The sequence below is a fragment of the Manis pentadactyla genome, chromosome 16, assembly GCF_030020395.1.
Source record: "Manis pentadactyla isolate mManPen7 chromosome 16, mManPen7.hap1, whole genome shotgun sequence".
In the NCBI taxonomy this organism is placed as follows: Eukaryota; Metazoa; Chordata; class Mammalia; order Pholidota; family Manidae; genus Manis; species Manis pentadactyla.
In genome coordinates, this window is record NC_080034.1 from 55,400,571 (window position 1) to 56,554,003 (window position 1,153,433).

The window sequence follows — 1,153,433 nt, forward strand, 5'->3', positions numbered from 1 at the left end:
GGTGTAGTTTACAGCCATCTATTGTTAAGTAAAGCCAAGGTTGAGATGTGGTTGTGCTGTTTCTCTCTGTGATATTTTGAAACTTACTTTTTATAAATACGACTGGGAAATCTCTCAGAAGTGAACACGTGTTACTCTGAGAAAAGAGAAGTGAGTATCTGAACTGTGGTCGAGAGATATCAGAGTGGAAAATACCGGGAGGTTTAAATAAACGTTTTCAAGTATGAAAAAAGTAGTCAAATGTTAAAGGGAAATAGCAACTTGAGGACGATATTGAGATTATGACCAATGACAGAATAGTTGCCACCTAATTATTCATTGAAATTAGATGAAATTGGTTAGAAAAACATTAAAGCCTCAATAGATAATTGGATTTTTAAAAATTCATTAAACAGGATTTATATCTGGCCAAAAGATGAATGAAAAAAATTTGACCCAATTGCTTAACAAAGCAAAATTAAATTCAACCCACTTACTACAAATTCCTTTCTTAAAAAAATCAATTAAAAAATAATAATTTCCATGGCTGAAGATACAGATATGTTTACTGCATTATCCTTAATCATAACTAAAAGAAGTTCAACATTATCCACAACTACAAGAACTGTTAAGTAACCAAAATGTCTAATGATAGGTGAATTTTTTATAAATCATGGTATAACAACTCAGAATATTGGACAGTAATTATGTTTAGAGTTATAACGTGGAAAAGGTACTGTCGATATTAACTGAAGAAAATAGGATATGCCTACTTCTGCCGCTTACTAACTCTGGCTACTGAGAGACTCAGTTTCTCATCTGTAAAATGGGTGGTAATAACAGTATCTTCTCCATAAGATTGTTTTGATCATTAAGTGGAATTATGTACATGAAGTGCTTAGCAATGTGTCCGGCAAGTAGCAATTGCTCATTTTAATTTTTCTAAAGCTGAGACAGGGACCATGGATGTAGTCAGAATAGAGTGAGGGCCTCCGGAGGGGGCAGGACGGAATATTTGCAGTCAGAGCAATGTAACTACATGCAAGGAAACCCCCCTGCTAAAACTCTGTGCTAAACATTGAGCTCTAGAATCATTCTTCAGTGAAATCAGTTAATGTTCCCCAGATAAAGAAGAGTAGCACATGTTTTATTATGCTAACCATTTATAATCATGTGTAAGGTTCTCTTTAGCATACTAAAAGGCCCAGGCCTCTGTGCTGTCTTTCCTCCTTCAGATCTGATGAAGTGATTTTTGCAAACTGGGCAACTAATTTAGCAAGTAAACCCAGGCATAAAGAACACAGTAAAAGGCAGGAAGGATTCCACCTTAAAGATAAGACTGCATTTTAATATCCAAGAAGTTAAGATGTTAGAAATTCTTAACTTACTCTTTAGCAAACAATACCTCGGCCCACCTTGGGGGCTGAGCAGGTGGCCTTGTTTCATATGCTCCCAGACCAAGATGCTGGTATCTCAGAAGTTGCTTGTGTTAAGTTAATTCTAAATATTCAGGGACCACTTAACAAGTCCACACCCCCAAGTTTTTTTCATGTTCTCGAAAAATCCTCAGCTGCCTATAAAACCCCCTAGACAACGCACCACTTGTCCCCTCCTGGCATGAACCAGGAGCTCTATTCTCTCACTTTATTTCTAAATAAAAGCCTGTACTTTGCTCTCCTACCTTCAGTGTTTGTGAAGCTCATTCTTCGGCTCCGCAAACAAGAACCCTGGCATCAAAGCCAGATATAACCTTGCGTTTAAAGAGTCATCACAAGATTTCAATCCAAAAACTAAGCTTAATTAGAGAAAACTCTGGAAAGAAGTAGATCAAAAGCTGTGGTTATCTCTCTGAGTGTTCAGTTATGGGTTCAAATATGGTTGAAATACTATTGTCTCTATATTTTACTTTTTAAAATATATTTTCTGAGGTTTTTCCCTTAGGTATCTCTACCACCTTTATAATGCATGGTAAGGTCAGGTTCATTTTTTAAATATATATGATTTAGTTTGCAGTACTTTCCAAAGATGAGAGAAATAGATTGTCAGTAAAGTTCCAGTAGAAATTACAAACATTATCTGGCAGTAAATGCTGTGACTTTACTGTACTGACATGCAGTGGACAGTCTTGTGGGGAGAGGAAAGGATTGCAGTCACCCCCATTCCCAGCTCCCCACCCCACACTCACCTCATTTTGTTATCTAGGTCACACAAGACCACAGCTGAGCTGAAAATGGGCTTTTCTGTGTTTGTAAAGCTGTCTGCACTGCCCCTCTTTGGCTTCTTGCATTCTTTTCTCCAGCAAGCAGAGACCAGCAGACAGGTTTTCCAGAAGAAGCCAAGCTTTTATATAACCAAAAGCCTGATTCATCTTGCTTGACTTAATGCTTGAATGGATTTTTCTTTTTAAATTCTCAAAAAACCCTGGTCTCTATCCTTGAGAAAGCAGTTAGTAATTAAAAAAATAGTTTTTATATTCCTTATTTAAAAAATGAATAAAGTAAAGGGGAAGAAAAAACCAACCAGTATTTTTTTCTTCCCTTGGGACACCAAGGTCTATGAATCGGGTGGGTGACGTCCATGCTCATTGTCTTTGCACGTGTGTGTGCGCGACACAGGGTCTGCTGGGAGGGAAGGAAATGGGTCAGTTGTTGCAGAAAAGAAGCAATTGCCCCTGAATTCGAATGTTCTGATATTCATTTCAAGGACAACTGTGAATAGGGCTTGAGATAAATATCCTCCAGGAACCTCCCATGAGTTTATACACATCTCACAACCAGAAAACATTCAGAGCCTTCCCCACCCCTTTGCTTCCTTCCTCTCCTGGTCTTTCAAAAGTTGTTTGATTAACAGCCATGTCATACCATCCCCACCTTCTGCGGCCTGCTGCCCTCCCACCCCTGGGCCAGAAAGAAAGCATCCCTTCATGAGAAGAGCAGCTGTGTGCGGCCCACAGCCCTCTCCTCCTGGTCAGGAAGGTGGAACTCCCCGCTTGAATGACACTGAAGGTTCCCTCCACCCTCCGCCCCCAAGTCTGCCCTGTGAAGCTGCCTCTGAATTAGGGCTCTACCAAGATCAGGCCCGGGGGCATATGCAGGCTGGCCCTCCCGCACCTGAGCTTATCTTGGCCAGCACTTCCTGGGTCTGCTTACTACATACAGAGCAAAACTGAGAAGGAAGGTGGGAGCCTTTGCTGCGACCATGGAAAATATATCATGCTAAGATTTAAGAATAAATAAATGTGCCCCACCCCGGGCGCAAAATGTCAGGCAGGAGTCTGGAGCATTATTCTCCAGAGAAGCTGAAAGGGAAAGACTTTGCCTCAGAGCAGGGTGTCTCAGCTTGGGCACTGTCGACATTCGGACCAGGTAGTTCCTCCTGGTGGCAAGGCTGTCGGGGCGCCACAGGATGTTGGAGAGCACCGCTGGCCTCTTGCCACCCCTGGAGTGTGACAACCAGAACTGTTTCCAGACATTGCCGAATACCCCCTGGCTACCCCGGGTTGCCAGATAAAATGTAGGATGCCTAATTACATGTGCATTTCAGATCAATAATGCAATATTTGGAACACACTTGTACTAACACGTTATTTGTTGTTTATCTGAAATTCACATTGAAGTGGGCACACTTTTTTTATTTGCTAAATTTGACAACCCTACCTGGGAAACAAAATGCTCCCAGTTGAAAACCACTGCCTTCCTGTTCTCAGCAAGTGGGGTCATCTTGATGCGTGTGGTTGTTGCCAGGCAGGTTGATTACCTGATCCATCTGAAGGCCTGGGAATGGCATAGTCGGAGCCCTGACTCCCTCCCCTTTGGCAGCCACTGCCGCCTACTCCAGCTCCAAGGACTCTTTCTGGGAGCAACTGACGGGGCCACAGATACCACTTCCTCATACTGATATTTGGGTTTCTGCCAAAGAAGGGCCAATTCCTCCTAGCATAAGGCATGCCCCACAGTAAGCCTTGCCCAATGTATGCCAACTGCTTGCCAGCTTTTCTTGACACCTCACTCTTAGATAAGCATGGACAACCAGTGATAGAGGAAAACTCCCAGTATGTCAGGGAGAAACTACAGCCTACCCTGCCATTCCCCAGTTCTTCCTTTTAATAGAATGCCAAATTTATGCAATGTGGTAATGTGCCCAGTTGTAGATAATGAGTTACCATTGGTCCAAGCCACCAATGAATCCTGTTCTCTTTGGGGAGCCAAATGACCCAGATTAGAGAAATCTGTTAGGGGGTTTCTGGAAAAGCTTTTTTTGCCTTGCTGATAGAGCATCAGAAATGGCCAGTGCTATCTATTCTATCCTTTTCTCATTCTGTAAAATACAGGTGTGATACTTGGAGTTCATGAGGAAAAGGGCAAAAGGCTATCTGTAGAGATACCAGCCCCAACCAATGCCCAGTATCTACATATCACCATATTTTTGTTATATGAGAAAAATAAACTGCTCTTTTTGTTGTTGTTGTTGTTTGTAGCTGAAATATTTCCAGATACACAGACCAAAGTAATTAATTTAGGAAACAGAAAAACAAAAAACCCACAACACACTCGAATCTATTTAATATCCTCAGAGAAACTGAGTATTAATTGATTATTCCTCCAAAAGAGAATATTTTCATTTCTTATTTATCTTTCCAGTGTTTTTTTATACAAATGAAGATGAATAGATATTCTTATTCCACTGAAGGTAGCATACAATATACGTTCAATCAAGTAATATATTCTATACAGTTCTGAACCTTTCCTTTATCACTTAATGATATAGTCTGTAGATAGATCTCTTCACATCAGTAGAGATCTCTCCATTCCTTTTTACAGCTGCATAGTAGTCCATCAAATAGGTATACCTGTGTTTATTTAACACAGTTGTTTACTTAACTAGTACTTACTGCTAAATACATGGGTTGTTTATAATCTCTAGTTTTCACAAAATTATACCACAATCAATAAACTTGTATATACGTTCTTCCATACTGTAGAAGATTGTATACAATATACTCCCAGAAGAGGGATTTCTGGGTCAAAGGGAAAATATGTCTGTACTTTTGATAGATATTTTCAGATTCCTCTCCATAAGGGGTTGTATGGTTTTTGCACCAATAAAACATAGGTGTGCCTCTGATGGACAGTGACTGCATTGGGGTATGGGTGGGGACTTGATAATATGGGTAAATGTAGTAACCAAATTGTTTTTTCATGTGAAACCTTCATAAGAGTGTATATCAATAATACCTTAATAAAAATTTTTTTTAAATAAAATAAAATAAAACATAGGTGTGCCTGTGTCTTCTCAGCCTGCCCAACAAAGTCTGGTACCAAATTTTTAGATTTTTTATTTTTGATGAGGAGTAATCTGATAGGTGAAAAATGGCATCCTGGCACAGTTTACATTTATATTTTTCTTATAAGTGAAGTTAATATTTTCATACATTTAAGGGTTATTTGTAGTTCATTCTATAAATTCCCCATCTCCTTTGCTCTTTGTTTTTGTTTTTGTCTTGATTTCTAGGATAGAAGGATAGAGAGAGATAGATGATAGATAGACAAATGATGACATATAGCTATTGATATATATATCTATCTACATATATTGGGGAGTTAGTTCCTTAGGATCTAATTTACAAATATTTTCCCACTGTCTTTCAATTTCTGCTTTTGATGTTTTTGCCATATAAAAGTTTTTGTTATTTATGTTGTTAAATTTACCAGTCTTCTCTGATGACTTGTGAATTTTTAATCATAATTAGAAAGGCCTTGTCTATTTCTTAGTGAAAAATGGATTTATGTGTTTTCTTCTCAGGTGATTCTGTCGTGCAACAGAGGTGAGAAACACCAAATAATGAAGAAAATAACTTTTTTTTGAAATATAGTTGATACACAATCTTATATTGGTTTCAAGTATACAACACAGTGGTTCAACAGTTACCCATATTCTTAAATCCTCACTGCCATGTGCAGTTACTATCTGTCAACATAGGGAGATTACAGAATCATTGGCTATATTCCCCATGTTGTACTACCATCCCTGTGACCAACTTATATTATGATTGAGAATTTTTGTGCCCTTTTATCCCCCTCACCTTCCCCACCCACCCACCCCTACTCCTCCCCCATAATAACCACGAGTCACTTCTCAGTGTCTATAAGTCTACTGCTATTTTGTTCATTTTGTTTTGTTTTGTTTTTATGTTCCACAAATAAGTGAAATTACATGGTATTTGTCTTTCTCTGCCTAGCTTACTTCACTGAGCATAATACCCTCTAGCTCCATCCATGTTGTTGCAAATGGCAGGATTTCTTTCTTTTTTATGGCTGAATAATATTCCATGTGTATATGTACCTCATCTTCTCTATCCATTCATCTATTGATGGAACACTTTGGTTGCTTCCATATCTTCACTGTTGTAAATAATGCAGCAATAAATATAGGGATGCATATATCTTTGAATCAGAGATTTTAGTTTCTTCTGGTAAATTCTGAGAAGTGGTATTACTGGGTTGGGTGGTATTTCTATTTTTAGCTTTTTGAGGAACCTCCATACTGCTTTCCACAGTGGCTACACCAATTTACATTCCCACCAACAGTGTAGGAAGGTTCCCAAGAGAAGAACTTTTAATCATTATGATCGAAACAATCATTTGCTGCTTTTTGTGTGTGTTTTTCAACTAGATCTGCAGATCAGAACTTTAAAGTACAGGTGACTTCCATGTGTGGTACAGAGCATTTATATTTTGGCTTCTAGCTTTAAATGATTAAGATTCAAAGGGGAAGTCCATTTTTTAGAGTTTTTCAATATGCCAGGTGGGAAACAAAAGGGTAAGAATAAGATGCAAAGATTAGGCTATTGCATATTTCTAAGAAATTGCAAGAAAGTAGGGATGTCTGCTCTTTGAAAGGGAATAGTGGACCTGCAGCAGAACCCCCTTGGCCCTGTGATGGTGAGCCGAGTGCTATGACTAATTTCTCAGAGGGAATCATCTCCAAAAGAAACTAAGGGCACAACTCATGGATTCTAGATAACGGGGATTGATTTGTTTTTCCCTGGTGAGACTAACACCAAGACTTTCCCTGTTCTCTTCCTCCTATTGATGTATTTGGCAACACCAAAGTATTGGTTTCCAGAACATAATTTTTTGCCTAGTAACTGCTCTAAAGGTTTTTTTGTTTGTTTTTGTTTACCAAGTAGGTGTGGGGCCAGGACCACCCACAGGCTTGCCTCTTGTGAACACTTGGGACTTTCTGAAAAGTTTGTGGATGACATTTTAGATATCCTGAGGGATCACAGTCATTCCAGGCTGGAACTCCTAGAGGAGTCCCTCCATCTACCCAGGCACCAAGAACCCCTCCAGCTGGAACTGAGTAGAAGTTGGGGAAGACTTAAGTTATCCTAAGGATTTTGGACCTTAGCAAAATATTTTATTATAATTATGATGTTTAAGCTCATGGCAGAACCTCTGGTGGGTGGTACTGGACAATATGACTGGCTTAATCTGGGATGGGAAATGGTATAGGGAGTGGATTTTTAGTCTTCCAGTACTTTGGCATGAATGGGAGAGGTGGGGTGTGGATCTATGTTTTGGGAGGCCTGATGCTTATGCAACATGGGGGACTCTTTTAAGAAAAAGAACAAAACTACAAATACAAAATTAGATATGAAAGTAAATATTTAGAATTAAAAAAGAAATCACAAGTCACAATTTTATAAAGATGACAGACACCACAAATATCACAAATCCAGAAATTAACATTAATATTAAGGTTAATAAGTTGCTTGAAAATCCAGTCTTCTGCCATGTTAACTGGAATTTTCCTTAATTGCACATATTTCCTTAGCAATGAAACTTCACTTGAAGATGTAGAGCTTGATCTTAAGTGGAACATTAAAAGGACAGTGCTTTCTGCATAACTCTGTCCCAAAGAGAAAGGCACAAAGGGCTTACTTGTCCCAAGTCACCAATCTGATGAGGAAGTGCTCCTTCCCTGAGGAAGAATGATGGGGAAGACTGTTTAGGGAAAATCCCTCCCCTAGAACAGCGAAGTGGGGGATGAGCAGTCTCTCCTACTTTCTCTAGCTTTTGTTCCCTAACCTATTAGGCTTAGCCATTAAATTCATGGTCCAAAAGAATAGGGTTGGCACCACTGGGGGAGCCACAGTTGATCAGGGGACTCCTGCTTCCACCTGCCTTCAGAACTAGGCCCTGCTCCTGGGCCCCTCTTGGCAATGCCAGCCTGCAGCATTGACTTTGTTCTCCGAAAGTTTCCCCAGCGGCTCAGAAGCCCAAAGGTGGATTGACTTTGAAGCTAATGAAACTGAAGGTCCAGGGCCGTCAGTTGTGCGAGGCTCTCTGAGGCTGGCTGTTCTGTGTTCTGTGGAGAAAGCCCCTGGGTCTTTATTTGACTTTGCAAAAACCAATGAAGATAGGGGCCTTCATTTACTCAAGGCATCTTTCTTCCTGGGGGAAAGTGAAATTTGTTACAGAACTCATGCAAAGAGAAAGATAATACTCTGCTTCTGACATGCAAAATAGGATTATGCCACAATATTTCAGTCTTGGGAGGTGCGCTAGGGTATTAGGAGGGGATTTTCTAAATTCCTTTATCTACCACCTTCTCCTTCACCCTGAGACCAAGCATGTTTTTTTCCTGATAAAATCCTACTGCCTCTATAACTTAACTCCTGAGGCACCGTTGGCACTCAATCAAAGCCCCATTGTGCATCAAAGGATACTATCAAGAGAGGGAAAGACAACTTGGACATTGGGAGAAAATGTCTGCAAATCATATATTGATAAGGGATTAATACCCAGAATATATTAAGAACTAGCACTGAATAGCAAAATCCCCCACAAACATCCCAACTCAACTAAAAAATGGACAAAGGACTTGAATAGATATTTCTCCAAAGAAGATATACAAATGGGCAATAAGTACGTGGAAGGATGCTTAACATCACTAGGGAAACACAAATAAAAACTACAGTGAGACATTACTTTCCACCGAGTAGGATGACTAATATGGAAAAACAAAACAATAAATCTTGGCATGGATGTGGAGAAATTGCAACCTTCACACAGTACAAGTAGGAATATAAGCTGCAGAATGCAATTTAGCAGATCCTCAAGAATCAAAGCACAGAATTACCAGATCCAACAACTCCTCTGCTGGGTATATACCCAAAGGAATTCAAAGCAGGGACTCAAATAGACATTTATACACCAGTGTTCATGGCAGCATTATTTCCAATAACCAAAAGGTGGGAGCAACCCAGGTGTCCATTGGCAGAGGAGTGACTAAATCATACAATGGGATAGTATGCAGTCATAAAAGGGAAATTCTGACACATGCTGTAACACTGATGAACCTTGAAGACATTATGCTAAATGAAAGGAGCCAGCCCAAAGGACAGATACTGTATGAACACACTAGGAGGTACCTCAGGCACACTCATAGAACCAGCAGATGGAGATTGTCAGGGGCTGGGGCAGGGAGAATGGGGAGGTCGTGTTTAGAGTTTCTGTTTGGGAAGATGAAGAATTTCTGTAGATGCAGAGGGGTGATGGTTTCACAACATAAAGTACTTAATGGCACAAAACTAAACAGTTAAAAATGGCTAAAATGGTAAATTTTATGTGTGTTTTACCACAATAAAAGAAATGAAAAAGAAAAGAGTCAGCAGATCACTTTGGAAAAAAAAAAGAATTCAGTCCTATTGATTCTGCTGTGTAAAAATCTCTCAAACAGACCTGCTCTTTCCCTTCCTTGCTGGTCCTGGGCTGACCCAGCTCCCTGTCGGGTCTACCTAGGTTATTGCTATGGCCTCTTCATCTGTCTCTGGGGGTTCAGTCTTACTCTTGTCCCTTCAGTTCTCTGCGGAGCAGCCAGAGACTCTCAGAAGTGTAAATCCAGTCGAGTCAGCCCTCTGCCCACTGTACTACACTGAGGAAGGTTAGACGATTTCAAGCAAAGGAGGGCTGTGATTAGATTTATATTATTAAACAAACACTGGTTTCTGTAAGGAAGTCAGATCTGAAAAAAGACAAAAGTGTTTCTCAAACTTCAGTGTCATCAGCACTATTTCATACCTTCTTTCACTTCACATGTTTCTAAGGTTAATCCTTGTAGCTTGTAGCATGTATCAGTACTTCGTTCCCTTTTATGGCCAAATAATTTTCCATTTGTGGGTAAAATTGTAGCATTTCCAGAGTATCTCGCCTGGCTTTAGTGCATTTGCATATCCTCAGGGGTGGAGAGAAGTTCATCTCCATGTCAATGGGTAACTACCTGGGCAACCGAGGGTGTGTCTGAACCCGAGAGGTTAAGGGGAGGGGCTTGCTTGCTTGCTTCTTCAGGAGCAGAGGAGAGAGGCGTCCCTGGTCTGCAGTTTGTAAGCAATAAACAGGTTTTAAACTTTATTCTCCCTTTGACTGATTTTGGTTTTTAGAGGTATTTTGCCCCTGGATTTTCTCTCCCCGGACTTACACCATTATGTGGATATACTGTCTTTTACCAGTTTGTCTCCTGATGGACTCTTGCATTGTTTCCACCTTTCCAGTTTTGCAAATAATGCTGCTATAAACATTCATGTACAAGTTTCTGTGTAGACATATTGATGCTGGGGTTCTTGTTCATGGAGCTGAAGAATGAACTTCGCAAACACTCAAGGTAGGAGAGCAAGGTAGAGGCTTTTATTTAGAGAGAAAATGAGAGGACAGAACTCCTGGCTCATGCCAGGAGGGGACAAGAGAGTCCAGGGTGGTGCCTTGTCTAGGGGATTTATAGGCTGTTGAGGATTTTTGGGAACTGATAAAGGACTTAGGATGTGGACTTGTACCACCTGCCCTGCCCCTAAGGTGGGCCGGGTTGTTGTCTGTTTGCTAGAGCTGTTTACAGTGAAGTCACGGGTTATGCTGTGATGCCCTTCTTTATTTGCGGAACACTCAAACATTCCAGGCCAAGTTGCTCCTGGCCTTTTGAGCTTGAACTGATCTCACTGAAGATGTCTATATTCCTAGGTATCTTTACCCTAGAGAATTAGTGTGACCTTGACTTTGCATAATGCTTAAAACAGTTTCGATAGGGACTTCTTTGCACATTGTTACATTGCTCTGACTGTAAATAACCTGCCTTGCTTTTTTTTTTTGGAGGCCCTCACCCTACTCTGCCTAAACCCAATATGTTTTGTCTCTCTTGGATATACACTACCTAAAAATGGAATTGTTGAGTCATATGGTAACTCTGTGTTTAATCATTTGAGGAACTGCCAGAATGTTTTTCAGAGCAACTGCACCATTCTGCATTCCCACCAGTAGTGTAGGAAGGTTTCTACTTCTCTATATTCTGGTTAACACTTGTTATCATCTGTCTTTTTTATTATAATCATCCCAGTGGGTGCAAAGTAGTATCTCCTTGTGGTTTTGAGTTTCATTCCCTGGTGTCTGATGGGAGTGAGCAACTTTTTATGTGCTTATCAGCCATTTGTATATCTTCTTCAGAGAAATGTCTGTTCAGATCCTTAGCCCATTTTTAAATTAGGCTGTCTTTTAATTTTTGAGTTGTAAGAATTCTTTATATATTCTAGATTCAGTTCCCTTACCATAGATATATGATTTTCAAATATTTTCTCCCATTCTGTGGGTTATCTGTTCACTTTTCTGATGATGTCCTTTGAAGCACAAAGCTTTTAATTTTAATGAAATCTAGTTTTTTTCTTTTGTTGCTTGTGTTTTGATGTTATATAAGAATCCTTTGCCAAACCCAAGATCATGAAGACTTACCATGTATTTTCTTCTAAGTATGTCATAGTTTTTGCTTATACATTTAAGTTTTTGATCCGTTTGAGTTAATTTTTTAGATGGTATGAGGTGGGGCCCAACTTCATTCTTTGCCATGTTTTATCTCAGCACCATTTGTTGAAAAGACTATTCCTTCCCTCCTGAATGGTTTTGATACTCTGGTTGAGGCCAAGTTAACCATTGCTGTGTGGGTTTATCTGTGGACTGTCAACTCTATTCCATTGATCTATATGTCTACCTTTTTGCTACTCCCACACTGGCTTATCATTTCTTCTTAAATGTTGTTACAGTATTTCATCAAATGAATGTTGATGTTGGAGATATTAAAATGTGACGAAGAATAGTGTTTATTTTATCTCAATTTCAGAGATGTTAAGGTCTTAAAACTGACTAAATATACTGCCTGGGGAAACTTTCTCTGTCCCCACCAACTGCTCATCATAGCATTTATACTGTTGTGACTATATTCCTCTAAGAGCCTTGGTTCTCAAATTAGGGCCCGCAGGCTAACAGCATCGCCATTACCTGGAACTTATTAGAAATGCAAATTATGAGACCTCACTTTAGCTCTACTGAATGAGAAATCCAGAGTTGGGGCCCAGCAACCTTTTTAAACAAGTCCTCAGGGGGATTCTGATGCATACCACACTTGAGAAACTCTAGTACATAAGGTCCATGAAGGCAGGAGCCATACCTGTCTTCCTACTATCGTGTCCCTAGTAAAGGGTGGGGGTGGAGTGCTGGGGAGGGCAAGTGGTGCTTGGCATGGATTGACAGCCAATGAATGTTTGGTGAATAAACAAATAAATGAAGTGGTGTGACTTGCCCAAGGTCATGCAGGCAGTAAATGAATGTTTAGAACTAAGTTACATTTTGTCTTGCCAGTGGGTTTCAGCCCTGAGCAAGTTCACTCTTGATTCAATGAGATAAAAAAATGATGATGGAACGTTCTTGGGGTGAAAGGGTTTATACCCAGCTTTATTCTCCTTGCTGTAGGTCGAGCTCGGGAATCCTCTCCACCTCAGAGCAAGTCTGAATGCAGCAAGCCAACCTCTGCCTCCAGGCCTGACCTCTCCACTCCTGCAGCTGTCTCAGTCTCTGTCCTCAAGGTTGCTACCACTCCAGTTTCTGCTCTTGTGCAGCCATGCAGCTCAGAGCACTGGGCAGAGCTCTTTGTATAGAGTCGGTAATAACATATTGCCCACATGTGTGCAGTGGGCAAGCTGACCAGGGCAGTGAGAATCCTAGCCATAGGATCTTTCATTTTATCTACACCTCTTTACACCTTGGTTCCCTGGTTTATGGTGTGAGGTTGGTAGGAATAACCTAACTCATTCAACAAACATGTTGAGAAATTCTGTGTATTAAGTATTTTTCAAAATTGGCAAAATATTCTAGCTTTGGTAATGATTTGAGAGGCATCAATGGATAACTTTTTAGAATAATTGAAAGAACTTAGTAAAAAAGAACGGGGGAATGTTGGACTTCATTAAATACCAGGGGGAGCCTTGTGAAGAAGAAAATAGCAGACCATGTAGGGCAAGTCAACCCAGCATAAGGATAGTTATTATTATTTAGAATGAATTTGTTCATAGTTGCCCATAGTGTGAATTCCTATAGATAAACCATTCATCCCCTTGGATTTTGTTATCTGGATATTTTCATTACCTAAGCATAATACAATCAGTCTTAAGATAGCAACAGATCTTTAAAGAATACACTTATTGGAAAAAGCAATTTTCTAGTTTTCTGAAATAATAAAATTCAGTTAATCACAAAATAAATGCATGACAGCTAGGGCTCTTCATATGTTTTGCACAATAGTTTTAAGTTCTAAACGGGAAATGGAATGAGAGATTAACTCAACAAAGCACATTGTTCTTCCAGAGCTTTGAATGGTTGTATGTAGTTCATGATTTTATTTTCATAACTATTAGAATAGCGATGTTTTTCCTATCAATCTTTGAGAGTATTTAAAGTATATTCTAAGAAATATTAGGTACAGTAGTAGAAAACTGCTCCTGTGAGTTTTATTAGATTATTTTAGGAAGGCAAAGGTTATCATTCCAGAGGAAACTGAGTGACTGGAAGGCAGAACACACTGGTCTTGATCAAGTTCTCATCTACACGTGGTCTCATTACTGAGGAAAAGCCTTCTGTATCCAACTTTAATCTTATAATACTGCTTTAGTAGAAGCTCATACACTGTTCTGCTATATCCAAAATAGATCCAGTTCTGGAATAAAGTGCCAGCACGTTGTGGGTGTCCAACAAGCAGCATATGAATTGAGTCAACCTTGAGTTCTCCCTGGAACCTCCCAACACTTCTAACGGGGCTTAGAGGGCAGAACTTACAGCTGTTTTGTGTGGACTGGTTGCTGTAAAGCAAGGCAGATACTACAAAGAGAAGACAAATTTAAAGCTACAAAGCAAAGACTTTCAGATCCAAGTCCAATGCCCAGCCAGTTATTCTAGAAATAGCCTACCATTCAATAAGAAACAAAAATTATTCTCTAAAAATTTTCAATGATAAGATTTTAATTGAAACTAAGATTTAGCAAATTATTGGATTTAGATAATTTGAGGCAAATTGTTTAGCCCATCTTTGGGTAAAATTGAAGTATTTCTGGAATCTCTTGCCTGGCCTTAATGCACCTCTGTATCAATAGGTATTTCCAAGGGGAGCAGAGAAGCAGTCCATCTCCATATCAGTAGGTGATTACAAGGGTTGGGGGAGCGAGGGTATATCTGGACCGGAGAGGTTTGTTGGGGTTCCTTTTTTGCAGCCAGGTTACAAGAGACACGGGTGAGCAAAGGTGGATAACTGCTTGTAAGCAATAAACAGGTTTCTCCCACTGTATTTCTCCCTTTGACTGATTTTTCTCTTCAAAGGTAATTTGCCCTGGGTTGGGAACATAATTTCTCCCCAGAGTTATGCCATCCATGCCTCAGATTCCTGATTTTGAGAGTAGGGATAATACTACTTATCTTACCAAGTTCTTGTGAGGGTTATGTGCATCCAGAGCTTTGCAGAATGTCTGGCAAATATTCACTGTCCAACAAATGTTCGTAATTACATACATATATTTCTTTGCTTTGATGCTCATCTCCACAATCCCTTATCTGCAACTCCCAAATCTCCAAAAGCTTTGAGAACCCCAAATTTGATGATATGACCTGGCCTGAATTAATAAGAGGCTGATCTGGGGCTTCATGACCTGCTCAGTGAAAATAGTAATTTGTTGCTGTAGACCTAGTAATGTATTACCTCGCCTGAGGGGGCTTGCCCCAGGGCAAGTTCACTCGGGATTCTGTGAGACTGAGTAACAATGGGAATGTTGATGGTGAAAAGGTTTATACCAAGCATATTCTCACAGTGGCAGGTCAAGTGCTAGAATCACATCTGTCTCTGGCAAGTTCACAATCTGTCTCCATTTCTGCCTCCAGGGCCAAGCATTGGGTGGAGCTCTTTATATAGTAACACTGACAATACTGACTCATTGCCAACAGGTCTGTAATTATGAATCTATACAGTAGGCCAATTATATCATCAATTAGATTAAGGTCAGGTAAGGATCCTGGCTATCGGAACTTGCATTTTTCCTAGATGTATATACTTTTCTAAAATCCCCAAATTTTAAGTTCCAAGTTACTCTTGGCCCCAGAGGTTTCAAATAAGCAATTGTGGGCCTATTTCAACATGATGCCAACACAACTCAGAGAAAAATAACCAACTCTGGATTCAGACACCTGGCTTTGTAGCCAGGCCTAGTCATCTACTCTGTGGCCTGGGGAAAGCTACTTACCTTCTTTGAAGGCTCAGGTAGTTGATAGATAAAACCTTCTACTGCATCAGGTATGATCTTCCTCAAATACTTGTGTTCCTCTCACTAACAGGAATACATCTTTCTCTTCATTCATCCTCACCAGCAACCTCTCATTTTTAGAGACTGCCACATGCCTGAATTGCTCAAGGCAACCCTCTGTGGATAAAATGAAGGTTCCTGTGGCCAGGATTCTTACCTGGCCCTGGTCAGCTAGCTCACTACACAGGTGTGGACAATAGGTTGTTATTGACTCTATATAAAGAGCTCCGCCCAGTGCTCTGAGTGATATGGTGGCACAGCTGCAAGGCTGCAGGAGAGCAGAGCAGAGGCTGGAGTGGTCACAGCACTAAAGGCAGAGATTGAGATGGCTGCAGGGATAGAGAGGCCCAGAGGCAGAGACCAGCTTGCTGCATGCAGACTCATTCTGAGTGGACGGGATTCTAGTAATTGACCTGCCACCATGGAAATAAAATTGGGTATAACCCTTTCACCCTCAAGAACCTTCTGCTGTCATTTCTTTGGTCACATTGAGTCCATAGTGAACTTGTCCAGGGCTGAAACCCATTGGCAAGACACCCTCCCACTTCACTGCATGCTTAAGTAACTCCACCACAGGTGGGTAGTGAGTGAGGCAAATGAGAAAGTTCTGTGGAATTCTGAGAACTGAGTGAATGGTTCAGTTAAAGGAATCAGGTTGTTTTGTTGGTATTTCCTGTTTGCCTTCCTCTGCATGTCTTGAGAGCCTCTAGCAGTCTGATGAGTTAGCTTCCCAAAGACCTACTGCCCCACTGCAAAAACAGTATAAATGCACAAAGGTGTGAATGGCTGATGGCTTAAGGTGTTGTTGGTTTTAATTCACTGCCTTGCTGTCTTGCCAATGGGTTTCAGCCATCATGTTGTAAATCTTGGTAATGCCTTCTTTTCCATTGACATTGAGCAGGAAAATCAGGAAGAGTTTGCCTTCACATGGGAAGGATAGCAATAGACTTTGACTGTCCTCCCACAGGGATAACTCCACAGCCCCACCATCTGTCATGGACTTGCAGCCCAGGACTTGACTACATGGGAGAAATGCCAACAGTGTGGCTGTACCATTATATTGATGATGTCATGCTCACGTCTTATTCTCTTTCAGATCTAGAAGGTGCAACACCTCGACTGGTGCAACATCTACAGGAGAAAGGATGCACTGTGAACAGTACCAAGGTTCAGGGACCTGGTTTGTCTGTCAAATTCTTGGGGGGTCATCTGGTTGGATAAGACTAAAGTTATCCCAGAAGCAGTCGTAGATAAAGTCCAGGCCTTCCCTATCCCTACAATGGTGGCATTGTTACAGGAGTTTTTGGGTCTTCTGGGCTACTGGAGAGTGTTTATCCCACACTTGGCACAAATTCTGAAGCCCTTACACTGTTTGGTACAAAAGGGCATCAGGGGGGACTGGGATGAGATGTGTGCATCTGCCTTTACTACAGCAAAATGGGCAGTCAAGGCTGTGCAAGCCTTGAGTGTGATAGACCCATCAAGGCCCTTTGAGCTGGATGTTCATGTAATTGAAGATGGTTATAGCTGGGGTCTCTGTCAGTGGCTTGAATGAACTCACCAACCTATTAGATTCTGGCTGAAACTCTGGAAAGGAGCAGAGGTATGATACACCTTGATAGAAAAACAACTGGCTGCCGTGTATCATGCCTTGCTGGCTGCAGAACCCATCACTGGAACAGCCCCAATAAAGGTAATAATCACCTATCCCATTAGAGGGTGAGTATGAAACTGGACCCCAAAACCACAGAGTGGTGTGGCACAGACACGTACACTGGCCAAGTGGAATACATACCTAAAGTATTGTAGTGCTCTCTCTAGCAGCCCCTTGAGTGAAGAACTCCAATGCTTATTGGAGCCATTGACATATACTAGTGAAAAGCAGGAAGAATTTACTTTAGAACTATTAGTAGTAGAGAGTCCTTATCAGGAAGGAAGAGCTCATGTACCTGAAGATACTTGGTACACAGATGGCTCCAGTCGTGGGCAGTCCCCAAAGTGGAGGGCTATGGCTTTCCATCCTAAGACTAAGATAATATGGATGGAGGAAGGAGAGGGGAAGAGCAGTCAATGGGCTGAGCTACAGGCAGTATGGCTTGTGATCACCCAGGAGCCTTCCCCCATAGTTGTCTGCACTGACAGCTGGGCTGTCTATCAGGGCTTGACCCTGTGGCTACTGACATGGTATCATGCCAACTGGATGGTTGGTCACTGGCCCCTTTGGGAGCAAGAATTGTGGCAAGACTTGCGGGCTTGTGGTCAGACTAAAACAGTTACAGTATACCATGTGACAGGTCATATGTCACTGACATCCTCAGGAAATGATGAAGCAGATGTAGCCTGGTGGTTACATCAGTGTTTCTTGCACATGGCGCAAAAGACAAATGCAGGCTGTAGCCCGTTGGTGGGGCTTGCCTTTGACCTTTGTAGAAGTCAGCAGAGTCTGGCAGAAGTGCATCATATGCTATGAAAGGGACTTACACTGAATTCCGCAGCATCATGGGACAATAGCTAAGGGGCTGATACCCCTTGTCAGGTGGCAAATAGACTGTATTGGGCCTCTGCCCATGTTAGAAGGGTACCAGTATGCCACGACTTGTGTGGACACAGTTACTGGACTTCTGGTTGCTTTTCCTACATGTTGTACAGACCAGCAGATGACCAAAGGGGCCTGGAGTGTCTGTTTGCAGCCTATAGTTGACCACAGACCCAGGTGAGTAATTGAGAGTGATCAAGGCACACACTTTATTGGACACGCACTACAAGAATGGGTACAATAGTTAGGAATCAAATGGAAGTTCCATGTGCCGTACAATCCTACTGTGGCAGGCATGATAGGTACAATAGTTTGTTAAAATCTGGACTGAAGTCAGACACCAGTAGTCTGTGGGGATGGTCACTTTGCTTATGGGCAGTGCTATAGCTTTTGAAGCAGAAACCCCAAAAGGGAGCATTGAGCCCCATAGACATGCTAATGTATATTGCTATTTCCCCTATACAACTGCAAGTTCAAACCAAGGAGGAATCATTGAAGCCGAGGTTTGGTCACCAGAATAATATCTTGCTGCCAGCACCAACTGCACTAAACCCTGGAAACTCCATGGAGTGAACATGGCCTTGGACATTTTGACACATGGACCAATGATGGCTGGCCTTTCTGGAACCTTGGGGACAAGGCCTGGGAGCTGTTGTCTTACCAGTGGGTTTCAGCCCCAGACAATTTCACTGTTGATTCAATGTGACCAAAGAAATGACAGTAGAACGTTCTTGGGTGAAAAGGTTATACCCAACTTTATTCCCACAGTGGCAGGTCAATCACTAGAATCCTGTCAACTAAGAATCCTGTCCACTCAGAGTGAGTCCGCATGCAGCAAGCCGGTCTCTGTCTCTAGGCCTTTCTACCCCTTAGCCATCTCAGTCTCTGTCCTCAGCACTGCCACCACTTCAGTCTCATCTCTGCTCTCCTGCAGCCTTGCAGCTGTGCCACCATGTCTCCCAGAGCACTGGGTGGAGCTCTTCATATAGAGTTAATAAGAACGTATTGTCCACACATGTGTAGTGAGCTAGCCAACCAGGGCCAGATAAGAATCCTGGTCACAGGAACCTTCACTTTATCCATAGCTGGCCTCCTGTATATTCCTGGAATAACAGCATAGTAGCCCGCAAAGATCACAGTAGTATATCCTAAATGGCCAGAAGGTAGAAGCATCTTGCCAGGGAATTTTGTTTTATCATTATGACCAGTAGCACTATATATAGAACCCTGAGTAACTCCCATGGGGAGAGGAGTAAAGGTACGGTATACTAGCCCTGGACGGGACCTCCTTCCTGCTATAGTCCTATTACAGGACCACTCTCTTGCATGCATCCTCCCTGATGGACAAGATTTGCCTATGTTGGTGCCATTAAAACATGTGTCTTATTTCCCTTAATGTCTTTGTGGATTGAGCACACACCCTAGCAAAAAAATTGTTAACTCGCTGGGGTGCATGGAACTCACTATCAGTACCACTACAAAGTGTGAGTCATGAACTCATCTGAGCAGAACTGGTTTTGAATATAGCTGGAATAACCTCTGTAGGCTTAAGGATTATTATAATTTTTGTTACCTGCATCAAAATTTGTATTATAATTTTCATTATTATCTCTTATGTTGTTGTTATTCTCTGTTGCTGTTGAGGAATCTGGTTACAGTGTTCCAGCTTTCTCACACAGGGACCACTGTGGAAGATTGAGAGCATGTAGATTGTGAGGCGAGAATCCTGGAGGGGTGGACTGTGGGGAAAATTGAAGTTCCTCACCTGAACCTAAGCTCCTTGATGATGTCACTGGCCTGCTGCTAGGCTACTGCTCCCACACCCATAGGCAATGAGCTATTATTGACTGAGTCACTATAAAAAGAGCTCTGCCCAGTGCTCTGGGTGGAGACAGAATTGGGGGTGGATTATGGATCTGCAGACTGCTGGGTGCAGATATGTTTCTAGTGCTCAACCTACTGTCTGTGAGAATAAAGCCAGGTATAACACCTTTCACACTAAGAACATTCCGTTGTCATTTCTCGGTCTCCCTGAATCAATAGTGAACTTGCCTGGGGCTGAAACCCTCAGGCAAAACACATGCTCTCCAGTAATCTAGCTTCTAAGTCCTGACCAGCTATGTCATCAGTGAAAGAGAATGTTTCTGGGACATAGGACAGGCAAGCAGCCCAAACAGAGGAGGATCACCATTTTATATATCTCATCCAAACTTCTATTTAGCAAATATGTAACTAGTGTCTATGATCTATATGATACTAACTTAAGTGTGGGAAATAACAACAGACCTCTGTTTTCATTTTGGGATTGAGGGACATGAATGTAGTCATGCCTACCCTCTCCTGGCCAAATTCCTGAGTACACAGCTGAAGGGAGCTCTAGGCTGAGAGACACTCCACAGCATAACAGCCCTGCTCAGGAGCCTGCCGGCTGGGCCAGCCACAGTTACTCCTCTCCAGGTGAGGTGAGGAAAGGAGGTGTGTGCTAACTGAGAGAGCAACAAGACTATCCCTTCATTCAAAAACCTTCCTGGGGACCCTGATGGGGGCAGCACACTGGTCAGTAGCCTGGAAACACCCACCTCCCCAGGACCCCTGACCATCCCAGGATGTACAAGCGGCACTCAGTGTAGGCATGCAGAGACCAGGAGTGAGGTGGAGCTCTTCCTCTTCTAAGTGTTCACAGCACTTTTAGTCATGATCTCACTGATTGTGCAGAATGAACACCTGGAGCAGACTTGTTTCCACCCCATCGTGTAGAGGCCGTGGAGTAGTTAAGCATAGAAACTTCAAGTCAGGTCTAGCTCATTGTCTTGGTTCTGGAATTCACCACTATGTGACTGGATAAATTCCTTCATCACTTTGAACATTGGTTTCCTTGTCAGTTAAATAGACACATCCATCTCACAGGTTGTGGAGAAGAAGAAATGTGTAAACTGTCCCAGAAACTGACACATAGTGTCTGATGACTGTATTTACTGCCATTAGATAGGGAATCTCAGTCACTCAACGTCCAGTCACTGACTACAGCCAGTGTGTACCTGTGTGGGCCAGGCTATACCTCAGATCTCGCTCTCTGACTTCTGGGAAGATAAACACTATGCACATTCATTCAGCACCCCCGACCTCCCCAAAATGCACAGGATTTTATTCCGTTCTGGACCAATGAAGAACACTCGGTTATTGTAGTTTTTGGGTAACAGGCAAGGTCTGTTAACCATCCTTCTCTAAAACAATCACAGCAATCACTGAAAAATGGTTTTCAATGTTCACAGCCAGTTTCTAGAGAAAATAAATTGTCCTCCAAATAAATTAGTGGTTGTGTCAAATTGCCAAATTAAGAACCATTAGGACTCTGCTGTGGCTGTTGGTTAAGATCAGAAAGTACTCTTTATGGTAGACTTGGCTTAGAAAAAAATGCCCTTCATACTTACAGTGCTTGCGGGCCACAGGAAAAGGAAAATTGCTGGCACTGGGCCCTGGACAGGCCTCCATAGAATGCTTCAGAGCACAGACTGAGGGGGTCCCAAACTACTTCTAAGTCAGTCTTTCTAAGCATTTTAGTTAACCAAGATTTTGGTGAATTCTGATGGCATGGGAAGTAGGATGTTTCTCACCAGGTTCCCCGGCCTGTTGTGCCCCAGGCTGGTTTCAAACAAGGATGAAACTCTCCCTGTCTGCTCCCTGGGAGGCCTCTGGAGCGTAGTGCATCACTTCTGCCCCTGTCCTCTTGAGGGCCCTTGTCCACAGGTCAGGAGCATGAACACATGTCTCCACCCTGAGACCCCTCCAGCCAGAGCACTCTCTCTCTTATTTTCTTCCAGACTTCTCAGAAGCCCCGATTTGTGGCTCCACTCACGTCCCCCCTGCTCATCTAGCCCTTAAGATCTGATGCCACAGCCACAAGTCAGCAGAAGGAGCTTTGCCAAACATCACCGATGTCCTCCTGGTTACCACATCCGAGGGGAGTTTCTCAGCCCTCCTCTGTCTGGCCCCCCATGTGACATCTGACTGCATTCACCGCTGTTCTGAGTATCTTCTTTCCTTGTTGCCAAGCCCCTGGACCCTTGCAGTTTTCCTTCCACCTCTGAGAGTGCTCCTGGGGCAGCTTTGCTCTTTTCTCCACTGCTTACCCTTAAATGTTGCCTTGCTGGTTGGCTTCTTACTCCAATATCTTAAAGCCTGCCAAACCTGTACCTCCAGCCTCGGTCTCTGCTGGTATCCCAGGGCCTTGAGTAAGGCATGCCTCCCCCTCACCCTAACTTGCTCATCTGCAAATGGTGGGCTGGATGATGTTTTAAGTCTTTAAGGTGTAATTGTGTTTACGCAAACCATGGCACAAACGTTATGGTCACAGAGCTTCACCTTGGCTTGCTAGAAGAGGTCTAACCTTGGAAAACTGCCAATGCTCTGCCATGCCAGGGTTTTAGCTTTTCCTAGAGGTGTGCCTGTGGCTGGGTCGCAGGGTTGAAGTGCATGCACATGTGTGACACATTCACACATGACTGTCTATACCTATTAATATCCCTTTTGGGGAAGTAAGAATTAAAGCCATAGTCCCTCTATTATCCAATAAAAGTGTACACAGGTTTGCTTAGAGGAGCCCTGCTTTATATTGACTTAGGTTGGCAAAAGCAAAGTCTTTAGCTTTCCTAGCACAGGAGAGTTTTATTTTTATTTTATTTGATAAAAATGAAATTCAGAATATTAGGTGGGGCCTCTTAGGAACCTCTGACTGATTCAGCTCATTGGTAAATCACATGGTTGAAATAAAGATGCTTTTGGGGTGAGAAATCATTCTGCCTCTTTTTTTACAGGGCCAACTAGCTAGAATTATAGCAAACAACTCCTTTGACATCTAAGATTCTGTCTGGTAAAAATGATAATGCTCAATGAGTGACCAGCACAGATTTTGTGAAGGAAAGTCATTCAGCAAACAAAGACTTGGCCTGACAGTGAGGCGTGGGCAAGGTGCTGTGCTCACCTTCAGAGATCTAGTTTTGAAATTAGTCCTCACCCCCTCTTCCTCCCACTTTCTCCCAGACTTTACTTTCATCTGTGACCTGTGTGCCCACTACAGGCTCTAAAGTGTCCAGATACTGCTTTCTTTTAAACATAGAATACAACTGGTGTTTGAGAAGCAGTGTGGTGCAGTGGTGGTCACACAGAGTTGAACCCAGTTTGGGCTCAAAACCTGGTTCTAGTACATACAAGTTCTGTGACTGTGGCTACGCATTTAATTTCTTTTTGCCCCAATTTTGTGTGTAACATAGGCTTCAAAGTCTAGGCTTCGAAGTCAAGGCTCTAGAGACTTGGACATTTACAACTTAGGGAGTGGTTAACGGTTGGCCATTCTGGGTTCCCAAACCTTCTTTTCTGTGCCTTATCTATCACACCTTGGCCTAAGCACACCACAACCATGTGCATGCTCACTCTTTATCCTGGAACCCAGCTTCTGCCCTGCAACTCACTTCCTTTTCCACCCTGAGATTGAGCTGGAGCCCTAGAGCATCACTTACCTGCCGCTTTCTCTGAGCCCAACAGTGATCTCTTGGTTCTTGAAAGCGTAAGATGTACCAAACCCCAAAATGTACTCCCACTCCAAAACATATTTCAAAAGCCTATTATCAAAAGCCCCCTTCCCTTGTACTTTTAGCCTTTTTTGTGTGTGCATTTTCTTTAATTTATTTTTATTTTTTTATTTTGCTATCATTAATGTACAATTACATGAACAACATTATGGTTACGAGACTCCTCCTATTATCAACTCCCCACCAAATACCGCCATTACAGTCACTGTCCATCAGCGTAGTAAGATGCTATAGAATCACTTCTTGTCTTCTCTGTGTTGTACAGTGTTCCCCGTGCCCCCACACACATTATGTATGCTAATCATAATGCCCCCTTTTCCCCCTTATCTCTCCCTTCCTACCCACCCTCCCCAGTCCCTTTCTCTTTGGTAACTGTTAGTCCATTCTTGGGTTCTGTGAGTCTGCTGCTGTTTTGTTCCTTCAGTTTTCTCTTTGTTTTTATACTCCACAGATGAGTGAAATCATTTGATACTTGTCTTTCTCCACCTGGCTTATTTCACTGAGCATAATACCCTCCAGCTCCATCCATGTTGCTGCAAATGGTAGGATTTGTTTTCTTCTTATGGCTGTATAATATTCCAATGTGTATATGTACCACCTCTTCTTTATCCATTCATCTACTGATGGACACTTAGGTTGCTTCCATTTCTTGGCTCTTGTAAATAGTGCTGTGATAAACATAGGGGTGCATATGTCTTTTTCAAACTGGGCTCCTGCATTCCTATGATAAATTCCTAGGAGTGGAATTCGTGGGTCAAATGGTATTTCTATTTTTAGTTTTTTGAGGAACCTCCATACTGCTTTCCACAATGGTTGAACTAATTTACATTCCCACCAGCAGTGTAGGAGGGTTCCCCTTTCTCCACATCCTCACCAACATTTGTTGTTTGTCTTTTGGATGGTGGCCATCCTAACTGGTGTGAGGTGGTATCTCACTGTGGTTTTAATTTGCATTCCTCTGATGATTAGTGATGTGGAGCATCTTTTCATGTATCTGTTGGCCATCTGAATTTCTTCTTTGGAGAAGTGTCTGTTCAGCTCCTCTGCCCATTTTTTAATTGGCTTATTTGCTTTTTGTTTGTTGAAGTACATGAGCTCGCTCTTTATATAATTTGAATGTCAACCCCTTATAGGATATGTCATTTATGAATATATTCTCCCATACTGTAGGATGTATTTTGTTCTACTGATGGTGTCCTTTGCTGTACAGAAGCTTTTCAGCTTGACATAGTCCCACTTGTTCATTTTTGCTTTTTATTCCCTTGTCCAGAGTGATATGTTCATGAAGAAGTTGCTCATGTTTATGTCCAAGAGATTTTTGCCTATGTTTTTTTCTAAGAGTTTTATGGTTTCATGACTTATATTCAGGTCTTTGATCTATTTTGAATTTACTTTTGTGTATGTGGTTAGAAAATAATCCTGTTTCATTCTATATGTAGCTGTTCAGTTTTGCCAACACCAGCTATTGAAGACACTGTCATTTCCCCATTGTATGTCCATGGCTCCTTTATCATATATTAATTGACCATATATGCTTGGGTTTATATCTGGGCTCTTAAGAACAGGTCTATGGTTCTTTTCTTCTGCCAGTACCAAATTATCTTTATTACTGTGGCTTTGTAGTAGAGCTTGAAGTTGGGGAGTGAGATCCCCCCACTTTATTCTTCCTTCTCAGGATTGCTTTGGCTATTTGTGGTCTTTTGTGGTTCCATATGAATTTTATAATTATTTGCTCTAGTTCATTGAAGAATGCTGTTGGTATTTTGAACTAGGGATTGCACTGAATCTGTAGATTGCTTTAGGGAGGATGGCCATTTTGACAATATTAATTCTTCCTATCCATGAGCATGGGACGTGTTTCCATTTATTGGTATTTTCTTTAATTTCTCTCATGAGTGTTTTGTAGTTTTCAGGGTATAGGTCTTTCACTTCCTTGGTTAGGTTTATTCCTAAGTATTTTATTCTTTTTGATGCAATTGTGAATAGAATTGTTTTCCTGATTTCTCTCTCTGCTAGTTCATCATTAGTATATAGAAATGCAACATATTTCTGTGTATTAATTTTGTATTCTGCAATTTTGCTTAAGTCAGATATTAGATCTAGTAGTTTTGGAGTGGATTCTTTACAGTTATTTATATACAATACCATGTCATCTGCAAATAGGGACAGTTTGACTTCTTTCTTACCAATCTGGACACCTTTTATTTCTTTGTGTACTCTGATTGCTGTGGCTAGGACCTCCAGAACTATGTTGAATAAAAGTGGGGAGAGTGGGCATCCTCGTCTTGTTCCCAATCTTAAAGGAAAAGCTTTCAGCTTCTTGCTGTTAAGTATAATGTTGGCTGTGGGTTTGTCATATATGGCCTTTATTATGTTGAGGTACTTGCCCTCTATACCCGTTTTGTTGACAGTTTTTATCATGAATGGATGTTGAATTTTGTCGAATGCTTTTTCAGCATCTATGAAGATGATCATGTGATTTTTGTCCTTCTTTTTGTTGATGTGGTGGATGATGTTGATGGATTTTCGAATGTTGTACCATCCTTGCATCCCTGGGACGAATCCCACTTTGATCATGATGGATGATCTTTTTGATGTATTTTTGAATTCGGTTTGCTAATATTTTGTTGAGTATTTTTGCATGTATGTTCATCAGGGATATTGGTCTGTAATTTTCTTTTTTTGTGGTGTCTTTCCCTGGTTTTGGTATTAGAGTGATGTTGGCTTCATAGAATGAGTTTGGGAGTATTCCCTCATCTTCTACTTTTTGGAAAACTTTAAGGAGGATGGATATTAGGTCTTCACTAAATGTTTGATTAAATTCAGCAGTGAAACAATCTGGTCAGGGGTTTATTCTTAGGCAGTTTTTTGATTACCAATTCAATTTCATTGTGGGTAATTGGTCTATTTAGATTTTCTGTTTCTTCCTGGGTCAGCCGTGGAAGGTTGTATTTTTCTAGACGTTTGTCCATTTCTTCTAGGTTATCCAGTTTGTTACCATGTAATTTTTCATAGTATCCTCTAATAATTCTTTGTATTTCTGTGGTGTCTGTAGTAATTTTTCCTTTCTCATTTCTGTTTCTGTTTATGTGTGTAGACTCTCTTTTTTTCTTGATAAGTCTGGCTAGGGGTTTATCTATTTTGTTTATTTTCTCAAAGAACCAATTCCTGCTTTCATTTATTCTTTCTATTGTTTTATTCTTCTCAATTTTATTTATGTCTGCTCTAATCTTTATTATGCCCCTCCTTCTACTGACTTTGGGCCTCATTTGTTCTTCCTTTTCTAGTTTCGTTAATTGTGAATTTGGACTGTTCATTTGGGATAGTTCTTCTTTCCTGAATTAGGCCTGTATTGCAGTATACTTTCTTCTCAGCATGGCCTTCTCTGCATCCCACAGATTTTGCGGTATTGAATGATTGTTGTCATTTGTCTCCATATATTGCTTGATCTCTGTTTTTATTTGGTCATTGATCCATTGGTTATTTAAGAGCATGTTATTAAGCCTCCATGTGTTTGTGGGCTTTTTCATTTTGTTTGTGTAATTTATCTCTAGTTTCATACCTTTTGTGATCTGAGAAGCTGGTTGGTACAATTTCAATCTTTTTGAATTTACTAAGGTTCTTTTTGTGGCCTAGTATATGATCTATTCTGGAGAATGTTCCATGTGCACTTGAGAAGAATGTGTATCCTGTTGCTTTTAGGTGTAGAGTTCTATACTTGTCTATTAGGTCCATCTGTTCTAGTGTGTTGTTCAGTGCTTCTGTCTTTTTACTTATTTTCTGTCTGGTTGATCTGTCCTTTGGAGTGAGTGGTGTGTTGAAGTCGCCTAAAATGAATGCATTGAATTCTATTTCTCCTTTTAATTCTGTTAGTATTTGTTTCACATATGTAGCTGATCCTTTGTTGGGTGCATAGATATTTATAATAGTTATATCCTCTTGTTGGACTGACCCCTTTATCATTATGTAGTGTCCTTCTTTGTCTCTTGTTACTTTCTTTGTTTTGAAGTCTAATTTGTCTGATACAAGTTCTGCAACTCCTGTTTTTTTTCTCCCTATTAGTTGCATGAAATATCTTTTTCCATCCCTTTACTTTCAGTCTGTGTATGTCTTTGGGTTTGAAGTGAGCCTCTTGTAGGCAGCATATACATGGGTCTTGTTTTTTTATCCATTCAGTGACTCTATGTCTTTTGATTGGTGCATTCAGTCCATTTACATTTAGGGTGATTATCAATAGATATGTACTTATTGCCATTGCAGGCTTTAGATTCGTAGTTACCAAAGGTTCAAGGGTAATTCCCTTACTATCCAACAGTCTAATTTAACTCACTTCATATGCTTATTACAGACATAACGTAAAAGTTCTTTTTTTCCCTCCTTTTTCTTCCTCCTCCATTCTTTATATGTTAGATATCATATTCTGTACTCTTTGTCTATCCCTTGATTGACTATGGGGGTAGTTAGTTTTATTTTGCCTCTGCTTAGTAATTTATTGTTCCACTTTGCTGTGGTTTTATTTCCCCTGGTGACAGCTATTTAGCCTTAGGAATACTTCCATCTATAGCAGTCCCTCCAAAATGCACTGTAGAGGTGGTTTGTGGGAGGTAAATTCTCTCAGCTTTTGCTCATCTGAAAATTGTTTAATCCCTCATTCAAATTTAAATGATACTCTTTCCAGGTAGAGTATTCTTGGTTCAAGGCCCTTCTGCTTCATTGCATTAAATATATCATGCCACTCCCTTCTGGCCTGCAAGGTTTCTGTTGGGAAATCTGATGACAGACTGATGGGTTTTCCTTTGTATGTGATCTTTTCTCTCTCTCTAGCTGCTTTTAAAAGTCTGTCTTTGCCATTTTAATTATTATATGTCTTGATGTTGTCTTCTTTGTGTCCCTTGGGTTGGGAGATCTGTGCATCTGCATGGCTTGAGAGACTATCTCCTTCCCCAGATTGGGGAAGTTTTCAGCAATTACCTCCTCAATAACACTTTCTATCCCTTTTTCTCTCTCTTCTTCTTCTGGTACCCCTATAATGCAGATATTGTTCCATTTGGATTGGTCACACAATTCTCTCTATATTCTTTCATTCTTAGAGATCCTTTTTTCTCTCTGTGCCTCAGCTTCTTTGTATTCCTCTTCTCTAATTTCTATCCCATTTACCATCTCTTCTACTACGTCTAATCTGCTTTTAAATCCCTCCATTCTATGTTTCACTTCAGATATGGAATTTCTTAATGATTGAATCTCTGTCTTATATTCATCCCTGAGTTCTTGAATATTTTTCTGTATCTCCGTGAGCATATTTATGATGTTTATTTTAAACTCTCTTTCAGCTTTCAGGAAGATTGGTGAGTTCAGTTTCATTTGGCCCTTTTTCTCGGGTTTGTGGGATTTTGGTTTGAACCAGGTTCCTTTGATGTTTCATGATTCTATGTGGTGTCCACTAGTGCCCAGAAGCTCTAGTCTCTGGAGCTCCTCAGCCCCTAGAGTGAGGTTGGGGGTCACAGGGGAGCAGTGCTGGTGCCCTGTTTCATGAGGTCTGCTCTGTTTGTGAGGTCTGTATGCAGTCTGGTGCAGTCTTCTTTCCTGTTGCTGTTTTAGGGCTAGTTGTATTAACTATATTTTTGCACTATATGTGGTTTTGGGAGGAATTCTCTGTCTCACCTCTCATGCCACCATCTTGAATCCTCCTATTAGCTTTTGTAGTTATTTTTCTCCTTGCAAATGTCTTACCCCCAGCTGATTCATTTATTCAAACAATCAACCCATCAACCAGTTTTCCTGAACTCCACAACCCCCCACATCCACTATGGGAATTCTGCTCCTATTTAGAGTTAAAAATGATGTTTTGGCAGTGGGCTTAGGGACGTGGGAGCACAGAGGAGGAGGGACCTCCAGTCTAGCTGAGGGGTACAGGGATGAAGTAGTAGGGGAAGAATGCTATCATGGAAGGCTTTTCAGATGAGGCCACTGTGCGGTGAGTCCTAAGGTTAAGTGGCAGCTGGGCCTGGGAGGAGCTGGGGATGCAAGAAAGGTCTTCCAGGTGGAAAACAAGCAACTGGATTGGAGGGAAGGCATGGCTCCTTCTTGGAGTTGCAGGGCCTGACTGCAAACCTTGGTTCCACTACTTCCTTGTCGCATGATTATGGGAGAGGTAGACAGAATAATGGCTCCTCAAAGCAACAAATAATGGCTCCTCTAATATCTGTTCCTGTCTAATGTTCCTGTCCTGATATCTGTAAGATAAATTCCAGCCAAAACAAGCAGGCAAAGAGAGGCAACAAAGGGCCAGGCAGTTTATTTGAATGCGATCCCGGGCGAAGTTCACCAGCCTGTACAGACACAGGCAAGGGAAGTCGCACTCAGCAGGGCAGGCAGTGAGTTTTTAAAGAAGGTAGGGGGAGGCAGAGCTTAGATTTACAGCAGTGTGAGGATTGGCTAGCCTAAGGCACATTTTTCAGGTTGGGAGGGGGCAGCAGCTGGGGACTTCGACACGTCATCAGTGTGATGTGCTCACCTCTCCCCCTAGTGCCTTCAACCTTACATTTCAGCCTTTTGGTCATAATGGGTAACGATTTGATCTGGCTACTTCTGGCTGACAAGTGGCGTCGTGTGGGGGGGGTTCGTAGCATGTAGTTATATTGCTCTGACTGCAAATATTTTTCCTTGCCTTCTCGAGAGGCCCTTACTCTACTCTGTCTAAGCTCATGGTCTTTGTCTCATTTTTTCTTTTATAGATAGAGACTTCAGCTGCTGCCAGGGAAAAGGGGCGATGACCGCTCTGGGTGCTTCATGCTGAGAAGGGGCGCAGTAAAGGGTGCAGCTAGGTCTCTATCACTGGTCAGTTGAGAGGGCCTCAGAAAGTTGGTGCTTTTATTCTGACATGCTCACCCCTTCCCCTAGTGCCTTCAACTTTACAATATCTTTATCCTGTGACTGTATTATCTGACACGGCAAAAGCGACTTTGTAGATCTGATTCAGTTAAAGATCTCAAGGTGAGGAGATTATTCTAGATTATCTGAGTGAGCCCAGTGTGAACTCAATGGTCCTCACAAGAGGCAGGAAATTGTTGGGCAATCCAATCTGCGGAGATCTCCCTGGACACTAGGTGGGAGGGTTGTGAGCTCTGATCAAGAAAGAATCAACAAACAGAATAGTTTAATAAAGCAAACCACACAGTCAAGGAGGGAGTGTGGGCATGCTCCAGAGGTGAGCAGCACAGTGGGGTTCAGGTTGGGTGGTCTTATAACTGGAGTTGAAGTAGGGGTGGAATATTCAGCAGGTTAGGTAGGGTTTTCTCAGAATAAGGAGGAGACTCCTAGGAAATGGGGTTACACACTCTTTTTGTCCCTAGATGGTCTTCCTTGGAACTTGTCATGGTGCCAAGGGATGTGATGTTTAGTGTCTAATGAGCATATAATGGACTTTGAGGTGAAGTCAGGGTCAAGTTCTCCTTCATGTTGGAACCAGCCAGTTTTGGCAGGTCTGGTATCTATACCCTCCCTCCCCACATCCTGTGAAAACATTTTGCATGGAGTGTTTAGAATATGAACAAGCCTCTAACTGAATATAAACACCAGCCAAAGTCCCCACCCCTCTCCCTGCTCCTGTCTACCTACTGTAACAAAATCAGAAAGGAGAGAAGGAAATATGTTAATGGAAACATAGGGTGAATGGTATGACCACATGGCAAGGAATATGGGCAGCCAGTAGAAGGTAGAAGAGATAAGAAAATGGATTTGCCCCTAGCGCTCCAGAAGGAACCACCATTGTGCAGACACCTTGATTTTGGAACTGGTTTTGGTCTTCTGATCTCCCGAACTGTGAGGTAACTAATTTGTATTGTTTTAAAGCACTCTGTTTGCCGTGGTCTGAGAGCTGTGTGTCTATGGATGGCTTCGCCAGGCCCTTGGCCCGCTGGCTTCCTGGAGTTTTCTGCTATCAGGGGCACCTGCAGGGGTGGAAGGGTGAAGGGCAGCCCAGTCGGTGGCTGAGGCCCTGGCTCCTGGCAAGCAGTCCCTGTGCCCTGGTCACCATGTTCTGGTGACACCTTCCCTCTCCTTACCCTGGTAGGCTTGGTGGCAGTAACAGCTTCCGGTGTTTGTTTTCTCTTGGTGCCATCTCACCTTTGCTGCTTCCTTTAATCCTGCCTTCAGCTGAACACTTGGGAGTGTGCCCTCTGTCTCCTGCGTGCCCCAGCCAACACTGTCACTAAACCTCAAATAGGTTGGTGTTGCTGGTCTACCCAGATCTAGTAGCCAACACCTGCTGCCGCTTGTGGGCTGAGGTGAGCACCCCTTGTCAGGGTCCTAGCCATTGGCTCTGTTTCTCCTGTATTGTCTATTTGGGTCCTTATCTATTTATTACTTCATTTCTAGCCTGAGTTTATGATTTGTAGTGGAGTAGGAAGAGCAAAAGTTTAGGCCGCTATAGGATAGCATGGGATAGATGTGTGATCTCGGGCAGTTACATAACCTCCTTGTGCCTCGGTTTCTCATCCCTAAAATGGGTATAATAACATTACCTTATCCAATAGGATTTTCCTAAGGCTTGACTACATTTATGTGTCTAAGGCATATAGATGGGGGCATGGCACATAGTCAGTCTCAATAAATGGTAGCTATTATTATTATCTCACTGGAGAAATGATTTTACTTGGAATTAAATGACAAGATTTGAATTCAAGTTCTGCCATTGAGTAACTGGGTGACCTTAGAACTATCACGTGTAAACTTCACATCTAAGGGTCTCCATTCTTTGCATGGGATTAATAATGCTTGCTTTACTCAGTGGTGGCCAGACCAAAATGTGAAGATTGTGAGAAAGGTCTCCGTAAACTCTAAAGCTTCACAAACAGGAGGGTGGAACCCGCACAGTGGAGAGGGCTCCTTCCTGTCGTCTGTAGGCCTTGACTCTGGTTCCAGAGTTATCATCCCCCTGGGAAGGCTTCCCAAAGAGAATGGGTGTTTGGTGTCCCCATCTGATACTTGTGGGAATATAGTTTTACCCAAGGAAGAGAAGAGAAAGGCAGGATGGTGGTTGCAGAGGCCATCTGTGGAGGGTCTGTGGGGTGGGGTGCAATGTTTTCAGCCCTCTGGAGGTGGGATGCCTGTCGAAGCCCAAGGCAGCACTCCTTGGCTGAGACTGAGGGTGTGTCTGATACCCGAGGGACAAGGAACTACAGGGCCCAGAGCAGGCCTGGAATATTCATACGGCCATCAGTGGAGGGAGAGCGCAGCCTGGCTGGAATGGACAGAGCTGACAGGAGCTGCAGAGACCCCTGCTGGTGGCCTGAAGGGCCCAGCCCACGTGGGACTCAGACCCTGAGGAAGCCTTTGGCTGTCCAATGGGATCTGTGAGTGCATGTCCTGGTAGGTGGCCCTCTCTAAGCCAATATTTGGAATGCTGCCTAGTGAGTGGAGCCTCCTCCCTGCTTCCCAAAGTGGCCCTGTTCTGTGGGCATTTCTGGTAAAAAGCTGCAGCATGATGAATACTACCTGGTTCCCTATCCCTGGGGCTCTTGACTCTGGCCCTCCTTATGTAATATACCCGGTTCTCCTTGCTCTAGTTGATTGCAGGAAAATCCTGCCAGCTCAGCATCCACAGAGCCACGTGGCTTCCCTGTGAACTTGCTGGCTTCCTGTAGAATGGCCCAAGGCCCGCAGGACAGCTGTGCTGGCTTGACACAAATGCCACCCTGTCATTGAACCAAAGACTGTTTATGAAACTCTCCCAGCATCTCTGCCCGGGGCATTCATGCCAGCCTTTGAGTGACCTGAATACGATTTTTCCCGTCTCCAGGCTCTCCTCCCTTCTCCTCTAACCCTTTTATTTTTCTAGCAAACACACTCTTCAGAGCGATGGGGTGCTGAGATGATTCCATGCTCTTCCTTGGGTATTTATAGGCACTGATGGAATGACCCGCTCCCCTTTCCCTGCATATTTTGTTTTGTTTTTGAGTTGACAGAGGCACCTGCAGGTACTGTGTGACCTTTCTGTCTCACCTGTCATGTGACCTTAGTCCGTCAGCCCCATTTTGGACGTGCTGCTGTCAGCCTGGGAGACCTAGAGCGGCAGCCCCTCCTGCAGCCCAGGCAGGTTGGCATGGGCCCTGGGCTGTGGGCCCCAGGGGAGCTTGGCTCTGGCCGTGCCCAGCCCACATCTCTCAGAACAGGAAAGGACAGCCGGAGTTCTGGAACTGTAGACTGAAATACCAAATCAGGGCACCTGAAAGGTAAGGCTCTTACTATACCAGTTGGGATTTCCCACCAAACAACTCGCCTGAAAACCCAGTTTCCACTTAGAAACAATTATGCTGAGGCCTATTTTTCAAGCCTACTAGGGCCCCACTGATGAATTATTTGGGGGACAGAGCAGAAGGGACACTTCCGATGTGTGCACTCGAGCAGGTTCTCTGACCCTATTCTGCTTGGCTGGAAAAATTTTTAATATTTCTCTGTGGAAATTTTGTTTGTAGAGTATGAGATTTCTAAAAATACCTATTTCTAAAATAGTAAAAATGCTTTTAACCTTCAAGAGTTCATTTATTATTAGGTGAAAAGTCTCCTGGTATTCTTAAGGAAAAAAATTCAAAGACCCTAAATAACAACTGTGGTTCTGATTACATCATTTAGCATTCAGTCAGCTAAAACAGAAATGTGGTGATAGGAAGTAGCATATAAATGTTTGCATTTATGTACAACTTCAGAAGACAATATTCTAAGCTTTTGCTAGCCAAAGGATGAGATCAGTATAACAATACTATGTAATGTACTTTGAACCTTGTTACAGGGATGTATGATAATATGGTACATTGTCTATGTCTTTGGGAGGCAAATCTCAAACACCCTTATCAACTATTGTGGTTGCAGTTGCAAAAAACCCTGAATGGCATGTACTGCTGGAGACAGATAATTTTTTTTTTGACAATATGTTCCCGTTGCGTGATATGATGATCACTTTAATGATCTCCATGTCCTCAAGTCATATCTTAATGAGAATGTGTTGGCTGAATAGGAAAAAGGAAGCTACATATCAGAGCTTGTGAGAAACACACTCACTGGTCCAAATTCAATAAGTGGACACGGAGACAAAGAGAACAGCGGAGCGAGGCTTTAATGACGGTCTTGCAAGATCGGGTGTCTGGTGGGCAGGCACACCTGGGGAGTTTGGCGCCAATAATTTATCTCCTAGTACGCGAGTCCCCCCCTGGTTCCTCATTGGCTGAGTACTACAGGGTTCACAGTCTCCCCCGGAGGTCACCTAAGTCCGTTATATCTTTCCTTTACATTTGTCTTAATTTTATTGGTAGGTTTAAAAAAACTCAAACAGGTATCGCCAGGCCCTTATCAATTCCCCCACCCCCACCCTCAGCCCGAGCAGCTTCCACCACGTGGCCCTTTGTTAATACCTTACTGTTAAAATGTTGAAACATCCTAGTGGGAATAAATCACATTTAGGTTTTATACTCTTTCCTAACAAGCTGGACAAAAGTTCTTAAAGAATTTCATTATTAAAACATTCATCTGGCAAGTGTAAAGAGGATGTGTAAATTATTCTGTCATTATTGGATTGGAATATTTCCTTCAAATGGTTTATGAGACAAATTCAGATAATGCAATAATGAAACTTTTATATCACCCAGTTTTAAGTTATCAGTATTTTGCCAATCATGTTTATCTGCCTTCCTGTTTAAAAATACATATTTTTTCATTATTTTAAAGTATATTTCAGATAAAATAAATGCTTATGTGATGGTTAATTTTGTGTTAATTAGGTTTGGCCACTGTATTAGTCTGCTTGGGCTGCCATAACAAATACCATAGACTGGCTTAAACAATAGCAATTTATTTCTCGCAGTTCTGGAGGCTGCAAAGTCCAAGATCAAAGTGCCAGCAAGGTGTATGAGCTATAGGATTTTTGCGTATTGGATATGTTTCAATCTGTTATGATTATTAGTTTTTTTGGTGTTCAGATTGACCCAACCGTGGCCAGGAAGAGCCCCTTCAAATTAGTTTCTGTATCATTTTGCCATGACCCCGGAGTCTTTGATAGTGGCTTTGATCTCAGGTATAACAACATGTTCTAGACTTATCTTGAATAATTCCTGCCCTAGATCTTGATCAGTTGTTTGTCCGAGGAACCCTGGAAATGGTATTGAGAAACTACATCTAGTGCTAGGGTTAATTACTGCTACTGAATTGTTACTGCTTCTCTGTCTAATGAATAATATTAAATAATTGAAAATATCTTCAGTAATGAATGAAACTAAATATATCTTAAATTGCTCAAAGGCTTTTTAAGAGGTACTTTTTTTTAACTAAGTAAAAAGACAATAGTTGAGAAAACAGTATTAGCAGAAAATAAGGGTTAGTAGAAATCAAACTATCAAGTTGGATAGATGAATGTTTTATAAAAATGGCACAAATACTGAATTACATTTATATATCTTGCTAAGTGTCATATTTCTTCTCATGTTATTTTATTCTTTCTAATTATAGTGGTTTATTCAATTTATAATATTATTAATTATATTATTACATAATGATATAAATAACATTGGTTATATAATTATGTAATTATATTAATGATTATTTAATAGTATTATTTATTAGTAAAGGCCCAATATAGGCAGCTAAAAATGAATGGCACTCATAAATCAGGTTAGAGTTCTTTGTTAGGATTTGGGGCTCAGAAAATATCCTCTCTCTGGTGACAGCTGGATTATTTGACCAGTAAGTTTTGTTGAATTCCTGTTCATTCATTTGCCTTCTGATTGGCATTTGCCCTTCCTTTTGAACTGCTTTGCAGGTAAAGAAGTTCATTGGCCCACAGACATGAATATTTCAATTGGCTAGGTAGTTGAATTTCTTATGGCAAAATTATACATAGGCATTTTGATTTATACATCTGTTTTCCATGACTTTGGTCTATGTGAATCAATCCCCTGAATCTGATTACTAGATGAACTGGAGAAACTGAATTGCTGGACATTCTCAGACCAAACTCTGGACTGACAACCCCACCAAGAATCCACCATCAGGAGGGAGGCCCTGCCTGTAAAGCAGACTACCTCTCTTTTTGAGGTAATACATTATTTTTCTCCTCTTGGGAGGAGAACCTTACCATCTAGAACATTGAATGGAAGAATGGAATTAACTTTATTTTCTTTGTTTCTAGTCAGTTTACCCTTTTTTTTTGAAAGTATAGGCTTGATTTTGTGTTCTATGGCCCTGCATTTTTCAACCTCATTCCTCCATGGTTCTGCCTCAGAGTCTTTTGGTGCCACTGTTTCTGCAGCCTGGAGCATGTACCTCCCACCTGAGCATAATTACTCCCATTCACCCTTGCCCTCAGCTCCATTATCACCTCCACAGGGAAGCCTCCCCAGCCCTCAGATGAGGAGATATCCTTCTGCTACACTTTCCCAAGGCACACTGCGCCTCTCCTTCCCAGGCTCTGTCACAGTCTGTAATCAAACTAGGTCAGGGTTGAGAGAAAGGGACCACCTCTGTCATGTCACCTTTGCATCTTCTGTGCCCAGCACAGGACCCCGTACAGCAGTGTCGGTTACCAACATCAGTCACTGAGCCGATGACTGACATCTCCTAGGAGAGGACGGGAGTGCAGCACACTGGGAGGCCAGTTCACTCAGGCCCCCACGGTGGATACACTGCCTCATCTAGACTCTTCCTTTCTCCACCTGCTGCTCAGCACCCCTCAAACCTGGCATTTAGTGGCATCCTCAGCCTCACCAGCTGGTTTATCCATTGGGGTGTCACCTGTCATCCTGGGTCAGTCATGTGTTGTAGGGTGGTATCATGTGTTCCAGGGGTCCCCATCCATGTGGTCTACTCTTACCATACTGGCCTCTGGTTTCTGACCAGCTTTCCTCCTAGAACTCCAGTTTTCTTCTGGGACTGGTACTCTAACCAAGATTCTCTGCTCAGCCTCTATCTTCTGTCCCTCTAGGGATGTGACCATTGTGTGACTGGGGGTTTAGTCAACCACTCCTTTGCTGTGTGATCTTGAACATGCCATGTCCATTCTCTGAGCCTTAGTTTTCCTTAAAATATAGGGCTTGTAACTCTGGGGGGAAAATCCCAGGCAAATACCTTTGAAACCAAAATCAGTCAAAGGGAGAAATAAAGTTTATTTCTTACAAGCAGTCGTCCACTTCTGCTTCCACATGCCTCTTGTGACCAGGCTGCAGAAGAAGAGCCCCCCACCCAACCTCTCCAGTCCAGATAAGTTCTTGCTGGCCTATGTAATGACCTACTCATATGGAGATGGCTACTCCTCTCCATCCCCTGGAAATGCCTATTCTATTGAGATGCACTGAAACCAGGTAAGAGTCTGGAAATACTGCAATTTTACCCACAGGCTTATAGCATGCTCTTCTACTGCCATGCCAGGGTGCTTGAGGAAATAAGTAGAGAACACAGGAAGTAGAAAAAGAGAATCTGACACGTCTAGATTTGTGGAAAGAATCCCTAGGGAGGTGATATTTGAGGTGAGAGCTAAAGGACAAATGGAAGTTACTTAAAAGGTACTTAAAAAGGCATAAGGTGATGGACAGGGACTGTTATGGGGTATGTGGTGGGGACTTGATGATGGGGGGAGTCTAGTAACCATAATGTCGCTCATGTAATTGTAGATTAATGATAGACAGATAGATAGATAGATAGATAGATAGATAGATAGATAGATAGATAGATAGATAGACAGATAGATAGACAAATGAATGAATGAATAATATTTTTAAAAAGGCATAAGGTGACTCTGCTGGCAACTAAGTTCACCCCGACAGGCAGTTTATGGAGCAATTGCTATGTTTCTAGAACTGGGTTGTTAGTTTGGCATGTGAAAAGGAAACTTATGTTCCCAGCTTCATGCTGACACCTGAGTTAGAGACCACTTACATACGTAGATAAGGGCTTCTCTGCCCCAAGTGATTTTCCCACAATGGGGAAATGTGGAGACATTTTTGGTTGTCCTACCTTGGAAAGAGGGGTGTGCTATTGATGCTGGGGTTCTTGTTTGCGGAGTTGAAGAATGAACTTAGCAAGCAGTCAAGGTAGGAGAGGCAGGGAGAGGCTTTTATTTAGAGATACAGTGAGAGGGCAGAGCTCCCGGCTCATGCCAGGAGGGGACAAGAGAGCCCGTAGTGGTGCGTTGTCTAGGGGATTTATAGGCAGTTGAGGATTTTGGGGAACCAGATAAAGGCTTAGGGGTGTGGACTTGTTAAGGGGTCCCTGAATATTTAGAATTAACTTAACACAAGCAACTTCCTGCTCTGATGATTTCTTCCTGAGATACCAGCATCTTGGTCTGGGAGAGTATCAAACAAGGCCTCTTGCCCAGCCCCTAAGGTGGGCTGAGGTATTGTTTGCTAAAGAGTAAGTTAAGAATCTTCTTAAACTTCCTAGGTGTTAAAATGGGCTGAACTCATTGCACAGCCATCCATTCTTGAAACAAACACATAGGTATATGTTTAAAGACTTTTCATTCTGGTGTTGGTGTAGGCAAAAACTTTATGTTATTGATCAAAGATTTGGGGATTTTATTAAGAATTTCAGGAGACTAAAGTCTTCTTTGAGGTAGTAAGCAAAGCACAGAGATGTTGGTCAAGGCTTAGAGGTTCCAGCTTTCAGCATTAGCAAGGACTTAGGGAAGTATAAATTGGTACAACCTTTCCAGAGGGAAGGTAGTTTGGATGTAAGTTTCAAAAATTATTAAAATATAGCCATCCTTTGAGTAAGCAACTTCAGTTCCAGGAGTTTATGCTTAAGGGAATAGAAAGACAAGTATATGTATAAACAAGGCTTTTCATTGCAACAATATTTGTTTAAAGGAAACCTGGAAATAACTTAAATATCTATGAATAAGGGCTTGGTTAAGTCAATTAGACTTCAACCATTCTCTGAAACATTATTGTCTTTAAAAGTATTGATGTAGAAAAATGTCCGTTAAAAATATTGAGTGAGAAAAGCAGGCAATAAAACAGGTTGGTTTTTAAATTTTGTTTTTGTTTTTCTTTTGTGGAGTCAGGGGAATGAATATGTATATATGCAAGTGTGCTGCTATGTATATGTAAAGAAAAGTCTAGAAATACATATGCCAAAATGCCAACAGTTATGGAATAATGAGTAATTTTTTACTTTTTCTTTATGTTTTACTTTCTTTTTTGTATAAAGGGCAGTTTTTTGGGGGAAGGGATTTCAAAAAATAGAGAAAAGTATAAATACAACAACCACCATATATCCACAGCCCAGTAGTGACAACTATTAAAATTGTATTACATTTGTTTCAAGTCTTCTTTAACAAAATAATTAAAACACTGAAGTCAAAGTTGCTATGGCAATTCCTTCTCCCTGTCTGAAGAACCAACCACTATCAGTTATTTAGTGTGTATCTTCTGTATGCATCAGGGTTCTCCAGAGAAACAGAACCAGTAGGATGTGTGTTTGTGTGTGTGTAGGCACATATATGAGGGTGTGCGTAGGATGTGTGTGTGTGTGTGTGTGTGTGCCTATAATGAGATTTATCATAAGGAAATAGCTTAACTGAGAAGTCTCAGGTATGCACAGGGTGAACTGGCAGGCTGGAAGCTGAGAAAGAGCTGATATCTCAAGTCCTAGGACAGGAAAAAAGCCAAAGTCCCAGTGTGAAGGCAGTCGGCAAGAAAGAATTCTCTCTTATTTGAGGGACAGTCAGCCTTTTTGTTCTATTCAGCCCTTCAACTGCTTGGATGAAGCCCACCTGCATTAGGAGGGACAATCTGCTGTACTCAGTTTATCTCAAAAGTTAATCTCAACCACCCCTCACAGAAACACCCAGAATAATGTTTGATCAAATATCTGGGCACCCTGTGGCCCAGTCTAGTCAACACATGAATTAACTATCACAGTCTTCCCAAATGATTGTTTACAGTCTTGTATTGAGGTTTAATTTGCATGCAATGTTAATGTATGGTCCTATGAGTTCTTTCAATCTCTTATAAACACACACAAACCACATACATAGCCATAAAAATAAAGAATTATAATTTAAAAATCAATATAAACATAATTATATGTTTATTTTAATCAATATGATATTTGGGGGCCAGTCCATATTGGTATGTATAATTCAGTTATAAATAGATTTCAGAATAAAAATGCAGTTTATTCCTTTACTATGGTATAGCATTTAGTTTAAATATACCATTCTATTTATGGACGTTTAAGTTTTTTGAATATTTCTCTACCACAATCAATTCAGCACCTTTATCCTTGCATGGCTCTTCTTGTGCAATGGTGACAGAGATTTTCCCAGGAAACTGGATCACATGTTCAATTTTCCTCCATACTGCCAAATTGCTTCCACAATATATGAGAAGCCCCATTTGCCCACATCCTGTCCAACACTTGATATTTTCAGATTTATTAATTTTTGTCAGTCTGAAGGATGAGAAATAGAATCTCATCTTGGTTATTTTGCATTGTCCTGTTTACTACTGAGATGGTTTAATGGCCATTTAGGTTGCCTCTTCCATTAATTATCTATTTATTATTTTTACCTACCTTTCTAATGGGCTGTTTGTCTTTTACCTAATTATTTGATGGGATGACTTATGTGTTCTGCATACTATATATTGCAAATGTCTTCTCCCCATTTGCATTTATCTTTTAACCTTGGCTGTAGTGTCTTTTCCTTTATGGCATGTGTCTGATTTAAGAATCTTTTCTATAATCACAGATACTGTCCCAATATTATCCTCTAAAAAGTTATTTGCATGAGGTATGAGCAGGGATACAATTTTATTTCTTTTTGGACGTGAGATATTGTGTCAGTTACTTATTGCTACATCACTAATTACTCTAAAACTTAACAGCTTAGAACCACAAACACTTATTATCTTACAATTTCTGAAGGTTGGGAGCAACTTAATGCAGTGGTTCTGGTCAGGGTTTCCCAAGAGGTTGCAGTCAGATTTTAGCTGGCATGCAGTCATTTGAAGGCCATGCTTTCGAGGTGGCTAACTCTCACGGCTGTTGGCAGGGGGCCTCAGTTCCTCCCCCTTAAGGCCTCTCCACAAGGCCTGCCTGAGAGAGAGTCTTGATGTGGTAGCTAGTTTTCCCAAGAGCAAGTGATCCATTTAAGAAAGAGAAAGTGTGAGTAAGCAGGAAGGTGCAATGCTTTTTATGACACAGTTTCTAAAGTCACACATTGCCATTGCCATTTATTCTCTCATTAGAAGCAAACCCACTTCTATTCACCATCTAGTCCACACTCAGTGAGAGGGAATTACACTCCACATCTTAAAGGGAGAGTATCAAAGAACTTGCTGAAATCCACCGTAGTGTAAAAAGTCATTTGTCCCATCCCTACTTCTAAAACCTTCCCTTCCTTACTGATCTATAATGACACTTCTATCATGTTTCAGGTTTATCAGGTTTCCATGCAAGCACTTCTCTGTTTCTGGACTCTGTTCTAATCTATTGATCTGGTCCTGCACCCACATTACACTTTAACTTTACAAATCTTGATGTGTGATCTCTCATGATAGCTAGCCAATAAACCACACCTCCTGTATACAGAGCCATGGCGTCCCCAACTCTTAAATCTAGGTTGGCTTGGTGACTTGGGAGGAGGTAAAAGTAGTACTATGCCAGTTCCTGGCCTAAGCCTTGGACATGTCAGCTCTGGGTTAGTACTGATGGGAGCTCTGAGCCACCATGTGAGTAGTCTGGCTACTCTGCTGGAGAGACCCACAGGGAAAGACTGTGTAAAGGGGGAGAGGCCCCAGACTCCCTAGAAAGGAGAAACTGGGCCATCTCAGTAAGGCAGCTGACTCCAACCCTGAGCTCATTGCAAATAATGAGCATTTAATCTCTTTTTCCTTGATGTTTTGCCTTTCTTTTCTTGTCTCTTTTCATGCACCGGGACTTCCAGGAGAGTGTGAATGTAACTACCTGGGTAACCACCTGCAAGGACAGAAGAACCAGCCAGCTGAGCCCATCCCAGATGCAGAGTCACAGTGGTTGTTTTAGGGAGGTTTGTTATACCCCAATAAATAACTAAAACAGCTCTCCATTCTGGCTTTTCTTTTTCAAAATTATTTTATATTGAACTAATAAATGCATTAGGGGAAAGAATATTGAGTCTTTTTGCTTGTGTATTCTGCTTTTCTTTTTCAATGAGTATTATTTGGAAAATGAAGTCCTGAATGTCATTTGCTTAATTTATTCTTAGATTCAGTATAATTACTATTGCTATTTTGAATGAAAAATTTTTCTACTATATTTTCTAATTGGTTATTGATGGTATAAAGGAATGGTAATTTTTAATGCTGATCTCGTATGTAGCAACCTTGCTTAAAACCCGTTTATTCTTTCTGCAGTTTGAAGATTCTCCTGGATTTTCAATGAAGACAATTTGCAAATAATGAGCATTTAATCTCTTTTTCCTTGATGTTTTGCCTTTCTTTTCTTGTCTCTTTTCATGCACCGGGACTTCCAGGAGAGATAATAGGCCCCCTGTATTATACCAGAACTTAATAGGAATGTGTTCAAAAGTTTCATCCCCAAGTATGATATTATCATAGGTTTTTTGGGGGGAAAATGTTTTATTACGTTAAAGGAGTTCCTTTCTATTCTTTGTTAAAAGTTCTATTATTTTTTAAATGAATGAGTGTTGAATCTTATTGCCTACATTTTTCTATATTTGTTGAGATAATCATATGGTTTTCTTCCTTTTAATATCTTAATCATTTATAGTAATTTGATACATTTTTCTAATGTGTGTCATACATATTTTTACAGGATAAAACCAGTTATGCTTTTTTTAATATACTATACTGCTAAATAGATATGCTAGGCTTTCATTTAGAATTCTTGTATTCATATGTTTTATATTAATAAATGATATTGGCCTATACTTTTCATTTGTTGCTTTTTAAAAAAAATATTGTTCTTTTCTAGTCACATGATCTTATAAAATGAATTAGATAACTTTTCTTTTTTCTACTACCTGGAACTGTTTGGCTGACATAGAAATAATCTGTTCCTAGAAGGTTTGGTTAAACTTGCCTATTAAATAGTCTGAACATGTTGCCTTTCTTTACAAAGGAGAGATATTTGACCAGACATTCAATTATTTTATTTTAGTACTCACTGGTATATTTAGATTTTCTATTTCATCTTGGGTCACTTTATAATTTATATTTTTCTGTAAAGTCCATTTCTTGAAAGTTTTCAAAATTATAGACAAAAATATGCTTATAGTACTTTTTGTCCCTAATTTGCTTTTTTTCTAGTCAGTCTTTCTAGAGATTTGTCTATTTTATTTTTATTAACAATCTTTTGGTTTTATTGGTAATTTTAATATTCTTGGTTTAGATTCTATTATCTGTGTTTTATATTATTTCTCCCTCTAAATTCTTTTCTTTCTAGATTATTATTTTCTCTTTCTAGATCATTCAGTTGAATTGTTAACTCATTCATTTTCAAATCTCTTTTAATTTCATCATGATTTCTTTTTCAATCCAGAGATTTTTTAGAATGATATTTTTTATTGTCAAATTTATGCCATGGGAAATACATATCTACTGTTGGTTTCTATTTTTAGTGTATTGTGGTGAAAGAACATGACCTGCATGACATCATTCCTCTGGAATTTGTTGTGATTTCCTGTGTGGCCTAACAAATGGTCAAGTGTCTAAACGTTCTGGGTGGGCTTTTAAGAGATATACATTCTTTATTTGCTGGGTGAAGCTTCTTTCTAAATACCTATTATTGTTTCTAAAATAATATATTGCTTTCAGAATAAATACAAACTTTGATTGTTTGGAAAATATCTATCTTTCAGGAACCTCATCTTATCAAAAAGGGAAGAAGAGTTCCAGAAGGAGAAGCTGAGTAACATCCGGGGAAATAAGGGTGCAGCCTTGACCCAGTCCTGGAAAAACCAAGCCCTGTCTGCAGGCGGATGGATGTTAACACTCTCACCCTTGGAAATTCCAGAACAACAGCTTAGGGCGGAGTCAGTTGCGCAGGTGACACAGAAGTGGTCCCTGCCCAGACAGCATAGTTAAGGCTGATGGTTAATTGGGCCCTTCCTGTTTTGGATATGTCCCCTTTGCCTGTACGCAATAGGGGTTTTTAACTTCAGATATTATCTGCTTAGATTGGATTGGATTGAAGTGAATTTAGGTGAACTGAATATTCATTTAGCTTGGCCTGGGGTTGGCGTTCTACCTAAGGGTGGCTAGGGAAGGTCTCTGCCCTATACCCAGACCTTCTTTCATTCCATGTGAGTCCTTGAGGGTTTATTTCTCTCTTTTAGCCAGGAGAATTGTCACTAGAAATTCACTGAGGGCAACTTTCTTTCCACTTCTTTCTCATTTTTGTAGTTTGGACCCTCAGAAACAGGCTTTCCTCCTCAGGCACTGTTGCGATGCTCTTCAGCAGCAGGGGCTCCTTTGCTCTATCTTCCTTCATCTCCCTGCCCGTGATTACGCACACTCATGAGTGCCCCTCGGCTGCCAGATGGCCTTCCTTTAGTTGGGGCATAAGCAAGCTTCCCGGCTGGAGGCCAGAGAACCCAGCCAGTGTCAGCAAGTGAGAGACCTGCTTGAGAGATGGTCCCCAGTCCCTCAAGGGCCCGAGGGCCCACAGGCCAGCCATCCCCGGCTGCATGAGGGCCTCCCGTCCTCCCTGGCTCACCCTGATGTGCTGTCAAATGCAGGTCTGCCTTGTTTGATGGCCCTTCATATTACTGCACTTAGCAGGTCCTTCATATTTTACAGAGTGAAGGTGTGCAACCCTGCATCGAGCAAGTCTGTGGGTGCATTTTTCCAACAGTGTCATTCACTTTGTGTCTCTGTGTCACATTTTGGTCGTTCTCACAATATTTCAAACGTTTTCGTTATATTTATGTTGGTGATCTGTGATCAGGAATTCAGATTTGCTGCAGGCTGAAAAGATGGGAAGCATTTTTAGCAATAAATATTTTTAAATTAAGGAATGTACATTGTTTTTTTAGACATGATGCTATTGCACACTTTAATAGACTACAGGGTAGCATACACAGAACTTTTATAGGCACTGAGAAATCCAAAAGTTCACCTGTCTCACCTTATTGTGACATTTGCCTTACTGTGGTGGTCTGGAACCAAACGCACATCTCCAAGGTATTTCTGTACTATTTTTCTGAGTACCACAATCAGAGGGAGTGGAATAATGCTCCTAATTTGAGTTGCAAATTCTTTCTCTCTCCAATAGTATTTACTTTCTGCCAGACTGAGGGATATTCTTCTGGTGTGCCAATCTGTGTATGCAAGCATCGTGTTAGTGATTTGGTATGCTAACTAGTTTTCCTATGTGCTTACTGATCTGCCTGGAAAAAGCTCCATGTTTACTTTCTATTTATTTAGAGCAATTCTATCATTTGTCTCTATGCCTTAACCCTCTGACTGAGGCAGCAGAAAGTTACACAGAACAACATTATTCTAGAGAAATTGTGGGCATGAAGAGGCCAAGTGCTCTACGTTTTTTCACATATCCAGAAGCAAAGTTTCTCATTTTTTGCATAAGTTTGGATGCCCAAGTCCCTGTGTATTTACTTTAAACCCATGCCCAAATCCAGGAGCCACAGTTTGGTGGTGGTACTTAAAACAGTGTGTGTTTCTTTTGGCTTGGTGAGTGACACAGGTAAGACCTGCTGCTGTACAACCTAGTTGAGTCAACTAAGGATTCTAGAGGACTAGTAACTAGAGGACTGGTAACTAGCTAGACACATTTAGACTCTGTCCCTCAATAGTTCATTTACTCAGAGTTGGAACTGAAGTCAAAAGACATTTCCCAGCATGTGACTAGAATTGCTAGCTTGTTTAAACATTTCAATGTTTTTTCTTTATTTTAAATGTAAGAAAAAAAGGAAAATACAGGAATGTATTAAGAAGTGGTTTTCATATAAGCCAGGTGGAGAAAGACAAGTACCAAATAATTTCACTCATCTGTGGAGCATAAGAACAAAGCAAAAACTGAAGGAACAAAACAGCAGCAGACTCACAGAACCCAAGAATGGACTAACAGTTGCCAAAGGCAAAGGGACTGCGGGGTGGGGGTGGGGGTGGGTGGGAAGGGAGGGAGAAGGGGAATAAGAGGCATTACGTACGATTAGCACACATAATGTAGGGGGTGCACGGGGAAGGCAGTATAGCACAGAGAAGACAAGTAGTGACTCTATAGCGTCTTATGCTGATGGACAGTGACTGCAATGGGGTATGTGGTGGGGACTTGATTATTGGGGAAATCTAGTAACCACAATGTTGCTCATGTAATTGTATATTAATGATACCAAAAGAAAAAGAAAAAAAAGTGGTTTTCATTTCACTTAAAATTATTTCTTCTTAAAAATACAGTTGTAAGCACAACAGTATTTTAATGTCATTGAATTGTACCCTTCAAAATGGGTACATGCTATGAATATGTTACCTCAATAAAAAAGACAAAAAGTAGATATGCAATGTATTTTTGGCTTTTTAAACAAAATATTATGCTATAAGCTTTTGTCCGTGCTATTACAGGATGTTAGAAGATGTTTTACTCCCCATGTGATCATTCATTCAACAAGGATTTATAATGTTAGGAGTGAAGTACCAAGTACTATTTTAGGCTGCTGGAGATACAGCAATACATGTGACCAACGAGACCCCTGGACCCAGGGGGCTTCTGTTCCAGCCAGAGGGGCAGGCAAGGGTCAAGGACACAAACTCGGGACTATGGAAGTGCTGTGAATGGAGTTGACAGGGTGGTGCGACAGAGCTACTGGGGCGTTAGAAAGAATAGCTACCACCATCGGGTGGGGAGGATAACTGCATGAGCTGAGCCCTAAAGGCTGAGAACAAGCCAGCAGGTGAATGAAGGGCCGAGGAACAGCATTCCTGGCAGTGAGAAGAGAAAGTGCGAATGTCCCAAGGAAAGAGAGAACCAGGCAAGGCTGCAAGATCAAGAGGAGGTGAGTGGGATGGACACAGGACTGGCGCTCAGTTCAGGAGTGAGGGGTAGCAAACAGACGAAGGACGGGGACAGGAGAGAGAGCCTCCTTGGCTGTGGTGACGGGCTCCGTCCGTATGCAAACACAGGAAGAAAGCAAGGCAGGGTTTTAAACAAGTCAGTGACATGGCCAGTGCTTTTCAAAGCTTTCTTTGATTACTTATGGATCAGAGGTGGAGAGAGTTGTGAGGCTCAGTCCTGGAGGCTACTGTAGGAGTCCAGGGGCCAGAGGACAGTGGGCAGTGCTGTCTCATGCCCCTTGCCCATTCCCAGGGGTGACAGCATAGGCACAGCACTGCTTTTCCTGGCCAGCAGCTGGATGAGCCCCTCCTCGGTGTCATTGACCTTTGTCAGCAGAAGGGAATAAAGACATACAGGAGAGAGGCAAGTGTGCTCCTCTTTGCTAGATGGCCAAGGGCCCTGTTGTCAGGAGGAAATAGGAGCTGTGGTATCTCACTTAAGTTCAAAGGCAGCCGGCTTAGTGGTTTGCCTACTGTGATTTTGGAGTCAGATAATTTCAGTCAAATGCTTCCCTTTATGACCAACCTCAGTTACTTAACTTTTTATGTAGCAGTTTATTTTTAATGGGAATAATTGTACTCACCTGAAAGAGTTATGAGGCATAAATGCATACAAAGTGCTCAGCTTTGTGCCTCACATATAACAAGCACGCAGTAAATGGTAGCTATGATTAACCACAACAAAAAGAATCCCCAAAAATTGAAAGTGTAATGATTTACGGGTACTTTGAGAATTCTCTACTAACGGAAGTTTAGGAGTGCATTCAGCACTATGCATATTAGAATTATTTAGCAGAATTGTTCTAGGATCTTTAGTAGTCTACTCAATGTTTTCAACTTAGCAAAGCTCTATTTCTACAATGAGCAAAAGTATTTTATTCCAAATATTAAAACTTATAAGGATATTGGGTATTTATGGATACTCAGCTAAAAATAACCAAAGCCCATTTTTACTTTGTATCAAAAAGAACAATAAACAAAGCTAACCAAGACTTTCTTCTAATTTTCATTAAAATATTAAAATATTTCCAAAATAGTGGAAGCAAATCAGCCAAATTACTTACAGTGGCTATGTAGAACAGAGAAATTAAGGTAGAATCCATCTGATTTTTTGAAATTTCTGTAATACATGTAAATGACTTTTATAATGAAAAGTATTTTAAATTATCTTTAAACCAACTTACTATGAGAAGAAAGTACATTTTGTCATCATCTTAGGACTGTGAATGAAAAATCAATCCTTTCCACTTTTATTTCGAAAAGAAGGTTTATGTAGCACAGAGAAGACAAGTATTGACTCTATAGCATCTTACTACGCTGATGGACAATGACTGTAGTGGGGTATGTGGTAGGGACTTGATAATGGGAGAATCTAATAACCACCATGTTGCTCATGTAAGTGTATATTAATGATAGCAAAATAAGAAAAAAGAAGGTTTAGAAGGTTCTTTTTTGAGTCACATGACAGTTATCTAAAATGACATTAAAATGGGCCTAAAATCTTCACCCACATGCAAATAGTAGTGGTTGGCAGCTAAATCATGGATTGAGGGGGAAGAAAAATTTTGGTTTATTTTCAGAACTGCTTTAAAATGTCAAAATTGTCAGTTGTGTTGGGATTCAGGACCCAGGCTTAAGGTCCCACATGAAGAACATGAAGAATGACTACAGGATGTTCCTGAGGGCGTCACAGAGGGTCAAGGTTTGTGTTATCAGCTCAGAACAGATGGGTGCTGAGAGGAATCCTCCCGTGCCCATTACTGATGAAGCAAGACCTGCTGAACTAGTGGGACATAAGGATTCACCCAGCTTCTCTGCTAGCCCTACCTGGGAAGTCTCCCCAGTCCTTCCCACTCACCATCCATGTCCAGTTAGCTCCCAGGCCCCCGAAATATTGTCTCCTTGCTTTACAGCATAAAATGCCCGGTGTTGCCTCCGGTACCTGCACCCGCATCTCAGGTCACCACGGTTATCTACAGGGCTGGTGGGCGCACTCCTTGCACCCGACCCTCCGTAATGGGTCCTGCATGATGGTTCTAAAATGCCAACCTGATTATTCACTCTCTGCTTTGTCTTTTTTTTTTTTCCTCCAGCTTCCTTCTCTCTCGGATATTCTCCTTTCTTTCTTCCTGCTAACTCCAGCGAGATTTTCAAAACCTGGGGTCCCTCATCCCTCTCTCTGCAGGTTTCAAAGCCTTCCCATTCTGATTTCAAAGCCTTCCTTCTCCAGGGCCTTAACCTTTTTTACACATAGCACTTGGCACATTCTAAGAAGTTTGTAAATATTAATTCATACAATCCTCACAATAAGACACGGTTATTAGAATAACATAGAAGCATTTGTCCAACATGTATATTGAGTGTCTAGTGGATGCAGATACAATTTTAGGCACTGGGGATTCAGAAGTGAACAAGACACACAGACTTCTGATCTCAGTGAGTTTATAATCTGTTGAGGATTATAGTGGATGATTAAACAGATAACCAGGTATATAATATGATGTGAGGCAGTGAGAGGAGCTGTGAGGAAAAATAAAGAGAAAGGGATGACATATGACGGAGAAGTCATTTTAGACTCACTAGTCAGGAAAGGCAATCTGAGGAGGGGACATCTGAGCACAGACCTGAATACAGAGTGGCATGTGACTGGTTACAGGGTGGAGGGGAAGGGGTTCAGGCAGAGGAAAGAGCAAGTGAAGAGATCCTGAGATGAGAGCAGGCTCAGCAGGCAGTCAGGAGGCCAGTGTGCTGAAGGCAGCGTGTGGGTGGAAAGTGGTCGGCAATGAAATATGGGAGGAGGGAATTAGGTCCGGTAAAGGTTTTCAGTCCATCCTGAGGACTCGGGGCGTTATTCACTGATAGGTGTCAAGCCTGGGGACATGCTCTGACATCTTTTAAAGGTGCACTTTGGCTGTTGAGTGGAGAGCAGGTTTACCAGTGAGGAGGCAGGTGCTCTGGTCCTGGTAGTGGGGATGGTGACTTGCATGTCCCCACCAAGGCAGAGAATCTGTCAGACTCTGGCCGCATTTGGAAGCAGAGCAGACAGGATTTCCTGACGCTTGGCTATGAGCGTAGGACAGTCCTGGGTGGCTCCACGGCTTCTGGCCAACTGGTGGGCTGGTGGTACCATTTGTTGACATTTGGGAGAGAAATCATTTGGGGGGAGGGTTGGAAATGAAGTGTTCCATTTTACACCCCTTAATTTGAGTTGCTGCCAGGATTCAATTTTGTCTCTAATGAAATGGGGATAATGTTTACACATTTCTAATGAGGATTAAATATGATCATTTTCTTTTGATATTATGTAGATGGAAGGTTTGTGTTTATTCACACTAAAGCAAAGGGTAGAGTTTCCTTTCAAAGACTCTCTCTGATGGGCCAGATTGTGCTGTCTTGTGCAAACCCTCGTATCAAGAAATGATGTTGGTAACAGACTCACTCTCCATATTTTATTTAACATTTATGTAGAGCTTATTATGTACCGGACACTATTCAAAGGACCTTATGAAATCCAGCCCCTCCTTTGTGGTGTATACCATTATTACCCCCATTTTACAGAGGAAACTGGCACAGGAAGGTGAAGTCATTTGCTTAAGATCCCAAACCAGTAAATGGCAGAGCTGGAAGTTAACCCCAGTGCCAAGCTGCACGTGCCCTTCTCCACGTGAGTGGTGCCATCTCTGACATGTGACCCGGTCCCCTGACAGCACTGCCTTACTCTGGGCCCTGTAGTTGTTCTGTCTGGGTTCTTACAAAACTTCTGCTGAAAAGAAGCCTGTCAGTATTGATGGCAACACCCCTTTTGTCTCGGATCTTCCCAGGCCACTGGCAGTCACCCCAAGCACTCATCTCCTCTGTGTCTTTCTTCTAAAGCCCTTAGGTCAGTCTCCTCCCCGCATTGTCACACACAAGCGTTTTTGGGATCCTGTCCTCCCCACGCGCCCCGCCTCCTGGCCAGTTGTTACAAGTTGTTCCAAATCCTTGCAAGCATCACGTTTTCCACTCATGCGTTGAAGCACACCACGTGCCACATTGCACTGAATGCCGACGACAGCAGATGAACATGACAGGAACCCTGACCTCTCCAGAGACTGAGCTAGAGGCCGGATTCTAAGCCCATCCGCCTTGGGTCCCTCCTCCTAGCACCAAGTGAGTGCAAAGCGGACATTCAAGGAACATTCATTCATTTATTTAGCAAATGTTTACCGAACGCATACTACATGCCAGCAGGCAATGTGGTAGATGCCCAGCATATGGCAGAAAACCAGACGTGCGCAGGGTTCCCACTGCTCCAGGGGTGCAGAGAGAGCCTCGGCCTGCAGCTGCTCCTCCGCGACCGCTCAGGAGGCGGGCAGAGGCTGGAGGTGGGAGACAAGGGGCGGAGGCCGCAGGAAGAGGCGGCGAAAGGGTCCAAAGCGAGAGGTAGAAAGGCTGGTGTGGCTTCTGGCGACCTCTCGGTCTGGAAAGCCAGACGCGAACCCACACACACACCCCAGCCGCTTCGGGGCCCCCTCCCCGGCTGCGGGGGCGGAGCACAATAGCGTCTAACTCCGGCGCCCGTCTCGCCCGGAAAGCAGAGCTTGTCAAGACAAGATTGTCGGGGAGCGAGGCGGCTGGACGCTGCATGCGCGGCCAGAGGGCTGGCGCAGACAGCAGCGGACTCTCTCGGGAGAGAGGACGGCACGGCTCACCGCCCAAACTCCGGCTGGAGCCTGGATTCCAGTCCCAGGCCTGTGGCTTACCTGTTGTGTGACCTTGCGCAAGTCACTTAACCTTCCTTAGTTACATCATCGGTTAAGTGGGTCTCCTATAATCTTAGGGTGGGTGCGAGATGAAAAGATAAAGCCTGGGAAGCTTCCCCAGCATGGTTTCCAGCACGTAGGAAACGCTCCCGGAGCGGAGGTTGTAATTACGCGTACCGACACCTCCCTGGGTCCCCAGCCTCCCCCGCGCCGGGGCACCCGCTGCAATCTTCCAAGGGAACGCGACTCGCTTATTGGGGCGCGCCCTGCCTTGACAGATTTATTCGTTTGCTTGGGGCGGGATTTGGAAAGAGGCGAGGAAAGGAAGGAGGCGGTGGAGGGCAAAGAAAGGGAAGAAGTGGAGGGGCAGGAGGCGAGCGAGGCGGGGCCGGGGAGGAGCCGGGCCGGGTTCCCGGGCCCGAGCGCGGCGCGCACCCGGGGGCGCGGCGGCGGGGCGGGAGCGGGCGCTGCGGCTGGGCGGGGGCGGGGGCGGGCGCGGCGGCCAATGGCGCGCGGCGCTAGGGCGGGGGCGGTGCAGGAACCCGGCGCTGACAGCCCAGCTCCCCAACTCCGCCCTCGGCCCCGCGGGATCCCGGAGCCCGAGCCGGCCTGGGGCCGAGGCCGCCCGCGCCGCGCCGCGAGCGAACATGGCAGCAGAATGAGGAGGCTGGGGCCGGGTCCTGGCTACCGCCTTCGCCTCTGCGCTGCCGCTCGAGTTCCGCGCCCGGCGACCTACGACCCGCAGGCTTAGCCGCCCTCCTGGCGGCCGCCGGCTTATTTCACTCGGAGCGCGGGGCGCGGAGGAAGGGGACCCCGCAGCCGAGCCTGCCGGTGCTCGGGCAGGGTGGAGAGGCTTGTGCGTGCGACTCGCCGGCTGCGGACACCACGCGGGAGAGAGAGGGTCCCTGGCTGCCGCGGCGCGGGCGCGGGCATGAGCGCGCCATGGGGCGGCTTCGGCGGGGCGCACGGAGCGGGCCGCCGCTGCGGCGAGGGTGCCGCCTGAGCCGGGGCTCAGCGGGGTTTGGGGGCCTCGGGCGCCCTGGGGAGGTTCCTGCCGCCGCCTCAGGGGAGGACAGGAGCCCCGTGTGGCGGGCACTGCAGCAGCTACAGTACTGAGGCGCCCCGAGCAGGCGCCGCCTGCAGCTCGGTGCGCCCGCGGCACCCGGGCGCCTTGCCCGGTGCACCCCCGCTGGCGCACCGCGGCGAGCCTAGGGCAGGACTGGCTAGAGGGGTGTGCGTGCGCTTGTCGGACGGGAGAGCCGAGCTCGAGCAGAACCAGGCGGACCTGAGCAGCCATGCTTCCCGGGGTGGGCGTGTTCGGCACGAGCCTCACGGCCCGTGTCATCATCCCGCTGCTGAAGGACGAGGGCTTCGCGGTGAAGGCACTGTGGGGCCGCACGCAGGAAGAAGCGGAGGAGCTGGCCAAGGAGATGAGCGTCCCCTTCTACACCAGCCGCATCGATGAGGTGCTGCTGCATCAGGACGTGGACTTGGTGTGCATCAACCTGCCGCCGCCGCTCACCAGGCAGATCGCGGTCAAAACCCTGGGTGAGCTACCCCCTCCCCCGCTCCCCGCCCGCCGGCTCTCCTTTCCTTCCCTGCTGCGTTTCTCCTCCTCATCCCAGAAGCTTACACGGCATCTACGCTGACGCGGGTACCTGAGAACCCACGTCGCACTCGGAGCACCCTTCTTCCTCACCCCCCGCCTTCCCCTCCTCCGAGCCTCCCTCCTCCCTTCTGGCACCACCTGGCCGCGCTTCCCCACGTGTGTGGCGCGGAGGCTGGAGAAGGCGTGTGTTCCGGGGATGCGAACGAAGCAGATCAGCTGCTGACAACTGGGGATGGGCTGCTCTGAGGGAGAGAAAACTAAGTCCCCAGCTGTGTGTGTTGGGCCCGAGAATGTGCGTGCTCTCTCGCCTGTGAGAGGCGAGGGCGCGCCTAAAACGCCAGAATAAAGCGCCCCATACGTGACTCCGGTTTTCCTGGGGGCTGTAGACTGACTACCTGACGTTCAGCAGCTGTGGCGCCCAGCTGGGATAGTTTGTTTCTTCCTGCTGTGAGTTAGTGTGAGATCTGAGATGTGACAATCAGCTGAAATTATTTCCTCTTGACTGAAAGCAAGGAGGGCAGGGGTGGTTGGACGGGGCTGGGGATCTATTGGGACGTCTCCAGGGGTTCATAGGTTACATAAAACCAGAGGGATTTGACTTCTGCGTGCAACAGGCCAGGAATTGTTTTCTTTGAGCATTTGGAGTAAAAGTTATAAAATTTTGGAGCGATGGGCTCAGTAGTTGCAGAGGCACAGACGCTTTGCGTAGGAAAGGCTCAGTGGTGGCCAGTTCCACGTGGAAGCCTTCAGTGGTTCCTCTTTACATCCTGGAAGGAATAGTTGCTAGGCCTGGTGTTGACAAGTAAACTGGGGATGAGCTCACTTCTGCTCACCCTCCAGTCCCCCCACCTAATCTGGGCAGCCTAAACAATCTCAGAGCACCTAGGATCAGCGTTGCTGCCATGCCCAGAGGAAAAAGTACGTATTTTGTCCACATATAGTTAAGTCAGCCCCAGGAAGATGGCTCGCTCCCTACTCGCCAGAGAAAATGTATTGGCCACCCTTGAAAGTTGGAATTGTTAAGGAGTGAGGAAAGAGACAGAGCTTATGGTACAGGCTGCTATGTGGGAGAAGAGTTAGAGGGAAGGGACAGGGCCCAGAAACCAGTGGCAATTTAAGTAATCTTGGGAAGAATGTTTTATTTAAAAATGTTTAAATCCAGGTATGGATCTAGGGTAGGTGAAATGTACATGTATTTTAATTCTGTCTTCAGAGACCTATGACCAGAATGTAGAACTCTTTCTCCCTAGAAAACCATTTTCCTCAGGCCAGCCTGCTATTGACTCAGATGGGACATCTTACAGAATTCCTAGGAGGCTGCTCCAGTTTGTCAGCTTTCACATGTATTTTATTGAATTTCTGACCTTTATTGCATGTTTTTTTGGCCTTGAATTGAACATCATTGGTTCTAGCCAGTGTTTCTCTTTTTCTGTTTGATCTAATATATATGTTGGGTAGCTAACTGCTGTGCTTACAATGGCTCTGTGCATATCAGATAGATTATAACCATCCTGTAGCATAAATCTACTAGGACAATGGACATAAAACAGGTCCATCTTGAGCTCCATCTCTACGAGAGAGCTTATGACTGGTCATATGGGGAAGATCTTGTAACCTTGACCTTGTGTCTCTCTAGGGCAGGCAGCACAACAGCCCTAGAGCTTGTCTCCAGGAGAAGCAATTGGGGGAACAAGGATTTGCCTGTTTTTCTGATCATCTCTGGTACTTTAACCATGAATGTATTTGGGGGTTCTGGCTTTGAGAATATTGGCATGAATTACACACTTCCTGATGCTTCTGTTCTTATTTTCAAAAATTCTTATGATTTTTTTCCCTTGATGACAACATGAATTTCCTCTTCAAAACCAAGCCTAAGAGGCATAAGAAATTGATGTAACTTAATAATCAGGGCTCAGGAATAAGGTTTCATTCATGTTTTCATGGTAGGTCTGGGGCTTCTTTCTTCATTTTCTTCTTAAACTCCTGGTTTTGCAGGTCATTTGTAGCAGTTGGTGATTACAGAAAACGTTGGGGCCTTGGAGTTTGATGTGGCTGGGCTTTAGTCTTGTTCCAGACTTCATCTTCAACTAGGAAATACCCAGAGGTCACTTTCTTTTACATTGCTCTTTTGAGTACATAACGGGGGTCTTGTTGGTTTGCTCTGCTGTCATGGTTAAAGGTTCAAAACACAACACAGAAGGTGAAAATCCCAAACAGCTCTTGGGCTGCACTGGCCGGTGGGGGCGTAGAGATGTTAGTGTTTGCTGGAATTGAAACAAGTCCATCTTGACCAGTCCTGGTGAATTGTCCTTCTTTTAACAGAGGCCTGGGCTTTAAGGGGCTCATCCAGCAATGGCAAGAGATCTGTGGCCCTTGACCCATTCTTGTAACTGGTCACAGGCCTGTCAAGGTGAGGGGCTGGTCCAGGGACCATTGAAGAGGAATGAAACTTGGAATCAGTTGAATCACACACAGCCTCCTTTAATTTCTAAAAAATTTCCTTGAAATCCCTACCTTGGTGAACCGGGCATTTCTCTGTTGTAGAGACTTCCCTGCAATGTGCAAATTCTACAGTGTCCAGGGCTGCCTCTTGTTAAGTACCTACTGTGTGCCGAGCAGTGTGGTAGGTGCTGCATATAAAATAGTTCATTTCACAATGAAAACAATCTTCTAAGATGGATATTAGCCCCATTTTACAAATGAGGCAACAAAAATTCAGAGACCTGAGTCAAATGCTTAAGGACATACAACCAGAGATTTGAACCCCCTGTTCTGCCTCCCCCAGAGTCTTTCCTTCCTCTTCCATCTGCTAAGCCTGCTCTTTTGCCTTATAGTTCTTTCTCCCAGATAGTGGCAGTCTGGGTGAGATGGTTGCAGTTATCCTTTACTCCTGTTTACCCTGTCCATAGAATTAGTTTCCAAATCTGGTTGATGCCAACTCCTCAGTCCCTCTTGTATCCATTCGTTCTTCTGCACCTTGGCTTCCTCCACAGAAGGAATGAGGCCCTTCCTAGTTTCTGAATTCGGTTCCATCCTGCCACTCCTCATCCCGCTTCTGTCCACCATCCACTCTGCTGGCGGCCTTAACCTTGAAGAACTGCAGTCCTGATCCTGTCACTGCTCCCCTTTTCATTACTTCTAGGAAAAGCCCCAACTTCTTGGCATGACAGGGGAGAGCTGCTGGTGGTCCTGGAACCCCAGGGGCTTCAGCTAAACTGCTGTGTTTCGATGAACAGACCCTGTTCGATGGTATGTCCATGCCTCTACGAGGAGCACCCTCTGCCTTGTGTTTGTGATGGATGCCTGTTCATGTTTCCACACTCAGGCCCTGGGTCTCCCCCTCCCGGAAATCTTTCTGTTCCTCAGTCCCAGCCCTGTGCACCTTTCTGTGCTCTCTGTGGCATGTGCCCCCATCTTTTCTTGCACCTGTTAGAATGCACTTGTTTAAAACTTAAATTTTGTTTAGTTATTGTGAACAGATTATATATTCACATGGTATAAATTTCAAATGCTATAAAAGTGCAGAGTGAAGAATAAGTGTCCTCTAGTTCCCTGTCCTTCAACTGGTGGCGATCACTGACCATTTTTTTTGTGTCTCCTTTTGAAGATTTTCCTAGGTGTGTGCTGGCAAATATGTATGTGAGAACTTTTGAAATCTTTTTTACACAATTGTTAATATCCCATATGTATTATATGCTATATATACCTTTTGTCTTGCAACAATATTATCTTGAAATTTTATGTATACACACACATACTCCTATACATCTATATGCTAAAAACTTAGAATATGAAAGTATCCTTGTTCCTATTTTTGGCTGCATAGTATATTATTGTATGGATAAATCAAAATTTATTTAACCAGTTCCTTACTACTCAACATTTAGGTTGTTTGCAGTTGTTTGCTTATACACACATGAAAGGAATAGTCTAGAGCACGTGTCATTTTGCACACATGCCGGTCAGCTTTTTGGGTAAATATGTGAACTACTGGTCAAAAAGTATGTGTTCATTTCCTTTAACAAAGACATTGCCAAATAAATGGTTATCTGAAATGACACTGCTATTTGTTGATTTCCTTGGGTGCCTCTCTCCAAAGGCCCCTTGACTGCCAGGTTCCTGAAGGCAGGCAGCCAAAGATGGTCTTGCTCACCTTTGTTTCCAGAGCAGCACAGCGTGCAGGACACAGCACAGCTCCCCAGCCAGACATTGGGGTCAGTCAAAACATGTCTCCAGTTTGCCCTCCTGTGGTGGGCCACACTCCCTACACTGCAGGCAGCCATCCAACTGCCACTCTTGTTTCTTACCCAGTCTCTTCTCCATACAACAGCTAAGGGACATACGTATGTGGCGCTGTCTCATTGTCTGGCCAGAAGCTTTCAGTGGCTCCCATGGCCCTTGAAATGACATGCAAGCTCCTCTCCATGACTCACTGGGCCTGCAGTGGCCCTCCTCTTCGGTGACTGTGCACTCTCTTGGGCTCACTACCCTCCAGCAACTTGCGCCTCTTTCTGTTCTTCCAACACTCTAACCCCTTTCCTAACTCTGGGCCTTTACAAACTGGTTCTTCCCTCTGCCTGGAAGGGGTTCTCCCTCATTTTGTTGAATGGCTAGCTTGTCCTCGCTTTCAAGTTTCAGCTGTAATGTTAAATTGGGAGAGAGGCCTTTCCCATCCTCTCCTCCAAATTAAAAGTCCCCCCCCCATCATCCCTCTGCATCCTCTTTATCTTCTTGGTAGCACTCTACAGTTTGGGATGCTCACTTTTATTTGCTTGCTATTTAGTCTCCCCAAAGAGAACGGAAGTTCTCTGTGCTGGGACCTGTGTCTGCTTTGCTCTTCAGAGTGGCCTTATCTCCCCTAGACAGTGCCAGGCACTGAGTCACCTAGTAGGCACACTATAAATCTTAGTTGAATGACAAATGGAAGGAAGCCTTTTCATTGAATGAATGAATGAATGCTTGGGGAAGGCAGAAGGTTATAAACAGGATGTGTCCTGCATGCAATAGCCTGGTACCTCTCAAACTTAAATGTGCTTCGCATCATCTAAGGATCCTTCAAACTGCAGATTTCAGAGTGGGACCCAAGATTCAGGATTTCTACCCAGCTCCCAGGTAATATGGATGCTGTGGTAGCCAGACATGGAGTTATGATGGCTCTCTGCCTTCGGGAAGAGAAGGCGTCCCCTGCCGTGAATAATTAACCCAGCAGGGCAACTGTGTTCAATTACCTGTTGCTTGTGTATGTAATGTGACATCTGTGTTCATGGTCTTGCCCTGGTTTTGGAGAGGGAAGTGTAGACTTTCTTGGGGAAGCCCCTTTGGGGGATGGAAGGCTCCTTTGGGTTGGTGAAAAAGACTGTTAGGCTGTTGAGCTTTGATCCTGCTGCACATTTACTTGCCCCGACTTGTTTGGCATAATTAGCCGAGGACCTGGAGCGGTAAGCCCTTTCCTTCCCACCTCACAGGGTCAGCAGTTGCTCAGGGGTGAGGAGAGCTGCTGGGACGGGCTGGAGAACAGGAGGAAACTGGGTGGAGACACGGCCCTCCAGGTCGTGATTGCCACACCAGCAGAGATACAGTGGCAGATAATCAAATGTGTACTTGGACTTGATAGGAACCCTTCTGAAATTCCAGCAAGCCTTGGTTTTCCGGTTCATTTCTGAAGTCTCTTCTGGATCTGTTTCTATCTGAAGACTGCATTGAAAAGGTGACTGTGTTTTTCTCTGAGTTTCTGCCCCCAAGCACTGGGTGACAGGATTTCAGTCAATCAGTTTGGTGGAGGGGTGAGCAAGCCCTGGGGTGTTGTGTAAATGAAAGAAATGGCTTTCTTTTTTTGTGAGGAAAAGTCAAGCATCACCAATCTTATTTCATCTGACTGAGTTAAGGCACCATTGAGTGGTTATTTTGTTGATGATATCTGGCTTTGAAAATGTACAGTTCTGCAGAAATTAAATTGGAGTAAGAAGGGGCCAAATAAAGAAGTTGGACATTCTGATACCTGACTGGGGAAGAACCAAAAAGAAAACAGAACAAAAGTGAAAATAAATAGCATAAATTTAGGGTTTCACTGAAAAAGAAATACATAGGCAATTAGTTATATATTTTGTTTCAGGGCAATCACAGCCAGCAAAGCATACCATTTATAAGGTGTTGCAACTCACAAAAACTAACCAACAATAAGAAAGGGTGGCAGGGTACAGCTGCATAAACCATCCTTCCTGCCCCTCAGTTTTCTCATCAAGAAAATGGGGTTAAAGATACCATCAGGGGGGCACTGGTGTGACAATTACCAGGAGAGGGAGTGTGCAGAGACCTAGCGGGTGGCCCCCCAAGTGTCTGCATGAGTTCAATAAGTGTTAAATTACCTCTCCTCAATGTGATCAATTCTCTAGCCTATTCGAAATAGTGCTTTTAAAGATTTTTTTCATACTTTTTGAAGAGATGATTTGCTTCAGTTCAATTAAAAACTACAGCAAACTTTTCTTCTTTTTGAAAGGAGTGTGTGTAAGCCTTGCATTTTCTAAGTGACTAATGACGTCAAGCACCTTTGCATAAACCTGTTAGCCAGTCGTGTATCTTCTTTGGTGAAATGTCATTCAGATCTCTTGAGTGTTTTTAAATTGAGTTGTTTGTCTTCTTATTATTGAGTTGTAAGCATTGCTTTTGTGATTTGGTTACGTTGTTAAGTTAGGGTAGAATTTTTTGGCTTTCAAATGCTTCCCTTAATTTTTTCATTTTGGAACTAGACACAGCGGAACTAATTCTCCAACCCAAGTAAAATTAGCTTTGCCAAATATTCATTGAAGTGATTCAACATTTAGAAGAGCGAGACAGCCATGTGAGCAGATGCTGATTACTGGGCTCCAGCATTGTTACCCTGTCCCAGTAACGCACTGAACCTTCCTAGAGGGGCATTTCCAATCTGAAGATTCTCTGAAGTGCTCCAGGGTCTTTCAAGCACTTATTTTGCCTAGTGTTTAGAGAATGTTGCTCTTTTCTTCATTTATTTTTATTTAATCAGTGCCTTCGAATGCCTGGCACTGTGTTAGCTGTGGTGAGAAATGCCCCAGATAGTATGATGTGATGTTTATTCTGGAGAGAAGGTAAGCATGGGCAAGCAGCCAGCAATGCAGTGAAATATGTGATTAAGTACAGCATGAACTCTTAACACAGTAATGCCAGGAAATGTTCGCTGAAGGCAGTCGAGTAACCCCAACGTATCAATATTGGATTAAGGGTTGGCCACCCGGGCAGCTGCCCAGTGCCACTCTATAAAGGGTACTAAGACAAAGGGGAAAAAGAGAGAAAATGTTTGAATGGGATTCTCCTTAGAAAAAGTGCTCTGTGTGTGACTGGGAGATTCACTGCAAAGTGAGACCTGGAAGGGGCTTCCTCGCATAGGTGGCAGATGGTTGCTCCACTGTCTTCTAGAAGGGCTGCCTCCACTGCACTGCGGAGCTGTTGTTTGGCTGAGTGGGGAACTTGAGTTTGAGGTTAGAGATAAAATGTGTGGGGCCTGTGAGGAAAGGCCACACTGGTCCCTGGTGTCCTTACCCTCAGGTAGCAAGGGCCCCTGAGGAGGGGGCTCTACAGTTAATGGATGCTGCCTGAGAGCTGAAGGAAGAATTCCTGAGGGCTGGAATGGTCTGGCAAAACCTTTGGTAACGATGGGGCTTATACTGGACCAAGAAGAGGAGGTAAGCATGAAATAACTAAAAAGGAAGATGGAGAGGGCTCTATGATGTAAAATCCTCTTCAAGGAACCACTTGGTTTGTAGCAACACTCTGAGGAAGATTGTGTTTCCTACGATCAGTGGCTGAGGACAGCTAGAGTGGTTGAAGCATGTCCAAAATTAAAAAAAAAATTTTTTTTCTTGTCTAAAATTAAAAAACATTACTTTTTAGCTAGCAAATCCTACCCTCCCCTTTCATCAGCAGTAGGTCCCACTTGTATCTTTCTCTCCCCTCGGATCCCAAATGGTGACAGTCAAAGATGACACAGCTCTGGGGCAGGCAAAGGAAAGAGCTTGCAGGATGTCTGTAAAGAGCCCTGTTGAGAGAAGCACAAATGGCCACCTTACCAGGTGTGAAAGGAGCTGCAAAAATTGGTTCAGCAAGAAACATTGTAAAGAGAAGCTCCAGTGTGATGAAATTGGGGCGTGCACTGGGGGAGAGGAGGGTCAGCTGAGGAGAGGGGAGCTGGCCGAGCTCAGCTCCTGGTTTTGTGCTGTGTCAGAAAGTGGCGAATTTTTGTTGTACAGTTGAGCCCCTACATGGTCCAAGGGTCAGTGCTGGGCTGGGGCTCTGGTCTACTGGAGAGGATGATGGATGTCCCTGGAGAAGGACACTCAGTGCCTGATGTGTGGATGTGCTTGTCAACACCGGAAGGCAAGGGTTCAAGGGGATTATGGTTGTAAGGCTGCTGCAGAGTAGCCTGCGGTCATTGGAGGTGGTTTCAGACAAAGGCCACTGTGGAGGAACAAAGAGTTAGTTCCTGACTTGGGACCCAGAAGTCAGTCAACAGTCACCTTGAGTGGTGAGAGCACAGGCTAGCCAAACGTGACCCGTCGCGTATCTCCATCGCTCTGTTTCAAAAGGAAAAGTGCCTGTTGAACTTGGTGTCATCCTGTAGAAAGCAAAGTGAGGCACCCAAATGCTTTATCAGTGGAGACATTGACCAGTTTTAAGAAGCTGCCCCATCATGCTGTCTGGGGTTGGGCCCTGGCCTTGCCACATTCTGCATGGCTATGGGGCCCCCACATAACTCTTCTGAACCTCAGTTTCTTCATCTGTGAAACATAGATAAGAAAAGTACCCAACTCAGGAGGTGGTTGACTTACACAAGGATTTGTTGAAAGTGAGTGCTCAATAAACACGAGAACCTTGCTTAATCAGAACTTACAGTGGGTTACTGTCCACTCATTCTTCCCTTGTACAAACATTCATTGAGCATCAGCTGTATACCAGGCACGCTCCCAGTCTGACTTTGCAATACAGTAGCCATGGGCCACAAGTGACTCTTTAAATTTACATCAAGTAAAACTAGATCAAAGAATTCAGTTCCTCAGTCTCCCTACCCACATTTCAAGCATTCAGAGGCCATGTGTGGCTGGCTGGTGGCCACCATATATATAGGCAGTGCAACATAAAATGTTACCATCATTTCAGAAAGTTCTGGGAGACGCTACTAATCTTGATGTTGGAGGTTCAGCCGTGAACATGGCTTGATTTAAACATGGGTTTTTGAGAATCCAAACTCTTGGGTGTGTATCATTTTCTCCCAGAGATGGGATGATGGGGAGCAACACTGTGGGTTGAATGTTGCATAATTTAATGAGGTATAGGCATGACCTTCACTATTAGTAAACCCTATTATTAATAAGGGAGAGACGTGCCATGCAGAGTTTCTCAAAATCCCCATCAGATGTTGGGAATGAGCAACCAGGTAAATGACCCCCTCCCCATGGCGGGGGGGTATCTCAGATTCCTTAGGGGGCAGATGGCACAGATGGCACAGGAGAGGCTGAGGGAGAGCAGGGCAGGAGTGCAGCCCTGGCTCACAGGAGACATTTCCTTAGCCCTCTCAGAAACCCTGCAAGGTTTCCCTCCTTTTGGCCAATGTAGGGCCCAAAGCTCAGAGAAGCAAGGGAGGGCAGATGGGGTGCGGTGGGGGGGGACTAGGTGCAGGCCTCTCAGGCCTTTGAGAAGCCAGGAGAAAGCTCCCAGCCAGTTCCTGAAGCCTGGGCAAGGGAAGACATCGGCCTTCCCAGGAAAGTGCTCTCTGCTCTTCTGCCAGCACACGGTGACCCTGGGGAAAGGAGCTTCTTCTGGGTGCCTCCTCTCTCCATCCTCCAGCCTTCCCTTCCTCTGAGGGGAAAGGCTAAAGAGGTCCTAAAGCATGAAGCCTCCAGGGATAGGTAATTCCGATTTTGCTCATTGTTACAGCTTTTCATTTTTTTCCTTCAAGTCCCCTTAAGTTTGTGAAAGCAATCTCCACATTGTGTGCGCTCCTTGGGGAATGGGGACTGTGAAATTCCAGCTAGTGAGCCTGGAGGGAGAGGTGAACCTGCATTGTGTGTGTGTGTGTGTGTGTGTTGGGGGTGAGCCCACATGTGCCGAGAGTGCCTCCCACAGAATGTCTCTTGACCGAAGTCAAGGTCAAAGTAAGGATTTTAGATCCCCTCTTATTTAAACTTGTCTTTAGCAGCTCCTGTCATTTTCTCCATGAATATGAATGATCCAAAGTGGGTGGTGGAAAATGAGATTCTTTCCCCTGCTCTGTCTCGTCCCCCTTTTTTCCAAGAGAGCTGGGGCACCAGACGACATAAAAGTGGGTACAAGCATTTAGGGGGAAGAATAATGCCACATGTCTGTGTTCGTCTGAATTTTTTCCACACCACCTGTGTGGGACCTTTGTCTACACGGCACAGTGCCGCTCTCAGAGAACCCGGGGGACATAGCCTGTGTGACTCAGTGTGCAGCCATTCACATGGAGGGCACAGAGGCACCCCAGGGCACCAAGGGGTGCTTGTCGAGCTGAGGCCGACCTACTGGTGCCTACTCAAATGCAGTGGGCCGCTGCACATGGCTGCCTGCATGGCGGGTTCCGTATCCAGATATGTACCTGGCAGCTGACATTGGCTTTTCTCCTTTCCAGCCCACAAACCCAGTCAGGACCAGACTGATAGATGTGTTCGTCACTTCCAGGTGCTGGGAAGCCAGTGAGATCGCACTGACCACATCCGCCAACAGGGATTCCCTACTTGGTTATTTATTAGTTTTAGGCTAGTTCTACATTTATATTCACTACCCACTTATTGAGTGCCTACGATGTGTGGTGACCTAGCAATATTCCAGGTCATGGGCAGGGTGAGCAGTCATAGATGTGTAAGACCTGGTGTCTGCTCTGAAAGAGGTTATAATCTACCCAGAACCTGCCCATCACTTTCGAATGAGAAGAGGAGCTAACGTTTATTGTGAAGCTACTGTGTTCCAGGTCCGGAGTCAGGCATGGTATGTGTCATCTCATTGCCATCTCGCAACTAACCTGCAAGGTGGACATTTAACATATCCATCTTATAAGTGAGAAATTCAACTGTGCAGAGGTTAAAAGTCACATGTCATTGATTCTAAGACACATTTGTTTTCATGCTTTTAACATCTGGAACAGGAACATGTCTTACAGTTGAGGTCATGTCATAGTTTAATTGGCAGTGGCTTTTCTTTCTTGGTAGTAAGTGAAATAATCCTGTTTGCAGTGGTGTCTTAGCTCCTGTGAAATGGGGCGTTTTGTCATGTTCTTCCAGCTAAGAAGCAGCAGAATCAGGATACCACACAGGCTTGCCTGACTCTTAGCTTGTGTGTTTGCCGGCACAACGTGCTGCAAAGTCTCTTGTGCACACGCTTAAAGGCTGTGTGATTTCCACAGATGCAGCAGGAGGGGGAGTGATGACTGAATTGGGGCTCATGTCATTAATTCCACACCTGAGGGGACAACAGCGAGAGGAACTGCATGTGTCAAAGAGGGTGTTGGAAATTGGAGAAAGTGTTGTTTGTCTTCCCTCTGCTGTTGCTTATAACTCAGGTTTCAAAGAGGCCAAGAATAAATGGCAGATGGCTATATGGATAAGACAGACACAAGAGTGATATAGTCCTCTGTGCCGGTGTGTTCTGGGCTGCATGTGGCGCTTTTAGCTGCAGGAATCCATCAGGGATGTGAGCGGTGGTGGCAGGTGTGGTGGCCTCTTTACTGTCCTGGAGAATCACCATGGCAGATGCAGGCTGACTCCCTCTCCCGCATGACTGGTTTCTGGGAAGGCCCCAAGTGCAGGCCTGTGTGTGTTTATCGCTGTCACTGTGCCCTGTGGTCACCCAGGTCTCTTGCTACCACAGCTGACCTGGATTCTGAAAGCGGTGCTAGGACTGCAGGAGGAAGAAACCGACCCACCCCCGCCGCATTTTGCACACATGCTGCGCACGTTTTGACTTGATCTGCATGGCCCCTATATGCTGAAAGAAATTTGGTCCCACAGTGGGCTCTGACCAAGTCATTTTCCTGAGCAGCTGCTGTGGAAAGGGGAGATGTGGAAGGGGGCCTGGCTGGGTGATTCAGCATCTCATGGAAGGCTGTGTGGAACAGCAGAAGGAGAACATACCTGGTGGTCAGGACATCATGACACACCTTGGAGGGTCCCATCCCCTAACGCCCAAGGGAAACTGCGTCTCAGAGGCGTTGAGTGATTGTCAGTGTTCCCACAGCTAATTGTTGACAGGCGAGTCAGGACCAAACCTGGGTCTTTAGAGTGTTCCTTTGACCTTATCAGATCTTTAATCACTTGGGGCCTGTATTTCTCCAACAATGAGGAAAATGGGGAAGTTGACTTCTGGCGAGCTCTCCTAAGGAAATAACCTCAGATAATAACTGTGCAGAAACATGCACACACAAGTGTTCAGTGAAGCTTTATTTATGTTACTGCAACACTAGAAACAAACATAAAAGCTCCACACTAGAGCAGTTAGGGAAATATGGTAAACACAGTTGATTAAATAATGAATAACCATTGGAATTATGTATAGGAAGCCAGTAGCAATATGGGAAATTTTTTAATGTTATAATTATAGTTAAAGAAAAAGGATATACAGGTATTTCGATGTTATTAAAACACACATGTCCACACTCCCCCCCCACCCACAAAATTAAAGTCCAGTAGGTCATAAACCAAAATCCTAATGATGGTTAGTATGGGCTTGTGGAAGTATGGGTTTTCCTTCCCTCTAAATTTTCCATTCTTAAAAACATGGTTTAATGGACAAACATGAATTTACTTTTCAAAAGAGAAAGACAGTTAACATGAGAATAAAGTGTTTGGTGGGGGTGATTGTCCAGTTCTTCTGTGACGCTTTGGTTTGGGACAGATGTGCCTAGGTGCTGGCAAATGTCTGTGGTGTGCAGAGAAGTCCAGCCTTGGCCCAAAGGGAAAGTCAGTCTTCTAGGAAGTGGAAGTGTGTGTCTAAAGGTCTAGGAGCCCTGCCGAAGCCAAGGGCTCTTGGCTGCAGGGTAATTTGTTGGAAATTCTTACCTTGCGTGGCCCAAACCCAGACACTGCTGGAAAGGGCTGGTGCTGCCCTGTCGTTTTCCTCTGCCTCCTGCCTGTGCCCCAGGGTAGGGGTGAAGCTCCTTTGGGCTTCAGCCTTGCAAAGAAAGGAAGGAATGGTGCACCTGCACCACTCCCAGTTTCCACCTCTCCATTACTTTGCAGAGAGCTGTCTGTCAGCCACGCCGGAGCTGGTGTGGGTGCTGAGCAGCTTCAGAACCCATACTGCAAAATTCATCACCACCTGCTGGGATTTCTTTCTGGGCTGTGGGGACGGTGATGTGGCACTGCCAAAGGGGTGTTGGCTGGGAGCTGGGACAGGTGTTTCGTGTCTGAGCACCACAACTAATTAGCTGTTGTGACCTTCAGCAGGTGACCTCACCTCTCTAGACTTTCATTTCCATAACCATAAAATGCTGGCGCCAGAGACAGTTTAGGAGTCCCTGCCAGTTCCCACCCCATATATCTCTTCCAATAACTCATTTTGAAAGCTTGGCACTGACTGGGCAAAATTATTTGGTTTGGTAAATATGTTTAAGTGCTGTTTTATTGCTGTTGCTGTCATCCTGTTGATGAGCTTGACTTTACATTTTTTTAAAAAATCTCATGTGCAAACATGCACAGCTTTCCTTTACACCATAAAGCTTTCTTCTCTTCATCTGCAAGGGATGAGATGGCTTCAGGGCCAAAGTGGCATGACTGGCGTGGCTTAGTGGGAAGGCTGTTTGCCAGCAGTGCATGTGTGTGTGTGTGTTTACATATGCACACATGTATGTACAGGTGTATGTATGTGTGTATGTGAACGCACGTGCCTGCCCATGTGCATGGTGCCCTAGATGGTGTGGGTTTTTTGTTTTAGTGTGAGTGCTGAGATTGCATCTGTATGGGTAGTTCCTGTTGCCAGCTGTCAAGCTAGTAATTCAGTGGGTTCTTTGTCATTTCTGGGCCTGAATTTATGTGCACTGTGGGTGTTTGGGGTTAGCTTTTTCTGTAGGTGCCTTACTAAGTGGACTGTACTCCCCTGCACTACAGGAAGATGCAGATTTGCCTAAGAAGAACCACTGCATTGTCAGCAGAAGATCAAAGGGGTATCATTCTAAGCAAGTCCTGGCCAGAAATTGTGCTGGGGACAGTTTATAGGAGGCCAAAGGGAGGGAGATGATAACATCACCCCGTCATTCTTGAGCAAGTGTCTGGGTGCAGCCACTTTCCACGCCCATGTCCACCCAAGACGGGCTCCTCTGCATGTAGTCACCCTTGCTAAAAGGTGGAGCATGCACCATCAATAAACTCTGGGTGGGAAGCCTGTTGTTACTGATCATAACCCTGGCAGAGGAGTTCGTAGACCTCACCAGGTTTGTGTAAAGATAAAATCCAGGGAAGATCTTGGAAGAAAAATAACTCTGTTTACTTCTTCCATCTTTTCTTCATTACCTCTTAACTCAGACTAGACCCATGCCATATGGCAACACTAAGGAGACGCAGTAACAGCATCATCTTAGACTCCCACAGCAGTTACATGAAAATGCCCTGCACCGTGTGGGGGTTGGATGACCCAGATTTCACTTTAAATTTGCTGATAGTGCCTATGGCTTTTTTTTTCCTCATTCCTGAACATTTTGCGGAAGACAGGAAACCTTGATGGGGTCCTGTTCCTGATACTCACTCACTCTGTGGTCTGACACAGTCTCTTAACTTCACTGGTCTCAGGTCCTCATAGAGCGAAGAGTTTGTTTCCAGTGGTTCACAAGCCTGGCTACAGACCCTGGGAAGAGTTTGAACGTCCTGATGCCTGGGCTGTGTCCCAGTCAATGGCATCAGAGGCTCCAAGGGCAGGAACTAGTCACTGGTATTTTTAAAAGCCTCTCAAAGTTAAGGAGCTTTATTTAGAACAGTGCTTCTCAAACTTTAATGTGTTGTGGATCACCTGAGCGCCTTGTTAAAAATTGGATTCCCTAGGTCTGGGGTGGGGCCTGAGAGCCTGCACTTCTAACAGGTGTCCAGGGGGTGCTGATGTCACTGGTTCATGGACCAAGCTTTGGGTAACAGGTTTAGAATCTACATCTTAACCATAGTACAAGGCACAATAAATACGTTCACAAAAATGTGACATGAGCAATATACTATAGAAATGGACACAGGAAATCAGGGATTGCTACACAGAGGTGGTTGCATTTGAGAGACCCTTGAACAATAGGAAGGCTTTTTTGGGGGGATATAATGAGTGTGAAGTGGGGAAACTTCTGTTTCTCCAGAGAAGCAGAATAGGATATGTGTGTATTTATGCATATATACATATACACAATATGTATATAAACACACACACACATATATATATAGAGAGAGATTTAAGATACTGATTTATGCAATTGTAGACACTGGCAAGTTAAAATCTGTAGGATGGAATAGCAGGCTGGAGACCCAGGGAAGAGTTGATGCTGTAGTTCAAGGCTGAAGGCAGTCTACTGGCAGGATTCCCTCTTTACCGGAAATCAGTCTGTTTCCATTAAGGCTTTCAACTGATTAGATGAGGCCCACTCACAGGCTCATCTGCTTTACTCAGTCTGCTCATTTAAATGTTAATCTCATCTAAAAATACTTTCACAGAAACATCTAGAATAACATTTGACCAAACATCTGGGTATCATAGCCTAGCCAAGTTGAGACATAAAGTTAACCATCACAATGAGGGGAAGGATAGTCCAGTTTCTTTTGGCTTCTGTGAACTTTAGAACTGCAGCTGGAGAGGGAGGAGCTTGTGACCCAATGGTGCAAGAATGATTTCTGGGCACTTCTTATTCTTTGCTGTTGATGTTCCCACAAGTCCTTGTTCTGCTGTAAGTGTACAAGAGCCAGACTCAACAGGCCACAGAACCAGTGTTGGCTCAGCTACGGGTCTCTCTGCCCACCTGCGCCCCTGTTCCTGCTCATGTGTGGATACTGGAACCCAGACAAATGTCTGGATGCTTCCAGTTGCTGGCCCCATACTCAGGCGAAATGAATTAACAGGGAAGAGCGCACAGGGAAAACCAGGTCTGGAGGAAAACCTGTGTGTAGTGCCTTGGAGCCGACACTGTGTCTTACTCTTTCCTGATTTGAGTCATCTGGAAAAAGGGAAGATGAGTGGGCACAAAAGCAACCAAATATCTATAAACAAGAAGCGTGCTGTAGTGCCAGAGGGTCTAACATTTTCTGACCCTGATCCACAGGAAGAAATACATTTTACATCATGGCCCATGGATGTGTAACTACACGTACATAGATATAGGCGACGTGTGTGTGTAAGTTCTGTGGTATGGCACACTTACTTCATTGGCACATGATTCACAATGATACTTTCTATTCTGTTTCATTAAGAAGAAAAAAGCTGGTCCTGTCCTATTGAAATGACTTCACGATGCTTAACAGATGGATGTCTGTTGTAAAAATGAGCCCCAAACCCTGGCGGAGCGGAAAGAACTTGGGGAGCCTTTGATCCAAAGCAGTGCCAATCCAGGAGAACTTAGCTGATGGAGATGTGCTGTGCTGTCCAACACGGAAGCTGCTGGCCTTAGGTGGCTATTGAGCATGTGAGATGTGGCTAGTGCAGAATGAGGAACTGAGTTGTACATTTTATTCCATTTTAATTAATTTAATTGTAAGTAGCTGCATGTGGTTAGTGGCCTCCGTGGTGGACAGCACGGGTCCGGAGTACTGTCCTACCTCTAACTAGCAGTGTGGGGGTGAGTCTGCACCCTCACCACCCACAAGGCCTCTGTAAACTGGGAAGCTGAACTCAGTGATCTCTGCCGTGCCAGCCAGCTGCACCCTTATGGATTCTGGTGGTCAGGAAAGCTAGGCTTAGAGTTTACATGGGGCATATAGCTAATTATGTGGCCTGGGTGGTGGTACAGAGAATGTGCTTTGCATTTTAAAATGCTCCTTAAGAAACCTTTCCCTTCTTCCCTTTCAGTTGCTTAATTGCTCACCTGTGTGACTTGACAGTTTGAAAGGAGAGATGCTTTCTGCTTAATGAAATCTTAGCAGCCCATCTTCAAAGACTTGCTGAGCTCTGTGGGTGGCATCTGCAACCTGAATATGAGGTGCTTGGCATCAGCAGTGGCTTTCTTCTTGAGTAGAGGAACCCTCTCTCCAGACAGGTGTAAAGGTCCAGAGGAAGAGAGCAGTGGGAATTTGGGCCCATAGGTTTACTGTCAGGATTGGTTTATTTTGTTTTTGTTGTATGTGGTTTACAAAGCTAGTTGATTACATTTGAGTCCTGTGGGCAGAATTTATTTAAATTCTAACAATTGGAATTGGAAAAGCCTCATGATTTCACTGACCTCAGGGCCCTGCTGGGAAAACTAAGAGACCCAGGTAAGGATGGGGAGATGTGATTTCTTCCTCACTCTCTGAAAAGTTCAGGTAATAAGAGTCAACCTTGACTGAGGCGGGGTTTGGCAGGGCACATACTTGCCCTTTGGAAAGCAATTTCTTCTTCCAGGCCCCCATGGTAGATGGACCGAAGGTGAGTGGGGGAAATGCTCAAGCCTGTTGATTTGTGCTGAGCCCAGAAGTGATCTGAGATGTTCTGCCAGTCCACTTGGGCTCTGACGAGAGAGGTAAGAGGGACAGAAATTCTTGGAAGGGCCCTAATTCATGACATTTAGAAACTGGAACAAAATAACCCACTCTGATTGCAATTAAATGGTCCCAGGCTACTAGGAGCATTTATCTTGTTTACTTCTCATTTTCTCTGTGCATAGATAATGAGAGGAGTTTAAAAAGTGGGGCAATGATAGCATTGCAGATGAGCTAAGTCAGATCCCTTCATACATACATGCAACCCCTTTCGTCAAAAGTATTTTTGTCATATGCCAGGCCAATCCTTACCACCTCACTCTGAGGAAGTGGTGATTTTTATTTATAGATGGAGAAACAGAGAGGTTAGGTAACTTGCCCAATGTTACACAGCCAGAAACTGGCAAGGTCAGAACTCAAACCTGCCGTTTGGCCTATTCAACTGCTCTGCTGCTTCTCTGCTTCAGGCCTGACAAGCTGAAGGTGGCCTGCTGTGCCCAGGGTGGGGGTGACTCATGGCACCATCCTTGGTACACACAGAGGGCACTTGAGGCCCATGTGGGCGTCCTCAGTGTGTCGCTTGGAGGGTGGGAGTGCTGGTCCCTGCTTGCTGGCTTTCTTGGTGGAGGCTGAGCCTGGCTCATGTGTTTTCTGGAAGCGCTGTGTCTGGGGCGAGGTGGAACAGTGGAGTAGGGGCCTGCTTGCTCTCCGAAGTGGGAGCGAGGAAATTCAGGGTGAGGGAGAGAGTGTCCCCCACGCATACCAGACGAAGGAAAGAAACAACAGCTCACCACTCATGGATGCAGCTGACAGGAAACAGCTGCTGAAGGGGCAACGGGCAATGTGGGGGCAGAGTGGTACCTCCCTGCTCTGGGGGTGGGAGGTGTGAGCTGGCAGAGTGTGGGCAAACCAGTGGGGGAAGGCTGGCCTGCCTCCTTAGACTGCTGGGCTGCACAGGAGGGGTCACAGCTGCAGTGGCTGACTCAGGAGACCCAGGACCGTGCAGTTGGCATTGTGGCACGGGTCTGCTCAGGGCTGGGCCTGGGTGGGCAGGCGCCCCGTCTCCTGTGCGCTGGGGCACCCTCCCTCATCCCCGGCTGCTCAGCTCGGTGGCACAGCAAAGCGTAGGCCTGGGGGGCTGAGGACTGCCTCTGATCGTCAGCAGAGCAGCGCTGAGGGAGGATCCGCCGTGCACAAGGTGTTCCACAGGGGCTGTAAAGGAGATTCAGAACTCTGTGAGGTGGATCCTGGCTTCCAAGGCATCAGGCTGGGAAATCGAAGCCAGATATTATGCAAAAGGAGAGCGGAACGCAAACTGTCCGAGCTAGCTTGAACCTGCCTATGGCCCCTTGACACTGCCCCACTGCGGTGCTTCTCAACTTCAAGCATGAGGAGCTCAGGGTGACCTGCTGTGGCCCAGGCCATTTGTGACTCATTGTGTGCCACTGATGCCCTTGGTCCCCACAGACAGGGGCGCTGTTGGTGTGCACCACCCCGAGAGGTGGGAAATGAAATCTGAGGAAGCTTCTGGCACCCCAGAGGAGTGATCCAGTTTCCTTTATCTCTCCTTTGACAGCTCTGTCCAACACTAGTCATTTGGGGCCTCAGGAGAGGGCTGCTGGAATTACTAAGATGGGCTCAGCAATGATCCAGCCAATGTGTAGTCTAAGTCTTTTAGAAGCAGAGAGAGTTGGGGTCCCTGTCAAGGTGTTTACAGTCCCTCAGGGAGTTGCTGTGATCTAGAGGGGGTGGGCAGGGCCAGCCTGGTCCGATGGCCACAGGAGGTGGCCAGGGTTTGGGGCACAAGGGATCCCAGAAGCGGCAATGTTTGAGCAGAACTTCAGTGGGGAGAGTGTTCCTGGTAAGGAAGCAGCGTGTGCAGATAGGCAGCTGCAGAACAGGGCATGGTGGGTTCCGGGGTCCGGGCGGGCTTGAATTCAGGCCAATGGGTGCAGTGATGGGCAGGGCATGAAGCTGGAGATGCAGAACAGCACCGACTGCACGGCTTCACACCAACCCAAGGAGTGGAATGTTCTCCAGGCAGTGACGAGTGGCAGGGTGAGCCCCATGTTTAGAAGACCCCTCAGGTGGCAGCGCAGGAGGCCTAGAAGTGGTGGGCAGCTGAAGTACTGGGACTCGTTGTGGCTACTGAGAACATAAACAGAATAAATGTGGGCATTGGAAAAGTTGACATGCCGAGGGCAGGGCTGAGGACAGAGGAGGCGGGGGTAGGAGGCTGAAGGAAGGGTGAGCTTCCTTTCAGTGGGCTGTGGGATGGCTGTGTGTGTCACTGACACGAGAAATAAACGTAAATGTTGCTCTGATGCCCTGGAGCTGTGACGCATGCTCCAAAACAGTGGCTTAAAACAACAGTGAAAACAATGACAATCCTTTATTTCGCTCAGTGACCTGAAGGTGGATAGTTCTGGCGCAGGGTCCTCCATGCTGCTGCAGGCAGGTGGCGGGTGGGCCTGGGGTCTTTCACACACCTGGCTGGAACCCGGCTGGAAAGACAACCTCAGCTGGGGCTCCTTGACTTCCCCACTACCTTCGGCCTCATTTTCGCACACAGCATTTTTGGGACAGCTGGACTTTTTACGTAGTGGCTGGAGACTCCCAGGGCGAGTGTCCCGAAAGAAGCCAGCGGATGCTGCTGCGTGACTTGCTCACCGAGGCTCGGAAGGCGTGCGGTTGCTCCTGCCGCATTCTGTTCACTGAGGCTGTTATAGAAGCCCTGGGCTCAGGGTGAGGGGACAGAGCTGCCCTCTTGGTGGGAGAAACATCAAGGAATCTGTGTATTTTCAAACTTCCCCCACAAATGTAGAATTAAATTCACCAAGGCCTGTTTTTCGAGGGGACCGAAGAGTGGTATGACTGTCGGGAGCACTGAGTGTGTGGGCAGACTGAGTTCTCGTCTCTCACGAAGGACGTGGAGACGGACCTCGGAGTTAGAGATGTAGGCATGTTCTTTAGGGATGTGAGGGTCTTTGCTAGAATCAGCTGTTATCTTAACTTGATATTTTGTTTCTTTAAGGAGCATATTTGGATCCCACGTCTGAGCTCTGAGGTAACGGACTTTGGTGGGACCATTGCTGATGAAGGTCGCCCCAGTGGGGGCTTGTGCTGGGGCCCTGAGGGAGGGAGACTGGGCTTCAGAGAGTTGGGTCAGCATGGAGGGGAGGTGCATTTCAGAACTGATTCTGTGAGTGGTAAGGATGTGCTTGGATCCGTAAGCCCAGCCCCAAGGTGAGCTTTGGTGTGGGGAGAGGGCACCGAGTTACGGGAGCTGTAGTGTAGGTGGCAGTGGCCAGGGCGACGGTGATAAAGGAGGGTGTGAAGGGCAGCCCTTCTCAGTGTTGCTCTAGTGCCCAGACATGTTAAAATATAGTAATGGTAGTAGTAAAGATAATAACGATGGCAGGGTCTTCTGGTTGATTGGTGTGTTCATTTCCTGGAGCTGCTGTAACAAAGTACCACACACCAGGGGGTCTTGAACAACAGAAATGTATTGTCTTCCAGCCCTGGAGGCTGACGCCCAAGATCCAGGCGTCAGCAGCATAGGTTCCTTCTGAGGCTGTGAGGGAGAATCAGTTCCATGGTTCTCTCCTACCTTCTGCTGGTTTGCTGGCAATCTTGGTGTTCTTTGGCTTGTAGATGCATCATCCTGATCTCTGCCTTCATATCCACCTTACGTTCTCCCTGTGCATATGTCTGTGTCCGAATTCCCCCAGGGACACTAGTTATCTTGGATTAGAGCTCACCCAGATAACCCAGATCATTGGCAAAGACCTTACTTTCAAATAAGGTTACATTCTGAGGCACTAGCCATTAGGACTTCAGCATCTTTTGGGGAGACACAGTTCAACCCATTACAGCTGGTAAAGATGGGACAAACCTCTGGGTCCTTCCTGCACGTCCCTTTCTTCCTCTTGTGTGTCTTTGGTGAATAAACACTGGTCTAATCAATTGGCTACCGCCATGGCTGCCCCCTGGGCTCTTCTTCTCACCACTTCATGTCACTACTTTGAAGAAATCACATAAAAAAATGCTCCCTCTCATCCATTTTCACTTCTCTTCTTTTGTCCAAGGGGTGATAGGATCTTTTGCTGGCAGCCTGAGTGGTGACAGCTAGGACAGTACAACCCTCACAAAAGAGTTCTGCAGCACCTTATTTGTATCCTCACAACAACCCTATGACGTGGGCATCAGCACCATTTATAAAGGAGGAAGGTGGGGCCCAGAGAGCCTACATCTCTGTTGAAGGTCACACAGCTAACCAGGAGGGCCTGGGACTGAGGTCATGCTCAGTCTGTCTTCTCTACCATCCCAGATTGCCTTATGAGTTCAGCGGGGAGTATTATTGATTCCGTCTCCATTTCAAAGGAGTTTAGAAGTGGTTTGTAAGATGATATATAATAGAAAGAAGGCTTAAAAAATATGGATGAGGAAAACAGAGCCGAGGGACTAGGAAGCAATCGATTTGGTTTGGATTTTAATTGTCCTGAGTTCAAACATCCTTTTGGATGAGCCAGAATCGCTAGGCTTGTAGGATGGGATAGGCTGATGGAAAAGATGAAACATCCCTTTGAACCACTGACCCCAGTCCAAGCTCCAGAAATCGTATCTGGACCTTTGCAGTTGCCTGGACAGAAAATGCTTCTTGGTTTCAACTGAAGACTGTTGGTGAAGTAGCCCAAGCTGATGATTTAAGAGCACTGAGAACAGAGCTGGTGAAAGCCCTGTTCATTTTTCTTTCAAGAACCAGTCAGCAGCCATTTCCAAAGAACATAGTTACAGAGTCCAGTTTGGAACCCCATTGATGATGTCTTGTTTACTCTGAATCATGTCCAGCTGCAGGAATTAATACAGATGATTGCTAACACTTGGTGGGAGATACCTGCTCTCCATCAATAACCAATGCTTCTAGCATAGAAGGAGTATCAAGTGTGGCATTATTCAGACCCAGGCTCCAACCCAGCTCTCATTCCCTGGGCATGTAACTTCTTCTCTGCATCAGTTTCTCAATGTGTTTCTGAGGATCCTGCATTGTGAGTGGACAAGGGACTTGTTAAAAATGGAGACTCTTGGGCCCCATCCCACAATATCAGGAACTACTGGAAAAGCCAGGTTCCTTGGTTGGCTGTCTGCTGGTGGCAGGCTTATTAAACATCCCCAAACATTTTCTGTGCACCTGCTCTCTGAAGGACAGGTTTACATGCTGTCAAACTTCCTAGAGACCGTGCCTCCATTTCAGGCTCTGGAAAATTACAGCCAGTCCAGGTCACCCCTCAAATCCCTGGCAGGTCCCAATTTGCTCCTGGCACCTTTACTGAGGATCCGCAGGAGGGAGCCCATCGGAAGGTTAAGCACGCCTCCAGGCTTTCCCACTCTCCATGTCGGCAGATGTGTCCTTGGTCTGCACAGCTGTGCGCTGTAGGCGATGTTGTCCCTCTGCCTCATGTTTATGAGAGAGAGCCCCATGCTCGATCTTCCCATGTGGGCCATTAAAGTCACCTGTTAGTCACGGGAACTGGGAGTAGTGGGAATATCCCGCGTGTGTGAGCAGAATGAGTTCCCCTGCACAGTGCTCCCCAAACTCCTCAAGCACCCCAGAGTGGGGGAGCAGCACAGTTCAACACCTCCTGCAGGGACAATAAAGCCTCCTCGAGGTCTCCTCTTCTTGTTTGAAAACTCTGTGTGAACTTTTCATTCTATTTGGTGTTCCTGTGATTGTCTGAACATGAACCTTTATTCCCAGGAGACTGCTATGTGTCTGGTGTGGTTGGGGAGCAGAGCAGGGGCCCCACTCGAGGAGGCTGTCCATCAGGATCTAACCTGTTCAGGACTGGTCATCTGCAGTAGGAGAGCCATCCAGATCTGTCTATATATTATTGAGATTCTTGCTTTTTTTTCTAGAAAGGATTGGAGATGGCTGCCATGGGTAGTTTAAAAATTAACCTGTATTCAGTGGGCAAAAGGTAGTGGAATAAACCTGATCTGTCATGACAGTCTCATTACTTTTTAAAAAGCTGAAACAATCTCTAAGAAGCCTTGCTTCCCCTTGACCCTTCAGATCTTGCTGTGAGATGGGGCAGCTGTGCTTTGAGCCACCTCTGAGACCCATGTTCATCTGGGGACGAAGTAGTTCCCGGGCTGAGCTGGGCTGAACATAGTCCCCAGCCTGTCAGGCCTGCTTTACCAAAATCACACCCAGCTGTATTTAAAGAATGAATGGCAGTCAAGCAAGGAATCATTCCACTGAGCTCCTGTACCATCTATTTGAAAATGCTGCCCACAGAGGGCTGACCAGGCAGATGTTCACCTATGATCATTGGGACTTTGAGGGGAGGGTGATGAGTGTCCTCTCCCTTTTAGCAGGGCTCAAGCCCGTGGGTGTATAAACACAAAAGTGCCTGCAGGATACCAGGCATTTGCCTTCTGTGCTCCTCCTGATCTGCGGTGTTTCTTCGTGTGGGTGTCTGTGCCAGGTCTGGCTGAGACATTTCTTTCTGTTCTGCATGGGCTTCCCTGGTGCAAACAGAGCGGCAGGCAGCCTGTGCAGGGTGCTGTTGATGGGCAGTAGCAGGGCTTTGAGTTTGCTACTGTTTGGGCTTAATGATGCCCTTTGCCTGTGGTTTCAGGCATTTCCTTGTCAATCTGTCAGCCTTTGGTGGGACCTAATGAGGATTTTCTTGTTACATAACGTGTTTGTATCTTGGGTATTTCTACAACCAAATTCAGGCAGGAGATGAGGGCTTTTCCACTCACGGTAGCCTCCTGCGTAGAACAGTTCTCCACTGCTTCTGTGAGCCTGGGCTTGGCTTCCCTCTCAGGAAACAAAAGCCTCAATGGGCGTCTGGAATTACCCAGGTGATTCCGTGATAGGGACTTCTGAGAGAGCTAACCCTGAGTGTAAAACTCAGTCCAGATCGGGTCAGAAACGTGACCCACTGCTCACCTCTCGGGGTGTCCCTGCTCACTGCCAAGCTTCTGGAGTCCTTAAGGAGCTGTTTAGGTGCCTGCCTGGACAGGAGTGGGGCGGGGGGCACACGTGTGTGGGAAGAGCCCCAGTATGACAGAAACACGTGCAGAGAGATTTAGATCGGAGGGCCTCAGATGACAAACCCTAAAATCTAGTGGGAGCTATAATATCAGATGGTATAAAATCTCATTCAAATGCATTTATGATCTAGTTGAGGTTTTTCATGTGGAGCCAGCCAGAGGTTCACTGTGAGTGACAGTCAGAGGGTGAAGCCAAGGTCCTGGGGTCTGAAGGACCCCCTCCCAGACTCCTTCTGTGATATCCCACATGGGCCACCTCTCACTCCCTCCTGCAGCTTACCGAAGAACTGCAAGTATTGGCCTCAGTCCCTGGCTGTCAGCTGTCATCTCTGAATCACACTCCTGGGCCTCTCCTCTCCCCTGGGAGGTAGAGAGCACCAGCGGCTGGAGCAGTGGAGAGGGTTGAATGTGAGCGGGCATGCGCTCCTGGGCAGGGGTTGTGCTAATTCCCTAGTGGAGCTAGTGGGTAGCATGACTGGTTCTGAAAGAAATAGTCATTGAAACACCAGGAAGCAGGATTTGGTGACGTGGTGGTGAGCAGGAAGCCCTAGTGTCCTGTAACTCGTGCTCTTCGGTCCAGCAAGGGCACATGTTGCATGTGTGCCTCCGCAGGAATATCTGTGCGAAGCAGACATTGGCCTTGCTGGTTCCCGTCAGCTTCTTTTATCAGCTTGATGGGCTTGTATGCATCCCCTGGGCCTGCCGTACAGGGCACCACACACTGCAGGGCTTAAACAGTAGCGATTCTTTTTCTTGCGGTTTGGAGGCTAGAAGGCTGAGATTAGGGTGTTAGCAAGGCTGATTCCTCAGGCCTGGGAGGAAGCATCCATTCCAGGACCTGTCCCTCGCTGTGTGGTTTGCAGTCCATCTGTGTCATTCCTCAGCTTGTGGAAGCATCAGTCCATCTCTGCTTTTGTGTTCAGTCATGTTCTTCCTGTATGCGTGTTTCTGTGTCTAAATGTCCCTTTTTATAAGGACATCACTCATATTGGATTAGGGTCCATCTAAGTACCTCATTTTACTTGATCATCTGCAAAGACCTCATTTCCAAATTAAGTCACCTTCACAGGTGCTGGGGGTTAAGGACTTCAACATTGTTTTTAGGGGGCAAGGAGGACCCAATTCAACCCCTAAGAGGGGTCAAGGGTTTTTATGCCAACTTTGTGTGAAAGACCTTGAGAGCAGAGGTTTTGGGGTCTGAAAGCTACCACTTAACTAGCTGGGTGTCTGGGTGAGTTGCCTACCTTGCTTCCGTGTCAGTAAAAAGGGGCAAATTTTTAAGAAGTGGTTGACAGGATTCAATTAAGTCCATACATATTAAGTTCTTTAAAAAACACTGGGCACACTGTAGCTCTCACTAAATGTAAGTTGCTACTCTTACTGCCTCTACTGCTGTTTGTTTAAAGTTGTGAGAGCATTGTAGTAACCAAAGATGCTGCGAAAAGGGGTAAATTGAAAGGAGGAAGGATGTTATCATCTGAATTGCTAGATGTATACATCTTCAAATGACTAAATAAGTGTCCCTTTCAGGTAATCTGCAAGGATTTTGTTTTGAATACTGAAAAAGTTGTACCTTTGAAACTAGATTTATTCGTTTAGCAGACATTTCTTCAAGCCCTGTTGTGCACAAAACACTTTAGTAGGTGCTCAGGTGGATTAAAAAAACGACTAAGATTGTATCTCTGGGTTTTCAGGGGCTTGCAGCCTAGTGAGAGATACAGACACAAAGTGATGTAATCACAGGCAGTAGCAGTCATTGTGCGAAGTGCTGAACCTGGATTAACCTGTGTAATCCGCTGATGAGATAAATATAGAGCCACCGTCCCTAATCCTCAGTTCTGAGTCCAAAAAACCCAAAATGACAAAAAAAACCAACTGAAAATTGAACTTCCTCTTTGGTTTGGTGCAAACTTCTTTGATTACAGACCCTGAGCTGAACCGATGTGAGGCAGTGTATTGTGTTTTGTTTTATTTTTTACCCACACATCATGTGATTGTTCACACATTGCTCTGCAGAAAATTGCTGGGGATGATATGTAATATCCAGTACATGCACCATGTTAACCTTTCTAACATCTGGGACATTCTAACCCACATCTGGCCCCATCTTGGAAAACGGATGGTGGCCTGTACGATGAGGTATTTTACAGACCAGAAACACTGAGGTCCAGAGGAGTTAAACCAGATGCTCAGGTCTCAAAGCACTGAAGGGCTGGAGGCAGCCGTCAGAGCTGGCAGCCGGGCTCCAGGGCCCCACGTTGTCACTGTGGGATTCTGAGCCAGAGGATCAGGATGGGGAAGCACTGAGGGCAGACATCTCACCTACTGGGCCTTCCCACCCCTTCCCTGTCTTTTTAGACTCCTTTAATCTGGGACATACCTACAGAGTGAGAAAGCTAACTCTGCAAGCCTCGAACTGGTCAGCCAATCAAATTGATATTCATTAATCCTGTTTTGCTTACAAGTCACAGACACGAGCCCCAGGAGTAGGCACAAAGGGGCAGGGGGGGCAGGAGAGGTGCGATGAGGTACAGGGACCTCACACTGAGGGGCTGTAGGGAACCAGGGCATTTTCTCCATCTCCCTTCTGGGCTTCCCTTTTCAACCACTGACTCTGTTTCCCAGTCCACATGTTAGAAAGCCTGGCTTTGTATCTCCTCAAATTGAGATGATAGCCAGACTGAGCTAGAGTCTCTTCAATCCAGTACACGTTCCCATATGTCTACTTCCCTTCCGTGTGGGAGAATGAAGAATTGGGGTGGGGTTGGGGGTCTGTTTGGAGAACACACGGCATGTAGGCACCCTTCCTCCAGTGGTGCGTTCGATCCAGTCTTTCCAGTCTTATCCTAGTGTCCGGTGTGTCTTTGGGGTGAACGCTCCCCCACCCTTGATCCTTTACTGTATGTGTCTGTTGCCTCCTGTTTCCTTTGCTGATCGGCATTCCCGCTGCCCTGGGATGGTATTACAGCCTGTTTGCCTGGGGCCATGGCCAGCTGGCTGCTTGGCCGTGGGCCGCCACAGCTTCCAAGCGGCTGGCTTCAAACTGATGGGTGGCTGCTTGACTGCTTCTTGGAGGGCTTTGCTGATCAAGGCTCAAGATGCCTGTGGGGTGACCCCGTGTTTATCAAGATGCTCTGGACTTGACCTGGCATGCTCCACGACTTCTTGTTTATTGATCCAGAACTGCTGGCCACTCCTCCCTGACTTCATCAGGCCCTGCCACACAGGCCACTCCTTGGGCTCAGGCCTCCACACTGCTGGCCTGTTCCCCTTTCCGCAGGCCTGTGGGTCATGCCCGAAGGCCATGGATGGCCTGGTCAGTGGCAGGGCCAGAAGAATCTGGCAGAAGAAAAAAGGGAGCTTTCAAATCCAGACTTACCCAGGACAAGTCACTTCTCCTGCCTGTGGACCTCTTTCCACATCTGTATCCTGAGGGAATGAACCAGATGGTCTTTCAGGACCCTGCTGGTCCTGAGAAATTTTCTGATGTCCCGTAATAACTCTGGCAGGAGTTGCCAAGCATGTACAAAGAATGAGCATCACAGCTTATAAAGAAGATGGTGTACGTGTCCAATTGGGCCAGCTACAAACGAGAGCTTCTCTGACATCAAGGCCTCGCGGCTAAGATCAACAAGGATGATACTAAGGCAGCCATGGTCTGGGATCCACATACGTTGGCCTGAATCTTGGTTTACTTGTGCAGGCCCAAGACTGTCAGCCTTAGAAAGGGCTATTTGAAAGGTTGACCCTTGGCCCGCATGTGCGAGCTGGACTGTAAACAGTTCCGTACGTCAACATCAAACTTTCCCTAAGCGCTGAACGTGGCTCCGCGTGCCTAATCCGCCTGCAAACAGGATGGTTTATATTGAACACTTGCTTTCCTTCCGGGAGCCTGGAAATTTGCTACATTCCAGGCAGAGAGTGCCTGCATGACCGGCCTCCAGGAAGAAATCCTGATACCAGGTCTCTAATGGGCTTCCCTGATAGACACGCCTCACAGCTGTGGGCATGGCTGGCCGCTGGAGGAGTGGAGCGGGCCCTGTGGGACTCTGCTGGGCAAGGAGGCTTGTGCCTGGTGCCCTGGACTTTGCCCCACCAGCCCTTTCCCTTCTCTGCTTTCATAATCAGTTGTAACCTTGGGTGTGACTCTATGCTGAGTCCTGTGAATGCGCCTTCCAGTTCACTTCCTACCAAGCTTGGGGGTGTCCTGGGGACTCCTGACACTCAGGGACTTTAAATTGACTGAGAGCAAGTAGGGATAAGCCCCACCCCCTGGATGCTCCCCCAGGGCTAATGCACAGCAGAGTTCTTCTGTTTGTAGAGGAGACTCAGCGTGGTTCAAACTTGTGAACGTTGTGCCCCGAGCACTAATGTCCCCACCAGCCCCACATGGAATCCAGCTGTTGGACTGTCCATGGCAAAGCCAGACTGTGGTCCACATGTAAAAAAAATAAGTGAGGAATTCAGGGCTCAGCTTGGCGTTTCAGAGCATGGGGGGAGTTCTCTGAAGCAGTTTGGCTGGCATGTTCCCCAGCAGGGCAACTCTGACAGTAAGCTTCAGGATTCCTCATCAAATGAGGATGTAGATTCTCTAGAGCCAAGTCAGGAAAATTAGTTTTATATAAGTTGGGAAAAAATTGCTGATGGAGGAAAGATCATCTGAGAGAAAATGCAAGGTCTTAACCTTCTCATATTTAGACTGTTTGGTGAACTTGGACTAGAACCCACATACATTCTTCTGAGTGCTTTACGTAAGGAGTCTGTTTGGAATCAAGTTCTCTTCTGGGATATAGAGTCTTACACCCTTTGCAGCAAGAACTGGGAATCTGTAAGCAAGTGAACTACTGTGTTTGGCTGTCAAATCTCTTATGGGCTATGAAAACCCAAATCATGGTATTTGATTCTCTAAGCAGCTCTCTTTTCTGTTTGCACCAGCCCTGTCAGTATCTTGGTCTCTGCCTTCTGGAACTGTGAGACAACACACTTCTGTTGTTGGAATCACCCAGCCTGACACTTCGTTACGGCAGCCCTAGTGAGCCAATAACCCTTCCACCTTGAATCTTTGACCCTTTGTAATGATGGTAAAATAGTGATTTGCTTAGCATCTAGGAGGGCCCATAGGTTCTAAGAATAACCCTGAAACATTCCCTTTCAGATTAGTAAATTCTTGCCAATAAACTTTGATACCTGGCACAGGTGGGCCTAGAATTTGGGACGCCCTGCTGCTTTGGGCCCCTAGAAGGAGGGCAGAGAAGAGCTGGTGTGCATAAGGGACGTGCTGCTGCCAGCTGGTAAAAATACATGCTTCCAGCCTCTAAAGGCCCTTTTCAGTGTCAGCAGGATGGATTAGTGGGAGTGTGCCAGCCCTCACCCTCTTTCTTAGGACCCCATTTCCTTGGGAGACTTCCCTGGCTGTAAGGAGTTGGCCATCTGCATACATGGGTTTGGGGAGTAGATGGAGCCTGCACATGTGATTCACCACCAGTCTCGGGGGTGGGGGTCTCTGCTGACACTGCCTGAGAATGTCACTCTGGGATCAGCAGGTGGCCACAGCAGCCTGGGTTGACCCTTGGCTGTCACCCAGTCTTTACTGGCTTCACCCTCCTGTCTTGGGACTGCAGCCCTGGCTCTTCCTGGGCTGAATGGCTTTTCTAGCAGGGTGGCCCTCCCGACACTGTAGCCTCCAGCTTAGAGGTCAAGCCACCAGATGCTATGATTACCCACCCTACAGCGGTCCCCATGGTTCTGAAAACAGGACTCTCTAGTTTGACATTTTTGCTTTATTCTCTTGGGGTGGACTTGGGCTGCTCCTTCTTAAGATTTGATTTTGAAGTCACAGGGGAATAGACCTGTATTCTGGGGTTTTAAAGGTGAAGTAAATTCTGTTGAATGACATGGGCATTTCAAAGGCTGTCCCCTGTCCTTTTCCATCCCCACAGCTGTGGCTTTGTTATCTTTCGGTTCTTGGCTTCGCTAGGATGCTAGCAGTGTGCTTGCTCGCGAGGTGGGTAAACTGGTAGGTCCCAACTCCAGCACGGTGGCCTCTCCCTCTGCTTGTCATATTTAGTCCCTGCCACCTTTGCTGTCCCCCTTTTGCAGCTGAACATTCTCTACCCTTCACTCTGCTACCTGGAGTGATTATTCCTTTAATCAAGGCTGTTCACTTGGCTGGCTTCTGGGCGTGATGCTCTGTCAAGACCAGCACTGTGGTGTCTGGCCCAAGAGGCCTAGGATTGCCAAGGGTTGGATGTATGGCCTGTGCAACCCAGCAGGATAGGTGATGTCACATGTGGCCTGAGGCTACTGGGCTCTTAAAGATTAGACCCACATTTTCTATGTTCCTGTTTGCATCTTCCTATAGAGTACATCTCTGAATTCTGCAGGAATATGGGAGAAATGTTACTTTTCTTTTGAAAGAAAGCTTGTTAGAAAGAATCGTGATGTTAAAACTAGTGGTCACTCCCTCTGGTATTTTGGCGGTAGAAATCCTCTCTGCATTTCAGAACCAAGCCAGAAGGAAGCCAGGCATTGCTTAGGGACAAGATCTGTTTGCCTTTGCTCTGGAAGATGTAAAACAAGCCTGTTTTTCTAAATCATGGCCACACAGTCTCTAGATCTCGTTGAGATGCACGTTAGTTCCTGAATATTCACATATGAATATGAAGTGGTGCTCAGCAAACATCAGGAAACCTGGCCCTTTAAGGAGGCAGGAGTTGTGAGCACCAGCAGGCACGGAGGCTGCCAGCCTTCACCTTCCCCGGAATGCTGATGTCTTCCCTCCTCACTCTTCTTCCGCCTTGCCTTCCATGGGGGCTATACTCTATTTCTTTGCCTCTACTGTGTCCATAAACTGGTACCATACTACATTTCAGCAAATAATTGTGCTGTTATAGGATTGGTATATGTGTTATTAATCAAGTTACCTTTGCAGTGTTCACTTGGTAATTATAGGGGAGGTTGATTGTTATAGTGGAGCTGAAAAGATCAAAAAATAAATTTTTTGCACAAGTGTGAAATTGAAAAGAACTATAAATTCAGGTATTTCCTCCTTTCCTTTTGGATTAAGTGTGTATCTGTGGTTTGTGTCCGCTGTGTGTGTTGCATTTCATTTTAAAGAGATCGGTCTATCTTAGGTTTGCTGTTTTCCAAGAGGTTTTTCACTAAAAGGCCCACCAGTTTGGAAACAATGGCAGCCAAAGCCTGCGTGTCTGTGAGGGCAGCATGAGTATGAGGGTCTGGGAGGAGGGTGGGTGTCCTTGCTGGCCACCATGACCCCGGGGAGCAAGCAGTGTCTCAGGATCTAGGAAAAAAGCTTGAGCCCTGAGTGGTTTTAAGTTGCTTGCCTAAGGTCACAGCTGGTTGGAACCAGAAATGGTTGGTGAGAGAAGCCTCCTAGCGGTTCCCGTGACATGGTGGCCACGGCCACTTCACTGTGAACAAAGGCAAACCACTAGAACCTGGGGGGGGCAGTATGGGCTCTGGGCTACAGATGTGCCCCTTTCCACCGCCCTGCCCTGCAGGCTCACAGTGAACATGTTTGGTACCCATTTTGTTCTTCATTGTTGAGGGAGTCCCTGTGGGCACAGCACTTTCCTGGCCTTTAGGGAGGGCTGGGAAAGGGAATTCATGTTACATGCCGAGAAGAGGGTGAAATTATATCAACCTAGGGAGATGTGGGTCGTGGAATGATTTCCTCCCAGTGGTCTGATTACTTTGAGATCAACAGATGAAGTAATCAGTGCACAGGCCAGACCCTATTCATTTTATTCCTGTCCAGCTGAGTACCCAGATAATTGCAGCGGTTCTCTGCTGTCACATGGGGAGGAACAGCAGGGAAGAGAAGGGAGTGGAGAATGGATAGAGACTCAGGGGCAGGACACACAGTTGTGGTACAGCTGAAGCCTTAAACGATAACAACGCAAGCACTTACTTTCAAGTTGAGTATTGAAAGGGTTTTTCTGCATGTCTCAACATGGACTAGGGCTGCTTGGGTAACCCACGTGCTGTTTACATTGAAAGCTGTTCTTTGGCTTAATTGGAAACATACCTGGTTTTGATTTCTGAAAACATCTGTTAGCATAATTGCTGCAAGGAAACTTAGTTTTCTGGAAATGAGGAGTGTGGCCCATGCTAGGGCTTGGAGGGTAGTCATATGAAGCTCCATTACAGTCCTGGAGGTGAGTGTGGTTCACGAAGAACTCACGTTAACCATTAAGTTGAAACACCCTGGCACTGCCTGGAAGACCTGGGCAGCCTGGAATGCAAGAATGGGTCTAGGTTGAACTTCCTATGGTGATTATTACTGATGGCCAGCACCTGATTTCACATGGAAGGCAGCATAGATAAGCAGTTAAGATCACAGGTTCTGGAATTAGAGAGACCTGGGTTCAAATGCGACCTCCTCCACTTACTTGCCTCAGTGCTGTGGTTTGTGATGTTAACTGCACGTTAGAACTTCCAGGGAGCTCTTAAAACTCTGGATGCCCAGGCTGCATCCCAGAGCAAGTATGTAAGAATCTCTGGGAGTGGAACACAGCATAACTATTTTCTAAAGTATACCCCCTCTCTCTCCATAATGGGTAACCACATAGAGAACCACTATTCAAGTAAGACCATGGAGAAGTTTATTAGTTTAGTAGCTGTTTCCTCATCTGTAAGGCAGGGATACTATTATCTAACATATATGGTTCCTGTGAACATAAAAATAGATAATACATGTCAGGAGCACATAGTAAGTGCTCAATAATGACCTGCTACATCACTCACCCAGCTTCTCTCCATGCCAAGAAAATTCCTAAAAGGCAAATGTGATATTTCTCACATTCACAAAAGAAAACTCTGGACGATGGTTCTTGCATTTATTTCAGACAGACAGGCAGAGGGGCAGCCTTTAAGCCTAAGATAACTTTGCACAGCGAGGCCAAGCTGCTGTGCTCTGATTTTCTCAGACCTGCAGGCATGCCCAAATCCATTTGAAATCATGGAAACAGGTCATCTTCTTTTATTTTCAATTGCTTATTCTCTGCTCCCTCTCCTCTGCCTAAGTGTTGGAATGCCTGCTTAAAATTGACCCAAGTATAGTGTTTGTCAGGGGGCAGTCCCCAGAAAATCAAATATGAGTCAAGTGTGGGTAATATATTTCTTATCTGCTACCTAGCACATTGGGAACAGTTCATTTTCACATACTGTTTGCAGGAATGATGTCTCCAGAAGTGAATGACACTGGTGACCATTTTTGCAGGATGGTGGGTGATAAAGATTAGAAATAATATAAATAACATCGATCAGGTCCACAGTAAGTGCTCAGTAATGTAGATTATTAATAATATAGATAATTACATGCATAATGTATTTCATATAAAACATTATTATTAGTTGAGAGACAGGTCATTCATGTTGTAAAATTAAAATGGATTTTTTCTACTCTTTTTTCAGAAGGTATAACTTTATATTCATACTTGGCACTGCATTTTCTCTGAGTCTTGGAAACTGGTTTTGGGTTGGTTACAAAGTAGTGTAAAGGTCTAGGTGTGACTGCAAGTGGTTTTCTTTGAAAGGAAGGTAATTGCATCCTCAGTTCCTCAGCATTTTATTGCCCTTGCCTCCCATGTTGAAATTACTTTTCTTTCCTGCTCCTTCTTGCACAAACACTGCGTACCCAGTGTCCTTTATTCTAGGTTTTAGCAGAACGGGCACAGCTGGGGGTGGCGATGGGGGAAGGGGACATCCAGGGCTGGGATTATTGGTATAAAACCTACAATCACACTTTGGGGTAGAGGTAGAGGCTCAGCTGTTGGATGCCCTTTAGGTGCCCTGAGTTCTTCTACATTGACTGCCAACCCCTGTGTCATGTCACATTGTCGTTTGGCATCTGTCTCCTCCACTAAGCTAAAGAAATGCAACGGCCTGTGGAAAGCCCCCAGTGAGGCTCTGCCTGTTTTTGCCTTCTCTCCCTTCTCTCTCCCCTGTTGCACTCCCTCAGCATCTCATGCCTCTGTAACTCCAGTGCCCAGCCCAGAGCAGATGCAATAGAGGTTTGCTGAGTGAAGGAAGAATTAAAGTGTCTTTTCTTCCCCAGGCTCAAGTGCACAGTAATGTGCCCCTGCATACTGCCAGACATGAGCAGTGATGTCAAGGGTTGTGGTCAACATTTTGGCCCATGGTATTCGTTGCTGTACATCTACATATTATATGATAGCTGGAGAGTTTGTCTTTTTAAATGGGCTGATTGAGAGATGTGGATTAAAGTGGCATCTATAGTTTAAGAAGCCAATACAGTTGCCTTGCCCAGTACAATAGCCACCAGCCACATGTAACTATTTACATTTTATTAATTACAATAAAATGAGAAATTCAGCTCAGTGGTCACCTGCAGCTCGTGGCTCCCATGTTGGACAATGCAGACTGAGAGCAATGTCATCACTGTGGAAAGTTCTGTTGGACAAGGCTGCATGAGAGGCTGGGTAGGAAAAGATTTAAAAGTGACTTTTAGAGGTAAGAGGGTCCCCGTCAAGCATCTCTCCTGCATTCTCCCTGGTTAGAGGAAGAAAAATCTCAAAGATAAAACTGCAGTGAAGCTTGGCATGTCCTCTGGGGTCCTCGAGGACCTAGCAGGGTAAAGGGAAAAGCAGTGGAAATCCAAGCTTTCTTGGATTGTCTTGGATTTTTCCAAAGCTCTAGGCTTCGCAGCTGAAACTCCTTTCACTTCTCATCACTGCCGTCACCAAAGCCCACTGCCTTTGCCTTGGCCTTCCCCCTGTTCTCGTACCCTCCTCACGGCAACACCCTTTTCTGTCTGAAAGTGATCTTAGGCGGAAACCAAAAGGCCCCCCTGGATATTGGCAAACCTGTTACTTGGCCGTAGGACGTCCAGGGCCCCTGAGGCCGAGGCTGTGGACCAGCAGCCTAGCCGGGTGTCTGGCCCCAGCCACAATTCTGTTGGAACTGAATGTTTCTTTGACTGAATGTTTCTTATAATGATCCTGCTTTGTATTTCTCAGGCTAGCCAAGCCTTTTACGGGGGTAACCTGATAGCCCATCAATATTTTCCAGATTTACAAATGGAGAAAATAAAGCCACAGAACGATTGAGTATATACCCAGCAATTCAGCAATGGCAATCAAATTTAAAATCACACCTACCCTTCACCCCTGAATTCCACCTCTGGGGATTGATCTAGCTACATTAGCATTACTGTTTATTGCAGCATTAGTTTTAATATTGAATAACTAAGAGAGACTGTGTGTAGGGGTGGGCTGTGTGATTGTGCCATATTAATACGATATCCTATGCAGCCTATAAAACCATAATTTATATTTACGTATGCTGATATGGAAAGATCTCCAAGATATAATGTGAAGTGACAAATTAAGATGGTAAATAGAATGTATACCATTTGGGTTGATTAATTTTAAAAGATAGATATTCTGAGAGGGTCTACAAGAAAGTGTTCACAATCATTTTATTTGGGGAATGGACAGGCTTGGGGATGAAAACCTATTTTCATTTTATACCCTACTGTAGTGCAACAAATTTTTAAGAAAGAACATGTCCATATTTTGCTTTCATTGTAAAAATAAATTTTATTTACATTTCCAAAATTTAATTTTAAAAACTTGATTCGTCTGTAATTTTTTTTGCACAGGGCAGGTGTATGCATGTGATTCAAAACTCAAAGAGTACAAAAGAATAAACTATGAAATGCTTGTTTCCCTCTTTCTCCATCCCCTGGTCATCCAGCTCCCCAACTGTTACCTGTATTGTGTAAATGCTTCCAGACCTATCCCATGCATATACAAAAAGAAGTTCCTTAAAGTAACTTTCCAATTACACATGTAAACATGAATGCACAGAAAATCCACTCTCTCACACCTCTGCTCTCCCCTCATTCCTGTATTTATAATATTTGCTTTTAAAAAGAAAGCTAGTTGGGAAGAAACCCAACATTTCCAAGTCTGTTTGCCATGGATAAAAGCCAAGAAGAGTTGAGAGTCCTGAGTTAGCCTATTACTTAGGGCTTGCACTTTTTCTATAGGAAATACAGTGAAACCCTATTATGAAAAGTCATTGCATGGTTTGAACTGAGTCTAGGTCCTGGGGAAGGCATACAATGGATTTGGCACAGTAGCTGTTTACCAACCAGTGTGGAACAACTGCTTGGTTATACTGGGGGGGCACACCTGGGCAGCCCACCTGGAGATGTGGTGCCTAAGACTGCCATAGCTTTGTTTGGAGATTACAGTTTAGTGGGAAAACACACAATTGATTATTTAATTACAATTGTAGTAAGAGAGGTAAAGGGAAAACAAGTGCCTATACCAAGAGTCTGAATTAGGTCATCAGTAAAGGAATAGATGAATAGGAAGGAAATTAGCTCTGAGAAACAGCAAGGGTCGGGGAGGCGTAGCAAACAGCATTCCAGGCAGAGGGAAGCCGTGAACGAAGGCTTCACACAGTACATTTCCCATGATGCAAACAGGATTTAGAGCATCTCTACCACAGCCATCTTTTTGTAAATCCAAAATACATTCTTCAAGGGCTCTCTTCCTCCATGAGCCTAGTTGCTTGGTTTTTCTTTACTAACACCTCCTTCCCAGGTAGGCGAACAGAGCTTGCAGTTGTAGCCTGAGGCCACAGGCCCCTGCCTTGCTTGCCTGGGATGGGGGCAGAGTGGGCCATCGCAAGGGCCACACAGCTTGCACTCTAGGAGGGTGACTGAAGTTTCCACTGGGATGTTTGCTTGGCTACATGTGCCCCTTGGGTTGTGTGAGTCTGTGCAGTGCCCTTCTGCTCTGGACAAGTGGCCTGGTCAAGTGAACCAGATGCTGGCTGAGCATGTGGTGAATTCTCCAGGCCTCTGACTTCCCAACCACATTGTATTTGCCTTGCTGTTTGCTTCTGGTGCCTCTGCTGTGCACTGGCCTGCAGCCCATTCTTCTGGGCAGCCACTGTGATTGCCTCCACCCTGTCTTGGAGGAATGCCCTCCCTGCTCCATCTGCCTAGCTGACTCCTACTGGTCTTTCAAGATGTGGCTTGAACATTAATGCTCTGGGGGGATGTCAACTCCTTCCTCGTCTCCTCTGAGCCCAGAGCTGGGCCCTTGGCTCCTATGCTTCCACAGTGCTCTGCACTGCCCCAGGTTATGCTGTGAAGCCATCTGTCTGTGACTTCATGTTCCCCCAGGACGTAAGCTTCTCAGGGCTGTGCTTGCTTCCTCTTGGTGTTCAAGGCCTGAAAAGGGCTCTGAAAAGGCTTGTTAAATGAATGGTCCACAGACAAGCACCTTGAGGACCAGAGCAGGCGATGTGTGGACTGCAGGGACCCACAAGGCTTTAATGAAGGGGCCTGTTCTCTGCTGACCCTCCTGGGAGAGTGAGGAGGAAGCCGTAGGTGAAGGAGGCAGAAACACAGAGGGGAGAGGGAATGTGCTGTGGGCTGGGGGTGGTGGAGAGAAAGGGCGGGCACCCTGGAGAAACCACTGCAGGCTTTGCTCCATGGAAGCCCTCTTGCAGGTCAACCCAGCAGTCTTCAACGGGGTGGGGGAGATTTTGCTCCCCAGGGCACATTTGGCAATGTCTGCAGCTACTTTGGGTTTCCTACCTGGAGAGGTACTACCCGCGTCTAGTAGATAGAGGCCAGGGGTAAGGCTGAGCATCCCACAGGGCACAGGGCAGGCAGTCCCCACAACGAAGAATGATCCCACACGCAGCGTCAGTTGTGCTGTTGAGAAACCCTGAGTTAGCAGACCACGGCTTAGCCACCTGTTGATGACGTAGACTATGTCTGGGTAAGTAAAAGATAAATGTTTCTAATTAACTTGTATATATGCCCAGTGATGTTCTACAGTGTGTTTTGATCAGAGATCCTGAGAGAAAGTGCACTTGGGGGCAGATAATAGTCTTCTTCATTGACACCTTCTCCCACCATGTGGACCCAGGTTTGATGGGATACATGGTCAAGGTGTGGGACGGGGAGGCATGCAGGAGGCAGAGGCTGCGGAACCCTCTGTGCTGCCCATCCCCAGGACAGCTACGTGGCTTGGCATGATCGTGCACAGGCCTCTGACAGGCATGGAACCATAAGGGAAATGGGTAGGAGGGTGTCCTGATAAGAAGAAGGTGGTGTAGACTGAATGTGGTGTCCCGCGCACATCCTATGTTGAACCCTACCCTCCACTGTGATGGTATTTGGAAGTGGGGCCCTTGGGAGGTAATGACGTTTAGATGAGGTCATGAGGGTGGAGCCCCAGGATGGGATTAGTGTCCTTCTAAGAAGAGACACCAGAGAGATGATCTCTCTGCCCCACGTGAGGGTACAAGGAGAGGCAGCTGCCTGTAAACTAGAAAGAGGGTCCTCACCAAGGATGTGACCACACTGATAGCCTTATAGCCTTCTAGTTTCCATAACTGTGGGAGATAAATGTTTGTTACTTAAGTCACCCAGCCTGTGGTGTCCTGTTACAGCAGCCTGAGCTGACCCAGACAGGGTCAAGGGACTGGATGGGGACACTTTGTTTTTGACCCTGCCCTCCTTCATGTTTCACTTCAGACATGGAGATAGGAGTTCCACCTTGTCTCCTCTTCTGTTTTCCTCCTAAGATTCTTATGTCTTTAGAAGTCATTTAGCCAGGATGAAATCCAGTTACTGGTCATGTGGGATGGGTGTCTTCTGTTTCTTGACTGATGCGTGTGGTTGCACCTGTAGCTTGTTATTTTGACCTTTGGCTGCTCAGGGTGGGTTCTGAAGCCATCTGGTATGCAGGGGGGATGGGGCTGGGGGCAGAGTCACTGATACGTGAGGAACCCCTCCTCTGTGAGCCACATTAAGAGAGTAGAAGAAGGCTGCGACTGGGGGGAAATGGCCCTTGTTCCAGTGGTTCTGAATATTGGGGGTGGAGAGAGTTGCTTTTTCCATGAAATATGCAGTCGGAAGCTCAGGCTCTGAACAATCGGTTGTTTTTGACCAGCTTTGGGCTTTGAAGGCTGGCATGAGGGAGGTGTGACCTCGGGGGAAGGAGTTTTGTGACAGGTTCCCAGCTGGTGAGGTTTCATACATTTGTGCTGGCAACCTGGGAAAAAAATGCAAATGTTCATTCCGGTTTGTATTGAGGTGTATTTTTTTTTTCTCATTCAACTTTTGTTTTCATGGACTCAAAATCCTGTGACAAATTTTGGTGAAGTTGTTTCCATTAAAAAGCATTGATTTTAAAAACTAGTCACACACACACACACTCACTCACTCACTCACTCACTCACTCACTCACTCACTCCACAAAACATTCTCTTTCCTCCTGGAGGTTTTGCACTGCCTTGTTATCATTAACCAGTCTCTTACTATTAAACGTAAGGGGCCAGTTGAGACACACAGTTCTGAGACTGCCCTTCCACCACAGATTAAGGTAGAGGTTGTTGCTTTAGGATTTCTCTCATCACTAATGAAAAGCTTTATTTTAAGAGGCAGTTTGCACAATTCTACCTAGAGTTGGGTCACATGGAGAAAAGAAGGGGTGCGGGGTCTTCTAGTTAGAAAAGTGTAACTAAACTCTGTGGCTAAAAGGCTATCTGGCTCTCTTGGTGAGGGTGGGAGTCGCCTGGAGGGAGAGTTCTTTCAACGTAGAGTTGGGATTCAGGAAGTCCGGGGTTGGTGCTGAGTGGTCTGTCCCTGTGTGAAGTGGACGTATGACAGCCGAATGAAAGCCGGAGAGGGGGTTGGGGCCTGGAGCTTTAAAGAAAGAAAATGAAAATCTGAACAAGTCCTGTGGAAGTACCTAGTCGAGGTGGGGCAGGACCGTGCTCTTTCCATGGTAGCATGTGAGAGATAGAGTTCAAGGGACAGGAGGTCTGGGGATGAATCCAGACTCTGGCTCAGTGACTTTGGAACCATTGTTTAATGTTTCTGAGCCTCAGTTTCCTCTTCTGAAAGTGAGCAACGATAGTAATCCCTACTTGGCTAGGCTGGAGAAGAGGGGAGTCCATGACCAGGCGCACAGCACAGACCAGGTCCATCCCCCGCACCACCGCCGCCACCACTCTCGGTGCCACAGGTCACAGTTTCCCTTTTTTTCCACAGAATATAGCTGGTGTTTCAGAATGAGCAAGCAAAACCCAACCTGCCCTGTTCAGTCCCCGTCTCATCCCTAATTAACTGTTTGGCCCTAGGCACATGTCTGGACCTCTTTGTGCTTCTGTTTCCTTCTGTGTGAACCAGGCTGTGAGAATCAAGCAAGGTGAAGCCCATAGAAGGTTTCAGCACTATGGCTGGATTGTAGAAAGGGCAGAGTAAGGGTTCTTGGGAAGTCTGAAGTGGAGAACCCTCATGCTGGTGGCCTGATGGGAGGGAGGAGTCCTGTTTGGAGAGGCAGGGGAAGGTGGAGGTGCTGGAGTTTGGTAGCCAGGCTGCAAGGAGGAGGTGGAGGCAGGGTCAGTACTCTGGACACTCATTAAGTGCCCCCTGGTTTTCATTGTCTGCAGGTCCTGCTGGGGGTTGCAAGACCCATGGGCACAAGGAACACGCCGTCCTGCCTACTGCCCTGCTAATCTTGCAGTAGCTGAGTCCCAAAGCTTCTTTCATTTCCTTTCTTTAGTAGTGCCCTCGCCATGGTACACAAGTCACTGGTGTCTGCGGGAGGCCGTAAGAGGGGCATTGGGAGTATGGATAGTAACCTGCAAACTCCTGTCCTTGAGTTTATTCTTGAGGGTCGTCTTCCCTTACTGTTGTTGCCATTCCTTTTAGATGAAGATTATTTACAACTGTAACTATGTCAGAGACAGGGCTGGGGAAGTGCGGGGTGGTAGAAAGGACTAGACTACTAACCGGGCTATTGGCATTTTGGTTCCAGCTCTGTGAACTTGGGCAGGCACGTCTCTTGTATTTTCTGGCATCAGATTTTTCATCTGTAGAAGGAGGGCTTGTGTTAGATGATTTTTAAGGCCATTCTGGATTTAAGTTATATGAGTAGCTTTTATGAAAACTACATATAAAGGCTCTTCTCCCTCCCAAAGGGAACGCCTTGAGCTCACGGAGGCTGCGGGATGGAGTGTGAGGGAGGCAGCAAGGAGGTGAGCTGCAGGGGGCCCGCAGTAGTGTGCCCCCCCCCGGAAGGGCCTGGGGGGCCCTCAGGGAAGGCTCTCTCTGCCTTCCTGGGGGACCTAGGAGGAACTGTTTTCTAGTTTCTCAGCGTCATAATTTAAAAGCTGAAGCCTTTACTTCTTCTTGAGGCGGCTTTAATGTGCTGGGTGTACAAGGTGGTGGAAATGGAAAGCCAGCCATCACCCCTGGTGCCTGAGATGAGAAGGTGGCAGGAAAATGAAAGCGTCAAATTGTCCTTTCCACTGCCGGCCACAGGGCTCCTCCTTCACTTCCACGCCCTCCCCACTTCCTCCCCAGCCCCCAGTTTTCACACCGCTCAGTGACTAGTGTCACCTGGGCTGAGTAAGGCCCGCATTTTGTCAAAAGAGGTGCTAGGACAGAGCAAAGGCAGCTTGGCTTGAGGTTGCCCATTGTGGAAGGTCCCAGCCGACCTCAGACACCGGAAGTGGCTGATTTTCCTCTTCTAATGAAGAAGAAAAGTGGTTGAAAGAATTAAAACATGGCTGATAGAAAAGGCTGCTTGTTTCCAGCTGGACTTTTCTGTCTGTACTGTGCCCAGGGCAGACCTGTGTGTCTTTGAACGTTGTCAGACTCCTGTGCTCTGCTGAGTAGCAGCCATTTGAAGAGGGAGCAGTCCACAGCCCCCTATCAGCTACTGGTCATTTTTCTTTTTGGCAGAGTTGACCTCAAAGTGCAGTAGTCCCTTCCCAAGCTTGGGGGCCCCACATCAGGAGGCTCAATCTAGTGTCCTGGGGGCCTGCTGATGATGGAGAGATGCCCTTCAGGGGCCCCTGGTGTCCCAGATGGGCAAGGGAGCCCCAGGCATGGTAGATGGTGGCATAAACCTTCCTTTACTACCAAATGTGACGGTGAGATCTGTGAAACGTAGGTATCTCAGACATATGTAAATTGAATGTCCCAGAGACATCAGAGGAATTTGCTACAAATGGTACATTTTAAAAATTGTATTTTTAACTCTTCACAGTTTGCTCATATCTACTGTCTCCCTTGAGCCTCCCATTCTGTCAGTTCATATTTTTTGCACAGTTACTGGACTTCCTGAAAGGCAAGCCCTCCCTCATACACATTTTCTCTCTCTTAAAGGCTCGAGGTGTACAGAAGACGCATGGCCCATGGTTCTGGGCAAACCTTGTGGGACCTTGAAAACGTAATTTCAAGATGATTAAGTCAAACTGGAAAAACTCAATGTGCTGAGAGCCCCCGTTACCTCATGTGTGTCTGTGGGTTCCCACAACACACCACGTGGAGGCCATGTCCAGCTTCCTTGTGTCTTCTAAAAATACTTTCTCATAGTCTTGCTCATCACAGCAAACACATAAAAAATAAATCATTATATTCCTTCTTTGCAGAGGAGAAAACAGGCCAAGATGTTAAATAACCTGCCCCAAAGCAACAGGTAATGAGAGAAAGAGCTGAGCCTGAGCCCCAGCCTTCTGGTGCCAGGGCATGCTCTCACCCCAGCGGCCACTGCCAGCCACTGCCAGAGCAGCAGGAAGGTGCGGAGGACAGGCAGCATGTGGCAGAGGGCGCTCTGGCCTGTGGTCAGCGTGGTTCCCAGGCTCATCCTGCTTGTGGGGGATCAAGTCATCCCTTGCTCGGGTTTGTCTTATCAGTCCACCCAAACTTCTGCTTCTGGGTCTGTGAGGGAGAGTTCTTCTGCCTGCCCCAGGCCCTTGTTTTGACTGTACACTCTTAGGGTGCCTACAAAATACCAGCAGCATATTTATTCAGCGTCCTGGGGAGCAGAAGGTAACTTCCTAGGCTTTAAAGGGCAGGCCACGGACCTCGGCAGGCTTCAGGAGGCTGGAGGAGAGGTCATAGTTCTGGCCACCAGGCAGGTTTGTGTCTCAGCTCCTATTAGAACTTCCACCTCACCTTGTGACCCAGGTTGGGGTCAGAAGTAGGATAAACTGGGGTGTCCCGTGGATGACCGTTTCTGAGGCTTCCTACTCATGTCTTCTGTACTGTTGGCCAGGCAGGCTGGGTGTGAGGCTTGCCTTGCTGGGTGTGGCCTCCTCGGCCCAGAACTTTCACAAGGGGGCACAGCAGAGCCAGGAGGCAGGCAAGAGAGCTGCAGACCCGGCTCAGCCAGACTCACCTGCTTCCTGCATCCCCTGGCTTCCAGCCTGAGTGAGACATGTGCCTGTGCCTACAGCCGTGGGAGCAGGGCGGCCCGGACCTTCCCCTCTCTCTGCAAGGAAATGGTGAACATGCCTGTCATTGTAATTTTAATTTCTAGAAGAGCCACATGGAGACAATTCCTCGTTGGCTCTCTGGTGCGATTTGCCAGGAGCCAGGGAGGAAGAGCTCGTGGAGTGGAGGCCTTGAAGCTTTCAGACCCGAGTGGGGCCTGTGACTCTCCGTGATCTCCGAGCAACCCACAAAGGGCCCTAACAAAGTCACAATCTTCAGGTGGTTTTTCTCCTTTTAAAATTGTTTTCCAACTTGTTCTTATTGTGGTATAATACATGTAACAGTTACTATCTTGTTAGCCATTTTAAGTACATAATTCACTGATATTAAATACATTCATAATGTTACCCAGGCATCACCACCATCCACCTCCAGAACTCTTCTCATGTTCCAAGACTGAATCTCTGTACCCATTAAACAGTAGCTCCTCATTTCCCTCTCCAGCCCTGGCAACCACCAGTCTAGTTTCTCTATGAATTTGGCCACTTTAAGTACCTCATATAAGTGGAATTGTGTAATATTTGTCCATTTGTGAGTGGTTTATTGCTTAGTATAACATCCTCAAAGTTCATCCATGGTGGCAACTCAGTTGAAGCATGTGTCAGAATTCCATTCCTTTTTGAGGCTGAATAACTTTCTTTATCCCTTCATCTGTTGATGGGTATTTATGTTGCCTCGACTTCTTGGCTATTGTGAAGAATGCTGCAGTGAACATGGGTGAGCAAACACCTCACCCAAAACACCTTGAGATCCTGTTTTCACTCCTTTGGATATATACCTTGGAGTCAGTCAGATGGGTTTTGAGCCATTTTCTGCTCTTCCGAATCCTGTTGATCTTAGTTCAGGTCTGGTGAAACACAGACCCTAAGGCAGTGGCCAAGAGCATGGCTCCCTGGAGTCAAGACTGCCTGGATTTGAAACCTGGCTTTTCCTCTTCCTCGTTCTGGAGCCTTAGACAAGTGACTTCATCTTTCTGACCTCAGTTTTCTCATCTGTAAAATGGCAACAATGACAGTACCTAACTCAAAGGGTTGTGGTGAGGATTAAATGTGTTAATATGTTTTATAAAGCGCTAAGAACACTGCTTGGCAGATGGTAAGCTGAAATGTAGGTGTTAGAGCAGGTACAGTCATTATTGTCATTACTCTTACAGTCTTTAGATGAGATGTGCTCAAAGGTAGCTCTCTAGATTGGGTGGATAAGTCCAGAATAATTTTTTTTTAAAAGAAACTTAGTAAAATTTCAAAATGATGCAGAAATGTAAAAGGAAGAAGTTTTTTAAAAACCTTCTGCATCGACCAAGGGTAACCATCAATTTCATTTCCTTCTATACATTTTTATATGTATACAGATTTTTTTTTTCCTAATAGTGATGATACTGCTTTTACAACACTCTCATTGCTCATTAACAGCATGTGGTGGACATTTTCTTATGGTGTGAACTATCCTCTGAAAACTGATTTTAATGGTTTCATGATAGTCCATCATTTGGATGACTTTATGTATCAAGTATTCTTTTGTTCATGTCTAAATTTATCCAATATGTACTTGGTGGGTGTTGGGTTTGAAAAGGAACCCCTTGACATCTGGCTTCTCTGTGTAAAGGGGATTTAAAATGAACAATGATGTTATCATTGTCATCATCGCCTTCCTTGAGTTTGGCAAATGTGTTACAGAACTGAACGCACCGCAGACCAGTGGATCAAAGTCATGCAAGGGCAGCCTTCACTGCCTGAAGAGACAGGACTTTTGGCCACTGGATCACAGCTCAACCAGAGTTGCAACTCTTCTGCCCAGTGTCACTGTAATTATTTAAACAGGGTCAATAACCATCTGCTGGGGATATTCCTGCTTTGGGTGAGAGGTAGGTCAGAAAAGGACCTCTGAGGAAGGATACTTTATCCATGAGTTACTTTAAAAAGCCCCTTCATGTGAGGCAGCATAATGTAGTGGGAAGAGCATGCATTCTGGATCAAAGTGGGTCCGGTTCTGGCTTTGCCTGCTATTTCCTGAATGACCGTGGCTCAGTAACCTGGGCATCCTTTGTATAATACTGTGGGTCTGACTGTATTCTCAGGGCAACATATAATGCTTATGGAAAGCAGCTAGCTTAGTGCTTTGCACATAGTAGGTGCTCAGTAAACGGACCTATCCCATTTTTCAGGAGTGTCCGTGCCAGTGTATCTGTTTATAAATTGCAGCTGGCATGGGAGCTGGTCTTAATTGAATGCTGGAGTGAGGGGGCCTTCTATTTATGTTGCTTTCTGCCTGCCAGGTACTATGCTGGACATTTTTGACTTTTAAATGTAATGCTGTTTGGGGGTTCATTCCATTATTTTAATTTTTTTATTCTTGGGGGAAGTGAAGCTGACTTTGAAAGGCATTTACTTGGTTGGTTTTCCAAAAAGTTTTCAATAAGCCATCTGCTGGGAGCATTGGGGCACACTCAGGCAGCACGTTATGGATGCCAAGTTCACTCCTCCACATGCTCTTCATCTTGAGGGATGTGAACTTAAAACAGCATTCAATGGAGAAAAAAATAGCCAATCAAAGCCAAGTGGATATAAAAGGGTTCCTTGGGTGAAACCACTAGCACACGCATTCAGTCCTCCCTGATAGCTGCGTTTCCAGAATTGTCAAACCAGGGGACCACATTCCCAGCAGAGTACCTCCTGCTTTCACTAAGAGAAAACATTTGTTGAGAATTCTTGCCCTCTGGTTCCCCGCCGCTTTCAGGAAAACCTTTTGTTTGAACAAAGGAACCAGCCCATTGGTATCTGGGTGAACAGCTGCTTCCTACTGAGATGGGAAATAACCTCCATCCAAAGGAACGTGGGTTTCTTTTTTCTTTCTTTCTTTTCCTTCTTCAATCCACCTGGAACAGGTAGTGACTTGCTTGGAAAGGGTGGAAGTGTAAACACACATCTCTGCTTTTGGAGACTGCGTCTGTCCTGTGGAGGCAGTATTTACATGACAAGTGCAGAAGTGGAAGGATGAAGGTGCGGATTTATTGAGTAGTGACTGGAGTTGGAACTGGGGACTGTCCCTCTGTGTGGCATCTTGGGCCCAGAAGGCATCAGCTGATAAACCTCTGTGTCCTCCTCTGCAGTGGCTGGTCTCTCCAGCCTCTTCCAGCCGCACCATTATTGGCACCTGCAGAGCGTTTTCCTCTTCTGAGAATCAAGCTGGGCAGCATGTGTTTCTTGGGCCTCTAGTTCCACTTGGAGTTTTTGCAGCATCACAAACCATAGAAGTGAACTTCTTGTTTGTTTTGTTGTCACCAGAAGCTCAGGACTGAACTGCAGCCTTAACTAGAGAAGGGCACGATTAGAGGAAAGGGAGATCATGGGGTGTGTGTGTGTGTTTGTACACTCTGTATTTCCATGTGTGTGTGTGTATGTTGGGCATGTATGTGAGTAGGTCTATGTGTGTGAGCATGTATGTACCCGTAGAGTATACACAGAGGTGAAAATGGAGAGGGGCCTCACCCGATCCCTAGTATTCTGAGTATCGATAAAATTTCCTCCTTCCTTGGATGTATTTCTCCTCAAAGGAATTGTAGCTCTGCTTCCAGATTTTTGCCCCTGAGTGCTTCCCAGAGGAAGAAGCCAGCCATTGATCTGTCCATCATAAGTTGCTGTTCCTGTTTGATTGACAGCCCTCGAGAAAGGCCGCACTTGCCCAGTGGCCCTGAGCTCTCCCAGAGACCCTCCTTAGACAGAAGGGGCTTGCAGCCCAGTAGTCTGAGTGGCCTCCCCACAAAGTTCATCCTGGCCAATCCTCCAAATGTGATAGATGTTAAAAATGCTGATGCAATTACAGAATGACTTTTTTTTCATCTGCCTCTCAGAGGGAAAGCTAATAAAGACTAATAAAGCAGTAGTTCAGGCAGAGAGAAGAGATCCTGTGGGTGGCATGAGCCTTTTGTGCAGCTGTCAAGTATGGGGGTTGGGGTGGTAGAAAAAGATTGATGGGGCTTTGCTGCCCACACAGGTGGAAACAGTCTCTTGCTGAAAGGTAATTATTTAAGTATTTCTTTTACTCAGATTTTTATATGTCTGTGACAATACCAATAGGGGTGGGAACTTAAGAGAAAAAGCACAAAAGCTTTAAAAATTATCTATCATGCAGTGTTCCACATTTTTTTAAATTATCACAATAAAAATCTTGTATCTACCCCTTATTGAACACTCACTATGTGCCAGGCACTGGGCTAAGAATTTTATGTGCCTTGTCATTCTTATTTTTAGAGATCTAGCTTTTTTTCTGTTATAAATACTGCTTTGATGAATATCTTTGCATAGAACTTTTTGCCTGATTTATGATATCCTGTTTAGAGTGCATTCCTCTGAGCACAACTGCCGGGCGTGGAATTTAAAAAAACACCCTTGAACCACGTTGCAGCATTCCTTAGTGCCACAGGAGGAGCACGCCCATGCCCTCTTCCAATACAGACTCGTAAAGTCAGCCCTTTGGTAAAGTAGAGGCATGGGCTTCTATAGAAGTCCAGAGAGTTTAGATAAATACCTAACAAGGTTTATTCTAGAAACTCGGGAAAAAAGACAGCAGCTCTTTCACTGGGCATCCGTACCATGCAGATTGGAGGTATTGGAAAGGGTTTGTTCATGCCTTCTTTCTCGTGGAGTTGGGATGTGTTGAGGGCGCTGGGTCCCTCGTGGTTTATGACAGATTTATCTTTTCTCCACTCCACTCTTCCATTCTAACTTCCTCAGCATTCCACTCTTAAGTCCACTGTATCTTGGAAGGTGATGGGATGGGATCTACCCCTGAGACATGCCTGAGAGTCAGGGCCCTGCTTGGGTCTGAGCAGTAGAAGGCCTGAGCTGAGGGCGGCTCTGGAGGTCAATTGCTGATCCTGCTCCCTTGGTCCCCCTACCAGGCCTCTGTGTAGCAGGCCCCGAGGTTGGCTGTCACCCTTTCAAAACAGAACTAGGTGGACTAATGGGAGAATATCTGTTCCCCCTAAATCCTGTGCATATAAAGAAGTCAGACAGCCCCACTGGCCTTGGCTTTTCCAGTGGAAATTGTGTTTTCTCCACCCAGACCTAGTGCAAAGGCATGGGTTCTTTTCATGCCAGCCACCATGTATGTATTGAATTCTCTGTGCCAGCCATTGTGTCCACCACTAGAGACGGAGCACAGACAGACCAGGTCCTGCCTGCACAGAGCTTACCACCTTCCTCTGGGGGGAAAGAGGAACTCTAAGGGAATGATTGCAGCCCCTCAGCTGGCCATAAATGCACTGACCCAGCAGGGGAGTGGGGAGGGGTTAGGGGTGGGTGGAGTGAGGGAGGTGCAGGCTTCTCTGAGGTGCAGAGAAGAGCTCTCTGGAGATGTGACATTTGAGGAGAGAATTGAAGGAAGCAAGGGAGCAGGTATGTGAGAGTGTGGGGACACTCCCAGGTAGATGGACCAGGTGTTAGCGGCAGCAAGCACCAGAGGGGCAGCAGCGCACTTGGCACGTTCCACAGCAGAAAGGGGGCCAGTGGGCTGGAAGGGAATGAGCAACAGGAGAAGTTGCAGGAATGGTGGCCTGGGGCTGCAGAGGAGGGAGGTGGAGAGGAAGACGCAGTGAGGATGGGAGTTCTGTGTTAAATGCACTGCAGAGTCATCACAGGGTTGATAGCAGGAGAGCGTTGCTACTTGACGTCCTGTTTTAAGCGGCTGGCTCTGGGTTAGCATTTGGCAGGGGTGGAAGCAAGGAGGCCAGCAGCTCCTGCCAGAGACCAGGGGGAAGGGGACAGTGGCAGCAGTGGAAGGGGAGGAGTGGCCGCTGGGGAGCACACGCTGTAGGAGCTCAGGTGTCCTTCACCTTCACTGAGTCCCTTGGGACTGGTCGGGCTTGTGGAGACCTGGGCAGTTCTCTGGCCTCCTTCCCCAGGAAAGGGCAGAACTTTTAAAATAGTCTGTTTCCTTTTTGGAATCTTGATCTCCAAATCTCAGTCCTATCCATCTCCTTTTGGAAAGATGCTTACCTCTCGAATTGGCTCCAAGCTTTCCAAGTTCTCCCATCAACAGGAAATGTGATAAAAGTCCAACTGGCAACCTGCACTTGCGCAAGAACCATCTGTTTCTTTTCCTCCATGCCAAGCCTTCTTCTGGGTGGGAACTTAAGAGAAAAAGCACAAAAGCAGGAACCACCTGCTGGAGCTCCCCAGCTACATGGCCTGATGCAGACAATCACCAGGATGCATTTGGAACATCTGTCAGCTTCAGCACCTGTTTGCCTCTAAGGCTTTGTATTATCGATAACATTAGAACAAAAGACTGAGACACATTTCCCAGTGTGACAGGAAGCCCCTTGCTAGACCCATGCTCAGGAGACCTGTGTGCACGCAGGCACACGCTCTGCCAAATGTGTACCAGCGAGCATTCGTTCTCCCTGGGGCTACTTTGAAAACTTGAACGTGAATCCTAGACAGCTTGATTCCAAGATGCCTTTCAGCTTTAACATCTTACAAGTCTGAGTAAGAGTATGAATAAGATATAAGGAGCAGAGGTGACTGATGACACCAATACTCTGGGCTTCAGGAGAGAGATTCCTTGAAGTGTAACCCAGGTCTGAATTTAGGGCAAACTTATCTGTGCCACCATGTAGGGCTGCCACATTCATTATTTTCAAGACATCAGAGGCTTCATGACTTGACTCGTTCTGCTAAAGGAAAGATGAGCAAACTAAAGGCTGGGATAAGAAAATAAAACAATTTCTGTGCAGGGAGGCTTGTCCCCGATGGCTTCATATTCTTTAAATGGACCTGTTCAGCCTTGTGTCAACCATAATGTGTGTCTGGGGTGAACTGTTGCATCTCAGGAAAGTCATTGATAAGAGTGTGACAATTACCCAACCAAGAGATGCCTGTTTCTTCCAGTTCCATACATCATTTTTGGGATCCATTCTCTGCTTTGTTATGACTTACAGTCTGTCTGGCCAGTGCCTGCAGTGGCTTTGATGTAGTTTTACTGAGTAAGTGAAAGGCTGGTTTCCAAAAACGACAGCCTTAATTTAGGTCTGGGGCTGAAGCCAGGTCAGCTGAGCCTGATCCCATTCTCTCTTCTTACCCACAAGTTAACACGTCCTCCCAGGCGTGGGAGGATGGGAGACCCAAGGCACTAAGCTTTAGAAAGTCCCCTTCTTCTCTTACCTCTTGCTTTCTCAGTATGCCTGCATACTGTTGTGAAATCTATGTGTGCATTGGTGAAGGTGGTCCAGGACGCTTTCTCACTAAAACAAGCATGTGCTCTGCAGTGAGTGGTAGATTAGACTCTTTGAGCTTAATCATTGCCTAGCCGGTTCTCAAGCTAGACGGGCATTGTTTCAATGATGACGTGGCAACTGGTAGTGTTATTCATGCTGTGGTTCAAAGAACCCGTGTTCCAGCAGTTCTTTTCCAGCGATTCACTTACGCAGTGCTGTCTCCAGGCTCAGGGCTTTGTTGCTGTTTTGAGCCTGACATTGTTCTGGGTCTTTGTCTGACAGGCTACGTGACGCAGTAGGAACCCTTCCATGCGAGGTGACACCGTCTGAACCAGCAGCCCCGCTGCAGTGGTCAGTGGTACTTTGCGTTTCTAGGTTAGTTCTCTGCTTTGCTGTCGGAGCTGGCTTACAGCCATTGGACCATTCAGCAATTGTCAGGCTATCTGGGGAACAGTTGCAAGACTCAGCCATTGGAAGTAGGTAAAGACAGAGAACCCGAGCGTGGAGTGCTAGAGTACTCTTGGGTATAGATTTACTGAGCACACTGTCTTCCCAAGGGCAGTGGCTACAGTCGGTGCCATAGAAGTTGACTAGTAGATTTAGTCTTGTTCTTTGGTTAAATGATACTTGTGACTTGCAGATGATGACAGGAGTTGGAGAAGCAGGGGCCAGTGTCTGAGCTGGTTTCTTCCCTGGGTCTCCTTCACTCTATCAGCAAAGCCTGATCACCCTCTCCTCTTAGATTCTTCTCAAATCTGGCCACTTCTTTGTCGCCATTGCCATCCTCCTAGGGCCACTGCTGCCATGTCACACTTGGAGGGTGCAGTAAACTACTTAGCACAGAGCTCTCAGTATGGGGTAAGTATGCAATGTTTATTATGGAATGATTGGAGAAAGGATGGTATATCTACATGAGGTATCATTTCCTGACCAAAACCTTTCTGAGACTCTCTATCATTGTTAGGATAAAAATCAAAACTTCCCTCCCAGGACTACAGGTCTAGCCGTTGCCCTGCTCTCCCTGTCTCCCAGTGACGCGGTCCCTTTTGGGATGGAGCACCAGCCATACTGCCTCTGTTCCATTTCTTGGACCTGTCAAGCTCCTTCCTGCCCCAGGGCCTTCATGCATGTGGTTTCTCCTGCTCGGAGAGCCCTGCCCTTCCTCTCCACGTGGTTAGCTTACTCTGATCCTTCAGGTTTTGGCTTCAGCGTCCCTTCAGAGAGGCCTTCCCTGATCACTCTATCTAAAGTTAGTTCCCTGTTGTTATCCTCCATCCCAAATTCCCTTTGATCCCTTCCTTGCACATCCATGACCTGAAATAATGTTTCGCTCTTTGCTGACTCCTTTGTTGGCTCTCACTAGACCCAAAGTTCCATGAGGGCCTGGGTACATCTGTCGTTCACCACTGCGTGCACGGCATGTGGTCAATGCTAGAAAAAACATGGTCGACGTTGGTTGAATGAATGAATAGAAAACTGGACACTGATCATAATAACCGTAGATAATAATGTTAATGATTGTTTAGGCAAATGGCCGTCATGTGTCAAACTCTAAACTCTGTGCTTTGTGTTCCTTATCTGATTTAGCCACTTCCACAGTCCTAAACAGATAATTCATCTGATGAGGAAGTGAACCATAAACAGGTCGGTTTACTCAACTGTTGAATCCAGAGCCACAGAGGGCCTGGTCTGCTACTTGATGCCCTCAGAGGTTAAGCTGGAACCCCCTTGGATTCAGGATATGGACAGGTACCTCACCTGGAGGAAAGATGAGGGGCAGGAAGGCATCAGAGCTCTGCAGCTGCCCTTGGGGCTGGGCCGTGCTCGATAGGAACCGTGCTCTGAGAACGCTGTTTGGTGCTCTGAGCATGAGTGGCTAAGGCAAAGTGGGTGGAGGAGGTGGGGTGACTCGGTGATGCTGCGTTCATTTCAGTCAAGACAATGGCCCCCCTAGAGGGGATGTCAGTGTGGAGAGGGGCTCAGTGGGTGGAAGGGCAGGGCAAGTGGGCAGAAAAAGGCCATGTTTGCCGTAGTCAAGCCTATTCTAGACTCTCTTGTGAGGAGACCTATAATTTCAGGTTCTGGAAAGGGTGGAAGAGGGGAGGAGATAGACTTTAAAAGGACATGAGAAATGTTGGGTGTTTGGGTCTAGCTCCTGGGGAATATTTTCAGTGTTCTCACCAAAAAGGAAACTGTGCTGGGGGGTGATCTGAATCTGGTCAGCAGAGAGTGAGGAATGAATGATTTGAGCAGAGAGCTGGGCTCATTGTTGATGCTGGGTTTTCTGGGGCATCGTCACTGACACTTCCTCTTCAGCATGGACTTCGGTTCCAGCAGGACCAACAGGCCACATTTTGGTTCCAGCCTGTGCATTAGCTGGGCTCACAATGCCCTTTGCTTTGAGTTACATCCTCTTTTGACTAATACCATGTTCAAGGGACCCCAAGGCCTCTCCCTCCCTTGTCTTGTTTAAAATTAAAATTACTTCCTGTAGTCTAATCTGTCTTTTGACTTAAACTGAATATCTAGTTTCTAGCGATTAACTGAGGGAGTTCCTTTAGGAGTTCAGGCCCATGGTACTAACAGCTACGTTCATCAGCCACGTACTGTGTGCCAGCTGAAGTTCTTTCCATGACAATCTGATGATGTACCTACCATTGATTGGTCTCCATTTCACAGATGGAGCTGTGGAGGCACAGAGAGATCTTGTGAGGGCCTCAAGGTTGTACCCCTAGCAGGCGGTGGTGCCAGGAATGAAGCCAAGCAGAATGACATGCTCTCTTCAAGTCTGTGCCAGGCAGCGTGCCCCACCAGAGAGGACCGTGTAACCCTGAGTTACCAGATGCATCACCCTCAGCTCAAGCAGACAAGCAGCTCAGCTCTTGGCCTCGGAAGTGTTTGCGGGCTAGTTTTCTTCGGGTGGTTGGAGGTGCAGTGAGGCCCGCTGCCTCTGATGCTCTCTGACTTGTAGCAGCCACAGATCTGCGCCATACCACCTGGCACTCCGTCCCATGTGACCATGCTGCCATTCCGAGTCATTTCCAAATATGCACATCTTTCCCCCGATCTGGAGTGTAAGATGCTAATAAAACTGGGCCATGCTTTGTTTTTTTTTTCCAGTTTCCCCAGAGCACTAGTCATGTTAGTGTAGTGGGTGTTTAGAAGTGGTTTAATGCCTCTCAGCCTGACTGAGGGACAGAGTAGCCTCCTCTTAAGTGGATAAAACTGCTATAGGAGGATAAAACTTGCATTCTACCAGTATTAACAAGCCCTTCTGTCTTTGTAGAACAAATGTGGTTTGCTTTGGCAACTGTGAGCCCAGGGAAATGTCATCCGTAGACTCCAGAACCTGGTTTCTGGGACAGTTGCAGCCACGTGGCATCTTGTGCATTTTATATTGGCCTCTTTGTCATGAACATCTTTGTGCTGTATAATTCCTGAAGGGGCTACTGCTCTCAGGAATCTCTACAAAACACACCACCAAACTGAGCTCTGAGATTGAACCTGGCTTGTTCAGCCAAGCCAGGATGAGGCAGGGAGGTGGTGTGGTGTGGTGTGTGGTGTGTGGGGGAACCTGCCTTTCTCTCTCTGGGTGGTTTTGCTGTCCGTTGCTTTGTACATAGGCTTGTTTGAGAAGGAGCCCAGACTGCCTGAAGGGCCGGGGGGGAGCTGGTGCAGGCTTGGAGGGACAGGGAAGGCGTGCTGCAGAGTGGTGCTGCACCCCGGCTCCCCACCCCCTTTTGGCTAGAGAACGTAGACATTCTTCACAGCTTGCCTCGGCCTTGGCTCGCCTTGGATGAGGAGAGTAAAGAGCTAAGTTGCAGCTGTCCGGGAGGTCACTGCTCTTCGGGAGCGGAAAGCCACTGTGGGTGCCTTCCATTAGAAGGATTTTACTGGCTTTCTTGGACCAGACCTCTCCTTTGGATTATCCTTGGGCAAGGAGTGCGTGTTTATTCCTTGTCATCATGCATGCCAGCTGGCTGCGCTCATGCACCTAGTGGCAGAAGAGAGAAGGGAGGCCAGGGGCAGGCTAAATAACCCCAGCAAGGGTGACCCAATCCCTATGGTACCTGTCCCCAGGCAGATTTTTAAGACTGACAAGTCACTTCTGCTTCTTCCTCCTGCTACCCAAGAGAGTGTGAAAGGGTCAGGGTACCGTGGGCAAATGTTCCACCAAATTGTGTGGCCAGCAGCCTTACAGAGGAGAGAGGATGCCAGGCACCAATGGCACATAGTCACAGGTACAGGCATTCCAGGGGAACATGTGGGCAAAGCTAACCAGTGGCACAGACATTGGCCATTGGGGGTGGGCCAGCAGCCCAGGTCTACCTGATGCTCCCATACAGCTGCTTTCCCAGTTCAGATTTCTCTGGGTTCCTTGGGTGCCACTGAGACCCATGGAAGACTGAACAGTGCTGAGCAAACAGCAGGCATGCTTGTCGTCATAGCAACCCAGTCCTATTCCTCAGATATGTGCACCCCGGGAAGCAGGCAGGATCCTGGAGGGCTTCTTGGGTGAGGATGTGGAGATGGCTCTGCTCCCCCTCCTCCCTTCACTGTACTGGGTTGTAGCAACTCTGGAACTTCCATGTTTCCATGGAAGGACTGGGAGGTGAGCCCAGAAGGGAGACGAGACGAGGTGGGCAGAGCAGACAGGCACACATACATGTCGGTGGTCCTTCGTGGGGAGAGCTTGAGGCTTTCCCATACATTTATGTGGCACATCCTGGTTACTTTGTATAACTCCAAGGAGAGGAAATCCTGGGGCAAAATACCTCTAAAACCAAAATCCGTCGAAGGGAGAAATAAAGTTTAAAACCCGATTATTGCTTACAAACTGCAGTTCACAGCCATTTCTCTCTCCTGCTCTGACAGAAGCAAGCAAGACCTCCCCCTAACCTCTCAGGTTCAGATAAGCCTTTGGTTGCCCAGGTAATTACCCATTGATATGGAGATGAACCACTCTCCACCCCTGAGGAATGCCTGTTGATATGCAGATGCACTAAAGCCAGGCAAGATATTCTGGAAATATTACAATTTTACCCACACTCTGAAAGCATTTCCCACTGTAACCTTGGAGTTTGACTGCTTTGCTGTGTGAAGAATTATGTGGCCTTAGTTGTCCAAGGCCGTAACTCTGGGGCAGGGGGAATATTTTCCCAGCCTAGGCAAAATACTTTTGAAACTGAAATCAGTCAAAGGGAGAAATAAAATGGGAGAAACCCATTGATTGCCTACAAGCAGTCATCCTGTCTCTCGCGACCCAGCTGCAGAAGAAGTGACCCCAACCAATCTCTCCAGTCCAGATAAGCCCTTGCTCCCAGTTTTAATTACCTATTGCTATGGAGGTGGACTACTCTCTGCCCCTTGGAAACACCTATTGGTATGGAGATGCACTAAGGCCAGGTGAGTGATTCTGGGAATATTGCAGTTTTACCCACAGAGGCACAGGGTTTAGGGGTAGGTAAGGTTTTGTCTCAAAGTCGTGAGACGTGTCTCCCAGCTTTGCCCCCCCACCCTCCTCCTTTCTCTTCTCTTTCTCTTTTTGATCCAGACTGGTCAGAACTCCATTGGTCTCTCCTGGGAGTTCCCTGACACTAATTCTGAGCTTTCAAATTGTTCCCCGCTTTCTTCCTGCCAGCATATTAGGTGATTGACACTCTTCTTTCACCTTCATTGCTGTGTTCAGGGTTTACTGAGGCCTAGGTGGGTGTACCCTTCCTCAGAGGTCAGGTAGTGTTAGAGCCAGGGCACTGTGCTCCCAGAACACTGAGTCCAGAATAGCTTGCTACCCTCTCAACTGAAGGCATCTCTCCAGAGTGCCAAGGGAAACACTCTCAAATCACTTAGGACTTAGAACTTCATTTCCCCGTGTTATCTGCCTTTCTGAGGTCATTTACCTCAGTCGGCCTGGGCCGCTCACCCTGCCCTCAGCATCCTGCCAGGCTACGATTCCGTACCATTTCAGAATTCAGATAACATTTCATTTCAGTCTCTTTCCTATCTGTTCTGTTCAAATAATGGAATCCTCTTTATTGAAAACAATGTGTGGTATCCTTCCTTTAATATTATCTCTACTGATAAATCTCTCCATCTTCCCAGCTGTACCTGTCCAGAAAGAGATGACGGGACTATAGTCACCTGACTTAACGGTGGAGCCTTCATGGGGGTGGCAGAGTCCTTTCCTCTCCAGATTTGCCTGAGCTGCTTAATTAAAAAGAAAAAGGAATATGCGTCATTCCTCCAAAAAATAATAAAGCCGTTCCAAAATCAGTGAATGTTTGAGTAAACACATCTATCAGGCCAGCTGTTCCCTTTACGGAGCTGGGTCAACCATTTAGCACCAAGGGCCAAGAACGTGCAGAGAGTGGAGAGCCCGGGGACTGTGCCAGAATCAGGTCATCTTCTGTTTATTAGGTCTTTTGTTTGCTTGTGGCTGGATTTTATTTCGACCCACTGGCCTACTTTCCGTCAGGGCCTCAATCGCTCACCTGAGCTCCTCCTGTGGCCACTTTACCTTTTTCTCCCCACCAGGTCACATGGGAGGTCCTCACAGTGAAGGAATGTTCATTTTTACAGCTGACAGTAGGAAAAGCACTTTCTCTTCACAATTAATGCTGTTTTTTGTTTTTTTTAAAGCAAATGTGCCCTTTGTTAAACTTCCACTTCAAACCACAGGGAGGAACTTGCATTGGTGCCCAAGATAAGGTGTTAATACATCGTGCAGAAAATTTAATTAGGCCAAGACAGACAACTGGAACTGGGTCCTGCCCTAAGGAGGAAAGGAAATTAACCTCTGCCTGCCACAGCTGGGCCCCAGGTCATGCTCAGTTGTGTTCTGATCAGGCAGCTACTTCCTGAGCTAGAGAGAGAATGTGTCAGTCCAGACACTCCACACGGAGGGCAAATGCTCCTTTGAAGGGCTCTGGGCTCTTCTCTTCTGCAGTGTTCGGTAGGGAAGGGCACATTTCTCGCATACCTTTGCCAGACCGTAGTTTTTCTGGGAGCAAAGCCAAGTGCTCCCATTCTTTGGAAGCTGATGCAAGAGATAGTGTATGAACTTAGGCTCTTAGGTTGGGCAATTTCAGAGAGTCGGTTGGGTAAGTATAAGGAAGGGGTGGTTGAGTTGGAGTCACCCCATTTATTTCATCATCGTCTACATTAACCAAAGGGTTTGTGTTTGCAATTCTTTCCTGATGAAATCGAGTGACAGGAAAAACCATCTGGTTGAATCCTGTTGTAATAACTGATCCTCTGAGCCCCATTTGACCTGAATTTTCCCTAGTCTGCTACATAGAACCTTCAAGCTATGCAGAAGGTGTTTATACAAAATCCTAATCTCTGCTTTGAAGGAGGTTTTGATTCTGAGATAAGCCCTCTGAACTTGGCCATCTTGGACACTTTTCTCAGCCATTGTAATAGTGTCTCAAAGGCACTCCAGAGACAGGATACAGAGTTTTGTTTCTAATATGATCCTTTATTCCAAGTGTCTAAGTTGATCTGGTCCAGGAGCGTTGCTCTGTGTCCAGCCCTGGAGTAGGCAGCATATAGAGGGAGGTGCAAACAAAAGAAGGCAATGAGGAAAATGAATCTCTGCAGCCCAGAATCCTAGGGATGTAAGATCCTTCGATTGGTAACAGAGGCAGGAAGAGCCAGGGGCTGCCTCTCCTGAGTGAAAGGGTTCTCCAGAGAAACAGCCAGTAGGGTGTATGTATACACATATCACAGTATGGTGTAACTGACTTGTCTGTCTCCCCACTGACTGTTGTCAGGACTGTGTCTTACATACCATTCTATCTCCAGTGCCTAGGGCAGGTGTCAGCAACGTAGAGGTGTAGCACACACCCCTGGCTATCCCTCCCCTCCCCCTAATCAGTTCTCCCCTTCTCTAGAAACAAAACCATTAACTTTCACCTGCACTCATAGTTGCCAAGAATAGAAGAAGAGATTTATTAAAAGGAATTGGGGCCGTACAGTTGTAGAAACTGAGAAGTCCCAAGATCTGCAGTCAGCGGGTTGGAAAGCCAGGAGAGCCAGTGGTGTAAGTTCTGGTCCAAAAGCCAGCAGGCTTGAGCCCCAAGAAGAGCTGATATATATTTCAGTTCAAGTCCAAAGGCAGGGAAAGAGGACTTCCCTCTTACTAAGACTTTTTGTTGTATTTGGGTCTTCAACAGATTGTATAAGGCCCCCCATTTTGGGAAGGGCAAACTGCTTTATTTAGTCTACCAATTTAAATGTTAATCTCATCCAGGGACAGCCTCCCAGATACTTCCTCATACTTAGCCAACCGACTCTCTGAAATTGCCCAACCTAAGAGCCTAAGTTCATACACAATGTCTGACCAAAGTGTGGGTACCCTGTGGCCCAGTCAAGCTGGCATGTCAAATAACCATCACAGTGGGTTGTCTATTTTAAAGGTGTCCTCCTTTCTTCTCAACAAATAAATCCTAAGCATGCAATTTCAGCTACTATAACCCAGATCCAATATAATGATTTGTTTCTTGCATAAGTCCCTCTAAAAACAGTCTGTCAGCTCCAAAGTGTCTAGGATCCAGGATCTTCTGTCTTATTGCTCCACCATCCCTAGGGCGTTGTCCTTGCCTACATGGCCCCATAGGGCCCCACTCCATCAGTATGCATAGAGTAAGGGGGAAAATGGGGACTTTACCATGGCAAGTGTACACAGCCCTCCCATTCATACCCTTTTGGCTACAATTTGGTCAAATGACCATACTTAACTGTACAGGAGACTGGGAAATGTAGTTTTTATTCTTGCCAACCATGAGCCTAGCTAAAAATTAATAGTTTTGTTACTAGACTCTTTGGAGGGGGAGGAGGGACAGCCAGGGGTCTCTGCCTTACCTGTGATTTTCAGGACCTGTGCTGGGCTCTGGAAATAGGGCAGTATGTCAGTGCGGTCCTGATGGTGGTCAGTGGGGAGGTAGGTAAGGCGCTTATTACCCCGTTGTGTAATAATCCTAACACGGGGTTGAACATAGGCAGCCAGCCTAGAACTGGCCTGTCAGAGAAGGCTTCCTAGAGATTTGCAGCAGTAAGTCACTTTAAAAGATACTTGTGTTAGGTCCAGTGGGTTGTGAGCCATTTTCTTAAACCCCAGTTTCAGCTAGACCTGTATTTTCCCTTCTTTGGCAGTCAAACAGAATTCGGAAGTTGAGGTTCAGATCTTTGTATTTAATATAAAGTAAAGAGATGCAAAATAGTCTTAAAGCATGAATTAAAAACAAGTAAGTTTCTTTCCTTTCTCTGTCTCTTCTTGCCTGCCTTTCCCAACCATTTAGTCTAGGATTAAGGAGTTCCGCAGCCCTAGCAGGAACACAGGCAACCTTTCTGAGCCTTGTTACCCTGTAAGTGTGGGGCCCTTGCAGGCTTCGTGGAAAAGGTCCTTTGGAGGGTTTTAGGGTGGGGGTTGTAGGGAGGAGGACTGGTGGTACAGAGAACACTTGTGTAATGTGGTAAACAAACAGCAAACACGTGTTTCATTTTCCATTAGCCAGAGAGGCATTTTATTTCCACTAGAAATGGGAGCAGACGTGAAAGCAATTAGTGTTAGTGGGTTTATAGTGACGTCCCTGGAGCCAGCAATATCCTGGGGCCAGATGTCTGTACTTTACTGCTTCCTTGTTCAGAGAACATTCAAGAGTTATTTCCACCCCTGCCCATCCCACCTCCTGCCAAAAAGACCCAAAATATCACAGTTGGGAGAACATAATATTCCTTGAATAGCAGAAGCAGAAGGCCTTTTCTTTGGAGATAGAATAGGCTGCCTGAGAAGTGAGGGAAGGGTGGTCAGGAATGGCAAGAAAAACCCTTGCCAGCCTTGTCCCTGGCCCTGGGACCCTTCAGCTCGGTGATGAGCTGGGAACAGGGCTTGAAGCAGAGATTAATATTAGGAATGGTGATCTCTCAACCCTCTTCTACTCTTCTTTGTTTGCTGTGGCTTCAACCCTGCCCTATCCAACCCCCAATACACATGGGGTAGAAAGGATAGAAGTACAAACAACAGCTGAAACAGAAGCCCTGAAGATCCTCTCCTCCTGTCTACACTGGAATAATGTGATCTCAATTTCTCTTCATTTCCAGCTTCTACATGACCTTGTCAGCATCCTGACCACCAAAGCCCCAGAATCTGCCACTTAAATACTTCCCAATATAAATGTTCTTTTTCTGTATAACCTCATTCTTCCCTTAAGGTCTTACATTACATGGTTGTCTATAACTCACTGTCAGGTTTGGGAGCTGCTCCTCAGTGCCAGAGCTGTTGAGTGCTTAAAATGTTGCCATCCCAGATTGAAATGTACTGCTAAGTGTACAGTACACATCAGATTTCAAAAGCTTCGTTTGATAGAAGGATGTAAAATAGCTCAAATTTTTATACTGATTATATGTTGATAGTATTTTAGATATGTTGGTAAAATGTGTCATTAAAATTTGCTGGTTTCTTTTTACTCTTTTCATTTAGATAGAAGAAAATTTGAAAGTACACGTGTGCCTTGCTTTTGTAGCTTGTATGATACTCCTATTGGTCTATTGGTCTCGGTTATCTTTGAAAATATTTTCAGCTTTGTATTTTAAGTTGTTGAAAATATTAGAAGGAACTTTGAAAGCTTCCAAAACTTGAAAAGTCTTTAAAAGAAAGGAGTTCTTCAAGCCTTTTTTAAAAAGAAAGTTGGATAGCCCAACAAAGAGATTTCCTAACATTGATATAGAATCTAGAAACATAGACACTTTTAGGAACCAAGGTAATGATGTAAATAAGTGAGATGGGCATGAGGTTATACAATAGGGCATGGTGAGACTTGTGGTTCACTGGGGTGAAGTGACCTATAAAAAGGCATCCAAATTCAAAATCTCAAAACACTGGGTGCTCCATAGCTATGTTCTCAGGTGGGATTTGCCCCAGAAGACTCCAGCATGCTACTCTTGGGGCCTTTAAAACTTTTAAACAAACTGTTATATTCTATAGATCCCAAGAACATCACCCATTGTAGGCAATCCAAACCAAGCTTTGTAAATTGGAATTTCTTTTTTAAATCTGGAAGTGACATTATTTTTTATTTTTTACCCAAGTCCACACATAGGCTCCTTTTACTAAGAACATACCTAACAATTAACTGACATTGACTGAGTTCACATTCTGGGAGATGCCAAGATAGTATTGTCTCCTGCAGTTCTTCTGACAACCCTAAGAGACTGGTCATATCTTCACTTTCATTGAAACTCAGGCCGTGGCAGCAAAGCGGCAGAACTGAGAGGTTCAAGCCCATGTATTCCAGATGCCACTGTCATAATCTACTAAGACAAGGTCTCAAAGTTTTGCCCCAGTGTTTTCTTCTTAAATCATTTTAGCTCTTACATTTAGGTCTTTGAAGGTGTGAGATAAAGTTCCAACTTCATCCTTTTGCATGTGGATATCCAGTTGTCCCAGTATCTCTTGTTGAAAAGAACTATTCTTTCCCCATTGAATGGGTCCCCATTGGCACCCTTATTGAAATCAGTTTACATTGGTGTGAGGCTTTTTTTCTGAATTTTCAATCCTTTACCATTGATCTATTTGTCTGTCCTTATGCCAGTAACACAACATCTTAATTACTGTAGCTTTGTAGTAAGTTCAAAATGAGAAGTGTTAGTTTTCCAACTTTGTTCTCTTTCAAGATTGTCTGTTTCTGGGCACCTTGCATTTCCATATGAATTTTAGGATCAGCTTGTCAATTTCTACAAAAAGAGGCAGCTGGAATTTTGATAGGAATTATGTTGGGTCTGTAGATCAGTTTGGGTAGTATCACATCTTAACAATACTAACTTTTCTAATCCATGGGCACAGGGCATCTTTCTAAGTTACTCTTCTCTAATTCTTTTTAACAGTGGCTTTAGTTTTCAGAGTACAAGTTTTGCATCCCTTAAATTTATCCAAGTATTTTATCCTTTTTGCTGCTGTTATAAATGGACTTTGTTTCTATTTTCAGATTGTTCATTTTTCTGCAAAATTTTAAATAGCATCATACCATCCAAAATACTTAACGTGACATTTCACCTGCAAATACCTAAGCTAGCATTCCTGCCTTCCTCCTTCCCTTTTTCCCTCGTTCCTTCCTTCTTTCCTCTTCTCTCTCTCCCACGGTGTTGCTTCCTTCCTCCCTCCCTCTCTCCTTCCTTTTATCTTTATTCTCTTCTTTTCTTTCTAAATAGCCACTATGGCACTATTGGACCTATAGCAGTTAACAAGATTTCCCTGCTCTCGTCCACTACACACTCCAGATTCAGATTTATTTGATTGTCTCTAAAATGTGTTCTTGTTGGCCTTCCAACCAAGCCTTCCCCTTGTACCTGGGCGTTATATCTTTGAAGTCACCTTCATTGGCTAACAGCTCTCTTTTCCCTTTTTTGTGCTTTGAGGATTTAAATGTATGTGATGCAGGAGCAGTGAGTCTCTAACCTCATACAAGGCTAACATCTACAGTCAGGCAATCCTCATTAAATGGACCTCAGATCCATCCTGTTTCATTTCATAGAAAGAAATTTGAAATATAAAATTACTTTCCCCGGCAGTAGGGCCCCTGGTCTGCACATGCTGTTTAGGGCTCTGTGTAAGCACCTGCTGGGGAGGAGCCACCCTTGCTGAAGATGCTGGACAGAACACCATTGTTTCCTACCCCTGCCCCCAGTACTTGAGAGTCAATGACTAATTGTTATGAGGAGTGACAAAGAGGGCCCTCACTCTCTCACTTAATTTAAGAGGGGGGATAGCTGGGTGTCCCCCACTCCACGGAAGCTTCTCATTCGGGCCTCTCCTGCCCTCAGTTTTCACCCCTGGCCGCTTGTCTTTCTCACTGCTGCTTTTTTTTTCTTTACTTCCATGATCCTTCCCTTTTTGCTTCATTTAAAAAATAAATGTTGATCTGGAAGGAAGACACAATTAGGGTCAAAGCAGGGCTTACAAATGGAAAAACCTCTTAGAATTTGTACATGGCATATGCCTAAAAACACAGTTTTGTGTTTTTCCCCCTGGCAGCACTCCGTTCCGACAAAGGGTGCGCTCTTTCAGTCACAATATGATTGTGGATTATGCCTGACTTGCAGCGCTCTAGGGGATGAGGGCGTTAACAATATTCCCCCATCCACCATCACCAGATGCCAGCCCTTGGCACAGAAGCCACCATGGAGCGGGAGCAGGGTCTTGTGCGGCTGCCAACCCTTCAAGCTGCTGGCCCATAGGGAGGTGGGGAGGTTTTCTGGGTGATGGGGAGACACTCTAGAATCTCAGGGCAGTGGCCCTTTACCACTTGATAAATATATGTTCAGTTTTTTTCCCCCCTCCAATGTGACTGCTGTTGTGTGCTGGCTGAATGTCAGCCCAGGCGTGGTGCGTGCGTCAGTATAATAGCTTGTACTGTGTCCATTCTAGGGCTTCCATCTTCCATAAAGTCTTTACTCTCATTCTTGAATTTCAGAAAGCTGGAGGTCTCTCCCTTAAAAACAGAAATCAGTATTCCCATGGTTTCATAGATCATAATCCCTGCAGGATGAAACTCAGCTTTATAGTGAGTGTGAATAACTGTGTGGAGGATTTCGGGAGGAGGATAAATGACCCCAAAGGGAAACATGCCATCAAAGACATCAGCTTACTTTATTGTGGTACAATTTACATGCAATAAAATGTACTCATTTTGAGTGTATAATTGGATGGAGTTTAATAAATGTATACCCCTATGTAACCCAACCTCAATCTCAAGATCGAGAATATTTCCATCATTCCAGAAAGTCTCCTGTGTGTCCTGTGGTCCACGTTCCACCTCCCAGCCCAGTACCCATTGATGTGCTTTCTGTCAGGATAGCTTACTTTTGTCTGTTTTACAACTTCATATAACTAGAGTCCTATAGTATGTATCCCTTTGTACCTGGTACCTTTCGCTCCACATAATGGTTTTTATATTTCTCCATATTGCTGCATGTCTGATTGGCTTGTTTATTGTTAACTGCTGAGTGGTATTCTGTGTTATGGATATACTGTAATTTATCCATTCAGCTGCTCATGGACATTGGGTTTCCAGTTTTGAGCTATTGTGAACAAAACTGATATGAACAGTCATATTCAGGTCTTTTGTGAGGACATACATTTTCTCTTCAGTACGTTTCTAGGAGTGGAATTGGTGGGCTTTAGCATAGATGTGTGTTTTACGTTATTAAAAACCCGCCTGTTTTCCAGAGTGCTCGTCCAGCCCTCTCTTGTAAACTCCCAGCATTGCTATCAACTAGCTCTTGCTTTGTGCCAGGGGTAATCAAGAGAGTGAGAAGTCATCTGGTGCCTGGGGCACCGTTGTCACCATCGAGGTTTTCAAAAACACCCGAGCCCCCAAATGCCCCTCTCTGGTTCCTGTGCTGCTCTTGGTGGCAGCCAGTGGCTGGCACAAAAGGGAAGGTGCAATTCATTGAGGAACCCAGCAGGCTGAGCAGGCGGCTGCAGGGGCTCACTGCTCCTGGGCCTGGCATCATGCATTACTTCCTTTCTGAGGGCAGGGAAGCCCATTAATCAAAACTAGTACGGGTTCTCATTTCCACTGTACAGATGAGGAATCTGAGGCCCAGGGGCATGACTAACAATATACATGTAATAAAACATAACATATATGGTATGTATATTCTGTAATATATATGAGATATATAATATATAATATATATTAATTATAAATATTTAAATAAAATACCTAAATACTATATGTGTGTAGTATTTTAAGATATATAGTATATAAGTAATATTTAAATATTTACTTAAATTTAAAATATGGCATATATAATATTTAAATACGACATAAATTTTAAATACTTTGAATATATGTATTTTAAATATACTATATATGTTATGTATGTAACATATACACATGTGTATATAATATATAACATATAATATGTCATGTAATACAGTCACACCACACAGCCAGTCGCCGGCTGCACCAGGAGTTGAACAGCTGTGAAGGCTCCAGTGTTGGCACTGTCCCCTAAACCTAAAGGCTTCTGACTTTCTTCTGAGATGTTTGCTAAGGACAGAGAAAAGGGAGTGCATACTTTGGGAGACAGCCAGAGTATGTAGGGACATGGCCTGTGGTCAGAAATGTCTTCTAAAAATTAATGTAAATTTGTATTCTGTTCCAAATGTGCCTGTGTTTATTCTAATGTGAGATGTATTTAATATAGAAATGCCTGCCCCTCTCCCCTCATGGTCAAGTCAAAGGACGCTCCAGGGAGGGGCGTGTCATTCCTGATACACCCACTGCAGGACACCACCGTCTTCCCATGATCACCAGGACTGAATGGGGGTGTCCGGCCAAATAGATTTCTATTCCCCTCTGCTCACCTGTTTTGCTTAGGCTTCTAATGTGAAAACAGATGGAGGCAAATGTTTGCCCCACCAGGTGGTGACAGGGTCCTCAGGTCCCCGCCCCCCACCCCCCACCCCCCACCCCCGTTTCCCCGCTCTGGGTTTGCTGAGACAGTGCAGGCCCCTGCCTTTTCAGGATGTGGAGATGCTGCCCCAGAAATGATGCAGGGCCTGGGGGCAGGAGAGGAAACGAAAGCCGGGCAGTGAAAGTGCAGGAAATCTCTCACCGAGGGCCCCAAGCAAGGCGCCTGGAGCCTCCTTTCCATTTCCCAGCAAGGGCTGTACTGGGATGCGGGGGGGAGAGGCCGGGGCCGGTGTCTCCAGTAGCCACTGTGAGCTCACTGAATGACAGTCACGGATGGGCCCTCGTTCTTCCTGGAGCCCTTGGCTGCAGCCAGCCTCTGTGGGTTCTCCAGCAAATCGCCCCCGCCTGAGATTGCCACCCTCCCTCTGCCAGGATGCAGCCCCAGGTGTGTGACCTCCCTGTTGCTTCTGTAGCCGATCATCACAGGCTTAGTGGCTTTCAACAATGCATATTTACTCCCCTAACAGTTCTGGAGGTGACAGGTCTGGGGTCAAGGTGCTGGCAGGGCTGTGCTCCTTGGTGGCTGGTTCCTCACCTCATTCCAACCTCTTGCTTCCACAGCACAGCTCCTACTGCCCATTCTGATCTCCTGCCTCTTCTTACAAAGACCTCGTGATTCCGTCGGTCCACCTGGATACTCCAGGGTAGTCCCCCCATTTCAAGATCCTTAACTTAATCACATCTGCAAAGTCCCTTTTGTTATCTTATAAGGGAGCATGCTCAGATTCTGGGGATGAGTATGTTGACATTCAGCCTTCCATGCCAGGGACACAGTCTTTGGCACCACCTTCTGGGAAAGGCCACCTGTCCTGTAGGGGACAGTTCTGCTGGTACATAGACAGCGTGGCACTCACTTTCACGGGTGCATTTGGGAGTATGTGGGTGCTCAGACATGAGTTCAGATTTGGACCCAGTCTTGGGCTGTTTCCTCTCATGGATTAAATATACTATCCCTGAGCCTCAGTTTCCTCATCTGTAAAATGGAGGCAGTAATTAACTCTGCAGGGAAAATGGAAATGAAGCATCTAGCACTGTGGCCAGCAAAGAATAGGTGCTCAATAAATGATGCCTGTAATTACTGGGAAACTTGCTGGTGAGCTGTAGAGTAGAACTGATTCTATTCCTCAGCTTAGCAGGCTTGTTGGGTGGCTTCATGAGTACTTACACGGTTACATGCAAAACAGACTAACTGAGCATGGAAATGCTGTTCCCCAGGCTCCCAAATTCTTAAACTCACAGCTCTAAGTTTGGAAAGGGTGTTGATAGTGACATATTAGGATTACATTCCTGCATTCCCTTTTGCCTGCCCCTTACTGACCCGGCCCCAGTGGCTGGCATGTTTAGTTCCAAGGTCAGGTCTTCTGGGTATGAACGAACTCCAGGCTGGACCTGGAATTGCCCTGGACCCCTGGACAAGAGATAATACAACCTGAGTGTGACACCCTCCCACCTCCACCCGTCATGGCTCCCCTGGGGAAGTTCCCCAATTTTCCTTACTCATGACTGTGAACAAATTCAGGATGAGGGTGGTAGGGGTGGTATTTATGCCAAGGACATTTCTTTGTGGGGAGCAGTGACCTCTGCCTGTGGTGGCCTCTGGGCTCTTCATCTCTCTTGGGTGTATGGGCAGCTGGCCACTTTACGTAAGTTACCTTTATTTGCCCCTTAGGATATTACTGTTCACATTTTACTGATGAGGAAGCGAAAGCCCTGAGAGGTTAACCCTCTTATCTGAGTTTGTACAGCTACCAAGGGGCAGGTCTGGCATCTATCCAACACCTGAGCCGACACTGCAGTATCTGAATATCTGGGTAACTCATGAATCTTATTGAATTACAAGAAAGGAAAAACAAGATTCCCCTATCAGAGGCAAGGCCATGATATATGAGTTTTATCAGGTGATTTATAGGCTCGTTATCACGTATCCAGGGCCTCTTGGCAGAGGGCCATGCCGGGGGCCATGGCTGTCACCTGCTGGATATGCCCTTTCCTCCTCTAATCAGCCCTGACCCTCCCTCCCTCCCTCCCTCCTGAGCCCCAGGCCCCACCTCCATCCAAAGGACATTGTAAGGGTTCTTTTTTCCTTTTTGAGTAAAAACTAATTTTACCCTTTCATTTTTGAATTAGGAACGAACTCACCTGGTTCAAAATTCAGAGCCCAAGAGCAGATATGCTGAATTAGTCCTCTTCCTTCCTTTTCTCTGAGACACCCACTCTCCTGCCCAGAGGAAACCAACTTTGCTGCTTCTCAGTGTTCCTTTCCAGATATACTTTGTATAAATATAAGCAAATGCACATTTATCCTCCTCTTCCTGTATAAATAGTAGTGTATCATGTACTTTGTTGTACATCTTGCCTCTCTTTTATGTATGAAGAGCTTTCTCATTGTCTTATGTGAAATACAAAAATTTATATAAGATTGTGGAAGGGCTAACATTTAATGACAAAGTAAATCTTTTAAAAACAGGCTACCTATTTATCAGTTTGCTAGCTATTTCTTTAAGAAATTGGCCAAGTAAAAAAGAAATTGGCCAAGGAAAATAATATACCAATATGTAGAGTCCAAATTAATTAAATAAGTAATGACTCCCTACCAAACACAAGTTGTTTTGAATCAATTTTGTTTAAATTTTGAAACTCAAGCATGGGTTGGCATTATTAAGAAAGGATAGCAGTATGTTTTGGTCTCACTGGATTCTGGATAAATGAGAGAAGGAGGGGACTGTATGTTTATGGGACCCCCATTGCTGCACCTCGGATAGGGAGGCCTCCAGGGGCCATGCTGCCATGGGGTTCCGCTGGATTGGCCCTTGGGTGCCTTTCCAAGATGGTGAGCCAGGGAGTGTGACCACAGAGAGCCTATGTCATGTCTCACTTCTTGGAAAAGTCCCTGGCTTTTTTGCTCCAATCCACCACCTCATTTGCTCACCCTTTCTCCCCAATAAGAAATGACAAGAGTCAATTATGTAAGAGGACCCAGAGGCAATTGATGAGAAAAAGGAATTCTTAATGATGTAAGACGTGGGCTGCATACATGGTCAGCAGAGTTGTGCTCCAACACAGCGGCCTGCGGTCTAACAAGTGTCAGGACCTCAAGTAGTCCCCCATGAGCCATGCACAGTCCTGGTCACCAACTACCTACTAAAAGGAACTGTCTTTCAACCATTTTAAAGAAACAAACTCCACAGCACCCAATAACATCATGACCGTCATTAGTATTTATTGAACACTTACTGTGTTCTAGACCCTGTGCTAAGCTCTTAGGATGGTTCTCACAGCTCTCCCAGGAAGTTGACACTCTTATCCCCATTTTCTGGATGCAGACCCAGGCTTAGCAAGGTACAGTTACTTATCCAGGTGAGTGCTAGAGCTCTGAGGTTAGACTCAGTCCTGGGCCTGGCTCTTCTCCAGTGCCCCTTGTCAACACTGTATTCTCTACTGTGGCTTCTCTGGTACCATCAGAAGTTCCATCCAAGATTACTGAAACTTAAGCTCATTTCTCATTTCCTGCCTTCCAGGAAACAAACAATCTAATGTCCACCACCCTTTGTAAAATGACCCTAAAGATCTTTGAAAAACAAAATTCAGTGTCCTTTCAACATCCCCTCCTCCGGATTTCTTTCCTCTTTCCCTGGTTGGGTTAATTTCAAGCAATGATCTACTGAAGATAGTCATTGTGCCAGGCCATTGGAGGACACCAAGAAATTGATACGGTTCCTGATTTTTCTAAAGGGTTTCACTGTCTGGTTAATAATGGCTACCACTTATTATGCACAACTGTGCTTGGCACTGTGCTAAGGAACTTAGATGCATTATTTCATTTACCATTCATACCAACTTTTTTGAGGCAGATACTGCTCTTATCTCAATTTGATATAAACTAAAAGTAAATGGAAGCCCAGAAGGTTTGGGGGAACTTGCTCACAGTTACAGAGTTTACTGTGTAACTCTGTTGTGGTGTGGAGATTCAATAGTATACATGAAAATATGACTAAGAATTCCAGATGATACATAATAAAGGCTCAAAAAGTTGTAACTGATCAGGCAGCAAGTATTAGGCTTGGGGACCTCAGGGAAGATATCCCAGAGGAAATGGGACCTACGTTGGACCTTGGAGGGGGGTTGAGCAGTAGGGACTGCAGAGGATGGAGCAGAGGTACGATGTGGGAAACTGCATGGTGACGCTGAACCTGTTTGGACCTGAGGACTTAGCATTAGGAATCTAGAGAACCCCTTTGGAGAAGTAAATCACAGCCAAGGCATGGAACATCTCAAATGCTGGGCAAGGGTGAATATTAGGGTTCTGAACAGGAGTGTGTATGTGTGTATGTGGTGATTAATGTTTGGAAAAGCTTAAGAGATGTAAAGGGGTGTTAAGACATTTTTTAAAGACACAGTATGGTCTTTTAGAAAATTGATTGCATATCAAAGGCACCTCTATTTGAATTTTGCAAAGAGTTGTTTACATGTCCAGTTGCTGAGGTTTTTTTTCTGAGCAGTTTCCCATACAGATGCCTTTTTTTCCCTACTCATTCAACCTGAAGGTGTGCATGTAAAGAAGGGTGGTTGCATGTGTTCCCAACACGTTCTTAAATGATCTCATGCCCCCTAACTTTCCCTGACTTGTAGCTTCTAAAACCGCTAAAGTGCTCTCCTCTCTGGAGGCTGTGCGGAGAGCAGGCTGGTGGGACCATAAATAGCCTTGACTTAACATGAAAGTCCTCTGCCCCGCCCCTCATCTCCTCTCCACTCCTGTGCCCCCAAGTAAAAGCATATTGACTGTTTAATTAGCAAGGCACTATATGGAGAGTATAAATCACGGGTGGCTATACTTGGAAGGACCCTCTAGAACATGTAGTCCAAACACTAGCCATCTTCGTTCCCTCCAACATGAGTGTCAGAGGATTCGGGGATTGGTCTGTGTTGGTGATTTTTAGAGATTCATGTAAATGTTAATGGCTCAAAGAAGCACTATATTAGGGAAACGTTTTCCTTATGGAGAGGCTGCTTGTACCATCATTTTATTGTGTGTGTGCCTAGGTAACTGGGTGCTTAAAATTGCTTTAAAAAAAAACATCAAAACAGAAACACCCAGAAGCATATGAGGCGAGGGTGGTCATTGGCAGGTCTAATCTCTGGGGACTGTGAGGAATGAAATCTAGGTTGGGAGGGTGGCTAGAACATAGAATTGAGATCTTTTAATGTTTTTTACACACAGTTTCCAAACTTGTTGACCCTGGAATCCCTTTCTCATGTAGGGCCCAGCAAAGAACACCCTTTAGGACTGGTGTTCCTTAGGAGCACTTTGGGAAATGTTGCTTGAGCCTACTCCCCTCACTCTGAGTGGTGGAAATGGACAGTGACAGACCTGAGACTGGGGCATGGGAACAGGTGTCCACATAAAGTCTCCACCTCATGTCACCTGCCTCATGCCCATATATACCGATTTCTGAGCCTCTGATCACAGACCTGTGTGTAGAGGTGTGCCTGCTGAAAACCACCAGGGAGAGCAGAACAAGAGGTGTTTGGGAGAAGAGCTTTGTTGGGGGCTGATGCTCACAGGTGGGGGAGCAATGATGGCTGCTGAGAGTGGGTTCTGCCGGGTGAATAACACTTCTGCTGACTCTGGCTGGTGGGGCACAGCTTTAAGCTCTGTTCTGTGAGCTCTTTCACAATTTCTAGTGGCTGGTATCACCTTGTAGGTTGCTGAAATGAGCAGTAGTTTATTAGGACCAGAGCCCTGTGAGGACAGGTGCTTGGATGGAGCCTCTCCTGTCTGCCCTGAGATACCAACACAGAAGACCGGCACATGCCTTGCGCTGGACACATACCTGCTCTGCTCTGGCGTCAGGGTGCAGCTGTTGCTAAGCAACCAGTTTGTCTCCTGGTCAGGTGACACAGAAGCCGGCGGGCCCCTCCTGCTGGAGAGTTCTAGCTGTGAGAAATCTGGGGTCTGGCACTGGAGCTCTGCTGCCCACCAGCTCTGATCCTCCCCTGCGTGCTGAGGGTCGCTTCTTACTGGACGTGTGGGTCTGCCTTTTGAGACTAGAAGGAGTGACCTTGATCAATGACATGAAATAGCTTCAGCACAGATAAAACAGAATGCTGCCCTCATGGACAAGGAAGTCTTCTTTTTCCAGAGGAGTTTTAAATGGTTTACCCCCCAAATTCTATACCTTCGTTTGCATTCAGAACCCTTGAAGAGGCTGCAGGAAACTTGAAAACCTAATATGCCAGAGGAGCATTTTAATTGCCAGTAACAAACTACCTGGCTGATGTTAGCAGAATGGAATTTTTTGAAAGGACACTGGTTCATCACAGACATGTTAGGTAGGCTGGAGAACTAGGCTTGGAAATCATGAGGAACAAAGAAGCCTTGGCAGCCGGACTCAGTCCAAACTGAGCAAAGCAGGCCCCTGGCTTGGCTTCCACAGGGGGAAGGAGGCCTACTCCACACCGAGGCTCACCCGTGGGGCGTTTCCCAGGCAAAATAAGGAGAGTCAGGAGCTGGGCAGCCCCTGAAAATGACAGATCTCCCCTAACTCTCCCCCCACCAAAAAAACACACAGGCACCTAATTTCTGGTTACTTGTTTCCAGCCGTCACCACCTCCCTGCCACCGCCCACTCCTCGTCACAGACTTGGTCTAAGGTGCAGGGACAATGAGGGTGCAAGTGCCTTGGGAAGGGTTTGTTAATGATCATCCCCGCCTGATAACCCAGGAGCCCTGGAGCCTCTCTGCCTCCTGGCTGTGCGGGGGGCTCGTTGCTGTAGTCTGCCACCTCATTGGGAACCTGTGCACATGGGCTGGGGACGGTCTCGTGGCCAGTTGCGTCCCGCTGCCTGTGGCTGTGGGGCGAGAGCCGCTGTGTCTGTGAGGAAGCAGAGAGCGCTGGGCCGCTCTCGTTTCCTGGCCACACCGAGGAGATCATTCCCTGGAGGATCTGTGTCACTGGGCCTGGCGGCATGGTGCTGGTGTGGCCCCACCGTGGCGGTGCTGCCGGCCCACTGTTGCTGAGGTGTGCGGTACGCGGCAAGCACAGGGCTACCTGGCCCCCTTTTGCCAAGAGGGTGGTGCCCCCACCGCACCCATGCAGAGGCCAGAGCCCGTGCAGGGTTTCCTTTGTTCGGCTGTGGGAACCTAGTCCCCACAGCGACCTGGTGCCCCGGCCCCTTTCCTTCCTGATTCTGTCAGTTGCTCTGACCAGTTCATTGCCACAGATGTGGGGCAGCTGGACAACACCTTTCAGAGGCAGCAGCTGCCACGTCCTCCCCTGCTCCAGCTCTTCCCCTCGAAGCTCTAAGGACCCTGGCCCTCCCTCCACTGTCTTCCCAATCATGTCTCAGCTCAGTGCTGGGCTCAGGGGGGCCCTAAGGGCTTGGGACTTCTTTTCTGAATCCAGCTGGTAGCTCTGAGGTTCAGCTATTTAGTCCTGCTCCCCCTCTTCCACTTGTAGCAATTCCCTAGGTGGGAAACAGAAGCGAAGGACTTTGGGATCATGAAACTGAATTCGCGGTTGGGCCCTGCCGCGGAGCTGCGATCTTGGGCAGTCGTAGTCTCTCTGAGCCCCAGTTCTGCATTCTGGGCAAATGGGGATTCTGGAGCCAGTGTGACCCATAACTGAGCTGATGAGAAGCCCAGACTCCTTGTAACAGTTTCAGCCCTTCTTCCCGTCCTTGTGCTTATTTCAGGCCCTAGAGACTGAGGCTGCCACCGAACCCAGCACTGTTCCCATTCCCACTGCCTACAGGGAGCCCTGAATTGGGGACACAAGCTCCGTGCTAACAAGGAGACTAATAATAGCCTTTTAAAAGCCTGCAGTACCACACCGAGTCTATCTGATGGAGTAAAAACTACTGAAAGGACAGCAAGAAAGGAACGTGAACACGTGTCTGAGGTGCCTTACGCTGGGAGAATACTCGACAGTCTTCCTGTCAATGAGGGCACTGGGCTGGGGTGATTTTAAGATGACTTTGACCCCTGATATCTCTCCTGTGATTAGTTATATGACCAAAGGTAGATGAGCTGGGTGTGCCTAATCTAATCTCAGGAACCCTTTCAGGACAGAGAGCTGGTGCCCCAAAAGGAAGTCAGACAGATCCCCAGCCTGAGGATTGAATTCCACATGCAGTTACTGGCCTGGAGACGGCGTAGCATGCAAGAAATGCACTTCAGAAGCTGGACAGCCAGCGAGGAAACCAGCAGGTGACCTCAGGCTGAGTTCAGCCAACAGCCTTATCACCTTGGAAGCACATCTTTTTTTCCGAGTGGTTTAGAAAAATCCTAAGCAGAAACCCAGCTGAGCTGCCTTGACTTCTGATCGGGAGAACTGAAAGATAATAAATGGGTGCAAGCTGCTGCAATTGTGGTAGTTTGTTAAGATGAGAGAAAACTAATGCAGCCACAGGGACTGGTGGGGACTGTGGTGTGCCGGAGGCGCATGTACCACCTGATTGTGGAAGCCACTATTCAGCTCCAAATGATTGTTGACACACCGGAAGCTCTGGGGGGAGAAACCGAATGTTTCTGGATCTTTCCATTATTTTAAGACCATCCCAAACTTAGACTGTGTGAAATATCCTGATTTTAAAAAGTTTTTAAAAAGTTGCTGGGTACCTGAGATACCTTCACTAAAGCATAACCCCTCTTGAATGGAGGGTTTCCTACTTTGCTGGTTTCCTACTTTTTGCTTTGTTTTGAGATGTTGCCTAAAGTCTGTTGTCTTTCAAACTATCTGCACAGTGAGGGTAGTGTTTCTCTGAAAACAATTGACTTGCAATGGACAATTAGGTACTGAGGTTCTGACAGGGACAGTGTGGAGGTTTAGGGAGATAACATGAGGTTCCCACCTGTTTGGATGTGTGATGAGAATTCACTCTATATTTCTATACCCTTCTAGGCCCCTATCCTGCTAGAAGGGTGGGTAAGGAATGGAATTATAGTTCAATCCAATAAGCTTACCTGACCTAATCATTTACATTTTAAGTAGCTCAGTCTCTTTTAGACGATTTAGGTGGCCTAATTCAGCATTAGGTGCTCGGCTCCCTCCACTGCAGAAGAGGACTGCTTCCATAGGGGAGGTGTGGCCATGACTGGCTGTGTTCCCCGGATCTGGCCAGTCTCCTCTGATTCCTGGCTTGTCTGGCCCCTTCTTGGAATAATGTTCCAGGTCCCTCCCCAGAGTAATGACCCCTAAGGTACAGTGGGTGTCACTGGGCTATTTCGGACCAGCATAGCAGGACTCAGTTGTTTTCCTGTTTTCCTCTGTCCCCAAGTCCCTGAGCACTGCAGCCTCTGAGTTCCGCCTCAGGCCTCTATTCTCCCCAGCCTCTCAGCACCTCCCTGCTCCCCACATCCGGTGTATATGTATCCTCTCCCAGCAGGGAAGGGTCGCCTCAGGCCTGGCAGGTCTCTGGCTCCCAAAGGCCTCCCTGCTGTTTCTAAACCTTGAGCCTTGGTCTCTCCGGGGCTAGAAGGGCAGGCTTTTCTTTTCTCTCCTGGGAAATGCCCAGGCTGGCTAGTGACTTCCCACCTTCATATCCACATTCTCAACGTGTCTAAGCCACAAAGATGGGAATGTGTGGGGTTCACCAATAAGGAAATTGCTTCCCTGATGCTTACCCTGTCAGTTATGACTCAGGTTTCTCCTCTGAGCCTCCTGTGGTGCATGTGCTGCAGGCATTGCACATGTGTGCACAGGCACACATAGCTGGCAACAAGGGGAGCATGTTATCAGGGAGGTGGAGGTCGTCTCTGGGTGTTGTACACAGTTTCGATACAGGTGCGAAGAATAACCTAGCCAGCTTTAACACAAGGGTGGCCAGAAGGAGTAGCCATGCAGAGGTTAAGTCTGGGCCTGCCCGGGAGCCAGGCAGTCTGGGTCCAAGCCCCAGCTGGACTACTCGCTGAGCTGTGGAGCTGTGGCTCAGCTTCCACACTGTGCAGTGCAGACGGTATCAGTACCTGCCTTAGGGGTTGTGTACACTAAAACACGGAAATGTGTGGGAAATGCTCAGCGCTGGCCAGCACAAGGGAAGTGCTCCATGAATGGTGGCTGCTGCTCTTTTAAGTTAGGTCATTATTACTGTGAGGACTTCAGATGGGTGGCTGGAGTTGATCGGGGGCTCTCATGGGGCAGAAAGGTGAGGAACTTCTCCAGAGCTGCTGTCCTCCCAGTTTATATGGAAGAAGGGCGAGAGGACACCACACAGGGTCTGGACAAGTTACCTGATAATGCTGCCACTTCTCGTGTGTGTGTGTGTGTGTGTGTCGGGGGGGCTGTGAGGAGATATGGGTCTGGACAAGTTACCTGATAATGCTGCCACTTCTCGTGTGTGTGTGTGTGTGTGTGTGTGTGTGTGTGTGTGTTGGGGGGGCTGCGAGGAGATATGGAGCCAGGGGGAAATAAAGGCAGAAAGAGACAGAGCTGTTCTCAGTGGAGTGTTGCAGTGAGTGAATGAAGCTGACCAAACGCCCGCATCCCGCATCTCAGGCTGTAGGGAAGGAGCAGTTATGAGAAGCCCAATCTGTTCAGACACTTCTGTTAAAACCAGAGATTTGCTTTCGACCTGCTTTCTTTTCCCCTTCACTCTAAACTCCAGTTCTGCTTGATGGCCTTTGAATCATAGACCCTTTGAAGACTGGTGAATCTCTGCTTCAGAAAATTGAATGTCATGATATGTCCATGCAATTTTTAACAGCCCAATTTCTGCAGTTTCTCAGATCCTGGTTAAACCCTTGTTTTAGACCATTTTCTAAGTGGGACCTGAGGTTCCTGACTGAATAGGTAAACTCCTACACATGCTTCAGAACCCTGCCCAAATACCACCTGTCTAGCAGAGCTTTCTACCATGCCCAGATCAGCCCTTCCTTCCTGCTGTCTTTGTTCATCCCACTATTAGATTCCCTAATCTACAAGATCCTGTAATTACTCATTACCTGGTTGGTCTCTACTAGACCATGAGGTTCTATTCATCTCTCTTAGCACAGAAATGTTGAAGGAATGGAGTATAAATGAAGATAATAAGTTCCCAGCTTGAACTGAAGAAAAGCCCTCTTCTGCCTATTATGAATGGGAGAAAAAAATAGGAAGCTGTACTTGATGGGACTTGCAGAGGCTCTGCCAGACTGCTGGACCAGCATCCACTTTGGCCTTCAGAAGATAAAGGACTGTTAACACCAGTGGAATAATCAGGAAGAACTGGGGGGAAAGTGGCACTGGCCTCATGATTTTCCCCCATTGATTAGATAAGGGAGTGTGTAATTGGGAATGTGCTGGCAGGGAGGGATGCTTTGAAGTTCCAGGCCGATTGCTGTATGGGATGGCTCTGGTCTCCGGTGGCCAGGTGGCAGCCATACTCCAGGCGCCCAGGGATAACCTGCCTGCCTAAGGAAAGCACAGCTGCTCTGTGCAACAGCAGAGAATGTGCCTTTCCCTGGAGATAATCGGTGGGAAGCCCATCTGGATGGAGAACCAGCCCCCACAAAAGCCTGGGTGTCTGGAAGTAAAAAGGGCAGGTACTCAGCCGTAGCTTGGAGTGGGAGCTGCCTGAAGGTGGCTTGGGGTCTGTTGGTTAGAAGCTCTTTCCCGGTAACACTAACTCCTCACGAGGGCCATGGATATTTTGGCTCTGGTACAGAGAACAAGGCTGGCTTTGGAGGGAGCCAATTTTCCATTTCCCCATGAGGGATCTCAGGAGGCCAGTAAAGCTCCTTCTGAAATTATTTAATTTAAAAGCTTCTGACAAAGAGCAGGACTCTGCCTTGCACATTGCCCTTTCACCCTCCAGAAGTTTCCACCGACCTTCTTTGCTCCCTAACCTCAGCTCCGTGACCTAGGGGAGAAGGTGTCAGTCCCACTGTTTCATGGCCAGGAGCTGTCACTTTTTTTTGGCAGAAGAGGGCTTCTTGTTTAAGAAGTTAAGTTGGTTCTAGCCCCAGGGTCTTGTAGGAGTGGAAAAATTTTTCCCTTCTTCCCTTCTAGGTTCTTTGGCCTCATAATTAAATTGGCATAAGACAGATTAACAGGAGAAAAACAAATTTACTCACATGTGGGTGCCCCATAAAAATAGGAGACTCCCCAGCAGTTGGGTAATTAAAGCGTATAAGCCGTCCAGAGCTAAGCAGAAGGTGTAGGGATCTGCACCGTCAGGGGAGGGTGGCTCAGACGCTGGGCAAAGCAAATGTTTGGTAAGTGAATATGTGCACACCACGCAGATAAGTCTCTCTGATATAAAAAGTTATGTCTGGTAACAGCTCCTTCCCTGGTACATTTAAATTCCTTCAGGCAGTCACAGGGGGAAGTAAAATGCTCTTCCTGAGTCTGCTGCGCCCCGGTTGTCTTCAACCTCCAAAAATCCACATACCAAAGTGGCCTATTCGGGGTGTGTGTGCTGTGCGCCCCTGCTGCCTCCCAAACGCCCAGCTTAAGCTCTCTGTCCTCACGCAAACGGCCTCCGTGGAGGCAGTTATGACGACTCTCCCAGAATGCCCAGGCCACTCCCCACGTGTTCCCTGCTGCCCACCCGAAGTTGCACTGGAGTGCATGGACAAATGTGGCAAGATTCCAAGACGTCCAGTTCTGGGAGCAGGCTGAGCGTGGGGCAGCGGTGTGACAGCTCACAGGGCCCGACTGGGGGAGGCGGCAGGGCGGCCCCCTCCACCACAGCCCCCCAATGCCCAGCAAGCTCCTGCTCTTCGTCTACAGCGCTGGGAGCACCACAGGCTTCACTGCCACTCTCAGCTGCTCGGGAGGTGTTTCAGGCTTGACAAAACACAAAGTACTTTTCCTAGGCAGTGTTTTGTCCTCTTTGCATCTCACACTGCATGTTTTTGTGGTGTGACATGTGGCCCAGGTGTTTCAGGTCCCAGTGCTTGATTCTCTGCAGCATAATTTCCTCTAAGACTGTTCGAGGTCCCCAAGTTTTGGATCTTTTCCCTTAGAAGGAGGACACCACGTCCTGCCCCAAGAGAATATGAACATAACCCAAAGGGAGTGTGTTTTGTGTGGCGCTTGGCAAGATGCCTGCCTGCAGGGAGGGGGAGCTGGCCTGCCTGTCCTTGGGTAAGGTGAGGAAGCGCAGATGAGCCTCTCAGGGTCTGTGGAGTGGAGACCAGAGCTGTGTTTTCTCCCTAGGGTTCCACATTCCCGCAACGTCTGCCAGAAACTGAGCCCTTCAGTTTCTGGTGTCTCTCTGTTGGGATCCATTTACCTTCATGTCAGAGGAAGCCCAGAGGCATGGGAAGAGTGCAGGGTTTTGCCCGTCCTTATTATTTCCTTTCCAGCACAAAATGGAAAGAGAGGGCTTTCCTCTACAGAGCCCTTCCAGCACTTTCTCTGGGGTGGCAACAAAGGCATTTGCCAACACACATGGAAATCATGAAGTTACCAAAGACCTGTGGTATTTTTCTGGGGAGCCAGATCCAAAGCCTAGGCTGACAGAAGCACTTTGGAAGGCAGGTGTCAACGTGCTTTCTATCGGAGAAATCCTAACATATGTTCAGGCCTCTGACACACTCAGAATTGCGGGGTACGTCAGCCCTATGCCCAAACAATGCAACTTCGCTCAACATTGCATGTGACTTTAGGGGTGAGGGGAATGCTCTGTGACACCGTAGCATACCTATTCACATTTTACACATGCACGTGCACACACACACACACACACACATGCACACACACAGTGTCTGATGACTGGCAGTCTACAGTTAGAAGTGTAGTCCTTTAAATATGAACTTTCAGCTGTAAGATGAGTAAGGTCTGAGGAGCTGACATAAAGCATGGTGATTATAGTGGATAACATCATATTGTATAATTGAAACTTGCTAAGAGTGTAGAACTTAAATGTCCTCTCACACACAAAAATAAATATGAGAGGTGACGAGTGTGTTAATTAAGTAGATGGGGAAATACTTACATCAAATCACCATGAGGTATACTTTAAACATCTTACAATTTGATGTGTCAATTGTACTTCAATAAAGCTGAAGTAAAACAAAAAGCAGAGAAACCTGAACAAACCAATAACAAGTAGAATTGTATTTATTTGGCCTAAGCCCTTGGTTCTCTTAAACTGCTAAGAACCTTAGAACATCAGGTTCTGGGCGTGCTGGTAGTGTGGATTTTGATGGGGAAAAGCTGGGGAAACTAAGCATCCTGGGAGTTCCAGAATGGGTTTTGCAGAAGCTCCCACCCACCCCTGGAAGCAGCCTTGCGGTGAGACTGTCCAGAACAGAGAAAACAAACATTGCTTTGCAAATCTGGGAAGGGCCGCTAGCTCTGCATTTGGGGTTCCTTTTAAAATTAGAGGCTTGATCTTCTTTTTCTTTTTTACTATTATTTATTTTTTTATTTTGGTATCATTAATATACAATCACATGAGCAACATTGTGGTTACTAGACTCCCCCCATTATCGAGTCCCCACCACATATCCCATTACAGTCACTGTCCATCAGCATAGTAAGATGCTGTAGAGTCACTACTTGTCTTCTCTGTGCTATACTGCCTTCCCTGTGCACTCCCTCTACATGATGTGTGCTAATCGTAATGCCCCTTATCCCTCCCTTCCCACCCACCCTCCCCAGTCCCTTTCCCTTTGGTAACTGTTAGTCCATTCTTGGGTTCTGTGAGTCTGCTGCTGTTTTGTTCCTTCATTTTTTGCTTTGTTCTCATACTCCACAGATGAGTGAAATCATTTGATACTTGTCTTTCTCCACCTGGCTTATTTCACTGAGCATAATACCCTCTAGCTCCATCCATGTTGTTGCAAATGGTAGGATTTGTTTTCTTCTTATGGCTGAATAATATTCCATTGTGTATATGTACCACCTCTTCTTTATCCATTCATCTACTGATGGACATTTAGGTTGCTTCCACTTCTTGGCTCTTATAAATAGTGCTGTGATAAACATAGGGGTGCATATGTCTTTTCAAACTGGGCTGCTGCATTCTTAGGGTAAATTCCTAGGAGTGGAATTCCTGGGTCAAATGGTATTTCTATTTTTAGTTTTTTGAGGAACCTCCATACTGCTTTCCGCAAAGGTTGAACTACTTTACATTCCCACCAGCAGTGTAGGAGGGTTCCCTTTTCTCCACATCCTCGCCAACATTTGTTGTTGTTTGTCCTTTGGATGGTGGCCATCCTAACTGGAGTGAGGTGATATCTCATTGTGGTTTTAATTTACACTTCTCTAATGATTAGCGATGTGGAGCATCCTTTCATGTGCCTGTTGGCTATCTGAATTTCTTCTTTGGAGAAGTGTCTGTTCAGATCCTCTGCCCATTTTTAAATTGGATTATTTGCATTTTGTTTGTTGAGGTGCGTGAGCTCTTTATATATTTTGCATGTCAACCCCTTATCGGATATGTCATTTATGAATATATTCTTCCATACCATAGGATGCCTTTTTGTTCTATTGATGGTGTCCTTTGCTGTACAGAAGCTTTTCAGCTTGATATAGTCCCACTTGTTCATTTTTGCTTTTCTTTCCCTTGCCTAGGGAGATATGTTCATGAAGAAGTTGCTCTTCTAAGAGTTTTATGGTTTCATGACTTACATTCAGGTCTTTGATCCATTTTGAGTTTACTTTTGTGTATGGAGTTAGTAATCCAGTTTCATTCTTTTACATGTAGCTGTCCAGTTTTGCCAACACCAGCTGTTGAAGAGGCTGTCATTTCCCCATTGTATATCCATGGCTCCTTTATCATATATTAATTGATCGTATATGCTCGAGTTAATATCTGGGCTCTCTATTCTGTTCTACTGGTCTATAGTTCTGTTCTTGTGCCAGTACCAAATTGTCTTGATTACTGTGGCTTTGTAGTAGAGCTTTAAGTTGGGGAGTGTAATTCCCCCTGCTTCATTCTTTCTCCTCAGAGTTGCTTTGGGTATTCTGGGTCTTTTGTGGTTCCACATGAATTTTAGAACTATTTGTTCCAGTTCGTTGAAGAATGCTGTCAGTATTTTGACAGGGATTGCATTGAATCTGTAGATTGCTTTAGGCAGGATGCCCATTTTGAGAATATTAATCCTTCCTACCCAAGAACATGGGATGAATTCCCATTTATTAGTGTCCTCTTTAATTTCTCTCAAGAGTGTCTTGTAGTTTTCAGGGTATAGGTCTTTCACTTCCTTAGTTAGGTTTGTTCCTAGATATTTTATTATTTTTGATGCAATTGTGAATAGAATTGTTTTCCTGATTTCTTTTTCTGCTAGGTCATTGTTAGTGTATAGGAATGCAAAAGATTTCTGTGTATTAATTTTGTATCCTGCAACTTTGCTGAATTCAGATATTAGTTCTAGTAGTTTTGGAGTAGTTTCTTTAGGGTTTTTTATGTACAATATCATGTCATCTGCAAACAGTGACGGTTCGACTTCTTCCTTCCCAATATGGATGCCTTTTATTTCTTTGTGTTGTCTGATTGCCGTGGCTAGAACTTCTAGTACTATGTTGCATAAAAGTGGGGAGAGTGGGCATTGTTGTCTTGTTCCTGATCTTAGAGGAAAAGCTTTTAGCTTTTCACTGTTAAGTATGATGTTGGCTGTGGGTTTGTCATATATGGCCTTTATTATGTTGAATAATATCTATATTATTTTATTTCATATCCATTTTATTGAGGGCTTTTATCATGAGTGGGTGTTGAATTTTGTCAAATGCTTTTTCAGCATCTATGGAGATGATTGTGTGATTTTTGTCCTCCTTTTTATTAATACAGTGGATGATGCTGATGGATTTTCAAATGTTGTACCATCCTTGCATCCCTGGGATGAATCCCACTTGATCATGATGTATGATCCTGCAAACAGTGACAGTTTGACTTCTTCCTTACCAATCTGGATGCCTTTTATTTCTTTGTTTTGTCTGATTGCCATGGCTAGGACCTCCAGTACTATGTTGCATAAAAGCAGGAAGAGTGGGCATCCTTGTCTTGTTCCCAATCTTAGAGGAAAAGCTTGGTGTATGATCCTCTTGATGTATTTTTGAATTCGGTTTGCTAGTATTTTGTTGAGTGTTTTTGCATCTGTGTTTATCAGGGATATTGGTCTGTAATTTTCTTTTTTTTGTGGTGTCTTTGCCTGGTTTTGGTATTAGAGTGATGTTGGCTTCATAGAATGAGTTTGGAAGTATTCTCTCCTCTTCTATTTTTTAGAAAACTTTAAGGAGAAGGTATTATGTCTTCTGTAAATGTCTGATAAAATTCAGCAGTGAAGCCATCTGGTCCAGGCATTTTGTTCTTGGGTAGTTTTTTGATTACTGATTTGGCATGATCTTATTTTTAACAGTATGTCATAAAGGCTTCAAGAAGTTAGCATACAATTTATGATGGAGATTCCTGTTACCCAGGATGTGAGAGGACTGAGCGTAAGCTTGGGATATGGGTAAGGTTCCGTGTGTGCATTTGAATCGCATCATCTGGAGACAGTCACTAGCTTCTTCCAGAACTGCAAGGAGGTCCGAGAAGACCTGGCAGTGTAGCGTGAGCCTCTGAAGCATTCAAAGTTCAGGGTCAGCGAAACTTTCCCCACCTCTCCAGGGCATAGGTACTGGGGCAGATCCCTTAGCTCTGGGACGCGCCTGCCCATCCTGGGCTTTGAAGGGCCCTTCTGCCATCATCTGAGCACTGTTCTTCAGAGGTAGTCAGGGCTCATTTGGGATTAGAAAACAAAAACTAACATTTTTTTCTGACCATAAAAGTAGAAACTTAGAAAATATGGGAAAATGTAGTGAAGAAAATAAAAGTCTATCATAACCCACCTAATCAACCAACTACTGTAAGCATTTTGAGGTATTTCCTTCCAGGTCTTTCCTTTTTCCTTTTGTCTTTTTAAGAAATAGTTGAGATCATAGTATATCTAACAATAGAGCTCTTTTCATTTGACATTACATTATACTTATCTCACTTGCCATTAAAAAGTCTTTATAAGCATCATTTTCAATGGCTGCACAATATTCTGTTATATGGTTATACTACAGCTTACTTATCCATTTTTCTCTTGTTGAGCATTTGCATTGTTCCCAGCTTTTTGCTTTAATAATGTGGTGAGAAACATCATGGGCATGAAGCTGTGCTTTCATTTTAGATGATTTCTTTATGATAGATTCCTAGAAGTCTCTTGACTTGAAGATACCATGAGTTAAGATGTTGCTGGAGACCCATCTGTCAAGTGTGGATGTCACCAAGGACTTCAGGCCAAGAGGTGGGGCAGGCAACAGCCTTCACTGGGTACATGTCTGTAGGCTCTGTGGGCATAGTGGAAACTTAGGAAATTAGAATACTCAGCCTTTATCCTTGCAGAACTTACAGTATAGTATAGAACCATAACATATATAAAGAGTCTAAAGGAAGAGATGTCTGTATCTCAGAACCTTTGGGGAGCTATGCATGAGTTTCAGAATGGGGTAAAGTTGTGTGTGTATGTTCACACTAAATTTTCTGGAGAGGGAGTCTATTCTTATCAGAATCTTTTTATCTATAGAGCTGCAAAGAATTACCCATTCAGTGATTGTTTTGGTTGTGTGGAAGATTGAATTAATTTTCTCTATTTTTTTCTTTTGACTCTTTTATTTTGCAGTTTTTATAATAGAAAAAACAAGATACACTTTTTTTCATGTGCCATTAATATGACCAGTACAGTGTGTACCAAGATGGCAGTCAGTGATCTTGGGTTTGGGGACCTCAAGTTAGGGTATAGGAGAGGCCACAGCCTGTACCCAAAAGGTACAAGGCAGACTGTGGCAGCATTTGTCACCTGTCCCTTCAGTGACCTACCAGTTCATTTACATATAAATCTCCTGCCAGTAAGAGCTGGTGTTACATGAGCCTGATGCGTACAGGATCATATTATCAGAGCATTGTGTTACCCGGGTACATGGCGCTTTTGGTAATGTAAACCAGTGGTGCCTCAGCCCTCTGCCGGAGCCTCAGTCCTCACCTGATTTCTAAGAGTTAAAGGAGCTCCTTGTTGCTCATTCATGGTCAGCAGGAAAGCCAGCCAGCACTGCCAGTATGGAAAAGGCAAGGAGCTGTGGCCATGTGCAGCCTCCAGGCCTTCCACTCGGCAGAATTCAGTGTGCACATGGAAAGTGACAGCCATCGATTGTATTTATTTTCTACAGTATTTTCTATTGTTTGCATAGGTCCTCCAACAGGCAAATGAGAGAGCCCTGTGCTAGGCTATCTATAGCCTTGTTCAGGCATCTCCCCTGGACAGACACCTGCAGTTGCAGGACCTCCACACAACCCCATCTTAGCTCAGAGGGTTGTGAGATGTCACGGATTTTTGTCAAGCTGAGTACGCACAGTCAGGACAGCTGCGATAGGTGTGTGTGTCTCATCACCCGGTCCCCCTTGTGGTGTCTCCCTCCCTTGTGGCTGTAGTGTCCAGGTCCCATTTGAGGATCTATGTGTAGAGCATGATTGACAACAGAGGCCTGCCACAGGCAGGCATGTGCCTTCCCTCAGAAGTTCCCCAGTCTTTCCACCAGCATCTTTTAATCTAGCTTGCTAACGAAATCCATCTAATTCTTTTTTTTGAATTCCAGTTGACTGTTTCTGCAGGTTTGGCTGAGTAGTTTTTCTTCCCTGACTCTAGGCCTCTGTGAATTAAATCCCTTTCTCATTCCCTGTCACTCACCTTTCCTTTGCTCCTTCGCTTTCTCCAGACCCAGAATCACTTAGTCTCCTAAAGGGCTTGAATCTACCTGTAATTCATGCACCCGTTATGGTCATTACCTAAGCCTAATTCTTACTTGGCTTCAGTTCCATTGGCCAAAAGCAGTGAGCCCCCCCATAAGACAGATGGGAGTGGAGGAGGAACTGGCCACTGCCCATCCCTCAGATACACACACAATATCTGCTCTTCCCAGAAACAGTGGGAAAACATTAAACACACCTGTGACCGCTGCCAGCCCTCATTCATAATGCAGAATAAACAAGCAAGATAACACTCAAAATATGAGCCCGTGGTGGTGGGGGGGGGGGATGGCTAAAAGCTTAGACCTTCAAAGGATATCATTAAGAAATTCTTCCTCATACTTAATCAGATTTGCCTGGCAATGATTTTTAAGCTTATGTATTTTGGTTCTGATCAGATAGAGGTACTATTTTCTTCTTTACAGATAATATTTTTAATAATATTTTTTAATACAAAATTATTTTCATTAGAGAACTAAACATTTCATATATAATTCTAATAAAAATGGTGAAAGGATTATATTGTATAATTTAATAAACTTATATTTAAATATTTTAAATATATTTCGTAAGTAAAATATATTAGTATATAAAATGTTATAGACTTATAGACATAAAATATTAAATGAATCATTTTATATTATAGTGGGAAATATTTTAAGGTTTCCAAAATATAGGCTATTTAAATAATGACAAAGGTTCAATACTAAATCAAGTAATTTGACTTAAGTATTTAATCTTAAAATATACAGAACATATTATATTTGCATAAGTAAGAGCTGTTATAAGGTATTTCAAATTGTAGTAAGGGTATCTGATGGGGTCTGGTTCCTGGGCCAAGAGTTACTGTCTGGGGGCCCCAGCCACCCTGCTGCTCCCCACGCCTGCGCGCTGACCTGCCATTTGTCCTCCCGCCCGCAGGCATCGGCAAGAACGTCATCTGCGACCGCACCGCCACGCCGCTGGACGCCTTCCGCATGATGTCGGCTGCCCACTACTACCCCAAGCTCATGAGCATCATGGGTAACGTGCTGCGCTTCCTGCCGGCCTTCGTGCGCATGAAACAGCTCATCGAGGAGGGCTACGTGGGCGACCTGCTGGTGTGCGAGGTGCAGGTGCACAGCGGCAGCCTGCTGGGCAAGAAGTACAACTGGAGCTGCGACGACCTGATGGGCGGCGGCGGCCTGCACTCGGTGGGCACCTACATCATCGACCTGCTCACCTTCCTCACCGGCCAGAAGGCCGTCAAGGTCCATGGGCTGCTCAAGACCTTCGTGAAGCAGACCGACCACATCAAGGGCATCCGCCAGATCACCAGTGATGACTTCTGCACCTTCCAGATGGTGCTGGAGGGCGGGGTGTGCTGCGCCGTCACGCTCAACTTCAACGTGCCGGGTGAGTTCAAGCAGGACGTGACGGTGGTGGGCTCAGCTGGGCGCCTGCTGGCAGTGGGCACCGACCTGTACGGGCAGCGCAACAGTGCCCCGGAGCAGGAGCTGCTGCTGCAGGATGCCACGCCCATTAGCAACTCGCTGCTGCCCGAGAAGGCCTTCAGCGACATCCCCTCGCCCTACCTGCGTGGCACCATCAAGATGATGCAGGCCGTGCGCCAGGCCTTCCAGGACCAGGACGACCGGCGCACGTGGGACGGGCGGCCACTCACCATGGCCGCCACCTTTGATGACTGCCTGTACGCCCTGTGCGTGGTGGACACCATCAAGAGGTCCAGCCAGACGGGCGAGTGGCAGAGCATTGCCATTATGACAGAGGAGCCTGAGCTGAGCCCTGCCTACCTGATCAGTGAGGCCATGCGCCGGAGCCGGATGTCCCTGTACTGTTAGTGGGGACCAGGGACCCAGGGGCACTGGGGTCTTCTGCTTGGGGCCCAGGGCTGGGGAAAGGCATGGGGCAGAGTTGGTCTCTGGGAGTGTGGGGGCAGGGAGGCGGAAGGGCAGTGAGTCAATGGCATGTGGAAGGTGAACCTCAGCTCAAAGGAGGGGCCCCAAGTGAGAGCATTGGCAGGCTGAGCTAGTAGCCTGGGAATGTTCAGACGGCCTGCCATTCCTGAATCATCCGGGCTGGGCATCTGCGTGACAGGGAGAAGGTCCAGCTGCCTTTCCTGCCCTTCACTATGAGAAGCAAGGAGAGCTTGGTTGCTTTCCTTCCCTCCTCCCCTCTTCTCCCTCCCCACCATGGCCTCCTCTGCAAGCCAGATGCTCCTGCCAGGCCAAGGCGCTGCATCTGATGGCAAGCCCGGTTGGTGCCGGCTTCCCACCAGGCAGAAGGCAGACCTTCACGTGTCCACAAGAGCCTGTTGTCTCGGCAGAGGGGCGGGTGCAGCAGGCTAACGAGTAGGTTCAAATTCCAGGAAGTCACTGGAAGAAGTCCTTGGTAGCAAAGCCTACAGCTTTCTTGGTTGATTGGTCTTCCTAATTGGTTATTGCCCATCTCCTGGGCTGCAGTAGGGTAAGAGGGTGCCAGGAATAGCAAGCTGAGAGAAGCCTTCTGCAGCCACAGTGAGAGCGCACGAGCCCACACTGCACTGAAACAGTGGGGGGGGCTAAGAATAAAATATCCCTGAATTAATCAACAGTTACAAAACCGCAAGGAGCCCCCATATAACACAGTTTCCGGTGGACTGTGGAATTGAGTGCAAAAGGGACTTGCTACAGGAGTGTGAGTTTGTCCTTTCGTGTGACGCCCTGGGCAGGGCCCAGGGGACAGGAGAGGGGTGGGCTTGCTGCCTGCCGTGCTGCAGAGGGAATTCCCAGTGGAAAGGAAGGTGAGCCAGCCCTGCACCTGCTTTGGACTCCCAACACCCATTCCTCCTACCCAGCTGGGGAAGGGCTTTTAGGAGATTCACTGAGTTTTGCAAATTTAAAAGGGAAGCCTTCATTTCCACTCACATATTATCCTTTTCCTTTAAAAAAAAAAAGTCAAGGCTCTTTTCCTCAGCTTTGACCTTTGCTTTCACAATTTTGACACCTGAAGATTTTTGGATAGGTTTTAAACAAAAGGGCAACAAGGAACATAATTCGCAGCGTTTCTAAAATGGGGTTTTAGAGCCCTCTGAGGTGTATCTTTATGTAGGGCCGAGAAGGCTAACATCGGAAAAAGCATCATCTCCCTCTGCCAGGCCGTCTCCGTGCCCCTCGCCTCGCTGCCCTCTGCTTGCAGACACTCACTGCGGATGGAGGCCTGCCGGCTGGCAGCAAACAACACCAGGAGGGGAAATCAGAGGCGCACAAAACACACAGAGGGTCTGCAGAGGACACCTGCCTGCCTCCAAGTGCCCCTGGACCACTCGTAAAAGTTGAGACCTGGTCTTGAAAGAGCAAGTCAAGTACATTCTGAAATTGGGGGATTTTAAATACATCCTGAAAATGGGGAATTATTTTGTTACCTTTTTTTAATCCTTCATGCCCCAGAAGACCTTTGTCAAGGTTGATTGTGGAGACAATATTCCTTGTAAATCTACGTAGCTTTTGTTCACAGGTCATAGAAATCCAGCAGTTGTCTTTGGCACCCTACTGAGGGTTTGGACTTCCCTTCAAATAACCGGCAGGTGAATGAGAAGGGAATGGAAGGGGCGGAGAGTCCACCCCAGGCTCCGGGTGGGCAGCGTCGGAAGGCGCAGAGCGCGCCGCCGGCACCCTCCCCTCCCTTCCCAAGGCCAGTGTTCAGTGACGGTGTGGGTGTGGCCCGACACCGCCAGGCCGGCCGGCCTCCTGGAAAGAATGCCGCCCTTGGCCCTGACCGCAACCCCGGAAGGCCGGGCAGCCGAAACTCCCCGAGGTACGTTTCCGCCCTGATCTGTCGACAGACTTCACGATGGGCGCGCCACCTGTTGTAGCTACCAGTTCAAACCTAGAGATCTGATAGCAGGGGAGCCCTCCAGGAAGAGCGGGAGCAGCGGCCCTGCCTGCCGTGGATTGTTTTGGTTCAGGTTCTCCTAAACCGCCCTTGAGATAAATAGCTTTTGTGGAAATCGAGAGGAAAGAATTTTTTTTTTTCTAGCTGGCCTGAAAGGCTGTGTTGAAGGATAAGGGAAAGGAAACTAGATGACTCTATGGGTCTCATTTTTCTAAGTTGTTTATAGTATTCCTGGGGTTTCCGTTTTATGTTTTGGTGCTCAACTCAAGTACTTGGGAGGTTTTGTCCCCCAGAGGCCTCTGAGCTTTGTGACAAATATTCAGTGTCTAAAACAGAAATTCTCCTTTGAGGCTGTGGTATAGCGGAAGAATATACATTCTTTTAAAGAAGCATGAAAAATATTTTAATGACTGTACTCAAATGTTATCTGTTGAGATGCATGTAGTAGGTAGATGCAGGAACACGAGGAAGAAAAGACCTAAGAGTTCATTTTTAAAATATAGAAATGGCAGTAAAGGGGTTTAAGATACTTCTTCAGTTCTCTTTTTGCCTCCGTCCTACCACTTGCAAGGACTTGACTGGGAGTGCAGTGGGGAGCTGAGATCTCAAGCTTTCAACAAATATTGCCGAAGCCAAGTCCATCACCTAACAGTGCCCCAGGGGTCCAGGCACGCTCAGCTGACTGCCCTAGGATGCAGTCCCAGCAGGGAGCCAGCCCCTTCGGCTTTGTTGAATGGGTCTCAAGTACCCAGTGAAATGGCAGTGCCACTTTAGAATGGTTGCATTCAATCCCCCTTGACTTGTTCCCGTTATTGGGTGGATTTTCCCATTGCAACAATGCCTCTGGCACTGGAAGTTTTGGCCCGTGGTGCTGGTTGCCTCTATTGATGTCCCAAATTCCGAATTTTGAGAGACAGTGTAGGTCAGGGGTTTGTACCTGATACCCACAAGTGTTTAGGAATGCTCTGGGTTTATGTGAAAAGTCTGGATTCTGAGTTTTCTTCTGGAGAGAGAGTCCGTGACCACTGTCAGCTTCTCTGTGACTTCTCCCCATAACGGAGAGGAGTTGCAGGGCACCAGACACTCCTCAGCCTGCCTGGCAGCAAATGCCTGTGCGCCAGGTGTATCTGGACCCCTCGAGGAGCAGTCTTGGCCCACTCTCCCAGACTCTTTCTCCGTCTGCAGAGAGCCATGCAGGTACACCGTGTACTCCAACATTTTTGATTAGCCACTCTGTACAGGGTATTTTAAATGCATTATTTCATGTAATCCACAGAACCACTCTGGGATATTGGGCATTGTTATGCCCATTATATACCTGCAAAAATCGAGGCTCTGGGAGGAATAGTAACTTGCCCAACATTGCACAGCTCTTAAGCAGAAGTGGAGTCACCTAAATTCAGAACCAGTCTTCTCCTCCAAACCATGCTGTCTCCCAAGATTTGTGCCTCCACAGGTCCCTTCAGGAAGGAAATCACTGCTTGTTGAGCGCTGCTGGGGGCTGGTGTCACCCCCTGTGGAGCAGCTGGGACTAGAGCTGGATGTGACCTGCCCAGGGCTCCGCCACACTGCTGCTGTCTTCACCCTCCTGTTGAACAGGAGCCACATTTGATGTTCTGCCAAAAGGTTCATTTCAGAGCTGCAAAATAGAAGTAGTCGATTTTTCTTCTCCTTCTAGAATGGAAAGATCACTCAGCTTCTTTTAAAATCGACTTCCTAAGTTGATTTTGATTGGAGGTGATGCAGCAAACCGCAGAGAGGGGGATTTTCAAAACGTCCTTAGCCGGCTCTTAGAGGTGGGCTTGGATTATGAGGGCAGCAGTCTGAGTATAAAGGGAAAATGGCTTTTTCTCAGGGAGTGGGGTTGTACAGTTTATTGGTGACTCAGGTTGTAGCTGTGCTTTGCATTCACACTCTGCACTCTCTTAACTCTCGTCTTGTTTTACAGCTACAGCTGTTGAATTTGACCTGCAGTCATAAATTAGGTTCCCAATGGGATCGCTTTTTTTCTGGTGGGTATGGGGGGGAAATTGAGCATGGTAATGATTTCATCGGGAGAAAGTAAATCCAGCAGCATCTGAAGGGATTTCAGAACCCGGGATACTTGCTTCCTCTCTTTTACATCCCAGAGGGTGAAGTGGCGACCAAGATCACACTGCTTCTACTGGTAGGTCGGGACTAGAAGCCCACGGTTCTGACTCTGAGGCCCTGGCTGCATCACCCAGCACCTCACACCCTCAGATGCAGACACGGGGGCTCAAGAGGTGAAAGGCCTTGTCTGAGGTCCCATGGCTGATAGGTAGGGGCGTTGTAATTAGAACGCAGACCTGCAACAGCCTGCAGACTGTATTCCACTGAATCCATTTTTTTAGAAATTCAACTATGTCCTGAATGTACACAGAAAACTAGCTGTTTAAAAAGTCCTGTTGTGAATATAATGTGAAGTTATCTCTAATACAGTGTTTGGCAAAGATGGGGGCTATAAATCCAGATGTCCCCCTTTGGGACTCCTTGAGGCCAGCTCCACTTACAATGCCCCCAGCCCTCCCCCACGTACAGGTCTCGGCCTTGACTAGCTTGGATCCTGCTCCACCCGTTGCCTCCCTTTCTGGCCACCAAAGCCCTGAAGGGCAGAGGCTGTGATATTGGGGAGCTCATTAAAAAGAAGTTACTATCATAGCCCCACATTTGGGTTCCCTTTGGGGGACAGGGATAAAGGCAATGGAAGAAAAGCTGTGTGCGTGTGACTGGAGTGCCCCCAGCGGCCTGCGTGCCCCACTCAGCTGGCCCCGCCCCAGGTGGAGAAGCGGGCGGATGGGGCGCTCTCCAGGTTTCAGGGTGCAGCCCTGAGTTGGGCTCCCAGGCCGCCTCACCACAGGGAAGCCCTCCTGAGCTGTGTCAGGAGATAATGCGCTCAGTGGTCTTGTTGGAGTGGGGTGGAGGGGGTGAAGCCACAGCTGTATCTGGGTCACCACTGTAGTCAGCAAGGGAAGACAGTGGCCTACTGACCTCTTTCTGCCCCTTGTCACCGTCCCTATTTGCTGGGGCCCTTGAGAGGGCCACCAAGGTGACCGGCATTCAGGCTGCTAAAGTGTTGCACTACTGAATAGTCTTGAATCTGTTGCACCCATGTCTGTTTACACCAGCAGTGAGTACAGTGACAGCAAGACCATGTCCTATGCAATGGCTCTGTGCTTTATGTTGCATCAAAGCTTGCCTGGGTGGGTGTGGGCGGCCTACAGCATAACCGTGGTGTCATCTGTCTGTCTCTCTCCTTCCCTGCCCAGGTCTCTGCCATCCCATGTCGCCATCACAAGGGCTAAGTTGTTGAAAGAGCCCCTTGGTTTCTTTTAAATGTGATGACTTACCTGTGATTCTAGTCTAATCCAAGGTTAAGAAACAAAACAAAAGCAAGTGACCTGACCTGCTCCTTCGCTTCCCTCCTCCTCTTTCAGGCATCCAAACATGTATAGTATTTTGCTCTGTGCCTTGCCCAGGGGAGGGAAAAGTTTCTAGCAATTACAGCTTTCTGTTTGCTGCCTGGTGCTTTGTGTACTACTTTTTTTTTTTAACCAAAATTACATTTGATTGGTTGTCACTGTTGAGTATATATTTATTGTTTTACAAACATGAGTATATATATGTATGTGTATGTATAAAACCAAACTTATATACAAAAAGTCAAGGCATGTATCCTAGGTATTTTAAAGAGTTATTTATCAAGGGAAAAAGATGTGTGTTATAAAGTAAACAGAGTCTATATTTTATATATAATGTAGATAGCAAAAAAATAGCTTATAAATTATAGAAGGTTATGGTTTTCTTTTTTTATTATTAAAGCAAAAAAAAAAAAAAAGGACAATGAATGCAACTGTTTTTAGTATTTTAAAGGCCAAACTACTGTGGGAGGTGGTCTTCGCTACCAGGCCCTCAGCCATGCGGTGTGAGGCCCGCTGTTGCCTCTGCAGGCTCGGGGGGCATGGCCAGCATCACTCAGCCAGCTGGCACGTGCCGCCTCGGAGGTGGTTCCCTGCTGTCCCGCCCAGTTTGCAGGGGTGGGACAAAGGAATGAAAGTAGCAAATAAAGATTGAAGATATACAACGTCAGCTGTTTTCCTGTTTATTCGGCTCAGGTATTGTAGCTCATGAATTAGGTGCCTGGCCAGTTTGGATCTGGGAATGATGGTGGTGCATCTGGTGATCTGGTGTGTGTGTGTGTGAGAGAGAGAGAGAGAGAGAGAGGGAGAGAGAAGGAGAGGGGGAGAGGGGGAGACGGAGAGTCTCTGAACCGTTGCTGAGAAAGAACAGATGCAGTTACAGAACAGGTCATTGAGGTGCTCACTTACTGGTTAAACAAAGAGAAATCTCTGTCTTTCTGTGCCCATCTACACCCACCCCCTACACCCACACCCACGTACAGAACCATTTTTCATTTATCTTCTGCTTCTATCTTGTGCATTTTTGGCACCTGTTGTGACAAGCCTGGGTGGTTCAATCTGAAAAATAAAATGACTGCAACAAATTATTGTAGGAATGAATTGCACATATGCAAAGTATGCAAAATCTTGAATAGAAGTGAAAAAAATCACTAAATAGCAGGCTCCCTTTTTGTTAACCTACACTTACCTTAATCTTATAAGCAAAAAAGCTCCCTTTGCCTAGGTATTCCCAAGCAACCCCCAACATGCACTTGGTGGCAGCAGCGCCCCCTGCTGGAAGGCTTTCCAAGAACTTCAGACAACAGAGACGAAAAAGATGAGTTTGGGCCAAGTCATGACCAGATAGACAGGGTTACAACTTCCTTGAGCCAAAACCTCTATAAAGAAGCTTATGCAAAACATTCAGGATCCTTTGCCTTGTTCATTCAAGTTCAGGCTTCCTCTAGATTCCTATCTCTGAGTCTACATCTGCTGGGTAAATTCCTGAGAGAATACTTGAGTTATGATAGCTTTTGTAGCACGGCTGTGGTCCAACCACAGCTCTGCAGGATGAGCCCACCATGTCTAAATTGGTTGTTGAACTTTCTCTAAAATGTCATCCTAATTATGGGAACACATTTCTCTCCTAATTTTACACAGATTCCAATTACCTTGTACCAAACCAAGCTCTCTCCCTTTAGCCATGAGTGAAAATGAAAGACAGTAACTTTTAGGATCCCTTCTTGGGCAATTGCAGATTAATTCATTTCTTGGTCTATCACTTGTACGTTGATGGGGCTCAATCCCAGGATTGCGATCTGAAACATATATGCACGTAGGTCCCATTATCTCTGACTCATTCATCATTGGTCATCAGAGCCTTGGAAGAAGGATGCTCTGTTGAGGAGGAACCCTAAGAAGACCTTGAGGGCAGCTGATGTGGAGACCATGTCCACAAAGCCCACAGTGCTTTAGGCAGACCTTGGTTTTGAACCCTGTACCCCCACCCCCTGCCAAATCACTAATCCCCTCTTGGAGAGCGCTGAGGGGTCTAAATCAAAGGTTAGACAAGAACTATTTAAGGCTGCCTTGGGAATGATAATCACTCCACACTCCTCAAAATCCAAGCCAAGAAGTTGTAATAGCTAGTCAGCCTTCAGGGCGAGGAGCAAGCCCAGAGCCCCACTGTCTTTCTGGGCCTTCTGAGGCTGCTTGTCTGGAATGTGATAGCTAACAGGTAAGCCTGGAGAAGTACTCTTCAGTGTACTAGGCTAAGGGCTCTGGTCTTGACATTTAGGTTTCTGCCATGGAGCAGAAGAGAGAGCTAGCCTGGGGAGAATGGCTGTGTTTCAATCTGGCTGTGAAGGGCTGAGACTATATATGTATCACTGAGGAAGCAAGTAGGAGGGAAGGGATGGGCAGGAAAAAGAGAAGGAGCTGGTGGTAATGGGGGCAGCAGGGAGGAGAGAAGACAGGAGCAAAAGTGGTAGTTATGCCAAGGGTATGATGGGCCGGAACTGTACACTGAAGATATGGAAGGTTCTGAAGATGAGTAAATATTACATGAGGTATCTGAAAAATGGTTTCTCTGTAGCTGACAGACCTATCTGTGCTCTGAGGTCAGCTTGTATGAGGAGTTGGATAGCAGCTGAGAAGGAATGAGGGAGGAAAAGTCTGGCTGATTCACTCCTAGAGCTGTTCAAAGCTATCAAACTTGGCATTTCCTGGAAATTTTTCAATACCAACCACTGTGTTACATGAGCCCCAGACCCCAAGCACATCTCGGATCCTACCCCCCTTTCTTGTTGCCTTTCCTATCTGCAATTCACCCAAATCTGAAGTCTGCCAGGATTCAGCATCTGCCATTTCACCCCACCAGTTCCTCCTGGGCCCCGCGGACACACTCTCCACTCAGGAACCTGCACTGAGCCTTTCTTTCCCTCACACAGGCTCTCACGCCTCCTTAGCTTTCGGAGACCCTGCCCACCAGGCCGTCCCTGCTGCGATCTGCTTTCTCCCCTTGCACGGGTACATTTCCAAATAAAAGGCCCAGATGGAGCAGGCCTGGCCCAGCAGGAGGGGATGCTCAGAGCTGCGCCTAGCCTGGCCTCTGCTGCCTTGGAGCCCCTGGCTCAGTTCTCAGGTCTGCCCTGGGCCCTCTCTCCCACCAGGTTGCCTTGACATCCAGGCTTCTCCCTTACTTGTTTACAATGACCTCTTGCTTTCACTCATCCAAACTGAGGCCATCTGACGAGGGTGCCCTACCTGCTTTCCTGATCACCTGATATGTTGGTTGCATCTGACTTGCTTCTTCCTTGCATGGGGAAACAAAGGCAGGCACTTTCCCTTCTGATGCTGGAGCTCATTCCTTCTTGCATCTCTCCCTGCCACTGACCTCTTGCCTCATCCTTTAGTTAGGCCAGAGTATGGACTCAGGGAGTCTTTGAACTTGGATGGGGGAAAAACGATGCATCTCGATTCTCATGAACTCTAACTGAAATTTAGCATTTTCTTAAATTATGGCATCAGGTTACAGTTTTATTAGCAGTGTCTGTGACATACTACCAATAGAAATCACATAGTTTTCAGGTTGCATTACTGGTTTTGCAGATATCTTGAAATATCATTTATACTCATCACTTCTCTGAAATTATGGGTATCATTAGACTACAACCAGATCTTGGTATTTAATATTTCAGTTAAAAGTGAATATTTCAGTAAAAAGTGAAAATATCACAATTTTTTAAACATTTGGCATAACTTGTTACTTTGTAATCATATGTGTATTATTTTATACATTTGAAAACATTATTTCAGGGGCAAAACATCATTTCAAGAAGGGGTCCATCTGGAAATCTTCACCAGACTGCTGAAGATGTACGTGGCACAAAAAAGCTGAGAACCCCCAACTATGGCAAAAAAAGCCTTAGCATGATGCTGACTCCGGCCTATAAAATTTTCATATGCTTATTGAATAGGCCTTAAATAATGACACAGTTAGCTTAAAATAGGTGCTCTGAAACCCGGAGACCCCTTCTGGGTGTCTGAACCCTTGTCTGTAGGAAGCTCTTGCTCTAAAGCAGTGTTTCCCGAACAAAGCTGGGCACCAGAGTCAAAAGGGCCATTTTAATATAAGCAGGTTCTTGGGCGCTGCACCACTATGGGAATCAATTTTGGGGCAGAAGAGGCAGCCAGGCATTTTCTCGATGTGTACAACACAGGCATCTATCAAAGAGCCCCTGCTATGCAAAGAGGTAGACACTGCAAGTTTCCATCCCAGACCCCCATTTCCACTTCTTACAGGTAACCCCCATAACAATTTGAGTAACAAGAGTAGCAATCTGCATTCTCTCTCTGAAGGGATGGAGGGTACCCACAAAGGTTACACATGCTGTGCATGCTATTCTGCGTCTCGGTCGTTTTCAGCATCTTTCCCCATCAGCATATAGATCGAACTCATTCTTTTTAATGGCTTTGCTGAGGCAAATCCCCAGTAAGAATTCTAATTAAACAATTCAGAAGCTCTGGAGACAGATGAGGGTGATCGTTGCAGAATCACGTGAATGTACAGAGCACCACTGAACTGAACTATTCACATAAACGTGGTAAGATGGCATATTTCATGTTTTGTATATTTTACCACAATTCAAACGAAATGTTTAAAGCTCCCCAGGTAATGGAGCCATGGCACCAGCCTCTCCCCCACCTCTCTTTCCCTGGTCAGGCCAGCCAGCCTGACATTTTGGGGATGCCTACCTTCATTTGCCCCTTTCCACCACTCCGAGCCCTCTCATTCTGGAGGACCTCAAAGCAAAATGACGATGTGCATTTTTGTTAAGGAAACAAATGATCTCCTTTCCCTGGCTGACTGTGAAAATAGAGTTGTAGGGGCCTGAAAGGTTCTTTCCTAAGCCTGTCAGATGTCAGCAGAAGCTGGCATCACCGCTGACAGTCCTAGCACTGGGGACGATAGGATCCCTTTCAGCTCTGGAATGCCTTTTATCCTCAGTTTTGAAAGCTTTGCAGAAATTAGGCCAGGGCTTGTGAAACAATTCACGTCTGGTCACAAACAACCCCCAAAGTCTGCCCTAAAGCCTTCTTGTACTTCACTGACTTGCGTCTCAGTGTCCTTGACCCAGCTACAGGGCTTGAAAAAGGGCTTTTCACAAGTGACATGTTCAGATAAGTTAAATCCCCTGAAATTCAGTGCCATGTGGCCTATCTGTACGGTTTAATGTACTTCCACTGATCTCAGACCCTGGAGCCATTCAGATCTTAGGGAACAAAAGCTGGTTGAGACAAGAGCACAATGAAAGCTTCAACCTCCGGCAGATTCCCGCCGCACCTCCGTCCCCCTGTGTCACCCAGCGAAGTCCATGGGAGGTACTGCCTGTGCTATAGACTGATTCAGGGCACCGAGTCAGACACTTGCCTGAGGTCCCTTAATGCTGCAAAAGTTACCGTGGTACCCAAACTTGTCTCTCCCTGTTAAGGAATCACTTAAAATCTCAATTTTAAAAGTCACAATGCCTCCCACACCAAGTAATTTGGCTCTCTGGGTACCGAGTCTCATCAGTAAGGTTCTGCAGGGAGGCCACTCTGTTGGAGATCAGAATTTTCCCACTGATTTGTCACTCCTTGGACTGTAATGCCTCATCATTGCATATATCAACATTTCAACATTTCATGGGAGACGTCTTTTGTTCAGTGAGGCATGGCTGTGAACTTCTGAGTTCACTGGAGGTTCTTCTCAGTTTTCTATTTCCTGGCAGCCACGTCTTGGGAGCAGCTGTCATGCAGCCTTCTCCGCTGCATGACCCGCACCGCCCATGCACTTGTGAACCCTACTTCACTACTCCCTCCAGCAGATTTTTCACCAGCTGGCGCACCATTCCTTTGAGCCACTGTGGCCCCACCTGGCCCGGACATGGTCCATCTTCAAGACATAGAACCAGGGAGCAGCAGAGACCCGGCTGTTAGATTCAGAGGACTGTGGGGCTGCCATGCCCATTGTGTTTTCCTCCCATTGCTGCCTTTCTTCTGAGATCAGATTGTTCTCAGACCTCATTCCGTGACTGTGTCCTGGCAATTGCCCTGTAAGGTGAAGAAGTAAAGGAGTCAGGACAAGCCGCATGGAATCAAACAGGCCCCAGATCTACTGGCAAGCTTTTTCTTGAGATAAAGCTCTTGCTCTCCATTGCTGGCTTGACAACAGTGCCTGATATTAGACCATTTATAGCCCTTTCAGAACTGTTTTCTGAAAATTAAATAGTTCTAGTGTGAATTACAAGAGACTGTACTTTCAGCTAAAAAAAGGAATACCATCAACTTTCAGTTCTGGTTTTTATGCTCTGGGTTGCTAGCTGGGCAATTTTTTCCTACTCCAGGACACCTGGGAGAGATCACACACTGTCGTGTGCCCTGTAATCACTTTTCCTCGGGTTCATGATCAGGATAACACTCTCCCCCACTCTCGGGGGCACAACAGACTAAGGCCGGGCACAGGCAAGTGCAGTGTGGAAAGCTGCCTCTAGGTCAGCCCTTCTCAAAGTGTGGCTCCTGGGTCAAGAGCATCAGATTCGCCAGGGAACCTGTTAGAAATGCAGATCCTCGGTTTCGCCCCAGACCTGCTGAAGCAGGAATGCTGGGGGCTGGGCGCAGCAGGCCCTCCAGGGGAGCACAGTGCACATGCACTGAGGCCCTGCTCTCAGTCTGTCCTCCATCTGTCCCCCATGGAGAATCACAGTTCTAGGACAGCAGCTCTCAGCCCTGGCTGCATTTTAGAATCACCTGCAGAGCTTCCACAAAGAGGTTCCTCCACACCTAGAGGTTCCGACTTAACTGCCAGGGGCCCAGTGACAGCTCTTCATGTGATTTGAACAGCAGGGCTTCAAGATCCACTCATGCTGTTCTCTGCAGATTTTGGCAGTCCGGTGAGTCACCACCTGTGTGTTCCCCACCGCCTCCTCCCAGCAAGGAAGGAATTTATTCCTTGTAATTTGTCTATGATCTCTCATCAGCCAGAGACACAACAGGACCCAAGACTGAGCATTGCCAGAACAGAAGACTTGGATTCCTACCCCTCTTTCTGGCTGCAGGACTTTGGGGAAATTAAATCCCCCCTCTTTCTGGGCCTCGGTTGCCTTAACTCTAAAACAGAAATTACATACACAATTTCTTCTTTTCCTCAAGTCTGAGAGCCAGCTAATAGTCTCCTAAAGTCTTTTCTAGCAGAAAAATAAATCTTAGTTTCTACGAGCCTTTAAAAAGGTTGGAACTTGTCTTCTGCCTAGAATTGCTGGTATTGATTTTGGTCCCTCTGGATGGGCAGAAAATACTGTGAGCTAGTCAGTTTTGTGTTTCTCCAGTATTTACAAATATGAGTTATATCTAAAAGAAGTTGGTACTCAGGCAAACAGATGCCAAAAGGAAGCCATTACAATGGGTTTGTGCTCTAACTCTGCCTGCAAATGTTCTGGGGGAACTGGGCAGTCTGTCTGAAGAGCAGCTCACCTGCCGTGTGCAACCCAGCTTCCCCATATTCATGGACCTCCTATTCCATTCGCTTCTACCCAGTCACCCACCTGTCCTCCTAACCCTTCTGCTATTTTTTCCTGGCTCTGCAAAAACTGTACAATTATCAGCCTGTGATTACCTTTCGTGGAGTTTGTCTACCTCACTCCACTAATGTACAGACTCCCTTGAAAAACAAGTAGAGTGGGCCAGGATGGAGAAAATGGGTAGGTCAGGTGTTGCTGAGTCAAGTACTTGATTCTCTTTGGAATGCTCACTTTCTTTTGCCAGAAAACACAATTGTTTGGTATTACCCTCCTTCCTACACTGCCTCCCAACGATAAGTAATGAGATTAGCAGGCAGAGAGAAGATGGCAAATTCTTTCAAGGTGATGTTGTATCAACAATACTATGTAAATAGCCAAGTAAACCTGTAATGCCTAAGAATTCCTTCAAAAGGAAAAGCAAGGACTAAAACAGGAACCCAGGGATGTGGCCAGAGTATACAGCTATGGCCCGGGTCACTGTGGGGACAGCACAGATCTAGGGACAGTGTTGCACATGCTGGTGTCCTGACTTAATGCTAAGCCCATTCCCTATCTGAGAACTTCCTTTCCCAGAGGAGATGTGTGGGAAAGGGGCTTTCAACAGCCAGTGAGACATACAGGTTTAACCCCTTTTGCCCTTCCTTGGCTTGAACTTGGGACACTCGAGTGCAGTGCCCACGAATGATAGCCATGCTTCTTATGTGGTGTTCTGGTCAAGGTGAGAGCCTTTTGTTTTCTCTCACATATTCTCCCCTTGCTGCTGCTGAGACTAGGATTCTGGATCCCAAGTCTACAGTCTCATCATGCCACCTGGAAATTCTCAAGAAGGTAGGTAAGGGTTTAGACGTACGGATGCCACACACTAATTCTTGGAGTCCCTACAACCTCCATGACTAATGGGATTTTGGTGCACTCTTCAGTTCTTTGATTCATTCTTCTGATTCATTCTTTTTCCTAATCGAGAGGATGTTTTAGCTTCTGCTGTTAGATCCTGATGAGAGACAGCAGCTTCCAAGACAACTTCTCTGTCCTTTGGCATGTTAGGACATTGTTTCAAAGTTACTTAGGTGACAAGCTTGGAATTGCTTAATAAACAAAGAGATCATCAATTTGAGCCCAGTTCCCCAAATGCAATTTATTTTATGTAAAGAATTGTCACCTAAGAATCATACAGTTCTACAGTGCATAGAACCTGTCTTGTGGTGAAATATGCAGGTCTGGCTGGTATGTTCTCCTCAGTTCTGGAACTGCCCAGGCCCTCAGTTTTTCTCTTCCATTCTGCTGTTTATACCTGAAACTTCATCCTACTGGCTAGAGACTTACCCATCCTAAGGTACAAATACCCCTGGAGAAAGCAGCTTACTGATTTTGCCGGAATGATACTTGATTGATCAGACCCTTTTTGGTGTGGCACCCATTTGAGAGCTGGTTTAGGGAAGTGGGAGAGGTGGGCGAGCACTTTGTCTGTGGAGAGTTAGCCAGGGAAGTGTGACTGTGCTTGCACTTAATCCTTACAACCACCCTAGCTATTGTTAACCCTCTTTCCTGTCCAGAGCTCAGAAAGGTAAAATAATTGCCAACAGTAACACAGACAGCAAATGATAGATGTGGTAGCTAAGCCAACACAACACATTACACAGAGGGCACATTGCCCAGTGAACTGCCAGTGATGTCTGCAGCAATCCTATCTTTACCTTCACTCATCTAATCAGTGTTAAGCATCTCCCATCTATCTGGCGACAAAGTAAAGGGCCCAGACACACAGAGCTCCATGCAGTGTTTGAGAGACAGTCTCAAAGAGAAATTGTTCCAGTGATCCAAAGCAAAGGGAACTCTTTGCAACCTACGATTTGCAAACTGGGGCTTTGTACTGTTTGATAAAAAAAAAAAAAAAATCTAATCAGTTTGGCTTCCCATTGGAATTGCTTGATAAAGAGATCATTAATCTGAGCCCTGATCTGCAATGCAATTTATTTTATATAAAAATAAATTAATGATCAGTGTAGCAGAGTCCATGCTAGCATACTAGCATGTAGATTTCTGATAATGTCCCACATCCTAAATTAGCTTGCCTTTATGGCCCCTCCCCCCCTGTTTAAAATTAGGCCTTAATCCTTCATATTGTTGGAAATTTGGCTCCAATCCCCTGCACAAACATTCTCACATACTCCCCTTCCCTTCCCTCCACCACAGTTACTGTGTTAGAGGCAGTAACTTATAGACAGAAGTGAGCCTCCAACTGTCTGTGGCATCAGCTGGTATCTGTTGTACAGCTGATGCCTGGTATGATCCCTGGCAAGGACGAAGAGCTTAACAAATGTTTTCAGGGACAGGATGAAAGGGTGAACTTGTGTTGGGTAAGCTGCCTCCTGGTTCAGGAAATGGCTGTAGGGTCCTTCTGGGAACCACCCGTCAGGGGAATCCAATCCTGGATAGAGTGAGGACGTAAATGAGGGAGTGTGTTGAGAGTTCTTTGGGAAACCAGAGTTGAGTCTCCTCTGATTTGAAACTTAGGATAATTGGGTCAATTTAAGAGCTGAAGCATTAGATTGCATTTCAGGTATTTTGTAAGTGGGGTGATGGTTAGATAGCTCGGGCAAGGGTGAAACGATGAAGAGATTAAAGCCTTCACAGAGAGGAAGAGAGAGAGGATTAGATTCAGAATAAATTCAGTGGAACCAGGGGTCCAAAAGCACTTAGAAATGGGTGATGGGGAGGAGGTGGCTTATGCTTAGTTCATTTCCCTTGGCCACCAAGAGCTAGGGTGTCTCCCCTTGCAGCTGCACTTCCCTACAGAGGCAAAGTTGGCACTTTTATGTATGTTCACATCTCTGTTCCAATTGACTTTATGGCACCCAGAGCAGTGGTCCTCAGGGCACATTTTTGTTGAAACCTGGATTCATTTGGTTATAAGTTTGGTTGCACAAAACAGAGTCTCAAAATAACAGGCTTAAGCAAGATAAGAATCTCTTCCTCCGTATATAACAGCTGACACCAGGATGATGGGTGTTCTCTGTTAAGTTATATCTGGTTGCTTCATCTTCCCTATAAGGTTGTCTTTGTCTGGATAGTTCTAGATGGCTCAGCAATCCTGTGTCTGCTTTCCAGCTGGCAGAAAAGACGAAACAAAAGAACACATCTTTAAGGACATGACCCTTATCTTTAAGGACATGACCAAAGTTTCACACATAATATCACCCTCACATCCGCTAGCCAGGACTTGGTCTCATGCTCAGACCTTCCAGCAGGTGAGGCAGAGAAATGTAGTCTTGAATCCTATGGCCCTAGGACACCCACATGAGGTTTCCCCAGTCTGAGCCCTCTAGACCTAACATCCAGGTTCTCAGCTGCAACACACTTGCCTAGACTTTCTTTCTTTTTTTTTTTTTTTGTAGATAATTATTTTTTATTGAAGGGTAGTTGACACACAGTGTTACATTACATTAGTTTCAGGTGTACAACATAGTGATTCAACATTTATATACATCATAATTCTAGGTACCAGCTATCACCATACCAAGTTGTTAAAATATTTTAACTATATTCCTTATGCTATACATTACATCCTGGTTACTTATTTATTTTACAATTGGAAGTGTGTACTTTTTTGTTGTTGTTGTTTGTTTGTGAGGGCATCTCTCATATTTATTGATTAAATGGTTGTTAACAACAATAAAATTCTGTATACGGGAGTCAATGCTCAATGCACAATCATTAATCCACCCCAAGCCTAATTTTCGTCAGTCTCCAATCTTCTGACGCATAACAAACAAGTTCTTACATGGAGAACAAACTTACATAGTGAATAAGTTACATGGTGAACAGTACAAGGGCAGTCATCACAGAAGCTTTCGGTTTTGCTCATGCATTATGAACTATAAACAGTCAGTTCAAATATGAATACTCATTTGATTTTTATACTTGATTTATATGTGAATACCACATTTCTCTCTTTATTATTATTATTTTTAATAAAATGCTGAAGTGGTAGGTAGATACAAGATAAAGGTAGAAAACATAGTTTAGTGTTGTAAGAGAGCAAATGTAGATGATCAGGTGTGTGCCTGTAGACTATGTGTTAATCCAAGCTAGACAAGGGCAATAAAACATCCACGTATGCAGAAGATTTCTCTCAGAACAGGGGGGGTGAGGTTCTAAGCCTCACCTCTGTTGATCCCCAATTTCTCACCTGATGGCCCCCCTGCGACTGTGCCTGTCTTAGGTTGTTCCTCCCTTGAGGAATCTTACCCGTCTCTGGCTAACCAGTCATCTTCTGGGGCCATACAGGGAAATGTGAAGTTGGTAAGTGAGAGGGAAGCCTTATTGTTTGAAAAGGTTAGCTTTTTACTTCTTTGCATATTTATGCCCTGTGGCTTCTATGCCCAGCATTTGTCTTGAGGTATCTTTACCACTTGGAAGAATTATGATACTCAGTAAGTTTGATATGAGGCATGAATTCTATTTAAGGGTTGTAATTAGGAAGGAAGAAGAAAAGCTATAGAAGTAGCAGGCGGCAGAAAACATGGGAAGATTGATTATTTCTTTGACATATCTTCTTGTAGAGTAACTTCAGCATGTATAGGTTTTAAGCTACTACTTAAATTGTGCACACACATTAACATAATAGGAGTATAGTTACATAACCAAAGCATACCTGTAATTACCAGCCATCTCCAGTGAAACCAAGAAAACCAGTTAGGCACCTTAGGCATTTGTGAAAACTTATCTATGATATGGTGGATATTGTCCAACTGAATTTGAACAGTCTGAGAGAAATCAGACAAATTAAAACAACCCATTTCTGGGGAATGTTCACATCCCTTATGTTCTTTTAACAGTAAATAGTCTGTAGTTGTAAGATTTTGGAGCGCTACAATTTGCACTTCTCCTAATTCTTGATTGAGTTCCAACAGTATAGATCCAGTCAAATTTGTTGTTTTACTGTATGCACAGGCCAGCTTAGATATCTCCTTCCTCATTCCCATGGCAAGTCCAGGAACTGGTGGGATGAGTGCATCTACAGCTGTAGCAGTGTGTGGATCTTTGTTGGGGTTTTTTGATGATCATCTTCTGGCATGAGTCTTCCAGAGAGTGCAGATGTTGGAAGTTCTTTTTCATATCGTATCTTAGTTCATTTTCGGGGTAGCCCAATTAGGCTTTGATCCTCTGTATAAACACAAACAGACCCTTTGCCTACACTTTTATATGCCCTTTATACCCTTGTGTAGAACTCATTGGAGGTTACCACACAGGAACTGCCTTTTTGTTTGTTTGTTTGTTTTGGTATCACTAATCTACACTTACATGACAAATATTATGTTTACTAGGCTCTCCCCTATACCAGGTCCCCCCTATAAACCCCTTTACAGTCACTGTCCATCAGCACAGCAAAATGTTGTAGAATCACTAGTTGCCTTCTCTGTGTTGTACAGCCCTCCCTTTTCTCCCACCTCCCCATGCATGTTAATCTTAATACCCCCCTACTTCTCCCCCCCACTTATCCCTCCCTACCCACCCATCCTCCCCAGTCCCTTTCCCTTTGGTACCTGTTAGTCCATTCTTGAGTTCTGTGATTCTGCTGCTGTTTTATTCCTTCAGTTTTTCCTTTGTTCTTATATTCCACAGATAAGTGAAATCATTTGGTATTTCTCTTTCTCCACTTGGCTTGTTTCACTGAGCATAATACCCTCCAGCTCCATCCATGTTGCTGCAAATGGTAGGATTTGCCCTTTTCTTATGGCTGAGTAGTATTCCATTGTGTATATGTACCACATCTTCTTTATCCATTCATCTATCGATGGACATTTAGGTTGCTTCCAATTCTTGGCTATTGTAAATAGTGCTGCGATAAACATAGGGGTGCACTGATCTTTCTCATACTTGATTGCTGCATTCTTAGGGTAAATTCCTAGGAGTGCAATTCCTGGGTCAAATGGTAAGTCTGTTTAGAGCATTTTGATGTACCTCCATACTGCTTTCCACATGGTTGAACTAACTTACATTCCCACCAGCAGTGTAGGAGGGTTCCCCTTTCTCCACAGCCTCGCCAACATTTGTTGTTGTTTGTCTTTTGGATGGCAGCCATCCTTACTAGTGTGAGGTGATACCTCATTGTAGTTTTAATTTGCATTTCTCTGATAATTAGCGATGTGGAGCATCTTTTCATGTGTCTGTTGGCCATCTGTATTTCTTTTTTGGAGAACCGTCTGTTCAGTTTCTCTGCCCATTTTTTAATTGGGTTATTTGTTTTTTGTTTGTTGAGGCGTGTGAGCTCTTTATGTATTCTGGACGTTAAGCCTTTATCGGATGTGTCATTTTCAAATATATTCTCCCATACTGTAGGGTTCCTTTTTGTTCTATTGATGGTGTCTTTTGCTGTACAGAAGCTTTTCAGCTTAATATAGTCCCACTTGTTCATTTTTGCTGTTGTTTTCCTTGCCCGGGGAGATATGTTCAAGAAGAGGTCACTCATGTTTATGGCTAAGAGGTTTTTGCCTATGTTTTCTTCCAAGAGTTTAATGGTTTCATGACTTACATTCAGGTCTTTGATCCATTTTGAGTTTACTTTTGTATATGGGGTTAGACAATGGTCCAGTTTCATTCTCCTACATGTAGCTGTCCAGTTTTACCAGCACCATCTGTTGAAGAGACTGTCATTTCACCATTGTATGTCCATGGCTCCTTTATCAAATATTAATTGACCATATATGTCTGGGTTAATGTCTGGATTGTCTAGTCTGTTCCATTGGTCTGTGGCTCTGCTCTTGTGCCAGTACCAAATTGTCTTGATTACTATGGCTTTATAGTAGAGCTTGAAGTTGGGGAGTGAGATGCCCCCTACTTTATTCTTCTTTCTCAGGATTGCTTTGGCTATTCGGGGTCTTTGGTGTTTCCATATGAATTTTTGAATTATTTGTTCCAGTTCATTGAAGAATGTAGCTGGTAGTTTCATAGGGATTGCATCAGATCTGTATATTGCTTTGGGCAGGATGGCCATTTTGACAATATTAATTCTTCCCAGCCACGAGCATGGGATGAGTTTCCATCTGTTAGTATCCCCTTTAATTTCTCTTAAAAGTGACTTGTAATTTTCAGAGTATAAGTCTTTCACTTCTTTGGTTAGGTTTATTCCTAGGTTTTTTTTTTTTTTTTGATGCAATTGTGAATGGAGTTGTTTTCCTGATTTCTCTTTCTGTTGGTTCATTGTTAGTATATAGGAAAGCCACAGATTTCTGTGTATTGATTTTGTATCCTGCAACTTTGCTGTATTCCGATATCAGTTCTAGTAGTTTTGGGGTGGAGTCTTTAGGGTTTTTTATGTACAGTATCATGTCATCTGCAAATAGTGACAGTTTAACTTCTTCTTTACCAATCTGGATTCCTTGTATTTTTTTGTTTTGTCTGATTGCCGTGGCTAGGACCTCCAGTACTATGTTAAATAACAGTGGGGAGAGTGGGCATCCCTGTCTAGTTCCCGATCTCAGCGGAAATGCGTTCAGCTTCTCGCTATTTGATATAATGTTGGCTGTGGGTTTTTCATAGATGGCCTTTATTATGTTGAGGTACTTGCCCTCTATTCCCATTTTGCTGAGAGTTTTTATCATGAATGGATGTTGAACTTTGTCAAATGCTTTTTCAGCATCTATGGAGATGATCATGTGGTTTTTGTCTTTCTTTTTGTTGATGTGGTGGATGATGTTGATGGACTTTCGAATGTTGTACCATCCTTGCATCCCTGGGATGAATCCCACTTGGTCGTGGTGTATGATCCTTTTGATGTATTTTTGAATTCGGTTTGCTAATATTTTGTTGAGTATTTTTGCATCTACTTCATCAGGGATATTGGTCTGTAGTTTTCTTTTTTGGTGGGGTCTTTGCCTGGTTTTGGTATTAGGGTGATGTTAGCTTCATAGAATGAGTTTGGGAGTATCCCCTCCTCCTCTCCTTTTTGGAAAACTTTAAGGAGAATGGGTATTATGTCTTCCCTGTATGTCTGATAAAATTCCAAGGTAAATCCATCTGGCCCAGGGGATTTGTTCTTTGGTAGTTTTTTGATTACCGCTTCAATTTCGTTGCTGGTAATTGGTCTGTTTAGATTTTCTGTTTCTTTCTAGGTCAGTCTTGGAAGGTTGTATTTTTCTAGGAAGTTGTCCATTTCTCCTAGGTTTCCCAGCTTGTTAGCATATAGGTTTTCATAGTATTCTCTAATAATTCTTTGTATTTCTGTGGGGTCCGTCGTGATTTTTCCTTTCTCGTTTCTGATACTGTTGATTTATGTTGACTCTCTTTTCTTCTTAATAAGTCTGGCTAGAGGCTTATCTATTTTGTTTATTTTCTCGAAGAACCAGCTCTTGGTTTCATTGATTTTTGCTATTTTTTTTTCTTCTCAGTTTTATTTATTTCTTCTCTGATCTTTATTATGTCCCTCCTTCTGCTGACCTTAGGCCTCATTTGTTCTTCTTTTTCCAATTTCGATAATTGTGACATTAGACAATTCATTTGGGATTGTTCTTCCTTTTTTAAATATGCTTGGGTTGCTATATAATTTCCTCTTAAGACTGCTTTTGCTGTGTCCCACAGAAGTTGGGGCTTAGTGTTGTTGTTGTCATTTGTTTCCATATATTTCTGGATCTCCATTTTGATTTGGTCATTGATCCATTGATTATTTAGGAGCGTGTTGTTAAGCCTCCATGTGTTTGTGAGCCTCTTTGCTTTCTTTGTACAGTTTATTTCTAGTTTTATGCCTTTGTGGTCTGAAAAGTTGGTTGGTAGGATTTCAATCTTTTGGAATTTTCTGAGGCTCTTTTTGTGGCCTAGTATGTGGTCTATTCTGGAGAATGTTCCATGTGCACTTGAGAAGAATGTATATCCTGTTGCTTTTGGATGTAGAGTTCTATAGATGTCTATTAGGTCCATCTGCTCTACCTTGTTGTTCAGTGCTTCTGTGTCCTTACTTATTTTCTGCCCGGTGGATCTATCCTTTGGGGTGAGTGGTGTGTTGAAGTCTCCTAGAATGAATGCATTGCAGTCTATTTCCCCCTTTAGTTCTGTTAGTATTTGTTTCACATATGCTGGGGCTCCTGTGTTGGGTGCATATATATTTATAATGGTTATATCCTCTTGTTGTACTGAGCCCTTTATCATTATGTAGTGTCCTTCTTTATCTCTTGTTACTTTCTTTGTTTTGAAGTCTATTTTGTCTGATATTAGTACTGCAACCCCTGCTTTCTTCTTGCTGTTGTTTGCTTGAAATATGTTTTTCCATCCCTTGACTTTTAGTCTGTACATGTCTTTGGGTTTGAGGTGAGTTTCTTGTAAGCAGCATATAGATGGGTCTTGCTTTTTTATCCATTCTATTACTCTGTGTCTTTTGATTGGTGCATTCAGCCCATTAACATTTAGGGTGAGTATTGAAAGATATGTACTTATTGCCATTGCAGGCTTTAAATTCGTCGTTACCAAAGGTTCAAGGTTAGCCTCTTTAGTATCTTACTGCCTAACTTAGCTCGCTTATTGAGCTGTTAGATACACTGTCTGGAGATTCTTTTCTTCTCTCCCTTCTTATTCCTCCTCCTTGATTCTTCATATGTTGGGTGTTTTGTGCTGTGCTCTTTCTAGGAGTGCTTCCATCTAGAGCAGTCCCTGTAAGATGTTCTGTAGAGGTGGTTTGTGGGAGGCAAATTTCCTCAGCTTTTGTTTGTCTGGGAATTGTTTAATCCCACCATCATATTTGAATGATAGTTGTGCTGGATACAGTATCGTTGGTTCAAGGCCCTTCTGTTTCATTGCATTAAATATATCATGCCATTCTCTTCTGGCCTGTAGGGTTTCTGTCGAGAAGTCTGATGTTAGCCTGATGGGTTTTCCTTTATAGGTGAACTTTTTCTCTCTAGCTGCCTTTAAAACTCTTTCCTTGTCCTTCATCTTTGCCATTTTAATTATTATGTGTCTTGGTGTTGCCCTTCTTGGATCCTTTCTGTTGGGGGTTCTGTGTATTTCCGTGGTCTGTTCGATTATTTCCTCCCCCAGTTTGGGGAAGTTTTCAGCAATTATTTCTTCTAAGATACTTTCCATCTCTTTTCCTCTCTCTTCTTCTTCTGGAACCCCTATAATACGGATATTGTTCCTTTTGGATTGGTCACACAGTTCTCTTAATATTGTTTCATTCCTGGAGATCCTTTTATCTCTCTCTATGTCAGCTTCTATGTGTTCCTGTTCTCTGGTTTCAATTCCATCAATGGCCTCTTGCATCCTATCCATTCTGCTTATAAACCCTTCCAGAGTTTGTTTCATTTCTGCGATCTCCTTTCTGGCATCTGTGATCTCCCTCCAGACTTCATCCCATTTCTCTTGCGTATTTCTCTGCATCTCTGTCAGCATGTTTATGATTCTTATTTTGAATTCTTTGTCAGGAAGACTGGTTAGGTCTGTCTCCTTCTCTGGTGTTGTCTCTGTGATCTTTGTCTGCCTGTAGCTTTGCCTTTTCATGGTGATAGGAATAGTCTGCAGAACTGGGACGAGTGACGGCTGGAAGGACTTCCTTTCTTGTTGGTTTGTGGCCCTCCTCTCCTGGGAGAACAGCGGCCTCTAGTGGCTTGTGCTGCGCAGCTGCGCGCAGACAGGGTTTCTGCTTCCTGCCCTGCTGCTATGGAGTTAATCTCCGCTGTTGCTGTGGGCGTGGCCTGGCTCGGGCAGCTACTCCAAAGTGGTGGAGTCGCGTTGGAGCAGGAGCTGCTGGGAGGCTATTTATCTCCGTAAGGGGCCTCCCTGCTCCCTGCAGCCCAGGGATTAGGGTGCCCAGAGATCCCCGGATTCCCTACCTCTGGACTAAGTGTCCCGCCCTGCCCCTTTAAGACTTCCAAAAAGCACCCGCCAAAACAAAACAACGACCACAAAAAAAATAAAAAAATAAAAAAAATAAAAAAAAGGTGGCCGCTCGTTTTTCTTTATTCTCCGGCACCAGCCTCAGGCATCTGCTCACCGGTCTTGCTGCCCTGTTTCCCTAGTATTGGGGCCCCTATCCCTTTAAGACTTCCAAAAAGCGCTTGCCAGAACAAAACAGCAAATAAAAATAATAATAAATAAATAAATAAATTGGTCACTCGCTTTTCTTATGTCCTCCAGCGCCCAGCCTCCGGTGCCCGCTCACTGTTCTTGCTGCCCTGTTTTCCTAGTATCGAGGGCCCTGCACTCTGGCCCGGATGGCTGGGGCTGGGTGTTCGGCAGCCCTGGGCTCCGTCTCCCTCCCGCTCTGCCTGCTCTTCTCCCGCCGGGAGCTGGGGGGAGGGGCGCTCGGCTCCCGCGGGGCCGGGGCTTGTATCTCACCCCCTTCACGAGGCGCTGGGTTCTCTCAGGTGCGGATGTGGTCTGGATATTGTCCTGTGTCCTCTGGTCTTTATTCTAGGAAGGGTTGTCTTTGTTATATTTTCATAGATATATGTGGTTTTGGGAGGAGATTTCCGCTGCTCTACTCACGCCGCCATCTTCTGATCCCCCCTAGACTTTCTATTTAGGTCACTCTAAAGACCTGACTTCAGCTATTCTAGTCTATAAGTGGACATATCCTCCTTTTCTTAATTCAAATAAGACAATTTTAAAAAGGAAACAAAGGGAAAAGGAACATTAAAAATCTTGACTACCATCATGCTGTTTACATATATGTACCAGCGGCAGTTCTAAGTATTCTATTTAGTTTAACTCAAAACTCATTTAATCCCCATACAGCCTTGGTGAAGGCACAGTAATTATCAGGATTGGTGTCCCTAGTAGTCTGGTGCCAGGCCCTGGCCCTGGGGTGAGTGGGTCAGGTGGATAGTGGCCCAGAGTGTGAAAGCCCGTTAGGGAGATGTTTGGGGTGGGCTCTGAACTGGCTGGGTTGCATCTGAAAAGAACACGCCTGGGAGGAGGACTTCTCCTGAGGAGGGGGACAAGGAGGGAGACAGACATACTCGTGGTGACACAGACATACTCAGACGAGGTGTGTCTAGCAGGTACATGCAGGGCAGATGTGAAACATTAAGCATACAGAGGCTAGAAACACACTTCATGTAGTTTGAATTTCTGCAATGCTGTTCCTGCTTCTACCTGCCCCTCTGAGGTCCTTTCTCCACACAGCACCAAATGGGCTCTTTTAAAATACGAGTAAGCCTGAATCCCTCCTCTGCTCAAAACTCCCCATTTCACTCAGAGAAGAGGCCAAAATCCTCACAGTTACCGACGTGGTGCAGCTCCCTCCCCATTAGCCCTTCTGACTGCTGCTGTTATCTCCCTGTCCCTCTGTCACTCCACTCCAAACACAGTGGCCTCCATGTCATTCTTCAAGCAAATAGAGACATGCAGTCTCACCCCCAGTACCCAACCAGTAGCGCCCTCATCAAATGTTTCTTCTTTCCAAAGAGTTAATTTACTTGTTTATTATGGATAGTATTTGTTGTCTATGTGCTCCACTAGAATGTATGCTCCATAAGGACAGGGGTACTTTATTTTTTATATTAGTTATTTACTTAACTATTTATTTGCTTATATGGACATACTCCGGACACTTAGGAAAATACTTGCAACACAATAAACATTATTATGTACCTGGGCTCAATAAACATTGGGTGGGTGAAACCTGGAAACCTGGTGTGTGTCCTCAACAGAGGGCGGTGTCTTGTGGCTGCACGTCTGTCAGCTTATCACATGGCCTGTGGACAGTTATTTTCTTTTCCTGGTAAAAGCTGTGCTGGTACCCAAGCCTTTCCTTAAGTGCCTGCTTCTAATCTAGGAACAACTCTTTGCTCTGTCCAGAGCTCTCACTGAAGATCCATTCAGGTGTCCGCATGCTGTTCTTTACCATGGATGTCACACTGAGGCAATCCTAGATAACCACAGTAATCTTCAGCACTTCACATATTTATTTTATTTAATCCCTATGATAACTGTATGAGGTAAACAGTTCTATCATCCCCATTTCATAGAAGAGGCAAATGAGCCTGCGATAAGCAGTTTGCCTAACTAGCAAAGCAAGGAGCCAGAATGTGGCTGGTCCCTCGTGCCAGAGTGTTTTATGTCATGAAAATAACAATTACTAACTTGGAGGGAACTAAATCTAACTTGAACTTGAATTAAAAATTGGTTTTGAGCTGAAGTATAGAGGGATGGATGTTACATGTGATTTTTCAAAGTAAACTGCCCTTAATTAGTCTTATGATCTCAAATGGAACCAAATCAGAGCAGCCTGACACCATCCTGGGTGGCAAGCACAGCCCCCCAAGACTAGTGTGCAGTGGCTCAGACTCTCATTTCTATACCCGTTGTGTCACCTCCAGGGGTTACCCTTCAGTGCCTTCCCATTGCTCTTAGAACAAATCCCCACATCCTCATTTTCTATGACTCCTCCCAGTTTGAATAAAATCCCTGATATCCCCGCACATACCATGGATACATACACAAAAACGTGACGTGTGGTTTTCTGGTGGCATTTGTGCCTCTCTCAGTAGATAAGTTCCTTGAGGGTAAGGACGTATATTCCCAGTACGTGGTACATAGTGGTGACTCAAAATGTTCGTTGAAGATGAGTGAATGCTTGCAGGCCCCTCAGGTCCTGTCTATCTCTCCTATCAAATCAGTCTCTCTGGAGGGGATCTGATAAACTCAAACACAACAGGACACAAATGATCAATTTGGTTGAATGCATTGATCCTCCCAGGGTTTCCTGTTTTCTAAAAGTAGAAAGAATCTTAAGTCAAAGAAGTGGCATTAAAATGCAGAGCAGGATCAGAAGTGGAAATGTTTGCGGGTAACTGGGAAACACATCCTGGCAAGTCATATCACATGGATGGACGTCTGTTCTGTGTGCAAAGCGAAGCAGCTACTCCTGAATCAAGACGGAGATAAGCATTTTCCCCTTTATTTCCTCAGAGAAGGAAAACACCTACAAATGAACAAGAGCTTGCATTTTTTTCTTCCTGTATTCTAACAAACTCCACCCTCCATTTTTTGTGTTTGATTTTTGTTTTTCTCTGAGAAATTCCACTTCTAGAATTTCCCCCCCCACCCCGCAGTCTCTAAATAGCAATGTCTTGATGCCAGACCTGGAGTAGGCAAAGGGCTCATCTTTCAACTGAGAAGCAGGTATTTTTCATGGTTAGCAACTAAGAATAAATCAATGTGGAGGCCTGGTTTATTACATGGATCTCAGGATCCTTTTCTGTGTCAAATGCACATGCAAAATATGCCGCAGCAATACCTAACAGCAGGTTTTTAAAAAATTACTCCATGTTACATCTGTTTCTTCATAAATTTGTGCTTTTCTGGTACTCACTGCAGTGATCTGGCCAAAGCCCAGAAGGGAAGAGGATGCTGTTCCTCAAGCCCTATCAATATTTCTCCTTCCTCTTTTTCCCCCTCTTCTTCTTTTCCATCCTCTCAGCTCCTCTTCTCTCTCCTCCCCCCTCCTCTGCCTTCTCCTTCTTTACTACATATTAACCATGAGCACCGATGGAGCTGTTGGAAGACTTAAAGGAGGAGCTCCTCCATGTTTCGGTAATTGTGCTGGGTATTCATTTTCCCTGTAAAAGGAACGAACCTAAAACACTACAGACTTTTACGTCTGTGTTACAAACTCGACTGCAGTGCTGTCCAAGCTGTTTTGTGGCAAAGAACCAGCTTTTTTTTAAATATAAAAATTCCAAGTTAAGTCATGGACTTAACTTGTCTCAAATACAATAAATATGAATTAAAGGCCAAATTAAAATTTAAAAACATACGAAATACAAGCTTTCAATTTTTATTATTGGATTCAACAGGCATAAAATCACTCTTGCCAAATTGCTATAACAGTGTCTAAATACTTGCTCTGAATTTCTGTACTTCCTCTGTGCAGACCCGTAGCAGTTCATGCACCAGCAATAGTCAGGGGACCATGCTGTAAGCAGCTCTGCTCCAGCGAACCAAGGGATATTATTTCTGCCTTACTGTTTTTTAGTTTAAAAGAAAAGACCAGAACACTTACAAGTGCTCCATCTTACCCTAATCAAACAAACTAGTAAAATACCTCTGTGCCCCAAAGAGAGAGCAATTACACAATTACACACACACACACACACACACACACACACACTAATAACAATACCACTGCATAGAGAAGTTTTACAATTTGTGTGGACTCTGGAGCCAGATATTTATTTACAATTTATATCCAGTTGAACTCGTTTTGTATAAAGTGTGGATGGTAATGATAATACCAACTTCTTCATGTTAAGACAATGAAATGGCATAATATGCATACAGCTCTTTGAACAGTAGGTACTCAATAAATTTAGCTATTATTCCATTTACCTGAGAGAATAAAGAGGAACCTGTTGTCTTGCTCAGTCACCATTTCCATTTGCAAGAATAAGATGAATCTGTGGTTTACCTGGCAAACCAGGGCCGGTCTTCTCTTACCTAGCCCCTGTTACCTACAACCAGTTAGTTGATGGAGGCAGAGTCCCAAGTACTCCTTCAGGAATGAAGTTCCCCTTAGCAATTTGAGGAGCATACCAACTGCCTGCTATTGCTGCCCTCTGCTGCTGCCTTTGAGAATTACACCAAGCAGAGTTTCTACTTTTGCCAGAAGACTGGCAAAAGTTAGCACAGCACGAAGGTAATTATCGGTATGTGCTTTGTCCTGGACTTGATTGAATACCCTAGAATTCATTTTCACAGTGCCTGTAACATCATAGCTTTGCATTTTTTCATGGGCATACAATCTATGACTGCTTCTGGACATTGCCATCAAATGCTGAGCTTTGTTCCCTCAAGCTCAGCTTACTTGTGACTGAATAAGGCCAGTTCTCAAACCCGCTATTCACTGACTTCCTTATTTTGTTTTTTCATGCCACCATATCCCAGATGTCCAGATTTGAGCCCCAAGCTAGCTGTGACCTCTCTTTTCCTCTCAACTACCCAAACTTTCCCCTTCCTCCCTCTGGAAGGGCTTTCAGCATCTCCAGAGAGGCCCTCTGCCTCCAAATTTCCCCCCTGGCAGGTCTTTGAGACCCACTGTTCTAAAGCTGCTCTCTAGTCTGAGTCCCCGCTCCACTGTCCATACTCGGTCTCAGTTCCTTTAGCCTTCTACATCGACACTTCCTGTTCTCAGGCCTTATCTCTCCTGACTCCCACACAGCCGCCACAGGCCAACTGCCCTTCTCCATATGCACATCATCATTTCCCTTGTGCTTAGTGGGTATTATTTCATTTGTCAAAAATACTCTCTTTTCTACAAAAATTCTTTACTGCTTAGCTCAGACGCTATTTCCCCCACAGTGTCTTCTCTTACCCCTCCAGGAAGTGGTATCTCAAGTTCTGCAGCATTTTTTATGTACCACTCAGGGTGTCCTCAGCAAATGCATTGTTACTTGGATAAACTTCTTAAAATTTTTCCTGACAAAATGCTTGTTTGAAATGTGGGCAATTAATAAAGAAAGTGATGAGTAAAATAATTTTTAGGCCTCTGCTTCTAACCAAGATGCAGAATAACAAAGATTGATTTATCTCCTACCTGAAGCAACAAAAAAACTGGACAAAACATGGGATAATGGCTCTTAAAACACCGGATATCAAGAAACACAGGACAGTGATTCCATGAAAGTGGGGAAACACATGAGGTAGGCCCTGTGACTACCCCAGCTGACTGCCTTGAGGGGCTTCTAAGCTCTTGTGCAGAGGGGTCACCCTTGAGGAGCCTGGTGGACTCCTTGAGTTGAGATGGAGCAGAGAGACCAGGGAACTCAAGACAGCTAGAATTCACAGGACAAGAGTATTAGAGAGGAGAGAACTGCAAGAGAGCAAACTACAGGGATCTGCAGAGGGTTCTCTTAAAGCTTTCAGCAGAGTACTGATCAATACATGCCTGAGAAGAAACAACCTGAGGCTGGGGAAAGAAATGTACCAATCCTTTGTTATAGTTGGAGATTTCAATAACCCCTCTCATAACTGATAGTCTAGGGAGTGACATCAGGAAAATGGTGGAATAGGAGTTTTCTAGTATCTTCCTCAAAAAGTACAGCAATTTTGACCTTCACCCAGTGTCAAGAGTATCTTTGTGGAAGTCTGGGAGTCTAGTGGAGAAATTCCAGCCTACCATTGAAGTAAAATACTCTGAGGTTGGACTCACTTAAAAGGGTAAAATAAACTTTCACTTTACCTGAGTCACCCCTCCCCTAAGGCAGCACAGCTCAGTGCCACAGAGACCTCTTGGCCCGTGATTTCTCCCAAAGGGAAAGTAAGAGCACAAGTGAGTACCTGATTTCCCCAGTTATCCCCCAGAGAGGCAGACTGCCTTCTCACCTCATCCAGAATACTAAGGTGAGCTGCATGATGGGGGGGCAGGGAGAAGCTGAGAGAACAGCAGTCAAAACCTGGAATGTATCAAAGGGATGCAGACCATAATAACTGCTTCACAGACTCCATCAGAAAGCCTTCCCATGAGCCACTGAGGATGCCTCATCTGCAGATACTCTCACCTGGCCCATGGGCACCCCCAGTGCTCCATGTGCTTCTCTCGCCCTCCCCTCCCCCCCTACACACATCCTTTGGCTGGCTCCTTGTGCATGCCCCTGAAGGCAGCAAGTGTGAGTCTTTGCAGATGGCTGGTCCTACTATGCATGACTGAGAGAAAGCACAAACTTAGCATTCAGTACTGACCTAGAGAAAGCAAATGGAAAGTTTTCAGCACCTGGCCTGGCTTTGCAGGATTGAGAGAAGGCACACAATTAATTCCACACCTACCCATTGCCAGAGAAAACAAGAAGTGTGAAGCAGGGGTATCTATAAAAAAAAAACCAGAAACCCTCATAATCCCTAGAAGGGATGACAGAAAGTATTTCTTTCCTAAAGCCAGTTAGTAAAGACTGGAGGGGTGATTGCATCTTCAAATGCAAAAATCAAGGAAACATGACACCACCAAAGAAACAATAATATTCCAATAACTGACTCCAAAGAAATAGAGATCTATGATTTGCCCAATAAAGAATTCAAAATACTTGTTTTAAGGAAGCTTGGTGTGCTACTAGAAAACCCAGAAACACAATCCAAAGAAATGAGGAAAACAAAACACACACAAAAAAGAAATTAACAGAAAGATATAAATCATAAAAAAGAAGCAAACAAAAATTCTGGAGCTGAAGAATACAATTAATGAAATGAAAAATGCAAGTAGAGCATCAGACTTGATCAAGCAGAAGAAAGAATGAAATCAAAGACAGATCATTTAAAACTACCCAGAGAATTAAAAAAAAAACACAATAGAGTGAAGAAAATTTATGTGAATTACATAATACAACTAAGCAAAACAATATATGCATAATTGGAGCTACAGAAGGAAAAGAGAAGAGAGGGGTGGAAAGCTTATTTAGAGAAATAATATCTGAGAATTTCCCAAACTGTGGTAGAGATCTGGACACCCAAGTTCATGAGGCTTATAGGTTACCAAACAGATTTAACCCATAGACATCTTCTCCAAGACACAATAAAACTATCTAGAACATTCAATCAAAAAGCAACTGAATACACACTTCTTCTCAAGTGCACATGGAACATTATCCAAGAGTGGTGAGATCATGTTAGGCCACAAAACCAGTCTTAATATATTTAAGAAGACTGAAATATCAAGAATCTTGTCTGATCACAGTGGAATGAAACTAGAAATCAATTACAAGAAGAAAACTGGAAAATTCACAAATATGTGATCAAACAACATGCTACTGAACAACCAGTGGGTCAAATAAGAAATCAAAAGAAAAACCAGGAAGTATCTGAGACAAATGAAAATGGAAATACAACATACCAAAACTTATGGGATGCAGCAAAAGCACTTCTAAGAGGGAAGTTCATAGCAATAAATACCTCTTATCAAGAAACAAGAAAAATCTCAAATACACAACCTAACTTTACACCTCAAAGAACTAGAAAAAGACATCACAAGAAGGAAAAATGAACAAAAAACTTATAAAACAAGCCAGAAAACAATCAGATCTTTCAGTGAGCTATAATTACTAATCACAGATCACCATAATATATAATAATGAAAACATTTGAAATATTGTGAAAATTACCAAAATGTGACAAGACATGAGGTGAGCAAATGCTGCTGGAAAATTGATGCCAGTAGGCTTCCTCAATGAAGGGTTGCCACAAATCTTCAATTTGTGAAAAATGCAATGTCTGTGAAGCACAATAAAGAGTGCAATAAAACAAGGTATGCCTATATACAGAAAAGCCTAAAGACTGCATCAAAAAACTGTTACAACTAATAAATGAATTCAGTAAAGTTGCTGGATACAAAACCAGTATACAAAAGCCAGTTACATTTCTGTACACTAACAATGAACTACTGGAAGGAAAAATTAAGTAAACAATCTCATTTACAATAGCATCAAAAACAATAAAATACTAGGAATAACTTTAACCAAGGAGGGGAAACATACATACACTGGAAACTATAAGGTATAAAGGAAAGACATTGAAGACACAAATAAATGGAAAGATATCTCATGTTCATGGATTGGAAGAATTAATACTGTTAAAATATTCATACTACTCAAAGCAATCTATAGATTAAATGCAATCCCTATGAAAATTCCATTGGCATTTTCCAAAAATAGAAAAAACAATCTTAAAATTTTTAGGGAACCACAAAAGATCCCAAACAACCCAAGGAATCTTGTGAAAAAAGAACCAAGCTGGAGGCATCACACTTCTTGATTTCAGACTATATTATAAAACTATTGTAATGAATATAGTACAGTACTGGCATAAAAATGGACACAGAACCAATGGAACAGGAACAAGAGCCCAGAAATGAATCCTTGCATGTATAGTCAACTAATATTTGGCAAGGGCACCAAGAACTCTACTGCCTTAATGTTGATAAATGGTTCTAGGAAAATGATATCCACATGCAAAAGAATGAACTGGACCTGAATCTTATATGATGCATGAAAATTAACTGAAATGGATTAAAGACATAAATGGAAGACCTGAAACCATAACACCTAGAAGAAAACAGGGGAACAGCCCCTTCACAGGGGTCTTGGCAATGATTTTTTGAACATGACACCAAACGCACAAGCAACAAAAGCAAAAACAAATAAGTGGGACTTTGTTAAACTAAAAACTTCTGCACAACAAAGGAAACAATCATCAGAATGAAAAGGCAATCTAAAGCAAGGAGAAAATATTTGCAAACCATATATCTCATAGGGTGTTATTATCTAAAATATATAATGACCTTATACAACTCAATAGCAAAAAAAGAAAACTGAATAACTCAATTAAAAGGCCTTTTCAGGGCAATGGACCTGAAAGGACATTTTTCCAAAGCATACATACATGAAGAGGTGCTCAACATCACTAATCAGGGAAATGGAAATCAAAATGACGAGATATCACCTCACACCTGTTAGAATGGTATCATCAAAAAGACAAGAGATAGCAACTGTTGGCAAGAGTGTGGAGAAAAGGGAACCCTGGTGCACTGTTTTTTTAATAAAAAAATTAAAAATGGAACTGCCATATAATCCAGCAATCCCATTTCTGGAAATATATGGAATGGAAACAAAATCAGTATCTCAAAGAGATATTGGCATTTCCAAGTTTATTGCAACATTACACAATAGCCAAGATATAGGAACAACCTAAATGTTCATTAATAGATGAATGGATAAAGAAATTGGTACATACACATACCCCACACATACTGGACTAGACTATTACTCAGCCATGAGAAAGAAGGAAATCCTACTATTTGTGATGACATAGATGAACTTAGAGAACATGATCCTAAGTGAAATAAGCCAGAGAGAAAAACAAATACGCTACATCTCACCTATATATGGGCTCTGAAAAAAAAGTTGAAATCATAAAAACAGAGAGGAGTGTGATACTTATGAGGGATGGGGGCGGGGTAAATGAGGAGATGCTGATCAAAGGGTACTTCAGTTATCTGATACATAAGTTCTGGTCATTTAAGGTACTCCATGGTGACTCTAACTGATAATATTGTATTGTATACCTGAAACTTGCTAAGAGATTTAGTGTTCTCACAATACAAACAAAATGTATCTGAGGTGATAGAGGTTTCAATTAATCTGATGCAGTAATCATGTAACAAAGTGTACATATATCACTATACACTTTGTTCACTTTAAATATACGCCATTTCATTTGTCAAATATACCTTAATAAAGGTGGAGAAAAAAATTAACAGAACAACTAGACAGAAAATCAGTAAAGATATAGAAGATTTGAACGACAGAATCAATCAACTTGATCTAACTGACATGCATAAAATCCTCCACCAGACGACAGCAGGAATGCATTAAGAGGACATGAAACAATTACCGAGCTAAACCATTAAATAATTCTCAATAGTTTTAAAATAATTCAAGTCATAAGAAGTCTATTATCTGACCAATTCTACATAAACTCTTTCACAAAATAGATGAGAACACTTCCCAACTATGAGATCAGCCTTAATCTGATATTAAAACCAAATGACATCACAAGAAAAAGAAACCTACAGAACATTACCCTTCATGAAAACAGATGCAAAATTTATAAACAACATTTTAATCAATTAAACCCAACAATATATAAAAATAATACATCATGATCCAGTGGAGTTTATCCCAGAATGCACAAGTTGTTTAACATTTGAAAGTCACACCATATAAACAAAGTACATGTGAAAAATCATGTGTTTATCTGCACATATACAGAAAAAGCATTTAGCAAATTCTAACATCTGTTCCTGATAAAAACTCCTTTGACAAGTGCATTTTGCTGGCTCTTTCTGACACCCGTGGCTTTGGAGCCTCTCTTTGCTTTCCCTTACGCGTGCCTGCCTGATCTCCACTGCTTTTAGAAATGTCACCATCTAATTTATAATCTTTCCTAGTTTCACTGAAAATGGGGTTTTAATTTTTACTCTGTTGATTAGACATGCCATCTGGACGCTAGAAGTGTCAAAGATTCATGCAAAATATAAGACAGGGCCAAGGCCAAATAATTACCACTGGTTAATGGATTCCTTATTTGTTAAATGACCCCATCAGCACTAAGCAACCTATGGCTCTAATCAGAGGTTCTCATATATGAGGACAGTATAGGAAGTCTATAATCACATCTACACTATACGTATGTTACCAGTTTGACAGGTAAAATGTCTTCTCCTTCTAACAGGACATTTCTGTTATGTCATTATGCATCCTGGACAAGAGTCATGAAAACACCACTAGTGCCAAACAAACTAGACGCAGGTATAAAATAAGGTTTATTGGAAGGAAAACTTACAAGTAGTCAAGTGCATGCAACCTCTTGAATCTAATTATCCCAGAGCTTAGGCCAGGCATAGAGGATCTACATGCACTGCAGCCAATATTCCAGATGAGAGGGGTCCTTGTGCTCTTAATTTTTTGCCTATTTACAGCAATGGGATCAGGGTGGGGTGAAGTAGAGAACTGCTACGACTCTAAAGAAAGCTTCCTGGTTAGAAAGGGGGGGGGCCTCTGAGTCCCACAGTTGTTACCTACCAATCTGATCAAGCCATCTCGGACCTGCTGAGCAAGTTCTCTGCCAAAGAACCAAAATGAGGGAGGAAAAGAGCTCCACGACCATCCAGATTTGCCTCCGTTTAGATGTTTCAGAGATGTGATTTGATACATCGACTACCTGAATTTACATATTCACCAGTTGTGTTGTAATGCATTTTCACTATATTAATTTTGGTTGCTACTTCAGATGGGTCTATAACCTCACTGGGTCTCTGTTTCCTTATCTCTTGAAAAAAGAGGGGCAAAGGTTGAGGTTGATAGCATTTGACAACTACTCTCCTCCCACAAGTGACTTTAAAAGTTGAAAGGTACGATGCCATCCTAAACACATATGCTCTTTGTACCCTGAAGTCTAGCTCTCTGCACCACATATAATGGGACTGGCTGACCTTTGTGTCCCTTTCAACCTGAGATTTGATTGTTTCCTTGCAGTACAATTATTTCCATAATTTAGTAAGAACTGTTCACCACCAGAGGGCAGTCAGGTTACAAGGCAGTAAGGTGTGATGCCAGCCATAACGGACAGCAGGACACACATTCAAATAAAGTGCACCTGTAACTTCTATTAAAATTCTTGTTGTAGTTAAATTCCACAAAAATTGTATTGCCTGCTAAGACTGTCGCCCAGTTTTCACGTGTATATATGTGTGCGTTGGGGGATACCTCCCCACACCACCAAGTAAGTCTCGGGCACCAGTTGGGTGTCCTACAATTCAACTTGGATTCTAACACTGTCTACTCAAAGTTAGTATCAGATTCCACAGGCTACAAGACTAGCCCCTTACCCCCACTTCAGATTCCAGTCGAAAGTCCAGGTTGTCGGCTAGGCTTCTGACTCACCGATTATGGAGTGGAGGTTGCAACAATCTCTGCCCTGGGTTTGATTAATTTGCTAGAGCAGCACACAGACCCAGAGAAACACTTTACTTACTAGATTATTGGTTTATTCTAAAAGGATTTAGCTCAGAACAGCCAGAATGAAGAGATACACAGGGCAAGGTATGGGGAAAAGACAAGAAGCCATCATGCCCACCCAAAGTGAACCACTCCACTCAAGTCTCCAAGTGTTCGCCAACCTTAGGTGTGGTCCAAAAGTCACTCATTAAAATAACAAAAGACACATTCATTCCTCTTGTCGCTTAGGAAATTCCAAAGGTTTTAGGAGTTCTGAACCAGAAACAGGGATGAAAACCAAACATATATTTATTATAAATCACAATATCATACCTGCCTACTTCGCTGTATGTTCTCTGTTGTGCTGGGAGTCCAACGACTAATAATGTCCTCTGATAGCCCACAGTCCAAACATATGACTGAAGAAGGAAAGACTGGCCTGGCCACCCATTCACAGGATGTGCAGTGTCTTCATTTAGTCAGCAAGTCTGCATTAAGCACTTACTGTGTGTCAGACACCATCCCATGCACTTGGGCTGCATCAGTTAACACAGCAGAGATGCCTGACCTTGTGGAACTGACACTCTGGGGAGAAAGAGCCAACAGAAACTGAAGTAAGTAAGTAAATTATGTAGCATGTTAGGTGATAAGTGCTGTGGAAGAAAGGAAAAATAGAGTTGAATATGGGAGGGCTGCGATTCAGATAATGGGTTTTTAATTGTAGGTAGGGTGGCTAGGATAGGTCTTTGGAGGGGACATTTGGTCAAAATTGAGGTAGGGGAACAGACCATGAAGCTCTCTGGGGAAACAGCATTTCAAGCAGAGAGCACAAACATGAGAGGGTCCTAAAGCAAGAGGGTTTTTAGTAGTAGATGAAGTAGAGATAAGAGGAGGCAAATTATCAAAAGACTTTGATTTTTACTGAGGGTGATGGGGAGCCACTGCAGGCAGGATTTTGAACAGAGGAGGAATTTTTTTTTTAATTTTTAATTTTGGTATCCTTAATCTACAATTACATGGGGAACATTATGTTTACTAGATTCCCCCCTTCACCAAGTCCCCCCCACAAACCCCACTACAGTCACTGTCCATCAGTGTAGTAAGATGCTGTAGAATCACTACTTGTCTTCTCTGTGTTGTACAGCTCTCCCCATGCCTCCCCCCAGATTATACATGCTAATTGTAATGCCCCGGAATATTTTTAAAGGTTCATTCTGGCAGGAGTGTGAAGAACAGTTTCCAAGATTTATTTCCTGTCAAAGTGTCTCTGTTTATCGGCTCATCAAAAAGCACAATGAATGGCAGTTCAAGGCAACCATCTTCTGCCACCATTTAGCCCATAGCAGCAGATTCGCATATATCCTCACTGTGCCAAGCACTTAGACATTTTCTTGTTTAATCTTCCCCATACCTTTATGATATTGTCACCACAATAGCTCTATTTTAAAGAAAAAGGAGATTGTGAAAGTTAGTGACTAATCCGAGGTTTACAAGAAGTAAATGGAATTCTTAAAAGCTTTATCTTGAAGAACTCTGCTTATTAATGTGAAGAAACACCATGCTAAGCAAGGTTTAGCACTCTAGGACTGAGGAACTAAAAACGATGATGGTAGCAGTGGTGGGGAAGCGAAACACAATGTTTTAGTTCAACACTTACATGCTTCTTATTTTAAAGTTCTATCTAGCCATGACTCCACACACTTACCCACACTGTCACTGGACTGACTTCTGCACTGTTGCTTCCTAAGTTTCTCTCTAGAGCGTGGCCACTGCGTGTTCTATTCTGTACAGATTTGGGCTTCTATGGAGGCAGCAGCCATCACTGAACCGACTTTTCTCTGGGTGTTTCTCTCAAGCTCCAGTGCTTCCAAAACCTGCCCAGGCAAAGCTGTTCAGAGTGCTGTCCTGGGACAGGTGCTGGTCTGTGAACCGTAAACATGTGAACTGTTGATAAACTTTAATAGCCATTTTAAAGAGTAATTTATGTCTGCTGAACCTAACAGACTGGGGCTTGTATTTAGTATATCTTGTATAAGTACCTCTTCATTTTTCTATGATCTATTTTTACAGTGTTTTACCCGAGAGACTAAGTTACAAGGAGACAGTGATTAGACCATATAAGAAAATAGAATTCTGACCCACAACCTGCAGTAACCTGCAGCAACCTGCCTAGAAAACCAACTTTCTATCTGCAATAATCAGCCGAGGAAGCCAGCCTGCTGTAACTCAGTTTTGCTGGAAGCCAGATTACTAGCTTTAGTAACAACCCAGGAAGCTGAATAACCACTGTTAACAATTGGCTCTAAATGGCCAGGACTCAGTTAATTGACAGCTTCCTTAATTTTTGTCCCTGCTTCCAACTTGGGACCCACCAGAGAAAGCCAAAAATGGCGAAGGGATGACGGGATGCCCCGCTTCTGATCCGCCTACCTGCAGCCCCTCGTACCAAAAGCCTCAATCAGGGCACACATTAAGCCTTCCCATTTTTCACTATCAACCTTTCCCACTCCTCTAGCTGCCCCTGAGTTTCTGCCAAAATGCAAGTGATGGGAGCTGACTCTCCTGCACAGCAAGCGCTGAACAAACTGCCTTTGCATTTCCCATTTGGTTGGTCTCCATTTATTACCATATTCCGAAAAAAAAAAGGAAACAAAAAAACAATCAAAACAGGAGTCCTCCACCCACAGCACACAGTCGTTGGGGCTCCAAGGTCTCCTCCAGGCAGGGGCCTTAAGGCGAGAGAGCATCCCAGGCACGCACCGTGGGCGACAGCGGGGGATAAGGGGGCTGCAAGAGGCCCCGAACTAGAAATGGGTCGGAGGAGCGAGGGAAGGGTGTCGTGGGCTGGAAACATGGGCCACCCGTCCGGGGGGCGTTCCGATCTTCCGGACTTCAGAGCCCAGGGACCCACGACGTGGGTGAGGCTTCTGCGCAGGCTCTCGACGCACGCGCACTCTCGGCGCCGCTCCTGGCACTGACGTCACGTCCGGCCGCGGCCGCTACAGCTGCAGGTTGCGGGCTGTCCGGCGGGCCGCGCGGGTCGCCGGTGTCCCGCTCCTTCCTTTCCCCGGTAGGCCCGCCCCTGGCGCGCCGGGGGGCCCTGGCCCTCTGGCTCTGGGCGGCTCGCACGTCACCCAGCCGCTCAGCGTGCCGAGCCTGGTTTCGGCTGCCTCCGCCGGACCGCTTAGTCTCAGGCCGGGTGTGGTTTCCACTGCTAGAGGTGAAGCGGAATAGGGAGAGCGGGGCCTGGGGGCTTGGACCAGGGTGTTTACCTTTCCGTCTGGTGGATGCTCGGGGGCAGGCATGTAATTTACAGTATTTCCTCCCGGAGGACGCGTTTGCCCTCGTACTGCAGCCTGAGAATGGTGTCCTTAGACAACAGGCACCGAATCGCCGTGCAGCTGTTTGGATGCTTTTAAAAAATAACATCCCCGAGTTCAGTTAGCGTTTAAATGCTTCGGAATTTTGTTTTTAAAAAATATTTGGTCCCCCAAACTCAGAACTCATTCGAGTTTCTCATTTTAAACGAATCCTAACCTTTGCTGTGACTGAACGGGCTCAGAACACATCTTTGCAAGAAGGAAGACCTTGGCTGTCTGGAACTCAGCCTTCCCCTACCCACTGGGGACAGCTCAGGATTTCTCAACCCTGATGATTATGCTCTTTTTTTGCACTGTCATTTTTAAGCATTTCGGTTGGAGAGTGCAATACTTTTTGGAAAATGCATTACATACAGTCTGTTTTAAAACACCAGCCTAATTTGACCTTTTCCTTTGTCTTGGGAAGGTTATTGTGAAAGAACCCGAGACTGCTGATTTTTTGAGTTCTGATGACAGATTTTAAATCTCTCTTCTGTCTCCCAACTCTGTGACCTGTCACTTGTCAGCCGGCTACATTCCTGCCCCTCTTGTGGTTTATAATTTAATGCTGTTAGTCTGTTGTGAGTTTTGAATTTTAATTATTACATCTCATAGGATTGTGTTTAAAGGAAAACTAAGTGAGGAACTTGTGACTTATTAATTTTTTATAACTTTGTTTTTCATTTTACAAAAATGCCCCTTCTTGAAAACAGGGCTAAGCAAAAGAAAATTAAAAGTCATCTGGAATCTTACTACTTAGAGATAACCATAGCTAACATTTCAGAATATAGTCTAATTTTTTTTAATGAATAATATTTGTAAACAAAAACCAATCTTAGTATACAATGTTTGGTAACTCCTTTTGCATGACATCTTGTCTGTCTTCCTATTTCACTGATTTTTTTCTTTTGAATATGTATAATGGCCAGGAGCTCTTATAGGAAAAGTAGGAGTCCTAGTGCATGAACCTTGTGCCACCTATTCTAGCAGCTCAGAGGACTTTTATGTCTTGGTTTTTGGCCAAGGTGCATAGGTGAAGTGGTGTTAAGAGTTGTGTAAAAGATTGATTTAATATTGAGTCCTGCCAAGAGCAGACAGTTTATTACAGTGTATCAGGTTCATGGAAAAGTTGGAAAAAATATTTGAAACATTTTCTGATTCTTTATTCTTTGCTTCTAAGCTTATTTTTCCCTCTCCCCACACTCTCTCTCATCCAAGAATGAAACATGACTGAGGACTCTCAGAGAAACTTTCGTTCAGTATATTATGAGAAAGTGGGGTTTCGTGGAGTTGAAGAAAAGAAATCATTAGAAATTCTTCTAAAAGATGACCGTCTGGGTGAGTTTTGTAAGTTAAATTAACACTTGTTGGTTCTTAGTCATCCCAGATGTTCTGGAATAAATGTTACCTTAGAAGACATCCAGAGGGATGTTACCTGTGGTATTTTTTAGTGGTATATCTTGGGAGAATTTAAGGATTTTTCAAGTTATATTTCACTGGCACAGAGTCATATTTTTGAAAGGCCTCTTAAGAAGTCAATATTTTTTCTAATTTTAGAGCTGTGTATTTTCTTTCTTCAATTTTCAGAGGTGTTAGCATAGCTTCTGGGTGAATTTGCAGCAGCTCTTGCCATGATTTTCTTTTATGGGAATACTGAGACCTCATTATGTATTGACATTTAATTTCTTCTAAGCCAGTAATAATAAGGTCTGTTCTGTGTCTGACTAAAGTAAAATAAACTGAGCCATAATTAAAAATAGTACTTTGTATGCATAAGGTGCTCTTAAAATTTCAAAAGCATTTCCCACCTGATCTTTGATCCTCACTAGACATGTATGTCTGGTGGTGTTATTCTCACTTGAGGGAATTGAGGTCTGGGACAGCAGAGTGTGGTTGTTGGGAACTGGGGGGATTTGAGGGATGACTGTGTCACTCATAAGCTGTGCTAATTCAGTCAAGTCACTTAACTGCTTTGAGTTTGTTCCTGCATCCTTAAAACAAGGACTACCCAACAAGCTTGCAATATGGAGTAAGTGAAATAAGTTCTGTAAATAGGAACTATTGCTGATGTTATAGAGATGTACTAGCTTAAGCAAAATGCATCAGCTATGCCGTGAAACACTAACAGTTTTTAAATAGCTAGTTGGTGGAACACTTGGGAGTCAGGTCAGTGTTGCCGTTCCTAGATTTACTGAGCACAGTAAACTTCCTCTGAAGAAATGTCTTACTGTAAGTTTTTAAAAAGTGAAATCACTTTTACATATTGTGATATTTTACATATTGTGATTAGCATGAACACCTTCTAACCAATTGTTTTTTTCTTCCTCTAGATATTGAGAAACTTTGTACTTTTAGTCAGAGGTTCCCTCTCCCATCCATGTACCGTGCATTGGTATGGAAGGTGCTCCTAGGTATGAGACCCAAGAGTTGGAAGATTTATCTTAGAAAATGTTGAATGATGGGATCATTTGTCATCAGTCAGAAAAAGGAGGATTTGTTCAGGCCCTTAACTGCATATTGGGTCTAACCTCAGGAGACTGAATTACTACTCACTATGGCAGCGTGTAAGAAAGTGACTTCAATGGGTATACATTAAATATTACTCTAAGAATGTCAGTTTATTAATGAAAGAGGAGAAAGTAACATGGTTCCGAGACACGGTGTGGGAAGAGCATTGGACTGGGAGAAGGAACTCGTGTAGGCTTTACTGTCACCTGGGTAACCCTGAGGAAGACTCCTCTAGGCCTCATTTTTTGCAGCCATAAAATGAGGCTATTGAGCTAAATTAACTCCTAGGTGTTAGCTCTCAGTTTCTGATGGCTGTGATTCCCAGCTGTAGAAGCATAACTGCCTAGTGAGTGCCATCACAGTTGAAAAGGAATTGGAGAGTTTTTACTTTCTAGAAGTATAAATGAATAAATTTCAGTGATGAGTGGCTGAAGGACAAGGGAACACAATCCTGCTCTGTTTCTGTGGAAGAAAAAGAGTTTCAGGTGCCACAAGTGACTGGGACATCCCTTTTTGAACCAAATAATTTTTTTTCTATCATTGCTGAGCCTGCTGATGCATATAATACTCATCCAATATCACCCTCCTTTTCTTTTTTTTTCTCAAAAAACAATTAGAGTAATTCTAGGATTCTCCTGTGGGGTAGACAATATCCCGGTTTTACCGATGGGGAAGAGACTGCAGGGCTCAATAACGTGCCTGTAAGTGGCAGAGCTAGGATTTGAGCCCAGGTTTGGAGAGCTCATTTGAAGGTAGGATGGATTATAGACCTCATTTTCTTTCTAAAATGTACTGTATTTTCAGGACTTGAGAAATCTGCAGCCCTAAGTCTGATTATGGCACGTGGAGGCAGTGGGGGAACACCATCCATACTAGAAGGCACCACACAATGACTACTTTGTTGTGCATCTCGGCAGTCTTTGTACACTTATATTTCTAGTAGTCATCATGCGCTAAAATCTGGGGAACAAGGGACACCTGTTTTAGTTTTTCCTTCAGCATTTTTTCTTCAATCTTAGTGTTTCCAGGGGCCATTGAAATAAATGCTTTCCGGGGGTGCCTTTTAAAGGCGATGTCAGACTGTTCCTGCTGGGAAATCCTGTGTGTCTTACTGATCAGTGGTCCCAGTGGGTGAGTGGGAGGTGCACAGCTGTACTTTGTGGCACTTCCTGAGTGCCAAGTCTCGCTCCCCCACCTCATTTTTTCCTCCCCATCTTATCAAGTAAGTCTGTTGCCATTTTTGAAGTAGTTAAAGGCCCTGGGAGTTTAGAGCTGCCACACTGTGTAGACAGGTTGGCTCTTCCAAGCACAGGTTGGTGATTTCTCAGGGACCTCAGTATGTCTGCTTCCTGTTGCCATTGTAGGTAGATATCAGAAAGAGACTTTGTGGGACTAGCTCTTAGAAATCCAGTTTGAGGTTCAGCATGGGAAACATTGTGTGCCTCTCATAGTAGTTGTGGGTTTAACTACAGCTCTTTAATCTTCATTAGCCAGATTGGGAGGACACTTTAGTGTATTCCCCTGGATTTTCTGGAAGCCTGGCATATAATCCCATAGGTAAGGTAAATGGAGACTTACGTCAGGAAAAAGAACATTTAAGCAGGTTTGATTCCAACAGGAACATGGCATCTTGTTAGCTGGAGTCTTTCAAGTTCACCCAACTTTTGGTTCCCAGAATGTTCTTTAGAACACTGGGTCTCTGGTGCTTTGCACCAGAGCAATCCTTAGTCACACGTACTAGCTAACAGTTACGCTAGCTTAGTATGTGCCATATACTTTCTAAGTGCTTTATATATACATAATTTTTATTCATCACAACAACTGTATGAGATAGGGATTATTACTCCCATTTTTCAGATGGAGAAGCTGTGGCATAGATCAATCAAGTAAGTTGACGGTCACCTGGGCAGTTAATGGTAGAGCTAGAATTCCAACGCAGAAACTTTGACTCTAGAGGCTGTGCTGCTATGCAGGCCTGCTAAGTTGGTGAGGCAGGAGTAAATAAAGATGTTTTTCTATACAACAAAACTAAGAGTCTTGAAAATTCACTGTCACTGTTCTCCAAATCTGTTAGCTGTGGTCCTCCTTTCCTCATGAAGATTCTTGGGCAGGCGATGTGCCAAGAACATTTGGTGTGAAATGCTTATCCATTCCATCTCCCACCTCTGACAGGTGGGGGAACAAGTGCCCAGAGAGACGTTTGTGGGTCTTGCTGCTAATCACATGTGTGACTAGAACCCAGCTTTACTGAAAGTCTGTCCGATGCTCTTTCCACTATGTTTACTGCATGCCATTTGTTTGGACAAAGGTGTTCTTGCTCCAAAGCCTAATGGGTAGGCATCATTTTTAAGGGATTAATGAGACTAAAGTGGCATCGAAATGTCATGTAAGGGGGCCTCCTCAGTGAAGATTAGCAATTTCTCTGGTCATAAAGATAAGATACTTTGTGAGCAGGTTTTAGTTTTTGGGGAGGAGAGTGATTTGATGAATTGATGGTGGTTCTAAGATAAAGGGGGCTCATTGTCGGCAAAGGCTGCCACAGCAAAATCCTGTAGACTGGGTGGTTTAAACTATGTTCTGGTGGGTCTGGTGGCTGGGAAGTCCACAATTAAGATGCTAGCTGGTTTGGTTTTTGATGAGGCCTTACTTCTTGGCTTGCATATGGCCTCCCTCTTTCTGTGTCCTCACATGGCAGAGGGAGGTGAGGAGGTGGGAAGCAGAGGGAGCATGAGCGAGCTCGCTAGTGTTTTTTCCTTTTGGATTTTTTCCCATTGGATTAGGGCTCTACCCTTATAAACTCAAGTGACCTTAATTAGTTCCTTATAGACCCTCTCTCCATAAATAGTCACACTGAGGATTAGGGATTTAACACATGAATTTTGGGGTGACACAATTCAGCAGGGGCTAAATACAAAAACTAGAGATAGACTTCGCAGAACTAAGGGTGGCCCCAGGCTGACAACCATAAGTTGAATTAAATCATTATAATTGGTGTGGTTATCATCTTGAATTTAGGTGGCATACCTGTTCAAGGGCTTTATGATGCCATTTCATTTCTCTTCAGTATCAGTGATGCAGTTGCCATTCAAATATCAATAGTATTTAAAATTTAAGACTTTTATAGTGAGAATTTCTAGAAAAGAATCTGGTACTTAAACTTGTGCGAGTCTGATCTAATTGTGCTGGGCACCTTCTCACAGGATCCTCTGTAGTGGAGGGATCTGGATGGTGTTGCAGTGTTTTGCCTTTTTTTCTGGGTTTCCATGTAGGGATCCTGCCTCTGCACCATGAGTCCCACGTCCAGGTGATGATGTATCGCAAGGAGCAGTACTCTGATGTCCTTCATGCCCTGAAAGTCATTCGCTTTGTCAGTGACGCCACGCCTCAGGTCGAAGTCAATCTCCGCATGTATCAGCTGGAGTCGGGAAAGTTACCTCGAAGTCCCTCCTTTCCACCGGTTAGTGGTACTTTTGTTTGACACTTTACATCAACTCTAGGCTGTCCCGTCATGCCAGCCTTCAGTTGCATCATGTTTGTCTTTGAAATGTTGAATGGCTCTCCCTAGTGTATAGAATAAAAGCAACACATCTATTCCTAGCATTCATGGCCCTCTACGTTGTGACCCAATCTGCCTAATTTTTTAAAATACATTTTATTTTGAGGTAATCGCATACTTACATAAAGTTGTAAAAACACTACCAAGAATTCCCACATACCCTTTATCCGGGTTCCCTAGTTGCCGACTTTCTTTTACTACATTTGCTTTGTCATTTTTCCTCTATATATTTACATATTTTGTTTCTAAACTATTTGAGAGTAAGGTGCAGACACGACATTCCATGACTTCAGACTCCTTTGGTGTGAACTGCTTACAGATAAGAACACGCCCCTACGTTACCACAGTACAGTCCTCGAGACCACGAAGCTGACACACATACAGATACTAACATCCAGTCTTCAGACTCCATTCACATGGGGCCAGTCCTCCCAGTAACACCCTTTATCAGAAATAAACAGAAGTTTGGTTCAGAACTTATCAAACTTTCACTCACTAGTTTTTCCATTTGTTGATGACTTAGATGTTTTTTAGAGTTTTAACTTTTCATTTAAAAATCATTTTAGACCTAGAAAAAAGTTAAAAAAGTAGTGTAGTTCCCATGTACCTTCACCTAGCATCCTCAGATGTTACATCTTGCCTAATCGTAGTTCAGTTATTGAAACCAGAAATTACCACTGATACAATAGCATGAGCTAATCTTACTGAAATTTTGTTGATTGTCCCACTGATGCCCTTTGTCTGGTCCAGAATCCCGCTGCAGATCACACATTACATTTATTGCCATGTCTTCTTAGTCTCCGTTAGTCTGGAACAGTTCTAGTCTGTCTTTGTCGCTTGTGACCTTGACACTTTGGCAGAGGTCCAGGCAGTAGAGTGTTTCTCAGTCTGGGTTTGTTCAGTGTTTCCTCGTGATTACAATCTGGTTATGTGTTTCGGCAGGAATACCACCTATGACACTTCTGTGGCTGCCAACTTTGGTCACTTGGCTAAGGTGGTCTCTTCCAGGTTCCTCCACTGTAAAATTACTATTTTTCCCTGTGTAATTTAATAAGTCACTTGTGGAGAGGTACTTCAAGACTGTGTAAATATCCGTCCACTAATGAGTCTTGCCTGAAACAATTTTAATTTTGCTGCTTGCCAAATGGTGATTTTTTTCTAGTTTCTACATTTGTTCTTCATTTATTAGTTGTCACTCTTTAATAAGGAGGGTTTTTATTTACTCTTCACCATTATTGATTTATATATATCAGTATGCATTTATAGATTCCTCCTTTATTCAGTGGCCTATAATCAATTACCAGCGTTATTTATTTTGGTGTTCAGATTGTCTCAAATTTGGCCACTGGGACCCCTTCAAGTTGAGTTCTGTGTCTTTTTTGACAAGTTCCCGTCATTTTGGGCATTTCTTTAATTTCTGACACAAAATGATACTCCAGGCCCCTCTTGTACTTTCCCTGCCCCGGGCCTGGAATCAGCCCTTTCTTTATGAACAGAGTGTGGTGTTTAGAAACCAAGAGCCAGGCACTAGATAAGCTCATTATTCATGGTGTGTCATTGCTTTTTGGTTCTCTCAGCAAACAGAGTTGGGAAATCTATTTATGTATACATACATCCACATACATATCTGCACACACCTATGTATGAATGTATGATTATATATCTATTTACCTCTAAATATTAAGAACTGCAGTTCACACTAATACCTCCAGTTCCAACCCAGTATCACAAGTCCACTCTCGCTTTATATTTACAGCTTCCTTCTCTGACGGATGCAAATATGTAAAGGCTCCCACTACCCTTAGTATATTTACTTCTTTGCTCTTTCTTCTGTTTGTAACCAACACTGCCAGCCACAGGCCCCAACCTGCTTTTTGAACTTTGCCTTTGACAACTCCTCACTCTCGTTACTTGGATTGCTTAGTGTTCATAAAAGGAAGAGAAGGAGAAAAGAAAGAGTTCAGGCAAAGGAATGAGTATAGCTCTTGAGCTTTGGCTGTTTTAATACAACTCAGAGTCCACTCTAGGCACTCGAGGCATTGTAACAACTTCCTTTCTTTTCTGAAACAGAGTGAATTGTTCAAAATAGGGATTTGCCTGCAAGCTGTGCTGTCCTATAGAATTTATTTGATTTTTTAATCATGGATTGCAACCCACCAGCATATCAATTTGAGTTTTGGTTTGTTCTTTCTGAAGTTAATGATGTGGTTCCCACTGACAAACTTTATGTTGTCCACTTTTATTAAGTTCATCAAGAGAAAATAGTTGGAATTCTTAACAAACTTCTTTAAATTTTACTTATCTTTGCAGAGCGAAGTTGGTATTTCTATACAAGTTCTTAAATTGCATATTAAATTAGGTTAGATTATCTGTTAGTTCAAAAAGCCTAAATCGTGGGTAATCATTTTCACCTCATCCCTCCTCAGCTTGTCCATGCTTCAAGCCGACACCTGCACCTCAGTCTTGGCATGTTGCTGTCAAATAGTTTGTTTTGGGCTCTGCCACCCACGTCTCCCCCATCGCCAAGCCCCACTCAGCATCATTTTTTTTATCTATTAATAAGAGTGTGTGACAGTGCTCGGCGCAGGGCTGGGAGCATAGTCATGGACATTTTGGCCCTTTTCCTTGGCTTGAGTGACAGGGGGTGGGGGTAGGGGGGCAGTAGTGAGACTCCAAGTTCAGGAGCACCAAGCGCAGGGCTGGGTGTCAGGTGGGAATCCACGTAAGGCGACTTCCTTGCCCTTTGCTTCCTTTCTGTTCTTTCCTCTCCTCTTCTGACACATTAATTAATGTTCAGAAAATTTTATTTTCTACAATACTGTTACTCTCAACATTTTATAAAATATTAACAGATTGGAAGGAAGCCTAAAATGAAATACTGTTATTAAACTAAGAATTTCGATTTAACTTGGGACTCTTTAGGGGAGTAGATACTTACAGTTTCTTTTTAACATGAAAATCATTCAGCTATTAAATCCTAGATGAAAACGTGTTTTTGTGTAAGATACGGTGTTTGAAATCAAAATTGATTTTTCAAGTACATTCCAGTTTTTATAAGATTTCTTTGTTGAAATTTACTTGAGGCTTTATTTTCATGTTCTGAGTGTGAATGCAAGGTTTGGAAAATGCCATTATTTTGATTCCTAGAGTTTTGATTCTAAGGACATTTTAACTTTTTAGGTGCTTAAAGATAGAACAGAACCACAAAGGTATGTATGAATTCTTTGAAATAAAGAAAGTGCTTTATTAGTCCTTTTGGAGTCATTTAATTTTTGCAAATTACTGTATTGACAAAGGTTTCTAGTTATTATTTATAATGTTTATCACATCCTTTTGAAATAAATTCTTCTCTAATAGAATATTTTTGGGTGCAGAGAGTCAGCACCTTGCTTGTGATTCGTGTTGCCTCTTTGACGGCCTTGGTGTCGGGCACAGGGAGGCTCTGGGTGCTCAGCCTGCCACCTGGGAGGTTGCGAGCGGCGCTGACTCACATAGAATCTATGTTACTCACCCTTATCTTTCCCTTCATCTTCGCTTTGGTGGTGAACTGTGTGATTTGTGGTTCCATTTTGATTTATTAATGAAGCCTCTTCAGAATTTAGGGGGTGAGGTTTCATGGTTAGCAAAGAAATAGTATTCCTCTCTTCCACTGCCTCCCTCCTGAGATTTATTATTAATCTTTCAGGAGCCAGAAGATGAAGTGTTTCTTGCCATTGCTAAAGCCATGGAAGAGATGGTGGAAGATCATGTCGATTGTTACTGGATCATCCGATGCTTTGTGAACCAATTAAATAACAAGTACCGGGACTTTTTACCCCAACTGGTGAGGGATGATTTTTTGGCTGTTGTGGGCATAGTAACAGATTCCTTAGTAATATACCCTAGAAACAGATTGACTTGATCAAAGGGTAAATGCATATGCTATTTTTCTAGATATTCCCAGATTCCCCTTGTAGAGCTCCTACTCTTTTGTACCCTTTGACCAATAGATGAGAACCTGTCTCCTTATGTCTTTGCTAACATGGAATGTTGTTTTGCAGTCTGATAGGTGAGAAATGATTCCTCAGTTTAGTTTTAGATTGCATTTTCTTCATTATAGCAAGATTGAGCATCTTTCATATGAGTAAGAGCCATCTGCATTTTTTTCTATTAGAGTTTTTGGCTTTTTTTCTTCTCTACTTTTAGAAGCTCTCTTCATTTGGTGATATTCACCCTTTAAGGTTGTTTATTAATGTGGGAAAATACCCACACTATCTTGAATGCAAGGAGCAAAATAATAAGTTGCAAATACAAGTGTATGTGTAATGTGAACAGGGAAATAAATGGATGCTGCACAACTACCAGTATTATCTTTGTTAAAAAAAAAGTAATATCTTTGATAAAATATTATCAGTAGTTATCTTTGGGTAGTGTGAGTATAAGGTATCTTTTATATCCTTCTTTCTTCTTTTCTGTGTTTTCAAGATTTCTGACAATGAATATATGATAAATCAGGAAAAATATAATAAGACTGGCAAAAAGATGATCACATTGAGCAATTATCAAAAGGTTGTATGTATTGAATGATTACTATGCCAAGTGATATCGTCGGTACTGGAGAAGAAGCAGTGAACAAAACAGATACAGGCCCTGCCCTCACTAAACTTACAGTCTGAAGGAAAAAGACAATATTAAATTATTTAAAAGTTTCACTCATCTGTATCTTATTTGTACTGACTTCTGGATGAAATTTTCTTTGCTGTGAGACAGCAATATAGAAATGTGCATATATGTGTTTTCACTCACATCACTTTGTGAAAAAATATTCCGTTGATGGGACCAACAAAAGTTGTAGAGTAGGATTTCAGAGGCGAGAGGCCAGGGCAGGAGTTGTTTGGCAACTTGTACTTTGGAGAAAAGGCCTGGTTTGGGGCATTGTATGTAGTGTTGTTGAGAAGCTCTAGGAATTAAGTAGTATAGGAACACATGGGTAAACAGAAGAAAGTTGGAGATACCCTGAAAGGAACGGGTGGGGATCAGAATTTTTATTACATAGTATTTTAGTTATCTCTTTACTTGTTTGCCTCAACCAGGCTGTAAGCTCCTTGAAGTCAGGGACTTTATCTTTGGCTCTTATCCCCTGTCTGTAGCACAGTGTCTGGCTAAAGTGGACATTGAAGGGGTATGAGTTGCCTTTTGGCAGAGATGCAGATGTTTAGTAAGAAACACATTCGTGTTTGCTTAGGGGATGTGGGATCTGGTTGTGCTTTTCCAGATAGGGAGTACAGACTTCAGGGTTTGATCTTAAGGATCCAATCTTAGCCAGTGGCCCCTAAGTAGGGCAGCCTGTGCGAGGTGGGTTCGGCTGGTCTGGGGAGCCAGCTGGGTTAGATCTCTATTTTTCTCAAGTCGGCTGCTGCTTAACCTTTTATAGGACAGGCTACTGGATAGAATCGGGTGCTGTTCCCTGTTACTCCTCTGTCTCCCAGAAATTCTTACCCGTATTCTTTTGGGTACAGAGTTCCTCCTCTGGACACCCCTGTTGGTATGAGCCTCCTTGGCATGGTGCATAGTAGTGGTCAGTGTGGTTAGCAAATGTGTGGTCAGTGATGGATGGGCCCCCTTCATCTCCAGCTCTTCTTCTGTCTCATTCTTCCTAACTCCCTCTCCCCATTTTAGTCCCACTCTCTTTCTTTGGTCTTACCCTTCCTCTTTCCCTCTTTTTTACTGTCATCAGTGGTCTGTTGCCTAGAGCAGCCAGGAATATCCTGGGCTTTTCTTTGGCTTCCTAGAATGAGTGGATTTCACTTTGCCCTCTGGCCTTAAGCTGTTGAATCCTGTTAGTGCAGTTAGCATGGGGATGACCAGCAGTTGTGATTTCCCTGGGACTGTCCTGGGAAACCCATCAGGCCGGGACACACTTGTTCTGGTTTCTGCTGATTTGGGAGACTTGCATCACCAGGGGCTTAAATGATGCTGAGGTTTTGTTTTCTAGCACTCCATTGCATTCAGCATGTATTTTTTTTCAGCATAGGCTGTAAGAAGGGGTATGTCACAGGAAATGAGTAATCTCTCTTTCTGTTTAATCATTAGCCAAAGGCTTTTGAACAATACTTGAATCTGGAAGATACCAGACTCCTGAGTCATCTGAAGACATGTTCTGCAGTGTCCAAACTTCCTTATGACCTCTGGTTTAGGAGGTGCTTTGCGGGGTGCTTGCCTGAGTCCAGTTTACAGAGGCAAGTATTTCTTTCAAAGATGTACTGAAGTTTGTGCTTAGAGATGAAACCTGCTTTTTCCTGTGATCATCTCAGAATATAAATTTGCCTTAGGACAGTACAATAATTTGAAGCTAAGTGCTCCAGCAGCTAACATAACAACATATGATTCTGCTTACTATTGACACAATTAGAACTGTTAGAATACTAGTAATATTAACTTGACACAAATGAATATTGATATTAGAAGTATCTGAACATATGATTATAAAACTTCAAGTCCCTCAGTGTGTTAGATGCTATTCTATATTCACCTCTCAAACAGTTGAGCAGAAAGGCAATCAATACACAGAGAACATTACAAGACAATAACAACTAAGCCCATAGAGTGCCTTGTCAACTTGGAGAGTTATGGGAATTATCAGAGTACTTATTTTAGAGTCGTTGCAGATCAGTGACTAGCTCCTTAAGCCCTTAGAACATTTAAGGAATTTGAACCACTGGAAAATGAATTTGACTTTATCTCATTTCATATGCTGCTTTTGTTGTTCCTTCATAAGTAATGATTGTATTAGCATTACAAAATTAGTAAATATTAGCAAAATCCAAACATAGGACTTTCCTGCCCAAAAAAGTCAGGTTTGAAACATTAGGGAGTGGGCATTTGCTAGATTCCTAGCAGAGAAGTACTTTTTTGTGATAATTCCCTTTTTCCTGCCGATGCTGATTATGTCTGAAATAGATTTCAAATAGTTGCTTTATTTTATTTTGTTTTTTGATGACTTTCATTATAGCTATTCTCTGAAGTTTATACTTAAAAGGAATAATCTAATTTTGTAATTTGAGATGTCTAAGTAAACATAAATTTCAGACTTGTGTAATTTGATTATATCCTTTTATTTTTGTAGGGTTTGGGATAAAGTTGTAAGTGGATCCTGTAAGATCCTGGTTTTTGTAGCTGTGGAAATTTTATTAACCTTTAAAATAAAAGTAATGGCACTGAACAGTGCAGAGAAGATAACAAAGTTTCTGGAAAATGTAAGTGTGCTTTATTTTATCTGATTTTGGAAGTCAGTTCCACAAGCCAGATTATCCCATTGCATTATATTATTTCAGAGAAATAATACAGTATATTTTTACATTATAAGAAACAATTCTTTCCCTTGAACAAGTTTAACTTAAAGTTAGCCTGTGGGTTATAGCTTACATCCTGTTTGGGGGACGATGGCCTGAGCAGCGAAAACTTGCTGTGAGTATGTGCACTTAGGACCAGAGCCTTATCCCTGATGTGACTACTAGGATGCTTGTCAAGGAAAGGAAGGTGACATCTGTCACTTTAGGATAAGCAATCCTTATCGGTGGAAAAGGAATTCAGATGTTTTGGGGGATTTTGTAAACCCTTTCATTTCTGTTACTATCTCTTTTAGAATCCCAGTTGGGCTTGTTAATGTGCTTAAGCATAAACTTAGTGCATGTTGAAAAGGTCTAACTGAAGCAACTTTTCCTTCTTTGTGTATCTTAGAATACCCCTAACCAGGCAAGAGGTAGACGTAAAGAGACTTGTGCCTGTATGAGTTTCACTGGATGCAAAAATCTATTCTTTTTTAAAATCAGTCAAATTAGCATTTGACTAGTGATCCAGTAAACAATAAGTAGTAAATGTATATTGAATAAATGAAGCATCATCATTATAATAATTAGTGGCTAACAGTACCAGGGTCTATGCTAAGTAGTTTTCATGGATTATCCCATGTAATCCTATTATAAACAACCCTATGAAGCTGGGCTATCATTTGCCCCATTTTAGAGGTGGGGATCTGACCTCAGGCAGCTTAGGTGACTTCCCAGGGGCACAGAGTTAGTGGGCAGGGCAGGATTTGAACCCAGGCAGTCTAACACCAGAGCTCCTTAGTATGTCCCCAGGTGACTCGAGAAGCAAAGTTCCGGCGGCAGCCTTTATGTGATCACTTTCTGAAAGACAGTGAAACTCCAGTGGAAATAAGTTTATGCCACAGTGAATGAGGAAGATCCTACTGAAGTCATAAACACTGAAACTTCATGAAGACTGGTTTGCTTATTCACAGATGCCCCAGGACAGCTCGGATGCAATTGTCAGCAAGGCCATCGACTTATGGCACAAACACTGTGGGACCCCAGTACATTCAGCCTAAGTGCTCCTGATGGCAGTGGACAGCCTGCCAGGCCTGCTTGAGCATTGTGTTCTTGGGACATGATCTACTAACTGTTTGAGAATAGGGTTCTTGCTTTGGTGCTCAATGTGTACATTTTTTTCCCAGTGAAATTATTTAAGATTCCTGGTGATGTGTTGTGGAGCAGCACCTTTGGGTTACACAGAAGTACAAAGTTCAGCTCTGAATAGCATTTTTAAAGGGTTGTTTGAAAATACCTCCAAGTTTTAAAGCGGTTCAGTCAGGGTGGGTGGGTGCTTTAATGAGCAGTGTGTAACCAAGCCTGCCCGCTTCTCTCTAATTAGCACCAAGCTCCTCACTTTCTAAGTTCTATTTCTGGAATAAAGAACAATTTCCTTTTGTTGACAACTCAGATTTGGCTTTTGTTGATGCAGTACTTGTTCAAGCTGACTGTTTTCTGAGGCTTCATCTTGCTAAATAGGTTTAAATAAAGGCCTTACATTCTGTTTCTCTGTCAGTTGGGATGAAGCAGTTATCGAACAAAGTATATCTAAATTTACCTACCAGGTGAGTGTACGTGTTGGTGTTTCTGGGTTCCTGCTGCCTCCTGACGAGTCTTTAAATGTTGGGTGGGCTCTACTCTGTCACCCAGAGTAGGAATGGGTTAAGGTTAGTAGCTAACAATCACTGGGCCATGTTGTGCACGTACTGGTAACTTCACTGGACAGCAGCAGGCCTTGAGATGGTGAGTGAGATAAGGCCTTCGGTTTAAGCCTGATCTACTGTCAGACCTGCAGGATCCTGAGTGGTGAGTTGGATTTTTCAATCCCACCCTGCCCCCAACAGAAGACAGAGACCACGAAATTATTGAGTTATGATTCTGAGAATTCAGTCCCTCCTTCATGTACAAAATTGAGAAAGAGTTCACAGGAAACTTGAGTTGTGGAAACCAGATGGTACTTGTTGTAGTAACATATCCAAGAGTATTTAATTTTTTAAAACAAAAACTCTCAGAAGAAAACTCCTCAAACCAAATTGCTGCCTATGGTTAATACTTTATATTTATTCAGTGATTGTCTCTGCCCGTGAAGAACTTCCAAGCCAGTTGGAGATGTAAGAAAAAAGACACGAGAAGGAATCTCTTCCCCAATTGTCTGCTGTCTGATGATCGTGGGAGATATGTGAAATCCACAGAGAAGTCATAAAACAAAGGGATTTTACTTCTGGTTAATTTATGAACTACATGTCGTTAGTACAGCTTTTTAGTAAAATAGAGATTATAAAGTCGAGTGATGGTAGTGAATCTCCGTGCCAGGAAAAGCGATGTCTCAACAAGAGGATGGTCTCAAGGTAAGCGTGCTGCTTATCCCTAAGTTCTGGGAGAAGACTGGCATGTGACAGAGCAAGGATGGAGGCAGAGGGAGACAGGAAGGAGGAGGAAGCTCAGGGGCTGAAATGTTTGGGCAGGTCCAGATGAGCTGAAGGGCAAGACCACTACTGTCCTGCCAAGCTTATCAGGAGATGAGTGTTCCTCCCGCAAGTATGTTCTGTCTAACCCAGTTTGCTAAAGCCTTCCTGGCTAAAGGGTGTGGGGTGGTGATTTTTTTAAAAAGTGAGTCAATCTGATACCATCAAGAGTTTTCCTATTAGAAAACTAAACTGTTCCATCTCAGAAGGATTTTTTAAGGCCTGCTGTGAGGACGGTGGTAGAATAGATAAAGACCCAGTTTTATTTTGCTTAGAGCTAAGTATTTTGAAAATGTTTCTGCCCACTGCCTTCAGTGTAAAGCACAGCTCCTGATGAAAATACCTCTGTTCCCTTTATTCAGAACATTTTGCCAGGATATCACAGACTTTTCTCTCTATGTTAAAGCCCAGGGTTTCTGTTACAGCCAAAACTGTGGCTCATTTGCGGGGTTCTGCCTCTCCCTTGGAGAACTGGGATTTAACATTATTAAATTTAATTTCTAGTCCTTCCCATCTACAGTGTCTTCTTAAACGCGGATGAGGGAAGCTCTGAGTCTGCTCTGCTGGGGCCCTGGGGGGGCCAACAAAGTGGGGATGTGTGTGTGGCTTTTGACTGATGACAGAAGGAGTTGACAAATTGTGCACACAAGGCTTGTGTGTGTGTGTGTGTGTGTGTCTGAGGCAACTTCAGGAAATGAGGTCAGGGTTCATTAGAACAAAGTGCTTTTTTTGTTCGTGGCAAGTCTGCCTGAAAGTCATGGGGCAACACAAATCACATGATGTGTAGAAAGACTTCTGAAGGCCTCCATCCTCTCTTGCTGTGGGTGTGAGACATGCGTGCCCTGGAATTGCTTAAGAATCCTCCCTTGTCTCTGACCCATGTCAAGTGGTTATCACCTCCCCATGTAACTCAAGGTTTACTTTTTTTCTCCCTGAAAGTGAAGCATCTGGAGGAAGTCTGTGGGGTAAGGAGGGTGAAACATATGCCCAGGACTAGGTCAGAAGACTAGTCTTGCTCAGAGTGACAGCTTTTGTGACACTGTGAAATTTAAGCAAGAGCAGTGTCCCAAGTTGTTCAGCCAGAGGCAGCCTTTGGGAGGGGCAGGGGCATGGACAGCTGGCAGGGTGTCTGGCTCTGCGTTTTGCATCTGCCAGAGGCCACATAGGACAAGCAGCTTTTGTCTCCAGCTGGGTGTTCTGCGCTTGGAAGGGCCAGAGGATGCTTCCCTCTGCTTTGACAGAGAGGGGAGTGTGGGAACTTATGTGGCAGGAGCTGGTGGCATTCCCTTGGGTGGATGAAACAGCAGTTTCTCCTGTAGACTCTGCCAAATGAAACTGCTTGAGGCTCTTGGCACAAGCTGCCCCTCTCGAGATCAGCTGTTGCTTATCCAGAGTCAGCGCTGGGGTGGGAGTGGGGGTGGGTGAAGGAAGAGGGGCTGAGAACAGGGAGGCAGGGTTTTCCTGGAGGCCCACAGGCCAGGGAGGGGGGCTGTCTTACTACTTCCTGGCCAGTTCCTCCCTTTCCTCTTCAGTCTCTCTCAGCCTCAGCTTGCGGAGCTTAAGAAGTAAGTGGGCAGGTGGTTGCTGGGCGAGGTGACAATTCCCCACCTTACTCCTGGGGTTGGTTTTATTGCAGGGCAACCCCAGGGGGAGTTGGAGAACATGACCCGAGGAGGACGTGAGGAAATCAGGAAGCTTGTCCTGACCAAGCAGAAGTCCAATTAAAATATTATAGCAGGGGCTAAGTGTCCAGAGCTCAAAATTACACCTAAAATTTAAGTATTGCCCTGTAGTTTTCCAAGAGCTTATGAGCATACGGACAAGGGCTCCTGCTGCCCTCTGTCCTCCTGCTGAGCCTCTTGCTGGTGCTCTTTTCTAGGGTGTTAACAAGTGGCCCCCTGGTGTTTGCTCGTCGCTTTGGCATCTCTTTCCCCTCTGCCTTCCTTCCGGACACAATGCTGTGCAGGCTTTGTGACGGAGGCAGCAAGGAGGTGAGTTTCAGATGTTTGGCTTCTAAATGTCAGAAGGCCGTTCTCCACGTCCTGTGAGCCTGCAGCCCCGGCTCCCACTTCTCCCCCTTCCACTCTGTGTGGTTCATTTGTTCTATTCTCATTCAGTTATGACATCAGTTTGAGTGCACCCCTAATTATGGGCCAGGTACTGGGCTTAGTTGCTGATCAAGTCTTACGGTCTTTGCCCTCTTGGAACTTATAACCATGCAGGGAAGACAAATACTAAACAAGTACATATTTTGTCCTCTTTGTCTATAAGCTGCCGCACAAGGGAGGAGGTAACCTGGGTTGACCCAGGAGGTCCAGAGGAAGGTTGGAGTTACTCTGAGATGTGTGGCTCTTTGTCCTCTTCCCTTACTATGGACGAGGCAATAGAGCCTTGGCTGGGAGAGGGGTGGGACTTGGGGGGAGGGTTGGAGCCTGTGTCCTCCCTAGTTCTGTGACCCAGGGGGATCACTCAGCCTGTCAGCCTGTGTCTCAGTTTCCCCATTGTCAAGCACAATTCTGGTTCATTCCTTATCCCTCAGTGTGCTCACGTGTATCCAGGGAGTTTTCTGTGAGAAAGCACTTTAAGAAAGGGACTGCGCATTTTGTTAATAGCATGATTTGCAAAGATGTGGCCACGTATTGCCTCTGAATATCCTCATCTTTGACGTGCTCCAAGCATCTACTGTGTTCTCTCTCCTGCACTCTCCTGCGGACCACTCCTCTGTAGCCATGTGGCTGGAGGGGCCTTATAGCAGACACATGGCCACCAGGAGCCTCCCTGTGTCCGTGCAGCGTGGGGGTGGGGAGTGAGGGACATCGTTACATGGTCCACTGTGAACTGGGAGGACGCTCTCAAAAGCTTTCCACTCCATTTTGCAAATTTGTTGACTGGATCTGTGCCCTGCAAAGGTGTTAGCAGGGGCAACAGGCACCTTCTGACTTGAACTTTGAATGGCTTTTCCTTCACCACTGATTTCTGGTTTCTGCCGAATAATCTGAGGGTGGCACAGCCAGACCCAGCAGGTGGGGGCAGGCAGAGTTGGGAATACCCTGCTGGCAGCTTTGGCAAATGCTCTCACATGGCCAGGTGTTTCCTTTGTAAACAACTCTATCAAGTCTAATTTTTCTGGAAGTCTGCAGAAAGTGGGCCTCGCCTAGTGCCTTGCCCCCACCTGGGCCGCATGGGAGGGCTTGGTGAGTGGTGGGCAGCAGCTGTGCTTATTTGCTTCTGATTGCTTGGGAGGGTGCTTGTTTCCTCCAGCTGTCCAACATCTGGGCCTCTGGACTGAGTTGGGCTTGGGCCAGACCTGGTGGCCGTTGGGTGAACCTGCCAGGAAGGTAGGCAGCTGCTCACGCCAACTGATTTCCAGATCACAGGGAGGCACACCTGGGCCAGAGGAATGTCAGGGCTGGAGGAGAGTTTGAAGGTCATCCAGCTGACACCTCCCTTCCCAATATGCAGATAAGAAAAGTGAGGTTCCTGGCAGGAAAGGGGGTTATACAGGTTCACCATAGCTAGCCTCTGGGCTCCCTGTCTAGAGTGTACGTACTTCACTCAGCTATTCCCTCATCCTGAAACGCTGCCCCTGTCCGTTCTCTGAGCCTTAAAGCCCAGAAGGTCCCGCTGTCCCAAGGCAATGCCTCTGGCTGGGTAACTTGGCACTGTGTCCTCATCTGTAAGATGGGAAGGCTGACAGTAATAGTAGCCACCTCACAGAATTTTTGAGAGGATTAGTGCAGAAAGACGCAATACCCTTAGGTTAGTGCTTGGCACAGAACAAGCTTCTGGTAAACTTTAGGTATTATTGCATCACAAATGATGACAGTTAAAATGTGTGTTCTCAGTTGGCATTTAGTCTCACTAGAGATTAAACATTTTAGGAAATTGTTTTTCCTAAACTTTTAGAAAACCTCCTCAGGAGAGGAGGTTTTTAGGAGATTGGAGGCCCATTACAGGTTCTTTAGGTCCTGCATTTGAAAGGGGTTTTGTAAACTTTCCTGTGAGCAGGAATCCCCTGGGACCCTTGTTCAAATGCAGATTATGATTTAGTAGCTTGGGGTGGGGCCTAAGGTTCTGTATTTCTAATATGCTCCCTGGTGGCGCCAGTGCTTCTGGTCCTGGAACCACAGTTTGAGAAGCAAGGACCTAGGGAATGTAAATTTCCCTTAGTATGAGGTTTATCCCTAATTGCTAAAGAAATAAAGACGCCATAGAGGATGCCACTGCCTGTGCCATTTTCTCATTTTTAAGTGATTAGTCTGACTTCATTTCTAGACAATAAGGATATTGCTAAAAGTTTGTCCAGTACTTCAACAAAACCTGCATTTTATCTCAGTACTGAGATGTGGATTTTCTCTGTGAATTTTTCTCAATCCCTGCTGGTCCACTGAAAGTGGTTTCACTATAACCTTACCCCAAGTCAGCTCATTCCCAGGAATAACAGCTCTGTGGCACTTACCAAGCATATACATCCTCCCCTCCTTCACTAACTAGACCTCAATTTTATTTGAAGTAGGAGTGTATGAATAGAACTTTATTTCTCAGCCCCTTGTGCAAATAGGGATGGACAAGATGGAAAGCAAAGTCATTATGCAGGATTTCCAGAAAAGGTTTTTATTTAAAGAGAAATTTACTCAGCTGGCAGGTCACCTTTCCTTTTACTTCCTGCATGGAACACATACATAATGACTGGAACTCCAGAAGCTAGCTTGGACCATGAGGCAACTTCAAGGATGGATGCCATATGACGAGGATAATGGGTTAGAAAACAGAGCTGTGGTACACTGATGGGGTTGCAAACTCTTACCTACTTAACTCCAGGCTTCCTTTACATTAAAAAAAAAAATTCCAGTTGTTTCAGCCACTATTTGGGTTGCTTGTTATGTGAAGGCTGCTAAATCCAATGCTAACTGACATTACCAGAGTAGATACAGTTCAGCAAACTGTCATCCTTCTGAGCACCCTTTGTGGGATTCCCTAGTCTTGCAGGGGGCAAGGGAACCAGTTTGAGAGTCAAGCCTTGGGTTCTTAGTGCCACTTTGCCATTTCCTAGATGTGTGATCCTATTCCTTTTAAGCCCCCATCCCCTTGCCTGTATAAGGGGATGACGGATGAAAGGGTCCAGCACAGTGCTGGGGTGCGGCACTAATGCCCGCTGGTGTTGGGGGCATCTCAGAATGATGGTGTGAGGACACTAAGCCCCACCAGCAGCAGCCGCCAGTGCTATGTGGGCAGGGAGGGGTGCACAGGGGTGAAGCTTAACGTAGGCAGTTGGACATCTTCCAGCGCTTCCATTAAGGTTGCCCACTTGGGCACGCTGAGGGCAGCAGAGCCCTGCTGCCTCTGTTGTAACCAAAAGGAGTTGGACTACAGGCCCTGTCACCATTAATGCCAGTGTGGTTTTATTGGGAAAAAGCTGGGGCTGCACGAACAGCTTTCAAGAGGGCCTTGAGAAACTTCCCTCCAGCAGCTCAGGAGCACTGAGCTGAGGCTAGAGAGGTGACCCAGCGGGCATCTCAACTCCCCGCAGTGCTGAGACCCGAGTGACTCCACCCCAGCCACTTGTTCCGAGCCAGGTGAGTGGACCTAGTGATCGGCAGTTACTGTCTGCTCTCTCCTACTGACGAGATCCGACAGCAGGATTGTCAGCCACAGCTGAATGGTCCACACTTCTGTACAAATCAGAGACCTTTTTGTCTTCAAATCTCTCCCAACCACCCTCCAACCCCAAGGCCAACACTCTCTGTCCTTTGCCTCTGCTCTGCTCCAGTTAACTGTGTTTGGCACCTGCGCTGATTCCGCTCCTGCAGAGCCAGCTGGTTCCTGGGGGCCCAAACCCTGTCTTTGCAATGAATTGCAACTAGTGACAGGCATGCCTCCCCCCACATGGAGGCTGGTGGGCAGAGGCCTGCGAGAGGAGCCCTTCGCCGCTTGGCCTGATGGGTTCCACTTTTCTACCAGCTGCTAGATGGTGTGACAAACACCTGCATCCTTACTGTGTCCTGAACCTAGATTTTAAAATCTGCTATGACTGAAATAGGATTTGTCCAAACAAACACATTATATACAGGTAAGTTTCCTTGTTCAGGTAAGGACAAGGAAAAGGTAAAGGTAAACAGCACTATATGTACTTTAAATTCTTCCTTAAAAAAAAAAAAATAGTGATAACTAAATGTTTTAAGGGAAAGGGGATATGTGCCTGTGGGGATAAAAGGCGACCAGGACAAGAGGGTGTGCAGTGAACAGTGACTCCCACCCAGCACTGCGTTCCCATCCCTGGTGGCCGCTGGTGGCCTGAACACGAGCATGGTATAGCATGTGCTTCTCTAGGAGGCGAGAAGGGGCAGCCAAGGGGTTCGTCCTGCCCACTGTGGGGCTGTCATAACCAGGTCAGGGAGACAGACTGAGGGAAACCCATGAGAGTCAAACTGCAACAAGGGGCTCCCGCGGCCATGGCTGGAAGGTTGTTGAGCAGGGAGGCTGTGGAGGGGACAGTAAGCATTTGAATGCTGGCTTGGAAAAGTCTCCTGTCCTCGCCCCTGCAATGACAAGGGGCAGCACATAGTGCGAACAAGGCCAGTCTCTGCGTGATATTTTGCAATGTAACTGCAGGGCCTTGTAGGGACAGCACACTAGCTTTCCTTCTGGGAGGCTCAGTGCTAAGGCCACAAGCCCCAGAGACATTCTTGCACAGGCACCTCCCAGGCTACTCAGTGGTGCTGGCCCACCGGGGCATGGGGCAAACGCCTTCACCCTGATACCACCCACAGAGGGGACTTCCTGAGACAATAAGGTTAACCAGCTTGTAAAGATTTCTACCTGTGCAGCTGAAGAGACTGGCTTGCTGCCTTCTTGGTGTGGGTCTGAAATCGCACACCTCCCAAAGCCAGCCTCTCAGGGACCTCTGAGACCCTCACTGGACCGGGTGTTAGTGACAGTGTTCCTGTGCCAGTTGGTAAGTCAGCAACAGATCACATTTTTCTCCTTCCCATTATTCTGTCTCCTGTTTTTTATTAAAGGAACAGCAAGAGCAATGATATCACTGAGCCCTGGAGATCAGGAGATGCAAAGTCTTGACCGGTTGTAGAAGAGAAGAGAAATGGGTGTCTGGAAGGCCAGTCCAGTGCAGCGTGCAGCCTCACTGGTTCGTCATAGCCTGGAAGAACAGTCAGTTAAATTCTGCTTTTGTGGTTTACTCCCCCTCTTTGCAAACAAATCCATTAATTCATTTAACACGGGGTCTGTGCCTTCATCTGGGGTGTTGCACCATGGAGATATTGGGTGACTAGGGCTTTCTCGTATGAAATAAGGAGCATTTTTTGATTAATGGCACATAAAGAGCAGAACCCCTTTTTATCAAATTCATTTAGGAAAGGAACTGGCTGCCTGCCACAATCGATCAGATGTCAGATGTGTTCTTCCTCTCTGGCTTTAGGCAGCATGCTGTTCTTGTCCTGCTTTTCCCACAGCCCTGGGTGGGACCCATGCTGTGCAAGTGCCTCCTTCAACCTTATTTCCTCTGCAGGAAGTCATAAATATTGGCTGACCGTCTCCTGGCTGTGTGAGGTCCCTCCTGGTGGGAGGCTCACCCTGCCCTTAGTGCTCTGGGCTAGGGAAACAGCTTTTCTCTACCTGGAGAGAGCTGGGTATCTTTCCTGAACTGTGGTTCTTGGTGTCAGAAAACGATGCTATTACGTAGAGCAGCCCCCTGGGATGACTGGGTGGAAGCTGAGCGTGTGAACTCGGGAAAGTGGAGGTGAAGCAATGCATGCATAGCCTGCAAGGAGGCTAAGAGCAGTGGTAGTCAAACAGACCGGGTTTGGAAGCCACATGGTGGTTTAAGGATTCAATGAAACCATGCACAAAAATGGCATAGCACCATGCGAGGTATGTAGTGTTTAACTGGAACATGTAACACTTGGATATAAATGTTTTAGTATTTGGGAGCCACAAGTGGTGGTATCGACAGGAATCAAGTTCCCAGACAGGCTGAGTTAGAGGCTGGATGCCACACACCAGGTACCACGGGGGACAGCTCTTTGTTCCCGCCATCGGGTGTTTTTTGCCCACATGAGTACCTGGCTCTTCATTAGAGTCCTGAGGCTGCCTAATCGGGGCCTCTCGAGGTCCGTTCAGGGAAGCTTAGGTGCTCAGTCCCTGAAGCCCCTTATTAGCCCCAGTTGTTCCCGAGGTGATCATCACAACACGGCCACGTCAAGAGCCCCCTTGTAGGGCTCCAGGAAGACGTGGCAGGAGACAGGCCACACGGGCACCGAGGCTGGTGCCCTGGGGGTTGGCATTTTATTGGTAGGACAATGGGGCTGCTGCAGATGTCCAGCAGGAGAGGGTGTGAGTGGGTCTGTGTTTGCACAGAGGCCACAGGCAAGGAGACCATGATCATACTCATCCAGGCAGACAGGGCCTTAACTGTAATGCAGTGGACTAGCTTCTAGAAGTAACTGGTGGGTGTTCACCATCAGCTAGAAGTGGAAAGGAGAAGTGACTTCTAGGTAGCGCCATTCACTGAGAAAGGAAGAGAGGAGGCACAGGGTTGGGGGAGAGATGTGGGGCTTGAAAATCTGACAACAGTCTGGCACATACTGGGTTTGAGGTGCTTGGGAGACATGTATGTGTAGGAAAGAGCTAACACCTAGCAAGACCTGTCCATATGTCACTCACTTTTATTTAAGCCTCAAACAGCCTGATAAAATAGGTGCTATTATTCCCATTTCACACATGACGAAGCTGAGGCACAGTGTAAGTGACTTGCCCAGAGTTAGACTGCTAGTAAGTGTTGAAAGCCAAAATTGGACCCCGGGGCTTCTGGGCTCAGCACCATATGCCCTTGACATCTACACTATGCTGTTGTGACATTTGGAAGCCCGGGTCAGGTGCTCTAGCTGTAGAGATGGGGGTCATCCGAGGCCAGGAGAGCGCTTAGGACCTGTGGCCAGCCAGCCAGGCAGCGTTCCTCGAGTCCAGCCAGTCCTGTGGGTTAACAGTCGGCTGTAAGCAACCCCATCACTGAAGTGCCTTCCAACGTGGAGTGCCGCGGGGCAGCAGGCTGTGTGGTGCACGTCGCTGCTCAAGGCCCACAGGCCCGCCCCAGGTACTTTGCCCAGAGGGAGGTGGAGACAGGACAACACAGGGTGATCTGGTTGTTAGCAGCTTCAGGATGAGCACCCCAGAAGCTCATGGAGAGGCCAGGGCCCTGCCCACCAGCTGTCCAGGAGGCTAGCCCGAGGCGGGGAGAGATCCAGACTGTTCTTCTGGAGACTGCCCGGCAGGACTCCCCTAAAGCTTACTCTTTCCTAAGGGCTAAGTTTAGTGTTTTAAAAGTTCATGTAAACCCAAATCATAGAAAGCTGATGCCCTAAAGGACATTAGAGGACATCCAATTCGGTGCCCCCACTTTCCAGATGAGGCCCTCGAGGCCCAGAGAAATCCAATACCTTGGCCAAAATTGCCCAGTTAGTGTTGTGGCAGAGCCACCACTTCTCTCTGCCACAGGATGGTGGAACAGACCCGAGGAGGTCATGCCAGGCTGCCTCCACCTATTGAGTGTGTAACCATAACCTTCACTTGCTTCAGAAAGGGCTCCCTCAGGATGGTGTCCGGTTTCCTTCCCTTTTGCAAGGCAGAGCCTGTTCGCGGGCCCTACTGAAGCTATTCTTTATAGGCTTTTTACTCCCCTAAATAACTGCAGATTAAAGTCAGAGAGCTCGGGAGGTGAGCAAAGGGCAGGAGGAGAGACATGTTCTTCACCTGAAACCTGACCTTCCTGTGAGCCTCGCACCCTCTCTGCTTTGGCCGCTCCTGCTGCAGTCCCAGCTGCACAGGTGAGAGCCGGCGCTTGGACCCTCGGTGCACTGCTGCACAACGCTGCCGTCCCACGGTTTTGCTGCGGCTCAGCCAGGAAATAGGCAGTGCCCATAGGCACTCCGAGGCTGGGGATTCCCAGGCAAAGGAAAAGTGGCTCCCTGTGGACTGTTCTCCCATAACTCGATACTCAGAGGTGTGGTTCCTGGACCACCAGCAGCAGCATGTCCTGGAAGCTATAGCTAGGGGTGCAAAATCTCAGGCCCACTCAGACCTACGGAGTTGCGCCCACACTTTGACCAGAATCCCAGGGTGATTCCGCTGCAGGGGAGCAGTGTTGTTCTCGGTTCCTCTTTCCCAGAGCCACCTTCCCACACTGCTGGACCAAGATAGGTCATCCAATAGCTTCACCCACAGAGAAGGCAGCCAGCGATTACTAGAGCCCCTCCTGCTTTCCCCAAAACATTCAGAAATACAAGTTCAGGACCAGAAGGTTAAGCAATTGAGCTCTTTGCTTTATAGGACAATCAGGCTTCTTAAGAACACAGAGGTAAGTACTCAAAGAGCAAAGTAGTGTCTGGGGCTTTCGCTTTGGGGCAGTGACATGCCGAAGGCCCCCGAGGTAATGTTGCTGTATAAAGCTGGCTGGTATCTGATACTGTAGATGACTAATTTTACAAGTTAACTTACATTCATCATTGCTAGATAATTAAAGGGGATAGATAGTTGGTCAATACATTTTAGATATTCTTTAAAAAAGTTAGGTAGAAAAAAGTCCTGGGCTCCTAGGACTTCATTGTGTATATTATCTAGAAAGTTAATTTATGTACGACAACCCTTCCTTCCCCCAATAATACCAGATACACAAGGTGGGCCTGTATCTCCATAACTCTTACTACTGTGCTGACGACCTGACCCTCTCCTGTTTCCAAGCCCCCTTCCCAAGCCAAAGAGTTTCTGGTGGTTCCTGCTGGCGGCAGATAAAACACACAGGAGTCGAGATTTTTTAGACATTTTTTTTTTTTTGGTTTGTTTTTAAAGAAACTGCATACATCATCAAGAGACAAACAATAATTTAAATACCATGCAGTTTCTGTATGTACAAAACCTAGGCCATAGAGATCCAGTTTAATTTGTATTCTATTTACATTGTCTTCCTCACACAGCCATCATGTGTTAAACTAGGACACAGGGGAGTCCTCCTATACAAAGACAAACTATGTACAGACACCTGGGAAGCAACTGGAAAAAGCAACTGGTTTGTGGATTAAGAGACAAACGGGAAGAAAAGAGTCATTTAAGGTAACCTTCACCCACTGGCTGTGCACAGGGAGAGCCCAAAGTTCCATTCATCAAAGCACACACCATGATTTTCATTCGGCAAATATAAATACACGTTCATAAGTGGGAGAAAAATAAAACTCAAGAGGTTTTCATCACATCTACTGTCACGCCGTTTGGTTTTTCTAATCTGACATAAAGGCTAAAGTTTTCAAAGTTTTACAGAGCTCTGAGGGCCTCTGGAGAGGAACACATCAGCAATTTCCAAGAAGCAAGTAGCCCCTGGTCGTCCTTCCTGTCACTGACGAGGTGGGGAGCTCAGGGCAATCTCTGATTTGGAGAGGGAAACATTTTGAGAAATACCGCATTTTTCCTCTAATGCTAATCCAGATGACAAAAGGCTCAACTGAGAATTTATACAAAGATCAACTTTTACTTGGAAACTGCAGCTTTTTGAGAAAAGGAATGCTTTTTAAAATATTCTAAGTAGAATATTTAAATAATAGAATTAAATATTCTACCTTATCTCACATTTTTTCCTAATTAATGTCAAATTGTCATTGTGGAAAGTAACACATTTTTTTTCAGTTGCCCTAACAATGTGGCAAAAAAAATTTGGGTAGATTTCTGTTAAAATCTCCAGATTTCAAGACAGGAATGAGACAGCAGAGGGCCTGCCCTGTGGTCCACTGAGGTTACTGAGCCGCTTACATGGGGCTTGAACTAGCCCCACTCGGGGGTGGGCGGGCTTTCAGCGGCGTGGAAGGTGCACCCCCAGCTCCTGCAAGTGCCTTCGGGAAGGGGTGCTTTGCAGGGAGAGAAGTGGAAATTGCATTCAGTTTCTTCCACGTACCAGGTGGACTGCAACAATAGGGCACTTCGGGTGGCAAACGTGGGTGGCTGGCTGCAGGGAAATCTATCTGGGTGTCATGTTCCCAGGGAATCTGAAAAGTCCAAGAACCAAAGCCAGCAGAAAGCCATTGGCCTTCGCAGGAGGAGTCGAGGCAATGCAATGATTCCCCTAGCACCGGCTCCTGGGCCATGGAAGGCCCGGCCATCAAGCCAGGGCACTGCGAGCTGCCTGAAGCGCAGCTGTGAGTTAGAGGAAGCTCGGACTCAAATCCTGGCAGGGCAGGCGCCTCAGCCCGGACATGTGCCCGCCACAGAGAAGTTAAACGAAAGAGCCCTACATCTTTCATCATACCATTTGCACATTCAAGTGTCAGTAAGCCTTACAGGAAGACTGTGTTTACAGCCACACTAAAATCCCCACTACATTTTCCCTGAACAATAACCATGGTAGTTAACTATTCAGATTCAACATTCAAAGAAAAAAGGATCTAGTGATGCCTTCCCTCTCAGTCTGGGCAGTGGTGCCCTCACTCCAGGTGGTGAGAGAAAAGCATAGGACAGCTTTGCAAAGGCTGGTGGGCACTGCCTCAAGAACTGCCCTGAGCTTCCCCCCAAATATGCACAGCCCCTGGGTTAGTGTTGGCCCCAGGAGCTGTTAATGCCTGCAGAAAATTAAATGGCCTCATTGATGGGTGTGCTCCCAAGAGTAATTTGCTTCCCATGTGGTTTGGTGTGGGGAGCAGTTAACTCTTTTATTGTGAAGGCCAAGCTGGCATCTTTCTAAATCCTGGGCCTGTGTGGTGGGGAGCGAGCGCTTACCTAGGAAGAGCGTGGTCACTACAAGACCACTACAGAGCTTTGCAACTCTGAGCCCTACAGGGTTCGTCAGGAAGGAACACAGAAGAAGCCACAGTGGGCTTCGTGAAGGTGGATGTTAGGGTTTGGGAGCTGTCCTTCTTCTCATTGCACATCCTATCCTCGGAGGCCCTTTGTCAACAGAGCACTGCCTTCCTATGGTCCCAAGTGGGTAGGAAAGAGATGCATCCCCAGTCACCTTCACCAGCGCAGGGAGGGAGAGGTTGGATCCTCTCCAGATGAACAGGAGTGGGAAGGTACAGCATGGGGAGGCATGGCTGGTGTTTGCATGATTCTAGCATATGCGGAACCCTAGGGCCTCTTCTCAAAACTTGTGAGTGCAAAGAAAGGAGACTGGAAGGCCATCAGTGGCTGGAAAGCCAGTCTTTCAGGAATGGTTTCTGGCTTGCATGCACTGGCCCTATACTCAGAGGCCACTAACTTCAAAGCCATATGGTCACTGGCCCTGAGGCACACACACAAAATGAACAGCAGCCAAGCAGTCTCTTACCTTGACAGGGACGCTACACTCCTACTCATGGATACCATTTAGCCATGGCTGGATGTGTGCGTAAAATCACCCATGACATTTGGCTGTTTTAACAAGGAATGTGTCAATTAATTTGAACTGAGCAGACGAAAACTTTCTCCTTCTAAATCAGAGCTTCCTGGAAGGCAGCTCAGCTCAGTCTGAGGGGACAAGATGGGAGCTTGGATCCCAGCCTCCGGCCCCTGGAACCCATACACTCTAAGGACCAACAGCCAACCACAGACTCCTCCAGAAAAGGGCCTTCCCTTCTGTCCACTGTATGGATGGTGGCTGAAGGGAGAGGAAGGGCAGGGGCAACTGAGAACAGTACTCCCTCTCAGCACCTTCCTTCTAAGGGGCTTCCCAACCAGATGCAATGCCCAGAGGAGTGTGGCTGGCCAAGTCTAGAAGGCCAACCACACCATTTGTTTTCCACAGTCAATTGCAGGCCAAACCCCACCTCAGCTTTCTTTGGACTTGGGTGATAGACATTTTTGGGGAAGAGGTTCACTGGAGCCTAAATAAATGCAGTGCCTGCCAGGCCTAGCCAGAGAGGACCAGGAATGCTCCAAGTGCTGGGAAGTCTTCGCTCAGGCCCTGCCGGTCCCTCGGCATCAGCGGTGCACCCGTAGCTCTGACCTTGGAGCGGTAACCGTCATATTTTCGCAAATAGAATCCTGATTGTGTTTCCTTTTATTTTTCTTCTTCTTTTTAAAAAAGGCAGTTCAGAAGATTTACATTGTAATGGGGAAGTGAATAAATACCAGCACTTATGGTTCTTATAAATTTATGTTTTGAAGACAGCATAACATGACTGTTAAGGTCGGTGAAACCTAGGAAAACAAATAATGAAATCAACGGGCTTCCACGGCGTTGGATCCCACAGTCCAAGCTTCCCACCCACCTGTTTCTCACAGCAGCTGGCTAGCCCATAGGCACATCCCCACAGAACTTCTCAAGTATGTGAGCCTCATGGAATTTGCCTTTGGTTTTGGAACAGGTTAACATGGAGCTCCGGGGGGCCAGCCCAGGCGGCCTCAGTGGCCCTGGGCCAGTGCGCTCAGCCTGGGCTCAGCAGCAAGGTGGGGAACCCAACCCAGTGGCTCTGAGTCCAGACCAAAGTACTTGGTATGTCCCGTTTCTCTGAAAGTTCCCCATAGGAGACAGATGTAAGAATTAAGTCAATGGCTCTGCCACCAACTAGCCACGTGACCTTACATAAACCCCTTAAATCTCTGCATGCTTCAGTTCCCCAAATACCAGCACACAAGCCTGTCTAGGATAAGGACATGGAATCCAGGCGTGACACCCCTGAGGAAATACCATGTGGATTTGGCATTTTGCCCAGGTGTGGCCTTGGCTGACTGGCTGTACACTGGCAACGATCTTTTCTCCTTGGCTGAAGTTTTCATAAAAACCTACTTTGGGCTTATTGGTAAGTGGTCTGGCCCTTACCAGGTCTTTATTTCCAATGAGTTACAAACCAGGCTTTCCAAGGGCTGCTTTCAGCCTGGGCCCTCAGTGCCCCCTCCCCGGGTCACGGTGGTCAGGGGGCTGTCACCGTGACCTTTCTTACCTCCTCCCGTACTGCAGACACCCACCCACACTGCTTGGGATCCCGAAGCAGATGGGATCGTTTACTTTGGAAGTAAACATTACAATCTGAAGGGATAAAAAGAAAAAAAAAACCCAAACCCTCGATACTAACCTTGTTAAATGTCTACTCAACTCATGAACTTCCATCTCAGTGCTTTTAAATTCATTGAGCTCCTTTCGAATGGCAGCCTGGAATGAAGAGAAGCCCGTGGGTATGCAGAGGAGGAAGGTGGGAAGGGGTGCTCTTTCCATTTCAGTTCTAACAATACTTTTTTCTTTGACAAGCCACACAACAAAGCCCTTTCTATGACAAAGTATGTAAAGTGAATTCTTTCACTGGGAGAAAAAAATACACCTGAGACTTCCTTTAGATGCTACTGAGAATCCTTCCCCACCATTCCACGTTGCAAACGGTATTCGGGATGTTGCCTGGGGCATTTTTTCCTTCCCCCATCTAGGCTTTCATAGCGCATATACATCTGCCTTACACTTGAAGAATCCCAAGGACATATTTCAATGCCAACCTCCCATTTTCCTTAGGTAAACAGTCTAAGCCCATCATCACAGGCACAGTGGTGCCTCAAAATGGACACTTCTAGAAGGGGAAGGGGTGGATCACATTCTCGAGAGAAATTAAGGGAACAGGTGATGGCCAGCTGCCCTTTCCCTTGGATTTATAAGGCCTTCACTCTGTTGACTCCGAGACAGGTTTTGAATAACCTCAGATATCCTGAGATGAACCTGAACAATCTCATCCTTCCAGCGCTGCCCACAGATGTGGCTGAAGCCGAGGGGACAGCCGGTGCAGAGAGGTGGGGTGGGCCTGGACTGGAGAAGTGCCTGGGCTTGGAGAAATCCTTGCTTCTTTCTTGGGGGCCAAAACTTTAAACATGTGCCCTTTTCCATAGCTCTTTGCAAGGCTGATACTTGCTTTGATGGGACTGTGAGCTAGAGGGTGGTAAAGTCATTACTGGGTAGGATCAGTGTAGCTCCCCCCAGGGAAGTGCCTGCTTATCAGCTGCAGGGGAAACACCACTTCCTGTTCTTCTGTCCCCAGTAGCCTTTGAGGAACTGGATAGTTCCCTGCCTACCAGCTACTCAGAGCTTCAGCACAGCTTGTACTTTGCCTTGACATCAGCTGATACCCTCATCCTTGGTAAACAAGCAGATTACAATGTGTGTATGAAAGACAGCAAGGGCAGAGCCCCCTTCTCATTCACAGGTACAAGACACACGACCGGGGACTGGTCTGGTCTGGTGCATGGTGATGCCAGGCCCTGGGGTGACTCACCACAGACTCTTGTGCAGGGAAGGTGCCAGTGCTCTGTTTAAGAGGAAGGCAGAGGTTTCCATTCATCAGGATCTGTGCAGTTGACCCACTGCATGGAGGCATTTTGGGGGGTGTCTGCCTCTGGCTACGTCCCTCCCACCCGAGCACAGCAGCTGCCCTGCACTCGCGCTCCCTGCAACTGGTCCAGCTGGAGTCTGTGCTGTGGATGACCCCCTCCTGCACTGAGGAAGCCACTGGGGCACGGATGGGTGGGTGAAGGCAGGACCCTAGCTGAAGGTCCCTGGTGTGTCCGGGAGTTTCCCACTGTCATTTGCACATTTTGAGACTTTTGTTTTAAGAAATAAAGACCCTTAGCCCTCCAGCTCCTCATGATGACTGTACTAGAGTCTCAAAGGAGTATGAAGCAGAGGTTCACATTGATGCATGTTCCCATGGGAAGAAGGAATGATTTTTCATTTGCATCACTGCATTCCTTCTAAAACAACTTGATTATTATTACTCTTTTTTCCAAACGGGTAAGGGCTTAGTTTGATGCTTTGCTATCTGATCTGTGTTCTTCCCCCATCAGGCCGTGGGAACTGCAAGCACAGCCACTTTGTCTCCCCTTGGCTTCACCAGCTCCTGGCTGAGTGCTGAGGACAGGGTGCTCTGCAGGGAAGGTCTGCGACTAGCTTGCAGCCTGGTGCTCTTGAACAGTTTTATCCCCATGCAAGTGCTAGCCTCTCTCTCTGGGCACAGCCTCCATGCCACCTGCCCTCTACTGTACGTCTGTCTCACGCCTTCCCTGGAGCAGGGCCATCAGTTCAGTGGCTTCTCTGCAGACTCTCTGGAGCCCGTGGGCACAGGTGCTGGAGCAGTGGCCCGCCCAGCGGGTACTGAGCGCTCCGCTACAGAGACTGCAGCCCTGGCCTCGTTGTTCTCAATACAGGCTCCTGGCAGCAAGCTAGGAAGCCCCTCAGGGCAAGCCAATGCGTGAGGACCCACCACCCACCTCCTGGGCCCTCTGCTCACTTTGTCGGCCGCGGTGAGGCGGGTCCACGGCTTGTCGGCCCTGCGGTCATAGTCCTGAGCATCAGCCACCTCCACGTAGTCACTGAAGCGGATAAGGATCTTCCTTTCCCGAAGCTCTTCCACCGTAGGTCTTTGGCTGAGCTGCAAGAAGAGAGATGGACCCGGTCAACCAGAGAAGTTTAGATCATTGGCCCATCTGTGGATTTGTAGGTGTGAAAATGAGGTCCAGAGAGGCAGTGGACACATCACACAGGATGTGCAGGCAGGGCGCTGGGCGGGGACCCAGGGCTCCTGACTCCTGGGCCTGGGACTTGTCCAGGATTCTAAGGGAGAGAGCTTATTGTCCCTTCAGCTACCTCCGGGCCTACCCGTACAGACAGCCAGGCTGTCTCTTTCTTAATAACCCTGTGGCGTCTTGGTCTTTACAAGCAGCTCGTCTTTCTGTGTGGGTGTCCGTTGTAGATTTTCCATATCGGTCCTATTTATCCCGTCAAGGCACAGGAACCTTACACAATGCTTCTGTCTCATTCTGGATTTGTGAACCCACGTCCTTGTGTCACATTTAGTGCTCTCTGCAAGATGGATTTGTCAATCCTTTCAAACATGTCTGTGTTTTAGAAACAAGAAGGTGTGTGTGCAGACAGCCTGCAAACTCTGGGGTACACAGCCATGGGAAAATGCTAACTTAGGAGGTCAGAGCAGACCCTGCACCTCAAAAAGTTCAAAGGGCAGGTCAGTTCACAAATGCAGAGCTACGCCAAGTTTATGCCAAGTGAGACTCAGGATGGGCCCTTTGCACGGGTCTGGGCTGGAGGAATGAAACAAAGAGAATTCCTATTTATTTAACCATCTCCCAGGGTTTCTCACTAGCACCCTGCCTTTGTACTTTAACAACGTAAGGCTGATGTTTCTATTATCTCTTCCTGTCATTAGGTTTATTTGTTCTGGAGCAACACAGTTGCTCTCTTTAAGATGCTGTCAATTCATGTTTAACCGATCTTATTTAAAAGCAGTTTTTCCTCCAAGCCCTAGACTGTATTTAATTCTATTAATAGAAGATACAGTCTTTCCACAAAGGTCTACAGAACAAATGTACAAATAAATCCAAACCAGCCCTGCTGCTCTGACTCTATCATGCAGCTGCCACACATCTTCAGCTGGTGCCAAAATGTTCCAACCGGCTGCCAACTGGTCAACAATGGAAAAGCATAATTAGACGACTGCTTGGCTGGTATTAGATAGGATGGAGACTGGTACTGGTAGGCCCCAGTCAGGGCCAAGGCAGCCTGCAGCTCCCCCTGGGCCAATGGCAGGAATTGCTGGGTATCAGAGGCCTAGTGGGATGTGGCTCTGGCCACTTGCCCAGCTTGCATGTAGTTTCCCATCAAGGGGTTCCAGTTGGCCCCAAGGCTGCCCTGGCTTTCCCGGGATAGGACACTTTAGGGTCAGTTCGGGCGGTGCATCCTGACTCCAGAATGTGAGTGTGGGGGGCTTCTGAACTGTCATTAAAACAGATCCAAACCTTTACTGTTTACCATATTTACCCCAGATAAATAAGGACTCCAACTCAAAATGCCCAGTTTGTCTTTCTTAGGACTAGCAGGTTTGCCCTGGGGTGTTGGACAAATGATATGATTTTCCAAGTGATACTAAAAAGGTGGTTGAGCATGGCAATTTCTAGTTTATACTTCTGGAAATCATGGTCTGAATTTTACTAATAGACCCTATGGCAGAGTCTGGAGTAAACAGAAAACTAAAAATCAGGTCTGAAGGTCAGGGCCTATTTCTCATGCCTGAATCCACGGAGACCTTAGCCTTGGTGTCTCCCAGTCAGTGAGGCGCTGTGCCCAAGAGCGGGAGGGAGTAAGTGCGCAGGGGCCTGGCCTCTGCCCCCGGGGGTCTCGAGTGGTGCGTGGGCCAGGGCCTGCCCGGACTCCGCCCTGTGAGCCAGGGCTCAGCTCCCCGGCCCTGCCACATGGCGCTCTGCAGGGTGACGTTGGCTCTGGCTCGGGGGGCACAGGACCTCAGTGCATTTTTCCCTGTGGCCACGGTTGGTTTTCTAGGGAGGATGGCCTGGAAGAAGGGCTAAGGAGCATCATGTTCCAATGTATGGCAGCAGTAACGTCATTTGCAATCAGATACTCAACACAAGAGTTTACTGAGACCCAAATTCCTCTGTGAATATAACCTGACCCAGGGGCATTTCCGCCCCGCCTCCCTGCTCCCATTCACTTATCCAGCTAGCATTTTTTTGGAAGGGGGATTTATTAAAAGACAAAGCATATGATTTTTTAGGCTAGTCTCAATTTGGCTGAAGAAAACGACTCATCTGTTGCTATCAGCATCAGTTACTGTGTTTTATTTTTCTCACTGTACGTTAAAATTAAATAGATCTGTATTGAGGAAATCCTGGGGCTGAGGCTAAAGAACTGAAAAGCAGGCACCATCAGTGGCATCTGGTCGTGGGGTGATAAAGTTTTCCCAGGAAAAGAACATGCCCTGGGCTAGGAGGCGATATGGAATTCCCTACCCGTTGGCAGGCTCACATCTCTGTTGGCAAAACAGATGTGAGCGCTTCTTCCAGTCTTTCCCTTACAGTCACCCCCTTCTTTACATCTCATTACTTCTAATTCCCCAGGGGAGGGCAAGTGCTGAAATGACAAGGTAGTTTTCCTAGAAGAAGGTGAGGTAGCCAGCAGGAGGAAGAGGCATTTATCTTGTCCTGGAGGCTGGCAAGAACTGTGGATTATTCGGGGGCACCTCCCCCAGCATTACCCCCCTAGGGGAGATGGGCGTGGGAGGGAACCCTCCTCCCTTGCCCTCTGCCAAGCTATGCAGTCTGTTGAGTTTTTCTCTACTAAATTGTATACTCTTTTTTAAAGACATTAGAATTAAATGTATGTTTCTTTTCCCCTCAATTATCGTTTTTAGCAAGAAACCCTAAAGGTTAGGAGAATTTGTGGGTCCAGCATTCAACTCAGAGAACTTCATGAAAATCTGATTTAATTTTGTTTTGAATGTCTAGACCATCTTGGGTCACAAATGAGGGGTTGTCACCAGCCTCCTTTGATACCCTAGTCATCTCAAGCTCAGCTAAGGCATCTCCGCATGACCCCATGCCAAGAAAAAGAGGGCCTGTGTCCAAAGACTGGGTCCTATGGATAGAGAATCAGACCTTGACAGGGGAGAGGGCGCCTGGGTGAAGTGAGCTCAGAGCTCTTGCTCCCGCCAGAGGCACCCCATCCTGCCACCTGGCCTTGCAGGCTCTTGTTTACCCTCATCTGTAACTGGGACGGCATCTGGCTTATCACCAGATGTCTGGGAGGCTCTGAGGGAGAGAAAGTGTTGAGAGACACAATCATCACCTTAATAACTGCTCTTGATATTTTGGGAATCTCTGAATTTCTTCCTTTGCATAAGATTTCTAGGGAGAAAAATCCATTAACAAAGCTTTTAAAAATTAATTTTAATGGGTGTCTTAACTGTCTCTAAGATTTGAGTATCTTTCTCTCAAGATGGTCACTGTAGGAAGCTGATTAAAAACACTCTAGTCGGCAGAATATTTTATCTTGTGTCATCAATTAATTAGACTTGTCAACATCATCCAAGCATAGCCCCAAATAAGAGCTTATTATTAAAGAGGCTACTCATATAGCACTGATCCATTTGGGTCCACATTGTACTGCCAAGCCATCCATGTTTGGGGTTAAAACAGATGAAAGTCATAGAGCTAGAATTTTTGTATAAGTGCTTTTTCAAATACTTTGATTAAAGGTTAGTACTTTTTGGCAGCTTCCTAATTCAGTATTTCAATGTGGACTTAGCATAGTGAAGTTAAATTGCTCCTGGTTAGTAGGTCAAGAACAGTATCAAGGTAAGGCAAGTAAAATATATACTTCCCCAGGGTCATATCAAATAATTGCATTACATTTGAACTACTGGTTTTGAGGATGAATTTCCAGTTGTTGGATGGGGTTACAGTGAATGATTAAAAAAATATTCAATGTAACTGAAAATATAATGCACCTGATAACTAGTTGCTTGGGGTAGGCAGATGTCACAAAATCAAGCAAGACTGAATGTCCCCAGAAAAAAGGACTGAGAGTCACAGAGCTGAGCTCACCACTGCCCCCTGGAGAGTCCCGGAGAGTGGAGGGAGCCGCCTGCTCTGACACCCAGGGAATGGAACCATGAACGCCACTTCCCACGGGCCGGGCACTGAGGCAGCCCACCCTCTCCGGGCCCAGCTCTCAGCATGGAGAAACCTGCTCACCTTACGAGTTAGCCTCCTCTTGATCTCCCTTTTCTCCTCTTGTTCCTCTTGTTCGTTCCGAGCTGCAAGAAATATTTAAGATGCTTTTGATTTTGGTAAGCAGTGCAACACATAGGTGCATCCGTTGAGGCTTTGCAGGCTCTGGCCCACGCACCTCACAGTTTGCAAGGGGGAAGAGGGAGCCCCTGCCCCCTGCCCCGGCCACCTCCTGCCTGGGGGGACGCCTTCCAGCTGGCCTGCATTGTTTCAAGCTGCTGGTGAGCAGGCTGACCTTCTTGTTTGGTGTTCTTTATGTCACGTGGGGTTTTGAGTCTCTAGGCAGAAATGCTGTGTTGAGCAGTGTGGCCATAGGCAAGGAAGTCAAGTTCCAGAAGGGTGGTGGTACTGTTAGTGGTGACAGGGCATCTGGGGGGAGGTGAGGCTCCCTTCTTTGGATTAGACTTGGGCCTCACTCAACTCTGCCTGCAGCCTCACAGCAACGGAGGGGCCTCAGTCTGATGCGGCCTTGTGCCTGGTGCACTGTGGGGGTAGCACAGAAGACCAGCCAGCCGGGGTGCCCTCTGCCTGCTGGAAACACAGTGAGGAGCAGACAGCCACCACGAAATGCAGCGCTGCCTGCGCTGAAGGAATTTCAAAAAGCTCACCTTTAGTAAGCCCTGATTCCATTAATTCTTTGAGTTTTCCAAGAAGTCCACAGCGCATGTGTGAGGCTGCACTGTGGGACACAACTGCCCACATTCAGAATGTTAAGGAGCACCTTAGGAGGCCGACTGCGGGGCCTGAATGTTCTCAGCTGTGTCAGGGGGCTGGCTCTTCAGGTGCTTAAAGAGCCACAGGGAAGAGGGTCTGGGGCAGGGAGCAGAGATGTGTAGGGCCGAGCATGTGGGGTTATTTCTGCTTTTCAGCTGACTGAATGACCTTGGGTCCATCACTTTCTGCCTGGCCTTAGAACGGAAGCATGGGTATAATCCTAATATTGCCCAGTTTGAAGGAAATCATGAAAGTCCACCTGTGTCCAATTTCTGAGTCTCCCCCACTGAGTTTGGAGTGGAGGTAGCAAAACGAATCTGCTCCAGGTTGATCTGGGCATCCAGTCCATTAAGAGTGCTTGTTCTCTCACTTTCAGATAGTTAAATTATGTTTCTATAAAAACTTATCAGGAGAGGACATATCTTCAAAAGAGGGAGGCCACTGTGCACAGAAGCAGCCTCCCAGCCTGCCCTTCCTCGCCAGCGCCCGCAGCACGACCAGAGCCACAGCCACAGGCCACTGGCACGGAAGGTGGCACACCTCCCACTAGAAGGAAGGATGGCAGTTCAGAGCAGCACTCAGGCCCTTGCGGGACATCCCCAGGGGCATGATCTGGCCTCTGTGACTGCCTATGGGGTTCAGGATCTTGTATAGGGGTGGTACCAGAGACGCCCACATCACCAAAGGTCCCCACTGCAACTTGCCCAACAGTGTCCCAGCCCCCGCCCCCCCGACAGAACACCTTCCTTTGGATTTAAAGATCCTATCTCCCTTCCAGAGTTCCCTTAACAAATGCAAATCTCCATCTTTTAATGGATTAAAACCCATTAAACTAGTCAGCTATTAATATCTTAGTATGAACTAATCTACCAGAGATACACTGAGTGGCAGACAGCAAGACTCAGAAGAAAGGAGACGCCAGGCAGCTGCATTTGAGGTGGGAGCGGGGATGGACGGGAAGGTCTGTTCTGGAAGGTGAGTGCCCAGAGGCAGCTCGGGGTACTTGCTTACAATGCAGATTCCCAGAACATCAGGGTCCTGAGGGGCCCACGAGACCGCCTAGTCTTCCTCTGTTGGTTTGTAAATGAGGATGTGAAAGCCCAGGGGAGTTAAGTGACCAGTCACATGCAACAGGGCTAATTAGACAAACACTCCAGCTTTTTTTTCTTGCTAGAACCTGCTGCCTCTTCCCCATCATGTTTTGCTTGGGGCTGGCCCTCCGCCTCATTCCTGGTTCCTGGCCTCAGACTCCCCTTGTCCTTCAGGCCCCCTCCGAGACCTGAAGTTTGGCATCTGTCACACAGCACAGGCTGTTGTCTCCGTGCTTGTTCAGTCCCTCTGAAGGGTGGGGTCACGAGCTACCACCTGTGGTATCTGTACCTTTCGTTCAAGCCATTTACAAATACAGGGTCATGAATTCTCATGCTGAGGGCACCAAGATGACCCCATTAGGCAACTGGAAAGAGAGGCCAGGAGAGGCCCCTGATGCCGCCATCTGCTGAGACCCCCGAGACCACCAGAGTGCGCTCACTGTCTGCTCGAATGGGCATCCGACCTGCTCAAGGGCTGCCGCACAGAGCAAGCGCGGGGCAGGGTGGGTCTGGAGTCAGACACGGACCCTCCAAGCCCCCTGCCGAGCCGTGAAGTCTCTCTGTACCTCCCACCAGCACCTTCAGAGAGATGGTTCCTCAAAGGATTGAAAGCCCAGAGAATAAGTTTTAGAACAATTTATGGGCAGTTTTCTTACACTGTGGAACATTTCTTGTTTAGCAATCTGAATAGATTAAAAAAGAAAACATATTTGGGAAAACAAAGTTCCAGACTGCAGGTTAAAAACAAGCGCCAACAGGAAAACTGAGTTCATTTCTGAAAAGCTGTGAAACTATGAACTGATCAGCCTCTTTGGATCTGGTCAAGAATCCGAAGCTCTGAACAGGGTAAGAAGAGGGAAGAGAACAAAAGAGAACCATGGCAACGGTCTGTGAAGCCACTTAGGTCCCTGGATCTAAGCCCCCAGGCTTACCAGACATAAGGAACAATCTGGAAGATCTGAGTATTTTTGTAAGTGGCAACAGAAACCCAATACGAGGGACTTGCCGGGCCTCCCAGGGACCGTGAGCCAGAGGTGAGCTGGGGTTGCCAGACCCTCTCTTCCCAGAGCCCCCTCCATGCTGAGAAGAGCACTGTGTTCTGGACCTGAGCCATCTCCCAGAGGCCGTCAGCTTCTGGCAGTTTTGAGTCAGGTCACAGGCCGTACGTACTGGTGGCCCCATAGGTGAATTGTATGGAGATTCCTTCAGAAGACAAGGGGTATGTGTTAGCTACGTGTGTGAGGAAGTGGCAGACAGAGAAGGAAGCAGGTTCACCTGATTTCTGAGTTTAGGAATAAATGGACGCCTGTTTCTCTTTCTCTCCAGCAATGGAAAGGTTATAAATGGATCGGGTATCAGACAGGAGCAGAAAGGGAGACATCCTATAGGCTAACCACTTCCCTGACCATAGAAACAGCTGAAATTATTCTAATTTGTTTTATAGCATATTAAGCTTGGAAACCTTTGAGGGCACCCAGTTAGAAAAATATATATATATACACGAATTCCTAGAGACCTAGGAAAGATGTGCGGTGCACTCACAGCTGAGGGAGGGAGGCCAGTTCTGAAGTTAACACCTACGGAGGGTCATGGAAGCAGGCAGGTAGGATGCTGACGGCAAAGGTCACACAGAGGGGGCGAGGGTGACAGCCCTCCTGCCACAGCCCTCCCTGTGGGTGAGAGCAACAGCGCACCCTCAGCAAGCCTCCCAGAACACGCTGTGTCCCGAGACCACATGCGGAGGGGGAGATAAGTAAAAACAAGAACAGTGTAGTCTGGTCCAAGCGGAAATCCCCAGCCACTGGCGTGTGTGTGTGTGTACTCAATGCACACAGCATAGCATTTCTATGAAGCTCCGTGCAGCATGTATTTCTCTTTTCTGGAGAAAAATCAGAAAAGAGTGCATGGTGGGGGGAGAAAGGGTCATGGGTTAAACTAGAAATTTCGACTATCTTGAAGAAAGCATTGGTGAGAATCGTAATAATGATGGAGCGGATGTAAGCAGAGAGGTTATATTTTTTAATTATTTAATCTCTCCAGTACACTGAGGCATATTGGTGTCCCTAAGATGCTTCTTTCTTTTCGTTTTATGTATTTACTATATATATAATTTTATGTATTTATACTATATATTTATATATATCTGTGTCTATATATATTTTGAGCACCAAGTGGATTTTCTGTACAGATTCCAGTATCTGTGTCCTTGAACCCAGCATGGGCTCATTTATTTTCCCCATCCAGAGCCACAGACAGCGGGTTTTCCCTGCATCGGGCAGGTGCACCATCGGCCAGCTGCAGGTGTCCTGAGAGGCAGACATGAAGCACCTTCACTTGGAACTGCTTTCTTAGACTTTAAATTTAGTGCTCAAAGGGAGGGGAGTTTTCTCCACAGCAGCCAGATGCAATGGAAAGTCATATTTTCTAGTCCCAGGTTTTCAAATGGCAATTTGCTTTATGTTAGCCATCAATAGAGTATTTGCAGTTTTTAAGCTAATTTTGGCTTAATGGTGAGCCTGATTCTCTTTAAAATCATTCGATAATAAGTCCTCTCAAAGACTTCAGCTTCCCTGACTTTCCAGCCACTGCAGGAAAGGCTCTCCTTGTAGTCTGTGCGCCCCTACAAGCCACGGGGATCCCAGTTTGTCTTCTCTCCTGGGAGGTTGCCCTACATATTCAAACACACAAGGACAAAGCCTCGGCCATCAGAGAGGTCCTCGAGCATCTCCACACAGGCACGTTGGGAGAAACCCTGTGGCCTACAATTAAATACTAACCAAAGCCACCACAAAATATCAGCAGTTGCCATGGGCTTAGTCACTCACGTTTCAAAATGTTCCTCTGCTCCAATTCCTCTGCAGTCGGCCTCTGGCTCAGCCGCCTGCGGAAAAACACCAGGAGAAGTTTTTGGACCATATCATATCCTCCCTTCAGCCCTTGCAGCCACACGAGCCGGAGTCAGCGGCTGGAGTTCTTGCTCCATCCTGTGCTCTGCAAGACTGACTCTCACCACCGCCGCCTCCTCAGTTCCTCAAATTCAGCCCCGGGAAAGGCACCGTGCGTCATGTCACGCCGAGGTGACCCTCCTCCTCCTTCCTCCCCTGCCTGGCTCCTCCCCAGTCCCGTGCCTCGGGGGCCTCCAGGCGAGGGGACTCTTCTCACAGAAGTTCCTTTCTTTGGTGTGGCCTCCCAACTTTGGGCCTCTGCCTTTCGGTCCCGGCCCTGAGGCCAGAGCTCGCTCCTTGCCATGTTTGTGCAGACCCAGTTAGAGCACGGAGAGGCCCCTGGCCCCGGGGAGCACGTCTGTCTGCCAAGAACAATAGCTGCTCTTCTTCTTGTCCCCACCCATCACCACCAGAGCCTTGTTAGACGTGGAATGACAAATGAACAGGAACAGAAATGACACTTCTGTTGCCGGGTGCCCAGTTTAGCTATAAAAAGTGAGCCATCGTCGCAAGGGCACGAACCTGCTGTGATGCAACAGTGGGGCGGCCGGGGCAGGGAGGAGGGGGGCACAGATGATGAGCAGGCCCCACGTCAGGGCAGAAGTCACCAGGGAGTGGGAAGTTACTTACCACGGGGGAACTACGTGCCTGTGTGCCTGTGCAAAGTTCTAGGAATGACCAGCACAAGCACAGTGGGCCTCGGCACTCAAACAGCCATTTGTAATTTGGCAGCTCTGGGAAATTATTTAGCAGCCCTACAATTACTCAGTGTTCTGATTCACCCATTGGTATGTGGTGTGTGTGAGATGAGGAAATTGTGGAAGGAATTAGCCCTCTCTCAGGACTCCACTGGCCCCTGAGGGGGGATCAGCAGTGTACCAGATGTTTATCTCATGAAATCTGAAGAGCCCAAGGGTGACAGTATCAAGTCATGGAATCACCAAGTGTAAATATTTAAAATTCCATGCTTACTGTCACTTATCAGTTCTCTTCATTGCTCTGGGCCAGAGAATGATGGATTCTAAGATACCACAATACCACCACACATGCTTCAGATGGAGAATGGGCTTCAGTTTGAAAGAGAGAATTTCTCGGCAGGTGTCTCTCTTTAAAATCTGTACACCCTGGAAACTGCTGGAAGTTGTATTACGACGTGTTTTAAAGTTTAAAAGAACATTTTTACATTCATTACTCATTTTCTCTTCAAAACATCCCATGAAGGCATTATTTATCCTTGATAAGGGTCAGCTATGTATTTGGAAATTCACAATATTGGACATCCTAAATTTGGACTCCATGGTCTTTAAGTCCTTCCTAAAACAGCATGTTCTCAGACTATAGGAGGCAATTCGAGGTTACACAGCTCAGCCAGCTGGTGTCACTTAGGCCTGGAATGCAGCTCCTGATGCCACTTAGGACGAGTTTCTTAGAGGCTGTGACTCACCTTCCCATTTATTTGCTTCAAGAATACTTGAACATTTACAGAGATGGCAGCCAACTTATGGGACCATTTGGTAAAACCCATGCTTTAAATGAAGCTAGGGTTTGGGGGGTGCTTGACGTTTTGAACAAACCCTCAATTCAAGGTGGACCTTGCATCTTGGAAGTCAGGCCAGCGTTTTGGAGTCTTATGCCCAGAAGTGTCTGCAAAATGTCCAGCCCATCGCCTTTTGCCAAGCAGCCCATGGATTCCATTACTATTGCCTGGCTCTGTGCTGGCCTTTTGTTTTTATTTATCTTAAGGGCCATGTTTGGAGGGGACAAAACAATGAGTGACTGAACTATAACCAGAGAAAGTTCTGTTATTAACTAGAGAGCCGTATCGTCAAACACACACGATTTCACATGAGGCCCTCTATCTGTGTTTGATTTCTCTTGAAAGGGTCTGAGAACATAAAGGCTAATCATAGCTAAGCTCTCCCAAAGGGCATGTGCTATAATTAGTTGTTTTGACTTTGAAAATGAGTTTCGGTAGGAAAATGGTACTGTGGCATTGTAGTAACGAAGCACTAAACCACTTAGGACTCAGGGGATCTGGGTTCTAGTTCTGGCTCTGCTCTGAACCCCCTTTCCTAGGACAGGGTATTGGACCCCACTGGGCCTATGTTTTTTTCTTCACAAATAATAAACAGCAATTTGTAATAAGCTAATGCTGATTTCATGCCTATAATGTGCAGGCATGATTTTAACAACTACATATATGTTAATTCATGTCATCTTCATAGCAGCCCCTTGAGGTAGCACTGCATTTCCATTGTGCAAATGGGGAAACTGAGGCACAGGAAGTTGCATACCTTGCCCCAGGTCACACGGCCTTCAGCTGACAGAACCAGGACTTAACCCCAGACATTGTTTCTTGAATACCCTTAACCAGTGTATTCGTTCCCTGTCACTGTGGTAACAAATTACCATCAACATTGTGAGTTAAAACAATACAAATCTATCTTACAGTTCTGGAGGTCAGAAGTCCAAAGAGCATTTCAGGGGGCTAAAATCAAGGCGACAACAGCGCTCTGTTCCTTCTGGAGGAAGGGGAGAACCCGTTGCCTTGCTTTTCTTCGGCTTCTAGAGGCTGCCTGCATTCCCCGGGCCTCTTTCAGTCCAGCAGTAATGTAGTATCTTTCCCATCCCTCTCTGACTTTGACCCGTCTGCCTTTCTCTCAGAAGGACAGTTTGAGATTATGTTGAGCCCCCACCAGATGATCCACAATAATCTCATCTCAACACCCTTAACTTAATCACAGCCGCAAGATCCTGTTCACCATGAAAGGTTCCCAAGTGTGGGGATTGGAATGTGGACTTTTTGGAGGGGGAGTGACACTCTGTCTTCCACAACCACAATGCCTTACTAGTCAGAGTGGAAACTGACGTCCAGTGGGCTGGATCTGATGCTACGAATTCTCCTTGGTGCGCTCAGAGGTTGCCTTTGTATAGGGTGTGTGTGTTCCAGCCAGCCCAGTCCCTGGCAAATGAACATCTCAGGTTTACGATAGAACACACTGATTGTTGTACAGACAAGGGACTGGGGGGAGGCTAGAGGAAGTCTGAGAAGCCCGAGGAGGCTACTGCACACCGGGTAGAGGTTGACGGACACTTGGGTGAGGCGGTGGTGTAGATGTGTGAGTTCTTAGGAAGCCATGCTGACAGGCCACGGAGACAGCACATACATGGACAGAGGTGGAAGAAGGACATATATAGAATATCTCTTAGTTTTCGTAACACACGCTGGATGGACGGTAATGCCACTGACCGAGACAAGGAACACTGGAAGGGAACCAGGGCATTTTAGGGGAGGACAGGGGAAGGGTGGGAGGGAACTATGAGTTGAAGTTTGGATCTTGTGAGTCAAAAAGGCTTACGTTCATGCAACAGTGGAGATGCCAAGCAGGCAGCTGGACATATTGAGCTTTGGCAGGAACTCTGGGCCAGTGACAGAAATTTGTGGCGAGTCTGCAATACAGACTAATATTTGAGGCCAGGAATATGGGCAGAGCACAGAATGAGGAGAGGAGGGGGCTTATGGTGGAGCCTTACAGAATTCCAATATTTAAGGTTCAGACTAAGGAAGACATACCTGCTGGGGAGCTAGAGGATGGACAGTTCATGAAGGCAGGATAAACAGAGTCACGTTCTGGAAGCAATGTGAGAAGATGGGCATGGTTGATAGAGTGCTAGGTGCTGCTGCAAGTCCAGAGAAGGCCTGGAAACCACCCCCCTACCTCGGGTTTAGTACCAGGAATGTTATTAGTAGCCTCACTGAGTTCTTCCATGAGGTGGTAGGAATGGAAGCCAGGTTGGCGTGGGTTGAGGAGAGAGGTGAGGGCATCACAAATATGGAGAAACCTTCTGTGAAGCCTGGCTTTCGATGGGATGAGAGAGTTGGAGGTGAAGGAAGCTCTGGTGAGGTTTGTATTTTTTATTTAAAACAATTTTTTTATTAAGTTATGATTGATATACACTCTTATGAAGGTTTCACATGAAAAAAAAAGTTTGTTACTACATTTACCCATATTATCAAGTCCCTACCCATACCCCAACGTAGTCACTGTCCATCAGTGCAGCAAGATGCCACAGATTCACTATGTCCCTTCTCTGTGACACTGTTCTCCCCGTGACCCCCCACACCATGTGTACTAAACATAATATCCCTCTATCCCCTTCTCCCTCCCTCCCCACCTGCCCTCCCACACCCCTCCCCTTTGGTAACCACTAGTTCATTCTTGGAGTCTCTGAGTCTGCTGCTATTTTGTTCCTTCAGTTTTGCTTCGTTGTTATACTCCACAAATGAGGGAAATCATTTGGCACTTGTCTTTCTCCGCCTGGCTTACTTCACTGAGCATAATGTCCTCCAGCTCCATCCATGTTGTTGCAAATGGTACGATTTGTTTCTTTCTCATGGCTGAATAGTATTCCATTGTGTATATGTACCACTTCTTTTTCCATTCATCTAATGATGGACACTTAGGTTGCTTCCATATCTTGGCTATTGTAAAAAGTGCTGCAATAAATGTAGGGGTGCATATATCTTTTTGAATCTGAGAAGTTGTATTCTTTGGGTAATTCCAAGGAGTGGGATTCCTGGGTCAAATGCTATTTCTATTTTTAGTTTTTTGAGGAGCCCCCATACTGCTTTCCACAACGGTTGAACTAATTTACATTCCCACCAGCAGTATAGGAGAGTTCCCCTTTCTCCACATCCTCGCCAGCATTTTTTATTCTTAGTCTTTGTGATGTTGGCCATCCTTACTGGTGTGAGGTGATATCTCATTGTGGTTTTAATTTGCATTTCCCTGATGATTAGTGATGAGGAGCATCTTTTCATGTGTCTGTTGGCCATCTGAATTTCTTCTTTGGAGAACTATCTCTTCATATCCTCTGCCCATTTTTTATCGGGTTATTTACTTTTTGGATGTTGACGTGTGTAAGTTCTTTATATATTTTGGATGTTAACCCCTTGTAGGATATGTCATTTACAAATATATTCTCCCATACTGTAGGATGCCTTTTTGTTCTGTTGATGGTGCCCTTTGCTGTACAGAAACTTTTTAGTTTGATGTAGTCCCATGAGTTCATTTTTGCTTTTGTTTTCCTTTCTTGAGGAGATGCATTCAGGAACAAGTTGCTCATGCTTATATTCAGGAGATGTTTGCCTATGTTGTCTTCTAAGACTTTTATGGTTTCATGACTTACATTCAAGTCTTTGATCCATTTCGAGTTTACTTTTGTGTATGGGGTTAAACAATAATCTAGTTTCATTCTCTTGCATGTAGCTGTCCAGTTTTGCCAACACCAGCTGTTGAAGAGGTTGTCATTTCCCCATTGTATATCCATGGCTCCTTTATCATATATTAATTGACCATATATGGTTGGGTTTATATCAGGGCTCTCTAGTCTGTTCCATTGGTCTATGGGTCTGTTCTTGTGCCAGTACCAAATTGTCTTGATTACTGTGGCTTTGTAGTAGAGCTTGAAGTTGGGGAGCGTAATGCCCCCAGCTTTATTCTTCCTTCTCAGAATTGCTTTGGCTATTCGAGGTCTTTTGTGGTTCCATATGAATTTTAGAATGACTTTCTCTAGTTTATTGAAGAAAGCTGTTGGTATTTTGATTGGAATTGCACTGAATCTATAGATTGCTTTAGGCAAGATGGCCATTTTGACAATATTAATTCTTCCTATCCAAGAGCACAGGATGTGTTTCCATTTATTGGTATCTTCTTTTATTTCTCTTAAGAGTGTCTTGGAGTTTGCAGGGTATAGATCTTTCACTTCCTTGGTTAGGTTTATTCCTAGGTATTTTATTCTTTTTGATGTACTTGTGAATGGAATTGTTTTCCTGATTTCTCTCTCTGCTAGTTTATTGTTAGTGTATAGGAATGCCACAGATTTCTGTGCATTAATTTTGTATCCTGCAACTTTGCTGAATTCAGATATTAGATCTAGTAGTTTTGGAGTGGATTCTTCAGGGTTTTTTATATACAATATCATGTCATCTGCAAACAAGGATAGTTTAACTTCTTCCTTGCCAATCTGGATGCCTTTTATTTCTTCGTGTTGTCTGATTGCCATGGCTAGGACCTCCATTACTATGTTGAATAAAAGTGGGGAAAGTGGGCATCCTTGTCTTGTTCCCAATCTTAAAGGAAAAGCTTTCAGCTTCTTGCTGTTAAGTATGATGTTGGCTGTGGGTTTGTCATATATGGCCTTTATTATGTTGAGGTACTTGCTGTCTGTACCCATTTTGTTGAGAGTTTTTATCATGAATGGATGTTAAATTTTGTTAAATGCTTTTTCAGCATCTATTGAAATGATCATGTGGTTTTTGTCCTTCTTTTTGTTGATGTGGTGGATGATGTTGATGGATTTTCGAATGTTGTACCAATCCTTGCATCCCTGGAATAAATCCTACTTGATCATGATGAATGATCTTTTTGATGTATTTTTGAATTCAGTTTGCTAATATTTTGTTGAGTATTTTTGCATCTATGTTCATCAGGGATATATTGGTCTGTAATTTTCTTTTTTTGTGGTGTCTTTGCCTGGTTTTGGTATTAGAGTGATGCTGGCCTCACAGAATGAGTTTGGAAGTATTCCCTCTTGTTCTACTCTTTGGAAAACTTTAAGGAGGATGGGTATTATGTCTTCACTAAATGTTTGATAAAATTTAGCTGTGAAGCCATCTGGTCCAGGGATTTTGTTCTTAGGTAGTTTTTTGATTACTGCTTCAATTTCGTTGCTGGTAATTGGTCTGTTCATATTTTCTGTTTCTCCCTGGGTCAGCCTTAGAAGGTTGTATTTTTCTAGAAAGTTGTCCATTTCTTCTAGGTTATCCAGTTTGTTAGCATATAATTTTTCATAGTGTTCTCTAATAATTCTTTGTATTTCTGTGGTGTCTGTAGTGATTCTTCCTTTCTTGTTTCTGATTCTGTTTATGTAAGTAGACTCTCTTTTTTTCTTGATAAGTCTGGCTAGGGGTTTATCTATTTTGTTTATTTTCTCGAAGAACCAGCTCTTGCTTTCATTGATTCTTTCTATTGTTTTATTCTTCTCAATTTTATTTATTTCTGCTCTAATCTTTATTATGTCCCTCCTTCTACTGACTTTGGGCCTCATTTGTTCTTTTTCTAGGTTCATTAATTCTGAGTTTAGACTGCTTATATGGGATTGTTCTTCTTTCCTGAGGTAGGCCTGTATTGCAGTATACTTTCCTCTTAGCACGGCCTTGGCTGCATCCCACAGATTTTGCGGTATTGAATTATTGTTGTCATTTATCTCCATATATTGCTTGATATCTGTTTTTATTTGGTCATTGATCCATTGGTTATTTAGGAGCATGTTGTGAAGCCTCCATGTGTTTGTGGGATTTTTCATTTTCTTTGCTTAATTTATTTCTAGTTTCATACCCTTGTGGTCTGAGAAACTGGTTGGTACGATTTCAATTTTTTTGAATTTACTAAGGCTCTTTTTGTGGCCTAGTAATTATCTATTCTTGAAAATGTTCCATGTGCACTTGAGAAGAATGTGTATATTCTCCTGATTTTGGGTGTAGAGTTCTGTAGATGTCTGTTAGGTCCATCTGTTCTAATGTGTTGTCCAGTGCCTCTGTCTCCTTACTTATTTTCTGTCTGGTTTATCTGTCCTTCAGAGTGAGTGGAGTGTTGAAGTCTCTTAGAATGAATGCATTGCATTCTATTTCCCCTTTTAATTCAGTTAGTATTTGTTTCACATATGTAGGTGCTCCTGTGTTGGGAGCAGAGATATTTATAATGGTTATATCTTCTTGTCGGAATGACCCCTTTATCATTATATAATGTCCTTCTTTTCTTATTTTTGAAGTGTATTTTGTCTGATATAAGTACTGCAACTCCTGCTTTTTCTCTCTATTAGTTACATGAAATATCTTTTCCATCCCTTCACTTTTAGTCTGTGTATTTCTTTGGGTTTAAAGTGAGTCTCTTGTAGGCAGCATATAGATGGGTCTTGTTTTTTTATCCATTTGGTGACTCCATGTCTTTTGATTGGTGCATTCAGTCAATTTACATTTAGGGTGATTATCGATAGGTATGTACTTATTGCCATTGCAGACTTTAGATTCATGGTTACCAAAGGTTCAAGGTTAACTTCTTTACTATCTAAGAGTCTAACTTAACTCACTTAATATGCTGTTACAAACACAATCTAAAGGTTCTTTTCTTTTCTCTTCCATTTCTTCCTCCTCCATTCTTTATATATCAGGTATCATATTCTGTACTGTTTGTCTATCCCTTGATTGACTTTGGGGATAGTTAATTTAATTTTGCATTTGCTTAGTAATTAGCTGTTCTACTTCCTTTACTGTGGTTTTATTTCCTCTGGTGACAGCTATTAAACCTTAGGAACCTTCCATTTATATCAGTCCCTCCAAACTGGACTGTAGAGATGGTTCGTGGGAGGTAAATTCTCTCAGCTTTTGATTATCTGGAAATTGTTTAATCCCTCCTTCAAATTTAAATGATAATCTTGCCAGATAAAGTAATCTTGGTTCCAGGCCCTTCTGCTTCATTGCATTAAATACATCATGCCACTCCCTTCTGGCCCATAAGGTTTCTGCTGAGAAGTCTGATGATAGCCTGATGGGCTTTCCCTTGTATGTGATCTTATTTCTCTCTCTGGCTGTTTTTAATAGTCTGTCCTTATCCTTGATCTTTGCTAATTTTATTGCTATATGTCTTGGTGTTGTCTTCCTTGGGTCCATTGTGTTGGGAGATCTGTGGATCTCCATGGCCTGAGAGACTATCTCCTTCCCTAGATTGGGGAAGTTTTCAGCAACTACCTCCTCAAAGACACTTTCTATTCCTTTCTCTCTCTTTTCTTCTTCTGGTATCCTTATAATGCAAATATTGTTCCATTTGGATTGGTCACACAGTTTTCAATATTCTTTCATTCTTAGAGATCTTTTTTTCTCTGTGTGCCTCAGCTTTGTATTCCTCTTCTCTAGTTTCTATTTCATTCATCATCTCCTCCACCATATCTAATCTGCTTTTAATACCCTCCATTGTGCTCTTCAATGATTGGATCTGTGACTGGAATTCATTCCTGAGTTCCTGAATATCTTTCTATACCTCCATTAGCATTATGTTATGTTATGTTAATGATTTTTATGTTAAATGATTATTATGTTAAAAAATTTTATGTTAAAAAATCATTATGTTAATGATTTTTATTTTGAACTCCCTTTCAGGAAGAGTCATGAGGTCCATGTCATCTTTCTCAGGAATTGTATTAATTGTACTCTGGACCAGGTTCCTTTGGCGTTTCATATTTGTATATGGTGCCCTCTAGTGTCCAGAAGCTCTACTCTCTGGAGCTGCTCAGCCCCTGAAACAATGTCAGGGGTCGCAGGGGGAGGAAAGAACTGTTTTCTGCTTCCCGGCTGCTATGCCTGCCTCCACTGCCTGAACCAGTGGGCCCAGCACACAGGTATAAGCTTTTGTCCCAGAGCAGCCATATATGGATCCCTGCCTTCCACAAGTGGCTGGAATCTCAGTCTCTTGAGGAATTCTGCCTGTTAGCTTTCCAATCCCCTTATCACAAGAGTATCATGAAAGCACCATGAGATGTAGGTTTGTGCTCCCAGTGCAGATCTCCGGAGCTAGGTATTCAGCAGTCCCAGGCCTCCACTCCCTCCCTGCTCTGTTTCTCTTCCTCCCGCCGGTGAGCTGGGGTGGGGGAAGGGCTAGGGTCCCGCCAGGCCACAGCTTTGGTACGTTACCCTGTTCCATGAGGTCTGCTCTTTTCTCCAGGTGTATGCAGTCTGGCGCAGTCCTCTTTCCTGTTGCTCTCTCAGGGTTAGTTGCACCAACTATATTTTCAAGTTGTAAGCAGTTTTAGGAGGAAGCCTCTGTCTCACCTCTCACGCCGCCATCTTTAATCCTCTCAGAGGTTTGTATTTTTTAATAGAGAAGACTGAACACGCATAATGGGAAGAATCCAGATTCAGTGGTGGTGGAGGTGGTCGTGAGAAGCTAAATACATAAGGAGGGAGAATGTTCAAGTGACAGCTCAGGAGCTCTGAGAAGGCAGGAGGGGCTGGGACCCAAGGCACAGAGAAGGCCTTTCAAACAGAGGGACAGCTCCTCCCTGTGGCAGGTGGGAGCAGGATGGAGTGCCTTGTATGTAGGTGTGTGTGTTTGGTATTGGAATTAATAAGTGAGTTCCCAACATGACCATTTATATATTGATGGCTTTTATGTACTCCCTCAAGCTGGGCTATAAAAAAGATGACTTACATTAGTTTAAAATATGACTTTTCCTTGAGGGATTGTCTTTACCTAGAGTCAGATCCACATACTGAAGGAAAAAGGCTCTGGCTTCACAATTCCAGTTACTAGAACTTTGGGGGAGCACCCAGGCAGCCTGGCTTCTCTACCAAGTAAACCGACCACCTATTGGTTCCTAAGATCTACCTTTCAAAGAAGTATGGGTTAATGAAAAGCTGAATAGCAGAGCACAGCTTCTGTATTAATGAAGTGGTCAATTTTATGAATAAGCCCAAGGAGCTGATAACTACAAGCATAACATAGAGATGCCTTCTGAATGTCTCATATCTCTCACCTCACCTTGATAGATTTAAGGAACTGTATCTGATTTAGACTAACAATAAATTAAAAATATTTTGATTATATATTTAGACATGATCATTTATATGCTAGATGACAAGGGAGACCTTTTTAGGAGTTAAACTTTTACATAAAATGAATGATCCAAAAGCAAGTTTAATACACTTTTAAGTGATCTATTTAAATAGTTTTGCTATTACATATGTGACCCTGGTTTTTTATTTTATTTTATTTTATGACCCTGGTTTTTAAGATATCTCTGAGCACCAAAATTGCTTCCACACCTCAAATATTTCTTCCTTACTATGGACCATGGCTAAATGATGTCCATTTCCTATAAACTGAAAAATCACTGAGTTCGCCTTTGAATGCCACATGCCATCAATCGTCAGATCCGAGCCTTCTATTTTCTTTCAAAATTTAAGAATGGATTTTACTTTTTATCAGTCTGAACAACTCTATACTAGTGGCCAGAGCAAACATCCAAATAAACTAATGCTTTTCTTTTTGCATGAGAAGACTGTGAAACAAACAAACACCTCCCAAACAAATGGCACTTCCGTTTTGGCCTTGGAGATAGGGGACTGTTGGAGGGTGCGGTGGCAAGATGCTGAAATCTATGGGGGGCAGGGGGGTGTTGTCGTGGAGCATTACAGCATCTCCCCAGGGAAGTGACCAAACCCTTGTAGGTTTTGCTGGCCTGTCTCTTCCACACTGACAAGGATTTGTTCTTCTGCACAGCATCAATGAGCCTTCTGCAGGCTTCAGAACAGCAAGGACACAGCCTCCATTAGCGTTTACAACTGCTTATTGTTTTGAAGGCCCTGATTTTAAAGTTTAGATCTCAGAAGCTGTATCTACCTTTCAGGAAAAAGGAAAGCAGAATTTTTGTTGGTTTTCTGCATCTGAGCCCCAGAGGGAAGTTAACTGCCTTTTCAGACAGATGGAAAGAGGACATGCAAAGGTAGGCATGGAGAATGATGGAGAACAAGGCCCTCCCTCCTAAGGCAGGAAAAGATGGAGGATTCCCAATGTATGCCCTGGACAGGAAATGAACAGTGGAGACAGACGTGGTGGGACCATGGGAAGGGGAGAAGCACTGAGTTCTGTCCCCTCCACCTCCTTTGGCATCTTTCCTAGAGAGCCTGTCAGTTCCAGGAGGGCATTTCTGTCTGGTCGTGGTTATCATTGCAACCCCAGTTCCCAGGAGACCCCAGAGAGCATAACAGGTGCTCACTTAGTAATTACTGAACCCAGATCCTACCAGTTCTGGTGCCACACAGTCCCTGGATGATCTCATCAACACTCATGACTTCATCTACATGCCGATGACTCCAAAATCTAATCTCCAGTTGTATTTTTGAGCTCCAGACCACCTTTCCAATTTACACTCCTACAGGCCATCAGACTGGAAGGGTCCCAAATTAACTCACCCAGCTTCTTCCTCTCCTGCCCAGACAATTTTGCGCCCCATCCCACCCCCTGCTGTGAGCTGCCCAAGCCAGGAAACTAGAAATCATCTTCTCTGCACCATATCTTCGACAGCTTTTCAACCACCAAGTGCAAACCATCTCATGCCACCGTACCACCCACTCAGGAAAGCTGGCCACCACCATCTCTCCTGGCTGCTGCCAGCCTATCTTACTGCTCCTGTCCTCCCGCACCCCCCACCCCAGGCAGAATGGTCATCCTGAGGGGCGACGCTAGTCACACCTTCCCTGCTTGAAAACGGCGCATGCCCTCCAGTGCCTGCAGGAGGGAGTCAAACACCCCACATCCCAGACAAGTCTTCACGATCTGGCTGTGTGCCAGCAACCTCCCCCATCCTGTCCTTTAGATGTCATTAACTCGTCCTGGTTCCCTCTGGGCTTGCATGCTCTCCCTTATATCTAAACATTCTTTCCCTTCCTCTTTGTCTATCTGATACTAATCCCCAAGATTGCAGCTTAAACCTTAAGTATCACTTCCTCAGTTCACCAGCCTCTGGTTAAGGTGCCTCCAAAGTCCGCGACGATGGTCTCGTATGTCCCATGTCTCCCCATTATTGCCTCTTGTCTGTGAGCCCAGGCCTTAAGCCCTGCAGGGTGGGGGCCAGGGCTGCCCATGCACCCCCAGGGCCACTTCATGAGCACATGACCTGGACAGTGACCCAGGGACCCCTGCTTGGACAGGCCCCAGGCTTGGGGTTGATGCTCTGCTGCCATTTTGAAATTTGCAATAATCTGTGAACCAGGAACCCCCCACCTGTTCGGTGTGGACTGTCCCGGCAGCCACCCTGCAGGAGAGGCACCCTGGGGCTCTCAGCGTACAGGAAGCCTGCTGAAGAGCCAGAACCAAGGATGAGGACAAAGAAGCTGTGAGGCCTCTGATAGTCACTGTTTCCTGGTGGAACCTTGACTGACAGGAAGATCATGGTAGGGAAGGTCTTCCTTTCTGATGAAGCTGTTCTGATCTGAGTCACTGAGGAATGCCAGGGGAGGAGACACCTGCTTTGATAGTCACTTAAACGGATCAGCTCTGGTGATCAACAGAGTGACAATTAGATTATGTTTGTATTATTTCTCTTTGAAGGTAGAGGCTCAAAGTGGACACACTGCCCCATCCAAGAGAAATAAGTCAAGAAAAAAACTTAGATGATTTATACACAGTATTCCCCCTGTCGCACACCCACTTAATCTCCAATCTGCAAATTATCCCAATTATTTCTGGAAGTATCTGCTTGGTTTTTACCATGTCCCCAAAACATGTCCTGCTATTATCAAATGGGATTGGCCATTTTCTTCCTTTTATGCCTTAGCCCCTTCATCAAGGTCCTTGCCTTCACTGCTGGAAAAGCCAGCAGATAATACATGGTCACTTTGAACTACTGCTAAGGATGTCTGCCCAATGTGCAGGCACAGGTGTTTGTGTCAATGGAGCTGATTTCCTGCAGAAAAGCAGACCTCTGGTGGACCTAGGACTCATCCACCAAAACATGCCCACAACTGTCTGAATCAGCAAAAGCCCTGATTTAGGCTCAAGCAGAAGCTTCTGATAGTCTTTTGTTAACTTAGCCTTACTTAGGTATCCTGTACTAACTACCTTTTCTCCTTTGAAGAATATTGCTTTTGATGAACACAGATCTCTGGGGCAAGGACCAAGAGTGATCTAAATGAAGAGGCAGTTCCAGGGGTCACTGCTGAGCGACTGTCCTGGGCAATATCATGGTTAGGTGGACGTTCACAGCCCGGGCAATACAAAAATGTCATGAGTCATATATCTAACACTAATATTAAATGCCATATATTTAAATCCATTCATCTATTTATTCAAAAAATAATATATACAACCCTATTATCTTCCAGACCGAGGGAAGCGATGCACAGTCGCACGCAGGCCCCCGGATGCCTCTTGTCAGGCCCCGCTCTGTGACGCCAGGCCCTGCCTAGCAGCTGCAGTGTCAGCTCATGCTTTCTCCACGTTCACACCCAAAGGCCGATGTCTCTTCTAGGAGCCATCAGCACTTCCCAAGGAGAGGGCTGTGGGTAGAAGTTGGCAGGGGTTCCTGCCTCCTCTCCCCCTCTCCGTTCAGTGGGGCCGCTGCCGTTTCCCTCCAGCTGCTGCCCAGGACCTCCTCTAAGCTCCTATTCCTGGAAGAAATAACAACTCGAGTTCACCTGAGATCCTACGCTGTTTATTAGAACCCTTGAGACAAAAACACAAAGACCCCAAAGAGTCTCATGTGCTTGAGTGGAGGGGGTTTCGGTTACATTATTTTGCAGTTTTCTGTAATTCTTCTTTACGAAAGCCCCATTTCTCCATCTCTTTCCTGATCCTCATTCCACAATCTTAAACATAAAACTTAATTTTAAAACCAATAGCTTTGGAGCCCAAAGGAGTGGTATAGGATGTAGTTATTTCATTAAACTGTAAGTGCTTTCCCAGAACAAAAATACATTTTCCATGTATGTAATGTAATAAAAAGGAAAGACCCATCCCACCTTTTTGTGCCAGCAGCATGGTGGATTTTAGGAATGTCTGATCAGTCTGGGTTTGCATTTTTGCATTCTTTGAAATCTTCTTGTTAATTCTAAAAGGATCAGGAACAATGGAGGTCTCGTTATGGAAAGGGCTTATTTGCCTGGAAGAGGATCTATGTCCATGGGAAACGAACAGAGGAAAAAGCATGGGGAATGGAGTGTGATCTGGATGCTTCAAACAGCCTTTACCTGCATCATACCAACAATTTCCCACTAGTTTCTTGGCCTTATCTTGCTAGTGCACTGGGAGATCCCTTGTGAGATGAGCTGTTCTTCTGCATGTATGTTCCCAGAGACCATGAATTAAGAAACGCATATCTAACAGTGGGGTTGTCAGCCCCCAGCTTGGTGAAAATCCGTCCAAATTCCCTGCCCTCTCTGCTTTCTGTTTGTTTTATTTCCTCACATCGTAGTCCCAGCAGATACACAGCACACATACATCACCTCTCACTCGCCTGAACTGTGAGCCCACAGCAGTGCCTCCATGCTGATGGCCCCAGAGGCGCAGGGAGAGCTTGGCAGAATCCATTAGCAGCCCGGCTGTGACTGGAAGGTCCCTCACAGGAGGCACCAGCTAAAGCAACTCCTGAGGTGTGAAATAAACACCTGCCTCTATCCTGCCAGAAAGGCTGACTAGAACCTTCCCTTCAGTCAGGAGCACCTCCACCGCCCAGGAGAGCTCGGCTCATGGCCAGCTTATTGGCTGGCACGTCTCCAACAAGCAGTGGTGTGAGGCTGAGCTTGTCTCAAAGCAGAATCCCACAGAGCAGACAGGAGCCCTCGGTGGCTCAGAGCCCTGAAGGCTGTGCTTCTCAGGCAGGCCCGCACTCCCGGGGGTGGGGGGAACACAGGTGCAAAGGGACAGAGAGTGAGCAACTGCAGCAAAGCACAGGGGCCCCGCTCAGTATCTCCTTTCTCTCAGTGGAAGATGGTCATTCCCAGTGCGTGTGCGTGTGCGTGCGTGTGCGTGTGTGTCTGTGTGTAGGTGTGGTGGAGAGGTTCATCACTGTCCCTACCAAAGTTTTATACACATTCCAACATCTACTGTTGAGATTTGCCGGAACTGCTGCCACAACCTCCCTTCATGTCTGTGATGCTTGGTTTAGCAGTCACCCGTACTGCCTGTCCTGAGGGGAGGGTTTGGAGGAGAGGCCTATATTGTGCTCCAGTGTCATGTGTTGGTATTTGACTTTCACCCACTGCCTCCCTCTCACCAGCCTACGCCTGCTCCTGTGGGGCAGGGAATCTAGCTTCAGCAGCAAAAACAAGACTCTCATCCCTCCAGGTGATACTTATTTGCAGGCAAGGCCTTCCTGGCACAGCATGTAGCCTTCCTTTCTTAAGGACGACACACATCTGCTAAAACTGGGTTCCCTCTCATCTGCCCGAAGAGCCAGTCCTTCTTAGCTAGTCAGCAGCTGGGCGGCTTGCTTCCGATGGTCACTTGGAAAAGCTTTGATGGTCCCTGAAAAAGCTTTTCTAATTGCTCAGGTAATACATCGAATGTTAAAGAATGGACTATAATCCTTGGTGTAATCTGCAAGGCAATATGGTGCCTCAGATTTGGATGAATAAGTATAAGTAAAAGAAATTATTTTGATGATTAGAGAAATGAGCACAGAAACCCCTATTTGTGTAAAGATGAATATAATGCCTCCTCTAATAAGATACTTTAAGCTTATGTACTTCCCAAAAGGATGTAGTGTTAATAATACAAGACTAAGTCCACCTTCTCTCAATGTCCTCAGTCTAGGTCCTGAAATGTGTCACCTTTTTCTTCTTCAAAGGGCCAGACAGTAAATTCTTTACATTTGGCAGACCATACAGCTCTGTCACAACTCTTCAACCCTGCCTCTGTAAGGTGAAAGTAGCCATAGACAATTCACAAATGAATGAGCATGTCTGTGTTCTAATAAAGTTTTATTTACCAACACAGGCAGAGGGCCGGATCTGGCCCTCAGGCCGTAGTTGTCTGGCTTCTGCATAGTGTCGCCAGTGCCTGAAATCTCAGTCCTAGCGGCATCACCCAGGGCAGTGGAACCCCCAGAGTTGCCGTAGCTGACTCAGTGAGAGTTATTTCGGGCCCTCAGTGCAAAACGAAAGGGGTGATTCCTTCGTCACATGCTGTGCAGTTCTTAACTCCCTTAAGAAAGCTGTAATACAGTGAGGTCCTTCAGCACGTGAGGCAGCAAGACTGAGCAGGACCAAGAGGCCACAGGGAATGATGCTGGTGGCTGACAACAGTCATGCAAGTCTTTCGTCATTGTAGAGTTCCATGTACGGACTGGGGGTCGCAATACAGGCAACGTACCTTCTTCCTTTCATCATCATCATCATGAAAAAAATATCTGGAAGCGGTCATGTCTCTCATGCCTTGGTGTTTCTTGGTGCCCTATTTTGATAACTGCCAAGTGTTTTTTATACCAGTCTCTCTAGAGAGTTCTCCTGCACTGTGGCTTCCAGACTTCCATCCTGGCCGATATGCAGGCCCACATGAGGCTAAGGTTTTTGGTGGCTCTACAGCTGGAACAGAGCTGCAGGGCTGTGGCTGCAGCTGTGAGCTCTTCCGCTTAGGGCACATAAAAGCATGCTTCTCCTGATATGATTTATTGCCCCCTCTATTAACTGGCCTTACAATGATGATTCAGTTCCCTAGGGCTGTTTTCGTTATCCACTAACTCAACATGAAGATGACTGTGACATACACAAAGGAGATCAGAATTTCCCCTAAAACCAAGTTTACTTGTCAAACAGGCAGTTTGAAAACTGTTGTAGAAATGTATAAGAAAATATTCCATATGTTTTTACATAAACCTCAGCACAGTATTATCAAGAAATCAGTAAACAGATGTAACACTTGATGTAAATTTATTACAAATGATAACATATTTCTTAGGTAGTCTAAACAAGCATATATATATATATATATCTCCTATATATATATATGCTTTTTTTCATTAAAAAAAATGAATAGGCCTTATTATATGTTGCCTGGACAAAGTTACGTGAATTTATAGTTCCTTTGAGGGAAATGCCTGAGTATATACTGGCTGCATTGTTTGTTGACTGTGGGGTAAGAATCCGATTTCACAGGCTGTGGCCCCAAATGGCTCTGTTGGTTTCCGATGGTGGAAAGAGAGCAAGGTGACAGCAAGCTGGGACAGACGAGAGCTCGTGGTGGGCAGGGTCGTGCTCCATGGAGTCATGTGTTTTTTGACTTTTGCCCGTCAGTCTCCCTCTCACCAGCCTACACCTGCTCCTGTGGGGCTGGGAATCTAGCTTCAGTAGCAAAAACAAGACTCTCATCCCTCCCGCTGGTATTTATTTTCAGGCAAGGCCTGCCTGGCACGGTGTGTGGCCTTCCTTTCTTGAGGACAGTACACAACTTCTGCTAAAATGGGCTCCCTTTCTCGTCTGCCTGAAGAGCCAGCCCCTTCTGCTTTCAATGGCCACCAGTGTCCTTGTGATAGATTTCCTAATTCTAATTAGAAATGAGTTTCTGATTCTAACTGGCTTTTCCTAGCACACTATCTTGATAGTGTCGAGGCTCCTGCAGAAGTGCTCCTGACTTCCAGGAATACGAAGGCGGTGCCAAGTCATTTAAGGAGGCCATGCTGAAGGCTTCCCTTGGGTAGCACGTGGACTTGGCTGCTTGGGGTGCAGCCTGCAGGCGGCCAGTTCATTGGTTCAGTCAAATCTGAGGAGGGCAGTTCCTGCATGGCGTCATTTAATGCATAGGAAGATGCAATTCCCTGTCCTTGCATCTTTCCAGAGGGGGACTGATAAGTCACAAAATGAAGATGAGCACAACAAGGGACAATCATAAGTGTCAAAAGGAGGGCTGAGATTAAGGTAGGCAAAACTCCTTTCAACACACTGATTACCTGTCAGCACCCACTATTTACCTGTTTGCCTACCTTTTTTCAAAGGAACTAAGCAGCTTCCCATTTTGAAGAACTATTGTTTAATGATTCAATGGGCACAAAACATAAAATTTTCATGATCATACTTCCTAAAATGGAAGCATATTCACTTATATTTCAAAGGTACTGCCTTTAGGATCAGAGAGAAAAGTGGTTTTCCAGGGCTCGTATCTTTGGATGATTTTTCCTGTTTGTATTCTGTCTAAAAACCACCATTTAGTTAGCATAGATGCAATTTTTGAGGCTATTATAAAAATCTTTGCCTTCTCACCAAGAAGACTGAAATGAACATAATAAAGATAAAATAAATTACTCTCATTAGCACTTTGCATGTGATTTCAGGTATATTGCCAGTAAACAAAGATGTATGGGGGACACAGGGAAAACAACTGGCCTGCCAGTTGCTCAGCTGTCACAGTTCTGTGATTTAAATATTCAGGACTGTGTGCAAGCTCTACAGAAGAGCTGCAGAGAAATCACCATCAAACCTGAAGCCACGTTTGGTGGGTGAGGGAGAAAGAGCACCACATACCATGGAAATTGCTCTGGAGACCAGAAATGCCAAATTCACCATTGAAACAAAGAACAAAGACATCTTAAGTATAAATGATTAGAGCTTCATTTATCATCACAATGACAAAATCACAGGACTAGGCCAGCTCCAAAGGAAGGCACCAGCGAGGACTCTCCCACAATACCTGCTCAGTCTTCACGAGTATTAATGGAGCCTCTCAGCTGTGATTGACTATTAACCTTCACAATGGTGAAGCCTCTTTCTTAGGCATTTAATTTAAATGTTCTTTTAAATTAAAGCAGGATCAACGTAGACACAGCACCCATACAAACACCTGCCTATGGGAGAATTCTAGGATTCCTTTCTTATGGGCCTCTTGACTACTGAAAACAGCTTCTTAAAAATTTAATTCAAAGCCTCTGTTTTAAGTCATTTTATTTTTCTTTCAGACATGAATTGAGAAAGTAACTGAGATATATGACTAATTCTGCTTTCTGACTGGCTTGTTTCTTCCAATGGGAAGTGAATACATGTCTCCCTTTTTTGAGGGATAGTAATTTTAACACCAGCTGGGGGTCACAGGATTTGGTTTCAGATCCCAGTGTAGCCAGCTACCTATGTGAAGTTGGCCAGCAGCTTAACCTCTCTGGCCTCAGTTTCCTTTACTAAACTGGACCACAGGAGCGATTCGCTCATGGGTGCGGACCACGGGCAGGTCCTCAGACTCTCCACATGATCTGCTCCCTTCAGATCAACCAAGAGTTTCTGCATCCCAGCTGCCAACTGGCTGTCTCCTTCCTTCAGCCAGTTGTGAAAAGGCTTTTATTTATTTTAATTTTTGACAGACGGAAATTGTAGATATTTCAGGTGTACAATGTGATGTTTTGGTATATGTATACATAGTGAAATGATTACAACAATCAAACCAATGAACATATCTGCCACCTTGCAGAGTAAGTTACCATTTTATGTGTGTGGTGAGGGCACTTGAGATCTACTCTCTTGGGAAATTTCAGGTACACAACACATTACTATTAATTATAGTCACTATGATGGAAAATATTTCCAGAATTTATTCATCTTATAAGCTGAAACTTTGTACACTTTGATCTACTGGTAATCACCATTCTGTTCTCTGTTACTATATGTTTGAATTTGTTTTTTATGATTGTACATAAAAGTGAGTTCATGCAGTACTTGTCTTGCTCTGCCTGGCTTATCTCACTTAGCATAATGCACTCCAGGTTTATCTGTGTTGCCGCAAGTGGCAAAATGTCCTTCTTTTTAAAGGCTGAATAATATTCCACCACCCTTTCTGAAAAGTCTTTTAGTCCAGTCTTTTTCAGATGGTCCCTTTCATACGGCTGGAGCCATGACTGGAAGAACCATCAAATAAAGGTGACCCACCCACAACAAATGCTGGCTCGGTGGAGCTGTGCTTGAGACTCTTTGTGCTCACCAGATGCTCCAAGTGCTGCTCTGTCGTTTCCAGCCTCCTGGACGGGGGTCATGAGCTTAGTGTCTAGTGGATTGTGAGCAGAGCAGATGTGCACCTCCTCTACTCCCTCGTCCCTGGCTGTGTAGATGCTGGAGCCAAGTGCTCCAGAAGCATGGAATGGCTACATGATGGATGGAGGCCATCTGACCCACTAATTAGGCTTTACTCCAGTGGAAAATAGGCCTTTACTGCCTTCAGCCATTGGGGTCTGGGATTTAGGATTTACCTGTGAGGGCAACTAGCATTACTTATTCTGCCTAATAGAGTCTGGCATAACATAGCATTAAATTCTCAATGAGGGAGAGAACCATTATCATTCTATCATTATCAACTACAGTGGAGAAAATGACTCCTTTAGTGCTCGATGCCCTTGGGAGGGAGGTCTACTTTACAGATGTGGAAACTGAGGCGCTGCAGGAACCCAGCTAATAAATGGTGATGGAGCTTTCAACGAAGGTCCAACTTCATAGCTTTTGATTGCTCTTTCTATTAGAGCACTATTTCTCGAACTTCAGTGTGCATCAGAATCATGCTTGCTAAAATGCTCATTTCTGGGCCCTATCCTCAGAATTTCTGATTCAGTCATGGGTGGGGTCTGAAAATATGAATTTTAGCAAATTCTCAGTTGATGCTGATGCCATTGACCCAGGGCCACACTGTAGGAACCACTGCCCTGGACCATCTTGCTTCCCACACTGCATCAGGCATGAGCGTTGTAAGACCCAAACCTCAGTGTCAGGTATTTCACACCTTCCTACTTACTGGGGACAGTTACTGAAATGTGATAAAAAGCCCACTTAAGTCCAAGATGGAAGAACATTTCCTATTCCGTCTTCCTTCCAAGACTTTTCTCTCTCATGAGGGTTTGCACACACGAGCCTGAGCCTCTGATCTAGAACTCTACCATCCCACACACTCCCTACCCAACCGTAAGTACCTGGGAGGGAAATTCTGTCCAACATACAAACCAAACCAAACTACGCATTTTCCTCAGCGTTGTTTGCTTGAAATAGGAAAGCCTTAGATTTGGAAGATGTGTTTCTCTCTGCTGTTTATGATTATTAGCTCCGTTTCCTCACCCACAAGAAGAGACCCCTAATAGCAGCAACCTTGCAGGGCTGCGGTGAGAATGATCAGATGAGGTACAGTTAGGAAAGCACTGATCAACAGCAAGGACTCTGAAGTCTTAGATAATGTCATGTCAGGGGCCAGCGCCCTGAGTGGCTGTCTCTAAATGTAGATAGGTCGACTCTTCTCTTGGCACAAAAAACCATGAAACAGCCTTTCTTTCTGCCATGGCTAAGATTCCCTACAAACAGGAATAATCATTGTAGATTGCCCCAATAACAATCAGGGGAAAAATCACTGCAGAACTAAAAGGGCTCCTCTTACTGAACTATTTCAGGTTAAGAGGAACCTCTTGAATGTGGCCATAGAGCAGCCTAGAGGATTCACCCATTCTCTGCTCAGTCTACAGCTGCATAGAGCTGTTCCCACCCCAGCACCCCAATCTGAAATGCAGCTGGAATAATTAGCCATTTAAAAAAGCTATGAAATGGGAAATGAAATGGGACCCTCCCCCCACCCCCCACTGCTCCGCCAGTGATAGCCACTTTTTTTTTTCCAATCTTTGCAACTTTGAAATACTGGGATTGATTCTGTTTCTGCTGGGTAAAAAGCAGCCCTTTTGTCTTCACACTTACTGTATCACTGAAAAATGCATACGCAGCTGGGGCAGCTGCGAGTCACACTGCAGAATGCAGTTAGTGCCTGATAAGATGAGGCTTTGTTCCTGGACCTCCAGTGTGGGGCTTGTGAATTGTGACTCTTTCTGTCAGTGCACACACATGCGTGCACGTGCACACAGAGTGACAGCATTAGGGCTCAGATACCCTGTCTTGGTAACAGGATGACAAGAACGCAGTCTTCACTGCATTTCTTAACAGCTGGAGGCTTGGGTAAGAAGGCAGGAAGCTGCAGATGGCTCTGCAAGGCTCTGAGATGAGGTCGTGGCTGTGGTTCCCTAGGATGGGCGTGGCTTGTGCTTCAGGGCCAGAACCATGGCACATGTGGTTCGGAAGTTTTATTTCACCTCCTCCCAACACTCCTCACTCAAATCTTATCCAGACAGCTTTCGCATTTTTCATTTAAAACAAAATCAAAGAGTGTGGAGTTCTTGACTTTCTATCAGACAGGTGGTGCTGCAGTCTCCACTCAGCACCTTTCAGGAGATGTCCGCATTTCTGAAGGGCTTTTAAAAAGGATTTTCAATTTTGCGCAGTGAGTTAATGGGAGATGTCAAATGCTCAGAAAGCAGCTGAGCTACTCAGAGTCCATGAGTCTGTTATGCAAATACTGCAGACCTAAACAACTACGATCAAGGTCAAGTCAGAGTTGTCCTGATTCAGTTTGTTCCAGTCACTCAGGGGCAGCTTGGTGACTGGTATCTAATTTCAGCCTTGTTTACAGGAGGTCTCAGACTTCACAGAAAATGCCCACCAACCCGAGCCCCACCCGTCCAGGCATTGTGGGTGTGAAGACGAGCGGATACAAGTGTCCTCTTTCCATTCCCCTTCGGGCCCCTCTAAGCTGTGTGCCACCCGCTGATACGACCACAGCCGGCGTGGTGGTGCTGGTGACGAGGCTGTGGTGCACAAGGCTATGACCGCCGGTCCAGAAGGAAGCTACACCGACACTTCAGTCTGTTTTCCTCCCTTGCATTCCAGAGGTGCTTTACAGTGCCTTGTGTCCAGGGCGCACTAAGTCCAAGTTGAATTGAATTCATAGAGCCCTCGATTGTTACTCCTGCTTTTAGAAAGTGCCTTTGTAGCAGCAGCAATTACTAGCCTGGGGAGATGCCAGCTCCCACAGCATAAGTCCGTAAGCGTAAGTCCTTAGGTTTGGGGGTGAGGTGGCATTTGCCACCTTGGATCTAGGCTCTGGCGTGTCAGACTCCGAGCGCCAGAGCCTATCATAGACCGTAAACAGTGTGCGGCTACAGCTAGAAGTCAGGATGACTGTATTTTATTGCCTGTGCTATCAGCATAAAAAATGAATTTCAATTTTCTTCCTTGAACACTATATTATGATTTAAAGCAGCATAAAATCCTCTGAACACATTACTTTATATTCTGTTTACAGTGACTATGGTGTGAACTACTTAGGAGCATAACACAGATTGAGACGATTCTTCCCTCCTGGCATTTTATTAAGTTCTAAATAAGAGAGAACAACATATTAGGTTTTGTGGGGATGATCAGGCCCTATCTCATTTCCAGCCTCCTCCTGCATCCTCAAAGACAACAGCTTTTTAAGCTGTAAATGGTGAGATGAAGAGCAGAGGGAGAATTCTGGTACTTTTCAAAGGAGGGTCCTGCATCCGATCTAACACAGGGAGGCTAGTGCTGCTTTTCATGCCTTAAGTATAGATTCAGTTTATCAACAATCACCAGGTGCTTTCAACTTAAATCCTGCTGATTCCCAGACTCATGAGAATTAAGGAAATCAGTTAACAGCTATGTCAACTGACGCAATGTCAACGGACCCCAGTATCACCTGCAAACATTCTGAAAACCATTTGATTAAATTCCTGAAAAAGAGTGGGCTGGGTCATGAGTTCCTTTTAGGAGTATGGATTGCTTTAATGATCAAACTGTATAAATAACTGCATTCATATTAATTTGGATCCTACAAGATATTAATTCCAAACTGCTACAGACACACACATGCACACTGCTGCATTTACAACACACAGAACATTCCTGTCTCGTTATCTCTCCCCGATGCACAGCGCACTCCCATTGAATGGATGACTGCCCTGCAGATAAGAAAACCCACGGCTTCCGGGTGAGAGATGTGGCTGCCTTCAGGCAGCCCAGGCTGAGATGCGGTCCTTGGGTTAAATTTAGTTCACAAATATATTCTGCTCAGTCTGTACAATGTTTTTAAAATTTGGAATTTTCACTTTTAAAAAATCCAGATTTTTTTCAGAGGATCTGAGAAACTTAGCCCTTCATTTTTTCAAAGCAACAGGGTGCTGAAGCTAAATAGTGCTTGCCCCTTTAGATAAGAGGTCGAGTCCCACCTTGCCTCCAGCCTGAACACTCCTTGCTAACCATCTTGGAACGTCCTGCTTCACTCAGGTTCAATGTCTATCCGGCGCCGGCATGCATTTCGGGCTGTGCCTCCTCTCCTAGATGCTCCCACTTTCTGCTTCCCAAATTGTTATGGATTGGATTGTGTCTCCCCAAAATTCATAAACTGAAGTCCTAACCCCAGTACGTCACACTGTGACCTTATTTGGAGAGAGGTCTTTATACAGATAATAAGGTTAAAGTACAAATGAAGTCATTGCGGTTGTGCCCTAATCCAATATGATTGGTTTCCTTATAAAAAGAGGAAATTTGGATGCAGAGATGCACACATACGGAGAGAGGGCGATGAGGGCAAAGGTTGGGGCGATGCATCTATAAGCCAAGGATGCTAAAGACTATCAGCAACCTGCCAGAAGCTGGGGGAAACGCCTGGAACATGTCCTCATTTGCAGCGTTTAGAAGGAACTGACCCTGCGAACACCCTGATACGGGCTTGCAACTGCTAGGACTGTGAGACAATGAATTTCTGTTGGCTAAGCCACCCAGGGCATGGTCCTCTGTATGGCAGCCCTAGAAAATACTCCCAGCAGCTTAAATCAATCAGTACCTCCCTTTGATCACTGGGAAGAATCACAGTGAGTGGCCTGAATCACTGGATACCAGGAAAAGGACATCACGAGGAGAAACATCCTTTCCAAAACCAAGAAAGCCTTCCAGGAGCTTCCCCACAGAGCGTAATGCTGCCAGTTATTAGTGTGGGCTCTGCAGCTCAGGTGGGCGCTGGAAAAGTTCCAGTCAACCGTGACAGCAAAAAGGATGATGCCAGTTCATGCCTGGAGGGGAGGGTGGTGTTTTAAGGTGAAGAGACACTTTAGGGGGACTAGCGTTGTGTGTGGGGAGCAGATTGCCTCAGTCCTCATTTACTCCTGAGCTTGATTTAGATCACATACTCCTACATATGCTGCAAGGCGCCTTCCACTTCCTTTTTCTCCCCATGCTTTTTCTCACTCTGTCTGATCTAAACATTCCAGAGCGGACTGGAGGGGATGGAGGGAGAGGATCTTAGATGGCGAGGACTGAGTCAGCTGGGTCTGAACGCTGGCTGCATCCCAACGGGGGACCCCAGTGCCCCAGCTGGTAAGGGCCACAAACAGGTCATGCTTCAGAGTCTCAGTTCCTTCCTTTTAAAATAAGTAGTCTTGGTGACTTACAAAATGGTTCACTTTCTAAAGGCTGTTTCAGAACCAAAAGCATTCCTTGTTTAAGGCATCAGACTTCCCTTTAGTTTGAAAACCCCATTCCCTGTGGTCCTGAGCGCCAGCCTCTGGGGAGGGGGTTCAGTGCTTCAGCCCATCAGTGCACCAGCTGGAAACGGGAGAAGGGCCAGAAGGCACTCTCCCCAGCTGAGTCATCCTCACCATGAACACAGAGAAGTGTGGCTTCAGGTCTAATGTTTGAAATGATGACTGTTCTTGGTGATGATTTTTTGGAGTCACGTGGGTTGGACATTTCGCTGGGGAGAACAGAAGGCTTGGTGAATGAAGGAAACTAGAAGTGGATCTGAGAGCTAACAGTCAGGCGGACCACGTCCTAGGGTTCAGGTTGAAGGGTCCTGAGAAGAGACCCAGAGAGAGGGCAGCATGGCCTTGTGTTTGGGTGGGGGGGTCCAGGGGGCTCAGGGATCACTGAGGCCTCCACATTTCCACTGACTAGAGTTGCTGGAGATGAAGAGACCTGCTCACACAGCCCCAAGGAGGGACCCTTAGACCTGTGGACTCCATCAATACAAATCTCGGCACGTGCCCCACATGTGCCATTTTGTTAGAAGCTATATCCAAGTACTGCTGCACTGATGTATCATGCACATTGTAACACAGATACAATCAACTTGAAAAGAAAAATATAAAATAAATTTAAATATAAGTTCTACTATTTTCATTCCCTGCACACCTCAGTGGATGTCTTGCTGCCCCTTGGTCCTGCCTCCACCCTGAATCTGTATACATGAGGCGCAGAGCAGCAGCACCCGGTTGATCATGCTCATGTCTTAAGGACAGACCACGCTTCTCAAATGGCAGTTGATTGAAATATTTATTGTTAAAACATCAGGTGACATGTTTTTGGAGGTTTCGGAGGGTCTGCTCAATAGCTTCAGTGAGAAAACACTTGTCATTTTTGCATTCTTCTATTACTCTATTTTGCGTAAGAAGAATATTTTTGCATTCTTATGCAGAAATTGCCTTAATGCTTGACATCCTTTTCTCTGGGGTTTCTGCTCCCCATCCCCAATTTGGGATTCTTTTTGGAGTGCTGCATTTTTCTTTTTTATGCTATTAAAACTCTTAGCTAAAATTATGTTTTATATCTTGCTTGCTACTCCATGAGGACTGCAGACTTGGCTGCATGTTTTTCCAAGCACTATAGATTTCCAGCACATTTTCACTACCTCAAATAGCCAAAGCATGCTGCAGCCTAGTAGCTTCAGAAATGCAAGCTCTACAACTGATTCCTACATTCTTCTAGTGACTTTTTATGATCATGAAAGCTCCCATTTTGCAGTGACCACATGACCTGACCTAATTCCCTTGGAAGTGAAGGCCCAGGGAGTGCAGATGACTATGAGGGAAACTGCAGAAGCAGAGCCAGACCCGAAGGTGCCTGACCTCAGATTAGTTCTCTCTCTGCCACCGTCGCCTTCTGGTTCTGAGATACCCCTTTTGGTCTGCCCTGGTTGCAGGATAAATGACTGGCTGGAAGCACAAAGCAGGGTTCTCATTCTAACGGGAATATTCCATGAGTCTCCATGGGTGTGAATCAGTGGCTTCACCCCTCAAAGATGACCTTGAGGTGCAGGCTGGTCTGTCTGCCTGATTTGCTCTTACAACCTTGCCAACTGGCTAAACTCTCCTGATGACCTCTCTCTCAGGCCCAGGTCCTATAATCTGGCAATAGATGCCAATGCGCAGCACGGATGCAGGTCAGCCCAACTCCTTGACCATGTCCAGCACTGCCTTCTCTGCTTCCCTCTGTCACACCCTGGTCAGCGTGTCTTAATTTACTGACTGGGAGAAAGGGGGCTGGCAATGGATACACACTACAGTGAACTGACAGGGGATTTTAGGCATTCCAAGCTGCACTTCAGCTCTGTTAGAAGAGTCGGGAAAGGGTTGATTTGCAAGGATAAAGCTTGAAATGCAAAGAACTTCTCCCAGGATGTGGGTGGGCTCCTCCCACCTCTGGGTGCCATCCTGCCTTTGCAGCCTGTCACAGTGGTGGTATGTGGATATGGATTCAGGCAAGAGAAGCGAGAGGTGTCTCTTTTCAGGAGTATGTTCTGAGACAACAACGGTCTTCTTTACTTCACGCGTTACCTCCGGGTGGGACAGCTCTTTAGCAAGTAAGCAGAACGGCTAGCTGCACACATCTGCTTTCTCTACATCCCATTTTTCTCTCCCTGTCCATAGAAGGTGCCACCTTGGGCAGCCAGATTCACTGTCCTCTCACACCTGCAGAGAAGTCTTCCATTGTCCCCTCACACACTCGGGGCTCTGCCTGTACTGTAGCAAAGCTGGGGAAGTGGGGGAGGAAGTGCGATCAGGACGCCCACCCTTGGGGGTGGAGCTAGACTCTGAGAAGAGGGTTGGGGTCAAGGATTTGCTCCTTTTTTTGCTTGTCCCCCAAAGGTTAGCCCCACTTGTGTTAGGTGTATAATTGAACAAGCTGGTTCAGGAAGCAGCCCAGAATTACATCCCTCCTACCTCCCACCCCCAGAGGGAAGGTCTGGTTATACCCTGGGAGAAGGGACTTGGGGAGGCCAGGGTCCCTGTCTCCAGGAAGGTTGTTAAATGGGATGGGGCTTTAAGTAGCTGCCCAAGGAAGGGAGTAAGACTCCCAGTGGGTGGGAGATCCATGGACAGAGGTTTTCTTTTTTTCAGTGGAAGGAAGAATGTTTAACAATCAGGTTCCCAACAATAAGATGGACTCTCCAAAGCACTGTGAGCAACAAGGGCTGTGGTATTGAGAGATCTGGGTGACCAAAATGTGGCATGTGACTCTACCCAAGGAGAGGGGACTGTGTGTGTGCTTGTGTGGGGTGGGAACGGGTGGTTAGATATTTTCATTCTCTGACTCTAAAGGCTGCATAACACAAGGCCACATCAGCCATCTGTGGGGCCATCTTACACAGTCCCATACCACTATGACAACCTCTTTCAGGAGGAAACCAAGTTAATTATGAGAAAGAGACTGCCCTTAAGTCACAGAAGAACCTGGTGGGAGGGAAGATTAGCAGCAGCTGTTGTTGACATCTATGCCACTGTCACCTCTTTAGGTCTCAGTTTCCTCACTTGTCCTTGTGAAGGTGACAATACAAGGTACTGAACAGGGTTGTTGGGAGGAGACAATGAAGTAACAACAGATAACTGAGTGTCTACTATGGGCCAGGGGCTGTTTTAAATGCTTTACGTTGGTTGTTTAATTTACACAACTCCCCATTTCACAAAGGCAGAAACAAAGACAAAGACCATAAGTGACTTACTCAAGGCTGCACAGCTAGTAGGAGGGAGAGTCAGGACTCTACCCTGAAAGAGTTCTACACATGGCATCCAAACCCGGGCGCTGAGCCTGGGCTCGATGGAGCCTTCTGGAAACATTCAGTGCAACATTATGCACAAAACTAAGGTTCTCAGTAGGCTTGGTGTTCTTGTCTGTAAAATGGGCACAAAAGTGTCCCATGTAAAATGTTTAGAAGAGTGCCTGGCAAATAATAAGTGCCCCACAAATGTCAGCTCATAGCATATAAACATGCCCTAGACTATAAATGCACACACAGGTGTTTAATATATTAACATAGCATACTGCTCCTACTCTATGTGTAATAGCCCTCTATCAGGGTAATCACACAAAAAGAGTCACAAATTAGTAACGAGGCATCACTAGCAACCACTGAGCTCTTCTAGGTGAATATTACAGTAGAAAATGTGTTTCTTTGATTGCTTTGGGTTTAACCAAATCACAACTCTTTTGTGGGTAGATTCTCAATTCTATTGGATGGTGGCGGTTTTTCTACAGGTGGTTTTCTCCCTGGAAATCTGCCTCTCAGCTTCTCCCTGAACCTTTAACAAAGTGAAATTTCCCAGAAGTAGATGAATGAAGGAGAGGGGATTATAGAGTCAGCCCAGGAGAAGAAATGGGATGTTTCCCACTGACTTTTTCTGCCGGAAGCCATTTGAGAGACACTCAGGCCTGCTCTGGGGATGGAGTCTGGATTCTCCCAGTAAAGTCTGTGGAGCTGACCAATCCACCGTCCTACCTGGTGAGCTTGGTGCCGATCTGCTGCCTCAGCTCCAGTCTCTCTTCATCCGTCTGCCTGGGAAGGATGTTCTTCTCTTCTAGCTCCCGCTTGGAGGGCCTGTTGCTGAGTTTGATGGCTAAGGAGTCCTTTCTGCACACCTTCATGGCCAGGGAGCCTGCAGGAGGGAGAAAGGAGCCGTTAACACTGACACAAACTGGCCCTTACACAGCCAACTGTGGGCCATGAGGTAAAAGACAAGAAGACACACAGTGGGCATAACACCTGAGAGTGGTTAAGGCCTCACAAAAGCCTCAGGGACAGCTGTCCTGTAGGCCACACATTCTAGGTACTTAGCCTGTGGAGGGCACGTGAGGAGCATGTGTTGGGGCCTGCGGTTGAGTCTCTGCCATCTAGGAGCTCCCAACAGGCAGGCAATATCACAAAGGAGGGCAGGACAGGCTATGGTGTACAACAGAATGTTTAGGGGACAGAGGGGACAGAGGCTATCAGTGACTAGGAAACGCTTCCCAGAGGCGCCGGCACCTAAAGGAGAGAGGAGATTCAGGGAGTGGCTGGTGGCCACTGGCAGGTGGGAAAGCTCACAGGTGATGGGTGAGCCAGGTAATCACAGGAGACGAAAGAGGTCAGCGAGGGTGGAGCTGTGGGTTTGTGAAGAATATCGTGTTGGGCAAAGAGGGGTCAGCTTGGGGTATGAGTGGAAGTGAGGTCACTGAAAGAGGCATCTTCTGGGATTGTTTTTTCTTTTTAACATAAGAGGTTCTGAGCAGCCAGGGCAGGGCTTCCTTACATGGAATAAATCCACGGTTCTCAACCAGCAGCAATTCCGCCCTTACTGTCGACCCAGGGATGCTTGGCAAAGTCTAGAAACAGTTTTGGTCATCAAAAATGGGGTTTTGGAGAATGGTGCTCCTGACAGCTGATAGGTGGAGGCCAGGGATGCTGCAAATCAGTGTCAGGACAGCCCCTACCACAAGGACTATCTGGTCCTCATGTCGGTAGCATCAAGGATGAGAAACCTGCCATAAAATATCCAATTTCCTGGACAGGAAACAGTGGACAGAGGCTAAGCAGCTGCTCCTTCCACCAGGGGGTCATTTGGGCTTTTGGCTGCCCCCCTGTGGGTCTCTCCTTGACATTACTTTGATCGTGTCGTTGCTCACCAGCACCTAACCAGCTCCCAGATCTAGCTAGCTAGCTGAAGCCTGCTAAAGGGAAAACAAGAGGAAGAGGCAGCCTAGTTTGGAGGATTCCTTTGGATTTTATTTAGTAGTGTCTGTCTTCTTTCTTCCTTCACTAGTGAGAGAACACGGGCTTTGGAATGTGACACGGCCACCGAATCCCACCACTGCCACTCGGTGGATGTGAGGCTTTGAGCAAATCCCTTACTCTTTCACTTTCTTCCTTATCTGTAAAATGGGGCAACAGTAGACTCCTTCCACAAATGTCTATGCTACTGGGTGTTGTAAGACTGAGAGAATAAAACCTCAGTATGTTGTTGGGCCCACAGTATACATTCAATAAAAAGTTGCTTTTATGTTAATTCATTTATTAATAAATGAATTGACCAAATTATCAGTCTATACTCACTTCACTAACATGTATTTATTATTTATGGCCAGAATGATAGATTTTGAGCTTGGTTTTCTTTGTTTCTTCTCTTGTCTGTCAGCACATTTAAAGGCCTTAAATATGAAATTTGAGTTCAGACCTAAAGTTGTGGAAGCATGCTTGAAAGCAAACTTGCTGCATGCACAAGTTAGTATTTCTGAGTATTCTGTAGACTGGAACTGAATTCTAGAGGTCCCCTCCCACTGTTTCTGAGGGAGGGGGTTGGATCCCAAGGGAAGTAATCAGAGAAAGAAAATGCCCCCTAAGAGGCGGGAGGTGGTAGCACAGCGCTGCAATTGGTAGGGCTATGGGAGGACGTTTGCCCTCTCATTTTCCTAGTGAAGAAACGGAGGCTCAGAGAGGTTAAGTGAGCTGCCCTATGACCCCAGGTCAGGTGACACCAGACGCTGGATTAGAACCCAGAGCGCTGGGTGGCTGGGCAGCTCTCCTTCCACCAGCCGCGGCCCGCCCCGTCCCCAGCGCGGAGGCTGGCCGTACGCACTGGTGTACAAGGAGCTGTCCTCCTCCTCCTCCTCGTCCTCCTCGTCCTCTTCTCTCGTGTATAGGCAAGAAGAGTCTTCATAGTCTGATTCATGAGGCACATTTTCTTTATTGTCATCACATTCAATCACAACAGTTGGCACTTGTCTTATTTCTGGTAGGCCCAGAGGTCCTGCTTTCGTGACACCGTCCCCCGAGTGCAAACCAGAGCTGTGGTAAGATGTGGAACAGGGGACCCGCTGCTCAGAGCTGTTGGAAGAGGAGGAAAGAGGACGTTAATTTGGCTGACATCACATCGAGGCATTGGAACCCTTTTCAAACTCGGTTGTCAGTCCTAGAGGCAAAGGGTGTCCTGGGCCATTCAAGTCTCATTTCTCATCTTACAGTGAAACCCTTTAGGACAGCAGAGTCCCCTGCTGGTGGCAGCAGCATGGAGCGGGAAACAAGAACTCGAACTCCCTGCACATGGGTGGTGGTGATGGTTACACACTCATGGGGATGGACTTAATGCCATAGTATCACGGGAAAGTTCTTTTGCAACCCACGTCTCCTAGGAGGAGTAAAAACATTAATGCGATGGTGAAGCGAGAGATTGCAGAAAGAAAGAGAAGATGCGTAGCTTCCAGCTTTTACAGCGACATAGCATAATTGGTAGCAACTATGGGTGGGAGAGACTGTTTGAAATGTCATGGGCGGAGATGCAGAGGGGGAGAAGGGCTGCGTCCGTAAGGCTGGAGAACTGCCTGAACATCAGGGAGGGCACGGTCAAGGAGCACTCAGAGAAAGTTCTCTCCCAGGCATGGTGCCAGACCCTCAAGCAGCCACAGATAAAGCCAGCCTGCTTTTTTTGTAGGTCAATTGTCCAGGAAGCAATGACGATGATATTCTCATTTTTACCTCTTAAGTTGAGCCAACTCAGATAAAATTTATTTTTTAATTAACAATGATCTTCTTCGTAATAAAAGCCATATAAGTTCATTGGAGGAAAGTCAGGAAATGCATATCATCAAAAATAAAGAAAATAAAGTAGTTATTTCCTTAACAGAGTCCATCTTAGGTTCCTATAGCAATTTAGAATCCTTTTTATGACAGGCTCTGAATGAGGTCCAGAAAGAATAATGGAGCCAGAAACACACAGTTAAATTTTATAATTCTTTCTCAGATTAGTTGGAAGTGGAATTTATATCTTTCATTTAAGGAATTTCTAAACATAGGAAACTCAATGCATCTTACCATCCAAAAATGTTTGACATTCACAAGGAAATGGAATGGGGGGTTATACTACACATCAATCAATTTTACATTAGAATATTTTATCTAAAAGAAAAATCTTCCTCATGACATATGAATGCATGATAGTCTTCTCTGAAACCTTCAGTTACGCTTTAAATTATTGCTATGTCTAATTTAAATTCAATTAACTTTCTCCCTTCCATTGTTTCCAAAGGGCTGTTTTTCTCTTTGTATTTTTCACCTAACTCTTCAGTGACACAAATGGGAAATCTAGTTAACACATTATGAGCTATGATGTTCAAGGCAATGAACTAAATCAACTTAAAAAACAAAACCTTCAACTACTGAGTAAGATTAAATCACGTATTTACAAAAATTCAGCATCTTATTAGATATTATCAGTTTATGGGGCCCATTTCCCACCTAATTTAATACAATCAGAGCAGGAAGCTGGAATACATGATAGATGGTGACTGGGGTGACAAATGTGAAAGGTGGCTGCCTGGGAAATTGCTGCCCCGCCTCAAAAGGCCCTTCCTTGGGCAACGACCTGCACTATATTCCAACTGTGCTTGGTTATGGTTCAGTAGAGATGGAAGAGGCAAAAATGTCATCCCATGGCTCCTACTTTGTCCCACCCCTGCCTTTTCCTCTCCTCTCATTTACAGTTTAATGAACAAATCTTTCCTACAAAGGCATGGAGCTGGGGATATGATAGATCGGGCCAGAGATGAAAAGCAACCAACAGATATTCTTGTTAAGTGGTAAGAATTGAGGAAAACAAGTTGGAACTGGAAAGCACAGGAATTTGTTAAGGTAGAAGACCCCAGCTGCTCAGGAGGCTAGAGAAAGGAGAAATATATGCAAAGGAAGGTAAGAAATTCAGTCTCACAGGTAGTCTGTGATAACAGGAGACTGTGGTTTCGCCCCCCTTCACAGATACAGGGGAAGTGTAAGACCCCGGGGGAACGGGATTGTGAGGGGGATCTGCCAGCCACTTCAGCAGGTACTAGGTATCACGCTACGAGCCTTGTAAAAGAGGGAACGGTCGTGGTGATCAGCGACTGCCTGTTGGCGGTGATGCGGACACAGCTGCAGACCTCCCCTGGCTAGTCAGGCCATCGTTCTCAAGTGAGGATCTAGCAGCGTGTGACAGAATGTCTGATTTACCGTAAGGGTGAAGGTGTTTTCCAGGAAACTAGGGTCTTAAAATTGTGTATTCATAAGTATCCATTGATTGCGAACTGTGTGTCAGGATAGGTGTTAGAAGGAAGACAAACGCCCAGCTGATTTCCATCCGTAACACTGCTGACCCACAGGCGAGCCAGAAGACAAATGGGCGTAGCAGAGGTATGCTGCGGAGGGGGCTGGGGAAGTTAGGGGGTCTCAGTCTGAGCATACAAGGTATGATTCAAGTCCAAGTCTTGCCACTTACTATTTCTTTATATTGGGCAAATTATGTAACTGCTCTGAGCCCTTTCCCTTGGGCAAACTGGGTAAACCACACATTTTTATTAGGGCTGGTGCGTGTGAGGTGGCCCTTCAATGAGACCCTTACTTGCTATTTATAGAAATGGCCTTCTAAGTGGTTTCAAATACTCTCAGTTACAGTCTATTCTCCACACTATTGTTAGAGTGACTTTCTAAAACTCAGATCTACTTGTCTCACCCTTTGGAACTCTGAATGCCTGCCTGTCTACACCACCAGTGCTCCAGGAGTGACACCCGTGGAAAAGCCAGTTAACACATTATGAGTGACAATATTCAAGGCAAAGAATGAAACCCACTCAATGTTGCCCCTTATTACATTTGGCCTCCACCCCTGGCGGCTGTGGGCAGGAAGGGAAATACGCAGCGGACCACAAGTTTTAGTAATGCTGGTTTTATATAATGCCATTGTCACTTAGAAGATTTGCTCTAAATAAGAGGTCTTGCTGCTAAAGAAAAACGAAAAGCATCAGCTTAGAAGCAGTAGTTCAAACACAGCATGATATGCAATACCTTACACAATTTGACCCATATTATTAACTCAGACTCATTCACCCTTCCCATCTCTGTCCCCATAAAAACTCACTCTCAGTCACATGCAACAGTGAGTGACACGCTCCTGGCCTGGAATGTGCTCCCATTCGGCCATCACCTTGTTAATTTCTATTTATCTTTTAATACTTGTCTCAGGCCATTCTATGCCTATGTTCACTGGAGATTCCACGACTGTGAAAATTGTGAACATCTGTTTACTAACAACTATCATCCCCTGGAACCAAGCTGTAGTCTTCTTGAGGGGCGGGGCCATCCCTTTTTCATGTTTGTAGCGGGTGCCTAGCACTGTTTCTGACACAGTGGGCACTCAGTAATTAGTATTTGTTTTTGCTGAATGAAAGAAATTAGGCTGAAGTCATTGATGCATGTATGTGCATTTGTGAGCAGTCAACAAATCATATTCAAAGGTATTGATTATGAGATCATTTTGTCTTTCATTCCCAGGGAGGCCTCCAGTGGTGTACTGCAGGGCTACAGGTACCCCTGACGCAGCACTGCTGTCAATGATGCATGACAAAAAGGACATCCTCATCATATATGCAGAAGAATTGAGGCAGAGAGGGAAGGAGGGTGGGAAGAGGGCAAACATTGAATGTGCTGCCCCCAGTTCTACCAACGTCCACATCCGAATCTCATTTCCTCTTTATGCAGGAGAGGTGTCATCACACTCACTTTATTAAGCAGGAACTTGAAGTTCCAAGGGGGTAATTGACAGGCCCATGAAGACGCAGGTACTGGAAGAGGCAGTTAGAATTTGAATTCACTCCGTCTCAATAGGCTGTGTCCAGAATTTGAATTGTGATACCTGTAAGATTGTGGCCCTTGATTAAACACAAACCCCACTGACTGTAACATGCCAGGTGGGGAAACAGCAACACACATAAAACATAGGCATTATTACTTTGTAAATATTTTCAATCTTACTAACCAGGTTAAGTAACAATGCCCTTCTCAGCCCACACTGGGGGTACTGAGTTTAAAGGGTTCATCTTGGACACTAGACTGTGACAGCCAGGACGCTGAGCGCGCACCTGCTGACCCATCTGAGGACCGCATCGCGCCCCGTCACGGCTGCTTCACTCCAAGATGTCAGAGCTGAGCCTTGCACAACATGAGTGTCAGGGACACCAACCCACCGTGCAGTCAAAAATACGCATATGACTTTGGACTCCCCCAAAACGTAACTGCTAATAGCCAAGTCTTGACGTTATGGTAATGATAAAACAGACTAGTACTTACATATATTTCATGCATTCACAACATACCTAATTAAAAAAAAAATCTTCTTGATATTTCTGGGTTACACAATTAACCTAGGAGTTTTTTAAAACTGTTTCAAATCTCCAAAAATTTTTCTAATCTATGTATTGAAAAAGAAAATTCACACATATGAGGATTCATGGAGTTTAAACCTGCATTGTCTGAAGGTTGACTGAAGCTGCAACAGAGCCTCAAATATTTCCTATCCAGTTCTTTACAGAAGAAGTATTCTCACCCTTGGCCTAAACTAATGTTTCCTAACCTTGATCAAACCCACACTCATTCCTTTTTGTGTGTATGCCATATCTAGTTAGAGTATTATTTATAATAGTCCATTTATACTGTTATTTAGTTTGTGTCTTTAAGTTAACATTTAAAAACACAAACACTATTTTAGCCTCACCTTAAGCAAAAAATTCTTTGTAATCATAGGTTTTGTATGTTAATTGTATTTTAACTTATGTTAAAATAAATATTGGGCTGATAAAACTTCCTTAAAAGGTTGTCCTAAACTCAACTGATGGATCATCAATAAGGTATATGCCACCTTTGGTTAAGTGAGGGCCTAGACCTGGTTCTCTCAACCTCACCATGATTGACATTTTGGGCTACACAGTCCTTGTTTTGGGGCCGCCCTGTGTACTGCAGGATCTTTAGCTGCATCCCTGACCTCTACCCACAGATGCCAGTGGCATCTCCTCCTGTCGTGACAACCAAAAATATCACCAGACATTGCCAAATTGCCCATTTGGGAACGGCTGGAGCACCCACAACAATTTGGCTACTTGCTGAATTCTCAGAAATGGCCCATGTGAGTCTCTTCCACAGCAACCGCAGTCTTGACCAGGAGGACTCTGCAGTATTCGCTGAGTGATGAAGAACTGCCCAGATCCTTCTCTAAAGTTCCCGACCTGCTGTGCCTCTGGCTGCCACTCTGGGGGTGCAATCACCCCTCTGATGCTATTAGGTAGAGTTCCTCTGAGGTGATTCTTTGCACCCCTGCTTCAGTCCCCGTGTGGCATCGCCACTAAGCAAGAACTCCATGCGGACTCTTGAGGGAAGCTTTTTTTCTCACTATGTTGCCCAGATCAGTGACTTACCATAAGACACTCTAGTGGCCCAAAGAGGCACCTGTCTGGCAGAGTCCCTATCAGCCTCCCTGAGGAAGAGCTGACTCACGTAATAAGATCTCATCTAGACCCCTCAGGTCAAAATGCTTCAGGATTAAGCATTTAGTGTGCTGGGAAATTAAAAGGGTCTCATGGCATATGGTTTGTGTTCATTGGTCCTTATTCCAGCAGCTGACGAGGAACTAAAGCTACAAATAGCCACAAAGCCCCTCATCTCAACCTCCTATATGGAGCCTTCCTTAGCCCCTCCTCAGTGGGGACCGGCTCAATGATAAAAGCCCACTTCTTAAAATGTTCACACTGTGCCATGTATTGACTCATGTAAGCCTCACAGCACACCTATCTGATGGGTACTGCTCTTACCCACCCCATTTTAGAGATGAAAAATGAGGTACAGGACCAAGAGTAACCCTAACCCTGACCCTGACCCCAACCCCAACTCTAATCCCAACCCCAAATCCTAATGTCAATCCTAAACCTGACCCCAACCCTAACCCTGACTCTTAACCCTAATCTCTAGCCCCAACCATAAACTTAATCCTAAAACCCTACCCCTAACCCCAGCCCTAGACCTAACCCGACCCTGACCCCATTCCCAACCCTAACCACTAACACCTAAGTCCTAACCCCCAATAACGCTTAACACCTAACCATTAGCCGATACCAAAATCTTAACTAAAATCAATCCTAATCCTAATCATTATCCATAAACTGCAATCTTTCATGTAACCTTAACAATATTTCATAAACATAATTCATAAGCATAAACTGTAACCATAATCCTTAAAAAACAACTATTAAGCAAAAAAAATCAACCAATATTCACAACATTTACAATCAACCATAACCATGAACAGTAACCATTAACTACAAGCAGTAACATTAAACCATAACAATAGCTTTAAAGGACGAACCATAAGCCCTAACCTTTAACCATAACTTGACACCATATCTATAACCTATAACCATTGTGGCTAGAGGGGAACAGGCATGGAACTGAGGCTGTGAGACGACAGAACCTGGTCTCTTCCTAATGTCACTACACTGCCCCTGAGCAGGAGCACCAACTGAGCAATGGCTTTGAACCTTGCTCTTCAGACCTTCCCCCGCCCCCAACCCTCTCTACTGCTGTCAGACAGGTCTGACTGTGTAATTCTCCCAATTAAAAGACCTTTGAAGGCTCTGTCAGCTGGATAAGCCCCACCCTCTGTGGCAGCGACTAGCAGGCGCCTCACAATCTGGTCCCACGATCCCTTTCAATCTCATTTGTTCCCACGCGTTACCACAGTATACTCAGTGTTCCAAACACTTGCCACTTCCCAAGCACACTGAGAACTTTCCTGCCTCCTTCCTCTGCTCCTGTCGTTGCTCAGAACTATCCCCTCGCACAGAGCATCCTACCCACCCTTCAGGGATTTCTTCAATGCCATTTATTTTGAGCAGCCCTTTCTGGTACTTCCAATGGCAATCAGTCCCTTCTCTGTGCTTCCACCTACTATGCTCCCACATCTGTAATAGCTGCTGCCACAAAAATTTATGTGTCTAAGCATTTACCCCTCTGCCCCACTGAGTGTGGGTCTCCCAAAGACTGAGCTTTATTATTATTAAAAAAAGTTTTTTAAATCCATGCATCATTGGTATATACTCTTATGAAGGTTTCACATGAAAATCAATGTGGTTACTACATTCACCCATATTATCGAGTCCCCCCCCATGCCCCCTTGCAGTCACTGTCCATCAGTGTAGTAAGATGCCAGAGTCACTGCTTGTCTTCTCTGTGCTACACTGTCTTCACCATGAATGACCCCCCCACATACCATGTATACTAATCATAATACCCCTCAATCCCCTTCTCCCTCCCTTCCTCCCCACCCGGCCTCCCACACCCCTCCCCTAAGGTAATCGCTAGTCCCTTCTTGGAGTCTGTGAGTCTGCTGCTGTTTTGTTCGTTCAGTTCTGCTTTGTTGTTATACTCCACAAATGAGGGAAATCATTTGGTATTTGTCTTTCTCTGCCTGACTTATTTCACTGAGCATAATACCCTCTAGCTCCATCCATGTTGTTGCAAATGGTAGGATTTGTTTCTTTATTATGGCTGAATAATATTCCACTATGTATATGCACCACATCTTCTTTATCCATTCATCTACTGATGGACACTTAGGTTGCTTCCATATCTTGGCTATTGTAAATAGTGCTGCAATAAATATAGGGGTGCATATGTCTTTTTGAATCTGAGAACTTGTATTCTTTGGGTATATTCCAAGGAGTGGGATTCCCTGGTCAAATGGTATTTCTATTTTTAGTTTTTTGAGGAACCTCCATACTGCTTTCCACAATGGTTGAACTAGTTTACATTCCCACCAGCTGTGTAGGAGGGTTCCCCTTTCTCTGCATACTCGCCAGCATTTGTTGTTCCTAGTCTTTTCGATGGTGGCCATCCTAACCGGTGTGAGGTGATATCTCATGGTTTTAATTGAGCTTGATTATTATCTTTATATCCCAGCCCCAATTTTGTGCATGTTTTTGAAATTGATGAAAAGTTAACTGAATATTTAACCAAAGGCTTTTGGAATCAGAGTAGGGCCATATTACAACTCCCATCATTTAATTCACTAAAATAATGATCCTTGACTCTCACAGTCTTGCAGTTATAGGGAAAGTATCCTTGCGAAGGAAGAACGAAGGTTTTAGAAATAGCGATCTAGAGCTGTTTCCTAAGAAGATGATCAGAAGAGATGAGGCACAGAGATCTATGCAAGGAAGAACACCACAGTCCCTGTGTGCCTTCCATCTCAGGACTACATGAGCAAAAAAGACGTAACAGAGGGGGCTTAAGGTTGGTTCATTTCCCAGTTCTCCACACACAGGCTTCAGGTCACTTCAGTTCACTGTCCAGAGTTAGGATGCTCCATCAGGATGGTAGCTGGTCTACATGAGATCTAGAAGGTTTCTTCTTACATGATATTCAGTAATAAATTTGAATAAACACCAAAGGCCCTAAATCATTCTCCAGGGGGAAAAAAGATGAGATTCTGTTTCCCATCTAGGAATGATGTAGCTCCAAATGATGCAATTTTCCCAACAAATGGAATAGGATGAACATGCAAACACCTCACGGGATGTTGGGTAGCAGCACCATTCTGGAGTATGTCTGTTCTACTAGTTAAATGTTCCAGGGGCTCCAGAGCTCAGGATGCAAGATCAGGGCATCTTTCAGATGACTGCAACAGCTAACACGCGTTCTCCTCTATGGGGCCTATAGAAGTAAATGTTCATTATCTCATTCAATCTTCAGAAAAACTTGCAAAATCAGGAAGGGTACTGTTATGATCTTGATTTTATGGGTTAGGGCCTTAAGTCTCTGTGAAAATAAATGATCACTTAGTTTCAATCCCAGCAGGATGTGACTGTGGGTCTTCTCACTGCAGAGCCTGTGCTATTCGCCTTAACCACCCTGCTTCTCCCTGACAGCCTGATGCCCCTGATATTTTTGTACATGCACATGCTGACTATAAATGCAATTTATACCATAAATTCAAGAAAACATGGGCTATAATAATCATCTATGCAGTGAAAAGTAAGGATAACAGCTGTTCACAGAGCTCAACTACTCTTTTGCTATGAGTTTAGCTGTGAAGTGCCCCAAGGTTAGAGGCTATTATGGAACCCAAAGATGGGGTTGTATTCTACCTGAGACGCAACAGTTTTAGTGTGAGTTGCACATGACTGCGGGTGAGTAGGAGGTGTGTAGCGAGAGACTAGGATACAACAGAGAAGAGAGAATAATTACCATGATGGACAATCCAGCCTTAGATAATGGATACAAATCCACTGTTGGATATCAGATCCACAGATCCAGATAATGTCAGTAAGAAGGGGGAATGCAATGGGTTTATTGTGGCCACATTAATGACGTATTCCCCTGAGGACAGAAAGGCATCACCATCATCTCCCCACTACCCTGTGCTTTGCTTTTCCTCCACACCCCATCCCCACCATACAGCATATCACTCATTCACTGGTGCACCATCTCTCTCCTCCACTGGAAGGTAAATTCACAGGGATGTAGTCTTTGTTTTGTCCTCACGGTTTCCCTGGAGGGTGGAATAGCCTGAATATCTTCCTTCAAGAAAAATATGAACCAACAGAAAGAACAAACAGAAATTTCCCTAAAGCAGGAGGCCTGCTACTTATTAGAGACACATTAGAAATGTGAAAATCTGTGAAAATCAGAGTAAGATGGCAGCCCTAATTTGGTAACAAGTGTGCATTTCAAGCTCTCTTCTCCTTCATGATGTCCCCACGACATGACGACACGTCAGGGAAGTGAGCAGCTGTATTCTCTCCCCTGGGGCCTGTCTGCATAAAGGATGACATTTAACGGAGTCTTCTTTTTAGAAAATTCAACTCTTTTTCGACACACCTAGACCAAGTAGGAGACACCTAGACCGAGCATACAATGGCACGCCTCAGATCTTCACTCCCTGCTCCCCCATATCTTCCCACCATTTAAATAATGCATGTTTCTAGGGACTCCCTAGATTTTGCAAATTAAGAGACTGTCTTGCCTGCCATGTTTACTACTGGTGGGGAGAGGCAGTTTATTTTAAGAATTCAAAAGGAAACGAATGCCAAATATCTACAACAGGTCAATGTCATTCCAACACTGGTCCCTTTTCAAAGGGAACTTTATCTCCACCAGGAGGCGACAGGAGGAATGCAGGGCAGAGCACTGTGGCTCATCCACGGGCGGGGGATCACCGGTCACCAAGCACCTGTGATGCTCTTTAGGCAATCAGAGGCAGGTTTGGAAATTAAAAACCTCTGCCTACTTTAAATCCTTACTCTTCCTTGAAAATACTTGGGAACCATCTAACCATCATTTATTTCTACAGAAAAATGTGTAATAATGGGATACTACTTTCTGGCATCTGATTTCAAATGCAATGGTTGTTAAAAGTGAAAAAAAAAAGACATTAATCTCCTCAAAGGATGGAGAAAATTTATTATCAAAATATGACACTGAAAGTGAAATGAAACTGCCACAGGAACAGCATTTGTCATTTAGTCTGCATGGGTTATGAAGGGAGTTTTCAGAGAGAGAGAGAACAATCAGCTGTTTTCTTCGTGGAGACCAAAAATGTGTGAGAAATTATGCTACAAATTGCAATGCCTGAGGCTGTAGAATGACAGAAATAACCACCAAAGCCCAAGAAAAGTTAATCAGTCTCATTTTAGGAAAGCAGGCACACATTGTGTGTTTTGTCACGGCCCAGGATGAGCCTTCTAAGATAAGAAACTCACCATTAGGGCTTTTGTTTATTGTTGAACTTTCATCAGCAGGAAACTATGTTGTTCTATATATAGACTAGGGCACTTGAGCTTTCCTGAGTAGGGAATGTGTTTTGAGCTGCTTTTTTGTGTGTGTTTTGAGCAGTGGTAATGAATTTAAATTAATTCATTCATAACACTCCCTCGGTCTTTTCAGGGACCAGTGACCCATATTTCTGAAATTATGGGTTTGGCATGTGATAAATAAAACCATAAGACATACAGAGTCTGACCAGCAGTCCATCCCTCTCAGCATTCTTCATTTCTGGTGGAGGAATTAAAGAGTGCTGGCTTTTCCACATGACTCTGCCCCCAGACATCAAGTGAATGTCCTAGGTCACATCTGGCTGGACGGTGGTGTCTGGACAGTAGCATGAGGAGCGAGCAGGCTTATGTTTAGGTTCCAGCTGGGCTGTTCACTAGTTGTGGTCTTTGGTTCTTTACCAGTTAAATGAAGAAACCTATTTGCTCACCTCACAGGCTGCTGCAAGATCAGCGTGTAACGTCGTATGCTGCATGCTTGTAAACATCAATGATGGCGGTTTCATGTACTCGAACACTGACAATTTATCATGAACCTGTCATTATGGATATTATCCATTAATTTATTAAAACACTTCCTTTAGCATTTTTGTATTTTTGGCTTGCAAGATCTTTCCAGATAATGATTTATGGGGAGATCAAAGAATCAGTTTTTATGCATTGGGCAACGGCAGGACTTTACTGATAATACACATAGAAATTTAAGAGCAGATTCTGTCTAGAAAATATTCTTCCTTGTTTATCTTCTTAAGACTTCAGATGATGTTGATGGTTTTCACAGTCTCACTGTAAGCTTCCTCTAACCAGTTTGCTCACCAACCTTCCAGGGGAGGATCTGTCTTGCTCACGGTGACATCAGCTTGTACTAAAATCATACCATGTTCCTGGGAATAGCAGTTAAACTGCAAAGCAATATCATGCAGCCAGTTACAAGTGATAATATATACTTTAAAGTCAAAAAGCTGGCCTAAAGTAAGAGTTTGACAATTCTGGCCTCGAAGGGTTAGGGAGAAATGTCTAACCAGAGTAGCATAAGATTTTGAAGGGATGGGCATGAATATAAGAGAATCTTTCCTGAAAACACACTTCATTAAAAAATATATTCCATTTGCTATACAATGAACAAAATATTGAGCTGCCTCAAATAAATATCACTTCACAAGCAGACAGCACTTAGGTATTCAGAGTTTCACTGCTTGGGCACATCTGCTTATCATGGGAGACTCTGATTTACAGGTGGAAACATTAACATAAGCCAATGCAGTAATTACGGCAGACTGCTAAGAGAAAGTATGGGCATCCCTAGTTCAGGACCAAGACTCATTCTTCAGAATTTCCCGTGACCCTGGAGGTTACGCGAAGAAAAGTAATTCTCACCATGAAATGTATTTACATGAGGATTATAAATGAATAATACTTTCTGAAAGGCCTAAAACAATCACGGCATAAAGGAATTTAAGAAATTGAAGAGATTTAGAGGTTACTGATTTCAATTTCTTCTGTTCAATGTTGAAATTATTCCTTTTTCAATATTCTTGACAGGCAATAATTTAATCCCCAGCTGATATATAAAATATAAAAATGGGGATCATATAAGCAAACCAAATTAACTATCTATATATCTAAATTTATTGATATTATTATTTTAAAGGAAAGACTGTAAATGTTTTGTTATTTGTTGTGTGTCTACCACAAAACTTGGCATGCAGTACTCAAGAAGTGCTGCTTAGAGTTCAGGACGGTTCTGGAAGCCTTTTTGGGTCTGGCTGACCATAGTTGGTCTGGACTGTCTGTGTTAACACAGATGTACACCTAATATCCCAGAAGAGGTAAAGCCATGCTATTTCTAAAAACACTGACATTGGAGTTGACCACGGTGTTCAGTGTATCTAACAGGGAGTTAGAGAGCTGGGCCACTCCTTAGCAGACAATCACACCCAGAAGGTTTTTCTTTATGAAGCACACAGTAAACCATTTGGGACAGCCGTTAAGCCTGATCTTTCCTAAAGATCCCTAGTACTCTAAGGTTCTTCCTACGTCAGATTACATTTCTCCCGTTCTCTACCACCAGTCCCCTAAAAAACTGGAAAATAACTGCCAACTTCCTGTCTTTATAAAAATCTCATCATCCACTTGGAGACAATATATCACTCCTCCCTCTAATCTGCCTAGAATGTTCTCTCATTCCCTATCTCCCACTTTATTTGGTTATTTCTATCTTTTAGATGTCAGCCTAAAAGCAGGTTTACGGAGCAGCCCACCCTGGACAGCACCCGCCAGCTGACCCCTGCTGCACGATCTGCTCCCTCCCTGTCCCTTCACGGTTCTGACTCACCCAATTTACACTCCCAGCAGACTCTATGCCCCACTGAGGGCAGCCACCCTCTACATTTCGTTCACTGCTGTATCCCCACTGCCAAGCACAGAGCCTGGTCCAGAAGAAGAACTCAGTAAGAAACCGTTGACTGATTCTGTGGCTGCTAAGAAAGCACAGGTGCCTTTCTTTTCCTCTGCAGGGCCTGTTCTTCACTCAAGATTTACAAATCCTTAGCATCATCAATTGCATGAAACATTATCCTAGCAAATGTTTCCTGATCTATCTGTTCAGGGACTCCAGGATAGGAAAGGGTAGAGGAAGCATGAATTTATTAGAAATGTATTTATTTGTCTAGGGTTAAGAACCATACGTAGTAAGTAAATCTACCTCGTAGAACTAAATGTATGGTGCTTAGAGTTTCCTAAACCAGAACCCAATGGGTGAAAATAAAATACCAGTAAAAATATCAATTGTTGATACATGATGGTAACAAAAACTCAGTAATTTTTTGCTTTTGTAGTTTAAGTCTGGAGATTTCTATCATTATTCCCAGGCACACTTACCTGGTTGCTTTCTAATGTCTCTCCTCCAGTCTGCCCAGGCTGCCCTTCATTCTCCCCACACTTACTTATTCCTATCTTTCAGGTCTCAGTGTAAAATTCTGAAAGTTAATTTTTAGTTTTAGTCCAAGAATACTGAAGACAGCTGGACAATATGAAACCCAAACCTCAGCAGTTTGCAGGATTTGCTACAGATGATCATTTTCCAGCAATTTCTCATATATGGTGGACCTGCTCCAAGAGAATTAAGTGAAAAGGCAACAAACTTCAATGGGTAAAGCTCAGTAACGGCATTACTGTATCTTTAAGTCTAGTTTGATATCACCAAATGTGATAAAGAGTGAGGTTCAGCTTTCAGGGAGGAACTTTTTACTTTGCTCCTAAGGTCTGCAACAACAGACAAAAGGGGCCCAACAAAGGAATTGGCAGTGTACCCAAGGCTGGAGCTTATTCCATAATTAAGGGCATTTCTAATAACACATTAAACATTAGATCAAAACACACTTTCTATTCCAAGATCAGAAGAATTTAATAAAATTCATTTAATAAATGTCTATTGACTACTTCCTCCAGCACAGGTACCATGATGGACTGGGGATTGAGTGGGAAGACAAGGATGGCTCCTGTCTACGTCCAAGAGAGAATATACAGAGAAACATGGTGCAACATGTGTAACGGGGGTACGTATAGATAGAGGCGGCCAGAAGGAGGCAGAGCTTCCTCTGGGAGTCTGAGAAGGGATTGTGGAGGGTGTGGTATTCTTGAAAAATAAGAATTCTTTGCAAAAGAAAGGTACATGATTGGTAAAGGAGAAGGGAGAGATGAGTGCATTCCAGACAGAGGGAACAGGTCAAAATTTTAGGATGATAAAAATTAACACATAAAGTTAAAGATAGGTTCTTCTCACCACCACCACCGTCACTTGATATTTACATAACATGTATCTTGTGAGAACTCTAAGCTCAACAGTGAGAAAGAATATTAGAAGCAACCTATATATCCATCAATAGGATAGTTAACGTTACCTAAGTGCCTGTCAATAGGGGGTGGATTAATAATCAAAGGAATGCCATAGCAGTTACTAGGGACCCTGTGTTCATTCGTCCATTCAAACATTTATTCATTCACTGAAACATTTATTGCATACCTACAGTACCAATAAGCCAGGCCCCATTCTAGGCACATGGGATACAAGCACAAACTGTTTTCGCCTTTGTAGATGGTATATTCTAGTAGGTGAGGAGGCAATAAGAAAAATGAAAGGGAGACCATGTAGGATGTCAGATGGTGAAAATGCTATGAGAAGAATCCAGGGGGCTGGGAAATGGGCTGTGTGAGAGGATCGTTCCCAGTTTAGACAGGGAGGCCCAGAGGGCCTCAGTGAGGAGGTGGCCTTTGGGCAGAGTCCCAGGGAAGGTGAGGGAGGGAGCCCTGAGGACATGTGAGGGAGGAGCGGTCCAGGGCGAGGGAACAGCCAGTGCCAGGGTCCTTCGGCAGGAGGGTGTCTCGCGTGTCCAAGGCCGTGAGAACGGCCTCGGTGGTGGAGAGAGCAAGCCATGCAGGGAACAGTAGATGAAGTCAGGGAGACGACAGGGGTCCAGGCCCTGGTGGGCTTCCAGGCCACGGTAAGGACTTTGCTTTTTACTCTTAAGAGAGCTGGAAGGTCAAAGGAACACTTGAGCACAGTCACTGTTACAGATCGAATTGTGTCCCCCTCCAAATTCGTATGTTTAAATCCTACCTGCCAGTACCTCAGAATGCAACTGCATTTGGAGAGAGGGCCTTAAAAGGGATAATTAAGATGAAATGAGGTGATTAGGGTGGATCCTAATCTAAAAAGACTGGTGTCCTTGTAAGAGGATATGAGGACACAGACACGCACAGAGGGAGACCACGTGAGGACAAGGGGAGAAGGCGGCATCTCCACGCCAAGGAGGGAGGCCTCAGGAGAAACCTACCCTGCTGGCACCTTGATCTCGGGCTTCTAGCCTCCGGTACTGTGAGAAAACACATTTCTGTTGTTTAAATCGCCCAGTCTACGGTAGTTTGTTATGGCAGCCCTAGCAAATTAATGCAGTCATGATCTGATTTTTGTTCAACATTATCTTTCTGTGTCTTAAGGGCAGACTGAAGGGGCAGGAGTGGAACAGGGGACCAGGCGAGGGACAATGGAGGCTGAGAAAGCAAGGCAGTAGGAGCCCGTGGGGAGTGGCCAGTACCAGACACAGTCTGCACATGGACCAGACAGGATTTGCTGACACATCAGACATGGGGTTCCAGACAAAGGTGTCATGGGTGACCCCAAGACGTTTGGCCTGAGCAGGTAGAAATATTAATTTCCCTTTCCTTAATTGAGAAAGGAAACACTCTTTTAAAGTGCATTCCTTTAAGAATCTTCCTAAAATTCCTTCAGAGATAACAAGGGTATGTATCCCATCTTCGTTTTACTAACAGGAAAACTAGAGCACAGAGAACTGATCAACGGAATCAAGGTGTGAAAGAAAGTTAGTGGCTGATTAGGCTTTTAAGTCTGAATTCCAAGGTTGATGCCAACTAGATCACAGAGCTTACTGCAGATATTCAAAATAAAATTTGCACAATATTTGGAATGATAAAACTTCACCTTCAGAAAGATATGGATCATCAGTAGAAAGAAAACAAAGAATCTAATTTGAGGAAACTGACACAAAATCTCAACAAGAGTGGATCCAACCTATTGCATATGCCTTTCTGGGGGCACTCAAGGCAACTTTTGCATTATCTAATTTTACTTAACATTCACTACCACTTGCTGGACACTTACATTGCATGCCATGGGAGAGGATAGCTGATTTGGGCTGATTAAGTCTTTGTTCCTCACAAACAACCCTAATGAGGCTGGTGGTGGTATTATTATTCTTGTTTTACAGATGAAGAATCAAATGCACAAAAAAGTGGAATCTGAGATTGAATCCCTTGCAGTCGGGTTCTGGAAGCCATGTGTGTACCGGGATGCGGAGGCTGCCCCTGGCTTGGCCACACTACCTAGGGCAGCCCTCTGGCTTGGGTAAATATGGAACTCGGTAAGTCTGCTTCAGCTGGTCTCTAGTTCCCTCCTTCTACCCGTCCTCCCAAATCTGGGCAGCCAATGCTCTTAAGTCCCTATATGTCACTTTTTTGTCACCAAGCAGGTTCAGGTTAGGGGTGATGGATGGTTAAGAACTTCTTCATACGAATCAGAACAGATTTAGAGTAATCTTGGGAGAACACAGACAAGACAGTGAAGGGCCTAGAAATCAGCTCAGTAAAGGATTACCTGAATTTGGGATTATTAGCATGGAAGAGAGAAGCCCTTAAAGTAAATGGTAACTCTCTTCAAATATTTGAAAACCTTTTGCAGGAGAGGGAAATTGGACATAAAATTGGAGGGGTGGTGGTGGTAAAAATTAGAGGAGTAAAACTTTTAACTTAATATAAGAAAGAACTTCGTAACAATCAGACCTTCTGGACAATGGGGTGGGCTAACTTGGGACCTAGGGAGGCCCCCATTCTTACAGACACTGAGGATAATTAGGAATGTTTGCAGTGGGCACTGGGCCGGTTGGCTACATGCTCTCTGTCAGTCACAAGGTGACTATTCGAATTTATGGTCCAAAGTCAAGCATGAAGGCTGTTTAATTCTTTATTTGATTTTCACATTACTTACACTCTTTCATCAGAATCCAGCTACGGATCTGGACTAACGCCCTGCCATGGCCACCCTCTGAGATCTCTGGGTCCTTGAAGGCTGAATGTCTAAGTGTTTGATAATGTTTCTCCCTTCTGGCAGTGTTTTGTGCGGTTCCTGGAAATTGCCAGAGAAGAACTAATTCTTTCTTTCTATATGCAGCTTGTTCAGAACAAGAATGAAATCATGTTGACTGGCACCAGGGAGCATTTCTAGACAGTGAAAAGAAGGGCAGCCTCCCTGGAGACAGCAAGTTCCCAAACTACACTGAAAGGTGGCCTCTGACCTTGTTCTGCTCCCATATCCTTCCAGGATTCCTGGAAGATGATGTGGATATTCTGAAAAATCTCTCGATCTTGATTTGTTTGGGAAGAGGAGATGGTTTCCTTTCCTTCTCTGGAGGGCGATCTTGTCAAAGTGAAGTACACATTAATTACCTATGTCCTGGGTGGTCATCAAAACCACCCTGTGCCTCGACCCAGGAAGGGGGTGGGAAACAGAAGGTGGCAACAAGAGTCTGGGGGTGGCACGAAGCAGGAGGATCGACAGCTCATGCTGTCCCCCTTTCCACCTCCTCCTTGCATAATATCACAGTATCTTCCCCCACCTGTTTTCTTCGATTCATTCCAGTAAAAAATCTGACCTAGTTTAGGACCAACAGTCCTACCCACTGGTCTACACTCACCTGAAATATTCTATAAATATACACGGAAATTACTGAATGAAGGAACAGTGTACTCCTTGTTGGCTAATACTTTCCACTGAACCTATTAAAATGGCCTGCTTTACACAGCGACATACTCAGCAATGTTCTGCTAATGGGCCATCTTGAGTATCTTTCTCAATCCAATCAATTAAGGCTCCTGAGAGATACAAAAACTTACTGGCTATACAGTAGATGTGGGGACAGGAAATTTTGTAGACTGTCAGCTATCTCCAGGAAAGTAGTTGTACTGCAGGAGAGAGAATTCTGGGTTTGCAGTGGGAAGACCCAGGCTTGCAGGACGGTCCCTTGACTTACTACCTAGGGTTGTGCTTTTCAAAATGCGTATGGGGAGGGCCAGTTTTGGTAGGTTGACTTACATGTTTTAATTTTCAATCCATCAAAAATCGATGCTTTTGTACAGTATAATAAAAATACATGAAAAATGAAAACATTTTTACTATAAGATTCCCCTGACATAAAATTTTCCTGTCTCAAATTGCTATGAAAGTGTCGAAAACCTTGCTCTTATTTTCTGTACCCATATGGTTGCAGATGGGCAGCACGCAGTTTGTGGACCACTCTTTGAGTAGCTGGCACTGGGGAATCACTTGGCCTCCCTTATTTTCTCCACTGTGTCTCCCTAGGTGATATGAGGGCTCAGATGATAATAAAGGGGTATTAATAGCTAAGAAGTGCCATCCAAATTAAAAACAAATTTTTTTTTTTTTTTTTTTGCTGCAGATCCTGGGGTGTGGATCATTCTTTGAGTAGCAAGGCTGTGGTCCTGTGTTAGAGTGAGTTGTAGGTAGTTCGAAATAGTCTGAACCCAAACTGTCTTGTATGTACGTGCCATTCAAGTGTTAAATTATTATCATTCTCATTAACAATAATAATAGTTGAAAATGATGGCACGGGGCCAGATCAATATTTTTTCACTGAAGGTAGATATTAATGCGGCAAAATCACGTCAGAATTCCTGGTGACAACTTCCCTTGGAGTCACAAATTTTCCAAGTGCAGAATAACTGGCTGAGGGCAGGAAGGGAGAAAGCCTCTGAGGGTCAGGACGCTAAGCCACTGGCACTGTCCCTCGTGCCCAACCCTGCCTGGTCATCAGCTGGGCCCTCCAGACTGCCACTTCCCGACTGCAGGACCCAGGTAACAGGGGTCACGAACCTAGCTCAGACACATCCTCGGCGCCAGATGGCAACACTTTCTTCCCGTCATGCCAGGGAACTAGGTCACGCAACATGCCCTGGAATCATGTTGGGAAATCTCAGCCACTTCTTGGGCACAAGGGGGTGGCATCTGACCACACACACTCACACACGCTCCCACCCACACATGCACACAGCCATGAGAGTGCTGCAGACCCAGCCCCCGGGGCCCTCTTTGCAGATCCCCCAGCAGTGTTACTGGACGCAGTCTGGTGAAAGGAGGGGCTGAACCAGCTGTTGCTGAATACGAAGGGCACACATGCATAATCAGACTACAGCACTGTGCTATCCCCGTCAGCAAGAACAGGGCCACACCTGCCCACCTTTCTATCCTTCCGGTTTCCCACCGTGGCCCTGCCAGCTCTCACTTCTTCTTATTTTACACTCATATTTTATATTATGAAAGTAACCTATACAAAGTAAAATACTGATCAGCAGAGAAAGATATGAAATATAAAATATTTTCTCTCCATCTCCTTGCCTAGGAGTAGCCACTATTAATGATTAAGTGTATATATATGCTTTCAAAAAATGTGAAAGCTTACAGAAGCATACTATGTGCCAGCATATATACATAAATGGAGTACTTTCTTTTTTTGATAAATGTGACTGTTCCATAGTTTGGCAATTGGCAACATTGCTTTTCTCTTCTATACTTCCCTTGACAATCAGTTTTTGGTCTGATGTTACTTTCAAACTTTTTTCTCCCCAGTGGCGATGAGCCCTTACCCTGGCCTTCACACCCCTTAGTCACAGTCAGATCCTCAACCCTCCCCACCGAGCCTGCCCTCTGCGCCAACCCCTTCCCCCCAGTTACCTTTCCAGCCTCTGCATGGTCATGGCCAGCGTTTTGTTCAGCTCCTCGATCATCCTGCAGCCGGAGGGGTGCATGGGGAGGGAGCCGGTGGTGGAGGGGAGGTGCTGGCCGAGGCCGCCATACTGCAGCTGGTGCTGGATCTGGGACGGCAGGACTGTGTGGTGGTGCTGCGTCCCGGCCTGCTGGCTGCTCTTCTGGGCTGCGTAGGATGCCAGGGAGAGGTCTGGCCCCCCTACAGGCATACAGATCATGACTTTCTTTGGAGGTAGCGGAGGCGACAGTTTCACTGGCAGACAAGGCAATTTCACAGGGGCACCAGGATCTGTAGCGAGAGGAGGGAGGGGGCAGATGTGAGATGGGGGCACTGGGAGGAACCGGGAAGCCCACACTGTGCACCGTGGGCCCTTGGCCCAGGACACCCACAGCACTACCCCACTCTGGTTTGCTAGCTAGTGTACTGGCTGCAGGGGCCTCAGAGAGGTGGCATCTGTCACTTGGCTATCAGGTTTGAGGCTCACCAGCAGCAGGGAAGGGGAACGAACACAATGCACTCTTCTGCTCACAGAAACCTGAGGACCCTCAGAGAGACCTTTTCCAGCAGATGCCAAGATGCCCACAATTTTGCTATTATAGTGTGAAAGCATCCTCTCAGTTGGCACTTTCCGATAGGCATAGGATTAGAAGCCAGCCCTATGTTCAAGTCCACTAACAGTGTGTCCTCTGCAGGAGACTTTAATGCTCCTAACCTCGACTCCCCCATGTGTAGTCTGGGACAGTCACCCCACCCTGGGATGAAGCTTTATGAGGACTCACTGTCACAGAATGGGCCCAGGTGCCCCCTGCCGGGGCAGGGAGCGAGCGCAGGAGCTGCTCCCCTTGCTTGGCATCCCTGGTGGGCTATGCAAATTGCAGGGTGGTTCCAGCAGGCACCTGCACACACACAGCCCCTTGGATCCGTGACCGTGGCATTGGAGTCGCCTGGAGGTGTTCCAGTTTCGGGGGGCTCAGGGCTGGCGCAGCACTCAGGCTGCCACTGGGATGACCCTGTAGTCTCCCCTGGAAAAATCACATTCCCAGAAATCACACAGCACTTGGGGCAGGGGCGGGGCACAGGTGAATCTTGAGGTGGTGGTGGTGGGCCTGGTTGAGTCTTATGTGTGTGTGGGGGCATGTCTGAGTCTTTTGGGTTGTAGGCCTGCTCAGGAGAAGCACGGCCAGGAAGGGCTCGGCAGGGGACGAGGAGCAGTGCACCGACCGGACTCTTGACCTCCCGCCCGGTGCCTCCACTGGGGGCTCGGCAGGGTTATAACTCTTCCTTGAGCCTGAGGTTTTTCTCCACTTATCTGTTTCCAGGGTGGCCTCTCTGGTTTAACTTCCACAGTTCTGCCAGAGCGACATTCTTAGAGCACAAATCTCATCATGTCACTCCTCAGTTTAAAAACCACCAAGGGTCTAGAAATAAAGCCCAACTATCCGACACATCATTCCAGGCCCCCATGGCCTGTCTGCTGTCTAGTTCACCTCTTCATGTCCACACTTGCCCTCCATGAAGTCTGCTCTGGATCCCACTGTTGGAAATGGCTTCTCCAGCCTACCTGAAAAGCCTCAGGTCAGTCTCTTCTCTGACATGTACCGCTTTTCTCCCGTGATTTGATGTACTTGCTGACCCACACCTTCAGTTTCCACCCTTCCCGACATCCTACCAGGTGGCCTCTGTCCTCGTGTTCTCCCCATGGAGAAAGTCGTAGTCTTCCCTGGCCTCTGCAGGGTTGCCCACCCCCAGCAGATTCTCTCCCCTGCTTCACAGAGAAACCTGTGGTGCGCACTCAGTCTTCTGAGGCTGCCTTTGGATCTGCCCCTGTTCTCACCATTACCCACGGCAGCCACCCTCCCTCCTAAACTGCTGACATCTCTGCACCTGGGGCCTTTGCCACTTTCCCTCAGTGTGGCATATTCTTCTCTGTTTTGTCTTCTCGTTCAATTCCTGCTCTCCCTTCAAGATCTGGCTCAAAAATGACCTCTCCTGGAACATTCCATCACTCCTTGCATTGCACCTGCCGGACCTCCTGTGCGCACATGCAATGTGTCAGTGCTCACAGTTTCAGTGCTGCAATTATGCTGACAGTGATAACCGCAGCCGACTCCCACCCCACACTTATTATGTGCCAGATACTGTCCACGTGCTTTTCCTATCTGACCAACTGAATCCTTGCTATGCCTGTAGTATAGACGCCAATAGTATTTCACTTTTACTGATGGTGGCCTGGGACTGTTTTATGGAAGACTCTGTGCTGCACTTCCTGTTGACCCAGCTGTCTCCTCTCCTAGAGAACAAGGACCGTGAACAGTTTGACATTATAGCCTTAACATCTTGTACGGGTCCAGCTCATGTATCAAGAGGCTCAAAATATGTTTATAACATGAACTGAAGCTATGAAGCTCTGTTGTGGGATCAAGTCACACCTTCCCCAGAAACAGATATCCTAAGAGGGAGGTGTGAGCACAAAATGATCAAAATTTCAGGATTGTGCAGCTGTGGGTGTGAGGACACCAACATGCTGATCCTACAGCTGAGATAGGGAAGAGCCTAATAATTCTAAGGGTCCTGATAAGAAAGCCCCCCAAACACCAAATGCCTACCAGTCATAACCACACAGTTCCCTCGTGCTCATGCCCCGCAGCTCATCCTGTTCATTAGACTCTCAGTGCAGGACACAGGTAACCACATCCAGGAGCCTGACAAATGGTGCTACTTCCAAAGTGGCTGAGATGCAGAAACTCACCCCATCATCCAGCTCCTGTTCCCTGGCCCACTCCCTTGGCTCTTAGAAGCTTTAGGGCAAACCTAGCAAGTACAGCATGTCCTGTAGCGTTAAGAGTTTTCATCCAGGGACCCTCGGTCCATTAGTCCTTCATTTTCGGGTCTAGTTGTCTGTCTAAGGCAGGTAGGTGCTCATTGGCAGGAGAAAGGAGACCCAGGAGAAGAGCATGAACTCTCTGCCCAAGGAGCAGCGACTGTGGTGGGCTCCACTCATCTTGCTAGGCTGTAACTTCTAGCACACACTCCACCACTTGGTGCTTCCTGTCACAACGTCCAAGGCAAAATTTACTTGGTTATATCCCTGGAAAAAGTAGCCAAGTGGACACCAGGAATTCTATCAGAACAGGCAATCAAGAAATGACCAGTGGGACCAAATCAGTAGAGATGGTCACCTCTATTGTTCCAGGTAAGACAGCTGGGCCCTGGAGAAGACCCTCCTTTTCTGCCTGTCTCCCTTCTGATTGTTTCACTACACACGGTCATAAATTAACACAGGTGGGGAACAAAAGTGAGTCACTTCAAATAATTGTTAGCTCATGAATTTGGTAAAAAGGGAGGAAATGAAGAAAAAGGTAAAAAATCAAATCACGTGGAGTTGTCTGCTTTCAATGAATTGGCTCTGCAGTCCCCACCTTTCTCCAGCGTGGCGGGTAACTGATAAGCCTGGGCTGCTCGGATCTTTGGCCATGCCTATTTTTATATCTTTATGACATCTTAACACCAGGCCATTCCTCATAACAGATCTGGAGGCAGGATTTGGAGCCAGCTGTACATAACCTGCCATTCTGAGTTTCTATCTAGAGCTTTATCTTTCTATCCCTCCCAAATTTCTGTGCTCTCTGCTCCCCTGACCGCTACACCAGCCTGGGACCTTCTCTCTTCTTATTGCGTGGATAACAGGGTCCCAGCCTCCTAGTCCACGTCACCCTCTACCAGACATCTCCCCAAAGTGCAGGTCACACTTGAGGTCTCACAATGGCTCCTTGCTCCAGCCAACGCTGCAAGTCCACGTGCGAATCTTTGGGCCATCCCTGTCCAGTTCCACCACGTGTCCCCTGCCCTGCCTCTCTCCTGGCGCACTCTGGGCCCGTCAGGCCAGCTACCACACTGGGCTTCCCAATAGCCATGCTCATCCCCTCTTTCGGACCTTTGTTGTACCCCCTGCCTAATGATCAAAAGCACAACTGAAGACCCAATTTCCTCCTTGCAGCCTTTCCTCCCCTGAACCCCGGCAACCCTGCTGGTCAGCAGCCGCATCTGATCTGCTCGGTTCTGTGCTGCTTACTGCTGGTTGCTCTTGGGTTATAGCCCTGTTCTCCCGGCCGGCTCCTGGCGGGCTCCCCAGCACACATGCCAGCTTGCCCGCAGGGTGGCAGAGCAGACGAGCGGTGAGGCCCAGGGCTTCACGGCCAAGAGTTCTTGCTGCCTCACGATCCTCAACCCCATGCTTTAGGATCATGCCAAGTCCCTTCCCAGGGATTCTATGGGTGCGAGGGAGCCCAGCCTTGTACTTTAAAACAAAAAAACAAAAACATCATCTTAGCCTCTTACTTGTCTCTTCTCTGAAACTGAACAAAAAGTGGTACTAATTCTAAGAGCAGAGTTCTTGGACCACCTGTAACCAAGCCTTGATGCTTGCTAGAAGCTTGTATCCCTAGGCTCCACCTCTGACCTCTTCAAGCACTATCTCTAGGCCAGGTGTTTGGATTTTAAATGCTTCCCAGGTGCTCACCATACACAGGACGGTGCGGATCACTGACTCAGGGTGCTAGATTGGGACTATAATGCTGCCTGAGGCTGGGGTTCTCCAGTGCTCTATGGCTAGGGTGCACGAGATCCATCCAGCCCCCGGCAAACGTCCATCCTGAGAGGTCATCAGCATCGTTTCTAGGTTCTATATCTGTGCCCCCAACATGTAAAAATGAAAAGACCAATTTGCAGGAAACCAATTGACTGAAAGCTAATCCACCTAAATCTGTTCACCTAATGGCTAGCTCACCTAAATATAAAGTTTGCAATTAAAGGATGCATGTTTAAACCAGTTTGTCTAATGGCACTTCCAATTTAATTTTACATTTATAAAAATCATTTATCATCATATGTTTTGTGAATGACAAGATTTCTTAACATCCTTGTGGGTAGATTTTTCTATTTTATTTGCTTTAGAATACTTTAAGGATATTTTAGACAAGTTTGCCTTTCTTCAAAATTTCACTTCAAGCCGTAAGTACTTAATTAAATGCTTCTCTTTTTCTAGAGAGTTGATTTAATGTGTTGGAATCCTCTTGCCTCCTTCTTACTGATTCTTGATCTGTCCTATGTGTGCTCTATGCATTTATTAAACAAAGAAACATATACCCAATACTCATTTCTGTCTAATGAGGCACTGCATTTTTGTAGTAAGGATGGCACAGTGAGAAGAGTGGCTTGGGACTGTACTGTGTGACACCCTGTAGAGAAAGGGAAAGTTCTATGGCCAGGTGGCCAGGAGGCTCACCTGACCCTGGTCGGCCTGCCCACTGCACACATTATTACTGACCCTATATCAAGAGCTCTGTCCAGTGCTCTGGGCTGCACTGCTGCAGGAGGGCAGAGGCTGGAGAGGCGGCAGTGCCGAGGACAGAGACTGAGACGGCTGTGGGGCAGAGAGGCCCAGAGGCAGAGACTGGCTTGCTGCGTGCAGACCTGCTCCGAGCTGGACAGTATGCTTGCAGTTGCCCTGCTGCTGTGAGAATAAAGCTGGGTATAAGCCCTTTCACCCTAAGAACGTTCCAGTGTCATTTTTCCGGCTCACTGAATCAAGACTGAACTTGCCTGGGGCTGAAAAACCACTGGAGAGACACACCCACTTTATCTTTCCAAGATGTCAAATTCTCAAGCTAGTGATTTCACTAATCTCACTAGGGAAGTCTGGGAGAGGCAAATTCTTGGGCCTCACTTACAGACAATTCAAATTCAGTAGGTTCAGAATGGGCCCAAGGTCTGCTTTGTAGATAAGCCCCCAGATCAAAAAGTGCCATGTGTTATTTATCATTACCAAAATTTGTCATACTAAAAAAGCAGAAAATCATTACCAGAATTTGGCATATTAAAAAAAGAAGATTAACTATAAAGTCACATGCTCATTGAGCTCTGTCAGTGACAGCAAACTGTTTCATCTGTTTGATGTCTAGTTTTCCAATCTGTGAAATGGCAATGAACTAACATGTTTTAGGACTACTGTGCAAATTAAGTAAGTATGTGGACTATGTAGCAGAGCGTCTGGCACTTGGCTATAAACAGTAATTAGCATTCTGGTTGCTATCATTCTCATCCTTATTGAATTATTTATCATGAGGTCTCTCCATCTACAAGGTCAGTTTAAGTACCCACCACTGGGCTCTCATGGACTTCCCCATCACAGCATTTCATCCAGCATCGATTTAATCCATTTCATTTTTGACGTGTTGGTGATTTTTCTTTGCAGGTGGCTCTGATGCATAAGTGACACTGGGTGTGGCTGGTTCCTCACATGTCCACGAATGGGGCCTGGGCCTCCTGCATAGTAGGTGCTCCATAAATGTTTGTTGGTTTTCCTTCTGATCATGTCTTTAGAGCAGCGGGTGAAGGCAGAACTCTGGAACCAGTTTCTCCTACACTAAGGCTCTGCTAGTCCAAGTGTGGTCCCTGGACCAGCAGCAGAGCCTCTTGGGCGTGTGTCAGCTATGCAGATTCTTAGGGCCCAGCCCACACCTCCTGAATCAGAACCTGCATCTTCACAAGGTCTGGGGGAACTCTGCAGAGTCAAGTCTGACAAGCCATCCTACAAGAGCTTCTCCATTGTGAGGAGGCTGCTGTGTCCACCAGCAAATGGCAAGTGCCCAGGGCCCTCTGGGAGACTGGACCTGGGGCCTGCTCTGTGAGGCTGGGCGGGGGCTCAGGGAGGCTCTGTTGAAGGTTCCGTGTACAATGGCTGGTGGAATCTCCACTGGGTTAGAACTCAGAAGAGCTGGGGTTTAGTCCCAGCTCCAAGACCAGGAAGCTCTGACCCTCTAAGTCATTTAGGCTTCCTCAGCCTCAGTCCTCTCACTTGAAGGAAGGGAGCATCACCCACCTCATAGGCCTGGTAGCAGTAAATGGATTAATATCTACACAGCTGCTACGTAAGGTGCTGTGGAGATCATGGGCTGAAATCCAGCCAGGGGTCTGTCCTGACATGGGTCTGAGTCACCCAAGAAAAAGGGGAAGCTTTTTGTAATTCGTTCTTTCAAAGGACACCTTTCTATAATCTTACTGAGTCCCAGAACAGATCAGCAGAGGATATAAAATGTCCCCAGTATAGCCCTTAATATGGAACAAGAGTTCATCATATGTAGTCTTGATAATGAAAAAATAACAACATGTTCTCTGCCTTTCCCATCAGGGTCAGGCTAGAAGATGTAGACATGCTTTGTCACTGTAAAGTGCTATACACACTTGCAGTGTGACTGACAGGACTTCTGCCACACCAGTGGGAGTGAACCTAGCCCAGCACACCCCAGCCTGGCCTGGGAAGACCGAAGCCAAACAAGCAACAGAATAAGTAAGTAGGTGAAAGTGAATCAAACAGTGGAGTAAAGAGGCTTCCAAAGGACCGGCTTAGTAGTTTTCCATGTCTGCAACAAAGCACTGCAGGAAAAGGCGAGCTGGCAAAGGTTTCATTGGTGGTCTAACACACACTGCACTGCATCGCTATTGAGCACTAGTGGCCAAGAATGCAGACCTGGAACAAGAAACCTGGACTCCTTGCTATTAATTTAGCTGGGAAAGACATCTAGCCTTTTTGGTATTCAAACTCCTTACCTCTAAAAATCCAGGGGTAAAAATGCCTCCTTTTACCTTGATAGCACCTCACTGAGTAAAACGCTTTGCTAGCTTTGGATGCACGATGTTCATGGACTGTTGGAGGACACACACTGTCCCCTGCATTTGTAATGACAGTTGGCTGTCCCTGCTGGGGTACACACACAGCCCTGTGCCTGCTGACTTAAAAATGGATGAGTCCTCTGCAGCCAGACTGATCGAGTTGCGGTGTATTCATAAAACTGTCTATGTTGATGGAGTGCGGAAAGCAAAAACAACCAGCTCCAGGGAATAAGGAAAATAAACTCAAACTGTGAGTGTCACAGAGCCATAAAATCCAAGAAGGCTGTATCTCCAAATATGATGCAGCTCTGGCTTATGACTTCAGATGGGGAAATGAAAAGCCCAGATTACTTCTGTACTTGATTCTCCTGCCATAGGACTGCTATATTACAGAACAAGTGTGGGCTAAATGAATACACCCCTAGCCTCTCTCCTCACATTTTTATTAACACCCGCTGTCAAAGCCCATTATAACTGATGATGCATCACAAGTATCACCAATGATAGTAGCACTTAGTTTCTTAATGAGCAAAGGTGTTGTAAGAATTTCTCAGTCATCTGCCACCTGGTTCCAGTGGGACAGAATCTCTGATCTCCTTTGCACAGATACAGGCCAGGCATCCCACCCAAAGATATAAAGGGCCTATAAGAACTGGATTTATAACTTCAGAAGTTCAGTATCACTAAACTACTAAGTCAGATTCCCCCAGGCAGCAAGAAAGGCTCATAGGAGCTTCAATAATTCCTTCATGCCATCTTAGGGATCCTAAGGTAGTCTGGCCTTTTTCCTTAGTCAAACGCCTGGAAAGGCAAAATGTGTTGACTGACCCCATGTGTTAGGCATGGATGGAACAAGAGCAACAGAGAAGGGGTTTGTGTTAAATGCCCTAAGCGCGGCTCATTCTCCCAAGCCGGGCCAGCACACGCAGCCCTCATGTGCATGAGGAGTATGTCGAGGCCTTCCAGAATCCCAAGATGCAGGGCTGGGCTATTAGAGCATACACATCACCAGCACCTGACTTTGTTTCAGGGCCACTTTCTACAAGCAAACATTTTTGTTTTTAAATTTACCCCTTCCAAGACTACCAGGCAAGATGACAACTGGCGGGGGAAGAACCTGCCTCACTGAGATGGGGATGGTGGGCAGTGCACGGGGTCACCCACCAGCCGAGTCACCTGGGCGTGCCACACTGCAGGGGACACCTTCATATTTGAGTTTTAAGAAGTAAAGTTATACATTATTCATTGTCAGTAGACTGCTCTCACAGGGTAAAACCGTGGGTGTCCCTATAACCACGAGCACGTTTGTGCCGTCGCTCCCGGGTTGACCGGGCAAGGCGAGTACGATTCCACGGAGGACTGAGCTGCTGAACCTGGGCCTTCTGCAAGACAGGCAGGAAAGATGGGAGAAGCTCAAGAGACGGACAGCTGAAAGGAGCATGGGCCCAACAGCGCCCAGCAGGAAGGGCCGCTCTTTGTGACTCTCCAGGCCGAAGCTGACAGGGAATCGAATCCAGATCCCACAGTCATGAGGACAAGCATAAGCATGCTCACCTGATCTCAGATCACTAGGACCAGGGATGTCTATGAAGTCTGAAAGCAGCAGATTTACGTCATATAAAATGAAATACTACCTAGAGCATATGGGACTATTAAGAGGTAGACTATTCATGGTGAAGGTACAAATAAGTTCATGTTAGGTCCACAAATATTATAAAGGAAAAACAAGGTTGGTGGCAGCAGCTGGTCTTGTCTCTAACCTTGCGTATGTTGGGTGCATGATCCCTAAGCATTGCTGCAGGACACACTCAGATTTCTTGTGCCCACAGTGATGGTGGTGGCTGGCCATCTGCAGCTGGGGTCCACATCGGCATCCTAAGTGCCCCCAGAAATTCCCAGCGTGCTCTCTGAGACCTGGGGCTGGACCACAAGTTTGGCCTGTGGATGACTGTCACGTTCTAACTGTTACTCTTGTAAGGGGTTGCTTTTCCACCGAGGTTATCATGTGCCCTTCAAACACTACAGAATGCGAGAGAATCCGATTTCATTTATGGTGGAACTCAGAGCCTGAGAACTGGTGCCCTGCTGTGGGCTCGTGAGCAAATCACCACCCCACTCCTCCTCCAATGCCTAGCCACAGGGGCTTCTCTCCCTCACGAGGCTCCCTGTTCTCCTGCTGCACGGAGCTGGCTAAGGACACAGCACGGGACAAGGCCGGCTAATCCCCGCCCTCAGGAGATGTACCCCAGGGCATCTACACAATGTCCAAGAGGAAAAACCATGGACAGCATTTTGATACCTTTTCAATTTTGGGCTGATGCTGGGCATCCCCCGGGGAAAAATAAACACCCAGTTGTAAATCCACCCAACAGTGTTACCATCCATCTTCTCAAGAGTGTCAGGGAGACAGGCCTGGTTGACATCAGCAACTGCAAAGTCCACAGAAGATGCCCACTTTCTCCTCTTTCAGGAAACCCCTCACCGTGGCACCGGAGGCTCTACAGTTTCCTTTCAACCCACTTTTGACCTGATCTTTCATTACTTTCCTACGAGAATCCCACATCAATCCCCAGCTGGGCTAGTTGCTATTTCTGGAACATACCATGCTTTGCACTCATGTGCCTCTGGGTACTGCTTCACATTTCAAAGCAGCCTCCTCTCCCAGGCCTACTGATCACAATTTTACTCAACTTCGAGGCCTCTCTTAAATACACCCTCCTTTATGACTCTTTTCTGATTCTTTCAAAAGGGTTTGATCTCTTACTATTTGAATTTCTTTTGAACCATGTTCATACATCCTCATGTTAAATATTTTCTGTAGCTTAAAACTGCCTACAACCTTTACAGCCAATGGCAGAACACCTTTTATAAATTATTTCAGGGCTGCTAGAGCACCTTGCACATAGCTGAGCCTTACACAGGAAGGAAATCCTGTCACATGCTACAATGTGGATGAACTCTGAGGACATTATGCTAAGTGAAATAAGCTTTTCAAAAGAAATACTGTACGACTCCATTTACACGAAGTGCGTAGAGTAGTCAGTTCATAGAAATAAGGAAATGGTGTTCACCAGGGGCTAAGGAGACAGGAGAGACAAAGGGGAGTTGTCTAACAGATACAGTTTCAGTTTTGCAAGATGAAAGGTTTTGGAAATCTGTTGTACAATGATGTAAATATATGTAACACTACTGAGCTGTACACTTAAATGGGAGGTTAAAGACGGTCAATTTTTAAATTATTAAATTATCATTGATATACAAACCTTATGAAGGTTTCACATATACAACACAGTGGTTCAACATTCACCCATATTATCAAGTCTTCACTTCCTCCATTGTGGTCTATCAATGTAGTAAGATGTCAGAGTCGTTAATTTTTTTCTCTGTGCTGTACTGCCTTCCCTGTGGCCTACCTGTATTGTGATTATGAATAACAGTGCCCCTTAATCCCCTTCTACCTCCCTCCCTCCCCACCTTCCCCAACACCTCCCCTTTGGTAGCCACTAGATCCTTCTTGGTGTCTCTGCTATTTTGTGACTTCTGTTTTTCTTTGTTTTTATACTCCACAAATGAGTGAAATCATTTGGTCTTTCTCCACCTGACTTATTTCACAGATCCATCCATGTTGTTGCAAATGGTAGGATTTGTTTTCTTTTTATGACTGAATAATATTCCATTGTGTATATGTACCACATCTTCTTTATCCAGTCATCTACTGATGGACACTTAGGTTGCTCCCATAAAAGGTGGTCAATTTTATGTTATGTGTTTTCACCACAATAAATAAAACTGCTACCCCATACACAAAAGTAAACTCAAAATGGATCAAAGACCTGAATGTAAGTCATGAAACCATAAAACTCTTAGAAGACAACACAGGCAAAAATCTCCTGAATATAAACATGAGCAACATTTTCCTGAATGCATCTCCTTGGGCAAGGGAAATAAAAGCAACAATGAACAAATGGGACTACATCAAGCTAAAAAGCTTCTGTACAGCAAAGGACACCATCAGCAGAACAAAAAGGCATCTTACAATATGGGAGAATATATTTGTAAATGACATATCTGACAAGGGGTTGACATCTAAAATACATAAAGAACTCACACCCCTCAACAACCAAAAAGCAAACAACCCGACTAAAAAATGGGCAGAGAATATGAACAGACACTTCTCCAAAGAAGAAATTCAGATGGCCAACAGGCATATGAAAAGATGCTTCACATTGCTAATTATCAGGGAAATGCAAATTAAAACCACAATGAGATATCATCTCACACCAGTTAGGATGGCCAGCATCATAAAGACTAAGAATAAAAAATGGTGGTGAGGATGGGGAGAAAGGGTAACCCTCCTACACTGCTGGTGGGAATGTAAACTAGTTCAACCATTGTGGAAAGCAATATGGAGGTTCCTCAAAAAACTAAAAGTAGAAATACCATTTGACCCGGGAATTCCACTTCTAGGAATTTACCCAAAGAATACAAGTTCTCAGATTCAAAAAGACATATGCACCCCTACGTTTATTGCAGCACTATTTACAATAGCCAAGATATGGAAGCAACCTAAGTGTCCATCAGTAGATGTATGGATAAAGAAGACATGGTACATATATATACACAATAGAATACTATTCAGCCATAAGAAAGAAACAAATCCTACCATTTGCAACAACATGGATGGAGCTAGAGGGTATTATGCTCAGTGAAATAAGTCAGGTGGAGAAAGACAATTGATTTCCCTCATTTGTGGACTATCACAATGGAGCAAAACTGAAGGAACAAAACAGCAGCAGACTCACAGACTCCAAGAAGGGACTAGCGGTTACCAAAGGGGAGGGGTGGGGGAGGGCAGGTGGAGAGGGAGGGAGAAGAGGGTTGAAGGGTATTATGATTAGTATACATGGTGTGGGGGGGGATCGTGGGGAAGACAGTGTAGCACAGAGAAGACAAGTAGTGACTCTGTGGCATCTTACTACACTGATGAACAGTGACTGAAATGGGGTATGGGAGGGACTAGATAATATGGGTGAATGTAGTAACCACAATGTTTTTCATGTGAAACATTCATAAGAGTGTATATCAATGATACCTTAATAAAAAAAAGTGCTATGTGAATTAAGTCTTCATCCTGAAGAAGGGCTACAAAACAAAGACAGGTATTTTACTACAATCTTTACCTAAAGCCTAAAGCACCATTTAAAAAATATTTTTATCAGCAGATCATCCTTACACACACTCAGAAAAGAATTTCTGTGTTTTGGGAAAAGAAAATAAAAACTGGAAAAACATGGAGAAATGGGTATAAAGAGTAAACTCAGGTAAATTTCCCATTCTTTCACGGTACCAGTTATCAAGAGACTACAGCCTTCTACCTCTTTATGAGGCTTCTGGGCTACAAGTTCGTTTTTCTATTTAAAGGCACAGGTGAAGCCCAAGGTCATAGTGGTTTAATCATTAGTTTTCTTGCATTAGATTAGATTAGCATGCTGGGAGAGAAGGCAAGGACAGAGGCAAAAGAAGTAGATGACTTTTGTAGGTGTGGAGAGGAGGCTGAAAGAGAACAGGAGGGTTAGGTGAGATTTAGGGAGAAATGGGTATAGATAAAGGATCAGAGATCAACAGAGAAATATCATGAAATTACAGATCAGAATGTGACTACGGTGTGACAGTCCACTGAAGACAGTGTCCACTAAACTAGAGAGACAGCTATCAATAGGGATATTGGTTTTGGCTTGACAGGCTCTGGATAGAGGATTCTCATTGCACATGTGCTGGGGCTGAAAAATACCACAGGGCATGGTTGCTGATTGTCAGGTAAACTTGCTGTTGCAAATACTTCATCATGTTGAAACTAGCAAATAACCAAGTTCTGATAATACAGTAAGTTTCTTGTATTTCAGGTTCTAAAGATAGTGTAAATAAGTCCTGGACAGGTTCACACTAGTAGAAGGACTTGTTTTTAAGGACCAGGAACAGTTTCCTTTCTTTGCTGACCTGCGAGTCTCTAATTGTGGTCAAATGCTTCTTATGTGCTTCTAGCACGGTCTGTGAAAACCAATGCAAGTATGTTCAGGTCCTCCTCTTTATCATCAGGTGCTTTAGAACATTACTTATTTTTGAAAGACTGGATATGATTTTGTCTTTGAGTTATACAGATAAAGAAAAAGTTTTTAAGCAGAGTAAAACACACAAACCACAAAAAACCCAAAGGAAGCAAATGATTCCATTGTTTTGAATTTGAACAATAGGTACCTTAGTGAAGATGGTACAAGCTAACAGTTATAAGCAAGGGCTCCAGAGTAAAACAAATTGGGCGGAGTCCACGACCATTGAAAATCATTTAAGTTCTCTGAATTTCATTTTCCCCCTCTAGGAAAAGGAGAGAGTGATGATAATAGTATCTAATAGGTAATAGGACTAAATGGTATGTTATAAAGCTCTCAAAAAATGTCAGCTGTCTTTCTATTACCCAACTGTGAACATCAGACTGTGAAGTCCAGCTATCATCACACGGCTGTTGATTATCCTTCATTCAAATGGCATTTACGGAAACCTCATCACAGATAGGCAAAGGCATGGTTTATTCATGCAGTGTTTAACATTTGACTTCTGGAGCTAAGAGGGCTGGAGAGGTGATTGACGAAAACTCAGAAAGGTAAGGAGACCTTTTTTTTTTTTTTTTTTGGCTCCAATTGCCCTTTTCCTCTGGAGTCAGCCATCATTCCGAGAAGGATGCATTTTGAGATCATCATTCATCTCAGATCCTATTCCTTAGGCAACGGGCTCTGCTGGGTACTGTACTTCCAGAATGGAAGTGAATGTGGTGCCTGGCAACTCCTGACCCTGTGTTGCGTGCCACTGTGCACGCTGGAGAAGACGGAAGAAGATGACACCGAAAGAAAGGAGCGCTGAGGAGAGCTAGAGGGCTTCTCTTGGCTTCTCTCCTGGTTGAAGAACAGAGAAAATTTCCAAGACAAAGAGTCTCTAGGTTAATAATGGTTTTCCTGATAAAGTGGAAGCAAATACCAAAGCAGAGAGATTTCTGCATGCCTTTCCCTGGCCGTGTGCCTGGAAGTGGCCCTAGCTCAGACCCCCGCTTCCTCCAGCTTTCTATGAGACCATTCACCACGGTCACCCTCTATGAATCATGTTCGGTGTCCTTCAACTTGCCCTGTGTTTCCCTACAGAAATGTCAACAAAACACCAGACATTAAGAACATGCTAAAAAATTGTAAGTCTCAATTTGGAGTTCTAGAATGCTTAGCTTATTAATTCCTTCTGACATGACTCAGATGTCCCCAGTGTAATTAGCAACAGAACGGGGTTAATTTAGCTGCCTCATGGTATGCAGATTCATCAGGACTGATTGCTCACCTGCAAAAATTAAGCAACTCTAATTGACTTTAGACCCAAAAGGACAGTACCAGACTTGCAGCCCACAGGCATGTCCACCTGTCTTGTCTTCATATGTAAGAGGCCACCAGGCACAGTACAGCACAGTAAGGATCCCGAGCTTTTACGTATTTTTATGTTTGATCCAAGCCATTTGGAGGTGAGGCTTACAGATCACAGATAAAGTCCACTCTCCTTGGGAACCGACAAGGGAAGCCAGAGAGACTGGGCTAATTTTCAGTCCCTCAGATATCAAAAGAGTCTGGTGGATCCCAGGCTAGCCAAGTTCAGGGCTCACAGCTGAAGAATGAATGAATGAAGTGTGCCTTCATTAACCAGATAACAGACAAATCAGAGGTGGTTACACAGTTTGTTGGTTAACAAACTGTGTCATTTCTCCTTTGAAAATGTCTTATCTATTGTTCTGCTCACTCTCTTGTCCTACTGCTGTCAGCCAGATGCTCATATTTCAACAGCTGGAGCACTGGCCTTGGGGGCCCCTCTTTTAGGCCTTCAACCTTCTCTTTCTGTTCCTTCTACACAGTGATCCAGGAAAGTTTTGTAAAGGCTAGTTTTCATTATGCCACTCCTGCTCGAAGACTCCAAAGGCTTTCTACGGCCATAGGAATAAAATCTAAACCCTCTCTCTCAATACATCCTGAGATGGACCCTCTGCCCCAGCTCAGACACCTTGTCACTGACCTGGAATACTGCCACCTCTGGGCCTTTGTCTTCCCTCCTGGACTGCTCTTCTCTCATTTTCTACAAATGCCCATCATGCCTATGGGTCAGCTCGAACTTCAGCCTTCCCCAATAACCTTTTCATCACATGGCACTGAACTGTAAGTATTACTCCTGACATTACTTATTTGGGTACTGCCTTCCTCTCTAAAATATATTTGTTATATGTATATATGTATTATACACACACACACACACACACACACACATGTATTTATTATACAGTTCTATATTTGCATCTGCTTTGATACCTACCTAGCACAGTATTCTGCCTAGAGTAGCTGGGTTGAATAAATATGCACTACATGTAGGAGTTTATGTTGCAATATTTAATCTTTCTCAAGGGAAATTTGGCATAAAGCCTTAAGAGGTGTATAGCTCTTAAAAGGTCAGTAATTTATTTCTGGAATTAGAATTTGCAATTCAAATTATAAAAATAAATTCGGAAAAACTAAGATGCTTATAATAGAAAAGATGGAAAATCCCTGAGGGATCAATCAAGTAAATCCTGATGTCCACTGAGTAGCTAAAAATATCATGTTGTGGAATAGCTACTAATATGGCAATCAGTTCACAAGATATCACTACATCAAATAGTGTACATAAAAGAGTATGTACAATACTATTTGATTTTTATTAGATAATAGTATTTGAGTTTTATTAGATAGCCACAAAAATGTACAGAGACTAACACTGTAACATAAACTCGTACATGTAGTGCATATTTATTCAACATACTCACGAATGAATGAATGAAAGGAAAAGAAAGAGAAAGACAAGTAAATAAGTAAATAAATAAAGATAGGAAAGACAGAAAGAGAAAGAAAGAAAAAGAAAAAGAAGAAAGGAAAGAAAGAGAAAGAAAGAAAGAAAGAGAAAGAAAGAAAGAAAGGAAGGAAGGAAGGAAGGGAGGGAGGGAAGGAGGGAGGGAGGGAAGAAAAGAAAGTCAGGACAGTGGTTCTCTCTTAGAGGCAGGCTTATAAGGGCATTTTCTCCTTTGTGGTTTTCTATGCATTTAAATTTTGTGGTATTGAACTAAAATCTTATGAATGTCTTGAACCTTTAGATGGAAATTTGCTCTTTTGAAGCCCAAATACCTGATTTGGATGGCTGCATACATTGATAGTTTGACACAACTCCGTGTTTAAGTTGGGCTCTAAGAAAACTCAGCACCAGGTGAGAGACATCCTTCTATCATGGAAACAGTCCAGTTTGTTTAGAAGTAGGAGTTGGGAAATCCAGGGTCTAATCATAGCTCTACTGTATAATTCCTACCAGCCTGGAAAAGTCATTCATTTTCTTGAACTTCAGTTTTTCTCCTATAAAATAGTTGACTCTCCTTACCTACCTTCATCTTCATTATATTGTACAAAAATGTACACAGACCAGTTAGAAACTACTTACAAAAATACCCAACTCACTGAGAAAATGCAGTTCAGTATCAGGTGGGATTACTACCACGGTTGGAGAAACACCCTCTGAAATCTTTAATCTCTGATTATACCACAGTCTTAGATCACAAAGTTGCATCCAATTCATGTGCTGATGTGCAGCGAATTTCACTAGATGCCCAATGTAGTATCTGTGGGATATTCATTAAATAACACTTTAAAAGTGCAAATGTAAACATCATTTTAGGACAATATTCCTAAGTTTATTCTTCTTTTAAAGCTATTTCCCACAATACTTTGCAGATTGTTATTTTTGCTTTTTGGTTTTTTTAAGGGACAGACAGCACAGGCATGAATTTTTATAGAAGAGATCCACTGGGCTTCCCGATCAATAATGTAAAGACAAAAAATTTAAAGCTTTGACAAACTCATTAGGAAGGGAACAAGGTACCACTCTTTATCTTTGCAAAGACTGTGACATTGAATCTAATTCACCTAGATGGGCAAATAATCTTGAGTCAGTCACATGAACACCACTGTGCCTAAATACCCATGTGCATAGTTAGATGCACACAACTGAAAGCTCTGGGCCTGGGACTGGCAGGTGGATATCGATCACTTCTTGGCACAAACACACAAACCCAAGTCACGACTGTGCGCACCAAGACACACACAGAAATACCAACCATCCTAAAGGGCAAGCTTGCCAGGGGTTCATCCGGGCTCAAAGAAAAAGAAAAAAGAGCAAGAGCTTATTCCTTGAAGGAGAGGCAGGGCTGCAGCCCCCAGAAAACAGCTTGACTCACCTGTTAAATGGTTGGCAATCCTGGCAGTGGGTTTGGGAGGCAGGGCAGGGGGTTGCTTGAGAAGGGACAGCTGCTTCACTGGGGTCTCTTCATGGTCTCCAGAGAAAGCAGCAGGTTTTTTGGGGGGCAGTAGCAGGACTGGTTTGGCTGAAGGATCTTGGGACAGGAGGACCCCAGACTCACTGGCACAGGGACTCTCTTCAGACACTGAGGGGACAACCACACGACACACAGGAGACATTACACAAACGCAGTGCAGGTGGAGCGGGCAGGGCACACAGGACACGGGCGTGAGTCGGCCACACAGCAGAGCGCCGGCTGTCCCGGGACGGCATGGGCGTGCGTACAGGTAATGAGCACAGCAGAAATCCAGGAAAGCTGGGAGGGGGGACACGGCAGGGAGGCGGAAAGGGGGGCAGTGGGAAGAGCAGGAGGGAGAGCAAGGAAGAGGACATTTTCTCAAAACCATCCTACACTTCACTGCTTCCACCTCAGCGTTCATAACACCAATTGTACGGCTGCTCCAAAGTGTCACTCATGGGACCGCAGCCACAACCAACAGACGGCAGGCGCAGTGGGCCAAGGACAAGAGCCCCTTCTGAGCCGAACCAGTGCCAATGCCAGCGCCTGCCTGTGGGCCTGTTTGCCCTTCGCTGGGGAGGAAGAGGGAGTGGCTTCTGGGGTCTCGCTGTTGCCTGGTGGGTGTCTCTGTGTCCGCCAGGCCTGGGGCACCGGTTAATGCAGTTAATGCAGACAGCCCAGAGGCTGACCCAGGTGGGCTGCCCCGCACCAAGGGGGACACTGCTCCTGCAGGTCCCAGGGCGCTGAGCAGGCCAGTAGCCTGAAGCAGGCGTCCTGCCATTCTGGGGCACCGTCCTGTCCCTGCTGGCTCCCATAAACCCTGATGAGGCGCCAGACGCTCCAAGTCAACGCCTTCCTGTGGTTCCCCCTCCTCCTCTCCCTCGCCAGAATTAGGGTTTTCTTGTATCGATTCCTTTTGTTTCTCTTTGCTCTGCTTTGGGCCTGCACAGGCCTTCCCACCATGCTGGCAGCCTGGCTGATGATGGACCACAGCTCTGTGCCTTCACTGGGATGACAGGTCTCACTATGACATTCAAATCGTCCTGATTCCAGTGTCACAAGGAAGGTTAGATTCACTGCTTTATTTGGAAAAGACTCCCTGGCTTGGGGGCTGGGTTGGGGGCAGTGAAATTCAGATGCATATCCCGCTTCCCGCTAACACTGTTACAAGAAGAACGCCTAGAATGCCTCCTCCCTGGGCTCCTCTTCCTCTTTGATCTGGGAAGCAGTGTTCCCTGCAGCACCAAAGCCCGGCAGATAATTCTCACAGGCATTAAATCCTCCCTCTGTCTCAAGGGATGCTATTATTATCAGTGTTAGACACACTGATGGAGCCATGATTCACCAGGCCCCCAAGTGAAGCCAGGGATCTGACTCTGGGAAACACCATCTCTCCCGTCGTCCATCTGAGCTCTGCCAACATAGACTTTGCACATGGGGTGGACAAAGGACATGGCCTGTCTACCCATACTCCAGGGCTTCCAGGCGGTCCCTTCCCCCAGGCTCGGCCTGACAACAGGCCCAGTCCTCACTGTGGAGGGGGGGGCCCATCTTCAGGTGAGTGAGGACCCCTGTGAGAACCTTCGGAGGGAATGAGTATTGGCCACTCAGAGGGCTTTGGACCAAGGAGGGAGTGACAGTCAGATGACGCAAAGATCATCTGCTGGCAGGATACAAGTTAACCGGTAAATTGTATACAACTTAACAGCCAATGAACACATTAATTGATTGTATAGTGTAAATCGACACAACCATTAACTGTTTTACTGGGGCTAGGATTCCAGGGCAGGGCAGGGCCTTAGGAACAGGCGAATTCAGTAAGTACCAGATAAAAGTGTAGGATTCTTTAGCTTGATCTTAACAAAAACGAGTTAGTTAACAGTGACATTTTAAATCATCAACATTACAAAAATAGGGTGTATCTTCTTTAAAGAGATTAAGGTTACAAAAAATGTTTTCATAAACTATAAAACAGTAATTGTAAATATCCTCTATATTTTTATACTCAGTATATACTAACTGGGCAGTTTTGTCTTCATTTCCAGGAGATTCTCATGCTCACGGTGGTCCAAAATAGAACTCCTAGTCCAGCCTGGCTAAAGGTCCCTAATGCCATGTGCTGGGGATGCTGTACAACCTGCCAGGGGCATTACCTGTCCCATCCATGATGTCTGATGGTTGGAGCACCTCGTACGAGCAGGGATCCCTGGGCATTGGGACTGGCTCCATTTCGGACAGGGCAGGCAGGGACAGCTGGCTGGAGCTCAGGGACTGTCCGTTTTCCAGGGAATCGTCTTCATTTGAGATGGAGAGCTCCCCGTCTGTCAGAGCGAGAAGGAGATTGCAGAGTTACACAATGCCTGCCTTCCAGGGGAGGGTGACACTTACACCCTGCTAACTGAATCTAGATGGTTTTGAACACTCTTTATCAAGGTCAGTATGTAAATTCTACACTTGTTCTTTTGCTTTTAAAACATTTATTTTTTAGATATATGGCATATAACCCCCCAGGGCAACAATTTCCAATGATCTCAGCAAACTGCCTCTTTTCTCTCCATCTTTCTATTCATAACCTACCACTTTTTGTGTGTATTTTTTAATGAAAGTGAATTAAAATGGATCTTTTCTTCATAGTTCTTGAAAACTTGGGAAAATTGAGCAAGCCCCAGAGACTGGAAAGCCAGGATTAGAATTCTCACTTTAGGGAGAGGGTTTCATATCTTTCAACCAGCACCAGAAGTATGATACTCAAAGGCTCCAGGAAAAAACTCAGCTGTTTTCTCTTGACCACTGCCAGCATCCAATTTCTCTAGGTAGTAAGTGTTTAGGAGGGCTCTAAACTCCAGTCGCAGGGACACAGAAGCTCAAGGATGCTGGGAAGTACTGGCAGACTTTGATGTTGCTTAAAGCTCAGCAAAACAAGGGGCAGCTAGTTTAATCCCACGGTGGAAGGATCAAAGGCTTCTGAACAATGGCCATTTGTCAAATCAAAATTCCCCCAGTGTGATTTCATCCTAGCCCAGCGGAGTCCTAGATAACTAAACATTAAAGTCAAAATAATTTTTAAAGAGGACTGAAAGTTGTTTCACTAAGAGGAATAAATATCCAGGTGAAAGACTTATGCTTAGTCAGAAACACAGAAACAGTAAAGCATTACCTGTTGTAAAGCTGGAAGAAAGATGATTTACTTGTGGAAATGAAACAGTGAAATGACTCCAAGGTTAATCTTGGATAAATAATCTTTTCCTTCCGCTGTGCCCCTCCCACCGCCTTAATTTTATACACAGTGCTGTGTGGTGGCAAAGGATCTCCCGCCCTCCTGCATCCCCCATCACGAGAATCAGCCCAATGAAATGCATGTTCAACAGAGTAATTTACAAACTGACAGGCATTAGTCAGCACATGGCTCAAGGGCATATGATATTTGACCTGAATCTTCCATAGCCATAGAAGAAAATATACAATGAATATCAAAAAAATCATCTGAAGCAGATGATATAAAGCACGGGCACTTGAAGACTGAGGTTTTTTCCCCCCTTCTTTTCATTTGGCTTTTTTGTAAGCCTCAAATGTTAGTAGTAGTAGTTATGACTGTGATTAATAATATGATTGCTACTCCTCATTAAGAAGAGCAGAGCAGAAGGCCAATGCTATGGAAAATACACAGTCTTCAGACTGGGAAGGGCTGCGGCTGTGAATGTTAATGCATCGCCATCCCGTAACGGATGCTCCCCAGTCCTCGCGGCATGCTTTAATGTAGCACGCTCAGACTGACCCCGTGGGAAGGAGCTCTGCTTAAAGTTCACAGTCGCTGGAATAATGATGCAGCTGCCATTCAGTTGAACACATCCCTAGGAAACCACTTTGACTTTTGATGTTGCAAGCGTAATAGAAGTCGTGGGTAAGACAATCAGAGGAGAAGGGGCTTCAGTGCCTTTGCCAGGTTCTGCTTCTCCGTGGCAAAGATGAAATCAAATGACTGCTGTACTTTTTGACAGTTCAAAGTACCATAGATCCAACACTGGGAAAAAAGATACGCCTGCAGCTGGATTACTTTAGATTCTCTCCATGAATCTCGGTTTCATTCAGGCAGCTGGCTTAGTGGTAGAGCCTTTCCTAGTAACAGAGAGGCCCTCCTTGGGATGTGATTAACTCTCTATTTAGCTCCCTATGGAGTAAAACTACCTTTGCTAAGTCACAAAGGCCCAAAGCACTTTGGAGAGGAAACTGTCTTGGGAATTCCACTGTTGTAATTTCTAAATATACATTTCCATTGAAAAAATAAAAACAGAGAAAAAAAAAGAAATAAGACATTGAAAAAAAGAAGAAATACGGAACAGTTTCTTTTCTGCATATAGTTTTCATAGTTGTAATCTCACTATGTATGAAATTTTGTGTTTTTAAAACAATTAGCATCTTAATGGTTGTATTGGATCAATAAACTGACATCTATTTAGCTATCTCCCTGTGGTTGGTTGCCAAGGGATTTCCAGTGTTTACGCTACTATGGAAAAAAAAGCTCTGCTGACCATCATCCATCTTCCTGTATGAAATCTTTTCTGCAACTAGAATTCTGAGCCTTTAGAAGGAATTTCCGGTAGAGTGCAATTTATCTGCATTAATGTTCTCATATCTGATGACACCCACTTGGACCTTGTGAAAAAAATTTTAAAGGGTTTTTCTATTTATCCAGCAGCAATGTAAAGACCACACAAATTTTTTAACTTTTGATCATGTCTTTAACACTAACACTGATAACCATGTTTTATCTACCTACCTACCTATCTAGCTACACACACACACACACACCTAATAGAAATCAATTAAAACCATTCAACAGGTACAAAAAATTCATTATTAATATCATTTATGACTGAGATTGGTAATGACAAGTGAAAATCATTTGATTTGGCTGCATATAACATGGAGATAGATGATGCTGCCACTGTTAATAATTATTATTTTAAAATTCCTAATGACATTTCAAACATACACTAACATTAATGTAGAAACATTAATGTAATGGACCCCATAAACCAATCAAGCTAAGAGGTTAGCTGGGAATTCCTAACACTTGGTAATTCCAAGATTGGTTAATTTAAAGATTATTCAACTCTCCATGTCTTCTTGTTATTTACCAGCACTGTTTTATCAGCATCTTTACCAGCATATTTTAAATTAACTTACCAGCATTTAAAATAATACGAGCAGGAATTATTAGAAAAACTGTTTTTCTTTTCTTAACCCTCCTGATTTGGATGAATCTCATGGATTATTTGTACCTTTCTCTATCTAGAGCATCACCATCACTCATTATTGTGGATGAGAAAGAGTTTGTTGAGTATTAGAAAATATTTTGGTGTTTTACATGATTTTCTAAAACTATTTGTAATAATGGTTTTCACAGTGGCACACGATAGCCTCCAATGTTTCCTACCGAAATTAGTAAAGTCTGAATAAGGAGAAGGGCGAGGGCAGGAGAAGAGATGAGATGGGCTGAGGTGGCGATTCTCAACTTTAGAGAGCATCACAATTCCCTGAAGAGAAATTAAAACACAGGTCGCTGGGCCCTACCCTCAGAGATTCTGACTCAGTCCCCCTGGGATGGGACTCGGAATATGCACGTCTAACAAGTTTTTGGGTGATGAGGAAGCTGCTTTCGCTGGTCAGGGTTCCACACTTTGAGAACCACTGGACTGATGGTAAGGAATCCAGGTAGGCATGAGAACCGGGAATGGCAACAGTGCCTGGTCATGATGAGGGTCAGGGCAGAAGATGCCGTTTGGTGGCGAACATGGAACAGCGACAGCTGGTTGAAGCCTCAGGGAGGACCAGAAAGCAGCAGGCTGGCTTGTCAAACCAGAGAGAGCAGCAGGGGGGCGGTCAACAAGTGAAACATGAACCAGAGGCAGACAGAGGCGACAAGGTAAAGTCAGGTCACGGGAGCAGCAGGGAAGAGAACACAGAAGAGAGGGCAGCTCAACATCATGGATTTAAACGGTGAGATGGAGAAAGCAATGGATCTAAGATAGAGAACTGGCCAAGGAAGTTGTACTGGCCTTATTTTCCTCCTCAGCTTGTGAGGCACAAGAAATGAAATTCTTAGTAGAGTCAAGTAAACACCAAATCAAGGAGAGGGAACGGAAGGTGAGAGTGAATTAGTTCACTCCACTGACAAACACCCCTTGACAGCTTCTAATGAAAAGCATGCATCCCAAACGAGAAACTACCAACTCTCACAGTGACCTTGAGAGGAAGGGAGCCATGTGTTTTTAGGTGCCGGTGATTCTTGTAGAAACTACTGCCCAGTCAGCTGCCTCCAGGGCCCTGTCAGCAGACCCGTCACCTCACCTCCCTTAAGCCAGGCATTGTGCCAACGGCAGAGGAGAAAACAGGCTTGCCTGGGGGTCGGGGAGAAGAGCTGGTTCACCTGTGATGAAGAAATGCAGAAATGCAGATACAGAGGGACTCAGGGTGAGTTCTACTGGCGGGCTGGTTGGGAAAGAGAAGCAAGAGTGAGAAGTTAAGCCCTGAGAAGCAGGTGAAGGAAAACAGAAGACATGTGTTCAGAGTAGATGGAGACCACATATCAGAGGAGGATCTTGTTTTTCAGAGAAGTTTTATAATGTTCCTAAAGTATGATTTATGTAAAAGTTGTATTCCAGAGAATTGGCTCAATGATACATTGAAAATTTTGTTTTGTTTTGTTTTGTTTAGGAATTGATTGTACCCACCTATAATAAGATGTCACCTTTGTCACAATATTCCAAGTAGTTTTTGTTGTTTTTTTTTGGTGGGGTTTGTTGTTTTTGTTATTTTGATTGTTTTGCTTTAGGAATATTCCCTGGTTTTAGGGTGACTGGCATCAACTTCTGACCAATTAAATTTTGTCAAAGCATAAGGCTAACTCATGTTTTTTAGTACATAAATGACACCATGGAGAATGGGTAACAGGAATTATGTTAGGTTCTTTTGTATACAATGTAATAACAGTTACATTAAATAACATTAAAAATTATATGAAGGATAGATATGGCCCTTTGAATTTAAGATAAAAATATCAATTTTAATTTCAAAAAAAATACTTTAAACTTAGGCTCACCACTGGACCTAATTTTCTAGGCTATGCATTATGGTTTATATAATTTTTTAAACCTATGTTTAAAACCATATTTCTAGTTGAATAAGAAATACTTATTTAATAAATAATAGTTGACTATGAGTACAAAGAGTTACTTTATATCTATATATCAAATCATTAAAAGTAGAATGTTATAAATGTATACACACACATACACACACTTATTTATTCAGGTTGTATAACAGGGAAGCCAGATGGGTAGTTCTGACTCACTCACAAAACTTTTTGATTTTTAATTTGTAAAATAAAATGCTGTACACCAAATACAAAGGAAAAAAAAGGAGCATAATGGGAAAATATGAGCTAAACATAGCTAATAAAATAAGTATTTCAAGTACGAAGAGTATTTGTACGAATAAATAATAATTAAGTCCCAGGTGCCACTTGTGAAATGCAGAGCCTTGCTAGGAACAAAAGAAATGCAAATGAAACAACCATGTGGGTGATGCTGATACATAAAAATATGTTTGAAATAATGTCAAGTACAGAGGCAGGAATGGAGAACAATATGTACATGGTGGTTATGATGCCATCAAAATGAAATGTGTATGCAGGTTGGCAAAGTTCTGAAGTAAACTTGGCAGGATACAAATAGGGTTTAATAACCACTAACCTTTTTTTCTGTACAGATGCTTACATTTATAGAAAAACAAAATCAAAAAAATTGTATGCAGCTTTGTTAAACTAAGCAAAAAAAAAAAAAGTTTTTGTTGGAGGGGAAAACTTCTTCCTCACACCTCTGCTGGTTACTTGAGGAGGCATTGTCCTTAAGCCTTCCTTATCTTTTTTGCCCAGCGTCTTGCCCCTCTCCAGTCACCTCACGGCTGGGATGTCACCGCTGGTTCCTCTTTCTCCACCAGGTGGGGCAAATCTATCCATATGGTGAGCAGGGGGTGTATTCTGTGTCCTTCCCTTGGACCAGCATTGACTCAGGACTCAGACTTTCCCTCTGGGTGGGCAGATCTGAGGTCCAGGCTTGTGAGGTGGGACAGAGTAGAGAGTTATCCCCCAGACCAGCCTTTATCAGTAATAAAGGGGATACCCTACTTTGACCTCCCATTTGTCTTACCTCTCAAATGGTTCAGAAACTCAGAGAGGAAGTGAGAGTGCTAATAGGGGACCCCTCAGATCCTTAACAGTCTTGAGACTCAAGGGAAGAGAATGATTGTTCCGTTTCACGTAAAAAGAAATCAAAGGACCCACTGGTAGACGATAGAAAGGGTATGTCCTAAGCCATGCTCCCTGGGAGGCCTGCGTCCTGGGAGGTGGGCTGGTGAGCACCCTTAACTCATTCTCAGGGGGGCTGGGGGAAGAGAGCAGCAGCAGGCAGTGGAAAGAGTCAGACTGAGCGTGGGGCCAGCTCTTGTTTTTCCCACCACTAGCTTGCAACAAGTCACTTAACCTCTGGGACTTCAGCTTCTGTCCCTTGAAAACAAAGGACCATGTGCGATAATGCCCACCTTCCTTCGAGAGCAGTGTTAGCTGTATGACAGCCGGAAGGATTGAGAATGAGGCCCCCAGAAACTTGCAAGTAAGTCTGAGATAACAGAAAAGCTGAAACAGCAAACGTTTTCCATTTCGGTTTCCTTTCCCTTGTATTATCTTGCTCAGTTTGGATACATGACAGCATGAATGGGAAGTGCATGATGGATTTCACGTTTATTGTTAGCTAATAAAGTGTTTTTCTTTTCTTTTTGACACTCCCCCCTCCCTGCTAGCTAATCAAGTTTTTATATTTTTATTTTTAAAAGCTGGTAAGTAAAGTCTGGGTATAGCCCTTGAGGATGTGCTCTACATAAAAAAATATCTATGTTCAAAGGGAGGAAGAAAGAAAAGGTGAAAAGTCTGGTGAAAGAAACATTTTCAGAGCATCTGGGGCATGTCCAGTGTCAAGCACTATGCTGGACACTGTATATATTATAGTAATAATAAACAACCCCTTAAACAATATTTTGGGAATTTATTATGTGCCAGGCACTTGTTCATTAAATAAATATATAAGACAATCTGAAGAAGCTGGCACCAAAATTCTCCTAATTGTATAAGGACAAGTGAACAGTAGATAGTTTAAATAACTTGTGTAATGTCAGATAAATAGTGGGTTCTGAGCTGGTATGTGGTGACGGCGAGTTGTGTGATCTCATTTAAAATGACTTGTGTTGAAATTTTAATTCTTTATGGCTGGCACAGGATCACTACAGCAATCCTTTAAAAATAAGGCATGCGGTTGTTTTGTAGCAACTCAAATTCTGTTAGTACTTGTAGAGAAGAATAATGAAGGACATCATGAGATAAGAAAAATTATCATGTAAGTGAAGCATCATGCGGCAATTTTAGACTTGAAAACATGAGGCCTTGTTAGCTGAACTGCATTATTCTTGGTAATGCAAATGTGTAGACTTTACACATGCACACTTGTGAAAATTCAAGCACGTTTTAATTTACTGGTGCTCACCAACACCTATAATTCAAGCAAAATCAAAAAGTGAAGCCACCTCTGTTAAAGCAAATGTTTATCTTTGTGAAGACATGTCAGAAGAGCCTAACGTGAGCATTTGCTAATTGTTTTTCCCCTTGGACAAGAGCTGCTGTTCAGCCTGTTCCATGTTCTCAGTTTAGCCTCTCAAACATGCTCTTTGCCCAAAAAGGGCATGTCCATTGAGTGCCTGATGAATTACCTAGAGGATTGACGGTGCTTTCTCGAGAAGTGAGACTTCGGTAGTGGCCCTACTATTAACGAGCCATGAAACAGACTTCATCCAATGTCTTTGTTTTGTTTTGACATTGATAAACTTTTTCCATTAAGTAGGAAAAACCCTCCCATAAAGGGGACATAACTATTGTTTTGTAACCCACAAAGGTGTCATTTAGCAACAGTACATAGAGTTTTGAAAAAGCTTCTGTTAATCCAATAACCTTTTAAGTCATTGCAATCAAAGCCACTGGCTGCTCTCATAGTCTGCAAAATGATGTGCCAAGCAACAGTTAGCTAAGAAATAATTTATCTAAGGATTTCATTGAAGGATTAAAAGCTATAAACCTATGAAGCTGGAAATGGCTCCCTGGTATTTGTCAACTTTTGATGGAGATAATTTCTTCAGTTTGCCCGAGCTCAGGGAATGGATGTGATTAAACTAAATGGTGCTACAGATACCATTTTGTAGAGTTTTAAACATACACAGAAAGCAATACACTCCTATTAAACACTGCCTACTTAGTAATTAGTATATTTGTTCTTGAGCATGTAAAAAGACTTGAACTACAAGTCTTATTTGCAAAGTGAAAAACTATAGTCCTTCTTTTTCCCTCTTCTGGTACATTTTCTTTCCCAGTGAGGGAAAGTCATTGCGAGTGTGTCTGTGTGTCTCTCATTGTGTATATGTGTGTGTTCAAAAGTATTTGTGTATCATAAGATTTAAAGCAGACACTGCAGGATTCTGTGAGATCAGGGAAGCTCTATTTTGGATCGACAAGTTAGAGAATCTTCCAGTTTATGTTTTATCTCTACTTTCAGCCAGAAGTCTGGATTATTCTGACCAATTTACACAGAGGAACAGCTGTGCAAGAGCCCTGAGGTTCCTTTCTGTCTGATACAGGCATCTTTATAACTCAGAGATTTCTTCTCAACCTATCTTGAAAATCTGTGCAAGATGTATTTCAATCTCAGGATTTAATCAATTCTGTGGTACTCCGATTGAATGATTTCATACATGGAATGGAATCTACATGCTTTTGAGCTTGAAGAATCACCTTGCCTTTTCTTATTGCTGCTACTGTTCTGGACTTAATATCTTATTTTGTGTTAATAATTTTTTCCTTCTGTTCACAGGATTTTGCTTAAAACATTAAATGTGTGAGTAGCAATGACTTCCCATCATAAAAGTGGCATTGACCTTGGGTGACTTGTTTCAGTTGCACTTCCCTATCACTGTTTCCTGTTGGATTTATCAAACATTTTCTGCCTTTTACTGGCCCTCATGGTCAACAAACCATGGTTCAACATACTGTGGATTCTCAGCTGCTTCCCTGACCACAAACACCTCACTGCATCAAGCTGTGGCATCTGTCTGTCAGAGCTATTTCTCCCATCTGTCCGGGTGCAGCTATGTCTCCGCGCCAAGCTTCACACCACAGCCACTGGTTGTTACGTGATCTAGCCTCAAGATACATGATGGCTCTGGCCACTGTTTCCAATAGTGACTGTGGCTGTAAGGTTGGTTGCTGAAAGAGGGTTTTAGCATCTTGCTGATGCTGGGCATCTTTACATCACAAATCTAACTGGGGCAGAGACTGAATATAAAATGGACTGAGTGGCTCCGTTTCTCTCCTATACTTCTGTATGATAGTGTGAACCTTACAGATCACATCGTGTGCAAGGGGACCTTTCACAGTTAAGAGGGTAACTGGAATATCCAAGATGTGAAACATCCTCGATGGCTAGACTGGGGGAGGAAAGTGATAAGGGCTTCCCATTTCAAAGTTTGAGTAGCTCTGTTTCTCTAGCAGAGCTCCAGTGGGGTACCCTGGAGCCACATGTGGCTATTATTTGAGTTAGTTAAAGTTAAAGAAAATTTAAAATGCAGTTCCTCATTCAGACTAACCACATTTGAAGTGCTCAACAACCACACATGGCCAGGGCCTGGGGGACTGGCCAGCACAGATGGTGAACATCTCCGGGACTGCTGAAAATTCTACTGGCCGGTACAGCTCAGGACGGACTTGAGAATCACAATACTGGGCCTAACGAATATGCAAAGTGACCCCACTCCTGGAACTGAGAGGTTACTTCGGTGTTGCTAAACTGGTCCACATCACAATGAGTGGCCAGTTTGGTGGCTAATCTTTCCTTTAGAGAAATTTGCTGCAGTGGGAAGCTGAGAGCATGGGACAGGGGGACGTGCTCCAGGGTGTGTGGATAGTGGGAGCCTGAGAGCGGCAACATGGAACCACATAGTGGACGTGGCCTGCAGAGAAGTCCTGAGGCCTCACAAAGGAATCTCAGCTCCCCTTGTTCATGGGAAGGGGAACTGGTGAGGGGAGGTAGGCGTCTAAGAAGAGCAGACTTGCAGTACAGGCCAGATACATCTGTCTGGTGGAGGCCATCATTGACATTTATGGAGCACTTTACTCTGGACAGGCTATGGTTCAAAAGCCCACACTGGATTATGTCCCTCGAGAGAGCAAGTAGGGGCAGCACAGAATGGAAGAGAACACCGCCATTCTGTGGGTATTCCCAGAGACAGCAGGAGGGCCAGCCGGCTGGGGACAGACTGCTTTCATCAGGCAGGCTGGGAGCTGGGAGTAGTGAGAGAGCATTAAAGAAAAGCATGGCTCTGCTGCAGCAGCCTAGGATTCTGGGGTTACATTCAGTCAGAACAGCGTCCAGGGAGATGAAAAGCTGCCCTGTACCTTGTATAGCTAGAAGGCAAGCAAAGTGGGATCAGAACCAGAGCACCATTATTTTACAGATATTTAGGTGAGGACTAAAGTTAAATGGCCCCTGACTTGTCTAACTCTACACAAGTCTTAGGCAAAAGTATGAGTTCTGGAAAGCTTTCCTAAGTATGACCTTCTATTAGCTACAAGCCTTCCAAAGGTTGATGTGCCTTCTCATTACATCAGTGCAGGTCAGTGGCTGTGGAGGGATCAAGCCACACAAGGCTGGGGCATGTGAGTGAGGCAGTGGTGCCCACCTTGCCCGAGGTACAATTCCCTACTTTGATTTCATAGGTGGGGTCCAAGAGAGGAAGTTAGAAAGGATGGCATGTGGTGGGTCTTCCAAGGATAGCTCATATTAGGCAGCAGCTCCCAGGAACTGACTGTACCTGGAACACTTTGATTTATGGAACAGTCTGTCAAAATCAGGGGAAAAAAATCTAGTGGTTATCTCCAAAAATTCTGGTGAATGAGAAATGAAGAGTAATTCTGGAGAACCCGTGGGCAAGATTTTCTTTATTTTAGGAAAGGATACTGAGAAGAGAGAGCCCTCTCTTTCCCCCGGATATTGCATTTGTATGTGTTCCTGGAACCACTGCATCCATCTTGCTACCACGAGGGGTTAGAACTGTCCACCCACCGATTTAATTATGTGAGATTCATTTACTCATTCACGCAATAAATATTAAACGAACACTGACAAACGCCAAACATGTTCAAGGTGTTTGGAATACTTTAGAGGACAAAACACACGAAGATCATTGGTCTACATCTGCTTTTTGCTTCAGCCTCCTTGACGTAAGGTTTTTGTTACCTGAAACCAGAAGTATTTAAACTTTAGCCTTGCTGACCACACATGGGTTTCACAGGTAATTAAGAGCCTACAAATTAAATAGCATAAAAATAACCAAAAGGACAGTTCTTGGTCCTTATCTTATCTGACCTGTCTGTTCAGACCATTTTCCTCCACTGAACCACCACCTCTTGTCTGGGCTTCCACAGTGCCATGCATTTCCGGTTTACTTCCTATTTTTCTGTCTAATTCTCAATCTTTGAGTGTTTGTCTTCTTTCAAGACCATTTTTTTTTTAAACTCCCAGACTGGGTTCCATGGGATTTCCTATGAGAGCCACTTATTTTCTCATTCTACATCCTCTCTATGAAATATCAATGTGTATGACTCCATGACTACTTACACGACGATTCCAAGCCTGTGTCTGCATGCTGGATTCCCTCTTGAGCCTCGTATCTCTATGTGCAGTGGTCTGCTTAGACATTCGGATGTCTCAGAGTCAGTGTGGCCAAACCACCATGATATTCTGTGCCCTAACTTCGCTTCTCTTGGGTTCCCAGTCCAGTGAACGTCCCCTGTATCTGTCCCCCAGTTGCCCAAGCTAGAATGCTGAGTATCAGCCTTGCCTATACCCTCCCCTTCACTCCTCAAATCTAAACAGTCGCAGGGCCCTCTTGATCCCATCACCTATAATTCTCCAGTCTGTCCTCTCCTCCCCACCCCATGTTCCTATGACTCTCATTCCCACTACCTGTCACTACATCATCTGAATCCCAGCAATGGTCCGCTAACTGGTCTCCCTCCAAGGCCTTCTCCACATAGACAGAGTGATGTGGCTGCAAATCTGATCACGTAGAAAACCTGCTAAAGCTCCTACTGCTCGCAGAATAAAGAAGGACCAGCCAGTATAGTTCTCCTGCCCTCATGATCTGCCCCCATGCCCCTGACTACACGGATGCACTGATGCTGTCACTCTCACGGATCCTCCACATGTGTTAGTCCTGCTTCTAACACTCCCTTGGCCCATCCATCTTCTCTAGGATAATTCTTGTCATACTTCAGGCTTCCTCTACAGCACCACTCTGCCGAGGATCCCTCTGTAAGTCCCCAGCCTGGGCGAGTGACACTTCCGTGTACATCCTGTGGTAACCACTGAGCGCCAGAACCCATTCCCGGGACTCAAAGTTCCGTCAGCCGGGGGCTCCTGGCTTGTCCCTCCTGGAGGACATTCTTATTCCCAGAATGGTGCCTGCCATATCACAGGCATCCACAAACATCCAAGAGATGCATACTTTTACTGGGGAATGCTGGCTCATAACTATAATAAGAATTCAATTCAATTTTTGGCTTGTGATAATGATTTTCTGAAAGAACACTGTTGCTTAGAGAATTTTGTTCATAATATCTCTTTATTCTTTTTGTTGTTCAAGTCACTTTTTACTTACCCACTATCACAATCATTGTATTAGGTGCTATGCTAATAAGTATATGCTGCCAATGCTGTAAATAAACATGCTTTTGATTGGCACACAGTTACTCCTCATTACAGCTCTCAGAAGATGCCATTCCTAGGCGAGCCATCAGGTACAGCTCAAAATGTGACAAAAGAACAGTGCCTGGTAAAGGCTGTGAAAAGCATTTCCCATAAACTTCAAGCCTTTAAAAGTCTATGCACCTCAGATACAAGATAAACAATAGGACTTAAAAAGGCTCATGTCTACTACCTTTGTCTCTTCTGAGACAGGGGGGAGTTTCTGTTTTTAATAGATGATCACCTTTTAATTATCAGACTTTTTTCTCTTGAATGCCAGAGAGGGGAGAACGTAGGCTCTGCATAAGAGAGTTGTCCACTTCAGGGAGCTTCTGTTTGTGTTTATAATTAAAACTAACACCTTCCAAAGTGTTGCTCTAACTCGATTAAGAGAAAAAGGCACACCTCAATGAACTTTATTATTTACTGTGAAATGTTATCTGCAATTCCCAATTCCCACGGTTTGGCCACACTGAGTCTGAGATATCCAAAAAATAAATTGCTCACTGGCACATAATCAGTGCTATTCTTACAGTGCCCCCTGATTTTCTTCTCTCCCCTCCTATGGGATTATCTCCCCGCACCGCCCTGGGTCTTGGTGTGATTGCTGTGGAAACAATGAGGTGACCTGAAGCAGTTTCAACTACATCTCTTCAGGCTGCCACACATTCTAGCTTCACGCTCCCAGTTAAGGCATGGAAATGGGTATGAAGCAAGGGTGCTGCTGATCGTCCATGGCAGAGAGATGGTCTCCTTCCCTTCTCCTCCCCTCCTGGTAAGATATATATATACATACATATCCATGTGAATTTAACACCCAAACTATACAAAGCAAGTGGAATTGTGATAGAATTGAGGTTTCACAGGAAAACCCAGTGATGAAAATTCAGTGCAATTGCCACCGTTATCTCTTTTAATATTCTTTAAGTAGAGCATTATGTTTCTTTGTAGAGATTATTTGCAATAGCCACTAATAGCAAAGTTGGCCAAGGTCCTCTGGCTACTGATGAGAAACATACTACAAGGTTTTCATGTGTTCCTATAAATTCCAAATAGAGGGCATGTGGTCTGAACAGGGGTTTTAAGAGTCTACAACTAGCCATGTACCCTTAGCCAAGTCACTATGTATAACCTTGCCAGCTTCAGGTGCTTCAACATGACAGCAACTAGGCCAGGAGACCTCTTGAGATCCTTGCTAAGTCTGAGAAATATCATCGCTATTTTGCTAATAGCCAAATGGTTCCTTGTTTTCAGGATATTTTTCTCTGCAACACTTAAAAGCCACTGCTTGAAAATAGAGTGTTTGGCATCCACATACATAAATATACCATAATACAATATTGCCTATTTTAATAACTGGCCATAAAGTTTAATAGATCATAAAACTGAATAAACAAGAGGGATCAGAGTTCCTAGATTTTGCCAACCCAGGCGAATAAATCCAGTGGTGTGAACATGCACACACAGCCTCAGGTTTGCATTTGATGGTCTTTCGGAAATAATTGACTGAGCATCAGTTATGTCCCACGCATCACTGTAGGCACTCAGGCTACATCAGAGAACAAACCTGATGAATATCCCACCCCACCTGGTGGAACTTATGTTTCAGTGAGGAGAGAGAGATGAGAAAAAGAATACAGTAAGTAAGTAATTAATTGCACAGCATGTCTGAAGGTGGTAAGAGAGAGAGAGAAAAAAAGAACAAACAATAGAGCAGGGTCATGGGCCTAAGGATTAGGGACTAGGACTAAAAATCTGGTGGTCCCAGGGCAGGCGTCCTTGAGAGAGTGACATCTGAGCAAAGACTTGAAAAAGGCATAAACCATGTGGATGGCTCTCTGGGGGGGTGGGATAGGGGGAGGGGGCCAATGCTGACCTCCAGGGGCTGCTGAAGCGCCGCTGACAGAAGGTCACACAGAAGTATGGCCAGGGAGCCGAAGCAAGCTTAGGGGCTGCAGGGCAAATCACTGAGGGCTTCGTGGGCTGGCACAGGAACTCGGAATTTCTCTCAGTGAAATGGGGAGCCACTGCAGGTTCTGAGCAGGAGGTGAGGTGTTCTGATTTACAAAGAATTGAGAGGCAAATGTGATACAGAAGTTTTAATTTGAAAGAAACATGCTGAGTCAACTTAAAGAACTTATGAGCCCGTGAATTAGGTTTCAAGTTCTATTAAAATAGTAGAAGGACTACTGCCTGCCCCCGTTTCAACCACCAATCACTTCATGTAGGTCTCTGGGCAAACATCACCTCCTCCAGAGGCTCTCCACGATTGCATTTACCTAAAATCATGGATCCCTCTCTGTCTTTCTCTCTTCACCCTGCTGCTTTGTTTTTCTTTATAGTGTTTTTCATTCATTAAATATATCACATGCTTATTTAATTATTTTCTGTTTCCTCTAATAGCATGTAAACTCTGAGAAGGCAAGGGTTTTGCTTTTTGGTTATCCCTGAAGCTCAATACCTAGGAGACAACCTGGCACAGAGTGGGCACTCAGTACCAATTTGGTGAATGAATAATGGATGTTCTAGTAGTCTTGGAAAACCCTGAAGTTCTAATTCAAACAAATAGGGCAACAAATAGTTAAAAATAAGCTGCCAAATTACAGATTATTTTCCACCATTAATTGGTTTAACATTTTTACTATTCACAGTGATGATGTTTCATCTTGATGTTTCATCTTAATGTTTACACTGTGTTTATTCCTAAAACTACTACACCCTTATTGTGGAAAATGGCAGAAAAAGAATTTACAATTTTATGTCCCTACTACGTTAACAAGTAGTAACCTAACACGTTAACCTACGTGGTTAACAAGTAAAAAATTTTATGTAGTTTTCAAAGTTTGCTGCATCCTTACATAGCCTCAGTATATCCAGGGATCAAAAAATTTTCTCTGAATTTTAAACTTTTTTCTGAACTGCCTTCTGGACTCTAAACTTTTGTGATTCTATGTAGAAAACAATAATAATAAAAAAAAACCCAAGACATTGGGTAGCTTATGTTTACTTCTAACGCATTCCATTAAGTGAAAAATTCCTGAGCTAGTTCTTATAGACATCTGAGATACTTTTCCCACTTTGGCCCAAGCTTTCATTTTACCAATTTGAACTTATGGACCAGTTTGGGATTTTCAACCAGCTATGAAAAATATAAACAATTTTTGAGGAGAACTGTCTGAGTAATAAAACCACATGAATTCTGTGTTCACCTTGCTCAAATATTTATGAGTCTCCTCTCACTATAGTTTATCTTGATGCTTTCCATGAGCTAGTGGGGTAAAATTAAGCAAAATCAGTAACACAAAGAAGCCAGAAGAGGAAAGCTTACCCACTTAAACATAAACTGCTTTCTATCACATTAGCAGTATCATACACAAAACAATGTAACTTCAGTGTAAACAGGGGCCAGTCCTGACAGACGGGCAGAGAGGCTGACAGTAATTACAAATCAATGGGCAGCTGTCAGGAGCCACAGATCTCCAGTGGAATCTATTTTGCTGCCACGTGACTAGAGCCGTGTGTGCTAACACAGGAGGCAGTGCAGCATGAGGAATTACCGGCCAGAAGGTATGGAATGATTGCTCCAAATCTGTGAAATTTATCCTTGAAACAAACAACTTGAGAAAACGATTAAAGTCTCTTTGCCATTTGTTGTTCATTCAGGTTGTTGCAATAAATTTTAATTGTTTTACCCACCAGAATCCTGGATAAAGCAAGGTGAATGGTATTGTAGAAAGGGAAGAAAATGACCAGAAAATGCCCCTTTCAGAGGTTCAGAGACGGCAGCTGGAGATGTGAGAAGGCACAGGAATCAGGTCTCAGGGGGCTGGGCTCCTGTCGGAGCCCCACATTGGTAAGGCCATCAGATGAAAGGGGCCGATAGTGTCCCCTAACTCTTGGGCCTGCTGACCTAGGGTGCAGCACATAAATGGATCCAAAAACATAAAACGATGCTGCTGCTCCTGCACCAGACTGCTAATCATACACTAGGTCAGCACGTGGAGCATTTAGGGGATGATCCGCTGTTCTCTTTACACGTAGTTATGGACTGAATTGTGTTTCCCTTCAAATTCCTGTGTTGTAACTGAAGCCCCAGTGTATTTGGAGAAAGGGCCTTTGAGGAGGTGATGCGGGTTAAGTGAGGTCGTAAGGGTGGGCCCTAATCCAACAGGACTGAGGTCCTTATAAGAAGAGGAAGAGAGACACCAGGAGTGTGTGTACAAAGAGAGGAGACCATGTGAGGACATGGCAAGAGGGTGGCCATCTGCAAGACAGAGAGAGGCCTCACCAGATATTGGTCCTGCTGGTCCCCTGATCTTGGACTTCCAGCCTCCAGAATTGCAAGGAAATAGATTTTTGCTGTTTAAGCCACCCAGTGGCTTTTGTGGCATTTTGTTATGGCAGCTCTAGCGAACTAATGCACATGCATTATCTCCTGTAATCTTCATTACAACAATGTTCTCCACACTTTCAGATAAAGAAACAGAAGCACAGAGAAGTTAAGCAACTTGACTAAAGTTGCACAGCTAGTCAGTAGTGGTCCCAGAATGGAACCCAAACAGTCTGATTCTAAGGCCCATGTTCTTAACTGCTGAGGTGATATAACATAAAGTAATGTGATTAATATCCACAGTGATACAAAATGGATGCTTTTATCAGGAAAACCCACAGCAAATACAAACTTTTATAGGTACTATGTGGAATGGGCTTTTATTTTTAGTCCCTCCCTTCTTGGCAATGGGAAACCATCACCCAAACAATAAACCTATTTGTAAGCCTTACCTATTGCAAGCATTTGATGCTTGGGAGATCTGGCAGTAAGACTAGGAGGGTCATGTTCTCCTGGAGTTTATGTGCTAGTAAGGAAAGGCAGCCAGAAGCCAAACGGCAAGAAGCAGACAGTGCTAAGACAAAAATAAAACAGAAAGTTGAGGGGACAAGTGGGGTGAGCCTGTCCTTTCCTCCACAGCCAGTCATTTCATGCACTGTCAAACAATGTGGTCAGAACAGGCTCTGGCTCTTGGGGATCTCCTAACTGCTGGCGTGGCGCTGTCGGGCCACAGCCTCAATGGCTGCCATTTCTTCCTCTACAAAATGAGGCTGTTGTTCTCTGTCTATGACTTAAGTCAGGAAGTCAGTTACTGTAACCCAGTTGTTGTGTGCAATGGACATAATCAATGCTATGGTAAAATGTATTCTCTAGAATATTCCTGAAGTTTTAGAGTGAGAGACAGAAAGGTTCCAGAAAGAAAGGAGGGAGGAGCAAAGATCACTTCACTGGATCTGAAGTTTCAGCTGTGACTGGAATTCACATTTAAGCACTTGGATGCTTGTTATGTAATCGTATACCTGTGTTGGATAGCTCCTGCCTCTCCTGGGGAGTGAATATGAGGAAAGGAGCTTGAAATGAAGCGTGCAGACTGAAAGCTGACACAAGGGAGGGTATGGGGGTTTGTACATAAAGCAAGCTGCTGGAGAAAAGTCACAAAATTATGGCTTCTTTTCCTCCTGCAGGTCTTAGTCAACCAAGGAAGTTGTGTTTTGGTGCATGGCTTTGCCCTGAAGTAGAAGGATAAAGTGGCTCACCATAGGGATTCCCTGGCCCTGGAAGGCTCTGATAATTACAGGAGCTAGTTTGAGAGAGTACAGCTTTACTCCTACCTCCAGCATCCCTTGCAACCGGGCCAGGCAAGAGTGGTGCCTGCTTGCAGCATTTCAGGGTGGCAGCTTGTGTCGGGAGAAAAATACTTGGAAAGTGCCTCCAGGAAGCCCCAGAACAGGAATGGGTAAGGTGAAATGCCCCAGAGGAATAAGAAACAACTCAGTGAAGACAGCGGACGCAGAGAGAAGCACCCGAGTTAGAAACTTGACCCGCCCGTGTGTATGAGAACGCGAACTAGGCCTGTAGGAGACTTACAAAAACACGGCAAACTCAGAATTATAGGATCCCATTGACTGTCAGTATGGGCGTTTCAAGGAGGATATGCGATTTAATAATCTGGCCCACCAAAGAACACCAGTCCGCAGCAATACGATGACCTAGAATAGGCAATTACTCCTGATGACCGTGTAGATTGGGAGCAACCAGTGTCATTTCACTTAAAGCCTTAACAGGGAGAGAAGGGGATGGGGGGGAGGAGAAAAGGGGAAAGGGGGAGGGGGAGGGAAGGATATGGGCCAGGAGAGAGGGTATAATTTAAAATAGAACGGCTCTTAGAAGAGGACTGGTGGTGAAGAATATTTATTATATTGTGTAAGCCACTGCTTACATTCATATTTAAAGGCGGTAATTTAATAAGCAAAAGACAGTGGTATTTCTTGGCAAATACCTATGGACATACAGAGCACTTGAGTCACTGTAAATGTTATCACTCAAAATATCTGATATGTACAGTTACATTTTATAATTTTCTCTACTTCTATTTCTTCTATTGTGGGACGACAAACTGCCAATTAAAAAATCTGTTAAGGAAATTCTAGATGCCTGTGGATTTTCAACATTTGTCTTGGGAACCCCTAGTGCCCAAAGAGCCTAAGCAATTAAATTCACCCAGCTGTGTGTATTCGAACGCCACCAGGCTCACAACCAAGTACCTACATCCTTGCTGGGGCCTCATCATTCTTCTTAGTGTCCTGTGGTTTGACTGCAATGCTCAGAGCAAGGGAGTTTTATTTCCTTCCTCTAACATAACAGTGACAGTGCTGGCTCTGTCTGCTACATTCTCTTTTCTCTCCAGAATTGTCTGGAGTTGTAAACATTCAGGAAATGGAATCCAACACTCAGAGGTAGGCATACACACTCCATGCACAGCTTTCTGGACCATGGACAGTAGGGAGACTAGACCCCTTACCTTTATCATAGATTTCCTTCAAGACCCCTCGCTTTATCAGCTCCTCTCTGCTTTGCCTCATCGATATTTTCCTCTCCAGGGCTACAAGCAGAACACAGAGAAGCAGGCGTGAGTAGGTAACAAAGATGTTGTTTAAAGGAATCATACTTTCATATGTATCAAAATGTAATGCATATAGGAAAGCTCCTGTAAATTAAGCTTTACTAATGTAAGGTAGTGATACCAGTTCACATTTTTGGATACTATGATAAACATTCTAGTTACATTGTTCATTTAATCATCAAAACTATCTTCAAAATTACCTATAAAGTGGCATTTTTATTTCACCTTATTTAACCCCGATTTATGGTTGAGGAAACAGTAGCACAGAGAAGTACAACTTCCCAGAGGCCCAAGGCTATTGAGAAGAGGGACCAGGATTCAAAGTTAGAAACACTACCTCCAATCTTGGCTTAACCTCTGCGTCCTGGCGCATTTTCCTGAGTGTGGCATTTCCTCAAAGGTGGGATACCTTTTTTAGTTATCTAGTTCATACAAACCACGTCACACTGAGGATTCTGATGCTTCCCAACTCTTCTCTGGACTGAGAGACAGGAAGTGGTAGGGGACCTCCACGGACAGCCCACCCCCCGCCTTTGCCTCTCGGGCTCCAAGTCTCAGCAGCAGCATGAGGAATGACCTGTGCAGTCACCAGATACACCTCCCCCTCTGCCGATGCTCAGGCAGGCGGGGGCTGGAGGAGGGAAGACGGGGCATTTCCTCTCGGATCAGTGGGCACGATGGAGGGCAACTCCAGTGGAAACAGAGCCCAGGAATGAGCGGCAGGCACAAAAGGGCAGGCCTGTGGCTTAAGGTAGGGAGGAGGAAACTGGCAGAGCCCACAGAAGCAGGCATGCTACTCCAGCAGCTGATATTTCCGCTTCTGGGTAAATACTGGGCAAAGAAGGGGAGAGATTATTAGGATTGATTTTGTCAGCTGGAGAATCTGCACATTCTTTGGATACACAGTTATTCGGGGAGAAAATCCAGTTACAAAATAAGGAAGCTATTTTAGGCAGATACAAAGTACACACACACACACACACACACATGCTCAGAATTCAGTCCAAAGAATACGATTTGAAAACCAGAAAAGCAGCAATGAAACAGCAGTTGTGATTCTAACTGCACTGCCCACTGGCTGTGTGACCTCAGTCAGGTGACTTTGCCAGTGTGGGGAAATATCAATGCCTTAGACCCAGTGTTGCCAATATAACAGGACCGGGGTGGGACCTGGGCATCTACATTGTAATAAAAAGCTCTTTGGGTTAATCTCAGTGATATTGAGGCTGAAAACACTGATTATTTTCTTTGGGACACAGTATTTTAAAAATGTTGTATTCTCCTCTCTCACATTATAAGAAATAAGTGGCATGAGACAGAAAAATACATGTTGAGTTGCACTGGCATATAGCTTACTGAGAATATATTAATAATAAATGATACACATAAATACCTACCCACAGAAGTGAGGGTAGGAGGCTTGTACAGAAGGACAAGCATTGAAGGTGGATGCAGGAACCACTGGAGTGGTGGCTGTTTTGGGGGGTGAAGGAGTTTTATGTCCCGTATCACGTGATATGGTGGCAGGAGAGCAGAAGGATGTTCTTTACGCAGAAGTGGAAAGAATTGCATGCAGGTAGTTTAGAAAGTCCTGCCAATCTTTAAAAAGAGTTGCTTAGCAGCACAGTGGGGAAAGACTGGATGGGCAAGATGAAACAGGGGTTTTTAAGCAATGAGTTTGTTAACAGATCTTTTGAGTGACATAAGGCCACCCAAAAAGGACGCATAAAGAAGTGCTTTGCCATCCTGCATCGAACCACATAAATTAACAGATTTCTCTCAAACAAAATGAGGTTTCCCAGGGGCTTTTCTAAGCCACAGATAGAAGTGGATGGATGCGATGCACAGCAGAGCAGTGGGCAGCTGGAAGTTATTGCCACAGGCACAAAAGCCCGGGCATGAGGGCTGAGATCGAAGTTATCAGGAGATTGAGGATGCCCTCAGGTCAACCTCTAGACCTCAGCTGTCCCGCCACATTCAGTAATGGATCCACTGCCATGGTGAAAGGCGGTCTGCTAGGGGCTGCAGGTGGTGGTGACCGAAGGGACAGCCCCTCCCTGCACAGAGTTTACAGACTAATGTGCGATTTAGACAGTTATCAAAAAGTGCCATTGCCTCAGGTGTGATTACAAATGGAGGTAAGACCTCTTAAAAGAAAGGGACATGGTTCTACCAGAACTTATGATAAATAACCTCCCATACAGGGGAGTTAGAAGATGCTTTTCTGAGGAAGAGACCTCCCCATGCCTGAGTTTGAAAGATGAAAACACGTTATTTCAGGGAAGTTCAGTGAAGTAGCGGCTGAGGGAAACACTCCAGGCCCAGCAAGCCGGGGAATGGCTCCTGGAGGAGGAATCCTGGCGCCGTGGACAGAGAGCAGCAAACTGGTGCGCCTGCGGCCGCCACCACCACAGAAAACACGGTTTGAGATGTGGCCAGAGGGGCAGGGGGCTGGGCCACACAAGGACTCTTGGACCCTGTCACTCTGAGGACAAAGGGAACAGGTGATCAGACCGAGGATTCAAAAGATCAATGTCCACTTCAGCGTGGAGAATGGGAGGCAGAGAGGCCAAGTTACTAGGTGGTTATAGCGTCTAGGCAGGAGATGATGGCAGCTGGCGATGGAGACGGAGATGAAGGATGCATTCGAGACGGGTGAGGGAGGCAATGTTGCCATGATTCGAAATTAGGGATTAGGCGTGGGATGTGAAGGCAATAGAGGGGTCAAGGCAATTCTTTGGTTCCCGACTTGCATAGCTGAATGGACGGTGGTGTCCATTACCAAGGTCGGGAATGCAGGACGAGAATCAGGTCTGAAGGGATGATGGCGAGCTCCGTGTCACCAAGCCTAAGAGGAGAGGTCAAGTATGCACTAGGGAAATGTAGTTGAATACTTCATAAAAAAAGGATGGGCAGTTAAATGAGACTGTGCTATGTGGCACAGACTATGCTAGACTTTTTCATGTACCTATGCTTCTCAAACTTTCCCATGGAAACACTTCTAGGGGCTCCCAGGGTATGGCTGGAGTTGCCTGCCCCAAGCATGTCATTTCTTTAATGCATTGAGTTTTTCTTGAAGAACTAAGGTTGACCTCACATAATATATCTGCTCCTACTTAAATAAGAAAATATTCACCCCCCACAATCTCCAAGTTTAATTGACAATCTGGGAAGAGATGGTTTATTTATCCTTTGGTGTTGTCCATTTCCTAGTATGGAACTCTGTGCTCTCAAGGGTACACAGATCGGGTTGAGAAGGATGAGACATCAGGTTATTTAGCTTAATCCTTACCATAATCCTATGAAGAATCGCATTCGCATTTTATAGAGGGGCACCTTAGGGCCAGCAAAATTCACTTGCCCAGAGTCCCACTGCAGTAAGTAGGAGAGCGGAAGGAGAATTATATTTTAATGCCTGTTTTCCCCCCATGACACCACAATGCTGTGAAGATCATTTATTTACTGTATATAGGCTCTAAATATAATCTCATATATATGGCTCTGAAAACGGAAGGCGATTTTATCATTAGTTTATTTGGGTTTCCTTTTCACTAACAAGGCTAGGTTCAGTCTCCACCTCCAACAATTTTGGGTTTGGGTAGAAAAAAGATGAACAAAGAAGGAACGAGAAGAAATTATGAAATGTTAAAGAAGTCAGAGGAAGAGGAGCAAATACATCGGGGAAGAGAGCAGGTGGAAAGCGGGCTACACCTGTCAAAGAGACAGCAGGAGCAAGTCAGGTAAAGGGCGGTGAGCTGACTAATTGGAGAATGTTTCGTCTTTGGGAGGTGAGAAATTCAAGTTAATTTCCAGCACAGAACCATCCATCGCTTGTAAGAAAAGGAAACTGAAAAGCTTTCTCATTAGACATGCAGCAAAAAGCATGCAAATAGGTCATATTTTTATTTTAAAGAAAAAATCAGTAAAGACTAATTTGCAAACAAGAAAATCTACTGAAAATACAAGGACCACTCACTTTAACGTTATTCAGTTACTAAAGCACAGGGCAGCATAAAGTCTGAGTGAGCACATGTGGTAAATTACGCTGGTCTAAACTTGTTGGTTATAAAACTGGATTGTGGTGATGGTTGGATCACTGATTTGCCTACTCACAATGAGTTAATTTTATGGTATGTAAATTATACCTCAATAAAGCTGTTAGGAAATTTAAAAAAAGTAGTCATCACAAGGGAAAATTCCCATAAAGGCAAAAACATCATTTAAAAACAAAAATAGTAAATCTAAGCAGCCAATTATAATAATAAAATAGAGGCCACAATAAGAAAGGGGACAGCATTAAAATGAAAGGATTAGAAATACAGCATATAAAGATAAATTTCTAAAAATAATTTTTTATCCTCTAGCATAGTAGAATCAAAGTAGGAAAAGCAGGAATCTGATGTCCCCCTAAAATGAAAATAACAGCTCAGGAAGCAACTGTGTAACACCTTGATCTTTAGAAGAGAACCAAATTTCCAGGCTGCAGGAAATGCAGAATGCTGTAATAGGGTTTCAAGATGGTCCTGGGGCAGCTGAAACATCAAAACAAGACCACACAATCCAGCAAACGTACAAAGACTATCTCAGGGACATAGAGTCTAAAATCTTATGCCAACATATGAGATAGTGTGATGAGGAGAAGGGGAAAAAAATTACCGATCTGCTTTCGTAGACCGACAAAGAATTAGCTGAGTATATGCAAACATAAAAAGAAGCTTCAAATACCCCTCTTGCCTGAAGGGAGTGGGAGAGGGATTTCTCATTACCATACCCAAAATAGCCCAAAACAGTCCCAAAAAACCATATGCAAAGGTTATCCAAGGAAGATTCTCTAAGCCTGCCATCAAACTGCCTTAATGTAAGAACTGCAGAAAACCTTGAAGGGCATGGTTATACCTGAATCTTTATCACCATCTATCAATCATGCCTTTTTACTTTCAGTATTTTTGATGCATTGGAATCTTGGGATCTTATTGGTCATGGTGAGACTGTCCCTCCCAGGGCCAGCCAGTTGCTACAGATCATAAATGACTAGTCTGTGTACTCTCCTTCCATATGCAAACCCACCATTCTAGAGCCACCACCTCCTTTATGGGGCTCGTACACTACAGGCCATTTCCCCCTGCCTATACCAGCCCAAGGCCAGGTACCAGACAACCAGAGATAGTCCCTGTGCCCCAGAAGCTGCTAAAATGATTCAAACTAGCCGGCTAAGCCTGCTTATACTGTCCTGCTGTGGAATAGTGGAAGCCACAGTAAAGGCTCTCACCCACATCTCCTGCCCATTCTGCCCCCTGACTGACCCACCCTGGTGCTTCCCCATGTGGCCCTCCATGGCACAGTGTGGGCCTTTCTCCTGGGATCTGTGACTATAACAAACTGTCTTCTCAACAAGCTGTCTCCTGATCTGTTGGCCTCATCATTCCTGGATAATAATACAACCTGCATTTTCAAACACACCTATCCTTGAGCTGGTTTGTAAGAGACTGTACACATCATAATGGTGTATAGCTAACCCAGATGAACACTTCATGGCCCATGTGGTAGGAGATGAGACTGTTTATTTACTGTTGTTTGTGAAAACATCCAAGTCATCCAGATTGGCATTTTCTAAAGTCCGTTCTGCAGAACAGTAACCACCAGAGATGGTCTGAAGAAGGGCTTCCGAAGACAGTAATTTGGGGAAATGCCATGTACCACTGGAGAATCGGTGTTCATTAGCACGAGAGGACCCACAGTAAAGAAACCAATTTAACTCAGCTTACCCAGTGTTTCTCCCAAATTCAGTTGACAATATGACCCTTTTGGGGAGTACTTTGAGACTTCACTTTGAGGAAAATTGGGAAATGCTGATCTACGTGTCAGTTTGCAGGGAAGCAAACGTGGTATTCTATTGTAAAAATGAACTGGGGGGTCAGCCTGTCTAATTCTGCAGGGACATACAGGGGCCAAGCTCTTTCATAAAGAGCCCCTGGATAAATGTTTGAATCAAACTAAGCCCCAAACCCAAGGTCCTACAGTATCAGACAAGCAGGCATGCCTGACCTGGGAGATACCAATGCAGTAAAGTGACCAGCCGTCTACCTACCTGGCCTCCCGTGGCCTTGGTGGAAACTTCAGTTAGCAGAGAGTTCTGCCTTCTGATGAGCTCCTAGGATGGGCTGGGGCCCCATGCATTCCCCACAGAGTTAAGGAATAAACTTGATTAGCCTTGATCAGGTAAATATCACATAGCACCTGCCCAAAGTAACAATTTTCGCTTCGACAGAATTGACATTAGGTGCTTCTTTCTGACAGCAATTCAGGCAGTATAGTTTCCTCTGGAGTCACAGAGCAGGAGAGCAGGGCCTTATCATTAGCATGGATGTGATGTTTGTTTCCCTCTTGCTGTGGGTGTAAGGGAAAAAGGAAGGCCCACAGGCTCGTTTTAAGTGGTAAGTTGTGCTGTTAACTGTCATTCCTCATGGATCTTAACTGGATCCTGGTTTGAACAGACCAGCTGTAAAAGCATTTGGGGTCATTTGGGAAAATGTGTCTATTGACTGGGCATTAAATGATATTAGGGAATTATTATCCATTTTGCTACGTACGATCATGGTCCTGTGGCTATACAGGACATTTTCCTTATTTGATAGAGATGCATGTTGAGAGATGTCTGTAATTTACACTTTGGCAAAAAAAGGCAACAAATAAGGCCAGACCTTAGTAACTGTTGGCTATATGACTATACAGTGATACAATAATATAATTATACAATTCTCTCAACTTCTCTTATAACTAAACATTTTCAAAATAAAAAGTAAACATGAAATGAAGGAATGTGACAAGTAATATTGAGTAAGAGGAGCAAGACAGAAGAACAGGCATCCTATTGATTCCATTCATACAAAGTTCAAAGCTGGCAAAACTAAATATAGTTTAGAGATGCATATCTCTAAGCTTTAAAACTACAAAGTAGAGCAAGGCTCTAATCACAATAAAAATCAGGTCTGTGGCTACCTTTGATGGGGAGGGGAACTGCAGTCAGAAAGGCGAGCAAAGGAGCTTCCAGGTGCTGTCAGTGTTTTCTGTTTTGACTTGGGCAGTGGTAACACAGCGTTTACTTTATACCCATCTGTTAAACTGTACGTTAATGCTTCAAGCATTTTCTCATTGTGTTTTATTTTTCAAAATAAAAACATGAAAAGAACATGCTTACTAACTCTGCTTCTTTTTGTACTATTGTAATTGTCTCTGTAATAATTGAGATTGAGTAAAAATCTCAGCCACCATATCATGAAACTATGCAGTTGGCTAGCAGACTAACTCCACGAAAGACTGGATGATTATAAGGCAGTAAAAGCCATTAAGTCTTTTCCTGGTCATTTCTTCGAACAGGTTAAACAAGACAATGCTTGCTGAATCTCTAGGTAAGCAGGACAGAGACTTGAAGCTTTGTGGGGAGAAAGCAGGCCAAGTTTTAGAGGTAATTTTGCAGAAGTCAGGATTCTGAATTTTGAAAATAGGATGCACTGTTCTTGGAGTCCATTTTTGAAGGGACAAGGGAAAGCAAACAAGGGGAAGTAATTTTTCGAGGGTCAGGCTCAACACTCTCGGGAGTGCATGGAGGAAACTGACGTTACCATTTGCAGATCCCATTTTGTATTTCTACTCCAAACTGCACAGGAAACTTCAAATCAAATTCTAACACAGTAAGTGTCAGTTTTCCCTTCTGAGATCTATGACACACAAAATAAATAATTCCTTCTCCATTCACTGGCTCCCCATTATGAGAACATGGTAGAACATGATTTAGTGAACCAAGATCTTAAAAATAATTTACGTTAAGCCCAGTTTACAACCTTCCCTTTGTCCTTTCATCTCTATATCACCTATTATGACAGATATTTCCATTCAATGTGAAATGGGTGCACCTCCAGTGACAGAGAATGCAGCGTGATGGAAGTGTTTATGTTAGAAATGAAAGTTCAATGCTTTGGGGCTTGCTACTATTTCTTGTAGGAAAGTGTGTCATAACATCTCATTTTTTGGTGAGTGTCACACATTCACATTTCCACTGTGTTCTCTGCTGCCTCTAACACCCCCGCCCCTCCCCCCAGGAATAAAAAGAAAATGCATTGATTTAGAGCTAGTTAAGTGAGTTTCACTTCCAGATGCAGGAAGCATAATGCTGTCCTGTATTTCATTCCAGACACCTAATTATTATTGATCGCTTTGTGATTGAAATGTACTGCCTGAGGCACCGAAGAATGGAAATCTGAAATCCTGCCCAGAACAGCTTAACACCCCAGCTACCAACTGTTACCTAAAAAGATAATAGGGCCCTTGTTCAAAGTGTTTTGTGGTGCCAAGTGAATGGAAATAAGCTTGCCTGCTTCACTGCTTGTTTTTCCTACTCCTCGTCATATCAACCCGACTACACTGCAGTTTTCAGAAGGCAGTGTTAAGACATGTAGGCGTTAAAATCTTACCTGACAACTTTATAAAGCTGAGAAAGACGGCAGCATTAGATTGAGGATTTTTATTTGTTCTTAGTATCTACAGTCAAGACTAAAATCAGCTAATATCGAACACAAATTTAAAAAGTCAGAACCATGCCTCAGGTCAGATGTCTACTCAGACAGAGACAGTTGCCTGAAATGTAGGTAATTTTGATTTCTCCCTTCCATGGCCATTATGACATTTACTCTGTACCAGGAGCTACTCTAAATAAGTTTTCCACATAGTACTTAAGTCTCAAAACACCTCTACAAGGTTGGTACTATAACCTCTGTTTCACAGATAAGGAAAACGTCCAATAACTCGCCCAATGGTGCAAAGTTGGACTGGAACTCAAGCCAACGTGATTCCAATGCATGAATCTGTAAATGTGACATTATACCATCCATCTGTGCCTCACAATTTGTCCAGCCTACCTGTGAATGAACAAACTTGTACCCATAGGTATAGTGTATATGTAGAAGAGCTACAGATACAAATTTTGCTATTTCCTAGATAGAATTTTGTCATTTGTAAACTCTGATCATTTCTTAAATCATTTTATTAAGTTTAGGATTTATTTATTTGTCAAATGAGTGAGGTTTCACATATGCAGACTAAGCAAACCGCCTTGTACTTAAGACTCAATAAACTGTGTCATTATCACCACTCTTCACTTTAGGGAAAAGTTAAGCTTTTCCCCAAGGAAATACAGAGTGACACACAAATTTACAACTTCACTCTCTTCTGTTACATGTATATAAGTAACATCCATGTTTAGGAAGGTGAGTATCTGTTGGGTTACTTCCCATCAGTTACTCCACGTGGAAAGAATGACACAGGAGGGGAACGTGCAGATGCTACAGATTTTTATGCCTATCCCTGAAATACTGAGTTACAGCAAGACTTTCACACCAAAGCAAAACAGAAATGCCCCTGAAGAAATACTCATTGTTTGTAATTGAATAACAAAACCTTCCAAATCTAAAAAAAAAATCCAAATAATTTAGAAATGTCCTTTCATAGTCTGCATGCCAGACCCATTTTTTTCATTTCTATCTCAATCTTCTCCTCTTGCATAATAGTATGCTTCACCCAGAAACAGGGACTACTGGGTTTGGCTGTACTTCATTCAAGCATTTTCCAGCTAATGATAAAAACAATGTGGCCAAATATCCATTATCTTCAAATGAGGAGACATGAATTACTGATCTGTATTCGGGGAAAAAAAACCACCTTTAGTGCCTGGATATTATCCTTGAAAAAAAAAAAAAAGCCCAGAATATCTGAACAGCAGGGTAAGGAGTCAAACGTTTACTTTCACGGCAGAAAGTGGAAAAACTGAAAAACCTAATATCCACAAAAACAAGGAACCTATGACATATGGAATCAAGAAGAAAGGTCTAGAAGCACAGTGAGAATCAGCTTTTCTTGAGGCTCTGCTTGTTCGTACAGATGGCACTGGTCCTCACGGTCATGACCGGGTAGGGAGACCTGACAAGCAGCAAGTGGCTCCTTTAAATGAACGTTCGGCCTTGTCCACCAGTCTCTTGCGACCACGACTTCTGAGTTTTGTTTCTGATGGGTATTTTTGCATCTCTTTTGAAGCAACTACAGCCTGTCTAGTGGAAGCTGACAAACGGGCGATTGTTGTCTCACCAATAATTTCTTTCATTTGCTCGAGACAGATTCTTTATGACATCATGAATGGAACTTTGTTCCATAATATTGTCCAGCAGTTTCCTGTTTCCAGGGATTGACTCCCAGTTATGGGTTGATTTACATAAAGGTTTGGGCCAAGGTAGCAATGTACAATGCAGATTCTGATTCTTGTACTATCTTCACTTGAGTGAGTGGCAGGATGAAATACTCAGTGGCCTTGGTACTGATGGGAACCCGGTTGAACTCAGGGGTGTTCAAAGGCAAATATAAACCATCAACCCATTTTCTTCCTTCCTGGCACTTCTATAAAAAAAGGGCTGTGCTGGCCTCATCTTCAGGTTAATAGAAAATCTTGCCCAAGGTGGTACCTACACAATATTACAGGAACAAGTGATGAAAAGAGATCAATCAACTTGATTTGATTTCTCTCCTTTAAGAAAACATCCTGTCACCTGACGGAGCTAACTAAATCAGCCAGTTGCTGTGAAACCATGAAGACAGAGCCTAAGCTGCCTGGACTCTGTCATGCACTCTGCTGACGTTATTAGTTCAGTGATGCCATCAGCTCAGTATTTTTTTAAACTGTGGTACACTACCCTTTACATAAAATTTACCTTTGTGACCACTTCTAAGTGTAGAGTTTAGTAATGTTAAATACATTATTGAGCAATCAAGCTTTAGAATGTTTTCATCTTGCAAAACTGGAATTATATACCCATTAAACAACTGCCCATCCCTCCCTTCCCCCAGCCCCTGGCAATCATCATCATACTTTTCGTCTCCATGAATTTGTCAATTCCAGGTGTCTCATTTAAGTGGAATCACACAGTATTTGTCTTCTTTTGTGACTGGCTTATTTCACTCAGCATAATTTCCTCAAGGTTCATCTATGTTGCAGCCCATGTCAGAATTTCCTTCCTTTTTAAGGCTGCATAACATTCCACTGTACGGACATGCTGCATTTTCTTTATCCATTCATCTGTCACTGGATACTTGGGTTGCTTCCACATCTTGGCTGCTGTGAACATGGGTGTGCAAATATCTCCTCAAAATCCTGCTTCGGTTCTTTTGTCTATACACCAGAAGTGGAATCACTGAATCATGTGTTAATTTTATTTTTAATTTTTTGAGGAACTGCTATAGCATTTTCCACAGCAGCTGCACCATTTGACATTCCCACCGACAGTTGACATGGGCTCTGATTTGTCCACAATCTCCTAACATTTGTTATCTGGGTTGCTGGTGCTATTATTCATGTTTTTGTAACAGCCATCCTAACATGCATGAGGTGATGAGCTAAGTTTTAAGACATTAAGACTCAAGGAGAGGGAGCTTTTGAGCATCTAGAGTAATAACATTTGGCTGTGAGCTTAAACGCTTTTAAGAGTCGCCATTTCTTCACTGAGGTTAAAGAAGCAATATAAAAAATGAAAGTCCTCCTCTGACGCTTTGGGATTCTAAGAGTTGATTTCTTTATAGAGAAAAAGTGGGGATGGATTTTATGGAAAGGACAAATAAGTAAAGGGGAAAAGTTACATTTTTCAAGGAAAGAAATACAAAAATGGTTTTGTTATTGTTGATTTTATTTTATTTTCAAAATAACTTACCCATACATTTCTTCATATTGAGGAAGGACAGTAGCTTCACTGAGAATATTTGAATCTCCCTCCATTGTGAATGATGAGCATCTTAATCATGTGAGCCAAAGTTTGTAGTTTATGAGGCAACCTGTCTGCCTGTCACACACCCGGTCTCTGTCCCTGAAGCCACCCTGGGGCCTGAAACAATGCTGTCCATCCAAGATGGATTCCTCAAATGAAAATTTTGAGGGAAAGACAATGAAGTCCCAAGGTATCAGTATGGATTCTGTAAGCCTTCCAGTTCCATGTTTCAAATAGATAGAAAATGTACTTATAATGGGAAAAAAAATAATTTGTGTATGTGTACAGCAGGTGTTAGCACACTTTTTCTGGAAAGCATATAGCCACAGTCTGGAAACTACTCACTCTACCATCACAGCTATAGGTAGTGTGCAAATGAATGAACATAGCTGTGTCCCAGTAAAACTTTGTTTGCAAAACAGGCTGATTTGGCCCATGGGTCATAGTTTGCTAACCCCTATTACAGAAGACTCAATGGAAAGAACTTTAAAATTTAGAAGTTCCTTGTAAGTTACTAGAAGAGGAAAAACCTTAAAAAAAAAAACAAAATAAATGACAAAGTAAACCCTTCTGATGTGATTTCTTTAAAAAATAAGTATAAAACTGTGGCTTTCATGTAAAAAAAAATGCATTTCATGATTCCCTGTCATGTTCAAACTTTTGATCCCTAATCTATAAAGGCTTAAAATAGATGAAAATCAACATAACCCTGGATATGAAACCTTGAAATCATAACTCCTAAAAGCTACAGTTCGACTTTACAGAGAAGAAAATCTCAGAGAAATCACACCTTTAACCACAAGTCACTTAACAAATCCTTGTCATCAATACAAGGAAATGACATTTTCCTCACTGAAATGGAACTGGAGGTGCCATGTCAAGGTAGCCCCTAGAAGGAGATGCTCCCCTTCAGTGGGCAGGCAGGCTGGTGTCCTCTGACATCCTGTCTCATTTCCCCCCTGTAGTTTCTCCTAAGGGGTGACAAAGACTCTGTGACCAAACGTGGTCAGGCCCCTCTGACCCCCTCCCTGATGAGGTCTCAGCCTTGGCCTGTAACCACTTTCAATACAAATGATTTTGTTCACTCCAATACCAAAAAATGCGAAGAAACATGAGGATACTTTCAGGCAGCTCAAGGCCATGTCCCCAGGGTGATGATGAGTCTACTCCACTGAAAAGCCTGTCTGAGGAAGCTCAAGGCTGCCAAAAGAATTTACTGTTTTTTCTAACCAACAACTGACACAGGCCTCTGAGCATTCTTTTCTTAGGGCATTTACTTGAGAAAACGCAGTGATAAATCTTTTCTCTGTTCCTTTGAGATGTATATGTATTTCTATAACCTTCTTAAGGACTGGAAGCCATTCCTTTGAAGTGTAATCATCAGGAAGACAGAGCCCCTGTTGCCCAGTCTCTATAAGAGCACAGGAGCCTGACTTCAGCAGGGCCAGTTAGCTGACCCCATAGCCTATTCACACCCCTTACATGCCCTTTGTTAATTTTCCTTTAGCACAGCCCAGGGTTTAAAGGCCTCCTGCCTTTCGTTTCTCAGGTCGCACTGGGGTCTCTTCTGTACTGAAATAGTAAGGAATAAAATCTGCCTTTACTGCCTTTAACTAGCGGCCAGCTTTGTTTCTCTTCAACAGGTTACTGCTCCACATTGCCTTCAGGGGACACGGCTCCATCTTTAATGTTCAAGCCCCCAAAGGGACAAAATCCTCTCCTTTTAGTTTCCTTAGCATGTCTCAAGACATGTCACCCCTTGCAATCCCAGAAGACCCATGCAGACTTTCTGACTGGTGCTTCACAAATAAATCCAAGAGATGTATTTTCCTGTCCTGCCACCCACAGCCTGCCTCTCAGTTTCAGATTCTGGGCAGGTAGGCCTCTTTGTCTAGGTGAATGACACTGGGACCCGGGCACCCATTCCCATTCCCGATCCAGAAGTGCATGGGCCGCTTGTACAGTAGAGCCATGTCTTAGGACACAAGTACTAAGGAGTCAAACCACAGGAATCACCACATACAGAAGCCTGACTATTGTTTTATTTTTATTTTGGGCAAAAAAGGGAGGGAAAAATATGTGGATGGTTTACTCCAAATAGTTTAGACCTACCAGTAAGGCAAGTTTGGAAAGTACCATTTTGGGTCTAATCTCTGAAGTCAGAAGGCTGTGTCCAAATAGTTCACTCACCCATTCATTTACTCAGTCATGGAATACTAAGTATCTTTACAGTTAAGACACTGGACTAGTTTTAGGTAGTAAGCACATTCCATTAACTTGATTGCTAGGTACACCTTGAAAAATTACTTTTTATCTTCAGTATTTACTAAACAAAAACAGAACTGAACACAACCAGACCAAAATCTAACGCTTCATATTTCTCAGCTTAAGCTTGCATATCCTGGGCACAAACGATTGTGCACTGATTAACTCAGAAGCCTTAATTGCTAATTTCCCCCTTGTGCTTCCCAAAGACAGCTACTCTCCCATAATAAAATCGTGGTAGTCATCACTATATCACGGACCACAGGTCATGAAGAGACACATGCTAAGGATCTGCTATGTGTGGGTTTGGAGAATGGTGGGAAGCTGTGGTGTTTGCAGAAAGTGGGGACTAAACAAGGCCATAGGTCTCAGGTCTGAAGAAGGCTAATTAGCTAAGGGCCAAGGGATGGGGAGAGAGAGCAGGGACTGCTGTGGGTTCAGAGGAGTGGGGGGTTACCTGGCAGGTGCAGCTAGGTGGGACTTGGGCTGGGACTGGAAGGGAAGGCAGAGCTCAGCTCTGTAATAACCCCAGCCAGGAAGTTCCGCTAGTTAATCAAAACTACAACAAAGGCCTTAACCAATTCTCCCACCAAGTGATTACAACCCTTTCTGAGTTATTAAAATTCTGAAAAGTTCTTTTGACAGGGTTGGCAAATGAACTTCGATTTAATAGAAGAAGTTGATGCATTGGAGGTGAGTCAGTCTTCAAAGTTTCATGCCTGTTTCCATCATGTGGCAAAGGGGCTTTTGACTTTCTTTTCCTTGAAGGGGCATAGTGCACTATTTCACTCACAATTGTTCTTAAAAAGGGTTGGGAAGAAAGGAGATTAGGAAATATAAAGAAGGTCAAATTTTGAATGACCTCTGGATTCAAGCCTCTCTTTTTAAACTTCTGGTTTTGTGAAAATTCCTTCCTACATTATTAAAAGAACAGGGGAAGATTTTATGTTTGTGTCTGAGGTTCAGGCAAATCATTGAGATGAATCCTTAAAAATATTAAACAGGTCTACCCTGCAGGTCTAACAACCTGAGGTGGCTTTTAAAATATTTTAAAATAAAATAAAATTTTTATTATTGTAAAAACAGAACACCACAGGTTATCAAATTAAATGAATATAAAATTTCTCAAAAATTTAAAAAGGCTTTTGAAACAGGAAATACAAAGAAACTTAAAAATTAACCTTGCACTTCACTTACTGAGTTGTAGGAATTAAGCGTGTAGCATCTACATCTCTTGTGAGTCAAGTTTCTAGAGACACACCAGGGAAGAAGCACACCAGATGTGCCCTAGCTCAAGAGAAGGTTCATCCTGACCAGAGGCTGGTTTTCCCCAGGCTCCCGTGCCATCTTCATACAGGATTTCACAATACAACTAGACCTCAACTGTCTGCTCCGCTCAAATCAATGACCAAATTTTAAATATTTTATCTGTGGATTTCGTTCATAAAGATAAAAAAGTTAGCAGAAGGAAGGAAATAGTAAAGATCAGAGCAAAAATTAAGGAAATAGAGACTAAATAAAGTATAAAGATCTGCCAACAATTTTGTGTATGTATTGGTTTTAGCCCATCCACTATTCCAGGCACACAGCTAGGCACTGGAGACCAAGTGGACAGAACCAGACACCCGATCTGGAACGAGAACTCAGGGCAACGCCTGCTCTGTCTGAGCATTGTGACTCTGGAACTCCAGTTCCAGGAATTTAGTCTTTTTCTCAGTTTCATCGATGAACTCTCTGTTCTTCGAGAATAAGAGTCTCCTGTTTCTTTTACTTTTGCTACAGATTTCTTTCCCCTGAGGATTTTTGCCAGGGGATGCAATCATGCACTTGAACCTTCAGGCCTCTGAGTTTCTGCTCTGTACCTTCCTAACTCTGATTACCCACCCACCTATGTGTATTCAGATAACTTTTCATTACATCTCCAGTGATGCTTACACCTAATTTTCTATACTAAATCCTTTTTTGAGCTGGCTTGACTCCAACCATGATGGAGAGGCTGGGAAGGGGTCTGCATTGCGCTGGGGTGGGAGAGAGGAGGTGGTATTATCTTTTGAATGAGCTGGGATAGCTAAATGAAAATGTCTTATGGTCAATCGAATATGTATAATAGGAGAACTAACAGAAACAGAAACAAATCAGAAGCAAAGAGACAACCAGAGTTCAGCAGAAAATCAAGGGAAGAAGGGGCTTCTAAGGAAAATGAAATCAGATGAGAAACAACAGAAGTGGGACACCAAGTCTTAGAGATGACCACAGTGATGAGGCTGGAGGGAAAATCCTTACCAGAAGTTAGAGAGAAAAACAAAGCTGCAGGAAACGAAGCTCTAACAACTTCCAGGTATTCTGAATATTATATGCACGGAGTACTACTGCTCCAGCTCCTAGAGGCACTCTTCTTCATGCAAGGGTTGCGTGACTAATGTGTGAACAACATCTGCAGTGGGATTTACTATGTAATTTGTATTCCAAGTATCATTTTTACCTTTTTAAATGTTCACTTTAAAGTTACTGTCATTTCCTAGCTTGCATGCAGTTTAATATTTCAAATAAGGAAATTACACATTCAAAACTTCTATGGATACTCCGTTTATGATCATTGCCTACAATTGACTACTCAGATATAGAGAAAATCCAGAATTTTATTCTACCACAAAGACCCCAAAGAAACAGATTTTCTAAGGAAAAACAGGGTTAGAAAAATATATAAGTCTCAGCTGACAAATTTGAGGTGGGCATTTTATAGAGTCGCCTTCATTTAAAGCGTACAGGTACCCCCTTGGCTTTTCCAAAGTTTGCATTATGCCACTGCGCTTTTAGCGCACTTCTACATTAGTACCTGTTTCTGCTAAAGATTTTAGGGTTTCTACTCTGTTGTGCAGGGAGCTGCCTTGGAGGGAGCCAGAGGGGCACGGCCAAGCTCCTTCCCAGAAACTACACTCAGCAGGCTCAGCCTCAAACCACCAGAGCTGTAAGCTGGGTCGGCACTTGAACTGGAGCATCCGCTAGCAAGATGAGTCCTAAGGTATCAGAAAAGCTTAAGAAAAGTTATTTTGTGGTTCTGGGAATGCTCAAAAGTGTTTCCATATAAACTAATAGTAATTGCCTCTTTGGTTCACACCATTTCAGTTTACAAAAAGTGTCATAGGAATGCTCCACTTTTGGCTAGAGGGGGAAACCTGTACCAGGCTTTGTTAAGTTAGAAAGAACCTGAAAGGTTATTTTTAAAGCCACCTGTCTAAAATCACAGGCTGGATGAAATTTCTAATGAAGTTAGTAAACTATTTTCAAGTTACACATTGTTGATTTATGAAAAGGTTCAGTTAAAATTTTAATTTGCCTCAATGGAATTGCAAGATTTATAGTGGGCTCATGCTTGCTTAGCAAAAATGTGCAAAAAAAAAAAAATAAAGTGAGTAAGTCCTTCAGACTGAGCTGAAGGAAGAAAATCTTCCATTCTGTATCATTTTTTTTCCCTCAATTCAGAGAAACCACCAGAAGAGCAGGTGATCCAATTAAATTTGAGTATGATTCAGAAGCTGAGTCAATATTTTTTCTTTATATTGATGTATTTACAATTAGAGGAATTTCACCTATATTAATGATTTGTAAGAGTTAACAAACTGTCTTTCTCTACATGAATCCAAGAATTACTTTAAAATACTTCCCAGAGTTTTAAGTTACCACAGCATTCACCTTATCTAGATCACAGTCAAGTTTCTAGCTATCAAGAAGCTGAAAAGCAACGCAGCCAGCAGAACGGATGGCACAAATCCATGCATTCAAATTGAGACAGTTAAATCATTTTGAGAACTCCCCAAGCTCCCACTCCTAGCTAGTTTACTTTAATTTTAGTTACCATTTAAACAGGCTTCGCAGTCTGGTTCCTAACCTGTAACAGATTAGAAACATAAATTAGAAAGTAAGAGGAAGCAGGCTGATAGAAGTGGCCGCTTATAGAAATTGAGATGGGGGAAGGGATTTAAAAGCAAAAAAAGACTCATCAATGGTCCTACACTGGTTATTAGTATCATTAATCAGGGCATAGCATAGTAAGAAATGTTTTCATAAGGACCCTGAAGCATCAAGAAAACATAAAATTTGGCTTACTTTAAGGATAAATGGGAAAGTACGTATTTTTAAAGACTTTTATTGAAGATTGATTTTTAAAATTCTTAGGGCGTTTAAAAGAGACAATCTTTGGTAAAATCACTCATGCAGAACACCTAATTTCTTAATGCTTAAGGAAGCATTATATTTCCACAATGATATAAATTGACATACATCACACGGAGACATGATTATAGATAGAGTAATACTGCATGCCTGTGCTTCATTAAAAATATCAAAGAAATTAACAATGTAATGAAAGTATATTGATGTTACTGTTTTCTAAGCACTTCAGCAAGCTTAACATGTATGTTTGAAGTTCAGAATAACTTTCAAAGTGATGAAGCCAGAACACTGTTCTAATCCCACGACGTAATTCCCATTAAGCCTAGTTTATTTAAATCTAGATTCCTAAAGGCAGTGGCAGTTAAAGTTCCTGACAGCTGTCACTAAAGCCATCTACCATTTAGAAAGTAAGAAGATAACTTGGAGGTCCCACTGGTCTCTAACTCTGAGCAATATCTTCTTTGGTCCAAAATGAAAGAATGCAAATACAGCTCCAAATAAGTCATAATCTGTATCAACTACTCAACCCAAAGATGGAGCAAAATCTAGCACAGAAAAAAATACTATGGCCTTGAAGCATAATGAACCATCTCTACATAATGACATCAGAGATACATGTGTGTTTATATTTTACAAATAAGTAACTTTAACCTCTATGTCACAAATACGGTGTACATATGGTAAATGTCAAAGAGCTATGGAATCAAACTATTTTTTGAATGGAGGAGAAGTCAAGTGTTTTCTATTTCAAACTTCTAAGAAACAGAGGCTGAGAGAGGTTCCAATAATGTATGTGCACAAAGTTAATTAACACAGAAACTAAGACGGAAAGCTGAACTCTAGGACACTTTCAACACCAAGAATCAATCTCAGAAAGGTCAGATGCATACAAACATGTCATACACAAAACTCTCTTAGGCATCTTCATTCTTCAGGTCTTCTAATTCCTTCAAAATAACCTTCCAGATCTAATATCGAGGCATCAGGTGGAGAAATGGGAAAGGCTGAGGGAAATTTCCAATGGTTAATAGATAAATTTTCTCCAGGTAGTTAATATCTGTCACATTTTTAAAAACTTCTAGTTGGATGATTTACTTCTACAGCCAACCTCCATGATTCTCTAGACAGTGTCAATTGCTCACATTGTAGAGTCTTTTAAAAATACAGAACACATTACTTCATGCCCCTTACTATAGCACCTACTACAGAAAGAAAGGGCAAATAAGAATATTGAAGCATATCTCCCACAAATCAAACAGGCATCCAGAAAAATGAGTTGAGGTATATGGTAAAGCTTCCACATTTGGTTAGGGGCACAGATTTCGGAGCCCGAAAGACCTGAGCTCAAATTCCATTTCCACCATTTACTAGGTGTGTGACCATTGCTAAGTTACTGAACCTCTCTGGGCCTTGGTTTCCTTGTTTGTAGATTAGAAACAATGATGGTGGCCACATAAGTCGGCTTTGATGTTTAAATGAGCCCAGACAGACACTCAACACGTGGTGGACATTTAGCTTGGATACTCTTGCAGGGGGGGGTCACACTCTTTGGTTCTAGGCCTAAGAGGCTTATTCAAGTCCATTCCAATGTTTAGTGGGAAGGCCTCTGTCTCCTGGTGTAAACCAGTCACCCATTTTCCCAATTTGAAGAGATCTCTCCAGCATTTAGCACACTTCCATTAGCAAGTAGTCTTTTATGGGCATCTATGGTTACTTTCTTTCTTGCACATTTGAAGAACTAAGCAGCAAATTGCTTTTCCTTCATTCTCTCCCTTTCCCTTTCTTCCTTCCCCCCAAAACCCTTATTTGGCACTTACTAGATTCCAGATACACTGGTATTTATTGTTACTTAAGCATAGTGTGATGAATTATCTTCACAAACAGGTACATTAACTGAAATGATTTCTAATTCACACACACACACACACACAGCTAATTCAGTCCTATCATTTGAACTACTTGTGTTTTTTTCTTCTGGCATGGTTATCCAGTGGTCTGAATCCCAAGAAGGAAAGCTTCCTTGAATAAGAGAAATGCTTATAAATATTATTAAATTATTAAAATTAAATATTAACTGCGCACAGATGCACAACCTAGACATCTTCCATGTGCAAATATCTTCATACAAAAGGTATTTATTTAACCTGGACCGTATTCACCATAATATTTTTAAAGCACAAGAACTATGCCTCTAAATACTGGGGGTTTCTCATTTAAATCCTTTACCACAGAGCCAAGTTTTTATGCATTTTTAAGAATGATATATTTCTTCCTCTGTTGGAGGGAGACAGAAGACAAAGTCATAGGAGTAGCAATTATAAATTATCGTTCACTGGATTTCTTCCACTGAAGGTAACATTAAAAATGACTGAAAGGTGAACTAGAACAACCTCAAGAAGCTGCTGGCCTTGAAAACAAGATGAAGTCCAGTCACAAAAGTAATCAGAAAAGAAAGACTGCCACTGGGTTTACTAGTTACAATCTAAGAATTACAAATAAAAACTAGAGCAGAGCAAATACATAAGAATTTTCTAGAAGATTCCTCCTAAAACCACCTGAAACTGAAACTTAAGGAGGAAGTAAATCAGTTCCCATTACTTGTGGTAGTTACGGTCTATAATGTTGGTACCAACCCTGGATTAGCAAATACTGACCCATGACTCTCAGGGGAAATAGAGGGCTAGGCTCCTTCTAGCCTCTGGTCACAACATTTTTGCCAACTGATCAACATAATTGTGTTTTTTGTTTTTTTTTTCCAGTTTTATCAAGGTATAACTGACAAATTAAATTGTAAGATAAAGTGTACAATATAATGATTTGATTTATGTGAATGAAAGGATACTTGCCACCATGCTAATTAGCACATCCTCACATATTTAATGAATATATGTTATTGTTCATTAACTTTGAACTCACTGCCAGTGGGCCCTGTTACTCATGCCTAAACGAAGCTTATCAAACACAGGTATTTCTTTCATAAGGCACATCACAGCCTTCCTGCACTTAGGAATACTAGAGAGCATGTTTGCACTATGTTAGGGGTCACTTTAGAGAGATCACTTAAAAAAAAGCACTAAATTACAAAAAATGTGGCACTAAATAGACTGCAAAAAGGACACTTCTTTACCACATAAGAGCTGAAATGAGAAGGCAGATTTTTGCCTTGTGTTGACCTCAGCTGGGAATGTGCACATTGAGAGACTAAAACTTTTCGCTGCTCTGCCTATGACTGCAAATGATCACAAAAACATCACAAGTGTTAATTTGGCAACTACAAATAAATTCTAGCTAGTAGGCGAATACAAAATATGATACCTGTGAATAATGACCAACTCTATTCTCATTACAAGCGAACTCACAAGGGATGCCAATCAAACTGCCCTACTACCTTAAATACAGAGAATTACAGGAATAGGATTTGGAAGGAATCCTGCTATTTTTACAAGATAAAGCCCAAATCCACACCCAGGAAAACACTAACACATTGAATCTCCAAGGCAGACACAGAGTTACTTGCTCATAAATAGAAAATCTTACACTTATGCAGAAATACCAAGTCCTGCGGTGGCAGAAAGGATTTGAAAAGGAGGAATCAGAACAGAATCAATGACTTCCACAGTAAGTATGTTCCCCTGGCAGAGGGGTAATTCCTCATGAATTGTTTGGCGGGTATAAAACTTAGTATCATTGTTTCAATAAAAACTGAGGGCAGAGACTCTAGAAAAACAAACTCTCAGTTATCTATGACCATGCTGTCCAGTGTGGGAGCCCCTACCCACATGTGGCTATTCGAATTTAAGTTAAATTCAAACAAAACAGAAATAAAAATTCAGCTCCTTAACATGTCAGGTGCTCAGCAGTCACACGTAGCTCAAGGGCCCCCGTACCAGACGGCGCAGGGTGAGTGGCAGGTTGTCAGGTGAGGTGTCTCTGGCAGGGACCCCTCTGTCTGGGGCAGGATCGCAGACCACCTGTCTCTGGACTTCTTTGCCGCGGCTTGAACACACTCCCTAGTGAAAGGTGCTCTAGCCTGCCGGCATTCCCAGAACCTGGGGGGTGAACGGAGGGGTCCCACCACAGGTCAGGGTGTAGTCGTCCCCATTCCGGGCAGGCCCTGCGCCTTGATGAGCCAGGTCCACGTGGCCAGGACCACTTTGGGTCAGCCTCCACAAAGATTATATCCCATTTCTTTTGCCAGTGTTGGAGTGGGGCTGTTGTTTTTCTCTATTGGGTGAGTGAGGGGATCTAGGGGTTGAATTGCTCCTTACGTGATCTTGCAAGGAATCCATCGTGAGAGCTACCTGAAGCTTCCAGTCCCTGAAGCTCTCTGGGGAAGTGCAGCACGGATGGGCTGGCCTGTGACTTTCCCCCACCAGCAGGCGGTTCTCACCTTTCCCTGCTCTGCTCAGTCCATGCATTGGCTTTCCAGCTTTTAATGTTGTCCATGCATTGGCTTTCCAGCTTTTAATGTTTGTTGGATTTTATCTCTGCTATTGTCTCTTTGCTGTTCTCTTCATCCTAGTAGATCCATACCTCTATTTCCCTTTAATATCATCTCCTGGTATTTCAGGAGCATTTGAGGACAGTCATGTATTCCATCCACCATGTTACCTGGATGCACTTAACTTGCATTTCAAGATTGAGGTCTAGTCATGGACGGAACATATTTCCCCAAATTCGTATGTTGAAGTCCGGACCCCCAATGTGATGGTGGTAGCAGGTGTAGGTGGAGCCTCTGGGAGGTGATTAGGTTTAGGTGAGGTCATGAGGGTGGGGTCCCCACTGTCCTTGTAAGAAGAGGCACTAAGCTCGCCCCCTTTCCACCATGTGAGGACACACCGAGAAGGCAGCTGTCTGCAAGCCTGGAAGAGGCTCTCACCAGAGTCCAACCACGCTGGCGCCCTGATCTTGAACTTCCAGCCTCCAGAACTGTGAGAAAATACAAATAAATGTCTGTGGCTTAAGCCCCCACCCCCCACCCATCCAGTTTATGGAATTTTGTTGTGGCAGCCTGACCAGACTAACACAGATTCTTGTCTTTAGTCAAAAGGCCTTTACAGATATAAATGAAACAGTATGTGGCTAAGAATAAATACAATATTGAACTATATCAACAGCCACAATGCCCACAGCAAGCAGGGTACTGCGGAACAGTAAACTAAGTGGGGTAAGTCATGATGGGATTGTACACTGGGTTACCACTGGCCGCTCCGTGCGCACTGAATGCTCTCAGGTGGTTTCATTCAATAGGGAACATAGTTATTTCACTGATTTTAGAAAATAACTGGAACAGATGTTACAAATGCTTTAATGACCTGAACCCCAGGGAACATCACTGTTGGAGAACCCCATGGTCCAGGAAGCCATGCTCTGTGGTTCTTCCAAGTTGGCTGGAGATGCAGCCCTGCCCCGGTGTCTGCACCTTGAGGTCACCTCGAGAAGAGCAGTGCTCTTCTGCTTTAACCCTGGGGAGAGGGAGCCCTGCAGAGGTGTCAGAACGACTGCTCGTGAATGAGTCCCTGGGGCTCCACACCCCCAGGCCTCCTGGAAATTTTTGATGAGGGTCTTACTCAGATTTTGGATATTGGGCATTCTGTTTTCTTGGGTTGCTTGAATCCAGGAAGCCCTGTCACCATCCTGAACTTCAGAAGGCAGGCTCTCTTGCCCATTTGAGACTTGGGCTGTTCACATTGGGTCAGAATTTTGTGCCTTTACATGCAAACTAGCAATTTGAACCACGGTCCCTCAGGACAGTCTGAGCCCCCAGCCTCTGCCATCAGACCACAACATGCCACTCTGACAGTGTTAATGCAAGTGCCATCTACCTGGTGTAGGATATGAGAAAAAGTGATGGGATGGGGGCCAGCATTTCTAGCAATGCACACAAAGGCAATCTGTAATAGCTTTAACTTTAATTGGTATTGTTTTATCTGTTTTAGAGGAATGGTTATGGGCACTGGCATGCTTTTCAAAATTGCAGGGATTAGCAACACAACACCCCACCCTTATCCATTTGTCCCATCTCTAGTCACTCCCCTGCCACCCTCCCGCCTCCAACCATATCAGCAAGAACGGATACCTGCCGATTTGATGGAGGACAGTAATGACTCTCATTTTCCCCCATCAGAGCTGGCTGTAGGATCTAAATTTAAGCGGTCTTGCAGTTCTCATTTTAAGAGACACACACCCATTATGAGCTTTTAAATGTTTAATGCTTTCCACCTGGGTGAGAGATGGACCAAGTGGTTAATCCTCTCTCCCTTCTCCTTGTCCTTCACTTGTATTCCTGTGATGAACCCCTATCGGTGTGCACGACTCTCTCAACTGCAAGAATGTGCAGATTTGGATTCCCCCAATATCTTCAAATTGTTCCCACTACTAAATCTGATCCCTTGGGAGCTTAACTGTAATCTGGCCAGAGAGGAGAAAAGCAGTAAAATTCTCTTCTAAATCATTATCTACATCCAGGAATTAGATGCAGGCTGAGCTGGCTTTGAAATTAAATAAAAAACATTTGTCTTTAGCATCTAAACTACCTATTCTTGTACTTTTTTTTAGGATCCATTTTCTCCTTCCAAGTTCTGGAAGGCATACTCATTGGGAATTTTGCTAAGTTCTTGGTTTTCCTTTATGTTGCTTCTTCAAAATGTATCTCATGAGCCATTTTCTGAGGCACCCAAATTTTGTCTCTGGCTCTTAACAAGGCAGCTAATAACCAAGCCAAAGACACTGTGTGCTACCATCTGATGAATATTTGTAGGGCATGGTGTAAACTCACAGGTAATAACCCTTGTTCATTATTAAAAGAACTAAAAACAATGACCTTTATGGATAGAGTCAATCTAACAGTAGAAACATCAGGCTAGGTAGGATAAGTGGTCCTTTCAGTGGCTCTAAAATCGTGCCACAAACTCCCTATAGAATTGTTCTAACAGTAGCTTCCAATTTCCAAAAGTTTAATTCTCCTTAAAATTAAAGAAAACAGTAAGAAAGACTTTAGGTATTGAAAAATAGAGGTATTAGGACAATGAAGCCCCATCTACTCATATCCCATTTTCAACAATTGCCACTTTAATTCTTCACAACTTTAATAAATAAGTTAGCCCCTCTCTAGAGTAAAAGTCCCGTGTCTGGGTAGAACAATATTTAGACAGTTTGACATTGTCAGGCTGTCTTAACCTACAAGGGCCATGCTGATGTACACGCATATTTTCAGCCTTATTTTGTATAACAGCTCTTCTCAGATCAGGTGTGGTGGAAGCTCATTACACTTTGTCGTCCTTCAGGAGAGTTACATACATACACTTCATTTAATTACAGACATAGCCCAATATGTATTTGTGGGTTCAATCAGTAAGCCTAATTAGAAATAACTCTTGAAAGCACAAGATACCTATGTATAAAACATGAAATCCTTAGGTATTGAAATTCTTAGAAGTGATTTTTTTAAGTGACTTGAATTGTTATTGGACTGCTTACTCAGAAAGTAAGGGCACATATTCCATCAGGGAGACGAGCCCCTACTGAAGAACGGTGGCCTTAGGACTTAGGGACAGACTGCTCCTACATGACACACAGGCAAATGCACAGTCACACCATAGACACATGGCATGTCACAATACTGCCTATGGTTTTTCCCTATAAGACTCTACATAGGTGGGTAATTATGGACATGGATACAAAGTATATACGCACATAAACATATGTATTTAAAGCCCGCAGTAGCCCTGGACTTCGTGTTGCATGATATATATCTGAATACACTAAGGCCCCCTCCTCCCAGTTCCCTCATCAAGTCACTGCGAAATCTTGTTCTTATGATCTCCATCATTTCAGACAGCCCTGCTTCCCAGGTGGGCTGCTGCAGCCCTGGTGGTGGCCCTTTTTACATCCTGTCTTGATTCAAAGAGGCGTCTAACATGTCTTGCTGTTGCTGTCTCACCTGTTCCCACCTATCCTTTACACTGCTGCAAGAGTTATTTTCTAGAAACCACATAGACTGTATAAAATGTACCTCAAGTACATTTGAGTCTCACCATTGCTTACAAAATAAATTGGCATTCATTAACTTAGCATATCAGCCCTATGCTACTGAACCTCAAATTATAATAGCTATTATACTATATATAGTATTATATATAATTATATAATAATCACATATTACATGATCAATAATGTAAGATATATAACATAATAGGGCTTACTGTACAACAATCCTATGAAGGAGGTACTATTAATTTCATTTTACTGATGGGAGAACTGAAGCACAGAGTGGTTAAGTAACTTTCCCAAGGTCACCCAGCCATTAAGTTACAGAACCAGGAGTTGAGCCTAGAGAGTCTGGCTCTGGACTTGGTGCCCCTAACCATTATGTTATACTGTCTCCCCTGCCAGACCCCCCCACTCTCTCCCTTCACCCCTAAACCCTCCAGAACTCGAGTTATTCCCTCTAAGCCCACTGCTTCTCCCACCTGGAAAACAACACCTTGAATCAGTAGAAAGTCTTCCTCCTGAATGCCTGAAGCCTCAGTCTCTGTCATCCGCTCCCCAGGCAAGGTGCCCATGCCTCCTTGACATACTGACCTGGCTCTGCCCTGTGCTGCTGTCAGCTCGCTGCGTGCCTGAATCCCCCACAGCCCTCAAGTTCTTTAGATTAGATTAGGGAGCACGACTTGTTCATCACCAAGTGCTGGCACGAGAATATTCAACTTCTGGCCACTAACTCGAATGACACAAATGCGAAGGAACACTGTGGCCGCAGACGCCACCACGCTGGGTGAAAGTTTTTCCCGAAAGAGGCAGACACATACTTTAAAATGGCATCAATAGCAAGGCCTGCAGGAGTCCTGACACACTATGACTTGTCTTTCCTCAAACCCCGATTTTCCCAGAGGTGATTGGGTGGTGTAATGAAGGAGCTGAAGCGTGGCACGTCCTTGGCCACCACCACCCTCCTTGTCCTGCAGAATTAAATGAGAGTGACGGCCCAGCAGTCTATGGAAGAAGAAATGAGGCCCCACACTCCATGGGTAGCATGACAAAGAAAGAAAGCCAACCTTCCTTGCCACATGCCCCCTTCAAATCCCTGCTCTCCCACCCACTCTCACGCCACCTCCTCCTGGCACCAGTGAGGACAGAGGCCAGCCAGCAAGATCTTCCTGACTCTGCACTGAGCTCCTCCACGCCAAGAAGCCATGACTCAGCAGCGAGGGTTTAGGAGGCCACAGCAGGGCACGTCACCTCTGAGTTTTATGGGGTATTCTCTTTTCCGAGTTTGTTTAAATGGATTGTTTCCCTTTTATGGAGGCAAAGAGGGAGGGAAGGAGAGGCTGCTTTAGAAAACTAGGTGCAGACCAGGAGAGAAGCCCTTTACTGTATTTCTGCATTTACCCTTCATACGTGGTAACACGTCAAAAAGATTTGTAAACCCTTAAGACACTGCCAAGGGGAAGCGTTTTCCCCACAGGGAATGGGGAGGTAGGCACTTCCAGATCCCGACGAACCAGAAGATGGGACGAACCAGAAATGGGTCATGTGACCACGGGCCCCTTTGCCAAGTATTTATTTCACGGAGCAAGCTGATGTTGACAGAGTGCTTGTCAGTAAGCAGCTCCAAAACCAAGGAGAGGAGAGGGCTTGCCTTGCGTGCCTCCGTGTAAGGGAAAAAAACCTTTGGCGCCACTCAGAGTTACAAGTTTAGATTCCTCGGAGATGACACAGGGAAGAGTGGGTGGGGCGAAGAAAAGTGCCAGATTTTCATGGAAATGTCTATGCTGCCGGAAGTGTTCCCGTGGCTAAATGTGTGCTTGAGATCCAATGGGCTAATCTCCAGCACACGCGGGGGTCTGAAACTTCTCTCAGGAAGCGGAGACACAAGCAGCCTTGTGCCGCAGGCGGGAGCTGCGGGGGCTGGGCGCGGGCCCTCTTCCTCCAGCACCTGTCGGGACTCAAGGGCCCCGACAGGCCTCCAGGGGGCGCGGGGGAGCCCTGGGCACTCCCTTGCATCATTCAGCACCAACTTCCTCTAATTTGGGGAACATTTCATTTTAGCGCTGAATAAGCCAGTGCGTGCACAACTCCAGAGTAGCCTTCCCGTGTTATGAGAAAAGTGACCAACTGTCATGAAAGTTGGTCCTCTTCGTAACTGAAAAATCTCCAGTCTATTCTGAAGTCAACTGGTGTTTTCCAACAAGTGTTACAAGCTGCAATTAGTCTCATTGGGGTTTCACAAACACATTGCATGCCACTGGGACTTCTCCGGAAGAAGATGCCTTTCTCCCCATGCACAGAGCCTAATTTGCTATCTTCAGCCATCTGAAAAACATGCTTGGGAAGAAAAAAAAGTGATGTTAAAAAAAATACCTCACTCTGATCCTTGTCAGTTAGGAAAAGTAAAGAGAGGCCCTGAAAAAGGAAGACAGAGAAAGGTTTCATAGAAACTTTTCAATAAGGGTAGGAGAAATTTTATGTGCTAGGTGCTTTCAATTCATAGAGACTCTCATAATTCTGAGTACTCTAATTACCAGTTTACAGATAAAGCAACTAAGGCTCTGTGCTTCAGGCAAAGGGCCAAAATAATGAGTCTAAAACGCGGCAGGGAGGAGGTCTAGCTTGAGTGATGGGCTCCTTCCCCTGCACCACACTGTCCCCCTTAGAAAGGGCCCCGGTGGGGCGGGCATACATCAGAGCAGTGACCTTATGGAGGGGCTGAAAAAGGATGCGATTTAATGAGCCACTAGGACTTGGGTAAAACTCAGGCAAGTGGCTTCTTGATTCCTTGCTTCTCTGAGGCCAGGGCCTCCGTTCTTGCCTCTCTCTTGAAGAGAGCACGTAACTGGGCGTCAGCAGGAGACTGTGTGCAATTCTTAAAACACATCTACAAAGCCTAGCTGCTTCCAGGCAGTGAAAATGGCTGAAGCAGAAAACCTAACACATTCAGTTCCCTTTCTTTCCTCATTTTGGAAAAGTGTAAAATATTTCTCTGAAGTTTTAATTCATTGGTAGAAACTGCCTGAATATTTTTGTTTGATTCCATTTAGCGCCTAGGATCAGTGCTGAGGACTACATGTTGATTTAAGGAAGAGAGTAATATGAGATTCTACACACAACATGAATATTTAAAATTATCCTCCTGCTTATAAATATCTATAGAGTTGAGTGGATAGGCTATGGTGTGCATTACTTTACTTGAGACGTCTGCTGAGTGCTTACCAGGTGCAGAGCTGTGCTAGTTGCTGTAAGGTAAGTAACAAAGTTAGGAAGGAAGGTGGCTAAGAAAGGAGACTGCAATAGCAGGAGCAGGGCAGAAGGACACAGTGCTCCGATCACTAATAAATACGACAGAAAGACAGGGATGTGATGTGTGTGGGCTGAGATTACAAGGTGAATTACTGAAAATGAGGTTCTGCCTATTTTAAAGCCTAGCCCAGTAGGATTTCAAATATGCACACATTTGCATGTATCCTATCTTCCTGACCAAGGACCACATTTTTGTGAAACAACAGGTACTAACTAGTCACAAAACAGATGCCAAATAAATACTGGCTTGATTGAATGAAGCATGTCAGATGCAGACTGGGATTCAAATTTTAGCCGTTGAAGAGCTTAGGATGTATGTTGATTTGGTATTTACCTCCCTTTATTTACAATCTTTCCAGATTATTCGCAGACATCCCTTTCACAGACACATCCACATGACATCATGACTGAAGCGAAGAGCCCAAGTGTTGAAAATGACCAGAACTGACAGAACGGAAAGGCCATCAACTGAGACCACACCCAGTGAACATGGCACCTTGCCGAGGTCAAGTTGGCAGAAACTAGAATAGGTGGTCTCTTGTCTTTTCTGCTACAATTAACCAGGGACTCTTAATTTAAAGAGAAATCCCAGAGACCAAGGAAAGTGACATAGTTCTACAGAAAAATGTCAGCTGCTCTGAAACAACACACTGGCTGACTTCTTCCCATGGTGCACTTTGCTTCAAGTTGTGTTGGGCTTCGAGGTTCTCTTAGGGTCCGAGGCTCAGTCAGCGACTCACAGGCTCACAGTGAGTGGGCACAGGCTTGCTCAAGCTTTGAATAAACTAACACGCTCCTGAGCACCCCATGCCAATGGGCCAGCTCTGACATTTTAAAGTGAAAGCATTATGTGTAGTTAACAAAATTTACCACTTACCTGCAGTGTGCCCTGGGACGAGTAATTTAACCTCTGTGTGCCTCAGTTTCCTCATGTGACAATGGGGATAACAACAGTGTCATCTATTCCTTACGGCGTTAAGAGGATGAAATGAGAGAATGCATAGAGAAGGCTTAAAATGTTTCTCACTATTCTCTCTTCAGGAGTGGTAGTTTGTCTAGCCATTAAACACACTTTTAATATTTTCACCTTCTTCAAATTGGAAAAAGATACACTTACAAAAAAATACATAAAGCATGAATGCATCGTTCATTATGAAGAACACATCTCTGTACCCACCACTTGGAAATAAGAAATAGAATCATGCCAGCTCCACAGAGACCCTCCCAAGGCCCTCCCCACTCCAGTTCCCTCCAGTCTACCTACAAGTAAGCACTATTCTGTCTTCTGAAATACTTAATATTCCTTATGGTGGCCTTAAAAGGTTTAAGTGCTCTATAAATGCTGGCTACTATTTTTTTTTAAAGAAAATAAAAGGTACACCCAAGCAGTTTTCTGCTTCCTTCTATCACATTAATCTCACTTCATAATTGCACTTGTATGTAATGCCTCTTACTCTAGCTTGTCTCAGGGCATAGCCAGCAGGCATTTGTCATTCTGAACCTGGTTGTCAGACTTCACAGCGTGTTGGATTTGTAAAATGGTATTAATTCAATGCACATCCTTCCAATTTCAGTCTAGTTAACTGCTATCATTAGCTTCCTCAAGGGCAGCAATGAGGAACTTGAGCCTTAATGATTACCTCTTGTTGATTGGACTTGTTCAGGACTTTTACAGAGGCACCATTTTGAAAGAGAAAGAGAAGGGCTACTGTGTCGAGAAAGTCTGGCTGCAGCACGCCAACCACAGTGGGGCTCATCCAATCACATACCATCACTGCTCCACATTACGCCAGATCTTTTCCTATTTATCTGAAGCAGAATAGTCAACACTTCGCTGAGAAATTGCTATGCACCTGGTGTTTGTCACTGCACTTGGTGAACCTTGCAGAAGAAATGGGTTCATACCCCTTCAGCCTAACTGAATTCTGCTATAGCTGCAGAGGACAGTTCCATGTCAATCACACATGACTTCACTGAAATTGTCACTTCTCAGCATACAGCGCTCATCTGCATCTTCCCACATTCTGCCCTTTTATGCTAAACCCAAGTGCAGCAGGAAATGTATGGACTTAAAGCAATGGGGACAGGAGCTGCCACTGCTCTGGGTGGCAACCTGAATAACACACCTTACACTGGCTTTCCTTTCTTCCTGACTGACTCTGCCTCATTCTTGCTTCCTGGGATCACCCCCCAAATAAAGAACCTGAACCTAAACCCTTGTCTCAGGCTCTGCTTTCAGGCTAACCCAAACTAAAACATGAGCAGAAGAGAGAAGACGGTGTAGCTTCAAAAAGCCATTCATTTGGGGAGGTGCAGAATCAAATGCCATAAAGGCTGATACCTGGAAATGTGTGTAATAGAATGGGGGTACTCTTTTTGGTTCCACATTTAACCAGCTGTATGGCCTTAGGGAGGTCACTTAGTGTTGAGTTGAGTAGTAGTAAGACAAGAGACATGTAAGTCTTCAACTGGACAGTTCTCTGACAGTATAAAAACAATTCTGGGCTAAAGCTGCCCCATGTCATTAGAGCATTTAACTGTAAGAAAGAGGAACATGAGCCCATATAGTTCTCTCACATATAAAATGAGGACTGGCCCTAACTTGGGAGGCAGTTTAGCTTAGTGGGAAGTTCTAGTCCTGGAGTCGGCGAGCCCAGTTTGAATTCCAGTTTTATGAGTGTGTATAACACAGTGTACACTGGGGGGAAGGGCTCCACTTGTAATTAATCCCTTAATCATTTCTCAATCTTACATAATTATTTTAACCTTTTTAAGCCTCAGTTTTCTATTATGTGAACCAGGTATAAGAACAGTACCTTCTTCATGGAAGTAGCAATAAAGGATCCATAAGAATATGTATGAGTTTATTTAGCACCACATCGGGATACACTAAGTGCTCAATAAATGTTTATTGTTGTTGTACTGATGACTGTTTACATTTGTTACCAGAGTCCAGTTTCTCGACTTCAGCATTACTGACATTTTGAGGCAGATCACTCTTGGTTGGGGGCTCTGTATTGTATGTAGAGTGTTTAGCAAGATCCCTGGCCTCTATCCACTGAGTGCTGGTAGCATCTCCACCTGCCTGCTACCTCCTCAAGCTGTGACAACACTGCTGAATGTTGCCTGGCAACAGAAATACCCCGGGTGAGCACCACTGAGCTAAAAAAATCAGGCTCTAACTCTTAACCTGTGGATTAATCATTCTGAAATGTAATTTATCATGAGACAAAATGTTTTCCTGCTGTATTGGTGTAGTTTATTTCCTACTACTTCTGGTATCTTGGGACTCTCATCCTCTACTAGGATAACACTTCCTGGAGGAAAGGAGGCTTAACTAGATGCCCCAGATCAGGCCAGAAAGGAGCACCTGCCCCTGGACAGACCAACCAGGTACTCCTGGGAATGTACTGACAATGAGCTCTAGGGAGGGATGAGCTCAGAGCAGATGCTCTCCCCACTCTAGAGACTTCAACTCAGAGAAGGTCTCAAGGGGAACACAGAGTTTTTGCAAAGAAAAGAACTGTAGTCTTCTCTCTTCTGGAGCCAGCCCATGAGAGCAGCTGGAACAGCTCCTGGCAGAGGGGAGAAGGAGAAGTGGAGTCATCTGGGGGACCCTGCTCTGGGAGGCTGGGAGCGGCAGGGCATGGAAGCCAAGCCTGAGGGCAACAGACACCTGCACCCAGTACTAGTTACCTTTACGGTCAGGAATCTGCCTGTGCATGGCTCTTAGTGAAATGTTTTTGCAGGTCTTCTTTATTTTTTCCTAGTATTTTTGTTTCTCCAAAATTAATACAGTTTATAATTGCTTTTTATCCAGTTGGAACTTGGCTAATGTAGTTTATCTTTAAAAAAATTTTTTTTAAATAGCTTTATTGAGGTACAGTATGAAGATTAACTTTTTATTTATTTATTTTTATTAAAGTATCATTGATATACAATCTTATGATGGTTTCACATAAATAACATTGTGGTTTCAGCATTCACCCATATTATCAAGTCCTCACCCCCCACCCCATTGCAGTCGCTGTCCATCAATGTAGTAAGATGCTGCAGAGTCATTATTTGCTTTCTCCATGCTGTACTGCCTTCCCTGTGACTTATCTACATTGCGACTGCCAATTATACTGCCCCTCAATCCCCTTCTCCCTTCCACCACCACCCCAACCCCTTTCCTCTGGTAACCAATAGTCCCTTCCCAGTGTCTGTGAGTCTACTTAATGTAGCTTATCTTATTCAATACTTTTATTATTTCTAATAACCAGTCTTAGAGCTTTTTGTGTTGTGTTTTTTTGTTTTGCTTTGTTTCAGCTAAACTATATAATCTGCAAACAAAGACAGTTTCTTCCCTTTGCGAACAACTGACATGCCTGGAGCCATTTTACAATAGAGCTGGAGTGACCATGCAGAGAAACTGTTTTTGTTTAAACTGGGCCAAAACCTCTGGACTGGGCAAAACAGTGACTGTTTTAAGCAACTGGCAGGAGAATGGACATCTTGATCACAAGACTGAAGGTTGTGGACTTTCTAAAGATAAAATTGGTAGTCAACCAATGTACCACCCAGAGTAGCTTAGTTAAAACACCCATAGAAAACATTTTTCTTCTCTTCTTTATTCATGTAATTGCCCCCCTTCCTTTTCCGCATAAAAACCCTCTGCTTTCACCCTACAAGCAGAAACACTATTTAGGTTTCTTCTTGAATCTGTGCTCCTCAAATTGTAATTCTTTAATCCCAAATACATGTTCATTTGCCTCTCATTGTGGCTCTTTATTTTCAGGTTGATGCCTTCTAATCCTTGTAATTAAAAAAAAAACCATTCATCAAGCAAGCATTTATTGAACTCCTAATGGTGAACCAGTAGCACCTCAGGAGAGAAATCACTGGCTCAAAGTTCCACACTGGTCAGGGGGCATATGATAGTAGTATCTAAGCATATATCCTCATTATTTTAATAGAATTTTTTTGACTTATATACCGGCTGGGGCCACTGGTGCAATGGTGAAATAAAAGCCTGACTAGTGGGCATTCCTGTTTTGTCCTGCATTTTAAATGCTTTTTAACATTGTGGCATTGAAAAATGATGCTTACTCCTGTTTTTTGTTGCTGTTAGTATGTTTTATGAATGTAAGGAAGCTCCCTTTCTATTTCTAGTGTTTTTCTTGTCATTAATCATGAGTAGGTGCTAAATTTTCTGACAGAATTTTTCTGTGTTGACTGAAATGATCATATGTATTTTCTCCTGTAATTTGTTAATGGGAATTATGAACTGAGTCCATTACAATGAGAGGGTGTATCCCTTCCTTTTTCCTTTCTTTGCAAGACATTGGTTAAGTTCGTAATAATCTATTTCTTGAAAGTCTGGTAAAACTTGCTTTAGAAACTTTGATGTATTTTTTTTGTTGAAAGATTTTATGTATTGATTCAATTTATTTAAATAGTTACAGACTGTGGGTAAAATTGCACTATTTCCAGAATCTCTCCCCTGGCTTTAGTGTATCTCCATATGAACAGGCAGTTCTAAGGCATGGTGAGAAGTAGTTCATCTCCATATCAATGGGTAATTACCTGGGCAACCTAGGGTTTATCTGAATCTGAAAGGTTGGGGGGAAGTTTTGCTTGCTTCTGCGGGAGCAGGAGAGAGATGGCCCCCGGACCACCGTTTGTAAGCAATAAACGGGTTTTAAACTTTATTTCTCCCTTTGACTGATTTTGGTTTTAGAGGTATCTTGCCCTGGGATTTTCTCTCCCCAGAGTTATAAGACCTATTCACCTTTCTATTTCTTCTTGGATCAGTTTTGATTAGTTATTTTTCTAAGAATTTATTTCATCTAAATTTTAAAATGTACCTAAAGTTGTGAAATATAGTCTCTTGTTACCTTTTTAAACTTTGCCCTCTTTTTTATTTCTATTATCATTTATATACCTTTTTGCTTTTTCCCTTGATCTCTTCACCAGGTGATTCTATTTGTTGATCCATGTATTGTATATTTTTTCTATTTTATTAACTTCTGTCACTGTATTTTTGTAATCTCCTTCCTTCTACTTCCTTTAGATGTATTCTTTAACTCTTTATTTTCTTAAGTTGGATATTTTAATCTTTGATCCTTTCTTTCTATGAACACTTAAGTCTATGAATTTCCCTGTATTCCACCAATTTTAACATGTAGTTTTTTAATCATCTTTTGTCCTAAATGTTTTAAATTTCCACTGTAATTTATTCTTTTGTCCATGAGGTGTTTAGATGTTTGTTTTTAAGTTCCACATTTAACAGAAATTTTTACATTTATCTTTTTGTTGCTGCCTGTGATCAAGTATTTGCTTTCTTGATAACCCTACTTTAATTTTTTTCATTCCGCTCAACAAATCCCACTCGGGTGTAAGCATAAGGCTTTTGGTTTTTCCTTTTTATTGCAGTGGTTGCTTTATGGTGGGAGGGGAGCTTGAAAATTTTGTTACTTTCTGCAAACTTAGCAATGCATTTTAATGTGACTTATTAAAAATCTAATTGTTTTTTTGCAGTAGAGCCCATTAGAGAATCAAATTCAAAATATAGCTGGAAATGGAAATCTCAAGGCCTTACTCTTAAATATGAACTCAGAGCCATGAACACTTGGAATCTGAGGGGAAATGCCTCTATGAAAGAGGGATACTGTGACGTCAGTCAAATTTTTAAATAATTGGCCTTAGAAATAGGCAATACAAAAACCAACAAGAAAGAATACCATACAAATTTGAGTAAAGATAAACTATATGCTATAAAAAAGGAATACAAAACACGGTGCTCTTGAAAATAAAAAATTATTAACAAAATAAATGAAGTCATATGAATGTGAGTTAGAATACAAAGTCAAGAAAATATCTCAGAAATTAGGAAGAAAAGATGAAAGAAAATAAGAGGATGAAAAGATAGAATCTTTCAATGAAATCTAGCATCAGACAGATAAAATTTTTAGATTGTGAGAGTTGAGAAAACCAAAGGGAGTAAACTTTTAATAGAAATGGTGTAAGAAAATTTCCCAGACCTGAAGGGCAAGGGTGTTTATATTGAAAAGGCCAAACAACGAATGTCAAGCTGCACAATTAGGAGATCTGAGATCATCAAGGATAAAGAGAATATCCCCAGATAATCTAAAGACTAAAAGGTCACATGTAAAAAAGTAAGAGTTAGAATGCATTCAACTTCTTAAAACCACTCAATGCTACAAGGCAATACTCTCAAATTTTAATTAAAATTTAAACTTGGCATTCCATGTTTAATCAAACAAAGTGTGAAATTCTTTAGAATTACTTGAGAATATGATGCAGCAAACCACACAAAGAGAAATGATGTGGGATCTAGAAAAAAATGAGTGGCATGCAAAGAATAGCTAACAAAGTCTCCTGATGGCCAAGGTGCTCATCTAGAGAAGCAGTGGCCCATATTACACAGGAAGATGAAAGTGAGGTGGTCTCACAGAAAAAGGGGGTCATTCAATAAATGTAAATATGTTGGAAATAGAGGATAAAATTCTTTTAAAGAAGATATTACAGGAAGAAAAAAAACTAACAAACACTCAAGGAAGGAAATGAGAATTGTAGTAACACAGTATCAGCTGCACAGAGATCATTACACAGAGACAATAATGTAAATACTGTGTACTGATTTAACCATATGACCATACTGAAGGGCTAAGTAAAGGAAGGTAGAGGACTGGAATAAGAGGCTAACCTAAACAAGTAGAAATAAAGAATAAGCCTTCAATTAGTATCTGAAGCAGTAGCATTATAAGATCTAATTTAGAAACGTAAAGAGTTAAAACTTATTTCCTTTGAGTAATAGGACTGGAAAGATGAGAAATAGGACAAGAGATGGCTGTTTTCATTGTAAGAACTTTTCTACTATTTGGTATTTTAAAACATTTTAACTTGATGGGTTTAAATAACCAATATAAATGGCCATCAAGTGTTATGCAAATTCAAGCTTAGCAATAAATGAACCTCAAAATAAATGACATTCCAACAATAAGAAAGCAATTTTTTGTTAAACTGCATACTTTGAAACATATTTGAATACCAAAGATTAACAAGGTCATGGTGATATGCACACTCTCATTGAGTGATGCTGAGTTAAAACTAAAACAATCTTTCTGGATGGCAACTTAATTTATACAAAGAGTAATGCAAATGTCCACCTCCTTTGACACAGCAATTTCATTTTATCCTACAGAAATAATTTAAGAAATGTACATTAATATCAATACACATAACTGGAGTCTCTATGTTTTGTAAATTATGGGGGATTCTTATGTAACTGATGGTATATCCAAAGGACTGTTCTCCAGTCACTCAAAGGCAAATTTCTGAAGAGCATGAAAAACACTTCAAATATAAAAAAGAGAGAACAACAAGGTACTAAATTCTTAAGGGAGGGCAGAATTTCAGCTTCTAGACATGACAGAGAAACCAGAATAGACTTTTCATGGTAAAAGATCTGGACAAATCAGAAAACAACTGATTCCAGACAGTTCGGACAGGCAGAACAAGACTGTGATTTATGAGAAAAGTAATACAAATGATGTGAGCCCTATGATCTTCCAAGCTTTCTGTCTGGAGGCACTTTCAAGACTGTGGTACAGAGATGTGGATATCAAATAAAGTTTAGTGGTCCTGTTGAGTTGAAGAGACAGATTGGAGTTCACAGGGACGGTGAGGCAACTGAAATATGAAAGCAGAAATCCTCTTGAGTTTTTAGCTGAGATTCATAGCTTTTGAGTAAACTACAACTTCTGGAAAAAGAAAGCCTACCAGAAAGCTGGATTCATTTAAATTCTGAGCCTTGTGAGTGGGAAAAGTTCAGTACCACCTGAAGTATTCTGTACAGACCCCAGAAGACCTTAGTAAAATGGCTCAAACAGTCCTAGAAGAAAACATACCCTAGACCCATCCAAAACAAACTTAAAAACAAGTTGTAGGATCATGCAAATAATTGCTAGCCAGAAAAAAACCTCAATCCTCTATAAGGGAGTAAAACAAAATCCAGAGAGTCAACAGTGTGAGACTCAACATTCAATCAAAAATCACGAGGCAAATGAAAAAGCAGGAAACTGCAAACTACATTCAGGATGAAAATCAATCAATAGAAACAGACCCAGAAATAACAAATAATAAATTTGCAAACAAGGCCTTAAAAAAATTCATTGTATTTATGGCCAAGGATTGAAAAGTAAACATAAACATGAGAGAAATGGAGAGAAATTTAAAATATAAAAAAAGAACTAACAAAGATTTGTAGAGGTGAAAAATAGTATATCTGACTTAAAAGTTTCACAAGATGGGATTAACAGATTAGACAATGCAGAAGAAAAGAACAGTGAACTTGAAGACACAACAATAGCAACTATGTAAACTGAAAAACAGGAAGGAAAAGGGCTGAAGTACATGAACAGAGCAGCCTATGGAATACTATGAAATGTCAAATACACATATAAGTTGAGTTCCAAAAGATGGGAGAAGGGGGAAGGTGCTAAAATTTCTTCCAAATTTGATAAAACTATAAAAGTATAAAACCAGAGGCCCAAAATGTTCAACAAACCCTAAGCAAAATATTAAAAATGTGATACCAGACACATCATAATCCAATCATTCAATTTAATGATAAGGAGAAAGTCTTCAAATAGTATCCAGCCAATAATATGTATTATATATAGAGGAACAAAAATAAGGATAATCTCTGATTTCTCATTAGAAATAATGTGATCCAAGAGATAATGGGATATCTTTAAATTGCCAAAAGAAAAATAAACTCATCACCTATAATTCTATACCCAGAGAAAATATCCAAAAAATTGAAGGTAAAATAAAGATATTTTCATTTAAATAAGAGTTGTATGAATTCATTTCTAGCAGGCCTGCACTATGAGACATACTATAGTTCTTTTGGCTGAAGAAAATTTTATCAGATAAAACTCAGATTCACACAAAAGAATAGAGAGTAGCAAAATGGGAAAGATATCTTAATCTCTGTTTTAATTTATTTAAAAGATAACTATGCAAAAATGCATTGTGGGGTTTATAATATATGTAGAAATAAAAGTCATTTTAACAGTAGCACAAGGACTGAGGAAGGAGGTGAAAGGGTATCTCCCCCGACCCTCCTTACCCAGAATGACTCAGGAGACACGGGCCCATGCAAGAGATTTTATTATCTGAAAGGGAAAGTGGCTGCCCCCAGAGGGATAGAGAAAGAGAGAGAAAGAGTGAGAGAGAGAGAGAGTGAGAGCGAGCAGGGAGAGCAGGGGGACAGACAGACAGAGACAAAGAGAGAGAGGGCAGCAGCGTGGTGCCTTTTATTGTGGTGGATCCGCTCGCTCGGTCTGTTGCCTTGGGGGAGGGTTGGGATGTTTAGAGATAAAGCGGGGTAAGCCCAGTCAAGCCCCAGGCAAGCCCAGGCATAATTCTCACTGGCTTATGTGCTTGGGACCATGGGGCAAATGGAGGATAAATTACTATTTTCTTATAGGAGGAAGTTTATTCTTAAAGGTTCTCCCTAATACATAAAGTAGCAAAATATTATGTAGAGATAGACTGTGATAGAATAAAGATGGATATAGTAAATCCTAGAGGAATTAAAAAAATACTAAAACAAGGGAATATGCTAGAAAGCAAATGAAATATTAAAAAGAAACCACTCAATCCAAAAGAAGGCATGAAAGGTAAGAAAACAGAACACAGAATAGATAGGACAAGTGGGAAACAAGTAGCAAGTAAGGTAGATTAAATCCAACGGTACTGATAATTACATCAAAATAATGTCCTAATTAAAATGCAGACCCATTATGCACTGTCTACTACAAATAAAACACACTTTAAATATAAAGATACAGATTGGCTAAAAGTAAAAGGATGGGAGAAAAACACACTATTCAGACACTATATTAGGAAGCTGGAATAGCTACACTGACATCAGACACAATAACCTTCATGCCAAGGGATAGTACCAAATATAAAGAATGCCATTGCATTATGATATGAGTCAATTTTTGAAGAAGAGAAATCCTAAACAACAGAATTTCAAAATACATTCATCAAAAACTCAAAGTATGGAAAGGAGAAATAGACAAATCCATAATTATGCCTGGAAATTTCAAAGTTGTTTTTGCAGTATTTGCTAGAAAAGTATACAAAAACACAGTAAGAGTATACAAAACTTGAAGAAATTATCAAGCAGCTTGACCAAACTGTCATTTATAGGATGCTTTCCTCCTTTCTGCGAAGTACACATTCTTTTTAAGGCACATGAAACCCTGACCAAGATATTTATATGCTGAAAAAAAAAAAATTAAAAATAAATAAATAAATAAAAGATATTTATATGCTGGACTATATATAAATCTTGATAATGTAAAACAGCTGAAATCATATTGAATATGATCTGTGACTACAATGATATTAAGTTAGAAATCAAAAGCAACAGTACTTTTAAAATATGTATTATAAAATTAAACAAAACCAATATGTAACCAATGGGTTCCAGAAGAACTCATAAGGGAAATTAGAAAATATTTTGAACTGGATAAGGATGAAAATATAGCCTATCATATTTGTGGGATGCAGCTGACACAGTACTTAAAAGGGAAAATTACAAAACTTTAAATGATTGATACAGAAAAAAATCAGCTATATAAACTTCCCACTTTAAAGGACATGGAGAAGCAAAATTAAACTGAATTCAAAGTATGTAGAGGAAAGAAGTAATAAAGATAGAAATCACTGTGAAAGAAAATGAACAAATAATAGATAAAAACAGATAAAAGTAAAAGTTGATTCTTTAAGATCAGTAAAATTTATTACTCCTTAGCAAAACTGATCCAGAATAAAACACAATTTTTAAAATTATCAATACCAGGAACAAAAGAACTAAGGGACATTATTGCAGATACTACAGACATTAAAAATAATAACGGAATATTCTGAACATTAAGTCAATAAATTCAACAAATGAAACCAGTCGATTGCTTGGGAGACAAACTTTAACTGATTCGCCTTTACTGCCTAATTCTGATGTTAGGTAGAAAGACAGATATGAGCAGCCAGGGAAGGGGAAGATAAGGTTCAAGGAAAAAACTGCCCAAAATGTCCAGGTAGGAGGTCCCATGTAAAGAAAACTAACACTTTGCAGGAAGATAACTTCTTGCCTATTGGAACCAAGCCAAACTGGTTCCAACCAGGTCCCAACATGGGCACAACTGAACAAAACTAAGAGCCACCCAAACCACATATCCTCATAATCTCATTAAAATAAAATTGCTGTTTTGCTCCCCTACCTCCATCAGCTTTTCTGTGTACATTTTGGGAAAAGACATATGCACCAAGAGGAATTGGTGTATGACTAGAGCTGTCAATCAAATGACTTCACCCTGTCAATCAAAAGAAGTGCCTCCCAGCTAGGAAGTGATAAATATACCCTCCTCTAAAAGTTCAGTGCCTTTGTCTATCTTGACTCTGGCCTACTCTTCCCTTGGAGTGTATTCAGATAAAACTTTCCCTCTGCTTTTCAGTTCTGTGTCTCTGCCTTTCAATTCTTTGTTGCAGTAGACACAAGAACTGAGAAGAACAAACTCAATCCATAACACTGTAAGACATTTGTAGAAGGAAATAATAATAATTTTATACAAACTCATTGAAAAAGAGAAGGACAAGCTGTACTACAAAGCCACAGTAATCAAAACACTTTGGTACTGGCACAAGAACAGACCCATAAATTAATGGAACAGAGTAAAGGGCCCAGATACAAACCCACACAAATATGGCCAATAAATAAATGACAAAGGAGCCACGAATATACAATGGAAAAAAGCAGCTCTTCAACAACTGGTGCTGGGAAAACTGGATAGCTACATCTAAGAGAATGAAATTGGGTTACTGTCTAACTCCATATACAAAAGTATACTTGAAATGGATTAAAGACCTGAATGTAAGTCATTGAAACCATAAAATTCTTAGAAGAAAACATGGGCAAAAATCTCTCGAATATAAACATGAGCAACTTTTTCCTGAACACATTTCCTCAGGCAATGGAAACAAAAAATGAAAAAGGGGGACTACATTAAACTAAAAAGCTCTGTACAGCAAAAGACACCTCAGCAGAACAAAAAGGTATCCTACAGTATGGGAAAATATATTCATAAATGACAGATCCGATAAGGGGTTAATATCCTAAATATATAAAGAACTCATATGCCTTAACTCCCAAAAAACAAATAACCCAATTAAAAAATGGGTAGAGGAACTGAACAAACACTTCTCCAGAGAAGAAATACAGATGGCCAACAGGCACACGAAAGATGCTCCACATTGTCAATCATCAGGGAAATGCAAATTAAAACCACAATGAGGAAGAGGGGTGGAAGATGGCGGCGTGAGTAGAGCAGCGGAAATCTCCTCCCAAAACAACATATATCTATGAAAATATAACAAAGACAACCCTTCCTAGAATAGAGACCAGAGGACACAGGACAATAACCAGACCACATCCGCACCTGAGAGAACACAGCGCCTCGCGAAGGGGGTAAGATACAAGCCCCGGCCCCGCGGGAGCCGAGCGCCCCTCCCCCCAGCTCCCGGCGGGAGAAGAGCAGGCAGAGCGGGAGGGAGACGGAGCCCAGGACTGCCGAACACCCAGCCCCAGCCATCCGGGCCAGAGTGCAGGGCCCTGGATGCTAGGAAAACAGGGCAGCAAGAACAGTGAGCGGGCACTGGAGGCCGGGTGCTGGAGGACAAAAAAGAAAAACGCGCGACCATTTTTGTTGTTGTTGTTGTTGCTTTTTTGCTGTTTTGTTTTGGCGAGCGCTTTTTGGAAGTCTTAAAGGGATAGGTACCCGAATACTAGGGAAACAGGGCAACAAGAACAGTGAGCGGGCACTGGTAGCCTGGCACAGGAGGACACCAGAAAAGCGAGCGCCCACATTTTTTTTTAATTTTTTTTTTTTTTTGCTGTTTTGTTTTGGCAAGCGATTTTTGGTAGTCTTAAAGGGATAGGGACCCCAATACTAGGGAAACAGGGCAGCAAGACCGGTGAGCAGAGGCCTGAGGCTGGCGCCGGAGAATAAAGAAAAACGAGTGGCCATTTTTTTTTTTTTAATTTAAAAATTTTTTTCTTTTTTTGGTGGTCATTGTTTTGTTTTGGCAGGTGCTTTTTGGAAGTCTTAAAGGGGCAGGGCGGGTCACTTAATCCAGAGGTAGGGAATCCGGGATCTCTGGGCACCCTAACCTCTGGGCTGCAGGGAGCAGGGAGGCCCCTTATGGGGATAAATAGCCTCCCAGCAGCTCCTGCTCCAACGCGACTCCACCATTTTGGAGTAGCTGCCCGAGCCAGGCCACGCCCACAGCAACACCGGAGATTAACTCCATAGCAGCCGGGCAGGAAGCAGAAACCCTGTCTGCGCGCAGCTGCGCAGCACAAGCCACTAGAGGCCGCTGTTCTCCCAGGAGAGGAGGGCCACAAACCAACAAGAAAGGAAGTCCTTCCAGCCATCACTCGTCCCAGCTCTGCAAACTATTCCTATCACCATGAAAAGGCAAAGCTACAGGCAGACAAAGATCACAGAGACAACACCAGAGAAGGAGACAGACCTAACCAGTCTTCCTGAAAAAGAATTCAAAATAAGAATCATAAACATGCTGACAGGGATGCAGAGAAATACGCAAGAGAAATGGGATGAAGTCCGGAGGGAGATCACAGATGCCAGAAAGGAGATCACAGAAATGAAACAAACTCTGGAAGGATTTATAAGCAGAATGGATAGAATGCAAGAGGCCATTGATGGAACTGAAACCAGAGAACAGGAACGCATAGAAGCTGACATAGAGAGAGATAAAAGGATCTCCAGGAATGAAACAATATTAAGAGAACTGTGTGACCAATCCAAAAGAAACAATATCCGTATTATAGGGGTCCCAGATGAAGAAGAGAGAGGAAAAGAGATGGAAAGTATCTTAGAAGAAATAAATGCTGAAAACTTCCCCACACTGGGGGAGGAAGTAATCGAACAGACCATGGAAATACACAGAACCCCCAACAGAAAGGATCCAAGAAGGACAACACCAAGACACATAATAATTAAAATGGCAAAGATCAAGGACAAGGAAAGAGTGTTAAAGGCAGCTAGAGAGAAAAAGGTCACCTATAAAGGGAAACCCATCAGGCTAACGTCAGATTTCTCAACAGAAACCCTACAGGCCAGAAGAGAATGGCATGATATATTTAATAAAATGAAACAGAAGGGCCGTGAACCAAGGATACTGTATCCAGCACGACTATCATTAAAATATGATGGTGGGATTAAACAATTCCCAGACAAACAAAAGCTGAGGGAATTTGCTTTCCACAAACCACCTCTACAGAACATCTTACAGGGACTGCTCTAGATGGGAGCACTCCTAGAAAGAGCACAGCACAAAACACCCAACATATGAAGAATCGAGGAGGAGGAACAAGAAGGGAGAGAAGAAAAGAATCTCCAGACAGTGTATATAACAGCTCAATCAGAGAGCTAAGTTAGGCAGTAAGATACTAAAGAGGCTAACCTTGAACCTTTGGTAACCACGAATTTAAAGCCTGCAATGGCAATAAGTACATATCTTTCAATAGTCACCCTAAATGTTAATGGGTTGAATGTACCAATCAAAAGACACAGAGTAACAGAATGGATAAAAAAGCAAGACCCATCTATATGCTGCTTACAAGAAACTCACCTCAAACCCAAAGACATGTACAGACTAAAAGTCAAGGGATGGAAAAACATATTTCAAGCAAACAACAGTGAGAAGAAAGCAGGGGTTGCAGTACTAATATCAGACAAAATAGACTTCAAAACAAAGAAAGTAACAAGAGATACAGAAGGACACTACATAATGATAAAGGGCTCAGTCAAACAAGAGGATATAACCATTCTAAATATATATGCACCCAACACAGGAGCACCAGCATATGTGAAACAAATACTAACAGAACTAAAGGGGGATATAGACTGCAATGCATTCATTCTAGGAGACTTCAACACACCACTCACCCCAAAGGATAGATCCAGCGGGCAGAAAATAAGTAAGGACACGGAAGCACTGAACAACACAGTAGAGCAGATGGACCTAATAGACATCTATAGAACTCTACATCCAAAAGCAACAGGATATACATTCTTCTCAAGTGCACATGGAACATTCTCCAGAATAGACCACATACTAGGCCACAAAAAGAGCCTCAGAAAATTCCAAAAGATTGAAATCCTGCCAACCAACTTTTCAGACCACAAAGGCATAAAACTAGAAACAAACTGTACAAAGAAAGCAAAGAGGCTCACAAACACATGGAGGCTTAACAACACACTCCTAAATAATCAATGGATCAATGACCAAATCAAAATGGAGATCCAGCAATATATGGAAACAAATGACAACAACAACACTAAGCCCCAACTTCTGTGGGACACAGCAAAAGCAGTCTTAAGAGGGAAGTATATAGCAATCCAAGCATATTTAAAAAAGGAAGAGCAATCCCAAATGAATGGTCTAATGTCACAATTATCGAAATTGGAAAAAGAAGAACAGATGAGGCCTAAGGTCAGCAGAAGGAGGGACATAATAAAGATCAGAGAAGAAATAAATAAAATTGAGAAGAATAAAACAATAGCAAAAATCAATGAAACCAAGAGCTGGTTCTTCGAGAAAATAAACAAAATAGATAAGCCTCTAGCCAGACTTATTAAGAAGAAAAGAGAGTCAACACAAATCAACAGTATCAGAAACGAGAAAGGAAAAATCACGACGGACCCCACAGAAATACAAATAATTATTAGAGACTACTATCAAAACCTATATGCTAACAAGCTGGGAAACCTAGGAGAAATGGACAACTTCCTAGAAAAATATAACCTTCCAAGATTGACCCAGGAAGAAACAGAAAATCTAAACAGACCAATTACCAGCAACGAAATTGAAGCGGTAATCAAAAAACTACCAAAGAACAAAACCCCCGGACCAGATGGATTTACCTCGGAATTTTATCAGACATACAGAGAAGACATAATACCCATTCTCCTTAAAGTTTTCCAAAAAATAGAGGAGGAGGGGATACTCCCAAACTCATTCTATGAAGCTAACATCACCCTAATACCAAAACCAGGCAAAGACACCACCAAAAAAGAAAACTACAGACCAATATCCCTGATGAACGTAGATGCAAAAATACTCAACAAAATATTAGCAAACCGAATTCAAAAATACATCAAAAGGATCATACACCATGACCAAGTGGGATTCATCCCAGGGATGCAAGGATGGTACAACATTCGAAAGTCCATCAACATCATCCACCACATCAACAAAAAGAAAGACAAAAACCACATGATCATCTCCATAGATGCTGAAAAAGCATTTGACAAAGTTCAACATCCATTCATGATAAAAACTCTCAGCAAAATGGGAATAGAGGGCAAGTACCTCAACATAATAAAGGCCATCTATGATAAACCCACAGCCAACATTATATTGAACAGCGAGAAGCTGAAAGCATTTCCTCTGAGATCGGGAACTAGACAGGGATGCCCACTCTCTCCACTGTTATTTAACATAGTACTGGAGGTCCTAGCCATGGCAATCAGACAAAACAAAGAAATACAAGGAATCCAGATTGGTAAAGAAGAAGTTAAACTGTCACTATTTGCAGATGACATGATACTGTACATAAAAAACCCTAAAGACTCCACCCCAAAACACACAGAAATCTGTGGCTTTCCTATATACTAACAATGAACCAACAGAAAGAGAAATCAGGAAAACAACTCCATTCACAATTGCATCAAAAAAAATAAAATACCTAGGAATAAACCTAACCAAAGAAGTGAAAGACTTATACTCTGAAAACTAAAAGTCACTCTTAAGAGAAATTAAAGGGGACACTAACAGATGGAAACTCATCCCATGCTCGTGGCTAGGAAGAATTAATATCGTCAAAATGGCCATCCTGCCCAAAGCAATATACAGATTTGATGCAATCCCTATGAAACTACCAGCAACATTCTTCAATGAACTGGAACAAATAATTCAAAAATTCATATGGAAACACCAAAGACCCCGAATAGCCAAAGCAATCCTGAGAAAGAAGAATAAAGTAGGGGGGATCTCACTCCCCAACTTCAAGCTCTACTATAAAGCCATAGTAATCAAGACAATTTGGTACTGGCACAAGAGCAGAGCCACAGTCCAATGGAACAGACTAGAGAATCCAGACATTAACCCAGACATATATGGTCAATTAATATTTGATAAAGGAGCCATGGACATACAATGGCGAAATGACAGTCTCTTCAACAGATGGTGCTGGCAAAACTGGACAGCTACATGTAGGAGAATGAAACTGGACCATTGTCTAACCCCAGATACAAAAGTAAACTCCAAATGGATTAAAGACCTGAATGTAAGTCATGGAACCATTAAACTCTTGGAAGAAAACATAGGCAAAAACCTCTTAGCCATAAACATGAGTGACCTCTTCTTGAACATACCTCCCCGGGCAAGGAAAACAACAGCAAAAATGAGTAAGTGGCACTATATAAAGCTGAAAAGCTTCTGTACAGCAAAAGACACCATCAATAGAACAAAAAGGATCCCTACAGTATGGGAGAATATATTTGAAAATGACACATCCGATAAAGGCTTGACGTCCAGAATATATAAAGAGCTCACACGCCTCAACAAACAAAAAACAAATAACCCAATTAAAAAATGGGCAGAGGAACTGAACAGACAGTTCTCCAAAAAAGAAATACAGATGGCCAACAGACACATGAAAAGATGCTCCACATCACTAATTATCAGAGAAATGCAAATTAAAACTACAATGAGGTATCACCTCACACCAGTAAGGATGGCTGCCATCCAAAAGACAGAGAACAACAAATGTTGGCGAGGCTGTGGAGAAAGGGGAAACCTCCTACACTGCTGGTGGGAATGTAAGTTAGTTCAACCATTGTGGAAAGCAGTATGGAGGTACATCAAAATGCTCAAAACAGACTTACCATTTGACCCAGGAATTGCACTCCTAGGAATTTACCCTAAGAATGCAGCAATCAAGTATGAGAAAGATCAGTGCACCCCTATGTTTATTGCAGCACTATTTACAATAGCCAAGAATTGGAAGCAACCTAAATGTCCATTGATAGATGAATGGATAAAGAAGATGTGGTACATATACACAATGGAATACTACTCAGCCATAAGAAAAGGGCAAATCCAACCATTTGCAGCAACATGGATGGAGCTGGAGGGTATTATGCTCAGTGAAACAAGCCAAGTGGAGAAAGAGAAATACCAAATGATTTCACTTATCTGTGGAATATAAGAACAAAGGAAAAACTGAAGGATCAAAACAGCACCAGAATCACAGAACTCAAGAATGGACTAACAGGTACCAAAGGGAAAGGGACTGGGGAGGATGGGTGGGTAGGGAGGGATAAGGGGAGGGGAGAAGTAGGGGGATATTAAGATTAACATGCATGGGGGGGTAGGAGAAAAGGGAGGGCTGCACAACACAGAGAAGGCAAGTAGTGATTCTACAACATTTTGCTATGCTGATGGACAGTGACTGTAAAGGGGTTTATAGGGGAGACCTGGTATAGGGGAGAGCCTAGTAAACATAATATTCATCATGTAAGTGTAGATTAATGATACCAACAACAACAAAAAAAAGGCAGTTCCTTTGTGGTGACCTCCAATGAGTTCTACACAAGGGTATAAAGGGCATATAAAAGTGTAGGCAAAGGGTCTGTTTGAGTTTATACAGAAGATCAAAGCCTAATTGGGCTACCTCGAAAATGAACTAAGATACAATATGAAAGAGAACTTCCAACATCAGCACTCTCTGGAAGACTCATGCCAGAAGATGATCATCAAAAAACCCCAACAAAGATCCACGCACTGCTACAGCTGTAGATACTCTCATCCCACCAGCTCCTGGACTTGCCATGGGAATGAAGGAGATATCTAAGCTGGCCTGTGCATACAGTAAAACAACAAATTTGACTGGATCTATACTGTTGGAACTCAACCAAGAATTAGGAGAAGTGCAAATTGTAGCGCTCCAAAATCTTACAACTACAGACTATTTACTGTTAAAAGAACATAAGGGATGTGAACATTCCCCAGAAATGGGTTGTTTTAATTTGTCTGATTTCTCTCAGACTGTTCAAGTTCAGTTGGACAATATCCACCATATCATAGATAAGTTTTCACAAATGCCTAAGGTGCCTAACTGGTTTTCTTGGTTTCACTGGAGATGGCTGGTAATTACAGGTGTGCTTTGGTTATGTAACTATACTCCTATTATGTTAATGTGTGTGCACAATTTAAGTAGTAGCTTAAAACCTATACATGCTGAAGTTACTCTACAAGAAGATATGTCAAAGAAATAATCAATCTTCCCATGTTTTCTTCCGCCTGCTACTTCTATAGCTTTTCTTCTTCCTTCCTAATTACAACCCTTAAATAGAATTCGTGCCTCATATCAAATTTACCGAGTATCATAATTCTTCCAAGTGGTAAAGATACCTCAAGACAAATGCTGGGCATAGAAGCTACAGGGCATAAATATGCAAAGAAATAAAAAGCTAACCATTTCAAACAATAAGGCTTCTCTCTCACTTACCAACTTTACATTTCCCTGTATGGCCCAGGAAGATGACTGGTTAGCCAGAGACGGGTAAGATTCCTCAAGGGAGGAACAACCTAAGACAGGCACAGTCGCAGGGGGGTCATCAGGTGAGAAATTGGGGATCAACAGAGGTGAGGCTTAGAACCTCACCCCCCCGTTCTGAGAGAAATCTTCTGCATACGTGGATGTTTTATTGCCCTTGTCTAGCTTGGATTAACACATAGTCTACAGGCACACACCTGAACATCTACATTTGCTCTCTTACAACACTAAACTATGTTTTCTACCTTTATCTTGTATCTACCTACCACTTCAGCATTTTATTAAAAATAATAATAATAAAGAGAGAAATGTGGTATCCACATATAAATCAAGTATAAAAACCAAATGAGTATTCATATTTGAACTGACTGTTTAGAGTTCATAATGCATGAGCAAAACCGAAAGTTTCTGTGATGACTGCCCTTGTACTGTTCACTATGTAACTTATTCATTATGTAAGAATTTGTTCTCCATGTAAGAACTTGTTTGTTATGCCTCAGAAGATTGGAGACTGACGAAAATTAGGCTTGGGTTGGACTAATGATTGTGCATTGAGCATTGACTCCCCTATACAGAATTTTATTGTCGTTAACAACCATTTGATCAATAAATATGAGAGATGCCCTCACAAAAAAAAAAAAAAAAAAAAAGGACAGAGTTCCAATGGTAAAATAAATAAGTAACCGGGATGTAATGTATAGCATAAGGAATATAGTCAAGATATTGTAACAGCTTGGTAGGGTGATAGCTGGAACCTAGAATTATGTATATAAATGTTTTATCACTGTGTTGTACACTTGAAACTAATGTAATGTAATAGTGTTCGTCAACTACCCTTCAATAAAAAAAAAAAAAAAAAACCACAATGAGATATCACTTCACACCAATTAGGATGGGCACTATCCAAAAGACAAGAAACAACAAATGCTGGTGTGGATGTGGAGAAAGGGGAACCCTCCTACACTGTTGGTGGGTATGTAAGTTGGTTCAACCATTGTGGAAAGCAATATGGACGTTCCTCAAATACTAAAAACAGAAATACCATTTGACTCAGTAATTCCACTCCTAGGAATTTACTGGAAGAAAACAAGATCCGTGATTTGAAAAGACAAATACACCCCTATGTTTATCACTGCACTGTTTACAATAGCCAAGATATGTAAGCAACATAGGTATCCATCAATAGATGAATGGATAAAGAGGATGTGGTACTTATGCACAATCGGATATTATTCAGCCATAAAAAGAAAAGAAATCCTCCCATTTGCAACAATATGGACAGATCTAGAGGTTATTATGCTCAGTAAAATAAGCCAGGCAGAGAAAGACAAATACCAAATGATTTCACTTATTTGTGGAGTATAAAAATAAAGCAAAACAGAAGGAACAAAACAGTGGACTCACAGACACCAAGAAGGGACTTGTGGTTACCAAAGGGGAGGGGTTGGGGAGGGAGAAGGGGATTAAGAGGCACTATAATTCTCAATTACAATATAGGTAGGTCACAGGGAAGGTAGTATAGCACAGAGAAGACTATTAATGACTCTATAACATCTATGCTGATAGACAGTGACTGCAATAGAGGGGGTGAGGACTTGATAATATGGGTGGATGTTGAAACTACTGTGTTGTTTATGTGAAACCATCATAAGATTGTATATCAATGATATTTTAATTCAAAAAAACAGAGGAGAAAGAAATCTTTTCAACTCATTTTCAAGTCAGCTTTACCCTGATAAAACCAAAGATATTATAGGAAAATTACAGACCAAATTATCTCTTGTGAATATATCTTAAGATATCCAGCAATATATATACAAAGCATAGTATAGCATGATCAAATTAAGTTTATCTCAGAAATCCAAAGTTGGTGAAACATTCAAGTTATCCAATTGTGATCCATCATATTAGTAAAGTAGAAAAATAGCCATCTTAAAAGATGAAAGTGATAATGTATAACACCCATTTATGATTTTTAAAAATCTGTAGAAAACTAGGAATAGAAGGAAACTTTCTTCCTTAGTAAAGGAAGTCTATGAATACCTACAGCTAACATCATACTTAATGGTGAAAGACTGGATATAACTCCTCTAAGATCTAGAAAAAGGCAAGGACATACATTCTCACATTTCTTAACATTGTACTGTATCATGAAATGCTCTAAAAATTATCTCAGGTAGCTGGCACAAAGAAGCAAGAAGAAGGAATGCAGACTGAAAGAAAGACATAAAACTTTATTTGCAGGCTACATGATCATATATTTGGAGTATCTTAAGGACTGTGTCAAAATACAGAAATTATTTGTGTATCTATATACTAAAAATAGTGGGGAAACGAATTTTTTAAAATATTATTTACTACAGCATCAAAACATTAAATACTTAAGGATAAATTTAATAAACTGTTAAAAAAAATCCTATAAATTATGCTCCAATATCACTTAAAATGAAAAGAAAAAATATTGTTAAAATTTATGTATACCAGAATATTCATATTGGTGTTATCACTATGTAGGAGTATAGATACTTTTTATTTTAATACTTTTCCTGTTTTCTAAACAGTATGCAATGTCATGTTTTTTGTTATTAGAAAAAGAAAAAATGAAGAATTTGGCCCTTATCTTGGAGGAAGGATCTTAGTCCTTGCAATTTCCTGAGTGGTAAGAGTGTCTTTGTTATTCATGGCTGACCCTGAGAGTTTTTGCTAATGTGGTGACTCAGGGTAGGTCATGAGATACTTCAGAAGATCCTGCTGGAAAGACAAGTGATTAGAGGGTTATGGTTCTGAGCCACCTAAAGCCAGCTCGGACTTCCAACCTCTGGATAGGGAAGAGGGGTATGGAGATTGAGTTTAACCAAGTAGTCAATGTTCAGTCATAATGAAACCCTAATAAATGCCACTCAATGGAGCTTTCTCATTGGTGAACCCATTGACGTGGTGGCAGGGTGACTTACTGATTCCATGAGAAGGCATGGGAGCTCTACCTGCAGGACCCTCCATGGTTCTCTTCATTTGGCTGTTCCTGATCTGCATCCTTTCTAATAAGACCGTGGTCATAGGTATAAGTGCTTTCCTGAGTTCTATGAGTCCTTTCAGGGGATTACTGACCTGGAGATGGGAACCCCCCAATTTGTAGGCATTTAGTTCAAAAGGGTAGGTGTACTTGTTGCTGGCATCTGAAGCAAGTGTGGCCTCATTGTCAACTGTGCCCTTTAACTTGAGGGTCTGAGCTCTTAACTATGGGTGGTTCAAAACAGCTGAAAGAGAATAGAAGAAAAGGGGGGAAAAAAACCACCAGTGTTTGTGGAGCTGCGGCATGTGTATGTATCTCCATTCAATAGTCATTTGTAAACAGAGGTGAGGCATGGAGAATTCTTGCCATTTTTACCCATTATGTTAGAGTAGGTACATAGTGAGACCTGGGGTAGGGGAACTTCACCAACTGGTTGTTTACATTCTATACATTCCAGGTGAGCTGTTCTATAGCATGTGGAGTGAAGGTATAGATAATAGACTGGCTTAAACTGGCTAGTTCCAAAATAGAGAAGAAATTGATCCAAACTTCACCTCAAAATACATTAACATAGTAAAAATCACATCCCTCTGTTGAGTAAATGGAAGTTTTCAATGAGAATCCCTGCCTGGCCTTGAGAGTGATATACATGTAAAGTTCTGTTTGTACAACAGTGTGATGTTTACCAGGGCAGAGCCTACTGACCATCATAGGATTGCCGGTAGATGAGAAGGAGGGGAGAGTACTAGCCATTCTCTCCAACCCTCCACTACTGGTATGTAATTGGTCAGGCACCTGCCAGTCACCAGGGACCCACCCACAAAGATCCTCCCAGAAGGGGCGGGGTGGGGGGGGGAAGGAGAGCACACTGTGGCTGGAGAGGGAGGGCTTGGGAATGCTCTAGGAGAGAGACAGCACCTAGCAGCTGGGGTTTGGAGGAGAGAAAGACTGAGCCATGATAGATAAAGCTTTAATCTCCACCTATCCTTTCTCTGTCTTCCTTTGGTCTCATGGGATTCATAATGAACTTGCCTAGGGCGAGGAACCCCCTTCCTCCAGGAGCCACACCTCTGTCCTTAACATAGAAAAAAATCACACCTCCCATGACAGTTCCAGTGGGAACCAAATATAGTAAAAAAACCATCCTCTGCCCTACAGGAAGGTGGAGCAAGCCTGAACTCCAGTAAAACTCCTCTTGTTCCCTTTGAAACCTCACCCCATTTAGTGAACATTCATCTCCTTTTACTCAAAAAAGGCTCCCTGTTTTTTCTTTGGCCCAAGTCTCTATGAGTCTGCCCCAGACCCCTACTCTTGCCTTTCTCTCTAGTCTTATTTTCCAAATGAACTCTTAATGTTTTACAGAATTTTTGTATCCATTCTTGAATTCTTTCTTGCAATGAGACCAAGGACCTGACTCTGTAACAGTTCGACTATCCATAATCCTCATGTACACATGTTGCTGTGGTGGGAGAAAAAAGAGGGACACTAAAAGGATTAGAGTACTTTGTAAATGGTTCTACTGCTCTCCAAAAACATATTTTAGTAACAACTTTAAGTTCTCATACAATAAAAACCTATTAATAATTGGAATCATACAATTTGAAATTTGTAGAATGTAGGCCAGATTCTGGCCGCAGTGTATCTTTGTTTAGACAATGACTTTAAAGCATCAAAAAAAAAAAGGGGGGTGGGAAGGAATAATTAGATCCTTCCTGGGGAGAATATTTAAGGAACAAAATTGTTTTTTGAAAGTGAAATAATCTACCACATACAAGTATACTTATAATGATAAATTTACCTTATGTAGTCAATAAGATCCCCTAGACAATAATTAGTATGAAAAATCCATATGAATTTAGAGTTTTACGAAAACTAATGGACTAAAACTCAATCTATTTAAAACATATTAGATTTTTAAATTAAAATTAAGCCTTTGTTTTTAACCAAATTTGGTAGCTTTTTTCTGTTAGTCTGAATTAGTAACCTGTCATGTATCACAATGTATTGGAAAGGCCTCTGTAATACTTTTCTTCAAGCACACAAGTTCAAGTGTTCTTCATACCCAACTCCCTAAATACACACATTATCTTAACATATATATTTTACCAAATACACAAAACATTTGCTTTAAGAAACATTTTTACAAAAGAGAAAGAAAGACTCTGAATTGTTAGACTACAGGAAATGAAAGAAAAATATCAACTCAACTTGAGGTACTAGAAAGGATCTACAAAAGAAAAAAATGGGTGAAATTTGAATAACGTCTGCAGTTTAGTTGATAATATGCTACCATTGTTAATATCCTGACCTTGGCTCAAGCACTATGTTGTATAAGATTCCAACATTGAGGAAGCGAGGTACAGGGTACAAGGAAACTATGCCATTTTTGCCATTTTTCTTAAGTCTAAAATTAGTTAAAATTAGAAGCTCACACCAAAGAATAGCTCTACCCCACATTAACATTTTCACATTGTTTAAAAAGTATATACATAGTTGTATTGGAACAGTTCATTTCAAGAAGCTACTGCAGTTACTGAGTGTTGGCAAAATAATGGAAGTCCTGCAAATTGTCACAAAAAAATTGATATTTGCTATAATTTCTTACATAAATGTAATACAATCACCAAACATGGAAAGTATTTGTAAATTTTCACAATTAATAAACCTCCGCTAGGTTAAAAAATTTTTTTTTTAGCATCTTTCTTGTTTTTCCTTGGAAAAGAATTCAGATGCTATTCTGTATCTAAAGCTGGAATAGAGTTCAAGTTCAGCAGTGGTCATGTCTACTTGATATTATGACTCCAATTATATCTGCTGCTTAACACTAATATGTTTGCCAGAAAAGCAATAAAATTAACAGCATGGCACTTTTTCTAACAGAGCAAAGTATTTTATTTATAATGCTTCCAAGCCATATTTGTGACAAACCTTCATCGGTGGGAGTAAGTAGAAATTTATCCCTTTTGTTATTACGGTATCATAAAACCAATTCCAATCACTTTTGGAGCCTGGGCAGGCGGAGCCTCTCCTTAAAGAAATACAACAGCACACTTTAGACTGCATTGCACTGCAAAGAGTAAGGTAAAGGTCATGAACAACTTTAATGAGCAACTTCTTGGATAGAGTAGACAGGCCAACAGAAAGGCAATTCTGTCACTTTAAAGATTATTTAAAAAGTGTGACTTGCATATGAATAACATATAATGCAACATCATTATGTGTTACATTTTCAAGGTAGGATCCGCTGCTTTTACACCAGGGTGTTTTGTGAGCTTTTCAAAATAAGAGCAGTTTTTCATGCTAAATGTGGATATACACATGGAACAATTTTTTTTTCTCCCAACACAATCCAGTACATCCTTGAGATTACACACAGTCTACTTGGCACCTCCAACAGATGCGGCAACAGACTTGGTTGCTCTGCAATGTTCCCAAGTCAAAACAAACAAACAAAACCTAATGCACAGTGTAATGGCTGTGAATGAAAAAGCTATAGTGTTAAATACTAAAATTCTCTCTGCTTTTCATTTCCAATTCCAGGATCTACTGTAGAGATTTACAATTTTTATTCATTTCGTTACTGATCCCTTGAGACTAAGAAAATATTCCAAATTGCTAAACCATGGTTTTTCACAGTGCCGATGACCCTCTCCAACCAACCCAGAAAGTCCCCTACTCCAAGCCAAGGAGAGGGGTTTTAAGGAATCTCTGGAATAATTCAGTCATTGAATTCTGATTAGCCTTAATTGTACTTATTTCTCCTCCAGCCCAATCGATAGCTCCTTCCATGGGGCTTGTTAGAAGCTGATTGTTAAATCCTTGGCAACTGTTTCACCCTCAGGGAAAATACAGAACAGTACTATTGTAATTGCAGAGGCGCGACTCTGTGTCATTGAGCAATGCAAATGTTTCCCCAGTTAGCCCAGTTCTGACAAGCATCCCCTACTGGTGCCAAGGAGGCCCCTCCAAGGATATGTGGGCTTCCACTGGGTTAGGAGCTTGTGGATGAAGTGAAGGTTCCTGTGGCCAGGATTCTCTCCTGGCTGTGGTCAGCTAGCTCACTACACATGGGTGGGCAATATGTCGTTATTGACTCTATATAAAGAGCTGCGCCCAGTACTCTGAGTGACACAGTGGCATGGTGGCACAGTGGCATGGCTGCAAGGCTGCAGGAGAGCAGAGACAAGACTGGAGTGACAGCAGCGCCCAGGACAGAGACCGAGACGGCTGCGCAGGTAGAGAGGCCCAGCAGCAGAGACCGGCTTGCTCAGTGAACTTGCCTGGGGCTGAAACCCACTGGCAAGACAGGAGCTGAAAAAAGAATTTTTTTCTGCACTCATTTATAGAATGATGTATTTCCATACTTTGGTGATATAACACAGGCAGGCAATTCATCAGTTTTCAGTGTGGGGAATTAAACCATTGGCCAGATCTTTGATCAACAAGGCTACTAGTTCTCTTTTGCAAATTCTAGAAAAAATATTTTATTCTGAGAGCTTAAGATGTCTAATGTGACTGCTCAGAGGTTTCAAGATGTATCTTGGCTCAACTGCCTGTATTCCTATGAGGCAGGCAGAAAGAAGATTCACAACAATGTGCAATTTTCACAACCTTCCTTCGTTAATCAAGAAAAACAAAAATGACACATTCTGCTGCTTGGTCACCTGGGTATGACAGTATTGCTTGGGCCTTGGTCTCTTGCAGTAGTATATAGCTTCCTTTTCTTAATTTTATTTCTGTTATGCCTTCCCTCACTACCAGAGTTTCACAGCACAATGTTTGCTTGTTTGAACTGATTGTTACACAGTCAAGCAAAGTATAACTAACCCTCATTGTGATATTAAATCAGCCACCTTTCCTGATTTACCATCATCCATGACACTTAGAAATTAAGGAGGACTTTCAGTGGGCAGGTGCTAATTTTCACATGTGTACTTTGTTCCTTTCTCAAAAACACACACAAAAACACCCAGCTATAAACTATCATGGTAAAGTGAAAGCTGAAAATATTCTTAAGCATGAAAAGCTCTTGTTGAAACATTCCAACTTACTGCTGTTTTACTGGGTCAATATAACTATGTTTAGCAGTTATCTTTCATGTCAATTTAGAAATTCTCAAAGATTAAACACTCTTCAGAGGCAGAAGGTAAAGGCTCACATATGCATTAACAGAACAGTGTCTCCATTAGGAGTGATTTTTGCTGGGAAGCAGGAACACGCATTATTGCACCTCAGAAGCAGCTGCACACGGTGGAAGGGGGCCTGTCCCTTTGCTAGCAGGACGAAAGGAGCCTTTCTGAGCCTGCAGAGTTCTAGGTCAGCTCCAGGAGGATGTTTCTATTCATCTCTCATTCATGGATTCATTCAACAACTATCCTTAGGCATCTACCATGAGCCAGGAGCATTTAGGCGTGAACAGACAGAGGGCCCATAGCTGGCAGTCTCCTGTGGGTGACAAATTAGATCATCAGAAGAGAAGACATGACTGTGAACTGGGGAAAGTTCTATGGGAACAAAAAGGGATGATGAACATCGGTGGTAGAGCTGCATGACTTATTACATGACTTAAATTGGAGCATAATCTGTGTGAGTGATATACAGACAAGACTGGAGGAGTAAGTAAGAGTTTATCAAGGTGGAGACTGAGAGGACAGGTGCCAGAGCCATAGAGTGGGAATGATGAGCACAGAGAAGGCCGCCTGGCTGGAGCACCTGAGCCGGGGGGAGGGGGGTGGCAGGGATGCAGAAGGCTTGCAGGCAGGGCTAGCTCAAACGGGGCCTTGTAGACTATGTCAAAGTTTCTGGACTCTATTATAAGTGTGTTGGAAGCACTGAAATGTCTTAAAGAGGGAATATGACCATGTTTTCACTTTTATACCATCACTGTTGTTACAGGGCAGAGACTTGATGGCAGGGGGCACAGGTGGATCTCAGGAGACCAGAGCAGGCCATTGGGATAGTCCTGCCAAGAGAACAGAGGCTGGCCTAGTAAGTCATGGAATTAGAGTCATACGAATCAAGGAACGTGTCCCACAAATCAACAGGGTTTAGAGACTGACTGCACGTGAAAGGTGGTGGGTCTATAAGGAAATCCGGTAGACCATCTGGAGACTGAGAAACAGTATTCCTTAGCTAGAACGCCCACAGACAGTGACGTTCAGATTCATTCACCATGTCTTGCCTGAGCCAGAGAGTAGATGGAGGAAACAGAGCAGGCTGGGGTTGGGGAGGTAGGTGGTGAGCTTGACTGGCCGTGCTGAATTTGAACACCTTGACAGACAGAGTGGAGACACCGAGTAGGAGCCTGGAGCTTCGAAGAAGCTCTGGATGGAAACATCCGCTGGGGTTTTGTCAGCAAGTGGATGATACCTGAGAACCTGCGAGAGAAGGGGTGCAGGAGAGAAGGGGCTGGGGGGCAGTCCCTGCGGGTCAGGGACTGGGGGCAGGCAGAGGGGCGGCCAGGGAGGGAGCAGGAGGCGGCCGGTGTGCTGAAACAGATGCCAAGAGAAGAGGGTGTTCAAAAGGAGAGGCTGGTCGACTGGGCACCAGTGCCTGGGATGTTAAGGAAGAGGAGAGAAGAGGAAGTCGCGTCGTGGAGGGCATGGGGCCTTCGGGGAGAAGCTTCCGCGAAGCAGTGAGCAGCCTGAGGAGGTCCTGGGCAACGGGGCCAAGGGGGAGCTCTCGGGTGGCGCCGCAGCACCTTTGGGGAGGCGAAAAATCTAGTAATAAATGAAAACTGGATTCCAGGAGAGAAAGGAGAGGAAGGAGGTGAGATTCTGACAGGGTGGCGAATAAGATCGAGGTGGCTCTTTAAAAGGAAGAGGGAGAGAAGTCTCTCCCACCAGCCCTGAGGACAGAGAGGGCTGGCTGAGGAGACACCAGGAGCTGACAGCGTGCTTGTCTGAGGACTGCTGTTTCCTCTATTAGGCTCATACGGTAAAATCAGTCCCGAGGATGGGAGTAAGGGATTGAGGAGAAGAGGAGAGAGGTACTGAGATACTGGAGAAGCACGAGTCACTGAGGACAGGGGGTACGTGAACACCCTGGGGTCTGTAGCAGGGTTGCTGGGGGGTGTCAGGGCCCCAGTGGAGGCTGCTGGGCTTACAGGAGGGCAGTCGGCCACGGCTGGAGGGCTGGAGGGCTGGAGGGCTGGGTGTGAGTCTGGTATGGACTCCTCAGTACCCCTTGTAGCCAGGTAACCAGGACAAAAGGACCTCCTCCAACTTTACACCAGTTTCCATGAAGAAAGGCGCAGGGTTTCGTAAGGTTCCAAAGTAAAATAACTTTGCTCTAACAATCCAGAAAATAAAATCCCAGACTATTACTACAAATAAGTCATGATTAAGTGTGTAAAAATTAATACACGACCCACAGTGAGTTATTTTAGAGTATAATCAGTCCTTATTAACCACGGCTGGTGGTAGTTGGGGCAGGGGTTAGCTGGAGGGCTGGGGGTGGGGACAGGGAGAGGGGATTCAGGAGGACACGGCACAGACTAATTTGCATCAACTGGGATAATATTTTCTTAGAAATAAATCCATCTTTAAGAGGTGCAATGCTTTCCATTCTCTATAGAGGAGCACATAAAGAATTCTGATAGATCATTTGAGATTTAGAAACAGTATTCCTCAGCTAGATACCAGCAGAGTTCAGGGGAGCTCAAACCGATCCTACTTGCAATCTTGTGGGTTGCAAGGAGTTAACTTTTTTCTGGAAAAACAATGTCTGCCAGTTTGTCTAAAGTTGCCATTATGGGAAACAGCTTCCAATTCTTCCTCTACCATATAAATGCTTATGGTAAACAAGAGGCTGAGTCTTTTTCCTTTTTAAATAGCAAGATTAGTTCTTCCCTATGCATCTAAAACTTTTGCTATCCTGACTTTCTATACCATCTTTGTTTTTTCCTTTTGAGCACAGATGCCATAAAAGACCTTCTCAGTATTCTAGAAGGTCATGCATGATAGCAGGAAGAAGCTACACGCCTCTTTAAACTATTCATAGAATAGATCCAATCTTCATTTGTTGTTTTTCCTGGCACCTGTATATATGGAGACCTTCCTTAAAAGTAATAATCACAAAAGCTTGATAAACAAATTTGTCACAATACTGACTTACATCCCAAATCAGAAAATTCTAGAAACGGGTGAAAAACCAAGACCACTGGAGCTTCTGCTCAAGCTTCAATCTCCTGCGTTTTGTTCGGTGCTCAGTCTTTGTACTTGTCCTTTTCCCTGCAGTGCACAAAATAATGTCCACAGCCTGGTAAGTCTAATTACTTACAATAACCTGCACCCACAGTGTCACCAAGGTTTGATTTCTGCTCCTAAGGAGCTTCCCAAGAACAGTTTCCCCACATTTAAACAGTAAATAAGATGACATGTAATGCAGCCCTCCCTGGCAAGGCTCTCTGCCCTCTATGAGCCATCCAGCTATTTCTAGTTAGCCTCTGCATATGAAGGATCTGAAGCATTAGCTTAATCTCTAATCAGAGGATAAATTTCTCTTTCACCTTTAAGGAGTCTTATGAGGGAGACAATCACTTGTGTGATCCTAGGGTAACAGAATTAATGCCATAGGAGTGGAAAAGAAATGCCCAATTTATTTCTTTAGCTTATCAATTTGGTTTCTATCCAGGAAAGCACATTGGTAAAAAGTGGGGCAGGGGGTTGGTGAGTGTGGGTTGGAAAGACTCTCATTTTAGTCTCTTTATGCCGTGAATACAATGGTGAAAGTTAACATCATTTATGGGGAAGAGGTTTAAAACCAATAGGGAGCATTAAAGAGGAGAATGTCCCCCGCAGTTGTGATTATTTCAGACTCTAGCTATTGGAAAGCACTTTGTTAAAAGAAGTGACACATAGACCAAAGAAGACCTCCCTTTTACCTTTTGGGTTTCAAAAACTGAAATTGTTCCTATTTGCTTGATTTCTTGTACTTAAAATGATGCAACATATAGACATAAAATGCCAATGGACCAAAACCCAGTTCTTCCTCTTGATAAGTTACCAGTTAGTGTGATGAGTGTTTGATCTAAAAGAAAACTTCAAAATAATCCACTTTAGTCATTAAAATTTAGTATCAATTACATTTACAAAGTAAGGTCAAAGTCATATCCCTTCCTCCACTCTTTGCCTTCATTCTCCATGCACTGAAATCTGAGTGGCCTTCTAAGTTGTGGATAAGTTTATTTTTTCAGTCTCCCTATTCTGGCATAGGAATGCCACAGTGAAGTAGGATATTGTGGACATCCTACAACTTACATTTTCTTTATTAAATGACTGAAATTGTCAAAAACCCTGGAAGGCAGGAGAAAAAACCATGAGTGTTTTACTTGCACCCTGAAGGCCTAGCAGAGCATCAAGGGAGCCAAAGGGAGGTACAGAGGACACAGCCCAAGGTCATCACTGACACGTGATTCAAATCACTTGCATTGAAAGATAACGTGTTGTTCTTTATTTGCTTATTGTTATAAATCAATAGGTCACTGATGTAGCCACATCCTCACCTGGGCTTCCTTTTTCAGGAGTGATATTGGAAATGGGGAGGATGTAGCCTGCTCAGGCTGCCTGAACACAGACCCATGGCTTCAACAACTAAAATTGATTCCTCATAGTTCTGGAGCTTGGAAGTCCAAGATCAAGGTGTGGCGAAGTAGGTTCCATTGTGAGCTTCTAGGTGGCTCCCTTCTCACTATCTGTTCATATGACCTCTATGTGCAGAGAAAGTGAGCTCTCTGATGTCTCTTTTAAGAACACCAATCCTATCGGATCAGGCCTCACCATTATGACCTCACTTATCCTTAATTAATTCCTCAAAGGAATTAATTTCATCTCCAAGTTTAGTCACACTTCAACATAAGGATTTTGGGGGGACACAAACATTCAGTCCATGACAGGGAGAAAGAGGGGTGAATGAAGAAATACTGTTGCATTTTTTCTTCATAACTTTGTAGTTTATTAATAACCAACTCTACATAATTTCACACACCTATCTGGGTCGCTTTGTAGTGTATTTGTGTTACCAAATATACCTATCAATTTTATGCTTCCATCTCTGACATTGTCAGCCTTTTTCATGGGCTTCTTACGTATATCCTGCTCAATAAAGATATATTGCCATCTGAAAAAAATAATACATCTATGGAAAAAAAGTATGATGCATGTAATGTATTTTAATTTTAAATTAACATATTAAAATTAACATTCAAGCAATTAAACAATTGAAAATTTGCTTAGCTCACTTTAACCTAATATAAAAATAGCTGACTCTGTTCAAAGAATGACTATAGAAAGAGATTCTTTTTCTGCACCCATGTCTATCTATTTACTGGACTATTTTAACATTCATTCTAGCTTTTAGTCCATGCTTGGTATTTTTTGTCTTTGCCTAACAGAAGTGCTCTTCACAAACATAATGTTAACAGAGGAATCTAACTGAAGCCCAATATAGATGATACAGACATTGGGACACATTTTAGTCACAGCCTAAATGAATTAATTTGGGGCATGGAGGCCTCTGTTAACAGTCTGTTACCTTAGTTTGCACTACATCAGATAAATTGGTGCTGAAGGTATAGCTACTAACTAAATTGGCCTAAAACATACAACATGACTTATTTTCCTGTCATAGTGCTTAGTGTGGCAAGCTCATTGGAATAACAGTAACAGTGATAAGGCACTGATGATGACAACAATTGACTTATTGTTATTGTTTCTGATAACAGGAAAGATAATTCTTACAGAAATTTTGGCTTAACTATCAATTTATGGATTTGGATGCATTTGATATTCTTCTGACTAAAGATAGCTGATTGCTAACATATTTTTAAGTTACCACAAAAAAAGACACATTCTTCTGGCTGGCCCAGAAGATGCCTCTTCTTTTTAATGCAATATTAATCCACTAAAAAGTAAGTGTGATAAAAACTAAGTGTTTTTGACTTACTTTTATCTTATCCATAGTTCACGACTTACTTTTATCTCACCCACAGTTCATGAAACCTAACATCATTATTAAAGATATTGTGATGCCAGTTTCTAAACAACAAAGTGGATACACATTGCCCTATATCACTGAGCATTCTCTCAATGACAGAAAGGCAAATAAAGCTTGGATTGAACCTGAGGGACTGCCCATTTATCATTCACAGTATGAGCAAATCACGTGGTGGGGAGATGCACCTAGGTTAGGAAAAGAAGGGGTCAAGCCAAGGGCCAAGGGAAGGACTACATTTGCATTTTTGTCCAGGCCCGACAAATGTTAGTGGAGGGCCTATCAGAGGTCTCTTTGTGATTACACAGTGATAGAAAGTAAAGGAGATAGAGGGGATGAAGTAGCATCTTCCTACTAGCTTGTGGAAAATCTAAAATAAATTGTTTTATTTTCTGAATCTTTGGGGTTTTGTATAATCCATTTAAAAATATAATTGGCACCCTCTTTTGGCAAGACACTCTTGTTAGGCTCAGAGGATACAAAGTTGAATAGCAGGCTGTCCCTGCTCTTCAGAGCAAAAGAGGAAATATTTTATTGTGTATTACATTGTATCCTCCGTTCTTCCAGACAAGAGAGTCATTTAAGTGTTAAAGTTGACTGTTAGAAGGCATTTTACAGGATTAGTATGGGGACAATTTTGTGATACCCAAAAGGATCAGAATCAAAAGTGGACAAAGTTAGAGAAAAAAGAAATGGGGGTCAAAACAAAGACTATTTGATCTGTGTTTGGAGGGCTATAGAGAGCAGCTGTAGAGAGGAATTTTTCCAGGTCTAATAAAGGAAACTTACTAAAGTAGGTGCTGGATAAAAAGTAAGTGCCTGAAACAATGGTCAATGGTCACTTTATAAAGACTTGGGAATAAAATTAAATGGATCAATATATACACATACAGAGGACAGAACCACAGGGAATAGATATTTATAAAGAAGTCAGAAGGTATGGGGAGACAAAACCAATATAAAGAATCAATTCCTATAGCGGTGAAATGGAGAATCAAGCATAGAAACCAGAGGCATAGTTCTGAGTGTTTTTGGGAGTCTGTCAAGAATAGAATCTTTCCTTTTTTTTTTCTTACTACTTGTAGCTGTTATATATGACTTCTACTGATCTGTCTGTCTATCTATCTGTCTGTCTGTCTATCTATCTATCTATCTATCTATCCGTCTATCTATCTATCTATCTACTAATCTTGTGTTCAGCAATCTCACCAAGTCTTCCATATTAGTTTCAAATTCTCTATGGATCCTCTTGTCTTCATGAAGAAATTATCGAATCTCCTTTTTCTGGGTAGGACTTCCAGGTGATGTTAAATAGAAGTGACTAGAATGAGCAGTCTCCTTTTTTAGCTATCATCACAAAGAACGTTTCCAATGCTTCACTATTCAAAATGGGGTTTTGTAGGTACACTTTACCCAGTTGAAGATATCTGCTTTTATTTGTAATTTGCTACATTTTTTTCTTTAATATGAATGAATGCTAAATTTTATCAACTGCTTTTTCTTTTTCTCCTGAGATAATTATAGGATATTCTCCTTAATATGGTCATGTGGTAAATTATATTAATACAGTTTCTAATGATAACACACTCTTGGATTGATAAACCCTGCATGGACATGATTTTCTTCCTGATTCTTAATTAATTAAAAATTAAATGATATTTAATCTATGCTTGCAAGTGAAATTAATCTACAATTTGCCTTTCTCATGTCTTTTTGTATTGTGATTATATCATAAAATGATTGGGGAGCTTTCTCTCATTTTCTAGGTTCTGGAATAATTTGTAGCTGTTCCTTGACAGTGTGGTAAAATTTGGCTAAATAAACACCTGGCTTTTGCTCTTTTCAATCTTTCTTCTTTTCAAAGGTATGTATTTTTTATTTGTTATATAAAAATTTTTATAAGGTTGATAAGTTCACAAAATAAATCAATAAATGTATTAACTGTGCCATTATGAGGATGAATCACACAGAAAGACCATATGTTCCATAAGGGAAAACCTGAATGTTATAAGTCACAGCTAATTAATGTCAGATGGGTTCTGAACCATATTCTGATGTCAAAGCCCCTATTCAATGCCTTTGCTATGATGCTGGGTCCTTGTTCTGTGCTCTAAGATAAATTTCCATCTGTGGCCTTTGTGGATTTGCTTGCTTAGCATCTTCTAACAGGAAAATGAACAAACCAGTTTTTTTTTTAAACAGTCAAGGATTTGAACAAAGACAACAATATGGCAAAAAATGAACAAGAGACAACATGTGCTCAACATTAATCATTAGGGAAATGAAAAATTTAAACCACAATAACATACCATTCATACTTATTAGAATGACTAAAAGAATGGATAATACCAAGTGCTGATGAGAAAGTAAAATGACTACAACTCAATGTATATTGCTGAAGGGAATGCAAAATGGCACACCACTTTGGAAAACAGTAGTAATTTTTTATGAAGTTACATATACCCTTACCACATGACTCAGCAATCTCATTCCCAGTATACCCAAGTGAAACAAAAATATATTTATGCATAATTGCCAGAAACTAGAAACAACCCAAAATCTCTTCAACTGGTCCAATGAATAAACTATGGTATATCCATGCAATGGAATACTACTCACAAGAAAAATGAATGAATTACTGATACACATTGTAAGATGGATGAATCAGAAATGCATTCACAAAAGGATTCTACTTACCCTTCTGGAAAACATGAAACTATAGGAACAGAAAACAGATCAATTGTTTTTTGGCCTGAGGTGAGAGAAAGAGCTATCTCCAAAAGGACACGAGGGGCCCCACATCGCTGAGCATCCGGGAAATGCCGATCAAAACCACAGTGAGGCACCACCTCACACCAGTTAGGATGGCCACCATCCAAAAGACAAGAAATAACAAGTGTTGGTGAAGACATGGAGAAAAGGGAACCTTCCTACACTGTTGGTGGGAATGTAAAGTGGTGCACTCCTGTGAAAAGCAATATGGAGCTTCCTGAAAAAACTAGAAATAGAAATACCACACAACCCAGTAATTTCACTTCTAGGAATTTACCTGAAGAAAACAAAATCCCTGATTTGAAAAGATATATGCACCCCCCATGTTTATTACTGCATTATTTACAAGAGCCAAGATATGGAAGCAACCAAAGTGTCCATCAAACAATGAATGGATAAAGATGTGGTACATACACACAATGGAATATTATTCAGCCATAAAATAAAAAAAATCCTGCCATTTTCAACCACATAGATGGATCTAGAGAGTATTATGCTAAGTGAAATGAGCCAGCTGGGGAAAGACAAGTACCATATGATTTCACTTATTTGTGGAATATAAAAACAAAACAAAGCAAAATGAAATGAACAAAAGAGCAGTAGACTAATGGACACTGAGAAGTGACTGGTGGTTACAATGGGAGTGGGGGATAAAAAGGGACAGAAATTCTCAATCATGATATAAGTTGGTCACCGGGATGGTAGTACAGCATGGAGAATACAGCCAATGATTGTGTAACATCTTCCTATGTTGACAGATATTAACTGCACTAGTGGGGGTGAGGATTTTAATAATATCGGTAACTGCTGGGCCACTGTATTGTATATTTGAAACCAATGTAAGATTGTACATCAATGACACTTCAATAAAAAGAAAAGGACATGAGAGAATTTTTAAAATAAAACTGCTCTATACCTTAATTGTGATGGGAATTACATGTCTGTACATGGTTATCAAAACTCATAGGACTATACATGAAAAAGTGAATTTTACTGTATATAAATTATACCTCAAAAATATTTTAGAAAAGAAGGAAGATTTTTGAACTACTGATTTTGATAATTGTTATAGTTTCTTCAAGTTTTTCTCTTTCTACTATTTTGTGCCCATTTGGCAATGCATATTATTTTTTAGGAAGTTGTCTTTTTAAACCATGTTTTTTCATTTTGGCATAAATTGTTCATTTATTTTCTTTGGATTTAAAAAAACTGCACTCTATCTGTAGCTATGCCCTTTCCATTTCTAGTATTTTTTTAAATTTGTGCCTTTATTTTTATATAATTACTTTGGCTAGACTTTTATTTATTTTAGAGATCTCAAAAGAAAAGCTTTTAGGTTTTATGGATCTTATTTATTGTTTCATTGTTTTCTGATTAATTTTGGCCCTTTTAAAGCTTTCTTCTTTTCTAAAGTATGCACTTAAGGTTATAAATTTTCCTCTATTTACTGCTTTAGCTATATTTCACATAATATGTTTTCAGTTTTAAATATTTAATTTTTTTAATAAAGTATAATTTATTCTTTAATCTATTAAATATTTAGATGTGCATTTTCAAGTTTCTAAACTTATGATGGACTCTGGCTGTCTTATATAAAAATATGTGTATTTTTGTTTTCTATATCCTTATTTCTTTTTGTGTGACTAGCCTATCAATTACTGAAAGACATGCACTAATAGATTTGTTCATTTATCCTTGCAGTCTACCAACTTTTGCTGTATATATATATTGAGACTACAAGGTTAGAGACATACATATTTTGACTTGTTATTGAATTCTTTATGAATTACTCCTTATTTTTATGTATCAATTCATAATGACCCAACTTCATAAATATTTCTTGACTTAAAATAGATTTTTCCTGGTACTGATGTAGATAAACTAGTTTTTTTTAACAAAATATTGGTTGATGTATCTTTTTATGCCCTTTATTTTAAATTTTCTATAGCCTAATGTTTTAGGTATATTTCATAAATAGCTTATCTCTAGATTTTGTTATATAGTTTTTAGCAATCTCAATCTTTTAATTGGTCTATATAGACCACTTATATTTATTGTAATCACTGATCTATATGGACTTACTTTATTCTTATTCTATGCTAATTATGATTTTCCTTTATTTTTTCTACCTTATCACCTTTTTTTTAGAGTGGTGAGGTTTCTTTTCTTCCTCATTTTTCCTCTTCATTGGTTTAAATTATACATTCTCCTTTCATTATTTTAGTAGTTGGCCTTAAATATTCAATATGCTTACTTGACTTGGAAAGTTCAAAACAAATTTTCATCCCTACCTTCCTAATAATGAACTTGAAGCACTTTTACTCAGATCATCCCCTCCTGTCTCATATGTTTTAACTTAGTATACTGGTTCTGCCTCTATTTAATTAACCCCCCATCCACCCACCAATTGTTTATTAGAATTATTTCTAAACAGTCTGCAGTTATTCATATTTATAATTTCACCAATTTATTTTTGCTCTTCATTGTTTCCTATATTCTATGCTTTTAGTGTGGGTTTTAGTTTCTTCTTGAATTATATTCTTTTTCATTTCCTTTTGGGAGTTTCATTTAAATGCTTTTAGATTTTTATTGCTAAAACTAATTTTATTTCATCAGAATGATGGTTTGCCTGGGCACAAAACTGTTTGCTAATAGTATTTCCCCTCAGCACTTTGAAGGTATAATTTTCATGCTTAGTCATCTCCAGTGTGCTGACTTTGAGCAAAGTGACGCCTATGAGAGCCATTAATGACTCAGTGGAGGAGAAGGAAAGCATGGAGAGGGCAGCAGATAGTCCTATGTGAAGAAGAAAAAGGATGGAGATATGATAAACAGATAGAAGGTAGAATGATGTGGGGTGGATGACAGAGGGCCATCAGTGGTATACTCAAAGTTTATGCCTACACCTAACTATCCCTTCTTGGTCTATAAAGTGTTCTTTCTCTTTAAGTATTAACATCTACTCTGGCTCAAAAAAAAGGGTAGCAAGATTTATCTTACCTATAATTCTCTGTGAATAGTCAAACTAAGAAAGGAACTAGCAATGACAAGAGGGCTGTCATTTGTTTATTGTATTCCTAAATTCCCTGTAAGAGAAGCCTACTGCTGTACATTTAAAGGGGTAAAACGTACCTCTTTTTGGCTTCTAATTGAAATAAGCTTTCAGATAACATCCTACAGTCTTTCCAAATACTTATAACCTGGAGCAGTGGTTGGGGAGGGTGTTGTGCAAAGAGAGACATTTTGCTAACAGAATGGTAAATACTGTTTCTATCATTTCCACTGTTACTATATTTGAATGCAACTGAAAACTTAATAAAATTTGACATGTTTTGCCTGCATGTGTTGATTTAGAACCAAAGAATATTAGGGCTGGCAGGGGCCTTAGAGACCATCTATTTTGAACCCTTCACTTTATCCATGAGAAGCAGAGCTCTAGGGGAGTTAATCTAGGAGTATAACTCAATTCGGGAAGGAAAATGGGTCATGCCTAGGACTTTAAATACTGTCAGAGCTTCCCTCGTAATGACCATTGCTCTAAGCCTCTATTTTATTTTCTCAGAGTTTTCTGGGTACAAAGAAAAAAGTGTTACTCTTTGGGTTTTCTTACCCAGTATTTTAAATACTGTATTCTTCACTATTCTCTGCTCATATGAAGAAATAATCCATTGACTGTTCAACACATTCGATTTAATGTTGATGTAACAAATTGTCTGCTAAGTGCTTGCTGTATTTTTCTAAAAATATTCTCATTTTAAGCTAAGCCTGAAAACTCCTGTTTTTCTATTAGGGAAGGAAGCCCTTCAAAACTTTTTTCTTTTGGAAAAAGTTCTAATCTAGGATGATATAAAATTTAGGTGGAGAAAGTTCTAACATCACTATTTAATCCCTAACACCTCTTTATTTTCTTTTCCACCAGGTTTCCTTCTATAAAGTAATTCAGTTTTCACAGATATTCTTGGCTCCTTATTAAAGAGTGTATTCCCAAGATAATTACTTCTAGACATCAAACGTGGGCAGTGCATAGTGATGAAAACCAGCTTTCATCCTATTTTGTTCATTGAGCATTTTAATTATTAGTTCTTAGAAGACCATCTATATACTCGTAAGGTTATCTCATTTTAGAGGACTTTGCAGGAGGAAATCATGTGCACCACTGATTTAGTGAGTTTAGCATCCTGAAAGCCTTATCTATTATCTATTTGGACCCTGTAGACACCCCGGCTCCAACTAAGCCAACTGGGTAAAAATTTCAATAGGGTTAATTTTGCCAGCTAAGCAAGTTCATGCTCACTGAGACTTCAGGCTCATTAGAGAGGTCTCTGGACCATTCTCATCCTACAGAACCCCAAACTCCAGGACCAGGACTTGATGTAACTTTTTAAAAGGTCCCTAAAGAAATCCATTCGATTTTCTAAATCAGGAGTGATGGTTGTGTGGGTCAGGGGGGAAGGACGGCAGCGAAGGTCAGGAAATAGGATCTAACGTCAAGACGGACGGCTGGCAATGGAGCTGTTCCAATGGGAAGAATTCCATAGGGCGTGTTTCTTATATAAAGCTGAGTGCAGGCAAAATGTGTAGCCTTCCAACACAGAGATCCTGTTCTTTGCTAGAGGAACAGTGACACTGAGGGAAACTTGCTAAATGACTTTTCTTTGTACTTATAGAGAAGGACACCTTGGCTGCTGTCAAAACAAGAGGAGGGTTAGCTATAACAGGCTCTTAGAGATGGTATGGTCTAAGCTTCACATTTTGAAGAGGAAGAGGTAAGGTTCACAGAGATGAACTCACTTATCCATGGTCATGCAGCTGGAAATAGCTAGGCCAATGATCTTGCTAGTATATCACACTGCTACTCTTAATTAAACTCCCCAGTTAAAAAAAGAAACAGAAAATGACTGCACACCCTGATACTGGGATATAGTGCAAATTTCTCAAAGTCTAATGGGAACCCAGTAAGTTGAGTGCAAGCTGTACTGGGCATTTCGCGTGCCAAAAATCCCTAGAGGTGTGTTTCTGAAACCGATTGCAGGGTACAGCAGTAGCCTGCCAAGCATTCCTTGGCCTGAAATTCCACTGCTGCAGATTTGTGCATCTCCTGCAGGGAGAGGAGTGAAACATTAATGAGAAGCTCAGAAAAACTCATTTTCAGGGCTTTAGAGATTGGGAAGGCAATGAAAATGGGAAGTGAAGGGAAAGGTTTAAGCTATCAGCCTCAAGCTCTGGCAAACCATGTAAATGGAGTGTAAATGTAAATATATGCACACAAAAACGGAAAACCAGCAAAAGAGCTATTTAGGGTAGGACTGGATCTGAATTATAAACATCCAATGTAGAGCTGTGATTCCTTCATGGGTGTCCCTCCACCCCGGCAGGGCCCAAACCTGCAGCCATGGGGCATCACCAGCCCCGACGTCCTTGAGTTGCATCTGCTTTTCATGAGGAAGGACCAGGCATCTTGACCCAAGTGTGTTTTTCTCTGATCCTGCTTGGGCACAAGAGCCTATAGCCTTATGAGGATAAGGGTTAATTTGAAAAAGTCAGGTACCTTTCACAAATTTGGGGGAGAGGATTTTTGTTTTTCTTTTCAGCAAGGTGATACAATTCATATTCCAAGGAGAAAAATTCAGTTTGAGTAAAAAACCATAAGCCAAAAACTACTTTGGACAAAGCTTGATGTCTACAGCAGAACATGGGCACGAATCAGCTCCTCCCGGCTCCTGCCTGTGGGACTCTATTTGCACCTGAACCTCATGGGTGTTTCCAGCTCTGGCTCCAGTCTTCGCCTTTCTGTCAAGCTGCTTATTCCCAAATGCGAGTACTTGACCAATGAGCCATGCGCTCCTGGCCATGGAGCTACTTCTTCTGGAATATGATATTTGGAGAAGAATTATCATTCCTCAGAAGTGCTCTAGAGCTGAGAAAACAGGAGGATGTTGATTACGGGACTCATTAAGGTACTAACATTCTATTGCTGGATAAAGACACTTGCAGGTCTAAGTTGTCAAGAGACTTTCACTCTTACTGACTTGATAAAATGTTTTAAGCCAATAATGACTTGTTCACAAACCTCTGGAAGACGCCTAAGGAGAAAAGACATCTGGTTATTTTGAGAACAAGAAGGCCTCCATCTCTTTCACTCTCATTATGGATTGAACTGTATTCTCTGAAATTCATATTTGAAGTCGCAACCCCCACACAACACATCTCAGAATGTGGCCTAATTTGGAAATAAGCCCATTAGATATGTAATCTGTGGATTAAGATGAGGTCATGTTGGAGACAGCACCGGCCTCTAATCCAGCATGACTGAAGGCCTTAGAAAAAGGGGAAATTTGAACACAGAGACAAATACAAGGAGAGGTCATATGAAGATGAAGGCAGAGATCAGGGCGATTTACCCACAAGGCACAGAGCAACAAAGTTTGTGAGCAAACCGCTAGAAGCTAGGGGAGAAGCCTGCAATGGATTCTCAGATCGCCAGCCCTCAGAAGGGGCCAGCTGCTTTGATACCTTGAGCTCAGTCTTCCAGCCCCCAGAACTGTGACGAGATGTATTTCTATAGTTTACCACTCAGTTTGTGCTATATTGTTACTGCAGTCCTAGAAAATGAATACAACTGCCTCACGGGGTTAAGACTGTTCCCTCTCTTTTCAAGACATGATGGAACCCAGTCTAGGCACCCCGCACCCCTGCAGACAGCCTCTCCTTCACTGTGTGACAGGGCCTTCTAGATTCTCTGTGGCCACGAGGACTCCTTGACAAAAACAGATTCCCTTTCTCTTCTCATCTCCTAAATTCAACTCTTCCCCAATCCTATTTAAAAAGCACTGCCACTCATGAGTCCCCCAGCGTCAGAACCCTGGCGTCAGCTTGGATTTCTCCTTCTCCCCACCCCCACATCTCGTCTGCCAAGTCCTGCCATTTCCACCCCCTCTGCGTCTCTCATTTCTTCTCCTTTTCATTCCTGATGCTGCCACCCTGCAGGCTCCTATTATCTGTCGCCCCGACTGTTACAATAGCCTTCTAACTGGCCTCCCCCTGCCAGGCTCTCTACTGTTCCAGTTGGTTATATCGGTAACTGCCAGTGAGTCACCCAAAGGCCAGCTGTGATTATGTCACCTCCTTGCTCAAAAGTCCCTAAGGGAATAAAAGCCCAACTCTGCCATCTTTACCTTTGCATGATCTAATCCTAATTTATCTCCCAGCACTTGCCTGCTGTTAACCCATGTTCCCACTAAGCCAGACTTCTAAAGCACACTTCTTATTTCCCACCCCTGTTCCTTTGTTTAACCCATGTGCTCTGTCTGAGTTAGCCTCCAGCCTAATTCTGTCCGTCAAATGTCTAGCCACTATTTAAGGCCACACCTGTGGTGCTGTGGTTAAGTTTGCAGGCCACAGACTGCAAAGACCCAGCTCGATCCTGGCTCCCTGCTCACTGAGCATGATGTTGGTAAGTCACTGAAGTGCCTCTTTCAGCTTCAGTTCCTACAAGTGCACAAGAAGGATGATAATACCTCATGGGGCTACAGAGAGCCCCTGCCCCCAGCCCTCCATTTCAGTTTCTACAAATACACAAGAAAGACGATAATACCTCACAGGGCTACAGAAGTATTAAACCAGGAAATGCATGAGCCACATTTAGAATGGTACCTGGCATATTAAGTATTCAGACTTTCATCTATTATTCTTATTCACAAGACTTGTGTGGAAGCTGAAGGGAAGAGCCATTCTCCCTGACCTTTCATAGCATGCTGCTAATCTACTCTTACGCCACTTGAGTTTCTTGTATAATTTCTTTTGGACAAGATCCTCCTTAAATCTATAACTGCAGCATTTCTTCCTAATCTGGAATGTCTCTTCTCTCTTACTGACCTTTAGCACCAGACCTGAAGTCCTCTCAGACCCTCATCTGTCTTCTCTGCCCCTCGGTGCTCTACTGCATCTACTCCTGCCCCAGTTGGGCCAGACCCAAGTCTCTGAGGGTAGGAACTGTATTTCTTCATGTGTGTGTGCAAGGACCTGACCTTGTGCTTAACACTTAGTAAGTACAAAACAAACACTCACAAAACAAGATGACGAGATGTCGAACCACTAGAAGGTGACACCCCAGTGGGCAGTAGCTCTGTCACACTCCCTTCACGCAACCACCAGTGTGTGCGTTTCTAAGTATTTGTTGTGTGTTTGTTGCCTGTACACATGCACAGGAGAAGGGCTGAAATGACCCGAGGTCATTCCCCCAGGTCATTTTCCAGTTCAGTGGTTCTCAGTTCTCAGTCAGGACTAGATCAGGACAACCAAGGAATCACTTGTGCTTCCACGACACTTTGTGGGTACCTCATGATCCCTTATCCAGCAGCTTTGTAATTACTGGCTGCAAACTCTGTTTCTTCCATTAGCATGTGCTCAGTGTGGGCAGACTGTCGTATTTAGCTCTCAATTTTCTGAGCCTGACATTTAGGAGATCTTGGGTAAGTGTTTGTTGAACAAAAGAATTTGCAGGAGAAACCTGAGCTAAATATCAATAGAGCACTTTGAGCTATTAATTAGCATCAGACAGTCAGAAGCATCAAAATACAGATGCTCCCTTGCATTGTTTTTCAAATACTCCGTTGTGAAGAAGGCATATCTGACCAAGTACAATGTTATTTCCATGCCACAATTCTGGAAGGAGTGAAATTCTTAGCTGCATTCATCTAATCACCCTGGCCTTGGATTTTTAGCTTAACTTGCAGTATTTTCTTCCCCAAGCTTGATATGGCACAAAGATCCCTTGGCATATGACCTTGAGCTACACAGCACTCTGCTATGGGGTAGTGAGGCAGCCTAGGCTGGGAGCCTGCAACTTTGAATTATAGAAGACAGATATGAATGTGTTCTGGCCGGCTGCTGGTGGAGGCTCACAGCACGCCTGGAAGGAGTAACTCTGTGGATTCCCCTTTGAGAAAGCAAAACTAGGGTTAATAGAAGCGGCGGGGGATAGGGGGGCTTCAAGGGGGCAGTCCCTGCCTTTATGTAATAGTCTCATTGTAGGCAGAGGAAGGCTGGACAAATTCTGCATTTGAAAAAGAGACACCTGTTGGAGCTGAAGCCAGAAAACATACTAGGCTCTTACTACATAAAGCTATTTAGAGACTGAACAAAAAGAACTTCAGATGGTAACAAGTAAAGGTATAGGGGTCATTACCAAGCCCTTATTATTCTAGGAACCAGCTTCCTGTTTTAATGTTGACAAATTAAAATATTGAGCAAAGGTATAGTGGGCTGGGGTGTCAGCCTTCTTAGAGTTCCAATCCTGACTCTGCTTTTTTGCAGCTGTGTGACCTCAGAGCAACTGGCTTAACTTCTCTGTGCCTTTGTAACCTCACCTGCAAAATGGGAATAAAAATAGTTCTTGTCTTATATTGGTTTTGTGATCATTAACATGAATTAATTAAGTGTAAACAGCTTGGAAGAATGAATGGCACATAACTAATACATATGTTGATGAACTAAGATTAAATTAAGCAAAGATGATATGTGGCTAAAACTCAGTGACAATGTACCTTTTGTAATTACTTTGTATAAAAGTAACACATGCCTATGGCAATCCATCAAATGCAAAGAAAGGAAAATGATGAAAAGCCAAACCCTCCTCCTTTGTCTAAACTCAATATCCAGTCCTACTCCCCCAAAACCACTATACTCTTAAAATGTTTCTTCCATATTTTTACAGAAAAAGAAGTTTATTCTGAAACCAACATGTGTGTATACAATATCCCTTAGTTAATACATGGCATTGAGTACTGGAAATCTGCTAAGAAGGTAGATTTTAGGTGCTCTCATCACACAAAAGTGGTAATTGAGAGGAGATACGTTAATTAGGTTGACTGTAATGATTATTTCACTCTAGTACATCAAGCCATCATCTTGCATACCTTAAACATATACAGTTTTTGTTAAAAAATAAAGAAAATTGACATAAGATCCTAACATACATACTGGTCTGTGCCTCACCTTGCTTTTGCCACCTAACTATACATCTTAAATTTCTCTCCATATCTGAAGATGTCAATTTACCTTAAACTCTTCTGTGGCTCACTGGTACTCCATTGTGTAGAAAGACTGTGATTTACATAACCAGACCCCCATTGATAGCATTCGTCCTGTTTCCAGGTTTCTGATACTATAAACAATCTGTAATGAACAATCTTGTGCATTCCTCCGTGTAATTTTGTGAGCACACATGTGGATTAATTTCCTGAAAATGCACAACTCCTGGGCATACTTTCCCTCAAATGTGTAACTTTGCAACAGCACCTTCTTTTCCCATATCTGGAATCTTCTTCCTTGCCTTATCATTCTTTGCTAGGTTGACGAATTGCAAGGTCAAGGGAAAGTATATGTAAACTTTTGGTTACTCTTGCCAAACTGTCCTCTAAGAAGCTTGCACTGACGCACCCCTCCCCAAGCACCGTATGAGAGTGGCTGTCTCCCACTCCACTAGCTGACACTGTGTAGTTATCCATTTCTTTTATCTTTGCCAGATCCATAAGGGAACACAGTATCTCACTAGTTTCAATCTGTGTTTTTTTAATTAGGAGTGAGGGTGAGATCTTTTTATATTTACAGGATATCCGTATTCTTCTTTACTTGATAGTTCATATCCTTTGTCCAGACAGTTTGTTTTGAATTGAATATATGAACTCTGCCAATTCCCTCCTTAAAACCTTTAATGGTGACCCACTGCCTATAAGATAAAGTCTGGAATCTCTAATATAACAAAAGAGGCTTGTGACCTGGTCTCTTCTAAGCCCCCTCTCTCATGTGGTTGTTACCCTTGCCTCAAAATTGATGGTCCAGTAACAATGGGCTATTTGTGGTTTCCAGCCCTCACAGTGAGTCAATAAAGATTTGGTGAGTGGTTGAAGAAATTCCAATTTCCATATGATTCTCCTTAAATAAAGAACTATTATGAAACATTCAACTATTTCCTCAAGTATTTTATTTTTTCTTGTTTACCTTATTACCAGAGACCATTTGCAAATCACATGTCTTTTATAGTTTCTGCTGGTTTATACTGGTAATGACATCCAGATATATTACAGCTGGTTCTTACTGAATTTCTCACTGTAGTTCAGTTACTCTGATGGGGAAAACGTTCAACTAGAAATGGATTGCAACATTCACACCCGAGTTTAAAATCAGCTACAAAAAAGAGAAATCAGCTCCATATTAAAGGCCAATGATCTGGGCTTCGCTGAGACCACTCTGGACAGATTGTCCCATGTTGGAGTATCCTAGGAGGCTCTTTCTCACCTGATTTCTCACTGACCACACTTACAACTTCACACCACGAGGCATCTCTATATTCCACCCCTGCTGAGTGTGAAGTCATTACTCTCCACATCACACCACAACAATTTTGGAAAGCAAGGGCCAAAAAAGTATTCACACCCAGTATGCCCCAGAACCAGGTCTCTACCCTAAAGGAAAAAGTAAGAAAGAAAGAAATGCTACAACACAGCTGTTTGTGGCAGTATTTACACTAGCACACACCCCAGGGAGTATTTTACAGTCATTAGGAAGGTTCTCAACTGACTACGGGAAAAGTTCTACTATGATGTGATGCTGAGTCAAAAAATTAAAACAAGTGAGTGAGATAAAACTATATTTATATTTTGATTTCAAGTATGTGAAATCATTATAAAAGAATGCAAACAAATATGTATAAATAATCATAATTTGTCAGGATGAAGAGTTGATTTTTTATTTTCAAACTTTAATGGAATGCATTATTTTTATTGAAAAAAAAATCCTCAAATTTTCTACTTAGATTCTAAATACAAAATTATGACAGTAATTACCTACTGTAGGGATGCACTTCATGATAACATTAAATGACTTGTTTAGAAATATTTAGTTTTATATCTGTGATGAGAATTCAACATCACAGAGCCCACCGGTCTTCACAGAAACAACAGAAACTGGTGCGACTATGGCCATCAGGGAAGGCGCATTTATTATGAACATCTCTGTAAACTACCTACCTGGCCCAGATCTATCAAATGATGTTTCAGTCATTCATAAGGCAGGCGAGAATTATCCTTATTGTAGTGATAAATTTTCTGATAATGAATCTTTCTAGTTGTCCATGCATGAAACAGAGTTCTGTGCTATGATGGATAAATTGTGTAACTTTTTCTTTTTCTTACATAGGAAGCTGTTATTGTAAAACGATGTGGAATTACAGTTCCCGGGGGCTTCATATAATCTTCATAGAAACATGTGGAAATGAAATTAGCATGGTGCCCAACCTACTGCATTAAATAACCCCCTCCTCTATGCCAGGCAGCCTTTAAGGGCCCCTTCCCTGGGCACCTCTGACACCACCGTGCAATGGTACAAGCAGCTCCCTACAATCACAGAGCACCTCAGTCTCTCAAGAAGCCAGGGAATGTAAATCCAAGATGTGAAACGAACCGAACAGCTTTTCAGAGGACACAGAGATGTTTCTGTGCCATATATGAGACATTCATTCTCTTTAGAAACTCACACTCGGTTAATTTGAGGATAAAAATAGACTAAACGTTTACAATAGTCTTCTATGCCAAAAATCCTTGCTGCATCTGAGCATCATTAACCCTCCTCTCTGACTTCCACACCACAAAGACCTCTCACAGCAGCGCTTAATTAAAACTCACTGTGATTTTACAGGAAAGTCATCTGAGGCATTTGAGGGTATCACCCACATCCTCCTTCCCCACATCAGACTATCACTCAAGGCAGGTTCTTGATACACAATGCTTCCTTTCATTCATGCGATTTCATTAATATCTCACACATTTTATATTCACACATTGCCTCTGCCCCTACTCTCCCTCGGGCTAACCAAAACAAGAAGGAAGACCTTTAAAACTGACCTCCAAAAACTATTTGGTTCATGTGCGGGCTCACGGTCTATTATTCTCTCTATTACAGTAACTTGATATTTGTTAGTCAAACAAGCCCAAAATCATAATGGAGTCATTGCCTAACATCATTTCCGTATCTTCTGCAACTTAATAAGGAAACCAACAACAAAATAAATCAACCAACCTACCCACAAAAGAAATCATCTTAAGAGACAAGACCCTTTTTCTGCTATACATAACATAGGTATCCTTCTCTGCCTCAGGAACGCCAGCATTCGCCTTTGAAATCACCAACTCTCATTTCCAGTATGATATTGTTTTCCTAATGAAATCAGCTTTCTGAACGCAAGTGTGCTTAACACCTATCTACCTACATGTACGTACATCTTAACCTTCTCGTTTTTTAGGTCCTCAAGTCCTGTGTGATGGTGATATTTCCAAGCAAAGCCTCAGAAGACCTGGAAGATGGGCTGGCGTTCAGATCCTCTCGGGCTTTGCCATTAACCAGCTGAGTGATTCTGGGAAGGTCCTGACCCTCCCAAGCCTCATTATCCTCACCTATAATCAGATATCAGGAGTAACTGCCTCATGGCCGCTGCTTCCGTGTTTGCCTCGGAGTGGGCACACCGCTCTCAGTCACTACCATCATTAGCAGTAGTGCCAATGTGTTATTATTATGTTGTGAATAGTCAGGGAAAAGGCTAGGAATTCTGGGGAAACACAGGAGACCCAGATGAATGTCTCTATATTAAGGTGATAGTGGAGAAAGGGAGGCACGCGTCTGTAATTGGACTGGATCAGGAAAGAGAGCCTTGCTTGATTCAAGTGTCCCAAACATGAGCAGTGATTCGTTTTGTAGACTTAGGGTGCTTTGAGAGGGTGCTAAGGCAGAAACAAAGCAATGGGTGTACCCACACTTCCTGGGGTCCCTGCAGAGGGCTGGCCTCGGGGTGGAGGCTGGACCCACAAGTGCGGCCTGAGGGCGATGCTGCCACACAGAGGCAGCCAGCGAATGTCTGAGGATTCAAAGAGCTCAGGAGACATCAGCGCTCGGGGCAGGACAGATGCGCGCTCCAGGGAGGAGAGCAGAGGGACAGAATGAGAAAGGAGCTAGAGCTGCGGAAGAGAAAGAAAGAAAAATTGAGCCTAGACGGGAAGTGCCCGGGCGAGTGGCACGTGCCTTCCAGGCCTGATCCACGAGGGGCAGCGGTGGACTGTACCGTGCACACCGGGAAGCAGGAAAGGCCTGGGTCCAGCCTGCGTGGGAGCTGGTGATGGACACAGTCAAGAACTTTGCGGAGCAAGAGCAATGTTGGAGGAAGACAGAACAAATCAGTGGTGGAAGGAACTGGCACTGGGACAGAATATCCGATCAAGACATTGAGCAGGCCACGTGTGGGAGAAGGGGCAGAAGCACAGTTTGAGGGCTGAGAACAAAGAAATTTAATTCTGTGAAGATGCTAAGGGATGCAGCTACCACTAATAAATTTCTCTGGAATGGCCACCGGCTGAGGCCGCTCTAATGTTCACGTAAAAGGCCCTTCTAGTGCCTCTTGCAAGTTACCCGGCACTTCCTCCCTGTTTGTGAAACAGGCTGGCCTCAGGCGCTGTGGCTGCAGTCCCGGGGGGTCCTGGACAGAGTGACATATTCCTGCCGTGCCTGGCTCGACTCAGGCCTGTTAGGTGCTTGTTGTCCTGGCTCAGGAAGTAACAGCATCTCATTCTACTGTCAAAGTTGTCCAGGTTTGGGAAATTAACATCCTGTTAACATCTTTCTCTATTTTTGCGACTTGCCATAGGTCTCTATTTTCAAAAGGAGACTACACCCACCATTGTTCCCCCCTCCCAGAACACCTCATAGATCACACATTTTTTTGCAAAGGGGCAACAGGATAAAGCACTTCCTCAGAGGCCATTGTGCTGGTTCACTTAATTGCAAATTCATAGAGAGGAGGAAATACTTTAGCGAACTAGTTTGTTGGTACCTAGGAAAACATGGGATGAAATCCAGCTTTGGAGACTTGCACATGTCCAGAGACAGGCTCCTACACGCAGTACAGAAACAAACACTACCTCACTCTAAGGAGCTCATCAAGCTGTCATCCTAATATGCAAAATCCAAAGAGGAAAATCGTGAATTAAGACATCTTTTCTTACTGTTGGATGTGTGTTCATTTTTTCTTGCATTTCTAGAAAAAGAAGGTACTATTCTAAGAGTTTTTCAAAATTTACTTCTTTTTGAATCCACAACTGTATGAGGCGCCAGTTTTGTTCCTATTTTAGACGAGGGAACTGAGCACAGACATTACAAGTAACTTGCCCGAGGTAACTCAGCAGCTGGGCTGCAGGGCCCTAACCCACTGCCCACACCATCTCCTCATGGGGAACTCCTTCCTGCTTATTTCAGACGTCAGTGGCCAAGCACACATCTTTGATACATGCTTATGATAAACCTTATGATACAAAGTTTATGTCCTTTCAGAGTTAGTTATGCAAGTGTTTAGCCCTAAATCTATAACTGCTCTAGAGGCCTGTGTGATCACTGCCTGCCTATCTGCTCTATGCATGTTTTCCTATATGTTGTAGAGCAGAAAGATGTCGTGTTCCATTGAAAACATAAATGCATTGGTTTTGAATGGTATTTGTTTGGAGCCGAGTTCAGTTTACTCTTTCTTAGTCATTCAACAAACAAAGCATCTGCCATGTACACGGCATCAAACTAGATACTGTGAGATACAAACATGCATAAGATGTTAACCACTGCCTTTATGGGCATTCAAGAAAAACTCACATTATCACTTCCAGTGTCAGTTTTTATTGGAGAGCTTCTGTTCCTTCATATTTCCACTTTATAAAGATATGGAAATCAGGAGAGTATCCTATAACATTAGTGTTAAGTGTAGATGAATTATGTGTTTTAAGGAATCTGAATTATGAGTCCCCGTTCTCATGGATCTGAAATGCAGCACAAGTGATAAGACTTCAGGCTAAGTTCAAATTCTAGTTCTGCCATTTCTAACTGGAAATTATTTAGCCTCTCTGAGTCTCAGTTTCTTCCCCTGTCAAATGGAGCTTCTAATATAAGTCTGTTATGAGATTAAAGTCAATAGGGCATGCATATTTCACATATACAGAAAACATAAAAGATGATGAGTGACAGCTTTTGTCATCTAAGTAAAATTACTGAAGTGCATTCTACCTGGAAAGAAGGGAATAAACAGCGATTGTAGTTTGGTTACACCTTGAACAAGGGTGTTAGCCAGCTTCCAAAGAGGGCACCCATGAGCCATGCTCCTAGCTTGACACCCTTGTTCAGTCTGCTCCAACATTAGTCTGGGTTGGTCCTGTGGCTTGTTTTAACCAGTAGAATCCTGTGAGTGTGATACTGGGCCAGTTCTGGACTGGAATCTTAAGAAGCCTGGCAGCTTCTACTTTTACAGTCTTGGGGGCCCTGGAGAGACCAGGAGAAGATGTCATATGGAATGGCCCTGGGAATACATGGAAAAGGAGAGGGGCCCAGCTCTCCCCACCTCTGGGTGAGCCTCCAGATGACCCCAGGCCATCTACATGCAGATGCATGAGATCTCAAGAGAAACCAGCAGAAGAACCTCCCAGCTGAGCCCTGTCAATCCCCAGGTCACAAGAGATAGTACAGTGGGTTGTAGTTTTAAGCTGCTATGTTTTGAGGTGTTTTGTTAACACAGTTTTGTTACACAGCTGTTATCCAAACAACAGTGCTGTCCAAATATCCTGAGATCCAACACATGCTATCATGTAAATAGTGTACAACTCTGGTACACTGAAAATCATGAGTGATGGCAAGTTCTCCAAAGGCTGGGACCTTCTGTTATGTGCTTCAACAACTGCCTTCACCTCCTCTTTTAGATTTTAGTAAACACAGGAAATCAAATATATATTTGGCTGGCCTCCTCCCAAAGGGACCCACTAGGTCAGGCATTCTGCTCAATGCTGGGTGACAAAGGGGAAAAGGCAGGGTCATTACCATTAAAGATTTCATAGTCTTGACGTATAAGAATAATAGACAAAGTTCATGTTGAGAGGAAACAATGGTATTTACAATCCCAGTTGTGGGAAGGTATTGATTTCCATAGTTTTTAGCCTGTACCTATTAGAGATTAAAAACAAAACAGGGCCATTAAGTCTACTTTGCCTTCTGACCCCTAGATGTTCCCTTTGTGGGTCAGATGGATACACAGGTAAGAATATTCATGGTCCATGCTCGACTTCTTTAAAGAAACTGAATGCTCCCATCACCCAAGAGAATGTATGATCAAGCCAGATGCTGAAGGTTATACAACTTGGTTTGAGGATTTATTAAAATCAGTTGCTAAATAGGGCTCTAGTTATTCACATGTTTGTTTTCCCTAGTCATGAGAACTGTCATCACTCAAAAATGTGCTGAAATATATTTATTTGGTTTTAACAGTCACTGTGCTGATGTTTCTATTTCCCTCGAAAGGCCAGAGCCTTGTTAAGGCAAATTTTGCATCTTGACACAATTGAACCAATCTTAAAAAACACCTCCCTCAAGTTCATGTCCCCTTTTGGTGATTACTATCTATTTCCATTCTCTCCCATCAGCCAAACTTCTTAAGAGAAGCCCACTTCCTCTCCTGTCCTTCACACGTCAACCGTATGGTATCTAAATCCCAGCTACATGGCTTCCCTGACACTGTTCTCCCCAAGGACACCAATGATGCATTGTCACTAAATACACGGGACGCACTTTTCTGTCCGTATCGTCTCATCAGGACCTGGCTGAGTGAAGCCTCCTCCTTTCTGGAATGCTCTCCTGCTTTACGTAGTTGTCGCCGCCAGCCCCTCCTGGTTTTCCTCCTAACTCTCCAGTGGGCTCTTCTCTGGAGGCTCTGCTGCACCTCCTCATGACTCATGCATCAGAGGTGCTCAGATACACCCATCAGCTGTACCCATTCTTTTTTCCCACTTCACACTCTTTCCCTGGAGTTTTCATTCCAGGGCTTCAATGCATATCCAGGCACCCAAGACATCCAGATCTACCTTTCCAGCCAGTCTCCTGATCCTACTTCTCTACATCCAGTATCCCTCCATCTTGGACATCTCAGGAGCTGGCATTTTTCACCACAAACCGGCTCCTCTTCAGTAGCCCTGACAGAGTGAGCGGTATCTCCACCCATCTCCCACCGCTCAGCGAGGGAGCAGAGTGGTTCTTCATTCCTGCCTCATCCTCCCCATCCAATCTCTAATCATGTCTTGCTCATTCCGTCTCCTAAACATCTCTTATCTGTTCATAGTCTCCAGTTCTTAACACCACTATTTCAGTCTAGGTTATCTTCATCTCTTCCCAAAATTACAATCAACCACCTGCTAAGCAGCTTCCTTGTTCCTGGAATCAATAGGAACACTTAATATTCCATTTGAGTCCATGAGAGCAATGAGGTGCTTTCTTAATTCTATCACAAGTAAATTTTCTCTCATGACAGAAACAAATACATAAATTAATTATATTAGAAACTTGAAAACCACACTTGTTTCCACTCCAAACTTTTCCCATAATTTTATTTCTCAAAGGGAAGTCCTCTGATAGCTTCATTAGGATACTGCATTAGGATAAAGTCCACAGTCCGTAACTTACCTCCTAAGACAATTTGGGAGCAGACCCTTCTCCATCTCTTCACCCTCCTCTCTCCTACTCACTGCCTCTTCCCCCAGCAATCCTTTTCAAACTATAACCCCTGGTAAACTGTAGATTGCCAATCTCTGCCATCTTTTCCATGCTCTTATGTTCTGTTCTTTCCACCAAGAGAAGAGACTCCCTCACCTTTATTGCCTAAGTCCTTGGTTGAACATCTAAATCTCTAGGAAACCTTTTCTGGTAACCTATAACTCAGTTGGGTTTATTTCCTTGGAGTTCTTGGAGCCCTATGCATCTCCTGTATCACATGTACTTTACTGTAATTGATGGCTTAATTATCTGTCTTTCATCAAGACCACCACCATAGGGCAGAAGGATCCATGACTATTCTCATTGTTGCATTTGTAGGGATAATTGCAGTGCTGGGCACAAAAATAAATGCAACATGCTAGCTGGTACCCTTTCTGAACTACCAATGGTTTACAGCAGTTTGAAAACATAAGCTCTGACCAAGTAGGTAACATCACTTTGTTAGCTTGAAAAAGGAGACATTAAAGTTAGGGGGGCAGAGGTTCATCTCTTTCAAGCACACACATGCCTGTTCATGATCACCACTGTTTCCAATCTATCGATCTCATCTCTTTGCCTGAGTGGGAAGAAGATAATTTCCAGCTCAGAGGCTATGCAGTGATGGCTCACAGGGCCATCGGAGAGGACACAGCTGGTCTTATGCTACATACAGAGGCAATGATTCCATTTATTAACTGCAATCTTCAATCCTAAACTACAGAAGGATGTCGGGGTGAGCCTCCATGTAAACTTCAAGGTTTATCTCTCTTCTCCAAGGGCTGTGAATGCACTCCTCCAATCACAGGCATGCTAGAAATACCTAGTAGGCAGGAATTCCCAATCAGATGAATGCTAAAACCAAAGAGAAAGGTTCCTTTTGTTTCTTGATTGAAAATGGCAAATTAAATCAACACAAAATTTTGCAGATAAGATATACGGGTGTCTGTTTATTAGTAGATGGGCTCATGATCACATTTTAACATTTTCTGACTTGTTCCTCTGCCTCAGCCACCTCAGTTCCATGGTTTTAGTCTGTGTTTTGTCATCAATTTGAAAATGCCTAATTCAAGAACGCAGCCCTGTACCCACAAGTCCCTGCCTTCTACCTTGCTTCTGGCAGCTGCTCCCAATTGCTGTTTTAAAATTCTTTGACTTCTTGGAACTTAAAGTCTATTGATTTTTCTAATTCCTCTCAACCCACTGGACCTCTCCTTTCTTTTCCAATCTAAAGTTCAATACTGTAGTGGGTTAAACTGCATCCCTCCCAGAAGGCATAACCAAGTCCTCACACCCAGTAATTGTACATGTGATCTTATTTGGAACAAAGGTCTTTGCAGGTAGACCTAAATCGAATACTTCTGAATGAGATTATCCTGGACATAAGGTAAATCCTAAACCCAATGTCTGGAATCCTTATACGAGAAAGGAGAGGGAGATAGGAGACACAGAAGGAAGGCCATGAGAAAACTGAGGCAGAGCTTTGAGATATGTAGTTAAACCATGGGATGCTAAGGATTTCCCAGCAGCCCCCAGAAGCTAGGGCAGAGACATGGAACAGATTCTCCTTCATCTTCCAGGAGAAACCAACCCTGCCAACATCTTGATTTTGAACTTCCGGCCTCCAGGACCGTGGGAGAATCAACTTCTATTGTCCTGAGCCAGTGAGCATGCAGTGATTTGTTTCAGCAGCCCTAGGAAACTCATACAAACACCCTAATCCCCTCTGCCCCTCCTTTTATTTTTACTCATCTGGAAAAATTCCAGCCCTGGATGGACCCAACTCTCTGCTTTACCTATAGCTGTACTCGGACAGCCAAAGCCCCTGAAAAAGGTCACCAGTGCCATGTAGCTTCATACTCGTCAACCTGAAAATGGCTTCCCTCTACACCCCCTCCCCATGCGAGATCACCTCACTTAGTACCTAGAGAAGTGTAGCTGCAGTGTCACTCCCAACTTCCTACCCGCCCAACTACCTTTGCAGCCAGTCTACCTGCTCGCTTCCTATTCCAGCAGAAGGGGTCTTTATTCCTTTTCCGATACTAACCCTTCCATCTGTGCTTTACATCCCACCTACTCCTAACTTCTCAGCACCCAGACCCTCTCGGTTTGTCCCATATATCTTCTCTTTCTAGTGGACCCTCCAATTGGCTTTTCACACTTAACGTCACTTCCAAAGCAGAGGACTCCCAGACAGCCCCTTCCCGATCAGAACACGCACGCGCAGGCCCCTGCAGTCACACGCACAGTTCCTCCATCATCCAATCTGGTCCTATCTCTTTTCCCCATTATACAGCCTCACTTCTCAAAAAATTATTCCTATTTTCCCTCATCTATCCCCAGTGAATCCACCTAGACAGCTTTTGTTAAGTCATCAATGACAGCTAGTGGATCAGAATCACTAAAGTCAATGGACATTTTTCTGTAATTCTCTTGACCTCTTTATGGCAATGAAAATGGTTAATCACATCCTCCTAGAAACATTCTCTGCTCCTGGATCCTATCACAGCACATCCTCCTGGTGTCCTCCTACCTCCCTAGCCACTGCCTTTCCATCTCCTTTGTAGGTTCCTCCTCCTCCTCCACCCAGCCTCTAGTGATGATACTCGTCTTTTGTCTGTAAGACAGCCTTTGGCCCTCTTTCCTTTCCATTCTATACTTGTTCCCTAGCCAATCTCATACACAGTCATTTCTCTAACATGTATTTGCAAATGACCCAAAATTTACATATCAAGCCTAGACCTCTTCTTTGCATTCCAAACATCCAATTGCCAACTTTGGATGCACAAAGTCAACTCAAGATACTTAAAATTGGAATCATAGCCCTATACTCCACCCCACCCCCATGCCTCAAATCTGCCACTCTTCCAAAGTACTCATCTCAGGTAAGGCCACCACCAGAAACCCTAAAGCAACACCCGAATGTCAGTCCTGACATTTCTCTCTCTCCCTCCTACATCTAACTTGTCATTAAGTCCTAACACTTTTTCCTTATAACATCTCCCAAATCCATCCATTTCTACCACTAAATGTTAGTCTAAGTTACTATCATCTGCAGAATGGCCTGGTCTTTCTGTAGCCACTCACACTTTTGTCTAATTTGCATACAGGATGCAGGCCCAGTGAGGGTCTAGTCTTTGGTTACCTCTCTAGCCTCAGCCCATGCACACCACATTCCAAGCTGCCCATTCTCCAGCTACTGGTCTTTCTTGTTTTCCCAGACTGCTCATCCCTGTTTCTTCTACCACAGGGCCTTTGCATACACTGTTCTGCTACGTAGAGTACTCATTTTCTAAGTTCTCATTCTTCCCTCAGTTCCCACCCTAAACTTCTCTTCCTCAGGAAAGCATCTCTGATCCCTCAGACTGAGTCATATCCCCCTCTCCTTCTCCCAAGCACCCTTCCTTCACTGTCCTTGTCATATCTGTGAGCTTACCTTCCATTCTTGTGATCTGATTGTCTGCCTCTCCTGCTACACTGTCCAGCCACAAGGTCATGGACAAGGTCTAGTTTTGCTCACAGTTATGGTCCCAGCACCACATACAGTTTTAGCATGTGGTAAGTACTCAGTAAGTTTTTTATTTTTGCTTAAGACACTAGGTATGCAGAAAAGCTTAGCAGCACAAAAGGAATTTTGGCACATTATAAATTTCTAGGGCCAGGCCCTGTAGCTTATGATTTTCTGGTAAGAGGAAATAAAAGCATAACTCGGTGGCACCTTCACAGTTTATTCCTGCCAGTTCTGCTTTTCTATAAATGTAGTTCTCATGTTCAAGGAATTTGAATAAGATGGCTGCAGTTGACTGTGTTGGGAAGGCACTGCCAGTTCTGTTTTGAAGGGGATGTTATCATTTCTCTTTGTTTCTGGGGTAGGCATGAGAGTATGTGATGGACACCCACTGTTGATTTCCTGTAGGAAGTCAGGTGTGTCAGCTAATTGCTTTGCAGACCCTGGGCATGGCTTTTGAGGACAGGAGGAAAAGCATGTAGAGATCACTTCCCTGAGGATCCGTTGCTTTACATTCTATCTGTTATGGTTTTCTTCCTACTGTCATATGATGCAGGGTAGCTTCTGAGGGGGCTCTTTGTCTTACAGTGCTTCCACCACCATCCGGAACTCAGTGTCTGGGTCTTCCTGCAGAAGGCCTTTTGAGGTCACTGGCCTTCAGCTTGGAATAGGAAGGATGTATGAGCAGCAAGAGATATGGAGATCTATCTTTGAAAAATCCGTATAAGTGTTGATGTCAAAATTGAGGAAAATGTTGAGATCACAGTCTTCCAATGTGGTGTTCTTATTGCTATACAACTTACAATATTTCTAGGTGTCCCTTTGAAGATGTTGTATATACAGACACACACGTCCCATTACCAGAGTTACAGTAAAACTACAGTATAGCTAATTATGGCAAATTATAAATGTAACTCACCATGGAAATAACAACAGGTGAAGTATACACTGTTAGTATTCTTTTGTGTATTCAAAAAAGTACACAATTTTAAATAGAAATGCACAAGGTAAATTCAACATATGGACTTATTCTTTGTATTTAAAATTGTGGGCAATATTGTACATATGAAAGGACATTCCATACATGCACATGAGACAAACGTAAGCATGCCAGCTAACCAATTAACATTCTTACAGCCAATCAATCCTCTTGTATATTTAGTCTTTGACTCTTACCTATGCACAGAAACTTTGTACTTCACAGTATTACTCGAACATACATACAATTTATCCATTAAAAATTCTCATGCTGCTATTTTTTTTTCTCCTTTGGGCCAAGAACTAAAACAGAAAGACTCTCCTTTCCAATTACAAAGGATACTAGAGTGTAAACGGCTGACTTTTAAAATACTGGAATAGCTTCAGTTATATCAAGTACCCATCCATGATGATATAATGATATTCCATCGAATATCATCTACCTTCTCTCATTCAGGAGCTGAATGCCTCTTTAAGAAAAAGAAACACATGCAAATTATCTCATTCAGCTGCTAAATTAATCAGTTTGGCCATATCGATCACAAGAACTTGCTAAGAATAGTTAATGATAAGAATGAATCAAGTTGCAACTTTGCCTGTCACACATTTTAATTCTTTCTCTGCAAAGAGTTTTAAGTGAAAAAATTTTCAGGCTTTTAATGGTTAATGAGGAGTTTGATACCACTATACGAATCTATTAAAGGACAAGTCCTCCAACATCTTTACGAAGTCAGCATAATTGGTCAGGTGCCTTTACATGTGAGAAGCATCAGAACTTTGCCTGTGGCTTTGCCAAATGGACTAAACAAAGCTTGTGATTTGCCAGGAGGAAATGTATCTACCACACCATCAGTCAGGGACTCATGCTGATAAATGGCAATTATTTAAATGTATGTTTTTGTTACTATATACCATTTCTCATTGCAAAGTTAGGAAGACCATTTGCAAGGGATCTTGTGGAATCTTTATTTTTTCCAGTGCTTACAGAAAACTTCCCTTTTCTTTCTTGTTTGCACATCTTACACCTCACTTTGCTTAAAGAATATATTTCACTGTGATTTCTCTTCTCCGAGGTAATCATCTAAGTTCTCTTTTCTGTTTTACCCACAAGGGGGGTGGGTACAGAGAACTCATCCATTAAGAGTTTCACTTGCATGTAAATCTCTCAGTAGTGTTTAGGAATGTATGAATGACAGACACACTTTTTTACACCTTAACAGATCTGAACAATGACCAAGAGGGTGGAGAATGCAGTTGGGTGAAGGGACTCAGTCAGAGGGGTGACAATTGGAGATTCATGGTGTTTATTCTGAGGTTCCTTCAAGTCTCAGGAATTAACAGATTATAGCAACAGGTCCCTGGGGCTTCCATCTAAGAAAGAGTTAGCAAACATGGAGATGTCTACTATGAGACCTGTTTAAGAGATCCAGACTTTTTGCAACTTTCCCCAGTTTGTTATTGTCTTTCATTTCCCAAAGCAATCAGCATTAAAATTCTCAGATCTGTGGACCAGTGATCAGGCACAAGAAGCAGATCCCTGCCTATTTCACAGTTAGCTTGGGGGTGAGGAAAGGGGGTGGGGACCAAGAAATAGAAGGGGTAATGATTCTGGGAAGGAGACAGAGCAGGTTGGGTTTCTGAGGATGTAGAGAAAGAAGGAAATGAAAGCCCAGGAGGATGCCTAGAAGGACCTGGGCACATAGTCAGCAAATCAGAAAGAAACAAACAAAAAGAACCAGCCCAGCAATTCCATTATTTCACAGCACACCCAAGAGACAGAACTGTTTCCCTCTGGGTTGCCCTCTGCACACCCTTACTCATTTGAAAAATATCCACATAGCGTGACATACTAAACTCTCCAGAATTCTAAGTCATGTAAGGTACTATTTTTACCCTTATTTTATAGACGGGGAAACTGAGATACAGAGTTAAATAAATTGAGCAAAGTCGTGTCACTGCCAACCTTCAGAGCTGGGACTTGGACCCGGATAGTTTGAGTCCAGAGTCTGTGCTCATCACCCATGGGCTACTGACTTTCCTCTAGATCCTTAGCTGCCCACTAGGCTGTCAACTGTATAGCTGTCTTTGTTATTACAATGAGGCTTCGTTTCCATTCTCTTGTATTTTTCTGCTATGTCCAAGAGTCATTTGTTAAAGATTTTTCCTCCATGAAACAACTGTTCTTATCTGCCAAAGACCATATACAACTTATTTTCTGCTGTGTGTTGATTTTTACTGGAGCAGTGAAAATAAAGATGCAAAGAAATGGACTGTCCATGCTAGCACAGAAGCATTCAGTTACAGAAAAGGTTGAGTTCTAGGTTCTGATATTTATAGATCAAATAAAAGTGGTAGTTCTTCAACAAAAAAAGAAAACCCTGAGACTTGAGAAAACACACATAATCTAAAAGCCATTCTCAATCATACTGAATAGCTCTTAAATACAAGCTCTTAAATACTAAGGCCTGATTTTTCTTCTTCTGGTTCAGACAGCCTACAATATATAAATTCTACTAACGGACATAAAGAGGTGAAGTCAACAAATTCTCAATGACACATGAAGAGAAAAAATCATCTTACCTGCAGATGTGTGTTTGAACTTCTCGCTTTTCTTCTTTCTCCATTTCCAAGGCTTGAAAATCCTTCCCAGGTTGGCAAACTTACTTCTTCTCCGGATGGGTGGCGTGTGGGTGCCTGGGACGAGGGAGTCAGAACGCATTGCCGCCAGCCTCTCCACTTCCTCGGCTTGTTTTTCCAGAGAAAGAGATGGAAATACAGAGATTGAAAAAAAAAAAGAGTGTTAAAATGGGAGCCTCACAGATGGCCAATGTTTTCCACGGTTACAGGTAACAGAAACCACACGACTAAAGTTCCGTTTCTCTTTTTGCCTTTTGGAATGGAAGTCATACCAATGTGTTCTAGAGGCCAAGACAGCTAGCCAAACCCTAGGGGTTTGGAGCAGGCCAACCAAATTTACCCAACCTTAACTTTAGACTTGGGAAGGAGGAGGAACAGAGACCTCTTAACACATCAAAGACTCCCCCAGGAGGCAGGGGAAGGGCAGCAGAAGAGTCAAGTGACAGTCGGCCTAAGTGGTCGTCCAGCAGAATCTCAAGTAAGACCTGACAGAGCGATCACTGTAACACCGCCTGCTGAGAACAGAGGGAGAGAACACGCACCAACCGTCCAACCCAGTGTCTCCACCACCCACGGCTCGCCTTCCTCCTCCTTGGCTTTCCCGAGGCCCGCAGAGGCACTGGATTCTGTGGAGTGCATGGTTCCACCTCAGGGTCACTGAGTAGAGCATCCCTCACCCTCCCTTAGACTTGACAAATGCCTTCATTCCTCTAGATCTTCTTATTCCTGGTATTTGCTTTAATGATAATAAAAAGATTCTTAGAAATGAGAGCCAAGAGTGACTTTAGGGAATATCTGGAATAATGCCAATAACCTTACACTTGAGGACATTAGAACCTTCTAACTAATAAGTTAGCCTAGGGGACCCTTTAAAGATCACAGCCACCCTGGCCTCTTTTATCATTTGGAATAAACAAACTCTTTTCAAAATTGCATGACAATTTATATACCCTAGTGAAGTATATATACCCTGACTTGAATTTTAAAGACAGGGATAATCTGAGAAAATAACCTTCTTGGTAAAATCAAGGGCATAGGAGGGGCTTGGTTTTCCAGGAAGTCAAAGGATATCTAGAGCTGTGGCCAATCCAAAACCTGGGCCTCTAACTCTGTCCTTCAGAAAAGTCACCAGGACCTTTACAACACAGACTGCCCTTGGAAGCTCAACCTTGCAGCCTGATAGTCTGCCTACTGTCACCTGAAATGGTTTTAACTCAGGAGAGATTCATTCATTCAACAAATACATATGGAGCCTCTGCCATGTGCCAGGGAGGGTGCTATGGCGCCAGGTGATGACAGGTGGGTAACAGGTTCCTGGCAGCAAGAGAGGAGGTGGGTGGATTTGAGAGCTGTCTGGGAAGCAAAGTCAACAGGACTTAGTGACTGGTTGGGTGGTCTGAGGGCAAGGAGATAGATCCTCCTTGACACCTGGGTTCTCATCAGCAGAGGGGCACCCTTCATTCATGGAAACAGGAAACATAGGGGGGAGCAGTATAGATTTGGGGGTGAGGGCAGCAATAGTTTAGACATGTCCTATGGTGATGGCGATTGACCACTTACTACTCTGCCAGATACTATGATCATTTCTGAGGCAGATGCACAGCAGAAATGGACATGGTTGAGTACAGGGTCTAGTGGAGGAAAAAAAAATGGATCAACATGTAAAACTATGCAGCAACAGGCAACCATGAAAAAATCAATGGAGGCAAAGAGAAGAGAGTGACTAATTCTGCTTCACAGTGCTGGAGAAGACCCCAGGGGATGTAATTTTTGTTAAGATTTTGAAAGAGGAGAAGCCTTTCTCTACTCATGGGGAAGAGGGAGAAGTGGGTCCCTAAAGAGAGAACAGACCCAAAAGGGACATAGAGGGCTGAAAAAACATGGCATGTCTAGAACTGCAAGAAACCAGGGCACTGGGAGCTCGGTGAGATGGAGAGCCGGTGTGAGAGGTGAGCGCTGGGGGAGTGGGGGCCAGGTCATGGGAGCTCCTCAAAGTATGGATTAGGCACTTGGGTTTTGTCCTGTAAGCAGAGGGAAAGGATGAGAATTGAAAATGGAAACTGACACTATTACATTGAAAATATATATATTGAGTGCTCACTATGGACCAGGCACTTAGGCTGTCAGTAAGCAAAACAGATGAAAATGCCAACTCGTGGAGCTTACACTGGGAGATAGGGTGGGGAGCAGATGATACATATTCAAAATGAGCACACTGTACACTATGTTATGAGATATGTGCTTTGTTGGGGGGGGAAGGAAAGAAAAAGGAATGTGTAAAGGAGATTAAGCATGTCTAGGTGGGGAGGGGTTCCGTTTTAATTAGGCTGATTGAGAAGGTGGACGATCAGGACACGGTCAGATTTATTTCTAGGAATAATTTGTAACAGCAATAGGAACCTGAACTAGAGTGTGAAGAAATAGGTAGCAGACACACTAATAAATAGGGAGGTCACCACAATAGTCTTTGAGGGATAGTGCCCAGAATCCAAGTAGGGCAGTGACAGAAGGGACACAGTGAAAAAATGAAATTCAGCCAGGTGGTAGGATCAGCAGATCTTGGGAACTTTCTGGATGAACATGAAGGGCAAGAAAGCAAGAATGGCCGAAGTCTTTGCTTTTCATGGCTGGGTAGAGAGTAAAGACTTGATATTTTTAGAAGAACTCTGCTCATAAAAGAAGCAGAATAGGGTGGCAGCTCCAAGACAAGGGCTTTGGAGCCAAATCACGGAGTTTTTTGCACCGTCTTCTTAGGGGTTTGGATTTTATCTCTTAAGGTGATAGAGAATTACTGACAGGGAAGTTGCCAGAATGGGGATGGGCAGACTGGATCCGGTCACTAGGCTGAGCTGCAAGGGCCAGTGGAGAGTAAGGGACTGAGGAGGCTGAGGAATTTATGAAACAGGATTTGTAGGGAGGAGAAGAGGAGGTGGGATCAAAAGTACATGCCGAAGTGTTAGCATGAGATGACTCTGCTCTGAGTTACTGAAAGTCTGAACTGAGGTCTCTGATCAGATGTGGATCTTGGGGAGATTAATCCAGCAGCAGTGGGTAAAATGGATTATTGGGGGATGAAAGGGAGAGGATAAAGACTGAAGAGACTTTAAACTTGGTTTACAGAACGGCTGGGGAGAGCAGTTCTACAAAGTCAGCTACAGTGAGGAATGAGAAGGAAGCCAAATGCAGCAAGTAAACGGCTTCTAGACACCGAAGGCAAATAAATTTCTCTCAACAATCATCAGCTGCTTAGGCTGGTGCCACTTCAACAATGCCCAGCAGCTGGGTAGCTACATAGGTCACGGCAACTCGGGAAACTGTGTCAAGGTTTGAGTCCAGGATGGAAGCAAAGTCAGGATAGTTTAGTGATCTGATTCCTACAAGGTCACTGTCTCTTTCATGTCCATCATCTTTTCCTTTCTCATTTCTTAGTTTATAATCTTATTGTTGCTTGTCCAGATTTTGCAAGTCTCCAAACCTACATATTCATCCCCAGCCTCCTACCTTCAAACCTCTCCGTGCTGCTAGATTACTCTGCCAGAAGCTGCTTTTCTCAGAAACTTTCAATGGTTTCCCACAACTTTCAATAGGAAGTTCTCATTTCCTGTTCTGGCCTTCAGGAACCTCCACCTGAGTGGCCTGCCCAGAATTATCTTCTAGGATCTCTCCAAACACACACTACAGCCAAAATCAACTGCATCTTGGAGCAGCAGTCTCGTCCTGGGATCTACATAGATTCCAGTAGGCTCCCAGGGGCCATTGAAGCCCTGAAAATTGATGCACAATTTCATGTATACTTAGGCATCTGCATTTGGTTGGAAGATTTCCATCCTTCAATTCTCTAGTCTGACACAAAATGTCCACAATTTTCAGGTCTGAAATTAGCCAAACTGAAATGCCTTCTGCTAAAGGTTAAAGTGATAGACTATACAGTTAAATCCTGAACAACCTGGGTTTATAACTGCACTTATACACAGATTTTTTTCAACAAATATGTTGGAAAAATTTGTGGAGATTTGTGACAGTTTGAAAAAACATTCTTTTCTTTAGCTTCCTTTATTGTAAGAATACAGTATGTACATATAACTTACAAAATATGTGTTCATTGGCTGTTTATGTTATTGGTAAAATTTCTGGTCACCAGTAGGCTATTAGTAGTTAAGTTTTGGGGAGTGAAAAGTTTTTTCTCTGCCTGGGGGATTGGTGCCCCTAAGCCCTGTGTTGCTCAAGAGTCAACTGTCTATTGAATTCTAAAAAATCAAAATCAAAATCAAGAGACGAGTGATTCAGGATTGATATGGAGTTCACTCTCGTAGCTGGCACTCAGTAATAAGTTGTTAACCAAGTAAATGAATGAGGGCATTTGATTCAGCTCATTCACACACATCCTGAGGGGTATGAAAATTAGTACTACTACTTGTCTTAAGAAAAATGTACCATTAGGATCAAAAGCTGTTTCATAATCACATCCTTAAGAAATGAATAAAATCTATCCTGAAATTACCACATTAAAATAATTATAAGACATTAGGAGTGCCTTTGAAAAGTCTTAGACTGGCAAGGAGCTGACAGAGCATTATAAAAGCATAATTATAACTCCATAGTTACACGAATTCTTAATAAGCGTATTATTAAATTCAAGATGTTTAGCCCTTAAGTACAGTATATTATTGAGCAGACTGGATTACTTTAATTGATTTATATTCTAATCATCCACATTACTTTTCTTTCCAATTCATCTGACGATGGGGGTTAGCTCTCAACCTGCTCTGCCACCAGATAATGAAACTGGAAAGCTCAAGAGTGAGGAAGGAGGCCAGTTGTGAAGGCAGCTTAAAGAGAAAGAAACAAAGTGGTCTCTGATGGACCGCAGGGACCTGAGAGAGAAGGGGATGGAGACAAGTAGGAGAGCAAAGGCACACGGGCCAGGCGTGCTTATAAAACAGACTTCTTTTGAACCAGATCATGGAAAGGCTGCTTTGCCCAAGCCTGCTGCTCTCCGAGGTGGGCTCCTCACGCTACAAAGAGAGGAGACGGCTGTCTGGAGAAAATGCGCACTTAGACTTGAATCAGCTCAAATGTCCACTGCCAGGATTGGGAATGATGAATCAAAGGTACAAAGCTGGGCAGCTGAGCTAATTCAGAGAGCTGGGAGAGGCAGGGAGGCCCGTGCCAGATGATCTCTGGGGCTTTCCTGTGCCGCCATCCCAGAAAACACTCCTCTAAGAGGCTGCATAGTCTGGGCCTCCTTCTGTGACATGATGGCAATTTGTTTAATCCATAAGGACAAAAACAGTTGGGAGGTGATTTTTCTTTTTCCTTTAGGGAAGCAGGGAGACAAGACTTGATTTATGGGTGACTTTAATTATCGAACACCCAAGTACCTATGTCTGGGTGAGTTTGGGAGCCGACCCCTTAGGCCCTGCAGTAGCCTGCTTGGGAGCCCACCCCTTAGGCCCTGGAGTAGGCCGGGTTTGCCCCGAGTAGACTTTTAGAGGCAATGGGGCGGGTGGGCAAGGGGCTTTTCTGCTGGTACCCTCACCATTATACTTCTCATGATGGCTTGGTTTTCAAAACACTTATCCAAAGAAAGCACCAACTGTGGTGTCCTGCTGGTCTAGAAAGTGTGAGTCATCCAATGTCCCCCCGAGGAGTTTGGAAAGAAGGAAGCCACGGTGTCTGCTATCTGATGTCTAGTCAACAAAACAGGCTGAAAGGCCAGGACATCTGGGCCCCGCCTGTAGATCTCTCCACGTGCCAGGAGGCCCTAGGATTTTTGGAGGATCTGATTCTCACAAATTAGATACTTGCTTACTCAAAAATAGAATGCTTATATACCAGGATCTTATAGCATTCACCTTGCCTCCTAATTCTGTTAGAAGGGGTTATGTTTCAGACAAGCCTATATAAGGAGCTCTGCCACGTTGACCATGGAGCTATTCAAGGGTTCAGAGCAAACAGACAAGATACCGAGAACACACTGATGTCAGTGCCACTGAGTGCGAGGACCTGTCCTTTCCTTGACCTTCACCACCCTTCCCCAGTCTTCCACCCTCCAGGTACCCCTCTTTGTCCCCATCCCTTACCAGCAAGTCAAAGATGGATCCAATCTGTATAACCAAGGCACAGATGCAGATACTGGCCTAGCATGGTGTTAATGAGAATACAGCTGATTTTCACAAAGGGTTTATCCAAGTCTGCTTAACGTGAGTACTGCAGGCCCCACTGAGAATGGGGGGAGGCTCTGGTGTCCCTCAGTCTTCTGGACACACAGGAGGCTGCCTTCTCTACCTGGGAGCCTCCAGGGGAAATACCAATTACATGCCACACAAAACCACACTCACACTCCTCACACTCCAGAAACAGCCACCATGCACCATCATGACACTCGAGTCTTGCTCACTGTCTTTCTGGAGGGGCACGTTAATGTTCATGTTGAGAGAATCACTAGTTAGCCCTTTTGCTGCAAAGGGTATTCCTCATGCAGAAGAACCTATCGTGTGTGTCGTGCGCGACTTGGTCCCTCAGGTTGGGAGATGGTGGGAGAAGAGAGTGAGGCTGCTTATACCTGGGCCCAGACTTCTCAGTGTATTTTCTCAGGCACTTGGCCATTTTCCTCCTTTCTGGCTCCAGAGGTTTCTGCCTGGTAAAAGGCAGTTCCACCCACCCCCAGGAGCAAGTCCCAAAGGATACTTTCTGGCTTGATGAGCCTTTGGCTCTATGAATGGGCTAAGACCACCATTTGCTGGCCCCCTGGCAAGAGGTCACCAAGGACACTATGCCAGCATGCAGTGGAGGAGAGAAGGGGAATTCATGTCTCCTCTGGGACCAAAGACAGCCCAAGTCATACTTCTGTTTATCTCGTCTTAAAGCAGTAAATAAACCCAAGAAGAATATGACAATACCCCTAAACCCTGTGCCCTAAGATCTACTGATATGCAAAGAGAGTAGTTCTACTGGTTTTGGAATTGTAGGTCATTGTATCAGAAATAGGCTATATGACTAATGGGGTCCCCCTGCACACTACTGGCAGGGTTTCCAGCTTCCTCATAACAGGAAGAGAGATTCCAAACAGGACAGGGCCCCCTTAAGCACCAATGTGGATGACGACTGTGACAGTATGATTTTCAGAGCCAGGCACTGGCCAAATGCTTGCATTCATCTTTTGAGGAAATGTTATCATCCCCATTTCACATTTTGGAAAATATAAATGAGGGGTTAATGAATAGGAAGACATGATTCTGAGAAGAAACGGGGCTATTAATTAAGACTTGCCGATTTTTATGAATATCTTCCTATTCTCTGAAAGCCTGGCTTTGCAAATCTCTGTATGACTGACTAAAGTAATAGGGCTTCAGGGATGAGGAAGGAAATAAGCTTCTTTTTGAAAAGACTACAAAGCAAATGTCAATATAAACTGATACAAATCCAATTCTACCTGGAGAAAAGGGATTTTTATCTGCCTTTTCCTAGATGTCATAAAATGCACCTGAATGTGGGTGCCCTCAAGGCTACCCACCCTAGGTCACAGGACACGTGGGACCACAGAACATTCTCTACTAGCACCCACACCACAGGCTACAATTACTAACTCAGCCAATAAGTTTGGCCTGAAATAGGATGGGACCTGCTTCATTTAGAAAATGCTATACATTGTGATTGTGTATAGTGGGAAGAATGTTAGTTTTGAATCCAGGAGGGTGTGGGTTGGTATCCAGAATTTACTGCTGTTGATGGATATGAGTTCTCTCTGACCTCCCTGTAGGTGGCACAGCTTCCTGTTTTTCCCCTGGAGAATCACCCCATCTCCATTTCCAGGCCAGGGGTTCAGGAAATGATGCTCTCACTCCTGAAGCCAGAGGTAGGCATGTAACCCAGGGCAGGCCAATCAGGACATTGCCTTCTCTGGCCTCCACCCCTAGTAATTCACTCAGAGGTGGGCACATGACCCAGGGCAGGCCAATCAGGACAATGCGTTCTCTGCCTGCCACACCTAGTAATTCATTCAGGGCTAAGCAACTGAGCCTAACAAGGCAATGATACTCAATTCTGGATAGGGCTATTGACAGACATGCTCTTTCAACTGGAACTGTATATTATACAGGCTTTATCTTAATCCTAGACAAAGGAGGGGCCATAAACTTAAAAACCTTCACTTCAATTTGTTAAATATTAGAATCTCTAGGTCACAATGGCAATTCAAATGCTTTGAGAAGAAGCAATCCTATTATGTCAAATATTTCCTATTTTCTACTACTACAGTGCTGAGACGATATTTATAATCCATGACCACAGGCAGTCAATGAACAAAGAGCATTGTGAATAAACCAGACAGGTGGGAGAAACATCTTATTTAAATTTAAATTTATACAGGTCTGCATTCTTATGTTTATTGAGATAACAGATGCTCTTAACAAAGTTCTTCCTGAGATATTCAAGACAAAATTCCTGCTTCATCTCCCAGGAATCTACACTTTAAGCATTAATGCAGGTGCAGGCAAGTCTCAGAGACATCACAGGTTTTGTTCCAGACCTTGCAATGAAGTGAATATCCCAACAAAGTGAAAAAAATGAATTTTTTGGTTTCCCACTGCATATAAAACTTATGTTTACATTATTCTGTAGTCTATTAAGTTTACAATAGCATTATATCTAAAAAAACAACATATATACCTTCATTAAAAATACCTTATTGCTGGGGGATCAGGGGAAGATGGCGGCGTGAGTAGTTCAGAGGAAATCTCCTCCCCAAAACATATATATTTATGAAAATAAAACAAATACAACTATTCCTAAAAGAGACACCAGTGGATGCAGTACAACAGCCAGGATACATCTACATCTGTGAGAACTCAGCATCACACGAAGGGGGTAAGATACAAGCTGTGGCCAGGCGGGACCCAAATGCTCCCCCACCCCAAAACCCGGCGGGAAGAAAGGAGTTGGAACGGGGAGGGAGTGAAAGCCCAGGACTGCTAAACAACCACCTCTAGAAATCCGCACCCGGAACGCAGACACAAGGTGCATGGGGTGCTGGATATTAGAGAAACGGAAAAGCAAAACCTGTGGGCAGGTCCCTGCAACCTGCGTCCCTGAGACAAAAGAAAAGCAAGTGCTTTCCGCAAGTCTTAAAGAGACAGGGACCTCATAGCTGGATGAAGTTGTCGCGGCACACATAGCCAGCAGCTGGGAATCCTGGGGAAACTTAGGCGCCCTAAACCCCGGGGAGGCAGTGCAGCTCTGAAGCCCCTCACGGCACTAAGCAGCCTGCCAGTCGTTCCTCCAACTGGCGCGGACCCCGACACACCAGCCCAGTAGTGGGAGAGTGGCAGCGCGTGCAGGGGACGGCAGCGCTGGACGGGACCGGGAGCAGATCCATGCACCAGCAGCACCAGACGGGACCAAGAGAGGCTTGTGTGAGCCTGCAGTGGCGCGACTGAACAGCCCGGGCGCGGCTTGCGCGCACCGGCGGCAGTGAAGCCAGGGGAGCCCAGTAGAGGCCCGCGTGGGAGAGCTCCACGCACACCTGCAGTGGAGCCAGAGGAAGCAGGCGCACACCCAGCAGCCGACCGGAATCCCAGCCCAATACACAGCCACCCTGGCCAGCCCCAAAGGCTGCTGCTGTCACACAGCTGCCTGCCAGGGGTGCTGCTAGCATGGAGGAGTGCACCTGGCATGCCTGCCACTCCCCGCAGGGCTCCGCGCTGCTCTGATGGAGACCCTGCCCACAGCAGCTTAGGGGACTAACCCAGTGGCTGCTCCAGAAGTGCAGGTAACCGTCACAGGCAGCGGAGAAGGGCAAGGCATCCAGCAAGCAGGAAAGGACTTTCTTCTCCCAGCTGACACACCCACAACCTGCCTACAGCCACTGCTATCACCATGAAAAGGCAAAAAAATTTAGTCCAGTCCAAGACAGTTCAAACAACACCTGAGAAAGGATCTGCAGAGGCAGACCTAACCAGTCTCCCTAAAAAAGAATTCAAAATAAAAATCATAAACATGCTGACAGAGCTGCAGAGAAATATGCAAGAGCTAAGGGATGAAGTCCGGAGGGAGAGTACAGACATCCGGAAGGAGATTACAGAAGTGAAACAAACTCTGGAAGGATTTATTAGCAGAATGGATAAGATGCAAGAGGCCACTGATGGAATAGAAACCACAGAACAGGAACGCATAGAAGCTGATGCAGAGAGAGAGAAAAGGATCTCCAGGAATGAAACAATATTAAGAGAACCTTGTGACCAATCAAAAAGGAACAATATCCGCATTATAGGGGTACCAGAAGAAGAAGAGAGAGAAAAAGGGATAGAAAGTGTCTTAGAAGAAATAATTGCTGAGAACCTCCCCAAACTGGGGGGGGAAATAGTTGCTCAGACTACAGAGGCACACAGAACTCCTGAGAGACAGGACCCAAAGAGGACAACACCAAGACACATAATAATTAAAATGGCAAAGATCAAGGACAAGGACAGAGTATTAAAGGCAGCCAGAGAGAGAAAAAAGGTCACCTACAAAGGAAAACCCATCAGGCTATCATCAGACTTCTCAACAGAAACCTTACAGGCCAGAAGAGAATGGCATGATATATTTACTGCAATGAAACAGAAGGGCCGTGAACCAAGGATACTGTATCCAGCACGATTATCATTTAAATATGAAGGAGGGATTAAACAATTCCCAGACAAGCAAAAGTTGAGGGAATTTGCTTCCCACAAACCACCTCTACAGGGTATTTTAGAGGGACTGCTCTAGATGGGAGCACTCCTAAAAAGAGCACAGAACAAAACACCCAACATATGAAGAATGGAGGAGGAGGAAAAAGAAGGGAAAGAAATAATCATCAAACTGTGTTTATAACAGCTCAATAAGTGAGTTAAGTCAGACAGTAAGGTAGTAAACAAGCTAACCTTGAACCTTTGGTAACCACGAATCTAAAGCCTGCAATGGCAATAAGTACCTATCTTTCAATAGTCACCCTAAATGTAAATGAACTGAATGCACCAATCAAAAGACACAGAGTAATAGAATGGATAAAAAAGCAAGACCCATCTATATGCTACTTACAAGAGACTCACCTCAAACAAGAGACTCACCTCAAAATGCACAGATTAAAAGTCAAGGGATGGAGAAAGACATTCCATGCAAACAACAGAGAGAAAAAAGCAGGTGTTGCAATACTTGTATCAGACAGAATAGACTTCAAAACAAAGAAAGTAACAAGAGATAAAGAAGGATAATACATAATGATAAAAGTCTCAGTCCAACAAGAGGATATAACCATTATAAACATATATGCACCCAATACAGGAGCACCAATATATGTGAAACAAATACTAACAGAATTAAAGGAGGAAATAGAATGCAATGCATTCATTTTGGGAGACTTTAACACACCACTCACTCCAAAGGACAGATCCAACACACAGAAAATAAGTAAGGACACAGAGGCACTGAACAACACACTAGAACAGATAGACCTAATAGACATCTATAGAACTCTACATCCCAAAGCAACAGGATACAGATTCTTCTCAAGTGCACATGGAACATTCTCCAGAATAGACCACATACTAGGACACAAAAAGAGCCTCAGTAAATTCCAAAAGATTGAAATCCTACCAACCAACTTTTCAGACCACAAAGGTATAAAACTAGAAATAAATTGTACAAAGAAAGCAAAAAGGCTCACAAACACATGGAGGCTTAACAACATGCTCCTAAATAGTCAATGGATCAACAACCAAATTAAAATGGAGATCCAGCAATATATGGAAACAAATGACAACAACAACACAAAGCCCCAACTTCTGTGGGATGCAGCAAAAGCAGTCTTAAGAGGAAAGTATATAGCAATCCAGGCATATTTAAAGAAGGAAGAACAATCCCAAATGAATAGTCTAATGTTACAATTATCGAAATTGGAAAAAGAAGAACAAATGAAGCCTAAGGTCAGCAGATGGAGGGACATAATAAAGATCAGAGAAGAAATAAATAAAATTGAGTAGAATAAAACAATAGAAAAAAAATCAATGAAACCAAGAGCTGGTTCTTTGAGAAAATAAACAAAATAGATAAGCCTCTAGCCAGACTTATTAAGAGAAAAAGAGAGTCAACACACATCAACAGAATCGGAAATGAGAAAGGAAAAATCACAATGAACCCCAGAGAAATACAAAGAATTATTAGAGAATACTATGAAAACCTATATGCTAACAAGCTGGAAAACCTAGGAGAAATGGACAACTTCCTAGAAAAATACAACCTTCTAAGACGGACCCAGAAAGAAACAGAAAATCTAAACAGACCAATTACCAGCAACGAAATTGAAGCGGTAATCAAAAAACTACCCAAGAACAAAACCCCCGGACCAGATGGATTTACCTCGGAATTTTATCAGACATACAGAGAAGACATAATACCCATTCTCCTTAAAGTTTTCCAAAAAATAGAAGAGGAGGGAATACTCCCAAACTCATTCTATGAAGCCAACATCACCCTAATACCAAAACCAGGCAAGGACCCCACCAAAAAAGAAAACTACAGACCAATATCCCTGATGAACATAGATGCAAAAATACTCAAAATATTAGCAAACCGAATTCAAAAATACATCAAGAGGATCATACACCATGACCATGTGGGATTCATCCCAGGGATGCAAGGATGGTACAACATTCGAAAATCCATCAACATCATCCACCACATCAACAAAAAGAAGGACAAAAACCATATGATCATCTCCATAGAAGCTGAAAAAGCATTCGACAAAATTCAACATCTGTTCATGATAAAAACTCAACAAAATGGGCATAGAGGGCAAGTACCTCAACAATAATAAAGGCCATATATGATAAACCCACAGCTAACATCATACTGAACAGCGAGAGGCTGAAAGCTTTTCCTCTAAGATCGGGAACAAGACAGGGATGCCCACTCTCCCCACTGTTATTCAACATAGTACTGGAGGTCCCAGCCACGGCAATCAGACAAAACAAAGAAATACAAGGAATCCAGATTGGTAAAGAAGTCAAACTGTCACTATTTGCAGATGACATGATATTGTACATTAAAAACCCTAAAGACTCCACTGCAAAACTACTAGAACTAGTATCGGAATTCAGCAAAGTTGCAGGATACAAAATTAACACACAGAAATCTGTAGCTTTCCTATACACTAACAATGAACTAATAGAAAGAGAAATCAGGAAAAGAATTCCATTCACAATAGCATCAAAAAGAATAAAATACCTAGGAATAAACTTAACCAAGGAAGTGAAAGACCTATACCCTGAAAACTACAAGACACTCTTAAGAGAAATGAAAGAGTTCACTAACAAATGGAAACTCATAGTATGCTCCTGGCTGGGAAGAATCAATATCATCAAAATGGCCATCCTGCCCAAAACAATATACAGATTCGATGTAATCCCTATCAAATTACCAACAGCATTCTTTAATGAACTGGAACAAACAGTTCAAAAATTCATATGGAACTGCCAAAGACCCCGAATAGCCAAAGCAATCCTGAGAAGGAAGAATAAAGTGGGGGGGATCTCGCTCCCCAACTTCAAGCTCTACTACAAAGCCACAGTAATCAAGACAATTTGGTACTGGCACAAGAACAGAGCCACAGACCAGTAGAACAGAATAGAGACTCCAGACATAACCCAAACATATATGGCCAACTAATATATGATAAAGGAGCCATGGACATACAATGGGGAAAGGACAGTCTCTTCAACAGATGGTGCTGGCAAAACTGGACAGCTACATGTAAGAGAATGAAACTGGATCACTGTCTAACCCCATACACAAAAGTAAATTTGAAATGGATCAAAGTCCTGAATGTAAGTCATGAAACCATAAAACTCTTAGAAAAAAACATAGGCAAAAATCTCATGGACATAAACATGAGTGACTTCTTCATGAACATATCTCCCCGGGCAAGGGAAACAAAGGCAAAAATGAACAAGTGGGACTATGTCAAGCTAAAAAGCTTCTGTACAGCAAAGGACACCATCAATAGAACAAAAAGGTACCCTACAGTATGGGAGAATATATTCATAAATGATAGATCCGATAAAGGACTGACATCCAAAATACATAAAGAGCTCACACACCTTAACAAACAAAAAGCAAATAATCCAGTTAAAAAATGGGCAGAGGAGCTGAATAGACAGTTCTCTAAAGAAGAAATCCAGATGGCCAATAGGCACATGAAAAGATGCTCCACATCTCTAATCATCAGAGAAATGCAAATTAAAACCACAATGAGATACCACCTCACACCAGTAAGGATCGCCATCATTTTAAAGACAAACAACAAATGTTGGCAAGGGTGTGGACAAAGGGGAACCCTCCAACACTGCTGGTGGGAATGTAAATTAGTTCAATCATTGTGGAAAGCAGTATGGAGGTTCCTTAGAATGCTCAAAATAGAAATACCATTTGACCCAGGAATTCCACTTCTAGGAATTTAGCCTAAGAAGGCAGCACTCCAGTTTGAAAAAGACAGATGCACCCCTATGTTTATTGCTGCACTATTTATAATAGCCAAGAAATGGAAGCAACCTAAGTGTCCATCAGTAGTTGCTTTATCTACTAAGTTTATGTAATATTCTAAATACTTCCTTGTCATTTCAACAATCTTCACAGCATCTTCACTAGGTGTAGAGTCCATCTCAAGAAACCACTTTCTTTGCACATCCGTAAGTAGCAACTCCTTGTCTGTTAAAGTTTCATCATGTGATCGCAGCAATTCAGTCCCATCTTCAGACTCCACTTCTCATTCTAGTCCTCTTGCTGTTTCCACCACACCTGCAGTTCCTTCCTCCACTGAAGTCTTGAACTCCTCAAAGTCATCCATGAGGATGGGCATCAGCGTCTTCCAGACTCCTGCTAATGCTGATATTCTGACCTCTTCCCATGAATCACGAATGTTGTAAATGGCATCTAGAATGGTGAATATTCTACATGAACATCAAGTTACTTTGCTCAGGTCCACCAGAGGAATCATTAAGGCAGCAATAGTTTTATGAAATGTATTTCTTAAATAGTAATATCTGAAAGTCAAAATTACCCCTTGATCCATGGGCTGCAGAATGGACGCTGCGATAGCAGGCCTGGAAACAATACTGTCCCTCTCCATCAGAGCTCTTGCGGGACCACATGCATTGTCAACCAGCAGTAATATTTTGAGAAGAATCTTTTTTTCTGTGCAGTCTTTCTTAATAGTGGGCTTAAAATAATCATTAAACCATGTTGTAAACAGATGTGTTATCATCCAAGCTTTGTTGTTCCATTTATAGAGCACAAAGTAGATTCAGCATAATTCTTAAGGGCCCTAGAATTTGCAGAATGCTCAATGAGCATTGGCTTCAACTTGAAGTCACCAGCTGCATTAGCCCCTAACAAGAGAATCAGCCTGTCCTTTCAACTTTGAAGCCAGGCATTGACTTCTCTCTAGTCATGCAAGTCCTAGATGGCATCCTCTTCTAATAGGAGGCTGTTCTATCTACATTCAAAATCTGTTTAGTGAAGCCACCTTCATAAATGACCTGAGCTAGATCTTCTGGATTACTTGCTGCAGCTTCTCCATCAGCACTTGCTGCTTCACCTGCACTTTTGTGTTACAGAGACGGATTTTTTCCTTAAATCTCATGAACCATCATCTGCTAGCTTCAAAGTTTTCTTCTGTAGCTTCCACATCTCTCTCAGCCTTCACAGAATTGAAGAGAGTTAGGGTCGTGCTCTACATTAGCCTTTGGCTTAAGGGAATGTCGTGGCTGGCTTGATCTTCTATTCAGACCACTACAACTTTCTCCATTTCAGCAATAAGATTGCTGCACTTTCTTATTCATGTGTTCACTGGAGGAGCATGTCTAATTCCTTCAAGAACTTTCCCTTGCATTCGCAAGTTAGCTAATGGTTTGGCTGAAGAGGCCTAGCTTTTGGCCTATCTCAGCTTCTGATGTGCCTTCCTAAATTGAGTGCTTTGTAACTTTTGATTTAAAATGAGGTACGTGTGACTTTTCCTTTCACTTGAATACTTAAAGGTCATTGTAGGGTAACTGATCAGATTTCAAGATTGCTGTGTCTCAGGGGACAGGGAGGCCCGAGAATAGGGGGAGAGATGGGGGAACAGCAGTCAGGAGAGCAGTCGGACACAACAACTATTGACCAAGTTTACCATCTTATATGGTCATGGTTAATGGTGCCCCAAAACAATGACAATAGTAACATCAAAGATCACCGATCACAATCACCCTCGGAAATATAGTAATAATGAAAAAGTTTGAAATATTGTGAGTATTGCCAAAGTGACCCGGAGACATGAAATAAGCAAATACTATAGGAAAAATAATAGACTTGCTCAGTGTAGGGCTGCCACAAGATGCACTATCTGCGAAGCACAAGGAAATAAGGTCTGCCTGTAATGACGGCAAAAACTTAGAAAACATTCTCTTGTTCACTTAATCCAGTGAATATATTTGTGTTGGGCATGAGACTTATTTAAATTCAAAATCAACTCCCAAGTGTGTTTTAATCCAAAGTAACAATCTTTAAATAATGTAGGTTTTCTTTGTTCATCCTAAAACCTCAGACTCTAGGGTCTGACATTCTTGAAGAAAATAAATAGTGCCTCTCACAGACGTAAATGAAACCTCAACAAAGTTGGTTTTTCCTGAAGGGGTCAGCAAACTTTCTGTAAAGCCAAATATTAAATTATTTAGCCTTTATGGGCCCTACAGCTCTGTTGCAAACAACTCAGTTCTGCTGCTCCCCATGAAAGCAGCCACAGACATATGTGCACACATGCGCATGGCTGCGTTCAATACAATTTTAATTACAAGAACAGGCAGCCAGCTCTTGAGACTGCAGTTTGCCAGCCCCTGTCCTATAACATGGAGCTGCTGGTAAACTTTCTGCCACCATGAGGGGACAGCCTGCTTGAGAACTGAGTGAACAGAGAAGGAAAAAAGCTAAGGGAAGGATGGCTCTAGTGAGACTGTGACTTCCTTATATCATTTGGTCTCCTGGATCCAGCCCTCCCTGAAACCATTCTCACACTGGATATTTTCTTTATATGAACCAATAAATTATGTTTTTTCACTTAAGCCAGTTAAGTAAAAAGCAAGTGCATTCTCTTCACTTGCAACAAAAAGTGTCCTAACAAATTCCTATGTGATCTTAGGAAAAGCCTGTCAGCTTGCCCTCCTGTGAAATGGGTATAACACCAACTTGTAAGGATTAACAGGTATGTACTAAAAGCACACTTTGGCACATAGAACCGTGGCTCAATAAAAGTTATCTAAAAATGAAAAGTCTCCTTTGGCACCAGGCAGACCAACTGGCCAATAAGGGTTCCTATGTGGATTAAGTTTCCTTACCACTTCATGACCAGGAGGTCCCTTAGGAGGATACACAAAGTCTTAAGTTTTAGAGGATCTGAACTGTGCCAAAACCCTCTGGACGGTGGATCTCAACTTGTAGTGTAGATAAAAAATAATGAAGTATCTGCTATAAATTTTGATCCTTGGTCTCCACCTTAACGTGGAGGAATGTGAACCAGGAATGCGATCACATAAGCAGCCCAGGTAATTTTGACATGAGCCTTCCGAGAATCACACTTGGAGAAACACATCACAGCATTCCTACAAAAGCCTAGAATCCTACTCCCTTCTTTACATCTATTATCTCATTAGATCTTTCTAATATTCCTGTTATATAGGTAGAGCATCAAATTTCCTAACTTTGTTTCTCTCCAAGCATGATGAACATACAATTTTCTCAAAGAATCGCATAAAAATTTAGCTTCTTAAGGCTCTGAGAATCAACCTTTTAAACTTTGTTCAACACATTTAATCACAAATATGGCCAGTTGGGGTTTCCCAGTGGACACCACTGAGGTCTCAGAGGAGACTAATATTCTGTGGAACACTATTTGCGAAATGCCAGGGCAGCGTCTTTTTTGTCCCCTTCTACGGTTGCAGGAAATTAGACTCAACTGACTCACTTAGAATGCATCAACTAACCCCAGGTAGGTGCAGTGGCCCAGGGCTCCTGACTCTAGCAATTAGTCAATTACTACTCACATCTATATTACAGATGGTTTGAGAATGCTCAAGACCAGGGAGTGTAAGCTTTTTGATTCAACTCTTTTCAGTCTTTCTCTCCATTATACTGTCAAGGTTAATACACTCAGCATTTTTCCTCCAATGAGCTCATTCCAAGATCACATAATAATGGCCACTCAGTTACCCCCTGAACACAGGATGACAGAAAACCTCAGAAAACCTCACATTCCACTGAAGAATCCTTTCTCGATACTTCCTTTTAAGCTCAGATTTCTCATTTCTGTCTCTGATGACATTACACAGTTCCCTTATTTACCTCTCATCAGTTCACAGACCTGTTTCTCAGGGCCATTTATCTTTTGTGTAGTGACTCTGTGAAATCTAAATAGTACTCCTAGAAAAAATATTTTAGCAAGAATGCTGGTCCTTGAGGAAAACATCCTGTTTTCTTTCCCTTGAGTATGTCATTTCCATGTGTGTGCATAATTGCTCTCAGTAGCTCTAACTTGGGCCTGCCTTTCAAGTAGGGGAGGAACAGGGGACAAGCATCATGATGAACTCTTCTGCCTGTGATGAAAAACGCCAAGATGTAAGAGCAGGAGAGACTCCATCTGAAGGCTAAGATTCCATTTTAAAAACCAAAGAGTTAGGAAGAAAGTTTCCTAACACATTCTTCGGTAATCAGACAATAACCCACCCTACCTTAAGGCAGAGAAGGCAGCCCTAACTGATATATTCCTAGTGCTTAAGAGAAACCACTATCATGGAAAAGGGCAGAATCAATAAATTCCTTGTATTAAGTTTATCTTACAGAATTTTCTGGAAGACTCACCAGAGAGACATCATGCGACCACAGTCAAGACTATGCCCAACAACCCCCCACCATCAATGCTGTCCTTTGCCCCATTCTTGAAAGTCTTAAAAGACAGAATTATAAGCCATTAAGTGTGTCTCCTCTCTGAAGTTGCCCATACTCCCCTTTCTTCGAGTGTGTACTTTTTAAACAAAGCCTTCTCCCTGCTCAACTTATTGTGTTTGTCTCTGCAGTTGTCCAGTGGTAAGCATCTTTGTTACTTTGCTATTTCATCCTATTTTCTAAACTTGAGCACAAGTCTTAGCTCTCTCGGTCCTATTTCAAATAAGTAGAGAAGGGCTCCTGAGATCTCTGATTTGGGCTGGCAAGTTCCTGTTGCCTGGGCGTCCTGGACAGGCCTGCAGCTGTATGTTCAGGCTCGTTAGTAGCCTGCTTGAAAGTCTCCTTTCTTTGCCTTTGGGAAGTTCTTAGAACATAATCTCACTCCGTCCAGTGCTCTGCAGCTCCCCCAAATCCTGGGGTGGTAGGGACTTAGTTCCCATGCTGTGCAGATTCCGTCAAACACTAGATGCCAAGTGACCCTGGCTTTAGGAACTGGCAAACAATTTGCCCCATGCTGAGCAGGAGTTCAATGAGCTGCCCTTCCCTCCCGCTGCTCTTCCTGCTCTCTGCTGCCTGCAGGGCCCCTGCCATTCCCTGCTCCTCTCACGTTAGAATTCCCTCCGTACCTACACTAGATCAATCTGCTCGAGAATTATTTCTCATTTAATGAGTCAAGAACCCTCTCTCATCCAACCCAAAGTTTCTCCTAGTGCTTCACCTTGCGTGCAGAGAGAGAACTCCCCAGACGAAGCTACCCGGCAACATTTTGACCATTACTCAGAGTAAGAGGATCCCCTTAGAGATTTTTTTGAGGCTTTCACGAGAGATTTTTCATTTCTCCATCTTCACAGCACAAAAACTGAGCTCCACTAGTCTTTTTTCAGAGGCAAATACCCTATTCTTTTGTTCTGTCAAAAATTTCCTTGGGGACATTTTATTATTCTTCTGCTTGAAAGATGTTCAATTTTTAAAGAGATCTCAGCAGAGAAAGTCACTGGTTAATTCTTCCCCATAAGAAGTTCTGAACCCACACTGAATTCGGAGTTTATTTTTAAATTTGTCTATTCTTTTCTACAAACTGAATATATTGACCTCAAAGCCTAGGTTTGAACTCTGAACACCAAGGCTTAAGTGCCAATCATCAGTTATCTCTGTGACCATGGGCACATTAATTAACCTCTCAACTGCATTTCCTAAACAGTAAAGTACAAATAATAATGTCTACTTTTCTGTACAATCATTTATTAATACAAGAAAACTCTAGACTAATAACTGGCACTTAGTATGTGCTCATTAAATATCTCCTGGCTCCAAATCTAGGCTGCTGATTGACTTTGCCTGTTACTCTTCATCTAAATTCACTCTCAGTTTCACTTAATCTCAGAGGAAGGTGGGGAAGGGTGGAGGGCTGCTGGCTTCGCTGGGGGGCATCAGACAGCACAGCTACTTACTATCAAATAGGACTCATGCTCCCGACCATTTAAGAACCTGACTGAACAGTATCAGGTTCAGCTGGGAAACCCCCAAGTGCTGAAGATGAATTGTTATAATTTGGGCTTACATGTGCCCACCAGTTTTTCCCATTTTACTTGGCAATACAGTATTTTTATTAAAAAAGCATCTTTTTAGTTTTTCTTTGAGGTTACATAATAAGACTTGTTGTAGCGAACTTAGCTCTAATTGTGCTAGGCCCTCTTCTCTTGCCAAAGTTTCCAGGCATCAAATGATAAGGTATCAGGTCAAGGAAAGGGAAAAAGGGATGCCATAAAAGGAATAGGGTAAGTTCAGGCCTCCAAACTCCCGTCTGTCTTTTCAAAGCACCTTTGGGAAGTACCAAAGCCCATGAACACATGAGGTTATGACACATTAACTCATCAAACATCTGTTACACAATTATCATACAACTCAGGTTTGAGGAAAAAGGAGATGAAGTTCCTACTTTTTAAAACCCTAAAATGAAAATACCACACAGAAGCAAACACTATTCCTTTTTTTAGAGGAATCTGAAATTGATATGGACAGAAAGTACATATATAATGAAAGATAACATAAATTCTTTCCTCTGTGTGATGGAATAATCTTAAAGGTCATTACTTAAGACAAAAGCATCATCTTGTTGAGCCAAACTTAAAAAGAATATTAATATTCACAGGTGATTCCTGACTACCATAGATTTATTTTAACAGGAAAATAACTTCATTTGCTTTTACCTGCCTGAGAAGCTCCAGGCACATTAAGTAGCTACAGCATCTACAAAGCCCTGCTATCTTTGTAGTCACTTTCTTATGATCACTGCAACTATTTCCCAAAGACAGCCATTCCCTTAAATGCAACCACCACAAGGGACTTGGGTCTGGAATCCTCATTACATCCCTAATAAGTCCAAATGGTGAGGACCAGGTGGTTTAATGACATGAGGTGCTGTCCCCCCAGATACTCTCTTGCTTTATCTACCAGAAAATATTCCATGGACAGTGCCCAGGTTCAGCAGAGACCAGACAATATCGATGGACATTTACTGCAGAGTTAATCAAATATCAATCTTGGCTGTTCAGAAATGGATTCTGAAAATAAAGGAAGGTTTTGTTATCACCATGCAAGATTTGTAGAAAAACAGTCTCTTCCCAATTCACATTTCCTGCTTTTGAACCTACAAATTGGAGGAAAATCTTTTTTTGAAGATTTTCTCACTCAAAATTAAATGCTTACTGTGTGCAAGAAGGGTCACTAGTCACTCTCACAGAAATTACTTAAATAGCATTCATCATTAATCAAGCACTTGACAGGTTATTATAATCATTTGATCCCTACAACAAACCAACAAGAGGAAAGGCGTAGATGTTAATCCCTATTTTACAAAAAGGTAAAATTGATAGTCAGAGATGGCTGGTTGCCTGCCAATGTCCATTCTTCCCTTCCTCTTTAGTGAAAACTTTTTGGCTTTCTGCTAAAAGACTTTCCTAGCCTCCTGTGAAAGTAGGGGTGGCCAGCTTACCAAATTTTGACCATTGAGCTATAAGCTGAAGTTTGTGAGTGACTTCCATGAAGTCTCCTTAAAGGGAAGGGATGTGCCATTACCTTGGTTCACTTCTCTTTCACCCAGTTTTCTAAAGCAGAGATGTGATGGCTGGAACTTGGCAGCCACAGTGAGGACAAGGGCCCCCTCATAGGAATGAAGGAGCAATAAGCTATTGGCAGAACATTACGTGCAGACATACATGTCTCTACTCCACAAACTCTCTGGCAGAATTTCAGAACCTTTTAGAACCTATTTATTAGCCTGTAAATGAGCCAAATACTTTTGATGTCTTCTATTTTAAAACTTTTTTATTTTTTCAAACGCTAACCTTAGGAAGACTTTCTTCCTCACTTCCTCCTTTCCTCTCTCCTCTATAGTATATCTGTACCTCTTGGATTTAAATCTCAGAATTTCCCAAAGCTCAGCTGTCCCTAGACAATTTCATCTGTTCCCATGGCTTTAATTAGCCTCAATAAGCTGAATATTTCTAAATGTATACTTCCTGCCTAGAAGGCTCTTCTAACTGGTACAGAACACTTATTAGCTGTGTAACTCTGGCCAAGTTACTTAACTTCTCTGGGTCTGTCATCACATCTGTAAAGTGACGTGACAACAGCATCTGCTTTATTGGGTCATTGTGAAATTCTGATTATTTTATACAAATGAAAGATTTGGAATAGTGTCTGAACTACTGCTACTCTTCATCTCCAAATATTATTTCACAGGCACCTTAAATTTACTTTGTCAAAGTGAATTATTTTACCCTCAATGAGATCATTCTTCAGTAATGGTATTGCCAGCTGTCTAACTGCTCAGAGAGAAATCCATACAGCGTCTTTGATGCCACTTTTTCCCTCACCTCCCCCAGGTCCAGTTCATCACTGAGACTCATCAAAACTAATTCTTAACTATTCTTCCACCCTCTCCACTTGTCTCTCCTTGTTAGACGAGTCATCCACACTCTCAATTCCTGTGTTTTCACTCTTGCTACTCACCTCCAGGCTCTACACACAGCGGCCTGGCCTCCCTCACACCATGAATTAACACATACCATTGCTCTGCTCGAGACCCCCCAGGAGTCATCCTGCTCTTGGGATAAGGACCCAGAGGGACTTGACCTGCCTACTCATTGGTTCCAACCCTGTTCGTCTTTTTTTGCCTTAAGGCTTTACTCCTGCCCCTCCCTCTACCTGGATGATTATTTGCACACCTTCCGAACGCCAGTCTCCTCTTCAACAGAGGATGTTGTCCCCCTTTCTGCCCATCTTCTTTCCTAACAGAGTCCAGATTGTGCTCAGCCATTTCTTCCTTCACCACAAGACCATAAGCTTCCAAGAGATTGACCCCACCTCTAGCACTAGAGGGTGGCTCTCTGGTCAGAGATTGATTAGAGGGTGGGTAGGCTGCCCAGATCTGCCCGGTTCTAAGCAGCTTCCTTGTTCTTAGGAGATAGACAACAAGAGACAGTCTCATTTCTGGCTCTGGATACTGCGGTGTCAGGATGCAAGGTCTGAAATGTTGCACCATCTTGCAACCAGTCTGATGAAGTCCTGAAGCAAAAGAAGGCAGAGAATCATACGGTAATGGAATCAGGCTTGGAGCCTCCCCCACTTACAAATTTATGACAGACAATAAATGACCTCATTGTTTAAGGTCAAGATGCACAGGGTCTTCTCTTAGCACAGCTAAAAGCATCCTAAGGACATGCCTCTATTAGATTGGTTACTCTGGAGTCTCACCAGGACCATTTATGGTACATAAGAAATGATCACTGAATATTTTTGAATGAATGAATGTTTCTTAGGAAGAGACAAGACAGGCTCTGGTCTAGGTGTATAATATCTCCCATCTCTTGGAATGTTCCTGGTTAGGACAAATAACTGTAGTTAAGATTCATCCTTTATTTACTTCTAGGCAGAGCCATGGCTGTAGGGGGGCTATGGAATAGCAGATACTGTCTTCCTCCAAGCCCTAGGTAAGAGATGACACAGAGGGAATTTTCTCACATGCAAGGGAAAGATGAGAGACTTTCATGTTTCTAGAAAGAGCTGTCTTGATTAAAAGCATTATTCCTTATCTGAGCACTGGCTTCTTGCAAAAATTTGTCCCATATACCACAAGAGATTTGCTGACTTGGGTCAAGTTTGACATATTATTGAAGAGTGACATCACAAACTAAACTTCACTTGTATTTTAATAGCATATAAAGACAGTAACTCAATGTCCAACTATTAGATTGACTAAATTAAGGGACAACCACCGAATACATGACTATGTGGTCATTAAAAATGATGATAGACATCTCTAATTACTGACAAGAAAAATTGCCATGGTTTCTTTTCAGTGGAAAATAACTTGCCAAATAGTATGCATAGTATAATTCAATTTTTCTAAAAGAGGTTTACTTACCTATCTGTCTATCTATGAATAGGCATAGGATCTGGAAGAAGGAACTCAACTAAATAGTGATTCTATTTGGGTCATAATGCCCTGGAGTTAAATTTCTCTGTAATTTTATTTTCTGACTGTAGGGGTAAGAATACTGAAGCTAATCCCAACTTTGCTATCTACAAGCCTTGTGCAAAGTGTCAGTATCTACCTTTGCACAACAGGGGAAATAAAACATCTCTTAAATTGTTATGAAAAATGAATATATGTAAAGCATTTAGTACAGCATATTATTATCAGCTATTGTGATTATTATATTATGAAAAGTATATAGTCATTATTGTAATATGAACATTGCATTTGTGTATTAAGTCTAACAGAAATCTACAAATGGTACTTAGTGGAGCTGTGGTTGAATATACAGGGAATAGAGGAATTACTGATAACTTTAAATGTTACCTCTCTTCCCAGAGGTTATCACTGGGGTATGAGTGATGCAGCATTTAAAAGCATGGCCTTGGGGTGGGCAGACAGGAGTCTCATGTCCTAAGGCAAATTTTTTCACTTTAAAATGAGAATAATAGTATCTTTTTTATAGGGTTGTTGTATTACATAGGATAATATACTTAAACGGTTACTTAAACGGTTACGATAGCTCCTGGGCATGGTTAGGAGCCCCCAAATTATAACTATTATAAGTTCATCATAAAATTATATTTTAAATATTGCCTTGATAGTCCACTATTTATAAGTTTCACTTATCAACCTTCCTGCTTTGAAAAATGGAGTTGTAGGAATTATTTAAACAAAGATAGGAACAGTGCACTAAAATGGTTTGCTGGGTTAAAAAAAAAAAAATCAACCACAACTTTTCTGGAATACTTGCATTTTGAAAGTAGACAAACTATCTAAAAAGTGAAGGGGGGAAGCAGGGAGGCTCTGTATGAGAGAAGGGTATGTAAGTTCAAATTCAGCTGAATGCCAAAATTATATTTATCCTATAGAATTTTTTTATTTACATGAAAATGGCATTTATTCCAATGAAAAATGGAAGTATAGTATTTTATAGACTAATAAAAACAACAGAGCCCACTAGCTGGTCTAATAAGATATAACTACAATTTATTTTTGTCTTGGGAAAAATAATTTGGATTTTAATCTTATAGCTAAATTGACTAAACAAGCGAAAATAATTCAAATATACTCACAATGTTATCATGCAGTGCACAAAGCAAACACTCTGTGAACATTCTGAAGGCTTTGGGGGCATGTATTTAAATGAGAATTGCCTGAGATCTAGAGTAGATCCGCTAAGCAGAAAGAAATTAGACACCATTAAGTCAATATTTTCATAGGTTTTCTAACACAGCATTTGATATCTGCTGAACTACCCTTCAAGAAACAGTGAAAGTAATTTTTTTTGCTGCCCAGAAAAGTAAATTTTTGCCATTTGCACTGGCTCAAATGCAAACATAACTGTCCCCTTTGATGCTTACTTAAAAATTAGATGCAGTTACAGAATTGACTGGATTCCAGAAAGATTCAACTCAGGAGGACGGCCACATTAAGGGAATCCTTATTTGCCAATGGAGAAGACATGGTCAGAAAATTTAAGTCTGACAAATGACTCCTCTCTTTGACACTCAGATACTCACATTCACAACCCCACAGCCAATAACAGGACATTAAAAATATTATCTCTGGAACCCAGCCACATATCCTTTGTGGGGAAAAACAGTAGCTGTTCATTTTGAGCTCTTTCTCAACTCACTGAGCAGTAACTGGACTGCTAAGATAAAATATGAGGGGAAATGCTTGGGAGGGGAAAAACTTTATATTAAGTACTTTAATGAAATTGTTTCCCCAACAAACTGCCTTTTATGAATTCAACGAACATTTATGGAGCACTAGCTCTGTGTGCAAATTTGTGAATTAGACTAAGATGAGTCTCTGCTCTTCTGAAATACAATATTGTGGGATACACACACACACACACACACACACAATCATCTAATGGCTTAGACAAGATATGGAAAAAGCAATTTTTCAGATTTTCCTGAAGATAAAACGGTGCAGACATTTCAGCAGAAATATTTCTTAGGACTGTTTTGCTCTACTATATTCACTATAGGGTATAGACAATTTTATTAAAAACCACAAACTAGCACTTTATTTAGGGAACTCTGTGGGACAGGAAGAATGCAAGTCAGCTCTATCTTTATAGCAGCAAGAAAGTTATTTTTATGAACAATTCATGCTGTAAAAGCTGAAGCAACTTTTATGCCCATAGTCAGGTTTGCGTGAATTAAGCTTCAAAATTCTGACAGATTGAATCGATACCATATACTTCATTTTCCTTTCTGGTTCTGAGGCCAACCAAGTAGGATAAACAGCTGGAAACAAACAGCATTTTATGGTGACCTTAACATCTTCTTTTTTGGGGTCTAATTGCCAGTAACTGTTGTATGTGGCTGTTCATTGAAAGAACCAATGATATAATGGTACATTTTAATAGAGTATGCCCATACAAGACAACTTGTCCATGAAACTGGCAATAATACATTTTTGTATAGTATTATCATAACAGTAACTAGAACAGGTCAAATGTATGCAGCTATTGCATCCTGAAAATGAAAAACAGCCTCCAAGAGTTACATGTCTACAAATTAGTTGGGGCTCGAAAGGGGGAAGAATATCCTCACTTCATTCTTCCAAATCAGTTCCAAGTCAAAAAGCAACGGTAAATATTTTTACTGACATTAAAAATCTAATGTTTAAGAGTTGGAAAATGATTATTTCTAGTTTGCAGGGGGGTGTCTGTCTGGGGGAAGGAGTAAAGAGCACTGAGAAACAGGCCATTGCTTGACAAGAATATGCACCAGTGCTATATTTATACTACTGTGCAGAATCTTTAACTAATTTGGATGTTAATCAGATGCTGTTCTCCACAGATTTTTCTCCTTAAAAATGTAGCTGTAGGTTAGGATTAAAACCTTTGCATTCTAAAGAAAAATGAAAGTACAGAGAAAGAGAAGGAGGCATGGGAGGAGTCAGTTCCATTTTCATGATATTCAAGAATAAAAGCAAGTTTCCAAAATTGAGACTTTCTCTAACTGGAAATTTTGGCCACAATCCCAATATAACAGCCACCACCACAAAATCTCTCATATCATCTTCTATTCTCAAACAGAGCAAATATCACATAAACATATAAGGCACAGAGGATAGTCTGGACCCACTAATAAGAATAATCGATAAAACACTGTTGTACACACGGTAACAACAGGGTTTATTCTGCTGTATAGCCATGACCTCACAAGGATCCAGAGCTCAAAATTAACAGACATACTTTGTCATGTATTTACACAGTTCCTCTTGTATAAACAAATGCTATAAAGTGGGGGGAATAAAAACACATTTTTACATATACACAAATTGAGGGCAAAATAAATAAGCTGAGCTTAAAGTAACTATATTTAGGAAAAGCCAATATTTAAAAAATATACATATACTATGCACCACAATTATTTTTCAAGGTAATCATTTTCAATATAAAATATCTCTTTAATGAGTGGTAAATATCAAATAGGCAATGAATAATTTAGCAAAATTATTCCCAGATTATGTAATATCAGAAAAATATTTCCATGGGTAATTATTTTACAGCTTTAGGTAAAATATTTATGTTCCTAAATTTTTCTACCTAATGTTGAAAATTTGGTATTAGACTGGGAAATTCCATAAATCTCAGAATAGTGATATGGAAAGCTGTATACATGTTCTTCCATGAATATATTCATGACACAATTTACATATTGACACCCTTCTCAATACCCCCTATAATTTATCATCTTATTACAGGTTTAATATTCACCCACATTTCCATATAGGACCTGGTACAAGATCTACTAGAAAGTACAAACTTCATTTTCATTTTTCTTGTTACCATGGTATTCCCTAGGCAAGGTGGGTTAAAAAGAAAATTGGTAATTTTTGATACTTGTTTTAAAGACATGACTAAATATCAACCTTACTTTACAAATAAAATGTACCCTAAGGATAAATATACTTATTTCAAGTAATATAGCTAATATCCAAGAATTTACCCAGAAAGGTACCTTGACAGTAGACAATACTCTCCTCGTGCGCACCAAGGGACCTTCCTTTCCCAGCGAAAAATAATGTGACCCGTCACTAAATCAGTGGTCATGCAACACGTGAAACCACCAGAAAGCTTTGCCTTAGCACCAATATGGGAAAAATCAGACCAAACAATTGTACTGCTCTGCTTATGCTAAAGTTTTAAATGAAATTCGTTTCAATTAAATGAATGATGGGCTGATATCACTCTTAGGCAATAATATATAATGCTGTTAACCAGAATGAAGTGCATCAACTATTTGTACAAGCAAAGTTCATAAAGACTGAAAGGGAAAGGTGGCACAGAAAATATGTTCAAGCTTAAGGGCCTAAATAAGACAAACTCTGGATAGGGAGAGTCATCACATTTTCGAATTTAAGAAAATCAGCCCATGTGGGTTTCCAAATTAGCACATACCTGCTGGGGCGGTGGGACAGGAGATCTGAAACTAAGACTAGCTTGAGAAATCTGGCATGTGTTTTTTTTATTAAGTTATTATTGTTTGGATACATTGATACATGGCATCTCCAGGCACCATTTAATCACCCATCTACCTCAGAGGGTTCTCAAGCAGCTGACGACATTTGGCAATATCTGCAGATATTTCTGTTTCTCACAATTGGGGTGAGGTAAGGTGGGGTCATTCCTGGTTTCTCGTAGGCAGAGGCCAGGATGCTGCCCTACCCTACAATGTACAGCACAGCCTCCCATCATGAAGCATTTTCTGACTCAAAATGTCAACAGTGTCAAGGCTGAGAAACCCTGTTCTCCAATCCTTAAAACACAGGATTTGGAAGAAGCCGGGCCCTGCTGGGTGAGTTCCGCTTTCACCTACTGTATGCATTACGGTACATCATTGGCTCAGCACCTATGTGACTGTTCATAATGAGTGTTCTCAATATGTAGAACAGAGGCTCTTCTTCATGACCAACAGACAGCTGTTTTGCATGTGTGATTTATCTTGTGTCAGCTATAATATAAACAGATCATTTGGAAAAACAGATGCCTTGATGGGTTTTGAGGTTCCTGGTTTATGAGCAAAGGATTCCACTTTAGGAAATCATTGATTAACACAGCCAAACAATTAATTGAATACAAATGTAAGAAACTAAGTCATTTATGTACTCTGAGTGCTAAAATCTCTCCAATAAAATTCCTATTTAATTGAAATTCCAGAAGATTTCTAAGTTCAGCGAATTTCTTCACACTCTTCATTTTAAAAACTTACACTTTTCAATTTTCTTTTCCTCCTCCTGTTAGCTACAATATATTGAGTGCTATGTCCCAGGCAGTATGAATTACAGATTACAGCACGTGAATGTTATACACACAACAGTCCTAGCTGGTAGGAACTACAGATGTTATTTTATTACTATTCTTCAAACTCAAGAAGTCTGGAGATAGAAAAAGAGGATCACAAGCAAATAACACATGTGACCTTAGCACTAACAAGCATGAATTCAATGTGAATTCACTTCATACAATGAAAAGGGGGAAAGAAAAGAGATAAATACTTACAATAACAACAATAGCAGCCATGAACCATGGAGTGCTTACTAGATGTGATGGTCAGTGCCACACACATTCTCTCATTCACTCCTGCCACCAGCCCTAGGTGTCGATGCTGTTAGAGGCCCCGTCTTCCAGGTGTAGAGGCTGTGGATTAACCTGATGGAGGCCACAGTGAGGATGCGGCACAGTTGGGATCTGTGCCCTGTTCTGTCACACGTGACAGTCAACACGAGGGGCTGGCACACTATGACCCTCAGTTCAAATCTGACTTCTTGCCTCTCTTTGTAAATAAAATTTTATTGGAACGCGGCTAAATTCCTTCATTTATGTATTGCCTGCTTTCGAGCTACAGCAGCAGAACTGAGTAGCTCAAACAGACATCATATGGTGAAAGTCTAAAATGTTTCCATCTGGCCCTTGACAGAAAAAATGTGCCAACCTCTGCCTAAACTCTTCAATGCCGAGTAATATCTTCTCGGCCTCTTCTTCCTTTCTATGAGGTGCTGGTGTTACGGAAAAACCTGGACTGGATTCCTGATGGAAGAACCAAGCAGCACTTGGAGGTCTTGGAGTGTTCAGGTTTTAATTTTACACCAGCAGGATCAGAGGGGAGTAATCTCCCAAGGTCTAGCCCCGAACAAAGGCAAGGGGAGCAATATATATCTTCCTGCTTCCTTATCTGCAACATTTCTACATGCACAGCAAGCAAGGAAGGGGGAGTAAGTTCAGGGAGTGAGCTTAGGGAGTGAGTGCCTGGCAGAGGGGGGAATTAAGGGAGCATTCCGTTGTTTTTGCTGAGAAGCAGGAAGGGGCCACCTGGACTAGACTGCTGTCCTTGTAAATTTTTCCCTGTCACTGGAAGTCTTCTGCTCTCAACCTCCTAGCTAAGAAGCTTCATTTCCTTTCAATATGACTCCCTGCTTCTATTTCTGCAGCCATCCTGAGGGCTGACACTATCCTTTCCTTCAGTTTACCTAAATGATGGTAATGTTATACAAGTGAAGCTTATTAAATCTGATTTCCTCACAGTCTGAAATCATTAAAAAGCAAAAACAAAATACAAAAACATTACTGATCTTCCACTGGGAACAAATTTTGTGCCACGAATACAAAAATGAATAAAACATAATCTTGCCTTCATGGAGTTCACAGATGATCAGGGGAAACTGAGGTACACACTCAGCAATGGCTTTCTATAAGCTATTCTCAGAGGCTAGGATTCCAGAGGAGTATCTTTTCCCAAGCCAGCCAAGGCCTCAAAAAAAAAAAAAAAAAAAAGATTGGAAAATTCATTTCTCTTTTTAAGAAAAAAATCTCCATTATATTGAATTAAATGACAGAATTATGTCTGATGTGTCATAGTTAACTATTTATAGACATACCATGTTAGAGCTAAAAGGATAGACAAGCTCAGGCCCTTCATTTCATAGATGGAAAACCCAAAAGATGTGTAAGTGTACCCAGCAATGATAAGAGAGAAAGTTATTCTAAGTGCCCACCAGCTGAGCATTAATACGTGCCCCCAGGGCTGCAGAGCTGGGTGCTAAAAAGGGCACGACTCAACCAGATTTGCAGCCAGCTACCCAACCTCTCTGAGCCTGGTTTTCTTGCCTGCGAAATGGACAGCATATTTGGAAGTCACTGTGAGAACTAAGTGAGTTCACATATAAAATGTGCAAAGAGCAGTGTCATATATCATATGCTCATAGTATGTGTTCTATTATGAAAATTAAAAACAACACCTGGAAATGGACTAAAACTCAACTCTTTGGGTGAGCCCAGATTCCACCATGCTCCTGATATCACAGCTGCCTCCCTATTACACCCATGTCCTCCCCGTGGGTGTGTGTCCGTGGGGAAGCTGGGGTTCCTACGGCCAGGATCCTCCCTGAACTTAAACCACCTGATGGTGTAACTGGCCTGTTGCTGGGCTGCCGCTTCCACACCTGTAGGCAATGAGCTATTGCGCTGTATAGAGAGCTCGGCCCGGTGCTCTGGGCGGAGGCAGAGACGCTATTGCTCGACCTACCGCTGGAGAACAAGCTAGGTAATAGACCTTTTCACCCCAAAGAACGTTTGCTGTCATTTTCTTTGGTCATATTGAATCCATAGCGAACTTACCTGGGGCTGAAACCTATTGGCAAGACAATTGGCAAAGTTGGCAGGGTTCATTGTTGACCAAGGAAAAAGGCTGCCCTGATGGGAGGGGTGCTTCAGCGGGCTGCCCCTGTGAATGGGGAGACAGTGGATCATCCCCCAGTGGGTATGTGGTCGGAGGTGGCTTGCCTCCTAGAGGACTGGGCCCCACCCCAGGACTGGAGGCAAGGGGAGGTGACACCTGAGGCTGTAGGGGTGGCCCTTGGCATAGTAAGTAGGTCTTTTGAGAGTCAGAGTGCCTGTGAGGCAGCGGGGACTGTGGGTTGGCTGCTTCTCACAGTGTTGAAAAGGTCTACAGAGGAGAAGGACACGTTCCTGAAAAAGACCCAAGAAATGGCGGCACGAGAACGCGAGCTGCAAACTTCTGTGGATTCCCTGAGGAAGTGGCCCTGACGGGGGAGGAGGAGGTGTGAGAGCGCCGGCAGCAAGGTGCCGTTGAAGAGGTAAAGGATTCCTTACAGAATGAGACGGCGGCGCTGCCAGGTGCTCTGAAGGAGGAAAAGGCCATCAGGCAAAAGCGAACTCCTGAGGGAAGCACAGGTGGAGGTGGTACAAGAACACCAGCTGCAAAGCATTGAGCTGAAGGTAAGAGAGCTGCCGAACACTGAGGTAGCATTGCTGCGAGGCACAGTACAAAAGGTAAACATTGTAGCAGAAGAGGCACTTGGGGGAGGGGAGAGAAAGGTGCCATCAGCCCAGGAAATAAGAGGTGCTGGGGAAGGATGAAGGGGTGGTGCTGGAGGCACTGACGCCTCCTGTATTGAAAGCGCGCCCAGTGGTTGTAAAGAAAATAAAGACCCAGCAGCTGAAAGTTCCCCAAGGAGAGGAGCATTCCCCCTCCCCAGGTCGTGGAGCACTCTATGGTCTGCCCCTATACTCAGGCTGAGCCGGTGGATTGGGGCTCCCGGTTTACGCACAAGCCCTCAGAGTCAATATCAGCTTGGCTCCTGTGTCTGGGGGACTTAGGGGTGGATGGAATTGTTCTGTCGGGATCAGAGATGGGAAAGCTGGCTTCCCTGACAGTGCAGCCCACCTTGCGGCAGTGATTACAAAATGCACATCAGACCCCAGGGAATCGCTCCCTCCTCGATTGGCTTATGGCTGCACTTCGTGCTGTGTGGCCCAATCCGGGTGATCTGCCATCCTCTCCTGTTAGATGGCAGACATATGCTGAGCTCCAACAGGTGTCACGAGAGCTAGGCATAAGAAATGCCATCTATAGTCCTGAGAATTATGGCCCAGATGAAGAGATTTTCACTACTAGGATGAGAAATATTTTGTTTCAAATGGCTCCCACATCCCTCTTTGGGTCTCTATTGACCATTCTTTCCCCTCACTTAGGGCAGCCCATAAGCGAGGTGACATGTACAGTAGCAGACTTAGGAGAGACTGAGGCAATGAGAACATGGAAAGAAATAAGGTTTTCTATTCACAAGAAGAATTTACAGGGCCCCATGAAGGTTATGAGGACCCAGATGTGGGCTGATTTAGTATGGGTGGGTGCAGATGGAAGGAAATTAGTTGGGAAGTCAAATAGGATCTTACTAGAGCTATGGTAACAACTGAAACAGAGCAGCAGTTCCAGCCATTAAAACCAAAGAGGCCAGAGACAGAGCCACAAGTCCAGCCTGTGTGTTTGCAAGACTTCCTGCTGGAGAGCGAGCCAACCTCACTTGAACCCACACAGGAAGATGATTTGGGAACACGGTTTGACTGAAGGGAAGGTAGAGGTATCTGCCCTGAGGGACCAGGGGTGGACCAGAGGCCACATGTTGAAATAGCTATCCATTGGTCCCCAGTGAATGTGTCCTGGCTCTGGTGGACACAGGCGCTGAATGTAGACTGATTCACGGTAACCCTGAGCAGGTCCCTGGAACCCCCACTATCATAGATGGATACGGGGGTAAGGCTATCAGAGTGAAACAAGTCCAAATCCCTTTGAGAATAGGGCATCTACATTCAAAAGAGTATACTGTGTATATATCTCCTATCCTTGAGTATATTTTGGGGATTGACATACTGCAGGGTCTATGGCTGCAGACCACTGTAGGTGAGTTCAGACTGAGAGTACATGTGGTGAAGGCAGTTCTGAGGGGACATGCTAGGCACCCGTCCATAGCTTTGCTTGTGCCTCGGTGGCTAATACCAAACAATACAAACTGCCTGGAGGGCACAGAGAGATTGGAGAAACTCTCCAGGAGCTGGAAAAGGTGGGTATTATAAAGGCCACCCATAGTCCTTTCAATTCCCCAGTGTGGCTAGTAAAAAAGCCAGATGGCTCCTGGCGTATGACTGTGGATTACAGAGAATTGAATAAAGTCATACCTCCTATGCATGCTGCTGTTCCCTCTATTGCAGGCCTGATGGATACCCTCAGCCATGAACTAGGAACATACCATTATGTGGTAGATCTTGCTAATGCCTTCTTTTCCATTGACATGGAGCAGAAACGTCAGGAATAGTTTGCTTTCACGTGGGAAAGATGGCAATGGACTTTCACCATCCTTCCACAGGGATACCTCCACAGCCCCACCATCTGTCATGGACTTGTAGCCCAGGACTTGGCTACATGGGAGAAACCACCAACAGTGCGGCTGTACCATTATATTGATGTCATGCTCACATCCGATTCTCTTTCAGATCTAGAAGGTGCAGTACCTAGACTGCTGCAGCATTTACAGGAGAAAGGGTGGGCTGTGAACAGCACCAAGGTTCAGGGACCTGGTTTGTCTGTCAAATTCTTGGGGGTCATCTGGTCAGGTAAGACCAAAGTTATACCAGAAGCAGTTATAAAGTCCAGGCCTTTCCTACCCTTACAACTGTAGCATTGCTACAGGAGTTTTGGGGTATTCTATGCTACTGGAGAGTGTTTATCCTGCACTTGGCACAAATGCTGAAGGCCTTATACTGGTTGGAATGAAAGGGCATCAGGAGGGACTGGGATGAGACATGTGCATCTGCCTTTACTATAGCAAAATGGGCAGTCAAGGCCATGCAGGCCTTGAGTGTGATAGACCCATCAAGGCCCTGTGAGCTGGATGTTCATGTGACATGGTTGGTGTCTCTGGCAGTGGCTTGAACAAACTTGCTAACCTACTGGATTCTGGTCACAACTCTGGAAAGGAGCAGAGGTATGATACACCTTGATAGAAAAACAACTGGCTGCCGTGTATCATACCTTGCTGGCTACAGAACCCATCACTGGAACAGCCCCAATAAAGGTAATAACCACCTATCCCATCTTGGGGTGGGTACAAGGCTGGACCCAAAAGCCAAGGAGTGGTGTGGCACAAATGCCCACACTAGCCAAGTGGGGTACTTACCTACAGCAGTGTAGTGCCCTCTCTAGTAGTCCCTTGAGTGAAGAACTCCAACACTTATTGGGGCTGATGATGTATACTAGTGAACAGCAGGAAGAACTTGCTTTTGAACTATTAGTAGTAGAGTGTCCATATCAGGAGGGAAGAGCCCCTATACCCAAAGATGCATGGTACACAGATGGCTCCAGCCATGGCAGCCCCAAAATGGAGGGCCATAGCTTTCTATTCCAAGACTGAGACAATATGGATGGAAGATGGTGAGGGGAAGAGCAGCCAATAGACAGAGTTATCGTCTGTGTAGCTTGTGATCAGCCAGGAGCCCTCCCTTATAGTTGTCTGCACTGACAGCTGGGCTGTATACTGGGGCTTGACCCTGTGGCTACCAAACTGGTACCATGCCAACTGGCTGGCTGGTCACCAACCCCTTTGGGGCAAGAATTGTGGCAAGACTTATGGGCCTGTGGTCAGACCAAAATAATTACAGTATACCATGTGACAGGTCATTTGCCACTGGCATCCCCAGGAAATGGTGAGGCAGATAAATTGGCCCAGATACTTTGGCTAGAAGGAAAGCCTAGCTCTGATGTAGCTCAATGGTTATATCAACATTTGTTGCATGTGGGGCAAAAGACAATGTGGGCTATAGCCTTTTGGTGGGGCTTGCCTTTGACCTTTGAAGAAGTTAGTAGAGTCTGGCAGGCATGTGTTGTGTGCTCAAATAGGGACTTACACCGAGTTCCACAGCAACATGGGACAATAGCTAAGGGGCTTATACCCCTCGTCAGGTGACAGATAGAGTATATTGGGCCTCTACCTGTGTCAGAAGGAAATCGGTATGCCATGGCTTCTGTGGACACAGCTACTGTACTGAACTTCTGGTCACTTTTCCTACCCATTGTGCAGACCAGCAGATGACCAAAAGAGGCCTGGAGCATCTCTTTGCCACTATGGCCAACCACAGGTAATTGAGAATGATCAGGGCACCCATTTTACTGGACATACAATGCAAGAATGGGTGCAGTAGCTGGGAATCAAATGGAAGTTTCATGTGCCATAAAATCCTACTGTGGCAGGCATGATAGAGAGGCACAGTGGCTTTTAAAAATCAGGACTAAAGTCAGATACCAATAGTCTGCAGGGATAGTCAGTCTGCTTATGGACTGTGCTACGGCGTTTGAACGAGAGACCCCAAAAGGGAGCCCTGAGCCCCAAAGACATGTTAACACATATAGCTGCCTCCTCTATACAGCTGCAAGTACAAAGCAAGGAAGTATCACTGTAGCTGAGGTTCGGCCACCAGAATAATATCTTGCTGCCAACACCAACACCAGCTGCACTGAACCCTGGAGACTCCATTGAGTGGACGTGGCCCTGGACCTTTTGACACATGGACCACCAATGGCTGGCTCTCCTGTCACCTTGGGGACAAGACCTGGGAGCTGGCCTCCTGTGTATTCCTGGAATAACAGCAGAGTGGCCCCCAAAGGTCACAGTAGTATATCCTGAATGGCCAGAATGTAGGAGCATCTTACTGGGGAGTTTTGTTTTATCACTGTGGCCAGTGCATGCACCTCCAGTAGCACTATATATAGACCCTTCAGGAATCCCCACAGGGAAAGGAGTACAAGTATAGTATACTAGACCTGGAAGGGACCCCCTTCCTGCTACAGTCCTATCACAGCACCACTCTCTTGCTTATGTCCATCCTACCTGATAGACAAGATTTGCCTATGTTGGTGTCATTAAAACATGTGTCTTATCACCCCTAATGTCTTTGTGGATTGGGAACTTCCTCTGGCTTGAGGATTATTATAATTTTTGTTACCTGTATCTTAATTTTTGTTATTATCTCTAAGTTGTTAGCCTCTGTTGCTGTTGTGGGATCTGATTACAGTGCTCCAGCTTTCTCACACAGAGACCATTTAAGAAGATTGAAAGCATGTAGATTGTAAGGTGAGAATCCTGGAGGGGTGGAGTGTGGGGAAGTTGGGGTTCCTATGGCCAGGATCCTCACTGAACTTAAACCACCTGATGATGTAACTGGCCTGTTGCTGGGCTGCCGCTTCCACACCTTTAGGCAGTAAGCTATTATTACGCTATATAGAGAGCTCGGCAATGCTCTGGGCAGAGACAGAGAAGCTAGCGCTCCACCTACCGCCCAAGAACAAGCGGGGTAATAAACCCTTTCACCCCAAAGACCGTTTGCTGTCATTTTCTTTGGTCACATTGAATCCATAGCAAACTTGCCCTGGGCTGAAACCCATTGGCAACTCAGGAAACAGAGCAGGTGTTATCATTCTTCTAGGCTTTTGTCTTTTATGCAATGGAGTAACCTTGTATTCTTCACTTTTTCTGCCTTTATTTCCTGTTGCATCCTGTGAAGCATCTCCCTGATGCCCCATTCTGCTTGAGTCCTACTGTTAACACCCTTGGCCGAACGCTGTTTATCACACCTGTGTTACTTGATCTTGCACAGCTCCCCAACACCCCAGCCCCCCCGCAGCCAGTTCCCAGTGCCTGCCGCAGAGCTGATGCTGTGAGATTACCTGAAGTAGCCTTCACCACATGTCTCTCCTGCTGGCAGACCTGCCATCCTTCCGTGTAGCACATCCCTGAAGCCCAGACACTTGGGTCTGTAACTTAACATCCTCTAACATTATCTGGCATTATTTCTAATCATATTAACACAGTCTTGTACTAAGAGACTGGACTGAAAATCCTCACTTCCAACACATACCACTGGTGAGACCCAGCAAGTCGCTTAATCCCTGAGGCTCAGTTTCCTTTTCTGCCAAGCCAAGATAAACAGTACCTATGTCCAGGGGCTCATGGGAAGATTAGGTGCATAATTCCCATCACTGACACGGGGCTTCACACAGAGTAGGTGAATCAGAAACGTTAATGTTGTTAACTTAAAAGCAATAACACTTATTGTTCCCAGCAACCCCCACCACGCCTTTGTCCATGTTCACGTGACTCCTCCCCCTTAGGGTTTCTTCCTTCCTGACCTCTGCCAATCCGGATCAGCATCTGCACACAAAGCCTTCCCCTGGGACTTCAGTCCACACTGACCTCTGTCTTTGGTGAACTCACTCAGGGCTAGCACTGCCCACATGGGCTCTTAATCAGTGGTTCTTAACCCAGGGATGAGTTTTGTCCCCCAGGGGACATTTGACAGTGTCTGGAGACATTTTTCATTGCCACAACTGGGAGGTGGCTGTATTAATCATGCTTTTTATGTTTTTTGTATTTGCTGATGCTCTGTGGTGCTAGAGCCTGAGAGCCTACCCCTCCCAGGGCTGGCTAATTCCCAGACGGGCTCAACAACTTGCCCGCCAGCTCGCCTTTCAGCCTTTCACATGCAAACCAGTCACTCTGAAGCCCATCCCCATAACCACCTCCTTTATCTAAAGCTCACACACCAAGCCAGTATTTCCTCAGCCCTAAATAACCCCAGGGCCGGCTCCTGACAGTAGAGACCGCCCGCCTCTATAGCCCTGAGCTAGTCAGATTTATTCAAGCTATCCAGTCCCACACTTGCTCAAACTTATCTACCCTGACTCGTGCCATTCCTTCCCTTCAGAAAACACAATAAAGATTCCACATGTAAGTGAAGTCATATGGTATTTGTCTTTCTCTGACTTACTTCACTTGGTATGTAATCTAAAATGAACAAACCAACAACAAAGAAATAGGCCCATAAATACTGACAACAGACGGTTGGTCACTATAGGCAAGGGGGTGGGGGATGGGTAAAATAGGCAAAGGGGATAAAGAGGTACAAACTTCAAATTATAAAATAATCATAGGAATGGAAATAAAACATAGAGAACATAAGCAATACTGTAATATCTTGGTATGGTAACAGGGAACTCTACTGTGGTGAGCATTTAGTAATGTATGTTATCCAGTCACTATGTTGCACATCTGAAATCATATTATTGTCTACTGACTGTATTCCAATAAAAAAACACAATGAAGACTCTGGGCTATGCTCTGCCCTTGGTCATGTGGCAAGGTGTGCCCTCTCCTCTTGGGAATGGTAAGCAATAAACTCTTTCAAAGGCAGTTGGCTCTGTGTCCCTCAACGTACTTAACTAAAACAAATTCCAAGTACACCTGAAGACAGCGGATGCTGTTAGCACCTAGTGGGTAGGGCCAGGAACACTGCAACATATCCTGCCAGGCACAAAACACATTCCCCCACAACAAAGAATTATCCCGTCCAAAATGTCAATAGCCCTGAAGTTGAGAGACACTGACTTAAAATGTTTCACACACTAAGATCACAAGGTCTCTGGAAACCCCAGCCGACCCATATGGTTCTCGGTACAGCCTGACTAGGAAAAATAGAAACAGTCAACATAATAGTTTAATTGGCATTCATAGCTCTTTTGACCAAAAATCACTGAATAAATATGCTCAACAAAAATGACAGTATTTCTTCTCAGTTACTATGGAAAGTTCAGTGCTAGTAGCTCTAGGATGGAAAGAAAAATTCATGAACAAACCTCCTTGTCCTGTGTGATTCTCCCTCACAGGCGAGAAACATTCAATCAATACACTATTTTCTATGGGAGGATTCTGAAACAGCACATTAATTTTCCTCTAGGGCATTTGTCATTTGTGACCCACACCAAAAACAGAAAAACACTGGGTGTGACCAAATAAATTTAGGTAAAGACACCTATACACTCTGTTTTTGGAAGTTTCACAATGTACACAGGTGTACCAAGAGCACATAGGCCTAGGAATTTGTTTTAGTTCAGTACAGTAAGGGACAGACACAGAGATGACTGCATTTGAAAGAAGAGTTTATTACTTACAATTCCCAAGAGAGAGCGATAAAAACAATCTACGGAACTTCGTTTAGCTTTGTTTTCAAATTAGTTTGAGCTTGAAAATTTTCCCACACTGTCTATTATCATCCTATAGAGCAAAATGTGGAACGCATTTTTGAAAACATCTCATTAAGAGTGACAAAAATCTCAACACTGAATTTTAGAACTTGAATGATAAAGTTTCTCACTTTGAAAAATTACGATATTTTCAAAGCTTGTAATCAGAGCTGCTTTGGGACATGAAATGGCAGAGAAGCATGACACAAGCTCCCTACCATCAGAGCCTTTGCAGAAACCGCAGTGCTTCTTCGGGTCTCTGTTGGAATGGTGCAGACCCTAGAGTTTGGGCAGACCTTATTTCCAAACTTGGAAGAACTTGTCTTTTCTGCCTTCTTGGCTTGAATACCTTGGACTGGCTAGAGCAGTACAGACCTCAATATATATTTAGACACCAGGCAGAAAATTATTTTCTTAGGTGCAAGGAGGGTCATTTAAACTTTTGTGCCTCAGGTGAACCCAACAAATCATGAGCCTGATTAATCATAAAGAAGCCAAGTGAAGGAGCAAATCGAGACCCAAAGTAAAGATGCAAAGTATTCGAATTTCCCTATCCACTCCCTGACTAGTGTCTAATCTGCTCTAACATATTTTATCCCTAAGTCATAGATATATTTGTTCATTTTTTAAAACTCTGTGGTATCTACGGATTTTGTTGATTAGCATAGGGTTGTGAATTGTGAAGAGGATCTGTACTTCCTAGAGGACCTCAGCCCAGCCACCCTTGCTGAAGAGCATGCAGCCTTTGTCTTCTGCGCAGGAGGAATGGCCCTCAGCAAGGTACTCTGGTCTCTAGGAGTTCCTTCCGGAGATTGCCCTTCAGGGTTCGCCAGGGCTCTGCGGCCCCCCTGCTGACGGGCAGCGGGGTGAGGACACTCACGGCCAGAAGCAGTGTAGCAGCAATGATTCTGCCATCTGTTCACTTCGCTCAGGGGATCCCTCTGTTCTGTCTCCTTGAGATAAAACGACTACGATTTTCCTAGACCTACAGGTCCACAGCCTGTTCAGTCCTCTGTTCACCATGAGCACAGAGCAGAATATAGGAGAAAAGAGAAACTCATTCTCTTCCTTCCTTTGGAACATGCATGCCCGCACCATGGATATAAAAGCGTAGCGCCCGTGTTTATTTCTGAAAATGCTCCAGATGCCTATTCTCAAGACCCTCTGGAAAACAAGCACGGTCGTCCTATCCTTCACCCCCTTTTGCAAGAAGGAAATTAGAGGTCGAGACTCAATGACTTGTCTGAGGCCAGTTTGTGGTAAGGCTCCTGAAACTGAGACTGAGGGCCTGGTTCCCAGAAGGTGCTCTGTTTTCCTAACCCTCCCCTTGAGGCTGCTAATTCCTTCTCTCTGGTAAACACTGCCAGGAATTGTCCTCTTAGGATTTGGCAATAAAAATAAGCTGTGTTTGCTTTCTAAAATCATGGTGGAAAATTTAGGCTACGATATTTTCAAAGTAAATTTGTGCCACTTCATTCATGGTGAGTTTCATATTCTGAGCTAGTCGCACACACTGACCTGTCATACTTATGGTTTAAATGCTCAATATTATTCCTGTTTGCTCTTCAACACTTGCTTAGAAATCCAGTGCTGAATTTCAGAACCATCAACAATGTTTAGAAGGGAGCAAAAGGGACAGTATGCCTGATCTAACTTTATTTTAAGTAGTTGCTTTTTTAAAAGAGGTGATTATAAATGTTGGCTTGAGATTAAACATTGCCCCATTGGAATAATTTGAATAAAAAATGTTGTATTCCTACTCATTTGCCTATGATGTAATTCTTCAGTTAATATATACATTTTCTGATAACTAGCTCTACATGAGGGTGTACCATCCAGGCACACACAGTAACTTATAACTTATTTGGATATACTTCATTTACGGCATAGCTGCTCTATTAGATGTTTCATCATCTTCACAGAATTGAAATTTGGGGTATAATCTCCTGTTTTGAGGTGATGTTTATATTCCAGAAATACAATAATCTCTCCACAGTACAGTAAATCTCACCTACGTGGAACAGAGCAGAGAACAACTCATAAACTGTGGTTCTAAAAAGCTCTAGAAATCTGCGTCTTGGAGTGTGGGGGATGGGGGGCAATTCCCCTTTTCTCTGCTTAATATAGTGGGGATCTTCTAAGACACTTGGAAGTTTTTTCTTCTACAGAATAGCTCCTCTCTTTGGTTATATGTTTCTTGCCTTTACTTTTACTTCACGAACACAGGTCTTCCTTTTCGTGTGTGTTCCCTTTCTTGCCTTCCAGAAATGCCTGAAGAATTAACCCAGGCATGCAGCCCAATGACCATTACACTCACCAGGTATTCCAAGCTACTTCTGCTGTCTCACCTTGAGAAATCAACATTCACTTTCCTGGTTCAACCTCAGAGACCTGGGGCAAGGGTGCGAGGGGTCCAGTAAGGCAACACTGCTGCTTCTACTGCACAGGGCTCTTTCAACAGCTCCCAATACCTAAATCTCCTCTTTTGTATTCAATTGCACCTTGTGTGGTGGTGTTCTGACCACAGGTTGCTTAATAATGCATGAATAATTCAAACTATGGCTAGTAGGAAACTGCAGCCTGCAATTCATCCTGGATATTGGGAAAACATTAGGACTTTGGGCAAGCAAAAATGTTCACTGTGTGTCCATTTTGGGAATGACGAACTCTTGGCTGTGCTGTGTTGACTTCTTTAGTGGGCTGGTGAAGGGACTCGCCAATCAGTGCGTTACTGAAATCTGGAGAGAGTGATTCTCGAATGTGTAGCAGATCCACCATGGTCCCTTGCCTTCAAGACCTGCTTTTCTGTGCCCCCTTTCATTGTGTGCAGTAGCCCAGCTTATCGGACAAGTAACAGTTTCCAAACATATAAATAAATGTTACCCACAGTATCTGTTGCACATGTCAGACAAATGCTCACCCATAAACAGACTTTAGGACTCTCAAGAAATAACCTAATTCTGGTGTGTGCCCAGCCTGCCAGAGACGGATGGTTGCTAACTGTGTGGCAGATTTCATTCCTCCCTTTGTGCCAGGAAACCGTGGTGCCAGCTCGTACTGAGGACACCTTCAGCTCTGGAGGCCTCAGTAACTCAGTCTGGCAGGCTGCTATTCCCTTGTTAAGTCTTGTTTCTGATTACTAAAGGAATTAAGTCTTAATTATGAAAAAATTATTAAAAATCTTAAAATTAAGAAAGACATTTGCTCTTCGCTTTCTTGCTTGTGCCCATCTTTCTGCTCATAAATTTGTAGCTGAGCTACTGTTTTCATGAAGTAGCATCAAGAGAAAATGATGCTTCACTACAGATTGCTTTTGTACACGACACAAGGCAAGAACGAGGTAAGCAGGGGAAGGGAAGCAAATGTCACAGGCCTAAATATGAAAATTAAAGGACGGGGACTTTTTCTTTTTCCCCCAAGAGCCACTGTCAGGGTTACAGCTTGTTTAGAAGATAATTATTTGATTTTATAATTACTTTTGTGGGTTGCAAAATAATTACTGTGGAGGCAAATCTCCATGTGCCAAAATAGCAGAGACAATTATTTTAAAGTTCATGCTGAAACAATAACAGAGTGAAGATGGTTAGCTCTTAGGTGGGGATTAGAAATCCATCCCTTTTGTAAAATGTGCCAGCCTGAAGCTTGATAAAGGTCAGAGGGTGGGGGATGGGCAGAGCAAAGATACTCCACAAATCCAGTTCAGATGAGTTGTTTCACTTTAAACCTGCCCCTCTGAATGCACTAGGATGTCAAGTAGCCTTTAAAAAAGTCCAAAATTGCAGTTCAGGTGAACGATATGGACACAACTGGGTCTGTTTCAATTGTAAGATCAGATATGGTGCTAGGGTGGTTAGGAGAGGTATCTTCTCATCACAAGAACTTTGATGCAGTCAGGGGCCAGCAGACTTTTTCTGAGAAAGGGCCAGAGAGTAAATATTTTAGACTTTGAAGTCTCTGTTGAAACTATTCAGCTCGCAGTTGTAGTCCAAAAGCCACCATGGGTAGTGCGTAAATGATCGTGTGTGCCCACATGCCAATAAAAATTTATGAACACTGGCATCTGAATTTCACATTAAGTACCTTGTATCATTAAATATTCTCCCTTCGTTTGATTTTGGTCAACCATTTGAAATTGTAAAAAAAAACCCACAATAATCTTAACCAACAGAAACAGGCAGAGGGCTCATGGGCCATACCTTACCAACCCCTATCTGGGTTTTAGGTACCTCAGCAAGCTCTTCAGGGAAGAGAAGTAAATTCATTTTATAAGTGGAAGAAATTCAGTACAAAGATGACTCATGAGCAGGGCAGAGGCCATCAGCAGTCCCCAAGGCTTCCTAATTCCAACTAAACACACGCTCCATCTCATGACTTCCTCTCTCGCTTTTTAATGAATTGAGAGTTTACTTTGGGAGTTCATTTCTCCCCAAATATTTCTGACAAAATTACCTTTCCATTTAATTAATCACTTTAAGAAGCAAAATCTCATTGGCCACAATAATTAATCTCTTCTTAAAGGTTCACTTCTCTGAGGCAGCCAACTGTGGCTGGTGGAGACGGAAGCAGATTGGCTGTGTACAGCAGGTAGAGCACCATCATCAGTGATGGGCAAGAACCATGACCCTCTGATTCTGTTCCCGCTTCTCTAAAATGGGCACAATCGTGATTCCAACCTCAAGGCTGTTCTAATGAGGACAAGGGAATAACACTGCAAATTACATAAAGTGTAATATAAATATACTTAGGTAAGGTGTCTAGGTTTTCAAAACTTACTGGCTTTCTTAAATGGGCTGAATTAACTCTTTTCTTGATCACCAACTCAGGACCTTCTCACTTTCTTTAAAAATCTCCAGGCTGGTTACAACCCAAAACACAGATAATAGCAAGTATGGAAAGTATGGAGAGAAATGGGACTTCCATATATTCATGGATGGTGGGAATGTACAATGGTGCAGCCACTTTGCAAAAGAGTCCGGCAGTTTCTCAAATGGTGAAACATACAGTTTCCATATGATCCAGCAAGCCTACTTCTAGGTATACACTCAAGAGAAATGAAAACATACATCCACACTAAAACTTGTACACGAATGCGCAGAGCAGTATTATTCATAATAGCCAAAAAGTGGGAACCAGCAAATGTCCATCAACTGATGAATGGATAAGAAAAATGTGCCCTATTCACACAATGCTTTAGGAAGTAAAAGAAATGAAATGTGGATACCTGCTACAGCATGAATGAACCTTGAGAACATAATGCTATGTGAAAGAAGACAGGTGTAGGGCCATATATTGCATTACTGCATTTATATGAAATGTCCAGAATAGGAATGTCTAGAAACAAAGAGTAGATTAATGGTTGCCTAGGACAAGGGACTATAGAAGGATGGAGGGATAGGCTAAGGGGAGTAGGATCTCTTTTGGTGGTAATAAAAATATCCTAACATTGTGGTGATTATGTCCAACTCTGTGAATACACTAAAACCTATTGAATTGTACATTGTAAATGGGTGAATTGTACAGTATGTGAATTGTACCTCAACGAAGCAACTAAAATCCCAAAGACATTTGTCACAGAAACAGAAGAAACAAACCTAAAATTTGTATGGAATCACAAAATGTATCACATAGCCAAAATCATATTGAGAAAGAACAAAGCAGGAGGCATCACACTCCCTGGTTTCAAACTATATTGCAAAGCTATAGTAATCAAAACAAGATGGGACTGGCATAAAAACATAGGTCAATGGAGCAGAAGAGTGTACCATGCATATATGGTCAATTAATTTATGGCAAAGGAGCAAAAAAATGCACAGTGAAGAAATGATAGTCTTTTCACTAAATGGTTTTGGGAAAACTGGACAGCCACGTGCACAAGAATGAAACTGGACCACCGTTTTACAGCATACACGAAAATCAACTCAAAATGGATTAAAGATTTAAGTCCTGAAACCATAAAACTCCTAGAAGAAAACATAGGAGGTAAGCAATGTGGGTTTTGGCAATGATCTTTTAGATTTGACACGAAAGGCAGAGGCAACAAAAGCAAAAATAAACAAGTGGGACTGCATCAAACTAAAAAGCTTCTGCACAGTCAAGGAATCAACAAAATGGAAAAGCAATCTACAAAACAGGAGAAAATATCTGCAAATCATATACTGATGAAGGGTTAATATCCACTTCTGGGTATCTACCCAAAGAAAACAAAAACATTAATTCAAAGGATATATGCACCCCTATGTTTACTGCAGCATTATTTGCAATAGCCAAGATATGGAAGCAACCGAAATGTCCATCAATAGATGAATATATAAAGATGTGGTATATATACACATATGCACAATGGAGTATCACTCAGTCTTGAGAAAAAAAGGAAATCCTGTCATTTGGGACAACATGGATGGACCTTGAAGGCCTTATGCTAAGTGAAATAAGCCAGAGAAATACAAATACTATATAGTATCACTTTTATGTGGAAACTGAAAAACAAAAAGTCACTCATAGAAACAGAGTAGAAAAGTAGTTGCCAGGAACAAGGGACATTTTTAGGGAAGAAGTTGGTAAAAGTATATAACCTTCCAGATGTAAGATAAATGAGGTCTGAGGATCTAATGTAACACATGGTGACTACAGTGGATGACACTGTGTTGTAGACTGAAATCTGCTAAGAGAGTAGAATTTAAACGCTGTCACTAAAAGTAAAAACGGAAATATGAGAGGTGATGATGTGTTAATTAACTAGAAGGGAAGCCTTTCACAAAGTATATGTACATCAAATCACCACAATGTACCCTTTTCAATATCTTACAATTTTTTTGTCAGTTATGCTCAACAAAGCTGAAACAACAAAAAAACAAATAGAAAAAAACATTTTGTAAAAAGCTGCTAAAAATCTCCTTCAGGGAATCTTGCAGCTCATCCCAAAGCAAGTCCCAATTCCTTTGTGCGGTATCGCGACTGACCCCCACCCACTAACCCAGGCTCCCTTCACCATTCCCAGGCTTCTATGCTGTAGCCCAGACACATCAAATCACTAATTTTGTAGCCACTTTAATACATGGATATGTATTTATTGAATAGTGGAAAAATTAATAAAATAAAATGTGTATTCATATGTTGAGCCCCTTTTTAAAATGCCTAATATATATGAGGCACAGAGAAGAGGAGAGACAAGGCAGACCCCTGCCCTATGTAGCTTACATTTGGGGTCCTCCCCAGGCTTCCTAACATTTCTCTGCACATGCTTTCTGTCCTGCCTGAGTGACCCTTTCCCTCAGGCATCTTGGCCAGTCCAATCCTATTCACCGGTCACAATTCAGCTCAAGTGCCATCTCCTCCCACGTAACCTGCCTGGCCTTCTCTCTCAAGGAGATAGTCCCACCTGCATGTCCATTGCATCCTGTGCCTGTCACTAAACACCGTCTCTCACTAGGCTGAGAATTTTTCTAAGCACAAGAGCTCATCATTTATCTCTGGTCACACAGCAGCGTCACTGTAGGCATCAATGCTTATTTCGTGAATAAATGAATGACCATGTTCTGTCCTTCCTCTGACCTTGGATATAGAAAGAGTACAACTGCACGTACAGCTATCACATTCTTTCATGTCATCCACTGCTAACATTCTGGCTGGGTTTTCCCCAGGGCGAGAATGTCTACTATTCATTTCTTCTGTTCCAACCCATCATCTGGATTATTTTTCGGCTCCTGGTTCTCTTACCCTGAGTTTTGCAGCTTCTACATCTTCGGGCTTTTCTTTACCTCTCTACCAACCCACAGGTCGGAGGGAAGCTCATCCCTTCTCCTGCCCTCTGGTCTCATCCCTTCTCTGATCGCCCTGGTCTCAGTGTCATCATCACAAATGCCTACTTGCCAGAGACCCCAGAGCCATCGGATGCTTCTACTGGCTCATCATGCCCCTCTGTTCCGACAGGCCTTAAAACTCTAAATGCCTACCGAAGTCCAAAAAGTTCTTAGTGTTCACTAATTAGCAAACTACGGAGCAGAATGTTTGGGGCTAGTCAACAAGTATTGATCCCTCCCCTCTCAATTAAGCTTTATGTATATATATTACCTGTTAATCTTTCCTATCTCCTTGAGACATATGGGTATATAGATTTTACAAATATTCTGAACATGTCCTCTCCTAAACTAAGTGAGTATTTAGAGGGTGTCTGTAAGGTGTCAGGAAGATACTAGAACAGAAGGGGAAATTATTAGTCAAATTACATGCAAGTTCCAAGTTATGCTGAAAAAGAGGCAAACTGATTTTGAATTGCTGGTGCTTGACGGTGTTACTGGGCCTTTTGATGAGTCTGTAACAGAAAAGCAGAACCTTGGTCTTTTGACATTTACTGCTCAGGGTCTTGAAACGCCCTTTCTTGAGCTATGAGAGGCCATAGCACGTCTGGTTCCTGTCTAGACGCTGCCCCATCAAAACCCACTCACATTCTTCTTGACATAAATACAGGAGTGGGGGAATGTGGGTGATGAGTCTGGAGCGATTCATTATCCTATTCTGTCTCCTCTGGTATAAGTGTACAATTTTCATAGTAACAGTTTTTTTTAAAGGTACTTTGATCACACCACCTCTGCTTAAATACCAACCTGCCACCTTTGGTGCCAACTGGATGAAATTGGAACTCCTTTGCAAACTGCACCAGGATTGGTATGACCTCCCTCTTGCCCATGGGACTGAGCATTATTTTCTGCCTCTAAAACACCTTTCTCAAATACTTTTAAAACTTCTTTGCCCATGTTTGCCTATTTCCCTATACTACATTAGAAGGTCTTTGAGGGTAAAGACCATACTTACTGTCTTTCTGATTTTTATATTCCCAGTGCTTAACATGGCACATTAAAAGTGATTCCAAATACATTGGTGGAAAAACACGAATTGCCCCAACATATGTTTCCAGACAAGTTCATGTCATTTTCCCCGCACACCGCATGAATTCTACCTGCTGAACTCAGTGTCTCCCCTTCCCCCAGCCAGCATGCTCTTCTACAGTTTAAATTGCTTGCCTAGGTTTTGTTTTGTTTTGTTTTACTGAAAAGTTCTTCCCTCTTTCTCTGGGAAAACTCCCCAGTTAGGTCCTGTTCCAAACATCACCTCCTACCTTACTCACACGGTTAATGGCTTCCTCCAGTAACTTAGCAGTTCTCTTTCCTGCTGGTCTTCCTAAAGACCAAACTCTTCAAGGGCAACAACTGGTTTGTTGTACCTGCTTGGATCTATCCTTATGCTGAGGGGTCCCTGCACACACAAGCTGCTAATTTTACACAGAAATACAAGAGAATTGCTCGACAGCTTCGCTGTTGGAGCACATGTTACTGTAATAGAATTGTAAGAACACAACTTCATCACAATTCCTCTACTGTCCATTCCTTCCCACCATCCGCTAGGCCCTCTCTCCCCGAGGAAGCGGTTCCCTCCTTTATCCTCTGCTTGCCACCATGTCCTCCACAGCTGTCCCTTTTACTCTGAGTACCCAGCGGGCCCATGCAGATAAAATTCTCCACCTTTTTCTGTCCTTCCTGTGAAACAGCTGGATCTCAACTTACCTATTTTTTGGTTACTCAGCTGAGCAAAAAGTGCTTAGTCACTGTAAACTTAGATACAGATGTGAGTCCTCTCACCTAGGACACACTGGTCGGGAGAGTTAAAACTTTAATAACAATGAAATACTTCTGACATGTGTGATGTGGAAAGGGCTCTTCTACAGGCTGACTTTCACTTCACTTACCTTATTAGAAATATGTTCTGTTAAATACAGAGTAGAACTGGGTGCCTTCATCTTGGACCCAATGCAAGGAGTTTAATTACAGAAGAGGCCAAGCAGCGCAGTACAGCAGGAGGAAAAACACAAGACACAACTGGACTTGGCGGCAACAATACAAATGGTAGTAATCACCGCTGGATTTCTCAAGCCGGTTCTCTTGCGAGGCAGCATGCTAAGGGCTTTGTACCAATTCGCCCATTTAATCCTCATAACTCCAGGCAGTGAATAATACCGCTGTATCCTAAAGTCACCCAGCCAGCAAGTGGAAGAGCCATTATTTGCAAACAGGCACTGGACCACCACCCGAAACTGTTTCCTTCATCAAGGGACAGGTTCTGTGAGCAGCTCTGACACCAAACGGTGGCTGGATCTTGCAAGACTGCTCACCTCATTTTTATTCTCCTCAGTTTCCACGATGACTGGACCCACAGACACACTTCAGGCATTCTCTTCTAAGAGGCTATCTTTGCTAAATGAAGCTGATAGTCACAGGAACAGTGAAGGAGTATGACAAACTGTCAATCCAAAGCCCATATGGGGACCCATTAGAAACTATGTTAAGAATTTCCAATCCCGGAAACAAAATTCGGAAATGTGTCTGCTGAATCAAAGGATTCACCAATTTGCATGTGAGTATTTGAAGAATAAAAATCATATTTAGTGAAATGAAGACAACTTTGCAATATTGATTAATCACAGGAAAAAGGCACTGAATAGCAGCTGCAATCAATGTCTGTTTCTAAATTTATCAGTTGATTAGTTTTTAAATATGCTGCTATAATAGAGGCCTCAAAATATTTCTAAAAACCTTAAACGATGTTAAAATGTTTTATTTCCATTAAAATTACTTGAAATTACATCTTAATATGTAATTACTAATGATGTTACAATTCTGACAATAATTCCTCACTATTAATAGACTCAAAAGGAATTCAAACGAGAACAGAAATTATGTATGAAATTATATACAGAAATACCATGTCCTCTAGAACAGATTTCTCCCTAAAGCTAATTTTTAATTATTGTAAATTAAATCATATTCTCCTGTTCTCCTGACAGCCAATACAAATTCAGTGATAATTTAGCTCTATTTCTTGTTCTACATTGTACATAACTTCTATCTACTTAGTTAAAAATTTCCTTCCCTCTGTTCTAACCAATGCCTGCCTTGAAAGAGGTAGGTAAGGCAGATTTTAAAAAATTAAGTGTATTGGAAAATTCTGGACTTCCTTCTAATTCCTTATCCTAATAAACCTGGACTATTGAGGCTGCTCATATATATAACATCCACACGCATACACACATCACGATACTTAATTTTCTTCCCTCAATGTAGGGAAGTCCCAACTTGACAGCATGGTGGAAAGCACTTTGGTTTTAAAGACAAACAATGTAAGGGTTTGAATCTTTGTTCTACCCTGTACAGACTCTGTGGCCTTCAGCACTGAAGTGCTACATAAATTTGTTTCCTCATCTGAAAACTACTTCATTATTGAACCAACACAGCAGAGATAAAGGAAAACACAAACTACCTTTGGTCACTAATGGTGAAATGTAGTCTACAATTCCTTTTTAAACAGAAAATTATTTAAAATAAGTCCAGCAAAGCATCTTTAATAATAGTTAGTGGATGCCAGGAACTTTTGTTTTTAATACTCTTAAGTCAAACAGCAATTGCTAAGATGTCATTTCACCTTTTATATATGCTCCATGAGCCAGGAATACTTATTCTTTTAAGTTTTATTCCAAATTAGCTAAAGAGTTAGATTGCCTTTAAACTGAAACTTCTTCAAATTTGCTTTAAATGTGTTTATAATAATTGCCATTTTATATATGAAGAAATGAAGAATGAGAGAGACTCGGTAAAAATGCCTCTGTAAATTCCACCTGTGTAAAATTTCAAGCTAGGGCTTTCCAACAGGACCAAAATTTTCATTGTTTGCTGTGGAATGGCCTTCTCGGTGCTGAAGGAGAAACCAACACATTTATGGGGCTGGGCACAAGGCACGGATGCCCCACCGTAAGACACATCCTCCCCGTGCTGAGCCCTACCAAATCTGTCGGCACTACAATCTTTACTACACATTTCCTTTTAAAAAGCTGGCTCTCCAGGCACAGAAAAGATGACACAAATGGGAAAGAGCTTCCAGAAAATAACTGATCTAACAGAACATCTGCTCATGACAAACTATCATGGCAAGGTCAGTTCTTACAGAAAGTGAAATTTATTTGAACTTCCTTCTTTTTACAGTGGGCAGTGCTGCCTTGGGCTCTGGCAGTGAGAGCAGAGGGGGTAAAGCAAAAGGGCACACATAAATTAAATGGGTGTCTTGCCCTCAATCTATTTCAGTGACTAAATAAGTGTGCCACCCATTAGGAAGCAGGATTAGCAGTGCAGAATTAGGTACCACAACATGAGGTCTCCCTATACAAGAATCCTTGAAATTTAGTAGGTATGTGACCATCCTTAGGCAGGTCCTTAAGACATTCCAGAGCGTCTGAGACTGTAGAGATGATGCATATGACAAGCAGAAGCAGATGCTCTAGGCTAAAATACATGCCTGCCTCCATCGACATACGTATGTCACCAACATGCTTCCCAGTGACAGGGTTCATCGTTACATGCATCAACACATACGTCTGAGTGTAGACACAGACCTTTCCTTACTGTAGCAACGTTTAGAGATCCTGACCTAAATGGACTCCCAAGGTTGTGGAACAGCCCATTTGGGAAGCAGTTCAGTCAACAGAGTGATTCATTCAATAGATATTTGAGCCTGTGTCTCAGGCTCCAATACATTATATATGGTAAAAGTCTGGCTTTGGATCACCCCATTGATGCGTTTATATTCAAGAGGAGTCATCAGCTTATACAGCAGCCAAGGGACCAAAGGCCTGTCAGTAAGTGTGTGACTCTCATACGTGGAGATCCTCCCCGACACCTACACGAGCAGCTTTAGTGTTTTGAGAGCTTGTCTTCCTCTAGAACAGCCCGTTTCCTCTTGGATGCCGAGTGCCTCCCGCACAGCCTCTCCTGCAGTTTAATCAAAGAAGAGTGTAATTAACTAGCAGGACTCTTAATTTTGAAAAGACATTAGCCAAGCCACAGTCACTTCATTACTCTGCACTTCAGAGGCTGACAAAGAACGGGAGGGGTCCTAAGTAATATTTGCTCTTTCAAAAGAAACAAGCAAAATCCTCCCGGTTGATAGGAAAATCTGCCTCCCAAGCAGGTGTGAGTGTTAAACGCGGCGACGAGCCTCTGGCTGGCCAGTGGCTAATGCTTTCCATGCAAAATCTACTGCCTAAAACTTTTCCACGACCTTCAGTGTCCCTCCGAAGTCAGCTCTGCGCTGCTTCGCAACCGCCTAGAGGCTCCTGGCGAAACGCACCGCCGCACGGGCGCGCCCACATCTGCAGAGGCTGCCGCCTGGGCCGCGCCGAGCTGTCCCCTGCTCTGGGCTCCTTTTGCCCAGAGTCGCGGGCAGCGCGGCACCCTTTCCCGCCCCCCTTCAGATCGGATGTGGGGAGCTCTGGGGCTCCCACAGGCACAGGCTCACCTGCAAGAAGCCGCTGCACGGCCCTTCCTCGCCTCCCACGTTTTGGCCATTAGGCATCATTCCCAGAGGGGCCAGCGGCGGCACTCCAAAAATCACGGCCATGTTTTACTCTGAACAGACACCATTCAACAACTCCACAAGTCTCCAGGGCGCTGGGCGCCGCAGCCGAGGCCAAACCTCCTCTCCAAAGGGAACCCACCCGAAGCGCACATCTGGAACGCGGCCCAGCACAGCCCTCATCCTACCGTAATGCAAGGACGCGAGCACAGCTAAAAAAGCCCAGAAAGCTAAGAAGGCAGGTGTAATAATCTTTTTAGAGCTAATGCTGCTCCCGACAAATCCCGTAAAGCCCCACCTTCCCAAAGAAAACCCGAGGTGCCCCTTTAACTGTTTCAAACCCCTTACTGGGGGGCGACATACACATCACTGGTACGTGCACGGATGCGGTTCAGGCTTGGCTCTGTGCAGCACCCTGCAAAGTCCCGGCGGGTGTCACGCCAGGGTAGAGGGCGGATGTTCCCGCAGTTCTCCAGGCAAAGACGCCGGCGCTGCCCCCAAAGCCGCCCCGGCAGGGCCACCTCCCCGCCTCCCGCGCTCGCCGCCGCCCCGACGGGCCCCGGCACTCACCGTCCCGGGCGTCCTCCCCCCGACTGCTGTTGCTGCAAATGTGCTTGATCTCCTTGCCTAGTTGACAATGGATCACAAAGGACACGTTGTTGTTGGGGGCGGGCTCCTTCAGGGGCTTCATCCTCAGCAAATAAAAAGCCTTCTTTTTGGGTCTCTGGGCGCTCGCGCCTGGCACCGCGCCCTCCCTGCAGCGCGGCGAGCGGAGCGCAAACCTCCCCGGCTCCGCGGCGCGCGTGGGCTCCGCCATCCGGCCCCCGGGCGCCCCGGGCAGGGCGCTGCTCGGGCCCCCGCGCTGCTGCTCGCGCCCGCCGCCGGGCCGGCATGCCCCCGCCGCCCCGCACCCGCGCCTCCACGGCGTCGGCCCGCGGCGGGGCGGGTCAGGGGAAGGCGCCGAGGGTCTCTTGACCTCGCCGACCTCGCTGCCCGAGCCAATCCGAATCCCGCGGCCGGAGGAGGGTTTCCGGAGGGCGCTGGTCGGTCCTACCTGAGCCGCTCCGCTCCCGCCTCGCTCGCGGCCTCACGTGCGCAGCCCCCCCCCGGGAGCCCCACCCCTCCGTGCGGCTCCGCACCCGCGGTCGGAGCCCGCTGGGTGCGCTGCTACCTTCGCTCGCTCTCGGGCTCCAGGGTCGAACGCCAGCCTCCCCCTCCCTCTTTCCTTCCAGCCTCGGCTGCCAAATGAAAGCAAGATGTACCACGCGGGAGGCAGCTGCGCTGGGAGCCCTCGGGGTGCAAGCGCCTCTCCTGGGCCAGAACAAATGACCCTCCTCCGGTGGGTCAACCCGCAGTCCTTGACTCGCACTGGAGCCTGCAACCTGTTCAACGTAATTGATGTTTTCACCCTCAGTAGAAATCCCCCAGCCTGAAGGGGGCCTTACACCAGTGTCATTAAAACTTAGGGTAAAAAGGAGGAGAAAAGGCTGCTTTTCCTCAATCCTAGGAAACGACAACTTGCAACTTTGGGATCCCAGTGGTCTTGGCCCAGTGAATACGGCTGAGCAAGGCAAATGACATCGATCGAGATTCCCAAAGACAAAACAGTGTCTTAAGGCAAATCCATGGCTTCGATGATAACATCTAGGTTATTGAACCTTTCTGAACTTAGAAAAATCACAGTGTCTACGCAATAATTCTGATTCAGATATTGTGGGTCCTACATTACTTTTTAGAGAGCTAAGGTTTAGTGAAAACTCATCACAATTGCCTTGGGTGCTTATTTATTAAATAGAGAACTTGGGGGGCCCCAGGCTCTGAGACTCAGGGTCAGTGTAGGGCACAAGAATATGTATCTTCATCAAGCTCCCCAGGTGATCTTGATGCACAACCTAAGTGGTGAAACAGGTGTTTACAGATAGGTATGTGAGACTGCAGAGCCTCAGTCTTCCCACCACACTGCCTTTCTGGGTGCCACAACCCTTGCCCTCTTTCCTCACCTGCTGAAATAGTGTTGGGTAAAGGATTCACTGTCACCACCAGTTGTTTCCAGGAACTTCCTCAAAGATAATTTCAGAATCTCCTGTGACTGACACCTCCACAAGGGGTGGATCACTGTTGTCTCTCCTCCAACTGGGCACATTGCTTATGCACAGTTCACCACACAAGTGAAAGTGTCAACCATGCCTGGGGATATTACATCACTGTTACTATATGCTTCTGATCATCCAGTCCTATCACTCCATCATTTATACTACTTGTCTGAGAAATGTTCTGCCCCCATCAGCACATGCAGAGTTTCATTTTCATTCTGTAGTGAGGAACGCCAGGTGCCCAACTGCCATAGCCTGCCCTGGAAGGAGATGCCAGGGGCTGAAGTGGAATCGGTGGTTGGAGATGTGCTCTCTGTAATTACATCCCAACAAAGTCTCTCCTGGTGCCCATCAGGGCCTTCAGGGACCCCTCCCTTCTCCCTAGATTGCCAGCCAATTCAGCCACAGGGAAATCTCACTGTATCTGTGAATGTCAGATCATGTCACTCAGCCCCTGGCTCGTTATAAGCCTTACCTTACAGGCAACAAAGGGCCCATTTATCACACTGGTGGGCTCTATGGGGGATTTACTGCATTGTGTTATGGGCAAACATTTGTTACTTTCTTTTTCAAATCCTCATATCCCTTTCCCAAGCTGAACTACCTTTTCACTACCTTCTGAAAAGCAAAAACACACCTTTTCTCAAACGGGTCTTTTAAACTGCATGCCTTTCCACCTTACTCTCAGCCTCACCAGTCAGAACAGTGAATATAAACCCCATAAGGACCTATTAAAACAACTGAGACTGCAGCAATCTTCTGTTCACTCCCTGAGTATGAAGCCAGCTCTGAGGGCTTTGGGTGGCTCTATTTTCATGGGTCAAGTGGCATCACAGCAGAGAGAATGCTGATAGCACCACCAGCTTAAGGCTCAAACACTAAAGGCCATGCCCAGCAGCTGTGGAGGCTCTTTTTTCAAGTTAAAGACTACTTCACTCAAGGAAAAGGACTAAGGTGTTCTTCAGAGAGCTATGCCTTTGTTTGGTGATCCATCTTCCTACACTGTCTTCCCTGAGATAGTAGCTTCTAACTCTTAAGTCCAATACTATATTCACTAGCCACTTGTGACCTAACTAATTCAAATGAAATAAATTTTAGTTCTTTAGTCACACTAATAGTTCAAGGACCCAAGAGTCAAATGCACCTCGTGGCTACAATGTTGGATGGGGCAGATGGTAGAGTATTTCCATCATCATTGAAAGGTCTATTAGACCATGCTGCTCTTAGAGGATGCCTGCATTTTAGTGTCTCAGGCTGAATGTGTAGAGAAGCACATGTTCTGTTGTTATAATAGGAAGTGTGTGGAGAGGGACCAGGATGGAATATCCCTTAGTGCTGTGTCCGGTGGCTTCTGGCACCGCCTTTCCTCTGACCCTCAGCAGATAGCAGAGCAGATGTGCATGCCTGACATTTTTTCTTGACCATCCTCTGTACCCTGAATTCTATCTCAGGGAAGCCTTCTTGTGAAGGCCTCACTTATAACGTCCCTAGAGCGCTCAATGCCAAGAGATGCCTTAAACAGGGTCACAGTTTTTCTCATCCCATAAGACATATCTATGTTTAATTATGATCCTTGTAATTATGGCTCAGCAATAGTGCTGCTATTGATATTCATCTCCCTACATCAATAATGGAAGAAAATGGTCATCCTGCAGCACTCCTGCAAAAAATAAAATAAAATAAAGGAGGAAAACACTAAAGGGAAGGATATGCCAGAACATTCTCTCACTTATACCAGGGATTCTCAACACAGGGCCTACGTGGCTTGCATGGAATTTTTACCCAGATGATCTAAATGGGAAAGAGTCCCCTGTGATCACTTTCAATGTCACTTAGCTGCATGGCAGTGTTGCTCCCCTCTTCTCTTTAGGATACACTTAACTTATAGGTTCCCTTCTTGAAACTTGTTGGGGCTCCTAAAATCTAGCTACTCCAAGTATAATCCCGTAGACCAGCAGATCCCGGACACCTAGGCGTTTGAGAGAAATGCGGCATCTCAAGTGTCATCGCAGGATTTGCATTTTAGTATGACCTCCAAGTGATTTGGAGACACATTAAGGCTTGAGAAGCACACCCTGCATGTCAGCCCAGTAATAGTATTAATTACCTATCAGTGGAATACCTATTTGGGTTCCAAAGTAAATAGTGGACAGGACCCCTGATCTTGAGGAGCTTAAAATTTAATAGGAGGGAGGAGACACTCAATGAAAAGACATGTAAGAATAACAGAACACACCCAGCTGAAAACACATGTGCAGATTTGTAACTAGGAGTAGCCACTGAAAAACACGCATTTAATGTCTGAGTGGGAGCTCTGTGGAGAGGGAGTTCTGCAGTGATTAGTTGGAAGGGATGGAGCCAGTGAAGAAGTTCCCTGGAAGGTTGATCCGAAGCAGCTGGGGGCAGAGGGGTGATGCCATGGTGGTGGCAGTGTGAGCAGAATGCAAGCTCATGGGCTCCGAGTTCACCGCGGGGGGCGGAGGAGGGGGGTCAAGGAGCCTGGCAGGAGCATCACGGCCACCAAGGCAGAAACTGGGCTTTCCAAAAGACACCACTATTGAGCTGATGTGAAGGAATTGCAGACCTTGAGACTCCCCAGATCTGAGTGAGAAATGGCGTTCGATCACCTGGGAACTGAGATTTTCTCCTGCTTTCTGCTCGTCTGGGCCTTACCCTACTTGTAATGCTCAAAAGTTATTAAGCTTAAAGGAAGTCAAAACCAAAGTTAAGGGTAGACATTTGAAAATGCTCATTTAGTGCTTAACTCTTCTGAAAAAGGTAGAGTAAAAATACAAAATATTAATGTCTTTACAAGGCAAAGCAGTGGAACCATTCAAAGAGAGATATACTTAGATAAATATCTCTACACATATTTGATGTAAGAAAAAATTGATTTTTTTCTTTCTAAATAGTTTTAAAAAATTTAAATTCAAACTATCCATTAAATTTTATTCCTGCTTCTGTCTGTCTCCTTTTTTGTTCCTACCATCCCTTTAGTGGGTTGAATGGTGACTGCCACCTCCCAAAAGATGTCCATGAAAATTCCTGGAACATACGCATATGACTTTATTTGGGAAAAGATCCCTTCCAGATGTAATTAAGTAAGGACTTTGTGATGAGGAGACCATCCTGGATTATCTGCGTGGGCCCTAAATTCAATGACAAGTTTCCTTATAAAGGATAAACAAAGGAGAGACACACAGAGATGGGAAGACACAGGCAGGAGAGGAGAAAGCAGTGTGAAGACAGAGGCAGAGCCCGAGCACTGTGGCCACAGGGAAGGCCAACAGCCAGCAGAAGCTGGAAGAAGGTCAGGAATGGAAGCTCTGCTGACACCTTAACTTTGGGGTTCTGGTCCCCAGAACTGCAAAAGGATAAATACGCATAGTTTTAAAACACCAACTTTGTGGTAATTTGTTGCAGCAGTCCTAGAAAACTAATATACTCCCTAATTATTAACAATATGTTATATTTCTAAAATAAGTAGAGCACCTATTGTCTAAGTTCAATCTAAATGTGTAATATGTTAAAACCAGAACTGTAAGCTAACATACAAAGTACAAACTTAAGAACAGGGTTAAAAATTACTTCCAAATGGTTCATGAACACAGAATTTCATTGCACTGCTGCTACGTGTGTGTATGTTGTTTTCGTTTTTATACATGCTGGAATGGAAATATGGAAAGGGATGGAAGTAGGTTGTCTAAGAGGGAGATACAGCTTCTAGGCTTTTTTATATTTAGTACAATGCATTTATATTCTGAGCAAGGAGACATGAGCAGAGCTTGCTGTGGGAGGCCAGTGAAAATTTTTCAGGCAATTCAGTGACGTATAAGGGAGCTCACATTCAGCCCTTGTGAACTGGTACAGCTGTGGGGATTGTTTATGGCCAGCATCTTTTCTAATAGGTTGAATATCCTTTCTGACTCTTACAAGTCGTTATTAAATATTTTGAATGTCACTCCTGCAGATAAAGGTTAGAAAGCAGCTGTACAATTGGCAAGGTTTTATTCTGCCCCAAAAAGGACTTTCTACCATACTGTTTTTCTTCAAACTGTTTTGGAGCCTATAGCCTATAGTAAAAGTTCTTTTGGCTTTAGCTTTTCCTTTATTATTTCTGAATCTAACCTGGCAGGTTTTTGGTAGAAGAGCCAGGGAGCAGTCAGTGGACAGTAGGTTTGAAGAAATAATTTCATATCTCTATTTTCAGAACTTGAGTTCTTAAAAGTAATAGTTGAGACATCTAAATGATGTGAGCGGGTTTTTTTGTGTCTTTGTGGGGGTTTGTTTCTGTTCTAGCTAAGGGTTTGCTTTTTTCTCCTAAAATTTGAATAGGAAGCAATCTTACTTCTAGACTTGTGACAAATACACTTACTAAGGTATTGTTCTGTTCAAATTGTTCTGCAAATGCTTAGCAGATAGCAACCTGATGAGAAGGGAATGTTGGAAGCATTTAGACAAAACAGGAGGAGAAAGAGTTGATGAAGGAAAATCACCAGGAGTAAATTCTTACAGTTTCTTAATTGCTGTGTCATTTGAGAATATTTATTTCTCTTTGTGAACTGCCATGGCTGGGAAGAGGCCTGAAGTGCTCTAGTTCCTAAGTTCAAATAAGAGGACCTTGGCCATTCCGTCAGAGTGAATATAACCTTTGTAACTGGGATGGAAAGAAGACCATGTCTGGTAGGAAATCTTCTACAAGTTCTTGTGTCAAGCATCTTTCAAATCTGTAGTGCCAATACCCAAGGAAGACTCTCAATCTAAATGAAAAAATTTGGGATCGGGTATTTCTGCTCATGTCTGTGGAAAAATAGAGGATAGATTAGGTAGAGGTTGAGAACTGCTAAAGATTAGTAAGTGAGAAGTCTGTTGTTCTGAAGTATTTTGTTTCTTTCCACTTTGCTCCAAATTCTAAATCCCATTTTTAAATGAGATTTATAGACTTATAAACATAGCTTTATGTTTCCTTTTTTAGAAATGGGTCCACTTTGGCAGATGTAGAACTTCTGGATGTTTATCTTTTAGAAATAAAAGCAGGAGAACATAAAGATGTTGCTATGTGCGTTTATTTGCAATAAAACATAATAAAGTCCACCACCAATAAAGGGCTGCATAAATTATGGTATATTTATAGCATGATGCCACTAAAAATAATGGGTTCCATCTAAAGAAGTTGGCTTGGAAGGATTTCCACAAGGTATTGTTAATGAAACAGTTAACATTCAGAGAACTGGCTATGAAATGCTCTTATTTTTTGTAAGACAAATACTGTAGGCATTAATATTGTTCTCCAAATAGGTCTATCTTCAGGTACATGGCAGTAGGACTGTAATTTGTACATCCAAGTCCCATGAAGGTGAATGGAACTAGGTAACTAGTTCTGACTTAGGAGTGATATGTTGAAGTTCAAGATAGTGGCTGCTAATTTTTAGAGTCTGGAGTAAGCCAAACCTACCAGTTGACCCACAGGGGCCATGTAGCATTAGAAATGTACTTACGTTGTTTTATGCTTGAAATTTTAGCATTGATATGGAAGATTAATCTAGCCTATCAAGACTAATACAGCAATGACAAATGTGTGTATTTGTATATTATATATCACCTTACTTAGTCATCATAGTAACACCAGAAGATGGAAACATTATTTCCATTTTATGCTTCAGGAAACAGCACCTCAATAAGATTAAATAAATTTCCCAGGTTTACACAGTTAGCATTTTGCCAATTAGAAATCTAAGCCAAAAAATATGTTTAATAGCAAATACACCTTTCCTTCTCCAGCCATCCCACTGACATGCAGAGAGCTGCTATTCTTTCTTCAGAGGACCCTCAGTACTATTTTAGGACAGAAACATATGGCATCGTGAAATACAACCAAGAAAGGTTATTAGCCCACAGGCACAGGACACAGAAACCTTGCCCCCCATGCAGAGCATCGCTGCTGGTGGTGAAGAGAACAGAGGTAAAAATAGGACGCACAAGTTTCTATCTATCACCTGTATTGGCAGATTCCTGCCATTTCAAACTTGAACACAGATTGCAGTTGATAGTGATGTTATCCTTCTCAGGTTAGGATTGTATCTACAGTGTGGTGAGCCCCTCAGGGCTGTTTAACAAAAACTTATGATCAGCTAATGATATTGGCCATTAGGACAGAATCACAATTGTGTGCGTCCAGAGCAGGTGCAGAACAAGATAACATTGCAGGATAATGTAACATTAGTGAGAAAGGCAGATTGACCCTTTTTCCAAGTGTGAGAACTTCAGTTATACATGAAATGTAACTGTGGGGGTCAGGTAGCTGTGAGTAGCCAGCGAATGGAGGATTTTAAGTGGGTATTGCTGGTGTATGAATGCATGACATGTAAATTATTTCTTCCATGTAAACTGAGATGCTCTAATCTGCTGAGGAAGACCCTACAATATGCTCTAAGACTTGTGAAGTAAATGATCAAAGGAATATCTCTGCTTCTTAACTAGCCAGGATTTACTCCACTTCCCAGCACTCCAGAATCCTGTGATCTGGTGAGCTTCACAAGTAGTTTTTTACAGTTGAGAGCATGCAAAAGAGGAATTAGAGGAATTATATTTATCTTTTATACATTATATGTCTATAGAGCTTTACTTCTGTGATACATGTTATATCCACATGAATTATTATAACAGTTTGTAGCCATCTTACACATAAAAGGAATGTTATTTAGAGGAATGGGAGGATAAATAGAAAGGTTAAGAGGGGTCGGTAGAGAGATCATGTTAGAGTGTGCTATTGGGATTTAAGAGTAGAAGAATAGATGAGCATGTATATACAGATAAGGATATGCTCTAAAGGACACAACCCATTCACAGTCACAGTTCACAGAGATGAGTTTGTGGGGAAAACAAGCCATTGTAGGGAGGAGGCAGGGAAGGACCCAACACTGGGTTGGCTTCCAGTGTGTTTGAGAAACTCTGGAATTTTCTTGATGAATATATTAAATATTTTATTGATAAGATATATTTACATAACAACTATATTAAACATTACACATTCAAATGAAACGTTATATAACATTGTACATTTTATATATATCAGATATTTCTAACTAAAAAAGGGATCATTTAATCCTCACATGAATTCCAAGATTTAAGGTGTTTTGACCACCATCTGACAAGGAAGAAGCCAGAGAGATGAAAGAAAGTGTACAAAGCTGTTCAAGTGAATGAGGCAGAGCCCAGATCTGAAACAAATGCTGGCCGTTCACCATCAAGTCACTCCCCACTTGGTCACGCTGCTGTCCAGAACTGTGCACAGAGGGGAGGCCGTAGTGAAAGTGAAAATATCTTTCCAAGCCATTCCTGGAGGACTTCCTAAAAATGAAGGGCAACCCTATTATGTTTGTTGGGATCTACACACTAATCCTGGGAGTGAATCTACCTTTCCATTTTATCAATTTAAAGAAAGTACTATAACTACACAGCTATCATGGTGAGCATTTTGTAATGTATATGATATTTTTGTACTTTTTTAACTGAAATATAGTTGATCATAATGTATGTAATTATCAAAACAATACACTGTATACCTGAAACTACTATAACATGCTATACACCAATAAAAACATTTTTAATTAAAAGGAGTCCTAAATGACAGTCTTTCACTACCAAATCTTGTAATAACTTACATTTTTTAATTGCATGTCTTTGTTCTTGAAATTTGGCAGGTGAAAATAGAGAATTATTAAGCCTTGACCAAAATTATCAACTCTTAGAAAATGTTTTGAGATATGATTAAAAATGAAGGAAATATTCTGTGTGTGGACATTAAAGCAACATTTTTATGTTATCAAACTTAATGCATAGAAACTATTTGAAGTAAATCTTGAAAAACTTTAACTATGTGAAGTATTTTTCCAGACTCCCTTTTTCTCTTCCTTTTCCAAAATTAGCAGTATGTCAGGAGACCTGGAGCCCCAGGTTAAAATCCTTTTATTTCAAGGAGGCAACCATTATTTTCCAGGCTTGTGTCCCCTTATCTGTCAATTCCTTAAAGGCAAAGAAGCCTTTCACTCTCCTAAGTCCTAACTCAACTGTACCTTAAAAATAAAACATTCCTGTTTTGCTTGCAAAGGTAGGTGCAAACCTTGCTCAATAGCCTGAACCTGATGTTCCAAAGTTGAAAGTGGTCAGAAATGTTTGGTTCAAAGGCATTAATGCCCCCGAATTACAATCATAGTTCACAAAGCCTTCCTGTTAGTATGTTCTTGGGCCCATATAGGTTATACAACTGTGTTGGTGTATCAGGATCTGCTAATATTTCTTAAATGGCATATTAAGTCAACTGTGAGTTGTTCAGAACATTTACACACAGTTTGGGATCTATTACCCATCATCATATTCATTTAGAGTGAACTCCCAAGGCAGGCATTAGCAAAACTGAGCTCAGTTTTTGACAGTTGCATGTAATCATCCAATAGCTGACATCATTTCAGTCTTAGGTACACTTTCAAACAGAGACAAGCTTTGTGTTACTAAGCTTTTAAGCATGAGAGTAATATAGAAGACACACAATAATGGTAGGAAATGCTTTCTGCCTAAATTTTCCTGTTTTGTTAACATGTAAAGAATGAGAGATACACATATTTCCATATGTAATATTGGAATAAAAAGCTAAACAGCTTTCCTATGAATAACTATTGGCAACTAACAATGAAAGCAAGCAAAAGTGTATATAATGCTTTGTAGTGTATGGCAGCATTTCACCAGGTCAAGAAAGAGAACAAATTGCTGAGCTAGTAGTGCAGGCATTTTTGCCTCAGCCTGAGACATTGGATTGTTTGGTAGGAAATAAGCGATGTGCTGCTGTTTTCCAAAATGACCTTAGCTCAAACCTATATAGAAGAGGAAAAAGATCAGCAACCAGGAAGGAAAGGGTCCATTACCTGCAAATGTACAGTTTGAGGTGCTAATTATAAATGCAAGCATAAGTTGGATAACATGAAGAGACTGCTCAGAACTGTTTAGATCACTAGTCGTTGGAAGAAAGAATGAGTGAATCAATAAAATCTTCATTTTCAAATCCAGATTCATGCTGCTATCCATACTAATCATAAAGTTTAGGTAGAAACCATGTTCATGAGTCCATACTGGTCATACTAGTGCTTGTATACTAGATCTGCTAAATTTTCTTAAATGGTGCATATTTTCTTAAATGTTGTCTGTGTCACCTGAGCTAGTATCTCTGTTGATTGTAGTCTTATAAAATGAGAGGAATTCTTCATGGACATTCTGATTTACCTATGGTTCAAGCATGACCTGGAAGGTCAGGAAATGAAGGTTTCAAACCAAAGTGAGAGGGAGGAGACTAGACCAGGAATAAGAGCACTTCCCTCAATGGAGGGCACCCTATATATTTATTTTTCTCACGGGCAAGGTTTTCTTGAGAGGTGGAGTTGAATCAGAAAAGACAGAGATAGTCCTTTCATGGTAGAAATCATATTTCAGAATATTACAGAGGATCCTTGAGAAAATCTTGTTTTTGTTTATCTGAGCTATGGCAAATGGTGGTTGGTGCTGGGGGAGGGGCATGAATCAAATTGCTTTGGAATGTGTAGTCATGTTCTGAAATTCAACAGACTCTACCCAAGTCATTCTCATTATCTCTGTGCTAACTGTTCCCAGGTCCCCCATTCCTCCCCGTCACCTAGACTTGAGTCCTCGGTCTCAGCTCTGTCTTCATGCATGGTGACCAAACCAAAAGCATTCTTCCTCTTAATCCTTCTCTCAGGATAAAAATCTCCAAAGTTGGGGGGTGGAATGAGATGCTGCCCCATTTCCTTCTTCAGAAAATTGATTAGACAACTTTTTAAAAATGTTCATAATTGAGAATCCGTCAAAATAATTTTTAATTTATTAAGCACCTATCTGTATATATCACAGTATACTTTCATGAAAATTTCCACCAGTGAACAATGAACTCTAGAAACAGTCTGTCCCCTGATTCCTTCATAAATTTCCTAGGAATCAGTTCTTACAGAAAGCTGAGTTGAATTGGATGGCCAAGATAAAAACTTTCAGTGTGGTCTGTCCTCAATGGGGACAATATATTCTTTGCTGGATAAAATGAGGGGATTGACCTAGTAGTTCATTGCTAAGGTCCTTCCAAAAAATGCAACTCTGACTCAATAGATGTCACATTGTAACTAATGGAAGAGTGGAGAGGAGGAAAGAAACAAAGACCTGGTATGTTGGAAGAGAAAAATGACATTCTAGCTAGAAGCAAGAGCTTGCAGCAAACATTTAACCTAAGACACCAAATCTTGACCTACGGCCTAGACAGCCCTCACCTCCCATTGTAGCCACACCTCCCACCACCTTGCATATGTCCTACCACTTTGTTTGGGCTCCTCAGGTGACACACAGCTCCCACAATACCATGGCTGGTCATGGCCTCCCACATGCTGTTTCCTCCTCTGCAAGACTTCCTCTCTCACTGGAGCCTCTTTCTTATCCTTCATGAGAGTAGTATGAGTGCCATTTGGGAAGGCTTCCTCAGCACACTGGGGCAGACCACGCCACCTGCTCTGTCCTCAGTGCCAGCTTGGAACCGACATCTAACATCTATTGTAGCATCCTGTAAATATTGTTTTTACTTATGATACATTTCAAAGATACAGAAAAAGACTGAATACTGTATTATTCAGGTGTCCATTATTCAGGTTTAAAAATGTTAACATTGTGTCCTAGTTGCTTTAGTGCTTTGAAAAGAATATAAGGGAATAAAAATTACAGATAGAGCCAAAGGCCACCAATCTTCCCTTTCCCCACCTCCTTTCCCAGAGGCCACGAATATTCTGAAGTTGACGTTTGAGTACCTGTACCTTTTTTGTACATTTTTACATTTTCACCATATGTGTATGTACATGCAAGCATTATGTAATACTGCTTTGTCGGTTTCAGACCTATGTAAGTGGTATCACATTTGAAGAATCATTTTGTGACATGATATTTTAAGATTACTCTGTGTTCATTCACATAAAGCTAGCCCATTCATATTTCCTGCTATATTGGTATTCCAATATAGAATTATATCACCACTTATTTGTGAATTCCCTTTTGGAGGGTTATTTAACTGGAACCTAAGTTTTTGACAATTGCAAACAATCCTCCAGTAAGCATGCTGATAAAGTTCTCCTCATGCATTTACTGTACGATAGTTTCTCTAAGGAATAAAACTAGAACTGGAGCTGCTGGGTCATAGGATATGCACACCTTTAGCTTAACTCGGTATTGGCAGTTCTCAGAGTGACTGTAACAATTACCATCACATCAACAGTGTATGAAAGTTCCCCTTTCTACCTCATCACCACTTGGTACCAATATTTTAATTTGTTTTTCAGTATGCTGGGGATGATTTAATTGCTGTATCCTGATTGCTTGTCAGGTGTTCAGAGTTCCTTATCTGCAAATTGTTTGCTCCTATGTTTGTCCATTCTTATCAGTTGTTTATGTCTTGTTTGGTATTTGAACTTTTAAGGATATTCGTTCTTATGATGAGGTTATATAACTGTTCCCTGTATTCTCTTTTGAAACGTTTAAAGCTTTGTCTTACATATTTAGGTCATTAATCCATCGGGAATTTGTTTTTGTCTATGATGTGAGCTAGAAATCCCATGTAATTTTTTTCAATATAGACATTTTTTCCCTGAGTACCACTTATTGAGTGATTGAACATTGTTTCCTCACTGATTTATAAAGTCACTTTTGTCATATGCCAATGTGTTGAGTTACATTAAATGCTTTCAACAGATCTATTGAGGTATCATTGCTTTTTTTCCTCTGATAGATTTTAGTGTGGTGAAATCCTAAACAGACTCACTACGTTAAACCAAACTTACATTCTTGGAATAATTCTAATTGGCCTTGATAGATCACTTTCAAATTGTTTTGAATATTATACTTAGGATTTTTGCATTTATGCTTATAAGTCAAAGTGGTTTATGAAATTTCTTTCTCATATGTTCCTCATCCAAGTTTTGTATCAAGGGTTGTACACCTTCTTTTTCTATTTCCTTGAACAGTTTGTATATGATAGCGCTTACCTCTTTATTCTCTAGAACAGCGTATATAATTTACAGGTAATCCCTCTGCAATGTTCATTAAAACTCACCAGCAAAATCTTCTGGGACTAATGATTTTTGGCTAGATGGTTTTGTGTGTGTGTGTGAGAGCTGTGGGGGGTGTGGGTGGATTCAATTTCTTTAGAGATTATACAGATTTCAGTTTTCTATTGCTCCTTTAATGAATATTGGCAATTTATAGTTTACCCATAATATTCTCCATCTTACATAAGTTTTCAGATTGACTTGCATACAGTTGCTCATAATACTCCCTTAAATATCTGTTGAATAGACCCCCATAATATTCTTTGTATGTGCCTTCTCATGTTTTGTTCTTCATGAATCTTGCCAGAGATTTGTCTATTTTATTAATATTTTCAGAATACTAGCTTTTGTTCAGTTTGTTTGTTTTTGAGTCTTCTATTGTATTGTGATTTTCCTTTCCATTAAGTTCATCTTTTATTTCCTAATTTGCCTTCTTCATTTTTGGTTTAGTTTTGTTATACCTTTTCTTACTTCTTGACTGGCAGTGTGGCTCATTAACTTTAAATATTAATTATTTCCTAATACATGCACTTAAGACTACAAATTTCCCTCTAAGCACCTCTTGTAAATCCCACTGTTTTGTAAGTAGTTTTAAATTATTATTTAGTTTTAAAGATTTATTTTTGATCTATGAATTTTGGGTACTATTTTAGTATTGACATATCTATTGACTTTATATCATATCTTTATAAGATATTTTAGTATTGACTATATCTTATATCTTTATTTACAGAAAATGCTTTGGATGATATTAAGAGTTTGGAATTACTGACTTTTTTATGATTCAGATTATAATTAATTTTTTTAATGACCCATATATTATTTCAAAAAGCATATAGTCTACAATTGTTGAATGTGTACATTGAATTATACTTACTAAGTTGATCTATCAATTCTTAGGAAAAGTATATTTAAAACTCTCCATTTACAATTTTAGATTACTCTGTTTTCTCTTATAATCCTGATCATTTATCTTTTTTATATTTGGAGTCTATTTTATTGGATTTTTCTATCATACTATGAAATATCCCCTTTATCATTAAGTCACAAGTTTCTTTACCTTTAATAATGTTGTTGACATGAAAATCTATTTTATTTGATAATAATATCATCATGCTAGTTTTCCTTTGGTTCACATCTGCTTATTGTATCATTGTTGCATCACTTTTTTCTCTGACTTTTAGAAGGGAGGTTTATCTGTGATTTAATCTATGATTAATCTATTGTGATGCAAATGGTCATATCTGGTTTTCTATTTGTCTTTGCTCCTCTTAGACCCTGGCTTATACCGTTTTCTTTATTCTATTTTTCCTTTCTACTGTTTTGGAAGTTATATGTTTCATCTCTATTTTCTTTACAGTAACCATTAAAATTTTAACATATTCTGGCCTTTTATATCAGCCAATATAGACTGAACAACCCTGGAATGCTTAAATTTGGTTATCCCTCTCCATTTTCCACATCATTATAGCCTTGCTTTTACTTCTATCTTGTTGGTAACCCCCTTATGAAAAACACTCCACTCCATTATTTTTGTTTTTGTTTTATTTTTACAATCTTATTTGTCAACTTCACTTCTTGAATCCTATTCTTTCTCTTTGGTTCAATTTCTTTCTTTCTGAATAATATGAGACTTAGTTCCTTTAGTGAGTATCTATGAATAGTAAACTCAGGGTCTGTTTGATAATATCTCTAGTTCATCAATTATATATTTTAATTATTTTTATCCAAGAAATGCATGTAAATAGTTTCAATATTTAAATAATGCTAAACATAGTAGTCTCACTTTCCCAGAGGTAACAAATTTGACTTTTTTGGGGGAACTATTCCTTATGGTACTTACCTCTGTATTTTAAAATAATGTGATTATAGCATTCTCTTAACCCACTGATATATAACATTATTTATTAGTGATCTGTTATGCTAGATACCAATTAACTGCTAATAATTTATCTCAAAGGTACAAATGCCAGACCATAAAAATGATGAAAGGGAGGAGTGAATCAAGGAAGGATGAGAGGTGATGGTAAATAATGCATTACTGAACTGGCTATTGCTTCACGATGACCCATAAGAGGCAGTGCAGGTGGAACCCAAGTGAACATGGAGAAATGAGGCCCTGGAGCCATTCAGTGGGAAGATATCCTCTCCCATATTTCCCATCACTTAACTTCTCTCTGCATGAGTTTTCTCATCTGCCAAATTGGGGCTAGGAATAGTACTGGGCTGTTATGAGGCTTGAAGGAATTAATATAGAGAAACAACATGGACAGGGCCTGGTATACAGGAAGGAGTCAACAGGTATTAGGTATCCTTATTGTTATTATCATCCATGCCTCTCCATACATTGTGTCTTTCTTCTTATTTCTCTAGGCTTCCATTCTGGGTGATTTCCTTAGATCATCCAGTTTATTAATTCTCTCTTTGGCTGTGTCCACTCTGCAATTTAATCCAAACACCTAATTTAATTTCAAAGACTACGTTCTTCATTTCTACATGCTGTATTTGCTTCCTTCTCTAATCTATCTTTTGTTTGTCTTCTTTTATTATATTTTCTATTTCTTCTTTAATTTTCTATTGTGAGCATCTATATTTATAATAACCTTTAGATTTTTCTCTTATTTCTAGCTCCTTTCTTGCATCTGCTGACCCTTATTTTGATTTTCCTTTCCATTAAGTTCATCTCTTATGTCCTAATTTGCCTTCTTCATTTTTGATTTAGTTTTATTAGACCTTTTCTTACTTCTTGATTGACAGTGTGGCTCATTAACTTTATTAATTATCCTAATAAATGCACATAAGACTACAAATTTCTCTCTAAGCACCTCTTGTAAATCCCACTGTTTTGTAAGTAGTTTAAAATTATTATTTAGTTTTAAATATTTATTGTAGTCTGTTTCTTCATGTGGTTTGGAATTTTTCATTGTGAATTTATGCTAACATGATGTTTTTTAATAAAGAGATTTTTCATTTACTTCTATCAGTATTCCAGTGATTCCAATGGCCCACTTTTACACTGGGATCCTGAATCCTACTGGCAAGATAAATTTGAATCCCTCAAGAAGAATGGCACAGGTTTGCAATTTCAATTTCTCCCAGGAGCCTTCCAGTCTCTATCCAGATCCTTAGAGTTTAAGTCTCTTTGCTACTTCCCTGCCCTTGCAGGAAGACTTTTTTTGTTTTTATTTTACTATTTCCAGGTGTAAGTATGAGCAGACCCTCAAGACTTCCCTTATGCAGGGTCTTAGCTCATTGTCTAAAGCAAGGCCACGGCCACCTCTTATCCCTGGATTGGGCATTGAAACTCCAGCATACAATGGTCAAGTGCATGTATCCAGTTCCGACACCCCACGGAAATGTCCGTTCAGTCAACACTGCTGCTTAAAGTCCTTCTCATTGTGTCTCCATATGTTTCCCTCTCACTGGCTAATAAGTGTTTCTAAGGCAAGAACCTCCATTTATTACCCATCATTTCACTCTACTCTGCTCTCCCTGCTTAGCATAGTCCTGGCACTTGTTAAACAGGAACTCAGTAAATGTTGAATGAATGGCTTTAATATAGATGAGTTTGATATCTACTAAAATGTCCCCTACTCCTGTCACTTGTGGCATGAGGTAGAATATTTCCAAGACACAGGTAGGAGATGTTGTCAGAGAGTGAGGAGGACTGGAGAGGCACCCCTGGGAGACCTCTGTGGCACCTCATTGTTCTGCCCTGGTCTTCAACTTGTTTTCTTCTTCAGAGTTTGAAACATTGTTTAAATTAAATAATTGAAACCATATTAAGATCCAAGAATAGCACTGAGATGCTATATTTAGCTTCTGGCTACCTAGTTATGCAGTGCACTGAAATGAGGCAAGAAGATTTTTGACAATTTAATTAACAATCTTTCTAGATATTCAATTTCTTAAAAATACTGGAGTGCTTCATTTTCAAGTTGCTTACAGTGCAAGAGGAGGGCACTCTGATTTGTTCTTCAGCATCTATCACTGGAAAGTTGGGCAGGGAATTGGAGGAGGAAAAAAGAGGGAAGAAAAGCCTTGCCTTTTCTTAACCTAGAATTTATTCTTCTCCTCAACTTACTTTTAAGTCAGCTGTTTACCTTGTTGTGGACATGGCAAATAAAAACTCACGCACTCTCAGTAGATTTGGGACATAAAAAAATTGCAGATAATAATTAGGATCAAAAGACCTTTCATAATAGTAAAACACACACACACACACACACACACACACACACACACAGAAACATAGTACTGTCAGTGCCAAAATTCAGTAAGGCCACATATGCTGATGTGAAATTTGCAAGGTTTATCACATTGAGCACTTGATATTTTCATTATCTAAGCTCCTGAGCAAGCTTTTAATGGAGTGTTTATAAAATATTGTTCATGAGGATGCTCACCACAGTGTGTTGGCTACTTGGAATAATGTGCTTCATCATCCAATCCTCAGCTTCTTACCCTGAGGCTGGCCACCTCCTTATGGCAACAAAATGCTGATGAGGTAGTTTGAGTTCTTCCGTTATGGTTTTGCTTTGTTTGTTTGTTTGTTTTTTAAGAGGAAGAAAAAGATGTAGGAACAGGACTTTGTCAGAGAATAGAGCAAAAAGGAATATTTTTAATGAAATCAGAGAAGCATTAGACTACTTTTCTGTATGGTTAGTCACTTCAGAAAGCATCCTGGGCATATATACACACATATATTTATATAATATATATAAAATTGAAAATATTTGTTTATATATATTATATATTTTAGGTTCCACATAAAAGAGAGACCATACAATAATAACAGTATCTGCTTTGCTTTGCTTTGTCTGACTTATTTCACTTAGCATAATGCCCTCAAGGCTCACCCATGTTGTCGCAAATGGCAAGATTTCATGCTCTTTTACGACTGAATAATACATCATTGTACCACATCTTTTCTATCCATTCATCCATCAGTGAACACTTAGGTTGTTTTCATATTTTGGCTATTGTAACTAATGCTGTAATGACCATGGGGGTGCATATGTCTTTTTGAAGTAGTGTTTTCATGTTCTTCAGGCAATTACCCAGAAGTGGAATGGCTGGATCCTATGGTAGTTCTATTTTTAGTTTTTTGAGAAACCTTCGTACTGTTTTCCATGGTGGCTGCACCAATTTACATCCCTACCAACAGTGCACAAGGGTTTCCTTTTCTCCACATCCTTGCCACCCCTGGTTATCTCCTGCTTTTTTGATAATAGCTACATAATAATTGTGGTTTTGATGTGCATTTCCCTGATGGTTAATTATTTAGAGCATCTTTTCATCTTTTCATGTCCTTGTTACATCTGTATGTCTTCTTTAGGAAAATGTCTATTCAGATGTTCAGCCCATTTTTAAATGGGACTGTTTGTTTTTTTTTGCTATTGAGTTCTTTATATGTTTTGGAGATTAGCCCCTTACCAGATAAATGATTTGAAAATATTTTCTCCCACTAAATAATGGTTTCCTTTCATTGATGGTTTCCTTTGCTGTGTAGAAGCTGTTTAGTTTGATGTCTTCAAACTTGTTTATTTTTGCTTTTGTTGCTTTTGCTTTTGGTGTCAGATTCAAACAATCAACGCCAAGACTAATGCCAAGGAGCTTACTGCCTATGTTTTCTTTTTAAAAGTTTTATGGTTTCAAGTCTTATATTTAAGTTTTTAATCCATTTTGGATTGATTTTCATGTGTCATGCAAGATAGTGGTCCAGTTTCATTTTTTTGCATTTGGGTGGGTATTTTTGTCATAGTGGAGTGAGCTGCTGTGATAAAAGTTTCCAGGATGGGACAATCCCATGGGGACACACGCTATCACCCTGCAAGCCACGGCCACCTCTACAGTGTGCAGGGTCCTTGTCTACAGAAACTAATTGAGTAACTCCAAATTAGGGCATCAGTACTGATTTCACCTGATTAACCAAAAAAATAAAAAAAGCATGCTGTTCAGTAGGAGCAATCTGCTAAGCAGGCAGTCCTCCTGGAAAGAGAGACAGGATGCAGGGCCCACAGCAAGCCCACAGGTGGGAGTTCTGAGCTCCTTGGGGCATCTGGCCGACCTCACTTGCCAGGCATGGGGTGAGATGGACTTAGAGGGTTGGAGACTATCCCAAAAAGGAAAAACAGGGGTCCAAGGCCCACATGGGTTCTGGTCCAGGTCCAGAATTCCCCAGTCAGACAGCTGCCATCCCTCTAGTCCCTGGCACCTGATAAGGCTTTGCAAATACTCCAAAGCAGGGGCTGGAAAGATGGGAGGCTGAGGGGAGTGTCCTGAGATGCAGAGTCTGTGTCAGGAACCCTGAGTTTACATTGCTGTACATGGCTCAATATCCTATCTAGCTAGTCTGCCAGATGTTGGTATGACCTGAAGCCCAGATGTCATCTGCTGGGTGAGACGTTCTTGCCTTTGCAGCCAGTTACTAGCTCTTCCTCCTGTGCTCCCACAGCATTCTCTCACTTGGCTTTGTGACTATGTGGTTATCCCTCTCCCTCACTCTGCAGGCTTTAAGACTCTGAGAGCAATTATATCTTGTGTAGACACATGGACTAGCAGTGATGTTTGGAAAATGAATGAATGAATGGCTTTTCCACCTGGAAGTCAACTCATTTAGTAGTATTCTATATGCTGATTGCTAATTACCACATATAGGACTCAAAGCTCAAGGACATGCATTGTGATGCTGTGTTAAATATTCATACTGAGTGGTTAAAAAGAGTAGTTTCTTTTTTAAACCTGTATTGCAGCAGCAAGTCGAGCAGGAAGCACATTGTTCTGGGGGATCAATATTCCTTTGCAGAGGGCTCTGCAAAGTTCAAAGATGTATGGGAGTTTTATATTCTAGTCACACCAATGGTGTGTTGCATTTGAACCCTGCCTTCATGTCCATTATTTCTTTGATTACTCAAAAACCCTGTGAGATGGGTAGACTCTTCTATTTTACAGGAAAAGAAAGCAAGACAAACTGGTTAATTGGTACATTCCAGAGCTCCAAAATTTGAATATGACTCTCCTGACCAACTTAGAGTTTTTCCCATTACAAGTTTGCTATTGTGGTGCCGGCCAAGTTGCTTTGCAATTTTTTTACATTTCTAATCTAAAAAGAGGAAAAATGCACTCTACACAATGGGGAGGTAAAATCAAGGAATTAAAAGGATGCATAAATACTTTCCAAACATTATCATTCTGCATCTTGGTGGTGGTTTTCCATGACTGTCTCATGGACACGTCATTCACATGCATTTGTAATGCACGAACCCTACAAGCATTATTGATAATTTTGTAACCAAGGATCAAAGGGAAACCTTCCTCAATACTTCACTATGAATATTTAACATGGCAACCAGGTGTTTTTAACACCCTTTCGCTACCTACCCAGAGTGATTGTTGATCTGTGTGATGTGACTTCATGGCACATAACACTCGAGATGATTTCTAGGCCATCTACAGCAACCAGTCTGGATGGAGACTGTTTAATTTATAGTTGCTTATGACAATCCCTCCATTTTTTAGGAAACTCTGAAGAAAGTGGTGCCTTTATTCCCTGTGTCTTTTGCCCAGAAATATATCCTGCAAATGGAGTCCAAACCATTTAATTTCCAATATTAATCCACATTGTTTACCTTAGGTGGCTGTCGTAAGGTATGTGTAAGATGAGAGGTGGAGGTGCCTCCCTGTTCTTGGATAGGTTTGCTCTTTTCGATGGCCATAGGCTGACAACCTTTTATAAATGCCCACCATGGACACTGAGGGGCCTTAGCAGGAGAACATGAGCGGCTAGTCCAATACAGCCCAATTGCTGGAAACATTTGTGACATTTATGCCTCATGATGGGGATTGGTGTTGCCATTTTTCTATGAATGGGATTCTATGGCAATTTATAATTATCTTCAGAACTTCAGAATTCTGTTCGACAGTGAAAGCACAATGAACTCTTCTTATTAAATCTCTAGCCAGTCTTCATCCACTCAATTGATTGTTTTAAATATTAACATGTACTCCCTTTGCCATTCCACTGACTTCATCCACATGAAGATTATAAGTATCTCTCCACCACACCTCCCTCAATACTGCTGCCCAGTGAGCTTCATTTGCTCAAGACCTATTTTTATACAAACATTCTCCTACTTGGGAATCGACCCTGGCTACACAATCATGTCCCAAACCTCCCTCCTGGAACTAGAAGCTGTCTTATGCTCCATGATTTCACCCCATGCATTCCTAGATTGCATTACATCCAAACACAAACTTTTATCCTCATTACTTAGCTTTTGCTTACATTGTACTTCAGCCTAAAATGTTCTCTCCCCTGTTTTTTCTCTATCTAAATACTACAACTGTTTCAAGGTGAGCTTTGATCCTGCGTCTTTCCGTGAAGCCTATCAATAACATTCTGGTCCACATTGTTATATTCTTCTCTGACCTATTGCATATGTCGATATAACACATTTTGGCGCTGAACTAAATGCTGTTCTGAATTGTCCTCTGGTGTTTCAATTGATAATTTACCCTTTTGTAAAAAAGATTTTCCCGTGTCCCCTTTACTTACAGAATAAAATTCAAAACTCCAAGATTCTGATTCTTCTTAACCTAGTCACAGTAGACTATTGGCTATGATCATAATCTTCCAAACTACATTTTTCTTAAAATCCTACATGCATATTGTTTTTGATTGTGCATAGAGTACACCCTTATTGTAGAAAGTATAGAAATGACAGTCTTTTATGAAGAAGTAGGAAAAATCTACCACTGTGAGGCAGTCCCATTAGCATATTTGTAGGTGTTGATCAGCTGTGTTTTCCATGAAACCATAGGCTTTTGGTTTTCTTGACCTTTACTCACATCGTTTTCCCTGAACTCTCTTGTCTAGCTAGGTCATCTCAAATGAACACGAATCAAGAACTGTCCAAATATCATCTCATGTGTGAAGCTCTCCTTAAATCTCATCCTTACAGGTAGGATTGATCCTGCTCCCCTACCCCAGTCTTCCATGGGTTTCTACTATGTTGGCATCCTGGTACCTGGCATGCATGTGCATGGGTCATACAGTCACTATGCACACACACCCCAATGAGACTGAGAACTCTCTGACAACAAAGAGAGTTTTGTCCACTCCTGTATCTTTAGCACCCTTTCCACACAGGGCTGGCATAAAAATATGCTGGGTGAATAATGAATATATGCATATTACTTATGGCTTCTCACCCAGCCAGTTGAAGGCTGAAACCATACTTGTATGTCACTTTTAAGTTCTACTGTAATAGGCACATAGGCATTCCATGAGCACTTGTTGATATACCTATGTTTCTAGAACATGATATCCTTTATTATAGAAATATTACCCAATTACGAATGAAGACTTTGGAACAGATTCGGGCCAATCCAATATCCAGCTCCACAATGTAGAGTTGTGTACTTCATCACTCCCAAGTCCAAGGAATATCCATGCAGACATCACCCAGGTCAAGTTAGCACACTTTGCCAGCACCTCAGAAGTCCCCACTAACAGCACCCCCACTGTCTTCCCCACTCCAGGGTAAGATGTTTCTAACAGTATAATTTAATTGTGCATGTATCAAAAAGAATAAAATACCTAGGAATAAACCTAACTAAGGAGGTGAAAGACCTGTACTCTGAGAACTATGAGACATTCATGAGAAAAATTAAAGAAGACACAAATAAATGGAAATATATCCTATGCTCATGGATAGAAAGAATTAATATTGTCAAAATGGCCATCCTGCCTAAAGCAATTTTCAGAGTCAATGAAACCTCTATCAAAATGTCAACAGCATTTTTCAATGAACTGGAACAAACAGTTCTAAAATTCATATGGAACCACAAAGGACCACAAATAGCCAAAGAAATTCTGAGTAACAGGAACAAAGTTGGGAGTATTATACTCCCTGACTTCAGGTTATACTACAAAGCTACAGTAATCAAAACAGTATGGTCCTGGCATAAGAACAGACTCATAGATCAATGGAACAGAATAGAGAGCCCAGATATAAACCCACACATAGATGGTCAATTAATATACGATAAAGAAGCCATGAGTACACAATAAGGGAAAGACAGCTTCTTCAATAACTGGTGTTGGGAAAATAGGACAGCTATATGCAAGAGAATGAAACTGGATTACTGTCTAACTCCATATACAAAAGGAAATTTGAAATGGATCAAAGTCTTGAATGTAAGACATGAAACCATAAAGCTTTTGGAAGAAAATATAGGCAAAAATCTCTTGAAGATAAATATGAGCAATTTTTTCCTGGACACAACTCCTAGGAAACAAAATAAAAAATGAAAATTTATGAAATGAAATAAAAAAATGAAAGTGATATTTTGAAAATATTAAACTAAGAAGCTTTTATAAGGCAAATGACACCATCAGTAGAACAAAAAGGCAACTTACAGTAAGGGAGAATATATTCATAAACTATTTTTCTGATAAGGGGTTAATATCCAAAATATATAAAAAACTCATACACCTCAACACCAAAAAAAAAAAATAACCCAATTAAAAAATGGGCGGAGGACCTGAACAGACATTTTTCTGAAGAAGAAATGCAGATGGTCAACAGGCACATCAAAAGATGCTCCACATTGCTTATCATTAGGGAAATGCAAATCAAAACCACAATGAGATATCACCTCACACCAGTCTGAATGGCCACTATCCAAGATAATAAATAATAAGTTTTGGTGAGGATGCGAAGAAAAGGGAACCCTTCTCCACTATTGGTGGGAATGTAAATTGGTACAGCCACTGTGGAAAGCAATATGGAGTTTCCTCAAAAAACCAAAAATAGAAATACCATTCAACCCAGTAATTCTACTTCTAGGAATTTACCTGAAAAAAACAAAATTCCAGATTCAAAAAGATGTAGGAATCCCTATGTTTATCACCACATTATTTACTAACCAAGATATGGAAGCAACCAAAGTGTCCATCTATAGATGAATGGATAAAGAAGCCATGGTACATATACACAATGGAATATTATTCAGTCATTAAAAAAAGATATCCTGCCATTTGTAACAAGCATGGATGGATCTAAAGGGTATTATGCTCAGTGAAATCAGCCAGCGGAGAAAGACAAATACCACATGATGTCACTTACATAAAAACAAAGTAAAACAGAAAATGAACAAAAAAGACAAGTAGATTCACAGACACTGAGAATGACTAGTGGCTACCATGGCAGAGGGGTTGGGGTGGGTGGGTAGGGAGGACGAGGGGGATAAAGGGGCACAAAAATTCTCAATCATAATATAAGTTGGTCACAGGGATAGTAGTACAGCATGGAGAATATAGCCAATGATTCTGCAACATCTTTCTATGTTGACAGATAATAACCACACTGGAAGGGGTGAGGATTTAATAGTATGGGTAACTGTTGAACCACTGTGTTGTATGCTGGAAACCAATATAAGATTGTATATCAACAATACTTCAATAAAAATAAAAATAAAAAAGATTACAGCCTCCATGCCATACATTCTTGAATCCCATCATGTCTGTCAGTGTGTTTGCCTTCTGTAAATAGTCAACAAATGTTTGTTGAAAGAAAAAAAATAATTGTGCATGTTTTTGAACTTTATATAAATTGAATCATATAATATATATTCTAGCCTCTTTCACTCAATACCACACTTGTGGGGACCCATTTATTATAGTTTGTTACTTGTATTGCTATGTAGTGTATACCACTGTATGATGTTATCATAATGTATTTATCCATTCCAATTTTGATGGACATTGGGCTGTTTCTAGGTTTCAGCTTTTATTAAAAATTCTATTAAATTCCATTCATATATACATGCATACATATACATATTGATGTGTACAAAAAACATTTAGAAACTAGTTTTAATTAATATTCTATAAAGGAAAGGTATAACTGGGTTATTGTCTATGAAATGACAAAATAAAAATTATTGATCCTATTGAAAGGTACCCTTTTTGAAACACCAGAAGGGATTACTTAGAGGTGACCAATGATGTAAGTATGTGTATATATATGTATATATTTGGAGGTTAACAGCATTTTTCATAAAAAGTAAAAAATATTCACTTGTTTTTTCATAAATATAAGTACATATATATAATTTAATTTGTAGCACTTTACAAACTTCTGATGAAGCAGTATGTTCAGTGTAAACAGTAGACACATTTAAATACAAATGAACTTGGTTTTTCAATGGAATAAAAATTAAGGGAGCTGCTTACTAGAATACAGAAGATCCAATTGTATCTACTCTCAACCAATTTTAAACCTATCTGCTGCTTGGTGCCTATGAAAAGTCAGATATCTAGTCTCTGCAGGTTCTTTCATTTGGAGGTAAGATCTTAAGTTTAGATTTTTACTTATAGAGGAAATGTAGGTAAATCTGAATTACTGAGACAGTTTATGGTAGGTCAGGTGTGAATCACAGAAATTATCAACAGAATATTTTTCAAAGTGCTTCTTAAATATATCAACTTAGAATGATGATAATGCTGACAAGCATTAGTGAATATTCAATTTTAGGTGGTTTCAGTTGGACAAAATTTGAGTTGCAGATGCCAGTGGAATATTGTGGTTTAGCTGATATTAACTTAACAGACAACTTGGCTTTTGCCAAGTATAGAACTAGTTCCAGAACTTATAAATCAGAAGTTCTAACCCCAAATGACTACTTTAGTTATTTTCTCTTGGTCAAATTCTGTTCTTACATTTCCATGAATGTGCTATAAAAATGTCCATTGGTATCCTGTTTATTAAAGACATGTTCTGAAAATCTGATCAGTGAACACTCTAGTGTTATAGATCCAGAACTGGAAGATTTGCTTTTTCCTTATGAAATGAGCTACTTAGCTGTGTAAGCAACACTGTCTCCCCATTCTCTTTCTAGCAATAATACAAAGAATATTAGAAACTACTTTTAGCTAATGTTCTATAAATGAAAAATATAACCTGGTTAGGTTCTGTGAGGTGACAAAAATATACTGAAAGATACTCTTTTCTGGAACACCAGAAAGATAGCTTAGAAATGAGCAATTATTTAAGTTTCTAAGATTTAGGATTGTAAATTTGCATTCAGTCCTGACATCACCTGTTTCTAGAATCTTCCCTCTTCCCTCCAATGCCACTATCCATGCCTTTTGGCCCTTCCAGGCCAACATGGACTTAACTTTTAGGTGTCATTTCTGTAAAGATTAAATGATCTGACAACTTCAGTCTCTTCAGATAACTGCAATGGCTGTCCATTTACAAAAAAGCCAAAGCTCTTAATACTATAGCCCCAAACTATTTATGTTTTTCATCTAAATTCTAAATAAATCTCTTTAGAAATCCTACATTCTACTTAACATGAGTCTCTTCTATATTCTCAGCACATATTGTGTACTTTACAGACAGTTTGATTTCACCGTTGTGATCTCCTCTGCCTGGGACGTGTGTCCCTCCCTCTCCTTCTCCATGAGTTCAAATTCCTCATGTAACCTTGAAGGCCCAGTTTCAATGCATCTCCTTTTTGAATGGGAGAAATTATAAATATATTTTGCCTTGATTTAGCTTTTACTTCACTCTGCCTCGTATCAGTTAGCTGCTGACATTTTTCTGCCCAGCTTGTTCAAAATCTTTTTGAGAGCTGACACTAGGCTTTCATTATGCATCTTTAGTGCTTACTTAGTTCAGTTCTGTGCAACAAACATTAAATTAATTTGTATTTATTCAGGTCTGCAAAGTCAGAATGTTCTTTAGGAAAAATGCCTAATAGATTGGACATCTTGGGGCATGGCCTGTGTACTCAGCTTTGCTACTATCTGATTATGGGATCTTGGGATGCCATTCCCTCACTTGTAAAATTGAAAAATTGGTCTTTGTATCCTTAGGGGCCCTAGCTTTAATGATCAAGGAAGAAATCTAAAAACTGTCTCATTTACATGGGATGTATCATCCTCAGTGCCACAGTTATTGTGAACATATACCTCATTAATTATAACCAAGAAGGAAGAGCATCTTCGGAGGGTCAGGAGCTGACCCACTGGGCAGATGAGAAGAGAGGCTCTCACAGTAATAAAAACAGGAGTTTGGACTCAGGTTGGTAGGTTTCAAGTCTAGTGTTTTTATGCAGGTAAATTGTCTCTTGAGAGCAACTTAGGAAAAGGAGCTTTAGATAGGTTAATCTGGATAATGAGTGAATAACTGGCAAGCAGTAGAAAAGCTATCATTCATGTCCCAGAGGTAAGAACTAAAAATGGAATTTAAGAGTAGCTGGAAAAAGTTGTTTTGAGAAGGGAACTTTGCAGTTCCAGGAGGAAGAATATAAGGTGTGTGGTGTTCAAAAGCAGCAGCATGTAGCAAGGAGAGGCCAGTTTATTCAGGGGAAGTCACATGAGGAAAGAAGGCTTAAAAGCAGGGATGCTGGGACCTGCAACTTAGGTGAAATGGGACTTCACAGCTTACCTGTCTCAGGTCTGGAATTTCAAGTCAATATGCAAACATTTAATCTCCTTCCAAAGACAATCAGAAAAGAGGCTTATTGAGAGAGGAGAAGAAAGAGGAAAGAGGAGACACAAAAGAGATGTAAGAAATGGATTCCAGGGGTGCAAACAATTTGATTGGGTTCAAGTAACTGCCAAATCATTTTGACCTGAGCAAGGATCTGGGAATAAAACACAAGAGATTGAAATATGTATTAAAAACATGTAAGTCAAGATAAGTAGGGCCCACACTTAAGCTACCTGCTACAGCTGTTCACTTATACACGGTTTGTTCCTGGAAGTTTCCTCCCTTTGCTATCCTACTTGAGGAACTTTCTGTTTCCATCAGTTCACTTGTCATGTGATGTCCCAGTGAGGGCTGGAAATGAACATGGGCCAAGCAGGTCACTCCACACTAAGATTCTGAACTGGAAAAGTCCTAACCTTCTAACTAGGGTGAAAATATCTGGAAGTTGACTAATACGTAGAGAAAAGCGCCTATGTTTGGGGATGCTTTGTGGGATTTTTCCTATAGAACCGGAAAAGGAATCTTATTAGTGTGAGTTTTTCTCAGGTTGCTCACACTCTAACAAGAGAGAGAAGTGACATATATGCTATTTCTCTCTGTCTAAAGGGTGTCCTCCTATTTGTGGTAGGAACCGGAAGTGCCAAGGCATATTCAATAATAAAGACACCTGGTCGAACAACTCACATTAGTTTGCTTTGCAAGGTGGTCGAGACTGGAAAGGTTTTATGGTATGGTCTTCAGAATTGCTTATCAGGTTACTTTTTGCATTAGGACTTTATACTGTTGTGTTCACAAAATCTGTTCTGAAAAGTCACAAAGTTCTTGGCAATCCAAAATTAGTCACATGGCCCATTAAAAAGGCTGGTATTAACACTGTTTTCCAAAATGTGTCTCTAATGCAGGAAGAGAAATCAATTGCAGTGTTGCATGGGCAGGCCGACTGCCACAGGCTGCCTGGCTGAGGACTTCTGATCTCTAATCCTGTTTGGTGAGCATTCTCACCAGAGAACTTGGGAGCACCCGGCCAGGTTTATGTCAAGCAGAATGGAAGCACATCCCCAGACATCTGTATAACCTACACACAGTCAAAGATGGGAGGAAGAGTAGGTGGAGCTATCAATACTTGTGCACAAGTTTAATTTTTTTAATATTGTGCAGGCAGATTTAGTCCTACATAGGAATTTCTGTAAAATTAAAGTAAGATTAAGGAAAGATTTTATAAAGGCATATAAACAATAACAATGCTGTCTCTCTCTTGGCTGTCATTGTCTATGGTATGTACCCGTGTCTCTAGGAAACAGTAAAAAGAACTGTAGAAGACATAGAAGACAGGAGTCTCAAATAAATGGTCTTCCTACACATGCAGTGGGCATTTTTTTTTAAACCTGCCCACTTCATCCTAACCTCCCTGCCACAGCCACACATGGCAGTCACTCTGCTGTGACTCAGAAGTGGCGAACCCACACTCGCCACAATTTCACCCCTAATACCTCTAAGCATTCAACCCAATGTTTGTTGGGTGCTACTAAGCGAGTGCACTGTGCTCTCCTAGTAGCAGAGCCCAAGGAGAGCTCATTCTCTTGAGAGCTTACAGTATTAAAATGAAAAAACAAATGGCACAGTGACAGCAGTGCAAAGGATGATGATGATGATTAGCATCGTAAGAAAGCCCAAACCAAGTGTTACTAGACTGAAAAGCTTCTGATTTGGAAGATCACACGTGATCCTGCGAACGTCACAATTAGTAAGCCTCGACAGGCAGCCTGGGGAAGAGGGCAAAAGGATATTCTAAGCATGGAGCGAAGTGTGAGCAAAAGCAGAGAGGTCGCCAGGCACCAAGCACGAGCCCCTCTATGGGGCACATCGCCACACTGTCCTTGCCTGACACCCCTGCTGCCCGAGCCTGGGTTTGGGAGAAGGGCAGGGGGTGGGAGGCAATGAATCCTCCTCTCAGCCCAGTGAACTTAAAACCACGGTGGGGATGCATGTGGAGGAGCAAAGAGAATAGAAAAGGTGGAATAATAACCCCATCTAGAATTTGTCACTTGTTGCACACGTTTGCAGGCTCACAGGTGTGCATGCATGCATGTGTACACACACACACATACACACACACACGTGCACACACACACACACACACACACACACTCTATGATTTTCTGAAAGCTCACCAAGGACTTTTCCTACTTTTGTTTTGCTCTGACTCCATAATTTGACCAGGATATCATAATATGCTATCATTGTACCAGCAGCAGATTGAACATTTCTATATGTCATGAAGAGAATTCTCGTCGAGGCTAATACATCATGCTAACTGCGACAGTGATTTCAGTGCTGTGCAAAGAAAAAGGAGCCATCAGGGAAAGCCATCCTCAGAATGAGAAATAAGTCTAAATCAGCCATTCCTCATCAGCTGGGCTATGTAACACGTGCTTGATAACTTTTATTAGGATGAGAGAACTTTTATCATTTGATTTTGTTTTAGAAAGAATCATGGCGTCTCACAGAATTCCCAGAATACATGGTCACATTTGTCACATGGCTTTTGAGGGGAGGTCATTTACTTGAAAGGAAAGCTCACTGTGCTGGATCCCCTACAGGCACAAACGTAGCAAGGGGATGTTTCTCAAAACAGTAATGCCTGGGTGAAACTCACAATGATACCCAAGTTATGCCAGAATGACACAACGCAAGCAGCAAATCAGGCAGGTGTGCACAAGCTGGGTACCCTGCCAGTGCTTGGGTGGGCAGTGCAGGGTCCTCTCCCCGTGTCTGACTGCTGGGGACACACTGCCCACTGTGGACCAGGACGCAGGAGGGCTCCCTGGACCCCCATGACTTTCTCCCCCTGCTTGGGGGAGTTCACATTTGTACTGTGAACTCCTGAAGGTCAGACCCACTGCGGCTTTGTTTAGTTCAGTGCCTAGCATGGCTTTATTGCATTTAGAGGGGTACTGAGTGGGCTCAGGAACGCACTTGATTATAATGATGATTAGAAGGAATCTGCAAAAAGAGAAACTAGGGGACGGATGGAAATTTTCAAGTAGCAAAAATAAGGCAAGACACACCTTCCCTCCCCTCTATCCGAAGAAGGAGAACTACAGCAGTCTTGGGTGGGGGCAACCCCCCGGCCCTCAGGAACAATGTGCTCAAAGGCCAGGTTAGAGGTGCGGAGGGGACAGGGCCACCCGACCTCACCTTTCAGGTGACAGAGGTCTCTGGGCCACTCCTTTCTTCAACTTCTTCCACACAGCACTGAGCGTGATGTCTCTTCCTGAACAAATGCTACATTTTGGAAAATGGGGTTAATACTGGACTTTTCAATGGACTAATGTGACTAACTTTGGAATTACCAAGAACTCTTTGATTTAGAATCAATCACCATTTTGAGCATATAAAGGACAAAATATGGGGGAAACATCCCCATCCTCTTTTCCCCAGTTGGCCTCATTATCCCTGCTGCAAAAATCTACAAAAGGGGTGGACCAGGTCTAATGAGTATCAGGAGCATTCCAACGAAACTCTATGATTATGATCCTGGTGTTGAAGGGACATGGATGGGGTCATTGTGAGTTTCATATTAGTTCCTTTATTTCTTTCTGAAAGTTGTCAAACACGTATCTTCCTTGAGACCTGATAGTGCTGCAGGGATTAAAGAGTTAATAGGGCATGGACTTCACTGAGCAAATACTTATTCCACAACAACTAGGTTCTGGCATTGGGACTTTAAAGACATATGAGGCCATCCCCAAGTTTTGTACGGGGGAGATGAAGGAGCTCATCAGAGCAATAGTGTCCCGGGAGTTTGGATACAGGTGTGTAAAGGTGAGCTGCAGATCCTGGAGAGACTTAGTGTAGGATGGTTTAGGAGCAGAGTGGGAAGAGAGGGGTATGCTAGATAGATATTGGAGAAGAAGCAGGACATGGGGGCACGTAGGCAGGGGAGCCGACCTGCTTCAGAAACAGCAGATGGAGTAGACAGCTGGAGTGTGGACGTGGTTCTAAAGGCCCAGCAAGAAGAAGCACTGGAGGGGTGAGGACTGGCTCCTTCCAGAGGGTCTTGGCTGCATTTCAAAGGCTTTTGGGTTTATCCTTAAGATGATGGGGCATTGGGGAGGACTTGGCAAAGGGAGGCATGATTAGATTTGGAGTGTGAACACCTACTCGGGCAGCCATGGGAGTTAGACCTGTAGAGTGGATGGGACTCAAGGCAGGCAGGGGATCAGGTGAGGATGCTGCTGCAAATCCAGCTGGACAGGGTGCGGGCCAGACCTCTTGGGATGGGAAGAACCATGGTGGAAAGCACTGGGACACTTGGGTGGATTTATGGTGAATGTAATGACACTTGGGCACGGGCCTCTGCTGAGGCCCTGGGAGGGACCTGACAACGTGCTCACAGGGACATGGGTTTCCCTAAATATCCAAAGTCAGATATTTTTGTATTTTTTTTCTTAGAAAGATTCCTCTAAAACAAAGTATATTTCAAACAGAGGGACACTGAGGTTTAGAGACATTAAATGGGTGACATTGGAGCAGTTCAGGCAAAGAACTGAGAAAAGCAGGACAGAGAAGACAGAAATGTTGCTTTTTTTAAAAAAAAAAAACTAAACAGCCTATGGTATGTTGCTCGAAGGGGAGATCAAATAGAGACAAGGTCTGGAAAAAGACTGTTTCTGTGAAAAGGTCCCCATTCTCCATTAGTGGCTTGTGCCTTCAATGTCTGTCCTTACATAACAGTAAATTACTTTCACTATTAAACGAGTAACCACTACACAAATCCTTGCAGTCCTTATTTGACTGGAGGATTTCAATGTTTTAATTTTATCATGGTAAAGCCAAGGGCGACTTCATGGCTCTTTTTTTGGCGGGGGGTGTGCATGATGCTGTTACGTGCAGGGATGAGGTAAGAGAAATGGATCCAGGGTAGATGTTCTGTCAAGTGAGGTATTTCATTGTTTAAATGAACTTCTTGTGAGAGAGAGAGAAGGGGGGGGGAGGAGCAGGCACGGGAGGACCCGTGTAGCAGGGGGGCAGGTAGAAGAGCACTGGATGGGGTGTGAGAATACTACACCTGAATTCATTAGCTCTGTGGTCCTGGTGGACGAATCTCTGGGCCTCTCAAGGTCTTGGTTTCTTCCTGAATCCAATGTCAGGGTCAAATTAGATGCAGTAGAACAGCAACTGTTCTTACAGTAAGATTCTAAGTTGCATGTAAGTCAAATCTTATTTAATATTTACCCAAGGAGTTTTTACTTTTTACCAATTTGACTGTTTCCTAAAGGAGCTGTACCTACACTTGTCTTATTAGAATATTCAATATGCAGTTGGCATACCACCTCTCAAAGGAAATCTGCAAGTCAGCAATCCTGCTCTCTTGTTCTGAACTACAAAATGATTGAAGTCTGGAGCTCCTTGGCCAGCCCTCTCCTTCCCCTTCCATCCCCTTCCCGTAGTGACTGATTGCTAAGCCTATATTTTATAGATGTTGGTAAATTGGGTTCTCAGAAATAAAGTTCAGAAGGGGGAAAATGAATTTAATTATTTCCTTCCTCCTATCCCACTTATTTCTAATAGCATCTGAATGCCAAAACCTTTCAAGGAGCAATGGATGATCCGAGAACTAATTGGACCATTTCACACATAGCACTGGCTGCACATTAAAGGCGAGACCCGGAACACATAGGGAAGGCTCTTGGCCAAACTGAAACTTCTATACCAAGCAATTAAAAATGAGTTTCTGGTTAGTTAAAATGTGAGCATTATAATATTTTAATGTCATTTTCCTGAAGAATAGGTAGCAAGGGAAAATTTCATTGTAGATTTTTGCAGAGGGGCGTTTTTAAGAGTGTTTCTGTGTTAATAATATAGAGCATCCATAATTTACTAACATATCACCCTTTTTGATCTTGTCAGGATTTTTATGAGCTCTTCTTTAACATTTAGCTACAAATTAATTTTCTTGTCCATGTCCTTCAGGGAGGTAGTATCTATATACTGCTAAATGATGCAGAACAATGCTCAGTAATCTCTAATCTCAAAAGAAATCAGAGCATCAGACCACTGCTTTCTCATTTCCCAATTGACCACTCGGTTCCCATACTTCCTCCACACCTCTCACACACAAAGTAGCAGATGTAGTCAGCACCCACTGCTGCTTACTTCCATAATTCGGAGGCTTCCTGGGAACACCTGCAACTCTAGCAGAGGGACTTTTTCCTGACTATAGGCTTACAGGGGCAAGAAGTGCTGGACAGGCTATGCCCTCCAAAGCAGTGTTCAATCAGTGGTGGACAAGGAGTATATGAATAAATGCCCAGTTTCCACACCTCTAAATTGGAATAACTTGAAGGTGGGTTGCATACAGATGTAACTGGCTTGTGTCTTAGCTAAGACACTCTTTATCGCCCTCCTTCTCTTTACTGTCTTACCTCCCCAAACCCCTGCCAGTATTCCCTGAGTGTGTCTCCCAAAGAAACTCCTTGCACTCAAAATCTTATCTTTGGGTCAACTTCTGAGAAACCTGAAACCAAGATTCAATATTTATGCCCCATATCCACTAAATGTTCTAAGCTTAAAAGCTATTGGAACAGAAAGGCACCTCACAGTCTCTTATTATACAACATCGGCCAGCTTGATTTTCATGTGGAAAAACAGATCCAGGCCGACTGACCCCAGGGTCACATGAGCAGTTAACGGTAGACAGCAGGTGTCCTGAGTCCCCCAGGACTCTACTCTGAGAGGGAGACCTAAACCTGGTTAACCACCCAGGACATTTTTGTATTAAAACACTATTTTTAGCAGAAGTCTGTCATGGGATTTGAAGTGAAGAATGGAAAAAGTCCATGGTGATATGCTGAGTATAAGAGAACAAAAAATTAAGAGGATGATCTATTCTGTGGTGGTGACAGGCATTACAGAGCAATGTTTGATTACTGTTAGTTAAGGAGAGATGGGCACAGATAGGGAAATTCTGCCTAAGAGCTAAAGGAACATTCCATCTTCTTAAGTCTCAAACTCTTACCGTTCAATATTTTGAACGTCATTAAAAAAAAAGTATAGTAAGGTCTCCCACCTTTGGAAGAACACCACCTCTGGGCTCCAGACCCTTGAATAACAATAGGCAAGCCCCTTTCTCGATATTGGGCTCCCAGTCAGCAGATTCAAGGCTGCCTCCTGGCCTTTGGCTTTGGTCTTCATCATCTGCTGTAGTTTGGTGCCTTGACTTTGACAATTTATAGCTGTTGCCATAGGAGGTAAACCTAGCACAAAATAGACACTACAAAACCTTGAAAAAACAAGACACTGGCCTATTTCAAAAGTGCTTTATGATGCACAAAGTTGTTTCAAATGACCCTGTAGAAGAGAAAATATGCCTCAAAACAGTTTGTGAGCAATATAAATATAATCTTATGTGTGTCCATGATCTCATTTGTCCAAACTTCCACATTCCTTTGGTGTGAGATCTTTGTGAGGACATGGCAGATTAAAGTAAGCCTGTAATTTATTAACTAATAATAATACCTTCCAAGGAAAATAATGGTCATAAGGGCACATCATCAAGTTATTTCTTTATTTTATTCCTCCAAAGTTTTCAGAGGAGGACATTTAGAATTGGAGACAAATAATACTATTATTTGATTCTAGTCTTGATTTTGGTTGTTATGAATAAAGGGAAGCTTCTGAGTTAATGTTCAAGGTCAAGATATGGAAGACTACCTTTATTTCAAGCTTCCGTATAAACATGCAGGTTCCTAGGGCACCAGGTACATGGTAGAGTGAACACTGGTCCCTCACAGATGTCCACGTTCTAGTCCCCCAACCTGTGACTCTGTTACCTTATATAGCAGAAGGGACATTGCAGATGTGATTAAATGAAGTCCCTTGATTTTCCTGGATTATCCAGATGGGCTCCATGTAATCTCAAGGGGCCTTATAAGAGGGAGGCAAGAAGGTCAAGTTAGAGAAGAAGGAGATGTGATGACAGAAGCAGAAGGTGGCACGATCTCACTGCAAAGTAATAACCCCGAGCCAGGAATGCAGGTCTCAAGAAGCTGGAAAAGGCAAAGAAATTGATTCTTCCCTAGAGCTTCTGGAAGGAAACAGCCTTGCTTTTATCCCAATGAGACAGATGTTGGTCTTCTGACCTTGTGAAAGAACACATTTGCGTTGCTTTAAGCCACTAAATTTGTGGTAATTTGTTACAGCAGTAGCAGTAAACGAATATAAGGGATGTGCGTAAGTACTATGTCTGGATGATCTTCCAAGCAGTTCTATCCCCAAGCTGTGCTTGCTAATTCACCCAATCTCAGGGCAGCAAGAGCAAAGCTTCAGAAACAGCAAAGCCTTAGGTCAACCAAACATCCCTTGAATTCCACTCCTGGCTCTGCCACTTACTGTCCATGTGTTTCTGGGCAAGTTCTTCCCCTCCCTGAGCCCTAACTGTCTCATAGAGAAAGCAGTGGCTGTCGCTATTTCAGATTCAATACAATCAAATCTCCTTGCAACAGCAATGAGTCATCCAAATAGAGTAAAGGTACCAGTAGGTTGTTGTGAGATTTAAATGAGATGATGTGCATAAGGTGTTAACACCATTTATTATGCAGTAGATGCCCATTAGAGGTCAGCCTCAGCCTTCCACAGCACTGGGGTGTGTATGATCCCATGGCTGGAGCAAGGGCAGGAATCTACAACACCAGTATCTTCCTGCCTCAGCTGGGAGAACACCAAAACTTTTGGGCAGGGTTTTTAAGATGTCTTTTTATTTTAAAAACTTTATTGAGATATAATTTACATACCCTAAGATACACCTATTTTGTGTGTACAATTCAATGAATTTCAGTATATTTACAGAGTTGTAAAACCATCACCAGTCTAACTTTTGAGCATTTCCAACTTCCCATAAATAAAAGAGGTGCCCATGTACCACCACCACTTATTCTCACCCTAGAGAATTCTCATAATCACTAATCTAATCTATGTTCTGTCGCTATAGATTTGCCTTTTCTGGCCATTTCATACAACCATACAATATGTGGGCTGTTAGCGTGGCGAATATTTCTCTCTCCAGACTCACACCTTCCCATCTTCCATCTTCAACCCCACCACACCTGACATGACAGCAAAATGGAATTACTTTTAGTTCTCTGAGTTTTCACAGTTCACTCTCTGCTGCCTCCAGCCGTACCTATGCACATGCCCCTCCATCTGGAACAACCTCTATACACCCTTCAGGCCTCAACCGAGATTCTGCTCTTTCCAGAAGTCTTTGGTGACTTGGCAACATGCTTTCTTAATTCTTTATTCCACAGCTCATCACGCTGTATTATGACTGCTTGTTTGTCTGCAGCCCCTGCAAGCTTTGGAAAAGCAGGACCTGTATCTATCTCATTCATCACTGTATCCTTTTCATCTTGCATGATACTTGGTACTGTAGACAGTATCAAAGGAACAGATTAAAAATGTCTCCAATTTGAATATGTGCATACTTCTAAATTCAGAGAAGCTAAGTTTAGGCTATAACTTCAGCGATTCCCTTGGTTCATTTGTCACCTACCTATTACTAATGGATATTTGATTGTGAGTGTGTGAACAAATGTACATACATCAGTAAAATACAACATTATATAGTATTTCGTTTTTCTCAACTAATATCTGTACAAAACATGGCTAAATGGTTTACAGAGACGTGTTCAACTTAATTTGGGAAGTATTTCCACACAGGTAGGTTGGGAAGGATCTTTCATTTCTAAATCTCTACTGACTGGTGATTTAACCTTTGTGCAGAAGGTACCTACTGAGTTACAGAGGTACCAAAAAAGTAAAGTGAATTTTAAGCTAGTATTTTTTAAAAATACAAATAAACTAAACAAGTAAATCTGTATAGATAAAGTCATTTGTTCCTATGGGCTTCTCCTTATTCTTGGACTTTATCATAGAGTGGACCTTTGTTGTTTAATCCACAGGCCCTAGAATGGCACGGTTTAATAGAAATATAAGGTGAGCCAAAACTATAATTTAAAGTATCCTAGTAGTTGCATTAAAAAAGTAAAAAGAAACAGGTGAAATTAATTTTAAAAAATATTTTCTTTAGCCAGCATATTCAAAGTATTTTTCAACATGTAATCAGTATAAAAACTACAAGTGAGATATTTTGCATTATTTTTTATTTCATGCTAAGTCTTCAAAATCCAGTATGTACTTAACACTTAGCACATCGTGGTTTGAACTAGGCACATTTCAAGTGCTCACTGGCCTCACATGGCGGCTGGGTGCCATGTTGGACCAGTGCAGCTGTGGAATGTCCATCCACAGAACTAACTGTTGTCCTAACAGAGAACACAAGAGAAGGTTTCTGGTGGTGCTGGTCCAGTGATTCTCATCTCTCAGTGTGCATTTGAATCATCGGGGGGATATTTAAGCAAGTTCCCAGTCCTCTGGCTTACCTCTAGATATTTTGATTCAATAGGTGTGTGATGAATCCTGAAATCAGCATTTTGAAACTGGTCTGCCCCCAGGCTATTCAAATAAGAGCTTCCAGAAGAACTGGTCTAGGTGACTGAGATGTGTCTTTCTGCTGGTGTTCTTCAGCAGATTTGGCATGCTCCTTCCTGCCTGGGTAATTTGCTAAGCTTTTTGAATTTCCATCTACTTGGCTTACCTGTCGGTGTTCCTGACCTCCTTGGTGGCTTATCTTTTAGGCTGAAGATGACCATCTAATTCATATTTTCTGAAATTCTTACTACTTTCCTTGTCTTAATTCTTGGTATAGCTTCTGCCCGATTCTGTGTCTGCCCATCCTTTGTTATTATTTGTTCTGTTTTTAAGGTTTACAGCAATTGTCTATGCTGTTGTTTTGAAAACCCTTCTACTTGAAAACATCCGATTAATCACCAAAAGCTGAAAACAGTCTCGGGCTATTAGAATTATAGGGCCTATCCCAGTGATTGCCACGGATGAGATTTTAGGCATTGTCCTTCAGATGGATGCCAAATATGGTTCACCCTTGCTTCAAGAAGAAAATTTCACGATTTAAATAAACAGACACCCATACACCCATGATCTTATTGGTCATCACTGCAAAATTCAACACCAGCTTGTCTTTGTTCAAAAATGAAAAGCTGGTTCTACCTGAAAATAGCCCTGCAGGGAACTGGGTTGTATTGGTCAGAACTTCCAGTATTAGAGGGACCTAAAATTTAAAGGATATGTTTTCAAATTACACTTTTTCAAGAATGTACAAATTGAAAAGTTCCCTTTACTCCTCCTTCCAACCCCAACGCTAAAACTCTAGTCTCAGTGGCAAGAGGGCCCCCTCTTCTAGCAATGAATATAGATGGACCTGAAGTCCAAGGGCCATCATCAGCTCCCAAGTGAATGAAGGGTGGTTTCTATGCCCTCCCCTCACCCCACGCAGGCATCTTCAGTGATCTGAGAGTCAGATCCATTTCCTTTGCTTATCCTAGGCTCCTAGGTGGTCTGTTGTAATTGTAGCAGGGTGGGCCTGGTTAAAGGCCCCTTGGGAATGGGTTCCTTGGGGATGAGGTTGGGCAGAAAGTTCCTAACTGGGGCAGTAGGGGATATTGTACATCACAGAGTATCCAAGCCTAAGTCTATGAGAAACACTGAGGTCTAAGTACTGATGAGAACACAGGTGCACAGAGGTCAGGAGAGGAGTTACAGCCTGGTATGGGGTAGAGATGAAATCAGAAAAGAAACAAGCAAAGGAAATCCTAAAGCATTCCCTCCAGCACTGGCTGGTTTGTGCTGCTCACCCTGGTAGATGAGTGGGGTAAGTTAACTGCAGGGGCCAGGACAGAGCATGTAGGGGCTCGAAACAGCACACTGCCCTGAAGAACAGGAAACATCTCTTCATGACTGTCCCAGACACGTCCGTTCTATCGCTGGTCATTCTACTCATTACTTTGAAGTTTAATTCACACACATATGATCAGGAAGACAACTTTATCAATGATTGTTGTTTTGTCAGTTTTAGATTCATAGCCGTGAACCATGCATTGCATAAAATAGGAAACATTACGTGGCATCCAAATTTTTAAATCTTTATAGCCTGATCATTATACCATGGCAAAAAAAAAAGAAAGAAAAGAAATGAGGTGGGATAAGGATGACTTTTTAGTGGATTTGGTGGACTAAATTTAACTTCTCAGATGTGCTGTGAACTTAAGTCCCCTTTCTTGGGATTAATATTTAAATAACTTGATGCAGTTATCAGAAATATTGGGTTTATCTCCATTTTCCAGAATTAACATTGATATATCCTTTTCTATCTTGACATAGTTTACCAGAAATTAAGAGTGACCTTAACAGGTAACTGCAACTGTTGGCTAATTATGATGAGAAAGAGAAGTTCAGCTTCTACTAGGTTAAAGTGAAATAAATGTATTTGGCAAGCATTCTCTAAAGTTTATATGTACAATATTTAATTACCCCAAGCACAGAGAGCACATCCAGCTATTTAGGGGTGCTCTTTACCAGTGACTCATCCAAGAAGATCCACTGGGGTACAGTTAAAACCAGACCAGATGTTCCATAGAAGTAATATTACATTTATTTTATGCTGGAGACAAGTGGATTGTAACATCTGTTCTTAACATTTTTAAGGCACTTTTTTCTCTTGATGTTTTTTTCTGCAGGATTCTGAGTTCTCAGATATGTGTCTAAGTACTTGAGTATATTTAACATTTGGCACTCAGTTGTATCTGTAGCTCACCTATAAAAGTAAATAAGGAGACCCTCTGTAGGATTAAGAATCCAAGTCAGGTTGCAAAGTTTTCATAGCTGAATGTCAACTCTGAGGTCAGCCCATCTAGGATCTAAAACATTTGTCTACTTCCTTTATCAGCAACATAAAAATAGGCACTTAAGGTTCTTATTGAAGAAGTCAAGTATGAATTCACTGCAATCTAACACTCACCAAAGACTCAGGTGAGACATCTGATTTGAGAGAGGCAGCCTAGAAATATTAACTCTACTTTTCCAGGTCAGAGCTCCTCAATGCTGGCTGCACATTAGGATAACCTGAGGGGCTTTAAAAATACTGTCTTGCCAATGGGTTTCAGCCCCGGACATGTTCACTATGGATTCCATGAGACCGAAAAATAACAATGGAATGTTCTTGAGCCAAGAGGGTTTATACCCAACTTCATTCCCATGGTGGTAGGTCAATCACTAGAATCCCATCCACTCAGAGCAAGTCTGCATGCAGCAAGCCGGTCTCTGCCTCTGGGCCTCTCCACCCCTGCAGCTGTCTCCAGTCTGGTCTCTGCTCTCCTGTAGCCTTGCAGCCATGCCACTGTGTCACCCAGAGCACTGGGTGGAGCTCTATATAGAGTCAATAGCAACCTATTACCCACACGTGTGTAGTGAGCTAGCTAACCAGGGACAGGTAAGAATCCTGGCCATAGGAACCAGGAACTTCACTTTATCCACAAATGCCTATGCCCACGTCCCGCCCAGAACTTTGATTTAGAATGTTTTAAAGGCTTCCCCCACTCAGGGTTTGTGAACCACACTAGTCTAGAACCTTGATTAGCATCATCTGGGAAATTGTTAGAAATGAAGTACCTTGGGGCCGCACATTAGACCTGCTGAATCAGAATCTGCATATTAACAAGACTCCCAGGCAATTTTAACGCATTTGAAAGTTTGAGAAACATTTTTTAAGAGGGTTCTAGAAGGTCTTTGCATTGTCAGATCATCAAAAACAGCACATCAAGTAGAACTCCTGGTGAAACGCCTGTACTGAGCTCTGGCTTCATGATTTGCTCAAGGATCAGTATGGTCTATTGGAGTCAACTACACAATTCTCATCAAAGATATTTTCTCAGTATATACCCAATATTCCTTAGGCAAGAATCCATGCAATAAAAGTCTCTTTACATTTTAATGACAGAAAAAGCTTGTGTCACCAGATGAATTTAGTTGCTACTTTTATGTAATTTTAAAGTCTGCAGACCATCTAATTCACGAATGTCTCTAAAAATTATAGATGTTCTTTACATACATTGGCCTGGTGGTACTATTTAATTAGCTAAATCTTTGTGGAGGCCACAGATTTACCCAATCATTCCAATAATTATGTAAACTACTTCATTTCTTTGGCCATGAATAATGGTCCACGGGAATTCTGAGACATGACATCCTGGTTAAATCACTGAAACACATTCCCAAGTAACCATTGGTGGATGCTTCTGGAATGGTCTCCACTTATACCTGCCATGCAACTGCAAGCCAGTGGTGAGAACTGGGAAGAGTGTGGAGGACTGGTTCTCCAAGAGGGGTCCTGGGACCCAGCAAGTAGCACCTGGAACTTATTAGACATGCACGTTCTCAGGTCATACCCAGCCCTAGTGCATCAGAAACTCTAGGAGTCAGACCCAGCCAAATGTATTTTAATGTGGTAACTCTGATGGATATGGAGTCTGAGACCCATGGGGAGCAGATATGAAGTGGACTAGGAGAATTTTTATTTCTAACAATTTCCCATGTGAAGCTTACTTTAAAAACCACAGATAAACAGCAGTGAGGGAGAAAACAACATACACATTATTTTGTTTGAAGTTATTTTAGGAGGCTTCAGTTCTGAGAATTTTCGTTTATTAAAAAAAAAAGGCAAACCAAAATACAGATATTTTTTTTCGTATTCCTGGAGTCAATGGTTCCTTTGAAGCTGCTATTCTAACATTTATGGAATTTTACATTAGGTTTTTAAGGGCTAAGACAATAACACTATGATTTCAGTGGAGACCTTATCTCCTGAATTATCATTTAACAAATGAAATTTGGTGAAAGAGGTGTGAAATTCCATGAGGAATGAGTAGAAATTATGGAAGCCAGTGGTCACTTTCTCTTTGCGTTACCTTCCCTGAAGGATTTCTGTAATTCTAGCGAATGGAGACAGACACACAGCACAGATTCCCCAGAGACATTATTAAGTCGGCTCTGCCGGATTTGGGAATCTTAGTATCCAGGGTTCCGCCCCCACAACTGAACCCAGAACCTCTGTTGGAGGCATCTGTTAGCTCTTAGCAAAACAGGGCTTCCTGTTTTGAAGATAATGTTTTAAAATGACTCATAAAAGGTTTCTTGGACATAACTAGTCCTTGCAAAGCAATATTTTGATGATTAAACTATAAATGAATCAGAAACATATGGAGCAAATTTTCCTCGGGTTTGGCAAAACACGCCTTGGACTTCACTCCATCCAAAATATTTGAAAGATTGTTTTGAGTGTATATTGAATCAAATATAGCTTCATTTTCCCAGTTCCCTTTTACGCTATGACAGTTTGAGAAGAGGACAAAGATTTCTTAAGATTTGTCTTAGCCTTTGTTCTCAAGTCATCAGATCTCTACATGAATGCAGAATTGATTCACCAAAGAGTTACAGCTGACTGGGTATATAGTGCAGTTGCCAGCAGCATTTCAACTGCCTTTCACTCTTTTGATTTCAGAATAGTTCATGAGGTTTCTTTTTAACTTATAAAGGGAGGGTTTCAGACTTGGGTTATTTCAAAGAATAGAAACTCCCTTGCTGGTAAACTCTTTCCCACTTACCTACAGAGATTCAAGCGAACTATTCTTGCAACCCCCAGCGTTTGAACTCTGTGGGTCCAGGTGTTGCTGGAGAGCCATGGCTCTGGAGGGCACCGTCCAGGTGGTCAGAAAGAATGCTCACCCTCGGGACATCTTGGGGGGACTTGAGAAATAAAGAAGCAGCTCAAGATTCTGGTGGGAGGTTTTTTTTCCCTCTTCTATACTGTCAGTCTGTTTTTGAATGTAATAAATAGCTCTGGTGCTTTTTTGATGAAATACCCCCGGTACTTGGAATTACTCTATCCCCAGACGCAGTACTGCTAGGAGTTCTATGGAAATAACCCTTAATACCTAAGTGTCAGGGAATGTTTAATTTTTTAACATTTCAGGGACATAAGCAAATAAGCCTCAGTGACTAGATTTGGGAAACTTAAGAGAATCCTTATCTTTAAAAAACATTAAAAATGATATCTGAGATGAAATGCAAAACAAGCACCATGTCTTTTTATGCCAGGCCATCCAAATCTAATACACAAAGAGAATAATCTTGTTTTCTTCTATTAATGAGTGCGTCTGTAAATACACCATAATTCTATTAATGTGAAATGTGAGAGTGATTAGGAGAATAATTCTTCTTAAGTAACATGTATTACATTCTTGGAGACCTTAATATGTTCAAACGTATTTATGAAACTGAACAACATTACACAACATAACATGTCCAATTTCTGCTGCTACCAAATAATTTAAACTACCCCTTAATATCAAAATGCGAGCAAATAAAAGAAACCTAAAGGCTAGGAGAGAAGAACACTCCTTGGGAGAGAAGAATTTTATCAAAAACATGAAAGTAGGAAAATGTGCAGGTGTAAGGAGAGAATATTGGAAAAGATAAGATTAAAAACAAGAAATGAGAGAGCAAGATACGATATCATTAATATTAATGTTCTCTTCCTCCAAGATATCAGACTCAGAAATTTCTCTCTGTTATTACAACCTCAGGTGTCACTCTGCCTGGGGTTGAATTCTCTGCTGTTGTTTATAAGCAGTATCCATGAGCAAGTTATCATACTTCTTTGAGCCACACTCTCCTCATCTGTAAAATGGGCATAATAGTCTATGTTTCATAGGGCTGTTGTGAGGATTAATTGAGGTCATTTAGCTGGAACCTCTCAACAGCACCTGGAATACAGGTGAGTCCTCAAAATATGACTGACATGTCTGTTGTCAAGTCTCAGCCCTCAATCCCTGCTGAACTGGCTGCTTGCCCTCCCTGCAACCTATCGCCCATAGGCCCTCCCAATTCCCGTGGTCTCTCCCCTCCTGACTTCAGAGTCCTCTTGACCCCATCCTCCTCTTTGCCCTCCATATTCAATCAGTGGTCAAGTCTATTGATTCTCCTTCTCAAACCCTTTGAAATTTACCTCTTCCCCTCCATTTTTCATTGCTACCACCTGGTCCAGGCCCTTCTTATATCATTACAGGTGTATGTCACTATATATGGCATGCCAGTCTGGCAGGCTGGGTTTATGCCTATTGTATAGCCTTGGGCAAACTCCTTATGTCTCCCAGCCTATTTGTTTCCCTGAGGAAAGGAGATTATTGGTGGATTCTCAATATTTATATTAGCCCTGTTCTAGAAAGTCACTATGAACACTGAATTAGTGAATACTGAATTAGTGAATAATGAACCATTGCTCCTAGGGGAAATGTAGGGTGAGGTTCCTGTGAGTCTGTGGTCACAATGTTTTGATCCACTGATCAATTCATTCCTTGTATTATTTGTGTTTCTGTTTAAAGACACCTTATTTAGTATATATTGTTGATTCATTAACCTTGGTCTTGGCCAACAGTATTGTAACACATGCCTGAACAGAGTTCATCTAATACATATTTTCCCCACAAAGCACACACAACTGTTTCATGTTTGAGAGCACTAGACAGTGCTTCAGCATTATGCTTGGGGACTACTTTAAACAGCAAAATATGCCAAAAAATGAGTCTAAATACATCACAAAAAGCCACTTGTTTACAGTATGAGAGCAGAAAAAAAAAGGCAGAGCACCACCTTTTTCCATTTCAGCTGGGAAATTACAAGTGGGGCAAATGAAGGTTTTTGCTGCACTCCACACGTCCATGAATGTCTGCAAAAGCGCCCCAAGTATTGATTTTAGGCTTACAAATAAATTTCAGCAAGTAAGCAAATTTGCAAATACAGAATCTTTGAATGATGAGGATCGGCTGTATTTGTACCTACCTCGGTTTGATGTCCAGATTAAAGGACATAATCTACAGGAATGCTCAGAAACTGCTAGGCCCTCAACAGGTGAGAGCTGTTCATGATCACCATCATCATGTTCTCCTCGGCTGCAACGGCATCGTAAGGAATCAAGGCACTCACCATCATTCTACACTCACCCTATCCTACACATAGTTTTACACTCTGAGCATGTCATTCTCTGCTTGGTGTTCTAGTTCTTCCTGACGTATCTATAGCTGGTGACTTTCTTTTCACCTTCACTTCCAACAAAACTGGCCAGGTCACCATTTCTCATTTACAACCCAGGCATGCCTGCCTTCATGATTTTGCATCCTACTCACTCCCTCTCTGCTGTTAGGAAGGTCCCTGGCCTCTGCCTCCCCATTCTCTTCCTCTGCCTCCCCACTTCCACACTGAAATATACCTAATCATCCCTCAAGACTCTTGTTAAAAACATTTCTAAAGCTCTTTCTAGCTGGAATTAATATTTCCCTCTTTTTAACCTTAATATTTCCCTCTTTTTAACCTCAATAACTATTTTATTTCTGTTCTCATGAAGCTGTCATTTTCTATACTTTATAATGACTTTCATGGTCATGTTTTATTTATCTTAATAGATAGGGGAGATCTGATTAACTTTTTCTTACCCTGCAAAACTCTTTGTATGACACCTCATCCTTCAGTAGATTGTTCAGAAGTGTTTACTGATTAAATACAGTAACAATAACCAAAAATACCCCCCAAAAACAAAAACCCAAGGTAATCATTTTTTGTTTTGTAAAAAATATTTATTTGAGAAATTCTATATAGGCAGAAACCAACTTAAATAAGAGTTCTTAATTTATATGAAAGCCAAAGGGAACTGGTACTGGTTTTCTCAGAATCTGATGGCTTGTTCCTGAGTGTGTATCCTTATTCTTTTCAGCCTCCAGGTTCTTTTGTGGGCAAGTCATGAACCCTAAAATCGGGGCTAACTAATCCAGCCTCCAACATACTCTGAATTACATCATGCTTGCCTTTCAACATCCTTTCAACAGCCTCTTCCTCTTAACCCAAACAGGAGCACCTGACACTTAGAGAGAACATTGCATCCACGTAGCTTGAAGGCTGGATAAAGTAATATAGCACACTAACCCATTGCTTCCCCCGTCTCTCTGAAATGGATCCTGGTTTCGTGGGGAAACTGTCGATAATAATAGAATGTGTTCTTGGTGCTGAAATCACACTGATCAGGGGTATGACATGGTGCTCAGGGAACTGATTCTTTCCTCTTGGGCATCAGAGGCACACCTTATTTTTAATGAAAAAGGACAGGGTGTTTTACAAGTTACTAAATATGTGCTTCTTTGTTCCTCCAAATATGATTTTTCACCATCAGTTGTTTGAAAAAGAAATCCAAGGTTTCCCCATGATTTCCCCATGATTCCTGTTTGGATCTCACATCCTGGATGCTAAGAGAGCTGGGATGTGCCCTTCCAGAGCGTGCAAATGGTCCACCTAAAGGTGCAGCTGCCAGTGGGAGGGCAGAGAGGAAGGCAGAGAGAAATCATGCTCACCCTTAGCCACGTACAGCTGTGAATCACCTGCTCTTACCTTTTGTCACTTCCCCTCTCATGCCTTTTTGTGCCTGCGAATTTGGAACAAGGTTGTCAGTCTCCCTGTACTTCCCATATTTGTGGGGACATCTTAGTCATGAACTGGGCCTTGAAGTATCTCTGAAATCAAAGATGTGAAATTTAGCAAGAAAGTGATATGTAAAGATCACTTATAAATCATCTTTTTCTCTTTGCTCACAAAGCTGTTTCAGGGTTAAAGGAACATATATATGTACATGTGTATGTGTACGTGTGTGTATTTCAGGCAACCACATCTGAGTATCACTGTTCATGCTGAACAGGAACAGAGAGCAGGGGACTGACTCAAGAAATGGTGAACAGTATGCACGATCATGCTGAACACGGCAGGAACCCAGGCAATAGGGTCAATCTTGAACTTCTTTGAAGAGACAGAATAATGTCAGGAAGGGAGAAATAAGCTAATGAAATGCCATCATCCTTTTGACCTCAAAGGAGCATCTAATACCAATGTTACATCCATTTTCCAAGAACAGCTGTCACCAGAGAGATGCAACCTTGCAGGGACAATCTGCTTGCCTTTGGACAGAACACCTAAGTGGAAGTCAAATAAACAAACAAAAAACAAGGCCTCCACATTTTCTCTTAGTCAAAATCCACCAGGAAGTCAAGCTTCTCTTGAATCTTGGGCCAGGTCTACGAGGCCACCTTCCGTGGTGTCTCCCCATGGCAATCTGTAGCTATCACTTTCCTTTATGGAGATATCATTTTCTTTCATGGACCTGATACATTCCTAAAACAAGAATATACCTCTCAATGAGTTTTTTTAACTGAGAGATGTTATGGGCTGAATTGTGTTTCCCAAAAATCATATATTGAAGCCTTAACCCCCAATACCTCAGAATATGACTGTATTTGGAGATAAGGCCTGTGAGGAGGTAATCAAACTTAAATGAGGTCATATGTGTGGGACCCAAGTCCAGTAAGACTGCTGTCCTCAACAGAAGAGGAAGAGACACCAGGGATGTGCACACACAGAGGAAGGGCCATATGGGGATGCAAAAGAGGGCGGCACCTGCACACCAAGGACAGGGAAACCAGCCCTGCTGACACCTTGATCTTGGACTTACAGCCTCCAGAGCCATGAGAAAATACATTTCTGACATTTAAGCCCCTCAGTGTGAGGTATTTTGATACGCTAGACCTAGCAAGCTAATACAATAGTCATTAGCTGTAGATTATCCAGAGTGATTTCCTTCTGTATTATTAAGAATATCCTGTTTTTTAGTAACACACATATTCCTTCTTTTTGTTCATTTTCTTAAACCTTAAATAGTAATAAGTACCTGTCTGATGGGCCAGATGAAGTTCAAGTTCCCAGGGTGCTGAGGGGAAATCACTGAGGGTCTCGTTGCCTCCTCAGTTTTGACACAGTATCTCCTTGCTCCTCTCAGGGACCCGGGGAGTAGGGGAGGGATTATTTTTATCATTTTGTAGATGAGGAAATAGACTTAACTGAATCGAATGATCTACCCAGGGTACAGGACTGAACTTAGAACCAAGTCTTTCACTCTTACAATCTCTGCCCTTTCCCCCATTTCCACTCCTTTTCCCTTTTCCCTGGCATTATAATACATCCAAGTTTGTGTGTTCTCATATTTCAGAATTTGTTTTTCATTTTTGATTCTTATGTCCTCTTTTTCTATAATTTCACTGAATCTTTTTTTTCTGTTTCTCCTGATTTTAGACTTTGGTGATGTCTTTGTGTGGGTTTTTAGAAGAAAACAATCTACATTACCCTTCACTCTGCCATTTTATGACCAACACTGGGAGCATGTTTTATTCAGTTAGTTTCTTTGAAAATCCCAGGCTCTACCTGGAAGATGTTTTATGAAACCCTTTCTTTTAGCTCCTTCCCTGTAACTGTGGATTCTGGATTTTACAGGAAGCTGAATATCTGTGGAATGCAGAAGTAAAGGCCTTTTGACATTTTTACTCTTTAGATGAATTATATGACTATCTTGGATTTAATAGTATATTATTGAGAGTTTGCTTTATGGGAGGCAGTGAGCCCCCACGTTAATAAAAAGAAAACAAAGACACAGTTGGTAAGGGGCTGGACAAGGGTCACAGATTTCGTGTGGAAGCTTGGAACTGAGTAGTTATATCACAGTTATTCATCCACATGCACTGGCCAAGTGGGTAAGCACCTGGGGACTCTGAGCCCAGCAGATTCAGGAGGAGAAAAGGACAGAACCACAACTAATAGTAGGACTGAAGCAGGGAAAATCAAGCCTGCCGCACCAAGCTATGTCCACGTGAAGGTGTCTGGGGCTCTCCACTGTGCCTTTGTCAGGCCGCCTTTGGGGTGGTGCCCCAGTGGGATCATCAGGAGCTGTGTGCTCCAGGGGGAGGGGCACAGGGGGCCCGGAGACAATTATTCCCCATCTGGTGCTGCCCCTGATGTCCGGTGTGGCTTAAGCCAGTTCAATGGACTCTTCTGTACAAACCATGGGGACAATGACGCCTCCTCACATAAAGGAATAGACATGTCAATGACTTAATTCCGGAACACTCTGAGGACCATGCACGTATTGCTTACACTCTGGTATATTAAAAGGAAAAAAGATCTGGTTATTCAAGTATTTTGTGGTCACTAGAGACCATAAATGGTAATACTAATAGTAAGTATCATTTATTATATGCTAACTATGCCAGGCTCTGTACTATGTGCTGTTTTATTCCTATGTTATTTTATTTGCTTCCCATGCAACCTATGAAGTATATCCTGTTACTATGCAGTTTTACAGATGAAGAAACTGAGCCTTAAAAAGGTCAAGAAACTCCATCCAGTGTGACTCACAGAATAGGTGGCAGGATTGGAATGCGAACCCAGGTCAGTCTGAACACAAAAAAATTATGCTTTTAACAAAAGTATCTGTATTTCTACGAAGACCGGACTTTCAAAAGCCATCCTATTTCATGTCTTCTGACCAGCTGTCCCATAAACTATGAAACCGTCCCAGAAATGGAGATACACGCTACAACTTGGCACATCCAAACTGCATTTCCCAGACTGTCCCTCCCACTGAACGCAACAGGAAAATCCTTTGAAAGACCACAAGGCCTGGTTCTTGGGGTGGAAAATGTGGGCACCACGATTCTACCAGATTTTAGAGAATTAGAGTGCAAGGCAGTGCCCTCAAAACTACAACTATTACTATTCAGAGCATCATGTTATCCTCTGACTTGGAAGGCACTGATGGATCCTGCAGGCTCTGGAGGTCATCCTTACGACTCTCCATCCTCGTCATGTTATTGAAGAACAGAAATACAGGTTTTCCCAGCAAGTTTAGGCTGATGGAAATCTGGATAAAAGAAACTCACCTTGCTGACATTAATTATTTAAGCAGCGCTTTTCTTGAGGGATGGCCATAGCCTGCAAAGGGGCACCATGAGTTGTTCTCTTCTATTAGGAATATTTATAATATATTATCTATATTTCAAACGTGGGCTTTAATTAGAGACCTCATTATGCTATGCCTTTTGGCTTTATGGTAATTTCTTAGTTTTGTTTCCTGGGCATCAGAAGAGATGGGGGTAGATAGGGTCACAGCAGAGAGAGGGCTCTAGAAATACATCAGCCTTTTTAAATTTTATTTTATTTTTAAATTTTTTATTAAGGTATGATTGATAAACACTCTTATGAAAGTTTCACATGAAAAAACATTGTGGTTACTACATTTACCCATATTATCAAGTCCCCACCCACACCCCAATGCAGTCACTGTCCATCAGTGCAGCAAGTTGCCACAGATCCACTATGTCCCTTCTCTGTGATACACTGTTCTCCCCATGATCCCCCACACCATGTGTACTAAACATAATACCCCTCAGTCCCCTTCTCCCTCCCTCCCCACCTGCCTTCCCACACCCCTCCCCTTTGGTAACCACTAGTTCATTCTTGGAGTCTCTAAGTCTGCTGCCATTTTGTTCCTTCAGTTTTGCCTCATTGTTATACTCCACAAATGAGGGAAATCATTTATCATTTGTCATATGGACACTTAGGTTGCTTCCATTTCTTGGCTATTGTAAAAAGTGGTGCGATGAACATAGGGGTGCATATGTCTTTTTGAATATGAGAAGTTGTATTCTTTGGGTATATTCCAAGGAATGGGATTCCAGGGTCAAATGGTATTTCTATTTTTCATTTTTTGAGGAACCTCCATATTGCTTTCCACAATGGTTGAACTAGCTTATATTCCCACCAGCAGTGTAAGGAGGGTTCCCCTTTCTCCGCAACCTCGCCAACATTTGTTGTTCTTAGTCTTTTCAATGCTGGCCATCCTTACTGGTGTGAGGTGATATCTCATTGTGGTTCTAATTTGCATTTCCCTGATGATTAGTGATGTGGAGCATCTTTTCATGTGTCTGTTGGCCATCTGAATTTCTTCTTTGGAGAACTGTCTCTTCATATCCTCTGCCCATTTGTTAATTGGGTTATTTGCTTTTTGGGTGCTAAGGTGTGTAAGTTCTTTATATATTTTGGATGTTAACCCTTTGTTGGATATGTCATTTACAAATATATTCTCCCATATTGTAGGATGCTTTTTGTTTTGTTGATGAAGTCCTTTGCCGTACAAAAAACTTTTTAGTTTGATGTAGTCCCATGAGTTTATTTTTGCTTTTGTTTCCCTTTCTCGAGGAGATGGGTTCAGGAATAAGTTGCTCATGCTTATATTCAGGAGATGTTTGCCTATGTTGTTTTCTAAGAGTTTTATGGTTTCATGACTTACATTAAAGTCTTTAATCCATTTTGAGTTTACTTTTGTGTATGGGGTTAAACAATAATCCAGTTTTATTCTCTTGCATGTAGCAGTCCAGTTTTGCCAACACCAGCTGTTGAAGAGGCTGTCATTTCCCCACTGTATGTCCATGGCTCCTTTATTATATATTAATTGACCATATATGGTTGGGTTTATATCAGGGCTCTCTAGTCTGTTCCATTGGTCTATGGTTCTGTTCTTGTCCCAGTACCAAATTATCTTGATTACTGGGGCTTTGTGGTGGAGCTTGAAGTTGGGGAGCGTAATGCCCCCTGCTTTATTCTTCCTTCTCAGGATTGCTTTGGCTATTTGGGGTCTTTTGTGGTTCCATACGAATTTTAGGATGATTTTCTCTAGTTCATTGAAGAATGCTGTTGGTATTTTGATAGGAATTGCATTGAATCTATAGATTGCTTTAGGCAGGATGGTCATTTTGACAATATTAATTCTTCCTATTCATGAGCACGGGATGTGTTTCCATTTATTGGTATCTTCTTTAATTTCTCTCATGAGTGTCTTGTAGTTTTCAGAGTATAGGTCTTTCACTTCCTTGGTTAGGTTTATTCCTAGTTGTTTTATTCTTTTTAATGCAATTGTGAATGGAATTGTTTTCCTGATTTCTCTCTCTGCTAGTTCATTGTTAGTGTATAGGAATGCCACAGATTTCTGTGTATTAATTTTGTATCCTGCAAATTTGCTGAATTCAGATATTAGATTTAGTATTTTTGGAGAGGATTCTTTAGGGTTTTTTATGTACAATATCATGTCATCTGCAAACAGGGACAGTTTGACTTCTTTCTTGCCAATCAGGATGCCTTTTATTTCTCTGTGTTGTCTGACTGCCGTGGCTAGGACCTCCATTACTATGTTGAATAGAAGTGGGGAGAGTGGGCATCCTTGTCCTCTTTCCTTCCCAGCCCCAGGCCAGCCGGTGCCAACTCTCTGACTACTGATCAACTCCCACATGGGATGGAATGGGGAAAGGGAAGGCAGCCAGCAGGAGCTGGGGATGGAGTCAACTTACCATGGAGTGGGTGGCCAATCTTCTAGGTGGGAAGGGTCCCTCTTGCCCCAACCTCTAACCCCCTCCACAGACGGTTTTTGCAGCCTCATTCAGATCTCAGAAAAGTAGGCAGATGGCTCCTGTCATTCCCTGCACGCACCCAGACCCCTCCTAGGCGGCAGCCCCCAGCGGGCGGGACACCGACCACCTCTTACCTTGAAAAAGCCCCAGTTCTTAAAAGCCTGACTGGAGTCTCCAAGGAGTCACGTGTTTTACTTGATATCAGAAGCAACCCATTTCAGAAGCAGGGGAGCATTTTGAAATGAGAGAAAGTAACCCGGCCATCCAAACCTCGACCTGCACTGAGCTTTCCCAGACCCGCACTGAGCCCTCCACAGCCTCTGGGAGTCTCCAGACTCAGCCGGCCAGCCAGCTGGTCCAGCCTGCAAAGAGTTCAGAGGAAACTGCCGTTTGGAAGTCAGAAACTTACGGCCTGTGCTTTTTTTTTTTTAAAGAGTATTTTTTAAAGAGTATTTGTTGAGCTTTTTAACATGCAGTTTGTCTCCTTCTGCAGGGAATTACCCAGTAAGCCTGTCACCTGACTCACAGAAGCTCCATTATATCATTCAAACTGTGCTATTTGAGTTCTAATCAGAACACCGAACTCCTCTCTCCAGACCCTCTCCCTGTCCCCAGGAGGGGAGGGAGAACAGGAGAGGGAGGCACTGAACAATGACAATTGGCCTTTGTGGAAACTTCAGGGGGCCGGGGGGGGGGGCTACCTGTTTGCAGTGTAATTTAATTTCCCTTTGGTTTGATTCTTCTTGGTAGAAGCAGCCCCCCTACAAACCAGTGCTGTTAGCGGCGTTTCTCAAGATGTAACATCTCAAGATGGAATTGTGGCAGTCTCCCTGATTTTCCTGTAGGGTGGCTGTCTGCAGATTAGATAAATCGCTGAATGGATTTTCAAACGATAGAGTGCATCATCAGTTGAAAAGCCTCACATAGGCTTGTAACACCTGTTCAAATGAGATCTAAAACAGAATGTTTATGGCTTTTGCCACAGATCTAAGTTTTGTGAGATGCAAAGGGGTAGATGGGTTGAGGGGTCCCTGGCCAACCTCCTGCCCTGCCCTTACCATCAGACTCCCTCCCCCAGCCATCTCAAATAAGCCTCACGTTCAACAGAAGCTGCACGCTTGCTATGCAAGCACTCGTAAAGGCCAAGCCCCCAGCCTCTACTTTCCACCACATTGAAATTCTTAAGGCCAATCTATATGGCTATTTTGAAGCACTGTCTTGGGACTTGATAAGAATCATTTCAGTCTGTCCCAATTTCCCTTTCTTAGCATCTGTCGTCTCTGTCCCAGTGATACATGTTGAGGGGTGCACATGTTAAAACTCAGAACTGACCCATGAATGGGAGAGAGGGCTCTTTGAGAAACTTAGATGGCATAAATGAGCATCACAGTTGAAGCATCATGAAATGCAGTGATCAACCTAAAAAACTCCAACCTGTTTGCTCTTCCCATGCTAGAGAAGGCCCTGGGCTCTTAGTCTGGCCCAGCCATGGGAGCCTTGCTGCTGAATATGAGAATTACTTGAGAAGGACTGTAAACCATTGAAGGGAACAAACGCTAACATCGATCCCCTGCTTTGGTTTTTTCCTAGCCTGACTTTTTTTTCTCCTTTCTGCATTCCTGTACCCATATCCACCAAAGGAAACCACCTGCTTCCTGCTGCCTGTCTCCAGTGTTGTACCCATGTAACATTAGATAGCATTATTATATTAAACCATGTGACATTAGACAGATACAGGCCCCTAAGAATATCTTTCAAAACATTTCGTAACTGTCCGTCCGCATCCCCCTCTGAAGTGGGCATGGGCTAACCACTGTTCTCCTTACACAGACCCAGAGAAGCCAGTGACATAGGCAGGAATTGGAAGTCAGGCTTCCTACTCTCAGCGCTCTGTTTTGCAAAGGAAGACCCAGATGCACATGAAAAAAATATAAATGTGGAAACCTGAATGACAGATTGATGTCTTTATATCTTTCCTCCAGGTGTAGTAAATACAGTGTATTGTAACAGTTGCCATGGTAACTATGTTTTTCTTAATGAGAATAAGGATACTAGATAGCAAGATACTAGAAAACACCAGGTGGTGAGATGCTCCCCAGTAATGGGAAGAAAAGCAATAATACAAACCACACCCTTGGTCTGTATGTAGTCAACTATTGACACTGCAAAATCGAATTCCTAGACCAGTGCTGCCCAACAGAAATATAATGTGCACCACACATGAAATTAAAAATTTTTTCACATTAAAATAGAAAACTGGTGAAATTAATTTAGGTAATATATTTCTTTAACCCAACATACATCCAAAATATTATTTCAACATGTAATCAATATAAAATTATTAACAAAGTATTCTGTATTCTTTTTTCATAGTAAGTCTCTGAAATCTGGTATGAATTACACATATGTTACACTTACATCACAATTCAATTAGGAGTAGCTACATTTCAAGAGCTCAACAGCCACACGTGTCTAGTGGCTACCACATTACAAGGCCCACCCTCAGACTATGCTTGGTCATTTTTTGCTCGGAATTTGCTCTCTGAGGACACAATTGTCTCTCCTTATTTGGAACTTGTAGAAAAATAAATTACATTCATTTGGCTCTAGCCTATGGCGCAACTCAAGCGGTGCTCTCTTAGGTGGAACAAGCAAATATCTAACAGGCTTGGCACTGAAATGGTATTAAAGATTCAGCTTCTTTCGTGCCACCAGAGGACCATGAAGATCAAAAAATAAACCTCAGGTTTATGAAAAGCTCCTTCCTTGGGTTGCCCAAGTGCCCAGATCAGGGACCTCAGAGTCACGCCTGACCATACTTCCTATGTACCCACACCCTCCCTCCCCCTGCACCTCCTCTGGTAGATCCCTCAGTCCCAGGACCTCTGCCATGACCCAGGGGATCCAAGAAACCCTGGCGGGTCTCCCTGCTGCCACTTTCCACCCAATTCAAGTTCATTTTCTCTCCTGCCTGTAGTGCGAGTATGTGTTGAAAGCAGACATTTAATCATGTAGCTTCTCAGTTTAAAGCCTTTACTAAAACCTCTGCATTCCAAATAAAATCCATAGTCCTTCCAGGACACATTAGGCTATCATAAATTGGCCTTTAGGGAACTTTCTGGCCCATCTCCTGGTTTCACATTCTTTGATTTTACGCTGGTCTATGATCTTGACTGAGCCATCATTTCCATGAACTCCATGCCTTTGACTGAAGTCTGTTCCCTCTGCTAGAAATGTCCTTCTTTAAAATACCTATTCTTTTCCAAACAGCAAAATCCTTCAAACCTAGCTCCAATATTTACTGTAGCTTTTCTTGACCTTGAAGTTCAAGTGAACAGCCTCCTCATCTGTATTATCCCATCATTTTTATAAATAGATATGTTATAACATTTATCATATTCTATTATAATTGGATGGTGTGCTACACAAGGATATTCTCAGGAAGAGGAACCACATGCCATTTATCTTTGACTTAACCTTGGGACACAGCAGAATCTCAATAAATACCTGAGGAATTCCAATACCCTTTACTTTCCATTTCTTCTCCTTCCAGCTGTCTGACCACTTGGTCCATCATCACCTTTACTACATAGCAGCCCATATTTATTAGTACTACTGTGTGCCCGATACTGTGCTATGCAATGAACATACATTTCATTTAATTCCAACAACAAATCTATTGGAATTAGGGACTTACTCTTAATTTTTAATAGCTGTGGCATCTTGAATACCATTTCACTATTTCAACAAATGTTTTAAGCTCATTCTTACAAACACCAGTTATGACAAGTTGATGTGCAACTTGTGACATCAGAAATGGGTTATATACTTGTTTGTTAACTTATTTGTTTATAGGTTTAAACAAATAGCTTTAGTGTCTCCATTCTTTAATGGTTCCAAGTTTTAGCAGAAAACCTAACTTAATAGTATTTTGTGCAGAGTAAGAGTATGGTGCCTGCCACATGGACCTTATAGGATGTGACAGTTTTGTTACACAGAGTCCTTTTTTGCTTTATTCTGGCTTTCTAATCATTTCCACATAATTCAGTTTAGTAGTGCTTTAAAAAAATGGAGGGATCAACACCAAATGCTACTGAGGATATGGAGCCACAGGAATTTACATTCGTTGCTGGTGGGAATGCAAAATGGTACAGCCACTTTACATGATGGTCTGGTGGTTTCTTGCAAAATTAAACATATGCTTGACATAGAATTCAGCAATTGTATTGGTGCTCAGCACTCCTTGGTATTTATCAAAATGTTTGAAAACTTAAGCCCACACAAAAACCTGCACATGGATGTTTATAGCAGGTTTATTCATAATTGCCAAAACTTGGAAGCAACCAAGATGCCCTTTAGGAGGCGAATGGATAAATGAACTGTAGTACATCTAGACAGTGGAATACTATTCCACGCTAAAGCCATGGAAAGACACGGAGGAGCCTTAAAGGCATATGACGAAGTGAAAGAAGCTGCTCTGAAAAGGCTTCATACTGTGTGAGTCCAACTATGAACATCATGAAAAGGCAAAACCGTGATGATAGTGCAGAGCTCAGTGGTCATGTGGGGGTGAGAGGGATGAACAGGTGGAGCACAGAGAGATGTTCAGGGCAGTGAAACTACTCCGTAGGACACTACAATGGTGGGTACATGTCATACATTGTCCAAAGGCACAGAATGTACATGGAGAATGAACCCTTGGGTAAAGCAGGGACTCCGGGTGATAATGATGTGTCAATGCAGTTATTGTAATGTGTCAGTATAGATTCATTCATTGGAACAAATGTAGTGCTCTGGTGCCAGATGGTGATGAGGGGAGGCTGTGCATATGGGGGAAGGCAGGGGTATGCCGGAGCTCTCTGTACTGTCCGCTCAATTTTGTTGTGAACCTAAAATTGCTCTAAAATATAAAATCCACTTTTTTTAAAGAGTGGAGGAACCAGAGAACGACTTGCTCTGGGCGCCCAGGGGCTGTGTGCTCACTGGGTTCTGATACGATGTACAAGCTGTTTCCCCACCTGGTTTTCAGTTGCTCAAGTTTACTAATTGTTTTCTCTACTGTTTTTCCACACCAGCAAGAAATAAAAGACAGTGCATGTACTAAGGGGTTAATGCATTCTCATTTAAAGGAAATGAAGAGCAAAATACATGGACTGCTTCAAATTATAAATACCCATTTCCACCCAAATAAACAGCCTAATAACCTTAGTGTCAACAGAGAAATTATTACTGATGTGGTTTCTGCAGATTCAAGAGCTTGGGCAGCCTCAGGTCCGGAGAGGGGCTTGTGCTAAGAGGGCTCAGGGCTAGAAGAGTGACAAGTCGTGAGAAAATGTCACCCTTTATTATTTTTTTAATCTTTGACTCAATCCTGGAAGCATTCTATGTGCTTACAGTTAACCACCTGCTAGATTTAAAATGCACTGCCCAAAGCAGGCTGTCTCTCCTGGTTAAGGTGCTTGCCCCTCTGAGTCTGAGTTCCCTCATCTATGAAAGAGCTGAAGATACTGCAGTTTGTTGCAGGCATTACAGGAGATCACATCTATAAAGTGTTCGGCAGAGTGATTGGCTAATGTCTGTGTCAGTTCATGTGAAATGTTCATTCTTCATATTAAGCATTATTAGAAACGACATGATAAGGTGCTGGAGGTGGGATTAGGGACCTTGAGAGATGGCAGTGCCTGTGTGATTGCCTCTTCTTCTATCTCACCCCACCTTCTTTCTGCTGGACTGCAGCTGGCATATATTCAGATGGTGAATGTATTGGCTCCTATGAGCTCTGCTTCCTTCCTTCCTTTTCTTTCCTTTTCCCACCCCTCCTTTCTTCCCTATTTATTTTTCTTCTTCCTCCTTCCCACTTCTCTCCCCGCCCCCCTTTCCATTATTATGTTTTAAATGAGTTTATTTAGTCTCTTGCTATTCTTGGCCAACTAACTAAGACTCTTTGTATTGAGATCTTCTTGCCAAAGCCGTATTCAGCTCACCAGGTTGCTAAACTTAGACCAGCCTGTTTCTGCTCTTTCTTGGAAGGCCTGCAATACCATAAACAAGAAAGGTATGAGGGCAAAGGATTCCTGTTCAGAGCAAAAGGGACTGCTTCACACGGAGCTTCCCAGAAGGCAGGCAGAGCCTGACAGGAAAAAGATCTGAGGCCTCCGGCGTAATCTGTAACAGAGCAGTTAATACCTTACTCCCTGCCAAGTCCACACGGCTGCCAATCTTAGAGGCCATTTTTCAAATTGCTTTTTGGCCAGCTCAGCACAATGTCTGTGTGACAGCTTTACTTGGGAGAACAATAGCAAAAGGCAGTTACCCAGAGGCATCGTTTTGTTTCTTCCTTTGGTTCTCTCCTAAACACCATGTGGCATTTATCTGATGACATGTGTCTGAAAAGGTCTAAGACCTAAAAAGGCCCAAGAGGGCAGAGGAGATACTCAGTGGCCCTTATAATGAAATGGGTCAAATAAATGAGGTTTTAAAAGGGGGAGAATGCAATAGAGAGAGACCTGGGATTGAATTCTAGTTCTGCACCTGCTCTAAAGAGGTGATAAAAATATTGCCCAGGTCATAGGATTATTTCAAGATAAATACGGTCAAAACTGTCATGGAATAGACACATGTTAGATATCTGTCATCACCATCAACACCATCAATGCCAACTACACCACCAATGACCTGATTCCAATTGTTAGGATGGGTTTTTGCACCGAAAGCCTGTGAGCTGACGGTAGTAGACATTTTTCTTTTTTTAATCACACTTCCTTACATTTAGATGCTTCCCCTTCAACCCACACTCTATATGACTGCATTTGTCAGCCTTCATGCTAATGTTACCATCATGAGGAATTATTTCAAACAATCCAATCCATCTTAGCTGCTTTGTACATCTCAGTCACAATCAGCCATCTCTTTACCCTCAGTGTTCTCAACTGTCTCCGTCATCGTTATCTACTGATGGCCAAGTGCCCCAGAACCGGAAGGCTATTTAAACTAAGGATGCAGAACCATCTATCTGTAAGTCTGTTGGGCCTTGGAGTATCTACAGTGAAGCAACAGAAGAGCAAATAAAGGTTCAAACAGATAAAGTACATTGGAAATGGCTTTGTGGTTTAGTTGTTTATTCATTTATTCACTTATATATTCCCTTGGTCATTCATCAAATAGTTATTAACAACTTGCTTTGTGCCAGGCTCTGGACGTCACAAACATGAGCAGAGCAGACATGATTTCTATCCTCATGAAGTCTTCAGACCAGTGGAAAGCAACTGGCTTTATCATTAAATAACTGTGGGTTTGAATCTGACTCTGCCACATCTACAGATTTAAATTGTTTAAACCTTTTGAGTCTCATCCTTAATCATTGTGAGGATTAAATGAATTAACATAAGGAGAGTGCTCACCACAGTACCTGGTGATGTATGTATTTCTTTCCCCCAACGTCATGTAACTTCGTAGCCACTAGAGTTTAGATACAAATCCAGGACTGCTGGCACCCATGTTGGTGATTTTAAAGGGATTTTCTAATTATTATAAGTGATAGAATCCAGAGGGGAGTACTGCCCTTTTGAATAAGCCCACCCACCACCTCAGAGGGACCTAGGTTTCATCTTCCCTAGGCTACAAGCATTCTCCAGAGCACACATCAGCAAGTCACAGGCCCACCTTTTCCCTGACTCCTCCCTCAAAAAGCCCGCCAAAAAACCTGGCCATAAAAAGCCTCTTACCTTGTAAGAGACACCTTCTTTGTTCTGCTAGCCAGAACAGAGGGGTCTCTCTCAGGTTTAGCAATAAACCTGCTTGGACTGTTGAGTTCACATGCCCTCTTTTCCTTCCAATAATTATTTTTAAGGTCTTACTATTTTTTATTTTGATTTTTTTCCCCCAGTCATTAATTCATCACTCAGTCAAAAATTTTAAAAATTGTTTTTTTATGTCTTTTTCCACAGCTTTTCTATCCCTCTTCTGCAGAACCTAATGCAGTAACCATAACCTGATGAAAATCACAAGCCCACTAGTGTCAACATAGGAAAAAAACAACAGGAATATTTATCTTTCTTCGGGGCACTTGGGAACCCCAAGGGAAGCATTGGGGTTATGCAAAATGTCTTAACTAAATGGGATAGCAGAGAAAGCTACGGTCCGCTTACAGTCAGAAGGAGCTTATCTGGCCATGTGGGAATTTATGGACATTCTTTCCTTTATTTAAAAGTTGGAAATATTACAAAATTATATTAATGCTCTAGGGGACTGCCATTAAAAATGCACTGGATGTAGACTCTTTCCAGACTTCTGAGTACACTCTCATGTTGGACACCGTGTTGCAATTTTTCTCTTGCTTTCTTCAATATCACTTACTCTGAGCTACTTTTTAAAAAACAAACAAAACTGTATTTATTTCTTTTCCTTTTCCTGGCTTACCTATTTCTTAAGTGTCGGGTTCTCTCCTAAGCCCTCTCCTGGTCTTATTCGTCACTGAATGATCTCACTTCTGATCTTTCAATCTACTTTTCTACAGCTTCCTTTCTATATCAGTTGTAATAACTCTAATTCACATTCATAGCCTCTCTCACTAGAACTATCACAATAACCCAACTGGTCTCCCATTTGTGAAAGGCTTGTCTCTCTGAGCTTTGTTTTTCACATTGCCACAAAAATCACCTTCCTAAAACCAGGCCGCTTACTATGTGACATTCCTCCTCAAAGACTGACATTACTTCCCCACAGCATAAAGTTCAAACTGTTTAGTGTGGCATTCATGGCCCTTGCTGATGTTGCACTGTATCCCTGTCTCCCCCAATGTCCAAATTTCTGCTATGATAGCCTTCTCAGTATTTCATACACTTTTCATCTTTCTGTGCCTACCTTCTCATTAGACAATGACTTCCTTTATTCTCTCTTTTGCAACAGTTCCCACTATATTCTCCTCAGAATACCGGTCTTACGAAATGCTCTGCTGAAAACAAGCAGCTGTTGTCAGTGGTTCTGAGTATTCCTGTATACCAGCTTCCACCTACTCTTTGGAGGTTACATGCATATTAGCATTTCAAATGCTCTGAGAAGTCCTGCAATGAAGAAGCCTGGTTAGCTCTATTTAACCCAGTGTTTCCTAAATATTGGATTCCTCTTTTTCTAGAAACCCTTAGATGCTAGAGTTTATTAACTATACTCTGGGAAACACTGATATGTTCAACTCTTCACTTATTCCTGCTTCACTTGGCCATTATTCATTTCCTTGGTAAATTTTTATTGTACACCATGCCAGGAACTGGAGAATGGACTGGGGGGAAAAGAGAAAGCTAGATGGACACAGTGCCTGCTGTCATCAGGCCTATAGTTTTGCCAGGCCAGGTATGAAAACATGCAATGAAGGGAGCCATCAAGGGACATAGAATGGTGCACAATGCTAGGACTTAATCTGCCTTGGGGAGTGGTTAGGGAAGGCTTCCTGGAAGAAGTGGTTTTATCTGGGAACCTAAATGAGAAGTGGGAGTTAGCCAGATAGAGATAAGGGGTGGAAAGAGTGATGTGGGCAGGGTCAACTGCTTGTGTGAAGGTTTAAAAACAGCATGGGCATGACTGAGTGACTCGGCACTTCGACCCAAAGGTCCATGACGTCTCTGGTGTCCCTTTCATCCTCACTCCCAAGGATCCTCCTCTGTCTTCCTACCCTATCTGGCTCACAAAGCTGATGTTCAATAAATTTTGTTGAATTGCTATTTCCCTTACAGCAATCTGATCATACTATTATTTTAAGGGGACAAATATGATCTATTGAAGCATAGTGCTACACACACACACACACACACACACACACACATTCCATCCCCAACATTCTCAATAAATCCAAAATTAGAGTTATTTTCTTTAAAAAAGGCTTATTGTAAAAATGTATATAGATTTTGTTTTATTACTTTTATTTCTAAATTATCTTTTAATAAAATTTAGATATAGATATGTAATTGTGAATGGTGGGGTGATTTTCTTAACTAACTCCACTGTTGTTTAATCCTCTTTAACATGTTTTCCATTCTTAGGCAGCTTGCTTTTGTCATCTAGCAAATAGAGAGGTAAAATTGTAATTGGGCAGATTTAACCAGATGCTTAGACTGGAGGGGATGCAGGACCCACGAAGCTGGAATCAGCATCTCCCCCTATAGCCACCATATTGGGATTCCTGCCCTCGATCACTGCCTTAATTGTCAGACCCACTAATTCCTGCCTTTCTTTCTGTGGCTGCTGTCTCATAATAAAAGAAGAGCCATTCCTTTTGTCATCTGTAGAACAGAGGGCAATGTCTCTTAATTAACGAAAGGAAGTGGTACAATGTAGTGAGAACATAGCAATTGTTTCCAATTAATCCCACATACAGTTTGGCAAAGTTAATAATCCATAAAATGACCTAGGATCTAAATACGGAGAACAATCATCTTCATCAGTCATTTTTCTATTGTTCCAGAAAAAGTGAGAAAATTCAAAGGCTAAATGCTTAGAAGACCTATGGATTTACAGTATCACATATTTCTAAATATAATCTCAAATAGAAATGTACATGTGCCATCCAGATCCTATAAACTCTCAAGTGTTTTACAACCTATGTAAACCATCACACAATGACAGGTGTCAACTCATCCACCTGTGGAGTAATTATTTGATTGGATTCACTATTTGTCACCAAAGCAAAGACACCTTCATGGCCAAGGAGAAGCACAAAAGGCAAGTTCCCTTTAATTACATCGGACAGAGCATTTCTAAATTCTTTGACAGTAGAAAATGTGTCTTGCATGTCCATTAACCCTTAAAAATGCTTCATGGAACATCTAGTCCTAGATCTGTAATATCTTTAAAAAAAATTGAGGTAGAATACATACAACATAAATTTCACCATTTTAACCATTTTGAAGTGTATAAATCAGTACCAGTTAGTGCATTCACAAAGTTGGGCAACCATCACCACTATCTGGTTCCATAATATTTTCATCAATCCAAAAGGAAACCATGCACCCAATGAGCAGTCCCTGCCCATTCTCCCCTCCCTCCAGCCCTTGGTCACCACTAATCTGCTTTCTGTCTCTGTGAATTTCCCTTTTCTGGATATTTGATAAAAACAGAATTGTACAGTATGTGGCTTTTGTATCTGTCTTCTTTCCCTTAGCATAATGTTTTCAAGGTTCAGCTACATTGTAGTATGCATCAGTCAGTACTCGATTCCTTTTTATGAATGAATAATATCCCACTGTATGGGTATACTACCTTTTGTTTATCCATCCATCAGTTGATGGACATCTGGAGTGTTTCCACCTTATGGATACTATGAATAATGCTGCTATGCACATCCCTGTACAAGTTTTTGTTTGATCACTTGTTTTCAATTCTTTGGGTATCTACGTAGGAGTGGAATTGCTGAGTCATATGGAAATGCTATGTTTCACTTTTGTAAGGAATGCACAATACTTTCTTACTGAATATTCCCAGGATTCTTCATAGGTTGAATGTGGTTGGTAGGGATAATCGACATTTGCTGAAGTGCCTTAATGAAAATGTTATAAAGCATGGGAACATACCTGCTCACGTCACGACCTGTGCGGGGAGACTCCTCTCTCTGCCAGCTCATAAACTACTTCCTTCAGTCCAGCTTTGCTGCCAAGCACTTGGGCACCAGAGTTGGATTATATGAATTTCAATATAAGGCCCGCCATGTATCAGTGTGAGAGCTTAAACTAGTTGCTTAACCTCTAAAAGTCTCATCACTGTAAGTGGGGGAACTACCTGTTGCTACAACATAAGGTTGCAATTACTTTCTAAGTAGGACAGCATATTTAAAAGACTTACTATATATCAGCTGGCTAATGAATGCTTAAAAACCATACATTTGGATTATATTTACACTTCATGGTATCTCTGTGGTATTTAAGCAGCACAGTGCTAGGCACATAAAAGGCCCTTAATCATATCTGAATAAGTAACATGTTTAATGGGAAATGACTTGAGTCACTTTGTGGTTTATGAACTTCCTCCCTCCCTCCCTCACTTCCTTCGCTTTCTCTGTCTCTCTTTCATTTTTTCTTTCGCTCTTTTATGCATGTTGGAACAATTCATTTTCTGAAGGGTGCACAGAAAAGGGATTTGGTGTTGGAGGGCTAATGCCCATGACCACAGGCAGAGACTCCCTCACCAGTGCTTTTCATTCGATGGTTTTGTGGGTGAGGTCGGTTGTGGGCAGGGTAGGCCAGTCCATGAATCTGGCGCTCCCTGCTCAAAGTTGTGAGTACCTCGGAGAGGAGCTTTTCCAAAAGGAAAGTCCTGAAAGTTCTCTGACTGTATTAGAGAATGTATTTGTGTTAATTCAGGTCTACCTATGGTGTTTTCATTACAAGCCCTATATACCAACATTTCACACTGTTTTGCATATTTTTCTGTGCTAGTACATGCCTTCAGTTCTATAAGCATCAAAGTGTATAGCCTTTGGCTTGTATATTTGTTTCTGGCTCCCTTCTGCTCTATGTTCTTATAATGCTGTCTCCTTATAACTCATGTCTGCTGGTGGCTCAGCTATCCTGACATATATCCATAATTCACACCTCTGCAGCTTCCTAGAAACCAGTGTTAAACCTGACGGATTTTTGGCTCCCATGCCCCTTGGGTCAGAGGCAGGTTCAAGTGGAGAGAAGATGTGGTGAGACAGAGGGGATGGCATCAGGTGTGAGCTCTCTGTGATGAGAAAAGGTGCTGGGGCATTGTACTTGTGGGGTGATGAGAGCCCCATCTTTTCTTTTCCTTCAACTAGCCATCCTGTGCCATGGTTTTCTACTGTCTTCTGCTCATAGTTGTAATATGCAAGGAAGAGCTTTCATCTGCATTAAGGGAGTGATTTATGCCATGATAAATGGTCCTCAGGAGCACCCCTTACAAACACCAAGCAACAGATATAATCACTGTAGGAGTTTGGTTAACTTTCATGTACCTATCATTAATCTGCTACTATTCTGGGGGCACTTCTTTTTATAAATTGAGGTACATACAATAAAATGCACAAATATTTTGGGAGGGGTACTTCTTAAAGGGCATTTACTGCTGGTCTGGTTTAGTCTTTCACAAGCTGAGAGTTTATCTAAATGTACGAGGACCCAGGGATTTGCTGTGGGCACACTGGCCTGGGTGAGCAGCCTCAGCTGTGAACCTGCACAGAAGCAATGACGGCTCATGTGGAACTGATGCCATGGGGAGTCCATAAGCCTACCATCTAATGGAAAGCTGCATGCTTGCTATGCAAACACCACTTAAAGGCCAAGCTCCCTGCCTCCTCTTTCAACTATATTGAAACGCCTAAGGCCAATCTATAGAGACATGTTAAAGTCACCAGTGTCTTGGCTGAAGGTCATAAGAATCATTTCAGTCTGTCCCAATTTTCTGTCTTAGCACTGAAATGAGAAGATAACAAGAATCTGTCCAAATGATACATACTGGGAGGCACGCATTGTTAAAACACCGGAATTGAGCTATTCATGAGAGGCAGAGAAACTTAGGTGGTATAAATGAGCATTACACTTAGAGTTTTATTAAACATGACCATCAGCGTAAAAATCTCCAACCTATCTGCTTTTTACATGGCAAAGCCAGCACCAGCTGCATGCAGGACATGACACAGGGAGGCTGGAAATAGCATTTCAGTCCCTTTTTGGTAGCACGAGGCTCCCTAGGGACCAAGTTCTATAAGAGCCCACGCCTCCTTCCACTCAAGGTTTGACATGTTTTATGAATTCTAAGCAGAGCTCTGGCCAGCCATCTAAAAAGCAATTTTATCTCCACTGAATATTTCACCATCCTAAGCAGAAATGCTTTCAGCCTGTTACCCTGTTATTCAAGTGGCTCTAAAGAAGTCACTTTAAACCAGTATGTTGAGGCTCTCATGAGTTAAAACAGCAACCTGTCTCACAACTGTGTTATATATGAGAAATTTATCTTTTAACACCAAGAGATGGAAAGCAGATTTAAGAAGGCTTAACAATTCCATCCTACACCATGAGTTATTTAATTGCGGTAGAACACATATACCAAGAATAGGAACATACACACCAAGAATCATCCCTTATTTAGTCTAACCCCAAGTCAGCAGTTGTTAAATGTGTGATTCAAGCCAATGTAACAGGGTGCCACCCTGTGGCAGAGACAGCAGTGGTGTTCACGTTTATTTTTAACGTTTGGGTAATTATAACTTAAATTAACAATGGGGGAGAAATGAATCATTTATTTGTCTTTCTTATTACAGCTTCTCTCTCTCAAAAGTGTTTCTTTCTTTGTAACACCTACTTAGCTAGTGAGGTGTTACTCGATGTCCTGAGGATTTAAGCATCTGTGATCTGATCACAAATTGCATAGTAAACATTCTGAGACAGATGACTGCCACCCTAATTTGTTATAAAGTGAAAAAAACTGTACTCATTTAATGCAGTACATTTGCTTGATATGAACCTTGAACAATCAACAAGCAGCCGTTGGGTGTAGGAAGGAAAGTTCTGGACTAGATTTCAGGAAACCCAGATTTGAGCTCCCTTCTGCCGGTGACAAGTGGGGACACCTCGGGTCCCCCTCACCGTCTGTACTTTGGTTTTCTATGTGCTTTCTTAGGTCGTGTGCAGCTCTGCGATGCCAGAATCTGGTCATCAAGAGGTAGAACAATACAGAGAAGTGGGGCAGTAAGAGAATGTACAACCACTTGAATAATCAATCACCTTCCTCTGATTAGTGCAACCCATGAGTCAGCCTTAGAGCTGGTTGGGATTTGAGTGATAAAGAAAGAGCTCTGCAGAGGACCAGTGACTTGGGGGCAGTCACACTGCCAGTAAACATAGGAGAGTGTGCAAACCTGGGATTTCTGGGCCAGGTTACCTAAGGCAATCTCTCCTTAATTATGGAGACATCAGAGGACACTGAACTAAAGGCTTTACAACCATATTTTCCTGTGGCTACTCACTACTGTCAGACGAGGGCAGGGTCACAGGTTCTGGAATCTAGTAGTCTTGCTTCTGCTTCAGTGTGATTTTGCCATTCAATGCAGCATATGCATGTTCTATTTATATCTTTTCTTGGAAAGCTGTGTTATGCAGTAATTAAGGGTGTGGGCCTGATGCAAAAATTTGTACATGGATGTTCATAACAGCTTAATTTGTGATGGCCCCAAACTGGAAACAGCCCCAATGTCCACTAACAGGGGAATGGATAAACAAACTGTGTACATCTGGACGACAGACACTACTCAGCAGTAAAAGGGATGAAGTGCTGATACCCACAACAGTGTGGATGAATCAGGAAATAATTTTGCTGAGTGAGAGAAACCCAATAAAAATAGTTCATATGGTATGATTCCACTGACTTAAAATTGTAGGAAATGCAACTAATCTGTAATGACAGAAAGCAGCCCAGTGGTTGCTTGGAGATAGGAGTGTGGCGAGGAAGGAATGGGAGGATCAAAAGCAGGCATGAGGAAACTTTAGGGAGTGCGGCAGAGGCTCATTACTTGACTGTGCTCATGGTTTCATGGGTATATACAAATGTTACAAGTTCTCCAATTGTACAGTTTAAATATGCACAGTTTATGGTGTATCAATTATACCTCAATATGGCTGTTTCAAAAAATAAAAACCCAAAGCCCACAGGGGGCCTGGAGTTGAAACCCAGTCTCCCTAGTCACCAGCCGTATACCCTTTGGTGAGTTACTAACCTCATCTGTGAAAGGAGGGTAATAACAATTCCTAGGTCACAAAGTGGCCATGAGTATTATATGAATTAATACTTATAAGGTGTTTAATAAAGACAAGCTCTTGTTATTTTTCCAGAACTTCTGGGAAAAGGATTCTGTTTCATCTCTTGCATCTCATTCCCGTAAGATTTGAGTTCATTGATCTATTTAAAGAATGTCACAGTGAGGCACGTTCAGGCTATGTTCAATCTCTGCCGGCACCCTGTCTGGGAGCTATTTCCTGGTGCCCCTGCTCCTGTCCCTCCTTAGCTCCTTCCCTGGATTTATTTCCTTTCCTAACCCTTTTCACTGTCTGCCACTATGCTGTACATTTCCTTGTTCATTTGCTTAGCGTCTGTTTCCCTCCAGTGGAACACAAGCTCCCTGAGACCAGGGATTTATCTGGTTCACTAATACACAAGCCACTTAATAACTGTGTGTTGAATGCTGAGTAAACAAAGGACTGCGTTCTCTCTCGGAACCTGCCTTGGTGACAGTGGCAGTGTGGTGGTGGATGTCCCTGTAATGACGGCAGGGTTCACGCTGGTTGTGTGTATGGGTTTATGGTCCCCCGTGATTTAGTGCAGCTGGCCAAACACAGAGGTAGCTGGCTAGAAAGAAGATGCGGCGTCGGTTAGATCAGAAAAGTCCCAACCTCATTTCCTTTCTGGCTCTGCAGGAGCAGGGGACTGCATAGGCTGAATAAGGTTTCTGAAAAACGAAGATCAGGGTCTGAGTCTTACTAAAACGATGAATAGATATCTTCAATTTTAGAAAGTTGCAATATGATGGATTTGACATGAGTCATCCTTAGGCACTTTCTTTTATAGTTGAAAAGAAGAAAATCAGACAGAAATTGGGCCCAGCAGTAGACAAAATCATCCTTGCTCTTCAGTGGCTCTTGAGGGTGCAGCCAGTTTGTTGTGGTGTGGTTAAGACCACCCAGAAGCAACCTCCAGGCTGTCTTCCTTCCTTCCTTTTTGATTCTGTGAATCCAAATTGCAGATCTAAACCTCAAAGGAGTTAATTTTTCACTTGCTCCCCTTGCCAGTCTTATCCTCTGCCTGCCATGCTTCCTGTAGATGCTGCTTCTTCAAGTCTGTAGCTTTAGGAGACATGTGGAAACGGCATTAATGATGGTTCAATGTTACGTCTCCAAAGATGCATCTGAACAACAGCTGTGGAATATATGCTTGGGTCTGCAATTGTAATGCAATCAATCCCCGTGTGAGTACTTTTATTTGACATCTATGTGTAAACAGATTGCTGAATTTATTCTGCCTTGAAACCTCTCCTTAGGAATGTGCAAACAATGCCTTATAAATAAGTAGCCCACGTTTCAGTGCATACAAAAGACTTCCTGAGTTAGAATTTGTCATCTTTTATGTTTTAATTATCTCACTTGATCTCTTTATTGTTGCAATTACATTCTAATTTTGTGTGTAGACACTTGAATGCCTTGGGCTAGATTAATCAATTAATATTACAATTATTATTATAGCAATATAAATGTAAGTGGCTAGGTGGCTAGGGTAGCTCCAGATCCATTATTTTAATTATGAATAAAGAGAGACTGGCTGTGGGAAATTCTTTCAGATTATTTTGAAAGGAAAAGATGAGATTCTCCCTTAAATCCTGAAGGCGGTGAGGGGTTCAGGTGGATTTTTTTGACTTGGTGATAAATCAACACCTATTCCTTGCTACAATTATGCACAGTTCTCTAAGGGGCAACAGGACTATTTATTTTAATATTACTATTATTTTTGATGTTCAGTCTGAATGCTCAACGTGGCGGCCTTGGCCAAAGGCTCTCAGTGAACAGGGAGCTCAAGCAGGTTGTGGAAACGTCTGAATCCAGGAATGATCTCTTATCAGGCAAAATAAGGAGACATCCCAGCTCAATGCACAGGTCTTACCGAGTTTTCAGGAGCCTATTTCATTTCACACAAGGCACACAGGCTGGCAGCCCTGGGAGCGCAGGGCCAAACACAGAACAGTTCATCCCTGGGGCTTTGCGGGATCCATGTGGTGAGGTGGAAATGAATTGAAGAAGAAGGGGTCCTGAGTTCTTCATCAGTCCAAGAAAGATATCCATTCTCCTGATTACTGCTCCCCCGTCAAACTCTCCCCAAATCCCAAAACACAAACATAAAGAGTTGGCCACATGCACACACACACACACACACACACACACACACACACACACGCATGCCACAAATAATAAATCAATATTAGCTACTCCTTTCCTTTGTCTGAACTTTGACACTGTAGTAACTGTAACATATATATATATATATATATATATATATATATATATATATATATATATGATATTGTGCTTTTGGTTCTTATTTGCTCTCTAAACCGTGGGTGCACTTTGTTCACACATCAGATTGTAGCAATCAGTTACATTTTTTGAGCCTTTGCTACGGCACATATAGTGTCTACATTCTCTCATTCAATCCGCAACGACCCTACAAGGAAGGTGCCGCTGTTATTCCCACTTTATAGATCAGGCAAGTGGGGCACAGAAAGGGTACATAACCTGGGGAGGGGTAGAGCTGGGATTGAGGTAGAGACAGGGTTTTGGCATTTGAAGTGTCCCTGAAGAGGCAGTACAAACACATACAAGGTGACAGGCAAGTGACTATTAATACGAGCTTTAACCCATTTGATGAGTGAATGCATGATTTCTCAGGGCCCTGGGGGGAGCTGATGCACACCTGAAATCTTCCTCAAAGATATAGCTCACCAGAGCCATGAAGTAAACCCTATGCACCTGTCTGAGTTGAACTGTATCCCCCACTCCCCAAAAGTTCTAAGGCCTGGTATCTGGGAAGGTAACTTATTTGGGTCTTTGTAGATGTAACCAGTCGAATTTAAATGACGCTCTTATGGGAAGAGAAGTGAGCCGAGACAGACATGTACAGAGGAAAGTTAATATGAAGTGGAGAGGGCCTTGTGATGATGGAATCAGAGACTGTAGAGATGATTCTACAAGCCAAGGACCCCCAAGGATGCAGACTGTCCCCTGAAACTAGAAGAGGCAAGAAAAGTTTCTTCCTTCAAGCCTTCAGAGAGAGCATGTCTTTGCTGACCCCTTGATTTTGGATTTCAAGCCTCCATATTTCTGAGAGATTAAATTTCTGTTGTTTTACGCTATCTAGTTTGTGGTATGTTGTTACAGTAGCCCCAGGAAACCAATATTCACACCAACCCATATTTTCCTTTTTTGTACTGATCAAAGAAAAAATGTCCTCTAACAGCTCCTTAAAAGGGTTCATGCCAAGTAGGGAACTGCCCAGCTGCACAAGTAGGGACTCCAGCAGGTATGGGCTTATGTAGTTTATGTAGGAGCTCTCTTGAGGCATCCATGATTTCTAGGGCATGTGATACCAGCAGAAGAAGCCACTCAAGGGCTGGCACTGTGCTCCCACTCTTGCTCATTCACATTCCAAAAAAGGAAAAAGGCTGGACCTTGTGGGAAAATGAAGTCATTAAGGTGTAAGGCCAGGTCAGGAGAAAAGCCATTGTTAGGTGCAGTCAGGTTCCTGATGTGGTGGCACTAAGCCTCGCTTGTTGATTCTTTCTGATCTGGCTCAGAAGATGCAGATGCTGGCCTGTGCTGGTCCACTGTGAGTCTTCACAGGCTTTTAACGAAAACAGCCCTTTTTTGGGAAATATTGTCTTTATTCTGGGATTATTATCTTTATTTGGAGATTATGCCCTTCCTGTTTTAAAAAGGTTAACAATCCTTTGTTTTATGAAGTAGGGGTGACTCTAAACAGCAAATTTTTTTCCTTTTAATTTCCTTCCCTGTCAAAATAAACAAAGATGGTAGTCCTATGTCAATCCCTGATTGTTTATTGAAATTTTATAATTTGTACCGTGGAAGTCTGATCCTCTTGGAGGCAGTTTACAGCCCAGAACTCTATCAGCTGTCTTCTTCCTGATTCATCCTTTAGCAGGGAAGCATAATGACAGGAAGAAGAGTTGGGAAAACTGAGGGATTTTTTTGTAAATGTGTAATTTACATGCAACGAAATGCACGAATCTTAAGTGTCCATTTGATGAGTTTTGACACGTGCATAACCATGAAGGAAATCTGAGTTTTAGTTTCAACTCTACCCCATCCATAAATAGGACCTTAAATGTGCTATGTGACTTCCTGGTTTCAGTTTGCTCATCTCAAAACAAAAGGATGGACTAGAGGGTCTCTAGGAATAATTCTAATCTCGACAGGCAGTTGTTGAAGCCCACCTGACTCTGATTTCTTCCTATTTGAAGAAGCAGAATCAACTCTTGTTTATTTTTTTTCTACGAGTACATGGTGTCCACATAGAGGACTTTTGGGGCTCATCCACATGATGGCAACAAAAGAATCATCTTGGAGAGGTCCAGGACAGTCATCAATTCTAACGGATCTACATGTGTCTCCTGCTTCTGTTTTCTACTAGTTTTAAAACATGGCATTTGGATTCTCAAGTTATAATTATTATGCCATCATTTTTTGAAGTATCCCTTTAGAACACCTAGTTGTATTCAATAAAATGTCATTTCCCATGAATGTTTTAATTCATGTAATCGTTCTTGAGTACACAGATATTTGTAGGACATTTAAAGCTTATAAATTACAATCGAATTTCCAAACTTAAGAAAAAGATGAAACCATTACTTCACCAAGATTTGGAATATAGTAAATGGAGACAGATAGACAGATACAAATGAGCAACGGTAAGGACTTTGCTTGTGAATTTTGGCCCAGCTATTTCTGACCTCTGTAACCCCAGTCTGTCTAAACATCAGTTCCTTCATGTGTAAAATGGGAAGAAATAACAGCATCTATTTCTTCAGGTTATTATGAGGATTAATGAGAGAATATTGATAAAGGCTTATGGAACATTCTTAGTCCATTTGGGCTACTAAGAAAATACCACAGACTGGGTGGCTTAAGAACAGAAATTTTTCATTGTTCTGGAGGTTGGAAATCCGTGATCAGGGTCCCAGCATCAACAGGGCCGTCTTCTAGGTGGTAGAATTCCCCCTTGTTATCTTCACATGGTGGAAGGGGCTGGGGTCTCGGTGGCGTCTCTTTTATGAGGCACTAATCCCACTCATGAGGGCTTCACCTTAACGATTTAAGCACCTCTCAAAGGCCCCACTCCCTAAACCATCATCTTGGGGAGTGTGTGTGTGGGGTGGTGGTGGTTAGGATTTCAACATATGAATTGGGGTAAAGGACACAAACATTCAAACCACAGCAGAAATCATCAGGGTCATTCAGAATTAAAAGAAAGATGTTTGTTGTTTAAGGAATTGCAATTCTTTAGCATAGAAGAGAGAAGAATAAACAATGATTTAAAAAAAATGTCTTTGGAAGTACACCAATGATAACTAGAATGACCAGGGATTGGAGATTTCTTGGAAAGATATTCAAGAATAAATGGGCTTACATTATAATGAGAAGGAGGTTATAAAAGAGGAAAAACATCTTGCCTATATGCTGATTAAACACTGGAACTAGCTAACAGGGAACATTTATGATTTCCATCCTCAGAGATATTTGGGAATAGTGTGGCCACAGATGCTATCTTGTATTGTTTGCGTATTTACTACTACTATGAGACAGGTGGATGAATACAAGAGTTTTTGTAAAATTCTCTCCTAGTCTAGGATTTCTTAAATCTTAAATAGGTTCTGTCACTCTCTTCCTGTGAGATTCAGGCTAACCTGTTTTACTCTGAAGATGCTGAGTGAAATGGCTCAGTAACAGGCCAGAGAAAACAGGTAATTGAAGGAACGTAGTTGTCTAGAGGGTGGTCCTCAGACTTGAACATGCATCAGAATCATCTGGAGGGCTAATTTAACATAGATTTCTGGCCCCTCCCCTAGAATTTCAGATTCAGTAGGTCTGGGGAGGGGCCTGAGAATTTGCTTTTCTTAAAGTTTCCAGATGATGCTGATATAACTGGTCTGGGGCCCGTCCTCTGAAAACCATGGATCTATAGAGAATGGCATCCTGAGAGTGGGGGATTCCAGTTGTCTGAGTGATGTCTGAGTGCCAGGGGAGTTGTCTTGGTCCCAGGATGGTTGACTCCCCCAGCTGTGAGATGCTGAGACCACCAGTGAATTGAGTGCCAAGCCCTTTCCTCTCTGTTCTGCAGCACTCACCTGGCAACCTTTGCTTGCCTGCACTGAGCAGGAAGTACACAAGGGCAAGCAAGACTTTGTGCGTTCTGTGAATCTGTGCGTGTGGGATTCTGCTTTGTGCAGATCACCCCTATCTTACTGCAGTCTCTGGATGCTGACATCAACATCTTCATTTCATTCATCCATTCATTCATTCACCCACCAATCCAGCCTTTAAATATGCACTCAATGTTTACAATGCATATCGCCCTATGGTATGTATTATTTAAACTTTACTTCTAGTTTCCTTCTGGATTTATTTTAGGTTGCTAGGCATTTATATTAACTTGCCATGATACAGACTGCTGACCCCTTTCTTTCAGTAAGAGAAGTCTCTGGATGTAGTTGAACATACAGCCTTTGTGCTCAAAACTAAATCTGCCAACCTTCCTTGTACTTAGGTTTGACCAGGAGACTAAATTCAGGCTAGAGGGGAATAAAGCAAAGTAATATGTGTGACCTTTGGATTATCTTCTTTAAAGAGGAAAGTGCTTCCCCAAACTTCCCTTCTCCCCTTCCCATTCTCCCCAAAGTGCCAGTGGCTGGAACAATCCTGGGAGCCACAAGTTGAAGACGGCACAGCCACGCCACCAACCCTGAACCACTCCTTTCAAGGCTGTTATGCTAGAGAAAAACAAATTGCCATCTGGTTTAGGCCACTGTATTTTAGGGCCTCTTTGTTATAGCAGCTTAGTCTTTACCTTAACTGACACAATTGCTCACATGGTTGTCTGTTGCATTTGTTACCTTTCTGCACTCAGGATTCAGCTTAAACTTTAGAATCATGGTATTGATACATCTTTTCCCATATGCAGAACTGGCCTTGAATTGGCATTTGTTTCCATCCTTTCCAATTAGTTAGAGTCCCAGTTAGAGGGCCCTGTTCCCTCCTTTACAGTTACTATGTAGGGCACTTGTCTAAGAGACAAATAAATATTGAAGGACACACATGGCTGTCAAGGCTCATGTGCAGGTTCTGTTATAACAACCTGAGTGAACATGCTGATTATCAAGTGCTTGAGTAATTGTTTGAGGCCCTACTATGAGCCCTTTGACACTTCTCTTCCTTTTGATTAGTCCCCAGAGAGGTTCTCCAGATATATACAAAAGCTCTGTTCCAAAGGATTGTTTGGAAATTTAACCAACAGATTAGAAAATCTTTTCACCTGTGGGATTTGGGGGATAAAATATTTTATTAAAAAAAAAAGTAGTACCAAAAAAAAATTAAAGGGAGACAATAGCCATGTTGGTGACTCAAAAGACATTGCCATTTGCATCAACATTTTAAGACAATGATTACTCAGCCAAGATAGTGCCATGAAGGCATTTCCAGAAGATTAAAATAATTGCTTCTGGTAAATTTGAATGAGGGAGCAATCTCAGAAGAGGCTGATCAGTTAGAAACTATTCAAGAATATCATCTGGGGATCCTGGGTGTGTTTTTCTAAACTAAGATAACACAGTGATGAAGTTGCAGGCTTTGGCTGTGAATAAGTAGTCCTCAGAAGACGTGAGATTGGCAGCTGTTCATGTGGTGTGACTGAGCAACAGTCCTTTGTTTCTCAGATTTGTCTCTTTCAGGTCTCAGAGTCACCACGCTGTCTCAGCTTCCTTGGATGAAGCCTCTGTCCTCCACACTCCTCCAGTAAAGGGACAGGGCATTAGCTGCAGGTCACACTTCAGAGACCATGTGTTCTCTGTCTAGCAGCAGCTCTTCACTGCTTAGGGCAGATCTCCAGAACAGGGCTTCTCAAACTGTGCATTGGAATCTCCTGTAGATCATTAAAAGCTACATCTGTGCTGCAAGCACCCTCAGACAGTGTGATTTAAGGAGCTTCTGCCAGGAACCCCCTGACTTCCCTCTTGTCTCCTTCAGGACTCATGCGCCTTTCCTCTGCGCAGCCCTTCTTCAATCCCACCTTGGATTAGCACATGAACTCTGCCCTCTGCTGGCATCTCTGCCTCTTCTTGCTACAGAATCAATCACCCTCTAGTGACATTTGCTTTCTACCTATCTGCCTTGCCCGTTGTGCTGAACTCTCTCCCTTAGGCATATGGACAGAGCTGAAATTTGTCTATGCTGGCGCCTATACAGTGTCTGGCACAGACGACGTCAGGTCTGTTACACGAATGAATGAATGGATGGAACCACAACTTTCAAATGAGCAGTAGGTCCACCAATGCCCTAGGAGTTTTGGGGGGAGCAACCCTTCAGAGCTGGAGCAGGCTTTGAGGGAAAGGATTCTGAAGAAAAGAAATCCCTGTAATGTCCTAGTTTCTGGGTCTATCTGGAATCCCAGGGGGTTAATTTCAAGCCAATTGTGGTGCTAGGGAGCAGGATGGAAGCTGGAAAACCAGGCATTTTTACTGCTCCTCTTGGCAGCCTTCCAGAAGAACTAACTGATTTTTAACACACATAGTGAAACTGCTGTGGAAGGAGATTTTGCCCTTCTCCCATGGTCATTTGCGAATGATCACTCATCTGCCAGCAGGCCTTCCTCTCAGGAGGTGTGTGTCCTTTTTCCTGTTCAACTTGTTAATGAATCCTGGGTGGAACAGTGGGGCATGTTGGGATGGGAGCCATCATCCTGGCAGCGCCGGATGGCTCTGCTGTCCCTCCTCATCTGAGCATGAGAGAGGGGCGCCATAGCTTACACAGAGCCTGGATGTGACTGGGATGTGAATGAGGGCCAAGCACCCAGGTGAGGTGCATTGCGGGTAAGAAAGAGATGATGCTGGTGGCAAGAGCCAAACAAAGAGGCACCTGAAGGGGCAGTCAGAGGCCTAGTCCTCTTAACTCTGAGCAGTGCAACCTGCTGGGAAGATGATTCCCCTTAGATTCGCAGGAGACAGCAGGAGCGCCCTTTCCCTGTGTGGAAGGATCACGTCTACCTTTGTACATGTGGGCTTTAGGGTTTGCTCTTTATTGCACTGCTTTCTACAAGAACATGTCTTTTTCAGATGGTCCCAAGCCCCAGGCTTTATCATCATGGGTGTGTGAGAGCCCTTTTGGTGTTTGTATGCATACCTGAGTCTTTTTACCATAGTGGTTAAGGACCCAGCCTCAGGAATTAGATAGGCCTGGGTTCAAATCCTGACTATGTGACTAAACAAACAGCTGAGCTTCTTTGAGCCCGAGTTTTATAATTGGTATAACAGGAATAATAATAGTATCTTTCATAGGCTGATTATGGTAACTTAGTGAGATTATCCACTCATGGCATTGTTCCTACAACAAAATAAGGGATTTAAAATGGTATTATTACTGTTGCTGTTGCTATTATTAATCTTCCAAATGGACCATCATTGTAAGTCTATGCAAAAGACTGTACTGGGCCATGAGGATAAAAAGGCAAGGGAGACCTGGCCCCAAAAGGTTCCCAGTCTAGAGGAGCAGATGCATTCAAGAGCACTGAAGTCCTGTGTGACACTGGGTTACCACTAGCCTACACTGCACCTCTGTGTCAGTGAGAAAAATAGATGCTCCCTTCTGCCAGTGGGTTGGATTTTTAGATCCTTGCCCTCTTAGCCAGATGTACAGTGAACATTGTGAACAACTGTGCATAGTGACCATATATAGTATGTGCTATGCCAGTAGCATTATTGTATTTGGGGCAGGAAAGGTAAAATAAATCTTCACAGGGAAGGTGGCACCTGAGTGATTATCTTAAATGATGATTAGATCTAACAAGGCTTGCAAGACTTGCCAGAAAGGGCAGCAAAACAGAGGAACAGAGACATGAAAGGAGTGGGTGACTTCAGAGGCTCTCAAACCTGGTGGCACCAGTGTGTGAAGAGACTTGAATGCCACGCAGAGGAGGTTGGTATTTTGTCTACAGCACTGTGAGCTTATGGTCAGCTCTGTTTCATCTTGGTGCCTGGTGGATATTTGTGATAGGGATTTGTAAGTGGAGAGTGGAGAGAGAAAGCCACTCCGTAAATCCTGGTAAGAGGAATGAGGACCACAGGTCACGATGGAGCAGCAGCCAAAGTCAGAAATGCTATAAAGGAAGAATTTTTGGGAGTTGATGGGTGACTTTCTAAGGAGACAAGGAATGTGAGTCAAAGGTGAGTCCATGTCATCTAGCCCAGAAGGCTTGCTGGGTATTGACATTGCAAAACAGGGCAGGGAGCAGGTCAGTCATGGATTGGGGGCAGGCAAGGACATGGGTTTGGGGGAACACAGAGTTTGAGGTACCTGTGGTGTATCCAAATATATATCTGGATCTGGAATTCAGGTGAGAATCAGGGCATAGAACTGGAAGCCATCAGTTTACAGAGCCAAACGGAGGCAATGGGAATGGATAAGATTTGCCAGGGAGGGCGTGTTATGTAATGAGTAATGAGTGCTGTAGTAAGAAGAGAAGCTTCCGAGACAGTGTCTTGGGAAACACTAGTAGAGGACCAGAAGGGAAGACAAGAGACAAAGGGGGAAAGCAAGAGGGGCTACAGTGGTGGAGAAGGTCCAGGAGAGACAGGAAGGAGCGACGGGCACCAAGGGCAGCCACAGTGCCAGCAGGAAGAGTTAGGTCAGTAGGGGTGATAGCTGCAGAGTTCTGGCAGAGGGGCCAGAGAGCAGCACGGAGGAGCCCATGGGGCCCCGACCACAGAAGTTCCCGTAGTGAGGTAAAGCCAGAAAGTCACGCTGCATGTGAATTCAAGGCAAGAAAGTGGGGGAAGGAATAGAGATTATTTTTTCAAAGAGATTAGCAAAGAAAATACATGATAAAGGCTTGAGCTGAAGGAAGGGTTTGTTAGGATAAGTTTGAATTTATATGAGACAGAGCCTCCTAGAAATGCATTAAATACTTTTGCTTCGGGTAGCAGAGATTGGGAGACCCTTTTCTGGGTAATGGAGAAATGAGATTTCCCAGGCCATTCTTGGAATTCATTTCTGGGCTTTCTATACTATTAATGCTCTTGCATGATGAGATGTTAGGTTTATGTGGTTTTCTAGTGGGAACAGTCACCAGCCAAATCTAAGACTTTTGGAATAAAATATGAATTCCAAATATCAGGGGGCATGAGTATAATCTTCAGAAAACTACATGATGCAGGAATTTTCCTCTCAAAACAGAGGTCCTTAACCTACGGATAAGTGAAGTTCTCAATATTTTATTCAAATTCTTGGGAGAGGGTTCCTAGCTTTAATAAGATGGTCAACAGGGTCCAAAAAACCAACACTTTTTGGCTTGGAGGACGGCTCATCCCAGGATATGACTTAGCAATGAGCTTTTCTTTCTAATTTATTTTTTTTTTTAACATTTAGATTCTTCTAGAGAAGTTACTATATTTTACATCCCTTCCGTACCCATCCCCATGGTCTTGAGCAACTAATAGGCTCTCAGGACTTGTTGATTAATTATAGGTTATTATGTTTATTCAAATATATTTGTGATCTAGAGGAAAGAGTAGAGAAATTTTCACTTTCAACCTCTGGCTGATGTCACAATTTAACTGTGTTATATCATCAGCCATTAATAAGAAGCCCTTGATGAAAAGGTGATAAAGTTGTTGGGAGTTATTTGTGCTTGAAATTTGCATCGCAGATTTCCTATGAGATACTTCATTGTGTATAAAATACAAAGGACATCGGCTGAGCTGTGTTCACAGCTCCTGTCCGGAAAGCATATGGCAGGATAAGCAAGCAGCTTAGGTGATGGATCTGAAGGAGAATCCAAGCCAGAGGCACAGCGCACACCGGCATAATGCGCCTCTCACTGATGATTTCTATCATAACCATCATACCAAAGGGTAATAGAAAAGAAATGACTTGAAAATGTCTATTTTCATTATGGTCATCAACTTGTAATACAAAGCATAAGAAAAAGTACTTGTGCAATTTTAAAATGGGTCCAAATGAATGTAAGCAACTACAAAATATGATTACTTACTATAATTAAAGAATTTCCACATCACTTTATATCTCATTAAGAATTCATGGAAATTAGTGCATTACCAAAAGCTTGGCAAGTCAGTGTTAAAGGGAAATTGAGGAAGTGTGGTGTGACTGCTTACAGAAACAAACAATAAAACCAATCATAAAACATGTATTTCTATTTGTACATGGTTTAAATAACAAATGTAATTATGAATGTATTCATGTTGGTATATGTATGTGTACACTCACATACACATTTATCTATTTCTACCTATATATCTATATCCATACAAATATACACACAAGCACATTTTATCTAGACACATAGTCTCAACAATCTATAACATAGATCAACTTAGCGTGAAGAGCAAATACTTGATATATTTTAAACACTACCAAAAAAATAAAAACCATAATTTGTATTTGATGACTGTATCTTTGAAGATTGCATTAACAAAGTGCTTGATGTTCAGAGTTTGCTTTGGAACTTTATTATCATGAACAGAAATTTCTCGTTACCCAAACTTCCACATTTATAATGTTGTTCAGAGAAGCAAAAAATCATTATAAATATGCCACATGTAAACCTACTACTTACTATAAAAGAAGTCATTATCCACATCATTTCTTGCTATTAGTGCCTCTGCAGGCCCATCCTGTCTTGGAAGATCAATTTCTTCCTGGCATATGATGTTATCTGACAACACAATGCAAATCGACTGTAAAGAGAAGCATCGAATCTTGTGAAGAGTGTGTGATTTCATAAAATGAGTGAAAATGATGATGGAGAACTGTAAAGCCAGGGAAGCATGAGCTTCTGCAAGAGTTAGATCAGTGAGCGATTGAAAAGGGATGAAAGAAATCAGCAAGGATGATGACAGGATAGATGCTTCAGTGGTAATACTTTCAATATCGAGGGATCGGTTATAGGAAAATGCAGGAGGCCTGTATAATCCTGTAGATGTGATCCTCTGCTGGATTGCACAGAAGTCAGATACAATGTCCAGGGTGTTGTATTGCACTATCTTAATATTTGCTGCAAAGTTATTTTCAGTAACACACTGGATGTGTTAATTTTTATTGAATTACAGCACATAAGTATTTTATTCTAAATTTCATTAAATACAGGATGAAATAGATTGTATAGATTCATTTTTTTCAAGGCAAAATCTGTCATACATGCCACCTATTATTTCTTATTAAAATATAGCTAATTGTAGAATAGGTTCATTTCCATGGCCTTGTTAGGACCTCTCCATCATTTCCTAGATCCCCTGCATCACTTCATCTCTGAATCTCTTCTAGTCTGGGTACATCCCTAGAATCTTTTAAATTTAATTGCAGGCCATTGGGCTTCTCCTCAAATACTCCCAGCTGCAGAGGTAACAGAGCTCTGAAGGAAGGGCAGCTTCTGATTCTGTCTTTGTAATCGTCCAAGACCTCTGACACAGTGTCTTGCTTACAGGAAATATTTAGTGAATATTTGCAAAGTGAATAAAGTTCTTTCATTTTACTTCCAAGTCCAGTGTAGAGTCCTGGGACTAGGGTAAGGTTGTGGGCGGAGACACTTTTCTATTTAATCACTGTGGGACTGACTTCTAAAGCAGTGTCAGTTTTAATACATTTTTGCTCTCAGCGAGTAAGGTATACTTCATCAGAGCCACAGAGAACGCCTAGGTTACTGATGTTAGGGTGTGAACTTTGTTTCATGCATCTAAGAGTGATGGTGGCTCTGCACAGGTTAACTCACATGCTCTTGTGTCATGTGCCCTGTGTGCCAGCACCGTCTTCTGCAATAGACTTCATGCTTGTACAACACTGTAATCTCCTAAGAGTTTCGAGAATATTATCTTACTTGGTTCCCCAAACTGTGCAAAGTAAGATGAATGGGTATTATTATTCTCATTTTATAGATGAAGAAACAAAAGCTCAAAGAGACTATATGATTCAGATCCCAGTCTTTGGAGTCCAAATATAAAACTCTTCCCACTTGCTGTACTTACTGCCTGGCTGAGCCAAGAAGGCAGAGTACAGAATAGTCAGGTTTGAAAGGAGGGGCTGACATGCCAGGAGACAAGCCCAGGAACGAGTTTGGGAATTCATATCTGAGAGGTTGTATAGACACCCTCTCCTTTTACGTGAATGAAGCACCTACATGAGACTGTTTAGATTTGAGGGTCATTCTGCCTGTCTCTTGAAGAGGATGTAGAGGGAGAAGAACAGAGCTCATAAATGCACCTGCCCACACTAGTTCTCCAGGATGTCATTTTTGCCTCTTGCCATAGACTGAAGTTCAGGTGCTGTTTCAAACTATTAGCTAGCAAGTTTATTGAGCATCTACCATGTGGAAGGATCTTTATAAGCACCATATAATTGATCCCTCATGAAAACCTTCTGAAGTGATGTTAGCTCTATTTACACGTGGGTTATTAGGGCTCAGAGAGGTAGTCTACCCAGCAGCTGCCACAGAGCTGGTGAGTGGCAGAATAAGGATTCAAATCCATGTCAGCGGTCCCCAAAGCCCCGTGGTGCTTCGGCTACACCATTCTGTCACTTACTGCTTAGGGGAGATTGTAGCAAAGCAGAGAGAACAAAGGCTTAGACTCTGGCTATGTAGATTTACCTCATCATATTGTGGTGCTCCACAAAATATTCCTGGAATAAATGAGCTGTTACCATGTTGTTCCTTATGCTCAGCTAAAACTCACCTTCTGGTATTTTCATTTACTGCCTTCCATAGCATCATTAATATAAGGTTGCAAGTCTCTAAAGCCAGTATCATTGAATGTGTACTGATCCAAGTACATAAGACAGGGTGAAAAACAATTCTACAAACTTTGCTAAATATTTCCCGCAGTATTTCAGTCACATGATTATGAAATGTTAGAGCATTTTGAATCCATGTTTCTCATTTAATGAATGAAGAAGTAAGATATTGCAAGAAGAGTCTTTTGTGAGGTCATATTGGGGGATAAAAGGCAAGGCCAGAATTAGAATCTCAGACTCAGGTCCTGCACATGACACTTGGCATTCCTTACAGAAGGAGCTCATAGTTGCTCCCTGATATTTTACCTCTCATTGTGACCTTGTGATGAACGTAGCACAGGTACTATTATTCCCATTTTACAGATGTGGAAACTACTTCTCAGAAAGCCCAAGGTTCTGAGCCCTCCCCAAGAGGCTTGCTGGCACTAGAGCCAGACAAGCCTGAGATGCAGGGCAAGGCCCGGCCCAGCTGCCTGCCTGCCTTCTTCTCTCCTAGCACACGCGGGCTGTCAGTGATTCATAACACACCAGCATCTCAGTAGTGAAGACAGGAACTGCCTTTCTCATCTCTGGGTGCCCTGCACAGTTACCCTGGGACCTGCACTTAGCAGTCGCTCATTACTTATTGAATTGATTTTCCAGAAAGCTCAGCATGGTTACCTGAACCAGCTAACAGAGTGGTAGAAAATACACACTTTGGATCAGATCTAAATGTTTGACCATTTTCTCTTTCATTGTGTGATTATAGAAGGATGGGAACATGGGTGAAGCAACGGGTGCAAATTTAAGGAGGCACTTCCTCCCCAGCACCAATCCTGTGCTTGCACAGCTGGAGAATGAGAGCTTCCTTAAATTGTGTGTTGAAGGGACCTCATCTGCCTCCCTTTAGTCCTGGTTCTGGACCTTGGACAAATTCCTTCATGCCTCTAAGCCTCATCTGTGAAACAGGGCTAGTCAGTCATGCCAAATGCAAAACACCCAACTCAGTATCAAAATCAAAAGGTTTTTTTAAGGATAAATGAGATGTTTTGCACAGTGTCTGAAACAGAGCTAATTACTCAAAATTGGCAGCAATTAGTATTAGGGTACTATTTCTGGGTCCCTTGGCCTTGAAGGCATAATTCTCACCCTTTCTCCCCTCTCCACAAAGTTACCAACACAAAAATACCCATCTTCTTGTAACTGCTTTTTCTCTTCCATCTATTTTGCTCTTTCTTCACCTTGCCCTGGCCCTGGACGCATTTTATGGGGCACTTTGATAATGACGGCCCTTCTAATTTCACTGTAATTCTGCAACTTGTTAATTATAATGTAGATAAAAATGTATTGCATCATTGCAGTACAGCCCCACTTTCAATAGTGCCAGGCAGGGAAAATAGAAGCAGAAAGAAAAGCAAAAGCTTGATAATTGTGGATTACTGTTAACGAACAGATCATGAAAAACATGCATTAACATCTCAGCAAATTCAGGCTCCTCGGCAGTTTATTTCGGGTGACAGGTGTGAAAGGTCTTTAACGCCTCGGTGACCCTTACAAGTGACTCAAACTGGGGAGGAAGGGGGCAGCTGAAGTCTAACAAAGGCCAACAGTAGGAAAAGCCAAAGGCAATCTTTCATGATGTGGATTTTGGACTTTCTACAATGTACAGGGAATTTTTACTGGTTTATGAGTATAAAAAGCTTCATGCCTCAACATACTCCTGTCATGTACACTGGGGACAGGACAGAAACCAGCTTTGTTCTTCTCTTCTACTCTCTTCACTTGTTTACCACCCATTTACATTCAGTTGGAAATTTTCTGCCAACATTTCAGCAGACATTTATCTGCTAACAATAATTTATCTGTTAACAATACCAGTAACATTATAATAATGTCAATGTTTGTCATATAAGCATGACATATAATGATGTCAACATTTCTTGGGTGAATGATGTGTTTGGGGCAAAATATTCACATTATCAGCTTCTCTGCCTCCCCCCTTTTTAACAACGTCCTTCAAAGTAGGTATTACTTATTACAGTGTTTTGAAGATGGGACAACTGACTGGGGCTGAGGGCAGGAACTGATTTTGTTAACGTCACGCAGGCAGTAAAGTCTGGGCTGTGAGTGGTATCCTGGTCTGTACATCAATGCTCATTTCATTCCCTTGCGCTCAGTGCTTCTGCAATGTTAGGCACAGAGCTGGACTCCAGGCATACACATAGCAGAGGCAAACATCACAAGGGTCTCACCTCCAAGAGATCAGAATGCAGTAGAGACGGCGCTGACTTTAAGCATAGTACAGTACTACATGTTTAAGGGCAGGGTACCTGCACACGTAAAGTGATGATTTAACTGGACTTCAGAATTTCTAGATGATTTCAGTGAGGAACATCAGATGAAACAGAGCTAGAAACCATGGGAAGCATCACAATGGAAAAAAGGCCCAGAACTTTGTGCATGAGAACGTTAATCTTGAATTTTGTAAGGCACTTGGGTAAAATATTTATCATATGTCTTTGAGTCTGAAACACCACTTCCAGATTGTAAGATTATTTTAGCAATGTGCACATCCAATGTGATGTTTCTTTTTTGCCTTTAGAAGCCTTTATAATGTCAGTGGTGAGCCCTATAAAACAATGGCATTTTAGAATCAAAGGGATTTTGAAATTCTTTTCCTGCTCCTAGATGGTCACTAAAAGGTAAAAGTTAACACTCCAGTGACCTGGAAGAATGGTTGTTTCCTCCTTGAGTGCAAATTAAATTCACGTGGTTTCCTCTGGCAACAGACACCTGGCCCACTTTGAAGGCCCTGGTTAAGATTATGCTTTTTGCTCCTATCTTTAGATTTGAATAACATGTCCAAGATGTCCCACAGTTTTAGGTGTTGGCCAGTGATTTTGTACTATGAGTCAAGTCCTATGGAGCTCGCTCACTTTTACATATAACACATCATTTTATGCACACAAGGACATCACATCAAATTAATGAATATTTAAAAATACAACCCAACAACTTTTTGCAAATGAAATGATGATGGATGGCTCACAGCTAATTTTATGCGCAATAGCAGAAGTAATGCCAACAATCACAATTGTAAAGGCACCATCAAAATTTGTGCTCAGTTCCTTCTACTAAGTGGAGAAGTAATTATGTATAAAACAATTTGCATTTGCAATCTGAAGTATAGTTATATGTGTGTGATTACGATGGCTACAGCATGAAAAGTAATACTAAGCTGTTTGCAAGGCATAATGGGAATTAAAATGTCAGCCTGGTGTTTCCTGTGAGCTGTCTGCCAGTCCCTACATGAGGAGGAATGTGCTGGGGAGATTCGCAGGTAGGCCAAACGGACAGCTCTGGGTCTAAGAATGCAAACGAGTCCTGTCTGGTGGACACTCCTCTGTGGCTTCTTGTAGGGGGCTGATTTATAAAGGCCATCCTTCATGCAATGCCTTGGTTTGGCTCAGAGGGCCTTGGCGTGAAGGGAGCAAACAGGACAAGCTCTCAGTAGATAGGCTGTTCTTGTCATTGTGCCTGTTCCCTTTTATGACGGGTGGTGCTAAAGCTCATAGCTTAGAAGGCAGGATAGTATTTTTGTAGTTCTGCTTACTATCAGGAACAAATTGGATTCTATTTTTAGCAGTACCATCAGAATAGTGGTGCCTGGATTGCCAGTCACATCAGAATTCCTGAGTTCTGTGTTCTGCGCATGGCTCAGCCGGTAAGCATTGGTGTTGGCATGATGGGCAACTTCCACTTCTTGGTTTGAGCTGCTTTTCACTTGTGGCTTGCTCCTTGGAGTTGACCACAGGTAGCAAGCTCAAAAGAAACATGGATAATTCTAGAATGTGTAAGCCCCTTCATACAGTCAACCGAAAAAGCTGTAAGTCTGGAGCTAGGCTCCAACTTGGCCTGTGAAATGGCATCTGGTTATGTTGACTGGCCGAAGAAAAATCCAGGCTATGCTACCAGGGTCCATGAAACAAATTCACTCAATAGCACTTGTTAGCACTCACGCTGATAGAGAGGCTGACTTGGAAAGAATAAACAGGTGTACCACTCGAAGAACCGTCTCCCCTGGTGGAAAGAGGAATCTGATTGAGTCAACATGAAGATAGTGAGAGAATCCATGTGCCACACTGAGCTGGAAGCCTGGCATGCTTACTTATTAATAATGGAGGCGTAGGTTATAGCCTCACATGTGCACTTTGCTACCTCTGTTGCTCATTTTCCACCTAATGTTAAAAAGGTAATATACAGCCTTCTGCTCGGAGCTATCTGGATTCCTGATTACCAGGGGGGAAGTGTGCTAACGGTCTCCAATGCTGATATGTTGAAAGTAAAAAAACATTAGTCATTTATCACTTTGTCTATGTATTCTAATCAGGAGCCCAGGCCCAGGAGCATCCAGTTCTCCTGAGATTTATTAGTTATTAATCATTTTGAGTTTGCAATAGTGAACTTACTGATTGTTGACATTACACTTTAATTAAGGGAGTTCACAAAAGAATGTCAAACATTTTTATTTTCTTCTATTATTTCCCCCTCCAAAATTGTGTCCCAGCTAGCTAAATAATATTGCTCTCAACTGCAGAGACGTGGCAAGACATGTTTAACACAGGCTTTTGATGCTCTTCCCATTATTCATTCATTCATCATTCAGTAAACATTTATTGAATGCCTGCTCTGTGCCAGATACTATGTTAGGAGTGAGGATAAATAGTTGAATAAGAAACACTCCCTGTCTTCTATTTTATAATCAGATGACAAAGCCTAACCTGTGAGCAGATAATTTAAAATACTGTATGCTAAGAAATAAAATGAGAATAAAGGGCAATAAACACCTGGCTTGCCTGTTATCTGGAAAGGTTTTGATGCAAGTTGGCGTCTGAGCTGGGACATGAAGGATGAGTAGAGATTTTCCAGTGAAGGAAAGCAAGGAAGAGTATTCCATACAACGGAAATGCCTTGTTTTGAAGGAGAGCTGTGGAAATTCACGGATTGGTGTGTGAGATGAGGTGTGATGAGACTGGAAAGATGAGAGTACATAGACATGAAGGTTAGGAATGACCTGATGTCAAGAGAAGGAATTTGACAAAGTGTGGCCAGAGCAGGGTTTGGTTTTCATTTTAAGTTAATAGATCTGACTTTTTAGAACATTTTTAGACTTACACAAAACTGAGCAGACAACACAGAACCTCCCCATATGATCCTTCCCCCCCAGTTTTTCCTGTTATTAACATCTTGTATCAGCCAATTAGCTACCAGAGGTTTTTAAATAAGGGCATAATAAGGATGATGTTATTTTAGGAAGATATGTGGTAGTTGTTCAGTGATGGGACTGGAGTCAGGATATGCCAGTAGCAGGGCGACCAGTCATGGCCAAAGTCCATGTGATAGCTGAGAACATGAACCCAGGCAGAGATGGTGGGGATGAGGGAGTGGATGGATTCTAGTCTACAGACACTTATATGCTAAGTGGTTAGCAGGATGTGGAAACTAAATATGAGGGTGTGAGTGGGAGGGAGGAGGTTCACGTGGGTAACTGTGCCAGTCATCAATGTATTACTGCTCAGCTCCATATTCACCCTTCAGTACCTGCTCTGCCATAATGAATGGGACCCCTGGAGCATTTCTCATTTGCTGTGTCAGTAGAGGGCACTGGAGGGATACCCCAAGAAGAAGAAGAGAGCTTCTCTTTCTGGTTTGGTGAGCTGTTTTGCTTTTTATTGCTCTTGCTGTGTGGTCCTACAGTGGTGCAGATGGGTGGGTACATCTAATGGATCCCTGCCCGAGATGCTCACTTTAAATGTGAAGTCCCTTGATCATCTCACAACTCTGGCTTGGCCCAGGACCATATTGCTATAGCCCTCCCTTTGCAGACACAACACACTTCAGGCCTCTGACTCCCTCTTTGACTCCATCTGCACCCCAGAGTGTCAGTTCCTGCTGCCCAGTGACCGCCAATCAACTCTTGCCTGGACACCCAGTCAACCTGTCCATCAACCAGGGGGCTATAACTACGCTTTCTCCAGTGAGATCTGAACCCCAGCGCTGCAGGCTCACTTCCAAGTTTGTTCGTCCTTGGGTTCTCTCCCTCAGCCCTAGGCTGCCCTTTAGCATCCTCCTACATAGTTTAGTAAATCTTTATTAAGTGTCTTCTTTTCAGTTACTGTGAGGTTTCTGTCTCCTGGTTGGACCCAGCTAGTACAGCAACTGAGTGGATGGTGGTCCTAGTTGACAGAGGAGGAAAGACACCTTTCGGTGTTAAGATAATGAATTCCTACTAGCAAGCGCTGGATTTGAGGTGCATGTGGGACCTCCAGGTGGAGGGATCAGGCAAGTGATTGAGACAGGGATCAGGAATTGGACTAGTGTTACATGTCTGAGCACATAAATGGCAGTTGAAATAAAGTCACCCTGGGAAGACATAGAGAGTCTCAGAGGTAAGAAATACTGAGAATGGAATCCTCAGGATTCTCAAAGTTTAAGGACTAGGCAGAGCAAAGGAGTCAGCAAAAGAGGTGAGAGGAGCAGTCCTAGAGGCAAGGCAAGCAGAGCAGGAGCCCTGGTAGGAGGTGATAAACTGTCTCAGACCATTCAACAGAATCAGGCGGGCTTCAGAGTTCACTTGAAGTCCAGGATGTTCTCAGGAATAACATCCTCACGAGTGTCAAAATGGGCAGGATGTCACCGCCATGCCACCTCTGTGGACACTTCCCTTCTGCTGGGAGTGAAACGGTAGTAAGGGATACCAGGTGTATTCCTGCATTTTCTTCATGGGTAAATATGCCCCAGGTTTATACTCGGTGTCTCTGGACTATAAAAGTCATTCAGATCCCTCCAGATTTGAGGCCCTGAGATCCTCTTTGACACTAAGAATGAACTGGGTTACATGTGCAATGCATTTTGCTACTCCAGGGGTGCAGTTTGATAAGAATATGGAAAACTAATTCCCCCTCTTGGGAGTTCCCTTGGAGGGCATGAGGAGTGGATCTGAAGTCAGCTGAGGGCCCCTGGCATGATCTGAGAACTATCTTACCCATTCAGACATTTCCTGGGGAGGTATGGTCTCAGATGGGAGCTGTTAGTGTTCTAAGCTCCCACCAAGCTCTGGGCTGCCCACTGCCTGATAGCATATGATTCTTGGATTTGAAGCAAGAGGGGCTTGGGACTTTGCTAAAATTTGCATGTGGTGTTTGATATTTAAGTGCCCTTGGGACACAGTGAGGGCTCACAGTCAGTTCGTCTGGCAGCCTAGCTCCATAGACAAGCACTAGCGGAACCTCTGGATACTGAGCTGTTCTGTATTCTGCATGATCTCTTTCCACGGAGACTTGGGAAATCATCTACGCTCTTATCAGATGGGGCCATTTGATTTTTATGTTTTGGTTGTATGCCTACATTGGGGTTTTCTATAGGAAATCTGGGTATCTAATCTGATATGGTTATACTATGCTTTCTGGGGACTGAGGGAAACAGATATGAAGTCTTAAGAAGGATGGGCACATCCTATAAAATGTGTTTATGATGGCTCTAATATGGCAGGTTATGATGACAACTATTAAAAACTGTCATTTCCTGGTACACAGGACAAAACATAAACGGTTTGTTAGAGAAGGCAGGCTATTGGGATGGAGGGAGCGGAAGGTGTGGTCGCGATGGATCAGTGTGGATCGTGTCTGGGCCTCTCCTGTCTCCTTTCTGCGTGAGGCACATCCTGGCTTCAACGGACACGTGCTGACAAAACCTTTTCAAAACCAAATTGAGTCTCTCTTTGGATAACACAATGTGCGTACTACAGGTTGGCATGATGGACCCTCTGAACTGCTTTAGAGATGGGGCTCCCCTGAAAGCCTGCCCCTGGCAGCTCTTGAGATTCAAAGCTGCTGGGGTAGTAGACAGGCATAAAACGTCTCCGTCCTCAGTGGGGCGCGTGCCTTCCACTTTACTCTCTCATGTATTGGTTTTCAGGTAGTTAAGTTAATAGAGCTTTCAAGCGAGGGGTTTGCAGTAGGTAGTGAAGGTTACCTCCCCTGAATCATGCTGCGGTTATTTTGTGAATCCGTTTGGAAAGAGGACAAGTGCAATGATAAAGGTATCCATTAATAATCACTTGAAAAATAGCAAAAACTCAAAGGCTGTTTTTTTTTACTGAGATGCCTATGGACGCTGTGGATTTTTTTTTTTTTTAAACAAAGCACCATTTGAGTATCTTATAGGCTCTGGACCTTGCTTTTGAACTAAAAAAACACCCGTGTCATCCAGCAGAAAAGCAGCTACGTTATTATTTAACATATGTCGCCCTCTAGCAGACGACTCAGTATTGCAGGCATTTTATTCAGAAAGTTTTTCCTTCCCGTTTCTCTGGCCTGTTACGGAGCTGGTCCAGAAGATGCGCAGAGGAGAACCTGCCCACTCCTCCCCCTTGACTGGCCCCGGGGGGCCCCCTACGTGTTTGGTACAAAGGCTGGACTGGGCTCTAATCCACGCAGAATTGAAGAGCAGATGGGCGCAGAATAAGGCGCTGGGCCAAGTGAGATTAAGCAGCTTCATTCCGCAGGGCTCACTGCCGTGCCCAGCAGAAGGGCCGCGCAGCTCGACAGAATGGGGCTGCATGGGCTCCGAGGGCACCTGGGGTCTTCAGACGAGAGGCTTGGAGAGATGGCTTGTTTTGTTACAAGGCCGGGAATCGTGGGAGGCCTGCCCGCGGGGAGGTAGGAGTGGTGAGCAGCGATGCTGACATTTCCTAGGGAAATTGCAAGTTTTCACTGGCGATGTCTGAATGCCTGAAAGGGTGTAGATCCCAAGCCTCAGAGGGTCAACCAGGATGCCCTCCTCTTGCTTTGGGCACCAGTCCAGTTTCAAAGTGACTCTCAGGAGGACTCCCTGTGGCAAATGGACTGAACTGTCACTGAACGTGGAGGGGGAGCAAGGGTCTCTGTATCTACGTTGCACTGTTACAGATGAGCAAGGGTTATTTGCAGCTACTAGTAATAATCCTACCTTTAGTCTACCTTTTATGAAGACATTGCATCAGGCTTAATGCCATGCCCTTCATATTTTTTAACTCACTTCTGTGTTCGAGTAATATAATTACAAAATAAAAATTTAAAACTAATCAGTCCTGCATCTAATTCTATATCTCACAACTCAGCATTTGTGGATTTAAGGAAACCACTGCTATTATGCTAATAATTCCTAATAGCCTGGAACTGTGACTTAATTGCAGTTTAAGCTGATGCAGTGATGTAAATAGTGACATTGCTATTACTTCAGGATCATTACCTGTGAGGAAGAATAGGTTGCAATTCAATTATGGTAGAAGGGTCACCAGATTCCATCAATGTGAAGAAAGTAACCGAATTGTGAGGAGGTGGAAAACAGTAAGGTATGGAGTGGTTGAAAAAGCTGGAGTTTTAAGAAAAAAAAATTAAGCTCCCTGGCCCTGTGTCTCGCTGACTGGGCACTGGGTCTCGAGGACTCTCCCTGAGTCACAGCGTGGGTCCCCACCTTACCTCTCCATTTCCATTGCCTACATGCTGCTGCCTAGGTCTGTCTGCCTTTCCCACTGAGCATCATCCCTTTTTCTCTCTGCACAACTATCCAACACATTTCACTGAAATGCAAATCTGACAATGTCACTTCTCTGCTTAAAATCTTTCAGTGGCTCTTTATGACTCGTAGAAAAAGTGGTGCTGTCATTGCCAAGCAAACCTATGAGGGCCTTGGAGATAGTGCTTCCTGTGTGTGATGCCCCCTGTCCTCCCTCCCTTTCCTCTAAGGCCCAGTGTCCAGTGCCTGGCTGACCTGCAGGTCCGTGAATACTGTTCTTAACCCCCAAGGAGCTTCCCTGCCAAGCCCCACCCCACAGTCACCTGCTTAATTCTTATCTTTCAAGACTCAGCTCAAACATCATGTCCTTTGCCATGCTGTTCTCGAAGTGCCACCTAGCATCTTCTAATCTCTGCTACTGTACCTTGATTACATACTGTCTCTTTCACTCAACTGTGCCCTGTTATAGACAGCCACCAACCTTCCCGTCCTATTTGTCATGAGAACTTAGCTCCCTGCTTGATCTGTAATACACAGTCTCCATATAATTGTTAAATTCTATTTTTGAAGAGAAGAACTTTGGTCTTGAGAATAGAGACAGAGGTGGACTTGAGACGTCTTGGAGTATCTGAAGGGCGGTCATACGGAAAGGGTTGGGCTTGCTCTGCCTGCCCTCTGTGGAAAGCTTGGTCAGTGTTGGGAGATACCCTGAGACAGAGACAGGATCAATATCAGGAAGAATGTTCAAAATGTCAGCTGTTCAAACACTGAACTCTCTTGAGACAGGTAGCAATCATTGTCCCAATAGCCTGCCTTCTCTAATACTCCATTAGTGGGTATTTAGGCTACGCTGGAGATTTTGAGGATTATTAAAGTATCAGGTAGATAACCACACTGGTTGTCTTTTTATTTTATGAAATAATAATTAAAACATGACATTGATGGACAATTACTCCAGCATTCCATATCTCAAAGAAAATAAAACCATAAATGAAATTATCAGGACTCAGATTTGCCCATTTAATTACCCTACCCTCCCATGCTTGATACAAATTGTTTTACGGTAAAGATATCAATACTTGTTTTTACAAGGCTAGTTACTGAATATATGATGCAGTTCCAGAAAGGTGTGTAACCTACTTTAACATTTAAGATTCTAATTCTTTGCAAATGATATCTCATGGTTACAGGGCATGTCCTAATGATTCTTGAAGATGGAAGTGTTTCCATTCTCCTAATTTGACTAAGGTGGGATCAAGATTGTTGTTACAGTTTTTATTTTCAAGTAATAAGCTTAGATTCATCCAAGTGTTTGATTGACTCTTTTTGTTTTGCTAAGAGTTAGCTGTACATTTTGAGAAATAACAGGAATTCATATGGTGATGTTTCCAAAGTCTTCATCATGGCTGTGAAAGATCCATCACTATTCAAGATTCATGTTTTACATCATCTTCTGCTGCTTTTTTTCCCTACAGCAGTATGGGGCGGAGAAGATAATGACGGCGTATCTGGCACTGCTGCAGTACCATGATAGCACAGAGCTAATTGATAATTTTTCCTCTCTTTATAAACTCCAGTTTTATTGCAGCTGCCAACCTGTGCACAGCCCAAATTAGGTTTCTTTATGTTATACAACCTAATAAGTACAATTTTGCATTATCTAAATAAAGCCTCAGAGGAAATTTGATTCGCATTAGCGTTAAAGTGTCCTCTTACAGATGACTATGGCTATTTGAAATGCGATGTGCCTGAAAAGTCATTTTGGCTGTAAATTAGGCAAAGTCCTTCAAATTAGGTTCAGGACAGAGAAACTGACTTTCTGAATGAAGTTTGTTGCAGTATTGAACAGAACACTAATAATATTTTCCCATTTTTCTTGTCAGTCTAGAAATGTACTACCGCTATACTGGAGAAACGTCTCTCAGGATACTGAATCTGCTGGATCAACAAGAAGGAGCCCAGCCAGGTGGTGACATTTCAGTCATTTCATGCCTGGAACATGGACTCTTTCTGCCACCACCTCTTAGTCTGACCGTCTAGCTAGAGGTGCCCACCTAGTGCTCAGGGATATCACTCAAGAGAAACGTCTATGGAAGTGACAGCATGGAAAGGCTTATCTTTGGGAGATACTTAATGGCAAGATGGGTTAAGACAGCTCTGATGTTGGTAGGTATTTAAAGTGTTAAGTCCCTTTCCCCAGGTGCCAAATTTCTGTATGGTTCTATGTGTCACTGGTAAACATATTTTCCCATACAGTGATGTGTAGTTTTTAGAACTTCCTTCTTCATTATGCCATCATTAAAAGATATTTATGCTCATGTAGTGGAGCTCAGATACTACTGTAGGCAGTATAACATGGATGTTATACTATGTTGGGTCAACTAGTTAAATTAGTTGAAATACACAGATAAAGAAGGGAATCAGAAGTACATATGTTTTTAAGGGTATTATTCATCTATCTATATCTCTCTACCTAATTCATCACCTAATCTCCTTAAAATTATCTCTTAAACCTACAGCTGACTTATCTTTGCATAACACCCTCTAGGCATCCATGTCCTTACAAATGACAAGATTTCATTCTTTTTATGGCTGAGCAATATTTCATTGTGTATATGTGCCCTATCTTCTTTATCCACTCATCTATTGATGGGCACTTAGGTTGCTACCATATCTTGACTGTTGTAAATAATGCTGCAGTAAATATAGCAAAATGCCTCTTGCCCCCTTGTTGAAACCACTGTGTTCAAGCAGCGACACCAGAGTCTAATTTGCAGGGACCTGAGTCCATCTAAAGTGTTCTTTTCTCTCTTAGGTTGTACAGTAGGAAGCTTGATATAAAAACTGAAACTTCATTTTCACTTTTTCCCCGCCCTCTTATCCCTCTCTTCATTCCTCTGCATTACCTTTCGTCTTGTTTTGTTTAACATATTACCATCTTTTGGGGAGGAGTATCCTGTTCTTAGGTCTCCCCGGCTTCACTTACTATGAAGGCCATGGAGCTGTTGCCTGGGCTTTATAATGGTTTAGGTACGGATGTGTAGGCGCTATTGAAAATTACTCTTATATGCAGAAAATGGTATCCCCGTTAGCTAGCAGCACAGCTCAGCATTCAGAGCCCCCCGAAATCCCATTCCTTGTTTCACTTCCTGACTCAACATTCTTTATTTCTGTATTTGTAAAGAAACTAAGCGAGGGGCAGCCACTGGCACAGGCTCCTGTGTTGGCTTCCTGGGAACAAGCACTCTGAGTGCTTGCCCTCCAAGTACAGGTCACCCTTCCGACTGTCGCCTTTGTTGGCATGTTTCTTGAATTGCCCTTTGTAATAATAAAAAGAACAAAATAACAATTTAAAAATAAAAATAGAAGCTAATACTTGTCTGACAAATAAAAGAGGAACAAAGCCAGAGAGGCGTAAACATCAAGTGAAATGTCAAATTTAAAGGAAAAATCACACATGCAGAGTCAGGCATGATTGGTGAAAAGGAGATAAAGTCAAAACGAGACAGAGTAATTCATAGCCAAGAGTCCACTGAACTTTAATTTTAAAAAAAGTTGATAAAATATTGAAAGAAGTGAAGACAAGGTAAAAAGGGCAAATAAGAGACCAGGAAATCTAAAGCTTGAAAGTCTCTCAATGAAAAGATGAGAGGGAGTAAAAGTAAAGCTAAAAGAAAAATAAACCACAGATAAAAATGATCAGCTAAAAAAAAATGAGAGAAAAAGTCAAAAACAATCATAAGTCAAACAATGAACTAAAAATAAGTAATGGAGAAGGGATGAACACAAAAAATTAACAAAGAAAAATATTCAAGTTCAGGCAATTTAAGAGACTAGTGAACCTCAAGAAGAAAAATCAAGAGAGTTGAAAAAGTGAAGCAAGCCAGCATGAAAAGACCAGACCAGACCAGAGGTGTCTAAGAGGGTTGCCAGGCCAAAGAACATAGTTGCCAAACATTTGCTAAATCTGGCATTCAGGCCTTAAAGAGAGTCAGCTGGGCAAAGGCCGGCCCCTGACTTGGTTTCCTGGAAGGGGGCGGGACTGTGTGCTGTCCAGGAAGCCAGCAGGAGGGACTAAGGCCCAGGACAGGGCGCCGGAAAGGGCCTGTGGATCTCCTGCAGAATGAATGAGCTCACACGCTGCTGCGGAACAGCAGTGTCCTGACCAATGGTAACGCCATACACTTCCATCCCTGGGTTTTCAACTACTCATTCTCGTCTAGAAAGTCTCAGTTGATCTGAACCTAGAACCACATATCGGGTTGATCTGAACAACCAATTCTTTAAGGTCTTTTGCACACTGAAGCTATTCTCAGTCCATCCAGAAGAGGGCGCAGGAAACACTAGCTTGCCTCCCTCATCACCTCGCCGCCTAATAGCTTCAGTGCCAGGATTTTATGAACACTTGCAGGTATCTACACAGAGACACACCTTTTAATTATAATTTTACTCACTTGGCCAGATTAAATGAACCATATTAGTTGGGCTATTTTAACAGTTCATGGCATACAGACATGGCTCAAAATTACATCAACTAATTGAGCAGATAATGGGCCGACTTGCCACCTTTCTTCTGGGGATACTTTTACTGCTTTAATGCTTTTAAAATGATTGTTTCTATTACTATCCCTCATACCATCCCTGCACTAGGAACGTAAAATCATGCTGCATTTATTTATTTGGTATTTATCAATCACTTACTGTATGTCAGACAGGTGACGGACATTGCGGGTGAGGGATGGGTGAGACTCATACTCTACCTTTATGGAATTTACAGTGTTCTTAAAGTGAGTCCAGTGTAAAAGTCATGTGATAAGAGGACACATAGGGGCTTGGAGAACACAGAGGGCACCATCGCAGCCATGGGGGCGATGGGAGCTTTTAGTGGGGAGGCTGGGTGAGGATAGGTAGTTGCTAAGTAGGTAAGCAGTGCGGTCGGGTCGAGGGGTGCGTTTGAGACCCAAGGAACAGCATATGCAAAGGGCTTGGGGAGAGACCCAGCAAGGCAAGCCTAAGGCCTATGCTGGAGTGCAGTGCGGGGCAGCTGGCTGACACAGAAGGCTGGGAAGACAAGTAGGTGGGAGGTTGGAGAGAACCACACAGCATGCACGCCAAGGAGTTTGAAGGGGTTTGAAGGTGAGCAATAGGGAGGTCCTGATAACAGACGGATTGCAGTATAGAGAGTGTTCTGGCTGCCATGTGGAGACTGGAGCAGAAAAAATGGAAGCAGTGTGTCGTGCCAGAAGGTGGCCGAGGTGATCCCTGGGCAAGTCCACACCAGCCGCCTAGAATACAGCAGCAGGGGTTGCGAAGGGGTGAAGGTTTGTGGTGATAACTCTTATTTATTACTCAGTTCAATTAGTTGCTGTTCTCAGAAAAGTTTCCTTGAAGAAGAATGCACGTGATCACCTTGTTTTGAGAACCTGTTTTTGGATCCAACTTCTCCCCACCTGCCGCTGACCCTGCTGAGTGGATTTAGGTGGAATTCACTGTGACAGCAAACTGCTGGAGCCAGCATACGGGGAATTTAAACTTCAATACCAAGGAGGCGTCAATCGAACTTTTGGCTACTTTACTTTGAATTGTACGTTTAACACACTGGAGATAGATACAGAACTGACCTTTTTCATTCTCTACAGAGACCCTTCCACCCCTCCAAAAAAAATACAGAAGTGATACTTAAGAGATGAGAAAGAACTACAAAATGATCAAACCCAATTGCATGGGAAGAAAAATCCAAGGAACTGTCAGTTCACTGCAGCTTTACAAATGAGACATTTTATTCCCTAAAGCAATATGGTTAGAGCTGTTTTTGGCACTGAAGATCGTCTCTCCGTTGTTTACTTTTATTTTTAACTCGAGTCTCCCAGGAAGCAGGGACTGCATCCAATGCCATTATCTCATTTTTGTCCCATGAGATAATCTGGCATTTTGGTCCCGTGTGAAGCACTTAATTGTACCTCGGGGTGGGGTGGGGTGGGTAAGTGATCTGGGCATGCTCAGTCCAGAAAGGTACGTGTGACATGAGAGCAAACAGTCATCAGGCTAAGGGAACTGTCAAAGGAGTATGTGATCTGTGTTTCTAAGGAATCCGAGAAGGAAAACTCCCTCATAAATCTACCAAATGGTGCTGAACCAATTATAACATAGGCATGTAGTTCCCAAGTTAATTTACTCTATATCATAACTGAAGCCTATTTTAATACTCTTGTTGAGTTACAAGTATAATGCCTGCTAATGGGTTTACTATAGTACAAAAAAGAAACTTTTTGTACACAAGGGTTATGATTGGTGTATGTTAAGTAATTGTGGTTTTGACAAGTTTTCTAATAGGTATTTACTCTGTGTGCATTACTTCTGTTGTTAATTTCCAAAAATAGCTCAGAGAGGTTCCAGTTAGCATGAAGATACAGAACTTGAGGCATTGTATCTTAGAATCTAGGACCCCATGGCATTACATTGTCACCTTGAGCCACTCAAGGTGGGCTTCTTTACCAGGGCTGTCTCCTCTCCGTGAGGTCTCCCTCAACATGAAATCTATAGGTAGCTCCACTTAGAGAGTTTCTCTATTCTGGCTGCACATTAGAATTACCCTGGAGTTCTGGAAAATATATGTGGGTGAGACCCACCCAAGACAAATTCAGTCAGAATTGCCAGGGGCTGGGATTCAGGCCTGCCTAGCTGAAAGTTTCCCCAGGGAATTCTAATTTTCAGACAGACTTGAGGATCACAGAAAAAAGCTGGGGGTAAGATGGTCTTACTTCGGACTCATTTTGATGGGTAAAATTAGCATGAGCCACAGCAGTCTTCTGCATTAGAACTTGTATTTTATTTAGAAAGCAGTCCCTGCCCTTGTGGAGGCTGGACCCATAATCACAAGGGAGTCTGAGGGACCCCTTTACTATGCATGCTAGCTACTATCTTGTAGAACTCATAAAATTCCACTGCCTTTGCTTATTATAATCTTGTTCATAATAAAACCACAAAGAATAATAGTATCAGATGACAGTAAATTAGTTACATAAAATAGGATTTCTCCCAAGTGGAATATTATACAGGTATTAAAAGCAGTTATTCAAATTGCTTATTCACATTCACTTCTTTAACAACTACTTTTAGAGAAGCCCCTGTGTGCCAAATATTGTTCTAGGCTCTAGAAATATAGAAGCAAACAAGAAAGTGGCATTAACATTTTGTTTTAAAAAGTTAGTTTAAAAACAGCATGCATATTATGACACTACTTTTGAAACATATATGCATAAAAATATAGAAGATATACATTAAAATGTTAGTTGAGATAGTTATTTCTGTGTGATGGGATTAAGGGCGATTTTAATTTTCTTTCATTTGGGGGGGGATTTTTTTCTATGCTGGGTATTTATTATTCACATAATTTAATGTAAATGAGGTACATATTCCACTATGTTGCTCAGATGTTTCACAACTCTAATGGGAACATTTTAAGTGACTTGTCATATAACAGGATTTGTCCAGTTCCCGTAGGGATGACAGCGTGACTGGGCTTTAAGGTCAGCTAGCAGCTCCAGAAGTTCAATGCCTCCTAAGACCTGGCAGTGTGAATCCGGTCACTGACGTTTAAAGTGTACTAAGTAATGGTTACAGTAATACTCCCAGGCTTCCTTACTCTTTCTTTTCATCAACTTATTTTTCTGTGCAGGTAGCCTGCGATAGGAAGGGCTCTAGAAAATACTTGTTGACTACCGAGTGAAGGGTGGCAAGCAAGGCTGGTTAACCTGTGCTGAATCACTCACATGCACTATTGAAAGTAGCCACAAGATGGCGATAAAGTTTACAAAGTGAAAGTGGGGAAAGAGGTGTAACTAAAAACTGCAGGTCAGGAGGGGAAGTTGGGTTCCCATGCAAATTGCCATTGATGTGAGTCACTTGCCAGCACAATATCTTCTGCCTGAGGGAGGCTGCCCTGCCTTGCCCCGCACGAAAGAGAATGCAGCTAGCCTCAAGTAAGTAGAAATGGGGGCTCTTGAATCTTCTCTAAAGATAGGGCTGCATTGCTGAACCTGGAGGCCTGGTGTGACTCCTGACTTTAAAAAGGGTTATAGCCTTGAGTGAGCCTGTGTGGAAAAGTACAATCTTCAGGAAGGGTGGAAGAAGAGAGAAGATGAAAGCAAACGGTTTCTTTGCCTTTGGTCAGTCTCAGGGCTGGAAAGAGGCTGACAGGTAGTTGGAGGCTCCTGGTGTTAACATCACGCAGGCTGCAGAGGCCCTGGGGCACAGTGGGGCACAAGGAGTGGGAGGCCCAAAGCACAGGTTTAAAAATCCATGTATTTAATAACGACGGGATCACAGGGCCATGTGGCATGTATCTAGAACCTGGAGCCAGTTTATGAGTTATCATGTTGCTCACTAACGTTTAAGCCATTTTGCTCTTGTTCTGGTAGCAATTCCTGTGGAGAATCTGGAGACAGAGGGACAGCAGAAAACTTCAAAGCAGCAATTTTCTACTGTTGACAAATAAAAGTTTATTGAAAGCTAAGAGCAACGTCTTGCTCCCCTTGCCTCTAATTGTGGATTTCAGTGTCCCAGCCAACATAGCACTTGTGCATCTAATGCAAAGAGCACAGGCTCAGAGTCAGGCAGCTTGTGAGCCTCAGCTTTGCACGTGGCTGGTGAGGTGACCCTTTCTGAGCTGCCAGTTTTCTCTCCTGTACAAGGGCTCTTACAGGCAGTGTCAGTGTTCATACAGTGCCTAGCACAGCCCAGCACATAGTAGGGGCTGGAATAATGGGATTTTCCTTCCTTTCCAATCTCGTTTTTAGCCACATTCCTGGCCTAAGAATATTGCCTGGGTAATCTTTATATTGTCAAGACTCCACAATAATAATTCTTTCCCTCCTAAGTCTCTGGAAGCCTCTATCTCCCTTTCTTGCCTTAAGAAATGCCAGCATTACCTCAAACCCTGGCTCAGGTCGGCCTGCCTCTTCCCCATCACCCCATCCCTGAACAGCCTTCTGGTGAAACCGATTCTTTACTGGCATCATTTCATCACTTGCAGGACTTGCCCTCTAGTTAGAGATGGTGGTCTCCATGACTCCCACCCTCCTAAACCCACTTCATGCATTCTCTGAAGACAGAGATCATGGCCATGTCTTACAGATCCTCATAGCTCTTGTAATAAGTGGAAGGATGGACTTATTACTCATTACTCATACTGTCCTATCTGCATGGAAAGGAAAATGTGTCTGGAACAGTAACTGCCACTGCTTTGGCTCTGTTTTACCATTAGCTCAGGACACAGTCACAAAAATGAAACATTTCAAAAGACTGTATTATGTTCACTATATTATTTCCAAACTTGATTCTCTACTTGAAGATTCTGCAACTAAGTTCCCCTGTCCCCCGGCCAAACAGAAAACAAAAAACCTGCATGTAACCATAAATCGAGGGGGTATATTTCACAGTTCCCTCTGATGGACCCAGATGTGGTTCTTTCCTACTCTGATCCAGGTCTAAAGAGCCAGTGTCCAGGCAAAAGAGGTCATGCATGTGTAGCCTACTATCTGCACAAGGTGAAGTCCACATTAAATACATTAAATCATAGATGAGCTGGACTCTGTGCCAGACTTTTCAGTTTTTAACAAGGAGAACAATTTTATCTAATGTGCTCCTTTGCCAGACTACTGATTTTGACAACAAGATTCAAACCGAGTGCATCTGCCTGCCCACGCACGTCATTCGGTCGAGCAGCAGGAGAGCTGCTCACTTTTCCAGGGCTTTACCGGGAAGGTTAAGGGTTCATGGTTGCTACATGGCTCACATAGTCAATGTGGACTTTTGGCATATTCATTTAATAAGCTAGTAGCTTCCTAGGGAAAGTGTCTCTCACATGTAGACTCTCTATATACTCCTTAGGAGTGATTGGAAAGTGTTAACAGACCTTACATGTATGATCTCATTCAATCCTCCCAATAATTTTTCAGTCCTCCCATTTTACAGATGAGGCTTGTGAGTTTAAATGACTTGCTTAGCCAACAGGTAGATGGAATGCAAGTCCAGCTGATTTCAGAGTGAACTGTTATTATGTGCAAAACCTCATAAGACCTAGTAAAACCAGATCCTCTTTGGTTCTTTGTTCCTAACCAAACCAAGGATGGGTTGTAGGTGTAGGAAATATGGACTGAAAAATGCTGTCATGGGGGCACAGACACTCTGATAGAAGCCCTAAGCACAAAGGAACTTTGTAGGAAGAGTAGGGAGAACAGGAAGGCTTTTTGACAGTGTAAGTTAGGTCACCAAAACCAGGAGTTATTTGGAGTAGCCGTTGGTCAGGTTTATCCAGCAGAGGGCTCTGGTTTAGACAGCATCCTCAAATTTCAGTTTTTTCTTTCCTCATGATAAAATGCACTCATTTCTCAAACTACATAATGACAGCATCATTTTTGTGATCAAGACAAAGCATTAAGGAGGTTTCCTTCATGTGACATTCAACTTACATTGGGGTAACCTGGTGGAAAGTGAGCACTTAAAAAGATTAGGTTAATGTTTGATTGATTACAAGGGACATCACAGCCACCCCCTTGAGCTCAGTGGCAGGTCTGTAAAATGGGAGGAGTAACACTTGGTTTTTCACATCAGTCACCTAAATGCTACACGATGATGCTGAAACTGCTGATTTTTTTTTTACAGCAGAACTTGATCCCACTTTGGAAATGCTCCTTACTCAAATATGATAAATGAAGGCTTCTATCAGAAAATTTAAAGTGCAAAAGATTTTTTTAACAATTTGTTTGTAAATGAAGGGAGTTATCTGAAGATCTAAAAAAAGCCATACATGGTTTTATTCCAAGGAATGAAGATAGAAATTCACTTTGTCACTCAAGAAATAGCTATTGAATATCAACTTTGTGCCAGGCGTCATTGCTGGTAAGTGGGATACATCAGTGAGCAAAGTAGTCAAAAATTTCTAGTTTCAACAAACTTACAAAACAGAGGGGAAGATAGATATCTAACAGTAAATATGACTTGCAAATTATTAAGAAGGTTAAATGGTAATAAAGTGCTATTGAAAAAGAACAAGGAGAACAGATCAGGAGGACCCGAAGTGGTGGGGCCGTTTTCATTATCAAGAACTATGACCACAGTTTTGCCTCGTTGGGAAGGTGAAATTGAAGTAAGTGAGGGAATTAACCAAGCAGATATGGAGGGGAGGCAGTCCAGGCACAGGGAAGAGGAATGCCTGGAGCAAAGGCCCTAAGATGGGAACCCATTTGTTCCCAGTAGAATGGAGGCCAATGAGGTTGGAACAGAGTGAGTGGGGAGGATGGGAGATGGAAATGGGGGTGTCAGGGCCCGGGTAAGGTATGACCTTGTAAATGACTGGAGGGGATTGCCTTTTGCTATGAATGAAATGGGAGCCAGACCAGGCACATGAGCTGACTTCAGATTTCAAAGGCTGTCCTACTGAGAACTACAGGGAAGCGAGGCTTAAGCAGGAGGCATGTGGCAGGATTCCAGGTGATCTGAGGGGCCTCAGACCCGGTGGCCGCAGTGAAGGCAGAGAATCCGGCAAGCTGGAGTTTCACAGGTGGAACCACACAGTTGCAACAGCCCATTAACAAGCTCTGCCAGTTTGGGGATAGTTTAAAAATAGGAAAAGAAAAAGAAAAGTTGAACCATGGAAGATTCTATCTGAAATCAGATTTCAGATCTATCTTTCAGTTATCTCACTTATTAAATGAATGAATCTGTGAACACAGAAAGCTTTAAATGCGTCAGAATGGCAATGGATAACAAACACTCAAACACTGGCCAAAGGAAGACAGCTTAGCTCATCAGTAGAGCTCTCTTGATGCCATCTGCTCCCAAATGTCACAGAAATTGGAGAGAAGTTTGACAGAATCACTTCAGTTCCTTTCCAGGCATCCAAAGGGCAAAGTGTTAAAGTGGTAGAGACTTGGTGTCAGATTAGCATACGTTCCCAAGTATGCTTGCCTGACATTTGTAATTCTCTCAGCACACACCGACTAGTACATGTTTGATCATTGTATGTCCTTGAGATAGATACAGCTGTAAATATAGACACAGCCTCAGCCAGCCTGCAAAATAGACTTATTGAAGGCCTTCCAATTCAGTAAATACTTGCTTTCCTCTTCCACCCTAGCCCCACCCTGTTGATTTTGATCTCGATGTTGTGACTTGCTTTGGACAATGACATGCCTCATGGAGGCAGAGGCTTTAAGAGGCATTGTATGTTCCCACCAGTTCTCTCAGTTTCCCTCTTGCATCAGCACACACTCCAGATCCCTTCAGCATGCGTTCTGAAACCAGAAGATGCTGGAACAGAGCCACAGATGATGAGAGAGCCCACGTGTAACATGAGTGAGAAATAAATGTTGCAACCTGCTGTTAATTTGGGGTTATTTGTTACTGCAGTAAAACGGACTCATACAGAGTCATCCTGAATTAGTGCATTTTCTAGTTAGCAAAAGGGTTTATTTCTTGGAATGCAAATCTAATTAAAAACACACACTTTATTTACCAAAAATATGCCACTCAATTCACGGCCTTGATAAAGAGTTAAATGGCTAGGGGAAATAAAACTCCCATTTGGAGAGTTTGGGTTTTTAAAGTTTATGAACAATTATAAAATGTCAGCTTAGATAAAATATATTAAAATTTGGATTTCTGTTCAAAACTCTTCTATTAAATGACATTCTTCTTAAGATTAGGAATAATGTCGTACCCATCTTTGTATTCCTGGTGGTTAGAATAATGCCTGGCACACACTGGACAACATTTCAAAATGTTGGTTGAAAGCACAAGAATAAGTAAACTAACAAAGCGCCCGCATCAGCGCTGGAGAATCGCTGCTTTTGTGCCAGCCCGCGGGTAGACTCTGTTGGACGACAAAGGTCGGTGGTGGGGTGGAGAAGGGAGACTATGAGGGCTTAGCTTTGCTGGTGAGTTTTGAGCAAGCCAGGAAGATCTGGGGAAATGAAGAACTGAAGCATTCGGCCCACATTCTACAGTCCTAAGGACTCAGCAGACGGTGGCAAGGGAGTGAGTTTATTACATTTAATCTCCCCCCCACTGGCTTCAGGCCCCAGGCATTCTAGCATGGAGGCCCCTTCTTCCTGCTGTTGCCTATTCAACTAAGTGGAGCTTGTCACCTGGAACTGCACGCTGGTCTGAAACCAGCTACTGAACTCTTAGGACCAACTTTTTCGCCTGGTGATCTATGTCCCTTTAGCCCTCCCTCTACTGCTTCTTAAAGTGGCAGCCAAAGCATTATGCGGGTCTGCAGTCCTTCAGTGTCCACTGGTCTCAGTATCTCGACAGTCCTGGTAGAGACGCAAGCACCAAACTCGCATCATGGCAGCACTTCTCTGCCCTGACTCCTCCCCTTTCTGCGCAAGCACCATCCAGGGCCGGTAACCGGTTTCCCCCTGCGGGTTCTCTGTTTGGGTCTGTGTTGTTTGAGATCTATCCCAGCTACTGGCGTCCTACATTGTCTCTGATATTTGGTCCTAATGAATCACCTCACTTTAAAACTAGAATTTCAATTCATGTAGGAAGCCTGGCCAGCTGTCATCTCCGCCTCTCCTTTTCCCCAGCCAAGCAGTGACGTGGAAGCAGTGGATGCAGCATTTGAGAGCCCAAGTTCTGCTGCTCCTCTGGCTGTGTGGCCATGAGGAAGTTACCTGATCTCTCTGCTTCTCTCCTGCTGTTCATCCGTAAAATGGACCTGACACGACTACTCCAAAGAATTGTTTTGAACATTAAATATAAAAATGTATTTCAAGTGGTAGTGCCAGGACGCATTCAGTGAGAATGGTTATAATAATGGAAATTATTGTTGAGACACTTCTCTCTAATATAGGCATCACTAGCAGTGAGAGTGACCTTTGAACTTGCAAACATTTTTCTTCATTTTCAGGAATGTGTAAGTCTGTGACATTTGAATATTTTTTAAGTTGCATTTTTTGCAAAAAGACAAAAGCTTTAATGTGAGGATATATGTTCTTGTGGCTTACTTTATCACAATGTAACAGTGAGCCAGTCTTAAGGTCACAGTAGAGTCAGAGCCCTTTTCTATTTCACTAAGCTTCCTGGGAAGGGGTTTTAAATGGATCGTGTTCCCAGACCCTCTGTGTCCCCATCACCAGATGAAATCCTCCTCTGTCTTCTGTACTGGAAGGATGCAGATAAAGGACAGTATCTTCTGTAGGGATAAAGTCGCACAAGTGGCTGTGTCATTTTAAGGGACACTTCAAGCAAGAATCCTTCTGGTGAAATGAAACGAGTTTTTACTAGAAAATCATTTTTCCAGATAACAGGAATTCTCTGATCAAAGGCGTGCAGGCATTTCCCTTTAAATGGGTCAAATGACAATTGCCTATATGAAACACCCAAGTTGGGACATTCTTTAGCATTCTGAGAGCCTGCAAGGGACTTGGACCGATGCTTGCTGGCAATCATCCCACAAAACTTTCTCAAACAGCCTCACATGCATGTGGAAAAGCCACTCTGGAGCCACGTGAAAGCGCTTTTCTTTTCCATGGGGCTATCTGGGCCTGACTCCAGTGGAGTGCAGGGAACTCTCTCTGCATTCCATAAGGACTGTGGTAACCTTGCTCCAGTCTGTAGATGTAAGCGAATATCAGTGACACCCTTAGATTCTCACTGTCTCCAGGTCGGCTGAAGGGGGATGATGTTAGAATTACCAGGCACAAAGAGGGCTTTCCCCAAGGAAGGTACTTCTATTCATCCTTCAGGACCCTACTCCTCTGTGACCAGGGCTTAATTATCCAGACAACTCCAATGAACCCCAGTGGCTCCTTTATTTGGCACTCCTATTAGAATATGTTAAGCCAAGCCTGTAATTATTTATGATTAGTGTTTCCTTTCCAAAACTGAATTACCAGAGAGGAAGGATTTGTGTGTGTGTGTGTGTGTGTGTATGTGTAATATGCATAGTGCCTGAAGATTACAGGCATTCAGTGGTGCTGAGTGAATGAGTCAATGATTATATTTGTGCTGCACTGAGGTGTAAGAAAGGCCAAAAATTCCACAATCTGCTGCTCTAATTTTCTGGAGTGAATCATGATGCTCATCTCTGTGTGTATATGATCTCTTTAATGAAAGTTGGTGCTAATTTACAAAGGAACAAAAAGAAAGTGGAAACAAAATCCATGAAGATTTACTGAGCATAGCACTGTGCCAGGGATTGGAAGATAAAAATGTCTGGAGTGGGTCCTTGCCCTGAAGTACTTAGGATCTGCTACGATAATGTGGTGGTGGTGGGGCACGTGGGCAGATGAAAACATACATACTGTTATCTTACAAGACAGTACCTGATGGGGGTCAAAGGCCTGGTATAGTGCAAAGGGAATGATGACTTGCAGGAAGAAAGGAAAAGCAGCAGGAGAAGACATGAAGGAAGACAGAAAGGCAGGGATGTGAATGCCATCAAGATGGCAGGAGCCCCAGCCCCAGGGTCCCAGCGTCACAAACCTGTCCCACAGCTGACACCCATAGGGGACGAGGGGGCAGCAGGACTGAACCATCCCCGGAGGGCATGGAACTCTGAGAACTCAAATCCCTTGGGGCCTGGAGTTTGGGGCATTTCTTTTTCTCTGTTGTGTGATTTTTAACTTTGTAAAAAGATCTTGTACTTTTGGTAAAAAGCTTGCCATCTTCGTTTTGATGGATCTAAGACCACATGCAGTGAGCTGGCTCTCCCTTGGGCACGGGCTGGGTAGACGTCTTCCTGGGGGGCTCCCTCTCCATAACTCGGACTTGTTACCTGGGAACGTGGGGGGACCCTGCGGCTGGCAGCGATCGTCCCGCGGCAGTTAGTGAGCCTCCTGCCAGCCCAGCACCTCCTCCAGGCAGGTGCTTCCCAGGGCCCCCGCACGGGGCTGCCGGGGGCCCACTGATCACCTCTCAGCGGCTGCACACAGAGCTGCCCTGGCACGTCGGGGATAATGAAGTCACTTTCAGCACGACTACGCCAGCTCACATTCATTTATAACGTACTTGGGAACCTAGGCACAAGCCTCACAAGGAAGGGCCCAGATGGAGCCTCGCCATTTTCCAAGGCAGACAGATGCCGCTCTGGAAGGGTGAGGGGCTCACTTCTGCGAGGGGGGCAGCCGACGCGCGGACAAGGGTCCTCAGTCTGCTCTTCCCTTTTTTCATTTTGGTGATTTTCATCTTTCCCAAATTATTCTCTCATTTTGCTGTGGGAGTTCTATTTTGTCCCTGAATTGATCTGAAGCAGCTGAAAGCACTTCTTCCGACACAGCACAGCCTTCAGTTCATATTTATTTTTATGTCTTATTATATTTCTCTTCATAGGTTTCCGGATATGACCATATGGCAGTGGGACCAGTGTCTGCAGGTCATCAGGAGCCGTCCCGTGGGCCCGGCAGCCGGGTGCACGGCTCTGCCATCAGTCCACCGCCCCGTGGGGTACGCGGCCTCCCCTCCTCTTACCACGGCTCCTTTCCCCGAAGAGCCTTTAGTTTCCCCCTTTCCACTCCTAATCCTCTCCTACCAGGAGCTACTTTCTCTTACATTCTTCTCCCCTTAAATTCGTATCTCATTTTTCAACCCTGTTTCCCACACAAAGATTCCCAGGGGCAGGCAGGTAATGGCACCTGCCTTCCTGTCGCCTTCCCTCACCTGTAGGGGTCCCAGCCCCTGGCCAAGGCCCTGTTCCTGAATTCCAGGCTCTTCAATGTCTCTGCAGCACGTGGCCGTGTTGAATTCCCTCCCTCCCTCCCCCATCCTCCCTCCCTGTCTCCCTCCCTCCCACGCTTCTGTGTCTTGCTTCTTTCCTACCTCTTTGATCTCACTTTTTACTCTCTCCTTCCTGCCTCCTGAAGAATGGATGCTTCCAAGGGATTGCACTGTAACCTTCTGCTCTTCCCTTCCTCAACCCTCTGCCCACCTCCAGCATTATGGTTTTATTCATTCATTTACTCAAATGTCTTTATATTTATGGGGTTTAACAGTAGGTAGGACCATTTACTAGGAATGTCAAGTCCTGCCATGTCCCAGATCCTTTTCTAGGCCCTGGACCTAGTGGGAACACGACCAGGGCCCTGTTCTCCAGAGGGAAGCAGACAGTGAACAAGTAAACAGACATATCACAACTGCAGACGGTGGTAGGTGTTAAAAGGTAAGTAAAAGAGACTGATGGGGATAGAGTGGGGGCACTGCTGCCCTGTCTTAGTGGTCAGGGCGGGCTCCTCTTGGAGGTGACACGTGACCTGATCCTGAGTGATAAGGAAGCCATCCGCATCTTTGGCAGAAGCGTATTCAGGGTGTGGAGCTGAGATGTCAGTGATGTCTATACAGATGACTCTGAACTCAGGGCCACATTTCATGACTTCTTTTAAATTGAAGTACAGATGACTCACAATATTATATTGGTTTCAGGTGCACAACATAGTGATTTGACAATTATACACATTATGCAATGCCCACCACGGTAAGTGTATTAAGTCAAGACACAGAAGCAACACAGTTCATGGCTTTGAGGGGCTCTCATTCTCCTTGTGTCCCTCCTAGCTGTTATTACCACTGCCTTGGCAGGTCCCCCTTGTCTGCAACCAAACTCAGCACTCCCACACAAAGGGGCTCCCTCGTTCCTGACTCGGCCACCTCGGCTGCCAGTGCCAGTTAGGCTGGGAATGGTAGTCACCTAGCACATATCCTTGGCCTCCTTCTTGATACTCAGTGTGGTAGAAGGAGCCCCTAGTGTCCCTTCTGTTCCCTTATCCTCCACACTTCAATGCAGCTCCCTGCAGCCCGGTTGCTACCTGCACTGCTCGTCCTGTGAGCCACAGTGACATGAACACATTTACTGCAGATGTAACTCTGACAGGCACTGTGCTGGGCACTCTACCCCACCGGCTCATCCTGTCTGCAAGGTGGTGTGAACAGCCCTGTTTTACAGATGGAGAAGCAGGCTTGGTATCCCCCCTAGATCATAGCCTTCATGTTGCCATTCCTTGTCATCTAATGAAAAACAACCTATCTTCTAGCCTGACAAACAAGGCCCCAAGCTTCCTTTTGAGCCACAGCTTACCTGTTGCCCCCAACATGAAATCTTTGACCCTGCTAGTTAATAACTCTCTTCTGCCTTTACCCATCCCACTTTCTCACCCTGACCTTCATGTCTGGGATGCCTTGCCCTTTTCTTTTTGCTTGTTTGAGTCCTGCTTAATTCTTTGCCCCTCTTCTCAATGACGTGTTCTGCATTCACTTAGGCCATGAAGACCCACATCACATATAATTTGGGAATCAATTTTTTTTGGCTCTTGATCGTGCACTAATTCCCTCAAATTAACTGTGACTGTATCTGTTTTCCAGCAGAGCATGGTGGCTTAAAGTGTACACTCTGAAGACAATCTCAGGGTTTGAATCCCAGGTCTGTCCCAGAGTGGCTCCATGATCTCTAGGGTTCCAGTTCCTCATTGATAAACTGTTGATGATAAAAGGATCCATCTCAAGTGTTGTCACGAGGTTTTAAATGAGCGAATGCACATAAGCATGTGGTAAGTCTGGCACACAGTGCACATTCAGTAAGTGTTAGACATTAGCACCCCAGCCTAGCAGGGTATTTGGGGGATAAAGAGGCCTCAATGAATATCCTTTCAGTATTGATTCATTCAAATCAATAAATATGTGCATAACAGTCTTCTCAGTACCCTGAGGTCAGAGAAACACCCTTGTTAGAACAGAAGAATTGCTCCAGTGGACCAGATTCATCACTTTTATTTGTGAAGGAAGTGTGGTATTGGAGTGGGTGTTGTGGAGTCTAATTCCCTGGGTTCAAATACTGACACTCTACTTCTGTGCTGCTTGGTTTTATGATCTGAAAAATGGGGATGGAAATATTATCTGCTCCAGAGAGTTCTTGTGAAGATCAAAGAAAGATAGTAACAGCAAAATACTTAGTACTCAGTGTTAGCTCTTGATATCATTATGTATTGTTACTGATCTGGCCCTGTGTAAGTCTCTGACAGGGGCACACAGATCTGAGGGAAGGGTCACAGATAAGATCTGAAGGAATTAGGAGGAAGGAAATAATTAGAGCAGGAGTCTTGAAGCTTCCAGAGGATTCCAGATGATTCTGGAGGAATGCAGAAAGACACCTAGGAGTTCTCAGAGCCTCCCAGCTGCCTGACTCAAGGCTTCCCTGAACGGGGTTACATTTAAATTAGCTGAGCGGCCTTGGACCATGACATTGTTTTCTACTTTCTCAGTTTCCACACTCAACTGGCCAAACAGATCCAGGCTGTCCCTCAGAAAGGTTAATGCTCTCTCAGGTCTCTCCACTCTCTCTGCCTGTGTTTCACACTCATAGTTCAAGTTTCTTGCTCCGAGGTCTGCCGCCGCCTCCTAAAATCTTTACTGCCTCCAGCCAGGCCTCTGTGATCCACTCTGCATTTGAGTAAAGTTAGCCTGCTTGAAAAACATGACTGCAAGCAAAAACTGTATGAAAATATTGAAACTGAGTCATGGGCTGCATCTCTAGACTATTAACCACCCCTGCTGCTACACATGTCGTCTCAGTGCTGTTGATACAAGAAGAGGCAGAGGTGAAATTTTAAGTGGATGAAGGATTGATTGCTTGGAGCCATAAATTCCAAATAAGTCCACAGAAAGTGGTGCATCTGAATCTGTTTCCTGCCTCTTCATCCACCTCCTTTCATTTCACACAACAGCTCCAAAGTATAATATTTAACACAAGGCAAGTAAAAAGGGAGACAAGGTATCTTAATGATGCCGAGCAGCACACAGGTGGCTCTAAATATTTTAGAAGTGATTCCATCCTCAGAGGCCTGCTCTTGAAGCCCCAGGGCCACCATGTTACCACCCTGAACTCCAACGACACCTGTAGATGTTGGCTTATTACTCAGCCCTTGGTTACATACAGCATTGTGTTTCTTTCAAAATACTCCATGTGGAAGTTAGCTTGGCTTCCCTGCAAGATGGCAAATCTCCTTAGGACAGGCACTGGGGACTCAAGAAGTTTCACTCTCTTGTTCTGGCTTTACTGCCTGTTGGTTCTATGACCTTGGAAATAATTTCAATCTCCTTCTCTCTATCTCTCAGATAGGGGTTGAATTATATGTGTAAGCCCCTGCTGAGCAGCAGAATTCTCTCAAAGTCTTGCCCATAAAAAAGTTCATTCATCCATGCATTTGGATCAATAAATCCATAACAACTTATTATTTTCTCAATCCACAGACGTTTCAAATATCTATGATTTTGTGGGGATCATAAAATTTTTATTTAAAAGGGGGTCCTTATATACATGGCAAAATTAGATAAACTCCTGAGATCCTTTCCTGCTCTAATGTTTATTCATCCCTTTATTTAATAAATATTCATGGAAGACTTCCTCCATAGGCACTCTGGGACCACAGGTGAGAAGTGGGATTTCGCCCTCAAGGAGCAACGGACCTAAAGAGACGATTACAATCCAACATGACGTGAGCAGGAAACACGTACTGGGGACTCCCTAAAATTTTACATGAGGGCATCACCTCATGTTTGCCCACTGTCAGACAGGTCCTCTGATCATCCCTATTTAATGAAGTAGCAGTTGATGGCTGGACAATGAATGAGCCCCATGGAAGAAAACTCCATCTGACTCCAAAGCCTGCATTCTTAACACTCAACCAAAATTGCTCTGACGAAGGGGAGCGTGTGGTGTGCTGGGAGAGCGAATGGAGGAAGGAAGGTTTGGAGGGAGACACAGCAAGCATCACAGGGTGCTGACAGCATCCCATGAATGGGGATGTAGCTAGAGAAGCAGGAAGCACATTCCCGGAAGAAGTGAGCGCAAATGCGAAGCCGGGCAGTGTGAAAGCCCAGGGGACACCAGGAGCATCTGGGGTTCTGTGTGCTGGAACAGGATGATGGCGTGTGGAGTAAGGCTGAGGAGTAAAGGGCCAGAATGTATGCCTCTCTGCACTCCAGCTCTTCCGTATAGCGGGCGGTCTAGTGTACAGCAGGTGCCCTCTCTCCTTGCTTGGTGATTAGGACAGAATGGGGCACATTGTTTTTTTATGCAGTGTTGACCAGTATTTTCATACAGAGGATGCATTATCATGACAACTACTCTACCTTCACCCTAAGTTGACAGACAGGCCTTTGATGAACAAATGCTGAACTTCAGAAGGAAACAGCCTCATATACCCCAAATGCAGCACATCACAATCATGACAATTGCACAACGGGCGTACATGCAAGTCATTTTAGTGCAGCCCTCTGAAGTGAAGGCTTTTAGTATTCACGCTGATGGCTTGTTGTGAGCCTTGCCTAAGGATGCTGTGAGGGGCATTTTTTTCTTGAAATAATTTTGGAACCAGTGTTTCTGAGTCTGTGTAGAGTCTCTTTAGTTGGACTGCACAGATTCAGGATCTCCAGGCTCAGTCTTGCAGATTAAGTCTTCCCTGAGAAGACAGTGATGTTTTTTCATTCCTAAAAGCAGGGCTTAGCTGAAGCTTAAGAGGAACATTTTATTTTTTTCTACCAGAGCAGAAGTCAAACTCTGACGTTTACTAGACATGTGGCTTTGGATAAGTCTCTTACCTGTTTCTTATCTCAGTTTCCTTATCTGTACAATGGGAACAATGGTATTAATATGAGTATTGTTACTATTATAAATAATACATCATTGGATCATTATGAAGGTTATAAAATTAACACACGCTCCTTGTAGAAGAGTGCCAGGCTCACTGTGAGCAGCCCTGAATTATGTGTTCCTTGCATTAGGGAGGCTTCACTGAAAGCAGGAGTGAAATCAAGGCTTTGTTCTGCTCACTAAGGCCAGAGCCACGCAGATGGGCCCCGTTGCTAATTGGCACAAAGGCACAGGATGGGTTAGCAGCAGTCCTGCTGGAGAAGCACTAAATTTGCCCTCATCTACTCACATGGCTTTGCTCTCTTCATTTTGTGACTATTGAGAAGTATTTGTGAAATAGATACACTGAAAAGCTGCATTCGATTGGTTATTGGTTATAAAACGTCTCCAATCTTGCCATTCATGTTTTTAACACCCCTAGCTTTATTAGAACATTTGGTCAAGAAACACTTGGGGAAACAGTCTTTCTTGATTATTCCTTGCCACGACCCTGGTCCTCCTCTCCATGCACCTACAAGCACACCGATGGCACCTCACAAGGCTGCTATGGCATATGCCATCACGGGGCATGCTGGGTTTCTCCCATCCCTCTCAGAAAAGCTTGAGACATACTGACGATGCAAGCCAAGCTTACCTAGCAATTTCTCCATTGATTTGAACTAACACTCTCCATGGCTACATGGGAGCCCACACATATCTCCACATTCTCCACAACAGCAATTTCCAAAGAAAAAAAATAACCCAAACAAACAATAGCACCTGGACAACACGGGGGGTTGGCCTTAGAGGTCAAACTGGACTGGGCAGCTTCTGTTACTCGACTATCAAGAACAACTAATAAATGCCTGATTTTTATTTAGAGGAGCAGCAAATAACATTGACGGAGCCCTTGATTTGGGATCAGAAAGCTGAGCTTGACTTTTGGCTCTGGGTGACCTTGAGCAAATGCACCAAATTCCTCCCTCAGCACTGAAATGGGCCTTAGTGGTCAAGATGCACATACTGAGGTGGAGAGTTTAAGGGTCTTGCCAAACATGACTAAGTTCACAGCGGAGCTGGGACCCCTGCACCTCGGCTCCTAGCCTAGGGGTCTAGGAGAACCAAGCCCCATGGAGCCAGGATGAAGGATAAATGGTTTTTCCAGATAAATCACAACATGTATTCTATTGGACACATTAGGCATAAAGTCCACATATAAAATTTCTGTGGGAATTCAATCTTTATGTTTCTGAGTTATTCGGAGTTAACCCTCCTAAATGGTATCTTTTTTGAAAACTAACAATGTCCAAAATGCCCTTTAAGTTTGTTGTTGTTTTTTTTTTACTTTTTTTTTGCACAGAAATAGGAACTTCTTTGCCAGGAATAAACACATTTGAATGCCAGAGGATTTTAAATTCTCTTTCAGATTCACTCTCTGCCAAATCAAAGTTAGTTCCAATCCTCTATTTAGAAGGAGAGAGGAGGGAGGGGCTGTTCCGGCTCCCTCATAACTGCTGAAATAAGCAAAGCTTATCTGAAGTCATTGGAGTGAGTGCTTTTACTTTACTGAAATGTTACAAGGATTTTGGAATGTGGTAGGTGGAAATCAGCATTATTAGTATATTTGTTATGGTTCAAGGTAAAGACTCACTGAGGCGCTGTTTCTATGTTTTACTAGAGGTCCTTTCAATGATCCTTGACATTGCATTTGGGAATGTGTTTGATCACCAAATTATCACAGCCAAGAGAGGGATGGGCATGGTGGGTGGCTCAGCGAGGATGTAGTGCATGCTGGGAGCCTCGTGTCGCCTACCAACTAGGAGAGGCTTAGCTAAAAGGAACAGACATGGAGACACTCGGAAAATGGATGCAGAGCATTTGGTGATCATGGGATAAGCCTTGATTTGAGAAAGAAGAAAGACATAATTAATGGTCATTTGGCATTTATAAAACTGTTCTAAAAGCTGAAACTATCATTATAGAAACAGGGCATTGCATCGTAATGAGTGTTACTAAGTCAGGTTGTGTTCCAAAATGAGTTCAGCTCTCTGCATAGTGTCAGTGCTCAGGTGCCTTCTCAGACACTACTCATCCCGAACATTCTGGAAAAACAAACCAGGAGAATCCAGAGCTTCCCTAGATTTTGTTACTCAAAGCATCTTAAGCTGTCTAGTAACACTGGCATCATCTGGGAGCTTCTTAGAAATTCAGGATTTTAGGTCCATTCAGATCTACTGAATCAGAATCTAGATTTAAACAAAATTCCCAAGTGATTTATATGCACATTGAAGTTTGAGAAATATTGTTCTAAAGCAGAGGTGAGTAAACTTCTTCTGCCAAGGATCAGGTAGTAAATATTTCAGCCTTTTCATATCCAAAAGTCTCTGCCATGTTTCTGCATGGACAATCTGTAAACACACAGGCATGGCTCAGTGCCAATAAACGTCATTTACAACACCCGGTGGAGTTGGATTTGGCCCTTGGGTGAAGAACGAGAATGATGAAGGATGTCAGGGGCATTGTGCTGATGGGGGGGGGGGGGGCAAGAAGTTGAATTACAAATATCACAGTATTGAAACAAACCAGGCTCACAATTCATCAACATGTAATTGGAAATTCTCCTTCTTAGGGGCTAAAATACTTGCATCCTGTATCCCCTACTTTCTTCCTTTTATTGGGCTACCGGGAGTTATTAAAGAGGTTGTATGTGAAGTCAGAGAGCAGAGAAATGAAAAGGTAGGGGTGTGTGTCTGTGGGTGTGGGTGTGCTATTAGTTTTTCCTCAAGCTTTCATTATGGAGACCTTCAAGCATCCAGTAAAAGTGGAGTTAATAGTATAAGAAACTGTCCTATGTCCTTCACATCCACTTGTAACAATATTTTCAAGTTCCTTTCTCCATCCCTCTACTTTAAAAAATTCAGGATATTTTAAAATAAATCTAACCATCATGTTACATGTCACTAATAAATATTGCAGTGTGTACCTTGAACAGATAAAAAGTTTTCTTTTAATGTAGCCACAAAACCCTTCTGAATTTCCTAGCTTTTTCTAATGATACGCTTGGAAACAATGAAGCTACTGTAGAGATGAGTACCTGTAGCATCTAGATTGTGGTTTTTAAATATCATGTCCCACAGAAAGGGAATGAGGGTCCCCCCTGGTAAGATGGGTGATTCCAGGTCTAGGATGGGAAGTGTACAAAACGAACCAGGTACTTATTAATTATTGCTACAGAAAACAAAGATGCTATCAGAAACTACTGGAGCCATTTCAGAAGGTGTAGAAACTAACTTGAAGGGACTCTTCTTTGCCAAAGACAGAGTAATTTGAGAATCAAAGGTAATAATGACCACAGTGATTAAAACACATTCAGTCTTTCAAAACCCATGTGTCCTTAATGGTACAAAAACTCACTGGTCACCATCTCACTATCCTGAAAATCTGAAAATAAACAGAAGTCATATTTCATGCCTATCACATACTAATTGTATTTCAGGGTATCTAAATGTTTGATGAGGAATCATTTTTCTTTAGAGAAAAATTCCAACTAATAAAGGTAGAAGAAATGAGAGAATTATAAGAGAACAATTTCAACCTCTTATAAAGTAGTGAATCTAGGCAACAATCATCAAATATTTAGACATAACATTGATGAAAACTTCAGAAAGGATAGATCAGGTGGACAATATCTAAGCCCATTAATTAATCTTAACATCAATAAAAGTGGGACAACCAGACATTTCATGACTACCCATGAAGAATTTTTGGCAAAGAATAGAGCCTGAATTTAATCTGGCCACTTTACAGGAACTATGACTATGAGGAAGACAGCCACATGTTAAATGACACCATTGGGGATGAAATGAGCTAAATCTAAAATGTGGGGAATTCTACAGATTAAATCACTTGACTACTTCCACTATAAATGGTATGATAAAAGAGGGAGCAGTTAAGAATTAAAAGAGACTTAAAAGGCTTATAAACCAAATGCAATGTGAGAATCTTTTTTTTTTTTGATCTTGATTAGAACAAACCAATTGCAAAAAGCCACTTGGGAGATAATTTAGACATTTGAACACAGCTTTGGCACATTTGGGAGGGGAATCTGAGATTTGTGAACACCTGGTGAATCAGGTGCTCTTGTACCAAGGTCCAATAACTCATAGTGCTGGATAAATAAAGACAAATTCTTTTTATTTGTCCTCTTTTCCTTGGATCTAGCAGTCCATTTTGTTATGAAGCCTTTCTTTCTTAGTTTTTGATCTTCATAGTTGCCATTATATGCCTTTGATTCCTCCCTGGGTTGAACAGATTTGGGCCTTTTTATGTTTCAGCCACACGTTTACTGACAGTCTCCTGTAACTCTTGTGACTTCTCCACAAGTCTAAGTTCATTCATTATAGATGATAATTACAGTGCTATTCCCAAGATGGTAATTTTATTTCCTGGGTTTGAGAACTAACTATTTTCCCTCATGCACTGATATTAGCACTTGTCTTTTAGAGCAAGTTGATTTTAAAAAAATCACTTTGATGAAGACCTTTAAAAGCTGATAAAAGTCAGTTTCCCATCTCTTGTCAGTCCAAGGATTCCTCTCATGGAATCAATGTGGGCATAAAGCATGTGCCATGGCGTTCTCTGTGTTACAAGGATGGGGGATGACCCTTTGATGTACTCAGAAGGGGACGCATAATGTGCTGCAGCAAGCAGAGGACCAGAAAGAGAGGAAAGCACATGGGTGCGTGTGTGTGTGCAACTATGGATGCACCTGCTGTAGACCCTTCAGATAAAGTCCCCAAGGAATCAGGCTACTCTGTGTTTTCTAGATAAATGTAATTTTAAACTTATCAGGAGCTAACATTTTCTAATAAAAATCACTCTACCAAATCCCTCTCCAAACAGGAAACTGAAAAAATCCCCGTGATGAAACATGTAATCATACATTAATGAGTCCTCCATTTAGGTGAATTGAATTAGGTTGTAAGCAACAGTCTGAATAAAAGGGAAAAAGAGAAAAAGAAAAGTATGCCAAGCAAGATACACATTTCCTGAAATGAGCATGTCAAAGAATCCCTTTGAATTGACAGAGCAATGTGTTATTACACCTACGTATACTGCTACAGTCTCTGACATCTTATTGAAGAAAAATGTGCATGTTTCCTTTGAGCCAATTAGGGATTTGTTGATGCATGGGAAGCACTGCAGTTTGTTTTTTTACTGTGTCCCTATTCAGCTACAGTGATCGTTCAGCCAGCTAATTTGCTTTCTGTCTTTTATTCTATCCAACAAAATGTACTGAGGTCCTGTCACTAGCACTTTGCCAGCACTGTAGGGACATATAAATTATCACACTATAAAATAGGTCATAAAAGGCCACATCTTTGTCACCTTATAACCTTAGCACCTTGGACAATGCCTGACACAGGGGAGAATCTCAGGGATGATTTGTTAAAAGGAACTGAGGCAGGGCACCCAAGTTCATCACCTTTATAATCTTGGACGGGAGGCAAGAGGTACATGAATGCATATAACTCTAAGTATAGGATGTACTAAGAACTTCAAGCAAGGTAAAATAAAAGGAGCCATAGACAGAGATGGAAGGAGAAATTCTGACCCCATGGGATCTCAAGCAGGTGGTAAAATCTGAATAGAGTATGAAGGACATTTAGGCAGAATAAACATTATTAACAATGGCATCGTGGCTGGCGGGAAGGAGGAGGATGGTTTGCTACAAAGGGAAGAGTCCAGTTCAGTTGGAATGTGGGGCACAGGGAGAGCGAGAGAGGGAGGCCGGGACTTAGCCGGCGTGGAATTGCAGTGGGACCATCACAGAGCGGGAACGGGAGTTGGGGCTGAACATCAGGTAGAGTGCAGGGGGCTGAGGACAGGGCTGGGCCCTCAGGGCCAGGGCCGGGCAGGGGGTGGAGACAGGGCTGGACTATTAGGTAGGGGTCCCGGGAGTCTGAGATAGAAACAGACCAGGCACGTGGGGCAGGGGTGGGAAACAGGACTCCGCCGCCAGGTGGAGCCCGATGGTGGGAGGACCTGAACGCCGTACTGGACCTGCCCCGCATTCCGCCTGCCCCGGACGCACGGTCAGCTCCAGGCCGGGAATCTGTCGGTGCCCTGGGCGTCTCTCCCAGGGCTCAGAGTTCTTATACCTGAAGCACCCTGAGGTGGAGGCAGATGAGAAAGAAGTGGGTGGCAGTGGGAAGGGGCTTGGATGAAGGTCCGAGTATGCTGCGCCCTTGATGGTGGTTGGAAGCAAATTCATGAGGATGAGGTACCCGAGGCCTGGCACTTAAAAGTAGGCAAGTTTTAGGCTATTGTCCTATACGAGGCTCTGTAAAGTGGGTCTATGGGCAGAATTAAGGTTCCTGGCTTCTGGTGAAGGGACTACTAGAGATATTAATTTCTCATTGTTCTAAATGAACAGAACGTCTGCCTGGGGTCTGGATCCTGGGCATGTCTTAAACTGTCCTTAAGTTTTCATAAAGTGCTTCTAACCCTCTGCATGATCCTCTGGGAAAAAGCCACAACGTGCCATCTGCTTTTTCAGGGCAGTAAGAAAGAATGTGACAACTTTCTTCTCTATTCCCTTGCCTTACCCTTTCCCAGAACCCCTTTCTTTCTCCTTCTGCTGTTTCTATTCAGTATATCCATTATCTGTCCCTTATGCTGTTTTGGTGAAACTGATGAGAAGGTCTCGATCCACACACCCTGCTGGACTGTAGACGGCCACCCACCCCCTCCTGGCCTCATGTGGCCTCCCCACCTCTCTGTTGGGCTTCTCCAGAACACATCTTTAGATCATGAGAAATAAGAAACAAGAAAATGGTTGCCATTCTGAAGGGAACTGCACCAATATGGGAGGGTCAGAGGGGCCTCTCCAGCCCTGATCAGCATGTGGACTTCTTGTTTCCACCACACATGCCAGCTGAGAAGAGAACATTAGTTATTAGTTGGCGGGAGGTGTGGCAGTGTTAGTCTGAAGAGCAAAGGGCCCTTGGGTGCACAGACTCCCGCTCCTCCCTATTCCTCCCTCTCCCCAACAATCTAATTAAATTGAGCAAGAAACAAAAGAAGGAAACAAAAAAACAAAACACCAGCCCAACCTGTAGATGTGTCTTTTCCCATCTTTCAGTCCAGGTCACCGTGACTCCAGAACTCTTACTATCGATCATGATGGTGAACTTGCATTGCGGGAAGGTGTTTGGATAATAGCTGGTTGCTGGAGATAAAATTCTATCTCCTCTGTTTAACAAATTGTTGAAGAGTGATGGAATTATGCTCTGGGGCCAGTTAGTTGCCCTCCCCACATCTCAGTCTCCTCATCTGTGAGGTGGGGCACTAACTGAGCAGGAATCATTATGGCCACTTTGCGGCTAAATGAATCAGTGCATGGTAAAGACAGAAGAGGGCGAGGCAAGTGAGAAGGACTCAGCCAGGGCCTGAAGCGGCCCTGGAGTCTTACAAATCGCACTATGGGAGCCCAGACAAGCCATGAGGTCTCTCCTGGTTTCTCCCCTCACTTCATCTGTAAAAGCTGGTGGTTAACCCAGATCACCTCTTTCTTAAATCCTGAGATTCTCCAGCCTGCTTCTGATGTGAGTCAAGTTCTGTGCCTCCTTCTGGTTTGCACCCTGTCTCCTCTGCACAGAGGGTCTGTCCCCACAGGTGTCACCTATCATCCCCAGAACAGACATTTGTGTCCACTCCCTCTCTGTCTTTCTCTAAGTACATCTTTCTCTTTCTCCCCTTCTCTTTCTCTATTTCTGTACCTCTTTTTTCTCTCTTTCTGTAAATATACATCTCTCTCTATATATATTTTTGCTCATCTCCTCTCTCTGTATCTCTGTGCCTCTCTCTATATATGCTTCTATCTCCTGTGTGTGTGTCTCTTTCTTTCTTCTCTCTTTCTTTTTCTCTCCACTACCAGTTCTTAACCTATAGCTAAGCTCAAGCCTTAGTAAACACAACAGGCAATCGAGAGGAGGGGAGAGGAAGAGAAATGAAAGCATTTTGCCAAGTGGGCCTCTAGCCCAGTAACCCACAAGGGACCATGTGTTTCCTTTGAAAGCTTTCTTTTAGCTCAGCAACAGTGAAAAACAGAAAGACTAGTTTCGAACCTGTGGGCCACTTGACTTCCTAGCACACAACCTACAGGAAACACCCTGTCTATTGTTGGCATTTCTTTTCTGTCACCAAAGAACTGAGTGTTCTCAGCAGGACAACTTGAATAATGTTTCCTTTGCAGAGGGAAGTTAGGCCCCTGCAGAGGCTCTTTAACCTTTGTGAATATAAATGGCACATTTTGAATATGCCTTCTCAATCACCCCACCTCAACCTGCAAAAGCTGGTAGTGGGAGGAAAGAGGATTGGGCAGGCTGAGCATTTCAGGCGCCAGTTCTTTATGACATAAAGAACCACAGTGCTGGGCTGCAGGGGGAGAGTTCTGGAAACTTTTCTGTTCTATTTTGGGCAAAGAAGGACCAATGACAGAATCTCAGAGATGCCTGCAACCAGTCCTTCATCGAGGGTGTGGGGAAAGAGGAAAAGGTTAGAATAGCCCATGAGCAAACTATAAAATGCAACCAAAAATATTTTTCTAACTTCTTTCCTTTACCAAGAAAAGCTCAGGTTCTACAACACATGAAATCTGTTCACTTGATACACCATTTGTTCTGGATGAGAGGAAGTGAGAAATTTGAGTCTGTAGTCACAAACACCACCATCAGCTTGAAATACTTAGGCACAGTGAAAGCACAAACTCTGGATTTATTTATCATCAGGGTTCTCCAAAATCTGTTGCTGAGGCTGAAATTTGCTGGGTACAGTGCCTGTTCCCAGATGATACAAAACACAATTGAAAGAGTGTGTATCCCCTTCCTCTGTCTCTCTGTTAGTCAGAAAGAGGGTAACTTGGAGCCTTTCATAGGGTGAGAGTAAAGGAGAGAAAGGGTGAAGAGCAATGGATAGAAGGAAGGGCCAAAAGTTCAAGTTCTGCCATTGAACTTCATCACTGGGCTACATGCATTCCTTGGGGAAAAGAATCATAAGGTTTTATAGCTGGAGGAAAACCTAATATCAAACTTCCCAAGCCCAAATCTGATCTGATAAATCCAACAAGACCAAGGATATTTGTGGGGACAATGTAAATAAGCTCTCTAAAAGTGGGACTGTCTTGGAAAAATCAAGCAGTTAAAGCCTTTAATTGTATAGCTTTGCAAACTATAATATGTGAATAGTACTGATATGCACAGAATGAGGAAGCTTTCCCAATAGCCCGTGAGGCCAGCTGCAGACGACAGAGCAACTAGCACACTGCCTATGGGGATGATGCACAAAGACGCCCATTAGAGAGAGTGAAAAGACCAGGGAATTGAAGATGAGAAGAGCTGGGAAAGGAGAGGTTGCCTACACACATGTGGGCCTATCATGAAATCGCACAGTATTTCCGCAATAGTTTCACACTGGAATCCAGACAGGGAACGGCAGGCATGATCTTACTGAAACTTGTAAATCAATTCATCGGTATTGAAGGATATTTTTCTGCTCCCATGACAGTATCATTGTAAAGGATCTCATGAGTCTGAAGCAGCAATGTCAGCCTAAATGTCATCATTATCCTCCTTCTCCCCCTCACCCCCAGCCAAGGTCATGGGCAAACTTGTCCTTCTGTTAGAGTGACCAACTCTCTCAGTTTGCCCAAGCTGAGGGGTTTCCTGCGATGGGAAACTTACAGTTTTAACAGCTGGGACAACACGACCGTGGCAAATTAGGTTCTACCTGTTCCCCCTACTCACCACTTATTGCTCTTGGCTACCTCTAACTAGTACTAACACACCAGCACTAACACACCGAACTTGGCTGTGCAGATGGAGAGGAAGAGTATTTAAACAATGACACAAAGTAGAAAATCAGGAACAAAGAATGCAGCTGATGATCAAATCCTGGGCTGTATAAACCAAAGCTGAAATCCTTTCCCACAGTGGAAACTGAGTCCCACAAGCTAGTCCTGGAGATCTCCGTGCTTATCTCATGGATTTTTTTCATCTGATCTTTTCAAAAGGACAAATTCGCTGAAGGAACTATCTCTTGGAATTTGAGAGTTAGTGTTGGTGTGTAATCTTTCTGAATTACATGGTATTTGAAAGAGCATCTTCCTCTGAACCAGCCTTGTGGTATCATCTGGGAATATGTGGGGCAAATTCTTGGGCCCCGCGCCAGACCAACTGAATCAGATACTCGGGGTGGGACTGTGTTTGTGTGCCCCCTTCAGGCGACTCTCATACACGCAGCAAAAATTTGAGAGACTGAATAAATGTGCCCACATCTTAACCTTCCTTACTTGTGACTGATGCTCAGTGGACTAAGTAAGACATTTAAAGAGTTCAGGTGTTGAGTCTAGCTTTTATATTATTACTCTATGTCTAGCGTTTACATTAGTACTCAATGCTCATTTTTGTATTACTTCTCTGTCAAGAACAGGCAATTAAAGATCTTGGATATTACCACCAACAGCACATATTTCTCATGGTATCAGACTTACGACACCACAGGATCAGACATGAAACTCAAACAAGGCCATCCTCCCTGCTGCTCACTTTTCTGTGCTCACTCACAAACCTTATAACCATGAACTGCTACGGAACCAACATTTCCTGAACATCTGCTTGCTCAGCACTTGGTTGTTTCTGCAATTCTGCAGAGTTATCTGGGCTTTTCATTTATTCAGCATCATATTGAAGATACCACAGAGGTGGTAAAATAAGAATAAAGAGTATGAAGGGCATTTAGGTAGAGCAAAGACTGTTAACAGTGGTATGTGGTTGGCGGGAAGGAGGAAGAGGGGTTTGCTACACAGGGAAAAGTCTAGTTTCGTTGAAATGTGGGGCACAGGGCTGAAAGGCAGGGGGAGCTTCAGGGAGTGGGTAGTAAGGCTGTGGTATTTTATTAGAGCAGCTTTAGATGACTAATACATACACTAAAGATTCCAACTTCACAACTTCTCTATCCACACTATTGGTTAGTCAGTGATGCTGACAATTGTAAGACTTTAGAGTTCATAAAGCCCTTTTGTGGATTGTTGGGAGTCCCCACTTAATGGTGGAAAACTGAGGTTCTGAAAGCTGAAATGACTTGCCCAAGGACACCAGCTGGTAAGCAGTAGCACTGGGTGGAGCCCATGTCTTCTGAAGCAGAGATCATTGTTCTGTCTACGCAACACAGTTGTTTCAGGTGCACAGTGGTCTCCCTGGCCACCTCTAAACATGTCTATATAGAATCTGGTACAAGCTCACTTATATCCTTGTTTGTTCTACTGGTAACAGAACATGCACAGAGATATTCTTGGTCCCTAGAAGCCTCTCAGTTGTCCAAAGTGGGACCCTCTCTGTTTCCTTCCTTTCTTGTCCTAGACCCTGCCGACTACAAAAAGCATGGTACGTGGTGACCCTGTGGTGTGTGCTAATAGAGCGGAGTTGTGGGTCCAGCCACCGTGGGGCTTCTCAACAGCAGAGGGAGTGATAAGGAGCCACAGACCACTTTCCTCCGATCATGAACTTGAAAGGGAGTGAGACTGTCTCTGGTAGAGGACGCACCACAGGGAATCATCACCCAGGGCGACAAGGGCAGCTGAGATGGTTTCCTCTCCTCTCATCATCTCCCTGTTCTAGTGCTTTCCAGATGACCTGGGCTGTGACTCCAGGGGCATCATTTCTTTCTGATGTCTCAGGAGGACACTCCACTGCAAGGGCATGCCACACTGGCTCCAGATCTCCATGGGGCTCACCAACGTTGGCCGACTGGGCAACATGGACTGAATTTAGAGGTGCTCTCCTTGCCGGCATCCTAACTCGGGTATTTTCATCTGGAGCACTGGGGTTGGCTGTTTAATGCTCAGTCCATATATAAGTCTTCTTTCATCTACTCGCCTTTCTTTTATTCACACTTTTATGTTGGAATTCATGTTGGTCTCTCTTACTACAATGTAAGCTTCTTTAAAGACACAAACATTGCCTGATTCATCTGTAGATTCCTCTTGCTTGCCCTTCACTTCCACCAACATATAAATAATATTGGCATAATAGTTTATATATATATATGTCTACATGTTACATACTATAGTATATACTACATATTACTAAATATATTACTATGTGCAAAATACTATGCATATATGTATAAGGTTTATGTAAGGCATGTATATATACACATATGTATTTACAAATATGTGTTTATATGTACATATTATGTATTTATATATTTATCTCAAATGTTAATTAAAAACCGATTAATCAAAATTAGCTGTTGTTCTGTGGAATCAGTTTTTGGTTCTGATCAAAATATACATTTGATGTCTAGCTTGCCTGAAATGATGAGGTTTGATCTCACACTTACTACCTGTACACTGGACAGTATGATTAATTATGGGTTTAAAGAAAAGGGAAAGAAAAGAACCAAGAATGACAACTTGTATAAGTTGCGTTTGACTTAAGTAAATCGGAGGACAACTGTCGCTCCTTTGCCAGCACAGAGCCCCTACACTGCCTCAATATGCTTATTCCTCTAACAGCAGGTAACTCATCTGTCTGGCAGAACAGCGCAGTGACGGGGAAAACAATGCAGCCACTGGGTGAAGTGTTTGCTCAGCTTCTGTTTCTTTTTTCAACTCAGCATCTAAAATGCATGTTTTAATTTGCAGTTCATATATCAGCTGTCCTAGTCTAAGGAAGATTGGAAGTTGATGTTATTATGAATCTGCATATGTGTGTTTAACAGGACCTGTATGTAGGACCGTGTAAATGAGATCCGGATTGGAAATCACGACACACACTACCTTTTCTCCTCTGAACAGGAGAGTTGGGTGACTGTTTTTCAGCCCTTTCATGGGACCCTTCTCTCAGGCAATCAGAGACAGGACATTCGCCTAACAGGAAGTCCCAAAGCTCAAGAGCTTCCATGTGAGACAGAGTGTAACACCTGAATTTATTTTTAAATGCTGACACAGCCAACAATGTTTACATTTTGGAAATTCATTTCTAATTTATTGAGGAAATAGTTCTCAGTCACCAGCACATCAAGAGTGTGTGTGATGTTTTGGGAAGAAAAGCTGATGAGAATAACTGCTGGTTTTAGACCCCGTCATCACAAGTTACTGGCTATTTTCTTTTTACCTCCTACATATACATTTTCATTGACTGAAATATATAGCACTGGGATATAGTGATCCAGTTCTGTCTGTGCACCATGTGTCCTGGGCAACGACAGTTGGAAAGTGGTCAGAAATTGTCAATCTGTGGTATAATGTTGCCTTCCTTACCCCATGAAATTGGTATGGCTTATGTAATACACCAGCAATTGATCTTGTAATTGTTAAGTAATCCTTGTATCATAACCTCAGAAGAATGGTGCACTTAAGATACCATTATAAACCCATGGTTAAGAACTTTTATAGAAAACCAAAAAATGGCACCTTAGTGATGTTCATACCTCCTAGATCTAGAAGTCTTCTGTCTAATAATACCAGTAACTTTTAAATGGTTCTTTCTGGAGAACTTTTTGTACATTTGGAATTAACATCATTTGTCCCCGTGTATCAGAGCCCTTGCGAGTTAACGATGGTGAACGCACTGGTTCTGGGCGAGGCTACAAAGAAATGGTCAACGAAGCACCATCCAGAGCCAAGAAGAGAACCAAGTAGCATTCCTGGGACAGGCAGGCTACTCGGCTCGTGGTCTGATTCACAGCCCTGCCCCTAAGATCGAACTCTGTACACATGGTCCTTGAAGTGTTTGTTGCTTTTAAACAAAAGGAAACCCTGGATTTTGATCTTCTCTCATTGCCTCTGGACTTTTGCATACATAAAACCACAACATCAGATTTAGATGTCACTTAGTACAGCATCACTGGTACAATACTGAATTCATGAAATATGCTTGAAATACACAAGCCATGGCAAAGACTCACCAATATGTTTAGAATGGGAAGAAAAGCTATAAATTATTATATATACAATATAGATACACTACACAGTACTTTCACAGTTATATTCCAGTGCTATATATTTCAGTCAATGAAAATGTATATGTAGGAGGTAAAAAGAAAATAGCCAGTAACTTGAGATGACGGGGTCTAAAACCAGCAGTTATTCTCATCAGCTTTCCTTATTTCTTGTCACGTCCTATTAAGTACCTCTTATAAAGAAAGGTATTTGCAGTTAATAGCGTTCTTGCAGATATATTTTTATTATTTCATGGGAAATTGTATACTTAGTGTCTAACACCACAGGCTTTGGAATAAGCCAGCATCAGAAGTTGGCTGTGAGGCTTATTAGTTGGCTTATTAGTTGTGTGATCCCACATGAGTTATTTAAATTCCCTAAGTCTCAGTTTCCTTCCTTATAAAATTGGCATAATACTATCTACATCCTAACACTGAAGAAGGATTACATAAAAGAATGCATGTAAAACACTTAGCACAGTGCCTGATTGAAATGGTCAGTGAATGTAGACATTTTGATAGCTAGACTTTGGCCTCCAAACTTAGCCACATCCTGATAAAGTATATAGGGAATGTATTGTCAGTATTATTATTGCCATATTGACAGATGAGAAATAAAGGTTTCAGGTGTGTTGTTCAGCCCCCTGGGCAGTTATATGTGTACTTGTAAATTAACAAAGTGGCTTTATGACTTAGATACTTTGGTCTTCTTAGAGTATGATCAGCATGTCTTGGCCTCCCCAAGCCAGGGCCCTGCATCTCGGACCAAAGAGGTTGACTGAGACTGTTGGAGAATTTATCAGCATTACTGTCACTTGTGAAGTCCCTTATAAAGGCCTTCCCAATCTTTTTCCAAACTCCTTGGTGTCTCCCGTGCCAGCTTCCACAGCCCCCACCACTTGGGCTCTCGTGTTGCAGGGTAATTGCATATTTCCCCTACGCTAGAGTACATTTATTGAGAAGAGGCTATCCTTTTAAATCTTTGTTTTCCAAATGCCCAGAACGGCAGCTGGCATGGAAGAAGAATTCAGTACCTGTTTGCTGAATAACTGAATTCACCTGACCAGCATTACAGGGACTAAGTGGTGAATTCAGGAGGGAAGCCCAGATCTTGTTTTTTGTTTCCACAGACTTTGGCTGAAGCAGGATGATTGAATCTCATGTCTTAAGAGTGGGAGAATCAGAACTCGTCCTGAGAGACATTATTCCTGGGAAAGGGCTGGAAGGTTTAGCCTAAGGCTTTGTTGATATTAAAAAAGAAACCCTCCAAATCCCAGACTCATATTGTTGGTTGATTCAGCACGGTTATTTGTATCACCAGTTGAAATACTATTCTTGCCTAGGAGAATGCTAGCTTTTTTTTGTTTTTAATGAACATGCAACCACAGTAGTCTGGCTGTAAGTGCTTTAAGTGTAATTTACAGATTTTTTTTCTTAGGAGAGCACTCAACCTAATTTTTATCTAAGCAATTTCCCATCTAATTGTGGCCCACAGGCAGAAATAGCTAATAGGAATAATAAACACAAATACTCTGTGAATGAGATCAGCATTTGATCTAATTCATACACAGAGATACTCATTGAGGATAGGAGATTTTTTCCAGGTGCTGTTTGGGGAATCCATACTTTTTTCAGTTGGCTGCTTGGGTCTGTTTGAAACATGACATTCCTCAAACACAAGAATCCTGTTTCAACAGAGAATGAAGATGATGGAGGCCTCCATTTATAAACTTAGAAGGACCCTGAGATTTCATTACTACCACAGGGCTCTTTCCTGGGGTCCTGCACTCAGGGGAGTAAGTTCTCTGTCTCCGGTATTAGCGGAGCTGAGCTTGCTCAGGGTGCTCCTGGCTTATTTCTCAAGTAAACACCAGTGTTTGGTTGAGAGCTTGTCCCGTGGTGTAGTATTCCCCTTTCCCCCTGATGCTTCTGAGAACTAGTCAAGGAAAAAAGCCAAAACTGGAGGAACTTAGGGTCTTCAGAGCCCGGAGTCCAGGTGATCTCCATAATCACAGTGCAGCCGGAAATGCCATTCTCTGGAATCACAAGGCTCTTACATATTTGATTAATCATGAAGGAAGATTTGCATTCAGTTATGCAGTTGGTTTTTCGATAATTCAAGAAAGAGTGAACTTTGGAATTAAATACTGACTTAATAAGATGAGGCTAAACAATTATACTCCCTTTGGGATCCAAGCAGATAAGGCAGTAGTTAAATTCAGATTGGCTGAGTTTTTCCACTGGTAGCCTGTGGGGAACTATCTTCATCAACAATATACATTACCTTTAGTCACATTCTTATTCCAGTTTAGCAGCTTTTGACTGTGATTATTAATTTCAGGATTACTGTGCCCTGGGCTGTAAGGCTTTGGACTTAAGAGAACTCAGGAATTTGCTCTAAGTCCCTCTGCTGGGATGTAATCTAAGTGATAAATCCTTAACTTGTATTCCCATTCTCATGTCATTCTCAGATTCTGAGCCAAATTTTAAAATACTAGGTATTCAGGAAGGCCCTGGACAAGAGCCATCCATCATACAGTGACACCTCATGGGTACACAACAAAGCATTTATCAGCATTTGATTGAAACAAGGGAAATGCTAACAAGCTGCAAATATTCTTGGAGACAAGCAAGTCAACCAAAAATACATCCCATTGGCCTGGCCTACTACCCTCCCTCTGAGGAAATGAAATAAAAAGAAACATATGCTTTTCCATGGCAAAACTAAGTAGATTTTGGAGGACCCTTGTTCTTGGCAGCTCTTTGGAGAAATGGGTACTTCCAGTATTTCTGGTTCTACTGTAAATGAATCGATTAAAGCAATATGTTGTTATTTTCCCCCCAAAACCTTCCATTATCTCAGAAAAATTAAGTTTCAAAAATAATTGTAGGTCTTCAATGGCAGGACCCTAAGACACTGTCTGTTCCCACTCTGTCTTAATAGGTACCCCATAACCCTGTCCTATGGGATGTCAGTACATGTAGTTCCCCACACATGCCCCATATGGCTGTGTTCCTGGTATTGTCCCAATCAGGAATATTCATGCTCCAAACATCTACTTACTGACATCATATTCATTCTCAAGGTTATTTAAATACTTTCTCCTCTATGAAGCCTCCTCTGCTCCAACCATTCAGAATAGATTGTCCTTCCATTCAGAATAGATTGTCCTTCCTCTTCACTCTCTCAGCTCATTATTTGAATCTCTACTTAGCAATAAAAAAAGAAATCTTGAATTATCAAGGGTGATATGTCAACAATGGGTGACAAATAGCTCTTACCTTCTTTGTCAGATCTGATCAATGTCTTTTGCCTGCCTGAATGTTGTGTTGAGGATTCTCAAAGTGTGTCTATCAGAGGGGAAAAAAAAATGTAGTGATCAATTAATGATGTCTGCAAGGGGCACTGAAGCAGGGTGATGGGGGCACACTTGCCATAGGTTTGCCATTTCTGCAACCAACTAAGCTTTCTGATGTGGGGATTGTTTCTTACTTGATTTTGTAAGTTCTATGATGCCTTGTTTCTTTACACTTAGTGGGTGCTTAGTATATGTCCTTCGAAATATCCTGGGTTGCCATGAGCAACGTTGGAGTCGTAGGTTAGAAATAGGGTAGATGATCGATAATTCAGATTGTGGTATGATAGAAAGGTTTCCGACAGAACCCAAGGACTTTCTGCCCCAGAGGTTTTAGGACACAGGTTACAATCCCTACATGTAGGATGCCTTATGTCCAGTGCTTTTTGTCCAGTTTATGATTTTTCTTTGTTGTTTTCTTTTATTAGTTGTGTTTGTTTTTATGGGGTAGGGTGGAAGGAAGGGGAAAAGACATGAGTCACCCCGGCTCCGGGATACTGCTTGGCATAGTCGGGTCCCTGACACTTTAAATTGGCTTCTCAGGAGTTTTTGTTTAGGACCTCAATATTTCTTCCCACATATTAGAACAGGTAACAAATGTTGTTCTTGAAAGGAAGGACCAGAGCTCATGAAATGTATGGCAAGAGGTATAATTGTGCACAGCAGTGCATAATTAAGATTTTTCTTTTTTAAGAAAACTCACAGTTTAAAGTTCAAAATGCTTTAGAATAAGTGTCTGGAATCTGTGAGATTATTAAGGTGATTTGGAAGGTCAAAGTAGAGGTATGTGAAATAGGTGTTATTATTCAGATGCTGTGCTTGAGTGCTTGTGTAATTAATGAAAAAGTGGTACATTTTACTGCATTAGACTGTTATTACTTATATCTGTCTTCTGGAATCTTGCAGGGGGTTGACTAATTGAAAGCGCAAGACTTGGGTATAGTTGGAGTCTCTTGCAGTATCTTCTAATGCCATCACAGCCCACGGCTACTCTCAAAAGTATTATATTCCTTGTATTACCTTACAATGTCCTAGATTGTTATTTAAATCTTCATCTGTGTTTGTTTCCCAAGCATCCCTTGAAGTAGGCTATTTAAAGTCTAAAGCTTCATCTTATATACTTTGCATCTTCGGCACAGCACCCACTTCCCTGGTAGGTACATGGTAAGTATTCTTATTCAGTCCATTTAGAAGCAAGTCTTACATGATAGGTTTTCATGAGCCTACTGCCAATGTATGAGTGTGGAATGAACATATCCAATTTGTGGAATCTGGATGAGGTAGAATTTTTTAGCTATATGAACACATAAACTATCATAAAATTGGGAATAATAATATATGCTATATGAATGTATTAAAACAGGGCACTGGAATATTGTTGTGGGTTTAATTACATCTCCCCAAAATAGATATGTTGAAGTCCTAAATTCTAGTACCTCAGAATGTGATTTTCTTTGAAAATAGGATCTTTGCAGATTTAAGGAATTTGGGATAAAGTCTTTAGTGTTGGCCCTAATCTAATATGACTGGGTGTTCTTGTAAGAAGGGGAAATTGGGACACAGACATTCACAGAGGGAAGACACTGTGAAGACACACAGAGGGTGTATCTGGTGACTGGAGTGATGTATCTCCAAGCCACGGAGCACCAGGGATTGCTGACAGACACCAGAAGCTGGAAGAGGCAAGGAAGGACCCTCCCCTAGAGCCCTTGGAGAGAGCGAGTTCCTGCTGACACCTTGACTTCAGACCTACTCTCCAGAACCATGCGACCATAAATTTCCACTGTTTTAACTCACCCGGTTTTTGGCACTTTGTTACAGTGGCTCTTGGAAACTAATGCAAGTATTGAAGGATGTCCAGGGTCCCTGGGAGACCCAAATGGGATAGAAAGTGGTTTTCTGCTAAAGTGAGGACAAACGATGATAGGAAGTTCCCTTCTCCAGGCGACGTCATAAAGAGAAACGGCAAATCTATTTCATCTTGCGTGCAAAGTCAATTTGCTAGTAGAGCGGCTGCCAAGAGTGCAGGCTAGGAAAGATTTTGCATCTGTCTCTGGACTTCGTGGAAGAACCATTAGAACCACCCATTAGAACCTGCAGTGAACTGGAGGAAGGAGCAGTAGCTATTAGGCTGGGGGACCAGCAGCCATTGTTACTCTAGCAGTTTCCCGGAAGCAGTGAAGGAGGCAGAAGACGCAGTACAGAATGTGCCTGGGGAAACAATGGGGAGTAGCAATAAGGAGGTGAAATTTGATGGAGGCAAAAGGAAAATGGAATCCTTCACTGCCCCAAGTTTCCGTCAGGCAGTCAAATCCCATGACATGCTGGGAGAAGGGACACGGGAGAGAAGAAGCCCCCTAGACCTCAAAGTCAGTCCAGGAGAAAGAGGGAGGCCCTGGTTTTTCTGGGAGGAAGTCACCTGGGAAACCTCAGTGACTAAGCAGTAAACTAGCTTCATTTTTTTCTCCCTTTAAAAATTTTTGGTAACAGCTAGTCCCTTCTTGGAGTCTGTGAGTCTGCTGCTGTTTTGTTTTTCAGTTTTTCTTTGTTCTTATACTCCACAAATGAGGGAAATCATTTGGTACTTGTCTTTCTCCAATTGGCTTATTTCATTGAGCATAATGTCCTCCAGCTCCATCCATGTTGTTGCAAATGGTAGGATTTGTTTTCTTCTTATGGCTGAATAACATTCCATTGTCAACTCACTTCATTTTAAATAAATGTGCCTTTATTTATTTTTGGAAAGTTTAAACCACTTAACATAACTTGGTGGCCGAGAATTGTGTATTTTTGTTTTGTACTTCAAAAATTCCCAGGAGTCCTGGGGACTGAGGAGGGAAGACTTTTCCACCATTATCATTTGATTTATCTGCAGGATGGGGAAACCATTCATATGATATTTATGAGCTTAACTGCTGGGGTCATAGCTGGTGAAATCCGAACTACCCCAGGCTTCATTGGCTCTGGCATAAGAATGGAATCAACATGGCAACAAAACCTTTTGCCCTTCCTGCTCACAGGGCCTCTCTGGCCTCCATCCAAGCTTCAGGCCACTATTCCCGGGACATGCCGACTACCTCTCCTAGGCTCACTGTCTGTCCGTCAGATGCAATTACATGTGCTGTCTGTAACACTCTTTCTCTTCACATCTCACCTGTAATCCATGTTCCCATGAGGTTTCACCTGCAGCCTCCCAGGGGGTTGCCAACCACCCATCATTCTCTCCTTCCCCTTCCCCTAGTTCAGGGCACCTCTCTTCCCAGAAAGTGCCTGCAGGTCTGACTGGATCACCAGCTGGCCTCACTGCACCTAAATGTAAATGCTTTGTACAGGGGCTCTATTGTTAAGTCTCCCAGAACTACTGAAGATGGGGCGAGGTCTTCCCAATTGGTTCCTTCTCCTTCACATTTCCAGGGAACTTCTGTTATTGCTTATTCACTGGAGAAACTGTAGCATCTAACTCAGCAGTTCCCTCACAGCCATAGGGTGATCCACCCCACCTTGACAGGGAGCTGCTTTGTAGAGAATGAGTTAGGCACCATCTGCAAACTAATGTGAGTTGTAGCAAAGAAGAATATTGCCTGTCTTTGCCATCCTAGATAGAATAATCTGTGATAACTAGGGATGGCCATTTGAAGAATGCAAAAAAAAAAGTCTCCATTTTCTTGGCATTTTAGAGGTTCTACTGAATGTGTTTGTCTTTGGATTTTTCAGCCGTTAATCCAGAACCTCACAGCACTTTCTTAAAAAAAAAAATTGCTTCCTTTAAGTGGAGGTGGATTTCTTTCTCATTTGATGTTCTCTCAAAGTAGAAAGCCATTTGAAAATAAGTTCAGAACCAGAAATCTAGCTATTCTTCTCATTTCTGCTCAAGTTCACATGTCCTGCTTTCAAAGGGATGGTCACACTGAAATGTTTATCAGGATGTGGAGGAGTAAGCTATTAAATGTCACTTAGGGCGAGATAATCTTCAGGCATGTTGCAAACCAATTGTTCTGAGAAACCTTTTATCAAACTCCACCACCACTTTCCTTTCTACATGAAATGCTATTAAAGTTCCAAATATAAGCCTCTACTAGTTGCATTAGATTTTTAATAGAAATGAATTGGTGCCTTGATTCCATCCAAGGGAGTCTAAAGAAGGTTGGGTAAGAGAAGAGAGTAGGAGAAAAGAAAAATGAGACAACTGCCCTGACGTATATTTGTGTTGATGTAAAACCTTGTATATTTAAAACACATGTATGTACAAATAAGTATATTTGTAAGACTATAAACAGAGAAAATGGATAAAGCTTGATCTTCCATTAGAAGGTGATCATTTCTGATTAAACGTGAGGAGGTGAAGCACACTGGCCTGATCTGTGAGTGGGCTGGTGGTGAGCTCCACTCCACTTACAACCAGTGTGGGCTATTGGTTCAGCCTAAAGTCATCAAGGGATTAATGAAAATTCAAGTGCACTGTTGCAAGGACAACATTTAATGATTATGGATCATTTACGGTGCTTTTCTTCCTTTTACATTCAATGTGTGTATACCAGCACTACCCAATGACAGGCTGTTGTTCCCGAGAAACCTTCTCCTAACCACATCAGGATGAGGAGATACATCAAAGTGCCAATAAAAGATAATATATAGGAAATTGTGAATATTTTGAAAACCTCACTTAAATGGTATCATTGAGGAATAAATTGCTTGAAAGGTAAAATTTTGAGGAATGTTATTTTTTTCCTTTAGGCTCTCACTTTAATTTTTAAAAATCAACTTGAATGGAAATTTCTCCAAATATATTAGCTATTTTCCTTTCTTTGGAAGTAGAGTAGCTAAATACTAACTAGCATTATTTAAATAGCATAGTACCCTGATACTGTAGCACTGAACTATCTTGGGATGTATTCCTGTCATTTCTTCCTTTTATACCAAAAGGCTTCAGATTGCTGTTCTCACTGAGGTTTTATGTTTGTCTCCATAGTTTTCATGTTCCTTTCCCTCCAGCCTAACAGACCCTAGCCATTATCCATATCAACATTAATACTAGCATCAGTACCAGTATCCAAGTATGTTAAAAATATACTTAAGATAAGAGTAATAGATTCTCAGTGAATATGAAGAGTACTTAATATGATTAAAATTCATGAGCTCTGTGTCATCTAGTTTGGCTATTGAATGTTCTTTGGTTTGTTCTTTTCTTGGTTTTTGACTCATTTATCTTGTCATAGATAAGGCTGCTGAATGTTTGATTTATAAGTAGTTGAGAAGCTATTATTCATTTGTATCTATGATTCTGTGCTAATAATAAATGCATACATATTATTTATCTATAGCTCTATTTATCTATATCTTCTACCTGTATATTTACATACACATGTATATAGCTAATGCTAAAAATGACATCACTGAATGTAATTATACCAGGTGTTGTAGAATTACCTACAACTGTAAAGACAATATAGGAACATAAAATGCTTATGATAGAATGTTATCTAAAACAGGAAAAAAAAAGCAGGATGCAGGATGGTGTAGAAACTATAATTAGAATGATCACAAATTCCCTAAGACTATGGAAAAAAAGGCCAAAGGGAAATAGGCAAAAAGAAGCATTCATTACTGGATTAAGGTGGTGGCATTATACATTTGTCTATTTCCAAAATTTCTGCAGGGTTAATATTGTTAATTAAGGAAGAAGGCAATTAGACTGAGGTGGCTTTAAAGCCTTAGTATCCTGTGTTAGCAAACCCAGGCCTCAGCCTGCAGTGCCTGGATGTTAAGAAATCAAAACCTAAGGACCACCAATCTTAAAGAGCCACCTGAGCTTTCTCAAATAATGTGACCACTTAAGCTACAGCCAATCAAATAATTTCCTTTGCTTCCACCTTTTCGCTATATAAGTCCTGTCCCTAGCTCCTGTCTGTGGAGTACTCCTAAACACTCCCAGTTTGGCATTGATTTTCATGCCAAAATACTCTTTAAAACTTTTCAATATTTCAGTATCTTTTAACAGTATTATTTCAAGAGTTACCAAGCAAATGTATAACCAGAGAGTCCAATAAAAAGCTCAAAGTTCTTGCCACACTCTACATGTAAGAAATGTCCTTTTGATCAGTAAGCAAATCAATGCATGCCTTGCAGTTGTGAATCCTAGACTGAAGGTCTGCCCAAAGCTTTATTAGAAAAAGAGCATCTGCCCATCATGTTCACAGACCTAGCAGGGGGGAATCCTTAAAATGTGAGAGGAAATTGGACTTTGTTAGAACACAGAGTCTTAGAACTGAAGGAAAATTGCATAATCCCAAAAGGAGTACCTGATATGGGGCATCAAATTAAAAGTTTCCATTTCCCTAACATTTAAGATCTCTCTCTTAGCTGTGTATGTTTATCATCCATCCATTCCCTAGGAAAATATTTATTAAGCTCTTACTATGTGCCAGGCAGTATACCAGGAACACTGAACAGTAATCACTTAACAACACGGGGCTCAAATCATCCTTCCAGATGGAAATCTTCATTCCTCAATTTTGTGTATGTTTTTAAGAAATGGCTTCAAAATGGGTCTCAGCCCTTTCCTCTCCATAGTCCTCAATTTTGTTACCTGCAAACAAACTGCATTTGAACTATTCATGTCACTGGCTTGATTTTGTTACATGGTAGGGAAGAGAGACACATACTTGCAGCAGGTGCATGACTTCTGCTCCCAAGTAGTTGCTTACTTTGTCAGGTGGAATGTTAAGGACAGCACAAGAGCACTTTTAAATAAAGGAGTCAAGTTACTCTTGCAGAATCTAAGAGAACATTGCCTTCTGGTGAGACAAATGGCCTTTCAAGAGGAATAAGATGACGTTCATTGCAGGATGGACGCGAACAATTCCATATCAGAGCCCAGAGAAGGAACTTAATAAAGCACAGAGCAGGCACTCAGACATGCAGGGAACATGCCAAACAGATGCTTAACCTCAGTACTTATCTTCCTTGCAGGGGTATTTTTTGTAAACAGTACACAAAGCCATATACAAGATAATCACTCAGCACATTCTATTGTCATCAAGCTGAACAGATAGAGGAATCCCGGAGGTGAAATACCTGCTGTGGCACAGTGACAAGACTGTCATCTGATGCTGCAAAGCAGCAGAAGGAACACTCGGCAGTAAGGCGGGGTTTTCACAATGACACCTTTACACTCCACTCCTCTAACCCCACAAAAGAATGAGCAAGCACCTGGCAGCAGCAGAGACTAACATGCAAAGAGGAGAGGGTGGAAGGATTTACAAAAGTTCTGGTAACACATGTGATGGGTAACACCTATGCAGCCTGAGATCTGGTGAAGGAGAAAAGACACCAGAATAATTCAGGGCATTTCTTTGCTTTCCCTCATATAGATCATGTGAAGACTTATAAGCATACCAAGCACATAACCACACTGTAAACAAAAAAAACCACAGTTTTGAAAAATACAGACTTTAAACACCCAGATGATGCTGTAAGTAAATATGCACACAAACACACACAGGCGTGCTATGCATACTCCATTGTGTTTTTATTTAATATTGTTCTTCAAAATCTTCTTCCAGGGAGAACTGAAACAAAGCAGGTGACGCTTTGTGCAAGCAGGTCATTTGTGGCTGCCTGCTGCTGCTCAAGCCTTGATTGCAGCTATTTGTTTCCACCAACAGGAGGCTGAACATGGGGAGAGAGAGTTTCTCTCCAAGGCCTAGAGATGCACCTTCCCTGGTTTCGCCAGTAGTGCCTTTCACTGCTGCTTTTTAACTCTTAGCTCACACACATCTTTCCTCAAGTTTTTCTCTAATCACTGCAGGCTCTACAAGGCACGTATATCAACTCCAGCATGTCTGTTCACTCCATAGGAGTGTTCTGCATCTATTAATAAATTCCATCATTTATTGAACTTAATTACCAATAGATAAACTCCCAAGAGCAAAGATCTGGTCTGTATCCTTCACCTCAGTGTCCCCAGCACTTGGGACAATGCCTGGAGCATCATGCCGTACGCATGACCCATGCATTTGGCATAGATGATGGCTGATCCTCAGGGCTGTGTAGCTGATTCTGACAGGTGGATTTTTAAATCTCCTTTTACATAAGAGGAAGCCTGGGATTCTGAGACATTAACACAGGGTCACACAGCTAGTGAGGACAGAACTGAAATTCAGACCCATATCTGTCGGACTTTAAAACATATTTTGTTTCTACTATATTCATACAGAAAGAAAAGGCTTTTCTGACCATATATAACATTTTATACAAATACAAGTAGTAAACTGACATGTTCTCAATGAAGAGCAAAGGGAACTTTATTGATCGCCTACCAGGTGTCATGCCTAGTATAGGGCCCATGCCTAGTAGAGGCCCATGACCTTTATTATCTCCTTTACTTAATGTCAGGTTTTTACTAACCATCTTTTGAGTATCTGCAAATCTCAGCTGCCCATACAGGATGGAAATCCTTGATCTTAGTCTCCTAGGCATTGGGAAGAAGTTGTCAATTTACGATGCATGGTCTAACCCATCACTTATAAGAGATCACCGGTTTCCAAGCAACTGGTTTGTTCCTCAGCTTCAAAAGAAATAGGTCTTTCTAGGTAAATCTCTCTCCATGTTTCTGTGTGTGAGACTGCTGTCCTCTGCTCTGCTTTCCCCACCTGCCACCTTCCCACCTTTTAACATCCTCACCAGATTCTATGGCTCATGTGTGTTTCTTCTTTTCTTCTGGGCTCACATAAAACTGTCATTGAAAAGAAGACAAATCAAAAGACTAGATGTATGAGGTGCCTCCTGTCCAGACTCCCAGAGCCGAAGTCCTTAGCATAGCTATAGAAATGCCTTTTATTTTAATGTCTTTAAAGATGGACTCAAACTGATTTCTGCTCTTAGCTGGTAATGGGAAAGTTCTGAATATTCTCCTAAAAACAGGGGATTTTAACAAGAGAAGAAGGCACAGACACTTTTAACCTCGTAACACTTAGACCATCAAAATATCACCTCCAAGTCTTTCTACATTCCAATGACAAAAAGCAACTTTGTTAAGAAAATGCTTATTTCAGAGAGCATAGAAAGGGGAGATAAGTTAAATTGTGGTAACTATGTGTTAGATGTACATACTCCTTATAGTACACTGAAATTCCTTATAATCCATCAGTAATGATATTTGCAAAATCTAGGGAAAAAACTTTGCTGTTTAAACACATTTGTTATAATGTGTTTCACTATTTAGAATAATTTCAAAGATTTTTAATTATATCCCTTCCTTTTAACACATCATGAGTACTTTATGACATTTGGTCACTGGTCAAGGTCACACAGCCCCCTACTTGCAACACTGTTCTTAAAGGAAAATGTGACACACTTCCTATAATCTATTTTTCTCAATACCATGAGCAAAAGTTGAAGACTGTCTACAAAGTGTATAATACTGAGAGAAATGGAGCTAGTATGTCATGCAATTATGCTTTAACTAACCATGAGGAATGAAAATTAATAATCTGGTTCTCAGAAATTTTTCAATTAAATGTTTAAGAGTAGAACACAGAACAAGCAGGATTTTTCCTAGTCCAATACAGTTTTTTTTTCTCCCACCTATTTTACATGAGCATTTTTATTTATTTTATTTGTATGTCTCCTATTAAATGGTATAAAAAGAGAACTGTACGATTCCCATAGAATAAAGTTATCACTAGTGGCATAGAAGTGACCACTCGTGATTGCTTTATACGATGCCAGAAATCGGAAGATTGTCAAGATAATAATGAGAGTTTCTAAAGAGTACTTTTTCATTTTTAAAATAAAGTATAAGAAGCCCTCAGGCAACTGAAATAAGCTGCTTAATTAAGTGATAAGATCAACAGAAATGAACACTGTCAGAGCCCAGTGATTTCCACAAGAGATACACCAGATAAAGCAAGATAATGATCAAAATGAATTTTGGTATAAAATAGAAATGTTTATAGCACTCCTTGGCCAGCTCTATTTAATTCTTTAAATAGAGTACTTATTTTTAAAACTGTCATTTCTAGTCTCCCTTTCTGATAGCTGGATGGCCACAGTAAACAAGGAAATACTAAATTATTCTATTTGACTAACACTTCTTCCCAAGTGTGATGGAAATTTGATTTTAATCCAGCTATCAGCATCTCAAAAATTATTCTTATTTTCCTAGTGATATAAAAAAAAATAAAATCTTGATATTTATACTCAATGTATATATATCATATTTTTTTCTCAGAACTAAAAGCACATAGAGCTGAGAAACTGAAGTTCCACCCAGGTTATACTTAATAAAAGAAAATTGTCTCAGAATTTAACAGTTTCAAGGTGGTGGCCGCTCATATTACCCTAGTACAAACATTGCAGGGGGTGCACTCTTTATTTTTAGTAGGATGTGACTGTACATCAAATGAGCAAAAGAAGTAAGCACGACATTGGTCTAATGGAAAGAACATGGCCTTGGGGTCGGCACCCTGTGGGACGACATAGTAAATGCTGACCTGGATTCTGTCACTTAACTTCTCCAAATCTCATCCCTCAAAGAATAATCAGTAAAACAACGAAGTTAGTTCTTACCGTATTTCTCACTCTACCTCACTCTAATGTACCCTGGTACCCTCTCCTACAGAGCATCTCCATCTGTCACGCGTTCAAGGTCTTGTCTGAACACGGCTATGAGAGAGAGCACGTCACCCACCAAGTCAGCTCAGCTGTGAGTCTGCAGCTTTACCTCCACACCCACTCAATGCAGCACACATTTATTAAGTGCATCCTTCATATCTAGCACTGATAACACTCCTGGAAATTAAAAAAAAGAGGCAAGAAGAAATGGTCACTGCCTTTGAAGACACATTAATTTGGGGGTGGGGGGTACTGACCCACGTACTTCCTTTTTTCGTAGAGATAGTGCTGATGTAGAAAATACAGGTGTGGGTATAGAAAATCCATACCTAAATTACCTATTAATAGTATTTCACTCAGAGCTGCATTATAAGTCTTAGAAATTTCTCCTGCTTGGTGCACTGGCATTCCTCTATGTGGATGAGGAAGCAGGGCCAAGCAGCAGAGAAAATTTCCCTTGCAGATTCACACGTCTGGAAGTCTGCTTCTACAAGGCAACCCCTGGACACAGCCTCTATGAGCCCCTTTTACACAGAGGAAAGCCTTTTCTCTGTTATGTTTAGGTTGTGAGCATGAGGGAGCAAGTTAATGGAGTGAATGGCCAGCATCTTAAGAAAACAGATTAGACGTGCAAAATACTGGCTGATGAAAATCAACTGTTGCTGCATTTTAGATGAATTTCTGCAAAGAGCTCAACCATGCATTCTTGAAGTAATTAACATCAAAAAGAACAGAATATAAATGTGTGAAATTTTTAGTTAGTGAGATATAACTGGATCTCCATGAAGTCTTCTACAGGACACCCACATACAAACTCTGCTTGTGATTTCTCATCACTGTCTAACTCCTCCGCGTGGAGCTGGATGGAAGCTCGGGTGACAGCAGTGGAAGGCAATGATCAGTGTTCTTGCTTTGTGGCTGTATCACACCTACATTCTTGCCTTCTTGCCACGGACCTTCCCTTTCTCCTTCTGCAGAGCCTGCACTCCCGACATGTGACCAAGGTGAAGTACTGGAATATTACCAGCTGGTCTTACGTTTTTCACTTTAATTTAATGAGATGGGTACATGTGACATGGATGGACTCACTGTCCATCAAAACATGTACATTTTGACATGTTTGTGCCAGGTATTCTGCTTCTATTAACTGCACCAGACTTTGGTATTAAGTTGGGAGGCTGAGGCCTGAGAGGACAAAGGTACTCTTGTACCTATACTGTGGGCCAGTGGGACCAACACACAGGACCTATTGAGCATTGATAAGTGCCTACCTCAGAGGTGCCCTGGCTACTCTGCTCTCTGGCATCGTACAAGCCTGACTCTTACTGAATCCCACTACGGACTCAGTGGGGAGTAAAGGGGGTTGTGGATATCCAGTCCCTTCCCCGCTAGCACCCGGTGTACATTCAGGTGCATGTTCACAGAGTGTCAGAGCAAGCACTGACACCATTCCTGGGCCACAGGGACGGCTCTCATCCACCTTCAACAAGACAGGCCTACAACGTTTTGAAGAGGATATTTAGGCTTGCCTTTAGCCTTGTTGTCTCTGTCTTGAAGTTCCTGGTTTTTCACAGCAAGTTCTGAGGTTCTGAGATTGAACCTTTCTATGGTTAGGATACAGGCCCTGCCACTTGCCAGCCATGTGACCTTAATCTCTCTAAGGCTCAGTTTCTGCATTTATGAAAGAGGGAGAATAACTGTTCCCTTCTCACAGGATTGCATTAGGTCACATACAGAGTGACTGGCATGTAATGCGTGCCTAGTAAATGTTAGCTATCAATATCATCATCACCATCATTAATGACAGCCTTAGAACCAGTAAAATCCCTTCCATCTTAGGAAACCCGTCGTTCTCATGGACTCCAGAGGCCACAGAGGCAGGCAGGCAGGGCATACCAAACGTGGCCAGTCTATCCGGGATAATGAATACCTGCACTGAGGCCATTCTGCCTCACATTGGGGCCGGTAGCTATTTTTCACCACACTTAGGGGAACAAAATCCACAGTCATTTCTAGGCTACTTAGTGAAATTATTTTGTAGTGTCCGTGTTTCATGAGGGCTGGTGTAGTCACTGATTTAGATTTGCAATCATTTTTTGAACACACTACAACAGAATGGCATCAGAAGCATGAACAAACAGGAGGAAAGAAAAAGCCTGCTCTTGTATGAAATTTTACTTAACTATTAATTTTGCTGAATTGATTTATCTTGTTATAGAACACTAATTTTAGTATTTTCTACCATGTTGTCTTTTTCTATTTTATTTCTATGAAATACTAATGTATTTTCTTTAACTATGCAGACAAGGTTTTGATGGGCAGGAGGGGTCATGGCCTTCTGACCTAGAAATCAATGGTAAGATAGGAAAGGCGACACAGAGTATCAGATACAGTGGTGGGCAGATTATAGTGAGGACCCAGGATCCTGCCTTTGTTTCTATGCCCTCACGCGATCCCTTCCTTCTGAGTATGGGCAGGAGCTGTGACTTGCTTTGACTGAAGTGAATATAGCCAGGGTGATGGGATGTCACTTCTGTGATCACACAACATAGGGAGACTCTCCCCCTTGCTGGTGTGACAAAATAAGTGGCCTTGTTGGGGTGGCCTATGTGGCAAAGAACTGGGAGTGGTTTCTAGGGGCTGGGGGGCCTGCAGCCAACAGCCAGGAAAGATCCAAGTTCTTCAATCCTACACCTGCAAGGAGCTGTATTTTCCCAAGAACCATGTGAGTGTGGCAGTGAACCTTCCTCAGCTGAACCTTCAGATGAAACTGTTGCCCTGGACAACGCCTTGCTTACAGCATCAGAGGACTCAGCTAAGCCATGCCTGGATTCCTGGCCACAGAAACTGTGATTAATAAATGTGTGTTGTTTTAAGCCACTAAGTTTGAGGTACTGTTGTTGTGTAGCTCTAAATAACTAACACAGATACCTATTATTACCAGTCACTGGATTGTTACTTTCCCATATATAGCTCTACAGTATTCCCAAATATTCTGTGAAGAAGCCTTTCTCCACATTTTTACAGAAAGAAAGCTTATGCTTGGGGATTAAGTAACTTGCCCAGGGCCATTCAGCTACCTTGGAGTGGGGTTGTCACACACAGAAAGACTTTTGTGGCTTGTCTCATCTCTTGTTTTGGTCAAATGGTGTTAAGTTGAATAAATGGTGTCTCTTGCTAATCTTTATTTTTTCCTAAGTAGAATAAAAAGGATTTTAAATATCTGCTGCATTTTTAAATCACATTTGAACTAATAGGACTGATGAGATAATGCCTTTTAGAAACTCCTTGCTCCCTGGAGAAGCATATAAATGCAGTTAATATTTGAAATCATTTTAAAGATTTTAAATTATAAGTGAATTACTAAGGATGTACTTGCTTTCTTAGAGCAACTCCTATTTCTTTGTAACTAAAAGTGATTCCAAAAGTACATAATTTAGATTCCAGAAATATTACACAGAAAGTATTACAACTATCATTTCTAGAAATGGATGCTAAATGAGTCCCTCTCTCTGGGATACAGAGTGTCTTTTTTTATCACTCTTTATTGAGTTTGTTCTGGAAAATTTGCAAAGATGATAGCTCAGTTAGTACTTGAGGATGCTTCCCCACCATTCAATTCTCTATATGTTGCTGGAGACTTTCCAATCTGATATTCAGCCTGTGATCCCTCATGCTGGACTAATGCTGTTGGCTGCCAAAAATGGGATAGAGGAAAGGAATAAAATCCTGACAACTAAAAACTTGAAAGAAATTGATTTTGACTTGGCTTTAAAAAATTCAACAAACTCTGCCACTAGAAGAATTCAGATACATTTCCTGGCCAATATAAAAAGGAATCTCTTGTTCCATCATTGATCCTGAAAATGAAACTGAAGAAAGAAACAGAGTGGGCAGATGAGAGAAAGAGAAAGACAGAGGTTAAAATTCAGAGCCAAGCTTTCCCTTAATATTTTCCATCACTGTGGGTATACTTTTGGATGACTTTAGAAGTCAGGTGAGGTTAATGGCTTCCTGGTAAGTTTCAGAAAGCAATTCAACCTGAGACAAAGACCTGGTACTTAATTAATAAGCAATCATAATCATCATCATTGTTGCTTTTGTGGTATTAAATAAAAGGTCATTATGTTTTATAGGATTTTATAGAGAAACTTTATCTGGATATTTCCATTAAAGAGTTACTAAGCCTGGGTTATGTTACCTAACTTCCCTAAGCCTGTTTCCTTGTCAGCAGAATAAAATAGTAACATCTGTCCTATCCACCTTATAGGGTCTTGGTAGGATAGCATGAAACTGTGTTAAAGAGGAAACCTATCTATAAAATAATAGCAAATTATAATCATCCAATCTGTCTCCTATCATACACTGTCTTTTTAAAAATATCTTCCAAAAGGGCTATGCAAAAAGGTATTCCATTAGTTCCTGGGGAGAGAAATGCTTCATTTGTACAGCTTTTTGAAACTTGAATTTTAAATAATACGAATGCTTGCTTTTTCAAAAATAATAAAATCAAAACCAACAAGCGCATGTTTAAAAAGAATGTTTCCTCAATTTGGCCGTTCTTCTCAAGGCCAAGTCCTTTAGGCCTGGCACACTGTGAGGTTGCCTCCCAGATAAAGGGTGAGACCAGGTAACAGCCCACACTCCTCTGTGCTGTACTTGTCTGTCCCTGAGTCTCACACTCGAACACAGGCATCCCCAGAAATGTCTCATTTTCCTCTGCCCAGATTCCTCTGATGGTCTGGAAAAGAAGAAAGGTCTCCATAATTCGGCCCACCTGACTGCTCACCCCTCCGACAGGAACAGCCTGACCTCAGGCTTAGCCTCCCTGTCCGTCCTTTGTCCCAGTCCACTACTCCGCTCCCAGATCCTCTCTCTCTGGGGTTGTTCGCCTCCGTTCCTGTCCACATCCCTTCCAGGTCCAGGTTTCATGTCCTCTTGCTGCTTTTGACCCCACTGGCAGTGCTCCTTTATCTGAATTCCCTTCATTGCTGACCAGTTGTGAGGCAGACACAAGTCATTACTCTCTTCTGGGGATCAACCATACACCTTCCGGAAAGCGGTATTTCAAAACATACAGACGCTCCCCTCTGCTGAGAGTCCATCATTCTAGGATGTTCCACACTGTCCCAGAAACTTATGAAAAACGAGTCACCACCAGGAACTTGAGGCGATCTATATGCCTAAAGTTGGACACTTTTATGGCACTCTGCCTCATCCAGACGACAATGTGAACAGACCCATTTATTTTGATGTATACATTCAGACTTTTTTTTAATAGTCTCATTCCTTTATGGCTTGTTATATACCATTCCTAAAGCAAAAACAAATTCTCTTAGTGTTATGTTTTACTTGAATGACTAATATTTTTGTTTCCATCCACTGCTATAGTTAGCTGGACTTAGGTGTACACCAATCATATTTACATCTGTCTGAATTTTCTGTCTAAAAGAGATACATTGTACATCTGGTTTATTCTTAGTTGCTTAATGTGCAGAAAACTATATGTAATTTAAAGATGTAAGTTACATGAAGACACCTTGCACCCTCCATTTTAAGTTCTTCTGAGTTGACACTACCATTTCTCTACATTAATTTTAACCTACTTAACTCTGCCCAGAAATAATTTCTATTTATAGTACCAGACTTCAATAGCTTACGCCTCTTCAGGAAATAAGACTGGGGAAGTTCTACTAATATATATGGACCCATTATGCCAATCAGGCCCCAGAGTTGAACAAACTCTATTATTTCAGCTAAATAGGACATGTTTTTATTCCCTTATAAAGTCTTCCAAAAAAATAGTTATCGAGTGCTTACCATGTGCTAGGCACTGTTCTAGTGATACAATTATGGAAAGAATAAGCAAAATCTTTACAAACATTTATATTTGGATGGGTGGGAATAAAAGCTGTAAGCAAGGGGGCCCATACAAAAATGTTATGATTTCAGAAAATGGTCATCCCAGAGCAGGATGACCAAATGGAGGAGGCTGGAGGATACTGCCAGGGTGGGGCTCAGGAAACTTGCCCATGGGAGGGCCGCATCCAGACTGCGACTCCCAGAAAGGACCCAGCCACGTGACGATCAGGGAGGGCCATTCCAGGCAGAGGGAGCTCTTGGTGCCAAAGCCCTGAGGTGGGGTTGAGATCGGTGTGTGTCAGGAGCATAAAAAAAGCCAGAGCAACTGGGCGAGGTGAATATGAGCAGGTGTAGGAAGACAGGGAGGTAGGGACAGATCATGTCAGGTCTTCTAAGCAGGCTAAGGGATTGAGATTTAATTCCAAGTCAGTAAGAGGCCATTAGAGGATTTATACTTAAAAATGCTCACTCCACCCCATGGAAAACAGATTGTGTGTGAAATGGTGTGTGTGCTTGTGTACTCACATAAGTAGAAGCAAGAGACGAGTAAATAATTCAGATGAGAAAGATGGTGTTTTCAAAAATGATGGAAGTGGTAAATATGGAGAGAAGTAGACAGTTTCAGATTGTTATTTAAGTAACAGAGATTTCTAGAATAGTGCTCATCTAGTATATAAAAAAACAGCTTAGAGTACCCAGCTTTAACAGAGAAAAGGAAGCACAAAAATGACTAGCATGTGCATAGTTGTTTTACATGATAGCATTTTTGAGGCAGAAGGGAGCTCAGAAGTCCCTTAACAGATGAGAAGACAGTGAGTCAATGGCGGTAAATAACTTCCTCAAGGACAAACCCTTAACGGCTCCAGAACCACGACTTTATCTTGTTGTCTCTTGTCTTTCTCACCGTATTCAGGCTCATTGCTAATTTGGAATTTGCCCTTTGGACTACATTATTTAGTTGGAAGACTAAAACTTAAAGAAAATCTCAGAAAGACTACTTATATATATAAGGACCTCACATTTCCTTGGAGTTTGGTTGGTAGTGATGGAAAAGAAGTCGAGTGTCCTGGCTCATAGAAGGTGCTTTTGCATTTAGCATAGACAGTTTGCCAAACTTTCTATATCCCTGTGTTTAGTCTACTATTGATATTTCTTTGTGCCTGACAACATAAGGGGAATAAAAGATGGGGGGACAATTCTCTTCCAGGTAACAGTTTAATCTGAAACTAAATTATTTCATAAAGCAGAGAACTTTAAAACAAGCAATTGAGTAAATCTTAAGCATTACATTAAATTTAATAATAACATTTCAATTTTGCTTGCCTTTAAGAGTTCATCAACTTTCATGTGAGAAATTCTTGACTCTCTAACACATTTATTTATATACCGCACTTATCAGGACCAGATTGAAAGAGCCCAGAAGGCATTCCTGTTGACAAGAGATGAACTGTCTAACTATTTGAGACATGCTGCATCCATGAATTATTTTCTAGTGTTTGCTGTTCTACATCCGTAACTGGACTATGGTCAACTTTCTTTGTGTCAATACTACAATGTGAAAAATGTGTTAATCAGGCAAGGAGACCAAGGGTCTAAAACTAAACATACCATTCAGTTACAGGTTATACGGTGAGGATCCTATTTCAGACTCCTAATTCCCATAATGTGTTTTTCCAAGTGCTCTTCCCATAACAAATATTGTATCCTGTAATTTTGAATGCTTTCATCATGGAATGTGGGGAGAGAACTACTAGGTTTCACTGTGGTTCTGAGAGAAATGAGCATCACCTTAATCTGCTGGCACATTAACTTTTTCAAAGTATATTGTTTCCTCCTTTATAAAATGAGGGGGTGTCTAGATTAGATGGTTGAGGATCCCTTTCTTTTCCAAAATTAAAAGATAGAGCAGCTATCAGAAAAGACAAATAGGGACTCTGTGGCATCTTACTACCCTGATGGACAGTGACTGCAATGGGGCATGGTGGAGGGGAATTGACAATAAGGGTGAATGTAGTAACCACATTGTTTTTCTTGTGAAACCTTCATAAGAGTATATATCAATGATACCTTAATAAAAAATATATATAAAGGCAAAAAAAAAGAGCAGCTATTTAAGAAAGCATTAAAAATTGTGTATGCCACAATCATATTCATGAGAAGCAAGTTTTTCAACACTTAGACTTAAACTTGTCTTTTCTTTTTCTCCAAATAGCTAAAAGGATTTCTGAGTGTCCTTTCATCCCAGGGATAAATCCCATGTGATCATGGTGTATGATCCTTTCAATGTGCTGCTGTTGGATTCAGTTTGCTAGGAGTTTGATGAGAATCTTTGAATACATATTCATCAGGGATATTGGCCTATGGTTTTCTTTTCTTGCAGTGTCCTTATCTGGCTTTGGTATCAGGGTAATGCTGCCCTCCTAAAATGAGTGTGAGAGCATTCCCCTTCTTCAGTATTTCTGGGAAGAGTTTGAGGATTGGCATAAATTCTCCTTTAAGTGTTTGGCTGAATTCGCTAAGTGAAACCCTCTCGTCCTGATCTTTTCTGTGTTGGGAGTTTTTGATTGCTGATTCACTCCTTATTCATTATTGGTCTTTTCAAATTTTTTATTTATTCATGATTCAGTTTTGGTAGTTGTATGTTTCTGGGAATTTGTATCCATTTCTTCTATGTTGTCCAATTTGCCAAGAATGGTTCAACATAATTACTGTACAAACATAAACACTGATGATTTTAAAACCTATCATGGTGGCCATCCTTGTTATGTCTCTTAAGGAATGTGACAGAACATAGAATAATTCCAGACTCAGACTAGCCAACGTGTCCAATGAGGCAAGAAATGCTTCTAAGGGTGAATTTCAACATCGAATGTGAATTTCAACAAGGGGCAGCCATCTGATCCATGCTTTACATCTTTCTTTTTAATTAAGGTATCATTGATATACAGTATAGTAAGATGCCACAGAGTCCCTATTTGTCTTCTTTGTTTTTATCCAAGTACAGCCTACATATCAGTTCCTTAGTTATGAAATGTTTCATGAAGTTTACTACTTTGAGGTTGCTTTAGCTCACCAAAGTGCAAGCTACAAAAAATATAGGATTGAGGTCCTGCGTGAAGGTTTTATTTCTGGATGATTTTTTCATTTTGGTGCCATGATGCTCCCTATTTGAAATTTTTCTATTTCCTGACAAACCTAACTACAAACTACAAATACTATATCCCCAATATAAACAACAAATATCCCCAATAGTTCACACGGATCTAAAAAATGCATCATAACATCAATACTTATTCATTTATTTGTTCATTTACCTATTTATTCAGTGATATTTGCTGAGCACCTACAATGTGTGGTGTAATGGATTTTTCATCAGAAAACTAGAGAAAAATCTCAACTTTACTTACTTTTTCTGGGAGAAACTAAAAAATAAGTTCTTTTATAACTTTGTTAAAAACAAAAGGCCATATGTGTGACCACACATGCTCATCTGGTGCAGGTGCTTCTCCTTTACAGTTGCTCACATTGGCAAACACGTCATCTAAGACATAGTCCATTAGGACCCTTTGCTTACATAATAAATGCCTGAAATGATCTGAGAAGTTTACTCCTTTCTATAAAGTTTGTTCTTAATTCATTGTAAACTGAATGTTAAAAGATTTTTAACAGGCTGCCTGTGATGTGGGTTTGAATCCTGATCTGTCACTTACTAGGTTTGCATAATCCAACTTTTAAAAATGTTATATCTTAGAAGAAGTAGATCTTCAGATAGTATAAGCTGTCACTGGGTGATAATAGACTGGTTGTCTAAACTCCAGGCTCTTCAATTTTTTATTTCTCTCTCCCTTTAGGTCTCCATCTCTCCATCAATTAATCATTTTTATTTATCTATATTTGTTCAATATAGATATTATTGATGTGACCTTTAAATATGTTGATTGTATAAAGCAAAGATTTAAATAAACAAATATTATAAATGCCTTTTTCACAGATTCTTTTCTAAGACCCTTGAATCCTTTTTGAGGGCAATCTACAAAGGGCAATCAAAATCTTACTCAGAATTGAGTAAGATTCTGAGAGAAATCAAGTCAGCTGGGTATCAAATCTGATTACAGTTTTTAGTTTATTTTCAGTTTTTAAATTCAGTTAGTTGTGAATTGGATAAATGGTGTGTCTTAAAGTGAACCTGAATGCCACCTTTAATTTTCTTTTATAATCTTTTATTTATCTTATCCTTTCTACTTATACAACTGGAGCTCAATTCAAAATCTCATCTGGGCTATTATTAAGAGTCCCAACACCTTAAACTCATTCTGCTATTACTCTACTCTGCAGACATTTATCCAGGGTTGCAGATTAATTTTTCTGAAGTACGGCATTAATCTTATCACCCACCTACTCAAATGCTTTCAAATGAATTCTCACCCCCTCCTAAATCAAGCACCAAACTCATTGGCCTTACTTTTAGGGTTGTCACAGGGTAAACTCTTCTATTAAACCTGTGAGTCTCTCAAGGCTATGTTAGGCTGAGACACAATTTCATGTAATAATTCTTTTCACTACTATAAAGAGTTTTTTCTTTAGCCTCTAAATTTGTCCTTGTACTTTTTATTTTTTAAATGCCCCTCACAGTTCTTTAAATCAGGCATTGCTTCATCTCTAATGACTCCTCTTGGCCAAGGGATGCAGTGTATGTCTTGCCTCTATTCTAAGTAGCTTTTTAAAAAGGCCTGCATCATTTACAACAGAGCATTATTTTCCCACAAAAATGAAGTTTCTTTTGTTGCTTTTTTGCTCATTACTAAAGCAATACATTTCCTTACAGAAAAATCAGAAAACAGAGAAAGTAACAATGGGAAATAGAAATCATTCATAATCCTACCTGTCCTACTGAATTCTCATGTATTTCCTTTTCTACTTTTCTACAAAAATATTATACCTTAAAAAGTCCTCAAATGTGTATTTAAAGTAACACTAAGATACCAATTATTACAAATTAAAACACCCCAAAATGAGTAGAAACTCCACGATCGAATACCCTTGATTATCTACTTCTCATAGTTAATTTCTCATAAAAAACTCATCTACATAATTTTATATCCTTTCATACAACATAATTTACTTCAGTCTGTGGGTTCTCATGTGCAGTGTTTTTGTACTGAACACATATAAATGCACTATAGAAAATGCGCAGTATCAGTCTCAACAATATTTAAGTAACTGTAAAAATTAGTGGCAATTTCTAATATTGGGAGAATAGGGGGGCATAATGTTCCACTTCAAGCTGAGAATTTCATGATGTTCTATAAATAAATCTTTTGGCTCACTGGTGTCACATCTAGCAAAATCATGGAATGACAAGTCTATTGTGTACCATAAGCCAACTGTGATTGGTTGGGGTTAGATAGGTAATCAAAGCCCACAGCTGCTTCTTTGTATAGAGAATTCTAGCTCCCACTAACCTGACAATCACATTCCAAAATCAAGTTTTATGCTGGAAGAGAGAGAGACATTAAACAATTGCTGAAAACTCAAAAGACTGAGTATCAAAAAGACCCAACTATTAAACTATAAGAGCTCCTAAATATTCTAGCTCCTCCTTACATGAGACAGAAAGAAAATAAAGCCCTTTGCATTTTTATGTTGTCGTATTACGCGGTTGGAAGTTTATATTAGAATTCATTTCAGCCTTTTTTTTATATCATTGGTATGCTCACCAAGGGCCAAGCTTCTCAGGAAGACTTTTTAAACTGGCTTTTGCTTCCATAAAAACATCAACATTTGGCAGTTCCAGGAATACTGGATTATGAAGCCGTAAACAGCAGGTTCTGTTAATCTTAGTAAATTGGATCTGCATCTGTATGTGGATTTATGTTGCCTTTTACGTGGTGCTGTGGGCATTTCACATTAAGTCCCAGAATGAGATTTTCCACATATAGGCTTTCGTTTATGTGTATTTATCTTCAAATAACCAGAGTTGAGTTATTTAAGTTAGAATGAATGGCATCTTTAGGTCAAAGGACTTCAGTGTAGGCTCTAGGAGGACTATAAAATCTCTGAAATGATTTAAAAAGTTTAATATTATGAATCTTTGTGCACTGCTCTGGGGAAGGGGTCTGTAGCTTTCATCATTTCTCAAGGGTTGGTGACCTCCGAATGTCTAAGACCCCTTGCCCTACATTAAATACACCAGAGTGAATGTGCTTTCATATTTGTGCAGTGAAGTTACAGCAGCTCTTATATGTCAAGTGACTAAGCAAAAGGCAGGGAAAGTCCTTCCAAGAAAACTCTAGGAATTTTAATCAGTAACATTATTTCGAGATGGACTGTTATCCTAGGTAATCATGGCTTAATGCTAATCAGCTTCATAATCTTTAAGAAGGGTGACAAGATGAACAGAATTGCCTTTATTTAGGTGCTTTGTTAGATGTTATTAGCAGCCGATTTTTAAGACTGTTAAGATAATTAGTCTAATGCAACTTCTTGATGCTTCTGTCTGTCATGGAAAAAAATACTCATTGCATCAAAGTGTGCTTATGTTCACGAGGAGTCCCAGGGAAATCCCTGCTTGACCTTTGTTTCAAGATTAATTGTCCTTAACCTAAGTTATTATTTCCTTTATATTGATTTATGGACATTGAGAACTGGGCAAACCTGGAGGTTATCTAGCACAGCATGTTTAAGATGTATTGCAAGTGATTTTTATTACCACTAAAGTAATGAAGTTTATAAATTATGCACTTAAGAAATAAATTAGAGAAGATTCAAAGATATCCTATAGCTGTGTCACAGCCATTTGAATTTCCATGGACTTTCTTGAGTAACAGGGAAAATGAATAGCAAACTGGCTCTAATTGGGACCCCAGAGAAGAGTATCTGTCCTATAAGATAAGAGTTATCTGTCCTATAAAGTGAGGGGGGAAAATACTAGGAATAATTACTAAATGGGACCAAGTTTCCATTTTTCTAGTCAACTGTGTGAACTCATCTGAAGAAGACATTTGGGTCACTCTGATATATATGTTTAGCCTCTCTGGTCCTACATTGCCTCCAACTTAATTTTTTCTTGTTTTCTTTTGTTGGGGGAAAGGACATCACAACTTTAAATCAGGTTATCTTGTTGAAGAGTATATATTCTTGTAAGCTACTCAATTCCATTACAGAAGAAACGATAAGTACATAAATGAAAAAGACATAATAAATGTACTGTCAGTTTTCTTGTTTCTAAGTCAACCAGTGAAAATGTTTGGATTTCTGTAGTTAGCCATGGGAAAAAATTACTTTCACTCCCAATATTATAAGCGAATGACTTAGAGACATGCTAACAAGCACTCCCAATCTATTAGAGTTATTAATTAAAATTCAAAGAAAACCTTAATCTAGAAAAAAGATCCCATTAGTGATGTAAAGCAAATGTGAAAAACATTGCCTCTTAAAATTTTTTCTTTTCTTTTGCTATTTTTAATGCTTACTTCTTTATGAATGGAGAGGTTACCAAGTAATGCTGAGTTTAAGAAACCTTAATTTCATAAAGAGACAAAGATAAAAAAGACAATTCCCGAGGAGATGAGAATGCCACAGATAAACATACAAAGGAACGGTGGAAAAGGAGCAAAAACAGAGACAGAAACTTTGAAAAGAAACTGAGAACTCACATGCCTCAACACCCATAAAACAAATAACCCAATTTAAAAATGGGCAGAGGATATGAACAGGCAATTCTCCAAAGAAGAAATTCAGATGGCCAACATGAAAAGATGCTCCACATTGCTAATTATCAAGGAAATGCAAATTAAAACCACAATGAGATATCACCTCAAACCAGTTAGGATGACCAGCATCAAAAAGACTAGAACAACAAATGCTGGCAAGGAAGCGGAGAAAGGGGAACCCTCCCACATTGCTGGTGGGAATGTAAGCTAGTTCAACCGTTATAGAAAACAGTATGGAAGATCCTCAGAAAACTAAAAACAGAAATAACATTTGTCCCGGGAATTCCACTCCTAGAAATTTACCCAAAGAAAACAAGTTCTCAGATTCAAAAAGACATATGCACCCCTATGTTTATCGCAGCACTATTTACAATAGCCAAGATATGAAAGCAACCTAAGTGTCCATCAGTAGAAGGATGGATAAAGAAGAGGTGGTACATATACACAGTGGAATACTATTCAGCCATAAGAAAGAAACAAATCCTACCATTTGTAACAACATGGAGCTAGAGGTATTATACTCAGTGAAATGAGCCAGGCAGAGAAAGACAAATGCCAAATGATTTCCCTCATTTGTGGAGTATAACAACGAAGCAAAACCGAAGGAACAAAACAGCAGCCGACTCACAGACTTCAAGAAGGGACTAGCGGTTACCAAAGGGGAGGGGTGGGGGAGGGTGGGTGGGGAGGGAGGGAGAAGGGGATTGAGGGGTATTATGATTAGTACACATGGTGTGGGGGAGCACGGGGAAGACAGTGTAGCACAGACAAGACAAGAAGTGACTCTGTGGCATTTTACTATGCTGATGGACAGTGACTGCAATGGGGTGGAGGAGGGCTTGATAATATGGGTGAATGTAGTGACCACATTGTTTTTCTTGTGAAACCTTCCTAAGAATGTATACCAATGATACCTTAATAAAAAAATAAATGAAACTGGGAGTTGGAAGGAACAAGCAAGAAGTAGCCAGGGAGAGGCAAAATGACCCAGAGTATCTCAAGAGTGATCTGGGGCTGGAATGCCAAGGTCACCTAAAGGCTGTACTGTTGCAGTTTAGCTTCCTGCCTGCTTGGAGTTAATAGCCCCAAATGGTCCGTAACTGAAGGGAAGCAGTTCCTTGCATCTGGACTAGCTGATTACAGTGAGGGGGGGTGAGGGGGAGGGGTTTGTTTATTTGCTCAGTGGGTGAGTCCTCTCAAAGAAGAGGGTCTTTCAAAGGTGTCCAGCTGTGGTATTGGCCACCGATGGCAGAGCCCTGGAGATCTTTTATTCCTGGTTGCCATTTGCCCCTCCCATGGTAAATCCAATCTTTTTTCAAAAATAAATTGTTTAACTTGGACATTCATTTTAATAGAGAGGCCGAGTTTATCTCTTACTATGAGCAGGCTGAGGGTCTAAGGCTGAGTCTGGGTAGTTTCCTTCTAAAAGCGTTGTGGTGTAAGCTGAGGCACATACACATCCTTGCTTTAAAGCAGCAGCATGCACGGCCCCGTGGGAGACAGAGAAGGCAAGACATGGGAGGAAGGAGGCGGTGAGTGGGCCACTGAGGGTCGTTGTTTCTTTCGGATGCAACTTTTAAGATGTCATGTAAAAAAAGACATGTGAAAACAAGAATGATGAGGTTTATTATTGTAGCACACGATTTTTCAAAATTTCTTGAAAAAAGAGATAGGCTGTATTAATATAAATTGATATTTTCCTGTCATCTTATTCTCTTCCAATTGTAATATTGGTATGTTTCTAAATACAGTGGAGAAGCAACACTAAATAATCAGCTCTCATTTCATTCAGAAATAAGAGCAGGGAAATACCTAATAACAGCTAACAATGTCATTAACTCCCCTAAACACTTCAAACATATTAACTGAATTTCCTTTACACTCATTGTAAAGATGTGGAAACCTAAATACAGAGAACAAAAGTTATCTTCCAAGGTCACATGGGTGGTGAGAGAGGACGGAGCCCAGTTTCAGGCTCCCGTACTCTGGTTTCAGAACAAGTGCACTCTTAACCACTACACTATGTATCAGGCGGAAACACAAATTGCTAGACTATGCATATTACCATTTAACTTCTGAAACTTCAAGACCAAAGTACATTAACAGATCCCATTATTACATGGTCGAGAAGGGATTACGTGGGCAATGAAAATAGGGCTAGGGATTAGGACAGCATTACCTATTTCCTCTTCAGTCTCCACACATGCCTTCACTACCCCTTCCAAACTTTCTGGAATACTCCTCAAGCCTTCTTCTTCCAGAGAGGTAGATTGAGAATGAAAGGTATTTTATATGACCTTTCTCTTTTTAAACAGCATGCAGACGCATAATCCCATTAGGAATATCAGGCAGCCGACGGCATTGGAAAATCACGAAAAAGGTAATCCAGAAATGCAGTAACTCAGTATGTACTCACATCCCAATGAAGCAGCATATGACCCCAACAGCTAATGAATTTTAGCTTATTTTTATCTGCAAAATAAGAAAATGGGTATAATGCGTGAACCCTAAATTGAGGCTCCTAATTGGTAGGAAACTACTTCCACACTGTAGCAGTAACAGTCGAAACCACAGACAGAAGTTCCAACTAAGATAGGGATTTTATAAAAATCAGTTAGTGTAATTCAGTACAACAGGGTGTTCTGAACACAGAAGTGGGTCAGCTTCCTTTCAGGGCTTTCCGGTGCCATGCAGACCTCCAATCAGTATGAAAGACACCAGGATGCGTCTGTCTAGGACCAGGGGCATCCTTGCTGTGCACACAGTAATTGAAAAAGTACACTCAACACTTAATTTCTTTTTCATTTCACTCAAGAAATTCCATGTGTCTTACTGGTAAATGAGCCACTGGAATAGTTCATATATTTTATTGTTTTAAACTTGCCACTTACTTAGTGGAATGGATGTTTTCAAATTAACTTCTTGATTCACTGTGTTGATTTTAATAAAGTTCATTTAAAATTCCAAATTAAGTTTCCCTTGTGTCATTTACTCTTCTAAGCACTTGAAATAATGAATTTATTTATTCCCCTCCAAAAATCTTATGAAAACGTGGCACCCTTCCTCCCATTTTGCAGAATTAGAAACGTGAGCACAGAGGTCATCAGTACCTTGCCTGAGGATGACAGAGGACAGAGCCTTGGCAGTGAGCTGATGTCCGCCAAGGGTCAGGTTTTGCAATTTGCCTTCCTATGCAGCCCTTCTGATCAGACAGCAAGATGTCCGTGACCACAGCATTGTTCAAGAAATCCATTTCCAAGGCACCATGAGGCCTACTTGTTCACTGCTAAGCCATTGGTATCCTTGATCCAAATGTTACTGTTAAAGGAGATCTTGAAGGGTAAGCATCAAAAGCCTTTCCCTCCCGATAACCTCTCTTGTAAACACCTTCTGTGGCTTTACGTTCATCTACGTTCTCAGGGATAACAAATCAAAACAAAAATCCCTTTTTTCAAGTTAGACCTTGAAACAGCCTCAATTCAATAACTAGTGTGTCCAGTTTGGCTTATTATCCACATGCTGAATGTTAGTTGGAATCAAAGCTGTGGGCCAGGATGGCTGCAAGCTAGACACCTGCCCTGGGAAAGAGAGGTGGCGTCCTTCTGTTCCTTCCTGACTTGAGCTTCTCCCCTCCCTTTCTGTCCTTGCCGACGACTAGCCTCATCGAGAGTCCCCTGCTCCTCCACGGTGGGAAAGGTGGGGAAGGCGAGAGAATGAGCAGGAGAGAGGCTGAGTCTTAGTGGCTTAGAACTGTCGGGAGCTGGCCTTGCCTCCTGGCTGTGGTGATTTTAAAGTCAATTCTCTCTTCTGGAGAGCTTTGTGGGTTGTCAGGAGGCCTTTTATCACCCGGTTGCCCCCAGCAGTCATTTACTCAGTATCTTTCCCTGGTAGCTCCCTGATCAGGTGTCTGGCTGGCTCCCTGGGGCCTCCTCGTAGGTTCGTGGTTCTCAGTTTATTATCACACAGGCTTCCTGGTCAGGATCTCACTGCCCCTCCAGGTGGCCCAAGGTCCACCTAGGAAAGCTCAGGTCAATTTTCTACTCCTGTACATAACTCATCCCCTGGAAAGGCACATCTTTGACCTTTAGTTGATAGGAGTCCAGTGATATCCACAGCTACAAACCCTTATCCTGCTGCCATAGTCAGGTTCTCATCCTGCAGTTCCTTAGGACCAAATGCAGCAGACCCTGTACTCCCCCAACACCACAGGGCCCGAAACAACCTCTGCTCTTGGTTTTCTGAAACTATCTCCCCTGGACTTGAGGCCAGGGGGATGCACATTAATTATGGTTTCCCCATGTGTCTTACAATTAAAATTAGTTTCTTCTAAAAGTTCCTTTCAAGCATTTTTCAGATGACCGAAAACTATTTACAAAGACATAGTAAAATATGATTGTTGAGTTCATTTACTCACAGTTCTGCATTCCAATATGGGTCACCTTGGGCGAAATTTGACAACTTATTTAACTTCTCTTCCTTATTTTTAAAATAAGTTAATAATATCTAGAGACTTTTTAAACATTAACAAAAGCATGTATAAAGAATGCAACCCAATATTATGTACATAGAAAACAGTCAATAAATTATTTTCACTAAAAAAAAACCCTAACCTTAATTTTTTTCACAAAATATTCCTTGAGTCACCTCCATTTACATATGGTCATTGAAAGATTAAATGAATGGGTACAGGCTGGAGTTTAGGAGCATTAGAAGCAGGAAATGACCTGGAGTTTCTGGCCTGTGGTTTAGGATCTGAGCCATATTCATTGATGTTCAACTACTCAGACACTTGTCCGCACTCATCTAGGATCCAAACAGCCACACTGAATCACCACACTGGTAGACCTCAAAAAGACTGAGTGTCTTCCTTAGACAAATGCTCACACATTAAAAGATTTTCCGAAAACTCTAAATCTCCCTACTAGATGTTCCAGTAAGATAATATTTGGAAGTGGTTTCACATTTGGAAAATGTGAAGGGGATAAAGAAAAGTACATTATTATAATCTCTCAAGAGCAAATTGGGCAGGTTCTTCTTGTGTTTTTTTTTTTTTCTTTTGCTTGCTTTTTTTAGAGAGAGCTTGTACAGGCAGTTCTCATATTTTTGCATTTCAGTTTCTATTCTTAATCAGGAAAGGCACGCTGGAATATATTTTTAAGTTTGACGTAATAAAGAATTGAAATTTTAAATGAAATGTTTGGCTCTTTGATCAAGCATGAAATTCTATTTTGTCTTGCAACATGGAAGCTATGCCTTTGTAAATCTCCCTGTTGAGTGATCTTTCTGTAAGGATGTGGTCCTCCAGGGTAAGGAATCAGAGAAGTAGAGATGGGAACAGAGAAGAAAAGCACGTAAGTGAAGAGAACAGGAATACTGCATGAAGCATCTCTTTGCTCTGAAATACGTTTTCACTGTCCTAGAAACACTAAAAACACTTGCTAATGATGATATGACAGAGCAGACACTCAATCATGTACGCTGTAAGATTTGGGAGATAAGTAATTTGCACTCACATGAGATACTCACCTCCACTCCCTCCCTTCAAATATTTAAGTTCCTAGTGTTTCTTTTCTTTCTCATGTCTAAATTAAGAACTGCTAATGTGTAGAGCTGGTTACCTAAGAAATGAAATGATACTGATTTAGGCAGCAAGAGCAAGTAAGTAATCCATGACTTGGATAATAAGTCTCTAAATAACTGAAAGTTCTGGCACCTTGATGATCCCAAGACTAAGCTAGAACGAGGATGATTACCGAGCTGACCTATGGAAATAGCTTTCCATGTTCCTCACCTGATGTTAGATTTATTATTTATCCTAATCTGAAAATGAAATGGGTGGGACAGCCCTCACTGCTTACTGCTTTGGGTGATTATGGACGTGACCTTTGGAGGCTAACAATAATAATAATAATAATAATAATGCCATCTCTCTCTCTCTCTCTGTTTTTATTATTGGCAAGACACCTTCCAGCACATGATTTCAGTCCAGCAATGATTTCATTCAGTCATCACAGTAACACCTCTTGGGATAAGTGAGAATTTATATTTCCATTTTCCAGGAGAAGCAATGGAGACACAGGGAAGTTGTTTACATGTGGCCCAAACTCACACAGCGAAGAAGGGGTGAATTTAGGGTTAGAACCTAAGTGTTTTCCAGACTCCTATTTTATTATTTACCAAACTGTGAAGTTATCATCTATATCAAGTACTCTGTCTTAGGCGGTTGAAATAAACGAGCGACCCAAGGCTGGTTGTTGGAATCACTCTGGTATTCATCACCAGAGCTACTGCAGAAAAAAAGAACAGCCGAGGCACCCCATGGAATGATTTGTTTGCAGAGTGTACAGCTCTCAGTTGTAAATGCAGATAATTTTCCATTCACACGACACACACATATGTCTTGTTTTCTCATCACCATTCTCAGTTGGTAAATGATGAGCCGTGAAAGACCCACAAAAATACAAATAATCCAATAAAAGAGAAGCACCCTGATGCAGAAATAGAACCATGGACAAAACAAACAACAATCTGAAGATGCCAAGGTTTTTAATATTTAAAACTGGATGTTTATTGCCTTCCAGCTCCGAGGACTAAGTGTTTTGGCTGAGAAGTTGGGAAAGATGCAGTGGCAGTGTTGTTTGTTTGGTTCAAATCTTTTCCAAATTCGGCTTTTTCTAGCTATTGTCTGTTGCAAAGACATCTCTGGCATTTCCTATACAGGCATTTTCTTGGAAGAATGTGGAGATGCAGAACCACATTGCTCTCCAACATGTTTTTCAAGGAGTCGAGAGGAGCCTGGCTTGTGTAGAGAGTTCTGGAGCAATCTGTTTTGACTACAATTGCCTTGGAAATCTTATACCTCCATTGGTGGCAGGTGAAAGGCCAAGAAGTAGATATAGATATTGACTCTGTGTTCAAGAAATGTTGCACTTTCCCCCAAGGCTTTGATTTCTTCATTGGATCAAAGCTGTAGACTGACTACAGAATAGGCTAATGACCTTTCTTAATGGCTCTGTATGGAGATTAGGACTGGCTAACCTAAAACTCCTGTATTGTCTAGTCTTGAATAGCCACGAGTTCTTTCCCGGGAAGACCCACTGAATGGTGGAGGCTATACTTTTTAATCTTGGTTGGCCATGTGACTTCCATTGACGGACTAGCAAACAGAAGCTTGAAAAGTGCATGTTTATTGTGCTCTGCCCCTTCTGCATGGAGCCTTTCTGCTATCATGTGAACAAGCTCAAGCTGGCTTCCTGGAAGGTGAGGAACCACCTGCAAACAGACTTCCAGACAGCTCAGCAGTCTCAGCTGCCCCACCCACGGCCCCAGACATGTGAGCAAGACCATCCTTGATCATTCAGTCCCAGAAGGACTGACCTAGACCAGATGAAGCACCCAAGTACCTCACAGAGTCAGGAGATGACAAATATTGTTTTATGCTGTTTTGGGATGGTTTGTTACATAGCAAATGCTAAATGGTACATTCTCACGCTCCCAAAGAGGAAAATAATTTAAAAGTAAATGTTTGCTTAAAATCTCCATTACACCCAAAGCAGTCTACAGATTCAGTGTAATCCCTACTGAAATTCCAATAGCACTTTTCACAGAAGTGGAAAAAACAATCATAAAATTGTATGGAACCACAAAAGACCCAAATAGCCAAAGCAATTGAGAAAGAAGGACAAAGCTGGAGGTATCACATTTCCTGATTTCAAACTGTTTTACATAGCAATAGTAATCACAATAGTATGAGATCAGCATAAAAACAGAGACATAGATGAATGAAACAGGATAGAGAGCCCAGAAACAAACCCATGCATATATAGGGCCAATTAATTTACAACAAATGATCCAATAATATACAGCTGGGAAAAGACAGTCAATTCAATAAATAGTGTAGGGAAAGCTGGGACAGCATGCACAAAGGAATGAAACTAGACCCCTATCTTACACCATATACAGAAACCAGCTCAAAATGGATTAAAGACTTGAATGTAAAACCTGAAGCCATAAAACTCCTGGAAGAACACATAGAGGGTTAAGTCCCTTGATATCGGTCTTGGAAATGATTTTTTGGATTTGACTCCAAAAGCAAAAACAACAAAATTGAAATTAAACAAGTGGGATGACAGAAAACTAAAAAGCTTCTACATAGCAAAGAAAATAATAAACATAATGAAAAAGGAACCTATGGGCTGGGAGAAAATGAAATCATATATCTGAAGAGGAGTTAATATCCAAAATATAAAAAACTCATATGGCTCAATTGCAAAAATCCCAAACAATCCAATAAAAAAAACTGAGCAGAGGACCTGAATAGACATTTTTCCAAAGAAGGCATACAGGTGGCCAACATGTGCATGAAAAGGTGCTCAAAATTCCTAATCATCAGGGAAATGCAGACAGAACTACAATGAGATACGATCCAACACCTCACAGAATGGCTATTATCAAGAAGACAAGAGATAACAAGCGATGATGAGATGTGGAGGAAGGGAACCTTGTGCACTGCTGGTAGGGATTGTAAATTGGTGAAGCCAGTAAGGAAAACAGTATGGAGGTTTCTCAAAAAATTAAAAATAGCACTATCATATGGCCTAGCAATTCCACTTCTGGGTATATAGTCAAAGAAAACAGGATTCTGAAGAGATATTTGCATCCCTATGTTCAAGTGCAGCATTATTCACAACAGCCAAGATATGGCAAAAAAACCCCAAGAGTCCACCAACAGAGGAGGGGATAGAGGAGATGTGGTATACACAAACAGTGGGATATATTCAGTCATGAGAAAGAAGAAAATCCTACCGTTTGGGGCAACACGACAGACCTTGAGGGTTTAAATAAGCCAGAAAGAAAGACAAATAAGGCATGGTATCACTTATACGTGGAATATTTTTTAAAATGTCAAACTCATAGAAACAGAGAGTAGAAAAGTGGTTTTCAGGGACTGAGGGTGGTAGTGAGACAAATAGGGTGAACTGATAAAAGGGTACAAACTTCCAGCTGGAAGATGAATAAGGTCTAAGGAGTAATACAAAACATGGTGACTGCAGCTGATAATGCTGTATTTTATAAGCGAAATTTGCTAAGAGAACAGGACTTAAATGTTCTTTTAGACACACCCAAAAGATAAATGTCATTATTTAATTAATTATTAATTAATTATTAATTAATTAGATGTGTTCATTAATTAGATGTGTTCATTAATTAGATGTTGGGAATCCTTTCCCAATGTACACATATATCAAATCACCATGAGGTATGCTTTACATAACTTACAATGTTGTTGATTATGCCTCAGTATAACTGAAAAAATAAACACTTCCTTATTTTTACTGAGTGGTAATCTCGTGCAATAGACAGTCCACCTTACTAACAGAAGGTGGATTGACTTCAGTACTCATCTTTACTGAAAAGTATAACCAGTCTTCCAACTTTATTGCCAGAAAAATTCCAAAGATCTGAAATCTTTTTTTCACTTTAGGGCAATATAACATAACAATGACAAAAACTATCATTTATTAGATGCTTAGTGTATCCCACCACTGTGCTTAGTACTATGGGTGCATTATCTCACCCAGTCATAGCAACAGCATCAGCAAGATTTTATTCTTCCCATTTTCCAGTTTACGAAACTGATACTCAGAAAGATAAACTTGTTCAAGATCTCACAGACTGAGGCAGAGGCAGATTCAATCCTAGATCTTTCTGACTCTTAGCCATTTAAATCTATGGCCGACCAAGCCCTGTGTTATTGTTATACATAAGTTTAAAACCATTTTTCCAGGATTGAATGGGTGGAAAGTCTGGAGGAGGTATAGAGAGCAGTAAGAAGTCTGCAGGAGACTGCAGATGGGATGATAAACTTCACCTGCTTCATGATTTTGCTTCCTATCACTGTTTCCTTCATTAAAGTCCATGTAAGAATCTATTCTCCCACCACTTACTAAAAATACCAAAAGGTAGTAAGAGTTTATAAATAATCATCTCTGGATCACAAGTATGACCAAATGTGTACTTCCCTGCCAATTGGGGAAGCCATGTTACTATCACCACTCACTATAAAAATCCTGTCATTACACGCATGCATGCATACACACACACACACATGCTATCTCTTCTTTTTCTCTATTCTTCAATGTAAATTATGAATGTCCTTCTGAGTTGCTAAAGTGTTTTTCTTTCCTTTTTCATGGCTAAGCCCAGTGGGGGCTCTACAATTAAGACAGATCATAATCCCACTGCACAACCTGCTCCAATGTAAATAATATGGTTTTCTTTCTCAAAATAGGACTCCTGAAGTCTTTCAAAACTTGTTAACACAGCCTTCTGACCACCCTGGTTTGTTAATAGGATGAGAAAGATTTTTAAAAACAAAAGGAAAAAAAAATCAAAGCCTGTTTTCTAGGCTGTGTCTGTTACAATTTACATAGATGAAAACAAGATTTATCACTTCTGAAAAACTGTATACTTTAAAGTTGTGAGGATAGAAGCGAGGTGTCAGACAGGATTTAGCTGGACAATGACACACTGACAGGAGGCTCCAAACCATGATGTAATATAATGCAAGGCCCTCAAGAATAAAAAGTGCCCTGCTCAGAGTAACAGCTTCTCCCCTGGGAAGTGAGCCTAATCAGGCTTTATCTCTCCCTGCCATGAAACCCAAGATACACACCCACAGAGTTTAATTACAGAAGTCTAGAAGACTAAAGGGAATGGCTGAATTTATCTTCAAGAGAACTTTAGATTAAGAAAGGGATAAAGCACTTAAGGGATGACACCCATTCTTTGAGACTCAAAAAGAATGGGTCTGAGAAAACATCTCTCATAAGAGGGTAAGTGGCTCATACCACTTTTGAACATGCCAGGTAATGTCAGGTGTATTGAGGAGAAAGGCTGGCGGTTTCTTGATGTTAATGCCAACTCAGTTTCAATTCTAGGTTTATAGGAGCCATTTAAGGGGGCACTGGTGGAAGGTTCCAGAACATAATAATATTCATGTACAATTGTTGATCACATATTAATATGGTCCCTTCAGGGGTGAAGAGTTGTGCTCAGTTAACATCCTTTTGTCTTGTCCACATTGGAGGGATCCTTCCCCTTAACTTGAGCACAGGTCCATGACAACCTGCCTTGCCCCCCTAGAAGATGAACATATGCAAGAAGAAGAGAACTCACTTTACTCCGTGAAGACTTCTAGTTTTTTGTGGAAAGGCTCGACATTACTATTCTGTGTTCAGTTACGTAGTGGAAGTAGGCCAGGACAGCAAAGAGACAAAGTGCCAAAAAAAGGAGAAAAAAGTAACTAAGGGACAATTAACCAGATCCCTGCTTAGTTACTTTCCCCAAAGGCCTGTAGTTGACCCCTGTTTTGGATGTGAGCTGGGATAATCTCAAGAGTTTGACTTAATTTGGGAGAAGGTGGAGTTAAGTAGCTGTCTCTGCATCTCACCCTTCCCCTTCCCAGCAACAGCCAACCCCCACTCAATAGGAAGGGGAGGATGATTATTTTCTTCCTTTCCATTTCTAAAGCACAAAGAAGTATGAGTAACTTCATTAGCACCCGCTGAATACTTGGGAGCAGATTAATCTGTCACATTTGCTGTTGAGTAGCGGTGATCTGCCTTAGAGGGAATGATCAAAACAGGTAAGTTAGGTGCAGAGAGATGCAAGTAGAGAAAATCCCAAAGTGTGTGGGTCTCGTCTTGGTAGAGAAAGGAATCTCAGGTAGCCTGGCACTGGGGGGCAGCCCTGGGGGCCAGGAATAGAGGGAAAAGGAATTGTAGGAACCACTGAAGCCACTCTTAGTATTTCCCTAGCTTTGAGAGGGCTCCTTGAGGAGTTTAGGAGAGAAAAAGCAGTATCTACAGGTTGTTAAAGAATTTCTGCAGCTGCAAATAAAGCATGGTGGCCTACCTGTTGAATGCGCGATGTTTCCACACTGAATTATAATTCAGAGCGAGGCAATTAGAACAAATACCTTGAGCATGATTTTTGATTGTCTGCCAGAGAGACAGGGCATTACAAGGGCAGTTGGTACCATGATGGATAAACACAAAGTACTGAAGCTCAAAATTAATCCTTTCATTTTGTCACAGGGGAATTTGCAACTGTGCTCAACACATGTGAAGTGTGTCGTGCTTTGAGGCAAACTTAATGGAGGATATCTCACAAAGGACTCAGGATTTGGGCTCTGGGCTTCATAAAGCAATCATAGCAACTCAGAATCACTAGTGGAAGGGAATCAAAGTCCGTGGAAGTGGCACAAGGGAAATGCATTTGTCTCAAGGGATGGCCCTCAAGCGTTTCACTAAATTCCATACAGTGGAGCTTTTTCACCATTTGTAGAATATCTGGTGGGTGACGGCATCTTCTGGGAGGCAGTACGTAAAACAACAGAGTCAAAAAAAGATTTTAGAAAGCTCTGTGCTCATTTTGCAGGCTGGAGAAGTGATGGGGAAGAGACTTACCACAAGTTCCCATCAAACTAGTCAAAGCCTGATCAGGTACAAGAAAAGCAGATTCATTAGCTTCCAGGTCAGTGCCTGTTCCAGAGAGTTGAACAAAAATACAAAATTTCAGTTATGCAAGCTAAATAAACCCTGGAGGTCTACTGTACAGAGTAATACCTACAGCTATCAGTACTGTATTGGATACTGAGAATTTGCTATGAAGATAGATCTTACGTTAAATGTTCTTACCCCCAAAATAATAACAAAACAACAATAATAATAATAACAAAAGGGGGCAGGAGGAAACTTTGAAAGTGGATGGATAGCTTCATGGCCGTGTTGGCAGTGATGATTTCATGGGTGTAGCTCTCCCCAAACTCACCAAGCTGTACAGGTACAGCTTGTATATTAAATATGTACAGGTTTCCACATGTTGATCACATCTCAATAAAGTGTTTTTTTTTTTTAAAGAAAAGAAACAGTTTTGGAACATCTGCTCTGTGCCTTGCACAAAGTACTTTTCAAAAGTACCTTCGATCCTTACCACAACCCTATGAAGATGAGGAAATGGAGGTACAGGAGGCCGTGACTTGCTCATGACTGAATGGCTATTGGAGAAAGTGACCAGAGAACCTAATCTGATCCTGTTCTCTGTCCTTATCACATCAAGAGAGGGCTGCCATGGGAGTCTGTGCACAGAAAAGGACTGGCGCTCATGTCCCATGCCCTAGAAACTGGGGCTTCCTTGGGGGACAAGGGGGAACAACAGGAATTCCAGGGGACACGGAGCGGCTGGAGTCGGGGTGGAGAGGGAGGAGAACGTGGCTTCCCCGGGCCAAGGGCGAGCAGAAGCCCCTCTGAGAGCAGACAGCAGCTTCCAGAACAGCGCACAGCCTTACCAGTGTTTCACAAATGTTACAGATTTTTAGGAACCTCTGGGCATCGTGTTAAAATGCAGGTTCTCACCCATTAGGTTGGGGGCATTTCTAACAAGCTCCCGGGGATGCTGGCACTGCTGGTCTGTGCTCCACACTTCAAGTTGCAAGGCTCTGATAATCCTCTTCTTCTGCACGTCCAGGAAACGATCTCATGTCACTGACTTGCTTCTAGGGTTGGCCTTCATCGGCTGCTCCCACTGTTCGCAGCCGTCTCTGAGCTGGTTGTACAATTTCTTTTTACTAATTAAGAGAGGAACTGGCGGAAAGAGAAAAGTGACTTTTCCAAGACTGTAGCCTCAGGAAGGGCTCAGAGCCCCTGCAAAGGGGCCAGTGGGCCATCAGCGACTTCACACACTGCAGATGCCCCTCCTCACACTGCAGAGGGAGTTGGGTCCCCAGGCTCTTAGACTATAGTTGGCTGATGGCTCAGAGAGGAAGCTGTGAAGTAGTGGTTCCTAAACTATGAGCTTGATGAAAGGTCTGCACCCTCAAAAATGCACGCATGGAACATTCCCTACAGAATTTTAAGGTGTCAACAAACCCTCCTGTAACTGGTTCGTGAACCCAAGGTTAAGAATGCTGCTCTCCAACTCCAAAAGGGCCCTCAGAGTTTGTGTCTGGAGCCAGTATTTCAGCACAAATAGAGAGCACACATCCATAAAAATAAAAATGAGTTTCAGTGGCATGCTATCTGTAAATATTTAAACACTCATTTAAGAAATAATTAGGGCCTCCTGTCTGTTTGCATCTCTCTGTGCATCATTAATACCAAAATCCACCAAGTTTTTAAAAAAGTTTTAATTCTTAATTGTTTTTACTATCTCCTAGTTGACAAAGCATCACAAACAATTAGAGAAATAAAATGGCCTAATGAATTAATTATTAAAATCCACCTCTTTATTGCTGCTTTGGTGATGTTCATACATATGCAAAGCACCCACTATTTTCAATAGTTTCAGCAGAGCTTGAAGAGGCCTTTCTCCCTGACGACTGCCAGGCAATGAAGGAAAATTGCCTTTAGGCCTCAGTTGGATAAAAACCCAATTACACAGCACTGGCGAGCAATGGAAATTCCTGTAATGTTTTCAGTATTCATATTGAGACCAGACATGTAGTTTCAAACAAGGGAAGTCATAAGCGAAAGGCCTGTTTGGTCCAGTCTGAAATGTCAGGCTGCATCCCTAGCCTGTCATCAGGTGATGGAGAGATAGGGGCAGATGTGACGTTAGGCCCGTGGAGGCATTGGGGCTGCATGAGATACGGACACTCAGGAGCTGAGAAGACAGGTCACTACACTTGGGGTCAGTAATTTGGATTCTACACCTGGTTAGGTGGTTTGCTTGCTTTATAAACGTTGGCCAGACATTTCACTCTTTGAACCTTAGTTTTCAGATCTGTAATATTTTTATCTTAGGGCTACTACAAGCACTCCGTGGCATTATCTATGTAAGAAGGCAACTGGTATGGTGTTCGGTGCTTTGTGAGTGCTCCAAGCGATACACAATAGCCTGCAGATGAACCTCAAACACATGCTAAGTGAAGGAAGCCATACAGGAAAGGTCACATAGTGCAGAATTCCATTTATAGGAAATATCCAGGATAAATTAATCCATAGCAACAGAAAGCAGATTAGTGGCTACCAGGGGCTGGGGACCAGGAGGAAGGGAAGGCACTGGTTTTCTTTTGGGGTGATAAAAATGTTGTAGAGCTAGACAGAGGGGGGTGGTTGCCCAACATTGTAAATGTATTAAGTGCCATTGAGTTGCATACTTTACAGTGGTTAATTTTACCTTATGTATACAAGTAAAAAAATTAACAAAAAATAAAAATTATAAAATTTTTATTAATAAAAAAAACTAGTGCTTGCTCAATTTTTCCCCCCCACACCCCCACATCCTGCGGATTAGCTTTCTCTTTCAGAAGAAACAAAGGGCGATGGATTGCTAGGCTTCCTTCCATTCTGACCTTCTGACTCATTATGCCCTGGATGAGATCCTACTGTGAGATAAGTCCTGAGCTGGCCGCCATGGAGACAGAGGCAAAATAAAGGGTGTCGCCTGCCTTCAGAAAGCATACTGCTCAGCAGGCAGTAAGAGACAGGCCCGGAAGTTAGATGAACAAAAGAACCTGGTGGACGCAGAACCAGAGCAAAGCTGCTCCGGAGGAGGTGACGGTGTGGGGACAGTAACAGGAGTGAGTGTGCGGCACAGTTAGGCTGGAGCCTCAGCCTGGGGAAGATGTGCTCAAGATACAGATGGGAAGTAAGAAACAAATCATGCAATATCCTTTAATTAAAGGATAGCAAGCATAAAATAAAGTGCAGCAAGTACACTAATCTTAAGCGTACAGCTCAATGATTTTTACAGCTGCATATACCCTTGCAACCACCGCCACGTCAAGAATATTTCCTGTAAGAAAACATGTAAACTTTGAATAAGCCAGATTTCTAAAACTGCCAGCTATTTTCATAGTGAAACTATATTCTCTATTGTTGCCTTATATAATCAGAGATGCATTTTATGTAGTGATTCGAAATAAACCCAGGGCTAGATTGCATCCTGTACTTATTTTGAAGGTTTATGTGATCAGGCAAATTGTAATCCACTACATTTTTCAACATTTTCTCAATTCTGAAACTCCCTTATGTAATCTATGAGTCACAGTAAAACCAACGAGGCATCTTGCAATCATGCTAACTCCCATGCCACCTTACAGCTCACAGAATATTCTAGGAAATCAGTCCTGTACTGGACATACTGTGGAAGAAGTTCTCAGAGTGCCTGCCGAGTCCACACCCATTTCTGAGGCGTTTCTCGGGCAGAGAAACCCCAACAGACATGACTACGGACACAAAGCCAGCGCGAGAAGCCTGGGGACTCGAGGAGGCCCTCTGCCTGGCGCTGCAGGGTGATGGAATGGCTGACGTGCTCCTTGCTGAGGGGTCTGAGTGAGAAACACAGACGGAAGCGACGTTCAAGGGAGGAGAAGAGGGGCCAAGAGGCACAGACAGAAGGAAGTAGCAGAAGTCGTGGCCGGGAAAAGAGATGGCAGGGTGGCCGTTGGTGGTAGAAGAGTAAGAAGAGGTACTTGGTGAGAGAAACGAGTCAAGGACACTGGGGTATGAGCAGGGCGGTTACTGCGGAGGCCCAAGAACCAGTCCTGTCCTGACAGAGGGAAGAGCCTTCCCTCCTGCAGCGGCCGTCACCCCTCGGGGACCTTACCGGAAACCCCACCCACTGAGAGAACCCAAAGGCATCTCCACCTCTTGAAACCTAAAAGAACTTCACACAAATTCTGCCTCACCTGAAATCTAGTGAGAGCACTTCGATAAACATCTGGAGGAGTGTGTGAGGTGGGGCGGGGGGGAGGTTATCTGGTCTGTGGGAAGTGGAATATAAATTACCTTAAGAAAAAAATGATGCAGAAATAAGACTACATTGTCATAAAGCTGGGAGCAATTTTGCCCTCATTTTTAAAATTATCAGTGAGAAAAAAATGAGTTTAAAAACACTTAGATTTTGAAATGTGTGTTCCTTATGAAGAGAGAAATAGTCTGAGGGGTTTTCATTTTTAGCCCAGATAGATTTCATTTGATTAGTTCTGTTCCATACAGAAACTCAATGTGTATAAGATGTCAGACACTTCTTGAGAAGCAAGTATGACTAGCCAGGCAATAAAGGCAGGCTGTCTAGACACAGGTTTTAAGGAAATCCAGTTCATTTATTCCACATTTCCTTCCTCCAGTATTAGTGTCCTACACCACTCTCCTTCGGTAATGAGAGCTTGGACTTAAATACCAAGAATATAAGGATTATTTTAAAGTATACTTATTATTTTAACCATTAGTCAGAATAATCATCAAATGAGAAGGTTTGCTATCCACAAAAGACAATATTTGATGTACTATATTTATTTGGAAGGAGGGAGTGTTCAATCCATCAGCCTTTCTGTCTCTATCTGGTCTTGCAAGAACAATTGAACTATAAAGCTTATTAAAAGCATCATTATTTTTTTCACCAAGAAAGACATCTGTCCTCATAGCTACCATTTTATTAGTTTACATTACTTCTCTGGAAGTAACAAGAATTTTTTGCAAGTGGAAAAATTAAGACATTATTATATTCAAAAATGAAATGCAAGAAAATACATCTCAGTCCCTGGGAACAGAGTTTTGTTTTGATAGAGCGGAGTTGGTGAATAGGCGGCATCTCTCACGCTAACTTGGATTAATGGATAATGGCTGCCAAGCGCATTTTGATGAGAAAAATTGAGGTTTTATTAAGGGTGCCTGGGTGTGGAGTATCTGCTCTTCCTGCACGGGGTGGGGCGGGGGGAGTTGTTTTTTTCAATGCCATGTGAAAGAATCTACGTAAATAGCGGTAATAGCGTTTGTTTTCCTTATTGCTACAGTAATCTGTATTCACTGCAGAAAGTTAGAAAATACAGATAGCTACCAATAAGAGTAAAAATAAGTGGCAACAACACATAGATATTCTCTCTGTTTTTCTAAAGTTATTTCTAGGTATTACTTTGTAAAAAAAGGGTTCTGTTCATAGAGTTTTGCAAACTGATGTTTACCTTGCTCAGACCTCTTGAAAATCTTCCTATGTCACTTAAAATATCTTCCTTGTATTCCATGGTACCAATTTTATGTCATTAACCCTATTTTTGTATATCACGGTGGTTTCTAATTTTTACTATTTTAATAGCCAAAATTCCGTGAAATTTTCATAGCTCCCTCTTTTGGTACCTATGTGATGTTATGTCAGGATACATTTTTAGGAGTGAAATTGCTGAAACAAATTGAATGCAAATTACTTTTGATGTGTACTGATGAATAGACCTCCTGAAATGTTATAAAAATGTATTCTTCACTTTTTAAAAGTTGAAAGTGTATTTTTAAATGTGCCCAAGGACTGAGTAACTGTACTAAGATTTAAGGGACTGATGAAGAACTGTTGTATAGATTAACAATCAGCTCTCCCAAAACTGGTTTCTGCACACGTGATCACAATGAATCATATTAATGTCATATTTGGAACTATGTGGGTGACAAAATGCTTTTTTTAAACACAGAGGTATAATGGAAAAGTTACCTGTTTGTCACGAATATCTTGACTCATTAGATGGGTCAGCACTTGGTACTGAACTCTACTTTGAGACAACTCAGAGAAAATAAGAAAAAGTTCCTACAAATAGGAAGGGCAGAGTTCTACATTGTGATCCCTGTTTCTGATATGACCTGGTGTATAAATTAAAGCCAAATCTGTTAAAATCATGGAAATAGTCCTGCAGCCTGAAGATAATACTTGTAAACTGTACATCTGCCTAAAATTACTGCAGCTGAGGTGTGACTACCTGATACATTTACCCTACCCAAGTCAAATTCAGCAAACTTCACTGGGCAGCAGCATTATGCCATACCCAGCAGGTGCAAAGACTATTAAGACATGGTCTCACCCATCAAAGCTATCACAAAGCTATGGAGACAACATCCAAATAAAATATTTGGCAGATCAGGGTAATAAGAACTAGAAAAGATGTAAGTGCAAGACACAGGAAAAGTAGAAGCAACATGCTACACCTGTTATCACTAGTGATGTCTTTATAAAGGACATTTTATGATGGATTCATGAGGAAGTCTGGGTAGGTATGATCAGATGTTTGATCAGAGTTCCTGTCTGCTCTTCTGGATTTTTCATGCCTCTGCTCCAACCAGAACAGTCAGTCCACTGGGAAACTAAAACTTCTGAAATCAGCACTGATCAGCAGCATGCATGTACCCACTACCCATCCTATCTTTCTCATTGCCTTGTCCTCCCCTAGAATCATGCACAATAATTATCATGGGGAATCTAACTGTCCAATGTACACTAGCTTCTCAGAGATGCACTGTCTCCCTCTTTAATGTCATCAGCTTGTTGGGTAAGAAAAGAAAATGGCATCAATAAATATTTTTTCTTTTCCAGTTGTTATCACACACACAAAAACACTTTTAGAAAGATATCATTAAATAATCCAGACATTCATTCATTCACTGATACATTCAGGAACTACTCATTGGTACCTACTCTGTACTAAGCACTGTGTGAGATTAAAAAGAAGAGAAAAGCCCATCTCCCCAAGATAATTAAGCACTGGAAAAATCTATGAAAGCAAACACATTTCACAGCATCATCTTTCAGAATCAGACTCTTTATGTTTTGGGAAACAGAGATTTGTTTGCCAAAATACTGGAGCATGAAAAGAAAAAATAAGAATCTTTGTGTTTTTAACCACAACAGCTGCTTTGAAAAAAAAAAGTCATCATAAAAATAGTTAAGCATGGAATGGGATTGCTCAGCTTCTCATCTGATTGCTCGATTAAAAACTCCAGATTTTTAATTGCAGTTATTATGCAAACAAATTCACAATTCTGAAAATATATGTCCTACTGGCTATGTTTTTTAAGGACAGTCATTTTGCCCAGGGATTCTGATGTATCATAGATATTTTAATCATCCTAAATATTGAATTTACAGCAATTACTACTGAAAACTTATAATACAGATCTTATTTATAAAAAATACAATGTTTGACTAAATAATACTCTATAAAGGATGATTTCTAGTAATAAGACATAATGTGGATTAAAAAGACTTTAAAAAAATCCAATTCACATCATGTAAAGTTTTCTGTTAGTCGCATTTCTGTCATGTAACAACAGACTAGACCTCTATATCCCATTACAATCATTCAAAAGATGTGAGATACTGTGTAACAGGAGCTCTCGATGTACTGCAGTCCTATCATATGTGTTTGCCAAATTTTTATCAGTGTGTAAAGCCGATCTTGTTGTAACTGAATATTCCCCCAATGACCGTCAGATGGAGTTTTGAGTTGAGAGGATCTGTAGCGAAGCGTAGAGGTGGAATGTGTAGTTAACATCAAGCAGCATCAGAGAAAAGTCCCCTTGTTGGAGCGCTGAGACTAGCCCCTGGGACCTGTAAGAGTGCAGTGGGAGCCATACCCAGCTCTGTACCCCATCCACAGGATGCAGAGAGGAGTAAGTCATGGATAAAGCAGGAGAGCTGAGGATGCCCGCACAGCACTCAGACACTTCTTACTGCAGGAGGGTTCATGCTGTGGTTTGTGCTGACTTTAGCTGTTCTCAGTCCCTGAGTTCCTTTAAAGGCACTGGCAACATATCTAGCATTCAAAAGGGCTATATGCACAAAGGCTGAGCACCACTGAAGTTTATCTTTTAAGGGGAACAGTTCAGGGTGGAGTCCTGGTGAGTGCATCATGCGGCCTGCAAACCTTGGACAGGTGTCTCACCCTCCCCAGACTGGAGTACCCTCATTTGACAAATGTGGATGTTGTGTCTCCTTTCTGGGAGGTTTTAAGAACTAAAGAAGCACTGGATGTAGAATATAGATACTCTAACTTTCCTGATTCAGAAATCATTACCTTAGATTCTTTGTGGTCAAACATTAAAGGAGTGAATTAGCCACTACTTTAACTGCCCACCCAGTCTCAAGAAACAATAGGAAGCAAGACTTCCAGCAGTTTAGGGCTGCATGTGAAATTGTTGGTTAGTTCCCAGCAACCGGGTGGCACACCCAGACCTCTCTCTTCTGCCTTCCTTTTCTCTGCCCCCCTAATTCTTTCTACTCCCTACCTGAGATAATTTGGCCTGTGAATATTATTTTATATTAGACATACATGCCTAGTCATATCGACTCAGTCTTGCAACTGAAGAAGACTTAAATAAATCAACAAATATTAATAGTACAAAATGGAAGAGTAAGATGCAGGACAATCAGGTGAATTTAGACATCCTGTTTTAAAACCTGAATTTCCTAACTGTCTGGGAAAACTTTCTTCTTTGCCTCCAGATACCCCTTTGGATAAAACAATCATGCAAACTGCAAGGTAGCCATGGGCTTCATGTGAAGTAAGGCACATTCTAAAAGTACAACTTTATGGCTCCGTGATGCTAATGTGCTGTGGAATATTTTTTTCCCCAGAGATCAGAGAGTCAAAATGCTCTGAAGTCAACACCACAGTATGAGACAGGCCTCTCATAACTGAATATACAGGTATGAACAGAGTGGATTTATTTTATTAAAATTTTAAAGCCGCTCTGCCTAGTTTTAGGTGCTATTTCATTTCTCCTAACAACCTTCCAGATTCTGATGAATTACATCACTCACACATTAGGAAAGTTTTATTCATTGCTTTCAATTCTTTTTTAAAAATAGAAAACAAATGACAAATTATGAAGACAAAGCATAGAGCAAAGTAGAACATGCACATGCACACATACACACGCACACACATACACATACACATACATACATGCACACACACATACACATACATGCACAACATACACATACACACACACAAACACGCTCCCTCTCCTTGAGCTAAAAATCCACCAGGGGAGATCCAACATGTGCATATAACAGAAACAAGGAAGGGCATGAAAATGGCATGATAAAGATACAAGAAAAGGATGGGCTCAGAGTGGAGAATCAGAAACAATCTCATAGGAGAGGTTAGACTTAAGCAGTTGTTCAAAGGACAGGCAAAATTTTAGCAGGGAGAACAGGAAAAGGCATTTTATGTTCACAAATGTTAGTATGCGTCAGGATCACCTGGAGGGCTTATTAAAACAGATTGCTGGGCCTTACCTTCAATGTTTCTGACTCAAGTGGGTCTGAGGTTGGCCTGAGGATTTGTATTTCTAGCAAGTTCTCAGGTGCTGCTGGTTCTGAGACAACACTTTGAGGACCATGGTGTAAACAGAAGCCCAGTGATGGCAGAGGGGAGTTTATTCAGGGACTGGTGGGTCGTCTGGGTAGGCTGGGGGTGGGACAGAGTAGACAGAGGTCATTTGAGGTCAGAAAGCAGAGAACATTGAAGAGTCCAAGGGATCACGGTAAGTTTCTGGGCATGGGAAGCCATCTCACATGCTTTATAAAGACGGACGCTGTAGCACCAGCATGTAGGACAGATGAGAGGGGAGAAAATCAGAGAGGTGCTTAGTCCACAAGAGAGGCAACAGGGCCCGGTCTGGGATAAGACCGGAAAGAAAGGGAAGGGATACCAGAGACATCACAAAAGTGCCTCCTACCCCACTGGTGACCGACCCTGTGTGCAGGAGAGCGAAAGGGATTCAAGGCCTTCTTTTAGCGGTGAGGTTCGGGTGATGGCAAAGGGGACCCTGGTGGCAGGGGCCTGGAATCGGAGCTTATCCAAGTGAGAGGGTGGTGGGCTTGGCTATACAGCTCTTGGCGACTGGGGGCCTTCTAGGCCATAACATGCAGATTGGGGACTCAAAAGATGTGTATTTTGGTGGCAGGTACTAAGGTCTTGAGACTGGATAGGACCTCTAATAAAGGCAGTAGAAATGAGGAAGTGGGCCGAGTACACAGCACTGAGATGTTTAGCGGGAGGGAGAGGAGGCTGGGTGGTTGGGTTTGGGAAGTGGGAGTAGGAGGAGAACGCAGCATTCGGAAGCCAAGGGATGGAAATCTCGTCAGCTGCAGTCAACAGAGGAGGAAGCAGATAAGAGGCCGTCCAAGTAGACCCTTAGTAAGTCACTGGTGTCTGAGAAAATGTCACTGTCAGGCAGAAGTTGGGGACTGAGGTTGGAACGCGGAGGCTGCTGAGGACTGTCTGAGAGAACGCGAGCCAGAATTAAAAGCTACATTTTTCTAGAAAAGTGAAATACTTGAGACATGATGACCTCAAGTAAACTAGATCATTTAAGAAGAGATTTATTTAAAAAAGAAGTTGAAGAGTTTGACACCTAAAAATGCATTGTTCAATAAATTCCATGCAAGGTGTTAATTGATGAATTCTAAAGTGTGATATTTTCAAAAGCATGGATGAGTCACTTCCTGTGAGATAAAACTTTCTGACTTAACTAACAAGATAGTTGGATAGATTTTTGCCCCAAACTTTACCAAAAAATGTTAAAAAGCCAGATCCACAACAACCCACATGTAGCCAAAAAGGAAAATTCTTTTACAGCACATGGTGAGGATAAGAGAGGTGATATTCTGAGTACCATATGAAGTCGAAATTGCTGTTACTGTGTAGTTTTGTAGCAATAACCATGAAAAATTAGAAAAAATTTTTTGAATAAATTTCTATGGATTGTTTTCCATTTCTTGGAATATTAATTTTCACACTGTAAGGTACTAGTGTGCAGATTCGCTGTCCACTATAAGTTTGACAACCATGGTATTTAATAAAATAATAATAAATAAAATTCTTACAAGGAACTATTTTATATAGCAAAGAATCCTTCTGTAATGGGACCAATCATCATTCCTTAGGCTGTCACCCCCTGGGCCATTCCAAGCAAGACAGAACATATGTGAAGAACTTGGAAAAATCCATGGGTGAATAGAATCGTAATGTAATAATCATAAGTCAGCACTTAACCTCTTACAGGTGTCTGAATCAAATGTAGTGTTGCTTTGAGCTAAAATGAGGAGCGCCGGAAAATTCAATTGGCATATAATTCAGTGGACATTTATTCAGTTTTAAACTAAAATAGCAAAGAAGTCTAAAAGGCACAAGATGGTTCCAAATGTTTTACAGGTGATGTGAATCATTTGTTTGAAGTCACAACAGAGGTAGCTGTGCTGAGGACGAACTGATAGTGTAAAACAGCTCTAACACGATTTGCTCTCTCTCTGCATGGCATCCTCCAATTCGAGAACAAGGAACCCTTCTCAGCCTCTGGTACATGAGCAACTGACCATGTGTTACTCTTGGGCTTTTACTTCACTCCCTGGAGCTTTTCTTCTGTAGAGATCAGAGCAGAGGTCCTCCAATGAAGTGGGGTGGAAGGCAAAGGGGCAATGTCCAGAGAGACTTTAGTCGTCACATTTGCGGAAGAGATGCTACCAGCATCTCATGTGCAGAGGCCAGTGGTGAGGCTGTGTTCCTGCAATGCACAGGTGGCCCCCACCCCCTCCAATAAGTCATCATTCTGCCCAAAATGCCAACAGTGCCAGAGAAACTCTGGATGAGAGCACAGTTTAGAGGAATTCAGAAAGGAATATGGTTGCCTCCCCAGTACTGTCAGTATTTTCTAGTACAGAAAGACAGTGATGTCTTTCTTTTTCCTACCGATCAGAACACAGGTGACACTCTGAGAGTGCACGTCTTTTAGTTCAAGGTGGAGTTGCCAGAGAGTGGCTTGGTTGGCATGCTTTTGGGATCTTTCATTTCACCTTCTTCCTTTAGGTGCACCCAGCGTGCTTGAGGATGTTCCCCAGTCTCCTCACCTTCCCTAATTGCCTCTTCTTCCCCTGTCCCGTGAAGGGTGGTGGGCTTGGACAAACGCACTGGTGCAGGTGTGAAGGAGGAAGGGGAGAAATGGAAAAGACGATGACCGCTCTGAATCCTGGATGCCTCCTACTCAGCCCTTAGGTCCTGATCGGCTTCCATGCCTGGCTCAAAGGTGCCAGAGGTCTATGAACCACTGAGTGCCACAGATACACTTGCAAATAAGGGAACTCACAGATAAGTGAGAAAATAGTGAGACCTAACAGAAGCCGACTTAGAGCACAGATAAGACAGTGTTGCTGGTCAACAGATAACAATTTAATGCCCAAGTTCTGAAAGGGCAGATCGATATTTTAGCATGTGTGCTCATCTTCATGATATTATGAGACATGTCTTCTCCATAAAAATTATACAATCTATCCTCACATAAGGTTTACATTTTGCGACTTCTCATCCAAGAGCAGAGAATGAATTGAATTATCCTTTGAAAAACAAATGCCAAAACTGTGGTCACTTTAAAAATTGCCCCCTTCGGAATGAAATGACATCGATGAAGATCTTGGTGTCAAGGGCTTTCTGCTGGGAAGATCGTCAACACTGAGTTTAAAGAGGTAATCAATTTCTATGTGTTTAAGCTTAAGCTATCATATTTCATCAATTCTACTGTGCACATGAAAAAAACACTTTAACATTTAAGGAAGCAGGAAGCATCTGGTAACTGATGAGATAAGAAAGCAGTGCGTCACGGTTTAATTGGTTTTCTTATTTTGCTGGTAGTTAAAATAATGGTTCGTCCTACAATTGATGGCATTTTAGATTCAGTGAAATAAAGTAAATGCTTTATAAATTTCTTAGAATTGCTTGTATCAGGCAGGTCACTTTTAGAATTGCTCCTTTTTTTATATACACATATCTCTTTTCTTTTTTTAATTTGCTTCTTATTCAGCTTCTATTTTCACCTAGTTATATATTCCATTTGCCAGCACATAAAAATGATTAATTTTGTGTATGGTTTTTTGTTCCAAAGACTGTTCCTTTTTCTTTTACGTTATTGTAAGTTGATAATGATGACTGGAAACTAATAAGGGTTGAACAAATTAATTTTTTTCAGTAGCTAACTTAAGCTGGAACTAGAAGAACGTAAGTAGAAGTTAGTAACCACTCATTTTCAGCATTAACTAGCTCTTACGTTTTACCTTAATTATATAAAATAAAACACAGCTCAATTTTCCTATGATTTAAGGGGTACATAAATTCAAAAGTTTGTGTAAGGTTAGGTTATCACACCAGAAACTAGAAATTATATTTTCTCTATGCAATTCCATAAATCTGAATCACATGAGGCTACCAGTATGGCATGAGTAGTTGCAATTTATTACATCACTTTTCAACAGCTTATTTTTTGATTCATATAAGTAAATGTATTGACCTAAATGTTTTGAAACGATCTCATATTCTAGGATCCTAGGATATTAGGAGAGAACTGAGGCAGTGTTTATACTTTGCTCAATAAAGCTTTATTAAATAGCTCTCATTTGCAGGTGGTTTCCTCTTGCGTTTTATATCAAGTTTCCCCAGCTTAATTTAGCCTCATTAATTCCAACCAAATCCCCAGATGATCTCCGAGATGCCTTAGAGCTTTAAAATTCCAAGACTCTGCTAACTGCTTCCTTCCTCAACTTCTACAGACTTCTTAGCTTTGTCGCAATTAATTCCTCCCCCTTCTGCCATCCATGCCCTGGCACAGCTGCCATCCAAGCAGTGGGGAAATTCTGTTCCTTTTTATTTTTATTCTTATGTGTGAACCCCTATAATTATTTTTGTGGCCCCTTTCTGAACTCACTCTCCTTTGCCCACATTCTTAATGAGAATGAGATGCCCAGTCATACAGGGCTGGGTCGTGGAGTTGGCTACCACCTGGTCTGGTCCAGGGGCCTGTAGTCCTAACACTGCTGACCAGGCCATCAGTTCCATGATCCTGCAGACCATCACTAATTTGCCATGCACAACTGAGTTTTACTGTTAAATTAGAACCTGCTCCCCCATGATTCATTTGTACCCCTCTCTTCCATCTTTTGTAGCTTATTCCCTCTAGACTATTACCGAAATATAGTAACATGCTCAAAATCTTTCTTCAAATTACTTTACCAATACAAGTTATTATTTTAAGGCACACTACTACATTTGCCTATAGCTTCAGTATCTTGAAATATAAAACTCAAAGGTCCTAATGAATATACTTACATAGTTACTCTACATTTTCTTCCCAATAACTTCACCTTATTTAAAACATTACGCTAAAAAATTTATTGGCATAATTCACCACTTAGAAACAGAGAGCTAGAAGGGTCTCTGGGAAATGAAGTACTTAAATTGACTTTTAAACTCAATATTTCTTAGGTCTAACAGCTCCCTCTCTTTGTTATGCCTTCCCTAATGAACTGCACATATTAAAATTAGGAATTACTCTGCTGACTTTAAGAGAAAAACCATGGCATCCAATGAGACGTAAAATCAATTTGTTTAACTCGAGGCTAGGAAAAGTTTGTCATAGGCACAAAATACCACACGAATCAAGTCAGTCTCCCTGCCCGTGTTACCTGTCACTATTCTTCCTCTTGGATGTAGCTTTTTTGGTGACATGCCCAGACTTTGGGACTTTTTTGCTTGCACATATGGAGTGACAATCCCTGGATTAAAAAAATTAATTCTAGGGATATCCCCTGAAATTCATTCTAAGCAAGGAAAAGAATAAATATCCAGCCTAAAGATGGTTAAGTTAATGAGTCTTAAATTTTTATTTGCCACCACTTGTTGCTTACATGACTGTTCATTGCTCCTTCTCAATGGGGTAATGGAATGAACATAGGTTGGAGGTCAAAAGATGTGGGTTCTAGTGCTGTGTCTGCTGTTTATTTTGGCTTCAACATTTTCATCAATAAAATGGGAATAAAAAGAATATTTTAAAACTTGCACAGAGCATTGATGGAAAAACTAAAGCAAACATTGTATGAAAAGTATTTGCCAAATGCAAAGTGGTGCAACATGCTGTAACATGAGAACATCATAGGTTCTGAGCTATTACTGTCAATATGACAGTAATGATAATATGTTATAGTGTTTATTAATATTAATAATATGACAATAACATGGCTGAATAATATCTTTCAGTATAAATGGACACTTGGATAAAAGTTTGCCTATGAAAAATTCTATAAAAATTAAGGTCATATTAAACTCAGGTTGCCTCATGATGAAAACATTCACACTAGATGATCATAAAGTCTAACCACACAGCTGGGTGCCTTGGCCAGGACCACCAAGATTACTGACACATCAGAAATCTGTAACATGGAAGTTTCTAGTAATGAATCTGACTTAGGGGATGTGAATACCTTCTTCATGGGCCTCTTATCAACCCCTGAAGAAATACAGTTTTTTCATTTCCTGTGGAATCTCTTGGAATGTAAATATTAGAGTACTAGTATTTTGAGATGCTTTTCTTACTATAGCAAGAAGACGGCATGGTTATTTTTCACCAATGAAAGTAAGAAAAAAAATATTACTTTGAAGAGCTAATAACTGGTTCTAGCTTTGAAAGCTAACATTGCTCCATTTACGTATGCCTTTTGATTTTGGAGGTATTACACAAATATTACATAAAAAGATGTGAAGGTGAATTCTTTCCAAATGAATGTCACCTCTAGAGTTATCCCAGCAGGACCCCACCTTTCATCACCCTCTGGCATTTGTAAAGCATCCTTCCCCTACATCATGATGAAATCTCATGCTGGTTGAGGTCCTTTTATAAATCTTTTATGTAGATGACTTGAAGAAAACTAAAGTGAATCACATGTACAAAACATGCTTCCAGGAAAGGTCAAATTAAAAAAATGGATATTGCTTTTCCCAAAAGTGACTATGGTAGAACATGACATTTAGAAGGTGTCATGCAGCCTTTTCACAATTTGACGTAATCTTAAATCAATGAAATGCTTCAAGTCGCTACCTGGAGATTTTCACAAAGGGAAGAAAAGAGAACAATTTTAGGGCAGAAAGAATCTGAATATTCTTTTGAGTGGAACTGTTTGGAACTTTTTTGGAAAGAGCCACCAAATAGAATAAAAGAACAAAGCGCCTACCCACTACCACTGTACAGACCCAGGTAAAGACCATAAACGGCTGACATTCTGAAACCATGTGCATTTGTTCTAAACACTTTGCTCCAGTACATATGCTGATTAGGCATCAAAAATTACAAAGCACCACAGAGGCAGCCTCTGAAAATTAGCCCAGCATTGCAAACATCTTCCTTTGCCATATGCTGATCTCTTAGGTGACTGTCCAAAGTATACAGGACAGGTCACCATGGCTCTAAATAGAAAGTGTGAGGTGCACTCTTTATGAAATTCCTTGTGAAGGAAGCAATTGGTGTCGTTACCTAAGCACAGACTTTAAATTGGTCATTTGTTACTGTTAAATAAAAATTCAGCCTAGTAAATTTGAAGATCTAATTGGCTTGACTACCCAGTTCATGAATCCGGCAGGATCCCATTGAACAAGTGGAGAGATGCACCACAAGTCACACAAAATGGAAGGTTTTTATAGACAGGAGGGTGGAGCAAAAAATGATCAGCCGAAGAAAAGAAGGGATAGTTCCAGGCAACGTCACCCTCCCTTTGAGGAAGAGCAGGGCTCTTACATGTAGACTGGTTCATCTTTTGGATGGTTGAAGCAGCTCATGTGACAGATCACCTCCTTGGTACTGGTCAGAAAATTCCTGGTTGACTAAGGGGACGTTTCTGGGGGATGCCGAAACTGCAAGCAGGGTATGCTTTAAGCTCCAGTTTGGTGTCCTGAGCCAGCACGCGCTCTTGGGCCAGGGGCTCTCCTTTGGAACATTCCTCCAAGTCAGTGTGTTATGCTTTATTTAAGAGTTAAGGACTGGTATCTGGGCTGTGCTCTGAGCCTAGAATGCCTTTTCAATATTCACTGCCCTTTTGGATCATATTAATCTTCTGGAATCTCAAATCACTTCTTACCTCTTTCCTAGGTTTTTCCCTACCATCTCAGGCAGGAGTATATTCCACTTCTTAACCGCAACTCCATCTACATCATTCTATCCAGGAATCCATTATAGATGGCAGCCCTCATCCCGACTTGTCTTATTCAAAAAGCAGCTCACTCAAGCCTCTTAACACTTGTCAGTGTAACCTTCCTTCCCTTCTCCTTTCCTCCCTCCTTTCAACCCTCTTTCCTTCTTTCACTCATTCAGTAAATATTTATTGACTGGCAGCTCTAAGCTAAGCACAGGGCCAGGCATGAAGGAGAGATACAGTCATTAATTCAAATCCCTTCCTTTATTTATGGAAGGGATTTACTTACATACTTGTGTGTGCGCACATGTGTTTGGGAGGGTGAAGGATTGGCAGTCCAAGAAAATGGAAATAAACAGAAATGGTGTTATGTTAAATACAAGTTAGTGCCATAAACATGTAATAAAGCCTGAGGGTGGAGAGAGGTTGTTTGCAATGACCTTTTGTTGAAGTGATATTCGAGCTGAGATTTAAACACCCTGCAACCATCTAAAGAGGGAGTTTCCAGGTAGAGAGACAGATGGCACAAAGCCACATGGTAAGAGGCTGGTGTGGCTGGGGTGTGGAGTGGGAGGAAGAGGGGGGTCTAAGAAGAGGTTGGTGCAAAAGGTAGGCTGAGGTGGACCATGGTCTCCGCTGGCCATGGGGCACGTAAGGCTTCCCCCTGCTTCCCCCTCATTCCCGTTGCACTTGACATCTCCTCCCTCAGAGCTGTAAATTGTTTTCTTGCATTATTATTTTTATCCCCTTTTCCTATTTGTCTGTAAGCTCCAAAACATTATGGACAGGATACTCAAATAATTATTTATTGAAAGAAGTAGTGAATGAATAACCTTTCACTTGGATGTCCTATGGTTAGAGCCCCTGCAGTTATCGAGCTGTGAAGGGCTAGTGGGTAATAGATTTACTATCACATGACTGAAAATTCAGTGACAGCTCCTGTCCTTGAGTCACTACACAATAGCAGCCCACAGTGCATGCTTTTTGGTCGTTGATCTGTTATACACCCTTTCCCAGCACATCAGAAGTGCCCGGATGCTCCTGAGCTACTTGCGAGCTGGATGCTACAGAAATTTCAGTGGGTTTTCATCCCAGCACTCTGTCTTCCCGCATCTATTGTGCACACCCTAGATTAGTCATCTCTGTTACTCTTGGAAGGCCACAGGCTTTCTTCTCTCCAACTGGAATTGTCATGAGTCACAGAGCTCCCACCCATTCTCTCTCTCTTTCTCTGTCTCTCTCTCTCTCACACACACACACACACACTTCTAGGCTTTTCCTAGGCTTTCCTGGGTTTGACACACCAGCCCTCAGGCCTGGCTCGCCCCCTGAAGAACTGTGCTTTCATGTGTGCTAGCATTTCTGAGCCTCAGTTTTCTCTTTTGTATAATGGAGGTCATAATAACTCTCTTCAGTGTTGGTGTGCAGAGTACAGGAGAATTTTCCAGAAGTGTCTGCCCATCTGGAACACAATGGGCAAAGATAGGGACCTCCTTTTGCTCCTGCTTAAGCCTTGCTGGTGGACTTGCCTTGCAGGGTACCTTCCCCTGCTCCCTCACCACGAGGCCCAGGGACAGTTCTCTCCTACCACACTGCCTTCACTTCCCCTAAACCACTCCTCCCACCTCACTTTGTTCCCTAGGTGTTTGTGGTAACTCTGGGCACAAATGCTGAGCAGGTATGTTGGGAATCTGACCTAGAAATCAAAGATCTGAAGAAAATTCGTTATTGGCTGAATAGCACATGTCTGAAAATGAAGGCATCCAAACTCTAAGGTTCATTCGGCACAGATCCATCTCACTGGACACCGCAAGCTTATCAGAGACTGCTAGGACTGTCCCAGCACTGGGTCTCATGAGAGAGCAACTAACGGACAGTCCTAAGCATCCAGCAACTTTCCAAGTAGCAAGCCCTGGGAAAAAGAAAAATTTTCTTGCTCAAATTGTTTTGGTCCAAATTGGGTTTTATATATAATTGCTACAAACCAAAGCATATACATACTTATGCTTACTTAAGTCAGAGAGTACTCAAAATATTTTAAGAGAAAATGCATATATTTAGAAATGATGGCAATTAAATGTCTCCACTCCATATATCCCCCAAATGGGGTTCTTTTTCTGTCTTTCTCAAGTTCTTTCAACTTAATTGAGAAAAAATAATCAGCTTCATTGGCCTTGGCAAAGTATAAGCTGTACAGTTTAAATCTTTGGATTCCCAAGGAGCAAGGATGTATATGTTGGAATTCTTCTAATTTAAAAAAATTAATTCTTTGTTTACTTAGATTCACTGAATGGCCAAGAATCATTTGGGTATCTTTAGTAATGAATCTTGAGAACAATAATTTATGTTTCTCCATGAGCATGAAGACTCATTTTCCTAAAATATAAATTCTGGTTAAGAGAAAGCATGTTTTCTATCTAGAATTTTCCCTGAAGAAATTCTTCCCTGAAGAAAATTTTCACTCCTGTGCAAAAAAAATAGACTAAGTCAACATTTTGTACTTTAAAATATGGAGGAATTAAAAAGTATCCAAAATAAAATACTTAAAAAACCATGACGTTAACTCTCCGTATAGATCAATTAACCTCTGCAAAATAATTTAATCTATACGGACAGGACAGAAAATTCATTGGTTTTGTTGCCCTCCTCCTTCTCGTTTCTGCTCCATCAAAACTTGGTCGCAACTTTACCATTGCCAAACACTAGGACCCATTAATCATACATCCAACCTTTACATGCGCAATTTTATTACAGTCCTGTGATTTCCAACCTATTTGTGAATCAAAATGTTCTTCCCCAGGAGCATTAAATCACAGGCAGTTTGTGCTCAAAATGTCTTTATCCTTTTAAAATGAATTAATGAGAGTCCTGGAAAGGTTAAAAAAAATGGAAATGCCAGATAATGGTTATCATTCACATCATTAATTGACACAGCCAGTTAGGAAGGGGGGAGAACTCCAAAGAGGCTCAGTGCTAAGTAGTGTGTTCTGGACTATGAAGTACTCGTGTCATTTGTTTGCATTTGATTATTGACTAGCCTAGAAAATTGTAGATGAAAACTTTTTTTTTTTAACCCACAAACAAATAACTTTAATTTTTTTTTTTTTTTTTGAGCAGGAGCTGGGCTTTGAGGGCCCTGGCCCCAGCCCTGTGCCACATTTATGATATAACCCATCACAGCTGGATTTAAAAAATACACACAAAATATATAATATACATTATAAAACCTAGGCTGGGTTTGGAGGTGGCCTAAGTGATATGCAAACTGTGAGGACCCTCAGGAAGCTCAGGGGCAGGGCGGGGAAGGGCAGAGAAGGGTTTCTCTCTTCTCTCTGGCAAAATAATCCTTTGTGTTTTTTTTTTTTTTAGGTTTTATTCTAGATCCTTGATATTCAAATTGCAGTCCATGGACTGCAAGTACTAGCATCATCCTAGAGCTTGTTAGAAATGCAGAATCTTAGGCCTACCTCAGACTCAGAAAATCACACTGCACTTTAACGATGCTCAGATTAGCCACATGCACATTAAAGTTTGAGAAGCAATAGTCTCCATGGATCATTTGGGACAGCTTCCTAAGTGACGGCCCTTCTTTCACACCGCCTCTCCTCCGGCATGATGTTTGGAAACTGCAGTTCTGGTTATATAGTTCTCCTGCTTAAAAAACGCCAAGTTCATTTCCATAACTCCGCCTACAAGGCCCTCTGTCATCCAATCCCTGCCTTCCTCTCTAATCTCTCCTCTCTCCAAGCCCGGGCTCCTTGACACCCACATGCCCCCTATTCTCTGCCTATGCTGTCCACTATGTGGCTTTTGAGCACTTCAAATACGGCTAGTGTGAATTGAGGTGGGCTGTGAATGGGAAATACACGTTGGATCTCAATGGGAAAAGAATGTCAGACATCTCATCACGTTTTTACATTGATGATATGTGGATATGATATATTTTAGATACATATCTAAGCAAAATTAGTATCAGAATTAATTTCCGCTGTTCCTTTTGCTTTAAAACATGTGGCTACCAGAAAACTTGAAGTTTCATTTATTTGTATTGAACAGTGCTCTGCTGGATGCCCAGCAAACTCAGGCTTGTGATCTGCTTGGACAGTTCCCTTGCTTTGGGATGCTCCTCCTTACCCTGCCTGCCTGGCGAATGTCCTCTCCATTCAAATACTTCTGCTTCCCTGACACTTCCTTCCGGGACAGAGCAAGTGCCCTCCATCCTGCCTGTAACTCCCTACACTCACTCACTCGAGGTTTATCAAATTGCAGCAAGATGTCACCTGTTCACAGTTTGGTTTCCAACTGATTGATTAACCTGTGAGTTAGAGGAGGGGGGAGCTTCTCACACTTGAGGGTCTACCATGTGCAAAGTGGACTAGACATCTTATAAAGTGTCACAGTCCCTTCTGTCCTCACAGGTAGGCCAAGTGTGGTGAGGCTCAGAGAGGTTAACTTATTTTTCTAAGGGGACATGGCTCGTAAGTGTCCGAACCAGGATTTAAACCCAAGGCTCTCTGACTTCAAAATCTACCTTTTCTATCTCTTTATATGTCCAGGACTTAGCAGGGTGCCCAGCATTCTGTGCGTACACAGCAAATGTGCTCTGGATTAAATTTATTTCTACTTCACATGAATTCACACTTTATATTGTCACTCCGATTATTAACTGCCACAGAGTAATTTTGGAGACAGCTTTGGGAAAGTGACATTGATTACATGGGAAATTTGGTGGCCCATTAAAGAAAACAGAAGTGTGAGTATGTCTCAGAAAAGCTGATTTACACTGTCCATTTTCCCCTGCCTTTAGAAAATAGAGTGTTATGGTTAAAAACCACCAGGTTGGTGAGAGGAAATTCTGAATCTAATGTGGCTTCTGCCACCAAATTAACTTAAAAAAGACACCCCATTTTCTGAATTTAGTTTCTTAATACAATCAGGATTTGTAGCACCAGGTGTCTTCCAGCCCAAAGGTTCCTAAGCATTTTATTTTCTCCCTGATTGCATTTCTTTTCAATGAAGAATGACATATTACATTTTCTTCATGTTCACTTGATATACAAAAAAGATTGAGAAACAGTCAAAGGCACTGAGTCCTGAAATATCCTGTTCATTTAAGCTGTGGCCTTTGCCAAATAGCTTTCTTTAAAAATGTTAGTCATGGAAAAAAAAACCAAATCTGAATAAAGGAAAAATTATATGCAAAGCTTTGCAGTTACTTGATTTTATAACCCAATAATGCTCTGGAATCAGTACTGCTGGGAATGGTTGCCAATTCTCGCATAAGGAAACACTTGACATGTGTTTGGATTTGATTCTAAAACTCTCATGAAATACTGACTTAATCATCTTGTATCAGAGCACTTGAGAAACAGTGCAGGACAGGACGAACACCTACTGCGATGACCCCTAACAGCCCTCCCTCCCTTCCTTCTCCCCTCCCTCCATCCCTCCTTCCTTCTGTCTTTCCTTCCCTCCTTCACTTCTTTCAAGATGAGTTCAGAGTTGATAATGATTTGAGGAGGAAAAATACAACTTGGGAGATAAAATGACAATGCCAAATTTCACAAAGGTGACTAGGAGGAAGAAAAATCTGAAATCTAAGCAATGTCTTTCACTAGGAGGGAGCGCGCCAAAAATAGCAAACATGTAGGTGTTGTCAAGATAGAAAAGCTTCAGGATTCCTTTGATGATTGCTTCTTGAGAGAAGCTTTTATTTAAGATACAAATATAGGGGAATATCAGGCTCTGGAATGTACAGCTGTAGTTAATATCCCTAAATCTTGAATTCCATTTTAATGGAGCTTAAAAAAGCCTTAGAGCCCAGAAGTATCTTAGCCCAAGTTAAATTTTCAGGATCCTGAACAAAGGTTGGAAGAACACACTCACAATGGACTAATTTCTAAGACACAAAACACTGAATTTTTCACAATCATGGATAGCTTGAAATACATAGGCATGAATGTGATTATCTATAACATTTGAGTTTTTGAGTTTGTATTTGAGTTTTCTCAGTAATAAAATCATTCTGCAGATTTTAATCTCTCCAGAATGACACCAGAATTCTTCATTATCTTACATCTAACCATAAACTATGATGCAAATACATGAATATATAAGTATATACCTAGGTAAATACACACATTAATATGTACGCCTATGCCTTGTATTATTACTCTTTTCTTATGTTTTGTCTCTTTCCAAAATCATTAGCTCCTGGAAAGCAGATATAATGCTTTAAATTTTTTTGGTGCTCTTCTAAACGACTACTAGGATATTTTGCACATGATGGGTACCCAACAAGGCCTTGGCCACTGTTCCCTGGTTAATTTATAGTCTCTGATAAGCCAACTAATTTCTTACTTCTTTTGACAGGCAAGAATAATTAACAGCAATAATGAAATTAATATTGGGATCTTATTCCATTTACAAGTCAGAACAGTGTATCAACATGAAATGCAATTTCATAGAAAATAAGAGCTCAACACCTTCTCAGTGTCCTGATGAATGAAATTCTCTAGTTTGTAATATTTCCTTCCTCTCCATCCCTGAACAAGGTCCTCATTAAAAATATGTGATTTTATACATTATTGCTAGATCACTCAAAACCCCTAAAAATAACTGACAAGATAATATTCCTCTCTTGACCCCAGTCTACAGATTGTTTGTTTCTGCAAACAAGAGAAGGGGTTTCATTTGTGCAAAGCCCACATTTTGCTAAATGGTGCAAATTGAAAATATCATGACTAGTTAACCAGCTACTATAGTGGGGAACCTGGGGAGGGGAGACATGGCTTTAGCAATGCTTAGTTTCTCTAATTTAGTTTACCTGAATCTGCTGGTACTGGACCCAAAAGTCCTTTTGAAACCCCAAGCTTAGTTCCATGGCAGAGGTGACAGCCATGGTCTCTACAGTCTGCTCCCGTCCCCATCCTGAGATGCTGATTCTGGACTAGGGAGGTCACTCTGGGTAGAGCATTGCAATTGATAAAAGCCCTAGGACTCCACAGGGCCAACATACCAGCCTTATCCTGCCAAACCCCTCAAGGAGGAGGTCTGTGATTTAGCATTTGACCCCAGCCTGACATGTGACTGATGTTCAGCATCTTCAGCCTGCTTGGGGAACCTGCCTCTAAATCAGTACCAAACTGAGCTTTTTCTCACTGCCTTCTGAACCTTTGTGTAAAGGCAAGTTGGAATAAAGTCTCGAAATATACCTTTGCCTGTTCTGTTCATCAGTATTCTGGGAAACCATTTGCTCAGGATACATAAGAACTTTTCCATGCTTGGCCTTGAATATGTAGGATTGACCCCACCAAATACTTTATGCATTTCCCAATCAAGTCATGGAAGGATATTGGTGTCTTTTTCAAAGGAAGTATTCTTCTACAGAGAAAGTTTAACTGTACTGTAGAGTTTAAATAAAAATTCAAAATGCTCATTCTTTATACCTGCTTTTAATCTCTTAAATCCTGAGTTCTAAATTGAAATAATAATAATAATGATAAGTTCTAACTTCAAAATACAACATTATTAGTAAAAAGAAACTGACAAATTGTTCCTACCTGGTATCAAAGGGTAGCATCGACTCTTGATACAGCCTCTTGCTTTCTCCTACTACAATTTCCTCTACTGCAAAATGAGGGGGGAATCTCTAAGCTCCCTTCTAATATTCTATGAGAACTGTCCATTCAAATCATCTCTATTCCAGACAATTGGAAAATAGTCCTGATTTTCCATTACTTCAATCCATGAGTTATTTTCCTTAGAAGTACTTCACTCATGTCTTACCAACTTATTTCCTAACATTTCTGTGTTTGTATAAAGTTTATGATTTTCCTTCAGTTAAAGAAGTTAGGGCATGATGTCTGTCCCACTGTCTGTTTCCCAAAAGCTCACTACCACAGGTGATTTAACTTGGGAGTTACAAAACATGTCATTGTGTAGATGGAATATTTTTTTACATGACCGTAATTCCAAGCATGTCTTTTTCTGTCACTGGGGCTTAGCTAAGTGCTTCTAAAGCAAAAGAAGAAACAAACCAAATGACCACTTTTATCAAGACTGAAGACGGTGGGCACTGCTCTTGTACTCCAGAAATAGCTGTTATTTTGAGCTCAGCTTCAGAAGAGCAATTTCCAGATCCCATCTTCCTTGACACTTAAATACTCCAAATAGTGTGCTAAGGGAATCTTCAGTTAATACCACTCCCGAACAAACCTGAAGCACGTTCTGTACAACCACCAATGAACACTTTCCTGAACCTGGGAGTCTAGTTTTAACTCCTTCCACTCTCCTCACTGAGTAATGATCTCTGAACCTTAGGCCCAATCATAGAGCAAACATCACACACTGGACTGCCTCAATCCCTGGATTTTATGCTTTGAAACTGATTATTAACAAAATATTAGAATTTCTGTCAAGAATCACACATGCGTGCGTGCACACACACACATGCACGCACACACACAATAGAAGCTTCTGGTTCTGGATTACCACCAGTTTATGAGTAGGGTAAGAAAACCAGTCACATTCCTTCACAACTGAACCTAGTGTTATAGTTAAGACACTAACAGCTCTGCAGCTAGTCTATTATAATAAAAGTCCCATTTACGGGGGAGGGCTATGCAGTCTCTCTCCCCACCATGCTGATATTTTTGAGTACCCAAAGGTAAAGGGAAAAACTGCATTAAAAAGAAAAGTCTTTGTTTTCCCTTTGATTAGTGGTTTTAAAATCTCAGAATACTACGCTGTAATGAGCACAATACAATCTTGACCTCAAGAAAGAATTCCCTCCAGGGATGTGAGAAGAGACTCAGTACTAGGGTGAGTACAGCCAGTGACATACACCCCACCACTTTGTACAAAATAGATTAATAAATAGATAGTGAAAGAATCAATCAGTAAGTAAAGTGATGAGTGAATAATGTAAATGAATATGATATAATAATATATGTAATCTGTATGACATAATATAAATAAATGGAGAGAACCATATTAGCCAGGCATGTTGGAGGGCATCTGGTACCTGGTACATCAGGCTGCTTGAAGGGTCTCCTCTTTATGGCATCCAGAGCCTAAGAAACTTCTAAATTAATTTTGCAATGCCAGAGAGTCTTGACTCAACACATTATAGAAACACTGCTGCTTCAACACGAGGGAAGAAATTGGAATTTTTCCATCACTTACAGCTACGTGATGTGAGTCTGTGAGTCTGCAGTGATAAGTCACCACTGTGCTACTCCTATACACTGCTTTGAGACTGCCAGGAATAAGACGTAACTGCTGTCTGAGGCTTCCTTCCTGAGCAAAACAAGAAAAAACTCTTTATACCCTTATATGTCAACCTAATGCACACAATTATATTTATTTCCCTATGTAACAGTTCTGCCATGGAATAGCAATGGAGACAAAGGGACGCGGGTGGATTCAGTAGCCTCTTCTATCTGATAGCAACACATGCAATTACAGTTGGTGAGGTTCAGTACTTGTCCATGTGTCAGCTCTGATGAAATGCATTTTTTTCATGGGGAGGCCCAATATTTCTTCTTAGACTAAAAATTCCTAGGAAGAGTTTAATTTTTGTTTCTTTTTTTCTCTATAATATATAGATGTCTGTTTATGCCACAATGTATGTATCATGTACGTGCATATGTGTAAATATCATGTATGTGTGTACACATGTGCATCTATGTATCTACCGTGTGTGTATATGCCTATGTGTGTTTACATGTATATGTGTGTATATCATCATGTGTGTGTATTTATGCACATACTATCTTCTAAAAGTGTATCCAGCAAGTATAGGACTAATTGGTTTGCTCTGTGGATCTTTCCTTTCTCTGAATTTCTAAAGCAATCATTCATATAATTGCTATTTTTTTCCAACATTTAATTTATTTAACATGATATAATAGAGAAATGTGGATTTAAATTCAGGTAACCTAAATTTGACTCCTACATCTGGTTACTTGGGCTTGTCACTTAACTATGCTGACTCAATTTTTTCTTTTGTGAAAATGAGACAACAATTTGTATTTTTGTATACGGTGAGAAATACATGTAAAGCATCTAATATGCAATAAATGCTCATTACTATAGCAACTGTGATTTCTATGACTGCTTTTCTTCACCAGTTGATCAAAAGCTCCTTGAGGCTGAAAAATGCTATTTTGGAACCCACCACAGATTTGCTTATCAAAGCATCAAACACATGATAGCACTCTACAAACACACATTTATTACACTGAAATATCCATGTGGTTTGGACTATAACAAGTTAAAAGTAAACTTCAAGCACAAAGTTACAGAGGCAAAGCCCATTCACTCTCTCTGTGCCTTCATTACCTAACCACTGCTCCTCAGCGCTCATTGCTTCCCACGTATTTCTGAGCACAGAGGGCAGAGAAATGTCTTTAAATAAGCACATTAAAAAAAGTAATGTTATTAAATATAGTTCTTACACTTTGAACCAACACTAGTACAAAGTGGGTTTAGTTTTTGGAAATGTGTGGCATTTGACCCCCATACAGATTTGGATCCATGTGTTCCCCAGTTACCCAACAGGCTGCACAACATAAAAGAATCTGTATATTTGGTGCAACCCACCTGGGCAATGGATGCAGGGAGGTGACAAACCAACCTGATGACTTGAAACCAGGGTTCCTGACATTAGGCAAGTAATACACAAGCAAAGCAACAGGCTCTTGACAACAGGTGTCAGCAGCTCAGACGTTCTCAAAAGGCATGTACACTGAGGGTATTTTTTGCCTAAAAAATGGCTAAACTAAATACAGAGGGCCATGGTTCATAAGGAACATTTCAGAGCTGAGCACTGTAAATATTTGACTCCAAAAATGATACAGGTTGAACACAAATATTTTTTTTTGCCTCTCTATCTCCCAATTGAGTCTCCAGATGGTTATATTATTTCATAGATTAGGCACTAAGATAATTACTATGTGTACTGAATACTTCTTCTTTTTGAATAGCTACATGATCATTTCCTATCACAAGTGCTATCCGGAATCATTATTTTGTTTCTCTGCTATTCTCCCTGTCTAATTAATAGTACTCCTTTTCTTAAAATTCTACTCCTGGCCACTGTCCAGCCTCATCTAACAACGTTCACTAAAGACTAAACTCATCTCCTTTCAGTTCTTTTACATTGTCACTGCTGCTTTTCCTATCATTATCCCATGTGCCACTAAATATGAGTTCATGAAAAGTAAAATGCTAGATTTAAAGGCAGGTAGAACAAGGTATGTTTTTCAGTCAAAATTTTTATGAAACAACTTTAGCCATATCCTCAATATAGCAAATCTATGTGCAAACATTAGGAACAGTCTTAGATAAATTTATTAAAAACACAAGCCAATTACATTTTGTTCCTGGGAGTAGTCTCCTTATGGCCTGATATGACCTGGGCAGGATCGGTCATGGTACATGCCATCTCTGAGGACACTGGCCTTGCCCACATGCCCTGCTGGAGAAACAGCCACAGCTGGTGCCCTGTGCAGAGGCTGGTGTTCTGTGCCAGGTTATAAACCTCCAGATCTAATGAACTGGACACCTGACGGCCAGCTCTTAGGCTGACCAGAAATCTACGAGATGACTTGGTATGACAGTTCAACCCCAACAGAGTCAATATTCATTTGTTAGGGCAAACACATTCTTGCACTTGGCATTTTGAAATGAACAGTCAGTTGATAATGAGAGAAGAGTAATAATTTACTGCCCTCCTCCCTCCAGGAAGAAGTAGAGATGGCCAGCAGCAGAGCACGGGAGGAAAGATTCATGAACACTTTTGCCACTGATGTGGCCATGAGATGAGAAAGAGCTGCCAGTCCTGGAGGGCCAGTTGCACGAGTGTGCAGACAGGGACTGACCTCAGACTGCCATGAAACATCTACATCCCTATAGCTATGCTCTTCATTCAAATAACTTCCCATGAACTGAGATGACCAAATTTACCATTCCTTCCAAATGAAAAGCCTAGCCAACAGTGGACATGCCTGATGGCAATGTTCTTCTGTACAGGGCAACCCTAGACTCCTTGGGGGTCTATTTGGAAAATTGCTTGCCAAACATTTGCAGACAGCAAACACATCTCAATTAGAGTGAGCATTGATTTGAAAATGGTTTCATCCATCATTAGAGGCTCATGCACTGGGTGGAATGAATATTTAGCAGTGAAGGAACTATCATAAGCTTTATCACCAACAGCAGGCACAAAAGGAGTCTGAATTTTCTACCCTAAAGTTATCAAAGAGCAGGGGGCTCAGTGAGGCCAGAACCATCCCAGGTGCACCACGTCGGAGATGAGTGAGGTAGAGCTGGGGCTTGGACAAGCATCATGATTGATTTTTCCTGCCTGTGATGAAAAATGCCCAGATATAAATAGTATGGTAAGAATAGCAGGGACTCCACCTTAAGGCTAAGATTCCATTTTAAAACCAGGGAGTTAGGACGTAAGATTCTTAACATATTTTATGGTGATTAGCCAACAACTGACCCTACTGAGGAGCAGGGCAAGCGGTTCTACACGATATGTTTTCACTGCTTGAGGGTAACCATTATCTTGGAGAAGAACAGGACTAATATATTCCTTATGCAAATTTATCTTACAGAATATCTAGAGAACTGACCATGAGTGGGGACATAATATCTCTACCACTAAACACAGACATCATGAGACCACACCGCAGCCTACAGTCCCCTGGTGCCTTATGCCATTCTTGCAATCATTAAAAAACCCAAATCCTAAACCTTTACGCATGCCTCCTTTCTGAGGCCGCCCACACCCTGTGTGTGTTCTCTCTCCTTGAGTGGACTTTCTGCTGCTTAAGCCTGCTGCGCTTTGCCCCCGAATTCTCTCTTACCACAAAGACAAGAGCCCACCAGCTTCTGCCACTGTGTTAAGTGTCTTTCTTACTTTTCTAGTCTTAAGCACAGTCTTCTCTCTCTCCCTGTTTTACTTCAGACAAATAGGCAAGGGCTACTGAGATCTCTGATCTGGGCTTGTAAGTTCCCACCACCTGGGTGACCCTTGCGGGACCGTGGCTGTGCAATCATAAGGCAGTGGCTGCTGAGATCCCTGATTCGGGGCTTGCAAGTTCCTGTGTGACCAGGACAGGACTGCAGCTGTACAATCATGCTCTTTAGGAACCTGCCCAAAAAAGTCTCCTTTCTTTGCTTTGGGTAGTTCTCAGAACAAAATCTTATGCCTTCCAGTGCTCTGTACCTCCCCCAAATCTTGGGGTTGTAGGGACTTAGTTCCCATGCAGTGCAGATTCAAGTGGACACTGGATGCCAGGTGACCCTGACCTTAGGAGTTGGCAAGGGATTTGCCCTACGCCGAGTGAGAGTTCAATGTACTTCCCTTTCCTCCCTCTGTTCTCCCTTGCACTCTACTGTCTGCACAGCTGCTGCCATTCACTACCACACTTGCTTTAATGAATTCTTTCCTTACCTACCCTCCTCTGAACTATTGAATAATTCTTTCCTGGTCAGAGTCAGGAGCCCTCCCCATTCCAGGCTGAGGTGTCACTCAGCTGGCAGGCAAGAGAGACCTCCCCAGGTGGGACTGCCTGGCTACACAAAGGAGGGGGAGACCCAGCACCATGAGCCTCCAAGTCCGTGTACAGAGCATGGCAGGGACTCCAGAATATTTGAAGAATTCATTCATTTACATTCTCCAAGAAAGACCACCTGTCTACCCCAGGAGAGTGCTAAGGAATTGATTAATGAACATATCCTTCTTGATATGAAGGATTTCATTTCTTCATGATGACTTCCAGCAATTAGCCTGGGAATAGTGTGAGCACTGAGTTTTGGTAAGGGTCCTTCTGAAGCTGAGAGGAAAGGAGATAAAGCAGAAGTGTGTCTCTCCCCAATCCTTTCCCCAGTTCATCGGTCCTCAAAATATCTACCACATAAGGGATGGCAGGGATGTAGTGTACAGTCAGTTTGCACTCTGGTATTTCAGAAATTATCCATTTAAGATTTGCCTACATTTTCAGACTTTGGGGATCACTTCCCATCACTTCTTCTTAGATGTGCTGAGCAGACCTCAAGGCAGGTGGAATGAATGCAAGCAAACACCAGGAAGGCCGCAAACCAAAGTGCTTGCCTCTAGCAGACACTTGTTTATTTGCATGCCCAGAGGAAGTCATTATGCATGCAAATAGCAGTATTAGGGGTCTACTCTAGGCTTGGACTCTGTAGGTAGAAGAGAGCTCAAAGAGCTCCATTTCCTTTGCAGGAAACTGGCAAAGATTTACCCAGTGATAAATGGCCATAATCCACTAGGTAAAATTGCTTCTGCATAATTCTGCTGGGTATGAAGCTTAGAAAAAAGAGGATTTACTATATAAGCTCACAATTGAATAACAGCAATTATCTGTTTCTGTATGTCAGGCCCTGATGCTCATAACATAAAGCTGCCTCTGCAGAATGCTTTGGTTTGGGCCACACACAAAATGCAAGGGCTTCTCTCTCTCTTTCACCCCCCCCCCCCCCACCACACACACACACACTGGAAGGCTTCCACTGCTCTATCTTCTAGATATGGGGCTTTTTAAAGCATATACCTGGCAAAGATTTAAAAAAATTAATAGTGACAAAACACTGAAATACAGCCATGTTCTTGAAACCATAAATCCTCCTCAACTCCCTGATTTGTACCTCCAGGTATCGTTTCAGAGCTCCCTGCCACAGGGTCTTAAATTTCTCTCTTCCTTCCTTCCCTCTGGGTTACAGCAGGATGGGAATACAAGAGCAGGATGGAAACACTTTCTCAAGGACTTGCACATTGAGAAATGACCTGTAAATGGCATTGAAAAGCTCACTGCGTAATAATCATGTTTACAGTATTCATGATTACATGATTCTGCGTTATGTATTCCTATTCGAAATGCTCTATAGCTATGTTGTCTGGTAGCTGCATCTGGGGAGGTCTCTTCCTGCACACTAGGTGAAGCGCGAGGAGAAACTTCAACTTGGTCGGGGAGGGTTCTTGACTCTGGGCGAGAAAGAATTCTTGAGCAAATCAGAGGAGTGCAGGTAAGGAAGGAATTCATTAAAGCAAGAGCAGCAGGGACTGGCAGCTGCCTTGCAGGCCTTGCAGAAAGCAGATAGGTGCAGAGGGAAAGAGAGAAAGTCCTCAGCCTAGGGCAGATGTCCTTGCCAACTCCTGAAGCTGGGTCACCCAGCATCCTGCGTCTGCTGGAGTCTGCACAGCGTGGGGACTAGCACCTACCACTCCAGGATTTCGGGGAGCCACGGAGCACAGGAGGGAGTGAGATTATGTTCTAGGAACTTCCCAAAGGAGATTTTCAAGCAGGCTACTAAGAGCAGATCACACAGTGGCAGTTCCGTCTGGGTCACCCAGGCGACGGAAACATGCAGGCCCAAATCTGAGCTCTTAGCAGCCCCTTCCTACTTATCAGCAGTAAAGCAGAGACAGAGTGAAGACTTGGAAATAAAATGAAATAGTAAAGAGACAAACCGCAATAATTTGACCAGTGAGAAAGCTTTATTTGACAGTACGCACTTAAATAAAGTGCGGGTGTCCTCAGAGAGGAGGTGCGCTGAAAGTTTGGGGATTCTGTCTTTTAAAGCTTTCAAGACTGGGGCAAAGGGCAGAGCGGGGTTTGATGGGCACAGCCTTGACTTGTGGTCTCAAGTTGCTCATCTCTGTTGAGAGACACCATGTCTCCTCCCTCTGTTATCAGTCCTCCAGCTGATTCTGCTAAATAAACCCAACACAAGGAGTTTATTTATCCTGTTCTTCTCCAGGATAGTGGTTACCCTCAAGCAGTGGGGACAGATCAGTTCAGACTGCCTGCCCTGCGTTAACATAGGCTGTTGGGCTATTGCCTGATCACCAGAGAATATGTTAGGAATCTTATTTCTCAACTCTCTGCTTTTTAACAAAGAATATTAGTCTCAAAATGGGGTTCCTCCTGTTCTTAGTATACTGTTTATATCTCAGCATTTTTCATCAAAGGCAAGAAAAGTTAATCATGATGCTTGTCCCATGTCCCTGTCCCACCTCAGCTATATGAATAGGATACTTTATTTAAACTAAATTGTACACACACACACACACATATATATACTGCCATAGAAGATAGTAAAAATATTTCTTTCTAGTCCCAATCATATAGTAAATTGGCAGTTCTGGTCACCACTTCCAATGTGACGGTGGGGTTCTCCCACACTAACAAGCAATGCTTGGATACCAGTTGATTTTCCTATAATTCTACTCAATTTTGACACTATTTTGATACTATTTACCCAAAGAAAGCACCAGATCCCACAGATTAAGGGCTCAGTCCTGCCCCTGTCCTCACCATCAACCTCAGACCAGTTGCAAACCCAGGTCGTCACCTGCACTTCTGATTGACTATAAACCAGAGGTTCCCAAGACTCCCTCTTTGGGTTCAATTAATTTCCAAGAGCAGCTCACAGAACTCAGAGAAACATTTTACTTACTAGATTACTGCCTTATTATAAAAGGATATGATAAATAATATAGATGGAAAAGTATGTGGAAAGGTATGTGCTCACATTGAGCATGCCGCTCTCCCCAAATCTCCACCTGCTCACCAACCCAGAAGCTGTCTGAGCTTTGTCCTTTTGAATTTTTATGAAGACTTAATTACTCAGGCATGGCTATTGATTGATTCAATCTCTGGCTGCTCTGCTCTTCCCAGGGGGCAGGTGGTTGGAATCAAAGTTCCAATCCTCTTATCACAGGAAACTCAATGACTTTGAGGAGCTGTGAGCCAGGAACCAGGGACTAAGACCAAATACACATTTCTTATAAATCACAATATTGCATATGGCAAGGAAATAAACTTCAATAAATAAAAAGTGAACAAGAAGATGTTGGGGGACTTCAAATCAGAACTTGACTACTTGGACAATTATATGGAATAGAAATAAATGGGAAAAATGCAATGAAACTAGTGAAAACAAGTGGAAATGGAACTCATAGGTAGAAGGTGTCTTTTCTTTAAGATGAGGTCACCAGGAGTAATTTCCCAAGGGAAACTGCATGGAGTAACTCCCAGTGCATTTGCTTTAATTAACTGCAGTAAATATGACATTACAAAGAGGCTTAACTTAGCTAATGAGTCAATTTGAGAGATCTTTGGTAATAAAATCAAGGAGAGGAATCTTGTTTCTTTAACTTTCTCATACACTGGGTCTGCCATGTACAGTTGTGCAGGTTGTACGTAGCATGAAGGCACCAAACCAGGTGGTAAGTCAGGCTGAAATCCTGCCTGGCCCCTTGCAGCTAAGTCAAGGGCACCAGAAAGGTACCCCTTTTGAATCTGCACAAAGGAACAATGTGGGTTAGTAATCACCTGCAATATACTATGTAGGAAACTCAAATTGTGCATTTAAATGCTTTATAATGTGACACTGAATTTCAAACTTTGTGCTATTAACAGAGACCACCCTCTCGTACAGTACAGGTTCAGGACAAGTTTTACTTTCGTATAGGGCACTGGTTTGTACCCTATAGGTTCAATTGGGAATGGTCATTGGGAATGGTGCTGGGGCAGTGCCTAGACATGTTTTTAAGGAATTGATTTGATTTAATGGTGTTATTCAGATGATAATCCAAAAAATCAATATAGCCTCTTGTGCAATAGGAACAAGTAATACTAATGAGGGTTACCAGATGGATTAATAAGTAAATTATTTGTTTGCACCAAGTAAATGCAAAGAAGGAATGAAGGCTTTACTGTGTTCTACCAAAAGCTATCACCTGGCACCTGAAATGCACAGGCCTGCTGAAATCAAAAGCCCCACTGCCACAGCAGTCGATTCCATATTCACATTTTGAGTGGTAGTTTAATTTTAGCCAAACATCATGTTTGGCTACATTAAATTAGTTTCGTTAATTTGATTTTAACTGATTTTATAGCTATATTTGATTGTTAATTTGTTTTGATTTATGGTTGGACAGGGCTGTGAGTGGTAAGGAGTTTAGAACCAGGTTTGCATATACATACATTTAACAGGTTTATCATGTTGCACATGTACTTAAAAAAAATAATTTAAATCAATTTCAGGGGGTCCAGTAATATATTTTTTTCTTTTAGAAGGATTTGTACATTACTCAACCTTGAGAAACCCCCTTATGCCTTCCATATCACACTCATTCCTTTTGAACTGCTGTGGGACGAGAGTTATTACAAGAAGTCATCCCATCCATATGTATATGAGTTATTAACTGCAGTTTGAATAAATCTCAAACATATCCATGCTACTCTTCCTCAGATGTATGCAAATAGTGTCACACTGAGTAAAGTACAAAAATGTTTGAGCATTACTCAATTCTTCATCATTTCCACCACTCATGGATATTAAGCTCAAATGTGATCTGTACACGATGCACATCTTTATGGGGAAGGAGGTGTTTGAAATTTTCTAACATTTAAAATGAACGTTTTTACTAAAAAATGAATGCAAGTTGACACTCTGAGAGCCTATTGCTTATTTTGTGGAAAAATTATGGGTCATAACTTCTTACTTTCTATATATTGAAGATGATATTTTGTAACAGGCAACATCATGTTAAAGGACCCTACCTAATTTTCCTTTCCTAAAGAATCAATATTATTCTACAGTTCAACATCTTATTTCTTCAGTTCCTAAGTGAGCAGGAAGAAGAAAGCAAAAATAAATATTTGGTTATAGAACTAATATTTGAGGTTTCCTGTGTTCTTTAACTTGGGAAGATAGTATGAATGGTTAATGCAAATGTGGGGTAAATTGAAGTTTTTACCCAGAATTAACAGAATTTCTCACCTGGTCTTAGTCCATTTTACATATTAATGGATGTTTACCGCAACAGAGCCTCTGGTCCAACTGGGCAAGGGGAGAGAAAGAAAACAGCCATTCTCTCCTCCCCTCTGTTTCTGGTACCTAGTTGATCTGGCATCTGCCAAGTCACCAAGGACTCGTCCGTGGAGTTCCTCCCAGAAGGGGCGGGCAATGGAAGATGGGGCACATGCAGTGCCGGAGGATGGTCCCAGGGCCTGGCTAGGAAACCCAAGCAAGCTGAGGAATAAACCCCTTTAACCCAATCCTCACTTCTTGTCCTCTTTCAGTTTCATCCAATTCATAGGGAACTTGCCCCAGGAGGGGAACCCGCCCCAGGAGGGGAACCCCCTTGCCCCTCCCCCTAACCTACAGCAAATAAAAGCAAGCTTTAAAACAGTACATCCATTTTGTTTAAATAATTCTAATTATTGAGCCAGAATTTACTTGGAATATATATCCAAATGTAAAAATGGAGTAATAGAACTGACTATTATATACCCAAGGCATTTCTGATTTTTCCTAGATCCTGAGCCCACATCTGTCCAATGAGAACTGCTGTCTAACACTTTTGAAAGCTGACTGGAGTCCTTTGCAGGATGTGGGTGTGCAGACTGCTAGGACCACTATGAGGATCTGCTGGTGGATGTGACCAAGCACCTGGTTTACCAGAGGCTGCTCAAGTACTGGTTCGGGCTGTATGTAGAGCGTTAGCTTTCTCGGCAGAAGGAGAAAGGCTGATTTCTTATTTTGGACTGACTGAAATTTGTAAATTGTACTGAGGAGTGTGTTAAGACAACAGAAGAAATTCTCACTACTTTCTTCAGTCTAAAAGTAAACAGGAAACAGAAAAGAAAGACAATGTTGGCTACATAACCAATGCTTTCTTCTGTTGATGTGGTTACATACAGTTAAAAGAAAAAATGGACTTTTACAGCCATAAAACATAGGAAAAACCCTCATGGTTGGTGAAAATAGTGTATACGTATTCCAAAGAAGAAAGATCTTTAGACAACAGTCTTTTTCTGTTTTTTTAATTTTCAAATATCATTTGAATGTTCAGACTAAGGTGACTTCCCACCTCAGCAAACAGGAACAGAGTGAGCATTTCATAAGTAATCGTTGAATGAAATAATTATTTTTATTTAGTTTTAATTGATTTTAACATAAATTATTAATGAATGGTTCCTTGCCCAAGACTCTTCGAAATTGGTTGAGAATCTCTTGTGTTCTATCAGATCTGTACGCAGGTAAGCCTGGTAAGAACAGAATATTCCAGTCAAATCTACTGGCAGGAGAGAATTCTGGGTTCTGAGATCTTAAATTACTAAGCTTCTAAAAAATTCATGAGTAAGAACACAGGAGAAGCACCTGCTCCTGGATTCCCATATGTACAAACTGCATTTCATTCCACTTTGCATCTCCCATGAATTTTCACATTTTCTTCACCACAATGGATTAAAAAAATCACAACATTAATTTGTCATTTGGCAATTAAAATAAATGAAGTATTTTAGGATTAGCCTCAACTATCATGATACAAATGTAAAATGGGAGTGGTGCTGTGCAGCCACGTTAAGCCACACGATTAATGGGTTCAGTGAACCGAAATAGATTTATGTGCTCATATTGTATTTACTACATGAGTAGTTATCTAGGTGGCAACAGATGGCCAGACCCAACTACCTCAAAATAAATGTTTAAAAAAAACCAATTAAGATACTTATTCTTAACTTTTTAAAAACAGGAGGTATTATTTCATTAGGAGTGTTTTTTGGGACCAGAATATTGATTTATCATAGGGTTACAAATACGAGGAATCTGGTTATTTGAAAAACCTGAGTAAGATGTGATAAACTATAGAAGTCCAAGGTACTTAATGTGTCAAAAAGATCGAGAGAGATGAGGTTAGTTCTGGAGAGAGAAACTGTGGTCCCTAAACCTTCCTTCGCTCAGCCTTTCAACAGGCTATTCTGGCTGGTGGGGCCTGGAGGTTCCTGCCTGGCAACCTCATCAACTTAGCACTTCCCAAGTGGGAAGTCTCCTGGGAGAGAACATAAGACATCAGAGGGTCCTTCAGGTGCAGACATACTCTACCAGTGACTTGGGAATGTCTTAGCAACATCTTCCCTTATTTGGAAATGGCTTTGCTGGTTGAGAACCAAACTGGACCTGATGCCAGAGCCTGTAGCTCTTTCTTACAGCCTCTTCTGACTATCAGGCAATATGTCTGTGTCTGTGGGTATGATAGTGCCTTTAGAGAGTCCACAGATACCTAATGGATCAAAGAATCATTAGTTTGAGTATATCCAAATTGCTGTGACATGTCAGGGTGATACCTCCTTCTAGATGCAAGGAATTTATCTTGCAGTTGAAAATATAAGAGCTGAGAGCAGTTTTTAATTTGCAGGGGTTTATACAAACAATCATGAATAGCATGTGCAAAACAGCTAATGATCCAAAAATACATTTGAGTATAAAACACAGAGTATTTCCAATACCAAAAATATGTGAAGGGGGGACAAATAAGTGAGAATGTTCAGTATCTCGATCTGGGTGATGGTTACATGAGTTTACGTGCATGTCAAAATTCATTAAATTGCCGACTAAGATTTGTGTATTTCACTGGATGTACTCAAATAAATAAAAATTAAAATATCTTTCAAAATAAAACAATCACGTGGGGCAATGGCTCAAAGCGATTCCATATCTGCACAGATTTGGATTCAGTCTATAGAGTGATGGTTGTCAAAAAACAAAAATAGAATGGAACAAAACAAAAAACCAATAATCTGTATCTGTCTGATCTAGAAGAAATACCATTGCCACATATTTTAAATTATATGAACTCTCTCACTTTCCAGTTGAAGATTTTTTCTTTTTAGCCACCACTGCTTTCTCTTGTCCTTGAATTCTGTCTCTACTCTTTAATTTCCCAGAGTTCAAGTCTTATGCAAAAATTCAAAGAGAGAAATGTGCTTTGTGTTTACAATGCATTTTCTGGGCAATAAGTTTGATTACCTTGTCAATTAACCAATCAATATAAAATGGGTGGCAGGTACATTCTAGTCTAGAAATGGAAAGAAAGAAAGATGAACTCATCCAACAAAAAGAGATTTCTGACTCTTGGAATGTGACAAAATTGGATGTTTTAGCTAAAGTTTGATATTTTTAAGTATTACATGAGAAGTAGATATTCTGGCAAAGTGAAATGTCCATGTGTTTTTGAAAGATTCTTTTAAATGTCAAGTTGATGCCTGAAGCAAATATTCACAGCTCAGATAAGATCTGTGAAATCTGAGGTTTTATACTAGAATTGACACAAGACTTTTACTGACAGCCTTCTGGTTCTCTTGAACGGGGTTCTTAGGGCCAGTTTGAAATGTGGTGTTTTTCAAGTATGTGATTTAAAGTGAGGTCACAGAATTAATAAAATTGCATTTCCTTTCCTTCTAGGATGGTGACATATTGTGCAAGTCTGAAAAATATACTAGTGAATCAGTGTAACTAGATGGTTCAAATTATAGTAGCTGGAAGTTAGTTGGGGAAAATAGAACCATTTGTCACAATACCCTTAAAATTGAGTGGATGCAGAGTATATGTATATATCCCCATGCACACACAGGGACAACTTCCTGCTATGAAATTTCAGTAGCTGAACACCAATGAGTAATTTTGGAATTAAGTGGAATTTAGCTGAGATAACCAGTTTTTTTGTTTGGAGATTTAAGCATCTTTTAATATTTATACCCGATTTCCCTTCAGGAAAATACAGACAGAAACCATTGCACACTCATGACTACTTTCCAGCTTCTATTAAAGAGAGGCTTCTGCTATGTATTCAATCAGTCCACCAGCTTGTTTTATTTTTTATTCTTTTCATTATTTTAAAGGGCATATTTTCATATTTAAAGATGTGATCTTTCTTATCACATCCATATTGTATTTTTATACAAATGTCTGGAAATCCTACTGGATTCAGTACAAGTTTAAATAAAAAATGGGAGTTGAAAATAGAGTCCATTTGCTATGATCTGGAATCAGTTCCAACACTTTCCTGAGCTGAAATGACACATCCTAGTACAAACAGAAACCTTAAATATGGACGATCATGTACTGGGGGGCATGTTTTACTCAGTACAAACCAACGTATTACCTTTCAATTTAAAAGTCATGGTAGGGTGATATTTTTAATCAACAAATTGTTGCTCAGGAAGAGTTGGTTTCATGCTTAAGCCTAATAAGAATATTTGCTTGGTATCTCAGAATGATGAGGCCTGGCCCCAAGTACCATTTACTCTACCAAAAGAAAAAGTCAAAACACTACAGAAGGGAAACATACGGCCCAAGCACCAAAGAGAGAAGATGCTACTTAACAGATGAATGTAGGAGAATGGCCCATGTGCAGAGAAAAGCAGGCACAAAATATCTTATTACATGTTCAAATAAGTCTAGATAAAAGAAAACCTCCAGAGAAAATGATAATTGTCTATTGATCCACAATATTTTCAACAGATTCATTATTGTTAGTTAACATCACAAAATATTCTTTCTCCTTTTATGAAATGGGTATATACATATATTTGTAAAGGTATTAAGAAATTACATATTAAATTGGTATATGCACAATTAATGTTGTTTCAATAATTCTATGACAGAAATCAATATGTGAACCTCCATGTCCTGAATTAGCCTCTGGACTACAGCCAGTGCTGTAAGAAATGTGATTGCTTGTTCGGGGAGCTTGTAAACTAACTAAGGAAATCAGATTATCCACTCCTCTGTGCATAACCGGAAAACCAAACAAGACTTTCCTGATTTTTGTCCCACTCTAGCTAGAGTATTGTTCTCACCTTTCTTTCACAGCCAGTGCCCTTGAATGAGGGATCAATGTTCAGTGTCTCCATTTTCTCACCTCTGGTCATGCCTCTACCCAGCTGGGCTTCTACCAACTGATAAGGAGTCTTTGATAAAAGCACAAACCAAAAGACCACGGTTTAGTCCTCTCTGCATCCCTCTGCTGCACGTGAACCTACTGGCTTGCATTTCCGTGGAAAACCTCTTCTCCCCTGGCTTTGTCCCTCTTTGTCCTGTTCCTTTTCAGCTGCTACTACTGCCTCCTTTTCTCTGCGTCCCTTCAAAGTCACGTCCTCAGGGGTCCATTCCCAGTTCTCTTCTGCCTCTCACACAGATTTCCCTAGCAAGAGCTTCTTGACATCCTGTTAGGTATTGGCAAACAGAAAAGGATGGTGATCAATGTTAACTCCACTACTGTGATCATTTCACAATATAAACATATATCATATCATTATTTGAACACCTAAAACATACAGTTTTGAGGGTGGCACAATGCAATTACTGATGATACACCAAACAAGTGCTGGTCTAGGAGATCTACCTACCTCTGTTCTCAGTAAGTATGAACAGTTCTCATTGTGTTCCTGTCCCATGTATTTACTTCTTGATGGATCCCCCACCAGGATGTTATGCAGACACGCTCAAACCCCACTACCTATATATAAGATCATTAACCTATCCCAAGAGCATCTGCTCCAGTCTCTGTCCCTGAGATGTCAAATAGAACTTTGGTAGCTGAGGAAGAGACTTAGAGGTTCTCTAAGTCCTCTTAACTCCTCATAATCAATTGGTTACTAGGTCTCACCCATTCCATCTTTTAAAATGTCTTGAATCTAAATCAGCTCTCCATTCCTGCTATTACTCTCCCGCCTCAGGCCTCTTGCCAAGTGCTTAAGATAAACTAAGTACCTCCCTGCCTCCAGAACTGGCCCCCTCCCACCCATCTTCCTCACTGTGCTGAGTATAAGCCCTGCATTAGCCATCCATCTCCCCAGTCTCCTCTCTGTAGTTCCCTGCCCACACATGTGCTCTCTGGACCCACCAGTTTTCTTGCTCTTTGACGTTTTCCTTCCAGCCTTCACATACACTCTTTCTGCCTCCCTGGGGAACACCACTCACTCTTGGAGCTCTGCTTAAGCACCACCTTCACAAAGAGCCCCCACTGGATCTGTAGGCTCTACCTGGGGACCCCTATTTTCTGCTGACTGGGAGGGCACTTACATTACATCGTAGCCACCTTTCTTAGCTGTCTTCTTTCTAGTCTGCAAAACTTAAGGGCAGAAATGTCTGTGGCAAGTTCAGTACACCACAGATCACACATGCATGATTTTTAAGGAATACATATAAAACCTTGGTGAACAAGAGTAACCTAAATGCCATGTTTTTATACAGACCTGTTTCCTCTGATTAGAATGCCCTTCAGTTCCCAAGCTCTCTCCTCCACAAAGATCCCCCCAACAGTCCCAGGCAGGGCTGCTCTCTTCCTTGTCCGTGTTCAGTGATGCTTTGTGCCTTGACTATGACACTACCACTCTATACATGAACCACCTGCTCACTGTCCCTCTCCCCATGCTGACACATGCTCTTAAGAACGAGGGCCTGCCTACCTATCTTTGTGTCCCTAGCACAGGGTCTGGGTGTAGGGAATGCTAGCCAGAGAGGGATGATGCTAAAGAGCTTTATTAGTACCCAGAACACTGGTTCCATTATCCCCCTTCTAGGATAATTGTGGAACCAGGTTTAAGAATCTGCACTGTAGGAGGACACTCCAAGGAGCCTTTCCAAATGAAAGGGCAGGACGACCTAAGTCTTTATTGACTCACACCCTGCTGCCCACATCTTGTGGTATTTTAAATTGCATAAGCATCTCAAGCAGTTAGAATTGCAAGTGACTAAACACTGGTATGTCACATCTTTTATCTGCCTACTGAGTTCAATAACCCTGTAAATTGAGTTACTTAAAAGAGGCTTGAATCTTGAGTCCGCTTAGTCACAGTCTGAATGATGGCTTGGGACAGGCTGCTTCAGCCAAGACTCGACCTAGGGGGATAAAAAGGTTTTCCTTTAGGGCCTCTAAGCAGATCTGTGCAGAAGGGGGAGCAAAGCAAAGCACTGACTCACGGCGGGACGGCACAGCTGAGCCAGCTGGCTCTGCTCACTCGGAGCCTGTCTGAGCGCTTCTCCCAGCAGGTGCTGAGTCCCTGGAGTTTATTAGCCCCCTGGGCTGACTGGACCGGCAGTGTTTCTTTGCTGAGTGCTCACTATGCATCAGAAACTCTTCTAAGAACTTTGTACATATCGCTTTATCTAATCCTTACAACTGTAAAATAGATGCTATTGTTATCCCTGATTTATTGAAAAATAAGTAAAACATGGAGAGGTTTAGCAGTGAATTCAAGGTTCGAGCCTTAGGGAGAGCTGAGGTGCAATGCAAACTCAGGGGGCCAGATTTCAGAATGATCTAGAACCAACAGACCCCAACCCAACCCAAGATGGGAAATCTTTCTCAAAAAGAGAAAGAAGGTGAAAAGACATTTTCCGGCGGTCTCTACTAATTCATCCTCCCAAGACCTTAAACAAAATAAAATCTCTTCTTAGAATCTTTTGCCCAACGGGTTTGACGGTGATAATTTTTCTTTCCTGGATCTGTTCCCTACAAAGGATTTGATTGCAGTTAAGGACTTGTCCCTACAGAAAGAGATATTACTATTGTACCTAGTCACTCCAAACTTGTCAAAATCAGGTAATTCTAGTTCCCATTTGACAAGTCTATTGTCTCCATGTGCCAGATCTCACTTCCTACATCAAAGAGGAATGCAAGCCTGTAATTCAATAATACTTAGGCCACATACACTAACATTTCTGTTTGGTTCACGTATTCAGCTAGAATATGTTAAAGTAATTCAAACAAGATTTATTAATGCCTTTTAAGCTCATCTTGTCATTTTTCCTGGAATTCTCCATCCTTGGACCATTTTTGTAATTAATGCCCTCTCATTCTGAACCCCTTTATACGTTTTCTGTATGTCACAATGCCCGGAAATGACTGGAGAGTTTTCAAACACACTGAGAGCAAATATTCTCATTTCTTTCCCAACACCACCCTTATGCATACATGTAAAATTCTAATTTTGTTTCTTAGTGTAGGCACATGCACTCCTCTATGACTGTCACTGAGTCACATTTTAAAAAGAAAGAGAAGAGTGTAAAGGAGGTTGTTCAAATTCCCAAAGGCAAGACAGGTGTTCCCCCGGGACCCCCATTTCATCTACAGCTGCATTTACTGTAAGTTAACAACTATTCAGACAAAAAACAAAAAACAAAAGCAAAAAACCTTTCTCTCCACTGCTTGCATAACACATATGACCTGCAGAAATTGAAATTTAATTTAAAAAGGCTCTCTTGGAAGGCCTACATGGGATGAGTTATTTATTATTATTATTTTGATGTAGTTTAGCAATTGTCCTGAGGACAGACAGGCAGGGGGAATTCTAAATAGATGTTGACTTCTTTTTTCAAGTTGCACCTTTCCAGTTGGCAAGGCTGAAAATCACCATTTATTTGATTGAAACTGGATTCCAAACAGAGTTAATGTATTGCAGTAGCATTAGCTGGGAAATGTGGAAATACTGCATACTATGTTGGAGTCCTGACCATGCTGATCTTATTATTGAACGGACTGCAAAAAATATCCAGTTTCATCTTTATAAGTGTCCAAATGACAGTGTTAAGGTGATAAACAATTTTCTATGAAAAACTGCTAAATTGTATCATACATATTTATATCTAAAGATGAAAGCATATTCTTAATAGACATGCTTATATCCTTTACCATAGCCATATTGATTTTTCCATATTAAAATAACAGTAAAGCATTAATAAAGTGATTTTACCTAGCAACATGTTCCTAGATTCTTTGAAGTAAACAATCATTTGGATGTTATATTGTCAAATTAACTTGGTCAAGCAAAACTGTTCTGATACTTCTCTTTGGATATTTTTTAGCATCTAATAAAATATGATTATACCACTTAAATATATACTTAGATAGTGTTTAGAGTTTGTCTATCAACTTACCCAGCCTCAACTCTGCTGACTGGGCAATGGTGTGCTGCTAAATGCTCAACAACAAGTTCTTTAAAGATGTTCTGATTCATAGCAGTATTTGTTGATTTCCATGATATAAATATTCCCTCCATGGCCAATGTCAAGATTTTAAGCTACTGATATGATGTCACACTGAGCATGGAATTACAAAGAGATGTGCCTAATTGGCTCTCATGAACCCCTGCGAGCTGGCTGCAGCACACGCCTGTAATTGAGCTACTTTTAAATGTTTGCATGCTGGGGAATCTTTCTTCATTTCTCTCTTCTTGGGGACAACAGAACTCTCTAGAATCTAGAACACAATTTCCTCATTTGCAAGCATGTTCATCAGAATAAGTAACCTTGAAACTTTCTTTAAGCCCAATTCTTTAAATATTTCTACAATTTTCCTTACTCTGAATTTAAAGGCATCTTGAATATGACACCAGAATTTTCAAAAAAATCTGTTGAGTCCAAGTCTACATTCAATGACTTGAAAATGAAGAATGGCCTCCAGCACAGCACGTTATTCCTATTTTAGTATGGTTTACTTTATAAAATTTAGTTGTAGTTTGCAGAAATATATAAAGTGGAAATCTCCTATAATCTTGTCACAATGATGTCAGTTCCATTAGTTCCACTCAAAAAGAAAAAAATGACAGGCCAATGAGGAGAGACACTGTGGTTGGATGTACCTGCTTCATTTTGACTTCTGCATTTTCAAAATGGGCCAGATCAAAGGCATTCCTATTTCTGATGCATGGGAGAAGAAACAGCTAGTCTTCTTTAGAAGAACTGCATTTAAAATTTTTCCTCGTGTCGAAGGAATCACTTGAGAGGAGACCAAGGACTAAATATTGATGAGGAAAAGTTAAGAGTATCATTGTAACAGCACCATTGCAACTATAATAGGAATAAAAATAGGAGTACAGCATGAAGAATAAAGTCAATGATTCTGCAAAATCTTCCTATGTTGACAGATAGTAACTGCACCAGAGGGTGAGGATTTAATAATATGGGTAACTGTTGAACTACTGTGTTACATATTTGAAACCAATATAAGATTTTATATTGATACTTCAATAAAAATAAAAAATTTTTTAAAAGAATAAAGGTCTTGAACCATGCCCCCCCAAAATCAACATAACCCTTTCTTTCCACATTTTTAAGGGCTTAGACACAAACTATAGAGAACATAAGCTCTTTGGACCCTTCGAAGGGGTGGGGGCTGAAGAGGTGCATACAGCAATGCTAAGAGATCTGGTTGGCTTGCAGACATCTCAGAGGGGTAAATCTGTCGGCTGTCTCTAGAGCTTGTGTTTACAGAAACTGTCAGAAGGAAATGAAGACCAGATATATAAAGATGTACATAGATGGTACTAAAAAATGAAGAGGAGGAAATTTCATTCACTGCTGGTAGGACTGCAGAACTGTACAGTCACTTTCGAAGACAGTACGGCAGTTTCTTACAAACCTAAACATACTCTTAGCCTGTGACCCAGCAGTAATGCTCCTTGGTATTTACCCAAAGGAGATGAAAACTGACATCAATACAATCAGTTGTATAAAGATGTTTATAGCAGCTTTATTCATAATTGCCAAAACCGGGATTCAACCAAGATGTCCTTTAGTAGATGAATGGATAAATAAAGATGGTATATCCAGACAATGAAATGCTATTCAGCACTAAAAAGAAATGAGCTATCAAACCATGGAAAGACATGGAGGAAAGTTAAATGCATATTACTAAGTAAGAGAAGCCAATTTGAAAAAGCTATATACTGCATGATTCCCATTATATGACATTTTGCAAAAAGATGAACTATAAGGACAGATAAAAAATCAGTAGTTGCCAAGGGCTGGGGGAAGGGGGAAGGGAGGACAATGAATAAGCAGATCACAGAGGATTTTTAGGGCAGTAAAAATACTCTGCATGATACATAATGATGGATGAACATCTTTAGACATTTGACCAAACCCACAGAAAGCACACCACCAAGGTCAACCCTAAGGTCAACTATGGACTTTGGGTGATAATGATGTTTCAGTGTCGATTCATCAATTGTAACAAATATACCACTCTGGTGGGGGATACTAATAATGGTGGAGGCTGTCTGGGGACAGCAGGTACATGGAAAATCTCTGTACCCTTCTCTCAATATTGCTGTGAATCTCTAACTGCTCTTAGAAAACAAAGTCCTTTTATCTACATATGTACACCTTAAACTTACATATTATATTTCAGTTATATCTCAATAAAGATATAAACATGTGAAAAATAAAAGTACAAAATAAAGTCCTTTTTAAAAAAAATTGAAAAAGGAATCCAACAAGTTGGGCATAAAGGTGGACTGGTGGCAGGGTGGCCATTTCCCTGACACATTTCTTCACACGGCAGGTACTGTTTGAGCACTCTTATGGGCCATGACCTATGCTAGGCATGAGGATTCACGGGTGAACAGGCAGATATGGTCCCTTCTCTCAGAGAGCTTGGAGTCCAGTTGAGGTTAATGTTCCTACTGATGGACTTGGTTGTTGATGAAACTGTTATATGTTGAGCATGTAGCAGCCCTTTGATGAATATTTGTCATATTGAATTAAATGAAATAAGTCACAATAAACAATGCATTCCTTCTTTCTCTAAAATTTTGTTCAGGTTTTATAAGGGGGAGCTTCAGTGAGCAGCAAAATAATTGTCACTGGGATACAACATCAAGATTTTATGATACTAAGCTAAACTGAGCATGTTTCTTGTGTGGGTTGTCTGAAAGGTGTTTATTGAACATCTACTATGCTAGACTAAATTTCTGCCTTTTACTTGCCACCCTCCATCTCAGTAAGCATTTTATTCTAACACAGGCAAAGCCAGGAATGTAATGGGAGAAATCATGTGAACTAAGGCTTGAAACTGTTCTCCCATTCAGGGGACGAAAATAATTGAACCTTAGCAATACATTTATGGAAACTGAGGACTTAAGGAAAAAATTTGTATTTTTATGGCCCCACATAAATAACACAATTGTTCTTCCTGAGGTTACCAAAGAGCAAGCGTGAGAGAGATAAAATCAGTTATAATTTAGAAAGGACACTAAAATGTGCTCAAGATCCATTGTGGTTATTGGACCGTATTTGAGGTTTGCAGGGATTGACAGAGAATAAAGTCCTTCGAGAACCAGCAAACGGCAAGGAAATCACACTAGCTTTAATGCACACCAGGGTTGCTGAGTGTATTTGCCCAGTTACAGTGACTGCACTAAATATTTGAATGAATGAACTAGTAGCCATAACATGCTCCTCATTTTCCTCTAGTTCTAAATGCCTCTTGCCTGCAGAAAAATATTTCATTTGATCTTTAACATCTGTTTCTCTACTTGGTCCCTTCCTAGACCTTTTTATTATAACCTATGTGATTTTTTTTTTTAAACCAATACCACAGTTTCAACTGTGTGGGATAGCAAACTTAATAGGCATAACTTCTGGTCTGAATCTTGGTATGAGTTTAAAAGGAATAACATCTTCACAACTGGACTTTTTCCCTTAACAATGTATTTGTTATCAAGTATTAATAAATGATGTGTTTTATTGCTATTCTTATTTTCCTCTCTGTCACTTACCACCAAAGATCTTAGTTATCAAAGTACTCTGGTGATTAAATTTAATAGCCAACTAATACTTCTGAATAAGTCATGCAAAATTTTGTGTAAATAAGTCAGTGAGATATTGAAAATATATTTATATTTGTGTACAAAGGGACTATTTATCGTTTTTCTTTGTGCAAATCACCTATACTAAATGAAACTAGCAACAGAGCAATAAGATAGTGATGGAGTGATTATACCAGCCTTTTCCATGTTGTCTATATTCAGTCATTGTTTCCCTTCCACCCCAATATTTCCACTTCAGTGTTTTTAATAAGTGGAATCAAGGACGCAGATTCTAGTAGCTATAACTCTGCTGAATTGTTCCCATAATTGGGTTTATGAAAGGACTCTGTAGATGATATATTTCTTTATGAGGTAACTTCACAGCAGAAATTGTTCATACAGATCATATTATATGAGCTGTAACCAAGAGGCCAATGAAGTGAGTTTAAGGCTGATTTGAGCTTTCTTTGGGTTGACCTGGTGTTATTTTTATGGATGGCTCTAGTTGGTCTTAGACTTAACACACACTTTCATTTATGTGGCTGCCATTCTATAAGACAAGCAGTGACATTGTTTGACTCAGATCTTGGTGGGCAAGAAAAAAAAAATATTTTATTTCTAGAAATGTAATTGTTCTTAAGATACCTAAAAGGATATTATTACCTGAACTGTAGGCATAAACACATGAATCGACTTTGGAGAACAAAGAATTTTCAAATCAATAAACAGAAAATCAAACATCAATTCAGTGACTGTTAACAATGCTATCTGGTTGCCTCATAAATGGGGGTGTTAATGGTGAGGACTGAGTGGTACATGGAATGTGAGGACCAACCTTTGCTAAAATGTCAGAAAGTACACAAACAACTTATTCCTGTGTATTTAAAATGAGCTGCTTACATGAGAGGACAAAGGAAAACTACCTCAGGCCTTTTACAACTTGAAAAAAAATTTGGTCATTGCGGAGTTTTGCAAAATTGTAATAATGAATCAAGTATCTAATTTGCTTAAAGTCTATTAGTTGAATATCTTATTATGTCAAAATGCAGTAAAATACACTCATGAAAATCGTTTTATCTCATGAATTATGCGTAACGAGAAATCCATGATTAATCAAAATTTGGTGTGGTCTGTATGACCCAACATGTCTCCAGACCCAAACTGACAATTTTTAGGCTGAAAATTTTTGCTTTTAGATCAAAGAAATCCATAACTTGGAATAAGCCTCTCAACTCTAAAATTCAAAGACAATCAATCATCAATCAAACTCCAGTCCCTCATAATTTTGTTTCCACGTGTTCTTTTTCAATTGAACAAATTGACCACGGAGAAATTGTTTCTGGAACTGAGAAGTTTCTTTACATGTAAAGCAGCTCTGAGTCTTATGCCAAAACTGTGGGGAGAAGTCACTTTTGCTACTGAAAGAGCTGCTTCTCTGCTGATGATAGCCAGCCCCGTGACCAGATTTAGCTAAGATGTTACTGGGAGACAGCATGGTGCGGGGTCTGGAGTGAATGCACGGCAGCTGGCTTCACAGCTGTGCACACTGTGTAATTCTGTGGACTGAGTGGGGGATAATGAATAGCCTTACACTTCTGCAGATACACAGGGGATGCTGAAGCCTCTCCTTTTCAGAAATGAGCATTTTGCCTTGAAACCTCTGAGTCTGCTTCTTAAGGTCAAAACAAATACTTAGGGCATTCAGTTGAGGGAAGAGGAGAGGGCGAAGAAAGGGGAAGAGGAAACTGAAAGAGGGACATACCTGGGAATTTGGCTGAGTGTCTGCCTAAGGCCAAGTTGGACTCATGACCACGTGGCTTTGCCCAGTGGTTCTAGTGTGCAGTACTTTTAGCTTCAAATGACAGGTAACTTCTTGAGGACTGTTATCATGTGGGAACTTGAAGGGAGGCTGGGACTGTACTAACAGATTTCTAGAGCCCACAAATACTTGCAAAAGTTCAAGTACTTTGTCTCTTCTGGATGGACAAGAACATATCCTAAGGTGACCACACTTCGTACAATGAGAGCTGACAGTGAAGGCATGAACATGGCCTAAATTTATAAATCAGCAGATGCTGTAGTCAGCCTTTCTGAACTATTAGACTGCATTGAATTTTTGACCATGGTTAGAGCAGTATTTTAGATGGCATTAGTCTGTTTTTCACATTTTCATTCCTGTGCTTTGTGCCAGAGCTGGACACTAAAGCTGTCCCATTCACCTAGACCACATGTTTGCTGCCCTTGTATAGCACTTGGATACTGGTGAAGCATTTTCAATTTGGTCCTCAAAGTCACAGTGAAAATTAGGCAGCGAGCATTATCCCCATATTACAGGTTTCAAAGATTCAGAGAGATGGTTCCACTGGTAAGTGGCAGACTCAGATCTGCAGCCAGTAAACCTCCAGCCCCTCACAGAACAGTTGTGGCCCTTATTCCTCTCTGCTCTCAAAAGCTTACATTCTGTTATTTTTGATGCACTCACCTGACCTACAACAAACTGAATGGATCGGATGTTCTTGCTCTTTCTCCCTCCCTCTCTGCCTCCCTCCTTTCTTCCCCCTGTATCTCTTCTTCTGCTCTTTTTTTCCCTTCCCACAAAACACCTCCTCCAAGTTCAGAGGATCATTGTAAAGTCTAGTAGGTGATTCTTCTCCATGTGGCCATTTGCGAAAGATAATTCGAGACCAAGCCATTCAGCTCTAGTTATAGCATAGGCCATTCTTAATGTAAAAATATCCCTAACTTTCACAGTCTGAGGATGACTTCCTTTCTCATTTTGAGCTTGTCATATTCATTCTGTAGTCTACACAAGAAAAATTAAATAGAGGGAAATTTTAAGAAAATGTGTTTCTTATATGAGAGTTTCTGACTCTGTAGCTCATTTGGAAACTTGTAAGATGGGGACACTAGATGGGCATCTTTTTTTGTTTGTTTGTAGTATCTTGGAAGAAGAGAACAAAGGTGCAGCAGACTACAGAAACGTAACAGAGCTCATTCTCCATGGCGTGTTATGAATGCTTCATGTATGCCAGGAATTATTCTAAGCTTTTCACATTTAATGAATTATTTACTTTTCAAAACAAACCTCCAGGGTAGTCACTGTGATTAATCCCACTCTACAGGTGAGAAAACGGAGGCAAGGGGAGGTTTAAATGTCTTGCCCAAGACCACACAGCTAGTAAGTGACCAAGCACCTTACCAGCGAGAGAATTCCTTGCTCCTGCTCCTTTTTCCATTCTTTGTGGGGCTGCACTGACTTCCACAGGTCTTAGGGCCCTTTCTGACACACACCCCCCCCAAACTATATTTTATTACTGTGTTGGTATAAAGACAAATATAAACCAGCCTGAAATATATTCACTTTTGTCTTCTGGCTTTAAAAGAAATTAAAACATTTTTGTGGGCCTATTATGCTTAATGGCTAAGTTGGCCCTGACTCTGGGTTTTTCTCTTTCACCTTGATTCCTGTTCAGGTAAAAGAATGAAGTTACCAGATACTTGGGGGGACAGATGAAGTAGTGAAGTTGGGTTTCCTTGTACATACTTTTCTGAGTTCAGAAATAGTGCCTAGAAAACTACCTATTAAATAATGTTTTTAAAACTGTGGGTTGTAAAATCATTTAGATGGGTCATAAATAGCATTTTTATAACTAAAATAGGCTAGAATGGAATTGGGTGGGAATAGATGGGCTAGAATGTAGAAAACAGAGTATATGTGCACCTTATTTTGAGGAATAATTTATTCCAATTGTAAATATGCATGTGTATTGTATGAAGTGATAGAAAGTACAATGCCTACAGTGAGTCAGTCCTAGCCAAATATTTTTTTAAAAACTGAGCTAGGATGCATTTCTAGTTCCATCTCTTTCTTTCCTTTAGCCATATTCAGCTTAAAATGTGACCTCATAGCCAGGCTGATAATGTAAGCTTGCTCTCTTGTAATAAATCATGGCCATTAAGAATATAGGTTTTGAAGTCACATAAAACATGATCCAAATCCAATTGTTCCTCTTATTCCCCTTATTAGCTAGCTATATTACTTTTGCCAAGTTATTTAAACTCTTTGTGACTTCCTTAACACATGGATTAAAGAGGATAGTAAAAATAATGTCAAACTCGTTAGGTTATTATGAGAAATGAATGAGCAAATGCTTATAACGCCTTTAGTCCAGTAGATGTTAGTAAATGCTCTCTCTATGCTGACAATTCCAATATTTATTGTTGGGCCAGACCTCATGTTTAAACTTTGATTTGTATAACTGCTTATTCAATATTTCCACTTGGATGTCACTAGACATCTCACTCTTGACATGTCCATATTTAAACCCCTGCTGGGTCCCCCATGCTCCAAAATGGCCCTGCTGTCCTTCCAGTTGCTCAGGCCTAATCGTCGAGGTACTTCTTGCCCCTCTCCTCTTAACAACCCACATTCAATCCATCATGAACGCCTATTGGTTGTACCTTCAAATTCACACAGAATCCGGCCACCTCTCCCTGCTTCTGCTGCAACAGGCTGCTGAGCCACCACCATTTCTCCGGATTGCTGCAGCAGCTTCCAAATCAGTTCGTGTGCTTCCTCGCTGCCCCACTATAGTCTTTTCCTAGCAGAGCAGCCCCAGTGACCCTTTCGGAACCTATTCCAGATCATGTCATTCTTATGCTCAAAGCCCTGAATTGTTCCACATTTCACCGAGAGTAAAGTCAAAGTCGTGGTAGTGGTGGCGGCCCACCAGGCCCTGGGTAATCGGGTCCCCATGCCCTCCATGCCCTCCTGGGTCTCCTCTCCTAAAACTCTCTCTTCTACTCACTCCTCTCCCACCACACTGGGCTCCCAGCCAGCTCTTGAACATACTGGTACACTCCTGACTTAGGGCCTTTACACTTGCCTTTCCTCAGCTCTCTTCCGCCCTGTCCTCCACCCCATTTTGGCTTGCTTGGTCCCTCACTTACTTTGGAGAACTTTGCTCAAATTCCCTCTTCTCAGTGTTGCCTCTCCTGCCATCCACCCCTTTTTCTACCCCCACATGCCTTAGACTCTTAGCTTGCTTTGTATATTTTTGCCTTAACACTTAAATATAAAATACTATACAATGTACTTAAATATTCCATTGTTTTATTGTCCATAACCCTTTTAGAAGTGAAAATTCATGAGGGTAGGATGTTTGTGTTGATAGCTAGTGCATATCCTGTGTGTCCACAAAACGGCCTAAGACGTATTTAACGTCTCAATACTTGTTGAGTGAATATTATATTATTATTTCTTCTCACCTTCCTGGACAGCTCCTACCTGCCCAAAAAAAAACAGGACCCAGATGAAATAAGGGATAAATTAAAGCATAACAAAGCTTTTTCTATACTTTTGATGAAACCATGATTGAGCACTCAACCAACTTGTTTAATTGGTAGAGAAATAATTGGTTCTCTATGTTTATGAATGGCAAAAATCATACTGATAAAGTTCAGTATAGTTTAAAACAAAGACATATACTGAATTTTCATATCTACAATTACAGCCCATTGAAAGATTCTGCTACTGAATTGCTGATTTAGGAGATAAAAAAGTGGCAGAGAGGATCAATAGGAAACCTATAGACTATAAATTTGCCTTCCTAAATGTTAAATAACTACTAGTGCAAGATTGTTCCTATTCTTTGACCACCTGTGTACAAAGTTGTGTGAATTCATCATCATTCGATAAGGCCATAAAATTGATTTTGCCTTTTATTTAACTATCCTTTGTTATATAAAATATTTAAAGTAAAGTAATTAAAATGTCAACATGGCCCACTTTTCCCTCTGAAAAAACATTCACTTTATCACCTTCCAAAGTGGGTGGTGAGGGTGAGGAAACAAAATACGAAAACGCTGGAGTTCTTGTACCATACAATGAGGAAAAGATTCATCTACTGGCAGTTCTTCCAGGTCGCTTTTTGTTTATACAACATAACATACTGTACTGGCTTTAATGTATGCCCCCTTTTTCATCTCCTTAAGTCATGGAGAAGAATAGTTGCCTCTCTAAGTTAAATAATGATCATGGATTTTTTAAGTTGCATATATCAAAGAGTAACTCCATAAGTAATTTTTACATATTTTTGCTTAGTATGAAGATGTATTAATATGTATTTGCTACACACTTATTCTAACCAACTATTTATTTGCCCCAGTCAGCTTATATGACTGTGAAAAATAGGAAACAAAGGTCTTTATAGTTCATGGTCAAGTTAAACAGTCAGTCAATGCCTAGAAATTAAGATTACATTCTCTGTGAATTCCAAAGGGATACACTGCAGCTTGACTGAACCTTACCATTTAGCTAATCTGCATACATATTTACCTTCCTTGTTAGTTTAAAAGGATAAAGAGAAAATACAGATCTTATATACTCATTTCATTTAAATTATAAAAGAAAACCGGCTAAGTCTTAAAATGCTAATTTGGAAGCAGATTAATATTTAGTTTCCTCACTCTCCATTTATTACTCAGGTTTCTGCCATACCTTAATCAAACAATAAACATTTATTGAGCAGTAACTCTGTTAAAGACTCTAATCCTTGATTATTCAAATTAAAAACATTTTAGTTAGTATGGTATATAAGTGTGCTTTCTGGCACATTATTAATAATAATAATTTATTATTTAATCATTAGTTATTAATATATCTTATTCTTTTAAACTTATTTTCACAACTTAGCTGTGATAAAATATTTTAATTTTTATTGTAATTATGCTAGTCTATTTGTTTAATGCCATAAATAAGACTGTATGTAAAAACAGTTGTATAGTGTATGTCCATTAGTACAACTAGAATTAGAAGTGCCAGTTATTCCTGCAAAATTTTTATACTGGATCTAAAATTTTATACTAGATCTAAAATTTTAGATCGGATCTTTAGAGACTTTTAAATCCAAATCCCTCATCTTAGAGCTGAGTGAATGAAACTCAGAAAGGTTATGTGACTTGTCTGTGATCTTAGAGGAAGAGAGACATTAGAATTAAGTTCTTCTGACTCTTGAATCATATTTTTCATAGAAAATACACCTCCATGGTCTACCATGAAGTTAAAATATATGGACATATATATACAAACCAAATAAATAACTTACTATTTAGTGATAAGATAGTAGTAAATACAATTATAGGATGGTAAAAAAAAAATGATGTACTACAGATTAAAGATCCTAAGAAAATTTAACTATGGAATACACATTTCATGTTTGAGTTGTCTCATAGCATGTGAATTGCTGTTTAAATGATGACATGGTAAGCAGCCAAGTTAAGTATTTACAGCAAAAGGCTTCCTGTTTCCTCATCGGGTTAATTACTTCTTTCTTGTACCTTGTTTATATTATTTATATTATCTGGAGTAGTCTTAATTAGTACCACCTTAATGCATGACATAATGAGATTACTAGGTTAGCTAGGTTTAACAATGGCACAGAAGAAGGGCAGACCGTCAGAGAGCCTTATAATAGAGGCTCTTGGCCAGCTACATGGTCAGCCACTTGAATTCTGGCTACTGAATATGATAAGCAATAATTTCAAGAAGATTTTGGACTCACCAAATAAAAACCAGACCCATATGATCTGCCTTCAATTTGCAATCAGTAACAAAATTATTATGAGGAATACATTGGCATTCTTCAGTGAAAGACTGCAGGAGTGTGCTTACCAAGGCCTTTAGACTGTGAAGCAATCTTGTGTCAACATGACAATATCTACAATTTTGCCCAGGGATAGTGCCTACTGCTGAGTGATGGTAGCATATTCTGTCTAGGCTGTCACTTCTCAGTATCATGGGCTTTCATAAGTTAGTTAAGGGATAAAGGCCTTTTTCCTCAAGAAAGATAGGAAAGAGATCTCCTGAGACTTGGTTTAGACTTAGTCTGGTTGACCTATCCATTCTTACAGTCAGCCAGAACAAGCCAATTTTAACTGCCATTATACTCTCAGCCTGAAAGAGTGGAGGAGAACGATGGAGGACAGAAATAGCTGTTCTCGGGTGATATCTGGAGCTAAAACAGATCTCAGACTTCCGAAGAGAATAAGTATTCTGGGGTTGACCATGCTATTAATTTAAAATCTTCTAAATCTTCTCCATACAATGCAATTCTGAAATGCCAACCAAAGTTAAACCTCCTTATAATTAGAGAAATACTTAATCTTCTCAAAGGTGCCCAGTACTGGTTTTGTGTTTTAAAAAACCCTAGATCATCGGAATGATGAGCCTTTCTTCTTTTGATATCACTTAAGAACTTTTAGATGTGCTTAAATATTCTTTCTATTTACTAACACTTTCAATTCATTTTAGTATGTAATTACAGAGAACCTTTCAGTAGCAGCGCCTCCTATGTATGGATCAAATACTCTTCTATATACTATTAATACAAATAGAATACAATAGGCCATAGGAAAATATCTGCCAGATGAGCTGTGACTCTTCATTGCTTTCACTTCAATGAAGTGAATGAATGACCTCAAAAGGCAAGGCAAGTTCTTACAAGCTAAATATCAGAGATGTTCATTACTAAGTGAGAATACAATTAGAAACACTTGCTACTAATAGTGTGAACATACTCTTCTGTTACACGATGTCCTTTTAACACATTTGAATTTTTCAGGGGAAAGAAAAACCTCTTTCAACATTTTAAATGAGGTCTCATGTGTCTGGGTAACTTTCAGCAAATACATTGGCTTAATTTTTTTCTCTACCACGTATACTGCCTTCAGGAAACAATCACCTATTAACGTGCATAATATACAAAATGCTGAATACAAGTTAAAAACCTACAAAAGGGAATTTTTTAGAAAAATGGAAATTAGAGTTCAGAAAGTTTGTCCTCTACCCTGTCAGTTTAGGTTGAACCTTGAAATCAGCATCTTCATAAAGTGATGAAAGACCCACATTTTGGTGCTATACATTGACTGACCTGGGACTGGAGAAGAAGTATATCCTTCACTCAAGCTGTGGAGTTATTTCTGAAATGATATTATTAAGTACCATCAGGGACAGGGTGTAGCTGAAGGAATGCATAAGTATTTGATTAGTATTCAAAATGTCCAGTCCACTTTATTTGGCAACTGTACAGATTAGTTTAAGGGAGTTGGTACCCAAATGATCTCATGTATGCAAATGGAATGAATATATGTATACTTATTCCTTGAAACATTACTAAACCCTTAAAATATTAAACATGAACTTATATATAATGAGCGGGTATGAGAAAGCAAATATTAAACACAAATAGTTTAAACCAATAAGGAATTTCTCTGGAAAGAATAAACAGTAAACGACTGAGACTAGGAAGAGGGTGGGAAGAAAGGGCAGATGAAAGCTTCCTTAATTGTTTATAAATTGTTGTTAAGAGACAAACAAAATTCTCTTTGCCCAAATTATGTAATTTATCGGGAGTGTGCAGGCTCTTCTATTCAGCAACGCTGATAACAACACTAATAGTTTAATTACAACTTGCTGCTCAAGGAGATAAACAAGGCTGCTTGCTTTTTAAACCAGGGGTTACAATTACTTTTAAACGCATGGGAAAAAGGCACATCTGTGAGTAGATCTTACTATGTCAGGAAAGCAACCAGAAACCAGCTGGGAAATAAACAAAGCACCAGGAGTGAGCAGCCTGCTCAAAATTAGAGCAAACAGCCCAATTTAAGCAGTGGAGCAGTAGGCGTGAGGCATAGTAAACAGGCGGCAAATGTAGGTGGGCAGGGATAGAAAAGTTTTCAGTGGCTGGATCTTTCCTCATTTTCCCTGGGATTCCATTACCGAGAGAGACTAAGCACCCCTCCCTCTGCTGTCCTGCTTAGTTACATGTCTGACACACTCTGCCGCTTCAGCACCACAAGGGAGGACAGCTCCCCTGACCCCAGAACGCAGCTCCGCGGCGGCACTACCCTCTCTTCTTTACCAACATCCTTTTCATCGTATTTCTCTTAACGTTTCGCTTTTAGGGGTTTTGTAAGAGATATATGGAAGGGACTTGGAGCTTGTTGATATTGTTTATTTCCCGATAAATGGGAGACAATTCCTGTCTGAAAAGTCAAATCTTTGAACAATCCTCCAGAGCAATTTAACCAGATCAAAAGATGGCAAATCACTGGATTTAATCTGGTGGCAAACAGCTCCATGCAGTTTAGTAGTAGCTGAAACTTGAAACTTTTTTTTAAAGGTAATAACTTTTAGTAACAGCCACATTAGCCTTTTCCACCAAAGGCACTAAGGGAATATATCAGAGTTTCATAAAGGGGTCAGTGAAACAATTCATAATATCATTGGCTGAGAAAAAAATCTCAGCCTTAAAAGAAACTCTTCTCAGGCTTTTCCAAAACCCCTCACAGCCACATCCTGAATCCGGAACATACAAGTGGAAGATTAACATTAGAGTGATATCACAGACTACCACAGCCCACCACAGAAACTGCCGAAGCTTCCCAGAATAAAGTCATCTTTTCCTCAGCCCTAAACCCAGAGGCAAGCATTTCAGGAGAGATACACAAACATACGATTAAGAAACCAAAATCACATGGCAAGACAGGAAAGTTACACTCCAAAAAACCTGGCTACTTTGGCACATTCAGGTGTCATTCTCCCAGTCATAAACCTGCAGCTGCTTAGCCAGTGTGTCTTGGTTCTCTGTGCAGAGTTTTCTCTTTTGCCCAGACTTCTCAACAATGTTCTCTATGCTCCAATACACACACACACACACACACACACACACACACACACACACACACACACACACACTTTGATTCTGTTCCATTTTCAAGGGTTTAGTTTCCTAAAGAAAAGGGCATCATCTGCTTTCCAAACTTATTTTGAGAGGGGGTCTTCAGGAAAACACTCACTCTTGCAGCATTGCAGATGCCAGAATTGTAAGGGACTCAAGAAAGGAAGAGATGCAAGCTCAGGTGGAGGCTTAGGGGTCATTCAGGAAAGGCAGCACTGCAAAGTTAGTGGTGAGCAACTTCCTCCAGTGATAACCACCATCTCCTAGGAACAGGGAGTGAGGTCTGCCTGTGAATCTGCAGCAGCAGGGGGGCAGCAGGGACTGGGTGCCTCCTAACAGGTAACCCTGAGGGGTCTCAACTGAAGCAATCTGACTCCCAATCTCTCAGTTCTCTCTGCTGCTCCCCCTTCCTTCTTTCCTCCCCCTCCCTCCTTTCCTCTCTACCTTCCCCTCTCTCCTTCCGCCTCCCCTTCCTCTTCTTCCTCAGTCACCCTTTTCACCTAATTACATCTGGGCCACTTTGGGCACCAGTTCCAGTGACAGCATCCGGTCACCTAACATGTACCCTATAGATTGTGCTATCATTTATTATCATAACTGTGGTTGCTCGCCAACCGCTCGGTGAAAGGAAAAGGTCCTGTTGCCAGCTGTCAACCTCCGCCCAGCCTCCAGTCTAGCCCCGCAGCGGTGCTATCAACCCGGCAAAATCACCAGAGTCCGAATGTCACCCACAAGTTCCATCCTCCCTGCAGCGGCCCAGCCAGCAAGCCTCGGCGGCGGAGCCCGGTCGGGCCCTCCGCCCACAGCCCGCGCACTCGCGTCCCGTCCCCGCTCCCGGTGATCCCGACGATCATTGTCACCGGTGACAACACTTTCTGCTCTTCAGGAGGGGGGAAGCCCGCGTGCGACTCCCGGCGGGGGGAGGGCTCCACGCACCACCCTCCCCCACCTCCGCGACACACACCCCCCGTGCACACACCCTCCTCGCCCGCGACACAAAGGGCGCGAGCGAGCCGCGCCGGGGCCCGGCTGGCCGGGGAGGGGGCGGGAGGGGGGCGCCCTGCCGGAGGGGAGGGGGCTGGGCCGGCCGGGAGGGCGGCGGGCGGCGGGCGGCGACGAGGCCGGGTCCTTACCTGCCCCGAGGTTGAAGGAGATCCTGGCCTCGGCGAGGTACGGCGTGTCGCTCTTGGAGCGAACTCTTCGGATGGGCCGCCGGTCTATATCGTCCTCAGAAGATGCCGCCATTAATGTGGGAGGCAGGAGCAGGGTCGCCCGGCGAGCTGAGAGGGAGAAGGAGCCGGCGAGGGAGAGGGAGCCGGCGGAAAGGGGCGGAGGGGAGAGGAAGAGGCGCACACGGGAGGGGGAAGGGGAGGGGGGAGGGGAGGGGGGAGAGGGACAGAGGGGGAAGGGAGGAAAGAGGGAGAGAGAAAGAAAGAGAGAAAAGGGTGAGGGGAGAGAAAGAAAATCCGTTAAGGATGTGCGGACCGGAGCAGAGGCCGGGCTATCCCTGGCATGCGCCCAGGGCTCCCCCTAACTCCTCTTCCAGCCACAGGGCCCCTGGGTCAGTGCTCCGACGTCGCCCCGCCTCCTGTCCGCAGCCCCAATTTTCTGCTCTTGGCACAGACAGGCTAATGCGAATGGAAGAGCCCGGAGCAAAGATGCCCAGTCAGCACTGTGCCCTCTCCCGCCAAACGTGCCTCCTCTGCTTAAGGGCACCCTGGGGTCTTCTTTACCCTCTGGATTCTCTAGTCCTGAGGATACCTGGCGAGATGTCCCAGCCTCAGCTTTTCTTGCGTGAAGTTGCTACTCCTGAGGTGCAAGCCCAGGCCCAGTTGGTCATGGAGGAGGCATTGCACCCTGTACCCTGTACTCTGTCTTTCCCAACCCGGAGCTCAAATAGGAATGGATCCAGATCTGAAATCCTCAGAAGTCCTCTTACCTGCCCCCATGCACGTTAAAGGTGGAGGGTAAAGGAAAGTGTATTCAAGTTTGGAGCAATTTGTCAGTGTAGTTGCTAGAGTTGATATTCTGAATGTAGACTAGGTACATTCACACAGAACTGAGGGGCCCTCTTTTACAAATACTAACTCCTAAGATGTGTTTACCTCTGCATAAACACCCGTTCATTTTAACCATCAATTTTCTCTTCATTTGGTGACTTAGAGCACATGTAACAGCCTTTGGGGTGCACCTGTAGTTTCTATAACCCTGAACCACCATTTCTGAAGGACAGGTGAAGATCAAGAGCACTTTACATTTCTTTGAATGTTTGCCCAGCAACCTTCCCACGTTACACAGCACAGGAGGAAGTAGAAAGGTTTCTGGAGTGTGAATCAGTGGTTTGATGCTCCTACTGAATCTATTGATGGGCTAACCTCTTTCATGTTTGTCTTTCTGAGGCTTCAGTCACTTGGTCTTTTTGTGGCTGGATGTGGTCACCGCTCTTTCTAATAAGAGCTCACCTGGGGCACAGATAAATGTTACCTTGATTCCTCCCCTGCTACAAAGGAAATTTCCGGGGCAAGTCCTGCCCTTCAGTCTCTGGGGATGAAGTGCTACTCCAGCTTTACCAGGCTTCCTCTCCACTTCAGCATCAGTTCCCTCATCCTACACCCTACAAACCAGTCTCAGCAAGGGCCCCTTATTTCACACATAAGCAGCAACTCTTCATCTTGGAGGAAAAACCTATCTGCCCTTGGCCTTGTTGCTTCCTCAATCTCTACTATTTCCTTCTCTTTCTGTTGAACCTTCCCATGGAACTCTGGGCCCCGCAGGCTCCATTTGACTCTTCTCAGTCCCTGCTTTCATCCCCTCCACTGGTTTCTATCCCCACCATACAACCAATGTTATTTTAAAATTCAACAACATCCTTCTAACAATTTAATCCAGTTCTTTCTTAGCTTCTTTGAAGTAGGTAGTAATTTATCCTTCTTGAAATAATCTCCTTTGGCTTTCCCGTGCTAGACTTTCTTTCTAACCACTTGATTTCTAATTGTTTGCCAGTTCTCTGCATATTAACTTGGCATTTGCTTGTCCTGGCATTTAAGGCCTTTCACAATCTGACAACAAGCCCTGTCTTGTTAAGCTCATTTATCTCCCATTATCTACCTCTAGCCTGCCTGGAGTCCTCCGAACAAGGCTGGCTCATCTCTGATTCTGCACCTTACTTTGTGTTGCATACCACAAAATTGTTCCTTATAAATTTTCCATGTTCTCCCTCGGAAAGTGAGATGACTGGTCCACTAGTCTATTGCATGAACCCAGCAGATAGCAAGTGCCCAATAGATACTTCTGAATAAAAGAAGGGAGGAAGGAGAGAAGAGAAAAAAAGGAGTGAAAGTGGGTTACATAACTAATGAGTAGCTGTGTTGGGGACCAAATCCACATCTGATTTCAAGTCCTGTGTCCTTAACCAGTATATTGATCTGCCAGATATATATATTTGGTTGACTGGCCACATTTTACATTCATTTTTTTATAACATTTGACTCATTACTATGTCCCATTTATCTCTGATAGATTAAAAATGGATTCCTCCTATGCCAGAAAGCACAACAGGGATATTTGGTTCATCAAATCAACCATGAAGGTTAATGTTTTTAGGTGACTAATCAAGCTGCAAACCAATATTATCATTATGACATTTAGGTTCAGGCTTTGGGGAAGTGTAAAATAAGGAAATAATTCTGAATACTGTATAAACTGTAGTTCTCTTGGAATTAACGTAGTGCTTTTTAGTTGTTCTAATGTTCGGGATGCCCCACCCCCTTATTGTCTTATTTATCAGCCGTGTCTCTAAAGCAACAATAAAGCCATTTGAAGGAATACCTAGCCTTAGCTGTCTCTGTATTTCTTTGATTTTGCATTTAAAAGATTCTTGATATAGACAGATACATTTTTAAATTTCTGTTTCTTACTCATTCAACATCATAGAGGATTAGGAACTTAATACTGCCTCCACTTTAAGGATACCTTTCTTCAGAGGAGTTTAAGTGCACTTTCATGTTATTTCCTTATGGGCTATATTTTATTACTGAAATAATTCTAGATAGCTGTACTTTTGACAAAAATGACATGCGAATACTATATCTTCATGCTCTTGAATTATTTTGTCGTATTTTCATTTTGACTATTTCTCCCATATTTTGGCTTCCCTAAGTCACTGCCTTTGTCTCATCTAATTCTTCCCTTTCTCTTCTTACTTCCCTTCTCTTTTCTCATACCTTTCTTAGTTCTTTACAATTTCTTTACAGAGTCAATCCCATTTCATGTATCAACGTCTTATCCTATATAAAGGATTCACTTCTGTGGGTTTGTTGCAAGATCTCCACACTCTCTGGGATTCCTTTCAGGTAGTGACCTCTTATAAAACATCTGACTGAGTGACATCAGGAAAGAGCCCTGGGGATGGAGGATGCAGCTCTGAGTACCACCACTACCTTACCAACCAACACTGGGCAAGTCACTCACTCCACCAGGATGGGTCAGTCACCGTAGCTATAAAAATGCAAGGATCAGATAACATGACCTTGAGGCCCTCCCTAGTTCTTATGCTCTATAAATATTTGCAGTTACTCTTCTATTTCTACTTCTTTCCATAAATATCCATGGCAAATTTAGACTTTTATTTTAAGACAATGCATTATTCCTTTGGTTTATAACCAATGGTATTTAGGAAAATACATGGCATTCATATTCCTCTTAAGTGATTTTATATTACTCGAGTCTGTTTTATGTAACTGCATCTTTTAGAAGCATCCTTTTTTTCTCATACCATTTCCATCACGTGGCAACACCCATATGATTGTGTGTATGCATGTATAAAGTGGGGAGTGTATACAGAAATTATTGAATTCAACTGTGACCTCGATAATTTTCAAATTTTCGAAATTTGAAAGGACTTTTTTGAAAGAATTTCTCGTTTGGGGACAGAATTGCTGACTCAGGATAAAGTCTGTTTTTTTTTTTTTTTGTTTGTTTTTTGTTTTTCTTTTTTTCTAAAGCCAGTCACTGATGACCCTTACAAGCTTGTTATATCCAGAGTTAAAGCCAAAGAAAGAGAAGCAGCCCAATGGGGTGCTTGAAAAAAAATACCATTTTACACATCTATTACTGGCATGAAGAAGGATGGAGGTGGGAAGGGAAGGAAGACACAGGAGTGCAATATTCCATTCTAATAAAGCAAACTCTTCAGGTGAGTGAAGCTTATCATTTAAAAATACTACTCAAAGTGTGTTTCTAGGACACCCCTACATCAGTACCACTTGCTATACTTGTTAAAATGTACATTTTCCAGGCCCCCAGCCTGTACCTACCAAGTTTTGAGGAGATGAGACCTGGGTATCAAAATTTTTAAAGGCTCTTAACCATGTCCACTCTGACCACTTGATTCAACATTACACTGAAGGGCTCAGTCAGGACAATGAAATAAACTTTAAAAGGTATAATGGTTGGAAACAAGAATAAAATTTTGATTAGTCATGTATGTTATGACTGTGTACATATAGAATCCATAAGAATCCAGACTATTAGAAATAAGTGAATTTTACAACATGTGTGGATACAGCAGCATAAGAAATCAATTGTGTTCCTACATACCAGTAAACTTAGAAAATGTAATGTAAAAAGGACTATTTATAATAGCATCAAAACCATCAAGTACCTATGAATAAGTCTAATAAAAGAAGAGTAAGACCCTTACATGGAAAATTATAAAACATTCCTGAATAAAGAAGACCTAAATAAATGGAGAGTGGGTTGACTATGCCATGCTCACACTCAGGGATTAAAGACAGACTCCTGTAAAAGCATCAGTCTTTTCAAACTGATCTGTAGATTAAGTGAAATTCCAATCAAAATTCCAGATTAAAAAAAAATTGACCAGCTGATTCTAAAATTTATATGAAAAGTACAAAGTGACCAGAATAGCCAGGAGAATCTTTAAAAATAAGGAAATGGCCAGAAGATTTATAGAAGATATCAAGACTTATTATAAAGGTATAGAATTCAAAAACAAGGTAAGATAATTTGAACAATGGAAAAGAATAAAGCTAAAAACAGACCCATGTATAAACAGTCACTTCATTCTGCAAGAGTCCCACTGCACTACTGTGGAGAAAGATGAACTTCTCAATAAACAATGCTTGACCACTTGGATATCCATATGGTAGAAGAAAACAAACTTTGATACCTATCTCACACCATACACAAAATTCAGTACCAAATAGATCATGAACCTAAATGTGAATGATAAACAATAAAATTTATAGAAGAAGATCTTTTTCATAGAAAAATATTTTATGACCTCAGCAAAGATTTTTAAATGGGACATGAAAAGCACTAACCATAAAAGAATAAATAGGCATGTTGATACCATTAACATTAAGTTTCTTTAATCACAAGATACCATTGAAAATGCAACAAACCAAAACATGTGGGATGAAGCTAAAACAGTGCTGATAGGGAAATTTGTAGCACAAATTAGAGAAGAGGAAAGGTCTCAAATAATTGATTCAAGTGCCTACCTCAGGAACTTAGAAAAAGAAAGGAAAAATAATCTAAAATAAATAGAAGGGAGGAACTAATTAAGAGCAGATGTCAATGAAATTGAAAACATGAAAACAATACAAAAATAAAGGAAACAGCTTATTCAGAAAAACAAATTTAATAAAATTGATTAACTCCTAGAAAGATTAACAAAGGTAAAATTAGAGGGGATACAAAAGATTAATTTTGTAAAAGTTCATCAAGTTAATAGGGGGAGTCTAGTAACCATAATGTTGTTCAAGTAATTGTACATTAACGATACAAAAAAAAAAGTTAATCAAGTTATACATTTTGTATTTGTGTATATCATTCTACATATGTTATACCACTAAAGCATAAGTTTTAAAAGACTTCCAGCTCACAAATTTATGATTAATTTAGTAAAAACTTGCTAGCTACAATCAGGTATACATGTAGAAATAAGACTGTTACATCATTATATAAACAATATATCCTGGAGAATATCATAGTATGTGGAGTGTCATAGTTATCTGATACCAACCACTATCAATTTAAAAATAAATGCACAAGCTCTTTTCTAACAGCAAAATTTCCAGCTTATTAAAATACACAAATGAATTTGAGAATTACTGCATTTAAGTACCAAATATTTGCAAAACCACACTATTAATACCAATTAATTTAATACACCTTGATTAATTAAAATAATTTTGGAATGACCTAGGCCATTTTTGTGAATATCAACATTCCACTATGCCAAAAATTTTTTGTCTCAGCCTTATTTTTCAGCTATCATCTTATTAATCACTTACCACCATTATCTTTTAAATATTCACTCCCAGCATTCTGCATTGTACTGAAAACAACAAAAAACTAGATTGGAAATGTATATGAGGACTAAAGAAAGAATGATGACAGTGGGCTTATTGTTAGGCCAGAAACAAGGCAGCCTTCCCCCAAATAAAGGGGATATGTGACAAGAACATAGCAGCCAGCCTGAAGGGGGCTTGCATTGGCTAAATCAAGGACTATTCGAGCACAGAAAATAATTACATTAACGAATTGCAAACCATTAATGATAGGTGTTCATGAACTCTAATGATAAATAGATACATGGATAAAAGTGATAATAAATGGATAAGTAATGCAATGAGCATATGCAGTAAAGGGGAGACCTCCTGCTTAGAGAACAATGCTGACAAATGATGCGACAACGTGGAGGGTGTGCTGGTCACAGTCGTCATCGTTTTGCTACCATCGCAGTAAAGATCAGCAGGAACTTGTAATGGATGCTAAGTCTAGGGGGAAATTTTGATGATGGGCAGGATATTTTCATGAGCTTAAGTTTCTCCCCATAGGTATAGCAGTTTCAAGGGAGAAATTGGACAACACCTTGACTAGCCACTCAAAGTTATCACCGATAAGGGATGGATAGGCATTGGGTGCTTCCAGGTGTGGTACCTAGAGAAATAGGTAACATTACCTTTGGAGTGTTCCAGTCAGAACACATAACCTGAGTAGAACTTGAGGAAATGTCAGGCAACCTTAAAAATAGGAATGGACTATTGAAGTGGAGGACTGTATTCTTAAAACATGCTCATGTTCTAAAAGACAAATTAAGGCTGTGGACATTTCCAGATAAAAGGAGACAAAAGATATCTGACCCTAGACTGGACTTTGTACTGGACCCTTATCTTAGACTGAATTGACCCTACGCTGGATTGTGTCCTGTGAGGGAAATGTACTGTAAGGGACATTTTGGATCAACTGACAAAATCAAAATTCAAACAGTTGATCGAAGTATCAGTGTTACACTTGTTGCAGTTGATAACTGCTGTGGTTATGGAAGAGTTGATCCTATTTCTATTCTTAGGAAATGCACAAGAAAGGATTAGGAATAAAAGGCCATGATGGTTCAGAAAAAATTCTCACACACACACACACACACACACACGTATATATTCTCTCTCTCCCTCTCTTTCTTGCTCCTTTCTGTCTCCTGTTTGCCCTGTCTCTATATATTATTCACTTCTGCATGCCTCTCTGGGTAGATCTATCAGTCGATCATCAATCAGTCAACAGATAGAGACAATAATAAGCAAACGTGGTAAAATGTTATTAATAGGTGAATCTGAGTAAAGGGTACATAAGTGTTCTTTGTACTATTTTATTCTTACAACTTTTCTGTAAATTTTAAACTCTTTCCAAAAAAGTTAAAAAGAACTAGTAAAACATGTTTATTTCTTTCTATTAAGGAGAGTTTCTAAGAATTACAGATGATGTCCCACCCTTTGTTTAAATCTTTCTGGAAAACTATCATTGTCAGTTATCCCCACAGGCTGTGGAGAAATACAGTAAGGTAATCTGTCCTACATTTATGCTAGGGGACTTTTGAGTTTTTGTTTAAAAATATATAGTATAATAGAGTCAAACAGATTAAGAAACTGGGCTGTATATGTGGAGTGTGTGCATCACTGTTTTGCCTATCTAACATGAGTTAGAATGTAAGAACTTTTACAGCTCAAAGTTAGACCCAGTATGCTGTCACTAATTACAACGATGTTATTGAGAATCATTCATGTACAAAATACAAAATGCAAATGATGAGGATGAATTGTTGCTAACTGCAATATCAACCCAAAAAGACTGCAGTAGTAAGTTGTGTATCTTAACTAAGTTTAACAAAAGTATACCAAAAAAACTCTTGGACTTTTTATTGTAACTAAATTTAGTTATGTAGCTGCTGAGATATTTGTTCTTTTCTATACATATGCATACTTTGCTAGAGAACCAAGAATCTGAAGAATTGTTGATATGTTTTAGTTCTCTCTGCTTAAACTGGTCATTAAAAGCGCTGTCTACCCTACAAAGTTCTGACAGGGATCCTCTTTTCTATCTGGCTAATTTTGTGGGGTCCATAAAGGGGAGAGGGTAGCTGCCTTGCCTTTACAATTTGGAATACAGCATTCCCACTTCACTGTGTTCACTGATCCCGATTCAGGTCTTCTGTGTTGCACAGCTTCAGGAGTTCACCATTCACATTATAGTTTATGTGAATAGAATTATGGAATTTTAAGCCCATAATTTGTGCAGTCATATCCCAAAGGTGGTGGCTTCCCAAAGAGATGGTTCCATGGCTGTGCATCCATGCCAGCCCTTTTTCCTATAATAATATGGGTCTAACATTAACTTTGTTCTGACTCTTCTTTTAAGGCTTGAATACCTGGCTTTCCTTGAATTGATACCTCGATAAAGATGGATGTAAGACTTTAATGGTCACCCTGACATTGCCTTAGTAGTTCTTCTCCAGAGGGACTACATTTTGGTTAATGTATAATTGTGCCTAAATTAAAACCACTTGAAGATATGAGATGTATTAGCAAAATCTGTTCAAGTGTAGGAACCACATTCTCTTTTTCTTCTGAAAATGTTCCACTCCCATAAAAACTTGTGGCAGCCAACCTCCACGATGGCCCCCAGTGATACCCAACTCTTGGTATTCATGCCCTTGCGTAGTCCCCTTCCATAATGAATCAGGGTTGCTCTCTGTGATTATTAGAATATGGTAGAGGTGATGGTGTATCACTTCCAAAGCTAGATCATAAAATACATCCTGGCTTCTGTTTTGCTTTCTCTTTGGGTCTCCTGCTCTGGAGGAAGCCAGCTACAATATAACAGGGACCCCAGGAATCCCATGGAGAGGCTCATGCTGCAAGGAACTGAGGCCTCTGCCAAGCATCAGGTGTATGGACCACCTTGGAAGCACTAGTAAAGCCTTTGGCTGACGTCCTGATGGCCACCTCAGACCCTGAGCCAGAACCACCCAGCTGAGACAATCTAGAATTCCTGATATACAGAAACCATGAGATGAAAAATGTGTGTTGTTTAAGTTTTGGGGTAATTTGATACACAGCACTAGAAAGTAATACCTGGGTTCTCAGTGGTCTCACAGTGTCAATCATGAATGCTTAGATGTCATTTATGTTTATCAGAAAACCCAAATTTTAACCAGTGTGATAGGTCAATTTGCAGATTTTAAGACAGAAGACCCAAACAAAAATTAAGAAACCGTTATCAATGACAGTACAGAACTTTCACTAGAAAACCCTTCTTTCCCTAAGGGGATAGGATGGGACACCTTTGCCTGTCTAAACTCTGCCTATCCTCTATGGTTGAAATGTTTTTATTCTCATCCCCAATGTAGCACCACTGTGTGAATGCAGTATCTTTCTCTTTCTTTATCTCTGTTCACCTGTAGTACTTTGTTATTTTTACTTTGTATGAATATAGGAACATGATAATATAGATACTATTTTCATTCCAGACAATATGAAGTAAAGGACAAAGCACAGGCTTTGACATTGGACTCTGCATCTGTATACAAATTCCACACTTGACACTTGTATGATTTCATTCTAGTCACTTTCCTCTTATGCATCTGTATGATGGGCCTTATGTCTTAGGGTCACTAAAAGGATTCAAACATATAATCCATGTTGCCTTTGGCAAAGAAAATTCCCCAAACATTTATTATTTTAAAACTAATATTACTGGCCAGCTCCATATAAAGCTGTCACTGTGAAATTAGAACTTGGCATAATTCCCGAGCTTATTAGATCTTGGAAAAAGTTAGTGAGCTCTCCAAGCTTTGGTTTCCTTAAATGTGATCTAGAAATAAAATAAACTCCCTCACTGGACCTTGAGAGAATAAAACATTATGTAATAAATTTAAAACACCTAACACAGAGCCTGACAAATAGTAGGCGGGCAACAAATGCTCATTGCTTCCTCTTCTCTCAGCTTCTTAAAGTAGATACTGTGCAGAGTGGCTGGGGGCTGGGTGCTAAAACATGTAAGGAAAGTGTGTTTTAGGCTATGTATGTTGAACTCAGTTGGACCTAAATCCAAATAGCTTTCTATTACTTAAATGTTGAACATGCCTGCTTAAAATATTTAAGTCATTTTTCCAGTTGTATTAAATATCACAGTAGTGTTAAACCCTATTTATTTTAATTTTGCATTTTCTACAAGGTCAATTTTCAATACAGTTGCTGTAGTTAATGACATAGTTTAAAATCTGAAAGTTCTAATATTTCTAATTCATGTTCATTGTACGAAATGGTGACATAAACTTGGATATATCTTTTTGTGACCAGCTGCTGGTTTGGGTCACTTGCAAAAACTAGAGGCGAAAACTATGGGCTTGAATCCCATCTGAGTCCCACGTCCACCATAATGTAGAGATATGGGCATCAGACTAGGCAGTAGGAGACTGGGTTCTAGCTCCCTCTCTTGAACCATCCAGATGTCTGGTTTAGATAAATCACCTCTTTCTAGAAAGTCATGGTGTTGTAAGGGAAAGCTGAGTCAGAGGGATTCATGTTTGAATCCTGGCTCTGCCTCTCCGTAATCGTGCGATCCCACTGAGCTTTAATTTCCCATAAATTGGGGGCAATCATGCCTAACTCATAAGTTTGTGATTTTGAATAAGTATACATGCATAGCTTCTGGTCTATATATTATATATGTAATAAACATATTTTTCTTTTCTTCTCTGACCCTCAGTTTTGTCACGTGTAAAATGAGCCCAGTTGGGTGAAATCCCTTCTGGTTCTAATGTTCTATTAGTGTAAGAATTATACTACTAAATGAAACATGAGATCTGGACATTTGCTCTTGGTATGTAAAAAAGTGGTAGTAAGAATAAAAGGTAGTGTGGTGGTGGAGGGGGGATAGCATAAAAATTCCCAAATATATTTGTCTAAGAGGAGGCCTGCCCAATATAGATTTGGCAGATATTTTATTTGCATTCTGTTGTGTCTATTGATGGCCTGATGACAAAGATCAGATCACAGGGTATTAGAGACTCTGTCTAGTAAATGATGGGCAAACAGATCCTGTAACACCAACCCAGCTGGCAAAAGTCATCCTTTGTGTAAAAACAGAACATGGTTGATCTATCTTAGCCCAGTCTGTGTCTGATTATTTCCTACATCAGTTAGACTCAACTACCCCAAGATATGAAGAATTTATGTTTCAAAATGAAACAGAGAAAATAAAGGGTAATAAATATGAAGAGATTGATTTAGGTCAAAAGAATATTTATGTATGTATGTGTGCCTGTGTGTATAAAAAGAATGAAAGAATACTCACTAAGTTGTAAAGAGTACCTATTTTTAGATGAGGGGTCTAGTTGAGTTTTGTTGTGTTTTGTTGTTTGTGTCTATTTTCTAAACTTATAATAATTATGTTATATTATTATGCATTATACTGTGTTCTAATTACGATGTGTTATTAAAATATACTTATGTGTTGTATTGGTGAGAGGGAAAAACATGAGGTCTTTGGCAGATTGTCTCCCTGCCGCTGCAACCTAGTTTAAAGGATGGAGATGACCCAGCATCCGCCAAACAAAGGTAAAAAATCACTTGAGGAAGTTGAACTTAAGAGTAGAATTACCTAAAATCATTCCATTGACACATTTATACCTTATATACTGAGACATTCTACCTTTATGTGTGTGAAAATACATGAACCACGTATGCCCACATGTCTTTCCTAGTATTGCCACAGTCGCCAACATAATATAGGACTCAAGATGGAGTGGGAAGAATCAAAATGTTCCAGATTGTAACTCTGGCTCCATTCTTCATAGCTGTGTAAGTTTGGGAAGTCATTTGATTATTGGGAATGTGGATTACATCATCTGTTAAGTGGGAATAATAACACATACTTCACAGGTTTCTCTTTCCAGGACTGAGCTAGACCATACACACTAAGCTGTTGGCATATTTGAGTCCTCTTCTTGTTTCATTTCATTTTGCAACTTCTGTGTACATGTCCAGACTACTGAGCTCTCAAAGGGTGTGGGGCTAATGTAAAAATCAGCCTTGAGGTATAATGTTTGGAGTATAGTCTTGCTTTCCAGCGACAAGAATTAAACTGGGCTAAGCCAAGTAGTTTTTTTTCTTTACCTGTCGCCTATCAAGTTTAGTTCCCAAATAATGCATAATCAACTAAATGTAACAGAAGATCTTACTGCGTGGGTTCAAAAGAAAAGTAAGGTCTATTTTTAACCAGCTATAGCTGAAGCTCTCTTTTTTTCCCCCTCCTTTGCAACGTTCTGTGACAGCCTATAGTGCTGCAAAGTGATTGAGCTGCATTCAGATTTTCTTAAAGTCCTGTTTTATTTAGATGATCTCATCAATGTTAATTCAGTTTTGCTGCTTAGGAAAACACAAGCCAGAATTTGAAATAACTTCAAACATTTGGTTCATGTAAATATTTTAAATGGACTATTAATTTTAAGTACTAGTGCTAGGGAGAAAGAAAATACTGTATTTGTAGCAAAAACTTTCAATTTAGAAAAGAGATGTTTTCTTTAAACAATCTCCAATCCTCCAAATAATATGAAAGGAAAATTAAAGGCCCGTTGGAACCACATATTCAGAGGCAGATGTTAAACATTAGTGAAATTATTTTAAGAATTGCATAGGCACATAGAGTATTTTGGATGGTTTTCCAAGATCTCTTTATCAAGCCTTACACATACAGAACTTAGTACCTACTGGTAGTCTTCGCTTGGGAATTCTTAAAGGGTCTCCAAATTCAGTATGTTCTGACTTGAGTTTATCTTTCCCTCTTCTGCTTCTTGATTTTTTTCCAGTGATTTCCAGATGTGTTACTTGTATCTGCTGGCTGGCTGATGAAGTTGTTCACTGAGAGGAAATACAGGAAGCACCCCTTTCTCACTTTCTGTCTACTCACCCTACCACCACGTAATCTCGAAGGAATCCTCTTAATATTTCCAAGATCCTCTCTCTTGCTGAATTCATCTGGTCAATTCCCTTATCAGGCTGTTTTTACTTCTTTTGGGGATCATGGCAGTAGCTTCTGAATGGTTCTCTCCTCTTCTAATCTTATTTATTCCAATCGGTTCTCCATATTTGTGATTTCCCCTGTTTTATGTTCTCCAGTGCATTGCATATCAGGTTTAGAATTCCTTCATTAAGCATATAAAGTCTTGGAAGCTTTGGATCTTATCTAATATCCTTATCCTTTCTTGGCCATTCCCCACATCTACAATACACCTCTCATTCTGTAACATACCCAGGTTCCCCTAATATGCCATACTTCTAATATGCTCATGCCTTCCTTATCACATGCCATTTCACATGCCCAGAATATTCTTTTTTCTCCTACCTAAATCTAGCTCAAAGGCATATTAACTCATTTTGGATGCTAACTTGGAAGCATGTCTACCTCTCTCCCCGGCACACACACGTTAACTGATCTCTACTTGATTTGGATGCCTTCGTTTTTGTTTACAGAATTCCCAGTGTGTACATTCTCCCATCATTTATCTTTTGGAACTGAAATATTTATTTATTTATTTATTTCCCCCTACATTAGATGGCTAACTCCTTGAGGCCAGGGGATTTATCTATTTTTTGGGTTTGAATCCCCAGTACACGATTGATGCAAATAATGAATTTTAAATAGATACAATCTTGGATTTTTATTCCATTTCATTCGTTTTCTTCTCTGGGCTCATCTATCTTTTCCTCATCTATAAAAGCAAAGAACTAGACTAGTCAATGGGTCTCAAATTCTAGATCTCATACTCTGCATACTCTAGGGGCTACAAAAATAAAACAGAACCATCCTTAAAAATAGGAAAAACCTGGATTGCCACAGCTCAATCCCAAAGATTCTGATGAGTACACCTGGGCAAGGGAGGTATAATGTATGTTTCTGATATATAACAAGGTCTGGGATAAACTGGCCTAGAAACTTCCTTTCAGCTTTAGAAATCCTTCAAATGCTCTGTTTCCTAAAGAATAGATTCTAAATTTCTCAGTCTGGAGCTTGGAGTCTTTTTCCTTGAACCCTGCTTTTTTCTCCAGTCTCAGATATCACCTTTACAACTTCTTGTACTTTATGATCAGTCATACTGAACTGTTTACAGAAAGACTTATACATATTAGCTTTTCCTATAAACAATGCCCCACTATTGTGCTAATTCCATAATGAGGCTTAGGCATCAACTTTTCCATGAAGAGTTCTCTGAATCCTTTCTTTTCCCCTTTTTGATTCTGTTTTTGCTTCTATCAGGGTACTTTGTATTATATTTTATTATCTTTGAACTTCTTGAAGACAGAACAGTCACTGAGTGAACATTCTTTCCTTTCCTTATTGTGGCAATGCATTCATTCTTTGAACAAATATTGAGAAGCTACTATTTAAACTGAGAAACTGCCAATCTAAATTTATTACTTCATGTCATTGTATCTTCATAATGATGGTATTGCAAGAATTGTTAAAATTTTGCAAATGGGGTAACAAAGGCTTATAGAGGTCGAGCCATGTGTATAGCCAGTTATATGGCTGTTCAATGATTGGCTTAGAATTAGCTTCCAGGTATTTCACATTACCATGTTTTTCTTAAGGAAACAAAATAAAAGAATGAAGAGAAGTATGATATAAAGTGGCTTCTCCCAAATCTGTTTCCTCATTCCTAAGTAAACACTGATTCAGTAAAATTACCACCTGGAAGCCACATTCTGATAAACTAGAGTTGGCTGTAAATTCACTACAGTTCAGCAGATGTTTTAAGAGAGTCTGAAGGAAGAAAATTCCCAGCAGTAAAACTACAAAGAGAATTCTCTTGGGACTTGTTAGCAATTTTATTTTAGAAATCAAAGTATTGTTGATTTTTTCTTGTTCTTGTGTTTTAAGACTGTCTCACCATTTGAATTTAAGAATGAATGGCAACAGAGAAGACCGGAGATAGGACAGGGTAGGGGGTCCCCATTGTGGAAGGCAAGGCACTGCCATTTTCCCCTGAGGCTTGACAAAATGAAAACGTAATTAACATCTGAGCTAACATTTATTAAACGCATATTATGTACTTGACATTTTGCTTAGTGTTTTATATCTATTTGTTCAGTATTTCCAAACACTAGTTGTTTCTATGTCAGTTTTATGGATTTTGTTACATCGAAGTGTTATCTATCCTGTTATTTACTTAATATTTTTCCTTAAATGGACTTTAGTCAGCCTTTTATCCCCCTGTTCTAAGCAGTAGTCCACAAATATTATGTCTAGTTTTATATATTTTATAATAATTAAATGTTTTCAATTTACATTTTTTCTGAAACAAAATAAAACAAATACATTATTATAATAAAAGGGTTCAAGTACCACCTGAGAATCATATCTTGGATCAACATTTGTGAAATGTATTTTTTTTTCACTTAATCCTCAAAACTCTTTGGGTTAAAAAATTTTAGTATCATTTGCATTCAAAAGGGAAAAGTGAGGCAAAAAAAGATGAAATAACTTGCCTAATGTCACAAGCTAGGAAGTAGAAACCATAGTTTGAATTCAGATCTGGGTTGCTTCAAAGCCCAAGCCCTAAAACACTGTGACATTCTTTAGCCAGTCCTGGAAAAGACTGCATTTATACCCTCAATTTTGTATATGCCATAATTGTAACTTTACAAACATATGAATGTGTATGGAAGTGAGTGAAAGTAAATATAGAAAATTAAAATAGTTGTATAGGGTTGATTTTCTCCATTTCTTTGCCCCTAACTATAATATTATGCTTGTTTTGCTTTCATAATTGAAAAATGATATATAGATCCCAAAGATAAACTGTGTTCGGTCCTAGCATTTCAGAAGTCCAATTCAACACAGACATTCATTCACTGGTTTTGCATGAGTGTGTGGGTTTAAATGTTTACTGAAACATTCTTGAAAACATTAAAAATGGTATTGGCTGTTAGCTGGTTTTGATGTGCTGGGCTCCCCATGCTCGCCTCTGGCAGCTCCATCAGAGGGTGGTATTGAAAGTGTTTAGGAAAACAGATTTGTCTGGGCAAATGAGGAGTAAGAATGCCTTCCCAAGCACCTGTAAATTGTTTATGCTAATTGGGTCATGCCTGATGTTGCCTGTGTGTAGGCTGTGTCTGTTTCTCATCCTCTCATCTCTCTCTCCCTGCTGTCCCCATGTTCCCCATGTCCTACTTTACTTATGAGTCCTGAATCACAATACACAGCAACATAGCTGCTTGCTAGAGGCAGACAGTGTTGGAAGGCCATGTGCAGGTAACTGTTGACACAAAGAGTGCTGCTTTGGGTAGAGAATTGTCTTGGTCGGAGGACACAGTCCAGAAAGAGCAGGTTGGACTTCCTGGTCATCTACATATGGATGAAATTGGCAGGCTATCTCTCCAATATTTTTCCTTTTGATCTGCCTTCACCCTCCTCTTCACACAAAATGTTCCCTGTTTTAAACACAGGTTTGGAAAGCCTGAGTGTGAGCAATTAGAGGTCTAAAATGGAGTGTGTAGGAGGTTAGGAGGGAAGGCTTGGTAGTTAGCTTGTCATCAGTGAGTGAAGCACAGCGTGCTGCTTCCTGGCTGGAGTTACAGAGCAGGAAGAAAAACCAAAAATCAAGTGTCTGAGGAAGGTTATGTGAAAAGTGGCATTTAAAGCACTTCTCAGAGACAAGGGTCAGAAAACAGTGGGATTACTTATAAACTACTTGGTTAGGACATCACCACGGGGAGAGAGAGGAAATGTGGCTGATTTGCTGTGCAGTCCTAACAAGATCCTAGGGGCAGGTGGGAGGACATCAGATTGTTAAATAGAAAAGGTTGTGATCCAACTAGCAGTCATACCCCAAATGGGGATCTGGTTGCTTTGCAATCACTCTTCCTGCCTTAGTCTTTATGGAGACAATTTGACGTGCAGGTCCAGATATGAGCCACATATAAGACAGACCATGGCATATAGGTCTTGGAGGACAGATAATGAGAAGGAAGACAACCTAGCATCCAGCCAGCGAGACTCCTAGATGCACCATGGCCAGGCTTTCAGTGAATGGTTCTCAAAGTGCGTGTCTCCGGTCTGGAGCTTAGTGGGGATATACAGCCTCCTTCCATTGGGTCTGGTTGGAAGCAGGAGTGTGAATGGAAGCTGATTTGAAAATCAGTCAACCCAAAAGTATAAGGAGTGGACTAGGCAGTAAGGATCTAAAGAAGAAAGAGGAAAGGAACCCTAGCTGAAGCTCAGAACTAGTTTCCTGAACATGTTCAAAGCAGCATTTGAATTGATCTGAAGTTTAACAGAGTTAATGTTGAGTGGCCACCTATTCCATAATTCCACTTTTAGGCAGAATAAAAACTCAGTCATCACAGACTACTGCATATTAAAAAGCCCTTCTAGCATTATATCCATTTTGATGAAGAACCGGAAGCTAGAAGTGAAGCCATTTATGTAACCTCATGCATCTGGTATCTGGTGGAAGTCTACAATATGACAAAGGCTATAATACAGGCATGAACAGAATGCTGTGGAGGAAAGACCTGGGATCATCAGGCAAGGGTTCACAGAAGAGGCGATGTTGGGGCTTGGACAGGAAATACTGTAAGTGCAGAATGTGCTCATGACTATTGTCAATGATCTGCAACTGATTGAGTGCTACCAAATGTCTGTGTCTCTTGAGGCCATGTTAAGAAGCCCCCAGAGGTTTAGAGCTTAGGTTTAGAGTACATTTAACTCAAAGCTAAACAATGAAAAGCCAGCTGTTCTGACAGATTTCACAGGGTGGGCAAAAGATGGAGCTGGGAGGTGGTGTTGGTTAGGGAAGGGAATGGTTGAGAAAGAGGATTTAGCTGAATTTCTATTTCTGAATACAACTTTTAGAGACTCTTAGCTTCTAACTGTGGCATTCATCAGTTGTTAAAACTGGCACTTCCCTTTGTTGAACAAGACAATGTGGATGAGAAAAGATGCATTATGACGAGGTAACAATGACTTAAGCACCTGGTTCCAGCCAAGAAGTTATTTAAAATGATGAAAGAGGGGAATTGTGAACAGGAGTCATCCATTTGATTGCTTAGTGACTTCAGTCAATTGGTTGCCCTTTAATGAATTTTCCCTTTTGAAGGGAATTTAAATGTCCAGGTGTATTGATGGTCTTTGAGAAAAGTAACCCAGTGCAGTGGAAGGGGATGCATGTGTGTGGGAAGAGTTCTGGTTTCAGTCTCCACATTCTCAGCATAAACCGAGTGGCGATTTGGGCAAGTGGCTGACCCACCCTGAGCTTCTCCTTCTCCTGAAGTGTGATTTGCTCAGAAATGTTACCTTCACCTCCTGGGGGAATGAGCGTCATAATCCTTTTCTGAAGTTTCTCTGAGGATTAATGGCTACAATGAGTATGCAAAGTGCAGCACTCCATACACATCCCAGTTTTTTTTTAAAGTCCAATGCACCTTGCCAATGGTTTGGATTCATTTAAAGGGGGAACCTAGATAAAGATGCTCAAGCAAGAATAGCTGCATGACGTGCTAAAACCTCCTTTATTTTAAAATGAGAACTCAGTAGTTCTCGGCCCTGGCTGCACATTTGAATCACCAGGTACAATTAATAAGACTCCCAAGTGTTGAGCTGACCTCCGAAGACTCTAATTTAATTGGTCTGCCGTGGGACTCCAGCCTTGAGTTTGTAAAAGCTCATCAGGAGTTTCTAAAGTGCATTGGATTCAATCATTGCTTCTCAAACTTTAACATCAATTGCCTGGCAATCTTACTAAAATGCAGATTCTGATTCTCTATGTCTGAGCACCCACGATGCTGCATTTCTAACAGCCCGGGACCAGACTTTGAGTGGCAAGTGCTTAATGATCCATGCCAGTGTTCTCAATCTTCAGGTTCATCAGAATAACCCAGAGGCTTGTTGAAAATGGAGTACTGGGGCTGGGGTCTGGCCTTCACAACTGTTTCACTTAGTTCAGGGAGGGGCCAAGGGAATCGCTTGTCCATTTCAACCTAGATTCCCCAGGATGCTAATTTTGGAATCCTATAATGTGACTTTCACTCCCAATTCAATTGTTCAGTAAAAGTATTACAGCATCTGAACTGGGATATCATTGTCAGGAACTTGAAAGATGAGTGCACTCAAGTTATGTGCTGTCAAGACACGGCTGATCTTTATGCCTTGTGTATCTTCAATCTCCAGAATTCTCCTTTTGAGTTAATGGAACCCTCACAGCACACACTCTGTTTGGGCAGGATTTACCATTGGCAAAGCGCTCACAGGTGAATTGGGAGAGCAGCCTTCACTCCACAGCTTGACCCTGGGCTGAGTTGCTCTCTGCAACACATCATGCTTTCTAAGGCAGAACCCCCAGAGAGGTGGGCTCACTTTCCCTACCGTGGGATCAAACCAAGGAAAAGTGAAGATGGGAGAAAGAAAACGCTGCTTTATTTAGCAAATGACTGACTTGAAAATCTCAGGAACTTTCTGAAGAATCTGTCCCATGATAGACTAGATCTTTTTTTAGCTTCTTTTTCTTCTTCTCACCCTCCTGGATTCTCTTACTCTTAGCAGCTAAAAACATCCACTACTTAGGGGTAGACTTTTTGCCACTTTCCAAGAAAAATTACAAAACAACAATAATGGGATCAAAAACATTAGAATTCTGGTATTGTTGCTTTAGAAAACTATTTTGCATGTAATTAATGCAGAAGGGGTTGGTTTCCAAGAAGTTTATGAATTTGTAAATAAATTGATACCAGAATGGTAATGTGGAAAATAGGGCAACTCAGATTTTCTTGCTTTTCCCTTCAGGCATTTACTCTTGTAAGAACTCCTGATCAGTCTATAGAAATATCTGCATGGCCTCAAGAATGGAACATTCAAAAAAGCAATAATCACACACCAGTTTAGCTGACCAAGTCCTAGGTCTCCCAAGTTCCAGGTACTCAATTTCATACCGTGTTTAAACTGGACCTTCTTTTAGAAGAGGGTGTCACATCAGGACTTGCTGGCCTTACTAATGTCCCCCTTTCCCCAGGCAGGGCTGGCCAGGCAGAGAGCTGCTGTGTGTTGTGACTCAGCAGCAGTACACAGCCCTAACTGCCTCCGAAGCCTTCCTCAAGAGCCAGCCACCACGCGCCCTCCCTCCGCTGGTCCTCAGAGCCTCACCATGGGTGCGATACAGGCTTTAGTCCTGCATTCTACGCCATGTGCATTCGGTTCAGGAACGGAGGAATACAAGCACGGTCCTCAGACCTCTGCCCATTCACCGGGAGCCTTTCACCAGGCAAAGGGGCTTGTTACCCAGGAAAGCCTGGGGAGTCTATGCCAAGTGCAGGGAAGCTGTGGAGGAGTCGGAGCAATGCAGGGACAAGCCCCACGCCACAGTGGCAGCAGAGCTCCGACAAGGTGACTCAGGGGTGACTGGTCCTAGGTGGTGGGGCTTCGGGCGAGGTGCAGGAAGGAAAGGCGTTCTCACCTTTCAAGGAAAATGGACTGGGTAGATAGGAAGCACCAAGACAAACTTTTACTATTTTTAATTTTGCCCTGAGTTGCACTTTGATGTAACAAGAAAATAATCACAGTGGTTATAAATGTATTTAAAAAATATATATATATATATATATATATTTTGCTAAAAATAGGAAGTTAAACTCCTGTCAGGCCACAGTCTTGTTTGCAAGGCAGTGGCTTCCTTATGCAATCTCAAACGGGAGGGATGGCCTTTTGCCAGGGATGTTTGTTATTGATTTGCTTATGTATAGCATTTCCTATGCGGCAGACAACTTTAAGTACTTTAATGTCTTATTTCATTAATGCTCGTTACATCTTCTGAATTGAGCACTATTACTGTTTCCATTTTACAGAGGAGGGAACTGAAAATCAAAGAGGTTAATTCGTCCAGGTTCACGGTGGCAGACCCAAGATTTGAACCTGGGCAGTCGGAGTCCACCATCTGTAACCACTGCGTTATCCTGCCTCTCCTGCTGAGCAAAGCATTCCTGCTCTGGAGTGGAAAGAGAGAAATTGGACTGGATGGACTGGTTCTTAAATGCGGGTCTGTGGACCGATGCACCAGCGAGGTGATCATCACTGGCGTTCTGGCTTAAAAGGCAGACTCCAGGGCTTAACACCTGGATTTCTGATTCAGGAAGTCTGGAGGTTTGAAAAATCGGCCCAGATGATGTTTAGGAAACTCCTACCCTTACTTCGAATCCAAGATTCTTTGATTGGAACATCATTCCGATCGCCCTCAGATGAACAGGATACCAAGGAACAGCAGGGGCTCATGCTACCACCTCCCTTGCATTTTCTAGTCATTCCAGCTCTGGTGTCTAAACCGCAGTCTCTGCTGGCGGCAGTTCTGACCACTCCGCCCCCAGCTCCATCTGCCGACCGTCACCAGGCTGCCTCGAGTCCTGTGAGCCTCCCACACCCAGCCTGCTTTCCTTCCGTAAAAGCCCAGAGCCCAGTCTCCTTAAAGACTTAAAGCATTCCTACTGCAAAGCAAAGTGGACGTGCTTTTTTAAAATCTGTAGTGAACTGCCGCTTCTCTGCTCTACCAACAGTTATGCAGCTCAGGTGGACGACACTGCACATTATTCTCCCACTCAGAATGGACCAGACGCAGCAATGTTTCAACATGGGACTACAGACTGCAGACAGAGCCCTGCCTCAGCCCCCTTTCTCCATCTACCTTCAGAATCTTCTTTCTTGCAGACCCTGAGGGGGTTGGAGGCTCTGGCTAGTCTCTCACTCTTCTATTCAGTAACATTTCACTTCTGTGGCTGAGGGGAGCAATGCTGACACCATACAACCACAGGGAGGAGGAGAATTAGCTGTTGTGTCACTTCTGCTCATCTGAGCTCTGCTGATGAGCGCACGGACCAGAGTAAGTCAGCCAGAACATTTCCAGCCCTTCTTGACTTTAAGAAGACTCTCGATCATGCCCCAGGAAATGGAAGCAGAGAAGGAAAAAGCTTGCAAGTCCTAGAGGTTTCTGTGAGAAACTGGCCTGAAAGCAGGTAGGTACCAACGGGGAAGCCAAGGCAGAATACTCCCAGTGTCAAACACCCATCACCACCTAATAGTGAAAGATGCTACCATCATCAAAGCAGCATTTCCTTCCCCATTCTGCCTTGTGACTTTCTGAAGAATTCAGTGACTTTTCTATTTAAGGATATGGACATTGTCTTTCTTCTTAGTGGGTCACTTCTACCATTTGAGACATGTCCATCAACAGGTTGCCTTGACGGAAAGCCCCAAATATTCCACGGAAAAGAGAAAATACGCTTTCAAAAATCTGTCAGGAGACCCATAAAACACTCCAGCTTCTTTCCATACGTGAATAAGCTAGCAAAACATTGTAAATCCACTCTGGAACAGAAGAGCAAGAAAACTGGAGTCTAACCGACCACCTTGAGATATGTAATAAAAATGTGCATGTTGAACACACTTCCCAACAGGCATGTTCCTTAGTGCTCCCTGGCTGCACTGTTAAGTCCTTGAGGCAGTAACGGAATTCATCTACCATAGAAAAGGCAGCTCTAGAAGCTCAAAGCTTATCTCAGGAGCCCCTAAGCCAGCTGGATTTCATCGGATAGGTCAGGGTGCCCTAGATCTCCTTCACAGCAGTGGCTGCAAACTCAAACCTTTCCCCGGGGGGTAAAAGCACCTGTGATGCCTTTTAAACTCATGCTTTGGGCCCCAGAAGGGAGGGAATCATTCTCTAACCTAGCTTTCCCAAGGGGCATTTGTGGCAAAAGGTGGGTGGCTTGCTTTTTCACCACATTCAAGAATTTTGGATTTATTTATCCTATTATATGCCTGCCTCTATTCTAGCAACATTTAATCAGAAGTTACCGACTTAGAAGTCCCAGCTATTGAGCTTCCACAGTAGAGTGTGAACTGCTAGAGTTGACCCTGCACTGTTAGTATAAAACCAGCATGCAGATGAGAGGAATTTCCTCTTTCAACCGTTTTATTACCTTGAGCTCCTTGACTGTAGAAGAATCTTTGAGCCGACTCAACATCCAAGAGTCTATGAGCAGACTCGACATCCAGAAAATAATCCATTTTGGGATAATCCATCCTTGATGTTCCAAAAGCAGACTTTTAAGACAAAATAGTCACTTGTATGCCTAAGAAAGAGAAAAAAACCCACAATATTTTAGACTGTCAAAAAGATTTTAAAGCCCCAGACTGAATTTTGGAATAAGAAATATTCCACTGTAATACCCATTGTTTGACTGACATTCCCGGTTCTAAAGCCACCCCTCAACATTGCTTTCCTACCGTATGAGAAAAATGCAACATTTAATCAACATTCATTAAAAGTAATATATTCTACTCAGAAAAAAATAGATAAGGCTAAAGAGATAACATACCAGTCTTTCCTTGCTGAATATTAACTGGAATATTTACCATTCAATTTATATGCTGTTCATTTTCAAAAGATCTCTCTGATAAACGGCACCATTAAGTGCCAGCCGTCTGAGTATTGATCTTAATTGATCCAGGGACCTCTGATTCCCTAGGAACTGTGAGAGTTGCCTGGGAATCTGAGTCTCTGCTTATAGATGCCTTGCGTTTATGACACATGCTGACATGTTTGCTGTAAAAATGCCTTGAATTCTTTCCTTTTTAGTGATTCCACACATTTTATAAAGTGCTACAGGATCACCTGCTTTCCCCCAACATAGGCTGCTTTTGAGAAAGAATTCTGGTTTGTACAGCATTGACAATAATTGTAGAATTGCGATGATCCCAGTAATATTTTCATGCACTAGCCTTTCAAGAAGCTAATACATTTCACTGAAAAAACATTCAGCCTCTTGGGCTCCTTCTAGCATCTATAACCTTTCCCTGATACTTGAGTAAATGAAATATCTTATTTCTGCAGCATGTTTTTGGAAAGAATTAACAAGACAAAGTCATTAAAAATCAAGCTCAGAAGCCTAATCCAATCTAATCCAATTGCTCTAACAGCGCACATTTTAATTTAAGAAACCAAGTCTGGTAAGAGGAAACTTTAAAAAATACCCAGAGGTACCCCAACAGCAAATCATACTTACTGCAGAAAAAAATCAAGGGCTAACTGCCAGCAGTAAAAGCAAGAACAATTTCAGCCAGAGTGTCTTTGATCTCACTAAATATTCCCGGTGAAAAATAAACAATTTGATTGTTTGATTAGAATGGCGATGAATAATGTATACTGTCCACTGGACGTCCTTTATCAGATAAAATGGCCAGAGCACGTTACCTTAGCAACAGAAGGTGACGCCAGCCTCAGCCTCTTTGTATCCTCCACTGTGAAAGAAGAAAATGACCAGTTTCCCGTGCAAAACTTTGGCAGAAAACCATCACCATCAAAATCTACATGTACCCATCATGAGGTCCGTTCTCCACCCCCGTCCCCCATCTCTTAGGCAGAGAAGTGTCACAGTCATTCAAAAATGGTTCTGATTTAATAATTTATTTTCATAGCCCCAAACCCCGGCTTGATTTGCAATTACAACAGAATTACATGATTAGTTAATATGATAGAAAAGTTGTCTAGAAATTGTCAGGGGCACCAGCTCTTACCCTAATGCTTGCTACGTGTGGTAGGCAAAGGCCATTTTAGCTAGCATATGTTTAACATTCCCCTGTTATAATTAATACATACCTCAGTCATCGGCATCTAAGCTGAAAATAACTCTCTTTCCTTCTGTGAATCAGTCACTGGAAGAAGCTTAAAAGGCTGTCTGAAATTTTCCAGGTTTTGGAAGATGCATTATAACAGAGATCTTTAGGAGATTCCCTCTTCCCACCCCCAGGAAAAGGAAAGGGAACCCAAAAGAATGCATGCAAGAAGAGTCTTAAAGTTAGCAGATACTCACCAGCATGTGTCGGCCCCTTTCAACAGGGCATCGCAGAGCATTAAACAGACCTGTGCAATGCTGCTGAGCCTGCAAGCCCAGATGAACAGCTTCTAATTTTCCCTTCAATCTCAATTCAAGAGCACAGAGCAGAGGAAAGTGATGGATTTGCCCATTTTATATTGTGATGAAATGCAACCCCTAAGAAGAGATCTGAGAGGAGCTGCTCTTTAGAACACATTAGACTGCTAATTTAAGAAAATTGAAAGGTTTTGTTTTACTGTCTTTCATGTGTTCTCTCCACTACCCCCTCAATTTAATTTGCATTTGAAATTATGCTCATGTCTCCTCAGTTCTCCAAGGTGTGGAGTACTTTCTAATCACAGCGGCTGCTTGGGTAGGGTTTGGTGCTACGCCACTTTTATTCTGAGCTGCACAACAAGGTGGATAATTATAATTATGAGCTATTTTATGGAATGAAATACAGAGTGAACATTTGATTTCACCCCCTCCATCTTCCCTGGCCTTTCTTCTTCTTCCTGCCTCTGACTGCTTGGTCAAATCTCCAGTCCAAATCATGCCAGCCTATCTAAATGCATTCCTCTCTGTCTTAGTGTAACAAAATAATCCCAGCAGCCACAGGAAACTTTGGGTCGATGCCTGAACTATCCTCCCTACCAAATCTCATAAAAACTTTTAGACACAATCACGAAAGGCACAATGATAGTGAAATACAAGTCCTAGAGTGGGTTTTCCAAGACCCTCCTGCCCCCTTTGTTGACCAAGCAGAATTGGTAATAAGTGCAGTGGTTTGCAGCATGTTGAATTGGTTAAGAAAAGAGAAGCTACATTTGAGAAGGCTTGTAGACCACCAGGCTGTGCCTACCCCTGTGTACAGCTGAGCTGACTGCTCTTGAGAAAAACCTGATTGTCTCCTGCTGTTGGTCCTGTGGGCTCTCCCACCTAGTCACAGCAATTAGACACCAAGCTTGTGCCGCAGTTAAACCTGATGGAAAAAGAAGCCAAGACTACCAATCCCATCGTCCTGTAGGGATAGTCAACTTGGGACTCAGAACACTCAAAACACAAGGACTTACTTCACTAAAGTTACATTTCTATTCAGCCCCCAGTGGAGACATGCTGAGCACTTGACATTTACAAGAGGAGAAAGCCTTCTTCTGGTTCCTTTAGCTTACAGCAAGGTGTGGGCGGCAGGTTCTGAACTCTATTGTGATTTTACTGAAATTTTAATGACTCATAGGTGAGGGAGAGAGGGGAGAGAGAGGCATACTCTACGGCTGCTGACAAATGCCAAACATTTAGGTGAGCACAAATGAATGTGTGAATAAAGGATGTGCTAAACTGAAAATCTGAAAAAGAGAATTGAGTCTTGGGCATTCGGGGATGGGTTTGGGCGTTAGTTATTTCTGGAGAGTTGACCAAGAAAGAGAACCTTGAAATGTCTTACAAAGGGAACTTGTAGTGTGAAAGGGTCATGATTTAAGAAAACTCAGAGAGGGAAATTTCAACTTCAAGAAATATATTTGAGAAAGTGATGATTATTCACTTGCAAAAAGGGTCTTCATTCTACTACATAATTAGTGACAGGGTTCTTTAATATAATAGGCCAGCTTCGGAAAGAGACTCTCAAAAATGATTTTACTCTCTGGGGAGCATAGCTATGGATTACATATTGGAATATCTGCACGAGGAATTATTTTTAAAGGTGGGGAAGCATTACAATGCTCAAAAGTCAATGCCAAAGTCTGATCAGCTCAGTTCTGTGTTACAACTTCTATCTACTCACAAGCAAAATTTATAATGGCCCATTGTTCTGAGGCAGAACAGAACCAGACAGAGAAGTTTACAGCAAGGTTAGAGCAAGCATCCAGACTAACCGTTATGCAGCACTGAACAGGGTGGAGCTCTTTATATAGCATCAATAATACCATACTGCCTGCACCTGTGCAGTGGGCAAGCCGAGCAGGGTCAGGTGAGAATCCCGGCCATAGAAACTTCCATTGTCTCTACACTCAGTGAGCTAGAGGTAAAGAATTATTTGAAAAAAGACCAGAGTCATATCTTTTACATAGATGGCATTACAATATGAAAGTTTAGACCTGTAAAGCTGAAACAAATAATCTAGGATTTTTAAAAATACATGACATGGCAAAGACGTGCGTACTTTTCCATTCAGTTTGGTGGTAACAGGTTATATATGAGTGTTCTATATTCTCAGGGAAGAAGTATTGGATCAATTTAAAATGGAGACATTTTTCAAGATGGAATCTGGAGACCAGTAAAGGTATCAGCTTGTATTAATTTATCTTTGGGGTATACTTATTTGTTCTATTGGATGGTACAAGACCCAGACATTCTGGGGGAAGAAGATCACATGGTTTGTAAATAGACAACTTGCTTTTTTGCTCTTTTTGTATCATCTGATTAACTTCCATCAGAGTCAATCGGTGTTTAGTCTGTTTGCTAAGAGATAAAGAAGTTTGTGTTACTGACAATTTTGTAACTCATGTACTTGTTTAATTGCCTTAGTGTATTCCAGAACTTGCTAGACAATGTTTTATATTTGTGATGGACTATGTGAAGTTCTGCCTTCTACCTCTATGAAATCTTGGACAAGTTTTCTTTTCCAAACAAACCCAGTTAACTTTAACTCTAAAATATTAAGATCTCTCCTAAACTGCAGAGATAGTTTGGACCCCTTGGTGGGGTGGAAGATCTTTGGTCAAGTGCTAGCTTGTTAAACAAGTATAGAAAACAATGTATTCATTGAATGTGCAAATAGTTGGCCTCAACAATATGTTTCAATTAGCAGTGGTTTCTCTCTGCTTAGCAAGTCACTCTTTTATCTCTCAACCCATCACTCAAAAGAAATCTCTCCTCCCTGCTCATTAAAGCCAGTCCTGAAATAGTAGGAGTTCTGCAAGCATTTTATCTGAGGCTTTATTCAGATTGAAATCATCCTGGGAGAGGAAACACTTTAAGCCACCATCAGTTACTTTACTTCAGAGTAAATGAATTTTCCAATCTTTTCTTGTGAGATTTTAATGATAGTTGGAAAGCTAAAGAAAATGGGGGAAGTTGGGCAAGTGGAATGAGAAAAAAAAATGTCTTGCAGAGAGGAGGAGCCTGAATGTATTTCATGTAAGTGTGTAGCCATGTTTTGAGGGCTTGCTTACATGTCAGATGCCAGGTACTCAGCTGGCAGAGGATGGCATTCAATTCGTGGAACATCTTAATTTGGCTCAGGGCCTGAAGCTGCCCCAAAGGCCCAGAGGCAGACTCCTGAATCCAATCAAGACCATTAAGTTAAAAGACTTTCCTCCTGGCCCATCTTCACTTGGCAGGAAAATTCTTCAAAACACAATCACCTGGCTCTCTGTTCTTGAAACTGCACAGGACAGAGCCACACTAGAAGACAGGAAGCATGGGATGAAATGGCAGAGACCAGGGCCACGGGGAGCAAAGCCTTTGGCTCCACTTGCTGCCCACTTCTGGAAATATCCTTCCCCCTCTTTTAATACTTTGTAGAAGGGTCCACTCACAGAGCGAAAAGCAAGAGTTGAAAATGTCATCTTACCCTTCTGTCAACTGAGTTCTGGTAAACTGATCCTGCTTATAATATGGTGCCTTGCCAATGGGTTTCAGCCCCAGGCAATTTCGCTATGGATTCAGTGTGACCAAAGAAATTGACAGCAAAACGTTCTTGGGGTGAAAGGGTTATACCCAACTTTATTTTCAGGTGGCAGGTCAGTCACTAAAATCCCATTCACTCAGAGCAAGTCTGCATGCAGCAAGCCGGTCTCTGCCGCTGGGCCCCTCTGTCTGCACAGTCGTTCTGCACAGCCATCCTCCAGGCCTCTGTCCTCTGCTCTCCTGCAGCCTTGCAGCCCTGCCACCATGTCGCGCCCAAAGCACTGGGTGGAGCTCTTTATATAGAGTCAGCAGCCATGTACTGCCCACAGGTGTGCAGTGAGCTAGTCAACCAGGGCCAGGTGAGAATCCTGGCCACAGGAACTCTCATTTTATCCACATATGGAAATCTCTTTGCTTGGCAGAAAGAATACTCCGAAGTTATATATCTATCTCAGGGTTTATCTAATGGATCTGGAAATAAGGAAGTGAAGAAATGTTGAGGAGAGAAATGAGAAATTCTCAGGGAACTCTTTATTTACTCTAACTCTCAAATCCCTAAATATGAAAACATGAAAATTTCCACCCCATGATGGAGAAATGTGTTGACAATAGGAGGTTTTTTAAACACAAATTTGAGGATATATAATGATATTTGACTTCATTCCCTCTGGCAAGAAAATTGCTTTGCCCTCAATTCTTCATGTGCATATGTGTAATTTGTTTTCAACTCTGCTGGCGGTGGTGGTGGGGCAAGGGGCACAGAGTGGGCTGAAAAAGTCTATCAGAAGTTCAATTCTGTTTTCCTAGTCCTTCTGAAGATCCAGATAGCAGCCTGATCATAGCAAAAGATGTTGAAGAAAGAATAAGGATCTCGGAGGGCCACAAATCTCATAGACCCCATACAAACTGTGTGGAACCTGGACCGCCAAAGCACGTTAGGAAATAGGATTGGCTACAGCAGTGAGAGCCAAAAGGGAGTGAGTGTGACTTGTATCAAAACAGTAGAAGTCATTGTTAGGTCATTGCAAGGACATTTTTACAATTACACACTGCTACGCAAAGTGAGGATTGCCAATAGGTAGATTAGATAGATAGATGTAGAAGAAGAGATTGGAAAGAGGTGGAGATAGAGATAGAAGAAAGTAATGAAAATGAATATAGACACATGGTAACCTCAAACTACCATTTTTTTGTGTTTCCAAATGCCAAGGTAAGAAACAGAACAAAACGGTATCAGTCAGAGGAACTCTGGTGTTGTGTGTGAGAAGACCTCCTCCACACCCCCTCCCTGCCGCCACACACATACATTGGAATAAGGTCCAGGAACCCAAAAGGAGTTACACTGCTGCAAATACTATTGTTGTATTTGAAAAAACATAATATCCAATTAATATACAGTAAAGGAGCCATGAATATACAATGGGAAAAAGACAAGTCTCTTCAACAACTGGTTTTGGGAAAACTGGACAGCTACATGCAAGAGAATGAAACTGGATTACTGTCCAACTCCATATACAAAAGTGAACTTGAAATGGATTAAAGATCCAAATGTAAGACATGAAATCATAAAACTCTTAGAAGAAAACATAAGCAAAACTCTCTTGAACATAAGCATGAGGAAATTTTTTCTGATGACAACTGCTTGGGCAAGGGAAACAAAAGCAAAAATGAGCAAGTGGAATTACATCAAACTAAAAATTTCTGTATAGCAAAGGACACCATCAGCAGAACAAAGAGGCAACCTACAGCATTGGAGAATATATTCATAAACAATTTATCTGATGAGGGTTTAACATCCAAAATATATGAAGAAATCCTGTGACTCAACACAAAAAAACAAATAACTTGATTAAAAAATGGGCAAAGATCCTGAACAGATATCTTGCCAAAGAGGAAATACAAATGGCCAACAGACACATGAAAAGATGCTCCACATCACTAATTATCAGGGAAATGCAAATCTAAACCACAATGAGATACCGCCTCACACAAGTTAGAACGGCCATTATCCAAAACACAAGAAATAACAAATGTTGGTGAGGATGTGGAGAAGAGGCAACCCTCCTACACTACTCGTGGGAATGTAAATTGGTGCAGCCACTGTGAAAAGCACTATGGAGTTTCCTCAAAAAACTAAAACTAAAAATACTATACGACCCAGTAATTCCACTTCTAGGAATTTACCCCTCCCCCACAAAATGTCAAATTTTCAAAAAGATATATGCACCCTTATGTTTACTGCTGCATTTACAATACCCAAGATATGAAAGCAACCAAAATGTCTACCAATAGATGAATGGATAAAGAAGATGTGGTACATACACAGAATGGAAAATTATTTAGCCATAAAAAAGAAAGAAATCCTGCCAACATGAATGGACCTAAGGGTATTATGCTAAGTGAAATAAGCCAGGCAGAGAAAGACAAATACTGTATGATTTCACTTATCTGTGGAATCTAAAATAAAAACAAAAAAATTAACAAAATAGCAGTGGACTCATAGATACTAAAAAGTGACTGCTGGTTCCATGGCTGAGGGGTTGGGGTGGATGAGTGGGTGATGAGGGGGATACAGGGACACAAAAATTCTCAATCATAATGTAAGTTGGTCATGGGGATGATAGTACAGTAGGGAGAGTACAGCCAGTGACTCTGTGTAACATCTTCCTATGTTGACAGATAGGAACTGCACTACTTAGGGTGAGGGTATCTGTTGAAACACTGTGTTGTATATTTGAAACCATATAAGACTGTATATTAATGATATTTCAATTTAAAAAAGTAAAAGAAAGAAATATTGGCTTGGGGATCCTGGTCCTGCTGCTTATTAGCTGAGCAAGCTGGCCTCTTTTGGCCTCAGTTTCCATCTCTGTAGAATAAGAATAAAAATCAGAATCAAATCAGAAACAATACAGAGACTGACATAGGAACTATTTCGGTTAGGTATTATTTTAAAATATTTTGTAACAGTCTACAAATACCAGAAATCATGGGAGTAAGACACCCCTATGCACCCTAAGTGCATGTGTCTCATCTGTCAGTTGAAATATTACCTCTATCACTTTGATTGCAAATAAGCTCCTGGTCCTATGTAACCTCATAATATTTTTCTCTATATTTCTACCTTGTGTTACAGTTAATTATGTATAATTAACATGGATTACATGAGTTATTATATATAACATGTCTAGAATGGTACCTGGCTCATAGTAAGTGCCCTCAGTGTTATAATAATTATTTTCCCTCATAGAGAGCTTATGGGCCTTTAGTAAACTCTTCCTTATGTGTTCTTTTTCTGGAGAGCCATGCTCAGTAGGGGAGCATGCAGGACCCATGTCAAGATATCCTCACCAGAAAAGCATCTGCTGTTCTTTTTACCACTCTGCTTTTCTGGGAGAAATTTGCAACAGGAAATACAAACTACTGCAGAATTCTGGCCACTGTTTTTCATAAGCTTGATCTTCTCTTTCCTTAGCTAAATTAAATGACATAATATCTGTAAATGCTTGGTGCAGAGTAGGAACTTTATCCACTGGGTAATGAATAATTCAGTAACAGAAGTTTAGTCTTCCAAAGGTAAATTGTCCAATCTAAATGTTTGATTGATATTCATTTATTCATAGTTATTTAATTGGCAAACAATTGTTTATCATTCACTATGTGCCAGACATTGCAGGAGTTGCTGGGTATACAATAATAAACTAGACTAATTCCTTTTCTCTCAGGGATTGCAAGTTAGCAGAACTTAGATTCTCCCATCTTTTTACATATTAAGGCATACATTGAAAATGATCGTATTTGTAAATGAGCAGATGTACCCAGAGGCAGTCTGTTTCAGGGGCTCAGTGGTCCAGGGCTGGGGAGGCAACATCCTGGTGTCTTAGTTGGGAGGAATTATGTAAGATGCTCAACTTTTAGCGTGTTTAATTTTTTCATAGCTTTCCAAACTAGATGAAAAATACAGTGTCTAATTGCTGTTGCAGGAAAGGGCGAGCAGACACCAGTTAAACTTAGTGCAGCATTTATCACTGAATTTGCAGGTTGGTACTGGATGTCAGTTCTTTGAATTAGCGATGAAAAGGATTAGGAGGGAGACTAATAGGTGAAACACATACAGAGGGGATGCCACCATGTTTTAAACAAATCATCTTTAAAATGGTTTCAGGAGCTATTGGTTTTAAAACTATTTTTTAGTTTTAAAACATTCTCCCATAACAATTTAATGATCATTGCCTTGGGTGAGTTACCATAAATTACAGGCTTTTTTGTGTATTTCACAAATTCCTCCTGTGGAGGCAAATCACAGAACTACATTGTGTTTCACTAGCTTGGAAGTTGTGGGGCCCAAGGTAATTGGGAGAATTTCATGTTCTTGAGCTGTTAGGGCCTTGGATGTGACATTTTTTCAGGTTAGTGTAACCTCATTTGGGCTGCATGTTTTAAAGAGTTCCTGATTTAAAAAGCTGGCCGTGATAAACAGCAAGAATCCACAATCACATTTTTAACATAGCTCCAGAGGAACTATGATTTAAAATCATAAGTCTTCTCATTCCTATGGCAACCAGCAGAAGTATTCAACTAATGCTACATGCTGTGTACATTAGGACATGCGCACTATACCTTCGCCCACCCCCTACTGCCTCCCTGCCACCCTCCCTCCCTATGGATTCAACCTGAACTTCACTAAACTGTATACCTTGAAAAAGGCTCTTTCCCAGACACAGAGCTGTTTTCCAACATGCAGACAATCTAACCCATGAATGTAAAAGGGAAGAGTCCTCCCAGAGGAAACCTTTACAAACCCAGAGGGAAAATGTGTTCCAAAATAGAGTCACCGTCTGCTTCCCTGATTTGACAGGTTTGAGAGCTCCTTGTTTTAAAGCCAGACAGGAATCTGTGAAGAGATTCCCTTGAGTTACAGCCCTTTTCGGGGCAGCTACCATGAAGATAACATATGTGGTGAGACAGAGCCAGAAAGCGCCCACCAGGCTGCAGCCCAGCTCTGGGAGCATTTATAACACATTCTCAGGAAGCTGGAGTGGTTAGTCATGGGTATGGAGAAAGACCCCCTCTGTACTGACTGTCTCATAGGCACTGGGGTGGCCGTCATTACATTCAAGGGAGACTCTAGTGGTTCTGATCTCCTGGAGGGCTTGCTCTTTCCAAGAATGAGAATCTGAGGCCCGAGATTCAAAGATTCAAAGGCCAAGCAAAGGCTGTGCTATCTTAATTCCAAGGAAAAAAAAAATCATATCAGGGTCGAGATAGACTGGGATGTTCTGCTGAACACATACAAGATTCCACTATATTGACAAAATGTGGACTAGTCATTCACTGCTGTTCCTTTCGGAAGATTCCGAGGAACATGCTGGGTTAAGAGAAGCATGATATTTCCACTGGCTCCTCTCTAGAGGCCAACCATTGGCCCTCTGCTTTGCATGCTTCCTTGATTAGGATGCATGTTTAGGGAGGTGTTGGTTAAGACTCTGTCCTCAATCATTGCGTTCCTGGTAAGTGTATAAGGATTGGGAGCTGGGAAACCCAGATGCTGACAGTAGATCTGTGCTCTGTAATGTTAGGCACAGTGCTTATTAGTTCTGGATTCTTGTTTCCCTCACTTGTAAGATGGACATGTGAAACTGTCTAGCCTCTAAGTCTAATTTGTCTTTTTGCTCAAAAAGTCTAGAATTTCCAGAACTATTGAAGTCAGTGGAATTGGGTCCTAATTAAAGCTTTCTGACCTTTTCTTTCTTCTTAAAGTAAGACTGGGATATACAGAAGGGGACCACACCATGAAGCCCATGGTAGTATAGAGTTTTGCTGCTCAAAATGTATCCGTGAATAAGCAGTATCAGAGTTACCTGGACACTTGAAAATCATAGAATCTCGAGCCCTACTGTTTCAGAATCTGCATTTTAACAAGGTCTTCAGGAAATTCACATGCATGTTAAAATTTGAGAGCCACTGATACGGGGTATTTACAAAGGCTGTGTTTCTATTGATAAATTTGTTGACAGCAAGATCAAATATTTTAAGCACCAGGATCCACCTTCCCCTCACCCTGATGAGGTTATTATTATTATCATTGGTTATTATTCCCATTTAACATACAAGAAAACCAAAGTGCAAAGAAATTAGGTAACTTGCCTATAGTTACACAATAAATAGGTTATGTGGTGAAGCCAAGGTAGATTTAAGGTAGACTTCCCTATCTGGCCAGTTAGCTAAAAGGGGTAAGAAGTGTCCACCAGGCCTTGTTCAGATTGTCCACCTTAAACCTTCCTTGTTTATTAACATGTAGGGTGTCCTGGCATAGAAATCCTTTGTCGGATCTTACCCACCTCCCTACTTGACATAGCATTTTTCAGTTTAAAAATAACCATTTGATTCTCATCACAACATCACATGGAAATCAGGGGTGGGATGATTACTTCATTGTACAGAAGGGGTCAGACTGAAAGCCTAAGAAATGAACTGACTTTGTTTGAGGTGATAAGTCATAGAGCCCAAGCAAAAGCCCAGATGTGTGGGTGCCCCTCCCCAAATTATGTCATTGCTTCCATACTGTGTCTAATTCAAAATATTCACTGTGCTGCCCATTTGCTGCTCTGTGTGTCCATGCTGACTTGAAAGACCAGAACAATGGATAGTACCATTTGGAGATGCTTTTTTTTTTAATTAAAAAAATTAATTGTGGTACAATGTGCATAATATAAAATTGATCACCTTAGCCATTTTAAAGTAGGTATAGTTCAGTGGTATTAAGTACATTCATACTGTTGTAAAACCATCACCACCGTCCATCTCCAGAATGCTTTCCCTTATGCAAAACTGAAGGACTGCACCCATTAAACAAAACTCCCCACTTCCTCCTCCCTCCAGTCCCTGGAAACCACCATTTTTACTTTTTTAAAATTTATTTACTTTTATTTTTTAAGTTGATGTACATATAATAAAATGCACAAAGACTAGTGTACAGCTTGATGAATTTTGACGTGTGTGCACTCATGTAACCATCACCCAGATCAAAAATATCAAACATTCTCACTGACTTTTCACTTATTTGACCCATCCCTATACCTCCAACCACCATTCTACTTTCTATCTGTATAAATTTGACTACTCTGGGTACCTTATATAAGTGGAATGAGATAGTGTGTTTTTGTGACTGGCTGATTTTTCTTAGTATAAAGTCTTCAAGGTCCATGCATGCTACAGTATGTGTCAGAATTTCCTTCCTGTTAAAGGCTGAGTAATATTTCATTGTATACATAACCACATTTTGTTTGTCCGTTCATCCTTTGATGGACATACAGGTTGTTCCTACCTTGTGCTATTGTGAATAATGCTGTTTTGAACATAGGTATAAAACTGTCTTTTCAAGATTCTGTTTTAAATCCTTTAGGGCTTATGCCCAGAATTGCTGGGCATATGATAATTCCATTTTAAAGTTTTTGAGAAACTGCCATATTGTTTTCTGTAGTGGCTGTACCATTTTACATTCGCACCAGTAGTGCAAAAAGTTTTTTAACTAAAGGTAAATTTAATACCATAATTGAGTTTAATGTCCATTTTTCTATTTTATTTCTTTTAGTTAATGTTTTGGGAGATTGAAATCTAACTTGTGGAGACTTAATCCAGCTGAACAGCATTTTCATTGCTAAAAAGGGATTATACCATATCTTTCTTACTCTTAAGTACAACCTATTGTGAGGCTTTTATATTAGACAAACAGCAAATCTTGACATAATTATTTTTCCTACCAGCAAGTCATTTTGAACACTCATGTTGGAAATAAACTGGCCTTAAAATAAGTAAATATATCAAGGAAGGTATATTTTTTAGATATTAGGCTAAATTATAGTGGTTTCAAAGCCAAAATGTCATTGATACAGGAGAGAAACATACATCAAAGAGTGAAAATGGCCTTTTGGAGTGGTTACGTGGGTTATCTTGTTTCACAGAATGAGCTATTGTTGAAATAGATTTTTGGTTGGTACAACAGATATATCATCATTTGGACAACACAATGAACAGAAATATGGTTCTGTGCAATCTGATTTTGACTCTGGCATCCTTTAGCTTACTGCCAATCTGAATTTCTTGCAAGTTGTCTTTAGAAAGAAACATCTTCCCCCAAAGCTCACTTAAACATAGAAGATTTAATGTTTTCCAGAGTTCATTTTTTCCATTTTAGTTTCTTGTTTGCTCTTAAGAAATGTTGAGAAAAGTCACACTGAATGAAGAATTGTTCTTAGGAACAAACATCCCCATATTTAAAACATGTACAAAATTTAAATTCATTTAGCAGACTACAATGAGGCACAGAGATCTTATTTGGTCTCTGTTAAGACTTAGTTGTTTATGTCATAAAAACTGGACAAATCCTCATAGTATCAAGGCAGCAAATGACTAATTGACATTTCCTATCATTTCACGAACATTGTAAAACATGAAAGTCATGGAATAAATGTGGACTTTCCTTTTGAAAAGTCTAACCCTATTAAATAAGAGTAGCATTGTGAAGCAATTGATGGAATAGTAACTCACTAAATATTGAACGATTATGGGTTAGACAATATGAAAGCGCTGGTATTAAACCACATTTGGTCTGCAAATCCATCAGACACTGGTGAGGTGCTAAACATTCAGAAATGATCAATTATAAAAACCCTACATTCAAAGAACTCATTCTACTGAAGTAAACAGATTCAAAATGTGGGAAGCATGAATGTTCTATAACAGAGTCATGTACATGGCACTTTGGGGGCAAAGAAAATGGAAGGATATTGCCCCAACAGGAATTTTACTGACTGCCATTCACCAGTAAAGGTGAAAGATTTTGACCTTTATAATAATCTGCATATTCCTTTCTAGGCTCACAAATTCATTTTGAAAGTAATAATGTCAACAACCTTATGCAGAATGATAGAGGAGAATTGACTGGGAATGGTATCATCTTTTTATGCTCAAAAATTTTAAACTGATCTGTTTTTCTGTCCTCTTAAATAACTCATCCCAAAGTTCTTTGGATATCAGCAAGGAGACTGTTCATGCTGTACCAAGCGGTGGTGATGTTCCCTCAAGTTGAGTTCTCATAATCAGATCCAAGGTACATAGGACTCTGAATTACTTGGATTATAATAATCCCAAAACTATTGTTTTGGGGAGATGAGTATGGGCTTCCTTGGTGCCTCTGTTTTTAGCCAGATGCACAGTTTTACTTTTGTTGGTGCTAACATGTCTTATAATCCTTACAAAGAATTTCTATCTGGTTAAAAACATTACACAAAGAAAAATAAGCTGAAGAGAATACTTTCTAAACATTTAAAAGTCTTAAACACCTACTCACCTTAAAAAAAAAAAAGCAATGGCACACCAAACCTGCTGATGTCACTTTTCATGGATATTGACGCATTTAGTCTGTCAGTTCTATTTCTGTGCACTTAACCATAGCCTCTCGGTTTCCACTTACAGAATTCAGCTTGTAAATGTGGCTTTGTTCAACCTGCAATGGTTGAAAAGCCATGTAAAGCATGTTACAATAAAAATACCCTTGAAGCCACCTCACCTTCTTTGGGTGAATCTTGAATTGCTTTTATGACAAGCGTGACAGTTTTTTTCTGGGGCTAACTGTGGAATAAGGTACAGAGTCAAGCAACCACATTACTTAATAAAAACCACCAATTACGCACTTGAATTCATCCTAATGCATGATTATTTGTTTTTCTATTTGCTAAACCTGACATCTGTTAACTCTGTTGCTCTCTAGGGCAGCTGAGCAATCAATCTGAGCTTAAAACAAATGTTTATTGAGCAAAAGAATGAAGCAAACAAAAACCTGAATTGTTTTAGAGAATCAACGGAGGGCAACATTAGTGACCATTTAGTGCTACCATTCATTTTGCCTTTTTTTTAGTTGATCCAAAAGGATTTGTGCTTTAAAAACATCAGCAAAGAAACAACAGAGTTTCTTTCCTCAGGCAGAGGTGGTGGGTGGTTCTAGATTTGTTAAAAGAAGGTGTTATAAAAGAAGTAATTGCAATTCAAAGTTTAAATTGCTTTAGCAGGGACACAGAAGAGAGAACTTCACCAAATCATCTTGGGCTTTAGAGAGTGTCGGAGTGCAGGTGTTTGAGCTAAGTTAACTGTTGAGTAGCAGTTAAGCAGGCCAAGTGGGAAGAGGGTCTCGGGCAGAAGGGGCAGCCAGGGAAAGGCGTGGGAGCAAGCCAGAGCCTAGCTTATTTCAGGAGGAATAAGGAGGAGGAGGAAGTCCTCCAGAGGAGGAAGAGAGAAGCAAGATCCATCCACGTCGTGAAGGCTATCCTGCTCTGGCTCATTCTGTTGACTAAAATCCACACAGCCACTGTATTAAGAAAAATAGAGTTTATTCAGAGTCTTCCTGAGGGCCATAACCTGGGACGGCAGCTGATCAGGGAGCTCTGATCAGACTGCTCGTCTCTGTTTGTGTGAAGATGGTTTACATGCAGTTTACAGCTAGGCATATGTGTGGGGAAGAAGTCACATTACTTAGGACATCAAAACAGTATGTCAAGAATACACTCCGTTTAGTGCCCTAAAAGTGCAGACTATGTACATTCTGGTGCAATCTGTGTGTGAGAGTTGGCAAGGGTTAGGATTGATCATTTTTTCCCTAGAGAATTCTTTCAAGAACATGAGAAACTGACTCCATTCAGATTTGTTTTCTTCAGGCTTCAAGACCATTTTCTTGTCGGTCCTGGGTGAAAGGCTGTGGCAATCTTGCTAATACGGGTGAGAGTGGCTGCAGGGCCCCTTCATGGCTGAGTAAGGGCTGTCCTGACCAACTCAGGGTCTCTGCAGCCCGAAGGGCTCTCCTTTCAGGTGGGACCGCTATAGGGGACCATAACATTTCATTTTTATTTCACAGTTCCCTAGGCTGGAGGCAGGCAATCTTATTAAGAGGCAAAGCCCGGGTAAATCTAATGTGGACTTTGGAGAATGGAATTCAGTTGGAGTCAGTTTGAATTTCAGGTGTCTCAGAAACATCCAAGACTAGATGTTTAAAAGGGAATAAGAAATTTGGATCTGAGAGGAAAGGTCCTAACTATGGATATAGACCCTCAGTGAGCATATTTAGAATTTGAAACAGTGAAATCCCTTGGGAGTGTGATCACATAGGAGATAAAGTGTTGCACAGAGCAGCATTTATATCACCTGGCACTTTGGTAGAACTGCAGAATCAGGCCTCACTCCAGACCTACTGAATCAGAATCTGCATTTTACTTAGAATCACAGGTGATGTCCATGCACCTTATATTTGAAAAGCCTGGTTCATACATTAGGGTTGAGCAGGGTCTTGCCATGGCTCAGATCATGGGTCAGCCTTAGAAGACAACTGGGCAGACCTGGCCAAACCCAGCTCAAGTCCCCCCACCCCCATGAATTGCTAACACAGTAGTTTGAACCCTGGCTGCTCTTTGAAAGAACCATCACAACTTAAGAAATATATGGCAGCTCAGACTTTACCCCTAGAGATTCTAATTTATTTGTTCTGGGGTAAGGCCCAGGCATTAGTATTTTAAAAGCTCCCTAGGTGATTTTAATGTACAGCTAGGGAAAAGAGTCATTGTGCTAAGATGTCTTAAGGGGAAGCAGAAATCTAAATTCAATCAGATATAACAGGAATTTTTTTATAGTGAGAGCATAATGCTGGGAATATATTATTAATAGAACACTTGGTTGCTGTGCAGCAAGATGATATGAAGGTAATTTCTGGAAGGTATTGTTGATGACAGAAGATGGCATATTCTTTAGGACACCTTTGAGTTCTTATTAAGCTCTTTACTTGCAAGAGTTTCAATTAACTTAGAAAACATACAACAGTTTTTTAAAGTTAGCAGAGACAGGATAAAGACTTGTCTTGTGTTAAAGTAGTTTGGGGGAGAGGGAGGTAGCAAGAAGTCAGGAGAAAGAGAGAGATTTTTCTCTTAGTGGTAAAGAGCTATATACCTCAATTTGCTAAACCTTGAAACAGTGGCATTTTGTAAGACTGAATGACTCAGTGTAGGTGTAAGTAGAATGTCAAGGATGAGTCAAAGATTAATACCTAAATTATAGAGTATGATGGGAATTTTATGCCTCTGCCTTGGAAATCAAGTTGGGGAGAAAGAAGTATCAACTGATTCTAAAGTACTACTTTTGTTGGGTTATACTTTAATCGGATGGATCGTGCTCAATTCCAAGAATGGAGGAAGGCTTAAGCCATGGGTTTTTAAACAGTTCTGCAAAATTTCTCAAGCATATAGCTTATTCATTGGCAGGTTAGCTCCAGCTATGTAAAATGAGTTCCCAAAAAAGTTTAGGAGTTCTTAATTATCTCAGGATGTGTTATGCACTGATTTAATAAGATTTTTCCAAATGCCCAAATTGTGCTATAATTAGTGTTGCAGTAATCTCGGAAGTGACCTATCAGCAGAATGTTTCTTTATGAAGTGCTTTCTGGAATGTCTGTATTTTTGTATTCAGTAGCTGCCTGTCAAGTTCTCCAAACTATCCTGGGTACCTATGGATGGTATGAAAGAATTGCAAGACACTCTCTGTCCTTAAAAAGCTTAAACATCTGTTCAAAATAAGCAGTTAGAGTTGTGCCTCTTGGGAAAATATTTCATTTTCAAGGTATAATAAAATTGCACTTAAAATTGAGAAACTCTGTAGAGTCATAAAGCTCAAGGTTTTAAAAATTGAATGACAGCAATAATACTCCCAATGATATGGGAATGGAAAATAGCTACAGATTGTTTAATATCTGGTGCAGTACTTGAAATATATTAGTTTAAGGACTCAAAATACTGACCTGAGAAGTTGTAATATTCCATAATTCTTTAGCACGTAGGCATAATTATCTGCTCACTCCAATTCTTGAAATAAGATGGATAAATAACATTGTTGTTTTTCTCACCTGAACATGTTGACTTTGCAAAGAAGCTGTCAAAGGAGACCATTCTGCAATATCCCCCTGCCTGCTCCATCTGTTCCATGGGCTTTTGTGATGGTGGCTACTTTTAGAAGTGAATAGGCTATTACAGATTGAAGAGAGTTCAGTATATGACAAACTTTTAGTGTGCATTTACTATGTGCCCCACTTTCAGATAAATCCTTTTCATTTTATTCTTAGAAAAATCCTTTTGGGTGGTATTACATTTACAATTTTGATAGACTGAAAAAAAATGAAACTCACAGAGATAAAAGTACTTGCCTACAATCACACCAAGGAGAATATATCAAACCCTGTTTTATAACATAAATTTCCTCCAGGTCATGAATTTTATTCACTAGGTTGTGGAAGATCAATCACCACATGGTCAAAAATGCAACAGACTGAACCTACCTCCAGAGGACCCCAAGTGTGGTTCAGCATTCTCACTGAGCAAGTTTCTTTGGGTCTTCAATCTCAAGGTTTAGGATTTAAGGACGTGGTCCCTAATTCAGACTCTGGCTCAGCCATTTACTCATTCTGTGACCTTGGACACGTCAACTAATGTTTCTGATTAGAACCTATTTTCCTTTTTATGAAAAGAATTAATACTGGTTCCTACCTCACGTGGATGTCCTGAGAAATTAAAGGTATATTCACATGGGTACATATGCTTGGAAGAGTGCCTTGTGTGTGGCAAATGCTCAGTAAACGTTAGCTGCTATTATCCTCTTGATTCTCAAATTCTAATCTCCAAACCAACTAGCTCTTCTAAGTTACAGACTCATGCATCCTTCTGGTGCTGCTGGGGAGGCTGTTCTCCTGGGAAGTCACAGGTGTCTCACACTCATCATGCCCAAAAGAGAACTCCCCTTTGGCATAAGATAATACCAAAAGTTTGGCACAGTGAATGATGAATGAACACTAAATAAATTTTAGCTGTTATCATTATGTATTCCCAAACTGTTCTTTCTCCTGGATTTTTTTTTTTTTTTTTGGTAAATGGTGCCTTATCATTCAGGGACTCTTCATCCAGAAAGCTGACAGTCATCCTAAATTCTGTATTTTCTCTGTTCAACAAGATGCAGTCAATCACTAAGTCCATCCATTTTTCCTCCTCATAAGTATCTTTTATACCTTCTGTTCCCACTATCTCATCATTTTTTGCTTCAGGGATTTGAATAGGTTTCTAATGGTATCTGGGATCCAGGGCATGGTCCCCTTAAACAATTCCCCTCAAAGATGCTAGAAAGAAACCTTAACATTCAAATCGAGCAGGTCATTCACAGGCCTGAAATCCTTCACTAACATCATGCAGCCTCCATGCTGTGTCTGCCACTCATTTCTCTCTGCTGTAAGCAAAACTGCCTCATGCTCCGGCCTCACCTCTCCGATGTACCAGATGTTGTAGCCACATGGTCTTCTCCTGAAATTCTCTGTACACTCCCATTTCTGAGAGCCATTGCCAATGTTCTTTTTTTCCAACCTAGAACACACTTTCCTCTTCTCTGTAAAGAAACACTTTCATCCAAACGTTTGGGAGACACAATAGTTATTTGAAAACGTTTTATAAATTTCAAGTATACAAAATCAAATTCAACACAATGACACTATGGGTAACTGAAGATTTGCCGGTAAGTGGGCATACAGAGTTCACACAACAAGAGAAGATTTGGAAGGTTGTTATAGAGGCTGGAAATTGTTATTATTAACAGTTATCTAAGAAACTGGTATGAATCTTTGGATGCTAAGAAAAATATAATCAGATAAGTTATAACACATACAGTGGAATTTCATTTTATTCTTCAAAAAATCCTTTTGGGTGGTATTACATATACAATTTTGATAGACTGAAAAAAAATGAAACTCACAGAGATAAAAGTACTTGCCTACAATCACACCAAGGAGAATATATCAAACCCTGTTTTATAACATAAATTTCCTCCAGGTCATGAATTTTATTCACTAGGTTGTGGAAGATCAATCACCACATGGTCAAAAATGCAACAGACTGAACCTACCTCCAGAGGACCCCAGGTGTGGTTCAGGTCAGAATTATGACAAAATTCCTTGACAAAAATTCCTAAGACCAAACCAAACTTCAAACATTACTGGTGCCATCACCTTGGAGATGGTGAGAGATTCATGTATAATTGACACATGTCAGTCTTTCCTTATGGTTGAGGTGTCTTGTTGGACCTGATGTTCCGTTTTATACCATTCACTGACATTGATTCAAACTACATGAGCCTCTATGCACCACCCTCCTGCTAAATGATCCCCTGGTACCTAGTGGGGACCACTTGGGTTTGATCCTGAATGAAACTATTAGGAAAAATGGCAGTTAATACATCAACAGAAAAGCAAAAAAATGTTAGAAATCCAGGAGGGAATGATTATACCAACAATTTCAAGGAAGAGAAGGAGTAAAGCTCTAAGCATTCCAGTAAGTGGTTGAGACAAATATCTTGCATGCTAAAATTTCATAACAGATCATCTTTGCTGGGTCAATATGACTGTCCTTCATACACAGCTTGTATAAGTAGCCTTAGGGCATTCACAATGTGTTTCTTAGAATCATCTATCTTAAGCAGTCCTAAATTGAGGAGTCGTCTAAAGCCTTCAAAACAGGAAAATTTTGTCTCTGCCTAGCAACAGCAATGTTTGCTGACTCTTTCTTTCTTCAGGATGCAGTTCAAATTCCCTACTACAACATATGGGACCCCAGATCTTTCCTTTGAGAAGTTGCCCTATGTCATCACATTTCCACAAGCATTGCCTCCTCCTAGCAGACCAAAACTGCTGGTTTCTAAAGGCATTTTGTTTTCTCGTGCCTCCCTGCCTTTGCGTATGCTTTTCTTCCTGCCCAGTATATTCGTCTCTCCCCATACAAGTCTCTTTTATTCTTCAGCACTCTTACACCTATTCTTAAAGGTGAACAGCCTGCTTATGTGTCCCTCTCTGGTATTCCTGTAATACTAGGTCCATTTTTCCACTGTATGTGTTGTATAGTAATGGTGATGAAGGAGATGATAATGATGATAGCAAGTATTTCATTCAGGGATCTGAGATTTTGAAATAAGGGCTTTTTCATTTTCTTTATCCTCAGTTTCTAACATAGAGTCTATAGAACGAACAAGGAAAGCATCGTAGTATTTGCTAATATTTGCTTTTGAGATGGCTTTTTGTAGGAACTATCTGTAAAATGTATGGTTTGCTCTTAGGTGTGGTCCAATTATAATGGTCATAAATTCAAATGCACTCTCATAGCATCAATGACATACCATCTTGTACCTGTTACATGAAAATTATGCTTGGTTTCAGTGTTTGAGAAAACCTCATATTACCCTCCTACCATCAAGCCCATTCCTGTAAGATAAAATTAACTGTTTATGAGATCCATCTCTCCACTGGCATTATATGCAGTAGAGCAGATAAGCCTCTCCCTCCCAGCTTGACATTGCATCATCTCTGGGGAGACCATGGTCTGGCTAGCTGGGGTCAGTCTCCTGTTTCTAGCAGTAGATGTCATTTGTCAAACTTACTAAATAATCTCATCAGATGATGGAAATAAGAGAGATTCATGGATTGCCACCCAAGACAGTTTAGTCTAACATCCCCAATTCCTTTGACCTAACATAACTTATGTAATTAGAAAAAATCATTGAGAACTATCGATGCCTAAATGGCTGTTATAACTATATGGAAAATAAACTTTCATGAAGATGAGTATATGGAAACAGTAAAATAGTTAGGCTGTCATGATGGAATTAGTGACAGATTACTGTAAAGCAATATATTTTTAAAGTTGGTTATTTATGAACTTTTAATATTAAGTCAGAAACCTATTTGCAGTTGTAGAATCACATCGCAAACTAGAACTTCCATGAGGGGTGAGGTAGCCTGTTTCCTTCTAGGCCACTAAGCACTTTCCCCTACTCATCTCCCCATCTGAAGCCTAAACATCTTTGTACAATTTTTAAAAAAGGATGAAAATTCTCCTTGGAGGACAAGGTCTTGAAAGATTCAACCATTCTGATCCAATCAATTTTTCTCAGACATTTTAGCCATAAAAACAAGTTTATAAAAAAAAAACTTAAAAAGGATTAAGAGACATAAGTAGGAAAGTCATAAACTATTGGAGGGAGAGTAATTTTATTTCATATTTTACTTTATATGTCCCACCTATAGTTGAAAGTATTTTTGATAAATTTTATATTTGAAAATTTAAAATAAGATGCTCGGAGTTCTTACTTGCTAATGCCATGATTGACCTTACTAAATTGTGCTTGTGTATATTTTATGATTACTCAATTAATGACTGAGACGGGGCAAACACACAATATTTCTTCAAATATTTATATCTCTCAAAAGGGTTGCTTTATAGACATAACAGCAATTCTTTGAACAATAGAGAAATTATTGTGTACATAAGAGAGAAAGCTGCTCTATTCTCCCACTAGAAAGATCCACAAAATAAGCAATTTGGGATCCTTAAACTAGACCCTTTCCTGAAAAGGAGCTATATGAGACTCTTGTTTTGTAGAATACAGAATGAATCTGTACTTTCAGTAAAAATTTTTGAGAGGAATAGCACCTAGAAACAGCCAGTCAATACATTTTACAATTTTCAGATTGTACAAATAGGTTTTTATTTCATTTCAATGGGTGAACACTCATTTATTTAAAAAAATTTCATATGGCCTTATTTTGCCCCATATGTTGTGAAGAACATTACATTGAAATTTGTCCTTGAATAATCTTGCCATTATAAGAGTGAAGATCTCTGGAGGTGAAATTTTTATTTATTTTTAAGTCTTTATGGTGTACCCTGCAATTGATCAAATCCTTGCTCTAACAGGCTGAAGAGTGGTAATGGTGACGATTTGGAGCCGTAAGAAGGAAGAAAACGCTGACTTTTCTATGAAAGTGCATTGCATCTATCTGAGCTATTGGTCTCTTTGGGGGCATTTTAACAGAAAAGCATGAGTGTAATGCTGTTCTGTACTTACAGAGATGGGTTTATAACTTGAATATTTCACTATTTGTTGTAGGATTTCATCTTGCCACAAATAGGTTTTAAATTCGAACAATGACTAAGGCAAACAGTTATATGAATAATTTGCAGGTAAAACACATTTTATGCCTTGGTAAAAAAAAATTTCTAAAGATCCATTCTATGAAAATTGGTTTATGGGATAAACATAAGCAGGACCCAGACTGGGCATCTTAGCCCAGGCATTAATGGAGGGTAACCTCTGAACCCCACTCTCTCTCCAGTAACAGTAAGAGTGAGACCCTCTCGCTTTATTTTTCTCCTTTCTCCTCCCAGTCTCTCTCTTCCACATACCCAGGAGTGTCCCTGCGCTGCATGTTCACAGTCAGCCTAAAGCCTTCCTCTGCATACCCACAGATTCATTAACGCATTCTGCTAACTAAGAGTCCTTCTGTTCCAGGCTCATGCTGGCTGCTTCTTTTATCAGTTTTTGAATGTGGAAAAGAGTGATATAAAGATAAATTTCCTTGCTAGTAAGATTACAAAAACCTTTCCTCCTTCCACCCAACCAACCCAGAATATGAACGTCAGAACTCACCTTTCCCCTTTCCCCTCCTTTTATAATGGAGAAAGTGTCCCTCCTCCAGTCTAAGACTCTTCCCTCTGCGTGTGCTCTAAATCCTGTCCCCTTTCGTCTCAGTGACCTCAATCTGACAATCATCCCTCCTCTCTCCTCTAACTTCTATTTTGATGTAATTTCAAATTTATAGAAATGTTGCAGGAATAGTACAAGAAATCCACACACTGTGTATCCAGATTCATCAATTGTTTACATTTTGGCCCATCTGTTTCTCTCTTTCTCAATTCACAAGGAATCATTTCAGATTCACTGGAGAAACAGCATACTTCTTGTCTTCTAAATATTGCAAAGTATATTTCCTAGGAATAGTGGCATTCCCTGACACAACCACAGTGCAATGATCAAAATCATGAAGTTTGATGTTGATAAGAATACTTATTTAATCCATAGTCCCTATTCAGATTTCACCAGTTTTCCTAATAATGTCCCTTATAGCTATTTTCTTTTTCCTGTTCTGGGATCCAATCCCAGACAATTATTGTATTTAGATGTCACATTCCTTTAGTTTCCTTAGCCTGAAATAGTTCCTCACCCATTTTTGTCTTTTTTTACTTTAATGGTTTTATAAAGTAACAGCCATTAGTATTTAGAATGTCCTTTAATTTTGATTTTTGTTTGTTATTTCCTTATGATTAGAATCCAAGCTGTTTATTTTGGGCAGGAATATAACAGACATGATTGTTGTGTCTTTTTCGGGGCATCTTATCAGGTTCATGGAGTTAGTTTGTCCCAATATTGGCAACGTTAACTCGTTTAAGGTGGTGACTGCCATATTTCTCTGCTGTAAAGTTGTTATTTTCCCTTTGCAATTAATAAATGAGGCCACATTAATATCCTCTTCATCAATATTTCACACATGAATTTTAGCACCCTGTTATTTCTAGCCTATAGACAATTGCCTATTTTCTCTATCATTCCTTCCATCCTTATTAGTTGACATTTTTCTGAAAGGAAGAGATATCCTTCCTCTTCCTCAGTTAATCAGCTGAGCAATTAATTAAATTGCTATGGACTTATGGATTTTCCTTTTTTAAAAAAATGGAATAACTATTCCTGTCATGATTTTCTAGGTGCTCACATTTTCAAGATTTGGCCGTTGGCAGTCTGTCACCTGTATCTTTAACCTCTCTCTTTCTGCTTCCTGCTTTCCACCAGCATTTAAACATACCCCTCTTTCTTGTCTAGACACACCCCTCTCACTATTTCCATCTCTCTTATTTCTCCTTCAGAGCTCTATTTCTTGGGAGAGTTGTCTATACTTGCTTTTTCCATTTCTACCTCTGTCAGTCATTCTTCACCCTACTTCAGCCTATTTTGCATCTATATCACTCCACCAAAACTATCTCAATAAGGCGAAATAGAACCTCCTTGTCACTAAGTGGAGAGGATTCAGAAATACTCATTTTTCTTTCAATCTCTCGAGTTCTCCCCTATTTCTCTTTTAAGCTCTTCATTGCAAAATAAAACAGATGCAGGTAATCACAAGGAATACGTGTATAACTTAGTGAATTATTGAACTCACTGGTAAACATCACTCAAGTCAGGAAATAGACCCATGCTGCCACCCAGAAGCCCTTCCTCCCACAAGCAGCCTCTACCCTGACTTTCACAGTTTTCATTTCCTTGCATCTCTGTGTGGTTTCATCACTCATGTTGCATCCTAGACACTGTAGCTTAGTCATGGCCATCTGGAAATACCTGACATAGCATTTAAGTGTCTTTTTATCTAGCTCCCTCGTCCATGCCTTTCTTTCCCTTGCAACTTGACTGTGAAAGGAGCCTGGTCATTTTGCGGTAGATTTCCCACAGCCTGGATTTTGCCAGTCTGTCTCCTAGTGCAGTGTGTCACGGTCCTCTGTTTTCTCAATTTCTTGAAAATTGGCAGCTGGTACCAAACATTTCATCAGGCTCAGGTTTGATGTGGTTGGTAAGACTTGGTAACTATACTTGGTTGTGTGTTCTTTTTGCAGAAAGCACATTGTATCTGGTTGTTTATTTCCATCAATTCTCAATGTCTAGATCTATTAAATCATAGGAGCTTGCAAAGTAATGATAGTCTATCACTTCTTTTGAATTTATTAGTTGAAGACCTTTTATAGAGACACTTTCAGCTACTATTCTTTAATTGAGGAAAAGCTGGATAAATTCTTGATGCATATCTTTTATTTATAAGCTTTCAAGAAAATGAGTTGGTTCTCTTTCATCTTCTGAAGATAACCAATTATTGTTTTCAAAATATTATTATAAACTCATGGATTTAAACATACTTAATGATTCCCAATCCATTGCAAATCTTATCTTTGTTGAAGGTCAAATTGCTCAAACTTTGGCCAGAGGAGGTCTTTTCAAGTCAGATCCTGAGTCTCTCTGACATGGCCCTACTAGTCTTTAATTTCTATCTTGATAATTGATGTATCAAGGTACTACAGGATCATCCTGTACTCCCTGCTCCAAATCTGGAGAAAAATTTCTCCAACAGGTCTTGGTTTCTTTTTAATGGGAAATGATATTTCAAGACTACAATATGAGTGCTACGAATTCTCTTTCCTCTCATTGTATGTATATAAGATGATCATCTGTATTTCTGTTCCTCTTTACCAAGAATCCTCATACGTGGGGACACAGGGGATGAATTAGAATTAGCATATCCCATGATTGCTCATTTGTTTATTGGAGTGGTTCTCAACCAGAGATGATTTCCTCCCTTAGTGGACGTTCAGCGATTCCCTCCCTCTGGAGACATCTGGGTGTCACAGTTTGGGGTGGGAGGAGGGTGTTGGAGCTACTGGAGTCCGGGAAGTAGAGGCTAGGAATGCTGCTAAACATCCTAAATGCTGTGGAAGAGCGATCTTAACAAATAATTATTTAGTCCAAGATGGTAATAGTGCCAAGATTGAGAAACCCTATATTGAGAAATCCCATATTACACACATTCAAACAAGCATAAGGATATAAAATATTTAGTTTGCAATCACTTTCCTCGAAGATCTGAAGTAATTTACTCCATATTCTGGTACAAAGCTTTGTGGTCAAAAAGTCTGGTGCTTATCTAATTTTCTTTCCTTTAGTAGTCTCTCTAACCTTGAGCAAATTTTCTAGAACATGTCTTATTGTTATTTGTTTTGGTTCTATATTCACTTGCACTCTTCTAATATGTAACTTCAATTTTTTTAAATTTTAGAAATATTCTCTTGAATTTTGGTTTTGACTATTTGTTCCAGTCCCTTGCTTTTGCTTCTCTTTTTCTTTTTGATATTATATGTTTATTGGATCATCTTTGTCTATCTTCAATATTTGTCACTTTCTCTTGAATCTTTTAGAGATGTGTTTGTTTCTTTTTGAGTTAAAAGATTTCTACCTTTGCATTTTTTATTTCTCTTCAGGGCATATGTGTTGTGTGTATCCACTTTGTATTCCTTCTAGTTTGGAACTCATTTTTAAAATTAATAATTTTTATTTCTAATTCTTTTTGAGTTCTTCCCCTCATTTGAGATGTTCTAATTCTGATACATGTTGATCTTTTGTGTCTTGTGTGATTTTCTTAATGTCTGTTAGCTCATTTTATGTGTGTAGCCATCTGGAACTATTTTGCACATATCTTTTGGCATGCTTTTATTCTCTGTAGTGTTATTCTCCAATTGAATAGGCCATATTCTCATTTACCTTAGAGCAACTTTGTAAAAAAAAAAAGTGAATGTGATCATTTTCTGTTGCTCATTGTTATGGCAATTGAATTTTTCTGAAATTTTAGTAGGAGATTGGTTCCGACAGAATTTCTAACATTCCAGAACTCCTCTGTCTTTCCAGACACTGTCTGTTGGTGCTGTCCTGGCCTCCAGAACTGCCCTCTAGCAACGTGCCTTAGAGTCGTGGTGGGTAAGGTAGAAGTGTTTTCTCCTCTTTCTCCTTCTTCTCCCTCTCTCTGCCCTTTGAGACCTAGGACTACCGTAAGGATTGGAAGGGAATGTAATGAACAGGTGTACTAGGGTCCTGTGGGATGATGCCGACAGAGGGGCACATCTAGGTAAACCAGCTCAACCACAAAAATCTCTCTCTGTTTTCCAAGGCTGTGGAGGAGAAAAAAAATAAAAGTGGCCTATATTTTATAACGACCTAGCTGCCTCATGATACATGATTAAAGCTGTACATGTACGTTAAGTGACGAATAGAAACAGAGTCCCACCAGCAGACTTGGGAAGCTGGGTGACATTCAGGTCACAAGAGCTTGGAGCAAAGTGAGATCTCATATTTCCCATTACTGCCCTTTTTTCCTGCTCACTTTCAATAATTGAATATACATTTTTTTTCTCAGTTAATGTTGCATTTTGTTTTTTTAGGAGGCAGTGTTACATCAGCTAACTACTATCCATCACTAATTCATTAACCTTGCTAATGCAATTTGATTTTCATAAATCTGCTATTTCTTTTCAGAGTTGTCTTCATTTATGTTTCCTTCTAGCTCTTGCTCATCTTCCATGCACATGCTGCCTCTCTTGTGCTTCTCTTCCTCTTCCTGTCCCTGTTTTCTTCCCACACAGCTGCCCTTCTGCCTCTCACCTCAGCCCTCCCTCACCTTACATTCTTTGCCGTGTATTTTTTTGATCTGCAGTAATATCGCTGCCTCTTTAACTTATCCCCAGAGTCTTGTTCTTCTCCTATTTACAATATGCTCACAATTCACAGCCCTTCCTCTCTTGTTGCTTCCTGTATCTCTTCCTAATCCCAGTTCTCTTCACTCCCTTGCCTCATGTTCCACTTAAGCCATCCCTATGAACCTCTCCACAGCAGTGGTCTTTACTGCTTGACCACCTCATGGTCAGCTTTACCTGCTCATGCTGTCACTCCACTTCTAGGAGCTTCCCTGTGGCTTCTGCTGTTGCTGGTGTGGCTTCCTCTGATGGGACACTCATGTGAGAACCTTTACCAGGCCTGACCATGGCCCTCCAGCCTTCCTGCTCCCTTCTTATGCTTGTATGCCAGGCCAGGAAGATGGTCTTCAAAATGGGGCTCTAGTTTCAATTTTACAATGGAAGGGAAATTGTAAAATTGCACTTCTCCTAAATCTCTGTGGAGAATTCTATCTCATTCTGTTTTCTGTATTGGTTTTTCCTCTGCTGTCTGGGTTTCCACCCTTCCTTAAGCCATCTCTTGGACCTGTACCGGAATTCTTTGTTGAGCAGGAGACCTATTCTCCCAATTGCACATTGGGAGCCAGGATCCTGCTACTGTCTATATTGTGGGCTTAAATGGACTCTTTGCACATGGTCATTCAGTCTTCCCATGGCTGGGGAAACAGCTAAAATTGGGGTGGAAGTGGGGATGTGTGTGTGTTGGGGGAATGATCATGATTTACTCTCTCCTGGAGTACCCTCGTTGGTGGCTGGCTCTGATGCTCTTCGCCTGGTGATGAGTCTCTGCACAGCTTGAGCTAGTTGTGCCGAGGACCCTGCAGTGCACCTTGCTGCTCTCCACTGCTCTAGCCAAAGAAAACCAGAGGGATTGACATTTCTTCTCCTTCTTAACACACAAGGACTTGGCCCAAGGGAAGAAAATTCTTCAAATTTCAGTGTCTTCTCTCCCTTGGGACACATACCTTTGTTTTATGTATACATTTTTCTGTATTTCCCAATCAGTGTAGGATGACCTTTCAGAGTTGTCACTTGCCCAGACTGAGATTCCCATGGAGATGGGAAGTAGGTTACTGTGAAGTCAGTTAACCCCACAGCCAATTCCCGGCAGGTGAAAAAGGTTAAGTGTACAAACCAAATAGAGAAACTGGAGAATGCCATCCTGAAACAAGAGGATATGTTGAGCATGAGGAAAGTAAATTTAGACACAGGAGCAAAGGACTCAGAAACGCCTATGCTTCCAGTGTAGGCACAGCCTTCCCACACCCTTCATACGTCATGCTAGTTTCTGTCACCACCCACAGGAAGCACCAAGTGGGATCCCTGTGGGACAGTCACACGCAGGCCTCAGAATTCACCCCAGGTGCCAGTCGTCAGAGGAAGGGAGTGAGAACATTTCTGCTTACCTTGTTTCTCACATAGGGGCTCAGCCTTCATTTCAGAGTTTTGAAGTTCTGGATTTCAAGGTTGAGAGTCTATAGTCCCAGTGACCCCTGACATGTTGCAGTAGTCTACTATGGCTGGTGTCTGCAGGCTAGCATACAGCATTTCTCCCTGCCTTTTTCAATATTGAAAGAGAACAAAATGTTGACTATGAATGCTGGTCATAAAAGGCTGGGCTGTATCAGAGAAAATAACTTTGGCCATCAAACATCAGTTGTTGTGAAAGCATCTATAAATCTGTCTCAAAATAGGATAGTGAAGAAAATGAACAGTAGTGTGAGGAGCGCAGCGTTAGGGAGAGTTGGGCAGAGGGCACGAGAAGGCAGTAAGCATGGCAAGGACTGTGGCATGGATTGGGGATCCTTCTAGCTAGCCTGCGCTCTCCGGGATTGCCTCTTCACCTGGTTTTCATGGAAGACCATCTGTGGCAAATGCCTTAGCAGAGAACCAAGGCTGCAGGCCTAATGATTCATCTCTGCAGCAATGCTGACTAAAGAAGAATTAAAATGCACACATAGCTGGCTTACCAGTTTTAATCAACTTCGTTTGACAGTTGCCTAACCATCCACATCGGTTTGCCAGCTTGAGCCATCTTAAGAACACCTATTATTGGCTGAGACCCATGATCTGAAGGTTGGCTAAGGCCGGGGGTCAAGGGGTGGCTCTGCTAATGTGCACAGGTGGGGCTACAGGCGATTTGCAGTCATAACATTTTAAACGATGTGCAGTAGATTTGTATAAGCTCCCAGGTCGGCTGGTCCTACTCTTTCACCCACTTGCTCTCCACTCCTCACCAGCTAATATCTTTGAAAGCACTGATTCTGCTTGTCCTCCCACTTGCTCTCATCACATGGATACCCAAGTCTCTCAAATTTGCTTCTAGCTCCCATCCCCATAAACTGACATGTGGTCATATTTAGTGAGTATTTTCAGTTCTTGTGTGACTGGTCACTATCACACCCTCTCCCTCACTGTAACTCTGATTTCTTGGTTTCCCCTCCAATGTCTCTGAACATTTTATCTCGATGTCCTTTAAAGGACCCTTTGTTTACTGACCCCCTGGCACATCCCAGTATAGTTGACATACCCTTGTTCTAGCTTCAGCCCAATGGTTTTTTTTTTCATTCATTATCTAATGTCTCTTCTCATATGTACAACCACCTCCTAGATGCTGATAAGCCCCAGATCTGTCTTGCACAGTTTTCTCCTGAAATTCAGAAGTTCACCTAATTCCTGATGGACCTGCTAACCCAAGTTCCACCCGGATATTAACTCTGCTACAGTTAAGCTTGGCAGGCCTCATACTGACATCATATTCTTTGTCTCTGTATATTTTTCAACATCTCCTAGGCAACAAAAAGTGGGATCATCCATGACTCCTCCATTCCTCTTTATCTTCCACAGAAAAGAAATCTCCAAGCCCAGTCAAGTTTTTTACTTTCTAATTGTTCCTTCAGGCCATCATGTACTCTCTCCTTACAGCTCTTATTCTGGACAGACACTCTCTGGTGGGGTATGTTGTACCAGCCCCCTCATCATTTTACCAGCCTTTGGTATTTTCCTTCTCATCTTTTGCAAAGCCACTGTTAGTGATCTATCCAAAAGACTAAGCCAGCTATGTAATTCCAGACTTTAGAATCCTTCACTGACTTTCTAGGACCTGCAGAATGAATACCAAAGTTTTTAATATGGCAATATTAAATATATTTGTAAAATGGACATATGAATACCAACTCTAAACTCACATCAGGAATGTTGTAAAGGTGAGAAAAATAAGTAGTTAAAACTTTTATAGAAATGTACAATATTCCCCTTATCTGTAGTAAACAGGCAATTGAATTATTAATGGCATGTTGGAAGTATAGCCTTGGAGATTGCATACCATCCTAAATAAACATTATGAGCTTTATTTTCTGGAAAATTTGGTAGAACTGCATTATTGGCTCTGTGTGGTGTAGTTTTGTTTTTCTCATTATTCAAATTCTTGCACTGACAAAGTATGAGAAACCACTGAATGTCTTCAACAGTGGCCTTTGTCATAATATTCTTATTAGTACATTCTATCCAATAATTAGTACAATTCTATCCAATAATTCAAATCCACTTTATTCATTTAATTTTATTGTTAGTTAAATGGGAGTTTAAGAATAAAATAAAAGAACATTAAGGCTTTTTCCTCTATGCCCTATAAGTCATTTTTTTATTCTTGCCTCAAAACACCAAAAAAATTAACTGATAGCCAATGTTTGTGATCCAAAGTAGTTTCCACCTTGCTAAATTATTCTGGGCATCAAGCATGTAAGGCATTTCAGATCAAAGTCAGTTAGAAAATGACTAAAATAGCCATTTTGTATCCATTTAAGAATATCCAAATAAACAGCTGTGATGACCTTTTTATTTTTCAAGTGGCTGATCAGCTGATGGCATATATATCTACATGTATGTACATATCTGTATCTATTATGACTGCGATAGCGATGATTCAGTCTTGAGATCCTCCATATGAAAGTCACCTTAATTGAAATTAAAAATTGAATAAACCTTACTTTTTGCTTGAAGGTCCACATCACAGTGTTCTTTAGGATAGACAAAAATTCAAAGTAACCGAAATATATAGGGAAAGCATTAAGTAACTTATGGTACACTGAACAGTAAGATAGTGTATTGTCAGTATATTCATATGTAGACACCTCTGTGTAGTTGGCTTACAAGTTAGCATAGAAAAAGATAGCATATGCATCATACTATTAATGCTGTTTGGGATTGTGGTGTTTTTAAATTTCAATTATCAAATTTCTTAAACCATTTTGATTCATTTCTCTCACGTTAACCACGCTGCTTGCATAAACTGTGCATTGTATTAAAAATACTCCATTTGTTTTTTTCCTTAATTCCAAAATAATGTGAACCTTTATTAAAAAATACAAACATCAAAGGCATGCATAATTTAGAAAATGAGAATTCTAAGAGCCTGGTATTTCAGATAAAGTTTTTATGAGTTTGTGGGATATTCTTATACCCCCCGGCCCCCACCCCCACCACCATACACACACATCACAGAAAGACTAAGAAGAGCACGGAGTTCGTCATACCTGAGCTTGATTCCCAGGGATGATGTATGGCTTTTAGGAAAATTACTTACTGTCTTAGGCCTTAGTTTTCTCATTTGTGAAATGCAAACAATGACAGTAAGACATTTCATATAGTGCCTAAAATAGTATTTATTCAATAAATATGCATACAGATGTTTTTACACAGAGATAATATATTTTATATGCTGTTTTTAAATTTCCCTCTTCCTTCACAATATAGCCTGGACAGCGACTCATGCCAATTTATTATATATACATGTCTCTTTAAAAAATGACTCCATAGTACATCATTGTATGGACAGAACATAATTTACTTATCAAAACCGTATTTTTACTATTTGGAAGCCATGCTGTAGTGAAACATATATGTATGTCTTTAATTATGTGGATATGTGTACAGGTTCAATTTCTAAAACTGAATTGCTTTTTTTATAAAGAATGGAAAATATAATGCCAGAAAAGATCAGTTCATAATAGTAGCAACACAAATAGTAACAGCAATGAAATAACTACCACAATTCTTATAAAATACTTAGCAATAAATTTAACAAGCTATAAATATATCAAAAACGTTATGAAACTCTACTGAGGGACATGTATTAAAAATTTAATAAAGGGAAGCACATACTTTTTCTTAGCCAGAAAGACTCATTGTTATAAAAATCTCATTAATATGTAATTGAAACTACAAATTAAATTCACCAGCAAGACACTGTTTTATTCACAACAGCTTTATCATAAATGCTTAAACCTCTTGGGGGAAAGTCTTACTTAATTACCCTTCTCTTTCAGAATTTTACTGGCTGTTTTCCCTTGTTTATTCTTCCAGGTGAAATTTAGACTTATTTTATCAGCTCCTAAAAACATTTTTCTGGGGTATTAAGTAGAATCACACTGAATTTAATTAAGTTGACACCCAGATATTACATGATTTTTAGTTTTTTCATTGCTCATTGTGAACATCTTTTTTTTTTCTTGTCTTCTTCCTAAATTTGGTTTTCAACACCAAGTATATTTGATGTAGTTTAAGTCTGTCAAGAAAGCATTCATTCATCTGATAATTTTAATAAACAGGAAACAGTGGTGACTTTTTTTCCAGTTATCATTTTGGCAGCTCTTGAGGTAATCGAACTTCCCATGGGATCTATTATATTCCCTAGACAGTTGAGGAGCAGAGAAAGCAGAAAAGATCAGGAAAGGGAGGTAGAAAGAGCACTAGACGAGGATCAAAAGACCTAAGAGCAAATCCTGAATTTCCCGTTACCTGCCATGACTTTGGTTGGGCTTGTCTGTCACTCTGCATATGTTAATTTCCTTTTAGGGCCATCTAATGTATTCTTGATTGGGTTAAAAACCCAAAGCGTGCCAGGCATGGCCCTAAGGGCTTGGAAATCAGCATCCAGAAAGGGTACATAGATCGTTCAAGTAATGTGGTCTTAAGTTTCCAATTTCCTGTGTAAATGTCAGTCTCTATCTATCCCAGCCAGAGCTGTCAGTTTCTGTCTCTAAACTGTGGTTTTCAAGTGTTGGAGCCCAGGTTTATTTGTCCAGGGTGTAGTTGTGGCAAGGAGCCAGGTTTAGGTCTTCCTCGAAGTCAGTGTATTCTCAGCCCCAGGTTTCTCCTCTGTGACATGTGGGTATTTCCACTTAACCTTCTGTGATTCTTTGACCTTGATACAGGATCACACTTGCCCAACCAGCAGAGGGAATCAGGAACATGATGTTCACCAAGTTAGTGATTCTCATATTTTAACGCACCTAAGATTCACTTAAGGTCTTGGTAAAAATAGGCTTGAAGTGGGATCCAAGACTGCATTTCTAACAAGCTCTGAAATGAGATCTATGCAGCTGCTCACAACCACATTTTAAGAAGCGAGTGGCCAAGTCAGGTCAGAAAAGGACTGAGAACGAGGTGTTCCCTAAACAGAAGCCTACTAGGGCAATCTTGCCACAGCTAGTCAAATTCACCTATTTGAGCAGCATGAAACAGGTCAAAAATATAATCAATCCTTTCTTGTCATTCAATTTGCCCTGGAGCACTTTTTTCCTCTCCCAGGCAGAATGACTAATACCAAAAGGCTCCTGCTGTCTTACATCTCAAAGTGGGTAAGCAAGAACAAGAACAATCATCAGCAAAGGAAAGAAAAAATAGTGGAAAAATCCCAGACACCCACCTAAGAGTTTACTGAGCAGTAAGAGTAGATAATTCAGAGAACCCTTCTGAGACAAATAAAAATATATCCTTCCCTTTACTATTCCCCTAATTTTAATTTTTTAATTTCTCCCCAATTTTAAATTAGCTAAGTGTTTATGCTTAATGACTTGACCAGCCCTGACAACAATAGAGAGTACAGTAAAAATTATCTAAAATCTTAAAATTCAGACATAACCTCTTCTGGAAAACATACTTCTATGTCTGACTTTACATGCGCACATATACACACACATGCACACACATGTGCACACACACCATAACTAATTTTGCATAATTCAATGCATTTTTCATGTTTTATGGCAAATTCACCTTTTTGGTAAAAAATAAAAGTTTACTTACCAGTAAGTCTTAAGCAACACTAAAGCTTTAAATAGCAGCTGCATATTTCCTATTCTTGGTGTAACAGAAGCATGCTTTTTTCAAAAAATAGAAGACACACTTTAAAAGAATATTTTACTCATTGATATGCCTTACTAATTATATAAATTCAAACAATATAGATAATTTTACAGCAGAGAGCAAATATCACTCAATTTTAACTCTATGAATTATCTTCTCTAATGGGTAAGCAGCATTCTGACCATTTTTCCATGGACATATACACAGAAAAATAACTAGATAAAATAAATATTTTTTTTAATGAAAGTGAGATTATGTGATGCATATGCTTTTAAGTAAAATGTTTCAAATTTAATTATAAGTGAGCATAATGGAGAAAAAGCTGAAGTCAAACTTTATAGAATTGTTCTCATACATGGAAAAACATTACTTCTAGGATCCACCATTTAAGTTTCTGTGGAAACATGGGCAAGTTAATATTTGTGTGCCTCAGATTTCTGATCTGTAAAATAGGATTTATAACATAAATCACAGGATGTTGTGAGGGTAGATAGAGATAATAAGAACAAACATTTAGAACAGTGCCTAGAATACAGTGATTCATAAATGTCAGCTATTTTTATACAGATTATATAAATTATATAGATTTACTTTAAGGAAAACCGGTTATGAGAGACATCAGAGATGACAGTCATGTTCTTGGGTTAGATCCATTTTTGAAAACATTTTGTAGCTTTTGGCTTGAAAGATGGAGGAATTTATCATTTTTTCCCTCTTCCTCTCAATCACATCCTGATTTCTATTTTATTATTTTTACTTAGCTCAGAGTTTTAACACCTGCATTTTGCTCTATACCCATAATTCCAGTACGTGTTCATCAGGTTCCACGTGGAAATGAATTCAGGACTCAGGACTCACCATTTTAGTTCAGAATCTCCCTCTCTGAGAATCTTTGTTTTGATTCATCTCTTGATTTCACGGGCTTCACTTGGGAAGAACTGTTTCAGCAAAGGCCTCTGTGTGCACTACCCCTGGTTGCTTCCCGATGAAGAATGGCTGTCAGTTTAATGCTTGAACAAAAAATTAAGCTGAGTATTATATTCTTCTGTAGTATTTTCCCTTGGTTTTTTGTCTATGTTTTTGAACTATCCCTGAAATTGAATAGCAATTACTTTTCCTTGTAAGTGAATTGCATTTCCCCGATGATTAAAGATTTATTTTCTCTCATTATACTTAATGTTAGGTAACTTCTTGTGACATGTCTTGATGAAGATCATCTATGAAAATAAATCTTCCAAAGGATACGAAATGTCTTTGTGTTCTATTATATCTTATTTAATATAAGTTCTCAAATCTCTATTATATCTTTAAAAAGTTAATTATGAAAGATGTCTTATACATAGGTACAGTTCTGGGGTCCCCGAGACCACCCTCAGGTTCTGTGACTAACTGGAAGGGCTTACAAAGCTGTATTATTCACAGGACTGTCTATTAGCAATAGGGCACAGAGTAAACTCAGCAAAGGGCAGAGGCACATAGGACAACATCCTGGGCACCAGTTTCTGGTTTTCTCTCCCAGTGGAGTCATGCAGACAGGTAAACGATCCTAGCAATGATGTGTGACAACATGCATGGGCTACTGTCACACAGGATGGCTCAACCATGCCTGGTGTCCAGGATTTCACTGGGGCCAGACACACAGGCACGTCTGAACACCCAAATGGCTCACCTTCACCTCTAGCCTCTCCAGAGCTCAAGTGGTACTGCCTGGTCCAAGGCATCCAGATAATAAACACACTCTTCCCAAGCAGATATTCTCGGAGCTTAGGGGTTACTTCAGGAGCTAGTCAAGAGCAAAACCGTATTCTCTGGCCAAGGTTAATTCTTACTCTACAACATGAAAGTGGATACATATACACAGATTAGGTGAGACAGATTAGATAGATAGTTTTAAGAACATTAATAAAACAAAGACCCCTATGCCCAGTACTCACTACCCAATTAAGAAATAGAATGGATCTCTTAACATTTTTCCCAGTTGTCATTAACTGTGGGTCTCCGCTGGAGGGAACCTGTCCTCTGACTTTGGTGTTGACTATTCCCTGCCTCTCTCTCCCTCCTGCATTCCTCTCTTTGTGTCTGTCTCCTCATATACCTACTCCAAACCTAGTTGTGGGAGGCAAGAGCTCACTGAAGAAAACATAAGCTGAACATTCACAGGGTCATATTCTGGCTGCAGCTCCCCTTAGAATTCACAACTGCCTGTTTTGGGAAAGCAAGTGGACAAGGTCAATAAGACAGGGCATCTGGCAGGCATGAACTGTGCATCAGGTTCTGGATATCTGACAAAAATGTGGTCAAACAGAGTGGGCTGCTTTGTATTTTCTGCTTCCCAGTTTATATAGTAGAGATATTTATTGCTACCACATATTCCTGCGGTCTGCCACATTTCCTAGAAGGATTGTGGGTAGATGGAGTCATGTTTCTAGTTCTTGCCAATGTGCTGACGGTGTAGGAAGGGTATGTTACTTCTGGGTGGAAGATAAACCAATTCACTTTTAATCCTTCACAGCAACTGTGCAGACTAAATGCTAAGAGCCGGCGTGTCTATCAGCCCGGATGGTGAGGGATGATGTGTAGCAAGCAGCATGTCCATCCCAAGGCACGCTGGGCATGTAGTGAGAGTGACGCCTCACAACAGTGTAAGAGTTAACTTGTCACACATTATAGCCCCGGATACTCTGATTGATACATTTGTCAGGGTTTACTTTTAGCTCCCAGGTAAGGTGGATGAAGAGCATTTTTATGGTTTGAAATGAGTGTCTTTAGATGATATAATATTGGGGCATGGTTGGGAGAGCAGGAATTTCCACAGCCCGTGGTTAGGCAATCCAAACACGTAAGAATCTGCAGCAGGCACATCCAGGCACACAGGACTGGATGGCAGGAGGCATATGGGTGGAGACTGCATTCTAAATAAAATCGTTGCTTGAGGCACACAACTTCAGAATGAACTGCTGCCTTCGAATCTAGAGCATAACTATCATTCTGAGATTTCCCTTTTCCTTGAGAATTCGCTGGGAATTCTCTTTGCCTCTCTCCTGCATTAGATGACCCACTGCCTGCATCTCCCCTCCTTTGCTATCTTGGTTTATATGCTCATTTCAAGGAGCACATCCTCCAGCAGCTTCTTGGTACAGAAGGTGAATTTTTGGAGAACTTACATGTTGGAAATGTCTTCATCTTATCCCTCTCATACTTGATTACTGTTTGGCTAGGTACAGAATTCTAGACTGGTGATACTTTCCTTCAGAATATTGAAAACATTGCTGCATGTCTTCATGGTCCTGATTGCAGGTGAGAAGTCTGAGGCCATTCAGGTTTCTGATTCTTATTATTGAACCAGTTTTTCCTCCTTTATGTCTATAGAATCTTTTCTCTGTCATTGGCATTCTGAAATGTGGCAACAACGTGCCTTTGTTGTATCTATTTTCATCCATTATATTGGAAACCTAGACAATAATTTTTAAAAAATGCTTTAATGATATATAATTCACAGATAAACTTTAATGAGAAATAACTTACCTACCATACAATGTACCCATTTCAATTGACAACTAGATTTTTTTAGTATATTCGAAGAGTTGTGCAATTGTTATTATAATCAAACATAGAATATTTTTATTACCCCCAAAGACACCCCATACCTATTAGCATGAACTTCAGCATGATCTGTAACACTAGATGTTCCCTAGACTGCTTTTTGTGGCTTTCCTATTCTGGACATTTCAAATAAATGAAGTCATATAGTATATGATGTTTTGTGACACTTTCATTTGGATAGTGTTGTTAACATACATTAACATTGCAGCATGTATCAGTGATTCATTCACTTTCGTTGCTGAGTAATATTCCATTGTATGAATGTATCACAATTTGTTTAAGGATTTATCAGTTGATGGACATTTGGGTTTTCCCACATTTTGGTTATTGTGAATAATATATAATTTACATGAAAGTTTTTGTGTAAATGTATGTTTTCAATTCTCTTCTGTGTTTATTTATTCAGCAGTGGAATTGCAGGCTCATGAAGTAACTCAACATTTAACCTTTTGAGGAACTACTAGACTATTTTCCAAAGCAGGTTCACTATGTTACATTCTTACCAGCAAGTCGTGAGGGTTCCAGTTTTTCCAATCCTTGCCAATATCTGTGATTGTCAGTCTTTTTGATTATGGCAATCCTATTTATTATACTTTTGATTTGCAACTGCCTGATGGCCATTAATGTTGAGACTCTTTTCATGTATGTGTTGACCATTTGTATATTCTCTTTGGAAAAATGTCTGTTCAGATCCTTTGCCCAATTTTATGTGAGGTTATTTGTCTTTTTACAACATAATTTTTGTCTATAATGTATGTCCTTCTTTTTGGAACATTTTTTATATCATTTTATTGATGATTCCCTCTGCTCAGTTGTATTTATTCTTTCCTTCTGAAGCTCCTATTATTGGTGAGATTCCTGAATTTGCTCTCTGATTTTCTTACTTTCCCCCTCAATCTCTTGGTCATTCTCTACTACCTTATAACATCTTCCCTCAATTATATTTTCCAAATCGGTCATTGAGTTTTTCAGTTTTTTTTGAGACATTTACTAAACAGAAATTTATTATTAATAAAGGATACAATACTTAATATGATCTCAGTGAAATTCAGATTTCTGTTTTTTTAAATGTTGTGATCACAGTCTGCATGAAAAGTTCACTCAAGGCAGAGCTAACAATACAGGCAGACTTAAGTTAAACTTGTGAGTGGTGTCAGGCAACCAGAGATTGTGCCAGTGACTGGACTCAAGATACTCTGGACAAACCACAAAAGCTGAATAATGCTTATTTCATCAATGAGAGTAACATCTCTTCTCACACATTTGTATCACATTCTCTATGCTGAATTATCTTTTTTTAAATTCAAGTGCAATTGATATACAGTCTTATATTGGTTTCAAGTATACAACAGAGTGGTTCAAAAGATACCCACATTATTAAATCCTCACCCCAACTAGTGCAGCTACTATCTGTCAACACAGGAAGATGTTACAGGATCATTGACTATATTCTCCATGCTGTACCACCACTCCTGTGACCAACTTATGTTATGACTGAGATTTTTGTGCCACTGTATCCCCCTCAACCTCCCCACACACCCACCCCAACCCATCTCCCATGGTAACCACTAGCAGCACTTCTCAGTGTCTATGAGTCTACTGCTATTTTGTTCATTTTGTTTTCTTTTGTTTGTGGATTCCACAGATAAGTAAAGTCATATGGCATTTGTGCTTTGCCTCCTGGGTTATTTCACTTAGCATAATACCCTCTCAGTCCATCCAGGTTGTTGCCAATGACAGGATTTCTCTCTTTTTATGGCTGAATAATATTCCACTGTGTATATGTACTACATCTTCTTTTTTTAAAATTTATTTTATTTATTTAAATTTTGGTATCATTAATCTACAATTACATGAAGAACATTATGTTTACTAGGCTCCCCCCTTCACCAAGTCCCCCCCACATACCCCTTCACAGTCACTGTCCATCTGCATAGTAAGATGCTGTAAAATCACTACTTGTTTTCTCTGTGTTGCGTAGCCCTCCCCGTGCCCCCCACGCACTATACATGTTAATCGTAATGCCCTCTTTCTTTTTCCCTGCCGTTATCCTTCCCTTCCCACCCATCCTCCCCAGTCCCTTTCCCTTTGGTAACTGTTAGTCCATTCTTGGGTTCTGTGATTCTGCTGCTGTTTTGTTCCTTCGGTTTTCCTTTGTTCTTATACTCCACATATGAGTGAAATCATTTGGTACTTGTCTTTCTCCACCTGGCTTATTTCACTGAGCATAATACCCTCTAGCTCCATCCATGTTGTTGTGAATGGTAGGATCTGTTTTTTTCTTATGGCTGAGTAATATTCCATTGAGTATATGTACCACCTCTTCTTTATCCATTCATCTACTGATGGACATTTAGGTTGCTTCCATATCTTGGCTATTGTAAATAGTGCAGCGATAAACATAGGGGTGCATATGTCTTTTTCAAACTGGAGTGCTGCATTCTTAGGGTAAATTCCTAGAAGTGGAATTCCTGGGTCAAATGGTATTTCTATTTTGAGCTTTTTGAGGAACCTCCATACTGCTTTCCACAATGGTTGAACTAATTTACATTCCCACCAGCAGTGTAGGAGGGTTCCCCTTTCTCCACAGCCTCGCCAACATTTGTTGTTGTTTGTCTTTTCAATGATGGCGATCCTTACTGGTGTGAGGTGATATCTCATTGTGGTTTTAATTTGCATTTCTCTGATGATTAGCGATGTGGAGCATCTTTTCATGTGCCTGTTGGCCATCTGGATTTCTTCTTTAGAGAAATGTCTAGTCAGCTCCTCTGCCCATTTTTTAATTGGATTATTTGCTTTTTGTTTGTTGAGGTGTGTGAGCTCTTTATATATTTTGGATGTCAATCCTTTATTGGATCTGTCATTTATGAATATTTTCTCCCATACTGTAGGATACCTTTTTGTTCTATTGATGGTGTCCTTTGCTGTACAGAAGCTTTTTAGCTTGATATAGTCTACTTGTTCATTTTTGCCTTTGTCTCCCTTGCCCAGGGAGGTACATTCATGAAAAAGTCACTCATGTTTATGTCCATGAGATTTTTGCCTATGTTTTTTTCTAAGAGTTTTATGGTTTCATGACTTACATTCAGGTCTTTGATCCATTTCGAATTTCCTTTTGTGTATGGGGTTAGACATTGGTCCAGTTTCATTCTCTTACATGTAGCTGTCCAGTTTTGCCAGCACCATCTGTTGAAGAGACTGTCATTTCCCCATTGTATGTCCATGGCTCCTTTATCGTATATTGATTGACCATATATGTTTGGGTTAATGTCTGGAGACTCTATTCTGTTCCACTGGTCTGTGGCTCTGTTCTTGTGCCAGTACCAAATTGTCTTGATTACTGTGTCTTTGTAGTAGAGCTTGAAGTTGGGGAGTGAGATCCCCCCCCCACTTTATTCTTCCTCCTCAGGATTGCTTTGGCTATTTGGGGTCTTTGGCAGTATGAATTTTTGACTATTTGTTCCAGTTCATTGAAGAATGCTGTTTACATCTTCTTTATCCATTTACCTATTGATGGGCACTTTGGATGCTTCCATATTTTGGCTATTGTAAATAATGCAGCAATAAACATAGGGGTGCATATATCTTTTTGAATTTAGAATTTTGTTTTCTTGGGGTAAATTCCTAGAAGTGGAATTACTGGGATGTATAATAATTCTATTTCTATTTTTTTGAGGAACCTCCATACTGCTTTCCACACTGGCTGCACTAATTTGCATTACTACCAACAGTGTAGGGGGGTTCAAATTTTTCAGATTTTTATTTTTATGTTTTCCATCCCTAGAAGCTCTATTTGGTTCTTTTAAAGTTCCTTTTTAAAGTGCATCATGATTTTGTTTCCGGGATGTCTTTCCTTATTCCACTGGGAATATCATAATACCATTTTTGAAGATTTTTTTCCCCCACACAGTTTTACAACTCCTTTTAATTTGGGTTTTTCTCTTCCCTTTTATTTTTTTACTGGAATATAGTTGATATAATATTATATGGATTTCAGATGTACAACATAAGTGATTCAACAATTACATGCATTATGAAATCCTCACCGTGGTAAAGGTAGTTACCTTCTGCCATTATACCAAGATATTATAATATTATTGGCTATATTTCCTTTGCTCTTTTTTTCTTGTCTTTTTATTTCCTGTTATTGTTGTTCATTTATTTTTTTTCAGCTCTGTCTTCCATGTTAGAGGTTTTCCTTTAATTCTGATTATTCTGGGTTATCTTTTTGTGATTAAACTGAGTCACTAAAAGCAGATTGGAAGCCTGGAGTTCATGGGCTGGGTTTGTTGTATTTAAGCTTCATTGTAGGGGCACCTGGGTGAGCTTTTTATTGAGAAACTCTAAATATTTGTGTCTTTAAATATGTTCTCTTGAACTGCTTCATGTTATAAGTCTTCCCTTCTCCTACCTGTAAGGCAAAGATTCAGATGTCATCATTCTGGGAGTCAAATGGAAAAAGACTGGAGTGGGGTCCCTGCAGCCAAAAGTCATGTGCACATAGCCACTGAATTTAAGTCTAGAATGGAGTGGGAAAGGGCATCAAGAAGATAACTTCTCCATGAACAACTCTCTTAGTCATCCTTTTAATATTGGCATCTCTTCCATTTACCTGCCCATTCTAGGGGGATCTGAGGCTGCCAGTTCCTGTACCTTTTGTGAATTCTGTGAAGTAAACTGTGTTGAGCCTCACCTTTCTTCACTGCTGGCTTGAGATTTGGCTTTCTAAAATTTGTTGACTTTTTTTTATCATCTGCTTTTCAGCTTCCCAGTAATTTTTTTCCCAGAAAAAATGACAGTTTTCTTTGTGCTCTCTGACATAGGGATATTATTAAATTATGATTATTATTACTCTGTGGTTGTAGTGTGATGTTAAGATAGAAGAAAATTATTTACAAGTATTCAGATCACCATGCTTCCTGGATCTATTATATCTTTAAACATATATTTGTTATTTTATTTGTTGTTTTCTACCTTAGGGATGGGAGTTATATGACAATAGTGTTTGTCTTTTAGATTATTATCCTCTTTCTATTTGCATTATCTGTTTGCTCATTTCCTAAGCATTCCTCATGATTATCTCAAAGGTTCTCCTCTTTGTCAGTAACTTAATATTCAACCATACTTAATCTGTTCCTTAAGGTTTCCAATTTATCTAATTTCTTTATTTATTAGCTAGGTAATGGTGAGATTTTTTGATTATCAATTTGTTCCCTTAGCTGGAAAGAATTTTTCCATTTACTCTTAGTATTGGCTTTATTGTTTCAATCTGAGTCCTTCTTTTATTAAATTTATATTCTTTAAAAATTTTTCTTAATACGCACTGAATGGTAAATTTGGTTCCTTGGTTTATGACTTCTTTTATTGTTGTTTCTTTTCTTTTCTTTGGTTTATGGTTAAGGTGGGCCACTCTACCCAGATTTAAATTTTTCTGATACAGTGTGCATTAACATTCACTAACAATATTTCTAATTCAAAACCAATGTACTAATATGGCTTCCCCTTTAACCTACCTTTTAAAGGTAGTGGTACTTTAGTTTTATTTGTTTTTCCAGTTCATGGGGACTAGAGGGTGATGAAGGAATTGGAAAGTAATGGAGAGACTTCTGCTGTGTACATTATTGAGTGGTATAGACGCTGTTCTTTCTTCTAAGGTTGTATGAAGTATCCTGTTTCAGAGTTCACGCCTCCTATTTGGGAGTTATACTCTGTTCCCTGTTTGGGGTACCTTGGGAAACTCCTTTAAGTATATAGTCTCAACAAATGAGCTATCGAGGTTTTTCTTGCTTTTGCTGAGATCCTGTAATGTTAAGCAGATGCTTTCATCAACAATTTTGTCCCCTTGCATTTTCTTTGAGTAGCCTACTTACTTGGCAGTCTGGTTTCACGTAAATAAGGAAATGGGTATTAATGAGAATTTTCAGGATTTTGTAACTTTCTATTCACTGATATGACTTCTGAGAAGTAGATGCAGGGTTGGGAGATGTGAAATCACAAAATAATTTTTGGTTTCTTAGCTGCCATTTTTTTTGAAGTTTATTTGCCCTTTGCTTACTTGCTGCTGATAATTGTTTTGCCTTAAAATTTTTTATATGCTTATATTAGCTAACACTGATATACATGGTAGATAATTATTAAGAAAAAATAATGCAATTTGCTCAAGTATGTATTAATAGTATTAAGGGAGGGAGATTATAGCCTGGCTTCATGTTGACAGTTTAACCCAGAAATTTCATTTTCTTTCCTACTGTATGGTCACTTTGATACTTTTTAAAAATCTCAGTTTTCAATGGGATTAACCCTAAGACAAGGAATAACTTGAAGACAACCATATTCCAATTTTTACCATTTTATGCATATTGGGTTTCCCCTCAGATCTTCTAGGGTTCCTATTCCTAGAATATAATCTCTAAGTCTAGAGGTCCCATTGAAACTTCTCAGTCTCAGCAGGTGTTAACTCAAAGTGTAGTGTGCTGTAATAAAGTTTTCCATTATCTTTTTTTTAATTAAAGAAACAAGCTTGTGATTTGTACTTTACCAATGGTATATTAGCTTGTTTCTCAAACCCTTTCCTGAAAACAGCTAGAAAAACTGGAAAGCAAAGATTTGCATAGTTGATGCAAGAAAAAAATGGCACGCCCAGAGAGTTGATCCCTCGAAGCATTGGCCAATTTGCAAAGCAATGTTGAAAGACTGGAAAGCTGGGCAGAGCTATCAACAGACTCACAAGGCTGGGGTAGGAATGAGGTTATAAAAACTGGAGTTCAAGGTCCATCAATGGGCTACACAAATATCCTAGACTTTTGGTTGGGACTCTGCAAGGTAAAGGTAAGAGGGGCTACTAACAGAACTTTTTTTATAGTGAGTCAAGCCCAATTTCAGATCATCTCAATTCCTGATCAGAAAAGTGAATCTTGGATTATTAGTTTGCTTAGAATAATTGTCTTCCAGAAGAAAACTGAAATTTTCTCTGAAGAAAAATAATAATATGTAGAATTTCCAAACATCTTTATAATTTTTCATATGGAATGACTACCTCTTAATCAGAAACAATAGAGTGTATGAAAGGATAAGACAGTCAAAAATCAAAAGAAAAACCAGAAAATAGATACCCAGAATCAGAAAATGGACTTCAAAATATGTGATACATGTTCAAGGCATTAAAATAAATAAATGAGAATTCAGGTAGGAAAATGGAGATTGTATACCTGAAAAAAATACAATCTGTAAACTCAATGGATGTTTTAACAGTTGATTGGAAATAACTAAAGACAGAATTAGTAAACTTGAAGATAAGACAGAAGGAAATATCCAGGCAGAAGTGCAAAAAAATAAAAGGATAGAAGATACAGACAAGAGTAAAAGAGATGTGACATGGTGAAAAGGTATAATGTGTAATTGGTGTCCAGAGGAGAAAAGAATGAGAATGGGACAGTAGTATTATTTGAAGAGATAATGGCTGAGAATTTTCCATAATTGATGAAAGACATCAAGGTATATACTCAAGAAGTTCTGAGGACTCTAAGTAGGTCAAATACAACATACATCTTCTCTACATCTATCATACTAAAACAAATGAAAACAAGGAGGACATCTAAAATCACATAGAAAAATGAAAAAATAATGCTTACTTGTTATTTAAAAAATATGACAATATTGAAGTGAAAGCTGTCTTTTCAAATTATACTCCTCAGCTTTATTTTTCTTTTTAAGAAAAGTAAGATGATAGTACACTTACCATTAAAAAAACTTGCATTATTATTTCCTGACCAATATGTCTTGCATATCTTTCAATGCCAGCAAATGTAAACCTGGATTGTTCTTTTTGAATGCAATAAGGTATTCCAATAGGGAGAGGTCTACAGTTGATTTAATCTTCTATTGACAGTCATGAAATAAACAGAACAAAAAGTTTACATCAAAACCAAAACATTAAATACTAATTTAGCTTTTACTGTACCATCCTGGTACTATAGCAGCGGCTTAACATGCAGCAAGTGACATTTAAGTTATAGGTTATTTCCAATTCTTTTATTAATAATGTTGGTATATATATATGTTTTTCCAGAAGTAGTATGCAAATATATACAGATATACATACATACACACACATGGCAGTTCTTCCAGAAGTACATACACTAGCAGATGTATCTTTGCCCAGTATTTCTGGAAGTATCTGTAGTCTAAGTCTCTGGAAGAAATACTACACTGTGATAGATTTATGCACTTACACTTTGGTAAATACTACCAAGATGTCACATGAAAACTTATAACTGGCACAAGTTCATGTCCCACTCAAGGATTATTTTCTTTCAGGAAAGGTACGTCTTGTGTGTTTTTAATGGTTCTTCAATAGTTTTTGGTCTAGGAGTCATTGTGTGTCTCAGTTCTGGTCATGAGATTCAGGGGGAAGACTGCTGAATGACCTTTCCACCTAATGGAAAGACAGGGCCTCAGAAATAAGGGTCTTGTGGTTCCTGGAAATTTTTCCTGTTTGATATTCTCACAAAGCAGCCTGGAGCTGCAACAGCCACCTCTCCATCATGGGATGGTAAGCACGGAAATAAAAAGCCACAATCCTGAAGTGGTGGGACAGAAAGATTGAATGACAGCAGATGAGCTAAGGTCAACAACTCATGTTTCCAGACATGTTTATTTTTAAAAAACAAATACCATTTCTACAATCTTTATTAGCCGAGGTTTTCTATTACATGCAGACAAAACTATCTTGCAGAAGGTTGTACCAGATTATTTATCCATCAGCATTTTATGAAAATGCCTGTTTCCCCACTCTCTTGACTACTACCAATCTTTTTTTTTTTTTTGAGAGGGCATCTCTCATATTTATTGATCAAATGGTTGTTAATAACAATAAAATTCTGTATAGGGGACTCAATGCACAGTCATTAATCAACCCCAAGACTATATCTCAACAGTCTCCAATCTTCTGAAGCATAACAAACAAGTTCTTACATGGTGAACAAGGTCTTACATAGTGAATAAGTTCTTACATGGTGAACAGTGCAAGGGCAGTCATATCACAGAAACTTTCGGTTTTGATCACGCATCATGAACTATAATCAAGTCAGATATGATTATTCGTTTGATTTTTATACTTGATTTATATGTGAGTCCCACATTTCTCCCTTATTATTATTATTATTATTATTTTTAATAAAATGCTGAAGTGTTAGGTAGATGCAAGATAAAGGTAGAAAACATAATTTAGTGCTGTAAGAGAGCAAATGTAGATGATCAGGTCTGTGCCTATAGACTAAGTATTAATCCAAGCTAGACAAGGGCAACAAAACATCCATGGATGCAGAAGATTTCTCTCAAAACTAGGGGGGTGAGGTTCTAAGCCTCCCCCTGTTGGTCCCCAATTTCTCTCCTGATGGCCCCCCTGCGACTGTGCCTGTCTTAGGTTGTTCCTCCCTTGAGGAATCTTACCCATCTCTGGCTAACCAGTCATCTTCTGGGGCCATACAGGGAAATGTAAAGTTGGTAAGTGAGAGAGAAGCAATATTCTTTGAAAAGGTTAGCTTTTTACTTCTTTTCAGATTTATGCCCTGTGGCTTCTATGCCCAGCATTTGTCTTGAGGTATCTTTACCACTTGGAAGAATTATGATACTCGGTAATTTTCGATATGAGGCACTAATTCTTCTAAAGGGTTGTAATTAGGAAGGAAGAAGAAAAGCTATAGAAGTAGCAGACGGAAGAAAACATGGGAAGATTGATTATTTCTTTGACATATCTTTTTGTAGAGTAACATAAGCATGTATAGGTTTTAAACTACTAATTAAATTGCACACATACATTAACATAATAGGAATACAGCTATATAACAAAAGTAGACCTACAATTACCAGCCATATCCAGTGAAACCAAGAAAACCAGTTAGGTACCCTAGGTATTTGTGAAAACTTATCAATGATATGATAGATATTGTCTAACCGAATTTGAATAGTTTCAGAAAAATCAGACAAATTAAAACAACACATTCCTGGGAACTGTTCACATCCCATGTGTTCTTTTAACAGTAGATAGTCTATAGTCGCATGATTTTGGAGCGCTGCAACTTGCACTTCCCCTAATTCTTGGTTGAGTTCTGACAGTATAGATCCAGTCAGATTTGTTGTTTTACTGTATGCACAGGCCAGCTTAGATATCTCCTTCTTCATTCCAATGGCAAGTCCAGGAACCGGTGGGATGACTGCAGCTACAACTGCAGCAGTGCCAGGATCTTTGTTGAAGTTTTTTGATGTTCATCTTCTGGAATGACTCTTCCAGAGGATGTTGATGTTGGAAGTTCTTCTTCATATCGTATCTTAATTCGTTTTCTGTGTAGCCAAATTAGGCTTTGATCCTCTGTATAAACACAAACAAACCCTTTGCCCACACTTTGATATGACCTTTATACCATTGTGAAGAACCTATTGGAGATCACCACACAGGAACTGCTTTTTTTTTTTTTAAGAGAAAGGAATATTATCAGAAAAATGTACTTCCATAGCTGATCATCTGACACCCTTTAAAAGATCAAAATTAAGGATATGTAAAGCATGCATTAATTGTTGATTTGCAGTTAGTTTTATCCTATCAGGGAGTAATTCCCCTTTACTTTCTCTTTTTTTTTTGTTATCATTAATCTACAATTACATGAAGAATATTATGTTTACTAGGCTTTCCCCTATACCAAGTCTCCCCCACAAACCCCATTACAGTCACTGTCCATCAGCATAGCAAAATGTTGTAGAATCACTACTTGTCTTCTCTGTGTTGCACAGCCCTCCCCTTTCTCCCACCCCCCACATTATGCATGCTAATCATAATACCCCCCTTCATCTTCCCCCCCTTATCCCTCCCTACCCACCCATCCTCCCCAGTCCCTTTCCCTTTGGTACCTGTACTACCAATCTTTTAAATTTTTTCCAATCTAGTGGACAAAAATCACATTTCATTTTAAGTTTAATTTTTCGTGGTTGGTGCAGTTGTTCAGCTTTCTGTATACATCTATCCTTTTTGTTTGTGGTGTAATGATTGATATCTGTTACTCATTTCCTATTGGGTTGTCTTTAGGGCCTAACAAACACTTGAATTTTCAGGAACAGACTATATTGGTTCTATTTCTCTTGTGTTTCTGGTTGTACTAAGCATATAGCCAATTCAGTGTTCATTAGCACCACTACCAGTCAGTTGGTTGATGAAGAGAGGATGGACTTCAATCTCTCTATCTGTGGGCTTGTTGCATGAATCTTGCCACCCTCGCATTCTTTGCTAGAGCATTTTCTGAATTCACAGTGCAAAGTTGAATTGCTTCACACTGAGAAATGGTTCTTATGCAATCCAAGTGTAAAGCACATGTGCAAAGAAGAGGAGCCAGAAGTGAAATAACACACCCCTTACACAGAGTAACCCAAGAGCGCATAAGTCTGTGCATAAGGCATGTTTTTAAAAATTCACGTTTGTAAAAAAGGTTGTATTTTCTAGTATGTCTGACTATTTGGAATAATTGTACAAGTGTGGATTTTTACAACTGCTGGTAGAAATGACTTTGTGGTATAATTTGAAATGTGGAGAACCAGGATCTGCTTGCAGCATTTACTTTTTGTTTTCTGTCAACTAGTTGAAGATGGGCATGGTATAATATGCATAAGAATAAATGTTACAATAAGAATTAGCCCTTTTTATTTCATAGTGTTTGTTATGTATCTTGCCCTGAATTCTACTAGTCTTTATAGTATTAACCAACAGTAATGCTAGCCTTTGATGAAGTCTTAATTTACTTCAAGGTTTTCTCTATTGTCATTTTTCAACATTCTCTCAGCAGTGTAAGCCTATTACGAAAACTAATTCTATTTGTAAAAAATCTATATGCACATCTATGTTAATCTATCTATCTATAACCATCCTTAATTACCTAGTGTAGTATCTATTTAGACCATTTTTTTCCTATTACATATATTGTTATTTTGAAAGTTGTATAAACATCTGTATATTTATATGATGACATATAGATATATATCCAAACCTAAGATAATATTTCCCCAAATTATCTCTCAGTGAAAAGGGTGATTTCAATAAATTTCTAATGATAGAAACTGAAATACTGTGTTGCATTATCTGACGCAACTAATTTTTGTCTGTGCTTTACCCAGTTGGTTTATTTAACTTTTCATAACGTCAAATACTTTTTAGTCAATATTCTTGAATATCCTACATTGAAAATTTTATTACTTTCAAATAGAGATAAATGCATTTTTCACAATATTGATATCTTTTGTTTATTTTAGTATATAATTTCTTACTTCTAGAACACTGCTAGATAATGACAGTGCCATTATACATTTTGTTTTGTTTGTTTGTTTCTGATATTAATGTGATAAGCCAAGTGTTTCATTGAGTATAATATGGTTTTTGGTTTTAGACTAAACATTTTTGGTTTTAAACATTTTTATTATGTTTAGGAAGTATAATGTTATTCCTTGTTAAATTAATAATTTATGGGAATTATTTTCTTTTTGGCATAAAATATTTTAAGAGACTTTGGCTTAAAGTAATCTGATGCTTTAGGTTTAAACTTTTAATAAATTTTTGGTGTTAGTAATTTTGGTAATTATTTAGGAAAGAGTAGTCTGTGTAATTATATGTTTTTGAACTTATTGAAGTTTTCTTTGTGTACTAGTGCATGATCCTTTTAAAAATATGTCAAGGGCATTTAGAAAGATTGCACATATATACAATACAAACACAGACACACATATGTAATACATCTATATAGACTGCAGATTTATTGGCTATATGGGTTTCACTTAAAGTTGATTTTTGAGACTAAAAATGAGCAGGACAGCTTTTGAAGGCACCCATTCCTACTTTGTTTTATGGACTCATCTCTGACAGATTGTGATGCTTATCTGTCACAGTGGTGATCACACATACAAAAGAGGTCTTTATGAACTGGATTACCCAAGGTTCTGATGACATTCCATGAAACAAAAGCAGTTTGGGGATTGTTTTCCATGTCTGTAAAATCGTAATGGATGTGTTACATCAGTGCAAGAAAGCTCACAAGGTAATTATCTTAGTTACTTATTGTCATCATAACAGGCACCGTAAAGCTCTGTCGTTGTCTGGTGATACATGTTTTTCATGTGGGTCAGCTTTGGGTTAACAGGAGTTTCTGCTATCTTGTTTGAGCCCACTCACCTATTGGAGGTTGGCTGATCCAGGCTGGCATGGCTGAGATGATGCACAACTCAGCTTTGCTCCGTTTGTGTCTCATTCTTCTGGAAGACTAGCCAGGTCACGTTTTCCATGAGGATGATGGGAGAACAAGCGTCAGCAGTCACTTGCGGGAATCCGTGGAGTTTAGGCTCCCTACTATTCCACCAGTACTTCCACTCATTCTAGAGGCACATAAGAGGAGGAATACTTCATATTTAGAGGAGGGGCTCCAAAATCACTTGACGAAAGGTGTAGAAAGAAGAAGGGGAGAAGAACTGGGGCCATAATGCTATTCATTTACCTAAGCATCCTCTGCAGGAGGAATTCGATTAAGTTAATCTGGCTTTCTCATGCCAGTCAGATGCACTGACCATCACTTACAAAGCTTTTTTAGGAATATGACATGGTATAATAAGTTAATATTTAAAATTTGGAGTCATATTAATAAAATATTTTATAACATAGAATTGGTGAATACCTAAAGAAATAAACAAAGAAAAAATTGGTGACTAAACACCAGAAAAGGACCTTCATTGTGAAAAGTTTGTGTGCAACTGATCCATTTGATCCTAATAATGGTATGTCAGGCTGAAAAGTAATAAATATAGTGTAGCTATGGTTCTTTGTATTTAAAGTTCCTATTTATAGGTTTATTTTCTATAACTATGGCTAATCTCCCTCCAGTTTTGGACCTGTGGGACCTAGTTAATTCGGTTTGCAGGGCAAAAAAGATACAACTCTTTTCTTCAAGTTGTTTTATCGTTTTGTTTTTATTATTCTGGATCAAGGGAGGGTGGTGGTAGGCACTCAGTATTCCAAGAGCTAGAAAGCTGTCTCCACTTTCAGAGATAACAAAAAAAAAGTAAAATTGGATTCTTCTTTTATTTTGGTATGTAAATCCATGATGAACAGTTGGCTATTCATTGGCTATTGATGGAAATGCCTATTGAGAATGAGGAGTGACAATGTTTCAGGGGAAGACACTGAGGCCAAGATAAATTATATGACTTGTCAAAGAGTTGTTAAATAATTAAGTGGCAGAATAAAAATGAAAATTAGATGACTGGAAATGCAAAATTATAGCTAGAAATCCCAATGGTAGTATGTCCCTTAGTTGACTTTCATTTAAGTGCCATAATTGACCAAGGTCATTAAAGAGACACTAACCTATTTTGGTTTCCTCATCTGTTTAGGGGCTGCTCTAGACATTGTAAGTTATCATCACATTAAATTATAAGAACAATCCTTGAAAGTGAGTACAAACATACCTATTTTATAGGTAAAGAAATGCAAGTTCAGAGAAGTTAAATTACTTGTTTGTGTTTCTTGCTAGTTAAAGAAATAGCTGATGTTCAAGAGAAATTTCTTCCATTTATAAAGTCTACTACATTCAGTGGTTTCCATGTCCAACCACAGATCTATATGCAGATGACAGAAAAGTTAGAGCTGATGTTTACTGGTATAAGGATGGACATATAGATAAATACAACAGAATGGACTCTTATATTTAGTATCAGTTTATTTTCAACAAACATTTCAGGGTAATTTATTAGGGGAAAAAGTCTTCTCAACAAGTGCCAAAACAATTAGAAATCCATATGAAAAATGAATGTCCAAATTGCCTGATCACATATATAAAAAATTAACTAGGAATGGATCATTGCCATAAATAAGATACTTTAATAAAATAGCATAGTAGCATTTCCTCCCTTGTAGGAGGAAAGTATTTCTTAGCTATGACATCAAAAACATAAACCATAAAAGAAAAAAACTGAAAACTTATATTCACCAAAACCCAAAAGTACTTTTCAAAAGACACTAAGAAGGCAAGTCACAAACTCAAAAGATCTGCAATATGCCAATCTGACAAAAGGCTTTTATTTAGAACATACAAAGAGCTCTTTTCAGTCAATAATAAGTTTTCAAACATCCCTGTTGAAATGGGACAAAGATTTGAACAGACCCCACACAAAAGAAGACATACAGGTGATTGACAATAATGTACAGATAGATAGTACAGATGCTAAAAATCATTACTAATCAGTCCTTATCACTGGATGGATAAAATTTAAAAATTAATAATACTAAATGTTGTGAGAGCATAGAACATCTAAAACTCTTATGCATTTCTGTTTGGAGGCTAAACTGATATAACTACTTGGGAACAGTTTGGTGGGTCTTTTAAAAATAAAGTTGAATTTCACTTAATGCTAGCCAGAAAATCCACTCCAAGGTGTATACCCAAGAAAAACTAAAGCGTTTTTTTCCCACAGAAAAGCTTTACACCAATGTAATTAGAAGCTTTATTTATAACAACCCCAAACTGGAAACAATCCACATGTGCATCATTAATAGATTCAATTAACAGATTTTACATCTTTATGATCAGTACTCCTCAATAGTAAAAAGGAACAAACTACTAATATATATGCTCCATCATGTTTAAATCTCAAAACCATTACGCTAAAGAGAAGAAGATAAACATAAGAGAGTATACACTGTTTGATTATATATATATGAGATGTTTGAAAAGGCTAAACTGATCTACAGTGACAGGATGTTGATCAGTGGTTGCTGGGGATGGAGGTGTAGGAATTTGACTGCAAATATTCTTTATCTTGTTTATGGTGAATGTCACATTAGGGCACCATTTGTCAAAACTCACTGAATTCTACTCTTTAATTATGTACATTTTATTGTATGGAAATTTTACCTCAATCAAGTTGGTTTTTTAAGTCTATGCTTTTTTTCCTGATTGTAAAATACAATCTCTAATACAAAGTATGAAAACAAAAAGGTACAAATTAAAAACAAAAGCTATTACTTTACATTCAGAGAAAACAAATGTCAAAATAGGATGTATTTTCTTTATTTTTTTTTGCAGGTGTATTTTAAAAATTACATTGCATTATTGGGGTATTTGGTGGTCTATAATATTTTGTTGGGATAGATAATGTCAGAATGTACTTTTCATATATACTCTTTGGCTTGGTTCCTAATAATTTCCAGAGGCATATTACTGGTCAAAGGGTCTGTAAAATTTTAATGTTCTTGCTATAAATTGTAAAATTTATTTCTAGAATTTATATATATTTCTACTGACCATGTGAGGTGTGACTTTGAACTTTGCCAAATCCTAACCATCATTAATATTGAATTACTCCTTGCTAATTTGGGCAAAGACCATTTTAATTATTATTTTTTTATAACTAATAGATTAAATGTTTTCTTAAAATATATCCAAGTTGTTCACGCTTCTATAAATTCTGTTTCAGCCCATGGTCCCTTTTTCTGTTAGCATTTTAATATTTTCAATAGAAAATATTGCCATAGACATGTGAAAAACACGTATCAAATTTATGAATATTAAGTATGTAATGTAAAAATCAATGGTGCATTTAAAAATACTTTTGCCTACCCAGAACTTGCAAGGGATTAATGCAAGAAATTTGAAAGATTCTTATCATATGAGTTCTTCTATCTCTTAAGGACATCTTTTATGGGTCATATCTGTTGAAAATATCTGTCTTGACATATTTTTCTAATACTTTGGATGTTCAATATTTCCATTTGAATTTTGCTCTTCAAGGTATAAAGCAACCAACCGATAAAAGGGTCAGAAATGTATTAAGCACAACGCAGCATGATAGTTCCAGATATGCAGACATTAAAAGAAACACTTAACTCTAGTAGGAAGGAAAACTTTGAGAAACTTTTTACCTGCCTCAGCCTTGCAATGACAAATACTTTAACCACCTTTTAAAATGAAAAATATGTGAAGTTACAGAAAAGTGAAACACAGAAAAGAAAGAGCATTCGGTGGTGTTTTGGCATATGCCACTCCATACAGAGAAGAAATATAGATAAAGAAGTGACAGGGGAGTTTGGCTGCTACATGTTTAAGATCAGATGCTTGAAAACTCACCTGCATGAGTCCTAGGGAGCTATTGCTTGTAACTATGGACCTTGTAATCAGACGGGGATTTAGACATTTTTGCTTACATGACTCTTCCCAATGCATTGCTCTAAGAAGAATAACACTAAACTTGAATTTCAGAGATTACTGTACAAACCATTGTATAAGTTTTGAACAAACAGACCATTAAGCGTTGTCCAAGAATTCGGCGTCATGTAAATGATGCCTTGCTTGTTAGAGTGAATGTGACCACGGAGATGGTGCTGATCTGTGTGTGAGCACCGCCTGCTGGCCATGCTGGGGCAATTAGGTCCTGGAAAAGTGTTTTATACAGAAATAGTCCCTAGACAGTGTCATAGTCTATTAACACACTTTAGCTGGGCGTAATGGAAATGACAGTGATGACTCACTATGGAAAGAGATTTTGGTTTTCAAAGTGTCTTGGAATCTGAGGACTCAAAGAATGAATTTTCCAAGTGGAGTAAATATGGAGAAAAGTTACTCTCACGGACTCTGCGGGAATGTAGATTGGTTTAATCTTCAGGAAGTGCATTTGGTCAATGTGTATAAAAAAATTACATTGAACTCTCAAATTCTACTTTTAGGTGTTTATCCTAAGTAAGTCGTCAAGAAAAATTAGCAAAGATATATTGCTAAGGTTTTCTTCAGAGCATTATTGTAGAAGTGGAGAAAGAGGGGAAGAGAACAAACTAAACTCCATTATGAAGAGATCATTTATGTAAACCATGGCACAACCATCTAATGGAATACTATGCAGCCACAAAAAGGATGCATATTTTGATATGTATTAATAGGGAAAGGTCTTGGTGATATATTATTAGGTGAAAAATGCAGATCATTAATAGCACCTAGTGTGTTGTGGGTGAGTGAAGCTGCCTTTTTCAAATTCTGGTTTGATTGCTTGCTGGTCTGTGGCTTTGGGCAAGCTGACCTTTTTTTTTTGCCCTCAAAATCTCTTCATCTCTAAATTGAGGATGGTAACAGTACCTACTCTGTAGGTAGCTTTTCAAATTAAAAAGGAATTCAAGTAAAGTTCTGAAACATACCACACCTGAGAAAAGTCAACTATTCTGATCATATTTTTGTATTCATATATATGTGCACATTTTTATTTCTAAATTATAAACTATGAACCCAGAAGGCTATAACAACACGATGGTAAAGTTTATCTCATAATGTTGCAATTTAAGATAGCATTTTTCATTTTTCTTTATACCATTTTATACTTTTTCAATTTTACTTTGAATATTCATTACATATAAAACTTAAAAGTCAAAGCTATTTCTATACCAAAAAGGAACAGTAACCTTCTTACTGCAGGAACCATAGGGTATTATTAGCAACATACTTTTTGAAATGAAAATGAATCAAATTTGAAATTTCACGTCATATTTAGAGAATCATAATAGGTTTGGCCAGTGGTTTTAGTGTTCACCAACAATTGCAAATGAGAATCCCAATCCTGAATACCTAAACTAAAATCTTATTTTTGTAGCAGAGAACATCCATAAAAGTTGGGAAACAAATTGCATTCTCCAAAGGAATGCTTTCCTCATAATCTCCGTAGTTTAAGCAAGAGTAGGACATGCATAATTAGCGTGCATATGATTCTAATGAGGGGAAAAACTGGTTTAATACTACAGAATGTTGTTCTTTTGTTATATGTCACCACAGAGGAAGAGGAAAGGCAGAGAAGGAAGAGGCCATGTATGATCATTGTGGAGATGCCATCTAAATTATTTGATTTTTATTCTCAACAAATTCTTATTTAAAATTTAATGTCAGTGTATGTTGAAATAAGATAGTATCTAGATGTGAAATTTCCAAGGTTTCCTTTGTGTTCCTTTAAAGGGTTCCATTTCAAACTATTTGTTTAGCAAATCTTAATGTCCACTCATTGTCTCACACTCAAACTAGGAAACATGTGGCAATTTCTTTGAAGATGACCCTTCCTAAAAACTCTGCATTTTTACAAACAGAAGAACAATCCATTCATAAAAATATTGACCACCCTATGGATAAGCATCACAATTAGGCTTGTATGATTATTAAAGTTCATGGTGGAACATGGCCACTTGACTATGTGTGAGACTTGATTTTATTTCAGATCAAGAAAATTATCCTGACTATTCAGGTTAGGTGATAAGACGACTACATCACAGTCATCTAATATTCTTCTTCTCAAAATCCCTTTGAGATAATTACAAGAATCCTGCATAACCATTGGAAACTAGGGAAGGGTAGCACTATTGACTTCCTATAACGTCTGAAGAACTTATGGGAGAGATGGTGAGAGGGACCCCAATTGATGAAAGCCCTAGAAAGTGACCCACACCCTTCCTTCTGCATAAAAGCAGTGTCCCTGGACATGAGTGCAGGAGATCCTGACAGACCCTGGCTGGCATCCAAAAACCCAGAGAGGCAAGCGCTGGAGACAAGCCTGGCCTATTTGGAAGGATTTGTCCCCCACCAATTAACTTCCATTATAAGATGTCAAATGGGTATCAACTCCCATGGCAACTCCCACTTATTTATACTGACTATTTGGTTGTGTTCAGAAGGATTTAATGATATAACTGGGCTGAGCAGTAGGATTGCCAGATTAAATACAGCATGCACAATTAAATCTGAATTTCAGATAAACAACAGGTACTATTTTAGTATGAGTATGTCCCCCAAATTACATAGGACATATTAATACAAAGGAATTGTTTGTTGTTCATTAAAATTTAACTGGACATCTTGTCTTTTTAGTTGCCAGATCTGGTGATCATATGCAGGAGCAAAGAGCACATTGACCATGGCTTTGTCTGCCATGATTACTGAAAAGAGAAACTGGCCACTAAGTGGTCCCAAGGAGATATGAGGTTTTCTACTATGCAGCACGCACAATCACGTAGGAAAATGACAAGGACAAAATTGACTTCTGCAACTACTTGTGGTGTGAATTTTTTCCGTACCCAGTACTCAGGACAGTTCAACTGACAGAGTAATTTTATGTTAAGATTATTACTTGTTCCCCCTACGTACCTGGACCTGAGGAATTAGTAACAAGAACACAAATAAATGTCTCACAAACTCATTTTAACTTTGACTTGATCATAAATCAATCTGGGCAGCAACAGCTTGCATCTGGAAGGTTGAGTAGGTCATACATTCTGCAAAAGAAAGTATTTCTTTTAGGTTAAAACATATAAAATTGTCATGCTTATAAACAAAAATATGGCTGGATTATTAGCAATTTTACATGCTTTGAGCTAATGTGAGGAACTGCTCTGAAGAATGAAAGTAAATGCTTCCCTTTGAAACACATTTGCCTCCAGAAACAGGAAAAAAGTTCAATGAGTCTGGCTGTGTTATCAACATGCCTTAAAAAGATTTGCATATATGAATAAAAAATAAGTAGTCATGAAGTTCTAAAATCAGAGTGGTATATATAGAGATGAAAAACACAAGTATTTAATGAAAGCCATGATGTATATAATGAATAGTAGGTTGGGCACTGAAAACATAACTTCTGAAATAGAAGAGAAACTCAGGAATTTTTCCTGAAGTGAGGGCACAAAGTATAGTGATAAAAATGAGAGAGAGAAAAGCAGAAAAGGTGTGCAATTCCAGAATCTAATTGGGAACTCACATTCTTGTCCAACTGAATTTCAGAGGGAGAGCTATGTTGATCAACCCAAAGCAGTGATTGAAGAAAGAAATTTTCCTCAACACTGGAGCTTACTGGAGAAGGGCTCATCATGTCCTGATGAAAAGAGAGTGAAGACCGCTTCTGATATTTCCACACCAAGGTGATGGCAGGTGTTCTTGGTTCCCTGGCAGTCCAGCTAACTGAGCAAGAAATCAAAACAGGGACCCGGAAGATGTGTAACTATAGAAAACAAGAAATGGCAATGTGCATGACCATGGAATACTAGAGATAAACCTCACCTAAATAAGCACACACAATATAGGAAAAATACCAGAGGCCCTTAACAGAAAAACTTCATATATTACATACTGATAATTAAATAAATGATTGAATAGTAATTACATAATAATAATATAAGTCTGACATTCCAGATTATATCAAGAAGAAGGGATAGAAGGAGATAAAACTAACCTTTTTCACCTTGCACAGGAGGAATTGAAAGATTTTTCTTTTCATTTTTGGCATTGTGGATAAGAGAAAAGTAAGTTTAAGTAAAAAGAAAATGTGATCATTAATAAAACACAAACAAGCTATATATAAAAATAAAGTACAAAAAAGAAGAGAAAGAGAGAGAGAGAGTTTATTTGGTAAAAGCAGAAAGAAACAGCATGGAGGAAAACAAGTGAGAAGAGTAAATGGTTTTAACTGCCATATTAAGTGTATCAAATGAGAGGGGAAAAGATCCAGAATCTACTGGTTCTGTGGAGCTCTTAAGCCAAAGACCTAAAATGAGAAGACATGGCTAAGTCAATAATAGAAATAATGGGGCAGCAATTCTAGGTAAATACAGAATTCAAGAAATATGTGCACATGTTGATACATGTGCTAAGAAGGACACATGCCAGGTATTAAGAGTGGTTATCTCAAGATGTAGATTAATGGAAACTTCTTTCTCAACATTTTCTTTTTTTCACTTTCTTTGATTTGTTATTTTTTTCCCACGTTTCGTTTTTGTCATTCAAAAAATTGTGGTTACTTTTACTTAAAAATAAATGAATGATTCGAAAATCCATCAACATCATCCACTACATCAACAAAAAGGACAAAAACCACATGATCATCTCCACACATGCTAAAAAAGCATTTGACAAAATTCAACATCCATTCATGATAAAAACTCTCAACAAAATGGGTATAGAGGGCAAGTACATAATAAAGGCCATATATGAAGAACCCACAGCCAATGTTACACTTAACAGCAGGAAGCTGAAAGCTTTTCCTTTAAGATCAGGCACAGGACAAGGATGCCCACTCTCCCTGCTTTTATTCAACATAGTTCTGGAGGTCCTAGCAATGGCAATCAGAAAACACAAAGAAATAAAAGGCATCCAGATTGGCAAGGAAGAAGTCAAACTGTCCTTGTTTGCAGATGACATGATATTGTACATAAAAAACCCTAAAGAATCCACTCCAAAACTACTAGATCTAATATCTGAATTCAGCAAAGTTGCAGGATACAAAATTAATACACAGAAATCTGTTGCATTCCTATACACTAATGAGGAACTAGCAGAAACAGAAATCAGGAAAACAATTCCATTCACAACTGCATCAAAAAGAATAAAATACCTAGGAATAAACCTAACCAAGGAAGTGAAAGACCTATAACCTGAAAACTATGGGACACTCTTAAAAGAAATGAAAGAGGACACTAATAAATGGAAATTCATCCCATGCTCTTGGCTAGGAAGAATTAATATTGTCAATGATATCCCTATCAAAATACCTACAGCATTCTTCAATGAACTGGAGCAAATAGTTCTAAAATTCATATGGAACCACAAAAGAACCTGAATAACCAAAGCAATCCTGAGAAGGAAGAATAAAGCAGGGGGAATTACACTCCCTGACTTCAAGCTCTACTACAAAGCTACAATAATCAAGACAATTTGGTACTGGCACAAGAATAGACCCATAGACCAATGGAACAGACTAGAGAGAACAGATATTAATCCAAACATATATGGTCAATTAATGTATGATAACAGAGCCATGGATACACAATGGGGGAAATGACAGCCTCTTCAAAGCCTGCTATTGGCAAAACTGGACAGCTACATGTAGGAGAATGAAACTGGATCATTGTCTAACCCCATACGCAAAAGTAAATTCAGAATGGATCAAAGACCTGAATGTAAGTCATGAAACCATAAAACTCTTAGGAAAAAACACAGGCGAAAATCTCTGGGACATAAACACAAGCAACTTCTTCATGAACATATCTCCCTGGGCAAAGGAAAAAAAAGCAAAAATGAACAAGTGGGACTATATCAAGATGAAAAGCTTCTGTACAGCAAAGGACACCATCAGTAGAACAAAAAGGCATCCCACGGTATGGGAGAATATATTCATAAATGGCATATCCGATAAGGGGTTGACATCCAAATTATATAAAGAGCTCATGCACCTCAACAAACAAAAATGAAATAATCCAATTAAAAATTGGGCAGAGTATCTGAACAGACACTTCTCCAAAGAAGAAATTCAGATGGTCAACAGGCACATGAAAAGATGCTCCACATCGCTAATCATCAGGGAAATGCAAATTAAAACCATAATGAGATATCACCTCACACCAGTTAGGATGGCCAACATCCAAAAGACAAACACAACAAATGTTGGCAAGGATGTGGAGAAAGGGGAACCCTCCTACACTGCTGGCGGGAATGTAAATTAGTTCAACCATTGTGGAAAGCAGTATGGAGGTTCCTCAAAAAACTCAAAACAGAAATACCATTTGACCTGGGAATTCCACACCTAGGAATTTACCCTAAGAATGCAGCAGCCCAGTTTGAAAAAGACAGATGCACCCCTATGTTTATCACAGCACTATTTACAATAGCCAAGAAATGGAAGCAACCTAAGTGGCCATCAGTAGATGAATGGATAAAGAAGAGGTGGTACATATACACAATGGAATATTACTCAGCCATAAGAAAAAAACAAATCCTACCATTCACAACAGCGTGGATGGAGCTAGAGGGTATTATGCTCAGTGAAATAAGCCAGGCGGAGAAAGACAAGTATCAGATGATTTCACTCATCTGTGGAGTATAAGAACAAAGAAAAAAAACTGAAGGAACAAAAAACAGCAGCAGACTCACAGAACCCAAGAATGGACTAACAGTTATCAAAGGGAAAGGGACTGGGGAGGATGGGTGGGAAGGGAGGGATAAGGGGGAAAACAGGACTTTACGATGAGCACACATAATGTAGGGGGCGGGGACATGGGGAAGGCAGAATATACAGAGAAGACAAGTAGTGATTCTATAGCATCTTACTACGCTGATGGACAGTGACTGTATTGGAGTATGTGGGGGGGACTTGATAATAGGTGGAATCTAGTAACGATAACGTTGTTCAAGTAATTGTACATTAGTGATATCAAAATAAAAAAATACATATATACATGTGAAAAATAAGTAAATAAATAAATAAATGAATTTTAAGAACAAGAATAAACCAGGCACAAAATTGCTGTATTTTTAAGGTAGTAAGTTATTCTGTTTAATATATAAATAGGGTTTTCAATTCGATCAGAAAAAGATGAATGGCTCCTTAAAATTCTGGGCAAAGAATAAGAGTACTTTAAAGAAGAATTGCAAATGTTCAAAACTCTATATGTTTTTATTCTAGTTTTTAAACACATGAACAACTTTTGAAAGTCTTGAAAGGAATATTTGAACACGTTCACAGTGGTTCTTTTTATTCTCCTCTTTGTATCTGTCTGTGTCCTCTGGACATGGGCATGTGTTATCTGTGTCATCATAAAACAATGTGAAAGAAAGTGATTTCTCTTAAATAAAAGAAAAAAAGAATATGAGCAATGTGTCCTAAAATCGAAAGTAAGTGTGAATTTGAACAAAGTTGCTCAAAACTAAAGGAAGGATCAAGTCTGGGGTTGTTTCCATCCCCTGAGAATGTTTTTCTGCCTTTCCCATTTCAGCTAAAGCCCCCCTGAATGCTAGCTGGGCAGGAGCCTGGCTCTTTCTGCCAGTTGTACAAGCAGTGGGAGAACTGGTCTTAGAGGCCAGATGTGCTGACTCTCAAACCTGAGCAGTATGTGTAAGGATCACTGTATTTTTCCTGAGTGGTGCTATTCTTGGAGCTTTAAAATGGCCACGCATTTTGTGGTTTCTTAGATGACCACTGCCACCCCCCTGGGCTGACTCAAGTTTCTAGTTTTCCACAGCACGGAGGATGCAGTAGCAGTTGAAAAGGAACTTGTTCCTACCCAACGGTTGTACTCGGGCAATCTTTTAGGGGTGCAGGACCCCGTATGACCTCTCTGTGTGCATGGGAAGAGGCATTGTCCATATCCAAACCCACTACCAGAAATACCAAGTTCAGATCAAGACATTTTCCCATTTTAAATGCTAACTAAGGGTTTCAAATCTAGAGCTATATATCTTTCTCTCCCCCAAAGATTTCCCAGCACAGATGGCAGATAAGCCAAAGATAGAAGTAATTTTGGTTCCAAAGGAAGGAATGTGATTTCTCAAGCCACTTCCCCCCTGGAGTAGGCATTACAGAACCAGTCCTGCCTTCTTTACAGCTCCTGTAGATCCTTTGGGTGGAGGAGGGATGCGAGCAAAAATCAAGCACAGATTATTTAAAATATGGAGATATGTTTTTTTATTTTTGTGTAAACTCTTAAATACAACAAGGATAATTGTTTATGACCAAATGCTGACATGCTACCCTAGGCAGTTTTCAACTTGCCTTCCAAAGTCCAGAAGGGCACCCCACAGGGACAGATCAGCCATCAGTCAGGAGGCAGCGTGGGGCTCAGCCGTGGGAACAGGACTGCAGGGTTTGAGAAGGCCTGGGAACTCTTCCACAAAATAAATAATCAAGCAAAACAGAAACAAGAGTAACTTACATTTATGTAGCATTTTATAATTTAGAAAGTGCTTCACCGTCCTCCTTCAGCTTCACAGAGCTGGTGGAGGCACTGAGCTAGGGGTCTTCAGTCCCAAATCACAGACAGGGAGATTTCCTCAGGGAGGTGACGGACTTACCCAGAGTCACACAGTAAATACTGGAATTTCATCTTCGTTCCACTACATGAGTCACCATCCTCTCGGGAATTTCTGGTATCTCTCTAGCTGGATGCTAATGAAATGACACATCAGGACTTCATCTCTTGGGCTGGAGCCTGTGTGACTCATTTTTCTGCATGACTCTCTGACGTCAGGGATGCATGATATTAAATAGTGGAGAAACCAATGGCTTGGGGGGGCTTTCCTCAGATAGCTTTCACAATTATAAGATTTCTTTATAGTCTTGTGTTTTGTCTTTACTATTCTTGAGTACTTTGTAATCCCAATTGACAAAGCTATGTTTCTTGTAAAACAAATGTTTAAAATGATATGCCATTAATATTTATATTCAAGAAGATGTATCAACAGATGTTTCCCAAGACTGCGTCCTTTGGCAGACCAGATGTACTCCTATGGTTGAAAACATCATTATGTCAGAAGCTCAGGCATTGCTTCCTGTTAAAATTCAGCCATCATATTGTGGGGAGGTACACTGAAGTGAAAGGAACTGTGCATGAGTTAATCCCAGTAGTTATTTCTAAGATAGGTCTCGACAGGTTGAATCAAGTAGGTGGTACAGAACCAGTTTACCCTGGAGAACGGAAAAGAATCAGAGAAGATTGGGGAAGGTTAAGAGCAGACTTAAGTAAATACGGGGGCATGGAAACAAATGTTGCCTTTTTTACAATTTTATCTAAAGCCAACCTTGAGTTATGTCCTTTGTATGCACGAGTCAAGAGAAAGGCATTTAAACACCTTGATTAATGTAAGAATAACTTTATTGATATGTTTAAGAATAATGAAAATAAAGTCCTGTCCTTCACTTAAAACAAGTTCCAGGATGCATAGGGTATGCTGGGTTATCTGTAGCAACAGGTATGAGAGACAAGGCATACATGTATGTCACAATTTATACTGTAAATATTCTCTACTTAGAGTGGTCATGATAACATGTGTGAAATAATCATTACCACAAAAACAAATAAAAAAACAGACTATGTAGACTTCTACCAATGAAGGCCAATTTAAAAACTACCAATCTCGTTATCCACTTAGATTTCAGGAAATTTTATTGCAGTTAATTTGGGGTTTTTATTTTCTTGTTGTTGGTACTACAGGATTAGAATGACATATATGGCTTTTCATAATTGGGTTTTAAAAATTCTACAAATATTATCCTTTGGAAGGTGAACATACTTATCTTTTTTTTTTTTTTTTTTTTTTGTTAACTGTGATCTAGGGCAAAAATAATGCCATGATTGTAACAAAGCATTGTTCTTTTTGCTCTGAAGAAATTGCTTGTTCCCCTTAATTCCTCCCATTGACTGTAGAGTCCTCAGGACAGTGGCAACCCCTCAAAACAGGCTTATCTGGGGACCCATCCTAAGATGTGTCTGGTTCACGAAGAGTGAGGCAGGACCCAGACCTTTGTCAGCTGGGCCTTCTGGTCCCCTCAGTTCTTGCTATTTTGCTGCCAGTGATAAAAATGGCTCCTGTTACCCTAGATGCCGATTCAAGGTCCTATCTGGGCTGTTGATGTTTGCCCCAAGTGTCTACCCTGAGTCTTGAAGCTGTTGTTTCCCAAGGGTGCTGGTGCCTGACTCCAGGGGTCACTGAAGGCCACCAGCTAGTCCCACTGTCTCTTGTTTCTGCTCCCTCACTGCTTGCTGTGCTACCCCCTTCAATGCTACCTGCCCCCTTCAATTTCTTAGGGAGATTTTGCTGCAATCATTCTCTGGGGTTTTATTGCTCTTTTCGTTTCAGCTGTTTTTCCAGGCGGGCAGAGTTAGAAGATAATCTTCCCCCATTGAGACTCAGAATTCTCTCTCCATTATCCATGAGTTAAAATTGTCCACCTGCCATTTAAGGGTGGGGTGTCTCTCGTGGGTGTTTCTCCAGAGTCTGAATCCCAGTACTTATATTACTTAATAAGGAGGAAGGAAAACGCACCAGTTAGTGAAGGTGTCGGTGCTTATTAAAGGTCTAGGAGCATCCATACTTCCCTATTGTCACACTCACCACACTTTACAGTGATTAATTGATCAATGTGTGTAGAACTGTTGGACTGCAAGTACTGTTATATGAGTGAAATAATAGTGTTAATAGCAATAATACCAACAATGATAATAATAACAGAAATAGCATTTACAACAATGGTAATAATAACAGAAATCGTTAGCTACCCGTGCAGTGCATGCTTATGCATGCTTTACGTTACTAATTAATTTATCTTTGTGATAACCCAGTGAAATAGACATGATCATTGTTCTCATTTTGCAAATGAGGGATCCAAGGCGTAGAGAGAGAAAGTAACTTCTCCAAGGTTGTACGATCAGTGAGTGCTAGAGCAAGGCTTCTCATTTTCATCACGGGAAAGTCAGGTGTTCAGCTGAAACCTTAAACCTCCCAGAGCAAAACCATAGTATTTCTTAGTTTCTTATCATTCCAAAGAATAACATAGTGAAAATGCCTACACATGGAAATCCAGGCAGTTAAAAATTGCTTTAATTCAAACTTGAGTTGCTTGTATGTAACTTTTTATGCATTATTGTTTGACTTTTAAATATATTTAATTTACATTGTGTATGTATATATACATTTTTTTCTCTTTTTTAAATTTCCAAATATTTTTGTGGGTTTGATGCTGCTAAAGTCTCCCATCGTGGTCACAGTGGCAATTATTGCAGAGACTGTCTTACATGGTGCGCTATGGTGACTGTTACATTTATGCTACAGAAGCACAGCCACAATTCCAAAATCAATTCAACAGTCCTTTGTCAAGAGCTCGCTAGGCTTGAGGCGCTTCTGTGGGCACCTCCCCGTGCAAGCTGCCGCTCGCCATACCAGGATGTGCACAGGCAGGACGGCTGCCACTGAAGCAGAGTACTCCCAAACTCTGCGGGTGTTGTTGCCGTTCTCAGGAAGCAGGGGGCAAAGTCACCCTCAAATTATTCCTTGAACTATTTGCCTTGAGTAGTTAAAAGGTTAAAGTTTCCTTACACCTCAGTTGGAAAGCCTCTTTTTCTTTGACTTCCTCAGAGGTGAACAGTTTACTGCTAGTCCTGATCTCCTAGTTTCCCTGCTGGGGTTCAGAGCTCAGTCGGATACTATTTGTAAAGTACTTTGTTCTCAGGAGAAAGGTCATACTTAGAAGGGGAAGTATTGTCCACCGGACTGCACCAGGGGCAAATTTTGTCACCAGCCAAGCTTTCTTCTGCCTTCACATGCCGTGTACCAAAAGCATATGAAATAAAGAGAAACCCACTTTTCAAACTCCAGTACAATAGGATAAAGCAACCATTGAGCCAGAAGGGGTCTTGGAAGGCATGTGAAATAAAGCAAAAAGCAGTGGTTAGTCTTGCAGATGGTTTGAAAAGTCGTCAGACCATGATATTCATGATAGTCTATAAATTTTCATTAGCTTTACCCAGGCTTACAAATTAAGCTCATAACTCTCCATTTGCTGTCCTGCAAATATTTTCCCTTTTTCTACTCTCTTGAACTGGAGATTAAATGAATCAATAAGACAACTGTTTGACAGGTCTTTGGATTTTAATGAACCATAGTCACGAGGTGTTTGCATGGTGTTGCACATAGATTATGTTCAACAAATGCTAACTTCTTCATTTTCTTCTAAAAAACAGGAATCTTTACCATGAGCTCCCTAAGTGGACTTTTTTATCTTTGTTTATCGTTCTACCTACAATGTCCAGCATAGTTTCTGGCAGCAGGTTGGGGTCCATAATATTTGCAGACTTGGGTGAGCCTATCACAGAATGGTAATTCATTGACTGCTTTTGAGGAATGCAACACATTTGTATTATAAACTACATTCTGATTATCATTAGTTGAATAGGCTCCTGAGATACAGAGATGAATAAGACAATGAATAACTTTATTTATGAAATTAATAGACATCAAACTGAACAATTTTACAGCTTCAATTATCTTAATAGCCAAAAATATTAACTGCAGTGTGATAAATATTTTTTCAATTGGGCATTATCACAACTTTAAATCTATGGCACAATACCTTGCATGATGTTTGGGACATAGAATGCATTCAGTAAATTCTAATTTTTTTTCATTTTCTTCTAAAAAAGTGGGATCTTACAGTGAGCTCCTTGACTGGCCTTTACGTCTTTGCCATTCTTCCTCCACTGTCCGGCATGGTTTCTAGTAGCAGGTAAGTTGTCCATAATATTTGCAGACCGAGGGGCCTATCACAGAGTGGTAGACTGGCATTCGAATTCTTTCCCAGCACTGCTTATGGGGAAGAACTAATAAATGAGACAAAAGCACAAGAAAGCCAAATATATTACATTTCTTTTAATTCTGAGTCCTCTGTTATTTCTTTGCTGTTTTTTTGTCTGTGGTTGTTGATGGTTATTTCATTTCATCTTAATGTTGATGATATAAATCTAATCTTTTTTTAAAACACCAACAAAGGCATATTTTAACAGCTTTATTGAGGTGTAATTGGTATGCCATACAATTCACCTATTTATAGTGTACAGTTCAATGGCTTTTTGTTGTTTTTTGGGCATTATGTAACCACTGCCACAATGAACTATAAAATATTGTCATTACACCAAAAAGGAACCACATCCCTCCTAGCCATCATCCTCAAGCCCTCCTGCCTGTCTCCCCCAGCTCTGTGCTTCCATGGATCTCTTTTCCACCTGTAGATTTGCCTTTTCTGGACATTTCTTGTGAATGGAATCATACAATATGTGGTCTTCGTGCGTGACTTCTTCCATTTAGCATCCTGTTTTCAAGGTTTATCCATGTAGTAACATGGTCAGTACTTCGTTCCCTTTCATCCCTGCTGAAGAGCAGTCCATTGATGAATATACCACACTTTGTTTATCCATTCATGAGTTGCGGGACATTTGGCTTGTTTACGTGTTTTGGCTATATGAATAATGCTGCTGTGCACATTCATGTATACATGTTGTGGCTATATGTTTAATTTCTTACCTGGGAGTGGAAGGGCATATTTATACATCCAAAAACAAAACAAAACAAATCCCACATCCATTTATTTACCAGAAGAAATGGTAGGAGAATTTTAGGTATAATGAAGAGGGAATTGACTATGAGTCTGTCAGGAGGCCAGAGCATCCTTTCAGTTCTGGCACTAATTAGCCACATGACCTTGAGCAAAGGACTTCACCTCTGCTTTCTTATATATACAAGATAGTTGGGTCCGCTTGCAATGCAGGCCATTCAAAGAATCTAATGCAGTAGTGGCCCAGAGTCAGCTTTAGTTAAAATTTAAGCCTAAATCCAAAATACTCCATCAAGGAAACTATAAAAGAAAACTAATAAATATCAAGATAAAAAAAACAAATAAAAATACTCCCTTGGTTGCCATTAGGAATAATTAAAAGTTGTATCAGAAAGAAAGGAAGAACTTACATTCTTGTCATCTTCATGAAGAACTGATGAGTGACTACAAAAGAACTTGGTGAATATCTGTCCATAAAAGGAAACAAGGCTTCCTTGGTGGACAGTCTTTTCCACTTTTGACAAAATGCTCATAGAAACTAGATTTGCAAGCTATCTATTTTTAACCTAAGGAAAATCATTTTTTAATTATAAATTTAAAAGAACATTTCATGAATGCAATAGAAGATGTAGCAGCTATCTCTAAAAGGGAGCTATTCAAGGAGGGTCTTGTGTTTTTATGAGGAAATACCAAAAAATTTTAAATATCTATGTGTAATATTTCTTTGTTCACATTATCTGGTGACTATTCCTCTGGGTCCCTACAAAAGGTGACAAAATATATGGGCTTTCTTATTTTTTCCCATCACAGCAGTCAGTCTTTTTCCAGGGAATTCCCTCAGCTTTTCTGTTCTTCAATTTCACTTAAATATTTTGCAATTTCCTATTAAAATGTAAGTAAGCAAAGATATAATACAACCTATAGGTACTAGAAGTGAAGTGGAAAAAAATCTGGTCAGATAGATTTCTGTTTTGAAAAGAAGTTCTTAGTTAATGGCATAAATTAACGTCCTACACATAAAACACATTTTCATTCCGTTGCGCGCAGGGGTAATTCCATCTTTTTAAGGGGCATCTGGGGTGGTTCTCTGGTCCCAGGCATTGCCTACTCAATTGTCTATAGATCTAATAAGAAGATCATTCCTTGTCAAGGGCTCAGTGCTTCTCTCTCTCTCTACACACACACACACACACACACACACACACCTTCTCTCTCCACACACACACACACACACACACACACAGTCTGGGTACAAAGGAATGGCAGATGGGGAAACGGAGAGAAGTTGTATTGAGGACCGGTAGTAGTCCCACTCCACTGCCCATGCACTGTGCCTCCTGGAGACTGGCTCACTTTTGATCTTCATGGTTATATGAGTCTTAGGCTCTTTGCCATCCCCCTTCCCTCAGCCCCCAGCAGCCTCCTGGGCCATTGCCTCAAGCTTTCTGCTCACTTGAGAAAGTTGGAGTTCACTTGGGCTAAGAGAGTTGATCCAAATCCACAGTTTTAAGTATCATTTTGGGGATTTTTTTTTCATTTTTGTTTTTAGCACTGAAACATATGGCATTAGTTTTCTTAGAAACTAAGCATTTAGAAAAAAATCTTTTTGATATGAGGTTTTGGCCTATCCAATGTCATTTTCAACCTTTTCTAAGTTTTATGTTTTTCCAAAATAAATAATGAAAAAAACTGAAAAGTGAAAAATATCTGTATTAATCAACAGCAGAATGAATATGTATATAATAGTATATTTGCACAATAGGCTGCTATTGCAATTAAAATGAACTATTGCTACATGAAAAATATGTATAAATTGCAAAGACATAATGTTGAATCAAAGAATCCAGACACAAAATAATACATACTGAAGATTCTATTTATATAAAATTCAAAAAAAATGAAATGCATACTTAGATGGTTAAGCTATAAAGAAAAAGCAAGGAAGTGATTGCCATAAAACCCAAGATGAGGGTTTCCTTCACAGAGGAAGGGGGTGATGTTCAGAAAGGGGCATGTGGGTACTTTCCAAGGTACTAAAATGTTCTATGTTTTGATGTAGGAGGCAGTAGCATAGGTGTTCTTTGTGATAATTCCTTAAAGGTATAAGGAAGGAATAGTTCCTTGGAGGTATATGATACAAAAAAAAACAAAACATGCACTTATTGCAGTTTAGAGTATGGGGAACTCTATTTACAATTCAGTCTGTCTAGTCAATATCCTAGTAGTTTTTGGCAATGATCTTATTAGCGATTCAAAGAAAGTTACAGGAGGTAAGTCTACCAAGGTCCTGAGCTTGGAAACTCATCTAGGCCAAAGCAACAAAGCCTGTGTCCAGAGCCTCCAGGACAGGATGTCATGTCAGACTCAATCTAGTTGGAGTGCAAAGCTTTCCTTGAGTCTGTGTACTTTTCTCATGAGTGTTATATTTTCCAATAAACAATCTTAACACTGTATGTAAGCAGGTAAGTTGCCATCATACACAGGTGACTTGTCCGCAATTACCTTTTCTTACCAAGTTGTCACAAATGGCAAGATTTCCTTCTTTTTTCCTGGCTGAGTAATATTCCATTGCATATATGTACCACATCTTCTTTATCCATTCATCTATCAATGGGCACTTCGATTGCTTCCATATCTTTGTTCTTGAAAATAGTACTTCAAAGAACATAGGCATTCACATAGCTTTTTGAGTTAGTGATTTTGTTTTCTTCAGGTAAATTTCCAGAAGTGGAATTCCTGGGTTATGCGTTATTTCTATTTTCAGTTTTTTGAGGAACCTCCATATTGTTTTCCACAGTGACTGGATCAATTTACATTCCCACCCACAGTGCAGGAGGGTTACCTTTTAACACCCTTGCCAATACTTTTAAAAAATGTTTTGGACTGTGGTCATTCTGACTGATGTGATGTGATACCTCACTATGGATTTGATTTGCATTTTCCTAATAATTTAGTAACACTGAGCATCTTTTTCATGTGTCTGTTGGCCATCTATAAGTCTTTGGAAAAAAATCTCTGTGCAGGTCCTCTATTTTTTAATTGGAGTATTTTTTGTTTGGTGGTGTTGTATGAGTTCTTTATGTATTTTGGATATTAGCCCCTTGTTGGATATATCATTTGCAAATATATTCACCCATATGGTAGGTTACCTTTTGGTTTCATTTACTGTGGAGAAGCTTTTTAGTTTGACGTAGTCCCAATTGTTTATTTTTGCTTTTGTTTCCCTTGCCCAAGGAGACATTTCAGCAAGAAATATCTCATGCTGATGTTCATGAGAGTCTTGCCTAATGTTTCCTTCTAAGGTTTTTATGGTCTCCTGTCCTATATTTAGGTCTTAAATCCATTTTTAATTTACTTTTTTTGTGTGGTGTATAACAGTGATCTGGTTTCATTTTCTTACATGTAGCTGTTTAGCTTTCCCAACACTGTTTATTGAAAAGGCTGTTTTCTCCCCATTGTATATTCATCGCTCCTTTATCATATATTAATTGACCTTATAGGCATGGGTTTATTTCTGGGCTTTCTATTCTGTACCATTGATCTATGGGTCTGTTCTTGTGCCAGTACGACACTGTTTTGATTACTGTAGATTTGTGCATAGCTTGAATCAGGGAGCTTGATGCCCCCAGCTTTGTTCTTCTTTCTCAAGATTGCTTTGACTACTCAGGGTCTTTTGTGGTATGAATTTTAAGATTCTTTGCTCTACTTTATTTTGATAGGGATTGCATTGAATCTGTAAATTGCTGTACTTGATTTGTTCTTTGATTTGTTTCTAAATCCAGTTATTAGCTCTAATAGTTTTTGATGGAGTCTTTAGGGTTTTGTGTATACAGTTTCATGTCATCTGCAAAAATAGCGACAGTTTTATTTCTTCCTTACCAGTTTGGATGCCTTTTATCACTTTATTGTTTCTGATTACTATGGCTCAGACCTCTGGTACTATGTTGAATAAAAGTGGTAAGAGTGGACATCCTTGTCTTGTTTCTGTTCATAGAGGAAGTTTTCAGCTTTTCACCATTGAGTATGATGTCAGCTGTGGGTTTGTCATATATGGCCTTTATTATGTTGACATACGTAGCCTCTATAACATTTTATTGAGAGTTTTTATCATGAATGCATGTTGAATTTTTCCAAATGCTTTTATAGCATCTATTGAGATGATCATGTGGTTTTTATCCTTCGTTTTGTTAATGTGATATATCACAGTAATTGATTTATGAATATTGTACCACCCTTGCATCCCTGGAATAAATCCTACTTGGTCATGATGGATGATTTTTTTATGTATTTTTAAAATTTGGTTTGCTAGTATTTCGTTGAAGACTTTTGCATCTATGTTCATCAGGGATAGGATATTGGTATAAAATTATCTTTTCCTGTAGTGTCTTTGTCTGATTTTGGTATTAGAGTGATGCTGGCCTCTTAGAGTGAATTTGGAAGTGTTCCCTCCTCTTCTACTTTCTGGAATACTTTAAGAAGGATGGGTATTAGCTCTTCTTTACATGTTTGATAGAATTCACCTATGAAGCCATCTGGTGTAGGACTTTTCTTTGTTGGGAGTTTTTGATGACCAATTCAATTTCGTTACTGGTAATTGATTGGTATGTTCAGATTTCCTGTTTCTTTCTGGTCTTGGAAAGTTGTATTTTTCTAGGAATTTGTCCATTTTTTCTAGATTGTCAATTTATTGGCACATAAATTTTCATTGAATTCTCTAATAATTGTTTGCATTTCTGGGGAATTTATTGTGATTATTTTTCATCTCTGATTTTGTTTATTTGTATACTCTCTCTTTTTTCTTGATAAGTCTTGCTAGGGGATCATCTATTTTGTTCAATTTCTCAAAGAACCCACCCTTGGTTTCATTTTTTTTTCCTATTGTTTTATTCTTCTATTTTATTTATTTCTGCTCTGAACTTTATTATATTCCTCCCTCTATTATCTTTGGATTTCATTTGTTCTTCTTTTTCTAGTTTATTTAGCTGTGAGTTCAGGCTGTTTATTTGGTATTGTTCTTGTTTCTTGAGGTAGGCCTGTATTTCTGTGTACTTCCCTCTTAGAATCACTTTTGCAGCATCCCACATATTTTTAAGTGTTGTTTTTTTGTTTTTATTTGTCTCCATGTTTTGCTTGATTTCTTCTTTGATTTGTTTATTGACCCATTGATTATTTAGAATCATATTGTTTAACTTTTATGTGTTTCTAGATTTTTTTTGTTTTCTCATGTAATTTATTTCTAGTTTTATACCATTGTGGTCTGAGAAGCTGCTTGATACAATTTCAATCTTTCTGAATTTATTGAGGCTTTTCTGTGGCCTCATATTTGATCTATTCTGGAGAATGTTCCATGTAAACTTGAGAGAAATGTGTATCCTGCTGCTTTTGGGTGGAATGTTCTGTACATATCTGTTTAGTCCATCTGATCTAATGTATTGTTCAGTGCCTCTGTTTCCTTATTTATTTTCTGTCTGGTTGATCTATTGGTGTGAATGGTGTGTTCAAGTCTCCTAATATGAATGAGTTGCACTCTATTTTCCCCTTTTCTATTAGTATTTATTTTACATATGTAGGTGCTCCTATGTTGGGTGCATAGATGCTTACAATGGTTATATCCTCTTGTTGGGATGACCACTTTCTCATTATGTACTGTCCTTCTTTGTCTCTTGTTACTTTCTTTGTTTTGAAGTCTATTTCATCTGATATAAGTACTGCTACTCCTGCTTTTGCTCCCTATGTTTGCATTAAAATATCTTTTTCCATCCCTCCACTTTCAGTCTGTGTATGTCTTTAGGTCTGAAATGAATCTCTTGTACACAGCATATAGATGGGTTGTGTTCCTTTATCTATTATGCCACTCTGTGTCTTTTGATTGGTGCAGTCTGTCCATTTACATTTAAGGTAATTATTGATAGGTATGTACTTATTGCATTTTATTAATTGCTTTCTGGTTGTTTTATAGTTCCTCTCTGTTTGTTTCTTCTTCTTTTATACTCTTGTTATTTGATGATTTTCTCTAGTGTTGTGATTGGATTTCTCTTCAAAATTTCTTTTACATGGATTTAATTCAAAGCAGTTAATAAGAAAAACAAAGGACACATAGGTGATAAAAATGCAGGTGGCTTTTCTTCCTTCTGTCTCACAGTGTAACCTATGTTTGGAGGTCTCAGTAACTTATGTGGAATGTAACGTTTTTGGGCCAGAGGAATGGAAATTTGTGATTTTTGCTAACATTTTTACCATCAGCTGCCAGTGCTAGAAACCACTTATACCACCAACAAAATTAATAATTTGGCTACTTGGCAAATCACTTCACCCAGGCTTGATGACTAGATTCTGGGTCTTGATATTCTTGTTGTGCAGCCTTGTTGCAATCTTCCCGCTTCTGTTCCAGCATGGATGATGACCCATTCATGTCCATTTAGGGCACTTTTGGTCTTAGCCTACCATGGCCTCAAAGTCACAGTTGTCTATCAATAGATGTACAACCATTTGATTGCCAGAGTTTTCCCCAGGTGGTCATTCTTTCTCCCTTCCATGCTATCTCCATGGTTTTCTGCCTATGGGCTATGGAAAGATCTGGGGCTATTTTAAATGTAAGGAGGAACAATGTCTATATTTGATGAGAGGGTGTCTGGAAGACTTCATGCCCCCTATCTCTCTCTTCCCATCCCAAGATTTTAATGAATATTTTCCCCTTTATGTAATTCCAGAAGATGGTAGAATTCTTTCCTCAGAAGCTGATTGGAAAGAGTCCTACTGGAGCATTTAGGTAACAGAATGATGCATTTTCTTCTCTGGGCATAATCTGAAAAACAGAACATCTCTAGATGGGAAATCTTTTCTCAGGAATGGTCAGTCTCAGCATTGTCAATGTAGTTTTGTGTCTTATCACATCCTTGATAAAGACTTTTGAGTTGTTTTAGCATTTCTGCCTTTTGATTTTCAAGACTGTATCCTAGTTTTTCTTTGCCTGGTATTATTCCAGGCAGCATGATTTTTAAATCTTTCCACTATCAATTGATTCTGCTGTAAGAAATTATCAGCCTTGAAATGATCCAGGTAAAATATAGAACCACCGTCCCATTTTAGACCTGAAGAATTTTCAATGAAACAGTAAAATCTCACATTATTTTCTTCCAGAATTTTCTAGGTTTAAAAATTTTGTTAGAAAATTGTAGAGTTATGTTTTCCTTCAGGTTTTGAATCTTACAGTGGGTTGAAAAGAAATGTGCTCATTCCAATTAAATGCAGAAGTATTTATTAAACATTTTATGTGTATGAGATGTAATTGGGGAATAAAAATGAGCAATAGTCTATCTCTTTAGGAGACTTTGAGGAAAGGCTGTACTAATGTTTTTATTATAAGGCAGGAAGAAAGAATATGAAAGAAGAGATGCTCTTTTGCAATAAAAGTCACATAGCAAAGTCTCCTGATTTTATAAATGAAGTATTGAAGTTCCAAATCAGTTAAGGGGCTTGACTAACATGAAAAACTAGGCAGTAAAAGAACTGGATCGGTACTCAAAATTTATTTCTCGTGGTTAACAGAATGGCTAACACAGAAAGATGCTCAATGTCTGTTCATTAAATGCTCTTTTCATTGCACTATGCTAGTTTATAAAATTAGAAATTTTAAAGAGTACGATTGCTTTCAAAAACATCTTGTCTAAACACCTCATTTTAAAAATGAAGAAATGTAAACCCAGAGAAGACAAATTATTTGCATAATATCACATTCTGGCTAACATCAGATCTAGAAGTCAAGTCTGTAGAAGTCTCAGTTTTTGGTACTTTGGTCTTAATTTCCTGATTCAGAGAAGACTGCACAAAGAGTGTTACCACAATTCAGAAACCAGACCCCTGAAGTAAACTGCTATTCTTCAGATTTTATTCAAGTAATAGACAGATTAAGCATTTGTTACATGCAGTACTTGGTGCTTGATATCAAGGAGGATGTGGTTCTTGACCTTAAGAAGTCTTCACATTCTTTTATTTACTCAGTATTCATTGACTGTATATGACGTGCAAGGCTCTGTTAGAAACAAAACAGTAATGAACACAGACTTTGACCTCAAGAGTGTAAAGCATCTAATAGCTATGACAAAACATATTTGCAAATAACCATAATTCAGTGAGGATGTAGTAAATCAAAGATGGGGGTAGTGTAGATATCCCGAATGAGGAAAAATTCTATTGCCCTGTGAACATTGTGAGGTACTCTTAAAAGAGCAGCTAAGGTTGTCTTTGTAAGATGGGTGGGCTTTCAACAGAGATGGACAAGAGCGAAGGAGACCTGGTTCATGCACCCAAGTGAGGAGAGGCCTGGGAACTGAAGTAGTGGGGACACTTCAGTCATCTTTTGGGTCAGAGGGGTGGTGCAGTTTATGTGGAGCGGGCATAACGTTTTAGGAAGCAGTAGGAGATAAAAATGCAAGGTAGTTTGGAAACAAACGATGCACAACCTTGAATACTTGTCGAGAGTTTGGAGTTCACTCCGTACACTAGGGCTCTCAGATGTTAGTGCTGCACCAGAATTACCTGGAGCATGACTTGTCCAGATCCTCTAGCTGAGCTACTTTATGAAAGGCCGCCACATGCCTTTGGGCTTCAGTGTTCTTAACTTTAAATTGAGGGAGTTGGACAAAATTCATAATTGCCATCCATTGAATTTTTTTAAAGAAACAGGATAAGTTGGACCATTTTATTTGAATCAGGCCAGGCCCTTGATCATCTGTATATATCTCAAGGGGATTCTGGGAGCAAAGTTTGGAAACCACTGCAATCTCTGTCTTTTTCAGTCCTAGCATAAAATGGTTTCTGACTCATAATTGCAAACTGATAGCACTCTTATCTTTAAAAAGGAAAAGGCTGTATGCTTAGCGGCAGCCAGCAATTCTGAGTGTCCAGACAAAAGCTTCAGAAAAAGCCTGCCCAGTTTGTTAATTATACAATAAACAGATTTCAGCGTTTGCTAAAATAGGTATTGCTTTGGTGTTATTTATACCTATGGAGAGCTAGGAAGTAGGGAGAACATGCAGATCACCGCCACACTGATAGTTAATTCTCCAAATGTTATATAACTGATTATTAGCTCATCTGTACTTATTCAGAGAATTGGGCTAAAGGAGACTGTATATTTTTAAATGGATATTTTGGTTATATTTTTGGTTTTCTCTGGAAACAATTTTCCAGATTTAAAGCACCTTGAATTAGAAGATAAACCTTTTGCAATGACTTGTCTTTGGATTAGCAATTGAACGTATATTGCTTTTCGCCAGTAGCTAGATCTTCGCTTTCATACCTATCATGATTACTTGATATAGTCTAGCTCTATCTTCAAAGAGAAATACTCAAAAATCAGTGTAATATTTATCTATTTATGATTAATAGAAAGCTCCTCTCTCCTGGGCACACTGACAACAGTAATAATATTGAATGCTCAGCAAAGAAATTACCAAACACAATTTAATTGCTTCTAACACCAAAGCTGAAATAGGGTGCCAATAGTTTCTTTTAGAACTGTAGCGCTTTTTATGATGAAAAAGTACATTAGCAATAACAAGTTTCAACAGAAGCAGTAGACGCGTGGGAGGGAATTAAAAACAGGCACAGGCGTAACTTGTAGGTGTTTTTTTTCCCTTTTCCCCACATGATGTCAGTTCTGTAGAACTTAATCACTGCACATTACCTTCCTTTGAGGATTTTTGTATCTTTTAAAACCCACATGGTTGCTAATGTCAGTTCCCTTTTTTAAAAAAAGAACAGTTGTTCAGAGTTTGTGTTGCTTATTTGAAAATGTTCAGATCTGCTAGGTTCAGACGGGGCCACCTGAAATGAGGTCCTGGACTTCGTCTGGAGGGACCATTTCAGACAAACTTGGCTCATGTCACATCATGGTGGATTTCCCAGAAACGTACAATTATTCTTCTTTTCAAAAGAGCTCAGTGATGATGCAAGATATTAGATACCAGAGGGGCTTGAGGGATCAATGCTTTTCTTAAACTGTTCATAATGTAGAGAAGAAATTGAGTTTTGAGTAAATTTAAGGGTTCCCTCACAATCGCGTGACTAGTTTATGACAGGTAGGACACTAAGCTTCTGAACAGGACTCTTTATCATTATCTGCCCACATACAGTGCTGAAAGATTGGGCTCTCTGCTGTATCATTTAATGCATATTCTTGCTGACAAAGCACAGATCACTAACACAAACAAGCAAGAGTGAGAAGGAAATTTGTGCATGGTACTATGTTGTCTCGAATGTTCCCTTTCTTTGCCTTTTTCAAGTATTTTTTATCAGATGTGTATATTTATCCATGAGATAAAATGAAGAGCTTTTACTGAGTGACAGGAGAACTGATGAGTTGACAGATTATTTGGGAGTAGACTCTATATCAGATAATGCGCATCATCCACCGTTTTTTCCAATTGACACACTTTACCTCTAAAAGAAGGAATCATAAAGGTGGAATGTTGTACCTTTCAGTTAATGCTAGAAGCTTGAATATCCACCTTATATAGTCTAGAATTACATCGCTTCTTAAAAATTGGCATAATTAGCATACAATATACAGATCTATGTTTGTTTTGATGAGTTTTTGTTTTCAACATTTTATTATGAAATTTTCAGAGAAAAATTGAAATACATGTACAGCAAACTCCCATATCCTATCATTTAGAGTTGGCTGAGAGTCTTGAATCTACAGATTTTATCTTTCACCAAATATGGAAAAATTTCAGCCACTTTTTCTTCAAATTATTTATAGGGGCCCTCATTCTCTCTCTTCTTTTGGCATTAGACTTCAAAATTCTGAGTTAGACCTCTCAATATTGCCCCACAAGTTTCTGAGGCCCTATTCATGACTTTCAATTTTTCTCTCTCTTCTTCAGATTGGATAATTTCTGTTTCTTTGCAGCCAATAATTCTTCTGTGATGTTCTATCTGCTGTTAAGGTCATCCATCCATTGAATTTTTTTATTTCAGATATTTAATTTTTCAGTTCTAGAACTTTCATTTGGTTCTTTTTCTATTTCAATTTCTCTTCTGTATTTCCTCTTTTCCTTCATTATCAGCACTCATAGACTTTAGCATAGTTTAATAGAAGCTTTGAATTCCTTGCTTGTTAATTTCAATATCTGGATCATCTCAAGGTTTGTCTCCATTGATTGCCTTTTCTCTTGAGTTTGGGTAATGCTGTCCTCTTTGTTCGTTGAATACCTTTGGATTATATTCTAGACAAGTGATATGTTGTAGACACGTTGGATTCTGTAATGTTTCTGCAAGAATATTGATTTTCAGTGTTTGGCAGATACTATGACTGGACTTAAACTGAAAAGTGTGGGTGGCAACTAAAATTTCAGTTCAGTTCTTTTAACCTTAGCTGGACTGCTAGAGTTTGACACATGCATGTGTAATTTTGGAGCTAACAAAAGGTTTGGATAAAGTGGTTTAACAGTATTTTGCTCTGTCTCTCTTTTTTCTGGGATTATCTCCTCACTTCCCAGCTGCACTGGTCAATCCATCCTCTGCGTCTTGTATTTGAAGATAGCAACCAGGTGTGTATATACCTGAGTTTAGCTCCTCTGCATGGTGCCAACTATAGCTTGCCCTTGTGCTAAAAACCTACAAACATGAAATGTACCCAGTTTTTTCTTTGTTCAAGTGTCACACACCTTTTGGTGTCTGTCTGCTTTAGTTGCTAATGCCTTCAGGTAGTTGCTTTTTACATTTTGTCCAGTTTATAGGTATCTCTGAGGGGAACAGTCTGTTAGGAGTGACTGGTTATTTCCACCCACAGTGGAAACTTCTCAAGTCACTGAGTTTTGACATTTGTACACATCCTTGTTACATTCATCCAAAACAAGATATAGAGTATTTCCATCTCCACAGACCATTTCTCTGTGCTCCACTTCAGTCAAGATTTCCTCTCAACCACCATCCAATTTCTATAACCATAGGTTAGTTTTGTCTCAATCTGGATTTCCTGTAAGAGAGGTCATACCACATGCGTCATTTGTGCCTGGTTTCTGTCATCCAGTATGATGCTTCTGATACTCATCCAGGCTGTTGTGTGGTATCAGTAGTTCTTTCCTTTTCATTACTGAATACTGTTCTATTACATATGCTGCAATTTGTGTATCCATTTTCCTGTTCAGGGACACTTGGGCTTATTGGGCTGTTTTTAGTTTTTGCCTGCTATGAAGAAGGCTGCCATGACCATTCTTGTACAAGTTAGCCTTTTGTGGATATATCATTTCTCATATGTAAATACATAGGAGAGGGATTGTTGGAAGTCAAATGGTTCTCCAGAGTAGTTTATCATTTTACTCTCCTACCAACAGTGTATGAGCATTCCAGGTGCTCCACATTCTTACCAACACCTAGTATTGTCAGAGATTTTTTATTGTAGCTATTCTAGTGAGTGTAAAGTGGCACTTTATTGGTTTTAAATTGCATTTGGCTTATGACTAATGATGATGAAAATTTTCTCACGTACTTCATTGGCTATGTGTATGTCTTCTTGTGGAATGTGTCTATTTAAAAACTTTTGCCAATATTTATTGCATCTTTAAAATTAGCAGTTTGTAGTAATTCTTTATAAATTCTGGATATGTGTCCTTGGTAAGACACATATTAAAAAACTTTTTCTCAGTTTGTGGTATGTCTGTTCATTTCCTTGACAGTGTCTCTTGATAGTAAGACTTTAAAAATTTTGATAAAACTCCATTTATCTATTTTTTTTCTTTAATGGTAGTGCTTTTTTGTGTCCTATCCAAGAAAACTTTGCCTATGCAAGACTTATTTCTCATCATAATATCATGAATACCGAAATATTTTCCCCTTCTTTGGAGCTTTGAAACTTTGTATGTTACTTTTTTTATCCAGTGAAAATGCTTATTGAGCTAAAAAAAATTTTTTTGCAGATTTTTAGAGTTCTGGGCAAGACAGCTGCAAAATTAAATAACGTGTATACGATGACTTGTATGAAGATAGTTAATAGATATTTGCAAAACTAAATCAACTTACACTTTCAGGAGCAAACCTTATTCAGCGGATTTAAAATTTCCAACTTATTGCTGCAAATCTGTGTGGTGATGTACTTAGAATAGTCCAGGAGCACCTAGCTGTACAGTTGTGGTGCCAAAATGTGCAGGACTTAGCACAGAGTCTTACAGATACAGCAGTTCTGCCAAAACATATGGAGAAGTGCCTCACTTCAACTCTTGCTTAAAAGATAACAACACTTTTGCATCAGTGACAGTAATGTCAAGTTAAGATAGAAGTCTTTTACTGTATCTTTCTGCTGAATGATTAGTCTCCTAACTTTATAAACTGGCAAAGCAAACTCCAAATAAAAGTACTTTTTGTAGATTGAATAATGGATGAAATTCTGAATGTGCCAATTTGGCCTGTGCCCAGTGGATAATGAAAATTAGCATTTGCTGAGGCTATACTACATGCAGTTCCTAGGGCTGGTTTTAAGCCTGACTATTGCCGAACACTTTTCTCCTGAGCACTACGTTTTGCAGGGCCTATTCCACAAGGGCCCTTTGGGAGCATATCAGAGATGTGATGAACTAGAGCACAGCCATTCTGGTTGGGGACAGTGTGTACCTTCACAAAATCTCCATCATCTGGGTTCCCGGCCTCATTGTGCTGGTTGGATCTTAAATAAACCTTTGTTAGAGAGGTATGAGTTCCCAGCCTTTTTCTACTATGTCCTCACAAGAATTTTTTCCCATACTATCTTCTGTAGCTCACTTTCCACAATGCTCTAAGTAATGGTTAAAGATGCATTCTAGGTACTTTTTGTATTATATCTAGTTCTTTATATGGTAATGTTAGTTATAGATTCTTAAACCCATTTTACAATTGAGAAGTTCAGATTCATTAATAAATTGCAAAGTCACCCAGCTGGTAGTGGCTGTTTGGGGATTCACCCTTTGGTTTGTCTGTCAGCAAAGCCCTTGTCTTTCTCCACCGCACACCAAACTGGTTCAAGGGCACCATAAAATTTACTACAGTGGAAGGAAATTCCAGAGTTTAAACTATTGTCAAAGTAAGTCACATAGGTAGTCTTATTTTAGTCAGCTTGACAAGCTGTAAACAGCTTCATAGATGTTTCCTGTTGTTTCTCTACAGAAAACCTTGACTTATGTTATCATTTGTTTTTCTGGCCAATTCTATTTCTCTTCTGCAGGGGGCAGTTTAGATATGTTATTAAGTCCCTTTTGGTGAAACAAGGAATAAAGTCACTTGTACTTTGACTTATTCAGACTTGGATTGAAAAGACTGGGTGAAAGGCTAGATTTTCTTTGTTTAGCTATTTTTGGGTGAGCAAATAGGAAGAGAAGGCTTAAAAAGAACAGAGATGGTTAGAAGGAACAAGAAAACCATCTAGTTTGGTTTATTTTCTCAAGTTGACTATTTGTGTCTAGCTGTCTACAGATAAAGAATTTTAATGATCAAAACCTAGAAATATGCATTCTGCTATTTTGGGTCTGTTGCATTAGAATGTAAGATTGCTGGAGGTACAAAGAGAACGTTTTTGTGGTTTAAAATAGCACACGCTATTGGTGATCTTTCGAAGTGGCTCAAAATTACTGTTTAACTCAGTGAATTTTATATCTGGGTACCAGAAGATATGGTGATGGTTTTGCCTCTCTATTATTCATTTTTTTCCAGATAAAACACAACACCACACACTGTCCGTATGCCCTTTCATTAAGCTCTACTGCAGGAAATTAGCTAACATTCTTGGAATGTGCGAGCTTTCACTGTTCAAGGTTTTGTTTTTCATCCTTTTACAGAAAGGATTGTTCTTATCCTACCAAGGGCACATCAATAGAGTCACCATCCCTACTGATGGAATGTTTCTGTTCTATTGATAGGGCAGTGTGCAGAATAATTCCTGGCCTTCTTTATGCAACACAATAGGTGTCAGTAGATATTTTGGAAAACGAAGGATAGACATTTTATTACCATCAGGCTTATTATGAATACCAGTAATGGTAATTCAAGTTTTGCACTGGAAAAGTGACTTACTCATGAAAGGAGCTTTTCTTTGATTAATATTCAACCACGTTTCTTGTTCCTGGCTTCAGCATGTCTGTAATATGTATAAAATTTTCATATAATATGTAAAATATATGACAATAATATATTCCCATATATACATTCAATTTGCATTATTCTTTCATATCTAAGTATTTTTTCATCACTAACATAGGTTTAATGAGCTGTCTTCATTAAGAATGTCATTGGGTATACAGGGACAAAACACAGCCAGTATGGTCAGAATAAGTTCTTCATCCACAATTCCCTCTTCCTTCAGGTAGTCAAGTACTAATAATCAAAATAGACAAAAGGTCTCACCTTTGCTAGAGGCTAAATTTGACAAATGAGACTGTTTAAATGAAAATATTCAGAATTACAAAAGCAAAAGATAAATTTTCTGTTTTCTCTATTCACAGATTCCCTGTTATGCTCCAGCATTTTAAGCCTATATCCATGTAGGATATAGATGACAGAGATAGACAATCAATTGGGACATTGAGTGAGTAGGAATAAAATTTACAACTCTAGGCTTTAAATAATTCAGTGATTGTTTACCAGGAGAGTGATTCTGTAGCATATATGTCTTGCATAAAAGAAAGGGGAGATAAATGTGTGAGTACCTGGATCTGTGTATGAGGGAAACTGAGAATGGGTAAGCGTGAAGAGGACTTCTTCCAACAAGTGGCCTTCATGTATTCAGAGAAGGTCAGCACTGCAGAGAAGCTCTCCAGGGTACTGGGCTCAGGTCTGGGTATCTGCAAAGGAGGCTGGTGCTTCCAACCCGTCATTCAGTCAGAGCACACAATCCTTCCAGCCCACATCCTTAACGATAACACATTCCTTCCCCTTCAAATGCTTCCTCTTCAGATTTTGATAACTTCTGCCCACCTTAACTCCATCAATCAGACTTTATGTAATAGTCCCGTGTTTGCTTCCCAAAGTGAAATCTGTTCTTCGGAACAGCTATAAGTGGAACAGGCTCAGAAAGAAAAGTGGATGTCAAACACTGTTTGTCATATTCTAGCAACAAGTAGACCTTTGGAAGTAATACACGATCCAATTGTAACTGATATAAATGGAGATTTTAGTGGAAGAAGTCTAAAATTCTGTGGACAAAATAAGGAGAAATGTCCCCTGTACTAGGTAGGATCTAGGATCCCAAAGCATCCTTGAAAATGGTAGATGTGATTCAATGTAAATGCCTTGGAAATTCTCCTAAGACTTTTGCGATTGTCTAACTCACCTGGTAGGCTTGGAGCAATGAGAATTCTCATAATGGATGTAATGAGCTTTGAAGCTCAGATGCTTGAAAAGTGTAAGGTGGTTTTCTAATTTCATTTGTAACTGCACCTGTTTCCACATCACTCCCACCTGGCCTCATTCCTATTGTGAGATGTGAATTAGTGAGAGTTGCATCTATGTGATGGTGTTATTGGATCCATGTAGGCACCATTACCCTGCCGCCCGTACATGTGAGCTTTTGCACTAGGGGCTCTCTGGTAAAGTGTCAAATTTGTCCTTCAGTCACTCGATCTGAGTCAAAAGATGACGCTGCATCCTGGACACTAGGTGGCAGCAAATTGCTGAGATAAATAATAAGCCTAGGGACAAAAAAAGCTAAACTTGTTCATGGTATTCAAAGAGAGATGATGCCAAGCAGGTGGATAAAACTGGAATGAATTGAAGAACATACTCAGTTGCAAAGATGCAAAGGCTTAATTACAATTATTGTATATCTCAATATTTTGGGGGCTTCTCGAAGGTATGTCTAGTTACTTTTAAACTTCATAGTTATGCACCCAATAGACCCTGATGAAGTCCGTGTTCAGTTTTATTATTTCTCTGGAGTATAAAATAGACATCCCTTCTTCCATTCATCACAAAAGGTTATCTTTAAATCTGTGTTGCCAACTAATCTCTTATTTGTTTTAGATATGTGCTTATAGTTGTTCTAAGTGGTAATATTTAAGTTCAAAAAATTAGAAGCAATATGGAAAATAAATTTACTATCATCCCAATGCTTAGTACAAATGCTTAAAAATTATAAGCTGCTCAGCTGTGTACAAATCACCACTCAAAGTTGCCCAATAATGTTAATCGCCTATGAAAGACCACTAGATTGTCAATATAGCTGTTGATGTAAAACAAATAAAAATTGAATCAATAAAATCTGACAGGAGACTCTACAAGATGCAGACACCACTCTAATTTTCAACTTGTTTTTTTCCCTAGAAATCTTTCCTGTAATATTTTTTTAATGAATTGTTTATTCCATCCCATTCTAGCTCTTAATCAGACTCAGCGTCACTTTGGAGAAGTCAGCATCTTTAACACATGGAATGTCTTAGTGCTCATTTAAACTGAGGACCAGCTACGAATAAATAAGATAAATCCATAAATAGAAGAATAAAGGAAGATAATAAGAAAGAAAAAATATAAACAAGAATGAATCAGCGAATAAGTTTTAAAACAAAACTTTTTATATGTTTCTAATTGGCTATTTCTGTTCTCAGAATGAAAGATTAAATACAAGTGACACTAAATCGAAACCCTAGAAATAAAGGCAACAGAATTCCTGACGATGGAGCTCAATGGTCCAAGAAAATTCCAGTGACATAGGATTTGGAGTTAATCCCCTATGTGCTATTACCAATAAAGTTGTTACAAGGGAGAATTTGAAGTTTTTTGAATTCATTTTGTGGTCTTTAGATTGAATGAAGCTTGAGGAATTTCTACATTTTGGCCAAGTTGGAATAGCTCTTTGTGGTAAGTTCACTAGCTTGTACAATGGATAGCACTAAAGCCTTCATGAAGAGAAGGAGAGAAATAAGAGACACTAATGCTTTGCACGGGTAGCTAAAAATATTCTTTAACTTTATATTGCCATCAAATAAAAATAATCAAACTATGGGCATCATATCAGAGCAATAACATGCTCCTTGGGAATCTTACTTCTTTAGCTACAGACTAGCTGTATGTTGCAAATATTCTACAAGATAAAAGAGGATCTGACAAAATGTTGTTCTGACTTGTGAACTTAGTTATATGAAAAGTCATAAAAGTTCATCATTTATACTTGTCTACTTAATGCATTGCTTTTATAGAAAGAAATTTATTGGAAAGTAGAATTACCCCAAATTAAGTGAGATGTATTTGCTAATAAGCAAAATAGATTTAAAATGACTTCTTTAAATGATTTTTGATGTTTGAATTGTGCTTTCTTTAACACTGACTTTTAAAAACCATAGCAGAGTGCTTTTCCTTTTTGCAACCTGGCTGTATGTACTCGCAGCCAATACTTCCCAGCCCATGGGAGAGAATTCTCTTACATCTCAGGCTATGCGCATGCTTTATTCAAAGGGCATCTGGGGGAGCCGCAGAGCACTGGATGGAGTGAGACTATCATTTTAGCAATCCTTGAAAAAATCAAAGCACCAAATGGCAGTCATTCTTTGTACTGACATATGCTTTAGTATATTTTAACAGTTAGATACTTTTTACATACTTTCCTTTCTCAAACTTTCCTCCACACCCCCTCTACATAAGGAGCTCCTTGAGGACAAGGACCTGGCCGTATTTCATCTTTATATGTCCTTTTCTGTCTAGCACAGTGTCTGGCACATGGGAGGCATCCAACCCATTTTAACTGAATACGAATGAATGACCACCATGACTCAGTAGTACTGGACAGAAACACAGATGGAGGAGGAGGGTCTGGTGATATACAGAAGGGATTATTGAAATTACCACATGGAGGTAAAGGTTTCATTATAATCTCAGGCAATTCAGTTTAACACTAAATTACTTCTTGGGTTTATAAGCAAACGAGTAACAGATGCTAGTAGTGGTCTTTAATTTTGGATGTCTTTTTTTTTTTTCTTCCAGTTTGAAAAAATCAGTACCACTAGAGGTCACTCCAGTCATTAGCAACAGGATGATTAGAATGGTCTTTGTTTACAGGATAAAGCAGCTCTTTCAGGCCCTTAAAATTTATCATCAGCAGAAGAATAAAAGTGACCTTAAAACACTCATAAATGATCAGTGCAAATATATGGTTTGTTCTTTCTTTACCACCATGGTTTACCTTCCTCTGTGCCATTTCTTGTGTCTCTGACTGAGATTGCCTAGCCAAATAATAGTTATAGAAGTTGAGTTTACTGTATGTTAATATGTTTCAGGCAATATTTTCAGCACTTTGCATCATTACCAACTTTACTTTGCCCAGCAATGAGTCCCATACTGTTATTGTCACCGTTTTACAGGATAGGAAATTGAGGCTCAGAGACTTCACATAGCTAGTGAGTGACAGAGCTGGAATTCAAACCCAGTGCCCACGTATTTTAGCACTAATCTGATACTGTTAGCAGCAGTGGAGTATGTTTGGCTTAGCTCCTTTCCATTTTAGTAACAGGTTACAGTGTTGTAACAGGAGGATGGTTTCGGGGTCATATATGGTGTAGCAGGAGGCATTTAGCATTCCTTAAATCGTACTGTATGACCTCAGGCCAATGCCCAGGGTGAGGAGGTATTGAGTGTGTATGTGTAGGTGTGTGTGGGTTTGGGAGGGGAGGTGACAGAAGGGAGGGAATGGAAAGTGAATTTAACAAGCTAAACTGTGGGATGTGCTGTTCAACATGGTAGAAGTGGCCAGCCCAGCAGATCCCTGAGTCCATCACTTCAGGATGATTTATCCAAAAGAAAATGAAAACAGATCTTCCCAACTCTGCATTAAAGAAATACTACTGGTTCTGTGCAATATCTGGGTCAAATATATCTAAAGCCACAGAAAGTGCCTTTTTCAGAGCATCTTCCAACAATTTGGAGTGAGACCTAGGAGCTCTGATTTGCATGCTGCTCCACACATAAGAGCCCTCGTAGCTAAACAAAGCATTTATTTCTCAAGCAATGAAAATCCTATGTATTTACATACTGCCTGTCCCCATGGCACGCCCAACTCAACAGATGAAGAAACGGAGGGAGTTTAAGGACGCTTCCTCCAGTTTGCAAAACAAGTGAGCACAGACTGAGTTTAGAATCCATAGCCTTTGAGTTTCTACTCAGTTCTTGGGCTGCTAGCACCCTGCTTTGTTTGTATGCACCGTGGAGCGCTCTCTTGATGAAACGTGTCACAGGACGCCTTTCACTCAAGGGGGATGAAGGATCACAGCTCGGCCTGACAAGGCAAACATCTCAGGCTGAAGAAGTGAGAGCTCTGCTTCCCCTCTGAGTCCCAGGGAAGTCCGGAGTCATGTGTGCCCTCATCCCGGCAGTCGCCGCAGCTGGCCCCCGTGCCGGCGTGTGCCTTTGGAATGGAAAGTCAGGATGGTTTCAAAGTTTCATATACAATAACAGGAAAAAAATTAAACAAAGGAACATTTTAAGCAGCAGTCCCCACCTCTGTGCTGTTCCTTTCCTATCTCAGCCGAAGCTCGGCATACCTAAATCCCCTTGAGACGAGAGAAGACTATAAAACCAACATTTAAGGTTTTCTTTGCCCCACAGCAAAGGAAATACAAATTGTTATAAACTTTCTCTTCTAGCATGACTTGCTGCCTTTCAGAACATTCTAGAATAGCAAGTAAAGGGAGTTGAAAGGAAGAAAAAACTGAACTCCAATCTATTTATCTCACACTCTGTCACATTACAACGAGAAGTAATATTTGCTGGAAAGGTGTTAAAACAGCAATTGCCTTTCAAGCCAACTTTCACATTTTAGCTTTAGTACACAGGGCCCAACAAAAATAGTTAAAGACTCTTTCCACCTTGAAGGACAAGAAAATAGGATTTAAAGAAAAAAAAAACCTGGTAATATTTTGTGTCTTAAAATAGAATACTTTATCTACACTGTGTTCTCTAGAATAAGGGGTTCATTAGTTGTTAAAAACCAAGAGCCTTTCTATATCAAAATCATCACTCTCATGCAAGTGTCATGCATGAGGCTCACTGTAGGCAGAGAGGCACTCTTTATGGAAGAAAGTTCTCTGGAGAGGAGATCAGAGGACTGGATCTTAGCTGCATGACAATTTCTCAGGCCCTTCATTTCTTCATTTGTAAAACCTGGGTACCTTTTCCATGGACATTTTTTTGTCACAACTTCTTATATTATAGATATTTTGTTAGGATCAAGTGTGCCTTCTTAAGTAATATATAAATATAAGAAAAAAAATTACTGTATAGCATCTTTCAATAGACTTCTTTAAGACTTCTCAATTGAGTATTCCCATTTGACCATTTGGAAAGACATATACAAATGTAGAAGAAGACATCATTGTTTGCTTTAAATGAAATGATTTGCTCTAAATTTCCCCAAATTGAACTAGTATTGTTGTCAGGCAGCTGCATCTGGGGAGGTTTCTCCTTGTGCACGAGGTGAAACCTCAACCTGGATGGGGGAATGTTCTTGAATCTGATCAAGTTAGAATTCACAAACAGGTTGGACGAGTGTAGATAAAGAAGGAATTTATTAAAGTATGGATGGCAGTGAATGGCAGAAGCCATGCAGGTAGCAGAGAGCAAGGAAGGACAGGAGGAAAGGAAAGTTCACTGAACTCCTGCTCAGCACAGGGCAGATCCCTTGACAACACCTGAAGCCAGGGTCACCTGGTGTCCAGTATCTTCTTGAATCTGTGCAGTGTGGGAACTATGCCCCTACCACCGCAGGATATGGGGGAGCCGCAGAGCACTAGATGGAGTGAGACTATTATTGTGAGAACTTCCCGAAGCAAAGAAAGGAGAATTTTGGGCAGGCCACTAAAGAACATGATCGTACAGGTGCAGTCCTGTCTGGGTCACCCAGGTGATGGAAACTTGCAAGCTCAAATCACAGGTCTTAGTAGCCCTTCCCTACTTGTCTGAAGTAGAACAGAAAAGACGAGGGCTTAGGTCTAGAAAACTGAATGAAATTGCAAATTAACAAAGACACTTACCATTGGAAGAGCACAAAGAAAAAACACAGTAGGTTGAGCAGCAAGAAGGATTTATTTAAAGCAAAGTACACATTTGAAGAAAGGGGAGTGCAGAAAACCTCGGAGAGGAGGTGTGCTTAAAGCTTAGGATTCCTGCCTTTTAAGGACTTCAAGAATGGGGCCATGGGAATGTAGGTTCAACATGTGCTCTCATGATGTCTGTCTCCAGTGAGAGGCATTGTGTCATCATCCACAGTCAGTCTTCTAGATATTCTGTAAAATAAACTTAACGCAAGGAATTTATTGATCCTGTTCTTCTCCAAGATGGTGGTGACCCTTGAGCCATGAGGACATACCAGTTAGGACTACTTGCTCTACTTTAAGATGGAGTCAGTTGCTGGCTAATTACCATAAAATATGTTAGGAATCTTACCTCCTGACTCCCTGGTTTTTAAAACCGAATCTCAGTCCTAAGATGGAGATTTATATCTTAGTATACTATTTATATCTTGGTATTTTTCACTGTAGGTGGGAAAAATTAATCATGACGCTTGCCCTGTGTTCCTGCTCTACCTCAGTATCACACCAGTGGTTGTAATGCCCAGAACATTCTTTCACTTGCCAGGACAAAGTCAACCTTGACCCTTTTTTCTCTTATCCCCAAGTTCATTCCCACAGGAAGTCCTGTGGTCCCAACCTATAAGATGTGCTCGGTCTGACCACCTTTCCCTGCCTCTATTGCTACCTTCCTGGTCCTAACCGCTACCTGAAATATGGCAGTAGCCTCCTGCTGCTTCTGCCTGGGCGCCTCTCCACAAATCTGTTCTCACAACAGCAGCCAGAGGAACATTTTTAAGATTAAAGCTATTTAAAGGAATACCTTTAAGATGCAAATCAGACTATGCTCCTCCTCTGTTCAGAGTCCCAGAATGGCTTCCCGTCTCCCTTAGAAAAGCAAATGCTTTCAATGGGCTCATAAGACTCCTTGTGTCTTGCCTCCTGCTAACTCTCTGCCCTTCCTTCTCCCAGCTGCACCCTGGCCTTCTCACTGTTGCTTGGTTGCATGGTCATGCTTCCATCTCAGATCCTTCATACCGTGGACCCTTGGCCCGGGGGACTCCTCCTCCCAAGATCCTCACGTTTACACCTCCTCTCATTCACTTCCTCATGGAATTTCCAAGTGTCACTCTCTGAGCGAGGACTTCCCTGAGTACCATTCAAGCAAAATGGAAATCTACCACCAACTCCAGACTTCCCTGCCCCTTGCCTGTTTCATTTTTCTCCTTGTTGCTTCCCATCTTCTAATGTGTAATTTACTTGTTTGTTTTTTCTCTTCTTCCAAAATATGTAAGCTCTTAAAAAGAAGGGATTTTTATCTCTTTTGTTCTCTACTTATCCCCACACTTAGAAGAGTGTTCGACATATAGTAGGTGCTCAGTGACTCTTCACTGAGTGAGTTCTAAACAATAAAGATCCAAATACCTTGGCCTTATGGTGTGTGGCTTCTCCTAGGAACCAAGGAAACTACCATTTCTGTTATTATATTTCATCTATGTTGCTTATGAAGCAGGTGTTTTTATTCATACTTTATTGGAGAATCTGACTATTTTCCTCATTGTCACATAAGCAGTGAGAGAGGAACTGTAATAGGAGACCTATGCTCCTTCTGACTTTCAGACCAATTTCTTCACATCCTTCACTATCCTGCCTCTTCCAAAAACAGGGTAAATTTAAAAGTGAATTATTACCATTTTGCATGGATCACATCTTTTTCACATGAGGCTTACAACTTCCATTCTGTATTATAAGACTATTGCTTAAAAGATTTTATCCAAGAATTTTTACAGGAAGTTCAAATTCTTTACAGATAGTGTGATTAGCCCAGTCATGTGTCTTTTTATAATTTATCTAACTGGTACATCGCAGATGCTCAATTGGGTTTTCCAATACCTGCAATTAGATGAAAATATATAATCTCACTAGGTTAGTAACTACCTCTCCATTTCAATTTCCATTTTAGAAAAGAAAAAGTTCTTCAGACTTCAGAAACACATTCATATTTGGATTAATCTAGAGGAAGATATTTTGAACTAACTGCTCAATTAGCACAGTAAATTCATTTCTACTACTCTGTATGCCATAGTAAATCACTTCTCAGAAAGCCCAATGACTCAGATAACTATGGCCTTTTTCAAAATGATTCAGGAGCCCTAAAATTTTCATTCTCTCTATCGAGGCATTTGAGAATGAGAGAAGCCTAAGCACTGTCAAGATGTCACCTTCAGTACTGGCATCCATGATGTGGTAACAGAGATGCTGTATTTCCTGATGCTGTTCACAGGGTGGCCTTTAGGAAACAAAGGCACCAGCTATGTGGATTCTGTGGTGAAGCAATGGTGAAAGAAGCTATTCACAGAATTATGGTAGTACAGGCAGAGACTTTTGGAGGTTATCAGATCTACTTCTGTCCCTTCCAGCAGGATGACATCAACCATACAAATAACACCGGAGATAGCTCACTGGCTTATGTGTTCTAGATCATTGTTTCAGTGTGACGTCAACTCTCCATGCTATACTAGATTAGGCTCTTAATTTCCATAAGGGACACAGTTATCTTATGACCATGAAACCATCTGATAAGGTCTGCACATAGTGGAATGAGTGAACTATTGTAGGAGCAAAGAAGGAAGTGCCTGGGAGATGTGCTTTTGTAGGGTGGAGACAGTAAAGAGGAATATCAAGAAAGGCTTAGGAAAAGATATTATTATTTTTTGTGTTTAGAAGAATAACTATAATTTTTCCAAGTGGAGAAATTCAAGCAAGATATTCCATTCTCCAATTTAAGCAGAAGCAAAGGCATGAGTGTGAACACAGTGGCATGGTTGAAGGATGCTGACATATTTCCCCCAGCATATGCTTGGACAATAAGGAAGGAACTTAGTCTACTACATTGGAAAGGTAGTTTGGGACAGATCTTAGATGACTTGCTGTCTCATGATGAAAATGCTCATGAGGATTTGGACTTTATCCTGAAGGCAATGAGGAGTCACTCAGGTATTTGAGCAGGGGAGCAAAATGAGAAGATTCATCACTTGGAAGGATCCCTCTAGCAAAGCATGGGTAGAATAATTGAAGGATCACCAGAATAGAGACAAAAAGATGCATTTGGGTTTTACTTCTAAAGTAGGTGAGAGATAAGGATGGCCAAAATTGAGCCTATTAATAGAGATGCCAAAGGGAAGTTGCCCAGAGAGAAGGTTTCCAAGTATTGGGACAGGATTTTCTCCTTAATATTAAAGCTCACTTACTTTTCTAGACAATTTGTAAAATCTTCCCTTTAAAAAAAAAATACACTAAGGAGGAGTCCTCATTTAAGTGTTGCTGACATGTGGATTAATTTTGAAGTGGTGCCTTTGTAGGAATTAATACATAGTCAGCTGAGGAGGATGCCTCTTTTAGGAAGGAAGACAGCTGCTGATGGGATTGAATAAAATTACTTGGGAAAGAAAATGGAATGAGAAGCAGGTCAAGACCTGAACTCTGAGGGCTACAAACACCAAAGAATAAAGAGTGATAATATAGCTAGAAGGACTAATCACATGGGTAAGAGAACTGGGAGGAAGTTACTATTTTAGAAGGGAGAGCATTGCAAGAGGGAAGACATGGTCACCAGTATCGAATAGTGCAAAAAGTCAGTTAGGATGAGAATCTAGAAGAATTTGTTGATTTCTTAATGAGGAGGTTAATAAAACAATTTAAGTGCAGGTAGGGGAAAAACATATTGGAATCGTTTTAATAAAACTGTTTGTGTGTGTTTTCTTTTTAAGAGGGAGAAGAGCTGAGCTTTTTTCATGCTAAACTAGGCTAAAGAATGGGCTGAAGTCACAAGAGAAGACAGAGATTACGGTATCATAGGTTCCAGATGAGATATGAAAGGTCCAGGTCTCAGTGACTCGAAGGAAGTCTCAGTTACATCAAGCAGGAGGGATCAGTACATTTTCCTATGAGAGGAGATAAGGAGGTGGGAATGGGGAGACATGGGAGAGTGATGACAGAGAGAAACTGAAGAATTTCATAAATGGTGTTCCCCTTTCCTCTAAGAAACAGGATACTAAGTCATCTCCTGACAGTAAGTAGATATGGGGTGTCACTGAAGGCTCCAGGAGACAAAGTGCAGAGAATAGTGAAAGAAGCACAAGAAACCCTTGAGTGTCCATCTGAATTGGCAGTCACACAAAGCCATGCCCCACTTCATGCTACTGCTTCTCTTATAAATTCTTCTTTATTCCTCAAAACTCGATTTAGTGTGATTTCCTCTGGGATATAATCTTTGGCAGAGCCAACGCTATGTCTTGTTCAGTTTTGAATGCCTAGGCTTGAGTGCCTGGAACCTACGAGGTGTTCATAAGGTGTCCTACCTCCTCACCTCCTCTCATAGGAAAAGGTTTGCCAGATGTGTGGGTATTGCATGGTATTGCATGAGCTAACTCCTAAAAAGACCAAAGCCAGTTCAGATAAAAATCAGTGAAATCAATCTTCATTTTCTCATCTCCCCTCCACTCTTCCATCATTTTGTCACTTGATGTCTTTGTTGTCTCTTCAACTTGTACCTGCCACACCTGTCAGTAGTTGTCTTCCTTCCTATAAGAGGCATCCTCCTCAGTTGACTATGTATTAATTTCTACCAAGGCACCACTTCAAAATTAATCCACATGTCGGCAACACTTAATATGAAGACTCCTCCTAAGCACATTTGTTTTTAAATGGGAAGACTCTGTAAATTGTCTAGAGAATCAAGTGAGCTTGATTATTAAAGAGAAAATCCCATCCCAATACTTGGAAGCCTTCTCTCTGGACAGCTTCCCTTTGGCATCTCTGTTGATAGGCTCAGCTAGTTGCTTGATGGGGAAGTCACCACCTTTTCCATTCTGGGAAAGAGCCAAATCTCAGCCATTATTTGGAAAAAGAGTGCAAAAAAAATAATCACTTAGCACACTGCCTGAATAGAGATTGAACAAGTTTGTATATGGGGGACACCCATGCTCTAGAACACAAATTAGATGCGTCTATTTCCAACTTATTCTGGCAATACCTTTCACCTTAGTGAAAAGGTTCTACTTCCCAAGTCTTTAATTACTATGGCATTTATTGGAGTCTGTATTGACAGTGAGAAATCCTTGTAGGTTTCCCTGTCATTCTTTTCATGTTCGCAAGTTTCATTATTCCTTTTGCCATATTCGGTAATAGTCTAACAGATGATTTCAAGACTCTTATCTCTTTCTAAGCAGAAACTAAATGGGAAAACTGAATTGCCCATATGGAAAAAAGGCAACTTTATAGTAAAGAAAAATGAAGACATCACTGACAATGTTTACTGAGACATAGAGTTGGCACTGATTTGTTTGAAATTGTGTGGTGTGAGTCTTTTTGTTGCTAAGGATCTTTCTTGGATATGATGTAGCATTTTAGAATAATTGTCAGTGATCCTCCTAGCCCAAGGAAATTGATACCCAACAACTTAGCATACATAGAATCAGTAAATAAAAATTTCCCCTTCTAGCTAAACCATGATTTGATTTTTGTGATTCATTTTGACTGCCATGAATAGATTAGCAAATGGCATTTTTTCCTTCTTCTAGGAGTGTCTGATTCTAGGACACTGGGGACATGAGCGTTTCTTCTTACTCACGCTCTTGAGTCAAATTAAATGGTTTATCTCCTAATGACTTCAACTCCATCATTCATATTTTTCCTGTGATCTCCGGAGTCTGAGATACATACTCAAGGTTGGATTTGCCTGAGGGATATTGAAACCTATTCATTTGTATCCTCCTCCCCCAAGAGTTTCCTACCTGGTCCCATTTCTCACCTCCTCATGCACAAACCCACCGAGATAGTGCATCTTAAGATCCCAGTCAGATCTTAGCCATCCCAGTTCGGCCACTCTTCAGAAAGAAAAGATGCAGGAAGTAAAATATGCCAACCACTGTGATATCTTGTTTTCCAGTTTCCATGTGATCTCTTATCACTTCTCCTCAACCCTTCCCACTGTTTCATCTCAGTCCCTTCCTCTTTTTCCTAAAACTATTATTCACCGTATGGTTGTACACAGATTGAGATTTTTGAGGGAAAAAAGATCCAAAAACTTTGTGCCTTGGTCTTCTTAGGAAAAGGTTTGCAAAACAATGACTTAAGAGCTGAGACCACCCGTGTAGAGGAAAGAGCCCCACGGGACCATTTTGCAGAACTGCAACAAGCTCAGGATGATCTGGGTTTAGCTTTCTGTGGTCATCACACCTAAAAATAGTTTATATTCTTTTGTTAATAAAATTGGAGAATGTTAATAAATTCAACCGAAAGGATCAAAAGAGGAAAGTTCATAAATTACAGCATTCCATTAACTAACAAAGCCACAAGAATGCACATTGGGAAACAGCAATTGCATTTAGGTCAGGAACTCTGTGATGAGAAAGAGTAAGAAGCTTGCATCTATTCCTCCACAGACAAGGTGGAGGGCTTGAAATGAATCCCTCTCATCTCCAAATCAACTGACAACTTCAGTTCCTATGTATCTTGTACTCATCTTGGATGAAAGGGAATGGAGGTGTAAAAAAGCCCAGCCATGGTCTCGAAGAGCTCAAAGCAGAAGAAAAGGCCATCAAGGGAATACTAGCTACTCCCACTGCATTTTTCTATACAGTAAACAAATACCCAAATAATTCTCCTTCTTTCCTCTCCTACTGCTCCTTCCTCCTTTTGTTTCTCTCTCTCAGATGATTTCTTTTAAAGAAGTTTTCTCCATTACTCTTTGCCAGTTAGAACCATAGCAACTAAGTTCCAGATTCTTCCTTTCTGCAAAGTCTTTCTGGGTGAACCCTTCATCTTCCATGGCACCATTACATCTGTCCCTTTATGTGTAGGATGACACATAATTCACTGCCAAGTTGGGACACTTTTCAGAGCGAAAGAAGGTGCTGCTAATAATTATTCTGAACAGAAGAAATAGCTAGAGCTATAGGAGGCAAGCTGGAATACACAGTCACTGTGCCTTCAGGTAGCTCTTCAGGTGACTTAACGTTGGTTACGTTTTTCGCCATGCTGCCTTTGGAATCCTTCTCAAGTCGCCTCTTGAGGGCCGACTAGATTACAAACCCAGTGGCTTATCTTCTTCTAGGATTCCTTTCCCTCCAGACTCAATCCATAGCATCCCAGCAAATGCTTGCTATTTGTCTGGGTGGAGAGAAAGGTTAAAAGTCTTTTCTGAAAGATGTGTATTTAAAAGGTTGAAATGTGAAAAGAGCACAGGTGTACATAAAAATCTTTCTCAGCTGGCTGGCTTACTTGATTCTCTGGGGTCCTTCTGTTTGTCTCTGCTTTTTTTGGGGGGGGTTCCTAGATAGAACTTCAGGTAAAATAAAACTGTATTGTGAAATATGTAGTATGTAGAAAAGTGGTTATAAAACGTTTATATATAGTTTAAAGAATAACAAAAAAGCAGTGGCCATGTACCTATCAACTAGATTAAGCAATAGAGTATTGCTAGTGTTTTAGAACTACCATCCTCACCAAGTACATTTCACTGGTCATATCCTCCCCCTCCCCTTGCATGGGGTACATGCTTTCTTTACTGTTAATTATTCCCAGGTTTTCTTTACACACATGCATGTATCCCTAAACAAGATCTCTGCTTTTTGGTGTCAGATGGTTGCTCTCAAGTAATAAGGGGGGAGGAAAAGCACTGTCATTCTTCCTAGAATGGGAACAAAGTGTTCTTTTTAGGGGGAAAAATACCCTAAAAATATGATGTGATTTCCAAATACTTAACTTCTTGGGGAGAACACCAACACATGTGTAAGGGAAGACGTTTAGGGAGAAAGTCCAGCACTTGTATTCCGTTTCTCCGGCTCTGTCTTTGTTTTCTACTTCCTTCCATTTTGTGATTAAAATCCAAACTTCCATTATTCAGAATTTACACGAACAACTCATGTCACCAGGGAAGTGGTGACTGATGCGGGATTTCCAACCTGTGGCAATTCTGCGGGCAGTGACCATGTGAGGTGACATTACTAGCTATGTGAAGCATGTCAACAGTGGTGCTCACTAAATTCCTGTCCTCTTACCTTCTATGCCCAACCTGGACAGTCAGTGGCCTCTCTCATTATCTGTCCTCTTGTCCATCCAAACTTTAAAACTCATCATTTACATTTATTAACTTTAAGGCAGGCCTTTTTAAACACTTCCTACAAAATGATCTAGTGTCAAAGAATAACATATTTTGAAGAGCCACTGGGTATGAAAACTGAGATAAACATAAATTTACTTATTTTATTGTGGTGTGTATCATACATACACAAAAGTGCCTGAAATATATTTGTACTGTAACAGATAATAATAAAATGAATATTTATATACCAACCACCCAGCTTTAGAAACAGAACAAAACTTTAGTATAAATCATCCCAAGTGAACCCTAATGATTGATTCCCCCACCTCTGCTCAGGGGTAACTAGTATCCTGAATTTTGTGTTAATAATTCCCTGCTCTTCTTTATTGTTTTAACATACATGTATACAACCTAAACAAACTATAGTTTTGACTTTTTGGAGGAATTCTTACAAAGGAAATGGTGTATTTATATTTTCCTGGGAGTGACTCATTTTTCTCAAAATTATATTTTAGGAATTCATCCACATAGATGTTTGTGTCTGTGGCCCACTATTTTTCACTGTTGTATAGTATTCCATCACAAATCATATTTTGGAGAGACATTTGAATTTATACATTATGCTTTATTCATTCTGATTTTTGTGTCTGTGGCCCACTATTTTTCACTGTTGTATAGTATTCCATCACAAATCATATTTTGGAGAGACATTTGAATTTATACATTATGCTTTATTCATTCTGATTTTGACTGAGGTTTAATTTTTTTTTTACTTTGGGGCTCCTGTAAAAGCACCAATATGAATTTACTTGTTTCCGGGTGCATATATGCCAAAGTCTTTGAGAATAAACCTAGAAGTGGATTGCTGTGTCATAAACCAAGAGAGTTCAAATTTCTAGGCAATTTGTTTTCCAAGGCAGTGGTGCACATTTAAACCTGCATCAGAGGCAGATGGGAGTTCCCATTGCTCAGCATCCTCTTTAACACGTGCCATTGTCCAAAAAAATTTTTCTTCCCATCTCGTGCAAGTGAAATGAAACCTCACTGTGATCTCATATTTGCATTTCTCTGATTACTAAAGAAGCAGAGCATCTTTTAGTGGGTTTATTATAGACCATGTGTGTTTCTTTTTCTTTGTAATTCTCTTTTGGGTCTTTTGTCTGTTTTTCTATTGAGCTGTTCCTCCTTTTCTTGTTAATTGATTAGAGCTCTTAAATAATCAAAGTAGGAATAGCGATAAGCACAAGCTTTAACTATCTGGAATTTATTTACTTATATAAATTATTTTTGAGGTAATTGGCTTTCTCTTCATTTTCTCCTCTTTGATGGGCTCATTTGACAAAGAAGAGTTGTTAATTTTAAAGTCATTGAATTCTTCAATCTTTTTCTTTAGGGTTTGTATATTGTAACTTTTGTTTATAGATAGATACGGTCTACATTCTCCTCTTTGGATTGTATGGTTTTGACTTTCATATTTATTTCTTTAATCCTTTTTGAATTAGACTTTTGCATATAGTGTGAGGAGAGAGTATAATTTCAGTTTTCCAAATTTGAATGTAGCATTTATTGAATAGTTCATCTTTTCCTCATTGATCTTAAATACCACCTGACATAAATTAAGTTTCCAAGTATCTGTGGATTTGTTTCTAAGTTCTCCATTCTGTTCCTTTCATCTATTAATCAATTAGTGTGCAACATCCCATTGTTAGCATCTTAATTAGCATAGTTTTACAATGTCTCAGTAATAGCACACATTCCTTTCTCTTATTTTCCTTTCCTAGGATCATATTGGCTATTCATTACCATTTTATTCTGGCACATAAATTTCAAAGTCACCTTGTCAAATTCCATGAAGAAATTTTAGAAATTGTTGTTGTAATTATATTTACTATTTTGATCCATCTGAGAACTGACAAATTTGATATGACTTTTTATCAAATAACATGACATAGTTTTCCATTAACTGAGTTCTTTAATGAACTTCAAAAAGCTTTCTAATTATATGTGCCTTGCATACTTTATTCCTATGTGTTTCTATACTTCATATAATTTGTTCCTTTGTAAAAAGTATTTTAAATTGTACTTTATATCTGAACTTTTTTGACGTCTAGAAATGCAGTGGAATTTGTTTGCTAACTGATTTGTTGCTAATTTAACAACTTGATTTACATGAATTATCTTTCAATATTTTGGTTTTTTTTCTGTAAAAGGTGTCAGCAATTAATAACAAGAGATCTGTTCCTTTCTTTGCAATTATTGAAATTTTTATTTATTTGTTTGTTCATTTTTGTTTTACTGTGGTGATTGGGACTTACACTACAATGTGGAAGAGAAGTGATGACAGTGTCATGCCTGTTCATTATTTTAAAAGAAATAATTTCCAATTTTTGCTATTTATATTTACCCTAGAGTTTATAAGTCTTTTTTATTTCATTAAAGATATTTTTTTCTATTCTTACTTTGCCAAAAGTTTTATCATATATGGTTATTGAATTTTATTGGACATTTTTTTGCTATTATGGGTACAGTTGTATAGTTTATCTTCTTTAACTTGTTAATGTAGTGAATTAAAACAATCCAAACCTGCGATTTTCCTATTTTGTTTTGTTCTAAGGTAGTTTTTATATTTAGGATGTGCAAGTCTCATAAAATATGTCGTGAAGTGTTCCATCTTCTTCTATTTCCTGGAAGAGTTTGTGTAAGAAATGTATGGTGTAATTCATAAGTATAAAATCATGGGACATGGCATTTCCTTTGTGAGATTTTAAACTACAGGTTCAGCTACATTTTTAATTTCTAGGAGATTTTTATTTCCTTCTGAGTCATTTTTATAAGTTATGTTTCCTACAAATTCATATATCTCATTAGTTTACAAATGTATTAGCCTAAAGTTGTCCATAATATTTTCTTATTTCTTTTTAAATATCTGTGGGAACAATATTTATTTCCCCTCTATTATGCCTAATGCTGTTTGTTTGCTTATTCTCTCCTTTTTTTTCTTGATATAACTACTGGATGTTTGTTTTTTTCAAACAATTTTTAGCTTTTTGAATATTTGTATGAAATTTTACTTTCTGTATTATTTGTTTCTGCATTTGTGTCTATTATCTCTTTTCTGCATCTTTCTCTGAGTTTATTCTGTTGTTTCTTTTCCAATTTATTAGATTAGGTGTTGAGCTTATTAATTTTAAGCCTTTCTTCTTTTCTAATATAAGAATTGTAAACTATATTTTTCCCTATAAAAACTGTGTTTTTGCACCCCAGATATTTTGCATTAATATATAGTACTTTGTGTTTTTTGTTAACTCAAACTGCATAAATATGAAAAAAAAAAAGCCATTTACCTGACATCTTAGATCATCTGACAATGTTGAGAGCATGTAGGGCACAAAATATGGATTTTGTAATTTCTAATGTATGTATTTCTCTTAACCAAGATATATGTCAAATAAATAACTACATAATTTACTTTCTCTTTTCTATATGCATGCCTTCACAGGGTAAAAAATAATCACACTTAAAATTAGAAAATGTTCTTACAAAAGACCAATGGCCTTTTATATTTTTGCCACCTAAAATGTGGGGATTAACTGAACATATAACAAGAGAAGCCAAGAATGGAGGGCTCTCAGTTGGAATTCTTCCCCATCAGGCACCTGTTGTAGTTAGACTCTGTGGAGCCCTTGTCTTGGAGCCTGAGAGCTTGATTTGTTTTTACACTCAGGCCTTCAACACTCTATACCTTCAGCAGATTCCATTGCCTTATTTGTGAATTAAAGGTCATAATATTAATCTCCTAAGGTTTTTCTGAGGATTTAGTGAATGTGCAGGTACTTTTGAGAGAGTGCTTTGCAAATATAAAGTAGTATTTTTTCCCTATGACAGGATTAATCCTCAAAATTTCATACACTGGTCCTTTCTCTTTTTTGTGCCTTTTCCTTCTTTTTCTAGGAAGCCTTCATGCTCTCCCTCTGAAGTCTTCTTCTCTAGATGCCATGTCTTACAGGTTCTATGTTTACAGATATGAAAGCCCTTGGAGATCATCTATTCAAAACTCCTACATCTGCAGGTGAGAAAACAAAGGTCCAGGCAATGAGTATCCCAGTGTCTATAAATAGCTGAGGTGAAATTTCCTAGTGGTTAGTGACGGAGCCAAAACTGAACGAATTTCTCAGTTCTGATTTGGTATTTTCTACCATATTCTTAATTGATGAGTGTTTTTTAAAAAAATTTTTATTTGCTTTTGAGTGTTTTGGCCAGTAATCAGCAACCATTTATGAGGCAGTGTGATGTAATGAATCATAAGAAACACAGAATTTGGTCATACATATGACCAAATATGTATTTCCCAGGTATACTTAGTCTTCATCCACAGTTCCTAAAAACACTGCAGAGTCTTAAAGGTAAAACAGGTATTTTGTCATATTAATGAGAGACTTCTGAACCTTTACCCAAGGGCAGGGGCTGGAGGCTGAATCAGCCAAAGGCCAATAATTAAGTCAATCATAAGTATGCAATGAAGCCCTCACAAAAACCCCTGGAAAGAGCAGAGCTTTTTGCTCTCTCTCTCTGCTGTGCCCTGCCTGCCTTGCTCGTTGGATCTGGTGTCTTGGTCTGAGGGAGCTTCTATGACTGGGGAACTAGGACGCCTCTAGGTGCTACCAAGCCAGGCCCCAAGCTCCATGAGGACAGTTGCTCCTTTTTGCAGGACCTTGCCCTAGGTCTCTCTTCATCTGGCTCTTAACTTGTATCCTTTACAGCATCCTTTATTTAACTGGTAAACGTAAGTGTTTTCCTGAGTTCTGTGAGCCACTCTAGCAAATTAATCAAACCCTAGGGGATGGTTGTGGGAGCCTCCAGTCTGTGGCAGTAGGTCGGGTTGTAATCAGCATCTGGAGTCAGGAGTGGAGGACAGTCTTGCAGGATGGAGTCCTTAACCTGGGAATCTGGTGCTGTCTCCAGGCAGATAGCATCAGGAATGAGCTGAGTTCTCCGACACCCTGCTGGCGTTCAAGAATTGCTTGGTGTAATGAGTATGTGTGGGAAGACCCTCCCACATACTTACTCACACTGGAATCTGGTCTGGGAACCTGAAGGGAGTTACTACTATTACTGCTGTGTATAATATTGTTATTGTTATACATATATGTAGGGAAAAAGACCATTGCACTTGGTATGAGACAAGGGGGATTCACAGGCAGCTATGCTCACCACTATATCCAACAATGGCCCCTCTGAGCCTGCTTGAAAGAAATAAAAGATTTACAAAAAGACTTCAAGATAGCTGTGAGATTATCCCCAAAGCAGACTCACTAATTCAAAAGTGAGCCCTAAGATGACCATAAATTTAAAATAAAGTAAAAGTTATTCAACAAAATACAGCCCTTCATTATGAGGTCAGATACCTAAAATCCATATTAGAACCCATAATGTGGGGCTGGATGAACAATATCCTCTGTTGTCCATTTATTTTTCCCCGCCCTGGAAGAATAGCCCCTACTGGCAAGTCACATAACTTATAAACTAATAGGCTTCATTCATTTTATATGGATTGACTTGGCATCCACAGTCACCCACCAAAGTTCATTCAGTCCATGTATTTAAAGACATTAGTGCTATCCTGTTGGCCACTGAGGTGCCATGACTGGTGCATGGCACGTGATTATTTCCAGACAGACAGTTCACTTAAACCTGGGTAGCAGTGGGGGCACCTAATAGAAAGGGCCCAGGTGATCCAATTGCTACAGCATCTTTACCCATGGCTCCGGTGAGTGCTTGCTCAACAGTGGGCTTCAACATCCTTCCTGAGAAGGAGACACCAGGGGTCTGGTCAGGCCCATGCAGTCTGGCAGCTGCAAAGAAAAGCGGTAGGGTTGTTGAGTGGGGTTACCAGCAGTTCTACCTCTGCACTGGAGAGTTCGGGTGTCCACTGATGGGCTCCAGCAACCCTGAGCCCAGTGGCACCAGGAATCTTTAGTCATTATGCACCGTAGAGAAATCAAAGAATTCGAGAGCAAGGCCCTGGAATGCTTGGCTGCCTCCCAGCTCTCTTACGAAGAAGTAAATTCCATTGTTGTCTCACTCTCCTTTCCGCCCCCTGGGAATGGGCAGTTACTGTACGCCAGCACCTTTCTCACTCCGGGGAGACAGCTCAGCCACACCAGGAAGCACTGAAATCTTAGAACATAAACTCAGAGCGCTCCCTGCATTTATCTTCCACATTTTCCCCCCACCTCTCCTGCCCTGGACTGTGGGCTTCGTGACTTTCTCCATGCTCTGGACTGTGGTGTGGTCACTGTTGCTAGTGACTCTTTGAACTGATCCCAAGCCTGTGTCAGAAAAGCTGGTGATCGATTCCCAGTGCCATCCTGAACAGACTGGGATATCGCACCTTGAAACCGAACAGACTAGTAAACAATACAGCGTGTACTCAGCTTCATAAACACTCCACGTTGTTACAAAGGGCATTGCAAACTCAGTGTGATAGGATTTGACCTTAAAAGCTATAGACAATCTAGCGGAGCACAGACGGTTTCATAAAGTACAATCACTTCCTGGAATTCTTGGGCCAGTGCAGTCGGAGCCGTGCAAATCCTGTTTTCCTTGCATTGTTTCCTGCATGTGAATATCATCAGTCTAGCAGGACTGTAACCATGGCACTTGTAAATAGCCGAGGGGCGACTTCTGATAAAGGCATACAGTTTAAAGCATTTTTTTAAAGACAAGTCTGAATCAAACCCTACAAATGCCATATGTCAAAAACAAAGCTGACAGATTGCAGTCTCAAAAGCACACACTTCCAGGCCCAGATATGTTTCTAAATCACAAAAGGAAACAAAATAGATGCCCATAGTATAGAGAGTAGAGAGAGTTTTCATTTGTAATAATGTAAATTTATACCAATCTGTAGAGAGTGAGCAGATGTATAATGACCAGAATCATAATAAATTCTTTCTGTAATGTTATTCCTTTTCCACTGAATGAGGAGAAATCTTAATTGTTCAGTCATTCGATTTCTCTAATCAGTAATGGGAAGAAAGACAATTGATATTACCCCTTGAAATATTCAGTTTAAAACTGTTACTCTTCTGGAGTTTGACATCACTGTTAGAGGCAATTCTACTCCAACTTTATTTGGTACTTGACAGGTTCTTATTTACACTTTGAGATGGTATGAAGGGGAGGCAGGCCAGAACACACCAGTTTAACCTCCAGAGAAAATCCAAAGATACATTTTTCAAATTTTCTATAAATGCTTCAGGATATAAAATTTGGACCTGCTGGATAAATCTTGATTCTTCATCCTTGTCCATGATTGAAATGTTGGTTGAGCTGATATCGTAAGTTAAAATTTCTGGCAGGTTTGAAATATGATGGATATTGGACAAAATGTTGACAGAAGTGTTACAAGCTTCTGAGAAAGATTACCTTAGGAGAGAAAGAAAAGAGAAACTTGTAAGATGCTTAATTGTGTTTTCAATAATTACATTTGGTTTTTTTTTAAGATATAAAACTTTATATTATTTGTGAAATAAGTCATGGGATTTAATGTATAGCAGGGGGACTATAGTTAATAATTGGGTATTGTATATTTGAAAGTTGTTAAGAGGGTAGCTCTTAAAAGTTCTCATCACAAGAAAAAAAACTTTTTTGTAGCTGTGTATGGTGATGGATGTGAAGCAGATTTATTGTGGTATTCATTTTGCCACATATACAAATAATGAATCACTCCATTGTCAATAATATGTCAATAATGTCACAATAAAAACAAAGCTATGATTAATTTCTATTTCTAAATTTTAAATTAAAAGCAGTAATATTTGATGACTCTGTTCATGTGAGTATCAGGGATCAATTTGATGTCTTTGGGTAAAAATCAGGTCATTAATTATGCTAGTCCATTACACACAGTAAGTGCTAAAAGTCTTAGGATGATAATTAGCAAAATACTTCCCAGTTTAATCCTTTGTCTTACAAAAAATTAGCACAAGTATTTTCAATAGGTCATTCTTCTCTAAACTGATCTTAGAATGATGCTCTGCTTTCATATGCTCACTTCCCATGAAATTACTCTGTGTTTCAGATGTCATATAGTTGTTTTGTACAATCAACAATGCTTTTATAAAACAAACAAGGCTCAGAAAACTCTCATCTAAAGCCACACAGCTAGCATGTAGCATCGTCAGGATTTGAGGCCAGATGTTCATGGCTTCAGAGCAATTTTATTTAACTCCACCAATTGACAACAGGCACAATCAGACACAAATATTCTGAAGAATCTGGAGAAATAGGAAAAGATCGGACAAAAGTGATGCCCATGGGCAGAAGAGCCTGTCAGGAACAGGAAATAAATGCCTTGGTTCAGTCATGAAGTAATATAATTTTGACTTGACTTCCCTTCACTGCTGTCCTTTCTCACTGTTTGGCTTGTGACGTGGTCATGGTTTGGTCAAGAGGCTAAATTCCTGTGTATTTGGTCTCCTCATGGAAGCAAGTAATTCCTGAAAGATTTAGATCAATAAAATAAGGCAGAATCAATTTCAGTGCCATAGAGGTGAAAATGAGTTTTTAAATAGATGTATTTAACCACCTACCTACATGAACTAGTGATCTGTTCTCAAAGCATCCGACTTCTCTTTATGAATAAGGTAAGGGACACTTTCCTGGCAGCCAGTGGGTTGGAGACCACGTGTTGGCACACCCTGTTGGTAAAAACCACTTAGTGGTGTCCTGTTACCATATTGCCTGTGACTTAATAATGGCATACCAAATTTGACCCTCTGATAAGCATGAGTAACTTCCTCTATAGCCAAAGGGAAGCACAGAGATGTCTTTGGAGCCAGGCTTGGCTTTATATATTGTATTTACTTTGCAGAATTCATTTACGGGCATAGGCAGGGAGATAAAATATCTCCTTTTCATGAGGGTCCCAGAGGGACAGTAGGCGTACAATGTTGCTTCATACCACACAAACAATACAACACAGAAGGCTCCTTCTAGCATAATAAACAACTCACAGTCCACAGTCTCTGTATTCTTGACACTGACAATGCTTTTTAAACTTAGATCAAAAAGGTGTTTGAGCTTTCTTATTTTTAACCTGGTGTCTGTCCGAACAGAGCAAAAATTCTCTCCAACAGTGGGATGCATTAGACCCGAAAGTCTGGTGATCAAAATGAACTGTGCTTCCAGCATTTTGAGGGCATTTCTCCTTGGGAGTGGCAAGGTAGAAAGAAATGATCTTAGGCTGAAGTTCTTTCCATATCGATATATCAGTGACAGATTTTTATTATTACTTTTTTATAAAGGAAAGAAAAAAATTACTTTTGGCAATTTTGTTAGGCTGGTTAGAAAATAGACCAATTTAATAAAGAAATGAAATTTTAAGTTCTCAGAATGTTCCTGGATACATCCCCGATTTGCAGTTTCAATTAATATTAACTGTAACTCTGACATCATAATGAAGTATATATAGTATTTTTGATAATATTTTTAAGAGTTTTTTAGAGAGGAGCAGTTTTAATGACTTTTCTGTCTTAAAAGCAGCAAGCTTAAACACCACTAGGAACTTAAGGCCAGATATGAAAGAAACATCAAAATATTTCCAAAAGTCAGTCTCACTCTTTCTGTCTAGCTCTTTAAAAAATTTTTTTGAAAACCAATAATAGAAAATTTCCCCCCAAAGAATTTAAATATCATTTAACCCAGAAATGGGAACAAGGACAGTTGCAGTCCTGAGATTTTTACCTAGAGCCATCAACATATTCCTCTATGTATAAATGCTTGCTTTTTTATTTAGAAGAAAGGAAATATTCTTAGGACAGTATCTATTTACACTCATTACCAATTTATTTACCAAGAGTATGCACTATTACTTATTAGAGCAATAGTATTATTACTCAATAAAGGAATAAAGTTATTACTCATTAGAGTAATAGTGAGTAAGATAAGGAACATAATTCAGACCTGTGTCCAGCCAACAGCTCCTGGTAAAGGAGTTAGGGAATGAGCACGTGTGTGACTTGGACCCAAATCAGAGAGATGAATCCCAAAAGGCAGATGGAATGATGTTCTAAGGGAGGCCCTATTTGAGTATTAATAGATTTAAATGCAAAATGAAGCCATTATGTGGGTATCAGCACCCAGTGTGTTTGGCTATCAGGGTGCTATAATCCAACAGAAGCTCTGTTGAACTAACCATACTTTGTTTATAATCTCCAAGATGCTTGCTTAGTAAGTTACCTGCTTGTGACAACAAGCAAAATTCCACTTAAGAATGGCTTATTTCCTTATTTGTTATGGGCAATTGGAGCTTTTTATAGACTTCCAAGAGATCCATTTTACCCCAATTGAAGAAAGAAGGATAATCTCTTGCAGGCATAACATGTCTGGATAAGTTCTACAAGGGTTTTCATGATTAGCAAATAAATTGTCCCACAACAGGTCATAATAAGAAATATCTTACTTCAACCATCAGAAATACCCCACTGATATCATGGTTAATAAAGAACCATCTATACAGACGTGATCTTGACCCATAACAGTCCATTATATCCAAATACCTTGCTGTCAACCATCTCTATAAATAGCCAAGGCATCATCCACAATTTTCTGAGGTAGTTGATTTAAGCTCAAATACAGACCCAGACTTCTTAAAAGAAGGGCAGAGGAATGTTTCTTCTAATATAGGTAGGGAGGAAAAATTATCAGGTCCCCCTACAACACTGAGCCAACTCAACACTCTAATAGCAGAAACTTTCCCCCGTTTACCAGCTGTGCCACTTTTTATCAGACGTCTCTGCTCCTCATTAGTTCTTTCTAAGAGGTGGGAACAGACGTCTTTTTTTTTCTTCTTAATTTGTCTTTAAGGCAAAAGTAGGGCACTCTTTGAAAATAGGTTGTCCATGATATCATCGTTGTACTGTAGAAACGGAGAATGCCTGCTGCCCATTTGGGGTTCCTGTTAAGGCTGAGAAAGAGGCTGTCTCCCCACTTCCTGCCTTTCTAGGGATTTCACCCCATCCAAGGGCAGGATCATCTTTACAAAATCAAAGTGTAAAATGGCGTTCCTTAGAGATGTTAAAACTAGGGAAGATTTATTGGTTGGGACTCAAAGCACAAGTATAAATTGTAATCCAGAGACTTTGAGAAAGAATGCTTCTAGGTTTTCAAAGCATTTATTGCTCCCCAGATGGGAATGCAAATGATTAATAGAATAAGTGGTGATTTACCAATAACAAGATTAAAGTCACCTCAACTGAGGTATAAAAAATTAGATGGAGATTCATGAGACAGATGTTCTTTGAGATTATTCCTGCCAATTAACACAGATTTGAGCTTAATCCAAGGAGCATCCAGAAACAGACAGAGAGTTAGGTAACTGAACCCAGGACAATGGAAGGATGATGAGTATTCTGGTGTATCATCTTTTTAATTTTTTTCTGAAAGTCTTTGGATATTACTCACTTTTTAAAGAACAATAAATAATAATAATGATTCATTTCTGATTTTCTTGGTCACTTAAAATAAAAGGAGTCAACAGAATTCTTGTAATAGCATGGGGACCAGGTCTATTCTGTATAGTTTCATTAAAATAATTGCTATATTCAGGCTAACAAATTGTGCCCAGTTCCCCTGGGTTTTGTTTTTATTTGAATCACATTTGAAACAAAAAGAAAAAAATATCACTGCAAAGTAATGAATTGGATTTACTGGCTGATTCAGGACTGGGCGATGGCTCTAAAATTCTTGCCTGTGAGTCTGGACCTGTTGAGTCATTGGAAATCAGCAAGGCTAGGGTGCCATATACTAGTGTAGGGCAAACCCAAAGCAAGAAAATATTATGTTCTGGGTTGCCTAGGGGATAAGGACACTTCAAAATGCCTACAAATATAGGGGGGCAGGGGTGTCTTCAACCTTAGAATGCCAATTCTTCTGTTTGATGAGAAATGAAAACTAGTGGATATTTCTGGGTCAGTTTTCTCAAGACAACAAGTGATATTCTGACTCTTAGATTAAGAAAGAGAGGGTGAGAATTGTCCTTAAGATAAAGTACTGGATTCTAAATCCAAAGTACTGTTAAAGTAATTAATTTAAATTCTCTTGACATTTTTTTCCTTATAGGAGATAATTTTGTCATCTCTGTCCAATAGAAGTCTTGGAAGTTTGTGGTATAAGGCTTAAATTACACCTGAATAACCCTAACTACACTTTCAAAATCTTGCATGTGCACATTTTGAAAATTCATGAGTCAAATGCCAACTATTTTTTGTTCAAAAACCAGTCCTTACCAAGAAACATATCAAACATGGCATTTACTTACAAGAAGTTTAATTTCATAATCAATGACTTAAATATATATATATATACACATAAAGCAATTAAAGTCAGAGAATGACTTATTATGCAGGGTCCTGGAGGAGGAAACCTAAGATATGTTTGCCTCAAAGAAACAGCTCACTTTATCAACCTAAAATCCTGCACAAATTTTACACTAGAATATAAATGGGTGAGATTTCATTCTCTCTCTAATGAATCAGTTTTTCTCACAGAGGCATTAAAGCCAGGAAGACCTAAGAGCCTGTTTATTCAGTGCAACTTCTCACTGGAGAAAATGCAATATTTTGTGACCTTGAGGAGATTACAGAGCTGTCTTTTTTTCTCCTTCTCCTCCTCCTCATTCCTCTTCCTTCCTTTATTTTTTGGGGGGCAGTGGGGTAGTTGGCTAAATGGGGCATGATGACTGGGCAATTTTAAGACATTTTCAAATCCTTTTGCTTTTGGTGCCTGAGGCAAAGAAGCAGCCCTGTTTCTGTCCAGAATGTGGGTTAGAATCTTCAACCTGCCCCTGGGCAAAGAGTGAAGGGCAAGAGAAACTGGCAGTTCCAGAGAGCACTTGGCCTCACCTAGAGGGGCTAAGCGCTCCTTATGAATCCCATACAAGCACTGAAGCTGCCTGTCAGACTGAGCGCTCTGGCTCCTCACTCAAAGCCGCAGGCCAACCCTGCTGTGAGGATCCTACATCACTCTGAGCAGCAATGCCAGGGAAGCCCACTGACATTTCATTCCCCGAAGTCACACGTGCCCTGGGGTAGGCAACAAAGGAATAACAGGACATTCTGTTGTCAGGAATGAAACCCATTTCCATTCTAGTCCCCTATGATTTGTTTATCCAAATATCACTGTATTCTTGGTAGCAAGGACCTGCTCAACTCTAGGGGGGATTCCTCCAAGCATTTTTTTAATGTATGTCCTGACCTGGGGAACCTGCAGATGTTGGAAGGCAAAGTGTATACAATTCAGAAAAATCTCCCAGGCCTTAGAGGAGTTTGCTTCTCTGAGAAGAGCTGGCTGTAGACGTCCTTTTTTCTGAATTGCATCTTGAACAAATATTCATGAGGATTAAACCAATGGCTTTATGACTAATGAGCATTGGAATGACCATTCCCAAGGGGAAAGGAGAGCGGTACACATAAGCTTTTCTTAAAAAAATGCTTAAAAATAAAAAGGGTAAGAATCTCAGCCAAGGTCAGTCATCTAAATAGTGGGAACCTAACACAGACCATCAACAGAGGGTTGGTAAGGACTTATTGCTGAAGGATCCCTGCGATGGACAGCATTAGAGGTGGGGCGGCGGGAGTGCAGAGAAAGGACGGTCCCTGGGTCTTGTGGATCTCTCTCTACATGAGCATAATAGATAAAGGTTAATTTGTTTATAACCAGCCAATTGCTACTGGGAAAATCTGGTCTAGCCAAGGTTCAGATGGCTACAGTAGAAAAAGTCCAGATCTTTGCATTAATTTCCCAGATGGGAAGCAAATTGATGAAGCAAGCTAAAAACTTTGCCCAAGTTCCACTTTTTGATAGTGATCCTTTTATTCTCCTTCTCTTCATTATCCTTTTCCTCTTAAAAAAATTTTGCCCATCTGTTCTGTTTTTCTCTTTATTTCTTTTTAAATTACACATGAAACATGAATACATTCACATGGCAAAAGATTAAAATATTAAGGAAGTACATAGAATAACCATGAAAGACCACTTCATGTGCCCCTGTTTTCCCATCTCATCTTCAGAGGGGGATCCTGATCAATAATTTGGTATCTATTCTTTCAGTCATGCATGTGTATATACACACACACATATCTACATACACATATATGTATATATACACCTACATCTAAACATAAAAATACACATATGCATATACTATACATACATATCCATAGAACACATATATACACATGTACATCTACACATACATCTATGCATATATATATACACATAAATCGCACATATGCATATATGTACACACACATATACAAATACATACACACACACAAACTACACATACACATATACATACACATATATGCATATACACATACACACACAGCACTATATACACACACATATATATATAATTTACTTACTTAACCAGAATGATGGTATTTTTCTTTTTATCAAAATCTTCCAGAAATAGATGAAAAGTTTGGGAATATATCATTCTTTAAGGTCCCCAAGTCAAGTAACACCTGGAAACTAGTGTGTAAAGTGTTGTAATTAGACATGTTCTTTCAAGCATTCATGCCTTCCATCCTCATTTAGTAGTAAAAGTAGATCAGGGCTAAATTCTGTTAGCAAATCATAGTTATTTCTTTTTATTTATGTGTTACATAAATTAAACTGATTAGAGAGGTAATAAACCTTTGGAAGATTTAGGATAATATTCCCCCAAATTGTTGAAATCAATAATTCAGTTTGAGAATTCCACAGGCATGAGTTCTTACATGAACTTGGAAGTACAAAGATTAATGGCCTAAGCATCTCATTTAAGCTTCAAGTCTAAAAGTGGAAAGAGACCCACCCATAATTAATGAAATGATGTTGACTTAGATAGGCTGGTAGGCTTTTTGCCATAGAGAAAATAATTATATTGGCTTTAAAAACAAAACTCAAGTCTTACCTGTTCAAAAAAACTTGGTATATTAAACCCAACCTTATCAGATTCTTAATAAATACTTTTACCATGGGGTTATAGAAATAATAAATGACTTCACTAATATACTTAACGAAATAAATTAATTTTTCCAGAGGTGATTTACTCTCCAGCCCTTAGGGATACCACAACTCTGTAGTACAAATCCTATTCAGAAAAGCTGAAAATTCAGTGTTGCAAAAGCTGTGATGCAATCAAGTCATTGAAGTTGCCTTAGAATATGAGATAGCAAGGCTCTCAAAATTTAAACTTGGAAGCCAATTTCTAACCCCTTTTTATGCCACAAATATGGGTGGGGAGCCAAGAATTATATCAGCATTTTTTAAAAAATGGAAACGAGGCAAAAAGAAATGTTTTGAACTTTATTTTACTTATATGCCATTCATGTATTGGTGACTGCCATATTAATATTTTTGGCCGGTCATATTTTTCTGAGTTCAAACTTGTATATACAGAGGCCAACTTTGATCTATCTCCACTTGGATGTCTCACAGGAATTGCAAATGTAACATACAAAATTACTGAATTCTTGATGTCTGCCCACCCCACCTTATAAACCTACTCTTGCCCAAAGACGTCCTTCTCAATAAAAGAACTCCCTGGCTGTCCAGTTGCTCAACAAAAAAATGTAGAATTATTCTTGACTCCTACATTTCCCCCAACCACCACAACTCAGAATTCACCACTAAACCTAGTTGATTTTACTTCAAAATAGATTTCAAATCTTTCTGGTTCCACCCTCGTCTGAGCCTCTTTACCTTTTAGGAAGAATGCTGTGAGAATTTGAGACTGATCCAACTTTGGGTGAAATAGGAATAAAATCAGTCACAAATTCTGAATACTTTTTGAAAATTAGCCATAGGCCTGTCTTTGATTTGTGAACTGTCATTTGTAGATTTTGAAGCACTGAGCTAGAGCTTGAGAATGTAAAAGTGAGTGAAATACAGTATCTTCTTCAGGAGTTGACAATCCTCTAGAAGAAATATACAAAAACAAGTTTATTTCAGTGCAGTTTGAATAACCTATCCAGACTGGGGTTTGAGGAATCCTTTCTCAAGGAGGTAACTCCAGAACTGATGAAGCCAGAGATAGGTGAGGTGTAACATGATTTTTAAAAATAAATTATGAATGAATAAATGCATTAAACAGAAGAGGGAACACTTGCATGCTAAGAACCTTGCATCATATCCTTCAGATACAAAGTTTATAGTTTTTGGTCTCAGGACCACTTTATATGGTTATAAGGTTACATCCATCTATATTTACTGTTAGAAATAATAACAGAGACATCTAAAACCATTCATTTTATTTTATTTAAAAATCTTTAATTGAAATATAGTTGATATAAAATATTATATTGGTTTCAGATGCACAATACAAGGGTTTGACTATTTATTATATATATTACTCGATGCTCACCATGATAAGTTTAGTTACCATCTGTCACCGTACAAGTATATTACAATATTATTGGCTATGTTCCCTATGCTATATGTCCACCCTGTGACTAATTTATTGTATAATTTGAAGTTTGTACATCTCTTCCCTTCACTTATTTCACTCATCCCCCTACCCCATGGTAACCAACAGTGTATTCTCCGTGTTTACAAGTCTTTTTCTGTTTGTTTGTCTTATAGTAACAATAGTAAATTTATTATATTCTAACACAAATAATCTATTTTTGTGGAAAGCAGCTATATTTTCCAGAACAAGAATCAAAGTTAGTGAGACGGATTTACATTTTTGCAAATCTCTTCAGTGTCTGGCTTAAGAGAAGACTCCTGGGTTTTCGTATCTGTTTCTGCATTCAATCTGCTGTGTTATGTTGATTTTTTTCTCAAAGTATATGAAGAAAATCCAGCCTCATAGAGATAAGTAGTTAAAAAAGTCAAGAATTCACAGGCCACCTAAAAGAGAACTGCTATTGTAGACAATAGTGTCTCCCGTTAGATTTTTGGCTGGTAGGCATTAAGCAATGACTTGACTTGATTTGTGTTTTAGGTCAATTATTTTAGCAGCTGTGTGGTCAAACACTGAATGCGTGAGATCACAAGGTCAAAGATTATATTTCATATGATGATGTGACAGGATTGAAAGAGCCAAGTCACCCTCAGATGGTGCAAAAGAGGGAAAGAAAAGACAAGAGGCTGACTGTGTGGAGGTGAACACAGGTTTCTTTATGGCTTGATAAAGACTATCATGTTGCCACCAACTAAGGATTGAATTTGGAAGAGTAAATCTTTTTAAGGTAGGAGGAAGGAGTGAAAGTTCTATTTTAGGTGTGCTGAGTGTGAGTTCCCGTGCAGCATATGGACAGAGGTGTCATTTGATTACGTGAGTCTGAGATACAGGAGAACTGTGTCTGGTGGAGATAGACAATTGTGAATAATTAGCAAACAAGGCTAAATATTTGAGAATGGGGCAAAATCTCCAGAAAGAACAAATAGAGTGAGAAGTGTAAGCAAGAGCAGACAGCAGGGCATGCCAGGGCTAGGGTTCAATGGACATAGAGAATCTCACAAAGTGACCAAGAATGAGAATCACCAGGAAGGTGTGGTGTCACTAAAACTGTGTTCCTGAGTGAAGAGTTCCTGAGGGCTCTGGTTAATGGGTCAGCTGCCCCATGAAGATCAAGCAAGATAATAACAGACATGGTTATTGGTGTACTTAGAACTATATTAATGGATTGGATTAATGGGGAAGCAGGTAGTATAAACTAGATCACAGAAGGCTGAAGAGTCAACTGGGATGCAAGCAGAATGAGTAAAAATAACCTTTTCCTAGAAATTTGCCTGAGAATAGAATGAGAAATAATGTTACAACCAAGTGAGTCCAGAAAGATTGTCTGATTAGCATAGAGGAGACTTGGACATGCTTATGGAGTGAGGCAATGTAGCCATGTGAGGGAAGAAATTGAAGATATGGGTTATTAATCATCACACAGTATCCTGGAAGATAAAGGAAAATATATAATCAACAGAGCAGGTAGAATGACTTTCTCTTTCTTGCTTTCTTTCAGACAACACGGAATAATGATCCTTCAGAGACAATACAAGTTGTAACGACCTGGAAATCCAGCAGTAAGCAACAGTCATTTCTATGGTTACTAAAGGAAATGTTAATAACTTTTCCACCTTTAGTAACATGGGCTGAGAAACAAAAAATACTCTACCACACACAAGAAAAGATAGGCAAGTCCAGTGACTAAAAGACAGAAGCAGAAAAAGTAAAGATTAGGTAGAAAAGAAGCTATTCCCTTGCTCCACTGGTTACAGGTCATCACCTGCTCCTCAGGAAGGCTAGCCAGGATACCAAGGTACTTATGCAGAATAAACTGCATGTAGTTCTCATTACAGAAACCAGGTGTGGTTTTTCTCAACTGAAATATTTATTACCCTAAACAGAACTGAATTTAAAGAATGAACTCCTTAGGAAACCTTTTCTAGATCATGCTCCTTGGAACTCTAATGTTTTGTGAAATTTTAATAAATCATTAAAAATAAAAGGGAGTGGTGGCCTAGAGGCAAATTAGTTTGGGAAAAACTGAGTTAAACAAAGCTAAGCAAAGCTTTCTTAACAGAAGGACTTCTCAGAATCATTACTGAAATATCATGCATTGGGAATTATTCAAGTGAGTGATACAGGAGGCACCCCTTCCCAAAGTTTCTTCATCATTAGTTTCATTGGGCTGCTGTTTTCATTGAACCCAAACTGACTTCTTCCCAGAAACTGGTATACCAAGGAACACAACTTGGGAAACACAACTGTAAGGTGTTAAGCTCAGTATTGCCTACTTGATTAATTAGGGTCATGATTCTTGTGTCTAGAATAATTAAGTCATTAAGATACCTCCTTTAAAAACCTCAGTCTTAAAACTTATTTCTAAATAAGTGCATTGCAAGCCATAGTAACACAACCTGTGATTTCCCAGTTTTGGTATTATGATGCTCTGTTTTTGATTCTGTAACACCTAACTACATCCAAAAAATAGTCCATGGACATAGTAGGTGTTTGATTAACAGTTTTTCTTAGATTGCTTTATATTTTATATGAATTGTAATTTTGCTTTTGAGGTCTGGGGTGACATCCAGTGGGAAGGAAAAACCAGAGGAAGACCTCACCAGTGTTTATGCCCCCAGAAAGCCTGCTGTGTCCAGCACCTGTGTAAGGTCAACAAATAGACCAACAATTGCATTGCCAATGCAAGTTTTTGCCATTTGGTTCCAATAAGAACAAGATAAGCTTGTGGGAAATGCTTCATCATGATGTTTTGCAGCTCTTGATATTCCTTAATGAGAACAACACTGCACGGATTTTTTATTTGTTTGAAATTCAGAATGTGTTTGAAGTCCAATTTAACCTAGATGCTGTGGGGATCACAAAAGAGGAAAAAGTATGATTCTGGCTCTCAGTGAACTCGCATTTGGGAGAGAGAGAGAGAGAGAGGGAGAGAGGGAGAGAGAGAGAGAGAGAGAGGGAGAGAGGGGGGGAGAGAGAGAGAGAGAGAGAGAGAGAGAGAGAGAGAGAGAGAGAGAGATGATAGAGTAAATGAAAAACCAAATGATATAAATGTTAAATTGTATTAAACATTAAATATGAAGCAGCATAAGGCAATACATGATTCATTGAAATAAAAAGATAATAGATACGGTGGCATGAGTCACATCTAACTGCATGTATGTGTATGAATTGAATTACCACCCACATGTATACATATTCCCAGAAATGTTCTAAACCACACTGAAAGCCCTCCAAGACAGGCAGGGCTGCTTCTATTATTTTAGGTTCCAGAGAAGTGAGTTGAGACAAGTCTGCATTTTCCACATCAACTAACAGCCGAGAGCACAGCTCTATCCCCGTGTTCCTGGAATACCCAATCTCCATCCCCACATTGGCTTGGATTTCAACCAGTTTAGTTAAAGTCTGGTCTAAGGGAGTGACTCCATCCCTTAGCCTGGATCTCAAGAATCTAGTCTGACACCCAAACCAGCCATCTGGTGACAGCCAGGCATTCCTGACATGCTTGCTGGATGAGTCATTTTCAGAACTCTCAAATTTGTGAAGTGCACTGCTTTATCTTTCATTCTCTCTCTCTTCTTTTTACAGCTAGAAAAGCTTCCTGCTGTTGCTCTTCCTGTAAAAACATGATTAATATTCAGTCTTTGATTAGATCCAAACTTCTATAGAAGACAATGAACAGGTTGTTTTGTTCTTGGTCTCCAGCTGAGAACTCAGGGAAGGAACACCATTTAATTTCTTTTCTACCACAGGGTTGTTCTTGCTGACTTTGTCCACTATGTTATCACAAGGAGGTGCCCTGTGCTTTTAATGCAAGCTTACAACCTACATCCTTTCTGAAATAAGCCAGTAAGAATTATACCAAAGAGATGGTGGACTAAGGAGAGTTGAAAGATTACAATCTAGTTTTCAACCAGAAGCTTAATTTGATAGCTCTTTACCCTATATAAATTGTTAACATTTATTAAAATGTATACAAATATGGAATGGAGGTGTTTCTAGTTGGGCTGGAAATTCTAGAAATACTGGAACTACCATAGCATCAAGACATTCTCAGGACATGACAGGTCTAGATGAAAGTGAATAAACTAAAAGAAATTGATACATGACAGACTACTGTTCACTGATTTAGGTTCTAAACATCCAGTTTCAATAAAGTATTATCAGTTGTAATTTTAGTAGCATGTACCATATTCTGAACACAGTGACACTCCTAATTCAATACCATAAATACCTTTTCCACACTTTTTTCAGCTTCATATTTTATTTATTGGATTTATTTGTATCTCATTCTTTCCAAAATGTAATTGTGGCTGTCATGTTTAGTTAACAAATGACACCCTAGGTAGTGTGACAAGAAAGTGATAAGCAAGTCAATAAATGCATGTGATCGTAAGCATCCAACAGCCATGGAGGGATCAGATAGAATTGACAGCTGTGGACAATAGAATATATACATAAAATTTCATATATTATTGTAATGAGACATAAATATATAATGACATATAGTAGTTGTGTTACAGAAAATACTGTTACAGAAAATATTGGAAAACCTGGACTGGATCACTGACAGAAGAACCAAGCAGCACTCGGAGGTCTTGGAGTGTTGAGGTTTCCTTTCACACTGGTGGGCTCAGAGGGGAGTAATTTCCGAAGGTCTGAGCCCCAAACAAAGGCAAGGGGAGCAATTTATATTATTTTGATATGTGGCATTTCGGCAGGCACAGGGCGAAAGAGGAGCCTGGAGGAGGGGAGGGGGGGAGCTGGGAGGGCTTTGCCAACTGGAAGGATGGCAAGTTTATAATCTTAAACTTTCCTTTCTTATATCCTGTCAAAGCATAGTATTTTTGTTCTATTTTGTATATTTTAACTGATAACATTATTTTACATAATCACTGTTTGTATAAGTTATTCATATGATTTAACAATTTCTTTACTCATCTATTCCTTCTTGCATCTCAGACATTATATATGGAAATACATAACTATCTCCTTTTCCTAAAGTACTTTGATACTTTTCCTTTAGTAAATATTATTGGTGGAAAATTCCCTCATTTTAGTTTTTTTCTAAAAATGTCATTGTTATGTAATTTTTCTGGGTATAGTGGTTTAGGTAGATAATTGATTTTGCATAGCACTTTGAAAGTGTCATTCAAGGTGCTTAGGCTTTCAATTATTGCTATAGACATCAGTTAATAAAATTGGTGTTAATTGTCATTATATACGTTTTCACTCAGTAAATCTTTAGATCACTATTTACTCTCTAGTATTTTTAAGTTTTACTGTGGTAAACCTGGTTACAGATTTTTTTTATTTATCTTGTGTAGGATTTCTTGAATTTCCTAATTCTAAAATCTCTGTATTTCCTACAATTCTGAAAACTGTTTTTCTCTATTCAAATATTTCCTCTTTTCTTTTTTCTCCCAGTTATACTCTGCCTTTCTGATACTAGATTTTCTCTTCTCCGTGTCTCTTAAATTCTCTTTCAGATTTTCTCTCTTTGAGTCAGTATGCTAAATTCAGGGTAATTTTTTCAGATCTATTTTCCAATTCCTTAATTCTTTCTTCAGCTTTGCATAATATGTTGTTTAGCTCATCCACTGAGTTTTAAATTACAATTCTTGGAATTTTTACTTTTAAGTGATCTATTTTTGTGGAATTTGTTTAGTTTACATAAATTTACTTGTTCATCTATTAATCCCTTTTATTTGTTATTAATACAAGCTATTAAGTATTTTTATTGAAAACTCAATGTCAGAAATATTGGATCGTTTGGCTCTACTACACATTGTTTTCCTTGGCTCTCACTCAGGACATCTTTTTCATTTGCTTATTTTGTTTTTCTTCAACTGTGAATTCATATTTGTTGGAATGTTATCGGGGAAAATATTTTGTGGTCAATGTTGGGAGTGGATTTCTGCTAAGATCATTTCCACTTGATTTTGTGAGCTGACTGGGGCATTGGTCACCTAAAGCTATCTTAAAGTAGATTTCTGGGTTGAGTTTTTTGGGGGAACCAAATTGCAATTGAATTTGGGGAGCAAATTCACATAAAAGACAGGTTTTTGGTTATGAATTCTAAGGAAATATTTTTGCCTTTCACACAATACTAAATTGAAGACAGGTTTCTCTGATCTCCCTTTCTTGTGAGTGGGTTTATTAGCCTGTGCTATCTAATAGCCGTCTCGTCTTAGACACTCCACTTTGGAAAAGCTCTAGGGTTCATTCTTTGGCTGCCCTTATTCTGCAGCAGTCAAAACAGAATAAAAACCACACTAACAATGGTTGCAGGCAAGAATCATCAATGTGTGTTAAAATTAGTAGACACAAAGTTGAAGTAAAACAGGATATTTTCATGGTCTTAAGAAATCTCTGCCAAGATATTTATTAATAACAAAGGGAAAACGAATAACTTTAGTGGAAAAACCCAACAGACAGTACCTTAATCAAATGATCAAGGTAAACATCACCAGAATCATGCTCCCTTTGATACGGTGATGCACAGAATCACTTCTGGGGCATTCTTCCCCAAAGTTAGATAACCAAAAAATGAGATTAAATAACCTCAATCTCATCATGAGAAAACATTAGACAAACTCAAATTGAGAAAAATTCCACAAAAGCCACTGATCATTAATCTTCAAAATGTCAAGGTCATGAAAGACAAAGAAAGACCAAAAACTATCATAGATTTGAGGCAATGAGACATAACAACTGAGTGTAACGTGGGATCTGAAAGATAAAAAGAGCATTAGTGGAAAAACTGGTGAAATCCAAATAAGGTCTGTAATTTAGTTACTTCATTTTGATCACTGAACTATGATTTTGTAGGATGTTAACACTGGAAATTTGGGGAAGGATATTGGGGAACACACCTGTACGATTTTGGCAACTCCATGCATCAAACAGTAGTTAGAGTGATGTGATAAAACCTTCTAGCAGTTTGCAGCTAACGACAAGTCCCACGTGATCTAGATCTGTCCATCTCTCTGAAATCAGCCAGCCATTCTTTTACACATACTCCAGGCCACTAAGTGGTTGTCAATCAAATGTAGCACCCTCTTACCTTGGAGTCTTTGTGGTTGCTCTTCCCTTTGGCTGGCAAGTTTTCTCTGGGACCCCAGATCTCAGCAAAACTGGCTTTTAAACTCATTACTCAGGATTCTTTTTAAACATCATCACCTTAGAGTGCAAATCCCTAACCTCTCTGCTGAAGTATCAGCCCTGTCCTGAATGTCAGTTATCTATTTATTTATTTAGGTATCATTAATATACAATCACATGAGCAACATTGTGGTTACTAGATTTCCCCCATTATCAAGTCCCCACCACATACCCCATTACAGTCACTGTCCATCAGCATAGTAAGATGCTGTAGAGTCAGTTCTTATCTTCTCTGTATATACTGCCTTCCCCGTGCCCCTCCATACATCATGTGTTCTAATTGTTATGCCTCTTTATTCCCCTTCTCCCTCCCTTCCCACACACCCTCAGTCCCTTTCCCTTTAGCAACTGTTAGTCCATTCTTGGGTTCTGTAAGTCTGTTGCTGTTTTTTTCCTTCAGTTTTTGCTTTGTTCTTATGCTCCACAGATGAGTGAAATCATTTGGTACTTGTCTTTCTCTGCCTGGCTTGTTTCACTGAACAAAATACCCTCTAGTTCCATCCATGTTGTTGCAAATGGTAGGATTTGTTTCCTTCTTATGGCTGAATAATATTCCATTGTGTATATGTACCACCTCTTCTTTATTCATTCATCTACTGATGGACACTTAGGTTGTTTCCACATCTTGGCTATTGTAAATAGTGCTGCGATAAACATAGGGCTGCATATGACTTTTTCAAACTGGGTTCCTGCATTCTTAGGGTAAATTCCTTGGAGTGGAATTCCTGGGTCAAGTTTTTTGAGGAACCTCCATACTGCTTTCCACAATGGTTGAACTAATTTACATTCCCACCAGCAGTGTAGGAGGGTTCCCCTTCTCCACATCCTCACCAACATTTGTTGTTGTTTGTCTTTTGGATAATGGCCATCCTAACTGATGTGACTCTACAGCCATACCACCCTGAACATGCCCGATCTCGTCTGTTAGTTATTCTTTATTCTATTTTTGTTTTTTATAGCAATTACTGTCTCAGTAATGAATGAACAATTTCTATCCTTTCTCCCAAGAGCCAGTTGCAATTGCTTTCAGATGCCTTTTTCACATTGAGACATTTATCTTTGAATGGGAATAAATTGTTATACAAGCTTTCTTTTATTGGGGAGGGGATTAAATATAGCAATACATATGAAGGACATAACATGAACTATAGAGAGGAAACTGATTCTGATTTTTAAACTTGCATAACAGCAAAATGGGAGGACTGAAAGAAGCTCAGTGTGGCCATATGTACAGTGTAGTAGTAGTAAAACATTTGGGGCTTATGGATTGAATCTTACTTTGCAAATTACCACTGTTTATTTAACATGACTTTGGGGAAGTTAGTTAATTACTGTACTTCAGTTTTCTTACTTATAACTTAGAAATACTATTAATAATGATAATACGCACTATATAAAATTTTATGAGAATTAAATAAGAAACTATTTTAATAGAGTAAGCACTTGATTCAAAATGGTATTTCCATTTAACTTTCATTCCTTAATTTGTTTCAGTCTTCTAGAATTGATGAATTCTGAGGCTCAAAAGAGTTAAGTGCTTTAGCTATGTGGCTGGTTAAAAGTAGAGTTATAATAGATAACTGCATAATAATATATTCATGTGTTGCTGTTTTCTGGGATTATTTACATTATATAATAAATTGAAGGGTTAAGATAAAAGATTAGATAATTTACGGTAAGATTCAGGCTCTGATCTTAGGAGAAATTTGGGGGTCAAGGCATATTTGACCAAGGAACTGGATTGGATTCAGGTTTCTTTGGACAATGCTGGAAAGGCACAACTGGGTAGCAAACCTGCATATGTACCAGACAGTGGTTATGAATTCTTCAGGGAGATTTTTTTTCCCCTTCCCTTTAAAGCCAAGTTCAAGACAGGCACTTGCCTAAATGTCTCCTTTTATATGTAGGTGTATTTCTCATTTGCCTTGATATGTCAAGTTCCAGTACTTGTTAGCTGACTATTACCTCTTCCGTTCACTTACAAAAGCCATCTTTTTCTTAATGCTGAAACTTGCACTTCAGTGTCAGAAATTATTATTTTATCATTAGAGGCAAGCTCTTTGACAAATAGAGCATGTCTTTGAAAGCTGATCTGAGGCATTTGTAGATCAGGAAAGTATTAGCTCTGCTGGACAACATTCAGCCACATCCTTCCCCATGGCAATGACCTTCCTTTTCTTCACTGGATGTTTTATGAAACATAAAACAGCCAGATCACAAGGACAGTTCCAGGGAGCACTGTCATCAGTTTAAGCTATCATTATTGAAACAGCTTCCAACTACCAACATCTTTGAGGGGAGACGTGTGAGGGACAGTGGGCCAGGCTTTCCTTTTTTCCTGCTGGTATTTGTTTTTGCCTCTGATGGTATTCCCTGCTCAGTAATACATGCTTTGACTTTGTGACCTGTCTTCCTGCAATAATTCTTTGGTGGAAAAATCCAGCAATACAGCCAAGAGTTAGTCCTTCCTCGGGCTCCACGGGCCTGGCCTAGAGATCACAGCTTTTCAAGTCAGCAAACGCATCTAGCTGGGTTACTGTGGTCGTTCAGGACTCCATCCCCAGTGTTGGGCCAGTGAGGCATTATTCTATTTCCAAGCTCAACATTTCAGTTAATTAATTATTAATTAATGTATAGTTGAGGATGAATATATCCTAGTCATGAATAATGACTAATAAGCTGGTATACTTATCTTCTACATTTTTGGAGTAGAAGGCAGGGTGATGGTACTGGGAGACAGCAGGGGCCAAATTAAGGGACAAGGGGAAGATTTATTATCACAGATGCTTTAACAAAGATAATTAAACTGAGCAACGACAGGAAGTAATTATTTACGTTGTTTGCTTCACTTGGAACTTTGACCCAGTAAATAGAATGATACAGGGCACTAGAGTGTGTCAAGAAGATCTGTGAGCATGTTCCTCTTCGACCTTGTGTTATCTGTGAGGCTGTAGCATTCATCTTGGTTTCTGTATGTAGAATACTAACAACTTTATAGAGTATTTAAGAATCCCGTTTGACCCTTGTGCAGCACTGGTGGGAATATAAAATGTAAAATGGTGTAGCCACTGTGAAAAACAGTGATTCTTCAAAAAATTAAAAATAGAGCTATCATATGATTCAGCAATCTCATTTCTGAGTATATATCCCAAATAATTAAAAACAGGAGATATTTGAACACCCATGTTCTCAGCCACACTATTCACAGTAGATACAGATCTAAGTAACCAGTGTTTATCAACAGATGAATAGATAAACAAAATGTAAATAATACAACAGAATACAATGTAGCCTTAAAAAAGCAGGAAATACTGTCATATGCCACAACATGGATGAACCTTGAGGAGGTTATATTAAGTGAAATGAGTCATTTACAAAATGACAAACACTAAATAGTTCCACTTCCATGAAGTATCAAAATCAGTCAAATCATTAGAAATAGAAAGTGGACTAGTGGGTACCAGGCACTGGTGGTAGGGACAAAGAGGGAACTTGTTCTTTAATGGATATAGAGTTTCAGTTCTGCAACTCAAAAATTCTGGAACTCTGTCTCATAACAATGTAAATATACTTAACACTTCTTTACTGTATACTTAAAAATGGTCAATATTGTGCAATGTATGTTTTCTTACCACACCTGCAAAAAAAAAATCAGATTTATAAAATGAGGAAAAGATTTTCTCTCTGCCTATCTCATAGGGTTGATGTAAGGATCTGATGAAGGTAGAGATGCACATATGAAACAATGTGTGGCCAAGGATAATTATTACAGCATTGTATGCAATAGCAAGTGATTGGAAATACCCAAGAGTTCATCAATAGGGGACTATTTACACAAACTGTGGTATATCTACGTAATAGAAGACAATGTAGCTACAGAAGCAAATAATGAGAAAGCTCTCTTATGGAACAGTCTCTAAGGTTAAGTGGAAAAAAATTCAAGGCAAACTACAGAACAGAATATGTAGCATGATACCTTCTGTATATAAAATAGAAATATATATTTGTATATTCTTATATTTTATAAATTCATAAAATTATTCTGAAAATTTTGTGAATTAAGAAGAAAACTCTAAGAAACCTTAATTCATAAAATTACTCTTCATAAAGAAATTCTAGAAGGATACCAAAGAAACTCACAGTTACCTGTCATGAGGAGGGAATGGAGTGGAAAGCTCAAGGGTGGAAAAGAGATTTTTCACATTTTTCCTTTTCAGATTGTTTTGATTTCTGAAACATCAGAATCTATTGCCAATTTCTGGAAATGATAGTATGTGAAAAGATTTTTAAAAGCTGCAAAGCATTATATATGTGTAAAGGCCATTATTATTTTCACAATTATTAATAATGTATCAGTAACAATGAAGTACTTGAAGACATTTGGTTAATCAATAACTCATCAATCAAATAAATTCCTTTCTGCTGTGTGATATACCTAAACAGGAAAGATTCCGTTTGGCCACTCTTCCCCACACGCATGTAACGTCAGACTGTTTTGACTTGGCATACTCCGATTCATCCCCTTCCCTCTCTCCCAAGGTCTCTCTTATACTCAAGTAGTTTGATCCCTAAATCTCAGTAGGAGGTGCCACCGGTCACCTCACTGACCACCAGGGTTGGTACAGCCAATGAGGCTGTGAGCAGTCGCCCTTCCGCCTCCTCACTGCCCTGTCACTTCTCCCTGAGCTGCATGCTGGGTAAGGCGGGTGGTCTCCCCAGGGAGAGGAGAGGAAGCAGAACCACAGCTGACTCCAGCCTGAGCCGTAATAGTTTCTAGGACAGTGGTTCTAATGGGAGATGACTTTGTCTCACAGGGGACATGTCTGGAGATACTTTTGATTATCATGACTAAGGGGTAGGCTGGCCTTCAGAGGGTAGAGGCCAGATGCTTCTATCCATCCTGCAATGTGCTGGAGGCCCTTCACAGCCAAGAATTATCAGGCCCCAAGTGTCAGCAGTGTTAAGCTTGTTGGGGAATACAATGCATAAACCAGTGGGGCTGGGCTGCATCAAGGAACTCTATGGAAAATAGACTGAACAAAATATAGCGTGGTCATTTCCTTTTCACACTGACACCTCCCACTACAGGCTGCGCCTGCAGAAGGAATGTGCCTGGACTCTCTTGCACTAACCCCAGGGACTGCTCAGTTGTAGTTACTGCATTATCATCAGACTCTATGGACAGTGGGAGATGTGGTCTTGTGCTGAAGCAAGAATTATCAGTTCCCTGACCAGCAGTATCAGCATCTCCAGGGAGCACATATAAAAATACAAATACCCACCCCTAATGTAGCACACCAGAGACGTGGAGGGTGGCATTGGAAATCTGTGTCTTAACAAGCCTTCTTGTTGACTCTCATGCACCTCTAAAGTCTGAGAGATGCTGCTCTATAGTAAATATATCATTAGGGATGTTATTTATGACTTATCCAGTACCATCTTTGTGAGGGCTTAAGAGTCAAATTTTCTTTCTGGTATATTATCTTAAGCATTAAAATAAATCTTAGGAAGACAATGAATTATGTAACTCATTAGTTTTCTTTTTCTTACTGACTGCTGAAAAGCTCTGAGTCCCCACAACATCTTGTATCATGGTATACATTACGGTATCTGCTGTGTTAACTTCTCTCTTTGTATTCATACCCCTCTCCTTTTTCTCATGTGCTATTTTGTTGTATTTTCTATGTCTTTCCAAGTTATTTCCAAGTTATTCAACTTTTGAAAATATAAAAAAATGAATATCTCAGTGTCAAAGTGTTGGTATTTGTTGTGTGTCAGTCAAGTTTGGCAGGACGAGGGCATCTGGCATTCAGGAAGGGTTCAAATGTTCTTTCCCTGTTCCATATTCATCTCCCATCTCTGGACTTAACTGGCTGTGAATCAAGCAGTTTTAAGTATGGTAGTTCTTAGGTTTGCCCTGACCACCAAGCTTGAAGAGTCCACATACTTTAGAGGACTTTCAAAACGCTTGCTTCTCACGCTCCGAGTCACTCCTGAAACACGCCACATCTGATGTCTGCTTTGCCTACGCTGTGGTTGTCTCTGAAAAGTTACCTCTCTTGCACAATAGATGTGTTCCTAAAAAACTACAAATAATCTGAGCCACGTTTACCCCCTAGACTTGGTATTTAAAGAAATCATATGGTGAATCTTCAGTACTACAAAGACATGCCCTCTCCTGCAATGTATCTTATTTGAAGTTGGATTTTCGGATATCAGAACTTACACTTAATGAGATTTACCTACCTATGGCTTATGGTACTCTAAAACCTACTTTTACTATGAACTAAGGTAAAATAGTTTCCTCAACTTGAGGAATGGCAAAATGTTTTATAAAGAGTAGGGGAAAAGCCTGAGAATGAGAAGACCAGAAATTTAATAAGGTGTCACTTTTTCACTGGTCAGAGGTTGAGTCTGGTGATAACAATGGAGTATTTGTGAAGGGCACATTTAGCCAAACTTTTTTTTTGTGAAAACAGAGTTATGTCAAACCGCACCACTGCATGCTAGGAATTTTTGGAAACACAGCAGAACATTCCAAGATAAAATATTAGGTCATTTTGGGGCTTGAGGTGGGGTGAAGTGATCTAAATTGGTCCACAGATTGTTTTTTTTGGGTTGTTTTGGAGAGCCAAAATATGTGCTTGAATGGGAAGAACATGAAAAAGGGCCTCAGGAGTCATGCATCATTCATTCATTCAGTAAATACTTGCTGAGTTCCTACTATATGCCTGGCACATACTAAATTCTGGGGATATCACTGGAAAAGACTGGACAAATGCCTTGCCCTCATGAGCCCACAATCTGGACTGCAAACCTTGCTCTGTTGTACCAGGAGAGGGTGGTTTTGGTCTATGGTTTACCTATCTGGCCTTGGTTTGCTCGCTTGTCAAAAAAAGTTAGACAAGATGGTTTTCCTCTAATGTCTCTCATAGCTCAAGATGTATTTCATCAGAGGCCACTTCTTTCATGATGGGAAAGAACTGGAAGGTCTAGAGTTCCTAGTTTTAGGGCAGCCATTTGACTGGAAGGGAGAGATTGAGGAATGTGTGTCCAAGCTACAGTTCCACAGCCAAGGCAGCGTCTAACTGGGGCCGAGAGCCCTTGCAGAGGATGTGCAGTAGGAATGAAACCGAGGCTCCCGTCACCAGCCATCCCTCCCCTTCACCCTGCCTGCTACCTCTTCTCTTTCTCGTTCTCGCTCCTGTTCTTTGCCTCTTCATCTCAGTCTGGTATGTGGGACAACTAAATTTGAGAACATGAACTAGCAAGGTCAGAGCTAGTTCAGGGCAGGAGAAAATGAACTCATCCAGTTCCATTCTGGGGGATGGAGTAGGAAGAAGCAGGGGTGCCCCAACTTCACAGTCAATCAGCACGGAGAGATGAAAAGCCACATGACCTACGTCTGTGTTATCCTGAGAGCTATCTGGCTCTAGGATGAGAGTAAGGGGCCCAGGGAAGTTTCAGACAGGGTCTTCACTTTCTGATACTGATGTCCACGAAACATAGGGCTAAGAGGACTTTAATGAATCATCTGGATGACATTTGTGCTGGTAGTCATAATAGCATGCAAGTTATCCTAGTTGGACCAGAACTCTGATTTTTAAGGACCGCAGAAAGCAATAATGAGGATGATAGTTACATCCTTAACCATACAGCCTCATGTTGAACATTTCTTCCTATTGCAAATCTCATCCCCTACATTAACCTCAATCTCTCATTCCATAAACTCCCTATTTTCTCCTTCTGCCATTTGCTTTACTGACTGAAGAAAAGGTGGCCCACATATACTCCTTTCCAGCTAAGCACTGTCTATTCCACATGGATAAGCATCCCACAGCTGTGCATTGGTGACCTATCAATAGTGTGAAGTTCACTGTAAACCCTAAACGATTTTCTCCTGCAATATTATTTTCTGTATGTATGCAGTACATGGAACACATACTTAAAATCTTCACTAAATTCCTCCCCAACATTAAATAAAGTCATTCTGAATTTTAATTTTCTCTGGGTCAGCCTGGGGTCATCTATTAACACCTATTAATGAACCCCAAACCCAAATGTGTTCTTGGTGCCATCACTGAGTCATTGCTGAAAATATGAATCCCTTCTAGCCCTGAGACCTACCCAACAGATATCAGTCCCCCATGTTATCACATTTCCTTCCTGGACTCATTTGCACTTTACAGCTCTCTTGCTCAGGAATTGCATTGCTAGTCCCTAAGGCTCTGGACATCTGTTTTCTTAACATTAATTTCACGGTCCTTTTCATAACCCTCAGCTCTTTCTTGCAAAGGATACACCTTGACACCAGTGAACACTGTCCTTTGGATGCAAGTAATTGTTTGAAAATGCTTATTTTTAATTCTTTCAAAGCTTTGTGCAAACCTCTCTAACTCTGTGCAAATACCACTGATTCGCAGAGATTCACTTGGGACTTGTTACATAGCCTGCAAACAGCTTCTGCATAGGAAAGCAAATTGCGTTATGTTTGTGTCTCATAATCCAAGACAATGAATCAGCTCCACATAATATTTAATAAAAACAGCTACTCATTAGAGAGTGGTTACTTCTAGGCAAGAGTGTCTGGGAGATCATTTTGCCTTTTGCCAGTTGGAACAGAATGCTTTGTTTTAGATAGTAACTCTCCCTGTCTCTTTTGTCAGAGCTTAGCAAGATGACTAATATGATACAGGGTCAAAAGAAAATAGCACCTTATCAAATGGTTCCCTGTTAGGCAGATGGTGCTTTAGACTGCTTTAATGGGCTCCCAAACCTGGGAATGCTGCTGCCATTTTGACAGCAACTGAAAGATTTCTGGAATGTTCCTCTCACTTTCATACCCAGTTTAAAAGTCATGTATTTACTTCAACCAGTATTCTTTTCTCGTTGCTAAAAACCAGTTAATGGGAAAGTTGCTGCAGACTGAAAGATATGGAAACTAAGGCACAAAGGAACCTAATACTGATCTAAATACACACAGTGAGTTATTGGGCAACCTAGGAAATGGGTCCAAGTTCATTACTTCATAATTCACAGTTTACCATCATAGTGACATAGGGTGTACTAGAAAGAGATACACCTGGGTTCAAATCCCAAATGTCACTTGTAGGTAATGTGACTTTAGAGAAACCATTTCTTTGAGCTTTTGTTTCCTTGCCAATAAAATTTTAATAGAACATCTCTCAGAGAGTTGTGAAGATCAATAAAGAAATGATATGTCATGAAGACAACGTGTGGAACATAGCTGGATGCTCAATAAATGGTAGCTATTTCATCAACTTTCTTACTCCAACTTACTTTCTTTAATGATTTCCATTTTAATATAAACACATAAATAAAGAACCACCAAGCTAATTAGCTTCCAAGGGTCTAAGACTTCAGGGCAGTATAATGAGAGCAAAGGAGCTTGATCTGGGACTTGAGTCCAAGACTGATTCAGAAAGATGCAAGAAAGCAAACTTGTCTGGATCTCTCCCTGCAACCCTCTCTTTATCTCTTCGACTTTTTCCTGTTATTCTTGTATCCTAAGCTTCCAATCACTACTCATTGCTGATATTATGTTGTCATACTAATTTTCTTTATTTTTTTCTCCCATGTTATATTTTCTTCAGTATGTATAGCTTTTCACATTTTAGTTCTTTTCCAGTTTCTCTTGTTCACTCCCTGTACATACATTAAGGCATAAAACTGGTACATCTTCAATTGGTGAGGTCATGATTTTGCGATTCTATATCCTGGAGAAGTGTTTCACACAACTTCCTGATAGAAGGAATCATCTCACTAACAATCCAAAATTTTGGGCTCCAGCACATATTCACTGAGTCAATCTGAAGTGAGAAGGTCGATGGGTGAGGGTGCTGGGACTTTAGATTTTTAACAGATGCCCCAAGAAATCTTTCTGATTGACAAATTTGAGAAACACTTCTTCCTGTGCTAAGGTAGCTTTACATGGTTTCCTGGCCCCAGGCAGCCACTACTAAAACTGTGAGTCTGAGAGAGCTGGGTGAGAGAGTATGGATGAATCTCTACCAATCCATGTCTTTTCTGAGGAAGTGTGTTCTGTAATGCATATCCAATCCGTCTTGGGTTGAAGGAGTCATCTTCTTATCTATTGGAGAAGCTTTGGAATTTATATATAATTGGAAGCTTTGGAATTTATATATAATAATATGGATTTTATTTTTTACATTTGAGATGTATAGAGATTATTATTAAAGAAGAAAAGCTTAAACAATAAAAGTCAGCAAAGTGCTTTTCTTAAATCCCGACTGGTCCCTGTTTTGTTGCAGTGATTGTTCAACTTAGGATGGTTTATGTTGTTCTTCCCAACTGCTGGCTTGCATTTTGGACCCCCATCTCTTCTAGGGAAGGAACAAATTAAAACATGATCGCTACAAAATAGATTTGACGACTTCATTGTTTTGCAGGGTTGTATGCCTACATCCACTGGGGTAGTGAAGGCTATTTGCAGCCTGTCCCATCCACAGCCAACCTTAGAAGATTTGATCACATCTCCTTCAGTGTGCTTTCAAAAGTCTTTTGAGAAGTTGTCCATTGCAACTTTTTCAGGCACATAGAAGTTACTGACCTTTTTGTAAAGTTGGCCTTGCTTCATGTCACCTCCAAAGGCTCTAACACCCAACTATGAGGAAAGAAAAAAAAACTCCTGCTGAAATAGGTTGAAGTGGACTTTGAGAGATGTCCTGTCTCATGTGAAACATGCTCTCACACTGAGCGAGCATACCTCAATGGCTCACTAATGCTCACCTTGCCAACGAGGGATAGCAAACCCCCATCCAGCTGCATTTGATGGTGGATAATTAAGAAGGGGCATATTATAGCCCACTGTCGGTAAGTTGATAAGGGTTGATGCAGACAAGCAGCAGCGTATGGAAGCCAGTCAGTCTGTTTAGCCAACACAAGCTATGTCAACCAAACTGTGGTCTACTGGAAGAGCCAGAACAATAGAACTCACCCTCCAGGCAGACCACACACACCTGGTACGATCTGTGTGCAGTTCAAGGGGATTCCATTCACACGTGTCACCAAAAGGGGAACTTTAATTTCTGAACATTTCTAGAGATCAACTGAACACTATTTACTCCAGCAGGAATGGCAGTTAGCCTTACTGGAGAATATTAAACAGCTCTATCCCGTTTCAACAGTAGCTTATTGTCTCAGCATTAAGACACTTGTTTAAATATTAAACAGTGAAATCTTGCCTGGTTATTAAAACCCATAAAAAAAGAACAGGATGGAAAGTGGTTAATAATCTTAGACTTTGGCTAGCTGAGTGGCTGGAATGCCATCTGTCTTGGTGGCATGTCACCCGCCCAGAGGAAGCCCTGAACGTCACAATCCTGGCTTCGTTCTCACACAGTGTTTACACTGTCCTCTATGATACGTGCTTTTCTTCTTCTTAAACGTGCAGATGATGAGTAAAATCACTTCCAGTTTTCTCACAGACTGGAATACCCATGAAAGTTTGGGTTCTTAACGTCTATGTACTACGTATAGCATTTTGATCTAGGAAAGACACACTCACTAAAAATGCACCTTAAATCAAATGCAAGTCAGATAAAATTTACCAGGACACATTTTTTCCAATTCCATTCCACTCCAAGGTGTTATTGGGCACCAACAATGGGCTTATCTTCTGTTTAACAGGGAGTAGGAAGGCAGGGAAGAGGTTTCCCTAGTGCATATGCCACGTATTATCTGACCAGAGGAGATAACACCCTAGTCACTGTGCCATCCTAATCCTGATGACCTTTTTCTGAAATGCCTGTACCAGTATGGCTACCCCTCACTGTATCCACCACTGGTATGAGGCCAAGAGTCACAATTTCTGTCAAATACAATGTTGTGTAACGAAGAAAGATGTCAGGCCATGCTTTTCGATCAGTGACCTACTTAGATTTGCAACTTTCTCGAAAATGGGTAGAAAACTGTCATCATTTAATCAATAAAAACTCTATGGCCTCTTTAAACACCTTAAAGGAAGTCAGTGTATAGATAGTATATTCATGAGGGAGGGCTATCTTGTTAAAAGGACTTGATACTTTTACATTGGAATGGGATCATTTGGATTTAGTATAAATATATTTTCCTAACAAGCTTTCAGTCTAACATTTGATAGCATCCTGTTGGTGGTAGTGGGATTTTATTTTGTGGTGAAGATGAAGTTAGATGGTCCAGTTTCCTTACTTACACAGTTATTTGATGAGCCCCTACCAGGTGCCAGGCCCAGCTCTAGGTGTGAACTGACTAAACCAGAGATCCTTGGAAGTCACGAGAAGAGGGCATGTCAAGGGGATTAGACCAAGTGAGTATTTCAGATGCTGCCAGTAGTAAGTCATGCGGCATGAGGACTGAGAGTTGAATGGAGATTTAACAGTAAGGTCATCGCTGACGCTGTTGAGACCAATTTTAGTAGAATAGCTGGAGTGGGGGCGGAGAGAATGAAGGCCCAACTGGAAAAGTTTAATAGGGAAGAAAGAAGAGAAAAAAGAAAAAAAAGTCCTGAGGGAGTTTTACTTCAAGGAGATGTTAAAAAGCAGGGCCATAGAGAGAAAATTTGCTCAAGAGAAAGTTTGTGTTTCCTTTTTTTTTTATGATGAGAGAAAATAAGAGCAGGTTTGCAAGCTAATGGGCATAAATCAATCGAGAAAGAAAAATAGATGGTATGGAACAGAGAGGAACAATTGTCTTTTATTCATCATAAGGTTGTTTGAAGATTCAGATACATAAGAATGCAAGCACTATCTCATAAGCTAAGAAGGAGAGACACATTGCTTATCATAAATCCATAACAAGCAAGAAAATCATGTTGTACAAAATGAAAACCTAAACCATTTTTTAATGTGAATAAACTTGCTAAGTCCCCAACCATTATGTAGCTTTTAACTGTAGCAATTTGAGCTATACACTAGAGAATGTAGAGTATTTTCACATCAAGATTTTTTTTTTTATCCAGGAAGTTTGGGGAATGGGATATTTTGGCTAAAAGAACTGTACTTCGTTTACCTAAAGTGGATTTGAATGGTATAAAATATACTTAACCCTAAACTACATAAAGTAAACCTGAGTCTTTTATGATATTTAAGAAACTTGAGAACTTGCAAGCAGTCTCAGGGTTCATATTAAGAAGGCTGTAATATTAAAGTGAGTATAATGTATAGGCAGATGAATTCACTTTATATTAACTCTTTTATACTAACGTGTAAAGGGCCAGATAGTAGATAATTTCAGCTTCGCAGGCATATGGCCTCTGTTGCAGCTACTTTATTCCACCATTATAGTTCGAACATAACTATGGATGATGCATGAAGGAATGAGTACATTCTAATAAATTTTATTTACAAAGGCAGACAAAGGACTGGATATGTACCATGTGCAGTAGTTTTCTGGCCCCTGCACTAGGAGACGATTTATTTAAAGAAGTCCCTTAATATTAGATAATATTACATTATGGTTAAAGCTTTAGAGCCTCAGGTACCTTTTGGCATCACACCTCTTTGGAAGTTGTACATTTGACACAAGCAAATCCCTGACATGAATGAGTATTGCAATATTAAGTTCTCAAGTTCTGGAGCCAGTGAAAGGTGATTTGGGATAACCTCGTGCAAGTCACTTAATTTCTTTAAGCCTTGGTTTCCTCATTGGTAAAATGGGGGTAACAACTGCTACATGAGGTGAACGTGAAGAGTTATGAGGGTTTTTTCAGTCGGTGCTTCTTGTATTTACATCACCTTGTTTCCCTGGATCTCAGTTCTTTGTCATAAATGTTGAGTATGAACATTTTCACTTAGAGGTTTTTTAGAGTCTGTTTTTATGGATGCCACATAAGTGGAGATTTGTTATAAATCTCTTAGATAAGAGGCATCACCACCAACTTCACCCTCTCAAACCTCTTCATTCTTCATTGATTTTCTAGGTCAAATGAAAATTTTTAGTCTTAATGTGGAAGTTTCTTACAGCTAGTGATAATGTCTCTCAAAAAAATTAATCAACTTCGATTCTTTGGTTCAATAGTATGGCAAACAATTAAGGTCAAAGTTCTCGTCCTGGGTTTTTCTTTGTGTGAGCTACTGTGTTGAGATGGGACCACGGGGTGCAGGGCGCTTTTTGGAAAAGTAATACTGACTTTTGTCAGTTGTGAGAGTTACAACTGCCTTCTTCGTACTTGGGCCTGTCTGGACATAAAACACTGGACAAGTGGAGGTTCACATCTCATGCCTCCTAGAGAGTCTGGAGATTTGGTGAGCCCCACTCTGCCCAGGCTCTGGGTGATTGGCACTCTATTCCTACCCAGCTGGACAGGACTTGCCACATTTGTGTCTAACAACACTACAGAGTGGTGGAAGCCACAGGGAGTATGAGTCCTAACAAATGAAGGAAACCCCACTCATTCCCCTTTCATCCCTAGTTAGGATACTTACCCCCTTCAGCACTGGGAGGACCACAGCTCAGGGCACAAATGCATGCTCTCTGAAACTATTGGGCCAGTGTGATGAGTTATAAGTAGGAGAAAGTCACTTTAAGCCAGGATACAATTCATAAGGTTTCTCTATAATAAATACTATTCTTGACTCCATGTTATAGACGAGGAAGCTGAAGTACAGAGAGCTTAAAGATCCCTCAGTTATTTTGTGCTCAAGGTTGTCCCTTCAAGGCTGTTACACTGGACTGTCCACTGGGATGGGCCAGGGGCTTCCTTGTAACTCTCACAGAGCTTAAAGATTGCACTGTCATCGCCTGCCTCTTTGTCCCAGGGCTTGGCCTGGATCTGGTGCTTAGGAGGGGTTCTATAGACTTTTGACAAATACATGTGAGAATAAATAGCATCAATGATAAAAGTACTCATGCAAGTAAGAGCTGGCTAAGACAATATTTAAAATAAAGGGGGGTGGTACTTATCTCAAACTCATAAAGCTGTATACATTAAATATATGCAGCTTTTTGGTATGCAATCATCCGTATAAAAAATAAAATGCAATACAATAAAATAGGGGAGTCATTGCTGGGGCGGAGACTCATTGGTAGACAATGCATTTATTTCAGTTGTATTCAGCACTCCCCAATCCCACCCACAGCATAACACCATTACAAAAAATAAAATAAGTAATCGCAGCAAGATGGCAAAGAAACAATACTAATAGAAGCCAATAGGGACAGAGGGAAGAAACCACCCTGAGCCCTTATGTATTGCTCGTTCCTCTTTCATTCATTCCTCTTCCCAAGTCACTCTCTCTTCTAAGGAAATGAGCAGAGATGCTCACCACATTTCCCTTCTGTTGTTACTTATCTAGATGGGTGGTAAGTGCATTAGGCAGAGGTCATGTCTACACTCTACGAACCTTTAAAAAATATTTACATCATAGGTGGGGTCCAATCCCTGTTCACAGACCTGACCCAGCAGAGAAAAGAATGCAGAGTCTGTAGGAACTGACCAGCCTCCACATGAGCTCCGGGGAAAGTTCCCACCCCAATGCCAGACCACAGAGAACAGAGCTCCCAGAAGCTTCCTGGAAATTGGGCAGTGCTGAGATGACCTTAAGTCGGTGTTGCCCTGGAAACTGTTGTGTGTTGGAATCAGCCACGGGTGTCCGCTGCAGCTGACCTCCCCAAAGGGAAGAGCAAGGTCAAAAGGCCTCGGAAGAACCAATTCTGTGTGACATATTGATTTGGGCAAGTATATTTACACATTAAGGTTTTTTGGGGGGGTGCTTCCATTTTCCAACTAAATGATCTCCTCTGACTTACAGCACAGGCTTCCGCTGTGCAGTGGGAAGGGCTGCTGTAAATAAAAGCTCTGGGTGTTGGACAGACTTAACTCTCCATTTCTGCAAGTGAGGCATTAGAGAGCTGATCAGACACCAAAAAGAGAACCTGACCAGCCTTTCTTCAGGGCAAACAAGACTCATGACCTCCATCCCTTTCTTTTGTACCATTAAAGGAAGACTGGATCTTGGCACAGAGATGCTGCTCTTAGGTCTCAAATTCTACTTCCACTGCCTCTGCCTCGGGTGAAGCTCACCAACCTCAGCCTAGCTGGCTGTAACATGGGCTCTTAGATCCTTATTATTTATTCTTACGGAACAAAGAACTTGTCATTTCCCAGGTGGTGAAGAGCACCCAGACTCTCTAAACATCATCTGTACTATAAGGGAAGCACTTGCCAGCCACCCAGTAATTTCAGATATGATTCCTGAAAGGGACATTCTTTCATTCTTCTCTCCCTACGGGCATAAACATTCTGCATTTTAAACTCGAAACATACAATGTTATCTACTTCTGGTGTCTTATGTAACTTTCCAGGAATGCTGCAAGACTTTCCGGGCTCTCTGAGGTTGGGAATGGGGACTGGAGAGAAAGGGGCCTGGAGGTACTGGGGGTGGGGATGGGGAGGAGAAAAAGAAATCAAGGGTTTCCATACATCAGTCTTGGCTGTTTGGGACAAGAAGTTATTGCAATTAAGATACAAGCCGGATGTGTGGGCTAAACTATCTCTGCTGATATCACAGGCATTTATTGATAATGAAAACTCAAAGGAAAGGAGCTGGAAAATTTTTGTCTTTAGTGGTTTCCTAGACAAGAGGAAGAACCATATGGAGTAATCAAAAAATTACTCCACCTTATCTAGGAGGAGAGAAAACTGTTTATTTTACTGGAAAAGGAATGTTTCTGTCAAGTTTTAAGTGTCAATCTTCTGGCTTAGGGTTTTACACTGTACCCTCCTCCACATAAGCACATCGTCTTGCTTTAAACAATTATTTTGAAGTTGTTAAATGACCTGGTAAATGGCCCCAGAGGTAAGAATAAGGGATAAACATTTAGAAGAGAGCACATCCAGAAATCCCTGATTACGTGGGTCATTTGAATCCAGCCAGACCTGAATTTGCCTATCAGGAGAACAAGTAAAGGCCCCTCCGTACCTAATTAAAAAAAAAAAAGGTGGATTTATTTGGAATCATGCAAGAGATTATCAGGAAAAAGCCTTAAAAAAATGTTCTGGGATGTCCTTTGGAAATGCCCTGGTAAGTTAATGGGAATAGTTAGGAAAAGTAGTGAAAATCATAAGAATCCTTGGGACAGATAAGAGAAGAGTACCTTAGATAAATACTAAACAGAGTGAAAAATGTGGAAATATTGTTATCATGTACAGGGAAACACAATTACAGAATAGAGAAAAGGCATGAAGCTTTAAAGAGTTCAGCTTCAAGGTCTTTTACCAAAAAGCTAAATGTGCCTACGAAGTGAGACTTCATAATTGCACATTCACCACATCTTCGTTGCCTCCCCAAAGAAGGCACTACGGCAATTACCACACTAGACTCTCCTTAGATGAGCACATTAGCAAGTGTGCTGGCATCTCCTACAGTCTGAACAAGAAAGTTAGGTTACTTATCGCCAATAAAACAAAAATCGGATGCAGATGGTTCCTTGAAGGGTGCTTATCTATATGAAAAAGACTGGGCCTGTTGGGTTATTGAATTAATATACATATAGACTCATGATTATACAAATGAAGTAATAGCTCATTGGATTTTTTATCAAATTCGAAATAGCCCAATTCTAGCCTGCATCAGCTCACATACTTTCTAGATATTGCTCAGGTAAGTTGTTTGAATTGGAACGAAACTGAAATTACAGTAAGAATTTAGGTTGCTTCTGGAAGACCTTCCAATAGATGCTGAATGCCGGGGAATTCAGGTAAGTGGTGTCAGCTTTATAAAGACTGACGTAACTTAGTGTCAGTTCCTGCCGCAATGTGACCAGCATTGAATTTGTCCAAGTCACAGATAATTACAGGGCCCTTATCAATATGGAATGCATGCATAGCAGAAACAGATATTAAGGCTCTTTCAGTCTTGGTCTAGAGCTCTGTCCAGGAAAGTACTCAGCAGAGGGCCCATTAGTACCATCTGCTCTTTGGATGCAGTGGTCCACCCTCTACTGTTTGCTTTCCCTCTTTCCATCGAGTTCTCATCAGGCAGCCAGATACAGTGTTCTGTCTGGAACCAATGGACAAAATACATTTGTGCAATAGATGCATATGAAGAAAATGACTTTCTTATATATAAAGAGATTCCTATGTACTGTAGGACAATCAAAAGACCCAATACCTGGGACCCTGAGCTTACAGCTCTGGCATTCTGATGAGGCCCTCTGTTTCCCTGGCAACTGCAGCTTTGCAGACACAAACTTTGAATTCCCTTAAATGTTATAGAGAAAAACATGTAAGTGACAAACACAAGGGCTTTTATCCAGGTATGTTTCTAAATTCTTCCTGTAGTTTCCCCTTACAGGGGGAGAAAGAGGGAATTTATAATATTTTCTAGGTATGGGACAAATAATCACAAAGTTTAGAAGCTCTCATGACAAACATGTCTGTTTTATTATTTTTATAGTGTCTTTGGAGGGTTCTTATGGAAGCTTCCAAAACCCTCGAAGGGGATAGCCCATTAGTGTGACTCATGCCACCAATTATCTATGTACTTGTGTACACACATATTTACAGATAGATCATACTCTTTGGGAAACTGAGGGGAGAGAAGATTCTATAGCTGTCAATATCTTACTTCCTCTCATGCACCCCATACAATTTCCAGAAAAGAAACAAATGTCAATAAAACACCACTCTTCATTTATTCCTATTCAAACCATTCCTTCCTGAACAAGGACCACAACTGGTAGAAATTTCACACCTTCCATACACTTTGCTTGTCTTCTTGAACCCCTTGTCTGGGGAAATCTCTCATCTTGTCTTTAATATATTTTATGCAGAGTTCATTATACCAGTGGTTACTTATCTATATAGCACCAGAGGGTATCAAAATTGCAAATGGTCTTAGTATCATTTAGTCCAATAGACTAACCTAACTGAAGTGTCACTTTGCTCTACCATCCATCTTTCTGGGAAGACGTGTAACTGCAGCAGGATCCTCACAAGGACAGAGAACACACTCCCCTACTTAGCAACATGAATTTTAAAAGAAGTCTTCCTTGCACCTAAGTTTGATCCTCTGGAGTGGTACAGAATTAGTCTATTCTTTCTTTTTTTTTCGTGTCATATTTTATTTTTGATTTTTTAGTGCTTAAAGAAAGAGTTTTAGGCTTAAAGAAAAATTGAACAGAGAGTTCCCATAAACATTCTCCCTCCTGCACTCGTTTTCCCCCATTATTAACATTTTGCATTAGTGTAGTATATTTGTTATAACTGATATTGAAGTATTCTTATTACTAAAGTCCACTGTTTACATTCAGGTCAGTCTTTATGCTGAACATTCTATGGGTTTGGACAAATGGTGACATATACCCACCATCACAGTTATCATGCAGAATAGTTTCACTGCTCTAAAAATCATTTCTGCTCCAGCTATTTATTCCTCTCTCCCCACCCATCCCCTGGCAACCATTCATTTGCTTTACTGTTTCATAAGTTTTTCTTTTCCAGAATGCTATAGAATTGGAATCTTACAGTATGCAGACTTTTCATACTGGCTTGTTTCACTTAGCAATATGCATTTAAAGTTCCACTGGGTCTTTTCAAGGCTTGATAGCTCATTTCTTTTAATTGCTGAATAATATTACATTGTATAAATGTAAGATAGTTTATCCTTTCCCTACTAAAAGACCTACTCTTAGTTGTTTCCAAGTGTTTAGCAATTTTGAATCAAGCTGTTGTAAACATTTGTGTGAAGGTTTTTATGTGGGCATGTTTTCAATTCATTTGAGTAAATATCTGGATGTATGACTGCTGGACCAAATGGGTAAGACTGTTCAGCTTTGTAAGGCACTGGCAACCTGTGTTTTAACGTGGTTGTATGAAGGAAATATTTAAAAATTATTTTTGGAAGCAGCAAAAAGACATATATTACATATGAATTTTCATCATTCATATATTGAAGATAAATTAAGATAATAGTAAAGAGCCTATGAATTTTTTTCTTATATTAAGGGAAAGCCTAATAATATTTACATGTGATGAAGAGACAAATACATATTATTTTATTATATAACCCTAAATTTAACCAACCTCTTCCATGGTTTATCTAGTCCTGAAAGAGTGCCTGGCACATAATAGACGAATGACGAGTGACTCTATTTGCAAATATTATTCCCACGTTTGTTTTTGTCTTATTCCATGTCCTTCATGAGTCTCAAATTCCTTCAGTTTAGAATAGAAGCCCCCCCAAAGAGCTCCCTGCCGTGGTCCTGGTATCAGCACCATCTCTGCCAAAGAGCATGAGAACCCCAAGCACGTAGGCAAAAGACTGCATTGTGCATCTGTCACTGGGCCAGATCCATGTCCCTGACCGTGGCACCATTACCGTGGCTGACTTCATAGTTGGTGCAGCAAGGAGCACTCTTGCGGGTTGTCACAGTAGGTACAGCCCTGCTGCTTTCCCCAGCCGCACACCTCCTTACTATGACCTCCACAATAAATGTACATGTATTTCCTGGGAGCAGAACTTCCTCTCTTCCTCCTTCCATCTTGACTTCTTAACTGAGTGAACTGAGTGAGACTTTGCTGGGGGACAGGCATAAATAAAATACTGGTCTATCTGGAAGAGCCAGAGTTTCACAGAGAGGGACAAACACACAACCAGAAAAGCACAGGACCTTGTATTGAGATACATGACCAAGACATGCTCTCAGACCACAAAGAAGCGCTGAAGGGTGTCATGGTGGGTGGGGTGTGCGCTGAGCCTTCAAGTGTGGGCAGGAGTCTGTTTAGAATAGATGAGGGTGTGGAGGGTGAGACTGGGTAAGAAGTCAGTGCTCTTGATTAACATATCTCTGAAGAAGTTTAAAAAGTAGCTGGCTAAAAAGAGGTAGAGGTGTGGAGGAAGGAAAGATTGTACTAGAATGTTCTCATAAAGCCTTCCCAAAGGAGAAGCCCAGCACAGCCAGAGGCCACCTAGACTGGGCAGGGTGCCTGCTGGTATCCCTGTACATTGAGATGTGTATTTGTCCATGTGTGAGGGTCACTTACTCTCCAATTTTTCCTGAGGCAAGCTCTGCTTTCTGTGAGGACAAAACCTTAATATTCTGCAGAGCTCAGATACAGGACTAAGGCCACCACTTGCTGGAAGTGAAAACTGAAAAATAAATAATATCCTTGGTTCTAGAAGAACAAAGTCAGTGTTTTCAGATTCCTGGACTAGCAGAATGAGCATCACCAGGAACTTGTTAAAATTGCAAATCTGTGGGTCCCATGCACCCCAGATCTGAATCAGAGCCTCTGGAGGTAGGGCCCAGTGATCTATGTTTTAACAAGTTCTCCAGGGGATTCTGGTGTCCTGTTAATATTTGGGAATGCTGCCTTAAGGCAACTGTAGTTGTCAGTGAGAGGAAGACTGAAATTTTAATCAAGGCTTTGTTTCTGTCATTAATAAACCAGATTCTTACTAAAGAAAAAAAACATACAAGTGTAGGAGGGAGATAATGTCAGGATTTTAGGGCAACTGGTATTGAGTAATATAATTAAACTAAATCTAATCTATTGTTCACCTTCTTGAGATAAAGCAAATCTTTGGGACCTATGCAAGAGTATAAAAAGCATAATAAAGGTCACTGAACTGTAAAAATTTACAGTGCTTTATTTATCCCTGTTGACAGTTCAGTTGTAAATGTTTATAGCAACTCATAGACCATATGAGAAAACACATCGACACAAATGAAAGACATAACAGTAATCAGGGCTTGAGAAATGTTGGCAGGGGCTGGGGGCTTAACCACAGTGAAGTCGTTGAAAGGGGACTAAGGGCCAAGAGGTATTATTGATAAATATTTACAAGCAAATCACTGAAGAATAAGAGGGGTTCTATTATAGTTAGAAGGCAGCAGGTCATTTTTGAATAGTGGCATCTGAAACTGGAAACAAATTTGTTGCTGAAATACAAATTGGAGGAAATTGCTTTTGTGGGAAAACATTTCCTCTCCTCAGTGGGTTTCTCTTTTGTGTTCTGCCTGTTCTGATCCTGGAATTTCAGAGGCGACTGGGATCTCCTGATAGGGGACTGGCTTCTGTCCCAAGATTCCCATGGTGGCCTTAGGCAAGGTGCCTTCTCCCTGTGTCTGCTTTTTCTTGTTGAAAATGCTCACCTCCATACATAACTCTCTGTCAAATGTCACTAAATCTTCAGAAGATTGTTTCCAAATACATAGCATTTAAAAAAATGAGCCTCAAGAGCTCACTGCAAACATTCCAGTCTTCCTCTTCTCCCTTCTCTGTGAGTTCATAATTCTGAAGATTTTAAAACATGGCCTTGAGCTTCGTGTTGTCAGGAATTTTTAAACATAGAAAGGAGGTGTGCATCTGAAAAACATGAACAACAGGAAACAAAGACAGCTGTCTTTTTCTACAAAAAATAATAATTACCAAGCTTTCATCTCATGCACAGGGAACTTATTTTTTAAATATCTATTGAGTTCACCTCCTTGGAAGTTATCTATCAGAGGTCATTGGTGCAGAGCTTGAAGAGTGGTATTAGGGTGAAGAGGAGCAAAGTAGGGCAGAACCTTTATGTTGCTTGTTTCACAAGTTTGATGAGGCTGGAAGTTTAGAGGCAATGAGAGAATAGAGAGCAGGGCTCTCAAAAGTTGGTGAAAGAGAGAGTATTAATCAGACAAGAACAAAGTTCAATGGAACTTCAGCAAAATTAGAATATGCTCTTCAAACACCATTAAGAAATGAAAAGACAGACCGGGAGAAACAATCTGAGGGACATATCTGATGAAGGATAACTGGCAATTCTAGATGCATAAAGAATTCTTACAACTCAAGAATAAAAAGACAATCTAATTCAAGAAGGCAAAGATTTGAAGGCACGCCTTTCAAAAGAAGATATTTCAATGGTCAATTAGCACAGGCAAAAAGTGGTCAAAATCAATAGTCATCAGGAAAATGGAAGTTCAGACCACACAAAACTATCACTACCTCCCTACTGGAATGGCTAAAATTAAATTAGAAAGACTAGCAATACTGAGTGCTAGTGAGGATGAGAAGCAGCCAGCACTCTCAAACAACATTGCTGGCAAGAGTGAAATGATACAAACACATTGCCAGCCAAAATAAATAAATAAGTAAAAAGAATCACCTGTGTTAACTATTGAGGTGAAGGATGTGTTAATTATCTTGATCTTGGCATTCTGCAATGTATTTTTATATCAAGTCACCGTATTGTACACATTAAATATACACAAATGTATCTGTCAATTATTCCTTAATAAAATAAAAAGAAGAAGAAAAGGGCTTTTAATAACCAGTGGTTCACTTTTGCCATCATCCCAGTCTCACCAGAGAGAGATAACTGTAAAGGAATTAAGCAAGGGATCTCAAATATAAGGCATAAAACACAAGAAGTTTGGCAAGAAACAACAAAGATCTTAGATTAAAAAGTAGATAAACTAAAAATTAAAAAGTTTAAAAGTTTCTCAAGAACAGAAATGACTAATTAGAAAACATTTTGCAGGAAAAAATTTCCATCGGCAATAGCAAAAATAAAAATAGAAGACCTAATAATAAATCCAAGAAATGCATAAGAAACCATATAAAACAAAACCATAAAAATGTAGTGAAAGACATTTTAAAAGACCTAAATAATTATCCATGATTTTGGACAAGAAGGTTCAGTTGCAAATAGTTGTTTCTTCCCCAAATATCCCACAAAATTAATATAAACCCAATAAAATCCCAATAAGATGTTTCATGTTACTTGACAAGTTCTCAATTTCATATGACAAACAAAATTTATGAAAATAACCAAGAGAATTTTTCAAAAGAAGGAAAATAAACTTGCCTTATTAGATATAAGAACATGTCATTAAGCTATAATAGTTAAAACACTGTGGCATTAAATCAAAACATAAAAGCATATTAACACAAAAGAATGGAGAGAACAGAATCAGACTATGTATATGTGGGTTGATAGCTTATTGTGAAGTGGCATTTTACTTCATGGGAAAAATGAGCAACTATGCATCAAAAGGTCTTAGGCCATTGCCTATCAATTTGAAAAAAAGAAAAGGATAGGACTTTCCTACATCACACCATAAAAAACATGAATTCCTAATGAATTATCAGAACACAATATAGAATACTTTAAAAAATCTATGGTTAGGATAGTCTGAACAAGAGAAAAAATCCAGAAACTCCCTATATCAGTAAGAGCAATCAATTGATTAATTGATAGAATTCATAGTAATCAATTAAGGAATCTATTAAGATGGACAAAAAAGTATATATTTGTGAAAACAAAAATAAGGACATCTGGTAAAATCTTTAATATCTTTCCAATTACTAATTAAAATAAGAAGTAAATGTGTATTTTACCATCATAATTAAAAACAAAATCAGCTGCAGAAACAGGCACTTTTGGTGGAAATGCTAATAAGTAAAAAACTAGAACATAATTTGGTGCAGTATCTATAAAAAATAAAAGAATTCATACTCTTTCTCCCAGTATTCCACTGTTAGGGAATCTATTCTATAGACTATAGCCTATATTCTACAGAAACAGTTCTGCTATATAAATGCGGCATTTTTTTAATAACAAGGAATTGTAATAAGTTTGAATGTCTATCCATAAATAAATCACAAAATATCCATTATATTAACTTTTTTATAGCAGTTAAAAAGAATAAGGTAGATCTTATATACCTAGATGGAAAATTCTCCAAGACAAAGTTGCAGAATAATACATATGGTATAATCATGTTTTTGCAAAAACTAGCTAAAGAAAAAGATGTATGAAAGTGGGTGTGTGTTAAAAAGTGTAGGAGGAGACTGGAGAGATGCATAATAAACCACTTATAGTGCCTCTGGGGAGGGGAAATGGAAGTGAGCATAGAAAATGGGTAGGAAGTGATAACGGGGCAGGAGGGAGACAGAAAGGAAATGTTTGCATGATTTGATATCTGAATTTTCTACATTGAAAATACACTTATGCATGATATAAAATTGCATTACACCTAATTATAAACTCAAAAGATTTTTTAAAAGAATTATAGTGAACACATTAGCATGGATTTGGGGCTTCAGTAGGATGATATGGATAAGTAAAATTAAAAGCAATGAGATCATTTAGTAGAGTAGCTTAAAGTGGAAGTGAGAGATAATTGTTGCCTAAACTGAGGAAGTTAAAGTGGGGATGGCCACTTCTCAAAATAGACAAATTCTGAAATTATGAAAAAGGCAATATTAAAAGGACTTGGTGATATTATATCTGGTGGACAGGACGTCTAAGATGATTCCAACTTTCTCATACATCCCTTTGCAACCCCCTACCACAACATACATTTCCCAACCTAAGTTCTCATCCCAGGGGCATCACTATTAAAGGTTTATTATGTACCTTATAGTCAGCAACTACACACACACACACACACACACACACAATGTTTTCCTTTTTTACAAAATTGGATTATATCCTATGCATTATTCTACAAATTGATTTTCATTTAATACGAGGCTTTGGAAAATTGTATCTATCATCTATCAATCAATTAATCAATCATCTGTCATCTACTCATATATCCGTATATCCATCCATTCATTCATCTCTCTCCCCCTCTTTTCTTCCTTCCTCTCCTTCCACCTCTACCTATGTACCTATGTATTTATCTCTCTCTCTCTGTATATATATATATCATCTATCTATCTATGCTTTGAGTTCAGAGAAGAGGGCACAAATCAAAAACAGCTTATTAAATAGTTAATGTCGTGGTTACAGGCAAGGACTGCTGTCTTAGACCTTACTGTGCAGCCAGGAAGGGAGGGGCAGCAAAACTCACACATATTATTTAGTGAGCACACTCAGTAGGCTCTGTGGAAAAGTAGTGGGAACAATTTTAATGTGACTTATAATTTATTGTCAGGTGATCATTTTCACTGTCTGAAAATACAGAATATTCAACAAATGTGTCCATATGGCACATAATCTTCTAAACTGACTTCATAACCACTTTCATTATTCCTATTTGCTCAGAGAATTACCACTCAGACTCTTTTTAGCATTAGTCCAGCTTCCCTTGGTGAATTACACATGGTGGGAATAACCCATCTGATTCTCTTGGTTGAGTGTTCATTTGTTTCAAGGGTGATCTACCTATTTTAAAGAAATTACAATGCTTCATTTTTCTTACATCATTTGTGTAGTTAAGATGTTTTCATCTCATTGCACTGTATGTTTTTAAGCTTCAAAATGTTGACAAATTTATGTTCTGTCTTTGAGCATAGTGTTTCTTCTTTTTGGAGGTCTAGGCATTATAAATTGGATGATATTTTGGGGAATATGATACCACATCTCCTTTTGATTTCTTTCCATTTCCTCTGTGGTGTTTCAATTTTTGTGTTTGCACTTGTCTTTATCAATCTTTGCCACATATTTCTAATGTCTGCTCAAGTTATTGAGAAATTATAAATCCTAATTTGAGTTTCATGTTAATTAGCAGTCAGTGATTCTCTGAATGCTTGCCAAATGAGACCCTATGACAATTATCCAGGTGCTGTGTTCAAAACTCTTTTTTTTTCCTTAGCCTTAGTATTAGGGGCTATAGTCAGGACAGTTGATGATGAAGAGATGACCTTTAACTAGTGAATTGACTATATTTGCCAATACAGATGCAATGTGTATAAGTTGCATGCCAAATGTATCTTCATAATGATAAGGTGAAGGTTTATTAGTTACTAAGGCAGTTATTCCCAAATTTTCTGTCTAGGACTCTTTAGGGCCACTAAGTAAAAATGATGTGTATCAGTTAGGCTTCAGTTGCAGATAGCAGAAAACGCTCTAGCTGTTTCAAGCACTAAGGGAATTCAAAACAGAGAATCCAGTACTGGAGGAGCAATCTCGATCTCTACCATAATCAAAATGCTCAGGAATCAGCAAGTCATTGTCCTAAATTTATCTGCAATCCAGGGCTGAGACTGTCACCATCTCTAGGATCCTACGTCCTCATCTATGATCTGGGAGTGAAAGAGCTTCCATTAGAATGACTGGCTCCAGAGGCTGGTCTCCCCAATAATCTCTCTCATAAAGATGTCCTGACGCTGCCTGGCTCCCCACTCAGCTCAGTACTAAAGTCAAACCTCTCTTGTCTCTATCATCAGTAGATCCCAGACCATGTCCAGAAGTCTCAGCTGTAAGGAAATTTGGGAAATATAGCTTTCATTTTGACACCACTGCAGAATAGGATACACCAGGAGAGGGTGAGGATAGACGAGAAGGGAACTGCCATGTAGCAAATTCCCGAGCAGTTCTGCATTTTCATTTTCTTCTGATGCTTCTCTCTCTGATATTTCTATTTCTGTTGCACAGGGCTACTCCCCAGCCCTTCCACTTCAGAGAATCATTTCTTCCATCTATTATTTTTTTTCTTTTTCTTCACCTTTTCCATCCTGTCCGTTTCTCTTCTGTATTGTCCAATACTCTCAGCTACCTAGAGTATGACAGATTGCCAAAAGGTTTAACAAGACCCCAGAAAGCTCCATAGAATACCTGAATTCTTGCAGAATCAACTAAAATTTCTAGTATCTAAACATATATACCCAATAAATGTAAAAACCTTAAAAATTTAGACCTCATCTCTCTCTGACACCAATGCAAAAATTAAAAAAATTGTGTTCTGCAATGTGTTCTGAATGCCAACAAAATAATTTTTGTTAGAATTAGGGAAAAATCAATTTCAAAGCAAAAGCTCATCATCTTTTCTTAGACAACATAAGTTATCCAATTCCATGAATTTTCAAACCAAACATTACAGGATACCTACAGGGGTTTTCCCTTCCTTTAACTACCTAAAAATGACTTCTTCAAAATGTCGCTATACCTCATCCACATGGATTTTTTTTTCACACCTGTAACATAATCCTTTTTCAGTTAAGACGATGCATTCAATGAAGGCTAATTGGGCTTACAGATAGGAGGTCTGATTGAAAAGTAAACTGCAAGGAAAAGAATGGATGCTCTTGAATAACAATTTCGCTGGATAAGGCTCTAGAAAAACAAAAATGTGGGCAATGAGGGCAATGTGTTCAGGATAAAGTTATCTCATACATTCAGCAAAGTCAAAATTAGAATATTATTTGACAGACACCTATGTATGCCTGCCAGTTATTTGTATATGTAGGGTCAGGTTCCTGGTTCCATCTACATTAAGTACTTTCTGGACCAATGACCTTGGCCAAGTTGAATTGGCCGTGTGGTTCCCCTCTGTGGCTTCCAAACCCCCTCATCCTAGCATCTGTGATATTTTATCTCTGACTTTTCATATTCGGCTGTAAACCTGTTGACTAACTCGCTGTCTTCTTTGTTTCCATAGCAGAGTCCTTTTATTAGCTCAATAAGATAACAGCAAAATAATTGCTGAAGGAGATAGAACTTGATCTGCATCTTGAGCCAAGAGTACCTTTGCTCATATTTCTTCCTCTGCCCAGAATTCTGCCCAAATCCTACCAATTGGTTTGGAAAAAAAGCCTATGAGTTATGCAAAGGCTGAAAAATAAGATCATGTTGATTCTAAGTGTAGAAGCCCTATGATCTCTTATTTCTCCTTATATGTAACATTCTTTTATAAAATCTTCCTGCTGGTAGAATTAACATATACATTAGAATTTGGTTAAATGCTAATTAAGTACTATATGATTGGAAAAATAATACTAGTAGGGCATATTTAATCTAATGCCTTTGATTGTGACTATAATAAATATATTTATATTCTGTCTTGAGCAACTTGCATATAATCCCTTGATCGTTTATATACTAATGATGGATAAAGTTGGCTGCCATAGGAGCAAAGAAGCCTAAAAATCTATTTGGGGTTGAATGGATTATAGAGGGAATATTGAACACCTACTATAATCTAGACACCAAAAAGTGTATATAGTTTATACAATTTCATTGTTCTGTATGGCATCCTGTATGGTAGGAATCACTAACCTCATTTGCACAAATGGGGAAACTAAATCTCAGGAAATTAAAGTAACATCCCAAGATTACCTATCTATGAATATAGGAGCTTTGCTTCAGCCTTAGGCCCACAGAATTGAAAAGGAGAAACAAAATGCTATCCTCTTTTTTTAGTATGCTATTAAAATTATTAGGAATATATCTTACAGCACACCGATTATTTTAGCGCCTTAGTTATCAGGGGAACATTTCTAATTCTAACAGAGTCTATTCTAATTCACAAAACCATGTACTTTTTGTGAATAATGTGGAAATAAAGGTTTGGGGAAGGAAAACAGTTATTAGCCTAGAAATGTTGATTAAGCCAGTATTTTGTAGCCCTCTTAAATATTTGTGAAATTTAGCTACTTCAGTTGATTTGGGTGTTGCATATCACACAATTTCTCTAGAAAGTCCTATCTTAGCATATCTGAAAGTCCTAGAGTGGCTTCTAACAGTAAAGAGTTGAATTCTTTCACCAGCTTTAAAGGAAGACTGGGAGGGTGACATTCTTTAGTCAGGTGTCCTGCGCTCTTTGCCTAATCCTCTTGCCCCACCCCTGTGGTAACAAGTAAAATGGCTATAAAACTATCTGGGCTTTCAATACCATAAATCTTCATGTAAATAACACAGAGCTTAGCAAAATCAACTAGCAGGATTCTTGGATATTCTCTTAGTAGTGCTCCTACTATTTCAAAATCATTTGCTTTCCACTCTTCTTTCTTGAAAACATAATTTAATTGAAATATGGGGTATTTCATTGATTTTTATTACTGTTATGGAAACAGAGTGTCTTTAATTGAAAGAACTGATTCTATCAAACCAGTGTTCTATATTGTATTGGGTAAGAATTTTGCAGTCCTTTGTAACTCAACTACAGTGTCCTTGATGTGGTCTTACTTTTTGGTTATAGGAATCAAGGCTTCTTAAGCAGCAATGATGCACTATTTGAATAATATAATAAAAAAACTTTGTACATCTTAGGTAGACTGTAAGCCACTCAGGTAGATTTACTCCCAAAAAAGTAACTTTTTATATGTGTCCAATTTATAATTTATAGCCTTCTATAATATTCTTTCTTAAAAGGGTGTGTCTTTGAATAACCACAACCTGTATTTCAAAACTGTTGTAAACTATTTGGGCTTAAAATATAATTAAGCTACATTGGTATTTATTAATGTGTGTAACTATAAATGTCCATTTAAGTCTTCTGAGCAAGAAATTAAGAAGTTTATGGCAGAAGGGAGGGAAGAAGTTAGATTTAAGGAGTTTTCTTTCCTAAATATGAGCGAATAGTTTCTGATATTTCATCATCCTGGCAGGACAGAGTTTATAATGTTCATGACAGCCTTGGGTGAACTCGTGTAACACAGATAAATTCCACAAGTAGCTAGGAAGTGGCAGCTCCATTGATAAGCTTTCCAGTTCACAGAAATTGAGCCATAACATTCCCATTAACTTTGTTTGGAGCAGTGATTAATGATAAAGGGTAGAGACAAATCCAAGCTAATATAGATAGGGAACTGTTATTTCCCTCATCTTCCAAAGTTTGGCTATCATTGGATAAACATCCCTTCGGTGCAAGCCTTTTTTGCTCCCTTACACTGGCATGCCAGCAATGCTGTGGACACTCTATAGAAGGATATAGAATCTATCATTGCCTGACTTATGACCCCCATAAGCAAGTGTTCCCTCTACACTATCACCTCAATTTCCCCCAAATCCACCTCCAATTTCACAATACTTTGGCTCACAAAGCTTCTAAACTTCTCTAGAACACAAGCACACAGAGGATTATAGGAATTTAGTACAGTTTTTACATGATGATATCTGAGAATTGCCTCCAGGAAAGCCGACCAGCAGTCTGACAGCCTGAGAGGGCCTTGGAGAAATTACTTACCACAGACCTGAGTTTGACATTCAGTCATGTGGATTCCGGAACCAGGTTTTGTTCATTCAATGAGAGCAGGTGGACTCACATTAACCAATGTAGAACACCATTCACATGTGTCCAATGTATTAATTTGCAATGAGAAAAAGAACTGTCCCAGAATCGGGATACTTATCATTAGTGGTATCATTAGAGAAATCTGTCCCTGTAGTCAGACTACATGGGGAGACAAATCACAATCAGAACTTACTTAGACTAGAACCTAGGGAGGTAGATAAGCTGAGTGCTAAAACGTCAAGCTCTCTATAGGGAGGTCTCAGCTTAGCAAGGATTTCAGAATTTAAGGATGTTTGCCAGACTCTCTAGGAGTTTTGCTAAAGCATAAAACCTGAATTATATTTAACTGGGCAATTGTTTTCTGGTTGGTAACACACACAGAATGTGACGAAGATACAATTTCAACTAAAGGTTGATCCTTATACAAACAAAGAAAGCTTTTCAAAATGTTACTGGACAATTAGAAGAAAATTTCAAACATAAGCCAATTCTTTGAGGTGCTGACAAACCAGAAATTAACTCCAAAAGCCAAGTCCTGCCACTTGACTGAGAGTTGCCCTAAAAACAGCAGAGAACCAAGAGTAATGCCTACTTCCTAGCATCATGACCCTTCCAAGGGAGGGGCAATATCATTGGATATTCCTCTGCTAACCAGAGAGATAAAGTCCTGGAAATGCCACCTGTAAGTGCCAAGTAAATATACTAATAAATAATTACCATAGTTTTCATGTCTTAAGACTTCTTTCCCCACCTATCTGTACCCTATGGGATCTGATAAATATTCTCAAATAGGCATTTCAGTTTGGGCAAAGAATAAAAGGAAAGAGCAAAATGTTCATCCTAGATGGTGCTTTCCCCCAAAGATTACCCATCTGAAAGATGGACTTAGAAATATCCCTCTTTGAGAGACACTTTAGCATTGACTGCTCTGGGCAGTTTATATCATGTCCAATTACTTTATGTCAAAAACAAAAAGTTGGCTCTCTGAAGCTGTTGTATAGAACAAGCCATTGCATGCAGCCCGATTCCTGTTACTTCTCTCTAAGGTGAGATCAGGCATCACAAGTGTCAGAAGTTGGAAATGGATTTTTATGCCCATTATCACCACATGCTTATGCATACATAGTGAAAATTCTCACTAACTGTTGCCAAAAGGCTTTTCTAAAATGTTTTGTAATGCATGGTTGCTGGGAAACATTTAAATTTTAAAATAAATAGTTCTGCCTTATCCAAAATGTGCACAAATTACACTAAACATAGATACTTGGTATCCTACAAATCCCTGAGTTCGACATTGAAAGCCTTGCTTCAAATGCACTTTTGGCAAAACCAAAATCCTTCACTTTTTTGGAAAGAGTTACTTGTTAGAAATGTGCATGCGATTATCCCTAAAAAGCACCATAAGAATATAAAGAAGTCCTTTCTCCTGACTACCCTAGGACTGCTGATCTGGATGTAAGGACGTGTATAAGAACTCTACCACAGACAGTAATGAATCACTCTCCAAGCACTTGGGTCTCATCCATTCTGTTATTTAAAGGACTCAGCAAACTGATTAAGGAGCAAAATTCCGTGTTCTTCCTAGTAATCAGTGTTGCCACTGATAATAACTTCACATTATTTTGCCACTGTGTCACTGCACAGAAGCACGCCCAAGAAGCCCTGCTTAGATCTGACATGTCTACTGTCTTAACAACCAGAAATAAATTATAACGTAAACACGGAATGTGCCAAGAGAAATTCAAGTAGGTCCGTCTAGAGCTGGGGCAGGTAGCTGGGTATGCTTATCATGGTTTAGACAAAAGAAAATGACAGTTTAAGTATTTCTACCAATTCCTATTTTGGTGCAGTTATTGAGGGACACTGTGGGACATAAAAATGACACTATCACAAAGCAAACTGAGCTAGATGGATATGTAGTCCAGTCTTTAAAACACCCTTCCAGTCTTATGTCACATAATTTGCTAGATGAACAGCAGATAAACTGTTTCCAACTTATGTGAAGTGAGATGATTTGTCTTGACACCAAATATAATTCACAATTATCATATTTCTCTGGCATCCAGCTTGGAAATGCTTTTAGGGGATTGGTAATACAGATATTAGCTTCCAACATGATTTCCCTATTAACCATGGACTTTTTTTCTCCTTCATTTCCAATGAGATATAAATTTCAAGAACAAAACAAATCCGTGTATTCTCTATTCAACTCTGAATCCCCATGGCCTCATTTTGTTAGACTTTAAAAAGGCCTTAAGAATATTTACATAATACAAAATATATCTGGCTGATTCAGAAACCAAACATACATATCTCCAAAACAGACAAGCCACATTTATTTGTGAGCAAGGCTGCCTGCCTAATTGGGATTTCTATCGATGAGGTTCACCCCCGGTTAACTAAAAACAGAAACTTAACTATTTTTCTAAAGCTCAGTTTTTCCTTTTCTCATCCAATGCTCTGAAAGTTTCTAGGTTTTCTCTTTGAAGAGGAAAATAGTTTCAGAGTTCATAGTCATATCAATGTGCTTCTAATTAACTGATTTTGGTTCTCGTTTTAATCTTTGTAAGTTAACATTTCCATTTCTGTGTTTTAGATAATGACATTACTTTTATTTGCCTGTCAACAACATAAATGTCAGAAAGAAGAAAGTCTTTGGTAACACCAAGCCATGGTCAAGCACTTAGAGTTCAGGTAACGTGTTTCTTTTAGGTTCACAAAATGCAATCTTATTTCAAATCCATTTTTCAGTTGAGCTTGAATTTTCAGCAATTCTATAAATGTAGCTGTGTTATTGTCTTGTCATCTCTTTGAGCAATAATCCCAGCCACGCTGGGCTATGGGGGCCTATGTGGAGGGAGGTGATGATGAGATCAGCTGCCTGAGTAAGGATGTCTACACTTCTGTTTTTTGTGTGACCTTGTGGAAGTTACTGAACTTCTCTGATCCTCTTTCTCTCTTTAATGGAGAAAATCATGTATATTCTGCATCTATTAAAGGGCATTTACAGGAATCACCATCTTCACATGATGATGACAATATGTGCTATGTACAAAGAGAAAAGCATCTTTTGGATAGTGTCTCATTGAACTCATAAAAGATTAAAGTTAAGTGAAAGTTGAACAGGCTTCTTTATTGAAAGTCTTATAGATATGTTAATGTATAATATGACTCTCTAATGGAGGTATGAACTACATAGCATGACCCAGACTTATTTGGAGACCCAGAGAATACATATTCAGAATAGTTTCTGCTTCCTAATGTTGCTGTGATAATTAAGCATAACAATGTGCATTAAATGCTTAGCTCACCATTACTGACCACTTCCATGTGCCAGATACTGCCTGCATCTCTGTGTCGAATCACCACATCTAAGAAACCTTAGAAGGTATCCCCATTCTCATCTTAGTGGTTTCCTTACTGAAATCTACAGAGGTGGACCACCTGCTCAGGGTCCTATGGCAAGAAAGAGGTCAACTTCGGGTGCTTCGACTCCACAGAATCTGTCTGACTACAGTTTCATAAACACTTTTGCCTGCTAGCCCTGATGCCCCTTTTATCATCCTCTAATGCCTATTGAGAAGGGGGCCATCAAAGTCAAGTTCCCCCTGCAGCAGGTATCTTCCTTCATAGTTTATCCAGAAAGTCATTAGACAACTCCAGGCCCCACATTCATTCAGCCACTCTTTCCTTCAACAAAGACATATTAAGTGCTTGTTGTATACCAGACACTGTTCTGGGTAATGTGAATGTGGCAGTGAATAAAGCAGACAAAAATTCCTGCTCTCACAAAGGCAGATCAAAACAATAATTTAAAACAAACAAAGAGCACAGTAACAGGGGCTATGTAGAAAAAGGAAGCAGGGAAAGGAACAGAGAGGGCCTTCTTAGGAGAGAAAGAGGAGGAGGGGTGGTGGCGGTTGTGTTTCTGTAGGGTCCTAAGGGGATGCCCAACTGAGCAAAGACCTAGAGGAAGCCATGCTGTCACTGGTAGCCGAGTTCCAGGCAAAGGGAGCAGCAGGTGGAAGGGTCCCATGGAGAGGTATGCATGATGTGGTCAGGGAGCTGCAACAGTTTCTCTCTTTCCTTAATATGATTTCAAGATGATGCAAAGTATGTGAGCAAGCAGACCCCATTTAGCCTATCTCATACACCTGTCTTCCTATGCTGCTTGGAATTGAAAGAACCATGCCATAGGATTTCTTTTTACCTGGAGCAAAGATCATTCTTGGGAACATGAATATTGAAACTGATGAAAGAATAAACTTTAAGTAGCCTGATAATTTGTGATATTATATTGTGATATTCTATAATATTTTTTAATGTGATTGCATTTGAGGGTTTCTCTGTTGAGCCCAAATTATTTTAGAATTTTTAAAAGGTTGTGATTAACAATAGATCATTTATTAAAGTATTTTCAAACTGTTAAACAGCTAGCAAATATAAAGGCTTATTTTTATTCTTAAAAAAATGGACTTTAAAAAATTGCCTGCAATGTTTCCCTGGCTATAAATTTTGAATATATTTTTAAATTCTTGCCATTTACTAGTAATTTAAAGATACCTTCTTCCTCATTTTATCGTAAACAAAAATATTTCAATAATGTGTCTTTTACAAATTCTGTTTACTAAATTTTCATAGAACCAAATTAAAGAAAACTAAGTGCATTCTCTTCTTACCTTTATAAACTTCCTTTGGTGCATAAATTGGCACAAGCAATTTGGCAATTTGTGTCAAGAGTTGTAAAAAAATTTTTGACCTTGTAATTTCATTCTTAAGGATCTTGAAGAAATCATAAATAATAAGGAAAGGGATATATTTGCAAGGACATTTTACACATAATTATTTATAATAAACTGCAAACAATCTTGATATGTCAATTATAGTGCATCCATAGGAATGGATCCATTTATAAAAATGATCTTTGCCTAGAATTTTAATAGTATGGGAACTTGCTTATGATATAAAGTGGATATAATAGCAAGATATAAAATTTTGGGTAAATATGGTCTAGTATAGGTAAAAAGTAAAATACATAGCAAAATGTTAGCAGTGACCGAATCCAAGTTTGGGGAGTGGATTTTTGGTGCATTATTCTGCATCTTCACAGTTCCATAATAGTTGTAGCAATAATACATTCAATCAGGTACTATTCTCACCCTCTATTACTTGGTCTCAATAAAAGTCTGCAGTTGTTGACATAACTACATATTAAAAATTATTTTCTCTGAGTCTTGCCAGCAATGACATCAGTGATGTCTTAGTAAACAAAGACACTGATGACCAGTTGTCATGATTAAAGAGCTGAAAACCATCACCAGAAAAGCATCTTCGCATTATAACCTAAAAAAAATCCCTCAGTATACCTCTTCTGATGTTATATGCTTAGAAGGTGTGCTTTGTGACATTTGTGTCTTAAACAACCTACTGGCTTTCTGACCTCACTTTCTTGTCCTTTTCAAAGGTACTGAAGAAGATAAACTTTAAAGTGAAACACACATGCATCCCTAAGTACATTTTCTGTTACATCATAACTTGAGAAAAGTGCGGGAAAGTGTATTTTAATAAGCCAGCTAGCTGTTATACTTGAATTATAAAGTATGCAATAAGCAAATATGGCCCGGCTTGGACTGAGTAAGACATCTCCTTGCATATCCAAAGGAAACATCCCATTTAAGGCCACTGGTTGCTATTATTTCTTCTAGTTTTAGAGAGCAGCTGAACTGTAGTATCTCCAGAGTCCTTTGGAAATTACTTCCATCTGCTTAGTTAATTGCCCACTGCCCTGCTTCAAAGTGTCTAGAATGTTCTCAGGGCAGAGTGGCTCCACCGAATGACCAAGGCTGAAATGGCTGGCACTCTTGGCAACAATTTCTCTTCTGTCAACTTATTTTTTACCATTTTCTGGAGTAATGACAAATGTATGTGTCTCCCCCACCAGAAATAGAAGCTACAGTGTAAGTCACTCTGCCAAGACTATGAACTAGACAGTAATTTATATGTCTTTAACAGTATGTGCCACATGCCTGCAAAAAAAACTCTACTATTCAGTTCTTATCTGGCAAACTACAGAAATAGGAGTTTTGTTTCCTGTTATTGCAGTACTCGTGGAGTTGGAGAAATGCTCTTGATTTCCTTTCATAAAGTTTTCTTTCTGAAACAATCAGGGTTGTAGTAAACACTGACCCAAAAAAGAGGGTTCACTTCATGAATTTCCAGTAATGCCCGTGCTCTGAGTATTGTTTTTGTCATAAAAGATATGAAAGTTTAATTATTAATGTCACAAGGATATTTCATTTGTTTCGATTGCTGATATTTCCACCAAAGATTTCCCATACCCAGGGCACTGTTGTGCTCTAGGGGAAATAGGTCGGCCATGCCACACTTCCGACTCCTCCCCCCTCATTGCTAAATGAATCGGTTTAGAAATGACATGACTAAATTTTGTTGCAATCTCAAGTAATCCTTCCTACAATCCTGAAGCACTACAGAATTTTAGTTATTCCCTACTGTGTTTATTCTTGGGGATTATGTCTCCTGAATCACTATATGGTTCCCTTGGAACTCAGTCTGCCTTTTCCATTCTAGTCTCTCAAAAAAGTCTTATCATTCCTACTCCGTGGCTCAAGCCACCTGTTTTGGTCTTAGGACTAGCATCCTTGGACTCTTGTTAGGAGATACGGCAGGGTTCCATGGTTCTACCAGGTTTCAAATCTGTGAACGAGGCAAAGGTGGAAACTCCACCGTGATTTACACAACCTGGTTTGAGCTTCCTCAGTCCCAGAAGCATTTCTCACTCTGCCTGTGTATAATACTGAGATTCTATTAAAGAGCCCTTTGACCAAACTTTGTCATTCTTTCAGCTCATTTCTGCTTCTCCTTAAAGCCTTCCTTTTCTTTCTTCATTATTTCATTGAAATTTTCTCTTCCTCTCCCTAAATTCCTTACGGTTCATGATCTCATCCAAATGTGATACCTTTTCTCTCATGGTGCTTAAAAGGTGCTTTTCTTTGTCAGCAATGGAGCTCTGGTGACAGGAAAATAGTAATGATACTGGCCATTTTCCTGGGGGGAAACTCCTACTGATTTCTTCCTTCCAAACTTCTCACTGAAAGTATAAAACATTCCTTCTGCAACTAACATTGAATCTTATCAGAATTGGCTTGTCCTGCCCACCTGTCTGACATCCTGAAGCCAGTTGAGTCTCTATTGTTCCAGCTGCCCTTCTCTGTCATTTCCAGGGACTTGAGTCCTGACTTATTCTCCATGGGGATAAATTTCTATCTTGATAATTAATTTAGTAATTCAGTGTTTCTGAGAATAGGGTCTTGCTTCATGGGTCACCTGGAAACTGCCAAATTCAAAATATGGTCAGGGTCCTTTTGACCACCACACACCCCAGACACAAACCCCCTGATGGCCAGGCTGGGATCCATCCCTTGACGATTCTGTTTTGTGGAAGTGCTCCCCCTGCTGGTCTGGAATCCTTCCTGTCCCCTGCGGCCACCACTTGGCTCATTCAGGACGTGTGCAGTGTTTGAGTTCTGACCCTTCTATCTGCCTTCTGTCTGAAGGCTGGCTGAGTCCTGGTTCGTATGAGTTCTGCTTGGTTATGGGATTTCCTTGCAGAGTGGAGCGTTAGCCAAGTTCCTTCACCTCTTGAGTCTCAGTTTCCCCTTCTTTGGAAAATTATGTTGTGCTGTTGAAAAGTCCCTATCAAGGATAACTCTAGTGTGTGTAAATTCTACTAAAATCCATAGCCTGCATCTCAGGCCGGTTTGTTAAAGAGAGAGGGATTATTTATCTAAATGGTATGAGAGCAGAGTGGCCATAAAATTCTCACTGAAGAGACATGTCCCCCAAATTCCCATCATTAAACTCTTTGAGGTTCCCAAACACTAATCTTTAGCGAGTGCTAACTTACTCATTTGGGATGAAGCGTTAAATGATCTCTGCCACATTTAGAATATTTCAGTGAGTTGTCCAAAAAAGTTGCAATTTTTTATAATTTAAGGAATTTTCTTTGAATATAAAACTAAGCCCTGACCAGAGTTGTTGGTATTAAAAGATCTTCTCTTTTATAAAATTTTGATGATATTAAGTAGCTTTCATTGCAGATTTTTTAAATTAAAGTATCAGTGATATACAATTTTATGAAGGTTTCACATGAGGAACATTGTGGTTTCAACATTCACCCATATTATCAAGTCCTCATCCCCACCCCCACATTTGTTGCAGATATTTTTAAGGTCCTTAAACTTACCAAAATAAAATACTTTAAAACACTAACCTAGTCCTTAATATTTTCTCTTCTTTTCCCCTTCTCTTTCCCTTCTCTTCTTCTTCTACTGAGGTATGGGATATCAGGACCACATGGTTTGGGAAATATAAGTACTTTGTTGGGCACTGCATAGGGAAAGGGAAAGAAAAAAGGAAGACTGAAATAAAAGATAGAAACCCAGAACCCAAATATAATTAACAATCTCATCCAGGACCAGACCAAACAGCAAAGTACTTAAAACTACTTGAGATCAAGTGTGTTCAAAACTCAACCCATAGTCCTATCCCCAATTCACATTTGACTCACGCAGGTCTCATTCAGGGCCCTCTACATCTTCAAGCACTGAGAAGCTCATGGTTTCCTGCAATGAATGCCCCATCAAGGTCTTCCCATATGTGCAGTAGACCAGTTTTTCTGTATTTCTAGTACTTTCTTAAGGAACCAACTGTCCCTCAATCTTTAATAGCACCTTTTGGTCCAGATGATTCCAGAGATTGCCAAGTTTCTATCTTTATCCAACCCCAGACTAGTCTTAGTCAATTTTGGCCACTCCCCTTCTGGCCATGAAGGTTGATTTAGGGATGGACATGTGATCCAACCCAAGCTAATCAGAGCCCTCTCCTGACCTCCAGAGTCAATGGGAGAGAGATGGTACCTCTTCCTCTGAGATGGAAAGTTCGAAGATCTACATCGGCAGCATTGCTAGGAACTTGCCTGTGAATGTAAGAGTAGAACGGGGCTATGCGCTGCTGAAGAGCCTTCAAATTCAGGATCCAGTCATATCTCAACTTCCAAAAGGTTCTCTCTTTTTCTCTTCTTTTTTAAAGCAAGATTGAGTTAGGTTTCTTTCCCTTATTACGGAAAGTCTCATTGGAGTGTGCAGCTCTGGGAATGAGGGCCTTTCCTCTGAGGGATTCCTTTCCTTAAGAGAGTCTGTCTGAGATCCCTGGAACATTCTCCATCAGCTTGCTGCCACCTATGTCTCTAGCATACCTGCTCTCTGGGAGTCCCATCAGGAGACACAGTGAGGAGCAGAGTGGAAAGAAACAGGTCTCTCTCCAGGTCCCTTCCATCTCCCTTGGCGTGTGGTTTAACCAAGAAGGAAAGCCCTGTTAGGCCAGCGTCTCAGAGGACCTGTTAGAAAGTTGGCTGTGTGTAAAACTTATGACAAAGACTAAAAAGGGACTGTTATTTATTTTTTAATTTTATTCCTCTCCGGCATTATTTATATTTCACTAAGAATGGACGGCAGAGCTATTCTCTCTTGGCTAAGTGCCAAATCTGGAATGTGCCCAGCCAGCTTACCGGAAAGTTCTCTCAGAAAGCCACGGCGCCGCCATGTGAGAGAAGACCCCGTTCTGATGGAACTGGAAGTTGGGGTAGCTCATTTCCCACCGACAGTTGTCTTTCAGTAAACAGGGAGGATGGCTCTGAAATGCAGACGGCTTGGTTGCCTGGGATCTGGGAAGCGCACGGTTGCCTCCTGACTGAAACACTCCAGTGAATCTTTTTTGGCCTTTTCATCCCCAGAAAGAATAAGTCTTAATCACAATAACATTTATTCTCATGTCAATATTTCTTGAATACTTTACCCAAAAATGAAAGAAATGAAAGAAAAACAAACAAAAAATGAAAGGAGAAACTAACATTAGGCTATTTTGTCTTCGTGTCAACCTCTAACATGTGGTAATTTTCCATGACTGACACATGAAATGACCAGCTTGGAGGAAGAAGGAGAGTTGTTGATTCATGGCAGCAATGGACAGAAATTTTTACGAAAGGGTATCAGGCTGTTTTCGTAATGAGAGACAGTTCAGTTAGACATGAATGCAACAATTTTATGAAGGTTTCACATGAAATCTAAAGCACAAACATAAATGAACAATCAAAAACTAAACTATGGTAAAACATGTCATTATACCCCCCAAAACAGCTAGCATATTACTCACTATACAAGAAAAACTTTGCTTATATCTGAAATCATTTAGGAACTTGCTAACAATGTGCTGATGAGAAAAGGGTGGAGCTGGAGAGGCAGATAAAACAGAAAAAATGGTAGAGCTCTTGATAGTATACTTATTAATACAAAGAAATGTATTATCCTGAATTTAAAAGCATGAAAACATAATTTCCAAAATACTATAAGTCACTAAAATGCCAGAGTATTCCCATAATAGTAATAAATTGGAAGTGATAATAATGGACTTGGAGTGATTTAGACTTGGGTCCTTTTTTGGTTGGATCACCCAGGGCTACCTTTAGCCTCAATTGCATCCTAAGTATATATGGTACTGAAATCCCAACACCTGGGCCATTAAAACATGTACCTTCACTTCAAAAATCTGACTTCTGTATATACATCTCGTTCCATAGGCCTCAGCGTTAGCATTATCGACAGTATCTCTCACTCATCTCTTTCGCCACTTTAAAGCTTCTTTCCAAAGCAACCTCCATGAAACTTGGATACAATGAGCAGATTGCTTTCTGTGGAAACTTCTGAAAAAGGGAGTGCTGATGACAGGGTGTGTGTCTTCTCATCATCAAACCACCACCAAGAAGGGAAAATAGTCATCTAAGCACTGTGGCTCCCTCGTCAGAGTTCTCCCTCTGCCACATTTTTTAAAAATCTGGGAATCAGTCAATCATTCCTCTCCCCAACATCCATGCCCTTTGAAACACAATGAAGCTACGGTTCAAGCGTAGGCGGTTGTAGAGATGAAAATTAGAGAGTATGAATGAAGATTGCTGCAAAGAAGTAACTCCATTTCTTTAAGCTCTTAGAGGTGTGCACATCTCCTTGCTTGTTTTATTACTTCCTCCCATTGCTGTAGAATCCGTAGTGCCTGTGCAAGTTGTGGAGCTGTTTCTTCACCCAATTCCAAAGAACGTTATGCTTCTGAATCTTCAAGTGGTGCTGCCCCTGACTCCCTGCCCTCCCCCACATCAGTATTTGCCTCTGGATATGAGAGCACATCTACTTAAACCAATCCAAGATTGTGACCAGGGCGAAACGACAGGGTCTGACAGCATTACACTTCTCCCAGCACTGCTGATAGATTTTGTGTGTGTGTATAGTTGGTATATGTATGTCGCTGTAGTTGTCTGTAACTTTATCATGCATTTCCATGGATATGACACTGTTGAGCAAGAGATCCTGTTATGTTGCCTTTGCTCAAGAAATGGAAATACAAGAAGGTAAAGTTATTTGTCTCGGTTTCACAGAGCAAATTTACCGTGGCATGCTCCTCAGCCAGACCTGGTTTGGGAGTCAGCATGCTCCTTACCTGCATCGAGAAGAGAATCATATGCTCCTTTTGGTCTGGAAAATGAAGTGGAATTTGATGAGGAAGAAAACTGATGTAATTATGCACGGCTATCAAACTTACCGGAGTAAAGAAACCCTGCAAGGAAACGCTGAATTAACTCAAAACTAACTTAAAGGGATTTGGGTTTTATGATTTCACTGACCGGGTTGGACAGTCACCTGTGTGCACAGAGGACTGCTTACTTTATGGAATATTTTCATAGTTCTGAAAATTGATAATGTATCACTGCCAGCTCTAATTTTGTTTCCTGTTCTAGGAAAAGGTCATCCCCCTCCTACTTATTAAATTTGAAAAATAAATAATGAAAGCAGTATCTCAACAGACTTAATGTGTTTATTCTACACTACAAGAATGTGAAATAATTGGGCAATACATTGTGGGGAGAAAAGACTAGGAGAACAATTTGTTGTGCTTAATAAACTAACTTTGACTCTATCTGCTGAAAAGATGGTTATTGATGGTTATATATCTTCATCATGAGCACTGGCCTAAAACTTTATCAGGAGGAAATAAAAATACTCAAAGCTGTGGTTGATGAAACAGTTTTTACCGGCTTAGGGCAATTGCTTCAGAGAAAGAGTACAAATGTTTGAATTTCCCATCCATTTGTTACAGGGGAAGAAGGAAACATTTCACAGAGATAAGCTGCCCTGTTGAATACTGAAGGAATTTAAAAAGCAAAAATATCAGTGTTGACTCAACTGCAGGCACAGAACTACAGATGGCTGTAGGACACAGTTAACCTTTTATTTTTATTGTGGCTTAAGGAAAAAAATTACTTTGCCAATACCAGCCATTCCCATGCATTTAATACAATGTGGAAAACCTCTCTTCAATCTTCAAAATGTAAGAAATATTTTCCTTAAAATGTAACCTGGAATGGTGGTTGCCAGGGTCTGGATAGTGGGGAAAATGGTTGGAGGGTACACAAAAAGTTTCAGCGAAGCCAGACAAACAAATTCTGAAGACCTAATGTACAGCACGATGACTTTCGTTAACAATACTGGGTTGTACTCTGGAAATTTGCCAAGAGAGGCGATCTTAAATGTTCTCACCCCACACATAGAGCTCTGGCAACTATGAGAGACAATGGATGTTATAATTAACGTGATTGTAGAGATCATTTCACAATATACACATAGCGAAACATCCTATTGTACACCCTAAATATATACAGTTTTTGTCAATTATACTTCAATAAGGCTGGAAAATATAAAAAATAAAATGTAACTCACCTTCTAATGAATGAGGCTGAGTAAGTAAGGAAATATTAAGGGATACCTCTGAAACAAATTATCACTGACTCGCTAATGTATAGATGACTCACCTATGATGAAAGTTAATTACTTTAATAATGATAGTTATTATTTTAAGTCTATGTTTTGAGGATCTTCCAGAGCTTTCTAATTCTGACTGCACCTATCAGAGGGAGGTAATGGGGAGTCACTTGTCTCCAAGTCACGGAATGTTTCTGTGGCACGGAATGCCAAAGGTCACAAAGTCCCCAAGGGAACAGAAAGTGTACCCACAACTTCTCTCCAAGAGGCGTGCTCTTCAGCTGTGGGTGTAGACTTAGTCACAACAGAGAGGTGAGGCCAGTAAGCCAGAGTGGAGATAGGATTCCTACAGATACCAGACCTATTACCCAGAATGTGGTTTTCTGTTAAAAATATCTCCTTGTAGACTGCTTATCAAAAGGGAAACTGCTATCCATGGGCAACATACAGCTCAAGGACCAAACTGGAAATGTGAACTACTGCTTAGAGAAAATGAGCCCAAGAACCCACATGAGATTCCCTAGTCTGATAGGGAGTAGTCCGGATTTCATTCCAAATCCATAAAGCACATGGGAGGCCTGATTATGTCTTTCTTCCCAGCTTAACTGGTTGTTATGAAGTTGTGCGAATTCAGCAGCCATCAGTTGCTTCCCTGACTGCTGTCTGACAGCACCACCACCCATGACTTTCCCATCTGATTCTGCACTCCCAACAGACTCTTCAGTTACAAAGCATTTTATACTTGTGAAGTTTTTTTCACCAGAATGAATCTGCTCCTTTCTCGATCTTCTGTAAAAATATAATGACGTGAAGTTAGAGTGGGGAACAGGCCAAGTCCAGTACAAGCCTGAGACTTCAGCCCCTTCTGCCTCAGGACAAGAAGTGGCTAAGCAGTCACACAGCCCATATGATGGCAGGACAATGACATAATAAGAGTAACAGCAAAAGAAAAATCTTGAATAACAGCTGTCATTTCATACTTATGCCATAGTCAGAAATTTCTTCTAAGGCTCGGAAGTAGGATCACATTTTACAGAGGTGTGAAGTGTTGCTCAGATGCCTGGGTAGCTTTCCTAACGCCTTAGACCTCAGTGATGACAAAGCTCAGACTGCCGATCACGTCTTCCGTACCGAATTCAGTCCTCTTCCTTTTCCCACTACATAGATTCTCAGCTAGTGAAACTGAACCCTTTGAGGAAAGGGAGATTTTCATAACTCTCATCTGGCTATGGAAGGGAATATGTTCCCAAACTGGTCTATTCCTCTTTGAGCATGTATTTATTTTTCATTATTATTACCTTACTTTTTAAAATAGCTCTTAACTTGGTTGCCTAATCTGGTGGCATGAAGCCAAACAGTGCACCGTGGGTGGTGTGAACCTGCACGAATACAAAGATAAGGGCAGAAGTGTACTCAAGTGAGACTTGGTAGAGATTTGGATCTTGGAGTCCATGAGAGGTAAAGCCGTAGCTCCTCAGGACGATGTGTCATGCTAGTTCTGGTCCTCATTAGTATCTTTCATCAGTAGGTGAGAAGGAAGTCAGGAACTTCAGGCTCTGATTAATTTGTGCATGTGTCATAGGCCAAGCTCTAGATCATGAGCTGGTCTCTCCCTGTCCTCTTAATACTTCCTTCTTTCTCTGATCCCTATGCTTTTCCCAGCAAAGCTTCTTTCAGTAACGATGCTCATGAAGCTCTAGTGCAAGTGACTATAAAGGAGCAACACGTAATTAATTAGAGTTTTATTGTTACTCTCCCTTCCCACCCCTCATCAGTGAATATGCTGGCGATCCACAGAGCTGACACATTCTCCACATGACACCATCTGCAATAAATCCACGGCTTGATCTCTTTCATCCTTTTTTGAAATCCAAACTTCTCCACCTACTCTTACATAGATTTGATTAAAATATTTATCGACTGCATGCTGCCAATCGTTTTGGAGCCCTCTGTGTCTTTGATAGAAAATATGTACATCACACAGAAACATCAGCAATTGTTTTAGGGTCATCTCTTCCCTAAAGTTAATTCTGCACATGGTCAGAGTTCAATAACTATCTGTTGATTTAATCCACAGAAGGCTGAAAGTACAGTAAAATGTAATCATTTGGATAACTATAAGAAAGGTCAAAGTGAGTTAAAAGCTTAAATTGGAAAATACAGCCATTGCTGTCAAAGGCATACAGAATGGATTAAATAGGCCTAAGTGCAATGTCATATGGCAATCCTCCAGATTTCTATTTTGATGAAGAGATTGAAAGGATTCATAATTAGAACTTTAGTGGGAATGGAACTGGTATTTTATTGCTCCAGAATCCTTCCTTTTGGAGTCTTGTTTATTCCATTTGCTTTGTCAAATCTTCTCTTCTTAGATGGAGCAAATGCAAGTGTAGTTCACTCCCTGTCCAAACACCTGCAGTGTCAATGAGCTGGACTCGAGAGTGATGGTTTAGGTCAGAAGGATGAACATTTGCCTGCTGTCATGGAACTCGTAATAGCCCTGATTGATTTTACTAGCTGGCCAAGATCCTTTGGCCTCCAACAACTGTAAATTGCCTCATTGTTTTTTAAGGCCATGGCTCATAAGGAATTCATCTGTAACACTTAACAGCTAACAGTGTTCTCTCCAGGTGCAAAGGACTTCTTCATATTTGCAAGCTGTTCCTCTTACTGTCCCTAAAACATGCATTGCCTTTTTGACCTCTTTGCTTTTATCTGGCCCATGGGTTCCCTTTTTACATATCCAATCTCCACTCAACTTTTAAAGAGTCAATTTCAATTCCTCCTTGAAGCCTTCCATGATCATCTGAGATTCAAGGGCTCTCATTCTTTTGCATACTCAGCATGTATTCACCTCCTGGCTATATTTTCTTGTGCACACAATGTATCTCCCTCCGAATTCTTGAAAGCTCCTTGAGAAGGGAGGACTCCTTTGCTTTCTTTTTCTGGAATCACTGATTCATTCATTAGGATTTTTTTTTTCTGTGGGTTAGCCATGTTAAAAAAGATGGAAAAGTTCCTTTGGCCACAAGGGCCTTACAGTCCATTTATGAGATAAGTCAAGGTTCAGAAGGATTAAGTGGACTATGCACAAAATTAAGTAGTGGAAACTTGAGTGTGAAAGTGTTGTACTACTCATTTTTATCAAAACTTTCCACTCTCCTCATGACCCTTAAGTTAGATTTGACCATGGAAGTTTGAGTCACTGCTTTTCTGCCTTTAAATATCTTTAGCCTTCCGTTGTGGAGTTAGTTTGCTAGCACTGCCATAACTCATTATCACTCAGACTGAGCAACAGAAATTCATTATGTCAGTTATGGAGGCAGAAGCCTGAGATCAGGTGCCGATAGGGTTGTTTTTTCTGAGGCCTCTCTCCTTGGCTTATAGATGGCTGCTTTTTCTCTGTGTTTTCTCATCTTCCCTCTTTCCATGTCTGTGTCTGAATTTCCTCTTCTTATAAGGACACCAGTCATGTTGGGTTAAGGCCCACCCATATGACCTCATTTTAACTTAATTACTGTGCAAAGACCCTGTCTCCAAATATGGTCACATTCTGAGACAGAGTTGGGACTTCAACATATGAATCCGGAGGGAAGGAGAGAGACGATTCAGCCCATAATGGTTTCCCTGACATTATTTTTCTTCCATCTACTCTGGGGGGGATGCTTTCTAAACCTACTAACATAAATCTAAACTACACATAATGTGCCCCCTCCCCTTAAGTCAGTTCAATATCAGGAGCTAATTTCTCCCAACAAAGTAATTTTTCTCAAGAAGAAAATGAGTCCTTCACCTTCGAATAGAAACAGCAGTGCTGTTCTAGCTTTGAAAAGGTCTCTGACATCTTTAATGTCTGCTGAGACCCCACCCACCCTCTTATTCCTGTAGCTCTTGTTGCCTGCAAGCTGTGTCACTACAATCCCCCATGCTGGGTCCACTCCAAATGGGACCAAGGCACACTTGGTTTTTCTTCATAGCTAAGCCTTTGGTGGGCATCAGGCAATTGCCACGACATGTCAGAAAGTATCTGTCAGGTAATCTCAGTCTACACTCCATCAGACGGTGAAATAGAACAACTTAGCAACTAACTAGTGGAATTAAAAATAAAACACACACCAGAGACAGTCCATTCTACTCAAGGGCTTTCTGACCCCATGGCACTACAAAGGGGCTTCACCCAAATGTGATGGAGGGTAAAATCTGTGGATCAAGAAAGATATGGGTGGAACACCACGACTCTGTTTTGTATCAGGCTGTGGAACAGTGGAATTGAGTATCATTTTATTTTCCATCCATATAGTCTTAGAGGACTTAATGTGACTGGGAACATTTTAATTAATTATCTGTGATAGCTTGGGGCATGGATCTGTCCATTCTGTGCAGAAGGCCACCATGACAGTTAAACATTATGAGAGAAAGAGGGAGGCAGGCACTGACCGACACTACATGAGGTGACTGAGTTGGGGAGGACATCAGTGTTGACAAAAGCAGGTGCACAGCAGATTCCCAAGGGCACTGGCTCGGGCTGAGCATTACTCTCCAGCCCCTTTCACTGAATTTTCAATGATTGGATTTGTAATAAAGTGAGAATAAAGATATGAGAGTGTAAGCATCACTGCTTGATATATTCATTCAATATGGAGCCACTCATTCACCAGATAGTTTTTGAAAACTGATCCTGTGCCAGACACCATGCTCATAGAAGCTGTGTTGGTGTAAATATATATTTTTTAAATTTTGTTATCATTAATCTATGGTGTAAATATTTTTATATTTGCCAAGGCCTAAACTTCACTCTGATCTGAAGATATAAAGGGGGAGAAAAAGCTGGTTCTGAGATAACAACAGTAAACCTTTATGAAGTGCTTCCTGTGTGCAGGTGCTGTTGTAAAGATGTTACATGTAACTTACGTCATCCTCATAGCAACCTTCTAAGGTAGAACCTATTATCATCTCCACTTCCCAGCTGGGGGACTGAGGAGCAGGCAGGGGAAGTAAGAGGCCCATGGTCACCCGGCTAGTACGTGGGGAAGCAAGGGTTCGGATGAGGACAGTTCAGCTCTGGATTTAATGCTTTTATCATTTGTAGAGGAAAAAATGCTGTTTACAAACTCTGATATACTTTGATGCCAGAATATAATTTTTTTTGTTGTTTATTCATGTATTTGTTCTTGGTCCCTAGATTAGGGGAAATTTGTTAGGGACAGCTTTGTCCAAGTTTTTTTGTGTAAGACAGGTCAACATTAACATCATCATGGATCATAAAGACATATTGTCTAGGCGATTACCTAAAACTGTCAGAAGCCAAAGAAATGCCTATTTATCTCAACAAGTAAATGGAAGAGATCAAATTCAATTTACTTTCAATAAACAAGTCTTTAAAGTTATACCAATCTCTGGAGGATAGAAGCATCACCCACTAAAGTTGTCTGAATAAATTCTGTGTACCTGGAGTATAAAAGATTGGTATCTTTCCTGGCTTGAGATGGGGAAAGCATAGTAAGAAAAATGAAAGAGAAGAGAACTTAATATTTCAACAACTATTTCTAGCAATAAAACAACAATGCTACTTCTCCCCAAAAAAGACCCCACTACTCAACTAGTATTTATCTATCACCAGAAAGATCTGAATTGGACCAATTCCCTTCCTTTGCATCCTGCATTCCTTGGGTATCCTTTGCCATCATGTAGACTTCAGACTACCTCCCGCCATCCAGCGGCCAACACCCAGGTCAAGGGCATTCCTTCCCAACAAGGAGAACGAATAATCTTCCTTTTGATTATTCATTTATACTGGTGTCTTTCCATTCATGTCAGTCCTTAAGAAAGGCAACTCTATTTCCCTTCCAAATTTTCTTGTAACTAAGTATATTTTGCAAAGATCTTCTCCAATTGGTTTTCTACTTGGCTGCTAACTTTACTAATAACCTCAATGCAAATAGAAATTTGTCACTTTAGAAAAGTGACTTTTCTTTGTATTATTCTCACCTTTATATATTTATATTTATAAAGCAGGATATGAATCCTACTCACATCACATAAATTAAGATTATATATATTACAAAGAAAAATTTGTATTGCAATGTTACTTCAGGGGATTCATAACATTCAGTTTATAGAATCTGACATGACATGGAATTTACTTAAAAAAATATATGTATGGTTGGGAGACAGTTCTCAATGGATTGCTTATGTTCTGCACATTTTGTGAGTGTAGGTATTGACTGCCTTTGTTGTGAACTACCTTTTCAAAGATTTTGTTGCCTTTGTTGATTGAAAGTATCTTCCTCTGGAGCAAAGGACAGGCATGCTTATTATAAAAGATTCTGGTCCCCTAAGCTCAGGGTTCCTATTTTGTAATGCAACCCACTGTGTGTACCTGTGTCACATGGCTCTCTTTGAATTGTATCACGTAGTTGAGGCTGTGGAAAGGCACAAGAGAATGCTGATACTTGGCACACTGTTATGTCACAACGTTCTTTGTCTTTGACCCAGGGGTCTCATGTCTGCTGCCAGCACCTATGAAATAATGGCAGCCTAACTTTTTAGCTTCTAAGTAAGGTAAAACCTTAGATCCTTTACAGTTTTTGACACATGGAATTTGTAAAATAATTTCATTTTGAATGGGCACGCTTAGTAATGAACCAAACTATTTCCTCTGAGATATTATCTGTGAATCAGATCTACTATTTTATGTCAAATCGTATTTCAGAGAAGAACGAATATACCAGTTTAACAATTGGCTCTTCATCCCAAAACTTCAGTAGTGCTACATTCCTAAAGCCAGTCGTTTCTGAGTAATAGAGGGAAGCAGGGAGTGATGTAACACATAAACATTCTTTCTTACATGTTGGCTTTAATCTCCTTATGATAAATTTTCCAAAAGCAAGTCACATGCCAGCAAAAGACAATTCCAGGCATTTTCAAGCTTGTGGAAGGCACAATAAATAGGAGAGGAACAGCTGCAAGAACTTTGTTCAGGTTTCCGATCATTGTACTAACATAAGTAGGATTTGGATCAAATGTCAGATAATAAAAGAGAGAAAGGTGGAGATTGCAGGACTTCTTTTAAAGGGGCAAGTCTTTCTTCACTTGTTCTCTTGGTTAGAAGAAGCATGCTTATATGAAGCTGTTAATAATTAAGAGTGGTGTGTATTAACTGAATCTCCACTTTATTACTTGCCTTGCTCACACAGCCATCAACCAGCTCAGCTTTGCCTGTACTGAGCCAGCAGGAGAGGCAAAAAGCAGCAGAGTGTGCGTGGTCTCTTGGAGTTCCCTTCCAGGCAAATGCAGGGCTGCATGTGGAAGCAATATTCCACTTGACTAACGTTATCTGACCTCACTTAGAATGTTTCCTTCTGCTCCCATTCTCATCGGTCCAGGGATTTATAACCCTCTGAAGTCATTTTAGTAACCAACACCTTCTAACCAGCGTAGAGAGACGAGAAATGGCAGAGGACGTTCACATCATTAACCTCGTTTTTGCAGGACAGAGCCAGGCTCGGAGCCTCTCCTCCTCCGCCGCCACTCAGCCGGCTCCTTCTCTGACTAGCCCTGTCCTGGAAAGAGCTGCCTCACCAACATTCTCTTCAGAAATGTTGGAGAGACTCCAAAAGTCGGGTCAGGAAAATCGTCTCCAACATGTGGGTACAAATAAGGTCATGCTGAATAATAGGCAGAGTTAACTGGCTCCGGGCACCTACTTTCAGAGTGAGGCCCTCACCTTGCCACCCCCGAAATGCCTCCGGGTTGTTTCTGGGCCTCCCGTGGTGGCTGCCACACGTGCTCACCAGGAGTCTTCTTCTGCTTGTCCACACGTGAGACACCCCTGCTGCCCGGCCCCTTTAGCAACTGGATGCACAGCTAGAGGATAAATCCTGATGTCCCCCAACCGCACACCTGTGGGCACCCAAGCTTGTTCATAGGGAAAATGGTCGGCTCCTCATACTGTACTGTCCCCATTAGGCACAGTCCTTGTCACCGCGGCCAAGAGAGGCTCTGCCTGAGCCTCTGTCTCTCTCAAGCCCCCTGCAGTTCTCTTTTGAGAAAGCTCTTCCCTGGTCCTGGACGGGGCTGGGAGACAGGCACCCGCCCCCAGAGCAGCTTCCTTACCTGAACTCCAAGCTTTCTGTGGGAACCTCCTCCTCAAAGGCCCTTCCCTTTAATGCAAATCAGTATGCAAATAGGCCTTGAGGCTACCACCCAACCATCAGTTCATCATCCTGTGAATAATTTGAGTACAGCCTCCCTGAAACCCAGAGAGCATTTTGCAATTCTTTTATGACTTTCACAACTGCCATCAGGGAGCTGAGAATAGCAAACAACACGAGCCAGAGTAAGTGGATGCTTGCTGACTGGCTATCTGTACTGATAAATAAATGCCCCTCCTGCTGTCGCAGTCAGAAGAGGAAGGTAGGAGCCAGGCCTGAATTATAGAAATCTGTGTGCCCGACATGACCACTGATTCTAGAGAACAGAATAAACTTGCATTAATCAATAGAACACATAGAACCTCTTAGTCGGTGAGATGAGCACCATGCAGCTGGCTGGCTTACAAGATCTTAACAAGTATCTGTGCCCAAATCCAACTCACCTGAGTCATCCGCGGCTGTACCAGGCAAGGCATCCTGATTTTGAGATGCCTGTCTCTTCATGTTCAGGCAAGCAACCACTGATTGTCTCCCCTTCATCCCAAATGCATGTCAGTTGGGTGCTCAATAGTAAATGTGGGCACAGGGATTCAGATAGTGGTTACATCGGCCTCAGCTATGCAAGGACTTCTGGGAGGGGCTAGTAGTCGGTGAGTCAGGAGGTCGCCAAAATGCTGTCTAGTGGGTCAAACTCTGCTTCAGGTTCATGGGTTATGAAAGAATTGCAGCTTAGAGAGTGATGTCATCCCTTTGCCCCACTTTTTGTAATGTTAAGGCTTTCCTAGTCATCCAACGAGTTAGAAATCTGGGGAAGAAAGTTAAGAAATTCTACTTTGAAGCATTTGGAAATAGGAGAAATGGATACAGGAAATGGGAACTATATTAAAGGTTAGATAGCCTTGGTGAAAGGGCAAAGGGAAAGTTTATTGGAAGGGTTTTGGTAGTATAGTTCAGACAGGAGATAAGTGCAAATCTGACAGGTAAATTCAATAAAGTAAAGAACATTAGGATGAAACTCAAAGACATCTCTTGCATCTCCATCTGATCATAAACAGAAGCTAAGAGTAAATATTATTTCCCCAATACTCATGCAGAGAATGTCACAAAATGATGGTGTCAAAAGAATTAGTGCAACTTTGCAGGTTTCAAATGCTTTGTTTTATTTTTCAGTATCTAGAAAAATAAGTAATATCTAAGAATCAGGTTTGTTTTGAAGTATCTTTTAGGACCATGCTACTTAGGATTGCTGAGTATTAAGTCACAGGCTTTTCTGTCACGCAGTATTTAACAAACTTGAACAAATGCTTTATTGCTAAGGTGTTCACTAAACATGCATGTTACTTACACTCTCACAGAACACACAGCTTTGGACAGTGCTGGCTCATTGAAGGGCTGTTACTTCTCCTTCATCAGCCTAAACCTGACCATTTGCTTCTGCCCAGTGCCTCCGCCTGAGAGTAGGCACACAACCAAGTCAGCCTGGACAGGTACGACAGGTGGGTGGCGCATTCTGTTCCCTCACTCAGGCTGCTGGGAGGGTGCCTCCCGAAACGTTCCCTGGAAGGAGGTGCTGGCTGCTCCTCCCTCTGCTGCCTCTCTTGCATCGCTTCTATTCTCTGGTTTGGTCATCACCACCACTCCTCCTTGGCCAGTTGGAGCAAACATTACAACCTAAGATGTTCAATCCTTTGTTCATTCAACAGCAATTCATGGAGCACATGCTATGTGCCACCGCCATTGCCAGCCAACGTCAGCTGACATGCCCTGGCTCCACGGACTGTTCGACCCTGGGGCTGGGGAAGGGGAGACAGTTAACAGGCAAATACAAAAAACATATTGAGATGTAAAGTGCTGTGGGGAAAAAATAAGTAAGGATGAAGGGGGGCTGGGGGCAGGTCCAACTTTAAATGGGGTGCTCAGGGAAAGCTTCCGTGGGCACGTATCAGCTGAGCAAAGGCTTGACAGAGGTGAGGCAGCAAGTTGAGTGTGAAGCTGGGAAAGCCTCCAGGGAGAGAGAAGAGAAACAGCAAAGATGTAAGGCAGGAGTGAGCCGGCCAGGGCATCAGTGTGGTGGGCACGGGGTGAGCCGAGGGGAGGACATGAGGTCAGACAGCGACTAGGGCAGAAAGAGGTAGGAAAACGTCCATGCAGGGCTAGGCCCCATCGACCCTTCTAAGGGGGTTGCCTCTCCACAGTGAGGGACAGAGGAGAACACTGCCAAATGGCTCTCATAATTTGCTATTAAAAATATCAGTTTAGATCTTAACTTGCAGATGAGGATAGAATAAATTCCAGATTATTAAGAAATTAGATATAAATGAAACTTAAAAACTAGGAGAAACCAAGAGTGTATATTTAGCAAGGCAGCAAAAAATGCAGTAAGATTACATGTGACAAAAAAATAGGAAAAGTGTGAGAAGTCTGACTATGAAAATTCTAAATGTCTCTTTGCGCCAAAATTAATAAAGATTCACGGGTATTTCAAATTCAGATATTCAATAATTAAAGGATCAACTTATTTTGTAAACAGCTCACATAAATTATGTAATAAATATCAATGAAAATTCAATTAAAATATGCAAAGATACGAATAAAAATTGAAAAGGTAGAACGAACTGTAACTAGTTCACAAACATGGAAAACCGTTCAATTTCCCTAACAATCAAAGAAAGGAATTAAAAAATTTTTTTCACCTGCAATATTTTTTTTGTACCTTATCAGTCTTTTATGATAATACTGGCCACCACTAACAAAGATGCATAGAAGAAAAAGGTTTTACTTTTGTTGCTGTACAGTTATGTAGCTTATTAATGTCTATGTTCCAGCTTTAATCTCTCTTTGGCACGGGCTTTTGCTTTCGCATTAAATGAAATTCAAAATGACTGTTTTACTATACAAGAATTTTAGCTGTAGCAAAATCAACAGACTATAATGAAGTACACCTGGAGCTCCTGGAAGGCCTTTTCGCTGATGGGTTATTCTTGAATGTGCTTATTTCCTCTTCACCGAAATGTACTCATTGAAGAGATCCTAAAGATAATGCATTCCTAGAGATAACAGGAAAGAAAATTCTTTGCAAGCCACATAATGGCTAGGACTGACCATTTGATGTTTCTGAAAATTCCTATTTAATGTTTAATTTGGAGACCAAAGAAGGAAGGTCCTTTAGATAGTTGTTGATGATTAGGACTTTCTTCCCATCTGGATTCCAAACTCAGTGTCTGTAAAAGCTCTGTTACTCGTGCCAAGAAGCTCTTCCATTTGCACATGTATGACTTTCCCATTCACTCAGCCTTCCCTGAGTCTGGAGAATGATGCCCATGGGAAAATCACATGGCATGTTCCGGTCAAGATGTGTCTTAAGTGAGAGTCTCGTGGGAAATACCACTTCAGAAAAAAGACTTCCTCACATGATCTGCTGTGTCTCCAATGTGCATATAAGGACGACTTTTTAACAGTGGTCTTGAAACACCATTTAGAATATCTGTATTATTTTGACGAAAGCTGTTAAGAGTTTTGTTTGATACCAGTTAGTCCAAGGCAAGCTGGTTTGGCAAAGAACAACTTCTTGAATTGATATTGGGGTAGCTTGGGAAGTGAGGTTTCCTAAAAACTTCTACAGTCACCCTCTTGGTCTTTATAATAAATAAGAGAGACCAATTTATTTTCCCTAAGAAGATTTCACAGTGCCTTATGAAATGCACACTCAGCATAAGGGGAACAATTTGTTTGCTAGAAAAACATACCTATGAAATATAAGGACAACTCATTCATGTCTGAAGTTTCTTGGACTCAAAGCCCTTACTTATACTTTGGAGTACACTCAGCTGTTTTAAAGAAATAAAATTCAAAGATGTTTCCATGAGTCTTAGCTATAAGACAACTCATCAGGGGAAAATTGAAAAGACTAGAGAATATCCCCCAAACAAACAAAACAAAAACTCTGAAATTTTATAACAAAATTAATTTTTAAGTTATCATACACACTGTTTTATGAAAATCAAATTGAAATAATATATTTTAAGATATTGTTAAAACTAAAATGGTGATGTAAGAACTTTCTTATTCTTTACTATGAATTTGGATGTCTGATTATGTGATGGGAAATAAGAGTCTGGATTATAATTCCCACTATCACAATAGTAAGGTCTGTAATATCATTTTACATTGTCCAAAAATCAGACTGTGGAGACTGGGATAAGAAAGAGAAAAATTAACATTTTCAAAGTGCCTAATATTTGTCAGGTATTATTACATACTTTGTTTCATATTCAGTTTCAAAAATCTTGCAAGTTAGATGTTTTCTTCACTTCACATGAAGGAATATTTTGCTCAAGATTACATATTTGATGACCTAGGTTTTTCACACTCAAAAATTCCATGCGATTTGCAGCATCATTGTATTTTACAAAGTGCTCTATTAGAGTATTAATGTGTGCTCTACTGTAAAAACAAAAACCAAAAAAGAAAACTGATTCCATAGTTACACACATTTAGTAATACTGGAAAACAAAGTTAAATAGATTTTTCTTACAGACATCTCTACAACTATAATATGTAAATAATTTTTTTGTGTGGTTGTGAATGTTTAACAACCAACTCTCATTTAAATATTATTTAAATCTAATAAGGAATAACAAGGCCTGATTTGTAGAATTTGCTTATTGCCAATTGCCTATTTCCATGGTGTAAATACTTCCAACACAGCAGATTTCAAGCTACCAGTGTGGAATTGGGAAGAGCTGTGCTTTTGGCTCTTATGAACCAGTATGACCCAGATGTAACACTCTACTGAGTCACTTTATTATTTATTGGACCTTAGAGCACTCACTTCACTAACTGTCTCCTAAGCCTGGGGTTCCAAAGAACATACTTTGGGAAACATGGAATTTTTAACAGGAATCTGATTTAGGCCATTATTTTTTTATATAGAAGATTTGAATTCAAATGTTGATTTGCTGAGTGTCTAAACATTGTGCATACACAGTTATTTAAATTTAAAAAGAATCCATTCCTGGGATGAAAGTCTGCATTAACTGAGTTCTTTTGGTTTCTGTTTCCAGCTAACTGAGATAAATTTTCACTACAATTGATAAGCTAAACCTGAGCTTGAAAAATTTACACTTCTCCCTTGGAATAGAGTGAGATCATGGTTGGTGGGAGAATTTCTGCACCTATAATTTTCCCAAAGACTGACATAGAAGAGATGACTACTCTGTTCTCAAATCAGATTCAGCTCATTTTCAGTTCATTAATTCAACCAGTCACTCAAAAAATAGCTATTAAGTGCCTACTGTTTTAAGTACTTTTGGTAATCACTGAACAACACAGACAAATATTCCTGTCCTCAAGGAGCCTATATTCTAGTGGGTGAAGGCCAATACAAAATAAGTATAATTAATAAAAAAAAATTACACAGAACATTTAAAAGATGGTAGGTGCTGTGGATAAAAAAGAAGTAGATCATATAAGGAGGAATGGAGGTGCTGATGGTGGGCTAGGGAGCAGCATGAAGCATTGAACTGGATGGCCTGTAGGGGGGTCCTCATTAAGAAGGTGGCATGTGTACAAAGACTGGAATTTGGTGAGGGAGTTAACCGCATGGATATCTGGGGAAAGAATGATCCAAGCCAAGGAACCGCTGGAGCACAGCTCCTAAATCAGAATATGTCTGGCTTCCAAAAACAGAAGGAGGGTAGTGTGGCTAGCATGGAGGGAAGCAGTAATAGGAAATGGAGACCAGGAAGGAACAAGGACTATGTGACACTGGACCTAGTAGCCACTTTAAGGACTTTGGCTTGTATTCTTCATGCAATGGACAGAAATTGCAAGTGGTCAAGAAAAGCAGGAATGCGATGATCTCGCATTTTGGAAGATCACTCTGGCTTCCAAGTAGGGATCAAGGGTAGAATTCTGGAGACTATTGTGATAATCTAGATGAGAGATGATGGAGTTCAAGCCAGAGTGGTGGCAGTGGAGGTGGTGAGATCCCTACACAATCTGAAGACAGGATTTCCTAAAAGATTGGATGTGCCGTGTGAGAGAACAACCAATAAAAGTGACTCCAAGGTTTTCGCCTTGAGCAACTGGAACAAATGGCCATCAATTGTGATGGGAAGCCTGCAAGAAAAGCAGATTTCTTGGGATGGGGTGAGGTTGGCATTGAAATTTTAGTTGTAGACATATTGAATTTGAAATGTCAAGTAGACATCCAGGGAGAGATGGCGAGTAGGCAGTTGGCTTGCTGAGGCTGGAGCTTAGGAGAAAGTGTGGTTTGGGCCAATATAATTGGCATTGTCAGAATATAGATGTAAATTAAATCCATGATTTTAATAAGATCATCATGAGATTGTGTACGTAGAGGGAAAAAAATGATGGCTGAAGTCCTGGACACTCCAACATTTGGTGTCTGGGGAGATGAGGAAGGACTGGCAGAAGAGATGCAGAAGGAGTGACCAGTTGGCTAGGAGAAAAACCAAGAGGGTGAAGTGCCTTGTAAACTAAGGAAAAAATTAATCAACAGGGAGGAAGTGACTAACTGAGTCCCTGGTAGGCCAAGTAGGATGATGATGGAGAATTGACCTTCAGGTTTATCAGCTTGGAGGTCAGACTGCAGTCCCAGTGAAGTGAGGGGGTGAGAACCTGGCTGGAGTTAGCTCAAGGAGGAACAGGACGAGAGGGACTGGGGGCAGGAGGAACAGACAGCATTTTAAAGGGGTTTTCCTGGTATAAGTGGAACAAAGAAATGGCCCAGTAGCTATGGGAGGGTTGGGGCCAAGAAAAAGTTTTTAAATTTCATTTTGCTCTGTTTTCATGACAGAGTTTCAGTAGAGAGGGAAAAAGAGATTTTGTTCAGACAGAGGGCTGGCCGGGGGCAGACACTTTAGGGAGCTGCAGTCTGTGTTTGGTACCCCACAACCCTCCTTCTGCTTCCTCAGAACACCCATGGAACACAGGAATTACCATTTCTGCTGATGAGGAAAAACTTAAGAAGAGGTTACATAACTTGCCTAGGACACAGACCCTCCTCATGCCCAGCAGCAGTGCTGGGCGTGCCTCCCCCAGGAGCACACAGCCTCCCCCAGGGGCTGGCCTTCCCACAGTTCATTAAGAGCTGCTGCCCCCGCTTCTGGGTTTCTCTTTCCATTTGCCATTAAACTTTTATGGCCAATTATCCTTACATTTTCAGCCAGGTAAACAATTCCTGTAGAAGGCATGAATGTGTTGCTTCTTGAGGGGAATTTATGTTTTGTACAGTTATTCCTAGAAAGACAAAGCTGCTTCTGCAGGCCTGGGACTGAGGGCCAGGTGTACCATTTTTAGCTTTGGGTCCGAAGGCCAGTTATTTAAATGCTCTGAACCACATGTTTGCAAATGTAACTTGCAAAGAAGAATCTCTATCTTTCAGAGTTTTTGTGAAGTTTAGAGACAACATATAAAAAGTACCATTTTGTGTATTTCACAAATTCTCAGTATTTTCCTTATTAGTAAAAGTGATTAGACCAACAGTAGACTGGTACAATGTAACATGTACATGAGGGAGATTCTTTGGACAAGGAAATGTCCCAGTTTCTTCAAATTCTTACGCACAGCAGGGTTTGTTAAAATAATCTGAGATCTAGAGTCCAGTTGCCCTACTTTCCAGGTGTAGGACTCTGGATAAGTCCATACCTTCCTTGAGCTTCGGTTTCCTCACCTGCAATGATAGAAACCAATGTTACAGAAGTGCTCTGTACACAGTAAAGTGGAATGAAGACAATGAGTGTGAGAAGATTATGGAAGACTCACTAACAATTTGTATCTGGCTGCAGGGATCGCCTCTAACCCCCTAGGTTCCTGAAGCACCTAACAATTGCCTTTCTGCAAGGTGGATTTTGTAGACAAGAGATGGAATTAACTCTGAAACTGTCCTCCAAATGAACCCATCTGAACCTTCAGGGAGGGCTCCATGTATTTTTAGATGCCTGGATATTATCAGTCTGCCTAAAGGGAATGCTCCCTTTTATTCCTTTTGCTGACGGTGCGTAACTTTTTTAAATAAAGAGAATACTGTATGTATTTCAAATACAGATATTCTCGCTGTTGTAGCTGTAAGGCATTCATGTTTGTAGCACTTCTTATGGTGTATAAGCAACTTGACTTGCTCTTATCTTTTGAGCTTCCATGACAAACACTAAGTAATTAAAGCTGCATTTTCCTCAAAAGTTTTACTGCCAACATTTAATACCAGGCCATTTCTGTTAATAGAAGTTTCTGTATCTGTAGAGCTCAAAACTAAATTCAGCTGTCACAGAGAAGATGTAAGCAAACACTATACCTTTTCCACTAAATTGAATTTTATATTTCAAATCGTTTCTGTAACCTGAGATTTGCAGCCTACCCTAGGTTGAATTGCTAACAGAAAATACTCCTTTAAAAAGTAGCACTTAACATTTACATTCTGGTTTTTTAGCACATCTATGGGCCTTAAGGGCTCTTGGAGAACTGGGAGGTGAAGTCAAGTGGAGAAAAATGTTCGGAGATGGGAAAGATAAACTGGGTGAAAAAGCACCATGAAAAACTTGGCATATCCTCTCGAGTAAGACATAGTGCATTCTTGAAGATCATTTACTTCCCAGTAAGAAGCAGCCAAACTCTTTTATTCCCTTTCCTTATTAACATAAACTTCCAGGAAACTCTAATGTGGGTGTTTCATGCAGTTCTTTAGTTATGTATTTGTGAAATCTTTGGCTCTCATTCAAGAAAATAAGACTGCCAGCTACTAAAAAGTACCCCCAAATACTGCAAATATGAAGATGTTCCTTGCAGTGTTATATACTGTAGTGAAAACAACCTAATAGAAAATAATTCAATATGTGATGGTATTTTGGTAAGACAGAACATTGTCTAGTAATTTAAAATTATGTTTACAGAGAATCAGAAATTATAGTAGACAATAATTACATTAAATGAAAGTACATGGGTATAAAATTATCTTAATTTTGTATTTATTTATGTATGCTTATGTATGTTTGTATATGTACAATAGGAACACATATATAGAAAACAAGTTTAGAGGGAAATCAACATAAATAACATTATAGTTGTTTTGGGTGGGTTGCCATATTAGAGAGAGATCCATATACATTTATCCATTTATTATTATGGATACACATTTATACATACCCATATACATACATTCATCCATATATACTTCTAGATGGTAAAGTCTATTATAAATGTTATTACTGTATTTTTTAACTCATTTGTGTGTATACATGCATTTATACCCTGCTTTGTTGTGAAAAGGATTAAAGTGGCTACTTTTAGATCACTGGAAGAATCTAAACTGAGCACCAAAAAATGAAAATGTTTCACAAACCAAAAAAAAAAGAAGTTTTTCAGGTTTTCAATCCTCTTGTCCAACACATACACACACTCACAATATATGCAATTTTACAAGTGATAGGTGTTCTCAAGGAACAGGCAATCTTCTGTTTTAGGGGTCTTGTAAACTACTGCCTGTGGGCCAAATCCAGCCCTGTGACTGTTTTTGTGTGCAGGGGGCATCATAAGCTAAGAAGACAATTTTTATACTTTTAAAGTGTTGTTGGGGTTGTGGAGAGGAGAAACAAAGCAATGAAGAATATGCAGCAGGGCCATATATGGCCTCAAAGTCTGATATTTATGCTATGGCGTTTTGTAGAAAATGTTTGCCAGCTCCCACCCTATTTCCCAGCATACTTCTGGAATCTCTGTTGCAAATTCTGGAAAAGTCCTTTGCCCTGGGCTTTGCTGAAAGAAAAGAAAGTTACTGAGACATGGAGAGTTCATAGTATAATGTGGAGACAGTTCTTCCTATGTCCCTATATCCTTATCTTTCCATTTAATTCTAAGAACTATAGCTCTCACTTGGATGAATAGAAGGATAATAAATATCTCTAAATTCAAATATGAATTATAGAAACATTTAAAAATGAATTCTTATTATTGAACATACATAAATTAATCTAGACAAATTGAGCAAAGTGTTTCCATAAAGAAGTTTTGTTTATAACTAAAGCAAAGGACACTTGTTTAACAGGAATCATCTGCTTTCAAACAATGACTATGTCTTTAAAAGTCTTCCCTGAGGTAGACTCACTGTTTCTTCAAATTATTTTAATCTTAAATTTACATGGGAAACCTCATTTCACAGAGGGCAGAGTTAAACTGCAGCCAAACCTGAATTTTCAAAGTTGCCAAGTAAATGGTGTTCAACACAGAGACTCACACACAACATAGTCCATAAAGAAACAGGCAAGATAATCACAGCAATGACTGGGGAGAATGAAAATGCACATGTGATACAAAGTGCTATGAGTGACAATTTGAATTAAAAAATTGTGCTTTATATCAAAATAGAGTTAATAGCAAAACAAACAAGTGCACATCACTCTTTTTAGTGTGAGCAACATTTGGCTCCAAGCTAGAGGCAGAAAAACAGGCATGCAGAGGGATTATCTCTGATTTATTAAGAGGACTCAGATGTCTTCATTGACACGTACACTGAAATGATGGAAGAGAACATAATTTATGTACACATGACTAAAAGTCTTTAATCCTTGCCTTGCAAAACAATCACTTCACCACAACTGTTGCCCTGACAGACAAGACCTTAGATTTCCTTATTGAAAGAAACTTTCCCCTATTGCTGTTTTGTTCATATTGTTTTGTTTTGTTTTTAGATTCCACATGTAAGTAAAATCATATGATATTTGTCTTTCTCTGCCTGGCTTATTTCACTTAGTACAATACCCTGTAGGTCCACCCGTGTTGTCACAAATGTCAGGATTTCTTTCTTTTTATGGCTGAATAATACTCCATTGTGTATATGTACCACTTCTTTATCCACTCATCTATTGATGGATGCTTAGGTTGCTCCCATATCTTGGTTATTGTAAATAATGCAGTGACAAACATAGGGGTGCATATATCTTTTCAAATCAGGGATTTTCTGCTGATGGCAAGAAAACTGTAGGTACTAGTCCGCTAAGCACTCACAGAAAACTTCACAGAAAACCTAAATGAGAACAGAGACTCATTAATTAATCAAATCTAAAGGTATCCCAGAATATTTGAGCATGATCAAACAACAGTACTGGGAAAAGCAAAAGCATACACCAGGAAGCCACTGACCCTTCTGGTAGAATTCTACCACAGGACTTTTAGACTGGGTCTATAATATACCACCATTTGTTATTTTGGTTTTTGACCCACACTGTTGGTTAATGCATGAGTGCATGACTGAAGTAGAAAATCATTTGGAGATCAATCAATCATCAAGCCAGCCACTCAGTAGAAATGTATTTATTTGTTTATTTATCTATGCCTTTTATGTCAAATATAATTGTATATATTTAAAATATACACAAAAACCTACTAGAACTAATAACAGGATTCATCAAAATTGCAGGATACAAAATCAACATACAGAAATCTGTTGTATTCCTACATACTAATAGTGAACTAGCAGAAAGAGAAATAAGGAAAATAATTCCATTTACAATTACATCAAAAAGAATAAAATAGCTAGGAATAAACCTAACCAAGGAGGTGAAAGATCTGTACTCCAAAAACTATAAGACACTGATGAAAGAAATTGAAGAAGACACCGATAAATGGAAATTCATTCCATGCTCATGGATAGAAAGAACTAATAGTTAAAATGCCATCCTGTCGAAAGCAATTTTTAGATTCAATGCAATCCCTATCAAAATACCAATGGCATTTTTCAATGAACTAAAGCAAAGAATCACAAAATATATGTAGAACCACAAAAGACCCCAGATAGCCAAAGCAGTCTTGAGAAAGAAGAATAAAACTGGGGGTATCCTTTCAAGCTATACTACAAAGCTACAGTAATCAAAACAGTATGGTTCTGGCATAAGAATAGACCCATAGGTCAATGGAACAGAATAGAGAGCCCATAAATAAAACCATGCATATATGGTTAATTAATATATGACAAAGGAGCCATAAATATACAATTCTTCATAAATGGTATTGGAAAAACTAGCCAGCTACATGCAAGAAAATGAAACTGGATTATTATCTAACTCCATCCAAAAAAGTAGAATTGAACTGGATTAAAGACCTAAATAAATATAAGACATGAAACCACAAAATTCTTAGAAGAAAAAACAGGCAAGATTCTCATGAACATAAGCATGAGCAATTTTTTTCTGGATATAACTTCTCAGGCAAGGGAAACAAAAACAAAAATAAACAAGTGGGAAAATACATCAAACTAGAAAACTCTGTTCAGCAAAGGTCACCATCAACAAAACAAAAAGGCAACCTACAGTATGGGAGAATATATTCATAAGTATTCTCTTTGATGAGGGGTTAACATCCAAAATACATAAAGAACTCATACTCCTCAACACCAAAATAACAAATAACCTGATTAAAAAATGGGCAAAGGACCTAAATAGACATTTTTCCCAAGGATATGTACAGATAGCCAAAAGGCATGTGAAAAGATGCTCCACATCATTAATCATCAAGGAAATAAGCCACAAGGAGATATCAGTTCACACCAGTCTGAATGGCCACTATCCAAAAGACAAGAAGTAACAAGTGTTGGCAAGGATGTGGAGAAAAGGAAACCCTCCTACACTCTTGGTGGGAATGTAAATTTTGTTGCCACTATGGAAAGCAGTATGAAGTTTCCTTATAAAATTAAAGATAAGAATACCATTTGGTGCAGTCATTCACTTGTAGGAGTTTACCCAAAGAAAACAAAATTTCTGATTTGAAAAGCTATCTACACCCCTGTGTTTATTGCCACATAATTTACAATAGCCAAGATATGGAAGCAACCGAAGTGTCTGTCAGTAGATGAATGGATAAAGAAGAAGTGGTACATATGCAGATGGAATATTATTCAGCCATAAAAAGAAAGAAATCCTGCCAGTTGCAACAACATGGTTGGACCTAGAGGGTTTTATGCCAAGTGAAATAAGCCAGGCAGAGAAAGACAAATCCCATATGATTTCACTTACATGTAGAATCTAAAAACAAAGCAAAATGAACAAAGCAGCAATAAACTCATAGACACTAGGAAGTGACTAGTGGTTACTATGGGGAAGGGTTTGGGGTGGGTGGGTGAAATAGGTGGAGAGGATAAAGAGACAAAGAAAATAAATATAAAAGAATTTATCATAAAGATTTTATGATAAAAATCTCAATTATAAAATGAATTAGCCATGGGGATGAAAATACAGCATAGAGAATATAGTCAACAGTTTTAAAACATCCTTGTTGACAGAGAGTAACTACATTAGTTGGGGTGAGCACTTAATAAGGTACGTAACTGTTGAATTACTATGTTGTATACCTGAAACCAATATGATATTGTATATCAACTATACTTCAATTAAAAAAATTAAAAAGTGAATAATTCAATGATTTGATGTACATATGTATTGTGGAAAGATTACTGAGATCAAGATAATTAACACATTAATCACCTCCCATAATTAAGTCTTTTTGTGTGTTTCTGATCAGAATGCTTAAGGTCTACTCTCAGCAACTTTAACATATACAATATCATATTGACTATAGTCACCATGCTGTATATTAGATCTTCCAAACTTATTGTTTATAACTGAAAATTTGTACCCTTTGATCTATAGCACCCCATCCTCTTCTCCCCACCTCTCTCAACCACCATTCTATTCTATGTTTCAATGAATTTTTTTAAAGATTTCATATATAAGTGCCACCATATAGTATTTGTCTTTCTCTGCCTGGTTATTTCACTTAGCATAATGCCCTCCAGTTTCATCCATTTTGTTGTGAATGGCAGGATTTCTTTATTTTTATCGCTGAGTAATATTCCATTATAGATATAGTATCTGTATCTCAGCACTCTTTATCCATTCATTTGTCAAAGGACATTTTGGTTGTTTCCATATCTTGGCTATTGTGAATAATGCTGCAGTGAACATGAGTGTGCAGATGTCACTTCAAGATACTGACTTCAATTCTTTTGGATAAATAGCTGGGGGTGGGATAACTGGAGCACATGGTAGTGCAATTTTTAATTTTTTGAGGATCCATCCTAGCATTTTTTTCATAATGGCTGTACCAATTTACATTCCCACCAACCATGTATAAGAGTTCCTTTTTCTCCACTTCCCTGCCAACATTTCTCTCTTGTCTTCTTGATGATAGCCATCCTAATAGGTATGAGATGATATCTCACTATGGTTCTGATTTGCATTTCCCTGATGGTTAGTGATGTGGAGCACCTTTTTATATACCTGTTGACCATTTGTACTTCAGTGGGATTTTACTAAGAATTTACCATGTTCGATGATATCATTTGCAGCAACATAGATGGAGCTAGAGGGTATTATGCTGAATGAAATAAGCCAGGTGGAGAAAGACAAGTACCAAATGATGTCACTCATTTGTGGAGTATAACAACAAAGCAAAACTTAAGGAACAAAACAGCAGTAGACTCACAGACCCCAAGAAGGGACTAGAGGTGACCAAAGGGAAGAAGTTGGGGAGGGTGGGTAAAGGGGATTAGGGGGCATTATGATTGGCAAACACAGTACAGGTGGGTCATGGGGAAGGCAGTATAGCACAGAGAAGACAAGTAGTGACTCGATAGCATCTTACTACACTGATGGACAGTGACTGCAATGAGGTGTGGGGGAGACTTGATAATACAGATGAATGTTGTAACCACAATGTTGTTCATGTGAAACCTTCATAAGATTGTATATCAATGATACCTTAATAAAAGAAAAGCTGCCTTAGACATAAGGAATTTAAAAAAAAGAGAGAATTTACCATGTTCTAGGGAGTATGCTAAGCCCTGGGCCTACAGAGATGAGTAAGAATAGCTTCTTCTGAGGAGCTCACAGCATAATGTGGAGACAGTTATGTAAACAGATAGCTATACTCCTGCAGCAAAGCATTGCAGAATGTACAAAATGCTATACAAGTATGCAACAAGATGAGCAGAAACCACTTGTTTGGTGTGGGAATCTAAGGGAAATCATTCTAGGGTACCTCAGGAAGTCTGGAGTTGAAACAGTTTCTCAGATGAACAAGTGTGGGCTGAAGTAACTTAGCAGAAGATAGGCAGGTATGTCTAGAGTAAATACCCGTTGGAAATCACATACACCTTAGAAAGGCTTGAAACAAATTTGTCTATGCAGAGAACTTGGGGAAAACATGACAAGGCAGTATTTAAAACTTCAATAAAAAGAAAACATAACTGAATGCAAAATGGTTGTTTTGAGGATAATCCTCAAATATCACTGCTTCAGTCACACGGGTGTATGTGTGAATGAGTGTTGTGGCCTGTGTGTCCAGTCTTTGCAGTAGTGTATATATGTCATGTGTGTGTTACTGCATGTGTTCGTAAGAACACTTTGTGCTTGAAAAGAAGGTTCACATCTCTCGCCCTAAGATATGGGACAGAGATATGCCCTGTGAAAGGATATTATTTGTTCCCATGATAATGGCTTTCCAAATTAGATGGAATTAAGCCTATCAAAGCAAGGATCTCTGCGTGAGTGTTGCTGGTATAGCAGGTAAGAAAGAGCTAACGCTTTCTGCTCCAAACCCAGTTAGCAGACTGGGTTCCAGAGAGGTGGCTGTGTGCCGGTGTTGGAGGAGTGTTCGAAATTGGGAGCAGAAAAAGGCTGTGAGAGAGAATGTAGGCTTCGCTGGAGAGCAAGTATCCAGGCTGCCTGACCGCTAGGAAGCTAGAGCAGTCAGTGGAGCCACAGAAGACCACAGAGATCTGAGGGTCAGAGGGCGGCCCCCAGGGTCCTGAGGCACAGCTGCCTAGGATAGACTCTGGACGGGCAGGCTGTAGAGCCAGGGCCCACTCAGTGGGACCAGAGGCCAGAAAAAAATGCTAAAAGTAATCAGGATGGACCCAGAGAGAATTAGGAATGTGATGAGTGAGGTCATGGGCTTGTGGCCCAGGGTGGAACCCCTCAGAGGTGGTGAGGTTAGTGATCTTCCCTTACAGTGCCCAAAGGAGAGCACAGCCTTGTGTCAAGCAGGCTGCTGTGCAAGGGGGAGTCAGAGCTCACACAGAACAGCACAGAGCTCGTCCAAAAGCACCACTCAGCCCAGGCCATGGCCCAACCCTTTATTCATTGAAAGGAGAGCACGTAATTATGCTGAAAATATCATGATTCCAGCAAATTCAAAAGGCACAGATTTCTGACATCAAAACGTAAAGAACTAGAGAAGTACCCAGGAAGGTGGCAGAGGCAAAAATCAAGGCACTGTCATCGGAGAAGCAGGTCAGAGACTCAGCATCTTAGCTAGAATGAGGCCATTCCTTAGGAGGAGAGATGCCCTGGGAAGGAGGGAGGGGAGGGAGGGGCAGGAATGACAGGGAGCACATAGGGATGAAAGTCACAAGTAATTAATTAGTTGGCATTATGAACAAAAATAAATGAATATAATCCTGCCTTGTAGGGAAAATGTACCTGAATTGAAAACCCAGTGGGCAATCAGGCAGAGTGGTGATGCCCGCTGAGAGACTGCGGCAGATACGGCGCCCAGCTGGCAGAATGAGAAGCACGGGGCCTGAGCAGATGCTTCCTCTGATCTGGGGTTTCTGGTTCTACATACCAGAAGCTCTCAAAGCGGATTCCAGATCTCACTACATCCTGAAATTACACCAAGTGCTTAACTCCTCAGGATGCCAATTTCTTCCTTAGCAGAAATGAAGTTCTAGGGGAAATGGTGAAACTCACGCAAACAATGGGGTTTAATCAAGAGATGAATGAAAATGTATGCGAACTTGTAATGGTCAACATACACACTGATCAATTATAAACCGGGGAATCCAAAATCATTTTACTTCCTAGAGCTCGGATTTCTTCCAGTGATTCACATGCAGAGAGTCTGATGTAAGAATCTCCTGACTTTTTAACTAATTTACTCTGAAGTCAGAACACTGTTTTTTTTTTCATTCCCAATCTGCATTTCACCTGGGCTCCTCGTTGCATCTAGTCATGCAACGAACTTAAGTAAGGAAAAGAGTCTCCAAGCACGGACAGCATCTGCTGGGAGGAATAGCTGTGTAAGAGACCAGGAAGACAGCTTTGGTGCCTCTCCCACCATCTGGTGGCGCCAGCATTCTTTGGCTTGTGACCTCTCTAATCTGCCTCGGTGTGCATACTGCCCCCTTCTCTTCTGACTATAATCTCCCTCTGTGTCCTGACAAGGCTGCCTGTGTTTGCATTTAGAGCCCATCTGGATCATCCTGGTTAATCTCAAGATCCTTAACTCAATCATATTCATGAAGTCTTTGACATATAACTTACTGGTTCCAAGGATTAGGGCACAGACATTTGTGGGGATTGGGGTCATTATTCAGTCTATCACAGGTATCATTGTTAATACCAAACTACATCAGGCTGACGTCACAGTAGGTTCTCATAGCACCCTGTTGTGTTGGTAATTCGTAGTTCCAACAACTTTATCAAATACATATTTTCTTGGTTGTCTGTTTATATTTCCCACAACTAAACTGAATTTCTGAAAATAGAAAACATATTTGTCTTCCTGTCATGTTTACCACTGTATCTCCCTCACCATCCCTCATCCCAATCCATATAGATTCCAGCACATAATAGCTGCTCAATAAATAGTTATTGCAGTACAGAAAGATCTCCATTTTGAAGATGAGAAAAGAGATTAAAATTATTTGCTCAATTCCATAGCTAATAAGTGGCAAGCAGCCCTTCGAGTCTAAAGTCCATGAGCTCTATTCTGCCTTCCTTGGCCTGAGTCTGACCATATTAATTATACATCTTTCTGCTTTTGGTATTTGGTTTCTCAAACCTCACAACTTTCCCTTTAAAAGAAACAAAACAAAACAAGTTTCTTTGTGCTTTATTTTGAACACAAACATAGTCATTCAAAAACATAGGACTGTATTTAACCACCACAGATAAGAGATAGGTTTAATGAGAACTTGTTAGAGATGTTGCATATAAAGTACCTACAAATATCCATTTTTCCACTCTGTGATTCCTGTCCATTCCCAGACCTATAAGAGTATGCCTGAACACCTTGATAGAAATCCACCATCAGCCTTGGCTTTCATTCTCAGAAGTTGGCCCTTTTGACATTTGTGGAAATGATAAAACCAATCTGTTCTTAAAACCAAATTTTATAACTTAAGCATCTCTTTTTCCAAAGTGTCACAGGTATTCTAAGACTGCTCATGAAATCAGTCAGCCTAGCAAATGCTGGTGTTTGATGAGAAACCGAAGGCCACTAGATCTTTCTGTCAAGTCTCAGAATAACAACTAAGATTTTGTTTCTGTTCCTCTCAGCAAGGTGTGCCTTTGAGAGAGAAAACTTGGCCACTGTCTGGAATGTGTAAGTTCATTGGCCACGCACACAGCTATCTCTGCATATGTAATACTGAGGGTGGGTGTTGATGGGGAAAAGAAGGAATTTTTATGTGATATTTTTAAAAAACTTGATTATAGTGTATTTCTTCTATAGCAAAATCTTGGTACTTAGCATTCCTAAGATATCTCATTTCTTTTTTCTTCCTTCTCTAGAATAGAAGATACCACATTGTGATATTTTTAAAATAAGGAAAACTCTGAAATAAAGTGTTTTCACCTGGGTATGTAAAATGTGTGCACATCAAAACAACAGTAATAAAAACATGGTCCTAATAAAACAAAAAGGTATCCTACAGTATCGGAGAATATATTCATAAATGACAGATCTGATAAAGGGTTGACATCCAAAATATATAAAGACCTCATGCACCTCAACAAACAAAAAGTGAACAATCCAATTAAAAAATGGGCAGAGGAGCTGAATAGACAGTTCTCCAAAGAAGAAATTCAGATGGCCAACAGACACATGAAAAGATGCTCCACATCGCTTGTCATCAGAGAAATGCAAATTAAAACCACAATGAGATATCACCTCACACCAGTAAGGATAGTCACCATCCAAAAGACAAACAACAACAAATGTTGGTGAGGTTGCAGAGAACAGGGAACCCTCCTTCACTGCTGGTGGGAATGCAAATTAGTTCAACCATTGTGGAAAGCAGTATGGAGGTTCCTCAAAAAGCTCAAAATAGAAATACCATTTGACCCAGGAATTCCATTTCTAGGAATTTACCCTAAGAATGCAGCAGCCCAGTTTGTAAAAGACAGATGCACCCCTATGTTTATCGCAGCACTATTTACAATAGCCAAGAAATGGAAGCAACCTAAGTGTCCATCAATAGATGAATGGATTAAGAAGATGTGGTACATACACACAATGGAATATTATTCAGCCATAAGAAGAAAACAAATCTCACCATTTGCAAAAACATGGATGGAGCTAGAGGGTATTATGCTCAGTGAAATAAACCAGGCAGAGAAAGACAAGTACCAAATGATTTCACTCATCTGTGGAGTATAAGAACAAAGAAAAACTGAAGGAACAAATAGCAGCAGAATCACAGAACTGAAGAATGGACTAACGGTTACCAAAGGGAAAGGGACTGGGGAGGATGGGTGGGAAGGGAGGGATAAGGGCAGAGAAAAAGAAAGGGGGCCTTACGATTAGCATGTATAATGTGGGGGGGCTATAGGAAGGGCTGTGCAACACAGAGAAGACAAGTAGTGAGTCTACAGCATCTTACTATGTTGATGGACAGTGACTGTAATGGGGTTTGTGGGGGGTACTTGGTGAAGGGGGAGTCTAGCTACCATAATGTTGTTCATGTAATTGTAGATTAATGATAATAAAATGAATTTAAAAAAATAAAAAAAATAAAAATTAAAAAAAAAAACATGGTTCTCAGGGAACCAGGATTTGAGGCCTGACTAGGCAAAAGGATGTCCTTGGAGGAATAATTAACCAAAGAAGGCCCCAGATAGGATTGAAAGGGTTTCTAGGAAACACAGAAAGGGCATAGGGAAAGGAGGAGAAGCACTGAGGTGAGGAAAAAAGTCTTAAATTATTCTTGCCTTTATAAAATCGAAGACAGTTCTGAATTATTCAAAGCAAGGAAGGAGAGTGTTTGAGAGAATGGGCAAATGCATGACCATAGTTTTCCAGAAAACAGCAAGTTAGAACCCACTACACCTTTTTTTGTGATAACATTATATCAACTTGGCTTTTTTAGTTTCAGCAGCCACTTTCCTGGTCCTCATCACCAGGAGATGGAGACAAGTGGAGGGTTTCCAGGGATATTTAAGAAAGACTTCAACAGAAGATAGTTAGGAGATAGGTTGAATGTGGAAGACATGGACAAATCAATGACAACTCCTTGGCTCGTGTCATTAACAATTGTGTGGCTGGAGGTGCCATTTATTGACATGGAACAATTGGAAACAGTACATTTTGGTTTTGAAAAAAAGCAAGCTTTTGAGATTTTAAGTACAAACTATAAGACATTTGGATGTATAAGTCTGGAATTGAGAAGAGATGTTTGATCTAGAGATGAAAATTGGGAATTGTCAACATAATAGGTGGTCTTTGTGTCTGGGGAAATAGAGGTTGTCCAGGTAAAGGTTGTCCCAGAGAAGAAAGCTCAGTCCAGAGCCCCCCAAAAACTCTGAAAGTTAGAAGTGAAATAGGGGGAATGAGTTCAGCAAAGGGCATGAAAATGTTGTCTGAGAAGAAAGAGTGCTGTCTTGAGATAAACAGAGTGTTGCTAGACGATCTCACTTGGGTTGGTGTCTCAGCTCTACCCCTTGTCATCTCTGTACACAGGGGGAAATCAGGTAGTTTCTCTAAGCTCAAATCACTTTTGAATTTGAAGAAATGTTACACACATTCACAAGCCTCACAATGAAACCATCTGTAGTTCTTTGAGGCATCTATGAACACATGAGCAAATTCTCTTTTGATTTGATAATATAACCTTTCTTAAATGTGAGGAAATTGAAGAGACAAATAATATATATCCACAGGTTTTATGTAATGCTCATCAAAATGCTATTCCTTCTTTAAAATGCTTTCATTTCCAAGGAAATGATTGACATATTTGGACAGTAGGTAGAACAAGTTAATATATATATGAAAGTTGCTTGATCCCTTCATATCTAAGCATGATTCTCCTTACCTGAAGCACTTGAGATAACCTGGCTCGCTAAATCTTAAAGAATTTGAAAAATGTCTTTGGAAAGGCCAACTTGTCAGCCAAGTGATGTTTCAAAACAGTTTTCAATCAATTCCCATTTGAGGAGGAAAATGCATTGAATTTCTCTGCTACAAAGAAAATTCATCTAATTATACCCATCTCATATAACTTATAACAAAACACATTGATGAATTTACCTGAATTTCTGGATAAGATTCCCAGAACTTTAAAAATGCATGTTATATTTGGAGAACAAAATTTTGTTGTCCAGATAGAAATTTAAAATGTTCATTCCTTCAGGTCTGAGTGACTCCTAATTTCAGCTATGTCTTACAATATCCCTGCTTACTGCATTTAGCAAAGCTGATAAAGAATCTTAAAATAAAATAACAACACCATGTTGCCTCTTTTTAGTTTATTAGTTAGAAACACACTACTTTAATTTTATTCACATACATTGCATTGAACAGTAATATGAACTGTCAACAGCGGATGATATGTGCACCTTAATTCTTATGCAATCTCAGTTCTCACAACAGTCCTCATTACACACCCAGGATGGTTTTCAAAAGCCACTGAAGATATATAATTTATCCACACAGAGAGAGCAACACTACATTTTGATATTAATGGAATTCATATAAGTATCATTTGTGGCATATAAATTACGTTATAAATTAACCTGCCTACATGGTACCATAATTTAGGTCCAGTGTCCCACTGGGACTCTCTGTGCTTTATGGAGGGTCATTTACATGTTTCTTTCAGGGAATATATATGTAAGTTAGTTGTCATCATGTTCTGAAAACAGAAAGTGATGATGTGAAAACAGAAATTCTTGCATTTCAGTTTTATTCTCTTTGCAGACTATAATTCCTGATTGGAAAACAGTATCCATTTAGTTCAGAGCAATTAAAACTGATTAGAAGAATGAACATTCTTAAGCCTATAACCATCTGATTGGGTGGAATCAACTGACACTGTGTTAAAAGATGTAATTTTGCAGGTGTACCTTGCTAAAATAAATGACACACTCAATTTAGAAATAAATGAACAAACTCCTTCAAGAAGGTTGGATTACACACCCTTGAAGTAGATCAGAATTAGGGATGTTCTTCTTTAAGTTAACTTCCCTTTATGTGGTTTCTCACTTACTTCTGCCTTCACTCTCTGGGATATAGCACAGGTCTAGCCAATGCAGAAATGTGGGTGGAAAGATTATTACACAGATCAGTCAGATTCTGAACCCCTTGGCAAAAAGGAATTCACTCCCCCACTCTCTTGTTAGAATGACTTGAATGTAAGAAAGCCTTTCTTCATGGTAAAGCAAAACTACCTTCCAGGACCTTCTAGTTAATTAGTATTAATTCTTTGAATTAACAGCACCTACTATCCTAGTCAGCTCAGGCTGCTATAACAAAATACTATAGACTGGTGGTTTGTACAACAGACATTTATTTACTTGCAGTTCTCGAGTCTATGAAGTTCAAAGTCAAAACACCAGCAGATCTGGTATTTTGTGAGGGCTTTCTTGGCTTCCAGGTGGCTGCCTTCTTGCTGTCTCCCCACATGGCCTTTCCTTGGTGTGAGCTCTTAGGGGCAAGAGGGAGCTCGTGTGTTTCTTCCTCTTTTCATAAGGGCACTAATTCCAACATGAGGCTTACCTCACCTAAGCCCAATTACCTCCCAAATGTCCCACCTCCAGATACCATCATACTGGGGATTAGGGTTTCAACACATGATCTGGGGGAACATGTTCAGTCCATAGCACCTACTCTATGCCAGGCAGTTTTAATACCTGTCTTTTAATCCTTCAAGGTAGGTACAGCTATTCTCATTTTACAGATTATGGTATTAAATTTCAGATAGGTTAAAAAAAAGATCCAGCCTCACACAGCCAGAAGGTGGTGTGAAAAACTCAGTTCTGACTTCTAAGCCTTCAGTCTTTCCTTTCTACCCCCTGCTACCTCCTTAAAACAAACAATAAGCCTTTCTTTGACATATTGGCCCACCAAACTATTCAGCCCTTTGTATTCCTTCCATGTCTTTTCTCACCCAAGCTAAATATTCTGAATTTACTCAGCCTTCCTTCAAATGACTTGAGTTTGGATCTTTTCACCATTCTAGTTTCTCTGTTCTGGATACACTCCATGTAATCAATGCCTTCTTAAAGCATAGCTCCCAGAACTGAGCACACAACTTCAAGTAAGTTCTGATTAACACAGATAGGATCAATCGTACCTTGTTATGAGTATTATACTTCTTGTAATGCACTTTACATGAAAATTAGCTTATGCAGCAGTCACTGTGCATCTTGTCTACAAGATAATTATAAGATTTTGTCAAATACCTTGCTTGAAATAAAATTCAATATCTGAATCATATCAGAAGCATGTTATGTCAGATATCTGCTCCACACTAAGCTTATCAGACAGCTCTCTCATTATTAAATAAAATAAGTTAGTTTCAACTTTTCAGGTAGATAGGTGAGATTTTTTATTTGTCTCATCCAGAGCTTGGGCCATGTCCCTATAAACAAATTCTTTGTGCCCTTGGAAGAATCACTTTTCTAATGCAAGAAATATTATACATTCTGCTCCTTGTTTTATAGACAGGAATAATTACACAGAAGGAGATGTAAGTGACAACATATTTTAATAGTTGAGTCAATAATACAAAGGTTGAGCAGAAGAATATCATGGTAATTTTTTTTTATTTTTTATTTTATTTCATTTATTTCACCAGGCTAACAGTTTTGGCAAGAAAATAATAATTATTTCACTTATTCAAAGAGTCCTGAGGGAAACAGCAAGATTCTGGACTAATATCTCACCAGTTAAAACCAATTATCTTCAAGATACTATTTCAATTAATGACAAGTGAAAATAATCTTGAAATAAAGTTCATGGTTTCACTGTGTATAATTGCAAATGATCAAAATAAAATAAGTGAGCCCTCAGGAATTCTAATTGTGTGTCAGATTCTAATAAACTAGTGTCACAACCCTATACAAACTAGTGAAGTCAGTCTGTCTATTGAATGTGCATAGATGCCAGTCCCAAAATTCACCACAGAAAAATCCGTCTCAGGAAGTTGTCCCCCAGAGGTATCTTCTGTGTTAACACTGGGATCCACAATGTGGTTGAAGTCTATAGGAAGATTACAATGGGGAAAAGACCACTCCCTTAAAAAGAAAAGAATGAAAACCATCTAAGAATTAGATGTCATGCTGCCAATCATGCAAAAGGCTCCTTCTCGGTTGACATGCTGCGTGTCAGCATCACCTCCCCAGAGTGCATTGTCTGAACACTCATTCTGGCTGTTCTGTTCTGAAGGAACAGAAAACTCTCCAGCAGTATGTCCTATAGGATATCTTGATAACATCAGCAAGCAGAGCACCAAGCACACACTGCCTAGTCACATACACCCCAGATGAAAAGGTAATGAAGGCAGGAATTCTCCTGTGTTCTTATCAACAATGAAGTGGCATACTCAAGCAGAAGAATTGTAAAGATAACCTTCTTGGCCACTGAATGTGTGCATGATAGAGGGAGAAAACACCCAGTTAGCAGTCAGGAGGGATCAAGCCAAACGGGACCTTTATAGTTTGCGAAGTGTGGCATGTCTACCATGCCATGCCCTCTCCTGGCTACTTCTTCATCAGTTTCTCCTCTAGTGTGAGAGAAACCTGGAGAAATTGACATTTTGAGTGATAGTTCCCATTCTCTCGTTACCTAACAACGTCATAAAACAGTAAGGAGACATGATCCCTGTTCACTTCCAGAGAAATACCTAAGCAGTGAAGAGCCAAAAGAGAAAGGTAGACAAACACAATCTCTACAAATTACCCACAAGTCACCACTAATTTTGAATAATAATGGAGCTGCCTGTTTTATTCTTTTAAGTGAAAAATGTACTTGCCCTGATGCCTGAACTGAAGCAGAAATAGGGAAGTATCATGAAAGTCAGCCCTAAAGCCTGACTTAGTGTTGACAGTGTGATGTCTCACTTGTAGGTGTTATTACATTTCAGCCCTAAACACTATCATCCTTTTTACACACTAATGAATACATCAAACCTAGAGCTTGAAGAAAGATAATTAGTTAAGATTTGGGCCTGTAAAGCAATACCAAAATAAAAAACTCAAAGCAATATTTATATTAGACTAGTTGCCTAGGGCTGCCATAACAAATTACCATAGACTCGGTGGCTTTAAACAACAGAAATGTATTATCTCATGGTTCTGGGCACTAGAAGTCTGAGATCAAGGTGTTGGTAGGGTCATGGTCTCTCTGGAGGCTTTAGGGGTGGAGTCCTTTCCTGTCTCCTCTAACCACTGGTGATTGGCAGTAGTTCTTGGTGCGCCTTAACTTGAAGATGCATCACTCCAATCTCTGCTTGTTTTCACAGGGCCTCCCCACTGGGTGTCTGTACCCAGATTTCTCCCTTGTTATGATATCAGTTAATCCAGGATGAGTCATCTTAATTTGAGCACATTTACCAAGACCCTGTTTCCAAATAAGGTCACATTCACAAGTTTTCGGGGTTAGGATTTGAACATATCTTTTTGGGGGACACAATTCAATCTATAACAGTACGTGTTCAAATCACTGACTCACTCAAAAAGCTACAGCTAGCAGTATTGCTATAACTCTTGGGTGCTGTAGGATAATAGAAATGGAGAAGGAGGCACATAGCTCACAGAGAACAACCATGTCATGCTGTGTATTTTTTGCATCAGGACCATGGACAGTAGCTCATATTCCTCCACCACCTCCCCCATCTCACCCCAAAATTAGTTATGCCGATGGAGAGAAATGCCTTACACTAAATAAGGCTTATCAAAGGACTGTTACACTGTTCCTCTACTATTTCTAACCTATTTCTTGTAAATCAATATTATCTCACTCCCTGTAACTTCATCTGGTATGGTGAAAATACTATAGTAATAGAGAACAGTTCACTGGTTTATAAAGATGGCTGCTACTTTTCTTCAATCTAGGGTTTTAGCTTCATTGTAAAGTCCTAAAATCTAAATAATAAGTTTAGTAAATGACGGTCTACTGGAAGAAAATGGTTCTTACCATTTAAACTTACATGGAACTAGTTTGTTCTTGAAAATCAATGGAATTGTTATAAAATATTTAAGCTGTAAAGTGATCAACATTTATGTTACTTTTCTATGATGGTGTACATTGAAGCAGTGTAAAGAAACACAAATGGATTGAAACTGAAATGTTCTAAAGCCACAAAGGTAGGATGGAAATGGGAAATGGAAAAGGAAGGGAGAAGAGTAGCAGTGCCAAAAGGGTTAGGTAAGTGAAGGCCTTACGCACACTTCTGAGGAGGTTGGATGTCTGTTGAAGGACATGAGCTATATAGGGGCTCTAGGAAGAAGAGTGATGTGATTAAATTTGCATTTCTTTTTAGGTAATCTGTTGATTGCATAAGGATGATTTAGAGGTTGGTAAGATGAAAGGCAGACAGACATTTAACTCAGGTAAACAATAGGATGGACTTGAGAAATATTTAAGAGATAGAATCACTATGCCCTAGTTACTGATTAGGTACAGGAGGTCACATTCTAGTTTGGGTGACTTAGAAGAGGAATTGGTTTGGAGCAGGGAAGTGGGGTGGGAAATAATGAGTTTGGTTGCTGACATGTTAAATTTGAATTATCTTTGGGAGTTCAAGATCTGTATCCCTGTAGGCTCTACAGCAGAAGCACACCCCTATTTCCTAAATTCCTGGTATCAGTACTTCACATTGTTTTCAGTCTTAGATCATAAACTGGCTGAAGGTGATCTTCTCATGTGCAGTGTTGTGTCACTCAGACCTTGAGAAAGTGCTTGTTTGCTAACCATGTCTGGAGCTGTCCCCAAATCCTGAGTGGCATTAGGTGGAGGGGTTGAAGAATTTATTTTTAATACTTCATGGATTCTTAAAGAGGAATTCTTAAGTGTTCTTCAGTCTAGGACAAGGACTTTTTTCTTGGGACATAAGACAAAGAGAAAGGCTGGGGATGCTGGGCCTCCTATAGGTACTAAATTATTGACAGCATTTAAAGGTGCGTCTTTCTCAACACAAGCTGCATGCATGCTGTGTGACTCGTCAGCATTTGGTTTCCTCTGAGTGTCAGAGATTAACACGCCCCTGACAGAGTAGGGCAGAGTCTGGTGCCTTGCTGAGGAGGAGTTAGCAGCTTAACATGGCAACCTACCCATTATGAGATTCAGATATGACAGTAATGGATTGTCCTGGAAGTCCCTACACAGGGGACAGACACCTAACACTCAGAGCCAAAGAGTCGAAGTTGCTATGGCTGTGGCTGCCAAGACAGATGCTGTGTTGGAGTCCAGGCTTCCTGGTAATTCAGATTCTCACTCTGTCTACCTCCAAAAATTGGTGGTGAGGCATGGCGGGAGGGGGTCACAGGGACTGATAAGTAAGTAAAGAGGCCACCTCTTTTCTAGATCTACTGCAATTCTATGGAGTGAGAGCAAAGGAAACAGAAATGGCCTTTCATAAATTTCATTATTAGAAGACACCATGGAAACCATATGATTCTATATCTTTATTTTAAATATGTGGGAAATTGACTTGAGAAACAAAAAAAGAAAGCCCAGGTAGTTGTAAAATTTGAATCAGAACCTGATTCCTCTGATTTACAGAGAAGAACTCTTTCTGCTATCTCATATTATTTCTTACGCCTTCTATTTCTTGAATTTGGACTCAGGGCAGTATGTCAGAAGGAGCTCATCTAGCTACCTTAACAAGCCATTATGCTCTGTTTTAAGAAAGTTCATTGGAATGAATCCTTAGTTTAGAGAACTCTTGGATATTGCTAGTTTTTCATTATTAAAAATCAGTCTTTTCAGATAACTAAAGATATGTCTCCTTAAAGATTTAATCTTTTCCCTCCTGGATCATTTTGATCTATAAATCTGTATCTTATTTAATTGTAGTAGATATTTTTATGTCTTCTTATTGGATCTGAGAGCTTATTCCTCATAGAATGCTCATCAGTTTATGAAGTACTTACCCGCATATGGCTTTCGTATCTCTGGTATTTGCACACATGATTTTATTCTCAAGACACTGATGAGAAAACAAATACTTAGAGAGTTTAAGTGACTTGTCCAAGTGGCAGTGTTAGGACTTAAACTCCCACTTGTCATTCTATGAAGAGTTGCTGCTTCTATAGGATGAACAATTCACTTTTCTCAGACTGTCAGTTATAATTGTGCAGTTACATCAAGATGATCCAGGGCCTGCTGCGAGCACCAAGGATGTTTGCACCCGGCTTTTATGGTTTTCAACATAATTACACAAGCTCTTTAAAATAAATTTGCTATCTTCTTTCTTGCTTTTGGGTTGTTGCTTATTGCTACTATCAGTTTACCTGATTAATGCCATATCTTTCGATAGTCACTGTTTCTATTTTCTGCTTCAAAGCTGCTGTGAATAATGTTATGGGCTGGAGTTTATCTCCCGAAGTTGTATGTTGAAATTCTAACCTCCAGTACCTCAGAATAGAACTGTATTTGGAATAAGGTCTTTGAGGAGATGATTAAGATAAGTGAGGTCTTAATGGTGGGCCCTAATCCAATATGATCAGTGTTCTTCTAAAAAAAGGAAATTTAGACACAGCTTAGGCACACACATGGAAGAAAGACTGTGTTCAGACCAAGGGAGAAGATGGCCATCTACCAGCCAGAGAAAAGGCCTCAGAATGAAATCAGCCCTGCCAACCCCCTGATCTTGGACTTCCCAGCTTCCAGAACTGAGAAAATAAATTTCTTTTGTTTAATCAGTCTGTTTAACTTGTTATGGCAGCCCTAGCCAACTAACACAAACAAGAAATGAAAAATAGCTAGTTTTTAGAATTGTGCATGAACAAGAATAAATAGATTTTGCAGTGGAGCCTGCTTCTGAGTCAAGTTCCTGGACTTAAGTGCATGAACACTGTGATACCGATTTTAGTTTGCAGCAGCAATGCCTTTGGCTTGTTTTGTGATTCTAGCTTATATTCTAAGCAGGAGGTGAGTTTCAAGAAGGTAAGATCATAGTTTCAAAAACAAGGAATTATCGATACACCAAATGGTTCTTGAAATACAGAAGTTTTTTTATTCTTAATTAGAATGCTGTCTTGATATATTCCCTCATGTGTTTAAAATGTGGTTTAATCTCCCGAACCTTACTCTACCCATCCTCTTTTAAGAACATACCAGCTGTAACTATCATAGCATATGCACATATGTCCCATTTTATTTCCTTTTCCCAGGCTGCACAGGTCATTGTGGGCATCATACTTGTACTGCTTTTAATGCCTGTGGTTCCAAATAAATACTGAGCTGAAATCCGTGGAGGCTCAGAATTGCTGACTGAAGTTCACTTGCAAATGAGTGTGCTCTCCTTTGCCTCTCCAGGACGGCTGCAGTATTTTGGATGGAAATCAGAAACCTTTAAGGCAGCAATGGAAGAACAAACACAGTAAGTGTCTTTCTGTAGTAGTAACACAGACCATTAAATAGACCCTAGCAGACAGGAAAGCCTGTATGGATTTCAAAAATAGTACTCATCTGTCTGAAGAGCTGCTAAAAGAAATGAAGTTTAGGCTTTGGAACATAGCCTGGAAGCAAAATCTGACTTAGGTTCTGGAAAAGCTATGGAGGAGCTCCTCAGAGAATTACAAAAACATGTACCTTTTGCATTCCAAAAATAATAACCAGGCACAGGAGGACACTCAGTGCCAAGTTTCACATTTGAATCAAGCCACACACACAGAGTTGAGAGCTGAACTTTGGCTCTTCCCCATTGAGTGCTGGTAAAACATAATCCAAAGGGTCAAACGTCAGCACTTACAAAGGTGTCTTGACAAGACCCTTCAGGCACACACACATTTATTCAAGACATACAGATTAACCACAAGTGAAAAGGCAATATAGTTTAAATTACATGTACAGATAGGTTGATAGACATAATAGATTTATGGAATTTAAAAATCAAGGAGAGAACTCTAAGAAAAAATATTGACTGGGCTTGACTAAGTCAAAGACATTATTTGGGGGAAATAGATAATGACCCTGTGATGTTTTATTAGAAATGAAATGCCATAACATTCCTATTCCTGGTAATTAAAAAAAAAAGAAGAAAAGATTACATATTACATGTGTTTTGAAAAGCACATGTGTTAAAAAATAGTGTTAAATATGTGGTTCCAGGTCATTTGAAAATCCAAACTTCCTTTAATTTTGTTATCTCTCACCTTCATATACAGAAATAGGAAGTACTATATCTATTTTATGAAGTGTAAAGTTTGCTGGAGATAAAATACCAGAATTTGCGTGTTATGCCTAATGATTCAAAGCTTTTCAATGGACAAACATCCACATAAAAATAATTCGGCCATTTTACCATGCTGTAGAAAAGTAGGATGAAGTATCACTTTCTTAGAAAATAATAAGTGAGGCTTAACAGACATCTTTAGCGAAGTCACAAAAAAATTCCATGTCTCCTATGTGCTATTAAAGCTTATGAGAAGTTACAGCGAAGCAAAGTATAATAAAATGCAATTCTTGCTTTCAAAAACTTCAGTCAGGTATTAAAAATCCTGCAGGGACATACGTAATACAATAAGAATGCAAACAGCACTCATGTATTATAGTCTAAATATCTAAACTTCCCCATCATTAGCAAGTTAGCCAATTGGAATTTTGTATGGCTTTCAGGGTTTTAAAACTCTGAAAAACTCCAACTTTCCTATTTATCATCTGCAAGAAATATAGACCACATTTGTTTTGTTCGCTATGATACCTTCAACACCTGGAACATTTGCTTGTCCATAAGATATCCACAGTAAATATCAATGAAATGAATGGAAATAAGATTCTGTGGCACAAAATGTAGATGTAGAACTGAATTACCAGTACAATTGGGTTGAGAAAATAGATCAGTTCATAAGATGCTATCTCTATTGGAAGACAAATCATGGGTCTCTCAAAGATTTTTGTGTATTGGGAGCAGAGGCACTAACTACCTTTGGTTTGGACTATGTCTTCAAAGATATTTGTACAAAAAACAAGAGAGGGAGTGTCTCCCTACCCAATAAAGGGAAGACATACTGCCCATTATAAAGGATTTTGTTTCCTTAAAGTTGGGGTCTCCTGTAACACAACCCACTGCATGTGTAGGTATCACTTGGCCTTCTGCTTATTGCACCATGGGAATTGATGCCTGGGGAGGGGGCACAAAAATGATTAAGTTCAACACAAACCCTACTGCTATCAGCAACAAACTAACCTTTGTCTGACTCAGGAGTCTTGTGTCTTTGGTGTCCATGAAATAGAGGCAGGCTACTTAGTTAATTTGCAAATAGGATAAAATCTCAAATCCTTCACAGTTTTGACAGTTTCATATAACAAATAGATACTGACTTGAAGTTTACAACTCAAATAATAAAAAGAATTTCAGTTTTTTCTAGGAACAACGTTGCTTCTACTCTGGAACAAGAGAAACCTGGTAAGCTATGATATCAGAACTTACTTTCAGCCCTTCAGGGAGCTGAGGTTTCAAGGCCACCGAGTGAACTGAAATCCAAGGAGAAACCAATCTCTCCAAAGAGATAAAATATAGACATTGGCTGAAAAAATAATGGCTGAAAATTTCCAAAAGTAGGAAAAGATATCAAACAATAAATCTAAGAATCTCAAAGAACCCCAAGCAGAATAATCACCGAACATCACAAACATACATACATACCTAAATACATAAGATACACACTTCTGAAAACCTAAGATGAATAGCAGATTTGAAGGCAACCTGAGAAAAAAGATACATTGCATAGGAACAAAATTCAGAATTATTGGAGACTTCTCTGAAACTATGCAAGCCAGAAAATAGTGAGTGACATCTTTAAAAGCTTGAAAGGAAAAAAAAAAGAACCTGTCAATCTAAAATTCCAAGTAAAAAATATCTTTCAAAAATGAGGGCAAAATAAAGACTCTTTCAGGAAAACAAAAACTGAGAGAATTCATTTTCGATTAAACTGGATTACAAGAAAGGTTAAAGAATGGTATTCAAGTAGAATGAATATGACAGCAGACAGAAATGCTATTTTGGATCTAAATAAAGAAATGAAGTTTTTCAGGAATGATTAAAATGAAGTTAATATAAAAAACATTTTTTCTTATTTCTCATCACTCTAAAAGGTGTTACTGTCTAAATGAAAAACAGTAGCAAGTTACTGTGGCTTTATGCCATATAGAATATAAAATGTATGACAATGATAGCACAAAGGTGAGCAGTAGTACTGGCAATATATTGCTGTAAGGATTTCATGCCTTGTTGGAAGCAGTACAATATCATTTGAGGGTAACCTGTTATTGATTAAATATGTATTTTATAAATGCTTGGAGTAGTCACTATTTTTTTAAAAAGACCTCTAAGTACAAGGCCAATAATGGGAATAAAATTGAATCACAAAAAACACTCAATCCAAAAGCAGGCCAAAAATCAGGAGAAAACATACAGAGAGTAGATAAAACAATTACAAAATGAATATCCCTGTAGTAGATTGAAACCTAATCATATTAGTAATCACATTAAATCTAAATAGTCTAAACATACCAATTAAAAGGCAGAAGTTGTCAGATTAGATAAAAAAGTGAGATGCAACTCTATACTGCCTGCAAGAAATTCACATTAAACATAAAGACAAAAATAAGTTAAAGATGAAAAATGGCAAAAGATATACCATGATAACACTAATCAAATGAAAGCTAGAATGGCTATACTGGTATTAGACAAAGTAGATTTCTGAACAAAATAATTAACCTGGAATAAAAAAGATCTTATTGATAAAGGGGTTGATTAATCAAGAAGACATAATAATCCTACATGCCTATTAACAGATCTTTAAAATATATGAATAAAAACTGATAGAACTACAAGGGGAAGAAGATACATACACAATTATAGTTTGAGACTTTAACAAGTCTCTCATGGTAATTGATAAAAACAAGTAGAAAGAAATTCAGTAAAGATACAGAACACCTGAACAACACTATGAGCCATTTTGACCTAATTGACATTTGTAGAACATTTCTTCAACAACAGCAGGATATATATTTTTTTCAAGCACATATAATAATAGGTCATATTCTATATTATAAAATACATTGAAAGGAATTAAGAGCATACAAAATGTATTTGATGACAACCATAGAATTATGCTAGAAATTAAAAATGGAAAAATCCCCAATTATTTAAATGTTTAAACAATACTACTGAGTACCTCATGGGTCAATGAAGAATTCATAAGGGAAAATAGAAAATATCTTAAATGAACATGACAACACAAAATATCAAAATGAAGGAAATACAGCTAAAGCTGTGCTCAAGGGAAGTTTATGGCAGAAAATGTTCATATTAGAAAAGAAGAAAAGTTTTAAATCAAGCTTCCATCAAATAACAATGAAGTCACAATATTTTAAGGCATTTTGATTTTTAATTTTAAAAATTCTTTATTGAGATATAGCCTACACATATAGGGTACCAATTTTAAGTGTACAACTCAGTGAATTAATGGATAAATATACACCAGTGTGAATGCTGCTAAGATCAAGAGATTAAACTTTTCATATTCCCTATGTGCCTCACTAGTCAATAATCATCCCTCACTTTAATATCCATACACAAGGAAAGGTAATCAGTACAAAGTCGAACATTTTAAAATGAGTTTCAAAAGATCTGTACATTCATTCCACCACGTGGTAAATTCTCCATTGTTATTAGTTATTACTGCAATACTTTCCTCAAAATAACACACTGCTTAAATTACATAGATTCAGTTGTCTTCAGTAATTCAAAGACTCAGCCATCAAAAGCATTTATCATGTCAAGAAAAAACTTCATTTAGGCAATATAATATTTGGCCCAGGGAACTTTGGAGCTAGCTAGACATGGGTTCAAATAATACCTGACACTTAATAGCTAGGTCACTTACCTGAGACTCACTGCTCCACTTACCTTGTAGGGTTGCTATGAAGATAAAATGAGATAGCATAGATAAAATGCTCTGTAGAGTGTCCTGTAATGTGCCTTTACTAGTATTAGTAAAAGCACTATTTTTATAGAGTTATTGATCCACCAGTCCTGGTCTCATTACCTGTTCAACTCATAGGTAAAATGCTAAGCCTTCAACTTCCTGCTCAGCATATAAGACTCTGCTAAGGTGAAGGCATCATTGTCAGAAATCTAGTGCTTAAGAGGCTGAGTAACATGGCCTTGGAAGCTGGGCTTGAACCCTTTCAGTTCCAGTTCCTTAGTCCATGGATTAAAATTCCCTCCATGGCCCTGGGCTCTTTGAAATAATTATTGAATTTCATTATAATACAGATCCCTGAAACATGTCCAGAACGGCCCCTTTTACTCCCTCATGGGCTGTGCTGAGACTATGGCCTACGGCACCATCATCAGCCCTTAAGCCTTGCTTGGGGAAGCGGGTTGTTTCTGTAATGTGTTTGGACAGAAAGCATGAGTTAGCTCAGGCCTCCTAAACATTATAATAGGATTACTTATAAGACATCAAAATCTATGTGGTCTGCACTTTGAAATAAATAATGAGGCAAGTTAAAGCTCTATGAATGCATCTCATTTTAAACTAATAAAATTTGTATAAACTCAAATGCAAGTTGCCAGATGAGGAAAGAGATGGAAGTTACTAGGGATTGTTTAAAAAATGCTTTATGTATTATTCATCGTGAATTTGCTCTTGCTGGATCTTATTTTCTTCTAAGCACACTTTAAATGCTCCTACTGAAAAGGAAGCAGTTGCGATTCGTGTCTAGAACAACCAGATTTCATAGACTCTGCAGCAACCTACAGCAGACTTAGTCAGAGGACCGCGGTGCTGGAGATGGCTTGAGTGGTGCCTTCACAGCATGGCCTGGCAGGCCCTAGGGAGGCAAAGCCCTACTTATCCAGAGGAGAAGATGTACCCATGAGTTCATGGTGGTTTTATAATGTGACAAGTCAGCGTGGCAAAGTTCTCTTTTCTCCACAGTGCATTAAATTAAAAACATAAACCTGGGGGCTGCTATTTGCAAAATTCTGTTCTACATGCTGAGGAAATACGAAGACAGAGTTTCTGTCCTCAACAAACACAATTGATTTAGCAGAATGGACTAAACATGCAAACATAAAAACTTAACAATGCAGGGCAGTTCATAGTAAACCCTAAATTAACAGTCTGGACATGGGCCATGGAGAGGAATTTTAATGCTAAGCATGAAAGAAAGCCATTGTGATTTCTTGAGGAAATGAATTAGATGATTAGATTTAGTTTTTAAAGGGCCTTTCTAGTTGTTGAGTGTGAAATGGACTCTAGGAAGGGTAGAACAGGAAATCAGAAGGGTATTCTGATTGTCAAGGCAAAAGATGTAAAACTTTTGACTAGCGGGACAATAAAGGGGGTGAGAAGTGCTTAGACTCTGGCTCTATGCTGAAGGTTGGACTAACAGGATTTATAGAGGGATTGGATAGGAGTGTGACAGAAAGAAAGTCTGGGCTAATTCTTAGGTTGGCAGTTGGAGCACCTAAGTGACCCAGGTGCCACTGACTGGGCTGGGAATTCCGTGGGGTAAGTAAGGTAAAGACTAGGACTCAAGTGTTAGGTTTGGTGCATGGGGAAGAGAACCTGACCAGACTAGAGTTGAGTAAGAGAGCTCAGGCATCACTGCTTCCAGAAAACTACACCCAAACTTCCTGCTCCTCTCGCCAACACACACAAGGGTGTGTACACACTCATACACACACATATACCATACCCAGGCACCCCACACACCGATCACACTCATGTTTGCATATGTACCACGTATGCCAACACCGTGTATGCACAGCTACACACTCCACAGACACTCTCAATTCATTCAGTATGAATCGGACACCCGACCCACCGTGCTACCTGAGCTTCTGCCTTAATTCACTATTCACTGTTGGTTGTCCACCCCCAGGGTGGCTGCAGGGCACAGCTCCAGAAAGCAGCATTCACACTGACTGCAGTATGGCTGGCGCCACTGGAATCAAGCTGCGTTATGTGGTCTGTCACCGCATTAACCTTCTGCAACTTCTGGAGAGAGCCTGTGTCTCATTCATTGTTATGTGCTCATCACCTGGCTGATGTGGGAACCTAGGAGATCATTTATATGTAATTCTTTAAAGAAAGAATTACCAGACAAATTGGCCAAGCCCATATTTCTCCCTTCATCCCACTCAATATCCCCTAACTGTGGATCCCCAAATATAAACAATACAAAATTCAACAAACAAAAGTACTGACAGCACCATTTTTGCATCCCACTCTAGTATGGACACTGTTCTACATGCTTTCACATATTGTATTCAGTTGACTTTACAAGTTAGAGTGGTACTTGAGGATCAGTAAGATCCCAGGAATTCAGAGATCTATCCAGAGAAGACAAATAATAGTGAAACATCCACCAGTGCTCAGAGTGGATGCTTTCAAACATAGTCAGTAATCACCAAATATTAGTAGACCAAGTTACACTTGTGAGTAATAAAAAAGTGAGAATAATAAAAAAAGGAAAAACATTTTTAGTAATTGGAATCCTTTAGGCACCATAAGCAAGGTGCAAAAGAAATGGGAAGGATGCATACTCTGGCAAAGACTGGCTCATGGGCACCCATAATGGAAACAACTGCATGATTGATGGCACTTCCCAGTAATCTGAAATTTCAATTCACATCCACATCCACGGAGGATCTTGTTACAATTCAGATTTTCATTCAGTGGTCTGGGGCCTGATATTTTGCATTTTTAGCAAACCCCAAAGTAATGCCGATGATGCTGGTCCCCGAGCCATGCCTGGATTAGCAAGCTTTGTAGGAGAGATTTGAAGTAATGTGACTTCTTAGCTCCCTATCTAAACTGAATTGCCATGGCTCATTACACACAGAATCTGCTTCAACAAACTGGTGCTAGTTTTCACATGTGGTATCACTTTACAGTCAACAACTTGGGGGCAATGAAGAGGGCAGTGTGTGGGTGCAATGAGCAGATTTCACCAAGTTAGCTCAAATGAAGTCAAAAGGTTCCCTCTAAGTAAGCATGTTTGGTAGGAAAAAGCAGGCTGCTGTTCCTCCAAAGCAGAGGCACCGCCTTTATAAAAGTTGTCCCTGGCCAGGACTAGCTCTAATCATATTTTGTGCCTAATATACTATAAGTGTTTTTTTCTTTGTAAGTGAACTTGGCAATGTAGACAGCCTCCCTACTGAGATTTCAAAGCTCCTTGGCTTCGGCCAAGCTGAAGTCGGCTCTGATGTTGTGGGTACGTTCCCTCCTGAATTAATGTAGAGTTGTACAAGGGATGTGTAGAGACAGACCAAGGCAGAAACAAGAAGCAATGAAAGAGCCTGAACCAATCAAAGAAAGAATAGTAAGTAGGAACTGTTGAATGGGGATGGCAGAACTGCTGAGCCAAGTGGCAGCAGTGATTGACAAAGAAGTGAAGGGAAATAATGGCAATAGCTATGTAATGTAAGGATGTCGATAATATCTGTATCACTGAGTTGCTCTGAGAATCAAATTTGATTAAATTTTTGAAAACACATTGAACATTTTAAAGAACTAGACAGATGGTTAGAGGGATTATAAGAGCATCCGCATTTACAAAATGCTTTGACACACTCTGTATGCATCAAAAGGGAGCAAGGCATAAAGCATGATTGTAAGACATGCAGTTAGAGGACCTGGGTTAGCTCTGTTACTTAGCCTTTTTGGGCTCCAGTTCCTTCATATGCAAAATGAGAATGTGAAATCAATAATGTAAAATACACATTTTATGTTATTTCTGTGTAAAATCCTTACAACAGTCTGAAGAGGAAAGGGTCACCACATAACAGTGTGTTTGGCTGCAAGAAAGAAAATCCCTGACTGACAGACTGACCAAGGTCTAAGTGAGTTGGGGGTGCATGGTGTTGTTCTTACTTAAAGGAAATCAGGAGATCGGTCATTCCTGGAGTCAACTCAGTTGCTCAGTGATCTCTTCCAGGATTCAGATTCTTTCTAACTTTCATTCTATCTATAGCACTTGGATTTTGTCCTCTGCTTGTCACCTCAAAGTCACAACATGGCTGTCACACTTTAGATATCACAGTTGCATTCAAGGAAGAGAGAAGGAGAAAACGTGGCTAAAAAGTTCCATTTTACCAGGATAGTAAATGTTTTCCAGATTTTTCCACTCCACCTCAGCAGATACTGACTTACATCTCAGTGGGTAATCACATCTCTACCTGCACCAACTTGCTACATGACACACCCACCTCGAGCTGCAAGGATGGCTGGAAAATTCATATTTAGCTTTGAAAGACTTTCGTAGAGGTGAGCAAGGAAAGAAAGAGTGAGAATGATAGGTCGACACTGCCTGCTACAGAAGGCAGGAATTACCAGCATTTAACTTGAGTGAAGACTCAGTGGTGTTAAGTGACTCACCTAAATTTGTTGAGTAAAATTAGAAATCGCACCTTGCTATTGGACCGGCAATAAGTTGAAAATATTGCATGGCCTCGTTTAAAACATGGCTTGCTTCAGTTTTAACTTATAATTTATGAGAGTACTTTTTAACACATCTTTTGTTATATGATTTGATATTTAATATATTTGGAATAAACCAGATTCTTTTTTTTCTAAGTGATTTTAATCATAGTAAAATTTTTGACATGTCACCTTTCTCTTCTTGATAAATATTTTTTTCCTCCCTTTGGAGATGGACAGCCAGAATCCTACATCTGAGGCTCTGGGCGTAAGAACACAGTGCCCCACTCCAACAGTCAGATCCCACTTCACTGTTGGTCAGGCATGATTACCTAATGGCTCTCAGTGAAGATATGGCTGACACCATCAGGGGAGGAGGTAAATAATATGGGCAAAGGCCCAGAGAAGCCAAGCAAACTGCATGTAACATTTTTCACTACTCAGTGATATAAGCCAGATGCATCTGCTTCCCTAGTCTTGCCAGGCAATGCAGAATTTAAATGGTAACCAATTTATTTGGAATAAACTAGATTCTTTTTTTTTCTAAATGTTTTTTATTGTAGTAAAATGCACATAACATACAATTTGTCATCTTCACCATTTTTAAATGTACAGTTCAGTGCTACTAAAGAGCATTCATTATTTTGTGCTACCATCACCACCATCCACAATTCTTCATCTTATAAAACTGAAATTCTTTACCCATTAAATGACAACTGCCTACCCCTCTCTCCCCCCAACCCCTGGTAACGACCACTCTACTCTTTGTCTCATGGCTTTGCCTACTCAAAATAACATAGGGGGCCTAACGTTATAACACTCCAATTTGAATTTATACCAGCTTAATTTCAATAACGCACAAAAATTCTGATCCTTTTTATCTCCTTCCCCCCTTTTAGTTGCTGATATCACAAAATTGCATCTTTACACACTGTGTACCGCAAAACACAAACTAATAATTATTTTAAATTCATTAATCTCTTAAATTATGTAAAAGACAAAATGTGGAGTTACAAACCAAAGTGACAATAATACTAGCTTTTAGGCTAATAATTTCTTGATGTATTAGTGTCTTAAATCATGTAAAGAAACAAAAGTAGAGTTATAAATCATTTTTACAATATTACTGGCTTTTATAATTACCTGTGTATTTACCTTGAGTGAGATCTTCATTCATTCATACGGCTTGGAGTTACTGTGTAGTGTCCATTCATTTAAACTGGCAGGACTCCCTGAGCACTTCTTGCAGGATTGATCTGTGGTAACAGACTCCCTCAGCTCATGTTTCTCTTAGGATTTCTTAATTTTTCCTCTCACTTTCGAAGAACAGTTTTAATAGATATAGGATTCTTGGTTGACAGTTTGTTTTTTCTTTTATCACTTTAAATATATTGGCTGAATTATATATATATATATATATATATATATATATATATATTATTCTTTATAATAATGTCTTTTTTATCTATTCATTTGTTGATGGATACTTATGCCGTTTCCATGTCTTGGCTATTATAAATAGTGCTACTGTGACATAGGATGTAGGTCTCTCTTCAACCTAGTGTTTTCATTTCCTTTGGATGTATTTCCAGAAGCAGAATTGCTAGATCAGATAGATACTCCTTTCCATAGTGGCCATATCAATTTGCAATCTCACCAACAGTGCTCAGGGGTTCCCTTTTCTCCACATCCTCACTAGCATTTGCTTTCTCTTGTGTTTTTGATGACAGCATTCTAATAGTCATGAGGTGATATCTTATTGTGGTTTTGATTTGCATTTCCCTTATGATTATTGATGTTGACATGTATGTTGGTGTTCTAATATCTCTTTATATGTGCAGCTGCCTTTGAGTGTCCTAGTCTTTAATAACTGACTCTCAAAAGGGGGAAAAGAGAAAAATGAAGGAGGGGGGGAAGGGCACCCGCTCTTTAAATACTTGGAATTCATTTCAGCCAGAAGGGAGAAGTCTTCAACACAGTGGGAAGGGTACAACAGCAATGGCTTCCCACCTTTTTGCACCTCTGAGATCAGAAGCAGCAATTGCTGATTGAATATATGATCCCTGATATTTGTAGAATAGGGTCCTTTTCTCCCACTGTGATGATAAATGTTATGTGTCAGCTTGAGTGGACTAAGGGATACCCAGATAGTTGAATTATATCACCATCTTTCCTTGTTTTCCAGCTTATAGACCGAAGATCCTGGGACTTGGCTTCCAGAGCCACATGAGCCAATTCCTATAATAGCTCTCCTCTTACTGTATCTAGATATAGCCTATTGATTCTATTTCTCTGGAGAACCCTGATTAATATATCCACCCTGTCTTCCACAAACTGTGTGCAAGCTGCTCCTGGAACATGGGTGCAGCTGCCTGCCCTGGGGCTTAAGGGTGGAGGAAGGGGTTGGGCTACTGGGCTAAGAGATGAAATTGATTGAAATTAATCACAATTTAATATCCAAGTCTTCCTTTGGAAGTTGCAAGCTTTCTGCAAACCCCAGAGTCCAAAATGGTTACATCAGACAGATTCTGCCAATACAATTATTGTCTGAGTAGGGAGACAGATTCCTCATGTTTCCTATTTTTCTATCTTTCCAAAATACCAGGAATAATGATTCGTATAACAATGGAGTCCAAATATCCTTTTCAAGCATTCACCCTCCCCATGTTTCTTTTCTGGGATGTGATAGCACTACTTTGTAGAAAAGGGGACTGAGAGACAAACTGAATTAAGCCACCTAGAGAAAACCTTCAAAATCTTCCCTTAAAAATGCCAAATTTTTCTTCCTCATTAATAAAAAGTTGCTTTAAACTCTTCAAGAGGCAGTTTACATTATTCATTGGAATTTTAAGAGCCCAGCCCTGAGATGCAAATGTGTGCACAAAATATAATAAAATAAAATAACGTGCTTGTGTAGTGTATATTATATGTTACATAATATACATTACATATCATCAAGTATAAAGCCATCATGTAGAGTGGTCTTCATAACATTCACTTAAAAAATCAGTCACCATAATACAAATGTTCTGATCCAATTGGGTATATTAAATAGATACAGCAGATGTGAACCTTGTTACAAAAAATAAACTCAGCTGCCCGTAGTATCGATTAAAGTATGTCCCTCTCACTGCAATGTTCAATTTGATGAAATACTATGAGCCTCCTAGATCTGGTCACTTAGTCTCTATGCTAACATTCCATCCTCCTCACCTCCCCAGGTACTGAGTCGCTCGAACATCTGTCATTGCTATGGAATAATCTCTTGTTTTTGTCGTTTATATTTGGTAGTGAGATTTTATAAACTCTTCTAATTGAACATTCTGCAAGGGCAAGAGCTATGACTTCCATTTCCTATACAATTACCAAATAACAATCAACATAAAAGATGGTGTTGACTAAATTACTCATCTGGAGATCAAATTAGATATCAGTTTATTGAATCGAGGGAAATAAAATTTATTCCAACTTCTTGACAATGGTTCATTACAACTTTCTTGAGCTCTGTGTCCTCCCTCTTTCCGACTACCTGAAACAAGCATTTTAGTTAAAAATTTAATAAAGTAAAAAAAGATATTCTAAATAGCAGGGCATACAGCACTATGCAGGTAAATATATCTGAACAGCTGACCTAAATTTATTTAGTTTATATTGGGTGATGTGTATTATTTCAATGCACTTTGGCTCAAAAGTGATTAACGTAGTCAGTTCCCTTTTCCTTTCATTCTAAGAAACAGAGGTTGTGAAACAGAGACACCTAGTTTTCTTAAGTGATGTATAAGGAAATAGTTACTGGGGTCTTAATGGCCCATTTGGCTTGCTTTCAATCCATAAACTCTCTTTTACATTCTTCTTATTTTCTTATTCCTCCAAATCAAGAGCTACATTCATCATTCATCATGGGCTATATGGAGACTTATGCTGTCATAATTGTGCTCGTGTTTGCAAGCCAACTTTGAGATCCTTGATAAAAGGTGCTATCCCAAGCTCCAAATATTTGTCTTTTATCACTAGGCAACACAACTAAAAATTGTTCCAATAGATTGTAATATAAATGTGTTAATAAGCTCCACAGTAGGGGAAGAAAAGCATCTATGGATGGACAAATCCACTGCATTCAGGGTTCAGTGAGAGTCTCAAACTCAATTTCAAAAGGAGATTTGTGTACTGAAAACAAATAGGAAGTCACAATTTTGGCAGATGTGAAGAAATTCAAATCCTGAACAGTGGCAAAATTCTGCATTCACAAAAATTGAGTGGGCTCGAAACTTGGCAAATAAAGCTATTTGAGCCCCCTTTCAAAGAGGGGGAGCATGCTTTAAAAGGCTAAAACCCAAAGTCATCTTGAACATTCAATAGATTGTTTTTTCCAAAATAAAGAATCCGATGAGTTATGCGTGAAGGAATCAAAAACACATGGATTAAGCTTTGCTTAAAACAAACATAGGTTTAAATGTGAAGAGATATAGGCAAAGCCTATTAAGAGCTCCCCTCAATCCCAAATATTTGCAAAAAGTGTTGATTTTTCTAGCATACCACAGGTTTTCTGTATCTAGTTTGATCATTTCACTAGAAATTACCATTTATCTAGTATTTTTCTGGCTCAAATACAGCTGCCATTTGCCCTCTATGGCTCTTCTTCCCCAGACTGTAATTGATTGCTCTCTATGCCATGCTACTATGCATTTACAAAAGCAGACTCAGAGCAGCAGATAGGCAGCTCCATGTTCTTGAATTTGAGGCACGTTCTGGGCGTGAGCAATGAATGCCTATAAACATTACCAGGTGCATCTTCTAGGCATTATTTCCAGAATGGTCACCTCACGATGCTTCTGATGCCTGTCCAACCACTTTGGTTAAATTGATTTCGTGTGCCATTCACTCTGGTTTTGTGGAAGGCTGGTTTTACTCTGGCAATGGGTGACATTTTCCTGGCCCAGCAGTCACATGCCTAAGAGGTTTGTACTCTTGCATGAAGACAAATTCTGGCCAAAGGAGCCTGGCTGACATGCAGGAAGCTCAAATCCTCCAGACACACAGAGCACAGACAGAGAGCAACTGGCGCCATGCTGCACATTCCCACCCATCTTTAGCATTCCCAGCACATTAGTGTGAGTCAAAGGTCTTCCTTTGTTTTCAACAAATGAAATTATGTCTCCAGCATTTAAATGCTAAGTTAGAGCTCAGCTCACAGAGGAAATGGTGGGACTGGCATACAATCATCTAAGTTCAATAACTGGAGCATTGAGTCTCTAACTTGACTGTGCACTGGAATTGCCTAGGAGCTTAAAACGTACTGATGCCTCTATCCCATGCCCTGCAGATTCCGATATAATTGGCCCAGTATGTAGCCTGGACATCTAGATTTTTAAAAGCTCCACAGATGATTCTGCAGATGATACTACAATGGTAGCCAAGGTAGAGAACCTCTCAACGAAGGCTTCAGGATTGATTTTCATAATGAAGCTAAATATTGGGATAGAATCATGGCACTCAAACCTGGCTGTATTATTAGAATCACCAGAGGTGATTTTTAAACTGCTAATACTAATGCCCAGACCCTGGCCCTGGAATTTCCAATTTAGTTATATAATATTTACTATGGTTTAAGCTCTGCTTTAAATGTGAGTTGTGTATACATATATACATATATATACAAATATACACTATACAATAGATTACGCTTTGGTCTAAGTGTGTTCTAAGCTATTGGCCCAAGCTCTATTCCAACTATGTGTGTGTGTATTTCTTATATGTATATATATATATAAAATATGTGTGTGTATAATATATAGTATATCTTTTCAACAAGCCTACAAACTAGGTACTTGTAGTAGCTACCTCTCCAATGATCCCCAGTGATCGTTGCTTCCTGGTACAAGGTTGTAGTGTCCTTTTGTACGGAGTCAGGGTTGATTGGGGAATACGGCAGGAATGATGGCATATGACCTCAAGGCTAAGTCATAAAATGCACTGCAAGTTTCACCTTGGTCTCTTGTGTCACCTGTGTTGGAGGAAGTCAGATGGCATGACATATGGATCCAAGCAGTCCTGTAGAGAGGCTTTCGTGAACAGAAATTGAAGCTTTTTGTCATTCCTGCAAGCAAATCACCTTGGAAGTGGGTCCTGCAGCCCTAATCACACCATCAGATGAGCACAACCCTAGCTTCTAGAAATCCTAAGCTAGAACTTGCTGGCCAAGCAGCTTCTGCATTCCTGCACTGAAGAAACATGAGCTCTTAAGCCATTAGTATTTCAGGTGATTTGTTATGCAGCATTAAAATATCATTATTGTTCCCATTGTAGAGCTGAGGAAACTGAGTTGTGGAGAAGTGAGGTAACTTACCTAAGATTACACAGCTACACTGTACTTGGGAACTAAATTAGGTGATTTGTCTTCAAAATGTGTGCTTTTAAAAATGATGCAATAACCTGGCTCATGCATATTTTTAAGTATTACTTGATGGAGATGATGCTACAATGGCAATAATAAGCCAAAGGAAGTGGTCTCATGCAAACATCCTATATGTTGTGTATGCATTGCCAATAGTTTCAAAATTATCAGACCATCAAAATGCTACCCTTGCCCTAGTCATCCTATGCTCTAGTATTTCCTTCAGCATATAGCTTTGAAGGAGCTCTTAGAACATTATCCACTCCAGGCATGTGGGCTGTTTTCTTTAATCAACACCCTAAAATCCAGACTATGGATCTATGTTGCAGAGGGGTCAACAAATACATCCTCAGATCTAAAATTTTTCTGATTTAAGCTCAGCCTTCAAATAGGCAATTTTGAGAACTAAGCAGCTGTTACTATTTTAAAGAATTCCTTCCACATGGTATAGGAAAAGCCCAGATGCTCAAGCAGCAGAAAGACCTGTGCTCTGTCTTTGTTGTGTAACTTTGGACCAAGTATTGGATGCCCAGGTGCCACTCTTAGGAATTCTGATTACACTCTTCTGGGGTGGGGCCTAGGCGCGGTTCTTGTTAAAGCTCCCTGTGTAATTCAATGTGCCTTCAGAATTGTAAACCACTGATACAATCTCAAGCAGTCTCAGTTTCCTCACTTGGTAAGTGGAGGTAATACTACTGAACCCTTGGTCTTTTTTGTGAGGATTAGGGTTCAGTAATTAAGACAAAGTTCCAAGCATGGTGTTTCACAGAAAGTTAGTATTCAATGAATGCCACCGATCAGCGTTTGTGGTTTGTTTTAAAAAATTTTAATGTATTGAACAAAGGTTTAATACTTAGATACATCTATTGATTTATTTTCCCCAGTGAGTCCTCCTAATGCTTTTATATTTAGAAATCCCTTTCCATTTATGGAAAGTAAATATACATCTAAGTTTCTCATAGGAGATTTTCAAGTCTCTTATAATTTCATTTGTATGCTCATCACATCTACCTAGAATTTATCTTGGTTTATAAAGTGAGGCCAGGGATGGATTTTTCCTCAAAGAATCAGTTTTTCTATTGACATGCATGGAATTCGTTCCTCTCCTCATTAGCTGGTAATAACTTCCTCGTTCTATATTAGGTTTTTAAGTAAAGACCAGCATCAATTTCTGACACAATGACTCTCATATGTGGATTGTTTCTTTATTCTTGTCCTACTTTTTAAAAAATGCTGAATTATTAGGGCTTTGCAATGCCTTTAATCTCTGTTGGGTAAATTTGAATATTTATCATTCATTTGCTAAAAAATTCAGTATTCTTGATTGAGGTATATCTTTTTAAAATATCAAGATCTGACCCTGTCTATCATTCTTCAGCAACCCCTCATTAACTGAGTCACTTAATTTCTCCACTAGGGTACCCCAAATGAAGATAAAGTAAATATTTACTCAAGTCAGGGGGTATAATGCCAAGCAACCATCAGAAGGCCAATATTTCACTTATGTCTAATGTTTCATCTTTAAAAGTAAAGCAAATTTGCAATCCATTTTCCAATATATCTTTTTTTTTTCAAATAGACATTTTTTAAAGGACCATTTTAGGTTCACAGTAAAGTTGAGCAGGAGGTACAGAGATTTTCTATAAACCCCCTACCCCATACATGAGAAAAATCCCCTATTGTCAACATCCCCCACCAGAGTGGGGCTTCTGTTACAATTCATAAACCTTCTCTGACGTGTCACTGTCACCCAAATTCCACAGTTTACATGAGAGTTCACACTTGGTGGTGATGTACATTCTATAGATCTGGACAAATATGTAATGCCATATGTCCACCATTACAGTATCATACACAGTAATTTCACTGCTCTAAAAATCCTCTGTGCCCTCCCATTTATCCCTCCCTCCCTCCCAGACTCTGGCAACCGCTGATCTGTTTACTGTCTCCATAGTTTTGCCTTTTCCAGAGTGTCATATAGTTGGAGTCGTACAGTATGGAGTCGCCTTTATGGATTCACTTCCTTCACTTAGTAATATACATTCAAATTCCCTCCATAACTTTTCATGATTTGATAGCTCATTTATTTGCAGTGTTAGTTTTTTTTTTTCAGATAAAATGGTACTTCAGTAGATATGACGTGTGTTTATCCTGCTGTTTTAAGTAGCACTTGTTCTCTATTTAATTTGGAAAAATGCAAAAACCATACCATGACATATTAGGATTTCCTGTGTATCTTACACACTAATTTTCTATCACACCTCACAAAAGCCATGAATACAGCACAGCTTGCAATTTCTTAATAACAGTGGTATGGATAAAGATCATAATTATGATGGTACAATAGCTAACATCTTTTGAGTTCTTCCTATATGCCATGTTAACTACACGTAGAACATGAATTAAGTCATGATTATGTTAAAATTCTCTGATTCTCCTCTTTTCCAAAGGTGGAAACGTGTTCTCCTTCCCCTGATTTGTAGGTCAAAACAGTGATTACCTTCTAATGATTAGAGAGTGGCAGAAGACAATATGAGACTTTTGAGATTTACCCAGTAGGCTGTTGCAATTTCCTTCTTCTTTCTTTCTTGGATCCTGTGGAAGCCAGCTGCCGTGCGAGGATACTCAAGAAGCCCTGGAAAGGAACATAGACTTCCTTCCAAGAGCTGGCACTGACTTGCCAGCCACATGAATAATCATTTTGGAAGCAGATACTCCAGACCTAGTCAAGCCTTAGGTGACTACAAACTTCGATGACATCTTGACCCAAACATCCTGAGAGACCTCAAGCTAGAACCACCCAACCAACCATTCCTGAATTCCTGAATAACAGAAACTGTGTGAGATAATAAATGTCTGTTATTGTTGCAAGCATTTAGATTTGGGTTGATGTGCAGCAATAGATGACTAATAGAGATTCCTTAATCTTTACAATAATCTGTAAGATAGAAAACATTACTAATTCGCATTTTACAGAAGAGGAAACTGAGGCATAAGAAGATCAATTTACTTGTCCAAAGACACCCACTTACCAACACATAGAATCAGGATTCTATCAGTTGGCAGGAGAGCAGAGCCTGCACACTTACACACATGGCCTCCATGTCTCTGGGCATTTCTCCACACTGAGGCTCCAGACCAGCTTATTCCTCTACCTTGGCTCAACTTTAACATATTAAGAATATAGAAAGTGTGAAAGAAAATGACCAAGGTTACTACACAAATGGGAATTGAATTTATTTGAAAAGTCCAAGTAAGCATGATACTAAACCTGAAAGAGCAACAGTGCTTGATTCCAGGCTCATATGAAATTATAATGCATCGTCCACATTTTAAACAACCTATTAGGTGCCTAGTAGTTAGTATATTCAGCATGTCTAGTTTTTATTGCAACCCTAGAGAATACTTATTCTTGCCATCATATTACAAATGAGGACACTGAAAAATGCTAATATAATCCACATATGAGAAATAAATAGATTTCACACAAAGACCCTATTGAAAAGAAACAAAAATGAAGAACAAGAGCAGAAGTGCCCTAGAAGAAGTACTAAGAGTTACCAAACAATTTTGGGGGAAAGTTCTACTTCAGTATTCAAGGCAATGAAAATTAAAAGAATAAATCCCTTACTAATCAAATTAGCAGAGAAGAGTTTTTAATTGAAAATTCTGAATGCTGAGATACAGCTCTGAAATGGGCCTTTTTGATACATGTCAGTGCAAGTACTACATTGCTATCACGTTTATGGGAAGTAATTTGGTAACATATATTAAGAATCTCAAAAAAATTTCATGCCCATTAATCTACTAACTCCATTTCTACATATTTGTCCTAAAATAATAGTCAAAGAACAAATATTTACATACCAAGATACTTATAATAATTCTATTTAGAACAGAAGAGAGAAAAAGAAAAAAAAGGATGAAAAATAAATACCTAAGACAGACTTTATAAAATAAATCACAGTGTCCACAAAGCAGATTATATAGCCCTTAAGAAAGACATTTCCAAAACATTTTTTGATAAAAAATGTTGAACTCACTAAAATATTGAAAGTCATTCTAATGAGATTGCTAAATTTAACTGAGGTTAATTTTATATTCCAGTTTATCTGCATTTAGAGATCAGGAGTGATATATTAGTTTCCAAGGAGTTTCATTAAAGACACCACAAACTGGGTGGCTTGAAACTACAGAAATCTATTCTTTCACAGTTTTGGAGGCTAGAAATCTGAAGTCAGGGTGTCACCTGAGTCACACACTCTCTGAAGCCTCTAGGGGAGGGTTATTTTTTGCCGCTTACAGCTTGTGGTAGCCTCAGACATTCCTTGGCTTGTGGCTGCACACCTCCGATTTCTGCCTCCTTCTTCTCATGGCTTTCTAACTGTGTCTCTGTGGTTTCACATGGCTGTCTTCTTATATGGACACCAGGCATATTGAATTAGGAGTCCAGTCTACTCCAGTATGACCTCATCTTGACTAATAATACCTGCAAAAACCCTACTTTGAAATAAGTCACATTCAGAGGTACTAGGGGTTCAAACATCAACCTATTTTTTTCTGCGGGGGACAAGGAGACAAATCAACCCATAATAGGAAGAAAGATATATGACACAAAACAGGCTCACAGATCTTGGTTTACTGAAGAGATATCATAATAGGTATCTGTTCAGAGGTGTCCTCAGTTGCTTCCTGCTCTGGAATGATTATGCTGCATGAATCTGGGTGGCAGTTAGTCCAGCTATTAAATGTATCCAACTCCTTTCATAAGTGTGTGGTATCAAGAGTTATTGTGCAACTAGGCTAGCATGCTTACTCACTTTGCTTCACTTTGCATTCCCGGCATCTTTGTTTATAAGCTTTTGAACACTCAGTTAATTAGATGAGAAAGCAGGACCACACACCCACTTTAATTGCAAATCAAGACAAGGATCCATATCCCTACCTCTCCCCTGTTAAAAACTGGAGAGATTAACACACGTTGCTAGTATCTCCATCAAATTGCAAAGTTTCTTTCTGCATTGCACGAATTCTTGCAAACCTAAAAGCTTCCATACAGATGAAACCATTTTTGTAAATTAGTATTCTAATTTTAAAAAGGGATTTTAAATATGCAAGCCCTTGCCAAGCTTCTCTTTCAAAGAATGGAGACTATCTGAAGTTGTTCATAGTCTGAAGGTCTCATCAGACCAGTGCAGAGTTTACTATGATCAAAATGGGTATTATTTTTTTGGCTATTATAGTGTGGCTGTTTATCCATTATATACAAAATTAAAATGGCCTGTATATGCTTTTGAGAATGTTAAGAATGATTATCTGGGCTGAATAAGAATGAGGGCTATATTTTGTAAAACATATTGAGACCCAATACGTTTTAAAAAGCTCTTTTCTTCAGAAAGTATGGTGTAAGTGGAGGCTTTTAAATAAATCATCTTACTCAATCTTCTGAACATACTATTGTGCCAAAGTAATGAATAAATATTTATTCAATTCCTCTGCTGCACACAACAGTCATCATACAGGAGTTAAGGAGTTTATTTATGAGTTTTAGGATTCTCTTGCAAAATAGTTGAAGAACTACTTCTTCACTGTATCATCTTCTTGAGATGGCTTTGCCTCTAGTGTCCCCTGCTTCAGGAAGTAGAGAACTACCATCAAGACGCTTAAATGAAAAAGCTTGGAGAAGAACTTCAGAGCTTCCAAGACTCTCCGTGCTCTGGCTCCTATCTCACCTCTATGCTTCATTTGCTGGTACCGCCCTCCTTCATTTCTGTGCTCCAATCTACAGAATGTTTTGCCATTTCTAAAATAGACCATGTCACATGACCTTCTCTGAAATATCCTCTGTGTTTAAAATGACTACCCTTTTTCTATGACCAAGGGGAAAAAAGAAAATTATCCATTAAAATACAGCTTAAGTATTGCATCTTTATAAAACTTTTTGTCGTTTCTCCAGAATCAGTCATACTTTTTTTTTTTTTTTACAAAGTTAAACTTTTTAGAGTGGCTTTAAGTGAAGAGGAAAGGTCTTCCACCAGGTCATCTGGTCCCCAAACTCACTCCCAAGAGGTAACCATGTTTAACCTTTTGTATTCACATCTGTTGTTGTCACCACATTTCTAAGTGGATTTGTCTCTGTACTGCACTAATTTCACAGGAACCCATTACTTCCGCATTATGAAGTTTTATAACATTTGTACTGAAGATATATTTAACTTTCTAGGCTTTTGTATAAAATAATTTGTATTAATTAGAAATCCATAAAAAATAATGCTTTTTCTAGTAATGACATCCTAGGAAATTCATACCCAAGAAGGTAAAAAACCAGCATTTGGGTTTGCCTTTTCCTTAGAGGTAGCTTCTAATTTAAGTGTAGATTGCTGAGGAGATGAGCTAGACTTTTTCAATAGTCTTACAAAGCTTAGGGATACAAATTAATGTTGAGGACTTAACCTGGATGGGGCCTGGTAAATTACTGAGACTTAGACTTGGGACCCTGGAGGGCTATACTCTAAGAAAAACAGCAAACAAGAAATAGGATGAAACTGAAGCCCAGCTCTTGAAACATCCCAATCCCTTAATCCTCTCTAGACAAATATCACATTATCCTAGGCCACAAGTTAATTCTATAATTTTTCATAAACAATGTCTAACACTTAAACAAAAATAATCAGGAATAAAGGAGGCACTAATTGATTGAAGAAAAAAGATAAGAATGAAGAAGAGGAAAAGGAGGAGGAGGAGAAGGGAAAAGAGACATAACATACAATAGATATAGACCCACAGGAATCAGAAATAGTTAACAGATATAAACTTTAAAATAATCGTGCTAAATATGCTCAAGGAATTAAAAGACAAGATTGAGATTATCAGCAGAGAAGTGGAAACCGTAAAAAAAAGAAAACCAATAAACAGCACTTAGAATATTTTGTTTGCAAAATATTGTTTACTATAAAATCAACTAGTATGATTGGAAATAAAATAAATTTTATACCTTTAAATCTCTGCCATTCAAATTGAAAATGCTATAAGAACAAGAAAAAGTGAAATCACTTTTATTTCACTACATGTGAATTTTTTCACCACACTTGAATTACTCTAAAGCATGCCAGATGTTTGTTTCATATTTAGATTATAATTAGCTTATAAAAATATAAGTTTTTCCTTTCCTTTCTGTCATTTTTTTTGCTGAGAAAAGAAATATAAGATACCTTTATTACATCACTGAGATAGCCCAACTTCTTAATTACATCATTCAGTTAAAATACAATATTTTCATTTTGAAATGATTTTTTTTTCTCATTTTGAAATGAACATGTTTTCATGCTCAAACTTGGACTTAATGTTTTCTTTGTCTGCTGCATAGTTATTGCTCAGTAATTCTTTTTTACCTGAAAGAGTTCCCTTCTTTCTTCAACTCCATGTGCTTTGGTGTATTCTCTTGTTTTGCTAGTTTAATCTCATGTAATTTTTACTACATGGGTGATAAAGTTTGCATTTCTGAAAATGCAGAATGCAGACTTCTAGGATTATCTTATTTAAACTATTCTGAGATTTTAGCATACTGTGTCTGGTTTTGCTTTTTTTTTTTTTTTTTTTTCATTTATCCAGCTCAGTATATAATCTCCAGATTGATAACATTACAATATTTACTTCTTACATTATTTCTTTCTCTCATTTTCTCTTTTTCTCAGTTCTGGAATTTTTATTAAACAGATATTGGGTCCTTTAAACTCATCTTTCATGTCTTACCAGTTTTCTTAATTTTCAATCTCTTTATCATCTTGTTTTCTCTAGCTCTTCTTAGTTTGTTTCTATTTAACAATCATATTTTATTTTTCAAGAAGGCTCTTGTTTTCTGAATTCTCCTTTTTATCATAGGTCTGTGTTCATAAAGATGCAAAGTTATTCCAGTCACTCTGATAGTAAGATGCAAAAAACAAAACCCTTTTCTTATCTATCATCTTTTTTTTTCTATCATTTATACAACTTTTGTACCATCTATTCTTGTCACTTTCTTGCTGTTAGTTTTCATAAAATATCTGTTAATCCTTAATTATCTGATTATATTTTTAAAGAGGATTACATGTTGTTTAACACAAAAAAAAGTGAATTTTATTTGCCATTGTTTAACTCTGTTTGAACCCATTATGAAACTTGTAGCTATATTTCCCCTCAGGTGATGCATTCCTTGAAAGCAGAAACAGTGTCTAATTCACCTTTTATAACTAATACCAAGCAAATACACAGGTCATAGTTAAGACTTAAATTAAAAACCAACTAAACAAAGAGGGAGTAGTTATATAATTTTCCCACAAGCTTCCTAAGTGCACTAGGATAAATGCTTTTGGAAGATTAATTATACTTGATTCAGTTGCAGATTGACATATGTAAATCTTCATCATGATTTTCTCTTTCCTACTTTTGATTATTCCTCTTTCCTCTGATTATTGGATAAATAAAAAGTATAATTTAATTTAAATTATGTTATCTGCACTTTGTATTATCTTTGTGAAAGATAGTTTACCTGCCCTAATTAAAGCCTGAATTAAAGAAAAAAGATGGGCTTTGAGTTCTATTTCTGTTCCAAAGAGAAAAATCATTTGTCAGATGGCTTTCTAAGACTGGCACTTAAAAGGATGAATAGTCATAACAGGAGCCTCCAGAATACCTGTGATACAATTTTTTTAAAGTTAGAAATATGAAAAATAAATATTTTAGAAGTGTGGTTTCATCTAGACCTCTGAGGTAGAGAAAAAGGTCAAATTTAGAGGTAAGAATTTGAATGTCAGTACATAAGTAATTCTATAAATAAAGCCATGGGGGTGGGTAAGACTGTTCAGGTATAATAAATACAGTGAGAATAAGTTAAAGAGAGAAGACAGCTAACTAATCTTCCTGGAAAATCATCTTCATCATGTCACTTTTGAACAAAAACTTGAGTTGCTTCCTATTTTTGGCTCTGTGGTTCTCAAACTTTTTAATCCAATATCTAGATTTTATAGTGTTCTTTGTAGATGCAATAAAATGTTTTTAATTATGGCATAATATTAGGGACACTTTTGCTACTATAAAATAATCAAGGTTAATACCTATTGATAACTCCTTTGTTGCCAAGCACTATTCTAAAAACCACACACACACACACACACACACACACACACTTAATCCTATGAGGTAGGTATTATCATCACCATCCTCTTCCCCATTTGTATATGAGGAAACTGAGGCACAGGTAAGTAAAATAACTTCTTGAAGGTCATATACTGATAAGAGGTGGAGCTGAGATTCCATCCAATCTTAGCTGATTCTAAGGTCTGTGTTCCTAGTTATTATTCTTAACAGCTGCTGTATCTGACTGTAATAAATACATGTAACGAGAGTTAGAGCCTCAAGCACAAGCATTCACATCACTACAGATTCTTCTGTCTTCATTTCAAAGCCCACCATCACCGGGCCACACTTTAGCTCCTGACTCCCTCATGTTCGTTACTCCCTCTACTCCAGTCAGGAAGGCTTTTTTTGTTGTTGTTTGTTTTAATGTTACTTTCTGTTTCTTTGTTTGATTAAGTGTTTCTCACTGGCCACGAACAGAATAACTTCTTTCCATTGTTTATTGCCTACAGGTCTGTCACGAGTGGAATCCATCTCGAAGAGCATTTCAGGTCTTACTTCCTCCTGAACATGCCTTCATGGCTCTGATTCCCATTTATGTACCTCTTACCCTAAGTATTATGACTGAATCGCAAGTCAGATTTTGTTGCTTATTTAGGTCATGTGCAGGAATCCTCTTTCCCTGGCAAGGTGGGAAGTTCTTTGAGGGTCTACACCAAGTCTCACTTTATATATCAGAGTGATTAGCACCTGGCTGAATACATGGTCTACAAATAATTGCAATCTGTTTAATTTTCTCCAAGTAGATGAAGTTGGGTGCTGTTATCCATCGATTTTGCGTCCTTCTGCGTTGTCCAAAACATCAGGATAAAAAGCTATATTGAAACCCAATTATTTAGAGAACAAATTAAGTTAGTGGGATAGCATCATTCTAATAAAATGTTTAAAATCATAGGTCAAGCAAAAACTATTAACTCTATCATGAAACTAGTTTATAACAAATAAATATTGGGGTCTTTTATATTATTAAGAATGTTCTCAACAAAGAGAAATCTATCAAAAATGTATATGAGTGGCCTAGAGAATATATATTACTTTCAAAAATAAGAGAAAAATAAAGAGAATTTTATTCACCTATTTAATTTTAACAGAATCTTAGTCATGTTCTATCACTGAATCTGGATTATTTGAGGGTCACTGGAATTTTATGTAGAAAATATGACACATATGGTGAACAGAAAATGGATGAACTTTATGTTTACCAAATGTTACCAAATGCAGTCCAATCCCTGAAATTCTTCCTTATTATTCACATTCTTTTAGAAAGAACCACACTAGCTATTCTCAACAATTTCAAAATGATGGAATCATCATCCCTTTGTTGATACTGACCTAGAGTTTCAGAGACATTTATTTGCCTCCAGCTGTTTCTTGTTATTTTGATAACGGTTATGTTGAAAACCCTTAAGATTAAACTGAATGAATGAAACCAAGATGCCAAATCATTACCAAGACTCTTGAAGATTTGTGAAGATATGAGTTGTCAATAAACAACTTTGTCCTTCCTCCATCATGTTAACTTTCTAAATTCTAGCTGTCCTACAAATGTCTTTCTGGTTTATCCTCTATCTTTCTGCTTACTTTTGTGATCCTCTGAGAGACAGGCAGCAGCCAAAGAAACTATTATTCTGGGCTGATTTCTGATTAACTACCAATATATAATAAAATAGAAGCAGTGGGAACACATATGTAAAAAATTCCTTCAAAGATGATGGTTCAGATCCCACTTCTTTCATGAGTGATTTTTTCAATATCACAGCCTGGAATGTTCTCTCCTCTATCTGAACACCCACATTAGCTGCCAAGAGGTTTTGGCAACCACTAGGTATTTAAAAATTAATTTTCTACCTATCTGTGTCTAAATTTTTCAATAGATATTTCAGTTCATTGAAAGTGTGGGAAAATGTCTGTAGTACCTTGTTATCCAAAATGTTTAGTATAGTGCCCTACACATTGCATATATACACATGATAAGTACAGTTGACTGGAGGGTCATAAACAAGAGTTTTGTTTCAGCCAACAACAGACATTCTACAGACTGTTGATTTCAATTTCCTTAATTGAATTGTATGTTAAAATATATAGGGATGCTTTTATTTAAAGGAGTCATAGAAAATCTGTATCTTAGATTTAACATAAGTCTTCTAGTGTAGCTTCCAACCCACAAAAACATGCCACTCTATAATGTCCTTTGAAATGGCATTGAGCCTCTGTTGAAAAACCCCAGTGAAAGAAAAATGGCTGAAAAATCCCTTTCCTCCTTTTGTGAATGTTCCATAAAACAAAGCATCATTTGCAATCTACCTTTTAGAAAATAAACTGAATTTTTCACATGTTTATTTATATCTACCTCTTGTTGAACAGACTACATTGTACCTGCTCATATGCTTCTCAATTGAATAGGTATTCCAGAAACCTCGAGAAATTTAAAAAATCCTTTGAACAACAGAAGATTTATAGTTGCCAGTTAGTAGCCTGAGAATCAGCCAGCTCTAAGACAACAATATCTACAACAATCCAGTAAGTGCTTGCAGTCGCTAGAAATGAAGGAACAATGTCTTCTCTTGGCAAGGAGTCTCGGCCAGCTCCATGGAGCTGCAGGTAGAATAAAATTTGGAAAATTGTGCCGCCAATATGCTTCAGCTGAAGAAAAATCTGTTGAAAGATCCTTATCAGACATCCTTTTATTGTCTCCCTAACAATGGGGAGCAGTTCCACAAGGAGACATTTCGCATGCCATTCTGAGCGAAACAGAGGTCGCCAAGTAAGAAGAAGAATGCAGGTTTTCCCCGCTATCCAAAAGCAGAGCGTTCCTGTAAGACCTTCCATACGCCAAAATGGCATAAAAAGAAGCAGCAATGACCATTTCGTAAAAGTGAAAATTTCAGTTTCTTTTCATTAAGTGAAAACAGAGTAGGTCTTTCTTAAGAGGGAAGTGACCTAATGCAAACTTTCAGGTGGGGGCGCGTCGCCAGCAGAAAGATGCTGAGGGAATTGGAGTCAGGATGAAACAGGGACGGTGATGAAGCTGTTATCTAGCTTGTGTCCATCTCACTTCCTCTGTTCATTTAAAATTATTTAAAAGGGATCTATTTTAGATGTGCTGTATTAAGGATGATGATCTGGGCCGAGAGGGTTTTCTTTTTTTACTGTTTTGACTAACAATTGCTTATAGGAATCTTGTTCCAACCGCAGCTATTTTATGACAAGTTGGCAGGAAATCTGGAAGGGGAAACATGGAGCTTGGAAAGGATAAAAGAACTCTCAAGCCAGGATAAATTTTGGTTTTGGTACCCGTGTGGTGCTAAAGCATCAAGACCCCCTCTTCCCATTTTGTTCTGATGTTATTAAGGATTGAGTTCCCAATCAGTCCATTTATGATAAGAAGCCCTCACTGTTTCTTGTGGAGCTCTCTGGGGCTCTTCAGGTAGTACTGACTGGCCAGCCAACTTCACACTTTATTCCAGAAAAGGAGGGACATGGGCAGCCCCAACAATAATGCACTTTGGTGGTGTACTTTAGCACTAATTTTGTCAGAATCGTGCTGCATGAACGTCAACCCAAAAATCCCCATATAATATTTTGAAACCTAATCTCCAATGTGATGGTATTGGAGGTGGGACCTTTGGGGAGTGATCAGATCATGAGAATGGAGTGCTCCCGAATGGGAGGAGGGCTCTTGTAAGAAGACGCTAATGAGCTAGGCAGCATCCTTTCTACCCTGTGAAGATACAGGAAGAAGGTGGCAGTCTGCAACCTGGGAGCGGGTTCTCGCCAGACACAGCCTCTGCCAACACCCTGACTTTGGACTTCCCGGCCTCCAGACAAATTCTGTTCTTTATAAGCACCCCCAGTCTGTAATATTTTGTTGTAGCAGCCTGAGCTAAGACAGAGACAGTTAGGGAAATGATCATATCAGTGACAGACATCAGGGTGAAGAGTCATACAGGCTGGTCTCCATGCCATCCTGGGCTCCAGCAGGCATGGCCGTACCTTGCTCCTTCTCTTGGATGCCATGTGAACCTGTCTGTGCTGTAAGTGTATGCATTCCCAGGATGAAAACCTCTGGTGGGCCCTCCCTGGCTAGTCTCACTAACAAAAGTAACTGGATAAGAGGGTAACATATATCTGGAACCATTTGTGTTAGCTTTAGGGATACACAGAAGACACTGAAAACTACAAAGAGCTGAATCTAGCACAGTAGGCAGACACATAATTATAATTTTAATGTGTGTTCTGTACTAGAACACCCATCAGCCAAAGGAGTTGTGACTGAAACATGTGCTGGGGTACGAGGATTTTGTGGATTCACCTTATAGTAGTCAATTGACCATGTCCTCATGCCTTTTCTGTCCTTTCTTTCTTTTTAAGCATTGTGTGTTGAGAGAGAATTTGGTTCTTGGTTTTGGACAGTGCTTGACATGGGACACAAACCAAAATTAATAGACAGAAGTACATGATGAACCAAGCCAGCCAATTAAAGAATTGCATTAGAAGGACAGCCGAGAGGAAGAAATGCATGTGCATTTGTGCTCGACTGGACAAAAAGAACCACCTCAGGGCCAGAGACAGTTGCTGGAGCTAAGCCCCAGCTACATGGGTCCCAAAATGCCCAAAGGGAGAAAAGGTGACCAGCTACTTAGTTGTTATCCTTTCAGTTTAGAAACAAACAAATACAAACAAACCACTGTGGGCACCATTCCAAAAGTAGGTCCCAGTTCTTTGCTCCTCAAGCCTCAGTTACTGGGTGCAGGAGGGATTTGTGTGTGTCAGATGCTTTTCCAAATGCCTTTTTCTGCATAGTCTCCTCCAAGATAGTACTATTTTTCTGACACCCATTTACAGATGGGGAACACTGAGGCACAGCTAATTTAGGCCACTTTCCCAGGTACTTGCTGACAGCCAGGGTACAGGGCAGGGGCACTTCTGGATTGGCTATTTTTTCCCCAGAGAAAGAAAATCAGAATGCTTTGCAGGTGGACTTTTGATAGACAGCTAACAGGAGCCAGCGATGGTCTCGTTTGAATTCATACCTTCCAACTATCCCATTTGAAGTAGACTTTATCTGAGGAAGGAACAATCCTGTGATTTCAGGGAAATTCTCCTAGTCCCCAAAGAATTACTTCATCTCTGCCAGGAGACATGACTTTCCCTGTACCTTTTGAGGAAAACATGAGAATGACAGTTCCATTCAGAACAGTAGTGGTCAACCTAAGTTATAATGCCAGGCAAAAAGCAGCACCTTTTCTGAGTGATTTTGGGTAGCTGGAACGTCAAGAAACCTTGGAAAGCAGGAAGAGGCCACACAGAGTAGAGAAGGCAGCAGGAGGGAGGGGGCAGGAGGACAAACCTCACAGATGTCCAAGGGTGCCAAGGCCTGACTTATTCTGACTGGCAGCCTCAGCAGGAGCGACCGGGGCGCCCGCAAGTCTGGTAGCCCTAATTAGCCTCAGAGCCTTGCCATGCAACCAACCCACAGCTGGTGCCTCGGCCCATTGTCCTCTTGGTGCCCATGTAATCCTGAGGCCTCCAGACCTCTGTCACCGGTCCCTTATCCTCTGCCCCTGGAGGGAGACATGTAAACTGTCAAGGCCAGATGCTGACAAGCCAAACCATTTCTAACATAAAGGAAGAGGGTTATAGGCAAAGCCCTTTCAGATGTTGGAATTAATATCCTCCTCACATTACATAAATCACAGAGAATTCTTAAACACTCCGAAGGCCCAGGCATCACAGTGACTGCCTGGTGGTTAAGATTCCTAGGTTTTCTTCTCAGGTCCTAATTAGGAATTTTCTCATAATCATTAATTCCCTGAAGATGGAGATGATTAAAGAGGTTCCAAACTTCTCTTTGTTTTTAGTATTTCTGTGGAATACAGATGCATGGTGATTGAAAAGGAAAGTTATTTCTCAGAGATGAGAGATGGCTAGTTAAAGAACCCAGAAAATGCAAAATCACGAGAAAACAACAACAAAAATCCACTATTATGGGATGTTGTCCACAACCAATCTTTTATTTCTTTCCTGTTCAGTCCTGAAACAGGGAGAGAGAGACAGAGAGGAAGGAACAAAAAGAAAATGCAGAAAAGTTATCTGAATTTGTGCATGCTTCCTTCAGAAGAAGCCTCTAAGTCTGTCCCCCCCACTGCATCCCTGAGAGCAAAGTTCAGAGTCCTGGGTGAACCAATGAAGCAGATTCTCTCATTTCCTCACTTTCCATTGTTCAGGAGACCCCTAAACTTACAATGATCTATAGCATTAATATGGTTCATCAGTGACCCTCGGACAGATTGCTGATGGTGAAATGAGAATCCTTTCCTAAGTTCTTACAGGCGGTGCAAGGCCATACATTTTCATTTTGCATAGAGCCAATCTACTAAGTAAATTATTACAAGTTTGCTATCATAAACCAAGAATAGCCTATGATTGGATTTTACTGAGGGCTCTAATCTTATTCCACACACACACACAAAATGGAGCTTCATGGCAATACTGCCCAGGCCTTATGGCACAGGTGGACATGCCAATGTTTGAAATTCCATAATTTTTGAGAAGGTGACTTTCAAATGAATACCTCATTATTTTTGTTTTGGTTGGATGGAGTTTTCAATGGCTGTCCTTTTTGCTTTTCAGTGATAAATTACTCTGGTTCTAGCTTCATTATTACTAGTCTAGCCTGATGTAGTTTCTTTGACCCTGTAGTGTGTAGTGTTACATTTTTGCATCAAGTTTATTTTTGGCCTACAATTTCTGAATTACTAAGCTAAGATATGTGTATGTTCTGGCTCAAGCAAGACTCACCCACACTAGAGCAGATGTAAGTCCCACAATGTGCTTGAATGGTAACACCTCCAGGTGTTAGGTGCCATCTGAAAACTTGTTTTATTTAAGTAATTTGCAACTTATTAGCAAGATAATGTAATAATACTGCTGGGGTGGTTTTAGGTTTACATGCCATGGCTTTACAACTTGAAATCATGTGGATAAGTTCTGGTGCTTTTCACATAGGAAGTGATTCTAATATATTGCCATCAGTAAGTTCACTGCAATGTGCTTATTTTGTTTCTTTCCAATTTTCTGTGACCAGTGGAGAGTGGGAACAGACAGACGGGGAGGTGATGGGGTGTCTCCTGATTAATTAGGCTTCAATCTAAAAAAATGTTTGAGACCTATTACTTTCAGGTGGTCTAGAAGAAATCATTAAAAAAAAAACATCACATGCTTGATGAAATTTACAATAGACCCAAAAGGCTGGAAATGCTACATGTAATAAATCGTTGGAGTATGAGCCTCTTCTATATTTACCGCTGCACCCCATGTAAAGTCTAGTGCACTACCCTACATCTTCAGCTTGTTGGGACTACTCCAGAAACATAGTAAAGGAAGAAACAGACTTAAACTTTAAATGATATTTTGTCTCACTATAAAAAATAACATATGACCACATTTAAAATTTTGGAAAGCACAGCAAAACACAGAAGAAAGTATATTAATGACCCAGTCATTTTACCACCTACTCTTGATATATTTTGATATTTAATCTAAGTCCTTGTTTAAAACAAATATAGATATAAATATAGATTTTTGTTACAAGATTAGAATCATTCTGTAGATGTTGTTTCATAAAGTGTTTTTCCTGAGTAATTTATCAAGAACATGCCCTCCAGGTTTTTAGATGTTTTTCTAAACATCATTTTTATGGTTGTAAAATGAATGATGATATATGAATATATCATCTTTATTTAAACAGTTTCCCTGCATCCAAGATCCTGTTGTTATAAAAACAATACCATGTTTAGTTACCATCCTTGTAGCTAAATCTTTGCTCTCACCCATATTCTTTCTTCATGATTAACTTCTAGGTGTAAGATCATTAAGTTAAAAATCATGAATATTCACTGAGCTTTTGAAACATATAGTCAAATGCCCTTCAGGAAGGGAATCAGTCCTTTTTTGTGTTTTAGAGAGAAATGTGGGATGTTGAGTGGCAGAAATCCTAGTTTCCCGCCCTCCTGGAAAGTCTGCCCTATGGCCAGGAGGAATAAGAACTGGCCAGTCTGCTTTGTGAAGGCAGCTCTAAATGGTTCTGCCATGCCCTTGAACTGTAAGGACTGCCTTTACTTCATGCCCATCGTTGGGAATCTAGCATGCAGTGGGAAAGGCACCGGGCTGGGAGACAGGATGTCTGAGTTCAGGTCCCGAGCTACATACTAACCATGTAAAAAGATTGAGCAGATAATCTATCTCCAGGCTTTGTTTCCTCACCTGTAAAGGGAAGGGTTTGTTCTAGATGATCTGTATGATGTTTTATGACTTAAAAAATTACATGATTCTGTCATATGTTTCAGAGAAACCATCAGTCTATCTACCAGCACACATAACTTTGTGGACCATGGGCTCAATTTCTGAGAAGTTCCAAGTCTAGGTCCCCTGAGATTGTCGATCATAACAGAAGGCATGATGACCTTCAAGATAAGATATATTCCATGCTTCATCAACTTCACATGGATTTCATTGCCTTCAATTGGTGATATTCACAAAGAACAAGGCTTTGGATACTCATCTTGAAACAACCGTATAACCTATATGGAATTCCTCTGTCATGGGGCACCCTAAAGTTACTGTATGTAAATATGACATTTTAGGACCATGGCCTGAATCAGAGGTGAGAAGCAGGATCCCATTCAGCACAGTTAGTTGTCCCAGTCATCAGCCAACTCACTCACCCTGGATGGAGACATCATGTTCTTTAGCTTTTTAACTGGAAAACAGCCCAGAAATGACACAGCCTCTTACCCAGATAGAAGTGGTGGTGAATTTAAGCTAAGACCAGCTTTTATTCTTTGCTATTTGTGCTAATTTATTATTCTCACCTATTAGGTATTTTCTCAGGGGTAGGAGAAGATGCCACCTGCTCAGAGGTGGACTTCTGTGTTGGTTTATCAGCTATTACTTGGCTGGTTCTGAACTTAGGCCTCATAGAAAGAAGGGAAAACCATTTAATTTTCTTTTAACCCTAAGAATGATCCTTTATTGAGCACTTATATGCTAGGGACTGGGACAAACCCTTCACATATATTGGCTGCTAGAGGAAAACCAACTCTGCAACTCATACCAGTCAGATTGACTAGTGTGAAAAAGATGAGAAATAACAAGTGCTGGTGAAGATGTGAAGAAAAAGGAATATGTGTCAGTAGGAGTGTAAATTGTTGCAGCCACTATGGAAAATGGTGTGGTGGTTCCTTAAAAAAATAAAAAATAGACATGCCATTTGACCCAATAATTCCACTTCTGAGTATTCACCCGAAGAAAACAAAAATCACTAATTTGAAAAGATATATGCACCCCTACATTTGCTGAAGCATTATTTGCAATACCCAAGATATGGGAACAACCTAAGCATCCGCTGATAGATAAATGTAGATAAATGGATAAAGAAGATGTGCTATATATGTATATGTATATATATGTAACTAACTCTGGGGAGAGGAAATCCCAGGGCAAAATACCTAGCTGAAACCGAAATCAGTCAAAGGGAGAAATAAAGTTTAAAACCCATTTATTGCTTACAAACTGCCATCTGGGGCTGTCTTTCCTGCTCAGGCAGAAGCAAGTGAAGCCTCTCCCCAACTCTCAGGTTCAGATAAGCCCTTGGTCACCCAGGTAATTACCCATTGATATGGAGATGAACTACTTCTCTCCACCCCAGAGGAACACCTGTTCATATGGAGATGCATTAAAGCCAGGCGAGAGATTCTGGAATATTACAATTATCTATCTATCTATCTATCTATCTATCTATCTATCTATCTATCTATCTATCTATGTAGCAATCTATCTATCTATATATTTCTATCTCTATCTCTATCTCTATCTAATCTATATCTATAAAATGGAATATTGCTCAGCCATAAAAAATAATGAGATCTTGTCATTTGTGACAACAGGAACAGACCTAGACAGTATTATGCTAGGTGAACTAAGTCAGACAAGGACAAATGCCATATGATTTCACTTATATGTAGACTTTAAAGAAATAAAACAAATGAACAAGCAACAGAACAGGACAGATGCATAAATATGTAGAACATTCTGGGATGGGTGAAATAGGTGAAAGGGATAAGTAGGTACAAATGGACAGGTATAAAGAAAATAAATTACAGGCTTGAAAAGTACAGCATGGGAAATATGGTCAATAATATTGTAATACTTTTGTATGGTGACAGACAGTAACTACACTTATCATGGTCAGCATCTCATAATATATATAATTGTCAAATCACTATGTTGTATACATGAAATGAATATAATATTGTATGTCAACTATATTTCAATTAAAAAAAACAACTCTGTGGGCAAAGTCCAATTATCCTCATTTCAAAGATAAGGCAACTGGACAGAAAGAGGCTAAATAATTTCCCCAAAATCATACACACAAAGAATGGTGGAATTGGAATCTGGACCATAAGAGAGATTTGCTACAAGTTCCAAGGCAAAAGATTTGGTGTCTATGGATGGAACAGAATGTATTCTATTCCTTCAAGGTAACTATATCTGCAAAAATTATTATTCTGGTTTATCTGTGTGTGAGTCTTGCCTATTTTAACCAGATTTTAAGCCACAATTTCTGTGTTAGTGTATCAATATTTTAAACATTTAACCCTAAGAGTAAGTAGTTTGATCACTTAGACTATTATTTCTCAAAATGATTGAACCCAACATACAGTTAGAAATGAGTTTTTTACTGTGATTCAGTACACACTACAAAATTCCGTGCAAAAAGATTTCTTCTAATTATATGGACTGCATGCTGTTTTCTATTTTGTTTCATTTTATTTTTCATGCTATTGATAATGCAATCACTGATATCATGACTTACTAACAGGACCTGTAGTTTGACACACGCTGCTATAAATTAAGCATTTGATTAATAGTGAAGGTTTGCTCACAATTAGTGGGCAATTCCTTCATTACTTCCCTCATGCCCCTCCATGCCTCCCCTCTCCGATGCTTATCCACTAGAAGAAGAAGCCAGTGTTTCCATCAAATCCTTTAATCTCTGAAAACTTTCCATTTCCTACTCCAAGGGAAGTCTGCCCTCTAATGATGCAAAAGCACCATTGATTTCAAACACTCATTTCCTAACAAAAGAACAGACAATTCTAAATATGAGAGGGTTGCAAAAAACCTTAGTGTTCTTAATCTGAGCTTCTTAACTAGGAACAAGGGAAACTGAGGCCCAGAGAGGCATCTGCTCCCACAGTCTCAGGAGGAGTGGATGCCTGTGGTGGGAGCAACACCTCCATCCCACTGAGGACTAGCAGGGCACCCTCGCTGTCTCTGAGAACTGTCTTTGAACCAGCAGCATTGAGTAAGGAGGAGTGACTGGGGCCACAGCCCAAGGCCCATACCTGGTGATGGAAAACAAAATCTAATCTGTATTTTAAGTAAGACTCATTAATTTGGACATAGGAGAGCAAAGCAGGAGGGTGCCTTGAGCCCTGATTCTGAGCATTTTGACCAAAATGACATTAGACAATTGTCCTAAGGGACTGTAAGCAGCAAGTCGATAAATTACTGTGAAACAGTAAGAGAAAACTCACTCTGCCTTTCAGGGAGGGAGGGCCAAAGAAGCAGCGAAAGTAAGAACGTAGTTTTCCTTATTCTTCTACCCTGTGCCCTCACAAGTCCGTTTTAGTTTTCATCAGACTGTGTTGTAATTGTCTCTTTACCTGCCTATAGACTTTAAACAGCATCATCTTGTGTGATGAAGACTTACTAACCACCATATCCCCAGCTCGTAAGGGTTTCTCTGGTGAGTGAGTGATGAATATGTCAGCCTGCCTAAACTGCACTAGGTGTGTTTGGAGAGGAAGTTGCACCTATTTCCTGCTCATCTTTCAAGATCCAGCTTAAATACCATCATTTGTGTAAATTAATCCTTAACTGGAAAAGAAAGAATCAGAAATTGCTCTACGGGGCTCCCTTTCTACCTTGTGAGTGTCCTGCTTACAGCCACTAGATTATTCAGGCACTTTTGGCTTCTTTACATTCTTCCAGTTAACATGGCAAAGAATAAATGACAAATCGGTGCTAAGTCTAGTGCAGAATCAGAAGTCACTCTATAACCTAAAGGGCTACCACTCAGAATCCTGCCCCAGTCGCTAATTTGTTTACCATCTCTCTCTGGGGTCACTGGCTTGCTTGGTGTCTGAGGATGACTATGAAGAGGATAACTGTTATGTGTGTGTGTGTATACGTATATGTGCATAATGGGCACTACTGTTTAAGGGGGATAGCATCTGATGTACCCCCTCAAAAACAGTAAACAACCGCAAAACTTTTCTGGGATCCACTCAGTTGTTGTTATTTGTGATTGGAATAACAGACACTTTTGAAACAGATTTTATCACTGCCTTTCTGCCGGCAGGCATGTGGTTGTGAAGGCATGTTTTAATTATTATATGTCTTAATTGAAGGGGCACGTCAGATAATCCTGGCCCATGATGCAATTGAGAGATGCTACCAGGTAGCATCTACAGTAAGTCTTACCTCTCTTGGCCCTTGCCCAGCAAGAACTTATCTTGCTCCCCTCCCCGAAAGAGCCATAGGAAAGCAAAAGGAATTTGCTATTATCAGTATGCTGGTTTATCAGATATGAATTCACTTGTTTTTCTCAAACGACTTATCAGCATGAACAGAGCTGGCTGACCCAAGTGTGAATTGTGCCGTAAATACCCTTTCTGAGCTCCCTGGAGCTCAGGAATGTTTAATCTGCCAGTTTGTTTCCCCTGTTTGTGTTTTTTTAACTTCTTACCTATTGAGGTGCATTTCTGGGCAGGATCTCTGTAAAGCCACTCGGAGTTAGTGTAGCTGAAGGAAACGACCAGCTCAGGCTGTGTGGTCAGCAGAGTACTGGGTAGATTTTCAGCTCTCATGGGAAAACACTGGACAGTTGGAAATGAGGTGGCTTGCTTGGAAAGGCTTCCGGGGCTGAGCACTGGGGTCCTTCTTCACACAGCCTTTGCTTTCTTTCTCTATCTGGACCCATTGAAAAATGTCCATCACGAAAAGCGGGGCCGAGACCCATCAGCCTTGCTTGTTAAGCCAACATACCAGGAGAAAGAGAAGGACTTCCTTTGGCTTAGTTCTAGCACTTTCCTCCCCTCCCGTCTGAGGGGTCCTGCACGATGAGACGAGGTGGGCAGGGTCTCCTTCCCAGACAGACTCTTTGATATCCGGCGTCAGTTCATTTTGTTCTGCGTTTTACAGACATGCTCTCCTCTTGCGCGTTTTTAGGCCACAGAGTCTATCTAGGGAAGACTTCACGGCTCTCTCCTTCACACGGATAAATGTGGGGAGGCCTCATTCAGGAAGGCCGGATTTTTCAATCCCATGAACAAAAATCGAACCACAACCATCTAAATAAAAGTGTCTTCGAGTGTTGAGAAATCTCTCTAAAGATGAAATTGATGATAACGGATGCCAATTCAGAGTTTTTACTAGAAATCTTTAATGGTTTGAAGGGAAATAGAAGTCCTTCATTTCTGTGGTTCTTGCTTGGGTTTTATACCATAATTCCCCATTTCTTTTAATGTTTCTAAGACTTACAGCCACACATACATGACATATCTCACGGGAGGGGAACCTGAAATGGAACCGGAGATAAGGTCATCAGAAATGTTCTGTAACCCCAGAAAAGCCTCCTTTTGAGCATGGCACTGTGCGACTCACAGCAATAATGCTGACAAGGATCATAGCATTATAAGGACACTTTGGAATCCCAGCTGGACTCACAGAACCAAGCAAGTTTATTCAGCCTTCCTTATGAAAACTTCCCAAGGAAGTGACTCCAGAAACCTCCTTGATGAGGTCCGACGGCAGTGCGGTGTCTGAGAACAGCAACCGAGCAGGGAAATGACAGTCCAGGTCACCACTAGTGAGGCTGACAGCTGCGGGAGTGTGCTCCCGGCTCAGTGCAGGCACCGGCCAGACGTCAGGGGTCCAGGTAATCACGGAATAAGACCCACAGCTTCTGCAGTCACCAGAGGCCAGAGGGGGAAGAAAGGCAGGGGTCCAGGGCCGGAGGTCATTGGGAAGTATCTGAGGTTATGGCAGGAGAAAAGCTGCAAAGCTAAGGAAAATCAATAGAAACACCGGCGAGTGAACACGGATGTAAACCTGATTCTTAGTCGAGGTCAGTTTCAAACAGAGGCTGCTTATGTGGTCCTTGACGCGGGGCTTTGGCTAGGAGGGGAAGCAGAGGCATTTCAGGACAGTCAGTCGGCCGCGCCTGGAGTAAGGCGAGCAGCCCAGGCTAAAGCAGCTTACGAACAGCAGACCGCGCTGGGAATGTGAAAGCCACCTTCGCCCTTCAGCCTCACGCGAGGTGTGCTGCTCAGGTTCCATTTTTCTCTACGCTACCAAAGTCATTAACAAGTCCTGTCTTGCTTAGATTTTTCTAGAACAGCTGCTATCCAAGTTCACTTAGTGCAGTAAGTTGTGAGACTGAAAGTCTCAACAGGGGAAGAGATCAAGTTCTCCTAGCAGAAGCAAAGCTCTCCCAAACCCATTAAAATTCTGAATAGATTCGTTTTGTTGAAGTTCACTTTTAAGGCAAGTTACATTTCCAGTGAGGGCTAAGGTTCCTCCTCTGCAAACCCAGGCAGATTTAAATAGTCTCGTCTTACTTGAAAGTTAAAGGACTGTGGGTATAGGCTTATGAAAAAGCATGCGTCTTTATAATCCATGGTTAGAACACTGTGATCATTCTTTACATTGCCAAAAACTCAATTGGTTACTTACCGGCTCTCTCTGCCTAAAAGGGTATAAAAATGATGGAAAAATTCTGCCTGCAGCCTTCATTTCCATTTTCACAGTCCCTAATATACAAAGAAATCTTAATTATTTTCAATCACATGTTTTGACTGAGGGAGAGACAATGTTATTAATGTCCTGTGTGTTAAGTGTTAACGACTATGCTGGCTTTTCCCTCTGATTTTTTTCAAGAACTTGAAAATAATTTAGATTTTTTCTGCATGACTCATGATAGATTTGGAGCCCTTGAAAAACACTAATAGCGCTGTTGGAGGCTGTCTGGTGGCCAGTGTGTCGGGAGGATTTCAGCTCTCATGGGAAAACACCGGATAATGAGATGAATTGCCTGGAGAGAGCTCCGGGGCTGACCATCAGGGCCATTCTTCACACAGCCATTGTTTCCTTTCTTTATCTGGGCACAGTGGAAAGTGCCCCAGGTGAAAGGCAACACTTGGGCCGCGCAGCCCTGCGCACTAAGCCAACATGGATGGAATCAACTAGCATGCCCTAATCATACATTCATCAGAGCACCAACCACTTTTGTGGCACTTATTCGTGTCTGTGCCTGCCCTTAACTTGTGTCTCTAGCAGTCTAAAGTATCTGATAACTAATGAAATCTGTAACAGGATAAAAAATCTTAATCTTCCTTTGGCCTCCCAAGCCTGCACCCTCTGCTAATGCAATCTCTTCACTATGCCCAGAACACACCTAATATATCTCCATCTCTAGGTCTTTACTCCTGTCATTACCCTGCTAAGAAGACCCCAACATCTCCAGGGATTGAAATCCCACTCATTTTTCAACACACTGTTGAGATTCAATCTCTACCAGGAGGACTTTTCACTGTTGCAGTTACCACCTGTTTGACATTTACTACCCTACTTAATGTTTCTACTAGATTGTACATTGTCTCCTCACCAACATTTTAAAACTCTTAGGGAAAGAGGCTGTGTCTTTGAAACTCAGTTTTAATCTAAGCTTTCATTCTAAGGCATTCATTTCTCTCAGAAAATGTACTGAGTATCTGTCATGTGCAAATACAATGTTATAAAGGAAAGAAACGATGAATTAGATTTAAGCCCTCAGCTTCAAGGACCTTAAAATTAGCAAGAAAGCTCTTTCCACACAACAAATTTCAAAATATAACAATTGGTTAATGATTGATTACTATTAAAAGAAGATATAGTTCTCCATTAACAAGGAATGTAGAGGAATCTTGCATCAGAATCATGAAGGCAAGATTACATTTAAAAAATTTAATATATGCTTGATATCATAAAAAGAAGAATGTCTGCCAACTCAAGAAAACTGTCAAAATAGATCACATATCCTAAACTAGTGTGTCTACCTCAGAAGACTCAGAAACCAAAGTGGGCCAATTATTCAGCAGCCTATTGATAATAACTTGACTGTTTTTTAAAAGCTGCTGAAGACCAAGATCCTAGGCAATGGTCTTTAAGGACAGATAGAAAGTAACTATCTGATTCATTTTTGCAGTATCTCATTTATGTCCTGGAAATGTGTGACTTCAGGAATACTGTGAGTTGTGTGTGCAGCTGGTGATAGCTGGTGCATGCCCCCTCTCCGGTAGGCCTTCCTTGCTGATAAAAGAGTGGTGCAGAGCAGAGGACGCAACTTAGACGCACCATTGTCCCCATGAGTTCTTATTTCCTCTGTTACCTTTAGGCCATTAGATTGATAAAGAAGAGAAGGGAATATCTGTGCCGTCAATTCCTTTCAGTGAGCATTTTCTGTTAAGATTGGTAATAACTCCAATTATATTTCTGCAGAAGTTATTCATTATCTACTGAAAAACCCTGCTCTTCCATCACCCTTCAAAAGTTAGACTATTTTGTAAGAAAGACATTTCCCCCAGTGTTCTCTGCTTTCTAAAGTAATGTTACCCTAATGCTGTTTTTCTTCTTTACTATTATCCATAAAATGTCTTTTTGCCTCAGTGGATTTAGCTGATCATATTGTTTCCTAAATTTTTCAAGGGCACCTCTGGAATTTAATCTTTCAAAAACCTAGTGTCTCAACGGCTTCCTAGGTTACCTTCCTTCTAGTTACTTCTCTATGGCAACAGAGAATCAGTGAAATCAATTCTTTGAATCTATGTTATTTCCAATTCTGTACTGATGAATTTATCCTCTGTAAGGACTTAGTGTAGGAAATGTTTAGAGCCTCCCTGTGTTTGAGAGTCTTTATAACAGAGTTCTTATAACATTCCAGGAAATAAATCATCAAAAAAGAATTCTTCTAAATACATTTTCTGGAACTTTAAAGGTGCGTAAGTCTCCAAAACTAAATAATTTATGATGAAAGTCCAAAATATTTCTGGTGAAATCTTTCATCCTCTTCTCGAATATATATCAAAAAGACAGTATGACACCTCCCAAGAAGCCCTAGGTTTGGGTGAACCAAACCTCCCTTTCCATATGTTATGAGATGTCTGTAAAGTCTACCACAGCTAAATGATAGTAAGAATGAGAGTTAAATTATCATTTGTCAACTTTAAGGATAACAGACAATGTAGTCATTTATTGAAATATTTATTAAGCCCAATTATGTATCAGGCAGTGTTTAGGCATTAGAAATGAATAAAAAAATTTTTTCTGCCCTCATGGGACTTACAGCATACTAGAGGATGACCGACTTAAGGCAGATAAATAAAATATATAGTATGTTGGATGGGATAAATGACTAGGGGTTAAATAAAGCAAGGAAAAATGGAAGCAGTGAAGTTGGGAGCCAACAAAAGCTTCACTAATAAGTCAATAGTTGAAAAGAGGCGTGGGTAGGTCAGGGCACAACCATGTGCGAATCTGGGAACAACAGCAGCCTGAAGCAGGAGCTGACATGTCTGAAGAGGGTGGGAGAACTTAGTTGAGGCTGGGAGGGGAAAAGAGAGAAGAGATCCTGTCGGTCTTTGAAGGCCATGTGGGGCATCCAGACGGGAAGGCAGGGGAAGGTGTGAGATGAGGAGGGGACCGCTTAGCCTTGTTTCACAGTATTAAAATATTAGGATGAAGCCTTGCTGCCATTTCCATTTTTAAGGACAGAATAGAGATGCCATTGAAATTAGAAGACATTCTAAAGAGACAACCATGGGCGGGAAGGCATAGACAATTTATTCCTTTTTAAGCATTATACAATGATTCAAAAATGTTCCTAATATAAGTCTGTAAAGGAATATGCTGCTTTTTCTTTTTTCTCTCAAAAACACCACCTCTAGCATCTTTTCTGGCCATTTATTCCTATCAATACAAAAGTACTAAACAAATATATCTGTATATGCACAGTTCATTATTTATAAATTATATATGTGCATCTACATCATTTATGATAATTATTAAAGAGTACATTTTAAAGGGATAAGATAAAGTTAAATAAGTTTTAAAGCAATTTTTATTTCTTATTTGACAATTTTGTAATGTTTCTTTTTCTATTTATTAGTGGTACCAAATAATTTTAGCTCCCACTTAAAATATTAATAATACCCTGGATTCTTTGTTTTCAAGTGTCTTTCTAATTGCACTGGTTGATACTTCAAACCCCAGATATACATCCTTGAACAAGACTCATTCTTACCCACAACTTTAAATCTAATTATCAAATAGACTTCCTGCTTATTTTCTATTCTTTTTTGAGTCTTGATAATTTTAACTTTGTGTTTGATATCAGATGAAACTTTTACCTCCTAATTTAGCTGATGAATGCTTATTGGGACACAACAGAGACAGCTCCACCTTTTTTCCCTTTTGTGAGCATTATTAGCATTATCTTAGTCAGTGATCTCTTTATAGTGATTTTTGCATGCCATGTAACCACGCTGTGAGATTTAATTTAGTAAACCAGGTAATATAATCTGTAATCCACTTAACTAGGCAAACACAAATGACAACCAGGGAATCAAGTGACTGTCAAGTCTCCAGCATCCCGTTTCCTCAGGATCCCTCATGGACCATGTGTGATGGGGTGCCATTTGTCGTTGGACGCAAGGGCAACAGTATTAAGACACAGAACAGAGACTATGAAGTTTACTGTTTACTTCTTTTTAGGTGAATGTAAATGAAAATAGTACTTCAGTATTTTCTCCCTCTGCTCCCAAAAGATTGCCTTGCTCACCAACAAGGGTATGAATTCCCTACTTGGAGCCCTCTGGATAGGAGAGCTTCCAGGGGCAGCAGCATGGCACAGCCTCAGTGCAGAGCTGTATATGACCTCATTCAACCTCATGATGGTGAACTGTGTCCTAGGAAGGGATAACAGTCTAAAAACAGTAGTCAGAAAAGACAGAAAAATGGGGACACCATATTGGTTAGGAGGTGAATAGGCAAAGGCAGGGTCTTTCAGAGTGCTAAGAACTGGGTTTCAGAGTCTTAAGATTGAACAAATGATCACTGAAATAAGAACAGAGGAGAAAAGGCATGAAAAAGTAAGAGGCCATGTCCCAGAGCAAGGGCCGAGGTGAACGCTGAGGATTTAGGAATGTCTGGGTCAGTCTGGAGGACCCAGGGGCCTCAAGAAAGATATAGTGACTAGACACGCTGAGGCTGAAGCACAGAAACAGAGGCCTCCCAGAATAGAGGGCTCTCCTTAACATCCAGGCCTGGTGCCCAGTAGGGAGAGAGAAGGTGGCCAAGGTTGGCTGGAAGTTCACTGTGGGGCACAACTCTCAGATTATCTTCCAGGTGGCCCTCAGGGAGAATGAACTTGGTGACTAGAGAATGAGGGGACCGTAAAGAAATGGGCGATAGAGCATGGAGTTTTTGAGAACAGTAAGAAACTAAGAACTCAGTGCAGGTTGGTGTCCCAAGAGTGACAGTATGAAGCTGCCACCCATCCAGTTAAGTGAGCTGAAGAGAGAGGACATGAGAATCATAGCAACATCATGGCCCATGTGGAAAGTGAGTGAGAATGCCAGTTTGGTGGCTGCCATGAGTGGGGAGAAAACAGGAGATCAAAGACTACCATGAAGGGCTGGGAGAGAAAGCCATCTCAGGGGGTAGAAGGACATGGAAACCCCTATAGGGAAAGTTCTCTAAGGATCCCGGGATTCTGGTGATCTACTGGTAGTGATCTAAGGTGTAATCTAAACCATAGATTTCTGTTTTATTGCTGTTATTTGTCATAATACTGTTGAACTTCAGGAGACCTCTTGAATAAGAATTTTTCATAAGAGAAGTTACTCTAGATATGCTAAGGGTAGGCTAGTGTAGAGAAAATTAATGAAAATGTAAGCTTCTCTTTCTTTCCTTCCTAATTTAAATGTAGGATGGAGACAGCGAGCCCCTTTAGCCCAGGCTAATTTCAGAACTCGGGAGAGTCTAGCACAGGGTTGGAAGCATGTATCTTGGGTCCAACAGACCCAAGATCAGACTGTTCACAGGCCCTGAGACTGAAGTCAGGGTAACCTCTCTACTCTTCAAGTTCCTCAAACAGTAGAAAGGAAATTGTAAAGGGACATAATTCCTAAGATAATCAGGAATGATAAATGATGACATGTTCTCATTATACCTACTATATTAACCCTATGGAACATCCAGAGCCCGTAACTAAAAGGGAGAAGCCTAGATAAGAAGTAAATTTCCAAACACTGCAAGTCAGATTCTATTCAGTCGAAGTAAGGGCAGCCCCAGAAAGTCAATGAAGCAGACACAATGAGGTAGGAATCTGGGAAATCTGCCTCTATTTGTTACACACAACAAAAGACATGCCTATTAACCAGTACATCTTAATCATCCTCAGGGCAGAAGGGCAGACTCCTAAAATGTCACTCTTCTCTTCAACCCTTTCAAACGAACCGTGAACAGGCTCTAGTACAAGGACTATGCACACGGCACAGGTACATTTGGGAAAGAAATGAGTTATCCTGCTGCCAACCTCTGAACTAGTGTCTGTTTGTGCCTGCACGCATGTGTGCCTGTGTACACATCTGCATGAGCATATGTTTCTCTTGGTGGGGCTGAGTATTTCAATGAGCTTCTTTAACAGTTTTGCTTTATAGACTGAAATAATCCAGCTAGTCTTAATCCCTGATGAAGGTAAAATAGGAGACAATGGGATTTTATAATCTGCACAGGACAATTTTAGATTCATCCAGATAGGTGCAAAATTAATTAGTGAGGATAATATATAAGAACAATAACTCTAAACTTGCCCCAAATGGATATGCAGCATATAGACAAATTACCTTTGGTTTAGGAAGACAAGACAGAAATTTAAGATATTTCCCACTGGAGTTCAATTTTCCACAGTTCTTGCTTTAAAATTTGAAGAAGTTGCAATGCTGGCTCCACAGTGGTTTGTGTCTCTGTTATTAGGATTAATTTGCATCTGTGTTTTGTTGGTCCCTAGTTAGAGGGGAAATGGCAAGAACACTCTCCCAGAGAGTTGTCCCTCTCATGGGGTACATGCAATGGTGAGGTGTTGGCCATTTCACAAGACCCCAGCCTTCCCCAGTGGGCTCTTGCCTTCCACATGGTGGACTTAGAATATAGATTTACATGTACATTGCTGAAATAAAATGTAAAGGGATCAATAGGAAAACATTTCTAATCAAATTGGATTCTTAAAATCATGTATTCATGTTGCCCAAGGAGCCCATGTTTCCTGTATCTCCTTTTCTTGTGACTTCTCAGAGCTGGTAAAATCAGGAATTTTGTTTCTCAAATTTCCACCAGGATAAAGGCACAGGTTCTGAAAGAAGCCAGGAAAGGGCTTATATAACAGTCAGAGTAAATTTAAAACATCTAGTTTGGAGAGTAAGAAACGTACAAAATTATTATTTTGCCCAATTTTAGAGGAAAGAGCAAGACAGGATCTAAACATCTTAATAGTGCTTGATCCACTATGATAGATCATAAACATCTGCTCTTTATAGCCAAGATGAGACTTTCTCCTCTTGTGTTTCTACAATTTACTGGTATCTCCTTCCCTACTTTTGCCCAAAGTAAGAGGTAGGCAGATCCATAAAAGTTAAAGAAACAAGTAGGATAATCTGAAATTTGGATGCAGAGAATTTGTTTATATTCTGTAAAATTTATATAAAAATAAGACTCGCTTCAGTTAGATCCCCATGAAATCCTGATGCACAGGGTGAAGCAGCAGAGGACCTGTGTTGTCTTAGGTTCTAGTTGGGACCACGATAGCATTAACATCTGTAGTTTTATTATCTCTGCTGAAGATGCCATGAAACGGACACCATTACAATTCTGACCTCACAGTCAAGCCTCCAGGAGAAGGCATGATTAAATGAAGGTTTCTGTGACCATGTAGGGATTTCCTAATTACGCTGGTCATTTTAGCTCAATACCTGACCTGAACAAACCATTAAACATTGCCAGCAAGCCACTTGTCAGAAAAGGAGGGTGGCTCAGATGACCAGGAAGATGGCATGATTCAGACTTGCAATTTGACTGCCAAACTGGGACACAGCCAGGAGGAAATTGGGGAGGGAAAGGGAGATGGAGACGGAGTGGGTGTGCAACTACAGTTAGAGATCCAGCTTCCAGAATGATCCAGATGTCATATCCCCAGGCAAACCAGTACAGAGAGAACACTGTCTCAGTCATGGACAAGCCTCCACCAGCTGAATGGCATGAAGCTGCAGCTGCCACGGTGGAGAGCTCAGGGCTGCTCCCAGGAAAGGTCCTGTGCCGCGCCGTGATGGCGTGACACTGCAGAGCCAGGGTACACTGGTCCTCCTCCAGCAGCTTTGTGCAGACACTGTGGAAGTGTTCCAGATGTGTGGCAGGCTGGTTATGCTTTACACATAGACCTCTTTGCATCTTACTCACTGGAGGGAGTAAAAACCTCACCAAGACCCCCTCAGAGAGAGGAAGGAAAGCCTGGATGTTTCAATGCCCATACTTCAGGTCCTATGTGGATGCTGAGTTGTCTGCATTTTCTAAACAACCCAAAAGACTTCCTTTGATGTCTGTCTGGCACTTCAGTGAATTCAAGAGCAATGGAAAAATCCTCTGAATGTTGGCTCTAAAAGGACAAGGGTCTGAGATAAGAGCACACGCCATGCTTTCAACCCCACCAATTTCCAAGGTCCTTTCCTAAATACACAGGGGAATTACTGAGGGAAAAAATGCCAAGCAGCTTTTGGTGGGTGGGATGGATGCGGAGGTCCTTGAAAGAGAAAGAAAAATGAGAATGGTTGGTATGAAAAGAAGAAAACAATGACATCAGCTTTACATTTTGGAAATGCAACTCAGCAAGCTGAAGTGTATGTGTCCCTCTCCAGGACTTGCCTGAAAAACAGCAACTGAAAATGTGAAGAGAGAAATCACTCATTTCAGCCCTACAGTGGTATCTCCTTCACATGGCAGGGGTCTGCACCACAGTGTCCACCCGCTGCACTGAAGGCTTACAACCTGGGTGCAAATCATTCCAGCATTTTATCAGACAGGTAGAGTCCTACGTTCTCTATTCTGAGCAGCAAATCATCTCCACATATTTTTAACCGTGGTAAGAACACTTAACTTGAGAGCTACCCTCTTAACAAAATTTTAAGTATACAATATTGTTAAGTATGGTCACAATGCTGTCCAGTAGATCTCCAGAACTTATTCATGTAAGTGAAATTTTATACACATTGAACAGCAACCCTCTCATTTTTCCCTTGCTAATTAACATTCTACTTTCTGTTTCTATGAATGTAACTATTTTAGACACACATAGTGAAATGATTACTAGTCAAGCTAATTAACATATCTTCTCACACAGTGTGTATGAGAGCACCTAAAATCTACCCTCTTAGTAAATTTCCAGTATTCAGTGCAGTATTATTGGATTACAGTATTACAATATCACTACAGTATTAACTTTAGTCATCATACTGTGCATTAGGTTTCTAGACTTATTCATGCTACGTAACTGTCACTTTGTACCCTTTGACCAACACACCCTCTGGTCCACATCTTCCCCCACCCTCGGTTACCACCGTTCTATTCTGATTAATATTCCATTGTGTGTATACGTGTATGATGTACACATTTGTGTATGTTTCCTTCTTTTTTACTGCTGAATAATATTCTGTTATGTATGTATGTGTATGATGTGTACATTTATGTATGTACATATATATTTCCCATTTATGTTTAATTTTGCCTGACAAAGGGTACCCAGAGATGGGGAGAGATGTGTGCAGGGAAGCTCCTCTCAAAGTTATAACTGTGTTAATCCAAAAGCATTTCCTAAATACTGATGTAAACTGAGCTGAAGAGAATATGGGATAATTAACTCAGTGTAACAGATACATGCGGAGGACCTACTATGAGTAGTGGGTGGTAGGAATAAATAGATATGTCCAATATATCCCCCTCCCTCAAGGAGATGAGAACTAGGAAAATAGGTGTGTGAGGGAGAAGAGGAGGGCAAATGAGAGCCTATGCATACACATCCATTTTATTCAATACAGATTTATGAAACATCTGTCTAGGTGCTGTGAATACCATGTTGAATCGCACATAGTTACTGGCCTTCAGGAGCTTTACGTAGGGGTACAAATATTCAAACAAATAAATCCAGCAGAATGACATAGATGTTATTACAGAGGACTATAGAACTTCATGAGCTGTAGATCTTCATTTCAGGTCTCTAATGTGAACTCCTGACTTACATATACAACTGTCTACTTAATATCTCTGCTGAGACATTTAGCATGCAGCTCAAATTTAATATGTCCAAAGCTGAGCCCCTCTTTCCCTGTCAAAAGCTGCTTCTCCTGTTGGATTCCACATGGCAGGCAAGAGCATCCCCAACCAATCATGTGCGCGTGTGTGTGTCCCTATTTCCTTCACATCTAATCCTTCAGTGTATCTGTTGGCTCTACTTTCAGATATATCCTGAATGTACGCACTTCTCGTCACCTCTGCTGCCACCACCCTGGTCTACATCACTGCCATCTTCTTCTAGAGAACTGCCCCAGCCTCCCATCCGGCCTCCTTGTCTCTGTCCTGGCCAGGTTACAGACCACTCCCACCACAGAGCCAAAGTGATCTCTGTAACATAAAAGCCAGATCCCATTAATGTTCCACTCAAAACTCCCCAGTGGCTACCCATTACTTCTGGAGTAAAGTCCAAACTTCTTCCGAGTTTCCCATCTCTCTGCTCTCGTCTCCTATGAATCTTACACCAGGGACATCTTTCCACCACACTGGCCACCTTGCTGTTCCTTTGAAGTGTTACCATGATTGCACTTACATGTGGATCCAAAAAATAAAACAAACAAATCAGAAATAGATTTATAAACACAGACAACAAATTAGTCTTTGCCATGGTGGAGGGTGGGCGGGGGAGGATTGAAACGGGTGGAGAATTAAGTACAAACTTCCAGCTATAAAATAAATAATCATGGGGATGAAAGTGCCACAGAGGGAATACAGTAAATAATATTGTAACATGTTTGTATGGTGACAGATGGTAACTATACTTATCATGGTGAGCATTTCACAATGTAATCGTTGAATCACTGTTTGTACACCTGAAACCAATATAATATTGTATATCAGCTATGCCTCAATAAAAAAAAGTCAAGTGTTAAGTACATACTTGCTACAGCTCTTTTGAAATAATAGGGCTCTCTGCCTAGCATGCTGCTCTTTCAGTTACCCACGTGACTTGCTCCCTTACTTCATTAGGGTCTTTGCTTAAATATCACCTCATCCATGAGACTTACCTGTGTAATATACATATGATAATATGTATACATATATAAAATATGCTCCTATGTAAGAAAGCAACCCCTTTCATGAACCCCACTCCTCCTCAATTTGCTTCATGTTATCCCCTAGCCTTAACCACAAACTTACATAGTACATATTTAAATGATTTTTATTTGTCTTTATGTTTCATAGATTGCAAGCTCCAAGAAGAGTAGAGACCATGCCTGTTTTGTTCATTGCTAAATGTTCAAGGAAAGAATAGTGCATGGGGATTAGAAGCTTAAGCAACCAGAGAATTGTCCAACAGAAAGAGAAAAATCCATAGAGAGGGTGATTCTTAAGAATAGGAAAGTACAAAATATAAGGTACCATAAAAGGCAGTCAACTAACCAATGAATTGAAGGATTTACTCCTGGGGGAATAAAAATAAATGGTTACTCTGAAAAGAACTTTAAAATAAGTATGTTCAAAATTGTCACAAAGATAAAAGGGGATTAAATTTTAAAGCCAAAGAAAATAAAGTTATGAAATAAGAAGCACTTAGTTGTAAATCTAAAATAAGTAATATATAGTATTTGAAATAAAACTTAATGGATGGACTACATGGTCCAATGAATGAAGAATTAAAGAAAAGGCAATGAATTGGAAGGTAGAATTGAGAAAAATGCCACAGTAAAAAAAGTCAGGACCTGACAGGTGAGGTGAGTTTAATGAATGTCCTCTGGGAGTACTGAAAGAATGGGAGAGAGACAAGAATCCTAGAGAAAGTGGTTGCAAATTTTCCTGAAGTAAAGAAAAACACAAGTCCTCAGTTTGAAAAGCATCCTAGCATACGCCAAGCCAAATGAATCAAAATAAACTGACAACCAGAATGACCACAGTGAAGCTACTGGACGACAAAGAGGTGCTATCTGTGAAAGAGAAACGGAGTCAGAGACAGATTGCCATCTACCTTCTCATTAGCAGAAACATACGGCCAAACTCAGTAGAAAACCTGCAATGTATTGAAGGAAAAGAGCAATAAAATCATAACCCTCGATCTCCAGACTGCCTTAAACTTTAGGAGCAAGTGAAAAATAAGGGCATTTTCAGATATGAAAGTAAATTGACCAAAGGAGGTTTGATGCTTGCTCATCAAAAGAATATTAAAACAAGCACTTTTGAGAAAAAAAAAACGAATGAACACTAAAGGAAGTAGTAAGTTCCAAAACCAGCAAAGAAAGTGATAGAAAATCATGGCAAGTTGAAGGGAATGTTGGCTAGAAACATAAATAATATTTACAATACTTTTTCTTTTGTGCTTAAAAATGCACTGAACCTAAAATTCTATACATCATTATCATGAAAGGTGGGGAGACTGGAAAGAAGTTAGCACAAGCTCAGAATCTTATCTTATTTAGGGAGGAGGAAAAAATACACTGATAATGGTTTGGTTTAGTTTGGGGGTATTTTTGCATGTAAAACAGTGTTTATTTTATTAATGAAAATTGTGTTTAAAGTGTACAAAGTGATGATTTGACATACATACACATAGTGAAATGAGTACTAGAGTCAAGCTAATTAATATATCTCCTCACATAGTGTGTGTGATAAGAGCACCTGAAATCTATTCTGTTAGCAAATTTCCAATATTTAATGCAGTATTATTGAATTACAGCATTACAATATTACTACAGCTATTAACAATAGTCATCATACCATGCATTAGGTCTCTAGACTTATTTCTGCTACATAACTGTCACTTTGTACCCTTTGACCAATACCCCTTCTTACCCACATCTCCCCTGCCCCTGGTAACCACTGTTCTATCCTCTGCCTCCATGTATTTGAATTTCTTAATTTCCACATTTAAGTGAGATCATACAGTTTTTCTCTTCCTGCCTCTGGTTTATTTCACTTTGCAGAAATATCCTCTAGATTCATCCATGTTGCAAATAGCAAGCTCTCCTTTTAAAAGGCTGAATAATATTCCATTGTATACATATACCACCATGTCTGTTTCCATTCGGCTATTGATGAACAGCTAGGTTATTGCCATATCTTGGCTATTATGATGCAATGAACATGGAAGCACAGATATCTCCTCGAGGTACCAATCTTTCATTTCCTTTGGGTATATACCCAGATGAGGGATTGTGGATCACATGGTAGTTTTTTTTAAGCTTTTTGAAGGAACTTGATACTATTTTCCATAATGGCTCAGATGGTATTTAAAAATACCTTTTAATCTTCAACCCAACATATGAGAGTTCTACCTGTTCCATATCCTTGTTATCCTTTATTATTGTTAGTTTTTAAGAATTCATTTCATTACCATTAATCTACAATTACATGAAAAACATTGTGTTTACTAGACATCCCCCTTCACCAAGTCCCCCCACAAACACCATTACAGTCACTTCCCATCAGTGTAGTAAGATGCTGTAGAATCACTACCTGTCTTCTCTGTGTTGCACAGCCCTCTCCATGCCCCCCCACATTGTATATGCTAATCGTAATGCCCCCTTTCTTTTTCCCCGCCCTTATCCCTCCCTTTCCACCCATCCTCCCCAGTCCCTTTCCCTTTGGTAAATGTTAGTCTATTCTTGGGTTCTGTGATTCTGCTGCTGTTTTATTCCTTCAGTTTTTCTTTGTTCTTATACTCCACATATGAGTGAAATCATTTGGTACTTGATTTCTCCACCTGGCTTATTTCACTGAACATAATATCCTCTAGCTCCATCCATGTTGTTGCAAATGGTAGGACTTGTTTTCTTCTTATAGCTGAATAATATTCCATTGTGTATATGTACCACATCTTCTTTATCCATTCATCTATTGATGGACACTTAGGTTGCTTCCAATTCTTGGCTATTGTAAATAGTGCTGCGATAAACATAGGGGTGCATCTGTCTTTTTCAAACTGGGCTGCTGCATTCTTAGGGTAAATTCCTAGAAGTGGAATTCCTGGGTCAAACAGTATTTCCATTTTGAGCTTTTTGAGGAACCTCCATACTGCTTTCCACAATGGTTGAACTAATTTACATTCCCACCAGCAGTGTAGGAGGGTTCCCCTTTCTTTACATCCTTGCCAACATTTGTTGTTGTTTGTTTTTTGGATGTTGTCCATCCAAACTGGTATGAGGTGATATCTCATTATGGTTTTAATTTGCATTTCCCTGATGATTAGCGATGTGGAGCATCTTTTCATGTGTCTGTTGGCCATCTGAATTTCTTCTTTAGAGAACTGTCTTTTCAGCTACTCTGCCCATTTTTTAAGTGGATTGTCTGCTTTTTGTTTGTTGAGGTGCATGAGCTCTTTATATATTTTGGATGTCAACCCTTTATCAGATCTGTTATTTATGAATATATTCTCCCATACTGCAGGGTACTTTTTTGTTCTATTGATGGTGTCCTTTGCTGTACAGAAGCTTTTCAGCTTGATATAGTTCCACTTGTTCATTTTTGCTTTTGTTTCCCTTGCCCGGGGAGATATGTTCATGAAGAAGTTGCTCATGTTTATGTCCAAGAGATTTTTGCCTATGTTCTTTTATAAGAGTTTTATGGTTTCATGACTTACATTCAGGTCTTTGATCCATTTCGAATTTACTTTTGTGTGTGGGGTTAGACAATGGTCCAGTTTCATTCTCCTACATGTAGCTGTCCAGTTTTGCCAGCACCATCTGTTGAAGAGACTGTCATTTCTCCATTGTATGTCCATGGCTGCTTTATCGTATATTAATTGACCATATATGTTTGGGTTAATGTCTGGAGTCTCTATTCTGTTCCACTGGTCTGTGGCTCTATTCTTGTGCCAGTACCAAATTGTCTTGATTACTGTGGCTTTGTAGTAGAGCTTTAAGTTGGGGAGTGAGATCCCCCCCACTTTATTCTTCCTTCTCAGGATTCTCACTCCCCAACTTCAAGCTCTACTACAAAGCCACAGTAATCAAGACAGTTTGGTACTGTCACAGAACAGAGCCACAGACCAGTGGAACAGAATAGAGACTCCAGACATTAATCCCACTTGGTCATGGCGTATGATCCTTTTGATGTATTTTTGAATTCAGTTTGCTAATGTTTTGTTGAGTATTTTTTGCATCTACGTTCATCAGGGATATTGGTCTGTAGTTTTCTATCTTGGTGGGGTCTTTTCCTCATTTTGCTATTAGGGTGATGTTGGCTTCATTGAATGAGTTTGGGAGTATTCCCTCCTCTTCAATTTTTTGGAAAACTTTAAGGAGAATGGGTGTTATGTCTTCTCTGTATGTCTGATAAAATTCCGAGGTAAATCCATCTGGCCCAGGGGTTTTGTTCTTGGGTAGTTTTTTGATTACTGCTTCAATTTCTTTGCTGGTAATTGGTTTGTTTAGATTTTGTATTTTTTCCTTGGTCAGTCTTGGAAGGTTGTATTTCTTCTGGGTTTTCCAGCTTGTTAGCATATAGGTTTTCATAGTATTCTCTAATAATTCTTTGTATTTCTGTGGGGTCCGTCATGATGTTTCCTTTCTCGTTTCTGATTCTGTTGATGTGTGTTGATTCTTTTTCTCTTAATAAGTCTGGCTAGAGGCTTATCTTTTTTGTTTATTTTCTCAAAGAACCAGCTCTTGGTTTTATTGATTTTTTCTATTGTTTTATTCTTCTCTGATCTTCATTATGTCCCTCATTCTGCTGACTTTAGGCCTCATTTGTTCTTCTTTTTCCAATTTTGATAATTGTGACTTTAGACTATTCATTTGGGATTGTTCTTCCTTCTTTAAATATGCCTGGATTGCTATATACTTTCCTCTTAAAACTGCTTTCACTGCATCCCACAGAAGTTGTTGTTGTCATTTGTTTCCATATATTGCTTGATCTCTATTTTAATTTGGTCATTGATCCATTGATTATTTAGGAGCATGTTGTTAAGCCTCCATGTGTTTGTGGGCCTTTTTGCTTTCTTTGTACAATTTAGTTGTAGTTTTATACCTTTGTGGTCTGAAAAGTTGGTAGGTAGAATTTCAATCTTTTTGAATTTACTGAGGCTCTTTTTGGGGCCTAGTATGTGGCCTATTCTAGAGAATGTTCCATGTGCACTTGAGAAGAATGTGAATCCTGTTGCTTTTGGATGTAGAGTTCTATAGATGTCTATTAGGTCCATCTGTTCTAGTGTGTTGTTCAGTGCCTCTGTGTCCTTACTTATTTTCTGTCTGGTGGATCTGTCGTTTGGAAAGAATGTCGTGTTGAAGTCTCCTAAAATGAATGCATTGCATTCTATTTCCTCCTTTAGTTCTGTTAGTATTTGTTTCAAATATGCTGGTGCACCTGTGTTGGGTGCATATATATTTATAATGGTTATATCCTCTTGTTGCACTGACCCCTTTATCATTATGTAATGTCCTTCTTTATCTCTTGTTACTTTCTTTGTTTTGAAGTCTATTTTGTCTGATACTAGTACTGCAACCCCTGTTTTTTTCTCCCTGTTGTTTGCATGAAGTATCTTTTTCCATCCCTTGACTTTTAGTCTGTGCATGTCTTTGGGTTTGAGGTGAGTCTCTTGTAAGCAGCATATAGATGGCTCTTATTTTCTTATCCATTTAGTGACTCTATGTCTTTTGATTGGTGCATTCAGTCCATTTATATTTAGGGTGATTATCGATAGGTATTTACTTATTGCCATTGCAGGTTTTAGATTCGTGGTTACCAAAGGTTCAAGGTTAATTTCCTTACTATCTAAGAGTCTAACTTAACTCACTTAGTATGCTGTTACAAACACAACCTAAAGGTTCTTTTCTGTTTCTCCTCCTTTTTCTTCCTCCTCCATTCTTTATATATTAGGCATCATATTCTGTACTTTTTGTCTATCCCTTAATTGACTGTGTGGATAGTTAATTTAATTTTGCATTTTCTTAGTATTTAGCTGTTTTAGTTTCTTTAGTGTGGTTTCATTACCTTCGGTGACAGCTTTTCAACCTTAGGAACACTTCCATCTATTGCAGTCCCTCCAAAATAGACTGTAGAGATGTTTTATGGGAGGTAAATTCTCTCAGTTTTTGCTTATCTGGAAATTGTTTAATCCCTCCTTCAAATTTAAATGATAATCTTGCTAGATAAAGTAATCTTGGTTCCAGGCCCTTCTTCTTCATGGCATTAAATACATCATGCCACTCCCTTCTGGCCTGTAAGGTTTCTGCTGAGAAGTCTGATGTTAGCCTGATGGGCTTTCCTTTGTATGTGATCTTATTTCTCTCTCTGGCTGCTTTTAGTAGTCTGTCCTTATCCTCGATCTTTCCCATTTTAATTACTATGTGTCTTGGTGTTATCTTCCTTGGGTCCCTTGTGTTGGGAGATCTGTGGATCTCCATGGCCTGAGAGACTATGTCCTTCCCCAGATTGGGGAAGTTTTCAGGAACTACCTCCTCAAAGACACTTTCTATCCCTTTCTCTCTCTCTTCTTCTTCTGGTATCCCTATAATGTGAATATTGTTCTGTTTGGATTGGTCACACAGTTCTCTCAATATTCTTTCATTCTTAGAGGTCCTTTTTTCTCTCTGTGCCTCAGCTTCTTTGTATTCCTCTTCTCTAATTTCTATTTCATTTATCATCTCCTCCACCATATCCAACCTGCTTTTAATACCCTCCATCATGCTCTTCAACGATTGGATCTCTGACCTGAATTCATTCCTGAGTTCTTGGATGTCTTTCCATACCTCCATTATCATGTTGATGATTTTTATTTTGAACTCCCTTTCAGGAAGAGTCACGAGGTCCATATCATTTAAATCTTTCTCGCGAGTTGTATTAGTAATTTTACTCTGGACCAGGTTCCTTTGGTGTTTCATATTTGTATATGGCGCCCTCTAGTGTCCAGAAGCTCTATTCTGGAGCTGCTCAGCCCCTGAAGCAATGTCGGGGATCGCAGGGCAGGGGTATTGTTGCCCGGGGGGAGCAAAGAGCTGTTCCCCGCCTCTCGGCTGCTGTGCCTGTCTCCACTGCCTGAGCCTGTGGGCCCAGCACACAGGTATAAGCTTTTGTCCCAGAGCAGCCGGATATGGATCCCTGCTTTCCACAAGCAGCTGGAACCCCAGTCTCCCCTGGAACTCTGACTGTCCCAGCTTTCCAACCCCATAATCAGAAGAGTATGATGAAAGCACCATGAGATGTAGGTTTGTGCTCCCAGAGCAGATCTCCTGAGCTAGGTATTCAGCAGTCCCAGGCCTTCCACTCCCTCCCTGCTCTGTTTTCCTCCTGCCGGTGAGCTGGGGTGGGGGAGGGGCTCGGGTCTCAGGAGCCACAGCTCTGGTACGTTACCCCGTTCGCTGAGGTCTGCTCTTTTCTCCAGGTGTGTGCAGTCTTATGTAGACCTCTTTCTTGTTGCTCTCTCAGGATTAGTTGTGCCAACTATATTTTCTAATTGTATCCAGTTTTAGGAGGAAGCCTCTGTCTCTCCTCCCATGCTGCCATCTTTAATCTATTGTCAGTTTTTTTAAAAGCTATTATTGTGTCTGTGAAATCTTATCTCATTGTGGTTATTTTTTGTTTTCTTAATGAGTAATGATATTGAACATCTTTTCATGTTCTTATTGGCAACTCATAAAACTTTTCATGAAGTTTCTGCTCAGGTCATTTTCCTATTTTTATTTTTTTTTAAAGTTGATTTGTACGATTCTTTTTAAAATATCTGTATTCTGGATATACTACAAGACCTTTGTCAGATACATGTATTGTCCATATTTCTTTGTTGACTGTAGCTTGCTATTCATTTCCTTAATGTCTCTTGTGTTGAATAGAGTTTTAAATTTATAATATTTTTTTCCTGTTGTTATGGTTACTCTTCTTTTTTTCACTCTCTGGAATACCGTATGGGAGATTTGTATTATTTCATCCATTAATAGTTTGAGGAATTCAAGGAAAAAGCCAACTGGGCCTGGGTTTTTTAGGGAGAAGGTTTTTAATAAAGAATTCAGTCTTTTGAATACATACAAAGACTCATATTTTCTCTATTTTTATATAAGCATCACTTTTATGAGGATTTTTGTACATTTAACCCAAGTTAACAAATTATTTTAGTAATATTGAATATAACATTTTCTTATTTCTTGGATATCTTTAAGATCTGTACCGTGCTTTTCCATCATTGATAGCTGTAATTTGTGCTTTTACTTAATAATTTTTAATAGGAGTTTATTGATTCTACTATCTTTTTTTTCCTCAAAGAATGGAAATTTGACTTCGTTGATTTTCTCAATTGTTTGTTTCTATTGCATTCATTCTCTGTCTGCCAGCATCTTCTTTATTTCTTACCTTCTACTTTCCTAATCTTTGGTTTGCTGTTATTTTTATAGTTTCTTGAGTTGGAAACTTCAAACTTCAAACTTTCTTCTTTTTTAATAATATGTGTTTTAGGGAATTGTCTTCTCTCCATTAATTGCTTTAGCTAGATTTCCATAAGTTTGCTGTGCTGTATCTTTATTACCATTCATTCAACATATTTTATAATTTCCATTTGGTCTTGATTTTAACCCATGGATCATTTAGAACTGTATGTTTAATTTTCATTCAGTTGTATTATTTTTCAATTTAAAGTTTTGTTACTGATGTCTAGTTTAACTCCATTATGGTGAATACACCTTGAATAGTTTCAATCTTTTGAAATTTGTTGACGTTTTTGTTATGGCCCAACACACAGTCAATTTCAGAAATTCTCTTGTGCCCTTACAATCTTAATCATTTTTGCATGTACTATTCTGTATTGTCAATTAAATAAATTTACATAATATTGTTATTCATATAATCTATATCTTTATTGACTGTTTTCTTTTTCTATTGGGTATTAGAAAAGGAGTTGGCTATGATTTGAATTTGTCTATTTTACCTTTCAATTTTATCTTTTTGCTTTATATTTTTTGAAGTATGTTTTTGATATCCACATATCAAAACATTATGACTTCTTCCTGCTAGATTTGCTACTTTATTCTGGTGAAATGTCCCTCTATCTTTAGTAATTTTCTTGTTTTAAAAAATATAATATGTCTGATTTTGGTATCGATTAACTGACTTTCTTTTGACTGACATTTGTACAGTGAATCTCTTTTTATCCTTTTATTTTCAAAATTTAAGCTTTTATAAACACAAAGGTTTTTTCTATTGGGTCTAACAATATTATTCTTTCACTAGGAGTATTTAGTCCATTAATAGCTTACATAATTATGGACAGATTTGAATTTATACTGACTACCTTTTAATTTGTTTTCCATTTGGCCTATTATTTTTCCTTTTCTTCTTCTTTTTTTTGAGGTAATCAGTTTTTCCTTCTATTAACTTGTTAGTTTTAAAGTATTTTATTGTTATTATTCTTTTAACAGTTGTATTAGGCATCCTTGACTTGTTACAGTACTAATATAAATTATTGCTTTTACTACTTTCCTAATATTGCTAGAAAACTTTACATTCCATTTGTCCACAGTCATGTTGCATTACCATAACCATGAATTTTTAGTTATGCATATAATTTATGCCCCACCAGACATTAACATTATTGTTTTGTATAGTTAACATTTGTTAAAATTTTTATATATTTTCCCATTATACTGTTCTTTATTTCTTCCAACATTTCCATGTCTCCATCTGGAATCATTTTCCTTAGGTCTCAAGGGTTGGGCTTAATGTTCTTTAGGTTTTACTTTGGTACAGCCTGTTTTTGACTAATTTTCTAATTCTGAAAACATATGTCCTTCACCTTCATTTTTTGAAGGATGTGTTTACTGGATATAAATTAGCTATTGTTTTCTTTCAAGCCTTGAAAAATATTATTCAACAGCTTTCTGGCTTTCATCACTTCTGTTGAGATGTAATTCAGTGTAACAGGCTTGCTTTTTCTCTGGCTGCTTTTAAGATTTCAAGATATTTTATTTAAGCAGTTTCACTATCAATTGCTTAATTAAGGTTCTCTTTGTGTTTTTCCTGTTTAGAATTTGATAAGTTTTTGTTTTAAAATACCCACTTAGTTCCTTTTAATTGATTTACCTATGAAAATTATCCATCTTACATCAAATTTTTTCTGTTCTATTTTCTTTAGCATAATAATCATAATTTTATTAAAGCTTTATGCGATATCTCCACTGTATTGATCATCTGTGGGTCTTCAACTATTGTATTATTTTTTGTTGTATGTCAGTATTATTTCTTTGCATGATTAGAAACTTGATATTTTTTCCAGATATTCTAGAACCACTCTGGAAGATGTTATCTTAAAACAGAGAGTATTTCTACTTTCCTCTGTTAGGTAAAGTAAAGTTCTGATTAACTTAATTCAGTCAGAAATCGAGCTAAGTCCCTTCTGGGTTGCAGGATAGTGAAAACGATGCCCTCTCTGGCCTACCTCTGCTCTCAGGACATGGACTTCCAGCCTTCTGACTGAAATCCTGAGGAGTCTCTATATCCTCAGTAATAAAAGATTAAGAGATCTAAATCTGTCCAGCTGAGGTTCCAGCCTCACATCCCATGCATCTTCAAGATCTGGCAAAATCTTGAGGAAGAGAGTGGCTGTATAATGAGGTCAATTGCTGTCCCAGCATTTCTCTGTTTTCCTAGCCCAAGAAGACTGTGAGAGCTTTTACTCTGCCTTGTAAAACCTTCCATCATTGTTCAGCATTCTTCCACATAGCACCAGAACCCAGGCATGTCCCACGGGGAGATCCAGGGGTGCATTTATGTCCCTTCAAGTTTCCATCCTCTCACACCAGCTCTGTGGACTGCTGCAGCTTCACTGGTTTTCTTTCCTCCAATAGAGTCTCTTTGCTTAAGCAAATTCAATTCCTGACCTATGACCATAATAAACAAATACCCCTAAGGTTAATAAAAAGAAAAATGGCTGATTAGCATCAGCATCCCCAGAAACATTTTCCTTTTACTGGTAATGAGTACATCCAATCCTCCTTGCTTCTGCAGTTCCTTGGTATCTTTAAGAAAGGTGATGTTCCTGTAATTTTTCCAGATTTTTGTTGTAGTCTAAGCATTAGCCTATATCCAACCTCAAAACAGAAATCTTGCTTATCTGATTTTATGTATTTCTTCATGGTTTAGGATGGAAGTATTAAAAGGAAACCTCATGGCCATTACTTCTGATTCATTATTTGTCATATATTTTCAGTAGGCATTATTCATAAAATCTAAATCTGCATTCAGAATTCAATATTATAGTTATTAAATCATTATGGGACTGCTGTATCAATAGTCAACTCAGTGGGATGTAGTAGAAAGTCTAGAAATAAACCGAAAGAGATAGTCACACTTTGTATGTGATAAAATTAGCGTTTTCAATTTGTGAAGAAAAAATATGGATTATTAAGTAATGATGTTGGGACAGCTAAAGAGATATTTGGGGAGAAAAGCAAAGTTTTATCCATGCCTCTTACCCTATATCAAAATAAAGTCCCAGTTGATTACAAATTTAAATATAAGAAAGAAAAAAGAAAACTATAAAATATTAAAAAAACAGATTTAAAAAATATAATTCTTATGATAAGGAAGGCCTAACTACAAATTAAAAGCCATGTTGAATTAGAACCCATAAAACAATTGACAAATTTGAAAATTTTGGACTGGTAAAACCATAATAAGCTGTTTCAAAATCAACAATAAATTAAGAAAAAATTTTCATAACTCATACAAGTCAAATAACTAATTTTCCTGATATATAAAGAACTCCCATACATCAATATGATGAAGATCAACAACCAAATGGAAAAATGGACAAAATATATAAATAATTAGTCACTGCAGATTCGTAAACATATGAAAAGATGCTTATCTTCACTTGCAACAGAAAGGATGCAAATGTAAACTTCACTAACATGCCATTTTCAGCTAGAAGATTCATGAGGATCAACCAGTTTACTTATACATGATCTGGTGAAGATGTCAATAAATAAGGACTTTTATTGCTTTGGTGAGTGTAAACTGGTATAAGTTCCATGGAAAACAATCACAAACATCTTTTTCTTACTCAACACATATTTATTATTATGCCACTATGTCATTGGGTTGTGGATGTTCTGAAAGACCTTACAGATTACCTCAGAAAACAGTAATTAAATTAGCATCTATAATGAAAAGTAATACATTTAAACAGAGGGCCATAGCTAGATACTAATACAACATCAGAAAAAATATGCCAGAAGAAATGATATTTAAATTGAATCCTGAAAAGGAGGAATTGGTTGAATGCACATTCCCTACCTTTCTCTTCCTTGCTGTATATCAGAGAGACTCACAGTTTTCTTGCCTCTTCTTCTCTGGTGTCAATGCAAATTCAACTAATGAGAAGCACTGAATGGAAGACTGGATAATGAGAGGGGGTGAGGGGAAACTCAATATTTGCTTGCTCCTCTCTTTCAGTCCCAAGCAATGGATGCATCACCTCATGGCTCCACTTCTCACAAGACATCCCCTTTCTCCATAACTCCATCTTCTGCTCTGACTTTAGCATCAACCTGGTTTCTGGGATCAAAGAACACCATCGCTTCCCTTTATCCCTTCAGGCCTAAGGATAGTAATGATTTATTGTTCTTGGCAATCTCTGATTACATCACTTTCTCTGCTTGCTTTCTCAGTCCTTCTATCATCTGTGTGACCAATTCCCTTTGTTAAATTTCCTTCTGTCTGAAACTACAATGGTTTTCATTTTCCTGAGTAACCTTGACTGATACATGAGATAAGGAGGAATAATACACCAAGAAGAGAGAATAACATGTCCTAAAGGTAAGTCTAGCTAGAGAAAAAGAAGAAAGAAATATCATGGAGGGAGGAGAGAGGACGGGTAAAGGTATGATTCAAGATCAAGTGTTTTCAGCCTAGAAGATCCATTGATGAGATTTTTTTCAGGAGGATCACCCTAGGATGAGACTGGAAGTTCATCTTCAGAAAGGAGAGTGAAACAGTAATTTAGGTAAAGGATAACGGTAGCCTGAATGGAGATAGTGGCCGTGGGAGATAGAGAGAATGGACTGGGAAGATATTTAGGAATAAGGATGAGTAGAATTTGGTGGTTTACTGGATAGGGAGGAATGGAGAACAACTGCTTTTTTTTCTCCATTATTTCCTCATCTGATTGCATATAAGATGTTACAAAATGGACATTTTTCCATTACTCTCATTTGGGGATTCCCCATTGAGTTCTTAGAACCCTGCCCTAATAAAACAGGTGGAACATTAGGGTATTTCCACTTGCGTTTTCAAGTCTTTGATACCTGGGCTCTTGAGCAAGGTTATCATACTAATTCATGTCAGATACTTGAAGTATGTTAGTGCTACTGTGTTTGAGATAAATGAAGCCTCTGTTGGGCCCATTTGTTTATTGAACTTGGTTATACAAAGGGATCTTTGTACAGTCCAGACATATCCATAGTAAGGAAAATGCTAAAGTCGCTACTATAAAGCTCAATTAAAAAAAATTTTTTTTCTGTATGTCCAACCCAGTTTCTAATCATTTATTGAATTTATTCTGGGAAAATGGAAGTAAAATATAAAAAAATAAACAAACAAAAAGTAGGTAAGAGTTATTCACAATCTAGTTAAAAAAGGAAGGAAAAGGGGCACTCTAAAGAGAATGGGCTATAAATCTTCATCAAACTTCCAAAGTTTGAAAGCTGAAGGTCCATTGTTTACAATTTGTCTCCCTTTTACAGTGAACTGTTGGAACGAGGTCATCTGGAAGGGTGAAGGAAGAACAGGGGGCAGTGGTCAGAAACCACAGAATTCTTGGTTTTCCACTGTAAATCACCACCTTGAAGGCCCTTGGGGTTCTATTCTTCCTGCAGTGACAATGCAGTGGGGCACTAGGAAGACACCCCTAAGGACATGCTGCCTGAGTTCAAATCCTGACTTCCCAATTTGGTGGTAACATCACTGCTACTAATAATGGGGCAATTTCTTGAACATCTCTGTACCTCAGTATCCTCATCTATAAAAAGGGATATTAACATAAAGATTAAAAAGCAATTCCATTTACAATTGTATCAAAAGGAATAAAACCAAGGAGGCACAACATACACTGAAAACTACAAAACACTGCTGAAAGAAATTAAAGACACAAATAAATGTAAAGACATCCCATGTTCATGGATTGGAAGACTACATTGCTAAGATGTCAATACTACCCAATGTGACCTACAGATTCAAGGCAATCCTTATCAAAATCCCAATGACATATTTTGGCAGAAATGAAAAAATGCATAAAGATTCTCAGGAGACCCTAAATAGTAAAAAAAAATTGATAACAAAAAAAAGCTGGAGAACTCATACTTGCTGACTTTAAAAATTAACTAGGAAGCTACAGTAATCAAAACAGTGTGGTTGTGGTATAAAGACATTCAGAGCTATGGAATTGGTAGAAAGCCTAGAAATAACACCTGGAAAATAGGGTCAAATGATTTTTGACAAGGGTGCCAAGATCATTCAATGAGAAAAAAAAATCTCTTAAACAATTGATATTGGGAAGACTAGATATCTGCATGCAAAAGAATGAAGGTGGACCCTTATAACATATACACAAATTTACTCAAAATGGACCAAACATCTACATGTAAAAGAAAACTATAAAACTATTAAAAGAACAGCAAGATAAAATGCATGTGAAGCTCCTAGAGCCATTCCCTGAACCAAGTAAATGGCACAACTTCTGCCTTGGTGATGCATGGATGGCTCCATGGGGTACAGTGGGCTGCTTACTTTATTTAGCAATGCCGCAGAGAGAGAAGCTTATTCCCTATGCTTACTGAAAACAAAACCAAATAACTGAAAAATAAAGTAGAGAAGTCTAAAGATGCAGGGACCACTGAAATCACAGACTCTAAGAACTGAATCAAATCTTATAGTTTATGCTACTGGTGGTGGGAAGTCCCTCAAGAACTGAAAAAATTCCAGTCAAGGGGAAGTTACGACCCAATAAGATAGTTAACTACCTCTTTTAAACTCTAGTTCCTCGTCTCTGCTTCCTTTTAGGTATCTGCCTCTTTACAGCACCTGCTTTTCAGTATCATTCCACTCTCTCTCAACACAGTTCAAACATGTATTGGAAGATACATGTCATGAATCTTTTGACAGACTTCTCCCCAGTCATGGTCAAAAGGAGATAGACTCAGCTAAAAGCAGATCAGGACTAAGTAACAAAGCTGCTAATAAAGAAGCTAAACATATAATGAGCTTACTTTTTGAGGGTACAAGGGAAATAACAGTCCTCTTGCACTCTGTATGTTTCATAAAATATGCAGAACATTGTGTGAACAATTGCCTGAATAATAAATGTGTGAAGGGCATCTAGCCTGAGAGATCTAGAACCATATACAAAAACAAAACAAAACAAAACCCAATCAGGTACATGCTAAGTGTAGAAGAGAACATTAAATGAGACAGATCTTAATATCTTTAAGTATCCAAAAGATTGCTGTTGGGAAGAAGGAATCTTTCATTTATAAACACACAAATTAAACTATTTACTTCTGTGAAAGATATGAAATAGCCAGAAGAAGGGTTGAGTTTACATATATTGCTTTAGATGTGAGAAAAAAGATAAATGTGTAGAAGTTAGAACAATACAGACATAGGCTCAACTTAAGGCTCTATTTTAAAATTAGAACCAAAAAAATGACTTCCCAAAGATCAGAGTTCTCCATTCTTTACAAGGCCTTCAGAAATACCCTCTAAGGAGGCCTGTATTAGCTGAGACCATCCAGGTGGTATCCAGTGCTGGAATCCTATGACTTCTATGATGTCTCAGGCAGCGTCTTCATATTTGCTAGTAATGTGAGATATTTACACTGGCGAAACTCCTGTTCTTCAAAGATTATCCTGGAGCCCACTATAGAATAAATTCCATTACCTTCTCCCAGGATTTAGAACTCAATGGCTGAAGGACAAATAGAGAAACACATCTACTCTTACTGATTTATAGTTTTTCTGAACAGATTTCTAGAGCTATGATCACACAGAATATCTCAGCTCCAGGCATAACAGAGACTTCCAGACCTTGGATATGTTAGTGAGAGATGGACAATCTTACCAAAAGTTTCCTTTACCACATGTGGATCAGATTAAACAATACTGTGGCACTGGTTTGAGCAGTATCACCAAGTTTGTTGATGGTATGTGTCTTCTCCCTAAATGCCACCCCAATGGCATCTAGCCACTTCCCTGTTTATTGTTCTATGATGTGGAAAGGTGGCATCACTAACACACAATGACATACACAGCCCATTGGCATTCCCAGCACCAAACAAAATTGTAAAGTGAATTGAGGTCAATGGTAATAGCCAATTTTTCAAAATGAAAAACTAAATAAACACTTAAGCAAACACAAAAATTCATTATCTTTGGAATGTACATGTCCCAAACAGGCTTGAGTTTCTGCCATGGCTCATTTAGAAAAATTAAAGAAGACATAATACATAAATCCCTTGCAGTGAATTTAGGAAGAGAGAAACTGTGTTACTGTATAGATTGGGGCCTCCATTGGGAACGGAGATACTCTGGTCCTGTTCTCTTACTCCACCTTCCCAACCTAAGGTTGCTTAGTGACGTGAGGTGATTGAGTCCTTCTGTGCCTTAGTTTTCTCAAGAGTAAGGGAGACAATACTTTACCTCTCCTCTCATTGTGGGCTTTGGTGAAACTGAATAAATTCTGTATCTCTTTTCTTAATCCCACCAAACAACCTTAGTTAGGCTCCAGGCCTTTACCTGGAGCACACACAGCCTTGATATCATCTCTGATCTCTGCGTCATCCATGAGAAATCAATACAACATTCTTTGGTTTCATAAATTAAACTTAAATGAAGAGTTAAACAAGATTCCTGGTGTGCTTGCCATCAAAGTGCCAGATTTGGTAAGCATGAGACGCTGGCCCTGGCGAGTTAAGGTTCTGATATGGTATCAGGTTAGTAATGAGCCAGCTCCAGGTTCACCTCCATTTCTGAGCCATTTGTGGCATTTCTCTGTTGATTATTTACTTTGGTGCTATCTTAGGGAGCTATAGTAACCTAAAAGGTTAATAGTGGTAAACTGATGATTCAACCTTTCATAGGAATAAGGTGACTTCCCTAGATAATGCAGAGAGAAAGGGCACTTCCTTTCTCTCTGGAACCACCTTCTTAGAAACCACACAATATATGGTAATCTATACCTTTGTTCTCTATGATTCTCTGTTACTATATTCTGTTGCTTACTTCTTAGAATTGTCACAATTAACAATTATTTATTCATTTCCTTGTTTTCTTGTTTCTTGCTATATGCTGCAACATGGGCACTGGGATCATGGCTCAGTTTGCCTAGGGATTCTGAAATGCAGCCAAATTTGAGAATCACTTGTCTAAGTACAGCATCTGGCAAATCATAGACACTTGATAAATATTCAGGAATCACATGCTGAACACTTTAACTCTCCCAGATTTTCCCACAACGAGGCTGCAGGTAGGCTCCAGCGTTACCCTCTGACTCAGTGCATTAGAAGGCTGCACTCCTCAGCAAGTTGAAGCCAAATGCTGAACCATTTGGAAGAATGAGTTCAAAGATGACTGTCCCAGAGAGCCATCAAACTCTTCCATGTGCTGGATAACTATTAATATGGGCATTTTTGTGAATTGGCTGGAGTTGTAAGAGATCATCGATCTGGTGGTTGGACATAGGTAAGGAATTGTAACCCTGAGTTGAATTCAGCATAAGGATACATGGTTTTCCAATTCTCTGCATAATTATGGAGAGCCCACCCCAGAGAAAACCCTCATCAGGACAGTCTGGTAATGTTCTTGGAGCTACTGAGCTTGGAACAGAATTTCCCTACCCTGCCCTTATCAGGAAAGACTTGAGGGAGGGGAGGTATGAAGAGAGTACAGAGTGTGACCAAGCTGAAGATGTCCATGATACAGAGCTGTGGGGAAGGCCCCTGGGTGCTTCCTGGCTCTGTGCATGGTGAGAAGTACGTTGGAGAGCACACCACAACTCTCATATCAAGGCGACTTAGTGACCAGGAGCACGCCAGCGTCCCATTGCCGAAGAGTGGCCCAGCAGCCAGGGAGAACTGAGAACGCACAGAGCAACCTCTGCTCTCACCACAGGAGGTTGCAAAAGATTTTTGAGAGAATGAAGCTCATTCATTTCCTCCTTGTTGGAGCCCTAAGCTTTTTAAAGAACTTTTTCAAATATGCTTTTCCAGGTAAAGGACAGTCCTGCAAGTTGGGTAATAGCGTAAGTCCACAGTGTCCGAGAAAGGGGCAAGAAAGGAAATTGAGTGACTTGTGTCTTTAAGGCCTTTCTCGACTTTGCGGGAGAAACACAAAATATCAATTTCAAATATAAAATAAGCCGTCTCCTGACACAGAGGAGATAGGAAAAACCCCAGAAATAGCTGCATTAATACTTTTGGGCTTTTCAATAGACTAATGAATCAGCAAAATAAACAGATTTCCCGTTGGAGGCTACCCATTCCAGGGTATAAGCACGAAATAAAGTTGCCATGTTTTAAGAAATATGAAAAGGCATAGGTAAACTTCATATCTAAGCAAAACTGCCACATTATAAGAGTGCAAGAACATGTGAATATATGTCACCTCCCCAGAGATACATATGTTTTTGAAAATAGGAGTTTAGAAATCTAATGTGAACGGAATAATACCAGGGAAATGGCATATTCTTTGGGAGTAAATGATTTCCTGTAACATAAGCAATTCATACCCAGTGTACTTGCTCTGTGAGCTTCCTAAGGAGCTGGCACATTGAATCCTTCTAGTGGCTCTGTGTGCATGGTGTCCACCCCTAGTACAATCTGTTCAGGTAGAACACTTGGCCTGTTCTACACGTGCACCTGGATAACTGAAAGAGAACAAAGAAAAACACACAGATATGCCATCTGGTCCCATCTTAAACTCATGACCACAAACCTCGAATGGCCCTTACTGCTGCCCAGGAGGCATCCCGTGTGTGAGGAGCCCATCCCCTCCCCTGCTCTCCTTGATGGCTCTTTCCTACCTTCCCGCCCCAGAAACTTTCAATCTCTCCCCGTTATTCATCTCCCTAAACTGATACCTAACTTGCTTCCTATTTTAATTTTTTTTTTAAGTAGCAATTAGAAGAGAAATTCCTCAAGCTCCTACAATCACATCTACCCAACGGCTGGCATCTGTGCCCACATATTCTGCTTTCTCTCTTTTGTCTGTGGATAAGCTGTCACTGCTGCCAACGAGGGCCAACTACACCACTCAGACATCAGATCCCACCCTCTCTTGTTGTCTTTGGGAGTGAGCGTCTGTCTGTCTGTCTGTCTCTCTCCCTCTCCATCTCTCTTGTCATTTCGGTTCAATTCCCATGAGTAAGCAAACATGAGGTAATGTCCTCCATTTCTCTAACCTTCCCTTGGCATGCCTCATCTCCCTCATGACCACCTAATTCCTCTGCTCCTTTTTAGAGCAGAACTTCTCAAAGGATTTTCGAAAGATTTGTTCCTGCTATATCACTAGCAGCGGGGCCAGAATCTGGAACATAGTAGATGGTCAGAACTTTGTTAAGTGAGAGAATGAGTGAATGTCCAACTGTAGCCAATTTAGTCATTGCTGCAGTGGGAGAATATCAGACAAAGCAGTTTTAACTATCAAGGTGGTGTTGTGCACATGAACATAGTTAATTCCACAATACTAAGAACTGACCACATGTCAGGCATTGTTTCTGTGGTGTTATGGAAGAAAGTGGTTGTCCTTTACTCTTCTTCCAAGAAGTCAAGGGGGCAATGAGGAAGGTAATGTGAACATGCACAGGGAGAAGCCAGATAACACAAGCCAACAAAACACGGTAGCGATTCTCACCTGGGAGCAGTTTAATAGTGAAAATGATTATGGAGGCCCCCTGCTGTGTTATAATTCTAGCTAACATTTACTGGGCTCTTTCACCATGCCAATATGAATGTTTCCTAGGCATTAACTTATTCAAAGCTCACAAGAATATTATGAAGTAAATACTATTTTAAAATCCTATTTTACAGAAGACAAAACCGAGTCAAAGAAAGTCAAGTAACAGACCCAAGATAGCACAACATAAAATGGTATAGTTAGATTGATACAAAAGCTACAAATACACAGAATAAAAGCAGGAAAAAAGCTAGACCTATTCATCATCAGAACACACCTATTAGCTTATCAGCGTCTCAACATCAGGGACTGAATGAAAACAAATCTAACAGAATATTATACTTTCATAGGTGACCTTTCCTACCAGAAGAGTCACTGATGGGATGTTAGGGCTTTACACCACTACTTCTCAATCTTTAATATGAACAGAGATCAACTGGGGATCTTTTTAAAATGCAGATTCTGAATCAGTAATTCTGGGAGTGGCCTGAGATTCCACATTTCTCACAAATTCCCAGGAGATGTGGACTTTGCTTGTCCAGCCTTGCTGCTTCGAATAGCAAGATCTTACAAACATTTGTACCTACCTATGATTTAAAATACAATTGACCAATCTGTAACTGACAAGTAAAGAAGTCACCCCAGATGAGTTAAGTATGGGCTATAGTGAAAACAGGCTCCTTCTGCCCATTTTGACCATATATCAAGGGAAAAGTCAAGATTTATTGAAATAGCTCTCTTCAGAAGAACAATTGTTGCCAATTTTTATGTCATTTATAGTTTCCTAAAAAAATTATTCAGAGATGAAATTGGCTTAATCCCCAGGCCTTTAACTTATCTATTGTTCCCAGTGGACCAACAGCTAGCTCTTAAAATACCTTTTCAGTTTATCTTTAACTCAGAAGCATGGGTCTTTTCCTGGTCTTTGGCTGGCTCCTTGCTTCCTCAGCCTAAACAGAAGTCTACCCTGCTGTGGTCACTTTTCCTGCTTGCTGCTAAAGGAATTTTAGGGAAACAAAAGCATGGAGCCCCCCCTCTCCCTCCAGCCCCCACCAAGGAGGCCTTTTTGCATTGAGATTCTGCTGATAGGCTCCACAAGTGAAGTCGCTCCCGGGAGCAGAGAGCCTCCCTTCCTACTTAGCAGGCATGGTGAGGGTTAGAAGGTTAAGGTAGCCTGCCCTTCAAAGCATCTTGCAAAAAATTAACTGACCTAGACAATGAGCCCCTGGCAAAGCAGAGGAACTAAGTTCCAGGGGGAAACTGCCCCAGGCAGTAAAGGGACTCATATTTTTACAACAGGAGAAAGTTTCAAGTACACATTGGACAACATATCTGAATGGTGCATGTGTGTGGAAGCATGTGTGTATGAATGTGTATAGGAAGCATAAATACAATAGATTACATATAATATAATGTATTATATTTTATATGTCATGTATTTATACATTGTTTATATATTATATATGTTTTTATATATTTTATATGTGTGAATATATATATATATTATATGTGTGAATATATATATGTACACATAGACAGAGAGCGACAGAGAGTTATGGGCTGGACTGTGCCATTCCAAGGTTCACATATGGAAGTCCTAACCCTCAGGACCTCAGAATGTGTATCTATTTGGAAATAGGGTCTTTAAAGAGGTATTGAGTTAAAATGAGATCATTTGGATGGGTTCTAATCCATTAAGCCTGTTGCCCTTATGAGAAGAAGAGACCAGGACACAGACAATACACAGAGGGCAGACCATGGGAGGACCCAGGCAGGAGACGGCCATTTACAAACCAGAGAAACCAACCCAGCTGACACCTTGATCTCAAACTTCCAGCCTCCAGAGCTGCGAAAAAATTAATTTCTGCGTGTAAGCCTCCTGGACTATAGGATTTTGTTACGGCAGCCCTAGCAGACTCATACCCACACACATAGGGTGGCCACAGAGTTGGGAAACCAAACAAACACATTTTAAAGATTTATTGTTATCACATTACAACGAATAATAAACTAGTATTATCTAAGATTCAAGACTTTTTGACTGCCATCTATAGGTATAAGCACACACAAACATCTTGCTTTATCCATGCGCTGGGAGAGAGAAAGGAGCATAAGGTAAATAGAAAGCCAACTGATAAGGCTGGGAAAGGGCTTAGGAATGTGGCCACATTGCTTTCTGCCAGATTTGGGAGTGGAGAGTTCTCTTTTCTGGAGAAAAACGTCTTTAGAGTTATTTTTCCTCTCACGGCCTTTGGGTTCTCTTTGGCTTTGTTCTATAAAGTGGCCTAAACACATGCTTCCCTCCACTTGGCCTTTAATTTGACATCCTTTGTTTTGCCTTGAACTTCTTCGTACATTGTAAACGACCTTCTTAGACACTCTCCAGTGAAGCCTCGGGTTGGGGGGGAGTCACACCTGTTTGAGATGGTGAATCATTACCAAGAGTTTGTAAATGTTCCAACCATCACTATGCACAGAAATTGAAATGCAAAAGTGAAAACAAACCCCAGAAATGAGAAGAAACAATAACTGAGAGAAAAAGAACTCAGTTCGAACCATCCACCTCTGGGAAAAGGAAAAAGCTCCTTCCTTCTGCCACAGCAGTAACTGTAAAAATAGCTGTGTCACTGTTTCATTAAATGAGGGAGTCAAAAAGTTAGTATTTTAGGCTGAGTCAACCACTTAGCATGACATCTAGAGTCACCAAAAGGGACTGAAGGGGAACTCATATATTTAAAGAGCACGTTATACGTGCCAGGAGCTTCCTATAGCTCACCTGGGGCACTGTCTCCATAATCACTCATTGTAGATGCCATTGTCCTTGCTTTGGATGTGAAAACTGAGGAGGAAGTAGAGACACTGTTGGTTGAATGATCCAACAGACATTACCAATCCTTTTCTGTCTTGCTACCTTCCTCTGTGCAAGATGGAAAAGGTAGACATTTGCTTTCTCTGCCTTCTTTGTAGCTAGAGGTGGCCCTCTTCCAGGCTTTACTGTGTCCAATAACATCTAGCATCACCTAGTATTATGCCATCTAGTATTATTTATCTTGTTTACGGCCTGTCTCCCCCAACTAGAATGTCAGCCTCATTCAGACAAAGATGTGTTCTATTTTGTTAACTGAGGGAGCACCTAGAATAATACGTGGCCTAAAATAAGTGTTCAACAAATATGTGATTCATTTAGTGAATGATAATTATTCTTGATTAATTAGTTCATTAATACTAAGGGATTTGGAGGAAGTAATTTTCTCCCTTATATAAGGGACAGGAATCAGAGAAGTTATTGCTATCTGCAAAAATGTCAAGAATAAATGAGCAAAAGGATAAAAAGTCTGTGTCATTTTGAGCCACTGGAGCATCACCTACAATCCCTTATCTCTAGACATTCTTCATGTGAGGAATATGGCACCTTATTCACATAAACCAGGGGTCAGCAAACTATGCCCCACATGCCAACTTTGGCCTCCTGCCTGTTTTTATAAATAAAGTTTTATTGGAATATAGTCACACCTACATGTTTAGATAGTGTCTGTGGCACCCGTCATCCCACAACAGAGTTGTACAGTCCACAAAGCCTAAAAGATTTACTATCTGCCCCTTTACAGGAAGTGCTTTTCAACTCATGACTTAAGCGAGTGTTGAGTTTTCTTTTGATTTCAGTCAAAAGCATTGTATCTGTGTTTTGCTCAAATCAAACATCCTGGTGCTGGGACCACAACTGAATGAAAACCCCCTGCTGCTGCCCTTGGGATCCAAGACCACATTGGCAGAAGCCACGAGTCAGGCAAATGGCTCTTACCCAATGGCTAGGCATAGATGCCTCCTGCAACAGGGGGCTTTGGCTCAGGACTCCCAATACCTTGGCTACAACTTCCTCACCAACTCACCGGAATCGAAGACTTCCTATCCTACCTGCCTTCCTTCCTTCACTCCTCCGCAGGGATCAGACCCGTGTCATGGTCCAAGGGCTCTCTACATGCTCCTTCTCCCTCCTCCTTTAGCCAGCCTAGACGTTTTCTCCAATAAATCTCTGACATGTTTAATATGTTTTGCCTTCTGCTTCTCAAGAGGACTCCAACTAACATAAGCATTCTTGACCAAAGGCCTGTGTTAGTCTAAATTTTTTACTGCAGTCACAGAGTTGGCAAGAAGTAATGTTTAGATTCGAAGCAACATCTGCCTCAATCAAAAGCTCATGTTTTCTCGACATTGCTCTCTTATGACTATTCCCCTAGACACTTGTTTTTTCCCTTCTTATATTCATTTATTCAGTAAGGAATCCATAGAACCCTCATGGTTATAGACTGTATTTCATTCACACATACACTCTAACACCGAGCAGAGCTTGTCAAACAGTTAGCAGCATTATAATATTGGTTGTATGAATAAATCAATGGGTGAACAGTCATCTATCGAATATCTAAAATGTGCGAATTTGGTTAAAGGCTTTGCTGTGTGTACAATCTAGCTGAGTAAAAGTTATCAAATGACAATGTAACAGAGACTCGGTTGTGTTGCCTAAAATGTACTAACAGATAAGAGCCCGGAGACAGTGGGACCAGCAAGGAGGTTGCTACACTAATACTGATGAGATGTAATAAGGGTCATGAGATGGAAGTTGAAATAAAAGGAAAATGAAAATTAGATTTTTAAAGATGAGTAATCATCAGGCCATTAACTGGTCACAGAAGTTAGGCAAGAGCAAGAAGCAAGAAGCAAGAAGACTCAAATGCTTTGAGCCTGGGTGCCCAGAAGAAAGACAGTATCATTTGCCAAGATGAGAATTTTTTAGAAAAGGAGCTAGTTTATTAGGCAAGAGTTTGTGAATTCTGTCAGGGAGTGGAAGATCATTCAAAAGGAATCACTCAAAAGATTATTAATTAAGTCAGATTCGCCCTTAGGAAGGGCCTCCAGGGCTTCTCCAGGCAAGAACGAGTCTTGAAAGTTGTTCCAGGCAGAGGACAGTGGAAACGGTGAGAACAAATGAGTTCTAGGATGGAGAGCATGGAAAAGACAAAAGTAAAATCAAATGTGATCCATGCATTTAGGAGGTAAGAGGTGAAAGAAGCACAATAAAGAAAATAGGAAAGAAGAGACACAGAAAGGATGAGAATTAGAATAGTGAGGTGGTCCAGCGACCAAGAGGTACAACTTCAAGAAGAGAGTGGTCACTGATGGCAAATGACGCAGAGGACTCAAAGTTTGGGCAGGGTGGTTTAGAGATTTGAGAGCATGGAAAGACATTAAGTGAGTGAGAGGTTGAAAAATCAGTGTGCTCAACCATCAGCCTCCTGGTTTGATTTGGTCAGTGTGTATGTTTTCTTCTTCTTCAAAAGAAAGTGGACTAATTCATATTTTTGGCAGAGAGTAAAGCCTCCTGGGAGGTAAGAAATCGATGACTGAGATAACGAATTCCTGTAGGAGGTAGGATGGGGGAGGACAGAGAATAAAAACAAGGAGTCTGAGTGTAGCACCGAGATGACAAGTAGTGACTCTGAGACTCTTACTGTGTTGATGGACAGTGACTGCAGTGGGGTGTGGGGGGACTTGATGATCTGGGTGAATGTAGTAACCACAATGTTTTTCATGTGAAACTTTAATAAAAAAAATCAATGGTGTTTTCATAATGAACAATCAAAAACTGAATTTGGAATGACCAATCAAAAACTGAAATTTAGTAAAGCAATACCACTAACAAGAAAAAACAAAAACAACAACAAAAAACAAGGAGTATGACGGAAGGTGAAGCGACTCTCCCTGTAAGTCAGGAAGGATGAGGAAAGTCCCTCATGCTGTCCTTCATGTTAGACCAGAGCTGTATTTACTGTTATTTGGTATCAGAGCCCCACTGTAATGTAATTCCCATATTTGCCAAGGTTAGATCTGATCTAAACCAACCTCTCATCTATATGCACTTATCCAACCATACACACACAGAACCTAGTAGATATAACTTTCATTTCTATTTGAATATATGTATACTTGTTAAAAGCATAATGATCATCCATAATTTTCATTTGGACAGAATAAAAGGCTATCCAAATGGAAGTGATAAAGTAAAAAACAGTCATCACATGTGAATGAAGAGATTACCCTGATGACCTCGAAGGAAAGAAATGGTAAAAAAGTGGTAGGAAAATGGACCATTTTCAATCCATCAGGGGGATGGATTTCTGGGAAAGTCCTCATTTGCTTCTAAAAGGTGATCTCACTAATGAGTTTCCTATGGGCCATTAAAAACAGGCATTTTATTCAATGTCTTAAATAGCTTCTTGTAGATTTCAAGTTTCCATTATAGAGACTTGAAGTCATTTTAGTTAGGCAGCTCATATATTGCCAGAAGTCATAAGCCAGCTTGCAAAGATCTCCTTAATACCCTTCAATATATATGTTTCAATATATATGAGTTTCTTCATTAGGTTTCTGATTAATTTTTTTCTTATTTTTCTGATTTCTTGAATTATTACATTTTAATGTGGAAGTGTGCCAGAGTCTGTTAAGATACCACACAGTCTGTTAAGTCAAAAGTATTAACCCAACAGACAGATTTTATCAATGGGGGATGAGGACAGGCTGATCAGGGGGAAAATGAAAAATAAAACCCGGAGTGGGGGGGCATTGACATTGTTTATCCACATCAAGAAGAATTTCTAAGAGTAAGTTCCACCCTCCTAGATTCTTTCTGTGTTCCCAGTCAGTGGGGTTGCTCTAATGAGTTCAGGTTTAGATTAAAGCAATAGCAGCAAATTTAAATTTCAAAAGCTCTTGCTAATAACGATGTGTCCATTTGGGGGAGATGAAGTGGAACAAACTAGAGGTTAGGAATCAAAACACTTGGATTTGATTCCTGGCTCTGACTCCTCACTCCTTTGTAGCCTTGAGCTAGCGGTTCTTCCCAAGCATGGATGAAGTCACATGCTCCCCACCCCAAAATTAAGAAGTGCCCTCAGAAGCACTGGCTTAGACAAATTGCTTAAACTTTGTGGAATTTCGTTTCCTCGCCTCTGTAAAGAAGGTATGAGACTCACTAGGGGAAGTCCCCTCATATGGGGAAGAGACTGGAGTGGGTGGGTAAAATAGGTGAAGGGGATAAAGAGGCACAAAATTTCACTCATGTATGAATTAATCACAGGGATTAAAGTACAGTATAGAAAATAGTCACTAGTTCTGTAACATCTTTCTATATTGACAAATAGTAACTACACTATTTGGGGTGAACATTTAATAATGTAGATTACTGTCGAGTCACTATACTTGAAACCAGTATAATATTGTATATCAACTATACTTCAAGTAAAAAAAAAAAAAGAGGTTATGGGACTCACTGGGGATTCTGAACACCTGGAATACTTTATTAAAAAAAATAGTGGTACAGGACCCCATCCCAGACCTAATTAATCAGAATCTCTGAAAGTGGGGTCCATCTGCTGGTGTCTCTTAAGAAAGTCTCCAGGTGGTTCTAATGTGCAGCCAGAGTTGAGAATCACTGCACTGATCTTCAGGTTGTTCACAGGGCCTTTAGCATTCTAAGAATTGCCCACGCACTCCAAGGCCCACATGCACAGAAGAAAAGAATCCCTTCAGATAGCTGTCTCACTTTATGCTCACAAAGAATGGCTCCAACCTGTCCTGGGGCTCTATGTAGCGTTGATTCTTGGGGATTTCTGCGGGAATAGGAGGACATGCCCTAAGACAAGTTTTTACTTTGCTTTTCCTCTTACCACTTTTCTTTTTCAGTTATAAAAAAACAAACCTTTTTTACTGAGGTATGGCTTGATGAATTTTTGTATGTGTATACACCTGTGTAACCATTACCCAGATCAGATGTAGAATATTTCTAATCCCCCAGAAGACTGGTCCTACTATTTCAAAAAGACTTAGTAGGTCTACAGAATCTGGTGGAGGGCCTCTCTTCAATGCCTGCTATTTTATGTTCTAACTGTGTTGTTGAATCATAAAATAAACAATTGAGTGTAATTTTCTCATTTCTCATTTCTCTTGCAATTATTTGTGAATTTATCACACATGTTTTCTTATTGTTTTGGAAATACACGCCAAATTTTCCCTTTACATCCCAGGAATATTAGTTTGATAAGCCCAATTCACACTGGTTCTTGAAGGCAAGGACGAGGTCTGTCTTCCTTGCTTATGTATTTGCTGCTTTTATGTTCTTATGAACATTTGTTGAATGACTCTTGAATAGATACATGACATATGGGGGATACAATAAAACAACAGGAAACAAGTTCCAGACATCAGAAAGTCTTTTGTCATGTAGATGGGTTGGGAAGGGTTTGGTTGAGGTGTACTCCAAATGCACTAGACATAGTCTGTGAGTCCAAGTGACCCTTGAATAGCACGGGTTTGAACTGCACAAGCCCTCTTACATGAGGATTTTTTTCAATAAATATACTGGACATATTTCAATAAATGTATTTGGATATTTGTGACATTTTGAAAGAACACTTTCTTTTCCCTAGGTTACTTTGAGACTACAGTACATAATACGTATAACATACAAAATAAATGTTAATCAATTATTGATGTTATTGTAAGACTTCTGGTCAACAGTAACCTGTTAGTGGTTAAGTTTTAAGGGTGTCAAAAGTTACTTGTGGATTTTTTACTCCCTGGGGAGCTGGCATTCCCAACCCCCATGTTGTTCAACTGTGGGTCCACTGTGATTATAAAACAAAATATTATCAGTGCAAAATCATTAATATGGACTCAAACTTCAGGGGGACTAAAAACTTACAGGGAACAGTAAAGGCAGAGTAAAGAGATAATCAGAGTAGGAGCCTAATTAAAGAGAATGGTTCCTGATGAGAAGTTCAGGTCTTAAGAGATGCAGAGAGAGTGGTGAAGAGAATTCCAGAGAATAGAAGGACTTGAGAAAAGCTTTAAGGACAAACATCTAGCCAGGCTTCTGAAGCATTAGCACATTATCTGAGTTGGAAGCAGAAAGGCTGTGTTGAGGAGAAGAGAAGAAAGGGAGAAGTAAAAATTAAAGCCAGTTGATGGTCTCAAGTAAGAGGCTGACTGTTTTCATTGTATCACCAGATACACTGCAAACAGGTCCAGAAGCGTGTCCTGGTGGTTCTGTGGAGGCAGAGAAAGGCTGAATGCAGGTTAAATTGATTAAAAGCTGCCTCCAGAATCCAAATGTGTTGACTTGATTTGGGGTGGTTAGTAGTAGTGATCATGATCATGACCAAAACATGCCCCACGGCTTTAGAAGGTGAAGGGACTCAGGTGTTCAAACCTTGAGGGGCATACTCATATTAGTCACAGGAAAGGGAAATTTGGGATTGGGGCAAAACTGATGGTTTTACCTTGCTGTTCTGTTTAGCTTAGGCATGTTTTATGTCTGGTATTTGGGTAACACCAAACTCATGTGGAATGTCTGGTCAACAATAGGCTATTAAGCAAGGACCCCAGAGAAGGAAAAAGGTGGATAATCCACTCCATTCTCTGCCCTAAAATATTTTGAATCACTAAGGTTCGCTACTGCCTAAAGTTGAGAACGTTTTACCCACACTTGTTATCTCTTAGACAGATTGTATTTATACATATGCCCTCCAGGGGAATTCCGAAAAAAAGCAATTAGAACAATCTAGAGAAACTGGTGGGGCCACTACTTTCTGGCCAGGTAAGAGGAGTCTTTGGAGCTTAAAAGTTTGGCTGAGTCCCTGTCTGCCCACATTTGAACAGCCCTGACTTGGGGCCAATAAAGAATCCTAGAACCTCCGACCACCGTACACCAGGCCTTGAGAGCACCAAAAGCGAGACGGTAGAACGATCCTGTCTCTCTCACAGGTGCCAGATGATTAATGACTGTGTTTACGTCTTATTGGTAGATATGCCAGCAACAATAGACACAGTCAGAACACATTCTTCAGGGTGGGAACTGATCACAGGCTGGAATTTATAAAATTCTGGTATGCCATGGATGGCATTTATTTATTTCATAATTGTCCAGGTGCATAGTTGGTGGTCTCTTTCCCCTAAATTATCAAATACTGGATGTTACTGGAGGCAGTATAGCAGAACTGAGGGGGCAATAATAAGGTATGGCATGACCCTTTTTAGACAGAGAGAGTGGGAGAGTATGTTCTTCCTCTCTTGTCTCCAGGGAGCTGACCGTGGATGGGAAAATAATGCAGCCCAACCAGTCCTCACCGGGCTCCTGAAGGCATGCAGTGTTCTCACTGCAGCAAAGAGGAATGCAGGTAGGTGCAAGCTGGCCTTTCGTGCCAGGAACTTCTCCAGTACATTGTTTAGGTAATTTATGCCACTGAGCATAAATTTGTCATCTTCCTGACAGCAAAACATATACCACACACACACACAAAAGGAAATAAAAGAATCAGAATAGAGCACAAGATAATATTCTTTGCAATATGGGTCTTTAAATGCAGTTTGCCCCTATGATTTTTTTTCAATGAAATGATGTACTCTCAATATGTTTGCATCTATTCCACAGATGCTAAAAATGAAAAATCTTCTGTTGTCACTAAGGTATGATTCATGCATTTTTAATTTGGGCATGGCATTTCATTTGTTTGTCTGTTCCATAATAAATGGAGCCCATAACTGGTTCAGGTAATGAAGTGGAGAGTTGTTGCCATGATTACATTATAGCCAGACACCCACATTTGTGTTGAAGGCTACTTTGATCCACTGTATTGATTAAATGGCAGTGGTAACCCAAGTTCACAATAGGTTGTGAATCGTTCATTTTAACTCAAGACATGCAACATAGAAACTTGGAAAAATATGAATCTTTTCAGGCATACCATGTCTTATGTAAATCATTCACCCAGTTCTGCTGCAGTTAAAACAATGTTGTGGGGATTGGAGAAACTATAGCAGACCCTAGAGGAAATCTAGTGAAGGATCTTAAGTTAAAGTAATATAGATAAAGTTGGGACTGGCTCTAAGAAATGTTGCTGAAGAGGCAAAGTGGGTCTTCGGTGCCATCCTCCCTGTGAGCTTCATTTCCAGGACCTTCATTCATGTTCAGATAGTCTCAGTCTTGACTATGTGCCTGCTGTCACACTCTGATGATCAGAGCATGAAATTGGGGTATTTCTCCCCAGTCTTAGAAGGGGGACTGGCTGGGGCTAAGAAACATGATCTTGATCCATATGGGGGCTCACTTATGATTTCTCGTAAGCCTATTTTTCTACGGTATGGGAAAGAAAAAGCTGAAAATAAATTTTGGGTTTATACTCAAAGATACTCTCAATGTTCTTATGTAATATGTATATGGTAATGACCAGAAAAGATCAATGTGTAACCCAGTGTAAGTATGGGTAACATTAAGTGGAGCTGTGGGAAAACCGAGTTAAATAAAGAAAAGAGAGGGCCACTGTGTAGATTGTGAATACAAGGTGTGAGAACTAACTTTCACAGGTGTTTTCTAAACAGTGAAGGGCAAAGAAAAAGTGATCAGTAGATTATGTTCAGAGGATGGTTAGTAAAGGAGATTTAAAAGATAAATCATAAGGCCCCTTTGCCAATCAGGATAATATCATAATCTCTGTTTGCAACAACAGAGATCACTGAGAATGACACAAAAATGCATGTGTATCCACTCATGTACACACATCCTCTCTTACTCCTCGTTCCCAGGGATCTGTCTTTGTTTCCTCCTGTAGGAAGATTAAGTTAAGGTGGGGAGGAAGGCATCCTCCAAGCTTGAAATGGCAACAAAAGTATTTTCTCACTTTGGTATTTCTGCATTCCTTGTATCACCACGGAATTCGTTGGGGGTAGCTAGACTGTGTAGGGGTGCATCATCTCTTAAGGCCGGGAATCCCTGTGCAAACAGGGGTGGTGGAGTTGACTTATGCTAAGGGCAAATCTATTGTTCCTTGGGCTCTAAGTATTCAACAAGTAAACACATACTAAAAATACCTTTGCAACTAAGAATAAAACACCCATAAAAGTAAAAACAAGTGACCCAACCCACTTTACTGTCAGTGGTATGCAAGTTTCTTAGGGGAAATAACACTGAGCAATAGGTTTAGATGCTGGCCTATAAAGCTAAGGTGGGGAGGAATATTCTAGTTTATACTTTGACAGAAGGGCCCATTAGGGTATGAAGGATAATTCAGAGATACACAGACACCCGTGTGAGAATACAGAGTAGCCCCCTGACCTCAGCCTAAATCAAGAAGTCTGTGAGTTCTAATCCCAAACTGCTAAATGCACTACAGTTCTAACTTTGCTAACATACCCTATACCCAAAACCAGCCTCATCCATAGTTACACATTCTTTCATTGACTCATTTAACAAATATTTATTGCACCTCAGGTATGAGCTAGGCACTCTGTTATGCTTTGAGGGTGTAAAGATGAAAAGACACAGAATCAAGTGTGGGAGGGGCATGTAAACGGCCCATTTGAGTGTAGTGTGATAGCACTCTGTGATGGAGGGATGCCCAGGGAGACCACACAGGTGGGGGGCACCTAGCTCAGTCTGGAGGCAGCAGGCCAGCTGGGGCACACATTCCAGGTATGAATGAACACAGCCCTTTGAGCTCAAGAATTTCCTGCCCATAAGGTATGTGTGGAACAGCAACAGGAGATGATATTGTCTAGTCTAGGGGATCCCTAAAGACCCCCCGTGACTCCAAGTGTTTCCTCATTAACTCCATGCTTGAAATACTCTCATCTCTGATGGCTTTGATGAAGGCTTTGTTCACACTAAAATATTTCTTTGAAGAGGTAAAATATCTGAGCATTATTTGCCATCAGCATGTTAGCTTAAGTTAGCAAGCTCTGAGAGAATAGCGAAAGTGTTGGGGAGAAAAAAAAGAAAATCAGGACTCATCTAGGCATAAAAAGGTTTACCAGGGACCAATTCAGGAGGACACCCCACATCAGGGAAGATGGTCCTGGATGCTTGGAGAAATAGGTACCAACAGGCAAATGGAAAATAACAGTAAGAAAGCATATTTTAAAAACAAATTTAAAAACAAATAGTACCATTACTGCCAGCTCAGTTAGATCGATGTGTTGGCACCAGAAAGCCTTTGCCATCATCACTGAGCTGTAGCAGGAAGCCTCTCGCTGGCAGGTCTCTGCTATGGTGTGGTGGTTAACCAAGTGCGAAGTCAGCTGGGTCGTCTTTCTTCATCCCCGCTTGCTGGGCAGTCTTAAAGCAGTGCTGCTGAAATTCCAGGGGGCCTATGGCTCACCTGGAGAGCGTGTCAAAAGGCAGCATCTGATTCAGTAGACCTAGGGTGGGGCCTGCGAATTTGCCTCTCTTATTATTGCCCCAGGGCTGCTGAGGCTCTTGGCCCAAACACCGCGCTGGGAGTCCCCGGGGCCCAGGAGGCTGGCTCCTTGGCATCTCTCACACCTGTTGTCTTGTCTCCACGCCCTGTGTTTCTGCCTCAGTTTGGGTCCTCTGTGCCTCTCCTCTGCAGAATTGTTTTTAGGCTCAATCCATTCTCCACCCAGGCCGGGGATGGGGTGGGGTAACATTTTATTAAGGGAATATGACAGCATTATTCCCCTGGCAAAGATGTTATTTTAAAATTGTGTTTTTTAGTTGAATTCTTAATACAGAAGCTCTCCTGAAATCCAATATTTAAATTTTAAAATAAGAGGCACTGCTGTGGTCAACACTGAGGAAAAAGGCCTAGATTCTCAATTCTCCCTCAGTCCGTGCCCCTCGTTTCCTGGTAATAGTTCTGAGACAGCTACATGTAACCCTGGATTCCGATGAACAAGGGGTCTAACAATTATTCCAGAAGCCATTTCAGGCTGAAGCCACTATGTACCTTTAAAGAGGTTACTCTCATTTTCCCCTTGGGTAAATTAATATAAAATGCCTCCTCACAGAGTTGTTTTGAAAATTTAATTGGGTCATGTTCGGAACATGATGTCCGGACACAGTAGGCACTCAATAATTGCTTGTTCCACTTCTCCCAAATCTTTACAGTTAGATATATTTTCCTTTGACTTAAAGCTTCTTTTCTCCTACCAAGGATGATAATTATGCCATTATTATTGGAAGAGATAACATGTTGACCTTTTTAATGTGAATGGACTTGGTCTTTACCTGTGAGCAGGCCAGTTGCTCAGGGATGGAGAGCTGGCCAGGAGGGTAGACATGCACAAAATGTGGGGCCGTCTTCCTACTAGTGCTTATGACTGGTCCAACAGCTTGTGTATTCATTAGTATAGAGTGGTTGGAAATTTCAAACCTAACTAGGCAAGGATCATGCTGTATATCCAATGTGAGATGTACACTTGGGGCAGCAAACTTCCTCTGAAAGAGTTCAGTCCTGTTTGCTGTTAGTGATAGCATTGGTGAGGGGTGCCGGATGCTCCCTAGACCTCTAGCGGTGTCCCATGATCTAGGCACCACCCCTGAGCTACAGTCTCATTATTCAAGGGCAAACCTGAGAGCAGCCCCTCACCTTAGACCTTCTCCTTGAACTCGTCTCTTTCTTTGATCCCCAGATCCCTCTCTCTGCCTCCCAGAGTCTACGTGGCATCTGCCCTGGAGATCTCTCAACAAACAGTCTCACTGACTGACTTTGGATGCTTTTCTAGAATTATTGTCTCCCTAACTCTCCACACCAAGTGGGTTACACAATGGGTTGCAGGATGCCTCAGGCGGGGCAGAGGAGTGGTCCAGGCTGCTATTTGCTCCAAATAGGACAGCTCTTCGTCAAACCTGACTCCTTCGCCTAAAGGATGTTGGCTGCTGAGGTTCACCGTGTGGGATTAGGAAGCCACTTGAAGGACAGGGCGCGCTCCCTGCCCTCCACTGGAAAGCATTTCCTCCTTGGGAACTGGCTCAGTCCTGGCTGTGGGGCCCTGTGAGCCCCCAGGAGAACTGCCTCTGAAGATCTTATCAAGCTGCGGCATCTCAAAGCCCCCTGCAATGTTATTATCATAAAATAATAACCTAACCTGCAGAGTTAATGATTAATTACAATCCGTGAAAAGCCAAACACATCCCCAGCCCCAGTCGACAACAGGGAGACGGTAGAAATGCCAGCTGGCAGGGAGCTTGGCAAAGCAGGTGAGAGGCAAATAAGAGCAAAGGAAGGCATCCACCCAAACCTGCAGACCAGTGAGTGCAAGAGAGGTTCAATTCATCCCACAGGCATGCTGTGCAGCCCTGCTTTCTCTCCCCCTGGAAATGTGTTGCAGCTACAAGTTCGCACAGCAAGAATTGTGGCCAACCAACTCTGTCCACACAATGGGACTGACTGAAGCAGTGCCCACAGGGATCCTCACCAGAAGTAGCTGGCTGTCTCACTACCTTTTAAAAACACACTGAAATCATGTAAAAAAATATTTCAGGTGGGGAGTAAATGCAAATAACTTTCCTGATACTCTCCTTATACTAGCTTCTGACAATACCAGGGAGTGGATGGCTAAGGCAATATATCCAGTGACTCTAATCATGCCCTTTCTTTCTCAAAGAGAGCAGCTTTGGAATGAGGTGATAAGAGGTGTGGAATCGAACATTATATCCAAAATACATCGGAACAAAATGTCACTGAACAAAAGTAATGTGGAGACCTGACTTGAGTCCGCACAAGAGTCCGGACCTCACCAAGTAAACTGTTTGTCAGAAGCAACACTGGAGGAGTTGAAAGATTCTGGAAGCACAAAAAAAGGGATATAATGCTTTTATTTTTTATTTTATTTTGCTAAATTTTTTTAGAGGAAAGAGACTTCAGAAAAACCACAAGTTATATGACAAAGAGGCTTCCGTTTTGGTAGCTCAGTTAACAGAAACACAGGCTTGCCGTGCCCTGACTGAGTTTTGTTCAGGAAGGGGCCAAAGTAAAAAGAAAGCAGGATTGGAAAGAATGTAGGGAATGAGATACTATATTGGAAAGTATTTTGTAAATTGGAAAGAATAAGCAATTGTTTGAAGAGGATAGAATTTGAGTCTTTATGCCAGCGTAAGTGCTATCAAGGGATGAAATAATAGCTCCTAGACAATCTTTTTGTTCCTTGTTGTTTAACACCCTACACCGACCACACTTTTCAAGCTTAGAGGCTCTCAAGCAACAGTCCCAGCTCTACCTGGCCTCAAGGGGGTCAGAATCTCACCTCCATCAAACACTTCACCAATACCTCACCCCCAGAAAGTTTTGCCGATCATAGACACAGCAGACTCTCACTGAATATTAATGTATATGAGATTCACTGGCCCATTGTTCTAAGAACAGCTAACCTAGAGATACAACCCTTGCCCATGTGGTCCCAAGAGGTAGGAAGGAAATGCTGTCTTCTTGTAGGAAAGACAAAATCAGCCTCAGTGAGCTTCCCTTGCCCTTTTGTAAAAAGAGGTAAAGAAGGTCTTCCTAAGCACTTTGTTATTCACAAAGGGAGTTTGAAGGTGAGGGAATGGAAAGGTTTAGAATCCTCTGTATCCTTAGCTATAAGGGCCCGCTAGCTACACTAACTCAGTGCAGTTTGCAAACACAGAAAACACTTCATTCATTTCTATCATTGGAGGTTGACATGGCCCTTATAAATGAAATTTCTGGACAATGGAAATGTGTTGCCTGAAGCACCAACACTTTTATATTATAATCATTTTGATGGAATTTTTTTCTGAAGTATATTGCCCATGTCCCTGCCTTATTAAACAGAGTACAGCAAACATGAATAGCCTTTATGTGATGACAGTTGAAATGGTTGTTTCATCAGAAAAATGAAAAATTTTGTTCCACTGGATAGAAGTGCCCCCAAGGCGGAGTGGAGGTCTGAAACCTTTTGTCTCTCTCCTTGGGGGCTGCAGGTGACTGTGCTCTTTAACTTTGTCTTCCCCCTGTTTGTTGTGGAGTTGGTCTCTCCATACTCTCTGCTGTTACTTCTAATCTGTCCTGGGCTGAAAATGGAAAATGACAGGCTTGTCTCAATTGCGTTTAACATGAGCAGATCAGCCTCCAAATAAAGGACCGAATAACTGAATACATGCTGACAATGTCTAGAGTGTGGACTTAATGGCATGGACTTTACACATTTGGAAATGTTCTTATTCCCAGCTTTCTTGGGTGTGGTTGAGGTTACCAGATAAACCACCTCAGGATGGGTGAGATGCCCCTGTGCATTCCAGCTGGTTAAATAGGTGGAACCAGTTATTTAATGCAACAGTGTGGAATTCACTAGAAGCGGTGAGAAGTTGGAGTCCCAGGTGCAATTATGGAAGATAAGGATTCAGATATTCAACGGGCGTTTGAAGAACCTGAGCTCCACATGCCATGCTTCTAGGTTTCCTCATTACTGGCAGGGGAGTGGTGAAAGAGGTAGCACCCAAGGGCGTCCAGCCCGGCACTCAGGGTCAATCTCACTGTGGGGTGGGGACCAGGATGATAGAAATCACTGTGCATTTCCTTAAATGGGGTTAAAAAGGGAGGGAAATAAAATAGAAAACTTGTCACCCCTGCACTTAAAAAAAATAAAAAGGACTTGCAGCTTCAGGATAAAGTCCAAACTCCTCAGATAATTCTTGGTCCGGCCCTTTTCTAAGCCTCCCTTTTCACAACTTCCCTCAACGAAATGATGTCCTCCTTTCTCCCCAGAATGCCCTCCTACCTCCTCAGAGTCCCAGGCACCACTTTGTCCCACCCTGCAGTGATGCGACCCTCCTCCAGGGTCACAGACTCACTGGGTTTGTGACGGGTGATTCGTATCCTGTCCTAAAATTGCACATTTACTTAGCTGCTCCCTCGACTGTGAGGGTTTGAGGCCAAAACTGCTTCTCATGCATTTCAGTGACTGTGGTGCTCAGCCCAGTGCCTGTTACAGAGAAGCTTAATCAATGAGGAAAGAATGGATGTGTGCATGCACTTTTCAGTTCATAAAATTAGTCCTGGGAAATGTTTGGAATGAAGACGGGGCAGCCTTCACGGCTTTGTCCTGGGGAGGGTGGCGGGAGGGTACCCCGGAGGAAGCACCAGGGCTGACTGTTTGCAGATTAGATCTCAGCCTCAGGCCTTCTTCATGCCTGCCGCAAGGGGAGATGGACAGGGCAGAGAGCCAGCCTTCCCTCTCCTTGCAGCGTCCAGATTCTCTGCCAGTCCCCATCCACTCGCTGGACCCAGATCAGCTTTGCCTTCCCCTGGCTGGGGTGGGCAGGAAATGGCTTAGTTTAGAAAGAAATTATAAGCAACAGAGATGTTCCTAAGGTGCTGACACTGTCCTTCATGTGAAGCATTTCTGATTCATACTGGCTGCCCTTGTGTTGCCTATTGGGGAATTTTGAGGCAGTGTCTTTGTTCTCTTTAATGTTAATTGATTTAATTTTTGAAGTAAAACTTAGATATTGTGAAATGTACTCCCAAGGGTCTTTCAGTTACAATTCAGTGGGTTTTGACAAGTGAGTACACTGGTGTGACCCACACGCCTCATATTCCTGCCACAAAGGAGGTCCCGCCCTGCCCCTCTCTAAGATACCTTTGCTGTAGGTCACTTTGAGAAAAATGAACAAAGAGAATGCTGGCCCTCATGAGCATGCATGCTCCTTAAAGCATGTGTGAGTGAAACAATTAGAAATCCACAATAGATGACATGATCCAGGATGGAATTAAATGTTTCAGTTTATCCTGTGACCTGGATTTAGGGAAGGGAGAAGCAATAAAATGTCACCTTGGGAGTTTACCAAAAGTTGAGACACCTGGAGCCACCCCAGTACCACCAAACCATGGCATGGGATCTAGTGACACCTATTAACATAATTGTCTCCAGGAATTCTGATACAGGGTGGGGGCCGAGGGTAACATAAGCCACATTTGGGAAAACACAATGTCTATTATGGCTGGATGAGATCGTTACCGATAGATGGGGAACCGGCGGCAGAGGACTCAGTGGCTTATTCAAGCTCGCACAGCAAATGCCTGGCATGGCTGGCACGTCTGGGTGAGGAGCAGGAAGGGCTAGGAGCAGGGTCAGTCACACTGGCCGGGGGCAGGTGTGGAGAGCCCAGGGCCACCGGAGTCCACAGCGCCTCCGGGACAACACTCTGTTGAGTGGTTCTAGAGGCAGCACAGGCTGGGCCTCTGTGCATCTGAGACAAAGTGAGGAAGCGCCACTTGCCCCCTCCAGCTGCCAGGCCTCTGCAAACCCACGGCTCTGAGGACTCAGTGGTGACAAAAATCTGCTCCCACCCCTTCTTCTCCCATCTTGATGGTGCATTCCAGTGATTGAGCTGCTCCGTGGCTGGCGTGAGAGTCTGTGGACTACTTGGGTCTACCACATTACCACCCAGTGGAAAGCCTCCTCCTCATGTGCCCAGCGGCAAGCACATCAGGAGTCGGGATGACCGACACCATTGTAGAATGGCCCCAGTGGGGGTGTGTCCAGCCACCAGCCTCCTCAGCTCCACGACCTTGCAGGCTGCTTTCTGGTGGCCACTCAGGAAGAGCTGTCCTTTCTCTTTCCTCTCAGATGAGCCAAACAGCTGATAAACTGCCAAAATGCAATGTGGGCCCTGATGAACCTTCGATCTTCTCTGGTGTCCATGGGTCACTGGCAAGCAGGCCTCCCACTGCCCAGGCTGTGGAGGGAGGCAGAAGTTAGCACTCTCCAGGAAAGAGCAGTGCCTTGGAGCCCTCTGTCCCTGTGCCCTAAACAAAATGTGACACTGAGTGACCTGTGCTCTCTGGCCTGCTTGGCAGGGATGCCAGTACCAGCATCCAAGCAAAGACAGTACTTGAGAGCAGCCGATGGGCTCGAGCACTACCTGCAGGCAAGGACTGTGACTTCCATCACAGACACTCACCCTGGCAAAGTGCAAGGGCCCGCCAGCCTCCAGCTTCGGCCCGGCCCTTCTCACATCCACTGCCAATGTGGATCAATGACACGACTTTCATGATTCAGTAGCACCTGAGAGGCCCACTGTGACAGGAGTCAGGTGGTGAGGTTGGGGTCCACTGACCTCACTGGGGTCCTGCTGCATCAGAACACTGGGTGAGCTCCTTCATCCTTTGGACTTCAGTTTCCTTTTTGTAAAATGAAGGGTTTGAATTAAGTCACTTTTCACTTCGCTTCTGGCCTTGTGGCCTGCCGTCCAGCCCTCCTGAGACAAGGACCTTGAATTTGTTTTGTTTTGTTTCCTACTGGGTGCAGATCCATGAGGCTCACAGCCGAGAAGGGCAAAGTCCTCACAGACACTCCTATAGGAGGGCAGACACCTGTTCGTAAGACTCTTGACTGGTAAAGCTGTGACCTTGTTATCTTTGCATCCTTAAGATAAAATACATACTCAATAAATGCTTGTAAAATGACTGTGCAACTCATCTGAAAATGGGGCTTCCCTGGGGCCTTTGCATGATTTGTTATTCAAGAAAAACACCCTGAGCAATCCTTCCTAAAACTCCTGTCCTCTTCCCAACTCCTTCACAAAACGTCTTACCGTGGAAGCCCTCCTTCCAGCTAACAATGCCTGGGCACCACAAAGGCATGACCTCCCCGGCCCTAGATTCTTGGACCCTTCCTTTCCTACTTTTCTCCTCAGCTCTCTCTGTCAGTTTCTCTCTCTCTCTTTTCCTTTTCCTTTTCCTTAATTTACACCACAAAGCTTGGTGCCAGCAGACAAAGACCAAATTCCTTTCCCAGGCATGGAAAAGTAAGAACCCAGAGAGCAAAAAAAACCTTGCTTTATCAGACCAGGGCTGAAGGCAGGGTTATATCAGGAAAGATTAAGGAGCCCTCATCATTAACTTCTTCTCTATCAGGAGTGTGTGTCAGTGTGAGTGAACGAATACTGGGATGCTGTCTGCATCGTCAGCTTGGCAAATCTGTTCCCTGCACATCAGCAGTTTTGAAAGAGCTACCTAGGGGCTCTGATTTCTGCAGGAGTCAGAGAGCTCCCCAAGCCTCTATAAACAGGAAGCACAAGATCCATCATTCTAAACATGCACCTTCGTCGCATTGCATCTCAGACTTACAGGCTTTGATCAGTCAAATAACAACAGAAGCAATGTGGCCAGTAACTCGCTGGGCCATGCTGAACAGTCTTCTTCATGCTCCTGCTAAATTGAGGCAAAAGGGCTGGGTGAGGAATGATGCCATGATCCTGCCAGAATGCGCAGCAAGAACAGGCATGGGAAAGTTTTTAACACCATTAATATAAGCCCACTCCTCCAATTCAGTGGAGACAATTAGATCTACTGTGAGGTTTCAGTGAAATAATGAAGCATAAAAAATGTAGGAGTCTTGGTCCCGAGAAAGCACCCAGTGAATGTTAGTTGTTGTTATTAATACTGTTGTCATTGTTAATGTTGTTATGATTCTCTAATATTCCTTCATTCTTGAATGGCCCGTGTAATTCTAGGTTTTACCTGACTCAAAGTAGGAGCTACCCAGGTAAAGAAGGGAAGTAAAATACACATGGGTAGCCAGAGTTTGTGTATGAAAGTGTATGGGATGAATGATGTCTCATTAAGTGCTTGCTTGATTAAGTAATTCATCAATTCTGAATGGGAAGAGAAAAATACATGAACTAGAACTACACAAGAGGAAATCAACATTCAAGACTTAATTAGCACTGGAGGATATCCCACTTCACCTGTCAAAAGCAAATTTTCACTGTAAGAAAGTGATAAGGAAAGTCCTTATCAGCTGGCAATTGGTAACAGGACCCTGCCCAGGTTGGGGGTGTGGGATGAAGGTCCAGAGACAAACCTTGCATTCTTCCCCACTGCGTTTAGAGCCATTTTTATGGCCTTGCACTGAACAGGTGAAATTGAGCTGCTTACAAGAGCTTCAGGGACTGTTTCTAGATTTTTCCAGGGTTAAGTCCAGCAGGGGTACACGATGGCTGAAGCAGTTTCCCATAATTCCTTGACTTCCAGCTGCTTCTCTGTTTGCTCTTTGGTTATGGCTACTAGTAAAACCTCCTCCTCTGTTTATTTGTTTGTCAGGTAGGTATGTGAGATTATGTCAGCTCTCAGCCAGGCTGCGCCCTGAGGAGTTCTGCAAGGAAAGGGGTCACTTTGCCACCCCTAACCCTGAAAGTCCGGGCGTGGCCTTTCCTCATTCCAGCCCAAATAAGCATGAGGAAAGGAACATGGTATGTTTCAGAAAAATGAACTTCTGAAAATAGCAAAGACTAAATGATTGGCCTATGAAAATTGGGAAATGTGGGCTGTTGCAAAAAAACAAAAGCCTTGAGTTTGCTGCAGAATAGAGCAGGTCTACACCGCTCCTTTGCACAGGTAACCCTGGTGGGGTTGGCACCAGCCCATGCCTTCTTTTTTGCGCTCTCTCCAGGCCTGAGGGAGTAACCCTCCAGATGCACAGGTCCTCGGTCTGCCTAAGGGAAACTGGATATCCAGAGGATTTGCCTGAGTGCAGTGTTTTAAGGAGCCTTGAAGGACTCTGATAAAAACCCACTGTCACTCCTGTTGACCTGTCAACTTTCTGCTATCCTGAGATAGCAGGCTCTAGTGAGCAGAACAGGGCTCTGGAATCTGCAGAGCAATGGCTACATTTCCTACTAGTTGTGTGAGCTTAAGCAAATGGTTTAACTTCTCCTAGGCTCTCTTTCATTACCTGTAAATAATAATGATAAAATTAACAATATATGTATTACAGGCTATTGTGAACACTGAATCTGAAAAAATAGATGACAGGTACTTGGCTTCAGTAAGAGTTACCTAGTAATCACCAGTTAATAAACTGGCCTTTTCAGGCTGGCCTTCCACCTCGAAAGCCCTTAGACTTGCAGAAACTTTCTGGTTGAACTTCACATGTGGCCCTCCAGGAAGGATGCAAACCAAGCAACCTATTCATAAGGGCCAATATCTGGGGAAAGTAAAAAAGTTACTCACAAAAAACGTGATACATTCTCTGGAAGATTTCTGCTTACTGTTTGGAATTACAGGAACCTTATTATTATTGTCATAGCAATAAACATATGAATCCAAACCAATAAGGTTTTATTACTCACTTCCAAATAACTAGAAATACCCAAACCAATGAGTTAAATGCACAATAATAATAAGTAGAATCCAAAGGCTGGAATTTCCTTGACTTTCTTTCTGGTTAATCTTGTCCTTCAAATTCCAATACATCGGAAGCTGAAAAATGATACATAGAGCAAATGTGTCTTAAAGTGGGAATTATTTCTTTCAGACGCCAAATTGGTAAGCAACGATTTGATACTCTGCCTTAAGGAATTATAGGCGATTTAATGGAGTAATGGAACAACCAGTTTTATCTTACCATTCATAATGTCATTCATACATTCATTCATTCATGCATGCATCATAAAACAAGCATTTATCCACTCTTTCAGACATTGTGCAAGAAGTTGGGATACAAAGGAATTAGACAGGAATTAGACATGGTTTCTCTCCTCAAGGAGTCTGAGGTTGGGCTGGGCTATGGACCCGCACACAGCTAATGGGTTTACTGTGGTAAAGTGAGACAATGGCTGTGGGGGTACACCGTAGTACTTGTTGAGGAAAGAGAGGTGTCCTCTAACAGAGGCACTAGGAAGGGCTCAGTAACACATAATATCACTTTCGATTTGATTCATAAAGCATGAGAGGCATTTGCTAGATGGAAAAGAGAAAAAATGAAAATCCAGGTGGAAAGAAAGAAATGAAGGTGTACATGGCAATAGATGCTCCAGGCACAGCAGTGGTAGATGAAGCACATTACGTGTGTATGTGCCAAATGGGACATGGGGTTGGGAATATAGGCGGCTGGAATCCAGGTGAGTTTAGAATGCCAGGCTAGGAAGGCGGAAGAAACAAGTGTGAAATGTAAGAGGGAAGTCAGGTCTAATTGAAAGGAGTTATGTCTCAATATAAATGGGGTGGGATATTGTCCAAGCAATGGACATTGGGATAATCGGGGGGGGGGGGCATCTGAGACTACAGATCCCTCCCTGATGAACTCCAGGACCACAGGTGAGTTGTGCTGTGCACTTTCCCAGCCTTCCTCAGTCCTCTCCCTACGTGTTTATGCAAGTTTTTGAAAGTAGATTGGAAATTCAATAAGAAGCCAGAAAAAAGTCAACCTAAGTGTGTGTTGTGGGGGAGGGGTAGTATTTTGCCTGATGTGTGATATTAAGGAACAAGTGCAAACCTTTTTTCACTTTGGTTTAATTACTAAAAGCATGTTTCTATTTTTTTCTGATTTTAAAAGTTATACATGTTTTTGTTTAAAAATAGAAATAAAGATTAAGTCTTCTGTATGTATTCTAAATAATATTAGATATTATATATTTTCTATATAATTATATATAACATAACATTCTAATAGAATACATATAAGGTATTCTTTTGTAACTGGCTCTCTGCTTTTCCTTCTGTGCTTAGAAATTATTTCCCTTCAAAGGGATCAGATAAAAATGACTCCTACATTTTCTTGTAATTCTTATGTTTTAGTTTTCATAGTTAACTCTTAAGTCCGTATTGAATTTGTTTTTATGAACTGCCTTAGGTGAGGTAGAGTCATGGTATGCTTATGACTGCTGGGCCTCTTTTTTCCACTGAAACTACTCATTCGTTCACACTTCATCTTGTCATTAGTTTTGTCCACTTCCTGTTTTTGTAGTTATCAACAGTAGGGCATATGTTTCTTGGGGGTTTTTCCTGCAGTCATAATAAAACATTATTGCTTAAAGGCTATTCCTTCTGCCCCTGTTATTTCTGTCCCCAAACTGGCCAGCAGGGCCTTGGCACTTTGCTCTGCTGACCACCTCCTTGAGTCATTGAGCGGTTGCTAGCCGCTTAGAAACTCAAAGCATCACTTGTACCGAGTGGCCCCAATTGGACCCTCCGGCAGTTTTTTTAGCAACAGCCACACATCTGTCTGATACGTTCTCCTGTGTGGATCTCATGAGGACCCTCCAAGCTGAAGCTGGAATAGGGCTATCCACAAGGTCATCACACACACACCCCTTGGGCGACACAGACCTTCACTCATTCCTTAAGTGGACACTGGACTCCAGCCACAGGAATGAAGCAGAAACAGTCATCACCTCCAAGGTACTCCTTGACCTTCTAGAATGCATCAGAGGAACTGCAGGTTGAGCTACTTCATGAAAAAGACCTGGGCTGACATCATGGGAATCTGCCCAATCTCATTCAACCCACTCAGCCAATATTTGTTAAGCTCCTACTATTTGCCAAGAACTGTGTTGGGTGCTGGGATGCAGGACCTCCAGGAGCTGACAGCTGCATGAAAACAGATAAATCAATAGGCGGTTAAGCTGCAGTGCGATAGAGCTAAACTAGGTGAAAAGCTGGGCCTCAGATGCTATTGGTTCCTGGGTTATTCATCTCTGTCTATCAAGGACTTATCAGCTATATGAACAGAAGTGATTTTTAAATATTTAAAGTAATAGCAATGTAAATTGTAATCTAGTTCAACTGAGACTCTTCAGAGTTGCTCTAAACTAGCTTCAGACCCAACTTTTAGAGTTAGAGAGGAAGTCAGCTGAGGCCAATGAATGAATAGAAGAATAAATGGTTCAAAGAATTGGAACTGGTCAGGAATGAGTGAATTATGTGAGCCTCTCAACCAGGAACTGCATCTGGCTGCTTGGCTTCATAGCCGTCAACGCCAAGAGTAGCAGCCAGGGAAGAGATAACACAAGCCAGGCACCTTAGAAGTTTCTTTTCCTTTTATCCCAGTGACCCAAACCCCTGGGCCCCACTGATGTTTGTTTTGGTTTCTTTGCTGTGAAGCCTACAGCAGCTTTTGTGTGGTAGGCTGTTTAGCTGACAAATCTCTTAATGGACGAATTAACAGTCTTCTTATGTGGTCACCTGATAGGTCAGACAGCCTTCAGCCACGCTCAGAAAACTGGAGAAAAAGCTTTTTTTTTTTAACCCATAAAAGTGCAACCAACTAAATCTTGATAGCTCTAGGATAAAATCTTAGAATAATCTGAGCTCCCTCTGTCCATTCTCACATTAGGAAAGAGAGGAAAGACCTAGAAAGAAACTGAAACATTAGTTATGAATCTAGCTATCCTTTAGCGGCTTTCCAAGCACATTTGCTGGAGGAAATTGAAACGAGGGTTTTCTCTTGGGGGGTGTGTGCATGTGGGGGGATTGTTTTGTTATGTTTTCATATTGTATGTCCCCTCCTTCTCTCTGGACTCCTTAATGATGACTAATTGAGCTGATTTGGGAACAGATCTTTGCTCTCTCACGACCCTTCCTCTGAGATGTTCTCTTGCATCATCTATTTCCCCCAGCAACTACTTCAAAGCTTGCTGCAGTCTGCAATTCTAACACTTGAACCTCCTTTCCCAAAGAGGTATGTCCCCTTATCTTGAATAATTCACACTTTTACGCACATAATACTGTCTTCCTAATAGGGGGTGATGTTGCACATGAGTCCCTCCTGTTGCTATCCTGTCTGCTCTCATTAATCTTTGACATTTTCATTCATTCCCTGAACTCCAATATGTCAGGCATTTATTAAAGCATGGTTCACACACTATTATATTGTCAAAGATAATTAGAATCTGGTTTTTGTAATTTTCCTTCTCTCCTTCAATCCGTTACTGCTTAGAGTTAACTATCAGCTCTACTCAAGACTGTGTGGGCTTCTGTGAGAGAGAAAAGAGCAAAGAGGAATGCTTCCAGGCAGTGAAAATGGTAGGGTCCTTCAGTGGTTCTCCAGCTTCTGCATCTTCAAATGTAAAATGAGGATAATCCATACCTTACAAGGTGAGGATTGAGGGTAACATGGAAAGGGCTTTCTACTGAGTTGAGCAAGTGGAAGCACTCGACAGTTCTAGACATTACTGTTAATGTCAGACATTGGTAGTGTCTTATTGTCTAAGATTTAAGTTGTAGTCCAAGCATCTTTGACCCATCAAGAGAAAGATCCAAGCAACTGCTATGTTTCTTCTAGCTGTTAATACAAAAACAGGAGAAACAAAGTAGGAGGGAGAGCAGGGGCTGGGGGGCCCTCAGGAGAGCAAAGCAGGGGATTCTAGGTCCCCATTCCTGTGCCGCAGGGTTGCTTTTTTTATATCATACTTATTCCAGAATTCTTTCTTAGCTCCACTACTTTCCTTTTTTTCCTTTGCTCTTCTTCATTCTCAGCTCTGCTCCCGGAGTCATCACAACCACAATTTATTCTCTACGCTCCCAGCCCAAAGAGACCTTGGTCACATGAGCAGGAAATTACCTGAGCCCCACAGTGCGGAAGGACAGGCAGGCCTGCTGCAAGGGTGGAGGGGCACACTTGCCAAAGTTGCCCTCCCAGGGCTTCCTGGCTTGGAATTCCATTGTCTAAAGGCCTCGTGGACGTCCTCAAGGAAGGGCCCAGACCCACCGTCTCCCCTCTCCTTCCATCAAGAAGGCTTGTTGGATAAAATGAAGCACATCACTGAGGTGCCTTGTTCCAACAAAAAATCTAAAGCAAATGATAAAGATTATTTGGAAACAATTCCCCAGCACTTTTGTTATGAGTCCTTGAAGGAAACCTCAGTTGCTAACTAGGTTTCACTTGATTTCAAATTTTTCTTCTTACTTTATGGTTTCTGCCTATATAACCTTATTCATTCTTTCATACATTCATTCAACATTTATTTATTAATTTCGTGCTTTGCACCAAGGACTATTGCAGGCTTTGGACATAAAACATAACAACATCACAAAGCCCCTGCTCCTATGGAACTTATGTCTCCATATAAATGTGGGCAAGGGGCAGATAACCCATACATAAACTTCCTAGATTAAAGAGAGCCAGGGCAGGAGTTGGGGCAGGAATGCAGGAATTCTCAGCGGGAAAGGGGGATGTCATTAACAGGAAGACGGCATTTGAACAAGAACATGAAGAAAAGAAAAGGTGAGTTCAGTGGACATCTGAAGGAACAGCATCTTGGCATAGCAAACAGTACATGCAAATGTCTGATACGAAAAAAGTGCCAAGTGTTCAGATGCCAAGGAGAATAAAATGAGATCGCAGCAGAGCAAGAATCAAGGGGGCGGCAGGGATGAGCTCAGAGAAGCAGCCAGAAGCCCATCAAATAGGGACTCGTTGGCCATGCTTAGGAAAGTAGATTTGGGTTTAAGTGAAAAGGATGCTATTGGATAGTTTTGTACAGAGGTCTGACTTATATTTTAAAAGGATCGGTCGGGCTGTGCAGTGGAGAAAAGGCCAATGGAGAACACGATAAAAGAGAGAGGGGACCAGTTTCCTGCCTGTCTCCACAGCCCAGCTGATGCCATTGGTAGTGATGAGGGGCAGGGGAGTCCATGTAGGCTGACATGCTCACCCTCTCCTCCCACCAATCAGACAGAACCTCAAATGAGGTTTCAGATTCTTCAAAAAGATACACAAAAGCTATATAAACCACTGTCCATTTTACTGAAGATTGTTTGACCACTGGGCTCTCCTGAGCCCCTTCGGCAGACAATTCTCTTCTCCTTCTGAGACCCAGACAAACAATCTCTTTCCTCTGTACCATGAAAAGATCCCCATCTCTGCCCCAGCCCCTACTCCTCCAAAACACATTGTCAAATCCCCTGTAGTGTTTGGAAGTACCCTTCAGTTAATAAGACCTACTTCCCTTGAGGCAGCATAGAAACCAACCCTTGTTACAGGAATGTTTTTCAATTTTCCTCCCCTACTCCAAACAGTTCATCCAACAAAGTATTATCTCCAAAGCATTGTCTCCAAAAAGAATTCTGCCAATTGACATTTCCGACATAGACTCCCACCTGTATTTAGCATATATTTGTTCATGATGATCCCCCAATAGTCCTGAACTTCCTAAGAACAGGCAATCGTTTATCCACACACACTCGGCATGATTAGTACATGTCTATCACGTAGCAAACATTGGTGAAATAAAACTGAATGGACCAAAATCTTTCCCTTACCATCTTTTGATGAACCACAATACATAGATTTGGGGCTGCTGCGTTGATATTTTTTCTGAGTTTTGTAAGTTGCCTGCAAACTAAAACCCACGTTTTCAAAGTGGACTGCAAAAGTTTAAGTATCAGTAGTTCTTGTCTGCAACAGTAATGAAATCCTCACCTTTCCTCTCCTTTCACTGCTGGAGAGTTGGCACAGGTTTCTTAGTCTTCCTCTTGCTTTGCCAATTAAATCGCCTGCAGAATTCTTGAGGGAAAGAGGAGGAATATCAGTGATCCATGGAGAATGGAAATGTCTCAAGGGTGGGGATCTAGTATTTTCATGTTCTGTTCAGCACCTGGGGTATGTTGTTCCTTGTAGCACTCCAGGATATACGCATTCCCCAGCAATTTGTCTGCTCACCCTGAGCAGAATATGGATGAACTTCTTAATTCTGTAGGTCCCTCTGCCTATAGCATCAGGTTACAGAGCCCCGCAGAAGAGGGCTCTGTGGCTTCCACGGATTGGCTGTCACAGGTCCTCTCACTACCTCCCTGTCAACAACTCTCGACTCTTTGGACACAAAGGTGGGAATGGAGGACAGCCGAGAGGCAGCAGTTCCACTAGCCCAAGAGCTGAGCGGTAACCAGCACGCAGGCTGCTCTGAGATTGATTTTCAAAAAAGCAAACTGCCAAGTATCGCGTGTATCTAGCATCTAGCCTGATCTATATATACTGTCAAGCATTAACATCTAGCTTGCCAATATTATGATGTGTGCTTTTTTATACTGAATGAAAAGCAATGTGGAGACTCAATAAATCATTGAATTCTAGGGTTGGTAGATTTTAAGCTACATGAAGGTTAAAAGCTGGGTCCAATTAACTCATTCTCCAGAGTAATCTTGTACACTATGTCTTGGCAGGTGCTGAATGAACTGTTCTTAGTGAATGAATAAATCATCCCTTGTGTCTTCCAGGCTGGCTTTATCTTGCTAATTGTAGAGAAATTATACTTCATCATGTTCTTTAAGATAGCTGGGGAATAAAATCTCACAATATTCTTTAGTCTGAACATCAAGCGCCTAGTAATTCTTCCTGCTGGGAGTCTATCACTCTCTGCTAGGTCTCAGTAGCTACTGTAAGTTTAAAGATGGTCGTATTGTCATCCCACCTCCATTCCTTTTTCTTAAACCACTTAAAAAAATTCCACCAGAAAAATCCTAAATAGATGCTTGGATTTGAAAACAAAGGCTTAATGAGTGAGCTTCTGTTTCCCCCCAACCCCCACCCCCCAGGATGTTGACAAGGACCCTCCTCAGCTGTAAATCTCCCACCGAGAGCTGGCAGGGTTCCTACCACCCAGAAAGTGATAGCCAATCCACTTTAGATGTCTTGCCCCTCGGGGTACAGCAGACTGAGGAGACACAGGCAGGGCCACCTCCAGAGTAGTGAGATAACCTGCTGGGCCTTGGGGGGTCGGGGGGAGGGGGTGCGGTGCTTGCTCTTGTGTCTCCTAATCACATCCTTGGTGAGGAGCAGAGGAGAGAGGTGAAGCCTCAATTAGTCACCTTAAGCACTCAGTGTGTGTCTACTGACCTTATCTTTGTGGTAATTACACAGTAACAGCTTGAAGGGCACACAGCCTTGTCTCCTTTACCAGAGTAAAGGAGTGAAGACACCAATACGGAGGAAAACAGAAGACATTGACTGAGGCCTCATTCTGCATTAACAAGACCAGCGTTCTTAAGTCTAGATCTCATGAGAAATAAAAAGGAAATTATTCACCCACAGTCAACATTGTTGGTATCCCAGATTCCAGCCTGTTGGTTTATAGATCATCTTTTTCTAATTTGGAATCATGAGGCGCTGTTTGGCAAACTGAGCTCTAGGATAAATAAATGGTGCTACAAGGATAGCAAATATTGTCTGTGGCCTCCTTAAGCTAACTTAACAAATTCTCTGCTCATGAATCACACCTGGGACACTCCTTGTCCTCCGAGCCTCACAGAAACAAGCCAATAGGCACTGTATACCTTTCACTCCTGTGTACGTCTTCATCTGAGATGGGATTTCCCCACCTTGACTTATTTGATCACCAGGAGGACCCCATGCACACCTGCCTGGGAGGTGAGCACATAGACCTGCCCACAAGCAGATGGAGCCGGCTGGTGTTCTCCTTCAGGGAGGTTCTGATGGGAGCAGGACTGTGCTTTAAATATCCACCTGTGCCTGGGACCTGGGAGTGCCACGTCTTTACCCTTGCATCAGAGCTCTGCACACTGCAGTCATTGTAAGAAAGAGTTCTAACTGTCATGACTCCAGGATATCTATTAAAAAAATGGAATGGCTTAATAAAGGAGAAATATTAAAGAATTATCAACAAAATAAAGAAATTGCGTTTTGTCCACTGACACACTTTTCAGTATTTATTAGTTTGAAAGCTTTTTAAAGGCAAAAGCAAATTGCTAGAACTTTCTCATATAACACAAAGCACAAATATATATGTGTACTCTTACACACGTAAGTTTTTTAAATCACGTAAATTTGAATACAGTTGAGAAACATTTCTCAACTAACTAACTATTAAGCCTCAGTGAGAAAGCTCCAGGACACAAACATACTAATAAATCAGCCACTCAAATATGTGTATCAGATGGCTAGGGCAGAAATAACAAAAATAAAAGCCAGCAACTCACATCAGTTTAACTCATAGGACTTCTCTCTCTGGGTAAATTAGTTGTAACACTTACATCTTGTCCCCAAAGTGATTCTGTAAAATTTCGATTTCTACAGATAATTGGTAAGAAAAAAAATGCTGAGTTTTGTCAAGTGAACTAGATTGATCCATCAAGATAACAGCATGCTCAGTGATCTGTACCTTTTCAGAATTTCAAACAGTATTTGAAGCTATGCCTTCAGCATTGCCGTGATCATAAACATCACTTCAGTGACTCAGGGATACATGCTGCTCTGTTGAGCACATACTGGGTAGGATCCTTTAGGAGCAAAGTCCATGCAGGAGTCAGTATATTATCTCAGTGCCAATACAACGGCTTATGGTGGCGGCCAGTAACAAACGTAGAAATGACAGGTTTTGAAAGAATACCGGACCGAGTGAGGAGGCGCTTGAACTAGTTGACTGCGCAAACAGCTCTGTTACTAACTCTTGCAACACATCTTCTTTTAAATGCCCTCATCCTTTGATAAGTCCTGGAATGCTCTGGCAAAGGCTTCAGGAAAGAGGCTTATCAGATGGCAGGTGACATCTGAGCTTCATTCACTCAATCATTCACTCACTCTTTCAATAATGTATTCATTCAGCAAACATTTATCTCTGACCCTACTGTGGCAAGTCATTGTGGCAGGAAACACAGCGATGTGTACAATCTATGGCCTGTCTTCCCAGGAGTGGGGAGATAATAATATATTCTTTTCCCTCCAATTCCTTTTTGATGTGCCTGGTAGCCATCAGAATTGGTTGAATCTGCTATGGACTTTTGTTCATAATCCCTTAAAACAGGGTTTCTCACTTCAGCACCATTAACATTTGGGAGCAGATTGAGGGCTGATTTGTTGTGGGAGACTGTCCCAGTCATTGTAAGATGCTTAGGAGCATCCCTGGTTCTACTAGCTAGATGCCAGGAACACCTCTCTCCAGCCATGACAATCAAAAATGTCCCTTGGAGAGCACAAGCTGGCTTAGAAGAGGTGAGCAACAGAAGGCGATATGGATGGCTGAGTAGGGAAAGAATGAAGAGAAATTAGGAAATGGAGTGTTTTTTTTTTAATGGGTAATATAGAATTTCAGTTGCTTAATGGTTTTTAACATGATTTTTAGACATTTGCTCCCCGTTAGGACACAAAAAGTAGCAAGAGATAGTCATTTCCTCCAGTACAGCAAAATGCATCCAGACAAGATACATAATTAGAGTTTTAAGAAACTTTTCAGAGAACCTTGGAGCAAGAAACACTAAAAGATAAATTTCAAGAGAAACCTGTGACTGTTTTAAGCCCTGGCCGAGGGTGGAGAAAGCAGGAACCTTCTGGGGATGAGGCGAGAAGTCAGCTGAACTTTTCAAGGACTTGCAACGCTTGCTGATTGGCTGGGATGGTGGGCTGGCATCTCAGGGAGCGCTAGGCACAGAACAAGTTTGCACTCAGTCTCCAGTTCTTTCTGATGGAACTACAACTGAGCACATAAAGACAGGATACAGAGGGCTGGGGGCAGGGCCAGGGTCCTGAGAGAGAGCCCCATGAGGTACACAGGGCCTTTGACCAGCACAAAGCAGAGGCTGCCAAAGGCTGGAGAGGGGCTTCACTGCTGAAGGAACCCCAGCAAGGCACTCTGGGCTCCCCTTCAAGCAGGGTGGGAGACCACAGGATGTGCCCCGAAACACTCCAGGACTTTAACGGCAATGGAGTGCCCAGCTGAAGGCTGGCATCCAGGCAGAATTGAGATCAATCTTTCCAAATAGAGGAGGCTTTTCCCAATGGTGGCAGTAACTGTTTGAGAACAGGACAGAAGGGATGAGAAAAACCTCACAAAGTACAGAAAACCAGGGGAGTGATCACAGAGAAAAACCTGAGAAAAACATCTAGCACCCAGACTTACAAAGCAGAGAGTGATAGCTCAAGATGGAGAATGCTGAGTCTTACAGCATGAGGAGGTTGCTGGAGTCTCGCTGATGTTCTGCTCCTGAGCCCACATGAATGAAGAGTCCTGATCCTCCTGTCTTCAAAGATTTGAGCCAGTGGTGAATGGAATCTAACAAAATGGGCCAGCTGCTCTCACTTAAGTTGAGCAAATTAGCCAGACCCAAAAGAATACATAGTGTATGACTATTTTATATAGGCCAAGCTAATTCATGGCAAGAGAAATCAGAACATTGGTTTCTTCTAAGTTCCATTTAGTGTAAGGTAGGGTTTGGAGAGTGCGTGTCAGGAAACTGCCTGAAGAAGGTCATGATGGATATTTTGGTCATGGAGATGTTCTACATGATGGCTTAGATGGAGGTATATCATTGTAAAGTCTCACCGAACTGAATAACTAAGGTGTAGGCATTTCACTGCATGTAAGTTATACCTCATAAAATTTGTTAAATAAAAAAGATTCAGATTTATAGAACTGCTTGAAAAACCAAAAGCAAAGTCTCTGAAAACTCTTTTTGGTGGAAAACAAAACAAAAACTTCCTGAAACCAATTGGCTGCAACACTTCCACAACCTGACAAAGGGCTGACTCTGCCTCTACTTCCCTGTCCTTCAGCACAAGGCTTTTTGCTGTTGCAATTGTGTCTGGCTTAGTAGAGATGCTAAGTTCCTCTGGCCCAGGATCAGAGAGTCCTGGCATCGGCCAAGTGGAAGGACTAGAGGAATTGAACAAAAGAATACAAGTGCTTGGTTCGCTCTTCAAGTCAAGCGTCCGCCAACAAACGCATACCACCCACTGGTGTTCTTCATCCTCTTGAGTTTCAGGCCACACACAAGTGGAGAGAAACATGCTCACAGAAAGCCTTCTTCTGTCAATAGTTCCAAGCCACTCAAGGCAGTCAGCAGGAACAAAAAACTGCTTACACACAGGCTAGTCTTTCCTGATGCTCTTTCTTGTCCTGGATGTATTTGTTGATGGGCATGAGCAAGGGAAGAGCTTAGAGTGAAACCTGAGCATTAGTAAGAAATTACAGTTGACACATCAGTGTGGAGTGGGTGGGGAGGGAGGGGGCATCTCCCATGTTGAGCATGTTTCCCACTAGGTACAATGCTCCGTGTTCTCTGATGTGTCCTTTCCCATGGAGGAAGTTCTTTGTGAGAGAGGGGGAGGTAAGCTAGCTCGTGGGAAAAAATGTCTCTCAGGCTGTGAGCAGTCAATTGGCTCATGCCCAAGTAATGTCCTCAAGGTGTGCTATTAGAGATGAAATCACTTGGCTCACTTTACCATCTGCAGGATGGCATCAAGACCTGACGAAGTCAGGCAACACGTATGAGGAAACTAATCTGAGGCACCGTCATGATGCCGGAGCTTTCTGTATGCAAGCAAGACGGGGCCTCATGCAAGGAGAATGGTAAGGAGGCCTTCACTCTGAAGAAAGAAGCTACACCATAGAACAATGAAATGAAGTGCATCAAGTGAAAATACACAACCAGACCAACACACATAGGCTCCCCGAGGCATGCAGCAATTCCGGCACCCCTTCAAACTATTATTCTGTACATATTTGTTCAGCATTGATTTAGTGAAGAAAGGGGAAACATGCTTTCTGGGAGAGGGAGGTAAACTTTCTTGAAATATAACACACATACAGAAAGGAGCATATATCATAATGTACAGCTTAAAGAATTCCCACAAAATGAACACACCCATGTTTTCAGCACCCGGACCACGAAATGGAACATCAGAAGTCCCTCAGGCTCTGTGCTGGTCACAACCACCCTCAAAGGAGGCGATTCCCTTGACTCCTAATATTTTGTGGCTGTTTGTTTATGCATGAGCTTACAAAGTTCTTTATGTTTACATATTACTAAACGTATCCTTTAAACTTATTTGGAGTTATCTTTCATCGTATGGTTTCTTTTATTGCCCATAGCTAGAGAGCAATTTTTATTCACACTCTTAAGTAGGGTTCTGCGACATGCATACAATTACAGAACATTGTTTGCTGGGAAGAGCACCTCATCACGCTTTATTTGGTTTCAGAATGTTGGCTGTCTATTACTGCTGACTTTGGGGTGATTTTCAGATGGCTGGACTCAGAGATGGTAACAGCCTGTCCCTGCCATATCATAGTAATATATTTATGCACAAAAGTAGCAGAGAAAGGTTGATGTCAGGAAGGTTTTTAACTTCTACTCAAGGGCCCTATCTACTCTGGCAAAAGCAGAACAAATTTCTCTTTTGCTAGAAATGGAAGGAGTTGCATGTAGGAACCTGAGTTAACAGGTACTGTTTTTCTGATTTACTACACTTCTTAGCAACTAGTATCCCAGAGAGATACCTGGTCTTTTATTTAATATATGTATTGCAAATATTTCTTTTTCCAGTCTGTGGCTTGATAGACTTTATGTTCTTCTGGCCTGAACCTTTGTAAGACTCTCAACTCAGGCTTATAGATGAGTTTAAAGCCAAGGATAGGAGAGATTCCAATCATTCTCCTTGAAATAAGGGGTTGGGATTGTCATTTCAATTATCAGACATTCAAGGAGTGTCTTCTGTAGATTCTGAGGACACAGGCATAAATAAGTCCCAGTCTGTCCCCTGCGAGAGCTTACTGTCAAGTGGGGAATTAGATATATAAACAAATACCAGTGTAGAGTCTGCAAAGCCCTTTTGCTTATGAGGAAGACCTCATACCAGAGAAAACATTTAAAAGGAGTTTTGAAGAAAAAATAAAATTTCACTGGCAGAACCATGAGGGACATTCTACTCAAAGAAAGCAGTATATAAATACTTAGCATGAAGAGAAAACTCACAGACAGGGTAAGGAATAGCAAATGAAATATTCTTTCAGTTCTAATCTAAAGAACACCTACATAGGAACCATGTGGATGCTTGCTAAAACAGTTTCCTGGGTCCCACCATGTACCAGAACATAATTTCTGGGGTTTGTGACCTGGGAACCTTAATTTTTGGTAAACTTTACAGGTAATTCTGTTGTACACAAAATTTGATAAGTATTGCCCTAAAACAGTACCTAAAATAGAAGGTGGAGGTGAAGGGTGAAGATAAAACAGGAAAAGTCTGTTTGAGGCACAAAGTGGAGGGTTTATGTGGTGTATTAAGGGCTGGTCCTTGGATTTTTCTTTTATGTGGAATGTTAATCTTTACAATCACACTATGTGGCAGGTGTTATTTTTTCCATGATATATGCATGAATAGATGGAGACTCAGAAAGGTAAAATAGCTTTCCAAAAATGACATACATGGTAGAGCCATGATTTGAATCCTGGGATGCCTGAACTCAGTGACCATGTTCTCTGCCATGTAACTGCATTTGGGACACTTTTCCTGTTTTATCTTCACCCTTCACCTCTACCTTCTATTTTAGGTAGTGTTTTAGGGCAATACTTATCAAATTTTGTGTACAAATTTGTGCTGGCCTATGAACCTCTTTCTTCCCACATTCTCCTGGGAAACAAGGACTCTCTCAGTTGGGTGCAATGACTTGGATAGAATTGGAACTCATTTGTAGATCTCTGTTCCACCCAGCTAAAGCTGTGCTTCTGAATGGCTTTTCGGGGACCCAATGGTGAGCCCAACTCCTGTGCTCCACACCCTTGACCATTGGTAGCACAGTAAACATTTGATTCTGATTCTTTTTGAGCACTTGCTTGATTTCTGGTGCCATCTTCTTTTGGTTTCATGGTACAGCCATTTAATATGCAGCAGTTCGTGTTTTATAGAGATCTTGTCTGTGTTGGGTGAAAGGTAATTGGGAATTTGGTTCATTCTTTGTCTATTTTGTGCTCAAATCAACTAAGAATTTCATGCCAACCAGGAAATGAATATCTGGTCTGGTGAGTTTTGTATTTCTGGGTTTATGCTAGATCTGGGCCTGAAATTTTAGAATCTAAGAGATAAGGTTTCTCTCTGTGGGTGTCATGTTTATATGTCTGTAACTTAGAGTTTGCTTCTCCTTGTGTTAGTGTATATTTTCCAATTCCCTGATGGTATTAATAAGCTGTATTGGAAAATTTCTTAAATAAAAGGAGCTCTAGTCTGATTGGCCTAGAGGTAAATAAACACTTACAAAACTGAATATTCCTAAGATTTCCAGAAATTGAGAAAATTGGTTTTTGAACACTTTTAATGTGGACAAAAGAGATGTTCTTACAGAAACTAATTCAGAAACAATTTAAGAATACAAATTGATATAATTTCAATAGAATGTTGACAAACAATCCTAGCTTAATAATTTTGGTTTAATTACAACAGCTATGTTTTCTCTGATTTATCAGTGTTAAATACAATGTATGCATAGATTTTTATTCTACTTGTGTATCTTCTTACTAAACACACACATTTACTGATTGAATAAGCTAACATGACTTCTACAAAGTGTTTAAGATTATGAAAAATGTAAATTTGTGTTTGATGTTTTAATTTTTCAGAAGTAATGTTTTGTAGTATGTCAGCTTGAAGATTATTTGCAAGATCTTTAAGAAATTTAAAACCTTGAATTGATGCTAAATTGAATTAGTGAATAGATATTCATTAGATGGCTAGATCATTATAATTTTGCCTTTTAATTTTATGTGGCATAAAGATGCTATGTGTGTGTGTGTGTGTGTGTGTGTGTGTGTGTATGTGTGTGTGTATTTTCCAGAAGGCCCCTAGAAAATCCCCAAGATTAATTTTTTCATCTTTGTAAAGGGAGAAGTACTAGAAATAATTAGGTATATTTGATGAGTTACTATTAATAAGTTAGCACATCAGAAAAGATGCTTAACTTCCCCTTAGTAAAATGTGTATTGATAAAATGTTATATTTCAGAAATTGTGTGCTGTATGAGAACTTTCTAGAGAATTTGTCAGTGCCATTGCTGTCTATGACACAATTCTATTTGCCAGAGTCCTAGTGCTACTTTGTGTAAATATTAGACAACAACAGTATAGTGCTACAGTCATAATTTCAGTTATTTTTAAAAACATCAGTTTGGTTGCAATTATATTTCTTTAGTTTGAACTTGGCATCTTCTGGGCCAGTGATTTTCAATTTGAGATCACATCACTTACCTACAGAGTTTTATTAATATATAGATGTTCAGGGCATATTTCAGACACAAAATCTCATTATTTGTTAGTACTGACATTGTCTTGTATATTCTAATAATGCATTTGGTGTACTATGTTCATGGTATATTGTATCATGATTATCACAGTTTTATCTGAAGATTTTTTTCTCTGTAAAGATAGCGTTCATCTATTTTTCTTTGAAAACAGGGGTAATCATTGTGTTGATGATTACTTTGTCTAAAACTTTTTCAGTTGCCTTTATTTTCTTGTGTTGCATGCCACAGCCAAGTTTCCTTGTCAGTTGCATTATTGTTGTAATGAACTGTCATCAGATCTCTCACTGTGGGCCAGTAATAAGTCAACCACAGCCATTTCAAGTATTTTGTCATCTACAGGCAGCTTTTTGTTTTACTCTGATGCTTCCTTGAAAGCTCTTGTAATCGGCTGCAGGCCAGTGCTTTGTCCTCAACATAGGACTGTCTCGGAGCCCAGTAGAAAAGGACTATCCCAAGAACTTTGGGTGCAGAGTTCTGATGGCATTTCTTAAACAACTTTGAGATCATACCAGTGGACTGAGTCAGGATTTCTAGAACTCCAGTTGAGAAATATATGGGCTCAAGAGACTGCTAACTAGAAGGAGCAGAACACGATTTAATTACATAAGGCTGAATGAGCTGATGAGGAATAGCTGTGTTTTTGTTTGGAAGATGGTTGTTCTAATATTTTATTCTCTGGGGAGATAAGGAAGCCCTTTCTTTTTCCTCTTAAGCAATCTATAATGTAATTTACTAGACTCTGCTTTTGTAAATGGAAAGAAAACATTTGTAAATGGTATCTTGCTCTCCTTGCCTGATTCCTCCAGAATTCAGAAACTCTTGTTGAGTATTTTTATTTTCATGGCAATGTTTTTTAGTAGGTTCAATAAGAATCTGTCCTTCTTATTACCATGGCATAATTGAAATATGGGTTATGCCATCAAGGCTTTGACTAGAATGTCATTTTTGAGAACTGTGCTCATTTCACCAAATCTGATCAGACCCTTTTAAGGACTTAACATTGGCTTTATGGAGCCAATGTTTATAAAGCCCAAATTTATAATTATTACAGGTAAAATCTCGTAGCAAGTTCTCAACTTGACTCCCTAATCTCAAGAGGCTTTTTTTAAAGTCCAATCTGGGGGCGGAGCCAAGATGGCGGCGTGAGTAGAGCAGCAGAAATCTCCTCTCAAAACCACATATATCTATGAAAAATAAAAAAGACAACCCTTCCTAGAATAAAGACCAGAGGACACAGGAAAATATCCAGACCACATCCGCACCTGAGAGAACCCAGCGCCTCGCGAAGGGGGTAAGATACAAGCCCCGGCCCCGCGGGAGCCGAGCGCCCCTCCCCCCAGCTCCCGGCGGGAGAAGAGCAGGCAGAGCGGGAGGGAGACGGAGCCCAGGGCTGCCGAACACCCAGCCCCAGCCATCCGGGCCAGAGCGCAGACACAGTACATGCCCAGGGGGCCCTGGATATTAGGGAAACAGGGCAAAAGGACTGGTGAGCAGGTGCCTGAGGCCTACGCTGGAGAACAAAGAAACGTGAGCGGCCATTTTTTTTTTTTTTTTTTGGCTAGTGCTTTTTGGAAGTCTTAAAGGGACAGGGACCCCAATACTAGGGAAACAGGGCAGCAAGACCGGTGAGTGGGTGCCTGATGCCGGCGCCTGAGGACAAAGAAAATCGAGCAGGTTTTTTTTTTTTTTAAATTAATTAATTAACTAATTTATTTATTTATTTATTTATTTGTGTTGTTATTGTTATTTTGGTTTGGCGAGTGCTTTTCGGAAGTCTTAAAGGGGCAGGGCAGGACACTTAGTCCAGAGGCAGGGAATCTGGAGATCTCTGGGCACCCTAACCCCTGGGCTGCAGGGAGCAGGGAGGCCCCTTATGGAGATAAATAGCCTCCCAGCAGCTCCTGCTCCAATGCGACTCCACCATTTTGGAGCATCTGCACGAGCCAGGCCACGCCCACCGTAACCGTGGAGATAAACTCCATAGTAGCCGGGCAGGAAGCAGAAGCCCTGTCTGCGCGCAGCTGCGCAGCACAAGCCACTAGAGGCCGCTGTTCTCCCAGGAGAGGAGGGCCACAAACCAACAAGAAGGGAAGTTCTTCCAGCCGTCACTCGTCCCAGTTCTGCAGACTATTCCTATCACCATGAAAAGGCAAAGCTACAGGCAGACAAAGATCACAGAGACAACACCAGAGAAGGAGACAGACCTAACCAGTCTTCCTGAAAAATAATTCAAAATAAGAATCATAAACATGCTGACAGAGATGCAGAGAAATACGCAAGAGAAATGGGATGAAGTCCGGAAGGAGATCACAGATGCCAGAAAGGAGATTACAGAAGTGAAACAAACCCTTGAAGGATTTATAAGCAGAATGGATAAGATGCAAGAGGCCATTGAAGGAATAGAAACCAGAGAACAGGAATGCATAGAAGCTGACATAGAGAGAGATAAAAGGATCTCCAGGAATGAAACAATACTAAGAGAACTGTGTGACCAATCCAAAAGGAACAATATCCATATTATAGGGGTACCAGAAGAAGAAGAGAGAGAAAAAGGGATAGAAAGTGTCTTAGAAGAAATAATTGCTGAAAACTTCCCCAAACTGGGGGAGGAAATAATCGAACAGACCACGGAAATACACAGAACCCCCAACAGAAAAGATCCAAGGAGGACAACACCAAGACACATAATAATTAAAATGGCAAGGATCAAGGACAAGGAAAGAGTTTTAAAAGCAGCTAAACAGAAAAAGGTCACCTATAAAGGAAAACCCATCAGGCTATCATCAGACTTCTCACCAGAAACCCTACAGGCCAGAAGAGAATGGCATGATATATTTAATGCAATGAAACAGAAGGGCCTTGAACCAAGGATACTGTATCCAGCACGACTATCATTTAAATATGATGGCGGGATTAAACAATTCCTAGACAAGCAAAAGCTGAGGGAATTTGCTTCCCACAAACCACCTTTACAGGGCATCTTACAGGGACTTCTCTAGATGGGAGCACTCCTAAAAAGAGCACAGAACAAAACACCCAACATATGAAGAATCGAGGAGGAGGAATAAGAAGGGAGAGAAGAAAAGAATCTCCAGACAGTGTATATAACAGCTCAATAAGCGAGCTAAGGTAGGCAGTAAGATACTAAAGAGGCTAACCTTGAACTTTTGGTAACCACAAATTTAAAGCCTGCAATGGCAATAAGTACATATCTTTCAATAGTCACCCTAAATGTTAATGGGTTGATTGCACCAATCAAAAGACACAGAGTAACAGAATGGATAAAAAAGCAAGACCCATCTATATGCTGCTTACAAGAAACTCACCTCAAACCCAAAGACCTGAACGACTAAAAGTCAAGGGATGGAAAAACATATTTCAGGCAAACAACAGCGAGAAGAAAGCAGGGGTTGCACTACTAAAATCAGACAAAATAGACTTCAAAACAAAGAAAGTAACAAGAGATAAAGAAGGACACTGCATAATGATAAAGGGCTCAGTCCAACAAGAGGATATAACCATTCTAAATATATATGCACCCAACACAGGAGCACCAGCATATGTGAAACAAATACTAACAGAACTAAAGGGGGAAATAGACTGCAATGCATTCATTTTAGGAGACTTCAACACATCACTCACCCCAAAGGATAGATCCACCGGGCAGAAAATAAGTAAGGACACAGAGGCACTGAACAACACAGTAGAACAGATGGACCATAGATATCTATAGAACTCTACATCCAAAAGCAACAGGATATACATTCTTCTCAAGTGCACATGGAACATTCTCCAGAATAGACCACATACTAGGCCACAAAAAGAGCCTCAGTAAACTCCAAAATATTGAAATTCTACCAACCAATTTTTCAGACCACAAAGGTATAAAACTAGAAATAAATACTACAAAGAAAACAAAAAGGCTCACAAACACATGGAGGCTTAATAACATGCTTCTAAATAATCAATGGATCAACGAACAAATCAAAATAGAGATCAAGGAATATATAGAAACAAATGACAACAACAACACAAAGCCCCAACTTCTGTGGGACGCAACAAAAGCAGTCTTAAGAGGAAAGTATATAGCGATCCAGGCACACTTGAAAAAGGAAGAACAATCCCAAATGAAGTCTAACATCACAATTATCGAAACTGGAAAAAGAAGAACAAATGAGGCCTAAAGTCAGCAGAAGGAGGGACATAATAAAGATCAGAGAAGAAATAAACAAAATTGAGAAGAATAAAACAATAACAAAAATCAATGAAACCAAGAGCTGATTCTTTGAGAAAATAAACAAAATAGATAAGCCTCTAGCCAAACTTATTAAGAGAAAAAGAGAATCAACACAAATCAACAGAAGCAGAAATGAGAATGGAAAAATCATGACAGACTCCACAGAAATACAAAGAATTATTAAAAACTACTATGAAAACCTATATGCCAACAAGCTGGAAAACCTAGAAGAAATGGACAACTTCCTAGAAAAATATAACCTTCCAAGACTGACCAAGGAAGAAACACAAAAGTTAAACAAACCAATTACAAGCAAAGAAATTGAAACAGTAATCAAAAAACTACCAAAGAGCAAAACCCCCGGGCCAGATGGATTTACCTCGGAATTTTATCAGACATACAGGGAAGACATAATACCCATTCTCCTTAAAGTTTTCCAAAAAGTAGAAGAGGAGGGAATACTCCCAAACTCATTCTATGAAGCTAACATCACCCTGATACCAAAACTAGGCAAAGACCCCACCAAAAAAGAAAACTACAGGCCAATATCCCTGATGAATGTAGATGTAAAAATACTCAATAAAATATTAGCAAACGGAATTCAACAGTATATCAAAAGGATCATACACCATGACCAAGTGGGATTCATCCCAGGGATGCAAGGATGGTACAACATTCGAAAATCCATCAACATCATCCACCACATCAACAAAAAGAAAGACAAAAACCACATGATCATCTCCATAGATGCTGAAAAAGCATTTGACAAAATTCAACATCCATTCATTATAAAAACTCTCAGCAAAATGGGAATAGAGGGCAAGTACCTCAACATAATAAAGGCCATATATCATAAACCCACAGCCAACATTATACTGAACAGTGAGAAGCTGAAAGCTTTTCTTCTGTGATCAGGAACTAGACAGGGATGCCCACTCTCCCCACTGTTATTCGACATAGTACTGGAGGTCCTAGCCACGGCATTCAGACAAAACAAAGAAATACAAGGAATCCAGATTGGTAAAGAAGAAGTTAAACTGTCACTATTTGCAGATGATATGATAGTGTACATAAAAAACCCTAAAGACTCCACTCCAAAACTACTAGAACTGATATCGGAATACAGCAAAGTTGCAGGATACAAAATTAACACACATAAATCTGTAGCTTTCCTATACACTAACAATGAACCAATAGAAAGAGAAATCAGGAAAACAATTCCATTCACAATTGCATCAAAAAGAATAAAATACCTAAGACTAAACCTAACCAAAGAAGTGAAAGACCTATACTCTGAAAACTACAAGTCACTCTTCAGAGAAATTAAAGGGAACACTAATAAATGGAAACTCATCCATGCTCATGGCTAGGAAGAATTAATATCATCAAAATGGCCATCCTGCCCAAAGCAATAGACAGATTTGATGCAATCCCTATCAAATTACCAACAACATTCTTCAATGAACTGGAACAAATAGTTCAAAAATTAATATGGAAACACCAAAGACACCGAATAGCCAAAGCAATCCTGAGAAGGAAGAATAAAGTAGGGGGGATCTCATGCCCCAACTTCAAGCTCTGCTACAAAACCATAGTAATCAAGACAGTTTGGTACTGGCCCAAGAACAGAGCCACAGACCAGTGGAACAGACTAGAGAATCCAGACATTAACCCAAACATATATGGTCAATTAATATTTGATAAAGGAGCCATGGACATACAATGGCGAAATGACAGTCTCTTCAACAGATGGTGCTGGCAAAACTGGACAGCTACATGTAGGAGAATGAAACTGGACCATTGTCTAACCCCATACACAAAAGTAAATTCAAAATGGATCAAAGACCTGAATGTAAGTCATGAAACCATAAAACTCTTAGAAAAAAACATAGGCAAAAACCTTTTAGACATAAACATGAGTGACCTCTTCTTGAACATATCTCCCCGGGCAAGGAAAACAACAGCAAAAATGAATAAGTGGGACTATATTAAGCTGAAAAGCTTCTGCACAGCAAAAGACACCATCAATAGAACAAAAAGGAACCCTACAGTATGGGAGAATATATTTGAAAATGACAGATCTGATAAAGGCTTGACATCCAAAATATATAAAGAGCTCACCCACCTCAACAAACAAAAAACAAACAATCCACTTAAAAAATGGGCAGAGGAACTGAACAGACAGTTCTCCAAAAAAGAAATACAGATGGCCAACAGACACATGAAAAGATGTTCCACATTGCTAATTATCAGAGAAATGCAAATTAAAACCACAATGAGGTATCACCTCACACCAGTAAGGATGGCTACCAACCAAAAGACAAACAACAACAAATGTTGGCGATGTTGTGGAGAAAGGGGAACCCTCCTACACTGCTGTTGGGAATGTAAATTAGTTCAACCATTGTAGAAAGCAGTATGGAGGTTCCTCAAAATGCTCAAATAGACTTACCATTTGACCCAGAAATTCCACTCCTAGGAATTTACCCTAAGAATGCAGCACTCAAGTTTGAAAAAGACAGATGCACCCCTATGTTTATTGCAGCACTATTTACAATAGCCAATAATTGGAAGCAACCTAAGTGTCCATCAGTAGATGATTGTATAAAGAAAATGTGGTACATATACACAATGGAATATTACTCAGCCATAAGAAGAAAACAAATCCTACCATTTGCAGCAACATGGATGGAGCTAGAGGGAATTATGCTCAGTGAAATAAGCCAAGCGGAGAAAGAGAAATACCAAATGATTTCACTCATCTGTGGAGTATAAGAACAAAGGAAAAACTGAAAGAAGAAAACAGCAGCAGAATCACAGAACCCAAGAATGGACTAACAGATACCAAAGGGAAAGGGACTGGGGAGGATGGGTGGGTAGGGAGGGATAACAGGTGGGGGAGATGAAGGGGAGTATTAAGATTAGCATGCATAAAGGGGGGGAAGGGGAGGGCTGTACAACACAGAGAATACAAGTAGTGATTCTACAACATTTTGCTATGCTGATGGACAGTGACTGTAAAAGGGTTTATAGGGGGGACCTGGTATAGGGGAGAGCCTAGTAAACATAATATTCTTCATGTAATTGCAGATTAATGAAAACAAAAAAAAAAGGAAGGGGGATTACTCCCTGATAGGATAAAACTAAATGTAAATCAGTGATTAATGCATGCTTTAAATATCCTTAATTTTGATCATTTAAAGGGTGTCAGATGATCAGCTATGGAAGTACATTTTTCTGATAATATTCCTTTCTCTTAAAAAAAAAAAAGCAGTTACTGTGTGGTGACCTCCAATAAGTTCTTCACAATGGTATAAAGGGCATATCAAAGTGTGGGCAAAGGGTCTGTTTGTGTTTATACAGAGGATCAAAGCCCAATTTGGCTACCCAGAAAACGAAATAAGATACGATATGAAGAAGAAGTTCCAACATCAACATACTCTGGAAGTGTCATTCCAGAAGATGATCATCAAAAAATGTCAACAAAGATCCTGGCGCTGTTGTGGTTGTAGCTGCATTCATCCCACTGGTTCCTGGAATTGCCATTGGAATGAAGGGGGAGATATCTAAGCTGGCCTGTGTATACAGTAAGATAACAAATTTGACTGGATCTGTACTGTTGGAACTCAACCAAGAATTAGGAGAAGTGCAAGTTGCAGAGCTCCAAAATCTTGAGACTACAGACTATCTACTGTTAAAAGAACATATGGGATGTGAACAGTTCCCAGGAATGTGTTGTTTTAAATTGTCTGATTTTTCTCAAACTATTCAAGTTCAGTTAGACAATATCCACCATATCATAGATAAGTTTTCACAAATGCCTAAGGTGCCTAACTGGTTTTCTTGGTTTCACTGGAGATGGCTGGTCATTGTAGGTCTGCTTTGGTTATGTAGCTGTATTCCTATTATGTTAATGTGTGTGCGCAATTTAATTAGTAGTTTAAAACCTATACATGCTTAAGTTACTGTACAAGAAGTTATGTCAAAGAAATAACCAATCTTCCCATGTTTTCTTCCGTCTGCTACTTCAATAGCTTTTCTTCTTCCTTCCTAATTGCAACCCTTAAATAGAATTCGTGCCTCATATCGAATTTACCAAGTATCATAATTCTTCCAAGTGGTAAAGATACCTCAAGACAAATGCTGGGCATAAAACCCACAGGGCATAAATCTGCAAAGAAGTAAAAAGCTAACCTTTTCAAAGAATATTTCTTCTCTCTCACTTACCAACTTTACATTTCCCTGTATGGCCCCGGAAGATGACTGGTTAGCCTCACCCCCCTGTTTTGAGAGAAATCTTCTCCATCCGTGGATGTTTTGTTGCCCTTGTCTAGCTTGGATTAATACTTAGCCTATAGGCACACACCTGATCATCTACATTTGCTCTCTTACAACACTAAACTATGTTTTCTACCTTTATCTTGCATCTACCTACCACTTCAGCATTTTATTAAAAACAATAATAATAATAATAATAATAAGGGAGAAATGTGGGATTCACATATAGATCAAGTATAAAATTCAAACAAATATTCATATTTGACCTGATTGTTTATAGTTCATGTTGCGTGATCAAAACTGAAAGTTTCTGTGATGACTGCCCTTGCACTGTTTACCATGTAAGAACTTACTCACTATGTAAGAATTTGTTCACCATGTAAGAACTTGTTCCTTGTGCTTCAGAAGATCAGAGACTGATGAGAATTAGGCTTGGGGTGGATTAATGATTGTGCATTGAGTCCCTGTACAGAATTTTATTGTTGTTAACTATTAACAACCATTTGATCAATAAATATGAGAGATGCCCTCTCAAAAAAAAATATATGCTATTTATACTGCCAAAAAAAAATAAAATAAAATAAAATAAAAGTCCAATCTGAAATTCCTTATGAAAATTTCCAGAAAGCAAACTTAAAAAGGTCTATATGATAAACTGTCATTCTTGCAATACCTATCTAAATCACTATGCTAAATTTAATTAAACTAGCCTTATTTTTTGATCAAGAATAATCTTCTTTGAAATCTTTGCTTGAAATCAGTATTATATTTTAATGTAAAACCATAAGCCATACAGCATACTCTTCCAGGTTATCAGATTTTAGCTCTGTTCATTGTCTGTGAGCTGTGTTAGATATCTTTAAATTGTGGGTAACTGAGGTAGGTATATGCAAGCTCTTTCTTATCTGGTGGCCATTGAACTGACTGCTCCCCAGCCGTAGAAAAATCAGTTTTGATACCTATCTGTAAATTGGACTGGCTCCTGTGACCATCCCAAATTGTCAATCCTTATCAGATTTTCAATCTTTCCAGTTTCCCTCAGTATCTGACTATAGTCCTTCAAGCTCATGCTTCTAAGTTTTCTCCCTGCTGCCTGATTCAGTGTCACTGAGAAGTAAAACATGACTACCCAGCTCCCTGTGGGGACTCCAGGTTGCCTGGTAGCTGGCCCTTTTCCCTAGGATCTGAGGAGTCACAAGAGTTAGCAGAAGGCCAATGGCTGGATGTGTGTCTTGAAGAACAGACCATGGTTCTGATTTCTCCCCAGAAGAGGCACTGTCTGGACTGTTAAGCAGGTCTGGCAGAATGCTTGAGTTAGGCACGCTGTGTGGACAACCCACCAGGGGCACCAGTATCCCAGCTCAAGAGCTCCTGCAGACGAGATAAGCAGTGCTGCATAACCAGAAGCGGTTCCTTCAGAGTCCACATGGCACCCACTGGGCTGGGTAGCCACCCTCAGTGTTCAACTCCTGGCTTTTTACTTAAATACAACCTTTTATATTAAATTTCTCTTTAGGCATCCTTCTAAGGGATCTGATTTCCAGGACCCTAAAACTACTGGTTTTTACTATCATTTTTCTACAGATGATTGACCTAGTTTTGTAGGAGCAATGCCAAGATGCCTGGGAAACTATTTCTGAGAAGGGTTTGTTGTACAGTGATGAATGATCCTCATCTGGAACAAAAGGAGGGTATGTCAGTGTTGACCTTTATCTGGGTCCTATGTTCCCCACAAGGGATGGTGAAGAAATCCCCCTTTTGTGATCTGAGAAATGGCTCACCACCGAAACCACCCGCCTCTCCCATATTCCCCTCCACCCTTTCTCAACAATTCAGGGAAGACCTTCTCCATGCCTCCTGGTGGCTCCCATAGACTCATGAGCAATTTTCTTGTTTACCTGCCTTTATAAAATAAAATGCCAGGCCCCTTTCCTTTTCTTGAAACATTCTCCATTAAGGAGCATTTCCCTTGTTGTGATAGCCCAAATAAAATCTTCTCTTTAATTGTCCTTTGTGTTTTGCTTTTCACCAAGCTGAGGGACACCACCTGCTACCATTAATCAGAACAAAATAAAGCAGTTCCTGGGGAGCAAACCCCCAGTGAGCAATGTCCATAACAATGTGGCAGGTGATGGTATCTTAGTACATCTTTAAGCTTGAAGAAGACATTTTCATTGACAGGCAGTTAAGAAATTCCTACCCATACATCAGGTGGGAATTCTTGACATGGTGGAAAGAACTTCCTGACCAGGTGGCAAACAGGAGGAGAGCGGCAGAGCATTAGAGCTATGAAAGAATTCTACATTTGGTCAAGTTCAGAGAGATCCAGTTGGAGTCATTTCGTCCTATTAGACACAAGTTTTGCTAAAATTTCTAATTTAGTTAGAATTCATTAAAATGCTTTCTTTTTATTTTTAGAGGCATGTCCACAAATGTCAATCCAATTGATCCCATTTGAAAATAAAAGATTTTTGTCCTACTTGCAGTTACTGTTGCTGAAGGTTTTCAATACCATTAAATTAATTACCTTCTCTGGATTTTAGCAGGATAGTTTAGCACAAAAATAAGCACCACTTAGAAAAATGAAATTTTGATTCCATTTGTTTTGGTTGTGTCGCTTCAAGATTTTCAGTATCATTGAATTCGTTATCTCTTCTGAATTTTAGCAGGCTAAATGACCTTTACTTGATAGACACCTGGTTACCTTTCCTGTGGGTTGTTTCATGTGAGCATGTTAGGCTGTGTTCTGCTTATCAAGTCATTTGTAGACAAAGCATTTTATTGAGATTCTTCCATATCTTTGATTGAGTTATAATTCTCGTAAGTGGTATCTCGCTTAGTTAGAGGTTTAAGGCCCATTCCTCACAGTCTCTTCCGGTAAAAACTTCCCCGAAACCACCTATCTTCTTCTCCCCACCCCCTAGTAGATCACTGTCACTTTTACACCATCATAGGATTTGTTCATCCCATAGTATACCCTGTATCACGGTATTCTTCTCGGTCACAAAACATAGTGAACCAGATTATCTGGGTCATACCAGCCTCTGCCTGTAATTAGATGCCTGACCTTCGACAAGTTAATCTCTCTCCCTGAGTTTCCTCAACTGTAAAATAGCACACATAAAAGTACCTACCTCAGAGGGTGATAGTAAGGAGGAAATGAGTTGATGCATGCAAGACTCTCAAGAGTGACTGGCATATAGTAAGCACTAAATAAGTGTTAGCTATTACATGTGTTTGTCTCCTTTGTTATTCTGAGTCCCATGTGATCTGGGAATATTTATTGTTCATTACCTCTAAGCTCCAGACTCACATATCCAATTGACTATTTCACATGTTACTTGTTTGAACAAAACATATCAAATTCATTATGTCCATAAAGAAATATTTACAGATGAGGTGACATCATTGCCAAATGTCATTACCTGGGATTGGCTTCAAAGTAATCCAGAGAGGGAGGGCAGAGTGTAGATAGAAGTGAAACAGCATCAATCATATCTTGACAACTGCTAAAAGGGTATCATGAGTATATTGGGTTTATTATACTATTCAGTTAAATGTTGGAAATGTTTGAAGACATCTGTAATAAAAAAATAAAAAATTCATTATGTCCAGTACTAAAATTATAATACTCTCCAACCTTTCTCTTCAGTCTGGTCCCCTTCTAATGCTCTCTGTCTCATTTTTTACATGTTTTATCAATGTTTAATAACATTTTTTGTTCTATAAGGAGAGAATAGCAATTGAATATTTTTTTGAGATAGGAATATAGTTTAAGCACAAATTATTTCTATCATTTTTATCATTTCTAGCATTACATTTATTAAAATTATGATTGAAGCATTTGAGGAAGATTATTACTATGATGGTGATATGCAGGATAGATTAGAGAGAAATAAAAAGACAAATTCCATTGTAACAAATAATTATCACTGGAGTCAGCCTGAATAAAGGAATATTTCAGCCATACAAACTCTTCAAGAAGACCCCTGTAAGTGGATCTTATAAATGTTCTTGGTCTAGCCTCATTCTGGCAAGGGATGTATTACTTTTACCTCTCTCTTTCTGAACCCTGTAACCCACCTGCAGATTTATTCATTAATTTCATTAATTGACATATTATGCCTGAAGCTCTGTGCCCAAGTCTGGAGGCACTAGAGAAGACGAAAGTCCTCATATTAGCCTGGCCTACAGATAAAGAGATATAGACATTGTGTCTGCTTAAACAGGGCCAAGATCCAGGTCATCTCTAAGAGACCAAGGTAGTTCTAAAATTCTGAACTGCTTTATTTTAAGGCTTACCCTGGTCTAGGGTAACCATATGTCCCAGTTAGCCCCCAACAATGTGTGGTCCTCCTGTAGTTGCTAAGAGTGTGGCCACCAAGCCCATCGAAAATGTCCCAGTTTTAATAATAGATCATCTGACCACCCTTTCATGGCGCAGATCATCTAAGAGGGCAAGACCCAACCTTAAGGCAGCTCCTTCTTCATGACAGTCCTAGAGCAGATTTAGAACCCTAGCAAGTTCTGGTCTGAGGCAAACCTCAGATTTGGCAAACATGAAATTGCCCTGGTAGAAACTTCCAAGCAGACAAAGAATTCTTAAAAGTGTTTCCTCTTCTGCCAGGAGATGGGAGCATGAGTGAGGGGAATGTGGAGAGGCAGAGAGACCATGTCAAGGGCTGATAACACAGCAGGACAACAAAGATGCACAGACAGAAAGATCAGCATTAAACACCAAGGGGCATAGAGTCAGTGTGCTCTTACGGGGGCTGTAAGGAGGATGGTTTACCAAGCGGAGAGGAGTTTTGATACTTTTCAGGGCATGTACCAGTGAGACGATTTCATTTAAAACACTGAAATACTTTCATCCAGGTTGGTAAACAGTCACAGCAACAAGAAGCTTGAAGATTCCACTTGGCTGCCCATTCCTGCCCCAGACCACTGGGCCTCCCTACAATCCAACACCTGGAGGTTTCACATCTGGCTAAGCTGAGAGCCATCGAGAACCTGCCCTATGGCTCTGGCCCTGTCCACCCCAGCTGGTCAGTTCAGCACCCAGGCCATGCCAGTGGCAGCTTCTGGTTGTGAACTTTATGCCTGGATACTTCCACAGCAATTTAGGGTGGAGGCCTGGAATGACTCAGAATATGAAAGAGAAAAAAATAAGACACAGAAACACAAAAGACTCTAAACCAGCAAAACTTCATGTCGGGTTCCTGATGTGCTGCCTCAGAGCTGTGAGCAGCCTGTCCTGCTTGGGACCCATTGTTTCCATCAGTCAGTGTCCCCAAGGCCGAGGCCCTTCTCTTTTTCTCTTTTCATTGTTCAAGGACATGCGCCCAGGTCTTTCTCTGATCATTCCCCAGGCTTTGAGGCCATGCTGTGGCCCCCACCCTCCCAGGCACCACTACAATTTCTTCTTGTGCACAGACTTTTGCCAGCACTTGTTAGTAAAGTGCTCCACAGCACCAGAGTTGGAGGTAGGCCCTGAAAACTGTCATGTTTTCTCATCGTAAGGATGGTGTAGTCAACATATATTGTGCAACTGCAAATGTGCACCACTAGAGCTCAGGGGCACGTGAGGAACACTGATATTCCTGAGAGAATAATGCAAAAGTTAATTCCCTCATCGCTCACTGAGAGGGACATAATGTGCTGCCCCTCTGCTCGGGAACCACTTTAGGAGAAAGAGCCAGGGGTCCTGACTTCAGTATTGCTCCTTCTCTGATGGAAGAGTCTGCACAAGTCACTTACTCAGTCAACCCATCTATTTCCTCAGCTGTCTAATGGGTATAAAAACATGGCCCCAACATCTGAAAAATGGGGTCAAATGAGGAAAGGCATGTGAAGTGCTGTGGGAATCCAACTCACTACAAAGATGAGGGGCCATTGTTAAATCAAAAGGTCACGGAGCAGCGACACTCTCGTGCAGTAGATACATCCCGAGCGCCAGGCCCAGGATCCCAGGAACCGGGCATTCAGACGTGACAGAGAGCCCAAGAGGAAAGAATTCAGGAAGAGCATGGGCTTGAAAACAATGTTTGACATGGAGAACTGGGGCTTGAAAATCAGCATTTTCAAGACGTTAGACACATAAATAAAAAAAACACTCCTTTGTTCTGTAGAGTAAAGGAACTGACCAAAAGAATTTTCCTTCACTCTGATAATCTAAGGATTACTTGGCAACTAGACCCTAAAAAATAATAATAATGATGATGAAAATTTCCTAGTTATATTCTATGCCATCCTATAAAGTTCTTCACATGAGTCCATGAGATTTTCATGCCTTCTTACATCCTTTTTTTTCTTCCCCTACATTTCTTCCCTTCTATCCTGTGAGGAGGGGTCTGCCAATCATCTGTGAGGCTGGAAGGCAAAGCTTTTAGAACGAGTGATCTTGCCTTTTCCAACCCAGATCCCTCTATTAAGGTTTACTTGGGCATCTGTCTCCACTGACCCTCAGCTAGCTGCCTCTGGGTGAAATACCTGTATTCAAGGGCTCAGCTCTAGAGAAGCTACTGCTTGCTGTGTGATCTTAGGTAGGTCACTGCCCTCTCTGGACTTTGGCTTTTTCATTTGAAAAGATGAAATTAAGTGTACCAAGGATCTTTCTGAAAGAACTCTAGCTTAGTAGAATGCCCCTAAGTGTTTCAGAAAGCAGAGGCAGGATAAAAACCAGTGGTTTCCATCACATAAATAGCCAGTCCCTGGGGGAAAATGAAGTAGCCATTAGTAGGCTCCTCTTCAGCCACTGCTGGCCCAGGATCCTCCTGTCCTGAGGCCCTGAGATCAAAGAGTTGTCTGGCCTTTTATGTAAAGAGAGAAATCTGTTCTAATGACTTTTAGAAACCACACTTTTACTAGAAAAACAATAGGAAGTGTGACAGTTCATTCTATCAGTTCACCCCTCAAGCTGACATGGGCTTTGAATAGTATCAAATCTTTTCTCTACATCAAAAAATATTCATTTCTTGTGACTCTTCCAACTTCTTTTCTTGTTTCACTACAGAGCTGCATGCCTTTGAAAAGCTGTTTCATGCTTTTTACTTATCTTGTTGGTTAGTGAAGCAGCAAGCCTGGGCGGAAAGGATTTCAAGGTCCAAATAAAAAAAAAAAGAGAGAAAGAAAACGGAAATCTTCTCTCTTTTGCTGGCTGTGTTGTTCATTTACTCAGTGGCCTCTTCCCATCCCAACTCTCTCTTAAATGTATTAGACCTCTTGTCGTCCCAACGCAGACCTTCCCTCCTCTGTGTCACATCCTCAGGCCATCTCAGGCTCTTTCTGGGACTGTTAGAGCAATTCCCTCACTCGCTCATTTAACAGGTGAGGAAACTCACAATGCAGGGGGATTGAATGATTGCTCAGGATGTAACAGTGGCCAAGTTCAGGCTAAGCCCCTTGTCAGTGTGGGCCAAAGCTCACAGTCCCCCTGAGAACCACACACTGAGAGCCAGTTTGCTAGATAAAGTGAACTTTATAAGCAAAATTCCCCAAAGTCCCTGGACTATCCCTTAAAAAAAAAAAAGAAGTGGCAGATGAAAAACAATGCCAATTAAGATAGAAAGTCTCCCTGGGACATGGGCCATGCATACCTGAAGACTTATTTAACATCCTTCAGATGTGTCACTATTTGAGCAACAGCGATCACTGTGAGCTAATATTTGTTGAATGCCAGACATTCTTTTGGACATTATTATAATAGGGCGGTGAAGATTCCTGAAAGCTGATCAGGCTCTTACGGGCTTCTGTTGGTAACAACCATTCTCAATAAGTTTCTTCCCAGTGATTCGGCAAGGCCAGCCAAGGCCAAGTGGAGAGGAGGGTGGGGGTTTGATGCAAGTGACCTAGAGTCAGCGCTTGATTATCTCTACCTCCACGGGCAGGAGTCCAGTCCTGGGCTACCGTGAAGCAGCAAAGGTTCTCAGCGTTCCTTAATAAACGAAATTCTTAATCTGAGCAAATAAAAGGCCACTGGGGCCCCTAACTTGCTCTAGCAGGCCATTTTCTCTGACTCTGGTGTGGAACTGGGCATAATTAGGTGCCTTTTGGGGCAGAGCTTCCTTCAGCCCGTTGACATGGAGTGGCATCTCTCACCACACCGTCAGCTTAGGTTGCTGGATCCTCTCTAACAGTCTAAGCAAAGTGAATGGATGGAGTCCCTGGAGAGTTTTCAGGTGAAGGAGAAGCAGAAGGCTGCCATCCAGGGAAAGACAGAGGTATGAAAGCTGGGTTTTGTTTTATTTTTACCTTGATGCAATCTAAAGTCAACTTTAAAGACCTAGATCAATTTCTTTTTTTAATTAGCCCAGACTATTTTCCTTCCAATCATCACTTTTATAAGAAACCATTTTTAATCATTTCCTTCCATAATTCCTACCACTTTGGCCCAATTCTTAAGGAATTTCAGAAGTGACTCAAAATCAATAGAGGAGGGAAAAAATATTTATTTTCTAAAGTCATTACCTTGACAGGCAAAACAAAGCATCTTCTCAATTTCATTCAGAAATACGCTTTAAAAAAATACATAGACCAATATGGCCTGTCCAAACGTATATTTAACATGGTAAATATAAGGAATAAATTGTTTGAATATAAATATCTATAAAAAAATAAGTACATCAAAATTTAATCCAACCTCTTCCATTAGCCTGTTACATAAAGGAAAATAACTTTACTGCTTTAAAGCATAACCAAATATTGACTTTTCAACATCTTTCCTAAACAACCCTATACCACTGTGTTTCCAGAAGTCAAAGTGAGGGGGTAAATCTTAAATATGATTCAGTGATCTTTTTTCTTATGAACCAGAGCTAGTAGATTACCATGAAAATGTTATATCTACTACTGACACATTAGACTGGACTTCTTTGAGGCTAGGACTTAATATAGGGGCTTTGGGGGCAAGAGGGAGAAAAGCTTGGGAAGGCAATAATTAAAGGTGGGGAAATATTTCTGCCAGAGTGCAATATAGGTGAGGTAGACTCATACTCATGGAACACATCCTGATTTACAGTAGTAACAGTTTCTTTCAGTTTTGCATTTTGTGAATTAAAACAGTCCTTTTTTTTAGCTCAAGTGTTTGTCCTTCGAGTATGTTTTCAATTGGTGTATTCCTTAGGAAATCTTTGCCTGGACTTTGGAGTTTCTCCCTGAAGTGTGCTAGGCGCCTGTGTGAGACATAAACACTCCCTTCGGACCCTCTTCAGGAACTCCACCCACGTGTGGAATCTCCTAGAGTCCCTCTGGAGGAGGCCAGCCTAATTTAAAGGCCATTGTGTCTCTGCTTTCTCTGAAGGGGTCCATTGTCCCTCCAAACAAGGAGACAAAAGCAGTCACCACTGATGGAAGCAAATGAAGACAGGATGGGGGATCCTTAATGTCTTTTGGAACATTTCCAACAAGGACACTTGTCCTTTGCCTGGAACAAGAAATGGCCTAAGCAGGAAGATGCTTGTGCTCTGGTCTCAGCCACATGGAGATGGTTCAGAGTCAACCACAAGGCTCATGCTGGGGAGGAGATGTCTTCAGATAGGCCCTGACAACCTGAAATCAGTGTGTTCGGTTGTGGGTCACTTTCTTCTCTCTGTAGAACTCAGCTTTCAGCTTGGCAATATGAAAAGATGTCTTGATGCTGTTGCTGATGGTCTCCAACCTATTAAAACAAGACAAGAGAAAACAATGCGTTTAAAAAAAAAGTCATTCCTGGGCTAAAGAGACATCTAATATTAGAATCTGGTGCAAATAAATCTCGGTCTGGTTCCCGAACTTTCACCACCAACCACAGAAGCATGCTACCCTTTGCTAACCTCAAGTGAAAATAAAGTTTGTCCCTTATGCTCAGAACTGTGGGGAGAGGAAGGGCTGTATGGTCAGATCTGAAGGGAAGTGGGCATTTGATACATTTTTAAGGGTCAACTAGACATACTCTCTTTCTTTCTGTAGGCTCATCCCAAATACCACCACCTTGGGACTCTGTGGAGACACTAAGTCAGCACAGGATTCAAACAGTCATGGATGGCTTCTTTATCATGTAAGGAATTGAAGTTGATTTCATGGGAAAGAAATAGAAAGAGAGGAGGTATACAGATAGGCTCCAAGAAAATGTTCTATGGAAGTTAAAAGTACATATCTTTACAGGTTTAATGTTTTCTTTTTGCAGGAGAAAGAGGGAAGAATTGTAACATTTATTCAATAGTTTATGTAATAGAAACTGATAGAGGAGAATAATAACTTCAGTCAGTTCAGAAACTGTGGTCAATCTTGTGATCTGAGGGGGCATTGGCGGCCAGAGACGGTAAACATGGAAACTGCAGTGGCAAGTGGGAAGTTCCAGACAGCCGAGGACGTCTCACACGTCAGAACACTGATCATGCAATCCATTCTTGACATTCTATTTCTAGGAAAAGCTTCCATGGACCAGATAGGGAAATAGAAGACACGTGGCAGAGCCGGTGTCCTCCCTCCAGCCTGTGAATTTCCAGATGTTTAGGATTTGGAAGGGTGATCACTCTAGAGCTGCTCATAGCAACCCTATGGCTTTGCCTAATCCAGACCTGTCTCTGCCCCAGCCGACTAGAATACAAGAGAGCCTTTCAGAATGGCAGTGGCTCTCCACCAAATGCATTTCCTATGAAAAACAATTAAGTAAATCCCAAAAAACTGAGTGTTCTAACACTCACCAACCCTACCTAATGGCTTTGTTTTCCCTTTGGCCATTGGACAAGCTGCTACTTTTGAAGGACTTGATCTTACATGACACTTTGATTCAGAAAAGAAAAAGAAAAGAAAAAGACCTCTCCTGAAATGATTTTTCACTTCTCAGGGTAAGTGGTAAATATATTGACTCAGAGAGGCAAAGACTGGATATAACCAATAACAAAGGTGTCTCTAGGTATCTTTATTTTGGAAAATCTACCTTTAGACTGAGTAGCATGAGCTAACGATCACCTAAGTGTACAAAGAGTAGCGGGCTGCATTCAAGGCCTTCAAGAAAATATTTGAAAGGGATTCCTGCAATTTTTAATCTGTAGAATATGAATGCCTCTTTATTATTTTCTTCTAAGCCTTTTTTCCCACGAGGTGAGAATGACTGGGCAGCAGGCCACTGGCTCTGGGGATGGGGTCTAGCTGTCTTTGGGAGTCTCTTACCTTCTTATTTTTCTTCCTGCCCCTAGCTGCTGCTGAATACTCTTCTCTCCAAGCTTGGAAGAGTCTTTTCCTTTCTTCTGGTTACTCCAGCCTTTCTCCACACTGTCTTGCTCCCTGTTAAAACACACAGAAGGAAAAACATGTCAGCAATGGTACCTTCAGTTGCTCTCAATGTCTCTGTAGTGTCTCTTAAACAAGAAGGCAGCATCATAATGGGAAGGTCAGAAGGCCATAATACTGATGGAAAGCAAAGGTGTTTCTACTCACCTGAGCTCTTTTCCTGCTTGGCAAAAGTTCCAGCACTTCTTGTCTTTTTGGCTAGCACACTGGCATCTATTCCTGTGGTCTGTTGCCTTGGTAGGAAACAAATCCTTTAAGGATCGCTTGGACCTAGAAGGGCTTCCAAGTCCATATGGAACAATGTGCCTATTATCAAAAGAAAGAAACAGAAGATATTAATATAATTAATAGTCTCTTCAAAATGATGCAGTCCAGAGGGAAGTCTCATTCCACTGTGACACAAGAAGCTCACCACACACATTTGGACATTTTGGTAGTGAAACCTGAGAGTGCAGTGTGGCACAGTCAAGGTCCCATTAATGGCCCTGAGTGTATGTTCCCAACCAGGAGAAAATCAGCTTTTCTAATTCAAGGAAATTCCATTTCAACTCTTAACAAAGTTCAACTTTTTCTTGACACAAGCAGCATTGGGTTTTGTCCAACATGATGACATCTCTGCTTTAGTATCTGTTTCATGTTTTCTTTCTTTCTAACTTTCTGTTTGGTTAACAGCTTTTTTCAGGGAGTACTTCAATGCAACATGACTCACAAGATTTTGAAAACTTATGTCCAATTCAAGTCACATGATAATGTTCAAGGTGCTCCCTGAAGGAGTCCAGGGGGAGACATATTACCGCAGGCATGGGTCACAACTAGATTTGTCCATTGCCTGACATTTGGTGATATCACACGACTAAAGGACTCATTGCCAGAAGCTTTCCAGTAATTTCCAATGTGTCTATTTTGATTCTCACCCGAAAGGAATAAAGTCTTCGTCTTGGAAGTATCACCTTACTAAGTCTTAGGCTCATTGAGGTTTGTATTTGATTTGATTTGGTTTGGATTTTGGTCATCCCTCTCTATAGTGAGACACTGCAGGCACAATAAATGTGCTTTTGTTTATGACTGTTTCTGAGGTGAACTCATTGTTAGGGTGAGAGGGGGGAGGATCCCTTCTTCACTCTGGAGGCAGAAGAGAAATAAATCTACAGACTGTGTTTCTCTTGCTGTCTTGAAATGAGCTTTTCTCAAGGGAAAGCACCTAGGAGCCAGGGCATCCAGGTCCTCGGGCCAGCCCCGCCACAGACTCATTCCTGCCCAAGTGGTGTCAACAGTTTGGGTCACTTTTCCTTTAAGTAAAATGAAGGGATTATGGCTCTCTACAATCCCTTCTGCCTTTGACATCTCTACCGCCTACATATCATCTGGGCAACTTATTTCCTAAGCCCAGTCAAAACCCACTGAGGGAACGTCCCCGAGGCCCCCACTTAAGAGTTTTTCCTCCGAGATGTGTGGCAGACATCTGCTTGCCATCAGCTCTTTCCGTCTATCCTGTCAGGGGCAGTCTGAGCACCAGGACCTCAGAAGACCCTGTTGCTAAGAACCAAGCTGCCCTGTTATTCCCAGGAATGGAGGAGCATTGTCCCCACCCCTCCAAGCACTTCCACGTTATCAGACATGCTCCCTTCAGACTCCAAACCAGGAGCTTCCCCGAGTAACTAGAGTAACTTGGCTCCAGGTTCTGGTGAAGCCAGAGGTTAGCAGTAACTAGAGTCACGATGCCCTCTAGAGACTCACTCGGGAGTGTTGACCCAGATGATGTCGAGGTGACAGAAGTAGACACACTCTTTATCCATCAGGGAGGAGCAGGAACAGCGCTTGGTCCGGCGGGGCCGCCAGGGTGCACTGGGAGCCGGCCTCCCGCCTCCGCTATCCGCAGCTGCGCTCAGCTGGGCGCCCGACACGCCTGGGGAGAGACAGAGCCGGTCAGTGGGCGACGTGGCCTCGGAGGCCCAGAGGCCTTCCCGTAGCGCAGCGGTGATGCCAGATCAAGCAGAGCTGATAGAAGCAGACGAAGCATACAGCCTCCTTCAGCAAGAAACACAGAAGGAAAGAGAGCTCTGCATTTTCTTCCTTCCTTAACACGACTTCACCTTTACCCCACCCCTGGCTTATCCACCTTCAGAGATGAAACACGTGCAAAGGAAACCACCGCCTGAGAAGGGACTGACCGATGCCAGCTCCCGCGAAGCAGCCGCAAGGAAATGCTGCCTGTCAGAAAGGTGGCTTGACTTCTGCAGGGAACTTAGTAGGACGGCACAACCTACAGTGGCTGAAAATTAGCTGAGGACCAAAAACATTAAACTAAATAAATTCCACTGCCACTTCCTAGGTCCAGAGCCACTTCTCCGTGCAGGATGGCTTTCCTCAGGAGAGTGGGTACTTCCCATTTCACATCTTGCTTAGGGCAGGGAGGAGCCTAGATGATATACACCCCTTGAAATTAGGCAGAGGGCAAGAGCTTGGAGAGATGATTGGGGAGAAAGAAATCAACTGTATGACACTCATTCCAGGCAGTAAACGCACAGAAACCACTGAGCTAAGACGAAGCTGAGCAGCTGCTCAGAGGACCTCGCCAAGGTCCTGCGCAGTTTGATGTCAGAGTCCCCACAGCAGGATGGCATGTGTGGGACTCGCCGCCTCCCCCTTCCCCGCCGCGGCATCGCCTCTCTGACTGACAAGGTAGCCAGGCAGCTTATCTGCCCAATTTTGTACATTTCAAATGATCAGACACATTCCAGCGTTTTCATTCCCTTGACGCCCTTTCTCTTTAGTCAGGGTCATGAAGAGACAAGAAAAAGTGGGTTGACCCTAGCATGGGGAATCAGGCAGATGCACACATACTATCTAAATCCTTAAGCAGACAAGACTTATCCTAGCTCCCAGGACAGGTGGATGAAACTACGAATAGAGCTCACACTGTTTTGGGTGCCAACAACCTGCCAAAAGAAACCTAAAGTCAATAATGACAAATTTTAAAGAAAACCTCTGCTTCATCCTGAAACTGCCTGGGGACTTATTCAGCAGACTGTTCAGGGGATTTTACTGCTCACATATTGCTTGAATGACTTGAATAAAATTCCTTGACTTCAAGCTAAATGTTAAGTATTTTACACATTAACACATGATCAAAACAGTATCTGAATAAGATGTAAGTTCCTATGACCTACTTACTACCTGTATAAACATATATATTGCAAATACATGTTCGGCTAAATTATATCTTGTCTTTACTCTTCTTGAGTTATATTTTTAAAAGCCAAGGACATACATTATGTAATCATAATGATGATGTTATTTTAATGCTATAGCAACAATTGTGTTCAACAGAGGAATTTTTTTTTTCCACTAAAAACCTTCAGTAGCTTTGAGCAATAATTCCCAGCCACTTGATATTTGAGCTGCAGTAATGAAAGGAAAGAGGAAGAGAAAAGCAAGAAAAAACATTAAGGTGGCTAAGAAGGCATTAACATTCAGAGATTTACAAGTCATCGTGCCTACCTGTTTCTGGAGCTCCTTGCAAAGCCACAACCAGCAGAGAGAAAATCATGGGGAAATAATCCATTCTGGAAAAAAAAGGACTAAAATCCTCCTCAGCAAACTCAATCCGAAGAAAAAACGAAGAAAAGCAGCTTCGGTTCTCTCCAAGCGCTTCTGGCGATTCAGATCTCAAAGTGATCCTTCCGCCTAAGTGCTCTTTAAATTGGGAGAAAAAGAAGTCTCTGCCCGGAGAGACGGCAGGGGAGCGGCCTGAAGATGCACGCGGCGGCGGCGCGCGGGGACAGCAGCGGCGACCCTCTGCGCGCTCGCCCGGTGCGGATGCAGAAGCGCGTCTGACTTGGACAGCTCTCCGCTGGCTTTTTATATTGAACCCCTATAGAGTGGGGGTAAACAGCTCCAACTTTATTCCAGCCCCAGACAATGTTATTGTGTTATTAGTCACCAACAGGCAACGTGCTGCCGGAGATAAGGCCGGGCTCTAAAGGAAATCACTGCTAACTTCAGAGGCAGACGCCCGCCGTCTGGCAATTTGGAGGCAGGGCTAAGAAAAAGAAAATACCCATTTAGAGACCTTTGGTAAACCTGCCCGTGCTGTGCTTGAGCTGGCTTCCCCTTTGCAAGCTGCCAGCCCCAGAGTTCAGGAATCAGAAAAGGGACTCCAGCAAAGTCATACCATTGGTATGAGAAGTATGAGCTACAGTTTAAATAGATTGTATTGTTGTGTGGGGAGATTTTTTTTAAAAATTGTTGTTCGCTTCGTTTTCCTTTTATGTCGCTTCGATTTCTTAGCGTTGATTAAACAAGGGGACGCTCCCCCTCTTCCCTCCTCCCTACTCGGGGTCAAATGATTTTGGCAGAGGACCGTACTTTCCCCTTCCTTCAAGCCCCCTCCCCCAAGTCTTTCTTGAGCTCAAGCTCTTAGCGTCTCCAGTGAAAAAGACCGGTGAGGAAATGGCAAGGAAGGGAAATAAAAATAAAAACAAACTAGAACCCTTGCAGGCACACACCCAAGGCTCCTTCAAAATTACTGATTAGAAGTCCCTGTAAGCTTTTTCTGGGTCCACCCTTCTCCCCTTCCCTGAACACCCCGCGTTCAATAGCACCGATCTCAAGAACTAGCGAGAGACGAACGCCAGGGGGCGATGAAGAGCTAAGGGGCTGAGGCTTTAGGACAAAAAGCAAAAGCCGGTCCCAGGCAGGAGGAACGCGGCCTGAGACAGGAGTCAAGGGGCCGTAGAAAACGGCGCCTCCATAAGAAAGGGGGTGCCCCTCGGAAGATCCCACTTAACTCCTTGCACAGGGACACCTTTCCTGGGTCTCTTTTCCTTTGGCTTCTTCATTTTGGGCAAAGGGGGTCCCCGTACAGGGCTAGGGGGAGATGCAGTGAGGGTGGTACGGGGGGAGGAGGAAATGGCCCTGCTGAATAAGGGGATCATATGATACCTCACTTTTAATAATGTGTTTACATTTTCAAAGCAATTTCCTGTCTTTAACCTTGAAGTTCCCTCCGAGGTACCCACAGGGCAGCTACTGCGGAGGCTACATGCTGGAATGTGGAAAGCAAACTTCTTCCGAAGGCACTGGCTGTTCCAATTAGCCTCGTTTTTCTGGTGAGCAGGCTGAGGTCCCGGAACGCTCACGCCCCGCCAGAGCTGCCCCAGCGCGCGCAGACAGGCCTGCGGGATACAGTCTGAGCATCTTCCCGCTCAGGGAAGAGACGAGTCCACCATCAAAGAGAGCTTACTCCACTTTCTCGCCTTGTTTCACTCCAGTTTCCCCCAGCCCCCCATGCGTGCTGGTGGGGACCGGGAGGATTCCAACTGAGCCCATTTCCAACACTCCAGAGGATCCCGTGGAGCCATGTCCCGCTCCTCCTCGTTTACCCTGCGCCTCTAGAATCAAAGGGACACATTTTATCCCAACAGCCAAGCTTTGGGCCTGGGCACACTTGGCCCCTAGCCTTCCCTGACGGTCTCAGTTGGTGAGGCAGTAATGGTAGCAGTGTTCGGTCCGTAATGAGATCTGTCCCTTCCAAGTGCCACTCAGCCAGAGCTGGAGATGGGGAGAGGCAGGACCCCTCCCTCCCACACCCACACCCACACCCAGAGAGGCCTCCACCCAATCCCCATGGCCCTGTGCCTGAGCCCTCTGCCTCCTCCACGTGCTCACCTCAGCCCAGCCCCCGGGCGGGAGAGCACAGCGCCCCCAGGACTGGGCGGCACCAAGCAGGAAGCCGGCCCTGCCCACCTCAGCTCTGGCCAGGGTGTCCCCACCTCCACCCCTCAAAAGACCACAAGGGAGAGCAGAGGAGAGCCACGTCACTCACAGGATACAAGACCCCCTAGAGAGGGGAGGTAGCCTGAGAAATGTCTTGGCAGGGATCCCCCTGTCCCCCAAACACTTTATTTTTTTAACCCTGTGGCAGCTTTGACAAAGCACTGGCCACCGTCAGGACCAACCTGTCCTACGCTCCACACCAGAAACGAACGCCCCACCCTCCCAGTGTCTCCAGGCCCAGCCTGGGCTGCCCTCCAGCCAGGAAGCCCAGCCTGGCTCACCGCTGCCGCCCCCACCTTGGTGAGGCTACCCCTGCAGGTGCCAGCAGTGCCCAGCGATCAGGTGAACAAGTGAGGAAAATGAAACTGCCCACACACCTTCCGTCCTCCCCCCCTCTCCTGTGTATGTCACCCTTATGTGAATATACTTATACATACAAGACAGGCAGCCCCGCCTCCACCCCTCACCCAGGACCTAATAGGGCTCATTAAAGTAAAGGCACAGAGTTTCAGACCTGGGAGGGTCCCATATCTCCAAGTACAGTCTTGCCCCCACCTGGTTGAATCCCGAGCTTCCAAGATGTGCACGGGCGTGTGTGTGTGTGTGTGTGTGTGTGTGTGCGTGTGTGTGTGTGTATTTCCATTTCTCTTTCTTTGTGTGTGTTGGGGGACTGGAGGTATCCGCCTTCTCCATCTATTCCCCCATCCCCACCTCCTGGAGCTGTCCCTTGCCTCCTGTGGGAGGAAGGAGGAGCCCCTTTCAAGCCCAGGAAGGTAGCTCTAGCAATGCCAGGCAGCTGCCCTGAAGAAATTTTCTCAAGAAGCAAGAGGGGGAGGTAGAAAGAGCCCCAGCAAACCAGTTTTACAAGCTAGATGCCTCCGCCTCTCCTCCAATTAGACCATTGCTAGAGAGGGAGGCAGGAGGTGTGGGGATTAAAAGAACTGGGCAGAGCAATAAACGGGGAGATCCTGCCTCCCTGCCCGGTCCCTTGCCCCTCCAGGATCCAGCCGGGGAAAACTCTTTGCAGCCACAGTCCTCAGAGAGGGGAGGGGAAGGGAGGCAGAAAAGACAGAAGATGGCTTTTTCCCACTAGAATAGTTTGCTATTGCTGTTCTTGCTTTTGAATACTGGAAACTATTTGATAAAGCTAATTTTTAGCTATTTCTTTCTGTATCTCTTACTATGTATTAATAGATAGCTATAAATAAAACACCCCAAGCCCCAAATACAGATACCACATACACAGTAGCAAAGTGTACTGTTTTTAGCATTCTTCTGCTTTGCGCTTTCTCAACTTTTGCGTAATAAAATTTGCAACTTTGCCAAGCTAATAAATCTGGTGCTAGATATTGCATTTAGCTCAGCAATAAGAACAGCCGTTAGGTTGCTTGACAACAGCACAAGGAGTCATAGGTGGGGTGAAGCTATCCACGCCACTAGACCTAGTTCAATATGTTGTTGACTGTTTTGTGCTTTTATTTGCATAACACTGTCATGAAAGATTGTGCACCTCAAACATTACTCATGGCCCATCATGCACCTCCAGAGTCATGAACACAGCACAGCTTCTCCCCACAATCTAAAAGGTAATGGCTGATTCAGCCCAGGAAATAGGATGAAGCTCCAGAGAGATTCATCACATGCACTTTAAAAACATATAACATATGCAACTCAATTTCCTCAAGACTTTCATCCGTAAGACAGTAACAGGGAGCTAACATTTAGTTTAAAAGAATATTTCAATTCTTTAGCCCAGCATTCCCCAAACTTCATTCATCAACCTCTTCCACAATTTTGCAGTATTTATGTGCCATGTGTATACTTTTTACTGAATATTCTCCATTCACCTGACTTTTTTCTTTTAATTGAACAATTTTCAGGAAACATATTATCACTACCCTAAGCAATAATACACACGAAATCATGGTTTGTATAGTTAAATCATACATATATTTATATGGCTAAATGTACATGAAATCATAGTTTAATACACAGTAAAATAAAAGTAATTATTGTGTGCTCATTAAGCCATTAGAAATAAAAAAGTTTCAGCCATGTCCTATCACCTCATATACCAACACCAGCATGCTTACCACTCTTAGGAAACACAGTTCCTGCCACCGCAGTGTCTCATGCCTTATTATGTTAAGAATAATTCCTTGTTTAATTCCACTCTCTGACCTCTACTTTCAAGATCACCTCCAAATATTCTGCATCAAAACTCTTATATATGCACCTTAAAGAAACAGAAGTTCTGGCATCCAGAATCTAAAAAAAAACAAAGAGCTCATATCCAAGAAAGTTCCTAGCTGATATTTCTCCAAGGCTTGTCATTTCAGTGTTTTGACAGTTGTCCTTTATCTTATTTTTGACCCTCTATCTGAATTTAAATATCCTCTCTGAGGGTTTTCACTGACACATACAGGGAAGAGGAGAAAAATTGTAGTATTTCACACATCTGAGAGACCACAAAATGTGACAGCCAGTGGCTGCCTCCCCATCTTTTTCTCTTTAACTTTAATTCTATGTCATTCGTGACATGTGGAACTAAAAAGATTCTGACGCAGAGGTTAAAAAAGAAGAAAGCTTGAGGATAAGCGGAGTAGTCAAGTCACTTCATTGAACCTAATTCATGGAGTCATTCCCGACAAGCTTGCCTTCCACGTGTTCGAATGGAATGGCAAGAGGCACTCATTCTGGAGGGCAGGTGCCATGTCGGAACGATGGCTACTTTCCTGTTTTGTTAGGCAAGCTGCACGTGTATTATGTTCAGTAGGCTGACTCCGGCCGAGTGCTGGCAGAACCCTTTCCATGACTCCATTTCATTGCTGATTGTGCTTCTTTCTGGTTTTTTAGAATTTCTTGTAAATGGTTGTTACCAGGGATTGAGGGAGGGTGGGTGATGGACTAGGGACATTTAGACAAAAGGTACAAACTTCCTTTTGTTACAAAAATGCATAAGGTCTGAGGATGTAACATACAGCATGCTGTTCTAGTTGACAATACTGTATTATATACCTGAAAGTTGCTAAGAGAGTAGAACTTAAATGTTCCCACCACAAAAATGAAATGGCAATTACGTGATGTGCTGGAGGTGTTAGCAACTCTACAGTGGTGATTGTTTGCAATATATAAGCTTATCAGATCCACACACTGTACACCTTAAACTTAGATAATATTATATGTCATTATATCTTGAAAAAGTTGAAAAAAAGTTTCTTTTGCACTTCATATAAAATGGCACACACACAAAAAATAAGCCAAAGATCTTAGCTCTTTCTGACCTTTTGTATAATAAAAGGCATTTGATCTCCTGCTGAAATTTAGAGAGCTGCCCTGGGAGAGTAGCAAGAACAGGATTCATTTGAAATTCATTTTCATATTAGAAATAGGAAATGAGAAAGCTTTTATTATTCAGTTTCTCTAATTTCATGTGCATGTATGTTTTTGAGCCCCCACTGGGTGCCAGAAGTAATTCTAAGTACTTTGTGTAAAGGTAAGGTGGACTCTGTATCCACAAGTCAGTAGACTGTCATGTGATTAGTAAAAGCCACCAGGGGAAACACAACACTGGGGGTGGGGTGGGGGAGAAAAGGATAGTCATGGAGGCAGGGAAAGTTTAGGTCCCTACAAGGAAGCAAGGGCTATAATATTAGGTACTAAATGACTCAAGAAATAATCATGGAGTGAAAGAGGCTGGATGGAAGTTTTGAAGGATAACAGAAAGGTCTTTGAAGGTGAGAGGATTTAGTTGCTGTGGGCAAGGATCAGAAGTAGCCAAGAAGGGGCAGGGAACTTAAATGCGATGATTTCGTTATTGAATCTATAGTTTCAGTGGGACCAGATGGCTGATGAGGATGCAAGTTAAAGATGGTGTAGGTGACATTTATGGTTACTACAGCCCATGTCTCTGTAATATAGCAGTAGAATGTAGAGTGTCTGCAGTTTCATGCTGTGATTTCTGAAGACCTGAGGATGAACGTGGGACACTAAAAGGAAAAGCCCAGGAAGCACGAAGAACTCCTTCCTCTACTATAAGCTCAAACGATTTTGACAGCTCATTGTGTGAACTGAATTGCCATTAGAAGGTCTGGACTTAATTTGTATTAAAAATATTAAGTGAGTCAAAATTACTGCCTCAATTTGCAAATCTCCTTTTGGACTCATCCACTTGCAGGGAAAAAAATCCTTTCACTGTGGACTTTTAGGGAAGGTCTCTGACTTCTCACATTTCATCTTGTCTCCCTTCCAAGAGAAAAGATTTAATAGAAGGATTCCATTTTATTATTCTTATCTGTTGCCTACCTACAAGTCATTCAAACCTCCTTCTCTACAATTTGATGAAAGTGAAATCCCTTCAAATAATATTTTTCCCCAAATATGAGTATGTAGTGTAAAAGTAATATTTATTACTGGCTGTCATCATAGGAAAAAAATGGGGAAAAAATGGGTTACTTTTTCAAAGGGGCATTTGGATTCATTTAAATCTGCAAATTTAATTTCACAAGCTCCAGAATGCATTGAACGCTAAGGGTTTTGTTTTATTTGGCATTTGCACTTTTTTCCATTTGTTCTTTTGATGAAAAAAAAAAAAAAACCTTTGGAGTGGTTCCAAGAATAATTTTATGGAAATTGATGTCTTAAATTTTGTGTGTGTGTGAAGCTTAAAAACTCCTGCATACTTTTTGTTAACAGCATTAAACATTTATTGATTACTGTCATTCCCTATGTGTAGTTTGTACGGAAGACAGTGAGGTAAGTCAAAAAGCACTGGAGTTGTTTTCTTTCCAAAGTATGACTTACAAGAACAAAGAATGCAGAATGATAACACCATGTTTGTAACTACCTTAGGATGCTGATTTATTTTAGAGATACACGGGGAAATAGAGGGATGGGATAAAATGGAGGAACATAGCAGATATCTGCTTATGGCTGAATTTCATGCCTTTGAAGACTTTGGAGAAAGCAGTGTTGAAGACTCCCCTTGAAAGGAGGCACAGGGTTTGGGAGGTCAAGAGGGGAAGGAGAAGGGAGGACTGAGGGACAAGGAAGGATCACGCATGGAGCTGTGGCCCGGTTCCCAGACCTCCTGCTTCCTGGGATACAAGGGCAGCAGGCGAGCACGAGTTAGAGAATCAGAACACTGATGATGTTCATGTAAAGCGCATTATCTTGCTACAAAGTGGAAAAGATCTTGTGAACTGTGAAGTAGCTTGTTTAAAGACTGTTTTTCCAAAATTGTTTCAAGGGAGGGTAAACATTTTCTAGATAAAGCATTTTATAGCATTGTTTCTTTCTGGCTGTTCTTTCTCCCCCATCATCCATTCTATTTTTATACCTTATCTGGAAGAAACTATCTTTTTGGACTAATGACCAGGTCTTTGCCCCAATGTCCTCCCTTTGCCCAGTTCTCTCCCATATCCCTCCTCCTCCCAAGGAGCATTTTGCCATTTTATGATGACTTGGACCCAACAAAATGGGACAAAGAGCACAATTTCCAACATGCACAGAGATTTCCAACCATACACTCACTTTGTCTCTTTCCGTTAAAACCTTCTTCTGCATATGTAGGTAGAGATACGCATTGATTTTTACCTGCTTTCAAAGGATAACTGGATAAATCCAGGATGTTTTATTCCCAATTATGATTTTTAGTAGCTTTTGATCAAATCTATACTTACTTTATTCCATTAATTAAAGATGACATGACATTGATTCAAAACCCTAAATACAAAACATCACTGAAAAGTCGTGAATTCTCAGCAATGTTTCAAGGGCTTTGTTCCCTTTCAGGGAACACAGACTCTAAAAAGGGCGACCACTTTTGGAGAAGCCACTACCCACTAACTTAAAAGCAGAAGAAAAAGAACACATTAGAAAAGCAAAACTTCACTAGGAAAAGTGACCCAGTCTGTAATTTTGCCAGAATGCCAAATTATGAGAATACTCAATGCTTAAGAAAGTGAAACACTTAGTGATGGCATGGTCCAAATATAAGTTATACAACTCCGCAGGACTTGGTGTCAATTAATAAAACAATCCCTCATTCAGGCACAAGAGACTTAGCCTTTCTTCAACCAAGTACTCTGTGTGTAAAATGAGAAAATATCATTTACTGATCTTCAGATGCCTAATGCAAGTGCTTAATTGAGTCTGTCCATCAGGAGACAGCTGTATCGATTGGAAAAGTTTAATAGGTATACAGAAATTCATGTGCAATTCTTTTTAAGTCAAGATCCAGAAAAAGAGCAAAGAGCAAGTATCACCAAGTGCAGAATGTGAAAGAAGTGCAAAGAAGGAAAGAGGAAAAATTGCTTTGTATGAGCCCTATTCCTGGAAGTTGAGTGGAAAAAAACACTTAATATCAAAATCATGAGTAATGGTAGAGATCCTCAACTTGAAAAGAAAAAAAAAAAAACACCAAATGCAAGGGACAGGATACCCAGATGTCTGAAAGAAGAAAGATTACATCATTGGAATGAAGATATGGTTCTGAAACTGAAACTGAGCATGTGCGACCTTCCTAATTCTAGCTGAAAATGCAGCACTCAAGCGATGAAGTGGGCAGTGGAGAAGAAAGGAGTTTATAAATATTTAAAAGAGAAAACAATTACCTGAGGAAAAAACCTGTTTCATATTAATTGTCTATAATTATTTCTTTATCTGGGATGAAATTTGTAATAGAAATTTTCTGTTGGGCCATACAGAGGCTAAACCAACCATGTATAAGGCAAACCACTAAAATGTCTTCAGGGAGAAGAGAGAGAAGGAAGAATTTCAATTTTCCAATTTACGACAGTGTTAGGAGGAAACAGTCAAATAGGATTCAATATGACAGTGTATATAAAAGGGCATTATGGAGCATGAAGTTATTATTAATAACAACAGAATATACTATTAAGGAGATTAAGTTATCATAGAATACACAGGAAGAAAGTTTCCCTCCTGGTCTTATATTTTTATATTAGTAAGTGTCACATCAATACTTAAAAAGCAGAGTTGGTGCAGATCATCTTCATTGAGAATGTAGTTTTAAAGACCCTTTTGTTCTGCATACTTTTGCAAGCTTCAGCTCATGCTAGAAACTAGCCTTTCTTTTCTTTCCTTCTATGGCAGAATTGTTTTTTCACAGATAGATTAAAGCCATCTTTACATCTGTACTTGGTTATATTTCCCTCCTTACAGTTTTTATGTACGTTTTTACAAGCTGCTCTAATAAGACTTCTGCCTGTGTAGTTATACAGATTTCTATCTTTTTTGCTCTTTATCAAAACTGTTTTTGATTGGATTCCTTATAGTTATGCTCTTTTGAGTCATATTTTTAGCTTCCCATTTCCTTTTGAACATTCTCACTTTTAACCATCTCTGGAGATTAATACCTAATTCTTACTGTAAAGTTTGTTATCGACCTTCTAGGAATCTGTGGCATCTGCCTGCCTTCATTCTAGATTTTCCTTTCACTGTTGAACAGAACACTAGGTCATAGTTTCACTTAGGGTTCTTATCATTTTCGTCAGAATCTCTGCCTCAGTTCTAATTTTCCTGATGACCTGTTTCTGAGAAATGCTTGTGCAAGAAAATACATTGCAAAGTGAGCATGTATGAAGGCTGATAAGAGGAAATCTGTTCTCAGACACCCTGATTTACCTAAATTTTCCCTAAATCAGCCTTGTCCTGATCTCTCTGACCCCTGACCTTCCAGCTTCCCATTTGAGTCAGTGCTCTCTTTAGCGGGCATCCTGGCTTACAGCCTCCATCCTGACACCTGGGCTTCTGGTTCCTGGCTCATGTCTGCCTTGCAGGCCCAGCCTCCCCACCTCACCCTGACCACCTAACTGCACTGATCTGGGCAGCTTTGAGAGGACTCAGATCTCAGCACCTCCCCACCTCTTTTCCTAGAGGTCACATTTTTAGGGCACACCTTCCTCTTTGCCTCTGGTGCCAATGTGTAATACTGAAAAGGGCACAGAGCCTGAACTATAAATTGAATTTGCACTGCTGAGAAAAAAGGCACAATTCTTGTCTCCTTAGTGAGATAGTCGGAGAGAGAGTCAAACAAGTAAACAGATCATCAATAAAGAAAAACTGGCAGGCTCTGCTAAGAGCCATGCAAGCAGGGACTATGATGATGGTTTTATGATTACTAAATTGGGAGTTTAGCTGTAGGTACCGCCAGAGAAGGGGGGAGAAATAAAGCATAATAATTCCAATTGGAAGACACCATTCCTTCCAAAAAATAGGCCAAGTACTAAACTTTATAAAGGACTCAAGAAGGCAAGCTGGCTTTTGCAAGAGGTTTTAGATGAAGAATTTAAAGGAAAAGTAAATGAATTGTATGTACGCTAAATAAAAAGTAAATATATGGTCTTTGTGACATATATGAAAAAGGTAACTATGGCAGTGACTGCCTTAAGAAGGAAAGTGGCCAGGCGTGAGGGGTAAAAGACCCTTGAAGACTCCCAGGAGCAGCCCCACTAGGGCTGTGGCAAGGACACACACCAGCCGGACTGCAGCATCTCCTGGAGGGGACCCAATTCAAGAAAAGGAAAGGAAATGGCCAGCTGCCCAGTGGCCTGAGGAAAGCAGAGATAGCTGAGAACTGATGTGGATTGCTGAGTGTTAATCTGGAGAAAATATTGCATGAGCTTCCCTTGGCAATTGTAAATCATAAGGGTTGCCAGCAAACTTTGTGAACTGTAAGTCATCAAGGTTAACTGTACCAATGATAAGTATTTGGAGGATAATTGGATCTGAGCTGGAGTCTTCTGCTTCTCCTCCTAGTTGCTTTCTAGCTGGTTCTTAGTGGAGAGAAATAAGGAAATACAATTTAAATCAGTTAATTTTCTAACTCACTAAGGGTTCCAGTAAAAGATTTCATACAGAGGAAATTAAATGAACAACCTGAGTTACAGTAAGGGAATAATTTGAATTTTAATTCATAATCAAGACCCAGTCCCTGATCTCTCATTATTCCACATAATCAAGAGTCAAAAAATAAAAATAAAAATCATGTGTCTGTCTCCCAAATGCTGCCTTGATAACAGAGGGGCCGTGGAGCAGTGGGCAGAGCACCGCGCCTAGGACTACAGGAAGTCCCAACCCTACCACTTTCCAGACTCCACCACCTCGGCTGGAAAAGGTAGGTGGCAATCCCAACCTGGAGGCCCTGGACATGTGTCACACCTTTGTCATCTGAGGTCTTCAACCTCTTGGGCTGAACCACCTCTTTCAGAGGCACCTCTTTCTCTGCCAACTCCTGAATATGGGCATCTCCCAGGGTTCTGCCCCTGGTCTTTTCCTATTCACCCCCAGCAGGTGCCTACTGGGTAATTCTATTCACTTTATGGTCCTCAGGACTTCTGCGAACTGACCCCTCCCAAATGTGTTTCTTACTAATTATGTAACCTTGGGCAAGCTGCTTGTCCTTTTTAGAATCCACTTCCTCATCTGTAAAATGTCAAAAGAGCAGTACTTACACCACTCTACTGTCATAAGTACTAAATGAGTTCATATAGGTACCACATGCCGAATAATACCTGGCACAGAGTGTGTGCCCAATAAATGTTAGCTATTGTTTTATCCTCTAAGTTGCCCAAGCCAGCATACCAAGTCGTCCTTGGCCCCTGTGTCTCTTCCACCCAATTGCATCAACTGTGTCAATTCTATCCCCTGGTAGCATATGCCCTTGTTGGATTGCTCAACAACCTCATGACTGGTCTCCTGTCTCCAGTCTCACTTTCTCCATAATCCACTTACCACATTAGCAAGACAATGAACTTAAATCATCATGTTTATAACTTGCTAGATCTTCCAATAAAAATTTCCATGGGCGAAAATGAGACTAACAAGCAGCCTGGTAATCAGGAGATCATATGTACTCCTATTTACAGCAAGGCCCCTGGCCCTGATTCCTTATCATGCCAGATAGTCCAAAGTCCAACAAGCAAATAAAAATAATCAGGTCTTTATTCATAATGCTGACAGATTTATTTTTATAAAACGCCAAGATAATTCTATTTTTCCCCACAGTCATCAGGATGAATCTAAATTCTTTAAAATAGTGTTGCCCCCAAGCCAGACGTCTTTGAACGGTGTCCCTGAACTTGTCAGGCTCTCCCTTGCCTCTGGCAGCGTCCTGTGGGCTTTCCATCTGCCTGCAGTTAAGTCGTCCCTATGCCTCTGCATTGGTGATTCAAAATCCAAGGTGGATGTCTCCTCCTTGGGGAGTCATCCCTAAAACCCCTTCACATACGTCTTTACGGAGCCCTGTACTAATGCTCATCACCCTTCAGCTAAGATTAAGCATTGTGCCCCTCCTAAGCGCTCCTGCATAATAATCCTGCTCAGCCTGCTTGTGTAACATTACGTCCAATTATAATCACTGTGTTCTCCTGCCTCACCTTCTAAACTGCAAATTCCTTGGCGTAAAGGAATGCACTTCAGTCATCTTTGTTTCCCAACTTTTGCACACTAACTTATTTTTGGAAGGCATTTTAAATATATTTTTAAATACAAATTGAATTCATAGCGAATGTAAGTTTCCAAGCACAGTGCCTGTACTTAGAGTCACATAGTTCCTTTCTCTTTCCACATTTAGAAAATGCCGGCTAGATAAAAATCTCCATCCTAGACATTGCCCTGAAACTACCAGCATCTCGGTGTAAACAAGAGCAGTCTCTGTGTGTTAAGATTCTTTTCCACTTTTGTTCATATACACAGGTGCACGACACACCAAGCACGAACCAAACATGCAAACTGAGCCCCCCTCACTCCAAGGGCTCCCTTTGCACTGTGACCAGCTAATTAAGATGGGACATTTGGATGCAGGGCCTCTGCCCTTTAAATGTCCCTTCTAACTTTCCTAAAAATAGTGCTTATTTAGCCTACCTGAAAGGGTTTGCCCTGGATCCTGGTATGAAGAAAGCAAGAAATTTTATATTTATGTGATGAGTTATCATCTTTATGGTCAAGTCCAAAGGTTGGGGGAACAAGGGAATTTTGGTCTCAGTGGAGAAGAAAAATATAAACTGAAGATTTGCTGTATCCATTGAAAGTTGTCTCTTTCAATCAGGATTATATAACAAAAGAAATATGAGTAACCAGGCCAACTCTCTCTCTTCAAGAATTCATGCCAAGACTCCTTCCCATCCTCTCCTGCCTCTTGAGTGAGAAGTGACTTCAGGGCCAAAAATGATTCATCAAGATAGGACTTTCTGTCTGTCAATGTGACTCAGGAGGAGGATGTGTGCAAGGGAAGGAACTGAGGTGCCAGCAGCAAGCAGACAAGTGAGGGGTTGGGGGCCCAATAGCCCATGTATGAGCAAGAGCTGTGTGGGGCACCCACATATAACACTGCATATACTCTTGAGATAGAAGTGTTTGAGATGGCATGGTGTCCTGGCATAAGACTAAACCTTCAGATCCTGAAGGGTATCAACTAGGAACTTTCCTAGTTCACATCATGCATCTTTGGGGATATATATACCAGCAGAAAAAAGAAAAACTTCCCCAAATTTTCTAGCAGCCAGGACCCAGTCCTCCCACCAAAGAACCAGAATTATTCTCTAAACCCAAAGTAAACACAAACAATTGAGAGTGAAGTTTGAAGACCTGGGTCAAATGCCAGCTCTGACACTCACTGGCTGTTTACCTTGGTCAGTTAGGCTCTCTGAGCCTCAGTTTCCCCGTGGGCCAATGGGACATCTGAGTAGCTCTAATAAAAGTCAAATGAGACAAAGATTAAAGCAGCTCACACAGTGTCTGGCTCAGAGTAGGTGTGTAAATGATTTTAGTTCTTTTTACATAGAGTCTGTTATGGACCAGGCAGAGTTTTAGATGCTGGTGATACAGTTGTGAACAACACAGTCCCTGGTCTCAGGTCCTTAAATTCTATGTGTGGGGAGAAACATGTGACATAATAATTCAGGCTGAAATGAAATCAAAATTTTGCAAATAAATTGCCACTGTTCCCATCAGGAAGCTTCTTTTACTGGGAGCTTCCCATGTTTTATTAAATTTATGCGATGTGTTTAGATTACATCACAGGGCTCTGTACTAATATGAAACCAATTTACTCTTGTATTCACTTGCTCTCCATTGTATTCTTTGCCACAAATTCAAAGAGCCTTTAATCAAAAAATACTTAAGTTGCTAGCTGGTTCATAGTCCTTCAAATTTTCTAATGAAAATCTGTATCTAAATGCAATCCATTAGAATTAGTTGCATCTCAAACTTCAATTGTAGCTGGCCCAATACATCCTATGGGGAGTACTGTACATGTTTATCATTCATTGGACAAAATATAATTCATTTAACACATTGAAAAGTCACCAAATACCTGCCTCTAAGAGCAGAAGTTAATTTTTTAAATAACAGTGAAGACTAATTGAAGGTAACATGAAATTTCATCCAGAAGAATAGAAGCTAAGTACAACACATTCATAAAAAGAATGTTTGCTCTTTATTTGGTGCCTTACCCCTAGCCCCTCAGTGGTAGTTTTTAAGAGACTGCTCCTTCATTGTATGACCACTTCACACTTCCCATTAAAAGTGATGGCTCTTTTTGTTCCCTTCTCCATATTGAAGATTGTCTTCATAGCTCCAATTCTCTAGTATCCTAGACAGAAAAAGCACTTACTGAAATTCAATGCTAGCACAAGAAAATCACTTGAACCATAAGTTCACTAAAGTCATTCCTATGGTCTGATGAATAGGGTGCTAACTCAGCTCCCTGAAATTTGTAGCTTTCTAAGTCACTGTTACAACCAGTAACTGTGCAGGTAAGCCATGACTTTAAAACATACTGTCCTGCCTACAGTTCTAGTTGCATCTCTCTCCACTGTTTGTTTAAACACATCCCTACAAAAGAAAAAAATGTATTGCTAAATTTGCTGTCATCCTAGATCTTTACTTTTTTATATATTTATATATTTTTATCTACTATATGTAAATTATCCAGATGATTCATAATATGCATGTATTAATTTACATTATTAGAATGAAAACATATTTAAGTTCAGAGAGAGACACTGGGTTTCCTCCCTTGCCTTGCTGCCCCACCACTGAGAAAAGACTAAGATTCAGAATTACTTTTTTATACCCAGCCATAAAACCCACCTATAGTTCCAGATTGAGTCATGCCCTTCCATCTCAGAAACTTTTCCCATTCCACCTCTCACACAATTTGCCCTACCTACCTTTTCTCTTAAGACTTGGCTTAGACATCCCTTTTCTAGGGAGACCTCCTCTGACTCCCTCCTTCTCCCCTAGCAACAGGCAAGCTGTTCTCTGCCCCATGCTGCCAGTGGTGTCACCTTAGCACTGGTGACACAGTAGTATATTTAACACATGTCAGTGCTCATCACTAGACTTGGAGATCCTTGGGAGGCTGGGCCATGGCTTTCATGCCTAGATCCCCATTAAATAAATGAGCTCAATTCAAAGACATTTAATAACATCTGGAATCATATCACTTCCATTACATTCTTCCCTGCTTCCCCTCTCTACACCCTTTCCCCTCTCCCCAAACTCCCTTTGGCCACCACTAACATTCAATTTAGAGCTTTGGGGGTATCTTTTCCAATTATTTTCTCTTTCAGTGCTATCTTTGGCACACATTCCATAAAAAGCACAACTCAATAATTATTAGCTCCCTTTTTGTCCTTGATGCTTGTTCTGAATTATTTTGCATGTATAAAAATGTGGGAGGTAGTCACATAATTAACTTCCCCTGACCTCATTTTTTCTTCTGGTCTTCTTATTTTCCTAACCAAGGTGCAAATTCCAGTTTCTTTTCCTCACCCCCAACCCTGTCCCATATCTGAAAGAAGAAATTAAAGCAGTGGGCCCTATTCCGCCTTCTATTCAAATACCAGTGAATTCTCTAGGGAAAAATGCTGTCAAGCAGTGACCAGTCTCTGAAAGACTGGAAAAGGGTGGAGAAGATTCCCTCAACCTTTTACCATGTTGACCTTGCACCATCTCAACTGCGTTTCTCCTGTGCTTTTGTTTCTGTTCCCCATCCACGTATGTCTGTATTTCTCTAGCTTAATTTTCTCCTCTCACCCTAGTTTCATTATTTAGGAGATTAAAAAAATATATATGAGTTGCTACCACGGAGAAAGACAACAAATATAACTAAGCCTTGATGTCATCAGAAAGGATATTAAGATGAGAAGTTTGCCAAGGCTGCTGTAACCAAATACCACAGATTGGCTAGCTTAAACAACATGAATTTATTTTTTCTATTATTATTTATATAATGTATTATTTATTAAATTAACTACTATTTATTATATTTTCTCAGAGTTCTAGAGTCTGGAAGTCCAAGATCTAGATGTTGGCAGGGTTACTTTTTCTGGGACCTCTCTCCTTAGCTTAGGGATAGCTGTCTTCTCATTGTGTCCTTATGTGGTCACCTCACAATGCATACAAACGTCTGGTGTTTCTCTGTGTGCCCTAATCTCCTCTTTTAAGGACACCAGTCATTGGGTTAGAACCCACCTTCAGATCCCATTTTACCTTAAATACTTCCTTAAAATCTCTAGCTCTAAATACAATCACATTCTCACATACTAGAGGTTAGGATTTCTACATATGATTTGGAGGGACCACAATTCAGCCCACATGAGGTAGATTCTTATTTGCATTCATTCAACAAATTCAGAAACTATTACATGTCAGTGTAGGCAACTTGCATGGCATCGGACATAGTCTGGTACAAAGCTTCTTACAAGCTAGTCCGACCTAATATTCTGACCTCCCATTGTTGCTGGCATCTTAGGAACTTCCTTCAAAGCCCTTCCTCCCTGGAGTGTGCTGCAATCCTCCATCCACGCTCGTCTCTGACTTTGCATTCCACTGTAAATGAGGCCAAGTGGCACAGCCCTTTAGCCTCTTCTTGTTCCCTGTGTGTTGGACTTGCCTCTTTAGATAAATGAAGTGGAGATGGAGCAAAGTGGAGAATATGACTCAAAAAGGAAATCCCCAGTTAAGAAATCAAATGCCCTGTAATATAAAATTTTTACTAAAAAGATGTCATTTTTAATACTGAAACATGTGGGCCGAGAAGACTGCCTTAGTCACCTTTCATTTTCTTCATCTCCTCCTTCTGTCCCACCCATCTTTCCTCTCCTTAAGACCATTGTCCATTTCTAAGGACAACGCCGTTTCATACCTTCTATCTAGAACATCCCCTCTCCAGTGATCTGCCTGACAATCTGCTTAGTGAATATAAATAAGAAACTCAGGTAATATCCATTTTTATACATTCTTCCCTGTTTTTTTATAAAGGTTATCCTGTCCTTCAGGACCATTACTTCAAGGCCACTTGTCCACACCTCCATTTATCAGAGGTTAAGAAGATTCTGTAAGTTTGAACAGTTATCAGGCAATAGATTCAAGCCCAGATGCTCTCACTCTGAACCCAAGCTCCTCATCATGAGGACCTGCTCCTGATCCTACCGCTTCCGGCTCCTGGGTTTCTCCTCTTACTAGAGTCATTGGAATCTTAACGAGCAAAGACCTAGTCATAAGAAAGATCAGAATATTAATACTATTTTCAGAGCTGACAGTCATCTTAATTTTACGTTAGGAATTACTATTTATTCTTATTAGAAACTGTTGAGTATTACAGGTTAAAAATAGTTACAGAATCTATTGCTAAATGACATTTTGTTTCTTAATGAAAATAACATTGAATATTACAATGAGGTTCAAAAGGAAAATAATTCAATGAGCTCAAATCTAAGTTTAAGGAGAGTGAGATCTCTATGGTCACTTCCGTTTCCACTCCTTAGAAAATAACAACAGAGCTGTAATTTAAGATGCAAAGGCCAGTTCACAAAGACAATATCTAAGACAGACATTCCTTTCTTTTCTTAACAAGGAACTGGAAAGGATAGAGAAAATGATTACACTGAAATTAAGAAGCCTCTCAGAAAAGGAAACCACAGCAGAGTAATGTGAGGAGAATGTACCACTCATGAAAGATGCCCAGAAAAGTACACTTAACACTCTCCTCCAAGAGATCATACTATTTGTGTAACTTCAGGCCATGCATCAATAATGGCCAAGTTGATTTATGGTGGTGAAAGATTTTTCTGTGAGAACTCTGATGATGGAAATTTAAGTATGAGGCCGATAGCAGGCTCTCTTCACACCCAGCATGGTGGGCTGGACAGTGTCAGAGAGGTGAAAAATAAGGCCAGCCCCTGAATGCCCAGTAACCCCCCCCTGTGAGGGCACAGGCAGCGAACAGAACTCTAGTGTGTTTTTGTTCTCCATCAATAATTTGCATCTGTGTGTCTTTTTCATCAGATTCTTTTTGTGTGGTTTCCTCAAGGAAATTGCTCCTATTGGTTTGGTAGATTTGCTTGTAGGTATTTGACATAGCATAAGATTTATTTTGAAGACTAAACAAACTATGTGCCTTAGTATCTTGCCAATGGGTTTCAGCCCTGAACAAGTTCACTATGGATTTAATGAGACCAAAAAATGACAATGCAATGTTCTTGGGGTGGAAGGGTTTATATACAACTTTATTCCCACTGTGGCAGGTCAATCACTAGACTCCCATCCACTCAGAGCAAGTCTGCATGCAGCAAGCCAATCTCTGCCTCTGGGCCTCTCTGCCTCTGCAGCCGTCTCAGTCTCTGTCCTCGGCACTGCCTCCACTCCAGCCTCTGCTCTCCTGAAGCCGTGCAGCCCAGAGCACTGGGCAGAGCTCTTTGTATTATACAGAGTCAATAACAACGTATTGCCCACACGTGAGTAGTGAGCAAGCTGACCAGGGCCAGGTGAGAATCCTGGCCATAGGACCTTCACTTTCTCCACACCTGGATTTAGCAAAACTTGTATATTTAGCAGGTGAACTTTCAGAAACTCAAGGACTGCTTCTTAAGAATCTGGGATGAGGTCACAGGCTGCCCTAAGAGTGTATGTGTGCCTCTGATTATTCCTTGTCTGTCAGAAAATGCAGCACATTCTCTATGATCTAAATGAACCATTTCTCAAAATTTGGACCAATAAAACATGAACAAATGCTAATGATTATAAGAGGATAGGACTATCTTCTTCATAGTTTCATGGTTGCTCTAAAGAGGATTGTGCACATTGACTCCTTATAATTCCCCAGAAATAAAAAAGCACATGTAAACATACTGCCCACAACCCCAACCACTTTGAATTATGCCCTAGGTTAAAAATAAACATTTGGGAGATATGATAACAAAGCACCATCAAGTAGTTAATTGAAACTCTGCATGTGTCTACTTCTAAATTGTGAATGCTTTTTGCTCCCACTTGTAGTCTTTTTTCACTAATTTACTGTCACCCCTTCCTTTAGACAGTCAAAGCTATTTCTGGCATATTTTTGCCTGCATGAGGGAGTGAGTCCATTCTGCTTAGGAAGCACCTGGTCCACTGGGACTCAAAACAGCCAGGATTTCCCACAGTCCCAGAACTCTGCCCCGCAAGCCACCGTTCTCAGGGTCTCCAGCCTGTCCCAGCTACTTCAAGCCAAAACTGGATTTTCAGTCTTTCATTGGTGCACCTGGAACCTTTTTCTCATCTGTGTTTTTTTGCTTTAATGAATCAATTATGCTAAATCCATCGTCCCTACACTTCATTCTCTTGTAAAACATTCAAATTACTTAGCCATGGAGTTTTCCCCAAAAATTTGTGAATGAATTTAACCTTAAAAATCCTAATAAGCTGAAAGCGATTAATTTGGACCTAAGATAGTTGAAACAGTAATTTTTGGAGGCATTTTCACAAATTCACTCCAAAGTTTCATTTATAAACCGTGGGCTGTCAGTTTCACCGTATTGGTTCTGCTGGTGCCCTGCATCTTTACCTCTCAACTCCCAGAATTTCTCACCCTCACGACCACTAAGGGCCATCCTCATGGCCCACCTTTGCCTATAGTTTATATTCCATTTGGAGCAGCCTGACATCTGGAATATCTTTCCCTTTGACGTCCCCAAAACCCTAGTCATTATATTCTCCAGTAGGCTGCTCTGCTGTCAAGAAGTGTTCAGAAATTTGGAACCTGTTCTTCAAATACACCCTCCTCTGCCTCATCCCAGCTGAAACCTGGATTTCCCCTGATGATGTAATTTCCCTTGTAATTCTCAAGGTGAGTCTACTCAATCCCCACACACCCTTCCCTCAATGCTGCAGTGTTAGGGTAATTGTTTGTGACTCCCAAGTGAACTTTCAGCCTTTCTCCATAACACCTCTTCCCTTCCTTGCCAGTTTCACATACCCACCTAACTCCTGACATTTCATCACTCGTAGCTGTCCTCTTCTTGGGTGGGGAGCATCACTACCATCATTAAGTTTAAAAAGAAAGCCCCTGCTATCCACCTGGGGTATGCATGTACTTAGGATTGCCATGGTACAGTAATTAAAACTTGGGACTTTGCAGGGTATGTATTTGTATCTTTTGATTTGCAGATCACTTTGAAAGCAGATTTTGTTTCCTCCATGTATGTCTCCTTAATCTGTGTAACATGGCTTAGCTGGCTGACAGTCCAGTGGTTTTCATATTACATGTCAGTTTTAGCTGCTTGAAGATGGCCACTTCTCTCTTTGAGGCATTTCCCTAAAGTAGACTTCAAGAAGTGCTCCACCAATTAATTCTAGTGAATCCAGAGTGCTCCGTAATCTAGTAACAATTCACAAATAAGTGGACATTTCCGTTGCTTCCAGTTATTTACATAAACATCATGGTGGTTATCGTGCTGGAACATAACCCAGTATAATGTCTCTGGTTATTTTCTTAGGAGAAATTTCTGAAGTAAAACATGGGGTCAAAGTCTTTGAATGTTTATAGCTTTTGACACATACTGGCAACCTGTTTACTAGATGGGCTGTAACAGTTTACACTCCTTCAGCACTGTTTGAGCATTTCACCACACCCCTTCTTTCTATACAATCTTTTAAACAAATCTTTGCAGAGCAACCAGCCCAGACTGGATCAGAAAGATCTAGGATTTTGGGTCAGTGATTTAAGTCCATGAGAGGATTTGATAGAATGCCTGGTATGACAGAGTTTGAAATAACTTGACAATATAAGGGCAATTAGTGCTATATAAAAAAATTAAGGCAATCAGAAACTCCAGGGGGCCAGGGGGATGAAAGACATAAAAGACATATAATCATAAATCATTACCTGGTTTTTCAGGGAATGATATTTACATGGTTGTAGTAATGATTTAATTTTGAAAAGTGATATAATTGCATGAGTAGAGGAAGGTGGATTGTAACAGCTGAAATTTCATTTGTCACTACAGAGATCAATAACTGAAGTATTCAAGTGATAAAAATAGAGAAAGCAACTTAAACACATTACTTGAAGACATGAAAATAAATATGAGAAGAAACAGTTAAGTATTTGTCTTCAGAGAATGGGACTCAGTAGGGAGGAGAAGAGAAGAAGCCTATTGATTTCCAATGTGAGAACCTTTTAACCATGAGCATTTTAACTTAAATAAAAAAATATTTTGACAATAAAGTGTTGAGATTGATATACTTATAATTTTTAATGTTTTTATTATTTTGAATTAACATTTGTGTAAGTCTATATAGAATTGCATGTTTCTTTTGTAGCTTGTCTGTTCATGTACTTTATTTATCAAGAGATGTTACTGGTTTTCTTATTGGTTTCTAAGAACTCTTTATATATTTTTCTACCATGTTTGCAAGGAAATTATTTTGCCCAGCTTATTATTGTTTGTTTTGTGTTTTGTTTCTGGTGTTAGACAAAATGTAGTTAAATATATCAATTTTTAGCTTTTTTATAGGATTCCCCAAACACCTGTATTTTCTTTATTACTAAAGGTTTAATGTTTTACTAAGTTCATAATTTATCTTTCCATCTTATGTTTATAACACTGTGTGTCAGGCACTGTTATAAACTCTTCTTAAATATTAACTCAATTAGTGATATATAGCAGAGAGGAGGCAGTTAAATATTTCTCCCCAAAGAGCTAATTTTCCTTATGGTATTTCCCATAGACACCTTCTCCATAGGTTTGAGATCTGTTTATAACAATCTGTTTTGTTTCAGATCTATTTTTCCAGTAAAATCACACTATTCTACTTAAAGTTACTTTATCATATAGTTTCTATTTGATATAGCAATTCTCTTCTCATTGTTTTAAATTTTAAAAAGTTCTTGGCACTTTTACCCACTTACTCCTCTAGATGATCTCTTGACACTTTTTGTTAAGCTACAAAATAAATACCATTGGAATTGTGACCAGGACTTTGTTTAACCAACAAATTAATTAAGAAGTATTTATATCTTTGCACTGTTAATTTATCTCATAGCACAAGCTACATCTTCCTAATTATTTAAATCTTTAAAACTCTAAGCTGCTAAAATTTGGGTTGCTAATGAACTCTCATTAACCCTAAGACTATTCCAGTTGATACTCATCAGTTTTCCAGCATTATATTCACATCATCTGCAAATAATGGTTATTTTATCTCCTCTTCCTCAGAAATTATACTTCATGTCTGTTTCATTATTTAATACATAAACCAGTATTTTCAGAGCAATATTAAGAAGAGGAATCCTGACTATACATTTTGGAGGAATAATGAAAAGCCAGATCTTAAAGATTAATGTTCAGCCAAAAGCATGGCAAAGCTATATATTGTCAACATAGAATAAATTACAGGAATGGAGAATAATCTGAAATTTCATTTAAAATTATCATTTTAATTTAATCATTAACATTTTTAGTGGTCAATTTTTAAAAGTTGGTGATATGGTTTAGCACTGGTAATTCCTCATTCCTGATGGTCACTAAATTGCTCCTGTGGGTACCAAACTGCACACTGATAACATTAAATAAATACTCAATTTCACCAAGGTTGGTAGAGGAGAAAGACTTTCTGGATAGTTCTACCAGCACAGGTACTGCTAATGGGCATTTTGCCATCAAGCTTTCCTTCTTGTCTGACAGTAACAAAAGGCAATTACCTTCCCTTCTTCCACGGTCTATAAAGTAATTGCAGCATCTTTTCTGGAATGGAGTAATGAGAGTACTTTTATAGCAGGAGCCATGTAAGAAATATTCACACTCTTAAGACTTATCAGTCTAATTATTTCTTGAGCAGGTTCCAATGCACAAGCTATTTTCTCTGAAACAGAAAGTTGGTGACTAGTACACCTGCTAGGCTGGTACCCTCATCTGTAACATGTAGCACTGAGGCTGTATCTGGTTCAAGAAGCCTTTTTTACACATAATAGCTTCATTTCCAGCTTCTTAAAACATGGTCAGACAGTTCCAAGATCTCCTGTACACCATATTTTTGTCTTTGATCAAAGAATGAGAAGAGTTCTATGATGTTTGTTCTTGGGTAGGTAATCCTGCTAAATATGTGATGCTAGAAGTGGTTTCCAAACACAACTGGAGACTATGATCAAAAGTGCACGCACATGATTCCTTCATTGTGTTTGTCCATTGTTGATAATAATTATGTTTACAAATTTTCCATTCTACAAGTATTTCCTCAATCAGATTTTATCTTGGTAGCTGTGTCCTCAGTTCTCTCATTCAGCACATAAAAGAGAAACTCAGGTAAATTCAGCATAAACTCACCAAGCTGTCAAATTTAAAAGGACTTCTGGTGGGTTCTGCATGTCCCAACAACTGAGATAAAATACAGAAGAAGCACATTTAATAACATCAATAGCCTTGTGTGCACAGTAAATGGAATTCGGGAAAATATTTTTTAATATATATACAAAGAATGGACTCTGTACCTGGGATTCATAGATTGTGTAAATCTGAATCAATTCTTCACCTCAACTACTGGAAATGTTTGCTTTTCTGTAGCAACCATTTCAACATGCTTTTTAATAAAAATTTTATCTTTGAGGACTCTGAAATATAAAAGATTATCTTAGAACAGTCTTGTTAAATATTTATATCTTTTTAGGGTAGATAAATGACATCAACTCTGTTTTTGGTTCCTCATTTTTCTCTTACACTTTTTTCATGCTTTATATTATATCAATATAAATCAACAAGAGTGTTTTTGTACATGATATTAGAGTTTTCCTTCTTCATGGAAATTTAAGATGGTAGTGTACACATTCTGTTGTTAACTCATCTTCACAAGATGTAAAGAATTCCCAAGCAGCGTATGTTCCCAAATTACCCATAATGGCTTAAGAGAACTTAAATAGCTGAACATTAAATACAGTTCTTAATGACTGTTTTATTTCCTGGTGTGAGTATTAGCATGAAAACAATCCTATGAAGATTACTAGTACAATATCATTTAATTATATTCTTCTTTTTATATTGTTATTCAATGATTTTTATAAACTTTAGTTGGTTCACAGAAGCAAAACTGAAGGAACAAAATATCAGCAGACTCACAGACTCCAAGAAAGGACTGGTGGTTACCAAAGGGGAGGGGTCGGGAAAGGCGGGTGGGAAGGGAGGGAGAAGGGGATTGTGGGGTATCATGATTGGTGCACATGGTGTGTGTGGGGTCACGGGGAAGACAGGGTAGCTCAGAGAAGACAAATAGGGACTCTGGCATCTTACTACACTGATAGACAGTGACTGCAATGGGGTATGGGGGTACTCGATAATAAAGGTGAATATAATAACCACATTGTTTTTCTTGTGAAACCTTCATAAGATCGTATATCACTGATACCTTAATTTAAAAAAAAACTTTAGTTGGTTCAAAATGGATATTGTCATTTATCACAGGCTCAGACAAACTGTAGCCAGCATCACTTGATAGAAGATGGAGCTCACTGGGACTGATCAGCCATTTCTCACCCATTCTTTTGGTATCTTGGGGAGGGACATGTTTCTCTGGTGACTGCTGCAAGTGCCCAGGACAGCATCTCAGGAGAGGAACCCCATGCTTGCTGCTCCCTCTTATTACTAGGTTAATGGTTCACTGGGGAATTAGGTGAGTCGTGCAGAAGAATATTTTGAGTTCAGGTGCCAAGCAATCTCATTTTATGCCAGCTTTTTAGGAGACTGCTGGGAAACACTGGTTGTAAGTACCCACGTAAGAGAAGTTGAGTTTAAGTTCGGACCCCTCCTTACTACACACCTTGTAACAATTTCTGGTTCATTCATGATTTATCCACTTTGCAAACATACTCTCTCTGAGTACTTGTACTAGACTAAGCCATAAGAAATGGCTGGTATTTGATTGTTTTGACCTACAAAAATGAAAATCTCATAGGGCTTAGACTCCTACTAACTGTGAATTGTTATTGTTTAGATGTGATGGTCATCTACATACCGATATAATTTTTGACCAGAGAGGATCTCAAGGATGCCAGAAATTCAAGTGAAGCAGATATTTATGTGTCTATTCAGTCTTCCACAGCCAAAATCAAAGCAAAAATGTACTGATAGTTGGTGGTCAATTATAAGCCAAAACTGATGTTCAACACCCTCCTACAAATAGTAATGGTGCTACTAGGCTGCCTATGCTTTTTCCTTGTTTTAATTAAAGTACTTCTGTCATTTGGCTATTGGATGTTCATTAACAATTTGAGTAAATGTCCTCCGTGTTTTAGTTTCCTAAGAATTTTTATCCAAATTGTGTTGAAATGGTTTAATGAGATTTATTATTTTTTAGCATTAGCTCCCCTTATATAACATTCTAACCTGTTTTTCTCATTGAATCTTTCTTGAATTTCAGGAATGAACCCTACTTGGATACTGTGGTTGATTATAAATGTCCTGTTGTATTTAAACTGTAATTATTTTAAGGATTTCTGCAGCTATATTCTAAGATGAGATTGCTATTCAGTTCAGGAGTTTTGAGTTATTTATTCAGCTTTTTGAAGTACAGACATTTTATCTACATAAAATTAATTTGATAGGTCTTAAAATCTTGTTCTATTCCAGGGAAAAATTTAACAGAAATTGTCTGCTCCTTGATAATGTGAAAACTGTAAAGTTGTCCAGCTGGGTAGCCTTTTGAAACTTTATGTACTTATTTGATAACTTTTTCCATTTCTTCCATCCTTACGGGAGTTTTCAGACTCCTTAGTTATTAGGACAATTTTGGTCTTTCATGGTTATCCAGGAAATTTGCCATTTGAAAAGATGTTCTAAATCATAAGCATGATCTTAAATATCCTTGATATCTGTTGTCCTTTCTCATACCAAATTTTTCAGTTGTGTGTGTGCTTTTCCTCTTGATTATGTTTGCCACAGATTTATGAACTTTATTTTGTGCATGTTCCTTTTCAAAGAAATATGTTTTCTTCTTTCTGTTTGTTGTTTGTTTTTAAAATTTTGTTTGAGTCTTTTTTTATTGATTGACTTTGGCTTATTTTATTATCCTGTTTTCTAAATTCTGAGGTTAAATTCTTACTTCTTTTAAAAAGATATTTCTTATTTAATAATAAAAGCCCTTCTAGGTCAAGCCTGGGCAGAGTATGGCCCATAGCTCCATGGGGTTTACAGTTTAGTTTGGTCTGTAGACATATCAACAGGCTATTGAATGAAGATGGAAAGGTGCTATGATAAGAGAGGTTCAAGGTCCCCATGGAACATTTAGAATGGGAACTCAACCAGATTTGGTAGAGATGAGAGCCAAGAAAGATTTACAAGTGGAAGTGATGCCTAAGCTCAGAGTAAGAATAGCCAGGCCAAAGAAGGTAGAAGGAGAGGACAGAGCCCCAAGCAGAGGGAAATAGCCTGGGCCAAGGCCCCTGCATGAGAAAGAGGCTGATCCAGTATTTGGCAATTGCAAATATTCACGTCGCTGGATATAAAAAGCAACAAGAGTGATAGCAGTCAGGAGAGATCACCCAGAATCAAACTCCAATGAGTCATACGAAAGAGTTGGGAGGATGGAATGCTAATGGTGTTTTACGCAGAAAAATGATATAATCATTGTTTTGAAATGATTTCCATTTCAAGATGTTTTGAAAGATTACTTTGATCTCCCTGTGGAGAATAGATTTGATGGAAGGAAGACAGAAGGCAAAGAAACCTATTTCAAGGTTGTGGGAGAAAGCCAAGTAAGAGATGATGGTGCCATAAATGAGCTGAGCTGCAGTGAGCATGCGAGGAAGTGGACAGACTGAGATGTGTCTAAGAGATGGAAAAACAGAATTTAGAGACTGATGGATTGGGAGTGTGGGATGGGAGAGAAGAGGGAGTGAAAACGATGCCCAGGTTTTAGGCTTGACTTTTGGGGCAGTAGGACCATATTCTGACCTGGGAAGGCAAGAACAGAAATCAAGTCAGATGAAGAAGAAGAAGAATGACTGGATATGCTGACTTATTATTATTAATTAATTATTATGAGTCTTCGTTTTGTTCTGTTCAATGCTGTTTACTTCAACTTCAACTTTATCTAAGAAGTAATTTTTCTGCCTTTTGTTTGTGCACATGTATATAAATACCTGAAAAATTTCAAACCCTTTTTCCTTGTTTCTACATAAGGAATCTATCTTTTACTCACTTGTCTTTTTCCACCCAAATCCAAATTTTAATAAAATATGAGGCAATGTATCCAAATCATTGCTATTGTGTTATTTCCTATTACAAATTTAATTTATCTTGTTCATTTTCTGCTTACTCTGCTAGGATATAAAGTCTACAAGGGCAGAGTTTATATTTTATATAATTTTTGTGTGATTAAAATACTACTATGATCTCATTGTCTAGAATAGTGCTTAGTTTGTCAGACGAATCTGATAAATATTTGTTGAGAAAAGTGGGTGTTTTTCCATAAAGTATCTTCTCTCTCCCCTTTGACAATAGCATTTAGTTTTGAAATCACTCATTTTATTTCTCATTGATAGTCTGTTTCTAATGCAATTTAAACTCCTAATTTTATTCAATTTTTGACTGGCTATAATATGTGTTCAATAATTTTTTTCCATGAAAGAGTATGTGGGGGTGTATTTTCTGTCCCACATAATAGAATGTGGATTGATCACACACTTTCCTTCTACAATTCTGAAAATTTCTCCATTGTCTTTGGCATTTAGAGTTTTGAAGAAATATTGAGATTATCTGGAATTCATTTCTTAATAAGTGACTCTTTTTTTCTTCTTGGATGCAAGGTGGATATTTTTCTTTATCTTTTAATCTTAAAATTACTTGTTCCTTGAGGACAAGTTTATTCATCTTTGTATAACCAGTATCTTGCAGAGTATATGGCTGATAGTAGGTATAGAGTATTGGCTGAATACACACATGAATCAAGGCATAAATTAAGTTTGGGAAACTTAACACTGCACCAGTATTTCTCTACCTTACTATCAATCCCAAGTTTAACTGCCATTGATGCAACTTACAAGAAGTCAGGGATACCATCTTATGTTACTGAGGAATTACCAAAACCTGAAAGTTCTAGAAATTCATTATGACCATTAAATAAGAAAGCTTCACTACTATTAAAACCCAACCCAAATTAGCCCCTTTTTCAATACCTTTATTATCTAGCAAATTTCAGAGCCCCTCTCAAAATTCTTGATTTTTTACTTCGCAAAGCTGGTTATGATAAGGAACAGAAATGGAACCTAATTTTGCATTTCTTTGATGGTTTCGATGTAAGAAAAGCATTGTCAAAGACAAATAAATCCCAAGTGAAATTAAAATATCTCTTTTGTTCTTCTTTTTATATTTTTTCCTTGGCTACTTCAAAGTTAGTTTCTGTCAGTAGGAATGGATCCTATCAGAATTTCAGCAGCAGTCATTTGTTTATACAATATAACAAAAATTTTTTTATTATGACCAGATTTTAGAAGCAAATTACATGACGAACAAAGCAAACTGAAGCTGTTAAACAATACCTAATGACCCTATCAACTTGACCTAATATAAATGCAGAAACTTAAAAGGATACTATTAGGTGAATATTTACACACACATATTTATTTATACACGTGTGAATTAAAAATGCATTTCTATCAGAGTCATCTAAGAGAGCATGCATTTTGGACACACAAAGTCATCTCTTCTTGGAAATTCAGAAAACATAAACAGCAAATGTATTTTTTGAGCGAAGCCTCAAGTTTGGGAAGATATTCATTAAAAGCATATGATCCAAATTGATTAGTTGATAATTGGTTTTACTTGCTTTATTGACTTTTCAGCAAAGATATCTGTCACTTACTGATTTTATTGTGTGAGTCTGCAATGTTCCTGTTAAGGAGAGTTTATCATTGATCTATGCATTTTATCAAGTGACAAAATAACTAATTTGTTGATTAGGTTTTGTTGGGGGATATGACTCAATATAACTTTTAGTGGTCTTTTGTTTTCACTTTAATATCCATTGAATTGCTTATGAGTATAGTGATATGTCCCATTAGTATTCATCTAATGTTTAACATTAGAGACTCACCAGCTAAGATGGCCTCTCCTGTAATTATGTTATTTTGCTGCTCTGTGCCTTTCTTCAGTCCAATATCCTTTTCTTTTATACTTGCAGTAATTTTAGTGACATTTGCCCTAGCCAGATTCATGCTAACCTTTCAGTCTCAAGATGGCTTAATATGTGCTACAACAGTTAAGTGGAAATGACTTGTTGGATTTCATTATACACTTGAATGATATTACAGCCATGACTTTATGGTTAACCCCTAGCTGGTGTGTGCAAATATGCCAAGAGACCCTGGACATTTGTACTTCGGGAGCCCTTGCCTTTCCCACCAACAACGCAATTGATCTCATTCTTTAATTCCATCTCCTAGAGAGGTTTTCTGAAAGCAGCCTGTTAAAGGAGTACTTGGTTTTCCTAAAGGAGTGCTTTTATGATAGATGAAATTTGTATATGGGGGCTTAGATGGGTTCCTGAGTGCCAAAGTTGGAACTTGGAGTATTTTTTCCTTGATTAACAGTCACAAGTTTACTTAAATACAGGCAGGAATAGATAGGCATTTCTTAGGCTATGCATCATGGAACTTTTCAAAACTCAAACTTACCCAAAATTTCTCCCATGGATCATAAAAAACTTCTAGCTCTGCTGAAAATGTCTACTCCTTGGTAATGGCAAGAAAATCAGAAATCTGTAATTATTTAGGCAAAGAGTTGGAATGAATTGCTCTGCTCTAAGAAAACTTTTAGCTGTTTTACCAGTAAAAACCGGTAATAGTCATAAACACCTATTGATAGAGTGCCAGGTCCAGGTCAAATCTAACTTATAAAAGAAGAAAAAGAGGGAATGAACAAAACACAAAAAATTCCTCTAACTTTATCCAACTTAGGCCATCGATAACAAATCCAACACTGTGTTATTTCCAACATTCAGCAAACACTCTTACTTACAACTTTGAGAAACTGATTTCTCATGTATATTTCCGAGGGATTTGGCTCAGTAAGATTGGATGGATAAAGCACATTTCTAAGACAAAAGTGCTCTTGAAGTTCAATTTACTTTAATTACAATCTCTTACCTATTATGTGTATATGTATATTCAGACATATTCTGAAAAGATACAAATAACTGTTTCAGGTAGGAATTTTAGCCTTCCCTGGATCCTTGAGAATTTCTTTTTTTCCATGCAGGCAAGCCTCCTTCTGGAAGCCCCTGGTGTCTGGAGGGAGAAAAGTCCTGAGTAGGTTGGAGAGGTATAATCAGCAATAGGAATTTGTTTGTCGTAAATCACAGTGAAATAAACAATAGGACACCCACAAACTTAGCAAGTGTTGCAAATAAGGACTCTGGCTTTACCAGCTCTTGCTAAACTTTTCAATTCCTTTTTTTCAGTCCAGGAAGTACCCAGTCAAAAATTATGAAACCTTCCTTACCATTTCCTAAACCAATCGCTTACCCCCCATGAGTGGCCATTTCCAGGAGAGCTGTGCTGCTAGTTTGAGATCAGCCATGCTTTCTCACTGGCTCTGACACTACTGCTTTGTCTTCTCTCTAAATGCACAGAATGTTAGATCCTTTAAAAAGATATGTGTTATTTTGTATCTATGTCACAAAGAAAACATTTGTCATACATCCCTGAAGATCTACTTTCCAGACATCAACCGATCAGTCAGTATTAAACACATATTCACGCCAAGCTCTTGCTGCTCCAATCATTTTACAGTCCCTGGTTCTTCCGAATACAAGGTTTAGAACCATTTTAAAAGAGGAATTCTGATGTACTATATTGCAAAATACGTTGCAAAAAAGCAACAACTGAATCTCACATGGTATTTTATCCATGAAGGAAAATCTATAAACTTCAACTTCCAGTGGGATACACAAGACACGGGACCATTGGTAAGTCAGCAGCAATACAGACTGAAATTTATTAGGAATGGAGAACTGGGGCACCATCCAAAACCCACTGGGTCAGAATCTGTATCTTAACAAACTTTCCAGATGAACTGTAGGAACACGAAGTTTGAGAAAGACTGTAATAGAGTAACTTTGACTCATTCATGTCAGATCATTTTAATATTTGTTCTAAATAATGAGAAGATTATAGCATCAATCTTTCAGAAACTTAAACCTGAGATCCAAAAATTCAGTCTTCACATTCGTTCTATCAATATATTATATTGTATTAAATGCAGTTTTTCCACCCTCCCAAATAATCCCTGAGCATGTATGCTAACAATAGTTCTTCGTTCTGACAGTGGTGTGAGCAAAATTGTTTGGTCAGAACTCACTTTGGAAACGTTGTTTTAATAAACCCTGATTCCGTGAAAGTCATAGACCTTATATGTGTGATTTACAGAAAGCTCCACAGGCTAACTGAAATAACCTACACCCTTGTACTCTTTAGTGGAATATACCAACATTGTCTGAGGCCAGGCAGGTAAAAGAGCTACTCTCTACGACTGATTGTCACTCAGTGCATTGGAGCTGTTCTTGTCTCTTCTGTTCTGTCACACTTGGATCGCAAGGATATCCAAACAGACACGCAGTCCACTCCCGGGCCACAGCGCTCCTGAGCACATGGGATGGGACAGCGCTGTGGATGTCGGGATAATTACCCAGAAGGGAGCTGGAGAAACCAAGATGACAGGAGGGTTGTGCTGCCATAACAAAATACCATAGACTAAGGTGGCTTAAACCAGAGAAATTAATTTTTTTTCCACAGTTCTGTAGGGTAGATTTCCAAGATCTAGGTGCCAGCCAGTTAGGCTCCTGGTGAGCGATCTCTTTCTGGCTTGCAGACAGGTGCCTTCTTGATTCCCCCTCTCATGGCCTTTCCTCTGGAGCACGTGTGTGTGTGCATGTGTGTTTGTGGGGGAGCGGGCAGGAATTGGAGAAAGAAAGGGAGAGATCTCTGATGTCTCTTCCTCTTCCTATGAGGACACTAGTCTATCATATTAAGGCCCCACCTTTATGGCCTTGTTTAACTTAATTATTTCTTTGAGGCCCTCTCTACAAATACAGTCACACTGGGGTTCAGGGCTTCAACATATGAATCTGGGGTGAAGTCAGTCCATGACAAGGGAGTAAATAGGAATTCTCCATAAGAACGCTTCTAAAATTACGTCATTTGCCATAGCCCTGATATTTACTGTTGTCCCTTGTTTGATCTGGGACTCCCTTGAAATTTCCCAGACCATAATTCTCAAAACCAGTATTATTCTGTGGTATATGAAAATGTGTATGAATTCATAAGACCAGTTCTCTGGGAACCAACATTTTCCCTCCAGCAACCACATTCACACACTAGAATCCCTTTCATGCAATCTGCTGGGCAGTGGGTCAGATCCACATAAGGAAAAGGGGTCTTAGAAACCAGGCAGATGCCTTGGCCTGGAAAGAGATTGCCCTGAAACCCCAGCATGTCAGGACCCGGCCTGCTCATACTCCTCACACAGCAGAAGCAGGGTCTTGGGGTGCTGCCTGCTACTAGCGTCATCCGTGAGAAGAACAACAAAAACATCTGTATGATGCTTTTACAGTTTACCAAACATTCTCCAATACAGACATTCATTTAGCAAATATTTATTGAGCATCTGCTATGCACCACTCACTGTTATAGTTAATTGAATGAAGCAAATAAAATGTCAAATAGTGCAACATAATAACAATTGATTCTTACAAAGATCTGTAAAGCAGACACAGTATTATTATCCCCAGTTTAAGATGGAAAACTCTGATAGAGAGTACTTAGTGGCTTGGTAGAAGCTAATAAATGACAGTGTAAACTGGAACCTAGGTCTTCTGGCCCAGGGTCTAGTGCTCTTTTCTTTTTATACTGTGAGATGTTTCTCAGTACCACCCACATATTATATTACCTTTCATCCCAAAAAGCTTACACCCCTAGGCTGAAAACAGTAAATCTAGAAACAGCAGATTGAAGGGAGTGGGGAAGTAGAGGCTATGTAAGAGGTGGTGGGTTGGGAGAGAGAGAGGAAAACCAGATAATGACAGAAGAAACAGCTGATTCCAGCATTCATCCTGGACATTTACATTAGCTCCAAACAGCAGGCTTGCACATTCTACTTGTGTGTGCCTGCCCCATATCTCACCAATGGCTCACGGGACAGGGACTTTTGAGCTGTTTGATATTCTTGGCACAGAAGAACAAGGTAATTGCAACTCCTAGGCAAATCGATGTCTGAGAAAATGGTTTTCCACCCAGGAAAGCTTTCAGTCAAATGGTGAGAAGTGAATGTGAATTCCTGTGATCTCTCTTTGACTCCGAGGGGTGGGCTGCAGAAGGGGGCCTCTCAGATGCTGCTTGGGGCAGTCAGGCTCCATTCAGAAACACTTCACTTGCACCTTCCATTGAAATCCTGTGCCAAGATTTAAAGAGGGGAAGGCACAATGGAAATAAGAAGAAGAAAAGATGAAGAGTATCTTTAAGATGAAGGACCGCATGCCACAAGACAAGAAGGAAAACAGTTGCCTCCTCTATACACAACTGAGGCCTTCGCGTGTCTTTAAGGAGCTTCCTCTGCCTTTGGCGGGTAGAACAGGGGTCACATAAATACAACATTGTTATGGCAATTTCTCACTCATGACATGTAGAGATTCTGTTACCTATAAATGGCTAGTAAATAGGAACACGACGTTCTTAAAACTGCTTCTGCTTACAGGACCCAGGGCTCACATTTCCTTTCCTCACTCAACACAGTTTCCCACCCCATCCACTTCCCCACCAACCAACACACTCTGCCGAAATCTCCAAATAATACCCGCAGTCACTCGCAACAGGCCAATGGCAGCAGATTCCCCAGCCAGGTTTTCCCTCCTGCTCCAAAGAGGAAGGAAAAATGGATCTGTACTTTCAGAATGAGCACCTCCAGGATGTCAAGGGTGGAAGGCTGTCATTCGAGGGTGTTTCTCTAAACTGGAATTCCAAACTTAGCAAGTGATGCAGTCCACGCTGAGAGCATTTCTTCCTTCCTAAGAATGGCCGCCTATCAGCAGAAATGAAAAAGCTCCAGGAGTCACACTTTCCCTGACGGTTTTCGATTCTTTTGGAAACTCTTGTCTTCGGGATTTCCAAAGCCTCCGAGTTCACTGGAAGCTTCTCTTTCTGTTAAAGTGAAACACGTTCACTAGAATGGGAAACACCAAGTGATTGGGATAGCGAAAAGGAAAAAGCACTGACGAGTGGCCCAGGAGCACTCCCCTGGCCCCACTCCCGATGTCCTCTGGGACTGCAGGCGAGTCGCAGGTTCTCAGATTCGTCAGTTCAAAAATAAAGGTGGTAACAGTCGATCCTGTGCAGCTATAGCTCAGAGATGTTTTACAGTTAAAATATCATCTGATAAATCTTTAGGACAAAAGCTGCTGAAAGTGCATTCAAAGGGGATATTGTAGTTGTTTATTATTATTATTATTATTATTATATTTCTACCTCTTGATTTTTGAGATGTTTTCAGGGGTAAGAATCTTTGAAAAGACATTTTGAAAATTCTTTTATATATTAATAATTATTTTTAAGATATTTCTTATACATTGATCTAAAACCCAGTCATCACAAGTTTTGGCAATGTTTGTTCTTGGTTTATGTGCTCCTGATGGGGTAGGAAGTGCAGGAAAGACAATTAGAAGATCATATTGTTGTAGATTTCATCCATGTGCTGTCAATGAGTCTTCATTCACCTTAGAATACCTTACTGCAGAGGTCCTCAAAGCATCGTCTGCTGCCCTCGGGGATTCCCTAAGATCCTTTCGTGGGTCCACAACAGCAAAGCTATTTTACAAATAACGCTAAGATCCTATTTGCCTTTTTCATTGTGTTAACATTTGTACTAATTGTGCAAAGGTGAAGTGCACAGAACAGCTGCCACCTTGGTAGCAAATGGGGCCAGGGCTGCAGACTGTACAGGAGCCACTGTGTTCTTCATCACCACATACTTGCAGAAAAGGTGCATGGCGGGGAGGGAACCGTTCCATGTTCTCCATAAAACAAGAAAAATGATTAACCTTAGTTAATCACAGCTGTTGACTAGATGTCTCTTCACAATCCTGTGATGGCATCGGAAGCATGCGCAAAGCGCTTAAACACCGCGCCACCACCTATACACCTGTTCGAGTTGCAGCCTGCAGTTGCTTATTTTTCACGGGGCACCATTTTTCCTTGAAAGACAGCTGACAGCAAAACTAATATTTAGATCTGGCTATTTAACAGACGTTTTCCTAGGGACTGAATAAAGAGAGCTTATTACTTCAACAAAAACAACACACATTATTTGCTGCCAAAGTTTGAGCCTTCAAGCAAAACTTAGAATTTTGGAAAAATTTTATCTGCTAATGTAAATCTTACAGCCTCTCAATGTATAGATTACCTAATGATATCAATGACATTAACAAATGTGACTTTTAAATAGTGTGTAGCCAATATTTGGAAGGTCAAATATTCACTCCATAAATTAATATTTTCCAAATGACTGATGTATTATTTGGCAAACTCATACTTGGGCAAAAGACCCATTAAGAAAATATAGTTAACTTCATTAAAATTAGTTATTTTTTGCTAATATATACTGATGTCTTATTGTTATTTTAAACAAATGTCTTAAATTTTTTCAGTTTTAACCTCATAAAAATTATTTATTTTATGTTACCATGTACTGAGTTTCTCACTGTCATCTTAAACAAAGAAATAAATATTTTAAATATTCTTCAGTTTTATTTTCTAATAGGTTAAATATAACCCACATAAACAAAAGCTTCTTGATACCCTCAATAATTTTTAAGAGTATAAAGGGATTCTGAGATAAAAAACTCTCAGAATCACTGTCCTACAAATCTTAGCTTTGAACTTTGTAGTTAGATATTCCTAAAATAAGAAGTAATTTTCCATCAAAGTAAGCAAATACTTTCTTTATTGAGAAAAAAAGACAGTATTCATATGGATAAGGGTATATTCAACAAAAGCATTTCTAAAGAAATGATGATATGTATTTTCAAATCAGAATGTTGTATTTTAGTGAACTGGATTTAAATCATTATCATACTCATTCACATGATAGATATATTGAGTTCCTACTAATTGCTGGTACTGTGTTCAACTCTTTGCATACAAAGATAAGTGAAATATTGTCTTCCTTAAAGGAGCTCATAGTTTATAAGACAAGCAGAAAAAGAAATTCCTCTCATACTCATTTTATTTATAGATGTATTCACTCAGCAGATATTGGTTGAGTGTCTACTCTGAGCCAGACACTAATATCAATGTTGGACAGCCAGACACAAGCTCTATTACTCCTCTCAGAGTTCAGGTCTCCCAAAAAAAGTGAGGAATAATTACACCAAGAATGCTTCACTACAACCATGACAAGTGCTCTAGAGGAGAGGTACAGAGTGCCCTGGGAAATGTAACAGGAACTGAACCTAGTCTGGGAGGACAAAAGGAGCCTTCCTAAACCATCAACAAAACAAAAAGACAACCTACTGACTGGGAGAATATATTTGCAAGTGATATGTCTATTTAGGGGCTAATATCCAAACTATATAAAGAATTCATAAAACTCAACACCTAAAAGATCCCAAATAATTCAATTAAAAATAGGCAGAGTACCTGACTTTTTCCAAAGAAGACATACAAATGGCCAAAAGACACATGAAAACATGCTCAACATCACTAATCATCAGGAAATATAAATCAGACCACAATGAGATGTTAACCTCACACCAGTCAGAATGGCTAATATCAAAAAAAAAGAAAAAGAAGAAGAAAAAGAAAACAAGAAGTAACAAGTGTTGAAGAGGATGAGGAGAAAAAGGAAACCCCATACACTGTTGGTGGGAATATAAATGTTGGAGCCACTATGGAAAGCAGTATGGAGGTTTCTCAGAAAAATCTAAAAATAGACATATGACCCAGCAATTCCACTTCTGGTAATTTATATGAAGAAAACAAACTCACTAATTTGAAATGATATATGCACCCCTATGTGTATTGCAGCATTATTTACAATAGCAAGATATGGAAGCAACCAATGTGTCCACCAATTGATGAATGGATAAAGAAGATGTGGTACATATATACAATGGAATATAAGCCAGTCACGAAAAATAATGAAATATTGGCATTTGCAAAATCATGGATGTTCCTAGAAGGTATTATGCTAAATGAAATAAGTCAGACAGAGAAAGGCAAATATCATATGATTTCACTTGTATGTTGAATCTAAAACCATAACAAATAATCTAACAAACAAAACAGAAATAGATTCATGAACACAGAGAATAAACTGGTGTTAACCACAGGAGAAGGGGCAGAGGGGTAGGTGATATAAGTGAAGGGGATAAAGAGGTACAAACTTCAAATGATAAAATAAATTAGTTATGGTGCTTGAAGTACAACATAGGGAATATAGCCAATAATATTGTAATTTCTTTGTATGTTAACTGGTGGTAGCTATGCTTATCATGGTGGGCATTTAATAATGTATATAATTGTCAAATCATTATGTTCTATACCTGAAAACAATATAATATTGTATATCAACTATATTTCAATAATTTTTTTAAGAAGTAGCCTTTCCAAGGAGGTGATTTTGATGAGAACTAGAGAAAGTGAAATGTCAGTATGGTTAAAGCATAGACAGCAGAAGAAGACAAAGACAGAATGGCTATCAAGGTAAGGAGAGCTGCAAGGTCAACTAGCTAGTGAGCAGCAAGGTTGAGATTCAAATCTGCATCTGTCTCATTATACTGTTTAGTCCCTCACTAACTCCACTTAAAAGGATAAATAATAGGGGGCTGAGGGAATGGGCAAAATGGGTGACAGATATTAAGAGGTACAAACTTCTGGTTATAAATAAATAAGTCACAGGGATGTAAAGTACAGTATGAGTAATGTAGTCAATAATATCATACTATGTATGGTAAATACGTAATTGCAGAGTGACAGATGGTAACTCAACTTACCATGCTATTTCATAATGTGTATAACTGTTGAATTACTATGTTGCACACCTGAAACTAGTATAATATTGTGGATCAGCTATACTTCAATGAAAAATAAAAATTAAATGTAATAAATTGTAGTTGAGTACTTACAATGTGCTATATGCTATGGGATACACTTTACAACACATTTGAGTGTGTCTCATAACAACCTTTGATGTAGGTACATATAAATCCCCATTTTATAGATGAAATGACTGACGCATAGCAAGGTAAACTAACATGCCCCAAACTGTCCAGTAAAGAAGTAGCAGAGGCTGAACAGGAACCAAGGCAGTTTGGTTCAGAGTTCACACTCTTAACCATTAACTACACCCCCTTCCGGCCCACTCAGTTAGTGGGGAGCTGGCACAGTACTTGCAATCAGGTGTGGCTTAAGTCCAAGCTTCCCACCACTCTTCTACATGACCATTTCCATTTCCTGTATTGGAAACCAGCCTGGTGAGGACCGCTTATAAAACTGGGCTATTGAGCAACACCTTTAATACCCCTAAAGATTGCCCACATCCAGAAAGCCCTTGGTGAGGGATTCTAGGCTTCTTTCTGTGACGTCGCACCTGATATTTCAGGGACAGCTTTTTAGCAAAGAGGAATATGCTGCTGAGGGAAATCTTTCAAAGCTGAATCTTTCCCTTCCTCATTCCAGATAAATTGTATTAATGCATGGCCTATTACCTCATGGGGTTGTGGTTTTTTACTTCCTTCTCTCAAGCCTTTTATGGGAAAGCAGTAAAGATGGAGGCAGCCTGCACAGTGTACACTTGACTGTTTCAGGAGAAATTCCCAATACCACAACTATACCTTCTGTTTATTGAGTTTAAATTCGTATTAGGCATGTATATTGATGCAATTTGCAAAAGTTGCTTAAGATAAAACAGTTGCAGGGAATGCAAGAGACTGGAAACAATGCCCGAGTCTTCAAAAAAAGTGTTAGTCACTTGGTTGCCTCCTATTCAAATGAGTAAGAGAAGAAAAAAACCAATTTCAATTCTAAACTACGTTTAATTTCTAAAGAAAGGAAGCAGGTGAGCAATTATATCAATGTTCTACTTTCCATAGCGCAATGAGCAATCTCATTGGGTAAAAAGGTAGAGCCTGCTTTTTTGCAAATGATTTTTATAAAGCAAGTGCTGGGCCTGCAGAAGCCCTGTGGTGCCAATGTCTCCCTTTCTTCCTCTCCTTTAGCCGCCTGTCTTGCCATGATCTCTAAAGGTGTCTGCTTGCAAATATACATCCTCAATTTTCTGTAGTGAAAAGCATCTTTCTAGAACATTTGGAATCAGGATCACCTACTAATGACTGAAAACCTACAATAGAAGTGGCTTAAATTTGGCAACAATTTATATAATCTCTTATGTGCATGTATGTGATCTAGGACGGGAATGGCGACTCCACCATGACTAAGGCGTCCAGAGCTTTCTACCTTGAGTTGCCATTATTCCCAGCACACAACAGGATCCAATGCCAGCCATCACGTCTACATTCCAGGCTTCAGGATAGAAAAAGGGAAGCAGTATAAGGTCACATTGTCTCCTTTAGTGACACTTCCTAGATATCCTACATACCACTGTTATTTACAGCTCTTAGTTCTTTCATTGAGGAAGGAAGGGGAGAACAGATGTGGGAGGACAAACAGGTCTCCCTTTTAGCCACCCAAGTATCTCTGTACCCTTATATTTCCACGCTGAAAGCACACCCAATACCCCTCCCCCAAAGAAAGAATCCCAAGGTGCCGTGAGATTCCCATATCTGATCCTGAATCCAGGATTCTCAGAGAATACTTAGTGCTCTTCATCAGTTCCGGGCATGGCTACTCACCCTCTGGGGGGCTTTAAAAAATCTAAGTTATCTGATACAACATACCCATAATGAGTAAGAACAGGATAAACAATAAATAAACATTTCTCCCCTTCTGGAAAAAAAAAGGGGCCAGTGGAGGTAAGAATCACACAGTGGTCACTTACCCCTAAAAATGACCACATCCCTCTAGACAGAAAATGAAAAACATGTCCAGCTTCTGGTAGACCCTCATTCTCCTTCCTGGGGGGGACTCCCTTGTCCACTCTCATCTGCAGGCCCCAGCTCACCTCCTGGGGAGATGTTTCCTTGTCCATGAGACTCTAAAGCACATGCTTCCTGATGGCTTCACAGCTTTCGCAGCCTTCCTGACGATGCTGCCCAATCACGTTAGGTGCTGAATGGTGAAAAGCTTCTGTAGGCCAGATTGGGGTCTCTTTGTCAGGAGCCTGTTTTTGAATTCAATTAATTCTGCTTATAAGCAACCACAGATATCCTATCTAAATGTCGTGTTTATGACTGCTTTTCTGTTTTATTTTACTTCAAAACCTATATACTCTACCAAATATTCTCTCTCAACCTAGACTCCTTTTATTACGTTGTTCCACCCATTTCAACACTTTCTACTTTGTGATCTAAGACGGCTCCTCTAGCTGAAGCCATTGCACATATATTCGGGTTCTAGCCAGCAGGAAGGAGGAAAGAGACAGGAGAAGCACTGGCACCACCTGCCCTCCCCCAACTGAAACACGCCCTGGGAGCTGTGCCCGTGCCTCCCGTTTACATCCACTGACCAAATCTTAGTTACCTGGCCACATCTATCTGCAAGAGGGACACAAGGAAATGTAGTTTTGTTCTAGCATCCAGAAGATTTATCATTAAGGAAAAAGGGAAACATGGACATTCAGGAATAATTAGCAATCCTACTATATTTATGTGTATATGTTTTAATGGATTTAGGGAAATGAACAATTACTATAGAGACTATAATGTATATCACAAGAGAATAACAAACACTGTTGAGGCCATGTTCTGAAAGAGATGCTGCTTACCTCACTTGCTGACTCTGGGCCCAGAATTGTAACCGTAATGGCCAACTGTGGTTCTTCAACCAACACACAACAAAGCCTGTCTTGTGCTAGGAACTGGGTGGCACAATAGTAAGCAAAACATAAATCTTGCAATGCATATATTTAATTTATACCAAAGCAGTTTCTAAAAGTTGGAATTTTAGAAAATCTACTAAAAAAGCAATTAAGAATGGCTAAACTCACCCATCTAATACATGCAGTTTTCAAACATCCCTGAGGAATGGGGAAACCTTTAGTCAGGTGGGACTATGAGAAGTGCTTCATTGCATCTCTTGCATGGATAATGTTCTTTCATTTTCCTTTTTGATTTCACTTCTGTCCTTATAATGATGATTTGCTCATGTTGAGGTCTGAGAACCAATTGCAGTGGAAGTTTCTCAGTATGACTTCCTGCAAGAGCTAAATGCCCATGCTTTAACCACAGTTTGCATTACCCATGGTCCCAGGTTTGCTTTCCTCAACTGAAGACCCTGGTCAGGCTGAGGGTTATATTGATTAACCCTGGAAAGGGTTTTATTTCTATGCATGTTCCCTGGTAGCTCTCTGACCAATGCTTTTGACCAACTTCCTCACGGCCTCTAGGGACACTGGCGCTGAGTATTTCCTCTGTGGTAGCCGCTTGAGTAGGAGTGGACTGAGTAGGAATTCTCCGTATTAGGGCCATATGACACAGGACTTAAGAAGTGACTCCACTAGGAAGTGGACTGGTTTTATCATGGCTTAATGATAAATAGGTCTTCATGCCCCAATAAGCTTCTACATCCTCTCAAACACAAAGTCCCCTGAAAACCATATCACAAAGAAATAGAGGCATGGATTTAATTTGTTTTTTCTGCAGTATGTTGGCTTAGTTTAAGAGCCTGAGGTTGATTTCTATTTATTTGCCTTAAAGCACATGGGAAATGGTCATTCTCAAGAGATGTAGTTTTGGGGTTATAAGTCACTTTCTAGAGTAGAGGTGATTTTCAGCACTGGGGTATAAGTGTATGAAGAATTCTTCACATAGAGCATTGGTCTATCCACATATTATCATCTTAAAGCAAGGACAGACTCACAACAGCAGGCCATCAAATGGTCCCAGTGTGAAAACCTCCGTTGTGCAGCGTGATGAAAGACTATAGGCACCAGTCCTTCATTCCAGATGAAAGCATCTCTTCTTAGTGGTGTTCTCACCGATGCCAAAATGCCTCCATCTGCTTCCTCCTGCAAGCCTCTGTTCACTTACCACGATCATCTGCAGGACATTTCAGGCGTCATTTCCAGCCTGCGTGTCACTTCCTCAGGACTGCCACCTGCCTGAAAACCTCTTTCTAGTCTTTTGAGGATACAAGGGTTATTTTGAGATAAATGATGGTAATGTTACTCAATCTTTGTTCCAGTTAAGAAACACTGGGTTCATTAATTAAGAACATACTTAGAATGTAACTTGAGCTCATTCAAAATAGGAGATGTGTAATAAAGCATTTCGGATTTTGCCAGTTGTTCTTTCCTAATTTCATCCTCCTTATAAAATATTTTAGGAAACTTGCACTTACACATAAAATCCCATTTTTAAGTATAGAACCTATTTTTATTGCTAAATGTTTGACACAAAAAATGATTGTCTGGAAGGCATTTCTAAGATTATATTCAAATGTATTCTATTATTTACTAGAAAAATCTAGAGTCAAAAATACATTTCCCTCTAGTTGCAACCAAGGCATAAGTTCTATTCCTATGGAATTAAACAAAGACATTTTTTATCTCTCATTTAATGTAAAATTAAGACAATTCAGTTATCTCAAAGATAGAATACATTTCACAAAGATTGATATACCATTATTTTTATGAAATTCTGTTTTCACGAAAAACTTTCTTTCGAAAGACTGCTTGCAAAGCCAGTATTAAGGTTATAGCTCTGTCACCATGTGTGCTCAGTGTCCTAAAGAAACCACAATGTGTGCAACAAAAATCTGTGTTAAACAATGTTATAGAGTTGTACTGTTCAATGTGGTAACCACTAGCCACCGGTGATGACTAAATTAAAATTTAATTAATTAAAATTAAGTAAATGAAACAATCCATCTGTCTTACAAGCCACATTTCAAATGCTTAATAATCATTTATGGCTACTGACCACCACATTGAACAGCACAAATGACGTTTTCAACGGTGCAGAAAGTTCTGTTGGACAGCTCTGTTCTAGAAATTATTATAGATTATCCGTGAAAAGAATGACTCAACAAACAGAGATCCAGAGTAAGTCATTTAGAGTGAGGGCCTGGGAAGGAAACAGAATGGGACAGGCTTTGAAACAACCAGGCACAGTCCTGGGGTCACATAGTAGCCATCAAGGGAAGAAAGCCTGTAACAGTGCTGCTGCTTTTTATAGTACTTGGAAACCCTTTTTGTGTTTCTTTTTGGTGGATGGAAAGGGGCAAGGAAGTCACGAACGATGTAGATTTATCTTCTTTGGAAAACAGAGAAGCATACATCCTCCCAAATCATTGTCATTACAAGACATTGCTGAACATCACTGAGAGTGAGTCATTGTGTTACTGAAATAAGCAGCAGATTCTATTGAGAATCGGAAGGAAGCACGGGCAGGATGGACTTTCTAAGGAAGTGGAGAAAGCTGCGGTTCCCCACTCAGATTTTCCGTACAGTTGCATCGAATGCTATTTTAGAACTATTTACCTTTTAGTGCCGTCCAACCCCCTATTCTGCAAATGACAAAACTGAGACCCAATGATAAAGAAGTGACTCACCCAAAGACATTTGCAATGTCAGTTGAACCAAGATCAGGCAAGGTCTCCCTTCTAACATTATTTTAACCACATTACTACTACCTACGTACCTGATACACTAGCCAACAGATGCTCTAACCCTCCCTTCAAAACAACCTATATGATAAAAGAATTACTTTTTAGAAAAGATAAATTATCATGGTTCAAGAAAGCACTATAATGGCACAAGTAGATATTTGCCAAGTATCTCTTATTGGTTTTGTTTCTTCATGAAACTATTTAGGGTTTGGTCACTTGCTCAGGCGCCCTCTGGCCGGGCCAAAATGATTCCCTCGCCGCTGGACATCTCGGAGTTAGATAGGCACCAGTGAAGTTCCCACTTCTGAGTACAGACTAGGGTAACCTTGGGGAATGGGTTACTTCCAGCACCCTGAGTGGGTGTTCAGGAGGATTCCAGCTGCTTCGGGCTTGGTTTAGAGCCACAATCCCCTAGAAGAGCCAGAGGTAGACCCTGGTCTTGGTCTTGGGGACCATCAGAGCAGAGACCTGGTGCCAGAGGACTTTACTTCCAACCCAAGCTCTCCACTTACATGCGGTTGGAGCACTTGGTGACCTCAGCCTCAGTTTCCTCACTATCAGTTTCCCTCTGGGTTTAAAAGGACTGACTTGGTTACTATATGTGAGTAGCACAGTACGTTAGCATCAGCAACATGAGACGCGCTCCAGTGAGAGGTGTTGCTGTTGCAAACTGGTTGGAGAACTCCAAGAAGTAGCAGGAAGACACCTTGTGGGGTTCTTGCTTCCAGTCAGTCACTCTTGAATGAGTTGTCAGATCATGGCTTCTCTGCCACCAGTTGAGGGAGCATTTCCAGTTTTAGCTTTTAAATTTTGCCAATTGAATAAATGTATCAGACCACAAGGTGGTGCTTTATTCTAAAGTTTGATATTAGGAGGCTTTGCTAACCAGTGCATAGCGAAGTGCATTCAATAGCATTATCAAGTGCCAACTTCCTAACCCTAATACAAAAGCCAGGCTGGGCTCCTGTCCTCGGTGACTAACGACCAAAGAGCCCTGGCCGCATATGGAGTATCCTGTCTTCTTCATTCTCTCCTCCAACTGGGAGAGGTGGAGAGAACCCCAGCAAAGCTGAAGTCTTTATTTGGTTCCTGTATCTACAGCATTATGTAAACTCCTGTCAGACCCACACATGTACTGTGTGGTTTCCCCAGTGTCTGTTACCCAGGCTGATAGCGAGCAATGGTTCACAGAGTACAGTGATGAGGAAGAGGAGGGAGTCCTTGTGACATCTGCCCTGAGGTGATGAAAAGTCCACTTCCCCCCGTGTAGTGCAGTGACTGAAGCTTCTGGCCATGAGTGCAGATCACGGGGCTCTGTGTGGAAAGCAGATGCCCACTCTGGGTAATTTTCAGCCTCCAACCATGCATGCCGCTGGGTCTCATTGAGTTTGCACCACACCATCAATGGCAATTTTGCCCACTGGGTTTACTGCCTTGGATTAGTAGAGCAGCTCGGATTATTGAACAGCAATGCAGAATTAACAGTCCTGAGTCCTATTCCTGGCTCAACCACTGAGTTGTGTGACTTTGGGAAATTCACTCGTTTTGTTCACCTATAAAATGGTGGGGACAAAAGACACGTAGACCAGATGAGTTCTGAGGTCCTCTCATACCAGCATTCTATCAGTTACTTGCATTTTTCTTTCATTCTTCCAGAAGAGGGTCTGCATCAGCTAAGGTTTGGGTTATTGTGGAGGCTAGCAGGGCTTTGGAAGGACTACCAGAAAAAAAACAAGCAGACAGTAAGAGGTCAGAGAAAGAGGACAGAGCTAGGAGAGGCTAGGCTTGGAGCCCCAAAGGGGTCTGAGAAAAAAATAGCTGAAGAGTGAAGAACTCGGATCCTGTAACCTTGGGCTAAGACATAAAGGCAGAGCGAGAGGCTCTTTGTGAGCTGTGGCCTCTGGAAAGGGGGGAAGGGGGAGAAAGGTAAAGGGTTTTCTTTGGATCCAGCGAAAGGATTAGCTCTAAGACAGTTTTCTGGCTGATCCTCTGATAACAGCTTTCCAAAGTCTTGTGTGACTTCCCTTCACCAAGTTCTTTGACCCTTTAATCCTTCTGAAAGTGACCTGCCCTCTCTTTCTACTAATGAGAACAGAGACAAATAAAAGAAAGTTTGCCAGCATTCATTCCAAGAATATTCTGTTGATTTTCTCACTGCTCTTAAGGCTTTTTTTTTTTATAAAAGCCAAATATTTTATTATAAAATCACTAAAAGGTCTTTACATGAGTCACAACAGCTACAGTCAATAAACTGTACCACTAATTTACATCTTACAGCATTTTCCTTTAGGCTACTACTTTGGGTGAAAAAATCAATTAGGATCAACTTGATTTTAATAGACTCGATTTCATTTTCACGAAGAAATTCGTGAGTTCTCCGAATAATGAAAAAAACTAATACTTGGTGGAAGGCAGAGGGGATGAAATGAGCTTGATGGCACCAGGCTGCTTGGCTCAGAGAAAATACAAGGCAAAACTACTACATTCCACAAGTTGCTGAATTTGGAAGAGCACTGCGTTTATCCTTCCGATATGATCTGACTCAGCTTCTTTGAATTTTATGAGCACTCTGCTCATGTTACTTGGGAATCATCTGACCCTTATTTATTTGATATTGGACATTTTATCATCCTCTGAAAAAAATTAACTCAGTAACTAAAAAATATGAGCAAATTTCCCATATGGTGATCTAGTCAGATACACGTATTGGTGGGGACTATGATCTTGTCACTGGAAGTTATATATACAGCTGAGCCTTGAACGACAGGTTCGAACCACACGTATGTGAGTCCACTTAAACACTGATTTTTTTCAATAACTACATTGGAAATGTTTTGGAGATTTTCAACAATTTGAAAAACTGTTTTCTTTTCTCTAGCTAGCTTTATTGTAAGAATACAGTGTATACATAATATACAAAATATATGCTAATAGCTGTCTATGTTATCAGTAAGGCTTCCAGTCAACAGTAGGCTATTTGTAGTTAAGTTTTGGGGGAATCAAGTTATATGCTGATTTTCAGCTACATGGGGGTTGATACCCCACCCCCCTCATTATTTAAGGATCAACTGTATATAATTATAGTATTTATTTAGATGTTACTTTCTAACAGATTATATAAAAATATGGAGAACTGCTATCTCTTGGAAAAAGCATCAGCTTACATCTTCTTTTATTTAATACAAATAATGAGAGCTTAATGGCTTTTTAAGTCTATGGATTTTTTAAAAACTTATTTTAATCCAAGTTCATCACTGACTACATCAGCCTTAAACAATGGGCAAAAAGCTTACCAAAAAGAATTACCACTGGTACCAATCTCGAGTGATAGATCTAGTGATAAATCAGGCAAGAATACTATTCCAAGAAAACAAGGTCAGGCTTACAATGTCTTTATATTTCACCCATTCCCTTCTGTTTAATAAGAAGAAAATTATGCCTTTGGTCTACAACTCTGAAGATAACCACCATGTGTTCTTTCACAGTGGTGTCCAGTTAAGCTACTGCAATATTTTCATTTTGCTTCTGTTTAGTACACAACCCTGAAAGAATCTGAAAGTCAAATTAACTTTAGTTTTAGGAGAAGGGAAAAAAAAAACATTTTTAATAGTCGCGCAGCAAATGTGTGTAGGAACAAGAAGGATGTGTTTTGAATGGATTTTGTTATATAACTTTTCTACCAGTTTTCAGATTTGTTTCACTCCTTTTAAATCAATGATTTTATCATTTCCTGTTGATTATGGACTTGCTTTTTGATTCATCAAATTGGAGTTTGATGGATCATGGGTCTGTAAAACTAAAATGCTAAGCAAAGAACATGGCTCACAAGAGTCCTCACTCTGCTCTGCACCCACCCCCGGCAGGGAGTCAGGGCCCCGTGGAGGCAGGAGGGCCAGGGTTTGGTGGCTGGAAGTTCTCAGCAACTTCGGGGCAGTTTAATATCATGGTTCTTTGTCTGGCTATAAATCTATTTTTTATTAAAATAGAATCACACGTACATAGTGACAAAGCTCATATATTAGTGCAAGCCATTTTTCACACTAGGAGAGCTGCAGACAGATTGCTGGAGATGCAAGGAACCACATTTCTCCACCTTCAGCCAGTGAGCTACTGTTCTAGTACTTCTCACAAATCATCTTAAAAAATCTGCTGAGTCTCCAAAAAAATGCCCATTCCCTCCTCTCATCCCTCCTCCTACCATCTGCAACAGGCCCCTAACTTAATAGAAAATAGCAAATACAGGCAAATCTGCCTACTTGCTAAAGTTTATGTGCAACTCCAAATCAATACTCGCAGCAGTGATGCACAGACGTGTTCAGAGCAGGGGAAGTATGAGCGACCAGAGTTCATGCTCACCCCCAAACAAGACAGTGCTCGGACGTTTTTGTTTCAGCTCTAGTGCTTAAATCAAGTGTCCCTTTTGCTATCTACTTAGTGCCACATTCTTTGCATTTTTGGGTGATTTCCCTGTTTAAAATGTTCCCCAAGCAGAATGCTGAGGTGCTGTTACTGTTTTCCAAGCACAGGAAGGTTGTGACATGCCTTCCAGAGAAAGTATGTGTGTTCCATGAACTTTGTTCAGGAGTGAATTTTAGTGCTGTTGTCCATGTGTTCAATGTTAATGAATCAACATTATGTATTATATAAAGTGTCTTTCAACAGGAAGACACGTAAACAAGGGTAGGTGTTGAATGATTGATGAAAATATGACCAAGGCTTATAGGAACCTAACCTATATTTTCCCTAGGAGTCTGGCTCAGCATTCACTAATTCAGTGTTCACAGTGATACTGTAGAACATAACTACCACTGATAAGAATCAACTCTAATTACCACTGGCAGCTTTTCTGTTTCCCAAAATGCATATACCTGCTTTTTTTCTTAAAGAAAGGAAAATGGAGACAGTTTAGAGAAAAGAAATTTCCCTAAAGAGAAAGAGTATTTTATAAATACTCTTTTAATGCTCTCCTAAAACTAAACTTAATTTCGTAGTATAAACTTAATGTAAAGCGTATTTTATAAAGAGAGAAAATGAATCCTTGGATGAAGCATAAAAGGCCCTGGGGTTTCTTGCATTTGCAGAAGAGACATGTTGCAGAGCCTTTCTGACCTCCGTTCCAGTAGAGCACCAAAAGAGGGAGACTTGTCCTGCACTGGAGCAGGTAAGATTGTATTTTGAATTCAGTGGGACATTTTACTGATCAGGGTGATGAAACTTTAGAACATGGAGGTCCACTCCAACCAAGCATCAAGAAAAGAAGAGAGAACTGTTATGAATTCACAAAACTCCTAAACTGAATTTGAGAGTTCCAAATCAGACACTCAGATTGACCTTTTACAGCTCTGGGATCCCATGAATAGCACCCATTTGCGAGGGGCCCAGCTAAACTGAAAGGAAAGATCTGTGATCATGGAATTTTTTCCCAGGACAGAATTAACTAGTCTGAAGAAACCCTCATAGGGATTACAGCCAGGCCAGAGGCCCTAGTCTGACCAACATTTTCCAGACTGCATTTCCTGGAAAGTGAGGTTTTATTTCACCAGTTGGGGGTGGGATGTAGGGGTGGGAAGGGGAAAGGAAGATTATGTGGGTGTGTGAGACAGTGATTTGTCTCTTTCATGTTCATGTTTCAACTTTATGCAAGGATGAATTATTCAGCGTTTTGCTGTTTTCTCTGTAGTGCAAGTGTGTGGGATTTATAATCACACAGATGTCAGTTTGCAACTCTGTGGTCTTGGGTAAGTTACCCACCCTTACTTTCAGTTTCCTTGTCTGTTTAGTTGGGTGTCAAGGTTAAACTGATCTGACTGGGAGTCCTGAGTCAAAGCAACGGTACAGTAACTGGGTCAGTTCCTCAGCATCACCCTTCACTACTCCCTCCCACCCCCTCCCCTAGTTTTCAAACACCCAGAGCTCCAGGGCTCAGGGCGTCCATGCCGTCTGCTGTGTTCTGTGCCCCTGTCTTTGCGTATGAATTTCCCCTTGGTTCCTGAAGCTTCACGTGTATGCATTATGCTCTCAGAAAGCCTGCTGATAGCACACCCTGCATTCCCAGATCCCTGAGGAGCATGGACTCACGGGAGGGGGGGGGGTGTTTGTGTATTGGGAAATGGCTGAGGACATGAACAGATGCATGAGCCTCTGCTCTGGGCCACAGGAAGAGCATTTCAGGATTAGGGAATCTCAACTATTGGTGGCATAAAATGAGGATGTGATCATCTGTGTACTGATGAGCGCTCTTAGAGTCAATAAAGATTTTGGACATTGATGCAATTATAGATATCAAAGAAATGCTTTTTTTTAATTTACTTGCATAAATGGTCTCATATAAGCCTACTGTGTCAATAAAATGTACAAATGTACTGTAAATTCTTTTGGATTGAAAAGGTAAAATTCTACACCTATTAATATAACTTACAGCTCAATAAACAGAACAGAATTAAACATGAGCAAACATGGCAGAAACATGTTTGTTCCAGCCAACACCAGTCTTTGAGTAAGAACATTTGGCCACAGTGAAGAAACACAAAATTCTGTTTTGTCTTATATGCTGGGGAGATGATCTTTCTGGAGGGCCTTCCTGAGGCATGCAATCTCTCCCCTTTTCCCTTTGTCCCCTCAGTCCCCGGGACTTCCTGTCTAGTATTAATAATGGCAAGAGTCAGCTATCCAGGAACAGCTCCAGACAATGGGTAACTTTAGAGATTGTGAGCCTTCCATGGAAAGATCAGCTACAGGGAAAGGGTGCAAAGAGATATACTTATTTGCTATTTTTAGTAGTTGAGGGGAAAAAAATGCAGTGAAAGAGGAAGTCTACCACAATAAGAGAAGGCTGCAGTCCATAGAAAAAACATTCTACATGTATGAGACAGGGATCATGCATTTGTAAGAATATGCATACACAAAAAAGACATAAAAAGAGATATCTGACTCATTTGTGCAAATATAACACCCACTTTTGTCCTTTATGAGAATCCTCAAAGTTTATGCTTAAGGAACATGCAGCACAATCTATTTATTTATGGAGTGCCGATCGTGTGCTAGGCATTGTGATAGGCATTGTGGGACAGTGTTAGCCAAGCCAGATGTGGTTCATGCCTTCATGGATCTGACAGTCTACCAGGCATGCCAGGGTCTTATCATGTCTATAAACAGTGTGAGGCAGGTGTTTCATGGAGAATCCATGGTACTACACAAGCATCTCAGTGTATGACTTGCCCTCTTGGGATGGATAGAAAAGGGTTAGGGAAATCACCTTGCAGAAAATGACATTTCTTGAGAAACTAAATCATGATAGGCAGGATTATTATCCCATTTCATAACAGAGTTTGTGCTCTCTAGTTTTTCTAATCTGGCTATCATAGCCAGGAGTCTGCCAGGTGAAACAAGCAAGTTGGAAATTCTTTGTAAATATTGGCTTCTGACTTCTTACACGTCACTAGAGTTTTAAATGTCAAAGATTTGACTTCAGTATTTTTTATCTTATAACTTGATATGCAGCTTCTGTGTTTTTAAATGATTTGTTTATATAGCCACTCAATGAATGCCTGAGTTCTAGACGTGTGCCACACCTTGTGCCAAGCGTTCAGCGCACAGAGGCTAGGTGGAGATGCCAGGTAACAAGGAAATGGATGAAAGGATACATAATTACAACCACAGCGAGTATTTCTCTATGGGTCAGTGTTCTCAGTCACAAGCAACAGGATCCGCTCTAAATAATCAAGCAGGAAGGGATGCATTAAAGGATACCGCGGACTCCACACATTGAAGAGACCTAAGAAGACACTCTAGGCAAAACTTCCAACACCAATGCCCCCAACCATGTTGCAGAAGAAGGTCACAAAGGGAGCTGCTGCCTTTGTCAAGGAGTGAATTGTCTTCCCTGCCAGGACCCCAGGCAGCCAAATGCACGCCTCCTTTACCACCTCTCTCTGCTCACGCAGCAGCATGTGCAGACCACATCCCACACGTATGTCTGATGAGCACAATCTCAGCCACTTAAGGACCTCGCTCTAAGCGTTAGCAGACTGGGAAGAGTAGTTTGAGGCTTAGTTCCAGCTTCTAGAAGGAGATTGGAATGCATGTTAAGGGAGCCCACCAGGTCAGCCATAGTCACCAAGAGTAAGAGCAGGGAGTTCTCAAAAAGAATAGCATGAGAGATCTGCTTTAGATGGATGATAAAGCAAGGCTGATTCTGGGGAAGTTGCCATTAAAGTGGGTGCAGAGGAAAGAATAGGATTTAGTCTGTACGTGCAAAGGCTCTGAGGTAGGAATTTGGCAGAGACAGCAAACAAGAAAGTAAAGGAGAACATGGATGGGAACAAAGAGCAAGGCCTGAGAGGGCTTGGAGTGATGAAAGGGTTGATTGTGCAGGACCTGCTGAACCAAAATCAGGACTTTTATTTTATTTTACCCCCAATGAGCAGCCCTGAGGGGCCTCTAAAGGAGGAGCTGTAAGTTTGCATTTCATTAATACCTGGTATAATAAACATGTTGTAATTTATTGTTAACGTTCTCTGCTGCAAAAAACAAAAATATCTGGCTAAAGGGGGCTTAGGTAAGTTTTTTTTTTTCACCTAACAAGAAGCCCAGAGAGGGGCAATTCCAAGATTGGCTCAGTTGCTCAGCAGCGTCCAGGATCGGGATCAGCTTCTTCATGATCCTTGGGGCTGCCCCCACATGGTCACAAGGCAGTGGTCGTAGTTCCAAGCATCACATGCTTCCTCCATAGAAGGAAGAAACAAAGAGAAACTTCTCCTTGGAAATTAGAAGAAGAAAGTAATTTTCCTGAAACCTTCAAGTTGCTTTGGCCAGAACTGGGTGCCATTGCTCTGCTGAGCTGCCAAATACACCAGGAAAATGATTATCTGACATTCTCAGATTCTACAACAGGTGGGAACCCCTGCCAAAAAAATGGGGAGGAAGGAATAGCTTCTGATAGGGAGCTGTGGCAAATGCAGAGCTGCATTTCATTACAATGGCACACTCCACACACGCCCAAGTCATCCACGAAGGAGAATGGGCATCGAGCATTGCAGACCAAAGCAAGAGTGATCTTAGCGTAGACTTGCCCGGCTAGAGAGCTGTAGACACTCCCTACAGCATCGAATGGATGGTTACAATAAATCCACAATTGTATAAATCAATCATTTCTTCTTGTGTAATTGTGCTACTTAGAATCTTCCTTTATAAATTTATCCCTGAGCATATTCCTAGGGTGATGCAAGCCAGTGATGTGATTCCTGCCATACACCACACATGGGCATTAGACAAAAGCCTCAGCATGGCTAAGAGTACCTGCACCCCGTGTCTACATAGGGACTGACAGATAACCTCCCAGAGTCACCTGGCTGGCTGTTTGGCTGTTTGTACACACACGTGCCTGCCAGGTGGTCTCTCCCCTCTCTAGCCAATGTGAGGTGTGTAGGAGAAGATTCTACCTGGATGATTGTATTCTTTGCAGTAGCTGTTTGTCAGAGATGAATCTTTTCTCTTTCTCAGACTAGGAACAGCATTAAACCTCATCTAGCTCCATTCTTCCATTGTCTCAGAGCAGCTCCAAATTTCTCCCTCTCCCAAGGGGTGGGGAGTCATGCTTTCCAGTTGTTTGTAAGAGAGAAAGGCAACCCAGTGCACCCCCAGATATACATTATTGGTGCCTTTCTCACGCTCATTGGAAATATGCTAATGACCCTGCCAGACCCCAGGCGATGACACATGCGGAATGCTGTACTCTTGCCCATTATCATGGAGGGGTGACAAGGCATCTGCCTCTTTTGTTCTCATCCCAGGCTTTGCCTAATGTATTCCCAACTCCCTCCACCAAATCCCTGCCCTGGCTGCTCTCCATCTGGGAAAGCAGGGTTTGCAGCTGTCTCTGTGGCCGGCAGTGTAGTTCTGTGACTCCAACTGCGAGAAGGGCTTATTGTCAAGCAGAACAGACTCCACTCCAGAGATTCATTTGTGAAATGTCTAGTCAGAGGTGCAGACGAAAGGGAGGAGGCAGAGGGATAGAGGAACAGAGAAGGGAATTCCTACAAAACCCTCCCACTAAAATAAAGATGGACTATAGAGTACCAGACCATATTTTTAAGGTTGCAAAGTAAGTGTTGGTGCTCTTGCTCTCTCTCCCCTGCTGGCTGCAATGAAATGTAGAGCTTTAATGTTAAAAACCTAACCTGATGCCCTGCACCCTCTGTGGTGCTGAAGGCTGGTATGAACAGTGAAATGAGGGAAGGAGGAAGGAAGGAGAAGCCAGAAGAGAGGAGAGTGCAGAACAAGATGGAAATGGAATGAGAGAAAAACAGTGGGTTTACCACTGTAAGTGTAAGTGATGAGATGAAATTGCTAGAGAGAAAGGATAGGTCCAGATAGAAAACCCCTGTATCATGCATTGAGTGCCTGCTATGTGCCACGCTCTCTGCCAGGCATCAAACACTGAAAGACTGGCACTGATCAAGAAAGACAGCAGCTGATTCAAAAAGGTATGTGTACCCCTACCTATGTTATTGCCATTATCACCACATTATTTACAAAGGCCAAGATATGGAAGCAACCTAAGTGTCCATCAGTAGACGAATGGATAAAAAAGATGTAGTGCACATACACAGTGGAATATTATTTAGCCATAATGAAAAGAAAACCTGCCATTTGCAACAGCATGGGTGGATCTAGAGGGCATTATGCTCAGTGAAATAAGCCAGGTGAAGAAAAAAAAATACCGTATGATTTCACTTGTTTGTGGAATATAAAAACAAAGCAAAACAGATTGAACAAAATAGTGGTAGACCCATAGACACTGAGATTACCATGGGAGAGGGGTTGGGTGGGCGGGAGGGTGAGGGGAATAAAGGGGCACAACAATTCTCGAGCATAATATAAGTTGGTCATGGGGATGGTAGTACAGCATGGAGAGTATTGTCAGTGATGTCGTGACATCTTTCTACGTTGACAAATAGTAACCGCACAAGTAGGGGTGAGAATTTAATAATATGGCTAGTAGCTGTTGAACCACTATGTTGTATATTTGAAACAGATATAAGACTGTATATCAATGATACTTCAATTTTAAAAAATGCAAAACAAAACAAACAAAAAAGAAAGCGCCCCTGCTCGCATGCAATGTGCATTCTAGAAAGGGAGACCAGAAACCAACACACACTTACATGATATTACATCAGGAACTGGTAAGAATTATTAAGAAAATTAAAGAGGTGGAAAGTGGGGAGAGGGTGGCAGGAGGCAGAGATCTCTCTAAGGAGATGATATTTGGGAAGAAAACGGAAGGAAATGAGGGAGCAAGGATTCTCAGAGATCTGGGAAGAGAGCGCAGCAGGCTTAGGAGAACAGAGAGAGAAGATGCCCAGAGACAGAACCACATGAGTCAATGGGGTGGAGGGGCAGGCGGCAGGGGTGCAGAGGGTGGGAAAGGACGCGAGGCCCAGGAAGAGCAGGCCCCACTGTGCATGCCATGAGGAGCCACTGCAGAAAGATGTGCTCTGATTTTTATTTTTTTTTAATTACTGTGACTCTAAAGAATGGCCAAAATTGAACTGTTGGTGAAGATGGGGAGGAACTAGACTCTTCCTGTCTTACGTGGGATCGTAAGCTGGGAAAGCCATTTGGGAGACCCAGTGAACGGTATCTACTAAAGCTGGACACACATGTACCGCAGACCAAGCAGTGCCGCCCATGCATATGTCCAAGAAAAGGAAAGAACACAAGAGTGTTCATAGTATAACCCAAAGTTTCCTCAACTGTAGAACTGATGAATAAATTATGGTATATTCCTGCAATAAATATAACACAGCAATGAAAAACAACAAAGTACAGCTACAGACAACAGAATGAGTGATCCTCACCCCCACAAAGTGGAGGTGAAAGAGGCTGAGCACGAAAGGGTGCACGTTCAGCATCTGTCCATGCATATAAAGTTCAAAAAAGCAAAACTACTCTGTAGCAATAGATGTCACAAGAATTGTTGCATCTGGGGTTTATTGACTGGGAGAGGTCATGAACTAGACATCAGGAGAACTGGAAATGGTCTATATCTTCATACAAGTGGTCCTAAATGCATACGTAAAAATTGAGTTAATGCTTAAGATTTGAACACCTTACTGAATGTAAATATTTTTAGAAGGTGAAAGGAAAAATGAGAGGCTAGTCATGTTCCCTAAACACACTGGGTGTGGTCAAGACTGGGGGCAGGGAGACATCAGGGGGGTCCTGCAGTAGCCAGGGAGAGAGACCATGGCTTGGGCTAGGGTGGTCATGGGGAAGGTCTGAAAATGGGTCAGATTCAGGAGATAGTTTTTAATTTGGGATGACAAGACATGCTGACAGATGTGCTGGGGGCTGAGAGAAAAAGAAGCATCAAGGATGACTGCTGGGCTTGTGGCCTGGGAAGCTGAACGGAGGGAAGTTATGAGTGGACATGGTTAAGATGAGGGAGTTGGGCTTGGAACAGGCAAGAGTGCATAATCCAGAACTCTGTTTTGTGCATATATGAGGTTAGAATGCCCACCTGACATCCAACTCTAGATGTTAACAGTAGCACAGATCCGTGCCACTTAAAGGGATTGTAGGTATACTTTGGGGAGTTATCGGTATATCCATGGCATTCAAAGCCACGAGATAGATGAGAACACCTGGGGGCTGACTGTGGATAGAGGAGAAGGGACGAATGAACCCAGTGGTGCTTCAAGGACAGGAAGGAAAAGAGCATCAGAAAAGGGGACAAGAAGCCACCATGAGGGGCTGACCTCTGAAATCCACAGAGTAGACCTGGATCAGCAACAGAGCTGCTGCCTCTACTAACATTAAGAGGCTGCTGGCTCAAGTGTTGCCACAGGCTTGGTAAGAACTGAGAGCTGACCATTGGCTTTGACAACGTGAGATTAGCGATGGCTTAGCAGTAATCACTGAGTGGGTTAAAATAAACAGGAGTGAAAAGGGGAGACAGTCAGATAATATTATAAACAAAGCAGATAAATGAGAAGAAAGTGGAAATTTCTTTTTTATTTTAAGATGGGGAATGTTACAACAGATGAGAACATGAGTGTTGCATTGTTCTTTATATATTTTTGCATGTATGAAATGTTTCATGATGTATTTGTAAATAATAATGAAATACGATTTTTTTTTAAGATTTTTTTTTTTTTAAAGATGGTTGGGGTGGGCTTATTAGGGAACATGAGTTAGAAAGCCTGGAGGTGGTAAGACATGGGGATACTCCAGGTGGTATAATTACGGACACTGAAAGGCCTATGGGATGACCTTGAGAATGGAGAGCAAAGGTGTAGTAGAGGAACAGATTAGTGGAGGTGAAGGGTCTAAGAACTGAAATGCCAGGATTTTGTTGGAGAATTGATGTGGGTGTGAAAGGACATGGAAAGTGGGCCCAGGGGAGACCACTATTTCTTACACTTGGTAAGTTTACAGTGAGTGTTGATTAAAATGAACTGAATTTCCCTCTGTTGATAATTCACTTCATTCCAGGCCTGGTTTTCTTCTTTTTGATACTTTAAAGTTAACACAGGTTGGCCATGGTTCTGTTGCTCACACACACACGTTCATTCACACACACACACACATTCATTCACACACACACACCCCTATCTTGTACGGGCCATGTGCCCTTTGGCAAAAGTCAAGTAATTTTCATTCCTACAAAGGAAATAGTTACCTATGTACATGACGTTATGACTGACTGTCACCTGCATATGCATGCCTACAATTCTAAATGTCAAATGCAAGCTCCTTGAACCAGGAGAGAGAAATAGAAATATGATGAGCAAAAGACTGCTGGGTCATTCACGCTGATGAATCTGCACTTACAACAACATAGGGAAACCTGACCCCTGAGAGCACTGCAGAGTGGGGAAGAGGGTATAAAAACACTCTTTAAAAGGCACACTGGACCAAAAGAACATGTTCAGAGGGAGAAAAATAAGGTAGTTGTTATTTTTACTCAGAGTCCTGATCTTCAAATCGTTATCAAGTTTTTTTAATCTGAAAATTCTATCAGTCAGGTGGTGGTAAACACACAGAAGGAGCATCACTTTTCTGAAGCTCTCTCTTCCCCTAATCTATGTATTGCTGCCAAACCTGAAGACATATACATTGTCACCTAAATGAAGCCCAGCACCCAACACACTGGTAAGTGTTGAGTCAGGGAGCTTGTGAAGTTGCAGATGGAGTGGCTTTGAAAAATCTGAAAAGCCTATTTGCTCACCACCAGCAGCTTCTCAATCCTACTGCTTGAGGCAGTGCACTACTTGTTGAGTTTGATCAGCCTGTGATCACACAGGCATTATTCTAATCACCAGAGATGTGCATGGGGGAAGGAATGGATGTACAAAAAGCCTGACAGGTTTCCAGTCTCTTGAAAACCTTACAAGCTTTGCAAATTGATCTCTGCTGTCTTCAGTTGCATCATCTGAAAGATGAAAAAATCAACTACTGTGTAAGATTTCCTTTACTTTAAAAAATACAAAATTCAAAATATCTACCAGGAGATACCATTACTGAGTAACCCAGGAAATTGACATAAAGCATATGTGGATATAGAAGCATGTAGGTATAGCCTCATGAGAAAGGGTAGCGTATGATTACCAAATTAATAACACACCTGTAAGTACCTGAGAATAGATTTTATGAGTCATGCTATAAAATGTTGCAGCCACTATGGAAAACAGTATGGAAGTTCCTTAACAAAGTAAAAATGGAAATACCATACAACCCCATAATAATTCTACGTTTGGATATTTACTCAAAGCAAACAAAAGCACTGATTGGAAAAGATATATGCACCCATATCTTCATTACAGCATTATTTACAATAGCCAAAATATGGAAACAACTTGTGTCTGTTGATAGATAAAGAAGATGTATACACACACACACACACACACACACATGATTATTACTAAGCCATAAAAAAGAATGAAATCTTGTTATTGTGACAACATAGGTGGACCTAGAGCCTAGCGTGTATTATGCTAAGTGAAAGAAGTTAGAGAAAGACAAATTCCATATGATTTCACTTGTATGTGGAATCTAAAAAATAAAAACAAAAAAACTGAGAAATAGACCCATGAACAGAGAAAACAAACTGTGGCTTCCATAGAGGAGGGGAGTGGGAGAGTGGGTGAAATAGGTGAAGGGAATAAAAAGGTACAAATGTCCAATTATAAAAAAAGTAGTTCAGGGGCTGGAAGTACAGCATGGGAGATATAGCCAATAATGCTGTAATAACTATGTAAGGTGACACTAACTTCTCTTACTCTGGTGAGCATTTCAGAATATATATTATTGTCAAATCACTATGTTGTATACCTGAAACTAATATAATAGTGTAGGTCAGCTATAATAAAAAAAATTTTTAAAGAGCACAAACCATAAAAAGAAATAATAGTGTGTTGCCAGAAATGTCCTCCCAAAACTATTATTGACAATCATGGAGAAAGTATTTTTTTTACATTTTATATCATTGTCTCTCTAGTAATAAGGCCAGTTCCTGAAACACAGAAGAATAACCTTTCAGTAAATGAAAAAATAAAATAAAATCACAAACCATAAAAGCAACAGAGATTGAAGTTTAGGGTTTCAAAGTTATTATTTGCTTCAAACTTATACCAAAAGGCATTTCCTATTTTGATAGCCATGGGAAGAAAGGAAAGAAATGTTTGGACTATGGCATAATACTATAATTTTAAATTCAGCCTTTGTATTTTATCTCTGGGTCGCTGGACAGGGACTTTTCACCACACGAAAGTATTTTGATTTATTGTTTGTGATGCTCATGGGAGTGGTAGGAATAGTGCGATTTCTAGGTCGAATAGTAAGAATGTGATAGCAATCAGGAAAAATTTTATGGAGAATGGTAGTCGTGCTGATCCTATGGGGTCAAACCCGCATTCGTATGGAGTGATTTTTTCTGAGTATGTATTCAGTTGGGGGAGTCAGAAGGCAATTAATATAAGTAGGGATGCTAGCATGGTATTGGTTATTATTACTAAGAGGAGGTTTATTATTTTCTTCTGGGTTGTGACCAGAGCTTGTTAATTGGAAGTCAACTGTACTGTACATACTTAGAAAATAGGAACCTCATCAGTAGATAGAGACATATAGGAATAATCATACTACGTCCACGAAGTGTCAGTATCAGGCAGCAGCTTCAAATCCGAAGTGGTGATTTGATGTGAAGTGGTATTTTAGTTGTCATAGTAGACACACAATTAGGAAAGAGGTACCGATAATGACATGTAAGCCGTGGAATCCGGTTGCTACGAAGAAGGTGGAACCGTATACGCCGTCGGAAATTGTGAATGGTGCTTCATAGTATTCTGAAATTTGTAGTGATGTGAAGTAAATACCTAGGAGAATTGTGATTAGTAGTGCCTGGGTTATGTGGCTTCGATTACCTTCTATTAAGCTGTGATGTGCTCAAGTAATTGATACTCCTGAGGCTAGGAGTAAGGATGTGTTGAGCAGAGGGACTTCTAGTGGGTTTAGTGGGTTAATGCCAGTAGGAGGTCAACATCCTCCTAGTTCGGGAGTGGGGGCTAGGCTTGAGTGGTAGAATGCTCAGAAAAAGCCAGCGAAGAAGAATACTTCTGAGATAATAAAGAGGACTATACCATATCGGAGTCCTTTTTGGACTGTAGGTGTATGGTGACCTTGGAAGGTACTTTCTCGTACAATGTCGCGTCATCATTGATATATTGTTAAGAAGTTCGTTGTTAGTCCTTGGAGTAGTAGTTTTGTGGAGTTAAAGTGGAATCATATTGCTAGGCCTGATGTCATTAGGAGGGCAGATAAGGCTCTGGTCAAGGGTCAAGGGCTTGGATTTACTATGTGGTAGGAATGGGTTTGATGGGTCATTATGTGCTGTCGTGTAAGTAAAGACTAACTAGAAGAATAAATACGTATGCTTGAATGAGTGCAACTGCGAATTCAAGGACTGTGAGTAGGACTAGGATGATGAAGGTAGTCGTAGCTACGGTGAGGTTAATTGATATTAGGGCGAGGGTTGCACTTCCAATTAGGTGCATCAGTAAGTGGCCAGCAGTAATGTTGGCGGTTAGTCGTACTGCGAGTGCCATAGGTTGGATTAATAGGCTGATTGTTTCAATGATTACTAGTATTGGGATAAGAAGGGTTGGTGCGCCTTGGGGTAGAAAATGGGCTAGAGATGTTTTCGTTTTGTGTCGGAATCCTGTGACCGCGGTAGCTGCTCATAGGGGAACGGCTATGCTCAGGTTTATTGATAATTGGGTCGTGGGTGTGAATGAATGGGATAATAGGCCTAGTAGGTTTGTAGATGCAATGAAAATGATTAGTGTTATTAACATTAGGGTTCAGGTTTGTCCTTTATAGTTGTGGATGCTTATTATTTGTTTGGATGTTTGTTTTAGGAGTCATTGTTGGATGGATATGACACGGTTGTTAATTAGTCGTTTTGATGTTGGGAAGAGGATTATTGGGAATATAATAATAATTGTGACAATAGGGATTCCTATTATTACTGGGGTAATGAAAGAGGTGAATAGATTTTCGTTCATTTTTTTTCTCAAGGGGTGGGTGTTTTGTGATATAGTTTTGTTGAAGCTTCTGCGTCATGAGGGTAGTAGTGTTTAGGGATTTTTAATTGAAATAGAATGAAGAGAGTTAAGATCATGGATATGATTGTGATAGATCATGTTGTGGTATCTAGTTGAGGCATGTCATTAAGGAGAGGTGTGCTCTCTATCTCTAACTTAAAAGGTTAGTGCTACTAGCTTCTTAATGATTTACAGTATAGACGCAGTTCAGCTTTCAAATGTTTTTAGGGGTACTAGTTCGAGGACGATTGGCATGAAGCTATGATTTGAGCTGCAGATTTCTGAGCATTGTCCATAGAATAAGCCCGGTCGAGTTGATATTAAGGCTGTTTGGTTTAGACGTCTGGGGATAGCATCTGTTTTTAGGCCTAGGGATGGGACGGCTCAGGAGTGTAGGACGTCTTCAGATGAAATTAGCATGCAGTTAGTCATTTCCATGGGTAGTACAAGTCGATTGTCTACTTCTAGAAGTCAAAGTTCCCCAGGTTTTAAGTCTTGAGTTGGGATTATGTATGAGTCGAAACTTAGATCTTCGTAGTCTGCATATTCGTAGCTTCAGTATCATTGATGACCTATTGTTTTTACGGTTAAGGAAGGGTTGTGGATTTTGTCTATTATATAAAGGATGCGTAGGGAGGGTAGGGCGATTAGGATTAAGATGATTGCAGGTAAAACAGTTCAGATAGTTTCTACTTCTTGAGCATCTATTGTACTTGTGTGAGTAAGTTTGGTTGTTAGCGTGAGAGAGATAATATATAGTACTAGAGAGCTGATTAAGAATACGATTATTAGTGTGTGGTCATGAAAGTGGAGTAGTTCTTCTATAATTGGAGATGTGGCATCTTGAAAGCCTAGTTGGAGGGGGTATGCCATAGAAGTATAAAGGGCTTAAACCTATAATTTAACTTTGACAAAGTTATGTAAATTTTACTAATACTTCTGTAATTGAGAGAGACATAGAGGTTATGATGTTGGCTTGAAACCATTGTTTGGAGGTTCGATTCCTTCCTTTCTTGTTTTGACTAGGTTTACAAAGGCAGGTTCTTCAAATGTGTGACAGGGTGGCGGGCAGCCATGTAGTCATTCGAGGTTGGTGTTTGTTGACTCTACTATGAGAACTTCTCGTTTAGAGGCGAATGCTTCTCAAATTATAAAGACTATGAGCATTACGGCGGTCAATGAGATGAAGGATCCTATGGAGGACACAGTGTTTCACATTGTGTAAGCATCTGGGTAATCTGAGTAGCGTCGAGGTATTCCTGACAGTCTGAGGAAGTGTTGAGGAAAGAAAGTTATGTTTACTCCTACAAACATGATTGTAAAGTGGATTTTTGCTCATGTATTGTTGAGAGTGTACCCTGAGAATAGTGGGAATCAGTGGACGAAGCCTCCTATGATGGCGAAGACTGCTCCCATAGAGAGGACGTAGTGGAAATGGGCTACTACGTAGTAGGTGTCATGAAGGACAATGTCTAGGGATGAGTTGGCCAATACAATGCCAGTTAGGCCTCCAACTGTAAATAAAAAGATAAAGCCTAGGGCTCATAATATAGCGGGGGCTCATTTTACGTTTCCTCCATGTAGGGTTGCTAGTCAGCTAAATACTTTTACGCCTGTTGGAATTGCAATGATTATGGTGGCTAATGTGAAGTAGGCTAGTGTGTCAACATCTATCCCTACTGTAAACATATGGTGTGCACATACAATAAAGCCTAGGAAGCCAATGGATATAATTGCTCAGACTATGCCTATGTATCCAAAAGGTTCTTTTTTACCTGAGTAGTAAGTTACGATATGGGAAATTATTCCAAAGCCAGGAAGAATTAAGATATACACCTCAGGGTGTCCAAAGAATCAGAATAGGTGTTGATACAGAATAGGGTCTCCTCCTCCAGCAGGGTCGAATAAGGTTGTATTTAGATTGTGATCGGTCAATAGTATGGTAATACCGGCAGCTAGTGCAGGTAGGGATAATAGTAGGAGCACGGCTGTAATTAGGACTGATCACACGAATAGTGGGGTTTGGTATTGGTTTATTGCAGGGGGTTTTATGTTGATGATAGTTGTAATAAAATTAATAGCTCCTAGGATTGAGGAGATACCTGCTAAGTGGCGGGAAAAAATAGTTAGGTCTACTGATGCTCCTGCATGTGCTAAGTTTCCTGCTAGAGGAGGGTACACAGTTCATCCGGTTCCAGCTCCAGCTTCAACTATGGAAGAGGCTAAAAGGAGTAGGAAAGAGGGGGGGAGTAGTCAGAAACTCATGTTATTTATATGAGGGAATGCCATGTCAGGAGCTCCAATTATTAGGGGGACTAGTCAGTTTCCAAAGCCCCCGATCATAATTGGTATGACCATAAAAAAGATCATTACGAATGCATGTGCGGTGATGATTACACTGTAGATCTGGTCATCTCCCAGGAGAGTCCCAGGCTGACCTAGCTCAGCGCGAATTAGGAGGCTTAATGCAGTGCCGACCATTCCAGCTCAAGCGCCAAATAAGAGGTATAGTGTGCCAATATCTTTGTGGTTTGTTGAAAAGAGTCAATGATAAGTGAACATAGGTAAGATGGCTGAGTAAGTATTAGACTGTAAATCTGAACACAGAGGTTAGAGTCCTCTTCTTACCAGGTCCTGAGGTGATTACATGTTGAATTGCAAATTCAAAGAAGCAGCTTCAATTCTGCCGGGACTTCTCCCGCCACTTTTTTTTTATGGCGGGAGAAGTAGATTGAAGCCAGTTGATTAGGGTGTTTAGCTGTTAACTAAAGTTTCGTGGGTTTGTATCCCATCAGTCTAGTAAGGATTTAGCTTAATTAAAGTGCCTGATTTGCATTTAGGTGATGTAGGTTGAATTTCTGCAGTCCTTAGGTCAGGGACTAAACAGTTTATATTTGCTTAGAGCTTTGAAGGCTCTTGGTCTATGTAACCTAAGTCTCTAGGTTAGGATTGATATAATGGGAGTTAGTGGGAGTGCTATTGTGGATAGAATGATTAGGGGCAGGGTTAGTTTTATGATTTTTGTTGTCTCAAATTGTCATTTTATTTTTATGTTGTTGGTGGTTGGGAGTATGGTGGAGTACACTAGGCGTGCATAGAAGTATAGATTGAGTAAGGCTGTAATTGCTATTATTGTTGGTAGTATTACTATGTTATTTTTAGTGAGTTCTTGGATAATTATTCATTTGGGTATAAATCCGGTTAGTGGGGGAAGGCCTCCTAGTGATATTAGGATTAGGACTGTGAGGACTGTAATTAGTGGTGTTTTGTTTGATAGGTGGGATAGGGATAGGGTTGTTGTTGATGAGTTGTATAGTAGGATTGTGAATATGGATAATGTTATTATGATGTAGACTAGGAGGTTTAGAATGGCAATGTCAGGGTTATATATTATGATTATTGCTATTCAGCCTATGTGAGCAATTGAAGAGTATGCCATGATTTTTCGTAGTTGGGTTTGGTTTAAGCCTCCTCAGCCCCCGACTAGGATTGAGAGTGCGGCTATAATTGCTAGTATGTTTGTGTTGATTGTGGGTATGATTTGGTATAGGATTGATATTGGTGCGATTTTTTGTCAGGTTAGGAGTAGTATGCCTGATGATAGTGGGCTTCCTTGTGTTACTTCTGGTACTCAGAAGTGGAATGGGGCTATTCCCAGTTTTATGGCTATAGCTGTGGTGATGATAGCTGATGGTAAGGTGTTGTGTATTTTTGTGATGGTTCATTGTCCGGAAGCTATTAAATCAAGGGTAATAGCTAATATTAGTAGTATGGATGCGGTGGCTTAAATTAGGAAGTATTTTGTGGCTGCTTCTATGGCTCATGGGTTAAAGTTTTTTATTAGAATAGGGACTATGGCTAGTATGTTTATTTCGAAGCCGATTCAAATTATTAGTCAGTGGGAGCTGCTTAGGACAAGTATAGTCCCTAGGAATAGGGTTATTAGGATGACGAATATAATGAGGTTTATTAGTATGGGAAGGTTATAATCCAACATTTTCGGGGTATGGGCCCAATAGCTTATTTAGCTGACCTTACTATAGATTGTGGTGTAAATTGGTAATACGGAGATTTTTGAGTTCTCAGATGTAGGTTCGATGCCTGTTTTTCTAGAAATAAGAGGGTTTGAACCTCTATTATTTACTCTATCAAAGTAATTCTTTTGTCAGACATATTTCTTATGATTGGGGAGGGATGCTTGATATAGCGATTGGTATTGATACATATCATATGCACAGTGCTAGTGTTAGTGGCAGGAAGTTTTTTCATAGTAGGTGTATTAGCTGGTCATAGCAAAATCGTGGGTAGGATGCTCGGACTCATAGGAATAGGGCAGTTAAGGCGAGTGTTTTTACTACAAAGTTGGTTGTGTAAAGGCTTGGGATGTAGGGGTCGTGAAAGGCTCCTATGAATAGTGTTACTGATAGGATATTTATTATGATGATGTTTGCATATTCGGCTAGGAAGAAAAGTGCGAATGGACCTGCTGCGTATTCTACATTGAAGCCGGATACAAGTTCGGATTCCCCTTCTGTTAGATCGAAGGGCGCTCGGTTGGTTTCGGCTAGGGTTGAGATGAATCATATTATGGCTAAAGGTCATGCAGGTACTAGTAGTCATAGTTTTTCTTGGGTGGTGATTAGGGTGGAGAGCGTGAAGGATCCGTTTATTACTAATAGGGACAATAGAATGATCGCTAGTGTTACTTCGTATGAGATGGTTTGGGCTACTGCACGTAGTGCCCCGATGAGGGCGTATTTGGAGTTGGAGGCTCATCCTGATCATAGAATAGAGTATACAGCGAGGCTTGATATGGCTAGTATGAATAGTACTCCGAGGTTTATGTTGACTAATGGGTGTGGTATTGGTAGTGGGACTCACATGGTTAGGGCGAGTGCTAGTGCTAGAATAGGTGCTATAATAAATATTGCGATTGAAGATGTTAGGAGCCGTAGCGGTTCTTTGGTGAATAGTTTTACTGCGTTGGCGATTGGTTGGAGTAAGCCTCAAGGGCCCACGATGTTTGGGCCTTTGCGTAGTTGTATGTAGCCTAGCATTTTACGTTCTACTAGCGTTAGGAATGCGACGGCTAGGAGGATAGGGATAATTATTATTAGTATGTTAATTATGTACATTAGTGTTAGGGAGAGGAGTTGAACCTCTGTTATAAAAGTTTAAATTTTATGCAGTTGCCGTGCTTTGCTACCCTAGCTGATCCTAGGTCTAGGATTGAAGGTTATTGTGAATTGGCTAAATTGAGGGGATGGTCATTCATTGATTCAAGGGCGCCTGTGTGGGGTAGGCCCTACTTCTCTTGTCCTTTCATACTGGGAGAAGTGTATGAATAGATAGAAACCGACCTGGATTACTCCGGTCTGAACTCAGATCACGTAGGACTTTAATCGTTGAACAAACGAACCATTAATAGCGGCTGCACCATTGGGATGTCCTGATCCAACATCGAGGTCGTAAACCCTGTTGTCGATATGGACTCTTGAACAGGATTGCGCTGTTATCCCTAGGGTAACTTGTTCCGTTGATCAAGTTATTGGATCAATTAACGGATTATCTGGATTTGTTAGTCTGGATTTGACCGCTCGTAGGTTGTTTTTTACTCCGAGGTCACCCCAACCAAAATTGACAGCTTAGGGTATTAGTTTTTATCTCTTTTAGAGTGATATTAGGTTAATTTTAAGCTGTTTAATTAAAGCTCCATAGGGTCTTCTCGTCTTATTATGTTATCCCCGCCTCTTCACGGGGAGGTCAATTTCACTGGTTACAGATGAGAGACAGTAAAGCCCTCGTCTAGCCGTTCATACTAGTCCTTATTTAGAGAACAAGTGATTATGCCACCTTTGCACGGTCAGAATACCGCGGCCGTTTAACGTGAGTCACTGGGCAGGCAGTGCCTCTAATACTGGTTATGCTAGAGGTGATGTTTTTGGTAAACAGGCGGGGCTTGTGTTTGCCGAGTTCCTTTCATTTGTTTTAACCTTTCCTTTAGATTGTGCACACCTGTGTTGGATTAACAATTTGTTTAACAAAGTTTTATTTTTGGACTTGGTTTGTTTTGTTAACTATCAGTGGATTATCCGTTCTGATATAAACTTGTGCAAGGAGATTTATTTCTTGTTACTCATATTAACAGTATTTCTTCTATTTATTAATAGATTAGTCCAATATCATTTTAGGAGTTGATTTTGATTTATGATATTATTTATGTTTTATTGTTGAGCTTTGACGCTTTCTTAATTGATGGCTGCTTTTAGGCCAACTATGGTTGTTATACCGTTTACTCTCTAATTAAGATTTAATTCTGTTTCTAAAAAGCTGTACCTTTTTAGACTATACTTGAAGTTTACATTATAGTTTTTGGGCTCTTAGGTATATTTCAAGTTGAACTTAAATTCATTTCTTGGACAACCAGCTATCACCAGGCTCGTTAGGCTTTTCACCTCTACCTACAAGTCTTCTCACTATTTTGCCACATAGATGAGTGGGTTCTTTAAACTGCTCATGGGTAGCTCGTCTGGTTTTGGGGTTTTCAGCTTAAGTTCTCTTTGCTGGGGTGTTTCTAGTTATTCATTATGCAAAAGGTATAAGGGGTAATCTTTGCTGTTTTGTACTGTAAATGCATCTTTCATCTTTCCCTTACGGTACTTTTTCTATAGCGCCAGTATATAATTTCTATCGCCTATACTTTAGTCTAGTAAATGCTTTGGTTTATGTGTTTTTGTTTAGTTTTATGTTAGGGGTTGATTGGGCTAGGATTTGTTCAAAGTGAACATATTACTGAAATCTTCTGGGTGTAGGCCAGATGCTTTATTTAAGCTACACTTTGATAATCCAAGCACACCTTCCAGTATGCTTACCTTGTTACGACTTGTCTTTTCTCATGCCTTTGTATTTGTTTAATATGTTTAGTCCTTCTTAAGGACTTGAAGAGGGTGACGGGCGGTGTGTGCGTGCTTTAGAGCCGGGTTCAGCTGAGCTTTCTATTCTTAGCTTACTACTAAATCTTCCTTTGACCCTCATTTTCATTAGGGTGTTCGTTTGTGTTCTGTTTTAGAAAATGTAGCCCATTTCTTTCCAATTCATAGGCTACACCTTGACCTAACGTACTTATGTTTTTATAATCTTGCTTACTGTGCTTCCTTTTTAGGGTTTGCTGAAGATGGCGGTATATAGGCTGTATTAGCGAGAATTGGTGGGGTTTATCGGGGTTTATCGATTATAGAACAGGGTCCTCTAGAGGGGTGTAAAGCACCGCCAAGTCCTTTGAGTTTTAGGCTATTGCTAGTAGTGCTCTGGCGAATAGTTTTGTCTAGTGAACTATTTGGGTTTAGGGCTAAGCATAGTGGGGTATCTAATCCCAGTTTGGGTCTTAGCTATCGTGTATCGATTCTAATTAAAGTTACTTTCGTGATTTATTTTTATGTTGACCATGGCTTTTTACAGCTTGGTCAAAGCTTAACTTTATTTGGATGAAGCTTATCTTAGCACACTTTACACTGGTTTTTTATTAACTAGGGTCAATCGTATGACCGCGGTGGCTGGCATGAGATTTACCAACCCAATGCAATATGGCTACGTCGAACTTTCGTTTATAGCCTAATTTTTATCACTGCTGTTTCCCGTGGGGGTGTGGCTTCGCAAGGTGTCGTTAGCTGCTCTATTGGCGTGCTTGATACCAGCTCCTTTAGTTACATGTAATAATTTGAAGGGCATTTTCACTGGGGGGCGGATACTTGCATGTGTAATTCTATTGAAAATTAATAAAAAGGCTGGGACCAAACCTGTGTGTTTATGGAGCTTGTAGGCTCATCTAAGCATTTTCAATGCTTTGCTTTAATTTTAAGCTACATTAACTTTAATTTTATTACACATAGGAGGCAAATAGTTTGTGCTACAGGTACTTGTAAGAATTGATTGATATTTGTATTTATATTGTATTGTTTTTATTGTGGCTAGCAGAAATCATGATATAGTCACCATGTGGCCTTCCAGCCATATATGTCCAAGCATCTAAGTATTTTACGGGTAGGCAGAAAGCTGTGTTGGTAGTGTGTAAGTCTACATGCTTATGTAATACTTTGTGCTTTTTAGTGCCTTTGTGTATGAATCCTTGGTTTTGGGGTTTGACAAGATGTTTAGTACATAGGGGCTTTGGGGGGGTAAGGGGGGGTTTGATATATCAAACCTAGGTTTATAAATTTAAATTAATTATTTTAGTATTTGTTGATGTCTGCAGTTTTGGTCTTTGATTTCTGTAGGCTCGACTCAAAATTCTGTTGTAAAATTCTGTATGTCCTGTAACCATTGACTGAATAACACCTAAAGATTAGTATGTACGACCAATAATATTCAATGAATGTCTATCTACAAGTTATCCACCTGCTCGAAGGTCGGTGACCCAGATGAACCTCGCGCCCCGAATATTAAAAAATACCAAGGGCATGACACCACAGTTATGTTAGGCATGGGCTGATTAGTAATGAATCCATCGAGATGTCTTATTTAAGAGGAACGAATGAGCGGTTAGATATAAGATGAACTTGAAGTAAGAACCAGATGCCAGGTATAGATTCACTTTAACTACCCCACAGTCCGAATGGGCCCAGAGCGAGAAGAGGGACACGATTGTGAGAGTGTTGATGATTTCCCACGGCATGGTGATTAGGCGGCCTTCAGTGGTAGGGATACGCATGTTGACTGGAAATGATTTGACTTGATGTGCTATGTCCGATCAATAATAGTATGTACTATGTACTCTAAGGATATTATGTACCTGCTTATATGCATGTACTAGATCACTAATGCACGATTATACATAATATGTCCTATGTACTATAATAATGTAATGTACCTGCTTATATGCATGTGCTATATCATTAATGCACGATTATACATAGTATGTCCTATGTACTATAATAATATGATGTACTTGCTTATATGCATGGGCTAAACCATTAATGCACGATTATACATAGCATATACTATATAATTCTTGTTGGGCTTTAATTATATTGCAGGAAGTAGTTTATGGAGAATTTCAGCTTTGGGTGCTGACGGTAGGGCTTTTTGTCTTCTTCCTGAGTCTTGGGGAGGGTTAGTTCCTTTGCTGTTTTACAAGACCAGTGTATTTATATATACTACAAAGACTCTTCATTTTATGAGATTGTTTTCGATGATACCTGCGATTGGTATTGCTACTAGGATTAGTGTGAAATAGAGGATGGAGGCTACTTGCCCAATTAGGATGAAAGGGTGTTCTACGGGTTGTCCTCCGATTCAAGTTAGGACTAGGAGATCAGCTACTAGGAGTCAGAAGATAGTTTGGCTTAGGGGTCGGAATATTATGGTTCGTTGTTTTGATGTATGTAACAATGGGATGAGTGCTAGTACGAGGATGGATAGGATTAGGGCTAGTACTCCTCCTAGTTTATTAGGGATTGAGCGTAGGATTGCATATGCAAATAGGAAGTATCACTCTGGTTTGATATGGGGTGGTGTGTTTAGGGGGCTTGCTGGTGTGTAGTTGTCTGGGTCTCTTAGTAGGTCAGGGAAAAAGAGGGCTAGTCCTATTAGTGTTATGATTATAATGAATAGGCCTAAAATGTCTTTGGTTGTGTAGTATGGGTGGAATGGGATTTTGTCTGAGTTGGATACGATTCCTATTGGGTTGTTGGATCCAGTTTAGTGTAGGAATAGGAGGTGTACTAGTGCTAGGCCGAGGATTACGAAGGGGAGGATGAAGTGGAAGGCGAAGAATCGAGTAAGAGTTGCTTTGTCTACTGAGAATCCTCCTCAGATTTACTCTACTAGGCTAGATACGATGTAAGGGATTGCAGATAAAAGGTTTGTAATTACTGTGGCACCTCAGAAGGATATTTGTCCTCATGGTAGGACATAGCCTATGAAGGCGGTTGCTATTACTGCGAATAGAAGTAGGATGCTGATGTTTCATGTTTCTTTGTAGGCATATGATCCATAATAGATGCCTCGTCCAATATGTATAAACAGGCAAATGAAGAATATGGAGGCTCCGTTAGCGTGTATGTATCGGATGATTCAGCCATAGTTGACATCTCGACAGATGTGAGTTACTGATGAGAATGCAGTGGATGTGTCTGCTGTGTAGTGTATGGCTAAGAATAGACCTGTGAGGATTTGTAGGATTAGGCAAGCTCCTAGTAGGGATCCGAAGTTTCACCATGCTGAGATGTTAGAGGGAGTAGGTAGATCAATAAAGGAGTCATTAATGATTTTGAGTAGGGGGTGTGTTTTTCGAATGTTTGTCATTAGGTTTCCGTAGTTTAATTACAACGATGATTTTTCATGTCATAGGTCATGGTTTGAGTCCATGTGGGAATAATGACAAATGTTGTGTTTATTTTAAGTGTTATTTTTGTGGTCAGTTTTTTAGGGTTTTCTTCAAAACCTTCTCCAATTTATGGGGGATTTAGTTTGGTTGTGGCTGGTGGGGTTGGTTGTGGGATTGTAGTTAATTTTGGTGTGTCTTTTTTAGGTTTGATGGTCTTCTTGATTTATCTTGGGGGGATATTGGTTGTTTTTGGTTATACAGCAGCTATAGCTATTGAAGAGTATCCTGAGGTTTGGGCGTCTAATGTGGTTGTGTTTGGTGCTTTAGTTTTTGGTGTGGTAATGGAGTTAGTTCTAGTTTTATATATGCTGAAGGGTGAGGGGTTAAGTGTTGCTTTTGATTTTAGTAATCAAGGTGATTGAGTGGCATATGATGTTGGAGGATCTGAGTTTTTTAGTGAAGAAGTTGCGGGTATTGCTGCTCTTTACAGTTATGGTGTTTGATTTGTGGTTGTGACTAGATGGTCCTTGTTTATTTGTGTTGTTATTGTTATGGAAGTTACTCGGGGTAATAGAGTAGTATGAGGATTAGGGCAATTGTTGCAAATGACAGGAAGTAGAGTTTGATTAGGCCTTTTTGGTTGGATGTTATTAGGGAGGCTTTTATGTGGAAGTGTGCGGTTGATTTTGGTAGAATGTTTTCTAGTCAGATTAGGTCTAGAATAAGTGATGCTAGTTTTTGGCTGGCTGTTAGTGTTCATAGTGGTCAGGAGCGATGTATGATTGTGGGAAAGTAGCCTAGTAGGTTTGAGAATTTGAAAGCATTTGAGGGATTTTTGTGGCGTAGGTTTATGGATAGGTTGCATAGTTCCCGGGCTAGTGTGAAGCCTAGGATTGTGATGACTAGGGCGGTATATTTTAGGTAGTGTGGTATAGTCGTTTGGGGTGTGGATGTTGGGGGGATGCTGTTGAATAATAGGAAACCAGTGAAGATACTTCCTAGTATTAGGCGTTTGATTGGGTTGATTAGTAGGGGGTTATTTTCGTTGATGTTGGCAAGGGTGTTGAATCGAGGTTGTCCTAGTAATGTGAAAAAGATGATTCGTGTGCTGTAGGCGGCTGTTAGGGAGGTGGCTAGCAATGTAGTAATTAAGGCTCAGGCGTTTGTGTAGGATATATTAGCGGTTTCGATAATTAGGTCTTTAGAGTAGAAGCCTGTTAGGAAAGGAGTTCCTGTTAAGGCGAGGCTGCCGATGATGAGGGCGGAGGTGGTGATGGGAAGAAGTCCTCCTATTTTACAGATGTCTTGTTCATCATTTAGGCTGTGGATGATGGATCCGGAGCATATGAAGAGTATAGCTTTAAAGAAGGCGTGGGTGCAGATGTGCATGAAGGCTAAGTGGGGTTGGTTGATGCCGATGGTAACTATTATAAGGCCAAGTTGGCTTGAGGTTGAGAAGGCTACGATCTTTTTGATATCGTTTTGGGTGAGAGCACAGATAGCTGTGAATAGGGTTGTAATAGCTCCTAAGCATAGGGTTGCTGTTTGAGTTGTTTTATTGTTTTCTATTAAGGGGTGAAATCGGATTAATAGGAACACTCTGGCGACTACTATTGTGCTGGAGTGGAGTAGGGCTGATACTGGGGTTGGCCCTTCTATGGCGGAAGGGAGTCAGGGGTGTAGTCCAAATTGTGCGGATTTTCCGGTGGCTGCTAGTAGTAGGCCTATTAGAGGGATGTTTGTGTTTTCAGGGTTTAGTATGAAGATTTGTTGGAGGTCTCATGAGTTTAGGTTTGTAAGGAATAATGCTATTGATATGATGAGTCCGATATCTCCAATGCAGTTGTATAGAATGGCTTGTATGGCTGCTGTGTTTGCATCTGTCCGTCCGTATCATCAGCCAATTAGGAGAAAAGATATGATGCCTACACCCTCTCATCCGATGAAAAGTTGGAACATGTTGTTGGATGATACTAGAATTATTATTGTGATCAGGAAGATTAGTAGATATTTGAAGAATCGGCTGATGTAGGGATCTGATTTTATATATCAGAGAGAGAATTCTATGATGGATCATGTTACAAATAGGGCCACTGGTATGAATGTTATAGAGGTAGTCTATTTTGAAGCTTATTGTTAGTTTTATTGTTTGGATTTATGTGGAACCACGCTGGAGCCCAGTTCCAGAACCAGGTTTGGCTGCTTGTACCCCGAAAGGCCAAGGCTCAAGAGACAAGTGTTGGTAAAAAGGAAAGGTTACTTTATTCAAAAAGCCGGCAATCTAGGAAGATGGTGGACTGATATCACGAGACCATCTCTGAAGAGCCATTTCAGAGTGAGGGGCTTTTAAAGGGGCAATTTACAGAAACAGGGGAGGACTACTTGCAGAACCAGCAGTTAACCACTGTCTCCTATCTCCAGCTTCAAAGGGGCCCCAGGGGAAGTTTCCAAAATTCAGAAAGGCCTGTAACACATTTGGCAATCATGTGTTATATCAGATCTAATATATTAAATATATAATTATGAATATTTCATGAGCCAATACCTGTAAAGCACTTAGTATCTGGCACGCACTGTTTGATTCATGTTAACTATTAATATTATTTATACATTCATTCAATAAATATTTCTTGAGTGTCTACAATATGCCCAGCACCTTCTACTACCGGGATTGCATCAGTGTCTAAAAGAGACAAAAATCTCTTCCTTCACGGAACTCACATTCTAATGGAGAAATCGTTGATTAAATAAGTACATTGTATATATAGGATGTTTCGAGGTTGGAGCACATAGAGACAAATAAAGCAATATAGGAGAATGATGGTGTTGAAGGAGAGTAAGAGGTGGCTGGTTTATAATGTTGAATAAGGCAGCCAGAGAAGACCTAAAGGCAGTGAGGGAAGGAACGAGGAAGGGGTCTGGGAGAAGTATGTTCCATGCGGAGGGAACAGCAGGTGTGAGGAACAGTGAGGAGGTCAAGGTGGCGAGAGCAGAGGGAACACGGGGGCAAGTAGCAGGAGATGAACTGCTCTGCCCTCTGTAAACACAACACCCGCGGTATTTGTTTGCTGGAGTGCCAAAACAAGGTACCACAGACGGGATGGTTTAAACAAGAGAGATTAATTTCCTCACAGTCTTGGAGGCTAAGAGTACAAGAAGAGCAAGGTGCCAGCAGGGTGGGGTTGTCCTGAGGCCTCTCCTCGGCTGGAAGGTGCTGCCGTCTCTGGGGTCCTCACGTGGGCTTCCTTCTGGGCGGGTCTGCGCCCTCATCTCTTCCTCTTATAAGGAAACTGGTTTTATTGGATGGAGCAGGGCCACCCATATGACCTCACTTAACCTTAAATACATCTCTCCAAATACAGTCGCCTTCTGAGGTACTGGGGGTTAGGGCTTCCACATATGAATGGGGGGCACAATTAGCATTACAGCCCATAATAAGCGCAGTGATTTCCCTTGTGAGCGCACCTACTGTGGGGAAGCCCCTTACAGGAACAAAGCTTCCTTCGCACTTCAGAGTCCGCTTATGCGATTCTACTGTCAGGTGACCCGTTGCCTCACTCCGCATTTATGCAACGACTCACAAATTTGTGTGTTTTATTCTGACTGTTCTCACCAAGTTTAGAAATGGCCCCAGGGTTCGTGACAGAAAAAGTTGGGAATTAAGAGTTGGCTACATGAAGTGAAGTCACCACTTCTATAGAAAGGTAGGAAAGCACAGAGAGTAGAAAAGAATCGTCATAAGCAAAAACAGCTAATTAATTGATAGTTTCCTCATTTCTTTATTTCTTAAGCTCGAGGTCAAAAACAAGAAAAGATACTGTAATTTCATAACCTTAAGTCCAGCACATGGGCAAAGTGCTTGGTAAGCATTTATATGCTATCTCCAGTTATCACTCCTCGTATCCAGGTATCACTCCTTGCATGGAAAACAAAGTCAGTCATCTCAAATTCCTTGCCTTCCACAGTCTCTCATGCTTTGCAGAACCTGGGCAGTGCTCATTAATCAAGCACATCTAGCTGAAGGATTGACCTTTCTGCCCATTAGTGGAGTCCCCAGAGATCATGGCCAAGAAAAAACTTCACGTAAATCACACTGTTCTTTGGAGACCTTCCCTTCAGTTAAGAATAAGCATTTGGCCCAATCAAAAGCCTTAGCCATCCTTGCAGTCAACCTCAAAGTTCAGCTCTTACCTCCTATTACAAAACTCTCCTTCTTTTTGTCTTTCTTCCTTACTTTGAGAAGGCTTCCACTCCACATAACTAACCAGTGTCTCAATGCAAGTCTAATTAAAGGAAAAAGAAAAATGCTAAGTTTGTAAACCATTTCTTTGGGGTTTTTGCCCAAATTTCATTATGCCCTATGCAGGTGGCAAAAAGTGCATGGAGTTTGGTGGTCTACACAAGCTCCTCTGAGTTCTGGTGTTTTGCCACTTATGAGCTCTATGTGACCTTGAGCAAGTTACTAAAGTGCTCTGTACTTCAATTACCTCATCTGATAAATGGGGATAGATGTGGTTACTTCTTAGGCTGATTTAGGAAGATTAAAAGAGTAAACATATATACAGTAGTCTCCCCCCATTTGCAGGGGATACGTTTCAAGACCCCCATTGAATTCCTGAAACTATGGTTAGTACCAAACCCTATATATACCATGATTTATCCTATGCATGCATATGTATAATAAAGTTTAATTTATAAATTAGGCACAGTAAGGGATTTGCCAGAGCTAATAATAAAATAGAACTATTACAACAGTTTGCTGTAATAAAATTATGCAAATGTGCTCTCTCTCTCTCTCTCTCTCTCTCAAAATAACTTCCTGTCCTGCATCCACCCTTCTTCTTGTGATGTGGAATGATAAAATGCCTACATGATGGCATGAAGCAAGGTGAACAACACAGGCCCTGGGATGCAGCACTAGGCTACCACTGACCTTGTGCGGACACGCAGAAGGGGGATCCTCTGCTTCCTGATGGCGGTTAGCTGGGGGTGACTGAAACCACAGAAAGAAAAACCACGGATAAGGCGGTACTACTGTGAGCACTTAGATTAGTGATGTCCCTGGAAAGCACTGTATAAATGTTTGTTGTTGTCATTATCATCATTATTCTCCTTTTCTGGGAAATTGCTCAAAAGGCAAAGAGACATTAGGTGCTGAAAAGCACCATCTAAGTTAATGGGACATATAAGTCAAAGAATTAGCAAAATTAAGGAGCGCTATCCTGTTTCTCCTATTGTAATATCAGTTTGAATGAAGCACCGAGATCAATAATTATTCTGGATCTTAGTTCTTTCAGGTACTCAACAACTGCTTCTTAAGAGGCAAAATACCTATATTCCTTTTCTAATTATTATTTTGGGGTACACGTCCTCAAAGGCTATTTCTAAAAATGTTAACCCCTTAGTAACACATGCTGTAGTGAACAGTAACTGTATTTCCACCATTTCAGGTGTGCTAGCTCAGGACCAGGCTCTTTATGTGTGCTACCTCATTTAATTTCCCAAAAATAATCTGACAGAGGTATTATCACCATTGAAGACAACACCACTGAAGATAAACTTATTTCACAGTTGAAGAAACTGAAGCCCAGAGAGATTCAATCAGCCGCTGGTGGGTAAGAGAGCTGACTTCAAATCAAGATCTGTTGTCCTCCACACTTACAGCCCTTAAATCTAAATTCTTGATCTCCAAGTAGTTATAAAATTACTGAACAATGGATCAAACCTTCAGCTGGTAGCCCCAGTTGGCTTCTGGGGCTGTTTCACAGCAGTTATGGGTCAATTTACCACATGTTTCTAGAAGAGAGTGCAAACTATAGGAATGCAGTACAAATCATAGGTCCTTGGTTTATTATTAACACAGAGAATTTGAAGAATCTAAGGGAAGAGATCAAGGTTGAGGGAACCATTAAGTATAATAATGAGAACTACATTTACTGAGCATTCGTATTTCACCACACTGCACAAATGTTTAAAAAATAAATAGAGACACAGTCCCTAACGAGGTCTTTTTAAAAGATAGTTTAGCGTGGTTAAATGCACATTACCTTTCAATGCACATGCCTTGGAAATCATTTGCAGGAACTAAGATCTCAGGCTGAAATGAAAGCACACAACGGGCAATCAAAATGCAGTGCCTTACCAGACTCTCCAGGTGTCAGCAATCGCTACTCATCAGGGATGATTTATCTTACTTAAAAAGTCAGCAGAAGCAGAACAGATTTTTAAAAATACTTCTGATACTTTGATGTGACATTTTTCCATGGGATCCAATTTTCTGACATTTTATTTGATCAATGTTGGCAACCCTCTAGGTTTATTAGAGGTGGTGTTGACAGGTTAATTACAGGAGGAAATTAGTGCATCAGAGACCTCAGAGACCTAGGTATCCCTCCTTGCGATTACCTTTCACCGTAAATGACTTGCCACAGCTTCTCAGGTACCTCTGGGGCAAGGGGTTCAGACAATGAAGTTGTGTGAAACTCGGGCCTCTTAGCTGGGCCCGGAATCCAGTGCTGTATCTTTGCTAAAAACTTGACATGGGCTAATTTGCATGTATAACATACACAGATAACCTAAACACAAGCGTATTAATTTCCTAAGGCTTCCATAACAAAGTACCACAAACTGATTAGCTTAAACCTCAGAAATGTATTCTCTCACAGTTCTGGAGGTTAGAACCCCAACATCAAGGGGTCGGCAGGACCGTGGTCCCTCTGAAGGCATCAGGAACCTCTTCTAGGCCTCTCTCCTGGTCTCTAGTACTTGCTTGTCTCATGGCAGCAGAGTTCCAATCTTCACATGGCCTTCTCCCCATGTCTGCATCTCTGTGTCCACACTTCCCCTCTCTGTAAGGACACCAGTCATAGTGAATGAGAGCTCACCTTAGAGAATCTCATTTTAACTTGACCACCTCTGTAAAGACCCTATTGCCAAATACTGTCACGTTCTGAGGTGCGGGTATTAGGACTCCAACACAGGAGATTTGGGGGTCACAGTTTAAACCATAACACACAGTGTTACCATCCTGTTAATGGCGGCTCTAGCAGCTGGGGCTGCTGACGGAAAGAGGCAGGTCCCATGCTTCACGGGACCTAACGTGTGGGCCTTAGGGTCATGTGGGCCTGGATATAAATCTGACCTGGTCATCTACGACTTGTGGCCTTAGGGAAGTAACTTGCATTAATTGCTGAAAGTAGGTCATAACTACCGTGTAATTTTTTCAAGTGATCCTTTAAAAATACATTTACTTTTTAAATTTAACAAACAGTTTAAAATATTAATTTGTATAGTCCTTACAGTAGCCCTAGAGGGTAACTAGCAGCCTGGCCCAAGAGTAAAGGACTAATAAGCAGCAGCGGGTAAGTTCTGCTTACTGGAAACGGCTGGCCAGGCACTCGCCTGCCCTGTGGTAGATCATGTCCTACTTACATTTACTCAAAATATTTCACCTCCCGTGTGATTCAGAGGGAAAGCCAACATCCTGGTCATGGTCCCTGAGGCATCTGAGATCTTACCCCCACCAGCCTGTGACCTCATCTCCTATCACTTCCCCCTCAGACCTTCTGCTCCAGCTAAATTGCTGTGCTGGCACCCTCAGGCACTTTTGACTCATGGCTTTGGCCTTTGCTGTTCCCCCTGGCTGTAATGCTTTTCCCATGACACTTCCACTGGACTTGCTTCTCTCCCCCACCCCAGAGCATCATGATAATCGAGCCTTTGCTGGGTTATTCACTGATGTAATTCCAGGATTCAGGGCAGGACAGGTGCTCAGTAAGTACTTGTGAATGGATAAAGGAATTTATGAATTAGGTGACTAATACTAGAGCTATCATGCTTCATAAGTAATAATTACAATTTTTTAAATGCAGAAACCATAAAGTGGTCCAGAACTGGGTTAAGAACCAAACTATTTTGCTCAGGGTTTTTTCCCTTAATATTTAGGCGAATGTGTGTTAGTGACACTCGCTAGGCGTCAAGCTTTCCATATCATACTTGGGCACAATGCCTGGGAGAGAGGAAGCCCCCGGTTGCTGAGGGGAAAGGACAAATGGGCATGAGAAGAAAAAGAGAGAAAGGAAAGAACTCAAGGTGGGGAGGGGGAGGTGCACAGAGGGGGAGGGCAAACAATAAAGAAGAGAGGGGGGAAGTCTGAGCAGTTCCCACGGGCTGAGTAGCCTGCTCTGGTGCTGGGGACAAGGGTGAAAAGCCAGGGGGGCCCATGAGAAGCCCCAGAGAATGCCTGGAAGCCTGGGGTGAGTCCGGTGATGTGCAGGGGAACAAAGACGCTCTAGCCTTTTTGGTCTGGTTGTCTGCATGGAAGGGTGTTCTGAGATGCCCTGCGCTCCGTTTCTCCTTTCTGAGGAGAAAGGATTTTCTCTGAACCCTTGAACTCCACCTCTCTAAGCCACAGGCGCACCAAGATCGGTGTGAAACTTCTCAGACATACAGTCACCTCCAGAGGTGGAGGCTCGTGTCAATCCTTCACTTAGTCGCTTCCAAAGTCTAGATAAATTGTTCTCTGAAGGTCTTTTTTGTCTCCGCCTGCTGTTCTCAGCAAAAGAAGACAATAGCTTGCTAGTGATTCTGTGCGCCTGGGTCACCCCAATAATAAACCACCACATGGAAAGGCGAACAGAGACGAGCACACTCCACGGGACGTGCGTGTTGGCCTGCAATCCCAAATGTATAAGAGAAAAATAGGCCAAGTCCGGGTCATTGTGTCTATGACTAATGAAAACTTCTGGCTGTTCCTCTTCACTAGTCTGAAACAAGGGCCCTTGTTTAATGGGTAATCGTGCTACAGTGGTCCTTCCTCACCCTGACCCCGACATTCTCCTGTGGAATGTCCTTATCAACATTAAAAGTCACCACATTCCATACCAATCTTTCTAGGGAGTATGAAGCGATGCTACTATATAAGGTTATTTCCAGCTGCCGAAGTATCACTTCCAGTGACAAAGCTTCATGTGTCAGACCATTGTCCTCCCAATTAAGGGCCAAAGGGAGAGACTTCTTGGAGGATGAGATCGCTTGGGAGTTGGACAAAATGCAGAAATATGCTGCCTGGTGATGCCTGCCATCAACGTGCATGCAACATCGGAAATGTATGCCCTTTTCTGGAATCTGGAAAGCCAACTCTTTGGGGTCACAGTTCACAAATTTATATTCTGTACTTAGCATTCACTCAATGGATTAGAGGGGGTACCCTTATGATTACTTCATTTTCATAAAATTGAAGGAGGAGTGTGCTCTGATTTCTAGGTAATTTTCTAGTAACTGACTTTTCTGACATTTAACTCAAGGTTCCTGCTACAGAGGATGGGCCGAGGAAGACAGCGATCGATCCAGCATCCACTGGTATTTGATGCAGGTTGTTATTTGGTCCACAGTTGTTTGAACACATTTTCCTTCCTTGGGATATGTTTTAAAATGACAGTACAATGAATCTGCATGTTCTGTATATGCACCAAGTCCTTTGCTTGTTCAACCAACATTTACCTGCAACATGCTCAGCTGACATGAAAGGTTTGGAAAGAAAAAGAGAAGATATAGGAAAGACAGCTAGAAATATCCAAAATAAATTATGGGGGGTAATTAAGAACTGACAATACTACCTAAAACAGTCAACAATTTTGCATTACTGGAAGCATAGCCAGAAAATGAGAAATGTGCTCCAAATTATTCACAGAGTAAATCCCTCCAAGCAACAAATTAGGGAAGAAGAGGCTTTATGATGGAAGATAGTAGAAAATAAAAATTGCCCCCTGTATTATTGTTTTTAAAATTTTTTCACTCTGAGGCAATATTAGAAAATGTGGATTTAGACGACAGTGTTTTTCCAAATTACTGGATTAAATTACAGAAAAATAATTTCTTAGGTGTGAAGGGAACCATTTTTGGTGGAACACATTGGGATTTCTTCCCATTTCCTGTTATCCTCCAATTTGACAAAAGCTTATTTTAGCGTCATTGTCATGAAACCTCCATGCATGAGCCATAAAACCAACCTATAAAAATTTTACAAAAAAATCTTAGTAAAGAGCAACTGGAAAAAAGTTTTTAAGTTATTTCTCATATTAGATATACATAGGAGTTATTTTTTACATCCATAAATTAAGCCTTCTTCTAGTTACCATCAGTGAAAACAAAATAAGAAATGAAAATAACTCTAAGAGTATTTGATTCATGGAACAGTATTAGGATCAAAAAAGAAAATGAAAAAAATCAATGATCAGAGAAGTCTATGTGGGGTTTTTCTCCTAGTGGGTGGTGAGAATTGAAATTATGTGCATGAAATCCAAATTTTTCATCTTCAATGTTTCCAGTACTACAGACCAGGCCTTATAGCATTCAAAACATGCTTGATTTTAAATGAATAGAAATAATTTCCTAGAGAAAAAAAAAACATGCTTCAGAATGTCTAGATTAAGATAAGAACATGAGAAAACCTTTTCAGTCAATCATGATTCTTGACCACCTACTAGACACCCATCTCTATTCTAGGTGTGTAAACTATTAAGTACCCATAAGGATGATTAATTTAATTAGTGGGTTCATACTAATTTCTATGTGCATGCCTCTCAATCTGGGTTAGACATATGTTAGAAAGTTGTGCTCCAAAGATCATATAAAATACCAATTAGATTTTTTAAAGTAAATCTTCAAATAAATTTCAGACACGAAGCAGCGTATTTGAGGAATTTGTTCATTCTCTTATGCTCATATTATGTTCATTGTCTTTGGCCCAAGGGATTCTTTAGTAGAAAGTTTAAGAAGCCTATCTCTGGATCTCTTTAAATGGATCTGGAATGCCCAGTGGGAAGATGTGCTGGATGCATAGACAAAATAATGGCTTTCTAGACTCTAGTCTCTGGATTTTCTCAAAGCTCCCCTATGCCATATATATGCCCTCATCCAATCCTTCTGGAGTTTCTGGACTGAAACAGTGTGTCCCTCCAAAATTCCTATGTTGAGACCCTGAACCCCAGTGTGATGGTATTTAGAGGTGGGGTGTTTGTGGGTTGGTCAGGTCATAAGAGGAGATAAGAGAGTTTTCTGCAGCTTTCTCTCTCCCCGCTTTGAGAGGACACAGCCAGAAGACCGCCAGATGCAAACCAGGAAGAGGCTCTCCCAAGGACCTGGCCATGCTGACACCTTCAGACTCCCCCACCTCCAGAACTGTGAGCAGCACCCCTCTGTGGTGATCTGATCTGTTACAGCAGCTGCAACTGACCTAGACGCTTGGTGTCCATCTTTACAACACTCTTCATCTTCTTGTTCATCTCATGCCTTGGCTTCAAAGTTGAATTTGAAACTCTCCAATTTTGACCATTGTCTCTACTCTCTGAGCAGACATACCTAAGAGGTACTGTAGATTCCATTCTGGACCACAACAATAAAAAAATCAAATGAATTGATTAGTTTCCCAGTGCATATAAAAGTTATATTTACACTATACTATAGTCTATTAAGTGTGCCGATAGCATTGTCTAAAAAAGCAATGTGCATACCTTAATTAAAAATGCTTTATTGCTAAAAAATGTTAACCATATTTTTGATCTTTCTGTGAGTTGTAATCTTTTTGTTGGTAGATGGTCTTGCCTCGACATTGATGGCTACTTCGCAGGGATTGGTTTCCCTCTCAACAAACCACTTTTTCTGTTCATCCCTAAGAAGCAGCTCCTCATCCATTAAAGTTGATCATGAGACTGCCGCAATACAGTCATATCCTCAGGCTCCACATCTAATTTCTCTTGCTATTTCCACAAACCTTCATTTTAGAAATGCAATATCTACAAAGCACAGTAGAGCAAACTGCAATAAAAAGAGGTATGTATGACTGCATATTGAAGGTAAATTGGTTCCTGTGCCTCTTCAAAGCCAGACCAATGCCCACCTTAATTGGGAATGGTGATGAGACAGCACAACACTGATTTAGGCAAGTGCAGTTCGGGATCTGCACTGGAAAATCCACCACAATGGCCAGATATGTCCTTTTCTATTTTCCACTCAAATATCTGACATAGTGTTCTCAATTTGTCTCATAATATAGAAAAAGTCTAAAACTGCTGTTGAAAAAATAAAGTGAAGGTATTTACAGTGAAAAAGGCAGGAATGAATTTACACCCAATTTCCTTTGGATTTCACTAAGTGCGGTTTTCAAGTTGTCCTTATCTTCAAGTGTGCCACCAAAGGCAGGAGGGAACTAACATTCACTTCCCACCACACCGTGCTAGAGCTAAGTACCGCATGGCATCTCCCATAATACAACATCACAAAGGATTATTTCTGGTCCCATCTCATAAATGAGTAAGCCGAAGATCCAAGGAGACTGAAATTCAGGTATCTGACTCCAAAGTCTAGGTGCATGGTATTTCTACACTGTATTGCCTCCCAAAATCCATAATTAATTCTCAGGTTTTCTTTTGTTCCCTGGTAAGACTTGAAAGCTTGAAAAATAAACCTTAGGGGTCCGTGGCCTCTGCATCTCACATGGCACAGAACTCCCTCAGTGTCCAGGCAGGTGATTTAGCTTCCTTAATGTGCCTTAGCGTTGGTACAGCCCTGGCATCAGAGAGCTTACTACCTTCAGGGACAGTTCATTCCAACATCTGGCAGCTCTGATTGTTCTAGTGCGTGGATTCCACCCAATGCTGTGGGAATCCATTAAGGACTAGGAATTGTGGTGCAAGCTTAGGAAAATGATGAATAAGAGAGTGTATTTTTTAGTAGTAGGTACAGTTGAATGGAGGACTCTGAATTTTAAACAGGTCTTTTTAATAAAGTTTTTCTTTAAATTGCTGAATTCTGTGCTTCTGAATTTTTTGGCAGTCTTGGTATGTCTTCTCAGATCCCACAAGATAGGTTAGGTGTCTCCTTACTGTGCACCCGCAGCACTGTAGACCAACTCTGTTCCTAGGGCATAGCACACCATGTGGAAATTGGCGTTAAAATTTCTATCATTACTCTTACTCTAGATTCCTTTGAATGCAATTGTTAAATCCAATTCCTTCTTAACTAAGACATCGCCCCATCTGGCATATAGTAAGGACAGAAAAGAATTGTGGGAGGAATGAATAAATAAATGTCTTCACTAAGTTATGCAATTCATTTGTGAGACCTGGTTTCCAGACCACCCCGCGCACCCCCCCCCCCCCACCTGAGTCGTCCTTCTTTGGGTTATCTCTAGCATCATGATGTCCTGCTTAACAGATAGAGGCCAGTCCTGAGAAAGCCACTCTTGCCATGACCTGATAAAACACACTTAGTTATTTCCTGATCAGGACAGTAACCTCCTTTTCAAAATTAACTGAGTTTTATTTAGTCACCAAGGTACTCTATGTGTGATTCGGTGAGTTCATAATACTCATTTTAATTATTGTGAATTATGAGTGGAACTGATCTCCAGGATGTGCTAGTTTGGTACAATGACTGTTATCCTTTCTGATTGGTGTGCTCCTGTCCCATTTTGTTACAGATGTTGACTACGATCCTTTATTAGTAGTAACCTTTATTATTTGAACCAGGAAGATAATAAAATAATCTGAGGTGCCATGAATAATAAGTCATTACAGTTTTAATAACTGTTACAAACTATGAATACTTTAACCATAGGGACTTTCTTGTTATCTTTGTATGTGAGCAGAGTGACTGCCACATGCAAAGATATACAGACTTTCACCACGTCTCACCGCCTGCCCTGTAACATCTGGTCGGAGTAGTCATCTCTCCCCTGTTAATACAATAGTCTCCTGATTGGTCTCCTTGCTATTGCTCTTGGCCTATGTGATGACTAATTCTATATTCAATCATTTTATATCTTATCATCTGGGTTTTAGGCCACAGTAGCCACATATTTGATCAAACACTATTCTAGATGTTTCTGTGAAAGTATCTTTTGGGTGAGATAAACATTTAAATCAGCAGACATCGAGGAAGGAAGATTTCCCTCCTTAATGTGGATGGGCTTCACCTGATCAGTTGAAGACCTTACAGAAAACACCGACCTCCTGCAAAGAACAGCGAATTCCGCCAACAGACTGCTTCTGTACTGGAATTTCAGCTCTCCCATGAGTCTCCACCTTGCTGGCCAACCCTGCAGATTTTGGACTTGCCCACCTTCAATCCATGAGCCAATTCCTTAAAATAAGTCTTTCTCTATCTATGCATTTAAACATTCTACTGAATCTGTTTCTCTGGAGAACTTTGCCTAATAGAGCCTCCAACAGTCTACCCTCAACTCAGCCATTAAATGGTCCTTTAGAAGCTAAGTCAGACCTTGTCCATCCTCAGCTCACAACCAGCCAGTGGATTATCATCTTACTCAGAGAAAAAGCCATGCTCCTTGCAAAGCCTTACAAACCTCTACATTAATGGTCCATGTACTCCCCTTGCTATTCTGCGGCAGCCACACTGGCCTCCTTACTGTTCCCTGAGGCCCAGAATGTCATCATCTGCTTTCTTCTGCATCTCCAAACTTTCTCCTTTGACTCTATCCTCTCAGCATTGAAAAAAAAAAAAAAGATAGCAAAGACCAACCACAAACCTTTCCTAGGGTACAATTCTCAGCCTTCACCTTAGTGCTCGATAGCCCCCAGGTGATGTCATCAAAACCCAGGGTCTCAGCCATGAGAGACACACAGAGGAGGCCTGTTTATATGACAAGCCCCAGCCCAGCCCACTCTTCTGTAGCTGCAGGTTCTTTACTACAACTGCCTGAACAGTATCCTTCCTTCATGCTTCACAGACATCTCAAACTCCAGCTCAACATTTCCAACACAGAAGCCGTTATTACTCCCCAAACACCTGCCTTTCTTGTGCATTCCTGGTATATGACATCCCTGTCTACCCAACTTGTTCAAACCAGAAACTCAGGTTCCCTTACAATTCCTCCCTCTCTCTCATCCACGTATGCACATTTTTCTAGAAGTTCTTTCGATTTTGCCTCCCATATTGATCTCAGATCCATCTTCTGTTCAGGTTCATCCAGGCTGGTTTTTCTCTCATGTCTAGACCTTGATGTGTAACTTCAGCCTCGTCTTTCTGGTAGAATGTGTTTCGGTTGGGGGCATTGGCATCACCTGCCCCTCTCTGGGCTGCTGGCTTGACCCTCTTTTCCTAAGTGAACCCCTCTGCACTCTGCATTTCCACCTCCAGAGGCTGTGATAACATATGATTTCCCCTTCAAAAGGGAAAGTTAAGACCACGTCCACGTTTGCTTATAGTACTTCCTAACTCCGAGTGGTCCACCCTTCCTCTGGTTTTTTCCTTACCATCTTCATCCTCCATGGCTGCCAGAAGTAGTCCTTCCAAAAGGCAGATCAGATCCTGTTACACGCCAGCTTAAAACCCTTCCTAGCTCCCCACAGCATTAGGAGGTACAGTCTAAACCCTCTTATGAGCCAAAGCCAATCTACGTCTCTCACCTGGTTTGCCCCCACTTCCCTCCTGATCCATGCCTCCCCGTACCAAACAGAAGGCAGTTCCCAAAGCTTCACCTCCTCAGGACTTCTTGCCTTTATTCATGCTGACACTTCTGCCCAGAACACCCAGCTCCCTTGTGTTTGCACAGCTAACTGGTGCTTAAAACTTCACCTCGTGTAGCTCCCTCAGCCGGATGATTTAGAGGGCTCACAGCATCACATCATACACTTCTCCTGCACCCAACGTCTATGGCCCTCAACTGAAGTTGACTTACTTACTACTTCCATCTTGCTAAACTTCCTGTTTTTTTTTGAGGACAAGGAATAATATGTCTTTATGCATTTTTTTATCCCTTATTCTTAGCTTAGTTCTGGCATAGAGTAAGTGTTCAATAAATCTTATTTAAATGAAATAACTGATTTTCTTGTCCTTTCTAGCATAGCATAAAGCAAAGCAAATGTGAATTAGGTGAGATGAATGGATTGTGACACTCAGGGCAGCTTGAGAGTAACGAAGAGAGTGAGGCTCTTTTCACCAGGAACCTCGGAAAAAGATTCTACTGATGGAGCAGAGGCTTCTTCCATCTCTCCACCAGGGCGAGGCGTCGGAGCCATTCAGAGCCATGTCGGGGTGGCAAGTAATAATGGGGAAAGGGGAGGGGAAGGAATGATTTGGAGCGGGGAGTGGCGTCAATGTGACAGCAACTAACCGCAAAGTCACTCTAACGTCAGTTCTGAGTAGCAGGAAGAGTAACAGAGTATCAGAGATGTTCCAAAGTGGCAGGATAAAGAGAACAGGACCAGGGCTGCAGAGGAGAACTCAAACGCCTCCCAAGAAGAATGCATGTTCCACACCCAAGAATCCTTTCTCCAGTAATAATAGGAATGAGGAAACTGAAGATCCTCTTGATTCTTTCTTGAGGGCTGAAGAGCCAAAAATTCCTTTTGATGTGTGCACACAGGTGCATGGATTAAATGTTGAATCCTGTCCTAAGAATTTCATTGAGATCATTCCTTGTTCTACTAGTGAAAGAAGAGGGAGAAAAGAGGGTATGTGTAAATGGGAGTGTACAGGTAGGCTAATTGTCCAAGTGCAGGAATCAGTATAAAGTGTGATCATTTAAAAATGGGAATGTTATTACTTCTTCCCAGTCATTGACCACATTTTATAGCCCAGTGTAACCGAGTTCTATGCCACATGACTTCCTCTTAGTTTCACATCAATTCATTAATTCGTCCCAGGGGTTTCTTGTACCACTAACTGGCCCGATTGTCATAATCTAGCCTTAGTTGCAAGACTGTCACAAGCAACCTTTTCAAATGACCAGCTGAAACCTGATTACTCTTTGTTTATGGCAGTGGATTATAACATTCCACGAAAGTGAATGGATGGCTATTTGGATAAGTCTCTGAATCTCTGTTTTACCTAGAATAGCCCAAAAATTCAACTAGACATTTCTTTACATATTCAGATTTGGGGTAAGGGTTTCACTGCTTTCTTAAAAAGTGTGTAAACCAGTTATCTACAGCTTCAACCAATTTAGCAATTTGATGAAAAAGGAAATTAGGAGAGTTTAGCTAATCATTTTTATTGTATATATTTGGCTCAAAGTAATCATGAATTTCTTCTCCAAGGACAACCAGTAAAGTGCAAATAACAAGACTTGGGAGTCAGATAGATGTGTTCTGAGTGTCAGCTTTTCTGATTACCCACTAGTTAGTTAACTTATTTGGGCCTCAGTTTCCTTATTTGCAAAATGTGTGTAATGTCGATTAATTGTGTTATTGTATAAATTAAACTCAATGTAAAATTCTATAAGGACAGTGGCATGTTGTGCAATTTTTTATTAAACCATTCTGAAAATTTTTCAGCTCTGGATGTCTTATTTGAGTGATGCTTGGGTATCTGCACAATCCAGAATCATCATTTCCCCTATTTTGAAGATCTGGATATTTTCCTGTTTCAGTCACCTGGCCATTCTATGTTCTCTGTTCACATATTTATTGATTCCTTACTAATTGCCAGGCAGTGTTCTAAGCACCAAGGGTACAGTGACTGAAAGAGATCAGGTCCATGTTTCCATAGAACTTATGATCTAGGAACTAGTTCTGTTTTGGAATAAATCAAGTGACAAAGACTACTGATGATCTCATTACCCAGAAGGGAAATCTATCTGCAGCTAGAGATGAACACTTATTTATAACACCAGGATATTCTCAAATATCTCCTCTTCCATCTCGAGTTCATTTTTCTCTTGAGATTTTTGTCTCTCTTTTCCACTTTGAAGATAATTCTCCTTTATAGAGAGAATAGAGGCCAAATAAAAATTGCATAATTCTGTCTGCTCTCTTTCATATACTAATATTTTCCCAAATTTCCTAGGCAGTCTCTATCCTGTTTTGCATTTCTTTATGCTCTGGACATGGTTTGGCTTTTTGTAGCTCGCTCTGTATGAGTCAAAGATAGCTGGTTATACTCTTTCATGTTTGTCTTTGGTAATAGATCCTTTAAAATCTGAACTTATGAATAAATAGCTGAGCATGTTAGAGCCTTCCCCCCAGCCTATTGGTTGCTGCTTGCCACTGTCTTTACTGAATCCAACTACACTGTGCATCCTCTCTCTCTCTTTCTTGAATCATATATCCGTTTAGACCTCTCACGACAGCACTGAAGTTTTGTAATGGCCTTCCTAAAATCTGAGATCATAATGCTGACCAACATTAGCCATATGTACATTACACATTTTCTAGGGGGTCACTTTTTAAAAGATAAAATGAAAGACATAAAATTAATTTTAATAGTATATTTTATTTAATGTAATACATCCCAAATATTAGCATTTCAATGGGTAATCAACTAATAAGTATTGATGAGATATTTTACACCATTTGTGTGTGCTATGTCCTCAAAGTTGGCATGTGTTTTGTACTTACAGCACATCTCAGTTCAGACAACTCCTGCTTCAAGTGTTCAATGCAGCATGCCCCTGCTGGCTACTATATTGCTCAGCACAGCAGTCACCCACCATGCAGAAGTTATTCATGCTATTCATGATTTCCTTTTACTATTAAATTAATTCCTTTATACTAATGCATTTGGTTTGTAAAAATTTTGACAGAGAGGAAAGTTCCTTAAGATCTAAAACTGAGCCAGTCTGAAGCGGTTTTCACTATATTATGAGTTCAGGTCTTCTGACTTTTGCGTCCTCTCCTTCTCATGATAGCATATTAATGTACCTGACAACACCATTTGAAATGATCATCACCATGATAGGGGATCACACATCCCTTCTGCCTCTGTTTTCCTCATCTCTCCACTGCTTTTCATCTTCAGTGCTTAACTAGTCATTTAAGAAAAACAGATTAATCTGGCTTTAAAAGCCATCAAGTAAACAAATTGGAAAATGTTTGATCTCATTAATAGGCAAATAAATGCAAAATAAAAGAACAATTGGATTAAGTGCCTATTAAATCAGTCATTTATTTTTAAATGAGAACATCCACCAAGAGTAAAACCTTGTACTGCTTCTCACACACTATTGGAGATATTGTCACATCCTTTGAGAAAAACCCTTTGACAGTGTGAGTCAGTGATGTTAAAAATATTTTTTCCATTTGATCCTGTAATCATTCTGTAGGGAATCTATCCTGTAGAAATTATCAGAAGTATTGACCTTGATACCCACATATAACGTTTGCATCAGAATTATTTATAAAAGTAAAAACAACCTCAATATCCAAAATGGGACATGAGATAAGTAAGTTACACTGTGTTCATCAGGTGGCATATTAAACATGTATTAACTTAAGATTATGAAAAATGCTCAGCAATAACTATAAAATGACATGTTAGGTGAAAAGTACAGAATGGAATTTTATGTGTATATATATATATATATATATATATGTATATATATATATAATTTAATGAAAATTTTATGCAAATCAGAGAAAGATACTAGAAAATAATATCCAAAAATGGAATCAATGGGTCTATTTGGGCAGTAGGATATAGATAATCTTTTTTATTGCACTATGCTCCATATCTTAAGAAAAAAATGGTGTGATTTATTTAAATAAATACATTTGTATACTTAAAAATCATTAGTATGATGTTAAGGTGTTGCAGAAGCATACTCAGTCATTTTCCAGTTACCCAAGAAAGGACTTGTATTTGATTTATCTATTTATCTATATCTATCTATCTATCTATCTATCTATCTATCTATCTATCTAATCTATCTATCTATCTATCATCTATCTATCTATCTATCTATCTATCTATCTATCTATCTATCTGTCTATCCATCCATCCATCTATCTATCTATCATCTATCTATCTATCTATCTATCTATCTATCTATCTATCTATCTATCTATCTATCTATCTATCTATCTAATCTATCTATCTATCTATCATCTATCTATCTATCTATCTATCTATCTATCTATCTAATCCATCTATCTATCTATCATCTATCTATCTATCTATCTATCTATCTATCTATCCATCCATCCATCATCCATCCATCTATCTATCTATCTATCTATCTATCTATCTATCTATCTATCTATCTAATCTATCTATCTATCATCTATCTATCTATCTATCTATCTATCTATCTATCTATCTATCTATCTATCTATCTATCTATCTGTCTATCCATCCATCTATCTATCTATCTATCATCTATCTATCTATCTATCTATCTATCTATCTATCTATCTATCTATCTAATCTATCTATCTATCTACCATCTATCTATCTATCTATCTAATCTATCTATCTATCTATCATCTATCTATCTATCTATCTATCTATCTATCTATCTATCATCTATCTATCTATCTATCTATCTATCTATCATCTATCTATCTATCTATCTATCTATCTATCATCTATCTATCTATCTATCTATCTATCTATCTATCTATCATCTATCTATCTATCTATCTATCTAATCTATCTATCTATCTATCATCTATCTATCTATCTATCTATCTATCTATCTATCTATCTATCTATCTATCTATCTATCTATCTATCTATCTATCTATCTGTCTATCCATCCATCCATCCATCTATCTATCTATCTATCTATCTATCTATCTATCTATCTATCTATCTATCTATCTAATCTATCTATCTATCTATCATCTATCTATCTATCTATCTATCTATCTATCTATCTATCTATCTATCTGTCTATCCATCCATCTATCTATCTATCATCTATCTATCTATCTATCTATCTATCTATCTATCTATCTAATCTATCTATCTATCTATCATCTATCTATCTATCTATCTATCTATCTATCTATCATCTATCTATCTATCTATCTATCTAATCTATCTATCTATCTATCATCTATCTATCTATCTATCTATCTATCATCTATCTATCTATCTATCTATCTATCTATCTATCTATCTATCTAATCCATCTATCTATCTATCATCTATCTATCTATCTATCTATCTATCTATCTATCTATCTATCATCTATCTATCTATCTATCTATCTATCTATCTATCTATCTATCTATCATCTATCTATCTATCTATCATCTATCTATCTATCTATCTATCTATCTATCTATGTATCTATCTGTCTATCCATCCATCCATCCATCTATCTGTCATCTATCTATATCTCTCTATCTATGTGTCTATTATCTATCTACCTAGATGTAGATGAACCAGCAGCCCTCCTAAACGTGGTTCCTCCACACCTTGCATACACCAGCTGCCTCCCACTTAGTTTACTGTTATAATAGGAAAAGTCCTCAGGTTCCTTACCTATAAAATGAAGAATAGAACTAAATGACACTATAAAATTTCCAGGTCTAAAATTTTATGATTTAATGTAAATCATAAAAAGCAATGGATCAAAGACTTGAATGTAAGTCAAGAAACCATAAAACTTACAGAAGAAAACATGGGCAAAAATCTCTTGAATATAAACATGAGCAACTTTTCCTGAACACATGTCCTCGGGCAAGGAAAACAAAATAAAAAATGAACAAATGGGACTACATCATGCTAAAAATCTTCTGTACAGCAAAGGACACCATCATCAGAACAAAAAGGCATCCTACAGTATACGAGAATATATTTGTAAATGACATATCTGATAAGAGGTTAACAACCAAAATATATAAAGAACTCACACACCTCAACACCCAAAAAGCAAATAACCCAATTGAAAAATGGGCAGAGGATCTGCTGAACAGACACTTCTCCAAAGAATAAATTCAGATGGCCAACAGACACATGAAAAGATGCTCCACATCACTAATCATCAGGGAAATGCAAATTAAAACCACAATGAGGTGTCACCTCACACCAGTTAGGATGGTCAACATCCAAAAGACTAGGAACAACAAATACCGGCAAGAATGAGGAGAAAAGGGAACCCTCCTACGCTGTTGGTGGGAATGTAAATTCATTCGACCATTGTGGAAAGCAATATGGAGGTTCCTCAAAAAACTAAAAATAGAAATTCTATTTAACCCAAGAATTCCACTCCTAGGAATTTACCCAAAGTGTACAAGATCCTAGATTCAAAAATACATATGCACCCCTATGTTTATTGCAGAACTATTTACAATAACCAAGATGTGGAAGCAATTTAAGTGTCCATCAGTAGATGAATGGATAAAGAAGAGGTTGTAAATATACACAATGAAATACTATTCAGCCATAAGAAGAAAACAAATTCTACTATTTGCAATAACATGGATGGAGCTACAGGGTATTAATGCTCAGTGAAATAAGCCAGGCGGAGAAAGACAAGTACCAAATGATTTCCCTCATTTGTGGAGTATAACAACAAAGCAAAACTGAAGGAACAAAACAGCAGCAGACTCACAGACTCCAAGAAGGGACTAGAGGTTAACAAGGGGAAGAGCTTAGGGAGGTTGGGTAGGGAGGGAGGGAGAAGGGGATTAAGGGGCATTATGATTAGCACACATAATGTAGGTAGGTCACAGGGAAGACAGTATGGCACAGCGAAGACAAGTAATGACACTATAGCATCTTACTACAGTGATGAAAAGTGACTGCTATGGGGTATGGGGGGACTTGATAATATGGGTGAATGTTGTAGCCACAGTGTTGCTCAGGTGAAACCTTCATAAGGTTGTATCTCGATGACACGTTAATAAATAAATAAATAAGTCATAAAAAGCATAGGTCAAAATGATCTCAATCGTGGTTTTATAACGAAGATCAAGTGAGATAATGTTTGTGAAAGCAACTTGAAATATGAAAGCACTATATCATTTGACATTGGCACTATTATTAAAATTCAGCTCTGTGACTACACTGTGTATTGAACTTTGACAAAAATAATGAACTAATGTTGAGTGTCAGCTTGTATGTATATTTTATTGCTTCCTGTTTGGACTGGTCAGCAATAGAAGATATTTCAATATATTGATGTAGATGAAATAACAGCCCTCCTAAATAAGTGTGGCTCATCTACATCAGCTTTTGCACACATCAGCTTGCCTCACACTTCATTTCCCATTATAATAGGAGAAGTTAGCTGAGAATCACACTTGAGGATTAGACTTGTTGAGAATTTTTAAGAACTGCTATAGGAGTTATTAGTTCATTTAACAGTTGCTAAAATTACATTTTTCTGTGGGTTTTTCTTTCTCTGATTTGGTTATCAAAGCATTGAAATTGTCAGGGTGAATGAGCATACCAGCTGCAAATATCGAAATTCAGTGTATAGAACAGTAAAAACTACTGGGCATCATGGGTGTTAAATACTAAAAATAGGGGTCACGTTTTTACACTTATATACCAATAAGTAAGACATTTTTCCTGTTAACATGTTATAAAACTTGGGTTTTCTATGAACAAGTTATTTATTCAAGAGATGTTTGCATCCTAACCAAATGGAAGTGTGTCCAGCACTATCATATGTGTTGACTAGAGAATAAAATGGAAATTGTACCCCAAGGAGTTTACAATCTTGATGAGTGGTGTAGAAAGACAGCAAATAAGCCAACAAACAGGTAAGAAAACAGAAAAACTACTATCTGTGATTAGTGTGAGTAGAAGGAATTAGATGACACCGAAAAAGAGCCCTACTGTAGAGAGGGTGGTTAAGCGGGGTTCTGTCTGTGTAAGTGACCATCAGAGCTGGAAGAGTGAGGGAAAGAGGAGGCCAGCCATATAGAGCTGCGGGAAGTTTGCTCAGGGACCCCAGTGCAGCTGCAAGCCACAGGGTGTGAGGACAGCAGAGCTGGCTGAACTGGGGAAAATCCACCTGAAGGAGAGCATGCACTTCTGGAAAGAAATGGACTTTTATTCTAGGTGCAGTGAAAAGCTACTGAAATGTTTCTATCTCTACTTATTCAATTTTGAAAATTTTGCTTTCTATTTTTGAAAATCAGTCATAATTCAGTGGAAAGGAAAGGTTATCAAAAGAACTGACCTCTCTTACCTCTCCCTGCTCCCAATACTGAGTCCCCTATTTAGAATCCGTGTAAGAGGGATGGTGGGGGGGTGGGGGCAGTGCGGGGATGGTGGGAAATGTGTATGCACATATTTATTGTTTTTCTCAGATTCTGGGGTCTGCTCCTATGGACATTTTCCACTCCTGGTTGTGGGTCACACTTCTCCCCTCCATGTCCAGTAACTGTTCGTTGCATGTTTGATAAGGCAGCTACTGTGTGACTTAGAGTCTGGATTTTGTTGCTTCCCTGTAAATAAGGTTGATTTTTTTTCCCTGGCAGGCACTTAATTTACTGGTGGATCAAATTGACTTTAGGTGGTATTAGGATGGCTCTAGAGTGGCATTTACTCTATGGTTAGGGCAGCCCTGTTTTTATTTTTTAACAATTCAATGATTTTAGTGAATTTGTAGAATTGTGTCACCATCACCACCATCCAGTGTAAGGACATTTTGGTCATGCCAAGAAGCTGTTTTGGGCCATTTACAGTTAATCCTAGTTTCTATATTTGTTCAAAGTAGACACTGATCTGCTCTCTGCCTATACATTTGCCTTTTCTAGACATTGCATGTAAATTAATAGTCTTTTGTGCCTGGCTTCTGTCATTTAGCGAATTTTTGACTCAATACATTTGTAACATGCATCAGCAATTCATCACTTTTAATTGCTGAATACAGAGTTTCATTGTATGGATATACCCATTTTTGTTTATTTAATTATCAATTGATGGACATTTAAATTGTTTCTTATTCGTTGGCTCTTATAAACAGCCCTGCTGTGAACATTCATGTACATGTCTTTCTGCAGACCTATGTTTTTATTTGTCTTGGGTGTATTACAAGTTTATCTGCCAGGTTGAATGGCAAATTTATGTTTCACACTTTTAGAAACTGCCAGAATGTTATCCAAGGTAGCCGTACCATTTTCATTCCCACCAGAATACATGAAGTTGCCCATTTCTCCACATCCTTGTCAACACTTTTTATGACAGCCATTGTAGTGGGGGCAGAGTGGTTTGTCCTTGTTTTAATATACATTTCCCTAATGATTCATGGAGTTGACTAAATTATCATAAGCTTATTAGCCATTCATGTATCTTTTCAAAATGAAATGTGCATTCAAATCCTCTGCTCACTTTGCCCTTTTAAGGTGCGGCTTTTCTGTGACTTCAGCAGGAAGCCTGGGATATTCAGTGAAATGACTCCACTCTGAGCAGTCAGAGCCCCAGGGCCTCCCTGCTCTGAGGAACCTCCCACTTCCCCATTCAACTCTCCTTCCCTCAGGAGTTCTTCTCTGTCTGTTATCAAGGAGTTTCACTCCGAGCAGGCCCCTCCTAGCACGTGGCAAAAGACTCAAAGGCCCCTGTGTGCAGAGGTCTCCAGCCCCTTCTCTGTGCAGCTCTCCCCCTCTGGATAGCTCTCTGCATGAATTACTGCCTCAGCAGCCTGCATGCTGACATCTGTTTCCTTAACCCTGCAAGACCACTGCTCTCAACCTGGGGTAACTTCCTTGTGCTACTGCTCAGAAAGTGCCCTGGGCACTAGGCTTTGGGGAATGTAAAAATGTCTCTAAAAATTTGTGGGTTTCTCTTCCCTTAATAACTGGCAGACCTTTGTAGCATATCGCCCAATGTCTGAAAACAGTTACTTCATACATTCTTTCCAGTTTGATAGTTGATTAGTTTAGGTAGTTAAATTCAATATCTGTTAATTTTTCAAGTCCCTTATTTTTTGCTACCAAAATGCATATCCCAGATATTCTACTGTAAATGTATGTATTCATGGAAAACACACATATTCAACTTTAAACTTTGGCTGAAGTTTTGTAAAAATATTTTGAAGACCTCCATTGCTTTTCTTTTTAAATAAATCATGCTTTCTCCTAAGATTTTTAATGTTGTAATAAAGTAATAATACATACCACTTTCCAGCTAAAACCTTTACTGCAAGGGACAATTAAATAATCACTCACAGAAGTTTTGATGTTACTGATGAAACTTAAACGTATGAGCATGAAGCGATTTTTTCCTGATTTGCTTCCTCAAAACACGAAATGCATGCTGAAGACACCATCCAAGATAACAGATTGAGACACCAAAGGGCTGCGGTTCAAACTGAAAAGGCTATTAAAAGGGAAAATGGAAGCAACAACCAACAGCTCCATTACTGGATCACAATGAAATTAAAATGTAAATACAGTCTGCCAAAACGGGCCTGTTTGTGAATGCCGCATTAATTGATGGCAATAATTACAGATCACAATGTAATGTGTGCTGCTCTGCAACAGTGGAATGAACAGAAGTTTGTTCAAGTCTGTGTTTCATGTGATAATACTATGATTGTAAGGAGGTGATAAAAACTCTTTTGGATATTTGTGCTAAATGTTATTACAAGGATAAATATCTAAGTCTTGTGCATCTAAGATCCTAAAAATTCCAGATCAGCACACAAAGTAGAGACAAATACATCAGCCGCATTCTCAACACAAAGGCCTCGGAAGATCCAAAACTGGGATCTTTGCTGAAAATCCTCTGTTTCTAGTCAAAAAGGCAAAAAGGAAGGTGCTCTCATATCCTTTATAACTTTTGCCCAAGTGCAAATGACCCAATGGAAGGATTCTCAGAGTCCCTTTTAAATT

The 1,153,433-nt window shown here is 41.3% G+C and overlaps 4 protein-coding genes, 4 long non-coding RNA genes and 1 pseudogene across 19 annotated transcripts; 5 read left to right on the forward strand and 4 right to left on the reverse strand.

Moving 5' to 3' along the window:
• The first annotated feature begins 33,287 nt into the window (after positions 1-33,287).
• LOC118908464 (uncharacterized) lies at positions 33,288-44,718 on the forward strand. The gene is made up of 3 exons (XR_008994343.1): positions 33,288-33,996; positions 37,968-38,109; positions 44,613-44,718. It is a non-coding gene; the product is annotated as an uncharacterized LOC118908464 (long non-coding RNA).
• An 8,365-nt stretch (positions 44,719-53,083) lies between these two features.
• GFOD1 (Gfo/Idh/MocA-like oxidoreductase domain containing 1) lies at positions 53,084-148,562 on the forward strand. Its single transcript, XM_036877738.2, has 2 exons — positions 53,084-54,113; positions 141,504-148,562. Exons 1-2 carry the CDS (start codon positions 53,861-53,863, stop codon positions 142,421-142,423), a joined length of 1,173 nt encoding a protein of 390 aa, XP_036733633.1. The 5' UTR covers positions 53,084-53,860; the 3' UTR covers positions 142,424-148,562.
• A 32,968-nt stretch (positions 148,563-181,530) lies between these two features.
• On the forward strand, positions 181,531-197,082 carry TBC1D7 (TBC1 domain family member 7). Of its 3 annotated transcripts, none has more exons than XM_036877611.2 (8): positions 181,531-181,974; positions 183,482-183,601; positions 184,594-184,674; positions 188,041-188,228; positions 192,013-192,150; positions 194,400-194,545; positions 195,433-195,562; positions 196,437-196,596. In XM_036877611.2, exons 2-8 carry the CDS (start codon positions 183,490-183,492, stop codon positions 196,449-196,451), a joined length of 810 nt encoding a protein of 269 aa, XP_036733506.2. In that variant the 5' UTR covers positions 181,531-181,974; positions 183,482-183,489; the 3' UTR covers positions 196,452-196,596. The 3 variants fall into 3 exon arrangements, with proteins under 3 accessions (XP_036733506.2, XP_036733350.2, XP_036733431.2); XM_036877455.2 differs by lacking the exon at positions 196,437-196,596 and adding an exon at positions 196,609-197,082 and having other exon boundaries at positions 181,846-181,974; XM_036877536.2 differs by lacking the exons at positions 181,531-181,974; positions 196,437-196,596 and adding exons at positions 181,981-182,124; positions 196,609-197,082.
• Positions 197,083-212,152: 15,070 nt separating this feature from the next.
• PHACTR1 (phosphatase and actin regulator 1) lies at positions 212,153-719,390 on the reverse strand. 8 transcript variants are annotated; one of them, XM_036876756.2, is made up of 16 exons: positions 718,896-719,385; positions 718,277-718,323; positions 717,003-717,155; positions 693,813-693,959; positions 409,539-409,703; positions 316,735-316,815; positions 297,137-297,304; positions 294,903-295,109; positions 276,865-277,186; positions 256,502-256,749; positions 254,389-254,545; positions 224,315-224,370; positions 219,649-219,710; positions 215,376-215,516; positions 213,186-213,262; positions 212,153-212,310 (listed from the first exon to the last, which is right to left on the reverse strand). In XM_036876756.2, the coding sequence occupies exons 3-16, from the start codon at positions 717,103-717,105 to the stop codon at positions 212,295-212,297; spliced, it is 1,950 nt and encodes a 649-aa protein (XP_036732651.1). In that variant the 5' UTR covers positions 717,106-717,155; positions 718,277-718,323; positions 718,896-719,385; the 3' UTR covers positions 212,153-212,294. The 8 variants fall into 8 exon arrangements, with proteins under 8 accessions (XP_036732651.1, XP_036732868.1, XP_036732935.1 ...); XM_036876973.2 differs by lacking the exon at positions 316,735-316,815 and having other exon boundaries at positions 718,896-719,390; XM_036877040.2 differs by lacking the exon at positions 294,903-295,109 and having other exon boundaries at positions 718,896-719,376.
• Positions 565,461-583,645, forward strand: LOC118908197 (uncharacterized). 2 transcript variants are annotated; one of them, XR_008994379.1, is made up of 6 exons: positions 565,461-565,547; positions 568,392-568,471; positions 570,312-570,455; positions 573,904-575,041; positions 575,926-576,110; positions 577,972-583,645. It is a non-coding gene; the product is annotated as an uncharacterized LOC118908197 (long non-coding RNA). The 2 variants fall into 2 exon arrangements; XR_008994380.1 differs by having other exon boundaries at positions 575,929-576,110.
• A 143,423-nt stretch (positions 719,391-862,813) lies between the features above and the next one.
• Positions 862,814-893,791, reverse strand: LOC130681313 (uncharacterized). Of its 2 annotated transcripts, none has more exons than XR_008994362.1 (3): positions 893,604-893,791; positions 880,414-883,688; positions 862,814-863,544 (listed from the first exon to the last, which is right to left on the reverse strand). It is a non-coding gene; the product is annotated as an uncharacterized LOC130681313 (long non-coding RNA). The 2 variants fall into 2 exon arrangements; XR_008994363.1 differs by lacking the exon at positions 862,814-863,544 and adding an exon at positions 867,089-868,667.
• A 26,734-nt stretch (positions 893,792-920,525) lies between these two features.
• Positions 920,526-924,804, forward strand: LOC130681336 (uncharacterized). The gene is made up of 3 exons (XR_008994406.1): positions 920,526-920,648; positions 922,711-922,774; positions 924,755-924,804. It is a non-coding gene; the product is annotated as an uncharacterized LOC130681336 (long non-coding RNA).
• A 123,501-nt stretch (positions 924,805-1,048,305) lies between these two features.
• On the reverse strand, positions 1,048,306-1,055,306 carry EDN1 (endothelin 1). Its single transcript, XM_036876652.2, has 5 exons — positions 1,054,650-1,055,306; positions 1,052,886-1,053,054; positions 1,051,296-1,051,454; positions 1,051,029-1,051,142; positions 1,048,306-1,049,532 (listed from the first exon to the last, which is right to left on the reverse strand). Exons 1-5 carry the CDS (start codon positions 1,054,711-1,054,713, stop codon positions 1,049,430-1,049,432), a joined length of 609 nt encoding a protein of 202 aa, XP_036732547.2. The 5' UTR covers positions 1,054,714-1,055,306; the 3' UTR covers positions 1,048,306-1,049,429.
• Positions 1,055,307-1,117,271: 61,965 nt separating this feature from the next.
• On the reverse strand, positions 1,117,272-1,119,140 carry LOC118907643 (cytochrome c oxidase subunit 1-like; annotated as a pseudogene).
• Between the last annotated feature and the right edge of the window lie 34,293 nt (positions 1,119,141-1,153,433).

Coding starts and splice junctions, on each gene's coding strand:
- GFOD1 (XM_036877738.2), top strand. CDS start 53,861: ATGCTTCCCGGGGTGGGCGTGTTCGGCACGAGCCTCACGGCCCGTGTC. Junction 54,114..141,503: donor GATCGCGGTCAAAACCCTGG/GTGAGCTACCCC, acceptor TCCCGCCCGCAG/GCATCGGCAAGAACGTCATC.
- TBC1D7 (XM_036877455.2), top strand. CDS start 183,490: ATGACTGAGGACTCTCAGAGAAACTTTCGTTCAGTATATTATGAGAAA. Junction 188,229..192,012: donor GAAGTCCCTCCTTTCCACCG/GTTAGTGGTACT, acceptor TTAATCTTTCAG/GAGCCAGAAGATGAAGTGTT. Junction 195,563..196,608: donor TAACAAAGTTTCTGGAAAAT/GTAAGTGTGCTT, acceptor GCTTATTCACAG/ATGCCCCAGGACAGCTCGGA.
- PHACTR1 (XM_036876756.2), bottom strand. CDS start 717,105: ATGGATTATCCCAAAATGGATTATTTTCTGGATGTCGAGTCTGCTCAT. Junction 693,960..717,002: donor CTACAGTCAAGGAGCTCAAG/GTAATAAAACGG, acceptor TCTCCCTCTCAG/CTCGCCGGGCGACCCTGCTC. Junction 295,110..297,136: donor AGACATCATGGATGGGACAG/GTAATGCCCCTG, acceptor TTGTCCCCTCAG/TGTCTGAAGAGAGTCCCTGT.
- EDN1 (XM_036876652.2), bottom strand. CDS start 1,054,713: ATGGATTATTTCCCCATGATTTTCTCTCTGCTGGTTGTGGCTTTGCAA. Junction 1,053,055..1,054,649: donor GCAAGGAGCTCCAGAAACAG/GTAGGCACGATG, acceptor GTCTCTCCCCAG/GCGTGTCGGGCGCCCAGCTG. Junction 1,049,533..1,051,028: donor GCAGGAAGAAAAATAAGAAG/GTAAGAGACTCC, acceptor TTGTTTTAATAG/GTTGGAGACCATCAGCAACA.